The sequence below is a fragment of the Lissotriton helveticus genome, chromosome 11, assembly GCF_964261635.1.
Source record: "Lissotriton helveticus chromosome 11, aLisHel1.1, whole genome shotgun sequence".
In the NCBI taxonomy this organism is placed as follows: Eukaryota; Metazoa; Chordata; class Amphibia; order Caudata; family Salamandridae; genus Lissotriton; species Lissotriton helveticus.
In genome coordinates, this window is record NC_136072.1 from 371286006 (window position 1) to 372391109 (window position 1105104).

Here is a 1105104-nt window from a genome sequence, read left to right on the forward strand (position 1 = left end):
CCGTGGTAGTGAAAAACAGTTACATTATTTGTCACTACTGCAAAAAAACACTTCAATAGACGAACATTGGAATTACCTTAGTACATTTAATGAGCTGGAATTTTCAAGTGGGAACTGTTAATCAGTTCATGTTTGGTGTCTTTGGAATTGTAATGAAAAATCCTAACTCATGGTGGAGATGGATTTTACATTTCTGTTTTGGAAATACAGCTTTTAGAAAGTTGCCATTTTCCTACCTTCACCATTTAGAGCATATAGTCTGTACTTTGGACACATGACTGGGTGTGGCTGATAGTTGAGCTTCGTGTATTCCTCCTAGACAGCCACATACAATAGGGAGCTTAGGTGAGCCTGGATGGGCTAGCAAGGGCAGGATGAGATGGTGGATTTATCCACACTTACACTTGAATAGGCTGTGTCCAGCCTCCACACAAAGGGTTTCCTGTCCCCACTAGTTAGTCTGGAGTCAGGATAAGGTAATGCCTGAGACTTCAAAGGGAAACCTCTAGAGGTTTCTCCCCCACCTCAATGGAACAACTGGGTATACATACTGCCCTCCTGACTGGAGCTTTAATGACAGAAGGTTCCAAGAACCTTGCTCCTGAACCTGGACTCTGCCGTCTGTGAATTTACCCTGCCACGTGGTAAGACCCCAGTCCTGGACCCATGGAAGTGGGCCTAAATTACTCTGCTATCCTTAGGATCCAGTGAAACCAACGCATTTCCGCTGCTGCTCTGTGTTACACTGAGCAGAACCAACGCAGAGCCGCTCCTGTGTGGATCAGAACGGCAGCAAAGACCAACATTGCATCGCACCCCAATGCCACACCAAAACTGTGGCTGCATCAACGCATCCTCACCGTAGGCCCTCGCATCCCTCGTCTATGGCAGCCTCAACCACAACAGCAGAATTTGCATCGCAGCCTTGCAGCTCCATGGAACCTACACCATGCCTGACTGCATGACTCATTCTCGACTTTGGACTTTGCATCGCAAGCCTTTGTCAGCGGGATCTTTGATGATGATGCAGCAGGACCTCGCACTGCAGCCTCGTTGCATCTCAGAACAGACGCATTGCTTCAACTTCACAACGCATCCTCAACGTGGATCTTCAAAAAGCTCTGTAAACCAGGATTTAAGGTACTCCGTTCAGCAGGCCTAACTGGGTCCCTGTAGTCTGCTCATGCTGCGTCACTGTCAGCCTGAACTTTTGACTTTGTCTCAGTCCAGAGCAACTAGATATCCATAGTTGATGCTTTATGATTTTGGCAATATTTTTACTAAATTATTTGAATTTAATATCTTCGGTTCTTCTTATTGGATTTTTGTTGATTGAGTCTTGGTTTATTTATTAAACATTATTAAATTTTTGTAACTCTTTTGTTGGCTCATTTTGTGGTGTGTTTTCATTGTGCTACTGTTTGAAGTGTTCCACAAATACTTTAAACATTGCCCCTGAGTTTAACCTTACTTCTCTGTGCCAAGCTACATGAGGGCTGAGCACACGTTTATTTAGGGTGTGCTTGTGACTTTGCCCTTAAAAGAATTGTGGTTGCTGCTTGAGAAGAGTTCCGCCCCCTCAGCCAACAACCCAATTTCTCACTCTGGTATTATGTGGTGAGGATTTGGACCAATTCAAGTTTTTTAATTCTCCCTGATTGGCTCTTTGGTTTCCCAAATCTACCCTCATTCCTGCTACTGGACTGCCTGAAACCATACCTGTAGCAATTAAGTTTGGGCTAGCAAACATGGAAAGTTATGCAGTGGCTGAACTTAAACAGTTCTGCCAGGAAAGGGAACTACAGATGAAGAATGGTACTCAAAAATTGTTGGAGCTACAAAAAGCTCTGGGGCCTGGACGAGAGGTCCACTGGTTCACAACAGTCACAGAGGAGGAGCAACATCAGAAGGTGGGTATCACCCCCAAAATGCAGCATACAGTAGAGAAGGATGACCTTACTCTTCAGTTAAAACTCCCTGATAAAGCAGGAAGCAGTGTGTCTTCACAAACAGTGACACCAGAGGATCAGGCTGATAGGGAGTTTAGGCTACAGATGGTCCAATTTAGGGTGGAGGAAAGCAAGTTGGCTCTGGAAGAGAAAAAGTTGGCTCATTAAAGGAGCATTAGAGAGCTGAAATGTAATACAAAGCAGTAGCATTCCAGCAGTGGTGGCAGCAATTCCTCAGTCTCTGAAGGAGATAAGAAGCTCCGGATCCCCAAGGACCTAGTACCCAGTTATGTGGTGGGGGATGGCTTTGATAAATGTTTTTGACAGGAAACAGCCTTTACAACAAGGTTTTTACCTCGTTTAGCCTTTACAACACATTTTGTAGCGCGGATATTTTTACAGCGACTATGCATTTAAAACGCATACCAATACAGCTCATTTAAGATAAGTTGGGGGGTGGGGGTCTCACCCCACAAATACATTGTTTTTAAATATAAAAACAATGCTTTAGTTTTGGCATGCGTTTTAAATGCATTTTCGTGGTAAAAACATGTCCACTAAAAATGCGTGTAAAAGGCATGCAAAATAATTGCATGCGATGTACTGTGGTGCAACCGTTTTGACCTTACAAGATGATCCTGAGAGTACACAGATTGTAGAGGTTCACTGGGGGGATGATCCGTGGAAGCAGATGCCTCCAGTGGGGAAGGATACTCTTTTGGCCCTATAAGTAGAGGACGAAACCAGGCACACTCCCATGAAAGCTATCCTTTTAGCCAAATTTGGCCAGACCCCTAAAAAGTGTCACCCATCAGAGGTTCAGGGACAGCCACAAAATCCCCAATCAGTCTTGGGTGGATTCCCGGAACTATTCTAACAAGGAACTGAAAGGCTGGGTGAGGGAGAGCAAAGGAGTGATTACAATGGGCTCTACAACTTGATTCTCAAGGAACACATGTTCAACACTTTCTTTATAGAGCTGCACCAGCATCTAGTGGACAGCAAACTGACAGACCCCAGAAAGGTTGCTGAGGTGGCATACCTCTGGTTTAGCACCAGAGGGACCAAAAAGACATCTGGTGGAATCCCAAAACCCTGGTCAGGGGTCACATCAGAAGAAAGAGGGGGAGGGAAACTTAAAAGTAAGGAGTTTTCAAAAGACCCTCAAACTATTTCCCAAGGGAACAGTGGTAACCAGTTCCAGTCCAAACCCAAGAATAAGGATTCTTCGATAAACAGTCAGGGAGTTTTGTCCTCCAATTTACAAGTATGGGCACTCCAAGGGCGATTTCAAATGTGCCAAGAGGGCATAGCCCCTCGGTGGGCAGACACCTAGGTTGGCGAGTATAGTGCTAGGGGAGTAGGTGGTTCCAGTTAGTTTTGGGGAGCAGACAGAGATGATCCTAGTGCTCTGGGGGGACAGGGGGGGTTAAAGAGATGGTCCCAAAAGCCCAAATGCCTACAATACTTGTAAGTACAGGCTGTGGGTCACCATAAATGGGAAATAAGTAGAGGCTCTGAGAGACACAGGAGCCAGCATGACTCCTGTAAGGTGCCAGCTGGTAATCTCAGAGCAGGTCCTCCCTAAGATATTCTACCAAGTCATAGTCACAGACAACTGTGAGAGTCACCTTCTGGTCATTGGTTCTCTAAAAGTAATTATGAGCACTGCCATCCTGTAAATTGTCTGTTAAGCAACAATCGGGTGCATACTATTTAGAGGGAGGGGGAGCTTAGGTCACACTTTAAGATGTTGGGGTCGCCTGTGTGGGTCTGTATGGCTACAGGTTCATGGCTGTCCAGGAAGGGAGTCAAGGGAACTTGAAACAATGGCCCTGGCAGCTGCAAAGAAGAGTAGGAACGAGGGGCCCAGGAAACCAGCATCTGATGTTCCTGGAGGTCAGGCTGATGAGGCTCCTGAGGATGCTCCTAAGCCTCCCGAGAAAAATTGAAATGTTTTAAATAAATAAATGAAGACTAAAACAACAAACATCTGCACTAGGGCACATGCATGACCTTGCTGGTTAGCAAGTTAGGTACGGGCCCATCAGGGTGGAATTCTGCAAAGTGCAGAAAGAATGCACCACTCTGTGGTGCTTGAGGGTGCAAGCTGAGGCCTAGGAAGAAGGTGATACTTCTGAAGATCACCTTATCTATTCTGAGAATGGCCTTCTATATAGTGAGCCTAAGGCTCCTGGACCAGGGGCAGCCCGTGTGCTGGTGGTCCCCAGTGTTACAGGGCTGTGCTACTGGAATTGGCTCATGACATTTTCGCAGGCTCGTTGCCAACTTCTATTGGCCCAGATGAGACAGTCTCAGATGCATTCCATAGGTATTTTCCCACCTGCTAGACCATTCATGGCAAAAGCTTAAGGCTCCCTTGGCACCTTTACCAGTCATTGGCATTCCCTCTGAAAGGGTGAGCATCAATAATATTGGACTCTTTGACCCCAAGACAGCGTTAGGTAACAGGTTCATCCTGGTCTTTGTGGACCACACCACTCACTACCTAGGCGCCATCTCTCTGAGGTCTGAGACCGCACCTGCTGTGGCCAAGGTCCTAATGGGATTTTTACTCTGGTGGAGTTCCCAAAAGAGGCAGTGCCTGACAGAGGCACTAACTTCGTGTGAGTGCACATGACGTTTATGTGGTATGAGTGTGGGGTAACTTTTAAGTTATACATACCCTATCACCCTCAAACAAACGGTCTTGTGGAAGGATTCAACAATACCCTAAAGGGCATGATAATGGGCCTGTCTGTGCCCATGAGGCGTAAGTGGGACTGCCCATGAGGCGTAAGTGGGCCGTCCTCCAGCTATGCCATCCCCTTGCCTACAAGAAGATGCCACAGATGGGGGTTGGGTTTATCCCCTTCAAACTCCTATATGGCCACGTTGTTAGGGGACCCTAAGCCTTGTCAGAGAGGAGTGGGATTAAGCTCCCAGAAACTCCCCTCAGGATGTGGTCAGCTATATGTTGACCCTTCTTAACCAGATGCATTGCTTTTGAAATAAGGCAAAAAGCAATCTTGAAGCCAGTCAAGAAGTTATGAAACTCTGGAATGACTAGAAAGCCACTATGATAAAGTTTCAACCTGGCCAGAAAGTGTAGTTATGGAACCCAGAGATCTCCAGAATCGCTGGACAGGCCCATATGCGGTGAAGGAGTGGAATGGGAAGTCCACCTGCTTCGTGGATCTCAGACCCCTAGAAATCCCTTGAAGGTGCTCCACATGAACTGCCTCAAGTGTCGCTTTGAGAGGTACGAAGTCAGCATGCTCCAAGTGACAGATGAAGGGGTGAAAGAGGAGAACAAGCCTCTCCCTGACCTTCTGTCTACCATGAGCACTGTCTAGAGGACTTAGAATGAGGAATTACAGATGGGACCAGAAAAGCAGCAAACAGCACTGCTTAGAGGACTGTGAATGAGGAATTACCACTGGGAACTCAGACACAGCTGCAGCACTGCCTATTGGACTTAAAATGCAGGAATTACAGACGGACCAGAGAAGCAGCTGGAGCACTGTGTTGAGGACTTAGAATGAGGATTTACTGATGAGACCAGAGAGGCAGCCAGCAGCACTGTCTAGAGGACTTAGAATGAGGAATTACCAACTGAACAAGAGTAGTTGCTAGCAGCACTGTTTTAAAGAATTAGAATGAGGAATTCATGACGGGCCCAGACAGGCAGGTAGCAGCACTGTCTGAAAGACTTAAAATGATGAATTACCAGTGGGATAAGAGAAGCAGCTAGCAGAACTGCCTAGAGAAGTTAGAAGGAGGGATTACTGATGGGACGAGTGTAGCAGCTAGCAGCACTGCCTGGAGGACTTAGAATGAGGAATTACTGATGGGGCCAGGGAAGCAGATGCAGCCCTATCTAGAGGGTTTAGGATGAGGAATTAAATCTGTTACCAGAGAGGCAGTTGCAGCACTGTCTAGAGGACTAAGAATGAGGAATTTCCTCTGGGACCAGAGAGGCAGCACTGGCTTGAGGGGTAAGAATGAGGAATTACTAGTGGGAATAGAGATGCAGCTTCAGCACTACATAGAGGACTAAGAATGGGGAATTACCGCTGGGAACAGAGACAGAGCTGAAGCACTGTCTAAAAGACTTAGAATGGAGGAATTACTGGAAGGATCAAAGAAGCAGCTGCAGCAGTGTGTAGAGGACTTAGAATGAGGAATTACAAATTAGACCAGAGAACCAGCTAGCAGCACTCTCTAGAGGAGTTAGAATGAGGAATTACGACCGGGAACAGAGACACAGCTGCAGCACTGCCTAGATGACTTTGAAAGAGTAATTACCAATGGACCAGAGTAGCAGCTAGCTGCACTGCCTAGACGACTAAGAATGAGGATTTAAAGACGGGACCAGAGAAGCAGCTAGCAGTGCTATCTAGCGGACTTAGAATGAAGAATTACTGACCGGACCAGAGAAGCAGATAGCAGCACTGGCTAGAGGGCTAAGAATGAGGAATTACCACTGGGAACAGAGATACAGCACTGCGTAGAGGACTAAGAATGAGGAATTACCACTGGCTGGGTCCATGGGGTATTGTAAATTTATGATTCATGTAAGCTTTGACTAATGTTTCTCCTCCACTATTTTTTAAGGATATCACTGGTTTTTAACCAGAAATACCAAGACAGGGATAGACTAAAATTCCGCGGTAATGGTCAGAGGAATCTTCACCTCAATTATGGACGCGGTATAAAATCTAATGCTGCGCATAGCTTCTCTTTCATACGAGGATGATTGAGCAATTGGCATTATCAATCTGGTTTATCAAAACCACACACTGATTGCCGTGAGTGTGGTTACATGTATGTATTTCAGTCATAGATGGACTGTGCCCACAACACTTGTTAGGTTACACCAGTTGTCGAATTGGGGGAAAAAAAGTAAGGTAACTGTGGGCGAAGAATCAGACGGCAGTTATAACCTGTGGATTGGGTCAGTGGGCAGAATCAGAGGTGTGGCAGAAAAAGCTAAATATCCCAATTTTTTGTATTTGGTTCCCATTTCACTAACCGGTTACAGCTTATTATGTTATTTAATTTAACCAGCTGATACACATGTTTATTTAAGGTTTAATATGAGTTGTTGACATTAAAATACATTCACAAAGTGAGATACGTTTCCAATCACTAAATGTCCCAAATATACTTAAAAGTGGGATCGCAAGCCATTTGCCTCCTAGCCATGGAGTTTCTGTCATCAGCACTTCTACTCGCTTTTTCCACAAGAGCAGTTCAAACATGAATGGCAAAACATCCTAGTTTGCTAATGTTTTTCACTTAATTATGGCTCTGCCATATCTACCATATAATACATCATCTGCTGCATACTCTGACGATTTTAACTAGTAAATTGTTTATAGCTCAAACGGATTAAAAGTTCCTAAAAAATTTGACTTGTGCTGCTGTGAAGTGGAGGGCCCTATGCAAAGGTTGACTGGTCAGCTTTCTCACTGCTGCAGTTGTATGTTCCACTAGTACTAATAAGTAAATATCTTTGCAGAGACTGTTAGCATGTGTACACATTTCAAAATAAGGAAGTATCAGAAAATTTACAGCACCACTAATACCAGTGTAGGGTGTCAGAGCACTTTACATCACACATATTACACAGAGACAATCAGGCATACGTGTGTAAATCACTGTATAGGAAATGTTACAGGAGACAAAGGACTACAAGGTGTAGAAGTCACATGCCAATCATACTAGTAGGCAGCATAGTTTCATAGTAATTGGTCTGGAAAAACACAAACTCGGAATTTAAAACGTAACACCATGGTTGGTGGTTCTCTTTAATACTCAGAACTGATTTCTACCCAAATGAACCGTTTTTCTGCAGCATTATGATATTCGAAGACTGGGGAAAAAATATAGCATTCTAATTTATATCTTGCAGTTTGCATGCAGCTCTTACATGACAGTTAAGATCACACTGTTCTATGTTAGGATTTTAACGTATTAACTGCAAGTAACGATAGGGTCTCTCTGACAAAATCATTAACCCACTGACCTATTTACATTATGTGCACTTTGTGATCTGCATGGTACAGTTCTTAGCAGCGGACATATTAGCCCTCTGCGCTTCCTTTCCATGATCAAAACATCCACTAGACAAAATACCATCTCTCTCTACTAAGAACATTAATCACTGGAGCTATCATGACATTTTTATTGTGCTGAAAATTGCTGGAGGCCAGGAAGGAGTCAGCAAGTGCTTTTAAAAGCATATTATACTTGCAAACATGACAACTCCACCTGAAGTCAGCGCCAGCCACGGTCCATGCCGGGAACAGCACTGGGGCTGAGTAAGGGGGGGATTTTGAGGGATGATGCAGAGGGAAAATAATTATTTATTTAATTTTCCCTCTGCATCGTCCCTCAAATCCCCTCTTACCCGGCCCCTCTGCCCCAGTGCTGTTAGCGGCATGGACCGTGGCTGATCAGCACCTGGTGCGGTCGCACTGCCCTAGACCCACCCTGCTCAAGGGTCCTGTGACTTCAGTGACAGAGTCACTATCACTCTATGGTTTGCTGCTTCACAGGCCTGCCTGCAAGACTGGAGGTGAACTTCAGAATGAATTGTTGCGGACAGGCCTTCAAGGTAAACTACACTTGCCAGCGCTAGGGTGTACCTGCTGGTGCTAAGACACCAGGGCTTTTAAGATCTTGCGGGGCCTTCTAAGGTCTAGACTGGGAGTGTGCTCCGTCAGTGTGAGTGGTCTGGTGGACTGGCCGTGAAGGCTGAACCAGGTTCCCCAAATCCAAATTCAGGAGCTCTGACCATAGTGCCACATCCTCTTCCCCACTAAACACCATACTACCCCACTGAGAGAAACTTGCACTGAACTGACCAGCAATAAACACCTGGATGTGACTCAATTCAAAGTACACACTGTTGAAAATAGCAATGTGTATGTACATAAGCGGCGTTCATTTGTGTTCACAGTACCCCTTGTTGTAAGCAGAACAGATATCGCTAAAACACTGACTGTGTTATCCCGCTAGCATAGACCCATGCACACACGTACACGACAGCCATTTCAGGTACCATGGTCTCTCAGCTTGCGATCGATCACCAGCGCCTCTTCCCTGACCCTGCAAGCTTCCCCCATGCACCCTGACCGCCCCCGCTCTCACATGCACAAGTCATGAGCCCTCCCCTCCCGCATGACTCTGTCTCTGAAAATCGCACCCCGCGCCTGACCAACACCTCCTTTCCCTCCATGAATACCCCTCCTTTGATGACCTCTTCCTCTGAACCTAATTGTCTACATGGACCACTGGTCATCCCTTAGCCTGAGGATACAGTTTATTGCCCACTACTGTATGCACTCGCCTCTCTTGAAAAGAGCCACTATTGATCATGACCTCCCCACCCCCTGAGATTCGATCAGGAGCACACATTCCAAAGGAATCAGCAGAACACTCAGCTGCATGACAGCCCCCTCCTATTGTATGGAGGATAAGGACCCCTACTGTAGCCACGTGTTGGAATATCTTCGTACTTCACAATGTCTTGATTGTAATAAAGGATGCTTATGTGCCACAAACCTGTGTATAAAAGACGAAGCCTCAGAGAAACTTGTTAGAGCACCTCCCGAAGACACTATGCGAGTGTCCGAAATGACATGCTCTCCTCATGAGAAATAAACCTTTTTCCTTGTCTTCCTGCTTCCAGCGCCCGTCTCTTTATTTTGTAATTATTCAAGATGGGAACTAAGAGTCGCCCTGCACCAGCAGCCTGGGCATCGGGTGCGATCGGGGCATGATTCTACAATTGGCGTCCCAACGCGGGGTCCATCAGCGACATAAGGTCCGGTAAGAGAGGTCCAGACGATGGGGTGAACATCTAAATGATTGGAGTATACCTGCCTTGAGAGGGCCCTCGTCCGGCTGCCGATTGAATTAACTTCACCGATTCCGAACGGACCTCTCTCAAGTGACCTATTGTCCTGACTGGAATCCCACAGGAATGCTGCGGAAAAAACATGGAGAAAGAGAACGATCGGGCGCTGGAAAAAGGGAAGGCGAAGAACTGTCCACATGGTCCGGTCCGGGTAAGGTCGCGACACACGACAAATTGCGAAATTGATTGATTGATTGTTTGAAAATACTAGTATTACTCGTCTTATTGTCTCTGAGAGATTCTCTATTTGCAAACAAGCACAGAGTCGCCATACTCTGTTTAGTCTTTGCAGATAGTGAAGGATAGGTAATGCAGACTTTTGTCCCCATTGTAATCCGTCATACCTATTTTTCTCCCCATTGATTGATTGTTTGAATCGAGCATTGAATTGTTCGAAGTGGGTTCTCTTAAGGATCTTCTCTGCCTGCAAACGGGGAAGAATAGGAATATTCTCTCTCCCTTTGCGGATAGTGAAGGGTAGGTAACGCAAGCTTTTAACCCGTCGTGCCTATTTCGTTCCTCATTGATTGATTGATTGTCCGAACATTGACTGTTTGGAATTGTTCTTTTTGGAGGTATTCTCTGTTTGCAAATAACGTGGAATAGAAATGTTCTGTCTAGTCTTTGCAAGTAGTGAAGGGTAGGTAATGCGGACCTTTGTCCCCCGTTGTAATCTGTCATGCCTATCTACTCCCCACTGATTGATGCACCAGTCTCACCCGGACCATTCACTAGAGGTAGGTCATCTGGCACGACCGGAGAGCACCCCTAGTGAAAAGGACATATGCAATAATAACGAAGTGATCACTGTATGCTGTTAACAGAAACTTTAGCATGAAACAACCAGGAAAGAAAGGAATAGGAAAACAAAATCAGTAGGCCACTGATGAACTTTTTATTAAATAACGAACAAGGAAACGATAACAATACGTAATGATAAAACCTATTATTGTCCTAGAAGCAAGAAACGTTAGAAATAAGCCCGTAATAAGAAACCTGAAAATGATAAGAGAAGCCAAGCTTGACATTGCGACGGCCATGAGGCAACGAGGCTTCATCGCCCCTCATTGCTCCAAACATGTCTGTCCCACCGCCCGCCACGCCCAAATAACGGCAACCTGGGAAAGATACAAGTCAGCAGACATCCGCCCCCTTTCTGGAAACTCCCAAAGTGCAACAGGTTTGCGGCTACGCCCAACCGGAAGCAACACATGTAGGGCGGGTCCTGCTGCCAACCGTCGGCCGGAGATCATCACATAGGGTGTAGCCGGAGCAGAGGCCGAGGCCGACGGGACCCGGCCAAGGGGACTGCTACGACAACCCTGGAGAGTTGTAGGGGGGGGGAATGTCCGTGTCCTCGACCCCCCCCTCTCTCTCCCAGTCTGGACCAGCATCCATGGAGGGCCTGGGAGTGGAGAGGCCACTACACGAAAGGCCCAGGAGAGGCGCCACACGCCAAGGCCTGCCCCACCGGATGAACCAAGGAACCCGTTCCTGGGGCCAGGGCAAAGAGCGTCCGGCCGCCATCCACCGGAGGCCCGGCCCGAAAACATGCCAGGCGCCACTTCTTTCTTTTATAATGGCTGCAACAACCCTGGGGGGGATGTCTTGCACATGCCTCCGACCCCCCCGTCCTCATCGCCTGGTCCGGCCATAACAAATGTCAAGCGAGGCGCCGTGGGGTGCACCGGGAGGGAGAGGCGGCGCGAACGAGCCTCTCCCACCTCCTCAGGTGGAGGCTCCCCAGCTGCGACCTCAACGCACCTCGCACCCGGCAAAGGGTTCGTCCACTCTTGCGGTGCAGCGACGCTCCACGCACCCGGAAAAGGGTTCATCCACTATGGCGATGCTGCAACACCTCGCCCGGCAGGTGGGAGCCCGTCTGCTCATTTGACCCCGCGATCGCCCGTGGCTGCCGAAATCTCAAAATGGCGGTCGACCATGCAAGAGCGGGCCCAGCATGAAGGAATGTCCCGGTTGCTTGTGGATGCCACCATCATAAAAGTTCTCCTCGTCCCTGAAGATTCTAGAGGAGCCGTGGGAGTCCCCGACTCCCGCAGATACCCCCGATGGGGAATGACTGCCATGATTGCCCACGGAACGATGGAAATGTAGCCGCAGGACGTCGGCGCTCCCATGCTGGCGCCAGCCTCAGTTTGAATGACTAGAATCCTGCAGACGACAGTTCGGATCAGTTCCGGTGAAAACACAGTATGACCCGGTAGAAAAGATTGTTGCCTCCCTCCCCCTTTGACTGATGGTTCAGACCACCGATCCTTTCTTTTGCCCTTTGACGGAACTCTTTTGTCTGCCAAAAGGAAGCTCTGGGCCAACCACGAGTTAGTAGAGATTTAGACTATGCCTGGTTCTGCCTGACTGCACCCAAAATGGCGCCGATGCAAATGAAACTTTCAACTCCTTGTTGTACCCCGATTGTTCAGCCCTGGTGTCATGAGATATGTATGCAGGGTTTTTTTAACCACATGGATTGATATAGGATGTGTACTGATTATATGTTCGGACAATTAATTGATTCAGGATGTGTACTGTCAGTTCGGGAAATGAATTGATATGGGATGGGTACTGGTTATATGTTCGGACAATGAATTGATATTGGATGGGTACTGATTATGTGTTCAGACAGTAAATTGACATCAGATGGGTATTGATTGAACATTCGGACAATGAATTGTTGTTAAGTTTGACGCATCATGATTATTGAAAGTTCGAAGCCCAACACTTATGACACTCGCTCACACTGAAGTCTCGACATGATTTTATTACACTTTTTGCACTTTTTATGAAATTAACGACCACCGACTCCATTAAGTTTTCCACTAATAAAGTGTGGAAAAGTAAATTTCGCCATGTTCTGTGTCCCTACATGTCATCCATCATATGTTATGTGTGCATGATTAAATATGCATATGCATTCCCTATGTTCGATTAATGACGCAATTACAGTTGTGTCCACCTCTAGTATGGCAGTTTCCTGTTCTCGTGAATACTACGAATATCAGGCCCATGTAAAGCTACGTTGCCACGTTTCTCAGTGTGCACGTTATTTCATTGTAAAGTCCCCGTTTCTAGGCCTCAAAAGGGCCCGGACACCAGATTCAGCTCTTGTCTCCTGTCTCCTGAAGCCTCGCTGAGGAGCGATACAGCCCCCACCTGTATCCTCGACCCTTCACTTATTTCCTGCCTCGCAGTGCCCGGCTCAGCCTGGCTCTGCCTCTGAGTCTGCCAAGAGTATGTTATGATTCCAGTTATCAGTTCAGTCCTCTTCCTCTGCATTCCTTAAGCTACTGAAATGCATCAATAGTTTCCGTCATTGTCTAGCCTTTACGGCCCCATGTTAGAGAAATACTGTATTAATGGTCATTTAATATTCTTCATCACGCACTACATGTAGAATAATGCATGGTCCAGTCTTAGTGTCTGTTAGCCTTTCCCCTCCTGACTTCTAGTTTATATCAACATGTTCTCTAAACATCAGATACTAGATACTGTTTAGGTACATGTCGCCCTGACTCTCCAGACTTCAGTCTCTGCTCCTAGCACAGAGTTCGAAGCCCCCAGCTTCTCCTAGTGATACGTCATTGCCAGTTTGCGCGCACCATCAGGTTAGAGGTCCCGGCTCCTTAGGTAGCCCCCTCCATGGTTTCCGCCCCATTCATGACATATTCTGTTACGTTTGTATCACATGTCTGTATATACGCCCTGTTACACCTCTTTTCACCCTTATCTTTCGCGACTGCTACGCGTCACGCCTATTGCTCCACCCACTGCTACGCCCATTGCAATGTAATGCTATGTGTTTGCGATATGTATATATGCCCATGTACTGTTATTAAAAAGTTATCCCTTGTCCCGATCCTGATCCTGGCAGCGCTGCCAGGGCCCTGCCATCCTATTCCTGTGCAGGTGGTCCTGTTCCTGTCCTTTATGCTGTAATAAACCTGCAAACTCCTACTACCTCGAATCTTGACTCTTATTTATTGAGCTATCTGTTATTCATTTATACATGCAAAAAGAGAGGTATTATTTATTTATTTACCACATAATGGCGCCCGAATAGGGACTTGCCCTTTCCCCACGCGTCGGTGAAGCCACGCCGACCCCCTGACCCTCTGCAGTCGTGACGGAACTCTTCTGCGCACCGGCAGATATTTCTGCTTCAAGTATCCCTCAGGCCCACGGAGGAGACGGAGGAGGCGGTCCAGCATCCAGACGAGACGGTGGAGGAACGCGGCGAGTCCCGACCAGAGCCCAAGCCGAGAGTCCAAGGTCCGAGGTATCCGGAGGTCCACCCGTAACTGAAGTCCGAAGTTCGTCGTCCGTCGTCGTAGCAGTCCAGTCCGATCCAAGGCCTTCCGTTCTTGCTGCCCGGTGAGTACCGTCGCTGGGGTAGTATCTAGACAGGGTCAATCTAAATTGACTCTGGTCCGTGGGTTGGTGGTACACAGACCCACAAACGAAGTGTTCACCTAGGTGGATACGGGTCTTGATGCGTCCCTTTATGGGACCGGTATGTTCCGTACTGTTTCAGCAGTGCATCCAGTAACTCTAGTCTGTTCCGTTCTCGAGAAATTCTTGTGTTTCTGTTCTCAGTATTCCAGGTAATATTCTGTCCGAACTGTTATGTTATGATGTTGTCCAATGTATTTCCAATGTCGTGGTATGCCTGAATTGTTCTCCCAATTGTTATTGTTCCTCGTCTATTGTATTGTGTTCCGATTCAAGTTTACAATGTCTCTCTTTTCGAGATTACGTCAGTTAAAAACTAGAAAGGGTTTGTTAGAAGAAGCAGTTCCAGTTCCGCCTAGGGACAGTCCAGGTCATTTTATGTATCAGAAGCATGGCATAAGTGCCATATTATATCTAGATTTATGGGTAGATTATACCAAACAGTTAGAAGAAAAGTATAGATGGCCCGTATCGGGTACATGGGATGCCGAGTGCATCATGCGAGTAGAAGAAGCATTATGGAAAAAGAAAGCCAGACAGTCACAGAAAGATGCCATCGAGTTATGGCGCAAAGAAGCTCATAAAAGAACCGAAAAAGAAATCAGAAAGTCAGAATTAAGTAGAGAATCCTTGGAACGAGCCCAAGAAAGGGAATTAATCGAGATAGGTGAACGAGTTAAAGCCGAACAGTCAGACAGACAGAGGCATGCCCTCATTAAGGGTATGTACCCTCTCCTTGCCGAGGGCTTGCCAAAAGCGACCCCGGAGGCATCCAGTAACTTTCCGCCACCATTAGTTCCGACCAAGCTACGTCACAAACAGACCGCAGCTGATATTTTCATTTCTTCCTATTTGGACGACACAGTCCCAGAATATGCAAATCCTGTTCGCGCTCCGCCAGTCCCTGTAAATCAGGCACTACCCGCTCCTCCAGACACCGGAGTACCTGTTACGGTACCCCCGGCCCAGCCCGCCATACCAGTTCAGCCCGCATTTCAATTTTCTGCCACACTAGTACGAAGAGGATCAGTCGACGACTCTAGTTTAGGGGCCGCAGGGGGAGGTACTCCTCAAACCCCGCCGCCACACAAGCGTTTAACGACAGCCGAATTACATATGCAAGCGTCACAGCGTACGCCCAGACATCAGTCTGTAGCAGAAATAAGAAAAGCCCTTAATGAATGCGGCTATGATCCAGTCCCAGGAGAGGATAATATGGTTTTATATTCATTACGTGTAAGAAGGGTGGCCGAGTATCTAGTCACCCTACCGAATATGAAAGAAGACCTAGACAGAATATATTGTTTCATCCGTACAGGGGATGATCCAGAAAGCATTGGCGAAGTCATGTCTCAAAGAAAAGCTGAAGTCCAGCTCATGCTATTAAAGTTTCTGATTAATTGTCTAATACGAGAACAAGATTATCCGACCAAAGATCAAGCCGAAATGAGAACCCTGACAAAGTGGAGTGATAATATAGCCGAGGGTAAGCACAGAACCATCAGTGCTATGGAAAGTATGTACAAGAAAATTCGTAAGGAAATAATAAGGTTACACGATCAACGTAAAACAGCACAAGTAAGCGAGAAAGAAAGTAACTCTGATCCTGAAGAGTTAGACGACGAGAATCCCGACAGAATAGCGTATGTAGGAAAATCTAGATTTCCAGATCGCCATTTACGCCTAGAACACAAGTCTACTTTCCATCATCCAGCACCAGAACAAGGTTCTCTAGAACAAGTATTCCAAGCTACCGATCACATTCTGAAATCACGAATCGGTTACAGTGAGTTAAGTACTATGTATGAACAAGAACTAGCCCGATCAGCAGTCCGATGGACTACTGATTCTAACACTTTTCCAGACGAAATAGTGGCACAAATGTTTCTGAAACTGCCCCCAGCCGAGCAACGACTGGCGGGTATGTATATGATTCAGCACCTCATTACATTGTATGAGGGTCAACACTCTGATCCAGGCCCGTTACACGATATCCTGAACGAGTTACTCCAGTATAGATGGAAAGGTTTAGGTACCGATTTAATTAGTGTCATTCTAGAACAGCGTCACAAATATAGAACGTTTTTGAATCCGCATTTTGTTCATGTCTCACCCCCAGAAAATAAACCATTTTACATAGAGAGACAGAATCCGTTACGAGAAGTCCACCCAGTTAGAGGAACGGGTGGCGAACTAGAACGAGTGTTTGTTTACACTCCGATTACAAAGATGGAACTCCTAGAGATGAAGAAATTAATCCCCTGTCATGATAAAGATCCAGCAGGGTTCCACCGAGAATTAAAAGACATGCTCCGTATGGGAGAATACACGTATCCAGATATAATTAAAATGTTAAAAGTCCTGTTGCCCGCAGGGGTGTATGAAAAGCTCAAGGAAAAAGAATGGGAGGTGGGAGAGAAAAAGATCGATTGGGCAGTTCTAGAAGCCGAAGACAAGGCACGAGTACCAGGTACCGGTCTTGGAGCGAAATGTAAAGAATTACCGGAATTATTAATACAAGTTTTGCCTAGGTTATTGACAACTAGAAAAGAAGACTGGGATGCAATCTCAGCCTGTAAACAGAAACAAGATGAAGACATTAGTGATTTTTATTCTAGATTTGAGAAATGTTTTAGCATCAACAGTGGCCTCAAGACAAGTAGTGAGTCATACCCTCATCTTTTTGTAACTAAATTAGTCGAAAATTCAAGCCCACAAATTAAAAATCGAGTTTTGAAAGTCGAAAGTACCTGGCAAGCTAATACCCCGTCCCAGATGTTGCAGATGCTCCAATACCACCAGAATAGAATCAGAGAAGAACAAGAACACGAAAGAAAACGTATGAAAGACACGAAAATGAAAGTACTAGTTGCACAATCTGTTCCTCAAGACAGTCAGAAGAGGGGTCCGAATCAAGCCAGTCATCCTGCAGCTCCCGTTAAAGGGAACTGCAATTATTGTAAACAGCCAGGTCATTTTATAAATGAGTGTGCAGTTCTGAAACATAACATAGCTACCGGTAAGACTAAAGAAAGACCACGTCCGCCTAGACAAGAACAAGTTTCACAGACTCCTCAGCCACAGAATGCGCCACAGACAGTTACAGCTCCGCAGCCTATCGCTGCAACACAGCACGTCACACAGCAGATGTACCAGTATGCACAGTCTGAGTATCCAGAGTACCAGCAGTATTCATGAAACAGCCTAGAGAGGGAGGTAGGCTTGCCTCTCATCGAGATACCTGTAGATCAAGAAGGTCCCTATGTTCACAGTCAAGTATTAGGGAAAGACAGAAAGTTTTTGATTGATACAGGGGCAAGTAGGACCACAATTAGCCACGCCGAAGTTTCAGGGGCTCCGCTCTCAGGCTCAAGAAATGTTTCCCTTGGATTTTCAGGAAAACCTATCGTAAATGAAATTTCAAAGCCAGTTACTCTAGAAGTAGGTCCATTGTCCCGCACTACTGATCTGTTACTTACTAAGTCATGTCCAGAAAATCTATTAGGTATTAAAACACTGAAAGAGTTAGGTGCAGTTATATGCTGTTCCCCAGAGGGAATACGATTGTTCCTACGTGACTTCAAGGGTCACTATGTATTACGAGATTTTGATCCCAGATTGTCCTATGTTCCGCAGCATTTATGGGCGCAAGGTCCAACTGATGTAGGTTACATGCAAATCACACCCCATCGTGTGACTCTCAAGCCAGGTGTAGTGTTACCACGAATCAGACAGTACAGATTGCCACCTGAGGCTGTAGCAGCCTTATCCAACATTATTGACGAGCTCATCGCTCAAGGAGTGGTTGTAGAAACTGACTCCAATGTATGCAATTCTCCGATCATTCCAGTCATGAAACGTACTGATCCAAATGCACCTCCAGTATATCGATTAGTGATTGACCTACGAGAACTTAATAAATGTATTATTCCTCAGTATCCAGTCGTTCCAGATATCTCTTCCCTATTGACAGCCATTGATTCCGAAGCCACGTTCTTTACCGTAATAGACCTCAAGAACGCGTTTTTTAGTGTCCCTATTCATCCAGACAGCCAGTTTCTTTTCGGATTTTGTTTAAATGGAAGAAGCTATATGTTCACACGAGCTCCTCAAGGTTTCACAGAAAGTCCTAGTATTTACAGTCAAGCACTCAAGAGACAACTAGACAACATTCACATGCCAACTGACACTGCCCTGCTCCAGTATGTCGATGATCTACTGATCACAGCCCGTTCTGAACGTGCTTGCGAGCGAGCATCCCTTACAGTCTTGTATTTCCTAGCCGAGATGGGGCACAAGGTGTCCCCTTCTAAGCTTCAATTCTGTGTCCAGCAAGTGGTCTACTTAGGACACTTACTGTCCAAGAGGGGTAGGCAGTTGACACCTGACCGTATCCAGTTAATAGCGAGTCTTCCTCAGCCCAAGACCCAGAAGGAGGTACGTGCTTTTATCGGCCTCACTTCTTATTGCCGACAATGGATTCCTCAGTATGCATTCCTAGCCAAGCCACTGATACAGTTAACGACACAGGAGGCAGCCGTATCGACTGTCCTCCCTTGGACATCTGAACATACACTTAGTTTCAATGAGTTAAAGAAAGCCCTATGCCAAGCTCCAGTTCTAGCGACACCGAACTACAGTAAGCCTTTTACACTTTTCGTCACAGAACGCGAAGGTACAGCATTATCTGTTCTCACACAAGATCAAGCAGGACAATACAAGCCATGTGCTTATTTTTCGAGCACATTAGATCCTGTAGCCCAGGCTCTGCCTGCGTGCCTCAAGTCAGTTGCAGCCACAGCACTAGCTATCAGACAAAGTGATTCCATAGTCTTAGGACACTCCCTGACAGTACAAGTTCCACACTCCGTGGAAGTTCTTTTAAACCGAACACAGACTCAGCACTTGACAATTGCACGTTTAACAGGTTATGAATTGACACTGTTCCAGCCACACATAGAAATCAGACGCTGCAACGTTCTCAATCCTGCTACACTGTTACCACCAGTTACTTCGAATTCTGCCACACATGACTGTGTGGAAGTAGTTAACATTATGACCAAGCCAAGACAAGATCTGACAGATATTCCGTTACCAGACCCCGACCTGACACTTTATGTGGATGGTTCATGTATGAGAACAAGTACAGGAGAACTAGTCGCCGCGTATGCAGTGACTACCGACACCGAAGTTATTGAAACACACCGTATTGACACCCTGTCCGCTCAAGCAGCAGAGCTAGTTGCTCTGACACAAGCCTGCATACACGCCAAGAACTTGAAAGTTAATGTTTACACAGATTCGCGCTACGCATTTGGAGTCGTACACGACTTTGGAGTGCTCTGGCAGGAGAGAGGTTTCATGACTTCTCATGGAACCAAGATTCAGCATGGTCTCCTTATTCAAGCTCTGTTAGATGCCATACATTTACCGACATCTATCGCTATCATGAAATGCAAAGCACATACGAAAGTTACTGACATTATTTCTCAAGGTAACAATCTAGCAGATCGCACAGCCAAGCTTACAGCACAGACTCCAGACATTCCAGTTAATCCGACACAGACACACACTCCAGATCCGACTACATGCATGACAGTTAAGGACCCTACACAAGATGTCATAGATATCCAGTTACATGCTACTCCTGAAGAAATCAAGAAATGGTCCGAACAAGGAGGGGTCCAGACAGATCAAGGATGGTTAACGAAGGGTAGAGCCACATGGTTTCTCCCCGACTCTATGGTTCAAGTCATTATCAATACCGCACATAGTCCAGCACATTTAGGAGAAAAAGCTATGCTAGACAGTATCCAGAACATTTGGTTCAACAAGCATTTACGAGCTGCAGCCAAGCAGAAAGTCCGTACCTGTATGATATGTTGTCAGTTTAATCCAGGTAAAAGTGTCCCGGTGGAACAAGGTGGATTCCAGCCTCCTGACCACCCTTTTGAAGTCCACCAGATGGATTATATTCAGATGGAGCGATGTCGAGGTTTCAAGTATGTCCTTGTAGTTGTATGCGCTTTGTCCAGGTGGACAGAAGCATATCCAGTCCCAGATTACACCGCCGCGACCACTGCCAAGCAGCTGGTTCGTGAGTTCTTCCCCCGCTATGGACTCCCTAGAGTCGTATATTCTGACAACGGCCAGCCATTCTCATCTGAGTTGATGAGGCATGTTTCCCTTTTGTTAGGGTACCAGTGGAAGTTTCATTGTGTACGCCATCCTGAAGCAGCCGGTCTCGTAGAGAGACATAACCAGACTCTGAAAATCCGTATTGCAAAAGTTTGTCAAGAGAAAGGTGTGGACTGGCTAGTAGCTCTGCCAGTTGCTTTGTTCTATATGCGCATGGTCGCACATTCTAGATCAGGTCTGTCCCCGTATGAGGTCGTATTCGGCCGCCCCCCTAACATGTGGGGTACTCCTAGACCCCGAAGTATTACCGATGTTTCAAGTAATATGCTGACAGATTACCTAGCTTCCTTGATGTCTGCCCTCAACTCTTGTCGTTCACAGGTTGCCGCCGCATTTCCAGACAACACCGAGGTGGCACCGCATGAAATCGTTCCAGGATCCATGGTCCTTGTCCGGAATTTTGACCGCTCAAGTCCGCTAGAGCCTCGCTGGAAGGAGCCCCGACAGGTCCTCCTCGCCACCCGTACAGCCGTGAAGTTGGAGGGTCGCAAAGGCTGGGTGCACCTTTCACATATAAAGAAGTTTTATGGACTGAAACCCGTCTCAAAGAACATTTCCCAGGATTCAAAGGACTGCCAAAGTATTATTTTTAAGGACTGTCCCGCAAAAGACATTGCTACGAACCCTTCCCCGTTAGAGAAAACTCCGCAGCAGGAGTATAAGTTGAAACTCCGGTCTAGTAAAATAAGTCTGCCAGTTTGATTGTCTAAGTCCTCCCCTAGGTGAAACGGTTAGACTGTTTCTGACATGTATAAAATAGACCCCCATAGTGAGAGAGTTAGTCAAAACTCAATCCGATGTATCATTTTTCTATGTTTCATATTATTTCTCAGCATTATGATTTCCTGCACCAGTTATGCATTTTTCCTGTATTTCCCAGTTCTTCATGTAAATAAGTCTGCCAATGCTACAGTAGAACACACGTTTAGTGATCTACCTCCTCATGAACTCTCTTACCGCCTCGCTATGCGAAATAATTCTTTTATCCGCATGCTACATTATTCACACCAAACCAGCAATGCCACTAATTGTTGGGTGTGTGGTCGACTCCCCCCTTTCCAGACACCGAAGGGAGTTCTGCCACTCTTTCCTTATCCTTTTTCACATAATGGTTCGTGTGGAGCATGGTCCACGTTAACGTCATCCTCAACAGATATGTCTTTTCTTAACAGTACATGTTTTCCAGACAAGCAAGGTCTCCCCCACAGAACCGGGTTAGATCTAGAAAATGAAGTGTATAATTTAGGTAATTATTCTTCGAATTTCATGGTCTTGAATGTTCAGTCTGATTCCACTCCAGATTTACCTGCTATTTCAGTACTACCAGTCAAAGGCGAATTATGTGTCCGAAATAATGGTTCCGTACACGTAGGACATAGTGATTGTACTACTACTGTCAAGTATAGTGACAGTGGGAAATCTATTTTCAAAGCTTCACGCCATTCTTATTTTATTTGTGGTCAAACTGCATATGTTCGTCTGCCCCTCGATTGGGAGGGAACCTGTTACATTGCCTTCCTACTGCCACCAGTTTTCCTAGCCCCATCTGATTATCATAGAAACACACATCTAGTACACATTAGACATAGAAGGGAGTCCCCAATTGTCGATTATACTGAAACTGCTCTAGAACAGTATACAGATTTCAACAGAGGTTTATTTTTCTTTATAGGACCTATCCAGAATAGTAAGCTGATCCGTAGGTTAACCAGAACCCTTGAAGCAGTAGTCAATGAGACTGCCTCTGCTCTAGGTAACTTAACTGAAGAGCAATCTGCTATGAGATTTGTCGTTTTACAGAATCGTCTCGTCCTTGACGTCATACTGGCCGATAGGGGCGGGGCCTGTAGAGTCATCGGATCTAGTTGCTGCATTTTCATTCCAAATAACGCGCCGTCTGTCTATTCAGCTATAACCAGACTCCATAAAATTGCTCATCTGTTACACCAAGATCCAGGCACCCGGACATGGTCCGGTTGGTTCTGGAATATAATTTCCGCCTGGGGATGGAAAGTCTTGTCCTTTCTAGGTATTGCAGTAGCGATCATATTCAGCTGCTGCCTCTGTATACAATGTGGCCCTGCGATTTGCGGCATTTGTGCTACATCATGTATTCCTAGTCCCAAGCCCCGTTCTAAATCCCGTTCCCGGATAATTCGAGACGAGCAAATGATACTGTATGAAATGATAGATGGTATCATGAATATTGATGTTTCCTGATGAAACGTAGTGACAAGGAGGGAATGTGGAAAAGTAAATTTCGCCATGTTCTGTGTCCCTACATGTCATCCATCATATGTTATGTGTGCATGATTAAATATGCATATGCATTCCCTATGTTCGATTAATGACGCAATTACAGTTGTGTCCACCTCTAGTATGGCAGTTTCCTGTTCTCGTGAATACTACGAATATCAGGCCCATGTAAAGCTACGTTGCCACGTTTCTCAGTGTGCACGTTATTTCATTGTAAAGTCCCCGTTTCTAGGCCTCAAAAGGGCCCGGACACCAGATTCAGCTCTTGTCTCCTGTCTCCTGAAGCCTCGCTGAGGAGCGATACAGCCCCCACCTGTATCCTCGACCCTTCACTTATTTCCTGCCTCGCAGTGCCCGGCTCAGCCTGGCTCTGCCTCTGAGTCTGCCAAGAGTATGTTATGATTCCAGTTATCAGTTCAGTCCTCTTCCTCTGCATTCCTAAAGCTACTGAACTGCATCAATAGTTTCCGTCATTGTCTAGCCTTTACGGCCCCATGTTAGAGAAATACTGTATTAATGGTCATTTAATATTCTTCATCACGCACTACATGTAGAATAATGCATGGTCCAGTCTTAGTGTCTGTTAGCCTTTCCCCTCCTGACTTCTAGTTTATATCAACATGTTCTCTAAACATCAGATACTAGATACTGTTTAGGTACATGTCGCCCTGACTCTCCAGACTTCAGTCTCTGCTCCTAGCACAGAGTTCGAAGCCCCCAGCTTCTCCTAGTGATACGTCATTGCCAGTTTGCGCGCACCATCAGGTTAGAGGTCCCGGCTCCTTAGGTAGCCCCCTCCATGGTTTCTGCCCCATTCATGACATATTCTGTTACGTTTGTATCACATGTCTGTATATACGCCCTGTTACACCTCTTTTCACCCTTATCTTTCGCGACTGCTACGCGTCACGCCTATTGCTCCACCCACTGCTACGCCCATTGCAATGTAATGCTATGTGTTTGCGATATGTATATATGCCCATGTACTGTTATTAAAAAGTTATCCCTTGTCCCGATCCTGATCCTGGCAGCGCTGCCAGGGCCCTGCCATCCTATTCCTGTGCAGGTGGTCCTGTTCCTGTCCTTTATGCTGTAATAAACCTGCAAACTCCTACTACCTCGAATCTTGACTCTTATTTATTGAGCTATCTGTTATTCATTTATACATGCAAAAAGAGAGGTATTATTTATTTATTTACCACCATTTACCATTATTTATTTATTTATCCCCACATCTACAGTTCCAGCCTGCTCCGTGGCCGGCCCACGGGGTTGTAGGCCCGTATTTGTGCACCGACATTCTTATTAAAGATTTTTGGAGAAAGCAAATATAGTTGTCCGCGTAAATTGATAAGTCTCGAATGAATGATCACTATTTTCGATATAACTAAAATATAGGTGAAATGACTCAGCTCGATTAGATAAGGGTTAAAGGGTATAGTACGCAGAAATACTGCAAACATGAACGGTCCAGGTTTTTGTTGTATGTACTGTGCACATTTTTGTACAGCCTAAAGCAACCGCTAAAAGACCCTGGAATTCAGTCTATACTTTATATGCCACCTGTATCAGGAAAATTGTGCTAAAATGCCCCTAAGTCGCTCCGAATGTTGAAAATTAGTACGTTTTGGTGAACATTATCTGCGCCATCTTGCCTCTTCCCCTGATGCCACACTTTTGTCGTGCGCGCCCGCCATTTTTTTAGATGCCCCGATCAGAACGAACCCTTTGCATGCCGCTGGCCCCTGACATAGCCCTTCGCCTTCACTAAGCCTGCACGCTGACCACCCCCTGCTTGCACCTGCCTCGAGTCATAAACCCCTCTTCGGCACTGCTCTGCCCCAGGCCCTCATCCTGTTCCCAGCGCGACACCTCCCTGCTTCCCTTTCATGATCTCCGGCCCTTAGATGCAAACCCCCTTTTTCCCCGTGTGCCCGTTTTTGTCTTCCCCGTTCCCAGGCCGACACCCAGCTCTGCCGATACCATTCCTTGCCCCTCCCCGTACAATAGAAAGTTTCCCCCATCAAAGGATCCCCGGGTTGATCAAAGCCCCCACTCCATGAGATCCGATCAAACCCCCCACATTCCGTGAATCGGCGGAATATCCAGCTGCGTGATACTCATCACTTGTTATGACTAGGGTGGGGACTTCAACTGTAAATGTGTGTGGGAACGGGCCCAAAGGGGATTTCCGGGAATGTCTTTTCCATACATCAAAGCTTTAACATGAATGTGTAATCTTCAATAAAGTCATAAAACTGTGTATAAGAGGCCAGGCCTCAGAAATGTATCCAGAGCACCTCAGAACGATACCTTCTGTCCGTTTCGTTGTGTTCTCCTCCGGAGAGAATAAAAACCCTGTTTCCTGCTTTCCAGTCTCCAGCACCTGCCTCTTCATTGATTAAATAACTAGAGGGTCACAGAGGCAATACCGCCGGGCAAATATCGATTGTCCCCGACCCGACTCAGGTTTTTACAATTGGCGTCCCAAGCGTGGGGCCCATCAGCGACTCGTGGATCCAGTGGGAGAGGTCCCGACGACAGAGTGAACGACTGCAACGATCGGGAGAGCTCTTGCCCAATAGACCCTCGTCTGGCAGCCGATCATCCGAACTTCACTAGTTCCGAACAGACCTCTCTCGAGTGATCTACGGTCCTGACTGGGGACCATCAGGAGTGCCGTGAGAAATACGAGAAAAAGAGGACGATCGGGCGCTGGATTCGGAAGACAAGAAACTGTCCACATGGTCCGGGTAAGGTCGTGTAATCACGACAAGTTGCGAAACAATTGCTTGATTGTTTGATTGTTTAAAAATACTAGTATTGCTCTTTATTTATTTGGAGATTCACTGTCTACAAACGGAGAAACAACGGGCTCTCTCTTTGCAAGCAGTGGAGGATAGGTAGGGCAGCAGCCGTGCTTATTTTTTCTCCCCCACTCAATAATTACTTGAAACTGAACTGTTGTTCGCAAAACTATTGTTTCCTGGAGATTCCCTGTCTGCAAACAGGGAAGAGACCACCCTTTTTGCAGATAGTGAAAAGGGTAGGTAACGCAGATCTTTGCGGACCTACTCATTCTCCCCATTGTTATTTATTGGTCTTTTTGTTATTTTTGATCCATGAGGTATTCACTGCCTGCAAACAACGTTGAATAGAAATATTCTGTCCAGTCTTTGCACCTAGTGATAAGATAGGCAGTGCTGACTTTTTAGTCCCTCGTTACGAGCCGTCATGTCTGTCTTCTCCCCACTGATTAATAGCCTGTTTAGCCCGGACCGTGTATTAGAGGTGGACCATATAGCTCCACTAGAAGGCACCCCTAATAAGGACATGTTCATAAACTATGGATTAGTCACCATAGCCTATAATAAATTGTGGCACAGGTATACCGAAGAGAGTCAAGACAAACAGTGGCCACTGGCAGGATCCTTTGACCTTGATAAAATAGAAACGTTAGAAATAGCCCTTCGAAATAATAAGACAACGCCAATTATGCTCGACAGTCTCGGTATGTGGCGCAGAGAGGCTATGCAACGACAGAGAAAAGACGAGGACAAACCAAGTAGAGAAATATACCGACAGGACAACCCCAGGACATCGCTACCCACAACTTATCCCCCGACACTATGCAAAAGACGACCAGACTTAGGGCCAGACCAATGCGCTTTTTGTAGGTATGTCGGACACTGGAAAGCCCAATGCCCGACTCTACTGAGCGTGAGTAAAGGCAAAGGGCCGACAGGAACGACAGACCGGCAGTACGAGAAAAAGCGCGAGACAAAGAAGAACCCGACTTACATAGACAGACCAGACAGAACCGCCACGTTTGATTATGCCCGATGGCACAGATTTCGCCAGGACAATTTCAGCGGCATGCTCAAGTTTTCCTAGGTCGGGCAACGTCAAGACGGGAACCCAGCCTCGTTTCAAATTCACAGACGGAAAGAGATAATTATGACCAATAACTGTTTTATATTCGTCTTGAGTCTTTGTATGTCGTACTTGTACTGTCCCCCGTCTGAGTTTGTGTGTATGTAATGTACAAATCTGCGTCATCCCTCTACACGTGTTTCCGTGTTACTCAACCTCTGTTAGCAGAAACTTAGCATAAAAGCAACCTGGAAAGAAAGAAATGGTAAAACAAAATCCGTAGACCATTAATGAACTTGAACTTTTAATTTAGCACAACAAACAAGGAATAATAACGGTAAACTGTAGAAAAAGAAAGTCAAACTGAACATTCGCCCCCCCCCCCATTCTGGAACCTTCCAAAGTAGGGCAGGGTTACGGCTACGCCCAACCAACGGCAACCCATATAAGGCGGGCCCGGTCGCCAACTCTTGGTCAGGAAATCTTAACGTATGGGGGAGCCGGAGGAGAGGCAGGAGCCAGCAGCCCGGGCAGTTGTAGGTAGTCCCGCCACATGTCTCCTCAGCCAGCCGCAACGGGCCTGGATAGACTTAAGTAGTCCCGCCACATGTCCAGAGGAGAACGAGGCACCTTTTTTCCTTTTCTCTTCCGTAACAGCCGCAGCAGCTCTGGACGGCGGGATGTCCTGCACGTACCTCCACCACAATTTGTCCAAGTTGGGCTGGGAGGGAGAGGCGACGCGGACGAGCCTCTCCCACCTCCACCGATAGGAGGTCTCCCAGCCCCCGGCCCGACGCCGAACACCCCCAGTCAGGCGATGGTGCCAATACTTCCACAGCACCGAACACACCATGGTGGCACCCCAGTACTTGCGCAGCACCGAACGTGCAATGGTGACCATATTTTCGGAACACCGAACCTGCAATGACTGCACTGATACTCGTGCCGCGCCGAATGCGCGCCACAGGTGGCCATGCTCCCACAGCACTGAGCACAGGACTTGGGGAACACCGGATGTGGAGAGACCTTCATGCGGGGCGATGAAAAGGAGCGGCATGGAGTGCACCGGGAGAAGGAGACGATGCGAACGAGTCTCCCTCGCCCCCCCCCCCCCAGGTGGGGGGCATCACAGCTGCACCCCAGCTGAACGTCCCGCTTTCACACAACAGGGACCTCTTCCTTTCACTCCGAAGGATCTCTCCCACTCTTGCAAACTCGACGAGAGTGGCCCCTGTAGGGCCTCAAGATGGCGTCTGGGTCCGCTGGAAGGCGGGCCCCGGCCACTAGAGTAACTTTGACCAGCAATATAACTCGAACATTTGCCCCCTGGAGCACGAGCCCCCATCTCCGACAGCATCTCCGCAGCCTTGAAGATCCTACAAAGGTCCCCGGCGGAACCTTCGGCCTCTGCAGGCTTCCGGTAAGGGACGGCTGCCTTGATCGCCAACGAAACAAACATGACATTGCCACTCCTTCTGTTAGCATGAATTCTAGAACTGCCGAAAAGGACTCTGGTCCAAACTGCCAGTAATGGGAAACATTTCCCCCTGATGCTGCTTCCGGACTGAGCCGGCCCCGCCCAAAATGGCGCTGGTATCAATCGGAACTTACGAACACCTCGTGGTGTTCCTTCGCACTAATATAAACTTGATGTTCCGAGATTTTATATGATCCTTTGTACACTTGGCTAGAAAAGACAAGGAGAACTCACTCGACGAACAGTATGAAAGGATCCCCGTTACAAATGTTGATTACAAATGTACAATGTATTATATTTTTATAACTGATGTAAACCTCATTTACGACGCACACGTACGGTATGCATATAGGAAATCTGATTACCACTATTATGATTATGCTTCTAAATTATGAAAATAAATGCCCCCGAACCCCCAGCCAATTAATAGACGTTTTAGTCTCTTACAAATGAATGAGTAAAACTTTCCGATGTTTTTATTGCTGCAAACGACACCCCCCACTGTACGCACTTTAGCCATTGCCACGACCGGCCAAATACGACCGCACCCTCATAATCCTCATGCTGAAATGATTTTGCAAAATAAAGTTTTTGAAACTATGGACGGGTATTGCATGCTTTATTTTAAAAAAAATGTGGGGTCGGTGGGAAAGTTCTTTTCTGTGCACCCTACTCTGCTCTCTCTTTAAGGTTAAAAGAAGATGGTTGCCCAGCCCTGGAGGACGGATCGGATCGACGACACGACACTCCGCCTTCAAAGTACGCGACTGACTCATGAACTCTCGCGTAGAGGAAGACCTTGACTTCCAAGGATGGGTAAAACGAACGGTGTAAATGAGGGAATGTAAAAGGAGGGTGAAATGAAATAATGTAAATGTGATAAAGTACAACGTTCCAAAGTATCAGGGAACGGAGCTGACCCAAGAACCGAAGAACCTTAGAACGCCACAGCGTTGAAGGAGGTTTCAGGATCCCGATAGTGAGGTACATCTTTCGACTAGATACCTCGCACTAGGCACCTCTGGTTTCCTTTTTACGTTTCCCCGCACACGACCTATATGGGCACACTAACACCCCCTCCCGACTCCAGAAACCATATCCCCGGGGACCCTGCCCCGAGGAGGAAAGACGAGTAAGAGGTAAGTAAAGGACTTATGAATCCATGTATTTGAATATGCGCGAATGCTGTCTCCCCCACCCCCCCCCTTTTTTCCTCTCTCTGCAGGTTACATCAGAGATTACAGCCGAGGTGTGGCGAAGATCTGAAGCCTTGCCATGTCTAATACACGAAGCGGACTAGCGCCGCAAGGTGGTGTCTAAGCACACCTGCAAACTACTCACGTATCGAACAAACCCGGAAAATTAGCACAACCTGATAAAAAGTGATCACCCTTAAACCAGACCGGACGAATGAACCCATGTCACGTATGATGCGAAACTATGAGGGAATGTGTGTGTGTGACTGAGGCGTCGACCCAACTGGTCGAAGGACCGAGAATGCGAGAAGTGCGACAAAATGGTACCTCCTTTCTTCTTTCCTTTTTCTCAAGCCACGTCCCCTCTACCCTGTCTAATGCTCAAACTGCATGATTACAAGATTCTAACGCAGACCCGTGAATGCCCTTTACTGTGTAATGCACTAAATAGCCTTTCTTGAATACACCGCCACCCTCTCTGTTGCACGTGTACTATTTAGCCTGCCGTTGCACTCTCTCTCTCTCTCTCTCTCTCTCTCTCTCTCTCTCTCTCTCTCTCTCTCTCTCTCTCTCTCTCTCTCTCTCTCTCTCTCTCTCTCTCTCTCTCTCTCTCTCCCTCTATTTTTGCACTCCCACTCTTCCGAGTGATTAGCCCCGAAATTGGCAGATTGCCACCCCTAGCACACCACCTAATTGGCTTCAAATACCGTCAGTATTTGCACAAAAACGTGTCTTTAATACAATCACCCTGAGGCCGCGTCATTACCTCTCCTTTTCCGCTAGAAGTCAATGAACCGAGGTTGGGCCGTAAGGGAAAGGACAGGTAAGACGACAGAGGTTCCCTAATCTGGCCCGAAATAAGGGAACTACATGTCAACGGCTCCTATGGTATAAAACAAGGACCTCAGAATACGCGACCCTCCCCTCCCCGAATTGTCGCAATACCCAAACCGGAAAAATGATCACCCCTGTTACCTCCCCTGTATCAGCCGCCCAAAAACTGGAATTATGAAACTACCCCTCATTTCCGGTTGTGAGAGATGGGTCGATTTATGCCCTTACCACAAGTTTCCTATGTCCCTGGTTGTTCCCCATAAAATCCCTGTCCTTCCTAATTAAGTAATCGGGCTGTAAAAGGTTACATAGGATCCAGAGTGATGTTTTACAAGGTTAACAGACTAGTCCAAGGTAAAGAAATCATCGAAATGAACCCCGTAGTAGTTGAAAGGCAGGATGCATCGATAGAAAGGAAATGTTTAGCCATGTTCGTCTCTCAGCAAAATACCTGTGTAGTACCATGTTGACGACTCACAGTACCCTTTGTAAATGTAAAACTCTAGAGAACGGCATATCTTTGCCAGGTTCGTCTCGCGAAGGTGGGTCCCCATCAGATGAACTGTCGTGACTGTAATAAATAATCGTAAAGGAAAGTCATAGTAAATCCAACAGGCCCGTCACCGGTCATTCATATGCCAGTTGTGAACACTAATATAACGGGCATTTTTTCATTCTTTGCCTGGAGCTGGGAGAGAAATAGACTTTTTGATTATCTTCATCTGCAAATTCTCTAAAGACTGTCTTTTCAAACTTGTTTAAGGGTACTGCTGTTGGAGGAGAGAAGGACCGGATGTGGGAGCACGAGGCCTGACTGCAGACTAAGGAACACCTGCGACATTAGCCAAGGCGAGACCACGACAGAAAAGAGCTGCAGGACGAGGCACTGTTTTCGACAACATGAGAAGACAGGGTCGACCTGATGCCCCTGCTCGATGTCCAGTGTCTGTCGACAAGTCCCCGCTCTCTGAATTCGGTCACACGCCCGCCTATTTGAAGTCTCTCGTTCCCCTAGTTTGTTCCTAATTTGGCCTTGCTCCATCCCCCTTTTCCTCTGACCTACCCTATGGACTGTTTTGTACGCTCTTCTTCCATCTGAACTTTCTGACAATCACCTCAAAGGACACAGGGTGAAAAGGACCTTTCCGACCAGAAACGCGAGGAAAGGGTCGTGCCCTGCAATGCAGAACTTAGAACAGAGCTGGACTTGTAGCTCCACCGCCGGTGCTCAACAGCGCCAACGAAAGGCAACAAAGAATGATGAGAACTCGTTAAACTTCGAACATTTGACATCCCCAATCGCCGTTTCTGCTAGACCTCATTTCTCTCCCAGCCGCCATTGTATTGATCACGCTCCAATCCGAACCTGATATATATGTAATAACCTGCCAGTATGAAATATGCTTGCTGCTCTCGCTACGGAATCGTTTTTGTATTGCATTCCTATGACTTTCCTGCTAAACAAATTGATCAAAGTTTATCAAATAGGCCCACCTCCTAAAAACTAGAAATGTTAAAATGTATTGTTTACGACTCTTTTCATCTAGGGTTCCTACCGTTTTCTTTCTCATGCCCACCTCAATAGAACCGAGTAGAAAATGAACCAGCAAGATGTCTTGAATATGTTAAAGGGAGGACTGTTGAAAATTAGTACGTTTTGGTGAACATTATCTGCGCCATCTTGCCTCTTCCCCTGATGCCACACTTTTGTCGTGCGCGCCCGCCATTTTTTTAGATGCCCCGATCAGAACGAACCCTTTGCATGCCGCTGGCCCCTGACATAGCCCTTCGCCTTCACTAAGCCTGCACGCTGACCACCCCCTGCTTGCACCTGCCTCGAGTCATAAACCCCTCTTCGGCACTGCTCTGCCCCAGGCCCTCATCCTGTTCCCAGCGCGACACCTCCCTGCTTCCCTTTCATGATCTCCGGCCCTTAGATGCAAACCCCCTTTTTCCCCGTGTGCCCGTTTTTGTCTTCCCCGTTCCCAGGCCGACACCCAGCTCTGCCGATACCATTCCTTGCCCCTCCCCGTACAATAGAAAGTTTCCCCCATCAAAGGATCCCCGGGTTGATCAAAGCCCCCACTCCATGAGATCCGATCAAACCCCCCACATTCCGTGAATCGGCGGAATATCCAGCTGCGTGATACTCATCACTTGTTATGACTAGGGTGGGGACTTCAACTGTAAATGTGTGTGGGAACGGGCCCAAAGGGGATTTCCGGGAATGTCTTTTCCATACATCAAAGCTTTAACATGAATGTGTAATCTACAATAAAGTCATAAAACTGTGTATAAGAGGCCAGGCCTCAGAAATGTATCCAGAGCACCTCAGAACGATACCTTCTGTCCGTTTCGTTGTGTTCTCCTCCGGAGAGAATAAAAACCCTGTTTCCTGCTTTCCAGTCTCCAGCGCCTGCCTCTTCATTGATTAAATAACTAGAGGGTCACAGAGGCAATACCGCCGGGCAAATATCGATTGTCCCCGACCCGACTCAGGTTTTTACACGAAGGAGTGCCATCTGGACTCCCTACATACGATCCGTAATACCACACTTGGGTGACCTATGCTATCCACCGGCCTCCGATAATCATCTCTCCCACACTAAAAGGTTCATCTGGGCTTAAATGCCGAGTTGGCAAGAACTGCGTTCCGTGGAGATAGACCGAGTATGTAGTAAGTAAAAGCCTTTTCGGGTTTATGCGCGCTGATGTGTTCTTAAATGCTGCCCCCGCCCCCTTCTTTTTCCCTCTTTCTGCAGGTCACTTTGGAACATCGATTAAAAATACAAAAAAGGAAAATGGTGATCCAACGGACAAAGAAGACGGGAAAAAGGCGTTCGATTATGGTGCCCACGCACTCCACATAATACAACCTAAACTAATGTACGCACATGATTAAACCCTCCACACTTAACTAAATAGGGAAAGTTTAAGGAAAATTCCGAGGTAAGGAGTACACAAGTACCCTCCGACGGGAGGACTAGGAATATTGCCGATACTTAAAGACCTACTGCATCCTTTTTCGCATCCTCATAGACATTTAACTCAAAGCTGCCCCATTGCTCTCCAACTGACACCGACTATTGTCTCAGCCTGGAAACACATTTGCTAAAATGACTCGAAAATACCACCGTGAGCATTAGCCCGACCAGGTTAGTTCATGACTAAGTGGCAGAGACGTAAGTGTGCGCAACCACAACCTCCAGTAAAGGCAGCCGACAATAAAAAGAGAAGGAAAAGTAAAGAGAGCTTAGGATACTGAGAATGCGCAGCGTACAGGAGGAGATCATTTTGGCCAATAACTGTTCTATGTTTTGTCTTGGATTTTTGTATATAATACATGTACTGTCTCCCCCGTCTGAGTTTGTGTGTACGTGATGCATGAATCTACGTCATCCCTCTGCCTGTGTTTCCGTGTTACTTAACCCCTGTTGTTCTGTGTTGTGCGCGCACTGAATGGCCCATTATTGTACACGTCTCTCTCTCTCTCTCTCTCTTTCTCTCTCCATGTCATACGTGTACCGAATGGACCATTTAGGGTGCGGTCTCTCTCTCTCTCTCTCTCTCTCTCTCTCTCTCTCTCTCTCTCTCTCTCTCTCTCTCTCTCTCTCTCTCTCTCTCTCTCTCTCTCTCTCTCTCTCTCTCTCTCTCTCTCTCTCTCTCTCTCTCTCTCTCTCTCTCTCTCTCTCTCTCTCTCTCTCTCTTTCTCTCTCCAAAAGCCCCCTGTTTCCTCTTTTCTTGTATGGTGACGTTGTGCCCCTCCGGCACAAAACATAATTGGGTTTCCTCGAACGCAAAGGTGTTCAGCAAAATTGACCAAAACCAAAACGATTGTGACTTGCCATATTACTACCTCTCCTTTCTGCAAAACGATAGAACCCGAGTTGGTAATGAAGGAAAGGACAGGTAAGACGACGGACGTCCCCTAATCTGGCCTTTTATAAGGGAACTATAACGTCAATGGTCTTCTGTTTCTCAGTTCGTTAGAAATGCGATCCCCAATGCCCCGATTGCCCCACCCCCCTGCACCTAAGTGCGGATGTCCAGAGTACCCCAATGCCCCGATTGCCCCACCCCCCTGCACCTAAGTGCGGATGTCCAGAGTACCCCACTTCTCCCGATCGACCCCAGCTCCCTGTCCAAAGCACCCACGCGCCCCGATTAACCCTAGCCTCAGGTCAGCTACCCACGAAACGTAATTAATGACCTTGATTAACGGTCATTCCCCAGGAAAGCCATGTTTAACATCCGCCCCCTCCCCCTTCTTCATGACGATAACGCCCCTGCTTGCAAGAGTTAGCAGACCCCGAAGGGAAGTGTAAGACTGTCAGTACTTGGGTTACAATGAAAAAGGGTGAGTCTCTACATAGGGGCTCGAGTTTTGAGTGATGAGATAATACACCATGTATAAAAGTCCAATTCCTCTCACCATACATCGCGCATGAACGCCACACAGGTCTATGAAATCAATAACAATGCACTCCTACAGACTCCATAAGTGACGACTTCTGACTGTGATCAATGAACATATCCCCCACCTACGCAGGATTGGGGACGGAATTGAGATGTATAAATGTCTTCTCCTGCCAGTTTTTCTAAAACTTGTTTTCTACCCATTCAAAGATACAATCACCGGAGGAGAGGAGCTGGACGTGACGCACAGCCTGGCCACAGATCATGGAGCACGTGTGACCGCAACCAAAGGTGGAGCCGCAGAGCAACGAGACGCGGGACGAGGCATAACTTTCAAACTCAGCAGATGGAGGAATGAAGGGCTGCCTTGAAGCCCTCGACTCGCTGACCCACTCGTGCCTGAAGTCCCCGTCCCCTTTTGAGTCCGACTGTTGGGCTTGCCTGTTCGTTGTCCTTTGCTCCCTTGGTCCCTTGGTGTGTTCAAAGATCTGGCCCCACTCCGCCCTCTCTTCCCTCGATTATCCAACAAACTCACCCTTTTCGCATAAACTTTTGACTATAGAATGAGGTTTTGCCACGGTGTCTTTAATGTCTTCCTCTGTTTAGAACCTATTCCTTCTCTCACAGGTCTTCTCAAAGTTCGACTTCTGTTCTGATGATTTATTGCAGTTTGCCTTGTCTGAATTCTTAGGACTCTAGGAAAGCTAACTACTTCCTTATCTTCCTGTCACAGGTTTATCACTGATCCCCGGTTCTGTTCTGGTAAGTATTAACTGAATTACAAATGACGTTTTTAATTCTTTTCGTAAGTTGCTATGCCCTTGAAATAATTATGTCTCTTTTGTTTTCAGGTTTACAACAAATGAATATCTATCTTGGTAAGTTCGTATTTATTTACTCAGGAGAATTGCACTTAGGTCTGTGTTCTGTCGTGACTTCTTCGAGCTGCTCTGAACCTTTGAACTGTTGCTTCCTCTCCTGACGAAGCCTGCGTCACTCTCGACACTCCTACGATTTTCCGCTCCTTAAATATCTGGCACGGACTCTAGATACCAGGTGCCTCTGAAATTCTCTCCTTCTCTAACTCCGAAACTACTGGGGGGAAAAAAGGGTTACTATAACGGGTCTTTGAAGCTCTGGAAACGTAGCGCTGAAGCGACGACCGTCCTGACTGAGAATTTTCAGTGAAGTGCATCGTCACTGAGGCGCTCGCGCTGCTTCTCTACTCTCCTGCAGCAGTGGGCACATCGACTAGACCGCTCACCTCAGCTTTAGCATCGGTGGCCATCTTGGGTGCCATCTTAGATCTCCAACTGTGGACCAGACCGGTCCATGCACTGCAACAAGGGAACTCCTGCTCCTGTATCACGGAACATACCCCACAAACTCCTACACTTGGATTTGCGGTTCTGACAGTACCCCCCCAACAAGGTAGCTCCTTCCCTTCTCGGTTTTGTGGGCATTCGTTGATGAAAAGATCTAACTAACCTAGGGACATGGACATCCTCTTCCAGTTCCCAAGACCGCTCCTCTGGACCATAACCTTTCCAGTCAATTAAGTAGTACAGTTTCCCCTTGGACCTTTTGGAGTCTAAAATCTCTTTCACTTCGAACTCTGTTCCAGTCTCTAACTGAATTGGTTTTGGAGGGGTTGTGGCTCTAAGGTCTGTGGAAGCCTTCTTTAACAATGAAACATGGAAAACTGGGTGGATCCTTAGCTTAGGTGGTAATTTTACTCGGTAGGTGACCTGATTGATCTTTTTCTCCACTAGATAGGGGCCCAATGAATCGGGGCTGAAATTTCCGATTACCCTTTAATCTTAAGTTCCTAGTGCTTAACCAGACTGGATCCCCTATATTCAGAGTTGGTCCTTCTCTCCTTCTCCTATCAGCATAGCCCTTATACTTTTCCTTAGCTCTCGTAAGATTGTCTGCTGCCCTTAGCTGTATCTGGTGTAAATGCGATACTGCCTCCTTAACTGCTGGAACTGAGATATCCGTTTGCCAAATTGTTGCATGTGGGTGCCTGCCATAATTTAGGTAAAAGGGGGTGTAACCTGTCGAGCTGTTCCTTGCATTATTATGGGCAAATTCTGCTGTCCACAAATAATCTGACCAATTTCCCTCCTCCTTTAAAAGGAACAGTCGCAGATACTGTTCCAACTCTTGGTTCACCCTCTCTGTCTGCCCATCAGTTTCTGGATGATAACTAGTGGAAAATCTAACTTCCGTTCCTAGCCCTTCCATAAAGGCCCTCCAGAAGTGAGACACAAACTGAGAACCTCTGTCTGAAATCACTATCTTCGGTACTCCATGTATCCTTACAATCTGAGAGCTGAAATGGGCGGCCAACTGTTTGGCAGAGGGAACCCCCTTTAAGGCAGTAAAATGGGCCATCTTGGAAAAAGAGTCCACCACTACTAGGATTGTATCAAATCCCTGACTATTTGGTAAGTCTGTAATAAGATCTAATGTGACTGTATGCCATGGGTATGGAGGAGTGGGCAGAGGTTGCAAAAGACCTCTTGGGGCCTGCCGTTCTGACTTTCCCTGAGCGCAGATCTCACAGGACTTAACATACCTCTCGATGTCTTAAGCCATCTTCGGCCACCAATAGTGTCTCTTAATCAACTCCTCTGTTTTAGCTTCTCCTTTGTGACCAGCCAATTTATCATCATGGCACTCTCGCATTATTCGTTGTTGCAATTCAACAGTGGGAATATACAGCGCCTTCCGATGGTAGGGCAGTTGCTGGATGTTCTCTCTACTTGGATCTTCTTTTGCCCAATCCTGCATGGCTTCTGGACTTAAGACCTTGGCAACATCTTCCTCTAAAATGATTGAAGTGATTGCCCCAATAATCTTTGTACTCGGAATGATTGGTTGATTTTCTGTAAGGGTCTTCTGCGCTTCTGTGCCAATTCTGGACAGTGCATCCGCCTTTCCATTTTTGGTCCCAGGACGATACGTGATCATGAAATCGTAGTCTGCAAAATATAGGGACCATCTCAACTGTCTTGGTGTAAGGGTCCTGGCTGTCTTTAAGAATTTCAGGTTACGATGATCTGTAAACACAGTCACTTGATGTTGGGCCCCCATCAGGTAATGTCGCCACTCCTTAAAGGCATCCTTTATGGCTAACAACTCCTTCTCAGTGATGGTGTAATTAATCTCGGCCGAGGTAAATTTTCTGGAGCGATAGGCGACAGGGTGTATCTGACCTGTGGTTTTGTGTCGTTGGGACAATACTCCACCTACAGCTTGATCGGATGCATCCGTCTCAACATAGAAGGGTTCCGTAGGATCAGCATGCAACAGGACTGGTGCTGTAGTGAAATCCGTCTTCAAGGATTGAAAGGCTTCTTCGGCTTCTTTTGTCCATTCGAAATTGATTCCTTTTCTCAGTAATTTGATAAGGGGAAGGATCTTCCTGGAAAATTCAGTAATAAATCTCCGGTAGAAATTGGCAAAGCCAATGAAACTCTGGACTTCTTTTAAGCTCATAGGAGACTCCCAGCTCATTACGGCTTCCACCTTTCTCTGATCCATCAATATCCCAGAAGGCGAAAGGACAAATCCCAAAAACTCCACTCGTGACACATCAAAAGCGCACTTTTCCAATTTCACAAATAATTTGTGCTCTTGTAGTTTTCTCAAAACCCCTTTCACTTGCTCGTGGTGTCTTGACACATCAGATGAATATATTAAAATGTCATCTATGTACACAATTGCACATTGGTCTATGAACTCCTTCAAGATGTCATTTATGAAGTGCTGAAAGGCAGCCGGGGCATTACACAACCCATAGGGCATTACTTGATATTCAAAAAACCCAAACCTAGTCCAAAATGCCGTCTTCCACTCGTCTCCTTCGCGCATTCGGGCCAAATAGTAGGCGCCCCTCAGGTCTAATTTGGTATAAATTTTGGCTCCTTTAACTTGGTCCAAGAGTACGGAGATCAATGGCAGGGGATATCGATTTTTCTTAGTGATCTTGTTGATTGCTCTGTAGTCGATAAACACCCTTAATTCTCCCTCCTTCTTTGGCACGAAAAATAATGGAGACGAGACTGGAGACTGGGAGGGCCGAATAAAACCATTTGCAAGGTACTTATCCAAGTACTCTTTTAAATGTTGGTTTTCCTTTTCAGTCAACGCGTAGACACGACTACATGGCAAGTTTGAACCCGGCTCCAGATCTATCTTGCAGTCATACACTTGATGTGGAGGTAGCTGCTCTGCCTCTACTTCATTAAACACGTCTTGAAACTCCTGGTATTCTTCGGGGACTTCGGTAACATTTATCACACACATGGAATGCCCAGTAGTACACAGTGATAAAGCCGGGTTACTTTCCAAAGTTTTCTCCACGACACCAAAACAATTCTCACGACAATAAGTCGAGTTCATCTCAACTGTTCTGGAACTCCAATCGATTGTTGGATTGTGTTCGGTAAGCCACGGAAGACCGAGAATTAATTGAAATTGTGGCGCATCTATTAGATTAAACTGAATTCTTTCCTTATGCCCATCACTAGAAATCAATTGGATTGCCTCCGTGTGACTTACGATGGGCCCTGACGAAAGGTTGGTTCCATCCACAGCTCGGACAGGCTCACTTTTACTCTTCTTAATCGCTTGAATGCCCACCTTGGCCGCAAACCTTAAGTCGCAAAAGTTTCCTGTAGCTCCGGAATTGATCATAACCGACACCTCTGTCAGAATGGTCTCCCTGAATCTTACTTCCATGGACTGGTTCAAATGTGGAGCCGCCGATTGTAATGTGTTCGCAACTCGGTGTTCTGTTGGAGTTATTTCTTGATTCGCATCCACCCGTTCAACTCCTCCCACAGGTGGTGCCATTAGTTTTCCTTCGGCTTGTAAGTGTTCTTGGGCTTCTTCGGACAATTCCTAACGAAATGCCCTCCGGATCCGCAGTACATACATAAATTACCAACTCTTCTTTTGTCCTTCTCCTCCTCTTTCTCCCATACGAAAATCTATTTCCAAAACTAAGTCTATTAATGCCGAAATCTCTGTGGGTCGATTGGGAATTTGGGCCAGTGTATCTTTTAATTCGTCTCTCAACCCTCGATAAAACACTGCAGCTCTTTTACTTTCTGGCTAATCAGTCTCGACCACCAGCTTGTTGAACTGGGCCAGGTACGCTATTAGATCTCGATTTCCTTGTCGCAAGTCGAGTAGTTCATTATCCACCACCTGGGAAATCCACCTCCTGTCAAAAATTCGAAGGAATTCCTGTTTAAATCCCTCGAAGTTTCTAAGTAGTGGGTCATCTCGGGAGACTAGTGGCATCGACCAAGAAGCTGCATTTCCGCTTAAATACGAGAGTATAAAAGCTACCTTGGACTGCGCATCAGGGAAGATCGAAGGGCGGCACATAAAGTGCAAGGAGCATTGTGAAAGAAATATTTGCGCCTTCTGGGGATCCCCGTTAAATCTTTCGGGAGCCGCTAGTGGAATGACAGAGGATAGGGAATGAATTACCTGGGTGGTTGATCTATTGGTGGCCTCTAATACTGGATTCATAGCTTCCCTTTCACGACTACTGGAGGTCCTAAATCTTTGTACTAATTCTGCAGTTTCTTTCCTGGCACTAACTACCTTTTGCCTAAGATTTCGATTTTCTTCTCTGACTGCTCCTAGTTCTTTTTGCATCGCATCAAGAATTGCTCCTAGGGACTGTACGTCAATTCCCTCCGCCATCTCTGTTCAGGTGCGAAGGCAACGTGGGTACTTCACTCTGTCAGAACTCAAGTTTTACACTTTAATGACTTACCAGTTCTTGCACGGGAACAGAGATGCTAGGTCCCTAGTCCCACTCGGCAATGTTAGTCGGTCTTTACTCAGAACCTCCAAGCCATTACCTTGGGGGACGGGGGAATTGGATTAAATATTAAACAGAGAAGAGACTGGTCCGGAAGGGTTCCTTCAGCCAGCTATCTGCGGACGCCTTCTGTTTCTTTCAGTGGAACCTGAAAATTAATGTAACATTAATACCCTTGCTTCTACTCTCTACTAGTATCACTCTACTGTATATCTCACCCACCCTAATTCTCCTGGACTTTGCTTCTCTTCTGGTGGTTTGTGTGTTAATGCCTTCCTTGCCTGATAGTTGTTACTGTTAAAGAAAACAAACATTAGTACTCTGGCCTTTCCTTTATCCTATAATCTTATTAACTTATTTGTAAGTGCACTTACTTCACTAACTGTTGGGCAATTCTTTAAAATGGGTTTCTGTGTCTTTTCACTGTGTTTCTTAAACTGGTGTCTTTAATGTCTTCCTCTGTTTAAAACCTGTTCCTTCTCTCACAGGTCTTCTCAAAGTTCGACTTCTGTTCTGATGATTTATTGCAGTTTGCCTTGTCTGAATTCGTAGGACTCTAGGAAAGCTAACTACTTCCTTATCTTCCTGTCACAGGTTTATCAATGATCCCGGGTTCTGTTCTGGTAAGTATTAACTGAATTTCAAATTACGTTTTTAATTCTTTTCGTAAATTGCTATGCCCTTGAAATAATTATGTCTCTTTTGTTTTCAGGTTTACAACAAATGAATATCTATCTTGGTAAGTTCGTATTTATTTACTGAGGAGAATTGCACTTAGCGCTGTGTTCTGTCGTGACTTCTTCGAGCTGCCCTGAACCTTTGAACTGTTGCTTCCTCTCCTGACGAAGCCTGCGGCACTCTCGACACTCCTACGATTTTCCGCTCCTTAAATATCTGGCACGGACTCTAGATGCCAGGTGCCTCTGTAATTCTCTCCTTCTCTAACTCCGAAACTACTGGGGGGAAAAAAGGGTTACTATAACGGGACTTTGAAGCTCTGGAAACGTAGCGCTGAAGCGACGACCTTCCTGACTGAGAATCTTCAGTGAAGTGCATCGTCACTGAGGCGCTCGTGCTGCTTCTCTACTCTCCTGCAGCTGTGGGCACATCGACTAGACCGCTCACCTCAGCTTTAGCATCGGTGGCCATCTTGGGTGCCATCTTAGATCTCCAACTGCGGACCAGACCGGTCCATGCACTGCAACAAGGGAACTCCTGCTCCTGTATCACGGAACATACCCCACAAACTCCTACACTCGGATTTGCGGTTCTGACAATACTAGATGAACGCTGACCTCTTCATCTACATACACTCAACTCTAGTTTAGGTCCAGGACTGCATCAAGTACGCACTCCTCCCTACCCCTCAGGCATTATCATTGGCCTGGTAAAAGTCTGTGGAACTCTCAAACATCATTGGAAGTGAAAACGTCTGAGACACAAAGGGGTTTGGGGGAACTCTGTTACTCTGTAGAAAATAGGAATTTCCTCACTGCTTCTGTATTGGGCCAGGGGAAGTCTTTTGCATGCTACGTTTGAGAATCTTTAAAGCTGGCATACAGGGTCTTTGGTATCTTTCCCTGTACCACTAAATTAACAGCGTGGACATCAATCACAGCTCAATCAGGATTGTAGCGACATTCCCACTTCCAATGCCCATCTTTGTTACAAATGTGGCAAGGGATAATCTTCCTAATGGAACTTATGCTAGTTCCTGGTGTGTTACCTCATCCTTTTCCTATTCCCTGGGCACCTCCTCCATATGCCATGGAAACACCCTGCATGTTTGTCCCAGTTCTAGAGTCAATTTCATGTCCTTAGATGGAATACCTTAAATCCCTTCATATCTCCGTTCTGCACTAATTGGGTCTGTCTGATCATGAACCTTTCCTTAAGTTCCTTTGCTTGGCTTCTAACAAGTCACTGAAATAGTTTGCACACGGCAGGATCTCTGCAAGGGGGTTACCCTTCCAGAAAATAACACCTTTGATGAGCTGGTTGCTGATTTTGGGTTGTAGCCCTTCTACAGAAGGGGTGAGGAACCCTTCCATGTTATCTCCTGGTGGTTTATTTAGTCCACTATGCTACCTGTACACTCACATCAACCTCTCAAAGTCAGCAGCGGTGCGTACATTGGGGCGTAGGGGCGTAGCCCCACCAGCCACCATGGACGCATCGCAGCCGCCGGCCTATCTAAATAAAAGACATTGCCTCACAATCAGCCTCCGGGAATGCGCAGGGGGGGTGTGGCCTGCTGCAGCTTGAGTGACAGACACTCAGGCTGCAGCAGACCGTAGTGGGCAGTCCCGCTGGGGAACTTATAGTGCGCATGCTTGGGAAAGCGGGACCCAGGGGTGCTGTTCGCCTGCCACAGCCCGGGTTTACAGAGGGCGACAGGGCGAGCATATAAACAAAGAAAACAATTACCACTTATATTCTCCCATTCCCCTTTGTGATTAAAAATCATTCTATTCTTATTGTGAGACAAATATACTTCATCATTTCGGTCCTAAAGACTTACATGGTTCAAAAAACTGTGGTAACCGCCATTAACTTCTTACAAAATATCTCTACTCTCATTACCTCTAAAACCTCTTAAAAGTTCTCAAAACAAAACTCATACCCCTGATTAGCTATTTCTGACAAGGCATAGTTTGCTCAATCCTTTACCCTAGATGTGCTTCTAGTTCCTCGTCACAGTTATGTCCTATCGGGGCTGTTGTTTGATACTTGATAATGAATCTGGATTCCAACCTCCGAAGTTTTTGTATTTTATTCCCCCCTCTTTCATCATGTTTCACCATGTCTAAAACACAGAACCTCAGCAAGTTGGTATTTTGATTATGTTCGGCCTGGAAATGTCTTGCCATGGGGTATGCTTTATCACAGTTTTTTATCGCCCTTAAGTGTTCCAAAATCCTGATTTTGGCTTTATGTATGGTACTGCCTTTGTAGGCCTTTCCACAGGGTTAAAACAAAGCATACACTGCGAACTCAGTGTTACATGATGTATAATCCTGTATTATGAAGGGTTCAGTCATTGGTGGGAGTTTTACTTCTTTGCAGTTCTTACTGTGTTTGCACGCTTTGCAATTTCTACATGGAAAGAATCCTTGTATTCCCCTTAGTTTTTCCTTCCCTTGTACTATTGCACTGCACAATTCATCTTTCAATGATTTAGATTTTTTTTAAGTTATTTGGGGATATGATTCAACATATTCAGAAATTTCAGGGTCTGTCTGTAAAACCGGCCAGAATTTAGTCAAACTCCGTTTTACCAAGGATGCCTGACTACTATAAGTGGTGATGAAGCGCGTTTTCATACCCTCTCCACTTTCTTCACTTTCCCTCTTTTCTTCCAGAAGTGAATCTCTGCTTTTTTCTGCCGCTATCTTTTTTGCCCTTTCAATTGTCTTTTTTGCATATCCTCTAGCTCTAAATCTTTCAGTCATATTCTTTTCTTCTTCTTGGAAGCTTGAAGTTGTGCTGCAGTTTCTATTTGCCCTCAAGAGTTCACCTACTGGAATGCTCTGAATGAGTGAACTCTGATGGCAGCTGCGTGCATGTAGCAGGCTATTGCCTGCTGTCGTTTTCCTGTAGAGGACACTCTCCAATTGATTATTTTCCACTTTTAACCTTAAATCAAGAAAATCAAGACTGTCCTTGCCCATTGACTGGTAAACTGCAGGTTAAACTCATTTGAGTTCAGTTCATCCACAAAGCTCTTTGCTTCTGTTTCTGTGCCTGCCCAGACCACAAAGATATCATCTATGTATCTTACCCATTTGATGACCTTCTCCTTGTACATTGACGATCTATATACTACCTCCTCTTCCCAGTACCCCATGAAGAGACCGGCAAAGCTCGGCGCAAAGCAAGTCCCCATGGAAGTACCGAGGACTTGCCTGTAGATTTTACAATCGAAGAGGAAGTAGTTTTGGGTCAGACATAGTTCCATTATTTTCAACAACATTTGTGTGTGATAGAGGTAAGATATTGACCTTTTGGATAAGAAATGCTTGCAGGCTGTTAGTCCCAATGTGTGAGGAATGCAAGTGTAAAGTCCAATCACATCTAGTGATAGTAAGGTGTAGTTCTTTTCCCATTTCAGTGTCTTTACGAACCTCAAAAAGGCTCCTGAGTCCTTGACATAGGATGGCAAGTTCTGCACCCAACTCTGTAGGAAAAAATCTACGTACCGCGAGGCATTTTCAAGGCAACTCCCTATCGACGAGACTATTGGTCTCCCAGGGGGATGGTTCCGGTCCTTGTGAATCTTCGGTAGAAGATATAATGCCGGAATTCTTGGGGACTTGCATTCTAGAAATCTAAACTCTTCAGTTTCTATGAGCCCCTTCCCTCTCCATTCCTGAAGCAACGCCTGGAATGTCTTTACTGATGCCTCATACTCCATGCGATTGCTTCTACAGTATTTAGTCTGGTCTGACAATTGTCTTAAGCCTTCCTGCTTCCTGTTAGTTCTTGACTGTACAACAACATTTCCTCCCTTATCGGATTTTTTTATCACAATGGTGAAATCATTCTTTAGATTCAACAGTGCCTTACGTTGTTGGATATTTATGTTATTCCAGCATTTCAGTTTTTTACTGTTCGAAATTTGTCGCAGCTCCTTATTCATCCCCCTCTCAAATACATCTATAGTATCGTTCTTCAATTGTGGGAGAAAAGTCGAATTTGGCCTAAAGCCGCTCTTTGCACTTAAATCCAAAGATATGTTTTCACCTTTAAATCCTTCGTATGGGCACCTGGCTTCATCTATTTCTTCAGCCAGTACTGTTAAAACCTGAGTCGGGTAGGGGACAATCGATATTTGCCCGGCGGTATTGCCTCTGTGACCCTCTAGTTATTTAATCAATGAAGAGGCAGGCGCTGGAGACTGGAAAGCAGGAAACAAGGTTTTTATTCTCTCCGGAGGAGAACACAACGAAACGGACAGAAGGTATCGTTCTGAGGTGCTCTAACTGCATCCCTGAGGCCTGGCCTCTTATACACACGTTTATGACTTTATTGTAGATTACACATTCATGTTAAAGCTTTGATGTATGGAAAAGACATTCCCGGAACTCCCCTTTGGGCCCGTTCCCACACACATTTACAGTTGAAGTCCCCACCCTAGTCACAACAGGTGATGAGTATCACGCAGCCGGATATTCCGCCGATTCACGGAATGTGGGGGGTTTGATCGGATCTCATGGAGTGGGGGCTTTGATCAACCCGGGGATCCTTTGATGGGGGAAGCTTTCTATTGTACGGGGAGGGGCAAGGAATGGTATCGGCAGAGCTGGGTGTCGGCCTGGGAACGGGGAAGACAAAACGGGCACACGGGGAAAAAGGGGGTTTGCATCTAAGGGCCGGAGATCATGAAAGGGAAGCAGGGAGGTGTCGCGCTGGGAACAGGATGAGGGCCTGGGGCAGAGCAGCGCCGAAGAGGGGTTTATGACTCAAGGCAGGTGCAAGCAGGGGGTGGTCAGCGTGCAGGCTTAGTGAAGGCGAAGGGCTATGTCAGGGGCCAGCGGCGTGCAAATGGGTTCGTTCTGCTCGGGGCATCTTAAAAAAATGGCGGGCGCGCACGACAAAAGTGTGGCATCAGGGGAAGAGGCAAGATGGCGCGGATAATGTTCACCAAAACGTACTAATTTTCAACAGTCCTCCCTTTAACATATTCAAGACATCTTGCTGGTTCATTTTCTACTCGGTTCTATTGTGGTGGGCATGAGAAAGAAAACGGTAGGAACCCTAGAGGAAAAGAGTTGTAAACAATACATTTTAACATTTCTAGTTTTTAGGAGGTGGGCCTATTTGATAACTTTGATCAATTTGTTTAGCAGGAAAGTCATAGGAATGCAATACAAAAACGATTCTGTAGCGAGAGCAGCAAGCATATTTCATACTGGCAGGTTATTACATATATATCAGGTTCGGATTGGAGCATGATCAATACAATGGCGGCTGGGAGAGAAATGAGGTCTAGCAGAAACGGCGATTGGGGATGTCAAATGTTCGAAGTTTAACGAGTTCTCATCATTCTTTGTTGCCTTTCGTTGGCGCTGTTGAGCACCGGCGGTGGAGCTACAAGTCCAGCTCTGTTCTAAGTTCTGCGTTGCGGGGCACGACCCTTTCCTCGCGTTTCTGGTCGGAAAGGTCCTTATCGCCCTGTGTCCTTGGAGGTGATTGTCAGAAAGTTCAGATGGAAGAAGAGCGTACGAAACAGTCCATAGGGTAGGTCAGAGGAAAAGGGGGATGGAGCAAGGCCAAATTAGGAACAAACTAGGGGAACGAGAGACTTCAAATAGGCGGGCGTGTGACCGAATTCAGAGAGCGGGGACTTGTCGACCAACACTGGACATCGAGCAGGGGCATCAGGTCGACCCTTTCTTCTCATGTTGTCGAAAACAGTGCCTCGTCCTGCAGCTCTTTTCTGTCGTGGTCTCGCCTTGGCTAATGTCGCAGGTGTTCCTTAGTCTGCAGTCAGGCCTCGTGCTCCCACATCCGGTCCTTCTCTCCTCCAACAGCAGTACCCTTAAACAAGTTTGAAAAGACAGTCTTTAGAGAATTTGCAGATGAAGATAATCAAAAAGTCTATTTCTCTCCCAGCTCCAGGCAAAGAATGAAAATGCCCGTTATATTAGTGTTCACAACTGGCATATGAATGACCGGTGACGGGCCTGTTGGATTTACTATGACTTTCCTTTACAATTATTTATTACAGTCATGACAGTTCATCTGATGGTGACCCACCTCCGTGAGACGAACCTGGCAAAGATATGCCGTTCTCTAGAGTTTTACATTTACAAAGGGTACTGTGAGTCGTCAACATGGTACTACACAAGTATTTTGCTGAGAGACGAACATGGCTAAACATTTCCTTTCTATCGATGCATCCTGTTTTTCAACTACTACGGGGTTCATTTCGATGATTTCTTTACCTTGGACTAGTCTGTTAACCTTGTAAACATCATTCTGGATCCTACGTAACCTTTTACAGCCCGATTACTTAATTAGGAAGGACAGGGGTTTTATGGGAAACAACCAGGGACATAGGAAACTTGTGGTAAGGGCATAAATCGACCCATCTCTCACAACCGGAAATGAGGGGTAGTTTATCATTTTTCCGGTTTGGGTATTGCGACAATTCGGGGAGGGGAGGGTCGCGTATTCTGAGGTCCTTGTTTTATACCATAGGAGCCGTTGACATGTAGTTCCCTTATTTTGGGTCAGATTAGGGAACCTCTGTCGTCTTACCTGTCCTTTCCCTTACGGCCCAACCTCGGTTCATTGACTTCTAGCGGAAAAGGAGAGGTAATGACGCGGCCTCAGGGTGATTGTATTAAAGACAAGTTTTTGTGCAAATACTGACGGTATTTGAAGCCAATTAGGAGGTGTGCTAGGGGTGGCAGTCTGCCAATTTCGGGGTTAATCACTCGGAAGAGTGGGAGTGCAAAAATAGAGGGAGAGAGAGAGAGAGAGAGAGAGAGAGAGAGAGAGAGAGAGAGAGAGAGAGAGAGAGAGAGCGCAACGGCAGGCTAAATAGTACACGTGCAACAGAGAGGGTGGCAGTGTATTCAAGAAAGGCTATTTAGTGCATTACACAGTAAAAGGCATTCACGGGTCTGCGTTAGAATCTTGTAATCATGCAGTTTGAGCATTAGACAGGGTAGAGGGGACGTGCTTTGAGAAAAAGGAAAGAAGAAAGGAGGTACCATTTTGTCGCACTTTCTCGCATTCTCGGTCCTTCGACCAGTTGGGTCAACGCCTCAGTCACACACACACATTCCCTCACAGTTTCGCATCATACGTGACATGGGTTCATTCGTCCGGTCTGGTTTAAGGGTGGTCACTTTTTATCAGGTTGTGCTAATTTCTCGGGTTTGTTCGATACGTGAGTAGTTTGCAGGCGTGCTTAGACACCACCTTGCGGCGCTAGTCCGCTTCGTGTATTAGACATGGCAAGGCTTCAGATCTTCGCCACACCTCGGCTGTAATCTCTGATGTAACCTGCAGAGGGAGGAAAAAAGGGGGGGGGGGGTGGGGGAGACAGCATTCGCGCATATTCAAATACATGGATTCATAAGTCCTTTACTTACCTCTTACTCGTCTTTCCTCCTCGGGGCAGGGTCCCCGGGGATATGGTTTCTGGAGTCGAGGGGGGTAGTGTGTCCATATAGGTCGTGTGCGGGGAAACGTAAAAAGGAAACCAGAGGTGCTTAGTGCGAGGTATCTAGTCAAAGGATGTATCTCACTATCGGGATCCTTAAACCTCTTTCAACGCTGTGGCGTTCTAAGGTTCTTCGGTTCTTGGGTCAGCTCCGTTCCCTGATACTTTGGAACGTTGTACTTTATCACATTTACATTATTTCATTTCACCCTCCTTTTACATTCCCTCATTTACACCGTTCGTTTTACCCATCCTTGGAAGTCAAGGTCTTCCTCTACGCGAGAGTTCATGAGTCAGTCGCGTACTTTGAAGGCGGAGTGTCGTGTTGTCGATCCGATCCGTCCTCCAGGGCTGGGCAACCATCTTCTTTTAACCTTAAAGAGAGAGCAGAGTAGGGTGCACAGAAAAGAACTTTCCCACCGATCCCACATTTTTAAAATAAAGCATGCAATACCCGTCCATAGTTTCAAAAACTTTATTTTGCAAAATCATTTCAGCATGAGGATTATGAGGGTGCGGTCGTATTTGGCCGGTCGTGGCAATGGCTAAAGTGCGTACAGTGGGGGGGGTGTCGTTTTGCAGCAATAAAAACATCGGGAAGTTTTACTCATTCATTTGCAAGAAGCTAAAACGTCTATTAATTGGCTGGGGGTTCGGGGGCATTTATTTTCATAATTTAGAAGCATAATCATAATAGTTGTAATCAGATTTCCTATATGCATACCGTACGTGTGCGTCGTAAATGAGGTTTACATCAGTTATAAAAAATATAATACATTGTACATTTGTAATCAACATTTGTAACGGGGATCCTTTCGTACTGTTCGTCGAGTGAGTTCTCCTTGTCTTTTCTAGCCAAGTGTACAAAGGATCATATAAAATCTCAGAACATCAAGTTTATATTAGTGCGAAGGAACACCACGAGGTGTTCGTAAGTTCCGATTGATACCAGCGCCATTTTGGGCGGGGCCGGCTCAGTCCGGAAGCAGCATCAGGGGGAAATGTTTCCCATTACTGGCAGTTTGGACCAGAGTCCTTTTCGGCAGTTCTAGAATTCATGCTAACAGAAGGAGTGGCAATGTCATGTTTGTTTCGTTGGCGATCAAGGCAGCCGTCCCTTACCGGAAGCCTGCAAAGGCCGAAGGTTCCGCCGGGGACCTTTGTAGGATCTTCAAGGCTGCGGAGATGCTGTCGGAGATGGGGGCTCGTGCTCCAGGGGGCAAATGTTCGAGTTATGTTGCTGGTCAAAGTTACTCTAGTGGCCGGGGCCCGCCTTCCAGCGGACCCAGACGCCATTTTGAGGCCCTACAGGGGCCACTCTCGTCGAGTATGCAAGAGTGGAAGAGACCCTTCGGAGTGGAAGGAAGAGGGCTCTGTTTTGTGAGAGCGGGACGTTCGGCTGGGGTGCAGCTGTGATGCCCCCACCTGGGGGCGAGGGAGACTCGTTCGCGCCGTCTCCTTCTTCCGGGGCACCCCATGCTGCTCCTTTTCATCGGCCCGCACGAAGGTCTCTCCACATCCGGTGTTCCCCAGGTCCTGTGCTCAGTGCTGTGGGAGTATGGCCACCTGTGGCGCGCATTCGGCGTGGCACGAGTATCAGTGCAGTCATTGCAGGTTCGGTGTTCCGAAAATATGGCCACCATTGCACGTTCGGTGCTGCGCAAGTACTGGGGTGCCACCATGGTGTGTTCGGTGCTGTGGAAGTATTGGCACCATCGCCTGACTGGGGGTGTTCGGCGTCGGGCCGGGGGCTGGGAGACCTCCTATCGGTGGAGGTGGGAGAGGCTCGTCCGCGTCGCCTCTCCCTCCCAGCCCAATTTGGACAAATTGTTGTGGAGGTACGTGCAGGACATCCCGCCGTCCAGAGCTGCTGCGGCTGTTACGGAAGAGAAAAGGAAGAGGTGCCTCGTTCTTCTCTGGACATGTGGCGGGACTACTTAAGTCTATCCAGGCCCGTTGCGGCTGGCCGAGGAGACATGTGGCGGGACTACCTACAACTGCCCGGGCTGCTGGCTCCTGCCTCTCCTCCGGCTCCCCCATACGTTAAGATTTCCTGACCAAGAGTTGGCGGCCGGGCCCGCCTTATATGGGTTGCCGTTGGTTGGGCGTAGCCGTAACCCTGCCCTACTTTGGAAGGTTCCAGAATGGGGGGGGGGGCGAATGTTCTGTTTGACTTTCATTTTCTACAGTTTACCGTTATTATTCCTTGTTTGTTGTGCTAAATTAAAAGTTCAAGTTCATTAATGGTCTACGGATTTTGTTTTACCATTTCTTTCTTTCCAGGTTGCTTTTATGCTAAGTTTCTGCTAACAGAGGTTGAGTAACACGGAAACACGTGTAGAGGGATGACGCAGATTTGTACATTACATACACACAAACTCAGACGGGGGACAGTACAAGTACGACATACAAAGACCCAAGACGAATATAAAACAGTTATTGGTCATAATTATCTCTTTCCGTCTGTAAATTTGAAACGAGGCTGGGTTCCCGTCTTGACGTTGCCCGACCTAGGAGAACTTGAGCATGCCGCTGAAATTTTCCTGGCGAAATCTGTGCCATCGGGCATAATCAAACGTGGTGGTTCTGTCTGGTCTGTCTATGTAAGTCGGGTTCTTCTTTGTCTCGCGCTTTTTCTCGTACTGCCGGTCTGTCGTTCCTGTCGGCCCTTTGCCTTTACTCACGCTCAGTAGAGTCGGGCATTGGGCTTTCCAGTGTCCGACATACCTACAAAAAGCGCATTGGTCTGGCCCTAAGTCTGGTCGTCTTTTGCATAGTGTCGGGGGATAAGTTGTGGGTAGCGGTGTCCTGGGGTTGTCCTGTCGGTATATTTCTCTACTTGGTTTGTCCTCGTCTTTTCTCTGTCGTTGCATAGCCTCTCTGCGCCACATACCGAGACTGTCGAGCATAATTGGCGTTGTCTTATTATTTCGAAGGGCTATTTCTAACGTTTCTATTTTATCAAGGTCAAAGGATCCTGCCAGTGGCCACTGTTTGTCTTGACTCTCTTCGGTATACCTGTGCCACAATTTATTATAGGCTATGGTGACTAATCCATAGTTTATGAACATGTCCTTATTAGGGGTGCCTTCTAGTGGAGCTATATGGTCCACCTCTAATACACGGTCCGGGCTAAACAGGCTATTAATCAGTGGGGAGAAGACAGACATGACGGCTCGTAATGAGGGACTAAAAAGTCAGCACTGCCTATCTTATCACTAGGTGCAAAGACTGGACAGAATATTTCTATTCAACGTTGTTTGCAGGCAGTGAATACCTCATGGATCAAAAATAACAAAAAGACCAATAAATAACAATGGGGAGAATGAGTAGGTCCGCAAAGATCTGCGTTACCTACCCTTTTCACTATCTGCAAAAAGGGTGGTCTCTTCCCTGTTTGCAGACAGGGAATCTCCAGGAAACAATAGTTTTGCGAACAACAGTTCAGTTTCAAGTAATTATTGAGTGGGGGAGAAAAATAAGCACGGCTGCTGCCCTACCTATCCTCCACTGCTTGCAAAGAGAGAGCCCGTTGTTTCTCCGTTTGTAGACAGTGAATCTCCAAATAAATAAAGAGCAATACTAGTATTTTTAAACAATCAAACAATCAAGCAATTATTTCGCAACTTGTCGTGATTACACGACCTTACCCGGACCATGTGGACAGTTTCTTGTCTTCCGAATCCAGCGCCCGATCGTCCTCTTTTTCTCGTATTTCTCACGGCACTCCTGATGGTCCCCAGTCAGGACCGTAGATCACTCGAGAGAGGTCTGTTCGGAACTAGTGAAGTTCGGATGATCGGCTGCCAGACGAGGGTCTATTGGGCAAGAGCTCTCCCGATCGTTGCAGTCGTTCACTCTGTCGTCGGGACCTCTCCCCCTGGATCCACGAGTCGCTGATGGGCCCCACGCTTGGGACGCCAATTGTTAAAACCTGAGTCGGGTCGGGGACAATCGATATTTGCCCGGCGGTATTGCCTCTGTGACCCTCTAGTTATTTAATCAATGAAGAGGCAGGCGCTGGAGACTGGAAAGCAGGAAACAAGGTTTTTATTCTCTCCGGAGGAGAACACAACGAAACGGACAGAAGGTATCGTTCTGAGGTGCTCTAACTGCATCCCTGAGGCCTGGCCTCTTATACACACGTTTATGACTTTATTGTAGATTACACATTCATGTTAAAGCTTTGATGTATGGAAAAGACATTCCCGGAACTCCCCTTTGGGCCCGTTCCCACACACATTTACAGTTGAAGTCCCCACCCTAGTCACAACAGGTGATGAGTATCACGCAGCCGGATATTCCGCCGATTCACGGAATGTGGGGGGTTTGATCGGATCTCATGGAGTGGGGGCTTTGATCAACCCGGGGATCCTTTGATGGGGGAAGCTTTCTATTGTACGGGGAGGGGCAAGGAATGGTATCGGCAGAGCTGGGTGTCGGCCTGGGAACGGGGAAGACAAAACGGGCACACGGGGAAAAAGGGGGTTTGCATCTAAGGGCCGGAGATCATGAAAGGGAAGCAGGGAGGTGTCGCGCTGGGAACAGGATGAGGGCCTGGGGCAGAGCAGCGCCGAAGAGGGGTTTATGACTCAAGGCAGGTGCAAGCAGGGGGTGGTCAGCGTGCAGGCTTAGTGAAGGCGAAGGGCTATGTCAGGGGCCAGCGGCGTGCAAATGGGTTCGTTCTGCTCGGGGCATCTTAAAAAAATGGCGGGCGCGCACGACAAAAGTGTGGCATCAGGGGAAGAGGCAAGATGGCGCGGATAATGTTCACCAAAACGTACTAATTTTCAACAGTACCTTCAATGAGTGTTCTAATTCTGCCTCAGCCATTGTCATGCTATGTGGCTTTATATTGGGTGTCTCAGGTTTATCTGCTACCTTGCTGGCAAACCACTTTCTAATTCTTAACTTTCTGGTAAAGAAAAATAGGTCTATTCGACTCTGCGTAAAATTAAACATTTTCGAGGGACAGAAACTTAACCCCAAAGACAAAAGTTCTACCTCATATGTGGTGAGCTCTCGGTGCGAAAGGTTGATGACCGTTCGTCTCTCCACTATTTCGCCTTCACTGAAACTTCTACAGAAGGGAACCTGATGAGTGGGAGCGACGCTTCCAGTGGACAAGGTTTTTAAGGAGTAAAAACCAGTATTTTAACAGAGTTCAGCATGGTCATGAAGGGGAGAGAAGCAAACAACAGGCAACCATTTCAAAGTCGAGGAAGAGGAAACAGAGGAGACAAAAGCAGGAATACCTCATCTATGGGAGAACTGGGAAGCCCCGTAGGAAAAAGAACGAGAGGCCAGCTGAAGGCAGTAAAGACATTCCAGGCGTTGCTTCAGGAATGGAGAGGGAAGGGGCTCATAGAAACTGAAGAGTTTAGATTTCTAGAATGCAAGTCCCCAAGAATTCCGGCATTATATCTTCTACCGAAGATTCACAAGGACCGGAACCATCCCCCTGGGAGACCAATAGTCTCGTCGATAGGGAGTTGCCTTGAAAATGCCTCACGGTACGTAGATTTTTTCCTACAGAGTTGGGTGCAGAACTCGTCGTCCTATGTCAAGGACTCAGGAGCCTTTTTGAGGTTCGTAAAGACACTGAAATGGGAAAAGAACTACACCTTACTATCACTAGATGTGATTGGACTTTACACTTGTATTCCTCACACATTGGGACTAACAGCCTGCAAGCATTTCTTATCCAAAAGGTCAATATCTTACCTCTATCACACACAAATGTTGTTGAAAATAATGGAACTATGTCTGACCCAAAACTACTTCCTCTTCGATTGTAAAATCTACAGGCAAGTCCTCGGTACTTCCATGGGGACTTGCTTTGCGCCGAGCTTTGCCGGTCTCTTCATGGGGTACTGGGAAGAGGAGGTAGTATATAGATCGTCAATGTACAAGGAGAAGGTCATCAAATGGGTAAGATACATAGATGATATCTTTGTGGTCTGGGCAGGCACAGAAACAGAAGCAAAGAGCTTTGTGGATGAACTGAACTCAAATGAGTTTAACCTGCAGTTTACCAGTCAATGGGCAGAGGACAGTCTTGATTTTCTTGATTTAAGGTTAAAAGTGGAAAATAATCAATTGGAGAGTGTCCTCTACAGGAAAACGACAGCAGGCAATAGCCTGCTACATGCACGCAGCTGCCATCAGAGTTCACTCATTCAGAGCATTCCAGTAGGTGAACTCTTGAGCGCAAAGAGAAACTGCAGCACAACTGCAAGCTTCCAAGAAGAAGAAAAGAATATGACTGAAAGATTTAGAGCTAGAGGATATGCAAAAAAGACAATTCGAAAGGGCAAAAAAGATAGCGGCAGAAAAAAGCAGAGATTCACTTCTGGAAGAAAAGAGGGAAAGTGAAGAAAGTGGAGAGGGTATGAAAACGCGCTTCATCACCACTTATAGTAGTCAGGCATCCTTGGTAAAACGGAGTTTGACTAAATTCTGGCCGGTTTTACAGACAGACCCTGAAATTTCTGAATATGTTGAATCATATCCCCAAATAACTTTTAAAAAATCTAAATCATTGAAAGATGAATTGTGCAGTGCAATAGTACAAGGGAAGGAAAAACCAAGGGGAATACAAGGATTCTTTCCATGTAGAAATCGCAAAGCGTGCAAACACAGTAAGAACTGCAAATAAGTAAAACTCTCACCAATGACTGAACCCTTCATAATACAGGATTATACATCATGTAACACTGAGTTCGCAGTGTATGCTTTGTTTTGCCCCTGTGGAAAGGCCTACATAGGCAGTACCATACATAAAGCCAAAATCAGGATTTTGGAACACTTAAGGGCGATAAAAAACTGTGATAAAGCATACCCCATGGCAAGACATTTCCAGGCCGAACATAATCAAAATACCAACTTGCTGAGGTTCTGTGTTTTAGACATGGTGAAACATGATGAAAGAGGGGGGAATACAATACAAAAACTTCGGAGGTTGGTTTCTACCCTAGTGTTTTCCAAAATTGACTACGGGAATGCCCTCTTTCTTAACTCTCAGAAATTCGTTTTATCTAAGTTGCAGTCCATACAGAATGCGGCTGCTATAATCCTTCTTGACATCCCCCGCCGCCAGCCCACTTCTCCAGCCATTCGTCATCTGCATTGGCTAAGGGTAGAGGGCCGCATTAAATTCAAGGCCCTCTGCATTGCCTATAAGGCAGTGCATGGCTTGGGACCTAAGTTTCTGACTGAAGCATTTCAGCTGTACACCCCTAAAAGGCAGCTGAGATCTGCCAACACCTGCCTCCTGCCGGTACCTCGCACGAGAACAGCAACCTGGGGAGACAGACGTTTCCTGGTTGCTGCGCCCAAGCTATGGATCCTGTTGCCACTCATGATTAAAACTGCTGCCAATTTGATGAGCTTTCGCAGGCTCCTAAAGACATGGTTGTTCAACCAGTAAGCTTGCTGCTCGGTCCCTCTGGCCTCCACATGCGCCGAGACACCTTCGGGTAATTGTATGTGCAATAAAAATATCGAAAATAAATAAATAAAATAAATAAATTATCAAGTATCAAACAACAGCCCCGATAGGACATAACTGTGACGAGGAACTAGAAACACATCTAGGGTAAAGGATTGAGCAAACTATGCCTTGTCAGAAATAGCTAAGAAGAATCAGGGGTATGAGTTTTGTTTTGAGAACTTTTAAGAGGTTTTAGAGGTAATGAGAGTAGAGATATTTTGTAAGAAGTTAATGGCGGACCTAAATGTGAATTTTCTGTTAATTGTCTGAGGAGTTACCACAGTTTTTTGAACCATGTAAGTCTTTAGGACCGAAATGATGAAGTATATTTGTCTCACAATAAGAATAGAATGATTTTTTATCACAAAGGGGAATGGGAGAATATAAGTGGTAATTGTTTTCTTTGTTTATATATTTCTTAGATACTAACGAAGACAGAAAGAGGAAGAAAATATGAACTAGTGGCAGCTTTCAAGTGAGACGATATATGAAGAGAATGAATGTTTCAGAGCCTATGAGCATAAAGAGGGTGGTTTAAGGTGATGCCCACTTGGGCGGAATAACTAATTGGACACACAGAAACAAACTGAATTACATATGCCCACTGGGGCAAGAGAAAAGTGGAAGCTCTATGAAAAAATATAGAGCAATTAATTAGCCAAGAGCTAGTGAAGAAAAACATTTTTTGTTAATCCAAGGGAAAATTAACCAGGATTGGAATTTCCATAAATTTATAAACTTATTGTAATAATTGGGTTTATGAGAAACTACAAAACATTTTTCTTCAGAATATGTATTATATAGCTGTCTAGCATATGAATTGGGAATATGTAGTAATGTTTGCGTTAGTTACTATTCACATTTAATTTTTGCAGCACTAGTCTGCTTTCTATGATTATACACAGGAAATGTCACATGTTGATTTAAAACCTATCGAGATCCTAAACACTTTCACTCGTGAGCAAGGGAGGTAAGCTCCCGAAACGCGTAGAGTATTTTGGTAGCCTTTAAACTCCATTAAAGGCTTTTTCTTCAGCAATTGGAGTTCGTGTGTTATTTGGCAAAGAAACGGAAAGCCAAGTTGTGGATTTGTTATGTAGGTTCGCTAACTACACACGAACCGCCTTCGCTCTGAGGCTTGAGGAGAGCGGAGCTTGGCGGCTGCTGGGCTATTTGAATTTATATATATATATATATATATATATATATATATATATATATATATATATATATATATATATATATATATATATTCACCAATCTTGCGCCCAACAAGGAGAGGCCCAAAACGGGTTTAAAATATACCACAATTTATTGCTGGAGGTTACAGCATGCCAGCAGGAAAGGAAGCTTCACTTCTTTCAAAAAATGTTCAGCCCGTTCAGCCCGACGCGTTTCATGCATATCAGCACTTCTTCATGGGCTTCGGCTTTCAGTGCAAATGAACTGCGGCTGTTTCAGGCTTGTGATAATGTCCAAATCCCGCCCCACTGTGCGTGGCCACAACGTGGCCTCATGGTATTTGTAGTGCCTTAGAACCTCCTGTGAGTCGCCGTGTTCAAAGCAAAATTCAAAGTTCTTTATTTTTCCCAAGTGGGCGAGTGTTGCTCTCCTCATGCCTCACGCCACTATAAATAACCACCAACACTGGTACCCGTTCCAAATGCCATGGCGAATTAACTCCACAGCCAGACCGCTACAGCAGCTGGGCTCCCTCCGCGGCCCAGGCGTGACCGCTACTTATTCACCAAACTTGCGCCCAACAAGGAGAGGCCCAAAACGGGTTTAAAATTTACCACACTTTATTGCTGGAGGTTACAGCATGCCAGCAGGAAAGGAAGCTTCACTTCTTTCTAAAAATGTTCAGCCCGTTCAGGCCGACACGTTTCATGCATATCAGCACTTCTTCATGGGCTTCGGCTTTCAGTGCAAATGAACTGCGGCTGTTTCAGGCTTGTGATAATGTCCAAATCCCGCCCCACTGGGCGTGGCTACACCGTGGCCTCATGGTATTTGTAGTGCCTTAGAACCTCCTGTGAGTCGCCGTGTTCAAAGCAAAATTCAAAGTTCTTTATTTTTCCCAAGTGGGCGAGTGTTGCTCTCCTCATGCCTCACGCCACTATAAATAACCACCAACACTGGTACCCGTTCCAAATGCCATGGCGAATTAACTCCACAGCCAGACCGCTACAGCAGCTGGGCTCTCTCTGCGGCCCAGGCGTGACCGCTACTTATTCACCAAACGTGCGCCCAACAAGGAGAGGCCCAAAACGGGTTTCAAATTTACCACACTTTATTGCTGGAGGTTACAGCGTGCAAGCAGGAAAGGAAGCTTCACTTCTTTCTAAAAATGTTCAGCCCGTTCAGCCCGACGCGTTTCATGCATATCAGCACTTCTTCACGGGCTTCGGCTTTCAGTGCAAATGAACTGCGGCTGTTTCAGGCTTGTGATAATGTCCAAATCCCGCCCCACTGGGCGTGGCCACACCGTGGCCTCATGGTATTTGTAGTGCCTTAGAACCTCCTGTGAGTCGCCGTGTTCAAAGCAAAATTCAAAGTTCTTTATTTTTCCCAAGTGGGCGAGTGTTGCTCTCCTCATGCCTCACGCCACTTTAAATAACCACCAACACTGGTACCCGTTCCAAATGCCATGGCGAATTAACTCCACAGCCAGACCGCTACAGCAGGTGGACCTCTCCGCGGCCCAGGCGTGACCGCTACTTATTCACCAAACTTGCGCCCAACAAGGAGAGGCCCAAAACGGGTTTCAAATTTACCACACTTTATTGCTGGAGGTTACAGCGTGCCAGCAGGAAAGGAAGCTTCACTTCTTTCTAAAAATGTTCAGCCCGTTCAGCCCGACGCGTTTCATGCATATCAGCACTTCTTCATGGGCTTCGGCTTTCAGTGCAAATAAACTGCAGCTGTTTCAGGCTTGTGATAATGTCCAAATCCCGCCCCACTGGGCGTGGCTACACCGTGGCCTCATGGTATTTGTAGTGCCTTAGAACCTCCTGTGAGTCGCCGTGTTCAAAGCAAAATTCAAAGTTCTTTATTTTTCCCAAGTGGGCGAGTGTTGCTCTCCTCATGCCTCACGCCACTATAAATAACCACCAACACTGGTACCCGTTCCAAATGCCATGGCGAATTAACTCCACAGCCAGACCGCTACAGCAGCTGGGCTGTCTCCGCGGCCCAGGCGTGACCGCTACTTATTCACCAAACGTGCGCCCAACAAGGAGAGGCCCAAAACGGGTTTCAAATTTACCACACTTTATTGCTGGAGGTTACAGCGTGCAAGCAGGAAAGGAAGCTTCACTTCTTTCTAAAAATGTTCAGCCCGTTCAGCCCGACGCGTTTCATGCATATCAGCACTTCTTGATGGGCTTCGGCTTTCAGTGCAAATGAACTGCGGCTGTTTCAGGCTTGTGATAATGTCCAAATCCCGCCCCACTGGGCGTGGCCACACCGTGGCCTCATGGTATTTGTAGTGCCTTAGAACCTCCTGTGAGTCGCCGTGTTCAAAGCAAAATTCAAAGTTCTTTATTTTTCCCAAGTGGGCGAGTGTTGCTCTCCTCATGCCTCACGCCACTATAAATAACCACCAACACTGGTACCCGTTCCAAATGCCATGGCGAATTAACTCCACAGCCAGACCGCTACAGCAGCTGGCTCTCTCCGCGGCCCAGGCGTGACCGCTACTTATTCACCAAACTTGCGCCCAACAAGGAGAGGCCCAAAACGGGTTTCAAATTTACCACACTTTATTGCTGGAGGTTACAGCGTGCAAGCAGGAAAGGAAGCTTCACTTCTTTCTAAAAATGTTCAGCCCGTTCAGCCCGACGCGTTTCATGCATATCAGGAGGTTCTAAGGCACTACAAATACCATGAGGCCACGGTGTGGCCACGCCCAGTGGGGCGGGATTTGGACATTATCACAAGCCTGAAACAGCCGCAGTTCATTTGCACTGAAAGCCGAAGCCCATGAAGAAGTGCTGACATGCATGAAACGCGTCAGGCTGAACGGGCTGAACATTTTTAGAAAGAAGTGAAGCTTACTTTCCTGCTTGCACGCTGTAACCTCCAGCAATAAAGTGTGGTAAATTTGAAACCCGTTTTGGGCCTCTCCTTGTTGGGCGCAAGTTTGGTGAATAAGTAGCGGTCACGCCTGGGCCGCGGAGAGAGCCCAGCTGCTGTAGCGGTCTGGCTGTGGAGTTAATTCGCCATGGCATTTGGAACGGGTACCAGTGTTGGTGGTTATTTATAGTGGCGTGAGGCATGAGGAGAGCAACACTCGCCCACTTGGGAAAAATAAAGAAATTTGAATTCTGCTTTGAACACCGCGACTCACAGGAGGTTCTAAGGCACTACAAATACCATGAGGCCACGGTGTGGCCACGCCCAGTGGGGCGGGATTTGGACATTATCACAAGCCTGAAACAGCCGCAGTTCATTTGCACTGAAAGCCGAAGCCCATGAAGAAGTGCTGATATGCATGAAACGCGTCGGGCTGAACGGGCTGAACATTTTTAGAAAGAAGTGAAGCTTCCTTTCCTGCTTGCACGCTGTAACCTCCAGCAATAAAGTGTGGTAAATTTGAAACCCGTTTTGGGCCTCTCCTTGTTGGGCGCAAGTTTGGTGAATAAGTAGCGGTCACGCCTGGGCCGCGGAGAGAGCCCAGCTGCTGTAGCGGTCTGGCTGTGGAGTTAATTCGCCATGGCATTTGGAACGGGTACCAGTGTTGGTGGTTATTTATAGTGGCGTGAGGCATGAGGAGAGCAACACTCGCCCACTTGGGAAAAATAAAGAACTTTGTATTCTGCTTTGAACACGGCGACTCACAGGAGGTTCTAAGGCACTACAAATACCATGAGGCCACGGTGTGTCCACGCCCAGTGGGGTGGGATTTGGACATTATCACAAGCCTGAAACAGCCGCAGTTCATTTGCACTGAAAGCCGAAGCCCATGAAGAAGTGCTGATATGCATGAAACGCGTCGGGCTGAACGGGCTGAACATTTTTAGAAAGAAGTGAAGTTTCCTTTCCTGCTTGCACGCTGTAACCTCCAGCAGTAAATTTGAAACCCGTTTTGGGCCTCTCCTTGTTGGGCACAAGTTTGGTGAATAAGTAGCGGTCACGCCTGGGCCGCGGAGAGAGCCCAGCTGCTGTAGCGGTCTGGCTGTGGAGTTAATTCGCCATGGCATTTGGAACGGGTACCAGTGTTGGTGGTTATTTATAGTGGCGTGAGGCATAAGGAGAGCAACACTCGCCCACTTGGGAAAAATAAAGAACTTTGAATTCTGCTTTGAACACAGCGACTCACAGGAGGTTCTAAGGCACTACAAATACCATGAGGCCACGGTGTGGCCACGCCCAGTGGGGCGGGATTTGGACATTATCACAAGCCTGAAACAGCCGCAGTTCATTTACACTGAAAGCCGAAGCCCATGAAGAAGTGCTGATATGCATGAAACGCGTCGGGCTGAACGGGCTGAACATTTTTAGAAAGAAGTGAAGCTTCCTTTCCTGCTTGCACGCTGTAACCTCCAGCAATAAAGTGTGGTAAATTTGAAACCCGTTTTGGGCCTCTCCTTGTTGGGCGCAAGTTTGGTGAATAAGTAGCGGTCACGCCTGGGCCGCGGAGAGAGCCCAGCTGCTGTAGCGGTCTGGCTGTGGAGTTAATTCGCCATGGCATTTGGAACGGGTACCAGTGTTGGTGGTTATTTATAGTGGCGTGAGGCATGAGGAGAGCAACACTCGCCCACTTGGGAAAAATAAAGAACTTTGAATTCTGCTTTGAACACGGCGACTCACAGGAGGTTCTAAGGCACTACAAATACCATGAGGCCACGGTGTGGCCACGCCCAGTGGGGCGGGATTTGGACATTATCACAAGCCTGAAACTGCCGCAGTTCATTTGCACTGAAAGCCGAAGCCCATGAAGAAGTGCTGATATGCATGAAACGCGTCGGGCTGAACGGGCTGAACATTTTTAGAAAGAAGTGAAGCTTCCTTTCCTGCTTGCACGCTGTAACCTCCAGCAATAAAGTGTGGTAAATTTGAAACCCGTTTTGGGCCTCTCCTTGTTGGGCGCAAGTTTGGTGAATAAGTAGCGGTCACGCCTGGGCCGCGGAGAGAGCCCAGCTGCTGTAGCGGTCTGGCTGTGGAGTTAATTCGCCATGGCATTTGGAACGGGTACCAGTGCTGGTGGTTATTTATAGTGGCGTGAGGCATGAGGAGAGCAACACTCGCCCACTTGGGAAAAATAAAGAACTTTGAATTCTGCTTTGAACACGGCGACTCACAGGAGGTTCTAAGGCACTACAAATACCATGAGGCCACGGTGTGGCCACGCCCAGTGGGGCGGGATTTGGACATTATCACAAGCCTAAAACAGCCGCAGTTCATTTGCACTGAAAGCCGAAGCCCATGAAGAAGTGCTGATATGCATGAAACGCGTCTGGCTGAACAGGCTGAACATTTTTAGAAAGAAGTGAAGCTTCCTTTCCTGCTTGCACGCTGTAACCTCCAGCAATAAAGTGTGGTAAATTTGAAACCCGTTTTGGGCCTCTCCTTGTTGGGCGCAAGTTTGGTGAATAAGTAGCGGTCACGCCTGGGCCGCGGAGAGAGCCCAGCTGCTGTATCGGTCTGGCATTGGAGTTAATTCGCCATGGCATTTGGAACGGGTACCAGTGTTGGTGGTTATTTATAGTGGCGTGAGGCATGAGGAGATCAACACTCGCCCACTTGGGAAAAATAAAGAACTTTGAATTCTGCTATGAACACGGCGACTCACAGGAGGTTCTAAGGCACTACAAATACCATGAGGCCACGGTGTGGCCACGCCCAGTGGGGCGGGATTTGGACATTATCACAAGCCTGAAACAGCCGCAGTTCATTTGCACTGAAAGCCGAAGCCCATGAAGAAGTGCTGATATGCATGAAACGCGTCGGGCTGAACGGGCTGAAAATTTTTAGAAAGAAGTGAAGCTTCCTTTCCTGCTTGCACGCTGTAACCTCCAGCAATAAAGTGTGGTAAATTTGAAACCCGTTTTGGGCCTCTCCTTGTTGGGCGCAAGTTTGGAGAATAAGTAGCGGTCACGCCTGGGCCGCGGAGAGAGCCCAGCTGCTGTAGCGGTCTGGCTGTGGAGTTAATTCGCCATGGCATTTGGAACGGGTACCAGTGTTGGTGGTTATTTATAGTGGCGTGAGACATGAGGAGAGCAACACTCGCCCACTTGGGAAAAATAAAGAACTTTGAATTCTGCTTTGAACACGGCGACTCACAGGAGGTTCTAAGGCACTACAAATACCATGAGGCCACGGTGTGTCCACGCCCAGTGGGGTGGGATTTGGACATTATCACAAGCCTGAAACAGCCGCAGTTCATTTGCACTGAAAGCCGAAGCCCATGAAGAAGTGCTGATATGCATGAAACGCGTCGGGCTGAACGGGCTGAACATTTTTAGAAAGAAGTGAAGCTTCCTTTCCTGCTTGCACGCTGTAACCTCCAGCAATAAAGTGTGGTAAATTTGAAACCCGTTTTGGGCCTCTCCTTGTTGGGCGCAAGTTTGGTGAATAAGTAGCGGTCACGCCTGGGCCGCGGAGAGAGCCCAGCTGCTGTAGCGGTCTGGCTGTGGAGTTAATTCGCCATGGCATTTGGAACGGGTACCAGTGTTGGTGGTTATTTATAGTGGCGTGAGGCATGAGGAGAGCAACACTCGCCCACTTGGGAAAAATAAAGAACTTTGAATTCTGCTTTGAACACCGCGACTCACAGGAGGTTCTAAGGCACTACAAATACCATGAGGCCACGGTGTGGCCACGCCCAGTGGGGCGGGATTTGGACATTATCACAAGCCTGAAACAGCCGCAGTTCATTTGCACTGAAAGCCGAAGCCCATGAAGAAGTGCTGATATGCATGAAACGCGTCGGGCTGAACGGGCTGAACATTTTTAGAAAGAAGTGAAGCTTCCTTTCCTGCTTGCACGCTGTAACCTCCAGCAATAAAGTGTGGTAAATTTGAAACCCGTTTTGGGCCTCTCCTTGTTGGGCGCAAGTTTGGTGAATAAGTAGCGGGTACGCCTGGGCCGCGGAGAGAACCCAGCTGCTGTAGCGGTCTGGCTGTGGAGTTAATTCGCCATGGCATTTGGAACGGGTACCAGTGTTGGTGGTTATTTATAGTGGCGTGAGGCATGAGGAGAGCAACACTCGCCCACTTGGGAAAAATAAAGAACTTTGAATTCTGCTTTGAACACGGCGACTCACAGGAGGTTCTAAGGCACTACAAATACCATGAGGCCACGGTGTGGCCACGCCCAGTGGGGCGGGATTTGGACATTATCACAAGCCTGAAACAGCCGCAGTTCATTTGCACTGAAAGCCGAAGCCCATGAAGAAGTGCTGATATGCATGAAACGCGTCGGGCTGAACGGGCTGAACATTTTTAGAAAGAAGTGAAGCTTCCTTTCCTGCTTGCACGCTGTAACCTCCAGCAATAAAGTGTGGTAAATTTGAAACCCCGTTTTGGGCCTCTCCTTATTGGGCGCAAGTTTGGTGAATAAGTAGCGGTCACGCCTGGGCCGCGGAGAGAGCCCAGCTGCTGTAGCGGTCTGGCTGTGGAGTTAATTCGCCATGGCATTTGGAACGGGTACCAGTGTTGGTGGTTATTTATAGTGGCGTGAGGCATGAGGAGAGCAACACTCGCCCACTTGGGAAAAATAAAGAACTTTGAATTCTGCTTTGAACACGGCGACTCACAGGAGGTTCTAAGGCACTACAAATACCATGAGGCCACGGTGTGGCCACGCCCAGTGGGGCGGGATTTGGACATTATCACAAGCCTGAAACAGCCGCAGTTCATTTGCACTGAAAGCCGAAGCCCATGAAGAAGTGCTGATATGCATGAAACGCGTCGGGCTGAACGGGCTGAACATTTTTAGAAAGAAGTGAAGCTTCCTTTCCTGCTTGCACGCTGTAACCTCCAGCAATAAAGTGTGGTAAATTTGAAACCCATTTTGGGCCTCTCCTTGTTTGGCGCAAGTTTGGTGAATATATATATATATATATATATATATATATATATATATATATATATATACCTGTTTTTCTGCATTTGTAATGTTTTGCTGTATAATTAGGCTACCACGGGCAATAAAATGTGTGGAAATCCTCCACCTGCATTTTTCAATGGCCCCAATCAACCCAGCATGAAATGGGACAGATGGCTTCAGCAGTTTAATAATTTCCTTTTGGCAGTTAAAGGTGGAATATTTCCGCCCCAAAGAAAAAAAGCTTTACTATTAAATTTAATGGGCACTGATGCTGAAGAAATTTTCGAACACTTACCTGCATTGGCACCACTACATGAAGTTGAAGCGGGTGACTAGGACTGTTATTCAGAAGCATAGGACAGATTTAAAAAAGATTCAGTGAAGAACCACGTATAGTTTCGGAAAGGTTTTGTTTCTATACACTCCGCCAATTACTTCAGGAGTCTTTGGATGCTTATGTTTCCTCTTTGAGGGTTCTTGCTGCAGACTGCACATTTGGTGTTGAAGGAGACACCTATTTTAGAGCGCAATTGATCATCCAATGATCCGAGGCTCCAACAAAAAGATTCAGGAACAGCTTTTGCGTCAGCGCTATTCCACCTTACAAGAGACAATAGACATTGCTAAAAGTGTTGAACGTTCTAATAATTATTTTAAAATCATTAATGATGACAGCACTACATTTGGGCTAGCTGTGTTATCTATTAAAGATAATTGTAAATTGTTTTCTTCCAAAACAACATTTTCAATATCATTTACACCTTTTAGTAGTGCTAGCACTAAATTTTCTTGCAATCGTTGCGGTTCAAAAAATGCATTTTGCTCAGTAAAAGGCAAAGCTGAGCCAAGGGTAAAGAATGTTTTAAATGTGGCAATATTGGGCCTTTTGGAAAGGTCTGTTTAGGCAAGGCTAAAAGAGTTTCTATGGTTCATGAATTTGGAAGTGAGAAGGAGTGTGAGCAAGACGTTTTGTTGTGTATTAGAGAAGGTGTGACTGAGGGAAAACCTGATCTGAAGAATTAGATTTGTATGATCTCATTGCGAGCGAGAGAGCCAGTTACCAATAACTCTGATGCTCAAGGAGTGCATTTGATTTGCGGTGTCTCTCATGGTCAAGTGGATGTAGAACCTTACGTACCTCCCATGTGTGACATTATTATTGATGGCAGATCAGCATAAGTTATTTTGGATTCTGGTTCTCCCAATACAATTATTTTAGATTATTTTTTCTACAAGAATTGTCGAGATAAAAATCTAGAAGCCACTGACATTAGAGTCTGTGGGTTTGGAGGCAAATACATTTTTCGGCAAGGATACTTTGTATCCAAAATGATCTTCAGACATAAAACTATTTTTGGGAAGGTGTATGCGGCTGTCAATGGTTTACAAGTGTTGGGATGGAGACTTCAAGGGAGGTTTAATATCATTCATCCTAATGCTAAAATACAGGTATGTTTTGCTGAAGACTCAAGAGTTGTGCAAAGTGTTATGGACATAGATAACAAATTAGAGAGTATTCTTGGAGAACATAAGTCTTTTCTGTAAAAGAACTTTGTAATGTTAAATGTTTTTCGCACCGTATTCAATTAAAAAAGGATGCTGTGCCTGCAAAACATAAATTGTGGCATGTTCCATTATCCGTTTAAGCGGATTTGACTCAAATGCTAAAAAACATGTGCAAAGAAGGAATAATTGAATCAGTTAATTCAACAAAGTCGGTTTCTCTGATTGTTTTGGTCAGCAACAAAAAAGGGAGAACTTAGGCTTTGTTCAGAATTGAGGTCTGCTAACAAATACATTTTGGTGGATTGATATTCTTTGCCTATGGTTCATGAGTTATTGGCAAAATTGGATGGTGCAAATGTTTTTCTACAATTGAACTTAAAGCAGCCTATCATCAAATTGTGTTAACACCTTAATCAAGACATATTGTTACATTGATTACGCCTGACGGGGCGTTTAGATATGTCAGGATGCCTTTCAGATTAGCATCCGCTGCATCAGTATTTAAAAAATTTATATTTTGTCTTTTTAGAGATATTGATGGAGGTGTTGCATTTCAGGATGCCATTTTGAGTTATTCTAAAACAGAGGATCAACATTCCAACATACTTAGTAGAGTGTTAACCATTTTAGAAGAAAGAGGTATGACTATTAATCTTGATAAATGTAAATTCTTCACTCATGAAGTAGAGTACTTGGGTCACATGATTTCCAAGTCTGGCATTTTTCCTAAGAAAGATTTGTTAAATTCTATTCAGAATATACAAATTCCGAAAAGTAAGGATCAACTTAAATCTTTTCGGGGTTTGTGCGAAACTACGCAAGATTTGTACAAAAGTGGTCTGATGTTGTTCTTCCATTAGGAATCAAATTTGAGTGGTTGGAGGAACATTTCTTAGTGTTAAATCGTCTAAAGGGAGTGATTATCAATTCAAACATGTTCTTTTCTTTTTCCCATGATGCTACCAATGTGTTAATATGGATGTCAGTGCTACTGGGTCTTGGAGCGGTTCTGAGTCAAATTAGGGATAGTGTTGAACGCACCATTTGCATCCAGACCACTTACTACAATTGAGTCTAGGTATTCCACTATTGAGCCTGAGGCATTGGGATGTATTTATTTATTTATTTTTAAAATGTATAGAGCACACTGCAACAGTACGGGCATCCTGGCGCTGAGACATAAGGAGAGGGCTGGAAAAAAGAAGAACGACGGAAAAAGGGCAGCTAATGTGAGAAAAATCATGTAACTAAATCAGAGATCAAACTTTGGGGAAAAGCCACGTCTTAATTCTCTTACGAAACAGCTATAGATTCTGTGTGCTCCTGATTTCCAGGGGAAGGCGGTTCCAGAGGCGGGCAGCTGCCACGCCAAAAGCTCTTCCCCCCAGGGTTACTTTCCTTATCCTGGGAATCCTGGCAAGGCTAGCAGTGGATGAGTGAAGGTTACGTATAGGTTCATACCATTGGAACCTGTCTTGAAGCAGTTTGGCTCCCCGTCCATGAAGTGCTTTGAACACTATACCAATGCTTGTGTCGTCAAGGAGCGGCGTGCTCGAGACAGAGCAAGCTTTGCTGCTGCCGCCTGGATACTCTGCAGTCTGGTAATCAGATATTCTGGAGACTCTAAGAGCAGGGCATTAAAATATTCATGGTCAGTGAAACATTTCAAAATGTACTTCTGGGGGAAATATTTTCATCGAAAAACTGACCATAAGGCACTCATTTCTTTACCTTCGAAACATAGGGGCTGATTAGGATGGCGGACGGACTTTGCCCGTCCGCCATCCCTGTGGAAAACGGGACCGTCCACCACGTGGGCGGCGGTCCTGCCATGCCAATTATGATGCGCCCGCCACACTGGCGGGCGCATCATGCCTTTTTAACATTGCTATTTACAAAAAATGGGCCAGCAAGGGAATTTGTTTCAAAATTGTCAATTTCGGTCACCATGGGAAATAAATGAATCAGTTACCCACATTGATGTCAATAGGTGACTAGATTTGAATTGTTGTTGCACTAATGTTATTACCACACTAATAACAAAAAGAAATACACAAACCAGGGTTTTTGTCAAAGAGTTATTATTTCTTTTATAGTGAATAAAAAGGGTACTAGAGAAATGCATTTGGGACAAATGAAGAGCAGATTATATACTCCTACTATCCATCTCAAACAAAAGTCAAAACTGCTAAACAATGTTGCTATAGTGATTTCAAACCAACAGAGTAAATGAAAATCAATATAATAGATAAAAATCAAGCAGAATTTAGACTTTATAGTCGACGTTTCGGTCTTTTATGTTCGATTTCATAAGACCATCATCAGGACTTCTTTGTTGTGCATTTAGGGCGATGACCCTCGGGAAAGCTGTGAAAGACAATCCATCATTATAACCTGGTTATGTACAGCAAAGAATAAATCAACATAAGTTTACTCAAAACACCTATGGCTGCAGAATGTCATACGTGCATTCATTGCTGATAGTCTATTTACAGTTTTTCGTGCTATTTACAGTTTTTAATGTGCAGAATAGAGTTTCAAGGTCGGTGTGGCGACCATATTTTGAGCACAGTTGCGAAAGAATCATGAAAAGCTTACATGCAGAATACACCGCCTAACGGTCAGTGATGCTGATCAGGATCTGTCAATAAAAACAGTGGAATCCAGGCCTTCAATATTACGTATAGTCACTGGAAAAGAATTTAGCTACTTAAATTTTTTATAAAAGTCTATTACATTGTGAAAATCACAATTGGGGTAAATGAGACATTTTACCTTGGACGAATGTTATTTAAATTCCAATTGAAAGTTGTGAATTCAAATCCAAACGATGCTTTTAATTTTGACACGATCTATCAAAAGAAAAACATGCATACCATGTTTCACATACGATGAAATCACAACGGATTTATGTGAATAACGTCGTCATACATTTAAGCAGATGAAATCACGTCAAAAGTATTTGGTTAATACACAGGATTTATGTGCCATCTGGTATAGAAGCTGCCATGCGATTGACTGCGCGAAACAGCTTATTTGTGCCATCTGGTCTACAGGCTATCATGCGATTGATTGCCTGAAATGACTCTAATTTAAAGTCGGGCTAAACAGTCTAGAAGCTGTGAACTGTCGCGGGGTTATTTGCATAAAATAATTCAACAGAAGTTATACAGGGCACAGATTTCAGAGAGAAACTATTAAAAAGACTATTTAAAACATGCACATGTATTGCAAGCCTTCAAGTGAAATTACTTGAAAACGCTGCAAAGACCAACATGGGAAGATTGGTAGATTAACAAGCTATTACAGAAATTTTTATGAAGTGACTAAATTATTTACACGGGGGTGTGGGGGGGGGCGCGAAAATTCACCAAATATGCTATTTTAAATACGGAGACTATTTAAAAGATGCACATGTGTTATAGGCAATCGAGTAAAGTTGCTTCAAAGCGCTGCAAGGAGGGACATTGGTGGATTAAGGTAATGGTGCACCTTTACAAACACACCAAAAAAATGTAGTGTAAGTAACCTCACCACGAGGTGTATGCACCGATCAGTTGCACAATCACTTACTTGGATGGTTTTTGGAAGCGACACGAGTTACGCCAGCAGCATCAAAGCGACAGCGGTCTGAGAGCAGCTGAGACCTACTCGGTTTGAGATGTCGTCTTTTAAACGAAAGAAGCGCGGGAACTGCCGGCGTTCACCATAGTTGAAACCGAAAAGGGACTGTATTATTTAAAGGAGACCTTTGTTGTGGATATTGGAAACGGCCATATTGTAGTGTTAAATAAAAATCATTGGCACATTTGGGAGAATGACATGACGTGGGAGCTGTCAGTATTCACCACAGTTGACATAAAGAGGGGACTAGTTGTATTTACCAGACCTCGGCTTAGAGTTTACACAGCAGCCATAATGGAATGCTTGTTTAATGCAGTAGCGCATTCCGTCTCAGCATTAACCTAATTAAATGGCTTATCTGTTGAAATAAATAAGATAGGCTGAAAATAGTCGAATTTGTAATTATAATCAAATGAGATTTACTTCCAGGATGCCATTGGACCGAATCATTGTATATCTTATGACATGGGAAATTCTATCACCATTATGGTGCTTACACTCTATAGATGGTGTCTTTGTGCAGAGTATATAAACAACAAATATCAACATTGATACATTTTTTATTGGTAATAACACAGGGGTACTGTCGTCATAAGTGGACGCGCCCAGTCTTTTGCAATGTATACAAATAATTAGTTCAATCATGACATGTATGTGCAAATATTTACAAAATGACAGTACTGTTCCTAGATCTTAGGGAATATCTTTACCTATTTATACAGCAAAAGGTACAGTTAAGGTCGGATTATGGTCATTTAAGGCAGGCCAGGGTATGCCATTCGGTAAATGAATTTAATCCTTTTTTGACACTGTCGGCGAGTTCAATCCATCGATTTTCTTTGATGGTTAGAATTCTGTCGACATTCTTCTGTCTAATTGTTGGTTTGACCACTTCGATGATCCACCATGCCATTTCCTTATCGGAATGTTTGAATCTGGAGTAGTGGTCAACTAAAGGGGCATTTTCAACTTTGCATCGAATACGAGATTGATGCTGTAGAATTCTCTGTTTAGCCATTTGTGTGGTCTTACCAATATATAGGAAGCCACATGGGCAGCTGATGCAATAAATGACATTGGAAGTCCTGCAGTTAGAAAAATGGTTGATGGCGATGTTTTTGCCATTGATAACGAAAGATTTAATATTTTTCGTTGTATTGCAGGCAGTGCAATTGTTACATTTGAAATGCCCCTGTACTGGTGTCAACTGTCTCATGTTTTCAACCACATTGAGATCTTCATGATTGTATGCATGTACCAAGCGATCTTGTAGATTAGGGCCACGTTTAAAGGCAAAAAGTGGCCTATCTTTCAATTCTGGTAGATCTTGGAGTAATGGCCAATGTTTGATGACAGTCTTTTTTATTTGTTGGCTGATTGTACCAAACGTGGTTACACAGACAAGTGGTGTTTCTGTTTTGATGGATTTGGTTTCTAATAAGGACTCACGGTTGTTATACCACGCTCGTTTAAGAGAATTCTTAAGAAGCTTGTTTGGATAGCCTCTGGCAAGTAGTTTCTGTTTGAGAATCTTTGCCTCATGAAAGTAATCCATACGTCTGGTGCAGTTTCTTCGAAGTCGAAGAAACTGCCCGAAAGGGAGCCCATCCCGAAGTGCCTTGGGATGATGGCTGCTGTATTTAAGGAGAGTATTCCTTGCAGTAGGTTTAGTGAAGAGTGTCGTGTAGAGAGTTTTATCTTCATTGACTTTGATTGTGATGTCAAGGAAGTTCATCTCTTCAGTGTTGTAATCTAGGCTAAACTGTAAGTTGGGATTTCTGCCATTGAGCCAAACATGGAAGTCTGTTAGGAGGTTTCTCTCACCTTTCCAAATTAGGAAAACGTCATCTATATACCTTAGCCAACATGATATGTTGGCTAGGTACGGATTAAGATGGTGATAGAAGAATTCATTTTCGAAATTGGAGACATAGATGTTTGCTATATTGGGGGCGTAGACAGCCCCCATCGCTACTCCTTTACGTTGTTGGAAGAAGTCTTTTTCAAAAAGAAAAAAGTTTTCACACATTGATAGGCGGATGCATTCAGTTATAAATTCGGTTGGTACAGTATGCGGTCTTGTGCGAGTATCCAAGAGATCTTTGATGATATCTAGTACATCCTGTTGAGGGATGTTTGTATACAGGCTTGAAATGTCCATTGTGACCAAAAATTCCTCTTTTGGGTCAAAAAAGTGATTCTCAACTTTAGTAATCACCGATGTGGTGTCTCTGATGTACCTTTCAGACTCTACAACAAAAGGTCTGATAAAAAAGTCTGAATATTGGGCGAGCGGTTTTAGTATGGAATTACAGCCCGATACAATCGGTCTCCCTGGTGGTACTGTGGCATGTTTATGTATTTTAGGGAGGATATAGATGGCTGGCACAGTGGGTGACTTATTGATTAAAAATTGTGCTTCTTTATCACTCAGCCATCCTCCATCACTCCCCATTTTACTTAGAGCCATTATTTCTGTTTCTAGTCTTTTGGTAGGGTCACACTTCAGAAGTCTATAATTGTCAGTGACTGACAATTGACTAAGCATTTCTTGTCTGTATGCATCACGATCCCATAAGACTAGGCCACCGCCTTTGTCAGCTGGTTTAATCAGTGTGTCAGTTAGGGACTGAAGATTTTTGAGAGCCAAGTGTTCTTCTTTATTGAAGTTGTTTCTACAGAAAGGTGTTTGTTTGAAAAGGTTTTCTGTTTCAATTAAAACTGCACTCTCAAATGTCAGAATATTTTTGGAAACCATATTATTTTGAGGGAAGAAGGTAGATGGTGGAACTAATCCTGTGAAATTTCTGTCTCGTGTGTCAGATTTGGATGCAAAAAAATTCTTGAGACGTACTGAACGGAAAAATTTGTACAATTCTAACTTGGTTTGAAATTTACTATTTCTGTAAGTCGGCACAAATGATAGGCCCGATGTTAATACAGAGATTTCGGCTTCAGTTAAGATGTGTTTGGATAGGTTAAAAATTGGGATCGTGGGATGTTCATTCACCATTCGTAATGTTGGTTCCGGGTCTGCCGTTGGCCCGGAGTATATTGATTCCTGTACCATCCGCGTCTTGCTCCCCTCCCTCTCCGAGGTGGACCCGATCCCCTCCTCTCCTGTCCTAAAAAAGGCTGGCGAGAAGTGGACGGTTGTTGATCATATGAGGGTCTATGTTGACCACCAGGTGCCTGTTCACTGTCAGTATCAGACCCAGTGTCAGAAAATGTTGTTCTTTTTTGTTGATGTTGTTGATTATAATTGAAACCTTTTGTAGTGTTCTGTGGTTGATAGAAATCTTTGTGTAAATATGGATATGTCCTTTCCTTGTTGTAGCTGCGAATATCTTTTTGCAGCTTATCGGTTTTCTTTTTTGAGTTGAACTCCTCAAAATCCTTGATGGTTTGTGCTACCTTGTCAAGGAGAGTTTTCACATTGGTGATGCTCGAGTCATTGTTAATTTTGGTCTCAAGAGCTTCTATCTCAGTCAGCAGCAGTTTAATTTGTTTAAAAGCTGTTTCTATGCTTAACACCATCCAGGTGCGTGAGCATTTGTTGGCTGCATGGCTGAACCCAATTTTAAAGTCACCGTCGTCAATGAATATGATGGGAATATTGCGTATCTGGAGGCCAGTGGGAATGATATTGGCGCTAAGACAATCGGTGAGAAATTTGGCATGAAGCTCAGTTCTAACAAGTTTCTTTTTGAGACGTTCTAGTTGGTTGAGGTCAGATTCTGCAGGCAGGTTGACCAATGCACTTCTATTGCCTAGAAGGGAGGGACCAGCTGCTATTTTCAGGATGTAGTCATCCGTATATGAAAGAGTCTCAAGCTCAGACATCCAAACTGTGATTGAGTTGGATATAGGAAGTGAATTAGACAAAGGTTTTAACCACTTGAAAAGTGGCTCACAGCAGACGTAGTCTGCGCGAAGGTATGTTTAAGGCGGGTGAGCAACCCAATAAACCCTTGCGGGCTTGGGCAAGTAATATTTACAAAAAATGGGCCAGCAAGGGAATTTGTTTCAAAATTGTCAATTTCGGTCACCATGGGAAATAAATGAATCAGTTACCCACATTGATGTCAATAGGTGACTAGATTTGAATTGTTGTTGCACTAATGTTATTACCACACTAATAACAAAAAGAAATACACAAACCAGGGTTTTTGTCAAAGAGTTATTATTTCTTTTATAGTGAATAAAAAAGGGTACTAGAGAAATGCATTTGGGACAAATGAAGAGCAGATTATATACTCCTACTATCCATCTCAAACAAAAGTCAAAACTGCTAAACAATGTTGCTATAGTGATTTCAAACCAACAGAGTAAATGAAAATCAATATAATAGATAAAAATCAAGCAGTATTTAGACTTTATAGTCGACGTTTCGGTCTTTTATGTTCGATTTCATAAGACCATCATCAGGACTTTTGTTGTGCATTTAGGGCGATGACCCCCGCAAGGATTTATTGGGTTGCTCACCCGCCTTAAACATACCTTCGCGCAGACTACGTCTGCTGTGAGCCACTTTTCAAGTGGTTAAAACCTTTGTCTAATTCACTTCCTATATCCAACTCAATCACAGTTTGGATGTCTGAGCTTGAGACTCTTTCATATACGGATGACTACATCCTGAAAATAGCAGCTGGTCCCTCCCTTCTAGGCAATAGAAGTGCATTGGTCAACCTGCCTGCAGAATCTGACCCCAACCAACTAGAACGTCTCAAAAAGAAACTTGTTAGAACTGAGCTTCATGCCAAATTTCTCACCGATTGTCTTAGCGCCAATATCATTCCCACTGGCCTCCAGATACGCAATATTCCCATCATATTCATTGACGACGGTGACTTTAAAATTGGGTTCAGCCATGCAGCCAACAAATGCTCACGCACCTGGATGGTGTTAAGCATAGAAACAGCTTTTAAACAAATTAAACTGCTGCTGACTGAGATAGAAGCTCTTGAGACCAAAATTAACAATGACTCGAGCATCACCAATGTGAAAACTCTCCTTGACAAGGTAGCACAAACCATCAAGGATTTTGAGGAGTTCAACTCAAAAAAGAAAACCGATAAGCTGCAAAAAGATATTCGCAGCTACAACAAGGAAAGGACATATCCATATTTACACAAAGATTTCTATCAACCACAGAACACTACAAAAGGTTTCAATTATAATCAACAACATCAACAAAAAAGAACAACATTTTCTGACACTGGGTCTGATACTGACAGTGAACAGGCACCTGGTGGTCAACATAGACCCTCATATGATCAACAACCGTCCACTTCTCGCCAGCCTTTTTTAGGACAGGAGAGGAGGGGATCGGGTCCACCTCGGAGAGGGAGGGGAGCAAGACGCGGATGGTACAGGAATCAATATACTCCGGGCCAATGGCAGACCCGGAACCAACATTACGAATGGTGAATGAACATCCCACGATCCCAATTTTTAACCTATCCAAACACATCTTAACTGAAGCCGAAATCTCTGTATTAACATCGGGCCTATCATTTGTGCCGACTTACAGAAATAGTAAATTTCAAACCAAGTTAGAATTGTACAAATTTTTCCGTTCAGTACGTCTCAAGAATTTTTTTGCATCCAAATCTGACACACGAGACAGAAATTTCACAGGATTGGTTCCACCATCTACCTTCTTCCCTCAAAATAATATGGTTTCCAAAAATATTCTGACATTTGAGAGTGCAGTTTTAATTGAAACAGAAAACCTTTTCAAACAAACACCTTTCTGTAGAAACAACTTCAATAAAGAAGAACACTTGGCTCTCAAAAATCTTCAGTCCCTAACTGACACACTGATTAAACCAGCTGACAAAGGCGGTGGCCTAGTCTTATGGGATCGTGATGCATACAGACAAGAAATGCTTAGTCAATTGTCAGTCACTGACAATTATAGACTTCTGAAGTGTGACCCTACCAAAAGACTAGAAACAGAAATAATGGCTCTAAGTAAAATGGGGAGTGATGGAGGATGGCTGAGTGATAAAGAAGCACAATTTTTAATCAATAAGTCACCCACTGTGCCAGCCATCTATATCCTCCCTAAAATACATAAACATGCCACAGTACCACCAGGGAGACCGATTGTATCGGGCTGTAATTCCATACTAAAACCGCTCGCCCAATATTCAGACTTTTTTATCAGACCTTTTGTTGTAGAGTCTGAAAGGTACATCAGAGACACCACATCGGTGATTACTAAAGTTGAGAATCACTTTTTTGACCCAAAAGAGGAATTTTTGGTCACAATGGACATTTCAAGCCTGTATACAAACATCCCTCAACAGGATGTACTAGATATCATCAAAGATCTCTTGGATACTCGCACAAGACCGCATACTGTACCAACCGAATTTATAACTGAATGCATCCGCCTATCAATGTGTGAAAACTTTTTTCTTTTTGAAAAAGACTTCTTCCAACAACGTAAAGGAGTAGCGATGGGGGCTGTCTACGCCCCCAATATAGCAAACATCTATGTCTCCAATTTCGAAAATGAATTCATCTATCACCATCTTAATCCGTACCTAGCCAACATATCATGTTGGCTAAGGTATATAGATGACGTTTTCCTAATTTGGAAAGGTGAGAGAAACCTCCTAACAGACTTCCATGTTTGGCTCAATGGCAGAAATCCCAACTTACAGTTTAGCCTAGATTACAACACTGAAGAGATGAACTTCCTTGACATCACAATCAAAGTCAATGAAGATAAAACTCTCTACACGACACTCTTCACTAAACCTACTGCAAGGAATACTCTCCTTAAATACAGCAGCCATCATCCCAAGGCACTTCGGGATGGGCTCCCTTTCGGGCAGTTTCTTCGACTTCGAAGAAACTGCACCAGACGTATGGATTACTTTCATGAGGCAAAGATTCTCAAACAGAAACTACTTGCCAGAGGCTATCCAAACAAGCTTCTTAAGAATTCTCTTAAACGAGCGTGGTATAACAACCGTGAGTCCTTATTAGAAACCAAATCCATCAAAACAGAAACACCACTTGTCTGTGTAACCACGTTTGGTACAATCAGCCAACAAATAAAAAAGACTGTCATCAAACATTGGCCATTACTCCAAGATCTACCAGAATTGAAAGATAGGCCACTTTTTGCCTTTAAACGTGGCCCTAATCTACAAGATCGCTTGGTACATGCATACAATCATGAAGATCTCAATGTGGTTGAAAACATGAGACAGTTGACACCAGTACAGGGGCATTTCAAATGTAACAATTGCACTGCCTGCAATACAACGAAAAATATTAAATCTTTCGTTATCAATGGCAAAAACATCGCCATCAACCATTTTTCTAACTGCAGGACTTCCAATGTCATTTATTGCATCAGCTGCCCATGTGGCTTCCTATATATTGGTAAGACCACACAAATGGCTAAACAGAGAATTCTACAGCATCAATCTCGTATTCGATGCAAAGTTGAAAATGCCCCTTTAGTTGACCACTACTCCAGATTCAAACATTCCGATAAGGAAATGGCATGGTGGATCATCGAAGTGGTCAAACCAACAATTAGACAGAAGAATGTCGACAGAATTCTAACCATCAAAGAAAATCGATGGATTGAACTCGCCGACAGTGTCAAAAAAGGATTAAATTCATTTACCGAATGGCATACCCTGGCCTGCCTTAAATGACCATAATCAGACCTTAACTGTACCTTTTGCTGTATAAATAGGTAAAGATATTCCCTAAGATCTAGGAACAGTACTGTCATTTTGTAAATATTTGCACATACATGTCATGATTGAACCAATTATTTGTATACATTGCAAAAGACTGGGCGCGTCCACTTATGACGACAGGACCCCTGTGTTATTACCAATAAAAAATGTATCAATGTTGATATTTGTTATTTATATACTCTGCACAAAGACACCATCTATAGAGTGTAAGCACCATAATGGTGATAGAATTTCCCATGTCATAAGATATACAATGATTCGGTCCAATGGCATCCTGGAAGTAAATCTCATTTGATTATAATTACAAATTCGACTATTTTCAGCCTATCTTATTTATTTCAACAGATAAGCCATTTAATTAGGTTAATGATGAGACGGAATGCGCTACTGCATTAAACAAGCATTCCATTATGGCTGCTGTGTAAACTCTAAGCCGAGGTCTGGTAAATACAACTAGTCCCCTCTTTATGTCAACTGTGGTGAATACTGACAGCTCCCACGTCATGTCATTCTCCCAAATGTGCCAATGATTTTTATTTAACACTACAATATGGCCGTTTCCAATATCCACAACAAAGGTCTCCTTTAAATAATACAGTCCCTTTTCGGTTTCAACTATGGTGAACGCCGGCAGTTCCCGCGCTTCTTTCGTTTAAAAGACGACATCTCAAACCGAGTAGGTCTCAGCTGCTCTCAGACCGCTGTCGCTTTGATGCTGCTGGCGTAACTCGTGTCGCTTCCAAAAACCATCCAAGTAAGTGATTGTGCAACTGATCGGTGCATACACCTCGTGGTGAGGTTACTTACACTACATTTTTTTGGTGTGTTTGTAAAGGTGCACCATTACCTTAATCCACCAATGTCCCTCCTTGCAGCGCTTTGAAGCAACTTTACTCGATTGCCTATAACACATGTGCATCTTTTAAATAGTCTCCGTATTTAAAATAGCATATTTGGTGAATTTTCGCGCCCCCCCCACCCCCGTGTAAATAATTTAGTCACTTCATAAAAATTTCTGTAATAGCTTGTTAATCTACCAATCTTCCCATGTTGGTCTTTGCAGCGTTTTCAAGTAATTTCACTTGAAGGCTTGCAATACATGTGCATGTTTTAAATAGTCTTTTTAATAGTTTCTCTCTGAAATCTGTGCCCTGTATAACTTCTGTTGAATTATTTTATGCAAATAACCCCGCGACAGTTCACAGCTTCTAGACTGTTTAGCCCGACTTTAAATTAGAGTCATTTCAGGCAATCAATCGCATGATAGCCTGTAGACCAGATGGCACAAATAAGCTGTTTCGCGCAGTCAATCGCATGGCAGCTTCTATACCAGATGGCACATAAATCCTGTGTATTAACCAAATACTTTTGACGTGATTTCATCTGCTTAAATGTATGACGACGTTATTCACATAAATCCGTTGTGATTTCATCGTATGTGAAACATGGTATGCATGTTTTTCTTTTGATAGATCGTGTCAAAATTAAAAGCATCGTTTGGATTTGAATTCACAACTTTCAATTGGAATTTAAATAACATTCGTCCAAGGTAAAATGTCTCATTTACCCCAATTGTGATTTTCACAATGTAATAGACTTTTATAAAAAATTAAAGTAGCTAAATTCTTTTCCAGTGACTATACGTAATATTGAAGGCCTGGATTCCACTGTTTTTATTGACAGATCCTGATCAGCATCACTGACCGTTAGGCGGTGTATTCTGCATGTAAGCTTTTCATGATTCTTTCGCAACTGTGCTCAAAATATGGTCGCCACACCGACCTTGAAACTCTATTCTGCACATTAAAAACTGTAAATAGCACGAAAAACTGTAAATAGACTATCAGCAATGAATGCACGTATGACATTCTGCAGCCATAGGTGTTTTGAGTAAACTTATGTTGATTTATTCTTTGCTGTACATAACCAGGTTATAATGATGGATTGTCTTTCACAGCTTTCCCGAGGGTCATCGCCCTAAATGCACAACAAAGAAGTCCTGATGATGGTCTTATGAAATCGAACATAAAAGACCGAAACGTCGACTATAAAGTCTAAATTCTGCTTGATTTTTATCTATTATATTGATTTTCATTTACTCTGTTGGTTTGAAATCACTATAGCAACATTGTTTAGCAGTTTTGACTTTTGTTTGAGATGGATAGTAGGAGTATATAATCTGCTCTTCATTTGTCCCAAATGCATTTCTCTAGTACCCTTTTTTATTCACTATAAAATAAATAATAACTCTTTGACAAAAACCCTGGTTTGTGTATTTCTTTTTGTTATTAGTGTGGTAATAACATTAGTGCAACAACAATTCAAATCTAGTCACCTATTGACATCAATGTGCGTAACTGATTCATTTATTTCCCATGGTGACCGAAATTGACAATTTTGAAACAAATTCCCTTGCTGGCCCATTTTTTGTAAATATTACTTGCCCAAGCCCGCAAGGGTTTATTGGGTTGCTCACCCGCCTTAAACATTTTTAACATTGCGGCGGATGGTGCTGAAAGCACAGCCCGCCGCAATGTCAAAAATGCAGGCATACATTTGCATACACAAAGCGGAAGGCACCGTGCGGTGCCTGCCGCTTTGTGTATGCAAATGCAGGGGGGTACCACAGGTACACCCCATGTCCACCCCCCTCTTGCCTTCACCATGTGGGCCCGCAGGGGGCCCCCAAAGTAAAGACCGCATGCCTTTCCGTGGCGGCATTGCCGCCACGGAAAGGCATCTGCATTAGGCCATCCTAATATGGCTGGCGGTGTCTGGAAGACATCGCCAGCCATATGAACCCTTTTCCGCCCCGGCCGCAAGGTGACCTGGGCGGAAAAGGGGCAGGCGGTGTTTCCGTCCGCCGCGGTCCGTCCGCCATTGTAATATGGCGGGGGGAAATAGATGGCGGACAAGCACGGATGGCGGACGGATCGCCACCGCCTGCATGGCGGTGGAGATTCGTCCGCCATACTAATCGGTATGGGTAAAGCTTCATACTGGTTGGTTAGAATTTTATCTAAACTCTATGTATATAATTTCACTGTGACATACATACCCAGAACACTGAACATTCAAGCTGATTGTTAATATCGTTTATCAGGAGAAGTTTTGTCATCCCCTAGTTTACTAACACAAGAAGAATGTGTTATAGCATCTTTAGAAAATGTAGTACTTTCGGTGGAGGAAGCTTTACCTAAAGAAGAATAGTTGTTAGCCATGTCAAAGGATGGCACATTTGAAACACTCAAGGGTTATATTTTAGAAGGTTGGCTTGTAAAAAAACAATTGCTAAAAGACTTCCAAGTTTTCTGGAAGTTTAGAGATGACTAATTGGTTGAATATAATGTGATTGTAAAAGAAGGGCATTTTGTTCCATTTTGAAACATCAGTAACAAGCTTATTTCAACTGCTAATTTAGGTCACATGGGTCAGTCTAGTACCATTAAAAAGTTCAGAGAGCTTTTGGGTGGCCATATATGGACAATGACATTGTTAGGTTTGTGAGAAATTGTCCATTATGCATTAAGTCTGACAAAGTTTTGAAGCCTCAACATGTTGATCATGTTCATACCCCTTTATCAAATAAAACCTGGACTAAATTGGCTATGGATCTTTTAGGACATTATTAAGGAATTGAATTTGGAAAAACATATATTTTCGTTCATATTAATTTTCAAAATGGGAGAAGCTAAAGTGGATTTCTCAACCTAATACTTTATCTGTTATTGATTTTTTGCAGGAGGGTTTCAGAAAGAGGGTTTTCGAGATGTTATTGTATCTGACAATGGGATTTGTCATCTTAAAACAGCTTTTCATTCTCCAAACATGAATGGTTTGGTGGAGAGATTTAACAGGACATTGGTAGAAGGTATCCAGTTGGCTCTTAGATCCGGAATTGAAGTTAAGCAAAATATTACTGATCTTTTGTGGTCATATCAGTGTACTCTTCCTTGTACCACCGAGTTTTCAACTTTTACTTTGCTTAAAAGGAGAAGTCCCAGACAACAGTTGGATTCTTGTTGGTTATTTCCAATGTGGATACATGTAATCTCAAACAGATTCATGACACAGTGAAAACCAATGTAGAAATTAAATGAATTAAAGGTCGTAAACAAAAGTTTAAGATTAAAAAACTAACATTAATTGTTGGCGTCAAAGTTAGAATCAAACTACTGGTACATGTTCAAAAATGTTGTTCCAAATTTCCTGATGTAAGGAAAATTGTCATGTGGGTAAAAGCCTCAGCTTTATTAGATAGTGGTGCATGGTGGTGTATTTTTAAATTAGCAAAAATCTATATCCTTACAAGGCCAGAGGTTACCATTATCCAATAAGCTTTTATTGCTGCCCCCACATGTAGCCCTTTAAAAAATACTAGTACATTATAAAACAATAGAATGTTTATGAAGGGCTAAAAATGTCCATTGGATGCAGTCATCTTCCTTTTTTATTAGTTGCTCCTCACAAGATGAGTTTATTTTGTTTGTGTTACTTAATATACAGATACCAAATACTTGTCTAATAACTAGTAGAAAAAATGTTGAGAATAAGGTTTCTTTTAGGGCTCATCTAATTTATGGTTGGGTCCATTAAGGTTTAAGTGTCTCGACGTTGAACTAACCCTTAGTAAACTCTAAAATATAAATAGGAAGTCAAGAAGTCTTTTCAGTGCTTTAGCTGCTTGAGTAGAGCCCTAATTAGCATGTCGTTACCAACTATATGCAGTTGCTAGGCAGGAGTACAAGCGATAACGTGATGTCCTAAACTCCCTTCAGACTTTATACTTATAAGCGCCCTTAAGACAAAGTCCAAAAAACTATCATAAAGGAAACGGGAAAATGGATCAAATCTCCACGTTTCTTGGCAAGCAGCTCATCAGATTGCAACTTCTGCTAAGAGCGCATAGCGCTTTGTGTCCTTTCAACATGCTTCTAGCTGCCTTCAGAGAGCGAGCAGAGCCATTCTTCCTTTGTTTAAACACATCTGCAGATGTGTTACCAAGGAGGTTGCTCCCAGCTCGAGAGAGCAATGGATTACAGCATCGGAGTCATCAGCCCTGCTATTCGAAGGAGTTCACTTAAAGATAGACCTGGTGTCCGAGTACCAGCAGTACCAAGACGCCACTGCAGAAGAGGGCGAGTTCGAGGAGGAGGTGGAGGAAGAAGTGGCATACATCTATCCACACTAATAACAATAGACCATACTGCCAACACTGGCATGAACTTAAACGCTGGGCCAACTAGCATCCTGCTGGTGACTGGTCGGTTCTCGTTCAGGGATGCTGGTTTTGTGTAATATGGTTGTTGCTGCACTGCATTTGTCATTTTCTGTTTGTGGGTGCCCGGTCTAGTCGTACAGACTAGAGCTCGGCCTTTTAGCATGAGTTGACCACACCCTTCCCCCCCTTCCCCCTCCCCTGGTTGCGTTTTGCAGTCCGCCAGACTTCGGTCTTCTCACCATTGTTTGGTCGGATACTGGAAGCAGCTTGGGACCGCGTCGGTCCAGAGTTATTCTTTAGGGGAGTACTTTGAGATGCGGGTTTCTGTTTACAATCAATAGTTAAGTGAGCAGGCTCCTAGTCAACACATCCTGGGTGGAGTGCTGGAGAGAACCCAATTTTTTTGTTTTGTTTCCATGTAGCTTGTCTCCAGGCTGCTTGCTAACCTTTCCTGTCCCTTCCCTGTCACTCCTGTTTCGTTCTTTCACTCGTTTCTGTTGTCTGGCTCAAGTTCCAGCATTCTTTTTCACTGTTTCAGAGCGTCTGTCCTGTATGGTGTGGTAGTAGAAGCTGAGAAAGCAGTCACTTGTGAATCATGGTGTCACGATTGAACCTCACAGGCGAAGAAGCCTGTTGAACCGGGGGTGGGGTTGGGTGAACAATTGAGATCGTAAGTACTTAAGACGCCTCCATGTGACCACAATTAAAATCAGATCAAGTGCTAAAAAAAAGAAATTTAAAAAAAAGAAATAGAACCAGAATAGAGATACGTCGCCACCTAGTGGTAACCTATTTTAAAAATAGAGAATCTGGATTTGTTACCTCATAATCCTAAGGGAACAGAAACAGGTGCTAAATACTAAGGATTTGAAAAGAAAGAAAGAAGGAATGCCTAATACAGTGAGTAGAATCTTGGCTTTAAACTTATTTAAAACTATTTTCTATACAAATATGGAAAGCAGTAACCCTCAACACCTTGTAGGGCAGAACGAACTTACGGGGAATCCATAAGGAGATTTTTAGAGGTGGAGCTTAGGTCCTCCATAAGGGAGGCAGTGGACGCCACACTTAATAAGAGAAAGGGAGGGCCCCCCATAGAGGAGAATTATTATTCTCTCGCAGATGGGAACTCCCCTCTACTTCTAAATCCCAGAGAGGGTCCAAAGTTTCCCGGAAGAGGAAACATGTTCAAAAGGCCCATAAACATGCTGCAGTAATGGTAGGCTTTGCGCTACAATAGTGAGAGGTGCTCTCAGCAGCACACAAGAAAGAGGCCATCTTCATGGGGCACATAGAAAAGTTGCCTGTTGTGGCGCAGTGGGAAGAGTTAACCTTCATGGCCCAAGAGACTTTCAAGAGATCCTTAATTCCTCAACGAAGACAATGGATAACAAGGAAATGGAAATGGACGAGTTCTTTTTTTAAATTAACAAAAGAAAACAACATATAACACTCTATAATAAAGTGACACAGTGCACAAGTACCATAACAACATTACAGCATCTTCGCAGTCCAACATCTCTATCACACTACAGTCCTACAATTACAACACCCTGACCAAGAATATTACTGAATCAAGTCTTCTTGCACAGAGGGATCTGGAAATGGCTCACATAGCATTCCCCTCGCTTTATTCCATTCATCCCAGATCATGGTCCATTTCTGGGGACAACCCCTCCCTTCATAGACCACCCTTTCGATCTGCATACACCAATCCATATCCGTTTCCCAATCACGGAGTTTGGGTAGCGCATCGCTCTTTTCTGGTTATATTTCGTTTCACTACAGCACTACCAATCCTTTCCTTAGCTGTCAGGTCAGTTGCCTCCCACACATTCAAAAGGCAAAGACGGGGGGTGACCTCCATACTTTTCCCGCAAACTTCCCACATTTTTGCGGTCACTTTACTCCAATACAGCCATATACAGTGGCACTCTCACCACTGATGGAGGTAGGTGCCAACGTGCCTACACCCTCGGGGGCAATGCGGAGAGCTCGGATTGCCCATCCTGGCCTAAGCGACACCCGTATAGGACGAGTTCATTTTTTATCTCCAAGTTTGTTGTAAAATCCTTGTGATTATCGATGAGGACCTGGTACAAAACCCTTCAAACAATCAAATTAAAGACACGTTTGTGGGGTAGATGTTTGACCCAAATACTAGTAAACGTAAGCGCAGCACGGAATAGAGGCCTCTGAACCCCATGTCAAAGTATCTCACCCACTGGGTGAAGAAGCCACCAGATAAAGAGACTTGCAACCTCTTGAGAACCGAGTGCCCTAGGCCTTCTTCAGAAGATAAAGTGTGCAACACACCTAACCTAGACCCAGAGCTTATAACCTTCCTGATTAAATTTGGTAAGGACCCTTGAAAGGGCGTAGAAAAATGCTTAAAGCAATGGCAAGATAAGGTACTTGACATATTGCACCAACCACTCACCCGTAAATTGGATATGGCAGAAGATGCCTGGGCTAAAAATACTCACACAAACAGTGACCTTCTCATAATGTGGGCACAATGTGCCATAAGCATGCTGGGTATGCTAATTTAATTATGGAAAGAAGGAAGGCTGTGTTAATGAGAATGAACCATAAGCTGGCAGACCTGTCCACTAGAGAGGACATGGGAGATACTAAAGGCCTCCTCTTTGGAGAGAATTTTGTAAAATCCTTAGGGAAATATGTCCCCACCTTTACAGCCACCCGTAAGGCTCAAATAAATATGTGAAGAGTTTTTGGCTCACAAGCTATTTTTGGATGGCCCGACAGGAGGGGACTGGCTGTCGGCCAAGGAACCTTTGAGTCCCAATCCTACACACAAGAACAACGAGGTATGGGAAACTATGGTAGAGGCTACCCCTAAAGCTCAAATTCCTACCCCCCCCCCCCAAGATGGAGATTGTCAAGGAATCGTGGAGGAAGGGCCAGGATCTCAAACCCGGGATACCAAGGTGAGAAGTACACCTTTTTACCTCCTGGGAATACCCAATACAAAAAAGTAAGACCAAGGGAACTGATATTAGATGCAGAGAAAAAGTTACTCATAGATGCAGAAGTATCCCAAATGCTTCTCAAAGGGATTCAAGTCTCTGAGCATGATTTATCAAAGGGTTTTGTGAGTACAGTCTTTCTAGTAAAGAATAAAGACAAGGGTTGGTGCCCAGTTATAAATTTATGAGATATAAAGAAATATCTAATATACAGACATTTCAAGATGGAGGGTATCCACCTACTGAGGGATATCCACCAAACCAAGGATTGGTTGGTAAAATTAGGCTCAAATTTGCATATTTTACAATACCCATAGACAAAGACAGTCAGAAGTACCTTTGTTTTTAATGGAAAGGTATAACTTACCAGTTACTTTGCCTCACTTCGGACTGTCTTTGGCTCCGTGGTGTTTCACGAAGGTATTACGTCAATAAGTTACCTCAGACTCAGGGGAGTCCGACTGATAATATATATAGACTACATTCTTATTATGTCTTAAGACAAGTCGGAAATTCGAAAACACCTATCCTGGACAATAGACATTCCAGGGTTTAGGTTTCATAGTGAATATGGGAAAGTCTGTAATGACTCCCACACAAAACATAGAGTTCGTGAGGTTCCAAGTAGATTCAAATATATCCCACTTAGTACTTCCACAAAAGAAAGTATCCAGGATAAAGAAGAAGGCAGAATCAGGACTGTCCAAAATATCAAGTCTCCTGAGTGATCTAGCAGTCTTGGGCCTTTTTATCATCTTTCATTCAGGCCATTTGTCCTGACCCTCTGCACTACAGGGGCCTACAGAGATTGAAAGCACTGGGCTTATGGAAATGTTTATGGTATGGAGATTCTCTACCTCTATCAGAGTACGATCAAGAGGATCTACAGTGGTAGTTAAAGAATCTTGAAGCATGGAATGGAAAAGCCATCTTTATGAATGTCCCGCAGTTTGTCCTCGAATCAGATGGGGAGCCAGCCGTGGCAAACTAGAAGAAGGCAGGAGATGGTCATGAGGAGAACAAGTACTACACATAAATTGTTTAGAAATGTTAGCTGCCCTGAACGCCTTGATGAACCTCAGGGACTTGCTGAGGAATTCAAATATATTTATTTGGGTAGACAACTTCACAACAATATCTTAAATAAACAAATTGGGGGTGCAAGGTCAAAAACCTTAGCAGAACTAGCTAAAAGAGTCTGATACTTTTACTGGGAAAACCACATTGTGCTGATAGCATACTACATTCCAGGGATTCAGAATATAAGTGTGGACTGGAACTCCAGCAATTGGAGATTACAACCAGATATTTTCGCTCTAATACAAGAGATATGGGGCCCAATTCAAGTAGACCTATTTGCAAGCAGAGTAACCTACCAAGTACGCATATACTTCAGTTGGAGTCCAAACTCCAAAGCAGCAGCTGTGGATGATTTCCTCCAGGACTTGAATAAGATCAGGGTATATGCCTTTCCTCTGTTTGCATGATTCTGAGGGTTCTCTGGAAAGTAAGAAGAGAACACAGCAATATTGTTCTAATGACTCCCTTTTGGAGATCTCAAATCTGGCTCCGGGCGTGATGGAGCTTGCAATAGATATTCCACGTATGATCCGGTGTTTTTGGGTCTACTGCAGCGTCCAGATGGACAGTGCCATCCTTTAGTCCCAGTGGGGAAAATTAACCTTCTTGTCTGGAGGATATCTGGAGATCAGATAGATATTCAGAACTTTCAGGAGAAGCAAAAATATTTACTGGATAAGTAATGGGCCCCAGGGACAAGAAAAAGATACAGGGGTGTTTGGAGAAAAAGGTGTAGCTGGTACATGGAAAGGAACCTGGATCCCATGGAGGTCTCTATACAACAACTAGTCAATTATCTAGTGAATGTGGTTATTTTACTTTATATAAAACTGCTGATAAGGTGTTGATTATTTAACAAAGCTGCGCATGTTTGAAGTGGGACTGCAGGGGAGGAGTGATATTTACTCGAGCTGCAGGTTCTCTAGTCACTCCATATACGAGTAACGATCTTAACTTTAGAATATTATCATGGAAGATGTTTATTCCTCCTAATGACGACTATTCTCTGGATGGCTTATGTTCTTCCTAACAAGCCTTTTTGATAATGTATTAATGTGACAGATTGAATATGCGAAAGCCGTTTTCCAGCACTGTTAGGACACTGAGATAAACAGTGGTATTTTTAATACATCATTAACAGTTGTCTGTGGGTAAAATCAAACAGGCTTGATAGCTCTTTTTCTTGTAGTTGGAAATAGAGTAGTTTACTATTGAGATTTGTCTGCTCAGATATTTGGACACACGTCTTCCCATTGGGTAATCAGGGGCTCCGTTTTTTTTGCCATTAGTCAGAATTGTGCGTGACTATTTTTTGTAAATAGGGTAGGTAGCCACAGTGCAGAGATTCCTGACTCCGATTGTGGCTTTTTATGTTTTCACCTACAACACAGAGCGGTGCCTCATTTTCCTGAGCAAGATGCCAGGTGAGGTGAGGAGTACCCCCGCATAGATATGGGTAAGGGTGACAACAAATTGTAATATACCTCATATGAAATGGTACTTGATATATATAATATAATATATCAACATCCTGACATCAGCAATGTCAAGATGATACAAATTTCTACAGCAATTTATGTTTTGTTTGGTCTTTTGTATTTTTGTTTCTTTAGGAATGAGTTCTACTCTCCTATGATATCCAACGGGTTACAGGATACACAGGCGATCGTAGGTTGTACTGAATTAACCACTTTCTTTTGAGATTTTATATTTAGTTTTCACACATTTAAAACACAACAATGCAGTAGCTATTCCATCTGTTTAGGTCCTGATGAAAGCCAGGATTAAAGAAACCATAGACTGAAACATGTAGACCTGTTATCCTTGTGGACTTCCTACAGTTATCTTTTCAAACTGTATATGCACTGTTTTTATGTTTGACACCAGGATAGTGCCTATTAAAATTGTTCAGTACCCGGGTAGTCAATTTTAAAACTTCAACTCTCTACACATTCACTTTTATGCACTCCAATTATCCTTATCACCCCTCCTATAATTAATTTTGATCTCACCATCTTTTTGGGACCACAGTGGATACCATTCCAGGCCACTGATCACGGCATCTGTGAACTCCCTTTCTATGTTGAGAAGGGTGTAGCCCCTGGCTACATAATATTCTGTAGTCAAGAGGAGATCCCAGATGATGAGGTTTGCCACCACGGTGGGTTGATGGGATTTAGTCCTTAAGGGACTTCTCTGACCAAAACCTCTCAGTCTGTTGCTGTTCGATTTTTGTTTTTTGTTTTCCAGACCAACAGGTTATTGTTTGTTAAATTAGGTTCAGTTAGGGATAGAATACTGTTTGGTCTCTAAATATTTTCCCTAGGACCCCCTGTTTAAATATTTTGTCATACTATGTTTAGTACTGGCATTTCTTATAGAACAATAAATTGCTATAGGCCCACTATTTCCTTGGGCCATTTTGGTTAATAATCTGGTGATTGGTGGTAACTCTTTGACTGAAAGGACCCCCGAAGGCACAATATGAATCTCTGTGGGATGTGAATTCGATTTTCAGTCTATTCAATTCATGGTCAAGCAACATTTACTTATCTCTTAAACAGATTTCAATGAAATTGGCAACCTTGTTATGTTTAATTACATTTAGGAGAGTCTCAGACATCAAGGCATTAGAAGTATCTAATAGAATATATTCTTCAGAGGGTGTTCATTTTGACATTTGGAAAAAACCTAAACCTATGCCGGATTCAGTTTTCTACCCTCTTTTTCATGACTGTGAGAAGTTGTGTGTGATAAGATGTATGAAGGAGTATGAGAGCAAAGTCTTGGAGTACAGAGTGCATGGTGTTGATCAACTCCTTTTATCCTATTTGAAACCTTATAGACGTGTTCCCACAGTCACATTAGTGAGCTGGGTAAGCATTATTGTGAATGAAGTGGTAATAGACCTTTCAAGATTTGGGGCCTATTCTTCAAGAGGGGCCATGGCTAGTTAGGTATTTTGGGCATGGGGTTCTCTGCCTGAAATTCTTAAAACTGCTGATTGGTCTAACACAAATACGTTTGTAAGGTTTTACTTGAGACCAGTTGAGCATGTTAGTAATATAGCTCTAGATGGCTTTAATCATGCATAATGGTATCCTCCGTTCTTGTATTGAGGGGGTTGACACTCGTCTGTCCACCGGTTTTCACCCAGAAACCGACAGACAGACGGAGAGAGTTAATCAGGATCTTGAGCAGTACCTTCGTTTGTATCTTATGGAACAGGAGGGAGATTGGCCTTCATTGCTTAGCCCAGCAGAATTTGCATACAATAACTCTGTACATTCAGCCACTGGATTTTCCCCTTTCTTTTTGAATTCTGGTAGGCATCCCGACATGTTGGTGGGCAGAGTAGATGTGGATGTTCCAGCAGCTGGGGAGGTCATTCAGAAGTTGCAACTAGCCTACCAAGTTGCCTCTTCTAATTTGGTAAAGGCAAATGCAGCTTTCAAGAGACAGGCTGATAAGGGTCGTAAAGGAGAGTCCAGTCTTTGAACCAGGGGATCAGGTTTGGATCTCCACACGCCATATGCGTTTGCGTGGAAATCGAAAGTTTCAACCCAGGTTTGTGGGTCCTTTCCCGGTTATCAGAATGGTAAATCCAGTGAGTGTTAGGTTACTCTTACCTAAAACCTTAAAGATTCACCCAACCTTCCATGCCTCATTAATCAGGAAACATCCCCCTAATCTTCGTAAAGTACTTCCACCCGCACCTTTCCTTGTAGACTCAGTTGAGGAATTTGAAGTAAAGAGAATACTTGACTCCAAGATCAGGAAGGGACAAGTTTTCTACTTGGTCGACTGGAAGGGTTATGGTCCTGAAGAACGATCTTGGGAGCCTAGCTCCAATATCCACGCTCCAAGGTTGGTGAGGGAGTTTCAAAAGACTTATCCACACAAACCTAGGGAGGGGGTTTTGGTGGGGGGTACTGTCAGGAATGGCTTCTTTGCAAAGACCCCTTGCTCCTCAATAGGTTGGTGCGCTTTGGTTACCAATTATCGCTGGAAGCAGGTCAGGCACTTCCCTGTTGCCACTGATTGCTCTAGCGGTTAGCGTTCTAGTGCACCCAGTGATTCTAGGCACAGCTGTATGTGAAGCGCGAGCGTTTATCGAACGTCGCACTTCAACCGTCCATTTTCGGGAGGCGGACGTTTTGATCGCGCTTTCCAGTTCAGTTTGGCCAGAGTACTTAATTCCCGCTATTTCCCTGGCTATTACAGTTCTTTGTAGTCAAGCTCCTGCGAGCTGTCAGTTAGTTTGCTCTTCTCGAAGAGCTTCAGAGCAGGCTTTGACTTGCGCAGTATCCCGCTTCAGCCTCCCAGAGTTTGCCGGCAGAGAGCCTCGTCAGAGTGAGCCCAGCTGCGGAGACAGCATTCCTCTCTCCAGGCTCCATTATCCAGAGGCATCATTCACCGAGCTGTTTGGTGAGACCTTTCCTTATTAAGAGCGCTCGATATTAATAAGGAATTTTTGCCTAAGCTACTTGGTATTCAAAGACTATCTTTTCAGAGACTTGTTATAGTTTTGTTTTTTCGCTACAGTTATGACTTCGAACTCTAAAATAAAAGTCTCAGTCTTGAAGGGTTATTTGCTCATGAGGTAATGAGTTTTCCGAGAAGTCCTTCATAATTGTGAACACATTGACAATTCATACCAGGAGTTGAAGCAGCAATTTGTTAATCTAGAGCGCCCTCTGCTGACCTATATTGGCGCCACCTTTGGAACTGAACATTTTTTAACATTGGCATTTGGAATATAGTTGGAGCACAGAAACCAGGGAACTCTTCTTCAAACAGTCTCAACAAGTAGATAAAAATATATATATATATATTCTTGTGTACCACCTTTATTCTGCAGACTCCTCATCTACTAGAATTCCATATCCGCTGATGTTCTTGCAGTAATGTTCCATTTAGAGATTCACTAGAGAGAGGCTAACTCCCACACTAAGTCAGGTAATTGAATAGAGAGAGAGAGTGAATTTTTATTAAACTGTTAAACTATGTGCAGGAACTTAGTAATGTTTTGTTAAATCTTGTAGGAAGAACATTCATCTCATCAGAACAAAACGAGGTGAAGATTCTAGTGTGGGCAGTCTCTCTGTTTTTCTCTTCCACTTCCCCTTTCCCCCGCGTCACTGGGGCAAGAGAAATCAGGCGCAGTGGTGTGGGGGAGTTGGGAGCACGCATCTTCTTCAGCCTGGCATTCCCGCGGATATCAGGAAATTTCAGGTACTAGTCTGCAACACTGTACTGCTAACCATATATATCTGCTACTGTTTAACGGTTGTCGCAGCACATCTATTTTACACCAGAAGAACAACTGTGCAATAAATTCTTATTGTAACACACCCGCCTGTTTCTTCTGTGTAACTCTCTGAGACTGAATAAGTGAGCACGAGTGACTGAACGAAAAGTAGTACATTGTTTCCACGATTCTGGGGCATCAGAGTTGTCATGTTCTAAGGTTGCCAGAAACTATTCTCTCCCTCATAAGAGGAGATTCCGGTGGCACTGTGAGCTAGCTAATGCAAACAGGTTAACATTCTCGGTGGGGGTGCTCGGACCCAGTCTGCCACTAAACCCACAGAATGCGCAGAATATATAGGAACTACATGACATTTGTACGTATTTAATAGGAAAATCCGAGTAGTTCAGTTGTGCTAATTATCAGAGACCCCTACTCACAAAACACCAGTGATGTCTGGAGTGGGTGGGCACAAAACTCCGCCACAGCTGAGTAGGCGAAATATCTTATTTATTGGCTGCTGGTTAATCAAGCTTGAAGGACAGAGTGTTCCTAAAACTCTGCATAAAAACGTTATCTTTTTTCCTTGGAAAGTTGTTTTGTGTTCTGAAACAATAATGACTCCACTGGTCTTAGACCTACTACAGCAAGCACTCCCCCTCGTAGACATGGAGGATGCAAATGCAATACAAATTGCACCAGAATTCAGGCATACAATTACCCTGAAACTATTAGACAATGTTTCACAAGCTAGGGGTGGTGCAGTAGCTTTCATGACTGAGGCACACAAATCAAACAAAACAGAGGTATTTTATTAGTGGGTTATATTCCCAGCAGCAGATGCAAGAGCAAAGACATTTCACTACTATACAGATGGAGTTGCACCAGTGGAATACGGTCCGTTCGAGGACCTAGAGATTCCAATGACTTACCAGGAACACTTTTACTTGTTTAAAGGCGCCCTACCCCACGGAAGATGAAGAGTAATGCTTGTTCCATTAGGAAGACCAGGAGCAACATGGCCGATATTAGCAGCCTACACACCACATCCTGACATTTAAACAATGCCACAAGGAGACTTAATCATCCAACACAAAGATTAAATTAAAATCTACAGAAAAGTGACATTCATCATGAGGACTTTCACAGTACAACCAGCAGCAGTTGCAACAAATGGAACTCAATTTCAGGGTACAGCAACTAAAATTACACCACAAGCGTTACACGCGGTAAAGGGCAAAATTCCCACAAAATGTGATCAAATGCCATTCTGGGTAGCTCAGAAATAACTCAGCCTGAGGCAGTATTCCCGAATACAAACCCATTTAAAAAACACAGAATGCTAACAATCTGCTTGCCCAGGGGATAATACCACAATTAGAGCATTGTACCACTTGGGCTACAGTCATTGCTGCAATTTATACCAGAACTCATGATATTCCTTTATTAGCAGTGATACCGGATGTATTAAGACAAATGCAAAATGAGTACAAAGCAGAGCCTGCTCTGAACTTGGGCATGAAGTTACTAAATAACTATGATCAGGTAACAGCCATAATGCTAGCTAATATTGAAGAGGAAGCAGCTTCAGTGGCAATACGCCAACGCCTAAGGGAGTACAGTCCGTTAGATCAACAACACAAACTGTCCAAAATAATTGAAACTGCGTATGCAGAATTAGGCAGAGACAGTTTCGGTGGGAAAGCTTTAAAACCACAACTAATGGCCAGTCCGGAAAAGGACACTTCTAGGCAGACACCTATGTCTTCTAAAAAGAAGTGGGTTAATAAAAAACAGCAAAACTTTACAGAAAACAGATCTCAATCTCGAGGTAGATTGTCTCCACAGGAGCACTCTGAAAAGAGATACAACATGAGGAATATGGATAATATTAGGAAACCTGACAGGTATCAGGTATCAGGATACTGATATACGTTCCTCTTGTTCCTTGCAGGGCTCAATGAAAAACTCAGAGAGCGAAGGATGGTCAGAACATGAAGAAGATGTGAAGTCCAAACACAAGCCGCATGCTAAAGACTATGCTTCCAAAATAGAAGAAAAGCCAAAATAAAAATCTCAGTTTAAAAAGAAGAAAGTTGCAGGCCTGAAGATCAGACATGCCCAGAATTCCTAGGATACAACTTCTGAACGGGGAATGGCTCAGGCGATGCTAGACAGTGCGGCAGAAGTAACAATAGTTCGCCAGAACCTCTTGGAATTTCTGGTGACAGCGGACTTGAATGATTACATCACGGTGGAAACACCAGACACGAGGGTGAGCGTCCCACATAAGTTACATGAAATAACACTGGAGGGGGACACACCCAGGAAAGTTAAGCACCTCTTTTTGGAGAATTTGTCATCTGGTTATGATATCCTATTAGCTGAACAAGATTGGCCGCCAGCATTCGTTATGGAGTGCCCTAGGGGAGAAGATATCATTTTTACAGCCCTCTCCAAACTCGTCCCAATACATATTAAACACACATATGCATGGGAGCTCCGGCATTAAACAAAAATCATGCCGATGGGATGAGAATTCAACCCATCATGTGATCCCATTAAAAGTTTCACCAAATGCACACAGGCAATATCCAATAAAGCAAGAAGCTAAAAAACAAGTCAGGGAGATCTTAGATCAACTTGAATATCAAGGGGTCATTGAAACATGTACCTCACCAATGTACAATCCTTTGTCTCCCGTATCAAAACCTGACAACTCATATCATCTAGTTTTAGATTACAGACATTTAAACACTTGTACAAAGACATTCGTTGTCCAAATTGCACTCAGTGCCGCATTAATTAATAACATTGTGCGGAAAAAATACAAAACTACACTTGATATCTCAAATGGATTTTTCTGCCAAAACATAGCGCCTGGAAGCAGGTATTTGACAGCATTCTCAGCATTGGGGTCACAGCAATAATTTTGTTGTCTCCACCAGTGGTATAAGAACAGCCCGGGGTACTTTCAGCAAGGGTAACTGAGTTCCTCCAAAAATTTGATGAGAAAGCATTGTCCTATGTGGATGATATTTATCTGATGGACGATGACTTAGAGAGGTACTTGACCAGGGTGAACACCATAATTATGGCATTCGCCTCTGAGGGCTACAAATTGAATTAAAAAAAACAAAAATAGCCCACCTTAATGTCCCATTTTTAGGATATGAGCTGTCAAGTGAAGGAAAAAGTTTGGCAGCTAACTTTTTAGAAAAGTGTGCGCTGCTACAACCTCCAAAATCATAAAAAAAATCTACAATCAATACTGGGATTCCTAAATGTCGGCAGAACATACATTTTGGATTATGCAGAAAGAGTTAAACCTTTCTACAACTTAATAAAACCTGACTTTTTCAGTTAGACCATTGACACAGGAACACACAAACATCCTACGTTCACTACTAGAAGACATGATAGCTTCAAAACACTTACAGACGCGGGTAAACATACGCAACTTAGTGATCCTTATATTAGCGGGTCAGTGGGGATACACTTACTTAACCTTCAATGAAGGCGAAACAGTACCAATCGCTTACAAATCACACATGTACACAACCACAGAAATGCATTTCACTTCAACAGAGAAAATCCGGACAGCAGTTCAGACCGCTGTAGAAAGAGAGAGCACTGGCTCAGAGAAAGCGCATAATTGTCGTCACCCCTGTACCAGCTTTAAAAGCTTTTTCAAAGGCTAGCATTCAAAAGGCAAAAACATTGCATCCAAGAGGGATACAATGGGCTAATTTTCTTACTGCAACAGATGTTGAATACAGATTTAATCCAAGTCTAAAAACACGAGCATTCCTGCAATACAAACAATAATACCCTCTACCAAATGAGATCTTGCCTCTAGATCCGTATGAATATATAATTTGCACTGACGGATCTGCTCAGCCAGCCATAGGGAGTAAGCAACGATACAGCACAGCTTGTGCTATTGTTAAAGGTCACATGGGGGATAGGAAGTTCCATCCAAGCTGCATCAAGACGTAATCTATAGGAGACTGTACGGCTCCGTTGGCAGAGTGGGAAGAATTAATACTGGCACTGGTGAATACAGATCACGAATTCCCCACACTGATAGTGTGTGATTCCTTTTACTGTGTGCAATTGTATAATAAATATTTACATCATTGGGAACAAAACTGGTTCAAAATCGCAAAAGGTGGAACAATTAAGCATAAAATGCTATGGGAACAGGTAGCTGAGTTAAAAAACAAACTACCAAGGGCTCACATGATACATACATTGAGTCATCAATGTGATGGCGTTTACATTGAAGGGAATTCATTGGCTGATGAAGTAGCGAAGGGGGCTGCGCGCACAGCTTCCGTAGCTGCAATCAATCATTCAAAACGAGGATAGACGTGAGATTATGGTTGCTGTCATTGCTTTGCGCATAGTTCGCTCAGCAGTACCAAAGAAATTTCCCCTAAAATACTCCTACAAGTTAGATGCAAACAACATTCCATATGCTCAGATTCCTGGAGTGGGGGCTAGAGTAATGATCCAGCGGTGTGCCAACAACAGATACTCCAATACCATATATTCACCTCGGCCCATCAATTACTTCCACACTCGAATTGCCTTAGTTAACCGCTGAGTTTGATTGGTTATCACTGATCAATAAGTTCTTTCCATTTGGTTGATGAACCAAATTAGTTGGAACTAGTTGATGGTGATGATGCACAAAACCTTTCTTGCAAATAATTAATTAATAAACACAGACTCTGGAAGTTTTCAAAACCTTTATCTAAAGTTAAATGTGAGTGAACCATTCAAATACACCACAGACACCATCAATCATTGGAAGGGAAGAATCAATCAATTAAAACTTTTCTCACAAACTCAAAGACTGACGTTGCTCATAAAGGAGAGGATAGAGGTAGCAGTACATCAGGTTATATACAAATCATATAGTTACCACAGATGGTGTGAAGACCAACCCCCTGGCCAAAGGGTTGGTAAGGGTCCTCTGGGAAAGATCAGGTGACAAAGACTTCAGAACAGGAATTAGGACAGGATAGTGGACCTCTCTAGAACCGACAACTCGCCACACCCCTCTCTGACACTCTCTTCCTCCTCGAGATTCTTCCGCGATCTTCTTCTAAATATTTTCTTAAGTAATTCTCTATTTGAATCTTCTTCACCATGTCACATCATCATCAATACCTCCGTCAGCAATGGCATCTCCCCCTCAGCATTCTCTCAGGATCACGCACAAACCAAATAACTAAACTACCTTAGTTGTACCTTTTGGGATTCATGTACCACCCCCTAAAGTTGCAATATCGCAAAATTACGAATACTGATTGGACAGCCAAGGGGTGTTTGGACATCACACCATGATATCAAAGCATTTTCTTTGTTCCCAAACCCACCCCTTTATTAATATTCATTTTATTTTATTCCCACCCAATTTAATTCACAATTGAAACATTTCTATCAATAATGTTCATATGACTTGAGCCACTGCACTCCCGACATCCACGTTTCCCGGGGTTTAGCGGTCGATGGCCTTGGATGTGGTCCAATCATGGCATTATTCTTCCAGGGGAAGTAGAGATCACTCATATGCAGACGTCTTCCACTCATATACTCGGGTTGTGGCAAGAAGGCCCAAAATACGAACTAAATAAAAGGCCAAAAGAGAGAATATTAATTCAATAAATAAATGATTTCTCTGCATACCACCTACATCTACTCTATCCCCTTTATTCTTTAATACTTTCCCTGGGTTAGCTCTTAGTTAATAAAGTGTTTTCTAAATAGCAAAGCAGGTGCAAGGCATGTGGGTCTTGAAGACGCCATGTTGGTGCATTCTGCTCATGAGCGAAAAATTCCCTTCAACGTTGTTAGTCGTCACATTACCTAGATGCAATCGACTCATACGCAGTAAAGTTTTCCCTGTTAGAGCCGCACTTTTAGTCCACTATCTGTATTAATGGTTAACAAACACCTAGGCAAGCTTTACTGTCTTAATTATGTAACTGTATTGTGCGAGGATTAATCACAAGACACTATTAATAATTTCATGTTAATAAATTAATAAGTTAAACAAGTGAATTGAATTCATAGAAGTCTCACATAAATGAGTCCTTGCTCCATCAATCCCTTCTCTGATGGCATCTTATGCCATCATAAACTGCCACCCTAAAACAGATACCAACTTTCAGTATTCCTTAAGCTCCATTTCCTTTTCTACTTTCCCTTCTTTCTCATTGTTCTCAAAATATTTCATGTCTTTATAAAGTGCCTTTCATCTTTTCCATCTCTATTTTGTCATTTTCCCTCTTTCTTTTCCTTCCCTTTTCATTTACTACATATTTTCTTCTTCTTCTACAACACTTTCACCAAATCATTACTGTTATTGCTATTATTGTCACGCCTACTAAGGGCAAAACTGTTTGACCTAAAAGACCTTTCCTCATATTAGTAAACCAAGTCCCTATTGAAGTTACACCTTTTGTTAGTCTTTCCCACATGCTGTCAACCTCCAGTGGTTTCAAAATTTCATGAAATTACATAATATTATTTATATACCCTTTAAATTCTTTACTTTTGTCCGGGATGCAAGTGCAACAATGTTGAACTTTCACATTTCACAGACTCCGCTCTCTTTTGCTAAAAAAATGTCAAGTGCAAGACAATTTTGTAAAACCACTGATCTGATTGCAACCATTTCTGTACTGACCATCAAGAAACCTCCAGCAGTATCAGTCGATAGGCGATGAACTACTGTTGATAACTGACACATTTTACGTGAATTTAATATGACTCCGACTGAAGGTATTATTGCACTAAATATATCACCTATAATTTCTGAAAAAATAGCTCTTTTTGTTTGTGTTAGTACATTAGAATTTTCATTGCTTCCAGTGATTCTTTTTATATGGTATATTTTCGGAAATACAATTCCCAGGTAGCAACTTCATACCATTGTGCTTGTAGCTTAAATTAAGCATTATTACCACACACATAATAAATCCCAGGAAATACAGAATCAGTTCCCCCTTTTAGTCCCCTTTCTCCCAAGATTAGGAAGTTATGTTCACATTCACTGGAACCAATCAATTTGTTATTGTAATCTGTCTTTAATCTATGAATGCAGATTTTCCCTTTCTTTACAAAATCCAGGGACATCGCAGCAAGAGCCTTGCCAGCGGTATAAATCCCCTCTTTTTCAGCCCATGTTGGGACATGAGTTTTCTGTTCAACAGCTTTCTTTTGGAAGTCCTGCCTTATTTTCTCAACTAAATTCAAAAATACCTTTTCTTCTTCACGTAATATACATGTTAAATTGTGTTTATGTGCTTCAACTAAATCTATAGACTTCATTGTCAGGAAGAATTCACCCATGAACTGTGAATTCTGAGCACTAAGTACTGGATTCATGTTCCCTTGAATAGGAAGTTCTGAAAACACTACATCTAAGGTTGAATATTAATACTGTAATTTCCCAGTTGCATAAAACAGACTTGTTCATACACTACATGATATACCATATGTCAAAGGAATGTGATGGTATGTGACCCCCTCGGACACAGACGCTGGTAACTTCGTTACACACATAACAATCTCTAACCTCCATTGTGTCAACATATTCTATTAATAACTTTGTGAAGACATTTAATGATGTCAAAAAAGAAATTAGGTGGGTGCACAGCCTCGTTTAGGTCTCTATTAGTGTAGAGTACTTGACTTTAACGTAATGTTTAGTACAGGTCGAGTGCTCCTTCAGGTGACGTGTCCGTCCGAGTCCACGTCTATATAATTATACTGAAAATGTGCTACCAAAAATTTGGATGCATCCCTGGGTAGGGCACACCTTAGGTTCTTTAAATAAGCAGACTCCTCTTTAAGTTTGTGTTCAAACCCTTAATTCAAAATGTATTAGCATATTTTTCTGCAATTTCAAGATTTTTTTCTGGAATTCTTGAATCTTTCATTATCATTTATTTTCCGAACAGATCACATATATATCATTATGCTCCGATGCATTTCGGGCATATGTGCCCTTCTTCCAGGAGCTCTGCAACAAAAAGGATATAGCATCGACATTTTAAAACACATAAGTGTACCATGTACTCAATCAATGTTCTCACATCTGTTACACACAACATGCTGTTAATTTGTGCAAGTTCCCATGTGGTCAGTGGTGCATTCGAAAGAACGGCGAGTGAGTAGAACTGAAAAGCGAGTTTTAGTGCTTAAAAACTCGTAGACTCACATGTCGTAAAGCGTATCGTCGGATATGAGATCTAGCTAAAAACAAAAGTACAGCGTATGGGTTAGGTATACAATGCTGTGAAACCCTTCATGCGGGTTGTGATAGGATCGCGCCGTTTTCCGACTTACTTATACTGCTGCGTCTGGTCCTGCTACAGTGATCGGTTTATTCGCTATTGCCGTGTCTGGGATGCAGACCGGCAGGGTAACGTCTCGCTTCTGAACGGTCAGCGTGTCAATAAAGTACACGCGCTGTAAGGATAGAAAACGGACTGTTACGAGTGTAACGCTCGCGTAGAAATAAAAAACGGACTAAAGCCGACACAAAAATATGGGCGGCCATAATGAAAAAGGAGTTGTCAATTCGGAGTTTGATGTAGAAAATGAAAATATAGTGTGAGAACAGGTGTGCAACAATTGGTAATGCTATTGTGGTGAGCAACATGACGTGTACTAAGGACAGTACGGTACATAATACGGGAGAAACAGCACACAAGGGGGCTGGCATCAAGGAAAACCTATACAGGCATTATACAATTTATAAGTAACATACAAATTCCAGGCGGTCATTAAGCCCAAACGGCTTCATAGAGTTCAACTTGTAAATCCAGGCGTTTTCTCTCTGCAGAAGATATTTGTTATTATCTCTGCCCTCACTTCTAGTCACAGTTTCAAGTATCAAAAATTTCAGTTGTGAGATGTGGTGTTGCATTTCATTGAAATGTAAGGCAATGGCAGATTTTTCATTCTTTGTCCTAATGTTCGATTTGTGCTCATTTATCCGGATTTTTCTTTTTCTTTCCGTCTTCCCGATGTACACTTTGCCGCATGGGCATTTAACCATGTAAATTACGTTTGTAGTGTCACATGTTGCGTTAGTTTTAAGTTTGAGATTGAAACACTTCATGGGGTGTGTTACTGTACTCCCTTTTTTTATAATATTGTTGCAGTTGCTGCAAATCACCTTATATTCACAAGGCCCAGATGTTTCTTTAGCCACTATTTCTCTGATGTTATGATTTCTGGTATACGCGAAGATGGGTGGATCTTTAAACAGTGTCTTGAAATCTGGTTCCATGCTAAGGATTGGCCAATGTTTCAATATGATCCTTTTAAAAGCCGGGCTCAACGTTGAGAATTTGGAAACTAAAACCATTCCGGTATTCTCAGGTTTATTTGTTCTCTTCAGTAGTACATCTCTTGGGGTCAAGGATACCCGTTCTTCTGCTTGTTCAATCATAGTTTTAGAGTAACCCCTTGCCTTAAATCTTTCACCCATTTCCTTAATCCGTAGGATCGCTTGTGTTCCATTGGACGTAATCCTTTTTGCACGCAACATCTGTGAGAGGGGTAAATGACGTTTAAGAGATGCTTGGTGGAAACTTGAAAAATGCAAAGTGGTATTTCTGTCCGTTTTTTTTCGGTATAGATCAGTTTCAATGCTTGTTGGAGTAAGGGTAATTTGTACATAAAGGAAGGTGATTTTTTTGTCATGAATCTCCCAAGTGAATTGGATTCTGTCATCAATTTCATTTAGGGCTTCTAGGGCCTCTTGTAGCTTTTCTCTGGTATTGCTCCATAGCATGAATACATCATCGATGTACCGTACTAGGAGTTTAACATTGTTGGTCCAGTTTGGGTCTGAGTAGATGTTAGTGTCCTCATATTGTTTCATGTAGATATTTGCGTACATTGGTGCTGCCCAATTCCCCATCGATGGGGCCTGACAGTTGGAGATACCACTCATTTTTATACTTGAAGTAGCTTTGGTAGAGGGTGAAAAACACAAGTTCCATTAGGAATCTTTACATTGCTGGTTCAATATCAGTATGTGAGTATAGCCATTTACATTGCTTCAATGCTGCCAGCATGGGGGGTGAAGGTGTATAACGACCTCACATCCACCGTGCACATTATTAGGTGGTCGTTTTCATCGATGTTGATAGATGACAGCTTAAGCAAGAAGTCTGTTGCGTCTTTGATGTAACTGGTCATCATCTTGACCGTGGGCTGTAAGTACTTATCCTACAGGTTCATGTAAGGACCCCTAGTAGACACGATCGGTCTAAACGGCGGATCTTCCAAGTTTTTATGGATGTTTGGCACCGTATATATTGATGGGCTTCTGGGGTGTTCCTGTAGTAAGTATTTCCTGTTTTTTTCATTAATGGTTCCATCGTCAAATGCTTCGTTAAGTATGTTAAGTGTTTCTTTGAATTTAGATGTCGGATTCCCTTCAAGTTTCATGTATGTTTGTTCATCCATGATATGTTCCATTATTTTTCTTTCATACTGTTGTGAATCTATCTAGGACCCTAATCAAGATATCTCCGATTCATGCCCTTATATGGTTATAACAAAACATATCCTTATAAAGGCATAGAATCATGTCCATATCTAGTCATAGCCCATGCAGTCCAAATACGGCAAGGCTACTCCCATAGACTCCTAGAAAGTAAAACGCGTTCTTTAAACAAACCAAGCCTCCAGCAGCCCGGGAAATCCCCCTGCTTTTGTTTTGATTTGCACAAGAACTCCTGGAGTCCAGAAAGAACTGTTAGTTCTTAGTGACATCTTATGTCCAACCTTACTTCAAACTCGGCACCTTTCAGGTATAAATATACCAACAGTTGCCTTAAGCAAACACACAGTGGTTTGGAGCAGAGCGGCTATCTACTTGCCCGACGCCCAGCTGATGCGAGTGCCGAAGGAAGCCGACCCTCCCATTTGACGCACTGAGAGAGACCCTGTCTTTTCTCCTGCCGAGAAATTCCAGCTCGGGTGTTTCCAGTCACCCTTGCGGGTTGCTGGGAGATCGAGTTCTGAGAGAGAGATACAAGACCTCCTTCATTCTAGAACCAAGGTACGGAGCTGATTAAAACCTTAAGAGAATTCTTGATTCCGATTCTTGGCAAAAAACAACTTAACTTAAACTGCAACTTACTTACTCCTTCCCACGTATTAGGCTTAGGTCAGGTACACCGGGGTAGGCGTATCTTAGAAGCACCAGTTGAGTACGTTAGTCAATGTTTTTATGTATGTATATATTTTATCCGTTTTAAAGTATCATACGGCTAAGAAACCATATCAATGCTTTTACAGTATTATTTCATAATACTCCTTTTACTGTACACACTTTACTTTATGATAAGTATTGCAATTGTGGTAACTCATTTCTCTTGCATGAGAAAGAAGACTGCTCAATAAATAACACCTTTTATTGAAAACGCCCGTCTCTCTATTTCTCTGCACTCTGGTGAAACTAAGTATGCACGATTGACTGAGTGAAATAACTGTCTATTGTTTTCACACAACTCTAGAGATATACTCTTTATTCTGAGGGAGCAAAGTTGTCATGTTTATGCGGTTGTCAGAAACTAATCCCTTCTTGTCTAAATCAGGAAAGTTAACTCCTTCTTGAACATTCAAGAAAGTTGCTAGTGACCTCTGAGCTAGCTGGCAAAACTAATTAAGTCTAATATAGTCAGTAGAGACCTAGATGACCTCAGTCCTACGTCTACACTGCTGTTTATATTTTTCCAATGCGCAGAGCCTATTGGGAATATAGGAACTACACTACAATACATCTCTGTATTTAGAATCACGACTGCACCTCCTTTATCAGCTTTAACGCACTTAATGTTCTTGTTGTTTGCTATTTTTTTTAGAGTGTCCATGTCCTTTTGGGTAATGTTCTTCTTAAATTGTTTCATGTAGTTAGGCTTAGTAAGATCTTGTTTCACTAGATTATTAAAGAGGTCAATGCATTTGTGACTGATGGGTGCTTGGTACGTGCTGTGTAGTCTTAGGCCCATAAGTTGATCAGTTCTTTTTTGAGTTTGGGGTGGTAATACATTATCAAAAAAATGTCTGAGCCTAAGTTTACGTGTAAATTTGAAATTACTTATTTCAAGCTCAAGTTGATGGGTGCTATTCGTTGGGATAAAAGATGTCCCTTTCTCCAGTAACCTCATTTCATTGGGTTTTCGGATGTTGTCCGAGATGTTAATCACTAAGTGTTTTTCTTCCTGTCCTTCTTCGGGATAGTTGTGCTCCGAGTATTTGGGTGTTCTTTTTCTTTGTCCCCGCCGGGGTCTCCTCTTTCCTCTAGGCCTTGGACTAAAAAAGGGCCAGATGTTGGTTGGTTAGGAGGTTGTTGAGTATGGGTCTCCGTATTAGGTGGTTGATCGGTAGATTTAGATGATGGTCCTGGTAGGTTGGGGCTAGTTCTTTTCTGGGGTCTACTGGATATGCCGCTTCCTGACAATGAAGTGTTAGTTTGTTGACTGTAAGGCTTATTTCTCCTTCTTTGGGCATAAACTTCTGCCCACGTGTAGACTTCCCCCAGTTTGTAGTCCAGGGTGTCTCTCCTGAATTTTCGTGTTTTTCTATCATTTTTCCCTGGAGTGTCTTTCTAGTTGAATTTTAGTTTCCTCTAGTATTTTTGACCATTCATCTGATGGAGTCATGTCCGCCAACTCCTTCTCAATTTCTTTAATTTCCTTCTTCAGGTCTACTAGGATGCAGGATAATTCTTCAACTATTAATAAAATTTGATCCAAGCTACACTTATTTAGAATGGCGTACCATTTGTCTTGGAATGGTTTCAGATTTTTGTATAGAGAATGTTTAAGTGCTATGCGCAGGCCTCTGGGTATTTGCAGAGCTCGATGGTATTTTATGAGGGTGCTTGCGTGCAATTTCTGATTGATTTCACGTTTTGAAAGATATAACAGTTGTTTGATGCATTGCTCCTTAGTGCGGTTTGATGGGCTTTGGGCTATATCCTCGTTAATAAGGGCGTAGATCCGAGTTGCCTCCCCTTCATCAAAAGCAAAGGTACTTGCTTTAGCTTCAGTAGATTTTGAAATTTCTTCGTATTTCATGTTTTAAGTAGGCGTGCTACCATCCAAAGTGGGCGGAATGAGAATATGTCAAAAAAGAAATTAGGTGGGTGCACAGCCTCGTTTAGGTCTCTATTAGTGTACAGTACTTGACTTTAACGTAATGTTTAGTACAGGTCGGGTGCTCCTTCAGGTGACGTGTCCGTCCGAGTCCACGTCTATATATTTATACTGAAAATGTGCTACCAAAAATTTGGATGCATCCCTAGGTAGGGTACACCTTAGGTTCTTTAAATAAGCAGACTCCTCTTTAAGTTTGTGTTCAAACCATTAATTCAAAATGTATTGCATATTTTTCTTCAATTTCAAGATTTTTTTCTGGAATTCTTGTTCATTCCATTATCATTTATTTTCGGAACAGATCACATATATATCATTATGCTCCGATGCATTTCGGGCATATGTGCCCTTCTTCCGGGAGCTCTACAACAAAAAGGATATAGCATCGACATTTTAAAACACATACGTGTACCATGTACTCAATCAATGTTCTCACATATGTTACACACAACATGCTGTGAATTTGTGCAAGTTCCCGTGTGGTCAGTGGTGCAAATTTCTCAAGCGGTCATCTATTCTAAAGCTGCTATATTTAGTCACCAGTATGTTGAATATAGCATGGAGTCAAAGACAAATTAACAAATTTACATGTACACAATATAACCCTTATACAGCAAAATATCTTATATTACTAAATGAATAAGAACAATGAGGGCAAAAGTTGGCAAAGGAATGGATTGTATATCTTATTTTATTTTATTTATCAAACAATCTGTTATCTTTTCATTATTTTGATAAATACATCATCATATTTATTAAAACAATACAATACCTAATAAAACAATTTATATTATAAGAAGAAAAACTGTCAATGCAGCGTTTCGGTGAAAATGATAGTCACCTTCTTCAGGACAATAGTTTCATGTTAAAAACAATCTAAATCAAAAAAATATAAAACATTCATTATAAAAGAAGCTAAACTTCACCATTAGTTCCCCATACCCTTTTGCAGCTTATTTTAATCAAAAAAGTCATCTGCCCATCTACATATGTGTCCACTCTATATCTCTGCTCAATCTTGAATATTAAGATTATTACATATTCCACATAACATTTTATTAAAAAGAGATTTTTGGAGAAAATTTTTTTATGAAGCAAAGGAGAGAATTCTGGATTTTCAGTGCACCCCCAATTGTTTACAACAACTTCCTCCATCACATTAACATCATTACAAATATCCACATTTCCATTTTCAAATATTTCTTAATATACTCGTAAACAACTATTCTAATATTTGTTGATCTGTGGACTCACTCCATTTTGCAAGCACCTGCTCAAAAGCTAAGCTATGTATCCAACTATTTAGCCACCTTGGTAGGATATGGTAACATATCTAAATTAATCTGTTTGCTTCGCAGCCTGGTTCAATTGGCTTTTGTTGTGTTTGCAGTGATTTTGGGGTTTTTCACGAAAAATGACTGAAAACGTGAAGAGGACTAATTAAATTATTATTTCTAATGAGTCATTCACCATCAATGTAGATGCTACGTCATGATTTCTTATTAGTACCTTAAAAATGGAGTCTTGGGTTTGTTCATTATCCCAGACGAGTACTATTAATTTTCCTCTTGATTGGTTGGTGTGGGTTATCACCAACTGAATTTTAATGATTTTTATTAATATGTTGGTCTACCACGTGTTTTTTGATAATAGATTAGATAAAATGGTACCCGGGGTTGCATCTGGACGATCCTCAATTTTGAATGAAGACTCCTGCGATGTTCTAATTAAATATTCCTTCATATGGATATAATAGAATTAATTTTTTTAGGAATAGATCCAGATTCTACAGTTTTCCTGATTCTGAATAAAACATGTTCTTACCTCAATATCAATGTGAGATTATGCACAGGATGGTCGTCTCCCCGTTTTCACAACTATAAATGGCAAACAATCAATATTAGCTTTTCCATCTAGTTATAAACTGCTTTTCTATATCCCTCTTTGAAACATCCCCATTTCTTGCCTTGGGGGTGAAAAATTTCAAACCTTGTTGTCAGGACTCACGGGAGGTTTCCTCCTTTTAACGCAGTTCTGGCTGCCATCTCCCCTCCACAAGATTACCTAAAGTCAGTTAATCCTTTAAGCTGGGGTGCATGTTGGCACCGCTGGAATTCCAAGATGGCCGCCAACATGCACATACTGCGACAGGACTCTGCTGTCAGCAGTCTAGTCTTTTAGGTCTCAGGACATTGGGTGAAGTGTGCTCCAACATTCTACTGCGCACTTCACTGAAGAGACTAGGAGAAGAGCATCTGAAATCCCTACGTCGAGTTAGCCAGCTAGGGTAGTTTGCGGAATTTGCGGGGTTAGCTTCGCCGGTAACCACATATTCCCTTCTGGTTCAGGTTAGTGTATTTTAGGATAATTATCCAATAATTCTCGGAGTGCTTAAAAATAGGTTGTCACAGTTTTAAGTACCCAAGTCTTTCCATGTAATTTTGAAGCAGCAAGAAATAACCGCATTTAAAATAAACTCTGAGGAATACTATGAACTGAAGTGAGGAGATGATTTCTTTAGCTTCACAGTAATCATTATTGGTTAGTCAGACGCGGGCGCATTCACTCAAGTGTCGCGTCTGTCAGGAAACCATTAAAATAATTTATCGAGCCAAAGCTCAGTGAAGACACGGAGAATAACGCAGGCATAATTCTTTTCCTGTTGCACCTTTAAAAACGAGCATTTAATCTTTTGAAAAGCTCTGAATCTAACTAGACACGGACGTGACCTTTTCACACGTCGTGTCTATTAAATCATTCCGGTTGTCAGTTTGAGAAGGAGTTTAGACGCGAGAGAGGTTTCTAAAAGGCTTCGTGTCTAAACAAAGTATTTCACCAGTAATACTAGAGCAAATTAGGCAGAACGAAAGCATTCACGGAAGAACAAATAGGCATCCAAGGTTTCATTAGTCATTGACCCCCAAATATAAAGTGGAGAAATACATTACTTGTTTATAGGAACGCTTTAAGGTCATTTAGCTGCAGAAACCTTTTAATGGGCATGAATAAAACTCCTATTTCTAAAAACACGATAAAGGAGGCAACTGAATACCAAGACAGATCCCGAACCCCAATATAAATCCTCACTGATCTCTCTAAACAGTAAGTCACTAGGAATAAGGAAAGGTAGACTAGTCATATTTGAATAATAAAGCACACACAGCACTTACCTGTTTTTTCTCTTGCATAAAGGGTTAGAAGGAATCCAGTGTTGAACGAACCTAGAAATAAAAGAAGAGAGTAGAGTGAAGACTTCTCATTCTTACTTGCTGGTAAAAGTATGAGAAGTAAGAAGAGGAGCGAGTCTCCAAAGACATTCTGGTAAGATACGAATTATAGTTAAAGTAAAAGAAAGAACAGTAAGTTAAAGGCTACAGTGAATTTATATGTAATGTAACTTGTCTGCAGACCTGTCAGAAGAAGAAGTCAACAACACAGAACAGGCAGATTTTTGGAGTAGTCGCTTCTCTGTCCATTCCCTTTTCCCCACCTTAGAACTTACCTGTGACGGAACATAGAGACCTAACAGGAAGAGTTCTGGGAGGGGCATTGGGATTTAGCACCATACTGCTCCTGTGTAGTTTTAAAAGTTACAAGTACTTGTCCTGACACTTGTCTTCAAAATGCACCTTATTTTAGATTATGGGATTTACTGGTTATTGGACTCCCCAATCCTATCTGAAAAGAAAACATAACCTTACTGTTTAGAGGTCCATTTAAGTCTCTCTCTAGGTCAGCTTCTAATGGTATTCCCTCTGTATGACTTACTTGTCAGTTTTCCTGCTGGGTTCTCTCCACAAACCGTCCTGCTCTCTTCTCTAGCTGCAACTGATTTGAGCTTTCGGGTTGCCCTCTTTTTATAAACCTCTTGATTGGTCATTAGGTTCTTAATTGGAAATCATCATCCTCCATATTTACTTGAAGTGGTTTGCCCCGATTTCGCAGTGGCCATCTTGGAGTGTTTAAACAAGTTATCATCTATTTATGTCTCTGTGTATTATTAGTATTATCTCTTCTCGTAATATCATTTAATTAAGGATTTCTACCTAAATCATGATTATTAATTTTTTTTAAACATCTAAGCAACTCAGACCTGCACTCATTTTAGCACAAATGCTATAAGCGTAACTGTAAATGACCCCGTTTTCAATACAAATGGGCTGTATCACATAGATAAGAGATTGTACACAGAAGAATCAAAATTGAAATTAAACTCGATAGTGCTGGTTTCTCGATTTCACCCCTGTTTTTTATAATACTTTATGTTTATGGGCATCGGTTTCATTCGGTTTCGATTGCACAATTTTGTGGCGGCCATCTTGGAATGTCTATTTCCGCCGCAAAATTAACTTTTATGTATTTTAAAGTCATATTTCAGGATCTTAAACTTAAAAGGATTCCTTATTAATTGTTCTGACACGTAGGGCTTTATTTTTAAGCGAGTCCGTTATATATAATTAATATGTTCCACGAACCAGCCGGACGTTTCTAAAATTGTCCTCGGTTAGTGGGGTATACTCCTCGTTATATATTTTCACCTTTAGGTCACGAAAACGCCAAGTTTAGTTTGTGATTTCTGCCCGCATTTCACTGGCTCTAAGGGTTGGGGTATATTTGGTTCACCGAACTATCCCGACTACGGGTGGCCATCTTGGAATATGCGCTGTTTACAGTGTTTCTTTTCATCTTAAACTCCTCATTTTACATATTCAGTTCGCTGTCGCCCCGACTTATGAAAATAGTTTTTTAAATAATCATGCCGAACGGACTCCACTGATGAGCGAGTTTGATACACTAAATCCTCTTTTTCATCACCATGCCTCACATTGCAATGTTCGTATTTAATATGACGAGCATTTCGTTTGTTTTTCATTTAAACGTGTTAAACGGAAGTGAATCAGCTTTAGGACGGTGTATCGTGTCTCTTTGCTTGAATTACTAGCTATACATATAGGGGATTAAATCTTGTAGACCACACTGTTGGGAATCCGGGGGCCATCTTTTAATGTGCGCCGTTACCAGTATTTCCTATCAATTGTGAGCTTATCCTTCTTTTATCTGATTGATTCTTGCCACAAATTATGAGAGTGCCTATTCTTCTATGTTTTCTTGTACGATCTTGCAGTTATCATTGTGATCATTTGTTAATATCCTAGGCTGATGATATTTCATGTTGTCATTTCTCCTACATAGTCTTGGTTATATATTACCCATTATCTGGAGGTCCCAATTGACAAATAAACTGGCGGTCCTGGGATATTGAGAATGTGGTCATTTATATATATATATCTCCTAGGTGCTGTACGGGATAAAAATTAGGTAGTGATCTATAATGGTCTTTTAGTAGTCATAAGTACATTTTATATGATTCTTTCCCACTCTTCTCTGCTGTTGAGGCCACTCCTGTATGTGTCAAATTTAGACATATAATATTGTTCTCTCCTCCTGCGTTTTATATTAAGATCACCTCCTCTGTTGTTTAATCTCACTGCTTCTATAATGCACCACTTGAGTTCCTCTACCTTATGTTTTTCTGTTTCCCAGTGTTCGACTGAGGGCGAATTGGGGCGTTTGGTTCGCATGGCTGATTTATGCTCATTCAACCGTAATCGGATTTCTCTTGAGGTCTCTCCAATGTATGCTTTGTCACAGGGACATTTTATCATGTAAATTACATTCTGAGTCCTACCGTTTACTAAATTTTGCTGGCTGTGGCTTATCTCTTGGTATGCCACTATGGCCCCTTTTATAATCGTAACACAGTTTTTACAAGAGCCACAGGGGTAATTGCCTGCTGGAATTTTTCCATCAAGAGTCCCTATGTTCTTTCTGTTCCATTTGTCTGGGTACATGTGTACCAGGCAATTTCTTATTGTTGTATTCCGTCTAAACGCGAATATGGGTCTCGGTAGAGACACTGAATTTGCATTGTTAAGTAGGTTCCAATTTCTGTTAATCAAATTTTTGATCTTGTTACTAATGTTAGAAAAATTGGTTACACAAACTATTTGATTTTCCTTATCTTCTCCTGCTTGTTTTGGTTCAAATAGGCTCTCTCTGTTATAATACTTGGCTCTTTTATATGCTTTTTTAACCATCTTTTTGGGATATTCTCTCTCAGTACATTTTTGGTTAGGACCTTAGCATGTTTCTCAAATTCCTGTCTGTCTGTACAGTTTCGTCTTACCCTGAGGAATTGACCAAAGGGTATATTATTTTTTTGGCTGGCAGGATGGTAACTCTCGGAGTGCAACATGGTGTTGCGGTCAGTGGGCTTGGTGAGTAATTCTACCTGTAAAGTCCCATCTACATCTTTTATTTTTATATCTAGGAAGTCACAGGTCTGATTACTGTAGGATGATGTAAATTTTAAATTATCACCACCGAGGTTGATCCATTGTATGAAGGATATCAAATCCTCTTCACTTCCTCTCCATATGAAAAATACATCATCAATAAAGCTTGACCATTTATCCACATTTTCAAAAAATGGGGCCACTTCATTGAAGATGTGTAATTCCTCGAAGGCGGCCACATAAAGGCAAGCAAGGCTGGGAGCGCATGTTGCTCCCATGCTGGTTCCCTTCGCTTGTCTGTGGAACTCCTCTTTAAATAGAAAGATATTATTTTTTAAAACACAATCTACTATAAACCTAGAATGATCCGACAGTTCATCCTGTTCACTTTTTAAAAGGTTTTGTATCATCATTATTGTGTCATCTTGTTGAATATTCGTGTATAGTGCCTCTATGTCCAAGGTCACTAGACACTCATTATTCATGTTAAAGGGTGTATTTTCTAATCATGTCTGTGATGTAAGCATGTTGACAAGTTACTAATGGTTGAATGATTGAATGAACTTGCCAACGTACTGACTCAAAGGTTCCTTTAAAGAATTCAAACTAGACACTATGGGTCTCATGGCTGGGTCTGTTATATTTTTGTGCACTTAAGGCAGCCATATATGGCTGGTATGGTAGGTGTTTCATTTTTCATACAGTTAAACTCCTGGCTGATTACTTCATCTTCTACTCCAAAGTTCAGCCGCTCAGCTATTTGTCTCCCTAAATCTAACCATTCTTGTCTAGCGGACGCTGCATAGTGGGTTGGATTAGTCAGAAGACTTTTAATTCTTCTTTCGTAATCTGTTGTATCCATGAAGACAATGCTGCCACCCTTGTCGCCTGGTTTGATGGTGATTTCCTTGCATCGTTCTAGGGTTTGTAGTGCTGTTTTTTCTTTGAGTGATAAGTTATTTTTTGTCCAAACCTTATGGGTCAGTATATTTTCCAATCCTTTTTCCATCACTTTTTCAAGGATATCTACTTCCTTCCCAACCATGGGGCCTGTGGGCGTCCACACAGATTTGGGTCTTAGTCCTGATTTGTTTTCGGCCCCTCTTTTCTCTTTGCCCTCAAATTGTTTTTTTTTATGGTGAAGTTTAGCTTCTTTTATAATGAATGTTTATATTTTTTCGATTTAGATTGTTTTTAACATGAAACTATTGTCCTGAAGAAGGTGACTGTTAGGATTCGGGTCAAGTCCCTTTTCAGTGACTATGGACTATCATCACATGACCTTCTAGGGCAGGGATATAGGTTAGTCTTACCTCTTTTTCCTTGCTTGATATTGTTAGTGTGTGGGTTCCTGGTTCTGATGTCTGGTTCCTGTGTTTGCTGCTTCTTTGGATTCTGATTCCTCACGGGTTTGTGTGTGATTCCAGATCCTTGTTCTAGACCTAGTCTTCTTCAGTCCCTGTTATCCCATTTCATGTCTTCCTTTCCCGTTAGTTAGTCAGTTCCCTTCTGTCCCTTTCCCCCACCCCCGTTATTTCCAGTCCAGTTCTAAGTCAATTGGTGCTATAGGGGGAGGTTTCCAGGGGCTCCTGCTCCCCTTATCTAATTGCCGTTAAAGAGACTTTCTTTCCTCGGTCTTTTGGTTGGAGCATTGGATAGATGCGCTTCGAAAACGAACTTTTGGATCGTTTTCCTTTCGCGTCTGTTGAGGCGCTTCTTGTCGTTGTGTGCGGAAGTGACGTTTCAGGTCATTCCGCGAGTTTGCTCCCGAACCGAGGATTAGGAACTTCGGTCTTCTTTGCCCCTTACGCCCTGTCCCAGTGTGCACTAATAGGGGTTTTGTATGCCGATAAACAGGCTTTTTTACCCCCTGTAAAACATAAGAGACACCTTGGATACGTTTGAAGCAACGCATTTTCTTCGGATCCGAGAGGAGTTATCTCGGACTGCATTTGGTGCTGCCTGCTGCCCTAAGATACCACGATGCAAACCCTGCATATGTGACCGGTAGGATTGAGGCGATTGTGGTGATGGGACATGGTTATATGTTTTTGTACTGTGGGACATATACATAAAGTCTGTTTTTTGTCTGTTTAGGTGCAGAAGCGTGGAGGAGGGAGCTGTTACCTCGTTATTCTAATCAGGGTGGCATTTGACTTGGTGTCTCCTTATAACATCACCCCCTTTCCTGGTTCATGTGCACACTCATATTTATACTTCGTGAGTGGTATATGAGCAGGGGAAGTGGGCTGGTTCAAAGGCATTGTGTTTGAGCTCTTGAGGCGGAAGCCGGGAGCGAGCTGATTTTAAAAATGTACTTATTGTCACTGATACTTGTGTTTATAATTACTCACCCTCACTGGCAACGGGTTGTCCAAGGCAGCGGATTGAGCGCTGACGCGGCAACAGAAACCCAATACTTCTTGGCGCCATCACGCCAAGCCTGGAGGCCACGCCCCTTTCCGAGGCCACGCCCCCCGCCGACCACTACTTATAGACGCCGATTTAGGGCGCCTGGTAAAAGCATTGTGTTTGAGCTCTTGAGGCGGAAGCCGGGAGCGAGCTAATTAAAAAAATTTACTTATTGTCACTGATACTTGTGTTTTTAATTACTCACCCTCACTGGCAACGGGTTGTCCAAGGCAGCGGATTGAGCGCTGACGCGGCAACAGAAACCCAACACTTCTTGCCGCCATCACGCAAACGCCGGAGGCCACGCCCCTTTCCGAGGCCACGCCCCCCGCCGACCACTACTTATAGACGCCGATTTAGGGCGCCTGGTAAAAGCATTGTGTTTGAGCTCTTGAGGCGGAAGCCGGGAGTGAGCTAATTTTAAAAATGTTCTTATTGTCACTGATACTTGTGTTTTTAATTACTCACCCTCACTGGCAACGGGTTGTCCAAGGCAGCGGATTGAGCGCTGACGCGACAACAGAAACCCAACACTTCTTGGCGCCATCACGCCAAGCCCGGAGGCCATGCCCCTTTCCGAGGCCACGCCCCCCGCCGACCACTACTTAAAGACGCCGATTTAGGGCGCCTGGTAAAAGCATTGTGTTTGAGCTCTTGAGGCGGAAGCCGGGAGCGAGCTAATTTTAAAAATGTTCTTATTGTCACTGATACTTGTGTTTTTAATTACTCACCCTCACTGGCAACGGGTTGTCCAAGGCAGCGGATTGAGCGCTGACGCGGCAACAGAAACCCAATACTTCTTGGCGCCATCACGCCAAGCCTGGAGGCCACGCCCCTTTCCGAGGCCACGCCCCCCGCCGACCACTACTTATAGACGCCGATTTAGGGCGCCTGGTAAAAGCATTGTGTTTGAGCTCTTGAGGCGGAAGCCGGGAGCGAGCTAATTAAAAAAATTTACTTATTGTCACTGATACTTGTGTTTTTAATTACTCACCCTCACTGGCAACGGGTTGTCCAAGGCAGCGGATTGAGCGCTGACGCGGCAACAGAAACCCAACACTTCTTGCCGCCATCACGCAAACGCCGGAGGCCACGCCCCTTTCCGAGGCCACGCCCCCCGCCGACCACTAGTTATAGACGCCGATTTAGGGCGCCTGGTAAAAGCATTGTGTTTGAGCTCTTGAGGCGGAAGCCGGGAGTGAGCTAATTTTAAAAATGTTCTTATTGTCACTGATACTTGTGTTTTTAATTACTCACCCTCACTGGCAACGGGTTGTCCAAGGCAGCGGATTGAGCGCTGACGCGACAACAGAAACCCAACACTTCTTGGCGCCATCACGCCAAGCCCGGAGGCCACGCCCCTTTCCGAGGCCACGCCCCCCGCCGACCACTACTTATAGACGCTGATTTAGGGCGCCTGGTAAAAGCATTGTGTTTGAGCTCTTGAGGCGGAAGCCGGGAGCGAGCTAATTTTAAAAATGTTCTTATTGTCACTGATACTTGTGTTTTTAATTACTCACCCTCACTGGCAACGGGTTGTCCAAGGCAGCGGATTGAGCACTGACGCGGCAACAGAAACCTAACACTTCTTGGCGCCATCACGCCAAGCCCAGAGGCCACACCCCTTTCCGAGGCCACGCCCCCTGGTCGTCACCTGACGGCAATATATATCATGTGTATACTCCGGACGCGCAGCGGACGAGCGCAGCGGGCGCAACGTTTGCACGCCGAAGGCGCGCCAAAGGTAAGCCCATCTGCGCCCGTCCACGACCGACCGAGGCCAGGGGCCACTCCCCCTGCCCAGTCATCAAGCCAAATCATTACCTACAATTCCCAATCCCTTTGTCTACTAAACCAGGCAGCTAAGTCACCCTGCCTACACGTTTGGGACCCATCTATAAAACATCCTGCTTGCAACCAGTGTGGCTTTCACTTTTCACTCCATCTGTCAATGAAACCCACAACATACTCCATGCTCCTGCTCAACTGCCACTCACTCCCCAAGCACTCTACTGAAATCTTCCTAATGTTAGAGGAAACAAGCCCAGACATCCTCTTCGTCACAGAGACGTGGCTGCAGGAACACTCAGAACCCGATCTGGTACAAGCACTTCCGCCTGGATACCAAATACTCCGCCTCGACCGAAAGAAAGGAATAGGTGGTGGCCTAGCAGTAATCCATAAAGCAGATTACGAAGTCACCAGCACCCCCGTTCATCTTCCGGACAGTGAATGTCTCCCTTTCTTTATAAAACTTAGCTCCACTCATACCTTATCGGGTATGCTCATATACCGCCCGCCAGGGTCTCACGGTCAATTTCTTTCTCATCTTGCCCCGATAGCTGCAAATCTTGCACTCAGCTCCGCTAACTTTACAATTCTGGGCGACCTCAACATCCATCTGGATGACACGAACGACCCCACCACCAGAGAACTTTCCTCCAGCCTACATGCCCTCGATTTACATCAACTCGTCCCCGGGCCCACTCATCAAAAAGGCCATCTCCTAGACCCCATCTTCAGCAACTGCCCCAACCTTCACGTCAAAAACCCTTCCCCCCTTCCCTGGTCTGATCACTTTCTTATCCCATTCACTTGGACCCTTCCCTATCACTCCCCTCCTCAACCCCCGACGATTCAACAATCACGCAACTGACAAAAAATCCCCCTACCGGAGTGGCAGGATTCCTTACAGCGCACAAAACCCACTAACTCGTCCAATCCCATTCAGGGCAATGAGAATTATAATAGATGGATCACTAGCTCTTTAGATCTAGTACTTCCACAAAAAAGTATCCATCCCAAGCGGGGCAACCCAACTGCCCCATGGTACACGACCGATCTACGGGAGGCCAAACGTGCCTGCAAACGTATCGAGAGGAAATGGCGCCTCGACTACCTCCCAGCAGATAAAGCGAGCTATAGAGCAGCTATTAAAAACTATAAAGTAGATATGCAACTAGCGCAGGCCAAATACTACGAGCAAAAGATAGATGAGGCAGTGTCTAGACCCAAGGAGATCTACCGGATAGCTAAATCCCTCCTGCAACTTCCCGATAACCCAAAGGTGCGCCAAAGGTAAGCCCATCTGCGCCCGTCCGCGACCGACCGAGGCCAGGGGCCACTCCCCCTGCCCAGTCATCAAGCCAAATCATTACCTACAATTCCCAATCCCTTTGTCTACTAAACCAGGCAGCTAAGTCACCCTGCCTACACGTTTGGGACCCATCTATAAAACATCCTGCTTGCAACCAGTGTGGCTTTCACTTTTCACTCCATCTGTCAATGAAACCCACAACATACTCCATGCTCCTGCTCAACTGCCACTCACTCCCCAAGCACTCTACTGAAATCTTCCTAATGTTAGAGGAAACAAGCCCAGACATCCTCTTCGTCACAGAGACGTGGCTGCAGGAACACTCAGAACCCGATCTGGTACAAGCACTTCCGCCTGGATACCAAATACTCCGCCTCGACCGAAAGAAAGGAATAGGTGGTGGCCTAGCAGTAATCCATAAAGCAGATTACGAAGTCACCAGCACCCCCGTTCATCTTCCGGACAGCGAATGTCTCCCTTTCTTTATAAAACGTAGCTCCACTCATACCTTATCGGGTATGCTCATATACCGCCCGCCAGGGTCTCACGGTCAATTTCTTTCTCATCTTGCCCCGATAGCTGCAAATCTTGCACTCAGCTCCGCTAACTTTACAATTCTGGGCGACCTCAACATCCATCTGGATGACACGAACGACCCCACCACCAGAGAACTTTCCTCCAGCCTACATGCCCTCGATTTACATCAACTCGTCCCCGGGCCCACTCATCAAAAAGGCCATCTCCTAGACCCCATCTTCAGCAACTGCCCCAACCTTCACGTCAAAAACCCTTCCCCCCTTCCCTGGTCTGATCACTTTCTTATCCCATTCACTTGGACCCTTCCCTATCACTCCCCTCCTCAACCCCCGACGATTCAACAATCACGCAACTGGCAAAAAATCCCCCTACCGGAGTGGCAGGATTCCTTACAGCGCACAAAACCCACTAACTCGTCCAATCCCATTCAGGGCAATGAGAATTATAATAGATGGATCACTAGCTCTTTAGATCTAGTACTTCCACTAAAAAGTATCCATCCCAAGCGGGGCAACCCAACTGCCCCATGGTACACGACCGATCTACGGGAGGCCAAACGTGCCTGCAAACGTATCGAGAGGAAATGGCGCCTCGACTACCTCCCAGCAGATAAAGCGAGCTATAGAGCAGCTATTAAAAACTATAAAGTAGATATGCAACTAGCGCAGGCCAAATACTACGAGCAAAAGATAGATGAGGCAGTGTCTCGACCCAAGGAGATCTACCGGATAGCTAAATCCCTCCTGCAACTTCCCGATAACCCAAAGGTGTACAACAATACCCAGACCCATTGCGAGGAAATAGAGGAGTTCTTTCACCATAAAATAGAAGTCATCAACTACTCTTTCCTTCACTCTGCCACCCCGCCCAGAGACTCCGCCGATATAGGCCCCATGACAGCCCCACTTAACGCTCTTAACAGCCTCCTGGCACTAGACCTAATCAACCTAGAAAAAATCATGGGACAGGTCAAATCTGGATCACCCACCGATCCAGCTCCCCCGAGGGTTCTCACTCCGATAACCAGTCAGATATCACCCACCATCCAAGACCTGCTCAACTCCTCCCTCCATACTGGCATCGTTCCACCCTTATGGAAAAGAGCTATGGTCAAAGCCTTATTAAAAAAAAAACAGTCTTGATCAATCCAATCCCTGTAATTACCGACCCATCTCCCTCCTACCTTGGCTCAGCAGACTTCTTGAGAAGTACGTCAATTCTGTCTTGACCGACTTCCTGGAATCTAATAACATACTTGATCCCACCCAGACGGGCTTCAGCCCCCGTCATGGAACAGAGACTGCCCTGGTTGCAGTGACGGAGGAGGCAAGAAAGATCTTGGATGGTGGCGGGTCTACGGCCATCGTCCTACTCGACCTGAGTGTCGCCTTCGACACTGTAAATCACAGCATTCTAGTCCACCGCCTTGGTATGATAGGAGTGTCAGGAACAGCACTCACTTGGATGAGATCCTTCCTTTCAGACAGATCCTTCCAAGTATTTGAGGGGGAGTTCACCTCCTCCAGTAAACCTCTTAATTGCGGAGTGCCTCAGGGCTCCTCCCTGAGTCCCACCCTTTTCAATGTTTACCTCAGTCCTCTGGCTGATGTCGTCCGCCCTTTCGGTGAGAAAATTGTCACCTATGCAGACGACACACAGCTGGTGGTAGCGTTGGACCCTCCTCTTAACTCCCACCACAGCCTTCACAAATGCTTGGAAGCTGTCGCTGCCTGGATGTCGGACTCCTACTTAAAACTTAACGGGGATAAAACAGAGGTAATGCTCCTTGGAAATAACATCACGAAATCCATTGAATCCATCTGGCCCCTCTGTTTAGGTGACCCCCCGCAACCCAAGGAGCAAATCAAGAGCCTAGGCATCTGGCTCGACCAAACTCTCACCTTCAACCACCAAGCAACCAAGCTCGCCGCCACCTGCTTTGGACTGATGAGACTACTTCGAAAAATTCTCCCTCTCCTCCCGTTTCACTCAAGACGGATTATGGTCCAAGGACTAATTCTTTCACGTCTCGACTGCGGCAACGCCCTATATCTTGGCGCCCCACAGTCCACACTCACTAAACTTCAAATCATTCAAAACTGTGCGGCAAGAATTCTTCTGAACATCCCTCGTCGAACCTCTGTAAAAGCCAGATTGAAAGACCTCCACTGGCTCCCTGTGAAAGCCAGAATTGAATTCAAGAGCATTGCATTGCACATCGCTCTTATTGGAGAACAGGCCCTTCCATCAATCGCCCTTTAGTGAAAGCCTATCTACCCACCCGCCCCCTCAGATCCGCGACCTCCCACCTCACCTCAGTACCACGTATTAGAAGAGCCAGATGGGGAGGCCGCTCGCTTTCTTACAATCTGGCCAAGACTTGGAACTCTCTCCCCCTCCCTATCAGATCGGAATCCAATTTGCTCACCTTTCGAAAACTTTTAAAAACCTGGCTTTTTAATAGGACTCCGACCTAATTCTTTCTCTGTTTCTCAAATTCCAGCCTCCTCTGCTTAACCCTCTACTTTTTCTTTTACAGTGCTGGGACGCCCTTGGGTAGCCATCGCGCTATATAAATCCTCTTTCCATTCCATTCCATTCCATGGTTCGTTCCTGCAGTGTGTGGGCAAAGTGTACGGAATCTAACAGAATATCAAGCCCACTTTATTTATCACACTGCCTGGACAAGTATGGAGGAGGATTTGAGGGATCCCTCAGGTGGGGCTGCTGGTATTCCTACTATGCAGGATGTAATGGGGGCTCTGGCGGCTTTACAAGCTCAGGTGCAGGACCTACGTCAGGAGAACGTGGGCTTAAGGCAGGAACTAGGGGCTGTGAGGGCCAGGGATCAGTCACAGCATAGGGGGCAGGGATCGGTGTTACAGCCTGCGACGTTTCAGTATGGTGGTGGGCCCGGACAGAGCACCAGTGCAGGCGGGGTTCCTTTAGCGGTGACTGTTACAACCCCTGTTGCTGTACCATTGGCTCCCCCTGAGAGGTTCACTGGTGACAGTGATAAGTTTGGTACGTTTATGAACCAGTGCCAATTACACTTCATGTGTAAGCCCGGAGCCTTTCCTGATGATTCCGCCAAAGTAGCCTTTACTATATCGTATTTGGCTGGCACAGCCGCCCAGTGGTCCATTCCCTTAGTAGACAGCGATGATCGTGTGCTATATGATTATGCAGCCTTTAAGGAATTAATGCGGGGCTTGTTCGCTAAGCATGCTTTTATGCAAGCTAGCGATGCAGAGCTTCTGAAGCTACGGCAGGGCAGACAGGATTTATTATCATATATTGCCACGTTTAACCGGTTGGTGTTCGAGACTCATTGGCGGATGGCCAAGAGGACTTCTTTGTTCTACCAGGGTCTTTGTGAGGACCTTAAGGACGTGGTTTCTCAGGTGGTGGATCCACCAGAGGACTGCGCAGCATTCATTGACCTTGTAGTAAAACTGAACCATCGCTTGTCAGAGAGGCGAGGGGAACGTAGCCGTTTCCAAGCGTCCCAGGGAAATTTTGTTAAAGCTGAAGTAAATCCTATAGTGGAGCCTAAGACAGTGTCTGAACCAATGGAAATAGGCGGGGTAAGAGGGCCATTAACTCCAGAAGAGAAGAAAAGGAGGAGAGAGTTGAATTTAAGCCTGTATTGTGGTCAGGGAGGCCATTTTGCCAGGGAATGTCCTGTGAAGCTTTCAGGTGTTGAGTTTGGAAAGAAGGTAGCGTTTGTCCATGTGGACGGATGTGTAGCTAAGGAGGAGGAAGCGAGGGGAAGGTATGATGTAGTGGGGGTAATAGATCAGGTGCCTAGGCATTTCATTATTACCGCCCATCTTTTGCTTTCTGTGCACAATCGAGTACCCGTGTCCGTCCTGCTGGATTCCGGAGCTACAGGGAATTTTATTGATATTTCATTGGCAGACAAACTATCAATTCCCTGTCGCTATAAAGAACAGCCGGAGCCAGTGAGAGCTATTGACGGGACAGAACTGACATCGGGTTCTATTACCCGACAGACTGTTCTTATACAGTTACTGTGTGAGAATGGTCATTCTGAAACAGTGGTGTTTGATTTGATTGATGCCCCTTCATTCAGTTTGGTGTTGGGGGTTCCTTGGCTGCAGGACCACAATCCTAAGATCGATTGGGTGCAGCGTTTGGTGACATTGGATTCCACGTATTGTCTTAAGCATTGTTATAACGTGGCTAGCGAACGGATCACCCCTTTGTCTTGTGCGGTGGCACAGGTGGGCTCTGTTCCTCTGCAGTATTCTGCCTACAAAGATGTTTTTGATAAGGGACAAGCTCAGGGTCTTCCTCCGCATCAGTCTTTTGACTGTAAGATTGATTTGGTGCCGGGTATCCTTTTACCATGTATCCGCATATATGCGTTATCCGAACCCGAGGAGCTGCATCTTAAGAAATACCTAGATGAAATGTTAAAGATGGGTTTCATCCGTCCCTCCTGTTCGCCTGTGTCATCGGCGATCTTCTTTATACAAAAGAAGGAGGGGTCGTTGAGGGCCTGTGTGGACTATAGGGCCTTGAATAAGGCCACGGTAAAGAATAAGTACCCTCTTCCACTTATTCCCGTGTTGTTGGACCAGCTACGCAAAGCCACGGTGTTTACCAAATTGGATTTGCGGGGTGCTTACCATCTTATACGTGTTCGTCCCAGGGATGAGTGGAAGACGGCTTTTAAGACCAAACATGGCTTGTTTGAATACTGCGTAATGCCGTTTGGCTTATGTAATGCGCCAGCGGCATTTCAGTTCTTCATCAATGAGGTCCTCAGCGAGTATTTGGATAGAACTGTCATCGTCTATCTGGATGATATTCTCATCTTTTCGGAGACCGGTGCTGAACATCATGAACATGTGACACAAGTGCTACAGAAATTACAAGAACACCATCTGTATGCCAAATTGGAAAAGTGTCAGTTCAGCGCCTCTGAGGTGGAGTTCTTGGGATTCATCATCTCAGCGGAAGGTATTCGGATGGACCCAAAAAAGATCCAGGCTATTGTGACCTGGCCCATACCATCTACAGTTAAGCACATTCAGGTGCTTTTGGGGTTTGCCAATTTTTATCGGCGTTTTATTTCTCATTTCTCCGATATAGTGGCTCCCATGACCCGACTGTTGAGGAAGGGGGTTCCTTTTGTGTGGTCTACGGAGGCTCAGGACGATTTCCAACTGTTGCTTAGGGCATTTACATCAGCACCTGTGTTGGTGCATCCTGATCCTGCCCTGCCGTTCTTCGTGGAAATGGATGCTTCGTTGTCTGCGGTGGGTGGGGTGTTATCCCAATGGGAGGAAGAGACCGGTCATATGCACCCTATTGCCTTTTTCTCTAAAACTTTGTTGCCGGCAGAACGCAACTACACTGTGGCGGAGAGGGAATTATGGGCAGTGAAGTTGTCCTTTGAGGAATGGCGCCATTATTTATGGGGCGCCCGTCATACTATCACGATTTATACCGATCATAAAAACCTGGAGTTTTTTCGGTCTGCTCGAGCTTTGACTCCGTGTCAAATGCGGTGGGTCCTATTCTTTAATGAATATGACTTTGTTATAACATATAGACCCGCTGCACAGCAGATCAAGTCTGACACTCTTTACCGGATTCATGTAGACCTTAAGGAAGCGAGTTCCTTGAATGAAGACGGACCTATGATTGCCGGTGAGAAGATCATAGGAGGTATAACAGCTGATGACTTCCCTTCTCTGGTGAAAGACCGGTTACGTCAGATGGATTTGGCTCCTTGGTTGGCACTGCCCCAGATTGTGACTCAGGATGGGTTGCTGTATCATGGGAGTCAGTTGTTTGTTCCCCCTGTCTTGAGAGAGATGGATCTGCAGTGGTGTCATTCTTCTGCATTGGTGGCACATCCTGGGATGCAAAAGACGAAGGAGTTGTGCTTGAGATGGTTTTGGTGGGAGACTTTGGCCAGGGATATCCAAGGGTATGTGTCAGCTTGCCCCGTTTGTGCCATTAGTAAGCCTTCGCACAGTAGGCCCTCTGGTCTTTTGCAGCCTTTAGAGGTCCCTCCTTCTCCTTGGCATACCATCAGTATGAATTTTGTGACTGACCTTCCATCTGTGTCGGGATTTACCGCCATTCTTGTGGTGGTAGATTTATTTACTAAAATGGCGCATTTCAGCCCGCTATCCAAGATCCCTATGGCTAAGGAGATGGCTTTGGTGTTCATGAATTCGGTGGTGAGGATTCATGGATTGCCATCGGCAATTATATCTGACAGGGGGGCTCAGTTTGTGTCCCATTTCTGGACGGAGCTTTGTTTGGTGCTCAAGATGGAAATACGGTTGTCATCAGCGTATCATCCGCAGTCCGATGGTCATACTGAGCGCACCAATCAGACCATGGAACAGTACCTGAGAAGTCTTGTTTCATCTTGGTCGTGTGATTGGGTGATTGCTCTTCCTATAGCGGAATTTGCCTATAATAATAGTCTGCATTCCGCCCTGGGCATGACTCCGTTATTTTGTTCTTTGGGGTACCATCCTAGAGCGTTAGCTATCCAGCCCACTGGGCGTGTGCCAGCCATAGATGATGTATGCAAGAGGTTGGGTGACATCTGGGGTGTGGCAAGGGAGCGGTTGCTGGAAGCCAAGGCAGCAATGAAAACACAGGCTGATAGGCATCGGGCCCCTGCCCCCTCCTATCGGGTGGGAGACCAGGTTTGGTTGGCTTCCCATAATTTGAGAATGCAGGGGTCCTGTAAATTGCAACCTAGGTTTGTGGGCCCTTTTCCGGTGGTTCAGGTGATCAATCCGGTGGCTATGAAGCTCCAGCTGCCAGAGGACTTTAAAGTCCATCCTGTGTTTCACACGTCATTGCTGAAACCCTATGTACCTTCTGCTCAGGTGCTGCCCCCTCCTCCACCTGTGATAATCGATGGACAGGATGAGTTCGAGGTTCAGGCCATACTTGATTCCAGGCGTAGGAGGGGCCGTCTTTACTATCTGGTGGATTGAAAGGGTTACGCCCCTGAGGATAGGACCTGGGAGCCAGCTGGGGGGGTACATGCACCCCGTTTGTTCAGGTTGTTCCATAGACAGCATCCCATGAAACCCCGCCCGGTGGGGAGGATTGTTGGGGGGTACTGTTCGGATTCGGGTCAAGTCCCTTTTCAGTGACTATGGACTATCATCACATGACCTTCTAGGGCAGGGATATAGGTTAGTCATACCTCTATTTCCTTGCTTGATATTGTTAGTGTGTGGGTTCCAGTTCCTGATGTCTGGTTCCTGTGTTTGCTGCTTCTTTGGATTCTGATTCCTCACGGGCTCGTGTGTGTTTCCAGATCCTTGTTCTAGACCTAATCTTCTTCAGTCCCTGTTATCCCATTTCATGTCTTCCTTTCCCGTTAGTTAGTCAGTTGCCTTCTGTCCCTTTCCCCCACCCCGTTATTTCCAGTCCAGTTCTAAGTCAATTGGTGCTATAGGGGGAGGTTTCCAGGGGCTCCTGCTCCCCTTAGGTAATTGCTTTTAAAGAGACTTTCTTTCCTCGGTCTTTTGGTTGGAGCATTGGATAGACGCGCTTCAAAAACGAACTTTCGGATCGTTTTCCTTTCGCGTCTGTTGAGGCGCTTCTTGTCGTTGTGTGCGGAAGTGACGTTTCAGGTCATTCCGCGAGTTTGCTCCCGAAACGAGGATTAGGAACTTCGGTCTTCTTTGCCCCTTACGCCCTGTCCCAGTGTGCACTAATAGGGGTTTTTTATGCCGATAAACAGGCTTTTTTCCCCCCTGTAAAACAGAAGAGACACCTTGGATACGTTTGAAGCAACGCATTTTCTTCGGATCCGAGAGGAGTTATCTCGGACTGCATTTGGTGCTGCCTGCTGCCCTAAGATACCACGAAGCAAACCCTGCATATGTGACCGGTAGGATTGAAGCGATTGTGGTGATGGGACATGGTTATATGTTTTTGTACTGTGGGACATATACATAAAGTCTGTTTTTTGTCTGTTTAAGTGCAGAAGCGTGGAGGAGGGAGCTGTTACCTCGTTATTCTAACCAGGGTGGCATTTGACTTGGTGTCTCCTTATAATATCACCCCCTTTCCTGGTTCATGTGCACACTCATATTTATACTTCGTGAGTGGTATATGAGCAGGGGAAGTGGGCTGGTTCATGCTTCGTTCCTGCAGTGTGTGGGCAAAGTGGACGGAATCCAACAGTGGCGATCTTTTTCATCGAAATGCCCCGTCGACAGTTTTTCTTCCTATAATATAAATTGTTTTATTATGTATTGTGTTGTTTTAATAAATATGATGATGTTTTTATCAAAATAATGAAACAATAACAGATTGTTTGAAAATAAAATAAGATATACAATCCAATCCTTGGCCAACTTTTGCCCTCATTGTACTCTGTTGATCTTATTCATTTAGTAATATATGATATTTTGATGTATAAGGGTTATATTGTGTACATGTAAATTTGTTAATTTGTCTTTGACTCCATGCTATATTCAACATACCGGTGACTAAATATAGCAGCTTTAGAATAGATGACCGCTTGAGAAATTTTTTTTTCCTTATAATACAAGGGAAAGGGACTTTCGTATTTGTTGTACTCTATTTAGTCCTTCTTGATATGGCGGAGGATTTTTAGTTAACATATCCTCTAAAAGTTCATCTTCCGACTCACTAAACCCTGTCACAGTCATGTGCTTTGTTTTCTCTCTACACTTACTTCCTATCTGTTCTTCTGCTGTCAACACTTGATATAACCCTTATGATACCATTGCTCTTCTCCATTGTTTCATCTGATCTTCTCGTGATTCATTCATCTATCTGGGCAAAAATCCCTTAATTCTCCATCTTCCGTGTTTCTCTCTCTCTCATATGCCTCAGTCTCCCATTCTTCCAAAGCTTCACATTGAGTTAATCTAGGTCTTGGTTCTAAACTATTCATTCTCATTCTCAAATTCTGAAGGACTCCCCATTAAATGTACCATATTCTGGGAAAGCTGAGACTCCATCACCTTTAGTGTAATCTATCCAATTCTCCAACCATACACAGGTATGATAACCTCTCTCCATCATCATGAATGAAGCAGGTGTTTTTGGCGGAGGAATAAGGATCCCTTCTCTAGTCAATATGGGCTTGTCTTTCTTAAAGAAATTCTTAATTCTTTGTATCAATGACATTTTTCTCTCCTCCCCATACATTTTGGGTAGGTATCAATGAGTAAAGTTGTATTCTGCAAATCCTAAAAATCTCCTATCTGGGCTATTTCCTGCAATAGCCTTTTCCCAATTTCGAATATAATTTTTCTTTATCCAATCTTGGAGTAGCTTTTATTTTCCCAACCAATCAAATTCAGGCTCACACTTGTGGTTTGACCAATCTCAGCTCTGCCTTTTTGTGACGTCAGTATCACTCCTTACTACTGACCCCTCCTTTACAATCTGCCTTTGTCACACATGCTCGCTGTTTCCACTAATCCCAGCGTGGCACATTGTGGCGTCAGTCTAACTCCAGCGACTGACCCTCCTTTCACCAGGTAATATGATGACTTTCCTTGTTTCTTTTCATTAAATTCTTCGTTAGTAACAACATAAAAACATTTGCTACTCTGCCTATTCCTCTAAAGAAAGAATAGATTTATTTTCACTGTGAGTAACACATTCCGCTTACTCTTCACAAAGTAAGAACTTCCGTTTACTCTTCAAACATTCCGAGTAAATCCCTTCACTTACCCTAGGAGCTTGCCGGCTTCAATGGCGGATGCTTGACTGTAGAGCTCCGCTCCATCGCCCTCAAGATCCTGCAAATATCCTATCGAAACGGACCCCAGGGGGCTGGAAATTGTGCCCCCACCTAACCAGACACCTCCGGTATCCTGAGAGGGCGAAATCCCCCCTGCTCCACTCCGGTGACGCCAGCGAAGGGCCGCGACACGTTGCGGCTGCTGGGCCCGGCAGCCACGGACCTCGAGTGAGTACGCGCCGCCCTGCATCACCCGACGTGCGGTGTTGCCGTGCGACCTGGTCCCGGCGGCTGCTTCGGTCCTGAGAGACGGCCCTTACATCTACAGCGGGACTGGCGGAGAAGAGTGGCGGCAAGTCCTTACGGCCGGACACTCTTCAGGGACGCGACGAGGTCTTGCGACGGCGTTTGCTTTGGTGATTAGAGGAGGCACCCGGCCCGCTCCTGTGTGGGGCACCCTTCTTTGCTGGCCCCCCTCCCCCCGGGTGGTGTGCAGTTGCCGATAACCCCCTGGATTTCACCTCCTGTACGGCGCACTTGGCTGCCCCTGAGGCCTGTTTGGCCCTGGAAGCTGACCTGAAGAGACATCAGGTGGGGGACAAGAAGTGACTGGAAGCGCTCCTGCGGGGGGTGTTACTACGCTGCTGCTTCGCCACTGCTGCTCAGACCACGGAGGGGCCACGCCGCCGGTAAACAGGTGTCGCGCCTCGACGACCAAGGATCACCAGTGGTCTGGGGGTGGCCTTCCTGTTGTAGTGCTCCAGTGAGGCCTGTGGTGCCATTGCGACTCGTGCTCACTGCTGAACAATACTGAAGTGCTGCGCTGTGGGCATTGCCGGTCCTGCCACCTTTTGCCTGGCGCTTTTTGTCAAAGAGTGATGGCTTCTCCCTGCCTCGGGGAGTCCCTTCACGCCACGATGGGCAAAGGCGATAAATCGCAAAGCAAGCTCCCCTTTGAGAGCCGCAGCACCAAACCCTCCGATGCCCCCGACGCGGATGGCGCACCCATGTCCAAGGGCAGCGACAGCACGATCTACTCAGATATTAAAGGGTTGCTGATTACCATGGAGAAGGGCCTCCAGGACAGTATGGCATCCATTGGCACCAAGATCGACGCGCTCACTTACCGGATGGATCGCCTGGCGGAGCGTGTTGACAAGCACGCGGAGCGCCTAGACATGTCCGAGAGGCGTCTGACTGAAGTGGAGGAGGCCCAAATGGAATTGGACAACGACCGTCAGCAGATCGGAAAGCTTCTTCAGGTCATACAGGACAAATCGGAGGATTTGGAGGCCCGCTCGCGTCGATCTAACATACCGATCACTGGAGTTGCGGAGACGACTCCAACCGGAAAAATTGAATTATTCGTTGAAAAACCTCTTCTCTTGTTACTTGGGGACGACGTCTTCTCACCAATGTTTATTGTGGAGAGAGCGCATCGCATGCTTGGCCCTCAACCCCGCCCGGGGTTCCCCCCAAGACCGATTATTGCAAAACTTCTGAACTATAGGGATCGAGACACGGCCCTTCGGATTGCTCGGGAAAAGAAGACCCCGCAATACGAGGGTTCAGCGATTTCCATCTACCCGGACTTTACAGCAAAGGTACAGGAATAGTGTAAGCATTTTGCCCCATACAAAAACCAGCTGAGGGATTTGGGACTGGACTATGCCATGCTGTACCCAGCCAAGTTGAGAATTAACCGGCAGGGACATTCCCACTTCTGCACGGACCCAAAAGATCTCCAAAAGACCCTAAAGGTGTGAACCAAGGAGCATCGGAGAGACCTCGGCGCCCAGGCGGAAAGCGGGAGCAACAACAGCCACCTGGATGAACAGGAATGAGAGCAAGGGCTGGTCAATTGGACAAGACTCGAGACTATACTCTTTCCATGATATTCTGTCGCTACTTTGACATGCTGCTCGATACTACTGGAACCACGGTTTCTGCTCCGGTCCGGGGGCGGTTACCGGGTCTCCCGGATGTACGCATGGACACGACCTACTTGGCTTATGGGTGAGATCATTCCAAACTGTTTGGATGTGTAATGCTGATTTTTGCTTATATTGGACTATATGTACAAACAACGCACTCTGAGATGGCGGGGGGAGTAGATTCTCCATATACATATATTGGACTTTGTACACGGGAGAGGCCTCAGGTCTTAGGTGTTTGGTATGATACATTAGTACTGCTGTCCGTTACGAATGTATTGCAGGGCGGTGGCGCCGGGGGCGGTCCTCAAGTCGTAACCTCTCTGAGTTACTGACTTTTCCCCTGGTAACCTCGCCCCAGCGCTGTGTGCATTCTTTGCTCCCTTGGGAGCGCTGTGTTGTTCTCAGGGTAGTTCTTATAGAGAGAGGGGCTGACATGTTAGGCCAAGTTGGGGTTGGTCTACTGTGGGAGGGGGGTGGAGGGGGTCAGGGACTGGTTGACTCAGTTTCTCAAGGTAAAAGGTGCTTTTTTCCTACTGTCGTAGAACTCATGTGGCACAGGCAGGCGACATTAATCTTGGTAAACCACATGACCTGCACTAATGGCGATGACAGCAGGTAGCGCAGGCCTTACAACTCCGCCTAGGCTTAAGATACTGACGTGGAATGTGCGTGGTCTCAATGACCATAGAAAGGTCAGGAAGGTACTGAGCTACTTGCAGCGTCAACAGGCTGATATTGCGCTAATTCAGGAGACTCACCTCCCAGACAACAGTGGGATGCTAAAATATAGGGGTCTGGAGGGAAATACAGCTACTGCGGGTTTCACAACTCATGCCAGGGGAGTGATGACCTGGGTAAATCCGAAATCCACACTAACGCAGCACACACTAGAGGCGGACCCTGAGGGCAGATACGTCATATCCAGGTGCACTGGTCTTGGGTTGACTTTGGTATTTATCAACACTTATGGCCCCAACTTTGACTCCTCGGAGTTTTATTGAGCCATTGAGGCCAAGGCACGCCAACATGACCTGACTCTCCTGCTATGGGAGGGGGGGGGGGTGATATGAATCTCACCTTGGACCCTGCCCTGGATAGGTCATCGGGGCCACTCCGTAGACCGTCAGCGGCAACTATAGACTTGCAGAGAGCCATGACCTGCCTGGGCCTTGAGGATGTGTGGCAATCCCGGCACCCGCAACAGGAAGGCTACACTCACTACTCCGCTTACCATGACATACACACCAGAATAGACTACCTGCTGGTTCTCTCCTGCACAATGGGCACGGTTGATGATTGTAGGGTGCTACCTAGAACGTTATCGGATCACTCTCCTGTGCTCTTGGAGCTGCTGACACCTGGCAGATCCATCCCCCCCTTTACTTGGCGGTTCCCACCATACTCATTACTTGATCCGGTGTTTAGGGGGGAATTGGCGGAAGCCATTGACACTTTTTTTAAACTATTCTGGGCTCGGTTGAGAGCTTTCAGACTGTCTGGGAGACTTTTAAAGTATATATACGTAGTGTGGCCATGTCGAAGCACTCGGGAATACTTAAATCCATCAGGAAAAGTTTAGCTGAGCTGGAGACACAGCTGGGGGAGTTAGAGAGGAGGCAAAGAGAACACGCAGACGAGACGGTGATGACTGACATCAACAGGCTGCTGACTGAGTACCACGAGGAAGCAGATAGGGAAATCAAATACATGGGGAAGTACGCCACGGCCAGAGTCTATGGGGAGCGGGACAGACCTGGTGCCTTGCTGGCCAGGATTATTGGACGTACTAGAAAACGACATACCATTATAGAAATAAATTTGCCCAATGGAGCTCTCCTTTCTGATCCCGTTGAAGTTGCGGGCGTTTTTAAGGACTACTACTCTGACCTGTACAAGTCTTGGGGCGGGAACCTTGACAATGACATTGAGGACTACCTTGGCCATATAGATATCCCTGTGCTATCAAACTCTGATAGGGAATTCCTTATGCAACCGATTGAGAAGGACGAAATATCCGATGCTCTCGCTGCTATGAAATCGGGAAGCGCCCCTGGCGCAGACGGCCTTACCGCTGCCTTTTATAAAGCCTTCAAGGACCGACTTATCCCGCACATGTCGGCCCTTTTCGATGACATTTGCGTGGAAGGCAGTATGCCGGATTCCATGAGGGAGGCGCTTCTGATAACGATACTGAAGCCGGGCAAGCCCAGGGAGGACTGTGGTTCATACAGGCCCCTGTCGTTGCTCAATGTTGACACTAAACTGTTTGCCAAGGTGTTGGCTACTTGGCTTGCCCTTCTTGCACCAGCCTTGGTCTCCCCTGAGCAGGCAGGGTTTATCCCGAGCAGGAACCTGACATACAATATCCGGACTGTCCTGGGGGTGCTACAGCATGTTCGACAGGATAGGAAGGCGTTGGCGGTCTTCCTCGACATGGAAAAGGCCTTCGACTCTGTGGAATGGTCGTTCATGAGGAGGGTTTTAACGAAGATGGGCCTAGGTCAGCCTTTCATTCAAATGATAGGGGCGCTTTACTTCCGACCTCGTGCTAGGCTTCGATTGAATGATTTTGTCACCGACTCGTTTCCAATCACGAGGGGTACTAGGCAGGGATGCCCGCTTTCGCCCTTGCTATATGCCCTCGTTGCTGAACCCTTAGCCTGCGCCTTGCGGGAGTATCATGGTGCTAGAGGTATACGTTTTCCCACCTATCAAATAGTGGTATCTATGCATGCGGACGACACATTGCTTTTTGTCCGCGACCCTGACAATAACCTGTCGCCTGTTCTCAGGGAGGTGGTCCGTTATGGCGCCCCGTCTGGCTTAAAAGTCAACTGGTCAAAATCACTGGCATTCCCCCTTACCCCGATTACCCAACTAAGCACCATGGAATGCCCGCTTCAATGGACAACTGACACTATCAGATATCTGGGGGTCCAACTACACATAGACCGGGAGACCATGTTTAGGGCTAATTATGGCACAGCGTTTAGCAAACTTGAGGATGATGTAGAGGTCTGGTGTAAACTCCCCCTTTCCCTACTGGGACGGATTGCCATTATGAAGATGGTGGTACTCCCGAGATTCCTTTTTCTGTTTTCAACGATTCCAATGGTGCTCCCGAGGGTGTTCTTCCAGAGGCTGCAACAATTATTAACGAGGCTCGCCTGGCAGGGGGCCAACCCCGAGCTAAATGGTCGCTTTTCACTTTGCCCTCTTCCATGGGGGGTCTGGGCACACCTGACCTCGAAGTGTACTACAGGGTGGCACAGGCTGCGCATTTACACACTTGGGTCCATGGGAAGCAAGATATTCCACACGTTACATTGGAGACCTTGTTCGCTAGGCCCCTCACCCTTCCTCACACGGTCTTTAAAGCTACAGATCGTAGGACTGGAATACTAGATTCCGTGGACTCTACGAATCATGCGTGGTCCCGGCTATTACACATGCAAGGTGGGGCATTACTGTACTCCCCTATTATGCCTATTGACTGGGTGCGGTGGAATGCCTCCTCTCTGAGAGAAGGGGGTGGTTGCTGCCATGCTGAACCTTAACATCAAGGAAGCAGGGAATCTATTTGTTGAAGGAACTGTCAAGACCTGGGGAACAGGTGATCACTGAATTGGAATCCCCGGCTCCCCTGCTGAGATTCCAGTTCTACAGAGTCCGGCATGCGCTCTCTGAGCTTCTGGGAGGAGACATGGCGGAACCGCCCGAGGTGCACGAGCTCACGTATGTACTTAGGGCCACCTCTCCCCAGAAACTGCAATCCCACTTGTACTCAATTTCGCAAACACATAGAGAGAACACGTACACGAAATCACGGCTGGCATGGCAGTCGGATTTGCAAATGCTAATAGATGATGATGTGTGGAAATACTGTTGCACTGCCACTAAGACGCTTTCATTGAATGGCCGGCATCGGTTAATTCATTTCAAATTTATAAATAGAATTTATTATACACCAGACAGACTTCACAGATACGGTCTGAGGGCCACAGCTGAATGTGATAGATGCCGTGCCCCTGATGCGTGGTTTCTACACTTGGCATGGCAGTGCCCTGGAGTGTGGGATTTCTGGAATAAGATCTTTGTTGAAATCAGCGCGGCGGTAGAATCGGACATAGCTCCAGACCCGGGGATGGCCCTGATGGGATACACAAAGCAGCTGCCGGTGTCAGTGCGCAGGCTAGTTGGCATGGGACTGTTAATAGCGCGAAAGGTAGTAGCGTGCTGCTGGGTGAGGGGACCTGCTCCGACCCCTGCGCAATGGGCCCGCGAGATGGTATACTGCTGTACGCAATCTGAAAACTACTGTGAACTTTTCCCCCCCACGAGTAGGCCCAAGAACTATTGGGGACTCTACCAAACGTATCTGGCACGCAAAATGGAGGGGGCTGCAACTGCTGAGGCGCAGGAAGGCTAGACCTGCAAGTACTCTGGGTGTTGCTCCGGAGTTGTGTTCAGCTCTTCGGTCCTGACTGAGGGATGCTCTGGGTGATGGCTATGTTTCCGACTGTTATTTGTGGTATCTGCTGTACTCGTTGAGATGTGGGATATATACGCCGCCTGCCCTGCTTTCTGGGTTTTTGGCTAAATGGCTGTGTACCTTCTGTCCGGTAGTAGGAAAACAGGTGAAGTGGATGCCTTTATACCTTGAGAGGGGGGAGGGGGGCTTTGAGGCTCATTTCTTGGGCTACTGTTTGTTACCTTTTTGAAACTTTCAAAATAAACTAATTAAAAAAAAATCCCTTCACTTACCCTTCATTCAAGCTCAGAATAACCTGCTACTCCTTCGGTGTTACCCTTTCTAGGTTATGTACGACTAAAGTTTCACCAACGAACTCTTTTGCTGTCACTCAAGCTCAGAAGAACCTGCTACTCCTTCAGTGTTACCCTTCTAGGTGCTATAACACCAACATTTTACCAGTGCACTCTCTGCCTTCAATCACTCTCACTTTTACACTGAATAGTCCCGATTTTAACACTGCCAGCCCTGCATAGCTTCTCAGTGCTGTTCCAACAGACGAGTAACCTCAGAGCAGTGTGGCTACTTCCACCACCCACTGTTCCTTCCTGGGAGTTCCAGGTGCCACTGTACCTGTGTTTCCAGACAACCAAAAATGTGATGAAAATGGATTTGTTAAAACATAAATCAATAATCAATAATTAATAATCATCACCAAACTAGCCAATAATAACCATTACTCTGCTACCAGAAAACTGTTCCAGCAGCACATCAACAACAGATACTCCAATACCATATATTCACCTGGGCCCATCAATTACTCCCACACTATAATTCCCTTGGTTAACAACTGGATTTGATTGTTTATCACTGATCAATAAGTTATTTCCATTTGGTCGATGAACCAAATTAGTTGGAACTAGTTGATGGTGATGATGCACATAACCTTTCTTGCAAATAAATCATTAATAAACACAGACTCCGTAAGTTTTCAAAACCTTTATCTAAAATTAAATGTGAGTGAACCATTCGAATACAGCATGGACACCATCAATCATTGGAAGGAAAGAATCAATCAATTCAAAATTTTCTCACAAACTCAAAGACTGACGTTGCTCAGAAAGAAGAGGATAGAAACAGCAGTATATCAGAATATATACGATCATATAGTTACCACAGATGGTGTGAAGCCCAACCCCCTGGCCATAGGGCTGATAAGGGTCCCCTGGGAAAGATCAGGCAACAAAGGCTTCAGGACAGGAATTAGGACAGGATAGTGGACCTCCCTAGAACCGACAACTCTCCGCACCCCTCTATGACACACTCTTCCTCCTCGAGATTCTTCCCCGATCTTCTTCTAAATATTTCCTTAAGTAATTCTCTATTTGAATCTTCTTCAGCACCTTACAGCATCATCATTAACTCCGACAGCATCTCCCCCCGCAGCATTCTCTCAGGATCACGCACAAACCCCAACTAACTAAACTACATTAGTTATACCTTTTGGGATTCATGTACCACCCCCTAAAGTTGCAATATCGCAAAATTACGATTTCTGATTGGACAGGCAAGGGGTGTTTGGTCATCACACCATGATGGCATAGCATTTTCTTTCAATACCAAACCAACCCCTTTATTAATATTCATTTTATTTTATTCCCACCCGAGTTTATTCACCATCGAAACATTTCTATAAAAAATGTTCATATGACTTCATACACTGCACTCCCAACATCTGCGTTTCCCAGGGTTTAGCGGTCGATGGCCTTGGATGTGGTCCAGTCATCGGATCATTCTTCCAGGGGAAGTAGAGGTCACTCAAGCGCAGACGGCTTCTGCTCATATACTCAGGTTGTGGCAAGAAGGCCCAAAATACGAACTAAATAAAAGGTCAAAAGAGAGAATATTTATTAAAGAAATAAATGATTTCATTGTATACCACCTACATCTACTCTATTACCCTTTATTCTTTAATACTTTCCCTGTGTTAGCTCTTAGTAAATAAAGTGTGTTCTAAATAGCAAAGCAGGTGCAAGGCATGTGGGTCTCGAAAACGCCTTGTTAGTGCACTCTGCTCATGCACGAGAAATTCCCTCCAAAGTTGTTAGTTGTCACATTATGTAGATGCAATTGACGCATGCACAGTAAAGTTTTCCCTGTTAGAGTCGCACTTTTAGTCCGCTATCTGTTTTAATGGTTAGCAAACACATAGGCACGCTTTACTGTCTTAATTCTGTAACTGTATTGTGCGAGGATTAATCACAAGACACGATTAATAATTTCATGTTAATAAATTAATAAGTTAAACAAGTGAATTGAATTCGAGCAAGTCTCACATAAACGAGTCCTCGCTCCATCAGTAATACCAAATATGGATCATAGACAAGGTTTGATTGTTGCAGCATTCAAGGGTTTGGGCTCTGCGCATTCAGGTGTTACAGCGACTATTTCATTGTTGAAACAGTGATATTGGTGGCCAGGTCTAACAAAACAAACTAAAGACTGTGTCTTGAAATGTGACGTCTGCCAGCAGATGAAAGGCTCCACAATAACATGCCTGGCACAGACACCGTTATTAAAATCAGACAAACCTCTCACTTGTGTGTATCTGGACCACTGCGGTCCCTTACAATCTGATGGGGCTTACATGTAATTCTTGGTGGCAGTGGAATCATGCTCAGGATTCCCTTAGGTTTGGCATCAGCGCTCGGCTGAAGCTCGAACTGTTATCAAAGATGTGTGAGTCTTTATAGCGCAATACGCAGTTGGCACGTTACATTCTGACCGTGGCCCGGCGTTTAGCTATCAGGCTTACAACTAGGCCATGGAAAGTATGGGCGTAGCATTGCGGTACTCCTCTTCATACCATCCTGAGGGAAATTCAGTTGTGGAGAGAAAAAACCAAGACTTAAAGCAATCTTTAACAGCTAGGGTATTAGGCAATGGCGGTAGTTGGGTCAATCACTTATGTGGGGTACAACAAGCCCCCAAAAATCAGCCAAGAAGTTCTCTAGGGATTGTCACCCCATATGAAGTCCTATTTGGGACACAAATGTGGGTACCTGATCTTGATTATGAAGGCACAGTGGCGGGTGAGAAACCATTTAATATCCATGATTGTTTGGCTGTTTAACAGGATCTAAATGATTCCAGGACACAACGAAGTAACGTCCACGTGAGACGAACCGCCCCTGGGGAAGTGAAGGCAGTAACGGCAAGACCTGTCTGGATCCGAAATGTCGGGTATCTGGCCAGAGAGAAAATAGAGGTTACAAAAGAATTTGGACCATCATACAGAAAACCTGTATCTGTCCTAGCAATTCAAGGAACAAGAACTGTACTTTTGCCACCTCTTGCCGGGAAAAAGGAGAAATGATTTATCTCAACTGACTTAATCGAACCACACTATGTGGCCAATACTAAGCAGTAGGCCTTGTGGACTCCACAGTAGGAGATGCCCTCCTCCCGCTACAATCCAAGAAGTTCAAACAGAGAGACTCATCACGTTCGAAGAGCCTCCTGTACTTAACGGAGGACTATGCAACAATGCTATGAAACACGTTCCCCTTGAATGCAAAGTTCAACTTCAAAATTAAACTAAAAAAACAACCAAGTTGCAATTAGACCGAATACAGACATCCACGTCAACATGCCTCGACGAGAGCGAAATGCGATTTCAACAAATCCCGATGCAATTCCAACAATTGATCGAACTGCTTCTGGCTACTTCATGAACTTTGATACGTTTTTTTGTATCCAAGTGAACCAGAAATGACGCCACCCCAACAAACACGCAAGCAACAAGACTTACCTGGTATCGTCTTGGGTAGACCTATGGGTAATTACTGGGATACTGTTCTTTCTTTTCTGGCAATGCTTAGTTATAACTTTTAGCATGCTTATTAATGGACGATACCTCCAACAAAGCTCTACAGCCCAAAAAGTTAATTTGATTCGGAAGCCACATCAGTCGTCACATCGTAAACAAAGAGACTTGTCATCAGTGAACATTACAGCAGTTCCTATACCGGACGGTATATTTTGGGACAAGGTTGATTTCGAAATATTCGGTCCAACTGAACTTTTAATTTTTTTTTAATGTATTTAAAATGTCATTAAGTGATATCATTACCTCCAGTACATTTTCTGACAATTGGGACTCTGAAACTGTTCATAACATGTTGTCTGATTTAGAGAAAAAGGCTGCATTTCCGAACACTGAAATGTTAGAAGGTACTTCAGACTATGACACTTTGTACTGTTGCCAACATTATGGTCATCATTTCTTGCACAAATCTATATCACCTAGAAATGTTTTGGAGTACCACCAGTGGGAACATTGATCTACACCACCAAAAAGTAGTTCACAAACATTTGCACAGAAATTCTCATATTTTACTCACACAAGACATGGATCTTTGCAAATTTTTACTAGGTTCCAGGAAACACAGTCAGAAACGTTTCATATATGCTCGCATTTATGCTGCCTATAATGAGATTTGGAAAGTATCCCAAAAGGAGGCCGCGGAGAGTATACGGGAAATAGACCGTGTTAACTTAGAGAAATCTCTAGCAGTGGTAGACAATGGGTTAACAACTTTGACCTCCAGGATATCTTCCTTAGGAACATTGTATTTTCTACGAGAGACATTCTGGAACATGGATATGTGCCTTGGCGTTTTATCAACAGTTCGTCTCTGTTTTCAGAATACAATCTAACAGATAAACAGGTAGAAATGGCACAAAGATGAGCAAAATATATAATGTAGAGTATTGAAAAACTGGATAGACTACCATTCACGGTAGCGGAATCACCATCAACAGAATGGCTAATCCATGGCATTAAAACTATACTGGTCACTACTTTTCAGTTTCAGTATTGCCTTGAGCAAAAGCAGGCAGGCAGATATGAAAAAAATGGGTAAGGAATACATTAAGGAATCTTGGGAGTTACCATACAGATTTCGATGCCGGAGTGGGGATTGAGAAATGTTTCTAAGCTGCACCAACTGCAAGAACGCTTTAAGTAGTTCTCTCATTTGCCAAGACATTTCACTGCATGCAGCATGTAAAGGTTCGGTAGCGAATTTGTCCTGCCACATGAAAGGGATTCCAGCAGCTCTGATTACTCCGGTATTCAGGCTGCTCTGGAATGGGAGTTACTTGATGCTGAACAGTTAAGGTTGCTGTGGGATGCTTCCGGGCATTGCCTATCTGGTCACTGTAAACTCCAGGGTTACTTGCTGTATGCAAGTATTGTTTCCCCCCAATGAATGCTGTCAGGGAGGTGCCATTATGGCCTTCGTTGAATGTTTCCTATATGCAATTTGATACTTTGAGCAGACTGAAAGGCCTGCTTTTACAGCAAACCGTATCCTTAACCTCCGCTCGAGAGACCTTTGATCTTCAAATCGCAAGGACCTCGACTGAGATACAGGCACTTATACGTACAAACTGCCCCTTTCATTTCTGGTGGGTTGTATCTTTAATATGTCTGATACGAGTGGGATTGTACACTTATTGAAGACCATAGGGTCAGGATTTCTAAGCACCTTTCAGACAATCCTTGGAGTTATTCCAAATTTTATACACTCCGTATTAGGAAGCATTTTTGGAGGTCTACCGCTGATCCTGCTCTCTATAGCAGGAATCCTGATTGTCATTTTTTTGCTACACAATGGATGGCCCAATGGAGATGGCAAAAGCGCTCCTGGAGTAGAAATACCGTGACTGCATGGTACAACATCTGGGCACACCTTGCCTACGGGAACTGAGTGCCTCTTGGTTCCTATCGTTTAGACCAGTCTGGATGGACTGCATCTTACCTGTTCTTCGATGCCTGTTTTGCGGAGAAGAGTGCGTTTTGGACCTCTGTCTGACACTTGCATCGGACACGCCTACGGGCTTGAATGCCAGGCAGGAACCCATGAGGTCCCATGCTCGGCAATGTCCCTAGCGTATTCCTATATTGAAGGCTGCATTCCTCGAGAACCTGCAGGATCCTTTTACAACTGGGTAGAGCATCAGCTCTTCCACTAGCACTCAGGTTTTAACTAAAGCACCAGTTGCCTCTACTCCAGCTATTGGCAGCTCTGAATATCATCTGTGCTCCACTGACATACTCTGCACGGTGTTACAGGGACCGTCCTCTGCAGCAGAGGACAACAAAAATGTTGCGTCTCCCAGTCAGGACACTTGATCTATAATTGGCTCCTCGTGTGCTGGGCGAGAATTTGGGTTTTCCTTATGGTTTCAAAACTCAACTAAATTCGGAACATTTCCTAAAATGTACACTTTTTTGCTGGAAAATCATGGCCTTCTGACACTTGTAGTGGTTCGACTTATATGAACAAACGCATCTGGACTTTTGCTTAAAAAATTATTCCCAAAAACTAATTTTCAGAAGACATTTTTTCCCCTCTTAGACTGTTTTGAGAAGATTTTAATATTTTAAAAATCTTTTCCCTGGCTCACTGATAGTTTTATGCGCTGCTATCTAGTAAAAAGAGTAGTTTGCTAGCATTTTATTATTGTTGACTATTCGGAAGAGGAGTGGGTGTTGTGTTCCATATAGGTGCCCTAATATAGGCCCGGGTAATATCATACCCCTTCACCTACATTATCTCCCCTACACTACATAGTAACAAGCCTTTTAGGATTGAACCTTTACTTAGTTCTAGTCGTGGGCACAGAAGGAGGGTTTTCCCTGAACAATAGTGTCCTGTAACTTCATCAATAGACTCACACAGTTTGAATGAATATTGTTAGATCAGGGGGTCTCTAGTTGGCAGAGGTAGGAACCTTTGATCAAATAGGGACCCTAGCGTCTAGTCAGGGTAAGGGGGAACACACTGTAGATTACCCCTGCTCACTCCCTTGGTAGCTTGGCATGAGCAGACAGGCTTATCCCCAAGGCAATGTGCAAAGTATTTGAACCAGCACCCACAATAATACAGTGAAACACCACAAATGGACACCACACAGGTTGTTATAAAAATAGAGTATTTTTATCGAACTTATGCAATACCAAAACAACAAATCTCCAACATACACAATAACGCTTTTTCTTAAAAAGGTTCTCTTATGGTGTTCTTTTCAACAACCAACTAGTAAGTTCTGTATTGCACAGTGATTACCAACAACTAGACGATGAGTTGGTATTCTTGTAGGCCAAAATCAGTCTCTGAATAAATCACTCGACACTAGTGCACGATGCCCCTACTGTCCTTATCAGACCCTTTTACCCACTGTGCTGACCCCGCCGTCAGCCTCAATGGAAACTTGCCCCCGGTACTGAAATCACATTGTCACGATCGAGAACAGGTCTCGGTGGTCCCACAACCCAACCCAGGCAGTGGCACACATGGCAGCTCAGGCTCTTCAGCCCGACCGTTACCTGGTGAGGGCGTTGCCAAAATTGTGGAAGGCAGGCACAGACCTATTCAGACCCAGGTGCTACTCCTCCCACCACTCCAAATGCAGATAGGTCTATTCAGCCTAGTGCTGACTCACCCAGCCTCCTGGAGCCACCCCAGTGCCTGTCCCTCACAAACCAGACAGTCAAATCACAAACAAGCAGAGGCACACAGAAAGGTTGGACAAGAAAATAGCCACTTTCTAAAAGTGCTATTTTCAAACACAATTTAAAAACCATCCTCCCTAAAAGATGTGTTATTAAATTCTGCGTTCAGGGGTACCAGATTTCAATTTTTCAACTTGCTTCTATGGGAAGATATGCAGGTAAACGTTTTACCCAGCATTCCCCATTCTGTCCTATGGGGAAGATAGCCTTTCAATAGTGAAAATTGAAATTGGCAGTATTTCACTATCAGAACATGTTACCCACACTAGTACATGTCCTACCTTTCACATACACTGCACTCTGCCCAGGGGGGTACCTTGGGCCTACCATTGGGGTGTCCAATGTGTAATAAAAGGGAAGGGTTAAGTCTAGCAAGTTTGTACCCTGACCAGGGCAACATGGCAGTTAGCAACCTGCGCACAGGCAATGCGGTAGCAGGAGTGAGACATCTCTTTGGGGCTACTCATGTGGGTGGCACAATCAGTGCTGCAGGCCCACAAGTAGCATTTGAATTACCAGCCCTGGCACACTCAGTGCACTTTACTAGGGACCTACTGGTAAAACAAATATGCCATTTATGGATAACCAATCACAAATATCAATTTATAGGAAGAGCATATGCGCTTGAGCACTGATCAGCAGTGGTAAAGTGCCCAGAGTCCTATAGCCAACAACCACAGGTTAGGAAAAATAAGGGAGGAAAAAGCAAAACGTTTGAGGATAACCCTGCAAAAAGGGCCATTTCCAACAAATATTCATAAGGGTTCTTGGAAACCAGACTGGGACTGCACCACCTGCCTAATATCTTCGCATAAGGTTCATCCCATTTGTCATCCTTAAATCCAACAATGGCTAATACAAGAAACAAGGGGCAAAGGAACCCTAGATACTTTCTGTATAAATACAGCATATCGTACTTGTGTTAGCCAGAGGGAACCAGGGCCAGACTGGGAACCAAAACTGTCCCTGGCAAAGTGCTTGGCCAGTCCCCCCCCCCCCCCCCGGGGGGTTGTGGGTGCCGCCGAGCTCTCTGCCGGGGCCGGGTTTCGGACGATTTTATTACAGGGCCCTGTAACAAAAACGGCCCCCAGGGGCCCCAAACCGCCCCCCCCACCCTTACGGCACACAGGGGGATTGCCCGGTGCCCGCTATGGCCAGTCCGGCCCTGGAGGGAACCAAGACTTCCAGGCTGACACACTGACCAGAGACACTGAGGCTCCTGCATGCAGACGCTCCATCTGACAGTGGTCTAACACATTCCTTGCGGGGTGTCCAACTCAAGACCAGGACGGGGAACCACACTCTCTCGCTTCAGATAATGGGGTTAGACTAAATCCTAGAGGGGTTTTTGGCTTTACACCTACTCACTTGCTAGGTACACTTAGGTACATCAAGATAGGCATCGCAGGAGTTTGCGCTTTCTATTTATCGTGCATTTTATATTTATGTATATATTCATGACAATTGCAAGATGGTAGAACTTTACTATCCTTTTATCTTCACTGTACTGCTAATCATATATATCTGCTAATGACTATCGGTTGTCACAGCACAACTATTCTACACCAGAAGAACAACTGTGCAATACATTCTTATTGTAACACGCCCGACTGTTTCTTATGTGTAACTTTCTGAGCCTGAATAAGTGAGCACGAGTGACTGAACGAAAAGTATCACATTGTTTCCACGATTCTGGGGGATCAGGGTTCTCATGTTCTGAGATTGCCGGAAACTATTCTCTCCCCGATAAGAGGCGATTCTAGTGGCACTGTGAGCTAGCTAATGCAAACAGGTTAACATTCTCGGTGGAGGTGCTTGGAACCAGTCTGCCACTGAACCCACAGTTTATGTTATCCAAACGTGCAGATTCTGTATAGGAATATATAGGAACTGCTACAGCGCGGCTCCAGAAATGATTTCTAATCAATACTCACCATTTCCCTGAAACCTTAAACACACATATCATGCACCAGTGGGGCCCATAACACTGCGCATTTACCCTGTTCACTTACACTTGGCTTCAAGGCTCTGGTGAATCGCAAATGGAGAAGCGCTGTAACATTTGGTGGAGTGTCTAAACCTATTTAACAATTCATTATTTACACCTGCAGTTTTAACATTTAACCATGGATTAAATTATTCAGACACACCACCATAGTGGCAATGGATCTGCTAGAATGAAAATTAGGCGTAGGAAGAATCAAAGACCAGCTTTTACTTCTTCATTTTTCTAATCTTTATTCAAAGCAAAAACTTTGTCATGTCTGACATTTATGCATTAGTAAACTTTATTCGATAAAACTTAAACTTTATTTCAAATGATCATTTTATTTGAGCTCAAGGAAAATCGCTTTATTTTAGAAAAAACAGTTAAAGATTAGCAAAGAACAGATAGTTCCAAAGTCATTGTCTCCTAACATCCTTAAGTAACACCCTCATCTTATCCTTCAATCCTGCAAAGCAAACAAATAAATTCATAAGAGTCTTACATCCAGGAATCGGTCAGCAATCGGGCAGCATCACCGATGGAAATGGAAAAAGCGACCCCAACTAGACAAAACCAGTGTTTTTTATACCCTAAATCCCTAACTTAATCTATCTAAAATATATCTAAAATCTCTTATTCAAAATTTCATTGGACAATTTCGGGGTGGGTGGGCATCATCTCATCCTTACGACATCATATTCTCGCTGGTTCAGTAAGAAAAAATAAAGGTTCATTGTTTAGGTCAGTCTTTGGCCTAGCCATTTCCTTGACTGGCAACATCGGGCAAAACTCTCATGATCTCAACGTTCAGTCATCCAGGTTTGGCACCCATCCTAGGTTCCGGGCTACAGCAGCCTTGAACCTCATCGAGCACAGGCAGTTCACTCTGACTTGCAGGTTTTGGCGCGCCTGCGCAGTTCAACCCTTGCTCACAGTTTACCCGACCGTTCATCTTTGCACAGGCCTCAAAGGCCACTTTTGGAACTATCATGAAAACAAACACAGATTCGCGTTAGCTATTGAATTTAAACCCATTCTGCTTACCTCCCACCTTACTAATGTTCCCCAATTAGTTGTTACCTAGCAGATAAGCCACATAAATGCGTTTTATACTTACAATTTTTACTACCTTTTACATAAAACGGGCACAGTAAGCACATTTAAATTGCGTTTATTTACGAATAAGCTGCACCTTAGTTCACAACACGATAACAATACACATTAGCTGGGTTTTATTTGCACTATTCAAGCAAGTTAGTCTTCCCCATGTGTTAAAATAAAAATAATGTGTGCACTTTACTATATGGTTGGTTAATTTTGCAAAACATGCAATCAGTAATTGTTAGTGTTATGGGATATCAACTTTACAGGGGTACACAAAATTTTGTGTTTGCCACCTCGCTCCATCAATTCCCTCAACTGGTGATTTTATCACCAAATAACCCTCAAAATTTTTGAAAATTTAGCAGAACATGTTTCAACTTCTTTTCGTTAATGACACCTATACTTTTGTCTCTTTCTCTCTTGAGTCATTAAAAACCTTATCTTTAATTTCTTCCATTTCTATCTCATTCTTTTCTCTTATTCTTGCCAATCTTTCTTCATTCCTTTTCTTCATCAAGTTTCTGAAATCTCTTCTACCTTTGTATATACAGCATAACCGTATAAAGAAAATCACTATCACTATAACTGTTATTGGAATTAATATCTTACCTATAATTGAACTACCTATTTCTTGAAACCAGTGTTTAATTGCTAAGAAACTTTTACCCAGCCTTACAAGGACACCTTCAACCTCCAGTGGTTCAATTTCTCTATGCAAATCTGTAATATTTATAATATACTTTTCAATGTTCTGACTTTTATCTGGACTATAAGTACAACAATGTTGAACTTTCAAAATTCCACACACTCCTCCCTCTTTTGCTAAAATTATATCAAGGGCAAGTCGGTTTTGCATAACCATAGCTCTCATAGCAACCATTTTAGTATCTACCATTAGGAATCCTCCTGCTGTATCTGTTGACAATTTATCAACAATGGTGGACAATTTTCTGATTCTATTTGCATTAAACGAAATTCCCACTGCTGGTATCAGTGCTCCAAATACATCACCTATTATTTCTGACACAGTCTCTCTTCTTTTTCTACTTAGAACTTTACCTATCTCATGCTTTCCATTAGTACCTCTATCTCCATGAAAATGTTTAGGAAAGACCAAACCCACATAACATGTCCCATACCAGTGGTCAGGCAACCTATAATAGGCTTTATTCCCACATATGAAATAAATTCCAGGGAAAACAGGATCATTTCCTCCTTTAAATCCCCAACCTCCTAAAATTCTAGAAGTGTTTTCACATTGATTTGCACCCACAAAATAATTGTCATACATTGAATTATCTCTTCTAATACAAAATTTTCCCAACATTGGTGCATTTATATTTAATGCTACATTCACATTCTTTCTTCAATATTCTCATCATCAAATGTATAATATTTTGACTTTGCATGTTTCATCTTTATTTTTCTTTTATAAGCAATTCTCCTTTCCTCAACCATATTTAAAAACGTCTTCTCTTCAATTCTCATTTTACAGGTCAAATTATTATTAAATGCATACTCATGTGTTAACTCATCTACTTCTAGAAAATATTCTCCCATCACTTCTGCATTTCTCCTTTTGTTTAGTGTGGCATCAATCTTCAATTTTGCAAATATCTCATCCACATTAGAATATTGATATTCCAATTTACCAGTCTTATAATACAAACTTGAGATTACTCTACAAGTAATTCCATAAGAAAGAGGAAGGTGGTGATAAGTCACTCCTTCTGACACTGATGCTGGCAATTTTACACAAACATAACAGTCATCAACATTCATAGTTTTGATATACTCAAGCAATAATTTTGAAAAAGTATTTTTGGTATAGTCACTAATTGACCTAGCTTGATGTAACTCTGGCTTATATACATGAATCTCATGCACTTTTTCTTAATCAATTTGCTTACTTGAACTCACATTTGGCCTTAACTTTGTTAAATTTGTTTGGAAAGGAATCACAATAGCTAATATTATCCATAGTATAGTCAACAACCCAATGCATATTGAGCAACATCTGTACCATTTTCTAAAAATAGAACATTTCGTCTTGTGATTGTTCATTGTCATTTTTCCTCGAACACTGTTTCTTCGACCTTGTGTCACCTATAATTTCTCACCTCACACAGCACCCTAACAAGTTTTCTTCGACCGTGTGTCAATTCTATTCTAAATATTGCTATGATTAGTTTTTTCTAACAAGTTTTCTTTGACCTTGTGTCGACTCCGACCTCTTCTATATTTACAAAAGACCGTCTCACAGGACTTCTGGATTTTTTACTTTAAATATCATATACTTTGAGCATCTAACTTTCCATTTCTTAATTGACTTCTTTATTCACTTTTCCCAATTGGCTTTGGGTCGTACAGGTTTTCTTGACTACTATTGACTTCAACAATAGGTGGAAGGACAATATATGTCCAATCAGGTGACTTGTACCTCTGATTTGGACGTCTTACTCTTTTTGGCCTTTGAAATGTCTCTATTTTCTTTCCCAGTGTCTCTTTCTGACTGGTAATTTCATTCACTTGCTCTTCTTGTTCCTTTGTTGTATTTAATATTTTGAATCTCAAACCTCCAGCCCCTTTAGGCCAATTGTCTCCTTTGCAGACTTTCTTAGTCTTAGGTTGTACAGTGTTATGCTCCACTCTCCAAGCTCTTTTTCTTGTGCTTTTTCTTGAAGGAGCCTCATCTGCACTGTCATCAGTTTCACTTTCAGTGTCTTCCACTGTATCATTTATTATGATTTTCACAATGTCTTTGTCTTCATCAGTCTTAGTTTTCTCTACTGTCACTCTGTCAGGAACTCTTTCATAACTGGTACTTGGAATCTTATCCTTGTCGTGAGTTACTTCCTCTTCCCCAGTTTCAGGAATTCCGTTCCTACTTCCAGAGTTTTCAATTTGCGTTTCAGTTTTCTCTTTTTCTACAGCTCTCTCTTCACTTTCTTTTGCGTCTTTACTGGTGCTTGCCTTTCCCGATTCTCGATCTTCAGGTTGATCTTCTGAATCTGGTATTTCAACAATCTCCCTTTCACCTTCACCTTCAGACGCAGAACTGGCTTCTGATACTTCCAGATGTCGACGTTCCTGTCGATCTTCAGTATCTGGATTCTTTTCTGGTTCACCCTCAGAATCAGAGTTAGTTGTACTTTCACCGTCGTATGGGTATTCAGGTCCAGGCACACGAATGGTGTGACTAGCATGAACCCACCTCTTCAATCCAGCACACTTAACTGCAGTATTGCTGATCAAGATCACTTTGCGGTGTCTTTGCCACCCTGGCACCAAACAATTCCTTCTGCGATGAACTTTCACTCTTACCCAGTCCCCAGGGACTAGATCATGAGCTGGAGTTTTCTCTTTGGTATTTGATTCAGTTCCCACCTGGTGAAGCACAGAAGTTACTACATCAGAGAAGTTTTTGCAGTAATCCAGTATGATGTCATCATTTATAGCTAGCAACCTATTAACTGGTACATAAGCCTGCCTCATCACTCTACCCATCAAGATTTCGTGAGGGCTTAATCCAGTTTTTCTGTCAGGTATGCTGGTTAATGTCATTAACACAAGGGGCACAGCATCTGGCCACTTCATTCCTGTTGCCAAACACATCTTTGCAATTCTATTTTTAATTGCTCCTTTCACCTGTTCAACTACTCCTGAAGCCTCAGGTCTATATGCACAATGTAGTCTCTGGCGAATGTCCAGAGCTTCACAAATCATCTGCAATAAATCATTTTGGAAATGCGGGCCTCTGTCCGATTCAATCGTGACCGGAAACCCGAAACGTGGTATTATCTCACGTAAGAACAGTTTAGCAACAGTTATTCCATCATTTCTTCTCGTAGGGAAAGCTTCTACCCATCGAGAGAACAAACAGATTATCACAAGAACATATCTGAGTCTGTTACATGGAGGTAATTCAATAAAATCCATCTGAACTCTTGTAAATGGGCCACCCTCCCGTCCTATGGTTCCCAAACTTACAACAGTTTTTCTGTTCGGATTAAATTGCTGGCAGACCAAGCATCTCTGACACAAACTTTCAGCAATCATTCTGAATTTTGGATTATACCAAGTCTGCCTAAAAAGATGAATTATAGCGTCTCTGTCAATGAGTGCTTGACCATGGTACATTCGGGTCGTATCTGAAATCATGCTATCAGGCATTACTGGTCTTTCATCTTTGTAAACCCAAATTTCATCTTCCTCCCTTTGTCTGCAACCTGATTTTAACCAAATATCTTTTTCCTCTGTTCCTACCTCTTCCTGCATCTGCTTCACTTCCTGCCAAGTTTCCACTACAGTGGTTAGCATTAAAGGACTTGGAACATGTTCTTCAGTTTTCTCCTGATTAATTGAAATTTGATTTTTAGCGCAATGCTTTGCAATTGCATCAGCATAACTGTTTCCTCTGGTAATATAATCTTCACCTTTCTTGTGGGCTGAACATTTTACCACAGCCAATTTTTCAGGCAGCTGTATCACATCAATCAATGTTTTCACAAACCTAACATTCTGAATGGGTGTTCCAGCAGAGGTCAAATAGTCTCTTTGGGACCACAGCTGTCCATAATCATGAACAACTCCATAACCATATTGACTATCAGTTACTATGGTTACTTTCACTTCTTTTCCCAACTCACATGCTCGTATCAAAGCAATCAACTCCGCTATTTGAGCAGAATGAATTCCTTTTAGACAAGATGCTTCCAACACTTCTGCCACTGTGCAAACAGCATATGCAGCACTTAGAACACCACTTTCTGTTCTCAAGCATGATCCATCCACAAACATGACAAAATCTGACTCAAGCAAAGGTTCATCTTTAATGTCTGGACGTGGCTTCGTGCAATATTCCAAGACATCCAAATACTTGTGATCAAGCTCACCTTTCACTTCTGCTTCAACCGTATCAGGTAACAGTGTTGATTGGTTGACATTCACACATCTTGCAATTGTCACATTCTCAGCTCCCAAAATTATTTTCTCATAACGTGTCATTCTGCTGTTAGTCATGTACTGTGTCTTTGCTCTTGTGAGGAGAATCTCCACTGAATAAGGTACATAGACTCTCACAGGAAATCCCATCACAATTCCTACACTTTGCTTCAGACTTACACTGGTTGCTGTTACTGCTTTCAGACAACCTGGCAAAGACTTTGCAACAGGGTCCAAAACAGCTGAGAAATACGCGATTGGTTTTCTCATTCTTCCATGCCTCTGAATTAATACTGATGACAGAGGGAGAACATTTTACTGCATAGTTATCTTAGGACACTCTTATCACTTAGCTAGCATGAACCCCTGTGTAGGCCCTACTGTGTTCCTACCATAGGCCTCAGTTAAATTGGCCAGAGCGCTGCCATGTTCCCTTAGCTTAAGCAGAAGCAGAAAGCAGGCATGACCCATGCTTCACCCAGCTCCACTTGTCTGCGTGGCTTCGCACTCCTTCATTAGGCCCCCACCCTACTGTATGCTAGGTTCACGAACGATAAAGTTCAAGTTCCTTCTTAATCTTGCAACACACCCCAGGCCCCCACCTGAAAGCTGTGAACGGGGAAAGAGGAAGATCCCACCACAGCTAAAGCTAGTCCGATAAATGAGGATAAATGTGGCAAATCAGTATCACAGACTGGCACATAAACGCATGAATAGAATCCTTCAAAGTAATAATAACACATTTGTGTTGTGTATGATATATTAATGACAAACCTCCAGTCAAAATGCCAGGAACTTAGTCTAGACTGGCGTACGTGCCACACAATTACGAGAAGGGGCCACATTAACACTTATGATGGGAAGGTACCAGGCAGGGGCGTAAGAGACGATTGAGGGATATGTGATACGAGGTAGCGTGATATGACGTAATTATAGTCTCACGCTTTGGACATTATAAAAAGGAGACCCGCAAGAATATCGGCGGGCAACTCCTCGTCTGTTTGTAGGTATTCAGGCAGAGAGTTGTCTCCAAGGGCCCTTGATCAAATGTTCATATTTTATATATATATATTTTACTTGTATTTTATCTGTGTAACTGCTTTCCAACAAGACATTTTATATCAGCATATGTTCTTTGTAACTTGTTTTCTACATTTAGCTTTTATATTGTGATACTAGGACATCTCACTAAGTATAGAGTTGTGAGCGTACCTGATAATAATAATAATAATTTGTACTTTGCATTCTAAATGTATTAGCAGGATTCTTTCTTATAAGCAGCAAATGTGAGTATTTTTCTATGTAGTTAGCAGAACCGTGTTTATTCAAACTGCCTCAAAGCTCACAAGTGTACTTAAAGCAAAGCCTCTCTCCTCTCCCATAGCAGCTGTAAACAGCACTGTGTATATCAAACTGCTATTATTGAATATTTCCAGAAGCTGTGTCTTCTAATAAAACTTGTACAACTTTCAGTAACAGTCTCCAAGGCTCATATATCCACTTTTTCCTGTTTTTAGAGCAAGCGTTCCAGGACTACCCCGGTGCAAATTAAGGAGTACCATTTCCGTTAGTTCTCTCTCACGGTCTCCCCAACGCGGCTTCTGAGCTGCTGCGCCAAGCCCCCTGACCCCTCCTGCCCACAATTAATTTTCCCTCCGACATCCTGGTGACCTCGACGTGATGGCTAGAAACTAACTGTACAGGATGCATCTGGATTAAAGGGAGGAAGTACGAAGCTGTTAAGCAATTCTGCACCACTCTCCGGCCGGGCCATTGGGATGAACACAGCGCATGGGTAAGCATCATATCGTTTGACTGCCCGTCGCTGCTATTGTTCTCTCTTGGGTGCGGAGGAAAGGTGTGTTGTGTCGTAACGCAAGCAGTACTCTTGCCTGTTTCTCCATGCTCCCTGTCTGTTGGCCTCGCCATTTGATCTTGCGCAGAGGAGGGATTGTGTGCTAAGTGGAGACTGAGCCTGACAGATTAGGTCATTACTATGATTTATGTGGTTCTCTTCTTATAAATAGCCGCATGTTATCACTGCGCCTCGTGTAGCTTCAAAGTACAAAGAAGGATGTTTCTGTCGTCTTGTAACGCTTCTTTTTACATTTAGCTTTTTATTCAGCATTTTATTTAGCGGTTAAAGGTTCCCCTGTGAATATAGCACCACAGGGAAGGGAAAGGTTGGGGTAGTCGCCTTTCCAACATTTATTTTAAAGGTTTCCCTGTGAATGTAGCACCACAGGGAAGGGAAAGGTTGGGGTAGTCGCCTTTCCAACATTTATTTTAAGGGTTCCTCTGTGAATATAGCACCACAGGGAAGGGAAAGGTTGGGGTAGTCGCCTTTCCAACATTTATTTTGAGGGTTCCTCTGTGAATATAGCACCACAGGGAAGGGAAAGGTTGGGGTAGTCGCCTTTCCAACATTTATCATGTCAGTGTGCCTCTCTGTATAAGGAAAGGGAGGGCCTCCATTTCATTACTAATGGAGAAGAAGCTAATCTGAAGATCCGCGTAGCTAACGGCATTTTCAGACACCGCTTGTCCCTGCTGTGTGACCAGGGAAATTCCTGCTGTGTGATCAGGAACATTTATCATTTTAGCCATTGTATTTTCGCCAGTTAAACGTGTCTTATTATTTACTTTTTGGTGTATACCACGTGTATAGGGAGCATTCAAACGCACTCTAGTGTCCATAGTGCGCAATTTTTTGTAATATAAAATTCAAATAGTACAAGTATCTGCACGTTAGCGCTTAGTGTCTAATGATACATGCAGAGGTCTCTTTTTCTTTTTTTTTGGTTCATAGAACAAACTCTTGCGTGATTATTTCCTTTCTATGGTCTTTGTGTTAGGAGTCACTGGCTGGTACAGAGGCTGACTGTAGAAAGACCATACTAATATTATCTACGTTCATTGTGATTGTTTATTTTTATTCTTGGTTTCTATGATTGATTATAAACTGTGTACATTGATTTCTGGTTGTGTACCTCATTTGAAGACTGGGTTGTTAGTGAGATTCAATAACTAGGGAGATTGTAAATGCATTTTTATGTATCCCCATGTGTATTGATCTGCCACTGATAACCTAAGAGTTTCTGCAAACATACAGCATATTGAGCACCACAGTTATCACAGATATATATTGTTTTTTTTTTATACTGCTGCTCTCCTGAGTGCACACTTGGTATTCAGGATTGCCCCCTCCCTCCACGAGCACTGCAGGCTTCACGAGGGAGGACACAGAGAAGTACTCTGCGTTTTTTTTGAGTACCTGGGGTCATTTAGAATAATAGGAAATGTTTCTCTTTTTAACTGAATTCCACACAAATGAATAGGATACATGATTATAGGACATATACAACGACACACGCCATACTAGTGCAGGTTTTTATGATAACACCGAGACTAGAGATACCTGTTATTGTGACATCATTGTGGCCTCGCAACCCTTTGCAGAGCAAGGTCCTTGAGGCTTGTTTTGGTAACCACCCTACTGCCCTGCAATTCCCTGACAATTCCCCAGAAGGTATTTACAACGGCCCAGATAAAGAAGAGATTAGATCGGCGGTTTATTCAGTCATTATAGAAGCACTAGGTGATGAGCTTGTGGTAAACTGCCCCACCCCCGAAAACGACTGACAGGAGGTCAGGCAGATTTCCAGTACATATATGCACATATAACCAAAGAAAGTACAGATGAACCATAGGGGGCAGCATCCGGTTGAGGTAGTCCTGCATATATTGGACAACAAGATAGTGGCAATACAGAACACTGGCGCACAAACTATAACTAAGTTTGACAGACGCCAGATTCCCTTGGTAGCTAGAGTGTGGAGACTGTTGGGACTCCCACTCACACAAGACACTGAGGTAAAGATATCTACACTACATCTGACGCGACTGTGCCTCCCAGTACAGCCCTACACACCCCTCATTGACAATAGTCAACTCATACGTGAGGGATTTCAGGGTTCCCCCTCCTTGGGAGAGACGCAAGATATACCCTTGCAAGCACCACGGGTGTCCCCACCAGCACCACGTGGTACTGAAGAAGCCCCCATAGAATCAGCAGAAAATATAGTGAATTGCGAAACTATCGACCTCACCAACCCGCCCTCAGTGATCTCATCTTCCCCGAGTACAAACTACCAAGGAAGGCAGGGAGACTCACATGTTACTCGCACCTCACCAGACTGCGAATTCTACGCATCGTTTCTACAGGCATTATCTGTCCCCGACTTGCCCCTGACCTGTGAGCAACACGCCCAAGAGCTGCACGCGCAGCTGGGACAACAGCCTTCACCCAGTATCTCAGAACAACTGCAGAGACACCACTTCACATCGCATTGCCCCCTACTGTGGGCATATTTACAAAACCGTATGGTAAGCAGTGAGCACACTTGTCAGACTTCGTTGCTACCAATTGCCCACCCCCCAAGACAATCTTAGGATATGAACAGACAGCCCACGCAAGACCATAGAGTGGAAGTCACAATACATATAGAGGACGGACGCGTTACTGTCATTACTGAAGATCCATCAGTATCCTCAGTCCAGGTTCCGCCACTGGTGGGTACAGTCATCTTGGCACTAATATCAACACTGGGATTGGACACAACAGACTTACAGCGGGTGACACTGACTTTAGCCCCTAGTGAAGGGACACCTTTTTCCCCTCACACACACAAGGCTGAGTAACAATGACAACGCCCCTGGAGCACGTGATAAAAAACTTTACAGCGCAGGAAAAGCGCATCAGGAAACATTGTAACGAATTACATTTACTCACACAAAATGCGCCACGTTCATGGCCCAGAGAAGGGACCTTTGATAGAATAGTGCTAGAACATGCTAGAATATTCCTGGAAGGTAAATACTCTGGTAATAAACTCAAAAAGCGTAAGGACACCCTCGCTATGTGGAGTGTCTTTAGGGAAACTGACACAACTGCCCAAACACCCACAGCACCCCCACCAGCCTACTCTGAAAATCGCCTATATCCCGAACTGGTTATTAAAACTGACCTAGAACCAACATCAAATGACAGGGCAGCCGTAGGGCATGAAGATATCTCTGTCCCAGATCGTGATACCTTCTCTCCAGACATCGCAAACAGTCCACAAGACAATAGACAAGATAGTGCACAAACCCACCAACTCATGAGATCCCAAACCCCAGTGATGCAAGGTGCAACATCTGGAATACCAGGTCAGATTGATGCGCTATTCACAATAAAGATGACTCCTGCATCCAATGCCCCAGGCCCCCAGACAGAAGAAGACCGAGAGAGTGACGGGGTCTCAGGTGGTTCACAGCACAGCTCTCACATGCCTCTCCCCAGACCTCACGGCCCAGCCCCAATGTCCATTACTAGGGAACACAACACCTCCGGTGACAGAATTAGACATTATGGCCCGTTTCTGTCCCACATCCGGCAGCAATGCGATACACAAACACCCTATGAGGAGTGGCGACCCCTTAACACTGGTTCCAACAGAGAGGAAGAACACCAGACACAGCTTAATGAAGAAAACACGGATGGCGAACTACGTCCCTCGGAAGTAATAACTGAAAGAGAGATCAGTAGGTGGAGGACAGAACAGGACTTACAACAAGACTTATATCACAGAGCAGGCAGAACAGTTGAGGACATGCCACTTGCACACTGCTCAAGAAATGCCACTGACAATACAGTAACTGATCAGCGGCGGCCATTACAAAGAGGTAGAGGAGATGAGAGAATGACTGAACTGATGGGTGGGGTAGGCCAGTTTAGAGAAAGACAACAACCGCCGACACTCAATGAATTGGCAAGTGGTACAAATAAGGTAGGGTCACACAACGGGGGGATCCTAACAACAAGGCCACAGCAGAGGCCATGGATACAACTAGATTATGAGGCCCAGAGTGAAGCACCACCACAGAGCGACACAGCAGCTAGCTTAACACAAGCCCCTCCAACATTCCCTAACTACAACCCCCAGAGGTCACTACCACAGACACCTGTACGCCAGGTATCACCACCAGTAGCCACACCATGCAGAATAGTAGCACCAGAGGTAGAAAGAGACAATTTAGAACTGGCCGATGTGCTTGAACGAGCAGAAAGGAGGTACAGGCAGAGAAGGACAGAAGTAGAAAATCTCACAGTGTTAGGTAACCATGTGAGACCTGACAACATCCCAGAGGAATATGATGTAACAGGTAAAGCACGCCTGCGCACCACCAGATCTGGAGTACTGTACAGCATGGTCATTAGCAGGCCAGGACAGCTGTCATCCAAAGATCTGACACCATATGAGATAGTGGTACTGGGGGAAGGGAGTAACTTCTATACCGATACATTTTCAGATGACTTGGCAGAATGGACAGAAGCTAATGCACCCCAGTTGAATGTGTGGCCTCGAGAGGGGTCTTTTGAACCCAAGGACATGGCCATTGCTGAGGACTGCATCCTACGGGGAGAAGGAGATGAAGACTGGGACTACAACTACATGCGCAGAGGCCTAAGAGTCTGGCAGAAATACGCGCGCAGGTATGACAACACCAGGCCCTCAGGGGTGCAACGCCAGCTGCCCCTGCTGTATAAAAACATCAAGGACCGCCCCATCTACACCCCTTGGTCCCTAATGGACAAGGAAAACTTAAAAAAGCAACTTCCGCCCCTCACAGAGGGTGCTGGAAAGTGGATACAAGCCTTTGAGAAACACACTGCAGGTGTGCCATTGGCTGCTGGAGATGTAAAAAGCCTGCTCACTTCCCTGATCGGAGAAGATGCAGATGAGATGTTCACACGTATTGACTATAGACTTTCCACCACTAACTCAGAATTGGATGGTAATCCTTTTAATATAATAAGGTCTGCCCTATGCAGGAAATTCCCCGACGTCCCAGACATAGGGTCCCTAATGTCTCAGACAATGCAAAGCAATGAAGACCCTGCACAGTACATTGCAAGAATGAAGGAAAAATGGCATCAGGAGTTAGGAGAGAAATGGGATGTGACAGGAGGTAACTGTAGGTTCTTCTACCATACAATCAAGAAGGGACTGCCCGCTGCAGTGCAAGACAAGTTAGATGGGATAGTAGCAATGGAATGCAAACCATGGCCAGAAATACAACATCAAATCATTCACTATTGTAAGAAGGAACAGGAACAGGAGAAAAAGAGGCAATTAGCAATTTAAAACGCAGCTGCTAAATTAGTGCAACAGAAACTGAAGAAAAGGGAGGCTGTGGACACAGTTATGGTAGCTACGCCAGTAAATCAAATGACTACTGTCACCCAATTCCCACAAAATACCCAGGGTACATTAGAGGGAAACACGCAGGCAGCAGCGCAACAGACACAGGCGCAACCCTCTAATAACTATCAGAGACAACAGCAGTATCATGATAACAGACAAGCAAGGTCATCAAATACTGGAATGCGAGGAAGGGGTAGAGGAATGGGCTACCAAAGACCTGCACAACAGCCAGGTCCTCCACAGTGTTACTACTGTCAGCGACCAGGACACATGATAAGGGAGTGCCACGATAAAATGCGAGATGATGAAAGGTCAGCAGGCAGAGGGCAACCACAACAGGTTCAGGTACCAGTGCAGTACGTTCAGCAGCAGCCACAGCCGCTGCAGCCCAACGTAGTGTACACCTACCCATCTGCACCACAACAACAGCCAATGTTGCAGCAAGTACAATTACAGACACCAGTTCAACAGACACAGCCACAACTGGCTCCACAGCAAATGCCTGTGTACCAAATGGTGCCACAGACACAAGTTCTTGTACCTCAGGGAGCTACAGTACTGCAGCCTGCAAATACAGTTTTGCAGGGCACCATTCAGCAGTACCGGACTGGAGGGTATTCAAGTTAGGACAGTCCACGGACAAACCTAGTGTGTCCCTTGTTGTCGTGTCTCACAAATATTAGAGAGGATCCAGTTGTGTATGTCACGATCAACAACAAAACTTATATTTTTTTGATTGATACAGGTGCCACATTCTCCTGTATAACAGAAGGAGCACTGCCCAACTCCAATCAAAGTGCAGACACACAGGGTTTCTCTGGGGCAATAACAAGGGTCTCTTTCACAAAACCAATACCATTGGAAATAGGAGGTAAATGTGTTGGGCAGCGCTTGCTTTACTCAACACAGTCCCCAGTCAATCTCTTGGGGCGTGATCTCATGGCCAAGTTAAATATGACAATACACTTCAGTGAAGATGGCACAATGACTTGCTCCATCCCTGGTACATCGCTGACTAGAATGATGGCTGTCACAGTGGATTCTTCCCTGAGGGATCAGATAAGAGCACGCCCAATGGATGAGCAAGCATTTTTAACAGCGGTACAAATTGTCATTGCCAACTCACCAGAAATGGCAGGGCGCACTGTGCAGCTACCCAAAGAATTTCTCTTCCGCCCTCAATCACAGAATATGCCAGCACTAGACAAAAACATGATTCTAGGAATACAGTGTTTTAAAATAACACCCACTTACGGAGCTTTTCTAGCCCTAGATGACTTCGCCCATTCGTGGGCCTGCGTCATCTTTATTGAACCTGGACATCTGGTAAGAAATATTACGGATCAAGAACTATTCCGTGATCCTGAGGAACATCAAATGACAGAAATTGTTTATCAGAATCCAGTCCCCGTGTCAGTGACAGTTGAAATTAGAACACCAGCACCACCCACAGTAATTGATACTGCACGTGACTCAGACTTAGCTCAGGTACCCAGCATCCTTTGGACTACAGGTCCCAATGATGTGGGGCTCATTCGATCAGCTACACCATTCAGGGTAACACTGAAAGAAGGCACTATTCTCCCCAGAGTGCGCCAGTGCCCGTTGTCTAAAGAAGCCGAAGAAGGAATAGCCCCTACTATACAAGCACTGCTAGATCAAGGTGTGATATACCCTTGTATCTCACCTTGCAATACCTGTCTTTTTCCTGTGAGAAAACAGCAAACAAATCAATGGAGGCTAGTTCATGATCTTCGCTCGATTAACAGCATAGTGGTACCAGAGTTTCCCATCGTCCCTGACCCTTCAGTGATCCTTACTAACATCCCACCCAATACAAAGTACTTTTCTGTCATTGACCTGAAAAATGCCTTTTTCAGTGTCCCACTGCATGTTGACAGCCAGTTTCTATTCGCATTTACATTCAGAAATAGGCAATTTTCATATCAAAGACTCCCTCAAGGCTATTGTGAGTCCCCCAGTGTGTTTAACAGAGTTGTCAAGGACGATTTATCGAGTTTCCAATGTGACAGCACTTTGCTGCAATATGTCGATGACATACTCCTCTGCAGCGTAACAGAGCAAGAGTGCAGAAAAGAGACGATTGCTCTGCTTACAACATTGGCACATAGAGGATACAAAGTAGACAAGCAAAAACTGCAATACTGTCAGGAAGAAGTACAGTACTTAGGTCAAATGATTTCAGCATCAGGAAGAAGAGTTACGCCAGGAAGAGTGGAAGCAATAAGAAAGACTCCAGAACTACAGACAGTCAAAGACATGCAAAAGTTCCTAGGACTAGTGAACTACGTCAGACAGTGGGTCTTTGATTATTCTACTATAACTGCACCACTCTTGAAAGCTGTCAAAACGGCTAAAGACAGGCATAACAAGATTGACTGGACACCTGAAATGACATCTGCCTTTGTGAAGTTAAAAGATGAGATTACAAATGCACCAGTGTTAGGCTCTCCTGACTACACAAAATAATTTTATCTGTTCACGCACTGTAATGGACAGGTCATGACAGCAGTCCTCACCCAGAAATACCCCATGGGTCCCAAACCAATTGCATACTTCAGTGGTATGCTAGATTCAGTGATGAAAGGCCACTATCCTTGTGAACAGGCTCTCTCAACAGCAGCATTTGCTGTTGAGAAAAGTACCCCCATAGTCATGGGCTCCCCTCTGAAGCTGTACACTGAACATGCTGTCTTTGCAATAATACAGAAAGCTAAAACTACTCTTACCACTCAAAGAGTGTCAGGATATGAAGTCATACTGTCACTACCATCCTTGAAGGTTGTAAAGTATCACACTGTAAACCCAGCCACGTTCTTTGCCCATCCAATTGCAACAGCTGATGATGACACCCATGATTGTGCCACATACTGTCCAGATGAGTCAGGTACAGCAAAGGAAGACCCAATACTAGACAGTATAATCTACTTTGTTGATGGTTCTTCTACTATTGATCAAGAGACAGGGATAAGACACACCGGAGCAGCTGTAGTCAGAGCACAACAGAATAACTCCTCAGACACTCTGGACATTGTACAGCAGATTACATTGCCACCCCATTACTCAGCCCAGGCAGCAGAATTGGTTGCATTAATAGCAGCCCTGAAGCATGGAGCTGATGAAAGAATCACTGTGTACTCTGATTCAGCATATGTGACCACAACGACTCATTCAAGCATATTGAGGTGGAAAAGGCGCGGTTTTCTTAAAACAGATGGCACGCCAGTAATGCACAAACAGTTACTTGAAGAATTAATTGATTCTCTGACACTGCCAGCAGAAGTAGCAGTAGTGAAATGTGCAGCACACAACAATGGCCAGGATTTTGTTTCCAGAGGAAATGCAATGGCAGATTGGGCTGCTAAGGCAGCAGCGAAAGGGCCGAGTTGTACACTATCACCATCCCCGACACAGACTGATTGCACCCCCATTTTGCTTGCCAAAGATACACACTCAATAGTACAGGAAGATATACAAAATGAAGTTGAGGACCCAAGTAAGTCACCACTCCCAGGTACACCTGATCCAACGCTTCCATACACCATTGATGACACACAGCAATATGTCATTATTGCACAGTTGCACCTCAGAGAAATACAAGAAAGTGCCCCACCTGAAGAAAAAGAGCTATGGAAGAAGAGGGGAGTACAACAGGATGCTTCAGATTTCATTTACAGACAGACAATGACAGGAAAGGCTGTCATGCCACAAAAAGTGTGGCTCACTGGGGAGAAGTGTGGCTCACTGGTTAGAGGCGGCAGACCCGTAAGCAGAGAACGGCCCGGGACCAGGGTTCGATTCCCGACACGGCAGGGTCGTGGACCAGGGTCAGCGGACTCAATAATTCTCGCCTCGGTGCCTACTCTAGTCAGAACCACACTCGGCAACTCTGGGCATCAGCTTGCCTCATCTTCACAACGGCCCCCCAGACCGCCGGGGATGCTTGGTCGCACCTTAGAGATACCCATCAGGGACCATCTCTCAGGGTGAGCCAGGACGGGTTCCCCAGCGGTCCAAGCGTGGAGATACTCCTCCGGGAGTCGATTCCTAACGCTATATAAACCCGCAATTAAATTAAATTAAATTAAATTAAACGGACTGCTCAAAGCCAAGATCAGTAAGATAAGTGGCACAATTGGGAAAAAAATGGCTTTATTGCCTTCCCATCGCTCTGTTTTCACTCAGGAACAGTCCCAGTTCTGATCACCACCTTACACCTCACCAGCTTGTCACTGGCAGATCAATGAATATGGTTGTTCCTTCCACCAGACCTAAAGTAGACAATGAAGCATCTTCGGAAATTGTAAAAGCTGAATTATTTGATTACTTGTGTGCCCTAACCCGTGCTGCCAGGTTTCTTTCCATTCAGATATCGAAGACAAAGAGCAAGATCAGCACCAGTTCTGATGAACTTTTGCCTATCCACCCTGGAACACAGATCTTCATAAAGAAGCACGTACGGAAGTGGAGAGACCCTAAATACGAAGGACCATTCCAAGTCATTGACTCTTCACCCACTGCTGTCCGAATAGCTGAACGCAAAGCATGGGTTCATCTCAACCACGTGAGGATCCATCCAGCACCATCAGAGACTTGAACTTTAACAGAAAGGAGGGCATCTTATTTCCTATGACGATCCAAGACCGTGAATATGGAGATCGAATGAGGGTCTACGGAATAAGAGACAATAACAGACCAACGCCTCCTACCAAGATTTCAGTCAAAAAGATATGTACAGCTACTCTTATATTGTTTGTTATGTTTGTTGTTTCAATGGCTGTATTCCACTGGTTCACAGTACAATCAGAGAGAGAGAGAGAGCTATATCTAGCAATGTTAGGCCTACCACCTTAGTAGGGTATCACATGCCCAAATCGCTTCCTGGTAACATACTAAATGAGGAATGCACCAGAAATGGCTGCACCACCCCTGTATCCACCTTGACACCTTCCACACCCCTTGCAGACACCACCGAGTGGGACAGGGTACTTGATATCACTGTGAATGCCCCAGGGAAAGATGTCCCTAGACGTTTCCATCAGCATAAAAGGAGTATCAGGTATAAAATGGGTCGCAATAAAACACCAAGGATATATACAAAACGTACCCAACGTAAGGAGGTACACACTGCACACGTTTCAGACTGGGTTAGTGATCTCCAGGACACAGTTGTGTATACATTTGAACAGCACTCTATACCCGATTTCTACTCCCAGCGCCCCAGTGTGTCAGTGGAGGACTATGGTATCCACAACGCCTTGTTAGATAACATGTGGTATAGAGACATGAGGGAGGTGGGAAGAAAAGCCACGAATGACTCCTGCTTTGTGTGCTCACACATTCCACACGCTGTAGGTGCAGATAGACTGCTCTTTCCCAAAGAGATTCCACCGCCCACTGCCAAATGTCTCCTACACCTGTTCCTTTGCCGCATACATGGTCAGATTCCGCTCCAGTCAGCAAAGATAAATAAGGAATATGTCAACGCCTCAGAGTGGGATAACAAGTATGTTACATTCACTGTCGTTTCTGATCCAGTAGAATTTAACAAGAGAATGGAGGTTTACCATGATATGGGAGTGTCTGCTGACATAAAGCAGGTTTGGGAGTATCAGTTTAAAACACTAGGATACTTCACTTTCCCGACACCCCCATCAAAATGCCACACACCTGAATATGAACGAGTCAACCACACACATAACACATGCCCTTGCCAGTGGAGACCAATTTTGCGTCTGAGGGCCAATATATATTTTAACAGCAAATGGAATGGCCCACATGACTTGGTATGCAAGGCAGCCTCCTTAGGTAGCCCGGTTGTAGGTCAGGAACATGAACATCATACCAATGAGACTATTGGGAGGGAGTGTGCTGAGATATGGGTAAAAGATACTAGAAGATACACTCTCAATGAAGGTACAAAGTAAAAACCAAAAAGAGCATACAAGCTAAAGTCTCCTCTCCTTTGCTTCCTAGGTAACGGAACAGTACCTGTGGGTCGAAACACAAATTGCAGTCACACAATTTTTAATTTTGACCTTCAGTACGGCACCTCCAGTCTCATGGACATTTACTGGGCCTGTGGCGAGCACTTCTATCTGCAGCTGCCCCCCCAATGGCAAGGACATTGTTCCATCGTGACGATGCATGAACTGCATCTTGTCATCCCAGCAGCGAACATTTCCCACATCCATGCACACCCAATGGCAGATGACGTTACCCTGCTTCACCACCGGAAGAGAGAAATCATGAAATACTTCTCAGATGGCCCATTTCATAAAATACCACAGGATTTCAGACTCTTCAACGATGCCAAACTTTTCTTTGGGGGAGTTATTCCCATGTTCCAGACTAAAGCCATTGCTCGCTGGCTACAAGTAACCAGATATGAACTGATGCAGCTTGTTAACAACACCCGGGATGGGTTCAACGCCGTGAAAGAAGAACTTCGACCCCTGAGACTTATGGTACTAGAGCACAGATACGTTCTAGATCAGCTAACAGCAATGAATGGTGGTGTGTGCGCCAAGGTGGGAAAGAGGTCCTGCTGTACTTTCATTTTAGCGAATGATGCCGACAACGGAACACTTACAAAGGCCATCGAGGGTTTGGACAGTCTGGGGAAAGAAATGCATGAGGAAGGAGGTGCTCAAGCGGATGTCTTAAGTAACTGGTTAAATTTGGACTGGATGCCTTCATGGCTGTCCGCAGTACTCAAATTTTTAATGCCAATTTTTTGTGTGCTGTTGTTGTGTTTTGGAACACAGATACTCATACACTGTGTAAAGATATTCAGCTCTAAGGTGATAGGGATAAACTATGCTGGCTCATATACAGGAATTCGCAGAGAGAAGGGAGATGATGGAGAGGCGACCGTGATGAGTATAGTGGAGGTGACAATTCCTGACTCCCGCCCATTACCAGATGTTCCTATGAATAGTCAGTACCAGGCCCAGGTGCATGAAGTTCCACCACTTTCATCACAAGGTGGCTTGATACATCCCTATGAGACAATGTGTGATACATTAGGGAAACCCAGTATGGATTTGGAAAAAATACAGGACAAACGCCCAGAGGAGCCACCTCTTTATAAATCGCCCTGGCCACTTCCCCATCTCCAGCTAAGTATGCAGTTCGTATGATGTTTAATGATATTTGATTGGTTCAAATATGAACCAGAGGGGGGAATGACAGAGGGAGATAATTTTACTGCAGTTATCCTAGGACACTCTTATCACTTAGCTAGCATGAACCCCTGTGTAGGCCCTACTATTGTCCTACCATAGGCCTCAGTTAAATTGGCCAGAGCGCTGCCATGTTCCCTTAGCTTAAGCAGAAGCAGAAAGCAGGTCTGACCCATGCTTCACCCAGCTCCACTTGTTTGCGTGGCTTCGCACTCCTTCATAAGGCCCCCACCCTACTGTATGCTAGGTTCACGAACGATAAAGTTCAAGTTCCTTCTTAATCTTGCAACACACCCCAGGCCCCCACCTGAAAGCTGTGAACGGGGAAAGAGGAAGTTCCCACCACAGCTAAAGCTAGTCCGAGAAATGAGGATAAATGTGGCAAATCAGTATCACAGACTGGCACATAAACGCATGAATAGAATCCTTCAAAGTAATAATAACACATTTGTGTTGTGTATGATATATTAATGACAAACCTCCAGTCAAAATGCCAGGAACTTAGTCTAGACTGGCGTACGTGCCACACAATTACGAGAAGGGGCCACATTAACACTTATGATGGGAAGGTACCAGGCAGGGGCGTAAGAGACGATTGAGGGATATGTGATACGAGGTAGCATGATATGACGTAATTATAGTCTCACGCTTTGACATTATAAAAAGGAGACCCGCAAGAATATCGGCGGGCAACTCCTCGTCTGTTTGTAGGTATTCAGGCAGAGAGTTGTCTCCAAGGGCCCTTGATCAAATGTTCATATTTCATATATATATATTTTACTTGTATTTTATCTGTGTAACTGCTTTCCAACAAGACATTTTAAATCTGCATATGTTCTTTGTAACTTGTTTTCTACATTTAGCTTTTATATTGTGATACTAGGACATCTCACTAAGTATAGAGTTGTGAGCGTACCTGATAATAATAATAATAATTTGTACTTTGCATTCTAAATGTATTAGCAGGATTCTCTCTTATAAGCAGCAAATTTGAGTATTTTTCTATGTAGTTAGCAGAACCGTGTTTATTCAAACTGCCTCAAAGCTCACAAGTGTACTTAAAGCAAAGCTTCTCTCTCATAGCAGCTGTAAACCGCACTGTGTATATCAAACTGCTATTATTGAATATTTCCAGAAGATGTGTCTTCTAATAAAACTTGTACAACTTTCAGTAACATTCTCCAAGGCTCATATATCCACTTTTTCCTGTTTTTAGAGCAAGCGTTCCAGGACTACCCCGGTGCAAATTAAGGAGTACCATTTCCGTTAGTTCTCTCTCACGGTCTCCCCAGCGCGGCTTCTGAGCTGCTGCGCCAAGCCCCCTGACCCCTCCTGCCCACAATTAATTTTCCCTCCGACACTGACAGAGCACATCCTTCTCGCTCACTGCAGTACAGTTCAAATTCTTTTTCATAATCAGGCATTCCCAAAGCTGGTACTTCACACAATTTAGTTTTGAGCTGTTCAAATGCTTCCATCTCTGTTTTGGTCAAAACAATAGGGTCCCTGCTATCTGCCTTTGTCAGTCTCTGCAATAGTTTTGCAATCAATGAAAATCCACTTATCCACTGTCTGCAATAACCAACCATTCCTAGGAACATTCTTACCTGTCTTTGAGTTTTAGGTGGCTGCATTCCCTGTATCATTTTAATTTTCTCAATTGTGACTTGTCTAATCCCTTTAGCAATCTTGTGACCTAAATACTGTACTTCTTTCCTGGCAAAACTGCAATTTTGATGGAGACACTTTATGTCCCTCCTCTGCCAAATGATTCAATAATGCTACCGTGTCAGTTACACAAGCATCCTTTGTTTTTGATGCAACCAAAAGATCATCAATATACTACACCAACACAGATTCTCCAGGCATGCTCAAATTTTACAACGATTTCTTTAACAGCTGATTGAAAATCGATGGACTCTCCGTGTACCCGTGTGGAATTCAACACCATGCTAGGATAAGATTTTGGAACTGAAACGCAAAAATTGGCTGGCTTTCTGGATGCAATGGAACAGTGTCAGGGTCCACTTGCCTTCCAACTTAATCCTCTCGAAGACTTGCACAGGAACAGAAGATGCTAGCTTCCCGACTCCCACTTCCAACCAGTCAGAATCAGAAATATATCATGACTCTAACTGATTAGACAGGGGAAGGGGGAAATTGGATAAAATAACAAAGAGAAACAGAAGAGACTGGTCCTGATCCTCTGGAGTTCCGTTGGAATCTTCAATCAGCTTGTCAATCAGCTTCTCGAAGAACCCTAGGAAAACTAAGCACATACAATACAATATTTCACTGTACCTATGCACTTCTCTGATTTCCTTATTACTCTTTCTAGAAACACCTACCCACGAATCAGTAGTGACCTGCCGCTCTTCTATACTGAAGTGTAGTTGAAGTGGTCTGTCTATTCTGTATTTCCAAATGACAGGTCTACCTCTTAACTTCTGTAAAATAATAATTGTTATAGTTTACTGCTCTATACACCGTACTTATACTAAATTATATTCCACGTGCTCTCTCTACCTACCAGTGTTATCTTAACGTTGACCTTATATTTTTCTTATAACTTCTTCTTTTATACAAGGTGCTTTCTCCTGAATTTAGGTGAATTAATCTCATTCATTCCTTTCAGATAAGTTCTTTTTTCTTCTTCTTGTAAGCTCCCTTTACTGGTACTGAATACCTCTCTAACACTGTCCCTAACTCTTACTAGATAATACTTGAAGTCCTCCGCCTAGCACTGGTTCAGACGGTTAACAACAATAGTGAGCAAGTCTTTACTTCATTTAAGCAGTTCACGTATTTTCCTGGTATTTGTTACGTTACCAAATTAATATACAGTCTCTTGAATTCAAACAGATTACAGAAAAACCTCCTCTTAGCTCTGAATGTCTTTTCTGTTCCAAACGAGTCTCTCTCTCTCTCCGCCTTCTGTGAATTATTGACAGGAATTCTCAGCTCTGGGTAATGTTCCTCGCTGACACGCCGTTTACCGAGCTCAAGTTTCACCTTTGAAACAAACTCTTCTCAGAGACGCTCTGCAACCCTTTGTCGACGTGACTCTTCAAGGTCAAGGCTGTGAAGTTAAATAAACACCTCGCTGACTGGAAACATTTCTTCTGAAACCTAAGTTTCTGAGACTCTCTCAGACACGACCTCTGTGACCGGATTCCTCAGTGAAGTGCGCAGTTCCGAGGGAGCGCGCGCTGCACCTGGGCTCCCAATCGCGCGCTGGAAGAGGCTAGACTGCTAACCTAGCATTCCGCGCATTCCACAAACGGGACCACGTGATGCCTTGGCTGGCGCTCCATTTTCTTGTCTTAAGGCATAATGAATCTGCATCAAACTTACTGGGAGGAGGGATCCTGACAAACAGTAAAGAACGCATTGCACAAATCAATTACGGTATACCACTCTGCATCATGTGGTATTTGGTACAAAATCACTGCTGGATTTAGAACGATTGGGCAACATGGGACAACAATTTTATTAACTTTTCTCAGGTCCTGCACAATTCTAAATGTTTTGTTTGGCTTTTTCAATCCCATAATTGGTGAATTACAAGGACTGCTCTCAACTTCTCGCAAAATTCCCTGCTCAATCATTTTATCAATTACTGGAGTAATTCCTTCAATTACCTCTGCAGGCATTTTATACTGAGGTATATTCGGATAGCTTGCACCTTCCTTAATAGTCACTTTCACAGGATTAACTCCTTTCAACAAACCTATATCTTTTCCAGTGAAATCCCACACACTTTCTTTTACTGCCTCTTTCAATTCAACAGGAATTTTATCCTTATCAAAAACAGGAAACAGTTTGTCCTATTCCGCCTCAATCATGAGCATTGTCAATTTGTACAAACTATCTTCATCTGGAGTCTGCAATTCTATGCCATCTGGTGAACAGTATATGGCACAGTTCATTTTACACAATATATCCCTGCCTAACAAATTAACAGGACTGCTGTCGCACACCACAAATCAATGCATATCTTTATATGTCCCAATCTCTATTTCAACTGGTTTTGTCAAAGAAGTATTTATCTGTCTGTTGGCTACACCTACAACCTGGATTGTTTCACCCGAGGGAGGAAGATTTTGAATTTCCACTGACCTAACAGTAGAACGGGTAGCACCAGTGTCGACTAGGAAAGTTATTTCCACATCATTCACCTTTCCGCTCATAAATGGACCTGACTGATCTACCTCAAGAGTGGCTCCAAGCACACACTCTTCTTTCTCCCTCGGGCACCGTCAGAAACTTTCATCCGGCTCACTGCCATTCTCTTCTTGCAACCAATATTGAGGACACGCACTTGCTCTTTGTGGTCTTTTTACCTGCTCACCTCCGCTGAATCCTGTCTCTGCACTGTATCTCTGCTGATTCCCACTGTATGGCAGTGGCGGTTGTGGCACCTGACTTTGCTGATTTGCTATCTGCTGTTGCTGTGGTTGCTGCTGATTTACCTCAAACTGCATCTGGGGATTCAATGATGTATTTTCCCCATTAACTCTAGGTGGACATTTACACTCTCGCTTCCAATGCCCTATCTGGCCGCAATTGAAACATGGCATTTTCTTTTTCATTTCATCAATATTCCCCACTATTTTAGGTTTACCTTAAAACCCACCTTGACTCCCTACATTTTTGTTCTCCATTTGTGCTACTTGCTGTTCAGCTACTTTTACTTGTGCCGACAAGGCTTTCTCTTTCAGCTTCTTCTGCTTTGCATCAATCTCCTCACTACAATATTTCGCTTGTCTCAAAACCTCATCTACTGAACTCGACTGCCAATCCATCATGCTGTGTCTAATCATGTCCGAGATTTCTGGTCTCAATCCATATACAAATCTATACACAAAGTGACTCATATCCTTCTCATTTAACTCCTCATAACCACTGTACTGTTTAAAGACTGGCAACAACCTTTCGTAAAATGAATGCACAGTTTCTTTCGGCTCCTATGTTGTTCTGTCTATTTTTACCCAATCAGTTTCTTTCGGAGGTATTTTGTTTTTCAACCATACTATCACTTTCTCATATTTCCTCATTACATCTGGTGAGGGAGCTCCCGTTTTATGATCTCTGGGATACTCCTCCCTTGGCCAATCCACAGATATTTTGCATTCTGTCCATAAATCTGTGGGTACCACTATGTCAAATAATCCATCTAAATCAATCCACAATACTTTTGACACCTTTACAAATCTGTCCACTTGCCTATACCATTCTACAGGTTTCTCTCTCAATCTGGGAAAATCATTTGTAAATGACAATATATCTTGTCTGCTCCAAGGCACATGTACATATCCTCCTCCAGGAATTTCTCTCATAGGGAATTCAGTTGCCACTTTTCCCTTCTCTCTAATGGGGAAAGCTAAAGTAGACTTATCACTATTTTCTTCTTTCTTCTTTGCCTACTTGACCCTCCATTTGCCTACTTCACCCCATTTGCGTAACACAATCAAATCTTTTATCTGAACTTGTCTTCCTGCAGTGTTCATATTTTCAATGTCTCTTTCCGCAAAATCTACTCAATAAGACTTCTGTAATGACTTTATTTTGGAAAAATCTATTCCATTTTCACTTGCCACTTCTTCCAATAGATCATACATGGTCTTTGCTCTCCATGTTATACCTTTACATAAAAACATAAGCTCATCATCCTGGTAAGCTTTTAATCTATCTGTCCCAATTGTTCCAATTATTAATTCCTCCATGTCTATTTTTAATTTGGCTACATCCAGTATTTTTGATTTCTGCTCTTTTAATTTTAACGTTTTCATCCATTCACTTAATTCTCTGTCTGATGGACCCATAGTCGTTTGTGTTAAATCTATTTTGTCTGCACTCCTCTCTGGAGTCGCAGAATCAGATTCTGCTCCTGTTGGGAATCCACATGTCAAATTTTTATTAAAAGTTAACTCTGGTGGATTTACACTCATATTCTGCCTTATTTCTGACAAATCAGGATGAGCACTCTCTCTTGCTCTCTGTAGGCTTTGTTGTAACGGAATGGTTAGTCTTGGCTCTCTTATTTTCTGCTCATCGAATACTGGTATCACAGGTCCTATCGTTACTGGTACAGTTACAGCTTCCATATTTTTAGTAAGGTTTTGAATCAGTTCATGGGCTGAACGCTCATATTCAGACATACTTGGCTGTTCATTAGTTCGTCTTTCCGGACTTAACACAATTCTGTGTGAATCATTACTTTGTACAGGAGTACCTGTAATTCTAGCTTCTCCTATTGGTGTACTCGGGATATATCTTGTTTCTACTCTTTCAGGAAAATCTTTCAAATTTGATGGTTGTCTTGGCGATTCATTAACTCTTTCTTCTACCATCGGGGCATTTGGGGTAGTCCATAAAGAACTTGGCTGATATGGGGTGGTCTCCTATGTAATATTTCTTCTAAAACAGCATCCTCTGATTTGCTTTCACCATAGCTTTGATTTCCTAATTCAGTATTCTTTTTCTTCTCTATACTCTTTCGTCCCTCATGTTCTTCTACCAATCTGACTGGATACATGCCTTCGCACATACTTCCATCCCTCCATCTTCTCATTCTAGTCTCATGTGTTTCTCTCCACAAATCTCTACCCCTACCTCTTGGCCTAAGATACTTGCTCAACCTCTCACTTTCCATTTCATGCATCTCATCTTCCCATTCCACTGATGCTTCAAACTGAGTCGGTCTAGGTCTTGGTTCAAGTTTCATCATTTTGTCTCTCAAATTTCTCAAGATTTCTACATCAAACGATCCTCCTTCCGGAAAGGCTAACACACCATCATCCTTTGTATACTGTACCCAATTTTCCAACCAAACACATGTATGGTAACCATATTTCGTCAACATATAGGAAGCAGGCGTCTTCGGTGAAGGAAGTACTTTTCCCTCTCTCGTAACTACCTCTTTGTCTTTTACAAACATGTTTTTCAGCTTTTTGAACCATGAAGATTTCTTCCTGTCATCATCATAATAGTAGTATGACATTTTCGGTAAACTTTCCCTGCTTTCAAAAGATCGCGTATTATTCTGTTGATTCCGTAACACCAACCTATCACAGCGCTGTTCGCACTAATGCACCAGTTAGAACACAATACGTCACTATAGTGCTTAACCAATAGCTTCTGCTGCTTTCTGTGGTGAACCAATCAACTCCTACTCTGTCTTGGTCACGTGGACCAATCCCAGCGCGACACTTTCGACGTCACCAGCGCCCCGGCTTCTGCAGCGCCGACTGACCCCTCCTTTACAGGGTTTTTTCAAGAAGCCGTATTTACAAGATATTCTACAGAATCAGTTAGTAACTTTACACAAAACAAATCCACTAATCTGTTTCGCTAATAAAGTGATAGAATTTTCAATCGCACAAGTATTCTGACGATGCTTATCTCCTCAGAATTTTTTAGACTCTTCGATAAAGCAACACTACTGGCTTTACCCTTCTATCAGGCAATAAGGATCTCACTTCTCTAGGAAAGCACATACAGAGATCTTTTTCACCTCCTTAGAGACAGTCCCAGAGTTTCGCTTGAAAATGTATTGCAATATAATTTACACACGTTCATACGGAAAACCCTCTTCATATATACATGAACTCCGTGTTACCAGTAGGCAGCGCGTCCACTAACCCACCACAGAACTCCTCTATTGTTAGCACAAGAGAGACGCCACCCTCTTTACCCTTCAAACAAGCTCGGGTTAAGACCTATTACTCACCCAGCAGTAAGTTTTAATCGGGAAGCGGTAATGATCCCTATACTTGAAGGCTGAAATTTCATAGACTGTCCTCACTATACATTTATCCTTTCACACCTAAGGTCCCTAAACCGTGATATACGATGATACCACCGCAGTATTCGGCGATACTCCTTTTTTGAAACAGACTAATTCACTGTGCGACTACCTTGCCACACTTCCTCCACCTGCAGACGGAGGCACTGGCTTCACCCTACTCTATGAAGCCTTTCCAGGACTACATGTAACGTAATACAACTCAACAGATGTTAGTTATAATTCTGTACATCAAACTCTATATAGTACTTTACCATAACCCTAGCTAATTTCCTTAGCATTCATCCTCTGCTACCAAGTTTATAACTGCTACAGCACGGCTCCAGAAATCATTTCTAATCAATACTCACCATTTCCCTGAAACCTTAAACACACATATCATGCACCAGTGGGGCCCATAACACTGCGCATTTACCCAGCTCACTTACACTTGGCTTCAAGGCTCTGGTGAATCGCAAATGGAGAAGCGCTGTAACATTTGGTGGAGCGTCTAAACCTATTTAACTATTCATTATTTACACCTGCAGTTTTAACATTTAACCATGGATTAAATTAATCAGACACACCACCATAGTGGCAATGGATCTGCTAGAATGAAAATTAGGCGTAGGAAGAATCAAAGACCAGCTTTTACTTCTTCATTTGTCTAATCTTTATTCAAAGCAAAAACTTTATCATGTCTGACATTTATGCATTAGTAAATCTTTATTCGATAAAACTTAAACTTTATTTCAAATGATCATTTTATTTTAGCTCAAGGAAAATCGCTTTATTTAAAAAAAACAGTTAAAGATTAGCAAAGAACAGATAGTTCCAAAGTCATTCTCTCCTAACATCCCTAACTAACACCCTCATCTTATCCTTCAATCCTGCAAAGCAAACAAATAAATTCATAAGAGTCTTACATCCAGGAATCGGTCAGCAATCGGGCAGCATCTCCGATGAAAATGGAAAAAGCGACCCCAACTCGACAAAACCAGGGGTTTTTATACCCTAAATCCCTAACTTAATCTATCTAAAATGTATCTAACATCTCTTATTCAAAATTTCATTGGACAATTTCGGGGTGGGTGAGCATCATCTCATCCTTACGACATCATATTCTTGATGGTTCAGTAAGAAAAAATAAAGAGTCATTGAAAAAACAAAGTGTCCTGAGGCGGAAAGCCGGGACAGAATGTTTTAACCTTGTTCCTTTTGGTAAAAACTGCTATCACTGTTAAATTGCGATATTGCTAAAAACTGTTTCACTGAAAAGAGAAATTTCACCACTGCTATTTTAAACCTGCACTTCGGTAAGCTTGGACATCTGAATCTGTGCACTTACCCGATCTTCACTTTTTAAATCTTCAAATCACCGCTGTGTGTAGCGGAGCGCGGCCCCTCCCTAAAAAGACTCGCCCAGAGCCAGAGTCTATTTCACCTGTGCCCCTCTCTACCCCCATAGCAGCCGAGTAGGCGCTGCTTGGGCTCCCGCCACTTCCAACTGGGCGAGCTGACGAGTGCTTGGCCCCTCCCCGCCCTCACGTCATCGCCAGGATAAAATGACGTCCTCTCCCAGAGAGCGCAGCTGACGGGCGCAGCGGCGGCGCCAGCAGAGCGCCGAAGGCGCGCCAAAGGTAATCCCGTCTGCGCCTGTCCTCGCATCGACCGGGCTCAAGGCCATATCCCCCGGCCGATTCATACAGTACTCTAGGGAAACACTGCTAGGCCTTAACACAAAATCACCTACTTGCATTTCACCCCCTAACAGGGAAAACTGGGGAGGATCCTGGGGCTGCAATATATGGAAAAAAAGCTTCGGCCACACTCAACCAAGTAGGCCCCTAAACCATAACATAACGCCAAACCTACACTGCGGGCTTGTCAATGTCAGGTCCATGGGCAAGCATGCCCAACATATCTTCGACCTAATCTTGGAAAGAGAGCTGGACTGTCTTTTCATGACAGAAACCTGGTTAACCCAAAACAGCAATCCAGATGTAACGACTGCTCTCCCTCAGGGGTACCTCATTGCCAGACAAGACAGACCCCTCCAGAGAGGCGGAGGAATAGCTATTGTCTATAGGGACTCACTGAGCTGCCTGACTTTCCCGATCCCAGGTATCAAAGGTGCGGAAAGTATAGGCTTCGCTCTTAAGGTACATGACTCCTTCACCTTCTCAGGAGTACTATTATATCGACCTCCGGGAACACCCACCGATTTCACAAATAGCCTAGGAGAAGCAGTAGGGGACCTAGCACTAAAATCAGCTAACTACACGATCTTAGGAGATACAAATATACATTTAGACTTCCTCACAGATCATGCCACCTTAAGCTTTACGGACACAATGGAGATCCTAGGCCTTAACATACTTACCACCAGGCCCACACACAAGGCAGGTCATATCCTTGATTGCATCCGTTCAAACTTGGACACTCTTCATGTAAAACCACCCCAAGAATTAATCTGGTCCGACCACAGCTACATCCCTTTTGAACTCCTAGGGATAATGGCACACACACCTGAGAATAAGCCATGTGATCCCCATGGAGGGCCCAATTTGAAGAATCTGACAGGACTACCGGGTTTCCTAACTAAGGCACTAGAAACCAGACCACTATCAGTCGGGGACCCTGAGAAAGATAGCCAGTCTTTCAGGGAATGGATGGGCGCCCTTTCTATGGACAATGACAAAGCAACACTTAAACCAAAATATAAAAAGAAACCCAGACCCTCTGCCCCTTAGTTCTCCCAAAGTCTAAAGGAGGAACAAAGGAAGGTTAGAGCATTAGAGCGGAACTGGCGCCGAAACTACGATACAACTGACCAGCTAAGCTACAAAATGGCCCGTCGTCACTATGACGGGATGATAAAAACTGCTAAAAAGGACTTTTTCACCAATTCCATAACCAACAGCAACAACAAACAAAAAGGCATCTTTAACATCGTCAACTTATACATCAACCCCAAAACCATGCAGAGAGATATTCCCTCCTCCCAAACCTTGTGCAACAAAATAGCGGAATACTTCCATGAGAAAATACAGACACTCACTAAAGATTTCCCACACCCCCTCCCTTCAGAGGAGTCCCAACCAAACAGGAATAGCGCGACTAGCCAGCTAGCCGCCTTTCAGGAAGTCAGCCTAGAGGAATCACAGAGAAAAATTCTAAAAATTAAATCAGGCTCCCCCTTCGACCCGTGCCCCCCTTTCGTCCTCCACACTATGGTGGAGATTATAAACCCCAGTATTAACAACATTATCAATTCCTCACTCTCCTTGGGAGTAGTCCCAGAGGAATCGAAACTGGCAGCAGTAAGACCCCTGCAAAAAAAAACCTTCACCAAACCCCACCACCCTCACAAATCTACGACCCATCTCCATGCTCCCCACTTTCTGTAAACTCACAGAAAAGGTAATAAATCAACAGCTCACCACCTTTTTAGAGGCCAATAACATCTGGCACCCCAACCAGGCTGGTTTCAGAGCAAATCACTCAACAGAATCAGCTCTAATATTTTCATCGGAAACACTCAGAGCAGCGCTAGACCAGGGCAAAAAGGCAGTCCTTATACTCTTAGACCTGTCCGCGGCGTTCGATACGGTGTCACATTCCATCCTGATAGACCGACTAGCGGCAGGGATAACCGGAAAGGTACTGAGCTGGCTAAAAAGCTTCCTAACAAATAGAAGACAAGTGGTCACCCTGGGCCAGATCAGATCAGAAGAGATCCCAATAAATTCAGGTGTACCGCAGGGCTCCAGCCTGAGCCCGACACTTTTTAATGTGTACATGGCCCCCCTGATTTCCCTCATAGCATCCTTCGGCATAACCACCATCTCATACGCGGATGACGCACAACTCATCCTAGTGATGGAGGATGAAACCAGCAAAGCAGAAACAAGACTTAAAAACTGCCTAAAAGCCATTTTCCATTGGATGAGGACGAATCACCTTAAATGCAACACTGGGAAGACCGAGATCCTATCGTTTGGTAAGGGAAACACTTTCAACCCAGCACTATGGTGGCCAGAAGATGCAACCGTTCCCCCTAATACAGCCAATGCAGTCCGAAATCTAGGGATAAAATTTGACCAATCCCTGAGCTTTCAACAACAAGCAGTAGCCGTGGCAGGGACCTGCTTCGGCATAATAATGGGGCTCAGGAAATTTTTCGATCTAATCCCTTTCGCCGCAAGGAAGACGGTGGCAGGAGCCCTCATTACCTCTCGCATAGATTACTGCAATAGCACATACGCAGGAACTAACAGGACAGTCTGTCATAAACTACAAATGGTGCAGCATGCAGCGGCCAGACTAGTGCTGGGATGGAAAAGAAGAACCTCAGCCACAATTGCCATGAACACCCTGCACTGGTTGCCTATACACAAAAGGGTGCTCTTTAAAATCTTGCTAATTACTTTCAGGGCAGTTAACAAAACAGGACCCAAATATATCGAAAGCATGTTCCAACGCTACGTTCCCTCCAGGTGTCTGAGGTCCCAAGGTGACAATCTCCTGACTATTGCCAAGTTTAGACTCACGACCAGAGGAGGTAAAGCCCTGGCTGTCTTGGGGTCCATAGCATGGAACTCACTGCCACCCCTTTCCGACAAATCTCTACAGAAACAATTTTTAGAAAAACCCTTAAGACCTGGATTTACACCCTATCCGACACAAAATGCAAAAACATGATTTAGCATTTTAACCAAGGATTCACCATAGGAACAATATACCATCATGTTCACTCACACTCTGAAGCGCTAAGATGCTCCCTGGAGTGTAACCCGCGCTATACAAACACTAATTACATTACATTACATTTAGGTCAGTCTTTGGCCTAACCATTTCCTTGACTGGCAACATCTGGCAAAACTCTCATGATCTCAACGTTCAGTCGTCCAGGTTTGGCACCCATCCTAGGTTCCGGGCTACAGCAGCCTTGAACCTCCTCGAGCACAGGCAGTTCACTCTGACTTGCAGGTTTTGGCGCGCCTGCGCAGTTCAACCCTTGCTCACAGTTTACCCGACCGTCCATCTTTGCACAGGCCTCAGAGGTCACTTTTGGAACTATCATGAAAACAAACACAGATTTGCGTTAGCTATTGAATTTAAACCCATTCTGCTTACCTCCCACCTTACTAATGTTCCCCAATTAGTTGCTACATAGCAGATAAGCCACATAAATGCGTTTTATACTTACAATTTTTACTACCTTTTACATAAAACGGGCACAGTAAGCACATTTAAATTGCGTTTATTTACAAATAAGCTGCACCTTAGTTCACAACACGATAACAATACACATTAGCTGGGTTTTATTTGCACTATTCAAGCAAGTTAGTCCTCCCCATGTGTAAAAATAAAAATAATGTGTGCACTTTACTCTATGGTTGGTTAATTTCGCAAAACATGCAATCAGTAATTGTTAGTGTTATGGGACATCAACTTTAGGAGGGGTACACAAAATTTTGTGTTTGCCACCTCGCTCCATCAGAACTACACAACATCCCTTTAAATATACGCAGGACACATCCTGGACGATCAACTACGTTAGCCTTCATCTTCTACACCACACCACATTTCCATTGACACAGCCTTCAGATCTTCCCCAAATTACATTGGATCACATGCAGTACCCTGTGTCCGGCAAAAGCTATCACAAACATATTTACTCCACCAGAAAAATGCCAATCTCCCAGAGACAGTAAGGGATCATGTGTTGAAGTAAACCTTGGGCCTCAGTAGAATAAATATATGCGGATGCACTGCAGTAGCAGGTCAGGACATGAGACCCTCCTAACCAAGACTGTGGGTGATGCAGGCATCTGTTTTTAATTGTATGAAAGATTACTCACTCTTTGTAAATATAATCCTAGAGTGCTATTCAGATCGAACTCCGCCCCAGGAGAGTTTAAGGTCACGGGTTGGCAATTTGAACACTCTGTCACTTGACAGTTTAGATTTTTCTGGAGAGTTGGAGTATATTGTACTTGTTTGTTAACATATCGGAATGCGAATACCTTGTGTTGAAATCATGGACTCATAGACGCAGTCACTATCCGTTTACCTCATGCCAATAAAGGGAAACATTTGATAGTCTCACTATAGAACAAGTTCAGACCGTATTTGTAAGGAGTACAAGTTATTGCAAGGACGTCATGTGTTCTGAACTAAACATGTCACAGAGCTTGATGACGACACTCGCGCTGACGTCAAAGATTCAGCCATTCTGACTGAAGAAGTGGAAGCTGAGCACGGGCACCTTAAACCAAGCTTCACGATGCTCGCCCAGTGACTGCTCAGCGTCCATTCCCGCTACTCCCTTCTTAAACCACACATGCTTAACTAATGGCTTGTCCGGTACCATCTGGTAAGCGTAAGGGTGCAGGCCCTACAGGGTTCAAACCAGATGACCCTAAGAAACATAAAGCAACAATAAAAACGTCAGGTAAGAGGTTGGATATTTTTACTTTCCTGTGAGTCATATGAGTATTGTTCTCCAAATATGGAGCCGCTATTTTTGGTGTATCCATCACAATTGTATATTTTCCATTGTCAAAAAGATTGTGCAGAATTGGGGGCGCAATTGACAAACGGGAGGGTGAGAGGTAGATGAGTTACGAACAACTGAAACAATCCTTGGAAATCTGTCATTGGTTCAGGAAAATTCGTTACATCCTGTATTCTTTGAACTGATATATCCTCAAATACACATCCATTAAGCAAAATAAAAAAGCATCCGTTATATCAAGGTCTTTGGGCAAACATTCGTATAACTTTTAGAATTCGTGGTTTTACAGAAGTGTTTATTATAAATCTTGTGACTAGTACTTTGAATTGAAGGCTAGAAAGTGCGGCCCTGTCCTGCGAAGGAACGTGAAAGTCAGGTGGAAGAACGTCATGCTTTAATGGCTTCACCAATTTAATGTTGAATTCTTGCGCTGTTGGGCTCAAAACAAGGCTAAATGTGGGAAGGCCACATAAGGTAACATCTCTTAAGTTTGCAATGTTTTTGTGGATGTATATTTTGCCTTTCAGTTTCTGATTTCAAACAATCTTTCTTGTCTCATAAAGAAAAATGATTAGGATTTTTTTTCAGGAGGTTGATGTAACATTACACTCAGCCGGTTTCTTTTGTATATTGTTTGTGTGAAAATGTGACACAGAACTGATGGCAAAGTAGATAAGATATTCTTAGTTTTCCTTCTTGAATGTATTTTCTTTAGGGTATATGAACGGCACACTCCTAGTCCTGGGTGAAACAGAGCATGTGTGACAATTATGTTACCCAGGTGTTCAAATTAAGTTCACATGGCAATTGATGGCTGCAGGCAATAGTGCAAGGTTAGAAGCTGGCGCTCAGCAGCCCCACAGTGGTTCGTTATGTTTAGGGAATTAATAATTTAATTTAGTCAGTGTGTCCTCTTTTGTTGACTGTTACGCCGAGTGGGAGGTTCGAGATTTCTAGTTATTATATCTGGCCAGTGATTGGCTCTGAGGGTGCACACCCATCCCTTGCAGGCACACTGCGGGAATTGTTAGCGCGCCAGACAAAATGCTACTTTGCATCTGCAACTTACCCAATACACAAAACATTCACTGGCAGGTCCACTAGGTCTGGCTTTTTACTAAGTGAATTTGCTACATCATTGATTGGCAAGATTATGAATGTGTTTGAACGCATGGAAGGGTGAATGTGGGAAGTCTTAAACACATGGGTGACTAAGTGGATGGATGAATGCAGAGATTACTAAGTTTGAGAGTACACAGGTGAGTGATTGAATGGTTGAGTGAAATAACAAATCATTAAAAAAGTACTTGCATGGATGAATGGGGGAATGCATGAGCACTGGATATATGCAGACAAGACTTTATAGGCAGAGACCTTGTAGAATTGATATTGTTATTAAAATGGTAAGAATTACTAATATCGTGCTAGAGCAAGCATAACATACTGACTTGGCACCATTGTGCCTGTCATATATAACACATTACTACTACAATACCAGTGGGTCAAGAAACTTTGCAAATAAACCTAGGTTCCTGACCATAGTGCCAGGTCCAACATTATTCCAGAAGTGGGTACCATCTTTTCTTGGGTATCCACAATATGTACATAATTGAACTAGATTTGTAAGGAGCACACTAACAGGAGTTCAGTACTCACTTTTGTTATAACATTTGTAGATCTGTATGTTATCAAATGGAAATACTAAATTAATACAATTAAGGAATTGTTTTATTTATAAAATTAGATTCCTGAAAAAGGGGCTCTGTATGAAGAAACATATGTTTGCATGAGACTTTCCATTACACGTATAAAAGCCACATTCTTTTCAGGACATTAACTAACAACTTGCTACTCACTTGTGTATTTGAAACCTGGACTTATTTTCTCACCTGGACTGACCTGGACCGACCACTCCAGCGTCCACTTCAACACCACTAGCTCACTGACCTCTGCCCCAGTCTGACCAATACCCCCCCCACCGCAGCTGGAGCAAAGTCTCAAAAGACATATGAATTAACACCCTCAACACCACCCAACCCATTGCCTCCAACAACTTAGACAAGAATGACAGAAACTTCAACAACTGGATCACCAACTGCTCTGACAGGATCACTCCCATCAGCAACAACACCTACAGAAATCCCACTGAACAGGCTAGCTGGTTCTCTGAAGACCTCAGAACCAATAAATGACACACTAAACAAAGGAGATGGCACAGAGCAAGGTTACGACTGACAAGACCACAGTGAAAACAACTCTCAACCACTGAGAATGATCAAAGAAAAAGGCCTCATCCTCACACTTCAAGTCAAGCTCCAATAGCAGCAAACCCTTCAACATTGTCAATAAATTCTCCAACCCCTCAGCTGCAAAAAAACAACTTTACTCTCTCACAGGAATTCTGCGACAACCTTGCAAACCTCTTCACAACAAGATCATCAACATCTATTGAAACTTCAAGCCCAAGGCCACCAACCTCTTCAAGCAGCACAACAATCCTGCTACTACCACAGACATATAACTTACTGAATGGAGCCAGTTTGACTGACAGGACAAGTCTCCATCATGAACTTGGTCCACTCAGGGGCCCCAATCGACCCTATACCTTCACAACCTCTTCACCCTAGGCAAAGCCAGAATCAGCCATGTACTCACCACCTTGTTCAACATCTCAATTGCCATGACCATCTTTCCAAGGACTGGAAACATGTTAACTTTAGTGCCCTACTAAAGAAACCATCGGCAGACCCCAGCAAACTCAAATACTGACCAGTCTCCCTGCTCCTGTTCTAGGCCAAAGTATTAGGAAAAGCTATCAAACAGCAACACTCATTTCATCTGGAACAGAACCTCCTACTCGATTCCTCCTAATCCGGATTCCACAGCAACCACAGCATGAGACAGACCTCATCACATCTACTGATGAATCAAAGCCCCGCACAACAGAGTATAGACTGGACCTCTGATCCTCCTAGACCTCCCAACAATCTTTGATATTGTCTCGCACCACACACTCATCACAAGGCTGCACAACATAGGCATCCAAGGAGGCGCTCTCGGATTGGATCGCCTCTTTCCTGACCAGAATAACACAAAAAGTCTGCCTTACCTCTACACCTCTGAACCCAAGGAAATCATCTGTGGAGTACCCCAAGAATCCTCGCTCAGTCCCACCCTCTTAAACAGTTATATGACACCTCTTGCCAGCATCACCAAAACCCATGGACTCAACATCATATCCTATGCCGACAAGACATAACTCATGCTCTTCCTCTCCGAAGGCTCAACCAACACCAACACCAACTTCTACAACTTCATGGCAGACGTCACCAACTGGATGAAGGACAACTGCCTGAAGCTGAACACGGACAAGACATAGGTACTGATGTTCGGAAACAAAAATTCTTAATGGGATGCATCCTGGTGGTCCTCAGAATTCTGACTTACTCCTACCCCTCACTGACCATGCGAGGAACCTAGGAGGCATCATTCAGGACAACAAGCTAACCATGACAACTCTGTCTCCTCCTCCTGCTTCTTCATTCTCAGCATGCGTCGTTAGATATTCAAATGAATTCCCTAAAGCTCAAGACGCACCGTCCCCAGGCCCCCATCTCTAGCAAGCTGGACTACGGCAGTGCTCTCTATGTTGGGATCGCAGCTCACCTCCTCTAATGACAGATCATACAGAATGCCACAGTGAGACTCATCCTGGATCTCCCTAGATGAACCCACATCACTCCTTACCTCAGGGAACTCCACTGGCTCCCTGTACAGAAAAGATGCCAGTTAAAACTCCTGACTCATGCATACAAGGCCCTACACAACTAGAGACTCACCTACTTGACCAACAACCTGAACTTCCATAAGCCCACCAGACACATCTGCTCAATGTCCTTTTCTCTAACCCTAATCCCCGCATTTGGCGCAGCAGATGTGGAGGTTGCTCCTTCTACCTAGCAGCGAAGACATGGAACAAGCTACCCTTTCATCTACGGACCTCCCCATCTCTTCCAGAGTTCCGAAAGTCCCTGAAGACCTAACTATTCGGCTAACCAACTGGACCCTGTCAGGGACTGGATACCCTCATGGGTTACAAGAAGCACTCTACAAATATACTGATTGATTGATTGAGAGGGGTAGGTTGAGAACACCACTGATCTAACTGAGAAGCCGGTAGCACTGATATCAATAAAAAATGATACTGGATGGCCACTCACTTTTTGTTTTCACAAAAGGGCCATTATGGTCTACCTCTAGGACTGCACTGGGGCATGCAATCCTCCACCCCTCAGGCACCGTCATTGTGCCAACCTCGTTCCTGTAGGAACTCTGAGAACACCTACAAAATGTGGGAAATCATTAATCACTGAAGGTCTTTACTGAAATCTGAAACTGTGCTCGAAACCCTGCATATAATTCTATATGGGTGATTGCATAACTTAAGCTAAAGCCATAATCCCCTTGAACTGTTTTGGATTCTGCATGTTCTGCATACAAACTGGTGCCACCTGATTCATATTCTGCTGCATTTCAGAATCAGTTTTCTACTCATTTTGAAACCAATTTGTGATAAAGCTGCAATCTCATGTGCAGTGACCTGTAATTTCTCATATGTGCATTATCTAAATTCTGATGAGGCATGTTATTATCAAATTATATATCTCTGCCATGAGGACCACCATTTCTACCTTGCACAATTGCACACCACTGCCTCTCTGACAACTTGAAGGCAATGGAATTGGCCCTGCGACAAACCGAACAAAAGTGAAAACAGGACTATTGCCCTCATTAAAAGACCATCTTTATGGAGCCCTTAAAGATTACAAAAGCGCCATTCTCAGGACTGAATCTGAATACTTCTCTTCAAAAATCCTAGAATCCACCAACAAAGCCAAGGACATCTTCTCCATAGTGGATGAACTTGTTAAACCTGACCGTGTCATAGCAAAGCCCACCCGTCACAACCCTTATGGGACTCCCTCAACACTTACTTTATTGAAAAAATTGCCATTATCAAATCTGGTATCCCCAGGTCCTCTGCACGATCAGACCCTTGATGCTCACAAACTAATCCTCACCACCTCAATCAATCCCTCTCTTCGGGAAGTTTTCCTCCATTGTCCTGAACCTCTAATGTCGCTCCTTAATAACTCCGTCACTAAAGGCATTGTCCCCAATCTCTTTAAGAGTGCAGAAGTCATATCTATTTTTAAAAATCAGGCACCGACTCCTCAACACTTAGGTTTAAGTTTAAGTTTAAATCACTTCTAAAGCGCGCGTACACCTGACGGTTTCATGGCGCTGGGGTTCACTTAAGCCTCAATTAGCAGGAAGCGGATCCAGGAGACAGGAAGTAACTCATTGGGGAAAGGCTTGTGAAAAGAGAAAGGTTTTTAACGCTCTACGGAACAAAGGATATTGCGTGAGGGACCTAAGTTGAGAGGGGAGTGAATTCCAGAACGTAGGGGCGATGGTGGAGAATTTGGAGCCACCCCATTTTTTTCGACGGAACCGGGGGACAACCAGTAGGTGTTGGGAAGCTGATCGTAATTCTCTGGCCGGAGAATAGAGCTTTAACTCCGAAGAGATAAAGGCCGGGGCAAATCCTGAGTGAGCCTGAAAGGTAATACAACCCATCTTGAACAGTGAGCGTTCACGGATAGGAAGCCAATGCAGGGATTTCAAGAGTGGAGTAACATGATGTGACTTGGCCAATTTATAGACTAGTCGAGCGGCCTGGTTCTGGACCAGTTGAAGCCGTCGAGTACTGTAGGCAGGCATTCCGCAGTATAGGGCATTGCCATAGTCTAATTTAGAAACGACAATAGCCAACACAATGAGTTTAAGGGCAGGGAAAGAGAAAAAACGGGATACCTTGCGGATGGTGCGGAGGGAAAGAAAAGAAGAAGACACCACCGAACTCACCTGGGAGTGCAGGGTGAGTTGATTGTTGATCTTGAAACCAAGCGCTTTAACAGAAGAGGAGGGAGAAGGAGGGGAACCCAGGGAAGGGGGCCAGAAAAGAGAAGACCAGGGACTGGCACAGCCACCTGTCAAAACCAATTCGGTTTTATCCGGGTTAAGTTTCAGGTGGTTGTGGCTCATCCAGTCCCGGATGAAAATCATGATGGTCTGGAAATTGGATATAGAATCAGAGGATGAAGAAAGGTTAAAAATGAGCTGGAGGTCATCCGCATAATTAAACACGTAGACCTCCATTAGTTGAAGGGCAAAAATAAGAGGGGCGATATAAAGATTAAAAAGTAGAGGGGAAAGGGAAGAACCCTGGGGAACCCCGCATGGGACCTTGCGCGGCTCAGCCGAAAACTCGCCCAGCCGCACTGCTTGGGTGCGGTCTCTTAGGAAGGAGGATAACCAGACCAAGGCTACTCCACCGACCCCCACCGCACGGACACGGGATAGTAAGATGGAGTGGTCCACCGTGTCGAAGGCAGCGGACAGGTCGAGGAGGACCAGGGCCTGGGGATGGTTGGTATCCATACCTTCTCTAAGGTTGTCAAGCACGGAGAGCGCCACGGATTCAGTTGAATGAGCGGGCCGGAATCCGGCCTGACGGGGGGCTAAAACCTGGTTTTCCTCCACAAATGAGGTAAGGGCTCGAGTTACATGCCGTTCCAATACTTTCCCTAAAAAGGGAAGTAAGGAAATAGGTCGAAAGTTGGCAGGGGCAGAGGGGTCGGCGCCAAGTTTTTTCAAGATGGGAAGAATAATGGCTGTTTTAAGAATCGGAGGGACAAGGCCCTGAGATAGGGAGCAGTTGAGAAAAGAGAGTGGAGGTAGCACACAGGTTGTAAAAATAAGCCTGAGGATGTGAGCAGGACAAGGGTCTAGAGGGGAACCTGATTTAACCAGAGGTAGAAGAGAGAGAAAAGATTTTTCTGTTAAAGGGGGAAATGAGTCAAAGCGGGCCTTTGGAGAAGGGCTGGGAGGATTGTGGAAAGAGGGAGATGGGGGAGGAATGTTGACTTTGATTTTTTCAATTTTGTCCAAAAAATAAGTATTCAGAGAGTCACATAGGGACTGTGACGGGGGGGTTTGAGAGAGGTTCTGTCGGCATAAGCAAGATTGTGAACTACGGAAAATATTTCTTTGGCCTGATTATCAGCAGTTAAGATTTTAGAGGAGAAATATTCCATTTTGGTAGCTAAGATGTTTTTTTTATATTTGGACAAAAGAGAGGTATACTGTATTTTGAGGTTGGGGCAGTATTGACGTCGCCAGGCGCGTTCGGCGTGGCGAACTGAAAGTTTCAATGCCTTTAATTCATCACTGAACCAACGGTTACAGTCATTGGGCCGTTTGGAGGAGACTCGTCGAAGGGGAACAATAGAGTCACAGCCTGACACGAGCCATGAGTTGATGGAATCGGCTTGGGTTGTAAGTGGTAATCCAAGTAAATCTGGACATAGGGGAAGAAGAGTGGAGGCCACCAAGTGTGAATCGAGCCTGCCCCAGGAGCGTGCCCAAATATTTTTGGGAAGTGGGGACTTGGAGGTTAAATCAAGGGGTAAGGAAAAAGAAATCAGAAAATGATCGGACCAGGAACAGGGGGAAATGGAGAGGGACATAACCGGACAGTTCAGAGACCAAATCTGGTCAAGGGTATGTCCCTTAGTGTGGGTGGGGGAGTGAACATGGGAATTAAAATTAAGGGAACAAAGGGTGTCCGAAAATTCTTTGGAAATAGCACATTCAGCTGGGTCCGAGGGCCAAAAATTAAAATCACCTAGCACCATGATGGAGGAGTTGTTAACCGCTAGTAACTTTCATCCTATCTCACTGCTGCCCTTCTGAGGAAGGAAAAATCCTAGAAGCTCACGTTGCTAGCTGTCTCAGCACTTTTGTAGTGCCGTCTCACTATCTGGACTCACACCAAGCCCATTTTAGACCCAAACACTCTACCGAGTCTGTCATCTTAGCAGCTCTCGATGAATTAAGAAAGGGGGCTGACCAGAACACCACACAAGCCCTGGTGCTCCTGGATCTCTCGGCCGCTTTTGATACGGTCGACTACCACTTGCTGGTCGACCGGGTCGGAAGCGCTGGGATCCGGGGTCTTTCACTGAAGTGGATGTCTGCTTTCCTCAGTGATAGCTTTCAAGCAGTCTGCTTCGCCAGCTTTCTTTCTGAAAAAAGAGAACTGACTTGTGGGGTCCCACCGGGCTCATCGCTTTCTCCCCTCCTTTTTAATTTGTATATCTTTTCCTTAATTCTGGCCCTCTGAAAGAAAGAGGTTGTTACATTTAACTATGCTGATGATCTCCAGTTAGTGTTCAATATTGACTCTTCCCCTTCATCAATGGAGAGCTTTCAGTCTACTATGATATTCATCAGCAACTGGATGAACACTAATCATCTCAAATTAAATCCCGATAAATCGAGCTGATTCTCACTGGTGGCCCAGCGAATCCCCGGAATTCCAACTTTTGGCCACATTCACTGGGGTGCCCCCTCCTCCAGTCAGTTCGGTCAAAAGCCTGGGAATTGTGATCAGCAACAATCTCACTATGCAGGCACAGATAAGCTCTGTGGTCCCTGCTTGTTTTATTCACCTTCGGAGAATTCGGAAAATAAGCAGATACTTAACCACCGAGGTCCGGATCCAAGTAATTTTTGCCCTGGTTATGTCGCGCATTGATTATGTTAACTCCCTGTACACCGGTGTACCAGCCTACCAATTACTTTGGCTACAACTGGTGCAGAACCAAGCTGCCAGGCTTGTTTACGGTCAAGCAAAACCTCCCACGTGAAGCTTTTGTTAAAAAACCTACATTGGCTTCCCTTGACCCAACGCTGCCTCTTTAAATTAGACTGCACGATTTACAAAGCCTTCTCGGATCGTGGTCCGGCCTTTATTGCCTCCAAATTACAGCATTATGTCCCCCCCGTGATCTACGTTCTTCAAACATGAAGCTGCTGACCCCTTGTCCATTTAAACGCAAAAAACATGATGGTCTAAGATTCTCGATCTTGGCACCCCAATTCTGGAATTCTCTTTCCCCCCGAACTGCGACTGGCCACCTCCCACACTCAATTTAGGAAATCCCTTAAAACTTGGTTATTCGTTCAAGCCTACAATTGGATCCCATTGTCACTGTACCTGCAACCGACTCCGCTTAGCGCCAAGAAACCGTTTGGTGAATGTGCGCTTTATAAATCATTTTTAACATTACTGCCTTGTGCATTACCATCTTGCATGCCAACACCAGCCTCATATCCAGAACCAGACTCAAACTCAGATACAGAATCAGGTCCAAAACCTGATAAGTACCAGTTGCCTGGAAATCAACTTGACCACGACTACCCTGCTGGAAAAACTTAGCTTGAGCCATCATCAATTTATACTTATTCTTCATTGTTTTCTTCTTAGACTGGTGACAATTGCTACAATAGTTCACATAGGCCAGGATCTTATCTAAAGATTCGACCTGCCAACACATCACCATTTGCTGAATATGTGAACTTATTTCCGAACTCAAGCTCAACACAAAAGGCAAAATAAATCCAGAAATGACCTCTTTCACGGGGTCTTCAACACCACTATACTGCTTGTGAATCTGCATCAGTCTCTCGAAATATGAATGCGCTGATTTACCTGCATCTTTCATTGATCTCGTAATCTTTGACTAATTTACTTGCTTCTGGGGAACTTTTGGTTTAAAATAATCAATTCCATCTTTATACTTCTGCATAACAATTAGAGCTGGGTTATTGTTAGGCACTTCCCTTTGCGGTATCTTTATTGGCCAAACAACAGCTGACTTGCACTCATTCCATAAATCCCATGGAGTAAATATTTCCAATAACATATTTAAATCTGCCGGAAGTACCTTTGAAATACCCACAATCATTTTCACTTCTGTATACAAATTCTCTATTTCTTCTCTATGCTTGAGAAAAATTGTTGTGGATGTACAAAGATTACATATGCTCCTCCATGCACTTATCTTTATGGAAACTATTTTTCAACAATCTCTTCACACTCTGAATCTCTCACAGTCACATTTCTCTTTGTTCTACTCTTGTAGACACCTCAGGCTTAGCAGGCAATTCTGCTCATCCTCTTAAAACTTAGTAAAGTATTCCCATTTGATAATCATCACTATTAATTCTTTAAGGGAACTTTGAAATGTTGTGGGAATATGATTAATTAATTCACTTATCGACAATCCACCCTTATTTGACTCGTTAATTCACTTTGTTTTAAATCTACTTTAAGGTTTCTAGTCAATTTCTAAAGTTTTCCAAATGATTCATGAGCACACCTGCGTGCTTCAGCACTCAATATACCAATTTGCTTATATCATACCTTGGTATTTTGTCTTTATCATTTCCGGTTTCTGCAATTAATTCTATTTTCACCACTCGTGTCTCACTATACAAAGGCTAGGATAAACTAGTGACCATCTAATATTTCCTGTCACTTGGCTATCCGGCTCCTATCTCCTTAACTGGGCTTGCACATGTCCATCACTATAGAAAGGTTGTCTCGCTTTGGTCAATAATGTATCAAACTGATATTCTGCTTTGGTCACTTTCATTTTTTTCTGTCTCTTTTCTTGTTCTCATTTTTTTATTCTTTTGTTTTTGTTCTGTCCTGTTTCTTAGGTAATTGTTTCGAAAGCCCATATCAGTTAGTCTTTATTTGATAATTTGCAATCATAAAAGACACAATACAACATAAAAGTGTAAGTAAAAGGGATAACACCATAAAAACATACAGTTCATACAAAAATGTAATATCAATCATTATCAAAATCCTAACAAATACTATAGAATTAAAAGTGAATAAAATCAAGTCGAAAATAGCATTTCCCTAAAGTTACACTCAGGGGAGAGGCCTGTTTACATTAACACACTCAGGTACTGGATCTAGTTCCTCAACAGCCTCCAGTTTTTTCCTCCTCAATGCCCAGGACCAACTCAGAAATTTTGCAATGGCGATACCAATATCTGCACGGGTGTTCGTTACCAGGATGCGCATGGCTGTCATACATGATCTTGTGCCAAGATTGGAACACAATGGCTTGAGCCACCTACAACGGGGGGCCCTTATAAGCTGGGTACATGAAGAATACATGAGTTATTGACTATTCCCGAGTATGACAAAAAGGGCAATTAATATTCGTGGCCTTATTCCATTTTGCAATGAAAGATCTTAGCGGAAGAGTATCCACTCTGAATTGGTGATATAGTTTCCTATCACCAATTTTCATGATCAAGTTCCAGTAGGGTTCTGCTTTCGTTACAAACTTGTGGTCAAAGAAGATACCTGTGAGCGAAGTACTGCCCACCATTGACATTGTCTTCATAGTAATCATATCCCAGTAGAACACTTTATAGTCATTTTTATTGGGAAATGTGTTCCCTATTGGGTCATCCCACAGGTGACTAAGCCCCATATCATACAGATTATACTTAATCTTCCGCAGCCATTTAATTTTTAAGTATGAGTCAGCATTCCTGACATACATCAATGCGTTAGCATAGGGTGCTAGTTCTGGAGTAGTCCAAAGCCTCCTCCAATAAGCTAGGGGTCTAAAACCTGAGACCTCATCAAAGGAAGTACAACCTAGGCTAAAAGCAAAGGCTTGGTGGGTGTTGATTGTGGGAGGGCAGTCAAAGATCTCAGAAACTTATTTTGCGCTTGAACTAGGGGTAAAAGGTTTTCGAACCCCCAAAGTTCAGTGCCATAAATAATGGAAGCTCTGATTTTCCCAGTATAAATTGCTACAGCTGGCCCTACAGGTTTAGTTTTTGACAATCGATGTTCCTTTAGTAGGGCTCCAGCTAGCTGGTTGTGCCTAAGAACTAGGACATCTAGTTGGGGAGCCCAGTTCAACTTCCTACCCATAGTTACCCCTAGATAAGTAAAGGTATCGGTTTGTTCCAAAGGTGCATTATCCATCACTACTTTGTCTTTAATAAGTTTGTGTTTATGCAGTACCATGAACTTGATTCTTTCAACATTCACTGCAAGTTCATGGTCAATGCAAAAAAATGTAAATCTATCAAGGGCGCGTTGCAGACCAGACTGAGATTTAGATTAAATTAACGTATCGTCTGCAAACATTAATAATGGAACCCTTGATCCTGCAAGCGATGGGACATCAGTTGGAAAATTGGAATAGTATGCGATAACCTTGTTTATAAATAGGGAGAAAAGGGTAGGGGCAAGGACACACCCTTGCCGCACACCCTTGTTGACTGAGAAACGATCAGTTAATTCACCCTGCTGCCCCCACCTTATTGAGCATAATCCGCCTCGTGCAATTTAATAATAAAACTAAGGATTTCTAGGGGCATCCCGGCCTCCTTTAATGAGTCCCACAGCTTATGGCGAGATACTAAGTCAAATGCTGATTTTAAATGAACAAATGCTGCATAGAGGGTTCCCCCTGCTAAAATCACTGTAGTCCAATAAATCATCGTAAATCTAAAGACTTGGTCAATGGTGCTGACGTGGGGTCGAAAACCCGCTTGATAGGTAGATAATACATTCTGATCTACAATCCATTCATTAACTCTACCTAGCAAAAGTCTCGCAACTATTTTTTGTAAGGTATCAATTAGGCGCATCGGCCTCTAGTTGCTAGGACTGGCACGGTCGGCCTTTTTATATATGGGAATACTTTCGGCCCCGCGCCAGGTGTCAGGTATTGTCGCACCTCTAACAATAGCATTTGAGATGATAAAAATATATTCTGTCTAGATCTTCCTATCCAGTTTATAAAGGTGAGCCGGAATAGAATCTGGACCAGGAGCCCTCCCTGCAGGCACCCTGTCTAGAACCCTATCTATCTTTCCTTATTAAATAATAAAACTGCCTCGGTGTTGACCTCAGGGTAGCTAGTGCCAATGCTGAGAGAGGAAGCAAATTGGCCTTGAAAATGCTGGACCCAAAGTTCGGGAGGAACATTATTAACTGGTGTGATCCCAGTCTTACTTCTACCCCATTTAACCAATTGCCAGAATTTGGTCCAATTCTTCCCATCACTGGCATTAGTTAGACTTGGGCATGCAACAAAAACCAAATACTAATTCATAGAAAGACGGATCGCTCAACAGACACCAAATACACTCAAAAAAGGGTTTACAAAATCCATACCATCTAATAGTGGATTACCATCAAAAACACTTGTGTGATCAGTCATATCATCTGGCCATCCAGTTTAAAGGTAGGCTGATCCCTTGATCATAGGGACTTACAGCCACCAAATAGGTTGATAGTCTTGGATTTGGTCCACCATTGAGTATGGACCGCCTTCAGATAGCCAATCTTTGATGGTTGAGAAGTTGTGAAAAAGAACTCAGTGCAACATAAACAAAAATGTGGTGAGTTTAAAATAGGATGATATAGCCTCAACAAAACAACTTTATTCAACAGCCGGCCACATCCCCTAGTTAAAACCCAGAACAGTGCAAAAAAAGGGACAGTATCAACAAATATCTGTCCACAAACAGGCCAACATGTTTCTGCCTATCGGGCAAATACTCCCTTGGCTTTCATCAGGGCCTTTGCTCTATAAATGTTGCAACTGCTATCAGATAATAATGTGAACAAATCAAAAAACAACTTATAGAAAAGGTTGGAAACAATACAACCTGTACCAACCGTGATACACTAATCCTCCACGTCAATGGATTTATTGAATCTATGGAGACAATGTCATCATTATTATTAGTGTCATATAAAGGTGTCCACCATTCCATGTATACATTTATAAATGAAAATAATCTTTATTGCTCACCCAGTTTGACAGGGGAAAGAACCTCACCTCACCTGGACCGTGCTCAGGTCTACGAGGCCCCGCTCTAGAGAAAGAGATGTAAACAGAAAGGCGAGACATTATGATGCTGTCACATCAGCAATTCCAACGGTGTCTACTAATCCTCTCTGTTATTTAATGTCATCCCTCTCCAGATTACAAACCACTCACAAAAAGCCCTCAATAGTCTCAAGGTGCCTCACCTTGCTGCACTTCTTTAAGATATAGTGCATTTATAATGGCATCTTCTGTAATGCATATTCCGTATGATGTTAAACCTATTACAAGCATCAATAGCACTCATATCTTTATTGTCAATAATCATATCTCATAGCATTATATTTATGCTGTCAAGTCTTCAGCTCCCATTACTTAGTCCACTTTGAAAAACAGGTGTGGTTTCCTGCCTCCCAGCCAGACTCCTTTCGTACCGGCATCATTCAAACTTAAAACTTCAAACTGTCTTACTACAAAGCCTTACAAGCCTTACCTATCCATCGGTACCTCAAGCTCAATCCTGAGACTTGGGGGAGGCACCGACCGGACAGGGAAAGGCGTATTTATTCCTCAAACTCCTGCAAGCACTTATCCATTCACCCAGGCACTACCTATACACCCATGCAATCAACCAGCCATTACCTTTGCACTCATCCAGTCACCCAGCAGTACTCATGCACTCATCAAATCCCTCAGGCACCTATGAAAATAATCCAGCCACTGCCCATGCAGTCATTCATTCACTCACATACTACTCAGGCATTGATCCATTCACTCAGGCACTTCCTATGCACTTATCCAATGGCCCAGGCAGTACCCTTGCACTCATGCATTCACTGATATACTACTCATGTACTCATCAGATCACCCAGTCACTAGTCATGCACTAATCCATTCACTCAGGCACTACCCATACACTCATCCATTAACTCAGGCACTCATGATGCACTCACCCATTCACTATCCATGCAGTCATTCATTCACTCAGGCACTACTCCTGCAGTGAGCCATTTACTCATGCACTACCCATGCACTCATTAAATCACCCAGGCACAACCCATGCACTCATGCAAATAACCAGGCACTACCCATACATACATCCAATCACCCAGGTGCTACTCTTGCACTCATCCATTCACTCAGGCACTGCACATGTGATCATCCATACACTCAGGTACTATCAATACACACATCCAATGACACTGGAACTACCCTTGCACTCATCCATTCACCCTTGTACTACTCATGCACTCATCCATTCTCTCAGGCACTAACCATGTTCCTATCCAATCACCCAGGCACTACCTTTGCACTTGTCCATCCACCCAGGCACTTCCCATGCACTCATCCATTTACTCAGCCAGTACCCATGCACTCATCCAATCACCAAGGCTCTATCCATGTACCCACTCAATCAGCCACACGCTATCCATGCACTCATCCAATCACCCAGGCACTATCCATGCACTCACCCAATCACCCATGCACTATCCATGCATCTATGCGCTATTGAGGTAACGGGGCAGTGCCCCCCCACACCCCCTCCCATTCTGGTTGCTGTGCAGAGCGGCAGTGATTGTAGGACGACCACTCCCCCCTCCTGCTCCCCTTCCATTCCGGTTGCTGTGCAGAGAGGCAGTGATTGTAGGACGACCCCTCCCGCTCCCGCTCTCACTCTCCCTCAGAGTCAGACTCCGGTCCTTCCCCAGGCATTGGAGGTGAATACCGGTTCTGGGTGAGAATGGAGATAGGTGGAAATGTGAAAACTTTATATGTGAAACTTGGCCCCTCACAGAATGTCCTTTTTCTAGGGATCACTCTCGTTGTTTGGGCTTATGACCTGGAAATGATCTAAGACTCCTTCCTGAGATTAAAATAGCCACAACTGGATGTCTGCTCACAGGCAATAGAAAGAAGACCTCTCCTCGTCTTGCACAGATCTCTCTGAATAGCGGCAGCAATTTAACCTAGACAAAGAACTGCCCTTATGTGACTCCTTCCCTTAACTCTAATAAAATAAAAAAGGTCTTAATTCTGAAACTACTTGCCTCCTTCATGGTGATCTCAAAATGGCCGCAGCATATTAACATTGAAAAAGGACGGCCACTCTGAGACTCCGTTACCAAAATAGAAAAAGGATTACACTCTGAGACTCTTTAACTAAAACCGAAAAACGACTACATTGACAGCCATTCCTAGTCTTTCTACCTGAAACTGAAAAAGGACTACATTACTAGCCGTACGATAATCTTGTTAACAATACAGCCTTCTCAGACTAGTTTACTCCTTTCACAACTTTATTACCCTCTCCTCGCTGAGCGCAGCTCTCTCTCAGCCTCTATACCCTCCCCCCCGTAAGGGCAGCATCCCTCGCCAACCTGTCTCCCATCCCCCCATTAAGGTCAGTGTCTCTCTCAACCTGGTTTAAATGTCCCTTTCGGGCAACATATTGATTAGACCTCTGCCCACAGTTCTAACCTCCGACAACTAGTGACACCTACACTATGGAGCGTACCGGCAAAATGCACCTCCTCCATCACATATCCCTCTAACCTCACTAAAAAAGCAGCCAAAGGCTGCAAACACAATTTATTAAAATCTCTTTTGGAAACCCCTTTCTCTGACTCCTACTTCACATTGAACAAAGGGCTTGTTAAGAACGACCTCATATTCTACACTAAAAGAAGAGCTCAACGGAGAAAAGCCTTTCTCGCTCTCTTTAAGACCTACCTCTAACTTGAAGAAGAGAGCACATGGCTTCGCCTTATCTATCTCCCCTCCCTATTCTTCAATGCTACTGCCAGCGTCAATATATATCATAATGGTATCATCCTTATCCAATCCTCCAACCACAACCTCAATCTGTTTGATCTTATTTTTCCTCTCATTAAAGAGAGAGTCACTCCTACACACCCCTCCTCCCCTTCCACTCACTCTGACATCTTCAACTCCCACCCAGCTCTCGTAGTAAGTCATAACTCCCAGATGATGGGGCGTCATTAACGATCTAAATAAAGGAGCAAGCCTCCAACAAGAAGCAGGGGTCGGAGAGGAAAATTGAGCCCTTCATGTGCAATCCTTGCATGGTAATACATACCCTGGCCTCACCAAAGGTCCCCTGGTGATGGAGCCAGATGAGGGGAAAAAAACGGAAACAAGAGCCTTAATTATAAAGAAAACGAGGATTGGAAAGGAGTGAATGGGGCCACTTCAATAGTTCCTTTAACCACCAAAAAACAATTGAGGGGCATAATATTAAGATTAAAGACAGAAGGAGCAGCAGGTCCGAACGGGCTGCCCAACGCGCTTTTCAAGAACGACCCCGATTTCTGGTCAGATATCTTAACGCCCCTGTTCAATCACATATATACACAAGCTGATGTCCCCGCCTCCTGGAAAGGGAACATTATTCATCCGATATTTAAACAGGGAGACCACCGCAAGCCCGCAAATTATAGGTTGATATCCTTAATAGATGTTGAGGCTAAGCTCTATGCCTCTTGTATCCTATCACAGCTACCAGACTGGATAGGAGACACGAACATAATTCCTAAGTTTCAAACAGGGTTCAGGCAAGGGATGGGAACTGTAACAAGCTTAGCCAGTCTGTCGCTCTTAATGGAAAAAGCAGTGATCAATGGAACCCGGTTGTACACCTGTTTTATTGATATAAAGTCAGCGTTTGATTGGGTGAGCAGAGAGCGCCTGTGGGCAAAGTTAAACACCTGGTGCCTGCCGAACCAACTATTAAAGGCCATAATCGCCCAGTACAACAACACATGGCAAGAGTGAAATTAGGCAATAGAGGCAGCACAACCCCGAGTATTACAACGCATCAAGGACTCAAACAAGGCTGCGTGTTAGCTCCTAGCCTTTTTAACCTTTTTCTCTCAGATATCAGCATAGTTTTGGAAGCTGCTGAATGTCATCCACCTATATTGGCCAATAATCCAATTTATTTTCTACAATACGCGGACAACATAGTAGTGCTAAGCAAAACACCAATTGGATTACAAAGAGCAATAAATAAATTAGCATCCTATTTGAAACAGGAAATGTTGGAATTAAACAAAGCAAAAACAAAAGTTGTTCGCCTAGTGGAACCAAAAAAGATCAAGTATAAATGGACGGCGAACGGGGTAATGGTGGAAGAACAATGATCATACAAATATCTTGGAATCACAAGGATTAAAACACAAGGAGCATAAAGCAGTAATAAAAGTTAAAGCATAATCACTAATTTTTGCATATCGATTATTAAAATCAAAATTGGACTGTCCAAATTACAATCACCTTTTAAAGGTTATGGCTGCCCAAATTCTGCCCACCCTGTCTTACGGCCTAGTAACTTGGTGTGGCAAGGAGGCTGATCTATTAAACGACCTGCAGACAAAGATCTACAAGGCCGTCTTTAACCTGCCAAAATCTGCCTCACCTTCTCAAGTACGGCTTGAATTTGGACTGCAAAACCAGAAATTCCGGAGCATGTGCGGCTTTGTGAAGCTCTGCCACAAATTTCGCTCCGCCGACCTGGAGACCATGGATATCTGTGCTGGGAAGAAATTAAACTACAGGCGGACAGTGAAACTCCGAGTGCCTGGGGAAGGCACTTGAATACCTGTCTGATAGAGCTCTATTCAGAAACAGTATGGAAAACAAGGCAATACAAAGCAGGTCTAAGCAGATCAGCCAACGAGGCAGCAAAAAGGAAATCCTTCTTGGAGGATAAAAATACAATCTCCAAACGTCGGCATGGGTGGACCATCATCAACTCCTTTGCATCACTTAAACCTCAAGCATATTTAACATCTCACTTCAGCGGGCCCTTAAAAAGATCCTATAAGACTACCGGATGGGACAGCATGTCTCAAAAGACAAATTACCCTCCTGGAAACATAACCATCAAACGGAGCAATGCCGTCTTTGCGGATACAAAACGGAATCCTTATCCCACTTTCTTTGTGCATGTCCAGCAGTAATGGACCAGAGGTGATGGTACTTGAAGCCTATCTTCAATGAACTAAAAATTCTAACATGGAGAGATGCAGTAACAAGTTGGCTGGGAGGCTCCTCTACAATTCTGGCCTGCCGGGGAGTACAATTCCTGGCAGAGGTAAGAAAATGCTTAAGGAAAGTTGAGCAGGAGGAACACTGAGGAGGGAGGCCACCAAGGCCAGCCTATTTTAGGGACTCTCTTGGAAAATATATATTGAACCTAAAGACGATTAAGCCTCCATAGAGATGGCAGGAGCCGGACCTGATCCAAATGTTAACAATTGTATTTATAACACTTTTTGGATGCCGAGCTGTAAAATGCTTAGGTAATTTTTAACGTTTGATATTAATTGTTTCTATACAGTTATTTTTATAATGTGAAGATTGTAATATTTTTAATTAATTATACAATAAACTTTTGACTTTGACATTGAGCTCCCAGATGACCCCATCCACTACAACTTTATCTCTAGACCTCAACGACAACCCACCTAACAACACATTCCACATTACAACCACCCCACTCCGTAACATCGCCAATTCATTCACCCTTCCTCCTCACCCAGCTCTTTCTCCTCCTCCCTCCCCCTTCACAGTTACTCCCAGCACCTCCCCTCAGCATAACAGCCCCACCTCTACCCCCTCGGTCCTAACACTGACTCTGCACAAACCACTCACCCTGCTCTTTATATCTCACCCTCCCCCCCACCGCTACTCCCACCGCCTCACGTCAGCTTAACAGCCCCACTCTTACCCCCTCAGTTCACTGCATGGACACCCCGCACCCCCTCCAAACCACTCATCCTGTTCTCCAGATCTCCCCCGCTCCATTACTTACAGCTCCCCCCATGGGCCCATCAACCCTACACTTACCCCCATGGTGCCTGACACTTCTGTATCTAATGAAACTACTTCACTGTCCTCTCCCGCTGTCCACACTTCCAATATCGAAACGATCATGCCGGACACCAGACTTGACCTGATACAATCAGCCCTACAACAAGTCAAATCTGACATCCAAACCCTTCACAACCTTATCTCACAACTAACCAAGTCCACGGGCACTAAACAGGAATACAATCTGTTACCACATGCCAAGATCTATAGTCACTTACAATTTCTTCCTGCAAGCACCCAAGCTCATGGGTATCCACGCTGGAGCACAGTCCCACACCCTAACGCCATATCCCGCCCTATCAGGGGATTAAACATTCTATCTGACTTAGATCTAGTGGCCCTCCTCCGCTCTTATGAGCTACCCGACACTCCACACAACATGGGACTTCCAGTTAACCCTCAATCAGACTCCCGAATTCACTCTATTCCAATCAACACACAGAGAACCTCCAGACTCAATTCCAGAGGCATTGTGGAAAATAACCTCACTAGAATCCCCATCACAGTCGAACCCACCACAGTAATCACCCAACCACGTCTAAGCTGCATCCTCCTTAACTGTAGGTACGCATCCAGACATGCAGCTGATATAGCTGACCATCTTATCTCGAACAAACCAGACATTATGATCCTGACAGAAACTTGGCTAAATGAAACTTCTACTCCCATCATGAACATTCTGCTTCCCCCTAACTATGACATCACCAGACTAGTCAGAACCGACAGACCAGGAGGTGGGATAGCCTGCATACACCAGATCAGCCTAGCAGTGACCAACTCCATTGCCCCCGCTATATCATCTTGCGGATACCTATGCTTAAACATCACCAACAACAACAAACAAATATGCTCTCTACACTCCTTCTACCATCCTCCTGGAGATAACCTCACTTTCATAGAACATTTCATGGACATTATTGCATCTAATGACAACCAACATATTAAGCAAATTTTCTTTGGGGATTTCAACCTTCACTGGGACGACCAGAACGACCCTGGGGTAAACAGCCTCAAAGCCTTCCTCTCTGATCTCAATTTCAACCAAATATGCAACAGCCAATTGTGCAACTCTCGACCTAGTTATCTCCAAAGCAGACTCCACACAGCTCGACTCGATACTCCCTTGCGACTGGTCTGACCATCACATCATTTTGTTCCAAATCCTGGAAACCATTAAACGACTCTCCTCACAACCCCTTAGAACTAAGATCTGGAAGAGAAACCTGAAAAACGTCGCAACTGACCTTACAGACTTAGCTAGCTCAAACCCTCTCTGCCCCCCTTAAGACCTGACCGATGTACAAGGGCTGACAAATCACTACTTCCACTCCATGAACAACCTTCTAGACAAAATGGCCCCATTGCAACTGAAAAGAACATCCTCAAAAGACTCAAAACCATGGTATAATGGGAGGATAAATGATGACAGATGCTCACTCAGAGCAATCGAACGACGCTGGAGAGACACACCCTCAACAGACTTCCTCAAACTTCTAAGAACATCCAAAAACGCCTATTTCAGAAAGATCAGAAAATCTCAAACCAATCTTTTCAGGTCTCAACTAGACCTAGCCAAGAACCGTCCCAAAAATCTATTCGACCTTATCAAAGCCCAAATTAAAAGCCTACCTAATGTCATCAACGCCAGCCCACCCTCTCTCCCAAACTGTGATAAATTCGCTGCCTTCTTCACCTCTAAGACAGAATCCATGAAATCCTATTTACTCAAGGATCTAATATCCATCTCAGACTTAAAAAAGAGCCCATCACTGCCCCTGGCTGGTGCCCGAGCAAATGACCTCCCATTATTTAAACTAAAAACACAACGTAACTTGGTCCCACTTCAACACGTACTGTGAAGACTCCATATTAAAGATGATAAACACGTTGAAGCCCTCCAATCACTTCATGTACCCACTACCGGCGAACTGCCTAAAAGACTTCATTCCCTTCTTACTACCCAGCTGGACCAAGATCATTAACACATCCCTCCATCAAGGATGCATTCCAGACATCCTAAAAACTGGACAGGTCTCGTCTATCCTAAAGAAAGCTACTGCGGACCCTTCGGACCTAAATAACTATCGTCCGATATCTAACATCCCCATATTAGCCAAACCCCGAGAAAAATGCGTTAACATACAGCTGAATAATCACATTGATCGATTCAACTTGTTGAACCAATTTCAATCAGGCTTCAGAGCAGGTCACAGCACCGAATCAGCCATGACACATGTATTAGACAACGCTCTCAAAATCCTAGACCAAAATTAAGCCTGTCTTTTAATCCAACTCGACCTATCATCAGCTTTCGACACCGTCAAACACGACAACCTGCTGGATCTCCTTAAACACGGAATGGGAATGTCTGGAAATCTATTTAACTGGTTCGCCTCCTTCCTCCAAAATAGATCCCAAAGATTCAATATCAACCAATCACTGTCCAACCCCATGCCAGTCAAATTAGGAGTCCCACAAGGCTCCTTCTTATCACCCACCTTGTTCAACCTGTTCATGGAACCTCTGACTGATCTTCTCAGCCTCTCCAAAATACATTTCCACATGTATGCAGACGACACCCAAATTTATATAAAGATACACTCACTAAAAGACATCAAATCACTCAACACCACTCTGGCCGGAAAACATCTGAAACTTAACTCCCTCAAAACGGAATTCCTCTTAATCGCCCCCCGAACAAAACTCACACTAACCTGGACTGGATGAAGCACCTAACATCTCTTAATGGACAACCGCTCATAGTCGACTCAGCAAAATCTCTAGGGGTAACACTAGACAGCAACTTAAATATGCAGAAACACATTAGCGCCTCAACAAAGGGAGCCAACTTCTACCTTAAGACCCTGCGAAAACTGAAACCCTTTCTGCCCGCACACGATTTCAAACAAGCAGTTCAAGCCCTAGTAATTCCCCACGTGGAATATGGAGCAGTAAAACTATGTGGCCTCCCTAGGTCATCGACTGCCCCGCTAAGAGCTACGATCAACTCAGCTGCAAGACTCATCACAGGTTCTGAGAGAAACGCTCACATTTGCCCAAACCTGAGAGCTCTCAACTGGCTACCGTTTGAAGCCAGATTTCACCTAAAAATCGCTTGTATGACGCACAAAGTCCTCTACCACAATGGCCCACAATACCTAGCTCAGAAACTGGTGCTCTCCACAGGCAACAGAGCCTCCAGGAGTGCCAAGACTCTTCTCCTACAACCTCAACGATTTTCCAAGAAAAAAATGTATAACCGGTCCTTTTTGGGGATGGCTCGGAGGATATGGAACGCCTTACCCAATGCAACAAGAATGAACCCTTCCACTGCCTCCTTCAAAAGAGAAGTGAAAGCTATCCTCATGGCTAAATTCACTTGAACTCTGTCTATTCACTGTATAAAACCTTCAAAATAAAATAAATAAATACCCTTGCACTCATCCATTCTATGAGGTGCTACCTATGCACTCATCCAATCACCCAGGTGCTTCTCTTGTACTCATCCAGTCACCCAGGCACTACCCACGCACTCATACAATCAACCAGGTACTACCCATGCATTATTCCAATCATCCAAGCAGTCCCCATATACTCATCCATTCACTCAGGCACTACCCATGCAGTCATGCAATCAACCAAGCACTACCCATGCATCCATTCAATGAGGTGCTACCCATGCACACATCCAGTCACCCAGGCGCTATCTTGGACTCATCCAGCCTCTCAGGCACTGCCCATGCATTCATTCAATCACCCAGGCACTATCAATGCACTCGCTGAATCACCCAGTTATTATCCATGTACTCTTCCATCCACTCAGGCACTACCCATGCACTTATCTAGTCACCCCAGCACTATCCTTGCACTCATCCATTCAGTGAGGCGATACCCATGCACTCATCCAGTCAGCCAGGAGCTACTCTTGCACTCATCCAATGACCCAGGCACGACCCATGCACTCATCCATTTACTCACCCACTACTTATGCACTCATCCATTTGCCCAGGCACTAACCATGTACATATCCAATCACCCAGGCACTACCTTTGCGTTCATCCATTGACCCAGGCACTACCCATGCACTCATCCATTCACTCAGGCAGTACCCATGCACTCATCCAATCACCCAGGCTCTATCCATGCACTCACCCAATCATCCACGTACTATCCATGCACTCATCCACTCACCCAGACACTACCCTTGCACGCATCCATTCTATGGGGCGTTACTTATGCACTCACCTAATCACCCAGGTGCTACCCTTCCTCTCATCCAGTCCCCAGGCACTACCCACACACTCATACAATCAACCAGGCACTATCCATGCACTCATCCATTCACTCGGACAGTACCCATGCACTCATCCAATCACCCAGGCTCTATCCATGCACTCACCCATGCACTATCCATGCACTCATCAAATCACCCAGGCACTACCAATGCACTCATACAATAAACCAGGCACTACCAATGCAGTAATCCAATCACCCAAGCAGTGCCCATATACACACCCATTCACTCAGGCACTACCCTTGCAGTCATGCAATCAACCAGGCACTATCCATGCGATCATCCATTCAGTGAGGGGCTACCGATCCAATCACCTGGGGATACTCTTGCACTCATCCAGTCTCCCAGGCAATGCCCATGCACTCATCCAATCACTTAGGCACTACTCATGTACTCATCCAATCACTACTAACCCAAACAACCAGGCACAACCATTGCACTCATCCATGTAATGTGACAGTACCCATGCGCTCATCATGTCATCCGGGTGCTACTCATGTACTCATCCAGTCACCCTGGCAGTACCCATGCACTCATCCAATCACTCAGGCACTACTCATGCACTCATCCAATCACGCAGGCCCTATCCATGCACTCACCCAATCACCCACGTACTATCCATGCACTCATCCAATCACCCAGGCACTACTCTTGCACTCATCTATTCAATGCGGCGCTACCTCTGCACTCATCAAATCATCCAGTTGCTACTCTTGAACTCATCCAGTCACCCCGGCACTACTCACACACTCATACAATAAACTAGGCACTACCCAAGCAGTAATCCAATCACCCAAGCAGTACCCATATACTCATCCATTCACTAGGCACTACCCATGCAGTTATGCAATCAACCAGGCACTACTCATGTGCTCATCCATTCAGTGAGTCGCTACCGATGCACTCATCCAATCACCATGGGGCTACACTTGCACTCATCCAGACTCCAAGGCAGTACCCATGCACTCATCCCATTATCCGGGTGCTACTCTTGCAATCATCCAATCACACAGGCATTATCCATGCACTAACCCAAAGAACCAGGCAACCCTTGCACTAATCTATTCACTGAGGCACTACCCATGCACTCATCAATTCAACCAGGGACAAACCATGTACACATCCAATCACCCAGTCACTACCTTTACACTCATCCCTTCAGGCAGGCAGTACCCATGAACTCATGCATTCACTCAGGCACTAGCCATGCGCTCATCCAATGTTCCTGGTACTACCATTGCACTCATCCAATTACTCAGGCACTACCCTTGCACTCATCCATTCATCCTTCAATACGCCACTCATCCAGTCATTCTCTGTTGCACACACTATAGACATACTTATACACTTATTCTTTCTTCTGTTTTGGTAAAAAAAAAAGAATTTGGGGGTGTTTTTTTTTGGGGGGGGGGGGTGATTTGTCCACTTATTTCTTTTCTCTTTTTCAAGGAAAATAACTGCAACTGAAAGTGGGAAAACGTCAAGAAGCTCTAAAAATGAAAATAATTCAAGGACCCTAAGACAAAATGAACATTTGTGAGTCTTGCAACTGTTGCGGAAAGCTGTTATGCTCTGCTCACCAGTACAAATTACAACTCCACAGTTCAAGCAATAGGTGGCCATCCATCTGTATTCAGGTGCGATATCTTGAGACTGTAGTTGAACTTCAGACAACACTCTTCGTCCAGGTGTTGATACACTTGCTAAAGATGTAGATGGATGTTCAGCCTCTTGTTGTCTATTCACAGCTTTTAATAGTTTTTTGTGGACAGTTTTCACATATTAGAGCATTGAATCATTGAATACAAGAGTAGTTTGTATTTGTACCTCTCAACAGCTTCTTCTCACAAATTGTGCGTTGCACAATTTTTGACGCAGCTTTGGATTCTCCAGCAGGAATTGTGAAGAACTCCTATGCGATGCTGCTTTTTTTTCTGTGTAGGCACCTCATCTTCAGAGTCTTCAGAATACAGTTCTTGGACTCCCTAGTTTTCCTGTTGTTGGTTTTCCTCCTGATGTTTGAGTTGCCATTTCTTTAAAAAAGATGTTAAAATTACACCAGAAAATTCCAGACACCCTCTGTCACTGAAGTGCACTCAGAGAATTAACTAGAAAGGTGTATGGGTGTGTTCTTCCCAATGTTACAGTTGAAAATGTTATCATACAATCATATTTTTTAGTTTCCCGGTCACATGATCTTCGTGATGACCAGAAATTGAACAGAATAATGTTTCGTTTGAAAATAAGCAGTCGAACATAAATGTTAATCAACTGATATTAAATCCCAAATGAGTATCATACGATGTTATCTGTATACATATGTGTTATACAATTTACCGAAAACATGCATTCATCGCGGTTACCGACGTCATCACGACTGCCAACATCCCGGCGATCCCACCAAACAACAAATAAAAGGCATTTAATTGAAAAACTTCTTCCAAAAGTATATGTCCCCGAGTTTTAAAAATGGCGTGCACTTTATGACCACCGACGATGCCGCACTTTACAGAGTCAACGCAATTTTATAAAACATCACATCGAAGAATTTTTTTCACAAAACCATCACACAAACTCAAATATAAACTCTACATTATAAAACCACTAGTGTTTGCTATTAAGTAAAGTCTGTCTATATATATGTTTAAGACTTCCTCAAAAACATATGGGTATCATGACATCGTTGCAATACAAAAAAATGTAAAGATAAAAAAACAATGCTTAATAATCTACCGAGGAAAATACAAGCCTAAAAAATACACCTTATACAGCCATTTTAGATAGAAAAGACAATTTAAAACCTTAGCAATTCAGTAAAAAATGTATAAGTTGCACGGACGTTATAGTTGGCAAATAGAATTTGAAAAGCCTTAGAAATTCACTGAAAAAAACCCAAAGGTTACAGGGGCAATATAGTTAGGAAATAGAATTTAAAAAACTTTAGGAATTCAGTGAAAAAACCAAAGGTTACAGGGACATTGTAGTTAGGCTGTCATTTCAATTGTACAAAACCAGAGTAGTTCAGACGTTAATGTTAGCTAACTATAACCTGCTCCCCAACAGTGCACTGTTTATGACCTCACATATTACATGACTCATGACATGATCAGTGACATCACCCATGACATCCCAAATAACATCACTATTGACATCACGGATGGCATCATCCACAAAATCTTTGACGCACCTACTCACACCCCATATAACCATTCACACACCCACTCCAGCTTCCACACTATCATTCTCAAAAACATTGACACAGCCATACCAGTACGTACACACTCACTCTCTGATTCATAGAGCTACTCAACATACCTACTTATTCTACAAAAGAGCTGTTTAAGATCTTTTAAGCGATATCCTCTTTGGCATCCGTTCAGGCGCCTATTGCGGGCTTAGAAGAGTCATGCAATCGAGTTCCTGAATACTTCGCAGATAAGGTTGAAAGGATTTATTCCTCTTTTCCTGATTCTGCACGTGAGGGTAAAAGAGTTGATAAGGAATGTGAGGTCCTGTCTGAAATACAAGGTCTCCATAAATTCATTGTGCCCTCCCAGGACATTCTAAAAAAGGTGGCAATTTGCATTAAGTCGGGCTCACCTAGGGACCCTGCTACACAGAGGGTGCTTAGAGGCAGCATAGATGTACTCGAACTTCTTTTGCGACATCTTTTAGAATTGTCCTTTAACTCTGGAGTGGTTCCGGAAATTAAGAAGGAGGCCGAGGTACTTCCTTTACAGAAAAAATCACATATTAGTGCTGACCAGCTCGATAATTTGCGGCCCATCTCTCTGCTTCCTTATTTTGCAAAGGTCGCGGAAAAGATTGTAAATTCTCAGCTCACAGCACATATCTGTACCAACAATCTTCTCCATCCCTCCCAGTCGGGCTTTCGAGCTTTGCACTCCACCGAATCGGCTCTGCTTTACTCCACTGAGATCATCAGGAAGTATGTGGACGAAGAACAGACAGCAGCCTTAATTCTTGTAGACTTGAGTGCCGCATTTGACATTGTTGCCCATCATATTTTACTTCATGATCTAGCGAGAGGGGGTGTAGCGGATGGAGCACTAAAGTGGATAGAATCCTTATTATCTGAGCATAACTTCACTGTTATGCAGGGCAGCTTCTATTCTAGAAACATCAAGCTGACCCAGGGGGTGCCTTAGGCCTCAATTTTGAGCCCTACTCTTTTTAATCTCTATGTCGGCCCCTTGGCTAAAATCTCAGATAAATTTGGGATTAATGCCCTGTCCTATGCTGATGACACCCAGCTGGTGGTCTCTCTGACCCAGGCCCAGGCTGGTGCTGCCTCCAATTTTGTATCCTGCCTTCAAGAACTGGCGGACTGGATGGCAAACAACTGCCTGAGGCTGAATGGCAGTAAAACCGAGGTGCTGGTGATAGGCAAGGCTCCATCAGTTTGGTCCTCGGCGTGGTGGCCCCAGTCACTGGGCCCCACCCCATACCTTGTGAACAAGCTAAGAATCTCGGGATTTGGGTGGATAATAAGTTATCCTTCGACTACCACATCGTCCGGGTGGCAGGCGCCTGCTTTGATATTCTGAGGAAACTTCGGAAAACCCTTGACGCCCTCCCCACGGAGTCTAGGAAAATTCTTGTTCACGTGTTGGTAACATCTCGCCTGGACTACAGCAATATTCTTACCTGGGTGCTACTGTCAGTTGCCTGCGGCGCTTGCAATGTATTCAGAATGCAGCAGCAAGATTAATCCTCATGCTCCCTAAGAGTGCTTCAGCGACTAGTGCTAGTGAAATTCAAGGCTTTGTGTGTGAGCCATCGAATAAAAGGACCCATATACTTGCATGGTTTTCTAACTACTTATGCACCTACTAGACTGCAAAGGTCCTGTGGAACAGGTAGGGTGCATGTCCCCAAAGTTAAAAGAGCCAGGATGGGTGGATGCTCGTTTTGTCAGCTTGCAGCCCAGTTGTGGAATTCGCTTCCTCAGGCACTCCGGCTGGAGTGTTCTGAATCCATCTTTAGGAAAGGTCTGAAGACGCACTTATTTCCGGATTCTTAAATTATTGCCCTGTTTATGGCTGCTGCTGCTGTTTGCATTGTTACCATAGCACGGGGACACACTGGTCTCAGTGTAACCAGGCGCTTTACAAATGTAATTATTATTATTATTATTATTATTATTATTATTATTATTATTATTATTATTAATATTATTATTATTACTCACCTAGAGAGTCACTCACATAGCCATTTACTCACATCTACAGTTGTACACACACACTTGTTCATACAGATACTAACACAATCCCTCACTCACACATATACCACAGACACATTAATTCACTCACCGACACACCCATGCACACACTCAGTTACCTATACAGCTCCTCACTTACACAGTCACTAATCCATACAGCCACTGACAGACCCACTTACTCATCCAGGCAGGCAGTCATACTCCCTCTCACCCAGCGACACACACTCGTACACCCATACAGGTACTCAGACATCCAATCACCAACCCATACAGCCACTTAGATACCATCTAACAGACTGATACAGACATTCTCAAAACCTAGTCACTGACCCATGCATTTACTGAGACACCTAATCACTTGGTTATACAGTCAGTCATGTACCCACTGACTCATTCACTCATACAGCCACTGATTCATCAATACACCTTGTTATATATATTTAACATTCATAAACTTTTTAAAAACACTCACAGTCACTGGACGATGTCATCAGTGATGTAATTTGAGATGTCGTCAATAATGTTACTGACCATGTCATGAGTGCCTTGAGGGGGCGCGAGTTATAGTTAGCTCAGCTAACTATAACTGCTGGATTTCTCTGGTTTTGTATGAGTGAAATGTCAGCCTAACTATAATGTCCCTGTAACCTTTGTTTTTTTCACTGAATTTCTAATGTTTTTTAATTCTATTTCGTAACTATAACACCCCTGTAACCTTTGGTTTTTCAGTGAATATATATATATATGCGACCTACTAATGGACATTTGCGATTGGTATTTGGACCAGAAGGGGCAGAGCAATTCAGGACAAATGAGGTGGGGCGTGGTATTTGTATCAGGGAAATGTGCCACCACCTGTAATAGTTCACTCGCGGCGCTGAAGAAGGCTGATCTTAAGCCGAAATGCATTCGCTTGTAAGCGGGTGACAAGGAAGCCTCCTACCTGTTGTTATGGAATAATTGCTGTTTCCACAGGTTCTCCGTTGTTGGTCTCTGCACTCTCACCGTTGGAGGGGGTGTTGGAATGATATTAAGCGCGGGCTCCAGCGCCGTGCAAAGAGACCCCCGTCTTTTAAAGTTGGCTCTGACCTGCTGGTTGCCGCCGTGGCGGTGCTTGGATTTGCCTGGGGTACCGGGATATATCAGAGCCCACCCCCTCGTCTGGATGATACTGCAGCGGAGTAAGGAGTCGGGAAAAAATGGCTTTGCGCTGGGCAGGATAGCATTTCATCCTGTCCCCGTTTTCAGATGACACCAGACGCATGGAGGTTGAGACGGTAGGAGACAGGAGGGAGCAGTCTGTTCTGTGGCGGCAGAGAGGGGAGTCCACTCCATACCATCACAGCATTTTTTCCTATCCCCACGCAACCATCACCAGAAATGAACATATGAAATGCATTCTGGGACTGGTAGTCGCGGTACATGATGCGACCTACTAATGGACATTTGCGATTGGTATTTGGACCAGAAGGGGCGGAGCAATGCAGGACAAATGAGGTGGGGCGTGGTATTTGTATCAGGGAAATGTGCCACCACCTGTAATAGTTCACTCGCGGCGCTGAAGAAGGCTGATCTTAAGCCGAAATGCATTCGCTTGTAAGCGGGTGACAAGGAAGCCTCCTACCTGTTGTTATGGAATAAATGCTGTTTCCACAGGTTCTCCGTTGTTGGTCTGTGCACTCTCACCGTTGGAGGGGGTGTTGGAATGATATTAAGCGCGGGCTCCAGCGCCGTGCAAAGAGACCCCCGTCTTTTAAAGTTGGCTCTGACCTGCTGGTCGCCGCCGTGGCGGTGCCTGGATTTGCCTGGGGTACAGGGATATATCAGAGCCCACCCCCTCGTCTGGATGATACTGCAGCGGAGTAAGGAGTCGGGAAAAAATGGCTTCGCGCTGGGCAGGATAGCATTTCATCCTGTCCCCGTTTTCAGATGACACCAGACGCATGGAGGTTGAGATGGTAGGAGACAGGAGGGAGCAGTCTGTTCTGTGGCGACAGAGAGGGGAGTCCACTCCATACCATCACAGCATTTTTTCCTATCCCCACGCAACCATCACCAGAAATGAACATATGAAATGCATTCTGGGACTGGTAGTCGCGGTACATGATGCGACCTACTAATGGACATTTGCGATTGGTATTTGGACCAGAAGGGGCGGAGCAATGCAGGACAAATGAGGTGGGGCGTGGTATTTGTATCAGGGAAATGTGCCACCACCTGTAATAGTTCACTCGCGGCGCTGAAGAAGGCTGATCTTAAGCCGAAATGCATTCGCTTGTAAGCGGGTGACAAGGAAGCCTCCTACCTGTTGTTATGGAATAAATGCTGTTTCCACAGGTTCTCCGTTGTTGGTCTCTGCACTCTCACCGTTGGAGGGGGTGTTGGAATGATATATATATATATATATAATATATTCATATACGTACATAAATACATACATACACATATGTACACATATATATATATATATATATAATATGCAGGCAGTATGAGCCTTGAACATATTTGTAATATTACGAGAAATTCTCTGGCATGGCTTCCTTCGAGGTACGAGAGAGATGCATATGTTAAAAGCTTCACAATAAAATTAATCCCATATCCATTGTTTTATGAAAAGAAAGACGCTGTAGATAGAAATACATGCACACTGGAAACTTTCCACTGCAGATTTATATGCTGCTTTGTCTTCAGTTGTCAATGTAAAGCGAGAAAGGTCTAGTAGATTTATTTTTGTGGCCTGATTATGCTAACTTAACACACAAATAAACATTAAACATTAAACTTTTAATGAATGAATCTGCTGTTAAATTGTACAATTTTTAAACCAATTAAGCCACTGTATGTTGTCTTTGGATAGCTCCTCCACCATGAGTAGGTATCGAGCAGGTATTAAGCTTGAGGTTGGGCAGCATGAGGAGCCCGGGCTTCTCACTGTCGGTGATTTAAATTAATTTAGCAACTACTTGAATGTTTACTGTCTTGGTGTGTCATCGCAACCCTCAACCCAGAAAGCGGTCAATTAAGCCTTTATCTCTTGGCCTTCCTATATACTTGATTTGTGACAACCTTATAATGATAACACCCTCAATTTGTCAACCTCAAGATGATAGAGGATCCAATGTGGTTGGAATACAAAACTGTGACCTCCAGATCAATGCACTTGTCAGTGGGGACATTGTTTTGTTTTAAATACTTTGATAAGGCAGGCCGCCTGGGAACAGGCTCCACAGATAACATTGGTGACAAGAAATTAAGGGTAGGGAATATAGATGAAAGTGAGCAGAATAAGAAGGTATATTCAGGTAAGTAAATTCTAAAAGGGTGAGAGTTCAGGTATTTGCAGGCTTTCTGAAGGCCTCCTTATCAGAATTTACTTTAATTTCCTTGGGAATTGAAATAATGATAAAGGTGTTAGACAAGAGAATGCTTGCTTAGATGTTTTGATGCTTCTAACTTTAGTAATTTCCAGAACTTCATTGTTTTTATTTCTGATGTTTCTTTAACTGCCACTAAAGTTGTAGTTTGTCACTCAGGTACAACAGTAGTCCAATATGAATTGCTGAGTGTTATTTAAGCTATTTTGAAATGAGTTCTTGCTTCCAGGGGAGAGCCAGTAGGTATATCCTTAAGGATGAGAGTGATATGGGCAGATATTTTAACTGTAGTTAACAGACATACTATAACATAAAGCCTGTATTTTAAGGTTAATACAGAAGAATTGGGAAGGCCTGCCAGTAGTGCTTTTCCACATCAGGATGGATTAGGACAAATGCGTTTGCTGCTGATCCGAAGTACGGGAGAGGGATGTATGGTTTCACTTTTCTGAGCCGAATTTGCACCTGCACTGATGTTTTAAATGAACTCTACCGAAAGTATAAACTGCTATTTCTTAGGCATCAAGTTTGCAGTATATGTTATTTTAATGCATTAAATACATTTGCAGTTGATATTGTAGAGGTATAAAGACACTCAAACGGTTGTTATGGGGAGAATGCTTAGTGTACCTCCGAGGCTCCCTCCCTGAAATGTGTAATTTGCACTTTATTTCACTCTTCATAAATCAGTATTTTTACCAATGCCAGAAATGGATTGGATGTTGTTTTACATAATTGTACTCCTTTTCTTTTAACCTCTTTCAAAAGTGTTGTATTGTAACCATTTATTTGTAATGCAATGTAACTGGTAAGATTTTAATTATTCATACAATAAACTATTCATTCATTCATACCTGGGTTATAGCAGTGGACGTGGTATATTAGACAAACTGAAAGAAACTCAAAAGGTTGAGGTTGGAATTCTGCAAAATAAATTGTGTAGCAACCAGTTCCCTGAATATTTTACCTTGGAATAGGAGCTTACAATCTATTGTTCTGAAGAGTGTTAGGGCCAAGCCTGGGGTTCTGTCCAGTTTTAAAGCCGACGGTAAATGCTTTTCTTTCAGTATTGTATTAAGAAATTGTTGGACTTGGCCCTTCTGGCAGGTTCACCCCTAAACTTTTTGCTTGGTGAAGGTGAATTGGAGGTAGTGATTTTTGATTTCTGCGCACTTTCACTGTGTCCCAGTGCAAAGTGCGTGTGCACTCTGAGTGCGTGGAGTAAGGTTGGCCTGCCCTCCCATAGGAATGCATGGGGAATGTATGTGTCCCTGGTAGTTCCTGATGCGTGGGGTGTACAGGCTCGAGTCTGGTATGTGCGGACTCGTGCGATTGAATGCTTCGCATTGATGTATGTGGCATGATTGTGTCGTGTGCGGAAGTGCCACTTCTAGGAGTTGGCATATTAGTGTAAAATGTGTCTGGCGTGTGATTGGCTGCAGCTGGCTGGGATGCCAGGCTCCATGAGTCATGATGGGTCTGCCCGGTGGTGAGTGTGGAGATTAGCATGCTGATGGCTGGGGAGGAGTGCACCTGTGTCCTGAATGAGGCTGGGTTTTCCCCACACAATGCTGGCTCCGCCCCCTGTGGTGCGACTGATGACCCTAGTCCTGCCAGTGAATGAAAAGGGTAATTGAGCACATCAAGGGTGCTCACCAACCAGCTGCGACTGGTTCTTCCCCTCACCCTGTGACAAAGACAAAGGAATGTGGTGTATAAAAATGGGGCTGTGTCCCCACAGAAGTTGTTCTCTTCCAGCATCCTGCCAGAGGGGGCTGCTGCTGTTGCTGGGGCCAGGCGGACCGCCACTTGGATTGTCTCTCTACCTGGAGACCCAGTGAGCTGGCTCTGGTCCCAGCCTTGCCCCCCTGCCTGCCTCCAAACTTTGCTGGAGCTGTTATTTACTTATAGCGCTGAGAGCGCTGTTCTCTTGTCCTGCAGCGCTGGGGAGCGCTGTGATTCCTTGCCTAGCGCTTGAGAACGCTTTATTTTGCCCATAGCGCTGTGAGCGCTTTATTCTGGCCCCTGGCGCCTGGGAGCGCTTGATTTTGCTTATAGCGCTTGGTAGCGCTTTCATTTTCCTTTTGCGGCTGCCCACGCCGCTTCTTGCCTATTGTGAAGTCCCCTGGCAGGTGCCCACCCTGCCCGGGACCGTGCGCTGTTTTGACTCCCTTCGAGTGCCCACCTCGAGTGATTGGTTATTGTAAACGAGCCGGTGCCCACCCGGCATTGCCCCGTGTTCTCACCGCCGCAGCACCGGGCCGCGAGGAAGGAGCCGCCAGCGTCACAGCCAGGCCTCAATAGGATTGGCCCAGCCGACCGAGCCTCCCGCCGCGTCATCGGGGGAGGAGGAAGAAGCAGGAAGCCGCCTGCATTGACGGTCCCGAGGCTCCCGAGCGAAGGGAGAGCCCCGGGAAAAGAGGACAGTCCAGCCACCACCCCGGAGAGTCCCGAGGAGCGGGAGCTCTCTGCCTACAAGCCGCCGCCCAGGAGAGCCCAGCAGAGAGGAGCTGACGCTGCAAGGAGCCGCCGCGTCCGACAGCCGGTGAGTGCGGGCGGGCTCCGGGTCGCTCCTCTGCTCAGACAGGTTGATGTGCTCAGAGTGGCCCCGGTTGGCAGCGGGCCTCTCCCACAGTCTCCAGGGCCTATTCTGTGTAACGGGTCCAGAGGGGCTCCGGGCATTTCTGCTTTCGAGCCCACGAGGCCCCCCGCGCCCGCAATGGTGTTTTGAGCCCTGAGAGGCTCTTTGGCCCCAGTTGTTCTTTTGAGCCCCGAGAGGCTCCTGCGTGCCATTCTTCGGTGTTGAGTCCCCCCGAGAGGGACTCCAACATTCTGGGGCCATTTCCTTGCTTTGCGAGCCCAGAGAGGCTCGAGTGCCGGCCCCATTGTTCACAAGCCCACGAGGCTCCCAGCCCATCATTGTTTAGAGCGCAGAAGCTATTAAGTGCCAGCCCATTGTGTGTCGAGCCCCGAGAGGCTTGCAGCTGATTACTCTCGAGCCCTGAGAGGCTCCAACGTCGTACAGGGGCATTCTTTCCTAGAGCCTGAGAAAAGGCTCCCAGAGGCCAGTCATTTGTTTAGAGCCTAGCGAGGCTCCCACATTGGCCCCATTGTTGTTCTTGAGCCCTGGAAGGCTCCAACGTTGTCCCCACCAGTGTTACTTCAACTGCCCAGCACTTTGTGGGCAGTTGCTACGTTTAGGCTTGTGTTCTTGGCTGCCTGCGCAGCCTGCCTGACATTGGGACTAAGGGCATGTCAGCCCTAGAGAGGCCAGTTGGCCTAGGGACTGCCACAGGTTGTGGCTAATGTGATTTGTGCGCAATTGTTGTTATTCTACACCGCTGAATCTTTTTATGCATCATGTGTTATCTGCACCTTTGAATGTGTTTAGGCGTCATGTGTTTTCTCCTACACCTCTGAATGTTGATGCATCATGTGTAATGTTCCTACGCTTTTCCCCTAAGTGTATGGTGATACTTAGGTGGTTGTTTTTCTCCTAGTACAGGTGGTGCTAGTGAGGTCCTGGTTCCCTGCGTGACCTGTTCCAAAGGTGATAAGGGTTGCGCAGGTGGTACTTAACTGTTACCAGTAGGTACTGGTTGTGTGCTTTATGTTCTAATTTGTGCTACAGTGATTTTACATTCGAAGTGCTATTTCTAAAAGTGTTACTTCTAAAAGTGCTGATTCCTGACAGTGGTCCAGGTGGCCCTATCTTGTACATATCCCCTGTAAATTCTGCCCGTGCCCGTTGGCACATTGTAAAGTGTGTGTTTTTATCTAATGTGTTTTGGTGTAATACAAAGGCTATTTTTATATAACCTTGTGTGGAGTTTCCTTTGTGGTGGGCCTTGGGTGGTATTGCTGGGGTGCGTGCGCAAATACTTAACTCACATCGCCTCCAAGTTCAGCATTCCTGCTCGCGCCACATTACCTAGAGGGTGAGCAGGGGTTATCTTGGTGTGTAACTCCCTTGCCCTGACTTAGGAGTGGTGGTCTCTGACTGACTTTGGCACAAACCCTGGCCAGCCAGGGATACCATTTCTAACAGAAATGTAACCACAAAAGAGGAGATGCTGTGTACACAACTTATTAGTAACTAGGATAGGATAGATTAGAAGTAGTCTTTAGATGAAGTTTTATAAAAGATGAGCTTTTGGTGGGTACTCTGGATTATATAATAAAGAGTGGTGATAATGTAGAGTTTTCCGATGGTTCTGTGTAATTGCAAGTAGTTCCAATGAAACAAATAGGTTTATTTCTGTGTAGTTGCAAGTAGTTCCATTGAAACAAAATTGTCTATTTCCTTGACAATGAAAGGAGTTGCACATTTTTATGTAAGAGGTCTGCTTTTTGGCATTGCTTTATGTCCTCTAAAAGGGTCCTAGGGCAGTTGGCAGCATCTCGTATCTTGTTTTGAAGTATTGTGTTGATGGTGTTAACAAGAGCTTTGTAATTCTTGTCTTTGTTTTTATAAAGCCATGGAGTGATTCTGTTATTTTAGTTTCTCTATAAAAGCTTTTCCAAATGTCAACTGATTATCTTACTTACATTCCCATCTCTGGATTACGGGGTTCACAAGGCTTGACTCTTCTTAATTTTGATCTTATTGGAGACAGTTTGTCAATGACTCAATGAACAGATTAGTGATTCATTCGATAGTGTTCAGAATATATTTTTTTTAACTTTGTTTACCATTTTCATATAAATCACGACAATATATCACATGTTCTCAATGCAGCAATGCAGTAAAATACAGTACAGTTGTTGGATTTTGAAATAGTGAAGTTACAATCAAACACATTCAGCTGGTTGCAGCAAGTACTTAGATTACCTTGACCCTATTAGTCTATCACGCTCATGATGGTCCCCAAACATTTCGAGAAATACCTTCTGACACTGTCATTTCCAAAGCGGGAGTTGAGTGGAGGGGGGAGTTCACCCACTCCGGTGGGAACTATCCCATCAGGTAGCTGTGATTATGTGGTCTCTGCAACCTCCAACAGATAATTCTTTAGGGGGCCCCATACGTCCTTGAATCTGGACATCACAGGCAAAGTAGATGCAAATAGGTCGCAATTTGTGTTACAATAAATAAGACTGTTTAGCCAGGCTTTAGTAGTATGGATAACCTTATTACCCCAGTTAGAGCTATTTCTCATTTGGCAAGCATCAACGCAATAGATGTAAATCTGCACAGCTGCTTCAGGATGGTACGGACATATCCTAATAAGGCCACCTCTGGTGTGGGGTGAAGGTCAAGGAGTGTCATAAGTGATAGGATGCTATAAACCGCACTCCAATACCCTCCAATTTAGATGCAGTTCCAGGTCCTATGAGTGAAGTCTGCGTTGTGCATACTACATTTGGAGCATGTATGTGGCAGAGTGGGGTCTATTGAGTGAAGTTTAGCTGGTATATGTACGCCCTTCATAGGAACTTAAAATGGATCAATTTGTGTCGGCTAGTCAGGGAAACTTCCTTGGTCTGGGTACAGCAGAAAGACCAATGAGTGTCTTCTATGGGATGACCCAGATCGCGTTCCCACAGTTCCCGGACTTTGGCAACTCTTGTGGGGATTAATGACATGCAGGCTTTGTATAGTTTTGAAATTAGATTGTCCCCTTCAATGTTAGTGATCAACATTGTTAATGGTGCAAAAGATGCCGGCTCTAGGGGGAACTCCGTTATCTGCGCTCTCAGCCCGCTCTGCGGTTTATTGAGAATGAAGGGGTCCATGAAAAACATTTCCCCCGGAAACAGATCCACACTTGTGTATAAGGAGTATGTTGTAAGTGTGCGCTGTACCAATTTTTCTTCAGTGATGGGCAACCAAGGGTTATTAAGTATCGGGAGTGGTGAGGAGTATAGCGAATGCCCGCCAGTCACTCGTGCCAGTTTCTTCCAAGCCCAGCAAGTGGTGGACACTGTCTGTATGTCTTGGGGGTCTCTAGGGAATCCCTTGGGCAAAATTGTTTTAAACAGGGCAGGATGTATAAGGTCAGTTTCAATTTTGGAGTAAGGGATGCATGCATGGGGATGGTAGCAGGAATGCGAATAATAATGTTCAGAATATTAATAGCACATTGACTCTGCGTATTTCTGAAAGTTTCTAAACGGAAATGCCTTAAATTGTCTCTGCCAGATTATATGGCTTTTTTTAGCCAATTTTCTGACTTTTATTCGTTTCAAGATGAGGAAGTTATGGCAAAATGTTCTGAGCAATCTTGTTCAAAAGGGTTGTAGGAGAATATGGAGTTAAGAAGGAAAACTATAAGGTCAAGAGTACTACATTTCTTATTTGTGGTTAGTGAAATGCATTGTGTAAGATCCTGTCATGTAAATATTTCTCTTAGTGTATTTTGAGTATGTTAGAAGGGATCCTAAAATCTCATAGTTAGAAGTTGTTGGACCAATAGGTTTCTGTTAACATGAGCGGTCTTTCAAAGGTTTCAGAAAATGAATTGATGTGGACAGGGGATCAGTAGTGAATCTGGAAAATTTTTTGATTGTTTGTTCTATTTCAGTTTTTCTTCTGGTATGAGATATTAGAAAGAAGAAAATGCAGTGAAGTTTATCTTGAAAATTACTGTAATGCTTCCACTGTTTCTGTTAAGCCTGTCCTTGTGAAGGATGGAATAGCATTTTAGACCTAGAGTGGCACGTGGCATATGTGAAGTGGATGTAGACCCGAACTCTGTGATGAAGAACAGATTTGGATTGAGAGTTGTGTATGTGCTGATCTCACATTAACCACACCACAACTAATGTAAGCTCTAGAGGATTGGTTCATTACATTCCTGATTGATGTTAATTTGCATTAGATTTTACTGTGAATACCTTATGGTGGTTTCTTTTGCTGTATCAGTATGTTTATTTGTATGTTTAACAATTACAATGATGGATTCACATCTCAGCTCATCCACATTTAAGTGAGAATACAGTGTGTTTGTGCACTGAGAAATAGGTGAGGATAGGTTTCAAGTAAATAATTACAGAGTGAGAGGATGAGAAGCAAGTGTTGTGAAAAATATACAAATTCAGAATGTGGTGGAACTGTACTTAAGTCTTTGAAATGGTGAAGCACTATATTAAGTGAGCAAAGTACATACAATTTCAACAGTGATAAGGAGAGTAGTGCAGAAGGAACTTTAAAGACTGTCCAGCTGTCCACAGAACCATCAGACAAGGATGCGCTCTGATGAGACCTCAGTAGGAACCAAAAGGAATGGTGGTAAGATACATATATAGCAGCAATGGGAAGAGAGATAGGATAGGAAAAAGGAAGGTCCATCCCAGTGGCCTCTGAAGTGAATCACTCATGATGTGCAGAGAGGTGGTTTTGTACTTAAGGTGAATCCTTGGAAGTGAGCCTTCGATCTATATTGTACTTTGCAATGAGGTAAATGTATGAGTGGGACCTAAAATAGTCCACAGCAGTGAGACTTAGAATGGTGGAGTAGAACAGGGAATAAATGGGTTGAGTAAGCAATTGGGTGGGACTATAGTAAAGATTTACTGTTGAGTTTTCAATGCAGCGTCCTGGTAGAAAGAATACTGTGTCATTCCTGTATATAGTGGGCAGTTATATGGCAATGGTTAAAGCTACTTTGTGGCAGTGACTTTGAAGCAGCACTGGCAATGCATGAGTAAATGGGACAGGTAAGGGTAACATGGCAAAATGAGTTCTGCACATACACTGTGGAATGACAGCATGGTAAATTGACCCTCTATATCATCTTGTTGGCTGAGGACATCAAGTACAACACATCTCTGCAAATATGATGTTATTTTTATATCTATAAATGGTGATTTCAAGGTGTTTAATTCTCTCATGGATCAATGGAACTCAACGCTTCCCTCATTTTCATACCTTCTCCTTTGAAGGAAATATTTCTGACTTCACCAAGTTGACGGACTTTCCAAAATACCATACAACTATCTCTACCTGTTTAATTGGTAGAATCGAATAAAGATTAATTGGTAGTAATATATATTTTTTGCTGGACGGCTGATATACCTTTTCATGCCATTCTCATATACTTTAATGACTTAATTTGTTGAATATGAACTATACCCCAGAGCCTCAGCATTGCTCTTGCATGAGTGTAGTTAAAGTTGCAATAGCTGTTAGAATATTACATACCAGAAGTAGTTCTACATCCATGCAATGCTATCCTTCATAATGTTTCAAAGAGGAATTTGAAGATGATGAACTGCAGCTTGGATTAATCATCAAAAACATTTTGGCCAGATGACATTGTTAAAGACCCTTCTGAACCATGCAATAGATATTATGCTTGATTCAATCAGTGACCAGCAGACAGTTAATGTTAATGTTATTGACATTTCTAAAGTGCAAACTGCTACCCGAAGGTGTCCTGGCGCTACATGAAGTCATACCTGGGTCTTAAGCAAGAAAGGGATATCAACCACAATCTGAGCCTAGTTAGTAAAGAGCCAATTCTTCAAACCCTTTCTAAAGACAAGCAGACTTAGCAAGGCTCTAAGATGCATCAGGATGCCATTCAAAGCCTTGGCTGCCCCAACCACAAAGCGTCTTCCCCCCCCCAGGTTGGCTTTTTTTTTTTGCAAAAGGCACCAACACCAGTTTAGCATCTGAAGAGCGCAAACATCTAGTTGGTGTATACCATTGGAATTGTGTTTTGAGAAGGTTGGGCCTAGTACTGTAGAGTGCCTTGTGTACTGTGCACAGGGCCTTAAACTGTACCTGTTTTCGCCCTGGCAACCAGTGGAGCCTGTGAGTGCCAGTCAGCAGTCTGGCCGCAACATTCTGCAGAAGTGGTAGTTTGTTCATTCCTGGATATTGACATAAAAATTGTTGCAATAATCCAGTTTGGACATTACTAAAGTTGTGATAACTAACTGTTGACTATCTTTAGGCAAGACTGGCAGGATCTTTCTACAAGCTTTTAGAATGTAGGAGGTGGAGGAGACCACTGCATTCACCTGGTCCCTAAGGCTCAGTTTATTGTCTATCCAGACTCCCAAGTTGTTTGCCTTTCTAACAGGAGTGGGAAGGGGACCCAGTGTATCTGGCCAGGATCCGGGATCCCAAAATTGTCAAAATTACTGAGTTCAGTTTGAGACAGTTTTGGACCTTCCAGTTACCCACCGCTATCATGCAGTCATGAAATCTGGACGCCTTTCCCTGCAGTTCTCCTGGCCTTAGTGACACCACAATGTGGGTGTTGTCTGCATATGAGGTCAAATTGAAACCAAATGATTCAATCAGGGGAGCCAGTAGTGACACATATATGTTAAAAAGTGTCGGACTTAATGATGATCCCTGAGGGACCCCACAAGGCAAAGAGCATGGTTTAGTTGAAAATTCACCTTGGGTGACTGTCATCTGTCTAACACAAATGATTTAAGTAGTTTCCATGCTAAGCCCTGTACTCCAATCTCTCGCAGCCGGTCCATCAGCAATGCATGATGGACTGTATCAAAGGCCACGGTGTGGTCCAACATAATCATTGCTGCTTTTCCTCCATGATCAATAATGGCCCTGATCTCCTCGGTAGATTTGAGAAGTGCAGTTTCTGTACTATGGCCACTGTGAAAGCCATATTGAGTAGGGTCTAGTACCTGAGCTTCTTCCATGAAAGAACAGAGTTGTTCATTCATAATTTTCTCTGCAATTTTTGCAGGAACAGGGAGTCTAGATATAGGTCTATAATTGTTCACGTCTTTAGGATCCAGACTCAGCTTTTGAGCAGGGGTAGTATCGATGCCTCTTTCCACAGTTTAGGGAAATATCCTTCTGTAAACATGGCATTTATAATAATGGTCAGGGTAGAGACGACAGACTCAGCTGCTAATTTTAAAAATGAGACTGGGCATGGATAAGAAGGCGAGCCCGTTTTCACTTTCAGCAGAGAATTAGAAATGTCTATGGTGGTAATTACAGCAAACTTGATTAACTAAGACCCGGGGTTTATTCCTGTCTCAGTATCAAGAGGGTATTTGGCAGAGGTCTTACTCCCCGTATTAGTGGAGGATGAAAAAATGGCATCAACTTTTTCAAATAAATTTTTTTTGATTTTACCACATAGTTCCTGATTGGCCTGGATGGGTGGAGGGCCTGGATATGCTAAAGAGGTTACTGTTTTAAAAAGCTCTTTAGTAGAGTTTTTGGCTGAGTTGATTTTTTTCATAAAGAACTCTTGTTTCATGTCTTGCAGCATCTATCTTTTTACACTTGGCTAGCCCTGCTTTATATTAGTTTTTTATTATCCTTATATTCCCTCCTTCAGGATCTCTCGAGGTGTTTACAGACCAATTTCTGGTCTCTAAGTTCTTGGGTATACCATGGAGAGGAGGGTCGTGCCCTGCTGGATCGAAGAGATTTCTTTGGGGCAAGTTTGTTTCCGTCTGCTTCCAACCACTTTGTATATTGAAGCGCAGCCTCATACAGGATGCGGACATTAGCATCTCTTGTAATTCACCTGCGACTACCCTGTTCCAAGGTCTGCTAGATATCTGTTTGGATACTGGTTTCATAGTATGTCGATCATGTATGGTCATTGTAAACAGCATTACCTAATGGGCTGACCAGACCACGGGAAGAAGACCCATGACAGATAACTGCTCGATATTGAAAAACATTCCATCCAATGTGTGTGCTGCTTTATGGGTAGCACCATTGACCAATTGTTTTAGGTCAAGGCTACACATCAGATCTATCAGATTTGAGGTTTCTGGGCCAGCTTGTGCTGCTAAATGAAAGTTAAAATCTCCTAGTATTGTGTAAGAACTGGCACTTAAGCCATTTTCAAACATGGAAGCAGCTTTTTTAATAAACAGACTTCTGGGGCCAGGTGGCTGTAGATGACAGTGCCTTTAAATGTATAGTGACAGGAAAAATAAAAGCTAAAATCCCAAGCTTCTCATTCATCATTTGGTGAGGGCTTAAACAACGCTGTTAGGGACTCATGGTATATTATTGCTAGGCCACCCCCCTTCTTATGAGGTCTATTTAAAGTGAAGGAGAGGTAGTCTGTTGGTGTGGCTTTTACCAAGTCCGGACTTGACGCATCGTCCATCCAAGATTCAGTTATGAATGCAATAGTTATATCTTCTTCCTCAATAAGGGAGGCACATTCCAGGCTAAGTGTGACTAAGGATCTAGCATTTAACAGGGCATACTTACCGATCTTGGCTTTATTGTTTCGTTTGTTATTTTTATTTGTATTTTGACTCCCTTCTGTCTTCTGGAATACAAAGTCCGGTAGTTTAGTCAGACAGCCAGAGCAGGTCAGTTGACTATGCGTAGACCTAGTGTCGACTGAAATGCATAAACAATCTACTTTTAAAGCAATAGTGTTAACATTATGTAAAGTCCTGCTGGAGTATTTAATGGGCATGGATTTACCTATATCGTTACCAGCATGATGGCAGGCGCTGAGCGCGAACGGTGCGCAGACGGGCTTGCCTGAGGCGCGCAGCCTGTGTTTAAGTATCCCCAGGGCTCTTGAGACTAGCCCACTAACCAAAGCTCCTCCCAAAATGGCAGTCCCGCGTTAGCAGAGCGGACCCTAGGAGTGTGGAGCCTTCAGCAAGAAAGTGCAAAGCAGCAAATACAACTTTAAAAAGAGCGAAGCGGTTAAAAAATATACTGAGTACTTCTTTAAAATTAAAAACCAGTGACACTAGCGCTGTACTGAAAGGCCTCTCCCAACTGAGCCTCAGGAGGACTTCCGTGAGCGCGTTCTCGCCGGCCTGTGTTTAAGTATCCCCAGGGCTCTAGAGACAAGCCTGCTAACCAAAGCTCCTCCCAAAATGGCGGTCCCGCGTTAGCAGAGCGGACCCAGGGAGTGTGGAGCCTTCAGCAAGTAAGTGCAAATCAGCAAATACAATTTTAAAAAGAGCAAAGCGGTTAAAAAATATACGGAGTACTTTTTCAGAATTAAAAAACAGTGGCACTAGCACCGTACTGAAGGGTCTCTCCCGGCTGAGCCTCAGGAGCACTTCCGTGAACGCTTTTGCGCCGGCCTTTGTTTATGTATCCCTAGGGCTAATCAAAGCTCCTCCCAAAATGGCAGTCCTGCGTTAGCAGAGCCGACCCCGGGAGTGTGGATCCTTCAGCAAGTAAGTGCAAAGCAGGAAATACAATTTTAAAAAGAGCAAATTAGGTTAAAAAATATACTGAGTACTTTTTTAGAATTAAAAAACAGTGGCACTAGCGCCGTACCGAAAGGTCTCTCCCAGCTGAGCCAGTGAAGTGAGACCAGGGCTTTGTTGTAATTACTCATAGGACGTGGCTCAATATGCTGCAGTTTGGCAAGTAATGGATTAGGCAGATCTGGATATAGAGCACTGGAAATTTTTCTATTAATTTACATTACATGATAAGAGACTACTGAATTGGTGTATTATTTATTTTAAAATGTGCAACTGGAAAATGAATCCTGCATCATACTTTGTATCTGAGGTATTCGTCACATTAGAGTCAATAAAACAATCAATAAACTTCTATTCGATTGTCAGAGAAAATTATACAAGTACAGAATAAGAAGATATTCATCATAAACAAGCAAGATTATATAAAAAAATGCATCAGTCCATAAAACATAAAACCGTCATGTTTGTAAAAACAATTCTTAAAAAATAGAGATTAACAAAGCATTTCTCAGATAAATAAATAAATTAATTGAGTAGAGCTGAAAACCCCAGATAAAAAAACGGGGAGAAAAATAAACACATTTTGGGATTAGCCAAATACTGAAGTATCGGTAACCAGGTATGATCTGATTAAAACCACATGCAGACAATATAGGCCTTAAATATTTGTGTTGGAGAGTGGAGAATTTGGACATAAAAGTACTACGTGCATTGAGGTACAGATGGAAATATTGTCAGAGGCACATTGTGGCAAGTTAGATTGAGGAAACCAATCCTCTTTGGGAATAATGGTGTAAAATATTCAGTCTCGGAAATGTTAAGAGACTTAATGATAATTAGTCATATCCAAAATGAGGTACATGCCTAGGACAGATTTGACCATGACATAACCACGAAATGACAGTTTTGTTAAACTGGAATGATCCCTTTTCTGTAATCACCCTCTTGACAAAGGCCTGCTTAACCCAGATTAGATCCTTAGTTGTGATACCCACAAGATCATAAAAGAGATGTGGGCAGCCCAATCTTGTGAAAGTTTTCTTTACGTACGGGATCCATGGGATATATTCTGCTTTGTCTAGTGACAAACAGTCCGGTAGGATTTGTCTATTTAAATGCAATACTTCTTTTGACCAGACAGAACACCACAAAAGAAGTAGTGTATGTGAATAAGATCAAAAATTAAGGCCTTCCCCATTTTCTCATGGATAACCTCAGCAGGGTTACCTTCACCTACAAGCAAAAAAATCCTCAAAAAGGTACTCTTAACCATTTCAATTTGGTCAATGTTGGTATACCCCAAATTTCACAGCCAAAGGTTGATATTGGAATACACTTGGCCCCATATATTTTTAACATAAGCTTAGGTGGTTTGTCACAGATATGTCTAGCAAAGTCATGCACTCCTGAAGGCTGGAGGTGACATGTCATGGAGTGCACACTGAAGGACTAACCTTCTCCTCCTTAATGAAAGGAATAGCAATACTGCTCCTCTGCCCAGTCCTATGAAGACCTCCCAAAACAGAAACTGAGCTCCTTCAGACACACAAGGGAGAGCTGAACATGAACTTGGCAACCAACGGTTCTGGAAGGTACGACGTATGGCATACGACGGCGAGAGGAGGAGGCTACAAAACGGTCACGAAAGCAGTCGCGGCTGCTATGTACTGCTCCTGCTACGGCCAGGGAAAAAGTGAAGCGTCAAATCCCAAATTATTCATACAGCCTCAGGAACATGCCCACGTCTGTGGAGTCGTGTAGTGGAGCTTTCTGTCTACACATTCGATTCCATGTTTAACTATACCTTTTATGTACTTGTCATAGGTGTCTGCCCTATTCAGTCTGATCGTTTCTAATATCTAACTCCCCAGTCCTCAACCAGTTTGCAAAGGGTTCCCATATGTCTTTTGGTCTGGATTTGGTTGGCATCAGCTCCCAATAGTGGGACAGTTGATCTCTAACATAGGTGGGCGCTCCTACCCATTCGGCTACGGTCGGAGGGTTCGGTTTCTTCCAATGTATTGCCACTTGTCTCTGTGCTAGAAGTAACAGCATTGCTGTGAGTCTGTGCTGTCCTATCGGCACTTCCTGTACATATCCCAGCAGTTCTATCAGCGGGGTACACATTACAGGATTGCTAGTTATACTACCTATATGGTGAAATACTTCCGTCCAAAACTGTGCTATCGGTCTGCAATACGGGCCAGATGTATAAATGTGGCGCTCTGATCTCCACACCTCCAACATCTTGTATCTGGATGTAATACCATTCGGTGAAGTTGGGGTGGTGTATCTTGCTGTCTAACCAATCAATTACTCTCCCGTAGTTGTCTAGCCATAACTCCTGCATGTCCCTGCTTATCCATATCCCCAAATACCTTGTTCCGCCTCCGGCCCATTGTATAGGGAATTCAGTATCGAACCGGTCAGTGCCATCCGTTAGTGATAACATTATAGATTTGGCCCAATTAATCTGGATTCCCGTTAGTCCCCCAAATCGGATCAATTCTCTCATCACTATGGTAAAATTGTCTTGGGGTTCACTAAGTAGATCGTTATTACGTCTGCGTACATTGATATTAATAAACCCCTAGAGGTGAACCCTATGCTTCTGTGCGTATGGTGTTGGTGCAGTCTGGCAGCCAGATGTTCAGTGGCGATCGCAAATAATAATGGCAAAAGGGGGCAGCCTTGTCTCGTACCCCTCGTTATCGCAAAAGGTTCTGAGATTTGACCATTTACTCTGACCCTCGCTGTCGGGTTTGTGTATAATAATTTGATTTGTTTGATAAAAATAGGACTCAGCCCCATACGCACCAGTAAGGTAAAAAGAAATTTCCATTCTAACAATTCAAATGCCTTCATAGCGTCCAATAGGGCAATCACTGCTTGCACATGTGGGGCCAAATAATGTAATACACCAAAGATCGTTCTCAGGTTATGTGCCGTCGAGCGCCCCGATATAAAACCATATTGGTCTGGAAGGGCTATCATCGGGAGCATCGGTTGGAGCCTATTTGCAATCAATTTAGCATGGATCTTAGAGTCCAGATTTATCAAAGACAGTGGGCGATACGATTCAGGTTGCGCCGGGTCTTTATCTGCTTTCAATAGAGTTATTATAGTGGCCTCACACAGAGTCTGGGGCAAACTACCCGTTTCCAGTGCCTCAAGATGCACCTGTAGGAGTCTGGGGACAAGTATATCTGCGTATTCTTTGTAAAACACTGCAGTTAGGCCGTCATCGCCCGGGGCCTTGTCTGCCTGCATGCTATTTATTACTTGCCTGATGTTGTCTGCTGTGAATGGCATCTCCATGTTCTCCCTGGCCCCCCTGCTGAACCAGGCTAGTCCCAGAGTCTCTAGATACTCAGTAATGTCAGTCTACAGGAGGGGGAGGCTACAAATGGTCACGAAAGCAGTCGCAGCTGCTTTGTACTGCTACTGCTACCGCCAGGGGAAAAGTGAAGCTGGTGCCAGAGCAGCTGCTCTACTCTGTTGGGAGTTGATGCCGATGCCAGTACCGGTGATGGGAGTTGGCGCAGCGCCTCTCATTAGTTGTTGGAGTTGCTGGGGTTGCCCAATGTCTCTGACCGAGTCTGCCTCAGCGTTCTTTTTTAAATTTCTTTTTATTAGTTTTCCATAAGGTACACGCATGGTTACAGATCTCCAGAAATTTCAGGCATAACGATAATCATGTATTAAATCGAAGATCTCAACATGCATACATTCCTTGTGTCTACATCAACATGATATAGACCTGTTACTTTTTTGAAGAACAAGAAAAACATAAACCGCCCGCCATCAGCTTTACAGATATTTTGATATATAACTATACACTGTCACATTGCAACCTAAATTTACATCGTCAAATCCCAAATTATTCATACAGCCTCAGGAACATGCCCACGTCTGTGGAGTCGTGTAGTAGAGCTTTCTGTCTACACGATCGATTCCATGTTTAACTATACCTTATGTACATGTCATAGGTTTCTGCCCTATTCAGTCTGATCGTTTCAAATATCTAACCCCCCAGTCTCAACCAGTTTGCAAAGGGTTCACATATGTCTTTTGGTCTGGATTTGGTTGGCATCAGCTCCCGATAATGGGACTGTTGATCTCTACCATAGGTGGCCGCTCCTACCCATTTGGCTATGGTTGGAGGGTTCTGTTTCTTCCAATGTATTGCCACTTGTCTCTTTGCTAGAAGTAACAGCATTGCTGTGAGTTTACGCTGTCCTTTCGGCACTTCCTGTACATATCCCAGCAGTGCTATCAGCGGGGTACACATTACAGGATTGCTAGTTATACTACCTATATGGTGAAATACTTCCGTCCAAAACTGTGCTATCGGTCTGCAATACGGGCCAGATGTATAAATGTGGCGCTCTGAGCTCCACACCTCCAACATCTTGTATCTGGATGCAATCCCATACAGTGAAGTTGGGGTGGTGTATGGTACAACCTATTCAGGTAGTTAAAATGAATAAGTCGCAGCCTATAGTTTGGTGCGAGGTTTTCGAGCTGTGCACAGCAAAATAGCCATTGTTTGTCTGTTATGGTGATGCCTGCGTCTGTTTCCAGTCAGTTTTAGTTGTGGCAGTTATGATTGGGGATTCTTTCTGAGTAGTGCTATAAATACGTGTTATCAGTTTGGGAGAACTGGTGTAGATAAAATATTTTCTAGGGCTGGTAACGTAGGAGGTGCCTGGGGGAACTCTGCGAACCTGGCCTGGCACGCCACCCTAATTTGATAGTATAATGGCATGTCTGATGCAGTAGGTGTCTCCAAGTTACACATCTGTGGAAGTGTTAAAAAGTTACCATCTGGAAACAGATCACTGCCTGTCACCAAATCGTCGGATTTCGCTCACAACGTGGCTGCCTTATCCAGCAATGGGGCAATGAGTGGGTTTCCGCCTATTGGCATGGATGGTGCAAATAAGACCCTCTGGCCTGTCCAGCTTGAAATCCCCTGCCAGGCACAGCGTAGTGTCTCAGCGGCATCAATTTCTGAATGGGAACCCTTATAGGGTTGATAGACTGCCGTATTCAATGGGAGAGGTGTGACCCTGTCAATTTCTATTGCCACAAGAGGCTGATATGGAGTTGGGTGGTGCCCAAAGTGTAGAAACTGCGCTTGCGCGGAATATGCTCATAGCTCAAAATCTGGAGAACCTAAACCCTCCTGCTGGAATGGTAACGTTAATAATTTCCATGAGACCCTAGGTTGCTTTCCGGACCAAACTAAATCCAATATATGAGTGCGGAGTCTCTTGAAAAACTGGGCAGTAAGTGTCATCGGAATGTTTACAAATAAATAGAGCAATTTAGATAAGATAACCATTTTTGTTATTGCTAAGCGGCTGATCAGGGACAGCAGTAGGGTTTTCCACCTCTGTATCTTGCTATCTAACCAATCAATTACTCTCCAGTATTTGTCTAGCCATAATTCCTGCATGTCCCTGCTTATCCATATCCCCAAATACCTCGTTCCGCCTCCTGCCCATTGTATTGGGAATTCAGTATCGAACCGGTCAGTGCATCCGTTAGTGGTAACATTATAGATTTGACCCAATTAATCTGGATTCCCGTTAGTCCCCCATATTGGATCATTTCTCTCATCACTATGGCAAAATTGTCTTTGGGGTTCACTAAGGAGATTGTCATATCGTCTTCTTACATTGATATTAATAAACCCGTAGAGGTGAACCCTATGCTTCTGTGCTTATGGTGTTGGCGCAGTCTGGCGGCCAGATGTTCAATGGTGATCGCAAATAATAATGGGGAAAGAGGGCAGCCTTGTCTCGTACCCCTCGTTATCGCAAAAGGTTCTGAGATTTGACCATTTACTCTGACCCTCGCTGTCGGGGTTTGTTTATAATAATTGGATTTGTTTGATAAAAATAAGACTCAACCCCATACGCGCCAGTAAGGTCAAAAGAAATTTCCATTCTAACGAGTCAAATGCCTTCGTGGCATCCAATAGAGCAGCCAGTGCTTGCACATGTGGGGCCAAATAATGTAATACACCAAAGGTTATGTGTCATCGAGCGACCCGATATAAAACCATATTGGTCCGGAAGGGCTATCTTTGGGAGCATCGGTTGGAGCCTATTCGCAATCAATTTAGCATAGATCTTAGCGTCTAGATTTATGAGAGACAGTGGGCGATACGATTCAGGTTGCGCCGGGTCTTTATCTGCTTCCAATAGGGTTAATATAGTGGCCGCACGCAGTGTAGGGGGCAAACTATCGGTTTCCTGTGCCTCAAGATACACCTGTAGGAGTCTGGGGACAAGTATATCTGCGTATTCTTTGTAAAACACTGCAGTTAAGCCTTCAGCGCCCGGGGCCTTATCTGCCTGCATGCTATTTATTACTTGTCTGATGTCTGCTGTGAATGGCACTCCCTGCCCCCCCTGTTGAACCGAGCTAGCTCAAGAGTGTCTAGATACTCAGTAATGCCGGTCTGGGACGGGTTTGTCTGTGTGGTGTATAGTCATTGATAAAATTGTATCGTCGTGTGTAGTATGTCCACGGGCGTTCTGGCTGTCTCTCCTTCTCCCGTTTGGAGTTCTGTAATGTATGTCGACCCCCTCGGTGTTCGGAGAAACCCTGCCAGCATTTTCCCTGGACGTTGCCCTTCCCCATATCGATGTGCCTGTGTGTATTTGTGCAGATAGCGCGTTTCCCTTTCCGCTTCCTCTTGAAATGCTGTCATTTTGATTCTAATTTACAGCTGTTGTTTCGGGGATGGGTTTGTGAAATGCAGGTGTTCTAACTCCTTAATTTCACACTCAAGTGGGCAAAAGTGCCGCGTATATTTCTGAGGACCCCCGCTTTAAGTGCTATACAATTGCCTCTTGTGACCACTTTAAATGCTTCCCAGAGTGTTCCCGTGGAGTCTACCGTGCCCTCATTTAAAGTGAAGTATTCCTCGATTTTTCCCCGCAGTTCTTCATGGAATACCTGGTCCAGTAATGCAATTGTGGGGAATCTCCATGTAAATGTCTGGGTGTATCGTTTGGGTACGCTTATTTTCTAGAGTACAGGCGCGTGATCAGAAAAGGTGCGTGGGTGGTGTGTCGTGTCAATTACCCAGGTGTATAGATCCCTGGATGTTAATCAATAATCTAATCTTGACCAGGCATTCCGTGGTGTGTTACACAGGTTCCCTCCCTGACAGAGGGGTACAACGCTCTCCAGGAATCAACTAAGTGGAGGTCCTCTATTATGTCAGTTGGTAGTGCTGCTGCTTTCGGGTGATGTACCCGGGATGCTCCCTGTCTATCCTCCAAAGTAGATAGTACTACGTTGAAGTCCCCACCTCACAGGATTGCCATGTTACTCATAGCTTGTGCCATCTGCCATATTTGTTGAAAAAATGTTGGACAATCGGAGTTTGGGCAGTAGGTGTTTATGATTACTAGTGGAGTATTGTAAAGTTATCCCTGAACCATATTATATATCTTCCTTCCCTGTCCCTGAACGTGTGGTGAGTCCTCCAGGGAAGGCCCCTGCGGATTAATATCACCACTCCCCTAGAGTAATTTGAGTAACCAAATTCAAACACCTCTCCCCATCTGTTCGTCTTGAGTGCTCCCATTGACGCATGTGTCAGATGTGTTTCTTGTAGCAGACATATGTCTACAGCATGTCTGACGAGGTAAGAGTGTATTAGTCTTGTCTTCCTACGATCATTTAGGCCCCTGACGTTCCAGGTAAGGCAGTTAAGTGTGTTTAAGTGTGTTTAAGGTCTTACTTTGTGACATTACCGGTTACATAGAGTGATCCACTATGGCTTCTTTGTATGGGATACTTACTCAACAAGGTTGTGGCAGTTTTGACTAATGCAATAATCTTAGGCTGTTGTGTAGATGTGTACAACAGTATACTTTACATTTCCTCTAGGGTGCGATGCATTTGTGTATGTGATGGTGGCAGTCTCAAACAAAACATTCCCCCCCACACCAACCCCCCAATCATGTTGTGTTCCTCCCTCCCTTGCACCCCTTAATAACAACAGAGTTACCCTTTTTACAAAACTTTAAGGAATCATCCCACCGGCATACACCCCTGCCCTTGTAGCAGGGTGGCTGAGCACTCAACAGATTTCCCTGGACCCCAGTACCAATCAGTTCGCTGTGACCACAGTCTCGCCCATAATAATTACTAGCGTCCTTACTTTTTATCAAAATGGATGCAATGTTCTGTGCATCTTTATACACCCTCCCAGAATGTTTCAATGCTACAGCAGATACTTATCTGCGACTCCAGCATGGCAGTTGTCCCCCCATTCAGTCATTGTCACTTAGATTCTTCTCGGCTGGTTCTTCTGTTGTCGACTTGCATTGCTTGTGTTCTTTTGCCATTTGTTTAGCATATGACAGAGCTGCTTTCGCATCTTTGAAGAATGTGGGCTTCCTGTGTCCTTGTACCTTGAGTTTGGCGGGATAGATGAGTGCGTATTTGGTACCAAGTTGTTTGAATATTTTTTTGTCCGGTAAGAATTCCCTGCAGGCAGCTTGCACTTGCATTGTAAAGTCTGGGTATAGTGCGATGGTGTTTCCCTGGTATGTTTAGTGTTCCTTTCTCCCTGACCAGTCTGAGAATTATGTCCCGATCTCTATAATTCAGTACTCTAGCCAATATTGGTCTCGCTGGTGCGCCTGGTTGCAGCCTAGGGCCTAAAATATGATGTGCCCTTTCGATGAAAAACATTTTTGAGATGTCGGGGACCAAACAGTTCATTCTTCTGTTGGATGACTTTCAATATCCCATCCATTTTGCGCATTGTCTTGTCCAGGCCCGACTGGCTATCTTCCATCTCCGAAACCCATGCAGTCCATGAGCGTGTCCATCTTTGTATCTATCCCTTGGAGACTTGTTTTCAATTCTTCAAACATTGCTCGAATGTCTTCCTCCGGTATTTGGCTTGTTGCTGCTTTATCTACGAGCTCCTGTTGGCCCGCATCCCCCCTCAGTGGCCTTGGTAGCCTTTTGCTCAAAGTTTATCTGGGGCTGTCTCGTGTCCGGCTTCCCCATGGTCGCTTCAGGTGCCCGAACACTAATCTTTCTCCCTCGAGTGTATGTGCACCGTTCTGTCTGCGGGGCTGTATGCACACACGACTATGTGGTTCATGGTGCACTGTACCGAAGCCTAGCCCTCGCCGCGTTTTACCTCCGTCTTCAGTGCAATCTGTTGCCGCCTTATGCCTGCCTGCGTTGTTGTCTTTCACTACGTGACCATGACCAGTGTTGTATACTGAATCTGATTGCCGTACTTGTATATATTCACGTTTATTTCTCTTCACCTGTGTACTCAACAGTGCTCCCTTCTTGTGGATGGTGGGGCAATCTTTTAATGTATACGTGGCGCTTCTCCCCTCCAGGCCTGCACTGCCGATGTAAGAGGCTGCGCTGCTCTCGCTTACACAATGGCAGCTCCGCTTCTGATCTCCTCCACCCCTTCTTGTCAATATTGGGCCACAGCTCTGCTTTATGCTGATTGCTGCTCTGTGTATATGCGCGGCCTCACCTCGTCTCGTGCTCCAGTTTTGATAGGCAGTGCCCCGCCAGCGGTCCCGAGCTCCTGAGGCGCTATCTTTGTTCCGCTAATATCACAGATTTCGCTGGTCCACGATTGCCCTCTACGTCGGGCTCCATGTCTGAGCATTGAAAGAATGGTGCGATGCCCACATGTGTAGGAGATAGTGTGCTCGCGCGGTCGGCGCTGATTGTCTGGTTCGGCGCCTCTCCACGCGGGTGACTACGATGATTCCTCCCGGCCGCCCTTAGTATCAGGGCCGGTGGGCGCTCACTCTAGGTCCCGGCTTTGCGGTCTTGGCCACATGACAAGGCCCTCACGCACATGGACTCTCCAACTTTCAGGGGGACCGTCACCTTTCCGATCTGCGCCTTCTTGCAGCAGCGGCAGTTGCTCAGCCTTAGTTGCCGGCGATTCCTCTGTAAGTAGACCCTGGGTCCAAAGCTAATGCACGGATTTTGTCGGATTTTTCATGCTCGGCCGGCGGAGCCGCTCTAGCGCACGGCCAATTCACCACTCGACGAAGCCACGCCCCCTGCCTCAGCGTTCTTGCTGGGCGGTGCTGTTTTTTGACTGTGGATTTTGACAACTACGGCTCGCCCGCGGCTGCTGCCGTCAGTCACTCCAGTTGGGCCTGGCTGGATGGCTGGCTTCCCTCCTGGCTGTTCCCTTCATTATAGCAGTGGTGCTGGAAGCAGTCACGGGCCTGCAAACAACTTCGAACTGTCTCCCTATCTGTTCATACATCTGCTGTGCATGCTGGCAGCACAGGGGCAACAGGAAGTCTGACTCTCGGAAAGGCCTCCATGGTCGGTCAGTGCGGCTTGAGAGCCAGGACCATTACATTACCCAGCAAACGGGAAGCTAGCCACTTATAACCTTGGAAAAGACAAAAAGGGCCCCACAGATTCATAGCTAACAACCTTGGAAGAGTGTGAGACAAGAGCGGGGAACCACAGCTGCAATCATAACTACGACAGCGGCTGCAACTGAGAGGCTGGTGCCCTGATGTGAGTGGGGTATAAGTGGGGTGTCTTTGACGTGAGAGGCACTCCTAAAAGTTAGTATCTGGTTGCCGTTTACTGCTACTGCTCATTTACTGAGTTCTGATTGTGCCAGGCTGTGTAACCGAGTGCAGAGTTCAGAATATACAATACATATAATATATAACATAGTGAAAGGTGTGCTGCCGTGAACTGCTGTATCGGAGATATTGTGGGTTAAGAAAAAACATTTTTAGACTACCGACGGTCCACTCATTTTGTTACAATAAAGAGACTAATGAAGGATGTAAACAAAATCAGTAAAAGCACTGGCATAGAGTAAGCAAGAATAAGTAGCAGAGCTCAAAGGAAAGCGAGGTACCCCAAAGGTGACATGGCAACAGGGTCTCGCACTGTGGGGAATCCAAGATGAAATAACCCAAACACGCCAAACACTCATGAACACTCATGAACAACACAGCAGTGTTAGAATAAAAAAGAGAACTGTGGAGAGTGATTTGGTTCCTGATACTACGCTAAAAGTTTTGTTAAAAGATGTGCCAAGGGAATTAACATATGATTTAGCGGATTCAATGGGGTCACCATCTCTAAAGCTGCAGTCGATTAAAGAATGCTCTGGGAGAAAAGAGACTATGATTGACTTTGTTTCCAGAGACAATATTAAAGTAAGAAATGAGACAGTTGCAAGTATATCTCAAGTACAAGCTGCGCTACTATTGATAATACAAGCCAAGGAAGATTCACTATCTATACAATCAACTGTACAGAGCATTCAGTATGGTAAAAATGGAAGGAGGATAATTTGACTGCATTAGAAAGTTCACCCTTGTCTTCTCTGCTTAGAGTGGTGGGAAAGCAGAATGAGAACGAGAAATCAATATTATATGAAAACACAGAAGTAGTAAGTAATGTAGGAAGTAATGAAGCAATAAATTCGAAACAGATTCAAAATATGAAGAGTGGAATATATACGGGGATTGGAACACTATTAATGTTTCGGAATCTGAGCAACTAGAAGTATTTTTGAGTCATTTAATGCCTCAATAACATCTGGTCAGTTGCTGGAGCTGGATTATTTAGGTAATTCATCAGACTCAAAGTTGAATTCAAACCTAATAACATCAAAGCCACAGTACAATACTTCACCAAACAATCCAGGCATAAGGAGTACCAAACAGGATCATGGAACAAAGAAACGGGATAGGGAAAAAAATTAAAGTAGCTCCTCAGGTGATGAAGGTACACCTCCAATATTACCAGTTCGGTCTGCAATGGGGTAGCACACTGTCAGAAATGTCAGATATTCTGACAACACAATCCATTTTATTGACAGAGCAGGTTGACTATCTGACAAATTGCTGCTGAAATGGGATCAATAAAGGCAAATTCTGAAATATTGGTATTAATAAAACAATATATGGGTAACCTAGCAATAGCTTTAAACAAATCTCAAGCGTATGGATGATAACGTCAACTAATTACAACTCTTGCCCCCAAAAAATTGACAACCTTTTAACAAATCATGACAATAAGTATGAACTACCGCTTGCTGGAGAGAAAATTAAGGAGATGAATATTGAAATAATTAGCTTAAATCAAGACAGCCTCGAACAGAGTGAATGTTCTGTGAATCTGATATCATTAAATACAAATACGAATATGAAAGACAACTGCAGTGAAATACAAGTGGATGGACATCAAGATGGATTTGTTCCTTATTTGAGTGAAAACTAAGAAAACTTAAAAGAAATTATGGAATCATACAAATCACCCTGGATGCTCCATTACCAAAAAGAAGAGAAAATGTCCCTATATTTAATTTCAACGAGGAAAGCAAGAGGATGGAATAATATTAAAATTGATGGGATGTACAAGACTGATGCAAATGAGCCAACTCAAGCAAAACCTTGTCTTATAGGAAATCAAGATATAAGTATAATAGCTGATGACAAAACATCAGAACATCAGCAGGAAAATATTAATCAAGTCTGGTAAATAATCTTACATCTACGTCCCCTAATCCAACTAATATTTTTTTTTTGTTTAAATAATTTTTATTGAGCAGAGCATTAGGTACATGATATACATTTTGCGATCGAAATCAAGAACATGATTATTGAAACCTTTTAAAACATTAAATAGCTTCTTTCTTCCATGGCAAGATTAAAAAAGACATAAGAACAGTAGCAGCCAATGTCATCATCAATAATTTGAACAGTGACAATGTGCAAAAAACTGCGATAAAGTGCAACAGCAAAAAGTGCAAATATTAACGTACCAGCAAAAACTTGCTCTGTAATAATAGCACAACAACCAATGTACAGTGAAGTAGTACAGCTTGGAACACAAAATTCGCGGGCATCTATAGTTAACACAAATATACAAAATAAAGATTACACTGCGCCATTCCCAAGCAATAATGCAGTCTGATTAAAACAAATTATGGATGGCATAACAGGGCTAACCAAAAAATTAGAAGACAAAGGTCATAGACGTCTGGCATACTCAATCAATACTGGAACAATTAAACAGCCCTTCTACAAGCAGAAAAATACAATCACACTGACTTAGTAGTCGATACATACACTGTACAGAGTCAAGAATATTTAGGATGGAACCTACCAGGTTGTATAAAAATGAAACTTTTAAGACTTAGACAATTTTATATACCGATTTGGGAATTGAAGAGAAATGGAACCAGGCACTTAAAGGTAGACCAGCATGTTGGCTCTGTGGAACTTGTGATGAATCACTTGAACATTTAACATGTACCTGCCCCAAGCTGTTGCCCATACAGAGGACATACTTACGTTCCTTGTTCAGAAAAGCTAAAATAAAAACTGCTGAGGCCATTAGATACTGTTTTAGGCTCAAAGAGGACAGTGCAATAATGATGATGATAACGTTTTTAGATCATGCATATAAAGCACTAACAGCGTAGATGATCCATAAAATGGGAAGTAATGAAGATTTTTTAACGTTAGATAATTAAAAACTAAAAATTGCATAATCTTGAGAAAATATGTATCTTATATTCCTGAAAGTTTAGCGCCTTAATATATTGGTGAAAGCAATACAATGACATAAAAAATCACAATACAGAGATAAAAGGGTGGACGAGTTTGCACATTTGGCACATTAGCACTTTAGTATATCTCAAAATCATAGACTGAGCTGAAAAACAGGGTCAGACTGGGAACAGAAACTGGCCCTGGCAAACTGCTCAGCCTGCCACCCCTGGTGTGAGGGGGAGTGCAGTCGAGCAGTTTGTGAGGGTCGGTTTCGGCAGATTTTGTTACAGGGGGCCAATATTGCTGACCCCCGGTAACAAAAATGGCCCCCCAGGGCCAAAACCCACCCCCCACCCTAGCGGCTTACCGGGGAAATCCCCAGTGCCCTCTATGGCCAGTCAGGCCCTGCCAAAAAAGCGTTTAATATAGGCAAATGATAAAATATTATATGTAAACTATTTCAGGAAAATGATTATAAATTGCATTTATTTCAGAGAAACGTATGTATAGAATCTTTTAAGATAAATCAGATGCATATATTTTACCAAATCAGAACATTAGCACTTTAACTTGGGAAAAGTAATAAAGTGAACTAAAGAACATAGTGATACAGTGGTATATTGCTGGACAATGAATAGAACCAATTGTGGGAATTTACAGAATCTTTGTATTACGAAGTGTGTATTGACCTTTACAGTATGTGTTAATTAATGAAATTTTTAATTATTGACAATTCTTCTTTTAATGATTGTATTTTTATTGTAATCAAATGAATAATACAACAAACTATTTTACTACTACTACTTCACTCCTGCAATGGCTCTTTGCAAAATTCTCCCATTTTTCTTAACTAAAGGTGTCCAACTTAGATCGAAATTCAGGAGAAGCCCCAAGTAGGATAAATCTTCACCCTACATAAGTTTTGGCCCTGTGCAAAAAAAAGTTTTAGCATTTGTTGGGCCTCATACAGTGAAAACAGACTTTTTGAAGCTGGTAGAAAGGTCAAAATTATTCGTAAATGTAATAAATGAGTCTTAATGCTATTGCAAACTCTTGGCTGTCTGGGCAATTAAGACAGCGGCGTTGGCATACAAAAGTCATGGAATTGGTCTTCTGCCAACCTGAGGGACATCTGCCCCTAGGTTGGTTAAAACACCCTCCAGATGATTGATATACATGACAAATAAGAGTGGTGCAAGGATGTAACCCTACCGGACACCCCTTTTCAAAGCAAATGGGCTGGTACGTTCACCATTAGAACCATGTCTAACTACTCCTGTAAGGTTGGTATGGAGGGCTCAAATGAATCCTACTAGGACCTCGTCCACCCCATGGACCTCAACTCAGCTCAAATCTTTTCCCTGTTGACTTTATCAAAGGCCAAGCTGAGGTCCATAAAGGCCACATGAATCGCATCCCCCTTCACCCAGGTGTATTTTGAAATCAAAAGATGTAAGTTGAGATTCTGTTATATTGTACCCCTACTGGATCTGAACCCGTACTGCATTTCGGAAAGAATTGCCCTCTGTTTTTCTCATGTGGCGAGTCTCTCCAAAATAACCCTTTCAATAATCTTGACCTCCCTCCCCATCAATTAGTGAGATAGGCCTGTAACAGGCCAAGTCTGCTCTGTTGCCTTTCTTGAATATGGAGACAGTAACAGATTGCTTTCAAGGATCAGGCAGGGTACCTCTGATGGCTGCATTGATACGGCGGTTGATAACCGGGGCCCTCACGTATGGCAGAGGTTTCAAAAGGTTGGGGAGAGGGGTTGGCCTAACGGCTAAGGCGCTCGACCTCGGACCTGGGGATCTGGGTTCGAGTCTCGGTAACGACGCCAAAAAAAACCTCCTGTGATTCTGGGCAAATCACTTAATCTCCCCGTGCCTAAAATGAAAGTGTGTCCTCATGTAACGTAACTGGTGCTATGTAAGCATGGGCGGATTTTGCGGATCCACGATTCACGAATTTGCGGATTCACGGATCGTGGATCCGCAAAATCCGCGGATTTAGCGGATCTGCGGATTTGGGGGCGGGGCTTCCTCGAGTGTGTGGGCGGGGCCAAACGGACGGGGCTTCCATGCGAGCGCACATGCCTCTTGTGTGTATTAAAGGTCAGAGATCGATCAGAGCAGCAGATTAAGAGACAGAAGCCCCCTGGTCACAGGAACAGCACGGGGGTTGCGCTCGTGAAAGTCAAAGATGCAAATGCATCTGGCCAGCATCACAGCGGATTTTCGATGGTATATTTGTGAAGAAGGCACATCTGCCCAGCCTCCCAACGCTCACAATTTTTTTTGGGCTGATGAATGAGTCACTGCATTTGCACTTCAACTAGTTCCAGCGACCAAGTGTGTGTTACTATGCAATCGCGCCGAAGTGCGCAGGGGTCCCTGGAGTGAAATGGCCATCATAGTGGGTAAATGGCGGGAAGACGGTGCACACCTCGAGTGTGTGGGCGGGGCCAAACGGACGGGGGCGCTCACGATTATTTTTGGGCTGATGAATGAGTCACTGAATTTAAGCTTCAACTAGGGCACATGCGTTATTGATATCTGCAAGTGTTTCCTGTTGAGGTTTTTTTTTTGTGCCAGGACCGTCGTGGCAGAATGAACCCTGCCCTTCATATTTATTCAAGAAGAAGACACCATGTAAATAATTTACGATGGCGCCGGCAAGCTGCCAGCGCCATCCTGCAAAAGTTACTTAATTAGCTTCAACAGGAAGCTCCAACTGATAAAATAAAGCAGGCGCTCGAGCCCCTGCTTTATCTTATCTGTTAGAGCTTCCTGTCGAAGCTAATTAAGTAACCATTTGAGGATGGTCGCTGGCAGCTTGCCGGCGCCATCGTAAATTATTTACATGGGGCTTGAACTTTTGACCGCAAAATCCGCTCCGATCGCGGATTGCGGATTCTCGGTAAATTCGCGAGAGTTCGCGGATCGCGGATTTACCGAAAATCCGAAAAATCCGCGATCGGAGCGGATTTTGCGCTCATGCTTAGTGCTATGTAAAGCGCTCTGATACCTGATTCGGTTCGGGTCTAGTTCGCGCTATATAAAACTCTGCAAAAAAAAAAATAATAATAATGTTTTCCAGGAATCCATTGGCCACTGGAGCCTTACCCACAGCGAGTGTGATAATGGTATTTCTCACCACCTTCCACTCAACCATAAACCCATCAATCAGGGTGATAGAGGTAGAGGAGGGCGCCGCTTCCACCAGGTCAATTTTTTCACCACTGGATCTATAGACGATTTCATACCTATGCGGTTCAACCAAATGTTTTTGGACTATATGGATGTCAATTAAGTAGTGAGAAAATCCATCTTATTTCAAGATGGCATATGGGTAGGAACTTCTCTGCAGAGATTCATGTGCAAGAGTTGTGTTGGCACCATTATTATAATTTATGTTCATGTAGGACTGACCAGGATGAGGTACAGTGATGCTTGGCTAGGTAGAGGCTTTCTTGTGCTGTGCATCACAAGGCTTGTGAGCCCATGAGTGAAGCAAGAGTGGGCTTGACGCTCCAGACCAATTATGCAGTAGGCACTGAAAGGAGCGACCACTTAGGCACAAATATCACTGCATCAGAAGGTTGGGCAGCTTCAGTAGGACTTTGTGTGCTCAGTTTTCCAAGTGTCAGCTGCTCATCTAGTTTGGTTTTATCTTTGTACTCTGGTACTTGCAGTTCCATTTTTCCCATTAAAAAATGTAAGAATGCAGATACCAGAATGCATAGTATAAAACTCTTTTAAAATAGACAATGAAAAATCTGAGCATTTCGTGCTGATGTGAGCACTGCAGGTTTTTGTCAGTTCCCATGCCGCGCAGGTATTTGCCTGATGCTAGTTAGTACAACAGTTGTTAACCATCATGAAAGCAGCTTTTTAATTCTGAGGTGCAAGGAAAAAAATAGAAAAGACACTTAATCCCTACATAATGTACCATAAGAAATAACAGGTATGGTAGCTGAGGGCCAGTAAATATGTAAGTTCGGGTTAATATAATTGTTCTCTTTTAGTCCACAGGATGGTCCACAGCAGTGGATGTAGGCCTGTTAAAAATAAAATACGAAAACTGATAAAGCCTTAAGTCTAACTAGCATTTAATGCAAAATAGCAGGTAGCAACCCAAATGATCAATAGGATAATTGCCCTTTCAACTTACCATGGCTCTCACTAGAAAACAGTCAGTCCGAGCTAAGAACCAAAAATTATAACATAGACATATCATATATATAATTTCTCTCAATACAAGTCAATGTATTATGACCATGTGACATAAATTGTACTCAGCAAAAACTAATCTAATATGCAGGTGTAAGGATCATTCCCCACATAGAAGCACAGGACGTCCTTATCCTTTATATCATTCATATACAACAATCTTCTTACAAAATCCTGCTTCCCTCACAAGATTTGAAATCAAGCTTACACTATTTGTACAATGTACAACATGGAGCATCTTGGCTTCTGGCCTGCTAAAGCCGTGCGATGTTTGTGATTAATATAGTGCTTTCATATATAGTTATTAGCATTTTCCCCATGGGTGTATACTAACATATTACAGACACATTTTAAGTATTTTTTCACAAGGCACTCTGCTGACCTACTATCACACTTCATTGTTGTTTGTCTGACACGGATACCACAACAGACAGTTGGAGTTGGATGTCCTAAGCCCTACACTGGGATTGCAGGTTCTTAGAAATTTGACCAATTATTGATCACCTCTGGTCATCTGGTACGATGCTTCCACTTACAGCACTTTACTTTACACATCCTTGTTATCAAGTGCATTAGTGCAACTGGTTCAATTGAACCATAACTTCAACTTCCAGGATATACTTTAATGATAACCCAGTGATTTGAAGGTAGTGTCCCTTTCAGGTCATCCCATCCTGGCTACACTGGTTGTGATCAGTGCAGATAAGCTTGGGCTTAAAGATAATGGGTGTGATATGCAGTTGATTGTCATATATACAATGGATCCTTGATTGTCCCAAGGCCTGGTCGGGGTGTCTTACACTGACTGTATTTATGGTGCTCAACATTCACAGAGTTATTTGAATAGTACCAAATAGTCTTTGTCATCTAGAACAGCTACCACTCGCCTTGGTTTATATCCAACAGGACACTGCCTACTTAACAATTCACTGGCCTGTGTTTGGAGACTCATAGCAGCTACTGCACATTTGTTTTAAATTACCCTTATTTTGACCGATTTTACTTTCTCATAGTGCTCAACCTTTGAGGAAACCCTTACTGAAGTTTCCTTAGATTCTTTGGTAAACAATGTTTTACATATTACTGGCTCAGTATGTGTACAAATGCCTCATTTGGTACTCATTTTCTGAACTTGCTTTATGGAGATTCCCCACACCACACTATTGAGTTGTTTTTAAGAGCTATTCAGTTTTGTCAAGTTGCTCAAAAGTTTACCATTTGTCACTTTTTTTCATAAAGGTTTCTATAATAAAGATGTACCGACACATAGAGGGTGAAGTTGTATATATTATTTATCTTAAGTATACACCAGGAGAGACACCCCAGCCCCCAAGCTCCTTCAGGATCCGCCGCCACTCACCCCAACCATCCGCTCCAGGAATCCCTGTTCACCAGGATTCCAGAAGCATACAAGAAGTCTCAATTTAGGCCTCCTGGTCTGCAAGTCTTTTTACATTTCTAGGAGCTGTCTTTTTCAGTGTTCCCTGTCTGATGAAGGAGTGCTCAGGGCCTCCCCCTTTGCTCCAGGTCAAAGACCGGTCCTCTGTCAAGAACTTTGTTTCTTCTCAGTTCAAGGTCACCTCCAGCAGCACCTTACAGGCTTTAAGGCAAAATATCCTAGCTGCCTGCACTCTTCAGATTCTATGTCCTCATTTGGCCACTTGCAGAGCACCCGTGTGTTTGCAGGAGTCAGAGGGCCACCTTCAGATGAGTGTTACCCACCTACATTTGCAGTCCACAGGAGTTCCCAGGTAACCACATCTTTCCAGGATCCTCCCTCAAGAGAAATAGGGCCATCACCACTGGCCCTGAAGAGGTAGATGCAACAGAGTCCCACTCAGCTCAAGTCCATAGTGTCCTAGAAATCCAAACATTGGTCTGGCTTTCAGAGTCCTGTTAAATCCACCTTCTCCTCTCTCTTTCTCTACCAAGTGCAGAGGTTGTTAAGTCAGAGTGGACATTCTAGCAGGTATTCCCCTCTGCTTAATCCCAGGGTGGTATATCCTCAATCCACCCCTTTCCCAATCCTCCTGCACTACAATTGTGGATATTCCAACATGGTGTCTTGAAGTGGCCTATTGAAAAGATTATCAGTCAGCCTGAAATATGACCCTAACTGCCACAGCTGTTGATCCCTTCTCTGTAAAATATACAAGAAAGCCTCTCTTGTGATTACCTCCAGAAGGCTGTCTCTTTCCCTTTGTCCTCCTAAGGCTACGTCTTCCCAGGTCACTCCCAGTGTGAAAAGCGCATGCAGATTTTGCCCTTACCCCATTTTCCAAGAACAGGCCTCCCCACTGGCCATGGGCCCTCTAGCGTGGGAATGCACAATCCTCCTGCTGGCAAGGAGAGTAATTAACTTGGACCAGCAGTGTGATCCACTGCCAGAATCTAACAGGTGCAGATATGACAAAGTTAGCATTGAAACTGCACCTGTGATGCTTGCTTAACATAACAAGCGCCACAGCTGCACACTATGAATGCCACCTCAAACTATGAGGTCTGCACAGGTCATCATCAATTTATCAAGGGCCCCTTCTGTAACAGGCTACCTGTGCACAGATACTGGGCTAAGTGTGACAGTAGTCCTTAGCCAAATGTGTGGACATGCGTGTGCGCATCTATTCACATACAGACAGCCCAGAACCTCTTACCTAAGATGTGCAATGCAGTTCTTGTTCTAAATGGCAGGTGGCTCAGTGGTTCCAAACCTATTTTGCTACACTAACATTCTGCTGGGAGAAATTTTCACATTGACCTGTAAGACAGCAGAATACTTGTAAATCTTTATCACCAGCAGAGACTCAATAATTGCCACAGTGTGGCTGCATACCACCACCTCTACATAACTTTGGCAAAACTAAGTTTATATTTTAGTCACAGTAATTAAAAAAATATTGTATCAGAGCAAACCATTAAAAATCTAAATATATCATGAAATAGAGTTCAGCAGGCAGACAGGACCCTAAATTCCTTGCAGAATTTATTTTTTAAAGTATTCTAAAATTGCATATTACACTTAATTATCTGAGCCCGTAGCCTTTCCACTAGCTAGCGCCTGGATTGCCTCTTCTAACTCCTCCACCGTGATGGGGTCATCCAATATTTCCTGCTCTGCCAGATCTAACATTGCAGTGTTCAGAGTTAGTACCAGGCGAGCCAGATAGGGGCTATCGAGATTACTTCCATTATATAACTCTTCGTAAAATGTGCGGAATATTTCCAAAATCTCATTGTTAGTTTCCACAATCCTCTCCCTGAATCAGTCAGTGTTAATGCACTGTGGTGCTTCCTTGGATCGTAGCCTTTGCACCAGACAGTGCCCTGCACTTTCACCATACTCATAAATCTCCTCTCTAAAAAGCTTAAATTTACTGGCTATCTCCTTACTCCACACCAGATTAATTTTAGCCTTACATCGGGCTATCGCGGTTTGTAATGGATCTAAGAGAACACCAGCGGATATCCCTTGCATAAGTCTCTCCTCCGCCATTCTAAGGTCATCCACCAGTGCTTGCATTTTAAGTTTAAGTCTCCTCTGTCTATTGAGTCCATAGCTTATAGTTTCTCCCTGAAGCCCAGCTTTTAAGGCATCCCAAACTATGGGCCTGGAGGTTGACTCTCTATTGATGTCAAGAAACTGCAGAAACAAAGTTTTAATATGGTTCACAAACTGAGCATCCAGCAACAACTTCCTATCAAAAGAGAAGGAACTTACCAACGCAATTCTACTAATGTCCGAAATATCCAACAAAAGCGGACCATGATCAGCTGTAATCCATGGCCACACCTGCATCTTGGCCACAGACGTAAAAGCCCATGAGGTGGAAAAATAATCTAATTGGTCCAGTTTATTGTGTGGAAATTAATAAAATATAAATCCTGGATCCGGGGATTTCAAAGTGTGCCACACATCCACCAATCCATGATCAGCCAATAACCGCTGCAATGCCCTAAAAATCTTTGGATTCCTTCTCCTATAATTGTTATGGATCACTTCCGAATATTGGAAGCCCAAGTGGATGTTAAGGTCCCAGCAAAAAATCACTGGAGTCTGCCATAATGCAAGTTCTAAATTCAACCCATCCAGGACTGCTGCCTCATCTAGGTTCGAGCCATAAACTGAGCATAGCACAAACTTGGCAGCACCTACAACACATTCCGCAATAGCCCACCTTCCATGTTTGTCAGCCAATATCCTCCCTGTGCTATGCTATCCCATGTTTTGCCAAAATAGTAACTCCCCTATTTGTAATAGCCTGTGATGTACTTACTATTAATGAAAAAACACGTTCAGTCAAGACCCTCTATTTACTCCATGGTACATGTGTTTCCTGTATACATATTATATCAGGTTTCATTAGGCGCAGGTTGGCCACCACCCGTATCCTTTTTTCCCTACTATTAAGTCCACATACATTAAATGAACATATACGTATCCCTAAAGGTGTTGTCCTACCCCCATGTCTTACAAAAACCTTGACCTAACCGATGTCACTGCTACTGCTTATACCTGACACAGCGTCCTCCAACTTCCTCATGTTATGGATTGATCTTTTCTCCCAGATAGCCCCCCACACTCCATCGCCCCACCTCTACCCCAACCCCACCACATTGCCACCCCTGTCCAGCCACCCACCTCCCAAAACACCCTAGCCCCTTCCCCAAAAGCGAGGCCAAAGGACTCATAGTCCCGTGAGATGAAAGCTCCCATGCACCCCGGTATACCCCCCCCACATTTCGGGTACCGTAGTGTTGAAAGGTAGGACCGAATTCGACCAAGAACCCTTCAGTATTTGCCCGGCGTTAGCCGCCTCTCATACCATTCGAGATTACCAAACAAAGAGGCAGGCGCTGGAGACAGAAGGCAGGAAACAGGAGTTTATTCCGACGGAGCAGAACACGTCAAATCAGACAACAGGGTATCTTCTCGAGGTGCTCTAAACGCATCCTTGAGGCCTGGCCTCTTATACACAGGTTTATTGCTTTATTACATGAAACACATTCTTGTTAATACTTTGATGTACGGAAAGGCATCCTCGGAATCTCCGCTCCAAACCCGTTCCCACACATATTTACAGTAAAAGTCCCACCCTGATCTCAGTAGGTGATGACTATCGCGCAGCTGGATATCCCACCGGCTCCCGGAATGTGCGCGGCTGATCGGATCTCATGGGGTGGGGGCCTTTATCATTCATAGATTCTTTGAAGAAGGACAGCTTCCTACTGTAAGGGGCAATAAACTGTATCCGCGGGGCTAGGTGATGGCCTGGGATCGGGCGGGACACTCGGGCACAGAGGAAGGGGGTTCATCAAAGGATGCGTGATCATTAAAGGGACGGAGGGAGGTGTTAGTCGGGTACGGAATGTTGCTTCGAGGCAAGGCCGCGCCGAAGGGGTGGTTTATGGCCCAAGCAAGTGAGAACGTGGGCTGTCAGCACGCGGGGGATGCTGGCGGGGTCAGAGAGAGAGAGAGAAACGCGCGTGCTATCGTCAGTGGGCAGAGAGGCCATGGTGTTCAAAATGGCTGCTACTTACGCGCACATTTGAGCTAAAAAGGGGGACAAGATGGCGCCGATAATGTTTACGTCGCAATCTAGATTTTAACAGTCCTCCATTTTCAACATATCTAGCCAGCTTGTCAATTTATGTCTATCCCCATCATATTACGGATTTCTACATCATACAAAGCTTTCATGCGTTCAGCTTCAAAGTTCAGAGTCTTGGGGCACACACAGTTAGCAAATAGTGAACACAGAGGTGGCAAGCATTGAATACCCAGGCAGAGTCCGCATATTACAACGATTGGTATCAGTGCAATCATGAGCAACCTCCATCCCCAGTCTTTTACAGTATTCCAGAACCAACTCCCTAGCGACCATCCTTCTTGTTCCTGATGAACTTCTGAGGAGAGTCTGTGGAGGTGTTCGATAGCCTTGTAAACGGAGGGTGAATTGTCTGGTATGTAGGTACAACAGCTGGACCCGATGATACGACATGCTCCTCCACGGTCCGCCAGAACCACATCCAGAACAAGACGGTTTTGAAGAGCCACCAGACGGACCGCCTGAAGCTCGGCTGTATTGTTTGTGAGGATACCAGCTGTAATGTTCATCGTGGTCTCGACTGCCTGGGATAAATGTCGAATGGCACGACCGTTCGCCATCGGACCCCAAAGTGGAACGAGTCCTTTCATTGCATCCAAGAATTGTGCTCCAGTGGAGTCGGCCTGCTCGATGTCCTTTGCTCGTCTCTGTCGGTGATGGTTTGCCGGAGCCACATAGGTTGGAGGAAGGATGAAGGCTATGTAGCAGGTACCTCCCCAGCCCTTTGGGAGCCAGGGGTAGGCTTTTGTACCACAGACGAAGTACATGTTTGGTGAGGTGACAAAAGAGGGTGGGTCGGTTGAGTACAAAGTTCTGGTGATGCGGCAAGTGCTGTGGCCCACCATTTGTGTCCCACGGCCTGTGATGCATACGAGGCCCGAGACATTGACGACAGATAGGGCCACAGTCAGGGTGGCAGCTGTTCGTTTCCGGAGGTAGGAGAAGGTGGGTCTGGCTGGATTGTTGAATATTTGCATCTCCACCCTTTCTTTGGCGGGGATGTCCATGTGAACAGAGGCATTGGAGGATAGAGGGCAAAAAGGAGCAGCAACTCTCCCGGTTTTGTTCAGCCAGACTCCATGATAAAAGTGTGACATAGTTTAGCTGGAAGTGGCGTTGTCTCTGTAGCTCTCTTGCAAGAGGATCAGCCAGGCAAGGCAGGAGCCGTGAACAGAGAAAGGTGAAGGGATGAAGGGAATGGAATGTCCGGTGGCATGTGGTATCAACCCACAGATCCAGCAATTCGTGGCATTTGCGGCAAGGTTGTGTTGGTGCAGCAACTGTACAAAGGAGTTGTTCCAGAACTCCTTACGCCTTTCTTGGATTTGAGGTGAAAGAGAGACCAGGTAGTGTTCTTTCATGGTGGTAGGCTGCGCAGTCGTTAGAAATGTCTTATGAGCCGGTGCGTTCTCTTCCACGATCCAGAAGGTAGTCATGAGGAGGAGACAAAAGAGAAGAGTGATAAGAAGAGCAATAGTCTTTGAGCTGTGCAAACTGTCAGTTTTCAGGTTCCTGTAGCGGGTCTTCGGATGTCCGGTTGCTTCCATCATCTTCGTATCGGGCGCTTCCATCAACTTCAAGGTGCTCAGTAGTGGGCAGAACCACAGACTTCGTTTGGTTTCTCTCCTGGCAGCCTTTGTTGTGTTAGGCCGCCGCTCTGAGAATGATAACTTAGTCAGTGGTCTACTTAGCCGAAGCTCCCTCCTTTCGTCGCAGGTTATACCCTTCTCTGGATGGCACAGTTGGATCAGGGAATTTCGCCAATTCGAGTGTCTCTGTCTCAGGGTAGCAGCTCAGGGATGGTCGATCTTTGTTCAGGAGCTCTTCTTGGGTGGTCACGTCTTCGGTCGACGTCAGGGTCGGAGAGATTTTCTTGCAATGATGTGCATGCAGCCAATTTCGCTTCCCCTCCACTCGAAGAGCTGTTCGGGTGGTGATCAAGACTTGCCAGGGGCCCGTCCAGCGAGGTTCCAGACCTTTCTCCCGCTGGAAGTTCCGAATCAGGATGAAATCTCCAGGCCGGATGGCATGTCCGGGGCCCCTGGAAGCATCGGGGATGGCCTGCAGCACCTGATGATGAATAACAGACAGAGTTTTAGTTAGGTTATACAGGTAGTCAGACATTAGGACGTCCGGGACGTCGTGAATAGATGTTGGTTTGGGTGCGGACCAGATACTCATGGGCCGCCCGAAAACTACCTCGTAAGGGGTCAAGTGGTGTTTGGTGGGGGTGGAACGCATTGACAGCAATGCTAGGGGAGAGCGTCTGGCCATTTTAGTCCTGTGGTAGCCACTATTTTCGCCAGTTTTAGTTTCAATGTGGCATTGTGCCGCTCGACCAGTCCAGCAGATTGGGGGTGGAAAACTGCGTGGAATTTCTGTCGTACCCCCAGTCCTTTCAGGATGAGCTGGATAACCTTGGCTACAAAATGGGGGCCATTGTCACTCCATAAAATACGGCAAAGGCCGGAGAGAGGGAAGAACTCTTTCAGTAGTACTTTTGCAGTGGCAATAGCAGTGTTGTCACGCGTCGGGTAGGCTTCCACCCATTTTCTAAAAGCGCACACAACAACAAGTACATACTTCATTCCTTGACATCTCTCTAACTGGATATAGTCCATCTGTAGGACTTCAAATGGATGGTTGGGGACCCCAAACCCTCCCCGGGGTACGACAGTTCCTTTCCCAGGGTTGTGTTGCAGGCAGACTAGGCATTGTTGGACTAATCATTTGGCCGAGTCTGTAATTCTATCATTATGCCAAACTCGGGAGACAAGTTCGGCCATAGGGGCAGATCCTATGTGTGCAGGGGAATGGGCCATCGTCAGTATGGGGATCAGGTGCGAGTTGGGTAGCAACCATTTGTTCGTGTCTTTTGTCCGCCAGCAGCCTTCATCATCCTTTAACCCCACCCGTGCCCATTCAGTCAATTCTTGTGGTGAGCTGGCCATTTGGATGTCCCTAATAGTTTCCCTAGCGTCTGTCCATTTTTCTGCTTGTGACCTAGTCATGTACATGCGAGTCGTCGTCCTGTTCTCAGCTGTGGTTCGGGCAGTGATGTCAGCCAGTGCATTTCCCTGTCCAATGATGTCTGTCACCTTTTTGTGTGCTTGGCATTTGATTACGGCAAGTTGTTTGGGGAGGAGAACCGCTTCAGTCAGAGCGGAGACTAGATCTCCGTGCAGGATGGGTGTACCATGAGATGTCAGAAATCCCCTCTCCTTCCATAAGAGCCCAAAATGATGAACCACCCCGAAGGCATACTGGCTGTCCGTGTAAATGTTTGCTGTCGTCCCCCGTGCTAGGATACATGCTCGTGTGAGGGCAATCAGTTCTGCCGCCTGGGCGGATCGTTGCGTGATGCGTGCGGTTTCAACTACAGTTCGGGCTTTGGTAACTGCATAGGCAGCTGAGGGGATGCCGTCGGGGAGTTTAATGCAAGAGCCGTCTACCCATAGCTCTCCGTCAGGGTTTGGGAAGGCAGTGTCTCGGAGGTCAACTCTACTCCTAGTCTGTTCGTCCGTGAGGGTCACACAGTCATGTATTGGGGGCACATCGGGATCGTTTTCAGGCAGAGGCAGCAAGGTGGCTGGGTTCAGCGTGGTGCATCGTTTCAGCGTGATGTGAGGTGCGAGCAGTATCAGTTCGTACCCAGTCAGTCGCGCACTGGTCAGGTGTTGTGTCTTTGTCTGGTTTAGGAGGGTGTCAACAGCATGAGGCACTAGTACTGTGAGGGAATTCGAGAGTACGATTCCCTCACTTTGTCGGATAGAGACAGCAGCAGCGGCTACTGCTCGAAGGCAGGCAGGCAAAGCTCTTGCTACAGGGTCAAGAGTGGCAGAGAAATAGGCACATGGTCTTTGTTTGGGGCCAATGGACTGAGTCAGGACAGACAAAGCGCATCCCTCCCTTTCGTGAGTGTAGAGAGAGAAGGGCTTTGTATAATCAGGGGTTCCTAGGACGGGCGCTGAACAAAGGGCATCTCGCAGTTCCTTGAAGGAGGATTGACATTCAGGGGTCCACGGGAGCGGAAAGGGGACATCTTTAGCCAGTAGGGAAAGTAGTGGTTTCACAATGAGGCTGAAATTTGGCAACCATTGTCGGTAGAAGGAGGTGAGGCCCACCAAAGAGTGGACTTGCTTCGGGGTTTTAGGGATAGGGGTCTCTAGAATAGCCTGTATTCGATCGGGTGTGAGCTTTCTCCCGTCTTTGGACAAGAGGTGGCCTAGGTAAGTGACTTGAGGTTGGCAGAATTGCAACTTCTTCTTGGAGACCTTGTGGCCATTTTCCGCGAGGAAGTGCAGGAGTTGGATGGTGGCTGTGGCTGCAAGTGGAGTGGTGTCGGCCGCCAAAAGGATATCATCGACGTACTGTATCAACACCACTCCATCCGGCAATTGGACTGCGTCCAGCTGTCTCTTGAGGGCCTGGCTGTAGATGCTGGGACTTTCAGTGTAGCCCTGGGGTGCTCTGCAAAATCTGTATGAGCGGGATTTTAAAGTGAAGCCGAAAAGGTAGCGGCTGTCCGCGTGAATGGGGATGGAGAAGAATGCATTCTTGAGGTCGATTACCGTGAAGGTGGTGGCAGTGGAAGGAATCAGGGTCAGAATGGTGGTGATGTCTGAGACTACAGGGTACTGGGGTACAACCACTTTGTTGACTTCTCGTAGGTCGATGATGAAGCGGTACACTTTTTCGTCTCCCTCACCCTGCTTCTTCACAATGGGTAGGATAGGGCTGTTGCAAACATTGCTAACTACTTCTTCTACCACTCCTGCATCTACCAGGGACTGGATGATTTTTACCAACGCCTTCTCGCCTTCGGGCGATATCCGATACTGCAGGAGTTTGGGGAGTACTGCGTCCTGTCGAACTGTTATGTGTACAGGGTCTATCGTCATGCGTCCTACGTCCGAGTCAGTCTTTGCCCATAGGTACAGAGGCAGGGTGTCGAGCAAGGACAAGTCAGTGTCAGTGATAGAAAACATGCGTTGTGTGCGGCAAGATCTGAGCAGTGTTGGGTTGTCGTACAGAATGACTCGAACTCCGTCTTGTGAACACCTAATAGTAGCTCGAAAATGTTTCAATAAGTCAAGTCCCATAATGGCGTCGGGGGTGTTGGAGGAGAGCAAAAACGTCGTGTCAGTGGTGTTATTGTCCAAGTTAAAAGAGATCGGTGTGGACAAGGGATTAGTGGAGGGCGTTCCATCAAAACCTATTGATGTCACATGTGAGCCAGACAAGGGTGCCCTGGGAATCAATCGTTTAGACAACGCACTACGTGTTGCACCAGTATCTACCAGAAATGGAGACTTCGTACCTAGGACCTTAGCGGTGACATAAGGGCCTTGCTGGTCAACATAGAGCTCGACTGGATCCCTTCCTTGCCCTTGGCAGTGCTATGCAAAGTCGTGGGCATTGTCGCAGTCAGACTGTTGGCACTGATTCTGTCTGGGACGGTCAAATGTGTTCGGTCTACCAGGCCTGTCATTGTTGGTGTCGTTTGGGTTCCCTCGTCCCTGTCCTCTATTTCTCGGCCCGCCCGCTCCGTCTCTCGTGTCTTTATTTCTGAGTGCTTCTAGCAGAACTGGACATTGAGATTTCCAATTGCCAAATCCTTTGCAAAACGCACACTGGTTCTCATCGAGGTCTGTTCGTGGAGCGCCGGGTGCGGGTGTGCGGTCTCTAGGGGGTGGATTTCTAGTAGCATTCGCCTGGTAGTTCCCTCTATACTGTTCCCTTCCTATAGTCACCCCTTGCAACTGGGCAATCATTACCCTCTCTTTCAAGTCCTTTTTCTTTTTCTCAGTCGCTTGATCGTTCTCGTTCTTTTGTCGCTCATAGTATTGAGCCATCTGAAGGATAGCTGCGGGCTTGGAGGCCGCCCAACTACTCTCGCTAGTCTGTAGTTTCTGCGAGACTTCTGGTGTCAGGCCTTTCACATAGTTCTGGACAAACAAGTGATGTCCGGTTGCAGTGGTCATGTCCTGGCCGCTGTAATCGGAGAACACCGTTTCAAACCGGGAGAAGTATTCTGATACGTCTTCCTGGGGTTTCTGGCGACAGGCCGTTACCACTGACCAGTCCACCTTCCTTTCTGGGACTAAGGTTTTTAGTTTCTGCACGATCTTATCTGGTAGGTCTAGAATGGCTTTCATAGGTTTCTGTCCCGGCTCTCGCTGTTTGTCTACATCACCGAGTTGTACCCAGGTATGTCCGAACAGCTCAAGGTGGTCGACTTTCCGGATTTGCTTCCACACATCAGCTGGCAGACATAACCCGAAAAACAAATCGATATCCGCTAGGGTCATAATCGTTGAACCCAGAGCGGTGGCTAATTCTGTATAGAAGGCTGTGCGGTTCTTTCGCAGATCAGGCAAGGACTTTCGGAAAGTCAGGATGTCTTGACGATCCCATGGTTGGTAAACCCAGTTGTAAACTACCCTCCCTCTCGCATCTTGGTGATTAATATCGTCATGTGCTCCCAGTCCTCGTGGGGGAACCCAATAGGGAGCTGCCTCCTTTATGGGCATCATAGTGTCAATTTTTTCTACTCTGGCTTCAGTCACTGCAGGAGTCGTGGTGTTGGTTTGTGGTAAATAAATAATTAATTACCGGTACTATTTTTGAATACATTGAATAAAACAGATAGCTCAATAAATAAGAGACAGGATTCGAGGTATCTGAGTCTAACAGGCTTTAATCAGGCATAAGGGAAGGGACAGGAACGGGATAGCCTGCACGGAAATAGAATGGATGGCAGCTGCAATGCCTCATCGACAGTGCAGCATATATATAGTATAATACATTACATTACATTGCATACAATAGGCGTAGCAGTAGGCGTAACTCGTAGCAGTCGCGAAAGATAAGCATAAATGGGTGTAACAAGAAGGCGTGTACAGGGCGTATACATAGACATGTGATGTAGACGTCACAGAAGTGTCATAACTGGGGTGGAAACACGGAGGGGGCTACCTGAGCAGCTGGGACCTTTAACCTAGTGGTGCGCGCAAACGGGCAATGACGTGTTACCAGGGAGAACTGGGGGCTATGACTTCTACACTAGAAGAGGAGACTAAAGTCTGCGGTGTCAGGACGACATGTACCTATAGCATATCTGGTATCTGGTGTTTGGAGTACATGTTGATAGAATCTAAAAGCTATCAGGGCAAAGGCATACTTGACACTAAGACTGGTGCATGCATCTATTCTACATGTATTGCGTGAGCTAGGAATATTAATACAGTATTTCTCCTGCATGGAGACAGAAAGACTAGACTATAGCTGAAGCTGTTTATACGGTTCAGTAGCTAAGGAATGTAAAGACGAGGAGCTGAACTGATAACTAGAAGCATAACATACTCTTGGCAGACAGGCAGGCAGAGCCAGGCCGGGCCGGGCACCGCGCTGCGCGGAAGTAAGTGAAGGGTCAGGGATGCAGGTGGGGGCTGTATCGCTCCTCGGAGAGGGTTCAGGAGACTGGAGCTTGAATCTGGCGTCCGGGCCCTTTTGAGGCCTAGAAACGGGGATAATTCAATGAATTAACGTGTACACTGTAAATCGTGGTAACATAGACCTAATACTCGTTGCTTTCACGAGAACTGGATACTGGCGTACTAGAGTTGGACACAACTGTAATTGCGTCTTTAATCGATCATAGGGGGATACGTATGCATATCGATCATGTACATATAACATAGGATGGGGAACACGTAGGGACATATAACATGGCAAAATTTACTTTTCCACATTCCCTCCTTGTGCCCTACGTTTCCATCAGGAAACATCAATATTCATGATACCATCTATCTGTTCATATAGCATCATTTGCTCGTCTCGAATTGTCTTGGAACGGGACTTAGGACTAGGAATACAGGATGTAGCACACAAGCCGCAAATCGCAGGGCCACATTGTAAACAGAGACAGCAACTGAATATGATCATTACTGCTATACCTAGAAATGACAATACCTTCCATCCCCAGACAGATATGATACTCCAGAGCCAACCGGACCATGTCCAGGTGCCTGGATCTTGGTGTAACTGATGGGCAATTTTATGAAGTCTGGTTATAGCTGAATATACAGACGGTGCGTTATTAGGAATGAAAATGCAGCAACTAGATCCGATGACTCTACAAGCTCCTCCCCTATCGGCCAGTATGACGTCAAGGACGAGACGATTTTGGAGCACGACAAATCTAATGGCAGATTGCTCTTCAGTTAAATTACCTAGAGCAGAAGTAGTCTCATTCACTACTGCTTCAAGGGTTCTGGTTAACCTACGTATTAACTTACTATTCTGGACAGGACCTATGAAGAAAAAGAAACCTTTATTGAAGTCTTGATATTGTTCTAGAGCAGTTTCAGTTTGATCGACAATTGGGGACTCAGTCTCCCTTCTATGTCTAACGTGTACTAGATGTGTGTTTCTGTGATAATCGGATGGGGCTAGAAAAACTGGTGGCAGTAGGAAGGCAATGTAACATGTTCCATCCCAATCGAGGGGCAGACGAACATATGCGGTCTGACCACAAACAAAATAAGAATGACGTGAGGCTTTGAAAATAGATTTCCCACTGTCACTATACTCGACCACAGTAGTACAATCACTATGTCCTACATGTGCGGAACCATTCTTTCTGACACATAATTCGCCTTTAACTGGTAGTACTGAAATAGCAGGCAAATCTGGAGTAGTATCGGACTGAACATTCAGAACCATGAAATTCGAGGAATAATTACCTAGATCATATACTTCATTTTCTAGATCTAACCCTGTTCTATGGGGAAAACCTTCCTTGTCTGGGAAACATGTTCGATTCAGAAGGGACATATCAGTTGAGGATGACGTTAATGTGGACCATGCTCCACACGAACCATTGTGTGAAAACGGATAAGGAAAGAGTGGCAGAACTCCCTTCGGTGTCTGGAAAGGGGGAAGTCGACCACACACCCAACAATTAGTGGCATTGCTGGTCTGGTGTGAATAGTGTAACATTCTGATAAATGTGTTATTACGCATAGCAAGACGATAGGATAACTCGTGAGGAGGCAGGTCACTAAATGTGTGCTCTACTGTAACATTAGGAAACATATGTACATGTGAAATAGGAAAACATAAATGAAAAGCATAACTTATGCAGGTAACCATAAGACTCAGAAACATAAAAAATAACAGAGTAACGATGCATCTACTGCAAATATTCTTTTGATAGCGTATTCTCTTAGAGTTTTGACTAACTCTCTCACTATGTGGGTCTATCTCATACATGTCAGGAACCTGTCTAACCGCTTCACCCGAGAGGGACTTAAACAATTAAACTGTCTGACTTGCTAGACCTCAACTTGGCTTTATACTCCTGCTGCAGAGTTTTCTCTAACAGGGGAAGTTTAGAGTCTGTGTCTGGACAGTCCTTAAGAACGGGGCAGTCTTTGATAAATGTCTTTGGCCGTAATCCATGGAATTTCTTGATGTGGCTGGTATGCACCCAGCCCTTGCGTCCTTCGAGCTTGACTGCGGTCCTTGTTGTTAATAACACCAACTTGGGCTCCCTCCAGCGGGGCTCCAGCGGACTTGAACGATCGAAGTTTCTCACGAGGACGAAGTCGCCTGGTATGACTTCGTGCGGTTTCACTTCTGTGTTGTCTGGAAAAACAGCGGCGACCTGTGAACGACAAGATTGTAGTGCAGACATCAAGGAAGCAAGGTAATCTGTCAGCATATTACTGGAAACGTCTGTAATCTTTCGGGGCATAGGTGTACCCCACATATTTGGAGGACGGCCGAATACGACCTCGTACGGGGACAGACTTGATCTGGAGTGTGCAACCATTCTCATATAAAAAAGGGCAACTGGCAGTGCTACCAACCAATCTACGCCTTTCTCTGCGCATACTTTTGCAATGCGGATTTTCAGTGTCTGATTATGTCTCTCAACTAGACCAGCTGCTTCGGGGTGCCGTACACAGTGGAACTTCCACTGGTACCCTAATAGAAGGGATACTTGTTTCATGAGTTCAGATGAGAATGGCTGGCCGTTGTCTGAATACACGACCCTTGGTAAACCATAGCGGGGGAAAAACTCACGAACCAACTGCCTGGCAGTGGTCGCGGCTGTGTAATCTGGAACTGGATATGCTTCTGTCCATCTGGACAAAGCGCATACGACTACGAGGACATACTTGAAACCTCGACATCGCTCCATCTGAATATAATCCATCTGGAGGACTTCAAAAGGGTGGTCGGGAGGATGGAATCCACCTTGTTCCACCTGGACACTTTTACCTGGATTGAACTGACAACATATCATACAGGTACGTACTTTCTGTTTGGCGGCTGCTCGTAAATGTTTGTTGAACCAAATGTTCTGGATACTGTCTAACATGGCCTTTTCTCCTAGGTGTACTGGACTATGTGCGGTATTAATAATGACTTGAACCATTGAGTCAGGGAGAAACCATGTGGCTTTTCCCTTCGTCAACCATCCCTGATCTGTCTGGACCCCTCCTTGTTCGGACCATTTCTTGATTTCATCAGAGGTAGCATGTGACTGGATATCTAGTACATCTTGTGTAGGATCCTTAACTGTCATACAAGTAGTCTGATCTGGAATGTGTGTCGATGTCCTGTTAACTGGAATGTCTGGAGTCTGAGTTGTAAGCTTGGCTGTACGATCTGCTAGATCGTTACCTTGGGAAATGGTGTCAGTGGCTTTCGTATGTGCTTTGCACTTCATAATGGCGATAGCTGTCGGTAAATGTATTGCATTTAACAGAGCTTGAATGAGGAGACCATGCTGAATCTTGGTTCCATGAGAAGTCATGAAACCTCGTTCCTGCCAGAGCACTCCAAAGTCGTGTACGACTCCGAATGCGTAACGTGAATCTGTGTATATGTTAACTTTCAGGTTCTTGGCACGTATACAGGCTTGGGTCAGAGCGATGAGCTCTGCTGCTTGAGCAGACAGGGTGTCAATACGATGTGTTTCTATAACTTCGGTGTCAGTAGTCACTGCATACGCGGCTACTAGTTCTCCTGTACTTGTTCTCATACATGAACCATCCACATAAAGTGTCAGGTCGGGATCTGGTAATGCAATATCTGTCAAGTCTTGTCTTGGCTTTGTCATGGTGTTAACAATTTCCACACAGTCATGTGTGGCAGTATTTGAAGTAACTGACGGTAACAGTGTAGCTGGATTTAAAACGTTGCAGCGTCTGATTTCTATATGTGGCTGGAACAGTGTAAGTTAATAACCTGTTAAACGTGCAATTGTCAAGTGCTGAGTCTGTGTTCGGTTTAAAAGAACTTCCACGGAGTGTGGGACTTGTACTGTCAGGGAGTGTCCTAACACTATGGAATCACTCTGTCTGATAGCTAGAGCAGTGGCTGCAACTGACTTGAGGCACGCAGGCAGAGCCTGGGCTACTGGATCTAATGTGCTAGAAAAATAAGCACAGGGCTTGTATTGTCCTGCTTGATCTTGTGTGAGAACAGATAATGCAGTACCATCACGTTCAGTAACAAAAAGTGTAAAAGGCTTACTGTAGTTTGGTGTTGCTAGAACAGGTGCATTACATAAAGCTTTCTTTAATTCATTAAAAACAAGTGTATGTTCCTGGGTCCAAGGGAGGACAGTCGATACGGCTGCCTCCTGTGTCGTTAACTGTATCAGTGGTTTGGCTAGAAATGCATACTGGGGAATCCATTGTCTGCAGTGAGAAGTGAGGCCGATAAAAGCTTGTACCTCCTTCTGAGTCTTGGGCTGTGGAAGATGCGCTATTAACTGGATACGGTCAGGTGTCAACTGCCTACCCCTCTTGGACAGTAAGTGTCCCAAGTATACCACTTGCTGGACACAGAATTGCAATTTGGAAGGGGACACCTTGTGCCCCATCTCGGCCAGAAAATACAAGACTGTCAGTGACGCACGTTCGCAGTCACATTCAGAACGGGCCGTAATTAGTAGATCATCGACATACTGGAGCAGGGCAGTGTCAGTTGGCATGTGAATATTGTCTAGTTGTCTCTTAAGTGCTTGACTGTAAATACTAGGACTTTCTGTGAAACCTTGAGGAGCTCGTGTAAATTTATAGCTTCTTCCATTTAAACAGAATCCGAAAAGAAACTGGCTATCTGGATGAATGGGGACACTAAAGAATGCGTTCTTGAGATCAATTACAGTAAAGAACGTGGCTTCAGAATCAATGGCAGTCAATAGGGAAGAAATATCTGGGACTACTGGGTACTGTGGTATGATACATTTATTAAGTTCTCGAAGGTCAATCACTAATCGATAAACTGGAGGTGCATTTGGATCAGTACGTTTCAGAATCGGAATGATAGGAGAATTACATACATTGGAGTCAGTTTCTACAACCACTCCTTGAACAATAAGCTCGTCAATAATTTTGGATAAGGCTGTTACAGCCTCAGGTGGCAATTTGTACTGTCTGATTCGTGGTAATACAACACCTTGTTTCAGAGTGACACGATAGGGTGTAATGTGCATACAACCTACATCAGTTGGACCTTGCGCCCATAAATGCTGTGGTACATTCAATAATCTTGGATCAAAATCACGTAATACATAATGACCTTTAAAATCTCGCAGGAACAGTCTTACTCCCTCTGGGGAGCAACAAATTATGGCACCTAATTCTTTCAGTGTCTTAATGCCTAATAAATTTTCTGGACATGACTTCGTAAGTAACAAATCAGTAGTTCGGGACAGTGGACCGACTTCTAGAGTAACTGGTTTCGATATTTCATTAACAATAGGCTTTCCTGAAAATCCAAGGGAAACATTTCTTGAGCCTGAGAGCGGAGCCCCTGGAACCTCGTCATGACTGATGGTAGTCCTACTTGCCCCTGTATCGATCAGAAACTTTCTGTCTTTCCCTAATACTTGACTGTGTACATAGGGACCCTCTTGATCTACAGGAATCTCGATGAGAGGCAAGCCAACCTCCCTCTCTAGGCTGTTTCATGAATACGGCTGATAATCTGGATACTCTGTCTGTGCATACTGGTACATCTGCTGTGTAACATGCTGTGTTGCAGCGATAGGCTGCGGTACTGTAACTGTCTGTTGTGCGTTCTGCGGTGGCTGGGAAGTCTGTAAAACATGTTCTTGTCTAGGCGGACGCGGTCTCTCTTTAGTCTTACCAGTAGCTATGTTGTGTTTCAGAACTGCACATTCATTTATAAAATGACCTTGTTGTTTACAATAATTGCATGTCCCTTTAACGGGAGCTGTAGGATGACTGGCTTGATTCGGACCCCTCTTCTGACTGTCTTGCGGAACAGATTGTGCAACTAGTACTTTCATTTTCGTGTCTTTCATACGTCTTCTTTCATGTTCCTGCTCTTCCCTGATTCTGTTCTGGTGATACTGGAGCATCTGGAGCATCTGTGACGGAGTATTAGCTTGCCAAGAACTCTCGACTTTCAGTACTCGATTTTTAACTTGTGGACTTGAATTCTCGACTAGTTTGGTAACAAAAAGATGTGGATACGATTCACTACTTGTTTTCAGACCACTATTAATATTGAAACATTTCTCGAATCTAGAATAAAAGTCACTAGTATCTTCATCTTGTTTCTGTTTACAGGCTGAGATAGCATCCCAGTCTTCCTTTTTCGTGGCTAGTAATCTTGGCAAGACTTGTATTAACAGTTCGGGCAAAGCCTTAGCTTTATCCCCAAGACCGGTACCTGGTACTCGTGTGTTATCTTCGGCTTCTAATGCGGACCAATCTATCTTATTCTCTCCCACCTCCCATTCTTTTTCTTTAAGTTTTTCATATATGCCCGCAGGCAACAAGACCTTTAACATTTTAATGATATCAGGATACGTGTATTCTCCCATACGGAGCATGTCTTTTAGTTCACGGTGAAACCCTGCTGGATCTTTATCATGACAGGGAATTAACTTTTTCATCTCCAAAAGTTCTATTTTCGTGATGGGGGTGTAAACAAATACTCGTTCTAGAGCACCCCCCGTTGTCCTAACTGGATGTACTTCTCGTAACGGATTCTGTCTATCTATGTAGAATGACTTCCTTACTGGGGGTGGAACGGGAACAAAATGCGGAGTCAGGAACGTACTGTATTTGTGGCGCTGTTCTAGAATGACATTAATTAAATCGGTACCTAGACCTTTCCATCTGTACTGGAGTAACTCGTTCAATACATCATGTAAAGGACCTGGATCAGAATGCTGAACCTCATACAGTGTGATGAGGTGCTGGATCATATACATACCCACCAGACGCTGCTCGGCTGGGGGCAGTTTCAGGAACATTTGTGCCACTATTTCATCTGGAAACGTGGTAGAATCACTAGTCCATCGGACTGCTGATCGGGCTAGTTCTTGTTCATGCATGGTATTAAGTTCACTATAACCTATTCGTGATTTCAGAATTTTATCGGTAGCTTGGAATACTTGCTCAAGAGAACATTGTTCTGGCACTGGAGGAGGAAAACTTTTCTTGTAATCTGGACGTGAATGTCTGTCGGAAAGTCTAGTTCTACCTACATACGCTATTCTGTCGGGATTCTCGCTGTCTACCTCTTCACTTGAAGAGTCATTCTCTTTCTCGGCTATTTTCCTTGCTTTCTCTTTTTCGTGTATGTCTAGAATTTCCTTACGGATTTTCCTGTACATAGCGTCTATACAATTCTGTGTCTTGTGTTTTCCCTCGGCTATATTATCACTCCACTTTGTCAGGACTTTCATCTTATCTTTATCTTTCTCAGGATAGTCTTGTTCTCTTATTAAACAGTTAATCAAAAACTGTAAAATCAGATGTTGAGTCTCGACTTTTCTGTGTGCCATAGCTTCGTGAATACTTTCTGGATCCTCCCCTGTACGGATAAAACGATATATTCTATCTAGATGGTCCTTCATGTCTGGCAGAGTAACCAAAAAGGTGGTAACTCGTCGTAAACGTACTGAATACAGTATCATGTAATCTTCACCTGGTACTGAATCATATACGCAATCAGTAAGGTATTTCTTGAGGGCTGCGTACGTAGAGACTTTCGGTGTACGTTGTAACGCTGCTTCTCTCAGCGTCATTCGTTTTGTTTGAGGCGGGGTGGTAGGAGCGCCTCCCGCCGCCCCTCCTGGGCTAGAGTCGTCAGGTAATACCGGACGTGCGGGTGCTGGTAACGTGACTGGTAAAACGGGTGCATTTACTGTAGGCTGGGCCGGGGGTACATTAACTTGGTCCCCGGGACCAGTGGCTGGAGGAACAGGGATTACATTATTAACAGGGTGCTGAGGTTGAACAGGCGGAATATGATTTGCATATTCTGGGACTGTATCGTCCAAATAGGACGAAAGAAACATTTCAGCTGCGGTCGGTTTATGACGTAGCCTAGTCGGGACTAATGGTGGCGGAAAATTACTGGATGCTTCCGGGGTTGCCTTCCGCAAGCCCTCGGCAAGAAGAGGATACATGCCCCTTATAAGAGCATTTCTCTGTCTGTCTGACTGCTCTGCTCTAACTCGTTCACCTTCTTCTAGAAGTTCCCTTTCTTGGGCTCTCTCTGAGGATTCCCTACTTAACTCTGTTTTTCTGATTTCTTTTTCGGTTCTTCTATGAGATTCTTTGCGCCATAACTCGATGGCATCTTTCTGGGACTGTCGGGCTTTCTTTTTCCATAATGCCTCTTCTACTCGCATGATGCACTCGGCATCCCATGTACCTGATACAGGCCATCTATATTTCTCTTCTAGATCCTTGGTATAGTCGACCCATAAATCTAAATACAATATGGCACTTAAGCCATGCTTATGATACATAAAATGTCCTGGACTGTCCCTAGGCGGGACAGGAACTGATTCTTCGAGTAACCCTTTCCGGGTTCCTATCTGACGTAACTTGGAAAACAGAGGCATTCTAGACTTGAATCCAAACACAATACAATACACGATAAACACAGTAATGAATAGCAAAACAAATCACTCATACCACGACATTGAGAACACATTAAATAACATTAATAACAGTTCGAACAGAATATTACCTGGTACATTTAAAACATAATACTCGGACTTCTCGAGAACAGACTTACTAGAATTACTGGATGCACTGCTAAAACAGTACAGAACATACCGGTCCCATAAAGAGACCCGTCGGACCCGTATCCACCTAGGTGAACACTTCGGACTGGATCTGTGTACCCAAACCCATCGGACCAGAGACAAATTAATGACCCTGTCTAGATACTACCCCAGCAACGGTACTCACCGGGCAGCAAGAAACTGGAAGGCCTCGGACTGGACTGGACTGCTACGACGTCGGACTACGAACTTCGGACTTCAGTTACAGGTGGGCCTCCGGATACCTCGGACCTTGTACTCTCGGCTTGGGCTCTGGTCGGGACTCGCCGCATTCCTCACCGCCTCGTCTGGATGCTGGACCGCAGTCTCCGTCTCCTCCGTGGGCCTGAGGGATACTTGAAGCAGAAATATCTGCACGTGCACGGTATGGTTCCGTCACGGCTGCAGAGGGTCAGGGTGCCTGCGTGGCTTCGCCGGCGCGTGGGGAAAGGGCAAGTCCCTATTCGGGCGCCATTATGTGGTAAATAAATAATTAATTACCGGTACTATTTTTGAATACATTGAATATAACAGATAGCTCAATAAATAAGAGACAGGATTCGAGGTATCTGAGTCTAACAGGCTTTAATCAGGCATAAGGGAAGAGACAGGAACGGGATAGCCTGCACGGAAATAGAATGGATGGCAGCTGCAATGCCTCATCGACAGTGCAGCATATATATAGTATAATACATTACATTACATTGCATACAATAGGCGTAGCAGTAGGCGTAACTCGTAGCAGTCGCGAAAGATAAGCATAAATGGGTGTAACAAGAAGGCGTGTACAGGGCGTATACATAGACATGTGATGTAGACGTCACAGAAGTGTCATAACTGGGGTGGAAACACGGAGGGGGCTACCTGAGCAACTGGGACCTTTAACCTAGTGGTGCGCGCAAACGGGCAATGACGTGTTACCAGGGAGAAAGATAATCAAAGGAATTATGTGTAAGCATATCAGTTGTTAATCACATGTTGTAGGATTTAAATACAACGGTCGTGGAAAACACGTCATTATGAAAGAATCTGAAAGCACACGAGTATAATGCACTCTGGGAGATGAAGGAATCCTTACTCCGTAGGGATCAAAGAGGTTATGACTTGCACAGAATATCACCTGTTGATCATTAAGGAGGGCGGGAACAGATTTAAATGTGAAGTGAGAGACTTTTTTGTAACCAGCTCACTAAAACAAGGAAAAGGGTGGCGATGGTACGCCAGACTGAACGAAAAAGAATGATGAATGGTTTGCGCCGAGATGGGAACGGGGATGCCCCCCCCTCTTTTATAACATGATTTATTTTTAATCACGGTAAGCGGAGATCTTAAATATGGGTCCGTATTTTGAGATTAATTAGAATACAGCCTAAATGTGAGACTACTCACAAAGTACTGAGTGAAAATGTGCAAGGGGAACTAGAATACCCACTTTTTGAAGTAAACCAGATATGTTAGTTTAACGTGCCCTACCATGTAAGTGCAACAAATGCTAATTAATTACATGTTTTGAATAGAGATTTCTAGTAATGTCTAAATCGTAAACATGATGATGAAAAGTTATCTTGGCACACACTGTCTAAAATCATGTATTTACTTACAATTGTAGATGTCCCTGACGAAGGGAGGTTTCCTCCCGAAATGCATTGGACCATGGTAATAAAACGTGACACGGAATTCACCCCATGCCTTTGAGTGCTTTTTAGAATGTGGAAACGACAGATTGAATAAAATGAATTGATCTCAAGAAAATGGTTTAAACGTAAGGAGGAAAACTCGAAAGAAAACTCGAAAGAATTTAAAATATGAAGAATGCAAATGAACTTGATTCATTGGATTTAATCCAGAACTTGGCTGTGCGACTTTTGTGTATCCGTAAATAGGGTCCACCGTTCTTGGAAATGACGTCACAGAAGTGTCATAACTGGGGTGGAAACACGGAGGGGGCTACCTGAGCAGCTGGGACCTTTAACCTAGTGGTGCGCGCAAACGGGCAATGACGTGTTACCAGGGAGAACTGGGGGCTATGACTTCTACACTAGAAGAGGAGACTAAAGTCTGCGGTGTCAGGACGACATGTACCTATAGCATATCTGGTATCTGGTGTTTGGAGTACATGTTGATAGAATCTAAAAGCTATCAGGGCAAAGGCTACTTGACACTAAGACTGGTGCATGCATCTATTCTACATGTATTGCGTGAGCTAGGAATATTAATACAGTATTTCTCCTGCATGGAGACAGAAAGACTAGACTATAGCTGAAGCTGTTTATACGGTTCAGTAGCTAAGGAATGTAAAGACGAGGAGCTGAACTGATAACTAGAAGCATAACATACTCTTGGCAGACAGGCAGGCAGAGCCAGGCCGGGCCGGGCACCGCGCTGCGCGGAAGTAAGTGAAGGGTCAGGGATGCAGGTGGGGGCTGTATCGCTCCTCGGAGAGGGTTCAGGAGACTGGAGCTTGAATCTGGCGTCCGGGCCCTTTTGAGGCCTAGAAACGGGGATAATTCAATGAATTAACGTGTACACTGTAAATCGTGGTAACATAGGCCTAATACTCGTTGCTTTCACGAGAACTGGATACTGGCATACTAGAGTTGGACACAACTGTAATTGCGTCTTTAATCGATCATAGGGGGATACGTATGCATATCGATCATGTACATATAACATAGGATGGGGAACACGTAGGGACATATAACATGGCAAAATTTACTTTTCCACAGGTTTCTGGTTTCAGTTCCGTGAGGTGGCGGAGAACTTCAAGCTTACGCGTGAAGAGGATCGTCACATCACACTCGTCCCAATCCCCGATATCAATTTTCCTATACAGGGTCGTTAGGTTCTCAGGGCCTTTTCGTTGGTAGCGGTCTTCGTAGGCATTAAGGGTATGGTAACAAAGGCGTATGACAAAGTGTCGCCTGTGGCTATTGGCATATGTATGGTACATATCCGTTATATAATCCTCACTTTCCTTTTGCACCACCAGTGTCTTTACGATCTTATCGATCCCAGCTCGTTCGTCCTTGCTTAATCTATTTGATCTCGCGGGGTCTTTCCTCCCCGCTTCGGGATCACCTGAAGTTGCTGCTTGTGCTGCGCTGAGTGCAAGGGATTCGGTCGGCGCAGAGGCCATGAGGACCGAGGCTCCGGCACTACTCTCGCCTGTCGTTGGGGGTTGCGGGTGCTGTGCTAAGGGTTGGGAAGGGACTTATGGAGGGGGCATGTAGATGATCGGGGGACCTAGTAGTAAATCGTCGTTCGTTCGCTGTTTCGAAGGTAGCTCGGGGTAAAGTGTAGAGGGTGTCCTGATGGGACACTGGCCTGATGATTCGGAATCTTGTTTTAGCTTGGTTTCCTCTATTTCTTTTATTTCTTCCTTTAATTTGTTAGCGGCCAGGTGAGCTGCCTTGCGTAATTCCTTTTCTAACCTGACCTCATTTCTTTTCTTTCGCTGTTCTGTTTCTTTGCGCCACATGCCGAAGCTATCGAGCATAGTGGGTGTTGTCTTATTCTTATAAAGGGCTGTTTCCAGCGCGTTTATTTTGTCGTTATCAAAGGACCCTATCAGTGGCCACTGACTTCCCCGATCCTTTCTCGTGTATTTATGCCACAGCTTACTATAAGCCACGGTGACTAGTCCATATTTAGTAAACATGTCCTTATTAGGGGTGCGCTCCAGTGGAGCCGGATGGTTCATCTCTAATAAGCGGTCCGGGCTGAACCAACTACCAACAAACAGGGCGAAGACAGGCATGACGGGTTACAAAGGGGACAAAAGTCTGCTCTACCTATCCTTCACTATCCGCAAAGACTAAACAGAGTATTGCGACCCTGTGCTTATTTGTGAATAGAGAATAACCCAAAGAGAACCAATTCCGAACGATCAATGTTCGGATAAACAATCAATCAATCAAATGAGGGATAAAAATAGTCACGACGGATTACAACGGGGGCAAAAGCCTGCGTTACGTATCCTTCACTATTCACAAGGACTAAACAGAGTATTGCGACTCTGTGCTTTTTTGTAAATAGAGAATGATCCAAAGAGAACCGATTCCAAAACAGTAAATGCTTGGATAACAATCAATCAAATGGAGAGGAAAGCAGGCACGACGGATTACAATGGGGGCAAAAGCCTGCGTTACCTACCCTTCACTATCTGCAAAGACTAAACAGAGTATTGCGACTCTGTGCTTGTTTGCAGATAGAGAATCTCTCAGAAACAATCAAATGAGTAATACTAGTATTTTCGAACAATCAAACAATCAATTCGCAATTCGTCGTGTTACACGACCTTACCCGGACCGCATGGACAGTTTCTCGTCTTCCGCTTCCAGCGCCCGATCGTCCTCTATTCTCCGTAATTGCTGTGGCACTCCTGATGGTTCCCAGTCAGGACCGTAGATCACTCGAGAGAGGTCTGCTCGGAACCGGTGAAGTTCGGATGATCGGCTGCCAGACGAGGGTCTATCGGGCAGGAGCTCTTCCCGATCGTTGCAGTAGTTCACTCTGTCATTGGGACCTCTCCCACTGGATCCACGCGTCACTGACGGGCCCTACGTTGGGCGCCAATTGTTGAAAGGTAGGGCCGAATTCGACCAAGAACCCTTCAGTATTTGCCCGGCGTTAGCCGCCTCTCATACCATTCGAGATTACCAAACAAAGAGGCAGGCGCTGGAGTCAGAAGGCAGGAAACAGGAGTTTATTCTGACGGAGCAGAACACGTCAAATCAGACAACAGGGTATCTTCTCGAGGTGCTCTAAACGCATCCTTAAGGCCTGGCCTCTTATACACAGGTTTATTGCTTTATTACATGAAACACATTCTTGTTAATACTTTGATGTACGGAAAGGCATCCTCGGAATCTCCGCTCCAAACCCGTTCCCACACATATATACAGTAAAAGTCCCACCCTGATCTCAGTAGGTGATGACTATCGCGCAGCCGGATATCCCGCCGGCTCCCAGAATGTGCGCGGCTGATCGGATCTCATGGGGTGGGGGCCTTTATCATTCATAGATTCTTTGAAGAAGGACAGCTTCCTACTGTAAGGGGCAATAAACTGTATCCGCGGGGCTAGGTGATGGCCTGGGATCGGGCGGGACACTCGGGCACAGAGGAAGGGGGTTCATCAAAGGATGCGTGATCATTAAAGGGACGGAGGGAGGTGTTAGTCGGGTACGGAATGTGGCTTCGAGGCAAGGCCGCGCCGAAGGGGTGGTTTATGGCCCAAGCAAGTGAGAACGTGGGCTGTCAGCGCGCGGGGGATGCTGGCGGGGTCAGAGAGAGAGAGAGAGAAACGCGCGAGCTATCGGCAGTGGGCAGAGAGGCCATGGTGTTCAAAATGGCTGCTACTTACGCGCACATTTGAGCTAAAAAGGGGGACAAGATGGCGCCGATAATGTTTACGTCGCAATCTAAATTTTAACAGTAGTCAATCCAGAACAAAGAACAGAGAAAATATTAAGATTTCTAAACAGTGAGTAGGGTCATTGATAATACAGAGATGCAACTCCTACAGCTTAAACAACCCCTACAATGAACCCAAATATTCCTTAGCTTGCACCTCGGAGGTCCAAAAGCGTGTCTGCTCTTTGTACACTATTTTTAAATTTGCTGGATTTAGCAAAAAATCCTGAGCCCCTTAGCTTGTATTGGTGCAATTAATTGGCGCAGATACCAGCGTTGTTCCAACGTTTGGTGGCAGAAATCCGGCCTAACAAAAAACTCCAAGCCCTTCCGTGAGCGTTTCCTATTTGGACGTTCTAGATCGTATAATGCCTGACGGGCCAGAAATTTGTTTAAACAAATCAAAATAGCTCTAGACTTAAGAACAGTTTTTCCCGCTCTAGCGGGTTGCTTGTTAAATGGAAATTGGTGTGCCCTCTGAACTTCTAAGTCCCAATTCCACATCGCTAGCTCCGGGAAGGCCTCAGTAAAAAGGCCAACCACAAATCAAATTTCGGAGTATCCTGCCCCTCATGGCCCTCCGGCATGCCCAAAATTCTTAGGTTATTCTACTGCAGGCAGTTGTCCAGATCACTAAGTTTTCATTGTGTGTCCTCTTACTGTGCCCATATAGTCTCAGTTATGGCTTTGTGGATTGCCACTTCATCCTCGAGAGTTGATATCCGCCGCTCTGCTAAGTTAATCTTGTCTGCATATTCGGTACAAGATTTAGCAATTTGCCTCACAGCACTGACAGGCGATTTACCTCCTAAGCGTGTGCTAGAGCCCACATTGACGTCATCATCTTATGAGAATAACTTTTCCCCGGAGTCACTTTCTTTCCTGGCATCGCGAGGGTTACCGAAAGAGTTTACCCTCCCGGCTGCCCCGATAGCCTTTGATGTTCCCCACCTACACCTGAACCCAAAGAAGAACCCAGTTGTAGATCAAATATTAGTTCCTGGAAATCTTTATTGCACATGGAAAATACATTAGTGCTCCCACGGAGAGGGGAAGATATACTTTGATTTTCCGCCCTTACCATCGTATTACCAGTCCCCCCTCCTTCTAAGACTTCCAATTAGATGCGCTTTGGCCGTTTTTCTCCAATAGTCTCTTCCCCTCAGGCAACGTTTTTATCAGAGAGCCGCCACTGTTCTGAGCATGTGAGAATGCCTCAGGCTGTTTCCCATGTGCCTGTATTAATTCCTGTAGATTTCCTGCTGTTCGTTGACATGAACAGCGCCGGTATTTTTCTCCCCCTCTCACCTCCGACTCCTTTATCCGGCTTATCCACATTGGTGGGTGCTCCATCTGGCAAATCTATGCCATTACAGTGTGCTCCGAGCCTGGAGCAGCCTCTGCCTAATCCAACAGAATCTCCTGCTGCATGCGATTTTCCTCCATTGGCCGATTTGGATAGCATTGTGAGGTAAGGCGTGTCTGAGGATGTAGCGGACACACCTCCACCAAAGATCGGCAGGAACCACTAAAGTCGAGAAGGGGAAACACGGTAGTCCCACCAAGTCTCCAATTCACTAGCGGGACACACAAAAACAATCACCATGTTCACTGAAGTCTCCGCAGCTGCACTGCCATAGAACAGAAAAGCCAGGTATGCATAGGGTGCACTCAAAGCTGTGGACTTTACAGGGTGGGCGGTGCTGGGAGCTGCTGCTTATACATCCAACCCGGCGGACGCCATCTTGCCTCCATCTGCCAGTTTCTAAATGAAGAATACAAAAAATGAGTGGAACTCTTCAAATAATCTCAGCTACTGGCAATTACACGAGACCCCAAATCCTGTCCATTGCTTTTTGTTTTACCATTAATGCTACCTCAGGTAGGAACCAGTTGTACATAAATCAGTCTTGCTCCTGCTCGAATAGAAATAGTCCAGCCCAAACTGCCAGGCAAGGTCCTCACTAAACAGCAACATAAGCAACCCCAGACGGGTTTCTGGTTCTTTGGGCTTCACCGTGAATGCCACAGTGAGCATGGGACACATGTCTGGGCATACCCATTGCACTTAGGGCAGTGCACTGAGAAGTACTGCGTCTGAGAATAATTCAAGTATTCTTTCTATCATCTCTTCATTTTTGCAGTTAATGCCCATAGTTCAATGGGTATGCACAGATGTGGGTACAGTGCTCACAGTGCCATAGTACTCAATCTCATCATCATCATAAAATCTTTAGTCGATTGTAAATACAATCATAAAAGCACATAACACCATACATACATTCATATATGAGCAGAAAAAATAATATAATGTTTAAATGTAGTAATATTCAGATGAAAAACGCAGCTTTAAGACCCCAATCCCATTAATCGGGCCTGGAACCCCAAGATCTTACAGCAGCGTGCAAAAAGCTGAAACTGTGGAAAGAACATATACATTAGGAAGTAGCTGTAAACACATGAGCGCCAAGCAGGCTTGGGCAAAATCCATACCTTTCAGAATTGGTAAAAGAAAACACTTCCTAGGAATACTAAAATATTTACACAGCTGACAAAATGAAGGTTATCCGGTGGAAACACAGTGTCGCAGCCACAGGGCTGAAATGTACGTAGGCTGACCCAGCCACTCGTAGAGGCCAACAGGTGATGTAACAAGTTAAACCTAAAAAGAGGCACCAGAATCCTATCTCTATCATTGGAGAACTGGGAGAGATATGATTGTTTGCCCTGCACCAACTTTAGTAATAAATGTTCTCAGACCATTGGTTTTCCCAATTCCTGCTGCTCACGTTGCATGGAGGCACATGCAAAAAATAGTTCCATTACCCATTTTTTCTCCACGGGGCACAACGAATGATGATTATAAAACACGTCTGCCCTCCCTAGGATAGTTTAAGTAGCCTTTACATACGCTAACCAGGGAATTTCCTGCATGTGGTCAAGATATAAACAATCCGAAACAAAATCGACCTGCTAAGCAGTAAACCTTCGCCAGTCCATATCTTAACCCAACAAAGCTGTGGCCTAAGAGCTATAAGTTCTCAAATGTATCTGAGACCCAGCTCCTTGTGCACCGAAAACGCTGGGGTGCTTTGCGGGACCTGCAAGATCCACCTCAAAAAGGTGTTTTCTGCTATTTGAATCCAGTCCACCTGCCAGTGGCTCCGAACTTCACTTCCATATACCACCTTGGAGATGCACTTGGACTGATAACGTTTAATTGAAGTAGCGGTTGGCCACAAGCCCAGCCTTTGGGCAAAGCTGGCTACCGCACCAGTGGTCTTTGTCAAATCACAGATCTTGCCCTCCACCAGAGGGTTCCATCTCAATTTGGCATCAAATAATACCCCAGGTAAAGAAAGGATGTGACCTTAGCTAGAATATGACTCTCAATCTATACCTCATTGATGAGACGTAAGTAGGTTAAAACCAGCCTGTGGCTACATGTAATTCCCTCTGGATAATACCGGGCCTCGCAGGTTGGGCTGAACTGTTACTATTGGAGCAGGGCCAAGACTAATTTGCCTGGAATGGCACAGTGGGTGAAAAATGATGGTGTGGAATGCAGCCTGAGTGATTGCCACTGGCTAAGATTAATTCAAATTTAAACATACCTTCAGTCACCTTAGGCCAGATGCATCAACAAACTGTTTTGTGATTTCCAAATTGCGATTCCCTGCGATTCGCAATTATAAAATCGCAAAATGGAATGCATGAAAATGTGTTTAACACTATCTGCGATTCCTAGGGTATCGAAAATAACCTACCTCATGAACACTAATGAGGTAGGTTCACAATTTGTGTCCCCCTAGGAATCGCAAAAATCACAGGGATGGTGGCCTGCTGGGGTCATCAGACCACCCTGTCTGTGATTGCTTTTAAATAAAGCATTTTTTTTTATAATGCAGCCCATGCTTTACAAAAGAGAAAATAAAAACTTTTCCTTTCATTTTCTAAGAGCAGGCAGTGGTCTGTGGGACCACTGCCTGCTCTTAGAAAACGCATTTACAGACATGTACAAAGAGGAAGAAATCCCTTGGGGACCCCTTCCCATTTGCGAATTGGTTACATGAAGTAGGTGGTAAAATGCAAATGTTTTGCGACCACATTTTGGTCGCATAACATTCATGCATACCGATGCAATTCAGTATTAGGAAGGGACGCCCTAAACACCCCTTTTCCTAGTAGCGAACCGCAAACCCATTTTGCAAATCGGTAACAGGTTACTGAATAGCAAGAGAGGGTTTGCTGCATCAGAAGGGCATTTTTTTCCATTCGCAAACGGACGATTCTGTGAATCTGCGTTTTGCGAAGGCAAAAAATGTTTGATGTATCTGGACCCTTACAGCCAGATTCATCAAGCTAAATTGCACTCGCAAAGGGCAAGATTCTCAGAATCCTGCCTTTTGCGAGTGCAATTTTTGCATTTGGGATTCATCATCCCAAATGCAAAATTCGCTATTAAAGAATTCGCACATTTGCGAAGAATTGCATTTAAGGAATCTCTATTAGAGATTCCTTAAATGCAATTCATGAATCATTTTAAAATTGCGAAATCGCAATTTTGGGCCGCTATTTACCGAGAGGTCAGACCTCGTGGTAAATAGAAAAAACGTAGAAAAATGCATTTAAATGCATTTTTCTAAGTTGCATGTTACACACACACATGTCCTTTGGACATGTGTGTGCGCAACACCAATGTAGATTACATTTCAGGGATGCTACAGGGTGTCCTTTGGACCCCCTGCACCCTTGAAATCGCATCCTTATTTGCGATTAGCTAATTGCTAATCGCAAATAAGGAACATGTAGGAATCGCAATATTTTTTGCAATTCCTACATGAATCCCGTTTTGCAAGTCCTTAATAGCGATTCCTTATGAATCGCTATTAAAGACTCGCAAAACGGGTCTTTGATGAATCTGGCAGTTAGTTTGTTGTGTGGTTTTTTTGCACTTTCTAAATGAAGCCATAAAATTGAGTACAATGTTTGATTGATATCACGACTGGTTAGACCGGCTTGATGGTCCATGTAATTACTTTCATGCCTTTCATTTTTCCCAGAACGGTAAATGGTAATTGCAGTGTTTACTTCGAAAATAATTTGTGTATGTGCGGTCCCATTATCAGACTGGTGGCTGGGGCCCTCTGTCTCTGGTCTTCTAATATATGAAAATGCAGGTTTCAGCAGTGGTCTGCATTAAATCCCTGTTCGGTTCCCTGTCATATATAATGCCTTCAGCTAACCCTGGCTTTCTAAATATTTATTTATATATATGTGTTGTTTGAGAAGCCTCATGCAGTCAGGAGCCGTTTCTTAGCACTAACATAAATAGGAAAAGCAGAATAGCTGTAAGTAAGAAGAAAGAAATATCACACTGTTGTCACTATGCACAAATAAGATGAATAACAAGGGAGTACAGAGGGATAAATCACACATTTATTTTCAACTAGGGCACAATTAATTACCCTAACGTTGTTATTATTTTCAACACAAATTACCAATGATTTAATTTCACAGACATGCCACTGGACCAGTCTCTGGTCCACCAGTTGCTTAAAAAATAAATTAATCAAAAAAACATACAACGATATATACATAGACTTACATAAAACATACAAATATGCATATATATAAACACTGCACAATTTCTCTAATACCCTAACTATAAATTTTCAACACTTTGTGTTCACTCAAACTGTCTGAGTGATACACTTAGAGGCAGTCCTGCTGGCACACGAGGTATAAAACCTCTCTATCTTTTCAAAGGTGTGCTTACAAATAATTCAACACGCTTGCATTATTGGGACTCCTCTATCAAAAAAAGCTGTTGACGCGGACGCGTTTCAGCTGTCAATTTCTTCAGGCTTCCTCAGGACAAGGGTAAAGCAATATCTAAAATATTAATAGAAGCCTCTATTACATATATAGAAACTCTATATACATTTCTCTCTATCCCATATTTGCCCACACAGTGCGCCACAGCAGTGCCACAGATCACCAGCAATCAAGAACTACCATCATCCAGTGCAAAAGGTGACTAACGTGTTCTGGTCATATCATGTTCCACATTGCCACAAGACCCTTCTAGGTTCCAACCATGACCAAATGAGAATAAAAGTCTCAAGTGCTGTACTCATATTCAAGATCCCACATAAAAGGTCCGGGCTCGGGGGAAGATTTAAAAGCCTCTTGCGCCACTTTTGCGTCATTTTTAACATGGTAAAAGTGACGCAAAAGTGACGCAAAAGTGCCGCAAAAGTGGCGCAAGAGGCTTGTAAATCTGCCCCTCAGTGCCTTCTGATTAATCAGGATAACCAACGCGGTTCCCTGTGCTCATACACTCTATCCCTATCAAAGTGCTCCCCATAACAAATGGAAAAGGACCCAGGGCCACTGCCCCCTACCTATTTTCCTGCTCCATATCACCGGGTCTCTCAATCAGGCTCAGAACCAATCCCTGAGTATGCGCGCTTTCAGCATTTCTGAAGCTTGCACTCTAGAAAGTGCTACCTGTTTGTGTGGGAACACCAAACATTCACAGATCACTTCGAAGGTGTGGTGCCGGGACTCAGGGGTTAAGTGAAGGGCCTAGGCCGCAAAGTGGGGCCTTCTCTACACTGTCGTAATGACACACACCAGACACTGACTATGGCTACGGGCCGAAGACCACGAGGGGTCTCGCGCCCATTTATTTATACCCCTGGGATAGCCCGCCCTCGGGGTGTAGGGATGCGTGCGTGCGTGCGTACGTATGTGCGTGACTGCGAGTATGAACGGGCCGGGTGGCTCCGTTAGTACATCCCTCCAAACTCACAGATGCATAGTTCATTTCATGGGGGCGCTTGTAGCGGGCCCACTGTCCAGGCATAGTCCTTTAGCCGTTGGCTCGGGGTGGGGTTCGGTCTGAGGTTGTATGTCAGACTCCGCTGACTCTCTCCACTCTCCCTAGCCTCTGCTGCTGGATCCTGGTGTGGGCTTGTTGTTCTTTCACCATTCTCGGTTGCTTCTTGCTCTGGTCTTGCACGAGGGCTATCCTCCCTCCTCTGGCTCGGCGGTGTTTCGCAGGGGGCCTGCCCTCCTGCCATGATATCTCCATCCACCGATGCGGACTCCTCATACTCTTTATTCCCTGTGGCACGCTTGAACCAGGATATATTTTGTGTCACGGCTCTGTTGCCTCTGGCTGCGGATACCATGGTGCCCCTCACGTTGACAACTTCCCACACTTCCGGTTCGTATGCAGTGAGATACTTCCAATTGCGGTGTCGGTGCTTCAGGATTACTCGGTCCCCGACCACCAGGGTCCTGGATGTCGCTCTCCTCGACCGGCTTGCTCGTTCGTTTGTCCGTTGTCTCCGCAGCTGTGTTGCGTTTTGGTCCAAGTTCGGCGGGCTCCAGGAGGGGACTGTCGGCACACAGTCTCTCGAGACCTTCTTAAACATTAGGTGCGCTGGTGCACATTTCGTGGTGCAATGTGGCGTTTGGCGGTACGCACTCAGAAATTGCGACAGACATTCCTCTGCTGGTTCTCCTCTTTCCACTCCGATTTGAAGGGCCCGGTTCAGTGTGCGCATGAATCTCTCGACCTCTCCATTCGCCTGCGGCCACTGAAGCATGATCTTTCTATGGTGAATGCCTCTAGTTTCTAAGTAGGTCTGGAACTCTTTGCCCTGAAATGGCGGTCCGTTGTCTGACCTTATCTCGGAGGGAAGGCCCATCATGGCAAATGTGCGGTCCAGGGCTGTTTTGACATGTGAGAATGCCGTCGACGGCACTACCTCGACCACCGGAAAACGTGAGTGAGAGTCTATTAGTGCCAGGGTATGTCTTCCATCTGGAAACGACCCGAAGTCGATACTCAGTTTTGTCCATGGTTCGGTACAGGGTTCCTCGGTGATGACTGGGTGAGGGGCAGGGTCCTGGCCTGTGATGTTGCAGGAGTGGCAGTTGCGCACCTCTTCCTCGACAGCCAGGTCCATGCCGGGGAACCACACTTTGTTACGCAGGCGTGCTTTCGTTTTGGATACTCTTTGGTGGCCTTGATGTACGAGTCACACTACTTCACTCTGCAGACTCGAGGGGATAACAATGACAGTGCCTCTCAATCTTATTCCGTTGGGGCCCTCGCTGAGTTCACTTTGTGCATTCCATATCTGTTGACGAAATGTTTTCTCAGCTGGTGTGAGGGCGCTGGCTCCGTCCAGGAAGTGCTTCCTGCTGCGATCCGCTAGTGTTGCTTTCACTCGGCGCAGGCATTCGTCCTCTTCTGTGGCTCTCCCGATGTCATCTAGTGTGAGGGCTTCTGGACAGACATCCTGCGACAACATGCGCACAAACTCTTCCACTTCTTCGGTGTCTTCTTGATCTGCCATGGGGGTGGGTTCCTTCGGGTGCCGGGACAGGAAGTCCGCAGGGTTGTCGGCCCCCGGCCGGAAGATGACCTCAAACCAATATGTTTGTAGCTGAACAGCCCATCGTTCTATCCTCAGGGGCGCGAGCCGGTTCGTCCCTGCAAACAGAGGCACCAATGGCTTGTGGTCTGTGACGACTTTGAATTCGTGGCCGTACAGGTATAAATGGAAATGTTGACAGGCCCATTTGATTGCTAGGGCCTCGCGTTCAATCTGTGCGTAGCGCATTTCAGTGGCCGTGAGGGCACGGCTGGCATACGCGGTGGGAACCCATTCGTGCGCTTCTGTCTCCTGCATGAGCACCGCCCCCAACCCGACAGGGCTGGCGTCGACCACGACTTCAGTGTGCCGATGCGGGCGGAAGTATGCCATAACTTTGTCATCAATCAGGGCATCCTTGACTGCAGAGAACGCACCGTCTTCCTTTGCAGACCATGTCCAGGGTTGGCCGGATTTTGTCAGTGATCGCAGGGGCTCAGCAAGGGAGGCGAAGTTGGGGATGAAGCGTCCACAGTACGTCGCCATTCCCAAAAAGCTCCTGACTTCCGTGGCCGATGTGGGTCTCGGTCCTGCGCAAATGGCTTCCGCTTTCTTTGGGTCAACGCGCAGTCCGTCACGCAACAAGATGTACCCAAAGAATTCAACTGATTCCTGGTAGAAGGAACACTTGGCACGGTGTAGGGTGAGGCCATGGTCCATCAGACGTTGCAGGGTGGCCCTGAGGTGGGCATGGTGCTCCTCCAGGGTCTTAGAAAATACCAGGATGTCATCGCTAAGGTTGATGACTCCCGTTAAGCCAGAGAGTGTCTCTTTGATCGCATTTTGAAAGACCTCGGCTGCCGACGAGACGCCAAAACTGAGCCGTTTGTAACGCCGTAGTCCGACGTGTGTGGAGAAGGTTGTTATGTTGCGGCTGTCCGGGTGGAGTTCCAGCTGGTGGTATCCTGCGTTGAGATCCAACTTCGAAAACCACCTTGCCCCATTCAGGTTCGCGACGATGTCGTCCATCGTAGGAGTGAGATGTCTTTCTCGTTTGACGGCCTTGTTAGGGAGGCGCATGTCCACACACAGGCGAATGGCGCCGGGTTGTTTGGGTTTCGGTGCGACCACCAGGGGTGAGACCCAGGGCGTTGGGCCCGATACCTTTTCAATCACGCCTAGCTCCTTGAGCTTCCGCAGCTCCACTTCTACCTGCGGTCGCAGACGAAATGGCACCCGCCGGTGCCTCAGCGTCGTTGGTCTGATGGTCTTGTCAATGTGTAACTTGAACGTCTTGCCTTTGAGGCAGCCCAGACCGCGAAAGAGAGCGGGAAAGTCTTTGAGCATCAAATCCGTGTGCAGCTCGTGCACTTGATTGGCGAAAAACACCAGTTGAAGGTCTTCGGCTGTGTGGCAGCTGAGCAGCGTGCCCCGTTTTCCTCCGGTGACGTGGAATTTCGTTTTCACTTGGTGGCCGTTGCTGGCGACAACCACGTTGATGACTCCGCGTAGGGGTAGTGGATCGTCGCTGTCATATGTGTATATCCTGGCGTTGGACAGTGATAGGGATGGCCGAGGGGACAGGCGGTCATATTGAATGCTGTCCATGACATTTACTGACGCCCCGGTGTCTATCAGGGCCTGCACTGGGGATCCTGCGATCTGCACCTCGCGCATCGGTGGCGGCCGTCGTCTGGCGCCAAGTCTGCTAACGAAGGAGACGAAATACACCTCGTCATCATCTTCTAGGCTGAATGCTGCACGCGAAGGGTCGCTGCACTGTCCAGGGTCTTCAAGCGTTAGTTGGTGAACTCCGCGAGCTGCTCCTCTGGCGCCGTAGTTGTTTGAGCGGCGGTTGGCACCACTCCGGCACACCTTCGCGAAGTGGTTCTGTTTTCCACAATTCGAGCATGTCTTGCCTTTGGCGAAGCATTTCCCACTGGCGTGGTGTTCCATCCCACAGTTTCTGCATGATGACTGCGGTGTAGTCCTGATACTCCCTCTTCCTGACTGTGGACGTCTGTGTATCATGTCGAGGTGCTCCTCCTTGATCGCTGGTGTCCCGGGGCGTCGTCCCAGGCCGGTGTAGTGCTGCTTCCATCTCATCAGCACGTGCGTTGGATAGTTCGTGGGAACAGGCCAATATCAGTATCCCATCTAGTGAGATTCGCGGTTGCCGGAGAATGAGGCATCGAAGCTGAACGGACCTGCACCCTTGAATCAGTTGCGCCCGGAGTTCCGCCCTCTGGTCCGGTAGTTCACAGGCCGTAGCAAGTTTTCGGAGGCGCACGTAGTATGAATCAATCGACTCAGTCTCACCCTGGCGCGCCTGGCGCAGTTTGAACCACTCATAGTCTGGGTTGACACGTTGGTCAAAGTAACGGTTCAGTGCTGTTACGGCGGCGTCATAATCATGAGCGTCACCCCTGTCCGGCAGAGTCTCAAACAGCTCGTATAGCTCGTCACCGTCATAACACATGAGTAGGGACCGCTTGACTTTGCCGTCCGTCTCCCTCACGCCGACTAAGTAGTGGTCCAGTCGACCAATCCATAGCCGCCATCGCGCCGCTGCAGTAAAGGGGTACGAGAGTTCGCTGAAAGGCGGCAGGGGGGCGGCTACTCCATGGCCGACGTGTGCAGGCGGCGCAGCTGCGAGTGGCCCAGGGCAGCCAACGTTGACCGGAAGCACTGCTGCGTTCTGGGGCACCGCGACTTGTGGGACTTGTGCGGTGGGGGCCCCGGCGCCATCAACAGGGGCTGGTTGGCTCATGACTGGTATGCGCGTGTCAGCCACCTGCAGGTATTGTCCGTGCGTGAGGCCTTCTGTGGTTCCAGGGTGTGAGGTGATGTTAGCGAAAGTTCCCACTGCTGGGGGCACACGCCTTCAGTAATCTGTGCCACGTGGAAGGCCTTGCTGGCACCAACCGTTGCCTCCACACCCTCAGATCGTCCGCTGTAATGTTGCCGGCGGGGGCTGAGAGAGATGCGGCCCCCCTCCCCTTTCGTGCGGGACCAGCTCCAGGCTCCGACGTTCTCTGAAGGAGAGGCGCGGGCAGCTTTGTTAGGAGCGCCGCGGGAGGCGGTGCGCAGGGCTGTCAGGGGCGCTGAAGCGCGATGGTGGAGCTCGCAGCAAGGCAGACTTCTGAGCCTCCCAGCGGGGGGAGAGCTTACCTGGGCGCCGCACAGGACGCGTCGACAGGCAGCAGGGCGGCACAGTCCTCGCCGTGGCCTGCGGGTGCAACGGCAGCCAGGTGGGTTCGTGGGGTGACGCTTCCCGGGGCGCCGCGATCACCTGGCTCAAGCGCCGAGGCGCAAGCACCGCAAGATGTAAGCGGTAGCGACGATCGCGGCGAGGCGTGGGCAGACCCGCCTCGTCGCCAATGTAGTGCCGGGACTCAGGAGTTAAGTGAAGTGCCTAGGCCGCAAAGTGGGGCCTTCTCTACACTGTCGCAATGACACACACCAGACACTGACTATGGCTATGGGCCGAAGACCACGAGCGGTCTCGCGCCCATTTATTTATACCCCTGGGCTAGCCCGCCCTCGGGGTGTAGGGATGCGTGCGTGCGTACGTGTGTGCGTGACTGCGAGTATGAACGGGCCGGGTGGCTCCGTTAGTACAGAAGGGTCTCTATACACAACAACCAACGTATTCTGCCACTTCGAACTCAGCGCTTCAATACTTACTCACACCGTTCTATTGCCATCTAGATCAAGAGTCTATTACCAGTGTCCCTTGTTCCTGTTGTTCGCTTACCTCCTATTCGAACAGACCGCGGTCTAAAGAGCTCCGTGTGTTCTCTGATTGAATTTGCAAGTGCGGAAATTCCGGTCAAATATGTCTGTATATCACCCCTTAATGTTTAATGCTCCTGTATGCAGCGGGATTACAAATGGCCACGAGAGGTAAAATGCACTAACCAAGCACTTTACCAGTTTTCCAATTCCCATCTCCGCGACTGGAAATTAGTGTGTAGGCGTGTTTAATTCCAGTCGGGCTTTAAGGATTTATGTTTTACTAGATGTTGTCCACAGTCCAGGGCGATAGTTTGTAATAAAAATAGTTGTTCCTCGGCTGGTTTGCTGTTGGCTTTTTTTTTGTGTCCCTCTGTGTCGGCTTAAGATTCTGTGGGCCTCATTTATGAGAAATGACGCATCGCTGCGTGGAAGCAGCGATGCGTCACTTCTCAGTGCGCACTCCTTGCGACATACCTGATGCGTCATATTTAATGTATGACGCATCATGTCGCAAGGAGTTACAGATACGTCCGTATTTCGGACGTATCTGTAAGCGCAAAAGTGACGCATTGCTGGAGTGTGTCACAAAAGTGACGCAACTCCAGCAATGCTTCCTTTCACATGGGGCAAGCCCCATGTGAAAAGGCTTGCATCAGTCTTACGCCTGCTGTGAGGCAGGCGCAAGATTTTGACGCAACAGCGTCCTAAAAGTGACGCAGTGAAATCTCATAGATTTCACTGCGTCACTATTACGAGGCTTTTTGCGGGGGAACGCCCCCTCTGCATACATTATACCTGACGCAGGTATAATGTAGCGCAGGGGTTTACAAAGTGACGCATCTGCTTAGATGCGTCACTTTGTAAATAGTGCGCAACAGGAGGCATGTTTTACGCCGCCGATGCGTCACAAAATGTGGCGCATCGGAAGCGCAAAACTGATGCAAGGCCTCATAAATGAGGCCCTGTGATTCTGGCCACTGGAAGAGTGTTGCTTTTTTCCCTCGCCCACCCTCTTCCCGTGGATGCCCTCTCTCAGCCTCCTGCTGCTGCTGATGACTTCTCACTCCAGTTGCTGCCCCCTAGTCCCACCCACGCTCTTATTGTAAAATTATTATTTTTGGGACATGTGCTACATGACTAAAGTCTTATAAGGGCTCAGAGGCGAGACCTATTGGCTATGCCAATGCTTGTTATCAAAAACCCCCTCTGTTGGGTGCTCAAAGCTTACCCCCCTACTGTACCCCATACATTTAATCAGCACTCTTTTATAACTTGGGGCTGGTTCATAGCCATGACAGATAGCTTTAATTGCCAGAGCTGTCCCACAGTAAAATGTAGCAAACAGCATTTCTATCATTGACCTTACATACGTTTAGGCGTATTGCTCTATGTATGGCTAAAGTAATTGTACCTAGGCGTTTTAAGTTAAAGGGACATGAAGTTAAAAAAAACTTACAAACAAACATCCTGTGTTAATTTTTCTGTTCCGGGTAGACCATGTTGCTTCCTTTTGGCAAGCCTAGAAAAACATCTATTTTTACACAAAAAGATGTTATCTTGCCTAAGAGCCAGCAAGGATGATTGTCTCTTTTCCATTCTCAAAGATAGCATGAACTTTCGTACTCTGGGGGTTGCCTTGGCTGTTTACAGGGAAAGCAGAATCAATTGTTTGAAGGGCAATCTGGAGAGGACAGGGGAGGGAAGGGGGGAGCTCAACCTGCTGTTACCGGACTGCAGAGGAACATCACAACAGGCGGATCAGGCTGAACAATTGTATGTTCTCTTTAGCAGCCCCTTCCCCCTACCCGAACCCCTGTATCACCCCGCCTTTTACCCATACAGCTATCCCCCACCTCAGGGATTCCTCCACACCTGTGATGGCAAAATTTCATGCTCTGTAAATATGCAATATATAAGCGCTTTATAAAATGTAACCTTGAGTGAATATGCAACTTGTATACATATATGGTTAGAGCGGCAGACCCTGATGCAGAGGTCTAGCCCGGGACCAGGGTTCAATTCCCCGCCTCGGCGGGTCTTGGGCTAAAAAATTCCACCGACCTGATAATTCTCGCCTAGGTGCCTATTCCAATCATGGAGTCCCACTCTGCAACTCTGGGCAAAAGCTTGCTTAATCTCCTCAACGGCCCCCACAACGCTAAGGATGCCTGGCCTCCACCTTGGGGGTGCCCAGGAGTGGACACCTCACAGGGAAAGCCAGGATGGGTTCCACAGCGGTATTCGTACAAGTGCCTTGAGACCCTTGCCGGTGAGTAGTGCGCTATACAAGTATCAATTTACATTTATATCTCTAACCACTAGCGTTTGTAGTAGACCTCTGTACTTACTACTACTCCTATGTGATTGTAGAGTTTTTCTGTCTAACCACTAGCGTTTGTAGTAGACCTTTGTACTTACTACTACTCCTATGTGAATGTAGCGTTTTACTGTCTTTTATCTTCCTTGAGTGAACTTGCAACGTGTTTATTTGCAACTTTCGCTGTATGTACCTTTTATGTAACTCGTGTAATCCAAAGTCCTTATGTAATGCAACTGGTGCTTATGTAAAGTGCTCTGACACCTTTGGGTAATGTTTGCGCTATATAAAATCGCAAATAAATAAATAAATTAAATAAATTGCTGTAGCCTTGAAGGATCGGCTGTCAGGATTAAAAGAGACAGTTTACCTAACAATAACAAGGGGAACTACGGCCTAATAATGACGGTGGACACAGTAGGGTTGCAGTTAAAAACAACAAACGCAACGACAGAGTCGCTAAACTGATATACTCCATGTTTTGAACAGTGTGAAGCGTGGTAACCATTTTAGGATTAACAAGCAATACACGTGCATTGTTCATTGTTCATTAAGATAATTATTTAACTACACAATAACAAACGTCCAAAGGAAAGTGACCCCAGCATAAGTCAGTAAAGAAGAAAATGGTACATTAATAATGATTTAAACCAAGACTAACTACAAAATATAAGCAGTTCTCCCACATCCCACTGAATTGTTTAACTTCCATAATCCCGAAGGTTAAATAAATATGCACATTTCACATGTTATACACCTGAACAATGGGCATATCTACTTAAAATTGTACATAAAATTGGCTAGGAGCTTATAAAACTTCTTCATATTTAGACAGTGATACCAAGTCCACGGTGCAGTACTTAGGTATTGTTTCTTGACTAAATATTTTCAACCATTTTTGCGGGAATTTCTCAATGAAAGTTCAGTGTTCCATTCAATGTTGCAAAATTTACCCCAACATTAAAACAGTTTCACCAAATTGTGTAATGCATTTGGCTGACATCCAGTGTGGCAAGTAGGGTTTGCCATTCCACTAACACTGCCACAACCCTTCCAATCTTTCCAACACACAATCCCACTCCATATAATTCCACTACACTCAAACACAACTATCCACATAATTCCAAATCACACCATGCCACATAATTCCACAACACACATTCACTCCACACTACACATTTCCGCACTGCATAATTCCAAACCAAACCACATAATTCCTCTCCACACCATATATGTCCTCTCCACTCTATATATAACACATGGGTAAAAAACATTGTCATTTACAATGCCAATTGGTATTGCACAAAATAAATTCCATGTTGCAACATACCACATAAATCCACACTATATAATATCCCTCCAAACTATCCCACATAGTTCCACACAAAACGCAATTTAATGCCACGTAATTCTACACCACACAACATAAAACACTCCACATAATACCACTGAGTGCCTCATTATTACACGCCACATATTTACACTCTACTCAATGCAACTTAAAACACTTCACATTTTACCACTCAGTGCCACATAATTACACACCACATAATTACACTCTACTCCTGAGACGGCTCCAACGCATCCAGAACGCCTCTGCACGCCTGGTCCTTGACATCCCTTGCCACTGCCACATCACACCCCACCTGAAAGACCTGCACTGGCTCCCGGTCAACAAGACTATAACCTTCAAGCTCCTAACCCACGCACACAAGGCACTCCACAACACCGGACCAACGTACCTGAATAGACAACTCAGCTTCTACACCCCCACCCGCCAGCTCCGCTCCGCTGACCTCGCCACAGTCCCCCGCTTCTGAAGAGCGACCTCCGGCGGCAGATCGTTCTCGCACCTCACCGCTAAGTCCTGGAACAACCACCCCATCCACCTACGGCAGACCCAAGACCTGCTGACCTTCAGAAAACTCCTTAGGACCTGGCTTTCCGAGCAGTAGCAGCATTCCCCACCCCAGCGCCTTGAGACCCTCACGGGTGAGTAGTGCGCTTTACAAATGATTGATTACTAAATGCAACATACAAATACTCCACATAATACCACTCAGTGCCACATAATTACACTCTCCTCAATTTCAACATAAAAACACTCCACATAATACCACTCAGTGCCACATTATTACATGCCACATAATTACACTCTATACAATGCAACATAAAAACACTCCACAGAATACCACTCAGTGCGACATAGTTCCACACCACATAATTACACTCTACTCAATGCAACATAAATACACTCCGCATACCGCTCAGTACCACATAACTACACACCACACAATTGCACTCTACTCAATGCAACATAAATACAATCCACACAATACCACTCAGTGCCACATAATTACACGCCATATAATCACACTCTACTCAATGCAACATAAATACACTCCACATAATACCACTAAGTGCCACATAAGTACACCCCACATAATTACACTCTACTAAATGCAACATAAATACACTCCACATAATACCACTCGGTACCACATAATTACACGTCACATTTACACTCTTCAGTGCAACAGAAATACACTCCACATAATACCACTCAGTACCACATAATTACATGTCACATATTTACACTCTATTCAATGCAATATAAATATACTCCACATAATACCACTGTGCCACATAAATGCACGCCACATAATTACATTCTACTCAATGCAACATAAATACACTCCACAGGATACCACTCATTGCGACATAGTTATATGCCACATAATTACACTCTACTCAGTGCAACATAAATACACTCCACATACCACTCAGTACCACATAATTACACACCGCATAATTACACTCTACTCAATGCAACATAAATACACTCAACATAATACCACTCAGTGCAACATAATTACACAGCACATAATTACACTCTACTCAATGCAACACAAATACATTCCACATAAACACACTCTATGCCACATACCACCAATCAATATAAATGCACTCCATGCCTTGACACAATTTCACTAAGCATAATTTCACTCAACACCACAGTACCAGGCCACACAATTCAACTCCACACGTTTCCAATACACATCACATAATTACACACCAAACAACATAATTCAACTCCACAAATCCACAATCCACAGCGTACCTCCAATCCACGCCATATAGTGGCACCACCTGAGCACCAAACATCACTCACCACCACCATTTTGCATCAGCCCCCCAGCTAAGCATCACCTAAACATCGCCTAAGCATCACGTCAGTCTGCCCTTGGAATGTGGCATCTGTTGATACTCCCATACTGTCCGTTCGCCCCTCGTGTTCTAATTAAAGTACTGTTTTTCAACCTCCACTCCCATGTTGTTTATGTCCCGCTCCCCCATAATAAACACAAATTATAGCAAAAAAGCATGAGAACAGGCAGGAAGAAGTTGCCAGCAGTGCAAGTACAAAAAAACTAGAAGACATTTTTTTAATCAGGTTGTTCAGTTGTATATAATGCCTTCTTGGTTTGTATAAAGGTAACAAAAATACTTAACACTTTTTATTATAACTTTTCAACATGATGCACAGCAGCCACAATGCTCTACAACATAGCCAAAAGGTACCAAAGGCGAGACCTATTGGCTATGCCAATGGTTGTTTATTTTGTGATTAAACTAATTGTTAATTGTTCCTCCCCATCCATTATACTACCATTTATATTGAAAGTGTCAAACTCTTTTATACAAGTGAAGTAATATTTTCTTGATTTAAATATAATTGACAGTATATTTTATTAAATGTTATTAAGAATACTCATAACTATTTTATTAAAAAAAGAATACACATAAAAATATAAAATAATGTTTGATTTATTGTAATAAAATCTTATTTACTGTAATTTATTCTATATTTTTCCTATGTGTTATTGTCATTGGCTGCTTTTATTGATTTATATGGGAACGTTTTGCGGTACAATTGGGTAGCTATGTGTGGGGCTTGATTTTTTACAAGTCTGGTCTAGAGGATCTCTTTGCCTGTTTTGTCAGGCCTACTATATTAAAATGTGTAGTTTGTGAATTGCAATGGTCTTACTTTATGTGGGTGTGTGTTTTGTATTAGCTTGTCCCTCCCTAAACCCGCCTTCAATTTCTCCTCTCCCCTGATTTAGCAGTAAGCATTCCCCATTTTCCCAAAACTCTTCTTCTTCCTCCCACACTTACTACTAAATCCTAGACCTATGTGTGGGATCTCGAACATTGAGGTAGAAATCTGCCTATAGAAAAGATAAGAGGGGTGACAACAGAGAACTCTGGCTTGAGGTTTGTGAATTGCATTTTGGAGTGCATAAAGTACTACTTGAAGATAGTTTGTGATAACGCCCTGTATTTTTAGATGATGTGGATACTCTGCCAGTGAATGGATGGAGGGGTTTCGAATGGGCTAAATGGTCAAGATGGGCACGCATTAGCTATAGTACAACTGATCAGTGGGACCAGCCTTAGGCATTTGACCAGTCTTAGTTGAGAGCACCAAGCTTTCAGGGACTTGTAGTTTTGGTTTTTGCCTCATAATAATTTTTCAAATATTCAGGTATTTAGAATGGAGTTTGGCTAAAAAGACAAGATTGACTGAAGGCGTCACACACAAGTCGGTTACTTTCCACTATCATTATTACAAAGTTGTGAATTTCTCTACTAATGGTAAAACTTACATCTTACTCTCATTACTGCTGGTGGTGTTTATCTTAGAATAATTTAATTGTCATTTGTGGCTATTATAACATAGGGCCAGATTTAGAGTTTTGGCAGACATCCTGTCATTCTTCAGGGTAGCGGAGATCATTACCTCCACCATGCTGGCAAGACCACTGCCCACCATAATTATAGATCTCTGCTGGTCTAGCTGAGATCTCTAGGCCTACAGAGAAGGTGGCACCAAGTGGCCCTTATGAAGGCACAGAGATTCTGCTACTCCGCCATCATGTTTCATGTGGACATTCGTCAAAGTGGGAGTTTGTTTTTGAAAAAATAAAAAAAATTGACCCTGATACTCAGAGATTTTTCACCAGGGCAAGAGCGCCATTTTTGTTTTTTCTGTTCCGGATCTCCAGCCTTTCTCTGATGGCCTCCAACAGAAAAAAGTGCATCAGACCATCCGCTCTAAATAGGGCAGAATGTTCTGATGTACTTACAAAGTCAGCCCCATCTCCTTCCGACCAACGGTGAGGGATTTCTGCTTGCTAAATGAGAGGGGCCACTGCAGAAGAAAACTTGATGGTAGATAAGACTGTAAGTAGGGGGGAGGAGCAACCATCAGTTTGGTGAACAGGGTACTCTGAAACATTTGTAGCAGAAAACCCTGTCTGCCAATCTCTAAATCAGACCCACAGTAACAGCATTTTGTAAAATGTAATCTATTTTGAGCTCATGGCAATTAGCAGGAACTAAAAAGTAGTAGTCCTATGAGCTAACATCTATGCACAGCCATTGTTGTACAGATATACGTCAGCCGAAAAATTTAATTGTGGATAATATTGTCTTTTCTCTGCTGCCATATGCCTACAAAGTAAGTTTGCCTCTCTGATTTGTACAGTATAGTTAATGGGTCAACAAGAATAGAGAGCTCTTGTTGATCAACCAATCCAAGAATACTGGGGCTACTGTTACCCTTCATCTTTAGAATGTCCTTATTTTTTCTTGCAGCCTTCAGCATCTTGTTATATATAGACTAATCCAGAGGGTAATATGTCTATGCTTGTTTGTAGCTTATCCATGGGATCGATCAAATTTGAAGTCTATGGCCATTGACCTGAAGAAATTTGAGAAATTGGATGCTTATGCTGCAAAGGTAATGGGCTTGTGATGGGTAGAACTTGGTGGGGCTGGAATCTGAAGTTTGGCTTTTGTTCATGCACTCATAGCTTTTTCTGCTCTTGTTTATCCTCTGTGTATTGTGCCAGACTTTTACATTGCTGTATGGATATGTTTTAAGGATTGGTGATTAGAAGTAGGTAAAGGTTTGTTGCTATGAAAACTATGTGGCTGAAAGTGATATAAAGCTAATTTCATCAGAGTTAGTTATTTAGAGCCAAATTACTAGGTGCCCGGTTTTAGACGCAATAATGATTGCATCCAATAAAATCTGATCCTGAGGGGTTTGGAATTTATTGCTTGGAATATTTGTCACCTGTCCATCAAAATCTGTATGCCCTATATTTTCCAAGTATTTTTTCTTCCTTTGAACCCTAGTTGATCTGACTTGCTAAAATTTAATGAAGGATGCACATTTTTATTGCACCCAATATGCACCAGGAAATTATCAGGGCACTCATAACAAGGATGTCAATGTGAATGAATTATGAATGAATTAATTCCAGGAATGGCATTTCATCCATGTCACTTAGACTAGTGTCCTATATAAATTTATCAAACAAATATCCTATAGTTTTCTTTTAAGAATGGTTGCTCCAACATGCCTGTATAAGAATACAAAAAGAACAATTGATGGACAGAATGCAGAACAATGTCATACATTCACCCCAGTACAGAGATCTGGGCCTAAATCCATTGTTTTTTTGCTCACAATGCCATTCCAGTTTGAACCCAGCCATATGCAAATCAGTCTTGACCCTGCGCCCAATGGGAACAGACCATCCGGAACTGCCAGGCCAGGTCCTCCCTGGACTGGAAACAAGCATCCTAGGACCGGTTTCGGGATTTCAGCCCTCATCAGCCAGGATAGCTTGACTCCAGTGGCATGGAGGGTATGGGACTCACTTCTGAGCATACCCGTCCCACTTGGGGGACAAATGCAAAAAGAACATTTGATGGACAGAATGCAGAACAATGTCATACATTCACCCCAGTACAGAGATCTGGGCCTAAATCCATCGTTTATTTGCTCACCATGCATTCCAGTTTGGACCCAGCCATATGCAAATCAGTCTTGACCCTGCGCCCAATGGGAACAGTCCAGCCCGAACTGCCAGGCCAGGTCCGCCTTGGATTGGAAACACGCATCCTAGGACCGGTTTTGGACTATCAGCCTTCATCAGCCAGGTTATCTTGAATACAGAGGCATGGGGAGCACGGGGCTCACGTCTGAGCATACTCGTCCCACTCAAGGTAACAAATGCAAAAAGAACAATTGATGGACAGAATGCAGAACAATGTCATACATTCACCATAGTACAGAGATCTGGGCCTAAATCCATAGTTTTTTTGCTCACCCTGCCATTCCAGTTTGAACCCACCCATATGCAAATCAGTCTTGACCCTGTGCCCAATGGGAACAGTCCATCCCGAACTGCCAGGCCAGGACCTCCCTGGACTGGAAACAAACATCCTAGGACCGGTTTCGGGTTTCAGCCCTCATCAGCCAGGATAGCTTGACTCCAGTGGCATGGAGAGCGCGGGACTCCCGTCTGAGCATACCCGTCCCACTCGGGTGACAAATGCAAAAATAACAATTGATGGACTGCATGCAGAACAATGTCATACATTCATCCCAGTACAGAGATGGGGCCTAAATCTATCGTTTCTTTGCTCACCATGCCATTGCAGTTTGGACCCAGTCATATGCAAATCAGTCTTGACCCAGCACCCAATGGGAACAGTCCAGCCCCAACCCCTTTGGTTTTGCTTTGTTCACCCTAATCTGGCAGGGTATGCCCAGATGTGAGTCCCTTGCTCACTTTGCCCCTGGATTCAAGGTAGCCTGGCTGATGACGGCTGATTAGCCAGAAACCGGTCCAGGGAAGACATGGCTTGGCAGTTCGGGCTGGACTGTTCCCATGAGGCACAGGGTCAGACTGATTTGCATACGGCCATGTCTGAACTGGGGTGGCTGAGTGAGCTAAAGAATGATGATGGAATAAACCCAGATCAGTTGACTGGGGGTGAGTGCTTACATTGTTCAACACTCCGTCCATCATCTCCTTTGGTTTTGCTTTGTTCGCGCTAAATTGGCAGGGTATGCCCAGACGTGTGTCCCTTGCTCACTTTGCCACTGGATTCAAGCTAGCCTGGCTGATGACGGCTGATTAGCCAGAAACTGTTCCCAGGATGCTTCTTTCCGGTCCAGGGAAAACATGGCTTGGCAGTTCATGCTGGACTGTTCCCATGAGGCACAGGGTCAGACTGATTTGCATATGGCCATGTCTGAACTGAGGTGGCGGAGTGAGCTAAAGAATGATGATGGATTAAACTCAGATCAGTTGACTGGGGTGAGTGCTTGCATTGTTCAACACTCCGTCCATCATCCCCTTTGGTTTTGCTTTGCATACGAATACAGCACCAACCACCCATGTGCCCGCTTTGCCAGAGTCTTTTTGTCTTCCACCCAGCTTATACTCTGGATATATTTGTTCACTGTATTTTTAAAACACAACTTGGCTCATTTGAAGAGGCCAGAACTCCCCTAGGCCCAAGTTCTCAATTGATTTATCCAAGTATCTCTTGTAGCATGCCTTTTCTTTCTGCATGTTTATTTCCACCATACATAGTAATACAGGGTGTCATTTGTAGCCGTCCAAATCTTGTGACAGAATTTTAAAAAGTCCGCCTACTGGCCACAGTTTGTTTAGCTTAGGCAAACTTAAGCCTTATTTGTGCTGGTGAGGCAGATCTGGGTACATGAAATACACATTTGTACATTCTTGTCAAGAGGGTCTCCAGTAGCATCAACTCAAACTGCAGGTAGGAATTTTGACTTTTCCGCAGCTAAAAGTGGGCTCAAGGTGGGGCCATGCAGTTTTTTTAGAGAGAGGTATGATTGGGAAGATTAGGGATAAGGCTTTTCTCCAGATACTTTCCTTTTGTAGGACAAAGGACTCCTGAAGGCTAAAAACCCAAGTACTTGTTGGTGAATACTTCTTCTATAGGGCAATCGTTGAGTAACCACTTGCCCTGTTTCATGATGTGTACCGAAGCAAAATCACCTTGGTCTTATTAAGCTTTATTTCTAGGGCTTTCCCCACAGTGTATACTCTATAAGCTTGGTAATCAGTCTTTACAGGCACACTTACATGGCCGGCTTTAGGGCCGTGCGACTTGTGTGGCTGCACTCGGCACTGGCATGTGGAGGGGGGGGGTTGACCTTAGGGGGGCGCTGTGTTTAGCAATATCTTATGATAGGAGAGATGATGGGCACTTTTGAGGTGGTAGGGAGAGAATCTGAGGAGGCGGTGATGGGACGTGGGGCACCGGGTGCCACTAGCGCTAAAGCCTGCCATGTACACTTTTATCTTGCTCATCAGCTGTAGGTCGTCCATATAAAGCAGCTTGGATATGGATCAAACTCCCAGGTTGGGTGCATAAGAGGCCATCATGTCAAGGTCAGTTAAAAGATCGGAGCTGTATAGATTAAACAGGAGCAGTGAAAACACACCCCCCCGGCACCAGTCCCATTGATGGTAGAACTTTCCTTGACAGGTGCCATCCATCTGCTACCTTGGGGCCTGATTTAGATCTTGGGGGTCTTATCGCCATCCCGCGAGGATGGCTATCCCAAGTACTCCCTCAAGCTGATGGCTGTCTGCCTGCTGTCTTTAGTTGTAGAGACTAGGTATAGAAGACCGCCACAGCAATAGTATTCTTGCTGGCTCACAGTACTCTGCTGCCGTCAGGCCAGTGGGATTGCACGAGCCGATTTACTGCTGTGCTGGTGGTGTCCTGGTGGTGGAGTCCTGATGGAGTGAGGTACATCGGGGCATGGAGCTAGATAAGTACAACTTATTTCTACATAAATACACTTGTCATGTTTGCATTCAATCATATGTAGGCAATGTGTTTTGTCCCTTCATGTTACATATTGCATGCCACACACAAAACTCGAGCCTACAGTGATAGCAAACACACGATAAATAGGAACATTTTACAAAAAGCTTGCCTGCGGTCTCGGTGCCAACAGAGTTGTTTGGCGTCATGCTAGTTTCGGACCAGCAAAGGAGTGACCTGGAGTATGGTGTACTGCAGTGGGACACCAAAAAACTGTGAGTTTTCACCCCTATTCCTTTGTTTCTGGCAACTTGAGCTTGGAGGTATCCCCTTCAAAGTTGTCTCGGCAGAAAGGCACTTTGTAACCCTGATGGCAGGAATCTTGACGGGACTCCATCCCAAACTGCTTTCAGCTTCGCCACTTTTAACATGGGAGTAGGAGTCTCGGCGGCGGCGGCGGTGAGACCATGGCAGTCTTCACTCCAGTGTCCAGACAACATCTAAATCGGTCATGCAGACTACCAAGCTAGCGGGCAGGAAGACCATCAAAAAGGTGATGGCAGGACAAGTTCTTCCAAGATCTAAATCAGTTTGTTGATCTTAATCCATGTTTTAGTGTACAGCATCCTAATGGCCTTAAATATCTTCTGTCCAATTTAGCCCACAACTTTCCCTGTAGGACATGGTCAAATGCAGCTTTGAAGCTTACAAAGCACATGAACAAGAGCACGCTATATTCACAAGATTTTCTATTAGGAGGCCAAATGCCATTAGATTTGTAAGGGTGCCTTGCTTCTTTGTGAACACTGTTTGGATCAATGGAACTCTTCCTGTGGTAGTTGCCCAATCAGAAAGGTCTTTTAATAATAGGGATGAAAAGTATTTTAATTCCACATCATCTAGTTGGATTATAAGGCGGTAATTGCTTGGAGTGGATGCCTTGCCACCTTTAAAAATAGGATGAATTATAGAGCCTTGCCAGCTTTCCGGAATTGTCTCTCCTTCTAAGATTTTTTGAACATTGTTGTTAGATGCTTTGCCCAAACTGGTGAGCTGCATTTCAGCAGGGCTTGTGGTATACTGTTGGGTCCTGGTGCGCAGTTTGGATGAGAGCCCTCTATCACTCTTTTAATAGCTTCAGTTGAATATTGTAGCACATCATGATTGACGAAAACATCATTCCCCATGGATACTTCAAATATCATGTCTTCAGAGGTGTACTTGCTTTCCTGGTTCCCTGAGAAGTGAGGTTTCAGTTAATCCATCCATGTGGGCTCACTAATGTTGGTGTTATCAGTAGCATGCTGCTTTCCTCAGTTTGCTGCTGCCTGCACGCCGGCTGTGGTCGCTAGGGCCGCTGGGGGTGCTGACAGCATTCCTTGTCACCTTGACCTCATCATCCTGCTAGGTGCTCCTCTGCCGAGCCTGTGTGAGGAGAGTGGGCAGAGGGCTCGGTGTGGTCGCCAGCCAGAGCCCCGGCTGCTAGCATGGGCACGGGATTGCGTAGAGCAGGGGCAGCTTTCCCAGGCCATCTCCTCCCACTGTAGCAGCCTCTGCTTCCCTGTGTGTGCAGCTCTCATGAGTCACGCTCTTCTCTCTGTGGCATGTACAGATCCTCAAGGTGCCTTGTGCTGCTCACGGTGGACACAGCTCCCACAGATGCACGCGCTGTCTCCTGGGTGCGTACAAAGCGGGCGGGGGGGGCAGCCGACCCTAGGCAGGTCCCCCCCCCTGGGTTGTTTGGGAGGGGAGGTTGGGGGGAGGGGGATTTTCTCCGCAAAGTAATTTTTAGTTTGGGCTTGTTTTTAGTATAGCCCAATTGGAACCCAAGCTTAAATTGCTTGGGCTCCGCCCCCCTGGCCACCATTTTAGGTCCTGTGACCTGGTGGCCGGGGGCTTGTGCTGTGTTCTTTTTTATTCACAGCGCGGTTTCTATAGTATTAGGTCTAGTGTGTTGATAGCCATGTCTACGGAGGATTATCGGGGTTTGGAATCCATCAGGCTTCTCAGTGAGGACGGTAGACTTGACCTGGTAATAGGGGATGCGGCTGGGCCGTCGCGACCTCCACGTCAGGCCTCGGCCGGAGTGGTGGCGGTGGTTGCGGCCTGTATGACCCCCAAGCGCCCGAGAGTGGAGGCGGTAAGTGACCGGGCCACCCTCGATTCTAGAAAGCAGCCCCGGGGGTTAATGTACGACAGGTGGAGGCGCAGGAGCCGGGCATTGATGCTGGGCATCTCGCGATGCATGGCTAGGCCGCGACACGGTCTCTGAGGAATCGCCGGTGCTGCTTCAGGCCCTGGCGGTTCAGGTTCGGGCGGCGTCTGCCCCCGCACAGCGGGGGAAGTGTGGGGGGAAGCGGGGAGCCAAGAGGCGCTCTGCCTCGTTGGCCGCCCGTGTCACGGTGGAGTCCGCAATGGGAGGCGAGGAGGGGGATGATTTCGCCTACTCTCAGGCTTGAGTAGACGGGGGTTTTAGCAGCGGAGGCGCAGGGAGATTTCATCGTCCAGCCCTTGATTTTGCCGCAGCAAGGTGACTTGGGAGTAGAAGAGGGGAGGGGGGCTGGCTATTCTACGCCGGCCCGGCCTTTGTCAGTAGTGGAGGCAGGCAGGTTGGGTACTGGCATTCTTCAATCACAGGCAGTTGGGGGAGCTGAGGGGAGGGGGGAGCTGGTTCCTTTTAGCCCCCTTCTTTTTTCTCCTCCGTATTCAGGTAGGGGGGAAGTCTTCTCAGTACATAGTGGCTAAGTTGGGGAGGGGGAGGGGGAGTGGGCCCAGGTGGGTGGGTGGCTGGTTTCCCCCACTATGGGCAGGGGTCAGGTGTCAGATCCTTTGCCCCTTCCCTCTCATTCTTGGGTTCCAGGGGAGGTTGACCCAGAGGGCGTTTCCAGCTCCAAGAGGTTGATGCAATCATTGGGGGGGGTCAGGAAGCTAGGGGGGGTTCCCCGATCTTGGGGGGTAGATATCTTTCCTTCCTGGTCGGAGGGGGTGCGTGATGCTGGGTTGGGGAGGGTGGGGCGGGATACAGACACCGGAGGAACATTGGGGGCAATATGGATTTGCCCGGCATGAAGGAATTTTGCGCAGTTAGAGCGAAGGTGGCGCAGGAATCGGCAAATATTGTGGACAGGGTGCAGGATGGTCAAGCTCCTGGTCAAGCAACCACGGTGGTGAAAGCTATGTTGGAGTGGAGTAGTGGGGAGGAGACGGGAGAATCTCCCCCCTCTCGTTGGCGCGCAAGGAATGAGTGGGGCAGGGGGCGGCCAGGTGGGACAGGTTAGAGGTACGTGGTCGGGTGTAGGTGTTTCAAGCAGGCAGGAGGGGTCTGGGGTTTTTAGCGTTGAGGGATCTGGCACATCAGTCCGGCCTTTTTCTCCACAGGTTAGGGAATGGCGCGGAGCTGCAGACTCAGTAGGGCGAAGTACGTCCCAGTGGCACCGAGGAGAAGGGAGGGTGGAGCCTAGGGCGGCAAATTCCGTACCATCGGGGGATCTCGGCGCGGCCAGCAGATGAAGGTCAGGCGCGACCTCGCTGGCCCCAACGACATTTCAGCCACGTCGGACAGAATCTTCAGCAGTGAGTGTATCTAGGAGTGGTCAACGTTTGGGGGAGTACCAGCAGGTAGAGTCGGCTCCCCCGCCAGGTGTACTGAAAGGGGCTGGTAAGGCCCATACAGGTCTTGAAGGGTCCGGTAAGGCCCGTAGTAGGTTGGTGTGGACTGGCCCTTCACAGATGGAGGAGCCTTTGGTTCTGGATTATGATGAGGACAGCCCCGAGGAAGGGGAGCTGCGTGACACTGAGGTTGGGGGGATCTTCTCATGTTTCTCGTAGTTTGTTATAGGCACCAGTGGTGGTTCTGCCCAAGAGGGCTGTGGAGTTCGGTCCAGGAAGAGAGCACGGCCCCTCGGTGAGGGCTCCTCGGATGGCGGACAATGTGGAAAAAGTGGCATGGCGGTCTGTGCCTGGGCAGGCCCCCTTGTTAGAGCCAGGTGAGATTCGTGAACCAAGGGCCAAACCAAAAATGGTGTCTGTGGGGAGCTGTTGGGGGGGAGTGAAGGGAAACTCTACAAAGGTTGTTATGTTAAGGATCAAGGGGTAGGGACGAGTGAAGGGGAAGGAGTATTGGGCGCCAAGGTGGAGAGTAGTAGTAACACAGAGGTAGTTGAAGTAGTGAAATAACCTTTGCATAGCAAAGAGTTGAAGATTAAGAAGCTTCGCTACATGGTGGTAACTAAGCCTCTAGGAGCACACTTGATGTTATCAACAAAAGAAAGGATTTGGAAAGGGCAGTATGTTGAAATCCTGAAATTGTTACACAGGGAGGTACGTTAGAAAGAGGGTTCAAAGGAAGAGGAATACGAGTTGGCTAAGCGTCCAAAGGTACCATTAACGATTGAAAATTGGACGGCGGCATTTTTAATATATGCCAGCGTATGCTGCGAAAATTTTCCGGAGCGCTGTGTTGCCATTTTCAAATATATGGCGTCATCAGAAAGACGCAGATAATGGGTAGTGGTTTTGTGTGGGCCCAATACGATGAGGAGTTTAGAGCCCTCATGGCCTGGGATCCGGAGGCAAAGTGGAGGGAGTTAGATACTGATCTGTGGCAGCACACGATTAGGGCTCCAGCTGGGGGGAAGACAATTTTTACAGCTAGCGGTTTGCCCTTAGTATACCGGCCCTTTCAGGGGAAACCCACCCGGGGAGGGGTGGGGAATACAGCGACAACACAGACTGGGTTTGGTGCATGCTGGGACTTCAATAAGGGCACGTGCGCTAGAGAATACTGTAGATTTAGGCATGAGTGTTCACAGTGTGGCAGGAAACATTCCTTGGTCAGGTGTTGAGGAGCAAGAAATTCAGGCAGCCAGCAGTGGCAACCGCAGAGTAGCAGCGCTCCAGGCCCCTCTCAGCAATCCAAGGGCAATAGAGGGGGTAAGGCCCCTCAGGGAGCTGGGCCCAAAGGCTCATACTCCGGTTAAGCTAGAGCAATTGGCAGTCGGGTATGGAGATGTGAGTGTGCGGAAGATGCTACTTGAAGGCTTTCAGGAGGGGTTTCGCCTTGGTTACACTAGGTCGCGGCTGCGGCGCTGGTCAAAGAATTTGAAATCGGCTGATGAACATAAGGCAGGATGGCAGGGCCGTTTGAGGATTGCCTTTGAAGAACTTGATCATTTCTCCGGGCCGGAGTTGTTCCCGAGAAGGAGGCAGGGCAGTACAGACTTATTCAACACCTATCATGGCTAGAGGGGTCGTCAGTCAATTACTTTATTGATGAGGAGGGGGCGTCTGTGTCATATTCCTCAGTTGACGTTCCTATATCACCGGTTGTGACCGCAGACGCAACTGCAGAGATGGCGAAATGCAATATAAAATCTGCATTTAGATTGCTTCCAGTCCATCCAGATGATTGGACTTTTCTGGGGATCCATTTCAATGGGAAATGGTACGTGGACAAAGCATTGCCGATGGGTTGTTCAATGTCTTGTGCTCTTTTTGAATCCTTCAGCACCTTTTTGCACTGGTATTTCACAGAACGCAACGGCCATGAGTTAGTGACACACTATTTAGACAATTTCTTTTTCGTTGGTTCCCCGTGCTCCGCGGAGTGCCAGGTAGCCCTGGACACGTTCCAAGAGCTCATGGAGGAATTGGGGGTGCTGCTGGTTCCTGAGAAGACAATGGGTCCTTGCGCGACCATGTCTTTCTTGGGGATTGAACTTGATTCAATGGCAATGCAGGCTCGCCTGCCAGTGGACAAGAAACTGAAGATGTTGGAGCTCTTGGAGACAATGTTAGCAAAACCAAAAGTGACTGTCAAGGAGGTACAGGTTCTGCTGGGACATCAAAACTTTGCTTGCAGGGTGGTCAGGGCAGGGAGAAGTTTTTGCAGGCGACTGGGTCGGGCATTGTCTGGACATCATTTGCCTCATCACCATGTCCTTTTGTCACCAGGCGTCAAGGAAGATCTGCGTATGTGGTCTGTCTTTCTGCACTCTTTTAATGGAGTCCCTTTAGCTAGGAAGGAGGACTGGGAATGGGATGTACAGATTTTCTCAGATGCAGCAGACAGTGAGGGTTTTGGCCTTTACTGGCAGGGTAGCTGGTGTGCAGAGAAGTGGCCTGAACAGTGGAAGAAGGGTGGGATGAGTATTGCCTTTTTGGAACTCTTTCCAGTACTAGTAGGCTTGACGCTGTGGGGACAGGAGTTGGCTCATAAGAAGGTTCTGATCCGGATTGACAACAGGGCTGTTGTGGACATTATCAATAGACAGTCAGCCAGAGATGAACAGATTTTGAAATTGCTGCGTGTCTTTGTGTTAGGTTGCCTTAGGTTTTACATCACTTTTAGGGCCTTACACATCCCCGGTGTGGACAATGACATTGCTGATGCTTTGTCTCGTTCGCAGTGGGAGAGATTCCATGGGCTAGCCACGGAGGCGGACAGGACACCGACCCCCATGCCGGATCACTTGTGGTATGTAGGCAACGTAGGGTCATACAATTGGTGGTAGGGTCTTTGTCTGCGTCTACCTGAGCCACATATGAGCTGGCTTGGAGGGATTTTTAGGCGTCCGGGGCGTGCAGGCGGAAGCCTGGATGGCGACGGTCTGAAGATGTTATTCAGTTCATCCTTGATTTAATGCCAAATCCACAAAGGTTTTCGAAGTCAGATTAGCTAAGGGTGCACTGCCATCTGTGGACGCACCAGTGAATATCGTGCTGGGTGGGAGTGGTGCAACTGGGTGAGTGGGAAACCCTTAGAACCACTCAGCAGTTAGTAGAATAAATCTACCAACTAAATGAATTACGGGAGTACCCTATGCACACACAAGTATTCAATTAAAAGTTATATAAAAGGCATCATACAATGTATACAACAGACAAAGCAACAGGAAGTTGTAGAGATCTCCTGTAAGAGAGTCATTTTCTGAAATCCTTTATTGTGTTAGACAGCCAGCCGACACGTGTTTCATTGCCTATGCGAATCCTCAGGGCTCTACGTGGCTGTGTCAACCTGAGAGGTCGCTCTGCTTGTGATATTTCCGACCCAGCAGGGCCCTTGACCTTGGTTGAATTGTCTCAGGGAAAAGAAGTCCACACCCTAAATCCAGGAGTGGTATATCACTGTGGTGCGTAGGCAACGTGTAGAAGAGTCGTAAAAATCGTACAAATCTATAGATGGTGTAACGTTTCGTCGTGCCCAAGCATCGTGTGCGAACTTAGTACACAATCCCACAAGTCTTTGAAATGTCTGATGTACGTGAGTGCAGAGAAAACCGCGTACTCCCGGGTCACCGTGTTCCTGTGTGGACCTTCCTTGATTTAATGGACAAAGGCCTGTCCAGAGTTAGTCCAGAGCAGGAAAGCTAGCTGGCATTGCATTTATGGGGAAGCTCCTTTGGGGTTACTCTCCGTCTGCAGGGGAGGAGAATGGTGGAGGGTTGAGCTAGGGAGCGGGGAGCAGAGTACTCCGTTAGGAGCCCTATATCGTGGCAGACTTTAGCCAGGGTGTTAGAAGCTTTGCCTTCAGTTTGTAGAGATAATTTTGAAGCTTGCCTTTTTCCACGCTCATGGTTTGGATGTTTTTTGGGGCATTCAGAGTCTCAGAGTTGTTGGGTTCTAAGTTTTCCAAGGGTATTGGGTGGGGGGATGTGCGTCTGTCAGACAGGGGAGTTCACATTTGGCTTTAAAACTGACCAGAGGAGCAAGGGACGAGGTGTGTGACTGGAGGCGTCTTCTCCGGTTGGGACTTGCCCGTTACAGTGGGCCCGGCAATGGTGGGGTGTGTCCGGGGAGAGTGTGGAGGCTAGTGTTTTTCAGCATGCTGATAGGTCTCAAGTCACGAATTACCAGTTGCGCATGGTGCTCCGCAAGGCTTTGCAGAGCATCGGTTTGGATGGGGGGAAGTATGGGACGCATTCCTTCAGGATTGGGGCAGCGACTGAGGCCCATAAAAGGGGTTGGTCCAGACAGGACATTATGCGCTTGGGGCGTTGGTCTTCAAATTGCTTTCAGCGATATGTGAGAAGCAATGTAGGGGAGGCGCCTGCGTCATCCTCGTTGTCTTAAAATCTGATACGGCTTTTTTCTTTTCAGGTTCGGTGGCTGGCCCCCGCTTGGCGGCAATGACCATCTGGATTGTGGGGCATTCCTTTGTTAAATGGGCGCATGTTCAAGCATGTCACAGTTATTTTGGGTCATTGCTGGTTTTTAATGAGCGTTTGTTTCAGGTGGTGTGGAAGGGCAAAGGAGGGATGCTCTGGAGAGAGTTGATCCCAGCTCTTAATTCCTGGATGATCGGTGGCCAATGCCCGAATGTTTTGGTCATTCATTTGGGTGAAAATGATTTGTGTAGGGTTAAGGGAGTGGTTTTGTTGAGGGCAATGAAAAGACACCTTTTGCTTTTGAAACAGCAGTGGGCGGGTTGCCATGTGTTTTGGACTGAGCTAGTCCCACGTAGAATTTGGAGAGGGGGGCTCAAGCCCAAAGCGATTGACAGGGCGTGCGAGAAGATCAATCTTGAAGTTTCTAGATTCTGTAGAGGTTTGGGTTTTGGCAGGGTTAATCACAAGGATATTCGTTTTGACGCAGTGGAGTTTTTTCGTAATGATGGCGTTCACCTCTCCAGAATGGGCATGGATTTGTAACTTTTGGAGCTGAGAGAAGTCTTGTCTAGATGTTTGAAGGTTCAGGAATTTTCCAGTTAAGGTATCGTTAGTCAGTGATAGGTTTTTCTTTGCTCAGTTGGGAGGCAGGAAGGGGGGGTAGTTTCTCCCCCTCCGCTTTCTGGGTGGCGGGGGTTAGTGGTGTTTTTTGCCAGGTTTGGCAGGATTTTGGTTGCCATTTGCTTAGTTGCGGCATCGACAGGGGGAGTTGGGCAGGATAAGTTGTTGGGGTGGTTCCATAGGCGAGGGGACCAAGATTTGTGGAGGGGCAAACCGGGGTTTTGTTTAATGGTTGGGGGGTTTTGATAAATTGAAATGTTTATGCAGGGATTTGCATTGTTTGTATTTTGTAATGTTGTAATGTATGGGTGGGGAGCGGGTTCAATGACCTTTAGGGGTGGGGGCGGTGATTGGGGGTTAAGAAAGGGTTTTATTTAGTCAGGTTTAGTTTTGTAAGGCGTTGGCCGAGGTTTATAATTTGTTAATGTGCCCCTGTTGGAATAAAGCGCCTTTTTCACACAATATCTAGTTTGTGGTCTGCTCACCCCCCCACCCCTTCCTCCCAAAGGGGGCTTGGGGGGGCAGCCGATCGTAGGGAGGTCCCCCCCCCCCGGGCTGTTTGGGAGGGGTGGTTGGGGGGAGGGGGATTTTCTCCGCAAAGTAATTTTTAGTTTGGGCTTGTTTTTAGTATAGCCCAATTGGAGCCCAAGCTTGAATTGCTTGGGCTCCGCCCCCCGGCTACCATTTTAGGTTCGGTGACCTGGTGGGCGGGGGCTTGTGCTGTGTTCTTTTATCCCTCCCTCCCTCCATCCTTATTTTATTATCATTTTTTAGTGCTTTATTCCCCTTTTTTCTCTTATTTTAGGTGGTTATTGTTGGAACAGGTGGACATGTTTTTTTTTCTTGTTGTACTGTCGCTTGAAACAGGTGCGGTGAGGGGGTTAGTGGTGTTTTTTGCCAGGTTTGGCAGGATTTTGGTTGTCATTTGCTTAGTTGTGGCATCGACAGGGGGAGTTGGGCAGGATAAGTTGTTGGGGTGGTTCCATAGGCGAGGGGACCAAGATTTGTGAAGGGGCAAACCGGGGTTTTGTTTAATGGTTGGTGGGATTTGATAAGTTGAAATGTTTATGCAGGGATTTGCATTGTTTGTATTTTGTAATGTTGTAATGTATGGGTGGGGGGCGGGTTCAATTACGTTTAAGGGTGGGGGCGGTGATTGGGGTTAAGGGAGTGTTTTATTTAGTGAGGTTTAGTTTTGTAAGGCTTTGGCCGAGGTTTATAATTTGTTAATGTGCACCTGTTTCAATAAAGCGGCCTTTTTCACACAATATCTAGTTTGTGGTCTGCTCACCCCCCCCCCACCCCTCCCTCCGAAAGGTTCGATCTGCACCTCAGAGGTTGTATACCCCTCACAAGTGCGCCCTCTTCCGGAGAACAGACAGATCTGAGAAGTGCACACTCCTCGATCTCATCAGATCTTTCCTTGCAAGTGATCTCTGTGCACTGCGTACAAGATAGTCGACCACCACTCCGGAGACTGGATTCCCTCAGCCCCAGCCTGGGCGGGTTGGCTCAGGCTGGGAATGTTGAAAGCTGAGTACGGGGGAGCCGGGGCACTCTTTGGCGACATAGAGAGGGGGGCAAGGAGGAGCCTAAAAGCCCAAGCAAACTTCAGAATCGCCACACGAGACTGATGTCACACTGCGCCCGGAGGCGCTCTTCAGCAACTTGGGTCAGAGCCTGAAGGAGACAGGGCTGGGCTGCCCCCCCACACAACGTGTGCAATTCCAGCTGCCCACACAACCCGGGCTCCGGTCCGTAGTTGGGGAAATGAAAGCCTACCACACCTACACTTGGAGGTGAGCCTACCAACGCTTTAGACTTCAGTATATTAAGAGCTATTGATGTACTGGACAAGGAGATTCAATCCGTTGAGCGCAGACTCTCCATGGGGGACTCGGGGTACTAGACCATTTAAATGAGCCTTTACATAGTGAGCCTGTATCGGTGACCACAGCTGACACCTCACACTCAATGCCAAAGCCAGCTCCTACTCGCTTAAAACACTTGGTTCCCCACACGTAAGTATTACACTTTCACCCCTGGTGCCTTCAGAACCACCCTCAAAGAGGAAAAAGGGGGGTGGGGGGAGAGTAACCAAGCCAATCTAACCAGAATCGAGGCTAATATATCGACTCTCTGTTCAACAGGGGAAGACCCTACTCCTTCCAACTCGTCTGCTCAAGTAGTAGTGGCACCTATTCCCAATTATCCAAATCCTGCATCCTGCCCTCCCGCCCACTAATTGTATAGATAACCTGGGCCCTACAAGAGAGGACAATAGTGGAAGGCCTAAATACTCTTACTTAGGAGACATGACAGCAGGGACCCATATAACCCTGGTGTGAGAAGTTAGCCTGGCATATGATGTCCACTAGTTCTAGTGGGCACTTTGCACCAGTCTAATCGACCCTTATCGATGGTGGTTGTAAAGTCAACCTTACAGAAAGCTAACCTAGTGGTAGCATGGACCAGCAGTCATCAGGCTAAAACTTCAGAGAGCGCATTAAGCACGTTGTTTTACCAATTATAATCCCTTGAGTACCAAATGAAAGGACACCACACAAGGTATATATCAAATATATATGTATTTATTCTAAACACAACCCCTCTGCACTCTTTATGAGGTCAGAGGTAAAAGTACAATAAAAGTTACTTAATTAGCATACGATAAGTTGCACAGTATACGTTTTGCCCTAGAGAACTCACAAACCATATACTAAAATAGTGGTATAAGAACCACGTCTGAGATAGAAATCATGCCTAGGGCCTAGGGCATCGTTGGGGCTTCTAGGAACAACCAAGGGTTAGGAAGTAGGAGGTCCACGGGAGTTGCGTGCAGTGTCTAAACACTGCCGCTGGTTACAATTGACTTTCTAGGGGAAACAAACAAGTTAATAATTTACAATGTAAGGATACTTCCGGATGGACTACGATGAAACCCTTTGAGACTTAGACACTAGGAGGGCCAATACCCTTGAGACTACCAGAGTACTCGTGTTACCTCACCCACGGAAGCTGGGTGCATAGGTGTCTTTTGATGTCGGGCTTCGTCGTCGATTTTAAAGGAGAGCTGCAAAGAAGTGCTGCAGGCGACCAGAGGAAAAGTGTCCGGGTGGATCTAAGGGTGAATCAAAGATCTGAAGAACCTGAAAGCAGAAGGGACAGAGTCTGGGTCACTAGCCAGTGACCAGGATGGCGATGGAAAGCTGCCAGTCAATGTTGGGTGATTTCAGGCGAAAAGGTGAAGTTTGTCTCTACAGCCACAAGGTCCAGGAGGTGTCTATGACAACCAAGAGCTTGATTCGAGCTGCCCCACAAAGGATCTAGTTGACTGCCGTGTTGGCATCCTGATTGGACCCAACAAGCCTTGGCAAATGCAATCCATGCACGTCAAGATTGGCTTCAGTGTAGACCAGCAAGATCTGTGGCGCTTCTCCTTTGTAGAAAAGCTGGAACAAGCCTGGAGCAACCAGGAAAGCAAGTTAGATTCAAAAGTAAGTCTTCAGTGGGCTCACTAGCTAATGGACTAGGAACCGGGAAGACGCATCAAGCTGCAATGCAAAAGCGGGGCCCATGGGACACTCATGGAGTGTTGGGGGCCAGAGCTTCAGAGCACATGGTTCTTGGGGATGGAGCTTCAAGTACCCCAATGCACAACTGCGATATACCTCGGGAGTTGATGCAGTTAGCAAAATGCAGGATGTCCAGGAGTTCTGGTCCCACATCTCTCGTGTTCGCCACGGGTCTCAGCTTTGCTGTGAGCAAAGGTCGGGGTCAGAGATGTCTAGAAGTCTGTGTCCTGTGTCGCAGATTCTTCGGGATCCGGCAGGAGCCTCGAAAATACAGACTGGCAAAGTTGCTGTTGGTGCCTGTTTGAACATGGTGGTCACTCCTTGACCACAAGGGAGATGTCTTCCGTCTTCCAGTTGAAATGGAATGTTGAAGGTCCAGGATTTATGTTTCAGAGTTTTTTCCAGGGTAATCTAAAGTCCTAGGGACTGAGATCCTATACTTATACTAAGTTTAGGGGTTGGACTATTTTTAAGGTCCCTCCTATGGGTGGACCTGGGAAGGGGGTGGTTACAACCCTTTCCCTTTGTCCAGTTTCGCGCCAGAGCTGGGGCTGAGTGCCCCAGCAACCGGTTTGAACTGTGAAATGCATGGAGCACCTAGTGTACCCCAGGCAGTGTTAGTAAAGCATTCACTGAATGCAGCCCTCCCTGCCCCAAAACACAAAAGCCTGTCTGGGGAGGTGCCAGACAGGCGGTGTTGGATTCCTGCCCTTGCCTGCTACCCTTCTTTGCTGCACTCCTGCCCCTTGTTTTGTTGCTGGGTGGCCCCTGTGGCGAGTCTGGTGTCCTTCTCGGCCTGTAATTCGCCTTCATTCTCTCGGACTCACGGGCCGCGAACTGCCAGGGCACTACAGCCCCCAGAAGGCAGTGCGGCCGCGCGAGAAGAGCCGCGAGAGCACCAGCGCCACCGGATAAAATTGCTTGGGAGCCCGGCGGCACAAGACGCGCGCGGGCTCGCCCGGGCGAAGCCTGGGCCAAGGGCGGGCCCGTCCTTGGCCATCTGTGGCTGACTGAGGCTGGGCTGGGCCCCCTCATTAACGCCTAGGATTTCGACAGGACATCGGTATCAGAGGAGAGGTACCACGGATGTACATCTATGGATTGCGAGTGATTCAGACCTTCATAGGTGCCGTTCTTGAACTTACTTCATATCCCACACGCTGCCCAAAATCGGGATACCTTATAACTATACTGGACTTTTAAGTAATCGTAGTTATTACCGCTCTGTTGATAGAGCCCCCTTGTGCACGTTAGATTGATTGGCACATATTAGTGACTTTTATAATTGTTTTTTTAGACAGCGTCTATGACAGGTTTATTATTTGTTTTATTGTGGTACTTAATGGAGGAGTTTTTATGTTTTCTGGTTCACTAAATACAGTACAAGCTTCCATGTGCATTTTTTTTACATCTATGAGCATCACAATAGGACTTTATCTCCCCAGTTCCTGGCTTAGTGGTATTTGCACACTCGCTTGCAGTGTGCTGTTGTAATATAAGTACCTCTGCACAGGCTGGTATTCAACTGCTGGTTCTTAGGCATTTTATCCTCCCAGTTCCTATCCCAGCGTATTTTGTAAATTCATTATGTAATGTGCTGCCGTATTATATGCAACTATTTGCACACCTTCGCAATAGAGGTTGGCACATAGGCACTTTTATCCCCCCAGTTCCTATTCCAGCATATTTTGCACATTCTTTCTATAGTGTGCGGACGTATTACAAGCAACTAATTGTACAGTCTTGCAATAGTGGTTGTCACTTAGGCACTTTATCCCCCTAGATCCTACCCTAGCACATTTTGCACATTCCTTTTATAGTGTGCTGACGTATTATAATCAATTATTTGCACATTTCTGCAATTAGCGGGGGCACATAGACACTTTCTCCTTCTAATCCCTATCCCAGCATAATTTGCACACTCTTCCTCTAACAATATAAGCAATTCCTTGTACAATCTGATATTTAGCTGCTGGCACATTGGTACTTTACCCCCCCCTAGTCCTTATCCCAGCATTATTTGCACATTTCCTCCATAGTAATATAAGCAATTCCTTGCACATTCTGGCATTTAGCTGCTGGCACGGTGGCACTTTACCCCCCTAGTTCCTACCCCAGCATAATTTGCACAGTCCTCTACTGTGTGCTGTTATAATATAAGTACTTTTTGAATAACCCCGCACCTTGTCGTTGAATTATTTCTTTTCTTACCGTGCAATATCCCAGCGTATCTCGCAAATTTCCCCTGCAGTGTGCTGCTGCTGTATTAGCATCATTTCTCTTTTGGGTACGATATAGTTTAAACCCCACACCATGGTAAAAAGAAAGAATGTTTCCTCCTCCAGTCTTAATACAGAAACAGGAGGTCGAGGTGGACAACAATCATTGATGACATATCTAAAGGGAGCCATGGGAGCTATTGAGGAACAAATAATATCTGTAGAGGAGACACTATCCCAGGGTAGACTATCCCTACCAGTAGATTTAAGTGTAGGGGGAGAAACTCCATATAGTCAACGCGAGATTACTAATGTAGGGGTAGCCAAGACGGGCGCAATAAATGGGTGTGTCTTGGATTTCCCGGATCATATTGAGGTGAAAGACTCTGAACATGAGATTGAGCCCCCATCTAAAAGAGAGAAAAACCCCTTAATAAACCAATGTAATAATGATGTGATCGAAGATGTGAATATAAATATGGCCAAAAATAAAAAAACACCAGGGAGAAAAAGGAAAGCCATTAACAAGTCTGTCAAGTCAACTCATAATAAGAAACAGGCGGGAGCCGGGCTAGAAAAAAAACGGATACCCTGTAGAGGAATACAGAAAAGATTTGGTTAATATTACAAAAACTTTAGATAAATTGTATTCCTTTTTAACAGGCTCAATGGGAAATCTTCTTGAAAAAAATGGAGGCGATTGAGACTAAACTAAAAAGTGACAACCATTTGAGGCACAATGCCACTGAAACTTATTTACCAGTACATGGCAGCTCTACGCAGCCATTGAACCCGGTAATTTCCTGCGTGAATGGCCCTATAAAGAATGATGACCAGATAAACTCGGATAACATTATTAACAGCAATACTATGGCAAACCAAGCCACCCTGAGACAGACCCTGGATTTGCAAAAGACCACGGGGCTAGATGCAAGTCAAAGAATAGAGAGGCCTATGCCTAAGATTCATAGAAACGATGGCAGCCATCTTGATTTGCGCCAGCTGCATCACCTTATGTTATTGTAATAGCAAACGTCCCGCCCCTACCGGAAGCAGCTCATGAATCCTGGGAAACTCTGCGTAATAAATCACTTTCATGGCTAGGGGACAAAACTGGCTTGGGTGAAGCTCTATGTATAAATTTTAAAATGGCCTGCCGTGTTAGCTGGGTAGGTAATAGAGGGAAAATGGTGGCTGGGGATTGTATGGTTCTAACATTCAGAAATCCCAGACGCATTCATGTATTATTGACCAGAATAGGTAAAACATCAATGAGAGGGAAATGTGTGTACTCCCTCTAGGTTTTTTCTATAACCCCCAAATTTTGGAAGGACAGTCTATATACTCGGTCTTTTTAAGTAAACAAGCGAGCCCGATGGATACCTTTGGACCATGGGTGATCAATTATTATAATGAACAATGGTCCTAAGGTTAGTTCAGCAGAATAAACAATAAAATTATAGAGATAGAGATATCAATTGACCTACAGGATTGTGCCCTATCTAAATGTGTATATATGACCTCCCGTAGGTCAATTGATATCTCTTTGATCATACATTAAAACTTCCTCACTCACCCGGCTGGGTGAAGAAAATTGATTATAGTACTGATTCCGGTCTATAATTTTATTGTTTATTCTGCTGAACTAACCTTAGGACCCTTGTTCATTATAATAGTCTATATACTCGGGGCAGAACTATAGAGCCAGGTGGAATCCTTTTAATGTGGCTGGACAAAACAGATTTAAACCTTTATCATCACTGGGGAATGTGTACTGACTACTACCCGAAGACCCTAGATGGGGCAGGAAGGATCATATGCCAGCTAATTGTACGGTTCCGGAGACAGGGGTAGATAAAAGGTTAATAGCCACGTCTATAGTACAACTTGAGGTGGATGACCCCTTGGATAGCTGCCTAATGACTGACACTCAGTCTCTTTATAAACAAGGAATGGCAGAATTAGAAACTGGAAGTTATGCAGTGGAACAATCGGTTAAAATTATCCCTAATGATATCATAAATATTTTAAATTGAAAACCATCTGATAGGCCACAATCATCAGGGAATCAACATTGCAAGTTATTGTTTTGGAATATAGCGGTGTTGGCCGCAAAGATACATGACCCAGCATGGTTGAAGGTTGTGAATGATCACCCGATAATCTGCTTACAAGAGACTTGGTAGATCGGTGAGCTCCATATGGAGGGATTTTGGACTTATCATACCCCAGCTCTTCCTAGTAAAGCTGGCAAACCCAAAGGTGGCCTATGTATTTATATTTAAAATCTGTTAACTATGGAGAAAGTAACATTTGTAAGAACTAATGATTTTTACCAGATTGTGGAGTCACAGTGGAAGGAAGCTGGCTGTTTGATAATTGTCAATTTCTATAATAATGTTCCAAAAAATATGATCCTGAGTGTCCTGAACCTACTACAAAGGGACCTGAGGAAACTCCAAGAGAGGCCTAAAGGGGAACCGTGCTGTATTTGGGGAGGGGATTTCAATTGTTATCCATGTAGGCACTACCAGAACGGTATATGTGGGTTAGGGGAGGAAATAGACAATGCTGCACCACATTTTACACATTCAGTCGTGGGAGATATGTTGAATGAAATCATGTCTGAATTTAATCTAGACTATGCTAATGAATTATGCATCCCTACAGTAGCCTTTAAGCCCACATATATAGGGAGAGGTTGTAACACAACGATTGATTTTGTTTTGCTTTAAAAAAAATAAGACATTTTTAAAGAGTTTAACATTTGTGACACTCTGCAATGTGATGAGTGATCATTACCCCATTAGCGTCTCTCTCTCATCCGAGAATGGCATCCGCCATAGAATGGGAGAAGAAGGTTTCTCTTTTAATCAGGAACTCAGTTTATCAAGTAGAAATGGATATACACTAAAATGGCAGAAGGTGGATCCCACCGCGTTTTTGGGACAACTTGTACATGAAACACAAGAGGATTTTAAAGTGTGTCTAGCAGAGAAAAACAAAGTAGCTGAGGTGATAGAAGCATTCTTGAACATCTCAGCTAAGATTAAGGAAATTATTACGGTTAAACAGAAGATGACATTGTACAAAAGACGGGGGTAGTTTGATAATGAATGTAGCAAAGCACAGAAGAATCTAAAAATAGCCCTAAAAAAGCAACCCAGGAATAGAGTAGAGATAAGGAAAGCCAGATTGCTTTATAAACAGGCCCAAAAGAACAGAGAGCATACATTAAAAGAGGATGTTTGGCTAGATCTACATGAGGCTTTTGCAAAGAAAGATAATGTCAAGTTGTGGAAGATAGTGAATTCTCCAAATTTAATGGTGAGGGACTATGATAAAATGGACATAGCAATTACAGAATATAGCTGGATTGACTATTTCAGTGATTTATACTGCGCCCCAATAGATAATGAGCTAGGGAGGGAAACACCTCAATCAGGAGGTTATGAGACAGAGGGTATTAATGGAGAAAAGGTGGGCCTATCTGTATACCCTCTGGATATTAGCTTCACTCTGGACAGATAGTTTGTACAATACAGAAAAGTGCCCCAGGCAAAGCCCCGGGGCCGGATGGTGTCCCAGTTGATGTCTACCGGTCAAATACCGATATCTGGGCACCACTTATAATGAATGTTTCAAATAAGTGCTGTCAAATTGGTTTTATAAAGTCCTGGTCAGATGCAATTTTAATACCCATTTTTAAGAAGGGAAATCGTGCCGACCCTAAATGTTATCGTCCCATATCACTTTTAGATTCTCTTTTATAGGTGGTTGGGAGGGTACTTTTAAATAAACTACAATTATGGGCAGAGGGAAAGGGGGTTTTATCACGGCTACACTATGGTTTTAGGTCTGGACTGGGAACCATAGAAAAAGGTCTGAATCTCAGTCTTATTATTGATAAATATACTAGGGCAAAAAGTGGAAACGTGTTTTTAACATTTGTCGATTTATCCTCCTCGTTCGACTGTGTTATACACAATAAATTATGGGAAACTTTATTTGAGTTGGGCGTCGAAAATGATATTTTATTATTTATTAGAGAACTTTACCGAGAGGCGGGAGCTAGGGTGAGATACGGGAAAAATGGGGCGTGCTCGGCTAGATTTGGCATTGGAAAAAAAGTGAGGCAGGGATGCGTCCTTGCCCCGTTCCTTTTCACATTATACATTAATAGCCTGGGTGAACGACTGGCCGAGCTCCCCCATAATTACCCAAACATTAATGGAAATCTAGTCCCAATATTATTATACGCCGACAACGCGGTTTTAATGTCAAGGACACCAATAGGGCTACAGAAAACAGTTACACACTTTGTTAACTACATGCAGGTGAGGGGGCTGCAAGTGAACATAAGTAAAACATTTAGCATGAAGTGTGGGAAAAGAACTGCAAATAATTGTAATATCTCTATCAATGGTAAAAAAATAGAGTGTGTAAAAAACTTTGCCTACCTAGAGATAAATTTTGATCAGAATGGCACCTGGCCAGCGGCAATATTAGCCCGGAAAACTATGTTTTTAAAAGCTACCGGGGCTCTTGTCAGCTTGTCAAGACAACTGGGTTCTCGATCGGTTCCAGAAATGCTTGCAATTTATATGATCAAATGTGTTCCAACTGCCACTTATGGTGCCGGTATATGGGGCTTTATCATGCACAATGTATACAGAGTTGTGAAAATGATTTCTTGCGCTATTTATTAGCTGTCCCTAGATCAGCTGCTACATACATTTGTCATTCTGAGGTAGGTTTGAATCATATTGTAGATACTATAAAATCTGGCCCTTTATTACTTTGGCACAAGATATGGAATTCCCCCGAAGCAGTTTTTAACTGGGATGTCATCATGGACTGTTTAAAACTGGATAATGTACATTGCATCCCATGGCTACGACATATTAAGGAAACGGCAGACGAAATTGGCCATCCTGATTTATTTTCAAATCCCGATTGTATGAACATCACCTCCAGGAAGTTATTAAAAAAGGAATACTTGTCCTATCTGGAGGAAAAGAGCTGGTCTGTGGAGAAAGGAAAAACATTCTGTCATGGAAAATCACATCATGTTATTATGCACTGGGATTCAGCCATATCTGTCATATGTGACACGCCCCTTTGATCGGATGTTACTGACACGTTTTCTCTTTAGGTATTGTGCACAGGGTCATTACATTCCCAATGATGAACGTTTGGTCACGTACCTTAGCACTATGTCCTTGTGACGGCAGCTCGACACAATCAACATTGCACGTAATCTTTTTTGTAGGTTTTATATGTCGCCAAGGTGGTTGTTTTTATTACCGATTCTAAAACAGTATGGTTTAAGACATTGTAGAGCGGCATACCTAAAGGTACAATGTATGGAAGATGACTTGACAATGGGGAGTGTTGTAAGTTATTTAAAATGTGTGATCAGATTAAGAAAGACAATCAGGTTGTAAAGTAACTGTACTCCCTTATTTATTGTTTTGGGAATGTATTTTTATCTCTGCTTTTATGTTTTTCAAATGAAATACGAATAAAGTCATTTGACTTGACTGACTCCTTGGACAGGAAACCTATTGTCCAGGCCTCCCCTGCCGGAGTTTCAGCCAGCAGCAGGAGGGCAGACTTGTGTCTGTGGCAGCAGCATCTATTTTGTGATGCTCAGGCTCTGTTTAACTTTAATCGGGTTTACCGGTAACTACATGTCTTCTCCCTCTAGAAGGGTGGAATGCTACACCCACCGCAAGGACTGGCGGGGGGGATAGTATTCCAAAGTGTTTGACACCTTACACAACATGTTTTGATAAAGCCAAACCAAAGATAGCATTAACCGCGAGGATTATAATGCACTTAAGAGTATATGATCTGGCTATATCATAGAACAGCTATAAGGAGATGGTTCCGAAAGCTGCAGAGGGGCTCAGCTCATGCTAGGGCACCCTCTCACATAAAACAAAGCACTCTACCTCCAGGATTGTCGAGGTCTGCCATAGGAGTGACTTATAGGTGTATATGTGTCTATGTATGAATATAGATATAGGTATACTATATCTAAGTAAGGGGTGATTACACCACCTTACCCAGGCTGTGTGAACAGACCTGTGGTGTCAGTGTGGAAGGCAAACCATGGATGGCATAATACATGCTGCAGCCCCTGGTAGGCCTAGGGTGCACCTATGCCCTGGGTACCTAGGGTACACTTGACATGGGGCTCACAAGGATGACCCAGTAACCACTCTGGTATGTACCTAAAGTACATGGTATCAATTTAGAGAGATAACAGCTAGGCTGTGGGCCTGATAATCAGGGCCCCAGCCAGACTAAAGTCGAAAAACCAGAGAATCACAGCAAAAAGTGGGGGTAACCATAGAAAGCAGACCCTACTCTCCTACACAACCCCCTCCCCCCAAAAGCAGGGACATTAAACTAACCTTGACCAGTTGAGTCTTCATGTTTTAAGTGGAAATATCTGGAAAGTCCACCTGCATTGGCATGGTTACTCCCAGGTCTATGTTCCACTGTAAAGTTAATCCCCTGTAGAGAAATGGACCGCCTGAGCGGTTTGGGATTTTCAGCCTTCATCTGTTTTAGCCACAAGAGGGGCTTATGATCTGTCTGAACCTTGAAGTGATTACCAAACAAGTATGGCCTCAGCTTCTTCAGTGCCCAAACCACAGCAAGGCATCCCTCTCAATAGCTGACCAATGTTTCTCTCTAGGGGCCAGCCTTCTGCTAATAAAAGCTACTGGCTGGTCCTGACCATATTTATTCAATTGTGATAGCACAGCCCCCACTCAGAAGCATCTGTTTGAACAATTATTTCTTTGGAGTAGTCTGGACTTTGCAGAAGTGGTGCAGTGCACATGGTCTGTTTCAGGTCATCAAATGCCTTTTGACAGCTGACAGTCCACTGAACTTTCTAAGGCATTTTCTTGGAAGTTAAGTCATTCAGGGGTGTCAAAATGGAACCATACCCCTTGACAAATTTCCTGTAAGGCCCAAGAAAGCTCTGACCTGAGTCTGGGTGGTTGGAGCAGTCCAGTCCATTATGGTCTGGATTTTGCTCTGCAATGATTGAACCTGGCCTCCACCTACAAGGTGGCCCAGGTATACAACCTAACTCTTCCCTATCTGGCACTTGGTAGCCTTGATAGTTAGGCCTGCCTTTTGCAGGGCCTCCAAAACATTTTTCAGGTGGATCAGATGATCTTCCCAGGTGGAGCTAAAGACAGCAATATCATCTAGATAAGGTGCACAGTAGTCATCCAGGCCTGAGAGGACTTGGTTCACCAACCTTTGAAATGTGGCAGGTGCCTTTTTCAGACCAAAGGGCATTACCACAAACTGATAATGTCCATCAGGGGTTGAAAATGCTGTCTTTGGCTTTGCATCATCAGCTAGTCTGATCTGCCAGTAGCCAGCTGTCAGGTCACATGTACTCAGAAACTTGGCAGATTCCAATCTGTCTATGAGCTCATCTGCCCTGCGTATTGGATGGGCATCTGTCCTAGTGACAGCATTGAGACCTCTGTAATCCACACAACACCTCATCTCTCTCTTACCATCTTGGATGTGAGGTTTAGGCACAAGGACTACTGGACTGGCCCAAGGGTTCTCTGAGGGCTCAATGACTCCCGTTTCCAAAATCTTCTGGACTTTTGTCCTGATACAGTCCCTGACATGATCAGGTTTCCTGTAAATCTTACTTTTAACAGGCAGACTGTCCCCAGTATCCACTTCATGAGTGCACCAGGTAGTCTGACTTGGAGTCAGTGAAAACATATGTCTGTATGTCTGCAGAACTTGTCTACAGTCACTCTGCTGCTGATCAGTAAGGCTGCCTGCCAAGGCTACACCATCAACTGACCCATCATCAGGGTTCTGAGAGAGCAGGTCTGGGAGAGGGTCACTCTCTTCCTCCTGTCCTTCATCAGTAGCCATGAGCAAGCCCATGGCTACCCTGTTAACATATGGTTTCAGTCTGTTGACATGAAGCACCCTGTGGGGTCTCCTGGGAGTTCCAAGGTCAACCAGATAGGTGACTGCTCCCTTCTGTTCAACAATAGTGTGGGGTCCACTCCACTTGTCTTGGAGAGTTGCTGGGGCCTCAGGCTCCAACTCACACGCTTTTAGCCCTAGCTGGTAAACAGTCAGAACAGCCTTTTGGTCATGCCAGGCCTTTTGCAATTCCTGACTAGCCTCAAGGTTTTGGATGTCTTTTTCATATACTCAGCCATCCTGGAGCGGAGACCAAGTACATAGTCCAAAATGTCTTGTTTGGGAAGTTTGAAAGGTAACTCCCATCCTTCCTTCACCAGACAAAGGGGCCCAAACAAAAGTTCAAAAGGGCTGTAGCCAACCCCTTTTTGTGGGACCTCTCTATAAGCAAACAAAAGGCAGGGCAGTAGGATGTCCCATCTCCGCCTGAGCTTTTCAGAGAGACACTTAATCATGCCCTTTAAGGTCTTGTTGAACCTTTCAACTAGACCATTGCATTGTGGGTGATAGGGTGTGGTGAACTTATAGTTCTCTCCACACTCCTTCCACATTGCAGTCAGGTAACTAGACATGAAGTTTGCACCTCTGTCTGAAACAACCTCCTTAGGGAAGCCCACTCTTGAGAAAACTCCCAAAAGGGCTCTTGCCACAACAGGTGCTGTAGTGGTCCTAAGTGGAATAGCTTCTGGGAATCTGGTGGCATGATCCACTACCACCAGAATAAACCTGTGCCCAGAGGCTGTTTGGGGATCCCCACACGTTCAAAGGGAACCCCACCACAGGTAGTTGTATAAGGGGGTCTTTGTAGTGCCACCTGATTTGTCACTGGCTTAGTAGGTGACACAGGAGCGACAAAACTCCTTGGTGTCTTCTGACATGTGAGGCCAGTGAAAGTGAGGGACAAGCCTGTCCCACGTCTTGTTCTGGCCAAGATGTCCTGCAAGGGGAATTTCATGGGCTAGTGTCAAAAGGAAGCCCCTGAATGCCAAAGGTATGACCAACCTCCTGGAAGCTCCAAGCTTGGGGTCGCTAGCCTCTGAATACAGGAGCCCTTCATCCCAATAGACTCTATGGGTTTCACGAGCATTCCCTGCAGCCTCAGCAGCAGCTTGCTGTCTGAGGGGTTCAAGAGAAGGGCAGTCCAACTGGGCCTGCCTCAGATCTGCCTCGGTAGGCCCCCCTGTCCCAAGAAACTCAACCTGATCAGGTTCAAGCTCTTCTAGGACAGTTACTTCTTCAGGATCACAATCAGCTTCCTCAGAAGGCTAATCCTCATCCTGAGGCAGGGAGTAAGGCAAAGCCTTAACCCTACTGCTCCTTTTCCTGGTAGGCAACTGGTCCATTATTCCAGAATCCAAGGCCTGTTCAGTGTTGCAATTTTTGACCTGTGACTAAGTCACAGCGAGCACATATGCTGAGATGCCTAACATTTCTGCATGTGTCCTATACTCCACTTCAGCCCGGGCTGAAGATTCCAAGTCATTGCCGAGCAACCATTCTACAGGGAGGTCTGAGCTAACAACAACCTTCTTTATGCCAGTTACCCCTCCCCAAGAGAAATTAACAACTGCCATACTGTGTGTGGTAGTGACATTGCTAGCATTGGTCACTAGGTAATTTTCACCTAGTATGATCTGTCCAGGGTTCACAAAGCTGGGTGTCACCATTGTGACACTAGCACACGTGTCCCTGTAGGCCTGAGCCATTCTTTCATTGATTAAAGGAGTTTGTCTGTACTTGCCCAAGTTATTGGGACTCACAGTAGAGGACATGGCTATGTCCCCATCACAGTACTAGAGAAATTCCCTCAAGACCTATATACTTTTCATCAATAGCCTAATTTACATATATTTACTTCAGTCATGCACAACAATGACATCAAAACTAATAAGTTTCATTTCTTTGGTATTTTATTTCATCATTCTTTTGTTTATAAATTCATCATTATTTATTTGTTCATTTTCATTTCTTGAAAAGTTTTTTGATCATTTTTTGAGAATATACACTTTTTTGTACAAAATACATTTCAAACAAATATCACAAAATTATTCCAAAACAAGAAAGAGCAAAAAACCTGGACTATAAAAATGCAAAAAATACAATACCACTCATACATACACAATCATTCTAACCTATTGCCATCCACACATTCCATCCAAATGTAGTATCTGAACAAATCTTGATTTAATGCGGCAGAAGAAGAGATTATTCTGCCCAAATGTATCACCATCAGATGTAAAAATGGGTTCCACGCAAGGTCGACGCGCGTTTCGGTGGGTTCTGTACCACCTTCCTCAGGACCTATGCAGATACAAACATTTCTTAACACACAAGAGCCAGGAATCTGAAATCAAAAAACAATAAAATTGTTGTACATACAAATAAAGCATAATTATTAAAAAGACATTGAGCACATATTTCCGTTTAAGCTGACTGATGACAGCAAAGCCACTGGGCGGTCTTCAAAGAAGGTAGGACCCAAGACTGAATTAATTCTTTTAGTTATCCCACTGATTCCAGATAGATTGATGCTCAGAAACAGAGCAGAGACCATCACCAATTAAAGTAGGATCAACCCGTGAAATAGGAGAAGCATGGGCCCTAATGGAGCCATCAGATTGCAACCATTCATCATCACCCTATTCTCAGCCATACTCTGGGAAGAAGAATTCTAATAGTAGAAGAAGGGAATAATGCTGCCAACTGACGTTGCATGCCTCGATATTTCCATAACAAGTATATGAACTTACTATTATGACACAAGATGTATGCCAGTAGTCTTCTTATAAAAATGGCAACTTTCAATATCTCAATAGTCTCAGTGCGCATCAAAAGATATTGGTTCCTGAGAAATATGAGAACAAAAAGTCAAACCGACTCTATTCTTCCAAACTCTTGCATACTCTTTTAATTATTAGGCAGCCTACCTTGTATTTTTCAAATGGACTCCTCACATGGGTATTCTTTATATTAGTGTCCTTTCAATATAAAGGAGTACGTCTCAACGTGACCAAAGTAGTGAGATGGAATCTCAGTATTGTGGTACCTGTGTTGATGATACATCAAACAGGACCAACCATGAATTTATTAAAATATCTATGTGAAGTTCGAAATTAAAGTTATGCCTTTCTGTTCCGAATTATTTGAAACTAACCTTTATTGGTCTAACACACACGAGTAGTTAGTTTTATCTGGTAGAAAAATGAGATGCCTCGTTTTATACACAGGACGCCATCTTCATAATAATCACTTTCACGACCTATAAGGAAAACAAAGACCAACACCGTCTCTGTAACTATTCTTCTATGGCTCTCAATCAATATAGATATGAGAACATAGCACGAGCAAAGCTAGAATGCACAGTGTATGTATCTATATGTGGGGGCTACTACTACTCAACATTGTACCGACCGTACAGTATATCTATTTTCTTCATTTCATTTTTAATACCGTTTTTATACCTTTGGTCATAACCCATGAGAGTTAACACCAATGTATCCAAACTTTAACCTACAAATTGCTCGACAGTCGTGCGTCTCAATTGAAAAGACGTTTTTTTTCTCAGAAGGTTCAAGATATTGACAAAGACACTCTGTATCTTCGCCTCAAGATATAAAATATAACTAGCACATACATGAATAGTATTCCTTAGTCCAAACATAATACTATGGGTGTGATAATTCAAAGGAATACTACATCTTGCTATATGGTGTTACCTAACCAAGTTAGTATCCGTGTACATGGATACAGGGCACACGAATCCTTTCTACAAGACACATAAGAGCCTTCCCGTGTCCCGATCCTCACCTCATAGTCTAGCGTCTATCTTCTTCATGTGGGTTCCGCACTCGAGTTTCTGTGTCCCCATCACAGATCAAAACAGCTTGAGTTGGTATTCTGACTAGTCCAGAATCCATCTCAGTTCCCAGGGTTAACCCTACTATACTCTTCTGTTGAGAACCACCACTTGGAGCTGAAATAGGGGGAACAATTGCCTCAGGGGCAATAGTGGCTGGAGCTGTCTCCTTCTTGGCACAATCACTGGTCCAGTGAGTATTTACTTTACAAATCTTGCACCAAGGTTTCTTTGGACCTTCTTTCTTTTTGGATTGTTGGAAACCCCCACCATCAGAAGCTTTTTGGGGACCTTGAGAAGACTTCTGGTCTTTTGCTTTCTCCCCACCCTTTTGGTCTTGCTTCTTCTGGTCACCACCTTGGTTCTGTACCTTCTGCTTCAACCTGGTTCTGACTTCTTTCCCAATTCTTGGGGAGAGGTCAAATCAGAGTCAACCAAGTGCTGATGCAATAACTGGTTCTGACAAATATTAAGAATCTGTTCTCTCATTATAAGGTTATACAATCCTGTAGAGTCACTTACTTTACTGCCCAGTAACCAGCCTTCCAGAACCTAGGTAGCCAAATCTACAAAATCTGTCCAGTCCTGAGTCTGTGTCTTCTGGGTGTCTCTGAACAGCAACCTGTACTGCTCAGTGGTTAGGCCAAACCCATCTATCAGTGCACTCTTCAGGACATAGTAGTTGTCAGCATCCTCTTCTCTCACAGTGAGGAGCTTATCTCTGCCTTCGTCTGTAAAGGAGAGCCACAAAATTGCTGCCCACTGACTTTGGGGTACCTGCTGTACTTTGCAGGCCCTCTCCAAAGCAGTGATCCACTTATGGATGTCATCCCCAATCTGATAGGAAGGGACAATTTTGTTCAGGTTTCTATGGTCATAAGACCTTTCCCTACCACTAGGGTTGTTGCTGCCACCAGTGGGCTCTAGCCCAGACAATTTCTTCTCTCTTTCAAGAGCTAGGGTCTCTTTGGCCAGGGCAACATCTTGCCTCTTGATCCTAAGCTTGACTTCTTTCATTCTAGCTTTGTGCTCACTTCTTTGGGAAGTCCTTCTCCTCTGAGCAGAGGCATTGGACTCTACTGTTGAGTCAGAATGTTCAGATTCTTCTGAAAGAGATCTGTGTCTTCTGTGCTCAGCATTTGGCCTTCTTGGAGGTCTAGAGGGAGGCCTTCTTAGGCTCTCTCCAACCTCAGATAGTCCTGTGTCTTCCAGGTTGGGGTCATCAACCTCATCCTGGCCTGCATCCTCATCATCAGCATCATCATCCTGGTGGGATCCCCACTAGGATCTTCCTCTGATGAGGGATGGACCCATCACTGCTACCATGTGCCTCTGGATTTGATGCTTTTTCTAAGTCTTCAGCCACTAAAAGATTTACAAGGTGCTGGGTGGTGGACTCTGTCCTTGTCTTAACTTTCTGACAACACACAAGCTTCTCAAATCTTGAAAAGTGAAAGTGCACATGGCTGACATCTGGCAGAGAGGCACTACCTCCTGCTCTTAAAGACATGACTAGTGAGGTGTGGTGTGCGCACCTACCTACACTACTTGTTTTCCTACTAGAACCTCTCAAGAAGTTGTAGTCAGGGTGTGCTAAGCCCTTGCCACCTACAACTGCTAAGTTCAGTAGAACGTATGTATTATAAGACTTGATTCATATGTACCTACAGGTACCTTGATGTGATCTTTCAAATGATATTCTCAAGATTATTTGGTAAAACAATGCAAGCTCTTATCCCATCTGCTGCACACCAATGTGAGAAGTTAGCCTGGCATATGATGTTCTAGTGGGCGCCTTGCACCAGTCTAATCGACCCTTATCGATGGTGGTTGTAAAGTCAACCTTATAGAAAGCTATCCTAGTGGTAGCATGGACCAGCAGTCATCAGGCCAAGACTTCAGAGAGCGCATTAAGCAAGTTGTTTTACCAATTAGAATCACTTGAGTACCAAATGAAAGGACACCACACAAGGTATATATCAAATATATATGTATTTATTCTAAACACAACCCCTCTGCACTCTTTATGAGGTCAGAAGTAAAAGTACAATACAAGTTACTTAATTAGCATACGATAAGTTGCACAGTATACGTTTTGCCCTAGGGACCTCAACAACCATGTACTAAAATAGTGGTATAAGAACCCCGTCTGAGATAGAAAGCATGCCTAGGGCCTAGGGGATCGCTGGGGCTTCTAGGAACAACCAAGGGTTAGGAAGTTGGAGGCCCACGGGAGTCGCATGCAGTCTCTAAACGCAGCCGCGGGTTACCATTGACTTTCTAGGGGAAACAAACACCTGGTTCAACCTCCTATGCAGCCGTTTAATCACTTATCCCTTCACCCACCTTTTGCCAATCTTAATGGTTCATAGTTCCAGGGGATATCCAAGGGTCCGTCATTGCCACTAACAAACCCTGACAGAGAGAATGCAGCGAAAAGAGGGGGCAAAATAGACCACCATATGAGACTGGGCCTTCCCCCAGCAGCTTGTCCTTATGTTGTAGTTCCGGCAAATGTTCCAAAACTACTCGGTAATCAACTGGAAACTGCGGACCAATTGATGTCAAAAGCATGCTATTGGATTAGTAATCATGTGGCGGGACGGGGGGTGATATTGCCCCGAATTCTAATGGCAATAAGGGTGGGCTGGGTGGGGGACTCAAAGAAATATATTGAGGGGGATTGTGTGGTGGTTAATTTCGTCATTGGCTTCCAATAGGGCCGTGATCGCTCACCCCAATATTTGCGCCACCGCTGTTTTTTTTTCATAAACCAGTCAGGACCAGCCCCTGGGGACACGATCCTGCGGGCCCTCTCAGTCTCCCCCACCCTGAGCCCCAATCCCTGTTATCGGGACAACCCTTTACCTCCTTTCCCACCCACAACTGATTTGATGTATTTACAGACTTCAAGGACTGCGACTGACAGAGGATGAACAGGATGACCCCCACTCCTGTTCAAAGTCGCATTCTATCAGGATCAGAAAGCCCTAAGCCACCAATTGCATTAGGTGATCAGACGATCGCGTCAAAATAATTACTTGGACTATTGTTGGTTTGAGTTCCAAACTGTCTGACCCTGTCTGACTGTAAACCATCCACAGCCCAGAGTCTGGATTGTCATGTGGATGAGGAATCTTGGGTTGCACACTTTTCCCTAATATTTGACCCTAAAGCTGAGGGAGTGACCACACAGTGGGCAGCTATGTCGCCCCCTATTAAACCTATTCTTATGTTTAATCATCATGAGATAAGAGAGGCCCGGGGCGTGGCTTGCAGCCGATGATGGAGGCTGCCTGATTGGGGAGCTCCGCAACCGAGCCCCCATTTTATCCTGTTGAGCCGATAATCGGGCCCCCACCTCCTGCGCAGCGGTAGCGGAAGGGGTGGCCCCCGCTCGGACCCACAAATCGTCCGGCATGTGCTTCCCGCAGGATCTGCTGAGGCACACAATTGGACAACCGGATAGACGTGAGGGGCGCTCCCAAGATGGCGCCCGCGGCGGCTCCGTAGAACAGAGAGACCGGAGCGGAGGTGCGCTGAGAAGAGCGTTCGGAGCCGCACCTGAGGGGCTGGGCACTGAGGGCCTCGGCTGCACATCGCTCGACATTGTGAGAAGGGCCGTGGGCAAAACAGTGAAGTACACAAGTACTGGCGGAGCCGAGGGGAGTGGACGGTGTGTCGGGAGCCCTGCCTTTCCTCCCTCCCCCCCCCCCCCCCCCGGAGCAGTGGCCGTCGGAGGCTCGGCCGTGCCCCAATGAGGGAGGAGAACTGGCAGGGACCCAGCGCGAAGAGTGCTCTCGGCTCGGCGGTGCACCGCTGATTGTGAGGCGGAAGGCAGGTGCGATCTGCACTATAGCTGCGCAGCCGGGGCGCCGAGATCGGGAGCGAGGGAGCCGACGAGCGAGGGCAGGAGCCGGGCCCTCGATGGATGATCGGTCAGGGTGGCGCTCCACCCCCTGCTGATGAGAAGGAGAGCGTCCCCCTCACAAGGGCCCTGCAGGTACTTGACATAGGGCCACATGGACACTGGGGAGACTACCCTGAGCCGCGCCACACCCAGGAACCCGACCAGTGGCCACAGCGCTCAGAGCCTGGCTACCTAAGTGCGGTGAGCTGCCTGCAACTGCTGTCAAGGCGCCCCTGTACCCCGCGGCATACCGTGTTGCACTGTTGACTGTTCACTACTAGCTGAGACCACCGGGACAGCACGAGTGGAACGAGCACGTGCGCCCGGCGGTGGGTAACCTACGCAGCGCACCCGGGTCGCCCTCTGTTGGAACTGGCGATCAGAGCTGCCACTCCCCGAGTACTACAGGGTAATATTGGGGACAGACGGTGGGGCCTGTCTGGAGGCGCTATGGGAACTGGCTGATGGCGGACTGTGGAGGAACCTGGGCCAATACGATCTTGGGACCTAGCGGGTTACAGTAGGACAGGAGGAACATTCCACACGGCAAAGATGTTTGCTTAATCGGAGGACCGGCGGGGGCTAAACGCGCTGACCATCTGCCAAAGCTGCGACCCTGAGACCAGGACATACAAAGGACTCTGCCCCGGCTGCTTGTACAAGGGGGGACCAGTCGGCGGGCCCTGACGGGGTGAAGAATGTGGGGGCCGTTGCTCGGAACAACCATAGGCCTTCCAACGGTGATTCCCGATAAGGGCGGATAGCCGGGAACATCCCGGTGGCCGCTGGTGCTGAATTGCTGAGTCAAGCACCGTTGCCGGGTGAGCCGGGTGCGCCAAGGAACTGCGGACGCTGGTGGCTAACCAGAGCGACGTATCCTGGACTCACCCGTCATGGTGGCGCGGGTGCCACTTGCATTGGCCACGTCCGACCATGGGGAAACTGAAAGGGGGCAGAGGCGGAGCGTACTCCTCTACTGAGGGAGAACCCACAGAACGGGAAGGAAGTGTGGAGACAGAGTCGGTGCGAGACCCTGGCCTCCAACAGCAACTGGTACAAAAGGGGGTGGTGATGGACGGAGCATCTGAACCAATCAAACACTCACACCCAGTCAAACGATCTGGGTTTGATCCATCACCGTTCTTTAGCCCACTCTGCCACCCCAGTTCAGACATGGCTATATGCAAATCAGTCTGACCCTGTGCCTCATGGGAACAGTCCAGCCCGAACTGCCAAGCCATGCCTTCCCTGGACCGGAAACAAGCTTCCGAGGACCGGTTTCTGGCATTCCAGCCGTCTTCAGCCCGGCTTGCTTGAATCCAGTGGCAAAGTGAGCAAGGGACTCACGTCTGAGCATACCCTGCCACACTTATGGCGGCCAAAGCGGTACAAAAGGGAGTGGTGATGGACGGAGCATCTGAACCAATCAAACACTCACACCCAGTCAAAAGATCTGGGTTTGATCCATCACCATTCTTTAGCCCACTCTGCCACTCCAGTTCAGACATGGCTATATGCAAATCAGTCTGACCCTGTGCCTCATGGGAACAGTCCAGCCCGAACTGCCAAGCCATGCCTTCCCTGGACCGGAAGCAAGCTTCCGAGGACCGGTTTCTGGCATTCCAGCCGTCCTCAGCCCGGCTTGCTTGAATCCAGTGGCAAAGTGAGCAAGGGACTCACGTCTGAGCATAACCTGCCACACCTATGGTGGCCAAAGCGGTACAAAAGGGGGTGGTGATGGACGGAGCATCTGCACCAATCAAACACTCACACCCAGTCAAAAGAACTGGGTTTGATCCATCACCGTTCTTTAGCCCACTTTGCCACCCCAGTTCAGACATGGCTATATGCAAATCAGTCTGACCCTGTGCCTCATGGGAACAGTCCAGCGAGAACTGCCAAGCCATGCCTTCCCTGGACCGGAAACAAGCTTCCGAGGACCGGTTTCTGGCATTCCAGCTGTCTTCAGCCCGGCTTGCTTGAATCCAGTGGCAAAGTGAGCAAGGGCCTCACGTCTGAGCATACCCTGCCACACTTATGGCGGCCAAAGCGGTACAAAAGGGGGTGGTGATGGACGGAGCATCTGAACCAATCAAACACTCACACCCAGTCAAAAGATCTGGGTTTGATCCATCACCGTTCTTTAGCCCACTCTGCCACCCCAGTTCAGACATGGCTATATGCAAATCAGTCTGACCCTGTGCCTCATGGGAGCAGTCCAGCCCGAACTGCCAAGCCATGCCTTTCCTGGACCGGAAACAAGCTTCCGAGGACCGGTTTCTGGCATTCCAGCCGTCTTCAGCCCAGCTTGCTTGAATCCAGTGGCAAAGTGAGCAAGGGACTCACGTCTGAGCATACCCTGCCACACTTATGGCGGCCAAAGCGGTACAAAGGGGGTGGTGATGGACGGAGCATCTGAACCAATCAAACACTCACGCCCAGTCAAAAAATCTGGGTTTGATCCATCACCGTTCTTTAGCTCACTCTGCCACCCCAGTTCAGACATGGCTATATGCAAATCAGTCTGACCCTGTGCCTCATGGGAACAGTCCAGCCCGAACTGCCAAGCCATGCCTTCCCTGGACCGGAAACAAGCTTCCGAGGACCGGTTTCTGGCATTCCAGCCGTCTTCAGCCCGGCATGCTTGAATCCAGTGGCAAAGTGAGCAAGGGACTCACGTCTGAGCATACCCTGCCACACTTATGGCGGCCAAAGCGGTACAAAAGGGGGTGGTGATGGACGGAGCATCTGAACCAATCAAACACTCACACCCAGTCAAAAGATCTGGGTTTGATCCATCACAGTTCTTTAGCCCACTCTGCCACCCCAGTTCAGACATGGCTATATGCAAATCAGTCTGACCCTGTGCCTCATGGGAACAGTCCAGCCCGAACTGCCAAGCCATGCCTTCCCTGGACCGGAAACAAGCTTCCAAGAACCGGTTTCGGGCATTCCAGCCGTCTTCAGCCCGGCTTGCTTGAATCCAGTGGCAAAGTGAGCAAAGGACTCACGTCTGAGCATACCCTGCCACACTAATGGCGGCCAAAGCGGTACAAAAGGGGGTGGTGATGCACGGAGCATCTGAACCAATCAAACACTCACACCCAGTCAAAAGATCTGGGTTTGATCCATCACCATTCTTTAGCCCACTCTGCCACCCCAGTTCAGACATGGCTATATGCAAATCAGTCTGACCCTGTGCCTCATGGGGACAGTCCAGCCCGAACTGCCAAGCCAGGCCTTCCCTGGACCGGAAACAAGCTTCCGAGGACCCAACAGCAACTGGACAAAATCCTGATGGCCATAGCCGAGTCCCTTACGGCGCTCCAGCGGGGCATTTCCCAGGTAGCAACGAGAATAGGGCTTTTGAAAGCTGACCATGGGAAACTAGAGGACAGAGTTAAGCTGGTAGAAGGCACGCTGCAAACTATTGAACCGGCGCAGAAATACCTCGGAGCTACTATGGCGAATATGAAGGAACGGGTCACCGCCCTGGAAAAGAGAGCGGAAGATGCTGAAGGACGAAATCGGAGGAACAACATCCGAGTCGTAGGCCTACCGGAAAAAATTGAAGGAACGGATATGGTGCAGTATCTTGAGGACTGGCTATGGACGGTGGTGGCACAAGAAGGCCTATCCACCTTCTACACTTTAGAGAGAGCCCACCGGGTACCAGCGCGGCCGCCTCAGCAGGGGAGACCACCGCGACCGGTGGTAGCCTGGCTGTTGCACTTCCGAGACCGGGACTTCATATTGCAGAAGCCGTGCACGGACGGTCCATTCCAGGAGGACAACATTAGGGTCAACATCTTCCCAGACTGAACCTATGAAACCCAGCGCCGGCGTACTTCTTTTTGGGCCGTTAAGAGGGAATTGCGCAATGAGAGTATCCAGTACTCCCTCTTATTTCCAGCCAAGCTCAGAGTTATAGTGGACGATAAAACATGGTTTTTTGATACTCCGGATGATGTTGCTGCCTGGCTGGAGCTTTACAAGACGGGAAAAGAGTGGGCTGGAAATGGCACACTGCTTGCACCAGAGGGGCTACAACCGCGGAAGCCACGACGAAACAGGAGCAGACGGAGGGGACAGAGGAAGCCTTCATCGTCCCAAACAGCAGCTGAGAGGAGTACTAGAGGTGGTGTCCACATTGTCAGGTGCGCAGGGACCTCCATCGCTGGAGGGCACGGACTCGGAGAAGGAAGGTAACCGGTCTGACTCAGAACATTCAGAAACGAACAGTGAACGTTTGCCGAAGGTGACTCCGGAAACGGCGGAAGGGATGCTGGACGAGGGGTGAATGGAACAGGGAGCAGACCTGGGAGGAGGAGCCAAAACTGGTGTGAACTCCTGGTTTGGTCCAGTTTGGGGGATGTAGCTACATGGGGTTTGGGGATACCCGACGCTTCTGTTCAAGATGGGCTTGGTTGCCCCATGGGGTCTGAAAAGGTAGGCAGTTCCACGTTGGTGCATAGTTCCCCCTCATTGTCCTTAAGGGCGGGCTGGCAGTCCCTGACTACGAGTAGTTCTGTGTTAGGAGTTACGGTTTGGACGGGGACTGGATGGAAGATGCTAGGTCCTGTTCTTGGGAGGGGGGATGGGGCTGCTTGTGTGAGGGGAAGTTGGGGGAGGGTAATCACCGATGCCAGCCTTAAACCGAGGTTACAATTGTGCGGGGAGCAATGGGAGAATGTCTGATACTGCTAATTTACGATGTGTGACCTGGAATGTGAGAGGGCTGCACACCATGACATGGCGTCACAAGATCCACGCTTATTTGGTTCGCCGGGGGGGGGGGTACACATCGCATTGCTCCAGGAAACACATTTAACGAAAGCGGAAAGTGTAGCGCAGATTGAGGGGCCAGGTGTATAGTACCACATACTTGGCTTTCGCTCGGGGAGCGTTAATCTGGATTAGAGCGGGGGTCCCCTTCCAGCTGTCCAAACAACTGATAGATCCTGAGGGCCGATTTGTAGCTATAGAGGGTAAATTGAAGGGTAGGGATATTGCCTAGTGTAGTATATATGCACCAAATATAGATCAGTTGGGCTTTCTGGCAAGAGTATCTGGTTTATTGGCACACTATCTGGCGGGCCCCTTGCTGATGGGGGGAGACTTCAACTCTGTCACGGACGTATCCCTAGATAGGTGGCACCCTCCCTTGCCCGACTCACCTGTGCATCGCTTGACCAAAGGAAGGCTTGATTGGCAGACGCGTTGCGGACTGATAGACGTTTGGCGCACGCAGCACCCAAGAGACCGAGATTACTCGTATTTCTCTGGAATGCATGAACTGCACGTGAGGTTGGATGCGGTGCTGTACTCGCCCGCGGTACTGCCGGGAATAGTTAAGACGGAATATCTGGCCAGAACGCTATCGGATCACAACCCGCTATGGGCCACTATGCAATGGATGACCGGAATCTCCTGTGTCCCCACATGGAGATTGCACTCCGAAACGCTAGATGATCCGCTCTTTCAAACGGCGATAGGGGAGGGGATTACCCATTATTTCGCAGAAAATGCTGGTACGACTAAGTCACGAGCTATGGAATGGGATGCCTTTAAGGTGGTCCTGCGAGGGCTCTGCATAGGGAAACACGCGGGGGCACGGAAGGTTCTGCTGGATGACTTAGCCGCAGCTGACGATAAGCTACGGCAAGCGGAGTTACGGCTGCTGTGCCGACCCGAATTACAGGAAGAGGTTAAAGAAGCGGTGGCTGCGGAAGTGGAGCAATTGCGTAGCTTTGACTTCAAGGCTTACGCGTTGAGGGCCCATGCGGAGGGAGATAAGGCAGGTACCTTACTGGTCTGGCTTGCCAACCCTTTGAAGAGAAACTCCCCCATACTGGCTCTTAAAGCAGAAGGCGGCGATGAGGTTTACACCCAGGACGAGATCCTGCAATGTTTCAGGCGCTATTATGCGGCACTTTATAAGAGTAAATTAGTGGCCGGTGTCCCTGCCATTGATGATTTCCTGGAGGGAGTGGACCCACCGCAATTAGAGCAGAAACAGGTGATAGAAATAGGCAGAGACATAGAACAAGGGGAGATCAGAGGGGCCATTAAACAAATAGCCGCCACAAAACCCCAGGGTTAGATGGGCTTCCCATAGAATTCTATTGGAAATATGTTGACCAGCTGGCGCCCAAACTTCAAGAAGTCTACAAGGAGGCTAAGAAGACAGGGAGACTGCCCCAGTCCATGCTGGAGGCGTTGGTGATCCCCCTTTTGAAACCGGGGAGGGGGAGTGAGGATACGGCCTCCTACAGGCCGCTATCAATGCTGACAACGGACTACAAGATACTAAGCCGCATCTTAGCGACCCGACTACTGCCTTATATGACCGCGCTTGTGCACGAAGATCAGGCCGGTTTTATTCCAACGCGGAACACGACCGCGAATATCAGGCGTTTGGTGTGAATATTGGAGGAATACCACCCTGGAGCATGCCAGCCAGTGGTGCTATCGGTGGACATAGAGAAGGCGTTCAGCAGCCTAGAATGGGAGTATCTATATAAAGTACTGAGGCGATTTGGCCTGGGCGATGCTTACCTGCAATGGACAAAGATCTTGTACACATCAGCGGTATCTAGAGTACGAGCGGGTGCGCTGATATCTTCGCAATTTTCGGTAGAACGAGGAATGAGGCAGGGTTGCTCGCTATCCCCATTACTGTTCGCCTTAGCGTTAGAGCCCCTCACGATCACGATTCGTACGGGAGCCTATTATGGGGTACTTGCGGGAAGAGTTGGTAAACAGTACGTGTAGCTGTACGCGGACGACATGCTCCTTTTTCTGGAGAATGCTGATGACGCTCTAATAGGAGCAGAGACCTTGCTCTCTCGTTTTGGAACTATCTCGGGCCTGAGGGTTAATTGGTCTAAGACATGTATGTTCCCGGTGAAACGGGGGTAGCCCCGACCCGCCGCGATCCGACAGATGCGATGGGAGCCCACCTGTTTTAAATATCTGGGAGTACTTATTTATCATACGTCGGCGGATATGTTGGAGGGTAACGTGGGTCGCGAGGTGAGAGCGTTGAAGGGCAGCATGGCCTTTTGGTCTACCCTCCCATTATCGGTGATGGGTCGTATAGCCCTACTGAAAATGATAGCGCTCCATGTTTCCTATACTATTTTCGAACATTGCCGGTGTGGATACCGAGCTCCATGTTTAAAACACTGACGTCACTCATAGTATCCTTTCTCTGGGGGATAGGCAGACGGAGGGTCGCACTGGCGACGCTCATACGCCCTAAGGCAGAGGGTGGTCTGGCAGTCCTTGACTTCGAGCTGTACTATCTGGCGGCCCAACTACAGATTTTTACGCAAGAAGTGGCACGAGAATTTAGGTGACCTGATCATAAGAGAGGTACGGGGATACAGCACCATGTCCTATCTTTTATAACACTGCAGCAGAAGCTAGACCTTAGGGGGCTCCTGTCAGAGGAAAAGACATTCAGACTCTGCTGGAATCGATCCCAGCGTAGAGCGGAGTACTCCACCCGTATGCACCTGAGATCCCGCTGGGCATGGTGACGGCGTTACCACACGGAGGGGATTGGTCGCAATTGCAGGCTTGGGAAGAAGCGGGACTACAGGTGTTAGGAGACCTATATGAGGACGGCACTATGTTGCCCTATCAGACGCTACTAGAGACATTTGATTTACCGAGGGGAGGTTTTCTGTTGCATGCAGCGCTGACGAGAGCGATGCAAGCGCACTGGCGGGAGGGGCAGGTGGAACCTAAGACATCAATGGCCTGCTAATATACTATGATGGCGGCGGGGACTTTCAAGGCAGTCACTTGCTTGTACTCCAGAATGCTCAATGAAGGGTTAGCTCCCTTGGAGGCATTAAAGGGCAAATGGGAGACAGATTTAGGGAAACCCATCTCAGAAGCGACCTGGGCACAGATTGTGAGAAGGGCCTCGAAGAGCTCGAGGAATGCACGATTTCAACTCATACACTTCTATGTACTGCACAGAGCATACATGACACCAGGGAAAATTCAGAAGCATTTTCGGGTGGCTGAGGCAGCCTGACCTAGGTGCACGAGGGTGGGGGTGGAAATCGAACACATGTTATGGTCCTGCCCTATGCTGGAACGTTATTGGGGAGAAGTGGGAAACACCCTGAACGGCATTACAAAGAGGGGGCTAGTGATTGATATGGCCACCAGCATACTACACTGGTTCCCCCACACACCCAAGAATAAGATCACAAGCAAGTTTGTGGATATGGGTCTTGTGTTAGTGAAGCGAGAACTCACGAGGCATTGGAAGCAACAGTAGAACCCAACCACATGCGGTGGAAGGACGAATTTTTGAAATGGGCCACCAGCGAGAGCGCGATACGCTATCAGTGCGCGTAGGAGGGACAATGAAAGAGAATTAGAGGCTGCGACAGAGTGGGAGATGTTAGTACAGGCATTGCGAGAATATGACCCCCGGGCTGAGGGGGCGGAGGACGCTGATGGTTGAGACTAGCCCTGCAGCGGGACAGGTACATTACACAATTCCGAATATGAAGACTCCAATATACGTACCACAAGGGGGATAGAGTGGAGTATGTGCGTCGGTGATGGAAGAGGGTTAGGGAGGGAAGAGGGGGGTATAAGTTTAAGTGTGGGAGTTGAGGGGTTTCATTTTGAAGGGACGTGGTTTTAATTTGGAGAGTGGATTGTATAGAACTGACCTTTTATCACACTGGATGTAGATCAGTGGGTGGGAAGCAAACATTTGACTCAGAGAAATGCTCTGATAACAGTAATGTGAAATGTACCACAGTTTCCTATGTTGTGCACCAAAAACTAATAAACTACGTCTTAAAAAAAAAAAGAGATAAGAGAGGCCCTTATGCAATGCTCCAGCAATAGAGCCCCCGGCCCGGATGGTATTCCGATAGATTTCTTTACTGAGCTGCCAGATCTATGGGTCCGCTGCTGACACACGTTTTTAAAGCAGTCACCAGACTAATGGACTTAATCTATTTTAATATCCATCCACAAGAAAGGAGGCAAAGCCGAGGCCAAAAATGATATAGTTCTCTCTTGGACAGCACTGCTAAGGAGGATAATGAAGGAAACGGGTATCGATGAGGCAATTATCCTCTTTATCAGGCAGCTTTATTCCTCTTCTTCATCCTGTGTCCGGTATGGGAGGCAGGGAGAATGCACTAGGGAATTTCCAATCAACAGAGGCATCCAACAGGGTTGCATATTCACCCCATTTCTTTTTTCTATCTATAGTAATGGGGTGAAGCTCCCTTGTCGGACTCAACACCTTATGCAGTGTTAATTGCCCGCATGGGCCTAGCCCTACAAAAGTTATTAGAGGCTTATGTGAATTACATGTCAAATTTGGATCTAAAAACCAACAAAGCCTAGTCCTATCTGGTTAAAGGACAGGAAGGCTCCAAGCTTTTATATAGCTGGCCAGAAGGGAGCTCAAATTGATGCCTTCTCTTACCTAGGGGTGACCTTAGATACACAACTAACTTGGTCTAATATTATTACTACAACGCGTCTATTGCTAGAAAATAGCATAATCGCCTATACTCTTTTATTTAAAAAAACTAGGAGTGACACCTATCGATATGGTGAAAAAAGTGGATACTGTCAAATCTGTTTAGGTAACAACTTATGGGGCAGGCATCTGGGGTTATTCTAACTGCTCAGCTCTCCAGATCATGGAGGACACTTCTTGGAAAAAATTAGTAAGCCTCACCGTAAGTTGCTCAAATGTTATATGTCACCCAGAAATTGATGTTCCATATATTAACACTATAATTAGCCTGGCTCAAATCATTTTATGGCATTCTATCTGGAGAAGAGAATCTGTAACCATCACCCAGAAATTAATAGAAGACTGTCTCTCTCTGGAATATGCCCACATGATTCCATGGATTATATACAATGAAAATAGCCTTTCTTCCCTTGGTTTAGAGCATCTATTTGTTTCGCCAAATGATTGCTCTAAAATTTCAAAACAAGAGATTAAAACTCTTTTTCTCACACAAAGGGCAAATGAACGATTGAAAACCAACTATCTAAAAGTATCAGCAAAATCTTATTTAGAGGGACTGATTGTCCAGGAAGGAATATCCCCATATTTACTTACGTTGACAACTTTATGTCACAGCTTTCTTTTACTTAGGTTTTGACTAAATGTTATCCCTTGTATTTTGGTGCATCCATCGGGAATTTTCTCTATTCATGATCTCCCACCCTGTCCCTGTGATGGTGTTTTCGCTCAATCAAACTTGCACAATTTTTTCTTATGCAAATTTTATGTGGAACGTTGTAAACTATTCATATTGCCTCTTATGCATAAACATAATTTTACACAATGCTGTATAGGAATATATTTTTTTACAATCACTGCCTGATCACCTTGTTTATTACTCCATGGCGTCTTTTCTATCCTTATCATGGAAAACTAGGCAATTGTATAAAACCCAAGAATGAATTGTATGTTGTGTTTTTTTTTAGTAATTTCTTTTAACTGATTGCTTAGTTATCTGAACGTACTGTATGTTTTTATTGGATGGTTTTACTTGACCTTTAAAAATGTTGTATTAGAATGGATGTATTTTATTTTGTGAATTTGTACTTTTATGATCTTAAAACTATAGAATAATGTGAATTGACTCACTGACTGACTAGTAGCTTGCGAGCTTTTATCTAAATTATTAATGATACTCTGAAAACATCCCTGAGTCACTGCTTTTGGAAGCACATTGAAGCCTTGCCCAAAAGGTCTCATCTCAGCATCCTTTTGGAGCCCATACCTCTCTTTTAAGCCTTTTGCATTCCTCCTTCAAGAATCTAAGAAGCACAGAGTTTTGTGGTTTGTGCCTTAATTGACGCCTGGTTCTATTAATTCTGGATTTTACCAGGCAAATATTTTTAGGTAAGCATGCCCTCCTTGTTTCAAAGATATTCCTGCCTTTAAGTGAGTTTTCAGTGGATACTTTGTCAGTATTTGCTCTGTAAAGGATACAGGATCTGTTACAGAATCTGGATTTTTCTGGTAGGTTGCAAAAAACACAGTTGATGGACAGAATGTAGAACAATGTCATACATTCACCCCAGTACAAAGATCTGGGCCTAAATCCATCGTTTTTTTGCACTCCACACCACCCTGGGTTAGACACTGGCTATATGCAAATCAGCTCTGACCCTGTGCCTCATGGGAACAGTCCAGTCCGAACTACCAAGCCATGTCTTTCCCAGACCGGAATCAAGCATCCAAGGACCGGTTTCTGGCTATCAGCCTTCATCAGCCTGAATAGCTTGACTCCAGTGGTGTGGAGAGCCTGGGACTCACGTCTGAGCATACCCAGCCCACTCGGGGTGAAAATTGCAAAAAACACAGTTGATGGACAGAATGTAGAACAATGTCATACATTCACCCCAGTACAAAGATCTGGGCCTAAATCCATCGTTTTTCTGCACTCCACACCACCCTGGGTTAGACACTGGCTATATGCAAATCAGCTCTGACCCTGTGCCTCATGGGAACAGTCCAGTCCTACCTACCAAGCCATGTCTTTCCCAGACCGGAATCAAGCATCCAAGGACCGGTTTCTGGCTATCAGCCTTCATCAGCCTGAATAGCTTGACTCCAGTGGTGTGGAGAGCCTGGGACTCACGTCTGAGTATACCCAGCCCACTCGGGGTGAAAATTACAAAAAACATAGTTGATGGACAGAATGTAGAACAATGTCATACATTCACCCCAGTACAAAGATCTGGGCCTAAATCCATCGTTTTTTTGCACTCCACACCACCCTGGGTTAGACACTGGCTATATGCAAATCAGCTCTGACCCTGTGCCTCATGGGAACAGTCTAGTCCGAACTACCAAGCCATGTCTTTCCCAGACCGGAATCAAGCATCCAAGGACCGGTTTCTGGCTATCAGCCTTCATCAGCCTGAATAGCTTGACTCCAGTGGTGTGGAGAGCCTGGGACTCACGTCTGAGCATACCCAGCCCACTCGGGGTGAAAATTGCAAAAAACACAGTTGATGGACAGAATGTAGAACAATGTCATACATTCACCCCAGTACAAAGATCTGGGCCTAAATCCATCGTTTTTTTGCACTCCACACCACCCTGGGTTAGACACTGGCTATATGCAAATCATCTCTGACCCTGTGCCTCATGGGAACAGTCCAGTCCGAACTACCAAGCCATGTCTTTCCCAGACCGGAATCAAGCATCCAAGGACCGGTTTCTGGCTATCAGCCTTCATCAGCCTGAATAGCTTGACTCCAGTGGTGTGGAGAGCCTGGGACTCACGTCTGAGCATACCCAGCCCACTCGGGGTGAAAATTGCAAAAAACACAGTTGATGGACAGAATGTAGAACAATGTCATACATTCACCCCAGTACAAAGATCTGGGCCTAAATCCATCGGTTTTTTGCACTCCACACCACCCTGGGTTCTACACTGGCTATATGCAAATCAGCTCTGACCCTGTGCCTCATGGGAACAGTCCAGTCCGAACTACCAAGCCATGTCTTTCCCAGACCGGAATCAAGCATCCAAGGACCGGTCTCTGGCTATCAGCCTTCATCAGCCTGAATAGCTTGACTCCAGTGGTGTGGAGAGCCTGGGACTCACGTCTGAGCATACCCAGCCCACTCGGGGTGAAAATTGCAAAAAACACAGTTGATGGACAGAATGTAGAACAATGTCATACATTCACCCCAGTACAAAGATCTGGGCCTAAATCCATCGTTTTTTTGCACTCCACACCACCCTGGGTTAGACACTGGCTATATGCAAATCTGCTCTGACCCTGTGCCTCATGGGAACAGTCCAGTCCGAACTACCAAGCCATGTCTTTCCCAGACCGGAATCAAGCATCCAAGGACCGGTTTCTGGCCATCAGCCTGAATAGCTTGACTCCAGTGGTGTGGAGAGCCTGGGACTCACGTCTGAGCACACCCAGCCCACTCGGGGTGAAAATTGCAAAAAACACAGTTGATGGACAGAATGTAGAACAATGTCATACATTCACCCCAGTACAAAAATCTGGGCCTAAATCCATCGTTTTTTTGCACTCCACACCACCCTGGGTTAGACACTGGCTATATGCAAATCAGCTCTGACCCTGTGCCTCATGGGAACAGTCCAGTCCGAACTACCAAGCCATGTCTTTCCCAGACCGGAATCAAGCATCCAAGGACCGGTTTCTGGTTATCAGCCTTCATCAGCCTGAATAGCTTGACTCCAGTGGTGTGGAGAGCCTGGGACTCACGTCTGAGCATACCCAGCCTACTCGGGGTGAAAATTGCAAAAAACACAGTTGATGGACAGAATGTAGAACAATGTCATACATTCACCCCAGTACAAAGATCTGGGCCTAAATCCATCGTTTTTTTGCACTCCACACCACCCTGGGTTAGACACTGGCTATATGCAAATCAGCTCTGACCCTGTGCCTCATGGGAACAGTCCAGTCCGAACTACCAAGCCATGTCTTTCCCAGACCGGAATCAAGCATCCAAGGACCGGTTTCTGGCTATCAGCCTTCATCAGCCTGAATAGCTTGACTCCAGTGGTGTGGAGAGCCTAGGACTCACGTCTGAGCATACCCAGCCCACTCGGGGTGAAAATTACAAAAAACACAGTTGATGGACAGAATGTAGAACAATGTCATACATTCACCCCAGTACAAAGATCTGGGCCTAAATCCATCGTTTTTTGCACTCCACACCACCCTGGGTTAGATACTGGCTATATGCAAATCAGCTCTGACCCTGTGCCTCATGGGAACAGTCCAGTCCGAACTACCAAGCCATGTCTTTCCCAGACCGGAATCAAGCATCCAAGGACCGGTTTCTGGCTATCAGCCTTCATCAGCCTGAATAGCTTGACTCCAGTGGTGTGGAGAGCCTGGGACTCACGTCTGAGCATACCCAGCCCATTAGGGGTGAAAATTACAAAAAACACAGTTGATGGACAGAATGTAGAACAATGTCATACATTCACCCCAGTACAAAGATCTGGGCCTAAATCCATCGTTTTTTTGCACTCCACACCACCCTGGGTTCTACACTGGCTATATGCAAATCAGCTCTGACCCTGTGCCTCATGGGAACAGTCCAGTCCGAACTACCAAGCCATGTCTTTCCCAGACCGGAATCAAGCATCCAAGGACCGGTTTCTGGCTATCAGCCTTCATGAGCCTGAATAGCTTGACTCCAGTGGTGTGGAGAGCCTGGGACTCACGCCTGAGCATACCCAGCCCACTCGGGGTGAAAATTGCAAAAAACACAGTTGATGGACAGAATGTAGAACAATGTCATACATTCACCCCAGTACAAAGATCTGGGCCTAAATCCATCGTTTTTTTACACTCCACACCACCCTGGGTTAGACACTGGCTATATGCAAATCAGCTCTGACCCTGTGCCTCATGGGAACAGTCCAGTCCGAACTACCAAGCCATGTCTTTCCCAGACCGGAATCAAGCATCCAAGGACCGGTTTTGACTCCAGTGGTGTGGAGAGCCTGGGACTCACGTCTGAGCATACCCAGCCCACTCGGGGTGAAAATTGCAAAAAACACAGTTGATGGACAGAATGTTTCAAAGATATTCCTGCCTTTAAGTGAGTTTTCAGTGGATACTTTGTCAGTATTTGCTCTGTAAAGGATACAGGATCTGTTACAGAATCTGGATTTTTCTGGTAGGTAACTTCCAGGGCTTCTAGAGATGTTTCAACAATGTTTTGGACGTCATCTGGGACCCATCTTAAATATTTGTACCTTTGCTCGCCTGTACAATATTAGATTATTAAGGTTATGCAGCTTGTCATAAATGCCTGAGACAAACACTGCTAGAGGATTTAGCAGGTCCTTGTATGTCCATCTTATCCGTGTGATGGTTGAGAGCTTTCACTGTTGCCTTTATTGTATCCAAAATAGTTCCACAAAGCAAATTTGAGTCTGTTACATCCCATTACTTTTACTTTGCCCAGACACATTTCTCAATTGATTGCCAAGGGGGCTAGGTTGCCTGGAACTGGGGTAGTTTGGCTGGGGTCCCTGCTTGAGTGATGTAGGGTCCCCAGGGAATACTTCTTGTCTTTGGGCTCATTAGTTATCCCTTAGTCGTGATCTCTTCCTGTTTGGAAGGTCTTATCAGCAGGTGAGACTGAGTGATCCTGTAAATGTTTTTATGCTGGAACTACTAACAAAAGCATGCTGAGATTGTCAGAGGGTAAGTTACCCTGTAGGCATTCAAAATGTTTTGCGTTATGCTTACTAAGGAATCCAGGATTGGAGAGGGGATTGAATGCTTCCGGCGCTCACAGTCTTGGGATCCCATGATATACGCTCTTCATTTGCAATATTGGGATGTGTACTCAGTCCCTCTCATGGTCATTCTCATGGGCGAGAAAGGGTACCATACAACCTTACTTCCGGACCAGCTGCCCCTGTAGGCGGTTCCTCTGTGGACTGTGTCGACCACTCAGGAGCAGTACTAGTTATACCTTGACTCGTGGTTTGCGGCTCCTGGGGCTCTTCTGGCCTCAAGAAATAACTGAACAAATTGTACAAAGGGAAGAAAGGGGGAAATGTGAATCTCATATGGACAGGGGATTTCAATACCCATCTATGTAAACTTACTGGGACTAGAGTCTGTGGTGTAGAAGCCTGTAACTTTGTCCAGACCTGCCATGAGGGGAACGGCCTGCACCTACCTCCTTCCTGAACTTTTCTGCGTGGGGGCCAGCTGATACACCGTGCTGCCGCACCGCCGTGAGGGGAGCGGCCCAGCAGCTAAATTACAACTCCCCGGGGGCCCTGCACGGCGCACGAGATTGGCGTCATAGGAGGGCGCCTGAAACCCTCATAACCAGCGCGCCTCCTCCGCACCGCGGGACTCCAGCGGGCCAAGGACTGGCCCATCCCGCACCCCCGTCCGTGCCAGAAAGAGCCAGGGCAGGGCCACTACCCTAACATCTATAATTCGCCAGATCCTCATCGTGCTTTGCAGAGAAGCGTGGATCTACCCTGGGAATTTTGAAAAGTACTGTCCACTTGTTGTGCACATTGCGTATGTCAGCTTGAAGGACCCTCTGTTACTTTCTCTGGACTATTAGAGGACTATCAGTGCTGTTTGCTGTCTGCTAAGTCTTCACTTTTAGAAAAGAGGGGTATACCTGTATGGGCAAGCACAAGCTAATGGAAGGAGGAGGAGGGGGGACTGAGGCTGGGAATCCCAGTAATCCCCGAAAAGGAAAGAAAGCAAAAAGAACGATCAGGCATGCTGCTACTAATTGCGTTCTTGATCGTATTGATAGTCTTGTGGAAGAATGTGAGGCAATTTTAATCTCTGAAACTAGCACACATGTAGTAGGGGTTATGGTTCAACAGAATATAGCTGGGTTGGGGTTGGAAGGCTCATGCGAGGGTCCTGTCTCCCCTGCTATCCCTGCTATGTTTCTTCCAAAACAAAAAGGCCCAAAGGACAGTGGTTCCATGAGAAGGGGGACTTTAACTCTAACAAAGGAGAGTACCCCAACTAGCGAAATTGATAACTCCCTACTAGCTAATGGCAGTCAATCTTTAACATTTGTGCCAATAGTTCCTTGTACTAATAGGTTTCCTTTGAAATCCGGTGGTATTATGGCAAATCCGTTGGTAACCAGAAAAGCGGGTGAGGGGCCCAAAGCTCCCACCTCCTACAGTGTGGTGGCTAAATATGGAATACCTTCGTCCCCCCCATATGTACAAAATAAACCCTCAACATTCTCTAAATACAGATTAACCAATCCTACAAAGGCAACTGACTTGAGTATTTGCTCCCCAGTATGAGGTGGAACTCCCCCCCAATGGCCATCTATCAAGACAAATCTCAAATTAGAAGGGGGGTGCTAATTCAAGCATACCACAGAGAACTAATAAAATCTACATTACTCATGTCCTTAAGTTAGCACCAGCGAGAAGTAATTAGAGTATCGACTCTCTGACTAATAAAGCTATTCATTGGTTGCGTCATGTCAGAGGGTGCCGGTCGGTAATTTTGGACGATATCACTAAGGCGAGTAGGCTGACCTCGGCCATTGAGCAATTTGATTGTATCGAATTGACACGGTCAGAGGCAATGGCTGAAAATATATTTGCTCTCGAGTTCAGAACAAGCCCCCCTCCCCATTCCGGCATCCAGTTAAGGAAGGCTCCACCTGTCCTTCAGGTGAACCACTATTCTGGGCAGAGGTCACGGGGCAGTGTTGGAAGTTCTGGGTTGGAAAATATTGATTGACTCCCTGGTGGACATGTGCAAGGACTTGCCAGTGTTAGTGTAGAGGACGGAGCTGATAGGCGTCACATTGCCAATTATATTCTCGATAAGAGACGCCCGTCCAGTGATAGTGTAGAGGATCAAGCTGGTAGTGCTGACACTGCCAGCTATATCCCTGAAATGAAAAACCCGCACGGGTCAGGAATTTGTTAGGGTGATGGCTTGCTTGTTCGTATAGGTAGCTCCGAGGCAGTTAACACTGTCATTGCTAGCGGTTTCCCTGAGGTGAGATCTCTTAATATAATTCAACCTAATGATGCCTTTGACCCTGGATTACAGAGACAGACCAAGGCTAATCTTCCAAGGCAAGGCAACAAACTATCACACACAGGCCATGTTCCCAGTAGGGTCTCCTTCATCTCATGGAACATTGCAGGTTTGGGTTCCAAAATACTATCACCGGAATGGCTCACATTTATTAGCGAGTTTGATATTTGTACCTTCCAAGAGACTTGGCTGCTCGAGCCGCAATTTTGTGCAGGTTATCTAAACTTTTTCGTACCCACAATTAAAGGCGCCAAAGGACGCCCAATGGGTGGCCTAACCATATGGGTGCGCCACGCACTGGCATTAAGTATCAAAGAACTGTCCTCCGAGAGTAGTGACATCCAAGAGATAAGACTGGATCTGGGCCCCTTAGGACTTCTGTACATCTATAATGTCTATGTGAGAGGAGTTCGGGGGGGGAAGTCTCAAGTTATAGTGGCTTTCGACGCCCTCCTCGAGCTTTACTCAATAGACAGTAGTGTGATTGTTGCGGGTGATTTAAATTCAACTTTTGAGCCACTTGCTACTCCTGAATGGCACCTCACTGATGATGAGGATAGCCTACGGGGAGTACCAAAACTGGAACTCGACCCTGTTAAAAAATGGACAGAGGTTGTCATCCAGATTAATACCATCTGTTATGAAAGGGGACTTAGGGCCCTTAATGGCAGGACACTGCAGCATAGGCTTGGGGCTAATACGTTTAATAATGGTCACAGCAAAAGCAGGATTGTTTACATCCTCTGCAGTTTGAAATTCTGGCACACGATAATTGATATGATGGTTAAGGATCGCCTGGAAAGCGACCATAACCCTCTGTGTGTCACGCATGACTGGTGGATGGTGGACCAACCATGGGTGGGCGGGGTTGAACTTTGTGCCCCAAACGCAGTCCCTACTAATGACATGCACCGGCTTAATTGGGCACATGTAATAACAAAACCGGAGGTTCTGGCAGACATTACTGAAGATGTTGACAGAACCATCCTAGAGATAGAGCAAGCCATTGGTTCCGGAGGTGACCCAGGGCGCGTGACACAGTTACATGACAGCTTTTTCACGCGTACAAGTGCCCATTTCCTTAAGCCTATGAGAACTAAGAAACTAGCTGACTCCAAATCCCTGCGGTGGTATAATAACAATTGTAGGCGAGCTAGAATTGCCCTTGGTAATGTTATCAGTGGTGGGGAATTGGATGCTGTCCATTCAGCAAGACAGGAATATAAAAGAGCTATCCATAAAGCCAAGTGCCTATGGGATGAGCTTAGATGGCAGGATCTTAAGGAAGCTAGCTCCCAGAATAATTCTAGATTATTTTGGAACATCATAAAGTGGGGCAGAGGGGGTCAGCCAGATCAACCCCAAAATCATGTCTCTCAAGAAGGATGGGTTAATTATTTTAGGCCACAATAGGCGCGTAACCCTTTAGAGAATCAAATGGAAGACCTTAAATACGTTTTTTATACAGATGAGGCTTTTAATGATAATGATGTTTTATTAGCTCTTAGGGCAGTGGCTGGAGGTAGAGCGCCGGGCCCTGATGGTGTCCCTGCGGATGTGTTTCTCTACGACAAAGTACGATGGGGTAGATACATTCAGCTGATGGCAAATGCAACGGCTCAGGGTGCCCCGATACCGGTTTCCTGGAAAGGGGCCGTGATAATTCCAGTATACAAAAAAGGAGGTAAAACTCAACAGGGGAACTACAGACCTATCAGTTTGATAGATACGATTCAAAAATTAGTAGGGAGGATGATCCTGAATAAAATTTTATACTGGATCGAGGAGAGTAATATATTGTCCCCCTTCAAAGCGGGTTTTCACACATATATTAGTACCATTGATCAAGTCTTCCGTTTTATTCTTCTTTATTGGAAGACTGTGACATTGGGCAAATGCAGCCTTTATGCTGCCTTTGTTGACCTACGTGCAGTTTTTGACCTTGTCCCCCGTTCCCAACGCTATTTTCTTTGTATTTTAATGGAATAGCGGACTGTTTGTTGCCAGTAAACACAGATGCCCCTTCTCTAGCTGGTGTAAAAATCCAGATTTTAATGTTTGCGGATGACACAATAATTATTTCCAAAACTCCCAGTGGCCTCCAGCGAGCTCTAGTAATTTTTGAACAGTTTTGTGCTGCTCGAGGCCTGGAAGTTAATGTGGCAAAAACAAAATGTATGGCTTTTAATCCGCATCAAAGTTTTAAAGGGAAGGTTTTTAGGAATAGTCAACCACTTGAACTGATCAAGGCTTTTACCTGGGAAACATCCATTACAACGAAACTTTTACAACGCACTACCATTACGATGCAACTTTTACAACGCAATCCATTACAACGCATAGCGCTGGGGGGCGCTCTAGGATAGGGAATGTATTTAATATACTATCCAACACCTTCCCTACTATCCACGGGGACTGGAGTTGGAATAGTAAATTAAATAAATCACTATCCAGCGCCTAAAAGCATTATGCGTTGTAATGGTATGCGATGTAAAAACCGCGTTGTAAAGGCATGTGATGTAAAAGTATGCGTTGTAACGTCATACATCCCTTTTACCTATTTGGACATCCACCTAGAGAAGGACCTCAAGTGGGACTGCCACATAGATATAGCTGCTCTAAAACACCGACAATCTACGGGAGCTTTAAGTCTGGAGCACAAAAGGTCGTTAACAAAACTGATCAGGCCTGCCCTCCAAGTTTGTGAATCAAAAGCTGTTAGCTCCGTGCTTTACGGCGCTGAATTATGGGGGTTTCAGAAAGCAGCTTCTTTAACTCTTTCTGAAAATAAGTTCCTCCGCAGTATTACTAATCTCCCACAAAGCACTCCCCGAAAGCCACTTAGATATGATTGGGGCAGAAAAGCTATCACAGATGTCGCCAAGCAGCGCTCGATTTTGTGGAGGACACCTGAACTCTCATCATATGCCGCAGGATTTCTTGATGTAATAAAATCTGATGGCTTTCACAAAATTGGCTGGCTAAGGCAAGTTAGAAATAGCCTGGTAGGCTTGGGTATGAAAATGCTTTGGGAGAACCCAACAGAAGCCTCTTTTCCCTCTAAAAACACTTTAAAGGAGAAGTACTGGGCACAGGCTGCTTATAATGCTTGCAGTAGCACTGATTCATCTACCATGGCGGGGATCTTTTTAGGAACAAAACTCACTCCCAGACTTGAATCCTACTGGGATATTATCACCAGGCCAAGGGATAGGAAGCTGTATTTTCAATTTAGGGCAGGATCATTACCTCTGAAGTCACTTACCTCTAGGTGGACTGACACAAGCGACAACAATTGCCCGGCTTGTGGGAGTCATAATGAAACAGTTGCCCACTTGCTTTTTGCCTGTCCTGCCTATGCAACCCCCAGGCGAGTTTGGCTGACCCCAATGTGCAAATTACTGGGCACAAACAGGAGTGTTGAAGCTGAAAGGCTTATGTGCACCAGTATTTTGCCATTTATTTCAACAGCGATAGCCAAATATTTAGGGTGGGTGTGGGTGATAAGGCAGAACTCAAATTCTGGGTAATTATTGGTGAATAACAAATGTAACCTTTTTAGTCTGGCCATAGAGTATAATTGATTAATTAAAAATCTGTTTTTACTGTTATTATTAATGAACTTTTTAATCTAATGTAAACTGTTGAAATGAAATTTTTATCTCTTCCATTTGTTTAGATTCTACTTTTTAATCAAATTTTCTTAAATATGTACAATCCAGTCAAGACATTTTTTTATTGTATATATTTAAATGTTGTTTGTTTTGTGCTTTTATGAGTATATCTTGAATAAAGCTACTTTGGATTGGATTGGATTGGAGAAGCCACCAATGGTAATCCCCTCCTGCATTTCTTGCACAATGGGTATAGAGAGGCCTTAAACAACTTGATATACCAGTGGAATCTGTTTATATTAAGCAAGTCTAATGAAAAAGGGCAAGGGTCAACTTTTAGATGAGGCACTCAGGAAACCACCATCGATTTTGTTTTAATGTCGGGACATCTACTACAGAAGGTAGACCTTAAGAGCATTAGGTTTTCACCCTATAGTGACCATGCCATCATATTGACTCAACTAAATATCCTTCCTACACCCAAAGACCATAATCCGGTTCTTGCGGATGTGAACCTGTCCTGAAAAAATGGTTACCAACTGAAATGGACAGTGGTCATAAAATCAAAGTTGGTCCCCGAAATTCTGGCACACATAAAGAAAGATATCATAGAATGCCTGGGAGAAGACCTGACCCCCGCAGACATAGTCACCAGATTCACTGCCCTTATGGCAAAAATAAAATTAGAAATTATGCTGGCAAAGTCATTAAATTCAGTTGCAAAAAAGGGGTGGTTCGACTCAGCCTGCACTAAAGCCAAAACAGATCCTGTAAATGCTTTAAATAATCTCCCCAGGGACTATCCCAAGATCCGTTCACTACTCTTAGAATATAAAATAGCCAGAAGGGTGAGAGAGAATGACTTAAAAACACAAACTAGGGATGATCTTGAACAAGCAGCCAGCACGGGCAGTAGCAAAACTTTCTAGGAAGTTGTAAACGCTCCTTATTTTAAAGATATTAATGACCCTGTACTAGATGTTCACGTGGACGAAGAGTCTTGGGTGAGACATTTCAAAGAAATCTTTAGGTTATCCCCTCATCCATTCATACAAACACCCTCCCCACCTAACACTTCTCAGGAAGGAATAGTCTTCACTACACCCAAGCCCTGAAGAGTACTAAAATCTTGTAGCTCCGGTAAGGCACCAGGGCCAGACGGTGTCCAAATTGATTGCGATATGTGGGTCCCCTTACTTACAAACACATTTAATAGCATTGTGTTCACAGGCCCACCGTCTTCGTGGAACCATAGTAAAATAGTCCCGATTTATAAAAAAGGGGATAGGGCCTCCCCAAAGAATTATCACCCTATATCCCTCCTCGATACCACCACCAAATTAATGGGGAGGGTGCTATTGGCCAGATTGGAGGAGTAGACAGAAACACATAATATAATCATGAAGGCACAATATGGGTTCCAGAGAGCAGAGTCGACCAGTGCCTAAATCTTTCCCTAACTATAGAGAAGTACTCAAAAGCCAGAAATGGGAAACTATACATGGCCTTCATGGACCTAACATCAGTCTTTGACTGTGTGACACATTCTAGGCTATGGTCCATGATGGAGGACATGGGTATAGACCCACCGATTATTGGGTTCATCCGCCAACTGTATGCCAATACCACTACCTATGTAAGGTATGGTAGAAAGGGGGAGTGCATATGTCATTTTAAAATAAATTGAAAAGGGAGTTAGACAGGGGTGTGTGCTGGCCCCGTTCCTTTTTTCAATCTATATGAACGGAGTTGAGTCCTTCCTGTCTGCTCTCTCTTTGGACGTGCCCAATTTTGATCAAACCCCCCTCCCGATTTTGGCATACTCTGATGATGCGATGCTGATGGCAAGAACGGGCCTGGCCCCACAAAAACTAATGAAAGCTTACGGCATCTTTATGGCTTCCCTTGATCTAAAAGTAAATGAAACAAAATCCTTCATAATTGTGGCCGAAGCGACCAGAGGAGAGAAACTGCCACAATTCCAGATGGCCGGCAATGAAATTAAGGTGGTGGACTCCTTTTCATACCTAGGAGTGCTCTTTGATAAGGATCATTCTTGGTCCAAACTAGTAAAATCAAGAGCCCAAGGTATGCACAGAAGCCTAAACGCATTTAAAAGATTTGCAAACAAATTGGGTGGAAGCTCACTGGACGTAACTAAAAATATTTACCAAGCAAAATATAATCAGCCACAACATATGGAGCAGGCATGTGGGGGATGGCCAATACTGGCCTGTTACAGCAAATGGAAGACTACTTTTTTAAAAACTGTGTGTCCTTACCCCAATCGGCGTCAAATTATATTCTACATCTTGATTTAGGGCTCTCCTTTCTGAGCGTCACCATAAGAATGGCCCCGTTCCTCTTGTGGCTATCCATTTGGCAAAGAACTACGGTAGACTTGACACAAACCATTATAAGAGAATACTGCAACCTAGATTTTTACAAAAGAATTGGGCGGCTAAATCATGTAGAAACTTTATTGAAGGCTATAGGGATGGAAAAACTCTTTCAGGACCCCGACTCCTATAAGGGGGTCATGAAGAAACGGTTAAAAGATCTATATTCCCAAAGGGCAGATTACGCCCGCAGGGAAAAAAACAGATCCATCACTCTACTATTGCGTATGACTTGGTCCCATCAATACCAGGAGATGATTTAGATTACTTAGAACGCATAAACAACGCCCAGCACAGAATTATTCTACTGCTCTTCAGATTAAACATGATCCCGTTATTCCTGGGATATCCACAAAAGAAGTATAGGCTAGCAGCTCTCGAGAGCTACCCCTGTAACAACCTTGCGGCGCAGACAGATCTGCATATCATACTATTTTGTCAAAAATATTCTGAGGCAAGGAAATTGTTTATACTGCCAATTCTGAGGCATCATAATTTTAGGCAATGTCATATCACAATGTATTTTTTAAAAGCCCTATGTGACCCATTTGTCTGTTTCTGTGTTGCCTCATATCTATGGGCATGCCTCAGAAGAGGAAAAGTGTGGTCATAGTTTCAAGCAGCACCCTGTAACCATATTATGAACTGTTTTTCTATTATAAACGATTTTAAATGTTTTAATTGGACCACAGCAAAATGTGTTTAATAATGTTTTAATTATTGTATAGATGAATATTTTTTGATCTGGATATTTTTTATATGTATTCTTTTGCTTTTATGATCTTTTCACTATGATTGAATAAAACTGTGTGAAATAAAATGAACTGAATGGCCATGTGGAAGGACTGTCTTTTATACCCTCTGGTAACATGTACACCTGAGCTGTGGCTTGCGTGCTTAGGGCATGAGAGAAGTCAGATATTTACTTGGCTCTCCTCTCCACTGTGCTTGCTAGTAGTTGTAGCTGTCCCTCTTGCTTCTCTTTGTCAACCAACCCCTACTCCAACTAGGGTTTTCTTTTTTTTAATAGAGCGCTTGGTGACATCTATGAGGTGCTGTTCACATTCTTACGCCTCTTATTCTTTCCTGGGAGGGGTGCCTCTATCTACTCTTTCAGGCACTAGGACAGACCATGGTCCTGACCTTCGTGGATCTCATTTACTGAAACAGGGCCCCCAGATGCAGAAGCTGCACTTTTTAAAGCTGGTTCGCTGATGGATATTTAAGGAAAGATGGGGCGTCAAGGGGTCATGATCTGGTGCCACCTGGGTACACACTATGCTTGCCTGCCCCGCCTCCTATTTCCTCGCTTTCTCGTCCTCTTGCTCCAGTCACTGTGTGAAAAAACAGAGATATCCACTTGGGTACTTGGGTGCTTTTAATAGATTTTGAGGGGCACCCTGGATGCTCTTGGCATCTTGTAGCTTCTTCTAGAGGGCTGACAAAGCACTTCAACCAGGACCAGTGGCGGGGAAGTACATAGCAGAGAGCAGGCTGCACTATGGATCTAGCCGTACCGCCTCCGTCGGCTAAACTCTTAGAGGGAGTACTCCCTCCACACCCCTCAAAACCTAGCTATGCCCAGTTAAGCAAGAGGAGCTTGCTGGTTGCTGATTGCTGCTGATTATTATCAATTGTTAGTTAGACACGGCCCCTCCAGGGAGTTAAAATGCGCTGCATGCTCTCCAGTTTGCTCTCTGCAAAGCTTCGCGCACCCCTCACTTCTGACTCGCGAAAAGGGTGTAGATCCTCTGTGCAGATCCTCCGCAGATGCCACTGCAGTCATGCAGGGCCACACTGCTCTGCTCTTGGGATGAGGCTTGTGGAATTGAGGTTCGAGGCAGGCCTAGGGGTCAGCTGGGCCCAACAAAGTTGCCCCCAAGCCGCTGCAGACTGGGCACCTGAAAGCTCAAGAATCTTCAAATGTCTGAGGCTGCTGCACCACAGCCAGGCCTCATGCCGGTTGTGGGGCTCCCTGCAAAGGGTCCAGCAAAGAATGAGGCCACAAGAACCTCCAGTGATGAGGGAGGAAGTGAGACAGAATCCAAACGGAAGCGGCAAGCCGCAAGCCGCAGTGGGCCTTAATGTGATTGAAGGTTCTTGGTAAAAGTGGATGATAGTTTACCTCACCCCCAATCCCCCCCCGATCCTTTTTGTCCACATGAAGATCTTTCACTTTGTCCCTTATAGCTGAGATGTCTTCTCATGAACTATTAAATACATCCTCCGAAATGCCCCATTGATGGGGGCCTCTACCTCTGGGAATGCTATGGGCTGATCATATGACATGCTTGCCGAGTGTGATCTGAACGGTGAGGTTTTAACCTTGGCTGACATTGATTTGGAAAGCATGCTTTTGAGGGTAGTGTCCTTTTTATGTTTCCCTTTTGCCACTTGGAGTTACTTTATATGTACTCAGTGGCCCTGCTTTCTGAGTGCCTTGGAAATGTGGCAAAGCAGCTGCTGGGTTATGTGGTTGGTGAGATGTGGCGCTGTGATCAGGCATTTTTACTCGAGTTCTTTGTTCTGCTCCTATAACATTTACCTATGTCTCATGCTACATCTGACTACATGTGGCTACATTGTGCTACATTGATAGACCAGAGAAGAAATTAGCTTTATATTCATTAGATCCCGGTGGGAATTCCAATGTTTTGTTCCATATTTTGCGCAGGATAGGTGGGAGCCTCTTTCTGTTCTCAGGTTCAATTCACTGTCCCATGTGGCCCCCTGAACATTTGGATATATGGCTCAATATTAGGTTTCTGTGTACTCTGTCCTACTCTTGTCCCAGAACAGCCAATTCTTTCTGTTTATTCCTTCTTTTTTAGCTCTCTTCTGAGCGGTTCCTTTTATAACTGTCTTTAAATAAGCAATAAGAGTGCCCAGCTAAACATGTCAGATGGGCTGATGGGGATCACCACAATCTGCCATGGCCTTGTGATTCCCAGAGTTGGGCATTTCTGCAGAGTGTCTGCAACCCCTTGCCCAGCACCTACGAAAGCAGCCTGCCTTCTTACCTCTCTCAGTGAACCGACTTACTTTCCCCTTGGCTGTCACCCAGGATTCGGAACATGGGCTCCATTGAAGATTAGTAATTATCTGCATCTAGCCCTAAGCCATCCTACTGCATTTTTCTAGGCCAAAACGGTTTCTCTTCTGCACAGTCACAGTGTTTGGGTGTACAGTGCATGCCTCAGTGACACTGCAGAAGATGTTTCCCAATAGCAGTCTCTCTGCTTGTGCTAGATAGCTTTATGGTTGTCTTTACCTCCTCAAAAGACCTTTGTTTTTAGTTGCTCATGTTTCTGATGCCATCTTGTTGTATAACGTACTCGCTCAATTTTGAGCAGACTAGAGTATGACTTCACTGCCTCACCGGTTACTTCCCCAGGTCTTCATTATTGGTTGTCTGTTCTGGTCTGAGCTTGATCTGAATGAGAGGCAATTCAATCAGGAGAAGGCTCTGAATATTGGTTATCTCGCCGAAGGAGCATGAGACACGTCCTACTCCTCTGCTATCTTGGCTCCAGCTCTGGCTGGTCCTCTTTAGAACTATAATGATGGGACAATCAATCGCATGAATCATGAAATATGTTTTTTTAGAACTGAGATGTTAAACAAAAATGTATGTAATGTATTGTTAAATTATTGTTTAAAGCACTGATGGGGATTTGGAATAAGGTGAACAAATAGGACTAAGTATCTGACTTGTACATAGGCTGACCCGTTGTTGAGATATTTGTAGAACTAGAGATATTAATCCTGGTTTCTTATGGTGACAGAGATTTATTGTACAGGGCAAATAAAGTTTTCTTGGACACCAAGCTTTCTTAAAGGACAGGATGATGAGGGTAGTGATCTGGGGGAGTGTAGAGATTTTCCGATTAGAAAATCAGGAACATTCTATTAGAACCTACACACAGTGGTTCAGGCGCCTAGCATGAAGAGGGTTTCCATGGCCATTGGAAGCCAGTGCAGTCTCAATGACTTTGATAGTAATTTTTAATTGCAAAGTTGGACAATGCCTGCAATACATTAAGCAAGACTGTGTTTTAAGCGCAATTTTAAAAATTAATCTGTTTTCTACATTCAATTGATTGCGAATTGTGATGTATGTTTTTTAATTAATTGCACCCGTTTTAAACTCTTATGCTGTTTTCCCGGTTCCCCTGTGCCCTGTTCCACCGCGGCTGCTCTGTGCCGATTGTAGTGGAGGGCCAGGTCGGGCGGCGCCATCTTTAGTGAGGCCCGGTCCCTGGCTGGGCGGGAGGTAGCGGTCCAGCTCGGGGAGGGGCTTGGGCGATAAATAATGATATCCCATAGGGCGCGCAGCGGGCGCGCCAAAGGAGGGCCCATCTGTGCCCGTCCGTGCCCCGGACGGGCCCAGGGCCTGTTACTCTGCCCGGCTACCTTCAGGGATGGCCAGCTCTGGGAAACGCAAGTATTCTCGCAACGATCTTATGAAACTTGCCACCCACAGCAAAGGTGTGCCGTGTTTACGTGCAGACCCAGACTGCGCTTGGGTTGAGTGCCCCAGCTGCGGCTTTCTCCCCCAACCCGCCTTACCCCCACGCTCAGTCAGTAACGCCGATGCTACAACCATTAGGGCGGGTCTGATTAATGCCAGATCTTTGGTGAGACATACTGCAGATGTCTTTGAACTATTGGTGGATGGCCAGGTGGATGTGCTGTTCGTCACGGAAACGTGGATGACCAGCACATCCGCCCCGAGCGTGGAACTTGCTGTCCCTAGGGGCTTTAAGATTGCTAGGGTAGACAGACCACTAGGGAGAGGGGGTGGATTAGCCGTCATTTTTAGGGATGGGTGGCGCTTCGCTTCTGAGCCACCGACTGCGGATGCTGGCGGCGAGGTCCTTCACTTCTCCATTATAATTTCCCCCCATTTCACCTTAGGTGGTTCCCTGATTTATAGGCCTCCGGGCCAGGCTAATCATTTTCTTGACTCCCTAGAAGAATATATAGTGCCGCGGGCCTTAAGTTTTCCTACGTTTCTTCTGGTCGGCGACCTAAATATTCACGTTGATGCTCCTGACTCACCGGAAGCCCGTAGGCTCTGTGAAATTCTTAACCTGGCTCAGCTCAAGCAATGGGTAACTGCTCCGACTCATGCGGGAGGTCATCTGCTTGACCTGGTCTGCTCTAATTTTCCAATTCAGTCTGTGATCCTGGAAAAAACTACCTGGTCTGACCACGATCTGGTCAGGTTCGCGTGGGTAATGGCGGAATCTGGTTTCACACCCCCCATATGTCACACTCAAAAGATCAATCTGCCCGCGTTCAGACAGGCCCTGTCCAGAGCCCGCCCTAAATCTATGATGCTTCTGGATGAGGCGGTCTGCGAGTTCAATGAGTGGGTGCGGCAGGCGGCTTCTGCTTCCACGAAACACACTACTGTGTCCAGATCACGACGCTCTCCCTCTCAACCCTGGTTCTCTCCTGAGTTGAGGGTGATGAAACTTGGTTGTAAAAAATTAGAACGAGTGTGGAGGCTTAGTTATAGTTCTGAGGCTAAATCCGCCCTACGTTCTGCACAAAAGGACTATTACGCAGCCATTAAGGTAGCGAAAGGGAACTATTACGCATGGCGTATTGCGAAAGCAGATAACAATAGCAGAGAGATCTTCGCTATTGTCAAAAGCTTTGTCACGCCGGTTGCTGATGCAGCTAATCTCCCATCCTCTGCACAATGGTGCGAGGATCTATCCACCTTTTTCATCAGCAAAATAGCAAAGATCCAGCAGGACCTACTAGCGGCTTTGCCCGCTGACGGCTCAGTGGCCGACATGTGTTCCACATTATGCCCTGGTTCTGGACAACAGCTTTCGAACTTTGTGCAGGTTGGTGAGTGCGTTATTCTGCCTCTCCTTCAAACCCTGAAATCTGGCTCTCCCGCCGATCCGTGCCCAGCCCGTGTGCTTTCGGAAGTGGCAGAAACGGTCTGCACCGAGATCACGCAGATAGTGAATCTCTCCCTGGCCTCAGGTGAGGTGCCTCTAGGCTGGAAACGAGCCAAACTCTTGCCGCTTCTGAAAAAACCGGGACTGGATGCTACGGTCCCCGGGAACTACCGTCCCATATCCCTTTTGCCAGCACTCACGAAAATCTGTGAGAAAGTGGTTTTTCAACAACTGGAGAACTTCGTAGAAACCTCCAATACCCTCCACCCTGCCCAATCGGGCTTCAGGGCCGCATGTAGCACTGAGACAGCACTGGTGGAGATGACTGAGGCGATTCGGGACTGTCTAGACGGAGGCGGCAGAGCGGTCCTAATTTTATTGGACCTCTCTGCCGCGTTCGATACCGTTCCCTATGACCTTCTCCTCGCCAGGCTGTCTGCTATTGGTATTGGGGGAGTTGTGCTGGCCTGGCTGTCTTCTTTCCTTTCTGACAGGTCTCAGCAGGTTTGGATGCCCCCATATACATCCGAGCCCAAACCACTTCTCACGGGGGTCCCCCAGGGTTCCACTCTTAGTCCCCTACTGTTTAATGTTTACATCACTCCCCTGGTTTATCTAGCGGAACAGTATGGGGCTAAGATTATAGGGTATGCAGATGACACCCAACTGCTGTTTACCTGGCCAGACAACAATTTGGATGTATCGGCAGTGCATCTATGTTTGTCCTCTGTATTTCGCTGGCTCACCCGGGCCCAGCTGAAATGCAATGAGGACAAATCAGAGGTGCTTTTTTATGGTTCCTTTCCCTCCTCGTTCAAGAACACATTGTGGCCCGCCAACATTCCTAGCCCGAACGAGATGGGGAGACCGGCAAAAAACCTTGGCATCTGGTTTGCAGAGGATCTTAGATTTGAGGACCATATTAAAAAATTGACAGGCACCTGCTTTGCCACGCTGAGAATGCTCCGCAAATTTTTTCCACTGCTCCCTAGGGAGGCTAAGGAGACAGTTGCCCGGGCTCTCATACTGGCAAGGCTGGACTACGCGAATGCACTGTTCAGTGGCATTCCGGCCTACTTGGTGAAACGCTTGCAAATCATCCAGAATGCGGCTGTCCGTCTGCTATTCAACATCCCTAGGTGGAAGAGTGTACGCACTGAGATGCGCACCCTCCATTGGCTCCCTGTTGCGCAGCGCATTCTGTTCAAGTCCCTGGTGCTTGCGTTTAGAGCTATTCATGATCAAGGCCCCTACTATCTAAGAAAAAGATTCACTTGCTATACCCCCGCTCGTACCCTTAGATCATCCACTCTGTTTAAACTGTCTCTTCCCCGTTTTAAACGAGCCAGGCTCGGTGGCCAATCGATCTCTGTGACCGTGGCTCGGGCCTGGAACGCTCTCCCTCTCCACTTGCGCTCTACGCAAACTGTGGCCCTATTTAAGAAAAATCTAAAAACACACTTATTCATGAGTACAATTTAAAAACGCCCTCTTGTTGTTCTGCTTTTTGTTTTTCCCTTATCGCGCCAGGATACTCTCAAGTAACGGAGCGAGCTATAAAATGGTTTATACATACATACATACATACATACATGTATAATTTTGATTGTGTGCTCAGCACGCAGTTTCCAAATGTGCTTGTTGGAAAATGGTCCTTTCTGCAGGGTCACCCCAAAATATTTTGCCTTCGTCCTGCAATTTTTCTGACCTTGTATTTGTAGGCCATGGAACTATGAGCACTTTACCCCTGCTAACCGGTGCTAAAGTGCATGTGCTCTCTCCTGTAAGCATGGTAAAATTGCCTCATACCCAATTGGCATATTTAATTTACTTATAAGCCCCTAGTAAAGTGTACTACATGTGCCCAGGGCCACTAAATTAAATGTGGGCCTGCAGCGCTGCTTTCCCCACCCACTTACGGAGTTTTCTAACCATGTCTCAGGCCTGCCAGAGCAGAACCTCTGTATGCAGTTTATACTGCTATTACAACCTGGCAAACTGAACCTTTTTCCAGGGCCAACCCTTCCTTTTTAATACATGTCAGTCACCCCCTAAGGTACATCCTGGACAGCCTATAGGGCATGGTGCAATGTATTTAGAAAGCAGACCATGTACTTTTAAGTTTTACATGTCCAGGTAGTAAAAAACTCAAATTCGTTTTTCACTACTGCAAGGCTTGTATTTCCCATAGGATAACATTGGGATTACCTTATTACATTCTATTAGTGTAAGCACCAAATGGGAAGATATAACTGACCCAAATTTGGAGTCTCTGGAATCACAATTTAAAATCACAACTGATGGTGAAGTCAAATTTTAAATCACAATTCTGAAAATGCCAATTCTCAAAAGTTGGCATTTTGCTACTTTAGCCATTTGGGGCCAGATGTAGGTAAAAAATATTTACCGATCCTTAATTACCGATTTTTACCGAATCGGTAAATAAGAATCGGTAAATAAGAAGGGGGGGTATGTAGGAACATCCAGATGTTCCAATTACCGATTCGGTAAGAATCGGTAAATAAGAATCGGTAAATATAGAATCTGTAATTACCGATCGGTATTTACCGATCGGTATGGCCAATGCATTCCTATGGGGCAAAAGTCCCATAGGAAAGCATTGGAAATACCGATCGGTAATTACCGATCGGTAATTACCGATCGGTAAATACCGATCGGTATTTCCCGCGTCGGCCAGCAACCAAAAGTGAAACTCAACACAAACAGCCAATCAGGTGCAACCACCCTCCCCCTTCCTGGCAGGAAGTGTGCACACAGGCAGCTGCAACTAATTAGAAGGTTCTGGAAAGGCAGTTGGAGCAGAGAGACTGGGAGCAGCAGCAGGCAGAGCTCGTGAATTGAGAACACTTTAAAATGGAAAGCAGCAGGGAAAGTGAGCAAGCAGAAAGGAAAAGGAAACTGAAGTTCAGTAGTACTGAATTACAGGTGCTTGTTGAGGAGGTGGTCAAGGTACACCACAGACTTTTTGGAAAACTGTCCCTCACTGTGCCAGAATCCACAAAAAGGAAAATATGGCTGGACATCCTAGATAAAGTGAATGCTGTGGGAGTGACCACCAGAGTGACAGAAGACTTAAAGAAGAGGTTCTATGACCTAAGGAGCCTCACAAAGAAAAAATTGGCTGATCGCCACAAACAGTCACAGAAAACAGGTGGAGGAAAGAACACAGCACCCCCACTCACCGAGCTTGAGGAGCTGGTAGCCACAACCCTTGAGACTGAAAGTGTCCATGGACTGGGAGAAGTGGACAGCTCTGCTAAATCTGCAAAAACAAAAGGTAAGATGCATGCACAGCAATCCCCCTCCCACCCCCATCCATCCCTCACCCCTTGCAGCTCAGTTACCCCAGTCCCATGGTGTGTGTGCAAAACTGTAGCAAAGCATCATGGTACATGTAGTCAGTCTTTGAAAGAACATGTGACATAGCACTGTAACCAACAAGTAATTTAAATGTTTGCAGACAAAATGAAGGGCAGGCAGCATGTTCAAAGTGCAAATTGATATGTTTAATTGTAGTGGCTGTGACACATTAGCACCTAGCTGATATGTGCCCATATGTCCACAGGTCACACATCCAGAAGGCAGTCCGAGGAGGCAGAAGGCACGGCACCCCAGAGGGATGACAGTCAGGATCCAGGGCCCAGTGCATCCCAGGACACAGGGGTTCCGAGTGGGCAGCCACCCTCCCAAGCAACAGACATCAGTGAGGAAATGCATGGATCCCCAATTCCCTCACAGTCACCACTATTGGTGTCATCACCAGAAATGCCTGCATCCCTTGAATTGGTAACACCTGTTGCACACCCTAGCAGGAGGCATGTTGTTTCCCCACTGCTGCAAATGGAGATAGGTGCTGAGGAAATGGTGGGTGTAGAGTCACATGACTTGTCTGAGGCTGACATCACTGCCACACTGCAGCCCGGCACAGAGCCTGTACCACCTACCACTAGAAGGCGCACAGTCCAAGGAAGGGGTGCAGGTGCACGTGGGGAGGGGTCCAGTGTGTTCCAAGGCCTGGAGGGATCGATGGTCAGGATCCAGAGGATGCAGGGCAAGGGCATCATGGCCTGTCAGAGACAAATGAGAAACATGAACATTAACATTCAGGACATTGGCAAGGGCATACAAGAGCTTGTGGAGGTGAACAAGTGCATGGCAACAGGCATACAGCAACTGTGCACTAAACTTGACTCTGAAATTGCTGCAAGGCACAGGGACAAGCAGCGGGCACAGAGAGCAGAGAAATCCTTACACCGCCTGGCAACAGCCACATCCCTGCTATGCAGGCGTAGCATCAATAGCCAGGAAGTCCTGACTAATAATACCAACCAGTTAACAAGGGGCATAGCTGGAATGACTGGTGCGCTGGAGGCCCTACTCAATGCACAAAGTGCACGAAGTTCTGCTCTTGACGTGCCGGACAGTGAACCTAGCACCAGTAGGAGCAGCACAGCTAGCCCACATGGTGTTGAGCCAAGGAGGAGCAGCAGGCGACAGGGTGAGGCTACAGGCCAAACGCCCAGTGTACAGGCTGAGCCACAAACACCTGGCAGTGCAAAGCGTGGCCGAAAATGAACATTTTTTACTATGGCCTACTGCCTGTGGACATTTGTTTCTTTAGTTGTTAAAGTTAAATTAGCACATTTGTGCCATTTAAACAAGCCTAGTGACAATATGCAACTATGGTGGGTGGGTTCAAGACCTGTCTGAGTGTGTTTGCTCACTGTGAGCATTGATGTCAAATGCTTACTGATGCTCTTTTTTACTTTACCATCTGTTTATGAAACCTAAATAAACAGAAGCTTGTGCTTTGACTATAGCTCAGTGTCTTCACTTACTCAGAAATAGTTGCGTGTAATCTCCTCACGTCTTAATCTGCCATCACTTGGTGTTGACACTCCTGCAGGATGTCTTTCAGGCACAGCATTGTCGTCGTCGTGATCCTCATAGTCACTTAACTCCACCTCAGTCCCCTTCTTAACAGCCAGATTGTGCAACATGGCACAGGCAGCAATGATCTTACAGCATGTGATGGGGGTATACTGCCTTGCACCTCCACTCTTGTGCAGGCATCTAAACCTGCTCTTCCATATTCCAAATGTTCTCTCAACAACATTGCGTGTGCGCTTGTGTGCCCGGTTGTACCTCCTTTGGCTGGGTGTTGAGGGGTTGAGGTAGGGGGTTAGTATGAATGAGCGAAGGGCATATGCACTGTCTCCTGGAAAGAAAAGGGAATAATTTACTCACATGCATACATGTACTGCTAATTGCAATAGGTCTAATAGGTGTTGCACACTGTGTCTTACCTAGGAGGTAGCCTTCACCAAATTCCCCTGCAGTCAGCCGTTCATAGATGCCACTGTTCTGAAATATATATGAATCATGGGTACTTCCCGGGAATTTAGCTACGAGGTCTGTGATGTAGTGCTTAGCATTGCAAATCACCTGCACGTTGATGGTGTGGGTTGATTTCCTATTGCGGTAAATGTATTCTGTGGCAGCAGGGGGACAAATGGGGATGTGTGTGCCATCAATGCATCCGATGATATGGGGAAATCCTGCCATCTGGTAGAAGTCCGATTTGGTTTGAACCAGTTCTGCATGGGTGGATGGAAAAGAAATGTAATGGTCCATCCTGTGCAACATGGCGTCAAGGAATCTGTGAAAAAACCTTGAGAGGCTGCTCTGGGTCACCCCTCCCGCCACAGCAACCACGCTCTGGTAGCTCCCTGACGCCAGCAGGTGGATGCTGCACAGCACCTGTACATGTGCTGGTATTGCATGTGCCCTTGGGGTGGGGTGCTCCAACAGGGGTTTGAGGTCCCTGATGAGCTCCATGATGGTGTCTGGAGCCAACCTGTACCTTTGCACAATCTCTTCCTCTGTGAGCATGAACAGGGTCACCCTCTGCCTGTAGACCTGCTCCTGTCTCAGCCATTCCCTCTCTCCTTCCTCCTGTAGCCGTAGCCGTCTTGCAATTACATAGAATGCAGCCATTTTGCAAACAGAATTACATTTTGGGTCCTTTTTTATAGGCTGTACCTGGTTAACACCTGATTTGAATCCATGGTAAATACCGACTCTTAAATACCGATTTTGGCCCAAAATCGGTATTTCAGAGCCTCCCTACATCTCAAACTTCAATTTTACCTATTCTTAATTACCGATTCGGTATTTTACCGATCGGTAACGTTACCGATCGGTAACGTTACCGATCGGTAACGTTACCGATCGGTAACTTTACCGATCGGTAACTTTACCGAATCGGAAAATTTAACGATTCGGCCTATTTTCTGTCACCTACATGCCGATCTCCAGATACCGGTCGGTAACGGCCGAATTCGGCCGTTTCCGACCGGTATTTGGCTACCTACATCTGGCCCTTGGTGCCTGCTGGGCTTTGTGTATTCCACCTAGACAGCCACACATAATGGGAGATTAGTTGTGATTTGATGGGCCCTTCCTGAAGGGTGAGAGGGAGGAGCTAGACCCAGCCTCACTTACACCAGAATAGGCTGTGTCCTCTTCCCACACAAAGGGTTGCATCCCACCCTGTAGTGAGTCTGGAGCCAGGGCCAGAAGCGAAGGACCTCTGTGCACTTCAAAGGCCTGTCTTTGAATTCTCCTCCACTCCAAGGCACAACTGGGTATAAGTACTGGACCTTAGACACCACCTCTTCAGTACACTTTCAGAACTGTGGATACTCTGCTAGGCAGAAGGATTGATTTTGTGCTGAAAGGACTGTCACTCTGCTGGACTGCTACTCTGAAGGTGGTGCTGCCTTGCTGTGCTGACCTGCTGCCCTTGTGCCTGGAAAGGAAGGCCTGGACCTGTAACCCATCTTGATCCCAGGACAACAGAGGGACTCAAAGGGCTAGTCTGCTTGCCTCCTTATCTGAGCCTCAGGGACATAACAGGCTCCACACAGCTCATGGAACTGTAGTGTAGTTCCTATTATCCCAATAGGCTCTGCGCATTGGAATAATATCTTCAATAGTATAGTTCTTCATAGGATTTTTCTATGATTCTGGCAAGTTCAGATGGTTGGTCTGCTATATCTGTTTCCTTCAATCTTTGGCGGATCGCCACATTTGTTGCTTCCCCTTTTATGTTTGCTAGTAATATTGCCGGGACCTGCTTGAAGTCTTTCAGTAATTTCATACCCAGAGTTAAAGCAGGTTCTGGACCGTATTCATTTTGAATCTGTTTTAGCACCTCTGGTATTACCGCCATGGACGGAACACCATGTGTTTTTGTGTAAATGGAAGCAAAGACTGTACCCCAAGTGTCACAGTCCTCCACATGTGGTGCGATCCCCATTGGGAGACAGATAGTCAGAATTCTGTGTTTCTCCACAGGTGTGGTATCTGGAAATACCGCCTCTATTTGAGTGATTTTCTGTGCTAACCAGAATGGAATTTGTTCCCGTTTAATGGGTACCTTACCTAGACAGGACCGTATGTTCTGTGGTGTGATTTTATTTGTGTTCCCCTGATGAGGGGTCAGCTGTGGAATTTTAATAGCTGGTTGGACTGTTGAAGTCCGCATTACATATTGGACTAGTTGTCTGTGTATTTTAATCAGTTGTTTTAACTGTGTTAAAAGTTCTGGTATTGACATTTTTCCAATGTCTGGATGTGGTGTGTATCCGGCTAGAACCGGCCACGTCGCTCCTGGTCTACCTAGTGGACCGAGCCTGGTGATGTGATCATTATGTTTTAGGGCGCCTTTAAACCAGAGCAGGTGCTCTAGGTATTTGAGTGGTATTTCCACCTCCTCGAAAGGGGTGTACTCATCCGGAGGTTCCTCTATCTTGTAATAATGGAACTCTTTTGTTACAGCGTTTGCTGCTGGAAAATTTATCCATGAATAGAATACCTCTGTCTGCTGATATTCGTGTGCCTCAATTACAAATATGACTGTACCACCTCTCGGTGTTAGTCCATTTTCTATAAGTTTTAAAGTTATAGTTTTTCTTATGCTGACGGGATGAGTATTGCACCCGGGTCTTGCTGTAGGAGACTTGTGTCTTCCTCTAGGAGTTGAGCTGCTATTCTAGCTGTCTCCCTTTCTTCTTCAGTTTCTGACATTTTACTGTCAAGAAGGGTTTTTGTTGCAGATCAGGTTTTCAAGGAAACAAAGATTAGATGCACAATATTTTGGAACACTGTATCCTTCAACGTTGAATAAACCAAAAACCATACATAGGAGTCTCCTCCTACTAAGTTTGGCGGATTTAACCTTTCACCCACTCCAGACGTCTTTGGAGTTTTATGGAAAAAGTGTCTGTGTGAAAAAGCACGACTGAGTTACTCTAATGTCTTGCGTTAGATTTATCGCCTATCCAAACCGTTGGGCGCCATGTAGTGTAGTTCCTATTATCCCAATAGGCTCTGCGCATTGGAATAATATCTTCAATAGTATAGACGTAGGACTGTGGTTAACTAGGTCTTCTACTGACGATATTAGACTTAAAGTTATGTGTGCCAGCTAGCTCAGAGTTCACTAGAAACTTTCTCGAATAGGCAAGGAGGAGTTTAACCTCCCTGGATAGACAAGAAGGGATTTAGTTTCTGACAACCATAGAACATGACAACTTTGCTCTCCCCTAATCAAGAGTATATCTCTAGAGTCGTGTGAAAACAAAAGACAACTATTTTACTCAGTCAGTACGTGCATTCTTAGTTTCACCAGTTTGTAGAGAAATAAGAGATGGGCGTGCTTCAATAAAAAGATGTTATTTATTGATCAGTCTCTTTTCTCATACAAGAGAAATGAATCGCTATTATTGCAATACTTATAGTTAAGTAAAGTGCATACAGTAAAAACAGAATTATAAAATAATACTGTAAAAGCATTTATATGGTTTCTTAGCCATATGATACTTAAAATGGATAAAAGATATACATACATATATACATTGTCTAATCATACTCAACTGGTGCTTCTAACTACGCCTACCACGGTGTACCTGACCTAAGCCTAATACTTGGGAGGGAGTAAGTAAGTAGCAGTTTAAGTTAAGTTTGTTTTGTCAAGAATCTGACTCAAGAATTCTCTGTAAGGGGTTAGTCAGTTCAGTACCTGGGATTTAGAAGGCTGGAGGGTTGGTATCTCTGTCTCAGGACTCGATATCCCAGTTACCCGCGAGGGCGGCTGGAAACGCCGGAGGCTGGATTTCTCGGCAGGAGAAAAGGCAGCGTCTCTCTCAGCGCGTCAAAAGGGAGGGGCAGCGTCCGTGGGCTTTTCTGCATCAGCTGGGCTCTCCGGCAAGTAGCGCTGCTCCAAGCTCGTCACCACCGTGTCTTAGCTTAGGGCAGCGTCGGTATATTTATACCTGAAAGGTGCCGTGTTTGACGTAAGGATGGACATAAGACATCAGCAAGAAGGTCATAAGGACTGGTCGTTCTTACATTCTTTGCAGGAGTTCTCGAGCGAAATCAAAACAATAGCTGCGGGGGATTTCCCAGGTCTGTTGGAGGTTTGAATTGTTTTGAGAACTCGGTGTGCTTCTCTAGGGGGCTGAAGGGATAGTGCTTGCTTAATGTGACAGCATGCGCTATGACCTAATCTAAAGACGGGTTTCTGTGCCGGTGTATGGACATTAGTGAATTAATAACCGGACAACGGTCAGAAATCGGAGTATCAATATAGGTACCTAGATAAACACACTACAGAACTGCCTTCAACAAGTTCATGACCCCCCAAGAGGCACCTCTCAGGCCCTGGCTCCATGGAAAAGGTCTTTTTGTTCTTAAGATAAGATTTTCGGTTATTTGAGTTGGACCCTGACACAAAGCTTGAGAAGGTAAAACTTCAGCTGAACTAACCTGTGACTGTATCCTACTACTAGTGTGCCATCGCTGTCACGTTTGGATTTTACCCAGTCCAGCATGACCAGAAAACCCGATTGGTGCTTTATGCTGCTAAGCGCTTATTTACAGTTTATTCTTTAACACCATCGCTGCTGGTCTCATTCCTCTCCTGTACTGGGCCATAATAAAAATGGGTGTGGTCATGATGAGCTCAGCTCGTCATGAGCACAGGAGCACTGTACTGCATGACGAGCTGAGCTCGTAATGAGCACCGAAGGGGTTAAAAAATTACAAGCCCGGTTCTACTTATTGGATTTTTGTCAATTTGGTCATATTTTATTTATGAACTTGTGTTCTATTTTTCTAACACGATGTAGGGTCTTTTATGTGGCATGTTTGCTGTTTTACTGTTTGAAGTATTGCACAAATACTTTACACATTGCCTCCAAAGTTAATCCTCACTTCTCTGTACCAAGCCACCAGAGGGTGAGCACCTGTTAATGTGGGGTGTGCTTGTGCCTTACCCTGAGTAGGATTGTGGTTACTGCTTGACCAAGGCTTATACCCTAGGTACCCAATTTCTAACACACCCCTATTCACCCTCCCTTACCTCCCTGTACCCTTTCAGATGTAGGATACAGCAGGAGTATCTGATTCCAACATGCTGGTTTCTTTGGACCTTAGTTATATTATTGTCAGAGATAGGTTCTCACATTATATTTATGTTATAGTATAATACTTCATAACTGTATATTATTCCTCTTATGAAATATATCAATAAGATAGTTTGAACAAAACAACGAATAGTTACTTCAATTTTTATTTGCAACTGTTCTGATAAAATTGAGTTTATAATTTATTGGGAAAAGTTATCAAAAGAGTTAATAAATGGACATGGCCATTGCAAATATGCAATACTGTGGCCTCCTCCTCAATTATGTATTTGCTTAATTTGCCATGGAATCCATCATCTGCTGTATAATTTGCATTTTTAACAACATAATTTACATTTGTTTCTAGCTCAAAAAGATAAAAATTTACTAAAACGTGGAACGGAGGGGTTTAGCTGCGATGCACTAACTGGGAATCCGACATGGACTGGTGTTTGCAAGCAGAGAGGGTTGTCTATGAAAGCAGGGGATTCCCGCGCAAATTGTAAAAAATATGGGGCCCCAGGAATGAGAGTAGAGGCTTGCTATGCACCCCCTTTACCGATCCCCCCCCTACTAGCCCTTGACAATGAAACGCTGTAATGTCTTAACTGATTAAAGGGACCACAAAACTACTGATTGTGTTACAGACTCAATGTCATGTTTTGTCTTTTATTGAAAATCTATATTGCCAGCTTCACAACCTCGACGACAGCAGCTCACCGCACTTGTATTTGAACCGGGTCATTAAAAATCTATCATGTGCACTGCTTATACAAAACCGGTATGGTTCAATGCCTCTGACAGACTTAACTACTATTTATTTATTTATTTATTTATTTATAGTGTTTTGTATAGCGCGAACAAGACCCGTGGGTATCAGAGCGCTTAACAAGGAAAGAATTGCATATAGGCATTATAAAAGCAGTACTGACAGCAAAAGAATAATGAGGTAGAAAGCGATATACTGTATGGATGAGACTAAATAAATATATTCAAAATGACTGTGCAATTAGCAATAGGTGGCGAGCAAGGTTTGGCTTGTGTCATTGAAACAAACCCTGCTCGTTGAGGTAGGGTTATGAGGCGTCCCAGTGCATATCAAGGATAATAAGTATAAATAAATTGGTGTGCTAGAAGATATATAGTATGATTGTGACATATAGTTAACGGTTCCACATAAATGGCTAAATAAATCAAGTGAGAAAGAAGTTCTATAGTGTGACTGTGAGATATGGTTAAAGTTCACACATAAATGAGGTAGCAGCAAAGTGTCAGAAGTTCTATAGTATGACTGTGAGATATAGTTAAAGTTCACACATATATGAGGTAGCAGCAAAAAGTCAAGTCTCGGCTTGCGCACGGCATCATTTCCTTATCCGCTGATGATCTTCCAATTTTCCAAGAAGAGGGCGGCCCTTAGTTAGCTGAGTTACACGTCCCAGTGATCGGTATGTTTCTCTAAGTAGGGTATTTACTCATCAAATGGCTCTTCAGTTCTCGTTTGAATGTTGCTGTATTTTGAATCTTCCTGATGTTTGGAGGGAGGGAATTCCAGATTCTGGGGGCAGCTCCGGAGAATGCTCGGTTGTAGGTCTTTTTCTTGTGGAAAAAGGCTGGTCGTAATAGCAAATCTTTTGCGCTTCTAGTTGATCTGTTACCTCCTGAGAGCTTAAGTTTCTTGGCTAGGTATCTAGGCGTGTTGTAATGTACAGCTTTATGCGTGATACAGGCCATCTTCATTTGAATTCTAGCCTCGTAAGGTAGCCAGTTTAGTGCTTTCAGGCGAGGGGATATGTGATCGAATTTCTTCGTTCCCGTAATGAGTCTCACCGCTGCGTTGAGGCAGGCTTTTAGTGGTGCTGTGGATGATTTTGGCAAGCCCGCTAATGTGGTGCAGCCGTATTCGATCCTCGAGATGACTAGTGATTGGATAGCCAGTTTTAGATCTGTCTCCGAGATAAAGGGTTTCAGCTTTCTTAAGTAAGACAGGTGGAAGCGGGCGCTCTTGGCCAACGAGTTAATATGGTTTTTCATGTCGAGGTTCTTATCTAGTGTAATTCCTAGTGATTTGGCTGAATTAACTAGGGTCGGGGTGCAGTTTAGCGCTGTCACCAATTTAGTCCATTCTTCAACTTCAGATTGGCTCCTTGTTGGTGAGATTAGTAGGAATTCTGTTTTCTGGGCGTTAAGTTTCAGATGGTTCATTGTTAACCATCGCAAAGCACTCTTTAGTGTCTTGTTCATTAAGTCAATGTCCTCAAGGGAGGCGATCTTCAAGTATAATTGCGTGTCATCCGCATACATGTGATAGGATACCTGAGATTTTTGGAGGATCTCCGTGAGAGGTTCTACATATAAGTTAAATAGATCTGGTGATAGCGTTGAGCCTTGTGGGACCCCGACTGCGTTGGGGCTCGGGGATGAGATTGCTTGGTTAACCAGGAATCGCTGAGACCTGTTCTGTAGGAAAGAGTTGAACCATTTCAGCACGTTTCCCGACAGACCCATCCTGTCATGAAGTCTGGTCATTAGCACTTCATGCTTTACCGTATCAAATGCTGATGATAGGTCTAGGAGGATCAGTAGGCAAGATTGATTACTGTCTAGGGCTTGTAGGGCGTCATCAACAATGTGCAGGATCGCAGTTTCAGTACTGTGCCCTGTTCTGAAGCCTGATTGGCAATCATCTAGAAGCGAGAATTTAGCGATGTGTTGACTTAGTTGGCCCTGTACGCATTTCTCAATGAGTTTAGCCAGTAGAGGGATGTTGGTCACTGGCCGATAGTTGTTCGGGTCTGTAGCATCAGCTGTCGGTTTTTTGAGGATGGGCATCACCTGCCCTGTTTTTAGACAGTCTGGGAGGGTTCCTTGTGCCAGTGAGGTGTTTATTATCTCGGTCCATATTGGAACTAGAGTGTGGCTGATTTCTCTTACACACTTTCCTGGTAAAGGGTCTTGAAAGTGGTTATTCGGTTTGAGTTCCGCCAGCGTTCTGGCGATCTTTTCCTGGTCGAATAGCTCAAATGTGTCCCATTTTGCCTTATTTTTAGTTTGGAGACTCTCCGGGGAGATGTTGGTCTCATTACTAGGTGGAGGCAATGACTTGAGGTTAGTTGCTGCAGTAGTAAGATCTTCTTCAAGCAATTTAGATTTTTCCGTGAAAAATGCGGAGAATTCCTCGCAGCTTATGGGAGTCTTTGTATTCTCTAAAACCGTTTTGGCTAGTTTATTTGATTGTTGTTTTAGAATCTCGAAGAGTTTTCTTGGTCTGTTTCTGGCATTGTTCAATTCAACTCTGATAAATTCTTTTTTGGAGTTGATTATTTTCTTGTTGTATTCTTTCCTTGTTTTTCTGAGTGCTTTCAGCTCGGGGGAGGAGGGATGTTGTCTCCACCTCCTTTCGGCCATTCTCAGTTTGCGCCTGTCCTCGTTCAATGATTCGTTAAACCAAGGATTTTTTGGTTTCTCTGATACCTGTTTCAGTTTTTGGGGCATGGTGTCATTGACGATATTACCGATCGAGGTTATGTAGTGATCCGTCAACTCATTGACATTCTGCTTATTGTTGGGTGGCTTCAGGTCTTTCTCACACCTTTTCACCAGTCGATCAATGTTAGCCTCTTTTGTGTCTCGGGTCAGTTTCTTGATCTTGCGTGGTTGCACGGTCTTGCCCTTTGTCATTGTAGGTATCGCAAATGTTATGATGTGATGGTCAGACCAGTCACATGGGTCTATAGCAAGGATAGAAGTCTCATCCTTTCTTGAGATAATCCAGTCTAAGGTCGCTCCTCGTGAATGAGTGGGTTGGTTGCAAGCTTGTACAAGATTTAGCTCATTGAGGAAGTCTTTAAGCGAGTTGACCAGTTTGTCACCGCCGTCATTCCAATGGAGGTTAAAGTCACCTAGGAATATGTTATTGGCGTCCGAATTAGAGTTGGTCGTTAAGATCTCCATCAGTTGTTCGGTGAACTTTGCGTTCTCTCCTGGTGGGTGGTAAAATATATGCAACTTGCAGCTTTGATTCTTTGGTGTTCTCACATTAATACCAAGGTATTCACAGGATTCTAAGGGTTCAGAATGGAAATGGCCGATCTCGATCTCCGACCGGTGAATGCAAGCTATGCCTCCTCCTACATTCCCTGGTCTGTCTAGTCTGACGATGTTATATTGTGGCGGTATTAAGAGATCCATGGTAGGAGAAGATGATTCATTGAGCCATGTTTCCGTGAGGATGGCCAGATCAATTTCCTTATTGATGATGAGGGCGGCTATGTCTGCTGCATGTTTAGTTGCCGAACGACAGTTAAGTAGAAGGCAGTTCAGGGGTTTCTGTGCTTTAACAAGTTTTCCATTATCCGATTCAGATGCAATAAGCTGAATATGTTGTAGATGTTGGTGAATTGCTTTCCTGTCATTCTTTCTGGCCCTTCTACTAGAGTCGATAGGTACTGTTTTGATATTCTCCTCCTTATTACGGGCAGGTTGTTCATACGACCTAAGTAAGGCCCTAGTTTCTTCATTCGACAAGACTAGGTGTTCCCTCACCGAAGGCTTGGCTAGCTCTATGTCTTCCCGGAGAATTGAAGCATATTTAAAGAACCAGTCCTTGACCAGAGCCTTGTCTTTCATACCCACTTTAGAGGGGTTGGTGAATAGATCTACAGAACCAATTTTCTCAAAAGTCTCCTTGACATATTTGAGCCAGGGAATTTTTAGCCCATGATCAATGGAAAGGCAGTCTTCTATAACCTACCTGCTGAAAGCCGCCTCCTCGTTTGCACAGATCTTTATCCAACAAACCAAGGGTTTGACTGCCATGCTATCCTTGATATAACGGATACCCAATTCCTCATGAGCAATGTGGGCTGGCGTACTCTGGGGTACTTTTAGCAGGCGCCGAAGATACATATTCTCTTCAGTTTGTAATGTTATGGACTGGGTAAAACCCCTCACCTCACTTCCATACAGCACTTTGGCACTGCACATAGCATTATATAAGCTCAGGATCTACTCAGGGAACCAACATCCTAGCCTATGCACAAAACTCATTATGGACCTGGTACATCTAGTCATAGACCGGCGCTTCTCTTCTTTTAAATATTTAAAATTTAGTTGGTGGTCAAGTAAAATCCCCAGATCTGAAAAGAATTGTACCTTTCCTAGGTGATGCGATCCGATTGTGTACCTATAGGATTTACCTGTTTTTTTCCCCACTTCCATTACATATGACTTTGCCAGGTTGGGCGATAAATCCAGATTCTCCATAAATGACCCAACACCATCAATTAGAAACTGCAAGCCTTTGGGGGTGCGGGCTAAAAGTACTGCATCATCCATCTACATAAAGCAGAACAGGGATCCCCTGAGTACCTATCCTAGGGGTTTTCACATGTAGCATGCTTAATTCTTGGTCCATATCATTTATATATAGTGTGAACAAAAAGGGAGCTAGTATGCAACCCTGTCTGACCCCACTAGAGCACAAAAAGGATTTTGTTGTTTTCCCCTCCTGACTATATTTGACCGATGCTGTGGTATTTGAATGCAGAGATTTAAAAATATTAATGAGCCCTGGGTCCACACCAAGCCCACCCACAATAGCCCACAGGTTCCCTTGATTAACTCTATCAAAGGCCACCGTCAGGTCCATGAATGCCAAATACATCGTCCCTTGGTTGACTATTGTATATTTGGCCGAAATGAAGTAGAGATTAAGGCATTGGTCAGTGGTAGATTTTCCAGATCTAAAACCAAATTGCAGATCAGTTATGACCAGATGCTCCTCTGCCCAGTCAGTCAGCCGATTCAAAACCACCCGTCCTAACACCTTCGCTCACACATCAATAAGGGAAAATGAGTGATAACACTGCGGACTCTCCTTATTGCCTTTTTTAAAAATGCGGAAAATTGTGACAGTGGTCCAAGATGCTAGCATTACCGTGTCCACTGCTGCGTTTATAACCCTAGTCAGGATTGGCGCCCAAAGTTCCACTTTACTGATAAAAAGATCCGGTGGGATCCCATCCAGACCCGGGGCCTTATTTCTGGTTAGGCCTTCAATTCCTGTTCTTACCTCTCCCAGTGAAAAATGTAATGGGGATGTGGCCTGTTCCCAGTACTCCACCAGCGACTGGTTCGTGCTTGAGTTATGGTTATAGAGCCCCTTGAAAGTGCTTGTACCATTGCTCCAGCAGAATATTATTACTCAGTCCCGGTTTGTCGGCCTCTTGAAAAGAAGGGTTGTTTATAATTCTCCAAAAGGTGGTAGAATCCCTTAGTGTCACTGCCTCTGATAGATCTTTCCAACCTTGTGTCTGTAGTTGGCTTTTACGCCCTTTAACCGCCAACTCATAACTTTTCCGGCACAGGGTCACCCGGTCCCTATCTCTTGGGGACATCTTTAAGGCGTTATTCAATTCTCTTAGGGCACGTGGACATTGATGGTCAAACCATCTTGGGATGTCCAAATTTGCCTTATGGACTGGGGCTCTCAACAAGCTGTAAACTATTTGGGCAACATCTTTGAAAGCATCCGCTAATTCTGCCCCTTCCATTTCAGGGACTAAACACCCCTGGATAGCCGGTTCGCCCTCCTTTAAAAACGATTCATAAAAAGCCTCGCCATCAACCTGTGTCCAACGCAACCTCCTACCTTGATCCATAGCCTTGGACACCCCCCTCCCCACACCAAGAGGATCTGGTCCTGGTATACATTGGCAAGTCATAAGGCAAGAGGGTTATGGTCACCAAATACGCTACAATCAATACTAAACCAAGTCACACAATTTCTGAGTGATCCAGAGACAAAGATGTAATCAATAAATGAGGCACAACCTCTGCCTTTCAATATGGGATGAACCGTTTTGTCCTGCTTAATGGTAAAGAGATCCATTGTGTGTGTTAACGCATGTATGTTTAAAAGGCCACTGAGTTCTTTTCCCTCCTTTGTGTGCTCGAGGTGTGGGCCGTCCTGAAGGGTACTCGTTGACCAATCCCGAAGCAATACTCTCAGATTTGGGCACAGGTAACAGTTAATATTGCCTGCTAAAACCAGCCGAGGAGCCATCTGCCCATGTTCCTGTGACTGATTTATTCTTGTATCCAATTCATGCAAACTTGCAGAGCCCTGGCCAATTGAGTTAACATTATACAAATTTAAAAAAAGTAACCTGTAACATTTATTAAAAATGTTTAACCCCCTGCCCAACTTATGAGCCCCAAGCTAGATCTAACCATCTTCCCTGCAATGTGAGATCTATGTAAATGACCAACACTCTCCTGGCCCTACCTGACAATGCCTTATGCACTGGGCAGAAGAAGGTTTTATATCCTTCTAAGGAAAAAATGTTATTTACTGGTTCCCAGGTTTCTTGTAAACAGATTATTTGAAACTTCTGTATATAGAGTAGCCATTGTTGGTCCTTAAATTTAGAAGACAGGCCTGCTATATTCCAAGAGGCCATTTTTATATCTTTCCAAGTTAGACTAACTCCGCTAACAATTGCCTGGGTATTATGAGACCTGTGGGTTGGCTTACTTATGCCACTAACCTTGTGGGCATACGCCGCCTGAGGTTCACAGGTTTCTTGGTCCTCAACTGTCCCCAGGGTAAGCTCTCCTCCCCTCCTTCCTGGGTCAGTATTAAACACCCAGCTGTTATGTGCAATATCTGCTTCCCCCATCCGATGTAGTCAATCAATGTCATCCAGGTCTCTAAGTGGTGCAAAGGTGTTACTTGTCAACACTATATCAGCCTGCCAAGAATCGCCCTCCTGTCGGTCCACATATCCGTGAGGCATATTAGGGTTGACCGAGTGTCTGTAAAAAAAGCCCAGCGAAAGTATTTTAATGCTTATGTCTGCATTGGCTAAATAGGGCCCTCTACTCTGAGAAAGGGTATTACACACAAGTTCGGGGAACCTAAGTGTCACAATCACACAGCCCCCTGGGAATACTTTCCTTGATCCACCGACCCAGGATACCCTCCTTGCAATTAAAATGTGTCTATGGTCTCTAATATTAAACCCCACATTTCAACACATCCAATGCTCCACCTTGTTGATCAGTTGTGTCGTGGGTTCCTCTCTCTAGTTGGTATAAGCTGGGACACCTGTTAGAACAACTGTATACGGGCAGGGGGAAGGTCTAGAACAGGTAGGCCAGGGGTACTCTGCGCCAGTTGTGAAACCATCTCCTTTGCTTGCTGCAGCACATTATCTCCCCTTCCTGGCCTTGCGGTATCCACTGGCTGTGTTGGAGGATTACCTGGGGTCACTGTCACTTGGGCCGGCCAAACAGTCATGCACACTTTTCATATTCTCTACCAGCTGTATTGTACAGTCTGGATGGAGAACGTCTACAGGCTCATAGTCCTCATCTGAGCACTGAAACACGTCGCTCAGACCAATCACCACACTGCTGTCATGGTGACAGCAGCGTTGTTATTGGCTTTGGGGAGCCTGTGTGTGCTTCCTGCTTCCGGCAGGAACAAAAGAGTATGGAGACGAGGCAGCAGCCGGCAGGCAGGTAAGTCAATTTATTGATTTTCTACCCTTCCTCCCGTTTTACTGATTTTGTACCCCTCCACTCTCCTGAAACTTTTCGCTAGCAGCCGCTACTGGTAATGCTATCACAAAAGTTGCCTCTTTACCTCACATAATTTACCTTTACTTGCTGTATAATTTAACCAAGTCTGCCACATAACACATAACTTGGTCTACCCAAGCCACTTAATTCCTGTGGTCATGCAAATGTGAGTGTTGAATTAAACATTCTTTCAACTGCTAAGGAACATGTCATTGCCTTCATTTATGAACTTGACAAAGCAAGACCTTCTCATCCTTAACTAAAGAAAATGGTTCAGAGCGTACTGAGAGAGAGTGACTGTCCTTCCAAAGATAGGCATAGATTAAGGTAAAATGACCTCTAACAGACCCACGTTCTCCCATTTTTCCTTTCCATTTTGTAGGAAGTGAGTGACGCATAAGAGCAGGCCTTTAATGGCCAGGTCTTGTCTTACATACATAAATAACTGAATTTGTTCTTTACAAATTAAGATCATACGGCCCATGAAATTAACAGTTAACATTTTAATTGCCTGCCCACAGGTCGATGTCAAAGACACCGTAGAGGCCCTGGTAGAAGTTCTGCTTCAAAAAGCTGACAGCGAGTTAGAAAAAGTTCGTGCCATCTGGAAATGGATCTGCCATCACATAGGTAGGGACCGGGGCATCAGCTCCTGCATCACTGAAAAATTCACTATTGGTTAAATCTTTGCTGCAGCTGATAGGCCTTCAAATGTACCCCAGCCATCCAGGCTCCACTCCCTCACCTTGTTACACCAAGACTGAAACCTTTAACCTTTTTTCAATATTCATTCTTTCGAGAGAAGAATTGGAGACTTAGGGGCCCATTAGGATGTCGGGCGGATTGCCCCCGCCAGGCTGGCGGTAGCCACCGCCAGCCTGGCGGGGGCAATCCGCCCAACATCCTTCTCTGAATTCCCCCCCGCCATATTACAATGGGGGGGGACCGCAGTGGAGAAAAACACCGCCCGCCACTTTTCCGCCCCAGTCGCCTTGCGGCCGGAAAATGTTTAATATGGTGGCAGTGTCTATTAGACACCGCCAGCCATATTACAATGGGATTCGGTAGATGCCTTTCGTGGCAGCGATGCCGCCACAGAAAGGCATTCGGTCTTCACTCTGGGGGCCCACTGCGGGCCCCCAGAGTGAAAGAGGGGTGGGAATTGCACATGGGGGGGTACCTGTGGTACCCCCCTTCATTTGCACGAACAAAGCGGCAGGCACCGTGCGGTGCCTGCCGCTTTGTTTATGCAAATGCTGAAAAGCATTTCTAGCATTGTGGTGGGCGGTGCACAGAGCACCGCCCGCCACAATGCTAGAAATGCAGGATGTGCCCGCCACAGTGGCGGGCACATCCTAATGCCACCCCCGGGACCTCCGCCCTTATGGCGGGTGGTCCCAAACCTCGCTAGGATGACCCCCTTATTTACAAGCGCTCGCACCGCCGTTGCGTCACTGGGATCCTGGTTGGTCAGAAATTCACCATAGTCCTGCGTACACTGAAGGGATGTTATTTGCTTTGATGATGTCTATCTAATCTAATCAGGAAGGTACCTACCCTTATAATCATACCATAAGAAATACTAGTAGTAACTTCCATAACCCACAATTGGTGACCGACCCCCCACCTTCCCCTCCCCGCCCTCCAAGGATCTTAGCCACGACCTTCATGTGTTTTATTTAGGTTTTGTTTGGGAGATGTGCAGCCAATATTAGAATGAGCAATGACTCTTTCAATCTGCAACATATATATTGTCAAGTGTAAGCTCCACCATAGAAGCTCGCTGTCGCTCTCCTGCAGTTGAGAACTGCAGTATTTGTAAGAAAGAATGTATATGATTATTATTTGTTCCATGGCGCTGTACCCTGCGCCCTGCTGCGGCGTGTGGGTTCTGGGGTGGAACTACATCCCACAGATACCTTCGCCTGTCACCCTCTACAAAAGTAACTGCAAGTCCCAGAGCGTGGGTTCCACCGTGTGAGTCAGCGCACCAGTGTTTACTGCTGGCGTGCGCCGACAAGTCACGGTACTTGCTCTCACGCCGGCCTGCATGAGCGCATAAATAAATAAAGATGGGCAGAGCTGCAGAGACAGTCTGCGGTTCATTAATATACAGAGTGCCCGTGTGTTCTGTGCTGCGCGCAGCGAGGCACCAGCACGCATCGCACAACAGGAGAGCGCCTCTGCGCAATCACTACATTGGTGACGAGGAGCGGAGCAACACACGCCTAATTTGGCTCCAATAAGGCCATGTGCAGACTTCACGAAAAGGACCCGCTGGGCGCGACTGCTAGTGGCCCTGCCTCACTTCATCTCCTGCACAAGCAGCTGCCAGGAAGCAGGAGAACTCGTCAACTTGTCCCCGCCACAGCATCGGCTGGGCAGGCGATCAGCGTCAAGCTACTGGGCTGAGTCCCACATGCCCCAGGGGAAGCCACAAGGACACAAAAGTTGACCTTAGCCGGCCTGGCAAGCGCCATGCGACAAAACACACGTGGGCCCCATTTCATCCGGTACTCTCGCACCATCACCTGCACATCTAGGCCCACCACGTGTGGACAGGGTCCTTGCTAGACCGCACGTCAGCGCCCGCGTCTAGCGTCATGGGGGATCAGGATAACGCTGCCCAGGCCCTGCACCAGTAATGCCGCACCTCCCCCCCTCGGGTGTCCTGCCTCCATTCAGTGAGTCAGCAGACTCCACCACACTTGCGCCAAAGGTGGCAGACCTGGATTGGTCGCCTGGAGAACTATTTCATCGTCACGAGAGAAAAGGATGGGGCAGTAAAACGCTCGCTTCTGCTCCATTATGCTGGGGAAGAGATCTACCTACTGTTTAAGCATCTACCAAACACGAGGCCCCCGAAGACTACACTTCTGCTATCACAGCCCGGAACGCCCACTTCCACCCCACAGATGAACCCAGACTTCGAACATTTCAAGCTGCGGCAAGCCAAGCAAAGAGAGGATGTGTCGGTAGATGCTTTCACGCACGGCTCAGAGAAATAGCCGATACCCACCTCGTGGGAGATTGAGCCGCAGAAGAAATCAGAGCCCAACTGATTCTGGGAATACGTAGCAAAGTCCTGCGAGGCCTTATACTCAGGCAGCCGAAGATCCAGATGAATGACATCCTCATACTAGGACGGTCTCACAACCTTTCGGCTGCGCGGGTGGAAGAAATGGACATGGCGTTAGTCCGTGGGGTGGAAAGAGCGTCGCTGTTAAAGTAGAGAGTGCGGACCCAGTCAGAACAAGTGACAAGACCTACAGACCACGAGATCACCAGCCACAGACCCCAAAGAACCACTGCGGATACTGCGGGTATGAGGAACACCCCTTACAGTCATGCCCGGCACAAGGGAAAACGTGCACTAACTGTGGCATCGCAAATCACTACGCGTCAGAGTGCAGAAGGAAGACACAGCAAAAGGAAGCGAACCGACCCAAACAATTGAGGAGGATGGTCCACCACCTATCACAAGTCTTGCTAACATCACAACCCGGAGGGAAGAAGAGAGAACAGACAGTCTACTGAGGGAACGATTCCACATTGGAAGACGAAGGGGAGATGTACCTAGTTTCATTCACCCAAGCCCTGAAGAGTAGGAGGCAACCCCAACCGCGCTGTACAATACAGATTGCAGGTGACACTGGAGCCTCAGTAACAGTAATGGGGATCCAGCAATATAACAATCTAAGGCCCAAACCGGAACTCAGACCGTCAAAGGCTCAGATCTTCGCGTATGGTAGTGACTCACCACTACCTCTCCGGGGCAAAATGACCATGCCAGTGCGGTCAGAAGCCATAGAGATCACCATCGATATCCATGTAATTAACCAGGAGGCAGATACGCTGCTCAACAGCCATGCGGCCAAAGACCTATGTCTGGTGACGTTCGCCAGGGGAGTAAAGTGGACCAGATGGAGGATTTGCTGAGCCAGGTTGAAGACCTGTTTAAGTGGCTAGGGAAAATAAAGAGAGCCCCCATTTGACTACACATAGACCTGACCATCCCGCCAACAGCCCTAAGACACTGGAGGATCCCTTTTCATCTCCGACCACTGGTGGAGGAGGAACTGCAGAAGCTTGAAGATTAAGGGTTCATAGAGAAAGTGTCCGGGCCCATGCCGTGGGTGTCACCCATGGTAATTGTGGAACAGCCCCGCCAACCGGGAAAGATCAGACTCTGTATCAACATACGCCTCCCGAATAAGGTCATTCGGCGTGAACGCCACATAACGCCGACTATGGATGACATCGGGGCCGACCTGAACGTGTCCAGATGGTTCTCAAAACTGGATCTGAATGCGGGCTATCACCAACTAGCACTGGCCAAAGACAGTCGATACATAACTACTTTCAGCACACACCTACGCCTCCGGAGGTTTAAACGACTGAATTTCGGCATATCCTCTGCCGTGGAAATATTCCAGAATGCCATCAAGGAGATCCTAGTCGGGGTACCTGGAGTCTTAAACGTGAGTGATGATATCCTCATCCACTCGAAGACAGCGGAAGAACATTACTGGCACGTGAGAGTGACACTGAAGAGACTCCTAGACCACGGGGTCACCCTACACAAAGAGAAATTCCTGCTGTTCCAGCAGAAGATAGAGTTCTTCAGCTACACGTTCACCCAAGAAGGCATACAGGTCGATCCACGGAAATCCCAAGCCATCAAGACCGCAGTTGCCCCACTCACTGTGGCGGAAGTGAGCAGTTTCCTGGGAATGGCCACGTACTGTGGCCGCTTCATTCCAGACCTAGCCACCCTTGCAGAACCCTTCCGAAATCTCACTGGGGCAGATGCCATGTGGCAGTGGGGTCCAGCTGAGGAGACGGCGTTTCAGGCATTCAAGAAGGCCCTCCTTGACCTCACCACGCTGGTGTATTTTGACCCTGCGAAAAAGACTGAAATACTTATAGACGCAAGCCCCGTCGGCCTAGGGGCCGTCCTCACACAGGAACAGGAGCCCGGGTGCTGAGCTGCCCTAGCGTATGCCAGCAAAGTGCCATCCCCGAAAGAGAAACGGTACTCTCAAATTAAAAGAAAAGCCCTGGCAATGCGGTGGGGCTGCAGACACTTCCACCTGTACATATGGGGACACCCATTCACTGTTGTCACGGATCACCAACCTCTAGTGCCGCTATTCAGAGGATCAGCACCTCACCCGCCACCACGCATTAAAAGATGGGCTATCGTGCTCCAACACTACAACATGGACGTCATCTACAGGCCCGGCACCAAGAACCCGGCCGACTTCCTATCAAGACACTCAGACACAACTGGAGGTGGAAGTGTAGAACCTAGTAGTGAGGACACTGAGGCACACCTGAACATGATCGTGACATTGACGTGCCCTTGAGCGCTGATACTTGAAGAAGTAGCCACAGCAGCCGGGCAAGAGCCAGTCATAATGAAGGTCAGGGACATTATCCAAGGAGGGCTGTGGAGTCAATTCCTACAGTCTGCAAACACATAGTCAAGCCCAGAGAAGGAAAGCCTGATGCACATGTGGAGAGTCAGGAACAAACTGAGCCTCACCCAAGGAGGCATTCTTCTGAGAGGACCCTGCATCATCATTCTGGCATTTCTGCAGCTACGTGCAACACAAATCACCCACAGAAGGCATCAATGAGTGGAAAAGAGGAAGGCCTGCATGAGGGAAAAGGTCTGATTCACAGGGATAAATGCCCGGGTAGAAGAGAACGTTCGGTAGTGCCCATCCTGCCAAATAATGAGCGAGCATGAGAGACCAGCGCCCGTCCACACAGAAGAACACGGCCAAAGCCCATGGGAAAAGGTGAGCACGGACTTTGGGAGCTTCCCTGATGGGCGGGTCACACTAGCTCCCATCGATAGCTACTCAAAGTACCTAGTGGTAGAAGTCCTGAACTCAACGGCCTTCCTACATGTTGGCCCTGCCCTAGCTTCACAGCGACAATGGGCCCCCATTCCAAGAGCATGAGTTCCGTGAGTTCATGCACCACTATGGCATCCGGCACCGGCGTTTCACCCCACAATGGCCCCAAGCCAACGGGGAGATTGAACGTTTCATGAGAACTGTTGGACTTTGGCCCTTAGGGCAGGTTCACCCCTAGACTTTTTGCTTGAAATGGTGACCTGGTGATGGTGATTTTTGGGTTCTGCGCACTTTCACTGTGTCCCAGTGGAAAGTGCGTGCGCACTTTGAGTGCATGTGCTGAGCTAGGCCTGCCCGCCCATAGGAATGCATGGGGAATGTATGTGTCCCTGGTAGTTCCTGATGCGTGGGGTGTACAGGCTTGAGTCTGGTATGTGTGAACTCGTGAGAATGAATGCTGCGAGATGGTGTATGCAGCATGTATGTGTCTAGTAGGGAAGCGCCATTTCTAGACATGGCTGTACGTGTGCTGTGAGGGTGCTGGCGTGTGATTGGCTGGAGCTGGCTGGCATGCCAGGCTCCAGGAAGTCTGGATGGGTCTGCCCGGTGGTGAGTGGGAGATTAGCATGAGTGATGTGTGGGAGGAGTGTACCTGTGTCCTGGATGGGCTGGGTTTTCCCCACACAATGCTTGCTCCGCCCCCCTGTGGTGTGTCTAATGACCCAAGCCCTGCCAGTGAATAGAGAGGGTGGTTGAGGTAAACAGAGTACTCAAGAACCAGCTGCGACTGGTTCCGCCACCACCCTGCACCTTCAGACAAAGGGAAATGGTGTATAAAAATGGGGCTGTGTCCCCACAGATGTTGTTCTCTTCCAGGATCCTGAGGGGGCTGTTGCTGCTGCTGGGCCAGAGGACCGCCACTTGGTGTGTCTCCCTGCCTGGAGACCCAGTGTGCTGGCTCTGGGCCCAGACCTGCCCCCCCTGCCTGCCTACAAGGACTTTGGGGCCTGAACTATGCCTCTAGCGCTTGGAAGCGCTTCCTTGTGGCCCGTAGCGCTTGAGAGCGCTTTCTCTTACCCCTGAAGCGTTGGAAGCGCTTCATTTGCGGCCCTAGCGCTTAGAAGCGCTTTATTTATCGGCTAAGCGCTGGGAGCGCTGTCATTGCCCTTCCGCGGCTGCCCACGCCGCTTTTGCTGATTTTAGAGTCCCCTGGCAGGTGCCCACCCTGCCCGGGACATTGCCGCTGTTTCGGATTTATAATTTACCTCGAGGGAGGCCACCCCTCGGTAAATTCATCCCACCGCTGCCACCAATGTTGGAAATGGGATCCCTGGCTGGCCAGGGCTTTCGCCAAAGTCAGTCAGAGACCACCACTCCCAAGTCAGGGCAAGGGAGTTACACGCCAAGATAACCCCTGCTCACCTTCTAGGTAACGTGGCGCGAGCAGCAAGGCTAAACTTGGAGGCGATGTAAGTTAAGTATTTGCGCATGAACCCCAGCAACAACACCCAGGCCCACCACAAAGGAAACTCCACACAAGGTTATATAAAAATAGCCTTTGAATTACACCAAACATACATTAGATAAAACACACACTTTACAATGTGCTAGAGGCACGGGCAGAATTTACAGGGGATATTACAAGACAGGGCCACCTGGACCACTGTCAGGAATCAGAAGTAACACTTTCAGAAATAGCACTTTGAATGTAACATTACTTTAGCACAAAAATGTAACACAACCAGTAATCACTGGTAACCAGGACCTCACTAGCACCACCTGTACTAGGGAGAAAACAACCACCTACACATCACAATACCTGTGGGGGTGGAAGCACATAACACATGATGCAATGCATAACATTCATTCAGAGGTGTAAGGGAGGAAAACACATGATGCATCACAATACATTCAGAGGTGCAGAAAAAGTACAGTTGCGCCAAACTCACGTAAGTCACCACCTATGACTGTCCCTAGGCCAACTGGCCTCTCTGGGGCTAGGACGCCCTGTGTCCAATGTCAGGGGGGGCCTAAACGTAGCAGTTGCCCACGAAGTGCTGGGCAACTGGTGCAACAATGTTTGAGCCTGCCAGGGCTCAAGAACAACAGTGGGGCCAATGGGGGAGCCTCTCTGGGCTCTTCAACACAACTTTGGTGCCTGGAACCTCTCTCCGGGCCCTAAGAAATGACTGTGGCCCTCCAGAGCCTCACTGGGCTCTAAGAACAAATGGACTGCCCCTGAGCCTCTCTGGGCTCCTTAACACTGGGGTGCCTTGAGCCTCTCAGGGCTCGTGAAATAATTGCCCCCTTTGAGCCCGGAGAGGCTCGGGGGCATTTTTTGTTTGCGAGCCCCGAGGCTCAAAGGGGGCAATTATTTCACGAGCCCTGAGAGGCTCAAGGCGCCCCAGTGTTAAGGAGCCCAGAGAGGCTCAGGGGCAGTCCATTTGTTCTTAGAGCCCAGTGAGGCTCTGGAGGGCCACAGTCATTTCTTAGGGCCCGGAGAGAGGTTCCAGGCACCAAAGTTGTGTTGAAGAGCCCAGAGAGGCTCCCCCATTGGCCCCACTGTTGTTCTTGAGCCCTGGCAGGCTCAACATTGTTGCACCAGTTGCCCAGCACTTCGTGGGCAACTGCTACGTTTAGGCCCCCCCTGACATTGGACACAGGGCGTCCTAGCCCCAGAGAGGCCAGTTGGCCTAGGGACAGTCACAGGTGGTGACTTACATGAGTTTGGCGCAACTGTACTTTTTCTGCACCTCTGAATGTATTGTGATGCATCATGTGTTTTCCTCCCTTACACCTCTGAATGAATGTTATGCATTGCATCATGTGTTATGTGCTTCCACCCCCACAGGTATTGTGATGTGTAGGTGGTTGTTTTCTCCCTAGTACAGGTGGTGCTAGTGAGGTCCTGGTTACCAGTGATTACTGGTTGTGTTACATTTTTGTGCTAAAGTAATGTTACATTCAAAGTGCTATTTCTGAAAGTGTTACTTCTGATTCCTGACAGTGGTCCAGGTGGCCCTGTCTTGTAATATCCCCTGTAAATTCTGCCCGTGCCTCTAGCACATTGTAAAGTGTGTGTTTTATCTAATGTATGTTTGGTGTAATTCAAAGGCTATTTTTATATAACCTTGTGTGGAGTTTCCTTTGTGGTGGGCCTGGGTGTTGTTGCTGGGGTTCATGCGCAAATACTTAACTTACATCGCCTCCAAGTTTAGCCTTGCTGCTCGCGCCACGTTACCTAGAAGGTGAGCAGGGGTTATCTTGGCGTGTAACTCCCTTGCCCTGACTTGGGAGTGGTGGTCTCTGACTGACTTTGGCGAAAGCCCTGGCCAGCCAGGGATCCCATTTCCAACAAGAACAATAAACAAGACTCTCCGCATTGCCGTGGCGGAGCAAAGCGACCAAAAGCAAGAACTGCAGAGGTTCCTGCAAGAGTATCAGAGCACGCCACACTGCTCAACATGCCAAGCACCCTGGGTGCTGATGCTCAACGGCACCCGCAGGGATGGTATCCCCACTGCTCCAGTTTGGTTCCCCCCTCCATTTGATGAAGACGGTGCCCTCAGGAGGAGAACGAAGCACAGTAACTCTTCTAGCCAGGCTCAGAGAGCAGCATCCCATCAGCTACAGCAAGGAGACACCGTCATCATGAAGGACCGGAGACCCAGAGGGAAATCCCGGACTCAGTACGAGCAAGGGCATTGGACAGTGGTCGACAGACAAGGGATCATGGTGACGGTCGAAAAAGAGGGAGAAACAGTGACCCGCAAAATCTCGTGGTTCAAACAAGTGGACAGGCCCGCTTCTCCTACTGCCATTGCAGACCACACAGAGAAGGCCGAGGCCAGCCAGGAAGAGCCTCAGGAAGATGATAACCACTCTCCAGGAGCGATCCCATCACCGGCAAGTCCGGAGGCCGCCCGCGAAATCCCAAATCCGCCTCCAGTACCCAGCACCCCAGTCCCTACCTCAACCACCAGCCGAGGCACTTCCAGGTATGCCCTGGGAGAGAATCCTCCACCGAGCACTCACCTAAGGGACTTTGCCTGTCAAGTAAGTGAACTACGAGACTCTCGAGATCCAATCAAGGACTGAGTTAAGATGAGATGTGACAGTCATCACAGCAGTGTTTACCGCTGGCGCGCATGACAAGTCACGTCCCCTGTGCTCATGCCGGCCGGCGTGAGCGCGCACATAAATAAAGATGGGCGGAGCTGCAGAGGCAGTCCATGGTTAATTAATATACTGTGTGCCCATGTGTTCTGTGCTGCGTACAGCGAGGCCCCAGCATTTATCGCACAGCGGGAGGGCGCCCCTGCGCCATCACTACACACAGCACTGTTCCCTGCCCACTGCTGTGTCTTGCTGCCAGTTCTGGGGTGGGGCTCGACCCACAAATACCTTCTGCTGTGGAGGCAGGCCCCTGGGTGAGGAGGAGTGATGCGCTACAAAAGTGCACTGCAAGTCTCCCAGCGCGGGTTCCACTGCGCTATTCCCTGCCCGGTGCTGTGTCTTGCTGCAGATTCTGGAGTGCGACTATGTTCCCTAGATACCTTCTCCTGTGGAGGCGGGCCCCTGGGTAAGGAGTAGTGATGCATACAAAAGCACACTGCAAGTCCCATAACACAGGACGCGCCTGAGCGCTTGCACGGACCAACATAGGCCTATCATCGCCACAGGAGGCTGGGCGGGGCCACATGCCGTGGTCCCTTCGATTAACTTATTCACAAGTGCCATCTGGGACCTACTTTCTACCCTGAGGTACTGTAGTGACTGCTAATTTGTATCCTCGCTGCCTTATTATTCTCTTGCTGTTGATCCAGCTTGTTTCACCATACCTCAATTTGTGCAATAGGGAAGAAGAAAACATGCCCTTGTGTAATTACACCTGCTCATATATCTATAGACAGCTTCCTAATGAAGGCTGTGGATGTGATTTCTAAGGAGATTGATCAGGCCAAACATAGGCTCTCTGTGGAAGTCCGTCCCTCCATAAAGCAGAGTAGAAGGTGCAGTAAAAGGCAAAAGAAGTTTATTTAAGACACAGAGCTAGAGGCCCCATCCAGTAACCAGCTGAGGGTAACTGACAGAACAGCCCATTCCAACCCACTGTCTGGCAACCATCCCACATTCCATAACATGGAGGTTGAGAACAACATGGAGGTTAAGGACAACGCACTCTCTCTGACCTCGAAGGGTTTGTGTAGCTCTCTCCCAGCTTTGGCCACTTTCCCAGCTGAAGACCCTGATACTAACCAAGCAGGTGGAAGTCTTGAGGCCTGCGTTCATTCAGTCTCTCCATCAAGGAGTTCAAAAGTCCATGGTCCTGACGCCTCTGGGGAGGCAGAAAAGCTAGACACTTTGATAAGGGATGATTCTGACATCCCTTCGCCCCCCTTAGCTTGTGTGGACAAAATACATAAATGCCTGGGTAATCCTAGGAGGACCCACTCAAAATTGCTACCACAAGTAAAAACAAAAAGCAGTCTGCCCCAATTATAAGTTTCCCAAACTTTGGTGTGTCCCATTGGGACCCTTGGGATTGTGTTTGCGGACTGAATGTGACTTACTGGATATTGTTATGCTCATTATTTGAACTTCTCTCTGCTGTTTAGGCCCTGCTATATTTTGTAAGCAACACGTTAGAGGAGCGGGCGAATGGCCCACCAGAGGAGCAATAAAGCGAAGCCAAGGTTGAAGAACCACACTCTGCCCCAATGGGCCATGCGAAAAAGACCAGTGCTCGTGGGCAAGGTCATGACGAAGTTGTTACTGAGGTTGGACCTGTTCCACCTATCAAGATTCCCACCCCTCCTCCTGACCCAACTTTAGCCAGTAAAGGACCAGAAGTAAGGGATGGGGGCTCATTGATGAACGTTGGACTGAAGCCTTGTTAGTCTATTCTCCCTGTGACTAACCTAATCTGTCCTCCTCCCCTATGTGGCTATCCTCACTAATGCTCCCAGTCTTGTGACTGGGGTGCATGAGGACACTTTGGAGATAAAAAATAAGACAATACATTAGATTTCCAAACATGTTGGTTATCCCTGTAACCTCTAAGGGGAAATCATGTTGTGAGGAGGGGATTTGGACACTGCCCCGCTGCTTTCAGGGGGACTGCATTAACATAAACTTTCATAGACCAATTGTGGTTATGGATATTTTCTTTCAAGCAAGTCTAGGTTTGTCGTACACTGGTCCATAAAGATTCTTCCTTTGGGGTTTTTCTACAGACACACAGTGCCTTCACCCAGAGCGGGGGGTGTTCAGCAATCTGTCATTTTTATCACCAGGACTGTCTCCTATGAGGGAATAAGTATGCCACCCTTGCAAGCCAGAGGATATTTGACTTGTAAAGCTTGATAAATCTGCTTGTGTTCCCTGTAAGGCTACCATTGGGATGAGGGTGGGAGGGGGGGTATGGATGCAGCCAGAGTACCACATTATCCATCATCTTTCAAACCAATTAACACCCCCCCAATAGTGCCCCTGGCCTGCCCGCCTACTTTTCATCTGGCTCACTTTTACCTGTTTTGCTAGCTGTTTGAAGTATCAAGTGTAACTTGCCCTTAACTCATAGTCTAAATTACTCGAGCCTCAGTTTGAGTGAGCACGTGCTGTCTTCATGTGCCCTTGTAAGGAATGATGGTCTACCACTTAAATTCCTTAGTTGGAATATTGCAGGTGTTCCCTTTAAACTATCTAATGATGAATGGGTTGCCTTTATTAAGGGGTCTGACATTGTTTTCCTTTATGAGACATGGTTATGTGAAGATATTGCCCTCAGTTTATGCACACTCTTTTACTGTTCCACAGCCTGGACAGTGCTATTCAACCCATTCCTTGGCTATTACACCCACCTATATTGGGAGGGTCAGCAATAGATTATATGTTCACCACTCTAACTTTGCATCACCTGTTAGCTGAGGGGAGGGTGGTTCCTGCATTATACAGCGACCATAACCCCTTAGCTATCTCCATTGATATTGGAAACAAGGTAACTAGTACAAAAGGTGGTAATCAGCCAAAGGCAATTAAAGATGGAGTACTGCGCTTAGTCAGGCACTTTACTGACATGAGTAAAGTGATGAACCATCTGGTCAAGGAATGTACTGCTCTAATGTCAGGCTGCTCATTGCAGGCTGTGGAGCCCTCTATTACCTTTACCAATTTTAATTCCCTTAATACCCACATTCTAAGTTTTTTGTGTACGCCTCTTTGCACCACTGTGAGGAAGTAGAAGTCTTGGTTTCATAGGGCAAGTTTAGCTGTAAGGGATAAGTTGTATCTTGCACTGAAGTGTAATCCAAGGGATTTGGGGTTCATTAGCATATGTAGGAAATAATACAAGTAAGCCTTAAATATAAGAAAGGCTGAGCTGAGGGTCAAAAAGTGGGATAACCTAGTGCTTGCTTGTCAAGCAAGGGATTTCCAAGCATTTTGGAAATCAGCTAGGGCTGCTATCACCCGAGGGGGTTGCTTTGACATTGTAACTACCCACATCAGTTCCTACTTCTCCCTCCCTAAGAACATCACTACGGTGTACCTTAGGGCTCATCCCTCAGCCCAACCCTCTTCAGCGTATAAATGACATCCCTGGCCAACCTCATCAGGAGCCTCAGACTCAACATCATCACCTATGCTGACAACACCCAACTCATCCTCTCCCTGACAAACGACCATCAAAGACAGGTTCCAAAGATGCACAAAGGATGTGCCAATCTTCATGAACAACAACTGTCTCAACCTCAACACAGACAACACAGACGTTCTCATCTTCAGGAAAGGCAAGGAGGCCCTATGGAACAACGAATGGTGGCCACCTGAGCCTGGCCCTACCCCCAAGCTCACCAAACACACCAGCAACTTCAGCATCATCCTCGACAGCCTACTATTCATGAAGAAGCGGGTCAGCGCCATCTCCTCCACAAGCTTCCTCACCCTCCGAATGCTCAGAAAGGTCTTCAGATGGCTCCCACCCAACATCAGGCGAACTGTCACACAACCTCTTGTCAGACTTGATGAAGGCAACTCCTTCTAAGTAGGAATCACTGCCCAACTCTTGAGGAAACTCCAGACCATCGAGAACAGAGCAGCCAGACTCATCCTCGACCTCCCCAGACAGACTTTCATTACTCCCTACCTCAGCAAACTCCATTGGCCATCAGTCGCTAAGAGATACCTGTTCAAGCTGCTTGTGCATGCTTACAAGGCACTACACAATGAAGGACTGGTGTACCACAACAAATGAGTGACTTTACACCAACCTACCAGAGAACTCCATTCCAGATCCCTCTCTTTAGCAGCTACCCAGTGTGTCCACCGGGCGAGCTGCAGAAGCCGCTTTTTCTCCCACTTGGCAGCTAGAAACTAAAACACCTCCACCTGCACCTCAGAGCAGCACCATCGCTCCAACAGTTCAGGAAGGACCTCAAAACCTGAATCTTTAACCAATAGGAACAGGCAGCGTAATCCTGCAGCAGGACCCAACAGCGTCTCGAGACCCTCACGATTGAAGCAGCCGCACTATACAAATCCTGATTGATTGATGATTGATTGAATGATTGATTTATGGATTAGACACTTTTGCAATATTTATTTATCTAACACCAGCAATGATGTTAAGGGGCTGATCGATGTCCCCCTGCCATTGGCCATTACCTCGCTGAGCGAGAGGTCCTTACCACCATTCAATATAGCTCTGTTTAAAAAAGCCCCTGGACCAGATGAGGTCCCTGTGGACCTATTTAGGGTAAACCCAGGTCTTTGTGTCTCTTTACTTGCTAATGTTTTTAACTCTGTGTGTAAGGCTGGTGTTTCTGAGTCCTTGCGGGAATCGGTCTACGTTCCAATTTTCAAGAAGGGTAGCCTGCATAACCCTGCCTGCGAGACCCATCTCTCTCCTCAACTTATTCATAGAAATAATTAGGCGCATTGTTATGGATCGCCTTTTTGGCCTGAATTTCATGAAATAACACCATTTCCCCAATACAGTTTGGTTTTCAGGAAATGTTTAGGAACCATAGAGCAGTGCTTAAATTTACATTTATTAGTAGCCAAAGACAAGTTGGCCAGGGGCTCTTCTCTCCTGTTTGGCGTTCATGGATTTTATCCAGCTCCTTTGATTGTGTTAACTGATCAAACTTGTGGGGTATTTTAACATCCATGGGCTTGGAGATAGACCTTGTTGCATTTCTATGACATCTCCACTGGGACCTAATATGATAGAAAGGTACCCCCTTGTTTAATTTTAGGTCCAAGAGAAGGGGGAAAAAGACAATCAAAACCTGTGACGGACCTATTGCAAAACCTATGTTACTTTCGACTATAGCCCTTGGCTTATACAAACCTCCAAGAGAAACACATGTTCCTTGCTCAAGACATTTTCTTTAGAGATGGCAACATTTATTGAAAAACATTATTTTTAATTTGTAATTTTTTTTGTTTTGTTTTACAAAAAATTAAAATGTATATGTAAGAGTGCTAAATTCACAAATCACAGAATTAATACTTGCAATTAATCCAACAAGATTAAACATAAATATACACAAACGGAATCAAAAAAAGAAGAACCATTCTAAATTGCTGCCCTACCCCAACAAACTCATTCAAAACAGCTGTCAGAAACCCTCTGAGCAGTTCCATAATTTATACCAGCAGAGTTCCTGTTTGTGCAAAAATAAATTTTCAGCTTGGCTATCCACGTTGGATCAAGCTGGGACCTGCGTGAAAGACCACATTGCAAACGCTTCTAAATGGTCTCCAAAATTCTTCAAAGATGGTGCGGACCGCCAGTGCAGGTGTAGATACCTGCGCGGTATAGTGGATTTAGGCTCGTGACAGTTCAGTGCCCAATGCGCATGCGCGAATATCGCAGTGCGCACTTCAACTGAACTCCGACTGAAGACGGACGCCGTAAATGGTGTTCAGCAGTGTTTGACAGAGTTTTTCTTGAGAAAGAGTTGCAGCGCACTTCTAGCAGCAGTCTACAGAGAATTCACAGGGAAGTGTGCAGCTTCAGTGTATTTGCAATTTTTGGAAGTGTTTCTTATATTGTTGTTCTTTCCCTCGAGTGAATACAGCGCCTCCCAAGACGTGACGCAGATGTCCAGGAGAGTGGTGTGAATTTCGGAGGGAGTCCAGGAGAACAGGCTAGGCATTTTAGAGAGGTGCTTCGGTGAAGAGAAGCCCTCTCACTTGGTACCAAGTAAGACGTTTCATTTCCAGTATTCACAGCAAGCATTTTTCAGCTGTCAAAAAACTCTTCGTGTTTAGCACTCGTCCTGAGAGGAAAGAGGTACAAGTTTATGTACAGCCGTTGTCTGAGTATTCAGTTCTGGATTTTGGAAGGGACAATTAAGACTTTTGAGTTTCAAACAATCCTTTGGCAATACAAAAAGTCCATCTTCAAAACCAATTCAGTTGAAGAACTTATCGCTGGTACTTTAACCTTATACCGGCGAAATTAGACCAAATTTCCAGCTGGTCAGAAAATGTAATTACGACAAGACAGTTAGAGAAAGGCTAGTCCTCAGGAGTGTTAAGGTAAGGTCTAGAGAGTAGGGTGAAGTGTACTAGGAGAAAAGGACAGGAAAATAGAGAGTGAATTGTTATGATATCTTTTGCAGGTATTCTACAGCAGTGAACACAAGAATACTGACGAAGCTGAAGCTCCAGAGGCAGTTTCCTTTGTCTTGTCATCTACTTCCCCTTTCCCCCCTGACTGAATTAGATACAGGTGTACACAGCTGTCACTGATTTGGTTGGAGGGTGTAGGGACTTGGCATCTGTTCCTGGGGAGGTTGCTTCCAGATCGTGACAGATTGAAGTGCCAAAAACCTCAATTGAGGCATTTAGACCCCCCCCCCCGAACAGATATGGCTGAGGGTCTAGATTTGAAAGCTCTAGCTACCATCTTGGATGGAATGCAGAAGCAATTAAATACAGCCTTAGAAGATAATAAAAAATTGAGAGAAGAAGTTAAGAGATCTAGCCAAGAAGCAGTACAAATTAGACAGAAGTTAGATGAGATAGTGACAACTAGTGCAGGCATTAAACACACTACAGGTTTGTCTGGTAATGTATCCCCTTCAGATATTTCCACTCAGGTGATTCACGCCGTTTCACCCATCATTCCATTGGCACCTCCTGAGAGATTTGGTGGGGACCCTCAAAAGGCGCAAATATTTTTAACGCAATGTTCACTGCATTTTTTGTGCAGACCAGTTATCTTTGCGGAAGATCAATCAAAGGTGGCATATTTATACTGTCGTACTTAAATGGAGATGCAGCAGCCTGGTCCATGTCTCTTGTCACACCGAATGATCCGAAGTTATACAATTTTGATGGCTTTAAGGTGGAATTTTTACGGATTTTTGATCGGAGATCTGCGGCTCAGGCTACAGACCATGAATTGATGGAACTCAAGCAAGGCAATCGGGATCTAGTGGCGTACCTTGCACATTTCAACAAATTAGTTGTGGATCCAAAGTGGCCAGAGTCAAAGAGAGCTGCAATTTTCTATCGAGGCTTGAAAGACAACCTAAAAGACGCCTTGGCTCAGATTCCAAAAAGACCCACAGAGGTATCAGAGTTGATCGATTTGGTTCTGCAAATTGATTATAGACTAAACGAGCGCCGCAGTAAAAAGAAAAAAGACTTTAAATCTTTTCCTCCCAGGTTTGACCGAATGAAGAGTGATGGTAATAAGCAATCAGAGGGTTCGTCTCCAGAAGAGCCCATGCAGATTGGCTCCATAAGAGGTCCTTTATCCAAAGAGGAGAAGGAAAGACGGCGGGTTGGACAGCTGTGTATGTATTGTGGCCCCGCTGGTCATTTTGTGAAAGATTGCACCAAGAAGCCAAAATCCATGCAGTCGGGAAAAGACAGGCTTCACCTGTAGAGGGAGTTGCCCAGGTGAAAGCAGTTTTGAAGTCAGCTCCATTCCCACAGCAAGTGATCAATACGCTCCAATCTTCAGCCCCTCATCTAGTGGCCTCTTTCATTGTGAAGTTTCAGAATTTTAAAATAAATGACGTCTCTGTGATGATTGACTCCGGAGCAACAGGAAACTTTTGTGACATTAAGTACGCCCGTCGTATAGGCATTCGTTTTGTAGCGAAATCAGAGATGGAAATGGTCAGAGGGGTGGATGGAACAAATTTGTCTTCTGGACCAATTACCCATGAAACTGAAAAGTTGCAATTGACTGGATTGGGAGGTCATACTGAGACATTAGTGTTCAATTTGATTGATGCTCCCTAATTTTAATTAATTTTGGGGCTCCCATGGTTAACGGAACACAATCCGCGAATTGACTGGGAGAAGAGAACTATTCAGATGGACTCGGCCTATTGCAAGGAGAACTGTTTTAGTGAACCGGTGGTGCCATCAGAAGATTCACCTGCTCGTAGGTTAGCGGATCACCCGGCTTTGATTTGTTCGTTAATAACCAAAGAGATTCCAACCGAATACCAAGATCTATCTTCAGTGTTTGATAAGAGTGAGGCGGAAAGACTCCCACCACATCGCCCATATGATTGTAAGATCGACATTGATCCTGGGGCGGTCTTCCCATGCAGTCGTATTTATGCCCTCACGGAAACAGAAAATAAATATTTGAAGACCTATTTGGATACCCATTTGGCAAATGGGTTCATACGCCCTTCAAAATCCCCAGTCTCTTCGCCTCTATTTTTCATCACTAAGAAGGATGGTGAGTTGCGGACCTGCATAGACTACAGGGCCTTGAATCAAGTTACAGTGAAGAATAGATACCCCCTTCCTTTGATCTCAGTACTTTTGGATCAAGTCAAGGATGCAAAGGTGTACACCAAACTAGATTTGCGTGGGGCGTATCATTTAATTAGAGTTGCTGCTGGAGATGAGTGGAAGACAGCCTTCCGCACTCGGTATGGATTATACGAGTATCAAGTAATGCCATACAGCTTATGTAATGCTCCTGCTGCATTTCAGCATTTTGTGAATGATATTCTTAGAGAATTTCTTGACAGAATTGCAGTAGTCTATATCGATGATATTTTGATCTTCTCTAACGACAAAAAGGAACATGTGTCTCATGTAAGATCCATTCTCACAAGACTGCTGGAGAATCGTTTATATGTGAAATTGGAAAAGTGTGCCTTTCATGTAGATCGAGTCGAATTTCTAGGATTTGTATTGTCCCCAGAAGGAGTCATCATGGATTCAGCAAAAGTCAAGGCGGTGCAAGATTGGCCTTCCCCAAAGAGCATAAAAGAAGTACAAAGCTTTATTGGATTTTCCAATTTCTACTGAAGATTCATTCTTGACTTTTCCCACAAAGTGAGTCCCATCACACGTTTGTTGAAAAAAGGGGTCAAGTTCCATTGGGATCATGAGACAGAGGAGGCTTTTCAGTTCCTTAAGACCGCTTTCACCCGAGCACCAATCTTAATGCATCCAAGAACAGAAGAACCCTTTTATGTGGAAGTGGATGCTTTGGATGTGGCGATTGGCGGAATTCTGTCACAAAGGCATAAAGAAACTGGACAGCATCATCCAGTGGCTTATTACTCTCGGAAGCTTACCCCTCCAGAAACCAATTGTTCAATTTCGGACAAAGAGCCTTTAGCAGTGAAGACTGCCTTTTTGGAGTGGGGACATTATTTACTTGGAGCCCGGCATAAGGTTACTGTTTAAACTGACCATCGCAATCTTCAATTTCTAAAATCGGCAAGGACATTGACAGCCAGACAGCTTCGTTGGTCGTTGTTTTTTGCCGACTACGATTTTGTGATTACCTTTCTTCCGGGCGCAAGCAATGCTAAAGCAGATGCTCTTTCTCGAATTCATTCTCCTCAATTGGAGGTTTGTCAAAAGGAGCAGGTTATCATCCCAGAAGAAAAGATTGTTTCTGCTACACACACAGCTGATTGGTCTGCAGCCATTAAAAGAGAAATGTCGCAAGAAGAGATGTTTCGCTGGGTCAAAGAAGAGTCGGGAAGAGAAATCAGAAATGGTCTACCCTATCAAGGCAATGGTTTATATCTTCCCACAAAGAAGTTGCAAGAAAGAGCCCTACAGTGTTGTCATGATGATTTGCTTGCTGGGCATAAAGGAGAACAAAAGACTAGCGAATTAGTGGAGAGACATTTTTGGTGGCCGGGAATGAGAAAACAAGTGCGGCAGTATGTATCCACCTGCGAGAGATGCTTGAAAGGCAAACCAGATCGAAGAGCTCCTCAGGGTTTGTTAATGCCCTTGCCCACTCCTCCTCATCCCTGGCACACAGTTTCGATGGATCTAATCGTTGATCTTCCACCAAGTCAAGGGTTTAACACAATCTTGGTGATGGTGGATACCTTTTCCAAGATGGCCCATTTTGTTCCATTAAAATCAATTCCACAAGCTTCCCAAGTAGCACAACTGTTCACTCAACATATAGTGAGGTTACATGGGGTCCCGAAGGTTTTGATCACTGATAGGGGTACACAATTTGTTTCTCATTTTTGGAAGGCCTTTACTAAGAGGTTAGGTGTAGATTCTCGTTATTCCACCAGTTTCCATCCAGAAACTGATGGGCAAACGGAGAGGGTGAATCAAGACCTAGAACAATATCTCAGGCTGTACTTGATGAACCAAAGAGCAGAGTGGGCAGATTTGGTATGGTCAGCGGAGTTTGCTTATAACAATGCTAAGCATTCATCTACTGGGTATTCTCCATTTTACTTAAATTATGGACGACACCCGAGTTTAATGTTAGAGAAAGAAGCGAGTTTTGTTCCTGCAGTAGAAGAATTTGTAAATGGGATTCAGGAATCTATCAGTCAAGCTAGTGAGAATTTAAAGAAAGCTAAGAACAGTTATAAGACCCGAGCTGACAAAAAACAAAGGGAAGGTCCTGTTTTCATTCCGGGAGACAAGGTGTGGTTGTCCACTAAGAATCTAAAATTGAAAGAGAACCGTACGTTTCAGCCCCGTTTCATTGGGCCATTTAGAGTGGTCAAGATGATAAACCCAGTGTCAGTTAAGATCCAATTGCCATCCTACCTCAGAGTCCATCCAGTCTTTCATGTGTCCTTGGTTAAAAAGAGTCCACCAGATTTGAGGGTACATTCCACTCCTAAATCTATAGTAGTAGAGTCAGGGGAGGAATTTGAGGTTCATAGGATTTTGGGTTCTGTTATTAGAAGAGGTGGATTGCATTATTTGATCAGCTGGAAAGGCTTTGGTCCGGAAAAAAACTCTTGGGAGCCCTGTTCTAATGTTCACGCTCCCAGACTCATTAGAGAGTTTCATAAGAATAACCCTACCAAACCCAAGATGAAAGGACACCTTTTGGTGGGAGGTACAGTCAGAAACCCTCTGAGCAGTTCCATAATTTATACCAGCAGAGTTCCTGTTTGTGCAAAAAGACATTTTCAGCTTGGCTATACACCTTGGATCAAGCTGGGACCTGCTTGGAAGACCACATTGCAAACGCTTCTAAATGGTCTCCAAAATTCTTCAAAGATGGTGCGGACCGCCAGTTCAGGTGTAGATACCTGCGTGGTATAGTGGATTTAGGCTTGTGACAGTTCAGTGCCCAATGCGCATGCGCGAATATCGCATTGCACACTTCAACTGAACTCCGACTGAAGACGGACGCCGTAAATGGTGTTCAGCAGTGTTTGACAGAGTTTTTCTTGAGAAAGAGTTGCAGCGCACTTCTAGCAGCAGTCTACAGAGAATTCACAGGGAAGTGTGCAGCTTCAGTGTATTTGCAATTTTTGGAAGTGTTTCTTATATTGTTGTTCTTTCCCTCGAGTGAATACAGCGCCTCCCAAGACGTGACGCAGATGCCCAGGAGAGTGGTGTGAATTTCGGAGGGAGTCCAGGAGAACAGGCTAGACATTTTAGAGAGGTGATTAGGTGAAGAGAAGCCCTCTCACTTGGTACCAAGTAAGACGTTTCATTTCCAGTATTCACAGCAAGCATTTTTCAGCTGTCAAAAAACTCTTCATGTTTAGCACTCGTTCTGAGAGGAAAGAGGTACGAGTTTATGTACAGCAATTGTCTGAGTATTCAGTTCTGGATTTTGGAAGAGACAATTAAGACTTTTGAGTTTCAAACCATCCTTTGGCAATACAAAAAGTCCATCTTCAAAACCAATTCAGTTGAAGAACTTATCGCTGGTACTTTAACCTTATACTGGCGAAATTAGACCAAATTTCCAGCTGGTCAGAAAATGTAATTACGACAAGACAGTTAGAGAAAGGCTAGTCCTCAGGAGTGTTAAGGTAAGGTCTAGAGCCTGGGTACTCATAATACGGCCCGCGGGCCAGGGGTGGCCTGGCAAGCCTTCCCTGGCGGCCCGCGGACCTTGCAGACATCCTACCAATGTATTTTGTTTTTTATTTTAAAGATTGTCTGCTGCAGCGCGACTCTGAGAGTCTCTGCTGCTCTGTGAGGGCTAGGGGCGGGCGATTCTTCTCACTTAGCCAGAGTGGAGCTGCAGGGGCCTAAGAAGAGGTGGAATACAACAAAGCCTCATTAGCATGCAAATGACCTTAACGACCTGTGAAGTGCTTGGGTGCGGCTGTGTGTGTCAGGAAGCTGTCTCACCCGGGGCTGACACACAGGCAGGGTGAGATGACAGAGGGTGACAGAGGGAGGTCGAGGGACAGAGACAGAGGGAGGGATGGAAAGAGAGGGAGACAGAGGGAGAGAGGGAAAGGGAGGGAGAGAGAGAGAGGGAAAGGGAGGGAGAGGGAGGGCGGCGACAGAGGAGGACGATGGAGGGAGTGAGGGTGACGGAGGGAGCGAGGGCAACAGAGGGAGTGAGGGTAATAGAGGGAGTGAGGGTAATGGAGGGAGTGAGGGTAACAGAGGGAGTGAGGGCGACAGAGGGAGTGAGGGCGACGGAGGGAGTGAGGGCGACGGAGGGAGTGAGGGCAACAGAGGGAGTGAGGGCGACAGAGGGAGTGAGGGCGACAGAGGGAGCGAGGGCGACAGAGGGAGCGAGGGCGACAGAGGGAGCGAGGGCGACAGAGGGAGTGAGGGCGACGGAGGGAGTGAGGGCGACGGAGGGAGTGAGGGCGACGGAGGGAGTGAGGGCTACGGAGAGAGTGAGGGCGACGGAGGGAGTAGGGGCGACGGAGGGAGTAAGGGCAACGGAGGGAGTAAGGGCGACGGAGGGAGTGTGGGCGAGGGAGTGAGGGCGAGGGAGTGAGGGCGAGGGAGTGAGGGCGGGGGAGTGAGGGCGGGGGAGTGAGGGCAGGGAGTGAGGGCAGGGAGTGAGGGCAGGGAGTGAGGGCAGGGAGTGAGAGGGGGAGGGAGTGAGAGAGAGAGAGAGAGACAGACAGAGGGAGGGAGACAGAGGGAGGGAGACAGAGGGAGGGAGAGGGAGAGAGGAAGCGAGAGAGGGAGTGAGGGAGAGAAGGAGTGAGGGAGAGAAGGCGTGAGAGAGAGAGGGAGTGAGAGAGACAGACAGACAGCAAGGGAGGGAACGAGGGATGGAGCGAGGGAGGGAGGGAGAGAGAGAGGGATCAAGGGAGGGAGAGAGGGAGCGAGAGAGGGAGCGAGGGAGGGAGAGAGGGATGGAGGGAGAGAGCAAGAAAGGGAGGAAGAGAGAGCGAGAGAGGGAGCAAGGGAGGGAGCGAGGGAGAGAGGGAGCGAGGGAGAGAGGGAGCGAGAGAGGGAGTGAGGGAGAGGGAGTGAGGGAGAGAGGGAGTGAGGGAGAGAGGGAGTGAGAGAGAGGGAGTGAGAGAGACAGACAGACAGTGAGGGAGGGAGCGAGGGAGGGAGAGAGTGTGGGATCAAGGGAGGGAGAGAGGCAGCGAGAAAGGGAGCGAGAGAGGGAGCGAGAGAGGGAGGGAGAGAGGGATGGAGGGAGAGAGCGAGAGAGAGTGAGAGAGGGAGGGAGCGAGGGAGAGAGGGATGGAGAGAGCGAGAGAGGGAGGAAGAGAGAGCGAGAGAGGGGGGTGGGAGGGAGAGAGTGAGGGATGGAGAGAGCGAGGTAGCGAGGGATGGAGAGAAAGAGGGAGCGAGGGAGGGAGAGCGAGGGGGGAGAGAGAGGGAGCGAGAGAGGGTTGGAGGGAGACCGAGAGAGGGAGGGAGGGAGAGAGGGGGCGAGGGAGGGAGATAGATGTGTTTATGCCGGGTGTGGTGGCGCAGTCGAAGAAGGCATCCGCTGCAGGGACCTGTGATCAACCTCATGGTGATAGGTTTTTTTGTTGATCTACCCCCGCCCCCTCCCCCACTGACCCCGCCCCCACCGGTGCGACCCTCGGAAACAAACCACACTGTAAATTGGCCCATGAGAGAAAGTTTGTGAGTACCCATGGTCTAGAGAGTCGGGTGAAGTGTACTAGGAGAAAAGGACAGGAAAATAGAGAGTGAATTGTTATGATATCTTTTGCAGGTATTCTACAGCAGTGACCACAAGAATACAGACGAAGCTGAAGCTCCAGCGGCAGTTTCTCTTGTCTTGTCATCCACTTCCCCTTTCCCCCCTGACTGAATTAGATACAGGTGTACACAGCTGTCACTGATTCGGTTGGAGGGTGTAGGGACTTGGCATCTGTTCCTGGGGAGGTCGCTTCCAGATCGTGACACCAGCATACACACTCTATAGTATACCAATCATTCACTCTGACATACTGCATATGATTAAAAGAGTACAAATGTGCTCACGAATGGAAACCAACAGTGTATGTAGACAAAAAGCCCTTTCATTTGTTATATTGAAGTACATTGTATCATTTCATTGTTGAGTATATACATCTTAAATGTCTCATTTCCTTTTCATGTCTTATGTATTTTACGTTTCGGTGGAACACACTCTTTAAACCACATTCATCAGGACTAATGATTCGATTGTACACAGATTGTATTAAAAAAAGGGGGAGCAGGGAAATCTGTAAACAGAGGGAAAATTATTTTATTAATGAAATTGATCTATGGGGGGCTAATGTGTCGTATGGTCACATCTTGTTGCGATCTCAGCTCCGATTCCGCACTACATTCCCCAGTATCCTCCGCGAGTCACGTGCGACATCGCGAGAGGACCTCATAAATCAGAAGCGGTTGCCGGTGTTCTAACTAGCTGATCTTCCCCATCGGTTTGATCTCCCCCTACGTCAGAGGGGAGATTAGAAATACAGCACAAAGCTAACTATCTGATCTTCCCCGTCGGTTTGGTCTTCCCTTGCTATAACGTGCTTTGCTGTCTTTGCGCTTTCCCTACGGGGCTTATAAATGCGCTGCTGCTATTTGTACGTGTGCCTGAGCGAAAACTCTTATGGCCTGTGTAAACTTTGCAAATATTTACAGTTTTAATTATTAATTGTTAATCTATTTTCGTATGTAGCATATGAATACAGTAAAGGGGAAAAAAAGTCACCAAGTTTTTTGTTTCTAAATCATTTTTTGATTTTTACAAAAGAAGTATTATTTGTTGTAATAATGCCACAATATTTTATATAAACAATTAATATATTTATACCTACAAATATATTTCTAAATATTGATCCATATTACAATACTTATAACAATGAGAAAAATGAATTCAGCAAATTACAATCAATAATACAATAACATTTTATTAAACAGATATGCGATCTACTCATACATATACAAGAATCAATAAAATGTGCATTGGCAAATGTCCGAAGCATTGTACATAAGGTAAACAATCCTTCAGAGGGATCAACAGCAACATACATGATGTATTTCGATTTTATGGTTGAAGATAAATCAAAATAATGAAAATGCAATGCAAATAATTAAAGAATAAAAAAGGAAGAGAAAGTAAAACAATAAAAAATTCAAAAGAGAGAAAATAAAGTATACGCGTGTGGTTGCGAGAGAGAGGGAGCAATTCAATCATCACAACAGACAACCATTGAATAGCAGATTGTTAGTAAAGGACAAACAGTATTACATTTTGAATCAGGACAGTCCGCAATGAACACAAGTGTGAGAATAAATACCTTCTCATAGGAATATAACAGCAATTAGGAACCAGCATTTGAACTCTGTGACAATCGTGGTGTCTGCAATCTCCAAGCTCCACCATTCAGTGTAAAGGTGCACGTGGCACAGGCTGTAGCAAAGGCGCTCACAGTGAATCTATGCACAAGCGCCTAACCCACTCCCTCCGGAACTATGGAATTCATGGATTGGCACTGCGATTCCTGGGTAATTTTCGCAATATATGTGCGATACGGCCCCCATATGTCGATTGGACATGAAGCAACTGGGACCTGTGTGGAGAATTCTTCACTGTTGACATTGCAGTAGGCCATGCTACGAAGCCAAGCCTGAGTGCTGGGTGCGCATCTAGAGCCCCAAAGCAGTGCAATCTCTCTCTTAGCTAATAAAAAGCCAATGGCTGCCAATCTACGGGTAGCGTGCGAAAAATATACGACATATCCCAGTAGTGCTATCTCAGGGATGGGTGTAAGCTGCAAGTCCAGTATGTCTCCGAAAATACGATGAACCTGAACCCAATAGTCATGAAGCAGAGGGCATGTCCAGGAAAGGTGGGAAAAATCAGCATATGGGGCATTGCATTTAGGGCAACAGTCTGGTTTATTAGGGTAAATCTTGTGGGCTAGGGCAGGGGTATGATACATCCGTCTCAAAAACTTAAAATGTATTATCTTGTGTCTGCTATTAATGGATACCTCCCTGGTGGCCACACAGCACACCGCCCATTGATCGTCAGTGATTGAGTTCCCAAGGTCTTTTTCCCACGCGGCACGCACTTCCGTGTCTGAGGACGGAAGCGAGGCCAGACATTGGGCCCTATTATGATGGCGGACGGACTTGCGTCCCTCCGTCACCCCTGCGTAAGAGGGACCGTCCGCATGGGCAGCGGCGGTCCCTCCACGGCAATTAGGATGTGACCGCCACCCTGGCGGTCACATCCTGTATTTTTTACATTGCGGTGGGTGCTGCTTGAAGCAGCACCCGCTGCAATGTAAAAAATGAAAGCAGTGCATTTGCATGCACAAAGCGGCAGGCACGTGCCTGCCGCTTCGTGCACGCAAAGGCAGGGGGGTACCATAGGTACCCCCCATGTGCACCCCCCACCCCCCCTTCACCAAGGGGGACGCTACATCTGAGAGACACCGCCACCACATTAGGTCTGTTCCGCCGCGGTTGTAAGCCAACCGCGACGGAAAAGCGGTGGACAGAAACCAGGACCCACCAGCCATCCTAATGTGGCGGTGGGTCTTTGGTGGGTCCGCAGAGGATTTTCCGCATCCTCCGGGCCGGCAGTGGCTTCCGCCGGCCCGGAGGATGCGGAAAATCCTCCATCGTAATGTGCCCCATAGTTTGTATAGCTTAGAGACTGCATGTGCACCCGTCTGACTCTGTATTATGAACGTGAGAGTCGCTGTGTCCTCGGGGGAAGTAGAAACGTGGGGAAAGCAGCTCAAAGCACAGACCGGAGCCTAGTCAGTATGAAAGAGTCCATAAATGATTGATCAGTAAAGCGCTGATCCTCCGTCACGGAGAACACATGTCCGTCCGGGAACAGGTCCCCGACTGTGCGTAATTGATATTTGGATAATGTACGCTGAACCACAGACTCGCCAGTGATTGGGAGCCAGTGAGCATTAGGTAACGGAAGGGAAGAGGAATATAATACCTCAATCTGTAGTAACCTACGCAGTTTTTCCCACGCCCAGCATGTGGTGGAAACTGTTTGTATGTCCTGTGGGTCCCGACGAATCCCCTTGGGGAGTATGGCATGAACCGGAACAGGCAACACCAGGTCCGCCTCGGGCCTCAGATACAAAATTCTAGCGTCTGGATGGAACCATGAGTAGGCATACGAGCAGTGCGCGACCAGATAATAAAGATAAAAGTCGGGTACACCAAAGCCACCCCTCTCATAAGGAAGCGTTAAGGTACGCCAGGAAACCCGCGGGTTTCTATCACCCCACACCAAATGCAACAATAAGGAATGGAGTTGCGAGAAAAAAATCTTGATGAGAGGAATAGGAATGTTGTTGAAGAGGTATAAAAACCGAGGAAGTGTGATCATTTTAATAATGGCGAATCGGCCTGCCATGGATAAGGGGAGGTGGATCCACCTCTCCAGGTGATCTTCTACAAAATCAAGGGCATGCCCGTATTTCAAGTGAAACATGGACACCGTGTCAAGGTGGACATGAATTCCCAAATATTTTACTGAATCTGTGGTCCACTCAAGAGGAAAAGCACACTCCCATTGCGAGGTGGAGGGGGTAAGCGGAAAGACGACAGATTTGTGCCAGTTAATGCGAAGGCCAGACTACTCTCCAAAACGGGTTACTTCCAATAACAGGGGTTCCAGATCGGTCTGCGGTGTTCGAACATACAGAATCGTGTCATCCGCATATAAAGAAAGGAGGAGAGGCCCCGTGCAGAACTTAAGCCCCCTATGGAGGTGTATTTCTTGAAAATGATAACCCAGAGGGTCCATCGCCAGTATGAACAGCAGCCGGGATAATGGGCAACCTTGTCCTGTGCCACGTGAGAGTGTAAAGTTTTCCGAGATGGTGCAGTTTAAACGTAGCCAGGCAGTAGGAGCAGTATACAATAATTCAACTGTAGCCACAAACATTTCGGGCATACCCATCCGTCTCATGACCGATAAAAAAAAGGGCCATTCCAGCGTGTCAAACTCTCTCTCTGCGTCCAAGAACACTGCTGCGGCTGGGGTCGAGGGGTCAATCCCGTGCAATACAGAGAACAATGTTCTCAGATTGAAGGAGGTGGACCTGTGTGGAACGAATCCGGACTGAGCCGGTGAGATAATAGATTCCATTAATAATGATAGGCGGATCGCAAGAACTTCAGCCAGAATTTTGTAGTCTAGATTCAACAATCAAAGGGGCCTGTAGGAGCCGCAAAGGGAGGGGTCGCGTCCAGGCTTGGGGAGAAGAACAATAACCGCTTCCCTGAGCGTGGGCGGCAGGACGCCAGCCTCCAGTGGCTCCGCGTAAACATCTACTAGCCGTGGGACAAGTTCCTCTTTGTATTCCTTATAGAAATCAGCCGAGAAACCGTCAAGGCCCGGCGCAGAGGAGCCCTTCAAAGCATCAATGGCTTCAATTATATATTCTGGAGTGATGGGCGTAGCGAGGAACTCCTGCATGTACTTCTCTAGATACACCATTGCGATCTCATTCAGATAAGGGCCGGGATTACGCTGTTCCCCTGAAAGTGTGGATGTGTAAAGGGTCTTGTAATACGACAAGAAGGTATTGCAGACGTCGGGGGTGGCGTGGTGTCGTGTGCCCTGATTGTCAACAATGTCAGTGATGTACGACGCCTGACGAGGAGGACGGAGTAGTTGCGCTAACAATTTGCCAGGTCTGTCACCCTCTCCATACTGACGAGCCGTATAATGCTTGTTCAAAAATGTTCGCAGTCTCCCGAAATTCCAATAGTAATTCCAGGCGTTTACCTACCTTCCTATCAGATGGGGCAATAAGTATGTCTTTCTCCATCCTGGAGATGTCCCTCTCGATACGGGTCAGGGTGGATCGGATCTCCCGCAGAGCTCCCACATGTTTATCAATACACACCCCGCGAATGGTGGCCTTAAATCCCTCCCACAACGTGGCCCATGTTTCCACAGAACCTGTCTTGTTGTCGAAATAGTCATCAATAGCGTTGCGGATCTCTTCTTTGAAGGCCTGGTCCGCCAGGGCCCTGCCAGGGAATCTCCACTGTCTTTCGTAACCACCCAGTCTGGGAATCTGTAGAGTCAGTACAATGGGGGAGTGGTCAGACAACGTGCGCGGAAGTGTGGAGAGGCCGTCCGCCCAGCCGACCACTCCCGGGGAGAGGAGCCAGTAATCTATCCTAGTACTAGTGTTGTGGAACCCAGAATGATGTTTATAATTGGGCGAATGTGGGTGTAGTCGTGCCTCTATGTCTATTAGGGAAAAGTGAGTGCAAATGTCTGCAAGTGCCGAGCGAGACCAGGGCTTGCAATCTGGGGAAGGGAGGTACTGTCTCTAGCAAGGTTCATTAACAAATTAAAGTCACCGCCCAGCACTAACAGATCTATGTCGGAATGAAGTAGCGTCGCCTGTAGTTCTTGGAAAAAAGCGGGGGAGTCTATGTTGGGACCGTAAACTCCCACTAATGCAATTTTGTATCCCATCAGCACTTCGATGACTACCACATACCTACCCTCTCTATCTGTGTTACTGCTAACTAATACAAACGGAACACGCCTGTGTATTAGAATTGCAACTCCTCTGGCATACCTGCTAAAATTCGAGAAAACTCTGTGGGCGCCCCATCCCCTGGCAATGGAAGAAGAGTGCCAGGTGCGTTTCTTGAAGAAAAAGAACATCTACCTTGTGTCGTGATGCATAATTTAGGACCTGTTTGCGTTTTCTTGTGGTGTTCAAACCTCGAACATTCCAGGACATTAGAATCAGTCTGGACGGCCCATACTGCAGTCCTATCCTGGCCATAATTCAGGCCAGAGCATAGATGTGAATATGTGTGTGACCGTCAATCCACTCTCAACCGCATAGCAATGACTCAGAAAAAAGGATGAACATAAAAACAAAAAATACCTCCCACCCTCCACCCAGCCTCCTCACACCCCAAAAGAGGCAATCCCTGTACAATTGAACACTGTAACTTCAAAATATCTAAAACAATGGCCATATGGTGAAACACTGAAACAAACAAAAATGTACAACCCCAAATAAGGAAAACATGAAGGCATTCGCCATAGGGGATAGCAACGCCACGCCTATAGGTCATCCCAATTAGAAGCGACATCCAAAGTGATAATAAGTATATGAGACTATATAGAGTTCACATCAAGTAGTCAAAGCAGTGAACATTATCTATGAACCAATAGTGTCAAGAATTAAACCCTGGCCGGTTTCAGCAAAGAGGTCAGCACTGGCTTGCGAGTCCTCACGAAGCGGAGAGTGTGGCACGGAGTTGGACATCCGTGGTGAGCCCTGTTTTTTATAGTTCTGGCAAAAGTCTTGGGCCTCAGTGGGGGAATCAAAGATGCGGAATCTGCCATCAATATCGACCTTCGACCTAGCCGGATACAGCATTCCGTATTTTAAACCCGGTTTGCGTAGACTTGTTTTAACTTCAGAGTATTTGCCACGCGCCTCCTGAACCATCAACGTAAAGTCCGGGAAGAAGGACAGAGTGCTGCCTTGCCATCGCACTTCTCCCGCTTCCCGCGCCGCACGCAGTGCGGCATCCCGGTCACGAAAGTTCATGATTCTGGCAATAATGGGTCGAGGGGGCTGTCCAGGGCGAGGTCTAGGGCCCAATGATCTGTGGGCTCGGTCAACCACAAAGCCACTCGTGAAGGTGTCCCTGCCGAACAGTTCAATGAGGAGTTGCTCAACAAAAGTGTCGAAGCGCCCCGTAGCCGTCGTCTCCCCCACGCCAAGCCAATGCGTATATTGTTGTGTCGACTACGCGCTTCCAAATCTTCGTTTTTGATCGCCACTTCTTTCAGTATTTTTTCGACTCGTTCTAGCCGCTTGAGTGATTTTGTGGCATTATCTTCTACATCCGATATTCTGGATTCCGCCACGTCCAGGCGTCGGTCATGAGCTTGCACTTTGGATCCCATATCCGCGATTTTCTGTTCGAGGCTGTCAAAGCGGCTATCCAGAGCCTTGAAACCTGCTCGCATTTTGCCCAACATGGCGGAGACCATGGACATGGTATCCCCTTTATCAGTGGTCGCAGTAGCCCCAGTCGACGGCCCCGGTGGAACGTCAGCCGCAAGTAGGAAAGTCTTGTCAAAGCTCAGTTTTCTCTGGTTTGGATCTCTCTTCCCCATGGGCAGAGCAGTGGCGAGTAAACTGCGCGCAGAAACAATGTTTAGTACCAGGCAGGGAGGCAATATATAGCGTAGGCAGCTCTACATAAGATGTAGGGGGTACCAATGCCTAGGATAGATCAAGAAAATGGCGTCAATCCGCCTCCATGTGCCTCCGTGTAGGACAGACCGCGTCAGGCAAATCTTCTACCCAGGTTCCGGGTGCGAAGTGCAGCGGTGTTCCGGCCAGTGCGCCACACCCAACTGCCCACCACGATGTCTCCAAGGGGCAGTGGATAACGCCGACGCTTCCCCCACTGATTGTGGATCGGGGTAAGTGCCCCACAACGGAAGACCAATGTGCGTGGCCGGAGGGGAGAGTATGTGCCCTTTCGTGTGGTAACTGGTCATAATATCGATTCCAAAATATGGAATGGACAAAATATCGAGTACAAAATATCGAGTATAGGTAAATATCGAAAATAAGAATATCGATGTGCAAAATATCATTTAATTTAATAGTAATAAAATATCGAATACAAAAATATCTAGTCAAAAATATCGAGTAGTAGTAATATCGTTTTTTTAGTGTTGGTAAAAATATCGAAAATATAAATATCAAGTGTAAATAAAAAAAAAAAAGTGTGTAAAACTAAAAAAATGTTATATTTAGTCAATATTTCTAATGTAATAAATGTGTAATTTGTTAGAAAAAGTCTTCTATTAGGGACGGGATGTTGGGTTAATAGGGGATAAGGGTGGGGAGTAATTTAAAAATATGTACTCCAAATAATTAATAATTTGTATAAAAATATAAATTGAAAATGAAAAAAACAAAAAAATGTTAAAACATAAATTTTTTAATAAAAGTATTCCAAAAATATACAAAATTTAAAATTTAAAAAAAAAATTGAAATTTAATTTTTAGGAGTGGGATATTGGGTTTTTAGGGGATAAGGGTGGGGAGTAATTTAAAAATGTGTAGGAAAAGTAAATAATACATTTAAAAAAAAAATTAAAAATAAAAAAATTAGGGAAAATTTGTATTTTTAAAAAAAAAAAAATTTAAAAATAACATTTAAAAAAAATGTTAACGTTAATGTTTAGGAGCGGGATGTTGGGTATTAAGGGATATGGGTGGGGAGTAATTTAAAAATATGTAGTCCAAATAATTAATAATTTGTATAAAAATATAAATAGAAAATGAAAAAAATAATTATTCCAAAAATAGTTAAAATATAAAATTTAAAAATAAAAATGGAATTTTAATGTTTAGGAGCGGGATATTGTGTTATTAGGGGATAAGGGTGGGGAGTAATTTAAAAATGTGTAGGAAAAGTAATTGATCAATTGGAAAAAAAAAAAAAAATGAAAAAATATTTGGAAAATTTTGTACATTATTAAAAATTTTTTTTCAAAAATAATTTAAAAAAAACATTAAAAAAAATGTTTTTAACGTTAATGTTTAGGAGCGGGATGTTGGGTTATTAGGGGATAAGGGTGGGTAGTAATTAAAAAAATTGTAGGAAAAGTAACTAATAAAATGTCTAAAAAATAATTTTGAAATTCAAAAAATGAAAAAAAAATTCTATACATTTTTTAAAATAAATTTATGCTAATTAAAATAATAACATTTTAAAAAAATACAATAGAACGTTAATGTTTAGTAGCGGGATGTTGGGTTATTAGGGGATAAGGGCAGGGAGTAAGTAAAAAATACTTTAGAAAAAATATAAAAATGTTGTTAAATAATATATAGGAAAAGACAAAAACAAATTTTAAATATTTTTTTTAAATTTATAAATTAAAATATTATAGTAAAAAAAAATTAAAAAATTCATATAGAAATGTTAAATATATAACTAAATATAATGAATTAAATATAAAGACAAAAAATAAAATGTACAATTTTTTAAAAAATTTCGAAAATTAAACATTTTGGGAAATAAATATTTATAAATTTAATATTTAAATTTGAAAAATATTACAAAATATAATGAATTAAATAGAAATAAAAAAATAACATAAAGAAATATACAGATAGATAAATTTTTTTTTTTTAATTTTATAAAGATTTTAAAACAAATTTATAAGCATGAATAGTAAAATTAATTTATGTATAAAAATACAAATTTAATTAATCAAATATTAATAAAATGAATGAACAAAAACATTATACAATATATAAATACGATAAATATAATTAATAAATTAGGATTTAGAAAAATACTTTTAGAAATATATTTAAATAGCAAAACTAAATAAATCACTACAATATATTGCATGTATAATTAATAATGTTTTTTGTCCACTGTTTTCAATGAAATATAGTGTAAATATAAAAATAATGTTGGATGTTTTAACAAAGATTATAACACATTAATAGAATATTACTAGAAATAAAATATATAAAAATATATAATATCACTAATTTATAAAATATGGAGGAAATAGTATATAGGAAATAGTATAACATTTCTAGGAAATATATCGAAAAATTCCTAAAATTTTAAATTAATTAAACATTTGCTAATTTTACTAAATTTATCTAAATAATCAGATTATTTCTACATTTAAGTAAAAAACCATTTATCACTTGTAATTAAAATATCTTAAGAAATAGGTAAATATTTATAAATTTATAATGGGTCAGTGTTCAGTGGCTTCCCTGATATTTGTCTGACTGGAGTTGGAATAGTAAATTATAATGGGTCAGTGTCCAGCACCTTCCCTGATATTTGTCTGACTGGAGTTGGAATAGTAAATTATAATGGGTCAGTGTCCAGCACCTTCCCTGATATTTGTATGACTGGAGTTGGAATAGTAAATTATAAAGGGTCAGTGTCCAGCACCTTCCCTGATATTTGCTGACTGGAGTTGGAATAGTAAATTATAATGGGTCAGTGTCCAGCACCTTCCCTGATATTTAACTGACTGGATTTTGAATAGTAAATTATAATGGGTCAGTGTCCAGCACCTTCCCTGATATATTTCTGACTGGAGTTGGAATAGTAACGTATAATGGGTCAGTGTTCAGCACCTTCCCTGATATTTAACTGACTGGAGTTGGAATAGTAAATTATAATGGGTGACTGTCCAGCACCTTCTCTGATATTTGTATGACTGGAGTTGGAATAGTAAATTACATTTGGTCAGTGTCCAGCACCTTCACTGATATTTATTTGACTGTATTTTGAGTAGTATATTTCATTGGGTAAGTCTCCACCACCTTGTTATTTTTCTATGTAATTTTAATGAAGTGGGAATAGTAAGTTATATATATGTTAAAATTCTATATTAAAAAGAATATTAATAAAAAATCTTATGTAATTTATTTGTATTTTTAATATATGTAATGGTACATGAAGTTTTACATTTATATCTGTAATCATACATTTTCAAATTATTACATAACAGTTTATTCATCTTTCAAAAATAAATAGACATGGAGGTTTAGAAATTTTTTATTGTCAATTTGGATTTTTACCATGTACAATACAGTATACAGAATGTGTTACATTTTACTTAAATACTTAGTTAAATAGGATGTATTACATTACATTTATTTATAATCATAAATGTAGTACATTTTTACAAAATGATATTTTTCACAATATTTCCACAATAAACTATAAAGTGTTGTTCCTTACATTTGGCAAAGAAATTGTAATATTTACAACATATTTAAAAAAATGTTTTTTAAAGCATATTACACATTTATTTAATAATTTTAATATATTATATATTAATATTATTACAAATACATGTTGTATATAGACATGACTCTAAACTAATAAGCAAGTAAATATATAAGTTTTTATAATTTTAATTCTAAATAGACTTTTAAATACTTTGTTACATATTACATACAATGTTCTTAATCAAAATAAGTTATAGAAAAAAATATTATCACATGTATATAAATCTTTTAGGAAAAAACATTATTACTATGCTATATGAAATAGTAAATCATTTAGTTAGTTGGATATAATTTTTCATTAGTAATTTCAATTTATTTACATACATTTTTTTTTTTTGTAAATATATTTTTATTGCAGGAATCAATTACAGTTATAACTGAGTCACCTGTATTGTGTTTCGCTACGGTTACTCCGATAGTACAACTACATCTATACACGGCCATTCAGCACACAACCCGGAGGTCGGGCGGCATGTACTTCGAGTCAACGTTTGACAGTTCAGCACTCTGTGAATGTTAAACAGGTGAAGACGAATAAATCTCCTGCTTTTCTAAACTATCTAGGCGAACTCCCTTCCCCCCCCAAACTACTAACCCCCCCAAAGGAACATGTTCTAGTCTTCAGTGTCACAAATCTTTAGTGCTTAACGGAAGCCAATGTAGCTCCCTCTTCCTCTATCCACCACCCCCCTCCCACCCCGCCATCGGTGAACTAGTATACTTTCAAAGAGCTTATGGTAGGAGACAATGTCCTTTCAAGTGCAAGTACTCCGTCTGCATGATGCTACTGGGGCATAGGCAGATCCCCACCAACACTCTCAGAGTCAGTGTGTGTGTCGTGGTCACGCAGGGCCTGCACCAGCATCTCCCAAGCTTGCGCCGCCTCCAATGCTCGCTCGTCTTGGCGCCGCCTCGCCAGCTGATATCGCAGGGTACTCTCGCTCCCTGCCCATTTAAGAAGTTCAGTGCGCCATTTAGTGCCCGTTGGACCAACCCGCGACTTCCAATGTCTGGTTATTTCCCGCTTGGCCAGGAGCAACCCCAGGTCAATAAACTTACTAGAGATTTTGTTTTTGGGGGTGTGTGGGAACCAGTGCAGGATCCCCACCGCGGCATCGAATTGCAGGGATCTTCCTGTTACTCCGCTGAGCGTATCTCCTATGACCGTCCAGTAGGAGGTCAGCGCGGAGCAGGACCATAACATGTGAATGAGGTCTGCCCCGAGCGTCCTGCATCTAGGGCAGGCTGCCGTGTCCGAGGCGAAATATTTCTGTATTTTCTCCGGGGTCAAATAGGCTCTATGTAAGACATAGAAGTGGACCAGCTGGAACCGAGCGCCACGCGTGCCCTTCCAGGCCCGGCGTATCAGCTGGGCCCACGTGGCCTCCGGGATGTCCCTCCCAATGTCAGTTTCCCATCTGGTCCGGAGCGCCTCCAGGGGGGCTAGTGTCTCGTTGGTCATCCTGGAATACAAGCAAGTTACCGCTTTAACCGTCCCCGCTGACATCATGACGTACTGACATGCCGATGATAACTGTGGTTCCTCAGGACCAGTCTTCCAGTGTGCTTGGAGCGCCCTAGTGACCGCCGCGTGAAGTAGAAAATCACCCCGGGGGATGTCGAATCGGTCCAGAAGTGCCTGAAAAGGCAACAGCATCCCGTCCTCATAAAGGTCGCCCACGAGCTGTATGCCCTCATCCTCCCAGACCCGCAACCGCGACCAGTCGCCGCCATGTGGTAGGGTGGTGAGCATCCCCAGCGGGATCTCCGGGGCGTAAGGTCTCGACACTCCCAGCCTGCGATGTACTCGGTTCCAGCACGATCTAATGGTGCGTTCCTCCTGGGTGAGGTCCCTCAAAACTAGTCTTTGTTGCAACGCAACATAGGACAAAACATGTCTGGGCATGCCATATCCTCGCGTTCCTTCCGGACCGTGAAACTCCCGTGCTATCTCCTGAGTGTAAGTTTGCAACTGGGCAGCCAAGTAGTACGTTTCAAAGTTGGGCACGGCCAATCCCCCCACCACTTTTGGTCTCATCAGGGTCTTGAGCGCCACTCTACGGCGGCCCGAGCCCCAAAGGAATGCCACGATCAAGGAGTCCAGGTATCGGAAGCTGGACGGTGGGACCCAAACCGGGAGTGTCCTGAAATAATATAAAAGCCGAGGTAGCGCCACCATCTTCAGCAGTGTGATCCGTCCCATTACCGACAGCGGTAGAGTGGCCCAAACGGACATGCTACCCTTCAATGCTCGGATGCATCTGGAGACATTGCCCTCTAGGATGTCAGCCGGGCGATGATAAACATACACCCCGAAATATTTAAAACAGCTAGGTTCCCATCGGATCGCTCTGGGAGTGTCCGGCCGGGGTTCATCTCTGCGGATCGGAAAAAGGCAAGTTTTTGCCCAATTTACCCTGAGGCCCGATATCTCGCCAAAAGCCGTGAGCACTGCATCAACCCCGGCCAAGGCCACACCAGCGTCCTCAAGGAAGAGCAGTAGGTCGTCCGCATACAGGGAGATGTAGTGGTGCCCTGTTAAGGTCTGCAATCCCCTGTAATGGGTTCCCGTGCGGATCGATATCGCCAAGGGCTCTACCGCAAGGGCGAATAACAGCGGGGACAGCGAGCATCCTTGTCTCGTGCCCCGTTCCACCGAGTAACGTTGGGAGATCAGCGAGCCCGAGCGAAATCTAGCCACCGCCGATGCATACAACACCGCGGTCCACCGCAGAAACCCCTCTCCCAGGCCAAAGCGCTCAAGTACTCCATGGAGGTAAGCCCATTCCAAGCTGTCAAAGGCCTTCTCCAGGTCAATCGAAAGGATCATTTGACTAGGAGCCTCAGCATGGTCGCCTTCTAGCAGGCAAAACAATCGGCGAATATTCATCGTGGTGTTACGCTTTGGAATGAAACCCGCCTGGTCGTCGTGCACCAAGGAGCTCATGTGATCTAGTAGACGTGAGGCTAAGATGCTGCTCAAGATCTTATAATCGACCGTAAGCATCGACAACGGTCTGTAGGACGCAGGATCATTTCCCTCCCTACCGGGCTTGAGCAAGGGTACCACTAGGGCCTCACGCATCGAGCCGGGCAGGCACCCCCGGGTCTTCGCCTCCCTGTAGACCGCCAAAAGTCTAGGAGCTAGGAGGTCAGCGTAGGTGGAATAGAACTCCACCGGGAGTCCGTCAAGGCCAGGTGTCTTGTTACATGCCATCTTTTTTATGGCGCCACGGATCTTCCCAAGTTCCACATCTCTCCCCAAGTCCTTCGCCTGTGAGGGCTCCAGGGTGGGGATCCGCAGGTCTTGTAGAAAGCCGTCAACAGGGGTGGTGTCAAGTGGCAGCCTACTGTGGTATAGTACCTCGTAATAACGCCGAAAGCAGTCAAGGATCTCGGGTTGGGTGTAAACCTCCCTGTCTCCAGCAGTGCGCATGGCCATCGTGGGTGAGGTGCGTCTCGTTGGGTTGGCAAGCCAAGCCAGAAGCGCTCCCGATTTGTCACCCTCGGTAAGCGACCTAGTCATGTAAGCCTTATAATCATAGCTTTGCAGCCGCTCGACTTCAACCGCCACCGCCTCTCTCGCCGCCAGGGTCTGTTGTTGAAGCTCCGGGCGGCCGGGGCGGAGAAGTTCCAGATCGCGTAGCTTTCGATCAGCTTTGGTCAGGTCTTCTAGGAGGACCCGGCGCACCCCAACCCTCTGTGAGATACAATAGCCCCCAACCACCACTTTAAAGGCGTCCCATTCTGTGGCTCTCTCCTCAGTCGTGCCCTCGTTGGACTCAAAGTACCTAATGATCTTGTCCTCCAGGCCATCCCGGAACACCAGATCCTCCAGTAGCTCGGGGTGCAGTTTCCAAGTCGGCACACAAGGGGTGCCCGGAAGCCACCGAAAATCCGCCAACAGTGGGTTGTGGTCGGAGATGGTCCTTGCCAAATATTCAGATCTCACGGCTGAGGAAACCAGTTCCCCGATCCCAGCAAGCCATCCAATCGGACATGCAACTCGTGCATGCCGGAGAAATGGGAGTAGTCGCGGGTGTAGGGGTGTTGGGCCCGCCAGATATCCGTCAGTCCCCATTTAGTCTGCCAGTCTGTTCTGCCCCTGGCCACCCGATGGGTCAGCGAGTCCGGTAGGGGAGGGTGAGACCTATCGAGGTTAACGTCCTCCACCGAGTTAAAATCCCCTCCCATCAAGAGGGGTCCCGACAAGTAAGAGGCCAGGGACCCCGACAGAGCGGTCAGGAAGGCGAGTTGGTCCGTATTAGGCGCGTAAATGCAGCAAATGTTCAGCTCTCGTCCCCCCGGCCTGCCGGCTAGCGCCACATACCTCCCCTCCGGATCCACAACATATCTATTCACCTGCAATGGGACCCCAGCCCTCACCCAGATCAGCGCGCCCCGAGCATAAGCTGAGTATGTGGTGTTAAATACCTGCCCTCGTCATCTGCGCTGTAATGCCAGTCCCTCAGACTTGGTGAGGTGCGTCTCCTGAAGTAGCGCAATCTGTACGCCTCTGCGTACTAGGTAAGCGTGTACTTTGTGTCGCCTGGACATGGAATTCAGTCCCCGCACATTCCAAGTAACACATTTCAGGGTTGATGGATCAGCCATTGTCCCAAAGCATTTCCTCTGGTCTCCCCAAACTCTGTACAATCCAAGTCAAGCACCTAGTCAATCCCACACCGATGGCGAGTACCCCCCTCAACAACAAAAGAACATCCCCATAACATGAACCCCCCTTCCTTCCCCCCCCAGAACAGGTTCCAGATAGCACCACCCAGTTCACCATCGGCCCCCGGCGTCTCTCATTCGCGCAGGATCCACAGTGGTCACCGGTGTGGGGGTCGGGGCACCCACAACGCCCAGTAAGCAGGATAATAGGCGGCTCGATCTCGGAGCCGAGCGACTAGGCGACCTCCGCCATCGGCGCTCAAGCCACGCCCCTTATTTACATACATGTTTAGAATTATTAATAATAATAATTAATATAGTATATTACTTATTACAATTAATTTACAAATGTGAAAAAATTATAACTTTTTTTTATAAAATAACATATATCTCATCAACAAATATTAAGTCACATTTATATTTCTCATTGTGTTCATTTAAGATTGACATATATAAATATTATTAATAATCATTATAAATAATATTTTTTATTTATTAATATTATTAATTTAAAATTTTAATATAGTTGTAGAGTCACTTAAATAAAGGAAAAAAAATTATAATATATAAATTCACATTACATATGTTTTATGTATTATTTGTACAATATTAATATTAAATAATATTAATAAAATATTCTTTAATATTAATTAACAAAGGATATTTCATCTAATAATATTTTTATATGTGTTAGAAAATTGTGTATACAATTATAAGTGTAGTTATATATTTTATTTCGACTTAGAACATTGTTTTTAGTATGTTTAAGTAGCTAATATTGTTTCAAGGGGACTACTGTTTTACCGCGTAAGGTTATTTTGCTTCATTCAGGACTGGAGAAGCTCACGGTTGGAAGCTGCGTCGCGTTGAGAAAGGTAAGGTCTATTTTAAGTAATATATCTTACAGAGTAGTAGTGTTTGAGTGTATATTAGAAGTTTGTAGTGCTATTGTGTGTATGTAGTCGTGGTTTTGCTATGTTTTAGGTGAAAAATCCTTTTGACGGAGGTGTCGTGAGTGTTTGAGGCATAGTGTAGTTTAATGCTTTGGATATTATTATATGTGTATTTAAATGCTTTATATTACTGTTTATGTATATTTGGAAATGTGTGGGCGTTTGTGTGGGTGGGTTTGTTTTCTGTATGTTTTTTTACAGGTTCCGGTATTTCGCTGTTTCTTTCCGGAGAAGGAAGCGTTTTTTTGGGAGAAAAGAGTGTATTACTTTTAAATGTAATATTTAAAACTCTCTCTCCTCTTTTCGTGCTTTCATGGAGCGATTTTTACATTTATTTAATATTTTTCGGGTTTTTATGGCTATCTGTTTGGAATGGACTTGGAGAACATAATGTGTTTTTTTAGAAACTAAGTGTATGTATGTTCAGTTTTTTGAATAAAGTCAACACACTTTGTTTAGTTCCGTGTTGCTGGAGCCATTTCTATATTTTTTACCTGTTTTTCGAGTTTTGAGGGTATCGCATTGGATTGGGAGAAGAATATGCGTTTTAATTTTTAACAAAGTGTGTGTATATCACTTTAAATAATAAAGTTACCGCACTTCTTTTATTGGGATTTCCTGGAGCGTTTTTTTCTATTTTTATTTGTTTTCGGGTTTTTTAGTTTTTCCAAAATTAGATTTGTAATGGATTGCCAAGGGATTGGATGCATTATCAGTGGCTGTATTACGTCTTCTTCTGTGAAATAAATTGTACGTTTTTTAATTCTATATTATTGGGGTGGGAAATGTAATTTTTAATGTTATTGTAATGTTTGATATAATAATAAATATTGCATATTTGTCTACAAAATGTTTTGTAAATGTTTATAAATATGTAATATTTTTTATGAAATCAAAGTGTCAAGATTGTGTAACATTTTAAGTAAATACCAGAACCTATTGTTATTTTTTGACAGATAATTTACAGTAGGGTTTTTGCTATTAGGGATAGGTAGTCTAGACCTCTTGTTGAAGGATATAGTGTGACCTGGCTTTGAAGTAGTCGGAACATTTGTTTTGTTTGTTTTGTTAGTTTAGGTCCTATTTCTGTTACAGATTGTTCTATTCGTAGCTCTTGGTAGCTTTGTTCTTTTAGTAAAGCTTGTATTAGATTGTGGAAGGTGGGTTTCCCACTGCTAGTGGTAGCTTGGAATGCATTGTGCCATCCTTCTACACTGTTGTTTGTTTTAGCCTCTTGATTCAATGTACTTAGATATACATTCCACCAAGCTATGTTGAATTTAGGTTGGCGGCTGTGTCCAGATCTATGTAACCTTCCCACCCAAGTATCTTCAAAGTAGTCTAGAAGTAGGGCTAATTTTTCCTCCTATTTCTTGTAGTATGGACTGTCAATTAGTATATTATAATGTTCTGCTACGTCAGTAACAGGGACACCCCTTGTCAGGAGGCAAAAAATCTAGGGGTTTGGTTCGACGCGGGCCTCACTTTTGGGCCCCAGATCAACCGTGTGGTAGGCGTGTGTTTTGGGGTCTTGAAGAGGGTGAGGAAAGTTCTCGACTTACTGCCGATGGAGGCCCGTAAAACCCTAGTACATGCTCTGGTGACCGCAAGGCTGGACTATGCGAACCTGCTGTACTTGGGGGCATCGGGGAAAGCTGTTGGGCGACTTCAAGTGCTGCAAAATGCGGCAGCACGCCTGATCCTCAGGCTGCCCAAAAGGGCGCCCTCGAAGGTGGCCCTGCAGAAGCTACATTGGCTCCCTTTGAAGAGCAGAGTCGAGTACAAGGCTCTATGCACCTGTCATCGAATTCTGAATGACAGGGCACCTCGACCACTGCAGAAACTGATTGAAGCTTACGAACCTGCCCGAGCGCTCAGATCTGCGGGTGGGGGACTGCTGAGGATCCCCATGGTGAAGAAAGCTCGTATGGGAGGTAGATCTTTTAGGTATTTGGCGACAAAGTACTGGAACAAACTCCCAGTAGACCTTCGCTTGGAACCAGCAGAAACGAGGTTTCGTGCTAAACTAAAAACCTTCCTCTTTGCCAGATAATAGTCTGCCTGGTAGCTTTTCCCTGTTTTATCTGGCCCTCCCACTGTCAGCGCGGGGACACGCCGGTGTGCGTAACTCAGCGCTCTATAAATGCCCCTATTATTATTATTATTATAGGATAGTGCAATGAATTTTTTTATTTGATATGCAAAATTGCTATCTGTTGCATATTGGATGCTTAATGTGGATTTTTGGAGATGTCTCCATATGCTTTGGTTAAAATGATAATAGCAACCTTGTATTGATGTGCGGGGAAATGTTTTTAAAATGCTATTAATCATTGCTAGCTCGAAATCAATAATTATTTTCTGGGGGAAATAATTATTAGTTTCATTTTTTATTACATTTAGTATTTCTGTATATGTGTTTTGTTGTTTGTTAGGTAACAAACAGTAAATAAATGGTATATTGTAATGATGGTACAATCCATGTATGCTATACAGTTGGTAGAATGGTTTAGGACATGGTTTAAAAGTCCCATCCATCATCTAGTGTTCGCATTGTTGTAGTTTACTTACATTTGTTGCAGTAGCAAACATTATAATTCTGTTGGTAGGGCTTTCGTTGTCAAATAGTATACATTTATCCTTATTATGTGTTATGCTAATTTCTGGGGAAATTACAATTTCTTTGAATGTTTTAGGGTTAGGTTGAGTTGTAGTTGTGAGTCTTTTTTGGCGTGCAATTGTGCGTTTTTGGGAGTCAATTGAGGGTAGTTGACCTGAAGCATGGGCAGGAACTTTTAAAAGTTCCTCTTTTAGGATCTGTGTTGTTGGTTTGTTAGTCCCTGTACTTGGCTCTTTGATACTTTCCAAAGCATCCCTGATCTCTATTTCTGTGACATTAGGGTGGTGATTGTGGGGCATATTACCAACAACTAGTGCTAATTATCGCTATGTTGGCTTAGCGGCAATATTTTTATCGTCGAGCTGCGGCGATTTTTATCGCTTAGGAACCTTGCTATTATCAAGGTTTATCTCCTAAGCAATAAAAATCGGCCGAAATGCATGAATATCGCTGAAAAGTCCGCGATATTCATGCATTACCGAGCTAATGCTCTTAGCCATGTTATCCACCTACCATTGGATAACATGGCTAAGAACTGCTCAGGGCAGGTGTTAGCTTTTGGACATATTCGCGCTTAGCGCGAATATCTCCAAAAGTTGGTAATAGGAGATAGCGATGTTAGCGACTGTTTCCAGTCGCTAACATCTTGGCACGCCCACTTTGCATGTCATTAGTGATAAATTTCACTGACATGCAAAGTGGGGCCCGAAATGGTCGCTATCTCCTACTAGCTGTCGCTAACTGGTGTTAGCGACAGCTAGGTAATAGGGAGATAATTTTATCTCCGCTTTCTTGGCTTTTAAAGCCAAAAAAGCGGAGATAAATCCCCTTGATAATATGCCTCTGTGTTCTCTAGTAAATAATACATTTGCTTCTTCAGTAGTAGCCCTACCATAGCATTTATTTGAATAATATTTAGTACATTTCCAAAATACTTTGGTTCCTGTTTGTCTTTCTTGATTATAAACATACCCCATGTAGCATAGCAAAAGTTTATTTTTCTGTGACATTACAAATTCAGTACCTTCAGTCATTTTTATATTACTTGTGCTAGGAAAAATTAGAAAGAAACATATTTTAATGTAAAACATAGTTATACATGTGTTTTTGACATTTATATTTCACTGTTTATACTTAGTTATTTTTTCTTGTTTAGAGAAATGCTGAAGAGGTGTTTTCAAAATATTTCTTGTATGTTCTTCTTTTATTTCTGTTGGTAGGAAATGCAAGAATTTTATAAACTAATCTTTTACAATATTTGGAGCTTTTTGTAGGGGAAAGCTGTTTTGTAGTTAGTATTCCAGGGCCTTTTAGGAAGTTAACAGATATACTTACTTATTTGAATTGTGTAGTCTTTGCCTTAGGTGGAGTACATTTAGGATGTATTCTGAATATCTGTAAAGAAGATAGAATAAAAAAAAATTGTATTAGAAAAAAGCTTCAGCATTTCAGGGCCTTTTAGGAAGCTACAGATATACTTACTTTTTAAAAATGTGTCGTTGTTGGCGTAGATTTATGATGGATTATGAATATCTGTGAATAAGATAGAAGACAGAAAAAATGGATATTAGAAAAAAGCTTTAGCATTTTTGGGCCTTTTAGGGACCCAACTAATATACTTACTTTTTAAAATTGTGTAGTCTTTGACTTTGCTGGAGTAGATTCCGGATGTATTCTGAATATCTGTTAAGAAGATAGAATAAAGAAGAAATGGCTATTACAAAAGAGTTTAAAAGAAATGCAGTTGGTGTGTTAGAGAACATTTATATATACTTACAATCAGTATTTAGTGGCAAAGAATTAGTAACAGGTTATTTGATGTGTTTTAGAGATTTCTGTAGAACAAAAGTAAATGTTGAAAAATAAATGTTATTTAAACTGTTAAGAGACATAGTTACATTTCTAGCCTAATACTTGTTTTTAAAAAAAATAATGTTTAACTTACTTGAATTATTTATGTAGCAATCTTGTTTTCCAAAGTAGATTTCTCAGGAATAACGTTGTCAAACTGTAGCCTTCTTTTTTCTATAGAGTTAGCAGCAGGAAATAGCAGTGGGAATGTACTCCTTTTATAATGTGTATTTTTTGTGTTATTTCATTTGATTGGATGTTTTAAGAAAGGGAGCATTTCATTGGCTAGTTTGAATTTTTTTACATTTAATTGCTTGGTTTGTTGTTGTGGGAATCTTAATCTGTGAAGATTTCTGCATTGAAGCTGGTTAATATTTTAATTATGTTCAAATATATGTAATAATGATGTGATAATATATGTTGAAACAATAGTATTTATTTATATATGTGCTGCAATGTTTTGATGATATGTGGGTAAAATGTTTAAATATTTTAATGTGTTTCAAGAAATGTTTTTTTATAATTTTATATGTATTGTGGAGTGTATAATGTATTTTAAATTTAGACTTTTATAGTATTTTACATATTTAATGTATTTTTTCTGTTGTCGATAATCATCTATTTTCGATATTTTTGCTATCTATATATTTGCAGTCGATATTTTAGTAGTGTTATATATATTTGTTCAGAAAACGATAGTTTTCTAGTATATATTTTGGCTATCTATATTAGGTTGTTGATATTTTATATACTCGATATTTTGCCCTCGATATTTTTGCAGTTTCCTAAATATGTATAGTAACTCCATATAATTGCTGTCGATAATTTATCGCCGATATTTTTGCTACTCGATATTTTGTCCGTCGATATTATGTCAGTGATCCCTTTCGTGTGTCTCTCAGGCGGGGCCGCAGCAATCAGTCGGAGGTGCCCCCGGAGCCCCCACCGCCACTGCCCGCAACCCCCGCAGCCACCAAGCAAGCTGTCCCGCCCGGCGTCCGCCGCAAGCCCGCAAATCGAGGCCCCGGTCCCAGCGCGCGCCCAGGCCCGAAGGCCCCGACCTCGCACCAGAACCTGGCACCCCCACCCAGGAGCCCGCGGAAGACTGGCGACCGGCACAAGAGCACGCCGGTAGCTTGCGAAGGGGCAGAAGACCCGGCAGGGGGGCCCGGCGCAGCACTAACCGGCTAATCACGCGCAGATAGGGAAGATGTCTCTGAGGCCCGGGAGGCCTCTAATCCCCTCCGCCGTTCACACCTCAAATGTCGTCCCTCAGGCCACTAGGACCGCCCAGCTGGAAAGGTTGCTGTCGCATTACGGATCCGCTTACGATGTGGGCATAGGAGCGGCCGGATCACTTCCTAAACGCCACCGTTGGGTGCCCTCATGGTGGAGCTTCACGCTGAGGCAGCCATTTCTGTCGCCTCCGTGGCGACGCCCCCAATCAATATGGTTTTTGTTCTTTAATCTAGTACTTTTAGGTTTGTGCCGACTGCCTTAAACCTAGGCGCTCCAACAACTAAGGAGGCGCTTTCAAAATGTGCAACTGGATGTCTTAATCATGGTAGCATCTTCTGTTTTTTTACTTTAACGCTCCCTTACATTTTCTCCAGAAGCCATTATATTTAAAAAGGGGCTTCAGTCCATCTTGTTAAGCATATGGTCTCTGTTTTAATTTTTTACTTTTTTACTTCCCCATGTATTCAAGTGCTTGCTTGTTCTGTTAAATATGTAAGATTGACAGTCTGCTTTTAACCTCTCTTGTCCGCACCCTATCAGCCCACCACCCGAATGAACTCATCATCGACTTTATTTGCACTTTTCCATAGCGTCTCTGTACTAAATTATTTTATTTTGGGTTTGTTTACCAGTCACAAGATTACAAAAGTAACTACAATACTGCCTTGTTACTAATATGTTTATGAATTAAAATATTGTTTTTTTTCTCTGTATATGCTTTTTAACAGTGTAACAGCGCTATGATTGCATGTTATTGCATTAGTTTTAATTAACTGTGCTAATGTAATAAACTAGAGTGCCATTAATTTGATTAATTGATTTTTTTTAAAGCACTTTATAAGTTTATTGGGAAGCACTATGTAAATATTGTAGCAGTTGTATTTTAACCTTTTTTTCTGCTAGGGCTATCCCCCCCACCATTTCTATCCCCTTTTCTCATCCTTTTTTAGTTTATTTCTGGTAGTTTGTATTTTGGCCATTGTAAGTTTTTGTCCACCTATTTTTTTATATAAAATTTCTGCCCTTATTCACAACACGCTGATGATTTTAAAGGTACCCAGTGGTTGTGTTTTCCCCTTCAAAATGCCCATAAATGTTTAAAAATACTTTTATAAAAATTCGTTTTTCTAAAACTATTTGCTCTAAATTGCTTCAGTGTAGTCTTGTTTTTTTCTTGTAAACTGCATCAGTATTTGTGGTGATTAAATTACCATCATCTCACAGTTCTTGTGCAACTTGACTTTTGACAGTAAAACAAATATTTCTTTCAAGTTTTTATTTTTCACTGTGACATAGTAATATGTTTCTGTTTTTTTTTATTTCAACCTCCTTCCATGTTTTGGTAGTAATTGGTTTGAAAACAATATTCGATCCCAGTAAACTATACATTTCTGAAAACTATACAAAAAATTTAAGTCATTAATGTGTGCAAATTTCTAAATCCGCTAATGTATATTTGACAATAGTAAATATTTCACTAAATTATTAAAAAAATAGCCATTTGTGTTAAAGTTTCACCTGTAATTTTTGTAATTTTTCCAAATAATGTAACATTGAATCGTCATTATCCTTCTCTTTTTGGGATATATAGGACTTATAGGTTCTCCAATAACCCAAGCAATCCAGATTGAAAAACTGAGCTGCGTCTTGCACTTGTTTATCATTGTTTACTGTGTTTATTGCAATTCATTTGGTAAATATAAACAGAGTAAAACAGGTACAAATGAAAACAATTTTTTTTGTAAACAAAATAAGGAGTTTATAGGCAGCGTCTTTTGCATATTTTAAATTTTGTGGCTACCAATGCAAGCATGTTATTCAGTTGTAATTTTTTTAATGTCTTCCTATTTCCCAATTTTCTTCTTTATGAATTTTATTTTGCCAAGAAATTTAATTGGGAGTAGCAGTTCGTCTACTAATCTGTTTATCCCTACTTCTCCCTATAAAAATGCTACTTTACTTATGTGTGAAGGACTAGTGCCAGCAACAGGAATTAGACCAAAACTCAATGTGGACCCACGACATTTTTACAATTAAAACTGCCCCTCATTTTGCCTTAAATATGGATTTGTACTCCTTGCACTTCCGCCACCTCGCAAAACCTTGCTAACCGAATTTTTTTTTTAAATTATACACTATGGGCCACATGAGTATGCTTGGTGGACTACTTTAGCAGTGTTTTTACTGTTAGCTAGCTTTCGGAGGTCCCACACTGCCAATTAGTATGCAACCGCTACCGTGGCGGTCGCATCCTGCATCTTTGACTTTTCCTCGTGTGCCACTGTAAGCTGCACCCGCCGCAAAGCCCAAGAGGCATGTTGTTCATTGCCATGGACCAAGTGGCATGCACGACACGTTTTCTGCCACCTTTTGTATGGCATTGAGGTTTGCTACCACATGTACCTGACAAGTGCAGCCCCGCCACCCTTTCAACCCACTTGGGGGTCTACAACGGTCCCCCAAAGCAATTACTGCCATCTTTTCCACGTCTGCGAAGCCACCATGGAAAGTGCTTCACATCACACCATCCTATTATGGATGGCGGTGCTTGTTAGGCACCACCACCATACTAGTTCTGCCCGGCTGGAAATCTGAATCATTGTCTGCCAGATGAAAAGAGGCGTACGCACTTTGCGTCGCTTTGAAACCCCCTGCCATTGTAATATGAACGTGTTTTTTAATCGTTACGATGTGGTTGATGTCGCAACCGCCGGCTCAGAGCTGGTGAACATCAGGACATCTTAACGAGCCTCCAAGTTAAATTCAGTATGTGGTCACTTGTGTGGTTCTTTTCAGGTTCTGTGTCCCAGAATCCCTTGCAAACCCCAAAAATTTAAAAAATCATATTTTATTTTCCTCTCATTTCTGAGAGGGAAATCTTGCTGTATTCACAAAATTCTACCCACCCCGTATTCCACAAGTTTTATTATAAAAACGGTAGCTCACTTGTGTGTGTAGGCCTAGTGCTTGCAGTAAGAAACGGTGCAAAATATAACGTGCACCCACCACATTTTTGCATTGAAAACGGACCCGTTTTTTAAAAAAAAAAGTCTATATTTCTATATAGAATCCTACCTCTGCTGGCACCTAGCAAAACATAGGAAAGCTATACATTTTTGACAACTAGTTATCCAGGCAAATCCAAGATGTTTCTAACTTATATGCCTTTTACCATGTTCTGTTACCCAGAATCTCATTTTTAACCTCATCATTTTTTTAAAAAAACAGTCAATTGTCATCACATTCCTTCAATGGAAAGTTCCGCTATTCGGTGTAGTTACACAAACTTCCACCCACCCCGCATTCTCCAAAGTCTCCTATTAAAAGTGCAACCTCACTCATGTGGTTGCTCCAATTACCCTTGTCATTCAAAAATACAAAACTTTTACATGAGACATTAAACATACCTATCTCATAATGACCTGTTTTTTAAAAAATGGCATTTTTTTTTGGTGCACCCTGCTAGGTGGCCATCTATTGATACCTTACCAAACCTACACATTTCTGTAAAACATACATCTTGGCTAGTACACGGAGGTATGGCGTGCGTCAAACTCCCAAAAAGTTTACTACCCAGAATTACTTGCAAACTTTGGGGCCCATTACGATGTCGGGCGTATTGCCTCCGCCAGGCTGGCGGTAGCAACCGCCAGGCTGGCATAGGCAATCCGCCCGACATCCATTCCCGAATTCCCCCCACCATATTAGTATGGCGGGGGGGACCGCGGCGGATGGAAAGACCGTCCGCCGCTTTTCCGCCCCGGTCGCCTTGCGGCCGGGGCGGAAAATGATTAATATCGTGGTTGTGTCTTATAGACACCGCCAGTCATAGTACAATGGGCCAAATCGGATGCCTTTCCGTGGCGTCGATGCTGCCACGGAAAGGCTTGCGGTCTTCATTCTGGGGGCCCCCTGCGGGCCCCCAGAGTGAAGGAGGTGTGGGGTGTGCACACTGGGGTACCTGTGGAACCCCCCAGCATTTGCATAAACAAAGCGGCAGGCACCGCGCAGTGCCTGCCATCTTTGTTTATGCAAATGCGTGCACTCATTTTTAACATTGTGGCGGGCTTTGCAGTGGGCACCGCCCGCCACAATGTTAAAAATGGCGGATGTGGCCGCCACTGTGGTGGGCGCATCCTAATGCAGACTTCGGGACCCCCGCACTTAAGGCACTTAAGGCGCGCGGTCCCGTCTTCCGCAAGGGTATCCTAATGGGCCTCTTAACATTTACTTTAAAAAATCAAATTTTCCACCTATTGTTTTTTTTGCGATCACCATGCAGGCTTAAATATCCTTCCTTAAATTGTCCTCCTCAGTCTCAGTAACAAAATTATCCTTCACTTTCTTTATTGTCCAAAACAGATTTGGCTCAATCGTTTTTTTTCCAGCTTTCCAGCTATCTGGAATGACCGTTTGAAACCTTTACGACTGCTCTCATGAAAATGAGGCACTTGTACTTTAATTTTACTGGCATATTACCATGCTCTGATCAAGGGTCGGAGACTTTTACATCTGCTTTTTTTTTCATTCCAATTAACAAATGTATATTCAAAAATATTAATATTTAATTTATAACTTCAACTTGAAATAAATTTTTATACATTATATTTTTTCATACAATTTTTTTTGTTTATATTACTTTTTGAAAAGTTGTGTATATATTTTGTTACAAATAAGTAACAAAAAAGAACTAAACTAGTTTCACTATATAGTTAACCAATGTTTGTATATTAGTATATTAATTTCTATTTACTTTATAATATCTTTAAACTATTTTATGACATGTTTTCCGAATTGAATATATTTTTCACACCTCTACTCTTAGAATATTTGCTTATACTGACTTTAAATGTACACATTATTTTTTTCTATTTTTATTTGTTTTTTCTAGTAAATTTTTTCATCTAGCCCTGTTACTGTTTGCACGCGTTTGGGGAGAGAAGCTTGCATTTTGTAGCTATGGTTATCGGATAAGGTAACTTTACTTTTCTAAATATTTTTCATTTCAGTTACTTTAATAGTAGAGGGGAGGTAGTTAAGTTTACCACTATTTTTTTATGAATCTGATATGTTGTGTAATACATAGTTACAGTTCTATGTTTACTACCATGATAACCTTTAAGGTTTACCAATATATATTATATTAGTTTCTTTTTATGATCGACAGCACATGCAGATTTACCCACCGCTATATTTCCATGGAGTAGGTTATTGCGGCGGATCCAAATTCTGTCCTCCGCTTTTACGTTGGTGGCAATAACACCTATTGCCAGGTGCATGGAAAAGGCCCACTAATATGTTTGCATTGCCTATCAGGCACCATCCCCCATATTAGTTTGTGTCCTATAATAGCCCTTTCCATGCCTTTGGTGCTGCCGTGTAAAGGCTCTTGTGAATAGCCATTTGTGCTTATTTGCTGGCTTCTCTTGTGGGGCGGGTGGTGGTAGCTGCATTGATGTGTACCCATGGTACCACCCCTTCATTTCCAGGCACCAACTGTCAGTCATTTTGTGGAGCCTTCCACTTTGTACAGGTAAATGCGGTGCAAGCACCTTTAACATTGCAGTCGTTGTTGCTTCCCCCAACACTGCCTGCAATGTTAAAGGCCCAGGATTCGCTTGCCCTTTTTTCAGGTGCACCCTGATGTCTGTTGTTGGACCGCTGCTTGTCTGGTGGGCGGTACCAATCCACCTCTATAGTGGCGGGTGGGCAAAATCGATCTTTCCTCGTAATCAGCCCCTTAATAATTTTCTGTAGAGTTTTTTATTTGTTATATGTATAATATATAGGCCTTCATTATGATCTTTTTTTGAAAGTCTATCACCTTAGGTTGGAGCCTTTCTGACTGAAACCGTTAGTTTCCCTTACGACTGGCTGATTATAAGACTGCCTTTCTGAAGTGAAACCGGCTGGTTATTCACACTGGTATGTAATTTATATGTATTGCGATTTAAACTGTCTGGATTACGATTCACTTTTTCTGTTTTAGTTTTTTAATATCCTGCTTTCACACATTGAAAGCATGTTTGAAACCTACTTCACCTTACAGCCTACGGTTGGTGTTTAATGTGATACCTAGGATGCCCACTTTATGATCCCTGCACCGTGTGGCAAGCACCTGGTATTCCCTGGTACACAGTGTATGGATGAACTCCACCTTTTATTTCCATGTGTGAGCTTGAGCTACGGCCAGTTTACTTCCTTAGCACATGCTCTTATAGTTGAATTTGAGAATGCGACTGCAGCGCACCATGTTTGGTCTTATCGTAATAAGTTGGTCTGGACAGCTGTTGGGGGTTGCTCGGTCATGTTTCCGCTATGGTGCCGTACACCATTATAAGTCTTCTAATGATATTACAATATTTATGTGGATGAAGTTTTTCATATGTACTTCATCTTGTACTTCATATGTGTTTTAAAAAATTTCCACATCTTCACTTGAATGGTTGATGTTGTTATCATTTTTTTTCCTACTTTTATCTTTCTTTTTATAAATTAATACATTATTTAAATTTTCCTTTTATTTTATGTTTTCCTGAAGCATTTCTTTCTCAAACTTTTTTTCTATTAGTTTTTTAATCTTTATATGCTATGGATGAAATTATATTTTTCTTTCATTTTTCTCAGTTGTATTTATTTTTTTTGGGGCAAATTTCAAAATAAAATCACAGTATAAATATTGGGCACCCCTGCATTGTGCTACAATGGACTATATATATTTAATGTATGTAATTTCTGTGATTTATATAATGAATTGTTCACATCTTTTAACATCTGTGTATGATTTTTAGGAGTGATCAATTAAATTTATTTTAAATTTTGCATTTTCGAAATCCAGTTTTTCTTTTGGAATTTAGTTTTTCTTTTGAAAATATTCGATTTCTTAATGAATTCATGTTCATTTTTTTTTAACATACATTTTACAGTGTTAGTTGTGTCAAGTATTAAAAAAATTATCATGTTTTCGTTTTTTTAGAAATATTTTTTATTTTAATTTAATTTTTTTAAGGAGGCAAGTGCCTTGTTAACAATTACATTATCTGCAATATGTCGTCATGGCCAGTGAGTCGCCCATCACTTGTGCATGTCATTGTTTTTAACATGGCCTGTGACTGTGCATGACTCAAATGTGCTTCAAATCAGCATACCAGCTCTATCCTTTCTTTAAATGTATTTGCTTTCATTAAAAAACTTTTTCAATTCTTTCTCCTTGTTAAAGTCATTACATTTTTCATGGTGAGAAGAAGATATATATGTTCCGGGAGTTTTGCTCAAGCATTATTTGCTGTAGTCGGGCAAATGATCGTGCACTTTAACCACTTGCATTGTCTGACCTAACTGATTTTTAAGGCATGTGAGTTTCTCATCAAATTTCCTCTCATGGTTTACTTTCCGTGTGTCCAGAGTACCTGTACACAGAAAACTGATACTGCATTCTCATACTAAATTGCATCTCAGTTAGTAGCACAACTGATGCTTGTCATCAGTGGCCTTGTACTGTGTTGTCCTTATAAGTTAGGTCTCCTGTTGGGGTTGCATGAGATACAAGTAAAGGTACAGCAACACACAGACTTTCTTAGATATATGCTACAGTACAATTCAGGCAGTCATGACATATTGTTTTTCAGAATAAATTTGATACATTAAATTTTGCTATTCATAAATATTGTGTTTGCAATCTTTTCACTAAAATGTAAGGGGTGCAAGATTATCCTAATCAATAATATTTGTTTGAAGGAAAATAATACAGTTGTTAGTATTTTTGAATTTATTACTATATTTCAATGATATATCCAACTCAAGAATATTCAAATTTAATTTTTTCCTTCTTATCAAATTTGCTATCTTATTTTATATGTTATATAATGTTTGGTTAATTTACATCTCTGTTATTCCTTTTTTTATAATGGTAATTATTTACTTAATTAAAATGTAAAAAAAAAAATTCAATACCCCATTAATTTTTCCTTTGGCGAAGCAGTTATGGTTTTATTTAAATAAATGCAATTTTGGAATCAAGCAATTAAAATATAATATATTAAAAATATAACTAATAATTGTTGCTTCTATAATTCACTGTCTTTTCGGATTTAAGCTTATGGAGCAGCATATAGTTTGTTGGTGTATAGACATTGACGGAAATTAATGAATTATAATTAATTTTAAAATTTCGCTTTTTATTACTTCTTTATTTGAGAAATAAGTCAATTCAAAATTAAAATCATAAAAGCACACAAGTTAAAAACAATTGTTACAGCAAATAAATAAGTGTACTAAGCCAATCCAAGCCAAGTTACATATTACTGCCCATAAAAAAAACATTAAAAATTATTAGATCAATTCATAGAATGACGGAACTTTACAACAAGTTTTAAAAAATGGATCAGTGCATGAATAACATGTTCTTCTTCCAGCCGTTGTAATTTAGAGAAGGCTAGCTTACTAGTTCGTTATGACCTTAAAATTGGTAAAAGGTACGCCCTGCGGGGTGCCTGGTAAAATTTGCAAAATAGGACACAATGAATGTTAGTTTGATAAGAAGTATCATCACAGGGGCAAACGAGTTTTGTCATGGACCAGTTGTTACATTGGGGAAAAGTAACAAGTCGAAAGAAGATGCCTAACCTAAAACGTGTGAGTAAAGAACAAGCATAGGGGCTGTTCAATAAAGTTAGGTATCTTTGTAACCCTTCCTGGGAAGTAATTTGCTGGTATCTAATGATTGTATATTTTTCTTTTTCTACGTTCCACCTAGATGTAACAAGGTGGTCTAAGACCATCTTTTGGATCGTACTTCTTGATACCGTCTCCATCGTAGTTGGATTCACAAAAAATTCCGGGTGTCCTAACTCATTGAACATTTTTCTCACATAGCATAGCCATTTGATTTTTGACATCCCGTCTAGCAAGAGGCAATCTTTTATTAAATTCCTGTTTAAGGAGGTTACTGGGGTAACCCAGACCTTATGCCAGAGAAGGATAGGGGAAGTCCTAATGGTATCTGCTATATGAGAAAGGCCAACGTCTATGTGCAACATTTATGAGGATATAGTTTTAGATACCCCCAATAAGTAGGCAATGAAGTGGTTTTCACAGCTCTGCATCCCCTGAGCGTATTGAATGCCCCAAATACCAGCACTATAGGTGGCAGTTGAAACGCATTTCGCCTTGTAAATGTAAATTAAGTCTTTAACTGGCTTCCCCCCCAATTTGTTAGTGAAATTACGCAAAGCGCCAATGGAACGCAAGAAAGCTAGCTTCCTGGCATTGATCGCTGTTTGTCAGGAACTCCCCCTATGAAAATTCACCCCTAGGTACGGGAAGGTATCTGTGATTTCGATTTTCTTGTTATCCAAGAAAATTGGGCAGGGTGCCCTTTTCCTTCCCTTCCCACAGACCATTATGAAGGTTTTAGAAGCATTTATACTCAGGCCACGAAGCTTCATATAGATGTTACATTTATTTATGGTTCTTTGTAGGAGTCTAGTCCTTGACATTAGTGCCGCATCATCTGCATATAATAACAGTGGGGTGGGGGTTCCTGAAATAGAAGGATAATCAAGGTGAAAGTCCCTAAGATAAGATCCAATTGAATTAATATATAGGGTGAATAACAGGGGTGCCAAAATGCACCCCTGCCTAACACCCCTTTCAATGGGGAATTTAGCTGAGCATTCCCCCCTAGGGCCATACCTGACTCTTGCCCCTGCCTCTCTATAAAGTTCCTTAATGTAAAGTATGATTTGACTGTCGATCCCCATATTGCTGAGTGTTAGCCATAGGAAATCGTGATCAACACAGTCAAAAGCTGAACTTAAATCTATGAATGAAATAAAAAGATTCCCACTCTTCGCCTGGGTGTACTTTGCAATGAGAAGTGCCAAATTTAAACATTGTTCCGTCGTCCCCTTTCCTGGACTAAATCCGTACTGAAGGTTACTAAAAATTTGTTTTTCCTCCCCCCAGGATTGTATTCTGTTTAAAATAATTCGACCTGCCACCTTTGCCAACGCATCCAGCAAAGAAATTGGCCGATAGCAAGTCGGGTCATTCCTCTTGCCCTTTTTGTAGATGGGGATAACTATGGCATCAGACCAGGTGGTTATAAAACCTTCTTGGTTTGCTTTATTTAAAACATTAGTTATCATTGGGGCCCATAAATCAATCTCTGCCTTGTAAGTATCTATAGGGACACCGTCTGGACCCGGGGCCTTACCAGACGAGCTATCCTTTATAGCTTTTCTAACCTCCTCATAACTAAAAGTTATGGCTAATGGGAAAGGAGTATGCTGTCTGTCGTCCAGGGAATTAATATCCTCGGGTACAGAAATAGTTCTATCAACAGGGGGAATTGATCTACCATACAATTGTTTAAAATGAGCAACCCATTGCTCACCTGTAATTGCCAAATCAATAAGATCTGCCTCTGTGGTTTGTATGAAGGGGTCATTAACCACCTTCCAAAAAGCCCTATTGTCTCTTTTATCCGAAGCTTCTTTCAGGGCTACCCAAACCTTGTTCTTTAGAGAGGCTTTTCTTGATTTAATATTATTTTTATAAGTTTTTCTGGCTGCACAAATTAAATCCCGTTTTTTTGGGATTGTGTGCAGCGCCTTTTTAAGTGATGTCAGTGCTTTTGTGCACTTACTATCAAACCACCTTTAGGGTTTTGAGACCCCTGTCCGATGTTTTCTTGTTAATAGGGATTTGACTGTCCCCAATATTTTAGAAAAGGAGTTCATTATATGGTCTGGTGCCTCTTCTTCAGTTAAACAGATCATTATGTCTTCAATATTGGAGGCAGCTAGTTTTTCCAAAAATCCCGGGGGGCCTACTTTATCCCATTTAATTATATAGCCTTTCTTTGAAGCTAATCTTATCTCGGGAGAATAATTAATAGTAACCTCCGCCCTGCATGTCAGTGATTTAAGTTTAATACTAAACACAATAGGAAAGTGATCCGAATGGGGGGCCTGGCCCGTTTCCCAGTGTGCCACTAACCCTGCGTGGGATGCAGAAATTAATGTAAAATCAATTATCGAATTGCACCCCCTCCCATTCAAAGTAAGTTGGAATGGTACACTGGGTATACAAATCTCATTGATAAAAACTAAATTAAAATAAAGAAGTATATTGTTGAAAGAAATACCGAGTGGAGTATGGTTAAAATGGGTAGGGCAATCTTCCCCATAATCCGATAGGCTGTACAAACCATACGAACCATGAGGACAGATCGTACTATGAAAATCTCCAACCCAGAGCATATTATTATCACCAACCAGCTTATCATATAGGGAGATCAAAGTTGAGAGAAGTTTACTCAGGATTGTCCTACTGGTATCAGGAGGAATGTTATTATAAAAGTTTATGAAAGTGACATTTTGCAGTGGGCCCCATCTTAACCACAATATCTGGTAATATTCGGTTGCCACGAATCTTTTGACTTCAATACCCCCGGTGATAGATAAAAAAGTACACAGACACCCTTTGTTACGGCCATGTGTGCTTTGAACTGCAGCGGTATGGAAAGTTTGATAACCATTAATGTGATGAGCTTTCAGGGACCATGTTTCTTGAAGGCAGATCACACTATGCTTAGTACCAACGTCTAGCCAGTGTTGTTGGTAAACTTTATCGGCTAACCCAGCCACGTTCCAAGAAAGGAGACTATAGGTAATGTCTGTATATTTATGGGTATTTAATCGATTTGATTCAGAGACGTTATGCTGGATCGGAAAAGATTCAGCTACCAGAATTGGAGTAACTAATTGATCGTTCTGTGTTAGTAAGGACCCGTTGAGGCAGTGAATATCATAGAATCCCCGGACCATAAGTCATTTTTAGGCCGCCCACTCAGGTAGGAGTTTATTAACGAAGTACAGCTTGATACTACCGGGTTATGAGTCACAGTATGTCCAGATTGTCAATCCAGATCATTAAGATCCGAAAAAACGTCATATCGATTAATTAAAGGAAGTGACCAATGTAATGGGTCAAAGCCTTGTTGGGTGAGCGGGTTCCGGCATTTGATAGGTCTTTCTATGAACTCAAAAGGCGAATAGTTTGTAGGCCGCAGTGGGTGTTTCGATAAATGAGAAGGGTAGGGGTGGCGTATGTTATATGTAGACACACCACGGTGGCCGCGGGGTACTATCAGTGCCTCTGGGTAGAAATAGGTTAAGGTTCGGGCACTATGCTGCTATGGCCCTGAATCTGGTACCAATCCACGATGTGCGGTACCACCCTGTGCGGCCTCATTAGGTTTGCCTTCTCATAATAACCTCTATTGGCATGGTAGCAGGACAAGACCACCTTGAAGAGCCACGGCATAACTGTTGTTTTATTTATTTTTATTCCGCATTCCAAATCCGACCGCGGCGGTACGTTCATAGCCATTAACATTGTGGCGGATGTTTCTGCAAGCAGCAACGTTGCAATGTCAAAATAACCATGTCCTGCATTTCCCTGCACTGTGTTGCAGGCACTGTACAGTCCCTGCCACCTTTACCCACACCCCTCCAACAAATCACTGCCAGAATTTCTTCGTACTAAATGTCGACCTACAGAAAAATCGCCGCAGGAATATCCAAGTTAACAAGATTGACATCCTATCTACAACATGTTAAGTACAAAAATATTGAAAAAAACATAACCATTTAAAAAACATATTTTTCTTTTTTCAATTAAAAAAAGTGTTAAATACATCAAATAATATTTATAAACCATAATTAACATACTTAAAAATATTTGATAATATTTTAAATTAACAATTAATACATATACCATAATGTAGCATTAATTAAACATATACATAACATATTTAATATTTACTTATTTGATAATAACTTTGACAACTTATTTTAATAACCCTTACATTAGTTAAAAATATTACAAATTACATATACATCTAAACATAAAACGATAACATAAATAAAAAGTACTTAATTTTTATTTAATACATGTAAATAATTAAATTTACTTTCAATAATTTCTACTTTAGTATTATACTAAATTATCAAAAATATTAATACAATTTTGAAATAGCTAAATAATTTGAAAAACTATTCAATTTCCCCCCAAAAATACTCTAATTATAACATTTGTTGATACAGTAGGTAAAGCGTTGGATAGCGTAGGGGTACTAATTACTACTCCAACTCCAGAGGTGGCAACATTAGATAAAGTGTTGGAATTTGTTGTGGGTAAAACTTAATATTCCAAATCCAGAGGGTGGAACAGTAGGGAAAGCGTTGTTTAACGTAGGGGTACAAATTACTATTCTAACTCTAAAGGTTTGAACAGTAGGGAAAGCGTTGGATAGCGTAGGCTTTACAAACTATTATTCCAACTCCATATTGTATAACAGTAGGGAACGCTTCGGATAGCGTAGGGGTAAAAATTACTATTCCAACTCCAGATGGGTCAGCGGTATTGAAAGCGTTTTATAGCGTAGGGGTAAAAATTACTGTCCCAACTCCAGAGGGTGGAACAGTAGGGAAACATTAGGATAGCGTAGGGGTAAAAAATGTTATTCCTAATCCAGAGGGTGCAACAGTAGGGAAATCGTTGGTTAACGTAGGAGTAAAAATTACTATTTTAACTCCAAAGAGTTCTACATTAGGGCAAGCGTTGGACAGCATAGAGGTACAAATTACTATTCCAACTCCAGAGGGTGCAACTGTAGGTAAAACTGTGAATATCGTAATGTTTAAAATTACTATTCCAACTCCAGGTACTGAAACAGTAAGGAAACGTTGGATAGCGTAGAATTTAAATATAACATACTTATAAATAAATGTTATATTTAAAATCAAGAATTATTAAATTTTTAAGTACTTCAACCTTTTTTACAAAAAGCCATTACAATTGAAAAATTAATTGGACAATAAATTAACAATAAATAAAAATGAATTTTAATTAACAAATATTTTTCAACAAATCTAAAATCTTAAACATTAAAATATTTTTCATTACAAATAAAATATTATTTAAAATTAAATCACACTTAAAAATATGTAAACAATAACATTTATTATCATACCCAAAAATACTTTTTATAACACTTTAATTACCAAATAATTAAAAATAATTTCCAAATCATAACAATGAATTACCAATTAAAATATTAATACCCTATCATTTATATTATCTACCAATTAAAAAAATGAATTACCAAATTAAAAATTGTAAATTACCAATTGAAAACATGAATTACCAATTACATTTTTGTATTAACATTTAAAAACCTTATTTACCGATTAAAAAAAATGAATTATTAATTGAAATAATGAATTGCCAATTAATATTTAATTATACATTACATCTTTATCCATACTAATAAATACATTTAAATCATTAATTAATTACAATTAAATTACTTCCCACGCGATTCCCTGATAAACCCACAACCCGCTACAGAAATACCAACAAACATTATTTACAATTAATTTATAATTTCTAAACATTAATAATTAATTTAGTACATTTAAATTACTTCCTACCCTATTAACCTATAAACCCACAACCCCGCTCCGGTACTAAAACATACAATTTATTTCTAAATCACATTATTAAAGTATATAGAAATATTGTACTTATAAGTAAACACATTAAAAAAAATTAACCAAAACCTAATACACATACATAAGAAAATACATTACAATAATACAAATATCTATATTATTAACTTTGATATTACTTACATGGATATTAAAAAATGCGATATTACTTACCTTAGGGTCAATATTTTGTCCAATGATATGTTTGTCCTCAATATTCGATTTCTTTTTATATTTCGAACTCAATAGTTTTTGTAGGTGGATATATAAAATTTGATATTTACACTGTGCACCCCTCCACCATATTGGTGGCCCGAAATGGGCACTCTGGACCAGTCTCTGCAAGCCTTTCAATGGGGGTTCCAATGAAAATGAAATGCTCGCGTACTGTGGCATCATAATTTTTGTTGTCATACGCTGCTCCATTACCATCTCTTTTTTTGTTGTCCAGCACTGCCACTTGTTAAGTCTGAGGACTTTTACTGGTGGAATAATTGTGTTTGTGATTTACCACTGCTGAGGTTATCACAGCAATGACAATGTGACTGGCAGGTTTCCGTTGCTCATTTGCAGACTGATGTCAGTCGCAGGTCCGGTGTATCCCACCAATAGCCGGTGGCGGACATCCTTCTGACATCCTACTAGACCCCCACGTTAATGCTGACTGGTTACTGTTGTGCAGCTGTATGTCATGTGGATTAAAATATTTTTTATTAAATAAATAGTATTTGTTGTTTATTAATATTAATTGCAGAATTATGTTTATTTTGTAATAATAAATGTTAATTCTACTGTCTTAGCGATTTCTATTTTAAAAGCCTGTCAATTGCTTTCATTTTAAAACTTAAATAGAATGTTAATCTATAATACATAATGAAAAATTAAACATTAAAGATTTATATGTACTTCAGATAATGTTTGTTTGATATCATTAGCGTGACTTTTGTTATATATATATGAACACATGAAAGTAAGATAATTTACCACATTGTAAGGTATATACTTTATTAATTTTACATATTTTTCAACTTACATATTTTAAAATATCACATATCATTATTTTAACAATATATATATTAATATTTGGTATCATTTATTATTCTATTACTTTTTTATATGTATTTCAATAATTACAAATAGAATGTTAAATTATTATTTTGTATTCACTTTTTATTTATATTCATTTATAAAACATGTACTAATTATCTTATTTTAATACTTTAGTAAAGGTATTTGTACTCGAATATCTGTTACTAAGGCTTATACATTTTCTGATGTAATAATACATTTATCAATAGTCTTTTTAAGTTTTCCAATTTTCATATGTTATGGTAAAGATTTTTTTCCTTTTGTTTTGTTTTTTGAATGTAACTAACATTAGCACGGATAACATTTTTTAGGATAATGATTGCATTTGGAAGACTGTTTTAACGCCATTGCTGCAAGAATGTGATCGACTCACAATTAGTCAGTACTCCCACCCACCTATTTTGTGAACCGACTGCCTTTGAATCATGTGCAAACCTGTCTATTTTATAAACACGTGTGGTTTAGCCTGGCAAAGGTCCGCATCACAAGCTTTCATCCGAACAGGTGTGTTTTAAAACATCCCTACAGCCCATGCTACTCACAGCATGCAAGTATGTCCATGTGGTACACCAATTGAGGATTCCACCATTGAGTATGTTTATGGTTGTTAGAAACTCTGATCGTGACCCGAACAAACAAAATACCAGCTTTATAAATGTAGAAAAAGCTGTATGAAATGCATGGCTGAACATTGCATCGTAATCCATTGTGGTTGAATGTAAAACGATCGACAACCGTGGTCCTTACAGATATTGAAATCTGTTGCTTGTTTGATGCTTTTTCCTATCCCATCTCACCAAATGCAGCCTGATGTGGATCTGTCTAACTGCTTCAACACATCTCTGTACTAAATACACCCACGGTACTATAGATATTTCTATTGGCCCCATTGTATTCAAAGTTAAAAAAATGGTGTCAATGCTGGTTTTTAAATTTTATTATTTTTGATATTATCACTTTAAATATTTTTTCTTCACATTATATTTTAATTACTGAGTCTCAATGTATGTATTTATAAACACATTTTTAGTGATGTTTAGAATTTTTGTAAGTGTTTTATTTTCTTTAAATTATAATCCAATGTTTGTAGTAATCCACTTAATGTAATATTAAGCAAGGAACGTTAACCTTATGCAAAACAATTATTTCACTGTTCTTGCACTTATTACTGTTGCAACACTACATTTTACCTCTACATCAAATAACACTTTTCAAAATGTTTACGCTGCTTGGAATTGCAAAACTTCATTTCACCCATCCACAATCCTACTTTCCCACTAACGTACTATTGTCTGTATGGTTTATCCTATAATTTACATTTTTCAAATTTTGCTCTCAATAATATTGTATTTATCCAGAATATACCATGTAATAATTAAAAATGTTTATACTATATAATCGAAATCTTTCAAGGTATATGATTATGTTTCTTATTACAGACAACTTGCAAATATAGAAGTTTTTAAATATATATTAAAAAAAAAAATTCATAGCTTGTTTTGTAGGATTTAATAAAAAAATTAATAACAAAACACATCTTTCATTTTTATAATTTTTAGAATATTGGAGATGTATGTGGGACAGTCGGACAATGTCAATGGATAACATTTTCCCTATTGTATTGACCTTAATAACTATATATCTGCTTTGCTTTATCTAACACGGAGAGAGACCACCGAGTCTCGCCGGTATCCCGCCTCATTTCTCACGGCTTTAATAGCCCAACGGGTGTTGGATCAACATTCGGCCCTTACCTAAGGACATATTTTACTCCGACGAGTGAAACCACCAGGCTCGCTCCTGGTTGAGGTTTATTAACCTCGCCCCGACACCAGGTACCGGCCTCTCTCGGTATCCTGACCACTCCGATCTAGTGCCTGACCAGAATAAAGAATAAATAATTAAAAATAGCCCGGCAGGCATTCTTAGATAACAGGCAAATGATTCAAATAGTCCTGATGATGATCCCGGTTCATTAGGAGCCAGGGGATCGAAACGTTGACGGTTGAACAGTATTGCGGAAAATTCAATTGTATGCCATTCTGTAAATACTGTATGTCGAAACTTGTGTGTATTGATCACTAATCTACAAGCGACATTTGGCTCCAAACTTCTTGCCTGAAATACTTCTCTTACTCTTGTTTTGCTTCTATTACACTTTCTTCCCTGAAGGATAGGTACAGGACTGTGCCCTATCTAAAATGTGTATAACTGACCACCTCTAGGTCAACCAAATTCTTGTATCTCTAAATTAAACAATTCCTTACCCGGCTGGGTCTGGAAGCTTGATTATAGTACCGATTGTGGTCTGTAAATTCATTATTCTTTTTATTTCTGTTTTCCTTAGGACCTTTGTTGTCTTTAAATATTGCTTTATCTAACTACATAACAAAATATATGTATATAAATATATATATAGACATACATGTATATATATATATATATATATATATATATATATATATATATATATATTTTCATATATATATATAGGTACAGTTATATATTTTACTAGATATTTAGAAGGATTTGTGTGTGTGTTTTAATTTTTAGAAGAAATCATATTTTTTTGAAATCTAAAAAAAATGTTTTTCAATTGGCTGTGTTACTACAATTGTGTTATCATTTGACTTATTTAAATTTTACTGTTGATAATTTTCATTTTACAAATTCTTTTTAATAAAAACTTTTGGTAAAAACATAAAAATTTAATTTTAAAATTCCTTAATGTATATCACTAGTATATTATTATTAAGTGTAACATATTCTTTGTTTCTTAATATTGCAAGATGACAATATTTTGCTGTTTAACATTTCTTATGTAAACTCTACCTTACCAAGCTGTCTCACTGACACTAAAAAGTATTCAATGTGGAAATGTGTGCCATGGATCCATAAGGTCAAAGTGTACTCTTGGATCACCATTAGGATGCCGGGCGGGCTTTGCCCGCCCAACACCCTTACGGAAGACGGGACCGCCCACCTTAAGGGTGGGTGTCCCGAAGTCAGCATTAGGATGCGCCCACCACAGTGGCGGGCGCATCCCCCATTTTTAACATTGTGGTGGGCGGTGCTCACTTCACCGCCCGCCACAATGTTAAAAATGAGTGCACGCATTTGCATAAACAAAGTGGCATGCACCGCGCGGTGCCTGTTGATTTGTTTACTCAAATGCTGGGTGGAACCACAGGTACCCCCGTGTGCACACCCCACCCCTCACTCTGGGGGCCTGCAGTGGTCCCCCAGAGTGAACACCACATGCTTTTCCATGGCTGCAACGCCTCCACGGAAATTCATCCATTTTTGCACATTGTAATATGGCAAGGCGACCGGGGCGGAAAAGCGGCGGACGTTTTTTCTGTTTGCCGCGGTCCCCCCGCCATACTAATATGGCGGGGGAATTCGGGAATGGATGTCGGGCGGATTGCCTACGCCAGCCTGGCGGTGGCTACCGCCAGCCTGGCGGAGGCAATACGCCTGACATCGTAAAGGGCCCCCAAGTTTTTCGTATGCAATCCATACAGATCTGCAGATACATTTTACAACTCATCCATTCAGATTTTGTATTCTGACATGCTTACTTACTTGGTATGTCCACCAGTTAAAAATGTTTTTTGACACTTCATGGGCTCTGTTAAGTCTACTCTACATGTTGTCATTTTGTCAAAAGTAAGATTTTCCCACTATAGGCATTTGTGTTGTTGTTGTTGCAAACACAGGCTCCCATCATACTGAATGGCATTCCTCCTCCTGAACAGTTTTTGGAAGCATAGTATTCAGTCAGATTCAACTGTTGAACTCTAGTTTGTAAAATAGCAAATAAAAAATGTTTTGGGCCGCAATATTGCTGACTGACATTTTAATGATCTCATTGTTGTTTTGGCTAATAGGTCTTTCGAAAAATATTTTTAAAATACATTTTTATTTAAAGATGTCAAAATACTTAGGGCCTCATTAGGATGACGGGTGGACTTTGTCCGCCCGCCACCCTATCGGTATGCTGGACCGCCTGCCATAAGGGCAGAGGTCCCGTTGGGGGAATTAGGATATGCCCACCACAGTGGCGGGCACATCCTTCATTGTTAGGATTGTGGCGGGCGGTGCACTCTGCACCGGCCGCCACAATGCTAAAAATGCTTTCTTGCATTTGCATATACAAAGCGCATGCACCGAGCGGTGCCTGCCGCTTTGTACATGCAAATAAAGGGTGGTACCATAGGTACCCCTGTGCACCCCCACCTCGGCCTTCACCAGGGGGGCCTACAGCAAAGACCGCCTGCCTTTCCGTGGCGGCATTGCCGCCGCGGAAAGGCACCTATTCACACGCATCCAAATATGGCTGGCGGTGTCTGATAGACACCGCCACCCTATGAACCCTTTTCCGCCCCGGACGCAAGGCGACGGGGGCGGAAAAGTGGCGGGCGGTGTGTGCCTCCGCTGCGGTCCCCCCCGCCATCGTAATGTGGCGGGGGAAAAGGGTGGCGGGCGGGCATTTATGTCGGGCGGATCACCACCGCCACCATGGCGTTGGCGATCCGCCCGACATCGTAATAGACCCCTTAGTGTTAATTTATTAAAATTTCTTTTATTATTTATGGAACATAGATATAATTAATACATTTTTGATATTCTAATTTAGACATTGCAAACAACTTAAATTGAACAATTATATTTTTTTTCAAATGTTTAATGATTTATTTAGTCAACAGATTTTTGGCTTTTAACCCTACTTAGTATAGATAACAAAATTACATTTTTTTGAACAAACGGAAGAGGATAATTATATTTATTATTTCAATTAATTTCAAAAATTTGAAGAAAAAAGAATTGCCGGAATGTTGGGTTACAACTGGATTTGCATGGGAAGTAATTACTAAAAATATTAAAATTTAATGAACAATATTTTCATTATTACTGTATGCAACATTCCTGATCAGCAAAATTAAAATGAATTAACACATTTTCAAAATCTATTTATTTGAAAAAAATATAAGATTAATCATTTAAAAATAGAGCAGAAAACTTTGAGAATCAATTTATAATTGTATACTTGGTATTTCATTTTTTTAATAATCATGTTCGGCTTATATAGTTCTAAACATATTCCTACACAACATTATGATTATTTTTAAAGCAAAAACATAAAATCTGAAGGAAAAAAAATGTAGACAGATATCTGATTACAAAATCGATAATTCCTTATCTTAAAAATAAATAACTTCACACAATATTATTTTACAAATAGATCAATACACACTTACAGCCGGGATTTCACTGTTCTGAATTGCTTACAACCCAAACCGTATCAGTATCCTAAATGGTCATCCTAATGGCGGTCCTTCCACACACTCAATTAGGAGGTGACCACACACGGCGTGGTTCACAAAACTCCCAAATATGTTAGAGAACTTCAGCTAAGTCATGAAATACTCTGTAGCACAAACTCTTCCAGAGAAATGAGATGTTGATGGAGATAGTGGGGATTACAGCCCATCGTTGGAGACAAGTATGTCCAGTGTTACCTCATCTTGATGAGTGGTTCTTTAATGTCTTCTCATCCATAGCAGTCTTCAACCCCTTTACCACAGCGAACCACCTGCATTTGCTATGGTTCATTTAAAACTCATTGAAGTCACACCTCTTTCTCACTCATATGCTTACTTTCATCGTATCAGTTCTGAGCACCGGTCATTTTAAGGCTTATCATCCAAAGAATCAATTTGATGTAAATGAATCTACAATACTGATGCTTGTACTTTTATACTTTATTTTAGAGAAAATAACTCTTAGGCACTTTGTCTACTTGCATCCTGCTTTTGGACAGTGACAGATTGCACATTTAGTGCCGCATTAGGATGGCGGGTGGACTTTGTCCGCCAGCCATCCCGGCGTAAAACGGTATCGCCAACCTTAAGGGCGGCGGTTCTGTGGGGTCCATTAGGACGCGTTAGCTACACTGGCAGGCGCATCCCGCATTAATAGCATAGTGGCTGTCGGTGCTGAAAGAACCATCACCCGCAATGCTAAAAATGCACATTGCGCGCTTCAATGCACAACGTGTGCCACGTTGTACAGTCAAGTGAATGGGGTACCATACGTACACGATGTGCACCCACCACCCCCTCGGATTACCTGGGGGGGCCGCAACGGGTCCCCACAAGACATTCCTGCATGCCTTCCTGTGGCAGCAACGCTGCCATGGAAAAGCTTGTTCCCGCCCACATCCTAATATTGATGGCGGTGTCTAACAGACCCCGCCACCATATGAAACTGTTTTCCGCCCAGTCAACTCCTTGACTGGGCGGCAGACGGTCTGTCCGTCAGCTACGGGTAAGGATGTCGAGTGGATCCCCACGGCCCGCATGACGGTGGCAATCCACCTGACATCCTAATGTGGCCCTTAATGTCAGCATTGTGACCGGAAATTCCACGGGTAACTGCATCAGGTTAATCACACCAACAATGTTCACATCTCTGAGTGCGAAGGCTAAGCTCTGCACTGTGTAAAAAAAAACAATTGAATCAGAGGCAGAACACTTTTCTTTACCTTCAACTAAATTCCTTCAACTAAATGCCAGCAAGTCCGAGATTCTTCTATATGGGAAGGACCAGGAGCTTTGGTCTGAGCAGTGGTGGCCTTAACATCTGAAACCTGCCCCGCTACCGAAGTAGGCGGTAAAGAACCTGGGTGTTTGGTTCGATTCCGGATTAACATTTGAGAATCAGAGCAGAGCTGTTGCTGCTGTCTGCTTTGGGCTCCTGAGAGGACTGAGGCCTTTGCTTGGTCTCATTCCGCCCAGCGTACGCCAAACCATCATGCAAGCCTCCATTCTTGCGCGGCTTGACTACGGCAACGCCCTATATTTGGTATGCAGACAAAATATCGAAATTTTAATATCGACATACACTAATATTGAAGTTTTAATATCAAAGGGACAAAATATAGAAGGTAAGTAATATTGATATATTTAATATCGATATCAGTAACATCGAAGTTTAAAATATCGATGTAAGTAATATCGATGTTAATAATTTCGATGTTACTAATATCAATTTTTAAAATATTTTTGTGTATATTATGTATTTATTATGTTTTTAATTTAATTTTATGTAATTTAATTAAATTTTGTATTTTAGTACTGTAGCGGGTTGTGGGTTTTTAGGGGAATAGGGTGGGAAATAATTTAATTATGTTAAATTAATTATTAATTAGTAGGAATTATAAATTAATTTTTATTAATTGGTAATTATTTTTAATTACTTTGTAATTAATTTTAATTAATTGATTAATTGATAATTATGTTCTGTAGTGGGTTGTGGGTTTATAGGGGAATAGTGTGGGAAGTAATGTAATTATGTTAAATTAATTATTAATTAGTAGAAATTATAAATTAATATTTATTAATTGGTAATTATTTTTAATTAATTGGTAATTAATTTTAATTAATTGATTAATCGATAATTATGTTCTGTAGCAGGTTGTGGGTTTATAGGGGAATAGGGTGGGAAGTAATTTTAAATGTAATTAAGTAATGTTCTTTAATTTATTGTTTTGTTAATTAAATAACTGTTAATTAATTAATAATTGTTAATTAAATATTATTAAATGGTATTTTTATACATTTTTTAAATTACATATATTTTGCTCATCATGTTTTTAATAATTATGTATTGGTATTTGCAAATGGTTTTTATCTATTTAATAGTTAATATTTTTATTATTTAAAATAAAACATTTATTTATAAGTATGTTATTTTTACACCTACACTATCCAACATTTCCCCTACAGTTGCACACTCTGGAGTGGGAATAGTAATTTTTACCCCTACGCTATCCAACACTTTCCCTACTGTTGCACTCTCTGGAGTGGGAATACTAATTTTTACCCCTACGCTATCCAACACTTTCACTACTGTTGCACTCTCTGGAGTGGGAATAGTAATTTTTACCCGTACGCTATCCAAAATGTACTTATTTTTTTTTATTAGTTTTACATTGTTATTAATTGTTATTTATATTATTATTTTATGTATATACATTTATTTGTAAATTATTATATTTTCATTTATTTATAAGTTATTAAAATAATTATTTTATAGTTAATATTAATTAAGTATATACTATGTATTATATATTTTTTTTTATTACATTATTTATTAATTTTAAATATTATAATATATTTGTAACCATGTTATTATATTTAAAGTATTATTTTGTTATTATTACTTTTTTTAAATAAAAAAAACGATATTTTCTAAAAAACGATATTATTGACATCGATATATTTTTTTCGATATTTTTGTACTTACCTTGTTAGAGATAGGATCCCAATATTATTGTCATCGATATTTTTGTTGCGATATTTTGGTACCTCGATATTTTTGTAGTCGATATTTTGTCATAGATTCCCTATATTTAGGTGCCAACAAGGCAAGTATCAAACGCCTGCAGAGGGTCCAAAACGCGGCAGCTCGCATGCTAGTGGGACTCCCAAGATCTCAATCTGTTTCACGAGTGCTTTTGAAAATGCATAGTCTGCCGATCGAAGCCCGTATTCAGTTTAAGGTGCTGTGCATCGCGCACAAAATTATGAAACAGCAAGCCACCATTGGGCTATCAGGCCTGTTGAAGCCCTATTTGCCCAGGTGCGTCTTGCGCTCCGCTCACCACGGTTTGGTTTGTGTCCCTCGAGTGAGGAAATCAAGGGCTGGGGTCGCTCGTTTGGTTTCATGTCAGCCAAACTTTGGAATTCTCTTCCATTTAACATTCGAGCGATCCCCAATCTTCTGACATTTCGGAAATCACTAAAAACATTGTTGTTCCCCACTCTGTAATCTTTCTTGCTTGTAAGTTTCCCTGTTCTCTCTATTGGTTTCTGGTTGCGCTGGGACGCCTCGTCTCTGAGGCAGCCATGCGCATTACAAATCCTGTATAATAAAAATAATAATAACACAGATGTAACAATACTGAGCGATGCATACCTTTCGGAGAACAGGAGGCCATGTTCGAGAGGTGGTTCTCAGAGGATGTTTATCACCGGTTAGAACCAGGGTACTTATCAAAATTTGGACCTTCCCGCAATCTGGTTGGCACTAAAAGTCTTTTTTCAATCATTCAAGGTAGGCTGGTTCTTGTGGTCTCATACAACCTTACTGCTATGTGGTACAGCTATAACCTTTGTGATTTGGGGCCGTGAAGCCTCTTTGGCGAGGCCACGTGTCATTGAACTTGCCAGGAACCACAGGGTATTTCCCTGTAGGCTTAAAAACTGTATGGTTCCGTAAATGCCAGAGCGCACAAAACAAGCTGACGGTGCCTTGCATAACACAAATGTCTTCTCCGTCCAGACGATGCTCAAGCACTCTTTTGAGCATTTGCCAGAACTTTGGTCAGATCTGTTCTTCTGAGACTAATGCTAGCAATGTCTGCATTTTTGAAGATTGTGAATTTTGTGGCGGACATTGCTCTGAATTTTTTTTTTTAGAGTTGAGTTTATGCCACTTCTTGCAATTTTTTTAAAAACACAGCAATATTTGGCCAGAAGTCATTCTTGGGGCCATGATATGGATACAGACTACGGTACATCTAACTCCTTCCAAAAAAAAGATCCTCCAATCATGCTCCCACTTAAGGAGGATCTTCTGTGGCAGAGGCAGAGGGATTGGGGGCATGAACCTCCAGCCAAACTTGTCCATCCTTCGCCTCATTGCCTGGAGATTGAGCGGTGACAGTTGTCAGCTTTCAACCTTCATAACAAATTATATGAAGTTATTATTGAAGTCATTCAATCACGCCACAAAGTGAGTATATCAATGTGTGTTATCCTGAATGTCCCTGAGTCACTTACTCCAATTGTTCCAAAATCTAGAGTCAGTTGATGGGCAATGAGTTGAACTGCTGGTGTGGCAGTTGCGCTTTGTGACTGACATGATGGTGTTTTATTCATGCTTTATCTTCAATAAACCTTCTTCCACATCGACCTGCGTCCTCTAATCACTCTTTTTGCTTGAGAGAGTCAATTATAGAATTTTGAATAGGAGAAACTATTGTTACTATAACAAAAGGCTTGTCAACCACCTATCTGCCTCAATTCCAGATATTCAATTATTAATTTGTCTTTGGCACTCTGGTTCTTCTTTGACAGCTGTGAAAGTCTACTTTTTGGTCCTTGTTTATTAAATAAGGATGCACAACCAGCCATCTCTTTCTATAGTGCCCTTTTACGCATAGATTATTCAAGGTGTAAAGACATTATTTTCTGGAATTTTTCTTACTTTATGCCTTACTGGGACCTTTTTATATCAACATATTTTTAACAAACTTGAAACTGTCATATATGTTTTCTCAGTATATAGTGTGCTCGTTTACTGACAATAAAACATGAAATTCAGATGAGTGAGCTGCAGACACCAAAATGTGTAGCTGAAGTGGTGCTACACACAACGTTAAATATTTTGTTTCAAGGTGTTAACATTTTAAAATGTAATGTTCATTTACTATGCCTGCTTGCTATGCACCAGCACACCCTACCAAGGTTGAGTGCTTTTATAACTGACTGTTACATAAACGGATTGTTGACAACCGAAATTACTAGAACGAGTTCATGGAGATTCAACTACTTTAATTAGGGTTTGCTTGATCAAAGAAGGGGACGGACATTATAAACGATGAACAAATCATGCATGGTCATCCTCTATATTTTCATCAATTACGCCTTATTGTAGAAACAACCTGATGGCGTTCTTATGTACCATTCGGCCAGGGCAAAGATAGCCACCACAGCTCTCCAGCATAGTGTTCTTATTCAAAATTAGTATCAACTATGAAATTGACCATCCTAACACATGGCCGGTGCATAGTACTGCCTACATTCTCATCTTTTAACATTTGTTTTGTTTGTCTGGTATGTTTTGCACAACTTATTGTTCAAAATTTGACACAGTCACACATATGTGTAATGCATTGCTTTTGTATTTGTTCGTAGTTAGGGTAACTCTTGTTACTCACACTTAATCATAAAGGACAAGTTACTTACATTTGGAAATGCATTATCTTAAACATTATCAAGTGGCCTATGCCTTAATGACACACTTTTGACTACTGTCTGCAATGAGGCAAGTTCCCTTTAAGGACATAGTAGTATTGAGTAATACTCCACGCACAGTTAATTCAAGGCTATGCGCTGATGGTATGGAAAGCATTCAAAGTTATAGAGATAATGTCGAAAAAGAGGGGTTGGCTATACAGTCAAAGCAAATCTGTACAATAATCGTAAGAGGTCTTGACTAGTACACTGGCAACATCTCCAGGCACACAGATTCTCCGTTATCAATAATCTTACTGATCAAGCATTACGTCGAAATCTGAAAGTTAATGAATCTCTGTATAGTTCATGTCTGGACCATATTAAGCATTGCAGAAGTTAAGAAATTTGTCTTTTATGTTACTTGTTTTACATTTCAACCGCTTTTTAATAGATAATACCTTTCATTTATCATTTAATACATGTTAATATATATATATATATATATATATTACCTACTGGCGGTCGCCAGTAGGTATATATAGTTAGGATTTTTTTCCTATGGGATTTTTGAAAATTCTATGTTGAATAACTTTGGCGTTTGAGGACGGAATTGGCTGAAATTTTCTGGAAAATGGAACATTTTGTTTCTGAGCAGCCCCTGAAAATTTGGGGGGGTTTCGTCAAGCCGGGGCCGAGAAAAAAGGGGGGTCCCAAAACGTGTTTTTAACATTGAGTTTTCCATAGGGCGGTTGGCCTCACTTTTAGCCCGAACGGCTGAATGGATTTGCACGAAACTTGGCAAAATTGTAGGGACTGGTAGCCCGATGTGCCTTTTGTAGGTCTCAATATATGTGCTCCAGTGGATTTTGAGAAATTAACGTTTAAAAAAAGATATATATCTGTAACAGCGGACCGGGCAGCGCTCCGGTTCGCGGACTTTACGCGGTACGGAGCTTTGTGAAGCGAAGCTGATTGGTTCTCCGGCGTCTGTAAACATTCCAAACAGTCCGTAGCGGCCGCCATCTTGTCTCTCGGTAGGATCGAGAGACAAGCGGAGGCCAAACCGAAGGGGCAAATGAGCATAAGGGGGCATAGTAGATCCTCCCTGACCCTTTAGGTTTGATGTGGAGGTTTTAAAAGGGCCCCGCGGGGCAAAAAAAAAAAAAATAATAATAATCGAACAGCTGAATGGATTTGCACGAAACTTGGCAAAATTGTAGGGACTGGTAGCCCGATGTGCCTTTGCTAGATCTTAATATATGTGCTCCAGTGGATTTTGAGAAATTAACGTTCAAAAAAAGATATATATCTGTAACAGCGCTCTGCTTCGTGTACTTTTCGTGTTACGGAGCTTTGCGAAGCTGATTGGTTCTTCGGCATCTGTAAACATTCCAAACAGTCCGTAGCGGCCGCCATCTTGTCTCTCGGTAGGATCGAGAGACAAGAGGAGGCCAAAGCGAAGGGGCAAATGACCATAAGGGGGCATAGTAGATCCTCCTTGACCTCTTAGGTTTGATGTGGAGGTTTTAAAAGGGCCCCGCGGGGCAAAAAAAAAATTATAATAATAATCGAACGGCTGAATGGATTTGCACGAAACTTGGCAAAATTGTAGGGACTGGTAGCTCGATGTGCCTTTGCTAGGTCTCAATATATGTGCTTCAGTGCATTTTGAGAAATTAACGATCAAAAACAAGATATATATCTGTAACAGCGCTCCGCTTCGCGGAGATAAAATTATATCTGTATTACCTAGCTGTTGCTAACACCAGTTAGCGACGGCTAGTAGGAGATAGCGACCATCTTGGGCCCCACTTTGCATGTGAGTGATATTTATCACTAATGACATGCAAAGTGGGCATGCCAAGATGTTAGCGACTGGAAACAGTCGCTAACATCGCTATCTCCTATTATCAACTTTTGGAAATATTCGAGATAAGCGCGAATATCTCCAAAAGCTAGCACCTGCCCTGAGCAGTTCTTAGCCATGTTATCCAATGGGAGGTGGATAACATGGCTAAGAGCATTAGCTCGGTAATGCATGAATATCGCTGAGTTTTCAGCGATATTAATGCATTGCGGTCGTTTTTTATCGTATTTGCGATAAACCTTGATAATAGCAAGGTTTATCTGCGATAATTTCTGACGATGCTTAGCGGTAAAAAAATCGTTGCTAAGCATCGTTAGGGATAAATATCGCTTAACTTTGGTAATATGCCCCAACGTCTGTTAACGTTCGATTCGAAGGAAATCAGGAAGTGTTGAAAAACATTGTCTGCGCCATCTTGTCTTTTTTCAAATGCCACACTTTTGTCGTGCACGGCAGCCATTTTAGATGCCTTGACCAGACCCACTCTGTGCACGCTGTCGATCCTTAGCATGGCTCCCCACCCTCGCAAGCATCTCCCCCAGGCAGTGGTCACCCCCGCTCTCTGTCTTATGCATGGGTAATAAACCTCCCCCCATCTGCGCTGCTCTTCCCTGAGAATCACACCCTGTGCCTGCCCAACACCTCCCTTTCGCCCTATTCACTACCGCACCCTCTGACACTCCTTTTCCTCTGTGTCCGATTGTCCAGGCTGGTCCTAGGGTATCAGCTAGCCCTGCAGATGTAGTTTATGGCCCCAGCTGTAAAGAATCACCCCTCTTCAAAGGAGTTATAGTAGATCAAGGCCCACACTCGATGAGATCCGTCACAGCAGAAGCGTTGCTATTATCTGAAAACCATCCTGTATTGTGATTGGGGAGGGGACCGAGCCTGAAGCGGAAGATTCCAGGGATGACTCTTTGTACATCAAAGTTTTTACAATTATGTGTCACATTAAAAATATATAGCACTCCGACAAAGTAGTAAGATTATAAAACTTTAATAATTTATAAATATATACAAGAAAACAAAAATAGTAATAACATATAAACATTTTTAGGGAAAAACAACGAAGTAGCGGTCGGCTGTGCGAATAGTCCCAACGCAGCACAACGTCCAGATTTCCGGCGTGGGGCGTCGCGGGGGGTGGGTCATCAGTAGCAAACTGTTGTGCGAATAGTTCCAAGGCAGCAGAACGATGGCACCAAGGTGATGTCCAGTAAGTTGCCGCACTGGTTTTGGTATCCTACAATGCTGCTCCGAATAACGGCGTGGGGTGCCCCGGGGGAGGCGGCGTGAACGGGCCTCTCCAGGTGGAGTGTCATCTGTTGTAGTGGGGCGCCCCTTTACCGTTTCAGTTGCCATTCCGTCCGTTTTTTGTCCACTGTGTCAAAAGCCGCAATTCAGCTGAGTTGCGCCCACTCTTGCGGTGCAGCGATAGGCGGCTGTCACAGGACTCTCAAAATGGCGGCAGGCTCTTTCCTTTTTGGGCCTGGTCCACTGAAATGGCCCTGGGACACCTTGGAAATCGAACGCTTGTCTGCTAGGTCTTGGACCCCATTCTCGAAAGCGTCCCCTCCGCCTTGAGAATTCATCAAAAGTTTTGGGGGCCCCCGACTCCTGTAGGCTTCTGGTGGGGAGCGGTTGCCATGATTGCTCGCGGAATGACCACGACGGAGCTACGTGATGGTGGTGCTCTCATGCTGACGCCAGCTTCAGTCTGAAACATCCAGAAACAAGGTGGGGCTTTCATCGTATGGGAAAAAAAAAAAGTTTTCATCCAATGAAAAGTGTTGTTTTTAGGTCATATGATCAAGCCTTCCATCATTAGGAAACCAAAAGTAAAATGAACCAATGAAAAGTTTTATAAACAAGTCACATGACCTGTTATGCGGCATAGGGTATAAAATGCGGAGAAAATACGTTGGCACGTGAGGCGGCGTCAGTAGCGGACCGATGTGCGAATAGGCCGAAGGCAATACAACGCGCCAAGATCCGGATGACACCGAGGTGGTGTCCAGCAAGTTGCAGCACTGGTGTGGCCATCCTACAATGCTGAAAGTCGGCGTGGGGCGCCCCGTTGGCCTGTGAGTTTGCATCAGTAGCGGACCGATGTGCGAATAGGCCGAAGGCAGCACAACGCGCCAAGATCCGGATGGCACCGAGGTGGTGTCTAGTAAGTTGCCGCACTGGTGTGGCCATCCTACAATGTTGAAAGTCGGCGTGGGGCGCCCCGTTGGCCTGTGAGATGGCGGCAGTAGCGGACCGATGTGCGAATGGGGCCAAAGGCAGCGCAACAATATTTTCGGAATAGAAGACACCACAAGGCGCTGAGATGCCAAGATCCGGATGGCACAGAGGTGGTGTCTAGCAAGTTGTGGCACTGGTGTGGCCATCGTACAATGGTAAAAGTCGGCGTGGGGCGCCCTGTTGGCCTGTGAGATGGTGTCAGTAGCGGACTGATGTGCGAATGGGGCCAAAGGCAGCGCAACAATATTTTCTGACTGACACCACAAGGCGCTGAGATGCCAAGATCCGGATGGCACCGAGGTGATGTCTAAGTTGCGGACCGATGTGCGAATGGGGCCAAAGGCAGCGCAACAATATTTTCTGTATGGAAGATACCACTAGGCGTTGAGATGCCAAGATCCGGATGGCACCGAGGTGATGTCTAGCAAGTTGCTGTACTGGTGTGGTCATCCTACAATGCTGAAACTCGGCGTGGGGCGCCCCATTAGCCTGTGAGATGGCGTCATTAGCGGACCGATGTGCGAATAGGCCGAAGGCAGCACAACGCGCCAAGATCCGGATGTCACCGTGGTGGTTTCATAGTTGAGAGGCACTTCATCTGCAGTGGGGCGCCGAGATCCGGATGGCACCGAGGTGATGTCTAGCAAGTTGCTGTACTGGTGTGGTCATCCTACAATGCTGAAAGTCGGCGTGGGGCGCCCCATTAGCCTGTGAGATGGCGTCAGTAGCGGACCGATGTGCGAATGGGGCCAAAGGCAGCGCAACAATATTTTCTGAAGAGAAGACACCAAAAGGCGCTGAGATTCCAAGATCCGGATGGCACCGAGGTGGTGTCTAGCAAGCTATGCAGTTGAGTTGTGTGCGCACTTGCGGCGAATAGGTCGAAGGCAGCATAACAATGTTTTCTGAATAGAAGACACCACAAGGCGTTGAGATTCGGTTACCACCGAGGTGATGTCTAGCAAGTTGCCGCACTGGTGTGGCCATCCTACAATACTGCTCCGAATAACGGCGTGGGGTGCCCGAAGGGGGGGGGGGGGAGGCGGCGTGAACGGGCCTTCCTAGGTGGAGGCTCGTCTGCTGTAGTGGGGCGCCCCTTTACCGTTTCAGTTGCCATTCAGCTGAGTTTCGGCTGCTCTTGATGCTACAGCGACAGGCGGCTGCAACAGGACTCTCAAAATGGCGGCCTGTTCTTTGGATTTGGGCCTGGTCCAATAAAATGGCCCTGGGACACCTTAGAACTCGGACGCTCGATTTTTTTTTCCTTTCCTGTACATGCAAAAAAAGGTAAATGCCCGGTACGTTACACGCTTCATCTGCCACGATGAACTCTCCAGAGGAACCGAAAAAATATATAGTTGTGGTAACTATACCATGCATCGTCATATGGAGAGGTGGCACCAATTAATTATAGTGCTGCATAAAAGAGAGATTTGGAGGAGAACCCCTGACCTGCTAGTACATTCATCAAAGAAGTGGCACTGACAGCATCAGAGGCAAGGGAAACGGTCCCAAATATTTAGAAGAACTTTGGAAAGATTAAAATGACATGTTTAGATTGTGGCAAATTAATTTCATGTGGACAGATGAGTGTTACTCTAATAAATACAGCATATGAACATCATCATAGTCGATGGTTGGTAGAGACATTTTGACTATATCCTGGACCTGCCCGTCCTCGCCCAAAATGGCGCCGGAATAAATGGGACTCGTAACTCCTTGTTGTGTACTGGTTGCAGAACCTTGAAATCACGAGATACGTATGCAGTTTTGAAGCACATGGCGGGCGGGGACGAGAATTGATTGAATATTTCGACATCCCTATTGATATTAAGTTCTGATGTGTTATTGATTACTGTACTATTGAAAGTTCGAATTAACGTCACCCATGGTACTTGCCCGCAAATGTATATCTAGATAATTTTATTGTAACTGGCCCTGTCGTATTTTAATTATAAAATGTACGTCCACCGATTCCGTAACTGTTAGACACCTTAGTTCTTGCAACCTAATGGCCCGCCCGTTACGTTCCTCTACAGTGTAAATGTCTACTCATCATATACGATTACAGTTTGCTCCGTGGCAGGCCCACGTGGTTATAGGCTCGTATTTGTATAATGACATTTTCACAATAAAGGTTTTTAAAAGAAAACATGGTAGTAGTATATACATTGGTAAAGTTTTTAATAATAGTCACTGTTTTAGAATCATTAAAAGGCAAGTGAAATAAAGCAGACCAATTACATGAAGGGTAAAAGGTATAATACGAAGGAACGCAGTAAAGATAAATGGTCAAGGGCTGTTGTGTTTTCTATTCCTGCAACATAAAGTGATCGATAAGAATCTCATATTCAGGCGTATCGGCGACTAAGACAGCAGGTCGACCCTCTTTTGCTCAACGGCTCCGTCATGGGACGAAGAAACGCTCTTTTTCTCGAAAAAAGAATATATTTTACTTGCAGGACAGTTGTAAATTTTCCGGGAAAGTACATTAGCCTGGAACATTATAACATATATTTAAGAAAAAATAATGTTCGGAAGTAATAAAAAGCGTAATTTTTAGGTCATATGACCAAGCCTTTCATCATTAGAATAAGAAAAGTAAAATGAACCAATGAAAAGTTTTATTAACAAGTCACATGACTTGTTATGCTTACGTTACGCGCTGCGCGCCCCGGATGACTTCCGGATGCGCTAACGCGGCACGTCATATGACGCATTACGCGACAACGCAGGTCCAGAATATAGTCAAAATGTCTCCACCAACCAGCGGTCGGAACACAACCCCTTTCAGCAGGCTAAATAGTTCTGTTAAATGACAACAGAAGGGACAGGCAACATGAACCATCAGTCAAAGAGGGGAGGGCTAGTTCTTCTCTACCGGGTTACATTGGGGCGCTACCGGAACTGATCGAATTGGTAGTCTACAGTGTTTCTGGATGTTTCAGACTGAAGCTGGGGTTAGCATGAGAGCAGCACCATTTCATAGCTCCGTCGTGGCCATTCCGCAACCAATCATGGCAGCCGCTCTTTATCGTTATTTTGGGCGGGGTGGGTGGCGGAGCCGAGCTGTTTTGCAGCCATCATTGTGTGGAGTTCAGTTCATCTCACTAGTTTTGTATTTGTCATGAGGGGTTGTTCCTAATGTTTCTATTTTAGCGAGGTCAAAAAGAGATCCCATTAGTGGCCTACTGATTTTGCTCGATTCCTTTTCTTTTTTTTTACACGATTTTTCGTTATCTGCAAAGACTAAACAGAGTATTGCGACTCTGTGTTTGTTTGTAAATAGAGAATGAACCAAAGAGAACCAATTCTAAAACAGTAAATACTTGGATAACAATCAATCAAATGGAGAGAGAAGCAGGCACGACGTATTACAACGGGGGCAAAGGCCTGCGTTAACTACCTTTCACTATCTGCAAAGAGAGAGTACTCCTAATAGAAATGAGGGGGGGGGGGCACCATTCAAAGCAGATCAGTGTGCATAAACACGAAAATGTTTTCACTTACCACGTACTTGACATTCGACAGATTATGATATTTGCTATTAAAAAACCATTGAAATTCACTGAAAAAACCATAGGTTATAGACCATATATAGTTAGGAATTAGCATTTACAAAACCTTGAAAATTCACTGAAAAAACCATAGGTTATAGACCATATATAGTTAGGAATTAGCATTTAAAAAACCTTATTTTACTCACACAAAACCATTGAAATTCCATATATAGTTAGTTGCACTAACTATATATCGCGCACCCGCAATCCACTGCTGATGATGTCACATATTACATCATTCATGACATGGTCAGTGACATCACTGATGACATCACTGATGACATCTCAAATGACATCACTGATGACATCACTGATGACATCTCATTTGACATCAATGACCACATCACTGATGATATCATTCATGTGACAATACAATGCATCTCCTCACATTTTAATATAACCTCTGTTTCACCCAGTGTTAAATACAGAGTATAATTTTTGAAACCATTGACACACCAATACTAGTTACTACATACGTACTCACTGATTCCTACGTCTACACACACATTCACTCATTCACCCATACAATCATTCATACATACAATCACTCATCTTTACAACACTATCATATGCACTCATACACCTATACAGACACTCACACTCTGCCACTCATCCATGGAGTTGCTCACACACCTAGTCAGTCCTGTAAAGAATCAATCACACTTCCATTTTCTTGTCTATACAGTTAAACATAGAGCACCTTACATTTTCAAACATATACTAACACATACTTACTTTCTTATACAATCATTGATACAAGTACACATTGATCTGCACAGAGTCACACACCTCCCAGCCAGCCACACACACACTCAGTCTCCCATACAAATACTTGGACAATCAATCAATAACCCATATAGTTAATCATATAGCTACTGATCAACACATGCAGCAGTTTACAGAACAACAGACATAATGATGCACAAATTAAGACAGTTTAGTCACTAACCCATGCACTCAGTGAGACACATTTAATCACTCACTCATACATTCAGTCATGCACCTACTAAATCCTTCGTCCAGACACTTATAATTCTTCAATATGTAAGACATATTTAAACTTTACAGAAACAAAAAATCACTGGATGTTGTTATCAGTGATGTCATCAGTGATGTCATTTGAAATGTCATCAGTGATGTCATCAGTGATGTCACTGACCATGTCATGAATGATGTAATATGTGACATCATCAGCAGTGGATTGCGGGTGCGCGATATATAGTTAGTGCAACTAACTATATATGGAATTTCAATGGTTTTGTGTGAGTAAAATAAGGTTTTTTAAATGCTAATTCCTAACTATATATGGTCTATAACCTATGGTTTTTTCAGTGAATATATATATATATATATATTCACTGAAAAAACCATAGGTTATAAACCATATATAGTTAGGAATTAGCATTTAAAAAACCTTACTTTACTCACACAAAACCATTGAAATTCCATATATAGTTAGTTGTACTAACTATATATCGCGCACCCGCAATCCACTGCTGATCATGTCACATATTACATCATTCATGACATGGTCAGTGACATCACTGATGACATCACTGATGACATCTCAAATGACATCACTGATGACATCACTGATGACATCTCAAATGACATCACTGATGACATCACTGATGACATCTCATTTGACATTACTGATCACATCACTGATGACATCATTCATGTGATAATACGATGAACCTCTTCAGACTCTAATATAACCTTAGATACACTCAGTGTAAACACAGACTCACAGATTGTCACTCATCCATGAAGTTACACACACACCTAGTCAGTCATGCAAACAATCAATCACACCTCCATTTCCTTAACTATACAGTTAAACACACCTTACTTATTCAAACATATACTAAAACATATTTACTCACTTATACAATCCTGGATACAAGTTCACAATGATCCATACAGCCACTCACACATTCACTGGCTCTTATGCACAGTTATTTATATATGTCAACTCTCACATGTACTGTATTTTACATATGTACTTACTTTGACATTTAGCACTGAGATATCTATTCACTCACCAATACAGTCATGCACACAGTCAACCGCCCATACAGCTGTTTCCACATGCACTTTTGAACCCATACATCTATGCAGAGAGTCATACACCTCCCAGCCACCCATACACACTCTCAGTCTCCCATACAAATACTTGGGCAACCAATCAATAACCCATATAGTTAATCATATAGCTACTGATCAACACATGCAGCAGTTTACAGAACAACAGACATAATGATGCACAAATTAAGACAGTTTAGTCACTAACCCATGCACTCAGTGAGACACATTTAATCACTCACTCATACAGTCAGTCATGCACCTACTAAATCCTTTGTTCAGACACTTCTACATCCACTCATTCTTCAATATGTAAGACATACTTTAACTTTACAGAAACATACAGTCACTGGATGTTGTCATCAGTGATGTCATCAGTGATGTCATTTGAGATGTCATCAGTGATGTCATCAGTGATGTCACTGACCATGTCATGAATGATGTAATATGTGACATGATCAGCAGTGGATTGCGGGTGCGCGATATATAGTTAGTACAACTAACTATATATGGAATTTCAATGGTTTTGTGTGAGTAAAGTAAGGTTTTTTAAATGCTAATTCCTAACTATATATGGTTTATAACCTATGGTTTTTTCAGTGAATTTTCAAGGTTTTGTAAATGCTAATTCCTAACTATATATGGTCTATAACCTATGGTTTTTTCAGTGAATATATATATATATATATATATATATATATATATATATATATATATATATATATATATATATATATATATAAAATTTCTATGGCAAAATGAAACCCCTTATTTTGTTCCTTTTCAAATTAAATGTATTAAGTGTTACCACTTTATTCCAATCAAGATGACTTCAGGTGTGCCATACTTTTGTCATAAGTAAGACTGTTAGCGTTCTAGTTGTTCTTTAAAACACTCTGGGACATTCTGTCACTGGGCTATAGTTGGGCTACATCTGGCTGATATTTGGGCTACATTTGTTTTTTTTTGTCTCTGGCGGCCATCTTTGGGCTACATTGGGCTTCATTGGGCTTCATTGGGCTACATTGGGCTACATTTGGGCTCCAACATATATATAGCCCAATGTAGCCCAATATATATTTTTCAAAGTTAATTTTCATAAAAACCACTGGAGCATATATCTTGAGACATAGCAAAGGCACATCGGCCTACCAGTCCCTACAATTTTGCCAAGTTTCGTGGAAATCCATTCAGCCGTTCGAGCTAAAAGTGAGTCAAACCGCCCTATGGAAAACTCAATGTTAAAAACACGTTTTGGGACCCCCTTTTTTTCTCGGCCCCCGCTTGACGAAACCCCCCCAAATTTTCAGGGGCTGCTCAGAAACAAAATGTTCCATTTTCCAGGAAATTTCAGCCAATTCCGTCCTCAAACGCCAAAGTTATTCAACATAGAATTTTCAAAAATCCCATAGGAAAAAAATCCTAACTATATATACCTACTGGCGACCGCCAGTAGGTAATATATATATATATATATATATATATATATATATATATATATTCATATATATATTACCTACTGGCGATAGCCAGTAGGTATATATAGTTAGGATTTTTTTCCTATGGGATTTTTGAAAATTCTATGTCGAATAACTTTGGCGTTTGAGGACAGAATTGGCTGAAATTTCCAGGAAAATGGAACATTTTGTTTCTGAGCAGCCCCTGAAAATTTGGGGGGGGTTTCGTCAAGGGGGGGCCGAGAAAAAAGGGGGGTCCCAAAACATGTTTTTCCCATGCAATTTTCCATAGGGCGGTTGGCCTCACTTTTAGCCCGAATGGATTTACACCAAACTTGGCAAAATTGTAGTGACTGGTAGCCCGATGTGCCTTTGCTATGTCTCAAGATATAGGCTCCAGTGGTTTTTACGAAAATTAACTTTGAAAAATATATATTGGGCTACATTGGGCTATATATATGTTGGAGCCCCAATGTAGCCCAATGTAGCCCAATGTAGCCCAATGTAGCCCAAAGATGGCCACCAGAGACAAAAAAAAACAAATGTAGCCCAAATATCAGCCAGATGTAGCCCAACTATAGCCCAATGACAGAATGTCCCAGAGTGTTCTAAAGAACAACTAGAGTGCTAACAGTCCTACTTATTACAAAGGTATGGCACACCTGAAGCCATCTTGATTGGAATAAAGTGGTAACTCTTAAAACATTTAATTTAAAAAGGAACAAAATGAGGGGGTTCATTTTGCCATAGAAAGTATGATTAGCGAATATATGACGAAATCCCGCATACCATCAGTCCGCAAAAAAAATCCTGCATGTACTATTAGGCCGCAAATTAAAATAACGAAAACTTTTAGAACGAATATGCCTTTAGCATACACTAAACAACTAAACTACCCTAAACCCTAAAACACTACCCCCAGCATGACCCTACACTACACAAACAGTACAACACTACCCTAAACCCTAAAACACTACCCCCAGCATGACCCTACACTACACAAACACTACAACACTACCCTAAACCCTAAAACACAACCCCCAGCATGACCCTACACTACGCAAACACTACAACACTACCCTAAACCCTAAAACACTACCCCCAGCATGACCCTACACTACGCAAACACTACAACACTACCCTAAACCCTAAAACACTACCCCCAGCATGACCCTACACTACGCAAACACTACAACACTACCCTAAACCCTAAAACACTACACCCCAGCATGACCCTACACTACGCAAACACTACAACACTACCCTAAACCCTAAAACACTACCCCCAGCATGACCCTACACTACGCAAACACTACAACACTACCCTAAACCCTAAAACACTACACCCAGCATGACCCTACACTACGCAAACACTACAACACTACCCTAAACCCTAAAACACTACCCCCAGCATGACCCTACACTACGCAAACACTACAACACTACCCTAAACCCTAAAACACTACCCCCAGCATGACCCTACACTACGCAAACACTACAACACTACCCAAAACCCTAAAACACTAGCCCCAGCATGACCCTACACTACGCAAACACTACAACACAACCCTAAACCCTAAAACACTACCCCCAGCATGACCCTACACTAAACAACCACCACAACTCTACACTACACTAACACAACACTACACTACACAACACTACACTACACAATCACTAACCCACGAAAAAATTAACACAAACCCACTTACCTCTCTCGTCATCGTGGTTTTCACAACGCAAATGCATTTACCATACATGCCTTTAAAACGTAATTCTTTGTAAAGGCATGCGTGATAAATGCACATGCGTTTTGAAAAAATGCGGGATAATGGTATGCGAGGTCAATGAGCTTGCGGGATAATGGTATGCGGACTGAAAGTCTGCGGGATAAAAAATGCGGGAAAATGGCTGCAAACCATGATTAGCAGCAGACTTCCCTGGTGAGCACTAGCTTTACTACAGTGATCTAATGAGCAACTAGAGTGCTAACATTCAGAATTTATGGCAAATGTGTGACACATCTGAATGCCTTCTTGATAGAACCAAAGTAAACAAGCATTGAAAATGCAATAGATCTCGCCCTCGTTTAAGTTAAAGCCATTCTGTTTTTAATGAGGTGGCTTTTTAGCTTTGCTTTTATTAGTGTTTTTAAAACTTTCATGTAAATAACATGCATATGTATGCATATATGTATATGTATGCATGCATTTATATTTATATAGATATGCAGATTATATATGTTTATATATGTATATTACCTACTGGCGATAGCCAGTGGGTATATATAGTTAGGATTTTTTCTCTATGGGATTTCTGAAAATTCTATGTCTAATAACTTTGGCGTTTGTGAACGGAATTGGCTGAAATTTTCAGGAAAATGGCACATTTTGTTTCTGAGCAGCCCCTAAAAATTCGGGGGGTTTCGTCAAGGGGGGGCCGAGAAAAAAGGGGGGTCCCAAAACGCGTTTTTCACATTCATTTTTCCATAGGGCGGTTGGACTCACTTTTAGCTCGAACGGCTGAATAGATTTACATGAAACTTGGCAAAATTGTAGATATGGTTTGCCCGACGTGCCTTTGCTATGTCTCAATATATGTGCTCCAGTGGATTTTGAGAAATTAACGTTTAAAAAAAAATATATATCTGTGACAGCGCTCCGGTTAGCGCCCCGGTTCGCGTACCTGACGCGTAACGGAACTTCGCGAAGCGAAACTGATTGGCTCTCCGGTGTCTGTCAACATTCTAAACAGTCCGGAGCGGCCGCCATCTTGTCTCTCGGTAGGATCGAGAGACAAGATGTGGTGAAAAATGAAGGGGGAAATTAAGGAAAGGGGGCAAGGTAGACCCCTCCTGACCCCCTAGGATTGATGAGGGGGATATTAAAGTGACCCGCGGGGCAAAAAATAAAAAAAAAAATTTTTTTTGCGATTTTACGCCGTAGAGGCGCGTCCCGGTACGCGAACCGGGCAGCTCACCGGGCAGCTAACCGGGCAGCTAACCGGCAGCGTAGCTGTCAACATTGTAAACAGTCCGGAGCGGCCGCCATCTTGTCTCTCGGTAGGTTCGAGAGACAAGATGTGGTGAAAAAAGAAGGGGGAAATGAAGGAAAGGGGGCAAGGTAAACCCCTCCTGACCCCCTAGGATTGATGAGGGGGATATTAAAGTCCCCCGCGATTTTTCGCGGTAGAGGCGCTTCCCGGTACGTGAACCGGGCAGCTAACCGGCAGCGTAACGGGAGTCCGCCATCTTGTGTTTTTGGAGCGTCCGGTTCACGTACCGGGTAGCGTCCCGGTAAGCGTAACAAGGGGAAAACCAAGAGAAACAGTAAAAAAAATGAAGGGAATAGATTTCCAGCAAACTTGGCAAAATTGTAGGGATTGTTTGTTTGATGTGCCTTTGCAAGGCCTCAAGATATGTGCACGTGTGGATTTTGTCTAATTAAGGTTAAAAAAAATATATATATCTGTAAGCGTGCTCCGGCACGCTTAGGTTACGGGTTTTGTTTGCGCTGCAGAGCCGATACGTCATGGTTATGCGACGCGTCATGAGGCGTCTCACGTGGCTACGTGATACGTCACGTAATAAAGAATATATTTTACAGCTATAGATATTAGCTTTTAAAAAACCAATGAAATTCACTGAAAAAACCATAGGTTATAGACCATATATAGTTAGGAATTTGCATTTACAAAACCTTGAAAATTCACTGAAAAAACCATAGGTTAGAGACCATATATAGTTAGCTGGACATTTTATTGACATAAAACCAATGAAATTCCATATATAGTTAGTTGCACTAACTATATATCGCGCACCCGCAATCCACTGCTGATGATGTCACATATTACATCATTCATGACATGGTCAGTGACATCACTGATGACATCACTGATGACATCTCAAATGACATCACTGATGACATCTCAAATGACATCACTGATGACATCATGACACACCAATACCAGTTACTACATACGCACTCACTGATTCCTACGTCTACACACACATTCACTCATTCACCCATACAATCACTCATACATACAGTCACTCAATATTACAACACTATCATATGCACTCATACACCTATGCAGACACTCACACACTGCCACTCATCCATGGAGTTACTCACACACCTAGTCAGTCCTGTAAAGAATCAATTACACTTCCATTTCCTCATCTATACAGTTAAACACAGAACACCATACTTCAGTGACATCACTGCTGACATCACTGATGACATCTCAAATGACATCACTGATGACATCTCAAATGACATCACTGATGACATCATGACACACCAATACCAGTTACTACATACGCACTCACTGATTCCTACGTCTACACACACATTCACTCATTCACCCATACAATCACTCATACATACAGTCACTCATTATTACAACACTATCATATGCACTCATACACCTAGTCAGTCCTGTGAAGAATCAATCACACTTCGATTTCCTCATCTATACAGTTAAACACAGAACACCATACTTTTTCACACATATACTAACACATACTTACTCTCTTATACAATCACTGATACAAGTACACATTGATATGCACAGAGTCACACACCTCCCAGCCAGCCACACACACACTCAGTCTTCCATACATCCACTCATTCTTCAATATGTAAAACATATTTAAACTTTACAAAAACACACAGACACTAGATGATGTCATCAGTGATGTCATTTGAGATGTCATCAGTGATGTCATCAGTGATGTCACTGACCATGTCATGAATGATGTAATATGTGACATCATCAGCAGTGGATTGCGGGTGCGCGATATATAGTTAGTGCAACTAACTATATATGGAATTTCATTGGTTTTATGTCAATAAAATGTCCAGCTAACTATATATGGTCTCTAACCTATGGTTTTTTCAGTGAATTTTCAAGGTTTTGTAAATGCAAATTCCTAACTATATATGGTCTATAACCTATGGTTTTTTCAGTGAATATATATATATATATATTACCTACTGGCGGTCGCCAGTAGGTATATATAGTTAGGATTTTTTCTCTATGGGATTTTTGAAAATTCTATGTCTAATAACTTTGGCGTTTGTGGACGGAATTGGCTGAAATTTTCAGGAAAATGGAACATTTTGTTTCTGAGCAGTGGGGGGGGGGGGTTCGTCAAGGGGGGGCCGAGAAAAAAGGGGGGTCCCAAAACGCGTTTTTCCCATGTTAATTTCCATAGGGCGGTTGGCCTCACTTTTAGCCCGAACGGCTGAATGGATTTGCATGAAACTTGGCAAAATTGTAGGGACTGTTAGCCTGATGTGCCTTTGCTAGGTCTCAATATATGTGCTCCAGTGGATTTTGATAAATTAACGTTCAAAAAAAAATATATATCTGTAACAGCGCTCCGGGTAGCGCTCCGGTTCGCGTACTTGACGCGTAACGGAACTTCGTGAAGTGAAGATGATTGGCTCTCCGGTGTCTGTCAACATTCTAAACAGTCCGGAGCGGCCGCCATCTTGTCTCTCGGTAGGATCGAGAGACAAGAGGAGGCCAAAACAAAGGGGGAAATGACCATAAGGGGGCATAGTAGATCCTCCCTCACCCTCTAGGTTTGATGTGGAGGCTTTAAAAGGGCCCAGCGGGGCAAAAAAAAAAAAAAACGTTTTTTTTGCGTGGGGAGCGCCCGGTACGCTTTTGTGCAATGGGCGGTGGTAATCTAAATGATGAGGGGGGCAGCGTTCAAAGCACATCAGCGTGCATAAACACGAATTTTTTTTTATCTACCACGTACTTGACTTATCTCTAGCTTTATTAATACAATAATCAATAATGAAAAATCGACATCAATAGGGTTGTCCGTATTCCCAGTCAGTACCCTTCCCCGCCCGCCATGTGCACAAAGACCGCATACATCCCCCATAACGTCAAGGCTAAGTAACTAGAACGTCATAAGGAGTTGCAAGTCGCTCCCATACTGGCGCCATTTTGGTTGAGGCCAGGCAGGTCCAGAGTATAGTTCAATGTCTCCAATAAGTAGCGGCAGGACCAGAATCCCTTTCGGCAGTTCTGGCTTCGTCATTACGAGCACTAGAAAACAAGACATTCTGGGCAATACCACCCTTGACGCAGCCCTTTATGCTACAAGATGGTGTCTTCCATTCAGAAAATATTGTTGACAGCATTTTGAAAGGAAAGATAAACGGCCGTTCTCCTAGTGAGTCTCACATTGTTACATTTATGAAGAATGTTGAAGAGTAGTATGTTGAAAATCTGAAGCCATCGTTCTACAAACTCTCAACCAGCCTTGGATGGAAAAATCCTGAAGAATGTACAAACTGAAAACCAGTTTTTGTCTGCATAGCATCAGCAGCAACACTTGAGTCAGCTTTGTGTGAAGCCGCCATCTTGATCCAATCAATACTGTCCACCTGCACACATTCAGGGACCAGGCCGCATTGCGAGGGCACCGCAAGACGTGTCTTCAGGTCAAACGGATTGTGGGACAAGGTCCAGAATGAAGAGTCACCAAAAGGCAAAAAATTCCGCCGGACCCCGGGAGCCGGCCGCCTATGTCGGGGGCGATCTCAGGCCACACCAGGGCAACAAGACTTGGGGAGGGGGCAGGAGCCAAGCGCCCCCTCCCAGTCGGCGCCACCAAACCGCCCCTCGGGGGCCTCCGTCAAGAGGTTCAGGGAGGCACCGCAGGCAGCGGTTCTTCAGATCAGTGGCTCTCACCGGCAAGGCTCCCCTCCGTCAGCAGCGATCGTTGGCGCTGTGGTTGCGGCCGGAGGCCCCACCTAGTCAACGCCCCGGCCTCTCCATGTTGTAGGCCGCAAGAGTGGGCGCAACTCAGCTGGCCGAGCGAGGCACTGTGCCGCAACAGTGGGCGGAACTCAGCTGGCCGAGTGAGGCACTGTGCCGCAAGAGCGGGCGGAACTCAGCTGGCCGAGCGAGGCACTGTGCCGCAAGAGTGGGCGGAACTCAGCTGGCCGAGCGAGGCACTGTGCCGCAACAGAGGGCGCAACTCAGCTGGCCGAGCGAGGCACTGTGCCGCAAGAGCGGGCGTAACTCAGGTGGCCGAGCGAGGCACTGTAGGTCTTCCTCTCACAAAGATGAAAGTCAGAGTGAGGAAACAAGGAGGGGTTTTCATCATTTGGGACAAAAAAATAGTTCTAAACCAATGAAAAGTGTCATTTTTAGGTCACATGACCTAGCCTTACATCATTAGGAAACCAAAAGTGAAATGAACCAATTAAAATTTTTATTAACAAGTCACATGACCTGTTATGCTTACGTTACGCGCTCCGCGCCGCGCCCCGGATCGCTTCCGGGAAGCTGCGCTTCGCGCCTCGCTTCGCACATCGGGTGCGCTAACGCGGCGCGTCATATGACGCATTACGCGACAACGCGATACTACAGTGTTTCTGGATGTTTCAGACTGAAGCTGGCGTCAGCATGAGAGCACCCCGTGGCTACGTCGTGACCGTTCTGCGAGCAATCATGGCAGTCGCTCCCCACCGGAAGTCTGCGGGAGTCGGGGGCCCGGTGACTCTTGTAGAATCTTCAAGGCTGAGGGGACGCTTTTGGGGATGGGCCCATGCCCTAGCAGTCAAGCGTCCGAGTTCCAGGGTTGCCCAGAGCCATCCTTGCAGGCCAGGCCCAAGTCTGTGGAGCCGACCGCCATTTCGTGAGCTCCGTGGCAGCCGCCTGTCGCTGTACCGCAAGAGTGGGTGCAATTCAGCCGGTTGGCGGGTGAGACGCTGTAATAGCAAGAGCAGGTGTTACTCAGCTGCCGAGTGAAGCGCTGGGGTGCAGCTGAGAAAACTCCACCTGAGGAGGTGGGGGAGGCTCATTCGCGCCGCCTCTCCCTTCCAGTGCACCCCACGCCGTCTCCTGGCGCAGGTATATGTGATGGTCGGACCAGGGCACCGCAGGACGTGTCTTCAGGTCAAACGGATTGTGGGACAAGGTCCAGAATGGAAGAGTCACCAAAAGGCTAAAAGTTCCGCCGGACCCCGGGAGCCGGCCGCCTACGTCGAGTGAAGCGCTGGGGTGCAGCTGTGAAACCTCCACCTGGGGAGGTGGGGGAGGCTCGTTCGCACCGCCTCTCCCTTCCAGTGCACCCCACGCCGTCTCCTGGCGCAGGTATATGTGATGGTCGGACCAGGGCACCGCAGGACGTGTCTTCAGGTCAAACGGATTGTGGGACAAGGTCCAGAATGGAAGAGTCACCAAAAGGCAAAAGGTTCCGCCGGACCCTGGGAGCTGGCCGCCTATGTCGGGGGCGATCTCAAGCCACACCAGGGCAACAAGACTTGGGGAGGGGGCAGGAGCCAAGCGCCCCCTCCGAGTCTGCGCCACCACACCGCCCCTCGGGGGCCTCCGTCAAGCGGCTCAGGGAGGCACCGCAGGCAGCGGTTCTTCAGATCAGTGGTCTCACCGGCAAGGCTCCCCTCCGTCAGCAGCGATCGTTGGCGCTGTGGTTGCGGCCGGAGGCCCCGCCTAGTGAACGCCCCGGCCTCTCCATCTCGTAGGCCGCAGAGTAGTCGGGGAGAAATCCCGGGAACGGCTGCATGTATTTGGATCGATGTTGCAGCAGGCTGCCATGTAAATAGTTATTTAATAAAACGTTTTACCCTGTTACTTTGCTGATGTGTTGTAAATATTTATAATATTTGCATAGGGTTTGTCGTTATTTTGGGCGGGGTGGGCGGCGGAGCCGAGCTGTCTTGCAGCCATCATGGCGTCGAGCTCGGTTCCTCTCACTAGTAAATAGAGAATGAACCAAAGAGAAGCAATTCCAAAACAGTAAATGCTTGGATAACAATCAATCAAATGGAGAGGAAAGCAGGCACGACGGATTACAACGGGGGCAAAGGCCTGCGTTACCTACCCTTCACTATCTGCAAAGAGAGAATACTCCTAAAAGAAAAGAGGGGGGGGGCAGTGTTCAAAGCACATCAGCGTGCATAAACACGAAAATGTTTTTACCTACCACGTACTTGACATTTTAAAGCTTTTGATATTTGCTAATAAAAAACCATTGAAATTCACTGAAAAAACCATAGGTTATAGACCATATATAGTTAGGAATTAGCATTTACAAAACCTTGAAAATTCACTGAAAAAACCATGGGTTATAGACCATATATAGTTAGGAATTAGCATTTACAAAACCTTATTTTACTCACACAAAACCTTTGAAATTCCATATATAGTTAGTTGCACTAACTATATATCGCGCACCCGCAATCCACTGCTGATGATGTCACATATTACATCATTCATGACATGGTCAGTGACATCACTGATGACATCACTGATGACATCTCAAATGACATCACTGATGACATCACTGATGACATCTCAAATGACATCACTGATGACATCACTGATGACATCTCAAATGACATCACTGATAACATCTCAAATGACATCACTGATGACATCACTGATGACATCTCAAATGACATCACTGATGACATCTCATTTGACATCAATGGTCACATCACTGATTATATCATTCATGTGACAATACAATGCATCTCCTCACACTTTAATATAACCTCTGTTACACCCAGTGTTAAATACAGAATATAATTTTTTAAACCATTGACACACCAATACTAGTTACTACATACGCACTCACTGATTCCTACGTCTACACACACATTCACTCATTCACCCATACAATCATTCATACATACAATCACTCATCTTTACAACACTATCATATGCACTCATACACCTATACAGACACTCACACTATGCCACTCATCCATGGAGTTACTCACACACCTAGTCAGTCCTGTAAAGAATCAATCACACTTCCATTTTCTAATCTATACAGTTAAACATAGAGTACCTTACATTTTCAAACATATACTAACACATACTTACTCTCTTATACAATCATTGATACAAGAACACATTGATCTGCACAGAGTCACACATCTCCCAGCCAGCCACACACACACTCAGTCTCCCATACAAATACTTGGACTATCAATCAATAACCCATATAGTTACTCATATAGCTACTGATCAACACATGCAGCAGTTTACAGAACAACAGACATAATGATGCACAAATTAAGACAGTTTAGTCACTAACCCATGCATTCAGTGAGACACATTTAATCACTCACTCATACAGTCAGTCACGCACCTACTAAATCCTTCATCCAGACACTTCTACATCTACTCATTCTTCAATATGTAAACCATATTTAAACTTTACAGAAACACACAGTCACTGGATGATGTCATCAGTGATGTCATCAGTGATGTCATTTGAGATGTCATCAGTGATGTCATCAGTGATGTCATTTGAGATGTCATCAGTGATGTCACTGACCATGTCATGAATGATGTAATATGTGACATCATCAGCAGTGGATTGCGGGTGCGCGATATATAGTTAGTGCAACTAACTATATATGGAATTTCAATGGTTTTGTGTGAGTAAAATAAGGTTTTGTAAATGCTAATTCCTAACTATATATGGTCTATAACCCATGTTTTTTTCAGTGAATATATATATATATATATATATCTTAAGTTGCACTAGGGAAACAAGGGTAACAACTGTCTTTAATTTATCTTTATTAAATTTTTAACATACTTGTTATGTCTTTTAAACACTTTTTTTATTTGTGTGATTTAATTTAATAAGAGACTACACTATCAATATAGTTCATACAGAATAAAGTTGAAGCTTGTTTCTAAAAGGCTTGTCTTGCTTAAAACTAAGACTAGTTCATCAACTCAGACCTTATTGCTTATGATGCAATTACAAAGTAGTTTTATAGCACTAAGTGCCTCAACAATTTTAGTTTTTGTACATTTATACGGTTTGCTCACAGACCATGTTTATTTACGTGATGTATTATATTAACTGACTACACTAACAAAATTGTGGATGCAAAAACATATACCCCTAAGGAAGATTGTGTAGTAATCAAAATGAGGGCGTAAACATTTTTATCTTAGAGAACTGCTAAATTGTGATAATATAAGCAACGTGTGAGTAGGAGCATTGAGTACAAAACACACGGTGCATGGATTTCAAGGCGGGGAAACATTGCTAAAACATGCAGGCCTCCAAGTAAAGGGGGCCCTGATACAGGACAAAAAAATATGGATGTTTATAACAGCCCTTGAAATTCATAAAAACATGAATGCAAAAAATGACAAACATTGTAATGCTGATAATTAAATCAATGCCCTTAGGTTTGAGATTAGTTTCCAACTGGCCAATGGGCTCCTAAGTCACATTGAAAGCAAGCGGGAACAATCAATTATTTCTCAATAAAAGAGACAATATCCCAATTCAAAAGTCAAACTGTAAAGCTGACATGTTGGTCAGCAAATCTTCAAGTAGCATTCAGAGGCTTAACACCTGATATTGTACTAATGCCCATAATATTAATTTACAGTATGAATATAATGTCATTGTATTTAAAGTACTTCACACATTTAAACCAGCCATATACCAACAGGGTCATAAAAACAACTATATAAAAGAGAGGAAATGATAAATTAAACTTAAGTATTATCAAGGATAATTTAAGATTAAATATAAACATGAATTAATACTGAAAACATATATATAAAGGAACTAACATGTCAGCCTTCTAAACACAAAAAAGAAAAACAACGTTAACTAATCAAAATATTATTTGAAAAAAAAAAGAATAATGCTAGTAAATATTATACAAACATTTTTAATAATAATTTTGATAAAGTAACTAAGATCATTTTAAATAATTGTAGGAAAAGTAACTTAAAAAAATATTTTTAAAACTATATACATGTTTAGGGGAACATTAATATGAAAGAGGGGCTTTGTCTAACCGCCAGCCATCGGAAATACTACAGACCGGTAAGGGTGCGGCGTTCTTGTACATCCCATTCGGATGAACACACAAAAGTGGCTGGAGCATCAGACATTAATAAGATTGCAGCGGGTGGTGCTGTTAGCTGTTAGAATGTAATTTTGATGTTTTATGGGAATATTAACAAAACATGACATACTGCTAATTTAAAAAACAAAAGGAGTTGAATTAAAAATTATTTTTTGTTTTTTAGAAACAAAGTACATGATTTGAGATTGATGGCAATAAATTCTTAGAATTTGTTTAAAATTTATATGACTGGTTATGTATGTTCTTTGGTAGATGTATGGTTTATATTGACTAGTAAAGTATTTAAAATACAAAATAACATCTAGCAAAACACAAAAGAGTGCAGGGGATAGTAACTTAATAACTGCCCAGCAAAACCCCATGAAGGATACAGGCCAGTAAAGTTCCAATCTTGTTGTATTAAAAAAAAATAGACAAAACCTCACTACAAAAAGAGGTATTTGAACAGTTTACGAAAATAAAAAATTGTAGAACACAATAGTATACAGAATAGCAAATGTCAATGCAAAACATAGTAAAACTTTTAGGTCTTTGAAATTATATTGCAATTTCAGACCATAAACAATAGAGTTGTGAAAATGAAATCATGTGTAAGAGACTATTTTATAAATTACAAGTGCTATGAACAGTGCAGCAGATATCTATGTGATGTAAAAAAGTACGCTGTACCACCATGCAGAACAAATAACAAAGTATGCACTCCTTAACCAAATACAACAGAGTGCAATACAGTGGCAAGCAAAGTCTAACAATGAATCGCCAAATGTGCCAAAAAATCAAGAAGAACAAGAGACAACACACCATGCAAGCATTATGGTTCACAATGGATCTAGAGGAATCCAAGAACTCATGCCAAACAATGGAGAAAAAGATCAGAAACGGAAAAACACCAGAGTGCCACCACGCCTAAAAATAAACTATCACAGCCCACCACCAAGACATTACTCATCAGAAAGCACCAAAAAAAGACATCCAAGATATAATAGTCTGAAAACGCCAAGTAATCAAAGTAAATGTTCGGCATCATAAATGACTAAAAAAAAAAATATCGAAGATCACAGGTCAAACCATACCATGACTGGTGTAAAAGAAAATTTAATTTAATTCACTACAATTTAAAAATGCTCTAATACAAAATTGAGAACAAAAAAGAGAACACCTACTAAACCAACATGAACAACAAAGCCATCCAACAAACCCTTCTAACCTGAAGAGTTGTCACACCAGAAAACCCCTTAAACTGTATAAAGATAATTCAGTCCATAGCACCTACTGAGCCCTGCAAAATGCACATTTTACACAGAGCCGACAATGCCTTCAAACCAGAACTTTGCAGAAATATGAACTTATTCAAGAAGACCGCCAAAAATTCACTGACAACAGGAAGAACGACAAAGTAAACACCTTACTAAAAGATGCCCAACACAGAAAAAAAAATCACCCAAAAATGATGACAGTGTTTATGCTTCCTTTTCACCACAAAACTAATCGAACATGACTTCGACTCCAAGATAGCAAATTATATAGAAAAAAGAACAGAGACATGACTCAAATCTGATTCAGCAAAAACCACAGCAACGAGAACAGACTGATCACTGATGAAAATAACATACGTAGGCTCCTTGACAAAAGCCACACGGCAGCCCTCATCATTCTGGAGCTATCAGCAGGCTTAAAGACCGTCTCGGACAACACCATCGTCAACAGGCTCCATTACGTCGGCATGTGAGAAATAGCATTAGACTGGATAAGATCTTTCCTCCCATGGAGAACACAGAGAATCCGACACCTGCCCTTTGTCTCAGAAACAACAGATATCAGATGAAGAGTACAAGAATGAGCCCCCATCACCACCACACTCATCAACGTCTACATAGCGAAACCTCACAAGCATGGTCGCAAAAAACAAAAAAATTTAAATGTCTGGTACAAAAATAACAAAAAGGTCATAATAAAATTGACCAAGGAAGACAACATAAGTAGGAGCAATGGACAAGAAGGGATGAAAGATATTGCAACCTGAATGAGCAACAGGTGGCTGACAGTCAACGCTGAGAAAACAAAACTCGTCATACTCTGCTGCACCTCATACACATGGGACAAAACCTGGTGGCCTTCTGCCTTTAAAACAAAAAACACCCCAACAGAGCACAAAAACAAGAAAGAAAGGCATCATAATACACTCATCAATTAGAATAAATAGTTAGATCAACACCATATCTTCGAAACGCTACTAACACATCAGCATAATTTTCAAAACATTAAAGTGGATCCAAGTAACTCATAAAAAAACCTAACCCATGCACTCATCACTAACTGAATGGACTACAGCAGCACTGTGTAAGCCAGTAATAAAGTGAAAACTTTTCCAGAAACGACAGGCTGTCTAAAACACCAAAGCTTGAGTCATCATCAAAAATACTCAACACAACCACATTACCAAACAACTACACTACATACACTGGGTACACACTGAAAGAAGAATAAAATTCAAGGTGCTGAAACATGCATACAAAGCCCTCTATAAGAACGGACCACAATAGCTACATGACCGGACCTCCATCAACCCCTCACACAAAAACATCCCCTCAAATGACCTGGAAGTAGCAACCGTTCCTCGTTATCACAGGACAAGACCAAGGGGAAGATGATTCTCCTACCTCGAAGGTTGAAGAAAGAAAATAAACAACTTGCAATTCAAAAAATCAGATAAGAAATGCTCACAGCTGCTGACCACCACCACCCTAAACATAAATTGGCAGACAGTGTGATCTTAGGCACACAGCAAGTTTTGTGTCGTTGGTATATTTAGTGAACACAAAGGCCCTCATTAGAATGGCGGGTGGACTTTGCCAGTCCTCAAGCCCGCAATAACGGAGGAGACGAGTGAGAGAGCGATCAGAGGAGCAGGAGAACGAGAGTTAGAGGCATGTGAGGAGCGGAGTAGGAGAGAGGAGGTGACCATCGGAGGAGGAGGCGAGGCGTGTGAGGAGTGGAGTAGGAGAGAGGAGGCGACCATCAGAGGAGGAGACGAGCCGGGTGAGGAGCGGAGTGCGGAGCAGGAGGTGTGGCAGATCCAATGCAGCGCAACGGCTGGAGGACCCACCGTACACTGTGCACGCCCGGTCGGCAGAAGGAGGTGAAAGACGACCCGGCTCCAGACGCCACGGCCATGATGAGGCGTCGTGGGTCAAGGAAAATACCGCTTGGGGGATCTTTTTGGTGGGGAGGTCAGTGAAAGTAGGGCGGCTGGGTACACAGGAGTTGAAAATTTGGGTTTTTTTCATTTTCAGATCCCAACACGCTCCTTTTACCTGAACATTCCCCACCTTGATGACGGTTGCACTGCCTTACAGTTTAAGTTCCCGATACTGACCCCATCATCGCTCTTTGTTTGCTACCCTTACCCGTCGGATGAAAGAACGAGAGAAGTCTCAAAAGACCCTGATAGCAGCAGCAACGCAGGACCGAGAGGGCGGGGATCCCTGACTGCTTAGGTGCTTGGAACTGATTGGACGCCACACAACCCGGAACGGACATAGAGACTGGTGTTTTTGAACAATTGTATCTCCAATAAAGGAGTCCCTAGAACTCATCCATGGTCCTTGTCTTCCCTCTCAACATCGTGACTGCACAGGCGGTCACAAATATTCTTCCCCGGACCTGGTAGACGCACTAGCGCTGAACTATGCGGCCGTTTATCTAAAGATTTTATAAAGACCATCTGTTGAGTCTTCCAGATAGTGTACTGCCCCCCACAAAAGTCGCACAGACTCATTGAGCTCTTTACAGAACTACTATCTAAAATCCAATCACGGTACAAATGTATTTTGGTGATGGGGGATTTCAATTTCCACTAGGATCACGTACACAATGACTGTCAGGCAAAACAGTTGGAGGAGGCACTGATGGCTCTATGACTTTCCCAGCTAGTAAATGTTGCCACTCATGGCAAGGGAAATACACTCAATCTAGTGTTGAAATCTCATACACTTACAAGCCCTATAGTCACCATTCCTTGCCTTTGGTCTGAACACTATGTAATTATTGGTTTTCTCTCGCTAAATAAAAAGAGAGACGACGACTTGGTGACCCCCCTAGATAACTCTGCCACATCTACACAGTGTGATATCGATGTTAAAGCATTTCTCTGTTATCTACATTGACAAACGCCATTGATATGGTGGCCCCGAAAATAAGAAAAAGAATAAGGGATAAAGGGAGAGGGTGCTACCTGGGTCAGCGACATTTTAAGTAACATAAATCAAACCCTTCGCCACTGCGAGAGAGCCGGGCAGAACGCGTACGACCCAAAAGCCAGGGCAGATTACGTGTCAAACATTCACAAGCTATAAAAAAGCAAACAGGACAAAAAATAGAGATTTTGATTAAGCAAAAATTGTGGCTGCTGATAAAAAAAAGAGAACTTTCGAATCCTGAAAGAGCTGAAACAAGAGAAGAAATTGAAGTATTAATTTTGTAAGGAGGACTGTAATAAGTTCCAGTCCTTCTTCACAACGAAAGTGAAGGATCACCTGCTTGAAATTTAGCGCATGACAAAATTCACATTAACACTTAACATTAGCTCCCACACTAATGGGTCGTTACGATGGCGGATGGAAGGATGTCCGCCGGCCTTGAGTACGCGGAAAATGCCTTTTTTCCGTCCGCCAGCCACTGCCAGTCCGTCCAACATATTAGGATGGGAAGCACTGCCAAATTTCCGTACGCCGTGGAAGAACAAGCTTCGCTGCGCAAATACACCTGACCCCGCGGTGGACGTAACCAATCCCGAGAGACCGCCGTACGGAATGACGTCTCGACTGTCCACGAGATTACGATTGCGGAAAAGACACAGCAAATCGCAGCGGAAAAACCACCTGCCTGAACACGGCGGATTGACCTCAGCGGAAAGGCAAGACATTGCACAGATACCCACCACAGGCAGCTCGCCATCATGGACCCAGCACTACACGCATTTCCGATACTCCTTCTGCTCCACCACCAGCAAGTCATGGACCGTCGCCGCCGACGACGCAGGTAGGCCAACACACCAATCGCTGTCCGAAGGGGAGCACCAGCCTGGGCCGTGACGTGGGGAGGGGGAGGTGCAAGTTGGGGAAACAGCATTTACGATAGCACCAATATATCAACAATGCAAGGAGACAACCAGTAATGACACAGAGAAACCACTATACAGGAGTAACTTGCTTTATTAAACAAAATAGGGATATACTCCTAGAGTAGCCAGGAGCACGGGCACTGGATAGGACAGAGCAGGTGCATCTGAGGCAGCACATGAGAGGGGCACAGGGCATCAACAGTCCATGGCATCGAACAGGTACATCTGAGGCAGCACATGAGAGGGGCACAGGGCATCAACAGGCCATGGCACAGAGCAGGTACATCTGAGGCAGCACATGAGAGGGGCTAAGTGCAACAACAGTCCATAGCACAGAGCAGGTACATCTGAGGCAGCACATGAGAGGGGCACAGGGCATCAACAGTCCATAGCACAGAGCAGGTACATCTGAGGCAGCAGATGAGAGGGGCACAAGGCATCAACAGTCAATAACACAGAGCAGGTACATCTGAGGCAGCACATGAGAGGGGCTAAGTGCATCAACAGTCCATATCACAGAACAGGTACATCTGAGGCAATACATGAGAGGGGCTAAGTGCATCATCAGTCCATAACACAGAGCAGGTACATCTGAGGCAGCACATGAGAGGGGCACAGGGCATCAACAGGCCATGGCACAGAGCAGGTACATCTGAGGCAGCGCATGAGAGGGGCTAAGTGCATCAACAGTCCATAGCACAGTGCAGGTACATCTGAGGAAGCAAATGAGGGGGGCTAAGTGCATCAACAGTCCATAGCACAGAACAGGTACATCTGAGACAGCACATGAGAGGGGCACAGAGCAACAACAGTCCATGGCATCGAACAGGTACATCTGAGGCAGCACATGAGAGGGGCACAGGGCATCAACAGGCCATAGCACAGAGCAGGTACATCTGAGGCAGCACAAGGACGTTTGTCATGCACAACGTCCCATGGACAATAATGATGCAAGGGTGGTCACAATGTACATCCCAGACACCAACTACAATCACATATCAGTGATGGGAACTGCACCTCACAGCACAGAATCAGGTGGACTGAGTGACCTAGTAGCTTCGGACACAGTGGCAGCCTCTGACACAGGATTGGGACAGATAGCCACAGTACTACTGACTGAGACTTGAGCCATAGACGCAGACACACTGGCAGCACCAGATATAGGAGTGTGAGACACAGCCACAGCTCTAGTGACTGACACATGAGCCATAGACCCAGACACACTGGCAGCACCAGATACAGGAGTGTGAGACACAGCCACAGATCTAGTGACTGACACATGAGCTATAGACCCAGACACACCTCCAGCACCATATACAGGAGTGTGAGACACAGCCACAGCTGTAGTGACTGACACATGAGCCATAGACCCAGACACACTGCCAGCACCAGATACAGGAGTGTGAGACACAGCAACAGATCTAGTGACTGACATATGAGCCATAGACCCAGACACACTTCCAGGACATTTCCCTGTACAGTGACCAACAAATACCATGCCAGCATCAGAGACATGAGAGTGGTGGACACACACAGTGCCAGTATCTGAAACAGGAGAGGGCACAACTGACAAAGTGCTACTAAATGAGGCATGACAGCGAACAACAGACACAGTGCCACGATCTGACACATGAGAGTGAACTGCAGCCGACCCACTGGGACCACTGAAATGACGAGCCACAGGACTGTATGGGCCAGGAGGCAGGGTGGCTCGGGGTGCTGGGGACAGCTGTACTGGAGCACATTGGGTGGTCAGGTGTCACTGGTGTGTGTTTCCATTTCTTTGGGATATGTAAGGGCTCCCTGGACATGACTGGAAAGTGGTGCGAGCTCATCTGTAACACCACCCATCAAAGGTGGATCATGTGCTCGTGCGGGTCTGCTCTCTGGCGACGTGCTAGACCCTGCTTGACACTTTCTATGGCCCTGCCTTCTGCCCTCTGAAACTTGTACATTGGGGTATGCTACAACAGTGTACTCCTTCCTCTGCTTCACCGGGGTGTGGATGGGAGTAGAGGTTTTGGGGGACTCCACCTCTTACACATGTGGTCTACGTTCCTTCCCCAACACCATCTTCAGGCGACGCAGGGGTGATGTAGGCCTGTCCTTGGTGGATGTTCCGTCAATGGGAGCAGCCTTGGCCCTGGGAAGTGCCTGCTCCCTGGGAGGTGCCTTGGCTGTGGGTGGTGCTCTGTCCCTGGTAGTGTCCTTCTCCTTGGGAGGTGCCCTATCCTTTGTAGTTTCCATCTCCTTGGGAGTGTGCCTGGCCCTGGGAGGTGGCCTGTCCTTTGTAGTGTCCTTCTCCTTGGGAGGTGCCCTGTCCTTTGTAGTGTCCTTCTCCTTGGGAGGTGGCCTGTCCTTTGTAGTGTCTTTCTCCTTGGGAGGTGCCCTGTCCTTTGTAGTGTCCTTCTCCTTGGGAGGTGCCCTTGCCTTGGGATACCCACTTGAGGGGGATGCCTGTGTGCAATGTGAATCCCTGTCCACCATCACCCCTTGAGGATCCTCTGTGTCAACTCCAGGGTAGCTGATGTTGTGTTCTGTGAAAGATTTCCCTGTCTTAGGGGATGGTGTCTGTGGCCACCATGCCCTGTCTTGCTGCCTGTCCCTGCTCCTAGTGCAATACCCAGAAAACGAGGCCTGGTCAGAAATGTCCGTCTCCCTTGAGACAACTAGTGGTGTGGAAGGGGGAACAGAAGTAGAACCGTGGCCATGCGACTGTTGAATGGCTGCAGACACTGTGTTGGATAATGACTGTACTGTCCTGTGGAGACCAGCAACATCACCATGGATCCCCTCCATGAATGCCACCACCTGCCCTAACTTCCTATCGTGGTCTAGGAATGCATTAGTTATGGGTGTTTGCCCTACACACAGCTGTCGCAGCAGATCAATGGCCTCAGCACAAAGGGCAGTTTGTGTCACAGGTGCAGGGGCAGCGGTGCCTGCACCAAAGGCCACTCTGCTCCCCCTACTCTGGCGAGCACGAGCAGTACTAGTTGCAGTTGGTGGCAGTGTGGGCCCAGTGTGCTGTGTACCTACTGAAGGTATAGATTGCCCACTCCCTGTGTCTACCAACAGTGCTGTGGGTGACCGGACATGGCCATCCATGGCAGGCTACCATCGATACACAGGCCGGTCACCCACCGCCCGCACCAGGCGGTGGGTGACCGCCTGCACCAGGCGGTGGGTGACCGGACATGGCCATCCATGGCAGGCTACCATCGATACACAGGCCGGTCACCCACCGCCCACACCAGGTGGTGGCTGACCGTCCGCACCAGACGTTGGGTGACCGCCCGCACCAGGCGGTGGGTGACCGGACATGGCCATCCATGCCAAGCTACCATTGATACACAGGCCGCTCACCCACCGCCCGCACCAGGCGGTGGGTGACCGGACATGGCCATCCATGCCAGGCTACCATCGATACACAGGCCGGTCACCCACCGCCCGCACCAGGCGGTGGGTGACCGCCCGCACCAGGCGGTCTACGGTGGGTGCATCAATGTGTCTGAAAGGGGGGTATCAACTGCCACTTCCACTTGCACATTCAAGTGTATGTGTTTTCCTGCCCCGCCCCCGCGGAATGCGTGCACCGCCATTGCGAGGCCAGTGAGTGATGCATTTTCAAATGATGCACTGTCGCGGTAGCGCGCAAATGCGGTTTCCGGGGTGTGACCGTGATGGACCTTGAGCATGCAGAAAATGTAACGCACTATTGCAGTACCATGTTTGCACACAGGATGTTGTTTGTGGGTGTACATTGTGTGTGTAGTTGGCTCTAGTGTCTTATATCCATGTGACGTCACACATTCAATCAGTGTCTGCAAATGGTATAATTTGGATTGTGTTGTTCAAGATGTGATAGTGTGGCACTGTTGTGCGGTGTTTGAAGATTGACATCTGCTACCATCTACTCACACACAGGAGGGCTCCAAATGTGCATCATCCATACATTGTGCTGGAGGACATGGTTGCAGAGGAGGTGATCCGCAAATTCCGCCTTGACCGCCGGACATTGCTGGAACTTGTAGCAAAATTGGAACCACATCTGCAGCCATGCAGGACATATCCCGGAGCAATTACACCCACTGCAAAGGTGATGGCAGCACTTCACTTCTTCGCAACAGGCACATTCCAGTACACAGTTGGTCATGCCAGGGGGATGTACCAATCCATGTTCAGCATGGTGCTGCGTGATGTGCTGCACGCCATGGTGCGTTTCAGGGATGATTAAATCCATTTCCCACGTCCGGAAGAGCTGGCTGCAGTGAAAGGGGACTTCTATGCCCTGGGCCATATTCCACACGTAGTGGGTTCCATTGATGGCACACATATTGGTCTGATTCCATCCCAGGATCGTGAACCCGTATATCGCAATCGGAAGCACTTCAATTCACTCAATGTGCAAGTGGTGTGCCTGGCTGACAACATCATCTCCCATGTGTGTGCCAGATTTCCCGGGTCCGCACATGACTCCCACATCCTGTGGAGCAGCATTGTCCCCCAACTGATGGCTAATCTACGTCAAGAACGTGCGTGGCTTGTAGGTGAGTGTGCTGTGCTGACTACTGTGTTGTATGTGTGCCATGCTGTTCACACCAATCCTGGTGATGATGTTTTTTTGTGTCACCACCCCACCTAGGCAACTCTGCGTACCCAAATCACCGTGGCTGCTGAGCCCCCTACGGAATCCTACTACCCCAGGTGAAATGCGCTATAATGAGGCACATGGGAGGACACGTCGTGTGATTGAACGTACATTTGGACTGCTGAAGTCTAGGTTTCAATGCCTGGATAAGACCGGAGGGGCACTGCCATAATCACCAGGCAAAGTATAAAAAATATTGATTGCCTGCTGCATGCTCCACAACCTGGCCGTGCGCAAAAATATTGAACTGATCTTGGACACTGAAGAACAACATGTTGCTCCGCGTCCCATCCCACCCATGTCCAGTGATGAGGATAGTGGCGAGGAAGAAGGTGTGGACCAGAGGCGTCAGCTCATCGATCACTACTTTCCTTGAATGTGAGTAAGTGCCTCTTGTGCTGCTGTCCAATGCGTGATGTCTGTCTGCTGGAGATGGTTGGATGTGGTGTGTGAATGCTGCCTGTCATGTTATCTTTGCAAATGTGTGTGGAACATGGTTTATCAGCATTGATCCCTGATGTGTGTCCTGTGATCCGCTTACTTTGTGATGAATGTGGTTTGTGTGATGTTGCTGTACGTTGATTTGTGATGGTTGTGAATCAGTTTCCTGACCTGTACTTCTTGTTCTCTGATTGTGCCTAGGTCACTCACACCGACAAAGGAAGGAAACCAGCATTGATCCTGGCACATGCGGATCACAACAACTGAGACATACCTGTGTTTTAACATGGAGATCACACAGCCTTGAGTGTTTCAGTGCAGTTTATTTACATGGTGTTGATTAGTGTTTGTGCATATTTACAAAAAGGTAAGGGGGGAGTGAGTTCAAGGTCATGGCAGATGAAAACAACGTGGGGACACCACATTGGGTGGTGTCCACCTAGTCCAACAGACCTGTGCCAATGCTTGGCAATGTGGGACAAGATAGTTAGCAGGGTGAAGGCCAGGGTGATGGTAGGGTGGAGTCATTTGCGGCCCCTCTTCCAGCGGGTGGATGGTGCATTGCCACTGCTCTGTGCTTGGTCGTGCCTCGGACGGCCCCTCCTGCCCATTGGCCGCCCCGCTCCCGCCACCCAGCTGACCCGCCCTCCCGGCTCCTCACTTATGACGCCCCCAGAGCGACCGCGCAGCGGACGCGCGCAGCGGGAGCCCCGATTGAGCGCCGAAGGTGCGCCAAAGGTAAGCCCGTCTGCGCCCGTCCGCGCCTGGCCCGCGCCCAGCGCCAGGACCCCTGGCCCCCACCGACGGAAGCCGACCCGACGGACCTACAACGCCACCGACCTCAACACACTCAACACCGGCCGATCCCCGGCCTGCTACCGAGCCACACTGAGACGCACCCACGGACCCTTCAGCTGCCACTCCTGCAAGTTCACCTGCAACCGGACCCACTCTACACCAGCACCCACCAAGCCGAACTCCAGCAGCACCCACCTGAAGTGCATCCTGCTCAACACCCGCTCCGTCCACAGGCACGCCGTCGAGCTCTGGAACCTGCTCGACACAACATCACCAGACGTCGCCTTCCTCACGGAAACCTGGATGAACGCCTCCTCAGCGCCCGACATCGCCATCACCATACCGGACGGCTACAAGATCATCCGGAGGGACCGCGTCAACCAGACAGGAGGAGGCATCGCCATCGTCCACAGGAACACCATCCGCATCACGACCGACACCAACGATACCCTTGCACCCGCCGAACACCTGCACTTCCAGATCCACGTCAACCCCAGGACCACCCTCAGAGGCACCCTCATCTACAGACCCCCGGGACCACGTACACACTTCAGCGAAGACATCGCCGACTTCATCAGCCCGCACGCCCTCCCCTCCGCCGACTACATCCTCCTCGGGGACCTCAACTTCCACCTGGAGAACAACAGCGACCGCAACACCACCACCCTGCTGGACAACCTCGCCAACCTCGGACTCAAGCAACTGGTGACCACCCCCACCCACTACGCCGGACACACACTCGACCCGGTCTTCTCCTCCAGCAAGGACATCGCCTTCAGCCACGCCACGGGACTCCACTGGACGGACCACAGCTGCGTCCACTTCAGCTTCAGAAGGACCACGCTCCACCACCACCAGCAACAGGTTCCCCGCAGAAACTGGAACAAGATCACTGCAGACCAGCTCGCTACTTCCCTGAGCAAGTACCCTCCCACCAGCACAATGAACCCCAGCCAAGCAGCCACGAACCTCACGAAATGGATCAGCGACTGCGCAGATGACCTCGCCCCGCTGAAAACCCCGCCAAGCAGACCCAGCAGCAAGAAAGCACCTTGGTTTAACAACGAACTCAAGAGCTCCAAGAAGAACTGCAGAGCACTCGAGAAAACCTGGCGCAGAGACCCAACACCGGACAACATGACTGCCCTCAAGCTCGCCACCCGAAAACACCACCAACTGATCCACGCCACCAAGAAAACCGCATTCAAGGAACGACTGGACAACAACGCACACAACAGCAAAGAACTCTTCAACATCGTGAAAGAGCTCTCCAACCCCAACGCCGGAAACAACGACATCACCCCTTCGCAAGACCTCTGCAACTCCCTCGCCTCCTACTTCCACAACAAGATCGCAGACATACACAACAGCTTCAGCACTCAACCGACGCACGCCACGACCGAACCACCGCCCCCAACAACCACCCTCCGCGCCTGGACCCCGATCAGCACCAAAGACACCGTCAACACGATTAACTCCATACACTCCGGATCTCCAACAGACCCCTGCCCTCACCACGTCTTCAACAAGGCCGACGCTGTCATTGCACCCCACCTGCAGGACATCATCAACACCTCCTTCGACACCGCTACCTTCCCGGAGAGCTGGAAGCACGCCGAACTCAGCGCCCTACTGAAGAAGCCATCAGCCGACCCCACCGACCTCAAGAACTACCGCCCCATCTCGCTGCTCCCGTTTCCGGCAAAAGTCATCGAGAAGACCGTCAACAAGCAACTGCCCGCCTTCCTCGAGACGAACGGCTCCCTCGACCCCTCGCAGTCTGGCTTCCGGGCCAACCACAGCACCGAGACCGCCCTGATCGCAGCTACCGATGACATCCGAGCCCTGCTCGACAACGGAGAAACGGTGGCCCTCATCCTCCTGGACCTCTCTGCGGCCTTCGACACTGTCTGCCACCGTACCCTAGTACAGCGCCTCAGCAACGTCGGAATCCAGGAGAAGGCACTGAAGTGTATCATCTACTTCCTCGCCGGAAGGACACAGAGAGTCCGCCTCCCCCCGTTCAGATCGGAGGCCACCGAAGTCATCTGCGGCGTTCCTCAAGGCTCCTCGCTCAGCCCAGCACTCTTCAACGTCTACATGAGCCCCCTCGCAGCCATCGCACGCCAGCACAACCTCAACATCATCTCCTACGCCGACGACACCCAGCTGATCCTCTCCCTCACCAACAACCCCGCCACCGCCAGAGCCAACCTACACGAAGGGATGACAGACGTTGCCAAGTGGATGATGAACAGCCGCCTGAAACTGAACTCGGACAAGACGGAAGTCCTCATCCTGGGATCTTCACCCTCCGCCTGGGACGACTCCTGGTGGCCCCCCGCCCTGGGCAACGCACCCAAACCCACAGACCACGCACGCAACCTGGGCTTCATCCTGGACTCCTCCCTCTCCATGACCAGACAAGTCAACGCCGTCTCCTCGTCGTGATTCAACATCCTGCGCATGCCACGCAAGATCTTCCGATGGATCCCCACCGAGACCAGGAAGACGGTCACCCAGGCCCTCGTCACCAGCCGTCTGGACTACGGCAACTCCCTCTACGCCGGAACCACCGCCAAACTCCAGAAGAGACTCCAGCGGATCCAGTACACCTCAGCACGACTCATCCTGGACATCCCCCGCCGCAGCCACATCTCCGGACACCTGAGAGACCTGCACTGGCTCCCGGTCAACAAGAGAATCACCTTCCGGCTCCTCACCCAAGCACACAAAGCCCTACACAACCAAGGCCCAGGATACCTCAACAGCCGCCTCAACTTCTACGCTCCCAAACGCCAGCTTCGATCGACCAGCCACGCCCTCGCCGCCGTCCCCCGCATCCGAAGAGCCACCACAGGAGGAAGAGCCTTCTCCTACCTGGCCGCCAAGACTTGGAACTCCCTTCCGCCCCACCTCCGCCTGACCCAAGACCACCTCGCCTTCAGGAAGCAGCTCAAGACCTGGCTGTTCGAGCAGTAGCGGACCCCCTCCCCCCAGCGCCTTGAGACCCTCCGGGTGAGTAGTGCGCTATACAAATGCTTTGATTGATTGATTGATTGATCCGTCTTGGACCCGGAGCTGGCCCAGCTGTGGGGGCAGGTTCTTCAGGGACCACCTCCCTGTCAGTGGCCTCAGGTGATGGTGTCGGTGGTGGTGTTGGTGACCTGCCCCACTGGGCACTTGGCGGAGGGGGAGGTGGTGTGGCGCAGGATAGCCACTCCCTCCACAGAGCAGTTTGCTGGCCCATGAAGTCCACCATTTGGCCCATACGGGTATCCATGGACCTCAACAGCTGGAGGGTCAGTTCAGAGTCCTGGTGTGCTCTCTCCGCCGTAGCCTGTGACCGCTCATAGCAGACTTCCACCCTGGCGATGGCTGCAAGGGTCTCAGTCCCAGGATGGGCTGGCTCTTGTCTCTGGACTCCCCTTGCTCCTCCACTCCTGGTTGTGCGCTGTGGCCTCATCGTTGTCACACCACGTCCACTCTCCCTGATGGTCTCAGAAGTAGAGGGCCCATCATCGTCAGATGGCTCATGGAGGGTGGCACTGGCAGGAGTGGTGGTGGTGGTGGTGGTGGCGGTAGCTGCACAGCTGACAATGGGAGTTGTTGCTGGAGTTACAGTGGCCAAGGTGGTGGAGGCATGGATGGGCTGGGAGCCAGATGTCCCTGGCAGTGTGCTGGGCCCAGCATCGTTCTCTGCACCCAAGCTGTCCAGGGAGTCCTCTCTTGAGGGACTTGGCTGTGAGGGGGGCGACTGGTGCTGGCGGGTGCTGGTTTCGCCAGTCAAGTTGCGATCACCTGAGGGACAAGAATGTAGGAATCAATGCTGTGGACATGACAGGTTATATATTTCTGGCAAATCAGTACATGGTTGTTGGTGTCATCATATTGGTCTTGTACACAGTAGTGGACATTTTGGTGGTGTGGAGGTGTGTGGACAATACTTGATGTGTATAGTCCTGTCCTGCTATTGGATGGTGCCCCTGTGAAGATGGCAACCTACCTGTGAGTTTGAAGTGGAAGATGCACTGGTCAGCAAATGGTGGATGCACTCCATCTTGCTCTGGGATGAGACATGTGGGACTGGTGGGTGTTGTAGTGCTGGCCCCCCCCAACCCCCTCTCCCTGGACACATGTGGGACTGGTGGGAGTTGTAGTGCTGTACCCAACCCCCCCCCTCCCTGGAGACATGTGGGACTGGTGGGAGTTGTTGTGCTGGACCCATCCACCCCCCTCCCTGGAGACATGTGGGACTGGTGGGAGTTGTAGTGCTGGACCCCCCCCCCCCTCCCTGGAGACATGTGGGAGTTGTAGTGCTGGACCCACCCCCCCCAACCACCCCCTCCCTGGAGACATGTGGGTCTGGTGGGAGTTGTAGTGCTGGACCCAACCCCCCCTCCCAGGAGGCATGTGGGACTGGTGGGAGTTGTAGTGCTGGACCCACCCACCCCCCTCCCAGGAGACATGTGGGACTGGTGGGAGATGTAGTGCTGGACCCACCCTCCTAAACCCCCCTCCCAGGAGACATGTGGGACTGGTGGGAGTTGTAGTGCTGGACCCCCTCCCAACCCCACTCCCAGGAGACAAGTGTTTTGGCAGTTGAGCACGGCAGACAATTACAGTGTGATAGTGGTCATTGGTTTGTACTTACCAGCCTCGAGTCCCTCTTCGATTCCTTCCAAGCTCTCTGGGTGCAGTATGCCGAGCACCTTCTCCTCCCATTCGGCGTATGGTATGGGTTCCTGGGGGAGTGCCACCACCAGTGTGGGCTGCCCGCAGGAGGTTTTTCGCCCTGATGCCCTTCACCCTTGTCTTGAGGTCTTGCCACCGCCTCTGGATCTCGTGTTTGGTGCGTGGCACGGTCCCTGATGCATTCACTCTACTAACTATCCTGTCCCACATGGTGGTTTTGGTTGCAAAGGTGGTCTGCTGGACTAGGGTACCAAACAAATGTGGTTCCACACGGATGATTTCATCCACCATGACCTTCAACTCACTCTCTGTGAATTTGGGATTTTTCTTGGGTGCCATGGTGTGTGATGTGCAAGGTGTGGGTGGTGTGGGGTGTGCAGGTGTGTGGTATGTGAGGATGGTGTTTTGGGGGTTGGTGTGGTGGGTGTGTTGTTGTGCAGGTTGTATGTGTGTTTGTGTTTCTCTGTTGTTTCTGGTGCTATGTCTCTATGTTGATGCTGTGCTGAGATGCATAGGATTGTGGTGATGGGAGGGATTCCTTTTATACTCTGTGTGGTGGTTGTGTAACAATGGTTTATGGCGGTCAGATGTTCTGTGGGTGTGGTTACTTGGGTGCCCTGGTTTGTGCTGGGGGGGTGTCATTAGAGCATCTAGTTGTTGGAGGTGGGTGTTCCAGGTGGGTGTTCCAGGTGGGTGTGTGTCTTGTTTTTTTGTTTACTATTTACTTCCGTCCGCCATTTTTCTTTTGGTTTGACGGCAAGGGTGGTGTTCGTTTGGTCCTTCCGCAGCCAAGCTCCGTTTGTCGATGCTTTGTTTCCGCAGCGGTCGTGGAAGGTGGTGAGTTCCGTTGGTATGGCGGGGTAATCCTAATCGTGCGTACGGACACTCCGCAGGTGTTGCGGCGGTTGGGACTGTTTCCGCGGCCTTTGCGTCCGCGGCGGACACAGTTTGTGTGGTTCCGTTCCGCTGGCGGCGGACTTTGTGGTGATCCGTCCGCCGCGGTCGGTGTGTATTGGAAAAAATATCCTAATCGCACCCACGGTTTCTCCACAGTGCAATCAGGAGTATATTAGCCGCGACCATGGCGGAGGAAACCCCTAAGTATTTTTAAAACACCACTAAGTGGGGGCATGGCCAAGATGGCAACCTGATCGGACGCAGGCCTCCGTGGCTCCCTGCCCTGGTCCCTCCTGGAGCCCCTTACACTGTAGCCTAACCCCCCACACGCCACAAACCTTGGCTGCCAAGACTCTGCGACCGACTGTCACCATCAGGTTTTGATCGCCTGGACTGAGCACCCACCGAAACTACTTTGGCGCCGGGCGACCGTTCAGCTGCGGCTCTCAAAATGGCGGCTGCCCAGCAGCGGTGATCGGCTTCTTTCTTGCCCTCGTCCGCCTCCAGTCCTCTAATGTGCCCGGACAATCGCCCGTAGCGCCTGCAGCCGCTCTCCGACATCGGTGGCTCCCAAGGCGGGGGCGTGGCGGAGGGCCGGCTGGTGCGGAGGTGCCGGCCGGACATCACGAAAATGGATGCACCGGCTCCAGGCCCAGCTAAAGGGCGCGGCCACTACCCGCGCCGCAGATCTGACTGGCTGTCCCTGGAGTGTTGGGGTGAATTTGAGGCACATCCCTTGTGTCGTGCTGCCTGGCCGATCAGGCAGAATGAGACTGTGTGCCTCGGACCTCGGCGCCTGCCGGAGCGGGACGGTCCCTTGCACGGTGCCCGGGGTTCCGGCGGAGCGGTGCGGGGACCCGACTGGCGCACCCGTCAGGAAGGGAGTGTCGAGATCGGCCCGAGAAATCGGCGGGCATAGCCGAGGGGTCGGGGTCGAGGCGGAGTGTGGCCTACACGCCCTAGAGAGTGGACAGCTCTAACGAGCCGGCAGACAGAAGTGAGGAGTGCGGAGGAGGGTCTTTTGAAAGGGACTTCGGGGGGCATAATAGAGCTCCCGCAGCGGGGCCTGGCTGGGCCTGAAGATCACGCTACGCTGCTAAAGCTGTGAAGGGGCTGCGTGCGCTCTGGTGGGGCTCCTGGCCGCTTGCCCTCTGTGTGGTTGACCGCCCCGGGTCCGCCTACTGACGTGAGATGATGCCTGGTGGGGAACTATCCCCGGTGCTTGGAACTGGCTGACCGCCCCCACCTGATACCTGAGCTTCATGGTAGACCGGAAAGGAACTGCCTGATCCCTGGTACGGCCCTCCGCTGCTCTGCCAACCCCTGGCATAGAGGTCGGTCCCCTGGCCCCTGCTATCGCGGGAAAAGAGTTACCTCCCTGCGACATAAGTGCCCCCCGCCCTGCTACTCCCGGGCCTCTGCCTTAATTCCCATCCCCCTGGAGATCTGCGTGCCAGCTTGCTCCAACGACTGGACACGTCATGGCTAACCTCAAAGGGAGGAAAACAACCCAGATCCTCCCGGAGTTGCTGGCGAAACCCCAACGCAAACCTGGTAAAGAACCGCCCTCTCCTGAGGCCGCAAAACCGCCACTGGAGTCATCTGAGGACCATGTGCACATAACCAGGTCCTTCCTGGAAACTTTGTTCAACTCCCTCAGGGATTACTTCAAATCTATGAAACAAGTGGTGGCCGGAGAGGTACGGGAACTCCGGAGAGATGTGAAGAATCTTGGGGAACGCTTAGTCGTTTTCGAAGAGGCTGACCAGACCAGGAGCAGCGAAATCGAACAACTCCAGCAGGAAGTTCTGCGACTTACGGATCAACAACTAGACCTCCAGGCCCATGCGGAGGACCTTGAAAACTTCTCCCGTCGCAATAACATACGGGTCCGGGGAGTACCTCAAAAGGCGGAGGGGGCGGATGTCACTAGCTATCTACAGGACCTTTTCCGACACATCTTGGGAGAACCTGCTGACTTTCTCATTCGAATTGACAGGGCACATAGGATGGGGCTACCCAGGCGAACTGCCGCCCCGCCGCCGGACATTTTGGCCTTCCTTCCCGATTTTCCGCTCAAGAGAGGCAAGACTGGCACAGCCGCTTCAATTTAATGGTCACCCTGTCGCCTTATACCAAGATCTCTCAGCTATTACATTACAAAAGAGGAAAGCATTCAAGGTGGCAACGGATTTCCTGCGGCAACAAGGGGTTACATATTCCTGGGGTCACCCGTTCTGGCTGATATTTAAATGGAATGGGGCCCTACATCAAATGCGTTCGCTCAAAGACACTTGTGCTCTACTGGAACTTGATTGGGAGGAGGAGGCGCCGCTGGTGAGAGCCTCGCAAGGACCCTCTAGAGGAGGATGGCAAACAGTGGGCCGCAGACGGACTCTGTCACAACGTTTGAAACCCGAGGCCCACGTCATTACACAAGAGAGGGCGACCGCAGTGGCGGAGGTGGCCAGGGAAACATCACCCTCTAAATGATTTATATACCCGTTGGGGGGGTGTTCATAACGCATACCATGCTCACGGGCCGGGGGGGTTCCGGGCGGGGGGCCACGATGGGCGCCACTGGACATGACTCCACTATGTAACTTTGCCACGGCCCTGTGTGGACTGACAGGACTGGGACTATGTATTCTTGAAGTTTGGGTGTTGGGGAGTGGGTGGTGGGTGGGGGGGGAATGGTTGGTTGGGTCTGGGCATTGGGGTTCACGTTTTGAGCTCCTGGGGTTGGAACCGAGAAGGGGAGGGTGGGACATGGGTTCAGTTGGGGTGGGACTGCGGGGGGGTGGGTCTTTGTGAGTTGGGGTGGGGAGGAGTGGGGGGGTGCTGTTAGGACAAGGGTTTGGGGTCGGGGTAGCGAGAGGGGCCCAGTGTGCCAGGGGATTCTGTGGGACTGAAATGCTCTTCGAGTCGTCATCAGCTACACCAGGGGGATGTACTTCTACAGCTTGTGGATTGTTTGATTTTCTATGATGGAGTCTAGTTTGAAGGTATTAACCCTTAATGTGAAGGGTTTGAACAACCCGATTAAACGGAGGGCGGTGATCTCATACTTGGAGAATTCCGGGGCTGACATATGTTTATTACAAGAAACCCATCTCTTACCTAAAGATTGGCATAGGATGCGCTCACGTGCCTTTCCCCAACAGTTGTTCTCCTCGCTTCCAACAAAAAAGGCGGGGTAGCTATTTTGGTCTCCAAGCGCTTCCGCGGTAGCGTAGGTGATAACGTGGGGGAGATTAAGGGCAGGCTGTTAGCAATCACCTTTTCATTGGGGGGCCAGCGCTTCACGATTGTCTCCCTTTATGCCCCAAACTCAGGCCAGGAAGCCTTTTTAAAAAGCACCATATCCGAGTCACTTCAATCCCCTGCCTCTCTCCTGCTTATTGGGGGGGACCTCAACCTAGTGATGGACACAAACATGGACAGGTCGGGTCATTGATACGGGGACACTGGGGCCATGACTGCCGCCGGTAAAGATTGGTTGCACGACAGGGACCTGGTGGATCTCTGGAGGGTCACTCATCCCAACACATCACACTTCACGTTCTACTCTCACGTCCATCGCACATATGCCAGGTTAGAACACTACTTGGGTTCCTCCGAACTACTCGCCACTCTCAAAGACGTAAGCATAGTCCCAGCGGCACTGTCTGACCACGATGCAGTGGAGCTGATACTCCAGGTTCCCAAGTCCACCCGCCCCCCTGGGGCATGGCGGCTGCGGGAAACCCTCTTACATCAGCCGGAAGTCACCAAGCAACTTCACACGTGCCTCACTGACTACCTAGCTATTAATAATACCCCTGGGACCTCGGTGTCCGCTTTCTGGGGGCCTTGAAAGCGGTGGCTCGCGGCGAGCTTATCGCAATTGCTGCGGCAGAGGCAAAAGACCGCAAAGCAAAAAGGGACGACCTCACCGCTCAGGTCTCTGAATTGGAGAGGGTCCATAGTCGCACCTGCGCCCCGCGGGTGTGGAGACAACTGAAAGCCGCCAGAGCCCAACTGGCCAGCCTAGATACGGACCGAGCGGAATTCGCCGCTCTGCGCCTCCGTCACTCCTATTACGTTGGGGGGAACAGGACAGGCCGCTTACTTGCTAGCGCCCTGAAGGCGAAGACCCAATATATACACGGACAGCTTCACACTTGTGTGTATCTGCACCTACTATCGTCTGGAGCCTCGGGCAGTGTCCCGGTCGCAGTCCACCAGTCCTCAGCCCAGCAAGGCCCCGGAGTCAGATCCAGCCCACGCCTCTACTATGTCGCCGCGGGTCAACACAGCTCCAGTCAGACCCTCAGCCGGCAGCCCTTGTTGTCAGCAGTCCGCACCGTATCGATATACGTCAGTGGTCACAGGTAAGGGGAGGTTACTGAAGGATATTTCACGGTGGCCGGCGGAGCAGCACTACAGCGTTGCCATCTTGCTGAGCGCCAAGCCACGCCCCTGCTACTGCTCAACTTGGAACAGGAAATTAGATTTTTTTTATTTTTGGCATGCCAGTTTACTGCTTTGTATGGAAAAAACCGAGCATGCAAGTGCAGCCAATGTAAGAGCAATACATGGGGCTGGGAGGGGCTGGGAGAGTGTGGGATGGCGCAGAGGGCAGTGAGGGTGGGAGGCAGGGGGCCATGTACTTATTTTTAGGTGTCGGCTAGCGTAGGCTGCGCTTGCGCAGTCTCGCTGGCGAGATTTTATGTTTTCTAGTAGTGGGGCTTGAACCCGCCCCTCTACTCCATTGGCTGGCCTCCTAAATGCTGGCCAGCCATTGGAGAAGAGGTTTGTCTTTCCAATTAGGCCCCGTCTTTTTCGGATTTGGGGGTGTGTTTTTTATGTTCTTTCACTCTGTGACGTCTCAAGTCATTCAAAAAAACAGGTCCCGCAGTCTGAAAAGGACGGGGCTTACAGACTCCTGCTGCTGTGTTGAGTCCTCTCCTGGTGCGCTGCGAACACTACTTGCTGCTGTGTGCGCATTGAGTAGTTACGTTCACTTGGTGCGAATAAACAGCTCTTTGTGGGGGCATGTCCAAGACCAGTCCGCACTCTGCACACCCAGAAGCTTTCACAACAGCAGCATTCGGAGGCACAGAGCAGAGAAAAAAAATCGCAAGTGGATAAAGGGCCTACGAGAAGGCAGGGAGTCACAGAGCCATACCCGTGCCCAGGGAACCACTCACAGCAGCGGCGGCACAGTATAGGGCGGGACGCAGAGCAGAAGAGACCATAGGACCGGAGGTCGGTAGCCGCGGGAGGGAAACAGGAGGTGACGCGTTAGTGACGAACGTACCGTCCGTCCGGCTTTCCGCTGGCAGAGCGTGCCACAGACGCTTCTGCGTGGCGAAGCTAGAGTCCAGTAAGACTAAGCCTGTTGTGGTGACGAGCCTAGTTACTTGCACTGTTCACATTTGCACGAGGGGAAGGTATCTATCAGATGGTCTCACATACGGGTGCTGGCTGTTTCACACCGGTAGGCTTAGTGGGCCTGGTACGTAGGTTTTCTCATACAACAGTAAGTCACTCAGTAAAAGGCCAGGATCTCAGCCCTCGCGTCGGTGAAGCACGCCCACTGACGAATGGTGGGACGTGCAGCAGCTCTCTCCGGGGTCCCACAGCCAATGGAAAACTGACAGACGGTCCACTAGCCAATGCGATAGACGATGCAGTCTTCGTGGCCCCATAGCCAATAAATAAACGATAGCAGCTGTGCTAACCAACCGTTGACCGCTGTGTACTTTCTGGAACCCTATAGCCAGTAACCAACTAACAGAAGTTCAACAGCCAATACGGTCACCCGCATTCTTGCAAGCAATCTCCTTTCACTACACTGTTCATAGTGCTAACAGAGTACGTTTCCTCTTAACTCATTGCCTTGGAGCACTTGGGTGTCCCAGCTCTGGCGCTGCGGTTCGCTTAATTACCGTAAGGGACAATAGCCGCCAGTAAGGGTGCCCTGGTGACCCAACTGGTTTAAATCTCAGCTGAGGACTGCGCAGGGAAACTGGACACAGTGATCATGTTCTTTAATATGGGAAACCAGACTCAGCTTAAACTTTCAAGATAGATGAATGGAAGTAGATGAATATTTTGGAGGGGTGGACTCATAATCGTTTGCCCAATTATAGAAATAATCTGGGATTTTACCCATTACTGGGAGTCTTGTGTCTAAACACTTACATAGACAGTCGATGACTTGACTGATTAATTGGCAGCGCTGCACATGACTGTGAGGAATTCGCTGACCCAGTATGTTTTGGGCTGTGCCTACAGCATCATGGCTTGTCAAAAACATTTGTGAGGGGAAAATATCATATGTGAGAGGGCCTCTCACGTTTTCTCGTAGCACAAGCACCTCAAAACAGAAGCAATATCTGACGAAACATTTGGAGCACACGGCGCAACCTAGTGGCAGTTGCCTTTACTTCTCTCATGAATATATCACTGAAATTGGCAGCTGTCTTAACTTGTCTAATACTATACCACAAAAACACGTGAAGCCTACATTTGGATTAAATACCTAGACTGGACAGTAGCAGTGTGTGGCTGTGTAAAATGCTGTGCCTGGGGCAAACAGCCCTGGCAGTCCCCTACCTCTCTTTGTAACAGCCCTGATATATATATAGTAGAGATTAACAAAAACATGGCCCACCTAGAATTACTACAACATTTAACAGCAAGACTTCTCTCAGGGTTGGATCATGTTTCAAACACTCTTAGTACACTACGCTTGTTGGCAAAAAACACAAACATTAGTAAAGTCAATAAGTCTGGTATTGTTGGCTGCTAACTTTTGGCTTTGACAATTTTTGTGATTTTGTTTGTTGTAAATTTGTTTAAATGAAATACTACCTCTCACCCCTTCACACCCCCTCACCCTCACACACCCTCACCATCACCCCCTCACCCCCCTCACCCACCCTCACTAACCCTCACTAACACTCACACCCCCTCACCCTCTCATCTTCACCCCCGGGGCTTCTGTGTGTGTGTCGCTGTGTGTGTGTGTGGCACTGTGTGTGTGTGTGTGTGTGTGACGCTCTGTGTGTGTGTGTGGCTCTGTGTGTGTGTGGCTGTGTGTGTGTGGGTATGTGTGTGTGTTGGGGGCTCTGTGTGTGTGTGGGGCTCTGTGTGTGTGTGGGGCTGTGTGTGTGTGGGGGGGCTGTGTGTGTGTGGTGCTCTGTGTGTGTGTGGGGCTCAGTGTGTGTGAGTGTGGCTCTGTGTGTGTGTGTGTGGCTCTGTGTGAGTGTGGCTCTGTGTGAGTGTGGCTCTGTGTGTGTGTGGCTCTATGTGTGGCTCTGTGTGTGGTTCTGTGTGTGTGTGTGGCTCAGTGTGTGTGTGTCTCTATTAATCAACTAGTCACTCTCTACTAACTATTAATCACTGCTAATACTCTCTACTACTCTCTAATGCTTTCCTAGTGCCATTGTAAATGACAATACCATATATTTATTGATTTTAAAAAAAACAATAAATGAAAAAAATGACATTTGCAATGCCAATAGCTCTAACTTTACAAACAGGAGACCATTGCATTGTAAATGCTTGTTTAGTTTGGGCCGTGAGGATTTGCAAGAGAATGGTGGGTGGCTGCGGGGCGACTATTTTTATTCACTGTAAGTGGGCATGGAGGGGTTCATGCAGAGGGTGGTGCAGATGGGTGGCAGGATTCGAGATTGGCGGTGAGAGTTTTTTCAGAGGGTGGTGGGTGGCAGGAGGCCAGGTATTAATTTTTCAATTTGGGTTGGGGATATATGTTGAAGGTGGTGGGAATGGGTGGCACAAAGGCAGGTTTAAAAAAAATGTATGTTATATGTGGCTCCTCCATCCAACCGGAGCAGATGATTTGGATTGCCATATGCAACAATAGGTATTGTTTTGTATTGTAATTGCATGTATGTAGCGTGGGGCACTCGGATTCAGTTGGTCATGCAACTGGCTCTTATGGAGTTTTTGCTTTGGTTCATAAACCCATTGACTTCAGGGCTCTCCTGGATCCCATCGATCGACTTGTGGTAGTTAATGGGTCCATTAATAATCATACCATTCTGCTGATAAGAATTAGTGGACTTAAACAGACAGCCCGGGTTTCTACAACTCATTTCTATAGTCGTGTTACAATTTACTTGAGACATAGGCCAATGGTAGTGCTTTTATTATGGCTTGGGGTATTCATTTGCCTAGGGCAATACGAGAGTTAAACAAATGGCTAGGGCAGCTGTTCAGGTGTGGAATGCAAAAAGAACTTTTGATGGACAGAATGCAGAACAATGTCATTCATTCACTCCAGTACTGAGATCTGGGCATAAATCCATCGTTTTTTTGCTCACCATGCCATTCCTGTTTGAACCGAGCCATATGCAAATGAGTCTTGACCCTGTGCCTCATGGGAACAGTCCATCCCGAACTGCCAAGCCAGGTCTTCCCTGGACTGGAAACAAGCATCCTAGGACCGGTTTTGGGGTTTAACCCCTTCAGCCAGGATAGCTGGGTGTGAGTGCTTTCTATGTTCAACACTCCATCCATCATCCCTTTGCCAGGCTAGCTTAAATCCAGTGGCAAAGTGAGCAAGGGGCCCACGTCTGGGCATACCCTGCCAACTTAGGGCGAACAAAGCAAAACCAAAGGGATGATGGATGGAGTGTTGAACATAGCAAGCACTCACACCCAGCTATCCTGGCTGAAGGGGTTAAACCCCAAAACCGGTCCCAGGATGCTTCTTTCCGGTCAAGGGAAGACATGGCTTGGCAGTTTGGGCTGGACTGTTTCCAAGAGGCACAGATTCATACTGATTTGCATATGGCCATGTCTGAACTGGGGTGGTGGAGTGAGCTAAAGAATGATGATGGATTAAACCCAGATCAGTTGACTGGGGGTGAGTCTTTGCTATGTTCAACACTCCGTCCATCATCCCTTTGGTTTTGCTTCGTTCAGGTGTGGAAGACATTTTGTTCTAACACTGTGGCTGATATTTTCAGACATGCTCATTCTAGTGTCCATGAGTACACATATTATTACACTTTTTGAACATCTGTGTCCTGGAGCAACAATTTTTTGTAGTTGCGTAGTGTGGACAGAAATGTAAAGGTTTGTTATTTCCTATTTTGCAAACTTTCAGACTCTAGACCAACGCTCTCTAAATATGAGCATATATAGGGCTTTAAAAACCTGAAAAGCCTAGAAATTAATGCTAGACGCATCGTTCGACCTGATATACTCATTTAAATTACCGGATGAAATTATAAGGCTTTATAAAAATGTACACTGTATCCTTAGACATGTCATTGTGTGGGGCAAATTTAAGGTGTACATTAGAGATCTATCTGACCCTTGAAAATGGCATTCTTAAGGTGATAGGGAAGGACAGAGTGCAACTTGGATTAGTTTAAGTTGCCCCTGGGGACCACACAATTATTGTCAGAACAAGAGATCATGGAACAGAATGTCTTAGCCAGAAGAACAGGATATATAGATGGGACAAGGCAATAATGTGATTCAAGGGCAGTTTGAAATATGTGAAGGGCAAATAGCACACCAGAGTAGAATAGCAGATGGGCAATGAATGAGTTGTTATTCTATGTCTATTAGGTGTTTTACAGTCAGAACTCTGTATCTCAGGCGTGTTGAGACACAACCTCAGTGAGGCTGATCATGTAAGTGGATCAGGTGGAAGTTACAGCTTTGGCCTTCCAATAGTTCTTCAGGAGGTTGTTGCGGTTAGTGACACTCTTAACCCTGATAAGGATCCTGGTCCAGATTGCCTGTTTTTTAAAATTATTTATGTAATGGTTTCTTAATGTGTTCAGGCAATAAGAGGGTGTGACGAAGTGACAGGAGTTTCAAGGAAAGCAGTAGTCTCAGGATGAATATGTGACGTTACATTGCGGTCTTCACACCGCGATACATTTACAACGCAAGCATTACAACGCAAGTCGTTACAACGACTTGCGCTGGATGGCGCTGGACTTAAAAATAGTATGATTTACTATTCAAACTCCAGCCCACGTAACAGTAGGGAAGGTGTTGGAATAGTATATCATACTATTGCTCAGTGTATAGCCCTATCCAGCGCAAGTCGTTGTAATGCCTGCGTTGTAAACGTATTGCGGTGTGAAGACCGCAATGTAACGGATGTCTCCCCTTAGGATGCTTGATATTAGGGGATAAATGCTGGGAGGAAGAGGTGGGTTTTTGGATATTTTTGAAAAGATGTGGTTGGTGGGTCGTTGTGTAGACCCAATAGGAGAGAGTTCTTGGGGATAAGCTTCAATGGTGCCAAGTTCCCCAAGCGGTTTCAGTTTAGACTGGAGCAGTGCAAGATAAAGGAACAAGGCTGATATTTGGCCTCTGGATGGATGACATGGAGCGAATACCTTGGGAAGTTAGACGGGGTTGTATTGGGTGGCTAATGGTGAAATTGCGTTATGGTTGGACTTGTACACCAGGCCAAGCGCTAAAATTGATTGAGAAAGCAACAGGGTTGCAAGTTCCCATGCCCTTAAGACACAAATCATGGTTGTCCGGCAGCCAAAAAAGACTTCAGATACTGTGACCCATATTTTATTCTTTCACTGCGAAAACCAGAGATTAAAGTACTAGAGATTGTGATTTTACTTGGGCCAAGCCGTATCTGATGAAAGACATTCACAGTGGTCAGCCAGGGTTGTCTCGTGGAGGTACACTGAAAGGAAAGAAATAATATAATCCTTGCACACTACTTTGTATTTCTTTTGTAAGAACATGAAGAAAGGGTCATATCAGGTGCGTTATGGAATAGGTTTTATGTGGAATTAGACTTGAAATGATGGCTAGTTTGCCTTGAGGTTTTTCTAGGATAGAAGTTACATAACATCCTGGTGTTGGTACAATTTAGGCATCCATTAGAAAAATACAACATACGTCCATTGTTAGATCTGGTATCATTGACACAGTTTTCCCTGACTTTTTGCCTTCTAACCTCCTGTTTTTTACTGTTTCTGCTGTCTTTGTTTTTGCTGGCTTTAGGAACCTGGACACTTTACCACTGCTGACCAGTGCTAAAGTGCATGTGGTCTTTACTTAAAAAATTGTAACATTGATTTATCCACAACTGGCATATTCAATTTACTTATACATTGTTAGTAAAGTGCACTGCATTTGCACAGGGCCTGTAAATCAAATGATACAAGTGGGCTTGCAGCACTGATTGTGCCACACACTTAAGTAGCCCTTTACTCAGGCCTGCCAGTGCTTTACAGTGATGCGTTTTAAACTGCCATGTCAACCTTGCAAGTTAACCTATTGCCAGGCCCAAACCATTCTTCTTAATACATATAGGTCACCCCTAAGGTAGCCCTGGACAGCCCATAGGCAGGGTGCAGTATATTTAAATAGTAGGACATGTACTTTTAGGTTTTAAATGTCCTTGTAGTGAAATACTCTTACATTTGTGTTTCACTGCTGCAAGGCCTATCTCATCCATTGGGTACCATTGGGATTGCCTTATTACAGCTTATAGGAGTCATTTCCAATTGGGAAGAGATGGCACCCCCAAATTTGGTGTATCTGAAATGGCAATTTAAAAAAACAACCTAAACATAAAGTAAGGGTAGGTGTGACTGAGTGGCCATCTGCATGCTGATGGGTTATCCTAAGCAGGGTGGGAGGTAGGAGCTGACACCAACACCTGAAATGGCTGTGTCTTGTCCCAACACAAAGGGTTGCATACCCCCCCTGTAGTGAGTCTGGAGCCAGGGCAGGAAAGAAAGGGACTCTGTGCACGTCAAACTATCTCTTTAAAGTCTCCCCCACTTTGAAGGCCCATATTTGTATAAGTACTGGACCTCTGACACCACCAAATCAGAACACTTCTGGCACTGAGGACATTCTACCAGGAGGAAGGACTGCTGAGCTGCTGGAGGCACTGCATCTTGACAGAACTGCTTTGCTGGTTGGCCTGCTACCTCTTGCCTGGGAGTAAGAGGGACTGGACCTGCATCTCTACATCCCAGAACCAAAGTATCTCCAAGAGCTTGTTGGCTTGTCTCCTGTTTTGAGGTCTCAGTGATACAACAAGCACCTGGACTCTCTGCTGTGACTCCTGCTCTGCCAAGTGGTGCCAATGCAGTCCAGGGCCTTTGGAAGTGTGAATCAAATGCTGCCACAAGAAAATCCATACATTGACAACGTTGCACTGATCGGAATCGGTGCATTTACCTTGCGGCTTGCCGTCAACTCATTGCTTTGTGCTACTCACATGGCCTACAGCCCTGCAGTTCAACGGTGATGCATCGCCCCAATGTTCATCACACATTGAGTCTCAACACATCTTCGATTTTGCGCAGCTTTGAAACCGATGCATCGCCTACATCTGCAGGCTTGACAGCGACGCATTGCCTCCTTTGCCCACATGCATTGCCCACAACATAGACACATCCAAAGTATTGTTCAGCAGGCCAAGGCTGGTCCCTTTTTCCGACCCGCACTCCACCGCAGTCATCCTGAACTTTTGGATCTGCCCCGGTCAAGCGCAACCAGATAGCCCCAGTTGGGGCTATCTGTTTCTAAGCACAAAACCACATTTATTCTTTAAAAATTCATATCTTGACTTCTACTTATTGAATTTTTGTTGTTTTGCTCTTGTTTTGTTGATAAAAATAGAAACTATTGTTCTAAACTGGTGTTGAGTCTTTTTGTGTTGTTTTCACTGTGTTACTGTTTAAAGTGTAGTGCAAATATTTTACACATTGCCTCTTAAGTTAAGACTGACTTCTCTGTGCCAAGCTACCAGAAGGTGAGCATGGATTAATTTAAAGTGTTTTACTGACGTTCGCTGACTAGGATTGTGGTTCCTGCTTGGACAGGGTGCATACCTCTGCCAAACAAAAACTACATTTCTAACATTTATGTTTCCAGTCTGTATCCATCATCACATTTTGTTTCGGTCACTATTGTGTTGAGTCTTTTGAAGTGCGCGTGTTTAATGTTTCCAAGGAGTAGTAGTCCCATGCTCGCTTTATGCAAAGTCATGGGTATCTCTTACACACCCTGTCTTTCTGGATGCATGAATGTCCTTCTGTTCAGAAGTGGCCGGCTGGGCTGCAAAATTCTCCTTATCAAGTGTATCTCATCTCAATGAGGTGTTTGCCAGGCAGGTCTTAAATCACCTGGGCCTTCCTCTTAGTTTTCACTGTCAGGGATGCTGGTCACCTCGCCTGACAGCCTAGTGATGGAAGGCAGTTACCTACTGTGGCCTAAGTGCCAATGGCTTTAATTACAATGGTTGTATGACGCGATATCGCGGACATAGATATCGCGTGCATTTACATCGCGGCTTTTAAATCGCAACGGCGATGACATCGGCAATTTAAACATCGCGCGTTGTTGCGCCGCTAATGCGACCTTTTAATTGGATCGCGTGTTACATCGTCGACATTACATCGCGCGACATAACAACGCGATGTTCAATGCCTTCCTATTACATTTCAGCCATGATAGCCTGTATGCAGAAAGTACGGGAATCTGCTGGAATTATTTAATAACCAGGTGTTGAGCGGGACAAGTAGATCACGAGGAGTTCTGCATATAACTACTTACAATCAAAGTGTGGGATTTATGACACGGATGTGTTTGATAAGATTGTACAAATGAAGAGGAATTTTTGTTGCCAGGACCGAGATCCATTGAATTGAAATATTGGTCAAAGAACGCGATCAGAGTTTGAGGAGTGAGTGAGAGAAGTGAAGGAGAGTGAGAGAGAGTGGATGATAGGATAGAGAGAGATACCACGAAGAGGGGTGTTTAAGGTGAGTATTTTTGGCAGAGGTGCATTTGGTTTCCCAGTCCAGCCTTGTTGGCCGGTTTCTTTGATTAATGAAGTGCTGAGTGCATATGAAACACAGCCAGGCCCACTAAGTATGAACTGATAAGGTATGAGTTGATTTCCATTCTGGGAGAATGGGTTTGATAACAAAACTACAAAATGGCCCAAGAATGCAATATAGTTTTTCTCAATTTTATGCAAATGTGTGAATGTGTGGACTCGTAAGCATATAGCAGTGGGATAGCTCAAGCCTTATAGAGTTAGCAAGTTGACAGTCATAAAACATGTGTAAGAGATCACCACCCTACTTTCGTTTTGTCCAACGCAAAAATGTTGCTAAATGCCAAGTTTGTTGCACCTATAGGGCACCTGCTTTGTGGATAATGAAGAAGATTGTTTGTCCCAGCGACGGGATTCTTTCCTTTTCATTTTTTTAACGCTCCAAGGTATCCCTAAGTTACACCAAACTTAACTAAGTTTCAGAGGGTGTTAAGTCCTATTATCATTGCTGTAGGCATCGTAGCATTAGCAGGTACACTGTTACTATACTACAAAGTGTAGTGTGCAGCATGAATTGACAAACTGCTTCACAATTCCTCCATAGGTCAAAGAGCATGTCAGTCTGCAGTTCATCATACTGCAGTAGAGGTTGGTGTAATCCATGTGGCAACCTATGTAAAGTATTCACTGAAGATGTTTATCTTCCTAAGCGCATGCCTCTTTCTATTTGTCGACATTAAATTCTGTTTCCCAGCTTTGCATCAAAGAGTCAGCTGAGACTTGTGATACCATAAAAGGGCTAGTGCAAAAATACAATTCTAGCTCACACCTCTTGAGAATGCTGACTAATAGAAAAATCTATGCGTGGTGACGTGCCTCACACGCACTAGCCCATGAGGCTAGAAACAGGGTCCAGTAAGGAAGCGCAGCAAGCAGTAATGGTTCTTGATGCTAGTCATCTTGTATTTCTCACAATGCATGTTGTATGGCCATGCGCGCACGCTCACACCTCATTTGCCTGCTCCCCCTCCCCGTCCCCATCTGCGAGGCTGAGCATTCATTCATCCATCCATCCATTCATCCATCCATCCAGCCATCCATCCATCCATCCAGACAGCCATCCATTAATCCATCCCCCATCCTTTCATCCATGCATCCACCCACCCACCCACTCACCACACACACACATCCGCCCACCCAGCATCCATACATGCATCCATCCACCAATACACGGACCCATCATCTGCCATCCATTCATCCACCCAAGCACCCATCCATCCATCCAGCCATCTATCCATCCACACAGCCATCCATTAATCCATCTGCCATCCATTCATCCATGCATCCACCCACCCACTCACCACACACACATCCGTCCACCCAGCACCCATACATGCATCCATGCATCCATCCATACATGAATCCATCCATCCATCCAGACAGCCATCCATTAATCCATCCGCCATCCATTCATCCATGCATCCACCCACCCACTCACCACACACACATCTGTCCACCCAGCACCCATCCATGCATCCATGCATCCATGCATCCATCCACCCATACACCGATCCATCATCCGCCATCCATTCATCCACCCAAGCACCCATCCATCCATCCATCCATCCATCCATCCATCCATCCATCCATCCATCCATCCATCCATCCATCCATCCAGACAGTCATCCATGAATCCATCTGCCATCCATTCATCCATATCCACCCACCCACTCACCACACCCACATCCATCCACCCAACCATCCATAAATATTGACACTTGAGCCATTAGTGATAGGCTTTGAATATTTGCAGTCTTACAAGGGAACAACTGTTGCATTGTTGAAAAAACCTGTTTCCGTGACGTGATTGGGGAACAACTGTTGCATTTTGGAAAAATCCTGTTTCCGTGATGTGATTATTTGCAGTCTTCAGTTTTTAGAAGTTGCATTTTGGAAAAAGCCCGTTTCGTGACGTGATTATTTGCAGTCTTCAGTTTTTAGAAGGGAACAACTGTGCGTTGTATTGGCATGTGTTTTAAAAGCCCGTTTCCGGGACGTGATTATTTGCAGTCTTCAGTTTTTAGAAGGGAATAACTGTGCGTTGTATTGGCATGTGTTTTAAAAGCCCGTTTCCGTGACGTGATTATTTGCAGTCTTCAGTTTTTAGAAGGGAATAACTGTGCGTAGTATTGGCATGTGACAGTCAGCATTTTGCCATTAACATCGCATGCGTTGTAATTGCATGCGATGTTAATGGCATCAACCGCAGGTAGTACTTTGTGGCAGGGCTGAGGTGCGTTGGCCAAGGGGGAGATCATACAGACAGGCGAAAGTAGTCTTGCAGCATATGCGCGTGCGTGATGAAATACGCATGCGCAGATTGTACGGGGAAGATCATCCAGATGGGAAGTTCATAACTACGGTACACCGGCAACAGCGTCGGAGATTCTCTCTTGGTCCCCCCGGATTCCTGGCTGGTATTCTAGAAGCTGAGGTGGCGGTAAGGGTGCTCGGCACCAGTATTCTGATATCCCCTTGGTTTCGAGTGTGCTGTTCACACTCTATGGTTTTCTGGCAGCCTAAGTGTTTCGTTAGTTCACAGTGCCGGAAACTCTCCCCTTTGCTGGATTTTGTATCGGTCAGTATTGTCGGCCGGCGGAGCTTACTCTGGCGATATCTAATCATCAGCATTTTTGTACCATGACTCTTACAGCAAGGAAGCATTCATATTGCTAGATACCTTGGTTACATATTTGTTTTCCCCGCATTGTGTGGCAGCAATCAATACAGTATAAGAAGCATTATACTGAAGGTGTTTGGTTGCAAATAACTACGTGTTCACTGCCAAAAGTAATTGAGCAAAACCAAATAATCTATTGCTTTGGAATTCTAAGGGAGTGGTTGCAGGAAATGAGTGTGTGGGTGCATGTTTCTGGTGTATTAACCAATATGTCTCTTGACTCTATTTTAAAAGGGGTTTCCATGAGTGGTAGAGGGCTACGCTCTACCCCTGTGATACGCATTGGAGTCAGGTTAAGTGTATGTTCCATGCTACAAAGCGTGCCAGTTGATTACCTCGTAAAGATACTCAGAACATAAGGCCGCCATTCGAACTCAAAAGACACAAGCTACAATGGTGAAATATTGTGTCGAACACGGCCATTCGGAAGATAAACTTTCTTGGTACATTCTGGAACATGTTTTGACAACACCGGGAAAAAAGCTGGAAAAAATGAAGAAGATGAGAGAAACATTCTGGATTTTCTCTTTGGATACAGTCCATCTAAGACTGAATGAGAAAATCATTTGGCTGGTGACATGATTATAGTCTTCAGCATCAATATCATGTTTCATGATACCTTTGAATAGGTTTTTAACTCCTTCTTTAGTCTGTATAAACAGCGTAATATTTCCCAGATGAGATTACCAATTGTGTAGGATATGTTAGATACATGAGTCATCGAATACATTATAAAATAACTCCTTTGCACAGTACCATTACTGTGGATTGTGTTTCTTCAAGATGACTCCCAGCACTATAGATATTCCCTAACATCCACAAATGAGCACCAGAAGGAATCATTTGCTTATATCATACCATAAGAGATTTGAGATCCCACACACATACAGATTTGTTTCATCTAATGATTGTCCTAATAGCTAGGTAACTATTGTTGTTTCTTTCAGGAACAATACATATCAATAATTGGTGTTTTATTTGACCTACCTGAGCAAAGCCGGCAAGTTTGAGTGCACCAGTTGCACGCAGTGCTTTCACGTTATTCCAGCTACAGCGTACAACATTAACAACAGGCCAGTAGGAACAAAGGTGAAACATTGAGTAATTCTGCACATTACAAAATGGCGCTTCATTTCACTAAATATTTTACGTCACACGAACAGGAAGTAACTCCAGATACGTTAGAATCATGTGGATCTGTGCGTGATGCTAGTTTTAGCGGGTGTGTTTAAGATCAGGATATCGGCGCCCAGATCGTTGAGCATTACGGACGTTTGCCGAGGCCACGTCGTTATTTTGAGTCCACGTCCCATACACAGAGGCTTGTAAGCAATACCTTGGCAGTACGCCAGGATTAGTGTGTAAGCCCCGAGAGCAGATGTTGGAATTATGTTTCTCCTACTTCCTTTATCATCCGCATTGTTTAGCATCTTGCCGATTTCGTTGTGCAGCCTTAATTCATGATATCGAGGCATGGGTGCAATTTAGTACAATGATTAAGCGCTGACTAGTCATACGAGTTAAAATGGAATTTATGCAACTAGTTATAGGATCAGGTGCAGACTAAGTCACGAAGTCTTAACATTTTCAGTTTTATAGTGGTTTGCCCGGCCGGGCAGCCAGCAAGCACACTAGGTTTTAGAGACAGTTTCAGTTTTTTGCATCCTCACAAATTAGTACCTTCAAGTAGAGAACCCGGGAGTGCATATAAGCACAGGAATTTCTAATATTTTGCAGGACGTCGCTCGTACCTGGATCCTTATGAAAACCTGATTTTAACTGTATACAATGGAATGATTCCAGGGCCCAGGTCCCATACAAAAAAATTATTGAGGGGCACATACCCCTGGGTCTCATCCCCTTTTTTGCCGCGTTTAAGAGAAAGCATAATGCCTGTGCTATAACATGTTCATATTCTTTTTCTGTCATTGCAGAAGAGAACTGGTTCCTAGTTTTGTATTATTCTCTCACAAGTTATTAAGTAGAAGACCTTTTTCCTCTATCCTCAGTAGCTCGTAGGATGCATTGAAGTCACATGTTAGGACTGGAACAAGGACATCCCAGGTGCTCATTTTCCCATTCTCTCATTCTCTCTTTTCTTTTTACTGCTATATCACTAAGTCCTTCTTCTTAGACTACTCTTGGGGTATTTATCATTGGATACTGAGTTTTGCAATTTTATCTATTTTTCTAAAACCTCAAGGTTGGTTTGTTTGTAAAATTTATTTTTTTCTTTTATCTGACACACTAATATTCAGGCAGCTTGCACACTCCTTCTTTACCATTTAGTAGACAAGCAAGTAAAGTGATTGTTGGTACACCCATTTCTCTCTCATCCTTGATGTACTATTTATCTAATTTTTCTTATAAAGTAACAGTAGATGTGACCATAGCACACATTAGCCCCCAGTGGATAAATTGCACGAACAAAATAATAAAATAATTTTACCTCTGTTTACAGATTTCCCTGCTCCCCCTTATTTTAATACATTCTGTGTACAATCAAATCATTGGTCCTGATGTAGGTGGTTTAAAGAGTCTGTTCCACCGAAACTTATATTGGCCTTTGACCTTATGGAATACGACCAGTGAAATACATGAAAAGGAAATGAGACATTTATGATGTATATACTCTACAATGAAATGATACAGTATACTTCAATATAAGAAATGAAAGGACTTTTTGTCTGTATACACTGTCAGTTTCCATTCTTGAGCACGTTTGTACTTTTTTAAAATCATATGCAGTATGTCAGAGTGAATGATTGGTATGCTATGGAGTGTGTATGCTGGTTTGTATGAGTTTGTTGGGGTAGGGCTGCGATTTAGAATGGTACTTCTTTTTTTTATTCCATTTGTGTATATTTATGTTTAATCTTGTTGGATTAATTGCCAGTATTAATGCTGTGATTTGTGAATTTAGCACTCTTACAAATGAATTTAATTTTTTTGTAAAACAATATCAAAAAAATTCCAAACTAAAAATAATGTTTTTCGATCAAATTTGCCATCTCTAAAGAAAATTTCTTGAGGAAGGAACATGTGTTTCTCTTGGGGGTTTGTATAAGCCAAGGGCTATAGTCGAAAGTAATATAGGTTTTGCAAGAGGCCTCTTCACAGGTTTTGATTATCTCCACTGGGACCCGAAATCGAATGTCAGATATGGCCATAGCAGTGAGTGCAATTTGACATTCCCTGTCAATTGTCAGCTTTGAGCTGTTTATTTATTGGTAATTTTGAAATTGTTGTTAGTGCCTGTGCAGCTTGAGTGGTTGTTCCTTCTCTGCTCATGTAGTCTTAACCTAGCCGATTTTATTTTCTGGTCTTTTTCTTTTACTTGTCTACTTCTCACCACCTCCTTGTTATTATAACTGTCTTGCTCTGGTTTTCCCCGTATCCTCCTGTCTAGCCCCATGCCCTTCCCCCTCCCTGCCTGCCCCTTCCACCTCCCAGGGCTACTTAATGGAGGCCACTGCACTGCCAAGCCAGCGGTGCACTGAAGGCATGCCAAAGGCAAGGCAGTCTGTGTCCATCTGCACCTGGACAGCGCCCAGCGGCAGGACCTCTGGCCCTCAGCCCGCACCAATACTCCTCAGATATAATCTGACACCTCAAGCCCAAGACTTGAGATAACAACTGTGGCAACACCTCGCCACACTTCATGGAAGGACTCTTCACCTGCCTCCACTGCCGCTTCTTCTGCAACATAAGAACCCCACAACCCCCAATCAGCAACACGCACTCCACCAGAGAAAACAGCTCCACTGTGCACTACTCAACGTCAGATTTCTTGGCAAGTACACCACAGAAATCTGGGATCATCGTAACCACCCTCGTCCCCAACCTAATGTTTATCATCAAAACCTGGCTCACCCCAGCGTCCGCACCTGCCACCTATGAATACAAGATGATCCACTGCAACCGCCCAAACAAACTCGACGGAGACATCGCCGTCATAAACAAGACTCCTTCAACTACATCGCCCTGGAGGACGTCACAACTCCATTCATGGAATACCTAAACTTCCAGATTAAACCTAATGCCAAAATAGCCATCAGAGGTGCCCTTGCCTACAGAACACCAGGCTCCTGCCCCGGCTTCTACAGCACCATAACGGACTTCATCACCCCGTGGCTGACACTCCACCCACTACATCTTCCTGGGAAACCTGAACTTCTACCTCGAGGACCCCAATAACACAAACTCAACCACTCTTTGCGAAAATATAAGAACCATCGGCCCCTCCCAACTGGGCACCCACCCACAAACAGTGCAGGACACACCTTGGACCCCATATTCTCCAACAACGAGCACACCAAGTTCTCCCACACCACCAACCTGCCCTGGACAGACCACATCATTGTCCATTTCTCTATCGATAGCCTGCTGGAACCCCCAACAAGATTCCCCAAACCTTGATGCAACTGGAGCAAAGTCACTAAATATCTCTGGGCAGCTGCCCTCAAGGAATCGAGAACAGCCCTGCAGACTCCCTCGAAAGCGATGTACCAAACTTCTCCAACTGGATCTTCTCTGCAGTTGACACCATTGCTTCAGGAAGAACACCTCCAGCAGAATTCCAACCATTGAAGCAAGCTGGTACACCATAGAACCTCTGACCCTCAAGCGCATCTGTAAGTAACTGGAGAGACACTGGCACTCCAACAAGACCCCGTCAACCTTGACGCCATCAGATCCTCCCTCAAGAGCTACCACCAATGTCTGAGAGAAACCAAGAAAGAAGCCTTCAACACCTGCCACGAAACGAGGCAACCACACCAAGGAACATTTCAGCATTGTATGGGAATTCTCCTCCCCTTCTGCCACGGAGAACACGATCCATCCTTCCCAAGTACTCTGTGACACTCTAGCAGACTACTTTTACTGCAAGATGTCTGAGATCTATAGCAACTTTGAAACCCAATCCACTGCCCTCAACCACCTCTGCATCCTAACCAACTCCTCCCACCCCCACTGAATCACCCACTGGGAGCAGTTCTCAAGCAAAGACACAGACTCCACCATGAACTCTATTCACTCTGGATCTCCCTCCGACCCCTGTCCCTACCTCATCTACAACCTAGGAAGAGAAGCAATCAGAGGTCCCCTCACAGTACTCCTCAACAGTCAACACCTCCATCATCACTGCCACGAAGCTTGAAAGCATGTTGAGGTGAAAACTCTCCTGGAGAGGCCTCAATCAACCCCAACAAACTCAAGAACTCATCTCACTCCTCTTCTTCCCCACCAAAGTCCTGGAGAAAGCCATCAACCACAGGCTCATGGACTACCTCTCAGAAAACAACCCGCTCGACACCTCCCAATCAGGCTTCCAGCCCAATTTCAGCACCAAGATCTCCCTAATCGCAAAAACAGACAACCTCAGATGCCTCCTCAACCTAGGCTGATGAGCCGCCCTCATCCTCCTCGACCTCTTGGCAGCCTTCAACACCATCTCCCACCACACCATTATCACCAGACTCCACCACATAGGCATCCAGGGAAAGGCCCTCCTTCCTCTCCGGCGAACTCAGAGGGTCCACCCTCCACCCTTCCCTTCCGCACCCAGTGTCCTCCAGGGCTACTTCATCAGCCCCAACCTCTTCCACACATATATGACACCTCTGGCAAACATCACCCGCACTCACAGACCCAACATCATCTCCTACTCTGACAATACCCAGCTTATCCTATCCCTCACAGAATACACAGACACCACAAGAACCAACTTCCAAACCACCATGACCAACGTCGCCACCTGGCTGAAGACCAACTGCCTGAAGCTCAACTCGGACAAAACACAGGTCATCACCTTTTAAACCAAGCCCTCTCCCCCAGACGTCACCTGATGGCCTTCTGCACTTGGCCTCACCCCCACCCCAAGTGACCAAACCCGAAACCGCAGAATCATCCTAGAATCCCATCTCACTATGAAACAACAGATCAACACCGTCTTCTCTGCCTGCTTCCACACCCTTTGCATGCTCCTCAAGATTTTCAGAAGGATTCCTGTATCAACCAGGAAGATAGTCACCCAAGCCCTAATATCTAGCTGACTCGCCTAAAGCAACGCACTCTACACTGGAACCATCAAACCGCTTCTGAACCACCACCAAAGCCTCCTGAACTCAGCAGCCAGACTCATCCTCAACCTCCCCAGAAAATCAAGCATTACACCGAACCTCAGAGCCCTCCACTGGCTCCCAGTCCAGAAGAGATTTCTTTTCAAGCTCCTCACGCATGCCTACAAAGCCCTCCACAGAACCGGACATCAAAAGCCACCTGAATTTTCACAGACCGACCAGAGAGCTCTGCTCCTCCACCCTGTCTTTGGCCCGCATCCCACACATTCGTCGCAGCCGACACGGAGGTCGCTCCTTCTCCTTCCTCAGCACAAAGTCCTGGAACGACTTCCACCTCCGCACCGCTCCATCCCTGAAGGACTTCAGAAAACAGCTCCAGAAGACCTGGCTTTTCGACCACCACCCTGACGAACAAGGCCAGCACTTCCACCCAGCACCTGGAGACCCCCCGGGGTGACCAGCTGTGCTGTACAAGACCCTTTGATTGATTGATTGTGGGGTTTGCAGGGGTGTGTGCTTGCCCCGATTTTTTCTGCTTTATCTTAATAATACATTTGAATCGGTTCTAGTAAATGTGGGGGCTGGTGTTCCAGTAGTGAGCAATAAGCCAATGCCAGCTCTCCTTTACGCAGATGATGCAGTGCAATTGGCCAGGACTGCAATGACTTAAAACAACTGATCATATCCTTTGTCAATATTCTGGAGGAGCGGGACCTGTGGACTAATGTTTCAAAGACACACATAATGATATGTGGGCCCCAGAACACTAATACGCACCCCATTTGTTAAGTGGTAAACCCATTGCCAGAGTGAGCCAGTTCCCTAATCTGGGGGTAATTTTTGATCAGGTGTGTTCCTGGTCCCCTTGTGTTGCGAGTAGGGTAAATCAGTATTCTCTTGTGGTGGGGAGCACCTTCTCTCTAACCAGTACTCTGGGGGGAAAGCCTATCATCCCTATTATAGAAATCTATAGAAGAAGTGTTTCCCTTCCCTGGTTTATGGCTCAGGGGTTTTGCGGTATAGGGATACAGCAAGGGCACAAGCGGAAGTGAACAGTCTGTCAACGATTGTGGGGTGTTGCCCCATCTACCTTCCACTTCATAGCTCATCAGGAGCTTGGCCTAGAATATGTTGAGAACCATATTAGTCTTGCTCCACTATTATGGTGCTCTGTCTGGCTAATTAAAAAGGCTTACGTTAATCGTTTCATTATCTCCAATTGCCTCTCGTGTCACAACGATGCTGGAATTCCCTGGATTAGGTACACTAGAGAGACAACCTGGCCCTAGGTTGAGTTTATATTTTTGACAACCCTAGAAATATTACTAAGGGGGATAAAGGGTGGCTAATGGATTTATTTCTTGCCTATAGAAAGTGCCTAGAGAGGAAGGAGCTAATGAAACCTTTAATTGAGATGCTGTAGCTCCCTACTTGATGCTTGTTCAGAACTCCTGGGAAAGGGCACTTTTAAAACAATTCCACATTTGATCAATTAGATGGCTGCTATATTTTCCTAAGGACCAATTTGCACCTGCAGTTATTTTATTATGCTCCGTGATGAAACCTCTCCCCAGTCGCTATTGCCCTTTGTACTTTTTTGTAAATTGAATGCCTCCTTGACAAAACAGGACTTCATTTCATTATTGAGAGACCAAAATATCTGGAGATGTAAAGTCGCATTAATTTTTCTCCAGCAACTTGAGTGCCACCTGGTATACAAAGTGGTTGGTTCCTTTTTAGGTCTCGCCTGCGTAGGCTGTGCACACGCAGTCTCGCTGGCGAGATTTTATGATTGAGAGGGGCTTTGAGTATTGGGCTTTAAGCCCCACCCCTCTTTCCCACTGGCCGGCGTCACCGTTTATGTTAAACGGTGGCCAGCCATTGGGAAATAGGTTTTGATGACGTATACTTTTCTCTTTGTCAGTCAGCCCACTTGGATGTGCTTGCCTGCATTACGGCTGTAGTAAGCTATTTCTTATCCTTATGGGGCCATGTGTTTCAAACACATGGCCCCATAAAGACAAGAAATCGATGGACCGTTCTTGTTTCAGCTTGTGTTCCTGTCTCATTGTTCATTGTGATGTATTCACTGTTTTACAACGTAAGAATGGAAGTGCTCAGTTCATGCACATTTATAATGTTTCATTGCATGTGCTTTTACCAAGTGTCTAAACTAGATGGTTACACACTTGTATCGCATGTTTAAATCAGCATGTTTTCGGCACGCCGCAAAGCTTTTGTTTGCTTGACTCCCTGTTTGCAAAGTATCACACATACTATGCCTGCTGGCTTTACGGTCACATTAAAGCACACACCTTTTATTTTTAGTTCTTAGTTCTGCCGCCTGGTACACGAGATGGTTTGTGGGTGGGCCTATCCCTGACAATGCTTTCCTGAACAGTGTAACCGCCCCTGTTCCCAATCTACCAAGGCTCATGGCCGAATCAGCGGTACGTGTGAAATAATGCATTCATAGTTACCTTGAGTAACATAGGACATGTTACGGCTTCCTCTCCAAGTAAATACCAGTGCGTGTTCCAGGTCAGCCATCGCGTGTATTTCAACTCGGGACATGTGTTGATGAAGGAGTATGGGAATAGGTGGTGACCTCGTGCACCGTAGAATATTAACCTTGAATATAACACTGCCCTGTCTCCACTTCACTTAATGTGTTTTTCAAGTCGGCGCATCTGGAGCGGGAGTCGCCCACCCTCCCCCGCACCTCACTGGAATTATCAAGGACGAAGCCCCCTTGCTTTCTGTGTTTGCAATCACAGTTTGGACAAGGGTCAGGTTGCATCCCTGCCCTCTCAACCCCGCATGACCACGATGCTTAACACCCCTGCCCGCCTTTCCAGTCTTAGCAAAAGACGTCTCAAAAGAGCGGTGAAACAGATTCATTTTTATTGAGGCCCATTGACTCGTACGGCCTTGTCATCCATGGGGCATTTTAAGAACTACAAAGTAAAAATCTTCGGAGGTCCATTCATTTCTGCTTGATCAGCGACAAGGGTGGAGGATGAGCTCCGTGTGGGAGGGGGCAGGGGAGGAGTCCAGGGGCTGTGTGTATTTTCAGTGAAACGTGAGCCATGGCTCGATTGTGAAAACAGACCCCTTAGGACTTGTTTTCTCCTTCATTGTGCACGCTGGTCATCTGGGGACATTGCTGATTTTGCAGGGATACTTTGAGGGCCGAGCGTGCACGTGCATGGCTAAAGTGTTGAGAAAAAGAAGTTGGGCTTTGGGGCTCAGAGCGACAGCACGCGCGGGTGCCTCGTTCATGAGCCTATTTCTGCACACATGACACAGAGCTGCTCCATGTTGACTTTTCCTAGCTAGAATTGAACACAGGCCATCTGCAGACCTCCTGGGCCCCTGCAGCCACAGGACCATGAATATTTGTGACATGTAGAAGTTTCAGGGGCCCCCATCATTTACTGTTAACGCCATTTGTGGCTCAGCCTATCTCAATGCTTTTAATATTTAGTATCCTCCTGTATGGTGACCACATTTTGAAACCGGGAAGGCTAGACATGAGTTGGACAGTTGGTTTATTTGTTTTGCGTATAAAACCAATTTTACCTCTGCAGCTCATTGAATACTTTTTTTCGCATTCAGAGTTACTGATGTAAAAGCGAAAGTGTAACTAGCAGGACTTTGCAACCAATAAAACAGGCCAGGATAACCTGCCTGAGATGAGGAACACTTTTTAATAAAGTTTAAAAAGGATGGCAAGCCCTGCCAAGTGTCACATGCGTGATTAGCTGGTCCAGACCAGTTTTCTCTTTGAATGTTGGGAAGTGTAGTTTTGTTTATTCCATTATAGAGCCAGGATCTGTGAAAATCTCAACCCAGTATTGAACCAAGTCATGGCATCTGGCTGCTATCCAAAAATGTGGAAAACAGCAACCATCACTCCCCTTCTAAAGAAACCCAGCTTGGACCCAAATGAACCTAATAACTACCGACCTATCGCCGGTCTGCCAATCGTGGCCAAAGTTCTGGAGAAACAACTGAACATAGTGTTGACCGAATATCTAGATGCTAACAACCTGTTGGATATTTCTCAACACGGCTTCCGCCCACGCCATTCCACCGAATCTGCCTTAATCCTTGCCGCTGAAAAGATCCGCAGGGTGGTGGACGAGGGGGGAAGGTGGTCCTCGTGCTCTTTCATCTCTCAGCCGCGTTTGACACCGTGAACCATACTATTTTGGTGCAGCGGCTGGGGGACATAGGGGTAGGGGGGGCCGCTCTGGCCCTCCTGTCCTCCTTCCTGGAGGCAAGAGAGCAGAGGTTGTTTTGAGACGACATGAAATGGGACAGCTTCCACCTCCCATGTGGCATCCCGCAGGGGTCCACTCTTTCCCCAACCTTGTTCAACCTCTATGTCACCTCTCTGGCCAATCTTATCAGGAGGCATGCTTTTGCTCTGGTCTCGTATAACGATGACACCTAACTTGTCATCTCTGTCATTAACTGGTCAAAGACCACAGAAGTCAGGTTCCACACTTGTCTCACCGAGATTATGGCCTGGATGAGTCAGAATTATCTGAAAATAAACACAGACAAGACAGAGGTGATGGAGTTCGGGTCGGGTCGGGCCAGCCCCTGTGGAATCGGTCCTGGTGGCCTATAGAAGCTGGAGACTGTCCTTGTCCAGTAGAGAAGGTCAGAAACCTGGGGATCATCTTTGATGATAAATTGAACTTTGGCCCCCAGGTAAACCGCCTTATCTCATCATGTTTTTTCTCTTAAACACTTTGAGAAAAATCTTCCCATACATTCCGCAAGAGCTACAAAAGACAGTGATGGTTGCTCTTTTTCTGTCCAAACTAGATTATTGTAATGCTCTATATTTGGGAATTGATAAACACCAGCAGCAAAAATTGCAATCTTTGCAAAATGCTGCAGCGAAACTCCTACTGGGCATTCCCAGAGGACAGTCAACTTCGGCCGGCATCAAATCACTCCATTGTCTACCCATCAAACAACGTATCGAATTTAAAACCTTAACTCTCATGCACAAGGCAGTCCATGGTGGCGGTGCTAAGGACCTTCAAAATCTTTTCTCACTATATGTTCCCACCCGCGATCTTAGATCGGCTAGCATAGACCTTATTAAAACTACAAAAATAAGGCGGGTGAGATGGGGGGTAGAGCAATTACACACTGCACGGCGAAAGTCTGGAACAAACTGCCGCTCCCCTTGAAGCGTCAATCTAACCTCCAGCTTTTCAGGAGGAGTCTTAAAACCTGGCTGTTTACAGCCACACAGGCTTGAATCACAACGGTCCTTCCTGCCCACACGTCACAGCGCCAAGACGCCTTGGCAATCGAGCGCTATACAAACACATAAACATAAACATTGACGAAAAGGGAGACAATAATAGTAATTACAGCAGTTTCTTCTGGTTGGCCCGCAGAAGATGGCCCATACAAACGAGACCATGTACAACATTTGAGCATGGTCACTGCGTGTAAAGTTGCGATGTCGTAGTCTGGGGTCACCTGTGGATCTGGGGGGAGCCTAGGCTTGCTGGCTGGTCCGTCCAGGGTGATTTGGACAAGTGGAACTAGGGGGGTCAGAGAGGGCGGGATTTGTAGAAAGTTAATATTAGGGCTCCGGGTCGGGAGCCAGCCCCTTCGCTGACCCATGATCCAGTGGACAGTAGTGTAGGCAGTTTTAGAATGCTGGGGAAGGTGGGGTCACAAAGGAATTTTCGATCCACCCACCCATCTGTCTGGCTTGTGCAGGGTGGTGAGAGGAACACTGTGTTTGAAGTTTGTTGGTTGGGATGGGGTGGGATATGCTTGGGTTGTTTTCCACAACAGGACAGGTGCAGTTTCATTGCCTATAGGTGGTAGTTGGGGGGATGGTGAGTCACGAGCTGGTATATCCATTCCTCAGGGGCGGGGAGCACAGAGCAGGGACTGTTGTAGGTGGTTAAGCGCGAGACTGAAGAGTATTAGGGCATTCTTGGGTGAGCTGGCTGTAGCAAGAATGGACGTGAGATGCTAAAAAGGAAAATGTTATGTTATGTTATATTAACTCCATTTTTAAGCGCACAGCTGCCCCAGCTAAGGGGCGTCCCGGCGCTGCGCCTGGAAAGGAACACAACACAAACAGAACGACAAAAGGAATCAAAATAAAAGAAAGTTAACAACTGTTTGGGAAAATATAAGTTTTTACAGCTTTCCTAAATGTCAGAAGGTCATCAAGGGCACGAACATGGGCAGGAAGAGAGTTCCAAAGTTTAGGGGCAAGCACTCTAAAAGCGCCACCGCCTGACCTACTTCTCAAAAAGCGAGGAACTACAGCTAAGTTTTGGCCACAGGATCTCAACTGACGGGAAGGAATGTAAGGGAGAATGAGATGCTCTAATATCTGAGGAGAAGCAAGTTTTAGTATCTTAAAAGAATGTCATAAAGTCTTAAATTCTATCCTCTGAAACACAGGCAGCCAGTGGAGCTTGACAATAGTACTTCTAGCAGAGCAGAATCTGGGGAGACCGACTAACACCCTAGCTGCAGCGTTCTGGACGTGCTGCAGTCTCGTAATTTCGGCCTGATTGGCTCCAAGCAACAGGGAGCTGGCATAGTCGAGCCTGGACAGTATAACTGCCCGAATTATCAATTGGCGAGTCGGAGCATCAAAAAATTTCAACACCGGCCTAAGCCCGCGTAAGATGCCAAAACAGGTCGCAGCTACTTTTTTTGTGTGGCAGGAAAAACTAAGCGTAGAGTCCAACCAAACACCCAGATTTTTCACCTCAACAACCGGAGTAGGGGTAGGACCGAGGTCAGCTGGCCACCACTTGTCACCCCAAAGATTACTCTGTTTGCCCACAATCAATACCTCGGGTTTTTTCGCATTGAGCTGTAGGCAATTAGCCGTCATCCATCCAGCCACCGCACTGAGACCCTCACGAAAGTTGGAGGCCTCATGATCAGAATCTCCACTAAGTGCAACCGCAAGCTGCGTGTCATCAGCGTAGGACACCATCGTAAGGTCCCAACGCTTGGCGACAGCAGCCAGCGGCTGCACATAAAGATTGAAAAGCATGGGGCTCAATGCTGATCCCTGCGGAACTCCCTGTTCGATGATGTGGGGTTTAGACTCGAAGGGAGGTGTAGATACCCGAAAGGTACGATCAGAAAGAAACGATCGAAACCATTCCAGCGCCAGACCCTTGATACCCGCCTCTCCCAGCCGCTGCAGAAGAATTGCATGGGAAACAGTGTCTAAAGCGCCACTGAGATCCAAGAGTACCAGAGCCGCCGTTTGACCCGCATCAGCACAGCGCACAGATGTTCAACCATGGAGAGAAGAGCTGTCTCAGTGCTGTGCCCAGCACGGAAGCCATTCTGCGAAGGGTCAAGGATGTTAGCAGACTGAAGATGATTGGACAGAATGCCGTTTACATGGGCTTCTGTCACCTTCGCAGCCCACGGGAGGAGGGAGATAGGACGGTAATTCTCGAGTTTTAGAGGGTCCAGTGACGTTTTTTTCAGGATGGGAGTAACGTGAGCTTGTTTCCATCTCGAGGGGACTTTACCCGAAGAGAGGGATAGATTTATAAGACAACGAATAGGGGGCAAGCAGAAGGCAGCTGAGTCTTTAAATTGGGCAGGTCTAAGTGGGTCTACAGGAGATCCAGATTTCACTTTAATCGCCAATTCCTCAAACTCCTCCTCCGACAGAGCTGGAAGTGTCGATAGAGTCAAGTTATTACAGGAAATGGAACCCAGATCCTCACTTGCCAGCGTAGTCCTAGGGAAGGAGCGGTAAATATTAGTCACTTTTTCCACAAAAAAGCTGCGAGATCCTCGCAGTGAGATAGTGAAGAGACCTCAGGCACTGAGACTCTGTTAGCAGTGAGATCTTTCAAAACTTTGAAGATCAACTTTGTGGGGTTAAGGCCAATATTAAATTTGTGTGAGTAATAGGCTGCTCGAGCTCTGCAAACAGCTCCGTGATAGAATGTAACTTTTGCAAGATAGAGAGTTTTCAGTCCCACCTCATAAGTCTTGCGCCAAGCTCTCTCTGCAAGTAGCTTTCAAAAGCCGTAAAGAGTTATTATACCATGGACTGGATCCTGACCGGCGGCTCTTGCTCCACACCACAGGAATCAAGATGTCAAGAGCTTTAGTGATCCAATCACAAAAGAAGGTATAACCAGACTCAACGTCATCAAATAGGGCCAAAGGAGAGAGCTCCAGGAGGTGGTGAAAATCCGCAAGTTTAAGTTTTTTCCAAGGACGTCTAAAGATTAATCTGTCAGGTGTTTTATACAAAAGGTCCTTAGTAGTGACCTGAAACTCAATCAGATGGTGATCACTCCAGGCTATAGGTCCGGGCAGACTGACCTTGACCGCACTCAAGTGAACAATGGGTCCAGGGTATGGCCACACTCATGCGTGAGGTGGAGAATCAGCTGCGGGAGCTGAAAAGCCTCTAGGTCTGCAAGAATGCCACTTATCCCTGGAGTATCAAGAGCATCAAAATGGAGATTTAAGTCCCCAATGATGCTAAAATTAGCTGAGGCAGCCGCCAGAGAGCTAACAAGCTCAGGGACAGCTTTCCTAAAAAGTACATCACTACCTGGCGGTCGATATATCACCAGCCCAAATAGAGTAAAATGATGGTTGATAGTAGCAGCAAAAAAAAGCACATTCACAGCCGGCTATATCTATAGGTTTCCAAATACAAGGATAGCAGGACTTTATAGCCATGGCAATACCTCCTCCTCTGGAATTGCGATTAAGCATGAAAATAACATAATCTGAAGGAAGTGCTAAATTGGTTATGGCCATGGTCTCGTCGTGCAACCAAGTTTCAGTCATACAAAATATATCAGGAGATTCCTGAATAACAAGTCATGGATATCCTGATAGTGTTTAGGCAGGGACCTGACATTAAGATGCCAGATTTTTAAATGTGAGGATGACCGAGAATGAGAAGCGGGAGTGGCCAACAGAGAGTCCACTAAACAATGAGGCGTCATATGAGCAGATATAGGAGTAGGAAAGGGGAGACACAACTTACCGCAAGAACAAACATAAGGACCACAAAGAGGATATAAAGGGGCAAGCGTACAGGGAGAGGTCATATATCGTATCCTAAAAAGTTCCTCCCTAGAATACAGGAAAGACATCTGAATGAAAGAGCAGAGTCTCGCCACGCCACGCACCTCCTTAGCGCTGACGGGCGCAGACGGGCAGGACTCTGGCACGACTCCGGCGCATAGACGGGGCACCCGCTGCGCGCCACCGCTGCGCGCTGGGTAGAGCGCCTTAAGTGGGCAGATCACGAGCTGCAGGAGCGCTAGACCGCTCAAAGATGGCGCCCAAAAATGTCCCCTTCGCTCCCAATATGGCGAGCGTGGTAGCAGATCCCCGGGACCGGACCCGCTCTAACAGCGGTGTTTTCACAATATTAAGATGCGAGTAAGTGGGCAGGAGAGAGCAACCATTAAAACAGGGGAAATATAACATTATTACAACTCAAATACAAAACGGGGAGTTAAAGCGTAAGACGCTATAAATTATGCACGGCAAGCGCTAGCGTTCAGCGTTGCGAGGGTACCTTGTCCAGGCTGACCCCCAGAGTACAGACGCCTTAAGTAGGCGGATCACGAGCTGCAGGAGCGCTAGACCGCTCAAAGATGGCGCCCAAAAATGTCCCCTTCGCTCCCAATATGGCGAGCGTGGTAGCAGATCCCCGGGACCGGACCCGCTCTAACAGCGGTGTTTTCACAATATTAAGATGCGAGTAAGTGGGCAGGAGGGAGCAACTATTAAAACAGGGGAAATATAAAATTATTACAACTCAAATACAAAACGGGGAGTTAAAGCGTAAGACGCTATAAAATATGCACGGCAAGCGCTAGTGTTCAGCGTTGCGAGGGTACCTTGTCCAGGCTGACCCCCAGAGTACAGACGCCTTAAGTAGGCGGATCACGAGCTGCAGGAGCGCTAGACCGCTCAAAGATGGCGCCCAAAAATGTCCCCTTCGCTCCCAATATGGTGAGCGTGGTAGCAGATCCCCGGGACCGGACCCGCTCTAACAGCGGTGTTTTCACAATATTAAGATGCGAGTAAGTGGGCAGGAGGGAGCAACCATTAAAACAGGGGAAATATAAAATTAGATGGGGTGTGTGAGAGCTGTGGGTAGGAATTGGTTATGTGGGGGAGTGAACCTTTAGGGAGGGGGGTTATCAGGTTTGTTACCATGTGTAGTGAGGCTCTGGGTTTTTCATACATGAATTGCGTTTTATGAGGTTGATTTACTGCAGACCAGACCAAATAAAGTGGCCTTTTTCACAATACACTGGTCTGTGGTATTGTGAAGACTTGCATGATATCTGTGTTGCATGCGGTCTGGCATCGCAGGAGCGATGCAAGTATTTAGACTGGCGTCATCCTGCCCTTGGCCTTTCTCTGACTGCCATGGTGGTGGGGTTTCACCTATGTGGTTTGGTAGCAAGAAAAAAATGTAAACCTCTAGCGACGTGTTACGTAAACACGCAACCAGCAATGTGTAAATAGTGTGCAATGAGGTTTATCCCTCTTCTACCCTTCTGCCCCTCTACCCCTCTTGTACCCCTCTACCCCTCTTCTACCCCGACTACTCTTCTACCCCTACCCTTTTCCTACCCCTCTTCTACCCCTCTTCTACCCCTCTACCCCCTTCTACCCCCTATCTACTCCTTCTACCCCTCTATCCCTCTTCTAACCTTCTACCCCTCTACCCCTCTTCTACCCCTCTACCCCTCTTCTACCCCTCAACCCCTCTACTACCCCTCAACCCCTCTGCTATCCTCTACTTTCCCTCTACTATCCCTCTACCCCCTCTTCTACCCCTCTACCCCCTCTTCTACCCCTCTACCGCCCTTCTACCCCTCTACCCCCCTCTACCCCATTTCTACCGCTCTACCCCTCTATCCTCTTCTACCCTTCTACCTTTCTACCCCTCTTCTACACCTCTACCCCTCATCTATCCCTCAACCCCTCTAGTACCCCTCAACCCCTCTACTATCCCGCTACCCCTCTACTACCCCTCTACCCCTCTTCTACCCCTCTACCCCCCTTCTACCCCTCTACCTCTCTTCTACCACTTTTCTACCTCTCTACCCCTCTTCTACCCCTCTACCCCTCTTCTTCCCCTCTACCCCCTACCCCTCTTCTACCACTCTACCCCTCTTATACCCCTCTTATACCCCTTCTATCCAGTTCTACCCTCGTCTAGACCAATTTTACCCCTCTTCTACCCCTCTACCCCTCTTCTACCCCTCTTCTACCCTTCTATCCCTCTTCTACCCCTCTACCCCTCTTCTACCCACTGTAACTAGCAAAGACACTGTGTCATGGCAGCATCACTCTGCACCACCACAGCATCACTCTGCACCACCACAGCATCACTCAGCGCAACAGCTGCATCACTCAGCGCCACCACAGCATCACTCAGCGTCACCACAGTATCACTCAGCGCCACCACATCATCACTAAGCGGCACCACAGCATCACTCAGTGCCACCACAGCATCACTCAGCACCACCACAGCATCATTCAGCGCCACCACAGCATCACTCAACGCTACCACAGCATCACTCAGTGCCACTACAGCATTACTCAGCGCCACCACAGCATCACTCAGTGCCACAACAGCATCACTCAGCACCACTACAGCATCACTCAACGCCACCACTGCATCACTCAGCATCACCACAGCATCCCTCAGCACCATGACAGCATCACTCAGCATCACCACAGCATCACTCAGGGCCACAACAATATCACTCAATGCCACCACAGCATCACTCAGCACCACCACAGCATCACTCAGCACCACCACAGCATCAATCAGCACCACCACAGCATCACTAAGCACCACCACAGCATCACTCAGTGCCACCAGAGTATCACTCAGAGCCACCACAGCATCACTCAGGGCCACCACAGCATCACTCAGGGCCAGCACAGCATCACTGACGGCCAGCACAGCATCACTCAGCACCACCACAGCATCACTCAGCACCACCACCGCATCATTCATCACCACCACCGCATCACTCAGGGCCGCCACAGCATCGCTCAGCACCACCACAGCATCACTCAAGGCCACCACAGCATCACTCAGCAACAGCACAGCATCACTCAGCACCACCACAGCATCACTCAGGGCCACCACGGCATCACTCAGCACCATCACAGCATCACTCAAGGCCACCAATGGATCACTCAGCAACAGCACAGCAACACTCAGCACCACCACAGCATCACTCAAGGCCGCCACAGCATCACTCAGAACCACCATCGCATCACTCAGCACCACCACCGCATCATTCATCACCACCACCGCATCATTCATCACCACCACCGCATCACTCAGGGCCGCCACAGCATCGCTCAGCACCACCACAGCATCACTCAAGGCCACCACAGCATCACTCAGCAACAGCACAGCATCACTCAGCACCACCACAGCATCACTCAGGGCCACCACGGCGTCACTCAGCACCATCACAGCATCACTCAAGGCCACCAAAGGATCACTCAGCAACAGCACAGCAACACTCAGCACCACCACAGCATCACTCAAGGCCACCACAGCATCACTCAGAACCACCATTGCATCACTCAGCACCATCACCGCCTCAGTTAGCACCACCACATTATCACTCAGGGTCACCACAGCATCACTCAGGGCCACCACAGCATCAATCATTACCACCTCAGCATCACTCAGCACCACCACAGCATTACTCATTACCACCTCAGCTTCCTTCAGCGCCACCACAGCATCACTCAGGGCAAGCACAGCATCACTCAGGGCCAGCACAGCATCACTCCAGTGGCACTTTTTTATTAAAACTTTTTAGCATGCTTCACAGCAGCCACACGTCCCTACAGTACAGCTTAAACACATTGGCAAAGTCAATAGCTCTGACTATACACTTATAAGGCCCCAAAGGTGAGACCTATTGGCTATGCCAATGCTTGTTAAAGAATGGTTTGCGGCTGCGAAAATCAAAGTTATTTTAATAACGTTTGCTACCGGGTTTGATCTATCTGAACTTGTTGTCATTTTTAACACGTCATTGGTACTTATACATGTGGATCTTGATGAACTCGTTTTTTTTTTAAACTGTTGGCATTTTTATATGGAAAAGTGATGCACTTTATTCAATGTCTTTATTTTGAGCTTTTTTTATTTCGTTTTTCCCATTGCTATTGTATATAATTGTTTATGTTGTTCTTTAATGATCCATTTACTTGTGATCGAATAAACAAAGAATTAAGTTCATTATTATTTGTTGTGGAGATGACTCATATATTTTGAAGTACAAAAGGGGGGTGGTGATGGACGAAGAATCTGAACCAATCAAACACTCACACCCAGTCAACAGATCTGGGTTTAATCCATCACCGTTCTTTAGCCCACTCTGCCACCCCAGTTCAGACATGGCCATATGCAAATCAGTCTGACCCTGTGCCTCATGGGAACAGTCCAGCCCGAACTGCCAAGCCATGTCTTCCCTGGACCGGAAACAAGCATCCTGGGACCGGTTTCTGGCTAAGTGAGTGTTTGATTGGTTCAGATGCTCCGTCCATCACCACCCCCTTTTGTATCATATATTTTGCTGGCAGATGATGTTACTGATGGTTAATCGTGTTTTTATCTCGCAGCTTACGCCACAGTGGGCTCCCAAAGCAAAGAGGACAATTCTGGCGAGGACGATGATGACATTTTGAAAACGAGGAAGGATCTTTGTGAAGGATATTCCACGCTCCTATGCCAAATGTGCAGGTGACTGGAATGGGGAAAGACAAAACTGTCACAAAGGAAAAATTAAAATAACAGTGTTTGTTTAAGCTTTTTGAATCTTGTAGTGAAGATATTTAGTTCCAAATTCGTTTTTTAGTTGAACTATTATTTATTGATAACGCATTATTCAAAGTATACCCGCTAAGGTCATGTTGCTGTTCATCTGAAAAAAATTATCAATGCCATGGGAAGAGTGGAACATAGACTTGGGCACTCTACTTTGGGGACTTCCAGCCCTAGAAGGCATCAAATTCTGCAAGGAGTGGCCGAAGGTGGTGGGCCTCTCCCACCTGTGACGTACTATAAAGTGCTGTTCTATTTCCAGCTGCGTGGGGCACAGGCACTCTCAGCTGCAAAAGGCATCCCATCCAGTAAGCAGGGAGCAGAGGTGGTGGGCCTGTTCCACCTGTGGCGTACTATAAAGTGCTGTTCTTATCCCTGCTGTGGGGAAGGGCACCTGTACAAAACGCGAGCCAAGGGTGGTCTGCCTTCACCTGTCATCAGCTGGACAAGGCAGAGCTGGGCAGGGCCACTCCAGCTGCAATTCTTGAGAGGGATATAATCTTTGATATTGAGACAAAGATTTCTAGCTTACAGTTTCTAACTTGGGATTCAAGCATACTGTTGTGATTACCTTTCTATGGTCTAGCCCATTTCTCCCTTTCCCCCCTTGGCACGTTCCTTCCTCAACTGTCACATGAACATTCTGCAGCTGATTTTGCTCTGTCGGGACAGCCACACAATCACCCTCAACTAGTATCCCGGTGGCAGCTGTACGATACATGTGCTCGAGGAGCGAGATTGCTCTTATTTTACATATCACCTTAAAAGGTAATAAGTACTTTTTACATCGATAATACACTGATGCGCCTCCAAGCAGGAGATGAAGCTACATTTGTGCTTATTCTTAACAGAAGTGCCTGCCACTTACCATAAGGCTGATGAACTTAGATGTAAGCCAATTTCCCTCAGCTTCAAGAGGGTCCTGTGCCAGCCGTGGGATCCTTCATTTCAGGCCAAGTTTGGTTTTCTCTTGAGCCTTTTTCATTCCCCAACTGCCACCTGCCTGTTTTCAGTCAGCACCTGGACCCGCGGCATCCTCTTTGTTTTCTTCTGCTGCCACCTGCACCAGTGAGAACTAGGGTCGCGCAGCACTTTTCCTGCCTCTTTCAAGCTGCCGCATGCCATATGTGAGAGCTGGCTGCCCGGCATTCTCCTTGCCTTTTCTGTCCCTGTCGTGCTGCACAGTTGAAAGAGTGTCTGCGCTCCTGCTGGAAGCTTAATTATATTAACGCATTGTTCCCCTGGGAGATCTGTGTGGGGAAAGCATCGAGAATCTTCAGCCCAGAGCATGTAGAAATGTTCTAGTCTACTTCACCGACTATGTCTTCTTCTCTAACTCTCATTGCCTACTTCATGTTGATCACACAGGCGGTGTTCCTGTACTTATGACCACACCTTTAGCAATGAAGCTATTATGAGAACAGTGACTGTAAGCACCTTTTCCTGCGGTGGAAATACACTTGTGTACACATTTTAACTATGTTCTCCGGGTAATTGTTCCATATCTCACTACTCGTATAACTCATATAAGAGATCATTGTCGGATTTTCCTTTTCACTGTGTTTTTCCACTAGGTAGTACAAAGTATTATTCCATTTTACCATAAAGGCTGCAGTAAGCATGTCGCAACCCCACCGTTTCTGATGATTCAGGAGAGTCCAATCCTCCATGGAAGCAATGGAAAAGAATATTTGAGTCACATCTCATCACTATAGATGGTGAAAAATGTACATCGCTTCAAAAGCAACATATATTACTCAATAATTTAGGTGTTGAGGGGCGAAAGACAGAAGAAGAAGAGGAGGTAGAAGGTTTTGGTGTGTTAGATGTCTACCACGTTACATTTAACAAACTTGGACGTCATTTTGGGCAAAAGATAAATGTGGTGCTAGAAAGGCACACATTCTTTGGAAGAACTCAAGGCAAAAGTGAAAAGTTAATACATACATTGCCTCCCTAAAGGGGATTCTCGAATGCATGTGCTTTTGACCCTTTAACGAACTTTTTTTATTACGGACCAGTTGGTAAGATGTACCAATAATCCAAAAATAGAGGAAAATTTACTTGTGGTCAATCCCGATTTAAAACAAACTGTAGATATTTCCATAAGTGTAGAGCATGCAGCGGATTGCATCAAAGAAATTAAAGTATTCGCTAACCCCAAACCCAAAAGGGTTTGTACAGCTCTACACTCTAAACCTGTCCCTGCTGTAGAACCAGGAGCCCAAGAAGGAAGTAAGTTAATTTTCCAATTACATGGCAAGACAGAGGGTGTTAACTTCCCTTCTTGTGAAATTACACTGGACAGTAAACCTATCACAGTTTTTCAGATTCCTGTTTACCCTATACATTAGTTAAACAAGCATTTGCAATGCAATAGGTCTCGCAGTTGTTAGAGTTTGAGCTATTGGCATTGTAAATGGCAATGTCTTTTATTTATGTGTTGGTTTTCAAAACATAAATAAAAGGCATTGTCATTTACAATGCTAATATGTTTAACTCTCGCAAATGCGAGACCTATTGCATTGCAAATGCTTGCTTTAATAAAGCGCATTAGCGCTATATTAAAAAAAACGCATTTCACGCAACTTTTTATTTACTAATCCATCTCAGTTTTGAAAAAGAAAAAGAAAATGCTCACCTCATTTGGCACTCACTAAAGAAAATCCAAAAGAGACAACATCCTAAAACTGAGTAAAGTGAGGCGATTGATAGGGACGGTGAATGCTTCCAGGAAATAGCAGAGAAAAACAAGCATGGTGATCAGAACACGTAAAACGTGAGCTGTTCTCATCTGGAACGGTGGCTAACCTGTGCACAACTGTTCGAGCAATTCTCTAGTCAAAGTCAACTACTGTAAAGGTTTATGAGAGAAATTCACGAACAGTACATACAAAAGATGACAACTTCCGAAACAAGCAATGACAGGGTGGGGTTGCAGGTGAAAGTAATGACCAGGGCAGAGGATGGCGGGTGCAGCAATGTTGGGGGATCAGTCTGTAAAAACATGCACTTGTTCGGAGTGCTACAGATTAAATGGTAAAAAAAAATACAGTGAAGCGACAGGACAGAGGATGTGTCGTAACGGCATGACCTGTCGACCTTGGAGGTGGGGAGGCCGGGTTTGAACTCGCCGCCGGTTCACAAGCACACTATGAAAGGAGATATTGTTTAAACAGCGCCTCTTTTCCCAACTCATTATTTTCAACATCCTCTTACGTAGACGCACCGGAAGTAGAGCCCCCTTCGGTTCTGGTGTCAGTGCACCCCTCTCCTCGTTGCTTCTAGCAGCAGAGCCGTCACTGCCACAGGCTACGCTGGCATTCCATGTGTGCGTTGGTAAATAGTGGCTACCATTCACAGTGCAAAGGCACACATTTTTATCAAGGTGAAAGGCGGAGGGCAATGGGATCCGAACTCATTTAAAAATGTTCCTCAGATTAAATTAAAAGAGGAGAATGAAAGTTTGAGATGGAAAACGAAGTCCAACCAACTCAAAAGCGCAAACTTTTAAACTCAGCAGAAAAGATGAAAAGCTGAGCCGTCGAAGGATTTTTAGCCACTGCTTAAAAACCCTTTTATTTTCAAGAGAGGAAGGAAAGATACCTGGCGGGAAGGGATGTGGAGAAGGGCGGTGTGTGAACGAATGTGAAAAGCCCTTAATTCATCTTCATGATAAGAAATGAAGAAATGCTACAAGATAAGCAGGGATCCTACATTACATTTATCAGTGTATAAACGAAAAACATAAAAAGCGGAGGGAGGTGGGAGTCGAAAAAAAAGAAGAGTGAAACGTCGAGAGAGTTTCGATTCGAAACTGTGACCTGCAGAGCACGTAACAGACGCGAGTATGGGTGAAACAAGCATCGTAAAGAGGGAAAACGTTATTACGAAGAACGTTGCTCCGCGGTTTGTAAAAGTAAATGCGCCATCACACGCATTCTATACTTCAAACATACTGACAGGCTGGAAGTGAAGAGAAATTTTCTCCAAATTACCTTGGTGTGCGACTGAGCACCCGAAACCATACAAAAACAAGTGTGCCAACGCGGGACCAGCACCTGGCTCCTTCCCCCTCCTCCCAGCAAAACCAGCTCCGAAAGCGAAACCTTCCTTGGGGCGGGACTTCTGTCTTCGGAAGCCCGTGCACGCGCCCACGGGAAAGCAGTGCTGGTGACGCGGGGCTCATGCCCGAGGGAGAGCCCCGCGGAGGCTGCAAGACCTTAGAATCACGGTAAGGGGGGGGGGGGGCGCTTGCATGTATGGTGTGGGGGGGGCGCTTGCATGTATGCGGCACCTGGGGGGGCACTTTTATGTATACGGCGGTGGGGGGGGAACTTCTATGTATGCGGCGGGGGAGGGGGGGGCTTATATGTATGCGGCGGCGGCCAGGGGGAGGGGGGGCCCTTCTATGTATGCGACGGCGGCGGCAGGGAGGTGGGTGGGGGGCCCTTCTATGTATGCGGAGGCGGCAGGTGGGGGGGGGACTTCTATGTATGCGGCGTCGGCGGGGGGGGTGTGGGGGGGCTTTGTATGTGTGTAGGTGCGCTCCTGTGTGTGTGTGCCTTCTTGCCTGCATGTGTGTGTTCAGTGTGCCTTTCTTTGCATGGGAATATGAGGGACGGCGACGTGCGCGCTCACGAGGTAGAATCTCCGGCAGGAGACGCTCGTGACAGTCTGCTGTCTACATTCCCCTGAAAGTGATTACATTAGTTGTCTCGCTAGCGAGACCTAAAAAGGACCTATTCCTTGCTCTGTTTCCGCCCAAGTAAAATCAACTTAAAGTACCAGACATCAAACCAGAAGGATATAATGGGGATATCATCCCATTGGAGGAACACAATGGGAAAGGTTTATGTAACTAAGAAGGGGTCGAATTTACTAAGATGGCGCCAACAAAGAGAGTTAAGAACAAACACAACAGATGCCTAAATTAATACTGATTTAAACCTCACATTTATACCAGGGGCCAAAAGACCTAAACAGTCTGGTCTGAAAATGTTTTTTTTTTTTTCTTTCAAGTTTTTTTGGTCATTTCATACATTTGTTTTGATGAAGTACTCCTTTTTCAAAAATTTCAATATATATAAATACAATAATGAACATACACGGGATACCTGGGAGTCCTGCGCCACTTGAGGAGCTGGAGGAGCTGGAGGAAATGGAGGCCACAGTCAACAGTGCGAAGACGGTGCAAGGAGTCGGGAGCGTGGACACAGCTCGGTAGGACCTGACACAACATCAACAGGGTGAGTAAAGACCAGGGACCTGGGGGGACGGGAGAGATGGGCACAATGGCACACATGCACAAATAAGCAGAGCACACTGCACACCTACATTGACACTGGATCATGTCCCTCATCCCCGTGGCACATTGCAGCACACACACATAGCAAGAACAGCACATCCACATTGACCACAATGTGTTAGAATGTGCAAACCCGACACTGCAGAACAGAGGACACAACTGGCTCTGCACACGTGCTGAAACAGGCCCACTACATCTGACAGAGTTGGAAACTGTGAAATGGAAATGTACGCGTTAAACCTCACACCCGTCATGTAGTCCATATGTACACTGTCTCGCATCTAAATCCTGCACCTCCAAAATAGTCACAATGCACATTGTCATACAGTCTGCATGTAAACAAGAACAATGCGCCAACACACATGTCAACACAATGTCTACATGCATCTCCCCTTCACATTACAGAGGGACACACAAAACCTCCAGCAGAGCACGAAAGACTACACATCAGTGATGCCGGAGAGGACCACCACATCTTCGACACTGACGCCCAACAACAGCCTATGGACATCCCATGCAACCAACCACCAGAGCCAGGGCAGCCAAGCTACCTAGAGGAGAACACAGCCTCTGCAACAGACCACACAGCATGAAGCACCCGCAAGCACGGCAGGTTCACAACACTTCACCGACCCACACATGGCACCCCAATGCCAGGTGTCAGAATGCCAAAAGGAGGTGGCCCAACAGGTGCAGGTGTGTTCCAAACCCATGGAAGGTGAACTAGATCACATACGTGGGTGTCTATTACCCTTCAGGGACCACCTACACCTCACAAAGAAGACCCACACTGCCATAGAGACACATGCAGATGCACATTCCCAGTACAGAACCACACCCAGGGGCACGCACATATCAGTCACACACCCTCGCTAGCTTTGCGTAGGACAGCACAGTCCACTGCCCGTACGAATTGTGTGGGTGACAACAAAGCTAAATGTCCAAGCTCTAACCCGCTGCCTGCGGTGACATGTCTGCATCCACTGTACACAGCACAATGTAATGTCCTAGGGCCCAGGGCCCACATGCATACAACAAGACCACAGGGACACACGCAGATATCATGTTGAACTGGCTATGAGCATGTGCACCCGGCCCCTATATTAGCAGGGCCACATGTACAGTGACGCCTGTGCTGGATGTGTGTGGGGTGAGAATAAGCCAACCCGCACGGAGTGCTTTGTGCTGGCCACAACTTGAACAGTGGACACCAGTGCAATGGAAACAGAAAACACCTGTATAACAGAGTCAACTGCTGAGCAACATGGAGGGAGCCGGAACAAGTACAGAGGTCACGCAACATACAAACAGAAGTGTCCGTGAGTTTCATTGCGCTACTGTTGGGTCCCCAGAGCTGAGCGTGCTCATGTGATGAAAATGTCTAGATTGTGTCCCTTCTGGACATTCCTGATGCAGCCGCAGTGGGGAGGTGTTACACCTGCATTATCTTCCTCATCGCCGTCCCAAGTCACCCACACTGCCTGAGGTGACATTGCTGCGTGAGCTCTCCACAGCACATAACCAAAACAGTAATGGAAGATGATTCATGGTGCACAGAGCTAGTGGCACCTGGAGTGCTGAACTTGGGATCAGGCAGAAGATGGCATCCACGACAGATGCGGGCAACTCTGTCAGTCTGCCAGTACGACCGTTTTGACACTGGCAGTCGGCGGTTGGAGTTGGTCCTGGCGGTGGTGGTGTGTGCCTCCTGCGGTGATTCGACACCCAGGCCAGTCAGGACTCGATTTGATGTGTGAGCCCTGGTGGGCTGCATTTGAGTCCAGAGGCAGCGGACAGTGCAGGCCCACCGACACATGGCGTTAATGACCCCCAGGCCATCGCCTCAGAGGCTATCCAACATCTCAGAAGAATGGGTCCCGATCCTGACCAGCACAGAGTTAGTGGCCCCAGATGCACTGCTGCCGGCGCAGGCACCCCGCCACAGGATGCTGACTTGTGGGTCACTCACATGGGCCACATGAGCTTAGCGGGTCCCCATCAATGTCTGTGGTGTATGTGGCAGAGGGTTGCGGGGGACAGTGGAAGGTGTCCTCCAGGGCATGATGCAAAGGGTGTAAGCAGCAAGTGGAGGAGTGTAATGCCACGGCATCATTTTAGCCACAAAGTCAGTATCGCTGACATGATGGCGACGACAACCCCAAGTCCATGGACTCAGTCGCCAACAAAGTTCAACCTGGAAGTGTCCATAGGTCTCGGGGAACAGACTTAGTGGCACTGAGGTTGAAAGGGGATGCAGTCTGCTTTGAGGCCTGTACATTGACATCAAGTCAGCCATACATAAATCAATACTGCATTTGAATAGTGTGACCTACTCAACCGCAGTGGAGGTCTGAGGCAGTGGTCAGCATGGGCCATAGATTGTTCAGCGAGCTCCTCCTGGAACTCTAACACACAACATTGACATGACATTTGGGGGTGACTTGGGGGTGACTTGTGGTTGACAGAGGCAAAAACCGGGTGTTCAGTCAGCAATGATGACGTGTCCTGCCTGGTATGGACTGGATTGGATTGGCGTGAGGCCTGCTGGACTTCAGTGTAGGTCCACGGCATAGTCATCAAGGTCCCAGAGACACGTGTGGTTGGGATGCCAGGCACATACGTGGTGTCAACATGTCAAAGGGAGTAAAGTGATGTAAAATCTGTATTAATGAGTATTAATGAGCGTACTCGTACAATGTATGATCAAGACTCAGTCCCAAATGTGCGACTTACTCACCCGCAGCGTAGGCCGGAGGTAGCGGTCAGCAAGGGCCCACAGCCACGTGTCGGTGTTGTTGTCTTGTGATGCACAGAGTTAGTGACACCAGGGCAGTTGTTGGTAGTGTTCGATCACCTCCGTAACGATGATCCTTTTACCCTCCGGACAGACACGTATCATACTCTTACACCTCTCCTTGCTTGCAATGATATTGTTGAAAGGATGAAGGACACAGGAATACTCCAGCAATAACTTTATTGACCATCCACTCCCCAGTTTGCCATCCTACAGATCGTCCCCAACATTCTAAGGTGAGCTTCAGTGGAGTATACCAAAATAGGAGGCAGGGTATGGGTGGACGGAATATACCATATGTAATGGAAACTACAACACACCTCCCTTCCTACACAACCCAAGGAAAAGAAGCATTTTACAACAGGGGTGACCATAGTGTGGTATATAAATAAATAATACCGGATCTAGGTTTGACTGGACATAGCAATAAGAGATAGCTCAATAAATAAGAGTCAAGATTCGAGGTAGTAGGAGTTTGCAGGTTTAATACAGCATAAAGGACAGGAACAGGACAACCTGCACGGGAACAGGATGGCAGCGCTGCCGGGGGCAGGATCAAGGAAAAGGATAACTTTTAATAACAATGCACAAGCATATATACTAAAACAGTTGCATTACAAGACATACGATAGGCGGAGCAGTGGGTGTGGTCAATAGCAGTCGCGAAAGATAAGGGTGAAAGTGGGTGTAACAGGAGGCGTATACATAGACATGTGATGTAAACGTAACAGAATATGTCATAAATGGGGCGGAAACATGGAGGGGGCTACCTAAGGAGCCGGGACCTCTAACCTAATGGTGCGCGCAAACTGACAATGACGTGTTACTAGGAGAAGCTGGGGGCTATGAACTCTGCGCTAGGAGTAGAGACTGAAGTCTGGAGAGTCAGGGCAACATGTACCTAAACCCTATCTAGTATCTAATGTTTAGAGGACATGTTGATATAAACTAACAGTCAGGAGGGGAGAGGCTAACAGACTCTAAGACTGGAGCATGCATTATTCTACATGTAGTGCGTGATGAAGAATATTAAATGACCATTAAATGCAGTATTTCCCTTACATGGAGACGTAAAGGCTAGACAATGACGGAAACTATTGATGCGATTCAGTAGCTTAGGAATGCAGAGAAGGAGGGCTGGACTGATAACTAGAATCATAACATACTCTTGGCAGACTCGTAGGCAGAGCCAGGCCGAGCCGGGCACTGTGAGGCAGGAAGTAAGTGAAGGGTCGAGGATACAGGTGGGGGCTGTATCGCTCCTCAGCGAGGGTTCAGGAGACAGGAGCTGAATCTGGTGTCCGGGCCCTTTTGAGGCCTAGAAACGGGGACTTTACAATGAAATAACGTGCACACTGAGAAACGTGGCAACGTATCTTTACATAGGCCTAATACTCGTAGCTTTCACGAGAACTGGAAACTGGCATACTAGGGATGGACACAACTGTAATTGCGTCTTTAATCAAACATAGGGAATACATATGCATATTAATCATGCACACATAGCATAAGATGGGGAACACGTAGGGACACAGAACATGGCAAAATTTACTTTTCCACATTCCCTCCTTGTCACTACGTTTCCATCAGGAAACATCAATATTCATGATACCATCTATTATTTCATACAGTATCATTTGCTCGTCTCGAATTTTCTTGGAACTGGATTTAGAACGGGACTTGGGACTAGGAATACAAGAGGTAGCGCAAATGCCACAAATCGCAGGGCCACATTGTATACAGAGGCAGCAACTGAATATGATCGCTACTGCAATACCCAGAAATGACAATACTTTCCATCCCCAGGCGGAAATTATATTCCAGAACCAACCGGACCATGTCCAGGTGCCTGGATTTTGGTGTAACATATGGGCAATATTATGGAGTCTGGTAATAGCTGAATAAACAGACGGTGCGTTATTAGGAATGAAAATGCAGCAACTAGATCCGATGACTCTACATGCCCCGCCCCTATCGGCCAGTATGACGTCAAGGACGAGACGATTCTGGAGCACGACAATTCTCATAAAGGATTGCTCTTCGGTTAAGTTACTTAGAGCAGAAGTAGTCTCAATCACTACTGCTTCAAGGGTTCTCGTTAATCTACGTATCAGTTTACTATTCACAACAGTACCTAAATAGGGGAAGACACCTTTATTGATATCTATGTATTGTTCTAGAGCAGTTTCAGTATAATCGACAATCGGGAGGTCTCTCTTGTGTCTCGTATGTACTAGGTGGGAATTCCTATGGTAGTCAGGTGGGGCTAGAAAAACTGGTGGCAGTAGGAAGGCAATGTAACAGGTTCCCTCCCAATCGAGGGGCAGACGAACATATGCGGTCTGACCACAAACAAAATAAGAATGACGTGAAGCTTTGAAAATAGATTTCCTACTGTCACTATACTTGATAATAGTAGTACAATCACTATGGCCTACATGTACGGAACCATTCTTTCGGACACATAATTCACCTTTTACTGGTAATACTGACATAGCAGGTAAGTCTGGAGTAGTATCAGACTGAACATTCAGGACCATAAAATTCGAAGAATAATTACCCAAATTATAAACTTCATTTTCTAGATCTAACCCTGTTCTGTGGGGAAGACCTTGCTTGTCTGGGAAACATGTACTGTTAAGAAAAGACATATCTGTTGAGGATGACGTTAACGTGGACCATGCTCCACACGAACCATTATGTGAAAATGGATAAGGAAAGAGTGGCAGAACTCCCTTCGGTGTCTGGAAAGGGGGGAGTCGACCACACACCCAACAATTAGTGGCATTGCTGGTCTGGTGTGAATAATGTAACATGCGGATAAAGGAATTATTACGCATAGCAAGACGATATGAGAGTTCATGAGGAGGTAGATCACTAAACGTATGCTCTACTGTAGCATTAGCAGACTTATTTACATGAGAAACTGGAAAACACAAATAAAATGCATAACCGGTGCAGGTAATCATAAGGCTGAAAAACAATATGAAACTTAGAAAAACGATACATCGGATTGAGTTTTGACTAACTCTCTCACTATGGGGGTCTATTATATACATGTCAGAAACCGGTCTAACCGTTTCACCTAGGGGAGGACTTAGACAATCAAACTGGCTGACTTATTTTACTAGACCTTAATTTTTTCTTATACTCCTGCTGCGGAGTTTTCTCTAACAGGGAGGGATCTGTATCATTGTCTTTTGCGGGACAGTCCTTAAGAATAGTACTTTGGCAATCCTTAAAATCCTCGGAAATGTTCTTTGAAACAGTCTTTAGTCCGTAAAATCTTTTCACATGAGACAGGTGGACCCAGCCCTTCCTGCCTTCCAGCTTGACGGCAGTACGGGTGGCCAGGAGGACCTGTTTGGGCTCCTTCCAGCGGGGCTCCAGCGGACTTGAACGATCAAAATTCCGGACAAGAACCATGCATCCGGGAACGATTTCATGCGGTGCCACCTCGGTATTGTCTGGAAATGCGGCGGCAACCTGTGAACGACAAGAGTGTAGGGCAGACATCAAGGAAGCTAGGTAATCTGTCAGCATATTACTTGAAACATCGGTAATACTTCGGGGTCTAGGTGTACCCCACATATTAGGGGGGCGGCCGAATACGACCTCATACGGGGACAGACCTGATCTGGAATGTGCGACCATGCGCATATAAAACAAAGCGACTGGCAGAGCTAGTAGCCAGTCCACACCTTTCTCTTTACATATTTTGGCGATGCGGATTTTCAGGGTCTGATTATGTCTCTCTACGAGACCGGCTGCTTCAGGATGGCGTACACAATGGAACTTCCACTGGTACCCTAACAAAAGGGAAATATGTTTCATGAGCTCAGATGAGAATGGCTGGCCGTTATCAGAATATACGACCCTAGGGAGTCCATAACGGGGGAAGAATTCACGAACCAACTGCTTGGCAGTGGTCGCGGCTGTGTAATCTGGGACTGGATATGCCTCTGTCCATCTGGACAAAGCGCATACAACTACAAGGACATACTTGAAACCTCGACATCGCTCCATCTGAATATAATCCATCTGGAGGACTTCAAAAGGGTGGTCAGGGGGCTGGAATCCACCTTGTTCCACCGGGACACTTTTACCTGGGTTAAACTGGCAACATATCATACAGGTACGGACTTTCTGCTTGGCTGCAGCTCGTAAATGCTTGTTAAACCAAATGTTCTGGATACTATCTAACATAGCTTTTTCTCCTAAATGTGCTGGACTATGTGCGGTATTGATAATGACTTGAACCATAGAGTCGGGGAGAAACCATGTGGCTCTACCCTTCGTTACCCATCCCTGATCTGTCTGGACCCCTCCTTGTTCGGACCATTTCTTGATTGCATCGGGAGTAGCATGTAACTGGATATCTATGACATCTTGAGTAGGGTCCTTAACTGTCATACATGTAGTCGGATCTGGAGTATGTGTCTGTGTCGGATTAACTGACATGTCTGGAGTCTGTGCTGTAAGCTTGGCTGTGCGATCTGCTAGATCGTTACCTTGAGAAAAAATATCAGTAACTTTCGTATGTGCTTTGCATTTCATGATAGCAATAGATGTCGGTAAGTGTATGGCATCTAACAGAGCTTGAATAAGGAGACCATGCTGAATCTTGGTTCCATGAGAAGTCATGAAACCTCTCTCCTGCCAGAGCACTCCAAAGTCGTGTACGACTCCAAATGCGTAACGTGAATCTGTGTAAACATTGACTTTCAGGTTCTTGGCGTGTATGCAGGCTTGGGTCAGAGCAACTAGCTCTGCTGCTTGAGCAGACAGAGTGTCAATACGGTGTGTTTCTATAACTTCAGTGTCTGTAGTCACTGCATACGCGGCTACTAGTTCTCCTGTACTTGTTCTCATACATGAACCATCCACATAAAGTGTCAGGTCGGGATCTGGTAATGGAATATCTGTCAGATCTTGTCTTGGCTTAGTCATAGTGTTAACTACTTCCACACAGTCGTGTGTGGCAGGATTCGAATTAACTGACGGTAACAGTGTAGCAGGATTTAGAACGTTGCAGCAACTGATTTCTATGTGTGGCTGGAACAGTGTCAGTTCATAACCTGTTAAACGTGCAATTGTCAAGTGCTGAGTCTGTGTTCGGTTTAAAAGAACTTCCACGGAGTGTGGAACGTGTACTGTCAAGGAATGTCCTAATACTATGGAATCACTTTGTCTGATAGCTAGTGCTGTGGCTGCAACTGACTTGAGGCACGCAGGCAGAGCCTGGGCTACAGGATCTAGTGTGCTCGAAAAATAAGCACAGGGCTTGTATTGTCCTGCTTGATCTTGTGTGAGAACAGATAATGCTGTACCTTCACGTTCAGTGACGAAAAGTGTAAAAGGCTTACTGTAGTTCGGTGTAGCTAGAACAGGAGCTTGACATAAAGCTTTCTTTAACTCATTGAAACTAAGTGTATGTTCAGATGTCCAAGGGAGGACAGTCGATACGGCTGCCTCCTGTGTCGTTAACTGTATCAGTGGCTTAGCTAGAAATGCATACTGAGGGATCCATTGTCTGCAATAAGAAGTAAGGCCGATAAAAGCACGTACCTCCTTCTGGGTCTTGGGCTGAGGAAGACTCGCTATTAACTGGATACGGTCGGGTGCCAACTGCCTACCCCACTTGGACAGTAAGTGGCCTAAGTAGATCACTTGCTGGACACAGAATTGAAGCTTCGAAGGGGACACCTTGTGCCCCATATCTGCTAGGAAATACAAGACTGTAAGTGATGCTCGCTCGCAAGCACGTTCAGAACGGGCTGTGATCAGTAGATCATCGACATACTGGAGCAGGGCAGTGTCAGTTGGCATGTGAATATTGTCTAGTTGTCTCTTAAGTGCTTGACTGTAAATACTAGGACTTTCTGTGAAACCTTGAGGAGCTCGTGTGAACATATAGCTCCTTCCATTTAAACAAAATCCGAAAAGAAACTGGCTGTCTGGATGAATGGGGACACTGAAAAACGCGTTCTTGAGGTCTATGACTGTAAAAAATGAGGCTTCGGAATCAATGGCTGTCAATAGGGAAGAGATATCTGGGACAACTGGGTACTGCGGAATAATACATTTATTAAGTTCTCGAAGGTCAATCACTAATCGATATACTGGGGGTGCATTTGGATCAGTACGTTTCATGACTGGAATGATCGGAGAATTACATACATTGGAGTCAGTTTCTACAACTACTCCTTGAACGATGAGCTCGTCAATAATTTTGGATAAGGCTGTTACAGCCTCAGGTGGCAATCTGTACTGTCTGATTCGTGGTAACACTACACCTGGTTTGAGAGTCACACGATGGGGTGTGATTTGCATATAACCTACATCAGTTGGACCTTGCACCCATAGATGCTGCGGAACATTGGACAATCTCGGATCAAAATCTCGTAATACATAGTGACCCTTGAAGTCACGTAGAAACAGTCGTATTCCCTCTGGGGAGCAGCAAATAACTGCACCTAATTCTTTCAGTGTCTTAATGCCTAACAAATTTTCTGGACATGACTTCGTAAGTAACAGATCAGTAGTGCGGGACAATGGACCTACTTCTAGAGTAACTGGCTTAGATATCTCGTTTACAATAGGCTTTCCTGAAAATCCAAGGGAAACATTTCTAGAGCCTGAGAGCGGAGCCCCTGGAACTTCGGCGTGACTGATGGTGGTCCTACTTGCCCCTGTATCAATCAGAAACTTTCTGTCTTCCCCTAGTACTTGACTATGAACATAGGGACCCTCTTGATCTACAGGTATCTCGATGAGAGGCAAGCCTACCTCCCTCTCTAGGCTGTTTCATGAATATGGCTGATACTCTGGATACTCTGTCTGAGCATACTGGTACATCTGCTGTGTAACATGCTGTGTTGCAGCAATAGGCTGCGGTGCTGGAACTGTCTGTTGTGCATTCTGTGGCTGAGAAGTCTGTGAAACTTGTTCTTGTCTAGGCGGACGTGGTCTTTCTTTAGTCTTACCAGTAGCTATATTGTGTTTCAGAACTGCACACTCGTTTATATAATGACCTGGCTGTTTACAATAATTGCAGGTCCCTTTAACGGGAACTGCAGGATGACTGGCTTGATTCGTACCCCTCTTCTGACTGTCTTGAGGAACAGATTGTGCAACTAATACTTTCATTTTTGTGTCTTTCATACGTTTTCTTTCATGATCTTGCTCTTCTCTGATTCTATTCTGGTGATACTGGAGCATCTGTAACATCTGGGACGGGGTATTAGCTTGCCATGTACTTTCGACTTTCAAAACTCGATTCTTAACTTGTGGACTTGAATTCTCGACTAATTTAGTAACAAAGAGATGAGGGTATGACTCGCTACTTGTCTTGAGGCCACTGTTAATACTAAAGCATTTCTCAAATCTAGAATAAAAATCACTAGTGTCTTCGTCTTGTTTCTGTTTACAGGCTGAGATTGCATCCCAGTCTTCCTTTTTAGTTGCTAATAATCTTGGCAAAACTTGTATCAATAATTCTGGTAATTCTTTACATTTCTCTCCAAGACCGGTACCTGGTACTCGTATCTTATCTTCAGCTTCTAGAACTGCCCAATCGATCTTTTTCTCTCCCACCTCCCATTCTTTTTCCTTGAGTTTTTCATATACCCCTGCGGGCAACAGGACTTTTAACATTTTAATTATATCTGGATACGTGTATTCTCCCATACGGAGCATGTCTTTTAATTCTCGGTGGAACCCTGCTGGATCTTTGTCATGACAGGGAATTAATTTCTTCATCTCTAAGAGTTCCATCTTTGTAACTGGGGTGTAAACAAATACTCTTTGCATTTCACCATCTGCTGTCCTAACTGGGTGTACTTCTCGTAACGGATTCTGTCTATCTATGTAAAAGGGTTTACTTTCTGGGGGTGAGACATGAACAAAATGCGGGTTCAAGAACGTTCTATATTTATGACGCTGTTCTAGAATGACACTAATTAAATCGGTACCTAAACCTTTCCATCTATACTGGAGTAACTCGTTCAGGACATCGTGTAACGGACCTGGATCAGAATGTTGACCCTCATACAGAGTAATGAGGTGCTGGATCATATACATACCCACCAGTCGTTGCTCGGCTGGGGGCAGTTTCAGAAACATTTGTGCCACTATTTCATCTGGAAAAGTGGTAGAATCAGTAATCCATCGGACTGCTGATCGGGCTAGTTCTTGTTCATGCATAGTACTTAATTTACTGTAACCGATTCGTGATTTCAGAATGTGATCGGTAGCTTGAAATACTTGTTCTAGAGAACCTTGTTCTGGGGCTGGATGAGGAACAGTTTTCTTGTTCTCTAGACGTGAATGGCGGTCTGGAAATCTAGATTTTCCTACATACGCTATTCTGGCGGTATTCTCGTCCTCTACCTCTTCAGTAGAAGAGTCATTCTCTTTCTCGCTTACTTGTGCTGCGTTACGTTGTTCGTGTAACTTTATTATTTCTTTACGAATTCTCTTGTACATACTCTCTATACTACTGATGGTTCTGTGCTTACCCTCGGCTATATTATCACTCCACCTTGTCAGGATTCTCATTTCGGCCGGATCTTTAGTCGGATAATCTTGTTCCCTTATTAAACAATTAATCAGAAACTTTAATAACATGAGCTGGATCTCAGCTTTCCTTTGAGACATGGCTTCACCAATACTTTCTGGATCATCCCCTGTACGGATGAAACGATATATTCTGTCTAGATCTTCTTTCATATTCGGTAGGGTGTCCAAATACCCGGTCACCCGTCTTACACGGATGGAATATATAACTGTACTATCATCACCTGCAACTGGATCATAGCGGCATTCAGTAAGGGCTCGTCGGATTTCTGCAACGGACTTATATTTGGGCGTACGCTGTAACGCACATTCATGTAACTCGACCAACGTTACACGTTGGTGTGGCGGCGGGGTACCAGGAGGACCTCCTCCTGCGGCCCCTATACTGGAATCGTAGACTGATACTCTTCGTGCTGGCGCGGCGGGAAATTGTAATGTAGGCTGGATCGGGGGTACCGTAGCAGGTACTCCGGTGTCTGGAGGAGCAGGATTTACATTATTTACAGGAGCTGGCGGAACAGGATTTGCATATTCTGGGACTGTGTCGTCCAAATAGGACGAAATAAAAATATCAGCTGCGGTCGGTTTGTGACGTAGCTTGATCGGAACTAATGGTGGCGGAAAATTACTGGATGCCTCCGGGGTTGCTTTTGGCAAGCCCTCGGCAAGAAGAGGATACATACCCTTAATAAGGGCATTCCTCTGTCTTTCTGACTGTTCGGTTTTAACTCGTTCACCTATCTCGATTAGTTCCCTTTCTTGGGCTCGTTCTAAGGATTCTCTACTTAATTCTGACTTTCTGATTTCTTTTTCAGTTCTTTTATGAGATTCTTTGCGCCATAACTCGATGGCATCTTTCTGTGACTGTCTGGCTTTCTTTTTCCATAATGCTTCTTCTACTCGCATGATGCACTCGGCATCCCACGTACCTGATACAGGCCATCTATACTTTTCTTCTAACTCTTTGGTGTACTCTACCCATAAATCTAGATATAATATGGCACTTATGCCATGCTTCTGATACATAAAATGACCTGGACTGTCCCTAGGCGGGACAGGAACTGCTGCTTCTAACAGACCTTTTCTGGTTTTTAACTGACGTAGTTTGGAAAATAGGGGCATGACTGAACTGTAATATAGACACAATACAATACACAATGAACACGATAACTACCCCACTTTCATACCACGACATTAAAATACATGAATGACATTTAAAATAACAGTTCGAACAGAATACTACCTGGAATACTGAAAACAGAATACATGAATCTTCTCGAGAACAGAACTGACTAGAACAGAAACTAGATGCACTGCTAAAACAGTACGAAACTTACCGGTCTCATAAAGAGACACGTCAGGACCCGCATCCACCGAAGTGGACACTTCGTTTTGGGTCTGTGTACCACCAAAACCCACGGACCAGAGTCAATTAGATTGACCCTGTCTAGATACTACCCCAGCAACGGTACTCACCGGGCAGCAAGAACGGAAGGCCTCGGACTGGACTGGACTGCTTCGACGCCGGACGGACGAACTTCGGACTTCAGTTACGGGTGGGCCTCCGGATACCTCGGACCTTGGACTCTCGGCTTGGGCTCTGGTCGGGACTCGCGGCGTTCCTCCACCGCCTCGTCTGGATGCTGGACCGCCACCTCCGTCTCCTCCGTGGGCCTGAGGGATACTTGAAGCAGAAATATCTGCACGTGCACGGTATGGTTCCGTCACGGCTGCAGAGGGTCAGGGGGCCGGCGTGGCTTCACCGGCGCGTGGGGAAAGGGCAAGTCCCTGTTCGGGCGCCATTATGTGGTATATAAATAAATAATACCGGATCTAGGTTTGACTGGACATAGCAATAACAGATAGCTCAATAAATAAGAGTCAAGATTCGAGGTAGTAGGAGTTTGCAGGTTTAATACAGCATAAAGGACAGGAACAGGACAACCTGCACGGGAACAGGATGGCAGCGCTGCCGGGGGCAGGATCAAGGAAAAGGATAACTTTTAATAACAATGCACAAGCATATATACTAAAACAGTTGCATTACAAGACATACGATAGGCGGAGCAGTGGGTGTGGTCAATAGCAGTCGCGAAAGATAAGGGTGAAAGTGGGTGTAACAGGAGGCGTATACATAGACATGTGATGTAAACGTAACAGAATATGTCATAAATGGGGCGGAAACATGGAGGGGGCTACCTAAGGAGCCGGGACCTCTAACCTAATGGTGCGCGCAAACTGACAATGACGTGTTACTAGGAGAAGCTGGGGGCTATGAACTCTGCGCTAGGAGTAGAGACTGAAGTCTGGAGAGTCAGGGCAACATGTACCTAAACCCTATCTAGTATCTAATGTTTAGAGGACATGTTGATATAAACTAAGAGTCAGGAGGGGAGAGGCTAACAGACTCTAAGACTGGAGCATGCATTATTCTACATGTAGTGCGTGATGAAGAATATTAAATGACCATTAAATGCAGTATTTCCCTTACATGGAGACGTAAAGGCTAGACAATGACGGAAACTATTGATGCGATTCAGTAGCTTAGGAATGCAGAGAAGGAGGGCTGGACTGATAACTAGAATCATAACATACTCTTGGCAGACTCGTAGGCAGAGCCAGGCCGAGCCGGGCACTGTGAGGCAGGAAGTAAGTGAAGGGTCGAGGATACAGGTGGGGGCTGTATCGCTCCTCAGCGAGGGTTCAGGAGACAGGAGCTGAATCTGGTGTCCGGGCCCTTTTGAGGCCTAGAAACGGGGACTTTACAATGAAATAACGTGCACACTGAGAAACGTGGCAACGTATCTTTACATAGGCCTAATACTCGTAGCTTTCACGAGAACTGGAAACTGGCATACTAGGGATGGACACAACTGTAATTGCGTCTTTAATCAAACATAGGGAATACATATGCATATTAATCATGCACACATAGCATAAGATGGGGAACACGTAGGGACACAGAACATGGCAAAATTTACTTTTCCACAATAGCAGGGGATTGTTGATAATGGTAGAGAAATATATGAACATAAACAGAAACACATTTCAGGGGTGTCACCATGGGTGAGGAAAATAACACCATACAAATCACATACCAGATCTTACAATTTTATCACAGCTCCACCATTGTCCATTGTCAAGTTTGACTACATTTTTGAGGACCTTGGTAATACGGCACGGAGGGTAGAACTTACTCTGGGTGTGCCAGTCTTTCGTGTCTCTCCTAACTTGCACTGCATCCCCAATTTCCCAACTAGGTGTTCTCACACCATGCTTCTGGTCATATCGCTCCTTGTAATTGGCCTGTTGAGAGACTAACCTTCTCGCCCCCTCTTCCTCATCAGGGTTTGCTTCCTTTCCTCCCCCTAACCAGCTTGGGTTAAACTTAGTGCAGGGTTCTCTTCTGCGAAGCGAGGTGAAAGGAGAAATGCCCGTGACCAGATATGGGGAGGTGTGATACGCCCATAGGCAGTTCCTTAGATGGTGCTCTATGTTATGACCATTGGCCACGGCTAATTGAATGTGCTCTTTGATCATTCTGTTGGCACGTTCAACAAGGCCATTGGCTTTTGGGCAATACAATGCCGTTAGCTCTTGCTTTATATCCATGTCGGTTAGGAAGTCCGTCATGGCCTGTGACGTGAATTGGACCCCATTGTCCGTCACGAGGGTAGCGGGTATGCCCTCTTTTGAAAACACTTCTCTGAGGAATTCCAACACCGAGTTGGTGTTACCGCGATGCACAAACTTCTGAGAGATCCAATGTGAAGTGTAATCAATCAAAACGAGCATAAACCGCCTCTGAACGCCTAAGCTGTCCATGGGCCCAATGATGTCCATGGCTAAATTTGTTCATGGGTTGGCCGGTACCTTGACTGGAGAAAGAGGTGCCTTGTGGACAGATTTCAACTTGTCGCTCCTTGTACAGCTCACACAGTCCTTGACTTGTTGTTCAGTCTTTGCGTCCATCGTTGGGAACCAGTACGTTGCTCTGATTCTCTGTTTCGTAATGCTGCGCCCCCGGTGTCCTTCGTGCGCCAGATCAACTATTCTTTTCCTGAGACCTTTTGGTGGTATCACTCTACATTTGCGGTAGACCTTTCCCCCAATGTTACTCAACTAGTTCCTAACGTTCCAGTATTCCTTCAGTTCCTCTTCCAGTCCACTCCTCTTGTCATGCCATCCTTTTACTATGGTCTCTTTGAGTTTGTATAACGCTATGTCTTCCTCCGTGGACTTGTCCCATTCTTCTTCTGTGATGGCTGGGTTGTCTAGTGCCATAATAGGATTGTCTAGGGATTCTTCTTGGACCACATTTTGAAGAGGAGGTCTAGATAAGTAGTCTGCGATCATATTCTCCGCTCCGGGCACGTACTCTACTTTAAAGTTGAAGTTCTCCAACCCTAATATCTACTTACTTATATGTGGGGTGCTGTTTTCCATACCCTTCACCGTAAAAATGGAGGTTAACGGCTTGTGGTCTGACCTGATGGTAAAAGGCAGACCCCAAAGGAAAAACTTAAAATGTCTCACCGCCCAGAAACAGGCCAGGGCTTCCTTCTCAATTACGGAATAGTTTTGCTCTGCATTGATGAGGCATCTGGAAGCAAACGCTATAATCTTCTCTTCCTTTCCTTCCTTTTGCAGGAGAGTGGCACCCAACCCTTTATTCGAGGTGTCTATGGTGAGGATAGTTTTCTTCTTGTTGTCAAAAACCCCTACCGCTTGAGAATTCAGGACTTCTTTTTTCAACTCATCCATGGCAGCTTTATGCTCCTCTTTCCAGTCTTTTTTCAGGAGACTGCGCATTGAATCTCATTTCGCAGCAAAGTTCATGATGTATTTGGCCAAATACTCCATGAGCCCCAGGAAGGACTTAAGTTCCTCCTTGTTCTTCGGTTAAGGGGCATCCTTCACTGCTCTTAAAAAACTGTCTTTAGGTCTGAACCCTTCTTCCGAGATAGAGTGGCCAAACCATTCCACCGACGTGACTCTTATTTTACATTTGTTCCTTTGTACTGTCGGTCCTGAATCGGTGAGCCTCTGAAACACTGCTTTGAGGGTACTGTCATGTTCTTCCAGGCTGCTACCGTACACCAGGATGTCATCTTGAAAACACATCGCACGGTCTAATCCTCCCATGATTTGCTGCATTATCTTCTGGAAGACCCCTGTGGCCGATGCCAGGCCAAAAGGCATCCTCCTGGACAAGAATGTCCCTTGGGGAGTTATGAAGGCGCTGAGTGGCTTGGAATGAGGGTGAAGATCCACCTGATGATATGCCATTGACAGGTCAAACACACTGAAATACTTCGCTTGTCTCATAGACTGAGCATTTTGTTAATATTCGGCAGAGGGTGTCTCTCTACCCAGATGTTCTCATTGAGACTGCGAGGGTCCACACATAATCGGATTCCATCACCATTGGCCTTGGCCATGATAACCACTGGGGCCAACCATTCTGAGCAATCCACCGGTTGTATTACACCCATATCACACAATCTGTTCAGCTCCTTTTCCAAAGGAACCCTCATGAGTTGAGGTACAGGGCGTAACTTGTGAACAACAGGCTTGGCATTCGATTCAAGTTTGATTTTATGCTGGAAGTCATGTAAGCAGCCCAATTTCTCTTGGAATAGATTTGGAAAATCTTCGCAAATCACGTCTCCACCATGGACCTTTTCTGTGGGTAGAACATGCTCTTTGCTGTTGGGGCCTAGGATGATGCCTAAATCTTTCTGCTGCTGCCACCCCAGCAGGTTGGATCCCGATTCAACTATGTATATCTTGCCATATGTTTCTCTGTCCTTGAATTGAATTTTCATTTCTTACATCCCCATGAGTGGTATGGGTTCCTTACTATAACCAGTGGGGGAAATGTCAGGTTTTTGTAAAAAGGTCTCCCCTTGTTCTCCCATATTCTCATAATCTACCTTGTTGAGTAGCGTGAAAGGCGAGCACGAATCAGCATACATGGTCATGCTTTTATTGTTCAGTAGAACCTCACATTTAGGATAGATGGCATTAACAGAACCAGTATGACTTTTCAGCTGCAAAACAAATTTCTTTTCACCATCTATTACGCATTTAACCTTTCTGTTGTACACCCTTACTCCTTCTCTGTCCCCATCTCTCATGTGGGGCTCCCCTTCTTTGCACACCCTGGCAAAATGCCCTCTTTTGTTGCATTTTTTACAAGTTACATTTCTAGCAGGGCACAGAGGAAAATTCGCAAAATGATTACTGCTGCCACATCTATAACATTTGAATTGCATTTCCTTGCTGTTAATCTTCTTACCCACATTTTCTTTACTTAATACCTTGTAAATTTCCGGCTCTTCATCATTGGTGTTGACAGTAGCTACTACCTCACCACTAGGCTTCATTTCTTTTATACACTTGGTAGTGTGTTCGACTGATTTAGCAATCTCAATCGCTTCTCTCAACCCAGGGTTCCTAGCTAATAGTTTTTCTTGAATGCGGGGATTGTTAGTAAAACACACCATTTGATCCCTTATGAGGGAATCAGTGAGATCCCCAAATTCACACAACTGCGTCAGACACCACAAGGCAGCAACGTCGTTTTGGACAGACTCTTGTTTCCCTTGTACTCTGTTAAAAAACTTATGGCGTTCCAGTACCACATTTATCTTATCTCCAAAATGCGTTTCTAACTTTTCAACAGTGCATGTAAACAAATCAATATCACCCCCTTCCTCCCTTCCTACAGGTTCTGGTAGGGTTTCGTATATCTTCCTCCCATGTACCCCTAAATTGTGAAGAAGGATATGTTGCTTCCGCAGAGAAGTAAACCTCTCACCACCAATGGCAATGATGTATGACTAAAAAATGTTGAACCACTCCTTCCAGCAAATCTCAAGTTCCCCTATTTCATTTAGGAAGGGGGCGGTTGGCTCATGCTCGTCGCTGCCATTATGGATACACCGGGAAGTCAACACCAGAAAATGGATGGTAGGTAAGCAGAAGCAAATAGTACAAGCCACGACAGGAGGATGAGAGAGGGATAGGCCAGGTGAGAAGGAGAGAGAGAGAAAGGTAGAACAGGAAGCTCTTTGACTTGGGGGGCAACCTAGCAAGATACAGAGCAACAGATAAGAAAGGTGCAGGGGGTGAGGTGGACAGGAGGATAGTACAGGGGAAGTACAACTGCAGCGGAAAGTGAAATATGGAAAAATGAAGGAGGTCTAACTGAAGAAGGCGGGAGCTTATCTCCCTTATTTTAGGAGGCTGACACAAATATATCCCCTAGGGAAGAAGGATGGCAAGGGAAGGCAAAGGACAGCACTGCAAATAGGGACGGGACACCTGCCCCACAATACCTTACTACCAGTTCAGGTACTGGTAAAAATCCGTTGCCAAAAACACCCCAGGAACAACATTTAAATGCTGGATGTCCGTAAATAAACCCCCATGAAATGCAGAGGAGGCAATGAAAAATAAAGTACAAGAAAGGTCCGTGTCGAAAGGTTGGGCCAAATTAGCTAAGGTTATGAGACGCTAAAACGGAAAGAGTCAAAAACGGAAGATGCCCGTGAAGGAACAAGAATATTCGTATGGTTGTCCACACGGGTGCACTGTAGCACAGAACGAAAGGCAGTCTTTGGTGGAAAACACTGCAGCTGACAGGAAGTTCACCGGGAAGGGATTCCTCGTCACGCCGCTCACCTCACCTCACAGAATAGCGCTGGCGAGGGGAATTGCTTTGTGCTCCTATGAAGACCCTCAGGTGTAGTACTGTTCACCACCTTCGAAGCAGCTATCCGGAGTTCGCTGAGGAGTAGGGAATCTTCGCAGAGAAAATACCACAGCAACTTGTACTGATCAGTGCTCCTGTGGGGGGGGAGACGCGCACTCACCAGACAGCTCTGGGAAACTGATCACATAACACCCTGTCACCGGCAGGTCTGTGGAGCCATCAGATTCGAAGGAGTCTGTAGCGGAGTAGAGCATGGACACTGGAGGGCAAAAGACACGAAGGGAAGAAAACTCTGTGGATGGTATAGGAGACCAGCCGGGAATCACCTCTCGACCGTGGCTGCAGCTTGAAAAGCCGCTTCTTCACGCACAGATGGTAGGTACAGCTGATGGGAATTAGTGCAGAAAATAGCAGTCACGTACCCCTCTGACTCATGTGGGTTGAAGTGGTACATGGACGTACCGGTCAGGATGATTAAGCAGGCAGTCAGCAGATAAGGAAATAGACGCTGGCTGGAAGTACCGGAAGGATACTCGGGTAGGCAGGAAAGAGGACTCCTCAGGACAACGGAGATAACAGGTGGAATGATGGTGTGGAGAGAGTACACAGAGGGGAGATGGTCAAGACTGCCCCCTTCACAGTGGTCGTCGCCAGTGTTGAAAGGATGAAGGACACAGGAATACTCCAGCAATAACTTTATTGACCATCCACTCTCCGGCTTGCCAGCCTACAGATCGTCCCCAACATTCTAAGGTGAGCTTCAGTGGAGTATACCAAAATAGGAGGCAGGGTAGGGGTGGACGGAATATACCATATGTAAAGGTAAATACAACAGATATGTACTCTGCCATTGACAAATCAAGACTCAGTCCCACATGTGCGAACAACTCGAATGCAGCGTGACCCAAGGGCAGCAGTCCGCGTGGGCCCAAGGACACCTGTGGATGGACTGCTATACACAGACTTGGCGGTACCGCATCGATGTGAGTATTGTGAGATAAAATCTGCTATAATTGATGTTCTCTGCCATAGTGTAATCAAGACTCAGTTTCAAATGTGTGACCTAAATTTCTGCTGTGCATGCAGGTGGAGTACCTCAACGAGAAGGGAGTACAGTGGGCCGGTGTCGCGGAGGCCGTGATGGTCTGCGGAGGCTACCAGGTTCGCGGCACTCTGGCTTGGAGCTTGCACCGGCACGTGGTGGGCTTTCATTGACACACGTTGGTGTTGGCAGGTGTGCATTGAGACCTAGTTGCACCGGGCCTGGCAGGACCAGTACGGGGCCCTGTGGCCCAGGGTGCAGCAGCTGCACCGCTCATGGCGACGGCGTCAGGCTTGTGGCGGGGTGAGGGGTGAGGGGCACCGCCCTGGCAGTCGTTGGGCATTCCAGAAGAGGACCACACCCTACGCGTACCCGGCGTACTCCAGGCCAGCCCACTCTGCTCACGCTGAGAGGGGGGGACATAGCAAGCTACATTTTCCGGGATCTTCCCCACTGGCTGGGGTACCATGGCTGCGTCCACTGTCCAATGCACTCTATACACCAACGGTGTAAGTCGACATGGATATGTGTGTGGTCTGCATACTGCAGTCTGGCCATCCCTTCGACGCCACACTTGGCATTATGCACATTGTCATTCATCGGTCAGTTGCCTCCTTCGCACATGCCTGGTCCCCACCTCTCCCCACAATCTGCTATTGTGTGGCTGAGGTGCTATGCAGTTGATGGCTTATGTGCTTGGCTGGCCCAGGTTGCCAGAGTGAGTTGCGCTGTCATGTCTGGTGGGTGGGCATGATGTCTGTGAGTTTGTGATGTGTGTATTCCCAGTGTTGTGAGTTGCATGGTTGTGGAGTTGAGGTGTGTGGGGTGTTAATTAGGTACTTGCCAACGAGCAGCGTATTTACATAGGTGCCAGCCATTAGGCGCCAGGTGACGATGGGCTGGACTCATGCTCTTGCACTGGGTGGTTGGCGTCGAGGTTGGTAGAGATTCCCATGTGGTCCACTATTGCCTGCACAGTGATGTGCTTTCGGTTGCGGATATTGTGTGCAGTGTCACCAGGGGGCACAAGTAGGACGTGTGCATTCAATTGCCCCCTGATACGTGAGGGAATCCAGCTTTGACGCCTTGCTTGGTCTACAGCTGTTCCTGCGCAGTGTGTGGGAAGGATAGATAGTGTGGTACCAAGCTGATGATGGCATCCAAGACAGTTGGGGGAGCTTGGATGTGGCTGGCTGTGAGACACCTCGGACTCTGGCGGTTGTTGGTTGGCAGGTCCCAGAAGCCAACAGGTGTGTCATAGCCAGCAGCTTCGTCTGCGGAGGGATGTTGGTTGTCTGCTGTGTTGGTACCGTCGGCCTTTGGGCAATGGTGGTTAGGATGCATAGGATGGTTGTCTTTTTGAGTCTGTGGTGGGGAATGACGTTCCCAGGTGTTGGGTCGGTGAGTTTGGTGCGTTTTCAGCAGGTCGCTGTCTTTGCATGCGCTGCCTCAGTGTTGGTCCAGGCAGGGGCCGGGGGGGGTCGGTGGGTTTCCTGGGGGTGGTGGTGGTTGGTGTTGTTGCCCTATTGGGGCTCCGGGCTGCATGTTCAGTTGCCCAAGTGCATCTGTTGTTCGTCATGTTTGGCTCTGGGCTGTGCTCCCTTGTCTGTTGCTGGTTGTTGTCCGACTTTGCACCAGGTCAGAGCAGGTGTTAGTTTCCTGGTGCTAACGCACCTTATCGCCTGTTTTGGGATGTTGTCACTGATCTGGCTGGTTGTTGAGAATGTTGTAGAGTGGTGTTGTCACGTCTTTTTGCACGGGAACGCCTACTCTGTATCTCATTGGCGTAGTTGACAGGGTCTCTGTGGCGATGTTTTTTGCGGCTGTTATCGCAGGTAAACACGTGCTATGGGCTGTTGGCACCACCTTGTGAATGGGGTGTTAAATTTATCGCGACTTTGACTGCGCTAAAGTGTTGTTAACTCGGCAATAGCTCCTTGAGAATATGCTCCATATGGTTTTAACAACAAATGACAGCAATAAGGGATGAGAGGTTAGCCTAACACAGATAGTGAATAGGAAAGAACAGGTTTTTGTCTTTGTGTCTAGAGCTGTGAAATGTTCGGAGAAACACTATTCAGTGGTTGAAAAAGAAGCCCTAGCATGTTATTGATCTGTAAGACACTTAAATTGTTTCCTGTGGGGCATTCCATAGAATGGGGTCACACTCAGAAATTCAGGTGGATCATAGGTTTAGAAGACTTCAACTTCAGAGTACAATATGTTCCAGGAGCACAGAACATTGTAACAAATTTTCTCTCCTGTGCTCCTCTAGACTGTACTACGGACAATACAGAAGTAGGAGAAAAAGAGGTGGTTTTAACGTTAGCTAGCATTAGCAGGAGTGAGTGGAAGGAATACATATGGAAAGATGAAGAAATTAGTATGCTAACAGAACGCATACAAGAAGGGTTGCCTGAAGGTAGAAATAAGGTTCCCATCAAGTTATCCAAATTTTGGGAGGTACAATTTGAACTTAATATACAAAATGATACTGGGTACCATGGTGAGAAGGTAATTCCCCATGAAGGGATTTGGGGGAAAATCATCAAGTTAGCTCACGAGGGTCATTTGGTACAAAGTCCCACAAAAAACAATGTACTGTCCGAGTTCTGGTGCCTGGCAATAGACACCATGGTGGAAGCTATGGTGAAAAATTGTTTGCAAAGGGCAGAGACAACAGGTGTGTCAGGTAACACTGCCCATCAAGACTCTGTTCATCCAATGAGGAGAATTGAAGGTCACATATGCCGTGTCATTACACTCTTTGATGCAGCACCTATCTATGAAAAACTCATGGCTTTGGCCTTGTTAGATGCTGAGAAGGCATTTGACAGGTTGGCCTGGGACTAGCTATGGAGGTTATTAAATAGTATGGCATTGGGCAAGGGTATGTTAAATCTATTCAAGTTGTATACTATAATTCTACTGCCAGGATCTCCAATATGTGGGGACAATCTGATCCCATCAGAATTTTGAGGCTAGAGGCAGGGGTGCCCCTGCTCTCCTTTATTGTTTCCCCTGTATATTACAGTAACAATTGTGAAGAAGTATGTCAGTAAAAAACTATCTGGCTATCTGGAAACTCATAGCATTTTGGATAACAAATAACCTGGCTTCAGGCTAGCACACAGAAGGGAAACAGTGCTACACGTGGTGGTGGATTAAATGAGGATGATGGTTGACATTGGTCAGATTGCAGTACTGATTCAATTAGATCTTTCAGCTGCTTTTGATTCTGTCACCCATCAAATCTTCATACAGAGACTACAGGAGATAGGGGTGGATGGTACCTTTCTGGAGTGGATTAAACTCTACCTCTCAGGCAATCTCTCTTCCTCCCTTCTGCTCCGAGTTTAAGGAAATCACACATGAGCTGCTCCAGGGCTCAGCCCTGAGCCCCATTCTCTTTAATGTGTACTTGCACCCACTACTGATTCTGATTAAATCTTGTGTGATTTCATTCATAAACTATGCTGACGATACCCAATTATTGCTGCCTTGAGACAATATTAGCGAAAGTTGGTAAGAGAGATTATATATATGCCTAAAAGAGATGAATAGGTGGCTTAGGAGGTACTCACTGAATTTTAATGATAGAAAAACAGAATTCATGTGCTGTGCTCTGTCTAGAGGGCCATAAAAACTTCTAAATAATGTTTGGCCCTGGACTTGCTCAGAGAATCCTGCTACGACTCAGGCAGTAGCAAATTTGGGGGTATTTGTGGACCAGAAATTGTCCATGGAAACTCATATCAATAGGACAACCGTCACGTGTTTTGGACTGCTGAAGAACCTCAAAAAAAGTGTTCCTTTACTACCCCAGCCAGCTAGAAAACTAGTGATACAGTGCACCCTATTAAGCATAGGTGACTACTGCAATGTTCTTTTACTAGAAGCACCTGACTACCTGATTTAGAGACTGTGTAGGCTTTGAATAAGTCTAGATAAGACTCAGCCTCAGGCACCTTGAAAGAACTCCACTGACTCAGAGTCAGGGAGAGAATTGTTTTTAAGTCTCTCCGTATTGTCCATAAAGTGGTAAATGGGACATGTCCTATGTTATTACAAAAGAAATTCAGTTACTACAGGCCTCAGTGGCATCTAAGATCCACATTAGCTAACTTGGTATGTGTGCCAAGGTTGAGGAAACTGAGACTGGGCGGAAGAGCCCTTAAGACTAATGCATCTCAGCTCTGGAATAATCTTCAAGCCTCCCTGAGAGCTAATCAAAACCTGTACAACTTTAGGAAGAGTCTAAAAACATGTATTTTTCCAAATTAGAGAATGGGGTACTGAATATTAGGTATCTATTGCAGAATTAGGTAGTTTGGTTGTGTTCTCAGACTATATGATCGCGCCATGATACCTGCTAGGTGAATGTTTGTGCTTTATGAATGTTTAATTATAATTAATAATTTATTATACACCTGCCAAGATAGCCAATGTAGGAGGCAATAGTGACACCAACTGCCACCAATGTCATTGTCATGGGGCAGAACTTGTACATCTTGTCCGGCTCTCGATCTTTTGAAATCGGAAATCACCAGGTTTATGAAAATAGAGTTGATGCTGGGCATTACAATAAACCCCCAGCTAGTTTTTACTTGGCACGCACACCAACATGGTCGCCAGGGTGAGATACTATTTTGTTTTTGTAGCAATGGCAGTGGTCAGTATTTCTATTGCTTCGGCATGGCGAAATCCACTCCCCCCTACAATTCACCAGTGACTGGACGACTACTGTTGATCTACAATCGCGACATTATCCTACATATTCGTAAGGGCAAGATAGAGGGGTAAACAGATTTGGACCCAACTTCAAACTTGAGCCAAATCTAAACCACCACCCTCAGGTGATGATAGCTTCATATTTCATGTTGATGGTGACCTGGGCCTTTATGGCAATGGGTTGTTGTTCTCTCTGTATCTCTCACTATTTTATCCCTCTCTGTATCCTACCTTTGCTACCTGGGCCAGTTTTGCACATCAGTGAGTCTGGCATGTTTCCCCTACAGTCTTGGTCCGCTGGAAATTCACAGCATGATGGTATTCTTCTTTATCTTTGACATACATTGACTTAGGGTGCGGCTTCGACCATGGTGATAGCCGCCCTGTGTCCAGTTCTGTTCTTTTGCATCTTAGCTTAAAATAAAATGTTGTACCATCCCCTCTGTGTTGTATGCTTTCACAACAATCTTTTGCAGCAATGTTCTGAGATTATTATATGTGGGTGATTACTTCATTTTTCTGATTCAATGTAATAATGAATTGACAATGCTTATCTTTTCTTTTATACTATGTATTTTCCCTTGTGGAACCTATAGGGAAAACATTTCATAAAAAAGAGAGAGAGACTGTGTGGGCTCACTACACAGCTCCTAATTGTGTCATGGTGTTTCTTCCTTCTTGTCCCTGAAGGGCAGAAACCTTAGAACAAAAATGAAAGCTTCATGGTTGATGGAAAAGAGAATGCTGCCGTAGGATAAGGACCCCTGCCCAAACGGATTCACATCTGTGCAACGAAAAATGGTGAGCAGACACCATAATTTATTAAAAGTTCTGCTGAATCTGCGGGTCAGGGGTCCATCCAGAGGCTTCTGTCTGTAGTCCCAGCATGTGGCGTGTGGCAAACTAGGAGAAGCACATGGATCCCTTTTTCCCTTGTGAGCACGCTAGAGAAGGTGAAGGTGGTTTGTAGTTTTTTTTGCTGGAACCGTTGAGCGTTACACAACTGGTACACCTAGACCCTTGGGGTGTTGAATAGTGCCACCAACTTGATCTTATTTTTTAGTTTAAAGGCGTTTTCTTATGGACTGTTAGTTTCTTAACACTGACAGTGTCTGAAAGAAGTGAACAGGTGGATTTTTCCCTTTGACCTCTGGGCATTACACAGAAGGTACGTACGACCCCTGGGTATGATATACGGTGTAATTTGGATGCTAGGGAAAAATTCGGACCTTGGTGCGTAAGGTGTAACTTATGTCTGGCCCCAGGGGGCCGATAGCTGTCAGGTTGTTCCTTTTTCTCCACACAAATCATTGCTATTTTTGTCCCAGAGCTGATACTGGCAGTCTATTGGGCTTACTTAGATCTGTGCACTACACAGAGAATCCCCTCTCCTCAGGCTGTAGGTGCTGGGAGAGAGCTTAGAGTTTTTGGACAAAATAATCATTTTTTATGTCAATCTTTTTTCTTAAAGTTTCTTTTAGTTGTTCCATTTATGCATTGTTGCTGTTGTGGTCCTATTAAAACTTTGCAATTGTGCTTCATGATTGAATGTTATGTCATGTTAGTAAGTTTATTAGTTTATGAAATATTAACACATTTTCCCCACAAATCAGAATTCTACATTTGGTATTTCGCTCTAAAACTCAACTTGTATTTTTTCTGAACTCACCATTGCACTTTGTCACAGGTTGTTACTATTTTATTGCATTTGTCTTTGTCAATAATGGAGTGTTTTTGTGATGCATTGTCTTTTAGAGTTCTTAACAAGTAGATTGTTGCTGGTACAGCCCCATTTACACAGTTTGCCTACAATCAGAAAATAATTTGTAATTATTTAAACACTCGAAACTGTCAAAAGTTATAAACTTCCTAACAAGTTTCCTAATCCATCATGGAGGCACCACTAGACCACATGCAAGCTAGGATCCCCACACAGGCTCGGAAACAAGGGAAACACTGCAGTGAGTGGCATGCCCATACCAAGGCACACACATTTCCCCGGCCTGAGAGGGGAACCTTTGATACCAGCATCATAGAACAAGGAAACAAATCCAGACCAGATATATGGGCCAAGAGAGAGCTAAAAGAATAGCTCTATTAAAACTATGGGCTATTTGAAGGGTGAACCCAACTCGCAACCTACACGGACAAAGAGCTAGTGATGTCCGGGGAGAAGGATTTAGCTCCTCCGCATCCAACAGCAAGGGCAAAAGCATAGGATGGAACCCGACAACACAAGGGAAAAACAGGGAGCACACACCAGAGGCTACTAAGGTACTTAAAGACGGGCTTGCCGCACTATAAGCCCTGGGCAGCGCTGGGGAGGGCCCCGTGGTCATGATGTTAATAGGCATGGCACCATACCACTTTCTTGTGGATACAGGGGTGGCAAGGTTATGCTTGTAGGAAAGAGCAGCCCCCAAATTAAAGACCACTGCCAAAATTCACAAAACCCCTTGAGTTGGAAATAAGGGAGAATAGGATAAGAGATCAATAGTTGTACTATCCTTCCTCTCTGACCAATATACTAGGACTTTCCATGCACTTGGTGTGTTGAGATGACCCATAGAACTCCGTAGTCCATGCACAAATCTGGCACCAAGTCAATAGGGAAATTCACTCAGGCAATCAGCCATTTCAGTCTGTTGCACACAGCACAACATGTCCCAGCCATATACCTGACTCCCATCGTAAGCAGGACATTCTGCCTCCTCCTCTCCCAACATGCTTCCAAACACATCCAAAGTCTGCTCATTGGATCATGCCCCTCCAAAGCAGCAGAAGTAGCATGTCACCGGGTAGGAAGTCCCTCATTCTCCCCAAGGGCAGCAGACCCAAAGCATCCTGTATCCAAGGGAGAGGGGGGCGAAGGGAAAGAGGTACCATTGATGACCATCGCCGCCCTCTGCACAAGGCTCACCAATGCACCCTGCTTGTCAAATAAGATACACAGGGCCTCATGAAGATAGTCCATGGAAGCAATGGGCCCAACTGCCACATTTAAATCACAGGGTCCACAGAGCAGCTTCTGAACCTCCATCGGTATGCTGCATTACAACTAGCCCCACACGAGACTTAAGGAAGGCACCCAACGACCTGCCAGAAGAATCCCAAAAGTAGCCCAAAACCCAATCCTTTCAGAAAAAATATTGTTACCTGCCACTTGTAGAACCCAGAGACATACACTTGATAATTGGAGCATCACCATTACCCCAAAAATACATAAAACATCAAAAACATTCACTCTTTCACATCGCACACAGTCCATGCAGGTCACAGGGGCACCCATTCCCAGGTAAAATGACACACACATATTTAACAGAAGCAGCCCACATAGGAAACTACTCTCTGCACTGCAGCAGAGAGAGAGGGGGATCAAAGTACTGGCAGAATTACACTACCGAAATTAAACTGACCATTCCCTAAAAGCGTCACCACTTCTTTCATGTTCCCCATTAGAAAGTTTTGCACACAGTAAAAGATATAGAGTGCAATCATAAAAAGAAGAACACAGTAGCTCTACGAAGACTGTCTAACGATGTGTTTTTTCTGAGTTAACCTACAACGCACAGCTCTTATTCCACAGGTCTGCAATAGAGCCACACGTGCACAGTTGTCACAGCAGCCTGCCTGTTGTATAGCATCTTAGGACCCTATTGTAATTTTCCCGATTCATGCCCTTATATAGCTATAAATCACCCTATAGGCATAGAAATCATAACCATATTTAGACATAGCTCATGCAGTCCAAATATGGCATGGCTACTTCCACTAGTTCTGAAAATCCACAACGATTTCTTGGAAAACTCGCCTTCAGCAGTCAAGGACTTCCCCTTGCTTGAATATTGATTTGTCCAAGAAGTCATGGAGTTCTCAAAGAACTGAGACTCTTTGATGACGTTATTATGTCCAAACTTACGTCAAACTCGGCACCTTCAAGGTATAAATATGCCCACACTTGCCCTAGCAAACCCACGGTGGTTTGGAGCAGTTCGACTATCTACTTGCCCGACGCAGCTCGCTACAGCAAGTGCCGAAGGAAGCAGACCCTCCAGCAGACGCACTGAGAGAGACGCTGTCTTTTTTCTTCCCGAGAAAATCCAGCTCCAGTGTTTCCAAGCTCCCCTTGCGGGGTGTTGGGAAATCGAGTTCTGAGAGAGAGATACCAGACCTCCTTCATTCTAAACCAAGGTACGGAGCTGATTAGACCCTAAGTGAAATCTTGGATAGATTCTTGGCAAAGAATACTAAACCTATGCTACACCACCACCCTTACTTCTTCCCTCGTACTAGACCTAGGTTAGGTACATCAGGGTAGGCGTATTTTAGAAGCACCAGTTGAGTACTTTTTAGTCATTGTTATTTATTTATGTATTTTATGGCTTAGAAACCATACCATGCTTTTACAGTATTATTTCATAATACTCTTCTTGATGTACGCATTATACTTTACAGCCAGTATTACGATTGTAGCAGTTCATTTCTTTTGCATGAGAAAGAAGACTGTTCAATAAATACTTTTTATTGAAAATGTCCGTATCTCTATTTCTCTGCACCTCTGGTGAAACGAAGCATGCACGATTGACTGAGTGAAATATCTATCTATTGTTTCCACGACTCTAAAGATACGTTTTATCTTGGGAAACAAAGTTGTCATGTTTTATGCGGTTGTCAGAAACTAATCCCTTCTTGTTTATTTGAGAAAGTTTCTAGTGACCTCTGAGCTAGCTGGCACTCACAATTAAGTCTAATATATTTGATAGAGACCTAGTCGACTTAAGTCCTTTGTCAACTCTATAGTATATTTTATTCCAATGCGCAGAGCCTATTGGGAATATAGGAACTACACTAAATGGCACCCAACATTTGGGAAGGCACTAATTTAACACTAGATACTAGAGTAACTCAGTCGTGCTTTTCACAGAGACCCCCTATTTCCTGTAAAATACTCCAATAGACATCTGGAGTGGGTGAAAGGAAAATATCCGCCAAAACTGAGTAGGACGAAAAATCCTATGTATTAGTTTTTGGTTTGTTCAACGTTGAAGGATACAGTGTTCCAAAATATTGAGCACCTTATCTTTGTTTCCTTGAAACTTGCTCTGCAAAAACTTTCATTAAACAATGTCGCTTAACGGCAACAAGACCGGTGGAGCTGCAGTAGCAGACCAACCAGTTTTTGACGCTGCAGGGTTTAATGAAGATGACCCGGATGCTATAATCATCCAAATAAATGTGAGGAAAACTATCACTATAAAGCTTATAACAAATGGCGTATCATCAAGAGGTGGTAAAGTAATCTTTGTTATAGAGGCACACGAATATCGGCAGACAGAGGTATTCTATTCATGGATTGTCTTCCCGCAAGCAAATCCAGTAACACTTTAGTCCCACTACTACAAAATAGAGGAACCTCCAGTGGAATACATTCCTTTCGAGGATATTGAAATTCCATTAACATACCAAGAGCATCAGCTCTGGTTTAAAGGCGCCCTACAACATCAAAATCACATTACCAGTCTCCGTCCACTAGGTAGACCAGGAGCAACATGGCCGGTACTAGCCAGCTATACACCACATCCTGACATTGAAAGAATGACAGGTCCAGAACTGTTAGCTCAGCTAAAACAGTTAATCAAAATACATAGACAATTGGTTCAATATGTCATGCGGACTCTAACAGTCCAACCTGCTATAAGGATTCCACAGCACACCCCTCACCAGGGGAGCACAAACAAAATTACACCACAGACTATACAATCAGTCATTGGTAAATTACCAGCAAAACGGGAACAAATTCCATTCTGGTTAGCTCAAAAAATTACTCAAATAGAGGCAGTATTTCCTGATAGGTACACATCATGAGAAACACAGGATTCTAACAATCTGTTTACCAATGGGGATCGCCCCACACGTGGAGGACTGTGACACTTGGGGTACAGTCTTTGCTGCAATCTACACAAAAACTCATGGCGTTCCGTCTATGGCGGTAATACCAGACGTCCTGAAACAAATTCAAAATGAATACGGACCAGAACCTGCCTTGAATCTTGGTATGAAATTACTAAAAGATTACAAACAGGTCTTGGCTATATTATTAGCTAACATTAAAGGTGAAGCAGCATCCGTGGCAATCCGCCAAAAATTAAAAGAACTTGACATTACTGAGTAACTGTATGAACTTGCTAGAATTATTGAAAAATCCCATGAAGAACTAGGTAGAGATAGTTTGGGTGGGAAACCAGTAAAACCCCAACTCACAGAAAATCCTGAAAAGGTCTTTATTAAAAATAATCTCACTACTCCTTAAAAAGAAGTGGGAAAACAATAAACAGACACTTCCTAAAGAGAAGCGTTCTCAGTCCAGAGGAAGGTCTCCTCAACAGGAGCCCTCTGAAAAGAGGTATAACCTCAGGAATTGGGATATCAAGATATTGATACACGTTCCTCTAGTACCTTTCAGACTTCCTCGCAGAAATCTGAAAGAAGAGGATGATCAGAACACAAAGAAGAATGCATGAAGTACAAAGACAATCAGCACGTTCCAAAAAATAATAAACCGCAATTCACCAAGAAGAAGGTAGCAGATCTAACAATCAGACATGCCGAGAATCTTAAGGACACAACTCAAGAACGGGGAGTGGGCTCAGACAATGCTGGACAGCGCAGCAGAAGTTACCATAGCTCGCAAGATCCTGAAGGATCATCTGTAGACAGTGGACTTGAAATAAAACATTCAAGTTGAAACTGCCGATACTAGGGTTAGTGTACCCCATACGTTATACGAAATAACGCTCCGGATGGAGGGGACATAACTAGGAAAATAAGAGCACTCTTTTGGGAGAAGCTCTCTAAGGGTTATGACATTCTTCTCAGCTGAAAAAGACTGGCCTCCAAAGTTTGTCAGGGAGTGCCCACATGGCAAAGACATCACTATGCCAGCCTTCTCGAATCATATTCCAATTGACCTAAAATACACCTATGCCAGAAAATGGGCTGTAGCCCAGGCTTCAGCATTATATAAAAATCATGTGGGATGGGATGAGGATTCTCCTCATCATAAAATCCAGTTGAAAACTCAACCAACAATGCAAAGGCAATATCCTGTTAAACAGGAAGCTAAAAAACAGGTCAGGGAGATTTTAGATCAACTTGAATACCAAGGGGTGATTGAAACATCCACCTGGTCCATGAACAATCCTTTGTTTCCTGTCTCCAAACCAGACAATACATATCGTCTAGTTTTGCACTACAGACACTTAAACTCTTGTTGCAAAACTTTTGCAGTACAAAATGCACACAGTGCAGCGCTGATGAATAATATCGTGCCCAAAAAATATAAAACCACATTAGATATTTCTAATGGTTTCTTCGGTCCAAACATTGCACCTGAAAGCAGGAACTTGACCGCTTTCTCAGTCATGGGGATATAGCGTCATTTTTGCCGTCTCCCCCAGGGATTCAAGAATAGTCCAGGGTTATTTTCAGCCAGAGTAACAGAGTTACTACAAACGAATGATGATGAGGCATTATCTTATGTCGATGACATCTATCTTACAGACGATGACTTGGACAGGCACTTGAACAGAGTGAACACCATAATACTTGGTTTTGCATCTGAAGGGTACAAATTCAATTTTAAGAAATCACTAATTAGAGGCGCTAGAGGGCGCACAGCAAGATGGCCGCACCTGTGTGAAACTCTGCCCGGCTAAGCCAAGATCCGAACACAATCCGCCTACAATCCTGCTCATCTGCAGTTTCCTTAGAGTGAAAGTGACCTAGCTGGTGTCCTGCCTGCATTGCTGGGTTTGCGGGACTGCTAGCTGTCTGTTTGAAGTACAAACGCACCGGTGTCCGCATGGCCTGGCGTAAAATGGCGGAGCTGGCCGGGCATTGATCCTGGAGGCTGACTGATCGGCGGCGCGAGTCGACGTAGCTACGGAGCAGAGTGAGGCTGGGGACTGTGCGGAGGACAGCGGAAGATACGGACACCCCCTCTTCCTGTGGAAAAGTAAATTTTGCCATGTTCTTTATCCCTACGTGTTCCCCATCTTATGTTATGTGTGCATGATTAATATGCATATGTATTCCCCATGATTCGATTAAAGACGCAATTACAGTTGTGTCCATCTCTAGTATGCCAGTTTCCAGTTCTCGTGAATACTACGAATGTTGGGCCTATGTAAAGCTACGTTGCCACGTTTCCCAGTGTGCACGTTATTCCATTGTAAAGTCCCCGTTTCTAGGCCTCAAAAGGGCCCGGACACCAGATTCAGCTCCTGTCTCCTGAGCCCTCGCTGAGGAGCGATACAGCCCCCACCTGTATCCTCGACCCTTCACTTACTTCCTGCCTCACAGTGCCCGGTTCAGCCTGGCTCTGCCTACGAGTCTGCCAAGAGTATGTTATGATTCTAGTTATCAGTCCAGCCCTCCTTCTCTGCATTCCTAAGCTACTGAATCGCATCAATAGTTTCCGTCATTGTCTAGCCTTTACGTCTCCATGTAAGAGAAATACTGTATTTATGGTCATTTAATATTCTTCATCACGCACTACATGTAGAATAGTGCATGCACCAGTCTTAGAGTCTGTTAGCCTTTACCCCGATAACTTTTGGATTCTATCAACATGTTCTCTAAACATCAGATACTAGATAGTGGTAGGTACATGTTGCCCTGATTCTCCAGACTTCAGTCTCTGCTCCTAGCACCTAGTTCATAGCCCCCAGCTTCTCCTAGTAACACGTCATTGTCAGTTTGCGCGCACCATTAGGTTAGAGGTCCCGGCTCCTCAGGTAGCCCCCTCCATGTTTCCGCCCCATTTATGACATATTCTGTTACGTTTACATCACATGTCTATGTACACGCCTCTTGTTACACCCACTTTCACCCTTATCTTTCGCGACTGCTATTGACCACACCCACTGCTCCGCCTACTGTATTCATTGTAATGCAACTGTTTTAGTATATATGCTTGTGTACTGTTATTAAATGTTAGCGCGCTCATCCCATATCCAGCCCCGGCAGCTGCCGGGCCCTGCCATCCTATTCCTATGCAGGTTGTCCTGTTCCTGTCCTTTATGCTGTATTAAAACCTGCAAACTCCTACTACCTCGAATCTTGACTCTTATTTATTGAGCTATCTGTTATTACTATGTCCAGTAAAACCTAGATCCGGTATTATTTATTTATATACCACATAATGGCGCCCGAATAGGGACTTGCCCTTTCCCCACGCGCCGGTGAAGCCACGTATGCCCCCTGACCCTCTGCAGCCGTGACGGAACTCTTCTGCGCACCGGCAGATATTTCTGCTTCAAGTATCCCTCAGGCCCACGGAGGAGACGGAGGTTGCGGTCCAGCATCCAGACGAGGCGGTGGAGGAACGCGGCGAGTCCCGACCAGAGCCCAAGCCGAGAGTCCAAGGTCCGAGGTATCCGGAGGCCCACCCGTAACTGAAGTCCGAAGTTCGTCCGTCCGGCGTCGAAGCAGTCCAGTCCAGTCCGAGGCCTTCCGTTCTTGCTGCCCGGTGAGTACCGTTGCTGGGGTAGTATCTAGACAGGGTCAATCTAATTGTCTCTGGTCCGTGGGGTTTGGTGGTACACAGATCCCAAAACGAAGTGTCCACTTCGGTGGATGCGGGTCCTGACGTGTCTCTTTATGAGACCGGTAAGTTTCGTACTGTTTCAGCAGTGCATCTAGTTTCTGTTCTAGTCAGTTCTGTTCTCGAGAAAATTCATGTATTCTGTTTTCCGTATTCAAGGTAGTATTCTGTTCGAACTGTTATTTTTAAATGTTCTTCATGTATTTTTAATGTCGTGGTATGAGAGTGGAGTAGTTATCGTGTTCATTGTGTATTGTATTGTGTCTAGATTACAGTTCAGTCATGCCCTTATTTTCTAAATTACGTCAGTTAAAAACCAGAAAAGGTCTGCTAGAAGCAGCAGTTCCTGTCCCGCCTAGGGACAGTCCAGGTCATTTTATGTATCAGAAGCATGGCATAAGTGCCATATTATATCTAGATTTATGGGTAGAGTATACCAAACAGTTAGAAGAAAAGTATAGATGGCCTGTATCAGGCACATGGGATGCCGAGTGCATCATGCGAGTAGAAGAAGCATTATGGAAAAAGAAAGCCAGACAGTCACAGAAAGACGCCATCGAGTTATGGCGCAAAGAATCTCATAAACGAACCGAAAAAGAAATCAGAAAGTCAGAATTAAGTAAAGAATCCTTAGAACGAGCCCAAGAAAGGGAATTAATCGAGATAGGTGAACGAGTCAAAACCGAACAGTCAGATAGACAGAGAAATGCCCTTATTAAGGGTATGTACCCTCTTCTTGCCGAGGGCTTGCCAAAAGCGACCCCGGAGGCATCCAGTAATTTTCCGCCACCATTAGTTCCGACCAAGCTACGTCACAAACCGACCGCAGCTGATATTTTCATTTCGTCCTACTTGGACGACACAGTCCCAGAATATGCAAATCCTGTTCCGCCAGCTCCTGTAAATAATGTAAATCCTGCTCCTCCAGTCACCGGAGTACCTGCTACGGTACCCCCGGTCCAGCCCACATTACAATTTCCCGCCGCACCAATACGAAGAGTGTCCGTCGACGATTCCAGTTTAGGGGCCGCAGGAGGAGGTCCTCCTGGTACCCCGCCACCACACCAACGTAGAACGTTGGCCGAGTTACATGAATGTGCGTTACAGCGTACGCCCAAATATAAGTCCGTTGCAGATATCCGACGAGCTCTTACTGAATGCCGCTATGATCCAGTCGCAGGTGATGATAGTACAGTTATATATTCCATCCGTGTAAGACGGGTGACCGGGTATTTGGACACCCTACCAGATATGAAAGAAGATCTAGACAGAATATATCGTTTCATCCGTACAGGGAATGATCCAGAAAGTATTGGCGAAGCCATGTCTCAAAGGAAAGCTGAAATCCAGCTCATGATATTAAAGTTTCTGATTAATTGTTTAATAAGGGAACAAGATTACCCGTCCAAAGATCCGAGCGAAATGAGAATCCTGACAAGGTGGAGTGATAATATAGCCGAGGGTAAGCACAGAACTATCAGTAGTATAGAGAGTATGTACAAGAAAATTCGTAAGGAAATAATAAGGTTACACGAACAACGTAAAGCAGCACAAGTGAGCGAGAAAGAGAATGACTCTCCTACGGAAGAGGTAGAGGACGAGAATCCCGCCAGAATAGCGTATGTAGGAAAATCTAGATTTTCAGACCGCCACTTACGTCTAGAACACAAGTCAGTTTTTCCTCATCCAGCACCAGAACAAGGTTCTCTAGAACAAGTATTTCAAGCTACCGATCACATTCTGAAATCACGAATCGGTTACAGTGAGTTAAGTACTATGCATGAACAAGAACTAGCCCGATCAGCAGTCCGATGGATTACTGATTCTACCACTTTTCCAGATGAAATAGTGGCACAAATGTTTCTGAAACTGCCCCCAGCCGAGCAACGACTGGTGGGTATGTATATGATCCAGCACCTCATTACATTGTATGAAGGTCAACATTCTGATCCAGGTCCGTTACATGATGTCCTGAACGAGTTACTCCAGTATAGATGGAAAGGTCTAGGTACCGATTTAATTAGTGTCATTCTCGAACAGCGCCACAAATATAGTATGTTTTTGAACCCTCATTTTGTTCATGTCTCACCTCCAGAAAGTAAACCGTTTTACATAGATAGACAGAACCCGTTACGAGAAGTACACCCAGTTAGGACAGCAGGTGGTGAAATGCAACGAGTGTTTGTTTACACCCCGATTACAAAGATGGAACTCTTAGAGATGAAGAAATTAATTCCTTGTCATGACAAAGATCCAGCAGGGTTCCACCGAGAATTAAAAGACATGCTCCGTATGGGAGAATACACGTATCCAGATATTATTAAAATGTTAAAAGTCCTGTTGCCCGCAGGGGTATACGAGAAACTCAAGGAAAAAGATTGGGAGGTGGGAGAGAAAAAGATCGATTGGGCAGTTCTAGAAGCTGAAGATAAGATACGAGTACCAGGTACCGGTCTTGGAGATAAATGTAAAGAATTACCAGAACTGTTAATACAAGTTTTGCCCAGATTATTAACCACTAAAAAGGAAGACTGGGATGCAATCTCAGCCTGTAAACAGAAACAAGACGAAGACACTAGTGATTTTTATTCTAGATTTGAGAAATGCTTTATCATAAACAGTGGCCTCAAGACAAGTAGTGAGTCATACCCTCATCTTTTTGTTACTAAACTAGTCGAGAATTCAAGTCCACAAGTTAAGAATCGAGTTTTGAAAGTCGAAAGTACGTGGCAAGCTAGTACTCCGTCCCAGATGTTACAGATGCTCCAGTACCACCAGAATAGAATCAGAGAAGAGCAAGATCATGAAAGGAAACGTATGAAAGACACGAAAATGAAAGTACTAGTTGCACAGTCTGTTCCTCAAGACAGTCAGAAGAGGGGTACGAATCAAGCCAGTCATCCTGCAGTTCCCGTTAAAGGGACCTGCAATTATTGTAAACAGCCAGGTCATTTTATAAACGAGTGTGCAGTTCTGAAACACAACATAGCTACCGGTAAAACTAAAGAAAGACCACGTCCGCCTAGACAAGAACAAGTTTCACAGACTTCTCAGCCACAGAATGCACAACAGACAGTTCCAGCACCGCAGCCTATTGCTGCAACACAGCATGTTACACAGCAGATGTACCAGTATGCTCAGACAGAGTATCCAGAGTATCAGCCATATTCATGAAACAGCCTAGAGAGGGAGGTAGGCTTGCCTCTCATCGAGATTCCTGTAGATCAAGAAGGTCCCTATGTTCATAGTCAAGTACTAGGGAAAGACAGAAAGTTTTTGATTGATACAGGGGCAAGTAGGACGACCATCAGTCACGCCGAAGTTCCAGGGGCTCCGCTCTCAGGCTCTAGAAATGTTTCCCTTGGATTTTCAGGAAAGCCTATTGTAAACGAGATATCTAAGCCAGTTACTCTAGAAGTAGGTCCATTGTCCCGCACTACTGATCTGTTACTTACGAAGTCATGTCCAGAAAATTTGTTAGGTATTAAGACACTGAAAGAATTAGGTGCAGTTATTTGCTGCTCCCCAGAAGGAATACGCTTGTTCCTACGTGACTTCAAGGGTCACTATGTATTACGAGATTTTGATCTAAGATTGTCCAATGTTCCGCAGCATCTATGGGCACAAGGTCCAACTGATGTTGGTTATATGCAAATCACACCCCATCGTGTGACTCTCAAACCAGGTGTAGTGTTACCACGAATCAGACAGTACAGATTGCCACCTGAGGCTGTAGCAGCCTTATCCAAAATTATTGACGAGCTCATGGCTCAAGGAGTAGTTGTAGAAACTGACTCCAATGTATGTAATTCTCCGATCATTCCAGTCATGAAACGTACTGATCCAAATGCACCCCCAGTATATCGATTAGTGATCGATCTTCGAGAACTTAATAAATGTATTATTCCCCAGTACCCAGTTGTTCAGATATCTCTTCCCTATTGACAGCCATTGATTCCGAAGCCTCATTTTTTACAGTCATAGACCTCAAGAACGCGTTTTTCAGTGTCCCCATTCATCCAGACAGCCAGTTTCTTTTCGGATTTTGTTTAAATGGAAGAAGCTATATGTTCACACGAGCTCCTCAAGGTTTCACAGAAAGTCCTAGTATTTACAGTCAAGCACTTAAAAGACAACTAGACAACATTCACATGCCAACTGACACTGCCCTGCTCCAGTATGTCGATGATCTACTGATCACAGCCCGTTCTGAACGTGCTTGCGAGTGAGCATCACTTACAGTCTTGTATTTCCTTGCCGAGATGGGGCACAAGGTGTCCCCTTCGAAGCTTCAATTCTGTGTACAGCAAGTGATCTACTTAGGCCACTTACTGTCCAAGTGGGGTAGGCAGTTGACACCAGACCGTATCCAGTTAATAGCGAGTCTTCCACAGCCCAAGACACAGAAGGAGGTACGTGCTTTTATCGGCCTTACTTCTTATTGCAGACAATGGATTCCTCAGTATGCATTTCTAGCCAAGCCACTGATACAGTTAACGACACAGGAGGCAGCCGTATCGACTGTCCTCCCTTGGACATCTGAACAAACACTTAGTTTCAATGAATTAAAGAAAGCTCTATGCCAAGCTCCAGTTCTAGCTACACCGAACTACAGTAAGCCTTTTACACTTTTCGTCACTGAACGTGAAGGTACAGCATTATCTGTTCTCACACAAGATCAAGCAGGACAGTACAAGCCTTGTGCTTATTTTTTGAGCACACTAGATCCTGTAGCCCAGGCTCTGCCTGCGTGCCTCAAGTCAGTTGCAGCCACAGCACTAGCTATCAGACAAAGTGATTCCATAGTATTAGGACATTCCTTGACAGTACAAGTTCCACACTCCGTGGAAGTTCTTTTAAACCGAACACAAACTCAGCACTTGACAATTGCACGCTTAACAGGTTATGAATTGACATTGTTCCAGCCACACATAGAAATCAGACGCTGCAACGTTCTAAATCCTGCTACCCTGTTACCATCAGTTAATTCAAATCCTGCCACACACGACTGTGTGGAAGTAGTTAACATTATGACTAAGCCAAGACAAGATCTGACAGATATTCCATTACCAGATCCCGACCTGACACTTTATGTGGATCGTTCATGTATGAGAACGAGTACAGGAGAACTAGTAGCCGCGTATGCAGTGACTACTGACACTGAAGTTATTGAAACACACCGTATTGACACCCTGTCTGCTCAAGCAGCAGAGCTAGTTGCTCTGACACAAGCCTGCATACACGCTAAGAACCTGAAAGTTAATGTTTACACAGATTCACGTTATGCATTCGGAGTTGTACATGGCTTTGGAGTGCTCTGGCAGGAGAGAGGTTTCATGACTTCTCATGGAACCAAGATTCAGCATGGTCTCCTTATTCAAGCTCTGTTAGATGCCATACATTTACCGACATCTATTGCTATCATGAAGTGCAAAGCACATACGAAAGTTACTGACATTATTTCCCAAGGTAATGATCTAGCAGATCGCACAGCCAAGCTTACAGCACAGACTCCAGACACTCCAGTTAATCCGACACAGACACATACTCCAGATCCGACTACATGTATGACAGTTAAGGACCCTACTCAAGATGTCATAGATATCCAGTTACATGCTACTCCCGATGAAATCAAGAAATGGTCCGAACAAGGAGGGGTCCAGACAGATCAGGGATGGGTAACGAAGGGTAGAGCCACATGGTTTCTCCCCGACTCTATGGTTCAAGTCATTATCAATACCGCACATAGTCCAGCACATTTAGGAGAAAAAGCTATGTTAGATAGTATCCAGAACATTTGGTTTAACAAGCATTTACGAGCTGCAGCCAAGCAGAAAGTCCGTACCTGTATGATATGTTGCCAGTTTAATCCAGGTAAAAGTGTCCCGGTGGAACAAGGTGGATTCCAGCCCCCTGACCACCCTTTTGAAGTCCTCCAAATGGATTACATTCAGATGGAGCGATGTCGAGGTTTCAAGTATGTCCTTGTAGTTGTATGCGCTTTGTCCAGGTGGACAGAAGCATATCCGGTCCCAGATTACACAGCCACGACCACTGCCAAACAGTTGGTTCGTGAATTCTTCCCCCGTTATGGACTCCCTAGAGTCGTATATTCTGATAACGGCCAGCCATTCTCATCTGAGCTTATGAAACACATTTCCCTTCTGTTAGGGTACCAGTGGAAGTTCCATTGTGTACGCCATCCTGAAGCAGCCGGTCTCGTAGAGAGACATAATCAGACCTTGAAAATCCGCATCGCCAAAGTATGTAAAGAGAAAGGTGTGGACTGGCTAGTAGCTCTGCCAGTTGCTCTGTTTTATATGCGCATGGTCGCACATTCCAGATCAGGTCTGTCCCCGTACGAGGTCGTATTCGGCCGCCCCCCTAACATGTGGGGTACACCTAGACCTCGAAGTATTACCGATGTTTCAAGTAATATGCTGACAGATTACCTAGCTTCCTTGATGTCTGCCCTCAACTCTTGTCGTTCACAGGTTGCTGCCGCATTTCCAGACAATACCGAGGTGGCACCGCATGAAATCGTTCCTGGATGCATGGTTCTTGTGAGGAACTTTGATCGTTCAAGTCCGCTGGAGCCCCGTTGGAAGGAACCCAGACAGGTCCTCCTGGCCACCCGTACAGCCGTCAAGCTGGAAGGCAGGAAGGGCTGGGTCCATTTGTCACATGTGAAGAAGTTTTTTGGATTGAAGTCTGTTACCAAGAACATTTCCGAGGATTTGAAAGACTGCCAAAGTACTATTCTTAAGGACTGTCCCGCAAAAGACTATGATACGAATCCCTCCCTGTTAGAGAAAACTCCGCAGCAGGAGTATAAGAAGAAATTAAGGTCTAGTAAAATAAGTCAGCCAGTTTGATTGTCTAAGTCCTCCCCTAGGTGAAACGGTTAGACCGGTTTCTGACATGTATATAATAGACCCCCACAGAGAGAGAGTTAGTGAGAACTCTAAAAGTTGCACTATTATTTTATGTTTTCTGCTATATTTTAGCATTATGATTTCCTGCACAAGTTATGCCTTTTATTTGTATTCTCCAGTTCCTCATGTAAATAAGTCTGCTAATGTTACAGTAGAGCACACGTTTAGTGATCTGCCTCCTCATGAACTATCTTATCGTCTTGCTATGCGTAATAATTCCTTCATCCGCATGTTACATTATTCACACCAGACCAGCAATGCCACTAATTGTTGGGTGTGTGATCGACTCCCCCCTTTCCAGACCCCGAAGGGAGTTCTGCCACTCTTTCCTTATCCATTTTCACATAATGGTTCGTGTGGAGCATGGTCCACGTTAACGTCATCCTCAACAGATATGTCTTTTCTTAACAGTACATGTTTTCCAGACAAGCAAGGTCTTCCCCACAGAATAGGGTTAGATCTAGAAAATGAAGTTTATAATTTAGGTAATTATTCTTCGAATTTCATGGTCCTGAATGTTCAGTCTGACACTACTCCAGACTTACCTGCTATGTCAGTACTACCAGTTAAAGGTGAATTATGTGTCCGAAATAATGGTTCCGTACATGTAGGACATAGTGATTGTACTACTATTATCAAGTATAGTGACAGTAGGAAATCTATTTTCAAAGCTTCACGTCATTCTTATTTTGTTTATGGTCAGACCGCATATGTTCGTCTACCCCTCGATTGGGAGGGAACCTGTTACATTGCCTTCCTACTGCCACCAGTTTTCTTAGCCCCACCTGACTATCATAGGAATCCCCACCTAGTACATACTAGACACAAGAGAGACCTCCCGATTGTCGTTTATACTGAAACTGCTCTAGAGCAATACATAGATATCAATAAAGGTGTCTTCCCCTACTTAGGTACTGTTGTGAATAGTAAACTGATACGTAGATTAACCAGAACCCTCGAAGCAGTAGTGATTGAGACTACTTCTGCTCTAAGTAACTTAACCGAAGAACAATCCTTTATGAGAATTGTCGTGCTCCAGAATCGTCTCGTCCTTGACGTCATACTGGCCGATAGGGGCGGGGCATGTAGAGTCATCGGATCTAGTTGCTGCATTTTCATTCCTAATAACGCGCCGTCTGTTTATTCAGCCATAACCAGACTCCATAAAATTGCCCATATGTTACACCAAGATCCAGGCACCTGGACATGGTCCGGTTGGTTCTGGAATATAATTTCCGCCTGGGGATGGAAAGTATTGTCATTTCTGGGTATTGCAGTAGCGATCATATTCAGTTGCTGCCTCTGTATACACTGTGGCCCCGCGATTTGCGGCATTTGTGCTACCTCTTGTATTCCTAGTCCCAAGTCCCGTTCTAAATCCCGTTCCAAGAAAATTCGAGACGAGCAAATGATACTGTATGAAATGATAGATGGTATCATGAATATTGATGTTTCCTGAGGGAAACGTAGTGACAAGGAGGGAATGTGGAAAAGTAAATTTTGCCATGTTCTGTATCCCTACGTGTTCCCCATCTTATGTTATGTGTGCATGATTAATATGCATATGTATTCCCCATGATTCGATTAAAGACGCAATTACAGTTGTGTCCATCTCTAGTATGCCAGTTTCCAGTTCTCGTGAATACTACGAATGTTGGGCCTATGTAAAGCTACGTTGCCACGTTTCCCAGTGTGCACGTTATTCCATTGTAAAGTCCCCGTTTCTAGGCCTCAAAAGGGCCCGGACACCAGATTCAGCTCCTGTCTCCTGAGCCCTCGCTGAGGAGCGATACAGCCCCCACCTGTATCCTCGACCCTTCACTTACTTCCTGCCTCACAGTGCCCGGTTCAGCCTGGCTCTGCCTACGAGTCTGCCAAGAGTATGTTATGATTCTAGTTATCAGTCCAGCCCTCCTTCTCTGCATTCCTAAGCTACTGAATCGCATCAATAGTTTCCGTCATTGTCTAGCCTTTACGTCTCCATGTAAGAGAAATACTGTATTTATGGTCATTTAATATTCTTCATCACGCACTACATGTAGAATAGTGCATGCACCAGTCTTAGAGTCTGTTAGCCTTTACCCCGATAACTTTTGGATTCTATCAACATGTTCTCTAAACATCAGATACTAGATAGTGGTAGGTACATGTTGCCCTGATTCTCCAGACTTCAGTCTCTGCTCCTAGCACCTAGTTCATAGCCCCCAGCTTCTCCTAGTAACACGTCATTGTCAGTTTGCGCGCACCATTAGGTTAGAGGTCCCGGCTCCTCAGGTAGCCCCCTCCATGTTTCCGCCCCATTTATGACATATTCTGTTACGTTTACATCACATGTCTATGTACACGCCTCTTGTTACACCCACTTTCACCCTTATCTTTCGCGACTGCTATTGACCACACCCACTGCTCCGCCTACTGTATTCATTGTAATGCAACTGTTTTAGTATATATGCTTGTGTACTGTTATTAAATGTTAGCGCGCTCATCCCATATCCAGCCCCGGCAGCTGCCGGGCCCTGCCATCCTATTCCTATGCAGGTTGTCCTGTTCCTGTCCTTTATGCTGTATTAAAACCTGCAAACTCCTACTACCTCGAATCTTGACTCTTATTTATTGAGCTATCTGTTATTACTATGTCCAGTAAAACCTAGATCCGGTATTATTTATTTATATACCACATTCCCTTGCCGGGACGGAGCGGCATCCTGCAATCCACCGTGATCAGTGGTGGAGCGGGCGGTCCTCGCTGGAATTACGGCGTCCCGGCGCCGGTAGCGGTGAGTGGGGAACGGTCGGCGCCGGGTCGCTGCTCGTGGAGGCGGGGGCGGCCTGAGTGCGGGCTGGGTCCATGTCTCGCTGCTGGGCGCTCAGGGCTTGAGGCTGCGGCATGGAGAGGCTGCAGGAAGCTGTGATCACGGGGCAGACTGGGCCCCGAGCTCCTCTAGGCCTACCCTGGGTGCGGCAACTGTGCTGATTTGCCGAACTTGGCCCTTTGAGGGGATTACGAGTCAGTGAGGCGACGGGCTGATTTCCTGGGCCTGTTGATGGTGGCTCCACTGGGTTCTGCACCCCTCCCCGGATCTGCCGTTACTGCATGACTTTCCCCATTTTTGGATATTTACCGCCACTGGCAGAACTATCCGGGCTGACTCCCTGAGCGGGGCTGTTGCTGTAAGACAAGGTCGGAGTCCCCCTTTCCTCCCAAGAAACCCTGTGGGGTGAGCCTCTGGGGATTGAGGGTTGTGAACTTTGGGATATTACCGGCAGCTGGAAGACATTACCACAAACTTTTTATGTACGCCATTTGACCTTAACCACGGGCTGTTTACTTCTTCCTTGTCGAAAGGTTATGCTTGCCTCACCCCCGTCTGACCCTGCCAGACTACTCTTTTAGACCTACACATTTGAGCGCTTGTTGCGACGCCTGGACTGCAGGGCGAGGTGCGCGCCCTCAGACATTAATTCTACTACTGCTCATTATTGACGGGCTCTGCTGCAGCGACCTGTGTGTGAGGTGGTTTCATTGTTAAAGGCCTAGATGACAGAGTTCTTTGCCACCCAAATAAAAGCCGCTGACAATTCAGCAAAGACACTGTTTAAAATTGTTAAAGACTTTGTAAAACCCCCTGCTATGACTCCCAACAACTTAGCCAACCAGTCTCTTTGCAGCGGACTATCTGATTTTTTTCAAGAAAAAATTGAAAAAATTGCATCCTCCTTTCCTCCACCTGCCATTCCCCTCCCCTTGGCCTCTACCATCCATGATACTGTTCCTACTCTAGACTCCTTTAAGGATCTTACTCCTGACCTTGCACTTAAATTATTTTTACAGTGCAAATCGGGTTCCCCGTTAGACCCTGTCCCCCCAAAAATCATGAGTGAACTGTCTACCCTACTGTTGGAGCCACTCACTACCATCTGGAATGCCTCCCTACGATTAGGCCAATTCCCTTCTGCGTGGAAGGAGGCTCTTCTTGTGCCCATCCTAAAGAAATCAGATGCTGACCCTATGCAATTCAGTAACTATCGGCCCATTTCCCTTCTCCCGAAACCCGCGAAGGTTTTGGAGAAGGCAGTCCAACTACAACTGGCAGAGTACTTAGAGACCTACTCTCTGCTACATGATTCCCAGTCCGGCTTTCGTGCTGGTTTCAGTACGGAGACCGCACTACTAGAGGTTTCGGAGACTGTACGAGAATGTGTGGATAAGGGCGAGGAGGCCATGTTGGTCCTCCTCGACCTATCCGCCGCTTTCGATACAGTGTCCCACCAAATTCTTCTAGGCCGACTGGAGCAGATTGGACTGAGCGGCACTGCCTTAGCATGGGTCTGTTCTTTTCTTCTGGAACGTTCACAGAGGGTTCTTCTTAGACCCTTTAAATCTGGATGCAAACCTCTCGAACGCGGAGTCCCACAAGGCTCAGCGCTAAGTCCTTTGTTTTTCAATGTTTACCTAGCCCCGCTAGCCAGGGTGGTGGAGGCATGTGGAGTCAGAGTGATCTCATATGCGGATGACACACAGCTGATATTCTCATTTAGAGATCACTCTGACTCCAGCCTCTCCAGCTTCCGCCATTGTCTGGGCGAAATCTGTGCGTGGATGTCCTCGAATCACCTACGGCTTAATACTGACAAGACTGAGGTCTTGTTTTTTAATCAAAAAATGACCATTCCACCCCCACTTTGGTGGCCTACGGTACTTAACCCCCCTCCAGTCCCGGTCCATTCTGCCCGCAATCTGGGGTTCACATTTGATGATACCCTTTCCTGCAGCCCTCAAATCAATAAGGTTACTGCGACCTGCTTTGGCAAATTAAAAATGATGAGAAAGATCTTTCCATTTCTGCCAATGGAGGCTCGCAGAACCGTCACTCAGGCATTAATCACTGCCCATCTGGATTATGCCAACAGTCTGTATGCTGGGGCCCCTTTATATCAAATTGAACGCCTGCAGGTGGTACAGAATGCTGCGGCAAGACTGATTGGTAACATCCCATATAGACACTCTATCTCTGCGTTCCGCAAAGAACTCCATTGGCTTCCTATAGCCAACCGTATCAAATTTAAAACGCTTGTTCTGGCCTATCGAGCTCTGAACGGCTCTGGCCCAGAATACTTAAGAAAGAGATTGAGATTGTCTCACTCAGTCAGAGACCTTCGTTCTAACAATCTGCGTCTCATGTTTGTGCCTAGATTCCGTCGCTCAAGAATGGGTGGCAGAGCATTCGCTGTCTTAGCTGCCAAACATTGGAACAGCTTACCGATCGACCTGAGATTCGCCCCATCTGAAGCTCTGTTTCGAAGATGCCTGAAAACTTGGCTATTCGCTTCTATCTAGATTGCTCTTCTCTTCTAGCAGATAATTTTAGCGCCGGGACACCCCCGTTGGGGGTAGCCGTGCGCTTTATAAAATCCATAAATAAATAAAAATTGTGTGCGGCCACTCTGGAAGGTGACACGATGGGCAGGAACGAGAAGTCCCAGACACGTCTCATGTTTGAGGCGCGTAAAACACCGAAACCTTCCCAAAAGGCGGCCTCGGAGGCGGAGGCCCCTGTGACAGAGCAATCCACGCTCCTCGCAATGCAACGCAGCCTCCAGTCCATAGAGGGCGCGATGTGGCTGTGGTGAACCATCGATTGGACCATATGTCTTCCCAAATGGAAAAACAAAATGTCCGCATGGGAGAGGTTGAGCAGCGAGTGTCTGCAGCCGAAGATGGTCTTAATGACGTGGCGGGGAAGGTTTTGAATATGGAGAAGGTCCTCACCCTCATACAAGCGAAGAATGAGGATTTAGAGGCCCGTCCTGAAGGAACAATATACGTATTATTGGGCTGCCGGAGTCCACAAATGTGGGGAACATGGAGTCCTTCATTGAACGGTTAATCACTGAGATTTTTGGTACCACCCACCTGTCCTCTATGTTCGTTATTGAACGTGCGCACCGCTCTTTGGCCCCTAACCCGGTCCCTGGTGCACCCCCGCGCCCGGTGATCACTAGGGTGTTAAACTATAGGGATCGGGACTCCATTTTGAGAATGGCCAAGGAGAAAGGGACAATTGAGCACCAAAGAAATATACTTACTTTTTTGCCGGATTTCACGGTGGCAGTGCAAGCGGCTCGTCGAGAGTTTGGAGTCATTAGGAAATTTTTACAAGCGGAAGGGGTCCCCTACGCAATGCTCTACCTGGCTCGTTTGCGGATTGGAACAGATGCCACATCAAAAATGTTCACCACTCCACAAGCAGCCATGGAACATGCGAAGAAATTGAAGAAACGGCGCCGTGAATTGCAGGCGACCCCTGATGTGGATGAGTGAAGTGGACTGCACCGATATTTACCAGCTTTAGAGGGTGCTGCTATACATGGGATGGGAGACTGCAGGTCTCCTGGAATGTTGCTCTATGTTCTTCTTTTTTCATGCCTCAGCATGAGACTGTGCCTTATTTCATAGATACAGCAGTTATATCATGTTTGATATTATTGTCCTTGAACTGCAGGAACTATTATGTAGTTTGGTATTTTGCTTTGATGCGACTATTGTAGCTTAGCCACCTCCTAGTAGTTGGGAGGACAGTAGCTCTCAACGCCGCCCAAAGGGAGTACCCTAGATGTATGTGCTTCTTTTCATGTTGGGTTGGGGTGGGTATGGTCAGGGTTGGGATGGCTTTGGCGAGTTGGGGGTGATGAAGTGGGAGGGGGATTGTGGGCTTGGGTGGTTGAGGGGGTTCAAGGCTGAAATGGGGATTCTGAAATGGCACGAGATGATGTGGTTGATATATTGGTCCTATGCGGACAATGGCACGTACTGTATTGGGTGGCCTGGAGGCTATGGGGTCAATGTGGAACATGTAGTAATCTTACGAAACTTTTATGGGGATGAATAATACAGTTCACTTCCTCACCTGGAACATCCGTGGGCTGAACTCCCCAAAAAAGATTAGATCAGTTTTTGCCCATCTAGATCGGTTGGGAGTGCAGGTGGCTCTGCTGCAGGAGACCCACCTCACTGTAGATTCAGCCAAGGGCATAGGTGTATGTTGGGCGGGTATCAGGGTGGCCTCCTCTTATTCTTCCTACGCTAGGGGGGTGCTCGTGTTAATAAAAAAGGGCGTCCCTTTCACAGTGTACAGGGAGGAGACGGATAATCAGGGCAGAGTGGTACTCCTTTATGGATGCTTGGGCGGTATGAGTGTGCTGATAGTGAATGTCTACGGCCCAAATGTGGACACCCCCTCCTTCTATTCTGATGTACGGCGTAGAATTTCAGGGTTCCCTCCTGCGACGATCATATGGGGCGGCGATTTTAATGTGTCTGGACCCACGACTAGATAGAACGGGTAGTAGCGAGGCACGTCTTAAGCAAGCCTCTGAGGCGCTGCAAGGGATCTGTGATGCAGGGAACCTTTATGATGTGTGGCGGTGTTGACATACTGATAGTAAGGAAAGCACGTTCATATCCACCGTCCATGGGTCCTGGTCTCGTCTCGATTTGTGGCTACTCTCTGAAAGTGCTTGTGCATGGGTGTCGGAGGTGAAACATGAGGCACGCACGCTGTCGGACCACTCCCCGGTTACTTTGGCACTACAGGTTCCCACGTGCGAGTGCCCCCCTTATTCGTGGCGTTTGGAGCCTACGGAACCAGCTGATCAGGTTTTTCGACAGACCATTACGAAGGCGATTGGCGACTATTTTCGTGAAAATGAGGGCATGGTGGACAGTGCAGGAGTGCTTTGGCAGGCCTTCAAAGTGACTATATGCGGGGTGTGCATTGGTGCGCAGGCAGGAGTGCTGCGAGATATCCAGTGCCGCCTTAAAAAGCTGGTATCCGATATTTCCGCACTTGAGCGGGAGTATGAGGCTACTCCCGCCCTACAGATATTGGCGGACATACGGTTCCTCGTCACCGAATATGATGAAACAGTGGATCAAGAGTTACTCCATTGTTCCCATCGTAGAATAGCTGCAAAATTTTTTACCCGCTTGTATGCTGCCAAACAATATCTCCCCTGAGGAGATAGGCAATTATCTGGATGACGTAGCACTGGGCTGGCTCTCTAATGCGCACAGGGAATATCTTGTGGTGCCTTTGATGAGGAGGATGTTAAAATGGCAATTATGGCACCGAACACATGTGAATCATACCGACCGCTATCCATAATAAATATGGATGCAAAAATATTGGCCAAAATGATTGCAACTAGATTGCAACCCTTGGTCCCCTTGCTGGTCCTCCCAGATCAGTCTGGGTTTGTCATGGCGCGCTCCATGACACATAATCGTCGCAACATTTTTTTCGACATTGCATTATTTCTCTCCTTACTTTCAAGTGGTTGCAGTACTTTTAGATGCGGCGCAAGCCTTCGATTCTTTACAATGGTCATATATGTTTCCGGTATTACTGCGAATGGGTTTCCCCCCTTTTTTTTGCAATGGATCAGGGTACTGTATGACGACTCTGTTGCTAGGGTGCGTGTGAATGGGTGGGTCTCCTCAGAGATTCCAATCAGGGGTGGCACCCGCCATGGTTGTCCACTGTCCCCATTCTCTTTTCGCTTGCCCTTGAACCTCTTGCCTGTAAGCTTCAGCAATTACATGGAGAGGCCGCGGTGCGTTTCCGTCAGCGTCCGCTGGTGATGTCACTTTACGTGGACGATATGCTGCTTTATGTGTGAGATCCCGAGGTACATCTGTCAGTGCTTCTCCGGGAATATGTTCAATTTGAGCGCTTTTCTGTCCTAGGAATCAATTGATCAAAATCAATGGTCTTCCCACTCACGGAACACACAAAAGAGATTACGCTCGACTTTCCGCTGACTTGGACATCAGACCCAGTCAAATATCTGGGAGTCTGGATCCATAGGGACCCAGCGGTGGTGATCTCGGAAAATTATGGGCGGGCAATCGTGAATATTACAGACAGAGCTGAACGATGGGCGCACTTACCCCTTTCATTGGCGGATCGTTTAGCAGTCGTCAAGATGACTTTTTCCCCAAAATTATTGTATTTCTTTATCAACATCCCTATAAAACTGAATATGGCATTTTTAAAACTTTAAAATTAGTACCCTTGACATTTGTCTGGGGAGGGAAAAAGTCAAGATGTGGGTGGGATCTTCTGATGAGACCATTTGAACAGGGGGGTTTTGAGGCACCTGATTTCAGACTCTATTATTTGTGCGCTCAGGCGCAGTTCGCACATTATTGGCACTACCCGCAACGCTTCCAGCCTCACATGGCCATAGAGGCGGATACGGTATTTGGAGAGGTGTGGCTCACTGGTTAGAGGCGGCAGACCTGTAAGCAGAGAACGGCCCGGGACCAGGGTTCAATTCCCGACGCGGCAGGGTCTTGGACCAGGGTCAACGGACTCGATAATTCTCGCCTCAGTGCCTACTCTAACCAGGGAACACACTCGGTAACTCTGGGCATTAAGCTTGCCCCATCTCTACAACGGCCCCCCACAGACGCCGGGGATGCCTGGTTTCACCCTGGAGATACCCAGAAAGGGACCATCTCACAGGGAAAACCAGGACGGGTTCCCCAGCGGTCTACAGCGCCAGGACACTCGGGTAGAGTAGCAGTGCGCTTTACAAGTATCCCACATTTACATTTACATTTACATTTCCTATGGCGGTCCAGGCAGCAACACTTTCCGGTGGCACTGGCAGCCCTCGGACAAAGAAGAGTCCCGTGCATTGTACAGCCTGGGCCTGCCGACTACTTGCAGACAGAGCTCAATTATCCTATTTATATGCTCCGTTATTGCCACTAGCGTCACATTTGGATATCTCGGCTGCACGCGAATGGCGAGCTCTTAATGAGTTGGCCAAGGTGGGGATTGTGAACCTTGGAGATCTCTACGTCAATGGTCGCTTGAGGTGTGCATGGGACCAGACGGTGGTTTCATGTTGGGGTTCATGTTTGTGAGAGTGAGACAGGCCATTCAGGCAGCATATCCAGAGTTCCCAGCAGAGCCTACCATATTGCGGGCCCTGCAGGCAATGTTAACAAGTACTGAACGCCAGGGCCTAATCACCAGACTCTATAATTCCTCCCTACGTGAGTGTGAGCAGCAAGAGAGCCCCTCGTTTGTGAAGTGGCAGAGGGTGATGGGAGACACTTTCACTCCGGAAATGTGGGTGATATGCTGTAAGCTCGCTGGCCGCCTGACAGCGAATTGCAATTTGCGAATGATACATTTTAAGTTTTTGCACCAATTATATTGCACCCCGGTAAATATGGCGTGAGAGAAACTGCCAATTCTATGCGGTGTGGAGGGGCAGATGCGGATTTTGTGCATGTGGCCTGGCGGTGTGGGCGTGTGTTTGCGTTTTGGGAGGACGTGACGAGGATGCTAGCAGATATCACGCAGGAGCCGGTACGTTGCACCCCTGAAATATGTCTTCTAGGGTATGTCCAATGCTTTAAGCCCTGCACTAGGCGACTCATTGCTATATCCACCCTGATTGCAAAGCGAGCTGTGGCACAATGCTGGGGCGCAAAGGCGGCTCCGACCAAGAAAAGATGGCTCCGTGACCTATTGTATTATAAGGCACAACTGCACACATTTGAGGAAGAGCTCCCTGAGGCGTCCCGCCCGAAGGACTTTTGGGCTGCATTGACAGCTTACTTACTCACTTGTACAGACCCTGAGTAATTCTTTGTACATTGGCCTGTGTCAGCTTTCTGATCAGCTTCGTTTGGTTCTGAATCATACTCCATGGGAGGACATTACTGGGGCTCTTTGTTGTACGTTGACTTTAATGCCCGACTGTGATATAGCTCGCTCCAGGCCTCTTTTGTGACCATTTCAACTACCTTGTGTATGTACAGTTAGATGTGTGCTTGTGCTATTTCGATGCTGTGTGGGTTCCATCCTGAGTTGGGTGGGAGAGGAATGGGTGGGGGGTTTATTTTGCATTGTTTTGTTGTTGGTAAAGCTGATGATGCGATGCCACTACTATGTGCAAATGTATATCCTTGTTGTTGGATGAAAACCAATAAACATATTAATAAGAAAAAAAAAGAAATCACGAATTGCCCACCTCAACATCCTATTCTTAGGATACGAACTTTCAAGTGAAGGCAAAATCCTGGCAGCAAACTTTCTAGAAAAATGTGCGCTGCTCCAACCTCCAAAAACGCTGAAAAACTTACAGTCAATTCTAGGTTTCCTGAATTTTGGAAGAACTTACATTCTAAATTATGAAGAAAGGGTTAAACCTCTCTACGAACTAATCAAACCTGATGTCAAACAAACTAATTGGACTCAAAAACACACAGAACTTTTGCATTCAGTACAAACAGACATGTTAACAAAAACACATTTACAAACACGTGATAACGTACACAATCTTATAATCCGAATCATCCCAGGGAGATGCGGATTCACATACCTAACCTTTAATGAAGGTGAAAAGGCACCAATAGCTTATAAATCACACTTGTACACACAAGCTGAAATGAAATTCACTTCAACAGAAAAGATACTGACAGCGGTTCAAACTGCAGTAGCAAAAGAGAGAGCCCTCGCACAGGGAAAATGCATAATGGTCATTACGCCTGTACCTGCCTTAGAGGCAGTGACAAAAGCAAGCATTCCAAATGCTAAAGCTTTACATCCGAGATGGATACAATGGGTTAATTCTCTTGCTGCAACAGACGTTGAATGCGTTTTGACCCATACCTGAAAACTCAAGAAGTTCTACAATACGAACAAGAATGTCGTCTGCCCACTGATATTCTGCCTCTAGAACATTACAATGTATAATTTATACAGACGGATCAGCACAGCCCGCTATTGGGGATAAACAAGCCTATAGTGCTGCGTGCGCGATTCTTAAAGGACGTTGGCACGATGTTATATTCAGACCCATGGTCACAAAAACTCAATCTCTAGGAGACTGTACAGCTCAGCGAGCTGAACTAGAAGCATTCAAGATGGCGCTTGAAAATACCAATTGCGAATTCCCCACACTCATAGTGTGCGATTCGTATTATTGCTTTCAATCTTACAATGAATACTTGCAGAACTGGGTCCAAAACTGTTTCAAAGATGCAAAAGGTGGCACAATCAAGCATAAGTTGCTTTGGGAACAAGTAGTTCTATTACAGAAAGAACTACAAAAGACTCACGTGATCCATACACTGAGTCATCAACTTGATGGCGTTTACGTTGCAGGGAATTCATTGGCTGATGAAGCAGTGAAGGCAGCTGTACAAACGGCTTCCGTAGCTGCAATCGCTCATTCAAAAACTAAAATAGACAGCGAAATATTGCAAGCTGTCACTGCTTCAATAAAGGACAGTGGTAAAACACTCCCAAAAGGCTTTCCACTCAAGTACTCATATATAACTGAAGCACATAATGTTCCTTTTGCTCGAGTAATTCCAAACATGGAACATAGATTAGGACTAATTTTAGCAGCACATGAAGGACTCGCCTCTGCACACGCAGGTGTTTCCACCACAGTATCGTTATTAAAACAAAGATACTGGTGTCCGCGCATGAGAAAACAGACCACAAACTACGTTCTGGAATCTGAAATCTGCCAAAAAATGAAAGTTTCAACAGTGAAACGTCCTGCGCAGATGCCCCTTCTTATTTCAGATAAACCACTAGCGTGTGTGTACCTGGACCACTGTGGTCCCTTACAAAGGGATGGCAACTATAAATATATCATTGTCGGAGTGGATTCATGCTCAAGATTCATTTGGATGTGCCCTCAGCGCTCGGCTGGCGCCCGAACTGTTATAAAAGATTTGAGAGTCTTTATCGGCACATACGCAATTGGCATGCTACACTCTGACCAGGGTCCTGCGTTTAGCTCTCGAGCTTACAAAGAAGCCATGGCCAGCTTGGGCGTTGCATTGCGGTACTCAAGTCCATTCCATCCTGAGGGAAATGCGGTAGTGGAAAGAAAAAACGGAGACATAAAGCAATCTATAACAGCTAGGGTATTAGGCTCGGGTGACGGGTGGGTCAAACATCTAATAAGTGTCCAACGTAGTCTTAACAATCTGCCAAGACATTTTCTGGGTGGAATCACTCCATATGAAATCCTTTTTGGTACTAGAATGATTATCCAGGATCTTGATCGTCACACTTCAGTGGTAGAACAAAAACCCTTTGATATCAAAGACCATTTGGCTGCTTTGTAGGACATAAATGAACACGAAAAAGTCTGAGCAACACACTACAGAAGCAAACGACCACTGAAGAAAAACCACCTGTCCCAGCAAGACCTGTCTGGATTCCAAAGATTGGGGATCTAGTCAGAGAAAAGATCGCGGACAAGAAGGATTTTGGGCCTTCTTGCAGAAAACCAGTACCTGTCTTAGCAATCCACGGAACAAGATCAGTGTTACTGCCGCCCCTTGCTGGAAGAAAGGAGAAAAGGGTCATGTCCATAGACCTGGTAAAACCACATCATGTGGGCGATAATAAGTAGTGGGCCCAGTGGTCTCCAAAAATGTAGCAGACGACTACATTTTGCTACAATCCAAGAGGTTCAAACTGAAAGACTCATCACCTTTGAAGAATCTGCATTGAGAAAAGAAGGACAATGTAACAAAGCCATGGAACTAGTACCTCTTGAAACCCAGATAACAGTTTGTCAAGAAACACCTGTCTACTATGATGTAACATCTGATTACACAAATATGACAAAAGATCAAGGAACAGCAGTGATTTCAAATAATCCTGATGCAATTCCAACAATTGACAGAACTGCCTCTGGCTCTTTCATCAACTTTGATACGTTTTCTGAGGATCCCAGTGAGCCTGAAACAACGCCAGCAAATAAGGCTTTCAAAGAAAAAATAACAGAACTCTTCCATCAACTTGAGAAAACATATCTGGTTTCACCATGGGTTGAATTTTGGTTTGTGTTAGGTGTACTTTTTCTCTTACTTTGGCTCATTCGTGTTATGAGTTTGGGAAAGCTGATAGATGGAAATATAGTAAAATGGACACAGCAAGTAAGAACATCAACTCATCATGAACAAAGTGACCTATCATCAGTAAACATCACAGCCATTCCTATACCTGGTGGTATAGCATAGGACACACCAATTTAAGGTTTCTTTGTGTGACTTTGTTTCCCCCAGCACATTTTCTGATGATTGGGACTTTGAGACTGTTAATGACATGATGGCAGATTTAGAAATGTCAGCTAAATTCACAAAACATGAATACTTAGAAGGTTCATCAGATTATGAACAAATGTATTGTTTTAATCATTATGGTCATCATTATTTGCACAAATCTGCAAACCCTAGAAATGTTTATACGTATAATCAATGGAAACATTGTCCAACGCCACCAAAGGGTAGCTCAAAAACATTCTATGAAAAATTCCATACTTTTCAGTTTTAATGTCACAAATCCAGAAACGTTTTACTTTAAAAATGTAAATAAGAAAGGAATGAAAAGTATGTTGACTAATACTAAGCAAATTTATTCTGCCTCCTCTTATGCTCAGCTGTCTACATTAGGTTTTGACTTTTGGAAAGACAATATTGAGACAAAAACTGTCTGGGGCACAAAAGACTGGCAGGTGCAGGGATTAGAAGCCTTATTCAGAGCCTGCATCATCCCAGTGTCAGGGTTATGCTCCACAGGATCCGGTCGTTGCTTATAGGGGTCCACCTCCAATTGTTACCAACTCCCTGACTACAATAACAGGGAGTTTGAACCATTAGGCGAGGGAAAAAAGGGAAGGGGAAGGAACTGCAGGGATCAAAGGCTCTGAAATGACATAAGCAGAAAAACACAGTTATACACCACTTCTAACTATAATGGTACTCTCATATAGTCTCACTAAGATGAGTAATACCTGAAGGGAATAATGAGTACTCTTCAACTTCAGAGTAATCATAAACCGTTGCAAACATCAGAACCCATCATAGGATAATCAAACATAAGTTCAACCAGGAATCATGAGTACTGGGGAATTCCTATGGGTTTGGCAGTTCAAAGTTCAAACAATTAAATAAATGAGAATAGATCCTTCTTTCCTTAGATCCCTTTTTTTACCCCAGTATCTTTCAGGCATCAAGATTATTGTGCAGCATAATTCTTGGGAGTCACAGTAAATACCAAAGTTCTCTGGTCATAGAATTAGTACACACGGTAGTCCGTAGTTGACTCACTACTGAACTCCGCTGTTTAGTAACCTTGGTTGTAGTAAATCATGATAGTTGCAGGAAACACGGCAATGAGTGGCCACCAGACACACCTCGCTCCGCAGTATAGAAAATACAATGAAAACCATCAACAACAGTAGCGCATGGCCTCCAGACACACCTCGCTGCGCAGTATTGGAAATACAATGAAAACCATCAACAACGGTAGCGCGTGGCTTTAAAACACACCGCGCTCCACTGACTGTACAGGCAAATCGGATTATATCAACAGCAGCATGTAGCAGGTACTACCATGCTCCGCAAGATAAGCTGGAACCAGGCAGGTATCAAAAACGGTAACGCGTGGTCGGCCGACACACCGCGTTCTGCTCTTTCAGGTAGCGCAGCCGCGCAACAAGGACTCACCGCTGAATAGGACACCAGGAACTCAAGACTCCACCTCACGGTAACCACGTTAGGATCAGTGGAATACTACTGTGGAAACATGGAATCAGGACGCCGGGACTTCGAAACAGGAAACAGAATTACGCGCATCTGCCTCAGCGCGTTTCACCGTTAAGTATCTCCCATACTGCAAAGAATCATGGGAGTTGTAGTTTTAATCACCCGGTAGGCGCTCATGCTCGCGAATCCTGACACCCAGAACAAATAATGTTTTTAAATTACACTGTTCAACAGACATCCTGTCTTGGCATAGCCAAGATAAAAGATTTAAACAAACCATCTATACCTAAACCCACACCTGATAGTAATAGTACTACAGATGAGGAGGTAGATGTAAAACAGATTTTACAACACAACAGAACTAATCCTGATTGGAAAAATGGTTAATCTGTCCCACAGACACAAATAACTGTCAAGATAGATTCCTGAACAAAACGAAAGGTTTTACAGTAACTAGGCCAGATCCAAGATATGCCCAGAGACAACATCCAGGGATAATAACAACTTACAGTGTAGGAAAACTATGCCTTGAGTGGCTATAGAAATCCACACTTCCAGAAATAAAACAACACTTAACTTTACTTAAAGATGGCGTTGATTTGAGAGACTTCTTATTAGGACCTCGTAAACCACGTCATAAACGTTTCATATACGCCGGTATATACGCTGCTTATAATGAATCATGGAAAGTCACGCAAATGGAAACTGCAGAAAGAATACGAGAAATTGATCGTATTAATTGAGAGAAAGCACTCTCTGTAGTTGACAATGGGTTAACGACTCTGTCATCCAGAATTTATTCTGTGGACAGTATTGTATTCTCTGCCATAGACATAATAGAACAGGATTGGCTCATGTTACCACATGGACAGTCTCAGTAACGTTCTATAATGCTGCTAGGCTGGACGTTACAAAATCTCCATTCAGGCTATGTGCCTTGGCGTATAATCAACACCACGTCATTGTTTACTGGATTTAACCTTACAGATAAAAAAATCTCTTCGGCACAGAGGGGAACAAACTATACGGTGCTGAGCATAGAAAAACTTTAAAGATTACCTTAACTGTTTCTGAGAAACCAGTCGTGGAATGGATAATACATGGCACCATCACAATACCAGTGACGATTTTCCAGTTTCAATATTGCTTGAAACACATACCAGCAGGCCTGTATGAAAGGTTGAATAAAGAATACATTAAGTCGACCTGGGATTTACCATACACACACAAATGTTGGAGTGGGGGAAAGGAGGTATTTCTTAGTGGCAAAAATTGCAAAAACTCACTGAGTGGCACACTTTTGTGTCAAGGTATTAATTTACACGGAGCCTGCGAGGGTTCTTCGACTAACCTTTCTTGCCACCTGCAGGGTTCCCCCGGCAGCAGTGATAGATCCAGTTTTTAGGCAGCCATCCAATGGTAGCTACATAATGTTGAATGATCACAGCTGTTGTGGAATGATGCCCGGAATAGCCTATCTAGTTAGTGTGTCAGCCAGGGTCACTTGTTGTATGCAAGTATTGTTTCCTAAAAGCAAGACAGACGGAGAGTCGATGCTATGGCCTTCACTGAACATCTCTTCTATACGAATTGATACTTTAAGCAGAATGAAAGCCATTCTTTTACAAAAAACTGTGCCTCTGACCTCGTCCAAAGAGACGTATGATCTGCAAGTTGCAAGGTCCTCTGCAGAGATACATGCCCTATTATCAACAAACTGTACCATACATTTCGTAGAAATGTTAGGTCGTATCTTAAACATGTCTGATACCAGTGGTACTGTACATGTATTTAAGGCAGTTTTTTCTGGACTGTTAGCACCCTTTGAAGCAGTCCAGGGCATTTTTCCAAACTTCGTGCACTCTGTGTTCGGCGGCCTGCCTCTCGTCTTGGGACTCGTAGCAGGGATACTATTTTTATATCTTCTGCTCCGATATGGCAAGTCCAGTCACCAGCGATACCCAGACTACCATGGAGAACGCTCTCCTGGCTATGCAGTACCGTGAACGAATAACACAGATTCTTGGCTTGGCTCATTTGAGAGATCTGAATACCACATGGTTCCTTTCATTCAGACCAATCTGGCAAGATTGCATCTTACCTGTTCTACGATGCCTGCTTTGTGGAGAGGAATGCGTGTTGTATATCTGTCGAACACTTCCATCAGCACTGCCAACGGATGTTGACGCTTTGCTTGGTTCGGTAACGGCTCATGCATTGTGTTGTCCCCAGCGGCTGCCAATCCCGATGACGGCATTCATGGAGGTCTCACCGGCAATTCCAGCTGAGGGTGAGATACGTGGACCAACAGGCACACAGGTACCATCTACTGCAAACATTGCTAATGCGACTGACGCTGACGGTGATGCTTCTCATCTGTGTACGATTGATCTCCTTAATGAAGTAGTCCAACTTTCACCTACTGTGGTAGACGATTTCTTTGCCAGCTTAGAAGACTTAATGTTTTCTCCTGACAGCGAGAACATATTTTGAAATTAGCACACAGCTTTATATCAACTCTGAATTCGACCTTCGCTTTTCAAAACAAAACTTCAAACTTTGGGACTCTATTTTTCCACGATTTGATTTGACTTTTTCCAAAACTGAACTTTTTTTTGGGCACAAAGTAAACTGCTTAAAGTAGAACTATTCTTAGAGAACAAGAATTCTTTGAATATTTCCTAGAGACAATATTCGACCTTGTCCTCAAACAAAAACAGTTTATATATTCTGCTATGGGATGGTCTCGACCATTTATTCTGTACATAAGAGCCATTTCATGAATGTAATTTCATGATTCATTCAGTTAGCATTGCCGATTTCATACTATATGCTTAGAATGACATCATTCCTTTCAAATGCGTACAGTACAAATGCTCATTTTTTGTGTGCAACCATTTCAAATGCATTTTGTGTATTTTGGGTGGGATTGTAAACACATGCTTTAGATATGTTTTAGATGCTTAGAATTTAGTAATGTCGAATATAATAAAGTGGAGTGGGTGTTGTATAGCATTTTAGGACCCTACTGTAATTTTCCCGATTCACGCCCTTATATAGGTATAAATCACCCTATCCTTATATAGGCATAGAAATCGTAATCATATTTAGACATAGCTCATGCAGTCCAAATACGGCATGGCTACTTCCACTAGTTTCGAAAATCCACAACGATTTCTTGGACAACTCGCCTTCAGTAGTCAGAGACTTCCCCTTGCTTGAATATTGATTTGTCCAAGAACACATGGAGTTTTCAAAGAACTAAGACTCTTTGATGACGTTATTATGTCCAACCTTACGTCAAACTCGGCGCCTTCAAGGTATAAATATGCCCACACTTGCCCTAGCAAACAAACAGTGGTTTGGAGCAGTTTGACTATCTACTTGCCCGACGCAGCTCGCTACAGCAGGTGCCGAAGGAAGCCGACCCTCCAGCAGACGCACTGAGAGAGACGCTGTCTTTTCTCTTGCCGAGAAAATCCAGCTCCGGTGTTTTCAAGCTCCCCTTGCGGGGTGTTGGGAAATCGAGCCCTGAGAGAGAGAGATACCAGACCTCCTTCATTCTAAACCAAGGTACGAAGGTAATTAGACTCCAAGAGAAATCTTGTATAGATTCTTGGCAAAGAATACTAAACCTATGCTACACCACATTTACTTCTTCCCTCGTACTAGACCTAGGTTAGGTACATCGGGGTAGGCGTATTGTAGAAGCACCAGTTGAGTACTTTTTAGTCATTGTTATTTATGTATATATGTTATGGCTTAGAAACCATACCATGCTTTTACAGTATTATTTCATAATACTCTTCTTGCTGTATGCATTATACTTTACAGCCAGTATTACGATTGTAGCAGTTCATTTCTTCTGCATGAGAAAGAAGACTGTTCAATAAATGTTTTTTATTGAAAACGTCCATCTCTCTATTTCTCTGCACCTCTGGTGAAACGAAGCATGCACGATTGACTGAGTGAAATATCTATCTATTGTTTCCACGACTCTAAAGATCCGTTTTATCTTGGGAAACAAAGTAGTCATGTTTTATGCAGCTGTCAGAAACTAATCCCTTCTTGTTTATTCGAGAAAGTTTCTCATGACCTCTAAGTTAGCTGTCACTCACAATTAAGTCTAATATATTCGATAGAGACCTAGTCGACTTTAGTCCTACGTCAATTCTATAGTATATATTATTCCACTGCGCAGAGCCTATTGGGAATATGGGAACAACACTACATGCCACCCTTTCAATCGATACTCTTGAAAGGATGCCTACAAGGCCAACTGCTCAAGCTCACAGACTGAAAATTGACTTTATGGAAACTATTTTTTGGGGAAAAAACAAAGAGACCCTTTTTTTTGCAATACACCAAGACAGGACACCCTGGGTGCCCATATGACATGAAGCACCCCTGAAGACCATCCCAAAACCTATGAATGTTTTCCACGGTATGTATTTTTGTATACTTGTACACTCTCTATTTAACATGGTTGCTCTCGCACCCCCCCCGATCCAAATATATGCCTAGTTTTTTGAAACCTACTTCCTCATTCTTGCAGCACATGCGCTGAGACCTCTCCCACGTCACTTACACCTATGCTGAACCAAACGCTAGCATTCCTAAAACACTACACAGCACACTGCTATACAACACCTGGCACCAACAAATGACCACTGTGGGCACTCAAAGCACGAACACGTTATGCTACATAGGTTCACTCATACCACACATCGTAGGCACAGATAGACTTTACTTATCCCAAGATATAGCCCCAGAGAAAGCAAAATGTCTCATCTACCTGTACCCGTGTAGGATTAGGGCCAAGATTCAACCCAATAGAGTAGAACCCCATAGAGCAGTAGTAAACATCACCCAGTATAAGACCAACCTCACAGTGCTGTTCCTTTTTACCAAAACTAGTGACATTTAAACAGAGCTATGAACAGAGAAAGTGCTCTAGCAGGATGAATACAATGGAATATAAAGAGTCTGACTTTCTATTTGCCCCCTTGGCGGAAGAACTTTCATGGTGTGATTTAATCATTCAATCATATTAACAAATATGGTGTGGATCTCTTAATTTAGAGTCATTACTGTACAAAAAGTCAAAGGAGAAACAATGACTGCATAATTGATGTAATTGTTCTGATTTTAAAAAAAAATTGAATGGCACAAGCCGTTAGGAAGGCTACAATCAATCAATTCATAATACAAAATTGTAAAGAAGTAAGGGAAAACAATGAAAAATTTATTATCCAATAGATGACCATGAGTCATGCAGTGACGGATAACCTGCCGTTGTTACGGCATTAACAAAGAAAAACCATCTTCAGGTAACAATGTCAAAATCAACCATTTAATAAATGCCTTGCGTTAATTGCCTCAAACAACAGTTTTCTATTAGTTTTGTGGTCTAGTACCCAATGGGTTACATATATATCGCTCTCTTTTTGAAGGAATTATGCTGGTGCTGTATAGTAGCAGTCGGCACGTTTCTGCCTTCCAATAATGGCCTCCTTCGGAGATGGTGGGTCCAGAATCACCCTGATTTTCATGGAGGTTTGGAGGATTGCAAAGGAAACTCCAAATTTACTTTCAACAGCCAAAAAGGCTGGTAGCTGGGAGGCCTTAACAAAGCCCAGGTGTAGAGTAATGAATATGTCCTCCCATTGGAGCTCCACCAGTGTTAATGTCTTTAAATGCGTACTCTGCTCGGCAAAAGTAAACAGGACATGTGGACCCTCCAAAATACAGTGTGTGTCTTGTGCGCAGACTGGGACTGGAGGGGTCATCCAATACAGATTCCCTTACTCTACTCTGCTTTACTCCATTCAAATGAAGCTACACATGATCTACAGGGGGGGCACCATAGGGGAGGACACTGTTTGGCCCCAGGACTTCATAGAAAAGGGGTTCTTGGAGGTAGCAAGACCACTGCATTAATGCACAAATACGTCCGCTGCTGTCTCAGTATGCGGTCCCAGGGTGGCACTTAACACATTTGGGGCCAACTTTTTTAATGACAAGTGGACTCCGGACATGGAAATCCAGTGCATGACCGCTCACCTCGACTATGCTGTGGGAAATGCATCCCATTGGAGGGAGTCAAACGCCACCATAGACACCCCTTGCCAGGAAATCTGAGATACCAAGATTATTAGGTACACATGGTTGGAGGGGGTGGGCAACCCCTAATTGTACAGAAACTTACACTGTATTCTTTGTGTTCCAAAGGCAAAAGAAGCATATCGCTTGGTTCCATTGAGTACTGTGAAGTAACACTATATATACCTGACCTGCAATGGGGTACCTCCACATTGATGATTATGTTTTAGCAATGTGGCAAGCTTGCCTACACCCAAAACGTACCCGGATGGTGAGGGCATCTGCACCATCATGACCATATACACCGCAAAACTCAATCCACAAATTAGGTAGTATGCAAATAGCTAAGAAAAGAATAGCAGACACATTTCGAATAATATGACAATCATGAAATACGAGGAAAATTATATAGTTGAAAAATTCAACTAGATAGGGTAAGTTTTTTTTTTTTTTTTTTTTTATAAACTTTATTCGGTTCTTAAAAAGACACCATAAAAGCACAAATACAACGTTCACAAATTAAAACAATGTTTTTAAAAAATATTTAGTCTAAAAGATATAAATGTTTAAGATTTTATATACTTAATGGGAGGAACAGGATAATTTTAGTGAATTTAAATGTTCAATGCAATTTTTTAAGGGACAATGTCTCTGGTGGTCCTCAGTCTTGTTGCGATCCGAATGAAATTTATCGTGCAGAATAAAGTATAAGCGTCCTCTGCTTCCATTAGGAATCTCAACGCCCGTTTCGCTTGCTTAAATCTTTGCTCCTTCAAAATACCCACCAGGAACTTACGTCTTGGTATCGCGTAGAGTGGGCACAGTAGGACAAAATGAAGGGTATCCTGCGGAGATCTATGATCGCAGCCGCAGGTACCCTTCTCCTCCACTGTGCGAGTAAATCCAGATGGTACTGCAAGGATGTGATGTAGCATATTGATTCTAAATCGGGTTATGAGGTAGCGATCCTGCGCATTGTGCATGACCCTTAGATAAGGTTCCATACCTTGCTTCGGGGTAAGGTTGTTGTAAGCGAGGTTGGTAGCTTTGAGCCTCTCTTTTTCTGCCCTTGTCGATTTCAGCTGTGCGAGCAAAAGTTTTTTGATCGAGGTTTTGCACTCCGGAGTTAAAGAGTCGGGGGCTAAAAAATATTCAGAGCAACCGATCTCTGTTAGCGAATCTTTAACAAATTTCAGCCAGGGGATTGCATAGCCCTTGTCTCTTTTGAGGCAATCCTCGATAATTTGTCTAGTTAGGGCCGCCTCTGGGTTGGTCCATACCTTCACCCAAGCCAGAAGGGGTTTAATTTTAATTTTATCCTCCAGGAAGAGTTCTCCCAGCTCTTCGTGTATAATGTGGGCCGCGACACTCTGTGGGACTTTTAGTATTCTTCGTAGGAATTTATTTTCTTCCGTCTGGAGTGGCTGGATTTTTTTCCCCAAAAAGCCCCACACTTCCGCTCCATAGCTTACTTTTGCACAGCAAATGGATCTGTATAAGGTCATGATTTGTTCCGGGGACCATTTCCCTAGTCTCTTCCCGAACCCCATAATTGCTCCTACTGCGGCCGCCAGTTTGGTCGAGTGTTTCTCAATCAGGGGTTTAAACGATAAGTCGTGGTCGAATAATACCCCCAGATATGTGAAGGACTTGACCTGGTCTATTTTGTGTGTCCCGATGTTATAAGAAAAAGATCCTTTTGTAGGTTTCCCTGATAGGGTAAGTTAACAGTGAATGTGATGTCAACATACACTGTGATATATGCTTGCTCAACAGTGGCAATACCAATGAATGCAATGTACGCCATAAACTATGCATGCATAACAATGACAATACCAGTAAAAACAATGTTGATGTGCACTTTTCCAAATATATGCATAATAATAACCTGAAACTGACCCCTGGTCTCCCTTTATTCTTGGGTCAGGTCCGGTTATTATTAGTTACCCTCACACACCCTAGTGGTGTCATGCTTCATCATCGGGTCACCCCGACTCCTAAACGTCAAGGTGGGCTCAACCACAGTGTTGGGTAGCCCTTACCACTACAGACATTTATCTATTTTAGAATACACACTAGTTGGCAATTTGCCATACTATAGTGTGATTGGAGTATCTTTTGTGAAATAAACCATATGTAGTGATCACCCATTCCCCATGCTGGACATCTGGACACATACACACTGGCCCACACTAGCTCTACCGGAGGCCCAGAGCCACCTGTGTCCCCCATCAGGTGGTTGTATTCATGATTCATGACTAGGCCCGACACACAAGCTTTCTAAGAATGTGAAATCATTTTTTTGTACCTCACGAACTGTATATATGATCGGCTAAAAGTTCTGTATATTGACACTGTCTTCAAACACGACTCTGTTGGATGCTCTCCTGGTCACTGTGTTTTATTAAACCAACTTGTTCCTGTTTGTCCAAACACCTCTAGCCTTCATTGTTTCAAGGTAAATTCATATCAGAGCAACAGAATAATGTAGAGTTGGACAACAATCAGACCTTGGGAATGAATAAATTTTTTTACATAATCTTGTTCACATAGAGTAACAACAAGGAGACAGTATGTGTTTGAGAAAATAAGGAGGAAAAGAACAGGAGGGCATTAAAAACATCTGGAAGAGCAAGTTCTGATCCTTTTTGGCATCGAGAGTATGTTATGAGTTAATTGTCCTGTGAACGTGTGCCTACTGCATTGCTGCCTTCTAGGTACTTCTCCTAGAATCCACTAAAGAGATGGCTTTTCTTGCCCATGATCCTGAGACTATTTTTGATTTTAAGTTCTAAGACAATTGTATATTTCTATGCTGTCATAATGGTTTTGCATCTTTATTTATTGATATGGATTTCCTTTTCTTTATCGTTCCACATCTTTTTCATATGTATCAGAATATTATTTATACACTTTTGTCATTTAGCTTAGTCTTATCTTTCCCGGATTATGCTGCCAAATTGTTATTTCTAATTTTTCCTCTTGCTGTTCAGGGGAGTGTTTTGTTATTACCTAATTACCTTCCTTTGGTCGTATCCTTTTCCCCCTTTCCCTTTCCTCCTTAGAATGTTCCCTCCCCAACTGTCATATGAAGATTCTACCTCTCACTCCAGCTAACGGGAACCCTGGGATGGTGTTAGAAGCATATTAAAGATCTTCTCTTCAACCTGGAACTTCATCCTATGGCTTCCATTCTGTATAACACTTACCCGGGTTTCAAGCACTTACGCGTATTCAGATGTCCCTTCAGTTCAGGTACTTTTAACTTGAACTGAAGGGAACTGTGAAATGGGGTGACTCTCTTCCCTATTTGTGTAATTGGTATCGATTGGTGCTTTTCTATACTAATCCTTTTAGCAAGAGCTGTATCAGTATAATGAGGAAACAAAAGGCAACAGTTACTGCAAGGGGTGACCAAGAAAAAAACCTTGCAAAACATGCTCCTGGAAATCGTACTATGAAGGAAATTGACACACTAATAAAGGAACTGAGATGTATTCTTAATACCAAGAAGACCCCTATAATGTGACAACCAAGGAGGCAACCTAAGATGGCAAAAATGTTTATTACAATCTAACAGGTATACCATCTAGTGTACCCTACTTAAAGACTACCGATACTCTAGAAGCCTCACAAGAAGCTGGTCTGCTAGGTAGAGAAATCTTCATCATTAGGTAAAGACATCCCCCTTCAACTGATTGTTGTATGTAAAAATAGATTTGAACCATTTATCGTTGACAAAGTTGCACAGGGGGTTGATATGGGTACACAAACAAGTGAGGATGGTGTCATGATTTAAATATAATGGCCTCAGCTGTTGAGAAATTTAGCTATGTTTGCTGCTCTGACAACAATATTAAATGGGCGTGCAAGGGAAATAGGTAAAATAATCAATGAATGATCAAGCATACAAATGGGAGGGTTGTATATGTCAAAGAGATATGATCCAACCATGCCCCACATTAGGGAATGAGCGCCTTGCCAAATCTGGACCAGGAGACATAGCAACCTCGATCAGCCAAGTGATTATACTTTACCTTAAGATATCAGCCTTCAAACTACAGAGTCCAGTCCAGAGGAAGTGTGTTTGTGACCAAAGTTTACCCTCTAGGTAGAGAGAATGAGGACTCTTTAAAAAATAAATAAATGTAATGGATAAGATGTGTACGGCACTGATATTCGGTAATACCTTCTGATATCCTAGAGACCACAAGCTATTCTTCCCCTTAAATCACAGACCAGTATGACTACATTGAATTTACCCTAAAAAGTGGAAGAATAATTGGGCAGAGTTCGCAGAGTTCTGCTACATGGAACTCACGAAGTGCAAAAGAAACTCTCCCACACGAAGCTCCGCAAGCAGCGGAGTGGGTTAGAAAAAATGCCTCTTGCGATAGTTTTCAGAGCTTCGTCTTTGTCCGCGCTTTAAAATTATTGCAAATGGCACCATGCACAGTAAAAGCGGGCACAAGCAGGCGCTGCTTCCTTTCTGCCCCTTGAGTAGATTTTCTATCCCAGCAGCAGCTTTTTCAATGTGAACAAATAGTTTCTCAATGCGAGCGGTTACAAGCATAAACAGCCACTCGCACTGAGAAATCTGACCGCCTGGGTTGAGAAATCTCGCCTGGCGGTTGATTCCCCCACCTGTGCTCACCAACTTGATGTTGACAAGCATGAATGAGGAAAAATCTCGCTGGGAGGAGGATTTTCCTCGCTTTGACTCGCCAATTTGATGTTGATGATTGCAAGCAAGGAAAAAACTCTGCTACGTGGAGCGGAGTTTTTGGGAACTCCGCGAGCTCTGCATAACAGGGAGTGCGGAAAACTCTGCAATCTCTGCCAGCGGAGCAGAGTTCACCTCCCAGACATACAGATAACGTTATTGACATATTTGACCGGAGCAATGGGAGCAATTGAGAAGCAAATATCCTTGGTAGAGGAGTCACTAGAAGTAACCAAGGGCCATATGTATCATGCAAATTTGCAATTGCAAAGGCCGAAATTCGCAGAATTTTGGCCTATGCGAATGTGCTAAATGGAATGTATGAAGCAAAACTGGTGCAAAATAAGGAATTGCAACATTTGCGATTCCTTATTTTGCAATTGCATTTAAGGAATCGCAAATTTTGTGATTCCTTAAATGCAATGTATGTAGCAAAAAAAATTAGCAAAATGCCCTTAAGGAATCGCAAATTACCACCAACTTCAAGGGCCATATGTATCAACAACCTTATTTGCGATTCTCAAATAGCGATTTTTTAGAAATAGCTATTTGAGAATCGCAAATAGGGATGTATGTACAAAATCGCAATTTTTTAGCGATTTCTTAGTATTCCTTAATTGCGATTAGCAAATTGCGAATCGCAATTAAGGAATACTTTCCCATTCATTTCCTATGGGCCAGGTGGCCCATAGGAATGAATGGGAAGTTATTCTCAATTTGCGATTCGCAATTTGAGAATCGCAAATTGAGAATAATTTCAAGGATGCAGGGGTGTCCAAAGGACATCCTGTTGCACCCCTGAATTGAACATTGGTGCACATGTGGCCCACATAGATGCCCTAAGGGCCTGTATGTGCTTCACGTTGCACTTTGGTAAAATTGCAAAAAAATGCATTTTTTAAGGAATTCGCAAATTACCACCAACTTGAAGTTGGTGGTAATTTGCAATTCCTTAGGGCCAATTTGCATTTTTTTAATGCTTCTTACATTGGATTTAAGGAATCGCAAAATTTGCGATTCCTTAAATACAATCGCAAAATAAGGAACCGCAAATTTTGCGATTCCTTATTTTGCACGCAGATTTCTTTGATACATACCATTTAGCACTAATGCGTCTTGCGAATTCCTTGAAAAAGGCACATTTTTGCATTTTTCAAACTGCCATGTGACACACATACATGCCCTTAGGGCATGTATGTGCACCACATGTGCGCCCACGCATATTTCAGGGGTGCAACAGGGTGTCCTTTGGACACCCCTGCACCCTTGAAATTATTCTCAATTTGCGATTAGCAAATTGTGAATCGTAAATTGAGAATAACTTCCCATTCATTCCTATGGGCCTCCTGGCCCACAGAAATGAATGGGAAAGTATTCCTTAATTGCGATTCGCAATTTGCTAATTGCAATTAAGGAATTCTAAGGAATCGCAAAAAAAATGCGATTTTGTACATACATACCCATTTGCGATTCTCAAATAGCGATTTCTTAAAAATCGCTATTTGAGAATCGCAAATGGGTATCTTGATACATATGGCCCCAAATGAAGGTAACAAAACCCAGAGTGAAGTGACAATTAGATAAATACAGGGGCGGCAAGCTGTAGTGTATCTCTTAACGGCTGTGTCCAGAATATCACCGATCAACTAACACTTAGTGATCCGGATTCATTTAGTCAGCCCCCACAAAAGCGGACAAAGATGCCATTACATAAAGATAAGAGCATCGAGGTAATAGGGGGTGTGGGACACAAAACATCTACTAACCCAACCAACTCTACCGAAGTAAATATGCCAAGCAATACAAAAGCGGACAAAGATGCCACTGCATATAGATAAGAGCATCGAGGTAATAGGGGGTGCGGGACACAAGACATCTACTAAACCCAACCAACTCTACCTAAGTAAATATGCCCAAAAATGCTAAACCCGCTAAGAAAGGACCAGGGGGGAAAAGAACGACATTGAAACCCCAGGCAGAGAGAGATAGTAAATTAAAACAACCCATCAAGGAAGCCGATACTAGAAATCTATGCACCCTTGTACAGAAATTAGACCTGTTTCTGAGAGAATCACTTACAAAGATCGAGGGAAGAGTAAACACGATAGAGCAGACGCTAAGGGATCTCTTAGACAGAGTAGACTCTAATAAGTATTTATTTAATAAACACGAAGAAAGGGCTGAAGGTAAGGCTGCCACAGGAGGGGGCCTTAAGACACAGAATAAACAAGGTCAGCTCCACCAAGTCGGAGTACGTGTAAAATCAAATATGAGCAATAGCCAGCAATGGGACCCCCCTTTACCTACGTCTACCCCCTCATTTAATCAAGTTAACCAGCAGGGGAGTATTTTGCAACATCGTGGTATTAAGGAAGTAATAACAAAAAACTATACCTCCAACCAGACTCTCTCCCACCAACATAAAACAATTTTGTTTACTAATGCTAGCCTCATTGAGCCATCCTATTTAGACTTACCACCAGCGTGTACACCTTATACGGTAATACGCGTGTACACCTTATAAGGTAATACTTGCCAATACACCAAAGATAAGAACTGAAGATACTGAATCTTGAGAAACCCTAAGAAACAAGGCTCTCCTTTGGCTAAGTACAAGGGCTGGCCTTACTGAGCAACTTTTCATGGACTTAAAAATGGCCAGCAGGGTAAAATGGGTAGGAAAAGACCGAAAGACCCTACCTGGTGACTACGTGGTAATAACATTTAAAACACCCCACCTAGTCTAAAGGATTTTGTTGAAGGGCGGAAATAAATCTGGTACCATGGGTGGTGTAAATATTCTGCCCCTAGGCTACTTTTATAAACCTCTAACTGTAATGGAGAGAAGAGGTATAGAACGAGTCATTGAAGAAAGTAATGAGCTTGCATATAATATTCCGGTGAGAAACCGCTTTGCACCATTGCCCTCCTTAGAGGAGATAGACTGGCTGAACATCCAGCCTAACGATACCTCTGCTACCCTGATCGCCCAGGATATGCAAGAACTAGATAGAATCAACTTGATCAATCACACCGCTCCCTTACATGAAGGAGTAAGTCTGGAGAATCAGAGTGTAGTACAAATAGCAAAACATATAAACAGTACTGAAATGCGGGAGCTAGTTCCAAGCACAGAGAAAATTAGGATTTCACTTCCCAATTCACCCATAAATTCACATATTGTCAATCAAATTCAGTCAAAAGACAATAAGAATAGTATCACAATACTTTGTTGGAACATAGCTGGCCTACACTCCAAATTAGATAATCAGCTCTGGCTCGATTTTGTGAGAAAATTGAATATTCTCTGTTTACAAGAAACATGGTCTCTGAAAGAAATGCATAAAGAAGGGTATAAGACATTTAACACATCAGCTGTACCATCACCAAGTGGGAGGCCAAAGGGAGGCCTGTGTATATATGTATCGAACCTGTTAAGGGTAAATAGATCCCTCCACTGCATTTGATTGTGTATACCACAATAAATTGTGGAATATCCTTGAAGCAAAGGGGGTTGACCCCCCTTAATCCAAATCATAAGAGAACTTTATTCGAATGCAAGCGCTAGGGTACGCTATGGACCAAATGGGGAATATACAGCACCATTCCCAGTGGAGAGGGGGGTCAGACAGGGCTGTGCCATGGCACCCTTCTTGTTTACCTTGTATACCAATGGCTTAGAAGGAGTCATGCTCGAAGGGTGCCAGGACTTACCGCAGATACATAAACGATCCATACCTGCCCTACTCTATGCAGACGATGCAGTGATAATGGCCCAAACACCCTTAGTGTTACAACGGGCCCTCAATAAATGCAATGACTAGATGAAAAGTCTTGACCTTAAAATTAACGTCACCAAAACCTATATTATGTACTGTGGGAGGGGTGGCAGAAACCAAAGGACCATTTTTGTCGAGCACAAGAAAGTCAAAAACACAAAGATCTATCCTTACTTAGGCATTCTTATAGACAACACTGGAACGTGGCAGCAGAACATAAAAGCTAGGCAACTTCTGTTTATGAGAACCACAACAGCCCTGGTAAATTTTTCATAGAAGTTGGGTAAGAGGCCCCCAAAGGAGTTGATTAAGATCTGCCAAGTGTGTCAGCACAGCAATATACGGGGCTGGGATTTAGGGGACACTGCAATGTATCCGAAATACAGAGAGTGGAGAACACGTTTTTACGATACTTACTTGCTGTCCCTTGTTCAACGTCAACCTATATTTGCCATACTGAGTTGGGGTTACATTATATTATAGACATAATAAGGGTGCAATGAGTTCTACTGTGGCACCGAATTTGGACCTCATTAAAAACAGCATTCAACCAGAAGGTCATAAGTGACACCCTCAAGTTAGAACAAGCCCTAGATATTAGGTGGCTGAAGTATATCAAATATTTTATGATGGATTTGGGACATCCTGAACTTTTTCCTAATCCTTCACTGATTTTTTCAAACCCTAGAAAAACTTTAAAAAACATTTGTATGACTCACTTGGAGGAAATTAGACACGTCAGTGATGTCCTCAAACCGACAGTACAAATGAACCAGTTGATTCTCTCTACTACTGTAATGCATCCAAACATTTTAGGTTAGACTCCTTCCATCGATCTGTGTCCTTCTCTATGATGAATGACCGGTCCACAAACTTAGTAAACTGTTCCTGTGATGGATCTTCACCTCAATCAACAATCCATGTTGTTTTATTTTGTAAATACTATTCGAACCAAAGAAAGAGGTGGATCCTACCTTGAGAATCTGGGGTTTGAGGCAATGTCGCCCTACCTATTTGGCACTGCAGTTTTTAGATAATGAATGTTTTACAAGAAACACAGCTCTTTTTTTGAAAAGTGTAATTAAATATAGGAAACAACTTTGAATTTTTAAAATAGAGCTGAACTGGGTGTTCTAACTAATTGTGATTCATATTGTGAAATTATGTTTTTAATGGCTATCGTATAGCCTGAACATGATAAATGTATTCTGATTTTTAATAACTGATTTTAAGTGGTTGTTTTGGATTAATTGAGATGTACACTGTGAAATTGTGATTTGATGGTATTGTGAGCCAAAACGAAAACCGAATAAATCTAAATTTGATTTGATTTGATTTGATTTACAGATAACCAAAATCACATTAGGGGCATCACAAGGTTTACATTTAATGAACCACTTATCTCGCATGAGCCAATGTAATCCACTTACAGTAAACTCAGATGATAGGCATCATCACCAGTGTACTTAGCAGTTGCCAACAACACCCAGTGTGAGCAACAATCGACACATTGAGTATGGGGTGATTTTACCCCAGGTGTTCTGTGTCTAAGTCAAGAGATGTGGTGCACCATTCCAGCCTTTAGATGCAGCTGCATACATTTATGAACTAAAGCACTAATCAAGGGAGGGGGACGGCCATATGGGGGTTGTGTCTATAAGTAGAAACCACATTAACCTGTAAGGTTAAAAAGATAAGTATTAATTCTAATTGTATATTAGACATTAGCTTAACATTACCAACAGGCGCTAAATGTAACATTAATAACAGCTACACTGGTAGCACATGGTGTAATAGGGAATCAGACAGCTTCAGTCACTTTGAGTCAAGTATGGACACTAATACTGATCAAGGTTTTACCATTTTTGCATGGAAATTTTTATAACCCATGAACAGCTGGATAATGCTGCATTGTCAGTCACAGAGCAGGAAGATGGGATGCAGGATTTTCTCAGATAGATCTACCTCACTTAAAAAATGGACTTCTGTATTAAACCAGCTGACAGCACTAATTATCAGCTTGGCACTTGGGGCATTTAACGGTGACATTCGCTCAAAGAGTAATGTTCAGCAGACTTTTATTAGGAATTCAGATTCTCTCTCTCTTCTCCTTTTATTTTGTAGATCTTCAAATAGCAAAACAGCCGACACCTGTTTAGTCGCATACATGGGAATTGGTCCCGCAACTTTTTCAAGGCTAGGTCTTCTCTGTTAAGAGCCTTATGTCTGTGGAGATAATTTCAACCCACAAAGGGTGTCTGTATCTTACGGTGTCCTTAAAACACAGTTGTATTCAGATATTGCAAACGTAAACCTGTGCTTCTACCCTCTGGACGCTGCCATCCGTATGTTGTCGAGTAAGCAGGTGTTGTGGGTTGGAATTATCACCACAGACTTCAGGAGAAAAGAAGAGAGGGAGAATCTGAATTCATTTGTTTAAATTGTGCTGATATGGTGCACTGTTGAACTATTTTCACACATCGTCGACGTGTGCTGGGAAGTGTTATTGCATTTGGTACGCTCAGGCCTTGGATTTTGGTGAGGTTGGTGGTTCTCCACACCTTGCAGTACCATCACCAAAATAAGTAACTTTGAGATACATTTTGTGTATTTCTCCTGATTGGTGCCAGCATACCTAAATAGCATACCACTTTTCGGTCTTTTCTTACACTTTTATTAGGATCAACCAAACAATCACAGTATATGATACTGTGATAGAGCTGCATTTGTGAAACGCTAGGTTAGACGTGAAAGTAATCAATCTTAATGACAGAGACCACAATACCCTACATCTGACCATGAAAGCCTTTCTCACATGTGCTGAAGGCCCAATTAATTTATCATCAAGGAGGGAATTATCTTTGTCGAAAAATAAACTGACCATTAAAGAGAGTTCCTACAGCAACAGCCTGAGATACCAGCCTGCATAGCTCTAAAGAAGTTGCCAATGCAATTTAGCACTTGAGACTTCTATCCTCATATCATTATAGTTTTGGTAGTTCAAGTTCAAGTTAAGTTTATTATGATTTGGCTCTCATTGAGGGCCACATAAAAAATACATATGTATTAACATAGCAATAATACAAAAGAACAACATACGACAAAAGGAATAGCCACTGATTATCTGCAAGAAATGCAATCATCAACATCTCCCGGAATTTCATTAATAAATATCTAAAAACTCTTTAAAATATTTAAAAATTCTGGAACAGAACATTTCGTAAGGGGGGCAATAAAGTGCAAGGAAGAACATTTTTACATTCACAATTCCCAATTGTAAACAAATTGGTTTTATCCATTTTTGGCGCATGGGGCGCAATACCGGACAAATAAACAATACATGGTTAAGATCTTGAACCGCGTTATTACATAAATTGCATAGAGGAGAAACCCCATACCATTTTGCTAAAAGTGGCTTAAGTGGAAGCAAATTATGACGTAAAAGGTACCATAATCTACGGACACCATGAGGAATATTCCAAATTAAATATTGTTGGGCTAGTTTTGGTGTGTAGGTTGTAACCAGGGCTTCCCTTTCTTTATGCTTCTGTTGGGCAAGTATATCCGACTTGTAGCAAAGTTCCCAGGACATACTTTTTAACTTCAACTTTAACTCTAGTGGAGAAAGCAAGAATAACGTGCTTTCATCCAGTTCAAGCAGCGATACCGCTTTTCTAAAATTCTTTACCAGCTGCGAGAACTCATTAAAGTTGCCCAATAATTCCTTTTTTAAGATTTCTCGTAAGGTGCCCGGTTTACCTCTAGCCAAGCAGGCTACCCATCTTACGAGGGCGGCCAACCCCTGAGCCCAACAACTTCGAAGTCCGAATTCCAGCCTGCATGAAGATGTAGAGCAGGCTGAATTAAATGAGGAGATTTTCCTTAGTACCTTTCCTTCCATTTTTTGCATGAAACCCCATTGTTTCAAGTCCACTAATTCCATTCCATAAAGGAGGGTTGCAGGAATTTTCGCTCGAAATACCTCCAAGCATAAGGAGAAATGCCTCTTCCCTGTAGCTTTATACAAAGAACATAATCCCCTACCATGGGCCATCGCTTTTCGAGAATTATGTTCGATGTGTGGCTTCTCACTAAGATTAGCAGATATTATTTTGCCTAAAAACATGTAGGTTTTAACTACCTCAAGTTTTTCTCCGCTAATTGTCCAATTATAGCTACTAGATCTGCTCTTCTTCTTTCCAAAGATGCACATAATTTTACTTTTTGAACTATTAATTTTCATATAATGTGCATCAGCGAATTGATTCAATGCATGAAGACGATTAGAGAGACCTTTCGGGGTCAGATCTAAAACAAGTATGTCGTCCACATACATTAGAATCGATATAGCTGTCCCTCCAATTTTCGGGGCTAATCCCTCACAAACTGCAACAGTAGTTGGTAAATCGGCCATATACAAGAAAAACAATATGGGTGCCAATATACACCCTTGTTTTAATCCGTTCAGGGAGGGGATAGATTGAGAAAGACCCCTTTCACCCCCTTGTAACACCTTACACCATGTGTTCACGTGTAGAGACTTAACTAAATCCAATAGGTATCCCGGCATACCCAATGCCGCCAACTTTCTCCACATCGTAGGATGGTCCACCTTGTCAAACGCTGTGGAGAAGTCTATAAATGCTACGTATACGCCACCACCCCGGACACGAGCATATTTGTCCATGATTACCTGTAGCAATGTTAGATTATCTAGAGTTCCATGCTCTTTTCGAAATCCTGTCTGTTCCATAGGTATAATATTATTTAAATTTGCCCAATCTGTTATTGACACTAGTAAAAGTTTAGCAAAAATTTTCCCTATTGAGTCTAATAGCGCTAGTAGACGATAATTAGAGGGATTGTCCCGATCACCTTTTATAAAAATTGGGATTAGGATACTTCCCCGCCAAGAGTCGGAGACTGTTTGTGTTTTAAAACACGCCAGAAATACTGGAAGAAGAATCCTGCTCCAGGTAGTTACATCTTGCTTAATTATAGACATGGGCAATTCATCAGGTCCCATAGCCCCGGAAGAGCGCATGCTCTTTATTACGGTAGCTATGGATTGCTCAGTGGGGAGTTCCATTTTAAAATCACTATTTAACCCTGGAACCCATGGGTCCCCCCCTGCACCATTAGGCGCATATAAGGTGGTCACAAATTGGGTCCAGACATCTTCTGTAATAACTATAGGAGTGGACGTTATTACAGATCCACATCCTTGCCTTATTATGGACCAGAAATCTCTAGAGTTTTTACAAGTTGATGCCTCTCTTAACTTGATCCATAAAATGTCTTCTTTTTCTCTTTTTAACTTGGATCTCAATCTTACCCTCCTTCTTTTTAATAGAGCTAACTGAGACTCATTTTCCCCTGATCTATTAAGGTATTGCTTCCTAACAAGTTTATTGATCTCATTATTTAACCTTAATAAGGGACTAGGAGAAAAATATTTCTTTTTGTGATTTCCTGTAATCCTAGCCATTGCGGTGACTATTTTAATGAGGTTTTCAAGAAAAAGGAATTCCCTACCTTGCCAGTAGTCAAGCTCCGATAGTAATTGGGTAAGGATGTTTTGTACATCCTTGCTATTAATAAATCCCCAATAACATCTATCTGTGTTACACTTAATAGAAAAACCTCTATTCTTTAAGGACCAAAGGCTAGTTTCAGGGGGTATTAATGAGACAGTTAAGTTGATAATTTTATGATCACTCAGGGGGGTGTGAGATATCACTAAATCTTTAAGAAAAGAGAACATGTCAAAGTCTGTTATTACATAGTCCAAAATAGATTCTCCCCTATGGAACCATGTGTATAATTTGCAGGAGTATCTGAAGGCATCCTGCCATTTATAATAATTCCCTCCAGGGAACTAAGTTCCCCGAGAAGAATCTTGCCTCTTTTATTAGTTTTTATTTTAATGGGCAGGAGGGCTTGAGGTATATTGTATACTTCTTCCTTTACTTTATTTCTAAACATATCTAAAGAAGTGTTAGACACTTTACAATTTAAGTCCCCCACCAATAGTAAGTATGGGGGTTGATCCACCTCTATTAGCTGTTTTACATAGGAAAACATACGTTTTAAAACTATCGTAAAATTAGCTTCTGGAGGAATGTAGGCATTTAGTATTATAAGCGAGGACCGTTGAGCAACGGAGTCCAGGTTAGAAATAGTTATGGATTGGAATAGGTTACTTTCGTCCTTGTAATGCGAGAATTGCCATTGTAGTGCATTTGATAACAAACAGGCAATTCCGCCTTTAGCATGGCCTTTTTTTGATGGAGTCGCAGGAGCCTCTAGGACGAAGTAATCATTCCCTCCATATGGAAAAGTTTTACACCATGTTTCCTGAATACATACTACATCTGCATTCAAGGAGAGAAGAAAATCAAATTTCTCAGGGCAATTAGACAAACCAGCGGCATTCCAAGAGACAATTTTTAAACAAGTGTTAAAGATGTGAAAATGGTCATGGGTTTCTCGAGGTGGTATTTGAGAGAACTCCTGGTAACCAGTTCCACATTGAATTGTCTTCAGTTAGAGGAATATCTGTGCTACCAGGTAATTGAAGTACCTGGGAAACCATTCGTTTACCTCTGGAGAGCCAAATTTTTAGATCGTTATAACACATAGGAAAATCATCCTGTCCAGAGGTCAACTTTGTGCTTCTTTCGGTAGAAGAAAGACACAAATTATTATTAACAAAGGGTAGCACGTCAATTCCTCTACATTGAAAGGCTTCGGCTTGTTGAAGAACTAAATTAGCAATTATTTTAGAGTAAAACTTTACCCTTGTTCGTTGCCCATTTATAGATCTTATTGGGAGAACTAAATCAATGTCATTTGTTAAAACCAACTTTAAGCTTTCTATCTCTTTAAAGCAGTTGAGTAGCCAGGATCTATTCATTTTTAGATCAGAATCAAATAATGGGAGAAAATCCAATGACAGAGTATCCACATATAAAATAGGGCTTTTTGCTGATTGAGGTATTGAATTCCTAACTACCTCCGTCTGAGGCCGAAAGTCGGTGCAGTTGGATTAAATACTCTTGTTACTATCGGCGAATGAATAATATCATCGGTACTTATAGGTTGGGGAGCAGGAACATTTACTAATGGACATGGAACCACCCTCTTCACAGTTACTTCAACCGGGGTGCTCCCACATTCATCATTTATGATACCTTCAATTTCCACTTTACCAGAGATATCTGAAGGTGGGTTATACCCACTTTCTATAAGACCAGGCAATTCCGATATTGTATGATTTTGAAAAATAATTTGTCTGGGTCTTTTCTTTTTATATTTACGTATCAGTTTCCTATTTTTCCCTCTTGATTTTACTTTAGTAGCTCTGGTAGTCCCCGCGGGACCTTCTGGCTCCCTTTTATCTTGTACAAAAATAGGAAAAAGCTCATGACCCCCCATTTGAGGCTTTTCAATCACATTTTCTTCCTGCTCAACCAACATTGGTTCTGTTCTCTGAAGCAAGGAAGATGAGGAAGGTCGATTAGGGGACTTATCCGCCTCTATAGGCGATCCCAAAGGGCCATTTCCCCTCACCTCAGTAGTGTTATCAACATCTTTTTGGACAACAAGAACAGGATTAGCAGAAGTAATCAGAGGATTAATCACATTTTCAACATTTTTCACATTTTGTGCCAACAGTGCCTGCAATATCTCAGTAACCGAAGACAAGATACAATCAGAGTTTACAGCAAATTTACCCATTAAAAGTAATATGGAAGACAGAATTTGCTCAAGGGCTATGAGTGACTCAGAAATAGGTTTATCATTTTTTGGGTAGCTGGATGATGTAAAAGTGCAAATCCCCGATAAATTAAATTGCGGAGATTGTACAGCACTCTGCGTAGAAAGATTATCTATGGATTTAATAGAGGGCGTGCTGCTATATAGTAGCAGACCAGATGGTGTTTCTCCACTAGGAGTTTTATTAGCCGCTAAATGGGGTAAAGATGTCTTATCTACATATCGACCGCAGAGTTCCGAGTCAATGCTGGTAGCTATTGAAACATCACCCTTATCTTCTTCCAAATTATCATTTCCCTTGAGAATATTATGGCCCAAAGTTTGCGATGTTATTAACAGAGGATCAGCGTCAGCCACATATACTGGACATGTAGGGAGGTTTACCTCACTTGACTGACTCAATGACCTTTTTGTTTCCACCATAGGATCCAACTGACAGACTCCCTCCACATTAGGACAAAGTTCCAACTGTGGTAATTTATCAATACCAAATTTCCTAGGAGCTTCTAGGGATTTATTCAGGCTTTTCTCCCAGATTTGTACCAGTTGCATCTGACCTTTCATGATATCACTTGTGACGTGCTTTTTTCTCAAGTGAATAGGACCGGGTATTGTACCAGGTTTCTCCATTACAACTTTCCCGGAACGCAATTTCTTTGCCTCCATAGTGCCGGAAAAGAATCTGGTCCTACAGCAAGATTCCCAGTCTTAAAAATGAAACACAGTTTAATATAATATGAGTTCACAGGGGATGAAAACGAGAAACAAACTTGCCGAAAAAGTACTTTGTGGCTATAATCCTATCGGCGTATTAGCATACCCTTAAGGTGTAGTAAAACAGGCAGCAATCAAAGAAGAAATTGAATTCAAAATACCAGGGCCCAGCCCGGCCTACCTCGGCCACTGAGGGCCACAGAGGGCCCGCCCTTTGCCCGGGCTTAGCCCGGCGTCACCCGCGCGCATCCCGCGATGCGCGCTGCCTCAGCGCAATTTGTTCCAGCTGAGGGGGGCGTGGCAGGGAGGTTCTCTGAGCCCAGCTGGCTTATGGGCGTTGGTGTTCCCTGGCCTCCTGGACGGCCAACAAGCCCTCAACAGCGAGTGTTTCCCGCGGAGCGGGAAACGCGAGCGGTGGGTCACAAGCGCTGGTAGATAGCGCTGCAAATATCAATTGAACACAGGCGCTTCCAGAGTGCGCTTCAGGGTTCACAGGAGCCTTACAAGTTCAGGCCACGCAGCGAAGGGTCAATTTATCAGAGGCTTAGCAGCCGGCTTCAGCAGCAAACAAAAAAGAATTCCGCTCTTCAGCGCTGCCTCAGCGCAATTTGTTCCAGCTGAGGGGGGCGTGGCAGGGAGGTTCTCTGAGCCCAGCTGGCTTATGGGCGTTGGTGTTCCCTGGCCTCCTGGACGGCCAACAAGCCCTCAACAGCGAGTGTTTCCCGCGGAGCGGGAAACGCGAGCGGTGGGTCACAAGCGCTGGTAGATAGCGCTGCAAATATCAATTGAACACAGGCGCTTCCAGAGTGCACTTCAGGGTTCACAGGAGCCTTACAAGTTCAGGCCACGCAGCGAAGGGTCAATTTATCAGAGGCTTAGCAGCCGGCTTCAGCAGCAAACAAAAAAGAATTCCGCTCTTCAGCGCTGCCTCAGCGCAATTTGTTCCAGCTGAGGGGGGCGTGGCAGGGAGGTTCTCTGAGCCCAGCTGGCTTATGGGCGTTGGTGTTCCCTGGCCTCCTGGCCGGCCAACAAGCCCTCAACAGCGAGTGATTCCCGCGGAGCGGGAAACGCGAGCGGTGGGTCACAAGCGCTGGTAGATAGCGCTGCAAATATCAATTGAACACAGGCGCTTCCAGAGTGCGCTTCAGGGTTCACAGGAGCCTTACAAGTTCAGGCCACGCAGCGAAGGGTCAATTTATCAGAGGCTTAGCAGCCGGCTTCAGCAGCAAACAAAAAAGAATTCCCTATAGTTTTGGTACAATTACTAATATACATGACAATCGTTTTGCACCATTAAAAAAAAACTTTCGTAGTAAGAAGACAACCTGTAAAAATAGTAGGCATGTTTTATCCTTTATTAAGAAATGTAACGAAGCCAAATCTTATCTTACCCATTAAGAACTCAGGATCCGTATTTAGTAAGAGATGCAATAAATTCTTATAAAGCATCACAAGCAACTGCTAAAGCGAGAATGAGATGGACATAATTATCGTGACTTCATCTTTCAGCAGAAAAGGCCAAAGATAATAACACCTTTGGCATATAGTGCCCATGGAAGTCGCAGCATTGATTTCTTTATTCAGCCATAAATCTGGATGTAACATTTTCCAAACCATACACACACATTGAGGATGACAGAAGTGGAACAGTGTCATTAGAGACAATATCACCATCCATGATCAGTGAACAACTGAAAATTGGACTTAATTACACCTTTTGGGCAATAAAAGCCATTATTCTGGGCAAGGCACCTGGTTCATATGAGATACCAGGGACATTTCATTAGCCGAGCCACAAGTATGGGTACTTTCTATCAACACTCTCACAAATGTTATCTTAGCAAACTCTGATATATCCAATACTTGGAAAGGGAAAGAGAGTATCCCAATCTATAAAAAAGCCAGAGGGATAACCTCCGCAACTCTAGGCCAATAATCCTGATAGCCTGTAAAAAATGTTTGACACCAAGTTCCTGACAAACACCAAGATTGGAATGAGGAGCATGGCATCTTAGCGGAATTCCCGGCTAGCTTTAAAAGAAATGCTAGTACTATAGATCAGGTTTTTAGATTTCCCACCATTTATTAGAGAGCGTTGTTTTATACAATGGATCCTCTATATTTCTTTCCTGCACCATATGTCCATGTTTCACGTGGTACTCAGTTATGAGTTATGATCAGTATACTCACTCTGCTGCATTCTGAGAATTTTTACCAAGTGAGACTGCGTATGTCACTTTTTTGACGTTACTGTGGTGCAATATGCCACTGGCATATTTAGAAGGCCTCGTAAAGCCACGTAATGTGGCTTTTTGGGGCCTTTTATATATGTGTTCCTTTCACACAGAAAACTGGATGAAAGGGACGTTCCATGGGTATTGCTGGGGGCTTTCCCAGCAACGTCCATGGCTTTTTTGACACTGCCCCAGATTTACGCAAAATCACAAGTCTGAGGCAGTGCCAAAACATATGCCTCCAATACATGTTTACCGTGCAAAGAGTTGCATTAAACCGTGGCTCATTTGTAACCTTTCTGTAATACATATCACCACCATCATAGGAAATGTATAATCCCAATTATATACGGTGTCTGAGAAATATGTTTTTTATTAAGAAGAATAAACAAGTTAGAAAATCAATAGCTCTAGCGGCACTTTTGTGCCACCGGAGTGTCACTTTTTTTCTGCAGCATATTTACAAGACTACGCAAAGCCACGTTATGTGGCTTTCCATGGCCTTGTAAATATGTGCCCCTTTCACGCAGAACGGTGAGTGAAAGGGGCATTCCATGGGTGTTGCTGTGGGTGTTTCCACTCAACAATCATGGAATCTGAAGCATTCTCAGATTTACGAGGATCATAAACCTGGGAATGAGTCAGATTCTAACACCACCCCAGTGATGGCGTTAGGGAGGCGCAACTAGGAGAAATATCCTTATTTCTCCTTGTTCTGTCCTCCTTCTATGTGTGCTGCATTCTACAGTATACATGGAAAGAGGAAAACACCTCTCATATCATTAGCGTTAGTTGTCGCTCTCATTGGTGGCGAAGTTTTTTGCAGAAGATATCGCTGGAAAACTGGCGATATCAGCCGTTTTCACACGGTTGAGAATGGGATGAAAATTCTTTTGCTGCGCTAAAGTGCTGATAACTCAGCGATAAGTCCTTGAAAATACGCCCCATTGTTTTTCTAATTTTTTCGTCTGGATTCGTGCACCCAGCCGCTTTAAAAAAAAACATATAGTAATTTTTTGGCCCTGTGGCTTTTTGTGGGATCCCCTGAGCAGCCTAGGGGGTCAGGGTGTTTGTACCCTGCCCACTTTTCTTGTTTTTTCATCTTTTTTCTTGTGATTCGCATGTAGCTACAACAAAGTCGTAATAAACACAAGGGCTCATTTTAAGGTCACCCTATAACTTAATAGTTTGGACTTATCGCTGAGTTATTGGCACTTTAGCGCAGCAAAAGTGCCGAAAGAATTATCACCCCATTCTCAAGTTGGTGCACACTGCCACATTGCCTACAGGATGACGGTACCAACACAGCGGACAATCAACATCCTTACACAGACAAAGCTGCTGGATGTGCTGCCTCTGGTACCTTTTAACTAACCACTGCAAGAGTCGGAGGAGTCTCACAGCCAGCCCTATTAAACTTCCTCACATGTCTTGGATGCATGTCTACAAAAGAACGTACGGCCCCTGTATCCGCACCACCCGCTCGCCTCAATTCAAAGTATTCCTGCACAACCACCCCCCAGCCCCAGCCATTGTTTGACGCCTCTGTGCTCCAGATCCAAGATTGTAGTCACTTAAATGGGGGTTCGCCAGGTCATGAAGTTTAGTAGTCAACCGTAGTGGAAAAACAGTACTTTATTAGAAAAACATAAATTAACAACACAAAAACATCAAATGATTGACATTCCCAACTGGCAACATCAACTTGTGGATCGAAATAACTATAGATCATTCTGGAAATCCCCAAACTCCGTATTCAGAAACCTGTTGGATAAATTAACACAATGGTCAAGCGTTAGTATGGTCACAAACGTAATATGGTACAATGTATTGCACTTGGACTAACCGGAATGCTTACAGGTATGATCAATCCTGTACAAAATGATGGTAACAGAAGTTTGTGTGGTCGTAGCCTTCATAGGAAAGAAAAGAATGTTACAACCCCACAAAGTTCTATTACGGTCTCATTATGCAGGATTTATCACACCTGTAAGCATCACGGTTCGTTTCAGCTTGATACACCTGCATGTTCACTTCATCGACACTGCGCAGGAACAGCTGGAGACCATGCAAGGGAACCATGCCATTACAGGCTTCCTGCACATGTGGGGCAACTGACTGCACACATGTACTACTTGTGCCCCCTGCCGACACTGCACACAATCACTGCAACAGAAACCACACGCATTCCAACAATGTGCAGGCAAAACTGGATCACCGGGCCTGTACACTAATGTTGTCGCAAACTTCTCAGGCAATGTGCATGATTCCTAAATCTTTTGCAAGGATCTAAGCCCTGGTCCCCAGACCAGTCCGCCGCCGAGCAATGACTTCCCGACCCTGCGTAACCAAACCTCAAAGCTCACCTGCCGCCACCGGCATGTCTCCAAGAGGGCCCACCACATGCCGGAGCAACCTCCTCAGCCGTCACAGGATTCCACGGCACAGGCCCCCAGCACATCCTGCTGCACCGTGCCGAGGAGTCATGTCTGTACGGCCAGCTGCCTTTGATGTAAACACGATCCAGCAAGCTCACAATTTAAATCGGGTCTTGATTGCCAGGATGATGTATCGAGGCCTACACATCATCGCAGGCTGCACCCCAGCCCAGCTCTGGTGGCACAAACTCAATGCATCAAAAGTCATCGCCACGTGGTGGGATGTTTGTGTCGGCCAAAATACCTCGGCTGCCACTAACTCTGTGCACCTCAAGTCATCACCACGTGGCAGGAGGCGAGTGTCCGGCAAAGTGCTTCGGCTGCCACCATCTCTGTGCACCTCAAGTCATCGCCACGTTGCGGGAGGCCTGTGTTAGCCAAAGTGCCTCAGCTGCCACCAACATAATAAGCACACAGATACACCCAGATAGGGAGTGGAAATGGTGTCGAGCACATGCGCCCGGCCCTCTTTATTGGCAGGGTCATATGTCCTGTGACTGTGCTGCATGATTGTGGTGTGGGTGTAAACCAGCCATGAGGGAGTGGCTGTGGCATGCTTCAACTAGACCTGTGATCAGCAGATCTCTACAGGGAACACCTGGGACATGTAGCATTGTAGTTCCCTCCCTGTAAGCGTAAGCTGATTGGGCTGGCTGAAACGCGCATCCTTCATGACTTTACTAATATGGCGGTTTGAATCCGCACACCCACTGAGATAGGTACACGATGGGTGCGCAACTCCATTTTTTTCTAAAAATAAATAAATATATATATTAATATTTAAGGAAACAGAAAACATTATATTATTTTAATAACAAACAAAAACAATTACAAAAACTATTTTTAGGATATTAAAGTTACAAAATATCACAAAAAAAATGATTCAAAATAACTTAAAAAACCATAGGTTTCATGAACTTTACAATTTGAAATTAGCATTTAAAAAACCTATGAAATTCACTGAAAAAAACAATTGGTTTCAGGCACGTTATAGTTAGAAATTAGCATTTAAAAAACCTTAGAAATTCAGTGAAAAAAACAGTTTTCAGGGATGTTATAGTTAGTTGGCATTTCTCTCATACAAAACCATAGAAATTACCCTGTTATAGTTAGTTACCTAACTATAACTCACCCCCCGCAATGCACTGATGATGACGTCAAATATTACATCATTCATGACATGGTCAGTGACATCACTGATGACATCAATGATGACATCTCAAATGACATCACTGATGACATCATCCATGTGAAAATCTGATCCACCTCCTCACACTCTAATATATCCTTTGATACACTCACTGTAAAATACAGACTACCATTTTCAAAACCATTGACACACCAATACCAGTTACTACATACGTACTCACTGATTTCTAGGTCTACACACACATCCACTCATTCACCCATACAATCACTCATGCATGCAGTCACTCATCAATACAACACTATCATAAGCACTCATAAACCTATACAGACATTCATACACCACCACTCATCCAGAGTTACTCACACACCTATTCAGTCATGCAAAGAATTAATCACACTTCTAATTACTGACCTGTACAGTTATATACACACCACATCACTTATTCAAACAGAAACAAATGTATACTTACTCTCTTATACAGTCACTGATACAGGTACACACTCATCCATACAGCCACTCTCACAATCACTGACTTTCATGTATAGTCATTTATATACTTCAACTCTCACATACACTGCCTTTTATATATGTAGTTACTTGGACAGTACCATTGAGAAATCCATTCACTCACCAACACACCAATGCACACACTCACCCACCCATACAGCTGTTTTCACATGCACTCTTGAACCTATGCACACAGTGAATCAACCACTCAAACATCTATGCACAGTCACACACCTCCCACCCACCCACACTTACACACACACCCAGGCACCCATACAAATACTCAGGCAACCAATTGATAACCCATATAGACACTCATGTAGCTACTGACCAACCCATGCAGCAGCTTATACAACTTCAGACAGACTGATACAGACATTCACACAGTTTAGTCACTAACCCATACATTCAGTAAGACATGTTTAATCACTCACTTGTACAGTAAGTCACGCACCTACTAAAACCAGCGATGTTCCCTGCAAAACAGAGATAACCTCGATATCTCTGGAATTTTTATCGCCCTGGAGAAACGCGTTGATAATAACGAGCTACCAGGGCGATAAATTCCAGAGATAGCCTGCGATAATAAATTATCGCTAAGCACGGCCAGCCATAATTATCGCTGGCCATTGATAATATGCCTCTAGATCCCTACAAAGTGAAAAACAAAATACAGGGTTGCAAGGTCATTCTCTGGCTTGTCTTTCTAGGAAAGTGTGTCAAAGTCGTTTTCATCATTTAACAATGTTAGTAGTACATCATTCCGACATGCAAAAGTTAGTTAGAAGATTATACTACGTGAAAACTCTTGCATTATGTCTAAATGAAATTAGTCAGCTCTATTGCATAGTTCAGTGTTGGATGTAAAACAAGTTTGTGATGATATAGAGTTATGTTTCTTTGCTAGTCAAGAGAAGTGTACAGAAAATAAGAGTTTGATAAGTGTACATGTTGAAGTAGAGATGGAAGATAGTACTGATGTGAAGTTTGAAAAATAAATAAAGTTTAAAGTAGTTTGTGGTGAAAATCCCAACTATGTTTGTATTTATACTCGACATACTAATTATAAAATTCAAACTAGGAACGTAGTTGTGTTTTTAAAAAGTGAAAAGGAATACAATGATAAATAGAAAGAATTTGCTGCTTATCTGTTTGTGGAATGTCATTTTGAGTTACGTACTGTACAATGTATTTGTAAATATTGTTACAATAAATTAGAAGAAAACAAAATGCCAGCTAGAGCTGTCCATAATGACTTGGAATTAGTTGCTATACCTCCTAAATGTACAGATTTAAATACATATGAGACCATCCTTACACAATCTGTGCATCCTTTTCAGGCTGTAATTCGTATGCAGCCTAAAACAGGTAAGCTACCTCCAACAGAACTACTAAGAGGATTAAAAGGAAGAGTTGTGTATGTAGCTTTAGATTTTAAGAAATATATTGAAACTGTTGGTGTAGAAAGAGAGGATACTGAACCTGTAGTCATTATTGTTAATGGTTTACCCACAAAGAGTCTGAAAATATGGCAAAAAGAGTTAGTACATGTCACTAAAGTCCAAAAAGCTACATTATATGTGGTGCAAAACAATATTTACTATAACATTGTAAATGTAGAAGAAGAAATGACTTTAGAAGATGAACACATATTTCAAGTGGACAAATAGAAAAAGTGGACCATTCAAGAAAAGAAGAAATTTATGAAAATTATACTAAACACCCTCTACAATAAAAAGAACTGATAAGAGATACTATTGAATTTTTCCAGATGAAAAAAGCAAAAGGAACTCTCATGAGTATGTGGGAAACAAGTTTGGAAGCTCGTTGTTTTCCACAGCTGTTCCCTACTGGAAAAGGTGGATATGATGAATGACCAGTTCAGATTTTAGCTTCAGAATACCGTACTTTACAACTGTACTCAGAAGAACCAAGATCTCCTCAATGTATTCCATAAATGTTTCATCTTTTGTTCCATACACCAACACTTCTGTCGGCAGAGCTCACAATTTAAATTGAGACATGATTTATTTATTACAGAGAGAGTTGTACTCTATGTCCTCGAACTTTGTCAAGCAGAAGTGACTTAAAACATTCCCCGATGTCTGTGCTGACTACTGCCTTCGATGTACACTATCGATAGTAAGGCTCACAATTCACATCGAGTCGCGATTGCAGATAACGCAGTCCAGTAAGCAACAGGCATTGCTTCCAGTATGGCTCGCCCGCACCTCGCATCATCGCTGGCTGCGCAGACACTAAATGCTTCTGATGCCCCTATCTCAGTGCAGCACAACTCATGGAACCTTTATGATACAATATTTTGTGTATAATTTCACATCTGCTATCCTACCTCAGTGTACCACAAGTCATGAACCCTTTACGATAGAATCTTTTCTGTATTATTTCACATCTGGTGCACAAATCATTGACCCTTTATGATTGAATCTCTGTGTCTGATCCAATGATTACTGTTCTACTTGTTGCCAGTACCAACCATTCCCTGAGGGTTGGCTTACAATCACCCCACACGTATCCACCACAGACATCACTGGACATGTGACGCTGGTAATGAAAAGGAGTTGAGCGCCAGTACCCAGTTCCACTATCTATCTGTGAATAAACAAAATAGAATCCACAGGGTGGTTGTTCAGTGGTCCCTAAGGGATGGGGAGCACACCGTGTTTTTTAAATGCCCCTCACACACCAACAGGCCCCTTGGTGTCATGCTTCATCATCGGGGCCTTCGCACCCCTCTACGGGATGCGGCGTGCTACGACAGAACGACTACGCAGGAGCACTTGGCAGTGAACTATGTGAGGGTGTGTATTTTCGTGATGTGAGTGAGGTGAGGTGAAAAAGTGAATAAAAAATACCTGGCACTAAGGAAAAAAGAAATTTTTATTCAGTCCCTGGCTGGTATTAGTAAAAAGTGCAAAAACTGGTTGAAAAAATACGTGCTAAGGTATATCAACCAACAACAGTGTCAAAATGTTTCGGAGTACAAGACTCCTTCTTCAGGACGAGGATATGCACTATGATCCTCACCTTACTCACATGGAATGTGAAAGTGTTCCCCAAAAATTTTTTATAAAAACAATGTGTAATGTACCTATCAATGTTTTAAGTGATGGTATGCTCGTTGCGCCCAATTGGCGTATGAAATATCTGAAAAGGAAAGACAAAGTAAATAAACTGGTCGGATGTCCAGGAACATATTAGACTTGCTAGTCGGATGTCCAGGAAACAAGAAAAAGCAAAAAAAGGGGGGATTCCTTTTATAACAATGGTAAGTAGGCAGAACTCCACTGTGGATCTGGTACCTTGCGAGAGAAAGACATTTAAGGGGGACATACAATTCTAGACACAATCATACATACATACATGCAATCTCCCTGGTATAAATGGGAATGTAAAGATGGTATTTTGTAGTGGTACAAGCTTACTTAAGTTCAAAATGCGGATGGCCCCATGAGCCTTAGCGTAGTATTGGGGGTATCACTCCTCATTGCCCAGTCAGCAACCTAAAAGATAGTAAATAGCGGTATTCAGGAGGGTGAAATAGAGATTAAAAAAGCCAGGTTACTTGCGAGTGAAAATACACCCTCAGTCTCAACTGGCTTCTACTCACGATGACTGCAAGGACCGAATGCCTGCCTTCCCCTCAACGCTGCTCCGCTGGAAGTGAGCTGTGAAGGCGGAGGTTCGCATTTTATACCCTCAGATGCGGTTAATTAGTTAGGGAAAATTGGATAATTGTAAGCGGACTCGGTAGGATCTACAGCCAGGACCTGATAGTTTCTGTTATCGGCTAGGAGCCTTCTGCATTCCCTGTCGTAGGCAGAGGCGGTCTGTATAACCACGGCTCCCCCTTTGTCAGCTGGTTTAATGACTAGGTCCTTGTTCTGACCGAGTTCCTTGATAGCTTCATTTTCCACTTTGCTGATGTTTTGGAATACCTTCTGTTTGGTATCCAAATTCTTTAGTTCTTGCATGATTGCCTTTTCAAAAGCCAATACCTCAACCGGAAGTTGGCTGTCTAATGGAGTGAAGTTGGATTTTGGTCTTAACCCTGTGTCTGTGGTCTCTGTCGGTGGTTCCTTATCCTTAAAGAAAGCCCTCAGTTTGATAGTTCTTATGAAATCCTGCATCTCTTTGTGTAGCAGAAAAAGGTCAGGTTTGTTTGTTGGGACACACCCTAAGCCCTTATTCAGTACTTGCGTTTGTACCTCAGTAAGTGGCCACGGAGTTATGTTGATCACTAGGTCCCCCTCTTGCTCGTTGACGCCTGGTTCGCTGTCATGCTCCTGGTTAGGACCCTGGGGTCTGTACCGTCCCCGGGTTGCCAGTTTACGTTGTTGTCAATTCCCTGGAGCCAATTACGTTAACTTCTGAACACTGCATGGATGATATGATGAATGACACAATACTGTAACCCATTTCTGTCAAACCAGCGTCTTCAGGGTTAATATGTCATAGGGAGCGCCCGTGGGATTATGTTTACATCTATGACCCTTTAAATATTCGCTTAACCCTAGCGGTACACACCCCCCACCAATGAGGGGATTGTTTAGGGCCACTTGACTATCTCCATTGCATGTATATATAACACCCTACTACAAAGTATACCTTGCAATTCCCCTGCACTCTGCTTCTCTCTCCTAAAGCCAATGATTGAGTTAGCCAGTGAATATTCAACGTTTAATGTAAATTGCCATGACTTAATATGCCTAATCTCCGCAAGTTAACACGTTCGCGCATGCGCGGCGCGTCACATGCAACAGACCTCTAGTTACCACAACATCGGGGTCTGCGCATGCGCGGTTAGCGCTCCACTACCGCAGCACCGGCGCGGCACCGCGCATGCGCGTCTGGCATTTCTTTACCTGGGAGACAGCGCGTTCAAGCTCTGCGCAGCTCCGGGACTCCTCCCTACAGAGACTATGCATTTACCCTTATTTGGGCCTTTTTCCGCTTACAATTATCCAATTTTCCCTAACTAATTAACCGCATCTGAGGGTATAAAATGCGAACCTCCGCCTTCACAGCTCACTTCCAGCGGAGCAGCGTTGAGGGGAAGGCAGGCATTCGGTCCTTGCAGTCATCGTGAGTAGAAGCCAGTTGAGACTGAGGGTGTATTTTCACTCGCAAGTAACCTGGCTTTTTTAATCTCTATTTCACCCCCCTGAATACCGCTATTTACTATCTTTTAGGTTGCTGACTGGGCAATGAGGAGTGATACCCCCAATACTACGCTAAGGCTCATGGGGCCATCCGCATTTTGAACTTAAGTAAGCTTGTACCACTACAAAATACCATCTTTACATTCCCATTTATACCAGGGAGATTGCATGTATGTATGTATGATTGTGTCTAGAATTGTATGTCCCCCTTAAATGTCTTTCTCTCGCAAGGTACCAGATCCACAGTGGAGTTCTGCCTACTTACCATTGTTATAAAAGGAATCCCCCCTTTTTTTGCTTTTTCTTGTTTCCTGGACATCCGACTAGCAAGTCTAATATGTTCCTGGACATCCGACCAGTTTATTTACTTTGTCTTTCCTTTTCAGATATTTCATACGCCAATTGGGCGCAACGAGCATACCATCACTTAAAACATTGATAGGTACATTACACATTGTTTTTATAAAAAAAATTTGGGGAACACTTTCACATTCCATGTGAGTAAGGTGAGGATCATAGTGCATATCCTCGTCCTGAAGAAGGAGTCTTGTACTCCGAAACATTTTGACACTGTTGTTGGTTGATATACCTTAGCACGTATTTTTTCAACCAGTTTTTGCACTTTTTACTAATACCAGCCAGGGACTGAATAAAAATTTCTTTTTTCCTTAGTGCCAGGTATTTTTTATTCACTTTTTCACCTCACCTCACTCACATCACGAAAATACACACCCTCACATAGTTCACTGCCAAGTGCTCCTGCGTAGTCGTTCTGTCGTAGCACGCCGCATCCCGTAGAGGGGTGCGAAGGCCCCGATGATGAAGCATGACACCAAGGGGCCTGTTGGTGTGTGAGGGGCATTTAAAAAACACGGTGTGCTCCCCATCCCTTAGGGACCACTGAACAACCACCCTGTGGATTCTATTTTGTTTATTCATGACGCCTAGGGAGACTGAATCCACTTCTCTCTCTCTCCCCCCCATTGTTGTTTTTCCACTATCTATCTGTGTCCGTGTGTTCATTATGTATGCAACACGCTGCCCCTGGGCCCTACCACATTACATAGTGCTCTGGACAGCGCATGCAACCATCTTACCTTTGACAGCGGGGGAACACTTTCGTTATGTAACTTCGTCTCGGTCACTGTACAAGTGCGTACATAGAGACTAGATCATTGGAGTACTTCAAGGAGAGTGTATGGTAAATTTATAGGTGCGTGGGGATTGGCGGAGTGATTGTATAAGTACATATGTTGGTGCAGCCTAACTCCGACAACGAGCTTGTTTCTAATTGGCTACCTTCCATGTGCCAAATACTGAAACTTCAACTTTCCATATCTCTGTATTGCTACAGCTGCAACACCCCACTAAATTGCTCTTGACCATATCCCAATACGCAGCCTTAAACTCCCTTTTAGACGGGAATGGATTTTCTTCGGGTTGCTCCCACAGACCACTCATCCCCATCCTGCACAAGGTGTTTTTTACATTCTGTAGCCATTTGATCTTCCCCGTACAGCCAACCCCCCTGAAATCCATAAGGGATTTGCTCGGGGGTAACCCAGAGTCGTCTCCAAAATGCTCTCGGTCTATATTGGGCTAAATCCTCAATGCGAAGACAACCCAGATCCATAAAAAGTTGCAATTGGGGTGAAGATTGTAGAAGGCTCGTGATGGCTCTAACAAATTTGTTCTGAGCTTGTACCAAGGAGGAGAGGTTCTCAAAGCCCCATAACTCCGCTCCATATAGGATTGAGGAAATAACCTTGGTGTTATAAATCCTAAGGACCGGGGACATGGGCTTTGTGAACGAGAGCTTGTGTTCCTTTACCAGAGCTCCTGCCAACTGTGCATGTCATGTTCATAGCTAAAAGGTAAATGTGGGGCTTCCAGTTAAGTTTCTTACCCAAGGTAATCCCCAGGTATTCAAACGCATTGTCTGTTCCAAAAGGACATTGTTAATGAACACACTACTTTTAATGGTCTTGTGGTTGTGGAAGACCATGAACTTTGTCTTATCCACATTTACCACCAGCCCGTGGTTGTGACAAAACAACTCAAACCTAGACAGTGCAGCCTGCAAACCCTTCTGTGTCTTGGATAGGATTAAGGTGTTGTCCGCGAACATGAACAGTGGTATCCTCAGCCCAGCCAAAGTAGGGGCATCTGTATGGCATGTGGAGTAGTAGTGAACCACCTTGTCTATAAACAAGGACAACAACGTGGGCGCCAGGACGCATCCTTGGCGCACCCCGTTTAGGATTGGAAATCTAGCTGTAACCTCACCCTTTGGGCCCCACCGCACCTGCGCGTAATTCGAAGTGGGCTGTTTAATTATCAAGGCTAGTAGCTCCTGGGGCATCCCAGCATCCAAAAGGACACTCCACATTTTGGTACATGGACCAGATCAAATGCTGACTTAGTCGATAACAGCTGCGTATAGAGAACCTCCTCCGATGATAACTACTTTCCAGTAGATCATTACAAACCTAAAAACCTGGTTGATGGTGCCAGTAAAAGGGCGTAAGTCAGCCTGCAATGGTGACAAAATCTCACTCCCCTCAATCCACACTTGGATTCTAGTGAGGACCAATCTGGCAATTATTTTCTGCATTGAATCAATAAGGCTGATCAGCCTATAGTTGCCAGGTGATGAGCGATCGCCCTTTTTGTATATTGGTAGTATAATAGCTCCAGACCATGTATCCGGGATGGGTGCACCACTAGCTATTGCATTGGCTATAAAAGTAATGTATTTGACCCAGTTCTCTTTATCATACTGATACAAATCAGCAGGTATGCAGTCCGGACCAGGGGCCCTCCATTTTGGCATCAATGAGAGGGCCATCTCAACCTCAGAGCTATCGAATGATAAGATAGTGGACGTAAGACCAGGTAGGGGGTGAGTGACGATGTTGTTTGAGATTGAGAATTGTACTTAAAAATACATGAGCCACGAATCTGGCGCTACATGGTTGGGCGGTTTGTGTGGTTTACCATTACTACCCCGCTTAACTATCTGCCAGAATTTGACCATATCTCTCCTGTTACTAGCTAGGATCTATTTTAGGTCGATAAAAGAAACCCAAGGGAAATACAGGAATCATGTCCCTTGCATCCCGGGTGCCTGCCATTGACAGAATGAACTGAACCATGCTGGGTGAACTAAAGCTCAAAACCACACAATCCCCCCTTAGAGTTTTCTGAAACTTCCCCACCCATCAAACCCTTTGCACCATTTTGAATTGTGTGAACAGTTCAGTCGATAGCCCTGTTCTGAAGCTTAGGAGGTGAAGGGCCTTATTACGCAGGGTAGATCAGTGTTCCCGCGCCTGTGGTTCAAGCTCAGGGACATTTCCCAGGACAACAGTGGAAGGGTGGCCTCCGGCGGTAAGTGGAGGGATGTTGGGGGTGCAGTTTCTCCGCTAAGGTTTGTTTGAATAGTTGCGAGCTACCAGCTCTCGGGGTCGGGGGGGCACTGAGTAGGCTAGGCCCACCTCCAGTTGGGGGATCGGGTTGATTTGCAAGTCCCTTACTTTGCTGACCCCCCCCCAGCCGGTTGAGATGCATCCCCCCTCCGCCCGATTGAACATTGGGGTCAGTCGATAGAATCCTAGGGAGGCCCTGCTCTATTTTAATGAACCTAGCTACAATTGAAGTGAGTTTCTGCATAAGGGGGTAAATTAGAGAGGTGATTTTCTGCAATAACTGAGTATTGTGATCTTCCTTACTGCAGTTTACTGGGTCAGAACTAGCGTCCACAAAAGAACAATCGCTCGAAGATTGTGGACGTCCCCTAACCCCCTTAACAGGGGCCTTCCAGCTTATACCCCTGTTGAATGCGGATGTGTTTTCGCTAAGGCGTGGGCTTTCCTTCTGTTTCTTGGAGGTTCATCCTCTGCACCCCCAGCACCCTGCTTGGTCTGCTTAGCTTTCTTGCCCCTGGTAGTAACTGGAGAGGCTACATGGGAACTTACAGGACTTGCTGGGGTGGAATCTTGTGGGGCAGGTAGAACGGTTATAACCTGCCTTAATGGCCCTAAAGGAGCAACTACAGGGGCGTCTGGTTGTCTTGACGTAATAGAGGGAGCTGGGTTACATGATTCTATTGCTAGTAGGGGTTCTAATGATAGCCTGCGCTCCGTAAGTTGATTCTCATGAATGAGCACAGATTCAGCCCTAGATAAAAAAGCGTCAAGGGTTCCCACTACTCCAACCCCTACTCCAGATTTACGTTTGCCCAAGAGGCTAACCCCAACAGGTGGCATGATGTAACAATAACACAGCTAAACTAGCCCCCCAGTTGATAAACAGAATGTTATTGGGGTGGCCCAGCCTAGCCTCCTCCGGTCGCGGACGGGCTCAGATGGGCCCGCCCTTGGTCTGGGCTTCGTCCGGGCTGCGTCCCACGCCGTGGTGGGAAAGGCCGCATTTTAAGCGCAGTGGCCACACCTCCCCCTCACTCCTGGCAGCTGGTCCTGGTAAGGTGCACTCTGGGAGGCAGAGTCCTCTCCCAGGGTGTGATCGCCAGCAGAAGATGGAGAAACAGCGGTCCCGCAAACCCAGGAATTACAACCCTCCTGGGCAGAGTCAGCTCCACACAATGGAGTCCAGCCCAGCAGAAATGCGGCAGAATGTGCAGGTAGGCGAGCAAGAGAATCAGTATTATTAGAAATAGATGTTTGAACTTTGAACATTTACAGAACCAGTTTGGGCACGTTTAGAAGACAGTTAGAAAGGGTTAATATGTCAAACCAATAGAAATGTGTTTCACAATTTGAAATGATGTAGAAAGCAATTTGTTTTGTTATTTACATTTATTTGTGTGTAGAAATAGAGGAGGAAATGTTTGTCATTACTGGTTTTACCTTGTTGAGAGTGGTGCATTACATGTAATGTGTGCAAAAGAACATCTTTTATGAGTTTCTGATATTTCATATTCTGCAATACTATTTGAAAGGTGAGTTACAAATTGTTAAGTTGTGTTATATATAATGTAGTAGTGCCTCAGTCTTTGTAGTGATATTTTTAGATTTAAAAAGCTTTATTTTTAAAGTATTGAAATTATGTGAGAAGTGTGATCTTTGAAATATGTAATGAAATGTACGGATGTGTATTGTACTTTGTTTTATTGTGCTGCAATGATAATTGAAATAGTTTGTGCATACTAATATGTGTGCATTGGTAGATGGATTAGTGACTATGGTAGTTTGTATAAGTCTGTAGAAGCACACAGCATAATTTTAGGTGTCTCTTTGAAATGGGAAGTGCCGTCTGTCAAGGTTTAAGGTCTATATAGTCTTGCGCCTAAGGAATGTCTGTACTTTAATATGTAATCTCATATGTGTTATGCATCTGAGAATGTTAGACGTATAAAACACAGTTATTCATCTATTTGTAAGTTTTTTTTGCATATGATACTACCAGCAAAGTTACAGACACATGCATGCATGCTTTCAGGAATATGGTGAGACTTACAACAGAGACAAGCAAAGGGTCACTGCTTTATATTTGGCTAGGCCCAACAGCTTGAGTAGTTGCAGAATAGTAAAGCTGAAGCACAGAAGTGAGGTTTAAGACATGTTAGTAGAGGGATTAGTGATCAAGCTACTTTGTATGAGTCTCTGGAAAGGTACACTTGAAATACGCTGCAAAAATTGTTGGTATCTACTTGAAATGGGAAGTGCAGTCTGTGAAGTTTTAAGGTCTGCATGGTCTTGTGACTGGGGTATGTCTCTACTTCCACATATATTCTCATAAGTCTTACGCATTTGAAAATTCTAGACATATAAAACACAGATATATGTCTATTTGTATGTTGCTTTTATATATGCTAGCACTAGCAAAATGTACAGATACATGCATGCATGCTTTCAGGAATATGGTGAGACTTGCAAGAGACATAAAAAGTGTTACTGCTTTATATTTGGCTAGGCCCAACACTCTCGGTAGTTGCTGAATAGTGAAGCTGCAGCACAAAAGTGAGGGTTAAAGATGTTGGCAGAGGGATTGGTGATTAAGCTACATTGAATCAGTTTGTGGAAAGGTACACTTGAAGTATGCCACGTAAATGTAGGTGTCCCCTTGAAATTAGAAGTGCAGTCTGTTAAGTTTAAGGGACTTCATGGTCTTGTGACTGAGGTATGTCTCTACTTGTACATATATTCTAACGTGTTATGCCTATGAAAATGCTAGATGTATAAAACACAGGTATACAGTTATTTGTATGTTTCTTTTATATATAATGCCACTAGCAAGATGTACAGACACTTGCATGTATGCTTTGAGAAACATAGTCAAACATAGTCAAATTTATAAGAGTGACATGGGAAGGGTTGCTGTTTTAAACTTGTTTAGGTTCAAGATTCTGATCAGTTGTTGAAAACTGAAGCTGCAAGAGAAGAGTGAGGTGTAAGAAATGTTGGCAAAGGGATTAAAGGTTAGGCTACTTGCTATGAGTCTGTGGAAAGATACACTTGAAGTACGCCGCCTAAATGTAGGTGTCTCCTTGAAATGGGAAGCACAGTCTCTCAAGTTTAAGGGATTTCATGGTCTTGTGAATGACATTTGTGTCTGCTTCTATATCTCTTGTCTGATGTTTTAAGCATCTGAAGATGCTAGCTTGAAAATCTGGTTGGTTTCGCTACTGGTATACAGATCTCTTAGTACTGGTCTGTAGTTCGGTCACAGAGCCTGTGATGTCTTCTGAATGAAGGTATTGTGGAGCCTCCCACATAGTTTGTTCAATACCCAGATACCATGTTTTATGAGCAGAGAGAAATACATACACATTTGTTTTACAGAAAATTAGACAGCATGTGTTCTAATGTACAGGTATTCAACTATATCACTGCTATAAGTCTCACCATGTTTCTCAAAGCATACATACATCAGTCTGTGTGTTTTGGCAACCTGTGCTTCATAGTGTATGGTCTCTAAATTTGTGTAAAGAAAACGTCATGTCACAAGAATATTAAGCAGGCTATTTGAGAGGCTCCATAATACCATATACAGAAGACATCAGAGGCTGTGTGACTGAATGCTAGAGCAGAACTGAGAGATTTGTTCACTGGTAGCCAAACCAACAAGGTGTAAGCTTCAATTTTTAGATGAATAACACATGAGACAATAGATGTAAAAGTAGACACATACTCCACTCACAAGAGCATGTAGAGTTATAAATTTGACATACTACATTTGTCACGTAAACTTATACGTCATACTTCAAGTGTACCTTTCCACAAACTCATAGCAAGTAGCCTAATTCTTTTGTCAACATGTCTTGAACCTCACTTTTCTGTTAAAGCTTCAGATTTTGCCAATTGCTGAGAATCTTGGAACGAGGCAAATTAAAAATCCAGCTATCTCAACCATGTTACTGTTTAAAGGTGCATGTTCTTGCGCCAGGTTTGCTACTGTGTAAAGTACAATATTCTAAATATTTACATATTATGAAGACATTTGGAATGTAATTGAAAGTAGTTGTTTATTTATTGTTATGAATATCAATATATAATTATTTCAAAAGTATAACATTATTTATTTAACTATTGAAACTTATATTTGTTTTTCAGATATTTACATTTATTGGTAAAAAAACATTGAGAATGGCAAAACAGGATTAAAAGAGAAGACAAGGACAAAAACACTATTATTTAAAGGAAAGTTATAAGAGGAAATAAGATGAACTACAAAATGTTACACTGAAGAAAAGAGTTCTGGTAAATAGTTTGTTAAGACTTTTAAAAAATATTAAGCAACTTGAAAATCCTGAAAAGAAAAAAAAATCAATGACAAATCAGAAGGAAAGGAAAAAAGGAGATGATAAAAGAACATCTTGTTATGGGAAAACAATGCATGTTGAAAAAAGGCTGAAAGAACTAGAAGACATAAGGAAGAGAATGTATAGAAGTAGTGTACTACAAAATGTATTGAAAGATTGTAAAAAAAGATCAGTAGCTTATAAGAAAGAAGCAACAGATTGAAAGAGTAGTAAATACAGCTTTTGAAGTTAAAAGAAAATTATTATTTTTAATATTGAAGAGAATGAGAACATTGAATAAAACAATGCTGTTTATGAAGGAGAGAAGCAAAAGAAAAAGACTGGTTAATAGAATTAACTTTTATAAAACATTTACTGGTGAATGGAAGCACACTTCTAATACTGAGCCTTTCTTTAATGAAGAAAACTATTTTCAACAGAACACATTAGTTTATGCAGTTGATACTAGTTGTCAATGCTATGCGATGAAAGATGGTTGTCCCATTGCAAAAGAAGAGATGGTTCCTAGGAATGTGGAAAAAGTAATAGCTGAAGAAGTTCAAGGGAGGTGTACACAAGTTCCGGTATATTAGTGAGATTATAGTAGTATTTGTAGTATGCAACAGGAATCTATTGACAGATTACAAACTTTTTTATGAGAATATGCCAAAAAAAGTCTTAAACAGAAGATTAAGATGTTACAAGGACTAGATCCTTGTAAAGAACACTAACTTGCAGGGTCATTCTCTGGCTTGGCTTTCAAGAAAAGTGTTTCAAAGTACTTTTCGTTTATTTCTTTTAATAGAAAATGTTTCTTCAACGACACAACCACTAAAGCAAAAACTTTTTATATATATGTGTAAAGCAAAAAGCCCATACATACTGAATGCAGACACCTGTCCCCTTGTGATTCTACCACACTCTGTACTACACCACACACAGATTTTCTGTCTGGTCCTGATGAGAATCGGACAAAGGGTCCGATTCGAAACGCATCGACCTTGTTAATTCCTCATTTGTGGTCTGATGTATGGTCAAATTAATTGTATATATTTACAGGTTTTTTATACTGCTGTATATTAAGTATTTTGAAAAAATGTTTTCATAATGGTTGTTTGAATTGCTTTTGATTGTATTTTTGACCTTTTGCCCTCTCCCTTGTTGTCCAGTGTGTTTTATGTTTATGTCTTGTGAACTGTAAGGAGTTTGAGTTGTTTTGCTGAACGGATGTTTGTTTTGAATCTGGTATGTTTGAACCATGTGTCCATTGTACAAATAGTTTTGTCTTACCTTTAATTCGTGTGTCCTTTTTGCTTTACACATATATATAAAAAGTTTTTGCTTTAGTGGTTGTGTCGTTGAAGAAACATTTTCTATTAAAAGAAATAAATGATGATGGATTCATCCCAATATTCAACTAACAATTGATTGTTTGTTAGTTTTGATTTCAATTAGGTTGTGTTCTTGGAACTATACTCAGTACTGGCTCCTTTGTTGTTAATTCTAGTATTCGACTCTGCCTTACTGTTGGTGAGTCAAAGCCCTTTCTCGTTGTTTGAGGTCAAAGTACTTTTCATCATTTAAGAATGTTAGCAGTACACCCCTCAGAAAAACGGAAGTTAGTAAGGAGACTGCATTATGTTTAAGTGAAATGAACACAGCTCTTTTGCACAGTTCAGTATCGGATGTGAAAAAACTTTGTGATGATATACATTTCGTTTTTTTGGTTCACAAGAGGAGTGTAGAGAAAGTGAGAGCTTAATATGTGTAGGTGTTGAAGAACAGGCTGAAGATATTAGTATTGTTGAGTTTGCAGAAGAAATTACAAAGTTTAAGACAGTTTCATCTGAAAAACCAAACTATGGGGCCTATTAGGATGGCGGACGGAAACAGGTTCCGTCCGCCATGGTTGCGGCAAAATCACTCCCGACCGCACCGCGGACAATCCGCGGTTGCGATTAGGATATTTATGTCAAGAAACTCAGACCGCGGTGGACGGATCACATCAAACACTGTCCGCGGCGGACGGAGCACAGCAAAGACTGCCGTAAGCGGACGGTACCAAAGAAACACCCTCCGCCGCGGACAAACATGACCGCGGGAACAGGCCCAACCGCCGCTATACCTGCGGAGGGTCCGGCCGGGCGATTAGGATAACGCCGCCATTCCAACGGAACTCCCCACCGTCCTCGACCGCCGCGGAAACAATGCATCGCCAAACGGACCATGACTGCGGAAGGACCACACAAACACCATCCCTGCCGTCAAACCGATTACAAAATGGCAGACGGAAGTAAATAGAAAAACACACTAAACAGGACACCCAACCACCTGAAACACCCACCCCCAGCAACTACACGCCCCAATGACACCCCCCCAAGCACCGAAAAATGCACCAAAATCACCACACCCACAGAACACCTGATTGCCAACAACCATTGGGACACCACCACCACACAGAGTATAAAATGAATCCCTCCCACTACCACAGTCCTTTGCATCACAGCATAGCTGCAAGCAAGAGCCACAATACCACTAACAGCAGACACACACAAACACACATACAACCTGCACACAAACACACCCACCACACAAAACCCCACCACACCACACCTACACACCACACACCTGCACACCCCACCCCACCACACCAACACCTTGCACATCACACACCATGGCACCAAAGAAAAATCCCAAGTTCACAGACACTGAGTTGAAGGTCATGGTGGATGAAATCATCCGTGTCGAACCACATCTTTTCGGCACCCTAGTCCAGCAGACCACCTTGGCAACCAAAAACAACATGTGGGACAGGATAGTGACCAGAGTGAATGCGTCAGGGACCGTGCCACGCACCAAACACGAGATCCAGAGGCGGTGGCACGACCTCAAGGCAAGGGTGAAAGGCATCAGGGCAAAGAACCACCTGCGGGCATACCACACTGGCGGCGGCACTCCCCCGGAGCCCATACCATTTGCAGAATGGGAGGAGAAGGTGCTGGGCATACTGCACTGTAAGAGCCTGGAAGGAATCGAGGAGGGACTAGAGGCTGGTAAGTACAAACCAATGACCACTATCACACTGCCATGGTCTGCCTTGCACAACTGGCAACACACATCTCCCTGGCTCCAATCCATGCATGTGTGCCACATAGTCAGCCAAATGTGAAGTCCTGCCCTCAAATGCACCCACCATGACCAAACACAAATGTTGCCTCCTACGTTCCCAGCCTTGCATGTTGTCAAAGCAGCCAGCACCACAACTCCCAAGAGGCCCCCATGTCTACAGGGAGGGTGGTGGGGGGTGTGGGGTGTGAGAGAGGTGGGTGGGGTGTGTAAGAGAGGTGGGTGGGGTGTGTGAGAGACCAGCACTGCAACTCCCAACAGGCCCCCATGTCTACAGGGAGGGTGGTGGTGGGTGGGGTGTGTTAGAGACCAGCACTACAACTCCCAACAGGCCCCCATGTCTACAGGGAGGGTGGTGGTGGGTGGGGGTGTGAGAGACCAGCACTACAACTCCCAACAGCCCCCATGTCTACAGGGAGGGTGGTGGTGGGTGGGGGGTGTTAGAGACCAGCACTACAACTCCCAACAGGCCCCCATGTCTACATGGAGGGTGGTGGGGGGTGTGGGGTGTGAGAGAGGTATGTGGGGTGTGTGAGAGAGATGGGTGGGGTATGTGAGAGGCCAACACTACAACTTCCAACAGGCCCCCATGTCTACAGGGAGGGTGGTGGGGGGTGTGGGTTGTGAGAGACCAGCACTACAACTCCCAACAGGCCCCCATGTCTACAGGGAGGGTGGTGGTGGGTGGGGGGTGTTAGAGACCAGCACTACAACTCCCAACAGGCCCCCATGTCTACAGGGAGGGTGGTGGGGGTGTGGAGTGTGAGAGAGGTGTGTGGGGTGTGTGAGAGAGTTGGGTGTGGGGTGTGAGAGACCAGCACTACAACTCCAAACAGGCCCCCATGTCTACAGGGAGGGTGGTGGGGGGGTGGGGGTATAAGAGACCAGTACTACAACTCCCAACAGGCCCCCATGTCTACAGGGAGGGTGGTGGGGGGTGTTAGAGACCAGCACTACAGCTCCCACTAGGCCCCCATGTCTACAGGGAGGGTGGTGGGGGGTGTGGGGTGTGAGAGAGGTGTGTGGGGTGTGTGAGAGAGGTGGGTGTGGGGTGTGAGAGACCAGCACTACAACTCCCAACAGGCCCCCATGTCTACAGGGAGGGTGGTGGGGGTTGTTAGAGACCAGCACTACAACTCCCAACAGGCCCCCATGTCTACAGGGAGGGTGGTGGTGGGTGGGGGGTGTTAGAGACCTGCACTACAACTCCCAACAGGCCCCCTGTTGGGACCCCCAAAGATACCCCACCCTGCACCTGTGATGGCTTTTCCACACAGGACACGCTCCACTCAGTAATGTTTTGTGAGCACTACCAGGTGGCCCGCAATTTTTTTTTATTACCAATCCTGAAGGAACTAAAATTTGTCCAGGTGAGGCCTGCCCTCCTACATTTACAAATGCTTGACTCTGTTCAGGTTACATACAGTGTAGCCAGTTTTCTGGTTGCGGCAGCACGTATAAATAAAATTAGACTCACCCAGACGAATTCATTATCAGGATGATATTCTCTTAAAAAATTATCCTTTTAGCATATCATGTATTGAGGATTGTCTGAAATTGGGGTGGGCTTATTGATTTATGATATTGATTTTACCTTACTTTTTCTTTGTATCAAAGATTTTATTTGTTTTAGATTGTCTAAAATGAATTGCAATCATGCGTATATCTGTATATCTGAATAATTTTAACATGTACAATAATGAATTTTGCATTGCTTTTATGGTTTTTATTAACAGAAATAAAGATATTTGACTGACTGACTGACTAACTCCCAACAGGCCCCCATGTCTACAGGGAGGGTGGTGGTGGGTGGGGGGTGTGAGAGACCAGCACCCATGTCTCACCCCAGAGCAAGATTGAGTCCGCCCACCATTTGGTGACCAGTGCATCTCCTCCTGCAAACTGACAGGTAGATAGACATCTTCTCAGGGGGAACATCCAATAGCAGGACAGGACCACACATATCCAAGTTTTGCCTTCCCAACTCCACGCCACCATATTGCCCTGTACTGTCAACCACAACAACATGATGACAACAACAACCATGTCCTGATTCCATAGTGATTTGTAAGGTTGCTACCAAAAACATGTCATGTCCACAGCATTAATTGTGAAAATCTTGTCCCTCAGGTGATCGCAACTTGATAGGCGAAAGCAGCAACCGCCAGCACCAGTCGCCCCCCTCACAGCCAGGACTCTCTGGGGACAATCCCATTGACAGCTCGGGTGCAGAGAACGATGCTGGCCCAAGCAGACTCCCAGGGCCATCAGGCTCCCAGGACATCCCGGCCTCCACCACCTTGGCCTGTGTCACTACACCAACACCTGCCATTGTGAGCTGTGCAGTTACTACCACCACCACCACCACCACTCCTGCCTGTGCCACCCTGCCTGACCCATTGCCCGATGATGGGCCATCGACATCGCAGGCTAGCAGGGAGAGTGGGCGGGAGAGGACACAGGTGAGGCCACAGCTCACAACCAGGAGTGTAGTTGCTAGGCGAGGTCGGGAAGGAGACCCACCCCATCCTGGGGCCGAGACCCTGGAAGCCATCGCCAGAGTCAATGCCTCCTATGAGCGGTCGCAGGCACAGTCCGATCGGGCCCACCAAGACTCGCAAGAGAGCAGCCAGCTGTTGCGGTCCATTGACACTCGCATTGGCCAAATTGTGCACCTCATGGGCCAGCAAACTGCTCTGTGGAGGGAGTGGTTGTCCCGCACCACACCACCACCCCCTCACCAAAGTGCTCAGCGGGACAGGTCACCAACACCACCGCCACCATCACCTGAGGCCACGGACAGGGAGGTGGACCCTGACCAACCTGCCCCCACAGCTGTCTCCGCTCCGGTTCCAAGACGGAGGGGCCGTCCGCGGTTGGATGCAGCTGAGAGCAGTGGAAGTGCACCATCTACCCGCTCGAAGAGGGGCCGCCACTGACTTCACCCTTCCTTGAGCCTGCCATTCACCCTGTCAACTATCCTGCCCCACAATGCCAAGCATTGGCACACGTCTGTTGGACTAGGTGGACATCACACAATGTGGTGTCCCCACGGTGTTTTCATCTGCCATGACCTTCAACTCTCACTTTCCCCCAACACCTACTTGTAAATATGCACCAACATCAATCCACAACCTGTAAATAAACACCACGTTAACACTCTATGCTGTGTGACCTCCATGTTTTAATCACATGTTTGTCTAATAAATTGTCATTACCAGGTGCAGGGATCAATGTTCTGGAGAATCATGCCTCTGTGGGAGTGACCTAGGGATAATGAGAGAACAACAAGCACAGGGCAGGAAAGTGATTCACAACCATCACAACACACTGTACTGCAACATCCCATAAACCACACTCATGACCAATTAAGTGGATCTCAGGACACACATCAGGGAGCATTGCATGTACAACATCTCACACAGAACATACCAGAACAGGCAGCATAGACAAACCACACCCACACATCACCAGCAAACATCCATCACGCATTGTCTATCTGCAGAAGAGGTAGCTACTCACATTCAAGGAAAATAGTGATCAATGAGCTGACGCCTCTGGTCCATACCTTCTTCCTCCCCACTATCCTCATCAGTGGACATGGGTGGAATGGGAGGCGGAGCAACCTGTTGGTCTTCAGGGTCCATGATCAGTTCAATGTTATTGCGCAGGGCCAGGTTGTGGAGCATGCAGCAGGCAATCACGATTTGGCATACTTTGCCTGGTGAGTATGGCAGGGCCCCTCCGGTTTTATCAAGGCAGCGAAACCTAGACTTCAGCAGTCCAAAAGTATGTTCTATCACTTGACGTGTCCTCCCATGGGCATCATTATAATGCATTTCACCAGGGGTAGTAGGATTCCGTATGGGGCTCAGCAGCCCTGGCCGGTTTGGGTACGCAGAGTCGCCTAGGTGGGGGATGACAGACACAAATATCATTAACAGGATTGGTGGGAACACCATGCCACACATACAACACAATTGTCCTCACAGCACACTCACCTACAAGCCACGCACGTTCTGGATGCAGATTAGCCATCAGTACGGGGACAATGCTGCTCCGCAGGATGTGTTTGTCATGGGCAGAGCCGGGAAATCTGGCACACACATGGGAGATGATGTTTTCAGCCAGGCACACCACTTGCACGTTGATCGAATGGTAGTGCTTCCGATTCCGATATACAGGTTCAGGTGCCTGGGGTGGATTGAGACCAATATGTGTGCCATCAATGGAACCCACTACGTGTGGTATATGGGCCAGGGCATAGAAGTCCCCTTTGACTGCTGCCAACTCTGCCGGACGTGGGAAATGGATGTAATCATCCTTGTAATGCATCATGGCATTCAGAACATCCCGCAGTTCCATGCTGAACATGGATTGGGACATCCCCCCGGCATGACCAACTGTGTACTGGAAAGTGCCAGTTGCAAAGAAGTGAAGTGCCGCCATCACCTTCGCTGTGGGTGTAATAGCTCCTGGATATGTCCTGCATGGCTGCAGATGAGGTGACAATTGTGCTACAAGCTCCTGCAATCTACGTCGATCAAGCCGGAATTTGCGGATCACCTCCTCGTTTGTCCTCCAGCACAGTGTATGGTCGATGCACATTTGGAGCCCTCCTGTGTGGGAGTAGATGGTAGCAGATGTCAATTGACCAACAACGCATAGCTGTGCCACACTATCACATCTTGACCAACACAATGCAAATAATACATGTTGCAGACAGTGATTATATGTGTGACGTGACCAATATATAAGGCAATACAGCTAACTACACACACAATGTTCAAACACAAACAACATCCTGTGTGCAAACATGTCCAATGTAACGTGCCCACATGTTGAAATATCAGGCAACAACACATGACTGAGGGCCCAAATGTGGACAAGCGTCCCCACAGACACACATGTACGTGCACACACAACATGAACATGGAACACACCCTCCTTGTCTTCATACACCCATGACCCCACCTACAATGCTGGGCATCCTCACATGACATGCATGGGCACACAACAACAGACACGCATACACAGAATGCATGTACACCCCCATCATTGTTACTTGCACACACAAACCACACACTCAGAACAGCTTCTAAATGTGGGTATACACCCTTGATGTACTGTGTAGATGTGTACAAATGGAAACGTGTGTCCGCAAAACCAAGACGTCAACACGTCGCCATGCACATCTGACGCAACTTGGGTGCACATCACTAGCCTTTGTTAAGCACCAGCAAGGTCAACAGTATGAGCACACATGCAACAAATGGACATGAATGTCACACGGGCCATTGACTTGACATCATTATTCTTGCAGCATTCCGGACATGTCCCGACACACATGTACAACTATGAACATTACATGTGTGCGGAGACATGCAGTGTGTGTACATATGCCATCTGGGGACGCCTTCCACCAACACAGAAGATGATCGTTGACACAGCAATCAAGCATGACATATGCTGTATGGTCAAGGACCATCACGGTCACACCCCGCAAAACGCATGTGCGCACTACCGCGATGGTACATCATTTGAAACTAATCACTCACTGGCGTCGCTATGGCGGTGCACGCATTCCACGGGCGCGGTGCAGGCTAACACATACATTTGAAAATGCAATTCGAAATTACAGTTGATATCCCCCCTCACAGTCACATTGCAGTACCCACCGCAGCCCGCCGGTCCTGGCTGGTCACCCACCGCCAGGCCTGGCCGGTCACCCACCACCAGTCCTGGCCGGTCACCCACCGCCAGACCTGGCCGGTCACCCACCGCCAGTCCTGGCCGGTCACCCACCGCCGGGTGCTGGCGGTGGGTGACTGGCCAGCACCCGGCGGTGGGTGACCGGCCAGGACAGGCAGTGGGTGACCGGCCAGGACCGGCGGTGGGTGACCGGCCAGGACTGGTGGTGGGTGACCAGCCAGGACTGGCGGTGGGTGACCGGCCAGGGCCACCCATGCCATGGTGACCTCAATGCGAAGGCCGCTCACCCACCGCCAGCACCCGGTGGTGGGTGACCGGCCAGGACTGGCGGTGGGTGACCGTCCAGGACTGGCACTGGGTGACCGGCCAGGACTGGCGGTGGGTGACCGGCCAGGGCCACCCATGCCATGGTGACCTCAATACACAGGCCGCTCACCCACCGCCAGCACCCGGCGGTGGGTGACCGGCCAGGACTGGCGGTGGGTGACCGGCCAGGACTGGCACTGGGTGACTGGCCAGGACTGGCGCTGGGTGACCGGCCAGGGCCACCCATGCCATGGTGACCTCAATGCACAGGCCACTCACCCACCGCCAGCACCGGGCAGTGGGTGACCGGCCAGGACTGGCAATGGGTGACTGGCCAGGACCGGCGGTGGGTGACCGGCCAGGACTGGCGGTGGGTGACCGGCCAGGGCCACCCATGCCATGGTGACCTCAATGCACAGGCCGCTCACCCACCGCCAGCACCCGGCAGTGGGTGACAGGCCAGGACTGGCGGTGGGTGACCGGCCAGGACTGGCGGTAGGTGACCGGCCTGGACCGGCGGTGGGTGACGCAATGTGACTGTAAGGGGGGTATCAACTGCCATTTCAAATTGCATATTCAAATGTATGTGTTAGCCTGCACCGACCCCACGGAATGCGTGCACCGCCATAGCGACGCCAGTGAGTGATTATTTTCAAATGATGCAGCATCGCGGTAGCGCGCACATGCGGTTGCCGGTGTGTGACCGTGACGGTCCGTGCACATGTAGCCAATGGAAACAGGTTACGCGGGGCGCGTAAGCGCATTCAAAAATAGCGGAAGCCGTGCACCGCCACGCCAGGGCGATTCATTGGCTCTTTTTGAATGATGCATCCAGGGAAAACCAATTGCTGCAGACGTGTGCCACTGATATGAGCTCAGGGCCCTATATATGTGTGAAAATCTTCTGCACACATTCACTGCTTCCAGCCACTGCTGCCTGCGACCGTCACCTCGACCTGCTGCTCCTGAGCTATCCAACAACTGATGCCTGCGACCGTCACCTCGACCTGCTGCTCCTGAGCTATCCGACAACTGCTGCCTGTGACCGTCACCTCGACCTGCTGCTCCTGAGCTATCCAACAACTGCTGCCTGCGACCGTCACCTCGACCTGCTGCTCCTGAGCTATCCAACAACTGCTGCCTGCGACCGTCACCTCGACCTGCTGCTCCTGAGCTATCCAAAACAGCTGCTGTTGTGCCACAGTCCTGGACCTTGCCATGCAGAGAGTGCGAGCGATCCGGTCTCGTCCCTTCACCGCAGCGGAGCTGGATGTCCTTGTGGACGGTGTGCTCAGCCACTATGAACGGCTCTACGGTGCCCCCGGACAGGTGGTAAGTGCAGTAGGTAACATGTTGGTGGGCATGAGGTGGTCACTGACTCCTGGATTCTGCAAGCTTGGCGGTGTGCTGTGGGACCTTCACAAGTGTTGTACTGAGCATGGCTGCATGAAGATATGTGTTTCTACGATGTTTGTGAATGTCAAACTGTCCACTGACGTTCCCCTCTTTCTCCCATCATGGTAGGTCAAGCTGCACCTTCGGAAGGCCGTGTGGAGGACCATAGCACGTGATGTACGGGCAGTGGGGGTGTGCAATAGACGACACACACACTGCCACAAGCGCTGGGACGACATATCCAGGCTCAGCAAGAATGTTGCGGAGATGACACTGGGGATTATTCCAAGATCAAGCCGCCTTGCCCGACGCACCATGACCCCTCTAATGCACCGTATAATTGCTGTGACGCAGCCTGACCTGTCCGTCCGGCTGAGAGGGGATCAACAGCAAACTAGCGGTAAGCAGACTGTATGTGTCCGTAACTTGTGAGTGCATGCATGTATTAGTGCTCAGACACAGTAGTGACATCCGTGGTGCGTATGTTTTGCAGCAATTGCATGTTGGTGCCATTAGCGGAGTGAGCGTTAGCACCCATGTCCGCCAGGTGGACATACCAGTTGATTTTTAGTTAAGGGTTCCAGGACATGCCGTTGAGGTCTGTGGTCCCATGGCATGACATGTGTGGTGGTCTGCATGCACTTGCCCTGTTTGTATGATGTACATGTTTCACAGACACCCCCGGTTCTTTGATATGACGATTTCTGGTAGGGGTGGTTCGTGTGCAGGATGGGTGCTACATGTCAATCGACTGTAAGGAAAGGTGTGAATTTGTAACCTTCAGTACGTGAGTGTGGCACTTAGGTTAACATCTCTTCCCTCTCTTCCAGCTTCGGCCAAGGGCACTGACACACAGACGACAGAGATGAGTGGTGGCAATGCATTTGGATCCGAGATGACACACACGCAGACTGACACTGAAGAGGGCAGCCCCAAGGACAAGGACACTACAAAGGAAAGGGCACCTCCCAAGAGCAGGGACACTCCCAAGGACAAGGATGCTTCAAAGGAAAGGGTACCTCCCAAGAGCAGGGACACTCCCAAGGACAAGGACACTACAAAGGAAAGGGCACCTCTCAAGAGCAGGGACACTCCCAAGGACAAGGACGCTTCAAAGGAAAGGGCACCTCCCAAGAGCAGGGACACTACGAAGGACAAGGACGCTTCAAAGGACAGGTACACTACAATGGACAAGTCTGCTCCCAGGGACAGGGCACCGCCCAGGGATCAGGGACATTTCCAGAGACAGGACACCTCCTACATCCCAGGGCCAAGGGTTCTCCGATGGACACGAGCTCCATCAAGGACAGGCATACATCACCCCTGGCTGCCCTGAGGCTGATGTTGTTGAAGGAACGTAAAACACATGTGTCAGCGGTGGAGTCCCCACATACCTCAACTCCCATCCACACCCCGCAGAAGCAGAATAAGGAGTACACTGTTGTTGCATCCCCCATTACACATGATGCAGAGGGCAGAAGGCAGGGCCACAGCAAACGTCAAGCAGGGTCCAGCACGTCCCCAGAGAGCAGACCACCACAAGCACATGATCCTTCTTTGATGTCTGATGAGGCCACAACACTTACCAGTCCAGTCATCTCCAGGGTGCCCCTACATTTCACAAAGAAACGAAGACACACACCAGTGAGACCTGACCACCCCAATGTCGCTCCAGTACAGCTGTCCCCAGCTCCCAGAGCCACCCTGCCTCCTGGCCCATACAACCCTGTGGCTCATTATTTCAGTGGTCCTAGTGAGTCAGCTGCCATTCACTCCCATGTGTCAGATAGTGGCACTGTGTCTGTTGTTCGCTGTCATGCATCATGTAGTAGCACTGTGTCAGTTGTGCCCTCTCCTGTTTCAGGTACTGGCACTGTGTGTGTCAGCCACTCTCATGTGTCAGATGCTGGCATGGTATTTGTTGGTCACTGCACAGGGACATGTCCTGGCAGTGTGTCTGGGTCTATGGCTCATGTGTCAGTCACTAGAGCTGTGGCTGTGTCTCACACTCCTGTTTCTGGTGCTGGCAGTGTGTCTGGGTCTATGGCTCATGTGTCAGTCACTGGAGCTGTGGCTGTGTCTCACACTCCTGTTTCTGGTGCTGGCAGTGGGTCTGGGTCTATGGCTCATGTGTCAGTCACTACATCTGTGGCTGTGTCTCACACTCCTGTTTCTGGTGCTGGCAGTGTGTCTGGGTTTATGGCTCATGTGTCAGTCACTAAAGCTGTGGCTGTGTCTCACACTCCTGTTTCTGGTGCTGGCAGTGTGTCTGGGTCTATGGCTCATGTGTCAGTCACTAGAGCTGTGGCTGTGTCTCAACCTCCTGTGTCTGGTGCTGGCAGTGTGTCTTGGTCTATGGCTCATGTGTCAGTCACTAGAGCTGTGGCTGTGTCTCACACTCCTGTTTCTGGTGCTGGCAGTGTGTCTGGGTCTATGGCTCATGTGTCAGTCACTAGAGCTGTGGCTGTGTCTCACACTCCTGTTTCTGGTACTGGCCGTGTGTCTGGGTCTATGGCTCATGTGTCAGTCACTACATCTGTGGCTGTGTCTCACACTCCTGTTTCTGGTGCTGGCAGTGTGTCTGGGTCTATGGCTCATGTGTCAGTCACTAGAGCTGTGGCTGTGTCTCACACTCCTGTTTCTGGTGCTGGCAGTGTGGCTGGATCTATGGGTCATGTGTCAGTCACTAGAGCTGTGGCTGCATCTCACACGCCTGTGTCTGGTGCTGGCAGTGTGTCTGGGTGTATGGCTCATGTGTCAGTCACTCGAGCTGTGGCTGTGTCTCACACTCCTGTATCTGGTGCTGGCAGTGTGTCTGAGGCGACTAGGTCAAGCAGTCCACCAGATTCTGTGCTGTGAGGTGTAGCTCCCATCACTCACATGTAATTTGACTTTGTGTCTCGATTGTCCATTGTAACCACCCTTGCATTGTTACTGTCCTTGGGACGGGGCGCTTGACCCACGTACTTGTGTTGCCTCTGATGTACCTGTGCCTTGCCATGGACTGTTGATGCACTTAGCCCCTCTCATGTGCTGCCTCTGATGTACCCCCTCTGTTGTAAACACTGCCATGTTGCTGTTCTGATACTGCATTGTGCCCTCTCATGTGCTGCCTCTGATGTACCTGCTCTGTTGTAAACACTGCCCTGTTGCTGTTCTGATACTGCATTGTGCCCTCTCATGTGCTGCCTCTGATGTACCTGTTCTGTTGTAAACACTGCCCTGTTGCAGTTCTGATACTGCATTGTGCCCTCATGTGCTGCCTCTGATGTACCTGCTCTGTTGTAAACACCGCCCTGTTGCTGTTCTGATACTGCATTGTGCCCTCTCACGTGCTGCCTCTGATGTACCTGCTCTGTTCTCTGCCATGGACTGTTGATGCACTTAGCCCCTCTCATGTGCTGCCTCTGATGTACCTGCTCTGTTCTCTGCCATGGACTGTTGATGCACTTAGCCCCTCTCACGTGCTGCCTCTGATGTACCTGCTCTGTTCTCTGCCATGGACTGTTGATGCACTTAGCCCCTCTCACGTGCTGCCTCTGATGTACCTGTGCCTTGCCATGGACTGTTGATGCACACAGCCCCTCTCACGTGCTGCCTCTGATGTACCTGTGCCTTACCATGGACTGTTGATGCACTTAGCCCCTCTCATGTGCTGCCTCTGATGTACCTGCTCTGTTCTCTGCCATGGACTGTTGATGCACTTAGCCCCTCTCACGTGCTGCCTCTGATGTACCTGATCTGTTCTCTGCCATGGACTGTTGATGCACTTAGCCCCTCTCATGTGCTGCCTCTGATGTACCTGTGCCTTGCCATGGACTGTTGATGCACTTAGCCCCTCTCATGTGCTGCCTCTGATGTACCTGTGCCTTGCCATGGACTGTTGATGCACTTAGCCCCTCTCATGTGCTGCCTCTGATGTACCTGTGCCTTGCCATGGACTGTTGATGCACTTAGCCCCTCTCACGTGCTGCCTCTGATGTACCTGCTATGTTCTCTGCCATGGACTGTTGATGCACTTAGCCCCTCTCACGTACTGCCTCTGATGTACCTGTGCCTTGCCATGGACTGGTGATGCACTTAGCCCCTCTCATGTGCTGCCTCTGATGTACCTGCTCTGTTGTAAACACTGCCCTGTTGCTGTTCTGATACTGCATTGTGCCCTCTCATGTGCTGCCTCTGATGTACCTGCTCTGTTATAAACACTGCCCTGTTGCTGTTCTGATACTGCATTGTGCCCTGATGTGCTGCCTCTGATGTACCTGCTCTGTTGTAAACACTGCCCTGTTGCTGTTCTGATACTGCATTGTGCCCTCTCACGTGCTGCCTCTGATATACCTGCTCTGTTCTCTGCCATGGAGTGTTGAAGCACTTAGCCCCTCTCATGTGCTGCCTCTGATGTACCTGTGCCTTGCCATGGACTGTTGATGCACTTAGCCCCTCTCATGTGCTGCTTCTGATGTACCTGCTCTCTTCTCTGCCATGGACTGTTGAAGCACTTAGCCCCTCTCATGTGCTGCCTCTGATGTACCTGTGCCTTGCCATGGACTGTTGATGCACTTAGCCCCTCTCATGTGCTGCCTCTGATGTACCTGCTCTGTTCTCTGCCATGGACTGTTGATGCACTTAGCCCGTCTCACGTGCTGCCTCTGATGTACCTGCTCTGTTCTCTGCCATGGAGTGTTGATGCACTTAGCCCCTCTCATGTGCTGCCTCTGATGTACCTGCTCTGTTGTAAACACTGCCCTGTTGCTGTTCTGATACTGCATTGTGCCCTCATGTGCTGCCACTGATGTACCTGATCTGTTGTAAACACTGCCCTGTTGCTGTTATGATACTGCATTGAGCCCTCATGTGCTGCCTCTGATGCACCTGCTCTGTTGTACACACTGCCTTTTGCTCTCTCTCCCCTTGTCTGCTTTTTTTCTTTACATCTATGTTTTTAACGCATGTAACTTCACTCCAGTAACTCATGTAACTTGTAACTATGCTCTGAAACAATGTTCATCCTCATGTAAAGCGCTGTGATACCTCCGGGTCCAGCCAACACTATATAAAACTTTTCAAATAAATAAATAAGTGTTGAACATCAAGTCGTTTCGGAAACTGGGACTTATTTTTCACCATTTGACTTTGACCTAGAGAGACAAAGGCGGGAAAAGGTGGAGGAAGAGAAAGACAGGAAGCAGTGTCATAGGGAGACAGCAGGGCTGGAACAAACCTGCAAGAGTGAGATGAAGAGACAGAAAGTGTAGGGTTATGAGGCTTGAGGTGCAACCAAGTATAGGCAGCCTTGGTGTTTGGTAACCCCGATATATGGAGGTAGGCTACTAAGTGAAGCGTTTGACCCCCTTCACTTTCTTTCTAATATATTTATTAAATATGGAATACAGCATTCACATGTGGACTGAGGGATAACCAACCCAGACCTGAAACCTTTGCTTTACAGCCTCTTAAAATGTATAGTGAAATGGGGCATCCGTAAAGCAACAACAGAGAACGACTAGCTAAATTGCTTCATATTGTTACTATTAACCACAGAAGAAACCACTCCCATTGTTCGGACTTGCCTAGGGTTATTGAAGGGTGCGTTACTTTGTACTGATGCAAATGCTGTGCTGCGCTGTGTGAAAAGGAGAGAGGAGGAGAGCACCCAGTTTACTAAAATAAGGCACTGTCCTGCCCTCCCCCTTGTGGAAGCGCTGAAATCAGCTGCTGTGCGCCAAAGAGACAGCTTTGCACCAGGGTGCAAGGGTGTCTCCATGAGTTTAACATAGGTTTTGTACTGGATGGGAACCCTTCCACTACAATATACTATGCTTAGACTAAGTTGTAACCATTTCCCACTTTGTATGTGTGCTGTACAGTGCAGCACACAGGCAAAGTCGGAAAAGGAAGGATAAATCAAAGCATTTCTAATTCCTTGCGCCTACTTTGAAAGCTATGCGCTGCTTTGCATTATTTACCCGTTATTTCCAGTGATAAACAAGTTTAGTTAGCACTGGAAAGTAAATTGGGAACAAAAGATTTCGTGCCGATCTGCGTCACTTTTGTGACACAAAAACGGCGTGAAATCCTAGTAAATCTCCCCCCTAAGGTTTATTTATTTTATCTATCAAGACCATAAGATATTTTCTTTAATAAAAAAGAGTTTTTATTATATTTAAGTTTAGGGAATTATCTTTGTAGTCTTTGTATATGGAATGTTTATTCCCCCTCGTCGTACATTCCAAAACTGAATGCACCCGATGCACAACCAATATGACTTACAGAATTGCAAAGGTACTGTATGCTAAAGCTGGGTAATCGTGTTAGTAATATACCCAGCTTGTTTCTAATGTAGCCAGTAAAATTAATCACTCCCTTAAGCATCCATTGCCGACATCTGTGGTGCAGCACAGTAAATGACTTTGAATATATAAATGAATAAAAATACCTTTATCCATTACAGTCTTGCTGGAGTGCAGTGTGTACAGCTATCAGGATATGCCAAAGGTCATAATTACAAAATCGGAGAGACGTTTTCTGGGGATGGTAACCACGCCTGGAATGCTGTTTACCTGGACGAAAGATGGCACCTGCTAGACAGCACCTGGGGAGCAGGAACTGTCACCGACGACTGCACTCACTTTAAGTTTGAGTAAGTTACTCTCTATCTTCAGTATGCCTTGCATATTTATACATTCTTGGGTATAAGAGACACACCTTTGTATGTTGTGTTCATGTCTATGGCTCATGGTGCTGTAAATTAAACTTCGCGATACAAAAGGGGATGATGGACGGAGCGCTTGAGCAAATCAAACACTCACCCCCAGTCAACTGATCTGGGTTTAATCCATCACCATTCTTTAGCCCACTCAGCCACCCCATTTCAGACATGGCTATATGCAAATCAGTCTGACCCTGTGCCTCATGGGAACAGTCCAGCCCGAACTGCCAAGCCATGTCTTCCATGGACCGGAAACAAGCATCCTGGGACCGGTTTCGGATTCATAATCCTCATCAGCCAGGCTATCTTGAAACCAGTGGCCAAGTGAGCAAGGGACTCACGTCTGAGCATATCCTGCCACACTTAGGGCGAACAAAGCGATACAAAAGGGGAAGATGGACGGAGCGCTTGAGCAAATCAAACACTCACCCCCAGTCAACTGATCTGGGTTTAATCCATCACCATTCTTTAGCCCACTCAGCCACCCCATTTCAGACATGGCTATATGCAAATCAGTCTGACCCTGTGCCTCATGGGAACAGTCCAGCCTGAACTGCCAAGCCATGTCTTCCATGGACCGGAAACAAGCATCCTGGGACCGGTTTCGGATTCATAATCCTCATCAGCCAGGCTATCTTGAATCCAGTGGCCAAGTGAGCAAGGGACTCACGTCTGAGCATACCCTGCCACACTTAGGGCGAACAAAGCGATACAAAAGGGGATGATGGACGGAGCGCTTGAGCAAATCAAACACTCACCCCCAGTCAACTGATCTAGGTTTATTCCATCACCATTCTTTAGCCCACTCAGCCACCCCAATTCAGACATGGCTATATGCAAATCAGTCTGACCCTGTGCCTCATGGGAACAGTCCAGCCCGAACTGCCAAGCCATGTCTTCCATGGACCGGAAACAAGCATCCTGGGACCGGTTTCGGATTCATAATCCTCATCAGCCAGGCTATCTTGAATCCAGTGGCCAAGTGAGCAAGGGACTCAAGTCTGAGCATACCCTGCCACACTTAGGGCGAACAAAGCGATACAAAAGGGGATGATGGACGGAGCGCTTAAGCAAATCAAACACTCACCCCCAGTCAACTGATCTGGGTTTAATCCATCACCATTCTTTAGCCCACTCAGCCACCCCATTTCAGACATGGCTATATGCAAATCAGTCTGACCCTGTGCCTCATGGGAACAGTCCAGCCCGAACCGCCAAGCCATGTCTTCCATAGACCGGAAACAGGCATCCTGGGACCGGTTTCGGATTCATAATCCTCATCAGCCAGGCTATCTTGAATCCAGTGGCCAAGTGAGCAAGGGACTCACGTCTGAGCATACCCTGCCACACTTAGGGCGAACAAAGCGATACAAAAGGGGATGATGGACGGAGCGCTTGAGCAAATCAAACACTCACCCCCAGTCAACTGATCTGGGTTTAATCCATCACCATTCTTTAGCCCACTCAGCCACCCCATTTCAGACATGGCTATATGCAAATCAGTCTGACCCTGTGCCTCATGGGAACAGTCCAGCCCAATCTGCCAAGCCATGTCTTCCATGGACCGGAAACAAGCATCCTGGGACCGGTTTCGGATTCATAATCCTCATCAGCCAGGCTATCTTGAATCCAGTGGCCAAGTGAGCAAGGGACTCACGTCTGAGCATACCCTGCCACACTTAGGGCGAACAAAGCGATACAAAAGGGGATGATGGACGGAGCGCTTGAGCAAATCAAACACTCACCCCCAGTCAACTGATCTGGGATTAATCCATCACCATTCTTTAGCCCACGCAGCCACCCCATTTCAGCCATGGCTATATGCAAATCAGTCTGACCCTGTGCCTCATGGGAACAGTCCAGCCCGAACTGCCAAGCCATGTCTTCCATGGACCGGAAACAAGCATCCTGGGACCGGTTTTGGATTCATAATCCTCATCAGCCAGGCTATCTTGAATCCAGTGGCCAAGTGAGCAAGGGACTCACGTCTGAGCATACCCTGCCACACTTAGGGCGAACAAAGCGATACAAAAGGGGATGATGGATGGAGCTCTTGAGCAAATCAAACACTCACCCCCAGTCAACTGATCTGGGTTTAATCCATCACCATTCTTTAGCCCACTCAGCCACCCCATTTCAGACATGGCTATATGCAAATCAGTCTGACCCTGTGCCTCATGGGAACAGTTCAGCCCGAACTGCCAAGCCATGTCTTCCATGGACCGGAAAAAGCAGTTCGGGCTGAACTGTTCCCATAAGGCACAGGGTCAGACTGATTTGCATATAGCCATGTCTGAACTGGGGTGGCAGAGTGGGCTAAAGAACGGTGATGGATCAAACCCAGATCTTTTGACTGGGTGTGAGTGTTTGATTGGTTCAGATGCTCCGTCCATCACCACCCCCTTTTGTACCACTTTGGCCACCATAAGTGTGGCAGGGTATGCTCAGACGTGAGTCCCTTGCTCACTTTGCCACTGGATTCAAGCAAGCCGGGCTGAAGACGGCTGGAATGCCAGAAACCGGTCCTCGGAAGCTTGTTTCCGGTCCAGGGAAGGTATGGCTTGGCAGTTCGGGCTGGACTGTTCCCATGAGGCACAGGGTCAGACTGATTTGCATATAGCCATGTCTGAACTGGGGTGGCAGAGTGGGCTAAAGAACGGTGAAGGATCAAACCCAGATCTTTTGACTGGGTGTGAGTGTTTGATTGGTTCAGATGCTCCGTCCATCACCACCCTCTTTTGTACCACTTTGGCCACCATAAGTGTGGCAGGGTATGCTCAGACGTGAGTCCCTTGCTCACTTTGCCACTGGATTCAAGCAAGCCAGGCTGTAGACGGCTGGAATGCCAGAAACCGGTCCTCGGAAGCTTGTTTCCGGTCCAGGGAAGGCATGGCTTGGCAGTTTGGGCTGGACTGTTCCCCTGAGAAACAGGGTCAGACTGATTTGCATATAGCCATGTCTGAACTGGGGTGGCAGAGTGGGCTAAAGAACGGTGATGGATCAAACCCAGATCTTTTGACTGGGTGTGAGTGTTTGATTGGTTCAGATGCTCCGTCCATCACCACCCCCTTTTGTACCACTTTGGCCACCATAAGTGTGGCAGGGTATGCTCAGACGTGAGTCCCTTGCTCACTTTGCCACTGGATTCAAGCAAGCCGGGCTGAAGACGGCTGGAATGCCAGAAACCGGTCCTCGGAAGCTTGTTTCCGGTCCAGGGAAGGCATGGCTTGGCAGTTCGGGCTGGACTGTTCCCATGAGGCACAGGGTCAGACTGATTTGCATATAGCCATGTCTGAACTGGGGTGGCAGAGTGGGCTAAAGAATGGTGATGGATTAAACCCAGATCAGTTGACTGGGGGTGAGTGTTTGATTTGCTCAAGCGCTCCGTCCATCATCCCCTTTTGTATCGCTATGTTCGCCCTAAGTGTGGCAGGGTATGCTCAGACGTGAGTCCCTTGCTCACTTTGCCACTGGATTCAAGCAAGCCCGGGCTGAAGACGGCTGGAATGCTAGAAACCGGTCCTCGGAAGCTTGTTTCCGGTCCAGGGAAGGCATGGCTTGGCAGTTCGGGCTGGACTGTTCCCATGAGGCACAGGGTCAGACTGATTTGCATATAGCCATGTCTGAACTGGGGTGGCAGAGTGGGCTAAACAACGGTGATGGATCAAACCCAGATCTTTTGACTGGGTGTGAGTGTTTGATTGGTTCAGATGCTCCGTCCATCACCACCCCCTTTTGTACCACTTTGGCCACCATAAGTGTGGCAGGGTATGCTCAGACGTGAGTCCCTTGCTCACTTTGCCACTGGATTCAAGCAAGCCAGGCTGTAGACGGCTGGAATGCCAGAAACCGGTCCTCGGAAGCTTGTTTCCGGTCCAGGGAAGGCATGGCTTGGCAGTTCGGGCTGGACTGTTCCCATGAGGCACAGGGTCAGACTGATTTGCATATAGCCATGTCTGAACTGGGGTGGCAGAGTGGGCTAAAGAACGGTGATGGATCAAACCCAGATCTTTTGACTGGGTGTGAGTGTTTGATTGGTTCAGATGCTCCGTCCATCACCACCCCCTTTTGTACCACTTTGGCCACCATAAGTGTGGCAGGGTATGCTCAGACGTGAGTCCCTTGCTCACTTTGCCACTGGATTCAAGCAAGCCGGGCTGAAGACGGCTGGAATGCCAGAAACCGGTCCTCGGAAGCTTGTTTCCGGTCCAGGGAAGGCATGGCTTGGCAGTTCGGGCTGGACTGTTCCCATGAGGCAGAGGGTTAGACTGATTTGCATATAGCCATGTCTGAACTGGGGTGGCAGAGTGGGCTAAAGAACGGTGATGGATCAAACCCAGATCTTTTGACTGGGTGTGAGTGTTTGATTGGTTCAGATGCTCCGTCCATCACCACCCCCTTTTGTACCGTAAATTAAACTTCAGCAGGATATCTATGAAAAAAGTTGAGAATAAATTAAAGGGATACATTTGTCAGTATGAAACAAGATATAAGGGATAAAGTACCCCCTGCCATAAATGATAAGGATATTGAAAGTCACTGAGGAGTTCCATAACCTTATAAAGGAATGAGGCTGAAGGCCGAGTTCTTTCATAAGGATATGGAATTCCGATGTGACATGCAATAAATATCCTTATCATGTACATCAAGAGGTCCGATTTCACATATAATACATTGTCACATCATCACTTTTACCACAAACAACTTAAAACATTGGTGCACCGTTGTTTCATATGAGTGAGCATGTTTGCAAACATGAAGAATATTAAAAATGGGGCCGATTCACAGAACTAATCTGAGACAAAATCCTAAACGTACTACTTTTGGTATTCACAGAAGGCACTTACGATTTTTGGTATTCACAGAGATCATTTATGACTCCTAACTTTACGTCCGCAGTCGGGCCTGGATCACTGCACCCGGACCGTACTCTCCGCACCCCTACCGCACTCTCTGGCTAGGGCCGTACTCTATGGCACAAGCCGCAATCTCCGGCTCGGGCCAGATAAAGTGGAATGCAATTTTTACAAAAAGGAACATTAGGAACGTGTGATAAATGGTAGAGGAGTTCATGAAAAATAGTCGGGGCAGGGAAAAGAGTATGGCCAGGCACTACATCATAACCCAGAAAAGTTTGCTTCCTTTCATCATGGTACATAGCTGCAAATCGGCCCTGTAACAAAATGGGACGACAACGGGCCTAGCAAAGAGCTTGGTGGCACCTCCAAGCTCCCCGAGTGGGGTCAGGGGGGCGGCCGAGTACTTTGCCAGGGCCGGTTGGGGTTCCCAGTCCGGCCCTGGAAGTCATTTAAGAGGCCATGGTGAGCGTCGTCGGAACGTCTCTGGCTCCCTCCGGTACACCTTTGAGCCCAGTGGTTCCGCAGGAGCCTTCAGTCTTAGTACCATCAGCAGATCCATCACCTGCCTTCTATTCCACTTGAACCTGCACTGGGTTCCACACGGACATCAGTGATGACATTTGGTCTGTCGGCAAAATCTGTTCCGGTCTGTCAAACGTCAACACCAGCATCTATGCAGCTGCCATCTGATGAGGACCCACACCCCATTCTGGTATCTAACTGTCACGATTGTCGACCTCCTCGGCATCAGGGCAATGCTCAAAGGGGTCCACCTCCTGATTTCCCCATACTCTGACTATCTGATCATACACAGAGCGTAAAGGTAATCAAGCGAGGGATGGGAAAGGGAAGGGGCAGCAACGGAAGGGATACCGGAAACAAAAAAAGGAAGGGATTAGTAACATACAATAATATATTCTCTCAATTTTTATTGCTAATAGCACACCTACCTAGAATACTACTTCAGGAGGTGAACCCTTCCTCTCCTGACGGGAGTAGTAAGATGCGCCTCTTCTACTCGGATCAATAACTTCCCACAACACAAACAAGAAGTCAATATCACCACAATTTGCCCTCTCTATAATTCTTGGAAAAAAAGCATACTGAGTCACATACATACCATGCCAAACCTTCCCCGTTAACTAATAACAGCCTCCTCTAGTAACCAAGGTAATCAACATCAGGTAGGCAAGAACAGGTGTAAGGAGACACAGTTGTGTATCAAAAGGTAGAGTTGCTGACCATTCCAAAGTCATGAAAAGAAAGAATAACTCCACAGTAACACCAGCTGAGTTCAGCAATTAAGGTTTTTATTAACGTGGCAAAAAAAGGCTTGATCCAAAGCAAAGAACACAAAGGTTAACATCATCCGAGGCTTACCAGATCGCCGTAGATCGCTTCTCCAAGAGAACTAGGCAGGCTCCACCAAGCAGGAATAAAGCAGAAATGTCAGAAACCATAAACACGCGTCTCAGCCGAGAACACGGTAGCTCCCTCTCCGCGGCAGCCGCACATGGGAAGGACCAAGGCAAAGATCCGGCTCCTTTGAGCAAGATCAACCAGGTAATGTAGAACACACGTCTCAGCCGAGAACGCGGTAGCTCCCTCTCCACGGCATCCGGACACGGGAAGGACGAAGGCAAGGATCTGGCTCCTCAGAGCAGATCGACCAGGAAATGTAGGACACGCGTCTCAGCCGAGAACGCGGTACCCCCCTCTCCGCGGCAGCCGCACACGGGAAGGACGAAGGCAAGGATCCGGCTCCGCCGAGCGGGATCAACAAGGGCAATGCCAAACTCGCGTCTCATCCGAGACGCGATGAATTCAGGAACGGAGTTCAACAGAACAGAGCGTACCGCTCTGCAACACCTTCCAAGCAAAATCCTTCAAATGGAGAATCACGTACGGCGCTGCCTGCGCGACGTGTGGTTAAGTACCTTTACTCCTCCCCGCAGCTAGGCATTCTGGGATATGTAGTTCGGTAAAGGAAAGGATCCTGCAGGCGCCTTCGTCAGATCCTGACACTAACTACAAGCTGTATTATCTAACCTTGACTTAGGCCAATCACAGATCTTGATGTGGTGCATCCAATACTTATTCCAGCAGACTAAGTCAAGGTTCTACTGCGACATAGCTGCATACAGGCACTACAACTACTTTTTCGCTCGGACTCCGACCAAAGCCAGTCAGAAGGAGGTGACAATGGTGAGAATTGGGAAGATCTTTCCTCACTCTGTGATGAAGACAATTAATGTATGGACTTACAGGATGCCAGTTGGCAGGGCACCTCATCCAATACTGGTTTGGTTTCCTCCCTTGGACCACCAGTGGAGGAAACTACATCTTTCACTACTGTGATTAAGGGGGCTGCTGATGTTCTTGAGCTTCACCTCCCCAATCTAATAAAAACAAATGTACTTATGGAGGTCTTCAGCCTGGCCAATCACTGACTGACCCTCACCTGCCCTTCTATGTGGCCTCTCTGATGCATTGTTGGGAACTTGAGATAAGCCATATTCTAGCCGCTCGCCCAATTGCCAAGTAGCCCATTGCCATTGACTAGCCCTTTTGGCCCCAATTTCTTAACCCAGCATCCAATGCCTGTAAGTTTGGTGATGCAGGTGTCCACCAGAAGAGTGAACCCTAACCCCGTCTAGAACTTTGCATGACAGGGAGTTCAAACGTTTACAAATTTAGTGGCAAACAAATGTTCTCATCGGGAACTTTTGCCTTGAGGTAGATCAGTTCCATTGACCTCCTTGGACGATACACTCACGCACTTTGGGACTTCATTGATGAAATCTTGCTAGCAGCACCACATATGCAGCAGTTTATTTGACCCAAACCATTCAAGAGAGTTGGGATATAGCAACTTTGTTATCTGCTTCACTCTCAACATCACAGTTTGTTTACGAAGAAGAGGCTCATGGGAATAAGCCTGATGGTAAGGTGCCATGTATGGATAAGATACACAAGCTTCTCAGGGGACATGCAGACATCCTTAATGCACTTTTACAGTTTGCATCTGTTTGGCGAAATGATGGACCCAGCCCAGGAGCATTTTGAGGGCCTTCCAAGGTCGGGCCATAGGCCTGTCAGACAGTGACCTGGCCATCAGGGGCAATATACAACCCGCTCCTCCAGCCACAAGCTCTACACCTCTTCAGTGCCCCAATAGAGGCCTACAACCACTTGGTAGAAGGCAGCATCAGCTATTTCCTCTCAGGGTTGGCAAAACATTACTTCTGACAGGTGGGTCCTTCAGATTGTCCAATGGGGATTCACCCTGCCATTTCTTATAGATCCACCGCACCTGCCATCTAAATCAGATCAGCAATCAGTGGACCATCTGTCCATTTTACCCCATGAACTGGAGGCTCTATTGGCCTTAGAGAGGCTTCCTTGTGTTGAAGAAGGATGATTTTAGTACTTGGCGCTCTCAACACCTTCATAGGCAATGGCAAATTCAAGATGCTTATGTGGGCACAAAGGCCCAGGTTCTTTTTGCCCTGGATCCCAGAGGCTAGATTGTGGTGTTGGACTTGTAAGATGCCTATTTTCACATCCCCTTTCTGCATGCCCAGAGGCATTACCTGTGGTTCAAGGAGGGCTACAAGCACTTTGTTTGCTGGGCTCACTTTTGGGCTCACCAGTGCCCATCAGGTGTTTACAAATGTCATGGTGGTGTTTGCTGCCTACCTTTGGAGATCAGGGGTACCGCTCTTTCCATTACTCAATGACTGGCTGTTGAAGGAGGGCCTCAACAGTCAGTCAGGGACAAACCTCCACACAACAGCAAACCTCTTGACATTATTGTGGTTCTGACTCAGCCTGCTGAAGTCACACCGAACTTCTTTGCACAGGCTCCCATTCATCAGAGCCATCATGTATATGGCGTGCCTTCGGGGCTTTCCTATGACCAATGAGACAGGACATTTGGGCTCTAATCTGATGCTTCGGCCTTTGTCCTGGGTCTCAGTGAGGATGGCGTTGATGCTTCTTTGCCTGCTAGCCTCCTGCATCTTAATCACCATCCATGCTATCTAGGACATGTGGGCTCTGTAGTGGGATTTGAAGTCTCAGTGGGCCAGCAGCAGGGGAACTAGTCAGAATCATGCAGGAATCAAAAGAATCTTCAATAGGCCTGCAATGTTGGCTGCTTGACTGCAATTGACCTAGCGGTAGACCCCTCTACCTTACCCACCCAAAGTTGACTGTGGTAACTGACTAGTCACAACTGGGTTGGGGAGGCTATCTGGGAGAGGGAGAGATCAGAGGACTCCTGTCTCTGGCCGATACCTTCCTCCACATACATTTATCAGTGCTGCGGGCAGTTTGCTTGGCATTGAAGGCCATCCTGCCGAAGATCAAGGAAAGGTTGGGTCAAGCACTCAGGGAAAAAAACCACCACTATCTGGTACTGCAACAAGCAAGGCTGGTTGGGGTCTGGGGTCCTGTGCAAAGAGGTTCTGTGCCTTTGGAACTGGCTGAATCATTAGGAGATTTCCTAGGTGGTACATTACCTGGGCGGATGAGCTCTTCTACCAAAGCCTAGTGGATCACAAATGACAGTTGTACCTTGAGCTGGCACAGGACATCTTCCAACTATGAGGGGAACCCTGGCTCAATCTATTCAGTACAACTGAAAATGCACTTTGACCGCAGCCAACATTTCCGGCATTGGAGTTCCAAAAACAGCTCTCCCTCAGAGATAGATTGTCCATGCAGTAACTCCTTCCCACGACTATTTCTGCCCAAGTTGTGAGGACGATCAGGAACGACCAGGCGCAAGTCATCTCCGGATTGGGCAAGGAGATTGTGGAATTTTGGGCCTGTGCATCTGTCCTCCAATAAGGAGTGTCTTCTGTCACAGCGGCAGGGTTGTACATGTGGGCATGCACAACCTGCCTCTCCATGCCTGGAGACTGATCGGTGACATGGGCATGGGTACACTCATTCAAAAAACACTAATACCTTGACAGTCCAGTCTACCAGGATGAGCATTTTACCTGTTTAGTCATGCAGGACTTTTTAGTCAGAGCTATTCAACATACCCATTACCTTGGGATTAGCTTTGATATCTATTTACAAGGAGAATAATCTGTAATTAGAAGTAGCCTTTAGAAGAGTAATTAACTTACTTTTGGTAATGTTCTTTGAAGCGGATACTCCAACCCCAGGTTCCTCACCACCCTTCCAACTCCCCTTTCTGTGGAAAGGTATCCTTTCCATCTAAAAAGGTCACAGTTTAAGAATCTCCACGCTGCTTCTTACGATTTGTTGATAGGTTCCGCATCTGAGTTGTGGAGTGGATGAGTAATGATGATGTGAGCATGCATGGGTGTCAGCATGAATGGGTGGCACATATATGTGGCTGCACTTGCCAATTCCAGAGTGGAACAGTGTTGAGGCAGACTTGGAAAGCACCACGTACCAGTGCACAGGAGCACTGCTTTTGAGCGTTCATAGGTTCCAGACTGGCACATGTGGATCCCCGGCTCCGGCGGCAGGTTAGCCCAGCACCATGTGACTCTGGGCAATAGCTTGCTTAATCTTCCCGACGGCCTCCAGCGCCTAGAGACCCTTACGGGTGATTGTGCGCTTTACAAATGTGGATTGTTTATTATTATTATTATATTCACAAGGAGAGGAACCTGCGGTTAGATGGGGTACCCACCAGAAAGTGTGTTACCAAGTATAAGTAACTTGGTCTTTCTGCGGAAACTGGCCTCCTGCTGGCAAAAAAGTTCACAAAACAATGCAATAGTAAACTCGGGGAAAAAAGAAAAAAAAATTTGGAACAAGAATTATGCACATTTTTCAAGATTCCATAATAAAAATGTACCCAGGTTTAATATCGATCAAAGACATTGCAAGCATGGCAGTCATCTTGTAAAGGGTTTTCATAACACTTAAGAAAATTAATTACAATATGTCTGAGATGCTTGCACAGATGTGTGCACAGGCAGGTATCTGTTAATGGTTTTAAAACATGCTGGAGCATGGAAGGCAAAAGGATGTTTGGTGGAGGATTTTATTAGAAAGAGAGGGGTAGGAAAGGGTCGAACTGACCAAGGAGACAGAGGGAGAGAAAATAGTCCCTAGTGCACTGCAGTTCAAGGTCCTGGCATCAACAGTGGAAGAAAGCAACTCATTCAAAACACAGAGGAAATGAATGCTCCTTGGTAGGGGCAGACACAACAACGGGGAGCAAATCCACCGAGTCAGAAACAGGTAACAGATATATACATGAAACCAATCAATCATGAGCGAGGAACAGACCCAAAACCCACTCTAAGTCTACGCTGGATGCAATACAATTCCTCTCATAGCATCAGACAGATCTATGTAAATATACCATACCACTAGAAAATCATTTAAAGTCACAGATGTTTCTTTTGGGGCAAGGAAAACAAACAATGACCATAAGATCTGGCAACTGTGTTCCCTTTGCACAAATAGAACCTTGCTGGTCTTGTAGAAACTATAGAGATGCCCATGGGGATATCCCATAGTTTCAGCAAAAACAGTAAACCATAGCATAAACATATTGTCAATACATATATACACCCATATAAGAATCAGTAGATCTAAAGATTGAATAGGAGAGAATGTGGCGCAATGGCCCGAGCTGCCAACTGGAACTGGAGAACCAAGTTCAAGTCTCGTCTTTGGCTCAACATCCTTCGATTCTGGGTGTTGGACTTGGCCCTTTTTGCCTAAAACTGGGTGTTGGACTTGGCCCTTTTTGCCTAAAACTTTTTGCATTCCTCCTGTATTTTGTCTGATCTTTTGTGGGCTGTTTTATGACTATGGGCACTTTACCACTGCTGATCAGTGCTAAAGTGCATTTGCTCTCTATTGTAAATTGGTGTATTGATTGTTGACTCCATGATTGGGTTATTTGATTTACTTTGTCAGACCCTAGTACAGTGCACTATGTTTGCCCAGAGCTTGTAAATCAAAGGCTGCTGGTGGGCTTGCAGCACCGGTTGTGCCACCCACAGAAGCAGCTTGTAAAGTGTATCTCAGGCCTGCCATTGCAGAGCCTGTGTGCAGTCTAGTACTGCCATGTCGACTTGGTAAGTGCCCCCACTTGCCAGTCCCTAAACCTTCCCTTTTCTTCATATCAGACACCCCTAAGGTAGGCCCAAGGGCATAGTGCATTGTAAGTATAAGGTAGGACATGCCTTGGTGTGTGTGGCATGTCCTAATAGTGAAATACAGCCATTTTCACTATTCCAAGGCTACCTGTTCCCCATAGGCCAGAATGGGCAGTTTGATTATAACATCGTATAATTCTAAATGACCCAGGGAACAAGGTAGAAATTCGAATTTAGTATGCTTGAACTTAGAATGTTAAAATACATTTTTTTGTGAAGTTGGGTTTAACATTCAGTGTTTGAAAATACCACTTTTAGAAAGCAGGTATTTTGTTGCCTAACCATCCAGCCTGCCTCTGCTAGCTTGTGTATTGTGTGTCTGTTTTTTTGAGCGACACGGGCTGGGGGATTCCAGGAGACATGGTGAGTCAGCACAAGGCTGAATAGAGCTATCTGCATGTAGATGGGTGGGAGGAGGTGCACCTGGGACCTGAATAGGGCCGTGCCTACCTTCCACAATGCTGACTCCACCTCCTGTGGTGCATCTGATGTCCCTGGCCCACACTGTCCAACGAAAGAAGGAGTCTTGTCAACAAAGTGCTCCAGTACTGCAGAGAACTGGTTTGGACTGGGTACATGACTCTCTGCCTTCAGAGGACAAAGGATTTGCTAGTATAAATATTGCGGCCCAGACCCCAAAACTTTAAATCACTTCTGGGAACAATACAAACCTTTTGCCAAGGAGAAGAACCAAGGAAGCTGCAGGAGTTTGGACAGCCCCTCTGCTAGTGTGTTGTTTGCTGGGTTGGCTTGCAGTGGTCTCTTCATTGCCAAGGAAAGGAGACGGAACTATTAAAGAACTTTCATCATCTTGCAGAATATTACTCCAAGGGCTTGATTTGAGCTTGCCTCCTGACCGAAGTCTCAGGGATACCAGACTTCACCCCCTACTGTGTGCCTGCATCTGGAACTTGCTGTTCTAGTGCTACAGAAGGAATGAATGAATGAAGATATGTTTTATATAGCGCAACGTTCACTCCAAGTAGCATCTTGGCGCTTATGGACATGGACCGAAGAAAAGACAGGGAGGGTGGAGGTACAGGATGAGGATGATAAATGAGTGATCAGATTAGTGCTAAGATTTCCTGATCTGGGGTACTGAAGATCCAGGTTTTAAGTAGCTTTCTAAAAGTGGGTTCGTTGTTAGTGTGCCTTAGTTCATGTAGAAAACTTTTATTGTTTCAGTTAGTTAAAACCACAACAATACATTTAAAAAGAGTCGACTAATGTGTTTAACATTTCTTAATATATAAGTGCGATCTCTGTTGGTATGTTCTAGAGCATTCCAGTCTAATACCAAATTTGTTATTTAAATAGAATAAAACGTAATTAAAATACAATCTGTCTGATTTAGTGCAGAAGGTCTTGGTTTTTATCACTTTTAATGTTCCAGAGAGCTCTCTCCCCGAGCTACCACAGTTATGTTATCCTTTTATTGACTGGGTGCCAGGGAGTACTTTAGCGCTTGGGTGTGGGCTGCAAGGAACTTTAGTAGTAGGCAGTTCAATCGCGTGTCTACTGGGTTCAAAGTTGCCATAATTGCAGATCTGCACGTTCTTATGCCCCGCTCGTTCATAGACTTTTTTAAAAGAGATATTCGAGCTTGAGCAAGATTCGGGCAGATACAGACAAGATGGATGAAGTCCTCATTACTCCTCCCACATAATCTACAGATTTTGGGTCCGTCGTGCACCCAGATTGGTTGGTCCATAGTCGATGGAAATTTCCCCAAGCGGAGTTCCATCAATTTCTGTTTTCTGTGAGCTGGGAATGTGATTGTTAGATATGGGGCTGCCACGAGTGTTTTGTAGTTTGATATGACCATCCATGCGTGTTTCCTGGTGCTAAACGTGGCTTTATCGAGTAAGAGGGAGTGAAACTTTGTCGACTTGTTTATAGCTTGTTTGAACGCCGGGTAGGGCAGGTTGAGTTCCCAAAGTTTTCTTGTTCCGGTCTCAGTTATAGCCTTTTCGAGATACTGATTGTATGGGGAGTTAACATCAGATCTTATTTCTTCCCATAATGCTTGCTGCAATTCCGAGGCTGACGTGTTGTGTTTCAGTGTATACCAGTACTTAATGCTTGCGTACTTTCTTCCCAGTGTCTCGTTTATTATTCCGAATTCTAACCTCGTCTGAGCTGGTGAGGCTCCCTGATGTATGTGGAAGGTGGATTTGAAGATGGCTGTCTGCATTTTGTTGAGCAGATCTGCGTCTTTCCCATGCAATCCTACACTGCCATATGACAGGGTTGGAAGGACTTTTGCTTTTATTGTTGCCAGTAAAGGTTTATATGATGGCCCCGAGAGCTTTTTAGCCAAAGATCTAAAAGCAAATGAGAGTGAGTTTGATCTCTGAGAGATGTAGGACATTTGCTGCTGGTGGCTTTGTCGGTTATCAAAGTGGAAGCCCAAGTACTTGAAGTTGGACACGGCCTCTAGCTTTGTCCCATCCAGGTAGATGTATGCGCTGGCTGTCCGCCGCCTGGTGATCAGCATTGTTTTTGTTTTTGTTGTGTTTATCTCCAGGTTGTTGTTTTTTATGAATTCTGCCAGCCCTGCTAATAACCTTTGAATGCCAATCTTTGTTAGATTCAACAGTACCACATCGTCCGCATAAGATAGATGAGTTAGTGGAAAGGAGCCAAGTTTAGGTGGATGGGATGGGATCTTATTCAGACTTGATGTTAGGTCTGCCATAAAAAGATTAAAGAGGTGGGGGGCTAGGACACAGCCCTGCTTTAGACCTTTACTGGTGTTAATTTTCCTTGAGAGCCGTGTTCCATTCCCCAATTTAACTACCATCCAAGTGTTGGAATAAAGGAGTAGGATCCCTCTCAGGATTTTATCCGGGATGTTCCAACTGCGCAATTTCCTCCATAAGATATTCCGATCTACACTGTCGAATGCTGCCTTTAGGTCAATAAAACACAGGTGAAGGGGCTGTTTTCTTCGAAGATATTTATCGGCTAGCACTGAGAGAGACATAATATTTGTCAGTGTCCCGGTTCCTTTCCTGAAGCCTGTTTGGTTCAACGGAATTCTCTTTGTGTCGTCGGACCAGTTTATTAGATCTTCCAAGATGAGGGATGCAAAGTACTTCGCCTCTACGTCTAGGAGTGCGATCAGTCTATAGTTAGCTGGGGATGTTCTGTCTCCTCCTTTAAAAATTGGTGATATTATGGAGCCCTGCCAGCTTGACGGTATTTTATTTACAGTTGTTATCTCTTCAAATAATTGTTTTATTTCCTACTCCAAAAGTCCTGATCAGTTTTGTAGACTATTGGGGGGATCCCATTCGGCCCTGGAGCACCGTTGCCACGTGACTTCCTTATGATTCTACTTATGTCCTCTTCGCTGTGCCTTGCTTGTTTGACCTTGTTTGATACATCCTTCTTCTCCTGTGGGCTAGCCACGTCACAGTAAAGCCTGGTTACCAAGAGATCCCCGTCTGGTGATGGATTTTCTCTGCGTTCATCCTTATTGTTTGATGTTTGCATACAAGCGGTTCTAATTCCACCGCTGGGAGTGATACTCCCTTTTCTTTTTTGGGCCACTTTGTTGGTAGTTTGTTGGATTGCCCCCGAGTTAGACTGATCTGGTGTTATCTCTGCGAACCTCTCTGTTAAAAACGCGGCCCAGTCTGCTTCTTGGACATTCGATGATGTTGGATTTGAAGGGTGATTTAAGCTGTTGATAATCCTCCAAAATGCGTTTGAGTTGGTGTTCTTGGCGGTGCAGAGTAGTTTTGCCCAGAAGTCATCTTTCAGAGATCTTTTGTGTTCCCACATTTTCTTTTTATATTCTTTCTTGAGGTTTTGTCTTTGGACCCAGTCTTTGGATGACATAGTTGTCTTTTTTAATGCTCTGGCATTTCTCCTTATCTCTATTTTGAGTTTTGCCAGGTTCTTTGGCAAAGTAATTTTCTTATTCCGAGGTTGTGCTTTATTTGGGACGGACGTACTTGCTGGTAAATTTTCTGTAAAACTCTCCCATTTTTGTATTTGGGTACCTGTTGTTCCCTCACCCTCTATTTTTAGTCTCTGCACATTTGCCTGCAGCTCATCAATGTTGGCCGTTGTCCAGTTAAGTCGTTTTAAGTTAGTGGTCGTGAGGTTATCTCCCACTGTATTACAACTGTGATATTTGGTCAGTTTTAAGTTGAAATAAATATGTTGATATGAATGATCACTTTTTGAGGTGTGTTCTATTGAAAATTGCTGGACGAATGGCAATAGTGAAAGAGAGACTGCTGTGTAATCGAGCCTTGATGCCGACGAGGTTCCTAGATGGGTGTACTGTGGTGGATTGTCACCTTTGGTTCTTCCGTTAAGGAATCGCAGCCCTAGGAATTCCAAGCTAGTTACCAGTTTTCGACCAATTGGGTCGAATCGCTCTGTTTGCAACTGAGTTTGAGGTTTGACATTCCAAAATTCGTTGTCAGCTGCTATAATCTCATCATCCTCAAGCGTGTAGATTAGATTTGAATTAAAGTCGCCTGTTACAATGATGTCCCAGGGTGGATTATTATTTCGAGTATCCCTGATTATGGATACTAGCTGATCCAATGTGGCTTGTTTCTCTTTTGCCTTTGGAGGCGCATAAAGGTTAACCAGTAGTGTCGGAGTTGGTCTGCCTGGTATAGTTAGTTTTATTAATTGCATGTTTGGCCCGTGAGGGGCTATTTGTTCTGAGTTAATCTTGATGTCTGACGCAATATAAACTGATAATCCCCCTTTCGGTCGACCGTAGAGGAAATTTTTCCTTGCTGGTATATTAAAGTGGGTGTACCCAACAAGATGTAACTCCTCCAATGCCCATGTTTCTTGGAGGGCGATGATATCACATGCTGTCCAATTGTGAGGGGGCAAGCCTTCTTCCATCCATTTCCTCGCTCCGGCTATATTCCAGGACAATAGGTGGAAGATTTCCTGGGTACTATCCTTGTGAGGTTTTTTGGGAGGTCAATTATTGTTCTGTTTGTTTAATGTGTCTGTTAACCAGCGCCAGTAGGCGGCGTCATCCTTGGAGTTTATTTGATTGCCTGTTATAGTTAGGGGATGGGTTGTTGACGAGGGGCTGTTCCCTCTAGCGTTCCGTAGTACTGAAATTTCCTGCTCCTTTCTTTCTATCCGATTTTCTGTTTTCACTTTTATCGCAGGACGAGCTTCAAGAGGGCCTGGGTAGCGTGGTTTTACCGGCCTTGAAAGTCTTATACCCCATAAATCGAATCTCTCTCTGTAGGATAGTATTAGCTGGGCGGTTTCTGCTGTTCGCCATGTTGTTAACGTTTGTTCCAATGAGCTAGTTGTATCTTGCTTGCAGAATTTGACTGATAGTAGGTCCGTGTTAGTTAGGTGTTGAAGCCCTTCAATGTTGGCAAAAAGTTTAAACAAATTTCCCCTGTTGAGAATGTCATGCTTCCCCTGAGTTTCGTATTCCGGGGTAAAAAATAGTTGTTTAAGATGTAAGTTGTCATTGCTAGACCAGTTCTCAGGGCCTTTCCCTAACTCTGGTGTGTTGTCTGGGCTGATTTTGCAGTATGGCCCGGTCCCGGCGGATGTTTGTGTTCCGTGCGTATTGATCCCTTGTGCGCGCTGGGATATCGTGGTCATTATGGTCTGGTTATTCTCTTTTGTTGAGCCTCCGTTTGTGGCAGTGTTTATCTGGGGGGCTCTGATGTAATCAGACTCTGTTCCTTTCCCTGGAGTGACATCCTCGTTGCGGTTCAAGTTTATGTGACGGACTCCGTGCCTTAGTAATATTTTTATACCCGCAGTGGGGGGTAGATTTTTTCCACCCCAGACTTGGCTTTTGCTATTTACGGCTCTTTCATTTATTTTTCGTGGTACCTCCTGGTTATTATTTATGTTAGTAGGTATGCCCTCTGTTGTGGAATCTTGTGACGTGCCTTGAGGCCTGCTTTGTCTTAAGATTGTTTCTTCTCTGCCTTGTAGGCAGTGTTTCGTTCCTTCTTGTCGTTTTTCTTGGAAGACTTCGCTCCTTTGTCTGGCTGGTGTTAGTTTTTTATTCTCTGTCGCCTCTTGCCGTTTTCCCGGAATCTCCGAGATTGTAGGTAGACCTGGGGGGCCGGTTGATAGCAATGTGCTGCCGTTTTCTATGCAGCTTCCTTTTTCCACTGCTTCAGTTGTCTGTGTTCCGTTGCCCAAGACTGACCTCGGCTGTGCGTCTCTGTTGTTTGTTTCACCTATAGCCGTTAATACTGTGCATGTGCCAGCGTTGCTTATCGTCTCTGTGCGAAGGACCTGCCTTTCTTTTTTTACTAGGAGCTCTTGTCCTGATGAGTTATGTGTTTGATCAAATGAAACGTTGGATTGAATCGTCGTATTTGGTGTTTCATCCTTGTTTATGGCTGAGGTGAATATGGGGAATATTCTGATACCTTCTTCCGCGTGTCCTGTTGGTTGTTTATTCCTTGCTTTCCTTTCCCGTTTTTTTTGTCGCCTTGTTAAGGAAGTTGTTTTGTTTAGAGTTGTTGTGTTCACTGCTGGGCTTATTTCTGCCCTGTTCTTTCCTTTAGAAGTATCCGTTTCTGGGATCTTAAGGATATTATGGTCAGTAATTTTTTTGGTTAAATTTACTGTTTCCGGACTGTTAGCATGGTTGTGATCGATAATTTTCCTGATTGAATTTTCATTGGAGAAATGTGGATCTGATTTTCTTACTGCCAGTATTTGTTCTAGTAGATTGGGAAGGAGACTTAATTTGTCTATGATCGGACCGCAGGTGCAGGGACTCTGTTCCACCGTATACTTTGATTGAGCTGTTATTATTAGGTTATTTAGTTTATCCAATTTATTGTCGATCCCCGCAATGTAGTGGGCTATGGTGTTCATTAAGTCGACTTGGATGTCCATTTTGTCAGATTGCCAGTTTAAAGCCTTTACTGTTGATTGAAGTGTTTCTATTGTAGAGAGAAACAACCCTGAGTTGCTTACTCTAGTGCTCTGTTCGTAATTCTGATTCAATGGCAAATCAGCTAGTTCTTGGGGAAGTAAAGAATTGCCCGGTTTTGGGGTAGCAGTTCTTCCATCTCTGGGATTTTCCACTGTTTTTCCTTTGCGTTGCAGTTGGGTAAATTGCCCTTCCTCGTTTGTATTGCCTAGTTTCTTTTCTGAGATTTCTTCCCTTTTATAGTTGGTTATACTTGTGTTTTGCCGCTTTTCCTTGTTTATTATTGGGCTTGATGTGGGGCTTGCCGTGGGGCTTGATGATTTTGTTTCCCCCATATTGTTCTTCCCTTTGTTTTTGCTTGTGTCTTGTGTTAATTCGTTATTTGGTGTTGGACTTGATGTAAAGTTTAATAGCTTCAGCCAAGATGTTTCTGAAGTGTTCTGACTAGTCAATTCCTTTTGGGTTGTATTTTGTTCCCTGTGAATCTGGGCTTTGGATATCTGGGGCTCTTTGTTAAGTAATTTCTGTGTATATGGTACTGTTGGGGGACTTTGGGAATTGATTTCTGAGAATTTTTCAAAAAAAGTTAATGCTACTGTTGGTGTTTTCAGTTCTGCATTGGATGCTGATTTTTCTGTGCACGTCAATACTTCCTTCGTCCTCTTACTATATGAGGTGATCTCTGTTGCGGTTCTGGTTGCTTGTGTTTTACTCAAATCCGGAGCAGAAATATATCTTGTTGTGCGTTTTTGCTGCTGGGGGGTTTCCTGATCGAGACCTTCTCCAAGTTCGTCCTGCGTATGGGCCATTACTATAAATTCGTCCTGGTAACTATTTCGGCCAGGTGAGCTAGTTGAGTTCGTCCAAGGTACCTGGGCAGTTAGTTTCATGAGTATTGGTGTTGGGCCTTTGTTGCAAGAGACCTTCTCAGGGGATAAAGGTGTAGGTAGACCCGGAAGAGATTGTTGGGTCGTAAGGAGAGTGGCTCCTGGATTTTTCAAAAAGAAGAAAGCTTTGTTCGCCTCTAGTCTCTCTCTCTCGCCCTGCTTTTTTCTGAACATTGATGCGATTGGAGAGATAAGCTGGGTGGATAGCACTCTTGGTGGCCCTTTTTTTGTGTCCGTTTCCTTTGGTGATGGTTTTCCCTGATTTGCTTTGCACTGATCGAGTGATGGGGATTTCTTTGCCTTTGGGGTCCGTTTTTTCTGCTTTGGTGTCCTCCTTACCCTACCTGATCTCATCCTTTAAGGGCTGCCTGGATGATTTTCTGGTATCCTTGCAGCCCGGTGTCTGTGCCACCTGTATCACCTGCACCACACCAGCCTTTGCCTCCGACTCCGCTGCTTTCCACTCCCCTTCCCCTCCCAAGCCTGTCTGCCCCCACTAAATAGGAGCAGCTGCCGTCCGGGAGGATGGTGAGATGTGACTGCAATATGAAGTCTAAATTGCCGGAAGTGTGCTAGAGCCTGTGTGCTAGAGCCTGTTGGAACACAGTGCCTCTACGATGGTAATGGCCTGGAAAATTTGATGAGGTTATGGTGTAGCTGGGGTAGTGGAGAAGGAACCATACAAGATGCAGCAGTTAGTTAGTGGTTTGTAGTTAGTGGGAAGTTGCAGCGTCGCTTTAAGTGATTTTCCACTGTTGGTGCGATATGGCGCTTATCCAGCGGTTAATTGCCCCCTTTACGCTCGGTGTGCAGCGTTATGCCTCCCTCCTGGCGAATGGTATCCACATACAATGGGAGGCAGTATAGGCTGACCTAGCGGTGGGGTAGTTGGGGGCTTGGCTGGGTCCTAGATGCCTGCCTCCAGCCTTTGCCCTTGCGGCCTCTGTTCTTAGTTCTCAGTTCTCCTACCGCCTTCCGCTGCCAGCGCCTGCAGCTCCCCAATGCCCCGAAGCTGCCTGCGTGGGGTCCGGGGGTAATGGCTCCGCTACTGTGCAGTCCGGTCGCCACGCCTCTGCCAGTTGAAAGGGGGCCAAGTGGGACCCGGGAGGGAGGGTCACTGTCTGTGAATTCAGTGAGGCTTTTCGGTGGTGATTTCAATAAATCAGCATTATTATTATTATTATTCCGGCGCCTTTACTATGTGCTCGAAGCTCACGAGTGCTCTTGCTCCTCGCTGTCCCTAGCAGATAGCAGATAGCAGATGGCAGATGGCAGTGAGAGCAGAGAGCAGAGAGGGCGCTTCTGCACTTTTCTGAGGCGAGGTTGAGTGGAATTGTGCAGGGGGAGGAAGGAAGTTTTGATAGAAGGCTCACCTCGGCTCGGTTTCCCCTGCTCTCCTGGTGGGCGCTCCTGCACGGTGACTCACAGGTCTTGACTCCTCACGAAGCACCTGGCCTCGCCTCGCCTCGCCTTGCCTCCTCCAGGTGCCTTTCTCCCAGCATCCTCCCAGCGCCAGATACCGTGACCCCAGCTCGCACCGCCGGTGCTGGTACGGCGAGAACGGTGACCTGAAGCCTGAATTGCACGGAGCAAATCCACCACACCGAGGCAGACGCCCTCCGCCCTCCGCTTTCCTTCCAAGGGTTTTTTCGGTTCGCAGCCGTCCTGTAGCTCTGCGGCTCCGCAGCGTTCCGTAGCTCTGCTCTCACTCCTCGCTCCTCGCTCTCGCTCCTCCTCCAAGCTGGGAGTGCTATGTGGTCCGAATTGAAAAAGTTGAGCATGTGTTTTAGCCTTAGTTGGGTAGGCAGGCAGTTCCAGGCCTTTGCTCCGAGTGCGGCCAGGGTTTTTCCTCCTCGGGTTTTCATTTTAAAGTTGGGGATGGTGAGTAGGTTCTCACAGGAAGACCGCAGAGTTCGTTTGGTTATGTAGGGTCTAATTTTTTTCCTCAGGTAGTGTGGCCCACTTTCAGTGGTGGCTTTATAAGTGATGGTTAGGACCTTAAATAGGATACTTTTATGAATTGGTAGCCAGTGGAGTGTTTTTAGAGCATCGCTCGAGGATGACCGTTTGGGGAGTCCCAGTACCAGCCTAGCGGCGGCGTTCTGGACCACTTGTAATCGTTTTACCACCATTCTTTTAGTTCCTGCATATAGACTGTTGCCATAATCTAGGCGAGAAAGAATCAAGGCCACTACAACAGTCTTTCTAGCGTGCAGGGGAAGCAGGTCAAAGAATTTCCTTAGCGTTCTTATAATTTGAAAACAAGTACCTGCAACTGTGAGTGCCTGTTTGTGAAAGGAGAGCGTGGGGTCGAATTTAAAGCCTAGGTTTTTGGCCGTGTCTACTGTGGCAGGCGGAGGGTCTGAGTTACTGGGCCACCACCGGATGGGGTTAAAGTTGTTGGCTTTCCCGAATAGCATAATCTCTGTCTTAGAGCTGTTGCATCTGAAATGGTTTGACTCCATCCATTTCATGACCGAGGTGAGGCAGTGGTGACATTTTTCTTCTGCTGCGGTAGAATTGTTGTCCAGGGTGAGAATCAATTGGGTGTCGTCTGCGTAGGTGATAGCTTCAATGTTGAAGGAGTCAAGCAGGGTTAGCAGTGGAGACATATAAAGGTTAAAAAGGGTCGGACTTAGGGAGGATCCCTGAGGGACCCCTGATGACAGTGGTTTCCCTGTAGATTTGTAACTACCCAGGGTGACGACCTGATTCCTATTTCTAAGAAATGAGATTAACCATTCATGGGCTTTATTGTTTATTCCCTTTTGTTTCAGTCTGTTTATCAGGATGTTGTGGGAGACCGTATCAAAGGCCACGGAGAGATCCAACAGAATCAGCACCGCCTCTTTGCCTTGATCTAGTGCCCATTTCAGGGTATCTGTGGTGTGGAGCAGTGCTGATTCTGTTGAATGCCTCGCTCTGAAACCTGATTGTTTGGGGTGTAGGCTATTGGAGTTTTCCAAGAACTAATTCAGCTGAGTGTTAACCATTTTCTCCGCAATTCTACTCAAGCACGGAAGAAGGGAGATAGGTCTTAAATTGGAAAGAGTAGTGGGGTCTGATAGTTTATTTTTTTTGGAGGGGTTTGACCGCGGCTGTTTTCCAAAGATCAGGGATTTTTGCTGTTTTAAATGTAGAATTTATAATTTGATTTATGACCGGGTTAACAATCTCAATTAGTGCGTGGAGGATCTTTGGTGGGCTTGGATCAAAAGGGGACCCTGGTTTGCATGATAGGATTGCCTTCTTTGATTCCTCTGAGCTAATCTGCAATACCGACCCTGGCGAGCCACGCTGTAATCTGCTACGAAGTCGTGAGCGCTGCTCCGACTTACAACTTAGACCCGACGCCAGCTGCCATGCCACATCAATTCCAGTGAACGACATTGTAAGCCTGCCGACATTGTAAGCCTGCCATAGCCGTGAGCACTGCTTTGACTTGCGATGCTGGCCCAACGCCTGCTGTTGTGCCGCATTGACTCCGAAGCCAACATCATCGCGAAGCCGATCGACGACGTGGGTGGTAAAGAATCCATCGACATCGTATGGAACCGTGGCTTCGGCGTCATCGTGACATCACCTCCTCTCCGGTCAGGAACCAACGCCTCCCCTGCCTGCGCAAGCATCCAGGTCCCGTTGCATCATTTCCCCCGAAGCAAGAAACCGACGCCGCAACACGCCAATGACGCCGCATCTCCCCGACTCTGTGAGCTGTCTTTGTTTTCGCTTTTCCAAGGTACTGTTCTTCATGGGTCTGTCTTGACTCCAGGCCAGATGCCGCGCACCTCGCAGTAGGCGCTGTACTTTGGGATTCCTTTGACCTTGACGTCGTGATATCTCCAGTTGGGGTTATCTGTTGCCAAAGACTGCTTTTAAGTCAATAACCTATTTTTTAACCCTTTCTACCATCTTTTTTTTTTTAATTTTTTTTTTTTTTTTTTGGCAGAGGCATAAAACGTACAAGGACGAAACAAAATATAGAATATAAAATATGTCTTTACAGATACAATCATTATTAAATTTAGATCCAATTATCAATAGGGGACCATAACTTCCGACCAAAGATCTTCTTTTTATGTCCCTTCAATTTGTAAACTGCTTTATCCATTCTATAAACATTTAACAGCTTTCCCAACCATTGTTCGAATGTTGGTGGATCTATATCCAACCATCTAGAGGTAATACAAAAACGATATATTGACATTCCAATAAACAAAAAGTGTTCTTGATCAAGTGATAGATTCTCAGAAGGAAAATAAACACCAAAAATAATCACAGGACGAAGCGTGATATGGACTTGTAACATATTAGTCAGAAACTTTTCAATCTTGTCTATATATACCACCAATTTAGAACAACTGTAGAACATATGACATGAGTCTGCTGCTAGAGTTCCGCAGCGAGTACAATTAATGCCTCTTGTGGCTTTCCATTTGGCCAACTTGGCAGGTGTATAGTAAAGATCTAGAGTAGACATGTAGTGTTGGCTTTTGAGAGAGCTATTGATTAGTATCTTATTACTCATCTCAAAAACTCTTGCCAGGTCTATCCCTTCTATACATAATTTTCTTTGCCATTTCTGGGTTTGATGATCGAGATCATCCTCCAGCCTATGAACCATTAATTGGTAAATTGCGCCAATACGGTTATTCTTCCTACAGCTCTCTAGAATATCAATAGTCTCCATAGTATCAGTATATAACAAGTTTTTTTTTTCCAAAAAACTACGGATCTGTAAGTATTTAAAAAATTCATTCCTGGAAAGGCCAAATGTCTCTTGAAGTTCAGAAAAGGACATAAAGACCCCATTTTGATACAGTTGCCCAATTAGGTGGATCTGTCTCATATGCCATCGATATGTAGCAATATCTTGAAAAATCTCAGATAATGACCTATTACCAAAAATGGGTGTGTAAAAATTAAGTTTTGAAGTTATACGTAAAGTCTTATTCATTTGTCTCCAAACTAAAAAAGCAGAAAGAAACACCTTAAATTTTGTTTTTTTATAGTAGCTGGGTTCCATGAATTTCAGTAAACACTGCCGAGCGTGAGCGCCCAAAAGCATTTCAAAAATAGAAGGTGCCATAGAAGATTCGGTAACATGATCATGGAATAGTAGGACCCTAATTGATTTAAGAGTAATGGCCCAGTAGTATATTCTAAAATTCGGAAATCCCAACCCAGCACATTCTTGCGGAAGAGTACACCATTTTAGAGATCTTCTAGAACGACGGTACCCCCACAAAAACCTAGACAACATCCTGTCTATTTTATTAAAAAGAGACATTGAAAAGAATAAAGGAATAGTGCGAAAAAAATAAAGAAATTTTGGAAAGATCATCATCTTGATAACATTGGTTCGTCCGTATAGAGATAAATGTAGGTTATCTAACCTTTCTAAAGTTCTATTAGTAGATATAAGTAAAGGATCTATATTTAATCCGACAATGTCATCAACCTTAGGAGATAAAGTTACACCAAGGTATGTGCCAGTAGTATTTAGTGGGATATCAGTGGGTTTACCTGTTTCAGAATGTATAATCTGAGTTTTTGAAATATTAAGCTTATATCCAGAAAATTTACCAAACTCTCTAGCTACATCAATGATTTTAGGTAGCGCAGAAGAAGCATCAGAAGTTACGATGGCCACATCGTCTGCGTACGCTAGAACTTTGTGGTCAACCTCATAAAGTCGGACTGATGGGATGCCGGGTTCCGAAATTAATCTATTCAAATAGGGTTCTAAATATAGAGCAAATAGGAGCGGGGAACAAGGGCAACCTTGTCTAGTCCCCCTGGTGATTGAAAATGGTCTAGAATTGTCAGTACCTAGTCTTATTACACCCTTAGGATTAGAATAAAGTGATCGTACCGCTTGAATAAATTGTAATGGGAACCCCTTCCATTCTAATACAGTCCAAAGGAATCCCCAGTCTACTCTGTCAAACGCTTTTTCAGCATCGAGTAAAATCACCCCAACTGGGGATTCCTTTGCCTGAGCCCAATCCAGTAATGTAATAACACGTTTGACATGATCTATAGTATCCCTATGTCTGATAAAGCCGTGTTGGATGTGAGAAACCAGACCGGACATTACATTATTTAATCTATTTGCAAGGATTTTGGAATAGATCTTACTATCTGCGGTGATAAGAGAAATAGGGCGATAGGAATCTAATTCTTTTGAGTCCTTATTCTTTTTTAGAAAAACAACTATGGTAGCAATAGACCAGGAATCAGGGGATTTACCTTGAAATGCTAAATTGAAAATTTTTAACAGCTCTGGTTTCAGCATATGTCTGAACGTCCGATAGAATTCGAGGGGTATCTGGTCGGGTCCCATAGCTTTACCTGCCGCAAGACTCAAGATGGCATTTTCAATCTCATCCCAACTTATTGGCCTTATGAATGAATCAGACTCCTCGGGACACAATGAAAGTTGGTTGGCACTTTGAAGATAATTTGCAGGGTTAAGAGTCTTATCAACTTCATTATTAAGGTCGTTGTACAATGTCTTATAGAAATCATAAAATGACTCTAAAATTTCTTCCCTACGTTCATGGAAAACACCATTCATGTCTTTAACACCTTGTATTTCGTTAATAGAAGATTTTTGTCGGAGGCGTTGTGCTAGAATTTTACCGGTGCGCTCACTATATTCATAACGTTCAGTTTTATATCGCTTGAATTTTGATGCTACTTCATCGGCAATATGAATACGCAAACCAGAGCGTTCAGTAACTAAACGTAATTGAGCATCTTCTATACCTGTGTTATTTTTACATGCAGTTGATAGTTCCATCTCGACTATCCTGATCTTATTTAACCTCTCCTTAAAATCTGTTTGAATTTTTTTCCTCTTGTAATTTGCGAAGCTAATTGTCTCTCCACGTACAATTGATTTAAAAGAATGCCAGACAACTTGTGGAGAGGCCGTGTCATTATTTATTAAAAAATAATCTTTAATGATAGTAACCATAAATTGAAGATAGTCTTCATCTAATAACAAATTTCTCTGGAATGACCAGGATCTAGTTGGGTTTTGACAATCAGTGGGAAACTGAATCTCAGCGATCATAGGATTGTGGTCTGAAATGACTTGAGGTAATATTTCGATACGGATTTTCTCTAAGAACAAAGAGGATACAAAAAAATAATCTAGTCGGGCAAATTTCTGATGGGGAATAGAAAAAAAAGTATATCCTGGGTCTTTATGATGCAATTTGTGCCAGACATCAGTTAGCCCATTATTTAACACCAAATCTCTAAGTGCTCTATAAGTTCTGATCTTACGACCCATATATCTCCTTCCTGATTTGATATTCCAATCAGCTGGCAAATGAATATTTAAGTCCCCACATACTATGATTGGTTGTGTCCAGGTAGCTAACTCTGCATTTATAGTATTGAGAACTTCAGCATCATCCAGATTGGGGCCATACATACAACATATAGTGAATTTACAACTCCCGATTATTAGTTCAGCAAGCCCCCATCTGCCCCATTTATCAGCTGATGTTTTCAAACATTTCCCAACTCCCTTTCGCATACAAATTGCGATGCCTCTTTTTATGCCCATTTGTTTAGATGTAAGCAAAACATCCAATCCCAAATTATCCAGAAGAGAGCGCTTGTCCCATGCAATATGAGTTTCCTGAATGCATAATAAATCAATATATAGAGTCTGGAGCATTGAACAAAACATCCCAATCTTTTTTAAGTCATTAAGACCATTAATATTAATTGTGCATATTTTCACCTTTTTATCCATATTGAGAATGATAATAAAGAAAAAGAAGTGTTAACAATCATTAACAGTCTGTTCTCTTCAGTATTAACATTTGACTGCCTTGTATACATCCTTGCATTAAATACCTCTGCCTTACACCCCCACCACCAACCCTTGCCCTTACCCACCCCCACCCTTTTTCCCAGAACCCCTCCCCCCACCCTCCCCACTATAGGAGGCACAGGAACTACCAGTTCCTGAAACGTATGGGTGCCGCGTCCCTGGCCCATAGCGTCCTGATGAAGAGAAAAGAGAAAAGAGAAGGAATAGAAGAAAGAATGAAGAAGTAGGAGAAAAAAGAGGGAAGAGAAATAGATGAGATAGAGAAGAACATAGTAATCCTACATATTGAATAGTTGTTAACTAATATGACTTTCTAAACTTATAGTCTTACAATCTTACAGTCTGCATTAACAAACCGCATATTAGTTCTTTCAAAAAAAAGAAAAAATTATTCCTCCTGATTATTCAGATAGAATCCAGATATTCCTTGGCTTTGGTTGTTGAAATAAAGTATTTTACTTGGCCCTTAAATATAGTCTTTAATTTTGCGGGACCTTGGAGAAACACTGCAACTTCTTTCTTTTGGAAGTCAGGGATCAGTTGCCTCAATTGCCATCGTTGAGCCACAGTAACTTGGCAGTAGTCTGGTCGCACAAAAAACTGACAACCCAGTCCGTCCGCTTTCTTATCTGGTCTTGCGTTTATGTAGATGGCTTCACGGGCGAGGAAGTTATTGAATGATACCAGAATGGCCCTGGGATAGTTTTCTTGGCCTTGTCGTGGTTTCCTCACAGTGAAGGGAAACCTGTGTGCGCGCTGTATTTCTCGTGCCCAGTCCCATTCAGTCATCTCAGGAAAAGCGTCGTTTAATAGATTAATGATGAGCTTCCTCGGGTCAGACCCTTCTTTATTTTCAGGGATCCCCAAAAAGCGCAAGTTACTTCTGCGGGCCTGGTTTTCCAAATTAGCTATCTTATCGGATAGATCTTCTTTTAGGGCTTTGAAATCACCCACTTCCTGTCTTTGAGCCATACTTTCTTCTTCTAGAACAGATATTCTAGCCTCTGCCTCGGTAACCCTGTCAGTGGTCTCTGAGCATATCTTAATTACGCGACGAACTGCATTTTTGACTTTAGCACAGGTCATCTGTGTGCGTTGATTTTCAGCTTTACTTTCTGCCCTGTGACTCATCATAGTGTCGAAGATTGTTTTTAATGTAATCTCTTCATTATTTTCTTGTGGCGGGGCCGGATCTGATACAGGATTATGATTAGACCCAGGAGTATCAGTGGCAGTGGTAGTGATAGATACTGGGTTAGAGGATAGAGAGTTTACCCCGCTAGGTGAGTTGGGAGCGGCCTCTTTACTCATCACACGTAAAGATCTCTTCTTCCACAACTTTTTCTTAATAATAGTAGCCGTATTGATATTGTCAGGGCTCATGCTAGCCTCACCATCAGAAGATAAGCTCTCGTAACTAAACTCTGCCCAGTCTTTATTTAAACCAGTTGCTTCATCAGATGAAAGTTCAGACAAGGAATAGAATTTTTCAGGAAGCTCCTGATTATTCTGCTGTGCAATAGTTTCTTTTTCATTCTGTTGATCAATTGCAAATGGTACTGATAGCGAGGGAAGAGAACATGCTCGATTAATTACAGTTCCGCCAGAGACTACACCTCCCATAATACCCTTCCTCAAAGGATCAGTCGGCATAAGGGTTGTGGGATCATTTTGAGTATCAACTGTCGTAGAGTGTTGATTAAACGGTTGAGTAATAGTCATATCGGTGTTTTGATTATTGCTATCAATTATTTTCTTCTTGGCAGCATGCTTCACAAACAGGTCGGGCAATGTTTGTAATGCTGTGTTCTTTGTACTCGAGGCTTCATTAGATTTCAAAGCACCCTTGTTAGGGTTCTTACCCTGTTTTGTAGCAGTTTTACCAGGAGTCGGCGGTGCTGCTTCTGCCATCTCGAACTCCTCGTTACCCGGCTCCTCTCTTCTCAAATCACTTCCAGCACCGTCTCTCTTGTTGCTACGAGTGCTGACAGAAGATGGTAGCGGTATCTTCTTTTTCTTCCGTGAGCCGCCTCTGCCAGGAAAAACGCTACTCTGCGACCAGAGCAAACAGAGTGTAGCGCGCCACAGCGGGGACCGCCGATTAAACTCAAGGAAATTCAGCAACATTCGTGAACTCCGTCACGAAGATAGTTTGTATCCAGTAATTGCCGCAGTATAGTACCGTCGCGTTAGCTCTGCTCTGCTCTGCTCCGCAATGCTGGTTTGTACAACGTTCACCTCGGCATCCAGCCCGGAAATGGTCAACGCCTCCGTACAACTCCGACCAGCACAGGGTAGACACCAGCGTGGAGCCACAGGCAGCCGTGCAGCGTTAGTCAACACGATCAGGTAAGACGAAAACGTCCTGTTGAGCAGAGATGCACTCGTGCGGCCAGGATTCACATAGATTATCGTGGGAAAGAAACAGAGTTTTCCTTCTCCTTCTCCTTCACTCCCGGACGCCGGGAACCAGGGAGCTGGCTGTTTACACAGCCTTCCTCACGGCAGCCATCTTGCCTCGTGAATGGAACCCTTTCTACCATCTTGAAGTATTCTTATTGAGTACAGTATTGTGGATTTTTGTCATTTATGGTCATGGGATACGTCTATATAAAGAATACATATTTTTATAAAACCTGTTTTGTGTCCATCTGTAGTGTTTTCACTGTATTACTGTATGTGTTCACAAATGCTTAACACACTGCCTCTGAGAGACAGGGTCAAGCTTCCAAGGGGGTGAGCAGGGGTTATCCAGTAGTGTAATCCCCTTTCCCTGACTTAGAAGCAAGGGTCCCTATTTAGTCAAAGGTGTATACCACTGCCAACTAGAGACCCCGAGTTCTAACACTGGGCAACTCCCTTAATTTACGCTTGCCTAAAAATGAATGTCTACTTGTCTAATGTAACTAGTGCTCATCTAATGTGCTCAAATACTTTTGAGTCGAGTTCGGCCTATATGAAAACTGGAGAAAAAAGTCTAATGGTGTACAAATGAATATCTGTCATTTATTCTGCATCTTTCATAGTCATACAGATATATAAGAAATAGGAATCCCCGCACTGAGGAGATCCAGCCCCTGGGCATTCAACGGTTTGAGGTTAAGGTGTAAGTCTATACGGATGATTTGGCAGTGCTAACCCCTGCCCGGATTAGTGGTCTAAGCGCAACTATTTGGGGAAGTAGCTGGATACAAGTTAAATCCAGATAAGACGCAGGTCTTGTCTAATGTCACTTCTTCTGGTCATGATCAAAGACATGTACAGTCGATGGTGTATTTACGGTAACGCTATCCATCCATATGACAGACATTGTGGAGAATAACTACGGGAAGTTATACCAGCATACTGCTAATGTCTTTGATTAATGGAATTGTTTACATCTGGGCCAGATTGGACGTTGTAACCTTATTGAAATGATCATCCTCCAGAGGTACTTGTACTTCTTTTGCTGTATTCCCCTCTTTCTCCCACAGTTTTTTTTCTTCTAAGATCGAGGCTTTACGGCAAACACTCATATGGGGTTACTGGAAGCCTCTCTATATGATTCAGTTTCTTCAGCAGACTAAGGAGGATGGAAGATTTATCTTCCAACCTTGCAGTTTTACTACTTTACCCCATTCTATTTCTCGTTTCCGTCTTATTTTTCACGTCTCCATCTATTTTTGTGGGTGGGGATGTGGGCTCATGGGGGCATGTATACGGGTTCTTTACAGCTGGGGAATTCAGTTGTCCCAGAAGTTAATATTGAGGATATATTGTACGTCAAGAAAACTCAATGTAAAAAAACTCTGAAGGGTTTCCATTTGATTTGGGATTCCTTTAAGCAAATATTTCCAGATTTTACTCGGTTTAATCAACGTACATATCTGGTACATAACCCTGATTTACTTCCTTGTGTTCATAACAGTTATAGGGAAAACTGGGAGAGTTCTGAACTGTGTACAATGGGTCAACTATTCAAGAGTGATACCCTCCTCTCTTTTGAGAATCTGTGGCAGCAGTTTTCCCTTACTCATAAATGTTTCTTTAGATATTTGCAAGTGTAACATTTTATTTCTAGCTTTAAGAAAGATGAGGTAAGTTGTTCGGGAAATCCCCTGCTGAAACTGGTAACTAATGCCCAAGCAAAGAGAAATATTGTTTTTTTTAAAATAAATTGATTCATTCCATTTCAAGGATCATGCAGTTGATCCATTCCAGTCTAGGGCAAATCAATGGAGCCAACTTCTTAACACAGAGCTATAGGCTGTTGATCTGTAGCATAGTCGGTTTTGAATGTGTCGCGTATCAAAGTGCATAATTTCAAATGCATCAACGATTTCCATTATACCCCGTATCAACTCCATGTTAGAAAACTTCGGGCAGATGACTACTTTTTTCTAGGTGGACTTGAGGGGGCTAATGAGGACCATATCTTTGCATCATGTCCCACTTTGCATCTATTTTGGGATTTTTTGTTCATTAAACCTTTTAGTATATCTATGTTTTTGGTTGTGACTGATCTGAAATTGATTATTCTTGACCATCAGCCTGCTAGTTCCCCCTCATCTAGCTGGCTTACACTCTTTTTCAATTTCACTAGCTAGACAGGTATTTGCACACTTTTAGCTTTCTAGTGAAGCCTCTGATCCCTGGATTTTGTGGCAGGAACTGCTGAATTTAAGTGTGCTGGAATTGTCACTGGTGGAGTATGATCCACGGAGGTGGAGGTTGAGTCGAATAAGGGACGCAATCCGACTGTGGACGACTGATACAGTCGCTGCCCAGGAAACTGGTGAGCAGCTCATAGGCCTTGCGTGCTAGAAGTACCACAATGCTTTCCCTCAACTTTATTATTCTGAATGAGATTTTTTTGGGGTCCTGACCATATCTTTTTTCCGCTTTTTTATGGAATGCCATCTGCCTGAATTTAGAGCTTACCCTATGTTGGATATATGATCTATGTTTGTCCCTGGCCTTGCTATTTGTTTATATAGTTAAAGAATATATATTAATATTTAACTTTTTCTTTTCAAGTCAATTAACCTTATTTATTTTTCCCCATACTTTCACACAGGGGGATCTCTACCAATGGAGTGGGGTAAAGTATAGGGGAAATTAAAAAAAAGTGTATTAACTTTAAAATGAACTAGTAAAATATATTTTTATGTTGAATACTATTGAAAATTTAAACATGATCATTATTTTAAATGTAGAACAAATAAAAAAATGCTAAAGTACAACTGACTTCATTTTGCAGTAAATCAAAACATAAAATATAAAAATATGTTTTGGTTATTTTAAGACCTATCAATTTCAAAATTGAAGAGGTGGATGCTGAGGTCCATGGTGGTTTGGGCCCTGGGTGATCATTTGTTTGAAGCCTGGGTGAGATCAATAGTGGACTTTTTGTTTATAGGGTGATCTTTGAGAGACAATACTTCACTAAAATAAATTCCTAAAGAATTAAAATATAAAGCTAATGAAGCAGGGTTTCCAATGCCCATTCTGCTCTGGTTTTATGCACAATAGGCCATAGAAAGGCCTGCAGGTGGGAGTGCATTCCATATTAACTTTAACAGTATTTCTACATTAAGATTAACAGAGTTAACTTAGTCATATGGAGAGATCCATACCATACTTCTGGAGTTGATTTGTGTAGCAAATAAATTATGTACTAACATGCAATTTAGTGAAGGGCCAATTCAAAGGGTGACACACTCCTACACATAAACAATCCTCCCCTGCACACAGACAGCCTTGCACTCTGGTGCAAGAGTGCCTGCGTTGGCGCTAAATTGTTAAACTTAGTGCCATCGCAGGGGGAAAAGCAAGGCTGCACCATTTCCTTGTGAATATGGTGCAGCCTTGCATTTCCGAAGTGGTGTAGAGAGGCGTTAAGCCAAGAAGGTTAACACCTTTCTCCGCCACTTCCTTGTGAATATCCCCCTGAGTGTTCTGGGTGTAGGTTTGACGACGGTGAGATGCTTGCTTTTATCATAAAAGAAAACCAAAGCTTGTGTCACTATTTAATTACCTTACCGCCGCTCGCAGATGCTGTTGCTTGACTTTGACTCTGGCGTTTTGATTTTAATTGGGATCTGCAAACTCGTGCATAACGAAGCCCAGGGTTCTGGATACCTGCCGTGGTGAGAGGCCTGACGGGACGGGACTGCGAGGACCAGCAGCCCCGTAACCCCATACAGCTGTGTGCCTCTTCCCGCCCCCTGCCTGATCGCCTCGACCAGTACTTTACCTCTCGCAGCCCCCGCTCCGCGGGAGCCGCTCACAGAGGCTGTTCCCTGACTTTGACTCTGACGTTTTGATTTTAATTGGGATCTGCAAACTCGTGCATAACGAAGCCCAGGGTTCTGGATACCTGCCGTGGTCAGATGCCTGACGGGACTGGACTGCGAGGACCAGCAGCCCCGTAACCCCGTACAGCTGTGTGCCTCTTCCCGCCCACTGCCTGACTGTATATAATTAACTTAGACTTCTACTGCGTGGTAAGCGTGCGGGCGCGCCGGAAGAAGCCCGGGACAACGGTGGGACCATCAGAGGCCGGCTGAGGCCGGCTGAGGCTGGGCTGGGCCACACCCGTACCTATGTCTCCAATAAATGAGACTTTGTGTTTTATATTCCTCGATTGTAATGTATTGTGGGATTATTTGGTTTGTAACTGTGGCTTATTAATCAACTTAATATTTTTCGCACTAATTTTTTATCTATTTATGATATAAATTCAGACGTGGCTTCAGTGCACATAGCTAAAATGGCGCTTCGTTCAGGGAAAGGTAGAAATGTTCCAATTAGTACTATCGGAGGGTCAGTGAGTGGAACGCTTGACCAATTTATCACTAGGGCAGCAAGAGTATGGGAACATGAGATAGATTTAACTGAAAAAAAGACTATCTCTGGATCTCCTACTTGAAAAACAATCCTCGCTGGGTAAAATTAGGTCTGCTGTTACTCCTGATCAGCCTCCCATTTCTCAAACCTACGGAGTACCAAACTTGAGTAACAGCTTAAGGTCTGTAGGCTTGTCTGCCCGTACCTCATTGAACACTTCGAATAACAGCACCTCATTGTTTGAAAATAGGAGGGTAGATCCAATCGTGCCATCTCCAACTACTGTTTCATGTACAAAGGTTACTACTGAGTTGAAACCAAGGAAAGGTACCAAAGTGAAGCAGGCCATTGGTAAGAGAAAGCGTGGGGGTAGCGCACAAATGGGTAGACGTGCCAAAGTTATTAGGCTAGGTTGTCACCCACTTCACCAACCATTGTGAAATCTGCAACTCCTGCTATTGACAAAAGAAGTTGGAACCCTAAGCAACCACCAAACCTTTGTGATGTTACAGGAACCAACAAGGGTCTTTTGGGTCGGATTGTGCAGCTAGTGAAATCTTTGATGTTGCCCCTAAGAGAAAGAATTAAACTAATAAGCGAACACTTGGGGAAATTAGAAAAAGTGGTGACGTTGAGTTCTTGTGTGCTAGAAAAAGTTGTGGAAGGCATGCAGGGCCAAGGCCCCCAAATTCAACATATAGTGGCCCCGGGTCCTGCGAGCTCCTCTATTGAAATACCCCATGTCTTAGCTGGTAGTGTGGAAAACTGCCAAACTCAATCTAGTATTGTGTGCTGCCCTGATTCTAGAAAGTCTAACCATAGTAGTAAAGAGGGTTCAAAGATGACTAGTAGGGATGACGGGAAAAAGCCTGGGATCCCGGTTGTGGCTGGGGAGATACTACCCAAAGGGGATAAAGTTTTAGGTAAAACAGGTGGGATTGAGAAGTTCCCCTGTATTGACCTTCCTCCCGAGTCCGTCCCCCTTACGGTAGTACTGACAGGTGTCCCTGTATTACCTGATGACATGCCGGAAACTCACAGAGAGTTGAAAAATAAGGTCATCTATTGGTTAAATAGGAATAGGTCGCTCCCAAACTACACTAATGCTGAGATTATTCACGTTAGAAATGTTAGCTGGTTGGGCTGTAGACCGAAGGACATAGAGGGTGACTGCATAATAGTGAATTTCAGAGACCCTAGGGTGGTTAGATTTATTTGTAACGGCACAAGACAGGGTGGGGAGGGTGAAATACAACCTTTTAACTTGAATTATTGTTATGTCGCACATCCCCGCGCCAGACTTTCAACCCGCAAATATGGCGAGAAAAACAATTCAGCAGACCCAATCGTGATTGTTGGCAGGAGTTCAGCCCTTTCTTGTCTAATCGTTTTGCCCTGCTTTCTGGCTTGGAGGGAATGGACTGACTGGGTCAAAATCTTATAGGTACTCCAGTGGTCCAGAGTCTGGTTAACTCCAAAACCACTTTATGTAAGCACATTGTTAACAGTAACATTTGTTCGGAGGAGGGAGCTGTTCTAGGTACGGGGTTCCTTGATAGTGATCGCTCTCTGTTAGAAGATGGAGTTGACTTGAGTAACATGCATCCGATAACGGTAAATGGGGAACCTCGTGCAGAGAATAGTGTGGGGGGTTCACCACAGGAAAGTTGTAATTCCAAAACAATATTCCCAGGGCCCATAGAGTATAGGGGTCCTGGCTATCGCAGGGTGTCTTCTACGATTTCCCAACAAGATTTGGACCCCAACCCGTCCTCGTCATCTACTTTAACGCATACGTTGCAAATTGTTTCTTGTAATATTGCGGGCTTAATGAATAAAGTGTCCATAGCTGAGTGGTCCGAATTTGTGGAGGTTAATCTTCCAGGAGACGTGGGCTGTGGCGCCTATACACCGCCCAGGTTTCTTAAATTTCTATAAAGCCGATGTGAAAGGGAAAAAAGGAAGACCATCTGGGGCTCTAATTGTTTGGTTAAGGCAATCTATCAATTATAGTGCGATGGAAATAATTGTAGACAGCCCTGACATTCTTGTTGTAAATCTGAAACGGCCTGATCAGTTAGATATCCTCATTGTCAATGTGTACATTAGGGGTCAGACGGGTGGGAGATGTTCCCCAACTTTCATAGATATAGACACCTTATTCGATTCGACCAGGCTAAACTGCTGTATGCTTGTAGCTGGGGATTTAAACTGTTAGTTTGAACCTCTCAATACTGATGGCGAAACTCTATAGGCTGAGGAAGATGCACAATGGAATATCCCTTCTCTTGATGTAAAGCCAATTAAGAAATGGACAGAGGCAGCCCTACAGTGGATGGGCTTTTGCCTGGAGCGTGGTTTTAGGGCAGTTAATGGACGCTCCATCTCCGACAAAATCGGTAGGGCAACATTTGATAATGGTAAAACTACCAGCCGTATCGATTATATTCTCCTCAAGATCGAATACTGGTAGTTTCTTGATGATATGATGATTCTTGACCGCCCGGAGAGTGATCATAACCCACTTCTGCTGAGCTTAATCATGAATGGTGGTAAAAGGAGTTCTAACCAAAGGGAGATTATGACTGCAAATGTTTTACTGACTAATGATATGCGAAGGGTCCGCTGGTCAAGGATCATTGAAGATCCATGGGTCTTAGCTAGGATTAACACGGTGGTCTCCAGGACCTTGTGTGCTTTGCAATCTCTTCCGTCACAGGAAGATATTATTGAGAAGACGTCCGTAATTCATGAAGCACTCTTCCAGGAGTTAAAATCGTACTTTTCTAAACCCAGTAAGCCCCCAAGGACTGAATCTCTGGCCTCTGGAAAAGTTTGGTACAATAAAACCTGTCGTAATTCATACGGACAGCTGGTGACAGCTATAAGGTCAGGCATTGTGCCAGCCATTAGGATGGCTCGGATAAATTATCGCCAAGTCCAAAGTCATGCTAAAACCACCACCACTGGGAGGAGCTCCTAGATGCCAGTAGGTTGAAAAACCAGTCGAAGTTTTGGCACATAGTCAAGTGCGGAAATATCCCCCACTCCCAAGAGCCAGATAACTATGTGTCTCCTGACGATTGGGTCGGGTTTTCCGAGTCTCAGTTTAGGGGGCTCGAACTGGAAGGTGATCACCCTCCTCTTGATTTAAGTCCTCTGCCCAACTGCCAAGCTTTAAAATTTGAATGTAAAGATGTGGAGGATGCACTGAAAAAGATCCCAAACCGCAAAGCTCCGGGAATGGATTGCTCCTGACGGACCTTTTTAAATATGACATAGCAAACTGGGTCCCATACATTGATCCGCAGTGCGGCATCAAACTGAAATTTTCCATCTGCTGGAAACGGAGAGCCCTGATTTGCTCTTCCTAACGGAAACTTGGTACCGCCAGGACTCTCTCCCTGACGTCCTGGCGGCCCTTCCCCCTTCGTACTCTGCCCTCCGTGTTGACCGCTCAAACGGAAAGATGGGGGGTGTAGTTGCTCTAATATCGCGCGAGGGGCTACACTTTCAGACACTGGCTTCCTCTCCCCTGCCAATCTCAGATTGTCTAGTAGTACGGTCCACTTCTTTTAAAACTCCTCTCACCTGTGTACTGGTTTATCGCCCTCCCCAATCTTCACCTGGTTTTATTATTTCATTGCAGGAACTCCTTGGCACCTTGTCCATTAATAATGCCTCAGTGATGGTTCTCGGAGATTTTAATTTTTGGCCCGGTGATCCTGCTGAGGATGCAATATCTAAGGAATTTACTGCTTTACTCCTCAGCCTGAATTTTTTACAACATGTCCACACTCCTACACATAGGCAGGGGCACATACTCGACCAGATATGGTCCCTTAACATCCCCATTTCAGCGCCCTCGGTATTACCATGCGCTTGGTCGGACCACCACCTCTTGTCCTTCTCGTTGGCCCTTAACACCCCAGCCCCCTCACGCCACCCTAAAAACATTTGGACCCGGAACTGGAGTCGAGTTGACATCTCCACCTTGTGCAGCTCACTCCGTTCTTCCCTTCCGACCTTTCAGGGCCTGACCCTACATTCTCATGCTACCACATTAGATGATTGGCTTGTTACAACTTGTGACCATATAGCCCCCCTGAAACGGGTAACCATTAACCGTGTTCACAACGCTAATAAGTGGTTTGGCCCAGCTTTAAAAGCCAAGAAACTCACAGTGCGACAAGCCGAACACGCCTGGCGTCGTGCCTACTGTCCACTAGCCAGGCAGCGCTATGCTTTAGTCCTGTCCGAATATAAGCGAGATATTGTAGCCGCAAAAAAAGACTACTGCACTGGACGCATCCTGGCGGCTGAGAATCAGCCTCGAGAGATTTTCGCGATGGTCCATGAGCTGGCGGCTTCCGACAGGACTCAGTCAAAAATCCCTCCCTCACAGATCTTATGCAACTCTCTTAATGAGTTCTTTGTAGAAAAAGTGGCTATCATTAAGGCAAATATTCCCTCCCCTTCACCTTCCTTTTGCGAGGGCTCTATTCCCATCAATAGCCAGTCTCTAGCCTACATTCCCCCTCTGACTCTGGATTCACTTCCCCTTCTTCTCAGACGGGTGAAATCTGGTTCCCCTGCTGACATTTGCCCAGCACATATATTAAGCCAGATCTTTTTAGACTGTCCTTCCCCTGCTCTTACCCTGTTAAACAAATCATTTGAACAGGGTACTGTTCCGCTTTCCTTTAAGGCCGCTACGATCATCCCTATATTGAAAAAACCCGGGGCAGACCCCGGCGTCCCGGCTAATTATCGGCCAATCTCCCTCCTCCCTTTCCTGGGGAAGATTGCCGAGTCCCATCTTACGCAGGTCCTAAGCTCCTTCATCGAGGATAGCAATTATCTTGCCCCCTGCCAAGCGGGCTTCCGCCCCCGCCATTCCACAGAGAAGGTGGTCATTTCAGTTCTGGACCAACTCAGGGAGGGATTGGACTCCAACATGCCCCAGGCCCTCGTCTTATTAGACCTGTCCGCCGCCTTTGACACGGTGGACCATTCCATCCTCTTACGCCGTGTCAGGTTGGCGGGCATCGAGGGCCCTCTGTTGGCCTGGTTGGAGTCCTTCCTGTCTGACCGTTCCCAGGCTGTTCATCTGGCAGAATTTACTGCTCCTTCTCGTGAAATCATGTGCGGGGTTCCCCAGGGCTCTTCCCTTTCCCCTTTAATTTTTAATTTATACATCTTCCCTCTCATTTTTGCTTTGCAGCATATGGAGGTCGCGGTGTACAATTATGCCGACGACCTCCAACTTATTTTTGATTTGTCCCCGGCCTCGCCAGGTCAAACCAGCTTCCAGTCCGTGATGTTATTTATCCGTGACTGGATGAATACGAACCATCTCAAATTAAATCCGGACAAAACGGAGCTGGTTTTGACGGGCGGGGTCGCAAATCCATGGTCACCCCTTTGTTGGCCTTCATCTTTAGGCACCCCCCCTATTCCCTCTCCCTCAGTTAAAACGCTGGGCATTACTCTTAATCATCAACTCACTCTCCACTCACATATCAGCTCAGTTGTTTCCTCTTGTTTTTTCTCCCTACGGACTATTAGGAAAATCTCCCGTTTTTTTTCTGTTCCCGCCCTCAAATTGATCGTAATGGCCATGGTACTGTCAAAAATTGACTACGGGAACATCGTTCTCAATGGTGCTCCCGCATATGCCCTTCATCGTCTTCAGCTGGTCCAGAACCAGGCAGCTCGCCTGGTTTATGGCCTGGCTAAGTCACATCACTCCACCCCCCTTTTAAAAGCCCTCCACTGGCTCCCTATTAAGCAGCAGGCACTGTTTAAATTGGGATGCCTCACATTTCAAGCCCGAGCGGGCACTGCCCCGGCATTTATCAACTCTGCCGTTACAAACTACTGCCCACCGAGAGCTCTCTGTTCCTCTTCTTTAGGCTTGCTGGCAGTACCACGCTTTAAAAAGAAAAGAGCTGGTGGTCAGAAATTTTCAGTTCTGACCCCCACCTTTTGGAATGCCCTTCCCCCCTCAATAAGACTTCTATCGTTTTATATGGAATACCGCAGGGCCTTAAAAACCCTTCTGTTCCAGCAAGCGTTTACTGGTTAGCCACGTCCCTCTGTCTGCTTCTTTTTACCACTGTTGCTCCCAGCGCCAAGAAACTGTTTAGTATATGAGCGCTCTATAAATGTTTTTAAATTCAAAATTCAAAAATTGCCTTTCTTGGAAATGCAATAGCGAAGGGGGCAGGTATTCCGGAATCCTGGTGCGGAGCAGAAATCCAGCCAATTTACAAAAAGGGGGATCGCTCAGCCCCGGGGAATTATCGTCCTATAAGTCTGATAGACTCTGTACAGAAAATCGTTGCAAGAATGGTGCTAGCAAAAATACAGAGTTGGATTGAGCTTGAGGATACTGTCTCCTCTGCAGGCTGGGTTTAGGTCCTGTATAAGTACCATCGAACAGGTATTCCGTTTTTATAATGATTTATTGGCGAGCCGTTAGCCTGGGAGGTGGTACCATATATGCAGCCTTCGTGGATCTTAAATCCGCTTTCGACTTGGTTCCTAGGGCAAAGCTATGGGAGGCACTTAGGAGTATGGGGATGCCACTGGAACTCTTGGATTTAGTGATTAAGCTGTATAATGATAATTTTGCTCAGGTGCGCTGGGGTAAGCAGTGTCAGGTCACCAAGAGATTCCCTGTGTCTCGGGGTGTGCGCAAGGGGTGCATACTAGCACCAACCCTGTTCTTGATGTTCATTAACAGGGTTGTGCAGTACTTCCTGGGGTTTCCAACTAATGCTCCAACTTTGGGTGATACTAAGTTTCCGTTACTTATGTTTGCAGACAACACCCTTATAATATCAAAAACCCAGCATGGCCTGCAGGCGGCCCTAAACAAATTTGAGGAATTTTGTCAAATAAACAATCTACAGGTGAATGTAGCTAAAACTAAATTTATGATACTCACAAAAACTAAATCCGTGGTGGGCCACGTCACAATGAATGGTAATACGCTTGAACAGACCAATGTAATGACCTACCTAGAGATTGTCCTTGAGAACAAGCTTAGTTGGAAGCCACAGATTGATACCCTTTCAGTTAAGTTTGCCCATCTATCGGGGTGTCTAGTTAAAGAGCAGAGGTCCTCCCTAACAAAAAGGATAGGTCCTGCTTTAAAGATATATAATTCCAGGATTAGTTCAGCGATCCTGTACAGAGCGGACCTCTGGGGTTTTGCGGACCTAACCAAAATTGTTAAAATCCAAAATACATTTTTAAGAAATGTAATAGGCCTCCCCCGTTCTAGCCCATTAAAACCGCTTTTAATGGACCTAGGTTGCCACTCTATCGATGATGTGGCACGGTTCAAACCGGTGGCCCTTTGGAGGAGGATTTGGACTACACCAGAATTGGCACTTTTTGCAAAAGAAATCATGGATCAGTCGTGGGCTCGGGCAACCTATCCTGGTTTAAAAAAGTAAGATTGCTACTAATAGATATGGGACTGGGCAACTTGTGGTCTGATCCAGTAAACAATCGCTTTCCTCCGAAAAAGGCCTTTAAAGATGTATACTGGTTTTCAGTCTGACAAAAACATCTCGCACAGATAAATGCTTCATCCCTGTCAGGAATGTTCCTAGAACACAAGCTTGAACCGTCCCTGGAAGCTTATTGGGATATCATCACTAAAACAAGCAATAGAAAGCTATATCACCAGTTTAGAATCGGTTCCTTGCCTATAAGATCGTTCCCAAAAAATTGGGTCGGCAGGGCGATGAATTTTGTCCCCTGTGTGCGGATCAGAGGGAGTCTATTGGTCACATATTTTTTGCATGTCCTGCCTATGCAACCCCCCGTAAAAAATTGCTTAAACCTTTTTGCCAAAACATCGGAACTCGGGTGGGGCTGCAAGCCTTAAGGATTCTCAGGACTAATACTAGGGAATGCAAAATTCCTGGGTTGGATGTGGACTATCAGGACCATCCATCAGGCTAGAGGTTGACTGGGTTCAGCATTTGTTGTGCTGCTTCTTTTTAATTGATCTTAGAGATTTACTTCTTATATTGTATTAATTAAGTATTGGTTCATAGCAGCAACATCCTTTTTATGTAGGTATATAAAGTTTATTATGTGTAAATATTGTGTTATTTAACTGTTCTTTTAAATCATTGGTTGTGTAATGTTGGATGATGCTATTTTTATGTGTGTGTCTTTTATGATGAAATATTCAAAATAAAGACGTATGAACTGAACTGAACTGATTACCTTACCTTGCATTTTATCCTGAAAAGGAACTGGTATGCACATGTTCATGAGAGTCACTTAAAGCTATTAAATGTGTCCCAAATGATGTCTTTATTTCAATTTGAATTTGAAAACTTAGTTTCAGATTTGGAGATTACATTTTGGCTGGCTATCGGATAAAATCTTAGAGAGCGGCTGTCTTTGGTGCTGCACTAATATGGAGACACCATCATTTGGCTATACTGAACAAAACCCAGAACAGATTCATAAAGATTATGTATATCCTTCTAATTTCATCTCCAACTCTCTATATATTTTATTTATATTTGTAGCTTCATATAGGGCAGCTTATGACTAGTGAGGGTATCCAGGTGCTGTCTATGGGCAGGGGGAGAATAAGTGATTTGGCCAGAATCACAGGATCTTGTGTGGACGTGAGACTCAAACCCAGTTCCCCAGCTCCTGAGTCGGCCACTCTGGTCTCTGTGTCACATCCTCTAGCACTATGATAGGAATTCAACGGGCAGTTTGCAACTGATACTCTTCTGGAATAGCACCTGGTCTAACCAAGCTGCAAATGTTGTCCTGGTAGTCCTAAGGGATCTCTTTTAATGTGATATGGTTTTAAGAAAGTCTTGTCTCTTCGATATTCAAAGTATTCCTATAAATCTTAGTTTAAAAGAATTCTGGGATTAAAGGATAACAATACTCGTGTTGAATGCCAAATCCAATGTTTTTGTTTTTAGGATGCAATAATCACTAAAGAGTTCAAGATGCTTTTGACCATGACTTTGGATTTAAATATATAGACTGCGCAGGGCAAGAACATTACTTGGATGATGCGAAACACCCACTCCTAGCTGTATATAAAATGCAGGCTGGAAATGCTTTCTCTGAAGCTTACTCCAGCAGTGAGCAGTTGAGGGTGTGGGGTGATGGTCATTCTCATTTACTAGTTTCTGCCTAGTTTCTCCCTAGCAAGCATTGAGGACAGCTCCATTTTATGTCCTACTGTTCCTATTATATGAAGCTAACGGCCTCTTGTACAAAGATTGCAGAAAGATCCAAGGGCCAGATGTATGACCCACCAATTGCAAGTCGCAGAGGTAGGTACCTTTGACAAAATTGGGACCCTTGCTTCTAGTCAGGGTAAGGAGGAAACACACTGTAGATTTTATTTAAAAAAAAATATATTTTTATTAACATTTTTCAATAAAACCACATTACATTATGCTATGCACGATGAGGCGGCAGTGATGCTGGTGTTCAACCAGCGACATGCCCCCTGCATTTGGCAGGGACACCGGGAGTTGTAGCCCACTTGTTTTTATTGCAATGTGATGTCGAAGGGAACAGGGGAGAATAAACTGGGGATGCATTGCGGGGGGGAGTCAGGGTGTGAGTATTGTGGAGGGCAGCTAGGTCGCGTCAACTACAATCTGTTAGTGTGGCATAGTATTGTTTGTAGGGGCTATCAGTTGGATGTCGTCACTAGGTGCAGTAGTTAGTGTAGTGTGCAGCGGAGTGCTCATATATAACATAATGGTTGGGGCCACGGGGTTGGGGTATGCGTGCGAGGTTTGCGAAGTTTGCGCTGTTGAGATTGTAGGGTCATGTTGAGAGGTATTTGGATCCGTGCTCGTGTGCGATTGTTTATACTGGTGGGATAGCATGGCACACTCTAATGATATGGGGTGTTTTCGCAGTCCCTTTGCTTCCTCCTCCCTCAAGGTCTCCTCCTTTGCCCATTTCTGCACTGCACCCACCCATGTCTCTATCGGGGGGGCCCGATGTGGCTCGCCAGTTCATGGCGATGTTTCTTTTGGCTAGGAGCAAGGATAGAGCCGTGAAGCGGACTTGCACATTGTGTGTTTATGGCCTTTGGAATATTCCTAGAGCGACTGCTTCCCATGTGTGTAACTCTGTAAAGTCCTGTGAGTTCTTTTATTGTGTCTAGGATTGTAGACCAGTACGGTCGTAAAGCGGGGCAGCTCCAAAACATATGCTGGAATTGCGCGTCTGATGAGTGACATCTGGGGCAGAGAAACTGAGTGTCAAGGTAGAACCGCTGTAGGCGCGCCGGTGTTTGATACGCTCTATGCAGGACATAAAACTGTATATTTTTAAAATGCGCATTTCTGGACACTTTCTTGGGGAATTCCAGCGCCCTAACCCATTCCCTGTCGTGTAGCTGTGGCCCAAATTCATCTTCCCAGGTGGCTCGGAGAGCATGTAGTTGTCTGTTAGCAAGTTATCTTATGGACTTATACAGCCATGTGACCAGGTGTCGGCCTATGCCCATATATAGGATGGTATGTATGACTGGGTATGTTGTTGGCTCGCCAGCAGTAAGGTCAGAGTGTGGGCGATAATTTTTTATGAGCTGTCGGTGTGTTAAAACTGTCCCGGGGGGAGGTCATATTTCTCCATGAGCTGTTCATAGGGACGAAGCTGCCCCTCCGTGAATAGCGCTTCTGCCTCGGTTATCTCGCATTCCGTCCATGCACGGAGCGTAGTGAGTGTGAAGTAAGTTTCCCGCTTGGGCCAACCGACCAGCGGCAGCCGAGGGGAGTAATATGGGGTCTCTGCCGTCGTCTAGTAAACTTTTTGCATACACCTTCGGGCCACCGACACTTGCAGCAGGTATGTCTGCCGTGGTTTCGTACCTGGAAGCAGCAGACAACGAAGTTCTGGAATGGGGACCAGGCCCTGCGCTGTGTATGTTTCACCGGTATGCCTACCCGCTGTCCAGTACAACAGCCACTGGAGTTGCGCTGCCAGGAAATACGACTCAAAAGCAGGGGCGCCCAGACCCCCTTGCATGGTGGGCAATTGCAGTTTAGTGAGAGCTATCCGGTGTCGGCCAGCCCCCAGATAAGTGAGCAGAGGAGCGCATCTAGTTCCCGAAAGAAAGACCTGGGTGGAATAACTGGTAAATTCGTGAAGTAGTATAATAGCCGGTGAACCAGGATCATCTTGGCTATGGCTAACGGGCCTATAGGGGCCAATGGGAGGTTCCTCCAGAATCCCACCGACGATTTGATGCCGGCTAACACTGTACGATAATTGCCCTCATAAATGTCAGTGGGGGAGTTATACAGGTGGACACCGAGATAACGGGGGACGCCCATGCTCCAAGGCAGACTCTGTGCACCCACTCGCACCTCAGGTGGCTCAAGTGAAAGGTGTAATGGGTAGATTGTGGATTTGTCCCAGTTTACCCTGAGTCCGGACGCTTGTTGTGGGTCGCGGTGTGGTTTGTGAAACGTCACTATGACCGATTCGCGAAGGGAGCTCGGCAGCTCCTGCCTCTAGAGTGCATCCGCCAACGTTTCCGCTAGACGAGGGACCAATAGGGTAGAGAAGGTGTTGTAATATTCAAGAGGTAGACCGTCCAGTCCCGGTGCCTTGTTCCTGGCCAGTGCACGGATCGCGCAAGAGATGTCTACCGCTGATATTTTGCTGTCTAGTGCAGTTTGCTCTGCTTCCATGATGTGTGGGATCGGCAACAGGTCTAGAAAGTGGCTTATCGCCTCCTGTCTAAGATGTGTCGGGTGCAGTAAATTGTGGTATAGTATTGCTGGAAAGCCCTTAGAATGTCCATTTGGGACCCCACCAGGTTACCCGAGGGACTTATTATTTCAGTGTTGGGTTGTGTGTCTGTGTCCTGTTTTGCTAACTATGCTAGGAGCATGCCCGTTTTATCCCTTTCCTTGTGCATCCCAGCGGCGTAGGCTCTAAATGTATATTTGCGCAAGTCTGTTAGGGCGGTGGAGTATTGTGTTTTGGCCTCTGCTACCTGAGCTACTGTTCCGGCATTAGCATCTTCTTGTTTCGTGAGTGCTGCTAGCTTCCGTTCAGTAGCGATGAGTGTTTGTTCTAGAGTGCGTTTCACCCCCACTATTTGTTTAATGCATGCTCCTCGAGCCACTATTTTTAATGCATCCCATTCCACTAGTCTAGAGGTGGCGGTCCCTGCATTGTGAGTAAAATAGTCTTGTATGCTTTGCTCATGGTCTTGTTTGAACACTTGGTCCGTCAGACAGTCTCGTGGGAGGAGCCACGTGGGCACCGGGGGGTGAGGGGGTCTCCTTTGTATGTGTAATATATGTTCAATGTGGTCGGAGTTTACGCGGTCTAAGTAATTCCTGTGTTGGACTTTTGGGAATCAGTGACGGAGTGCATAGAAACCTGCCTAATCGGATCCGTAAGTCGTGGGGAATGGAGTGGAACGAGTAGAGTCTCGCTAAAGGATTGTGCGCTCTCCATGTGTCTACTAACGCCCAATGACTGACCCCACTGTGGAAGCGTTCGGTCTGTTTAAGGGCGCGAGAGTGTGGCGGTGGCGGGTGTGACCTGTCTAGTGCGATATTGAGCACGCAATTGTAGTCGCCCCCTAAGATCAATGGGAGAGATGCCAATTGGGCCAGAATGCCAGTAAGGGATTCCCAGAACCTGTCTTGTTCAATATTCGGTGCATATATGCTACCCAACAGAATGGGCTGTCCATCTAATAGTCCCTCTAACAGGGCATATTTACCCCCTCTGTCCACTACTCTCTGGAGTTCCTGAAATGGGGTACCCGGGCGGATCCAGATTAGCGCACCCTGTGCATACGTTGAGTATGAAGTGGCACATATGGTTCCGCGCCATCGGGACGGCACTTTGTTAATTTCTGGCACTCTAAGGTGTGTCTCCTGCAGGAATGCAATTTGCACTTGTTGGAGTTTAATGTATGCGTATGTTGTGTACCTCTTGCGTGGTGTATGGAGGCCCCGTGTGTTTAGGGTTAGAATACTAACGTCTGAATTCTGCATGGGGATGCCTGATGATCACTACCTGTGCCCTGTAGTGTGACGATGAGTAATGAAGTCATGGGTTCTAGCGGTGTCCTAGCCCTACGGTCCTCACGTATGGCTGATGATGCCACCCACCCAGATGTGCTGGTTGCCCTGGTGCATGTGCCCCCCGCGGGTTGAAGGGTTAAAGGAAACAGGGTCAATAAAACATGCAACCGGGTGGGGAAACTGTCCCAATACCTGGGGCATATTGGCGGGGCCGATACGTTCAAACCAACTATCATGGAAGTAGAGAGTGAGCAGTCAATACTTAGGGGTGGCAGCTCGTGCCTGCGAGGCGGGGTCCCGCCGGGGCATTTGAAGGATCAATATTCGTCCTTTGGATTGTAGTGCGTAACGCATGTCGTGACATAAGATGCGGGTGAGTTTCGTTTGGGTGCGCCAGCTCACGTTTGCCCAATTGCGCCGAATACTTCTGGACTTTACCTTTCGTTTCTATTAGTGCAGGTCACCAGCAGTTTGTGGGGTGACCCGGGGTACGGTGATGGTATCAGCCATGGAATGGACCTCATTGCTGTCATCTTCTCCTCCTGAAGAGAAGAGGTGAGGGGCCCCCTCGATGTCCTCCTCGGGTGGGGGAGTCCCAGAGCAGGGACCGCCTGAAGGGCTTCGCGTCGTTCCTGCATGATTTGCTCCAAGTCCAGAGAGTCGACAATGTGTTGCTCCGTGGTTTCTATCCGTCCCTGCCGCACTAGCGTTTGCTTTGGTTGCGAAGTGCGCCTCCTGTTGCGTGGTGCTCTTTGAGTTTACCCCCGCGGGGCATCTTCTGCGGGGTCCTGTGTGAAGTGGTGGTCTGCCCATTCTCACGCGTCCACGGCGTTTGAGAAGAAGTGGGTGGTGCCTGTATAGATGACCTTCAGACGGGCTGGATGTAGCAAGGAATATTGTATGTTATTGGCCCGTAGTCAGCGCTTCACCTCCAGGAAGGACAATCTTTGTTTCTGCGCCGCCCGTGCATAGTCCGGGAAGATCATGATGTGTTTGTTTTCCACTTGTAGGGGGCCTGTGCATTTGGTGGCCCGCAATACCGCATCGCGGTCCTGAAAGTGCAGAAATTTTGCAAGCATCGGCCGAGGTGTGGTTCTGGGAGGTGGTTTGCTGGCTGGTACCCGGTGGGCTCGCTCTATTGAGAAGAAAGCCGTTCAGTCCATGGTTGGGGTGAAGGACTTGACCCAGGCTTCCATTTATGCGATTGGGTGCGTCCCCTCAACTCCCTCAGGGAGACCCAGCACGTGAATATTACAGCGCCGTGAGCGTCCTTCTAAATCGTCCATGCGCACTTCCACGGTGGTCAGGCAACCCTGGACGGATCGTAGCGTTTTCTGCTGTGCGCTTACGGTGGGCTGTAGGTCGGCAAGGGACTTCTCTCCTTCCTTCACCTTACTGGCCAGTTTCCTATGGTCATCTCAGATAAGGTTGATATCTGTGGTAAGGGTGCCAAGTCGTTCCTCCATGGAGGCTCTTGAAAGTTCTATGGCCGCAAGGACCTTGTCTAGTTTGTCCGAAATGGTCGGCTCTTGTTGGGTCGTGGATGTCTTGGTTGGTGTGTTAGTGCGGGGCTGATTCTCCGGCACAGTTTCTGGGACCAACATCTGTTGTGTGGCCCTGGGCTTCCCCATTTTGTCGTTTGGGGTGAAATCCTTCATGCTCTGCGTTGTCAGCAGTGGGGGTGTGATTGGTTCAGTATCCCCCTGTGGTCTATTCGCCCCACTTGTGGACCGCTCGATGTAGGTGGCGTAGTGCGCCCGTAGGTCACCTCTGCCCCAGAGGGCCTGCTCCGTCACACCACCAGCTGCACGCCCGGTGGGAATCCTTTTGCGGCAGTCGTTCCCTGCTGATTCCGTCTGGGGGCCAACGGTGATCATAGCGCGAAACCCAGCGACCCCAGGGCATCAGCGACGAGTGCAGGTACCCAAGCACCCTGCCGGCGGCCCAGTAGTTATTGCTAGGGTCGGGGCAGCCCGAGCACCCACGCGCTAGGTCTATGGGCGTAATGGTGGCTTGGTGGTGGCCTGCTTGCTGTGTCTAGGCCGCTATGATGGCCGCCATGTTAGGGAAACACACTGGAGATAACCCCTGCTCACCCCCTTGGTAGCTTGGCATGAGCAGACAGTCTTATTCCCAAGGCAATGTGTAAAGTATTTGCACCAACACCCACAGTAACACAGTGAAACACCACAAATGGACACCGGTTGTTATAAAAATAAAGTTATCTTTATCTAAATTAGGCAAGACCAAAATGACAAAAATTCCAACATACACAATTGATCTGTTCTTTTAAATATTCTCCTGTAGATTCTGTACTTCTTTAGGCAAATATTGTGGGATTAACAGTTAGGTCTCAGGGTTAAAAGGAAAACGTGTGCTGAGACTGGATCTCTCTTAACCATCAAGCAAAATATCACTAGCGCTGATCTCTTAAGCGCCTGTACCGTCCAGTTATCAGCACAAATTACTCGGCACCGGTACGCGGTGCCTCTCTGGCGTTTAAACACCGCTCTGCCCACACAAGGCTTCCTCCATTCTCAGCCCCTATGAAATTTGCCCCTGGGTCACCTCTGGACCAAATAAAGTGCTTAAAACAGGCCCCTGGTATTGTGGGTGTCACCCAGGCAAGTATGGGGCGTTGGGATCACCCGGGAAGAAAGTGCCATCTGTAGGTTTTCACTCGACAGCTCCCTGCAGGCCCACACCCCACCTAGAGCAGTGCAAGATGTAGCAGTCTCAATTGCAGGCTCCGATCGTCGATCCGAGCCTTACCTGCAGAGGTGACTTTCTTGTTGCAGTCCTCAGACGGGGGCTCTCCCCTCGATAACACAGACAGGGAGAATCGGGACAACCCCTCTTGGTTCGAGCGCAGCTTCACTCTTCGGCTCGGTGATGACGTCCTGCTGGGCGGTTCTCTTTGCAGCAGCGCTGCCTCGTGGATGCGTCCCGCTTGCCAGGCAAAGTATTGAAGCCGACGATCATGGCACGGCTATCTCGTCCTCCGATAGCTTTTTTGCTGACGACTGGGACCGGCAGTGGTGACGGGGTACAAAGGCTCTCACAGCTGGGTGCAGACACACGCACACAGCATCACAGGGCAAACCGGGTACTTGAAGCACTTGGAAGCACTTATAACTTCACAACTGCCTCAGGCTGGGTGCAGACACACGCACACAGCAGCTTGATGACATTCTTGTCCTCTCCTTAGTAACAACAGCAAACTGCAGACCAGCCCCAGACACACAGCAAGGGCAGTTCTTCTCCTCAGTTTCTTCAGCTGATCTTCTTTGGCAGAGATTCCTCTTGATCACGAAGTAGTCTGATTTACTGGGGTTTCAGCTCTTACATTTATACCCCCAAAATCTTTGTTCTTTATGTGTAAGGGGGGTCATGGACCCAGTCCAAACCAGTTCTGGGTGCACTCTGCCAGTGCACAACTTCTTCTTTTGTGGATGTGGGCCAGGGTCTTCAGACGCACCGCAGGAGGTGGAGCCAGCATTGTGGAAGGCAGGCACAGCCCTATTCGGGCCTAGGTGCTACTCCTCCCACCACTCCAAATTCAGATCGGTCTATTCAGCTTAGTGCTGACTCACCCAGACTCCTGGAGCCACCCCAGCCCCTGTCACTCTCAAGCCAGACAGTCAATCCACAAACAGGCTTAGGCAGACAGAAAGGATGAACAAGAAAATAGCCCCTTTCTAAAAGTGCTAGTTTCAAACACAGAATTTAAAAACCATCTTTACTAAAAGATGTATTATTAAATTCCGAGTTCAGGGATACCAGACTCCAATTTTCTATTCACTCCTATGGGAAGATATGGAGGTAAACATGTTACACAGCATTCCCTATTCTGTCCAATGAGCAAGATACCCTTTCAATAGTGAAAATCGAAATTGGCAGTATTTCACTATTAGGACATGGTACACACACCAGTACATGTCCTACCTTTTACATACACTGCAACCTGCCCAGAGGGGTACCTTGGGCCTACTATAGGGGTGTCCTATGTGTAAGTATGGGTAAAATTTGCAAATTCACGGTACGCAAATTCATGCGAAAGCAAATTCGCGGTCCGCATAATCCGCGAATTTGTGGATTTTTTTATTTTTGCGTGTTCGCGGGGCGTTTTGCGTGTTCGCCGGGTTTTTTCAGCGCACGGACTGCAAAGTTACCCATGCGGTCGTACATGGGCGTGGCCATCTTGTTTTCAGTGTACGCGTTGCGTATTTCTGTTTCCAGGTACCATTTGCATGCTCGCGCTGTGCATTTCCTACGTGCGGGCCACAATTGCGTACTCGCGTCCGTTTTTGCGTGCTCGCGGGGGAAATATCGCGCAAACTTACCCACGCGGTCAGCAATGGGTGCGGCTATCTTGTTTTCCATTCACTGCTATGGTTCTGGGCATGCTTTTTCAATCCTCCCTTAATCTTTGCAATCCTTTGTTTTACATTTTTTTACTCATTATCTATCTCTTTATTTTTCTGCATCTATATTTTGTGTTTTTTTCTACTTTTGGTTACTTAAAACTACTTTTTAAAACTCTTTTCTTTTATTTACTTTTTCCCTATTCTTTCTTTCCTATTTTATTTTCCTGTCCAGGACCATAGCAAAGGGAGCCGGGAAGAACATGAAGAGGAAGGGTCCCGCACCCCGTACCCGGCTCCCTTCCGGGCAATAGGGGGGAGGCAGTAGTAGCCCGGGAGATCTTCAGCGCAGTGGAGGTGGCTGCACTGATTTTCTACGTCCAGCGCCACCTCCCCAAGACCGTCGCGGCAGGCCCAGTGCTGGGTACGGGGTCCGGGAGCGTCGCCAGCTATGGGGGAAGGTGTGCTGGGCCATGTATCGGGAGTCTGGGGTCCGGCACCCCTACAACCAGGCAACGCACCGGTGATCCGACATCCTGGACCGGGAGCACGACCTGCTCGAACTGCTTGGAGTCGAGATCCCGGGCCTTGGTGAGTAGTAGTAGCTAGTATTTAATCACTACTATGTTTTCTCCTCTGTGTTATGATATTACAATTTGTTTTTTCCGAAGAGCAAGAATGCTGCTGATTACATTGCAGGTAAATTATGTTTCAAAATCTTCTGTGATTGCAGGTGCTCGCCTTCTCACTGGTGGTGCTACTATGCTTACTTGTTTTCAATGTTGTGCTCATTTGGCCTGAGTGAATATGTATGAGTGAGTGTACTTTACAGAACTGCGTAATGCTAGACACTAGATATTACATTGCAGGTAAATTATGTTTCAAAATCTTCTGTGATTGCAGGTGCTCGCCTGCTCACTGGCGGTGCTACTATGCTTACTTGTTTTCAATTTTGTGCTCATTTGGCCTGGGTGATGATTATGTATCAGTGTACTTTACAGAACTGCATAATGCTAGACACTAGAGACTCAAGTCCAGTCCTTCCTTTGTACTCCTGCCACTAAGAAGAGATAGTGGTGGTGGATTGATAGTTGAGTATATTATGAGCGGTTATTTAGTAGTAAACTTTTTAGTGGTCTGCAATCATGACGGACTGTGTCTGCCACTTCGCGTGCTGCAGAGTGCTGCCTGCCAGTCCTAATAGAACCTTTTTGTAGTTGGTTTGGTGAGTTACATAACTTTCCAAGTAGACGGTCCGCGAATCCAGCAATGCTAATCCTAGTAGACCACATCAGATAGGTCAATAATATTTAGTGCAATTGTTGTCTATTTCCCCGAAACAATTTGTTATTTTTTTTGTTGAAATGTTTGATTTGGTTGACAACAATCATCCATGTTTGTGTCTTTCTTTCATGTTGTACATCAGATTCCCCCAGGGGCAACAGGACACAGGAGGAGGTAGCGGCGCCGGTGGAGCAGGAACAACACCAGGAAGGCCTCTGCTGGCCCCAGTAAGTTTTCCTGTTATTAATAATTATACTTCCCTTTTATTTTACAGCACCTATTTTTTCCAAACGTTCCACATAATTCTATTTTTTCCTAAATCGTCTTTGGTCTTCTTGTAGACTGTTTCTAAATTCTTATCCTGCCTGTACTATGACTCTCTGTGGTACTACTAGATTATTATTAGTCTGTCTGTGTAGCTAGCTAAGCTTGCACAGCTGGCAAAAAGTGTTAAACAAAACTCCTATTCTATTCAGCAATAGCTCTATGCACTGAGTTCAGTCCTCTGGGTTGTCCATAATGTCTATTGAAGTCTTCTAAATGTTTATGCTTTGACAATTCCCAACAATAAAGTGTCAATGGCCACCAAGAATAAGATACTAGTTTACTTTTTGATTGGATACGAGGACAATCCATACTACTACTGTTGCAGGGACTATTCCAATCTGCACAAACAGAACTATGGACAAGAAATAGGGCATTGGTTATAAATTATAATAGGCGCAGTTAGACTTTCCACATACCTCAGTCATAACAGAAGTTGAGCCCCCAATCTCCTTACTGACTAGCTAGTGTGTCAGAGTGAATATTTAGCTCCCGAATGCAGCGATGATCCCCAATGATTATTCAATCCAGAACATAAGACTCCCGACCTCTCAGAGCCACAGACTCATGCTTGCAAATTGCAAACCCTTTCGCTCACTCACTCATGACCAAAATCCACAGAGTCTATGTAAGTTTTAAAGCTTTATTAAAAGTAAAACAACTAGCTCTGTGTATACTCCGTATATTACATTTCCATTGTGCATTATATAAAAACATTTATTAAAATCAATGTCATAACAAACGGTGAACAACTGAAAAGTGGCTGATTTTACACATTAATTGTGGGAGAGCCCTCACCTGGTTGGAACTTAAATTCTTGGTGGGGATGAATCGTTGACAACTCCGCTTAAGATATGATGATGATCTTGCTCTTGTTCGTAGAAGGGAAGCTTCTGTCTGTTATGAGAAAAATGGTGCGTGTTAAAAAGCAAGCATTCATCAGTTGTGCCAAAAAGTGTAGCATCACATGTTATGGATAAGCATAAATAAAAATCACCCTTCCTTGAAGAAAGGGACATGTTTAGTTTAGACTAGAGAGTCACAAGTTATTAAATGTGTTGATGTGGTACTAGTAATTTCTTTTTATTCCTAGACAAAATAGGGAGTAGTGTATATGGCATCTAATAATATTAAATGTATTTTCTAGACGTAACACCATCGGCACAGCCAAACACCAGTGCGGAGGTGGGCACTCCAGGGGAGGATCCGGTGCAACAGCCAACAGGAACTGCTGTGGGGGAGGCCACGGTAGTGGCGGGCAATGGTAAGCTATTATATTCCTTACTTATTGAGATTGCAGACTGCTGAGTGGGCTCTCTGCAGTGGTGTATATGTTGTACAGTACAAGTACACTTTACTGTTAAGAAGACTGTCAAATTTAGAACTAAGTTTTTGTCAACCAGGTAAAAGACATTCACCCTTGACTTGTCATTATCAATTGCATTAGCGGCGGGAGTTGACGAGTAATCAATGGCATCCTCTAAATTTGACTTCAATTCAGCTGTGAAAGTTTCATCAAGAAGCCAAGTCATATCAGAGATGAACTTGATGGATGGGATGAACGAAAAGGGAAAGAAGGGTGTAAGGAAGGACGAGCGAGTTAAAATTATTGACTGGCAAAGAATGATACGTGTTTTTGAATGCTGCCCGAGGTGGCTAGGAATCTGATGCATGGTCGGTTGAAGGCTGAAGCAAGGATGGGCGGAAGGAGAAAGGAAAGAGGACTGCCAATGGTGGGTGAAACAGAAACTGTATGTGTGCGCAATATATCCTTTGGTTCAAATTCAAATGCAAGTCAAGCACGGATGCATGGCTGGCGGTTTCCTAAATTAAATCAAAAGATAGTTTTTCCCTGAGAAAAAGTAAGGTTTGTCCAGTTGAGAGTGACATTAAGAAGAATGATTGACATTTACTTTGAATGGATGGATGCCTGGATCATGGTACTATCTTCCTCATAGATAGCATAGGTGTATGTCGACAGAGTAGACTGTCACTGGATGAAGTGTTACTTTGAAGAGCATGTAAAACCATAAGTCCGTGCCAGAGTAGCAAAGCCGAGGATTAGGAAAAGAAGTTGTGATTTTTCAGAATACTACCATGACTAGTAACAGTAGTTTGCAAGCACAGCATATATCCGGTGATTACGGGGACCACACTACCTCTGTTAATAATTGTATTACAACTTTGTCATTCATGTGTGGCCTATCGGTGTTCACTCAATAAAAAACAAAGCACCCAAATGTAAGCAAATATCCTGTGAAGGGATAGATGATCATATTATTTATCTTCTTCATTTTCCTTTTGTAGTAGTCAGGGCCAGTGCAGGGTGAAAGTTAAATTGATTAAGCAGTAGCCCTTTTAACAGAGTATGGCCAGTGCCACCCGTAATAGAAAAGTAAGAGCTTCACCACCTCCATGTACTGGACTGGTACAGTAACGCAAGTCTGTGTCATCATGGCTTGCGTCAGTTTTTTTCGGGTGCAAGTTTACTGTGCTGGCATTATGCCGGCTTCCACAAGTTTACGTACCAATTTCGCTAACCAAGAGAGAAGAAGAAGAAGACTGGTGTACTGTCTGAGTCTAATGTAGTGAGTCCATATAGTGCTAGTAGAATTCCTGAAACTCCCACTAATGTTAGAGCAGAGGTTGACGAAGTGGGAGGTTAGATAGTTGCTAGTGCTACTGTGACACAACTTTCTGCTGAATTATTTTGTGTTAATCTTAAAAGAGCATTGGTTACAGTATGTTTTTCTTTCTTCATATAGATGTTCCTCCCAAACTAACTAGGAAGGAGTTGGCTAGACGGGCCCGGCAACGGAAGCTGGAGGCTATTGTCGCCGAATATCGGTGGCTGGTGGCCCAGGAGGAGGAGGACATGCAGTCGACATCAACATCCACGACAGCTGCATCCTGCTCCGCCCACCCTGGGTCATCCAGTCAGCGCAAGCCTTCAATCGTACGGTGCCGTGGTCCCGTAGCCACCCGCCACTGCCTAGCAGCAATAAAAACAGCTGCCACCCACAGCAGGTGCAAGGCTCGTCTGCACCGCCTAACCCTCAGAGTGTCCAACCTTGAGCAGGAGGTTGGGAGGCTGAAAACCCTGCTCAAGGACCTCCGCAGAGAGCATCGGGACCACCTGGCCACAGGACACCGCCGGCGTAAGTAGAGGAGAGACTGTCCCTTGCCCCTTTTTTAAAGACTTTTGAGGGGGTGGGAATTGGGCATTGGGGTTTTTGGACTTTGGGGACTTTGATTTCATGGACATTCGTTGGGGTTAGGGAGGGGGGAGGGTCGGGTCTTCTTGTGGGATAGTTTATTTTTGTTAGGGCTCCAATAATTATTTATTTCTACTTAAACATAGCATACGCTTTTTTTTACTGTTCTGTGGGGGAGGTGGGGGGGTTAACTGTACGTTTGTTTTCCTGAAACTTAACTGGCTGGTTGATTCAAATTGTCTAATCGCCCAAATTTCTACAAAAGTGCCACTGACAGAGTTAGTGAATTCAATTGTCCTACTACTTTACCAGTACTACAGTCAGTCTCTCCTCTCCTCCTACTCCATTACTCTTCCTCCCCCAAAATGATTTTCTTACCTGTGATTCGTGTTTGAGAAATAGGGCTAGGCACTGGGCTGGCTGCATGGCAAATGGCGATTAAGGTTGGCCATGGAATCCTGGACGGATGATATGTGTGTCATCGTTGTGGTGGTAGTAGTAGGTGTGCAGACTGGCAGTAGCAGCATATGAAAAAAAGGAAATGAAACATTGGGTGGCCTGAGTGTAGCATTAGAACAGTACGATAGATAGTACAGTACACAAGAACAGTGCCATAAATTGTAGCCTAAGTAATGCTAAAGTATTCTAAATATAAGTACTATTTGCGTGGAGTGTGGCTACTACAAGAAATATTACTGAAGTTGAAGGACACAGCAGCGTAACCATTAGATTCTTCACGTGTAGAAGGAGGATGTTGTTGATGATCAATCCACTTGATGGCGCACTAAATTCTGATTTGATTTGCAAATAGTTACTCATGGGTGTGTGGCAACTCAAGCAGAATAAGAAATTAAGAATCTATCCTCAGATTCCTTCACCAGCCTCGGAAATTGATTTTCTGTTGCTTTGACCTTATCCTCCCCAGCAAGTGTGTGGAATTATTGTTGTCATTTAGTCACACCTCAATGAAAACCACACAGCCCGGGGGAAGAGGGTTAGGGTTTGAAAATTGGATGGGAATGTTTTTTTTGGGGAAAGTTTTGTGGAGAGAGGAAAAAAATACAGCATGGACAAACAACAAATGAAGAAAAACAAATCTTTGGATACGAAAATATCCATAAATATTTTAAGGGACATAAAGGAAGTGCATGCATGAAGTTGTTTGCTAAATGGATGGTTTGGTTACTGAAAAGTAGTGCTTACTACAATTTACTAAGTAGTACTAAACAGTTAGACAGTACAGGGCTGCTGTAATTATGCAATTTCACTTGCCTATCTGCCCTCAGAGAGAATAAACACTTAGTAGTACATTACATTAGTTTTAAAAATAGCAAAGAAAGTTATGAAATAGCTGTAGGGATGAATTTGAAGCAGAGATCAAACGCACAGAGTCGCACTCATAGAAGTTCACAACAATAAGTTATTTAAAAGATAAGGGCAAGTGAAGAGGATACTGTAACTGTATGTTGTTGTTGTCCTGTTTAGTTTGGGAAGTTGCATGCATCCAGCCATTCCTCTTATTCGCTGTACTCCTCCATTCCATCTGACGCTCCGTCGATCAATCTTGGTGACCAGACACACTGTCCACTGCCTGCCTGGCGGATGCGGAATTGCGGCTCGCTATTGGTAAGCCTGAGTCAATCGTTTTTCCCATCGCACAGGGTAAAAGCTGGCCATTAATTGTTGATGGAAAAACAGGAAGTGATATTAAAACACCACGGAGAAAAAAATATGAGGTACGTGTGTAGTGCAAAAATAACACTTTCAGTTTCAGAGGCGACAGTATTACATGCAAGCATCCTTTCTAAAGTGCGTACTCTGAGTGTCCTTTTCAAGGATAGTAATTAGCACACAGCAGGCCAGGACCATGCAGACGGTCAAGGCAGGCACCACTGAGTGAAGCAACCTGATGTTGCATACCTCTTTGACACAGACAGACAATGCATATCTAATTGTATGCAGCAAGCCACATAACCGCAATTTTACATGAACGGCTGTCTGGACTCTGGCATAACAACACTACACTGGCTCGACCACTCCATACCACGACTAGACAGACATGTAGTTCTGCTGTAGTTGTTGTTGACTGGTTTACCTGTTTGCCACTCACGAAATGGCCATAGTTCTTCCGTAAACCGACGATGATGATCCATCCATCCCAGTGGGTGACTGTAAAGAAAAAAGATATTATGTAACTTTGATCATCAAGACTCATCATCATTATGGTATATTGGCAAACTGAATGTTGTTCATGCAGTCGCAGTCTACACACACAGTGAGTCCAAGGACATTTTGCATATTAAAAAATGCAACGTAGTGGCCCCTGCAGTAGAAGTAGGATTTGAATTAAGCAAGGTAAAAAAACAGAGTAGACTTGAGTTACATTTAGTGTGTAAAAGATTAAATAATAACAGACATATGATGATTCATTTCATGCACAACAAACAAACAGCAATTACTGTTATCAGAGCCAGACACCCAGTGCTGTCCACTGCATGCCATCTCATTATTCATTACCTGTTCCACTTTTGGGCCGCATCTTGTTCCTAAAGTGGAGGCCCACAGGGCAGCCTCTCGTGTCAATTCCAGAAGTAACTGTCAGCAATCAGCATATGGTCAGTAATTCCAGTCCCACTTCTTTTGAGGGGACTCGTCTACAAAGCAACAGTTTCTTCATTCTGCATAATCTAGCCATCTGCCTTGAGGGAAATGGATAGGGGGAGTCTGGAGGAGGAGGATAGAGGTGCATAACTGAGTTGTGAACTTGTGAAATTCAGGATTGCAGACAGCGGCACCTTCAATAAGGAAATAAGATGAAGACAGTGCTGCTGATGGATTTGTTGTGATTAGAGTTTTGTTGTGGTAAAAGTTGCAAAACAAAGAAAAACACACAGGAGTAAAAGTGAATAAGGAGTCAGGACGGAAAAAAAAGGAAGTCAGTTTCAGGCCTAGGTGTCAGGGAAGTAGAGCTCGTGCTCAAACTCTGTGAATTGAGATGGGAGTAGGTCAGCTGACAGAGAAGAACTTCCGTCACCTAAATCGATGTCCTCTTCTTCCTGCGTGGATTCACGTATTTTGTAATCTGGTGGTATGAAGTGCTGATTCATCTTGATCATTGTTAACATCTCCACATTTTTGTGCGAGAGGCGGGTCCTTTTTGAAGTTACAATGGCACCAGCAGCACTGAAAACACGTTCAGAAGACACGCTTGCGAGTGGGCAAGACAAATAATTTAGAGCCAGGTTGGTGATCAGTGGCCATTGACCCCTTTTCCCATACCAATACAGCAATGGGTTCTGATTAAAGAAGACCTCTGTTGGGTCATCCAGATAGGCCTGCACCATCCACTCAAGGTTCTCCAGGTGTGCTCCACTTTGCGTACCATCTGTGGACTTTGCATCAACGCTGGAACGAGCAAACCCTTGATGAGTTAGCCAATCCGCTTCCGACAATATTATGGCTGGGCCTGGTGCAGGTGAGGATGATGATACGGTTGCTGGTGTCAGTAACGGCTGTGAGGGAAAGTGACTGCCTTCGGCCACAGAAGTGGACCTTGACGCCGGATGGCCTGCTGCTTCAGTAGTACTTGTGGTGGTTCCTTCATTTTCCTGCCGCTCTTTTTCAAACCGAGTGGCTTTCAGAGCTAGCCAATGTTTGTACTTTAAAACATCTGCTTCATTAAAAGGAATGAATTCTTTGCTGGCCACTGCCTTTTTGTAAGTCGTGTTGTAATTTCTGGGTAAGCGCCATGTTTCTCAGTTCTGGTGGGCGTCTCTATACCGCCGTCAGTACAGCTCGAGTCCTCGATCGCTCTGAGACTCCTCGCGGTGCCGCAGCTCGATGTTCGGTATCATCATCCAGAAATTACAACACGACGCAACGTTCTATGCAGCTGCATGAGGACTCATGCCCAAAATCGGTAGGAGCGCTTTAGCCCACACCACGACGGAACATCCATTGACCGTTTCTTCCATGCTCTCAACCTTGTCCTGATGAAGACCCCAACATGAGGCAACACTAACCCTTCAGCACACAAGGGGTCGAAACGTAGACTACGCCAACCTGACACACCATAGGATCCAAAGCAATGAATGTTTCTCACCTATGTGTGATGTATTTTGGGAACATTAATACTACCTTGATTGTAAAGGCGTATTTGATTTTACTGTGATGTTTTGAATGTCACACCACCTTTACCCAGTCCCTCACAAACCTTCTCACTCCCCTTCCCCTATACACCGAGAGCACTATTCTAATGTAATGAATTCGCAATTACATTGAATGAATATCAATCATAATATGATGAATTCCTTGTTTGAAATCTATATGAATGAACTTTTGTAGAGAATAAATGCAATTTGACTAAGAATATTGCATCTGTGACTATATCCCACTGTACTGAATTATATGTGGTGTCCATTGGTATGAAGTAACTACTTGTGTATACATATGATTGATAACTCGGACCACTTCTTTTGGTACTTATTCAAGGCCCAAGGTCCTGGAGTTTGCAGGGCAACCCCTTTGTAACTCACACACTGCCTTTTTGTACCGTGGATCCAGAATAGTGGCACAAATGTAATGTTGTTGTGTATGTATTTTTTTAAGCCTTTCATTGTCCACTAGGCGGGTTATTAAGCTCACAGCCAACTGATATGTGTCTTGCTTGTCAGTATCACCTTTGAACGTTGAAGACGCCGCCTTCAGTTGGTGCTCTAGCAAGCGCAACAATGGGATAGCTTTGCCCAAAGTACAATCCTCCCTGCTGACTTCACGCGTGAAGACCTCAAAAGGACGAAGCATGTCTGTCAGACTTTTAACTAGGTCCCATTCCTCCAACTCTAGCCTCATGTCTTTCATAGTAGAACCCAATGCAAAGACATACTCATTAATTACCAAGCACTGCTCAGACAGACGCTCAAGCATGTAGAAGGTTGAGTTCCAACGTGTTACCACCTCCTGGATGAGTCCTCTGACTGGCAGTCTACGGTCACGTTGCATTTTGCCCAGCTGCTTTCGGGCCTTAAAAGAATGGCTGAAATGTGTGCATATTCTTCGGCAGGTGGTCAGTAACTTGCTGACTTTGTTTTCTTTTTTCAAGAAATCTTGAACAACAATGTTAATACTGTGTGCCAAACACGGCACTCTGAAATAGCCACCATCATTCATGGCCTTAACTATATTACTGCCATTATCCGTGGAAACATAACCAATCATGTGCTTTCTTGGATGCAGCCATTCAAAGACCTTACTGTTAAACTCCTCCAAAATGTTTACTGCAGTATGAGATTTCTCCATGGCAAACATGGCTAATGTTGCATGTTTCTGACTAGCTTGAAACACTGTGTCACTGTCAACACCTGCATATAACTTATCTCTAACCCCTGCAAAAGAGACCCAGTGTGCAGTGATGCACATGTATTCAAGGGCTTGGCAAATGGTCCACATGTCTGTTGTCAGGTGGATAGTGTGAACAGCACTCTTCTGCAAAGCTGCCCCAATCACCTCCAGCACATCTTGATGTAGTGTTGGAACCGCAACTCTGGCAAAATAGGACCGGCTAGGAACCTTCCACTTAGGGCAGACTGATGCCACAAATTCTAGAAAACCCACCCCTTCCACAAAAGAAACAGGGAGAAGGTCCAGCGCTAACATTTTAGCCAGCATTGCATTATAAAGACGTGCCGTTGGGTGGTTGCGTTCAAATGGCGCCTCGACCAAAACATGCTTTTAATATTGGTCTGGACCATTTTAGGTGATGATGATGATCCAGACTTCTTCAACCCAGTTAGGCTCATTGATGTACTTTTTCGCATTGGTGTCTATCCCAGACTCTTAGTGTGCCTCATAGATGTTGCTGGGGTAGAGGGTGTGGGCGCTACCACTGCAGAGCTACTGCCAGGGGTACTGTGTGTACCAGAAAAAATTTCTGTGCTTCTTCACCTCCCCCCTGCACGATCAGCCCCTTGTCATCATCAGATGCAATGTCAATGGATACATTTGAATTTCTTGTACTTTTGGCTTCCCGGATCTTACTTAGGTGCGCCTCCCAAGGGATAGTGTGGTGTTTTTGGAGATAACCTCTCTTGCCTCCGGTACCATAGTTGGTACCAAGCTTACCCAGACTAACTAAGGCTTTACAAATCGAACAAATGACTAGGTTTTCAGCCTTTTTGCTAACACTAAAGAAGTCCCAAACTGGGGAGTTGAGATTTCTGGTGGTGGTGGTGGAGGTGCTACTTTCAGTTTCAATGCCAGATGAAGTGGAGGTTGGGCATGGCCGAATTTGACCCTGTTGTACACTTACAGTTACAGCACCACTACTTGAGGTAACGGAGGTCGAGCTGTATGGAGGTCCCTGCCGGCCCTTCTGAAGAGAAAATATGGCAGCTGTAGGTCGTGTTGGTGTAGTGGTTACCTGTGTTGGTGGTGGTACCAGTGCCACGCCGCCCACATCCCGCTCAGCAGCAATTCGGGATAGGGTAAAAATGTCTGTCTGCGGCATGCTTGCTGGGGCTGGAGTGACGACCGTGATGATTGGGTCGTCGTCATCGTCAGACTGTTCATCAGCAGCAGAATACACCACTTCTACTTCTTGATCGTCGTCATCACCCATAAGTGGAAGCCTTGCGGGAACCTTCCTTTTAGGCTTAACTACCTTTGTGGGCTCATGGCGTGCCTCCCTCTCAGATGGTGGGTTTCAATCTTGATCTAGATCATCAGAAGGAAGGGGGCTTGAAGAACTTATACTTGCCCTCCTTGACCTTTTTCATGCCGGGGATCTGGAAGACAATGGTTCATCAGGAGGAGTGGCTTGCTCGGATGATACCTCCGTTTCAATCTCGATTTCCTGATGTGCCCCTACTTCTGGAGGAACAAGCATTGTGGGCAGTTTTGCCTCTCCATGCACCTCTACTTGCACCTCTCCTTGCGCCACTCCTTGCGCCTCCCCTTGCGCCTCACCTTGCGCCTCTCCTTGTGCCTCTCCTTGCACCTCTCCTTGCGCCTCTCCTTGCGCCTCTCCTTGCACCTCTCCTTGCACCTCTCCTTGCACCTCTCCTTGCACCTCTCCTTGCACCTCTCCTTGTTGCACCTGCGGTTATTGTTGCGGCTGCGGTTGAACACTCGTCAGATGAATTACACCCTGCGTAGATTGGATGCTACTTTCTTGCGATGAGTCAACGCCAACATCACTGGTCTATGGTGATTGAGAAATTAAAGTGGCTTCCTCTGCGGCACTCATGGCCTTGGGCCTAACTTGGCGTGGTGGCACTGAGACCAATGAAGCTGAGGTGCTGCTCCCAGCTTGGTCCCCAGCGGACACCGCTGCTGCAGGCGTAGTTTTTTTCCCCCCAAAAAAAGTGTCTGTGGGCACACCAGTCTCCTTGGTAAGTGACACCACTTGCTTCTTCTGCTCCTTCTTACTGGCAGTGGCACTGGCTACTTTCTTGGTAGAGGAGCTATGGCCACCTTTCTTTGGGCCCATCTTCTTCAGATGTTATAGCAGCAGGCCGCTGATGCACAAGTTGCAGAGTTGTCGGTGGCCACACGTGACGTCACGTGACGTTGTGCTGCACACACCACAGCAGGACTTCTTCCTGGCACTGATGATGAACGATGACTGATTGGTGGTTCTCTTGTGCACCTAAAAGCAAAGGAAGCCAGAGGAACATCAGTTAAATAAATGTTGCATATGTCGTGCTTCAATTAATATTTACAACTAGGCATTTATTTTTACAACACACCCAAAAACGGAAAGACCCAAAATAAAAATTGCAATTCTAATCAAAAATGGGTGTTTACATTAATAGAAGAGAGACCACACAGAGAGAGTTGTTTCATGCACCACTGAGTACCGATGGGCATGAATGAAAGCAAGGCAAACTGGGTGCAGGCCTGAACACACTCCCTGGCTCCAAAATGGCCCCTTGACCCCCACCCACATGGCCAGGCCCTTCCTGTACCAGGCCTCAAAATGGCCCCCACCCACATGGCCAGGCCCCAACAACACCCCAAAAAATAAAAAAACACACAAAAATCTCCAGAATTCAATGCCATCCATGGCCTAAATGATGTTTAAATTCAAGACACCACCACAGAAAGACTTGGTCCATGCACCACTGACTACCCCAGGGCATATAAAGGGTGAAAGCAAGGCAGACTGGGTGCAGGCCTATGGCACAAAGCACACTGCCTGGCTTCAAAATGGCCCCTTGACTTCACCCACATGGCCAGGCCCTGCCTGTACCAGGCCTCAAAATGGCCCCCACCCACATGGCCAGGCCCCAACAACACCCCAAAAAAATCGAAAAACACACAAAAATCACCAGAATCCAATGCCATCCATGCCCTAATTGATGTTTAAATTCAAGACACCACCACAGAAAGACTTGGTCCATGCACCACTGACTACCCCATGGCATATAATGGTTGAAAGCAAGGCAGACTGGGTGCAGGCCTATGGCACAAAACACACTGCCTGGTTTTAAAATGGCCCCTTGACCACTACCCACATGGCCAGGCCTCAAAATGGCCCCCACCCACATGGCCAGGCCCCAACAACACCCAAACAAAATCGAAAAACACACAGATATCACCACAATTCAATGCCGTCCATGCCCTAAATGATGTTTAAGTTCAAGACACCACTACAGAAAGACTTGGTCCATGCACCACTGAGTGACTACCCCTGGGCCTACTGGCTAGTGTGGCTTTACACGCACTCCAAAATTAAAAAAACCAAAATCCACATGTAACAGTGAGCTATTCAATTCCATGACATAAATGATATTTAAGTTCAACAAAACTCACAGAAACAGTTGTATCATGCACCTATGACTAACCCTGGGCCTACTGGATACTGTGCCTATGCAATATATTTTTTTTAAAGTGGTGAAAAAGTTTAAAAATTGTAGTTGCAGCAACTGCAATGCCCCAAACAAACAACACCAACTTACTTGTAAAATCTCAAATCCAAAAATAATCCAAAAGTGATCCAAACAAAAAGTCCTCAAATACAAATATCCAGCAGCAGCCACAAAGAGTAATCCTTCCAGCTCCAGATCCAAATGAAAAGTGACCAGGACATGGACAAAGCACTGGGAGGAGCCTGATGGACAGGAACAGGAAGTTGGAGACTCTGGGGCACCTCCTTCCTCCCACCCCTCAAAAATGGACTGCTTGCACAAAAAAAGTGCTGCCAAATGTCAATCTGAGGAGTTATTCTGATCCAAATCATCATTTTTATAAGGTTTATGCTGCCTGCAGTAGATTTCTTGTGCAGAATTGCAATTTTTGCAAGTTCGGGAAAGCGAGCTGTTCAAATCTCCCGCCGGAAGTCAGCTGCGCGTCGCATCTACGTGTTCGCAATTGTTTACTCCCGCGATGCGTGATCGCGGGCCCTTATGACGTAGTCGTGTTCTCAAACTCTCGCAGTGCAAGATGGCGGGCCGCTATGACGTACTCGCGGTCGAAAAGTCTCGCGCGATCAAGCAGCTAGATCCAAAATGGCATAGCGCACGCAAACCGGGAGGAAAAACAACTCGGCAAACTCAGAATCATGGTAAGTCAACGCCGCGCGCGCGATATTGTATTTTTGATGCGCGACTAAGCAAAAAAATCCGCCAGCTTGCGAAGTGCAAATCTTTTGACAAATTCGATTAGCGGAACGCAAATTTGCCGAAAATTCGCAAATTACGCGAGCGGAACGGATTTTACGCCCATGCTTACCCATGTGTAAGAGAAGGGAATGGTAAAGCCTGGCATGTAGGTACACAGGCCAGGTCAAAATGGCAGTTAGCAAACTGCGCGCAGGCACTCAGGTAGTAGGCCTGAGACATCTCATTGGGGCTTCTCATCTGGGTGGCACAATCAGTGCTGCAGGCCCACTAGTAGCATTTGATTTACTAGCCCTGGCACAATTAGTGGACTTTACTAGGAACCTACCAGTAAATCAAATATGCCAATCAGGGAGAACCAATCATATTCACAATTTATACAGGGAGCACTTGCACTTTGACACTGATCAGCAGTGGCAAAGTGCCCTAGCATCTTGGTAGTTCGGACTGGACTGTTCCCATGAGGCACAGGGTCAGAGCTGATTTGCATATAGCCAGTGTCTAACCCAGGGTGGTGTGGAGTGCAAAAAAACCGATGGATTTAGGCCCAGATCCCTGTACCGGGGTGAATGTATGACATTGTTCTACATTCTGTCCATCAACTGTGTTTTTTGCAATTTTCACCCTGAGTGGGCTGGGTATGCTCAGACGTGAGTCCCAGGCTCTCCACACCACTGGAGTCAAGCTATCCAGGCTGATGAAGGCTGATAGCCAGAAACCGGTCCTTGGATGCTTGATTCCGGTCTGGAAAAGACATGGCTTGGTAGTTCGGAATGGACTTTTCCCATGAGGCACAGGGTCAGAACTGATCAGCAGTGGCAAAGTGCCCAAGCATCTTGGTAGTTCGGACTGGACTGTTCCCATGAGGCACAGGGTCAGAGCTGATTTGCATATAGCCAATGTCTAACCCAGGGTGGTGTGGAGTGCAAAAAAACGATGGATTTAGGCCCAGATCCCTGTACTGGGGTGAATGTATGACATTGTTCTACATTCTGTCCATCAACTGTGTTTTTTGCAATTTTCACCCCGAGTGGGCTGGGTATGCTCAGACGTGAGTCCCAGGCTCTCCACACCACTGGAGTCAAGCTATCCAGGCTGATGAAGGCTGATAGCTAGAAACCGGTCCTTGGATGCTTGATTCCGGTCTGGGAAAGACATGGCTTGGTAGTTTGGACTGGACTGTTCCCATGAGGCACAGGGTCAGAGCTGATTTGCATATAGCCAGTGTCTAACCCAGGGTGGTGTGGAGTGCAAAAAAACGATGGATTTAGGCCCAGATCCCTGTACTGGGGAGAATGTATGACATTGTTCTACATTCTGTCCATCAACTGTGTTTTTTGCAATTTTCACCCCGAGTGGGCTGGGTATGCTCAGACGTGAGTCCCAGGCTCTCCACACCACTGGAGTCAAGCTATCCAGGCTGATGAAGGCTGATAGCCAGAAACCGGTCCTTGGATGCTTGATTCCGGTCTGGGAAAGACATGGCTTGGTAGTTCGGACTGGACTGTTCCCATGAAGCACAGGGTCAGAGCTGATTTGCATATAGCCAGTGTCTAGCCCAGGGTGGTGTGGAGTGCAAAAAAACGATGGATTTAGGCCCATATCCCTGTACTGGGGTGAATGTATGACATTGTTCTACATTCTGTCCATCAACTGTGTTTTTTGCAATTTTCACCCCGAGTGGGCTGGGTATGCTCAGACGTGAGTCCCAGGCTCTCCACACCACTGGAGTCAAGCTATCCAGGCTGATGAAGGCTGATAGCCAGAAACCGGTCCTTGGATGCTTGATTCCGGTCGGGGAAAGACATGGCTTGGTAGTTCGGACTGGACTGTTCCCATGAGGCACAGGGTCAGAGCTGATTTGCATATAGCCAGTGTCTAACCCAGGGTGGTGTGGAGTGCAAAAAAATGATGGATTTAGGCCCAGATCCCTGTACTGGGGTGAATGTATGACATTGTTCTACATTCTGTCCATCAACTGTGTTTTTTGCAATTTTCACCCCGAGTGGGCTGGGTATGCTCAGACGTGAGTCCCAGGCTCTCCACACCACTGGAGTCAAGCTATCCAGGCTGATGAAGGCTGTTAGCCAGAAACCGGTCCTTGGATGCTTGATTCCGGTCTGGGAAAGACATGGCTTGGTAGTTCGGACTGGACTGTTCCCATGAGGCACAGGGTCAGAGCTGATTTGCATATAGCCAGTGTCTAACCCAGGGTGGTGTGGAGTGCAAAAAAACAATGGATTTAGGCCCAGATCCCTGTACTGGGGTGAATGTATGACATTGTTCTACATTCTGTCCATCAACTGTGTTTTTTGCAATTTTCACCCCAAGCATCTAAGCCAGCAAAAACAAAATCCTGCATAGCATCAAAAACACAGGAGGTAGAGTAAAAAAGTCAGGGAAAATCAAGGATGCCAGGTCTAACACGTGTCCCCTCCAGCTGAAAAGTGTGGAGAACTACCAATCCTCATTGGACTTCTCATGTGCTGAAGACTGGAGCTCTCCTACGCCACCTTCCTTCATTATGGAATGTGCTACCCTTGCCCTTACGGAGAACTACTTCGAGTTTAAAGGGCAGCATTACCATCAGACCCAGGGGACTTCCATGGGCAGCACTTTTGCCCCTTCGGTAGCCTGCCTCTACATGGCAGACTTTGAAGAAAGACACATCAATGGGCCAGCGAACCCCTACCATCTTAACATCAAACTATGGAGGAGGTTCATTGATGATATCCTGCTACTTTGGACAGGCACTGAAGATCTATACAAAGAGTTCTTCAGTTGGCTAAACACGCTGTTGGACTTGGGCCTTAGGGCAGGTTCACCCCTAATCTTTTTGCTTTTATTTGTGACCCTGTGTAGTGATTCTTGGGTCTTTGCGCACTTTTTCCCTGTGTCCCAGAGTAAAGTGCGTGCGTGTAGTATGGCTGGCCTGCCCTCCCATAGGAATGCATGGAGAATGTGTGTGTCCATGTTAGTTCCTGATGTGTGGGGAGTGCAGGCTCGAGTTTGGTATGTATGAACTCGTGAGAATGAATGCTGCGCAATGGTATGTGCGGCTTGTATGTGTCTAGAAGGGAAGTACTACTTCTGGACATTGATGTATGTGTGCAGTGAGGATACTGGAGCGTGATTGGCTGGAGCTGGCTGGCATGCCAGGCTCCAGGAAGTCTGGATGGGTCTGCCCGCTGGTGAGTGTGAGATCAGCATGAGTGATGTGTGGGAGGAGTGCACCTGGGTCCTGGATGGGCTGGGGTTTTCCCCACACAATGCTGGCTCCGCCCCCCTGTGGTTTGTCTAACGACCCAAGCCTCCCCAGTGAATGAAAGGGGTGGTTGGGCCATCAAGGGTACTCCCAAGCCAGCTGCAACTGGTTTCCCCCCACCCTGCACCCTGAAACAAAGGATTTCACAGTATAAGAAGGGGCTGTGTCCCCTTACAAGTTGTTCTACTTTTGGATCCTTGCCAGAGGGGGCTGTTGCTTCTGCTGGGGCCAGGAGGACCGCCACTTGGCTTGTCTCCCTGCCTGGAGACCCAGTGTGCTGGCTCTGGCCCAGCCTTGCCCCCCTGCCTGCCTCCAGACCCTGCTGGAGCTTTGCTTTTTGCCAGAGCGCCTGGAAGCGCTTTCATTTGACTTATAGCGCTAGGAGCGCTTTATTTTCCTCCCTGGCGCTGAGAGCTCTGGATTTTGCCTTTAGAGCGCTGGGGAGCGCTTTATTTTCCTGCCAGCGCTTGAGTGCGCTTTGTGTGCCCAGCCGGTGCCCACCCGGCATCTGCCCGTTTGATTTTGCCGATTTTCGGCATAGCGAGTGCCTACCTCGCTTTATATTTAAATTGGAAGCCGGTGCCCACCCCGCATTGCCCCGTCCTTGGATATTCAATTTATCACGAGGGAGCCCACTCCTCGGATAATGGGACCCCGCCTGCCTATCCAAAGTGAGCCGGAAGTGGTTGTGTGCCCGGCCAATCACAGCGCGGCCCGGGAGAGACCGACCGGAAGTCCCGCCCCCGGAGCGGAGCCGAGAAGCGTCCTGCCGAGGCTCCCGAGAGAGGAGAGCCCCGGACCTCTGCTTGCCGCCGGTGAAGGGGAGCCCCACCAGCGGCCCCTGCAGCGCTGCCCAGAAGAGGAGAAGCCGGCCGTGTTTCCCGCCTCCCGCAGTACCAGGAAGTCCCGGTGAGTGCGGGGGCGGGTTCGTTGTGCTTCCTCAAGCGGCCCCGTTGGCCGCTCCAACGTGGGCAGCATTTCTTTGTGGGAGCCAAAGGCTCCTGGGGGCAATTTGTTTTAAGAGCCCACGAGGCCCCAGGGCCCCGCAGGTGTTTATTGAGCCCCGAGAGGCTCACATCCCAGATTTGTTCGTAGAGCTTGAGAGAAGGCTCCTCACCGCCCATATTTGTTTTGCGAGCCAGAGAGGCTCGAGGTGCCAGTGTTTGCTTTAAGAGCCCAAACAGGCTCTGGGGCCAGTTTCATCGTTTTAGAGCGCTAAAGCTCTTTAGTGCCAGCGTATTTGTTTTTGCGAGTCCCAAGAGGCTCAGGGCATTCCCGTTTTCAAGCCCCTGCGAGGCTCACAGCCCAGCTTCGTGTTTAAGAGCCTGAGAGAGGCTCTTGGGTGCCAGTTGATTTATTTAGAGCCAGAGAGGCTCTTCGCCCCACCATTGTTCTTGAGCCCACGAGGCTCCAACGTTGGTTCACCATTGATTTACAACTGTCCAGCACTTAGTGGACAGTTGCTACGTTTAGGCTTTGTGTGCTGTGCTGCCTGCGCAGCCTTCCCTGACTTTGAGACTCAGGGCATTTCAGCCCTTGCGAGGCCAGTTGGCCTGGGGGACAATTCTAGTGTTGTGCTACATGCACCCTGCGCAATTTATGAGTTACTGCTTATGTGATTCCTGCGCAAATGTTCTACCTGCACCTCTGAATGTGTTTTAATGTTTCATGTGCAATTGTTTGTTATTACCTTTGCTAAAAGTGACCTGCTTAGGTGATTCTTTGTTTTTATTCCCCTTTGCTAAAAGTGACCTGCTTAGGTAATTGTTTATGTTTTATCCCCTTTGCTAAAAGTGACCTGCTTAGAGGATTGTTTGATATTACCTTTGCTAAAAGTGACCTGCTTAGCTAATTGTTTATGGTTTATTCCCCTTTGCTAAAAGTGACCTGCTTAGAGGAATGTTGATGCTTTATTGCCTTTGCTAAATGTGACTTGCTTAGGTGATTATTGTAGGTTTCCTTCCCTTTGCTAAATGTGACTTGCTTAGGTGATGGTTTTCCTTCCATAGGTCCTGATGATAAGGTCCTAGTTCCCTGCGCGATTTCCCTACAGTGTTTAGGGTGGCGTAGGAGGTATTTACCCTTTACCAGTAGTTACTGGTTGTATGCTACATGTAACTATTTTGTGTGCTACATTCATTATATGTTTATGTGCTAAGTGTTATACCTACAAGTGCTATTTCTAAAACGTGCATACCCCTGACAGTGGTCCAGGTGGCCCTGTCCTGTACATAATCCCTTGTAAATCTTGCCCGTGCCTGTTGGCACATTGTAAAGTGTGTGTGTTATCTAATGTGTTTTTAATATTATAATACAAAGGCTATTTTTGATATAACCTTGTGTGGAGTTTCCTTTGTGGTGGGCCTAGGGTGTTGTCGCTGGGGTGCGCGCGCAAACGCTTTACACATCGCCTCCGAGATTAGCCTTGCTGCTCGCGTCACGTTACCTAGAGGGTGAGCGGGGGTTATCTTGGTGTGTGACTCCCTTGCCCTGACTTAGAAATGGTGATCCCTGACTGACTTTGGCGTGAGCGTTGGCCGGCCGGGGGTCCCGTTTCTAACACACGCTGAACGAATACCTCCACTTCACCATAACGGCGTCTGCATCCAAAATTGCCTTATTGGATCTCACTGTCAGACTGGAGGGGGGTAAAATCGATACCACCATGTATCGCAAACCAACAGACCGCAACAGTTTGCTCCATTTTACCAGCCACCACCCTAAGGCCCTGAGACTGAACCTGCCTTTCGGACAATTCCTGCGGGTCAGGCGCAACTGTTCCAACCTGCCAGATTACAAAACTGAGTCCTCCCTACTATCCAGAAACCTGAGGTATAGAGGGTACCCCACCAGAGAGATATCTAGGGCACGCAAATGTGCACAAAACAACCGTAGGGGTGCCCTCCTTGAATACAATACCCGGACGACAGAGGAGGCAGATTTCCTTACTTGTGTCACCACCTTTTCGCCTGCCTCAAACGAAATCAAAAAGATAATCAAACGACACTGGCAAATTCTGAACACAGGCGACCTTAATCTTACCACACCCAGATTTGCCTTTAAAAGGTCAAGGAATATTAAGGATATTCTGGTGCACACTAGACCAAAGAAGGCTGAGCCACCTAAACAAACCACTCTGTGGCAACTACCGCCTGTACGGGGACACTACCCGTGCGGCTCCTGCAGTGTGTGCCCCTTCAGCAGCACATACAAAACTATCCACCTTCCGCTGGGAATTAGGGGGTCACACGAACTGCAACACTCCCAACTGCATCTACTTATTGAGATGCCCATTCGGTCTCCAATACGTGGGCATGACCTCCCGCCCCGTGAAAATCCGAATCTCTGAACATAGAAGCAACTTCCGTTGCAAGAAAACAAACACTAAGATGTGCAGACACTACTTAGAACAGAACCACACGGCTGACTCATTGTCCTGGCTAGTTCTTGAAACCTCCCCAGACAGATCCAAGCACAATCTTTTCCTGAAGGAGCAGAGGTGGATACACCGATTATCCACAGATAGCCGGGGATTGAATGAGGATAGTCCATGGAGTGCTCTGTGAACACGTCTCTGCATATACATCCCTTATCTGCCTAGCGACCTATGCCTAGTTCAATGTACTTCCTCTGGTTTGCCCCAATATTTGAGACTATGGTTAATTCCTGTGACAATATCTGTCTAACAACACTGAACAAATGCCAGATTAAGAGACCAGACAGAATATGGCTAATTCACTTACCACTGCACAACGTTGCCACATAGCGATAAAACCCAGGCTATATTTACTTACTTTTTATACACTACCCTCCACTCCATCATGGCCGCCCGATCAACCACCTTAAGCACATGACCTACCGGGGAGTTCTACTTCCTGTTTGGGATTCTTAGACCACACCCGGTTTGCTACTTAATGAGGAGAAACACGACCGGCTCTCCACTATCCGGACCCGGTGAGATGGGTAGGCATTACTGGCCCTGACACAAGCAGTAGAAAGTAAGTGTACCATCTATACAACGCCAACACTGGGGCTCTAACTACTGGAAAAACATGTATCTAGGGTTACTATTTACCTTAATACCAGCCCACCCTTATCCTTCCCTCCTCAGCCTCAACCCCTATGGCTTCTCCCTTGATGTTAGACCCACCGGGTACTGTTCACACCCCATAACTCTAACCTTTAGGTGAGTGACAGTATTTCCGATCCCCTGGGTCTGCGATTAAGTTTTAATGGATACTGCTGCTACCAGTTCTTTAACTTGTTTTTAACCGCATACTAGTCACTATCTCCACTAGTATGTCACTTTTTCACAGTGTGTTCACGGTCACTACAGGGTCACATGTTGTTACTTACCTGTGGTAATGTTCTCCTTTGTCTCCCCTCTTTAGGCAAGAGCAGGGTCAAACAGGTAGTACAACTTATGTGCTGTATTTAACACTGATACTAATCATTAGGTCATGTTTTGTAGATTGTAGTTTTTTACTAGGTCCTGAAGAATCGCAGTCAATGTACTAGAAGCGAGAAACATGTTGACCACACCATTTGCACTTTAGCCCCGGTCCAATCTGGGAAACCAAAGTTCCCATGAACACCAGCTGCCATTGATTTTAATTGTGGTAGAGGACCACCAGAATAAAATTGTTTTCCGGTACCTTGTAGCACATTTTATCCTCACCCGCACTATCTACTCTGTCTTGGCCCCTCACCCCCACTTCACCCATAGGCAGTTGGATAAAAGATCTCCGATAAAGAGCCCCTCTTTGAGGTGAGCCCGTTGGGCATTGCACCGCCTGCCTGACGAGCATTGCCTATGATGAAGCATGACACTCGCAAGGGTGTGTGAGGCCATTATATCCAACAAATTGGATACCCAGGGGTGGTCCTCCGTTGAGCGCTAGCCCTTATACCTTAGTGACCTTCTCCTTCTTTCTTTCTCCCCCTAGGAACAGCCCAGTCATCTCTCTTGTTGTCTTGATATCTGGGGCTACGACTGCGGCCGGACCTTTCATTCTCTTTTCTCTGAATGGTAATCAAAGCCCTACTGGATCACAGTTGATCCTTATCCTCCCCTACCCTTTGTTACACTTCTCATAACTAAGGCGGAAAAATCTGGACAGACCATCAGCATTGGCGTGTTCTGTACCAGGGCGGTGTTCCACCGTAAATTCCATTCCCTGTAGGAAGATGGACCAGTAGGGAGATGGACCACCTCAACAGTTTTGGGTTCTCACCCCTCATCTGCATCAACCATCTGAGGGTCCTGTAGTCTGTCTGAACCCGGAAGTGAGTCCCAAACAAGTAGGGCCTTATCTTCTTCAGTGCCCAGACTACACATCAAAAGCTTCCTTTCAATTGCACACCACCTCTGTTTCCAAAGTAGCCTCCTACTAATGAAAGCTACGGGTTGGTACAATCCCTCTTCGTTCAATTGTGAGAGTACTGCTCCCACATCATGCTCTGAAGCATCTGTCTGCACCACAAACTATTTGGAGAAATCATGCACCTTGAGCATGGGCGCCGTGCACATGGCAGCTTTCAAGGCATCAAAAGCAGTCTGACAGGCATCGGGCCAGATCACCTTCTTGGGCAGCTTCCTTGAGGTCAGCTCTGGCAAGGGGGCAACAATGGTGCCATATCCCTTGACAAACCGTCTGTAATACCCGGTGAGACCTAAGAAGGCTCTCGCCTCTGTCTGAGTCTTGGGGGGTTTCAAAGCCAGAATGGTATCAATCTTGGCCTATAGTGGCGCCACCAGGCCGCTCCCTACTTGGTGTCCCAAGTACACCACTGATCCCTGCCCTATCTGGCACTTACTGGCCTTGATAGGGATGCCTGCGCTTTGCAGAGCCTTCAACACTTCACAGAGGTGTTGCAGATGTTCCTCCCAAGTAGATCTGGACACAGCAATTTAATCCAGGTAAGTGGTGTTGAATTCCTCCGGCCCGGACAGTACCTGGTTGACCAGTCTCTGGAAGATGCCAGGGACGTTTTTCAATCCAAAGGGGATAACACGGAACTGGTAGTGCTCCTCAGGTGTTGAAAATGCTGACCTCTCTTTGGCCCCCTCAGTTAAGGCAATCTGCCAGTACCCAGATGTTAAATAAAACGTACTGAGGTACCGGGCAGTGCTTAACCAATCCACAAGCTCATCAGCCCGGGGATGGGGTGTGCATCAGTCTTGGTGCCTGCATTGATCCCACGGTAGTCCACACAACACCGAAGTTCTGGAGTGGCACCGGGTGCTGCAGCGTTTGGTACTAAGACAACTGGGCTTGCCCAGGGGCTGCTGGAGGGCTCACCTACCCCTAGCGCCAACATCTTGGAAACTTCTTCCTTGATGCTGGCCCTGACCTTGTCAGCTACTCTGTAAAAATTTCTGTTTCACAGGCAGACTGTTCCCAGTGTCCACATCATGGATGCACTAATTGGCAACTACTGTTGTCAGGGAGAATAGGGAGGCAAACTGACCCAACACATGGTGACAGTCACTCTGCTGATCTAAGGTCAGGGTAGGTGAGAGGTTCACCCCATTCACTGACCCATCTTGTTCCTTTGCTGACAGGAGGTCAGGAAGAGGTTCACCCTCCTCCTCCTCCATCCCATCATCTGTGGAAGGAGCATTGTCAAAGTCAAAGTCAAAAGCAAGCTTTATTCGATTACTTAAAATCATAAAAGCAACAAGACAACACATATTTAAAAATTTGACATGTCACAAAGTTCATATAATTAAAATCATTAATAAGTCAAACCCGGTAGCAGTATCTAGTGCATTCAAGTAGATAAAAGTTGGTACAAAAACAATTCAATCACAGTGTAATAAATAGGAGAATAATTAACTTAAAAACGTTAACAGAATCTGCAGTATAGTGAGATCACCCTTCCAAGTACCTCGGGGATAGCTTCCTGGCCTTCGTGCGCATGGCTGCCACCAGAAAGCTAGCAACCCCGAAGACTATCCTAGAGCTACCTTGTCATGTATTCCTATAGGTTCTGAATCGATCCCCCTATTCCTGACCCTATTCTGGTTAAACAAACTAACAAGTTAACTAGCAATCAGCTCATGAGGCAGAAAACCCCCATGATGCAGATACCGTTATCTGACGCAGTCACACTACGGCACAGGAACGTGTTATCTGATTAGGTCATAACGCTTGCGATCTAATTAGACAAGCGATATTCCTCCAGCCCCTGATAAGGCATACGGAGTTCTCATAACAAATCAAACCTATGACAACCTGGAAAATCCGTGCGGCCATTGTTTTGATTTCACAGAGAACTTCAGCAAAAGAATGTGCTAACGACCTGGTCGTATGACATCTTTATTGACGTATCTATGTCCATCCTTACGTCAATCTCGGCACCTTAAAGGTATAAATATTACCGATCTTGCCCTATGCAAACACACGCGGTGGTGACGAGACGGAGCAGCCATACTTGCCGAAGCCCAGAGCAGAGCAGAACCCCGCTGGCAACAGCCCCGCCTTCCTGACGCGCTGAGAACGAGACGCGCTGCTTTCTCCTGCCGAGAGACCCAGCACCGGCGCTTCCGGGTAGCCCTCGCAGGAAGCCTGGAATATCGAGACCAGAGAGAGAGATACCATCCCTCATTCATCCTAACTTCCAGGTACAGAACTGAATAACCCCTCACAGAGAATTCTTAAGTTAGTCACTTGGCAAAAACAAACTTAACTTAAACTGTAACTTTCTATTTCCGCCCACGCATCAGGCTTAGGTCAGGTACAAGGGGTAGGCGTATTTAGAAACACCAGTTGAGTACGTTTAGTCAAATGTATATGTGTTTGTAATATATTTTATTCATTTTAAACATCATATGGCTTAGAAACCATATCAATGTTTTTACAGTATTATTTTATACTATTGCTTTTAATGTATGCACTTTACTTAACTATAAGTATTGCAATAATATCGATCCATTTCTCTTGTATGAGAAAAGAGACTGATCAATAAATAACACCTTTTTATTGAACACGCCCGTCTCTTCCTTTTCTCTACAATCTGATGAGACTAAGAATGCACGTACTGACTGAGTAAAATAAATTGCCTTTTGTTCACACGACTCTCGAGATATACTCTTGATTAGGGGAGAGCAAAGTTGTCATGTTCTATGGTTGTCTGAAACTAAATCCCTTCTTGTCTAATCAGGGAAGTTAAGTCCTACCTGAACATTCGAGAAAGTTTCTAGTGAACTCTGAGCTAAGCTGGCAAACCCAAAACTTTAAGTCTAATATCGACAGTAGTAGACCTAGTTAACGTCTGATCTAGGCCTTTACTATTGTAGGTATTATTCCAATGCGCAGAGCCTATTGGGATGATAGGAACTACACTACATGGCGCCCAACGCGTTTGGAAAGGGCGATAAAACTAACGTAAGACATTTAGAGTAACTCAGTCGTGCTTTCTCACTCAGACCCCTTTTCCCATAATACTCCAAAGACGTCTGGAGTGGGTGAAAGGTTATATCCGCCAGACCTCGCAGGAGGGAACTCCTATGTATGGTTCTTGGTTTAGTCAACGTTGAAGGATACACCGTTCCAAAATATTGTACATCTAAATCTTTGTTTCCATAAGAAACCTGATCTGCAAACAAACAAAATAACCTTCTGGACAGTACAATGTCAGACAGTGAAGGAGAAAGAGAGGCAGTTAGATTAGCAGCTGAAATAGCAGCAGCTGATACTGCACTGCAAGACGCAGACCGGGATATAATACTCATCCCAGTCATCAAAAGGAAATCTATAACTTTAAAACTTATAGAAAATGGACTGACACCTAGAGGTGGTACAGTCATATTCGTAATTGAGGCACACGAATATCGGCAGACAGAGGTATACTATTCATGGATAAACTTTCCAGCAGCAAATCCTGTAACAAAGTACTTCCACTATTACAAAATAGAGGAACCTCCTGAAACGTACACTCCTTTCGAGGAGGTGGAAGTACCACTCAAATTTCAAGAGCATTTGCTCTTATTTGATGGCGCCCTAAAACATAACAATCACATCACCAGGCTCGGTCCTTTAGGTAGACCAGGAGCAACGTGGCCGGTCCTAGCCGGATACACACCACATCCAGACATCGACGGGATGTCTGCAGCAGAGCTTTTAATACAGCTAAAACAATTAATAAAAATTCATAGACAATTAGTCCAGTATGTGATGCGGACTTCAACAATTCAGCCAGCAATTAAACTTCCACAGCTGACCCCTCACCAGGGGAACACAAATAAAATTACACCACAGAACATCCAATCCTGCCTAGGTAAAGTACCGGCTAAACGGGAACAAATACCATTCTGGTTGGCACAAAAAATCACCCAAATAGAGGCGGTGTTTCCTGACACCACCCCGTTAGAAAAACACAGGATTCTGACTATCTGTCTTCCAATGGGAATCGCACCACACATAGAGGACTGTGACACTTGGGGTACAGTCTTTGCTTCCATCTACACAAAAACACACGGTGTTCCATCCATTTCGGTAATACCAGATGTGCTAAAACAAATTCAAGACGAATACGGTCCAGAACCCGCTTTAACTCTTGGTATGAAATTACTAAAAGACTTCAAGCAGGTCTCGGCTATATTGTTAGCCAACATAAAGGGTGAAGCAGCAAACGTGGCGATCCGCCAGAGGTTAAAAGAGACAGATATAGCAGACCAACCAGCTGAAATTGCCAGAATCATAGAAAAATCCTATGAGGAACTAGGTAGAGATAGTTTAGGTGGAATACCAGTAAAACCGCAACTGACTGAAAGTCCTGAAAAAATATTTTTTAATAATAATTCACTAAAAAAGAACTGGGATGGAATCAAACAATCCAATCCTAAAGAAAAGAAATTCCAGTCCAGGGGAAGGTCTCCTAGGCGAAGGGAGAAATCTCCGAACCAAAGACACAGGTCACCTCAGAGTGACCCCTCTGGGAAAAGATATAACCTTAGAAATAGGGATAATATAAAAAAGCCTGATAGATATCAAGACATTGATACACGTCCATCTCAATCTTTTCAGACTTCCTCGCAGAAATCGGAAAGAAGAGGACGATCAGAACAAAGAGAAGAGCACGCCAAGTCCAAAGACAAGGAACCTGCTCAGCTAAAAAAGAAATTACAATTTCCAAAAAAGAAGGTAGCCAGCATTAAAATAGTTAACAATGCCGAGAATTCTGAGGACACAACTGAAAAACGGAGAATGGGCTCAGACAATGCTAGACAGCGCAGCAGAAGTGAGCATAGCTCGCAAAGTCCTTATGAATCATCTGGAGACAGTGGACACGAATGAATATCTTCAAGTGGAAACTGCAGACACCAGAGTTAGCAAACCTCACAAAATATACGAAATAACATTGCGTATAGAGGGGGATAAGACTAGAAAAATAAGGGGACTATTTTGGGATAATCTCTCCAAGGGCTATGACATCCTTCTAGCTGAAAAAGACTGGCCACCAGAGTTTGTCAGGGAGTGCCCTCATGGCGAAGAAATAATTATGCCTGCCTTCTCAAATCATATCCCAATTCATAAAAAATACACACTTGCTAGAAAGTGGGCAGTGGCTCTAGCTCCTGCTTTATATAAAAATCATGTAGGATGGGATGAGGACTCTCCTAAATCCAGTTAAAATCACAACCTGCTGCACAAAGGCAGTACCCAATTAAGCAAGAAGCTAAAAAACAGGTAAAAGAAATACTAGATCAGCTAGAATACCAGGGGGTGATTGAAACTTGCACCTCACAAATGAACAACCCTTTGTTTCCGGTCTCCAAACCAGACAATTCATACCGTCTAGTTTTGGATTACCGACACCTTAACCCATGTTGCAAAACTTTTGCAGTTCAAAACTCACATAGTGCTGCACTAATGAATAACATAGTGCGCAAAAAATACAAAACAACCTTAGACATCTCTAATGGATTCTTTTGTCAAAACATAGCACCAGAGAGCAGATATTTAACTGCATTCTCAATAAATGGCACTCAAAAACAATTCTGTCGGTTAGCCCAGGGGTACAAGAACAGCCCGGGGGTATTCTCAGCGAGAGTAACAGAATTACTACAAATATATGATGATGAAGCATTATCTTATGTCGACGACATATACTTAACAGATGATGACTTGGATACTCACTTGAAGAGAGTGAACACCATAATACTTGGGTTCGCAGCAGAGGGTTACAAATTCAACTTTAAAAAATCCAGAATTGCCCATCTGAAAGTCCTGTTCGTAGGATATGAATTATCAAATATAGCCTGGCTGACAATTTTCTAGAACTAGAAGAATTAAAAAAGTTTAGAATATGAAAAAACATATCCTCTGCCAATCGACATTCTGCCTTTACGACATTACGCCTGTGTAATTTATACAGACGGACATGCTCAACCCCCCGTTTGGGGAGAACAAGCATACAATCCCACATGTGGGATTACAAATGAGCATAGCACAGCGGGAATCTTCTCACTTCCTTCCTGAGGGATACGGGATGGTGTAAAGAAAAAACCAAGGCATAAAGCAATCTATAACGGAAAGGATATTAGGTTCGGGAGCTGGGTGGGTCAAACATCTAATAAGTGTCCAACGTAGTCTAAATAACTTGCCAAGAAATTCTCTGAAGGGATTCAGTGCGTACGAATTATTATTTGGAACTAGGATGTTGATCTCTGACATTGATAGTCAGACTTCAGTGGTGAAAGAAAAAAGCTTTGATATCAAAGACCGTTTGGCTATTTTACAGGACTTAAACAAAACAAGAAAAGACCTGAGCAACATAAAGTTGAAACAACAGCCAACAACCACTGAAGAACCACCACCTGTCCCAGCAAGACCTGTCTGGATTCCAAAAGTCGGGGATCTAGTTAGGGAAAAGATCGCGGTAAAGAAGGAATTTGGGCCTTCTTACAGAAAAGCAGTTCCTGTCTTGTCTGTCAACGGGACAAGATCAGTTGTACTACCGCCGCTTGCTGGTAAAAAGGAGAACCGAGTTGTATCCATCGACCTGGTAAAACCACAATCATGTGGCCGATAACAAACAGTAGGCCAAGTGGACTCCCAATAAGTAGCAGAACACCAAGGTTTGCTACCAGTACAGAGGTCCTATCGACGAGGCTCATCACGTTCGAAACGCCTACAGAAGAACAACAAGGACTATGCAACAATGCAATAGAACTCAGACCTCTGAAAACCCAAATAAAAACATTTAGCAGAGACACACCAATCTATAATGAAGTACCTAGTGAAAATGCAAGAAACGGTAATACTGAAGCAATTGGAACAATTGACAGAACTGCATCCGGCTACTTCATAAACTTCGATGATTCCTCTGAAGGCTTCAGTGAATCAAAAACACAGCCATCATCAAAAACCTTTAAAGATAAAGCTAAAGAACTTTTGAAACAACTAAAAGAAACATATCTGATTTCTCCATGGATCGAATTTTGGGTGGGTTTTGGTGCATTTATCCTCATACTTTGGCTCATCATGGTACTTACTTTGGGACGCTTCGTTGAGGGAAAATATGCTAAAATGGACACAGCAAGTCAGAAAATCAACTTAATCCTCAAACCCCACACATCTTCACACGTCGAGAAAAGAGAACTTTCTTCAGTCAACTTCACAGCCAATCCGATACCGGGTGGGGTAGCCTGGGACAACACTGACTATGAAATTTATGGTCCGGTCGAAATCCTGAAATATCCACACCAAATTAAGATCTCCTTGAGTGACTTTGTAAAACCAAACTCATTTGCTGATGATTGGGACTTCGAAAGCATTAATAATATGATGTCTGACTTAGTAATGTCTGCTAAATTTACCAAACATGATTATTTGCAGGGTTCTACAAATGATGATAGTATGTACTGTTATAACCACTATGGTAACCATTTTCTACATAGATCTGCACAGCCTAGAAATGTTTTAACTTATAATCAATGGGAACATTGTGCAACTCCTCCGAAAGGAAGCTCAAGAACCTTCTATGACAAATATTCATACTTTTCAGGTTTTAACACAAGTAATGCTGAAACATTTTATTTCGAATTGTCAAACAAGACAGGGACCAAGACCATGATAACCAACACAAAATTGATATATTCAGATTCATTCTTTGAAAAAATGAATACTTTTGGTTTTGATTATTGGGACAAAAATGTTGAATTGAAAAGTGTTTGGGGTACAAAAGAATGGCAAGTACAGGGTATAGAATCACTGTTTAGAGCCTGCATGATCCCAGAACAAATTATATTTTTAAATGACACTGTCCAACAAACCACCTGTCTTGGCTTAGCCAAAATCAAAGACTTAAATAAACCGTCTATTCCAAAGCCAACAATGTTTAGCAATAGCTCTGATATAGATGAAGAGATAGACGTAAACCATATATTAAACCAAAACAGAACACATCCAAATTGGAAACAGTGGTTGATCTGGCCCACAGATACTAATAACTGTCAAGACAGATTCCTGAACAAAACACAGGGGTTCAAAATGACCAGGCCAGACCCTAGATATCCCCAAAGACATCACCCAGGGATAATAACAACCTACAGTGTGGGCAAATTATGCCTTCAATGGTTACAAACTTCCACACTGGCAGAAATTAAGCAACACCTAACTTTACTTACTGATGGTGCTGACTTGCGTGATTTCATTATGGGACCACGCAAACAGCGTCAAAAGCGTTTCATAGCAGCCTCTGTATATGCAGCATACAATGAGGCCTGGAAGGTTACTCAAATTGAAACAGCAGAGAGAATACGGGAAATTGACCGTATTAATTTGGAAAAATCACTTTCTGTAGTGGACAATGGGTTAATGACTCTGTCCTCCAGAATTTTTTCTTTGGACAGCATTGTGTCTTCAGCAATCGACATATTATCGCAAGACTTACTGTTGTTACAACACGGTCAGTCTCAATTGCGTTCTATTGTACAGCTTGGCTGGACGTTACAAAATCTGCGTTCAGGCTATGTGCCTTGGCGTTTAATCAACACAACGTCACTATTCGAAATCTTTAACCTTACTGATAGACAAATCAGTATGGCCCAGAAGGGTGCTGATTATACAATCCTGAGCATTGAGAAACTTGAGAGATTACCAGTGACAATGTCAGAACGACCTGTCAGTGAATGGATAATACATGGGATAATTAATATTCCAATCTCAACCTTCAGGTTTCAATACTGCCAAAAATATATACAGGCTGGCATGTACGAGAAATTGGGAAAGGGGTACATTAAAACAACATGGAACCTGCCCTATTCACATGCATGTGTCAGTAATAAAGGACAGAAAGTGTTTCTTAGTGGCAATAATTGTGCGATGTCACTAAGCGGCACGCTTCTGTGTAACGGAATTAGTTTGCATGGAGCCTGCGAAGGGAATTCATACAACCTTTCATGTCACCAGCAAGGCGCACCTGCAACAGAAATAGAACCATTCTTTCAAAGACTCTATAATGGGAGTTACATTCTAATTGTAGACCGCAGATGCTGTAGTCTTATGCCCGGGACTCCTTATCTCGTAACTACGACTGCGAAGGTCAAGTGCTGTGGACGCTCATTGTTCCCCAGCTCCTTTCCAGACAGGGAGGCAAGGGCATGGCCCAATTTGAAAATTACTTCTATTCGAATAGATACTTTAAGCAGAATGAAAACAGTGCTTCTTCAGATGCCTACAAGGCTCACGTCATCAAAAGAAACGTATGATCTACAAGTCGCAAGGACGACTGCAGAGATACATTCGTTGTTATCGACTAATTCCCCCATACATTTCGCGGAAATCCTTAATGAAATCTTAAATATTTCTGATACCACTGGGGTCTCAAAGGTATTTAAGACAGTATTTTCAATGGCATTAACACCATTCAAAGCCATACTGGGTATTTTTCCAGATTTCGTCCATTCGATTTTTGGCGGACTTCCCCTGATCCTGGGACTAATTGCAGGAATCCTATTCTTAGTCCTTATTTTTCGTTATGGCAACCCATGTCACAGACCAAACTCTCGCGACAATGGAAGAAACAATCCTAGCCATTGGATACCGGGACCGGATATCAAAAATCCTGGGACTCTCCCGGCTTAGAGACCTGAACATGACTTGGTTTCTATCATTTCGACCAATGTGGCAAAGATGTGTTTTACCTGTATTAAGGTGTCTGCTATGCGGAGAAGAATGCGTGTTAGACACCTGTCTGACGCTACAATCGGATGCGCCAATGGATGCAGAAACATTGTTGAGCCCAATAAAGGTTCATGCTTTGTGCTGCCCTCAAAGGCTACCAATCCTGATGACGGCATTCGTGGAAGCTTCACCACTACGATTGATGGGTAGTGAAGTTCAAGATGAAAGCAGCATCGATCAGGTACGACCTTCTGTCAGCAATGCAAATCAGAATGTCAATGGAGACAATCATGCGCACGAATGCATGGTTACACCTATTTCCGAGTTAGTGGAACTTTCCCATGAAGCTGTTGACAGTTTTTTCGAAAGCCTAAATGATATGATGTTCTCACCAGAGCAGAAATAGAGACTTTTGAGCAAACTCGCACACGGCGTTCCCTGAATTCGGCCTTCAACTTTAAAAACAAAGTCAGATGAACTATTTTCACTCCAGTTCACGGACAGCAATTTTTCAGGAGCCCCAAAATATTTTTTACAATTTTTCGGGACACTTATCTTCTGCTTAAAGTAAGAAACTATTCCGAGAGAACTAAGATTTCTATTTTTCGATACTTTATAGACATTAGCTGCCCGCTGGTATGTTCGTAAATATTTTATTATGTGATGGAATGGTCTCGAACCTTTTTTCTGTATTAAGAGCCATTTCATGTGTAATTTCTCATATACCAAATAGCATTAATGTATGAAAATGCATAATTACTTTGGCATTATTCTACAGCTTAAGTGCATACAATACATATGACTGCAATTTTTCCGTATATTTGAAAGTTTCAAAATGCATTTATGTATTTTGGGGTGGTAAGGTATACACACTACTCTATAGTATGTTGTACTATGTTATACTATGCCTAGATTAGTAAATATGTCTATAGTTAGCGTGGAGTGGGTGTCATGTATTCCTATAGGTTCTGAATCGATCCCCCTATTCCTGACCCTATTCTGGTTAAACAAACTAACAAGTTAACTAGCAATCAGCCCATGAGGCAGAAAACCCCCATGATGCAGATACCGTTATCTGACGCAGTCACACTACGGCACAGGAACGTGTTATCTGATTAGGTCATAACGCTTGCGATCTAATTAGACAAGCGATATTCCTCCAGCCCCTGATAAGGCATACGGAGTTCTCATAACAAATCAAACCTATGACAACCTGGAAAATCCGTGCGGCCATTGTTTTGATTTCACAGAGAACTTCAGCAAAAGAATGTGCTAACGACCTGGTCGTATGACATCTTTATTGACGTATCTATGTCCATCCTTACGTCAATCTCGGCACCTTAAAGGTATAAATATTACCGATCTTGCCCTATGCAAACACACGCGGTGGTGACGAGACGGAGCAGCCATACTTGCCGAAGCCCAGAGCAGAGCAGACCCCGCAGGCAACAGCCCCGCCTTCCTGACACGCTGAGAACGAGACGCGCTGCTTTCTCCTGCCGAGAGACCCAGCACCGGCGCTTCCGGGTAGCCCTCGCAGGCAGCCTGGAATATCGAGACCAGAGAGAGAGATACCATCCCTCATTCATCCTAACTTCCAGGTACAGAACTGAATAACCCCTCACAGAGAATTCTTAAGTTAGTCACTTGGCAAAAACAAACTTAACTTAAACTGTAACTTTCTATTCCCGCCCACGCATCAGGCTTAGGTCAGGTACACGGGGTAGGCGTATTTAGAAACACCAGTTGAGTACGTTTAGTCAAATGTATATGTGTATGTAATATATTTTATTCATTTTAAACATCATATGGCTTAGAAACCATATCAATGTTTTTACAGTATTATTTTATACTATTGCTTTTAATGTATGCACTTTACTTAACTATAAGTATTGCAATAATAGCGATCCATTTCTCTTGTATGAGAAAAGAGACTGATCAATAAATAACACCTTTTTATTGAACACGCCCGTCTCTTCCTTTTCTCTACAATCTGATGAGACTAAGAATGCACGTACTGACTGAGTAAAATAAATTGCCTTTTGTTCACACGACTCTCGAGATATACTCTTGATTAGGGGAGAACAAAGTTGTCATGTTCTATGGTTGTCAGAAACTAAATCCCTTCTTGTCTAATCAGGGAAGTTAAGTCCTACCTGAACATTCGAGAAAGTTTCTAGTGAACTCTGAGCTAAGCTGGCAAACCCAAAACTTTAAGTCTAATATCGACAGTAGTAGACCTAGTTAACGTCTGATCTAGGCCTTTACTATTGTAGGTATTATTCCAATGCGCAGAGCCTATTGGGATGATAGGAACTACACTACAACCTAGTAGCTGTAAGTAAAGTAGGGCTGGGCGTACTTGTACAAAACCTGCTTCCCTTAAGATAGGGGCCAAAAACTGCTTTCTGCTCTTCTTGAAGTGATCACAAAACATTACAAAATGCATGAGGGACTGCTCTGAAAAGTTATCGCAGCTGCAAGGGGTTGACTCGTCTGGGACCCCCCATACGGGGAAGTCACCTAAGGAGTACTGTATAATGTTGAACCTAAATCTAATAAGCAAGTGTCGATGGTATGGGCGGCTTACAATTTTTAGATAAGGTTCAATTGAGGGCGTAGACAGGAGGAGGAAGTTGGCTCTGGCTCTAGGTTTAGTCAGTTCTTCACTCTCCCGCATTTGAGATGCCCTCCTCAAAAAGTTATCCTTAATCCATTTCACATCCCCCCTACAAATTGTGTTTGGGTGGCTGAAAAGGTTGGGCCTGCCAAGACTTCCCAGTGCGCCTTTTACGTAAGCCAGCCACGGAATCTTTGAAGCGTTATCCAGAGCCATGCAGTCCCTGAGAATAGTGTGGTTAAGTGTAATGTCATTGTTCAGCCAGGTTTTGGCCCAACATACCAATGGTGCCAAAAGAAGCAGGTCAGTAATGTAACCTAAACCTAACTCAGCGTGTAGTGAAAAAACTGGTGTGGATTGTGGAACACTTAGTAGAGATCTAAGAAACTGGTTTTCCACGATCTGCAAATCGCCAGTTGAGGAGTAGCCCCACAGCGGTGCACCTTAAGTGGCTACGGATAGGCATTTAGTTTTGTAGACTTTCAGTAATGCCTTCATTGTCGTGAGCCAAGTCACTTTGCGAAACTCAACAAAGCTGAGGTTGATCTAGTTACAGCTAGTGATTTCGCAGACACCTGTGGTTTCCACGAACCCTTCTCCTCAAAAATCACACCCAGGTAGGTAAATACTTGCACCCTTGAAACCCCTTCTCCACAGCAGGTAAAGGATTTTAGCTTTTTCGGCCTTGGCCGTCTCCCAGCCACCATAACATGTGATTTTTTGTTATTGATCAAAAGGTCTAGCTTTACCATAAAGTCACCAAACGCGTCCAGCAGCCTTTGTAGCCCCACGCCCGTGCGGGCTAGGAGGACCGCGTCATACGCATATAGCAGAGCAGGCACTGCGGAACCCCCCACATACGGGATATCAGGTGTGGACCCCTCCAAGGCTTTGTCCAGAGAGTTGATATAAAGAGTGAACAAAAGCGGGGCTAAAATACAGCCCTGCCTCACACCACTTCTGGAGTTAAAAGGTCTGGTGGTTTTTCCTTCTCGGGTGATTCTAATGGAGGCTGATAGATCTTCGTGGAGTGCGGCCAAGAAGTCTACAAGAGGAGGATCGAACCCAATGCCAGCCAATATAGCCCATAACTTGGCCCTATTGACCAAGTCAAAGGCCGAAGAGAGGTCCATAAAGGCCAGGTATAGGTGGCCCTCCTTCGCCATGGTGTACTTACTGACCAGCATATGAAGATTCAAACACTGGTCAATTGTACCTCGTTTCTCACGGAAGCCATACTGGAGATCAGAGAGGACCCCCTTCTCTTTAGTAATGTTGCCCAATCTGCGTAAAATGACTCTGCCAAGAATTTTAACAGCAGAGTCAATTAGCGAAATCGGCCTATAACAGGCCGGATCGCTTCTTGAGCCCTTCTTGTATATTGGAACAATGGTTGAGGTGGACCAGGATTTAGGGAACCCCGCTGTGACCGTTGCGTTAAAAACATTAGTGAGTATTTTAGCCCACAGGGGTGATCTTGAGCTGTATAGGTCTGCCGGGACGCCGTCGGGTCCCGGGGCCTTATGTTTGGTCATCTCGTCAATAGCCCTGCTAACCTCTAATTCAGTAAAGGCAAGGGGGGATGCTTCTGTCAGAGACTGTTGGGATCTACTGGGTGCTGGGATCATATCACTGTTATAAATTTTACTAAAGTGATCAACCCAAAGGTCTTCGGGAATCACACAGTCCATAACAGTGTTAGTTGATGCAGTGAAATAAGAATGGTTTATAACCATCCAGAATTTAGAGCTGTCCTTCAGAACATTGGCCGTTGTTAAGCTGTCCCAAGCCTCACTTTTTATTGACTTTTTACGAGTCTCGATGGCCTGTCTGTATTCTTTCCTAAGCCCTGCCACCAAAGCCCTGTTTCTTGGCTGCTGTTTCAGGGCATGAAGTAAGTCATTGTGTGTCTTTGAGCACTCTCTGTCAAACCATCTTGGGGTGGAGGAGTCTACTTGCTTCTTTGTGCTTGTTAAGTCCCTATTGATCTTAGAACATATGGTGGTAAAAGAGCTGATAATGGCAGTACCTTCGGATGTGCTATTCATACAGATTGTCATATCATCTTGTGAATTCAGTACGAGGTTATCCATAAAGGTATCCGGCACAACCTTTGCCCAGTTCAGTCTACGACCCTGCTCCTTGGGAACAAGGGTATCACCACAGCCCCCCAGACGCTCAACCTGGGTGACGATGTTGCGACCCAAGTTCAGGAACAAGACCACTGGGTTATGATCGCTAAATGGGGAGGAACTTATTCATAGGATACCACTGTGTTGATTATCCCCGGTGAAATAAAGATATAATCAATGACAGTGCTAGCATCCCTACCAACAAAGGTCGGCGTTCTCACATCCCCCCATGACCCTTGTGCCTCGTACAGATTTTGATTGGCTAGTAGATTTTCCAATTCCGCCCCCTGTGAGGTATGCTCAAAGTGAGTAGTGACAGCTCCCGGAGGTCCCAATTGCTCTTTGTCCTGGCATCCCCAGCTACATGGGTGAACGTTAAAATCTCCCAATAACAGGGTAGCGAATAAAGCAGGTTGCTGTGACTTATATGTTATTAAAAAGGAAGATAGGGAACTCAAGTGTGAGCAGTTTCTAACCCTATCGGGTGCATTATAGAAATTAATCATCAAAATTAGCGGGGAATTTGGCCTAACCCACTCTATACCTAGGATGTTTTCCGATGTCTGAACAATTTTCCGTGTAGTACCCACCAATTTCATAGAGAAGAGTATATACAGACCACCCTTGTGCCTGCCACCCTACCCAGGAGTCGCTTTGACTGAAAAACTGCGGTACCCGTCTAAGAAGAAATCATCACTGGTATCCCATGTTTCCTGGAAACCCAGGATATCGTGTTGTGTTACAAAATTTAACCTTCTAGCATCAGTGACTTTCTTCCTTAGCCTGGCGATGTTCCAACTCACTGCTGTAACATAGCGATGGCTAGCTACAGTAGTGACATCCTGACTCGGTGAAACAGTGGGTAGTTGTCAATCGTTAGTATCTAGAGTAGAGGTATTCAAGAGAGGATGGAACCTGTTGCTAAGTATAATCCCTTGCCCCTGACTAAGAGTATGCTGTTCTTGGAGGACTGGTGCTGCTGCGGTATTTGGTCTTGCCCGCAATAAAGCCTGCTGAGTTTGATAGGATACATGGGGCTTCGCTCTTATGCCCTCTACTCTTCCTGGGGGAAATGAGATATACGGGTAATGTGTTTTGGGCTGAGGATAGGTGGGGGGAGGATAGAAATACCCTAGTGGGAGTGGTCTAATACCTACACCACCTAGATCAGATCCATCCCAGAGTAGAGTGTCTGCTATATAAGGTATATTAAAATTAACAATCACACAATCTCCAGTGATGCATTTAGACCTCCTCCCCACCCAGTCTACCCTTCGTGCAGCTATGATATGTTTACCCACATCCAGGCTTCCACTACTGAACTGTGTGCACCAACTCCTAGTTCTATTTAGTAGATCTAACTCCGATTCCCACTCGTTTGGTTTAAGACACGGAATCCCAGTTAAAATAACAACTAGACTTGCTGCGTCCGGAGGGAGATCCACTGGTCGGCTCAGTCTTTTTCTGGGTTCGCTACGATGATGCTCCTGGGGTCTAGGGGTGGATAACACGTTAGGGGGCCCTGTCCCCTCGACACCTGCCTTTTGTGTCCCCCGTAAAGAAGCAATCTTATCATCGAGTGTTGTGAGCACGGGTAAATAATTAGTGCTGAGCACTTGCATTGGTGAACTAGGTGGTGCATCAGTTGGAGTGTTAACCCTCCCCTGTTGCTCAGATGCTATTTTACTCCTAATTTGTGTCGGGCAATGTGGGTTAAACTCCTTAAGGTATTTGTCAATTCTTTCGCATTTTTTCATAATATTGTCTACACATAGTTTAAGAGTGTCCACAATGTCTTTAGCTATGTTGACCAATAATGGTTCCAGCCGTGATTCAAAAAGTCCCTCCACCACGTCGACCAGGTTGGCATGAAGGCCCTCAAGTGTCAGTTTATCCGCTCTATCAGTGTGATCCTTACGGGGTTTCTTGCCTCGTGTGTTTTTTGCCTTGGGTGACATGTTCAAAGTGGAATCGAAATGTGCAGTATCGCTACCCAGGTCGTGTGGTGGAGTGATGGTCCTAGGCACGGAGGAGGCGGTAGGAGCCATAACAACTATTTTGGGTTCCAGTGGGATATGTGAGGCGGACTCGGGAACTGCTACGTCTATTAAGTCCCTCGGCTCTGTGGCCGGCTGGTCAAGGCCCAGTTCTTTTTCCGCCTTAGCAATTTCATCATTTAGTGCCCCTACTGCAGATGTCAGATATGCAATAATGGTCTCAGATTTCCTAGGGACTTTGGCCTTCTTACCTTCTCCGCCATTCACAGTCAGCTTGCGTTTCCCCATTACGTGGAGCACAGTCTCTGGCCCTGCCCTGCCTCCTCCTGCCAACGACTGCCAAAGACTGTCCCGCCCTTGTACCGGGCTTCTACCGGGCGCTCCTGCGTGCGACTCGTGGGGCGAGAGGGCGCAGGGTGATTTGTAGCGCCTCCAGGCGCTCTCGTGACGCGTGTGGTCAGCGCCGCCCCCGGTCTGCTGCGGATTGTAGGCGGAGGGATTCTCCCGGTGCTCCCCGTCTACCAAGAAACTGCTGTTTCCCTCACGGCGTGCGACAGCGCCAGGAGCCGAGGCCCCCGTGCTGTGCTAAGGCTTTGCTGGTGGTACCCCCGGGCTCACGGGCGCAGGGTGATTTGTAGCGCCTCCAGGCGCTCTCGTGACACGTGTGGTCAGCGCCGCCCCCGGGTCTGCTGGGGATTGTAGGCGGAGGGATTCTCCCGGTGCTCCCCGTCTACCAAAAAACTGCTGTTTCCCTCACGGCGTGCGACAGCGCCAGGAGCCGATGCCCCCGTGCTGTGCTAAGGCTTTGCTGGTAGTTCCCCCGGGCTCCCGGCCGCAGGGTGATTTGTAGCGCCTCCAGGTGCTCTCGTGACGCGTGTGGTCAGCACCGCCCCCGGGTCTGCGGGGGATTGTAGGCGGAGGGATTCTCCCGGTGCTCCCCGTCTACCAAGAAACTGCCGTTTCCCTCACGGCGTGCGACAGCGCCAGGAGCCGATGCCCCCGTGCTGTGCTAAGGCTTTGCTGGTGGTTCCCCCGGGCTCACGGGCGCAGGGTGATTTGTAGCGCCTCCAGGCGCTTTCGTGACGCGTGTGGTCAGCGCCGCCCCCGGGTCTGCTGGGGATTGTAGGCGGAGGGATTCTCCCGGTGCTCCCCGTCTACCAAGAAACTGCCGTTTCCCTCACGGCGTGCGCCAGGAGCCGATGCCCCCGTGCTGTGCTAAGGCTTTGCTGGTGGTTCCCCATTCCCCACAGGAGCATTGTCACATCAGACCTCTCAAAGTGTGGCTTGAGGGGGTTCACATACAGGACCTTCAAAGAGTTCCTGGGAGACTGCAAGTCAACCAGATAAGTTACTTCACTCTTGCGCTCCACTACCTCATAAGGACCTGTCCACTTGTCTTGGAGTGCACAGGGCTACACTGGTGCCATTACCCACACTTTCTGCCCAAGTTGAAATTCGACCAGAGTGGCATTCTGGTCATACCATCTTTTCATGTCTTCCTGGCTAGCTTCCAGGTTCGCCTGAGCGAGTTTCCTGAAGTGGTGAGTCTGGTTCCTGAAGGCCAGCACATAGCTGAACACATACTGTGGGGTCTTACCAGGAGACTTCTCCCAAACCTCCTTCACCAGACTCAGAGGTCCTCTCACAGGGTGACGGTACAGTAGTTCAAAGGGACTGAACCCTAAGAACTTCTGGGGTACCTCCCTGAAGGCAAACAACAGGCATGGCCAAAATACGTCTCACTTCAGTCTCATGCGTTCTGCAAGACCCTTGATCATGCCTTTCAGGGTTCGGTTGAACCTCTCAACCAACCCATTCCCTTGAGGATGAGAAGTAGTGGTGAACTTGTAAGTTACACCACACTCCTCCCACAAAGATGTCATGTACTTTGAAATAAAGTTGGTACCCTGGTCAGAGACCATCTCTCTGGGGAACCCCACACAGGAAAAGGTCCCCATCAATGCACGGCCCACCACAGGGGCTGTGATTGTCCTGACATAGCCAGTTTCCGGGTATCGGGTGGCATGGTCCACCGAGACCAAGATAAACTTGTTGCCTAAGGCTGTCCTGGGTTCCAGGGGCCCCACAATGTCAATGCCTACCCGCTCAAAAGTGGTGCTCACCACAGGAAAGGGTTGGAGGGGAGCCTTACACTTCCCTCCACTCTTGCCACTTGCCTGGCAAGTCTGACAGGTCCTACAATGTGTACCGACGTGCTTCCTCATTTGGGGCCAGTAAACGTGGGTGACAAGCCTCTGATAAGTCTTGTTGCACCCCAAATGTCCTGCGAGAGGCACGTCATGAGCCAGACCCAGTAGGAAGGTCCTGAAGCACTCAGGTACCACCAACACACCGGCTGCACAAGGCTCAGCGACGTTAGGCTCATTGTAGAGTAATCCAAATTCGAAGTAAATTAGATGTGATCGGGACTATCACCTGCTGCCAGGTCTGCACCTGTTGCCGCATACCAATGAGAGAAGGGCATTCCATCTGCGCCTTGCAGAACTCCTCCCTGGAGGGACCCCCTTCCTGTTGCCAATGGGTCAGCTCAGGCAGGTCTCCCAATTTGGCCACTTGTCCCCTGTAGGTTCCAGGGCATACCCCTCAGGTTCTGCCTCCTTCCGGACTGTGGGAACTTCGTGGGCTGGTTTCTCACGCCCCCTGTCCCTCCTCTTCCTGTTTCAGGCTCCAGGTCCTCTTTACCCCTACTGGTTACCATGAGCCAAGTGGTCACACAGACCGACTCTGGCAGATCCAACATCTCCAAATAAGCCTGGCGTTCCACCTCCTTCCATGGGGAAGTCTCCAGGTCATTTCCTAGCAGACAGTCTACAGGCATGGATGGACTAACCAGAGACCCCCCACTCAAAGGGAACTAGCGCCTCCTTACACAGGCACACAGAGTTGTCTGCTGCAACTACAGGGTGAAGAATATTGGTAATAACCTGCTCCTCAGATGTCAGATGTCACACTGGCTCCTGTGTCTCTCAGAGCCTCTACCCTCCTCCCATTGATGGTCACCCACTACCTGTATTTGTTAGTGTTCTCAGGCAGGTAGGACTCCTGGACCATCTCTCTGTCTCCTAAACAGAAAGGGGTCAACACTGCTTGCTCCTCCCCTTCAATGGAAACCAAATCCTTCCCCAACGCTATACTCACTAAACCCGGTGACGAATCACCCCTGAGTGCTGGGGGTTTCTGGGTGCACTTCCATACATGAATAACATATGGGTGTTGGTCAGTTGTTCTGTTTGCCCTTAGGGGGCCAAGACCTCTTAGGGTTAGGGGGCTGGGACTCCTTCAACTGGGAACTATTTTGGGGCCATTTAGACATCCCCTTTTTGTTGCCCTTGTCCTCCCCCACCTTCTGCTGGGGACCCTGTCCACCTTTGGCTGTGGTACCCACAATCCCCGGGTGTTAGTCCAGTGGCCTACCTCCTTAGCGAGTTCACTGGGGTCAGTTAGCTTAATATCTAAAAGATGCTGACGCAGCTCTGGAACACACCCACACATTCAACCCAAGTACTTGAATCAAGCTTCCTGAAGTTCCTGAACTTTACTCTGTACTGTCCTGGGATGAGCCCATACTTGAGGCACAAGGCCTCCTTCATATTGGTGTAGGTCAAGGTACCCGCCCTCTCTAAGGGTGGTAAGACATATCTCCAAGAAGCCTCAAAGTGTTTCCATAGGCCCGCCTCCCAGTGTTTCTCATGGACTTCATTCATTCTTAGTGCTATATCATCTGACGTGACCTACACATAAATATCCTCACCCCTCTAGTAATTCTGAACTAAGTCTTTGGGTATATACACCTTACCCGCTTGCACTGGCTGTGCGCTGCCACCATTTGAACTGGACTCCACTTATTTGGCCTTAAAGTACAGTTCCCTCATGCTCAACTCATGAGCCAAGATAATTGTCTTCTCTTCCAAAGCGAGAGCATTCTTGAACTCTTCTCTTTTTGTTTTCAACACACAATTTCTTTTCCTCTAGAGCACGAGCATCTTTGCTCTCCTCCACCTTGGCCTTGAGCCTCAAGACTTTCAGCTCATGCTCTCTGATTCTTTGGTTCTCTTCCCGCTTCTCTGGGGAAATACTTTTAGCGGATTAGATGCTGCCAGCCCCGGGGGCGCCTCTTGGCACGGGCAAATCATGTGACCTGAACCTATCCCCTTGTGCATCCTCATCCACCTCTGCATTAGCTGTCTCCTCGGCTTCTTTGGTTTCCCACCAGGCCTTCAAGGCCTTCTGTAGCTCATCCTTCTCAGAGCTACTCCTCATGGGACATCCCAAATCCTTGAAAAATTGCATGAGTTGATCTACTTTGTTGGAATAAAATCCTCAATGCAAAACTCCAGTTCTGCTTTCTTACTTGCTGCTGTACCATTCTGAGACATGATGCTTGGATGACTCAAAGGTCACATCAAAAATAGAACCAAAACAAAACACAGTATGTGGCTGCGTAGTGGTCTCTGCTAAACTAGTGATGTACACAATCACTGTGGGTCAAGTACAAATACAAGTTCAAATCCTCACGGCTGACCACCAATGTTAGAAATGTGGGTCTCTAGTTGGCAGAGGTAGGTACCTTTGACCTAATAGGGACCCTTGCTTCTAGCCAAGGAAAGGGGCAACACACTGTAGATAACCCCTTCTCACCCCCTTGGTAGCTTGGCAGGAGCAGACAGTCTTATCCCCAAGGCAATGTGTAAAGTATTTGCACCAACACTCACAGTAACACCACAAATGAACCCCGGTTGTTATAAAATAAAGTTATCTTTATCTAAATTAGGCAAGACCAAAACAACAAAAATTCCAACATACACAATTGATCTGTTCTTTTTCAAATGTTTTCCTGTAGGTTCTGTACTTCTTTAGGCAAATATTGTGGGATTAACAGTTCAGTCTCAGGGTTAAAAGTGAAACATGTGCTGAGACTGTATCTCTCTTAACCATCAAGTGAAATATCACTAGCACTGATCTCTTAAGCACCCACACTGCCAGGGTATCAGCACAAATTACTGTGCACCGGTACACAGTGCCTCTCTGGCGTTTAAACGCCGCTCTGCCCACACAAGGCTTCCTCCATTGTCAGCCCCTATGAAACTTGCCCCCGGGTCCCCTCAGGACCAAAAAGAATGCTTAAAACAGGCCCCCGGTATTGCTGGTCTCACACAGGCAAGTATGGCACATTGGGAATGCCCAGGAAAGAAGCACCATCAGCAGGTTTTCACTCGACAGCTCCCTGCAGGCTCACACCTCGCCTAGAGCAATGCAACACGTAGCAGTCTCGATTGCAGGTTCAGATCGCCGATCCAAGACTTACCTGCAGAAGTGACTTTTTTGTTGCAGTCCTCGGACAAGGGCTCCCCCCTCAATAACGTGGCCAGGGAGGATTGGGACAACCCTTTTTGGTTAGAGCGCGGCTTCACTCTTTGGCTTGTCAAGGACATCCCGCTGGGTGGCTCCCTTTGCAGCAGCGCTGCCTCGTGGATGCATCCCGGTTGCCAGGCAACATCCTGAAGTCGACGATCATGGCACGGCTTTCTCTTCTTCCGATAGCGATCTCACTGACGACCCCGGCTAGCGGTGGTGAGGGGCACGAAGGCTCGCACAGCAGGGTGCAGACACACTCACACAGCATCACAGGGCAAAGCGGGGATTTGAAGCACCTGGAAACACGGATATCTTCATGACTGCCACAGGCTGGGTACAGACACATGCACACAGCTGCTTCATGACGTTCTTGGAAACATTTATATCCCTGAGGTTCCGCACAGGAGGTCAGCTCTCCTCAGGCCCTTGGAGACATCTTCAGGACACAGCAAAGTCCTTTTTTGCAAGCAGGGGGGACACAGCACACAGCAAAGTCCCTTGTCCTCTCCTTAGTAAAAACAGCAAATTGCAGACCAGCCCCAGACAGTGACACCCAGCAAGGTCAGTTCTTCTCTTCAGTTTCTTCAGCTGGTCTTCTTTGGCAGAGATTCCTCTTGATCACGAAGTAGTCTGATTTACAGGGGTTTCAGCTCTTACATTTATACCCCAAAATTATTTGATCTTTTTGTGAAAGGGGGTCCTGGGCCCAGTCCAACTCAGTCCTGGGTGCACGCTGCCAGTGCACAACTTCTTCCTTTGTTAATGTGGGCCAGGGTCTTCAGACGCACCGCCGGAGGTGGAGCCAGCATTGTGGAAGGCAGGCACAGCCCTATTCAGGCCCAGCTGCTACTCCTCCAACCACTCCAAATGCAGATTGGTCTATTCAGCCTAGTGCTGACTCACCCACACTCCTGGAGCCACTCCGGCTCCTGTCACTCTCAAGCTAGACAGTCAATCCACAAACAGGCAGAGGCACACAGAAAGGTTGAAGAAAAGAATTGCCGCTTTCTAAAAGGGCTTGTTTCAAACTCAGAATTTAAAAACCATCTTTACTAAAAGATGTGTTATTAAATTCTGAGTTCATGGATACCGGACTCCAATTTTCCATCTCACTCCTATGGGAAGATATGCAGGTAAACATGTTACACAGTATTTCTCATTCTGTCCTACGGGCAAGATAGCATTTCAGTAGTGAAAAACGAAATTGGCACTATGTCACTATTAGGATATGGTACACAAACCAGTACATGTCCTACCTTTTACATACACTGACCTTGCCCAGGGGGGTACCTTTGGCCTACCATAGGGGTGCCCTATGTGTAAGAGAAGAGAAGGGTGAGGCCTGGTAAGAGGGTACACTGGCCAGGTCAAAATGGGAGTTCAAACTGCACGCAGGCACTGCGGTGGCAGGCCTGAGACATCTCTTTGGGGCTACTCATGTGAGTGGCACAATCACTGCTACAGGCCCATTAGAAGCATTTGATTTACCAGCCCTGGCACACTTAGGGCACTTTACTAGGGACCTAGTAGTAAATCAGGGAGAACCAATCATATTCACAATTTACACAGGGAGCACTTGCACTTTGACACTGATCAGCAGTGGGAAAGTGCTCAAAGCATTTAAGCCAGCGAAAACGAAATCCAGCCTAGCATCAAAAACACAGAAGGTAGAGGCAAAAAGTCAGGAAAAACCACGCCAAGGATGGCAGGTCTAACAAACAGGTTAAAATGTAGCCCATTTTTTCATAAAGGAAAACTGGATGCATTTAAAAAATAAAAATGAAACTTCAGCTTTATATTTTGAAGGCAGGCAGTGGTCCCTAAAATATTTTTAGAGCCACTCACAAAGGGGAAGTTCCTGTTTGCAAAGTGGTTTACCACCCTTCTTTGAAGGGTGGTAAACTACAACAGTTTTGAAACTGCAATTGCGGTTGCAAAACAATCATACGTAGCTTCAGGAGTCGCTATTAGGAAGGAACGCTCTTGGGACGCCCCTTTCTAATAGCGTGTCGCTAATCCTATTTTGCGAGTCGCAAATTGATTTGCAACTCACAAAATAGAATTAGTACATTGGCCACATATTTTTTGTGGTCACAAACGGGTCTAAAACCTATTTGCGCCCACAAAAAACGTTTGAACATCTGGCCCCAAATGTAATGAGGATTGATAGTAGCACACCATATTTTAACTAAAGAGCGTGGAAACTAAGCAATGGCACTTTGCAGAGTAAGCTCTGTTTTCTATCTGAAACTTGGCTGACTACACTGTCAGCCCCTGACATCCTGGATGCTATCCCTCAAGAATATGGGCTCTTAAGGCTGGATAGGCAGGAACAAAGGGGCAGTGGGATAGCAATTATCTTTAAACACTCTCTGGCCTGTTCCTTCTCCCAAGTTACAGTCACGGGCTACGAAACAGCAGCATTTACTGTGATATTATCAAGCAACTGTACTTTAGCAGGACTGCTGATCTACTGCCCTCCAGGACCCACCACACAATTCCAAACTGCTCTGACCGATACCACACCAAACTGTGCACTTAGATACTCGAAATGTTCAATCCTGTGGATCTAAATTAATATTTTGACGACAGCACATGCCCTGCAGAAATCTCACTCAAGGAGGCTCCTAAAGCTTTTCAGTTTAACCAATTGGTTCAAACTCCCCACTTAAACAGGGTCATACCCTGTGCCTTGAGGCCCTCGCAGGTGAGTAGGTGTGCTTTACAAACCCCTGATTGATTGATTGATTGATACCCTGGACCCACTATTTTCTAACTCCTCTCAGGTGAGCACAGACCTTCCAACACCTGTGGCCTGCTTAGACCATTTTGTATTGTCTTTCCAGGTTAAGATACCCTGTCGCACCTCTATATTATTAGGTAGTCAGTACCGACCAAGGAGAAAGTGGACTAAAGTCACACCAGCGTCCTTTACAGAAACTCTGGAAATGAACCGCCCCACCTTGAGCAGCAATCTAGAGGCAGCTAACACACTGTAGAGCACTGGATCAAAAATGGCCTGGACCACCTAGCCCCTCTAACCACAAGCCAAACAACTCACATTTTACCCTCTGGAAAGTGGTTCAATGATGAGCTCTAGCTGCAAAAAAAACTGCAAAGAATTTAATACTACAGCAAAGTCCAATTATGACACGGCAAGAAAATCCTACTATAAGCAGGTCTTGGCTGTACGTTGTTGATTCTACACCCTGCAAATTGAGCAAGGTCAAAACTCATCTCGAGAACTGTTTCAGATAATGAAATCTTCGCCCTCCTTGGAGCGAGTTGTCCCTAGCATTAGCATAGTCCCTCATTGGAGAAGTGCAATCAAATTGCTCTATTTTTCTCCAGCAAAGTTTCTAAGATTTATAAATCTTTTCCTCTAGTAGCCCGAGAGAGTTCCAATTTTGTGATCTGGCTATAACCATCAAATCCCATAAATGGTCTATCCAGGATAAACACTTTGACAATATCAGAACTGCGCGCCCTAACCTTGAAAATAAAATCAGGATCCCCACTTGATCCAGCTCCTTCTGCAACCCTAAAACGAGGTTTAGAGGCCATACCCAGCTTATATGATCTGATCAATCAGTTGTTTAACTTACGCCAACTCCCTCAGAAATGGAAATACGCAACAGTGATGCTTTTTCTTGAAAATGTGGGCCTCATTTATAAAAACGGTTGAATCACTGCGTAAAAACAGCGATGCTACAGTTTTCACTGCGCCCTCCTTGTAACATGATTGATGCGCCTTATTTAATATACAGTGCTCCATGTCGCAAGGAATGTCAGATACATCAGGAATCCTGGCGTATTTGTCGGCGCAAAAGTCATACATTGCTGGAGTTGTGTCGCAAGCATGACGCAACTCCAGCAATGCTTAGGGTAGGATTGTTCCTATGGCACTGCGTCGCCCATACATCTGCCATGAGGCAGGTGTAAGGTTTTGATGCAGTAGCATCCTAGAAGTGTTGATGTGAAATCTCATAGATTTCACTGCAATACTCCTACCAGACATTCTTGCGGGGTAACCCCCACAATGCATACATTTTACCTGATGCACGTATAATGTAGCGCAGGACTTTAAAAAGTGATGTATCTGTTTAAATGCGTCACTTTGAAAATAGGGCGCAACATGAAACATTGTTTACAATGCCACTGCGTCACAAAAAGTGATGCAACGCCAGCACAAAAGTGTCTCAAGGCCTTCATAAAAAAGGCCCTGAATCTAGATGCAGACAAGCCTGAAAATGCCAGGCCAAGATACCGGCTCCCATTCTTTTCAAAGGTGGCAGAGAAACATGTCAATCAACAGCTGAATAACTATATTACAGGTGAGAATCAGCCACATAAAACCCAGTTGGGGTTCTGTCCCCAGTTTAGCATAGAATCTGCACTTCTGCTCGCATTTGAGTCTCTGAGACTCATAGCCGATGAAGGCAAAACCACAGCAGTGATTATGTTAGATCTGAGCACAGCCTTCGACAACATTTTGGTTAAACAGCTGTTTTCATACGGAGCAACAGGCCTTGCCTTAAAATGGCTGGCCAGCTTCCTTCAGAACCGCACCTTTCAGATAGTTCAACAGACATTGTCTCAGAGGAGGTCACGCTCCAGCAGGGGGTCTCACAGGGCTCCACGTTTAGCCCAACTCTGTTCAACTTGTATATGAGACCTCTAGCTGATGTAGTTGAGAGTCCTGATGTAAAAATCGTGCCATATGACAATGACACCCAACTTATCATTACCCTGTCTCTGGATAGTGAGAACCCCATGGCTGGTGTTCGTTTTCGCTCTTGTCTGGTGAGCCTGGCGGCCTAGATGGACCAGAGCTGTCTGAGACTGAACGCAGAGAAAAGGAAGGTACTAATCATAGGAAAGAAGCCCTCTATCTGGTCTACAGCATGGTGGCTGGAGGTCCTAGGCACAGTTTAAACCCCCAGCCCAAAAATAAAGAACCTGGAAATATGGTCTGAAAATAATTTGAAGTTTGACGAGATATCCAAGCTAGCAGGAGAGTGCTTCAGGATATTGAAAATACTATGCACGATTTTTTACCTCCTCCCAGCGCGGGCAGGAACACTGTAATTCAAACTCTCCTGACCTCTAGATTAGACTACCGTAATGTGCTCTATCTGGGTGTCATTCAAGGTAGACTGAAAGTGCTGTAAATATTGCAAAATGCAGCAGCTCAGCTACTCCTGAAAATTCCCAGGCTCTCTTTTCCATAGGATCAGTGCTCAAAAAATACATTGGCTCCCTGTAAAAAATGGAGTAGTATGAGTAGTATTCAAGCACTTTGTTTTTGCCAGAATTTTAAATGACAAAGGACCATGCTCCCTTCATACCTTGATCAAGCCTCATTGCTCTAATCAATGCCTCAGATCCTCTGAGGCCAGATTGGGGTCAGAGAAAAAAGAGCCGGGATAGGAGGCTATTCTTTTAGTCTGCTGGCCCCCAAATTGTGAACCTGCCTCCCTTCGAATCTTAGACAGGTAAGCTCTAAATGGATTTTCCCCCCAAAAAATGAAAACTTGGCTGTTTTAAATAAATCCCAATGTGTGTAGCCATAGTAGTATGACCTAGCGCCGGAACACTCCATTTTGGGGTAAGCATGCGCTTTAGAAATACCATAACATAACCTAAGCCAATCCCTGTACGAATTTACCAGGATTTACCAACCTGAATTGATAGTCTACCAAGTGGGAGATTTGCCATGATTTTGGACTACAAGGTCTCTCTGGGTAGGAATATCACTGCCTTACATCAAGAGGCATGTCTACATTTTATCAATATTACCCTATATATGTGATAATAATCAGAATACATGTTTCCTGCCCTACAAAAACTTTACTATTATAATCTTGTATTTTATCTAAAATAACTGATTTGTTTTACAAATTACATTTTGATTGCATCTTTATGATAATATGGATTTTAATTTTCAACCTAAATGATTTGATGAAATTTTTTGTGTGAAGGTGTGGACACTTTGGTCTAATGCTGCCACAGTGATTTATGTGCTTTGAATGATCACCTATTCATCAGTTGAAGATGTTTATGGTGGGCATTCTGCTTGTGGTTATTCTTGATGTGGTCACCAGTAGTAGGTAGATTCCATATGACTCCTTTTGAAAACAACACTGAGAAAGTCAGTATGAAGTTTGGGTTCCCTGCAGGGATGTCTAGTGCATATGACAGGAGTGCAATGGCTGTGATACTTCTGAATCAACAAATGTAGTTCCTGATGATCAGAGGCTCCATGTATAAAGACATGTCAGACTTTAATATTTTCTTTACGTTTTGACAGCCATTTGAGGATAGCTCATTTTAAAGCTTGATGATCCAGACCTTTTGAAATAATTTGTCAAGTGTTGGGACACTTACCGTAGTTGGGGTATCACTTTCTACAACTGAATTTTAGTCTGTAGATCGATTGGTCTATGTCCAGGCTGTTTGTGCCTTCACATGGGGCAAAGTTGGCTGCAGAGTGATCAAACATCTGAAGGGCATTTGTGATCATGCGCATTTACACCCGAAAAGGAACATAAGTGTAGGGGTGTTGGGCATCATAATTGGTCTCTTAAATGGAAAGGAGCATGAGTGGCAGGAGTGTCTCTACTAATGAGAAATTACCATGCAATTTAGAGTGTGTCTCTCATTTGGGAGCATGAATTTGGAAGTCAGGGTATTACGAGTCATCCGCAGTCTAACCTGTGGGGGTTCTATTAACTGTTCTGTGATCAGTTGAGCAGACCTTTAGTCTACGGAGGCACAACTAAGCAATGGAGGCCCGAAGAGTCAGGTGGCAACCTTGGACATTAGTGAAGAATGAAGAATAGCACCAACCATTGGGAGGCACAATCATATTTGAAGATATAGTCAAATGAGCTGTGTGGATTACAACTGGTGCATGGGAGGATGGGTTACTAATGGGATCAGACACAGTTGTGGTATCCAGATTCAGGCTAAGAAGGGTTAACCTAGTGGAGGCCTTTTTGGCTGATGGATGCACCAGCAGTGAAGCCATAACCAGCAGCAAGTTGGATGCCAGAGAATAAATCTACCCATGAAGCCATGGCTAATGGGCAGAGTTTGCTAGGAGCGCTCCTAATGATTGGATTGGATCTGACCTACCGTGTTTCTACTGTAGTTTGGTGCAAGAACTCTTTGGACGGATCAGCAGCTATGCACTTAGGACAGACCGCCATGCACCTTTTGATGGCAATGCACTTCAACACCACTCCACTGTAGTCTAGCCAATCTTGTTATTATTATTATCATTATTATGGTTGTTATTATTATTATTATTAGTAGTAGTAGTATTATAGTAGTAGTAATAGTAGTAGTAGTAGTAATAATAGTGATAATAACAACAACAATGATTTTCTGTCCTTTTGCTGTTCAACCCTTCTTATCCTCTAACGCCTAAAGTTCGGTGTCACAGGTGAACTAATGTACCATGTGGGGGGGGGGCAAATCATTTGTAACAGCCTGGCTGTGATTTGAGCAGACATTATTATATATGTGATAAACACGAAGAGAGAGTAAGGGTTTTTCCACGGTGTGGGGGGAGTACTCCTGGTCCCCTAGACCTGAATATGTATAAACACAGAGAGGAGTATCACCACTGGACCAAGAAGGTCCTAATGGAGTGTGGGGGAAAGGGTATGTATTTTCTTTTGAATACATCCCTTTCCCCACACTCCATCAGGACCTTCTTGGTCCAGTGGTGATACTCCTCTCTGTGCTTATAGACATTATTATATAACCACAATGGTTTTGGGGAACATGAACTAGTCTAAGTAACTCAGACCATGCCAGACTATTGGTCTTTTTAAAATGCATCACTTCTTTTCTTTTTCGTGTTTTTTTGGATATCATGTGATGAATCTACGTGTTTAAATTTATCAGGTTAATGAACTCTCAGGGGGGGTATTTACCTGTTATTCTAAATCTTTGTTGTGTGGTTACTGAACTGTGGTGAATTATGCAGCTTGGAAGCCTGTTGAAAGAAGTGAAGGGCTGAGCAATCCTGGCTGAGCCACAGTGTATGTGTACAGGTAACAAGTCGTTGCAGTGAATGCTGGGGAAACTAGATGACCTGATAAAGGGTGGTGAGGGGCATGTGATCATTCTATAAGACCTTTGTGGGGGGAGTCGGGTGACCCTAAGCCTGGTATTGTGCAATAAATTCAATTGGGGTCTTAAGCATTTATGACTTGTGTAATCTAAGGTAAATCTCTATATGTCTAAAACCGTATAGTCTCAGCGGTGTCTAAGTAGTAAGATTGTGAGACTTGCATAGTTCTCAATTTCCTCATCCTTTCCTTTCAGGTAGGTTTTAAGGCATAAAACCTACCTGCAAGCAACAGGATAGGAAAATTTAAGAAACTGGAAAGAAAATGTTAGTGAGACATTTTTTTTATTTTTTTTATAAATCTTTTTATTATTTTAAGACAAGAAAAAAAGGAATAGACATATCCGGTACCATGTATACATACAGAATAATAGGGAGAACAGGAACCATAACAGGATAGACGTGGAGCAACAGAGGAATCCCTGAGAGGCCAGCGCTAATGAATTCGAAAAATTACTTGCAACATTACAATAGATAAACAATTTAAATGCGGACTCTCAAGACCCTCTCACCCATAAAACCATAAATGCAAAGATTCATGACAGTCAGATACTAGAATGTAAAAAACACAAAATCAGGATATTTCGACAATATTACGTATAAGGAAAAACTAAAAAAGAGATCGAAAAAAAGGAAAAACCATATGAGCGATAACAGAAAGAAAACAAAAAAAAACATCCACCCACCCTGCACCCCTGCAACGGCTATCGCCTAACCCCCCAAGCATTGTGCCTGTCGCCCCAACTAACTAAGTTCTAAAAGAAGAAAAGAGAGACTGTGGGGGAGGGCATTTACATATAAGCTCCCGGTCCCCTTCCCCCTGCCAGAAACCAGCGCCCCCTATGATAAAAAGTCAAGAATATCTATAGTCCCAAAGAAATTAAATTAGGGGGAGCCGTGACGCACCGCCCAACCTCCCGCGAGACAAACAGCCACGAATTCCACATCCATTAGGGCCGTAATACCAACTACAGTCGATCATTCTCAACCCTGGCTCTTCCGAACCTTTGTGTGAACCCCTCCCATCGCTTCAGCAGGAGAATCAAAGTGAAAAAGGAGTCTGAATAAATGCAATACAATACAATTCAAAGTCAACAAGTGGCCAAGAACTGCAGCAGCGTAGGAACACTCCCTCACAGACGGATAGTCCCAATGTAGTTTTCTCCAAGATCGTAAAGTCACTAAAGAGGGAGAGGATGAAACAGAAGTCCAGGGACAGTCACCCAAAGGATTCTCCTGGAAGGGGACACAAATCGGTTTTCCCAAAGTTAGCAATGATGGTAAGCAGGTCGATACGTTCAAAACACTGGGTTCGGGATTTACCAAGAGACCAACCAAGGGCTGCTGCTCCGGGGTCCTCGTCTGGAATCAAAATGGTTGTAGTTAAAATCGCAGCTTGTGATAATACCTGTAATGTAGCAGGGTCCGGTTCCACGTACTCCATAGCCAATAAGCCCGTCATCATTTTGTGAAGCAGGGCATCCACATGTGTATGAAATGCCCCGATGGCTGCTATTATGGTCTTTAGCGACGGCTCACTCTCCGTCCGATCCATCCCTCCACGCTCAACAACGATCATGTTCACTTCCCCCCAGGAGCCGGCTTCCCCGGGGGGAACAGACAGGAGCGGAACGGACGGCGTCGAGGGGGCTGACCGGATTCTGCGGCAACAATATGCAGCTCGTTCGCGCGAGTGAAGACCCCGACTCACCGAACCCCGGCCGAGTCACACCGGGTCCGGGGGTCAGGGACCTCCACCCCCGGTTACTGTCGTGCAACGTCACTCCTCCCTCAATGTTGATCAGGCAAAATGAGCGCCATCGAGATCGGGCGAAGAAAAAACCTCCACCGCGGTGGACCGGACCCTGACTGGCTCCCAAGGCCGATGTTGTTCAACTACGACACGGGCAGAGCAAAACTCGAGGCCCCGGCTCTCCTACTGGATGAGGCCGCAAACTTCCACTCGACGCAGCTCCGTCACCCAAGCGAAGCAAATCTTAGGAATTGCACCGTCGGGGTGAGCAGCGGTTCATCTACACGGGGGTCGGGCGTTAAGTCAGGATTATCGACAGGATCTTCTGGCAGGATACGGAGGTCGGCGGAGCCGGGAGCCTAAGCGGCCATCTTGGTTGCTAGCGTAGCTCCTCCCCCCTAGTGAGACATTTTTATATAATACCCTACCACCAGTGTTACCTTAGGTGGGGGGGTTGTGATTACTCAATTTACCTTCTCACTATTTGTGGATAGGTACATGTATTTACTCCCCAATGGATTTGGAATTCACCCTCTTACGCTCAAACAATTTAATTTATGGCTGAGTATGAATTCAAATGTAAAATACCTGTAAATAATGCAATCGCACAGAAATACCAGTCATGATCACATCTACAGGGTTTCCAATTTTTAATATAAAATACAAATGTGGGGTAATTCAACAATAAATTATGACATATTCAATATCAGAGGCTTTAGAACCACACAAATGCAGTCTCTGAGCAACTAAGAGTAGCACCCTGGTAGAAAATTGGTTATTGGTTGAGAAGGGGGGAGACCCTTATTAAAAAACAATCACAACCCCTGTTTGTGTGAACCACAAAAGTTACTAAATGAACCTTTGCTTAACCCTCTGTAGCTTGCCACAAAAGCAGACAGGCCTGTTTTGGAGGCAATGTGTAAGGCACTTACATAGCACTCAAACAGTAATGAAACCACAGCACAAGAAAAATCCCAACCCAATTTAGACAAATAGAGAACATTTTAATAAATAAAATGACACCAAAATGAATTAAATCTAATCAGTAGAACAGAGTTGTGAACTGTTTACGCTTTTGGTAGATATAGTGCCTAAAAGCACACAGCGTCACTCGTGGTCATCTGGTTGTGTCACAAGTTCAGGGTGACCGTGATGGAGAGCAGGCTGAATACAGGGACCAGATCAGTCCTGCTAAAAAGGGCACAGTCTCAATGTCAAGTGTAAAGCATCCAGAACTTCATGATTTCTCCCATTATTTTAGAATAGTGTTGTCGGATACCATACACTGGTCCAAGACCTGGGCAGGCACCTCTTGGGGATCGGGGGCCCACTCTAGGAGAGGCCAGCATGGCTGAGGCAATCCCAGTTGCAGGTCCAGGCACTTCCAGTTGCAGTAAGTCAGCTGTTGTAGGGAATCCTCTGGAGCTTGTTGTGTCTCTGTAGCTCAGAATTAAGTATGGGCGCAAAATCTGTTCCCCTCGCAGAATTTGTGAATTTTCGGCAAATTCGCTCGCGGGCGGGTTTTTGCACATGCCCGAGTTGAAGCTCAAATATTCAGCCCAAACAACTAGTGAGCACGGTCTAGGCTAGGCAGGTGTGCTTCCTCCCTATATCTACTGCCTACAATTAGATGTAATCCTTGATGGAGGTCTTTGCATCCACGAGTTTCTTGAGCGCAATCCCCATGTACTTCCTGTGACCAGGAGGCTGCTTTCTTCTCATCTGCTGCTCTGATCGGTCTCTGACCCTTTATAAACAAGAGGCATGTGAACTCGCATGGAAGCCCCGCCCGTTTGGCCCCGCCACACACACACTAGGGTATGCAACGTCTTCCCGCCCTTTCCTCAGTTTGATGGACAGCTCACTTGAGGGACCTCGGCGCCTTTCGGCGCGGTGGCAAAGTTACAGACACACGTGGTCACTGGAGACAACTCTTATGGCCCTTTACGCTACTGTTTTGTAGCAAAAGCACTATACATTTACCCAACGAGGTAGCACTTACTGATTAGCCAGTAGAAAGTACTCCAGTTAAGTAGAGGTATGGCACAATATGGTGGCATCTTCGTGGATAAATATGCAGGCAGGATTCATTCTGGCACGATGCTCCTGTCACAAAAATTAAACCTCAACAGGAAGCACTTACAGATATAAGCAGGTGCCCGAGTTGAAGCTCAAATTCAGTCGCGCCTTATAATCAGCCCAAACAACTAGTGAGCACGGTCCTGGTGTGCTTCCTCCCCATATCTACTGCCTACAATTAGATGTAATCCTTGATGGAGTTCTTTGCATCCACAAGTTTCTCGAGCGCAATCTCCGTGTATATCCTGTGACCAGGAGGCTGCTTTCTCCTCATCTGCTGCTCTGATCGGTCTCTGACCCTTTATAAACAAGAGGCATGTGAACTCGCATAGATGCCCCGTCCGTTTGGTCCCGCCACACACACACTAGGGTATGCAACGTCTTCCCGCCCTTTCCTCAATATGATGGACAGCTCACTCGAGGGACCTCGGCGCCTTCGACGCGGTGGCAAAGTTACAGACACAGGTGTCACATTATTTGTGCAAATTGCAAAAAAATCCGCGAGTTCGCGGGAAACTCCACGAACTCGTGGATTTTTTTGCCATTTGCGAGAATTCGCGGACCGCGAATCCGCAAAATTTGCCCATACTTACTCAGAATAGAAGGATAGTCAACTGACCCTTGGAGTGACTCAGGTAGCCTAGGATGAAGGGAGGCCTGTCTTCCTTTGCGTAGAGTAGGGCTGGCCTCAAGGAGCAAGGCAGTACTCTGAGGAACAAGGCAAGCTTCAAGCAGCAGGGCTGTCCGCTGGTAAACAAGGCAGTACTTCCTCTGTAATATCCACACATCAAGGTGTGTTCTGAAAATGTTGTTCTATCCTTAGACAACTATTTTGCCACCAACAAACCTCCAAAGGCTGTTGAACTGCAAAATACTACCAACAGCTGGTTTGACAAAATCTCATCTACCAGCGCCAGGAAAACGCATATATCACAAACACTATAGACGTTCCACCTACCTCAGGTCAATTCTACACCTTCTCCACTGTTGCTCTACCTACTACTCTACTTCCTAAACCTAGCAATCTATATACTCTGGTATTGTGTAAAACGCCATTCAAATTGTTTCATGCTGATGTAATATTTTCTTTTTCCTAAACATCAATATGACCCAAAAATGATTTTGATACATACTTAATTCCCTCTTCATTTGTTCAGTTATATTTGTTATATTTTGATCTTGCTGTATTCATTGCAAATTTGAAATACAGATTGTTTTGAAATCAACAAGAAAATGTTGTTCTGATGGATCAATATTTAGACCTGGTGCTAGCATTCAAACTGGGAAAACCTTTGAGGCTACTATAACGTCTGGTTCTGCAAAGTTCCATCCTTCCCCTGCCAAGGATACAAAAAGTCTAGAATGACCAAATTCTGGTGTTAGGTTTTTTGTGTGTGCTATTGAAGGGCAAGTGGGAAACGTGGTACCCCCCCACCCATTGTGTCAGGATGCCCCATTCGGCCTTTACATAAGCCCTATTGTCTCACTATGTGGGAGGAATGCATAAAGCCTAACTGCAGGGCCATGTGGCCCAGTACACTAGCAGCCGGCACCAAATGATTAAGGCAAGGAAATGTCAACTTCCTAAAAGTGGCCTTTTCAGAATTGTGACTCAAAATCCTACTTTACCATTAAAGAGGGTTCTAAATTGTACCTCATTTGAGACCAAACACAATATGTTGACCTGATCCAAATCAAACGTTAACACTTATTAAATATACTAAGGTAACCTAATGTCATCCTACAAGAAAAGTAGGGCTTCCAGTAGTGAAAATGAATTTAGGAGTTTTCAACTACCAGGACATGAAAAATACATGTCCCACTTTACAAATACAAAGCACCCTATTCTGTGGGCTGTTTAGGGCCTCCCTAGGGGTGACATATATGAACTAAAAACAAAGGTTTAGGCCTGGCAAAAGGTTTATTTTGCCAGATGGAATTGGCAGTTTAAATCTGCACTACAGGCTTCAGTGACAGGCCTGGGACATGTTTTAAAGTGCTACTTCAGTGAGTGGCACAATGAGTTCCACAGCCCCACTATTACAATTTAACATACAGGTCCTTGGTACATGTGGTACCAAATATTAGGGACTTATACATACATTTAATGCACCAATTAGGTGTATGCCAATTTTACCATGACATGTTTTAGGGTGAGAGCAAAAACAAATAGGACGGATTAAGGCAAATATGTTTGGGGGAAGAGTAAGACCACACCAATGACGTCATTTCCAACATACCCATTCTTGTTGTGTGCATTTATACTGCACACTTTGTTTATCTCTGTAACCCTGCAAAGTGCCTTCCTCTGTAACACATCCTTTTGACTGGTTTGATCAGTTAGGTCCAATTTCTAATTAATACTATAAGGAGTAGAATATATTATGGGCCAATGCGCTTTTTGTCTTAAATTGTTGATAAATGTATTTGTATTTCATGGATATTTTGGGTAATATATTTTTTAGGAGGATTGATATACAAGTAGTTGATATTTGAGGTCCTATATAAATACCTTCAATGAATAAAATCTGCATTAACTACATTTTGAGCGGATCAGAATTCCACTCTCTGTGTCAGGATAGCAGGACTGTCTGGCCAGGACAATGACACGGTGGGCACAAAGCACTTGAGATAATTGGGCACTGGATGAATGTGTCCTTCCTGAGTTCTAGCTACATGGGGTGGGGCACTGAATGTATATTCTCCTCCTCAGGGCCATCAAGAGCCTGGCTGTAAGAGTCGGGTATGGAAGGGAGAGTGCTTAGATTCTCCTAAGGCAATGTTTTCTGAGTTCTAGTCTCTTAGGACATAATTCTAACCAGGCAACTTCTTCCCTCAAAAGGTTCACATCCTTCCCAACTGAAAAAAAGCCCCTCTGCTCCTGAGGGCTCCATTAGGAAACACCCAACGGGAAACACCAACAATTATGTGCAGTAAGACCAAGCCTAACTTTGCTGCATTGCAATGTCACTCAAAGGGGCACTACACTTTAAGTGTATAACGATTTCCTCTCCATGTACAAGATGGCCATGGACTACCGTTTTTGGACAGAGAGAAAACCATACACAGCTGAAAGGTTAGAAAGTGTATTGGACTGAGCTCCAGCTGATGCACTGATCTGATGAGACAGGACCACAACCTCAAGAAGCCCCAGCGCGCGGACACGTTATAAAGACAAAACACCCCCCGCCAAGGGCGGGCGCGTCCACTTCCCGATGAGGCTGGGCTGGGCCCACTCTCCTTTCATCTGCACCTGTCTGAGGTACTGTCGACTTCATTTATTTTCCTGCAGCACACATGGGGAAAGTAAAGGGAATAAAAGAGAAACTTGGAGGGGGGGTTAGAGCTACTCTGGACTCCTTCTTTGTAGGAGCAGCCAGTGTTCTCTCGCATGAGATTGAGCTGACTGAAAGGCGTCTTTCCATGGAACCGACAGGGTCTGTCCTCAGGCCTTGTGATTGATATTCTTCCAGATACACAATCACCACTGCTCTTAATCTCAACAGTCTCAGCACAAGATCAATGCAGGCATTCCCTTTCCAATCCGAATACAGGTATCACACCAAGAAGGGGCGCAGATCACTCCCCCTTGAATATTTTATCACTGGACCCTTCAGCTATCCCACTGACAAAGCAGACAAGAGCAGGGGGTGTTGTTAGTGGCTCAAAACCAAAACAAACTAAAACCACTCGTGCCCCCAATACTAAAACCTCCCAAACAAAGGTGCACATTATGAACCTTAAAACATCAGTATCTCCTGTGTTCCTTAATACTTCACCGCTTCAGGTACTGCAAGCCGATTTCTTTTGGACGGAAGTTTCTACAAGGTTAAATGATATAATGGCTCCCATTTTAGCCAAATTATCTCGAATAGAAATTTGTCTTGGGTCGTTAGAATTGCAGCATTGTACATTACTTGCTCGTATGCCCCTGCCGAACGATCCTTCTACGATAGCACCTACAAACACAGAATCAGTACCACTGATAGAAGCGCGAGGGCCACTTTCTTCCTTGATAATGACACTGACAACATCCAAACTCCCCCGCGGTCCCACCAGTGCTGTAGTACAGCCCTCAAACGCTCTTCCCAATACTAACGCAACAAGGGCTACTCAGATCCGCCAAGGGCTGAATGAAGGGGACTCAACTCGCCAGCCATTATTACCCAGGATGTAAACAAGAGGAGCTACGCACCAAGCAGGGCTACCCAAGAATCCTACCAAAGTGTATGAGTACCAGCTGCAACAAACTCTCCACCTTCCTCCCGCTACTGCCCCACTGGTCCTAGCTCTGGTAAATATCCCCCCCTTCGAGAAGATCAAAGCGAATCTATAAGACAATTATTGGATAAATGTCTTCATTGATTATTAAGTAACGTTCATATAACCGAGAGGGGGAGGAGGCAACTGGCTAAAGAAATTATTAAGGCCAGGAGAGTGGGATGGGTGGGGGGGCTCAAAAAATATCGTTTGGTGGTGATTGTGCGGTAATTAATTTTAACAATGCGTATACGAGTGCTTTTCTCCTAGCCAATCTCCATAGTTTATCTCTAAGGAACTCACAGATAATACCTTTACCCTTTGAGTTCTTTTACACTGGCCAGGTTGTTCCCATGGGAAGGGAGTACAGGGGCAAACAATTGAAACCACTTACTTGTCTGAATAAGGGTCCCCTGTTAAATTATGGGATCAGTTTACATAATAGATTTGCTGCCCTGTCGAACTTGGAGGCATGTGATTGACTAATTCTCTCATCTCCCAGATTACCAACTAGGGCAACTATTGTGGCCCTTGCAGAGATTAATCCATTCAGGATCCCACCTATTATACTACCCTCTGAGAAGGCTCCTACAGTCGTAAATCTAGCACCCAGTGTTCAGGAACACGTGCAGACTTCGCCTACTTCTATGAATGACATCGAGGGAACTAGGCCTAATATGTTGTCGTGGAACATGGCAGGTTTAGCTTCAAAAATAGCTATCCCCCATTGGATAAATAAGTGCCAATCTATGGAGGTAGTATTTTTTCAGGAGACATGGGCTAAAGACCCAGTCTTTTTTCCTTGGTTTCGCTCCTTCCATTCCCCAGCAATTCCATCAGTCTCTGGAAGGGAGAAGGGGGGCTTACTCACCTTAATCTCAAACACTGTACCTCTTCAAATCAGACAGGTTGGTTCCACACATACTCATTTTCAGATCTTCGAGATGGGCAGTAGGAATCAGGACATTTGGACAATTGTTAACTTTTATAATAACGAGTTTGGGAGGAACTCGAGGCTAGTGGTAGACGCACTAGCATTGGAGATTGAGAAAGTGTACAAGGGAAAGAAGAGGGGGTAGTGTAAACCTTTTATGGGTGGGGGATTTTAATGTTCACCTTTGCAAGTTTAATGGGACCAGGGTATGTGGAGTAGAAAACTCTTATAGTAATCTCCTGTCACACTTTATACACAGCGAGTATGGTGAAATTTTGAATAGGTTGTTATATAAGCGGAATTTGTGTTAAATAAATGAAGCGGAAGAGGGAGGACAAGGGACCACTTTTAGAAGGGTCACTCAAGAGTCTACTATAGACTTTATTTTAGCCTCGGTACGTCTACATGGGAAAGTGGCCCATACGAGCACCCGATATTCCTCCCACAGCAACCACGCCATGTTATCTATTCACTTAAGTATTCTATCCAAACCAATGAGCACAGCAAGGTAGTCTAGGAAAAATGGTTATCTACTGAAGTGGTCACAGGCACAAAAATTAAATCTAGGTCCCGAAATCCTAGTCCAAGTAAAGGAGGAAATATTAGCCTGCCTAGTAGAGAACTCATCGCCTTTATTCTTGGTTACCAGTTCATTGCCCTTCTGGCGAAAGTAAAAGTAGCACTTACTCGGGTCAAGTTACCAAATGCTACCGCTAATAATGGGTGGCTATTCTTTGATCCGTATGCTATGCAAAGATTATAAACTAGTGAGAAGGGTGAGAGAGAAAGACCTTAGGGCGCAGGCATGGGCAGAACTCGAGCAAGCAGCTATCTCAGTCAGTAGCAGGGACTTCTGGAAAATTGTGAATGCTACACATTTTAAAGACATCAGTGATCCTACATTAGACGTGCATGTAGATGAAGAGGCATGGGTGAGTCATTTTGAAGGAATATTTGGTCTAGCAACCTCCCCAAACCCACTATTATCTTGTCCTGTATCCTGTACCTCCAATAAGGCGCTGGGGCCAGATGGAGTCCCAATTGACCTATTTCAGCTGAATAATGATATGTGGGTCCCTTGCAAATATTTTTAATAGCATTCAGATAATAGGCCTGCCTTTCTCTTGGAACCACAGTGTAATTGTGCCTATTTATAAAAAAGGGGAGAGGGGGTCTCCAAAGAATTATCACCCCACATCTATCCTCGATACCACTGCCAAACTTATGGGACGGGTTCTTTTGGCTAGATTGGAAGATTGGACCGAATCCCATAATATTTTTATGAAGGCGCAATATTGGTTCCGTAGAGGAATGGGAATGGTTGACCAGTGCTTAAACCTCTACCTAACCATTGGGAAATATACTAAGGCAAAAGGAGGGAATCTCTATATGGCCTTCATAGACCTAACTTAAACCTTTGATTGTGTGTCACACTGGTCCATGATGGAGGGTATGGGTATCGATCCGCCGATAGTTGGATTTATTTGTCAGCTGTATGTCTATGCCACTGCCTGTGTAATATATGGCAGGAAGGGGGAGTTCACTTCCCTCTTTAAAATTGAAAAGGGAGTAAGACAGGGGTGGGTTCTTGCCCCGTTCCTTTTTTCCATCTACACGAACGGGGTAGTGTCCTCCCTGTCTGCTCTATCGGTGGATGTGCCCAAATATGATCACACACCCCTTCCGATTTTGGCGTACGCTGACGATGTGGTAATAATGGCCAGATCGGATCTAGCCCTAAAAACGTTAATCACAGCCAACTCTGCCTTCATGGCCTCCCTTGATCTAATAGTTAATGAATCCAAATCATTCATAATTGTGGCTGGAGCCGCAAGAGGCGAGAAACATCCCCTTTTCCAGTTGTCAGTAAAGAAAATCGAGGTGGTTGACTCCTTTTCATATCTTGGAGTGCTTTTTGATAAAGATCAATTGTGTTCTAATTTAGTGGCGTCAAGAGCCCAGGGTATGCAAAGGAGCATCAACGCTGTTAAAAGATTTGCAAGGAAGTTGGGAGGAAGCCCACTGGATGTATTCAAAAACATATATTCAGCCAAAACAAAGTCTGCTGCACCTCTCTTCTAACCGCCTCTCATCCATTGGACAATTTAGAACATTACGACATAACCCACATGCTGCACTACCTCCCCTGACTCATACACCTTCCACCTTAAACACACGCAAAAAATATAAGCATAATGCCACACCTCGCAACTTTGCTTCCCCAAGTCTACCTCACAACAATGTTACACCACTAAAGCAACACAGCACTCCAACTCACTCTCAAACACCATCTCCAACACATACACATGCAGACCCATCAAAATGTCTTCTTAGCATGCTGGATGAAGAACACGATACAGAACAGCTACACGATTGCTATCCTAATACAGCTAATACCAGCACTAAAAACACACCTGCTACACACCCACACAATACTGATCACTCTTCTACAAAACAAAGTCCCACTATCACCAAAGGCCACTCTCTACACTGTCTACTAATAAATGCTCGATCCCTCTCTAAAAACAAGCATCACATCTATGACCTTCTCACCGATGCAAAACCAGATTTACTATTCATTTCCGAATCATGGTTGGGAGAGGATATGGCTCCAGTCCTGCATGAAGCCATTCCTCTAGGCTATCAAATAATCACCCAAAATCGTATAGCCAAAAAAGGAGGTGGTCTAGCTGTTGTATTCAGGTAAACAATACATATCACTAAAGTTGACAACATCTCCATATAGAATTGTGAGGCTCTTCTAACAAGATGCAATCCTTCCACCTGTAACTTCCCGCTCCTTTACAGACCTCCACCTAGCAAGGCAACATTCCCAGACGCACTTCTAGGCACAGTTTCAAACCTGATAACAATACACTCCAACCTATGCGTTCTGGGTGACCTTAACATTTGGTTTGATAAAACCAATATGACCCATCCAAAAACAATATTCACCGGCCTAGACGCATTGAACCTGCATCAGATTGTCCACAATCCGACACTCACCGCTGGACCTATCCTAGATGTCATTTTTTATAATACTGAACTAGTTACCTTTCAAACTATAACTCCAGCCACATGGTCAGACCATCACTTGCTTGCTTTCCAACATAAAACAACACTAAGTGACTCACCTAAAACTACCTTACATCCATCCACCTATCGACCGTGGAACAAACTCAATTTGGAACACTTGGAAACACAACTAACATCCAGTATAAACCTGGAAACCATAAATTCTGTTCAGAATCTATATGAGTCGCTACAGGAAGCTTTTGACATCCTGATACCACTCAAAACCACACAACAGAACAAAACAAAAAAAGGCACCTTGGAGAAACATAGAAATAAATAACATAAAGCAACAAATTAGAAAGCTGCAACGTACCTGGCTCAAAACAAACGCCAAACAAGACAAACTTCACCTTCAGAAAATTAACAGGTTATATAAGTCGGCTATCAAAAAAGCTAAGAAAAGGTACTATTCAGACAGAATTCAAAACGCTAAATGTGCAAAGAAAGAATTCTATAAAATACTCAATGAATTTTGAAAACCAAATTGCATAGAAGGAACTCATCATGTTACTCAAGATTTCACAGACAAACTGGCAAATCATTACACGGACAAAGCAGACACGTTGGACTCGTACTTAAAACAGAAACAAAGCACCAGCGCAAACCCTTGTACAAAACAACTATCCAAGAATGCTCTAATCAAGCCTCTCTGTATCCTTCCAACACATCTCACACAATTAATTTATTGACCTGGTCAAAGGAAGCATGCCTGCCGGCAGCCCTTCTAACCCCTGTCCGCCACAAACTTTCAAGACAATTCTTTTAACAACCTCTGCTGCCATTCCAGTAAGAAGAATCCTCAACGATTCCTTAACTACTTGAATATTTCCAGAAGAACTCAAAAATTCATACATACGCCCTTTACTGAAGAAAACAAACTTGGACCCCCTGAACCCTGACAACTACAGACCCATTACAAATGGACCTTTCCTGGGCAAACTGATAGAAAGAGCAGCGTTCGCCTAGATGTCACAATTCATTGAAGAGAATGACATACTTTCAGATTTCCAAACAGGATTCCATCCGGGAAGAGGCACTGAATCTGCCCTCCTTGCCATCTGGGATGGCCTAAAGAATACAGTTGACCGCAACGGGGTTGCTGCGCTACTCCTCTTGGACCTCTCAGCTGCCTTTGACACGGTTGACCATGACACTCTGAAACAAAGACTTTATGAAGACGGCATAGAGGGAACTGCTCTAGACTGGATCGCGTCCTACCTTCGAAACAGAACTAATGTCATCCATACCCCACCTTTCTCGTCCAAACCGTACTCAACAAAAGCAGGGGTCCCTCAAGGTTCTATCATCTCGCCCATGCTTTTCAACATCTACATGAAGTCTTTACCAGTACTGATCAATAAATTTCACCGCACGTGCTACAACTATGCAGATGACACGCAAATACTCCTTCAACTAGAATGCCCCAGAGACATTAGAAAATCACCAATTTTCAGCTGTCTCAGAGCCGTGGATCAGTGGATGACTTGGAGCCATCTCAAATTGAATGCTTTAAAAACTGAAATACTCATGTGTGGCGATTGGAACAATTACAACCCGCTTGCCGCATGGCCTGATGAACTGGGATCACTGCCTAAAGTATTGAAGGAAGTAAGAAACCTCGGAATGACCATGGACTCCAAGCTGTCAATGAATGCCCAAGCGGATAAACTAGTAAGATCAAGCTTTGCTACTATAAAAATGCTGCGACTAATTTTCCCTCATTTGGGATTCCCACACAAGGTCCAAGCTACCATCTCCCTTGTTCTATCCAAACTCGATTACGCCAATAGCCTCTACCATGGATCACCTTTAACGACCATGAAAAGACTACAACGGATTCAGAACTCGGCTGCCAGACTACTCTTGCATTTCAAACCACAAGACCATATCTCCCTTGCCTTGAAAGCCCTGCATTGGTTACCGGTTGCCAGAAGATCCACGTTCAAGCTGCTTTGTATTACCCACAAAGCAATACATGGAATAGGACCACTCTTCATCAGGAATAAAATCATCAAACACATTCAACAAAGGAACCTCCGCTCTAAAGGAGCATCTCGCCTCAAATTCCCACCATACAAGAAAAAAAAACATGGGTTGCACATCCTTCTCTGTTCAAGCAGCTAAACTATGGAACTCTTTACGCCCCAACATAAGATCCACCGACAACCACCTTATCTTCTGAAAACTACTCAAGATTTTGCTCTTCCCCACATAAGCACCATACGGGAACAGAAATTTACAGCATATCCCTCTGTATAAAAGCATTTGTTTTCACTGTAGATATGTACCTATCTTTGTGTGTTACGTTATCAAACATGTAAAATGATTATTTATCCAGTATTAGGGGTGTCTTTCATGGATTCACATGCCTGAATCATTCCCCGTCGTCGAGACGGGAGCCTCCGGTACATAAAAAAGTAATGTCCTATAGACATACATAGAGAAAATAGGCCTAAGGGCCTCCCCTTAGTAGCCTTTCTTAGTCCTTATGTAAAAAGGACCAAACTCTCCCAGTCAGCCAATCAGCTCCGACCTCCCTCTAGAACCCTCCTGGGAGGAGCCTCAGTCCCTCAGATTTTCTACCGCACGTTGTGCTAAGGGAGTCTCCTCTGAGCTCTGCTCAGATTCTGTGTTTTTTTCACTTAATTTGGCTTTTCTACTATGGATTATCTTCAAATACATTCTGTATCTTCAAATACTTTCTTTAAAGAAGGTTTAACAAGGGAAAGAACGGAAGAATTCTGTTTGGAGCCTGCACTTCTTGTTCCAAGAGGTGGCTCTGCTCTGTTCCTCACACTCACAGACCAAAGGCTACAAGGTATGTTGCTTTTTCAAGTGACTTTTGAAGGGTCGTGAACAGAGGCTGTTAATATGGTTAAGGCCAGAAAGGAGGTTATTTATTTCTCCAGTTACTGCGATGAGGTGTTGCCCTCAAAGTCCAGGAGACCTCAATAGAGAATCTCCTCAGACTCATTCCTCAGGGTACCATCCTGAGAAGGCCCCAAAAAAGACCGCTCAAGGGTCTTCCGGGCGCAGTCCTTCAAGGATCTCCCCACTCTGTGGGAAAGGAGAGTAAAGGACTTGCTTTGGAGAATTATCGGACAACATAGACGACGTATGAGCCGTCTATATCCCCTCCTCTGGTCATAGGATCGTTCAGAAAGGCGTCGTCTATACCTCCTGAGGTACAGCCTAAGCAGCCATCGACGTCAAAACCATCATCATTGCAATGTGAGCGTCGACAACGACGACAGCGTCGACGATGACGTCGACGACGAGACCATAGACGTCGACGGCGACACCGTCGACGTCGACGATTGGAGCGTCGTCGACGAGGACATCGACGTCGACGACGAGGCCGTCGACGACACCATGGACGTCGACTTCAAAACCGTCGACGACGGCGAGGACCGTCGACGACGGCGAGGACCGTCGACGACGACGAGCACCGTCGACAACGACGAGCACCGTCGACGGCGAGCACCGTCGACGACGAGCACCGTCGACGACGGCGAGGACTGTCGACGGCGAGGACCGTCGACGGCGAGGACCGTCGACGGCGAGGACCGTCGACGGCGAGGACCGTCGACGGCGAGGACAGTCGACGGCGAGGACAGTCGACGGCGAGGGCCGTCGACGGCGAGGACAGTCGACGGCGAGGGCCGTCGACGTCAGCGTGGACCGTCGACGACCAGGCAGTCGAAGTCAGCGAGGACCGTCGACGACGAGGCAGTCGACGGCGAGACCGTCGACGTCAAGACCGTCGACGTCAAGACCATCGCCGTCGACGACGAGACCATCGACGTCGCCGACGCAACCATCGACGACAGCCTCTCGGAACGAAGGCCTGTCTACGGTATCAATGAGGGCTTCATCTATGAAGGCGCATGGCCTCATCTACGAAGGCGCATTTTAGTGGGTCATCTACGAAGGCGCATTTTAGTGGGCGCGTCTATGACAGCCTGTCTACGGCAGCCCGTCCACGGCAGCCTGTCTACAGCGTCTACAGGGCCTAGTCTACAGTGCCTATTCTATAACGACCTAGTCTACAATGGCCTAATCTATAGTCTACGATGTCCTAGTCTACTGGCCTACTCTATGGAGGCCTAATGATCGATGGCCTAGTCGTCTACGAAGGCCTAGTGCTCGATGGCCTAGTCTACGATGTCCTAGTCTACGACGGCCTAGTCCATGACGGCCTCGTCTACAAGGGCTAGTCTAAGGAGTCGACTGCTCGCCTATGACGCCCTGTCTAAGGTATCGACGACAGCCTCATCTATGTAGGCTCATCTTCGAGGACTCGTCTACGGCGGCATAGTCATTGAAGACATCGTCTATGACAGCCTGTCTGGTCGACCAGGGCCTTCTCTAAGATGGCCTAGCCTAAGATGGCCTCATCTACGCGGGCCTCGTCTACGTGGGCCTCGTCTACGATGGCCTAGTCTACGAGGGACTCGTCTACGATAGCCTCGTCTAGGATGGTCTAGTCTATGATGACCTCATCTACGACGGACTCAGCTACGAAGGCTAGTCTACGACGGCGTCGACGGCCTTGTCTACGAGTAGTCTACGACGGCCTCATCTATGACTGCTCGTCTACGACGGCATACTCTCTGACGGACATCTTGTCGACGAACTCGTCAACGAAGGAGGAGATCCACCGAGTCTGTCATCTCTTTTAAGGAGGTATGGTCATCTATGACTGCGCGTCTACGATGGCATAGTCTATGACGGCTACCTCGTCGACGGATTCATCGACGAAGAAGGAACTCCACCACTCTGGAATCTCTTCTAAGGTGGTATGGAGAGCTGCTCAACGTTTTAAGATCTCCATGACCTCTCAAGAACAGGCCTGCTTCTTGTACGTCTTCAAAGAACCCTACAAGAAGGCAGTAAGATCGATACGGGTTATCCATTACCTATAGTCAGAAGAGGTAAGGGTCCGGTAGTACCCCTCCTCTGTATCACTGGTGATCCCTCTGTTGGAGAAGAAGTATAAGGCGCCAGAAACAGCACCGGCGTGCTTAACAGGAACTTTCTAAGCCGGACTCCGTAGGGCCACAGGCGGCCTAGAAAAACTCCAGGGATCCTTCGGCCCCGTTGTCACCTCCTCCTGATAAGGAGGGTCTAAGAGTGGACAACCTTACGAACAGGTTTTCCTCTGTGAACGTTCTAGCGCTCTTGGTACGCTAGCATGGAACATTGTGGGCACACTGGCCCCATACCAGCTGGAATTACCAGACTCATCCGAAGAGGAAGTTAGGTGGATTCCGCTGAGGCGAGGCATTGGCGTTAAACCATAGACTGCGCGAGGAATATCGCTATGACAGGGTTCCGCAAGTGGCTGGACCTGCTGTCTTGCGGATCCAAGGAGGGCCCTTTCCGTCCTGAGGTGCAAACTACGTTTGTGGACGGGCCAGATGAGGGCCAGTCACTATTGGCACGAAAAGTTAACGAAACAGACAATGCGAGAGCTTTGGACACTCTTCAGTATATGAACCAGTCCTTTAGTACAACGGGAGGAAGAAGAAGGTCTTCCCTCAAAGGAAATTATAAATTCCAATCTTCCTGCTCTTCAGGCCAGAGTAGACCACAATGCCTTCAGTCGCCGACAATAGCAAAACAAGCACCCATCTTCTGAGAAATTGTCTTCTCATGGAACGGGCAGCGGAGCTATCAAGATATACAGCTGCATCTACGTCTGGATTATGCTGTAGAAAGGAGCTATAGCGAGTGTTCCTCCTCCTCAAAGGAGCTGTAGCGAGAGTACCTCCTCCTCATAAGGGAAAAGGTTTTTTTTGTTCCCGCTTCCTTTTTAAATCCAGAAAACAGATAGGAGGAGGAGACCAACCTTGGGCTTCAGAGACTTCAACACCCTCCTAAAAGAGGCAGTTGTTTCGCATGGTAATCCATGAGGTCCAGCAAACAGGACGTTTACTTCCATATCCCACTTCACAGGAATCGCTAAAAGTACTTACGATTTGCAGTAGTGGGCAGACATTTACGGTTCCGCGTTCTGCCTTTCGCGCTCAAGTCTGCACCACACATATTCACGAAATACAGTTCCCTGGGAGCGACATAACTAGGACACCAAGTCTTCGGTATCTGAAGGACTGCCTGCTCAAGGCTTCATCCTTAAAAGACGTGTCCAGGTCTCCCAACGCCTGTTCAGTTTTCGATGCTGGATCTCATCCTCAATCAGGAAAAATCGGTCCTGAAACATTCTCACTACATCAGTTTCCAAGGTACATCAGTTTCCTAGGTATAACCCTGGCCACACGGTCAGCAAAGGTTTTCCCATCAGAGAGTGATAGTCTATCCTCCTGGTTCCTCGATCTCAATTACGAACGAGACCTCTACAAGAGGCGCTATCGAAGCAGTGGTTACAATCTACAGGGTCATCTTGCCACATAAAAGAGAATCCTCACATGGCCGGAGTCCTACAATGAGGAATATCCTCTAAAAAACTGTCTCAAGGCTTGTCACTCCTACTTCCGGCGGTTCCTCACGTCGTCACAAAATGCGGAAGGTAGTCTCCTATGGAGAAGACACTACATTTCAATCTGCCTGAACTGCTGACGGTCTTCCTGGGCCTTCAAGATTGCCTACCAAGAATAAGACGAACAATGGGCTCACCTATGCGCTCAGCAGGCAGAAACCATTGTAACAGGGAGCTGGACCAACAAATCATTGGCCCCATCTTCTCCAGATAAAACACGCCGCAAATGGATCTAATTGCGACGTGAATGAAAGCCGGATGCCCACACTTCCGTAATTGGCTAGGGAACGCATTTCCAACCGCATGGCGCAATGTCTTTGCGTAGGCCTTTCCACCATTCCCGATGCTCCCATTGTCCTCAAGACACGGTTGGTGGAGCCTTGTATTCTGATTTTAATAGCCCCAATTGGGCCGAGGCGACATTGGTCCACAGAACTCCACCACCTATCCCTGTAGCCGCCGATCCACCGGCGGCAGTATCTATCTCTGCTACTATGATCGATAATGCAGTTCGACATCAGGGTCTGAAGTCTCTCTGGTTGGTCGCCTGACCCCTGACACATGACTGAGTTCAGAGTTCCACAATCGGAATAATCCACAGGACTGTAGACATTCTTGCCAGAGCAAGTGCGGATAGCACATGAACATATTCCTGGAAAGGGAAGCGCTTTGTGTCTGCGGGGTCGACCGCAGCAATAGGCTTTTCTCCACATCACTGGTGCAAATATTGCCTTATCTATCCATTACAGTACATTTAACAGTGCTATCTCGTTATAAAAGAATTCAAACGAGCCCATCGCTATGGTCAAGCGGGTTGCTTAAGCAAGTTCTGAAACGTTTATATAGATCTTTCCCGCCAGTAAGGATGTTGCCACCTCCTGGCATCTCAATGTGGTTCTTACCAAGCTCATGAAACATCCGTTCAACCAGTACACGGAGCTGACCCATAGTATGTCTCGTGAACAATCCCCACTAAGAGTCAGTGGGCTACAGGCGGTTTTCTATCCAGAAGAGCGAGCGAGCTCCAAGCTCTGTCCATTCAGGAACCGCACATGCAGTTTTTCTGCTAGTCCATTCGGAACCGCACATGCAGTTCAGGAAGGCTAGCATGGTGCTGAGACCGAACCCAAAATTCATTCCAAAGGTGCCTTCAGCCTTTCATCTCAATGGGCCAATAATCCTTCAATCTTTCTTTGCGAACCCTTCAACCGCAGCAGGAAGGGCTCTACATTCTTTAGATCTCAAAGACGTCTCAGGTTCTACCTAGATAAGTCTAAGACTTTCAGAAACTCTTCACAACTGTTCGTGACATACAGCAGACCAAGAATGGGCCTGTCCCTCACGAAACAAAGCATCTCAAGATGGATCTCATCAACGATTGCATTCTGCCATGACCAGGCCGGACGGCCTTTGACTGATCAGGTCACTGCACATTCCACCAGGACGATGTCCACGTCAGCAGCACTCTTCGCGGGGGTGCCAATCTTGGACATTGGCAGAGCGGCGACCTGGAAGTCACCGCACACTTTCTCCAGCCACTACTGCCTGGATATCGAACTTCAGAAGGATATGGCAGTGGGTCAAGCGGTGCTTCGCCATCTCTTTCAGTGAGGTGAGCCTTCCTACTTCCCGCCATTCAGGTATGCACATTCCTTGCTCTTGTGATACTATATGTGATGTTATATGCATTGTCTAACATGACTGCAGAACTGATTTACATCACAAATGTGCATATCTGACTGCTAACTATTCTGATTCAGGCATGTGAATCCATGAAAGACACCCCTAATACTGGATAAGAAATGCGTTACTTACCTGTAACAGCAGTTATCCAGTATTGGTGTCTTTCATGGATTCACATGCAACCCTCCCGCCTCCCCGGGAAGGACTCACATCCCTCTCTGACAACATTACGCCTACCTAGCTGGGTGCGTACGAAAATCTGAGGGACTGAGGCTCCTCCCAGGAGGGTTCTAGAGGGAGGTCGGAGCTGATTGGCTGACTGGGAGAGTTTGGTCCTTTTTACATAAGGACTAAGAAAGGCTACTAAGGGGAGGCCCTTAGGCCTATTTTCTCTATGTATGTCTATAGGACATTACTTTTTTATGTACCGGAGGCTCCCGTCTCGACGACGGGGAATGATTCAGGCATGTGAATCCATGAAAGACACCAATACTGGATAACTGCTGTTACAGGTAAGTAACGCATTTCTTTGTTAAGAGAAAAGAAAAAATAAATAAATAAGTAATAATAATAATAATATTAATCAATAAATAAAAATCGTCTTTGGTCTACATGTACATAATTCCATTGTGCATCTATGTACCGTCCATGTACTTGGATCTGTGTGTCTGTTACTTTTCTCCTGAAAAAGCATATCCAAAGCACTACCCTATTTCTCATCCTGTGCCTCTATCAATACATTTAATCAAAATATACTTACTTCCTTTATGTATCTATATACTTTCAATGTACTTATGGATCTATATATTTATCACTTTCTTCTAATTTAGCATTTCCAATGCACTAGCCTATCTCTCAGCCTATATACACCTATCAATATATCCTCTACATCCACTCTCTCATTTATCCCAAACCCCATACTACTACTATGATCGCCAAAATAACCATTTCTAGACTCTCTCCTGCTCTACCCCTCCTTGCATCATCTGACACCCTTTTACTACACCGATCCCCTAAAATAAACCTTTCTAAACTCTCCCCTCTGACTTCTCCCCTCCAAAACTCCTTTTCACTCATCCAAAAGCCTCTTCCCACTGCTAAGACCTAAAAAAAATGTAAAAAAAAATATATAATAATCCTTCACTCTTTAATCCCGCCACTATCCTTTTCAATCAAAATTAACAGACTAACATGTTCACTTCTCAAATTCCATATTCAACTATACTAATATACTGCCCAAATAACTGAATAAAATATCTACTACTCAAATTACTTCATATTTATACTATACTAATTTTCAACACTAATCCTTTATGGGTTCCGGAGAGGCGTGCTGCCCGCCAGACCACTGGAGTCAAGCTATCCAGGCTGATGAAGGCTGATAGCCAGAAACCGGTCCTTGGATGCTTGATTCCGGTCTGGGAAAGACATGGCTTGGTAGTTCGGACTGGACTGTTCCCATGAGGCACAGGGTCAGAGCTGATTTGCATATAGCCAGTGTCTAACCCAGGGTGGTGTGGAGTGCAAAAAAACGATGGATTTAGGCCCAGATCCTTGTACTGGGGTGAATGTATGACATTGTTCTACATTCTGTCCATCAACTGTGTTTTTTGCAATTTTCACCCCGAGTGGGCTGGGTATGCTCAGACGTGAGTCCCAGGCTCTCCACACCACTGGAGTCAAGCTATCCAGGCTGATGAAGGCTGATAGCCAGAAACCGGTCCTTGGATGCTTGATTCCGGTCTGGGAAAGACATGGATTGGTAGTTCGGACTGGACTGTTCCCATGAGGCACAGGGTCAGAGCTGATTTGCATATAGCCAGTGTCTAACCCAGGGTGGTGTGGAGTGCAAAAAAACGATGGATTTAGGCCCAGATCCTTGTACTGGGGTGAATGTATGACATTGTTCTACATTCTGTCCATCAACTGTGTTTTTTGCAAAGCTCGCCAGAAAAGCGCTTCAACACCCATCAGGGGTAACAAATGCTATATGAATGCAAATCTTTCTTCCCCTTTTATCCCTCCACTATCCTTCTCACTCCAAGTAACAGACCAATATCCACCACTGAAATTACTTCATATTTCACCATATTAATCCACCACTAATCCTTTATAGCTTCCTGAATGCGTCAACAAGTGATAAATAAATACAAACCTTTGTCCTACTCTTATCCTTCTGCTATCATTTCAAATCCAAATAACTGACTAACCTATCCACCACTTACAATGTACTTGCATGTTTCACTATACTAATTCAACACTAATCCTCTATGGGTCCCGGAGTAGCGTGCTATCCGCCGAAAAAGCGCTTCAACACCTCATCAGGGGTAGTAAGCGCTACATAAATGCAAATACAATTACAATTACAATATGGGCCAGGAGTTTGGGGCATGGCTAAAGCTGCTCTGTTACAGCAAATAGAAGACTCTTTCTTTAAATATCATGTTTCCTTGCCGCAATCAGCCCTAAACTATATCTTACATCTTGAATTGGGGCACCCCTACCTGAGCGATAGCATAAGATTGGCTCCAGTCTTGCTGTGGCTCTCACTATTGCTGAGGTCTACAGTGGACCTGACCAAAACCATCATTAGGGACTACTGCAAATTAGATTACTATAAAAGGATTGGGTGGTTAAATTACGTAGAGGCACAAATGAAAGCTTTAGGGATGGGAGAATTATTTCAGGACCCTGAGTCCTGCAAAAGGGTCACAAAGAAAAGGATAACAGACTTATTTGTCCAGACATCAATTAATAAACATATCCATCATTCCTCTATTTTGTTTCCACCAAGACCAGCGGAAGTTTTTATTTTTTATTTTTTTTATTTTTCAAAAACCTTTATTAAGGACAAGCATTTGCAATGCAATAAGTCTCGCATTTACGCAGGTCTGAGCTATTGGCATTGTAAATGGCAATGCCTTTTATTTATGTTTTGGTTTTTAAGACATAAATAAAAGGCATAGTCATTTACAATGCTAATAGCTTAAATGTGAGACTTATTGCATTGCAAATGCTTATTTTGTATGTAAGAAGGGGCACATCTGAATTCGTGATGTGCTTGGCTTCAGACAAACTACTATTATAAACGAAGGCCTTTCACTTATGCGTGCACTGCAAGCTTCTCTTCTGCACCCTCGCCGCCATTTTGAAGTGTCTGACATACATTTACTATCACATCGCTGAAAATTCAAAAACTTTAACAGTGAGACATGGAACCATCTAGAGCTGTTTTTGTAACAACATAACACCGTGCCTTAACTATGGTGCCACCAAGGTCAGTCTATGTCTGAACTAGAGTCCAAAAAACAAACTCTCTATAATGATGTGACAACCTCTGACAAGAAGAAAACACAATATAATAACTGACTCACTTGAGTATCAAAGGATGTATGGGATGCCTAGTCAACAATATATGATCAATATACATTTTAACCACTTTTGGGGGATGAATATCAATTACAGTACCCAAGAAGGCACACGTTACACTAGCATATATAAATGTGTATGGGGCTCAATTGTAAGCCTCGTTTGCATTGGGCCCTCATGGTCTCTTACAAGAATGTCTGAGGCACAATGCAGGATCCTGGCTATCTGAAGGTTCGCTAGTCGTAAATGGGTACCTTTGAGCCAAGTACCATCTACTAAAGTTGTGCCACAACACCCTTAATCAACTGTGTCATCCCTGAGTTGTGGTATGAGCTATGGTGCCTACGCCTGTGAATTACTAAAGAAGAAAACTATTATTTTCATCTCTAACTGTTGGTGCTTTCACTAAATGTGTTGCCTTGGGTCCTGCCATGTAATCCACAAGAGCTCAGCCAAGCATTCCACTCGGCTGTGGGAGGACACAACCACTCCAATTAAGAGAGGTTCTGCTCAAGCCCCCAAGCCTACCCAGAGGGTGAGATCTGATGTGGTGACCTAAGCAAGTTGCCCACTTGCTACTTTCAGAGTTGTGCCACCAATGAAGATTTCTCCAATTCTAGCAGACCAACAGAGTTTTCAGGGGACCAGCCGTAAAGCAGCTCAGGACAAAGTAATGTCACCTATGCTTTCCTTATCCTTGATCGCCTTATATAAAACCTTCTAAATATATAAATAAATACCTTATTGGGGAACTCTGAGCAATCACAAGAAGATGTGTCTATAAATTATTATCTCAGAAAAATGACATCGCCTGAAGCTATCTGTGCTTGTGTGACACAAATCTGAAGCTCTCTGGTTGACTACACAGCATGTGGATAGAGATCATGCACAGAGCAGAGTGTGCAGAGAACAGGTCAAAACACAAGTTACTAATCAACAAATGAAACGCAAACTGGTTAAAGAAATGTTTCGCTTAAAGAATAGAAAGCATTGGGACAGAAAAAAGCAAAGTTCAGGCAACTAAGATAACAGGTAGAGAAAAATTCACAGAATACTTAGAAATGGGGAGTGTCAGCTGTCAACATTCTGGGCAATGGGGCCCATTCTTTGCAAGGTAACAGGCGTGGCTGGAGGAAACTATGCAATCTAAGGAAAATCCTCAAGGGCGTTAAAGGGTAGGCAAGCGTCACTCAGTCTAGAACCACTTTCCAAGGGACACAGCTGTACAATTAACTGAAGCAGTCACCGAAACCCTGCTTGACACACATAAAGTAAGAACAACAACAAGAACCCTTTCACAAATCCATATACTATCAGAATTACACACAGGCTCCATTATGCACAGAATGGTGAGTCATGTTCACTGAAGGAGCGAGAGTCACTCTAGACCAGGCAGAGAGAGCAAACAACCAAATGAAAACAGACAAGAGAGGACGGGCTGGTTCAAACAGAGCATGATGGTAGCCTGACTCACTGGGAAGGTGGGAAAGTGCCAACAGATCGCTTACAACAAACTTCAGAGAAGTTTGTTGAATTTTGTACTTGAACCTGATGTCCAGACAGAGGCTTCTGTGCTCAGACCGTAACTTAGTCTAGGGAGGCCTCACCAGGCTAACCACATGTGCCACAGATCAGGGGCAGAATGGAGGAACTAGGCTTTAAGGCAAGAGGGGAATGTGAGAAAGAGCATGGATAAGAGGAGTTTATGTGGAAAGTAAAGACACTTGGCGTGGGTGGGTGCAAAGGATAGCAAGACTGGGGCTGTGGGAAAAGAGCCTAGTCTGGGGCATTGGTGGGGAATAGATAGCAGGGCATGCAACTGGAGCAGTTGAGAGAAAGGGCAGTGAGGCTCTTGATGGGTAGAGCATGGAAATGGGTGAAGAGACATAGATGAGGGCCTGAGGGCTGCACGAAGATGAGGAGAAGGAAAAGAAGCAGAATAGAGAAGCAGCAAGCACAGAAGAGGGGCGGGGGCTGGGAAGGTGCAGGAAAATTATCTAGAGATGGGAAAAGGTGAATCTGGGGGTCTCAGGGAAGCAAGATTAGAGCTACTGACGAGAAATTGTAAGTGCTGGAGAGAATGGAATGGTTGTGGGGCTTCATACTGAATGAAGTGAAAGGATATTTTACTTAGGTTGAGACGTCAAATTGAATACAGCAAACAAGAAAGAAGGAAGGAGACCAAAGAAGGCCCTTGGAACCTTGATTGCAATACTGTTTAGTGGGACTGACAGAATCATGTGCCAACAAGATACAGTTTAAAAAAGTGGAGAAGTACCTTTGCTATTTGCAGTAATTTCAGAAACTTGTGTATAAACTAGATACATTCGACGACCATCAGCATAACCTGCTTAGTATTTTATGGTAGAGATTCCAAATGCCTACAGTAAGAAATAATAAGATAGCATTGCTCTTACTAACATGACAAGCAACACACAGGTAGGTCTTCCTCCCGGTGCTGCAGAAAACACTCGGGCTCTTACTCCTCTAAAACATTAGAACCATACAAGAGCACAACAATGTTCTGCACAACACTAAAAACCTGGCTCTTCTCTTACCACTTGAAGTAGTTCACTCATGGCACACACTCGCTTTCAACGTGCTCACAACCACCCCAAAAACATAACCCACTAGCTTGGACACCCCCTCACATAGACAGTAAGCCCCAGACCACTCACAGCTAAAAACGTAACTATTAGGGTACAAAACTTATCATATAGCCACAAAAACCCTTGCTGCATAAGAAATGCTGATGTGAACAGCATACTACCAAAGGAAAGATAAGTTCACTGCCTTCATATAGCTAATCCACTGTGATGCAGCTCTGAAAACGTATCTAGGATGCAATTTCTTTCCTTTTAGGATATTTCAGTGGAATACGGCATCCAATACTGAGATAGGTGTAAACTGAAGATTACACGCTAGACTCCCAAAGAGGGTACGCAGCCCCATTCTTCCAGATCTGATAAAACGGGAACCATGCACTTGGATAATAACAACACTTGATATGCAGCCGTTTGAGAGCTGGCTAGAAGGTGCTATGAATCGCCAATCATGTGAAAGCTAGTAACAGAGCAACATTTGCAGCCTCTTCTGTCCTCTGACGAAGCTTGCCAGAGTGGTCAGAGCCATATCCAGAGGAAGATTTCCAGTATTTCTCTTCTAGATACCAGGAGCTGTGATGTGAACTGGAGAAAATGCTTCTGAAATGTAAAAAAAAAAAAAAAAAAAAAAAGGATTTGTGTACTTTGTTCAGGATTTGAGCAGAGGCAACCCAGCCTTATGTCAGTGCTCTTGTAAGCAAGTGGTGACACCCCCTTTTATGTCTAGTCAGCAAAACGTTGGAACTCAATTTCTGACCAAATATTAAAAATCAACGTCTATTCCTAAGCAGTAAATGGTGTGGCTCTTCCCAAGACTTTTACCACAAAATTCAGAGTATTATCTGTGTGTATAAAAAATAGGTAGTATACGTAGGTGCACCTATACTCACACTCTCTGAAGACCAAATGATTAAGTAGTGCTACACAGGCTTCACTGTGCTTGGAGCACGCCTCTAAACCTCACCTGCCTCAAACAACTCCAACAGAGGCCATACTTCCCTGGAAAACGTTTCACCCCTACACTCCGGACTGCCCCAGGTACCAACGCCAACTGGAGGAGCTCAGAAGTCTCAAGAGAGATATGAAGAGCTATAATATAATGCAAGGCCACTTCCTGCTCATTAAGGTTGCCAGAGCCTCTTAAGGGCTGATTTACACTGCAGGCAACCGATGTGTGTACAAAATGATGGAGCCGTGATCAGCTGCAACACTGGACACGCTAACAGCTTCACAAACTCACTCACCCGCTAAAAACTCCTGTTGTTAACTGCAGCTAGCACGCAACCTCATGTGACACCGCGCGCGAGCACCCAGCAGCAACACAGCGTAACCGAAAGCTGGGCTGTGAGTGAGGGCGGGGGCTGCCCGCGCATGCGCGCTATTTCTTATGGAGACATTGGCGCCGGCAGCTGAAGTCCCGGGTCCCAGGAGGGGGCCCGGGTGAAGACCAGCGCTGCGGGGCTCAAATGCCGAGGGAGAGAGGGACACGGAACACGCGGAAGAGCCCGGTGAGTGGGGGGGGGATGTGTGCGTGTGTGTGCGCGTGTGTGTGTGTGCGAGTGTATCTGTGGTGTGTCCATCTCTGTGTGTGTGTGTGTGTCTGTGTGTGCACGCGCACGTGCTCACGGCGGGGGGGGTGGGGGTGTCTCTGTGTGCCTGCGTGTATGTGTGCGTGTGTGTCTATTACAAGGAGCTGGTTTGCCTCTGGGACAGATGTGCGCGTGCGTGCCTGTATGTGCGCGTGCGCGTCCACTGACCCGAATCGCGCGCGTGCCCCAGTCTGTCTCCCTTGAGACCAAACTCCACAGCAATAGGTCTCGAGCGAGACCTAAAAAAGGACACAGCAAGCACATTACAACGTGCAACACCAGCAGACGTTATGGTAATATACAGCTAAACAAATGTGGCATTTTACAATTGAGCATCAGTCCCAACATCATAGTAAGCCCAGCATATAAAGACAAAACTGAACAGTATCTGAGTTTCCACCACCGGGGAGGAAGGCACAAATGGAAAAAACATAATTAGTGAAGCATCCAGAGAGACAAAGGCACCGGTGGGAAGGTTGAAAGTGAGGGGCAGTCAACAACCAGCACCGGCGGCCGCCGCGGACCCAGGGCCGGCGGGGAGCGTAGGAGGGGAAGCGCCGCTGGGGAGACCAATGGGGCCCAGATATCAACCGGGCGGGACCTAGCAGGCATTAAGTCCCAGAACTTGGACAGGAGGGTCTGGCACCGGGAGGCGTCCTCCAGTGAACTCTCAACCTTTGTTGCGGGTCGTCTCCCCCAACACATGGCCACCCTACGCCTAGCGAGCACCAATAGCATCGAAATGAGGCGGCGAGAGGCATCGAGGCAAGACTTCACAAATCCCAGGAGGCACAGGGGGGATCAGGTTGTACGTCAGAGCCAGTTATGTCAGTGATGGTGGAGCACACCGCCAGCCAGAAATCAGAACCTTAGGACAGAGCCACGACAAGTGAGCGAAGTCTGCGGCAGGGGCACCACAGCGCAGACAGTTGTCCCCTAGGACAAGCCCAAGCCGATGGAGCTGCACAGGGGTGCGGTACAGCCTGTGCAAGTACTTGAAGTGGATTAGGCGGAGCCGATAGTTCGGGGACAGCTTTTTGGTTTGATTACAACAGTAAAGCCAATCGCCTCCGATATCTCCAAGCCCAGGTCCGCACTCCATGCCACCCGCGCTCGATCAGAAGATATGTGTACAGATGCGAGGGAGCAAGAGTATATGAAGTCCAAAGCAGGTAGGGTAGGCGGAGGCCGGGGGAAGGTAGGGTGCAGTCTTCGACAAGTGATAAAATAGGAGAGAGTCAAGCAGCACTGGGTATTCTGGGGGGGAGTACAAAGAGTCCTCTGGGTACAGATCCGCCACAGTCCTGAGGCCCAAGCGCTCCGCATGATGGGACATACTGGACGACTGAAGTGCAGGGAAGTCAGGGTGATTTACAATTGGCATGGAGTTAGTGGAGAGAAGGGGAAGGCCCAAGAGCCAGCCCAAATAAGACCAAACCCAATGCAGCGTCCCAACCATGTCAACAGCCGCCTGGGGTCGTACCGCAGGCGTAAACAGTGCGGTTGACAGAGGCCAGGGGGAAGCCAGGTTGGTTTCCACCAAGACATGAAGCTGATAGGGGGTAGGGTGGATCCAAAAATGTAAGAAACTGGCCTGAGCGCAAAGGCATAGAGATTAAAATCAGTCATGCCCAACCCTCCGGCAGACATAGTTAGAGTAAGGATATCGTATGCTACCCTAGGTTGTCTGCCCCCCCCCATACCAGCGAGATAATCAAGGAGCGCAATTTTTGGAAAAAATGAGAGGTGAGGGGGTTAGGTATATTCAAGAAGAGGTAAAGGAATTTGGGAAGGACCACAATTTTGGCAATGGCGATCCGGCCTGCCAGGGACAGCGGTAGATGGCTCCACGAGTGGATCCTGGATTCCAGTCAGTCGACCGCCCGCCCAAAGTTGGCCCTCCATAGCTCATACAGATCCCTTAGGAGGGGGGTGGGCGAACACTGCCTCACACTCCAGCACTCAGTTTGCCCCAATGCATCATAATAAATGCAGTGCATGATAACACTTCTTCAGTGTCAGGCTTTAGTTTTTCACCCTTGTTGGTGCAGCCAGTTCTGTGTATCTCTAGACACGTGTTTCAGGATAATTGTCCTTCTTCAGTAGAGAGAAACACTTTTTGGGGGGGTGCTGGAGATGCTGCCCAAAGTCTTCTCAGGTCTCAGTACCACTCGTTGGGCGCAGGTGCATTAACCAGAGGTCGTTAGCTCGTTAGCTCAAGGGAGCCTTTTCAAATAGGAGGGGGGTGGGCTGCTTTGGGTCAGATTTCCCCATAGCAATGTGCAATACTGGTGCGCGCGCAGGCACTCAGGGAGGAGAGTCGGCCAGAGATGTGGGGCGCCTCCCAGGCAGCCAGCGACCAGTAGCGCGGTGTCTGCCATGGAACACAGCCCTGGAAGCAGAGGGAAGGTAGCACCAGCAGGCCTTCCGGCACGCTCCCCCCAGCACAGTGCGGGACCCAGCTGGCAGCCAGAGACAGGCGAAGGGGGCAGCTGTATAGTTCAAATCCCAGCCGCCACCAGCAAGAGCAGAGGGGCACAAGACCAGGCCACGTCATGGCACGGGGCACCTCGGGCAGGCACGGGTACCAGGGCAGTCCACTCACTGCACACCATGAAACCCCCGCCCAGCAGGAGGAGGGACTCTCAGTATCAGGGGGCCCCAGAGTCATGAGCAGCAAAACGTTGAAGGCATCACACCCCAGCCGCAAGCGGAGGAGGCCCCCGGCATGCACCGGGCCGCTGCAGAATGGAGGGCCCAGGGCCAGGTCAGCGGGCCGCGGGGACAAATGTCAGGCTCCCAGGAACACCAAGGCAGCAGTGGGTGCGGGGGGGACACCAGCGAGAACCCACAAGGCTCGGTGCCGTGGACGTCCACACCGCGGGGAGATCAGACCACGGGGGGTCCCACCAAGAAAAGACTCCCCTGTAGCTCAGCAGCGGATCGCGGGGTGCCGCAAAGGAAGAAGGGCCCGTCTTTGGGCAGGCGAGTTTCCGGCCGGCAGGAGCAATGTGCGATGCAGCAAGGAGGGGCAGGAATGAGCCCCAGGAGCAGGCCTCAATACTGGGAGCCAGGAGCGGAAGGTGGGCCTCAGCGATTCAGTGATGTGGAGGCGCTCAGGGTAGCACGGCCACGGTGGCAGACAGTCCCCGTGGTGCTGCTCAGCAAGAGTCAGTCAGGACGTAGCGGCCGGCACCAGCCGTGAGGGAAATACCAGCAGAGGAGGTGAGGGGGGTGCGCTACTCCAACAGCCACGCACAGGCGGCGGCGTGCCTATGAGAGGCTGAGGAGAATTGCCGGGTGACAGCCAGGCCGCAGCGCCGCCAGTCCCGCCCGCCCAGCGAGCGACCCCCAGCCCCACCGGCAAACCCCAACAGCAATGGCGCGACTCACCACTGGAGACAGCGTCAGGTCCGTAGCAGCAACGCCGTCCTGCAGTGGCCCCAGAAGAAGATGCAGCTCCGACGGAGTCACGGGCAGACACCCAGAGCGGAGGCCCCTCGCCAGTCACGAGGTGAAGAACTCGGCAGGGGGGCCACGTAGAAGCACCCAAATACCACATATTAGAACAATTTGCAATGGAAATACGAACTACCCTTTGGCAGTTCACTATAATAGTGTTCGTACTGTGTCTGCAATAATAGATATCGGATTTCATGGTATTGTTGTAGCTGAAAATAACCCAAAAGGCGGTGATAGAACATTAGCATTAAGAATATTGGAAACAAGGTGGCTGATCAAACTTAGATCTGTGGATTTCGGATTGAATATCGACAGAGAACTTCATGTTTTCCTACGATATTAAATATTGTTCATTATGCTCTGTTGATACAATGTTCTGAATTGTCTAATTTGAGCTGTATTGTGAAATCTCTCTACACATTGGTCTGATATATGGTACTGTGCACAGTTGTTACAGTTCTTAATATGTAGGTTCTATATACTTGTAACTTGATTCTGTTTATATTTGTATCTTATGTTTTCTGGCTTGTCTCCTCATCTCTCGAAATCTGGTGATGGTGTTTGTATTGGTATGTACTCATTGCATAATTGGGAGACCATCTTTCCAGGACAGTCCACTAAATTTCATATTTTATATTGCCCTGCAACTAAGTTGCAGATATTCCTAGGACCCCTGTGTAGGTATTCAATCACTTTAGCTCATATATGGAGCTAGCATACTTGCTCTTCAGATATCTGTTACAGTGTTTAGCGTGGTTCATAGCTATAACCATCAGTATAACTTGCGCTATTTTCAGACATCATGTTGCAACAGTAATACTATACATTTATGAACGTTATCGATGTTGCTTTTCCAAGATGACTTCCCTCTTTTTTATTATCTACCCGTTTTCTGTTTCAAAAGATACAGACAAGCTGTCTGTATGGGTAATTTATTCGCTACAATTTACGGGATTGATTCACATAGATTTACCATAGGCAGCCTGATTTGTGTTGACTACTTTAGTACTGCGCCATTTTAATTATGATGTGTCGTATAATTATAAATGTCAGTTTCAGCTTCAGTTTATTTATGTCTTTATTTCGATTAACACAAAATCATAAAAGACATCATTGATCAATAAACCATTTAGCCCAGTACAGTACCACAATGACCGCTGTAACCAGAAACAGTTAAGGCGTGAATATTACCTATTGATAAAAATAGAAAAGGGATACACACAGTGTAGTATTACCCCAAATTGTCTATAAAAACAGTTTGAACGTCAAATAGCTAAAATCACAAAAAAATGTCTACTACCGGCATAAAAAACAATGAGCAAAATTGGGCATGATGCATTTGAATTACTGTAAACCATAGCAAAATGGAAGAAGTAGCTGCTACAGAAAAGACAAAGACTATATACTAAGTATAAGGTTCTGTTACCAAGCCCTCACCTTTTTCGCTCGAATGGCCCACAACCAACTCAGGAATTTAGCCACTGCTATGATAATGGGGGCATCAGTGTTGGTTTTTAGGATCCTGAAAGCCTTCATGGCTACTCTGATGCCCATGTTCTTACAAATAGGTTTCAGACATTTGAGCCTGGGTGACCTATATGCAGGCCAAACAAAGAAAATGTGACTTAGTGACTCAATCACGGCTGGACAGAAAGGACATTCATCATCAGTATGGGGGTGCCAACTTTCAGTAAACACTTTGGTAGGGAGGGAACCCACCCTGAACTGATGACACAGCTTTCTGTCAGTTGGTCTTGTAATGATGTCCCATCATGGTTCTAGATTTGGCTCGTGTTTGTCGTCGATAAAAACCTGTGTCAGGGAACTGTAAAGGTGTTGTGTAAAATGCTGCAATCTAACCATACTCCAATAGACTGCTTTCAAATCATTTTTAGCTGGGAAAGCCGCAACTACTGGATCCTCCCACAGTTTGCTCAACCCCATACGGATCAATGTGTGCTTTAAATTCCTTATCCAGGGTATTTGAGTTGTAAAACCCAACGCCCTCACTTCGGAAAAAGCTTAGGCATACAGGGTGAGCTCCGGAGTGGTCCAGAGTCTTCTTCAGAAAGCTACCGGTCTAAACCTTGCCTGGTCCATGATTTGTTTGCATCCCAAATCCAAATATAAAGGCCACAGTGGAGTAGACTGCGGAAGGCCAGTCAAAGCTCCTAGAAATTTGTTTTGGGCAGCCGTCAATGAGGATAAGTCATTAAAACCTCATAGGTCTGACCCATACAACACTGAGGAACCTACTTTAAGGTTATATATTTTAAGTGCGGGGCTATGGCTTGGTCTTGAAATCCTGTACTCTTTTAACAATGCTCCTGCAAGTTGAGAATGTTTGAGTTTCTTTCCCAATGTTAACCCCATGTAAGTGAAGGTGTCAGTCTGTTCCAAGGGCAAATTATTCATATGTACCCTTCCCCTCCTGACCTTTGACCTATGGAAAACTATTAACTTCATTTTGTCCACATTTACCTCAAGCTCATGCTTGCCGCAGAAAACCCCGAAATGCTCCAGGGTAACCTGCAGGCCTTTTTGAGTCCTGGAGAGCAACAGGGTATCGTCTGCGAACATGAGCATTTTTTAGTGTGGTGGGGTGGAAGGAACTGAGCGTAGACCAGGTCGAGGTATGTAAGGATTTATTTTTGTAAGCACACGTTCGTGTCGGCTAGTCAGTCTTTCCTCTGCAAACTTTGCAGGGTCCATGGTGGAAGGTGGACTTGATAGGTCTTCAGGCAATCTGGTCTTCTCTCTTGGTCACTCCTCGGTAATCACACTGGTGCAGGATGGCATAAGGGAGTAGAAGAGAAAAGACTCTGTCAGAAGATTTGTCCTCCGCGGACTAGTAATTATCGGGGCCGGTAGTGAGGAAACACAGCTTACACTCGTGATATGGTGCAATAGGTAAATACCGGTGTTTATGGGTGGTGCTGGTGAGGAAGGGAATAGTGAGGAGATTAAGGGAGCGGGACACACGTGTACAGAAATAGGCAGAACTCCGCTTTTAAGTTTACGGTTGTCCCCACCTCCCAACCCAGTCGGAGAGTCTATCTCATACCTGTAAAAGCCACGCTCCTCCAGGAACGTAGCTCAGGGATGAGTGGGGACGTTGGCCTCCTGGTGCTGGATCCATTATATACGATCCTCCTCCTCTCCTGTACTTCTCACTAACTCCAGGGCTCTGCTCACTCGATCTCTTTGCCGCTGCTGCTTCTCCGTACTCCTTCTCCCTCGCATCGGTGAGTTCTCACGCCTTGCTGTGTTCTTCCGTGGTTTTATCCAATGGCCTCCTGATGACGTTCAGAGGGGGTGTGGCTTAGTTGCAGTAGAAGGCCCAGTTAAAGGTGCCAGGCTACTTTTCTTCGACTGAGGTGTGGGCTGTCTCCCATGTCTAATCGCCCTGTTGGAGACCAAAAGGAGAAGATGATGGGGGTAAAGCAGCCCACCAGTCCTGGCTACGTTCGTGTGACCCTGTCGTCGGACCGGCCTGGTCACAGTTAGTTTCAGAGGTATTTTCATTCCTGCCAGCAGAGGAGCGTCAGTAGGCTGGGATGTAAAATAGTGGACCACCCTGTTAATAAAAAGTGAAAACAGGGTTAGGGCCAGAACGCACCCTTGACGGACACCCTTAGTTACAGCAAACCTTTAGGTGACATTCGCCTGCTTCCCCCAATGGATCTGCGCGTAATTTGATTTGTGCAGTTTGACCAGGATACTCAGTAATTCATTGGGCATACCCAGAGCCTGAAGGGCACTCCACAGTTTTATGCGTGGGACTATATCAAACAAGATCTTAAGGTCTACAAAGGCCACATAGATCATACCACCTCCAATGGCAACTACTTTCCAATACGCAAGAACAAATCTAAACACCTGGTCAATGGTGCTTATATGGGGACGGAACCCTGCCTGTAATGGGGTCAGAATAGCCATCTCATCTCTCCAAGCCTGTATTCTTACTAAGGCAAGCCTTGCGACTATTTTTTGGATAGCTGGCCTATAGTTGCCTGGTAGTGAACGGTCACCCTTCTTGTGTATAGGTAGGATTTCAGCACCGGACCACGTTTCGGGTATAGGTGCGCCACTAGCTACTGCATTTGCAAGGTATTTTATGGAGGGGACCCAGTTCTCTTGAACCAATACAAACAGGTCAGCCGGGATACAGTCTGGACCTGGTGCCCGGCCTTGCGTGATTGACTTTAGCACATTTTCCACCTTGAGGCGAGTAAAAGATGCACTGGAATTGGGTACGGGTTGGTTGAATGTAGGGACATTACAACTAGTGGCTGAAAACTGAGCCTCGAAATGAGACACCCACACCTCAGGGGCAACATGGTTTACGGGTACTTGGGAAATCACTCCACTGCCCCATTTAACAAGATGCCAGAAGTGGGTCAGATTATACTTGTTGCTCGCTACAAGCAGATCAAGCCATCAAAACTCATCCCAGTCCTTCTTCACCTGCTGCTGGGATGCCTTGTACCTAGGTCTGGCTGTTCTTATGTCCCCCGTTACCTGTGTTCTAATAGCCTTAGTCAATAACTTATATGCCTCTCTACAGGTTTTGTTATACCAGGCGGCTGACTTGGTAGGTAGGGCTCTTGTTTTTTTATTTGGCTTGATAAAGAACTTTGTAAGCTTCCCAAACAGCTCTTTGTGGACCTCTGCGATAATACAGTTAACCTCCTCCTGGGCGTCACAATCATGTAAAATGGGGAGTGAGCGGCCAACCAAGGATTTCATCTCAGCCACATCGCCCTTGTTGTCCACCATCCTAGCCCATCTAACTCTCCTCAAAGCATTGGAGAGGACGGCCTCCACTCCTCAGCAACCCTAGAACCACTACTAGATATGCCAGAAACATTAAGGGTTAAGATTAGCGGATTGTGGTCACTTTCGTTTCTCTCCTGGATCTCCATGTCTAGCATAAGGGACCAGATTTCAACATTAAGAAATATATAGTCGATGCGACTACTTCTTGTTCCATTACTGAACGTGTGGGTGCCTTTGCTATCAGAACGCGCCCTCCCATTGACTGCTCGGAGGCTCCTTTCCAAACATAACCCTTTAAGCTGTAATGTAGCCCCAGTCCACATCTTAATGGGGCTTAGGTTTAATTGCGGGATGTTTCATTGAGCGTCCTCTTCCAAACTGAGATTTCCATCATCATGGTTGAGGGGCTCAAAGGTGCAATTAAAATCGTCCGCCTCCCAGGTTACCTAAAAACTTGTCAAGGTCTGCAACTACTGTCGAAGCTCTACCCTCAGGCATCCCTCTGGCATAGACGTTAAATATCAGAGCATCTAGCACGTCAGCTTTCCTAATCCACACAACCAGTATGTCGGGACTGTCAATGTGAACTTCCTGCACCACCCAACCAACTGACTGCCTGACACAACGCGTGAGTCCGCCAGATGACTTACCTTTCTGGCCCCCTAGCACTGATTTATAAAAATTTAGATAACCTGGGAAAAAGATGGGAGTCAGTGACCAGGTTTCTTGAAAGGACCAGATATCATATTTATCAATAAACTCTGCCCAGTCAGCAGAGACGGATTTGGAAGACAATCTCGCAACATTCCAGGAGGAGAAAGACATTGTGCGCTGTACTTGTTGTTTAATGGTAGAGTTAGGAGGGTCAAATGAACCCATAGTGTTGGTCACAACCACTGGCTTAATAAAAGAGATAATATGCTGATTGGAGACACCGTGGGTGCAAGGATATTTGGCTAATGGAATAGTGACATTGTCCCTTAGTGCCGGCTCAGTTGTTATTGCCCCAGAGACACAAGCAGCCCCTAGGTTTACAGGGCTATGATCAGCAGAGCCAGAGTCAGAAACATCCGTGATACAAGGTGGTCCTGTCTGAGCTTGGTTGAGAGGGCTCAAAGCCAGCTTAAGCGATCCCCTGGCTCCTGAGGCTCTGGTTGAAATCAGGCCACCAGGGGCTTTAAGTCAATCTAGTTCTTCCAAGGAGGTTAGGGCTTCAAAGCGATTACTAGTGGGAATCAGGAAATCGGGGGTCTGGCGGTAATGGAAATGGAAATGGATGTGCATTTGTAGAGCGCGAATTGTTGCCCAGGGGCGTCCAAGCGCTAGAAGATAATAGGGGGGGCCTCATGGAGTGGCTGACTGGGGATTAGTAGGGAAGATCGAAGAGGAAAGTTTTGAGTTGCTTTCGGAATGAAGAGTGGTTGGAGTTGGCTCTAAGATGGAGGGGGAGAGCATTCCAGGTCTTGGCTGCATTATAGGTGAACGTCCTACCGCCCGACCTGGTCTTTTTTATTCTAAGGGTAGTAGCTAAGAAGGTCTGGCTAGACCGGAGGTTTCTGGTGGGTACATAATGAGTGACTAGATCCCGGGTGATCATGGGACCCTTGTCCCAAAAGGCCTGATGAGCAATGCACATGGCTTTGAAATGAATTCTTTGGCATACTGGCAGCCAATGAAGGTTGACCAGACCGGACCTCACTGATTGTCTGCGAGGGAGTTCGAGCAATAGACGGGCCGCACAGTTCTGCACTGTCTGGAGTCTGCGTAGGGTGTAGTCTGGGGCACCCAGGTATAACACATTGTTGAAATCCAGGCGGGACCGTATTAAACCCTGTATTGCTACCTGCTTGGCTTCCATAGGGAGGAGAGGCAAGATTTTCTTAAGCATTTTAAGGATGGTCAAACAAGTTAGATTCACCCCTCCTCCCACTGCATCCAATAATCGCTTCTGTTTTTTAAAAAAATCCCAAAGGGACACACTTAATGTCAACCTCCTTGAAGGGGCCCTCTCCAATATGTGCTGTACCAATCTTGGAGATCTAAAACTAAGGACCACGCAATCATCTGGGAAGGACTTGTGGGATTTACCCACCCATGGGACTCGGCGTTCCATTTTAAACTAAAGGAATAAAGGTTCCCTGATACCTGTCCTAACACTCAGCAAATGTAGTGCTTTGTTTCTTAACGTAGACCAGTGCTCCCGTGCACCAGGGGCGAGCACTGGAACGTTAGTCAGAACAACTGTAAAAGGAGTGGCTTGTGGCAGTAGGTAAAGAAAGGGCTGGGTGCTCATGAGGCTGGGGAAATGGGGTGGATGGGCCCGGAGAATACTCGGTCTCTCAACTTGCTTCATAGGGGGAATGTGGAATTTGTGGTTTGAGGCAGATTGTCAGGATGTGCAACCTGTGTATCAGGGCCGGACGTAGATATGGAGCAACTTAAATTGCTAACTGGGCCCGAACAACTTCCATTGGCCTTTCACTCAAATGTGTCATGACCCCTCCCACAGTTGTCCCATTAGAGCTGTGGGGGGGGATTTAGAAATAACCAACTCTATGTTATCCAGTCTTTCTTCAATTAGGGACAACTTCTTTAATATGGGGTTGATCAATGCCAATAATTTGGCTTCAATCCTGGTGCAAGGGTCTTCCTCAGTATTCAAATGGAAGGAAACACAGGCTTCCGCTGAGCGGGGCTGGCTTGTTGCAGCATTACTAGCCATCGCGCAACTAGAGCTGGCTACAGACTCCCCTTTACATTTCCCAGATCTTAGGGGCATGTAATTAGTTTTTAGTGGACCTCAGGCTTTCCTCTTTTTGGACGGTGGTTCAACAATGGTAGCTTGGCTAGGCTTCTGACCATTAGGGATAACCATGATGGTATTGGGAGAATTTCCCAAATTTCCTTTGTTGGGGGATGAGGGAATCGTATAGCTGCTGTGGGATGGAGAGTGTGGACCACTGTGCTGGGCAGAGGCTTCGATGATAACTGGCTCACTGCAGGGGTGAAGCAGGGAGGTTCCAAGAGTGCTACTGGGAGCTACTGGTTCTAACGATAGCCTGCGTTCAGTGATCTCAATTTCATGTATTAACACCAATTCTGCCCTAATAAGAAAAGCATCAAGTTTCCCCACAACCCCTGCCCCTGCTGTTGTTTTGCGTTTGTTCATAGTGTCCATACACCACAGCTAAGCTTACCCTAATCCCTATTCCAACCCACACAATCCAACAGCTAAAATGTCAGAGGGCTGGCCCAGCCCGGCCTCTTCCGGCCACTGACGGGCACAGATAGGCTGCATCTCCAGGCGCGTCCCACACCGCGGTAGGAGAGGCTGCGCTATAAGCGACTTGGCCACACCTCCCCCTCGCTCGCAGCAGCTGGAGGATGGAGCGGTGCACTCTGGGGTGTTGCAGTCCACCCCAGAGTGAGAAGACCAATACGGGTAGCGCTGGGGTGGGGGCATAGCCCCTGGGACCCTCGTCCCACCATGGGTTCTCTAATGGGCAGTTGTGGCGTGGCAGGCAGCAAGTAGGTACCACAAACGGACAGCAGGATCTCCTCGTGCTCTTTGCTCTGGCACCAGGTTTCCGACAAAATGCCCCCTTAAGGAGATCCACACGGTGCCCCCAGAGAACAACCCCTGGCCCACCGGTCCCAAAGCACCAACAAAGAGGCTCTTCTGATGTCAAACTTGGCAAACTGAGAGAGCAAGACTCCTCAAACACTCCCCGGGGCTCTGGCGGGGCTCAGAAGGGCTCATTCAGTCTTTTTGGCTGTCCTTTGGTGGTCACAGTCACTGGGGGAGCCCTGGTGGGGAGTAGGTTGAGCAGGTTGCGGCACTGACATGCCGAGAATGGGAGACCGCGGTAGTCCACTGCAAACCACTGCAGTCCACCGCCAAAACCTGCACCCAATACAAGGTTTGCACTCCGACTGCCTCGCTACACACAGCCGCTCTTTCCGCTCACTTGCTGTGACCGCGGCCTGTTCTACTGGATTTCACTCCCCCCCCGCACCCACCACCCTAATGCAGGGGTTGATGGACATCTGGAGGCATGAAACTGGGGCTGGGGAAGGTTTTTCGATGATTTTGACCACAATATGGCAGCGGTTTTTAACATTTCCCTTGTGTTTCCCTGATTGCTTTAATGATCACTTGCAGATCGATCATGTGATTGGGACTCGTTGTCTCACTTAAAATGAAGAGGGCGACCGCATACAGATTACCGATGAGGTAAGAGGGAGCACACGCTGATACTCTGAAGCACTCAGCGTGTACAGTGAGTAGAGTGCATGTGAATTACTGGACCCTTCTAAAACAATTCCTCTTAGAATAGACAAACTCGCATAGAGGGGTAACTGACAAGCAGCTGGGTACTATTACTTTTTTTACTTTTTTAGGACGGAAACTTTTCATGGTCTCCGAAGAAGTGGCGTGACTTTTTTTGTTATCACATGGAATAAGTTCAATTTACACTAGCCCATCAGGTACCTCTAGTAAGCGCCATGGAGCTGCGTTGCAGAGTGTTGTAAAAAGGGCCGTGCCCTCTGAACACCTCTCTGCAACGCAGCTCTCTGGCGCATACAGGAAGTACCTGGTGGGCTAGTTGGCCGCCAGGGACCCTCGGGATTGAGGAGTAATTAATTCTCCAACTTAAAACGCGCCACAGGGCGTGTTTGCACACATGTCACCTCAGGCCAAGCCCCCTTCCTTCACCATTGTGCATAAGCGCCTGTGGCGAGTTGTAAGTTGGGGAATGAATTCGCTTTCAATACTGAGGGGCCCTGAGGGCCAACGAGACCAAGAGGTATCGCCAGTATGCGCCAGGGAGCTGCGTTGCAGACAGCTGTTCAGAGGCCACGCCTCTTTTTACACCTCTCTACAACGCAGCTCTGTGGTGCTTACTGGAGGCACCTAGTGGGCTAGTTTGACCGTAGGGACCCTTAGGATTCAAGGGGACTTAATCTCTCAACTTAGAATGGCCACAGGGCGCGTTGACAGAGTGGTGAAGGGAGGGGACGGGGTCTGAAGTGACGTGTGCAAACACCTCCTGTGGTGCGTTTTAAGTTGGGGAAATAATTCCCCTTCAATCCTGAGGGACCCTGGGGGCCAACTAGCCCACCAGGTGCTTCCAGTAAGCGCCACTGCACTGCGTTGCAGAGAGGTGGTGCAGCTGTGCCCCTTTTACACCTCTCTGCAATGGTGCTTACTGGAGTACCTAGTGGGCTAATTTGACCCTAGGGGCCCTCAGGATTCAAGAGGACTTAATCTCCCAACTTAAAATGGCCACAGTGCGTGTTTACACAGTGGGGAAGGGAGGGGACTGGGCCTGAGGTGATGTGTGCAAACATTTTAAGTTGGGGAAATAATTCCCCTTCAATTCTGAGTGGCCCCTGGGGGCTAACTAGTCCGCCAGGTGCTTCCAGTAACCGCCACTGCGCTGCGTTGCAGAGAGGTGGTCCAGGCTATGCCCCTTTTTGCACCTCTGTGCAACGCAGCTCTGTGGCGCTTACTGGAGGTACCTAGTGGGCTAGTTGGACCCTAGGGACCCTCAGAATTCAAGGGGACTTTATACTCCAAATTAACACGGCCACAGGGCGTGTTTACACAGTGGTGAAGGGAGGGGACGGGGCCTGTGGTGACGTGTGCAAACACACCCTGTGGCATGTTTTAAGTTGGGGAAATAATTCCCCTTCAATCCTGAGGGCCCCTGGGGGACAACTAGCCCAACTTGTGCTTCCAGTAAGCCCCACTGCGCTGCGTTTCAGAGAGGTGGTCCAGGCCGTGCCTCTTTTTACACCTCTCTGCAATGCAGGTCTGTGGCGCTACCTGGAGATACCTGTTGGCCTAGTTGGACCCAAAGGACACTCAGGATTCAATGGGACTTAATCCTCCAAATTAACACGCCCACAGGGTGTGTTTGCACACATGTCACCTCAGTCCCCCGGTCCTTCACCAGTGTGCAAACGCGCCCTGTGACGCGTTTTAAGTGGTGTTTTAATCACCCTGCCCTATTATGTACCAGGGGCTTACAGAGGAGGACATGGTAATCACAGGGGTACCCCGACACATAGTGTTCCCTAGTGTATGTAGGTCTTTTAACTGTATTCTAAGTGTCTTTTAGCATAGCACTGGCTATAGGACTGGTTAGTCAGAGTCAGTTACCACTAGTACCCATCTGAAAAAGTTGAGGGTACAGGATGATTTTGCAACAAGGCCTCTTTTTGCTCCTCTGTTTGTTCTTTCTGCACGTTTTCCTTCTTCCTGCACTTTTCCTCGTCTTGGAGGACTTCTGTTGCTTCTTTCTGCATGTATTTTGTTTCATTCTGTGTGTTTTTTCTTCATTCTTCACGTCGTACCTCTGTAGGCATTGGTAGAAACTAGCATTTAAAAAACCATAGAAATTCACTGAACAAAACATAGGTTCCAGGCACGTTATAGTTACAAATTAGCATTTAAAAAACCATAGAAATTCACTGAAAAAAACAGAGGTTTCAGGCATGTTATAGTTAGGAATTAGCATTTAAAAAACCTTCGAAATTCACTGAAAAGACCATAGGTTTCAGGGGCGTTATAGTTAGCTGGACATTTCACTCATATAAAACCAGTGAAATTCCCCCGTTATAGTTAGTTCAGCTAACTATAACTCGCGCACCAGCATTACACTGCTGATGATGTCACATATTACATCACTCATGACATGGTCAGTGACATCACTCATGAAATCTTAAATGACATCACTGATGACATCATCCTTGTGATAGAGTGTCATACCTCCTCTCACCCTAATATAACCTTTGATACACACACTCAAAAATAGAAACTAACATTTTCAAAACAATGGACATACCAATACTACTTAGAACACACCTATTCAGTAATTCCAAGATCTACACACACATCCACTCATTCTCCAACAGTCCTATACAGTCACTCATACATGTACTCGCTCATCATATGTACTCATACACCTATACATTCTGTTACACACCGACACTCATCCATAGAGTTACTGACACACATAGTCACACATGCAAACAAAGTATCAAACATCCATTTACTTGCATATACAGTTATACACACACCACCACACTTACTTCTACAGAAACTTACACATACTTACGCTCTTAAGCAATCACTTATAGAAACACATACTAATTTATATAGGAACTCTTCCAATCTCTCACTCTCACATATACTGACTTATATACACCGATACTCACATATTCTAGTTTAAAACATATGTAGTTACTCATAAAGACACTATTGAGACAGTCATTTACACACTCATCAACCCATACAGTCCTGCACACATGCTGTCTTCAACACATACAAACAGTGAATCACTCATTCATGCATCTGTGCTCTAAGTAATACCCCCCACCGAACCATACAGACACTCAGACACTGATACTGATGCTCAAAAAACCAACTGATAACCCATATAGACACTCATGTACCTACTCACTAACCCATGCAGCCACTTATACACAAAGTGAGAGACTGATACAGATATTTACATATTTAAACATTACTCACTAACCCATGTAATCACTAAGATACACTTAATCACTCAGTTATACAATCAATTTTTTTTATCCGCTAGACACTTATATACCCATTTATTCTTCCATCAACCTTGATATATACCTATATAAAACATAGTTAATTTTCAGAAAAACACACATTCACTGGATGATGTCATCCGTGATGTCATCAGTGATGTCATTTGAGATGTCATCAGTGAAAAACTCCAAGGTCTCCGCCTCATCCAAGTTAGAGGCACAAGCACAGTCTTGGTGCACCCTAATATGCATTCCGTAATAGCCCACCTCCCCAAATGATCTACCTTCTCTCTACCCGTGCATACCATACCACGATGACCCAGAATCGCCACCCCCCTGTTCATAGTAGCCTGTCTGGAAGTTGTTAATAATGTAAAGCCCAACTCAGATAGTATCCTTCGGTTGGCCCATGGGACGTGTGTCTCTTATAGACAGAGAACATCCGGGTTTATTAGCCGCAAGTCAGCTATAACCCGTTTCCGCTTGAGGACATTGTTCAGCCCACAGACATTAAAGGTACATACATGCAGCCTCCTATCTGCCATTATAATATGAAGATCTCATAGCCATCAATGAATATCAATATATACTACCATTCCTACAACACAAACTATGTACTGAATTCTCCCCCTTTAACAAATCTCCACCCCACCCCACACTCCCCAAGTGACCCTCATCCCCCCACCACCCCTGAGCACCTCCCCACCCCCCAAAACCCTCCCCAAACATAGAGGCCTTTGGGCCCATCGCCCTTGTGATGCTCGGTGAGTAACCCATTTATTGCTCGCCCCTCCGGATCCATTCAGAATACAGCTAGGAAAAAGAAAAATAAATAAATATAAATAGATCCAGATCATTGCAAATTACACCCTTTTAGATTTTCTGAGCAGGTACACAAGTCCCAACAGTTTCTACCAATACGGCCATGAAGAACCTCATTAAATAGATTGAAGATATTCTTAAGCTAAGATTTCAGAGGTAAAGAAACAAATCTGTCCCTTATTGATAATATTTATTGTCGCTGGCTGGAGCAGAAACACTTGAACACCATTTGCTTGGAAAGCAGTAATCAGCTGTCGAAGCTGCCATCTTTTTTCCACTGTAGAGTGGCAATAGTCGGGTCTAACAACAAATGGAGTCCCCTTCCCTGTTCTCTTCTTATCCGGTCTAGCCAGATCATACAAAGCCTGCCGAGCCAGAAAGTTATTGAGAGTAATTAGAATAGCCCGCGGCTGCTGTGTCGATTGCCCATTCCTTGGAGGTCGTTGCCGAAACGGAAATCTGGGCGCCCGTTGAATTTCTTGTGCCCATTTCCATTCTTTCAGCTCGGGGAATTCTTCCTCAACTAACTCAATTATAAATTTTCAAACATCTTGCCCCTCAAGTCCTTCAGGTACACCAAGTACACGCAAATTATTCCGTTGTAGGCGATTTTCCAAATCGGTTAACTTATCATGCACGTCATCCTTGTTGGATTATATGTCTGCGACAGCAGCCTTCTGTGCCTCTATCTGATCTTTTAACGATGATATGCTAGTTTATGCTTCAGCCATTCTTTCAGTAAATTTGTTGCATGTCTTGGCCAGCAGTCTCACTGTATTTTGTAACTTCCTACAGGCAATGTGTTTTTAAATTTTCAGCCCGTGTTTCTAACCTATGCTCAGAAATAGATCGATATATCACTTGCAGAGATACCTGACCTTGTAGTTCTTGTATTTCTACCACTGGGCCGCCAGCTGCTCCCAAATACAATCCTTCAAACATCTGCTCCCCTCCAGAGAGCTCTAAATCATACAGCTCTGTTGATGCTAGCCCAGCCCCTCCCATCTGGATTTTCTTCTTCCGAACAGTAAGGGTTTCTGCAGGTGTGCCCCCTGAAGAAGAGGCCTTATCATGATTGTTATCAATGCTAACAGATGGCGAATCTGCAGTGCCCTCATTCTATAATTGGAAGTCCACATCCAAATCCTCATCAACGTCTGACACGATAGAGAATACAATTCACTTACCTTCCTGCTGGGGGGCTCGTTCCTGTCCTCGCCAGCAGCGCCATCATCGTTGATTGGGGCGGGATCATCAAAATTAACATTGGGGTTATAGAATCTTGCTCAGTCACATTACCCTCCTCACAAAGTCCAGAACCTGCCTCGCCCCCCCTTGCATAACATCAGACATGTGAGACTTTAGAGAGGTGTTCAGGGTTATTACAGCTGTTTTACCAATGGTCGCTTGAAACATATGAGATATCTTAGGTGTCCCATATACAAGACTTTTGCCCTGTGCAGCATCCTGTTGTTCACTGCCTGGCATTTCTTTAACATTCCTTGCAGGTAGTGGTGCCCGTGTTCCGACTGCAGCCTCCCCCATTCCTATACCAAATTTGTACTATATATTAGGCACAGAAATAAATTGGGGATTTTTGTTGTGGATTTCAACACTGGAACCACGGGTACAACAAAGCGATTTCCCTTAAAATGTCTCAGTCTTTATTCATCACGCACAGGATTGTAAAAAAACAAAAGAGATACTGAGACTGACCAGAATCTCTCGCTCGCTCCACTCCGCCTCCACTCCACTCCGCAGAGATTAAACAGCCTGCACGGGTCTCAGCTGTAAACCGAAGAGGATTGTAAAAACGGAAGAGAAGTATTACTGAAACTGACCAGTCGCTCACTCCACTCCACAGAAAACGAACAATCCAACCGCTATAGTCGGCACAGGTCTCAGCTGTAAGCCGGAGCACACAATAGCTCCATAGCACAATACCGCATACGCCCTCTCTGCACCCGTTGCCGCTGCGAGTCCCAGGTGGAACTTGAAACCAGGTGAAACCAGGTGCTGCTGCGATGATTATGCCGCCGTGTTTCACACAGAGTATATCCTTCGGAGGTCTCTGCAAATTTCGAACAAATCAGTGTACAAGCACTAATTTCCCCTGAAGACCTCATACGCCATCCTCATAGCCCCAAGAAACCGCCATTACCACCGGTAAGGGCGAGCGTACCAGTAGCTCCTCAATCGTGCGTCCGCGCCGCTAACGCCATCTTGCAGTGCATTGAGGGCGCACACGTTATAGTTAGCTGAACTAACTATAACGGGGGAATTTCACTGGTTTTGTACAAGTCAAATGTCCAGCTAACTATAACGCCCCTGAAACCTATGGTTTTTTCAGTGAATATATATATATATATATTACCTACTGGCGGTCGCCAGTAGGTATATATAGTTAGGATTTTTTTCCTATGGGATTTTTTAAATTCTATGTCGAATAACTTTGGCGTTTGAGGACGGAATTGGCTGAAATTTTCAGGAAAATGGAACATTTTGTTTCTGAGCAGCCCCTGAAAATATGGGGGGGTTTCGTCAAGGGGGGCCGAGAAACAAGGGGGGTCCCAAAACGCATTTTTCCCATGCAATTCTCCATAGGGCGGTTGGACTCACTTTTAGCTCGAACGGCTGAATGGATTTCCACGAAACTTGGCAAAATTGTAGATATTGTTTGCCCGATGTGCCTTTGCTAGGTCTCAATATATGTGCTCCAGTGGATTTTGATGAATTAACGTTCAAAAAAATATATATATCTGTAACATCGCTCCGGTTAGCGCCCCGGTTCGCGTACCTGACGCGCAACGGAACTTCGCGAAGCGAAGCTGATTGGCTCTCCGGTGTCTGTCAACATTCTAAACAGTCCGGAGCGGCCGCCATCTTGTCTCTCGGTAGGATCGAGAGACAAGAGGTGAAGAAAAACGAAGGGGGAAATTAATGAAAGGGGGCAAGGTAGACCCCTCCTGACCCCCTAGGATTGATGAGGGGGCTATTAAAGGGTCCCGCGGGGCAAAAAAAACCAAAACATTTTTTTCGTTTTTTCGCGGTAGAGGCGGCCCCAGTTCGCGGACCGGGAAGCTAACTGATAGCGTAACGGGAGTCCGCCATCTAGTGTTTCGGATGAATTTAGACACAAGATGGAGGATAAAGAATGTTGGGAAAGGGTATAAGGGGGCATGGGAGACGTATCCTGACCCCCTAGGTTTTCTAAGGGTGGCTGAGGAGGCTCATATATGTCGAAAAAGAAAAAAAATGAATTTTTCGTGAGGTTAGCTGCCGGTACGCGAACCGGGTAGCGAACCGGGAAGCGAACAAAAGTGAAAATTAGTGAAAAAAGGTACATTTGAAATTTTAAAAGAGTAATCATAGTTAAGGTAGCTCTGAAAAGAGCTTTTGGGTTCTGTGTAAGTTCTAGGTACTTATAAGTAGGTACCAATACATAGTCTTAAATTCAGGATGAAAATTCTGTTCCCCTCATCTGAGAAGTGAACTCCATCTCCTCTGTAGATATCTTGCATGTAGTAACGCAAGTTATTGTTGTAGATGGAGCCCATTCCATGGTCTCTCATGTAAGCTGAAACAGACTTATTTACATGCTTCCTCGATTTCTCAATTTGTGGACAAAATTGGTTGGACCACCTCCATTTCTGTCTTTGGCATATATTTGAATATACCAAGGCAGTTTGAGGAAAAAGTGCCATCAATTGCTCAAAGGTGTCCTTTAAAAGCATTCCCAGACCTACCCCAGTCAAAGTGCCTAAGTCATTTCCTCCACAGTGCACAATTAACAGGTCAGGTTTTGGCAAATGCAAAAAGGTTTTCGCCAATGGTATCAATTGGTGACATCTTAATCCTCTGTGACCAATCCAGTTGATTTCCACATTTTGTAAATTGAGGTTGTGTAAATTTCTGTTATCAGCATACCTTTGAGCCCAGTGGATGTAACTATGTCCAACAATCCAGACAGAAAACATGGTGAGAGGAGGTTCTGCTGCACTCAGATGAAGTGTGGGAATGAAATGGCAGTTGAAACAGTAGGAGTTTGTAATGAAAAAAACTGTGGAGTTTCTGTGCTAATGATTCAGTAGCAGTGATTGGTGGATTTTGATTGCTGAAAAAAGAAAGTTAGGGTGCATGGATGAGTTCTTTGAAAGATGTAATTTGAATGGTCAAGAAAAAATCATTTTATGAAAGATTGCACTGGATACGCAGGTGTACTGAGAGTTCAGAGTTCAATTGAAACATTGTTGTGTGAACTTGTAAACATGACAGGTCTTTCAGGAGGTGGTTGCTATGGGAAAAAGGCAGAAAGGGCAGAGGGGGGAAGGGTGTTGATTTGAAAAAAGTGAGGGAAGAGTTTTGATTGGGTGACATGAGAGATATGTGTGATGAATTACAGCATTTCTGTGCCTTTGTTGGTTGCAGCCTCTGGAGTGCATACCTTTTGCTCTGCTAAAGAAAAATTGGTGTGTGTCTGAGACTTTTTTGAAACTCAAAAAGTATTTGCTAAGGTGAGAAAAGATTCATTTAATTTAGATAGAGAATAGTATGCTTTAGGGAGAAAATTATGAAGAAAGTTGTGTATTTAAAATGTTGCTTTGTGTCAAGTGTTTTACAAATAGATTTAGTTTCTTTGAGTTTCATAGCCATTTTAAAAGTGACACGAAAGTGGTGCAAGGGCCTTAAAAAAACGCTTTCATGTGTGTTAGGGCATTTTAAGTCACTTCCCCATGAATCTGGGTGAAAAATGTGCTTACTTGATGTGTTTAAAAACGTTTCTAGAAGTCAATTATGTTTCTTGATATGTGCTGCTAGAGTTTCATAGCCAGCATGGGGCATATTTAGAAGGACTTTGAGCCACTTTCAACTTATTTTCCCTATGTTAAAGGTGACGCTAAAGTGATGAAAGGGCCTTGTAAATACACTCTCATGTTTGAGCCACTTTCATGTTATTTTCCCTATGTTAAAAGTGACGCAAAAGTGGTGCAAGGGCCTTGTAAAATATGCCCACATGTGTGTTAGGGCATTTTAAGTCACTTCACCATGAATCTGGGTGAAAATGTTGCTTACTTGATGTGTTTAAGAACGTTTCTTGAAATCATTTAGGTTACTTGATATGTACTGATAGAGTTTCATAGTCAGCATGGACCATATTTACAAGGCCTTTGAGCCACGTTCACGTTATTTTCCCCACGTTAAAAGTGACTTTAAAGGTGGTGCAAGGTCCTTGTAAATACGCCCTCATGAGTGCTTTGCAAATTTAAGTCATTTCCCCGTGGTGCAAGGTCCTTGTAAATACGCCCCCATTTGTGCTTGGCAAATTTAAGTACTGACAGGCTGTGCTTGTACATAGGAGCTGTGTTGTGTTTTCAAATTATGACCAGAAAATCGTTTTTTTTAAAAGAAAAAATGCTTTTTACATTCATAAGAAGGTCAAAATGGTGTCTGCTTCTTTAAATAAAAATTTCACTTTCCACCATGAATATGGGAGAATAATTTCCTTGTTTGACGGTTTAAAAACACCTTTTTTGAAGTCCTTAAGGTTTAACAATATGTTCTGCAAGAGTTTCATAGTCAACATGGGGGCAAATTTACAAAGCTTATGAGCCACATTCACGTCATTTTTGTAAATACACTCTCATGTTTGAGCCACTTTCATGTTATTTTCCCTATGTTAAAAGTGACACAAAAGTGGTGCAAGGGCCTTGTAAAATATGCCCACATGTGTGTTAGGGCATTTTAAGTCACTTCACCATGAATCTGGGTGAAAAAATTGCTTACTTGATGTGTTTAAGAACGTTTCTTGAAATCATTTAGGTTACTTGATATGTACTGATAGAGTTTCATAGTCAGCATGGACCATATTTACAAGGCCTTTGAGCCACATTCACGTTATTTTCCCCATGTTAAAAGTGACTTTAAAGGTGGTGCAAGGTCCTTGTAAATACGTCCTCATGAGTGCTTTGCAAATTTAAGTCATTTCCCCGTGGTGCAAGGTCCTTGTAAATACGCCCCCATGTGTGTTGGCAAATTTAAGTACTGACAGGGTGTACTTGTACATAGGAGTTGTGCTGTGTTTTCAAATTATGACATGAAAATGGTTCATAAAGAAAAGGAATGCTTTTTACATTTATGACAATGAGAATAAGGTGTCTGCTTCTTTAAATAAATATATCACTTCTCACCATCAATCTGGGAGAATAATTTAGTTGTTTGTCGGTTAAAAAATCGTTACTTTAAGACATTTAGGTTTCACAATATGTACTGGACTGTGTAGGGGGCATGGAGAAGCTGAGGCTTCTGTAAGTGTCAAAGTTGTTGCATACAGTGCTCATCTTCTGCGTACTCTTGAATATGCTAGACTACATCTGCACAATGAGATACCTAAGCAAAGGAAACACAGGTGATGTGATTGTGAAATGAGCAAAAAAAATTGCACGTTTTTCAATTACATCACCTGTGTTTCCTAACATTACGAATCACATTGTGCAGATGAGGTTTAGGCCTGTCCAGGGAGACAGAGGAGGTCTGGCCTTTGTTCAAGAGTGCAGTGGACATGACTCACTTCGTTGGTAGGCCTGCACATGTATTATGTCCTCTGTACTCTTCAACAAGCCTAAATTTCATCTGCAACCCTGAGTAGGCCTTACCTCAAACAAACCTCTGAATAGGCCATACCTTATCGGCATTCTGAACCAATCATTTAAAATGTTAGGGGCAGATTTATGATGGGCGTGCGCCTCTTTTGCGCCGCCGTTGCGTCACTTTTGTGACGCAGCGGCGGTGCAAAAGATGCACCATGTTGCAAGATAGGCCTCACTTCATCTGCAACAAGATACCGTCAGCTTAAAATGTATATATTTAGGACTGTGTAGGGGGCATGGAGAAGCTGAGGCTTCTGTAAGTGTCAAAGTTGTTGCATACAGTGCTCATCTTCTGCGTACTCTTTGATATGCTAGACTACATCTGCACAATGAGATACCTAAGCTGAGGAAATACAGGTGATGTGATTGTGAAATGAGCAAAAATATTTGCACGTTTTTCAATTACATCACCTGTGTTTCCTAACATTACGAATCACATTGTGCAGATGAGGTTTAGGCCTGTCCAGGGAGACAGAGGAGGTCTGGCCTTTGTTCAAGAGTGCAGTGGACATGACTCACTTCGTTGGTAGGCCTGCACATGTATTATCTTCTCTGTTCTCTTCAACAAGCCTAAATTTCATCTGCAACCCTGAGTAGGCCTCACCTCAAACAAACCTCTGAATAGGCCATACCTTATCGGCATTCTGAACCAATCATCTAAAATGTTAGGGTCAGATTTATGATGGCCGTGCGCCTCTTTTGCGCCGCCGTTGCGTCACTTTTGTGACGCAGCAGTGGTGCAAAAGATGCACCATGTTGCAAGATAGGCCTCACTTCATCTGCAACAAGATACCGTCAGTTTAAACTGTATACATTTAGGACTGTGTAGGGGGCATGGAGAAGCTGAGGCTTCTATAAGTGTCAAAGTTGTTGCATACAGTGCTAACCTTCTTCGTACTCTTTCATATGCTAGACTACATCTGCACAATGAGATACCTAAGCAAAGGAAACACAGGTGATGTGATTGTGAAATGAGCAAAAAAAATTGTATGTTTTTCAATTACATCACCTGTGTTTCCTAACATTACGAACCACATTGTGCAGATGAGGTTTAGGCCTGTCCAGGGAGACAGAGGAGGTCTGGCCTTTGTTCAAGAGTGCAGTGGACATGACTCACTTCATTGGTAGGCCTGCACATGTATTATCTCCTCTGTACTCTTCAACAAGCTTAAATTTCATCTGTAACCCTGAGTAGGCCTCACCTCAAACAAACCTCTGGATAGGCCACACCTTTTCGGCATCCTGAACCAATCATTTAAAATGTTAGGGGCAGATTTATGATGGCCGTGCGCCTCTTTTGCGCCGCTGTGCGTCACTTTTGTGACGCAGCGGCAGCGCAAAAGATGCGCTATGTTGCGACATATTTACAACTTGATGCATCTAGGCAGATGTGTCACGCTGTAAAGTCCTGCGCCACATGAAACCTGTGTCAGGTTTCATTTGGCCGTTTTGTTGCAGGGTGGGCATTCACTTGCATGAAAGCCCTGTACAACTAACACAGTGAAATTTACAAGATTTCACTGAGTCAGCTTTATGGCATTGCTGAATCAAATCCTTACGCCTGTTTGAAACAGGCATAAGGAGTGACGCACCATGCAATGTGTGGCTTGCCGCTGTGCATTGCAGTAGTCATGTCGCGCTTACGACGTGATTCCTGCAATGCGCCGCTTTTGCGGCACAGATGCGTGACGCATCTGTGCTGTTTTTGCTCCATGGTGCTCCACATTGTAAATGCGGCACATCATGGGTGGCTGAGCAGCGGCGCACGTTAACTGGTGCATCCCTGGGGATGCGCCAGTTAACATAAATCTGCCCATTTACATTTAAGTATGAGCAGGGGACACAGAGTCGGTGAGGCTTATCCAAGGTTAAGAAGAGATGAGTCCTGCTCACTGAAAACTTGGACATAGGCCTCACCTCCTCAGCATCGCTGGACATGGCTAAATAATATCTGCAAAATGTTACTCTTGTTAAACAATTTTACTATTATAGTCTCTGAGATTTGTCTCTTACTCTGCAACATCTCATTGTTGTTCTCTTTCTTTAAAGATAACGACAACATCAACCATGAGTGATAATGAGCAATCTGTTGATCTCGATCTTATCATTGAACTTGTCATTGAAACGTCAGTGGAAGTAGATCCCTTGGATGATTTATATCCTGTGGATGATGAAGAATATGATGAGGATGCTGATTTGTCAGAATTGTATGACATAGGGTGGGCAGCTGACCTGATGGAGCCTACTGAATTATAAAGACTTTTAAAAATAAATTTAATTAACTGGAAATGAAAAGTAACCATGTTAACCGTTTCATTTAAAATTAAATACAACTTCAAAAACAGCTTGTGTGAAGTGTCTTTAATGAAATAGTGAAATATGCTAATAAAATTAGTTCAGATTCACATATAAAAGAGTACAGGTCAAATGTGGAAGCATTCCATTTCTTTGCCACTATTTGTGAGTTTTAAATTTGTCAATGCACTAAAAATTATTGTATGTAGAATTGACAACTAGTGTGTTAATTTTTTGACGACTGTTATTGATTTACTGTTTGGTAATAGTGGTTAATAAAATTTTTTATTATATTTTACCACAGATTCAACTGCAGATCATTTCAAAATTAAAGTATGCCTTCGAGGCAAAGAAGGAGGAAGGCTACAAAACGTCAAACACAGCAGCTTACTACATGCTTGCAGCAGTCCTCTACAATAAAAACTCGTCAAGTCACCAAGAAAGCTCCGGGTAAGACAACAAAATCTTTCCTAAGAAATATTTCCAGAAAAAAAAGTATCACTACAGAACATGTTTTAGTCCAGAAGAAGAGAGCCAATTTAAACGGAAAGGAAAGGCCACTCAAAAATGTTACTGCTAGAGCAGGAGAAAACTCTGTGCATGGTAGTAGAAGGAAAAATCAGTTTAGGGACATTCGTAGACGAATGTTCCGCAACAGGATAATTGGCAATTTGTTAAAAAATATTAAGAACGGTCAATAGAAAGTGGCTTTTTATAAGAGAAAGAAACACGTTGAGAAAATTATTGATCAGGCATTCGAAATTAAGCGAAAGTTATTTATTTTGATAATCAATCGAATTAGGAAACGAAACAAGGCAATTTATGATTTCAAAACAAATAGTAGATGGAAGAGAACAGTTAATCGTAGTAATTTTTGTGAAGTTTTTTCAGGAGAATGGATGCATAGTTCAAGTTGTGAGGCATTTTTTAATGAGGAGAGTTATTTCCAGGATAATGATTTGGTGCATGCAGTTGACACCAGTGGTCGAGCATATGAGGTGAAAGATGGTTGTCCGGTTGAAAAAGAAAAACTTGTGTCAACAGAGGCAGAAGAGGTGTTAGGTAATGAGGTTTTAGGAAGACAGCCTAAGGGACCAGTGTACACCTGGAAGTGTAGTAGTATTTGCAGTGTGCGACAGGATTCCATTAATTTGCTTTGTGATTTTGTACGGACATTTAATAAGAAAAGTTTAAAACAGAAATTGAAGTTGTTGCAAGAATTAGATCTTTGCAGAGTAAGAGAAGTGACAGGTTTGCATGGTCATTCATTGGCTTGTCTTTCCAGGAGAGTATGCCAGAGTGTTTTTCATCATTTCAGGATGCTACCAGTGCATCATAATAAAGTGAGGAAATTAGTTAGAATGTTGTATTATGCTAAGAGTCCAGCAATTATGCTTAAACAATTATGCACTGCTCTTTTGCATGGTTCAGAAGTAGATGTGAAGAATATTTGTGCAGAAATTGAGTTTTGTTACTTTGCTAGTAAAGAGAACAATGTTGAAATTGACTCAGAAGAAGAAGGTAATGTGGAAGAGAGTGTACAGATTTCCAGTACAGATAATTTTCAGAAGGAAATTGCCACGTTTCAGGTGAATTCAAGTGAGAGGCCTAATTTCACTTGTGTGTGTTGTCGACGCACTTATTATAAGAATCAGACTAAGTTAGTGGATTTATATGCAAAAAGTGAAAGGGAAAATAATAGTGAATGGAAGGATTTCGCAACATACTTGATGGTAGAAAATTGTTTTGATTTGGGATCGGATCAACGTGTGTGTACCTATTGTTGTAACAAATTAAATCAAAACCGGATGCCTGCTAGAGCGGTTCATAATAATCTGGAATTGGTTGACATTCCTTCTGAATTGAAGGATTTAAATACTTATGAATCTATTTTGATTCAAAGTGTCCATCCCTTTCAGGCTATTGTACGAATGGAGCCAAAGACAGGGAAATTGCCTCCATCAGATTTACAGAGAGGATTAAAGGGAAGAGTTGTTTATTTGCCTCTAGATTTGAAGAAAAACATTAATACAATTGGAGTAGAGAAAGTGGAAGAGGAACCTCTGGTTATCTTTGTTAATGGGGTTCCGACAAAGAGTAAGAAAATCTGGCAAGATTTAGTGGATGTTAGGAAAGTCAAAAAGGCAACATTGTATTTGATGAAAAACAATAAGCACTACAAGAATGTATGTGTTGCAGAAGAGGAAGTAAGTGAAGAAGAGGACAGCGATTTGTGTGCTGGACAAATTGAGAAAGTAGAAGCCTCTAAAAATGAAGAAATATATGAACATTATAGTGTTCATCCTTTGCATTCCAAGGAAGTCATGGGGAATGCTATTGAGTTGTTTCAAATGAAACAAGCGAAAGGGAGTCCCATTAGTGTTTGGGAAGAAAGTTTGGAAGCTCGGTGTTTCCCACAGCTATTTCCAACAGGTCAAGGAGGAAGATATGATGAGCGACCTGATCAAATTCCTGCTTCTGAATACCGGACTTTACGATTGTATGCAGAAGATCCTAGGTTTCGTCAATGCATTCCCTATTTGTTTCATCTACTGTTTGAAAGCGATCTGTCTGGACTGTCATATGCAGTGAACCACATCTTGAAAAGTGGTGTACAGATGCAAAATATCTCGGCAAGGGACTTTATGGATAAAGTCAATGTGCAAGACAGTATTTTGGATTCTCACCTGATTAATCTCATGGCATGTCAGCGTGGTACTAATGAGTACTGGTACCGACGTCATGGTGATTTAAAATGTATGCTGAGGAACTTAGGAACTCCCACATGGTTCCTCACTCTCAGCTGTGCCGAGTATGGCTGGGAAGACTTACTTGAATTTCTACGAGAGGCAAATGGAAACATTGAAAATATCGAATTCAAGACACCCGGAGAACTGTGCTCTTTGGATCCAGTGAATGTATGCAGGTACTTCAATCATAGATTTGAGGCTATGATGTCTTTCATCATGAACAAGAAAAATCCACCTCTTGGAGAGGTGTTGGATTTCTTCTGGAGAAAGGAGTACCAAGCAAGAGGTGCTCCTCATATACATATGCTGCTATGGATCAAAGATGCACCCACATTTGGAACAGATCCGGATGACTTAGTGATGAGTTTCATAGAACAGTATTCTACATGTGCTGTTCCAAAGACAAAGGAAGACAAAAGCCTAAGAGAACAAGTTTTACGCTTTCAAAGCCATCGTTGTGGAAGTACTGTCGTCGTAAATTCAGAAACAAGGACAAGTTCTACACAAAATGTCGCTTCAGCTTTCCACGACCGGTGATTTCTAAAGGAAGAGTGAACAGTTTGATGTCTTCGCTGCGACATAATGTGACGAGGAAATCACCCAAAAATACATACAATTTGAAAAGAAACGAAGAGTCCAAGTACATCAACGACTACAACCCAGTGATTTTGTCCATCTGGAATGCTAACATGGATATACAGTTTGTGGCTGATAACTGTATGGCTGTGGCTCGGTATGTGACATCTTACATCACCAAAAAAGAAAAGACAGAATTGAAGGATATGTGGGAGGACATTTCCCATGAAAAGAGCCTCTGTAAGAAGTTGTACAGTTTCAGTCTGAAGATGTTGTCGCATCGAGAAATCGGAGCTTACGAATGTTCTGACCGGTTATCTTCAGCAAGTCTCTATGCCAAATCTAGGAGTATCATTTGGGCGAGTCTTGGTCTTGCTGCAACGAGTAATCGAGTTCTGAAACCTGTACGGGAAATTGAGTATTTGGCGGAAAAGGAGCCAAACAGTACCGATATTTTGAAGACCAACATGTTGGATACATATTATCCAAATAGAAGCAGTCACCTCGAGAATGTTTGTCTGTATGAGGTTCTACAAAATTACATATTCAAGAGGAACATCAAAGAAGATATTGATAAAGGAGTGTATGCTGTAATTGGAAGTGAGGGATGTCTGGTCAAGCAAAGAAAATGCCAATTGGTAAACCATCGAAAATTGAGTGGCGAATCTCCTGAAAGAAAAGAGTTTTTCTATTTAGCTCTTTTGCAACTTTTCAAGCCTTGGCGTGCAGAAGAGGAACTGCTTGGAGATTTCCTCTGTTACGAAGACTCTTTCAATGCCGCCAAGGAGACCATAGAATGTCCTGTTTTTACAAAATATCTAGAAATGTTGAATGCGGAAATCGAGCAGGAAGCAACGATTGCAGCCGAGATTGCTAGAGACAGTTCTCAGGACAGTCAGAGTTCTGTTTCATTGAGTCAGGATCCACTAGGAGGACCAGTTATCGAAAATGAAGCTGCCACTGCCATGATTGAAGTGGAAAGAGCCATGGCACATGCTCAGGAGGATGCGGTTAACTTAGAAGATTTGGAAAGACAACTCAACGTTGAACAGAGGAAAATATATGACGAAGTTACCAACCAAATTGATCATGGATTAAGTCATGAGAAGAAAGAGTGCTCATGTACGTCGTTGAAGCCTGTCCGACTGTACGTGAGTGGAGAAGCAGGAACTGGAAAAAGTTTCCTCATTAAAGCAATTTCATGTTATTTGCAGAAAAGGACTGAGTCATAGCTGTCTTGTGTTGTCACCGCTCCAACTGGACTGGCAGCACATAACATTAAAGGTATTACTTTGCATCGTCTACTGATGCTGCCAGTGGAGCATGATAACAAATTACAATACCACAAGTTATCTGGAGATGCTTGTTGTGAAGTTTCAAGAGTCTTGAGGAAAATGAAACTTCTTATCATTGACGAAGTAAGCATGGTTTCCAATGTCATGCTTGCCTTTGTGCATTTGAGAATGCAAGAAGTTCTTAAAACAGAGTATGATGTGTTATTTGGTGGTAAACACATCATTGTTTTCGGTGATCTTTTGCAGCTGACACCAGTGAAAGGACAACCAGTGTTTAAACTACTTACACATGAAGATACCAGGAAGTGCCTAGGGAGCATTGGCAACGTCAATATATGGTTAAACTTCAATTATGCTGAACTGCGTGAAAATATGCGTCAAGCGAAGGATGAAGATTATAAGAATATTCTACAAGATGTTAGAATCGGAAAAGTGACCGAGCATGGGAAAGAAGCTTTACATGCACGATTACTGTCAAATTTTTATCCAGAAGAAGACGTTCTGCCAGAGAATATTTTTCGGAAAATTACTGAGAAGAAATCTGGAATATGTTTGATGCCAACTCTTGCAGAATGTGCCATCTTCAACAACAAAATGTTGAATTTAGAAAACCAAGAGATTGTGAAACTGGAAGCTATTGACAGAATAGAGCATATGGGAGCAACAATTATTTTGTCTGAGAATTTGAAATCTAAATTGGATTCATTAGAGAAGACTATATCTAAAACTGCTGGTTTTGAAAAGACTCTGAATGTGTGCTTAAATTGCCGTATCATTTTGAGAAGGAATTTACATGTTGAAAGAGGTCTGGTAAATGGATCAATGGGTAACGTTGTTGATTTTGAGAAATACAGAAATAGAGATGGAATTGAATTTTTAAAAATTTAATTTGATGGCATTGAGGAAGTACAGCTAATTGGTCATTGCTCTGCTAGGTTTTTGCTTGTAAAAGACTTATATGTTCGCCGTAAGCAGTTTCCTGTTTGCTTGTCATATGCGGTGACAATCCATAAATCGCAAGGTTTAAGTGTAGACAGTGCATTGGTGAATATTGGCAGTTCTGTGTTTAAGGAGGGTATGGCATATGTGGCATTGTCACGAGTCAGAACTTTATCGGGATTGTACTTGATTGAGTGTGATGTCACAAACATTTGTGCGGATCTAGATTGTGTTAAGGAATACAATAGGTTAAAAAGAGAATATGCGCCACATTTGCCTCAATATCCTTTGTTTGAGAAACGTGTGGTAGGCCGGAAACTAAGAAATGTGACCAATAGTAGGGAGGTTGTAGCAAAAAGACGAAAAGTCGATGAACCTGAAATTATAAGCAGAAAGAAAATGGATTCTGTTGAAGATGTTGTTGGTTTTCAATTTGAAAATAGTTCTGGTGTCAACTGCTATGCTAATGTAGTGGTTAATGTTGTCTTTTCTCTAGAAACTTTAAAAGAACAGATTGTGATCAATTCGGATCAAAGTTTTTGCTGTTTATTGAACTCTGTGTTAGAGAAATGTAGCACTGATAGAACAAAAATAGAAAGTGTGTCTGAAATTCGAAATCTGTTAGACAAATGTTCAGGTCAAACGCAATTCTCTCAAAATATTCAGCAAGATTGTCAGGAGTTTTTAATGTATATGCTTGATGTATTGCAAGATGAAGGTGTAGATGTAGATCATCTGTTTGGCCTTTATTATCAATGGCAGCATGACTGCGAGAACTGTAGGGTATCAAGTACTACTAGTGTAGACTCAGAAAGATTTATATATTTAACTTTGCCAGACAGTAAATCAGTGTCCTTTAATAAGCTAGTAAAAGCAGCAGATCAAAACATGGAGTGTAGCCAATGTAAGTCTGCAATGCTGTCCACATTATTTATACGAACATATGGCCAGTATGTCATTTTAATGTTCCAACGATGTAGGCCTGATGGAACAAAATTGACAACTTTAATTAAAAATTTTGTGGCTTCGCAGTTGTCAATATCAGGAAGGACTTTTGTAACTGCAGCAATTATATATCATGACGATCCTTCAACAACATCAGGACATTACACAGCTTATTTGAAGTCTGGAAACGGCTGGTCATTCTGCAATGATTCTGTTTTAACTTTCAAAAAAAGATTGCCTTTTGACCTTAAAAATTCTTACCTGGTGTTTTTACAACCAAAATTTTAGGGAGGGAATCACGGGATTTGCTCTGAAGAATTTCAAGAGGTTCTAATGGCTCCTACACTATTTGGCCTTGAGGATAAGTGTAGTACAGAGTGAAAAGTTATTTCTGAGTTTTAAGTAGTTCCTGGAAAAAAAGAAGGTTTTCTTACAGAAAGTGGTGGGCACGGATTAGTTAAAGGACAACAGAGTATTTCCCAAAGCAAACAGTGTTCTTACCATAACACTTGACGTCATGGACAAATAACTGCACTTTGAATGAGTTCAGAAAAACTGTTTCTTTTAATAAGCTAATTCAAGCAGCCAATCAAAACATGGAGTAGAGGTAATGTAAGTCTGCAATGCTGTCCACAATATTTGTACAAACATTTGGTTATAATGTCATTTTAAAATTCCAACTATATAAACCTGATGAAAGTAAGTTTTCAACTTTAATTACAAATGTTGTGGCTACACAGTCGTTGATTTTAGGAAGAACATTTGTAACTGCAGCTATTATATGACATGATGGTCCTTTGACAACATCCGCTTATTACACAGCTTATTTAAAATGTAAAAAAAAGCTGGTGTTTCGGAAATGATTCCCATTTGACTATGAAACAATGTTGCCTTTTGACTTAAAATATTCTTACTTTGTGTTCAGAAGAGAGAATTTAGGGTAGGTAACTGGCCTATAATGATTCTAGAAGTTAATATAATTTTATGTACTGTTTTAAATTGCTTTGTGATTAACAGTGATCAAGAGAATTAAATAATTGTAGTAGTCATAGAGGTAGTGTAAGTGTGCCTCATAGTAAGCAGTATCAGTGTCATAGGAAATGTGGAACATGAGTGAGCAAGAAGGGTGAGATATTACTAGTACAGGATTGTGAAAGTGATCTTGAACGTTTTCTTTCTGAAAGTTGCGGAAAAAGAAAATGACAGGATTTGCTTAGAAGAATTCCAAGACTTATAAATGGCTCTTACACTATTTGGCCTTGAGGAGAAGTGCGGTAGAGAGTGAGAAGTCATTTATTGTATGTAAAATATTTCTCAAAACGATGGAGCTTTTCTTTCAGAAAGTGGCGGGCAGAAAATAATAGCAGCACAACAGAGTATAAGCTGTTCATAGGACATCCTTCGACCTCATGGAAAGTAAGTTACTTTTGAGGAGTTCTGATTTCTGATTGGTTATGTTATATGGGTTTTTTAAACACAATGATTGTGGGGTTTTTTCCCCGCTGTTATATGATGAATACCTTCAACTCACTGTTTTTAGTGACATTTGATACATTCTGAGAACAGCAAAAATAAACCATTTAACATGTATAATTAATTCTGTACTTTGTATAGTGAATTTTAATTTGTACTCGTCTTGTCTCATGCTCACTCATCTTTTACTACCTTCCATCAATCCTCTTTACATACTCACATTGCCTTTTCTTTTATTCTCTTTCACCCTTGCTCTCTAACGCCACTTATCTTTCAACCTTTGTTTCCCTATTCCAACTCTGCTTTTTTCTTTTCTCCCTTGCACCATTTTCCAGCTTTTAGGCCTTCTGCTTCGCTTGTCTTTTCCATCTTTCCTCCCTTTGTTTTCTAAATTAAATATTTTTGGGTTCTCCTTTTTTGGTGCAATCAGTTAGTGTAACTCACCCTCACTCATTTATCTTTCTTTGTTGCCTCACTCAGTCTGTATCTGACACTCTTTCCTTCACTTCCTCTGTCTCCTCTCTCCCTCACTCTCTTTTCCTTATTCACCCTTTCCTTATATAGTTTACCTTACTCACTTTCTTTTAGTAGCTTACACAACTTCAATTTAGTTTTCTCTTCTATCCTTCTTTTCTGTCACTGAAAGTATCTTCCTTTTTTTTCTCTTAGTAATTTACTCTATTACAATTTCTTTTTGTCTGTGACTGTCTATCACCGTTTCTTTCTCTTATTTTTCTGCATGTTTATCTCTAACTTTATTTCTTTGTAAAATTGGATGATTGTCAATCTTTTCCCTTGTCTTTTCTAATTTTTAAATACATGTTTTAATATTTTTCTATTTTTTGTTCTTTCTTTCACAGATTGAAAGTATAAAAATAACAAGTGACTAAGTTAACGACAATTATAAGGTAAGTGTTTTGTACTCTTTTCGTTACATTTCTATCACATTTAACTTCTATTAGTTCAACTGCTTCATTTCTTTAACCCTCAGTTTCCTGCCTTTGCTACTTCCCTCATTCCTTTTTCTATTACTTACTTACTCTACTCCTTCCACTCCTTTTCTCAGTCCCTCTGTTCTCATAGTTCCTCACTCCTGTTCACTCACTCCGTCTCTATTACTCTCACTGTCTCTGACTCATCACTCTTTCACTACTTGTTCATTATGCTTTCTCCCAGTAGTTCAAGCACACTATGTTATTTACATTTCTTTGCTGTTTCAATCATTCCTTTTCTGTCACTTCTTCTTTTCTGCTTTCTGTTTTTTCTCTCTGTTATTCCACATGTTTTAACCTTAGTCACTGTCATACATCTTGTTTTATTCCTATTTACTTTCGCTCACTGTTTTCTTAACACTTTCCCTCAGGATTGTTCTTTTAGTCCGGTTCTATCCCTACCTCTCATTCCACATTCTTTACTGTTTTTCTTCTTAATTTGAACATTCACTCACATTCTCTAAGAAACTCTTGTTTATTATTCTTCTACTCTCCTTTTTTTCTTTCACTTCCTTATCTATTTTGTTTTTCACAATTATACCCTCTTACATCTTTTCTTCGGTAAATAGATCTATTAAACAGTATCTCTGTGTTACTCCCTCTAGCTGTCTTTCTTTTAACATTACTCTCTGTTTCCTTCCCTTATACTTACTCTTTTTTTTTTTTTTTCTGGTTCGCTTCCGGTTCGCGTACCGGCGCGCGAACCGGGAAGCGAATCAAAAGAAATAGAGGTTGCCAGAGTGCTAAACATTCTAGCAATTTCTTATAAAGGGGAGATAGTTCTGAAAAGAACTTTTTTTAAAATAATTTTTGTTGTTTTATATTTTTTTTATTATTTTTATGAACATTTTTTTACTTTTTTTGTATTCTTTGAGCGGTTTTATATTTTTTTTGTTTTTTTTGAGGGGGGAAACGAAAATGATTCATTATAAAGGGCTCAACAGGAGCAACAAAAAAAAAGATAATTTATTTTCTGGGGCGTTTTGGACATTTGTGATTGTCAATAGCTGTGTTGATTAAATTTATGCTACTCTCCCTGTAGAAAATCAATTGGCCGCAAAAAATGCACACTTGCTTCACATTCCCAAACTTCAGCTGGATATTTGGGACCGTCTCCCTTGCCTCTGGTCCCGTCACTGCCTCTTCATTTGATGTACTGGCCACAGGAGGGGGGTTATCCTGCAGGTCACGTACCTGCGCAGCACTATAATTTATAGGGTGCCACCTCTCCATGTGCCGATGCATGGTGTAATTGCCATAGCTGTATTTCTTATCAGTCCCTCTGGACAGATCTTTTTTGCAGATGAGACAGGTAACGTAGCGGGCATTTACTTTTTTTTGGCCCCGGGGAAATGAGTAAAATTGCCAGATGAAATTTTCTTTTACATGGGACCTCCTTGGCTCCTCAGGCAAAAACTGCCTCCTCTCTTGCTCCTCTTTCTCTCTTCTTCCTCTTTTTCCTCCTCTTGCTGAAGGATAACCTGAGGAGGTGGTCCTCTCTTCCTAGGAGGTGGTGGTGGTGGTGGGGGTGCACCAGCTGCACCTACTAATGAAGCCATTTCTTAGTAATCAAAATAGGTCTTCCTCTCACAAAGTTGAAAGTCAGAGTGAGAAAAAAGGTGGCGGCTTTCATCATTTGGGAAAAAAAATAGTTCTAAACCAATGAAAAGTGTTATTTTTAGGTCACATGACCTAGCCTTACATCATTAGGAAACCAAAAGTGAAATGAACCAATAAAAAGTTTTATTAACAAGTCACATGACCTGTTATGCTTACGTTACGCGCTCCGCGCCGCGCCCCGGATCGCTTCCGGGGTGCTGCGCTTCGCGCCTCAGTTCGCGCTCCGGAGCACTTCCGGGTGCGCTAACGCGGCACGTCATAAGACGCATTACGCGGCAACGCGATACATCGCGCTTATGCGACGCGCCCCGGATCGCTTCCGGGGAGCTGCGCTTCTCGCCTCGGTTCGCGCTCCGGAGCACTTCCGGGTGCGCTAACGCGGCGCGTCATAAGAGGCATTACGCGACAACGCGATACGTCGCGCTTACGCGACGCGTCACGATGTTGGTTTCTAATGCGGCAGTTGCGCAAACGGAACGTTTACCGGTTCGCGGACCGAGTCGCGGCACCAAATTGAGCTAACGGGAAGCTACCCGGTTCGCGGACCGGTAGCGCAACAAAAAAAATAATAAAAAAATACATAAAAAATTATATTAAAAACATATAAAATATATTTTTCGATTTAAAGAAGTATACATTGTAAACCTTCTGATATTTGCTATTAAAAAACCATTGAAATTCACTGAAAAAACCATAGGTTATAGACCATATATAGTTAGGAATTAGCATTTACAAAACTTTGAAAATTCACTGAAAAAACCATAGGTTATACACCATATATAGTTAGGAATTAGCATTTACAAAACCTTTATTATACTCACACAAAACCATTGAAATTCGCATATATAGTTAGTTGCACTAACTATATATCGCTCACCCGCAATCCACTGCTGATCATGTCACATATTACATCATTCATGACATGGTCAGTGACATCACTGATGACATCACTGATGACATCTCAAATGACATCACTGATGGCATCACTGATTACATCACTGATGACATCTTAAATGACATCACTGATGACTACATCCAGTGACTGCATGTTTCTGTAAAGTTAAAATATGTCTTACATATTGAAGAATGAGTGGATGTATAAGTGTCTGGATGAAGGATTTAGTAGGTGCATGACTGACTGTATGAGTGAGTGATTAAATGTGTCTCACTGAGTGCATGGGTTAGTGACTAAACTGTTTTAATTTGCGCATCATTATGTCTGTTGTTCTGTAAACTGCTGCATGTGTTGATCAGTAGCTATATGACTAACTATATGGGTTATTGATTTGTTGCCCAAGAATTTGTATGGAAGACTGAGTGTGTGTGTGGGTGACTGGGAGGTGTATGACTCTGTGCATAGATGTGTGAGCAGTCGATTCACTAGATGTATGGGTTCAAAAGTGCATGTGGAAACAGCTGTATGGGCGGTTGACTGTGTGCATGAGTGTATTGGTGAGTGAATGGATATCTCAGTGCTACATGTCAAAGTAAGTACATATGTAAAACACAGTACATGTGAGAGTTGACATATATAAATAACTGGGCATAAGAGCCAGTGAATGTGTGAGTGGCTGTATGGATCATTGTGAACTTGTATCCGGGATTGTATAAGAGAGTAAATATGTGTTAGTATATGTTTGAATAAGTAAGGTGAGTATAACTGGATAGTTGAGAAAATGGAGGTGTGATTGATTCTTTGCATGACTGACTAGGTGTGTGTGTAACTTCATGGATAAGTGACAGTCTGTGAGTGTCTGTTTACACTGAGTGTATCTAAGGTTATATTAGAGTCTGAAGAGGTTCATCGTATTATCACATGAATGATGTCATCAGTGATGTGCTCATTAATGTCAAATGATATGTCATCAGTGATGTCATCAGTGATGTCATTTGAGATGTCATCAGTGATGTCATCAGTGATGTCATTTGAGATGTCATCAGTGATGTCACTGACCATGTCATGAATGATGTAATATGTGACATGATCAGCAGTGGATTGCGGGTGCGCGATATATAGTTAGTGCAACTAACTATATATGCGAATTTCAATGGTTTTGTGTGAGTAAAATAAGGTTTTGTAAATGCTAATTCCTAACTATATATGGTGTATAACCTATGGTTTTTTCAGTGAATTTTCAAGGTTTTGTAAATTCTAATTCCTAACTATATATGGTCTATAACCTATGTTTTTTTCAGTGAATATATATATATATTGATCAAGGCCTCTGTGCAGGCCGAAACGTTATCCTGGCGTGGTGTACTGGAAAATAAAAACTCACCTGCACTCTGGGTCTTCCGTGTTCTTACTCGTCGATGGCTGAGGATTGATAGCCTGTCGCGATAGCAGGAATACAAGTGCGGAAATATATATATATATATATATATATATATATATATATATATATATATATAGATATATATTTACTCAGGCTGTTAGTATTACTCCAAGACTTCCAACATCAACCTAGTTCAGCGCTGCAAGCAGAACACGGCACGTCCAAGTCAGTTTTCTGAAACAGGTTTATTACAACCTTAAGTTCATTACACCAAGTGCAGCAGCAGTCTGAAGTGGCGGTAAAAATAATGAATTACCCATTCACATATTCAGTGTTTCTGTAAGAAATCTGACTATTATTTCGGATGGGTGACTAGCCACCAAAAGAATCAATCACTCACCTTGTATGGGTGCCCCCTTAAAGTCGCTAAATTAACTTCAGCGCAAATGGACAGTCACATTTGACTCTGTGCGCCACTATGACAGCCCCCAACATATAGCTGGTTAATAATCATTGCTGTGGCAGAGCTATCACCTCATAAATTAGTGAATGTATGATGGATGTTTCACTAGTATGGTGTCTTATCAAGAAAACTGCACTTACCTGGGATTCCTTATGGCAATGACAACCTCTGAACCAGATGACTCACTAAATATCTTTTTGGGAATAAAATTGTTCACAACACCAATATGACTTTCTCTTGATCGTTTGCAGCTATGATGAGTTGTATTTCTTTACTCATCCAGCCATTTTTGCTGAGGATCATTTCCCCAAAGATCAGGATTGGCAGCTACTCAGCACACCACTAACCATAATGCAATTTGAGAACAAGATGCGCCATGAAAAGGGCTTTTACAATTTGGGGCTTCTGTCTTCATTTCCAGACACACCAATCATCAAAACAGGTATGGCCTAGTAATAAGTGTTGTTGCAGGGAGTGTAACATGCTCATGTGCCCGCCCATGAGTTTGACTCCCAGATCTCCCAATTGCTTGTGGTTATCAAAAGGAATGTTATGCATTGCTTAAATAGAAAGCCTCTGTTGCTTACTCCAGATTCTAAATCTGGTAATTCATTGCTATAAGGTAGCCACAGTTGATAACAAGACTCCTTACCCACTGTTTACTATGTCATAAAGACCTTCCAGGCCAGGTTGACAGAACTCTCTGAGAGTCAGTCAGTGCAGCACTGCTTGCCTGATTTGACTGAAAGTAGAAAGCACAGCTGCAGAAGAGGGAAAGCAGGCATGGAAGTCTGTGAGGTTGGTTAAAGGTGGCAGGTAAGGTATTTTTTCACATTTGGGTCAGGGAAAAGAGGCCTTGTTATGCATTGCCTTCCCATTACATCTTTGCCCATGCTTAGCAGTTGAAAGCAGGGGAAGTTGATCTGGGGTGCCATATACACAACTCAAACCTCGCTCTTGCTGTCTATATTATGCCATGCAATGGCCCTTGGTGAAAAAGAGAAACCTCCATGTATTACACTGTTACTGATCTATGTTATGTATGTCTCTGGTAGAGAGCGCTATAGTGAATAATTGGATTCAAATGCAGTAACTTCCTGCTATGACATAGGAACACAACCAAAACTGTTACCCTCTGCTGATATATCATAAATTAATTCCAGTCTGGTCTGGCTGGGCTCTAAGGGCCTCTCAGATCAGTGCTAGAAATCAGGGAGTACAAATTTAGGAGGGCACAGAGAGTGGTGATAGTAGGTGGCAGGAGGTCAGGTATCTTTTTTATTCACATTATGGACACGAAAGACAACCTATATTGTATGCGGCTCTACCATTTCTCCTCTGTCCCACATAGTATCTGAAAACGTAGGCAATGTTTTTGGGGGCCATTCTAACATTAAATTATAGAAGGGTATTAGGTGAATTACAGGGATGTTTTTCACCTCTGGTTCTGAGTAATATCATAGGCAACTAACGCTTTGCTTTTGTTGTCTATTTGATGTCACGCAATGCTCCTTATTGAAAAACACCCCTGCAATTCACTTGTACCCATCTGTAATTCCATATGATGTATCTCTCAGCATATAAACTAGATTCTCCAGTAGAGCATTATTTTCTCTTCTCTTGGTCATTGATTCCTCACCAATGGTCATTTATGAGCGACCCAGGAATCAACAGTCATGCATTGAGGGTTCATATATTTGCCAACATTCTCTGACCAAAAAGAGATCGCATTCTTAGATGTTGAGAGGCTTCAGATGCAAGCCAGAAGGAACAATCTAAGATTCTTGAAAATTCCGGAAGGGGCGGAGAACGGTAAGTCTTCATCTGTAAACTCCTTAGGTAGGGAGTACTGAAAGATAGACAGGATATAGATTTGGAGAAAGAAATCCAGAGGGCCCATAGAGATCCCTTTAGGCTCCATCCCGATAGGAAAGCTCCCAGGAAGATCGTAGTAAATTTTCATACCTACGCGATTAAGGAGCTGATATTGGGAAGGGCGCTAACTGACTTGGCACTCCAATTCGATTCTGTGAATTATCAAATCCTCTCCGATGTGGGTAAAATAACTGCTCAAAAGCAATGGGAGTTGGGTTCCAGAATGCCCGAGTTGAGGAGCCTGGGGGCACATGTCCAGATGAAGTTTCCCGCACTGTTGAAGGTGATGTGGAGAAATAAGCTCCATAATTTCAGCTCTCCTCAAGAGGTTGACACCTTCTTGATTCTAATGAAGGAAAATTCCCATTAGGCCCTCATTAAGCTGGGCGGTAGGAGCTGTAGTTGAGATATCTGCTGTATACTACCTATTCTACTTGTCCTCCCTTCCTCCATATGCCAGAGAAATGGGAGAGGATAAAAAAATAAAAACATTTAAACATTAAACGAAAAGAGTAGAGATACGAAAGAGCCCCCCAAAAAAGTAAGGGAAATAATAAAAAAAAAGGGGGGGATACACGCAAAACGGTTAAGGGGGTCACATCTCACTACTTGTTATTATGCTTAAGTCTACACATATTAGGGGTTTTGTTCTGGTGTTGGATCAAGGGAGGTCCTGAATAGGCGACAATGGTCGCCAAAGGAAAGAATGGGGGTTCCTTATGGGGTGGGGAGGGGGGACATGGGGGGTAGGGAGCAATGTGGGGGAAAAAAGAAAAATTAATCCTCATACAATTAAAATTAAAAGGAAGTACAACATCAGATTGGGTAAAGTACTTCGCTCGTCAGGAAGTCCTAAAAAATGAATAGTATTAATAAAATTTAACTTTTAAGCTGGAACGTGAATGGTTTAAGAGAGGGGAGAAAGCTGTCTAGAGTGAGTGAATTTCTTAATAAGTGTAAGGCCCATATTTGTTTCTTAGAAGAATCTCATTTAGAAGCTCATGAGTTTAAGCTGGGGTTCGGTAAGCTTAGATGGGTCCAGGAGGGCCTTTACTCTGAACAAAGGGGTAGTACCAGGGGAGTGGCAATATTAATCAGAAGCAATTCAGGGATAAAGGTCGAGAAGTTAGATACGGACCAATCCGGGAGATGGCTGGTGGCTACTCTATCAATACATGGTTCCCCCCTGGTGTGCGCAGTCTATTATGGGCCAAACCAAGACAATCCAGGGGCCCTCGTAAAGTTGAAGGAGAGCCTATGGATACGTCAGCACCTGTTACTTTAGGGGAAGATTTTAATTTGGTATTTGACGAGTTATTAGATCGTACCTCCAAGGCTAAATATATTATTACCCGTAAATCATACTCAGAGCCTAAAAATATTTTTAAAGAATTTAGTCTACTAGATGTATGGAGAGTAAAAGATGGGTGTAAAAGGGATTTTTCTTTCTATAGTAAGAAATTTACAGGTAGATTCATCAAGCATTTTTCCGAGCGCAAACAGTGCGAATCGCAAAATTTGGCCGTTTGCGCCCGCAAAAATGGCATTTGAGATTCATCAATGGTTCATCAACTCGCAATTTGAAAAATTGCAAATAATTGCGATTTATCAAATTGCGATCGCATTTAAGGAATCTCAATTCGAGATTCCTTAAATGCTAATTATGAACCTTTTAAAAATTGCGAAATCTCTATTTTTGGCCGCTATTTACCGCGAAGTCTGACTTCGTGGTAAATAGCGAAAACTCAGAAAAATGCACTTTTGTGCATTTTTCTAGGTTGTATGTTACACACACACATGTCCTTTGGACATGTGTGTGCGCAACATCAGTCTACATTCACATTTCAGGGGTGCTACAGGGTGTCCTTTGGACACCCCTGGCACCCTTGAAATCGCATCCTTATTTGCGATTAGCAAATTGCTAATCGCAAATAAGGAAGATGTAGGAATCGCAAATAAAATTGCGATTTCTACATGAATCCCGTTTTGCGAGTCTTTAATAGCGATTCCTTAATAATCGCTATTAAGGACTCGCAAAACGGGACAATGATGAATCTGGGGGATAGACATCACTCTAGCATCGATTTTTTCCTGTTGGATCAGACCATTTTCTCGGAAGTGGAATCAATTTCCTATATTCCAGCCATTCTCTCAGACCATTCAGCTGTGGAACTGGTAATTAGGCATGGGTGGATTTTGCGGATCCACGATTTGCGGATTTGCGGATTTGCGGATCGTGGATCCGCAAAATCGGCGGATTTGCGGATCCGCGGATTTGGGGCGGGGCTTCCACATGCCTCTTGTGTGGGTAAAAGGTCCGATTGTTTTTTGGGCTGATGAATGAGTCACTGCATTTGAGCTTCAACTAGTTTCAGCGACCATGTGTGTGTTGCTATGCAATCGCCCCGAGGGGTGCAGGGGTCCCTTCAGCTTCCTGGCCACAGGAACAGCACAAGGATTGCGCTCGTGAAAGTCAAGGATGCAAAGGCCGCTATCCAGCATCACAGCTGATTTTCGAGGGTAGATTTGGGAAGAAGGCACACCTGACAGAAGCTCCTGGTCACAGGAAGGCCATGTTATAACTATTTTAGGATGGCGCTGGCAGCTTGCCGGCGCCATCGTAAAATAGTTACAACAGGCCAGCAAGGCTTCAACTTTTGCCCCCGGAATCCGCCGCTCGCGGATTTGCGAATTCGCGGGAGTTCACGGATCGCGAATTTACCGAAAATTCGCAAAATCCGCAAGCGGAACGGATTTTGCGCCCATGCTTACTGGTAATTAATCTTAAGCAAAAAAGGTGCCAGAGAAGGTGGACTTTGGATAGATCCCTATTTGTAAAGGAGGAAGTTAAGGCTGAGTTAGCAGTCCAATCAGAGGAATGTTTTAGGCACAATCTTGGTACTACAAATGACCAGACAGTTTAGGAGGCTTTTAAGGCTGTTCTAAGAGGCGTGTTAAGCTCGCTGATAATTAGAAAAAATAAAACAATGAAAAGGTTAGAGGAAGAGCGGCTCTTTAAGATTAAGGAAAAAGAGCAGGAGCTGCAGCGGGCTTCAGTAGTCTCCCAGAACTTAGTGCCACGTCTGCAAACTGAGCTAGAGGGACTTCGGGCAGAATTCCAGGCTAATCTGGATAGGATTCTAAAAGAAAGGTGAGATGCCAGTAAGCTCCAGAATTTTTGTTATGGGGAAAAATGTGGTTCTCTTCTGGCTTGGAAGGCCACGGCAGATAGGGCTAGGAATCAGATAAAAAGTATATCTTAAAGAAGTTCAGGAACTATCTTACATGGCGATGATCAGATCCGGGAAGAGGCTAGAGTATTTATGCAGGATTTGTATAAGGAAGACATCAACTGCAGACCTCTGAAAGCCAAAGAGTGGTTAAACCAGCTAGAACTCCCCCAGTTGTCTGAGGTCGATAGGACCTTCTTACATTCTTGCATAACAGAGGGCGAAGTAGAAACTCAGCTGAAGAAAATGGCTAGAGGTAAAGCTGCCGGCCCGGATGGGCTTCCAATCGAGATAAACTTGGAGCAATCAGATAAGGTAGTGCCCGTTTTAAAAAATCTCTTTAACAGAATATATATGCTTGGTGAGGCTATTCCAAAGTCCTGGTCTGAAGCCACAGTAACTTTGATTCTGAAAGCAAACAAAGATCCGTTAAAAATTGAGTCATATAGACCAATCTCTCTTTAAAACACGGATTATAAAATCTTTGCTGGGGTGTTAGCAGCTAGGACAGCAAAAATTATTAAAACGATAATACATCAGGATCAAAGGGGCTTCATCCCCGGTAGACAGCTGAATGAACTAACCTTCCAAGTTATTGGGGCAATAGATGTAGCAGTAGATAAGAAACTCCCACTAACGCTAGTCGCCAACGATGCCGCTAAGGCTTTTGACCAGGTGAGTTGGTCATATCTGTCTTAAGCCCTTTATAGCTTTGGATTCCCCAGCAATTTTGTCTCAGCAGTTAGATCTCTTTACTCTGGTCCTCAAGCAAAAATCCTAGTCAATGGAGCTCTGACAGATTGGGTAACTATCTCCCGAGGTACCAGGCAGGGGTACCCTCTGTCACCTCTGTTGTTTAATCTTTATATTAAACCCTTTGTTTGCCGGCTCAGGTCCGACCTTTTGATTAAACCTTTTAAAATTGCGGATCTGGAGTTAAAATTTGCCTTGTATGCGGATGATGTGCTTATGTATACAACTAATCCTGCAGAAGCTATTCCAAGACTAGTAGAGCAGGCTGAACTATTCAGGGAAATCTCAGGTTATAGAATGAATAGGGACAAGACTGAGATCCTGGAATGGAATCAAAGCACCGAAACACAGGGGACCAAGCCCCGAATGAGATATCTTGGGATACACCTAGCACGGAAAATAGAAGATATACCTAAGATTAACTGGAGTAGGGTCTCTAAAGATGTGTGTAGCTTCCTACTGCAGTGGTCCAAGCCTCCCTCTAAATATCTTTGGGAGGGTAAATCTTATAAAAAAGGATAATCTTGCCAAAGATAACCTTTTTATTTAACTCGATCCCATTATCTTTCAATGCCTCCGACATTGCAAAATTGCAGGGGGAAATTGTCTCCTTTATCTGGGATACTAAGTCCCCTCAAATTGGGTGGAAAAAGCTTAGGAGAAATTTAAATATGGGTGGTCTAGCCCTGCCAGACCTACTTAACTATTGTCATGCGTTCCATTTTAAAAACTTCAGAATCTTGGCTAATAAGCTTGACCCGTCCTCATTGGGTCTACTCTTCAGGGCACTATTACATGATACCCCCCAGGGGCAGGAGTTTTTTCTTTTTAAATTTGAGGACCCCAAATTTTTCAAAAAAGTCAGGATTAAGATCTTGGGGGCTGCACTAAAAAACTGGATTTATATTAGGAAGAGCCTTAAAATCCCTTACTATACATGCCAGGCTCCAATCTGGGACTCCCCAGGCACCCCGGTTTGTCTTAGAGATCAACTATCCCAGCCATTGAAATCGACAGGCATTCAATCCTGGGGCGAGCTCCAGAAGGACTCTCAGCTGATGACCTGGGAATCTCTTTCTGGTATAACCGGTGGTACACTCCAAGTTCTATCAACTGTCGGGGTGGTGGGCAACGCAGTCATGGGATCATGAAGAAGCGAGCCCAAGATTCAATTCGGTTTCCAGAAGGAGAGGTTGGAAACGGGAAATCTCGTTTTGGTATTGGGCCCTGCTGGAAGATGGAGAAGTGGCAGAATTTGATCTTCAAAAACTTTGGGGCAATGTCCTTGGTACTAATACTCATAATCTGGGAGAGATCTGGGGCGACTCTTTTTCTATGCTACAGGCCGTAGTTAAACCAGCTTTTCTTAAGAGAAACCACCTTTTTACGGCGTATAGGGTATATTGGACCCCGGGGAAGTTAGTTATGGTGACGGGGTCTGAATATCATTGTCCCAGGTGTAAGCACCCCACTGCAGATGATCTCCACATGTTTATAAATTGCCCGAAGATTATCGGCTACTTGATGGAGGTACAAATATTTCTTGAAAATGGGTTACTTCAACAGGTAGAGATTAACCCCCGGACAATTCTTCCTGGCCTGACGACTAATTACCGCTTGAAAGATCTAGCATCCAGATTTATCTTCTATGTTTCAATCCTGGTGAGAAGAGAGATATGTAGGGCCTGGAAAGCTGCAGACCCCCCAACATTTGTGGAATGGTTGAAACATATTATTTTTACAAGCAAATCAGATATGGCCTGTGATAGTACAAGCCGAGATAAGATATGGGCGGCCCTAGTAGCCTGGTGAAAACGGTGAAGGAGGTCCTATGGTTTAGCTTGGGTTCTGTCGGTCCTTTTCTCCTAAGTAACATATGGTTCCGCAGATGGTGTGAACAGGAGTGGGTCAAGGAAACAGTACTGGCTTGGGGGATCCCCATCTCCTTATCATCGTAGGCCTGATGTCAGGGTCGGAACAGGTTGGCCAGATGAGACAAGCTGGAGGAATTCCATGTAGAATGCCCAACATGCTGTATGAGGACCAAAAAAAAGAAAAATTTAAATAAAAAAAACACTCATCAGCATACTAGTGACATCATAGAAAAGGGCATCACAGAGCAGTTGCCCAAACCCTGTCATCACAAGAAATCACATCACAGGTTCTTGGGAACCATATCAGAAGCAATGATCATCATCTTTAAAAGGAGAAGCCAAGCAAGAGGACTTCATTTTCTATCACAACTGGAAGTGACATCACTGGATCTCCCATCATCCACCTGCACAGGAAATTACAGCACTAGATCTCCCATCAGCCACCTGCACAGGAAGTGGAGTCACTGAACTGCCCATCATACGTCTGGACAGGAAGTGACATTATTGGTTTCCCCACCAAATCTGTCTTTAAGAGAAGAAGACAAGCAAGAGGACTTCATTTCTCATCATCACAGGGAGTTACTTTATTGAATCTTCCATCATCCATCTGGACATGCTTACTGGTTTTCCTGCCAAAACGGTCTTTAAATGAAGAAGCCAAGCAAGAGGACTTAATTTCCAATCACCCATTAGCACGAAAATTGGCATCACAGGATCTCTCATCATTCACATATACAAGAAGTGACATCACTGAATTTCTCACATCTATCTGGAAAGGAAGCAACATTACTGGTTTTCCTGCCAAATCAGTCTTTAAAAGAAGAAGTCAAGCAAGAAGACTTCATTTCCCATCATCCAGCAGCACAGGAAATTACATCTGGATACCCTGCACTCCTTCTCCCTCCTAGGACCTACTTAATGGCACCAGCAACTCTAACAGGCCGCTGGCACTCCTCTTTCACACAAAAGACACACCAAAGGCAAGTGTGTCTGCGCCTGTCCATGCCTTCATTATGCTCATTGCCAGGAACCCTGGTATGATCACTGCCCAGCAATACTCTGCATCACTCCTTAGGTTGATAGCTCCTGGACGCTGTTCTGCCAATTTCTACCTCACTGTGTCTCACACCACAGTGAAAGCTTTCACCTGCACCCACTGCCTGCTCTCCATCAGCCAAATGGAAATACTAACATTACCCACAAAACCCCCTGCACAACACACACGCAACACAAACACCAACAATGCCTACACCCCCACCCCCACCCTCCACCACATGCCACAGCAAACCCCTCTTGTCAACACCCATTCACATGCATGCTTCTCACCTGAGAAGCTGAGCAGTGACACACCTGACATTCTCTTCATCAGAGAGACCTGGCTCAACCCGTCCTCAGCTTCTGACATTGCCATGGCAATCCTAGAAAGCTACAAGATTTCTGGACAGTAGCTCCTTCTCATGCCAGGAGGAGGACTCGCCATCATCTTCAAGGAATCCATCAAATGCACAACATCCACAGAAAATACCACCCCATTCATGTAACACCTGCACTTCAAGCTGCACAGCTCTGAAAACTTCACCCTGAACGGAGCACTTCCTACGGACCATCCAGAGCACAAGCCACATTTACCAACCTCATCACCGACTTCGTCACTCCGCTGACCATGGACTCCAGATCCTACATTCTCCTCTGTGACCTTCACTTTCATCTTGAAGACTAAAATGACACCAGTATGTTGCAAACTGACGAAAATCAGTTTTGCAGGCAATGTCTCTTTCTCCCACACTCAATACTCCATTTTATCTGCCTTCAAGAGATGGCCCTGCTGTACCTTGAAGGCTCCATTAAGTTGAGACCCTTTCTGTTGTGGTTTTCAGTTTGGAGCAATCGTAAAGCCTCCTTTACATGCAATATTATTACTGACTGTATTCGATGTGCTCGGGGGCTTGAATATCCTGTGGTTAGCTTATGTTAAGCGTATTTACTTTACTTTGAATAAACTTAGTTTGTTTCATAATCTGTTATCTATTTGTAAGGCTGATAAGATCAGTGTGAAACGATTGCTTCTGGATAATGTTTTGCGGAAAGGGAAGGTCTTGAACTGAGAAAACCATTGTGCAGAACTATACCATTTTTATAACCAATGTTGGACAAGAGCTTTATTTCACATATGTGACCAATAAATAAGAAAAAGTTCTACTGACAAAATTCCGTCTGGACGTTATATATCATCTGTTGTGTTTTCCACAAGGTTGTTATGGCAGTTTAACAGACAGCAAATGTACCTGTGACAATGTTTCCACCCAGTCTTTATTGCACTTTATGATATTTTGCACCCTGTATAAATATTTTAGGTCTTGCTATTTACTTGCCCCTATTTCGAAATATTAAGCAATGTAGAGTCACTCTCAGGTTTTTACTATTGCTGCTAGTTGTGATGTTTATTTTAGAGTTAGCAGTTTTCTTAAGGCAGCTGTGTTTTACCTCAAAAGTATTGATATTTAATCTATGCACTTTTATATTGTTATTTCTGAATGTCATGTATGTTTTTAGACTTTTTATGTGTATCCATTATGATTGTCTTTGACATTCGAATAAAGCGAGTTTTGAGTTTATGAGTTTTGACCCTTGCTCCACAGCATTCCTTGAAAGTTTAAACAATAGCAAACGCATCAGCTCATCTCAGAACCAACACACACTGCAGGACACACAGTGTGCCACATTTTCACCACAAGTGACAGCATCAAATTCAACTCCACAATATTGCTTACATGGACCAACTTCTCCATCATCCACTTCCAGTTCAACACACCTCAAGCCAATACCTCTACTAGGTTCAGCATTTTCATCTGCAGCTGGGAAAGAAATCACAGAAGCAGTCTGGCTCAGCGCCCTCAGCACAGATCAACCTAGTCCCACAGACAATCTCAACAATGACATCAACAACTTTAACAACTGGATCAAGAACTGTGTGGACTCCCTCCCATCCATGAAACTCAACAAGCATAGAAGATGAAATCAAAAGGCCAGCGGGTACACAGAAAACTGCAGAGACACCAAAACACAGTAAACAGCCAGAAAAGAATTGGAGAGCCAGCCAGGACACCGCCAACAGAAGGTGCACAAAGCTGCACTTAGATGCTATCACCAGCAAATAAAATACTTCAAGAAAACAGCATTAGTGGTGCACATAGAAGGAAGCTCTGACAGCTGTAAGGAGATCTTCCCTATCATCAAGGATTTCAGTCTTTCAATAACATCGCTGCCTGCCAACACCTCTGCAACAATCTCTGAAATTTCTTTCACAGCAAAATTGTAAAATCATACAGCAACTTCACACACCAACCCAACACCAGAGACCTCCTTGCTAACCTAAATCCCACAAACCAAGATGGCCACCTGACTGAATGGACAGCACTCACCAGAAACAGCACATCAGCAATCATGTGGACAATCCACTCAGGGAGCCCCACGGATAAATGCCCTCACCACATCTACAACCTGGGAACATCACCAATCAACACCACCCTGACCCATATCATCAACACCTCCAAACATGCCCGCCTTCCTTCCCCGATCAATGGAAACTTGCAGAAATCAACATCCTTGTCAAGTAGCCCACAGCTTAGCCGAATAAACTGAGCAACTTCTGAACCATTTCCCTGATCCCCTAGCCAGCGAAAGTGATTGAGAAGGCCAACAACCATCCCCTCACACCCTATCTTGAACTTCACCATCTTCTAGAGAACACTCAACCAGGATTCAGAAAGCACTCATTGCTGCAACCAATCATATGCGAATAATCCTTGTCTGAGGAGAAACATATGCCCTCATCCTGCTCTGCAGCCTTTGATGCTGTATCCCACAACACCGTCATCAGGAGACTCCATGAAATTGGCATACAAGGATCTTGTCTCCAATGAATATACTCCTCACTGCAAGAACCCAAAGTGTAAGGTTGTCAGGTTGCCATTTTTCACATCAGAGACCACGAAACTGATATGAGTCCCAAAGGGACCCTCCCTCAGCCCCCCCTTTCCAGCATATGCATGACACCACTCGTTAAAATCACACAATCACAAGTCATCACTGTCATCTCCTATGCCGAGGACACACAAATCCTCTCCCTGATAGAAAAGACAACCCCCACCAGAAACAACTCGACAAACTGCATGAACATGGTAGCAGACTGGTTGTGAACCAACAGCCTGAAGCTCAACTCCAACAAGATAAAAGTATTGATCTCCAGCAACAAAACATTTCCATGGGCCTCCCCCTGGTGGCCATTGGAGCTAGGACCAACAACCACACCCCCAGACCATGCAAGAAATCTAGGGATCATCTAAGATGAAAATTTCAACATGACAGCTCAAGACAACACAGTGTGCACCTCCTGCTTCCACATCCTAAGCATGTTGTGAAAGATGTTCAAATGGTTGACATAGAACATCGAATGGACCGTCCCACAAGCACACATCACCAGCAGGCTGGACCACAGCAACCCTGTCTATGCCGGAATCTCCAAACAACTCCTACAAAGACTCCAGACCATCCACATGTGACCTCCCACACCACACCCACATCACACCGCACCTCAGGAAGCTTCACTGGCTACCCACACACAAGCACAGTCAATTTAAACTTCTCATGCATACATACAAAGCCCTACACAACACAGGCCAGGAAAACCTGAGTAGCCGCATACACTTTCAACAACCCACCAGATACCTAAGCTCTGCCTCACTCTCACTTGCACACAATCCCACCATCTTCAAGAGCAAAACTGGAGGTCCTCATTTTCCTACATGGCACCCAAGACATGGAACAATCAACACATTAGAGCCTCCTCGTCTAAGCTAAAGACTTGGACCTTTGCATGAGTATCTTGGTGACCCCACACCTGCCCAAGTAACTGCATCACCCCTCGCGTGATTAGTGCGCTATTCAAATCAACATAACATAACTTACATAACTTAACATATAAGTAACATAAAAGTAACATATAAGTAACGTAACAGTAGCCAGCTGCCTCAAGGTACCAACACAAGTGGATGGGAAATGCCCCCAAATCTGCCCGTGCTACTCAGCCTGGTGGAATTCCTAAACAGTAAATTATGAAATTGACATTCTGAAAAGGAAAAACCCTTACTGCAGATCTGCCTCTCACCCACCTGAGTTGGATTCAAACCATTCATGTTGTGGCCTGTGCAGGCGTTGATCAGCGCAGGTAAATGTTTGCACAGATTGCATGTGGTTAGAGAGTAATTTTTATTAACTAAATCCCCGATCCTCCCCATGAGGTATTTATTCAGGCCCATACATCACGGACAAAGCCATTCTTTCAAGTCCTGCGCAGGGGAAGCCTTGACTGGGTGCCCAGCCTAACAATAGTGAATCTCTAATTAACAACCTTATATATCACCACACAGCCATTCCAACTGGTTGTGAGCCTGTAACACCAAATGAGTTCCCTTTCACTCTTGCACAAAGTCATGGTATTTGGTGGATGGCTTGGGATGCTCACAGAGGTGGTAATGTCCTATTACTTACCGGTAATCTTCATTACTTCGGGTCCCATAGTCCTCGACACCTTCATAACAAAGTGAGATAAGCCATCTCACTGACAGAAAAAAAGAACAAAGGAATGCTGGACCTACCCTCCCCCTCCCGCTGGGAGTACATAGGCGTACAGGTCCCAGCATTTCCTCTGAAATATCAAGCCAAGGATGAAGGCCGGCAGATCGGGAGGGAGGGAGGGAATCCATGAAGGTATCGAGGACTACGGGACCCGGAGTAATGAAGATTACCGGTAAGTAATAGGACATTACCCCCAGGTCCCTCCGTCCTCGACACCTTCATAACAAAGTGAGAAATACCAAAGCATACCCCGGCATTCATCCAAAAACACAACAGACCACCAGGATACAAAAGAAACCCAGGGATTCATAGACAAAAACAGAAGAAACCAGGAGCGAACACAGCCAAGCCCAGAACCAGCAGGAAGGCACACAGGACCCGGCAGACCCACAAGGAAACCGAGACATCCCCCAAGAACGCCAAAGAAAGAAACGGCCAACAGAGCGCAGGCACAAGCACCCAGACCAAAAAGGAAGGAGAAAGCACAGGCCAGAAACCGGCCCACCACCCCAAACCAAAACACTCGGCCCAAAAGAGACCAGAGGAGGAAAACCGGCCGAGGAGGCCCCGGAAGCAACAAGAACCCAGGAGCCGAACAGGAGCAAGAACCCGAGCCAAACCGACAGACAGGAAAGGGGAAAAACCCTAAACCCCAGAAGACCAAAAAACCCCAAAGGGAAGGAGGCCACCAACCAAACCAGGAAGGCCACCAAACCCAGAACAGCAGGGGCAGAGGAGGCCAACCCAAAGACTACCGCACAGAGACGCCCCCAGAAACCAGCCGAAAAACGACCAAGCAAAGAGAGGCCAACAAGACCGGAAACCAACAACAAAGAAGCCCAACTAGGGGCTGGCACAGAGCCACCGGCCACAACCCCCAGAAAACCCCACCCCCAAAAGGGAGGGAAAACAAGGCAGGAGGGGAGCACAGAGCAATCGGGAAACCCCAGCAGCCCCAAAACCAGGCACAGAGGACAGCACAAAGGAGGCGCCCACACGGCACAGGACCGCCCAGCCACCCCACACCCAGGCCAGGCAAGCCGCAAGGGCAGGAGCAGCGGAGAAAATAAATCCACAGGGTGCACAGCAACGAGACCACAAGCACAAGGCCCGAACCCAGCAACACCGGAGAGGAGCCAAGCAAACAGCAAAAGGCAGGGCAACAAAACGTCAAAGGAACCAGGCAGGGCAACAAAACGTCAAAGGAACCAGGAAGCCAGGACCAGAGCCAAGCAACCCGACCACCTAGGAGGACATGCAGGGCCAACAAACCCCAGAAGTAGCCCACGCAGTGCCCAGACCAAAACAAAGGGGAGGCGGAACAGGGAACCACCAGCGCAACACCGCAGGCCCACTCGGAAGGCCAACGCGGAAGCAGGAGGAAGCACAAAGGGAGAGGGCCAAGCATCAGGAAAACCCCAGACAACCCGCAGCCAGGAGGGAGTGGCTCACAGAGGCAAGAGCAACACAGAACCGCACCCCAACCACAGAGGGCAGGGGAGGGGCACCGAAACAGACCCACACCAGGAACAATGCCCGGGGAAGCAAGGGAGGCAGAAGCGAGCCAGGACACCAGAACCAGGAAAAACCAGGAAACGTCCGGCAAAACACTCCCAACAGCAGCCCAAAAGGGGCAGAGCCAAAGAACCCAGGAGGCCCAGCCCGAGGCCAGTCCGAACCAGCAGGAAGCCCGCAGACCAGGACCCCAGAAGGACCGACCAGGACGCCGCCACAACAGCAGAGCACCCCGCCAGGACCCAAAAGAGAGCCCAGTCAAGGAAGCAGAGCCAGGCAAGGAGCGAAAAAGCCCCAGTAGACACCCAGGCACGGGAACCAGCCGAGACCAGAACAACCCAGGGAGCAAACACACCTGAACGCAGACGGAACAAGAAGCCAACAGCACTCTGCAGCCCCAGGAGGCCAGGCAGGGACCAACCCGGCCTGACCACACAAAAAACAGAGAGCAGACGAAGCCGGCTCAGAAAGGGGAGCACAACCACAGGCCAACAACCCGGAGAACTGCAGAAGAGGAAAAACAGGCGGCACGCCAGGACAAGGAAGCAGCAAAGACAACGAGGCCCAGACAGCAGCAGCACGAACCCCAGGGACCAAAAGGCGAACCCCCACCGGAAACAAACCGGGGGGGTGGCTGGGGGGAGGAAGGGCAGGACGATAGGAAAAGAAGAACAGACGCCGTACCTCACCTAGCCCGAAAAACCTCCAACAGACACCCTCAGGAGGCCCCCCAGCCAGAAAAAACAGGCAGGAACTAAGACAGAACCAGGAGGGCCGGCCAGGAACACCAGAAGCAAGCCAAAGGGAGGCACAGGAAAAGCAAGGGCAGAAGCAGCCAGTCCCCAGAAGTAACCCAAGCACACAGAAGGCCCCGGGACAAACACCCGAAGCCCCAGGACGGAGCGAGGGAGAAACCTGGGATGGAGCAGGAAGAACCAGGCGCAGACCAACAAAGCCAGGAACTAGGAGCTCAGGCAGCACAGAAAATGAGAGAAAACCGCGGCAGGCCAACAGGAACCCTTGAGTGTCAACAGGACCCCCCCCCCCGCAGCCCATGCAGCAAAAAAACGACCCACCACCAGCCGGGGGAAGGCAGCCGCGAACTGGGAGGAGCCAGAAGCAGGAGGGAACAGAGCCACACTCCCAACAGGCCACCTCCAAAGAAGCGAGAGGCAACGATGACACAAGAGCAGCAGAGGGCAAGGCATAAGCAAGCAGGCACGGAGACACCAACAACACAGAGAACCCAAGAAGCAAGCACAAGCAGAGCCAGCCAAAAAGGAACAAGCCACCACCGAGGCGACAGAAACCCACGCCAATACCAGGTAGGAAGAAGCGACCCAAAGGCAGAAGACCCCCAGCACGCCCGATCCCATAGAACAAAAGAGAGAGCAGGGGTGTGCAGGAGGGAAGGCCGCAGGCCACGGAGACCAAGGGAGAGGAGCCCAGGAACCAGCGCCGATGACCAGCACCGAACCCGGAACCACAGCGTCTGACTGTAAGGGAACCCAGAACAGCTGCGCCACACCCCACCACCAGCGAGTCGAGAGCAGACGAGAGCAGGTGCTATTAGGGTTGTAAGGCCGTAGGCTCATGAACAAGAAGCACCCAGAGGCAGATGGCCAGCGCCAAGACACGGGCAGGGCAGCACCACATGAACAGACTCAAATACCCAAGGCGGGGGCGGGGCAGAGAGCCCCAAAGAGCACCAGGACGGAGGTCACACAGGAAGTACAGACCCAACCGAAGGCACACCCAAACAGGGCAACCAACCCCCAGGAGCAGCGGAGGAGTGGAGGCAGCAGCAGGACCCGAGGTGCTGGCAGCCACTGGAGACAACCAACGCCGGCGACACGGCAGTTGAAAAGTAAAAGTAGGAAACGCGAAGCGCACAGCCACCAGCAGGTATCCCGGCGCAGGGGGCCGTCAGGAAGAGCAAACAAACAAAGGCCCAGAGACACACGGAACCGGGCTGACCTGCTGCCGGTGCCAGGGACCGAACTGCGAGCCCCAGCAACTGGCGGTATACGCCCTGGCTGCACACCACCACCCCGAACCAAGAGGACAGAGCACCAGGAGGCAGTCGCGGGAGCCGACGCGCCACAGAGGACAGCAGCGGGGATGTAGCTCAGCGGCAGAGCACATGCACAACCTGTATGAGGCCCCGGGTACAAATCCCGGCATCCCCAGGAGTTCCTGTCGCGCGCACCGAGGCATCAGCACCGTGAAAAAAACATCCAGGGCGGGGGCCAACAGCACAACAAGGCCCCCCCCACAACCAGGCACAGGAACAACAACGATATGCACCGTAAGGGCAAATCAGCACCTGAGAACCAGCGCACGCCCCCAGAAGCACAGGAACATCATAAACTGTCAACTGGAACACCTGAACATATACCGCAAGGTCATCACTGCAGGTGGGCATGCCTCCTGGGTAATCCGTGTATAATCAATGCAGCAGTAAACAGACCGCTATGCGGTACTCACCCCACCGACCCGGTCACAGCAGGAGCAAAACCGCCGGGAAATGAAGAGCCTGAACCTCTTCAGGACGGACGACAGGCACCATCCAACCAGAAGGCTACAGCAACCACCAGCCAATCTTGAGACACAGAGAGGCCGCGCCCACCAGTAAGCCCGGCAGACCAGGAGGGGCGGCCATCGGGCAAAATTGGAGCCCACGCGATATTACCACCGCCACACGGCTCCGGAAACATCACAGCCCGTGCCAATCCCCCAAGCCCAGCAGGGAGGGAGAGGCAATCACCACCGGAGGGGCCGAACATCAGCCCCCCCCACGTAAGTACTGAAGTACTGGGTTTTTGGGAACCCAGCGGTGCCAGGGACATACCCTAAGACTTCGGGTCCTTCCTGTTTAGACTACAGAAACACAGAGTCTTCTAGGTGAAGTCAAAGATCGAGTTTATTGGCTGCAACCAAGTAACAGGCGTCCTAGAAGTACAACACGGTGTATATTCTCAGGAGACTGCTCAATTTTACAAAGCCAGCCTTCTCTTTTTATACAAAATATTATGCTTCAGGCAAACATTTCTTATTTTACAGTTGACCATTCACATATTTTCACTACAAAGAAAAAGCAGAGTCATGATGACAATCCAACATTTCAGTTTGTTCAGCTCAAAATAAATCACCCGGCAAGGCCCAACATTTTCATCAGATATCGACGGACCCCCAATAAATTCGGGCACCTCCTCCTCATAAAGCAGGTCATAAAGTAGGAAACAGGGACAGGTGTGTGTAAGATTAGGCGTGGTTTGTGTGTGATCAAAGGTTTATGGCATATTGTCACTTGATACTATCTCAATCGGCCACTGGGAGAGGAACTGACCGAACAGGTTTGGCCTTGGGCAGTGGAGTCAGCTTGCCCAGGTCGTGCAGTAGTCAGCAAAGGTGTACGTGTCCTTCAGATTAGTTTTTGGCCTCAGTCACCGGCCTATGTGAGGGCAATCACAAAATGGCTGCCGTTCACAAAATGGAACCCGAGGGTATCAGGACGGAATCTCTGTTTTCAGGGTGATCTCGTGACTCGAATACGACGAAAATACTCGTGCATGGTATACTCGTCATTCTCGGTCTGCTGATATCAAAATCGTCATGATACGACGATGGTTATAACACGGGTCCAGAATTTTCAGTACCACAGACCCTCCTTTTGCCATTACATAGGCAATTATCCTACACTCACGCTAATCTGAGTCCAGGTCTATATTCATAAAGTCATTGAGATTTTGCTGTAGCATCATCCTATTACTTAGCTCGTCCCTCGATACAGGTTTCCTTACACACGATGTAGCACAGAGGCCACATATAGCAGGAGCACACTGTGCGCACAGACAGAACAGGAAAAGAATGGCTAAGATCATCCCAATGACCATCAGAATCTTCCATCCCCAGGCGGATATCAGTTCCCAGAACCATCCCATCAACGACCAATCTCCTTTATCCACATGAATAGATTCAGAGATCTTATGTAGTTTGGAGATGGCCTGGTACACTGTTGGAGCGTTATCTGGAATGAAAACACAGCAACTAGATTGGATCACTTTACATACCCCACCTCGGTCTGCAAGTATGACGTCTAACGCGACCCTGTTCTGAAGGGTCATAAGACGATCCGACTGGAGCTCAGCAGTCAAGTTACTAAGGGCACCGGCAGTTTCAGCTACGGTGGATTCAACCACCCTTGTCAATTGTCTTATGTTCCTGCTGTTGACCATGGGTCCCCAAAAAGGCAGAAAGCCCTTTACAAAGTCTCCAAATTCTTGTCCTGCAGTGTCTTCTTTGCTGAGGACACCTCTAACTATCCTTGTCTTATGGTAATCTGCCGCAGCTGTATAGTTGGGAGGCAACAGGAACGAAACAAAACATGTGCCCGAAAAGTCAGGGGGCAACCATGTATAGGCTCGATCATGACAGATGAAATAGGTACCCCTAGCTGCTAGGAACGAAGGGGAAGTCTGAGACGCAAAAACATACGTCTCGTCGCAGATACTCTTCCCTAGCTGAGCTCCGGGATTCTTGCCATTACCTTTCAGACATAGGTGACCCTGATGGGGTACAATCCAAATCGGGGAGGATCTCTTAGTTTGCTGTTTCTCACTCAGAGTAACTCCATATCCGGTCACGTTCCATCCAATGTATGCTAGTGTCTCATCTCTCGGGATAGTCTCATAGGAAGTATCTTCCCTAATCATATCTACTATACCCTTAACTAGAGCACTATTCTTTGGATTGTCTTTTACAGAACGTAGAGGGTAGACTTCATGTGCGTAAATGAACATTGTCCTGTATGCCCACACAGAACCATTATGGCTAAAAGGCAGGACCAGATAAGGGATACCTTTTTCAGTTGTGTGAGGCATAAGACCACACACCCAACAGTTAGTCGTGTTCATTACTAGTTGGTGTTGGTGTAAAAGCTGAACAAAGGAGTTATTAATAAACTCTAATCTCCTAATGGACTCATGTTCAGAAAAAGGGTGCAAAGAATGCAAGGAAACAGTAGGAGGAGGTATGGGCTGTGTAGTGGGTGCAAATGTCACTCGAAAAGAGTATAAAACATATCCTATTAAAAACATCATTACACTGAACAACATAAAAATGCATAATATCAAAAAACGTTTCTTGGTCATCATTCAGCAAATTGTAGTCTTAAAGTTCATCAGTTTGTGGATTGTGGATTATTATTATTATTATTATTATTATTATTATTATCAGTTTGGCAGGTCCCTCCATCTCGAAAAACTCCATCCTCTCTAATTGCTGCTCACGGTGGTAGGGTGTTCTATGCTAAGGAATGCTTCTGTCAGTCCAGGGCAACTCCCTTAGACCAACCAGAACCGTCGACCTAACGTCTTCGGCTGCACCCCAAAGACTTGGGCAACCGCGACCCTACAGCTGAACCCGGATGGTGGTTCGAAAAACAAAAATAAAAAAGTTTCTCAGATGGGAGAGCTGCACTTTCAAAAATAAAGAAAAGGAATGTTTTATTAGTCCATAGTTCTCGGCCTCAGGCTATAGCGTCTTTTCTCAGGTAATGTCTGATCTTGTAAAGGGAGTTCAGGCTCTGTAGTGTTCAATCGGATTGACGGTGGCACAGTTTCTGCAAAAGATTGTCACTTTCTCGTTCAGAAATTGTTCCTTTTACACGTGCATCGCTGAATGGCAGAAAACGAGGCACAGTCTCAGTCTCTGAGTCAGCGATACCCTCCTGGACCCACCGGTCGTACGGCAGAGGCAAAGGGACCCTCTTGCAGTGTACACCGTGGATCCAGTTCTTTTTCCCTTCCACTCGAACGGCTGATCTTGTTGAGAGAAGGACTAGGTGGGGGCCGGTCCAGCGGGGCTGGTCATTCTTTGTCCGCTGGAAATTCTTGCACAGCACCCAGGATCCAGGATCGATCGGATGTCCTGGAGCTTCAGAGACCTGAGGCAGAGTATCGTGAACCTGTTGGTGTAAAACACGCAATTTAGCCGTCAATTCGTACAAATAGTCAAGCAGTATAGGGTGTTCGATCTCACTCAATTTGGCACTCCCCATATGTTGGCCGGACGGCCGAAGACTATTTTATATGGACTAAGTCCCACTCGCGAGTGCACAGTCATTCTTGTTGATAGGAGTGCTAAAGGCAGGGCGTCAGGCCAATTAAGACCAGAGCTCGCTTGAATTTTGGCCAATTTTAGTTTTACCGTGCCATTGTAGCATTCTACTAGTCCAGATGATTGGGGGTGATTTGCAGCGTGGAATTTTTGTTGGATACCTAGCCCTTCACATACTCTCTTCATCACTCGACCCACAAATTCACTCCCATTGTCACTCCAGACCATTCTCGGCATTCCAAACCTAGGGAAAAATTCTTTGACAAGGGCTTTAGCTGTGGATAAAGCAGTGTTGTCCTTCAGGGGGTATGCTTCTACCCATCTTGAAAAGGCACAAACAACAACGAGTACGTATTTCAAATTGTTGCACCTTTCCATGTGGATGAAATCTAGCTGCAAAGCCTCGAACGGATACGTTGGAGGCGTAAAATGACCAGCTGGAGTTGGGGTTCCCCTACCAGGATTGTATTTCAGACACACCATGCAATTCTTGACCACATTCTCCGCACACTTAGGAATTCCAGCATTTTGCCATACCGGGGCCAACAACTTACAAATCCCTTTCACACTGATATGAGCCATTCCATGCGCCATTGAAACCACCGCAAGCACATACGCATCGGGTAACAACCATCTCTGATGCTCTGACAATTCAACCCACTAACCATTCGCATCCAATTTACCCTTACTCTCTCTCCACACACTCAATTCTTTCTCTGTAGCTTCAGATTGAATAGACTTCACACTCTCTATCGTGTCTTCACACATTCCAACGTCACCAACCCATCTTGCAGGGCCTACAACATACATTCGACTCATCACATCCCTTGCTGTTTCTTTTGCGACTTCATCAGCAAATGCATTTCCACTACCAACATCGTCAGTAACCTTCTTGTGCGCACTGCATTTCACAATTGCAACTTGCAACGGCAAAGTAAGTGACTCGAGAAGTTCATTCACTAACTGACCATGTTGTATCATGCGAAGTCAGGAACCCACGTTCTTTCCACAATCGTCCAAAACTATGAGCCACACCAAATGCATACTGGCTGTCGGTATATATGGTCACTTTCATTCCTTTCGACAACATACACGCTCTCGTAAGTGCAATCAACTCTGCTGCTTGAGCTGAATTATGTGGGATACGTGCAGCTTCAATGATCGTATGCAAAGTCGTGACAGCATATGCTGCAGTCGTATCACCGTTCGGAAGCTTGAAGCGTGAACCATCCACCCATAAGGTACCATCACACTTTGCAAGAGGAGTGTCCTGAAGATCTATTCTCCCTTTCGTTTCTTCTTCTGTTCTGAGAAAACAATCATGCTGTTCAGAAACATCTGTCTCTGCTATAATCGGCAACAAAGTAGCTGGATTCAACGTGTTGCATCTTTTTATGTGCACATGACTCGCTAACAGTGTTAACTCGTAACCTGACAATCGAGCACTAGTTAAGTGCTGTGTCTTGGTCCTGTTTAACAACGTGTCCGCTGCATGTGGAACCATCACAACCAATGTATTATTCATGACTAAACCAGCAGATTGCCGAATAGAAACAGCTGCTGCCGCTGTGGCTCTCAAGCAACTCTGCAATGCTTTAGCTACCGGGTCCAAAGTCGACGAAAAGTACGCGCATGGACGTTGCTTGTCCCTAAAAGGCTGTGTCAGCACTGACAATGCACAACCTTCCTTCTCATGGACATACAGTGTAAAAAGCTTACTGTAGTTGGGGGTACCCAACACAGGAGCCAAACACAATGCATCACGCAATTCGGTAAAACTTTTCTGACATTCTTCAGACCATGGAAGGGGATTCGGTGCATTTTACAAGTTAATGCCACCAAAGGTTTGGCCAACAAAGAAAAATTCGGTATCCATTGTCTGCAATATGATGTAATACCCAAGAAAGCACGCACTTCTCTCTGTGTCCTTGGTACGCTCAATTTCGCTATTGCCTGGAATCTTTCTGGGGTCAGTTTCCTTCCCTCCTTCGATAAGAGATGACCTAAGTAGGTCACTTCTTGTCGACAATATTGCAACTTTGAAAGAGACACTTTGTGATGTAACTCAGACAAATGACGCAACAACGACAACCCGGCTTCTTTACAAATTTTCTCAGTATCTGCAGCAATTAGCAAATCGTCGACGTACTGAATAAGGGTAGCGCCATCAGGTAAAACAATTGTGTCAAGCTGTGCTTTTAAAGCTTGACTATATATCGATGGACTTTCACAGTAGCCCTGGGGAGCGCGTTTGAAGCGGAAGCTTCGGCCTCCTAAACTGAAGCCAACAATATCCCTACTCTCCTCGGCAATCGGGATGCTGAAGAAAGCATTCTTCAAGTCAATCACCGAGAACCAAGTTGCAGAAGCTGGAATCATGGTCAATAGGGCTGTTATATCAGGAACAACTGGAAATTGTGGCACAACTATTTTGTTCACCTCTCTAAGATCAATCACGAACCTGTAAATAGGTGGCTGAGAATGGTCGGTACGCTTCAAAACAGGTAGAACAGGACTATTGCAAACGTTGCCTCTTGTCTCTTCAATTACATCTTTTTCAATCAAATCATAAATGATCGCTAACAAAGCCATTTCACCTTCACTAGAAATCTTGTATTGGGGAATGCGTGGCATTTTAACATTGGCTTTCAATGTCACAACATATGGCGGTATTTCCAAAAGACCCACATCATTAGGACCAGTAGCCCAAAGAATATCAGGAAGAAACGACAACTCTGTCGGAAGTTTATCCTTTGACAAATACATTGGGGAGACCACTTTCTTACCTAGTGTAAGTTGCACTCCTGAAGGAGAACAATACAATGTCGCATACAATCTTTTCAACAGATCCAATCCTAACAAGTTTTCACCACAACCTGTTGTCAGAATAAGGGGTGCTTCTAATTCACAAGGTCCAACAGAAAGGGACATAGGACTAGAAATCGGGTTTCTAACCGGGGCGCCAGAAAAACCTACTGAAACATTCATTTCGCCAGACAAAGGTGCGCCAGGGAGTTTAGAGTGCATAATAGAACTCTTTGTAGCACCAGTATCTAACAGAAAAGGCTCTGACACACCTGATGTAATCACCTCAACGTAAGGTCCACTCTGATCTACTGGAACTGAAACAACTCCCTCTCTTTGTCTATGGCTGCCCTAGCAATCATTACCTTCCAGATTCGCATCTTCTGCATAGTAGTCATCAGTATAGTACTGAGCTGTCCTACCAGATGCGTTATTCTGCTGATCAAAACTATTCATTGAATTTTGTGGCGGAAAGGAACGCGCGTTCTGGGTGAAATTTCCACGTCCTCTACCTCTAGGCGCTTGTGGAGTACCTCGACCTTGTGCGCTAGAAACGCCATTCATACGCCGTAACAGAGCGGGGCAACTACTTTTAAAATGGCCCTCCTCTTTACAATATGCACACTGATTAGGGCCTACAGGAAAGCGTTGTTGAGGATATTCGGTCCTTTGCATGTTTCTCTGAAACTGCTGAGGCTGCTGATAGTTACTCTGACCACTACGTGGCGGGTACGCTTGTTGTAAAAGAGCCTTCGTCTTTAACTCTTTAGTTTTCTTGTCTGCTCTATCCTTCTCATCTTTATCTTGATTTTCATAGTACTGGGCAGTAGCCAATATCTGTGCTGAAGAGGAAACGGCCCAAGAACTTTCTGAATCCTTTAATTTCTTACATAACTCGGGTAACAAATTATGCACAAACTTGTCAACGAGCAACCGTTGACCACCTTCTGTACTCATATCTTGACCACTGTGGTCGATAAACATTTCTTCAAACCTGGTGAAGAAATCAGACACTGTTTCGTCTTTCTTCTGCTTACACGCAGACAATTTGTCCCAATTCACTCGCATCGCAGGCATTAAAGTCTTCATGTAAGTATTTATCCTACCAGGGAGGTCTGCCACTAAAGGTTCAGGTTTAGCACCACCAACTTGTCTGCCATCAGCAGCAGCAATATTAACCCATGTATCACCTAACTCTTGATCATGATCCGCATGACGAATCTTTCCCCATAAAGGCTGTGGAACAACTCTTCCAAACAACATGTCTATGTCGGCTAAATTCATAATACATGAGCCTGCGGTCTGTGATAATTCCTTGTAATACCCTGCAGGATTTTTACGGGGGTCAGGTAAAGTCTACTTAAGAGCCAAGACTTCAGCTCGTTTCCAAGGAACATGTACAAAAACACATTGAAAATGTGCTGGCACAGCTGGGGGATTATTATTTGCACCAGCAGGTATTTCTTCCTTCCATACCGGAGGAACCTCTCTTAGTGGGTACTGTCTCGCTTTCCTCCTAAGAGAGGGATCAGGTTCAAACAACGACCGAGAGACAGTCTCCCTCCTAAATGTCAACAAGGTCGCAACTGCTCTTTCAACATTAGAACCCACAATCGTACCTTTTGCAAACTCGAACCGTACACGGCACAACTCAGGCGGATTGGGCTCTAAATCATTTTCCTCTAAATCCTCACAAAGAAAAGGACACATTTTATCAAAAACATACCTCTGCTTTGGTGCTTCCCACTGATGGAAGACATCCATAACAGACTCTAGCTCATATCTTGTCGGGTCGGTAACCCATTTATGTGCCAAATAATTCAATGTTTCCTGCTCTCTAGAGTCAGGCAGTTGACTACGCAACTGTTTACGCGTCGAGACAGGGGTCATACTTGATGCCCCAAAGAGAGGAAATAGAAGACTAGCAACAGTGTCAGTCATTCTCTGTCGAACGGAAGGAGAAGTCGACGAGAGAACAGGAGGAAAACAGGGTGAGGCAAGGCAGGCGTAGATGCTGAAGCAGATGCAGTATCAGGAGGAATACCAGAGAATGTAGTCGATGTAGTAGGCAAGATCGTAGGAAGTACTGGAAGATCAGGTAGCAAAGTCGGCGGCCCTTGAGGAGGCTGTGCCAGGGGAATAGGAGCCAACTGAAGAGGAGCTGGCGGCTGTGGAAGAACTTGAGGAAAAACAACCGGAGGTTGCACAACTAAAGGCTGCGGAGGTGCAGTAGCACTCTACGCATAGGGGGGTGGCGAACTCAATAAGTGTGACATTAGGGGGTCTTTTTCAAGTTCTTTTGCTGCATCTTGCTGAAGAGGCGGCAAAACTGGATATCATTTATCAATCGCCATTTTACGTTGCCTGTGCAATTGCTCACTTGCCTGTTCTTCTTCGTTATCTTTATACTGCGTAGCAGCTTGCATTATCGAAATACCCTTTTCTCTTTTATTTTTCTTTGCTAATTTAATTTCTGTCTGTTTGGCTTCCTTACGCCATAGGCGGAAAGAGTCAAACATCGCCGGCCGGGCTTTCTTCTTGAAAAGTCTAACCTCTAGATTGTCTAAAATCTCCGTGTCAAAGTTACCATATTGGGGCCATTTTAGAACACCATCCTTTCTGATGTATTGGATCCATACTTCATTATATGTGATTGGGCCTACGCCATGCTTCACATACAATTCATATGTTGGAGTTCCAATCGGAGGAACCGGACACGAGTCCTCCAATCGGGAATCCCTATTACAACCAAGACAAAACAAATTTCCAAGTCTGCTAGGACCAGGCATCTTCGCTCACTAGTCTAGCTTCAAACTTCAAAGGATTATCGAATACGATAGTCTTGTGAATACACGAGTCCCTCGGCTTTGGTACTTGCAAGTTCCAAATCAAAGATCCCAAGGGGATACCCAAACTAAGAACCAAACTAAGGACTGGGAGACGCTCCACTTATACTTAACTGAGGTATCGATGACGTCACCAGAAGACTCGTCTATCGTTTCGCTCTACCAATCATCAAGGGTCCAGAACAGGGCGATAGTCAGGGCAGCAGTCCTTCGTAGTCGTCAGGAAGCGGGGAACCTCGCAGCAAAGACTTTCGGACCACGTCGACATGCAGGGGTCGATGAAGTGGCGGCCTTCCTCCAGAATTTTCACACGAAGCTCCTCACGAACCTCTGGCTTGGACCGATACCGCTGATATCGCCTCACGTTGGGCGCCAACTGAAGTACTGGGTTTTTCGGAACCCAGCGGTGCCAGGGACACACCCTAAGACTTTGGGTCCTTCCTGTTTAGACTACAGAAACACAGAGTCTTCTAGGTGAAGTCAAAGATCGAGTTTATTGGCTGCAACCAAGTAACAGGCGTCCTAGAAGTACAACACATGTATATTCTCAGGAAACTGCTCAATTTTACAAAGCCAGCCTTCTCTTTTTATACAAAATATTATGCTTCAGGCAAACATTCCTTATTTTACAGTTGACCATTCACATATTTTCACTACAAAGAAAAGGCAGAGTCATGATGACAATCCCACATTTCAGTTTGTTCAGCCCAAAATAAATCACCCGGCAAGGCCCAACATTTTCATCAGATATCGAAGGACCCCCAATAAATTCGGGCACCTCCTCCTCGTAAAGCAGGTCATAAAGTAGGAAACAGGGACAGGTGTGTGTAAGATTAGGCGTGGTTTGTGTGTGATCAAAGGTTTATGGCATGTTGTGCCTTGATACTATCTCAATCGGCCACTGGGAGAGGAACTGACCGAACAGGTTTGGCCTTGGGCAGTGGAGTCAGCTTGCCCAGGTCGTGCAGGAGTCAGCAAAGGTGTACGTGTCCTTCAGATTCGTTTTTGGCCTTAGTCACCGGCCTATGTGAGGGCAATCACAAAATGGCTGCCGTTCACAAAATGGAACCCGAGGGTATTAGGACGGAATCTCTGTTTTCAGGGTGATCTCGTGACTCGAATACGACGAAAATACTCGTGCATGGTATACTCGTCATTCTCGGTCTGCTGATATCAAAATCGTCATGATACGACGATGGTTATAACACGGGTCCAGAATTTTCAGTACCACAGTACAGCAAACACAGGAGCGCCCACGCTCCTGTCACATCCAAGATCACTGTCAGAATGACAGAAAAAAAGAACAGAGGGAATGCTGGGACCTGTACGCTTATGTACTCCCAGCGGGAGGGGGAGGATAGGTCCAGCATTCCTTTGTTCTTTTTTTCTGTCAGTGAGATGGATTATCTCACTTTGTTATGAAGGTGTCGAGGACAGAGTGACCTGGGGGCAATGGGCATTCTGTCGCCCTTCAGATGAGGATGGCGTCCTGGACATTTACATTTCAGACCGACCCCTATCTTGGAACCTGGACTCAGTACCCTCACTACCCACCAAACCTCTCAGAAATCGACACTTCCCCACCCTTGGAGGGTTCTTGATGGGAGTAACGGGGCCAACAGATTAATCTGTCTCTCAATCTTCTCCTTGTAGTACCTTATAGCGGGAACCCTCCCACTTAAACTGTGCTAACCATGATTACTGCAGTTGACTCATCTTGTTGTTGCTCTCCCTGTGCCGGTTGTCACTTCTTGTCCATCCAGGACTCTCAGAGTCCATGAAGGGTGGTGTGGCACTTCAACCTGCACCATTTATCCCATGCACTTCTGACTCAAGGATTGGCCTATTGTTGCATGGGGCATTTGCCTGTAGTCTCACTCAAATGAGTAGAGTTCCCACTTGAGTCGTTGTTGTTGGGCATAGGCAAGGCAAATGGCTTTGTTATCCATCCTCATAAATATATCCATGTCTCCATTGGCCTGTGGCCCCCCCGGGGTCACTCAGAGATGGAGGTTCCCCAAAATTCGGAGATAGACAGACATTTTGTGACCAGAGAATGGAACACCATTGCGGTGTGTAGCTCATGCACTATGCCATGGGTGGCCTTGATCTTCTCTACCTTTGGGATGACCTCATCAACTGTCATGCTGCGAACCATCTCATATTAGGGTATTTTAATAAATCGTCAATGACAACAAGCATATGCCTTCTATCAGGAATGATCCAAAAGTCTGTACTAGCCCTCAACAAGGGCTCCTGGGGAATGTCTTGCATGATAATAGGAGCCAACGGATCAGCCTTCTCCGCAGCCTAGCACATTGGGGACCCTCTGCTTATCTTTTCCACTACCTCATCCAGCAAGTGGAGCCACGTTTAGTTCCGCAGTTGCATTTTGGTTTGTACCAAACCGCGGTGGCCTCCATATGCCAGTTGGATAACTCATGGTGCGAGACTCTGAGGTATCACCAGCTGATGCTCCCTTAGGAGACCTCCATCTGGGATGACACTTCTTCACTTCGCACATTGTCGAGGGATGCCAAGATGTGCTGGGCCTCCTCAGTTCAAAGAGACAGTTTGCTTTAAGGGAGCAAAGGTTCACTGATGTTACAACTTGTATGGCTAATCTGAGACAGGAGTATTCACAATGTGAACCTTGGTTACCAGTAGAGGCGTAGATCGATCAATGATCAGTCATAATTCTTTCTCCTTCTCTAAAGAGTGTGCTCTTCCTTAGGAATTGCCGGTTGGGGATGGTGAGACAAATAGCCCGCCCGGGTTGGGCTCCTGGCTTGTAATCAGGGGTGAATGAATACTCCTGTAACGGCCACACCCATTTCTTGATCCCGGGTGGGGACTTTGTGGCTAACTGTTGGAACAGGGTAATGAGAGGCTTTTTGTTTGTGAAATGATTAGCATATATATTACAAGTTAAAATGCTTACATCTCCAGTGCACAGCAATAGCCTCTTGCTCAATTTGCAAATACTACTGCTCTATTGGGAAAAGTGCTTGGCTGGCATACATGACTGGCACCCAATCACCACACTCTTGGCTCTACAACAATACTTCTTATAAGCCATTGGGACCGGTATCCACAGCCATTATAGTCTTCTTTTTAACATTGAAGTATGCCATGGTGTTGTCAGCTGGCAGAGTTTTTCTTGGTTTTCAAATGCCTCCTCTTGGGCTGTTTCCAATGACCACACTGTTGCTGCCTTGGTTATTTTTTAGAGTGAGGCAGTGAAGGATGTTAAGTTTTGATGAATCAGCCACAGCACTTCGGTGACAGAAGATGGGCCACAGGGCCGGACTGGCTACCGGTCAGTTTGGAATGCTGCTGAGCTGCTGCATGATTTTACTGCACTGGGGGCTGATTTCAGCCATGGAGACCTACATGTGCTTCGAAATACTGAAAGCAAAACAAATTTCGTTTAGCTCACGCAGGTCCCCATTAACGAAATCAGCCCCCAGCTCAGCAGCATTCCAAACTGCCCGGTAGCCAGTCCGGCCCTGATGGGCCACCGGTGGGCTTGATGCCTCTCATCTTTTTAGGGTTTGGGTTAACCACTGAGAACCTGTACTCGAAGCTGATGGTTTGTCTCAGAAACTCATACTTGGATCTGTGAAGTGTTAGGCCACGGTAGTGGAGCTACTGCAGTACTTTCTTCAATCTCCAGTAATAATCCTCCATCGAGAGAGCATATATGAGAATGTCTTCACTCCCATTCAGTACTCCTTGGAGGCCAGCTAGGACTTCGCAGACCAGAATCTGAAAAACGTGAAGGCACTTCATATGTCAAAGTTCAGCCATTTGTAATGGTGCAGACCCACATGGGTTTAGAACATTGTGTTATATCTGGATTCGGGGTCAGTTAAATCTTAAGCTACCTCAACTGCAGGTCTATTTTGGACTTCTTTCTCTACCTTTGGACTCAGGTGAAAGGTGACTCAGTGATGCAGAAGGGCAGTTGGCTGAATGGTAATATTGATGTGTAGTGTAACTCTACTTGTTTGCCCATTTAACACCCAATCCCCAGGAACAGCTCTTGGAAACCATCCAGAAGTTCCTCAAGCTCAATTGTGTGGGTCAGGAGTGAAAAACAGACCAGTTATGGTTCCTGGATTGTTTGACAGCTCAACAGCATTCCTAGGCCTCCTTTCATCACATAAACGATTACTGAGACAACAATGACACTGTGCTCAAGGTTGATGGTGAACATTACAGTTAGAGGTAGAGGTTTGGAGAGTTCATAGGGACAGACTCTGACTGACATGGGCTTCAGTGTAGGGTGTTGGTTTAGGGTTTTGACAGTTGTTTGGACATCATATTGATCGACGTCCCAATGTCATTGATGGTGAGCACAGGTCTGTTCTCGACTAACACTTTGCATTTTGGGGCTGAAGGTAAGCACCGTTGATTGCAACCCATTGCCTGAACAATGTGAATCGTTTCCTCTGGTTCATTGGTGTCCATGTCTATGGTGTCTGCTTCAGAGGGTGCTGACACCACTGCCCTCACGGCTTGCTTCATTGACCCAGGGGCAGGGCATGAGTATCTGCATACCTTGGCAAAGTGGTTGTTTATTCTGCAGGCAGCCCACTTTTACCCTATGACAGGCATTTCCCTGTGGGGAAAGAACCCCTGCATCATCCACACGGTCGACAGGTCTTGGCAGTCTTCTCGCTATTCTTCGTCAGGATGGTACTCCTGGTGGCAGCGTTTGTGGAGCGTTTTGTGAGGCAGCAGCAAGGGAGACCACAACTCAGAGCCACCACCAGGGGCCTCAGTGATGCGAGATCCGGCGCAGGAGTGCCCAAATCCAGTGGCGGTCTTCCACGGCACGGAATGCGTGCAGCTGGCGCCTGGGTCAAAGGTGGACCCGTCCTGCACCCGTCAGAGTCTGGCCTGGGCACTCCCTCTTGGTTTCATGCCACAATTGCTCATCAAGACATCCCCAGCACATTCCCGCACATTTATCCTATAGAGAGGTGAGACCTTGGATACCCAATGATGGTACAGTACGTGCTTTTTCTTTCTAACCTGGGTCAGGGTACACATGGTATTTAACCACCCAGTTGACTTGCGTGTACATGGTGGCTCCTATGTCTTTGGAGACAATCTGCTGGTCTGGTAGTGAGGAGGATTTGACGGGTTTGTGTTACAACGACTCCTCCTTGCGCCTACCGTGCCACAGAGCCCTCTGTTTATCTTGAGGGGCTCCTTCTACCCCACCTAGCTCCATGGGGAAATGAAAGCCAGCTGCAGTTGTTCATGCGGCACCGACCATCACGACCATGGACTGCTTTTTGCAGAGAGCTGCAGGGGTTCTGTATAAGGAGGTCGAGTTCGGTGACTCGTAGGTTGTCATAATCTCCCGTAAGCCATTTGCATCCTTGTATCTCCAGCTTGGTTCCCGGTCTAAACCCCGTTTTGAGCCCACTGGACATGGCGCTCCATGCATGCATCCTTAGCACCCCCTTCAACTCTAGATTGGGAGTATGCTAGGGGCACCTACCCTAAGAGTAGTGGGGGGCATGTAGAGGGCCCCTTGTATCAGTGAATTCAACAGCTTTGGGTGTGTCCATTGAACATTTCTTCACCCCCTGACAGACTGCAGTAGATGAGGTGTCTAGTAGATGGCCAGGACCTGGGACTAAGCATAAGTGTACTGTGCTGGGGGCCAAGCCCAAACTTTCCAGAGTGGATAGCCTCATTTCCTCTATCCCGGGTGTGGCACCACCCACGAAAGATGAGATTGCAACTATGTTGGACGCCTGTGTGACTTTCCTTCTTGAGGGGTTGGAATCTAAACTGGACCCAATCAAGCAACGCTTGGCCACAATTAAAAGGGACATTTCTTATTGGTACAAATTTATAAAAAAGTCTAGCAATATATCCCCCGCCGATCATACGTCTAAAGCGACCCATGCGAGTCATAGGGGCGCAGATCAGCTTGGCACCACGTCGATTCAAGGCGGGGTATTTTCAACGTATCCTCAATTGCAGGAGCCTATTATTTCGCCTACTTTTAACCTGTTATGGCCTGCCCTGCCTCCACTATTGCCACTAAATTAGGGGCCCCCTGCGGGGGCGCAGCCAGTGGTAGCTGTTGGGACAGAGCATCGCCAAAGTAGCAACCTGCCCCCTAGGAGAGAGTGTGGAGCAGGTGGGACCTCCACCGGGTCCACCCCTCCTTATTCAAGAATTTAAGTGTACAGTCCAAATGGCTCAACTACTATGCACTTGCGACCAGAAGCAACACCGTACGTTGTGGTCCTGGGTAATGTACCAATGCTAAAGTCTGGTTCCACTAAAGATTTTTATCAGCTAAAAAATAAAGTTCTGCACTGGTTTTTACAAAAACACGTGTCAGGGAATCAGAGTGGAGAAGCACACATCATGGCCCTGAGGGTGGCTGGATAGGAGGGTCAAAAAAGAGCTACAGTGGAGACTGTATAAATAATCTATTTCAACCAGCCACACTTGGCACAGAGAATCCTTCACTCAATTCAATTCAAAGAAGTCTTTATTTCGATTGTTCATCATAAAAGACAGGAAAAATACAAAAGACTGTACAAAACTCAGAATTCATCTCAAAACTGTCAGGTAAAAAATTCACAGTAAAAATATAAAGAGCAAAAATTACATTAAAACCAATTGATAAGAGATTAAATATATTACAATCACAAGACTTTTTATATGTAAGAAACAAGGCAGGCAAACGCCTTAAAAACTCTACCAAGCCATAATAAAATAACTCATTTAGCTCAAGAAACCTACTCGTTATTCCCGGATAGCCCAAGACCAGCTCAGAAATTTGGACACCCCAATAACAGCAATATCATTACAACCAGTTTTCAATAGCCTTTTAGCGACAATTGTGGCACTGGTGCACATAGATCTACAAATGGGTTTGAGCCACGTACTTCGGGGGAGCTGGTAGGCAGGACAGACATAAAAAAGGTGGCTAATGTCTTCAGTATTCTCAGGACAAAACGGACACATTGCACCAGTGCCAAGTGACCATTTACTAGTAAACTTCCTTGTTGGGAGTGTCTCTACACGGAACTGATGGTAAAGCTTGTGATCTCTAGGTTTAGTTATTAGATCCCAATAGCTTTCCATGAAGGGTTCATCTTTAAGCTCACAATAGGCTCTGGTTAGTGGTGAACAGGTCAGAGACGACAATCTCTCAGTTTTAATGAGGTTCCAGTATGAATGAATGAATGAATGAATGGCATTTTTATACCGCGCAAACTTAGCCCCAAGGGGCATCAAGGCGCAATACAAACAAACATAAAAGTCCAAACTACCAGATAACTAGACCAAGAGGCCACTGGGAGAGCAAACCCTAATATACTTGAGAGAAAATCCAGGTTTTCAGAAGTTTTTTTAACTATTGCTAAGGAAGATTGACTAGTGAGCTCCAGGGGGAGGGAATTCCAGAGTTTGGGAGCCAAGGTGGAAAAGGCTCTACCTCCCCATCTAACCTTTACAAACCTAGGAACCACAAGCCTGTTCTTTGATGATGATCGAAGAGTTCTAATGGGGGTGTATGCACACAAAAGAGATCCAATACCTTCTGATCCTGAGCCATGAATAGCACCATGGACCAGACAAAGAATTTTGAAGGAGATCCTAGATGGAATCGGAAGCCAGTGAAGGTCCCTTCTGGCCATTGTTGCAGAAGCTCGCCTAGAAAGGCTTAAGACCAACCTGGCTGACACATTCTGTACCATTTGAAGGCGGTAGATGGAGCCTTTATTAATGCCGCCATAAAGGGCACAACAGTAATCTAGCCTCGATAGTACTAAGCCAGCTGTTGCTTGTTTCAGGGCTGCCAAGGACAGGTAGGGGGCAATTTTCTTTAAGATTCTAACAATGCCACAACAGGTTGACACTGTCCTATTTACCTGAGAATCAAAAGATAGGGCAGGGTCAATTTGTACGCCAAGGTTCTTAGCAATAGAAGTAGGGGTCGGACAGTCTCCCAGGGACGGTGGCCACCAATCCTTCGACCAAAGATCTTGGCTCCCTCCAAAGACCATAATTTCGGTCTTTTCGCCGTTTAGTTTTAAGAAATTACACGCCATCCATTGGGAGACTACCTCCATACAAGCTCTAAACTTGGAGGCAGTCTCACAGGCTGGCTTGGTGATGGATACCAAGATCTGAGAGTCATCGGCATATGATAGCACATCCAGGCCAAAGGATCTTACCACCTTTGCAAGTGGGGTAACATAGATGTTAAATAATAGAGGGCTCAATGAAGAGCCCTGAGGAACCCCACATTGCACCTTTTGGGGGTCGGAGAGGAAGTTGCACATTTTAACTCTCTGCTCCCTGTGATGGAGAAAGGAGGAGAGTAAACTAAGGGCAGAGCCTCCTAATCCGATGTCCTTGAGCCTGGAGATCAATATTGACGGGGACAAGGTGTCAAATGCTGCTGTGAGATCTAATAACAAAAGCAGCGAGGGGTGTCCCCTGTCAACCTCAGATCGGATTTTGTTAGTCACAACAGTGAGAGCAGACTCAGTGCTGTGGGCTGATCGAAAGCCATGCTGGGAGCTATCTAGCATGTTGGAGTTTTCAATGAAAGCAGACAGATTTTGGTTTATATAAGATTCCAGAATCTTGGCTGGGGCCGGGAGCAAGGAGATGGGACGATAATTCTTCAGGATTCCTGGATCCAGGGAGGGTTTTTTAAGCAAAGGCCTAACAATGGCGGTCTTTCAGGGGGAGGGAAATATACCCTCTCGGATCACCAGGTTCATAACCTCCAATAGAGGGGGAAGCACAGACCCTCTGCAAGTTTCAAGATTTTTAATGGGCATGGGTCCAGAGGCAAGCAGGACTTGGTAGCATCAAGTAAAAGATTGAGATCTTCTAGAGACAACAGGGGAAAGCACGTGAGCGATGGTTTAAACAGAGCATCGGTCTTTTCATTAATAGCAGGGGTTGAAAAGGAAAGTCCTACTGCCTTAGCATTTAGCTCTTGAATGCTGATTTCAAGAGCACTGTAGATATCAGCAATCTTATCGTGGAAGAAGCTCGCTATGTTGTCACAAAGTTCCTGGGATTCGATGGTAGGGTCGGCAGGTCTAGGTGCCGAAAGAGAATCGATAATGTTGAAAAGGCCTCTAGGGGATTTTAAAGAGGTCGTCAGATTAGTAAAATAGTGCCTTTTTTCTTCCATTATTGCCTTCTTATAGTCTCTAAGAAGAGATTTATGCAAAGCTTTCCCCCGTGAGTCAGGATGAGCTGTCCAGGACCTTTCTTGTTTCCGGCATTTCTGACGCATAGCTTTTAAGCGGTCTGAAAACCAGGGTTGAGAAGGGCTCTTTCGGGCTGAATAATATCGTTTCACCGGAGCAAGAGAATCTATAGCACTGGCTAAGGCATTTGAGAGGTCAGAGGCCGCCCTATTTGGATCCCCCGAGGAAGGGCACCTAGATCATTCATAAAAGGTGACAGGGTGTTATCATTTATTGCTTTGTAGTTCCTTCTGGTGGACCATACGCTACACTTCGGTTTATTACCTAGGTTTAAATTTACTTTAAAGTGAAAGGGAACTGCCAGATGGTCGGACCAAGAGAGGGGAATAGGGGTGCCAGTCATAAGTCTAGCGTCATTTGAAAAAATGCCATCCAACGTATGGGAGGCCAGATGTGTGGGGCCGTTGACCAATTGGTCTAGTCCACATGCAGCTAGGCCATCTACAAGTGCGAGCGTATCCTTAGTATCTGTGGCCTCTAAATGAAAATTAAAATCGCCCAGAATAGTAAATTGGGGCCTGTCAACATAAGGCTCAATAAGTGTAAGAATTTCATAAGGAAAAGTCGTTTTAGGGCCTGGGGGTCTATAACAGAGGATACCAGAAAAAGAATCAGAGGGAAGAAAGTTAATAGAAATGTACAGTGCCTCAAATGTATCTGAGGGCAGAGAGAGAGGCTTGGTACAGCAAGTAAAGGTATCTCTAAACAAAATTCCCAGCCCACCACCCCAGCGCCTTGTCCTATCCAATCTGGACAGGGAATAATCCTCAGGAACTGCCTCCACAAGGTCTGGACCAGAGGTTTCAGAGCCCCAAGTTTCAGTAATAAAAACCCAAGGGGGTTTATTTTGGGAGACGAAATCATTAAATGCAACATTGTTTTGTACCAGGGACCTAGCATTTAAAAGTAGGCCCGCCTCACTAACAAAATTAAGAACGGGCGACTGGTTTCCAAGTATGACAGGGTTTTTGTGACGAGGGTAACAAGGGCGTCTAGCTCTTAGAGCCCCCTTACAGCAGTGGATATTAACCAAATCGTCAGGAAGTGAACTAAAATGACATGGTTTGGGCACAGGTCTAAGTGCCAAAAAAGTGGAGTAGGAGTACAACTCACAATTTCCATGGATAGGGAAATGAGGTCCAGCCCGTCTGGCCCCTGGCGCGTCCTTGGCGCGGACGGGCCTAACTTAGGTGCACCTTCGGTGCACATTCGCTGGGCACGCGCGCTGGGCGCGAAGAAAGTTGCCCCTCTTAAGTATGGCCACTTCACGAGCCTGGCGTCCCACCTGACCAGGATTCGACCAATGAGCTCGGGGAGCAGCTGTTCGCCTACGCGCTCTCCACACAAGCGGGAACACCCATGGTGGAACGGGGCACACGGCAAATAAAGTAACAGATGGTTAGGTAAGAAGACTGATGTGCATAGAGTGCAGAAACACGATATTTTAAAATGCGACGAAAAAGTATTAAATGAAATTTCTAAAATTACACAAAATCAAGGGGAGTTATAAGCACGATTAGCACTACACATGCAATCCCAAGCGCATATTAATCATGCACTTGGAGTAAGGACCATCAGAACTATTCCAATTGCCCCTCTTAAGTATGGCTGCTTCACGAGCCTGGCGTCCCACCTGACCAGGAATCGACCAATGAGCTCGGGGAGCAGCTGTTCGCCTACGCGCCCTCCACACAAGCGGGAACACCCGTGGTGGACCGGGGCACACGGCAAATAAGGTAACAGATGGTTAGGTAAGAAGCCTGATGCGCATAGAGTGCAGAAACACGATATTTTAAAATGCGGCGAAAAAGTATTAAATGAAATTTCTAAAATTACACAAAATCATGGGCAGTCATAAGCACGATTAGCACTACACATGCAATCCCAAGCGCATATTAATCATGCACTGGGAGTTCAGACCATCAGAACTATTCCAATTGCCCCTCTTAAGTATGGCCGCTTCACGAGCCTGGCGTCCCACCTGACCAGGATTCGACCAATGAGCTCGGGGAGCAGCTGTTCGCCTACGTGCCCTCCACACAAGCGGGAACACCCGTGGTGGACCGGGGCACATGGCAAATAAGGTAACAGATGGTTAGGTAAGAAGCCTGATGTGCATAGAGTGCAGAAACACAATATTTTAAAATGCGGCGAAAAAGTATTAAATGAAATTTCTAAAATTACACAAAATCATTGGCAGTCATAAGCACGATTAGCACTACACATGCAATCCCAAGCGCATATTAATCATGCACTGGGAGTAAGGACCATCAGAACTATTCCAATTGCCCCACTTAAGTATGGCCGCTTCACGAGCCTGGCGTCCCACCTGACCAGGATTCGAACAATGAGCTCGGGGAGCAGCTGTTCGCCTACGCGCCCTCCACACAAGCGGGAACACCCGTGGTGGACCGGGGCACATGGCAAATAAGGTAACAGATGGTTAGGTAAGAAGCCTGATGTGCATAGAGTGCAGAAACACGATATTTTAAAATGCGGCGAAAAAGTATTAATTGAAATTTCTAAAATTACACAAAATCATGGGCAGTCATAAGCACGATTAGCACTACACATGCAATCCCAAGCGCATATTAATCATGCACTGGGAGCAAGGACCATCTTGTATGCTGCTTTATAGGCAGTTTTGGGTGGAAATGACGCAGTTTCCGGGCAATCCCAAAAATCTCTCATCCCCATCCTGGTAAGCAGAGATTTAATACTGCTTAATCATTCAATTTTATTGGCGCTGTCCAAGCCCCTGACTCCAGCCAAGCCCCTGGCGAATAAGAGAAGTTCTGGAGTAATCCAAAGTCGTCTCCAAAACGCCAACATCCTAAACCGGGCAATGTCCTCAATTGCCTGGCAACCGAGGTCTAACAGGAGGGGGATCCTTGGGGTCGATTTGGGGAGGACCACAATTGCTCCCAAAAATTTATTCTGGGCCTTTGCTAACTGAAACAGAGTACACGCTCCCCAAATTTGTGCCCCGTACAGGATAGCGGGAATAATTTTCGTAGTGTACATTTTGACAACAGGAACAATGGGTTTAGTAATTGATAGGCTATGTTCCTTTAACAGGGTGCCAGCTAACTGTGAGTGTTTCAACACCAATAATTTCAACTGTGGAGACCAACTCAATCTATCGCCAAAGGTGACTCCCAGGTAGGTGAAGACATTGGTCTGCTCCAAGAGTTTCCCGCTCATGAAAACTCTTGAAGTTACCGGCCTTGCCCCATGGAGAACCATAAACTTTGTCTTCTCAATGTTAACTACCAGTTCATGCTCGCAGCAGAATTCCTCAAAGCGAGACAGTGCCAGTTGTAGCCCCTGTCTTGTCTTGGATAAAATCAGCGTATTGTCTGCGAACATGAGCAGGGGGACTCTTTGGCCTGCTAGCATAGGTGCATCAGTTGATTGATTGTCAAAATACCGCACAACCCCATTAATAAAAAGTGAAAACAATGTGGGGGCCAGCACGCATTCTTTCTGGACGCCCTTTCCAACTGCAAATGTATCTGTCACCTCCCCTGGCTTTCCCCAGCGGACCTGTGCATAGTTAGACCTATGGAGCCTTACCACCAGAGGAACCAGTTCATTAGGCATCACCAAAGTCGTCAGGACAGCCCACAGTTTGGATCATGGAACTAGATCAAACACAGATTTTAATTCCACGAATGCAGCAAAAATCATGCCCTTACCTAGCAAAACCTCCTTCCAGTAAAGCATGACAAATCTAAAGGCTTGGTCCAGTGTCCCCATATGGGCTCAGAACCCGGCCGGTAGCGGGGTAAGGAAGCACTCATCATCCATCCAAGACTGGATCCTACCCAAGATAACTCTCACTACAACTTTCTGTAGGGCGTCGATAAGGCTTATAGGCCTGTAGTTAGCCGGTGCAGAACGATCACCCTTCTTATAGATAGGGATAATTTCCGCGCCGTACCAGGAAGGTGGAATCGGCGCTCCCCTTGCTATCCCATTGATGAGGTTCTTAATATAGGGAATCCATAGATCAGAGTCCTGCTTAAATAAATCCGCTGGGATACAATCAGGACCAGGGGCCTTAACACTAGGAATAGCCTTCAGGACTGCCTCAACCTCTTTAGTACTAAAGAGCAGAGGTGTTTCTGGGGAGGTGAAAGAGGGCTCGAGTGCCTCATTTGTGTTATTGCTCTTAAATTGGACTTCAAAGAAGGCAACCCAACGATGGGGCTCTACATTATTATTAGGGGTTATGGAATTTTGCCCATTACCCCATTTTATCAGGTCCCAAAACTGGGTCATATTCCTACCTTTACATGCTGCCAGTAAATCCTGCCAGTGCCCCTCATCCCAGTCCCTCTTAGCCTTTCTCAAGAAAGATTTGTAAGTCAGTCGAGACTGTTTAATAATACTGAGATTCCTTGCCTTAATTGCAGCCACTAGCTCCTTGTGGGCAACTCTACACGAGTCGTTGTACCAGGAGTTAGATTTCAAATTGGGGATCTTCCTAATTGGCTTGGTATTTATAAAAAAAGTTTAAGCTCTGTAAAAAGCTGATTGTGGACCCTGGTTATATAAGCTTAAACAGACCTCATGATTATAGCATCTGCTCAATTCCTTTAGCGACCCTGAGACAAGAGCCCTGATCTCTTGTACTTTCTTGTCATCTAGGGCAACCTTTGCCCAGCATACCCTCCTCATGTCGTTCGCCAAAATTACTTGGTTAGGGCCGGGTTCTGCTACGGAATCACAAGGGCTACAGAAGCTCCTGTCATTCAGTGAGAGAACCAGTGGGTTGTGGTCACTCTCAGGGCGACTTTCCACTACCATGTCCTGGACTAGGTGCCAAAATTCGACTTTCACTAAAATGTAGTCTATCCTGCTTTTGGATCGCCCATTATCGAAAGTCGCCTCTCCCCCAACATCAGACCCTGTTCTTCCGTTGACTGCCTTAAAACCCCATTCCAAGCACAACCCTTTTAGTTGTAGGGCTGCTTCAGACCATTTTTTAATAGGGGGAAGGTTCAGTTGGGGGACGCCCCAGATCTCGTCCACCTCAGCACTGAGCCTACCGTCATCCATGTCTAGGGGCTCAAAACAGGTATTGAAATCTCCTGCGATTACAAAATTAACATGAGGAGGCCCTTCAGCAAGGAGTGATTCCAGGGAGGAAACAAACTGTGAAGATCTCCCACCCGGTTGACCTCTTGCATACACATTGACTAGGAGCAAGTCAAGACCTTTAACAGATTTGACTCCAATGGCTTGAAAATCCGGACTATCCAGAACTAACTCCTCTGCTGTGATCCCCTCAAGCTGCCTTACCCAACAAGTTAAACCGCTCAATGATCATCTTCCTCTATGCCCTCTTAGTGCTGGTTTTGTAAAGTTTAGATAGCCAGCATGGAACACAGGATTGATTGACTATGTTTCCTGTGAATGACTTTTCCCTAACGGGCCCTGTTTTTTCCGTCACGGACCTTTCCCTGGGCTTCTTTTATAGACCGCTGCCCCCGGCCATAACTACAATCCCATGGTGCACTATGAAACCTTCAAGCACAGCCTCACAGGAAGGGTTTCACGCCCCCGCACCAGCCCAAATTTTCAAGTCTTTTTCTCCCCTAGAGAATCTTGATACCCGTGATTGACTTGCAGAACCCATAACTATGACCCCTATAGATTTGTCACCGTCATTAGGTCTCCGGCACCAGTTGGACCATACTGTTCATGGACCTTACACCTGGGACTACAACTTTTGTAATCTTATATCCTCGAACATAGCTGGCTTGACTAGCAAGTTGGCAGTGGCAGAGTGGTGTTGCTTTGTTAAAATGTTTGACCCTATTTGTTTACAAGAGACCTGGGTTACCAATAATTCCCCTCCTTTGGAAGGATATAAGTCAATTACAGTATCTGCAACCCCTTTAAGGGTGGGTAGAGCCAAGGGGTGGTCTTACTGTTTATGCGTCACTATGGTTAAAAGGGTTATCGTTGAATTGAACACAAACAACCCATGCCTGCAGGCCTTGTTAATTTCCTCAGGACCCAGAAGTTTATTGCTCCTGAAATTTTATAATGCTACCCCCTGAAGTGTGTAATATAATGGGTCTGAGCCAATGTTCCCTCTAATTTTTCACTCTGTGTGCGGCAGTGGAGGGTCTTTGTGTGCTGCAACCATAGCTATGTGCCAAATGTCACTCCAAACGTTTACTTAAAAAAGTTAAAAGATGGTGCATTACTTGCAGATACTTTTAAACAAAACACAGAACAAGGCACAGTAGGGCGGCCTATTCAGGGGAATTCCTCAAATACTAAAATAGATGCTTTCATCTTATTTTGCCATACAAAATAGTTCAAGAAATGCATGCCTTCGCCCAAGTAGCACGGTATTGGCAGACCACAGACCTTTACTATTTCATATTTTTCATGTCATTCAGATGCAAATTCATGCTGCCTATCTTCTCCAGATGGAATTGAAGTGCTGTTTATAGAAATAAGGCCAAAATACAGAAAAACGATAGATGAATCTGAACTAATACTGTAGTCAAAAAGGCAGAGACTGCTATACTGCAAGAACATTCGATTACTCGCACAGAAAGATTGTAGAGGTGAATCCCGAATGGGGAGAAGTTAATTACTCCCTTCAGTGCATCAGATAGTGTGAAGCAATAACTGCCCAATGCTGTTTAGCCAGTGATATTTCAGATTTTTATATATTTACTGCATCTTCATTGCTTTGATTTTGTTCACAAGAAAGTGTCAGTCAGCCTTTGAATGCTAGTCATCATAAGTACATTGAAATTATAAAAATGTCACACATAAGCAATCTGAAACCTCAGCAGCTATGCTCACTTTTCTAAGAAAAGAATACAGCAAGTTTAAAAACAGGGCATGTGCTTTCAGAATAAATTGTAAGTACAAGCTGTTTTTAAACTTGCTGTACTCTTTTGTTAGTAAAGCGTGGTGTGGGGCAGATGGCGTGCTTTTCTTTAAGTATTCATGTTAATTGCAGTTGTGATTAACATGAATACTTAAACAAAAGCCCACAATCGTCCGCAGCCGCGCTTTACTAACTAAAGAGCACAGTAAGTTTAAAAACACAGCGTATGCTTTTAGAAAGTACACTGTGTTTTTAAACTTGCTCTACTCTTTTGTTAGTAATTGTCAGGGTTGCCTTGGCTGCCCTTCTTGTTCACAGGGACAAATATGGGGGTTTTCACAAACAAACAAATTCTGTAAGAGCTTTTTGAATTGGAACTCACACTAGTCCACCTGTTAGCTTCTCTTCTCACCTGCCTCGCTACTTTGTGCTAGAGATTGTTGCTGCACTTCCAAGGCCAATGACAGAGTTCCAGGACTAGACTGCCTGTTTTGTGGGAAAAAGATAAGCCCAGTATCCACCTGTTAGCTTCTCTTCTCACCTGCCTCGCTACTTTGTGCTAGAGATTGTTGCTGCACTTCCAAGGCCAACGACAGAGTTCCAGGACTAGACTGCCTGTTTTGTGGGAAAAAGATAAGCCCAGTATAACAGTGTACCAAAAAAAAACATGCCCTCACTCTAGCATTGATGTTTTACTGTCTAACAAAGCCAGTGTGTTTTAAACATGAGTATTAAAAAATTCTCGGAAAGGGAAAATAGTGTACGTTTTGGGCTACCAATTGGGTCTCCCATAATAATTGAATGCTTACATGCACTAGACCTCATCCTGAAATCTCACCAACCATATTACTGCAAAAAGCTAAGAGGTATGTTTACTCTTGAGGCCACACAAATACTCAGCTGGAACATCTCAGGAATAATCCCTAAAACAGAAGATCTAGTCAAGCAACTTTTCATCAAGCAGAATGATATCTGCTGCTTCCAAGGAACATGGGCTATGTCAGAAATCTCAGTGGATGGGTTTGTGGAACAGTACACCCCAGCAGTTAATCCAAAAAATACAGGCCCCCCGATAGGCAGGTTAGTAATTTGGGTCACCACAAAGCTTTATGACACAGCTCAATAACACATTGTGGCGAACACTCCTTTAAATATCCAGTAAGTCAGGCTAACTAGGGTCTCGATACTAGCAGAAGAAGTAGATGTGCTGAAAATCTATGCCCTTTGAGATGAAATGCATATGACAAGTTCATATTCACAGCCCTCGAACAGATACAGTTCTGGCAATTAGAACTGCAGAATTAAAGCCACCCAGCATACTATAGTGGTAAGTAGCGACTTAAGTACATCCCTTGTCCAATCAAAAAGATGTTAGAAAATGTAACCACTGGGGAAGAAAAATTGTTGGCATCTCGGAGGCCGACAATGAGATGGGGCATCAAAAGTAGGCATGGAAAAGGCTTAATATCACCGCTAATGGGCTGTTGCATTTATCTCTTTAATGACTGGACTTGTTGAGAGAGCTATCCCACCGTTTGTCATTTCCATTACTGTTCGGAGCTGAGCTGTGCTGTGGCCGTTACGGGAGAAGTGTGGCTCGCAGATTTTCAGCTTTCAGCGGTCGGTTCGGAGTTGTTTTTTTAGCAGAGGACCGAACGTCGGAAAACGTCGGACCGTGGACCACTGCCGCAAGGGGGGTCACGCCTGTATGAGTGGCTCAACCGCAACCGCAACCCAGCAGCAACCCAGCCGCAAGCCTGCTGCGGATTTCACAGCGAGTCCGCGAGTCCGGAGCCCTGAGCCCTGAGCCCTGATACAAAGCCCGGTCTCAGACCAGCAGAAGGAATATCCAGCGGTAAGGAGCAATAGGCGGGCGGGCGGGGGAAAGACAAGAAAGGTGGGCGGGCGGTGTGAGCGCTGTGCTAGCTAGCGCTGAGAAAACAACACCATCGCCCCGCTGCCCCGCCGCCGCTAGCACCGCCACCCCTGTCTCCCTAAAAGCAACAGAGGCATTAGAGGCATCAGAGGCTGCAGAGGGAGAGCAGCTCCCAGAGCCCGCATGGTAAAAAAAAAACGGAAAACCGGTAAAGAGTCAACAACAAACTGACAACAATTTGTTAAACCCCCTAAACTTAACAGCACCTGAGGAGAAAGTAGTTTTTGGGGGGCCCACGCGGGCTGGCGAACAGGTGAGGGGGGAGGGGTGGTGGAGAAGGGTGGTGTGAGCACTGAGCCCTGTTCAACGGCAGCAAAATCACCGCTCCAACCGCTCTCACAACCGATACATCCTCCACCAGAAGAGCCCCCAAAAGCACCGAGCACTGAGGGGTCGTGTTGGGGCTGGACAATCCCAACATTAGGGCAGTATTGGGTACAACAGCAATATCACTGTCCCAACTCAGAGCATGGACCCCAATGTCTGATACAAGTTCCTTAAATTCTTTCATTCGTTCGTTCTGGAATCTCTTGTACCGTATCCTCAATGTTATCCAGCCTTTGATGAACGATGGCATTTTCCTGGGCCTGTTAATTTTTACAGTCTCGTATTTCCACTAGGATAGTTTAAAAAAAACTGTTGAACCTCTTCCATCGAGGTCTGGCTAGCCCTAGCCCTAGATAGCCCTGTTGATATCTCATTAAGTTGCTGTCGATTTTGATGTTTCATGGCATTGTCATAGTCCTCCATCTGAAGCCCCTGAATTTGTCGCCCCTACAATAGTTCCAAGGTGTCCAATACATCTGAATCTTGGAGAAGTACAGTCAGGACTTGTTCTACTGCCATTCTCCATACTAGATCAATTGTTTGCCCTGCCAAAGTTTTCATAGAAGCTAAGACCATGGGGTCACTGGACAATACTTTGTCTGTGTCCTATCCTTTGGAGAGGCAGATTGGACACTAGTTTGTGACTTTTGGCGAATAATGGGTGGTCTTTATGAACATTATCAGCCACATTTCCCCTCAGAACCAGTAAATGTTACTATTGGCACAGCCCCAATGCTCTGAATATTTTGAAAATTACGAATAGCCTTTGGATTTTCCATTATCAGCAAGTGCAAGGTATTATCAGACTCAGATACTGCTATAGAATCCATGGAGTCCATATTGTTGGTGGCTAATTATACGGGGGATCATGTTGAAACCAATGTAGGGGAGGAGTCTGTACTAGCCAACAGACCTGGAGACAGCTGCTCTATTGATTTATCTGATGCTCCACTTTTTTTTACTGAGTTCTTTTCTCTCCGCACTGGAAAGATACACGTTTGTAATGCCTTCCTCGTAGCCTTATGAACTACAGATGGAGGGCTCAAAGCTGAGGCTGAGGCTGAGGCTCCATCTCTTGCTCCCCTCAAAACCATTTGTTGCATACTTTGACCATCCAGTAGAGAAACAACTTACTCCTTTTCCTCTACCTTTTATCCTTGTCTGTCAAACATGCAGGGAATTTCCAGATATGCTTGCATCTATATACATATAGGAACTTGTGTAAACTTTGTGAAGACAGCTGGCCACCTCGCAGAGAGGAACTTAACCACTGGGGAACAGCCAGGGGACCAATCAGGTTCAATTTAGTTTCCTTTAAAGGGTACGCCTGCTCAAGGACATCCGGCTGAGCAGGACTTGTCTCTAGGGATGACTCCACAACCGGAATAGATCCCCTTACCTCAGCAAGGCACCTGGCGGCTCCTTGCATTCAGCACCACTCTCATCATCGCCTTCTGTTCTTCTCTGCATTTCCTCACTGTCGCCTGCACTTAATATCCATTGCTTCAGCTTCTTACATGTTTGCTGCTTGCGGCAGCATCGCATTTCCAGCTCAGCTCCATAACTGGTGTTTTACAGCCAGTAGCTAGCTCCTGGTCAGCTGTTTTGGCGTACATGCACGGTGGGAGGGAGAAAGGGGGCAAGCCATATGGACAACCATTTGTGTGTGTAAACAGCCTCTTTATTGAAACAGGTGCACATCACACTTTATTAAAACGGGCACTTTGCCGTACAAAACTAAAACCTCTCAAAACATCGAATTACCTGACCCCTTGACATTTCCTCCCCCCTCCACTACGATCCCCACATGATTAAAAAAAAACACCCTGCAACATACAATACATAACTACATTAAATAATACAAAATCTTATCACATAACATTAAAACTCCTACCCTCCCAAGACCTACAATCCTATCTGCCTTCCTGCAACTGTAACTAACGAACCTCTAATGTAAACTTCCAACCTGCTTAACCTTTCCCCGCTCCTGTTCACCAACTCCCCAAATTTAACGATAAACTACCAAACTCCAGCTAAACTTGGCCAACTTCAAAAACAACTCTGCCAACACCTGTTCCAAGCGACAACATTACAATAACATAACCCCTATGCAATCGTTCCAACTGCAGCCCCTATAAAAAAAAACTACCCTAACCGCCTCCCACAAAATCCTTAAGCCCAGGGAGGGTGGGCGGGGCCAGAAAAACCTATCGTACAGCGCTCCCAGCCACCAGGTCACCAGAACCTAAAATGGTGGCTGGGCAAGCGCTAACCCTCAATACATAGCCTTGGGTTGCATTTCAAAATTGGGCTGCCTTTGGGCTATTCCCAAGGCAGTCCAGGGGCAGCCCAAAGCCACAAACTGGCTGCTCCCTGCTCGCCCCTCCCCGTCCCAATCTGCCCGGGGGGCAGACCTCGCGATGCTCAGCTGTCCCCCAAACCCCCCTTGGGAGGGAGAAATGGGGCAAGCCACACCTACAACCATTTGTGTGTGTAAACGGCAGCTTTATTGAAACAGGTGCACATCACACTTTATTAAAACTGGCACTTTGCCTTACAAAACTAAAACCTCTCTAAACATTGAATTACCTGACCACTTGACATTTCCTCCCCCCACCCCTATGATCCCCACATGATAAAAAAAACACCCTGCAACATACAATACATAACTTCCAATACACTAAATAATACACAATCTTATCACATAACATTAGAACTCCTACTCTCCCAAGACCTACAATCCTATCTGCCTTCCTGCAACTGTAACTAACGAACCTCTAATGTAAACTTCCAACCTGCTTAACCTTTCCCCGCTTCTGTTCACCAACTCCCCAAACTTAACGACAAACTACCAAACTCCAGCCAAACTTGGCCAACTTCAAAAACAACTCCGCCACCCAGGAAAAGGCAAAAGGGTAGGTGATTACGCCGCCTCCTCCTTTTCCTGCCCCGCCCCCTTTAACTGTCGTCCTGATGAACCTCACCCCTACTCCCTCACTCCCTGTGCACACCCAACAACCTGGACAAAACCTCTCGTAATTCTAGCAGCTAAAGGTCCATGTCAATGCCGGAAAGGTGAACCCGGTCACCCCGAAGCAACTGTGGCGCATCGTACTGAATATCCCGATGCCATATTGTGAAAATCCCAAGTGCCTACAAAACCGAACCATTTTCACATTGACCTTCCTTCTGGCCTTATCCACCGCTTGACGTTTCCCTGCCCCTCTCGACACCCTACGCGAAACAAACTCGGTCCAGACCACCGTACACCCAGACCACTGCCTCTTAATTTCCTCCAGGTCCTTCTTCATGGCCCTCATCAAAACTCACCCCATCTCCCTGACCATGTCGTTCTCTCCCAATTGGAGAACCAAAACATCCGGACACCTACCCGCCACCAACAGTCCGTTAAGCGTCTCCATTAACTCCTTCCAGCGCATACCCCCTCTCCCAGTCCAACAGACTTTAAAAACATCAGGATTAAACCCCAGATTCTCCCCAAAATAACTGTCTCGTTCCTGCACCTGGGCCCGCTTTACAAATGAGTGGCCCACTATCCACACTGCCATGTCACGGGCAAGGGGACCTGCCACGGAACCTGAAATGAGAAACAAAAGTAAGTACAAATGCCACATACCCAACCGCACCATCATTGGCTAGCATTGCCACGCACGTATCGCCAGTAGCAATTGGACGACCACCTGCCCAAGCGCATGATGTCCCCCGCCCCCGTCTGTGCGCCTCCGATGCTGCGCCAATCCAAAAAGAATACATGCCATAGCTCCTCCTATCCACTCCCAGCAGAGCTAACGTTTTCCGCAATATGGCCAAAAGCTGCGAGCCTGTAACCTCCCGACCATCCGCGTGCCGGAAAACCAACCCTTCCGCAGGCTCCTCGGCCCTCAATTTCAATCCCTACCGCACCGGGCATACCTCCCCCAACTCCACCTTCCCCAACGATACCCACCTACTGACACTCCTCTGGTCTGTTTTAGACTTCCACAACCAAAGGCGTACCTCATCACCCCCAAAAGCAACCTCTGACCACAATATCCCAGCACCCCCTCTGGACCCCAGCAACTCAGATACCCGAAAGGCCCCCATGAACAAGCAAGCCTCTCCCGCATCCTTGCAGGCGCAAGGCAAGGCCCCAACTACCCGCCCCAACAAGCCCTACGACAAAGGTTGCCGAACCTGACCCAACTTCCCACACTCCCGGGCCCAACCTTCGAGCAGCCGTGACACGAGCTCGCCTGCGGACGGCGCATAGCCCCACAAGAGTTTACCCCTAAAGGCAATCCCCACCAGCTTTCCCGCAATTTTGACCTGCTTGAGCCCCTTCTCGATGAGCGACAGGATAAACAATATAACATCGTCCTGTCTTCCTGTTCTCGGAGCCCGCCATCGTGCCCCAGACACCACAAACTCCCCCCATGCAGTCACATACGTCGCCCTTGTCGACCACATTTGCCGAGGCATGCATGTCGGGTCTTGATCCGCGTCCTTGGCTAACCCACGGAATCGCCCACACTGCTAACGAGACAAAGCATCCGCTATGTCATTATTGATCCCAAGCACGTGCACCGCGCAAAAAGCAATATCATGGCGCAGGCAACCCAACACAAACACCTGCAGCAGTTTCAGCACCTGTTCAGACCTGGCGGACTGCCGATTCACCACCTCCACTACCGCCATGTTATCCACATGAAAGGTCACTCGTCTGTGGGCCAGCACCTCCCCCCACAGCAAGATCGCCACCACCAGAGGGAAAAGCTCCAAGAACCTGATGCTCCTCCCTCCCCCCGCCCACTCCGGGGGCCACTTCTCCGCACACCACCACCCCTGCCAGTAGAGCCCAAAACCATCGCTCCCTGCCGTGTCCGAAAACGTTTTGGACATCCCAGACCAGGTCATCCCCCCTCTGCATGGGGACCCCGTAAAAATTCTGCAGAAAAAAACGCCACATCCACAGGTCTTCGCGAATGCCCGCAGACAGCCGCACGTGGTGATCCGGTGGCCTCCGCCCAGCCAAGGCCCTGCCCAATCTCCAACAAAATGTCCTCCCCACTCGCACCACTCTGCATGCAAAATTGAGGTGCCCCAACAGCACCTGTATTTCCAAAACCATGACTTTGTGCCGTAACAACATGACCTCCAGCAGCCTCAAAAGCTGCTGCTTCTTTTCCGCTGGTAAACGGGCCTCCATCGCCCCGAGTCCAGCTCAATGCCCAAAAACACCAGCGTAGTGCCTGGCCCCACTGTCTTCTCCAGTGCCAATGGCACGTCCAACTCCCCATGATCTCCTGAAACCTGTCCAGCGCAACCTGGCAGTCCATGGAGTCTGGGGCGCCGAACAAGAAAATGTCATCCAGGTAGTGAGTTACTCCTTGGTGACCCGTCTGTTCCATTAACAACCATTGCAGGAACGTACTGAAACATTCAAACAGCGCGCAAGACATCAAGCAGCTCATCGGCAATGCTTTGTCCACGTACCAGCGGCCGTTAAACTGGATCCCCAGTAAGCCCCAATCGTCTGGGTGGACCGGAAGCAGCTGGAAAGCCAACTTGATGTTGCACTTTGCCATTCTCACTGTTGCGCCTGCGGCTACCACCAAGGCCATGGCAGCGTCAACAGATGAATAAGACACCGTTGTAATCATTCACCTAGCCATATTCGGGCCACGGCAAATGTTGAATGAGGCGAAACTGCCTTGCCTCCTTCTTTGGCACTACCCCAATGGGGGACACAATCAAATCCGCCAACGGCCAGTCTTCAAAGGGTCCCTCCATGCGGCCCTCACTGACTTCCTTATCCAATTTGCCCTGCACCACCTCCGGGTGCTCCTTGGCAGACCTCAAATTGTCAGTCCATTTCCGAAGCCGTGGCCCCTCATAACCCAAACAAAATCCTTCCAAAAACTTGGTCCGTAACTGATCCGCAGACCCCGTGTCCGGGTAATCCTGCAGGGACGCTACCAATCGATCCACCTTAACTCGAGTACGAGCCCTTTGGCCCAGACCCCTTAACCCCTCTACTACCCCCAGAGTGCTGGAGGCTCCCTGACTGCACGCACCCAGCCTGCCCCTGCTGGCCCCCTTGTTGCTGCCCGTGGCACCCCAACGTCTAACCAAGGGGTGCACGTACTTTCCTCAGCCTGAGCATTCATGCCGAAACCTGCAGCGTTCCCTAGCGCACGCCCCCTTATTGTAATCCCAACAGGATCCTGTGGAACATGACTGGGATTTGGCCCTTGCCCCCACCCCTCCGCGGGTGGGGCGGCCCTGAAAGGTCTGGTAAATGATGGACAGCCCGTTTGCCGTAAAAATGGTCCTACCTGACCCATCCAGCCCCATCGTGTGCTGCCACAAATCGGAATCTAGCTCCCCCTATTTCACCTCGGGGTCCCACACCATACGGGCCCTGTACTCCTCATCGTACTGAGCCCATGCATAACTGCCCCCCATAATCTGGGCCTTCCGAATGATGTCCATGTACTTAAACATAGATACCGACCGCTCCGGGAACTTTTCGCAATATACGCTGGCGAATATTAAAAAGGCTGCCGTCCAATTTTCAATGGTGAAAAGCACCTTTGGCCTCTTCTGGAGTTCATACTCCTCCTCCTTGGAACCCTCCTTCGCCCTCACTTCCTGGTGCAAAAGTTTCAGTAACTCAACATACTCCCCCTTCCAGAGGCGCTCCTTAGTAGAAAGCATCAAATGCGCTCCCAAAGGCTTCGTAACCCCCATATATGGCAGCCGCTTGATTTTTAGTTCTTTGCTCTCCGGCTTCACCACACCTTCCCCTGCCACACCATCCCCTGCTATGCCAGCCCCGCTCACTGTCCCAGCTGCTCCGCTGCCACCAGCGCCATCTGCCCCAGACCCCAAGGGCCACACACCCGCCTTCTTGTGGTTGTCCTCCGGTGCCTTCCCACCAGGCCCCACCACCCCTTCATTAGGGCCCACTCCTTTATCCACCACATACTTCCCCTTCCTCAGACGAGCCCCCCTCCCCCGTACCCCACACCCCCACTGAACCAATGTGCGCCGTCGCCACTCAGTTACCTGAAGCCAAGGACGTCACACGCCGCTTTCCACCTCTCCCATCCAGGGACGCCGTCCTTGCCTCCCAGTATGATGTCCGGGCCATCCTCTCCCGCGGGCCCCGTGACACCTGCAAAACACTACCAACACGATTATTTGGCCCCCCACCACCCTCACCATCTCCCAGCTCTCCTTCCTCCAAATTATCCTCATCGTCAATTATCTGCACCTCACTAGTCACATAAACCCTTCCGGCCGGCGGCGCCGACTGCACCCTTCCTGAAACATCAGCAACATCATACACCCTTCCTAAACCAGTATAAACATCCAGTGCGGCGCTCCTTTTCCGGCGGTGCCCCCCAAGCAGTAGTGGCCCTGTGGGTGGAGGGGTTGCTGAGCCTGCCACGGGCCTACTTCTGCCGGCCGCGACGAGATCCCCCGCTGGTGCCGGGCACGCCGCAGGAGGCTAAGCCCTCCCTTCACCTTGGCGCCGATGGGTCGTTCCTAGCCCTGCCAAGTCAGGAACCCCGCAGCGCACGTCCTCCTGAAAGAGAAACGGTAGGTCTGGTGTGCTGGGTCCTTCAAACTGAGCCTCACCCCCTCCCCCATAATGCCCCCCCGCCCATTGCACGCCTACCGCCCATGCCTCAACGACCTTCTCCTGAACCACCTCCCCCGCCCTCCTGCCCCTGCCCCCCTTCATCTGAAGAGGCCGCCCAACACCCCAATCTCGACCTCCCACTGCCCCCCTGCCCGCTCTCCTCCAGCCCCGCATTCCCCCACCATGAGGGGCCCACCGCCCTACCTTCTCTTAGTGCCGTGCACCCAACCGGCCCCCGCGCCTCACGGACCCCTTCCGCCCAGGAGTCGAAAACATCCAGCCCCTACCAGTCCCTGTCACTGTCGTCCGAATCCAACAGCAATGGGGACATCCACCCAACCTCTGACCCCCTGTTCCCACATCCCCCAGACCCCTCCGCTACCTTATCCCCCTTCCACCCTTCCTGTGCCTCCCCGCTCCCCGGTCGCCACCTTCGACCCCCCATCCACCTGTGGCCAACAGAGGCCTCACCTTTCACACCCTTCCCCTTCCCCCCGGGGGCCCCCTGCCTCCCCCTTGTCCTGTCCTTTGCCAGCATCTCCCGGGGTGGAGATGGGCCCTCCCTCCTCCCCACACGCCCCCTTGCCCCTCTACCTACACCAAACTTAACACCCTCCCCCAGGCGTCCCGCTCACAACACCTGCCTTCCCAAGCCCCGCCTGCCCCTTCGCGGCCGCTCCTGTGTATGCGGAGCGGCCAGAAACAATGAGCTTCCATAGCGGGGAGATGCCCCTCGTGCCTCCCCCACCCCGTGTGCCGCACTGCCTCGCCCAAGCCCCCGGCTGCTCTCGCAGATGCCCGAGCGGTCTCCTTCGGCGCACCGCGCCCGTCGCATTCCGACCGCCCCCGGGTCGGTCATCACGAGGCTGCACAGGTGGCGGGGAGACGCCGACGCCGCTCCCCCACCGCGACTTCTGCCTGCCTGCTACACGGCCCACCTCACCGCTGCCATCTACAACCAGGGCTGCGGCCCTGGCTCCTCACCTGCACACTTGATGTTTTGCGTGGCGGCGAGCAGGCCAAAACAGTCGCCGCCATGCCAGCGGACACGCGCCTCACCGGGCGCATCCTACCCTGAGGGCCCACCTATAAATCCATCCGCCCTGCTTCGCTAAGCAGGCGGATGGCTTCCAATACTCGAATGTCTTCGCAGGCCATAACTCCACCAACTCGCCAACGCTATCCAAACTACCAGAAAAAACACCAAAGGCTCGCCAGAAAAACCTATCCTACAGTGCTCCCAGCCACCAGGTCACCAGAACCTAAAAAGGTGGCTGGGCCAGCGCTAACCCCCAATACATAGCCTTGGGCTACATTTCAGAATTGGGCTGCCTTTGGGCTATTCCCAAGGCAGCCCTAAGCCACAAAATGGCTGCTCCCTGCTCACCCCCTGGGTGCCCCAATCAGGAAACATATACACCAGAATAAATGTCTTAATGAAGTCCGAACTTTTGACATACACGGACTGATGGACCTGTGACGGATGTGCCACTGGGCAATATTTTGCTTGAGACAGCCAGTTGAGGCTCTGCCATCTGAAACCTGCTTCCTCTTTGACTTTAAATATAGCTGGGTGACCACGAGTTTGGGGGAAGGGCCAACCAATGTTTTTTGGCATAAGCCTAGCATAATCCAGACTCTAAATACTCCTCACATACTTTCTGTAACTGATTTCAAATGATAGTTCGTGTTTCTAAATCCTAGAAAGTGAAGTTGTTCTTTCCATTCAAAGCTATATGACCTTCACGGTTTCTTCTCTGCCTCTGGTCACCTTGATGACGATTTTTCAGCCACCTAAATATGACCTTGCCATTTTCAGCCAGGCAACATTTGGTTCTCTGTTGGAAGTTGAAGTTAGTGTTTCTTACAAACATAGGAACACATTATAACAGACAAATGATCTTTAGACACCGTGAAGATTATTGGAGATCAGTCATTCCTTTTTAAGGCAAGATATAATTCCCATCTCAATGCTCTTCAATACTTCTAAGAAGCAATCACTCAGATCCTTCCCTCTAGTCTGAGATCTATCCGGAGTGCTTGGGTCTTTTCTGAGAAACATGTGTGGATAGATGATTTACGTCTTTTCTGCCAAGTCTCAGAAAACTATGATTGACTATGAGCAAACTTGTCTGCACTAACAACACCATGGATTCCTAAAAATCCTGAACCCTTATATATATTAACCCCTTCAGCGCTAATGACAAGGGTAACTCGTCATGGACTTTCCATTGATTTCAATGGAAAGTCAATGGAACCCCTCGCACACCCCTTAGCAGCCAAGTGGTTAAACATCTCCAGTTCATTTTAGACAGCAAGAATGAGTGGCGGATAGGTGTTCCAGTGGCACAGTCACAATCTGCACATTTGTTTTTCATAATATTCAGATGTTTAAAACATAAATAGTGGTCTTAATATGCAGGCTAATACATCTTTGATCATCATGAGCTTGATCTTAGATAATTGTTGACTTGGAAGTTAAATTGTTTTTAACACATTTGCTCAATCAAATACCATTCAGAATTACTGCTGCTACTTTTCAGTTTTTTGATAGAGGTTTTGGAGAAACATTCTGGACACACTAGCCCTATTACCCTACAAACAGAACATTGCTTTCAATCTTCCAGGACAGCTACAATTACTTAAAAAAAAAATAGACTAACAAACCTGCTTTCTGCTAAGAAGGTCTGGCTTTGAGGTATCTTAAAAAACATATGTTGGTTATTTTCTTTAGGATTGAGCTTCATAGCACCTCTAGCTATACCAATTTTAGGCACCTCCACCCTGGGAACCTCAATAAAAGGTTTCAATAACACTGTGTATGAAAACTTCCTTTGGCTTACCCCACAATCAAAGAGAGGCACATTCACTGTCTGTGAATCCTCATGGCTGGCAGATGCCTGTTTGCACCACCCTGAGGTGTCAACCGCTGGATGGTGCGTCTTCTTTAAAAACGTGGAATTTGAGACACCATGTCCAAGGATTCTCCCAAGAAGACATTTTGTTTCTTCACTGGATTACTTGAAAGGAAAAATGTAGGTGTGGCGGAAGCTTAAACCTTTAGGCGGAAAAGCTACAGGCTCAAAAACGTTCTGGGTAGCGTAGGCTGTTTCTGTAGAACACTGGCTCATGGAACCTGTCACTACAGCCTGACTTCACAAGTGACGTTCAAGGAAAAAAATGGACCGAGCTCAGATGAAGCAACAAAACTTCAACTGCTTTACGATGCAAACAACTTCTTCTCTTGACTTCCCTATGTATCTAAAATCAGGTCATGATACAGAGGAACAGGAAGTGCATTGAAAAATGACAGAAAATCACACTTTGGGTCGGTTGGTATCCTGGGCTAATAATAAGATCTGGCTTGGCACCGCAATTTTCTATAAATTTCCGGGAAGCTATAAAGGCTTTCAAAAATCCGTTGCCTGGCTTATTTAACCTATATACTGTCCGATCCCCTGTTACAATATCAGCCTTGCCCCTTAGTTTCTGACCTGAAAACCCCAAGACACCATCCTCTGGTGTGGCCCAGCCACAGTGCTCAATTTGAGCCTGTGGTTTCCAGTGCTTAGCACCGGCACTTAATTGTCAACACCAGCGCTTGTGACAGTCTGCCAGGTGGCACTGACTGGATAATAGAGATGACCACAGCAACAGTTAATTATTAATTTAAAATACATCACAAATGACTATTACATGCCAACCATGCTATTCAAATAGCTTTGGGGACCTGGCATTATTTGAATTGTCACACTTATAGGAGAGTGATGGTTAGTAGTTGTGATGTTACTATCATTGGCAGTATGGCTGAGGGAATGTGTGGTGCAAGCTGCAGTGGCCTCCTGACGAGAGTCCTGGCGCTTACATTTTTTACAAATTAAGTGGTAGGTCGGAAAACACACGCTGGCCTCCACATGTTGGCTGCTAAGCAACCGTGAACTCCCTCGCTGCACTATAAAAGGAGCTTCTAATTGGGTAGTATTTCAGTGCCCAAGGGAGACAACCTTTACAAGGCAACTTTTACTACGCAGTGCCATTACGACGCAACTTTTACAACGCAAACCATTACAACGCATTGCGCTGGGGGGCGCTCTAGGATAGGGAATAGGTTTAATTTACTATCCAACACCTTCCCTACTATCCACGGGGACTGGAGTTGGAATAGTAAATTAAACTATTCACTATCCAGTGCCCCAAAGCACTATGCGTTGTAATGGTATGCGTTGTAAAAGTTGCGTCGTAATGGCATGCGTTGTGAAAGCATGCGTTGTGATGTCATACATCCGTGGCCAACTAGCATGGGAGCTGCAAGTAAGTGAAACTGTAAGTCAGAGCAATGCTGGCAGCCACAGCAACACCAGTGGCATGCTTACTTTTTTTTAAGTTTAGAAAGCTTTATTGAATTAAACATGCCAAGTAAAACGGTAGTACAGAATCACAATCAATAAGAAAAATTGAGGAGATGGGGTAATAAAGTATTAGTGTGAATTATAAAACAAGGAATCCCAAAAAGGGAAACATAATGTAAATACTGATGGAAAATGCTTTTTTATACTTTTATGGAAAAGAGAAAGAGAGAAAAAGAGGAAAGGAAAGGAAGAAAGAGAGAAAAAGAGAAAAGAAGGGATTGAGATAAGTAATGAAGTAAAAAGAAAAAAGATGAGGCATATTAGGATACAGGTCTGGAAAGAAAGTCAGATAAAGGTAACCATAAGAAATCTCTTTTAATTAAAAGAGACGTAGTTGTAGCATGCGCACGATCAAGTCTGTGATGATGACATAATAAATTCCACCATGCGGTATAAGAAAGCTTTGAGGTGACTTTCCAGTTTGTAGTAATAATCTGCAAAGAAATGGCTATGAACAAGTCTATAAATTTACGAACAGTGTGTTAAACAGTCCAAATAGGAGAAGAACCACCTAGAAAAATATGAACAATATCAAAAGTGTGATTGGAGCCCAAAATCTCATTCAGCTTGCACCATATATGTTGCCAAAGGGAGTTAACCAAGGTACATTGAAAAAACATATTAAACAGATTTCCATCAGGATGAGGGCATGACCAACATTCACTGGAATCTAGGGTTTTGAACTTGAAAAGGTCGGAGGGAGTGAGAAAAAGTTGATTATAAAAAAAATAAAGGGTCTGAGTGGTGCGAGCTGAACGCGAAACGGTGTGAATTTTAGACCTGATGGACTCCCAAATAGGAAAGGAAAAATCCTGTGCTAGATCCTTTTCCCATGCAAGTTCGGGTTTGGATTTAGGGCGATCGGTGGCAGACCGGGAGAGGATCTTATAGATAGCAGCGGCTTTGTGTGGGGTAGTAAAATCTAATGGAGTAGAGTCTGGCGGGGCATTATCAGATAATGTATTGTGGTAGGAGATGAGGGTGGACAGGGCTAATTTAAAATCAGGAAATTGGGGAGAGTACTTATTAGGTAAGTGAAAAGAGGAGCATATGGTTGGAAAATCCGATAAGGAACCATTAACCAAGAGCTCATCTGCATACATAATACCCTTATCGATCCATTCTTTCCAGAAGAGGGCTTTGGTATTGATCTGTAGGGAGTGATTATACCATAACGGGGTGAGGGAGTGTAAATGCGCTTGAGAAAAAGAGGAGCGAAACAATGAAAGAGAGAGCACCCTGGAGAGTTTAAAAGTGGGTGAAAGAAATCGTTTTGGGGGTTGAGATAAATGCGTAGCAGCGAGGAAAGGGAAAGGCGAAAGCTGAGCTAATTCTAGGGCGCTCCATGCAGTGATAGGGGGAGAGGATGAATCTGCAAGGAATGGCCAAATTTGTTTTAAGGTAAAGGAAGAATGAAAATGAACAAGATTGGAAAAATTTACACCTCCCAAATGCTTTGGGTGCTGAAGGCGAGATAGGGATATCCTGGATTTATGATTGTTCCAGAGGAAAAGAACAAGGGCGCGATTGATAAGCGTGAAAAAATAAGCAGGGAGGCAAATAGGTAGCATGGAGAGATAGAAATTAATAATGGGGAGAAGCATCATTTTAATAGTCGCCAGCCTTCCCACCATGATAAAAATAAGGGGGACCAACGTTCTATAAGAGCAGAAAGTTTGGAAAGAATATCTTTATGATTAATTTTGATGGTGTCTTTGATAGATGGAGCGTAAACGACACCCAAACATTTAATGCTCGTAGAATTCCATGCAAAACCGGAACCGTGAAACATATGTGAAAGGCAGTATTTATTAAGGGGTAAGACTTCAGACTTATCAATCTTCAACTTATATCCAGAGACTGAAGAATATTCAGAAAGTAAAGAAAAAAGTGCAGGTAAAGAAGTAGTAGGTTTAGACATATAAAGTAAAATGTTATCAGCATATGCAGTGAATTTGATATCTAGCTTTTTATATACAAAACCGGAATAAGATGTGGAACGCCAAATTTTTTCAAGGAAAGGTTCTAATGCTAAGATAAAAAGAAGGGGTGACAAAGGACAACCTTGTCTAGTACCCCTATGTAATGGAAAGTAAGTTGACTGAGTTCCATTAACCCAAATAGAAGTAGAGGGGGCAGAATATAATAATTGGATAAGTTTGATAATATGAGGACTAACCCATGCCAGCGAAGACCCCCAAACATGAAATCCCAATTAACCCTATCAAAAGCTTTCTCAGCATCAAGGGTAATGGCTGCAAGGGGGGTATTCATTTTAAAGGCGAACCACAACAATGCCACGTGTCATTGATGTTCTTTTTTGCTTATTTGCTTTTAGGTCCACAAAAGAGGAGGAGACAACGTCACCCACTGTACGGCCAGACAGAAGGCCTGCGCCCTTGCACAACGTCACGTGATGTGTGACCACAGACAGGTATTTCTTCAACTTGTGCCACTGCGCGCTAACTGACATCTTCAAGATGGCCCCAAAAAATGGTACCAGGTCCAGTACCAAGAAAATTGCCAGTGAGAAGAAGAAGGCACTGCCACTTACCACCACCGGATTGTTACCAAGACCTTTTTTGGGAAACTGAAAATTGCACCTGCAGCAGCGGTGTCCGGGGCGCAAGTGGGGAACAGCACTCCCGTATCAGTGGACCCACCCTACCAACCTAGGTCCAAAGCCCATATCTGTCACAAAGGCAGCCAGTCTAATCACAACAACGTCGATGAGCAGTGATGTTAAAATTGACCTATCGTTATCGCAAAGTAGTACTCAATCAAATTTGCAGGAAACTCAGATAAGTGGGACGCAACCACCCCCAATAGTATTTGTTTCTCTCAAAGTAAGGGCAGTTCAGAAGATAAAGCTTCCTGCTGAGGAAGAAGAAGAGCAAGCCACTCTTTCTGAAGATCCATTGTCTTTCAAATCCCCAGCAAGGAAAAGAAGGGTTAGTCCATCAACTTCTTCTGCAAGCCCCACTTCTGATGATCTAGATGCCACTAGGAACCCTTCTCAGTCTGAAAGTGATACAATACATGCCACGCAAGGCTAGGGAAAAGGACAGTTCCAGAAATACTTAGAGTTATGAAAGTAGATGTAGAAGAAGAGGACGATGATGAGCCAGTCATCATGGACATTAGCCCTGTGCCAGTGGACACAGACATAACCCCATCCCAGATTGCTGTGAGGGGTGTGGCATGGATACCACCTACCACCAACACCACCTACAACTGCCATATTTATAAAGTCCCGGCTGCAAAATACTTCCACCACAAAAACCACCTCAGTGGAAGTAGGTAATGCAGAGTCAAATGTCACGCCCACCAACCAGTTCATCTGACATTACAAGTGGCACCAGCAGCATCAGAAAGTTGCCCTCCCAGTTTGGGACTTCTTTTTGGTTAGCAGGAAGGAGGGGAGCATTGCTATATGCTCCATTTTTGGTGTAGGTGTTAGTCGGGGTAAGCTTGGTACAAACTATTGAACCGGAGGCCAAACAACCCATCAGAGAAAACACCATTTGATCCAGTGGGAGGCGCACCTATCGGACAAAAAACTGTAATTGTTGTTGGTGGACTGGATGAAGAAGATCCGATCATGGTGGATCCCTTTTTTTTGTGAAAGGGGTGGGTTTTCTTGAATGTGTAACAGTCATCTCCCTGAAACGGAAGGTTTTCAGCTGGTCCTATTTTGTCAGAGTTGCCGTTCCAGCCCTACATCTCGATGTTATGGATTTGCTTGGAGAAGCTTTGCAGCAGAGTGTCATGATTAATCAAAATCCCAAACATGCTCTACCTTCCTGATAGTATGGATGATATTGTAGGAATCATGATTCTGATGTACATGTTCTTCTTATGCTGATACAAATCAATATGGTGGTGTTTTCTGGAAGTGTACTTGGGAATGGATGACTAAACAGTGAGCACTAAAACCTTCTTTGATTATAATTAGTTTAATAAGGGTTGCCAGGCACAGGAACTAACACAAGGTAAACCGTCAAATTATGCAAGAAGCACATTTGCCCAACAAACTGCAATTATCCTTTCACACTTCTCCACCAGAATAACAGCGTGCACATTAGGCACGAGAAGCACTCAAACTGAAGGACATTTACATTTCACGTGCTCAGTAAGGTGCCGAACTCATGTGGCATACATGAGCGGCAGAAAAATATTTAAGCCGCTCTCGCTTCATCTTCAGTGCTTGGTCTCGTTGGGTAAAAGCTCCTTACCTAAATCTCCAATTCCCGATTTGGCACCCTGCAGATTCCTGCTGATTTCGACTCCGGCTGCGTCCTTCATCCTCCCTCAAGCTTCGGCTGAATCACTCCCCCTCCCTCCAACTTTGGCTACGATCCTCGCCCTTCTTCCTGGTTCCGGTGCAAATTCTCTTCTTTCTTGTCCACCGGGCTGCATTTTTCGCTTCCGGCTCCTGAAAATACACAAAGAGAGATAAGTTAAGAATTATTACAAGGCCTTGTAATAAGTTAACAGAAGACATTTGGTAAGTCTTTTCTTAAGTTCAACTCTAAGCAGTACTTAAATACTTGTTTCAAATAAGCATCAAGGAAACGTTGAACAAGACTCTAAGGACTCTATTGCAGCCTAACTAAGAACAAAGTTATGAAAATTGATGGTGATTAAAACCAACGCAAGGACATTGTTGTTTTTAAAACTTTGAAGGACTAAAGACAATTGTAATACTATTTGTTGATTCTTATAGTGAATACTGTGGTACGAGTAATTACCATGATCAAAAGGTAATATGCATCAAAGGAAGTGAATACATAATTGAATAGTCAAGCATTATGGGTTAGCACTACGGAATTAATGGTTAGTGTATGTTTTTTCTTGTTTCACAGGACAAAGAGAATATTTACAACTATTATTAGAAAATACTTCAAGAAGTGTAGGAGAATTATAAAACTTGTTTAGGTAAAGACATTGACTTTAAAAAGTTTGAATCTTAAAATGATAATGTTAATGTGATTGAATATCTAAAGTATTGTTTATCTGTTTAGACATTATCCCGGATGTTGTCAGACTCAGTGAAAGTCCTATCCTAACGCTACATAATAGAAGACGAGAATTAGAGCTGACAAGACGTCCCAAGCACAAGCATTCAGAAGACGTCTCTTATCTTGTCCTTTCTTTCCCATTCCCCCTTTTCCCTTGGGAGCTTTCCACAATTCAGAGATTAATTTTGCCTCTGCGTTTTGGGGAGTTTTTAGGGAGATTGGGTTTCGTTTGTCATAAAGAAGAGCAAGGAGATCAGGTGAGTGACTTGCCTGTCAGAGTGCTGTTCACACTATCCACCTGACAACAAGTGGACCAGTTGCCAAGCCACTGATTGCATGTGCATCACTGCACATAGGGTCTCTTTTGTGGGGGTTAGACAAAAGATATCTGCAGGTGTTGACACTGTTGAGATTTTCAATGCTACTGGGAAACATGCAACTGTAGCCATGTTTGCCACGGAGAAATATCATACTGCTGCAAACCTTTTGGAAGACTTTGACAACAAGGATTTTGAATGGCTGCGACCAAGAGGGCTTGACATTGGTTTTGTTGCCATGGACAATGGCAATAATATAGTTAAGACCATGGCCGATGGTGGCTATTTCAGGGTACTGTGTTTGGCGCACTGCATTAACATCTTTGTTCAAGACTTTCTGTAAAAAGAAGACAGGGTCAGCAACTTACTGACCACCTGCAGATGCATCTGCACACATTTCAGCCATTCATTAAAGCCCAGAAGCAGCTGAGGATTATTCAACGTGATAATAGAATGCCAGTTAAAGTACTCCTCCAGGAGGTGCCAAAACATTGGAACTCAACTTATTACATGCTTGAACGTCTGTTTGAGCAGTGCAAACCAATCAATGAACATACCAATCAAAGAGGGGATGCCACTGTGAAAAGCATGGTCATTGAGATGGGCCAATGGGGCCTAGTTAAATGCCTGACAGAGATACTGCTTCCTTTCGAGGTTTTCACATGTGAAGTTAGCAAGGAGGACAGTACTAAGGGCCAAGCTATCCCATTGTTGCACATGCTACAGGAACAGCTGAAGGGGGCAATGTACGCAGGCGTGAAGGAAAAAATAAGAATATGAGTTGGTCGTAAGCTTAACCATCACTTATCAGAAAATACAAGGGTGCTAAGAGGCATTGTGTCATCCAACCATTACATTTGTGCCTAAATTATTGATCCACTGTAAAAACCATTACTGCACACTTTCATTCCTTTTTCAGATGGAGATCTTGCAAGCTACAAAACTTGGATAGCCGTGCAGGCCAGTCAGCTTCAAAAAGAAAAGCCGGGAATTAGAGTTCTGCTCCTCCAGGGAACAACAAGTACTTCAGGGAAGCATTCAAGTTCTATGCAACAAACTACTTAGGGGGGTCAAAGGGCTGGTTTACCGACTCAGACTAGATACATGCCCCTATCAGGATCATAAGTGTACAACAAAGGGTATCTAGGAGTCTAAAAGAAGTGAAATCTAATCACAAACCAACATTGACATGAAAAAATAAGAGACAGGTGGAAACTACATTCATCAATTGCATCACGTGACAAGATGACAACACATTCACGTGAGGCACATATTCTAGGTGGAAATTTTCCCATCAGTTGTCTAACTGTGCCGCCACTATCACATCATTTGGGTTCTCCTTACCCAGGAGTGTATGCCTTCACAATCACACCAAACACAATGGAGGATTATGAAAATAAAGAGACCCTCCAGAACACAGTAGCAAAAAGCAGTGCAGAAGAAGTGACAAGTGATAATATAAAATTAGGTAAAACTGAGTAGAAAATGATTTTTAATAGTTTCTCTCAGCTTCCTAACTCTAAAAAAGGGTGTACAAGGCAGATTTAACCGAATATCTGCTCAGCGAGTGGTCAACATGTTTCTGCATCTTAAGGAAGTACCCATGCATTCATCAGGACCTAGTTGGTGCTACTGCTGGAAAAATAGTGAAAAGTTTTAAAAGGAAAAATGTCACCTGGTTTTCAGGTTCAAATGCTCCACCACAATCTACAAATAAAATCATGACAACAGAAAGAAAAGTGAAAAGAAACACATGACATTGTCAGTCTTGTAACACAATACACTTGCTATAGTGTTATTGAAGTGATTTGTCAATGCACTTTATATGACATATTCACACTCACCCAATTAGTGTGGGGTTAGCGCCTCACCTCACCTGGCTGCAGCTCAGGTAAATGAGGAGCACCGCTCTGTTATGAAAAAACACACAGACACATAAGCTTTCACTGTTAAACCCGACGGATACCAAATAGTTAAAAAACAATTAAAAAAACAACTATAGCTGAAAAACTAGAGTTGAACACCTAAGTCATTAGTCTAGGATTCTTGTTCATGCGATAATAGACAGCCCTCTCCATTAATTGTGCTTATGTCCAGGTCTAAAGACGGAAAGAAATATCCCTGTTATATGCTCACTCAACCTGTTGGTAGTACCCAGTTGTGACATATACTTCTAACACCAGGGATATCACCACTCATCTTTATTTATAAAATAGTATTGTGCGCGATCTCAAGTTAGAGAATGAGGCCCAGGGAGCTTGTAAACATTATGCCTCGGCAATGTTTAACAGAAATGATGTAATGCACGACCTTTTAAATAGGCATTGTGCTCGGCGGCATCAGACAGAATGATAGCTTGTAAACATTATGCCTCAGCAATGTTAAACAAAAATGAAAATGAAATGCGCGACCTTTTACATAATCATGGTGCTCGGCAGTGTATGACAGAATGATATGTCGCGCTTGCCTGAGCACGCTGTTTATGAGCAATGTCTGTTTTACTAATTAAGTCCCCGTGTTATTTCAAAGGACGAAGGCTCGACAGGATGTAAAGAATGATGACATATAGCACACACTGAAGGCGTGTTGCTGCTCGAGAACAATTTTAAAACCCTTACCTCTCCGTCGGTGTCTCCAGGCGTTCCTCTGCGCTAAACTGGGGAGGCACCGAACGGAAGAGGTGCTGTGTATTTAATGATTCACATCCTTTCTGCGCCCACGTGTTAGCGCGAAGGATGCTGGTTAATGTAGTGTGTTGACATTCATTAAGTAAAAACTGTCATTAAAGACTGTATCTCTGGGACAATGTAAGCAAGCACCATTACAAATGTGCCTATGTATTAAGGACCATACAGCGCCCTCACAAGCAATAGAGAAATAATTTCTGAACAGTCATTGCAAAACCAAATTAAACCTAATCACACATAAATATAAATTAGTGTAGACTCACACTGAAACTCCAGACACTTGGTGCAGAGGAGTGCAGAGGATTGAGCGACAGTGGTGCATGAGACGTACAAATGCAATGGCTGAATAAATGATGCTGAAGTGTTGTATATGTGTGCACTAACGGATAGTGCTATATTATCCCCTATCTTCTATTGAAAATGGTACTTGTGTATCATATAACTAGTTTACTCATATGTACAATATATAATTCAATGAGATAACTGCACTATCCAGGCATTCATATATTAAAAGATAATCAAAGTCCTGGACTATATATCAAAATAGTCCTATCAAAGCGACATCCAGGGAATAGGTTCATTTAACCCCTCCTTGTCGCTATTCATCTTGTATACCCATTTATGTTCTTTTTTGAAGAGGAATTTGGCTACATCAGGACAATGATCGGGGATGGTAGGTTGTTCCAGTATGGTCCATGTGAAATCATTGGGGCCATGGCCTACTTCTAGAAAATGGGCTGTTAGGCGCGTCGCTTGTTTGCGACAACGAACTGTACTTTTGTGCTCGCAAATGCGTGTTCGTGTTTTTCTTGTGGTCATGCCCACATATCTTTTTGAACATGGGCATGTAATGAGATAGATTGTGTTCTCACTATTGCAATTTGTGAATTTTATCTGTTGCCAAGGACGGCCTGTGCCAATGTCGACGGTAGTCGATTTAGTTGTCTGGGGGCACACAGAACAATTTCCACAAGGATGATGTCCTTGTACAGGGGGGAGATTCCATAGGGTTCCCACCTGTCGAGTCATCCTGTTTTTGGGCCGTGTATGTACCAACTGGTCTTTAATATTCTTACCCCTCTTAAACGCAAAAAGTGGTAAAGGCAGTGTATCACCGCCAGTGTTCAGAATAGACCAACGTTTTTTAATGATCTTTTGGACCTGATTGGATCTAGTGTGAAAAGTGTTCACAAACGTCATCCTGTCTGACTTCTCCTTGGGGACCGCCAATTCTAGGAGAGCCTCGCGGTTGTTATTCGAGGCCCTTTTCTTAGATAGGCGTATAATTGAAGATGGATAGTTCTTTTCACGCAGTTGTTCTGACAATTTGGCTGAATGTGTCTCAAACGCCTCTTTTGTCGAGCAATTACTCTTTAACCTCAGAAACTGTCCAAAGGGAAAGTTGTTCCTTAGTGCTCTAGGATGGCAACTTTCATAATTGAGAAGCGCGTTCCGGGCCAAAGGTTTCCTGTATAACTCTGAACTAAGGCCATCGGTGGTGGCCGTAATCAGGAGATCTAAAAATGGTAGACGAGTTCTACTATATTCGATTGTAAATTTCAAATATATGTTGCAGGAATTCAGCCACCGGTGGAAATCCATCAGTTCAGTTTCGGAACCTCTCCAAACCACGAAGATGTCATCTATGTATCGCTTCCGGACTCGGAGCGATACATAGTAAGGATTATCATAGTTGAGCACCTTCGTCTGTTCAAATACATGAACATATAGATTTGCTAAACTAGGAGCAAAGACACTCCCCATACTCGTGCCCGATGTTTGGAGATAGGTGGTGTCCTCGAATTTAAAATAGTTCTCTTTCATAGCTAGTTCAGCCAAGTTCATGATGAAAGGGACAGGTGTTCGTGATTGTAAGTCCCTCCCTTGTAAGATGGTATCAATGACCTCTAGGGTCTCTGTCTGGGGGATAGATGTATAAAGTGACTCAACATCAAAAGAGACAAGTATGTCACTTGTGATGTCGAAGTCAATATCAGGAAGAAGCCGCAGGACATCCTTAGTGTCCTTCAAATACGTGGGCATTTCTCTTACAATGGGATTCGAGAAGTAATCCACAAATGTAGATAGAGGTTCTAGAATAGAACCGACTCCGGAGATTATAGGTCTCCCCGGGGGTGGTCTCTGAGGTTTGTGGACTTTAGGCAGACAATAGAAGTATGGAATGGAGGGATTAGAAGTGCACAGATATTGACCCTCCTGAGGAGTGATCCATCCGTTAGAGGTGGCCTCTTCTACAAGCTGGCTGATCTTAGTTTTTAACTTCTCAGTAGGATCTACCTTCAAAGGAGTATAAGAATTGCGATCTTGAAGTTGCCTTAAACATTCCGTTCTGTAAGTCTCTGTGTCTAATAACACGATTGCACCGCCTTTGTCCGCGGGCTTGATTATAATAGCTTCATTGGATGTCAGGGAGCGCAAGGCTAATTTCTCTCTCTTGGGTAGATTCATATATGACCTTGATCTTTCAGTTTTGAATAGAGTGTTGATGTCATTCTCAACAGCCTCTTCGAAAGTCTGGACTTTAGCAGGTAATCCAATCGGCGTTGGATTAAAAGTCGATGGTTTTTTTAAACCAGTGTTAGTGTCTGATGGTGAAAGATTGCTTGCATCCTGTCTAGCGAAAAAGTAATGTAGCCTGACCTTTCTAAACAGCTTGGCTAACTCAACCTGTGCTGTGAAATGGTCTCCTTCATTGGTGGCCACAAAACCTAACCCTCGATTAAGGAGACTCTCTTCATCATCCGATAAAGAGTAGGAGCTTAGATTTATCACGAGACTGGCTGGTTTGTTGCACTGCTCGTTCCCGCATTCTCCCTCGGTATGCTCTTGCCGTTCCTCAAATCCAAAGTTGCTTGTTGTGTCTGTACTGGTGTTGACCAGCGGACTTGAGGACCTTGTCCTTGTCTTCTCCTTCCCCGATTCGTCCTAGGGCCAAACCCTAAAAAAGGCGGGACTCCTGGCGCTTGTTGCATCTGGTTAGGGAAGAAGGGAGGACACATTTGAGGAGGAAAATTAGGACCATACATCCACGGACCTGGCTGCCAGAAAGGTTGAAACTGATTCTGGTTATAGTTTGAATAGTTGCCTCTACGTCCCCTTCTATTCCCTCGGCCCCTAGGTGGAGTTACTCCATTGTAATTTTGTGACGTGTCGGAATCACTGGAATTACCATCGGAACTAGAAGTGGCGTATGTAGAACCCCCCCTGTGACCGTTCTGATTGAATGATGGGGCTACATAGGTGTCACTGGTGTAAGGATACACCTTTTCGGTTGAAAACTTCGCTAAATCCTTTTAAAATTTCTCTAATTTTGTAAAGAGAATCGACTCCTTAAACTCGTTATTCTTTTTATTGTTGTCATCTTGTCCAGTCTTGAATAAAGTGGATTTAATAGAGGCTTTGATTTTTCCTTCAAGAAGTTGAATTTCCACTAATATTTGGTCGGCGACACGTTTAGCGGTTTTGATGATAAGGACTAACCAGTCCCTTGTGCACCGCCAGGCAATCATGGACCAATCTTTGATGAACCCTTTGTCATCCAAGAAAAGTCTTGGTGCATTGGTCACAATTAGGCCTGACGGTGCACAGTTACCGCGTAGGTACTCTGCCATGATAATGCCATGTACTGAGGTCCTAGAGTGGGATTTTTTTAAAACTAAGATTTTATTCCACCCATCATCTGTTTTGCTCACAACAATCGGAATACATTCTAATATGCTAGGATTTTCTTCTAAAATGTTCTGGATGTCAGCGTCTTCAAAGGCTAAGCCACAATTCGTTGCCATCTCTTTGTCCAAAAATAAACAAATTAAATAAAAAGGTGAAAACTACACTGGAACCCTGTATATATCGGTGAGGAATCACCGTAAGAGGAACCAGTAAGTGTAGGTACCCGCAGGGAAAACACAGGAAAGCAAACGGTCAACATGTGAATATATAAATCTAAACAGAGGGAAAGGCCATAAATCACAATTGTTATGGCTTACAGGAATCACATGACCCGCAGTCAAAAAACTGCTCAAACATCTATACAACAAACTACTTAGGGGGGGTCAAAGGGCTGGTTTACCGACTCAGACTAGATACATGCCCCTATCAGGATCATAAGTGTACAACAAAGGGTATCTAGGAGTCTAAAAGAAGTGAAATCTAATCACAAACCAACATTGACATGAAAAAATAAGAGACAGGTGGAAACTACATTCATCAATTGCATCACGTGACAAGATGACAACACATTCACATGAGGCACATATTCTAGGTGGAAATTTTCCAATCAGTTGTCTAACTGTGCCGCCACTATCACATCATTTGGGTTCTCCTTACCCAGGAGTGTGTACCTTCACAATCACACCAAACACAATGGAGGATTATGAAAATAAAGAGACCCTCCAGACATTATCTGTTAGGCGAACACAGTAGCAAAAAGCAGTGCAAAAGAAGTGACTAGTGATAATATAAAATTAGGTAAAACTGAGTAGAAAATGATTTTTAATAGTTTCTCTCAGCTTCCTAACTCTAAAAAAGGGTGTACAAGGCAGATTTAACAGAATATCTGCTCAGCGAGTGGTCAACATGTTTCTGCATCTTAAGGAAGTACCCATGCATTCATCAGGACCTAGTTGGTGCTACTGCTGGAAAAATAGTGAAAAGTTTTAAAAGGAAAAATGTCACCTGGTTTTCAGGTTCAAATGCTCCACCACAATCTACAAATAAAATCATGACAACAGAAAGAAAAGTGAAAAGAAACACATGACATTGTCAGTCTTGTAACACAATACACTTGCTATAGTGTTATTGAAGTGATTTGTCAATGCACTTTATATGACATATTCACACTCACCCAATTAGTGTGGGGTTAGCGCCTCACCTCACCTGGCTGCAGCTCAGGTAAATGAGGAGCACCGCTCTGTTATGAAAAAACACACAGACACATAAGCTTTCACTGTTAAACCCGACGGATACCAAATAGTTAAAAAACGATTAAAAAAACAACTATAGCTGAAAAACTAGAGTTGAACACCTAAGGCATTAGTCTAGGATTCTTGTTCATGCGATAATAGACAGCCCTCTCCATTAATTGTGCTTATGTCCAGGTCTAAAGACGGAAAGAAATATCCCCGTTATATGCTCACTCAACCTGTTGGTAGTACCCAGTTGAGACATATACTTCTAACACCAGGGATATCACCACTCATCTTTATTTATAAAATAGTATTGTGCGCGATCTCAAGTTAGAGAATGAGGCCCAGGGAGCTTGTAAACATTATGCCTCGGCAATGTTTAACAGAAATGATGTAATGCACGACCTTTTAAATAGGCATTCGAGGACACCACCTATCTCCAAACATCGGGCACGAGTATGGGGAGTGTCTTTGCTCCTAGTTTAGCAAATCTATATGTTCATGTATTTGAACAGACGAAGGTACTCAACTATGATAATCCTTACTATGTATCGCTCCGAGTCTGGAAGCGATACATAGATGACATCTTCGTGGTTTGGAGAGGTTCCGAAACTGAACTGATGGATTTCCACCGGTGGCTGAATTCCTGCAACATATATTTGAAATTTACAATCGAATATAGTAGAACTCGTCTACCATTTTTAGATCTCCTGATTACGGCCACCACCGATGGCCTTAGTTCAGAGTTATATAGGAAACCTTTGGCCCGGAACGCGCTTCTCAATTATGAAAGTTGCCATCCTAGAGCACTAAGGAACAACTTGCCCTTTGGACAGTTTCTGAGGTTAAAGAGGAATTGCTCGACAAAAGAGGCGTTTGAGACACATTCAGCCAAATTGTCAGAACAACTGCGTGAAAAGAACTATCCATCTTCAATTATACGCCTATCTTAGAAAAGGGCCTCGAATAACAACCGCGAGGCTCTCCTAGAATTGGCGGTCCCCAAGGAGAAGTCAGACAGGATAACGTTTGTGAACACTTTTCACACTAGATCCAATCAGGTCCAAAAGATCATTAAAAAACATTGGTCTATTCTGAACACTGGCGGTGATACACTGCCTTTACCACTTTTTGCGTTTAAGAGGGGCCAGAATATTAAAGACCAGTTGGTACATACACGGCCAAAAAACAGGATGTCTCGACAGGTGGGAACCCTATGGGATCTCCCCCCTGTACAATGACATCATCCTTGTGGAAATTGTTCTGTGTGCCCCCAGACAACTAAATCGACTACCGTCGACATTGGCACAGGCCGTCTTTGGCAACAGATAAAATTCACAAATTGCAATAGTGAGAACACAATCTATCTCATTACATGCCCATGTTCAAAAAGATATGTGGGCATGACCACAAGAAAAACACGAACACGCATTTACGAGCACAAAAGTACAGTTCGTTGTCGCAAACAAGCGACGCGCCTAACAGCCCATTTTCTAGAAGTAGGCCATGGCCCCAATGATTTCACATGGACCATACTGGAACAACCTACCATCCCCGATCATTGTCCTGATGTAGCCAAATTCCTCTTCAAAAAAGAACAAAAATGGGTATACAAGATGAATAGCGACAAGGAGGGGTTAAATGAACCTATTCCCTGGATGTCGCTTTGATAGGACTATTTTGATATATAGTCCAGGACTTTGATTATCTTTGAATATATGAATGCCTGGATAGTGCAGTTATCTCATTGAATTATATATTGTACATATGAGTAAACTAGTTATATGATACACAAGTACCATTTTCAATAGAAGATAGGGGATAATATAGCACTATCCGTTAGTGCACACATATACAACACTTCAGCATCATTTATTCAGCCATTGCATTTGTACGTCTCATGCACCACTGACGCTCAATCCTCTGCACTCCTCTGCACCAAGTGTCTGGAGTTTCAGTGTGAGTCTACACTAATTTATATTTATGTGTGATTAGGTTTAATTTGGTTTTGCAATGACTGTTCAGAAATTATTTCTCTATTGCTTGTGAGGGCGCTGTATGGTCCTTAATAAATAGGCACATTTGTAATGGTGCTTGCTTACATTGTCCCAGAGATACAGTCTTTAATGACAGTTTTTACTTAATGAATGTCAACACACTACATTAACCAGCATCCTTCGCGCTAACACGTGGGCGCAGAAAGGATGTGAATCATTAAATACACAGCACCTCTTCCATTCGGTGCCTCCCCAGTTTAGCGCAGAGGAACGCCTGGAGACACCGACGGAGAGGTAAGGGTTTTAAAATTGTTCTCGAGCAGCAACACGCCTTCAGTGTGTGCTATATGTCATCATTCTTTACATCCTGTCGAGCCTTCGTCCTTTGAAATTACACGGGGACTTAATTAGTAAAACAGACATTGCTCATAAACAGCGTGCTCAGGCAAGCGCGACATATCATTCTGTCATACACTGCCGAGCACAATGATTATGTAAAAGGTCGCGCATTTCATTTTCATTTTTGTTTAACATTGCTGAGGCATAATGTTTACAAGCTATCATTCTGTCTGATGCCGCCGAGCACAATGCCTATTTAAAAGGTCGTGCATTACATCATTTCTGTTAAACATTGCCGAGGCATAATGTTTACAAGCTCCCTGGGCCTCATTCTCTAACTTGAGATCGCGCACAATACTATTTTATAAATAAAGATGAGTGGTGATATCCCTGGTGTTAGAAGTATATGTCACAACTGGGTACTACCAACAGGTTGAGTGAGCATATAACGGGGATATTTCTTTCCGTCTTTAGACCTGGACATAAGCACAATTAATGGAGAGGGCTGTCTATTATCGCATGAACAAGAATCCTAGACTAATGCCTTAGGTGTTCAACTCTAGTTTTTCAGCTATAGTTGTTTTTTTAATCGTTTTTTAACTATTTGGTATCCGTCGGGTTTAACAGTGAAAGCTTATGTGTCTGTGTGTTTTTTCATAACAGAGCGGTGCTCCTCATTTACCTGAGCTGCAGCCAGGTGAGGTGAGGCGCTAACCCCACACTAATTGGGTGAGTGTGAATATGTCATATAAAGTGCATTGACAAATCACTTCAATAACACTATAGCAAGTGTATTGTGTTACAAGACTGACAATGTCATGTGTTTCTTTTCACTTTTCTTTCTGTTGTCATGATTTTATTTGTAGATTGTGGTGGAGCATTTGAACCTGAAAACCAGGTGACATTTTTCCTTTTAAAACTTTTCACTATTTTTCCAGCAGTAGCACCAACTAGGTCCTGATGAATGCATGGGTACTTCCTTAAGATGCATAAACATGTTGACCACTCGCTGAGCAGATATTCTGTTAAATCTGCCTTGTACACCCTTTCTTAGAGTTAGGAAGCTGAGAGAAACTATTAAAAATCATTTTCTACTCAGTTTTACCTAATTTTATATTATCACTAGTCACTTCTTTTGCACTGCTTTTTGCTACTGTGTTCGCCTAACAGATAATGTCTGGAGGGTCTCTTTATTTTCATAATCCTCCATTGTGTTTGGTGTGATTGTGAAGGTACACACTCCTGGGTAAGGAGAACCCAAATGATGTGATAGTGGCGGCACAGTTAGACAACTGATGGGAAAATTTCCACCTAGAATATGTGCCTCACGTGAATGTGTTGTCATCTTGTCACGTGATGCAATTGATGAATGTAGTTTCCACCTGTCTCTTATTTTTTCATGTCAATGTTGGTTTGTGATTAGATTTCACTTCTTTTAGACTCCTAGATACCCTTTGTTGTACACTTATGATCCTGATAGGGGCATGAATCTAGTCTGAGTCGGTAAACCAGCCCTTTGACCCCCCCTAAGTAGTTTGTTGTATAGATGTTTGTGCAGTTTTTTGACTGCGGGTCATGTGATTCCTGTAAGCCATAACAATTGTGATTTATGGCCTTTCCCTCTGTTTAGATTTATATATTCACATGTTGACCGTTTGCTTTCCTGTGTTTTCCCTCCGGGTACCTACACTTACTGGTTCCTCTTACGGTGATTCCTCACCGATATATACAGGGTTCCAGTGTAGTTTTCACCTTTTTATTTAATTTGTTTATTTTTGGACAAAGAGATGGCAACGAATTGTGGCTTAGCCTTTGAAGACGCTGACATCCAGAACATTTTAGAAGAAAATCCTAGCATATTAGAATGTATTCCGATTGTTGTGAGCAACACAGATGATGGGTGGAATAAAATCTTAGTTTTAAAAAAATCCCACTCTAGGACCTCAGTACATGGCATTATCATGGCAGAGTACCTACGCGATAACTGTGCACCGTCAGGCCTAATTGTGACCAATGCACCAAGACTTTTCTTGGATGACAAAGGGTTCATCAAAGATTGGTCCATGATTGCCTGGCGGTGCACAAGGGACTGGTTAGTCCTTATCATCAAAACCGCTAAACGTGTCGCCAACCAAATATTAGTGGAAATTCAACTTCTTGAAGGAAAAATCAAAGCCTCTATTAAATCCACTTTAGTCAAGACTGGACAAGATGACAACAATAAAAAGAATAACGAGTTTAAGGAGTCGATTCTCTTTACAAAATTAGAGAAATTTAAAAAGGATTTAGCGAAGTAGTTTTCAACCGAAAAGGTGTATCCTTACACCAGTGACACCTATGTAGCCCCATCATTCAATCAGAACGGTCACAGGGGGGGTTCTACATACGCTACTTCTAGTTCCGATGGTAATTCCAGTGATTCCGACACGTCACAAAATTACAATGGACTAACTCCACCTAGGGGCCGAGGGAATAGAAGGGGACGTAGAGGCAACTATTCAAACTATAACCAGAATCAGTTTCAACCTTTCTGGCAGCCAGGTCCGTGGATGTATGGTCCTAATTTTCCTCCTCAAATGTGTCCTCCCTTCTTCCCTAACCAGATGCAACAAGAGCCAGGAGTCCCGCCTTTTTTAGGGTTTGGCCCCAGGACGAATCGGGGAAGGAGAAGACAAGGACAAGGTCCTCAAGTCCGCTGGTCAACACCAGTACAGACACAACAAGCAACTTTGGATTTGAGGAACGGCAAGAGCATACCGAGGGAGAATGCGGGAACGAGCAGTGCAACAAACCAGCCAGTCTCGTGATAAATCTAAGCTCCTACTCTTTATCGGATGATGAAGAGAGTCTCCTTAATCGAGGGTTAGGTTTTGTGGCCACCAATGAAGGAGACCATTTCACAGCACAGGTTGAGTTAGCCAAGCTGTTTAGAAAGGTCAGGCTACATTACTTTTTCGCTAGACAGGATGCAAGCAATCTTTCACCATCAGACACTAACACTGGTTTAAAAAAAACATCGACTTTTAATCCAACGACGATTGGATTACCTGCTAAATTCCAGACTTTCGAAGAGGCGGTTGAGAATGACATCAACACTCTATTCAAAACTGAAAGATCAAGGTCATATATGAATCTACCCAAGAGAGAGAAATTAGCCTTGCGCTCCCTGACATCCAATGAAGCTATTATAATCAAGCCCGCGGACAAAGGCGGTGCAATCGTGTTATTAGACACAGAGACTTACAGAACGGAATGGTTAAGGCAACTTCAAGATCGCAATTCTTATACTCCTTTGAAGGTAGATCCTACTGAGAAGTTAAAAACTAAGATCAGCCAGCTTGTAGAAGAGGCCACCTCTAACGGATGGATCACTCCTCAGGAGGGTCAATATCTGTGCACTTCTAATCCCTCCATTCCATACTTCTACTGTCTGCCTAAAGTCCACAAACCTCAGAGACCACCCCCGGGGAGACCTATAATCTCCGGAGTTGGTTCTATTCTAGAACCTCTATCTACATTTGTGGATTACTTCTTGAATCCCATTGTAAGAGAAATGCCCACGTATTTGAAGGATACTAAGGATGTCCTGCAGCTTCTTCCTGATATTGACTTCGACATCACAAGAGACATACTTGTCTCTTTTGATGTTGAGTCACTTTATACATCTATCTCCCAGACAGAGACCCTAGAGGTCATTGATACCATCTTACAAGGGAGGGACTTACAATCACGAACACCTGTCCCTTTCATCATGAACTTGGCTGAACTAGCTATGAAAGAGAACTATTTTAAATTCGAGGACACCACCTATCTCCAAAAATCGGGCACGAGTATGGGGAGTGTCTTTGCTCCTAGTTTAGCAAATCTATATGTTCATGTATTTGAACAGACGAAGGTGCTCAACTATGATAATCCTTACTATATATCGCTCCGAGTCTGGAAGCGATACATAGATGACATCTTCGTGGTTTGGAGAGGTTCCGAAACTGAACTGATGGATTTCCACCGGTGGCTGAATTCCTGCAACATATATTTGAAATTTACAATCGAATATAGTAGAACTCGTCTACCAATTTTAGATCTCCTGATTACGGCCACCACCGATGGCCTTAGTTCAGAGTTATACAGGAAACCTTTGGCCCGGAACGCGCTTCTCAATTATGAAAGTTGCCATCCTAGAGCACTAAGGAACAACTTGCCCTTTGGACAGTTTCTGAGGTTAAAGAGGAATTGCTCGACAAAAGAGGCGTTTGAGACACATTCAGCCAAATTGTCAGAACAACTGCGTGAAAAGAACTATCCATCTTCAATTATACGCCTATCTAAGAAAAGGGCCTCGAATAACAACCGCGAGGCTCTCCTAGAATTGGCGGTCTCCAAGGAGAAGTCAGACAGGATAACGTTTGTGAACACTTTTCACACTAGATCCAATCAGGTCCAAAAGATCATTAAAAAACGTTGGTCTATTCTGAACACTGGCGGTGATACACTGCCTTTACCACTTTTTGCGTTTAAGAGAGGCCAGAATGTTAAAGACCAGTTGGTACATACACGGCCAAAAAACAGGATGACTCGACAGGTGGGAACCCTAAGGGATCTCCCCCCTGTACAAGGACATCATCCTTGTGGAAATTGTTCTGTGTGCCCCCAGACAACTAAATCGACTACCGTCGACATTGGCACAGGCCGTCCTTGGCAACAGATAAAATTCACAAATTGCAATAGTGAGAACACAATCTATCTCATTACATGCCCATGTTCAAAAAGATATGTGGGCATGACCACAAGAAAAACACGAACACGCATTTGCGAGCACAAAAGTACAGTTCGTTGTCGCAAACAAGCGACACGCCTAACAGCCCATTTTCTAGAAGTAGGCCATGGCCCCAATGATTTCACATGGACCATACTGGAACAACCTACCATCCCCGATCATTGTCCTGATGTAGCCAAATTCCTCTTCAAAAAAGAACAAAAATGGGTATACAAGATGAATAGCGACAAGGAGGGGTTAAATGAACCTATTCCCTGGATGTCGCTTTGATAGGACTATTTTGATATATAGTCCAGGACTTTGATTAACTTTGAATATATGAATGCCTGGATAGTGCAGTTATCTCATTGAATTATATATTGTACATATGAGTAAACTAGTTATATGATACACAAGTACCATTTTCAATAGAAGATAGGGGATAATATAGCACTATCCGTTAGTGCACACATATACAACACTTCAGCATCATTTATTCAGCCATTGCATTTGTACGTCGCATGCACCACTGACGCTCAATCCTCTGCACTCCTCTGCACCAAGTGTCTGGAGTTTCAGTGTGAGTCTACACTAATTTATATTTATGTGTGATTAGGTTTAATTTGGTTTTGCAATGACTGTTCAGAAATTATTTCTCTATTGCTTGTGAGGGCGCTGTATGGTCCTTAATAAATAGGCTCATTTGTAATGGTGCTTGCTTACATTGTCCCAGAGATACAGTCTTTAATGACAGTTTTTACTTAATGAATGTCAACACACTACCTTAACCAGCATCCTTCGCGCTAACACGTGGGCGCAGAAAGGATGTGAATCATTAAATACACAGCACCTCTTCCGTTCGGTGCCTCCCCAGTTTAGCGCAGAGGAACGCCTGGAGACACCGACGGAGAGGTAAGGGTTTTAAAATTGTTCTCGAGCAGCAACACGCCTTCAGTGTGTGCTATATGTCATCATTCTTTACATCCTGTCGAGCCTTCGTCCTTTGAAATAACACGGGGACTTAATTAGTAAAACAGACATTGCTCATAAACAGCGTGCTCAGGCAAGTGCGACATATCATTCTGTCATACACTGCCGAGCACAATGATTATGTAAAAGGTCGCGCATTTCATTTTCATTTTTGTTTAACATTGCTGAGGCATAATGTTTACAAGCTATCATTCTGTCTGATGCCGCCGAGCACAATGCCTATTTAAAAGGTCGTGCATTACATCATTTCTGTTAAACATTGCCGAGGCATAATGTTTACAAGCTCCCTGGGCCTCATTCTCTAACTTGAGATCGCGCACAATACTATTTTATAAATAAAGATGAGTGGTGATATCCCTGGTGTTAGAAGTATATGTCACAACTGGGTACTACCAACAGGTTGAGTGAGCATATAACGGGGATATTTCTTTCCGTCTTTAGACCTGGACATAAGCACAATCGATGGAGAGGGCTGTCTATTATCGCATGAACAAGAATCCTAGACTAATGCCTTAGGTGTTCAACTCTAGTTTTTCAGCTATAGTTGTTTTTTTAATCCGTTTTTAACTATTTGGTATCCGTCGGGTTTAACAGTGAAAGCTTATGTGTCTGTGTGTTTTTTCATAACAGAGCGGTGCTCCTCATTTACCTGAGCTGCAGCCAGGTGAGGTGAGGCGCTAACCCCACACTAATTGGGTGAGTGTGAATATGTCATATAAAGTGCATTGACAAATCACTTCAATAACACTATAGCAAGTGTATTGTGTTACAAGACTGACAATGTCATGTGTTTCTTTTCACTTTTCTTTCTGTTGTCATGATTTTATTTGTAGATTGTGGTGGAGCATTTGAACCTTAAAACCAGGTGACATTTTTCCTTTTAAAACTTTTCACTATTTTTCCAGCAGTAGCACCAACTAGGTCCTGATGAATGCATGGGTACTTCCTTAAGATGCAGAAACATGTTGACCACTCGCTGAGCAGATATTCTGTTAAATCTGCCTTGTACACCCTTTTTTAGAGTTAGGAAGCTGAGAGAAACTATTAAAAATCATTTTCTACTCAGTTTTACCTAATTTTATATGATCACTAGTCACTTCTTTTGCACTGCTTTTTGCTACTGTGTTCGCCTAACAGATAATGTCTGGAGGGTCTCTTTATTTTCATAATCCTCCATTGTGTTTGGTGTGATTGTGAAGGTACACACTCCTGGGTAAGGAGAACCCAAATGATGTGATAGTGGCGGCACAGTTAGACAACTGATGGGAACATTTCCACCTAGAATATGTGCCTCACGTGAATGTGTTGTCATCTTGTCACGTGATGCAATTGATGAATGTAGTTTCCACCTGTCTCCTATTTTTTCATGTCAATGTTGGTTTGTGATTAGATTTCACTTCTTTTAGACTCCTAGATACCCTTTGTTGTACACTTATAAGCATTCAAGTTCAACTTCAGAGCCTGAGGATGTTGCGGTTGGCTCACAGCAGCCAAAACCACCAAGAACAACATCAAAAACAACAACAAGAACAGGAGCATCAGCCTCAAAATTGGCACAGGAATGGTTTTTACAGTCAGGGCTTAAGTTCAGTGCTGAGGCTAAGGCAAAAGAGGCAAAGCAAAGTGGAGCACCCAAGAGCATTGAGCGGATGGTCGAAGCCTATCAGGATGACCCAACAGAAGAGGTCTTCTTTGATCAAAACCTATTGCTGTATTGGTATGGGAAAAAGTGCCAATGGCTAGTGCTCACCAGGCTGGCGATAAACTATTTGTCTTGCCCTGTTGCAAGTGTCTCTGCTGAGTGTGCTTTCAGTGCTAGTGGTGCCATTTTGACAGTGAGGAGGACCAGTCTCTTACCCCAAAACGTGGAGAGGTTAACCATGATCAAAATGAATCAGCACTTTATACCACTGGATAACACCATACCTGAAGTAGCACAGCAGGAAGATGATGATGGCGACTCAGGTAATTGAAGTAGTGTGTTAGTTTACATACTTCTGGGTGAAGCACCAGAGTTTGAAGATGAGCTCTACTTCCCTGACAACTAGGCTTTTGAGTAACTTTCTTTCTTTCTTTGACCCCCCAAAAAAGCCCCCCAAAAAGATATAGCTAAGGAATATTATTCACTTTATTATTTGTGTGTGACACTGTCTTTCTGGTTCAAATCACAACAAATCCATCACCACCGTCTTACTCTTTTATTGCCATTTGGAGGTGCAACTGTATGCAGTCAGTGAAGAAGTAAGTCCACTCCTTCTGATGCCCTAAATTAATTTCCCTCAAGCCGGACATTGGATAGAGAATTTATACAACAAATGTGATATGTGAGCCTGCCTCGAATCCAAACTTGAGCCCTGACTATATATCTATCCTTTCCGAGCCTAGAGGGACTGCCCAGGAAGAACAGGTACATGATGGCATGCATTGCATGCTGAGTGATTGAAGTTTTTTGTTGTCACAATTTATTCCCTGTGCTCTCGTTTCCACCACCAGGGGGCCAAATTATGGGGCATGCCAGTGATCTAATATGCCTCCAGACAATCCCATGTATGCATATCCTGACTTCCAGGCATTTGGACATAATTTAGGAATTTACATCCATTCCCAATCAATGCCGGGTTTGGTGGAAGCCAGTCTGCTCATGCTGGAAACTCCATTATCTATAATCCCCTGCTCACTGATTTGTCTCCCCCCCTGCAGGCCAAGGATGGGTGGAGGAATTGAGCTCACCTGTGGCTGGCCGCTTCTGGCCTGCTCATACCTGATGCGCATGAGTACTGTGAGCTCTTTTAAGCCCCAGCTCCCTTCAGCCCAGGGTTGGTCATTGTAGCTGTATACCGGTGAGACCGATCCTTGTTTCCAGTGTTTCCCGAGCCTTTGATATCCTTGTTTCCAGTGATTCCTGAGATTTCGTTAATCCTTGTTCATTGATTCCTGAGCTATAGCTATTCCTTGTGCTGAATCAGCACTGCCTGCAGTGCTACCTTGTTTCCTGAGTTCCTGAGATATAGTTCTTCTTTGTTCCTTTTCCTGGGCTTCAGCTATTTCTTGTTCCTGATTTGCACTGCTTGCAGTGCTCTCTTGTCTCCTTGTTTGCTAAGCAGTAGCTATTTATTGTTACCTTGAAACAGTACTGCCTACAGTGCTACCTTGACTTAAAGGCCTTAGTAATTCCCTGTTCCTGAAAAAGCACTGCCTGCAGTGCTACCTTGACTCCTGAGCTGTAGCTCAATTATTGTTCTGACCCCAGCACTGCCTTCTATGCTACTTTGCTTTCTTGATTCCTTAACCTGCACTATTCTAGTATACCCTTGTAGCCTCCCCTTCTGTATATCCATTTCCAGTCCCTGCCTTTCTTCCTATGTCCTAGGTTCCAGTTCCTAGTTTGCTGTCTTTCTATTCTGCTGTCTTGCTTCTGTTGCCTTGTATGTTTGGTACCTACTTTCTGCCAAGAGTGCCCTGTGATTTCCTTCCTTTACTGTTAAGCACTCCTCCTTGCTAGCTCCTTGTCTATTGTGCTTGTGTTTAGTTATACCCCCTTGCTGTTACTGCGTTGCGTGTTCTTGTTTGATCGCCAGGATTCGTGGGCTCAGCTGACTACCTAGATGGTGTTTCTTGTTCACTGTGAGTATTGTCTTTGAGTTACATTTATAACATCACCATAGGTCTAAGCTCCACAGACCCTGCCTTTGCATGCATATCCGACATGTGGGTATTTGCAGTCAGTATTTGTAACAGCAATTATGGGTGAGACACTTACAGAGCTTCATTCTTACTGTGTGGAGCTCCTGAGTGCTTTTCCCCACACTCCCCTTTATTGTTAATGTTGTTTCATATATATGTCTTGCACATTCGTCCTGGGTGTAGTTTTTCTGAATGCTAAATTGCTTTGTGAGTGCCCTTCCTTTCTGAGTCTTAGTCATCTTGTTCTTCGTGCAGGCTTCCCCTTTGGATTTCTTTTCTCCTCTGACTTCTTGTATGATCCTGGGCAGCGCTGTACTCCTCTTTCTGTGCATGTTTTCTACCCAGTTCCCAGTCTTTGCCCAAGTCCCTGACTGTGTTCCCAACATAGTCCCGGACAGTCCCTGACAGTTGTGCATGTTGTCTACTAATATTTTACACACAAAAAAGTGACTCAAGTCAATCTTCCCATCTTGTTGTTCAATAACAAAATTATACTACTGCAGGTCGATCTATTGCATTTTGAGTCGGTATGAGTATGGACTCACTCGGGACACTTTTGGTAAAGAGTTAGACACCATGACCATACCATACTCGGAGTCAGAGTCAGGAGGATTGGAGATGATTAATGGAATAAGTTGGGCGTGAAGTGGCCTAAAAGGTAAAAAACAACACTAGACCTACATGTCTGTGTAGTGGTGGACGTGCGTGTGCTGTGACTGACAGCGGTGCATTGATGTTGCTGTGTGTGTATGTGTGCTCAGTGCTGTCTGGCTCAAATTTGAAGCTAAGTGGAGGTTGGGTGGGTGGCCTGCTCCTGTTGTTGAAGGTAACTTCTGGAAACAGACATGATTTAGCCATGCTGCCTCTGAAAGTCTGCTTCTTACACTCATCCTTAATTATGCAGTTTAACTTTTCTTGTTGATTTTTCAATATCCTTTTTTGTTTAAGCATCTACAGGCTGGCTTTTACCCTGCACTATCCTGGGTCAAACAACTCACACTTACATAAGGGCGTGGCCAATTGAGATGGCCGAGTATTCGCATCTCGGCAGAGCTCCGTCCCGCGACTAGATTAATCCTGCCTTTCTCCTAGCAGAACCGGCAGAACGGCCCCAGAAATAGTGGATGTAACCTACCTGGACCCTGGCAGGCAGCAATACGGAGTTTGATCGCTGGGACATGCCGTGATTGCACCGTCAGTGATCCGGAGAAGAGTGTGCTGCCTGACCCTATAATGGGGGCGCCTGATGCACAAGTCGGAAATGAGTAGGGCAGCCGCGGGACGTTGTGCGTCGGCTCTAGGTCAAAGGATGCTCCTGGACCAACGGCACTTCCCCCCAAGGTCTGGACCCCTTTCCCCCAGGGGAATAAATCAGTGAGGCATGGCCCAGTGGAGCGCCGAAGCCTGGAGTACTTCAAGTGAGGTAGGCCTGTTGGGAGTGGCCTAAGACTATCACGGGGGCCACAGTAAACCCGGAACAGGGTCGCAGTCACGGAGGGCCTTTTGGGGCATGGTGGGGGGGGTCCTGGTTGACCGCCATCAGAATTTGGAGCTGATGGGAGGGCACGAGGGCTTGAAAAGCTGCAAGGTCCGTTAAGTGGAGCAGGAGGGCCTCGGCCCTGCTGCATACAGACAATCTAGAAGAGTGGTCCTGGGAGTGGCCCCCGAAGGCCAAGATGAACAGAGTGGGCCAAACTAATGGTATGTAGGGCAGGGACCTGGCTGCTCCTATCTTACTTCAAGCAGACAGTAAGGGGCCACTGTGAAGCGGACTCTGGTGGATCTGTCCATGGTGCATTGCAGAGACATCAAGCTGGGTGCTTGGAGGGTCCTGTGGTCTCCAACCAAAATCAAGCCTGTGCCTGGGTGTCAGGAACCAAGTCACATGCTCCATACTGTGGCACAATATGAGTCTGTAGTGCATGTCGAGAATTTAAGCAGAAAAGAGCTGGAAAGGACTGTTGTTAGGATCTGGGCTATGTCAATCTAGTGGGCCCATGCCTGGCCCTAAAATGGAGCTGGCCTGACTCAGGGGAGAGCATCTGCAGACACCATCTTACTGTGAACCTGTGAGTCTCTAGACTGAATACTGTAACCACAACCAGTCCTGGCCACAGATTGAAGAAGGAAACTCTTGGGCGGGAGCGGTGCAGTCAGTTCAGCCAGTTCAGCCCAGTCAGCTGAGACAACAATCTGACCTTAAGACGATGACGGAGCTTTCCCATCGTCGCTGAGCTGACGCCATGGCTCTGCGCTACTCACAGCCAGATAGGCTCTGACTTTGCCTGATTGAGGGGGCGCCATTAGTTTTTCTTTTTTTTCGTGCTCCTCTGGATTTTATGACTACCGGTCCAGCGCCTGCCATTTCATGACTTTCTTTTTGTGCCCTTACTCAAAATGGCAGCTGCTGTTGTTTACTTGCTACTGGATTGTTTTTTTTATCTAACTGGCTCAATCTTTCTGGACATGTCCCCTGCCTATAAATGCCTCGCCTATCTTTGCTCCCCCTTTAATCCTTCTTTTTCCAGCATTTTTACTTCCTAATCCCTTTATTTCTACCACCACCCCCCCAATTGACCACCATCTTCTCTCTCTCCCTTTCGTCCTCCACAGCTCTGTTTCATGCAGAAGAATTAGTGGTCTCCTGTTTTAAACCTTTGAGCACCAACTTGTGGCCTAAATTAGTATGTGTGGGCTAGTCAGTTTTTGGATCTCGCCTAGCACAGCGCGCATGGGCTGCTCTAGGAGAGGGCTTCTTGGAATCACTTCAGACTTCCAAGAGACTTCTCTGTGTGGATCGGACTCCTCCCACACATGCCATTGGCCTTTGCATGTGGCTTTCAAAAATTAAAGCATGCAAATGGCTAAAGGAGGGGATATGTCCCGCCTTTTCTGAAAACTTTCACTCCCATGGCCTATGGGTCTTCGGAGCAAGCGGAACGAGCAGTGGCGCGCAGTGTGCCAGCTGCATTCCAGGATCTGGTTATTAATTAACCCAGTGTGGTCACTTTCACTGCCCTCTTTTCCTTCTCTATGATTCACCATTTAATTCCTATCTGTGCGCACACCCACCCTTATTGTGTTTGCTGTAAAACGCAAACTATTCTATACCATTGAAAAACGAATGCCTTTTGTATAAATACATTTGTTTTTTCCTTTGAATGACTCTAGATTCTAGAAACTAGCATGAGGCAGATGACAGTTTTTGGGGAAGAGATGAAGAGATGCTTGAGTCAATTTTCTCGGAGATCTCTCCTGATCAGCACACTCGCCGATAGCCACAGGTCGACGAACATACTTTCTCAAGCCCAATCTCGACTAAGCAGATGAGCGGTGCAGCGTTTTGAACGTTCTATTAAAACATACTCACTACCCACAGCATTGCCTCATTGTGGTGTCTGCTCGCTGTCCCACATAGCATCGAGCATGAACAGCGCAGCGTTGGGGGTTACACGGTTGCTTGCCCATGGTAAGTGTTTCAATCCACTGGATGCCTGCCCACTTCATGACTAGTGTCTTTGTCACCCACATCTGAGGTTTTTTTTTGACAGAGCACATTCTGTGAACCACCCGAATCACAAACATGCTGGTACAGTGGAGGCATTGATGAGGAGATGACTAACTCTACCAGCAGGCAGACATCAAACATAGTCAGCCCTGGAAGGGGGTTGTCCAGCAGAATAGAATTTTCAAAGGAGGAGAACGAAAATAAATGTGACATGCCCACATCGCTTTGGTGCATTGTGCGCTGGCTTTGGAAACTAAAACACAATGTGTTTGGATTGGGTGAGCAAGCCTCTGTCATCATGAATTCCTCTCGTGAAGACAGGAATTCGCAACAAGCGACTGCACTTGTTAACTTTAGCTGCATGACAATTTCATTAGCTGTGGGGGTTTTCCTAACTGCACTCCATTACTTTCTTGTAGTCTTACAAGTGTCTTGAAGACTGCCCTCTTATGTGTAGCGCCGTTTCTGTTCACTCTTGGTTTTACTTCTGCACGGTTCTTTGCATCGTTCCCACCCTCACGCACCCCCTTCCTCTTCTCGTTAGTGTCCCAGCGCCCCTGCTGTTTTCCAAGGATGAGGTACTTTAGTCAGAGGGAAGGGTAGGGTTTTTTCCCCAGAACAGACTGTCCAGGGACAGGGCTCATTCCCTTCTGCGAGCACTGCAGGAGTGCTGGCTGGACTCCCACCCTCAGGCCCCGGTTTCCCTAACTGCATGCCATTCCTTTCTCGTAGTCTGACAAGTGTCTCAAAAGTGAAAGATTTTAAAAGAGTAATCGTAGCTTTCTACTATTTTGCTATTCTTGACACGTTAATAAAACTGCTTACAAAACTTTTTTATTATAGCTTTTCAACATGCTACACAGCAGCCATACTGCTCTACAATATAGAATAAAGACTTTGGCAAAGCCAACAGCTCTGGTTAAACACTCTGAAAATAAATAAATAAATAAATAAATTCCTTACCTTACCTTAACTTACCTTACCTTACCTTACCTTACCAAACCGCATCAGCCAAGGCACCCATCATTGGTGGATGGACAGTCCAAGGAAGGACCAAGAGGAATGCAGAGATGCAACTCCCAATTTGCAATAACATAGTATCATTTCATTTGATTAATGTATTCTCTTCAATCATTATGACTGTGTGTGTTGTGTATGTTTGCTTATATTTGACTCCTTATTTATATTTTCTATCTTTCAAAGGAAGCCAGGTACAACAGAACATAAAATGTATTTAACATGGGTCTCTCTGGGGGCAGGCAGGCAAGGCAATTGCATAATTAATAATATACTGCCCTTTACTAGTCTAGTACTAATCATTAAGACCTCATCATGCATGCATTTCCTTTTTCTCCCTTAACAGATGTATTATGGTCAGCTGCCAAGATGAATGAATGTGTGTTGTCCATGTGTAGTGTTTGTCTTTGTCAAACCTTTCCCTCAAATCCCCCTCCCTACCCATTCATCAAACCCTAACCCTCTTTACCCTGGCTGTAGGATTTATATTGAAGTGTGACTGAATTAAATTTACACCAATTATTGATCACACACTTGCTGGGGCGGATGTGGTGAAACCAACAATTACTCAAGTCAGGGCGAGGATCTTCTTCAGCTCTAAGTATATATACTATAGCCCACACTGGCAATATATAGATTAGATTGCCTACCCATGCACAGTATACGATATACAATTTTTTCCAGATGAACATAATCCATCATAATATAATTGCCAGCATTGAGTCATCACCCTAGTTCCAGCACTAAAGGATACCCAGCCGTGTGTCCACTTCATAGCTCAGGTCGACTTCAGTTTGTAGCTTGTTCTAGGCTAGCCCTCCATTCTGTTTTATTTTACTTTAGAATTGCTTATCATCATGGTTTTTTGTTTGGCAATCTTCTTCTTGCGTACTGTACTTCTACTACTAGTTCCCTAGTCTCCCTCAGGTGACTGACTGTCTAATTTTTTCTTTTTTGCAAATGCTACTGTCAGTGTCTACTACCACTGCCACCACCATGGCACCTTGGGAAACAAAACCATCACCATGCAGCCATTGCTTCGCCTATAAAGTATAAACATCATTCACAGGTAAGAGAAGAAGTGTGGTGGGAGGCATAATGTATTTACTATGGAAATTAATTAATTCACACACCCACACCCTTCTGAGTCCATAGGGGTTTTAGTTGATGACTGCATCGACTAGGAAGAGAGACCGACAGTAGTAGGACAAGTGAGGGTACCGCATCTATCTGTTGGTGTTTTACACTATCAGCAGATTTCAATCAAAAACTGGCTGCGGCCCTGCAACAAAGGAAGCAGCGTGAAGTAAAAGAGTAACCCCCCCACAAAAGAATTACATCATGTGTAGACTATAAATAATTCCCTCCCCTAACAAATAAACAAGACAAAAAAAATCCACAACACCTGACCCAGCCCTCTCCCTAACCCCAACCAATGTCCAGCAGGTCCAATTGTCCATAAAAAATTGAAATGTCCATAAAAAAGCAATTTTCCCCCAAATCCCCACCCACCAAACAAAATATTTGAAAAAAGGGCAAGTGCAAGACAGAGGTCTAGCAGTGGTCTTGCAGGATCTTCCGCTCTAGGGTTTTTAACCGCTCCTCAATCCTGACCTCTAGACGCGCATCCGGCGGAGCAAGCAGCGCTGAAATTTCTTGCAGGAACAACAGGGGTGGGCAACAGTGTTTGAATTGCGGAGGGTGGCTGCCAGGCCACTGTGCCGTACCTCCAGTGGTACTGGAAGGGCCTGGCTGGGGCCCAGGGCATTGGAGGCTGCTGTCTCCTTCTCCTCGTCCACCATACCCACCAGCCGCCGGTATTCGTCCCGGATGGCCACAAGCTTCTGTTTCCAAGGCCCTGTTTACCAACTCCTGCCTGTTGGGTTGTTGTGATTGGGAAGGAGTAGCAATATCAAGAAAGAAAAAAGACAATTCTAACCAATACTCTTAGCAAGACAGTAACACAAAAATATACACATAAAAGTATAGTGGCACCGTAGCACTAGCACAGTAAAAAAACATTTGTGGTATGCTCCCACTTCCTCGGTACCTAACATTTGTGTGATTAGAGTTTCAGGCCTTACTAGGCAGTATGGAGTAGACAAGTCTTCTTCTCTCTGTGGTTCAGCCAAATTGACCTTGTAGCATACCAGCTCAGTCAGCTTGCGCCCTAGACAGACATACTTTTTGTCGCAGTTGCAGACTCACGTTATTTACTTTACTACTGTTTGCAGGTGGGGCAGCTGTACTACACAATTATCTATTTTTCATTTATGGCCATACTCTGTTAAATCAATGACAACTGCTCAATTTCACTTTGACCCTGACTACTACAGCAAGGCAGGTGATATCTGATTACTAATATGAATGATGATACGCGGCACGACGTCGGTACTACTATTGTCTGACTGTAACCATGAAGCCGATAGGCCACCCATGGCTGACACGGTCGAAATGACTTAGGTAGAGAGCTGGGGTGGGCCTCAGAGTCAGAGGAAGGTGATTGATAAAGGGTGGGTACATACACAATATATATGTTGTGCTTGCAAACTACTGTGAGTCAAGGGAAAATTCGGAAATACAACCTTGAAAAAAACCCAATCTTGCTTATTCTTCTTCCCAGCGATATTTCCATTTAGCATTGGATTGCTCTTCTAGCATTATTTTTTTATTCTAATCTTCACCCTTGGCTTTGCTACTCTGGCATGGTTTATTTTTCTTTTACATTCTCTTCATCCAGTCTCCACCTATGCTATGGTTGAATATTATCCAGGCATCCATGGATTCAAAGTAAACATGGCTATCATATCATTTTCAATCCTAACAACCATTTCGCCAACAACATACATTTGTCATTTTATTTTTAACCACCACCCATGCGTCCTTGCTTGCCTTTGAATTTGACCCATCAAATGATCCGTAGGATTCCTTTCACCTGTACAGTTTCACCCACCCAAGCAGGCATCCTTTCTTTCACCTTTCATCCATCCTTCAACCACCCATGCATCGTATCAGCCACCTATGCATCTCGGGCCCCCTTCCTTCACCCATGCATCCTTCACTGCCAGTCTTGTAGATGACACCCAGGTGATAGTCCCCATCGAGAATAGCCCTGATGTAACCAAACTTAAGTTCAGAAACTGTATGAGCAGCGTAGCGAGTTGGATGAAGAAGAACTTCCTCCAACTCAACTCTTCCAAGACAGAGATATTGCTATTTGGTAAAGCGGAGGAGCTGTAGACCCCAGATTGGTGGCAATCAGAACTAGGAGAAGCCTCCTCCCCTAGAGGATGGGACAAGAACTTGGGCATCAAAATTGATAACAAATTATCCATGGAAGAACAGGCACCTGTTTCGGAACCATGCAAATGCTCAGAAAGATCTTTCCTTGGATACCGCTTATGGCAAGAAAGACTTTCATCCAATCGCTCTTAGTTAGCCAACTGGACTATGGTAATTCTCTGCTTGTGGGAGTGAGGGAGGACTTGGTATCCAAATTACAAGTGGCTCAAAATACTGCTGCCCACCTTGCCCTCAACAAACCAGCACAGACCCCTTCCTTATCTCTCCTGTGCCAACTGCATTGGCTTCCCATCAGAAAACGATCCATCTTTAAACTGTTGTGCCTGGTATTTAAATCCCTCCAAGGGATGGGGCCCGCCTACCTGACAAAGAAGATTGAACGTTATCAACCCACACGACTGCTGAGATCCAGTAGCCATAATTTGCTATGCAGATGGAGAATCCGGAAGGCTAAAATGGGTGGCTGTGCGTTTTCTCAACTAGCTCCAACCCATTGGAACAACCTTCCTGATGAGATCGCGCCTGTTTCAATTTCCCTCAATTAAAAAAATTGCTTAAGACCTGGCTATTTTAATTGGTTCCTACTGCATTAGGGTGTTTTCCTCTCAGGCACCGAGAGATCCCCTTGGGGATGATTTGTTGCACTTTACAAATTAGTAAATAAAATAAATAAATAAAATATATTACATGTCACCCATCCTTCCTCCTTCCATCCTTCTCTCCCTTTCCATCAAACCATCCATCAAAGTCGTCTGACTCTTAGTCTTCTTCATAAAACTTTTTCTACTGAGTTTAAGCCAGATAGAAGAGGCCATTAGTTACTCAACTCCTGCCGCTAATGCTAATGCTAAGTAAAGGGTGTCTTCTTCAACTGTTGTTTACAACAACTTAGTCTCTCTCAACAGTACAGTGTACACCAGTGGTTCCCAAACTGTGCGTCATGGCGGGTGCCCTATCCAGGGGCGCCACGCTCCAAAGGTTTAAGATTTTCAGATTCTAGTCATAATAAATTACTGGTAGCATCTTAGAAATGTGAGTTTTTTAGTCAAAGCATAAAAACACTTTGTCCACCAGATGGCAACAGAGAATTCTTTATTATAGAGTGCAGAACTGAATGTTACTAATGGAGATGGGTTACTCGTATTTACTGCTTAAGAAGCCAGCAACCAGGAGGTTCTGCATGGCAAGAGGTCACCTGTGGCCAACCCACAACCTCAGTGTCGAATGTATGTCATTACAACGCATGCTTTCACAACGCATGCCATTACAACACATTTTTTACAACGCAAACACCATTACAACGAATGTTTCTACAACGGATACCATTACTACGCGATGTAATTAGAAACAATTAAAAGTACCATTACAACGAAAAACAATACTACGCATACCATTACAACGCATAATAAAATATATATTTATTAAAATATTGTTAAATAACTCCTGGGACGGGACGCATGGAAAATAGGGGTTTTGGGTGGGGAAGTGTATTACAAATTGTAATGCAACTAGGCACGTAATTTTGAAAACGTGCTTTTTTAATGAAATTAATACTGAGGTATTAAAATGAATACTTGAGTATTAATCGAGTAACAAGCAGTATTAATACATAAAATCTAAACAGCATAAAGAAATGAAATTTATATAGAAACAGAAATAATTCAAATTGACGTAACTCAACAAGAAAATAGAGATTAAAGAATCAAAAGAGCCGCCATTTTAAAACCTACGTGAAGAACAAGTCCTACAACAGTTTTCATGACCAGAACACTAAGCCACAGAAAACAAAATGGAGGAATAAACACTGACGAATTGATTAAACAGTAAGTTTATAGGATTACATTTAAAATATAAGTTCTCACATCAAATGAATCAGAAAAAAACACGAAAAAAAACGAAACTTTTACCTAAAATTTGGTGACACACACAAAAAGCTATAAATAACAGTAAGACACCATTTTGAAGCCAGTGTTCAACTGACTACCAGCGAGAGCAGACGGATTTTCCACACACTTCTACGTTTACATAAAAACGAGTACTCATCAAATACCATACTTCAAGTCTTCAAAATTCAAGTAAGTATAACACATAGAAGTAAAAATAATATCTTTAAATAAATTAATTTTCTATAATTTTGAAAAAAAGATTCATTATATTTTACAGTTTTCAACACACTTGAAAATCGAAACAAAGAAGAAAATATTAATAATCATTTAACGATATTAGTAGTAAGTACATTTAAAAAAAAAATGATTTTAATTACTATGCCACACAAAATGAATAATTGATTTAAAAATGAATCAATGAAAGCAATGATATGAGGCACAGTTGTATTTTTTTCTTAAAATCTGGAACAAACAGTGCTTTTTGAAAATGAAAAGAAGAAAGCCATGAATATAATTGTTTCATAAAAATATTTACAAAGATAAACCATGTCATGTTTTCGTTTTTCAGCTTACTAGTACATATTTTAGAAGAAATCTTTTTAAAAAAAGATTGAAGTAAGGACTCAAACAATTTATAAAGACATCTCTTTAAAAGTTAAAAAAAGAGAACAGTGTATAAATAATTAAAATAAGAAATGTATGTTTTTGTAAACCATTTTTTATATTTGCTAAAATAATTTTTCAAATGCTTTAAAATGATAGCATCTCAAAAGTTGAAGAAAACAATGATATACAATTTTATGACACAATATCTGAACTCAGAATATCCATGAACTAATTAAACTCTATTTTAATCCTTAAAATAGAGTTTAAATAATTAGAAAATAAACAGTTTTTTACACCTATATCCCAAAACAGATATCTTCAAAGAAATATCAAGCTGAAAAATCGAAAACAAAAACCAGCTTAAGACCATCTTCTTCTGAATACGAAACCATCAACAATTCATCGAAAATTTCAAAAAAAGGTAAATACTAAGTAAAAATATCGAAAGAAATCAATTAACCTCTTTAAACTCCTCATAGAGTTACCTCGCAATAAAGCTCACAATACTTTCATTTAATTTTTTATTTTAAAACAGGTAAACGAATTCAAAGGTCAACAAAGCAACAAGAGGATCAACCAAGTACATCTACAGGAACAAGCAATCAAGTTATAAAAAGATAAACAGAAGATACAGTTGAAACTGCTTGATAGTATAGAAATACTAATTATAATCCAAACACAAAGGGGGTGTAAAAGAAGAGTAAGTGCTGGATAGTGCAGGAGTATTAATTACTAATCTAACTCCAGGGGAGTATTGAAGTAGGGTAAGTGCAGAAAAGTGCAGGGGTATTAAATACTATTCTAACTCCTGGGGGGGATTGATTGAGGATACATGCAGGATAATGCAGGTGTATTAATTACTATTCCAACTCCAAGGGAGGTGTTGAAATAGGGTAAATGTTGGATAGTGCAGATGTATTACTTACGACTCCAAATCAAGAGAGGTGTTGAAGTAGGGTAAATGCTAGATAGTGCATGTGTATTAAGTACTATTCGAACTCCAGGGGAGTGTTGAAGTAGGGTAAGTGCTGGATAGTGCAGGAGTACAACTTACTATTCGGACTCCGGGGGAATGTTGAAGTAAGGTAAGTAATGGATAGTGCAGGTGTATTACTTACTATTCTAACTCCAGGGGCGTGTTGAAGTAGGGTAAGTGCTGGATAGTGCAGGTGTATTACTTACTGTTCTAACTCCAGGGGGTGTTGAAGTAGGGTAAGTACTGGATAGAGCAGGTGTATTACTTACTATTCCATCTCCAGGGGGTGTTGAAGTAGGGTAAGTGCTGGATAGTGCATGTGTATTACTTACTATTCCGACTCCAGTGGGGTGTTGAAGTAGGGTAAGTGCTGGATTGTGCAGGTGTATTACTTACTATTCCAACTCCAGGGGGGTGTTGAAGTAGGGTAAGTGCTGGATAGTGCAGGTGTATTACTTACTATTCCAACTCCAGGGGGTTGTTGAAGTAGGGTAAGTGCTGGATAGTGCAGGTGTATTACTTACTATTCCAACTCCAGGGGGATGTTGAAGTATGGTAAGTGCTAGATAGTGCAGGTGTATTACTTACTATTCTAACTCCAGTGGGGTGTTGAAGTAGGGTGAGTGCTGCATAGTGCAGGTGTATTACTTACTATTCCAACTCCAGGGGGGTGTTGAAGTAGGGTAAGTGCTGGATAGTGCAGGTGTATTACTTACTATTCCAACTCCAGGGGAGTGTTGAAGTAGGGTAAGTGCTGGATAGTGCAGGTGTATTACTTACTATTCCAACTCCAGGGGGGTGTTGAAGTAGGGTAAGTGCTGGATAGTGCAGGTGTATTACTTACTATTCCAACTCCAGGGGGATGTTGAAGTATGGTAAGTGCTAGATAGTGCAGGTGTATTACTTACTATTCTAACTCCAGTGGGGTGTTGAAGTAGGGTGAGTGCTGCATAGTGCAGGTGTATTACTTACTATTCCAACTCCAGGGGGGTGTTGAAGTAGGGTAAGTGCTGGATAGTGCAGGTGTATTACTTACTATTCCAACTCCAGGGGAGTGTTGAAGTAGGGTAAGTGCTGGATAGTGCAGGAGTATTAATTACTAATCTAACTCCAGGGGAGTATTGAAGTAGGGTAAGTGCAGAAAAGTGCAGGGGTATTAAATACTATTCTAACTCCTGGGGGGGATTGATTGAGGATACATGCAGGATAATGCAGGTGTATTAATTACTATTCCAACTCCAAGGGAGGTGTTGAAATAGGGTAAATGTTGGATAGTGCAGATGTATTACTTACGACTCCAAATCAAGAGAGGTGTTGAAGTAGGGTAAATGCTAGATAGTGCATGTGTATTAAGCACTATTCGAACTCCAGGGGAGTGTTGAAGTAGGGTAAGTGCTGGATAGTGCAGGAGTACAACTTACTATTCCGACTCCGGGGGAATGTTGAAGTAAGGTAAGTAATGGATAGTGCAGGTGTATTACTTACTATTCTAACTCCAGGGGCGTGTTGAAGTAGGGTAAGTGCTGGATAGTGCAGGTGTATTACTTACTGTTCTAACTCCAGGGGGTGTTGAAGTAGGGTAAGTACTGGATAGAGCAGGTGTATTACTTACTATTCCATCTCCAGGGGGTGTTGAAGTAGGGTAAGTGCTGGATAGTGCATGTGTATTACTTACTATTCCGACTCCAGTGGGGTGTTGAAGTAGGGTAAGTGCTGTATTGTGCAGGTGTATTACTTACTATTCCAACTCCAGGGGGGTGTTGAAGTAGGGTAAGTGCTGGATAGTGCAGGTGTATTACTTACTATTCCAACTCCAGGGGGTTGTTGAAGTAGGGTAAGTGCTGGATAGTGCAGGTGTATTACTTACTATTCCAACTCCAGGGGGTTGTTGAAGTAGGGTAAGTGCTGGATAGTGCAGGTGTATTACTTACTATTCCAACTCCAGGGGGATGTTGAAGTATGGTAAGTGCTAGATAGTGCAGGTGTATTACTTACTATTCTAACTCCAGTGGGGTGTTGAAGTAGGGTGAGTGCTGCATAGTGCAGGTGTATTACTTACTATTCCAACTCCAGGAGGGTGTTGAAGTAGGGTAAGTGCTGGATAGTGCAGGTGTATTACTTACTATTCCAACTCCAGGGGAGTGTTGAAGTAGGGTAAGTGCTGGATAGTGCAGGTGTATTACTTACTATTCCAACTCCAGGGGGGTGTTGAAGTAGGGTAAGTGCTAGATAGTGCAGGTGTATTACTTACTATTCGAACTCCAAGGGAGGTGTTGAAATAGGGTAAAAGCTGGATAGTGCAGATGTATTACTTACGATTCCAAATCAAGAGAGGTGTTGAAGTAGGGTAAATGCTAGATAGTGCCTGTGTATTAAGTACTATTCCAACTCCAGAGGAGTGTTGAAGTAGGGTAAATGCTAGATAGTGCATGTGTATTAAGTGCTATTCCAAATCCAGGGGAGTGTTGAAGTATGGTAAGTGCTGGATAGTGCAGGAGTACTACTTACTATTTCGACTCCAGGGGGGTATTGAAGTAGGGTAAGTGCTGGATAGTGCAGGTGTATTAAGTACTATTCCAACTCCAGGGGGGGTGTTGATGTAGGGTAAGTGCTGGATAGTGCATGTGTATTAAGTACTATTCCAACTCCAGGGGAGTGTTGAAGTAGGGTAAGTGCTGGATAGTGCAGGAGTACTTCTTACTATTCCAACTCCAGGGGAGTGTTGAAGTAGGGTAAGTGCTGGATAGTACAGGTGTATTACTTACTATTCCAACTCCAGGGGGAGGGTTGAAGTAGGGTAAGTGCTGGATAGTGCTGGTGTATTACTTACTATTCCAACTCCAGGGGGGGGGTTGTAGTAGGGTAAGTGCTGGATAGTGCAGGTGTATTACTTACTATTCCAACTCCAGGGGGGGTGTTGAAGTAGGGTAAATGCTGGATAGTGCAGGTGTATTACTTACTATTCCAACTACAGGGGGTGTTGAAGTAGGGTAAGTGCTGGATAGTGCAGATGTATTGCTTACTATTCCAACTCCTGGTGGGTGTTGAAGTAGGGTAAGTGCTGGATAGAGCAGGTGTATTCATTTCGATTCTAACTACAGGAGGGGTGTAAAAGTAGGGAAAATGCTGGATAGTGTAAGTGTATGAAATACTTTTCTATTTAAAGTACTAATATTTTTTTCAAAACATTTTTTTTTACATTTCAGATAATGTCCACAGATAAAACAGCCAAATATATAACTTCAAGCAAAGGAAACCGACTGTTGAAACATGCAGGGTACATATATTGTAAGGAGAGAATTACTGAACCAAGAAGACATTGGAGGTGTGTGCAATATTACTCAAGCCATTGCAGAGGCGGAGCGGTTAGTCTAGGTGACACAGTTGTTAAAGCATCTGAACATAATCACTCTGCCTCTGCAATGGATTTAGAGGTAAGAGAAACAATTAACGAAATGAAGGATATTGCAAGCACCTCCAATGACTCCTCTGGTTCAATTTTAGGGAGGTTGCTCAGCATGTCCCTAGTCATGTTACTAGCAGTATGCCAATCATACCTAATCTGAGACAAATTATTCATAGAAAAAAACAGGCAAGTAACCCACAAAGAATTACACCTCAAACGTATTCTGATATTCAAATTCCCCCTGAACTCTCTCTTTCTATATCTAACGAACCTTTCATCCTGCATGATAACAAAAACCCTAAAAAACAAATAATTATATTCAGCACACCCAGTAATCTAGCCACGTTAGAGAATAGTGACATTTGGATGATGGATGGGACATTTAAAAGCACGCCCCATCCATTCACTCAAATTTACACTATCTCATGCAAAAATTAACAACACAGTAGTCCCCTTAGTGTACAGTTTGCTACCTGACAAACAATCCACAACGTACACTGAACTTTTGACAGTGATTAAATCAAAAACATCAAACACAAGTCCTAGGAAAATAATAATCGATTTTGAATTTGCAATGATAAATGTTATTACTAAAACGTACACGGATACCCAAATTCAGGGATGTTTTGTTCATTTTTTCCAGGCATTTGGCGTAAAATACAAAAAACATCCCTAGTTGTGGATTATGCAACAGATAGCAAACTGCAATTTAAATTAAAAAAACTAACTGCACTTTGCTTTGTTCCTCCTGATAGTGTAGACGAGTACTACACTGCAATTACTGAATCAGAATTTTACACAACAAACGACGAAAAATTGGCACCCTTACTAAATTATTTTGAGGACACATGGATTGGGCATCTAAGCAAGTCGGGTCGCAGGGGGAAAACACGTTTCCATGCGGAGTGGTGGAACTGCTACACGAGCTGCTTAGAAGGAGGAGCAAAGACAAACAATGCCATAGAGGGATGGCACAACTCCTTCAACCACACAATTGGAAAACCACACTCAAACTTTTCTCATTTTTTGGAAACTTGAGGAAGGAGCAAAGTTTCCAAGAAATGAGAATGTCACAAGCATGCACAGGTAGTCTAAACCCACGCATTTCCAAAAGATCAAAAGAAATGTCAGAAAGACTATTGGGTACCTTACAACAATTTTCGTTTTGTGTGGCTTCAGACTACCTGGATAATGTTGCTTACATACTACATTATTAACTCTGCATACACCATTACTTTCCTGTTTTGCCCTAAAATAATTAAACAATCCAATTAAATTGACATTTTTCAAAAACATTATTCCAAATTAAAAAGTCGGGTCTCCTTACCTTAGTTGTCTTCTTTTTTCTTTTCTTTTCTTTGTAAATCCAAACCAAATCCAAGCTTTTTTAAATCCATAAAGAAATCCAGCCCAAAAAGAAAAAAACCTTTAAGGAATGCTTCAATGAAAAGAAACATTCCCTTAAACAAAAAAGCATTCTCCAAACTTGGTAATCCATTCGAAAATAAAAGAGACCTTTGGAAAAAGATCGATTCAAAGTAATCCCAATAAAAATCTTCTCCAAATCCAAACAATCACAAAGTCAAAATCCAAAAGAAACATCGATCCATCTTCTTTCTTCTTTTAACAATCCAAATATTCAAAATCCACAATCCAAAGAATCCCAAAAAAACATACACAGCTTTCTCTATCCCAAAAAATTGTTCAAAAGACAAAGATATTTTCCAAGAATAAATCCAATCCATCGAAATCGATCTTCTTCTTTGTCCGGTCTTTTCAAATCCATTTTTTTTCTCAAAAAAGACATTCAAAACCAAGCTTTTACAGTACTATAAACATTACTTATATTTTCATATAATACTATCATTTTTAAAACTATTAACATGTGACCCGACAACGGCATACTCTAGCAACAAGATCGGCGACACGCTAAAAGGCATATAATAACATAAATATATATCTAAACTAATCCTCCCTCTTCTCTCCATGCAATATATGTAACTCTAAACAACAGTCTAATTATAAATAAAGGTATTAAAGTTTCCTACCTGAGCGCAAGTCTCCATGCTTCTGCTATGTCCATCGAAGCTCCTCAAAATGGCCGCGATGAATCACGTCTACGCGTATACGTCATCCGGAGCAATGAAGAGAAAAAAAAGGAACATGTATTGTAAATTTACTGTTATTAATAATTGATGTTTAGAAACATTAATTTATAATTATTAAAGTACATAAACATTTTTCAAAAAATATGTTAAAAATTAAAAAAAATTTATTCTTTAATAAAAAATACTTTTTTTGAATAAAATGTAAATAAAACAGTCTAGCATTCAAAAAATGTTTTAAATAATTATTTTAAATAAACTACTAGTAATAATGTAATCATTTGATTAATTTCTAAATATTGTACTTACCTCTATGCTACTCCCATTCCTCCCGCATCAAACTTCAAATGAACTCAGTAATGATAACCGCGGCAAACACATAGCCAGCAATGGAAATAAATAAAGGACAATACATTACATTGAAGTCTATGTAAAAGTGTGAGAAAATAACTACAATTATTTTTTTTTAATATTTTTAACTTATCTATTTAAAAAAAAAATATTTAAAAAAAATAAAGTACAACATCAAAAAACAAAATATTATTTTTTAAAACACAATTTTTTTATTTAAAGTATTTTTAAAAAAAATGTATTATTGTATTTTTGGGAAAATTACTAAACATACTTTTAGAGGATGATATAAATGTATATTATATGTAAAAAAATATTGAGTATTATTTCCTATTAAAATCAAAAAGGAAGTAATATTATGGTAACAGTTAAATAGTATAGAATTTTTCATTACTATTTTAATAACTTTTAAGATAAAAAATAGGCTAAGTACTGAATAGTGTAGTAATATAAAATACTATTCTAACTCCAGAGGGGTATAACAATATTGTAAGTATTAGATACTGTATGAGTACTAATTACTATTCTAATTGCAGATGGGTGTAAAAGTAGTGTAAGTGAAATATAGTGTAGTAGTATTAATTAGTATTCTAACTCTAGGTGGGTGTAAAAGTAGGGTAAGAGCTGAATAGTGTATGGGTATTAATTACTATTCTAACACCAAGCTGATTTTTAAATAGGGTAACTGCTGCATAGTGTAGGAGTACTAATTACTATTCTAACTCCAGGGGTGTGTTAAAGTAGTGTAAGTGCAGGATAGTGCAAAGGTAATAATTACTATTATAAATCTAAGGGGGTGTAAAATTAGTATAAGTGCTGGAAAGTGCAGGGGTATTAATTACTATTCTAACTCCATGGGGGTATTAAAATAGGGTAAGTGCTGGATAGTGCATGAGTATTATTTACTATTCAAACTCAAAGTTGGTGTTATAATAGCATGCGTTGTAATAGGATCTGCGTTGTAATGGCATGCGTTGTAATAGCATGCGTTGTGAAAGTTCTTGCGTTGTAATAGATTCGTTGTAAAGGTAGTGCGTTGAAAAAGTTGCGTTGTAATGGTTGTTCCCCCTCAGTGACAGTGGCCATGTTAACAGGCTTCTATAGAACACAGGAAGGAAAAGCGATTTTTAATGCAGCTACCCAAGAACATACAGGGCCCATTTTAAATGTGTGTAGCTGGAGCCTACCAATCAATGCACTGGATATAGGCAGCACCTTCCAGGCTCATACAGTTCACATAATACATTTGGAAGAGGGGGCAAAAAGTTTATTCGTTTTTCCTGGAGGATTAGGGAAGTACTCCAGAACTGAGGAAAACAGTGCTGTTTTTAAATTAAAGAGAGAAAGAAGAAACACTGCCTGCCCCACCAAGGAGCGAATTTGCCTTGCTTCTGGAGAGCTGGAGTCTGGTGGTTCTGAGTGTCAGTAAAGGAAATCAACTGAGACAGGCTGGAGGATAATGACCACTGCTTAGCTTGACTAAAATCTGCTCTGAGGCACCCTATATGCCCTAATTCCACCGCACCTTCTGCTGCACCTGCATTTCCCTGACAAGCAGCACTGAGCCCATCATGGCCTGCGCACCTTCTCACCACCCACTCCAACAGTTTTCCTATGGTGTGGGGCCAGAGAGCAATTCATACCCAGCTATGAACTTTTGTTCAATGACGAGCAGCAATAAACCTCTGTTTCTCCCTCATACCAGTGTAGCACTTTCGACCTCTCCATTGCCAGTTCGGAAAGTCCCAGTGTCAATTGCTTCTACCAGCTCTGCATAATTGCAGAGCACATCTGCTCATCAAGAGCACACACCCTGAGCTAAAACTAAACAGATAGGAAGAAAGCACAACCGACCCCCAGCATGGATGGTGCTCGAGCAGCGCAAGATCCACCAATGCTGCTCAACAAGAACAGTATTCCATCTGCGGAACCAAGTTAGATATAGGCTTGCAAAACTGTGCCCTGGCTTTGACCTTAACTACAAAGACAAACTTACCATTAAAGCTGTATTTCTGTCATTGATGGTCAGACAGCCCACAGCATAGTTTTAGCTACAAAGTAACCACAAACATTTACTCTGAGAACAGATATTTGGCTTCCTGAAGTTATAAAGTACATTTTCCTAATGTAAAATAAGTCATATTTCTTCCTATCAATTGACATGTATTGTGTGTTATAAATGTCCCAACTGAACTAGGCGTCCCATGCCATTGTACTCTAAAGGAGTACCCCATGACTGTTCGGTATGTCATGGGGATACAGGACCCAACTTTATCCCAATTATTTTCAAGGAGAAAATGTGTAAGTACCTCCATGTCTGGACTTACATCCATCCACCCGTAAGAAAATGTCACATAATAGGGAGCCGCGGCCAACGACCAATAAGCCATGGGAGCCATGGGTTGAAAAAGTTTGGGAACCCCTGGTGTACACCCTTGCAGTTAGTGTATTGTCAAGGAATATAACTTACCACTGCCTGTCACTGCTGCTGGATTACCCCCTGCAGCTGCTGCATCGGGTGCTCCTTACTGGCATCGCCTTCACCACTGGACCCGGCCCTGGTGATCGGCATGCCTAGAAAAAACATTAAAAAATGTTTAGATGCCATTCACGCCTCCCATTATTTTATTACTACACTCGCTAGATTGAAAATACAATACATACATACACCAGACACATCACTAGCACAATTCGGGTACTAGAGTAAAGTAGGCATTATGTCCTATCACAAATAATAAAGTATCCGGTTGGGCACTTTGTTTGTGGCAATTTTTGAAAAGCCTCTCAAGAAGAGAACAACCAAATAGACTGGACTAAGAGGCTAGAGCGATTGGTAAATCTGAGTTTTTAAAAAGAAAAAGAGTGGCCAACTGGGAGGACAATCGGACATGAGGTCTCACTTGGATGGAAAATATAATGATGCCCTCTTCCTCATGCTTCCTTCCAACCATGGTGCACGGTAATCAGTTGTTCACCTTCAACTGCTGCTGATACAAAAAGTACTAGACCTAGATGAGAAAAAGTAAAATACACTACTTTGGGGTGTCCAACGTAACCATCATTTTATTTACTGATTGAGCATAAGAAAGTAAAAGAAAGTCTTCTCATCTCAAAAAACATATGTAGAATACCTTACTTGGGCATGTAATCTGCACAGCAGAGTAGTAGTACTAGTAGAAGTAAGGACCAATGGGTTATCTGAGTCTTACATTACCACCATAAGCCAGTCCACAAAATATATAAGGGAAGAGGGAAAGCTGACTGAAAAACCAGAATAAAGCAAACTACAGACAGCATCAGAGGCAGTTTGATTTGATGCAAAAAAACACTAGGAATATAAATAACTAAGTAGGTAGGTAATGTATGGATAAGAAGAATTTAATAACAGATAGATTGAAGTAGATTTGGTAAAGAATAGAATTAGTAAACGGAAATAATAGTTCTAAAAAAATAAGGTGTGGTGAAAGTTAGGGAAATATATATTAATTTTAATAATAGGAGCACTTACTGTGCCCAGCAGAACCATCTGTAGAGATGTGATCCTGCTAGGAGGCACCTCCTCCAGTTCCCACCTTGGCAGGCCCCGTCTTCTTGTTGCCCATGGATGCTGATCATGTAAGACATAATTAAAGAGACAAAAATTGATTGGTGTGAAATAAATATTAACAAATTGCTCCAAAAAGATTTTGTGACAGGAAATGGCAATTGCAATAAAATTGACCTATTTAATCAGATCGACTACTAGTAGACTAGTATCACGTTTGCAGACCATCCTATCCTTATTATTCCACAGTTCCATTCCAATTCCAGAATCCTAATCCTAATTACTGTGCCCACCTATTCCAAAGACTTTGAATTTAATTGAAAAAGAGTTTTATTTGCTTCTAAGTTCCGATCTCATTTGCAATCATTTCAACCCCCTTTGACAGTCCAATTCACAAAGTCTGCATTTATTTTAGTCTTCTAAAATGTAAAGATGGACACATGCATATTGCATACACCAAATTGGTTGGTTGCTGAGTTGCTATATTATTTCCTCAATAACAAACTACAGAAGGTTCTACTAAGGTCTAAGGAGTCAGCAGCACTTGAAAGGAGGATTTGTCACACTGGCTGCTAAAAAATTACCAACGAATACTAAGTAACTAACTAACTACCTACCACTATCTTTATGAAAGAACATAGGAAAGGAGTCTCTCTAGTCTGCATTACCTAACTTAGGTTCTCTAACCTCTCTTACATATTCAGCCCAATCGAGTGCAAAGTTGAAAACAAGTGAGATTAGTAGCACTGAGTACCTGTCTAGAAAAATTACAATCAAATCATCTAAGATTTTTAAACGTAACTTACGTGCATGTAAGCAGCAGCAACATTCTTGCTATTTGGCAAAAAATAATATTCGCAATAACACAGAAGAGAACACACAATAGTAATTTAATTAGCTACTAACCAAGCCCGATGAGCTAAACACCTAGCAGATGCAGCAGGTCCTGCTCCCAGTTCAGGATGTTGGGTCATCTGTGCGTCAGTTGGTTATGGGTGCGCCGGACCTCAGAGCAGCGAATCACTGCCTGCAGCACCATCGCCCACCGGCGATGAAGCACCTGGTTTCCGTACCCAGACCCAGGCCTGCTGCCAGGGTTAAGGGGAGGTGACACTGCACAAAAAATTAGTGCAGCTACCTCCACTTCAGAAAATAAGGCCCGGGCTGCACCCCTTCCAGGCGCCGCCTTCCGCAAGGAAGGTGGCTCCTGTTTCCCCGGGTTGCACTCTGCTTAGTACTTTTCTTGGCCATGGTTCTGCAGGGAGCAGAAAAGAAAAAGTAGCAAGTAAAAAATGAAGTCAGGAGAAAATGAAGGGAACTAAAATAAATAAAAAACAAGTAATGGAAAAACAGTACAAATATGCAGTAAAACACTCAAAAAGTAGAACCCCCCCCCACAAAATAGACCCTTGGGAAGAGAGATGGATAGATATTGAACAAAAAAGACCAGAAAAAAGTTTTAGGAACAAAGGATTGAAAAGATTTAGGGAGGATTGAACACAGGCCCAGAACCATAACCAGACAAGAAAAACAAGATGGCCGCACCCATGTGCGACCGTGTGGTGAAGTTCGTGTGATATCCCCCCTGAACACGCAATCCGCATTGCTGAATGTAAAAAATGTCTCGCTAACATGCGGAACAAGCAACTCTGCATGCATGCAGAACTCCACGTAGCACTGCGGAGCTAATATGCAGCTTTGCGGAGTTCTGCGTAGCGGTGCTACACAAACTCTGCCCAGGCTTACATATAAGATGCCCCTAAGTAGGCCCTGAACAGCTCAGAGGACTGGGTACACTATATTTAAAAAAAGACGTGCTTCTAAGTTACACAAATCCTGGTAAATAAAAACTCGTACATTTGTCTTTCGCTATTGCAAGACCTCCCTCTCCCATTGGATAACAGTGAAATTACCTTATTAAATTTTATAAGTGTAATTTTCTAATGGGAACAATTCTGAAAATGCCACTGCTAGAAAATTGGCATTTTTTGGCTTACCTATTTGGTGCCTACAGACTGACTCTGGGTCACATTACTGGGTGTGGAAGAACATTTGGACTTGGTGTATTTCTCCTAGACAGCCACACACAATGGGGAGCTTAGGTGTGACTGGATGGGTCATCACTGGCAGGATGGGAGGGAGGAGCTGGGCCCAATCCCACTTACAATTGAATGGGCTGTGTCATGTCTCCACACAAAGGGGTGCATGCCCCCTGTAGGGCCAGGAAGGCAGGGCACCTATGCACTTCAAAGGCATGCCTCTAAAAGCTTCCACCCACTTCAAAGGCACAACTGGGTATACATATTGGACCTGAGACACCACCACTTCAGTATACTTTGGGACCTATAGACACTCTACCAGGGAGAAAGACAGCTGTGTTGCTGAAAGGACTGCCACTCTGCTGGACTGCTACTCTGAAGGAGCTGCTGCCCTGATGTGCTGACCTGCTACCCTCCTGCCTGGGTGAGAAGCACTGGACCTGCATCTGTTGATCCCAGAGTTACTCCAAGGGTAGTTGACTGACTTCCAGAACTGAAGCCTCAGTGACACAACATGCTTCCAACACCCTTGCATCTGCACCTGGACCTTGCTATCTGTGAGTCTACCCTGTCAAGTGGTGACACCCCAGTCCTCGACACTTGAAAGGGGGCTTAAGATGCTCTGCCAGCCTGTGTGGATCCAGTAGCACCGATGCATAGCTTCGGCTTCGCAGCGCAGAACCAACGCATCGCTTCTACTGCGTGGATTGGGCCCGTCGCAAAGACCTGCATCGCATTGCAGCTCTGTAAAATCATTCTTGGTGCAGGCCCTCATATCCCTGGTTGATGGCAGCCTCAGTTACAATGTTGGACTCTGAATCACAGCCTTACAGCTCCTCCGAACTGACCCATCTCACTAACTACGGACTATATCCTCTATGTTGGACTTCGCATCACAAGCCCTGTTAAAAGGATCTTTGATGATGACGCAGGCCATCGCATTGCATCGCAGCCTCACTGCATCTCAGAACTACGTATCACTTCAGCTGCATGACACATCTGCAACATGGACCCTCACAATGCTTCGTAAATAAGGAGTTAAGGTACTTTGTTCAGTGGGTCTAGCTGGGTCCCTGCAGCTGGCCCGCGCTCCATCACGGTTGGTCTGAACTTGTGTCTTTGTCCCGGTCCAGTAGGACTATATACCCACAACTGGCACTTTGTGCTTTTTGACTCTGTTTTAACTAAAATCTTTCAAATTAAATATCTTTGGTACTACTAATTGGATTACTATATTTTTGGTATTGTTTATTTATTAAAGAGAGTTCTATTTGTCTGATTTGGTGTGGCATACTTTTTGCGTGGTGTTTTCACTTTATTACTGTACGAAGTGCTGAACTCAAACTTTACACATAACATCTAAGTTAGGCCCGACTGCTCTGTGCCAATCTACCAGACTGTTGAACACAGATTAATTTGGGGTTGGCTTGTGCTTTACCCTGACAAGGATTGTGGTTGCTGCTTGACTCTGTCTCACACCCTAGTCAACCAAAATCCCCATTTCTCACACCTGTGCCTTTCATTAGGCCTGGGCTGAATTGACCAAAAAACTCTGCCATGCTATGTCGAGTTCCACAAGCGGCAGAGTGCATTAGGTAGTGCCGTTCCAGCTGATTTTTAGCACCGGGTGTTTGTCTCGTGCTGAAAAATCAGCATGAACGGCACCATGCACTTCTTCTTTCTGCCACTCAAGTATATTTCTACTTGAGTGGCAGCTTCCTCAACGCAAACAGATGGTTTCTCAACACGAGGGATCAGTGGGAGGAGGTGTAGCATTGGATTTTTCATGCTTGCCAACTTAATGTTGGCAAGCGAGGAAAAACTTTGCTATATTTCAAGGAACACAGATTTTTGGTAAACTTTGCAAACTCTGTAAACAGAGCAGAGTTCATCGTCCAGGCCTACCTTTCATTACTTTCACTATGTATTCCTGCTAATGAAAACTGCGAAAAGTGGGGAAAGTATGTTCTGGCAGTCCGAATCGTTTCTGAAAGGCATTTGGACAGCCCGAGGCTTTCAGAGCTAATTCGTACAGCTCTATGGATACGGTTTCCAGGCCAGCAATTACAATGACCAATTCGGACAGCCATTCCAATTCGGTCTGCCTGACACAAGACAGCTGTCGGAATCTGTCTTTGGGGCCCGTGGGAACACCTAAGGGATCCTTCTTCGCAACCATGCACAAAGAAGTAGGCACCATGGGGTGCCCGCCAAAGGGTGCAAGGGTTTCCCCAACCACCCCTTTTTTCAATGGAAGCCTGTGTTCTCATTCGGAACACAGACTCCCATTGAAGTCAAGGCGAGTTCGACCAAACGATGTTGAGAAGCATCTTAATTGGTCAACCGTACTCACAGAACCTGATTCATTCAGACGCTGGTCCGATTCGTTCGGAAGACTTTCCTAACGACATCATAATCGGCCCCTTTATTGTGAAACAGGCATATAGTGTGGTGCTCACATCTACATACATTGCAGTTCATTACTGCTCTAGGTTTTATGCATTGTATACAACCCTTTCAATATGATACAGTTTCTACAAGGGGCCAGAGTTTTTTTATTACATTTTTATTTAGCATTTTCTTGAAAAAAAACAAGACACATTTTGTACCATTTTCAGTAATATTGTAGAAGAGCAGAAATCAGGACAACCACACATCGCTCCCTGGAAGTATACAAAATAATCAAACAGGGGAAAACCCATAAAGTACTGGAAACATGGATAGCCTCTGCATTACTCCCCGCAGTGAGCCATATAGAAAATAGAAGGTAAGGAAAGAACCCTATCGTTTATAGTGTTTGCTTGGAACAAGGAGTGGTCTATCTTATAATAAGTCTCAATATAAGCTCAAAGCATTATGGTCATCTTCTGATTCTGGTGGGGATAGTACCCATATATTGGAGGCCCTTAGTGTTTTATACATGGTAGGGTGTATGGCCCCTATACTATCTTGTCTACATATGTGTGTTGTGAAGGGACGCCATGTGGCATCGAATTCAGCCACCCTATCTCGTATTGTGGCAGTAAGTTTTTCCATGGCATATAGGTTCCATATCTTTCCCCATCACAGATTTAGCATTGGGGCCTGGGCCTGCTTTCCCATCTGCGCTATGCAGAGCTGTTCTTCCAGTAACAGATTGGAAAGGAATCGCCCCTGAGAGGTTGATGAGGGGAGGGTTCTATGTTTTCCTGGGTCGCCCAGAAGCATTGTCATATGGTCCCAGGGGGAAAAAACGTTGGTGATAGTGTGGATCATGAGCAGGGCCTCTTCCTAAAATGTCTGAATTCTGTGGCACATTCACCATGTGTGCAAAACATTCCCCTTTCCCCTCACCCCTTCCAGCATGGTTCTGGACTTCTGAACATTTTGTGTAGGGGCAGAGATTTTAAGGCAGGTTTTATGTGGCCCTCCTTCTTTGCATCGAAGACTCAACCAGCTGCTTGGTTATGTATCTGTTTTAGTTTGCCTGGAGTTTCTTGGGTAGTGTTGCCTACATTGCTTTAGTTCAAACAGGCTGTGATCTTGGAGCATCCTCCCAGTGCTTTGAATGCAGGTGTGATATAATCATCTTGAGATTTGCTAGGAGGAGGTCAATGTGATTCACTATCTTGTTAATTTGGAGGAAGATATGAAAGCTCAGAAAATGAAAATGAAATCATGACATTTTGCTCCCAAATTACTCCCAATTGAACTCCGAAAATTCCTCTCCATTTAGGTTTGGGGATGAGGGTGTTGTAAGGTAGGCCATACAATCCAGCAGTACATATGGTTTAGCCTCTCGTTGATTTTACATTGGTGTCTGCCTTTTCCCCCATGCTGAGATTGTAAAATGTTGTTTCCACAAACATTTGAAAATATTGGTGTTACAAGTCTAATAAGTATGTATATGTTCAAAAGTAGCAGTACAACGGAAGATCTCCGAGGACTGTATCTAGATTTGTTGATTCAGTTTGTCAAGGAGTGATTGGATCTAATCCTCTTAGAATTGGGGGTCTCTAGTTGGCACAGGTAGGTACTTGTGACAAATAGGGACCCTCTCCTCTAGTCAGAGTAAGGGGGGTACACTCCTAAAATAACCCCTGCTCACCCCCTTGGTAGCTTGGCACAAGCAGGCAGGCTTATCTCAGAGGCAGTGTGTAAAGCATTTGTGAACACATACAGTACTCAAGTGGCAACACTAAAAATGGACACCAAACAGGTTGTATAGTTATAAAAATAAGTATATTTTATATAGAGTTACCCCAAGACCATAAACGACAAAAATAATCCACCATACTATTAGAATTCAAGAGTTCTGGTTAAAAAGGCTTAAATCAAGGTTCTGTGCGAGTCGGTAGCCCTGTCCGGCTACAGTATTGTTGAAATAACACAGAGTCTAACAAATCCAGCGGACCGCGTCAATACGGGCCCACTCAAAGGTCGACAGACTCGGTTACAGTACCTTTTACTTGATGTGGCCAGCATGGACGTGCAAGCCGGTTCTGGTGTTCGTCGCGCTGCAGAAAAGAAGCGTTGCAGGTCGCATTGTCCCTCAATGAGGTGTAGGCAACGGCCCATCGACGGAGTCGATGGATCCGAGGCGTGCGTTACAGGGCGAGACGTTGTTCGCTCCGGTGCTTGCAGCTTGCAGTGCGGCAACAGATCCGAAGTTCAGGAGCTATCGTAGATCAGTCCGGACAGCGGTGCGAGTCAGGTGGTGCGTCGTGAAGCGTGCGAGGCGGTGCCCAACTCTGATGCGTTCACAAGACTCAAAGTCAGCAGAAATGACCGCGCCGGTCAGACCAGTATGAGTCGGTGTAGCGAGGCATTGCATGTCGCGGTGTCCACCAGTCGCGGTGCAGGCAACGGCTCGGTTACGGCATCAGGACTGAGTCGGTGAGCTCAGAGCTTGCATTGTTCAAGGCGGACGTTGTTAGATGCGATGCCTACAGGACACCGGCCGATCGTGAGAGTCGGTCACAGCTCCCTACCTCTGTAGCCACTGAAACAGCGTTTCCAGAAACAATCCACAAAGGCTGGAGAAGTCTACTGGTCCTAAGACTTCGGTCAGGAGGCAAGCTCTCTTCCAAGCCCTTGGAAATCCTTCACAAGTTGAAAGTAAAGTGCACAAAGTTCTTTCTCCTTTCTTTGGCAGCCAGGCAACCACTGCAGGCCAATCCCCCAAGAAGCATTTCAGCCCAGGGATAGTCTCTCCTCAGTTTCTTCTGGTTCCTCTCCTCAGAAAAGGTTTCTACTTGTAGTCTAAAAGTGATCTAATTTCTTGGGATCAGGGTCCCAATATTTATACCCCAAAATCCTTTGTTCTCTGAGGGGGTAGGGGCTTGTTCCCAGTCCAAACTAGTTCTGAAGCACTCTGTTTACCAGACTTCTCCTTTCCTTTCACAGTGCAGGGCAGAAACATCAGACGCCCCACAGGAGAGGAGCCAGCATTGTGGAAGGCAAGTACAGCCCTGGAGCACTTCGTTAACAGTATTCCTTCTCTTCTTTCAGTGTGCAGTGCAGAGACATCAGCCACACCCCAGGAGGTGGAGCCAGCATTCTGGAAGGCAGGCACAGCCCTATTCAAGGTTCAGGTGCAACTCCTCCCTCCCATCTAGATGCCGATCTCTCTATTCACCACTGTGTTGACTCATCCCGTCTCTTGGAAGGCCCAGCCATGTCACTCACAAATCCCAGACAAAGGAATACACAAGATCGCAGAGGCAGGCTTGAAAGGTTAGGCAAGCAAATACCTACTTTCTCAAAGTGGTATGTGCAAACACAGAATGTTAAAACCAACTTCACTAAAATATGTATTTTATCATTCTGAGTCAAGGCATACTAAACTTGAATTTCTACTAAGTTCTCTGAGTCAGTTAGGATTATAAAATGTAATAATTCTAACAGCCCATTCTGGCCTAACAAGAACAGGTAGCCTTGAAATAGTGAAAAACGAAAATGGCTGTAATTCACTGTTAGGACATGCCGCACACATCAGGGCTTGTCCTACCTTATACTTACAATGCACCCTGCCCTTGGGCCTACCATGGGGGTGTCTGATATGAAGAAAAGGGAAGGTTTAGGTACTGGCAAGTGGGTGCACTTGCCTAGTCAGCATGACAGTACGAGACTGCACGCAGGCTCTGCAATGGCAGACCGTAGACACATTTTACAAGGCCGCTTCTGTGGGTGGCACAACCAGTGCTGCAAGCCCACTAGAAGCATTTGGATTTACACACCCTAGGCACACTCAGTGCCCTGTACTAGGGTCTGACAAGTAAAACAAATAGTCAATCATGGAATCACCAATTAATACATTCATTTACAGTAGGGAGCACTTGCACTGTGGCACTGGACAGCAGTGGCACAGTGCCTAAATCATCTAACACCAGCAAAGATACATGAGGCCACAGCAAAAATGGAAGGGAGACCCACACCAATGGTTCCAGGTCTAACAAGCCAGTTCAAATGAGTTTTAGTGTGTTTGAGGGCTGTGTAATGGGCTATAGTGTGGGACGCACATCTTTTGGTCTAATGTCTTGTTCTCAACTCGGTTTCACTCACCCATATAGGCATGTTTTCCTTTTTTTAGCATGTTTTAGACGATGATCACGCATAGCCAGCATGTTTCATCACGAGTACATCTTGTTACATACCTACCTGCATAACCAGTGTATTCTCTGTTTCCTGTTTCATTTTGTAGACTAAATTCTCCTGATGAAGTGCTTGCCCAAAATGCATTGGGTCTGTTCCTACTAATTTGCATCCTCGGAGTGTATTCATCTACTATTGAATGACACGCTTCCTTTGAAATGAATTTGGAAACCCGGACCATGAAATCATATTGAGAATTAAAATGTATCATATCTAAGAACACTTACTTTGGTCTATTGGATTAATTACCTCACGTGGAGGTGGGCTGTGCTACTGGGGGATGTTACCTGTTCGGGTTAACAACTTTTTCATACATCACCACACAAGGGCCAGTTAGAGGGATCCATTGATAAGGTGCAGTAATGGGGTAAAAAGGAAATAAAGAGAGTCAGACCATTGGATAGACAACAGAAAGGAGTCCGTTCAGGTGGCAGAGGGGTCCTCCAAGGCCTGCTTTGAGCCTGATTTGAGGCAAGACCTAGATTTGTCTCTTACCCGTTCTCTGTTGAGGTCTTTGACTGCCTGTTTGAGGCCTTGGCTATGTGATTTCCAACATTGCTGGGCTGGAGGATGGTGGTGTTTCTGGTGGTGGGAAGGCCGGGCCTGCTGCCTTGGCGCAGACTTCTGCTGCTCCATCCTGAGTCATTCTCGTGACAATTGCAGAGTCCATGAAGTTGTCCAGGAAAAGTTCCAGTTCTCCAGGGTCATGTAATGTCCATGTTTTCCACTCCCAAGTGACTGTCATTTGTGATAAGGTCCCATTGGTGAAGTCGGGGATGAAGCACCAAGAATGTTGTGCTATTTACATTGGTGGCCTGTGAGCAGTCTACAGCAAAGGATATGCGATTCCCCTAAAAAAAGTAGCTCCGCCCCTCCCCTGGTAGCCTAGATGCTCTTTCTGAAATGTTGATGGCACACAAGGCAGGCACTTATTGGGTGTGGAGATCTATCACGTGCCATTGAACGGGAAAAGACCCTGTGTGCCCCAAGTAGCGGCAACAGTTCAGTAAAGCTAGCACCAAGGAGTGTAGGTAAATGTCCCTGAGGAAGGCCAGCATGTAGTTCCCCTCCGCCCCCTATGGGACTCCAAAGACACAGGCATTGTTCCTAAGTGACCTGCCCTCCAAGTCTGTGACCTTGGATAAGAAATTCTATGTCTCTGCCTCAATCTGGTAGGGCATTGTAATAAGTGTCCAATTGATCTACCCGTGTGTCCAGGGTGTCAAGGCAGGGTTGAAAGGAGGACATCTTAGACAGAAGGGATTTGACTTCCGTGGCAAGGTGTGTTATTTTATTGTTCATGGTGGAAAGAGAGAGCTGATGGCAGAGATCTCCATTTGTAGGGAATCTATCTTAGGGCGTTCTCCTCTGAAGGTGTGGCACTAGTAGCTTAGGTTTGGAGTGTCCTATGGTCTCAATGAATAGCTGCTGACAGGTTGGTGTTTGTGGTGCTGCATGAGGGGCAGAGGGGTGCCGGCAGAGCGGAGCCATATGTTGATGGTAGGAGTCAGCTGCTCTCTGTGTGCCACGGACCCCGCATTTGCCAATAGTCTTTGCAGAGTTCCCAGATCGTGACCCTCGGGGAGGCAATTGCATCAGTATCACCATATGTGGAGGAGGTTAGCTGCAAGCAGTAGGCCAGGTTGCAATGCATAGTCACTTGCAAGTCTACAGATGTAAGGAAGGCAGTTCCCATATGTTTATCCCAAAGGCAGCTGAGCTCAGTCCTTTGATAAACAAGGATTGGGGTTAACATCAGCCATATGCAATGCCATTCAAGCCAGCTTCTTGGTGCTATGCAGGTAGGGCAGCCTTCCCAGGGTAGGATGTGGGGGCCCGACCAGATTTTCAGCCACTGCATCAGAGCAAAACCCAGGCACTCACCGCAAAGCACCCTAAGATCCCAGGCAAACCACAAGTAGTGAGGCGGGACCAAGGCATAGGGCCAAGCTAGATACAGCATACCATGTGATGGCTCCAGGTATAGGACTTAGTCCTCTGCTGCTGCTATAAGAGAGAAATCAGGAGTCGGGGTGTCCTTTTAGGTCCAGTGTGGCAGGTGGGATGTCATCGCAGTTGCCGGGGAAGGTGCTCTTCTAGAATGAATTTCAGCTGGCCACCTGGAGGCGCAGCCAGGCACGGCAGTAGTCTCCTTGAGGGCTACCACGCATGGGGAGAAGGTCACCATAGGTCCCTGGTAGGGTGGGAATGATGTCCACTGGCTCAGCGATGCAGAGTTCTCGCCAAGCCACAGCATGAGCCCGCTCTGTCGCAGTGAAAGGGGACCCCCCATTCTTCCATCGTTGAGCCTCCATTCTGGGATTGCAGTGTCAGTAGCTCACAGACGCAGTCAGGTCATGCAGTCCGGAGCTCACCCCGAGCGGCTGTGCTCATGCGGGACTATCCGCTGGTTAGTGTGTCACAGTCCAATGCACTGGTGGTGGCCGCATTCTCTCATCAAAGGCACGCAGCATTGGCCGGGTGATCACCGGGGCCACTCTTCTGCTCTCAGGGTACTCCATGGGGGCGCGGCCTCTGCCACTGGCTCAGGTTCTGGAATGTTCCTGTGGTGGAGGAGCTAGGGCCTTGGGGGGGGATCTGGACAGAAGTTTCATCAGGATGTGGCCTTCTTGGTTTCTACCAAGTTCCTCCTCCTGTATCCTCTTTCTTGAGGAAGTCCTGCAAACTTATGAATATGCAATGTGCTAAAAAGAGGACTGAAGTATCACCTGTTAGCCATGGTTTTGACAATTCCACTATCATTGGTATTAGCAAATTGTCCTTACTTAACCTTCCGCAGAGGGATGTATGACGTTACAACGCATGCTATTACAACGCATGCCCTTACGACGCAAGTTTTCCAACGCAAGTCGTTACAACGACTTGCGTTGGGGGGCGCTGGATAGTGAATAGTTTAATTTACTATTCCAACTCCAGTCCCCGTGGATAGTAGGGAAGGTGTTGGAAACTATTCCCTATCCTAGAGCGCCCCCCAGCGCAAGTCGTTGTAAAAGTTGCGTTGTAATGGTTGCGTCGTGAAGGTACTTCGTTGTAACAGTTGCGTTGTAAAGGATGTTCCCCTCCGGAGAGTGGAGAGTACTCCTCATCTCCCATTGCTTCTAGACATGGGAATCAATCCTATTTATTTTACTGTCAAGCTGAGGCCTTTGCTGTTCCGGCATAGGCTCTGTTCCCCCAAGAAACTAGAGGCCTATAGAATACAATTAAAGGAGCTTTTAAACACCCAGGGCCATCTAAGACCCAGAGCCATCTAAGAATTAATTAGTTCGCAGCAAACATCAAAAACAAGCTCTACAGTTTAGATCTCAACTCTATGCAGGAATTTTCTGATGAGCTACCACAGTATCCAAATAAGGGAACTGAGAAAGATATAGCGAGTATCTGTGGAGGGAGGAACTCAAGAGTTGCAAGATAGGCAGCCTGACCAACAAATTCTTAGATCATAAAAGTGCCCCCACATTCAAACCATCTTTTGACAACATTTGAGGTCTCTTACCCACGCAGCTGTACCTACAATTCAGAATTGGGGCCCTACCTATCCTCAGCTATACTGCCAATTGGGTAAATAACATTAGCTTGAGCATCCTATGTCCTGCATGCAAGTCAGAGCCCAAAACCTAACACCATCATGTCTTCTTTTGTAGTACATATTCATCGCCACATAAGAAGTGAATTAAGGATTTATACAATATGTGGCCACCCTAAGCATTCTTGGTTCTGATACTAGGGGTGTGATTGCCATTAGTGTTGAACGATTTCTACATGCTGAATGGTTTATATGTTTAAAAACACACTAGTAGCACTTGATACAATGGTCAACCTCATTTTCTTCTGAAATTGCCCCCCTTTTGCTTAAGAACCTCTCTTGTATTTTTTGTTCTAGCTGCAGAAGGTATTGCTCTCTTTTTATGATGATTCACTCGCTTCCCAGAAATTCATTTTAATGCACTTTATTTTGGATTTACTTAAATGCTATCCCGAGCGTGATTGGTTCTGTGTGAATTTCATCCCTTTAAGAAATCGTGCATTAGAATTGCAATTCTGAGCTCCTGTAATTTGGCAATTTTCAGTGTTCTGGAGCATAAACCATCATTTTAAACTTTAGATTTTGTGTTCTTATTTTGTTAATGATTATTCACATGTGAAATTTTACATTTGTAAAGATGTCAGATGTTACATAGCTGTGTTTTTTATGGATTGAGAATCCGAAATAAACAGACTTGATGATGATGATGATGATATTGGCAAATTAATCCAATGCTGAGACCTCTGTCCTGAAGGTATTCGCAGACTTACTTTAAAAATAATCTAAGATGTTGGTAGCTGTATGCGATTTCTCCATAGTGACTACTGCACCTGTTGCACAATGCTGAATGCTTTGAAAATCATCATCAGCGGTGAGATCAGCATTCATATTTTTTACACCTTTGAAGGACATCCACTGTGCAGTGATGCACAGGTAAACTGCTGCTTGACAACTCGTTCACACATCTGTCGTGATGTGGATGGACTGAGCAGTGCTCTCTTTTAGTGCTTCACCAACCAATTGCAGGACTTGCTGGTGCAGCGCTGAAACAGCAACAGTGGAAAAATACATCTGGCTTGGAATATTCCATTGTGGGAAGAAGGGGTTCACAAATTTCAGAAATGCTTCTCCTTACATGAAAGAAAAAAGGAGGTCAAGCTCCAACATTGTGCCAGTTTTCCATTGTATAAATGGATTTTTTAATGGGTTTGGTGGTAAGGCGACTCCTTGCTGAACGTTGCTTTAATAGTTGCTTGTTGTGGCTATTTTCCTTGTGCTACCTCCACTAGTGACATATATGTAGATGTAGGGTGCTAGGGCACTCAGGGGTGACTATATCCCTCTGTCCCATTTGCCACTCAGAGGTTTCTTTGGTGATGGCTCCACAGTATGAACAACAGTCACAGGGTTGTTTCATATGATACCGAAATCCTCTTCTTCCTCAACACCACTTTGTTCTATCAGTTTGACTTCTTCTTTCTCACCAGCATCTATCCCATTGACTATCTCGTCCTACACAATTGTCTACTGATTATACAAATGGGTCAGATTGCCCCGGGTACTGTAATGTCCACCTGCCTTACAACTACAAACCTTTTTGTGGAAAAGTGGTCATTCTGTGATGTGCTCCTTATGCAACCTCAGTATAAAGAAGTCCAAAACTGGGGAGGAGAGCTTTGGTATTTTGTCAAAACCTAAAGAACTCATTGAGGAGGGCCCTGGGTTTGGTTGCCTTTTACTGGGGCTTGCTGTGGCTATGATAGGGGTGGTGGTTGAAGCAGGTTTCTGCGGTCCTGAAAAGATGGATACATAAACACACACATATTATATAATATATATTGGTCTGTCTTCTCATTTACAACTTCTGTTTTCTTGCAAAGGCAATAGTCTGTTGTCAATGACCATTATTCTTGTGTGAATCATGTGGTGACTATTTAAAACAGTGCGATTGTGATAAAGGCCAAGGATTTGGCCGAAATGCGTCATAGACATGATTCAAAAAATTTAATAAGTGCACGTACTAAAAACGGAGTCTGTGCCCTGAGTTATCTATCACTGGATTGTCGGGATTTCGCTGATATATATTTATCCAGCTAGAAGAGAGGCAGATCCTGATTCCGGATGAAAAACTCTGCATTTATTTTCATAATGAAAAGTGACTGCAACCTCATTTCCTTATGCGTTTCAGCTTAATAAATCCTTGAGGGGGCGTGGTCAAGATGGTGGATGAGTAGGACGTGCCTGCTTGGCGCTCCGATCCCTTTCTGAAGCCCTGGCCTCATAGTTGCGAACTCCTGACCCACAGATACTGTCCTTACCTGCCATCTAGCCGGTGACTGCTGTTGGTGTAATCCAGCCCCAGGAGCGGAGCCGATACAAGAACTGGTGCTGTGATTGGTGTGGATGACGCTCTCCCACAGATTTTGAGGCCGGGTCTGCAGGCTGAGTTGTGGCTGTGTGCCATGCAGGGATCGTTGCACGAGCTAAGCCCTGCTGACAAGAACTCGGGCAGCCCAGCTGTAGGTAATGTCCTGCCCGAGCAGAGGGCGGTCTGGCGGCTGGAGCTATCTTGAACAATGGCCGGCTCTGATTCGGCCTGGTCTGCACTGTGTGAGGGGGACCGGACCTGCCTCGTCTGGGTGCTGCGCCGGCAGTTGCCCGCACCAGCAGCGGGAGCGAGTGATCCTCTGGGAATAATGAGCCCTCTGTTTGAGCCTGAAAAGAGCCTGCTGTGACGCCGGTGGTTGTCGCGGCATGGGCGCGATACGCCCTGCCGCAGTGGGTTATTGCCCTTAGTGGAGGACACCACCGTGGGACCTGACCTAGTTGCGCTGCCCGGTGGGGGAAGCGAGCAGTGCTGCACATTTCTGGGCCACCCCACACACCGAGGTTTCGGGTGCTTTGAGATTGGAGGTTGACCCTTGAAACATTCCCTTTGCACCAGCCCACTGGTTGTTTTGCGTTCTGCGGGACCAACACGCTTACAGGTGGACATCGGCCCTGAGGGCGGCCCTCGAGAGGTGAGTGTTTTGAGGTAGTCACCCTGGGGAGCTGGTGGCAGCACTCTGTGGTCTGCAGATCTTGAGGTCTTTTTGCGATTCCTGCTGTCGCAGTGCCTGTGCCTGTGCCCCTGATACCAGCTCTCGCTGTGGTCGGGTATCCTTCTGGACTATGGCGACCCTCAAGAATAGAAAGGAGCGGTTTGTTAATGAACTTCTTTTCAAGGCTGGAGCTGGTGGGGTTGAGGCGGCGCTTCCTCCGGGAGGACACCCTGCAGAGCGGGACCAGAACAACGCTAAGGGTCCGGTCATCCGCAGTATCCTTGAGTCTCTCTTTGCCACGCTTACCGGGGAGTTCCACACAATGAAGAAAGAGATCTTTTTGGAGCTCTGTGAAATCCATAGAGACATTGACTTGGTGGGTCAAAGAGTGGACACTCTGGAGATGCAGGCATCAGCGAGGGACGAGGAGATCGCCTAGCTTCAGCAGGAGGTTCTCCGTCTTCAAGATCAGCACTTCGACCTTCAAGCCCACGCGGAAGACCTCGAGAACCGATCCCGGCAGAACAACATCAGGATCCGGGCGGTTCCTCAGGGCATTGAGGGACAGGATATCAAATCCTTCATTGTGGAGCCGTTTTGGCATATCTTGGGTGCTCTCCTGACCCACGCAGCTGTACCTACAATTCAGAATTGGGGCCCTACCTATCCTCAGCTATACTGCCAATTGGGTAAATAACATTAGCTTGAGCATCCTATGTCCTGCATGCAAGTCAGAGCCCAAAACCTAACACCATCATGTCTTCTTTTGTAGTACATATTCATCGCCACATAAGAAGTGAATTAAGGATTTATACAATATGTGGCCACCCTAAGCATTCTTAGTTCTGATACTAGGGGTGTGATTGCCATTAGTGTTGAACGATTTCTACATGCTGAATGGTTTATATGTTTAAAAACACACTAGTAGCACTTGATACAATGGTCAACCTCATTTTCTTCTGAAATTTCCCCCCTTTTGCTTAAGAACCTCTCTTGTATTTTTTGTTCTAGCTGCAGAAGGTATTGCTCTCTTTTTATGATGATTCACTCGCTTCCCAGAAATTCATTTTAATGCACTTTATTTTGGATTTACTTAAATGCTATCCCGAGCGTGATTGGTTCTGTGTGAATTTCATCCCTTTAAGAAATCGTGCATTAGAATTGCAATCCTGAGCTCCTGTAATTTGGCAATTTTCAGTGTTCTGGAGCATAAACCATCATTTTAAACTTTAGATTTTGTGTTCTTATTTTGTTAATGATTATTCACATGTGAAATTTTACATTTGTAAAGATGTCAGATGTTACATAGCTGTGTTTTTTATGGATTGAGAATCCGAAATAAACAGACTTGATGATGATGATGATGATATTGGCAAATTAATCCAATGCTGAGACCTCTGTCCTGAAGGTATTCTCAGACTTACTTTAAAAATAATCTAAGATGTTGGTAGCTGTATGCGATTTCTCCATAGTGACTACTGCACCTGTTGCACAATGCTGAATGCTTTGAAAATCATCATCAGCGGTGAGATCAGCATTCATATTTTTTACACCTTTGAAGGACATCCACTGTGCAGTGATGCACAGGTAAACTGCTGCTTGACAACTCGTTCACACATCTGTCGTGATGTGGATGGACTGAGCAGTGCTCTCTTTTAGTGCTTCACCAACCAATTGCAGGACTTGCTGGTGCAGCGCTGAAACAGCAACAGTGGAAAAATACATCTGGCTTGGAATATTCCATTGTGGGAAGAAGGGGTTCCCAAATTTCAGAAATGCTTCTCCTTACCTGAAAGAAAAAAGGAGGTCAAGCTCCAACATTGTGCCAGTTTTCCATTGTATAAATGGATTTTTTAATGGGTTTGGTGGTAAGGCGACTCCTTGCTGAACGTTGCTTTAATAGTTGCTTGTTGTGGCTATTTTCCTTGTGCTACCTCCACTAGTGACATATATGTAGATGTAGGGTGCTAGGGCACTTAGGGGTGACTATATCCCTCTGTCCCATTTGCCACTCAGAGGTTTCTTTGGTGATGGCTCCACAGTATGAACAACAGTCAAAGGTTTGGTTCATATGATACCGACATCCTCTTCTTCCTCAACACCACTTTGTTCTATCAGTTTGACTTCTTCTTTCTCACCAGCATCTATCCCATTGACTATCTCGTCCTATACAAATGTCTACTGATTATACAAATGGGTCAGATTTCCCCGGGTACTGTAATGTCCACCTGCCTTACAACTACAAACCTTTTTGTGGAAAAGTGGTCATTCTGTGATGTGCTCCTTATGCAACCTGAGTATAAAGAAGTCCAAAACTGGGGAGGAGAGCTTTGGTATTTTGTCAAAACCTAAAGAACTCATTGAGGAGGGCCCAGGGTTTGGTTGCCTTTTACTGGGGCTTGCTGTGGCTATAATAGGGGTGGTGGTTGAAGCAGGTTTCTGCGGTCCTGAAAAGATGGATACATAAACACACACATATTATATAATATATATTGGTCTGTCTTCTCATTTACAACTTCTGTTTTCTTGCAAAGGCAATAGTCTGTTGTCAATGACCATTATTCTTGTGTGAATCATGTGGTGACTATTTAAAACAGTGCGATTGTGATAAAGGCCAAGGATTTGGCCGAAATGCGTCGTAGACATGATTAAAAAAATGTAATAAGTGCACGTACTAAAAACGGAGTCTGTGCCCTGAGTTATCTATCACTGGATTGTCGGGATTTCGCTGATATATATTTATCCAGCTAGAAGAGAGGCAGAGCCTGATTCCGGATGAAAAACTCTGCATTTATTTTCATAATGAAAAGTGACTGCAACCTCATTTCCTTATGCGTTTCAGCTTAATAAATCCTTGAGGGGGCGTGGTCAAGATGGTGGATGAGTAGGACGTGCCTGCTTGGCGCTCCGATGCCTTTCTGAAGCCCTGGCCTCATAGTTGCGAACTCCTGACCCACAGATACTGTCCTTACCTGCCATCTAGCCGGTGACTGCTGTTGGTGTAATCCAGCCCCAGGAGCGGAGCCGATACAAGAACTGGTGTGGTGATTGGTGTGGATGACGCTCTCCCACAGGTTTTGAGGCCGGGTCTGCAGGCTGAGTTGTGGCTGTGTGCCATGCCGGGATCGTTGCACGAGCTAAGCCCTGCTGACAAGAACTCGGGCAGCCCAGCTGGAGGTAATGTCCTGCCCGAGCAGAGGGCGGTCTGGCGGCTGGAGCTATCTTGAACAATGGCCGGCTCTGATTCGGCCTGGTCTGCACTGCGTGAGGGGGACCGGACCTGCCTCGTCTGGGTGCTGCGCCGGCAGTTGCCCGCACCAGCAGCGGGAGCGAGTGATCCTGTGGGAATAATGAGCCCTCTGTTTGAGCCTGAAAAGAGCCTGCTGTGACGCCAGTGGTTGTCGCGGCATGGGCGCAATACGCCCTGCCGCAGTGGATTATTGTCCTGAGTGGAGGACACCACCGTGGGACCTGACCTAGTTGTGCTGCCCGGTGGGGGAAGCGAGCAGTGCTGCACATTTCTGGGCCACCCCACACACCGAGGTTTCGGGTGCTTCGAGATTGGAGGTTGACCCTTGAAACATTCCCTTTGCACCAGCCCACGGGTTGTTTTGCGTTCTGGGGGACCAACACGCTTACAGGTGGACATCGGCCCTGAGGGCGGCCCTCGAGAGGTGAGTGTTTTGAGGTAGTCACCCTGGGGAGCTGGTGGCAGCACTCTGCGGTCTGCAGATCTTGAGGTCTTTTTGCGATTCCTGCTGTCGCAGTGCCTGTGCCTGTGCCCCTGATACCAGCTCTCGCTGTGGTCGGGTATCCTTCTGGACTATGGCGACCCTCAAGAATAGAAAGGAGCGGTTTGTTAATGAACTTCTTTTCAAGGCTGGAGCTGGTGGGGTTGAGGCGGCGCTTCCTCCGGGAGGACACCCTGCAGAGCGGGACCAGAACAACGCTAAGGGTCCGGTCATCCGCAGTATCCTTGAGTCTCTCTTTGCCACGCTTACCGGGGAGTTCCACACAATGAAGAAAGAGATCTCTTTGGAGCTCTGTGAAATCCATAGAGACATTGACTTGGTGGGTCAAAGAGTGGACACTCTAGAGATGCAGGCATCAGCGAGGGACGAGGAGATCGCCTAGCTTCAGCAGGAGGTTCTCCGTCTTCAAGATCAGCACTTCGACCTTCAGGCCCACGCGGAAGACCTCGAGAACCGATCCCGGCAGAACAACATCAGGATCCGGGCGGTTCCTCAGGGCATTGAGGGACAGGATATCAAATCCTTCGTTGTGGAGCCGTTTTGGCATATCTTGGATGCTCTCCTGACCCACGCAGCTGTACCTACAATTCAGAATTGGGGCCCTACCTATCCTCAGCTATACTGCCAATTGGGTAAATAACATTAGCTTGAGCATCCTATGTCCTGCATGCAAGTCAGAGCCCAAAACCTAACACCATCATGTCTTCTTTTGTAGTACATATTCATCGCCACATAAGAAGTGAATTAAGGATTTATACAATATGTGGCCACCCTAAGCATTCTTGGTTCTGATACTAGGGGTGTGATTGCCATTAGTGTTGAACGATTTCTACATGCTGAATGGTTTATATGTTTAAAAACACACTAGTAGCACTTGATACAATGGTCAACCTCATTTTCTTCTGAAATTGCCCCCCTTTTGCTTAAGAACCTTTTTTGTATTTTTTGTTCTAGCTGCAGAAGGTATTGCTCTCTTTTTATGATGATTCACTCGCTTCCCAGAAATTCATTTTAATGCACTTTATTTTGGATTTACTTAAATGCTATCCCGAGCGTGATTGGTTCTGTGTGAATTTCATCCCTTTAAGAAATCGTGCATTAGAATTGCAATTCTGAGCTCCTGTAATTTGGCAATTTTCAGTGTTCTGGAGCATAAACCATCATTTTAAACTTTAGATTTTGTGTTCTTATTTTGTTAATGATTATTCACATGTGAAATTTTACATTTGTAAAGATGTCAGATGTTACATAGCTGTGTTTTTTATGGATTGAGAATCCGAAATAAACAGACTTGATGATGATGATGATGATATTGGCAAATTAATCCAATGGTGAGACCTCTGTCCTGAAGGTATTCGCAGACTTACTTTAAAAATAATCTAAGATGTTGGTAGCTGTATGCGATTTCTCCATAGTGACTACTGCACCTGTTGCACAATGCTGAATGCTTTGAAAATCATCATCAGCGGTGAGATCAGCATTCATATTTTTTACACCTTTGAAGGACATCCACTGTGCAGTGATGCACAGGTAAACTGCTGCTTGACAACTCGTTCACACATCTGTTGTGATGTGGATGGACTGAGCAGTGCTCTCTTTTAGTGCTTCACCAACCAATTGCAGGACTTGCCGGTGCAGCGCTGAAACAGCAACAGTGGAAAAATACATCTGGCTTGGAATATTCCATTGTGGGAAGAAGGGGTTCACAAATTTCAGAAATGCTTCTCCTTACATGAAAGAAAAAAGGAGGTCAAGCTCCAACATTGTGCCAGTTTTCCATTGTATAAATGGATTTTTTAATGGGTTTGGTGGTAAGGCGACTCCTTGCTGAACGTTGCTTTACTAGTTGCTTGTTGTGGCTATTTTCCTTGTGCTACCTCCACTAGTGACATATATGTAGATGTAGGGTGCTAGGGCACTTAGGGGTGACTATATCCCTCTGTCCCATTTGCCACTCAGAGGTTTCTTTGGTGATGGCTCCACAGTATGAACAACAGTCACAGGGTTGTTTCATATGATACCGACATCCTCTTCTTCCTCAACACCACTTTGTTCTATCAGTTTGACTTCTTCTTTCTCACCAACATCTATCCCATTGACTATCTCGTCCTACACAATTGTCTACTGATTATACAAATGGGTTAGATTGCCCCGGGTACTGTAATGTCCACCTCCCTTACAACTACAAACCTTTTTGTGGAAAAGTGGTCATTCTGTGATGTGCTCCTTATGCAACCTGAGTATAAAGAAGTCCAAAACTGGGGAGGAGAGCTTTGGTATTTTGTCAAAACCTAAAGAACTCATTGAGGAGGGCCCAGGGTTTGGTTGCCTTTTACTGGGGCTTGCTGTGGCTATAATAGGGGTGGTGGTTGAAGCAGGTTTCTGCGGTCCTGAAAAGATGGATACATAAACACACACATATTATATAATATATATTGGTCTGTCTTCTCATTTACAACTTCTGTTTTCTTGCAAAGGCAATAGTCTGTTGTCAATGACCATTATTCTTGTGTGAATCATGTGGTGACTATTTAAAACAGTGCGATTGTGATAAAGGCCAAGGATTTGGCCGAAATGCGTCATAGACATGATAAAAAAAATTTCATAAGTGCACGTACTAAAAACGGAGTCTGTGCCCTGAGTTATCTATCACTGGATTGTCGGGATTTCGCTGATACATATTTATCCAGCTAGAAGAGAGGCAGAGCCTGATTCCGGATGAAAAACTCTGCATTTATTTTCATAATGAAAAGTGACTGCAACCTCATTTCCTTATGCGTTTCAGCTTAATAAATCCTTGAGGGGGCGTGGTCAAGATGGTGGATGAGTAGGACGTGCCTGCTTGGTGCTCCGATCCCTTTCTGAAGCCCTGGCCTCATAGTTGCGAACTCCTGACGCACAGATACTGTCCTTACCTGCCATCTAGCCGGTGACTACTGTTGGTGTAATCCAGCCCCAGGAGCGGAGCCGATACAAGAACTGGTGCGGTGATTGGTGTGGATGACGCTCTCCCACAGATTTTGAGGCCGGGTCTGCAGGCTGAGTTGTGGCTGTGTGCCATGCCGGGATCGTTGCACGAGCTAAGCCCTGCTGACAAGAACTCGGGCAGCCCAGCTGGAGGTAATGTCCTGCCCGAGCAGAGGGCGGTCTGGCGGCTGGAGCTATATTGAACAATGGCCGGCTCTGATTCGGCCTGGTCTGCACTGCGTGAGGGGGACCGGACCTGCCTCGTCTGGGTGCTGCGCCGGCAGTTGCCCGCACCAGCAGCGGGAGCGAGTGATCCTGTGGGAATAATGAGCCCTCTGTTTGAGCCTGAAAAGAGCCTGCTGTGACGCCAGTGGTTGTCGCGGCATGGGCGCAATACGCCCTGCCGCAGTGGGTTATTGCCCTGAGTGGAGGACACCACCGTGGGACCTGACCTAGTTGTGCTGCCCGGTGGGGGAAGCGAGCAGTGCTGCACATTTCTGGGCCACCCCACACACCGAGGTTTCGGGTGCTTCGAGATTGGAGGTTGACCCTTGAAACATTCCCTTTGCACCAGCCCACGGGTTGTTTTGCGTTCTGCGGGACCAACACGCTTACAGGTGGACATCGGCCCTGAGGGCGGCCCTCGAGAGGTGAGTGTTTTGAGGTAGTCACCCTGGGGAGCTGGTGGCAGCACTCTGCCGTCTGCAGATCTTGAGGTCTTTTTGCGATTCCTGCTGTCGCAGTGCCTGTGCCCCTGATACCAGCTCTCGCTGTGGTCGGGTATCCTTCTGAACTATGGCGACCCTCAAAAATAGAAAGGAGCGGTTTGTTAATGAACTTCTTTTCAAGGCTGGAGCTGGTGGGGTTGAGGCGGCGCTTCCTCCGGGAGAACACCCTGCAGAGCGGGACCAGAACAACGCTAAGGGTCCGGTCATCCGCAGTATCCTTGAGTCTCTCTTTGCCACGCTTACCGGGGAGTTCCACACAATGAAGAAAGAGATCTCTTTGGAGCTCTGTGAAATCCATAGAGACATTGACTTGGTGGGTCAAAGAGTGGACACTCTGGAGATGCAGGCATCAGCGAGGGACGAGGAGATCGCCTAGCTTCAGCAGGAGGTTCTCCGTCTTCAAGATCAGCACTTCGACCTTCAGGCCCACGCGGAAGACCTCGAGAACCGATCCCGGCAGAACAACATCAGGATCCGGGCGGTTCCTCAGGGCATTGAGGGACAGGATATCAAATCCTTCGTTGTGGAGCCGTTTTGGCATATCTTGGGTGCTCTCCTGAAACGACAGACCAAGCTGGGCCGGACCCATCCGGTCAGACCTCGACTGCCGGCGACTGTTCCCCCCCGGACATTTTAACGTACATCCATGATTTTCAAATCAAAGAAAATATCCTGCGGGAAGCACAGGCCAACCACCAAATAGAGTTTCGTTCAGCTAAACCTCTCCTTTTCCAGGACTTAGCCGCCTCCACCCTACAGAAACAGCAAGAGTTTATGCCTATCATGCCATACCATGGGGCTACTCACCCAGGACACTTATGGACTATACCAGTTTAGTTGGGTTTGTTTTGTTGTTTGGGTATAGGGTCCTTTCCTCCTCCTTCTACGCTTGAATACCACTTTAGATTTATGGGATGCAGTGGGTTTTGAGGTCTCTGGGCGGGTAATGTTATGGCATGGCTGTGGGCAGGACTGGGCCCTTCCTCTCCAGACTCTTCATGGGCATTTTGATAATTTATTTTGCAATGGCTTCAGTTAAAATCCAGTTGCTCTATGTTAGGGCCTTAACAGCCCCACCAAGAGACGGGCATTATTGTCATACCTGGAAAACTCAGATGCCCATGTTTGTCTTCCCCAAGAAACGCACCTTCTATCTCGTGATACCCATAGGCTGCGGTCCAGAGCATTCCCTCACCAACTGTTTTCCTCCTAATCCACAAAAACGACAGGAGTGGCAATCCTAGTCGCTGCAGGGTTTCAGGGCACCATAGGTCTCAAGCGGGCTGAGTTCAGGGGTCGACTACTAGCTTACACCTTCACAGTAGGACAACACCTCTTTACGGGGGCTTCAATATACGTCCCTAAGGAAGGGCAGGAGGGGTTCCTATGGGAAGTGATCAAGGAGCTTACGAGTCTCCCTTACAGATCTCTAGTTATACGGGGGACTTTAATTTGTTTTTTGACAATGAGATGGATAGGTCCTCCCAGCGGACGGGACAAACTGGGGCCATCTCTAGCAAAGGGAAGCGCCTGCTCGCGGACACAGGACTTATAGACATCTGGAGGGCCCATCACCCGACATCCAGGGAATATACCTTCTACTCGCATTCCCACAAAATTTATGCTAGGATTGACTATATCTTAACATCTGACACACTTACACAACAGTCTCAGAATGCATAGATTCCTCCATGGCCTTTATCTGACTACTCCGCGGTTCAGGTGGCACTATCCTTGCTGCATGGCCGACCCCTGTTGACTTTGGCCTCTTCGAGAAACAATGCTGCAACGCCCCTCGGTGGTTCAGCAGGTCAAAGACACAATAGCGGACTATTTGGCGAATAACGACCCTCCTGGTGTCTCGATGGTGACCCTGAGGGGTGTCTGAAAGGCGATTGTCAGAGGTGAATTTTTGGGGATTGCTGCGGCGGACAATAGGCTTAGGAGGGAGAAACTGGAACAACTCTTGAGTGCAATTACAAAGTTAGAGCGCTTCACCAACAAACTTGTGCTCCGAGGGTCTGGAAGCAACTTAAGGCAGCGCAGGCTCAGTTAGCCGACTTGGACGTTGACAGGGCCGAATATGCCACGTTTCAGCTTTAACATGCCTTGTACGTGGGGGGAACAGGTGCAGGAGACTGTTGACCAATAGGTTACGTTCACAAAGACAGGAATCCCACATCTCCCAAGTCCTGGATACGCAGGGCCAGGTACAGTGTACGGACCACGAGATAGCTGCAACCCTCCGACAATTTTATGAGACACTTTACGGTGCTCAGAGTCTCCCTGCAGAGGGTCCTGACCAATATCTGGAAGGGGTAGTTACAGTCAAGTTAGTCCTGAGTCAGGCTCAGGAGCTGGTGGCCCCTATCCGGCTGAAGGAGGTAGTCTCGGCCAACTCTAAATTGAAGCCTCATACATCTCCGGGCCCGGATAGCTTTTCTTCTGCCTTTTTTAAGACCTTTTGCTTGCTCCTGGCTCCGTTGCTTATGAGGGTATACAACTCCATCGGGGCTTCTAGCCCTCTCCCATCCTCAATGCTGGAAACGCTCCTTAGTGTGATTCTTAAACCTAGCAAGGACGCACAGCTTTGTGCTTCCTATTGACTGATTTTCCTCCTTAACGTGGACTTAAAGATTTTTACTGGGTTTCTGGCTCAGCGCCTTTACCCCCACCTGCCCAGATTAATAGACCCGAACCAATCCGGCTTAGACCCTGGGCGTCAGTGCTCCGACAGCATGAAACGTCTTCTGCATCTAATAGATAGGTCCGAACGCTTTCCTACCAAACGCATGATTTTCTCAGTCAACGCCGAAAAGGCGTTCGACAGAGTCCACTGGCCAAACCTCGCTGAGACCTTAGCACAATTTGGCCTGCCACAGCGGTATATCACCTGGGTGCTTAGTAGCTATTCGGATCCTACAGCCTTGGTGAGAGTCAATGGGTTTCTTTCGAAGGCCTTTAGCAACCGGTGAGGAACAAGATAGGGGTCCCCTTTTTTTTCGCCCCTTCTGTGCGACTTATTTATGGAGCCTATTACTCAACGAGTCAGGGACAACCCCTTGATTGTAGGGGTGAAATTTGGGGGGACGAGGCATAGAATCAGTCTTTACGCCAACGACGTGATGGCTACACTGGAGAAGCCTGGGGAATCTCTTCCTGCCCTGCTGGCAGAGCTCAATCGGTTAGCCTCGTTGTTGGGCTTCAAGATTAACGTGCACAAGTCTCAGGCCCTTAACCTATCTCTGCGCCCTGACACCCTGGCATTGTTATAGCGGTCCCATAGAATTCAGTGGGCCTCAGGTACAATTCCATACCGGACTTGCAGCTCTCTGCCGATATTCAGACGACTACTAGCATGAACTATACAAAGATATTATGCCATGTCTTGGACTGTCCTCGGAAGTGGCGGCCTTATACGCTCTCATGGCTGGGCCGCATCGCAGCCATAAAAATGACCATACTTCCAAAGCTGATCTACCTGTTTCAAACGCTTCCGCTGGCTCCCCCATTGGGAGTTATCCTCTCCCTTTAAAGAGATTTAGAGCGCTTTATCTGGCGTGATCAGAGACCCCAGATGTGAAGGGACCTGTGCTATAGAGACCCTGTTGACGGTGGCTTGGGTGTCCCCAACCTCTGGGCTTACTGGTAGGCGGTGCAGCTGAGAACATTGGTTGAATGGTCTCGCCCAGAATCCGAGAAGCACTGGTTATTTATGGACAAGTCTCTGGCCAGGCAGCCCTTGTGGGGCATTCCATTTCTCTCTCGCTCTGCCAGGCCCCAGAATCTGTACCTCTCCAAGGTGACCCACCCAACCTTGCTAGCATGGGATAAAGTGGCTACCTCCCAGGGACTTACAACGTGCCCATCACCACTTACACCCATAGTGCACAACTCAGACTTCGCCCCGGGACTGGACTAGGTGAGATTCTCACATTGAACCATGGAAGGCCAACACCCTATAGGGCACTTTTTTGACATAACAGGTCCCCGGTCTTTCTCTGACTTTTGGCGGAACCAGACCATTCCTGAAATGGAGCGGTTCCGTTTTTTACAGATACGTCATTGGGTGATGCACCCTGAGGTGCGGGAGGGAGCAGCTTGGCACTTCCTTTGAGAAGTGGCTCCTTATGAGACACACTGAAGCCCACTTGACAACAGACTTGTATAAATTCGTAAGGGATGCTCCTAGCAATGGGAAGTTGTCTAGTCAGCTGCGCTGGGAAGGGGAGCTGGGACGCTCGCTGACACAGAAAGAATGGTTCGATATTTACTATAGAGCTAGACACTCTGCTCAAAATGTGACATCCATTGAAACGGCCACAAAAATTGTCATCTATTGGTACTTAACCCCTCCCCAGCTACACAAAGGGAACCCTTCTCACAGTCATCATTATTGGAGGGTGTGCGGCTCTCTGGGCACTCTCTCTCACCTATGAGATTGCCCCTTGCTGTTGGCATACTGGGCACAATTCCTAGACGACATCGACTCCTATTTCGACACTGAGAGCCATCGCTTCCCAGCATATGTCCTTCTTGGCCTTCCTTACCCACTCACCTTTCCACTTAGGGCCCGACGAGGTCGACAGATTGCTCTAGCTTTAGAAGCTGCCCTACAAAATATACTCTGCTGCTTGGGTACTCCGAAGGCACCGACCTACCTGGGGTGACTCCACAGGCTTTGGGGAATCATTGGAATGGAAAAAATCCCACTCTCTCTCACACGCCCGGGTGCTGCCTTCCATGACCTGTGGAAGCCATTCCTCTCTCTGCTGACCGCAGAATTCACAGAGCTTACCTACCCTAAATATTTGAGGCTCTTACGATTCGCGGACCTACGCACCCGCATAGGATCGGACACTCACCCACACCATTAGAACCCCACCATTGGGAAATCCTTGAAGTGTATTCTTTGGTCACTCACTGTTTTAAGTTGAATAGGTTGGAGGTTGGAGAGGGGAGGGGAGAGAGGGTGGGATTATGGGTTGGTATTCAGTTATGGTTTTCTCCCATCGAGATAGCCCTCCTTTTGGGTCTTAGTATCATGCTCATTACTTATTCTGGGCTTGTAGGTGGATTTTTGTTCTTGAATTCAATAAAACAAATCTAAACAAAGTCTTGATCACAGGTGAGTAGAATTGCAACACAGGAAGGTGCTTGTGTCCATTGACCCACGTGATTTGATGTCACACTACTACTTGTCCTAAAATGCACCAGGGTTGTAATTATAGTCCATGTATATGGTGCAAGATTTAATTAAACTGAATAGTTTCCAAAACACCTTATTCAGGTTTGTTTTGTTATCAGTGCATCTTGTCTACTTCAAATAAAGTTCTCACTTGCGCGTTGATAAAATGGCAAAAGCACATTGTCATGATAAAGAAATCTGGAATTGTCCAAGAGAGGATGTTACCTCTCTCTTCTCCCTTTCTCCCCTCCTATGCAGAAATTCCTCGGCATATCCATTTAAGTCTGGTACCAAGCAAGCAGGTCATGCCCCCATAAATTTGTCACCATATATCAGCAAAACACTCCATGAAAGGGGGCCCCCAACCTTGTAGGGCGGCTGCTACGAAAAGGAATGGGGATCCTGTAATATTAATCCAGCAAGAAGAGATCCTGATTCCGGATGAAAAACCATGCTACTACGGATCCCAAATGCACCAGTGTTGTAATAATAGTGCATGTATATTTGTTTTTTGTTTTATATAGCGCGAACAAGATCCCGAGGGATATTTGAGCGCTTTACAAGAGAGGACATGAGTGTTTTAACAGCAACAATTGGGAAAAAGAAGACCATACAATAAGCAGAAGTAAGTGGGTAACGAAGGGGGCAATAATATGCAGAATAGAAGAACTGTATCAAATGGAGGTACCATGATAATACAAACAATGTCATCCGATCCCGTGAGCCTAGCCCACTTAGGGTAAGAATTTGCTTAATAGGAATCTTTTGGTTTTCAATTTGAACACCGTCGTTGAGGTTAGACTACGTACTTCCGATGGAAGAGAGTTCCAAATCTTTGGGGCTGCCAATGAGAAGGCTCAGAGACAAGTTCTCTTTTTGCTAAAGGTGCAAGGTTTCAAGAGGAAAGTAGAGGAGCTTCTTGATGCTCTCCCCCCACAGGATAGTTCAAGTTTTTGTGCCAGGTACCTGGGAGTATTGAAGTGAAGGGCTTTGTGCGCCAGTACTGCAATCTTTAGCTGAGTTTGTGCTTCAAAGGGTAGCCAGTTGAGAGATGGCTTGTTTCGTTTGGCGCCAGTAACCAGTCTAGCCACTGTATTTAGTGAGGCCCTTAGTGGAGTAAAGGTGTATTTGGGAAGGCCACAGAGAGTAGCACTGCCATAGTCTAGCCTCGGCAGGACAAGTGCTTGGACCACCTGTTTGAAATCATTTTGTGACAAGAAAGGTTTGATATTTCTGAGAGATCTAGTCAAGTGGTTTACGCCCTTACAAACATTGCTGATGTGACTATTCATATTCTGGTGCTTGTCCACTGTGACTCCTAGTGATTTGGCTGAATCTATGATAATCAGGGTGCAATTGAAAGCAGTGAGGTGAGTCAGCCAGAGATCTAATTTGGGGATGTGTTTTGGAGGGGAGACGAGCTGGAACTCCGTTTTGGAGGTGTTGAGCAGGAGATGGTTCTCGGTTAACCAATTTTGAGTGGACTTTAGGACGGTGTTGAGTGGGATGATGTTTTCCAGGGATGAGATTTTCAAGTAGAGTTGAGTGTTGTCGGCATACATGTGGAAGAGAATGTTAGTGGAGTTTATGATCTCATGCAGAAGGCTGAGAGAAGGAGTGGTTTGCCTTGAATATTTGTGATCTGTTATGGAGGAAGGATGAGAACCATTGAAGCACCAGATCAAAGAAACCCATTCTGTGTTGCAAGATGGATAGGAGGTTGTCATGATTGACCGTGTCGAATGCTGAGGAAAGGTCAAGGTTGATCAGTAGGCAGGATTCATTTTGGGCAAGCATTTTCAGAATGTCGTCCATAACGTGTTTGAGGGCCGATTCAGTGCTTTGCCCCCTCTGAAAACCGGATTGATGCTGGTCTAGGAGTTGATAGTTCTCTATGTGAGCACAGAGATGGGATTGCACACATTTTTCAAGGAGTTTGACTAGAGTGGGTATGTTGGAGATGGGACGGAAGTTATTGAGATCAGATTTGTCAGCGTTGTTTTTTTTTAGAATAGGTGAGCCCTGAGCTGCTTTTAGGCAGTAAGGGACCATGCCTTGAGATAAGGAGGCATTTACAATCTTAGTCCGGGTGGGGATGAGAGTGCTCTTGATCTCTTTGAATATGGATGTGGGCAATAGGTCAACAAAGTGGTTGGACGGGTTGATAGACTGAAGAATTTTGTTGATTACTTTTTCAGTAAATGGGGGAAAGATGCCCCAAGATGCATTGTTCTTAGCGTTCAAGAGGGAGGAGTTATACTTTTCAAAGAAGTCAGGGGGTGAGGCGGCAGTAGAAGAGGGTAATAAAGCTTTCTTAGAGGTGAGGTCAATAGAGATGAGTCGTGATTGCTCAGTGAAGAAAGCATCAAAATCTTCGCAGGAGGGTGGGATGCCACCCGGATCAGAGAGGATTGGACCAGTAACCGATTGTTGTTTGACCAATTTGAAACGTTTCTTGGGGCGGTTTGCCGCTTGGTCAAGTTGTAGTCTGAAGTAGTCGGCCTTCGCTCTCTTGATCTGTTTGTTGTAGAGGCTCCTAACCTCTCTCAAGAGTTTTAGTTGGTCCGTGGAGGGATTGGATCCCCAGGAACGTTCAGCAGCTCTATGGTTGCAAAGTTCTGTGTTTAAGTTGTAGTTGTACCATGGTTTGGATATTTTAGATGATGCATTTTTAAGTTGGAGTCGAGCAATGTCATCCATGATGTTGGTAATGGTGTCAGTGAGTGTTTGCACCTCAACCGGGTTGGGTTGGGAAGAGAGTACAGATTTACAGTGGGCAGCAAGAATATCGAGTTTTACTGATCTGAGGTCCCTTTTCCATACCTTTGCTTTCCGAGGTTGATCCTTCTTCAACATCACACCCCTGTTAATATAGAAAAGGATGCTGTGATGGTCAGACCAGTCACAAGGGGCTATGGAGTCTAAGGCGATGGTCTGTTCTTTGGAAATGATGAGGTCTAGAGTTTCTCCTTTAGTATGGTTTGGTTGGTCACAGTGCTGAGTCAATTCTTGTGCATTTAGAAATGATTTAAGGCAGGCTACCGCGTGTTCATTGGGGTTAGACCAATGCAGGTTGAAATCACCCAGAAATATTTGTGACACAGCAGATTCAACATTGCTAGAGATGATTTCCATTAATTGTGCAATGAAAGGGAGGTTGGCCCCGGGGGGTGGTAAAAGGTGTGTAGTTTGCAGATCAGTAGATTTTTACTTGAGATAATGAGGCCAAGGTATTCACAAGCGGAAGGGGAAGAGGACTCTAAGTGAGAAATCGAGAGAGTGCTCTTGTGGATACAGGCTACACCCCCACCCAACTGCAAAGCTCTGTCTAGCCTGATTATATTATGAGTGGGAGGAACTAGGAGGTCTAAGATAGGTGTGGAGGCTGGCTTTAGGCAAGTTTCAGTGAGAACGATAATATCTAAGTAAATGTGTTGGAGGAGGTCAAAGATTTCTGAGGCATGTTTACTGGCTGATCTGCAGTTTAGTAGTACACATTTGAGATGCAGCCGATTGGGGGGGGAGAATCTGGGTGATGTTTACCTTGGTGAGGTTGTCAGAATTGCTGCATCTCAGATTGCGGGGAGGTTCTCTGTCCATGTTGGCAAGGATGGAGTGTATTTGCCTCAGCGGGGTCAAGTCAAAGTTAGCAGTGGACGCTGAGTGGGACTCAATTTTCCTGTGGCAGGGTTGGGAGTTTGGAGTGGGAATAGATTTCGAAATGGAGGGGGCTAACAACTGACTCTTGTGTTCACTATCCTAAGTGGAGGCCCTGGGCCAATTTGTAGAGCGTAAGAAAGAGCTGATCATGGGGAAAAGATCATTTGATAGAACTTTCATGTCATTTAGCTCTGCCGTGAGAAGGATCAATTGTGTAGAAATATCCTCTAAGCGCGCTGCCAAATCATGGTAATGGGCGAGGGGTGTGAAGGAGAAGCTACCGGCATAGAGGAGATTCGGTGAGAGCCTGTGAGGTTCGAAGTGATGGTGGGTAATTCCTGAGTAGGGAGTTGATCAGTAGGTGCTAAAGGATCTGTTGACAGTGATGTTGTAGCCTTCTCAAGGGGGGAGAGGTCAATGAGCTGAAGTTTTACTAGATCAGAGATCAAGGAGTAAGATAATCCAGATTCTAACCTAACATGGGACAAAGTTATAGGGATGGAGGAAGGGGCATCATCACAAAACCGACAAGACTGTGGTGCATGAGGGGTCCACCCACCACAAGAGTCACCCTGTAGCGGACAGACAATCAGTGAGGAGATTGAGTCTGGACACTCGTCAAACAGCTGAGAGGGTGTTCTAGAGGGTTGACCTACCATGGACGATGTGGTACTGACTGGGAGGGGTTTAGGGAGACTGGAGAACTCATAACTGTTAATGGGGGAGTGCTATATAAATCCATCGAGGGGGTGGTGGTTCAGTAGAGGTCGGTGGCATTGCTGTAAACCGCTTTTTTGAGGGTGGGTTAAATCTTGGCCATCTTAGCTAGGTTGTCATCGGAGGCTTGTATTAGAATGATCCCATTATCATAAAGAGTAATAGTGGGGTGGCCTGAGGGAGGGCGAGGGAGGCGTTGTTAGCCTGAGACCATGCGGAGTTTGCTTAGATCTTGTTATTCTTAGCAAGGAGTAGAGCACGGTTTGCCAGCAAGCCCATTTCCTGGTATAGAAGATGAGATCATTAACCAAGATACCCCTGTTTATGCAGAAATAGGGGTCAGAGAATAGAGTATCTGGTCTAGTTTTGAGGACTCCATGTTTATGTTTTTTGCAGCATTCTTGGGGAGGTTAGGTGGGTAGTTGATCATGAAGGCATTGAGAATATTGGGATCGGGTCTTAACTCCATTTTGAACAAGAAACCACATGAGGAAGTGGGCTCATAAAGGAGGATGTGGAGGAGAGAGGATGCAGCAGCAATCCTAAAAGATATCAGTGGAAGAAGGAGTGGGGGCGTAAAGACATCACCTTTGTGGACGCAGAGGTCTTTTTGTGCAGATCCAGTGATAAAAGCCATCTATTAAAGTTATTAGAGTGGTGGCAAATTCCTTATTAATAGCCGATATAGCATCAAGACCGGTGTTGAGACTGAGAGTATGGCTGAAAGTATCCCGGGGGATCCAACTTATAAAAGCACCTGAAGTCCATATAGTGGGAGAGTGAATCTACAATAAAGTTTGTAAAAAAATTTTTAAAAAGCAATAGTGGTGGAATGCACCTCAAGAAATGTAGGCATAGCATTGAGATTCAAATTAGTACCAGAGAATAAAGCTGCTGAAGCACTCAGAAAGATCCAATTTTAAAGCCCATCCGGCAGTATAAGGGCTATAACAACCCATTTAGGATTGATATAGAATAACCACAGATGATGGACTGAGATTAATAAGGAAGCGATTCCAAATACAGTAATACCATTGTTTCGAGGTCTGTAATGCAACACTAAATGTAAATATCGAGGATAAGATAAACAAAATACCATATAGACGCAGCCGTTTTAAAGAGAGGCACTGCCCGGCGGATCCATTGTTATGTTCAACCCGCCCTCCATTTTAGGGTCAGGCAGGGATTAGTTTGCAAGTCCTTAGACAACTGTAGAAGATCTTGAATTTAACTCTCATTCAATAACAAATCCTCCAAAAAGCGCTTGCATTCCGCCTTCTTTGATATAAGTAGTGACTCAAAACAGAAAAATGTCCCCCTGGCTATTTCGAGCCCCCATTTTGAATCCAGGCCAGCATTCAGCCCACGCTCATTGTACTAATCAATTTACAAAACTGTGAAAAGTACCTAACGATATGACGCATCAAATTATAATAGGCGGAGGCAACGGACTCATTAAACCTCTCCCTTGTCGCCTAGCCGTGCGCCATGAAGTTCCGGTTGACGCCGAATGTGAGGGCGACTTTGCTGAAAGATGTTGAGTTCGGGGGGGGGGGGGCGTTTGTTGCTGAGAGACGTTGAATTCAGGGGGTGTCGCAGTTAGTGGTGCTGGTGAACCGGAGATTACCCCTGGCCCCCAGGGTCTCGCACCTTTCTAAGCAGGTCTTCTCAGGCGAAATCGGGGATGGGCTGCCAGATTCCAGGCATGAGTGGAATGAAACCAGGGAAGAGGCAGCGCCACAGGGGTTTGCACCGGAACATAGATGATGTTGGCACTCAGTACCGGGCAAGCCTGACTATGAGCAGGACTAAGAGAAAGCCAGACCATACTAGCAGACCCAGTAACTCGTTGGTGAATCAGTTTTGCAACCCAGCGAAATGGTGCCAACCTGGAGGGCCACCCCCTTTGCCACGCGAACGAAGATCTCTGCACGGCAGGATGTGCGAAAACAAAGGAGTCAGCTGCTACAGAAAACTCAGGGCTCGCTGCAGTGTGATCCCGTCCTAAATCAGCGGACTGCCCTGGTAGTAGAAGGTACGCCTTGCAGTATTGTAGTATTCAGGTCGGGTTGGAACGAACCGGAACCACCGCTGGGGTTAAAGCAACAGGTAAGAACTATCTCCCAGTTTTACTTCTTCTGTGTAGTATTTCGGTAGGAGGAGGTAATCCAGGAGCAGGTGGTTAGCAGGCGGTTGGAGGGCCGGTGAGGGGGTTTGAATGGGGATCGCTACCAAATTGGTAAACCCCAAGCCGGGAGCTTCTTGGGAGGCTCCTACTCATCGGCCATCTTGGGTAGACGTATAGTGTACGATATTTAATTAAACTGTATAGCACCCAAAACACCATATTTAGGTTTGCATTGATATATATATTAACTTCTGCCAGTCACCAGTAGGTAGTTATAGTTAGGATCTGGTTTCCATTGGAAAAGCTTTTTTTGGTTTGCTTATAACTTCGGCGCTATTTGATGAATAATCTTCATGGAATTTGCCAAATAAAGTGGCCCGATTTGTCTAGATTTTCATGGAAATACTCCGAGTTATCCGTCAAGCGGGGACTGAGAAAAGAGGTAGGGCAAAAAAAGTCAGTTTGCATTCAAACTATTGGATAGAATAGTCTTTATTCGATTTTATAACAAAAACAATAAAAAGCACATACATCATAATATCTTTCACAATCAATTCCAATTAAGCCTTTTACATACCGATAATTAAGAGGACATCTATTACATAAATACATATGAATAAATAATAGTGCCAAAAGATTTCAAGCAGAAAAGACTTATTCATCATTAAAATATCCAAATTTAAAATGTCCTTAAGAGCGATTTATAAAATATATAAATGAAACAATTTATACTAGGACTAAAGTGCATGATGTATTCTGGTTTTTGAATTAATTCATAGAAATCAGCCACTACGTTCTGTGACATGGATTAACGAGTATTTACATCTTAGACGCCATGCATACAGCAAGTATCTAGATGGGACAAAAACCAGCCATGCTGTGGTATCACTTAAAGTATTCTGATTGTAGGTCTCATTTAATTTGTTGACAGAATGCGGCAAATCAGAATTTACCAAGTTCTCCTACAGGCAGAGTTTAAAGGACACAGAAATAAGAAATGTTCTTCGGTTTCAAGGTGGGCAAAGCAACATGGTCATTTGGAGGAAAAATGTAGCCCCTTCCACCCACTTGTGGGACACCCCCGCGCCGCACGGCCACCAGCTGCTGCGTGTGCCCCTCTGCCCCGTTGTGCCTGACTGCCGAGCCGCCGGCCGCCTTGCGTCTCCCTGTGCGCTCGGCTCCAGCTGCTCTGCCGTAATCTGTGCTTGTTTTCTTTTCCCCCTAAGCGTTGCCTGTTTTTGCCGTAATTTGTGCTTGTCTATTTTTCCCCGTTTAGCCTGTTTTTGCCGTAATTTGTGCTTGTTTCTTTTTCCCCGTTTAGTCTGTTTTTGCCGTAATTTGTGCTTGTTCTCTTCTCTTTCTCCCCGTTTTGCCTGTTTTTGCCGTAATTTGTGCTTGTCCTCTTTTTCCCCGTAAATTGGGCCTGTTTTCTGTGACTTTGTATTTCTGTGCTACGTCTTCCCGTTTCCCGCCGCCCTCGCCGCTCTCCCTCCCCGCTTCCCGCCACCGCCAGTGACCCCGCCCCTTTCTCTTTTGTTCCCTCCCCGCTCCCGCCTCCCAGCTGCTCCGCCCACCCGCGCACTTGGCCTTATATGGCGACCGTGCGACGCAGGTGAGTGTGACCCACTTGTGGGACACCCCCGCGCCGCACGGCCACCAGCTGCTGCGTGTGCCCCTCTGCCCCGTTGTGCCTGACTGCCGAGCCGCCGGCCGCCTTGCGTCTCCCTGTGCGCTCGGCTCCAGCTGCTCTGCCGTAATCTGTGCTTGTTTTCTTTTCCCCCTAAGCGTTGCCTGTTTTTGCCGTAATTTGTGCTTGTCTATTTTTCCCCGTTTAGCCTGTTTTTGCCGTAATTTGTGCTTGTTTCTTTTTCCCCGTTTAGTCTGTTTTTGCCGTAATTTGTGCTTGTTCTCTTCTCTTTCTCCCCGTTTTGCCTGTTTTTGCCGTAATTTGTGCTTGTCCTCTTTTTCCCCGTAAATTGGGCCTGTTTTCTGTGACTTTGTATTTCTGTGCTACGTCTTCCCGTTTCCCGCCGCCCTCGCCGCTCTCCCTCCCCGCTTCCCGCCACCGCCAGTGACCCCGCCCCTTTCTCTTTTGTTCCCTCCCCGCTCCCGCCTCCCAGCTGCTCCGCCCACCCGCGCACTTGGCCTTATATGGCGACCGTGCGACGCAGGTGAGTGTGACCCACTTGTGGGACACCCCCGCGCCGCACGGCCACCAGCTGCTGCGTGTGCCCCTCTGCCCCGTTGTGCCTGACTGCCGAGCCGCCGGCCGCCTTGCGTCTCCCTGTGCGCTCGGCTCCAGCTGCTCTGCCGTAATCTGTGCTTGTTTTCTTTTCCCCCTAAGCGTTGCCTGTTTTTGCCGTAATTTGTGCTTGTCTATTTTTCCCCGTTTAGCCTGTTTTTGCCGTAATTTGTGCTTGTTTCTTTTTCCCCGTTTAGTCTGTTTTTGCCGTAATTTGTGCTTGTTCTCTTCTCTTTCTCCCCGTTTTGCCTGTTTTTGCCGTAATTTGTGCTTGTCCTCTTTTTCCCCGTAAATTGGGCCTGTTTTCTGTGACTTTGTATTTCTGTGCTACGTCTTCCCGTTTCCCGCCGCCCTCGCCGCTCTCCCTCCCCGCTTCCCGCCACCGCCAGTGACCCCGCCCCTTTCTCTTTTGTTCCCTCCCCGCTCCCGCCTCCCAGCTGCTCCGCCCACCCGCGCACTTCGCCTTATATGGCGACCGTGCGAACGCGCAGCGGTCACGCGCAGCGGGTGCGCCGATTGTGCGCCGAAGGCGCGCCAAAGGTAAGCCCGTCTGCGCCCGTCCGCGACCGGATCGCGACCAGCGCCAGGACCCCTGGTCCCCACCGACGGAAGCCGACCCGACGAACCTACAACGCCGCGGACCTCCTCGCACTCAACGCCGTCCGCACCCCAGGATGTCACCAAGCCGCCCCGAAGCACACCCACGGACCCTTCAGCTGCCACGCCTGCAGGTTCACCTGCATCCGGACCTGCCCTGCACCAGCACTCGCCAAGCCGAACATCAGCAGCAACCACCTCAAGTGCTTCCTGCTCAACACCCGCTCCGTCCACAGACACGCCGTAGAACTCTGGAACCTCCTCGACACCACCGCCCCTGACGTTGCCTTCCTCACCGAGACCTGGATGAACGCCTCCTCAGCCCCAGACATCGCCATCGCCATCCCGGAGGGCTACAAGATCATCCGAAGAGACCGCGACAACCAGACGGGAGGAGGCATCGCCATCATCCACAGAGACACCATCCGCATCACGACCAACACCGACGACACCCTAACCACCGCTGAACACCTGCATTTCCAGATCCACACCGACCCGAAGACCACCCTCAGAGGCACCCTGATCTACCGACCTCCGGGACCACGCACACGATTCAGCGAGGACATCACCGACTTCGTCAGCCCGCATGCCCTCCCCTCCGCCGACTACATCCTCCTGGGGGACCTCAACTTCCACCTGGAGAACAACAGCGACCGCAACACCATCAGCCTGCTCGACAACCTCGCCAACCTCGGACTCAAGCAACTGGTGACCTCCCCCACCCACCTCGCCGGACACACACTCGACGCAGTCTTCTCATCCAGCAAAGACGTCACCTTCAGCCACGCAACAGGACTCCACTGGACGGACCACAGCTGCGTCCACTTCACCTTCAAAAGAACGACGATCCACCACCACCAGCAACAGGCTGCCCGAAGAAGCTGGAACAAGATCACAGCCGACCAGCTCACCGCTTCCCTGAGCCAGCACCCTCCCGCCAGCTCAGCGAACCCCAGCCAGGCCGCTGACAACCTCACGATGTGGATCAACAACTGCGCAGACGAACTCGCCCCTCTGAGAACCCCACCCAGCGGACCCTGCAGCAGAAAAACACCATGGTTCACCGACGAACTCAAGAGCTCCAAGAAGAACTGTCGAGCCCTCGAGAAAGCCTGGAGAAGGGAACCAACCACGGACAACATGACCACCCTCAAGCACGCCACCCGGAAACACCACCAACTGATCCGCGCCACCAAGAAAAATACCTACAAGGACCGGCTGGACAACAACGCACACAACTGCAAGGAACTCTTCAACATCGTGAAAGAGCTCTCCAACCCTAACGCCGCAAACAACGACATCACCCCGTCGCAAGACCTCTGCAACTCCCTCGCGTCCTACTTCCACAACAAGATCGCGGACATACACAACAGCTTCAGCAACCAACCAACGGAAGCCACAACCGCAACAACGCCACCCACCACCACCCTCCGCACCTGGACTCCGATCAGCACCGAAGACACCATCCGCACAATGAACTCCATCCACTCCGGATCGCCGACCGACCCCTGCCCTCACCACGTCTTCAACAAGGCCGACGCTGTCATCGCACCCCACCTGCGGGACATCATCAACACCTCCTTCAGCACCGCCACCTTCCCGGAGAGCTGGAAGCACGCCGAACTCAGCGCCCTTCTCAAGAAACCCACAGCAGACCCCACCGACCTCAAGAACTACCGTCCCATCTCGCTCCTCCCGTTCCCGGCCAAAGTCATCGAGAAGACCGTCAACAAACAACTGGCCGCCTTCCTCGAGACGAATGGATCCCTCGACCCCTCACAGTCTGGCTTCCGAGCGAACCACAGCACCGAGACCGCCCTCATCGCCGCCACCGATGACCTTCGAACTCTGATGGACAACGGGGAAACAGCGGCCCTCATCCTCCTGGACCTCTCCGCGGCTTTCGACACAGTCTGCCACCGCACCCTAGTACAGCGCCTCGGCAACATCGGAATCCAGGACAAGGCACTGGAATGGATCACCTCCTTCCTCGACGGAAGAACACAGAGAGTCCGTCTACCACCGTACAAGTCAGAGGCCACCGAAGTCATCTGCGGCGTACCCCAGGGATCTTCGCTGAGCCCAACCCTCTTCAACGTCTACATGAGCCCCCTCGCGACCATCGCACGCCAACACAACCTGAACATCATCTCCTACGCCGACGACACCCAGCTGATCCTCTCCCTGACCAACGACCCCGACGCCGCCAGAGCCAACCTGCACGAAGGGATGAGAGAGGTTGCCGAATGGATGACGACCAGCCGCCTGAAACTGAACGCAGACAAGACGGAGGTCCTCATCCTGGGCTCCTCGCCCTCCGCCTGGGACGACTCCTGGTGGCCCCCCGCCCTGGGCACCGCACCCACACCGACGGACCACGCACGCAACCTGGGCTTCATCCTGGACTCCTCCCTCTCCATGACCAGACAAGTCAACGCCGTCTCCTCGTCATGCTTCAACATCCTGCGCATGCTACGGAAGATCTTCCGGTGGATCCCCACCGAGACCAGGAAGACTGTCACCCAGGCCCTCGTCACTAGCCGACTGGACTACGGCAACGCCCTCTACGCCGGAACCACCGCAAAGCTCCAGAAGAGACTCCAGCGGATCCAGAACGCCTCAGCCAGACTCATCCTCGACATCCCACGAAACAGCCACATCTCCGGACACCTGAGAGACCTGCACTGGCTCCCGGTCAACAAGAGGATCACCTTCCGCCTCCTCACCCACGCGCACAAAGCCCTACACGACCAAGGCCCGAGCTACCTCAACAACAGGATCAACTTCTACGCTCCCACGCGCCCCCTCAGATCAACCAGCCACGCCCTCGCCGCCGTCCCCCGCATCCGAAGAGCGACAACAGGAGGAAGGTCCTTCTCCCACCTGGCTGCAAAGACCTGGAACTCACTCCCGTCCGACCTGCGCCTGACCCAAGACCACCTCTCCTTCAGGAAGAAGCTCAAGACCTGGCTGTTCGAGCAGTAACGGCACCCCCCCCCCTCCCAGCGCCTTGAGACCCTACGGGTGAGTAGTGCGCTATACAAATGACATGATTGATTGATTCCACCTGCAGCAGTATCCGTTAAATGATAAAGTTCCAAGTCTGAATTGCAAGCATTACGATTTCGCTTGAGGGGATTTGATTTGATTCATGAACTCTTCCCAATACACGTTATCTTTAAACAGCAGGAACCTTTCTGTTAAAACATCTACTGAGCCATGATTTAACCAAATGGCATAAATGTAAGGACAGTAACTCTTCTTCAGGGACACCAAACTACCTTTCGGAATGCCAATGGGATTGGACCAGAGTTTGTTAATCCCAAGTCTATGAAGCCATGACTTAACATGTTTGAGTCAGGGTATGCTTCCTTTAATATCATGTGTCATCACTTCATGCAACGATTGTCTCATAGGGAGTGGTGAGTTGTTATACCAGACTCGGATCCAGTATGCTAAGGGTCTAAATGCTGCTGTGTGGGTTATGTTGTTTAGTCCCAAGTCCAGTCACATTGGAGTCTGGGGGGCGCATTTCGGGGTAAACCCAGAATCAATCTCATAAAGATATGTTCTATTTTTACAATTGCCTCTGGATTCTGGACTCCCCAGATCTCATAAAGTCCTCATCAACCCCTTTTGCTCGCTAGATGTCAAAAGCTGAGGCAGCCGGCCAATAGGTACATACTTTCAATCTTTTGACTAATGCAGAACTAACTTGCTGAAGTATTAATTGACTCTTGGAGATAAGTGGGTTCCATGATAGAGTATCTGTGAACCTAACCCCTAGGTAGTTGAATTGTTTAACTTGTTCTAGATAGCTGTCACCCAATTTCACCTTAGCTTTAAACGCCTTGTGAGGGTTGAATGTCATAAATTTGGCATCATTGATGTTAATCTCTATACTGAGTACCCCACAAGCTTCCAAAAATTTATTCAATAAGTTTTGTGGCCCCATTGGTCTTCTTGCTACAAGAAATGTGTCATCACGAACATCAGAGGCACTACTGGACTATCAGCAAACTTCCCCAGTAAATCCCTATTACAATGATGTAATGAATTAATTAGCCCATTTATGTATAATTCTACAGAGTTGGTGCCAATACAACCCTGTCTGTTTACACTGATGTGCTCTACGAGCCAATACGCACCCCTGTCTTACCCCTCTGTTCACACTGATGAGCTCCTTGAGCTCTCCATTTTGGCCCTATCTTATTTGTGCATAATTTCCTTCCAAAAGCTGCACCTAGATCCACAAATACAACATATGGATGTTGAGTCTTATTATCACATATTTCCATACGATTGTCAAGAACCTAAAAAGTCGGTGAATGGTACTGGTGTTCTCTCTTAAACAAGCCTGGAGGGGTGAGAGAATCTGATTGTCTTCAGTCTCTCTAACAAGTGTATGCAGGGCAATGTCTGTGATATATCTAAAAGGCTAATAGGCCTAAAATTCGCAGGATCACTTTTGTCCCCCTTTTTGTATAATGGGACCACCTCCGCATACAGCCATGAGTCAGGGACCTCCACTCCCTTTAGGATGACGTTAAAATTAAGATTGAGGATGATGCACTGTACATCTGGTTCATAGAGAAAAAGATCTCCTGAAATGTTATTTAATCCAGCTGCTTTCCATATTTGTAGCATAGTTAGGGCTGTCTTAGTTTCCTCCAGGCAAAAAATAGACTAATCACCAGCCCACAACTTCCCATTCGTGTCAGTGTAGCAAACCTCTACCCTTGCTCAAGCCAGAGTGTGCTAAAATTGTGTTTCCCAAGCCAGGGATTGAATGTGGTACTCATCATCTGCAACTTGTTTCTGTGTGCCTTTTTCTAAAGACTGCAAAAATTCTTTGCTATCCTTGGTTTTGGCTGCCAATGATAGGACTCTCCCTAGGTGTTCTTCCCAGTTTCTTTTGGGCTCTTTTCGCACCATTTTGTAACGACTCCTTTTAAGGATCACTGTATTTCTGCAGATTATTTTAGTGGCCTCCATCAGGTCTTTCCTCGCTGACTTACTGTGTTCATCAAACTATTTGTCATTGTTATTATGTGTGGCAGTGTACTTCACTGTTTTATTAAAATAAGGTTTTATTCTTGCCCATCATGTTAGTATAAGTTTTTGAAGTTACTTGTGCCTCACCATCATGCGAGTTATTGTGCTATTATCTCATATATCTGAGCAAGGATATCCTCATTCCCTTCAATCTTTGGCCATCCTCTACCTATTAAAAATGGTAACTATTGGGAAGGCCATTACTCACTAATTGAAGTTTGAAGGGATAAACATTTTGTTCATTTGTAGGGCCAGTGCATTGAGATCACTATCTTGCCTTTCAATTATCATCATATCGATCATGTGGCACCAAGATGGTAAATCCAGTAGGATGTAGTCTATTCTGGTGCGGGTATTAGCCCTTTTGAATGTACACTTAAAATCTTTATCTGAACTTGAGCGCCCATTACAGGCTCATAGTCTGTGCTTCACAGTGAGGAAGGCTATTTGAAATGCAACTCTTGTGTTTCTGGAGAGGCTCACATGTCTTAACCCAGGGAATTCCCGCTCCTCATCCTTCTCCTCAGGCACACCAGCCAACACTTCCAAAGCTTCATATGTGATATTTAGATCGCATGCAAATAATAAGTGGTCAATGCCCTCCACCTTGTCCAGGAAATCATCAAGTGCAGTTAGAGTAGAGGAATCATGGTGCTGGGTTGGGAATCTGTCATTAATGCTGACTACCAGAACGGACTGGTCCCCCTTTAAACTTTGGAGACTGATAGCTAGTAAGTCCCTCAAATGAGTGTCCATTTTTGTAAATCTTCACTTGAGTTGTATATTAACCCAGATGTTGTAGCCCCCTTTGGTCCACCCATAGGAGAGGGAACTGCTTCTATACTAAAGTTTGTAAACCCCACCCTTTGAACCACAGTCCACCCTTTGAACTACAGTAGTGTCCCAAGTCTCCTGAAAGAGCCAAATGTCAAAAGTGTCAATGAAGTCCCCCCATCCTTGCAGATGAGCTTGGGCGTGATGCCCACAGATTCCAAGGGAGATTCCTTAACTTTTTGATGACCCCATATTGCTGGGCCTGCACAGGTTTACTAGGTTAGCTCCTCACTTCATTAACTGCCGATTGCCTGCCCTCCTCACAATAGTTGCTAAGATTAGTGCATGGATCCATTACTGTGGTAGAATTAGGGCACACGTTTGCTGTCATTGATGCTGCTCAGTTGTTTTAGGTTGGCAATCCCTTCTCCCATCTTGCTCTAGCATCATCTTTCCCTATATTAGTGTCCACCTTCCTCGGAATCTCAGGGACATCACATCTCTGCTTTAGAGGTGGCCCATCGTTCCCTAGACTGTATGCCTCCCTTCTACTAGGTAGGGAATATTTGAATTGAATCTTATAACCATTAACAGGAGTGGTGCAGTGGTCTAGACTCACCAGTCCCTCTCATAATTTTTCATTGGTGAGCCCTAGAGTGGTGTAATTGAAGCCGTCATTAAAATTTGATTGTCTTGCGGCTACTATACCAGATCTGATGAAGGAACTGCATTGTCTAACTTGTAGTATCCAATGCATGACTTTATTTATTAAAAGTCTCACCATTTTCAAAAGATGAGGAGGATATTTTGGGGACATTAACCATGTAAATTTTACTTCTACCTCCTACTGGGTAATAATCATTTGCAGTTAGATAATTCACCTACATGGTCCTAGTTTGTACACTCTGGGGCTGCATTACTGACCGCAGGAATAGTCCATCTGTTCCAGCCATGCGGCTTCCCTGTGTAAGGTGATGTGTATACATAAGCCTCTTGAAGTGTTTGGATCGTATGACTTGGTGTCACCCTGACTCGTATTAACCTGTATTATCTGTGTTAATTCGGAGCTCTATATCCATACTACATTGACTCAGCTTTTGAAGTTTAGCCGTTAGGGACCCCACATTTTCTCTAAGAAGAAAAACTTCTTTGACTAGATTTTTAGTAGTCAAATTAAATCAAAAAAGCTTTATTCAGTACATTATACATGACCATAAAAGCATTCTAATAACATTAATAAAAGATTTGTTACTTACACATCCTCACAATTATTTTTAAAAATACAGTCCGTTTTTAGTTAGTAATCCAAGGAAATCAATATAGTAAAGGTTCATTAAGATCTTTTAAAATCATTAGTCTTAAAAAAACTTCTCAAAAGTGAGTATAGTGCATTCAATTCCATATATTATACATTTGGAATAAAGGGCATTATAACTCCAACTTCAATCATCATAATATTAATAAGTTAATGCCTCTAAATAGGAGTAGGTCTTTCCTTTCTTAATAGACATTTGTGGAAAGTTACAAGCAGCATTTATAATTTTATCATTCTCCAAGCTACAGATACAGTTTAAAGGTTGTTTATGATAATAACATTTATTTGCTAAAAAAGGGGTTTCAAAACAAGTTTGTGAATGTCCCTATAAAAATTACAAAATAGTAAAAAATGCAGCGTGGATTGAGGGGATTTTTCATCACATGGGCATATTGGTAAAATATGGTACCTTTTCCTGGACTTAGGGAATGCAACTAGATAGTGTAGGGTACCAAGTCTTAGTCTTGTTAATAAGAACCTCTCTTGGGTATTTCTTATTTTAATGTGATATGGTCGTATGCTCATAAAAAGTGGGCGCTCATAGTAAGAGATACTTTGTTTCGTACTTGATTTACCATCCCTTACCAAATCTATTGCAGTAATAACCCTTGTTTTCAACTCTTTTTTACTATACTCTTGTATAGAACAACAAGAAGAGAGGTAGGGAGAATAAGGAGCCACTCTTAGTCCCCGGTCAAATTTTTGCAAACGAAAAAAGAGTGTTCAATGGTACATAGAAAACCACAATCGGAGCAAACGAGAAATACCACTGGCCTTACTTTGGTCAGTTAGGAAAGCCCTCACTCATCGACCTTCATCATTGGGCCCCACTGAAGAGGCCGAGTGCCTCTTCAGTGTGCTGCGACGCCAGATCTACTGCGGAGCAGGTTTTTTTGAGAGTTCAGGCGTGATGTGAAAATTAGTTAGTGATAGTGTGAATTAAAAAATGTCTTAGGTGTATCAAAAATTATTTATTATATGATCTCTAGGACATTGATAACATTTTAATGTTGGAAGATGAACCCAAATTAATTGTCAGGTTAATTCCAATAAATATTTACATCAGTCAACATGTTTCTGCCTTTGAAACGGTGTAATTTTACCAGGCATGGTGAATGCCTGGTAAAATTACCCTGGCGGTATGAGCACCCTAAGGCTCACCCTAACCACGGGACTTGAAAGTAAAAGGTGAAAAAGAAAAAGTGCAAAAGGAAAGAGCTTGCTCCTTCCCGGTAACTCCTGGTTTAGGAGGCTTATTAACATTAAGGATACTGCACCTGTGGAAAAAGTGACGTAGACAAACACATAAGACAGGACACACAGTTAGTAGCCGGTCTGTTTGGAGTATGCTTGCAGTGCTTCAATTGTGTTAGGGCTGTGGGTGGCAGATAGACGCTATAGTTATGACCAACCTCTGCCCATGGGGAGGCTAACACTGGCTTAAAGGAGTGTGGTGAACTACACGTGAATAAGCTATGGGAGATAGCCGTGATTAAAAAGGGGAACCTGTGTTCCGATTCAGGATCAATGGACCATGTGGTCGGTGATCCTGCATTGAATGCAGAGATAATTAAAATACTTTAAGATTTGTCTCACTTGTAAGTTACATGTAATCGGCACCATGGGTCACGGGAGGGGGATGGTAGCGTAATTGGCACACCCTTCGAGATGGAAAAAATGACATATTCATGGTCAAAAAATAGCCAGAACGGTACTTAGCTTAGGCGTGATGCTGAAAATACGTTTTCGGTCGAGCGTTGCTGGGTTACTTACGCCCTCGACGCCAGGCACCCTCTCGGAACCTGCTGCTCCCTCGATCGGACCCCGATGGTGAAGAACGGGGACAGAGAGGGAGAATAAATGTCATGAAAGTATCGCGGCTCACTTCCTGTGTGGGCGTGGCCACGGCTTGCTGGAGAACAGTGTCTGATCGGTTAGCCAATTGTCTGGTCCGCCGGACGGTGACGTGCCTCGTCACGAAGGCGGAAGTGTTTTCGACTAGAACGCTTCATTCGTCTATTTCGGAAATTGATTAAACTTAATTGTTCGAGTCAAATTAACAGTTGGCACGGAGAAGAGTCTGGCTTACAGTAAGTTGATCAGACTAATCTCCAAGGCTACCAACAAGGATTAAGGCATTATTCTACGGGACCATCTAAGATCCATGACCAAAAAAGGGGCATTATTCGTGTATCGATATATATACACATTGCGCATCAGTAGGGAAATACCCAAACTAAGGCAGTTCTTACCTAAAGCTTCGTACTGAGCCCCAATGGGATATGATATGAGCCCAGAGTATACATTGGTCGTTGATTATTTATTTTGCATGGGAAAAAATCACTTTTAGCAGAAGCAACTCAGAATTATTGGGAGAGTGGATTGACTTAATTTTAATACAGAGTTCCACAGAATCTCATCATTAAAACCAGTGAGATGGGTCCCCAATCGATAGACCCACCTTTGTTCTTTCTCGAAGAGTCTGTTTGTGATGTTGTTGCCAACATTAATCTGCTCTGTCATAGTCCACCGTAGGTCGTTGGTGGTGTGATTACTGTCCAGGAAATGACGGCTCATTTTAGTAGTGTTTTTTTTACATCTAATGTTACTCCTATGTTTGCAGATTCTCTGCTTGATCTTGCGAGTGGTCATACCAACATAGCGAAGATTGCAAGGGCAGGTAATGAGATAAATGACATTGAGGGAGTTGCAGTTGTTGTGTGCCCTTTGTGTCCACACTCTTCCATTTTCTAATGTCAGTGATTTGGAAGGAGTTGTGAGATGACAGACGCTGCAGTCTGAGCAGGGAAAATGCCCTATTATTTTAGGTAAACCCCATGAGTCCGCGATTGAACATACTTCTGGTAATGTGTTTGCTTTTGGACGTGTGTGGACAAGTGCGTCTTTGAGACTGCGTCCCTTTTTAAATGAGAACAAGGGTTTCTCCCAGGTCTTCCCGATATTTGGTATTATCTTCCAGTTTTTGTTTATAGATTTCTTCATGATGTTAGAAAGGCTACTATATGTGGTCACACATGTTAGTGGAACTTCCTCCGACTGGCTGATCTTGTCCTCCAGGAGGGCCTCACGTGGCTGGTTCCGTGCTCTCTTGTAGCCCTTACTAAGAGTCGATGCAGGGTACCCTCAGGATTGTAGTTTCTCAGTTAAGTTAGCTGACTGTTCCTTGAAATCATTAAGGTCACTGCAATTGCGCCTGATTCTCAGATACTGCCCATAAGGCAATTTCTCTTTTAGTGGGCGTGGGTGGAAGCTCATAAAGTCCAGCAAATTGTTTTTGGCAGTGGGCTTGTAGTGGGTCTTAGTTGAGAGATTGGGGCCCATGAAGGTAATAGTGACATCTATGAAGACAATTTCTGTCTTACTGGTAGTATGTGTGAACTTCAAATTGTTATCCAGGGTGTTGATCCAGATGAAAAACTCATCCAGCTGTTGATCAGTGCCCCTCCATAACATAAACACATCATCAATGTATCTCTTCCATAATTGTATGGAAGGATTGAAGGGTCCGTTGGATGGTAAGATGTATTTAGCTTCAAAGTCCGCGACGTACAGTCCCGCCACACTTGGAGCGAAGGTACTCCCCATGGAAGTACCCGTGCTTTGAAGAAAAAGCTGTCCTTTGTATGAGAAAAAATTCTCCTTTAGGGCTATGGTGGAACACTCGATGATAAATGTCTTAGGTGTCTGGTAGTTCCAGACAATGGAATCCAGTGCCACCCCAGGACTTTGATGGTATCATCCTGGGGGATGCTAGTGTACAGACTTTCGATATCTAAAGTCACCAGTGTTATTGTATTTTCTGTGAAAGTGATCTCTTGTAAAAGCTGTAATAAGCTTTTTGTATCTTTTAGATACGTCGGAGTATTCTGTACAATTGGTTTCAGGTATTGGTCACAGAAGCGTGACAGCGGTTCTAAAAGAGAGCCTATACCCGAGACAATTGGTCTTCCAGGGGGAGGCAGTCTATTTTTGTGTGTCTTAGGCAGCGTGTAGAAGTATGGAATAACATCGTTGCTCGTACTTAGAAAATCCGCCTCATTCTTAGACAGTTGTCCGTTTTCCTCCGCTCTTTTTACAAGATTGGAGATCTTTGTCTTTAGGTCCGGTGTTGGGTCTCTGGTAAGAGGGATGTAGTTTTTTCTCGCATCTAAAAGATCCCTGCAGGCTTTGTCATAGTCAGTTGTGTTCTGTATCACTATTCGCCCGCCTTTGTCCTCTGGTTTTATAGTGATATCCTGATCATTTTGAAGATTCTGGAGAGCTTGGTACTCAGCAGTGCTGAAATTGCCAAATCTTGTAGGTTCCTGGCACGTTTCCAAATCATGGAATACAGCCTGCTCAAAGGCAGTGATAGCTGCCGGGACAGTATGTGGAGGAGGGGTAAAGGTGGAGTTTGGCCTAAGGCCCGTGTCTCCTTTACGGGCCGCCTCATTGGGGTCTTCCTTTCCTTCAAAAAAGGATTTTAACTTGAGTTTGCGAAAGAAGCTTGCAAGCTCACAATGGAGCTTGAATTATCCGGGCGTGCAGTGGGGACAAAGCCAAGGCCTTTCTCCAGGACCTTTGTTTCTATTGGTGTCAAGGTTTTGTTTGATAGGTTGGTTATGAGGCTCATTGTCGGCTTGTCCCTGGTTGTGGAGTCTTGCTGCGTGTATGGTTGCCCACAGAATCGTCTTCTTCCCATGAGACCTGATTGGTTCCTCTCCTCTTCCCTCTTCCTCTCCGGCCCCTCTCTATAAAAGGAGGCTGGTACTGGTTCTGAAAATTTGGGGGTGGCATAAAGGCTGGGTTCCAGCCCATAAATGGGAAGGGTTGTTGGTAAGGGAATTGATGGTTACCTCCACCCATCTGGGGGGGGGGGTAGTGGCCATCCTTGCTGTTGATTGAAATAGCCAGATCTTCCTCTATTCCCTTGACCGCCTCGATTGCCTCTTCTTTTTCCTTGTTTAAAGGATCCATAGCTGGAGCCACTACTATTCGATGAATCCTCGAATAGTATTCTATACTCTTGTATAGACATAGGTTCTTTACGCTCTAGGTTTAATTTACAGCTTTTTAATAAAGTTTGAATATATTCACGCCACTGTATTTTCCTGTTTTTATCTGGAGCCAAACAATCCAGTATTATACTCTTAGTAAACCTTGCTTCTTCTCTTGTCCATATCCCATGCCATGGAGTAAGACCAGTTGTTCTCATAAAATCACTAATGTGAGGGACGGACAATTCTCTGTGGACTAAACAATTAGATGTAGAGCTTGGAACTGCTAGCAAACGTTTTAAAAACTTGTTCTCTTGTATTTGGAGGGTTACAGTATAAGCTCTTCCCCATGGAGCTGCACCACAGCATGCAGTTGTAATATATTTGCTTCTATACTGGGGGAGCATTTCCCTTATGGGTTTATTTCCTATTTTTGTAGAGAATCTAAATGTACCCTTTATTGTTCGTATACATTTTAAATTTGATAAATTAATATGCGACTCTCATGTACCATTTTCGTTAAACAGTAAACCCAAATACATAAAACTTGAGACTCTATCAATCACGGTGCCGCAAACATAATGCTTTTTAATCCATGTTCTGTTTTTACCACAGGTCATAACGAAAGTTTTTGTTAAATTCAGCTTTAAATCCTTTTCAATCATGAAATGAGCACATTTTTCCATCAAACATTGCAGGCCATTTGCTGTCCTTGGAATAAGGATGGCATCGTCCGCATAAAGGAGTACTGGAGTGGGACGAGCCCTTGCCTTTGAGGCATCGGCCTTTCGGTTCTGCAGAAAAGAGTCAACAATATTTATATATAATGAAAATAGAAGGGGAGCTAAGACACACCCCTGTCTTATCCGACGAGTTACCCTAAAGTCCGGCGTACATTCTCCCTTTATACCAAACCGGACTCTGGATAGTAGAGAGGTATAAATCTGAGACAAGTAAATTACAATATCTTTGGGGGCACCTAACTCAACCAGTGTTTGCCACAGTTTATCATGATTTACCGGGTCAAAAGCACTGGTGAGATCAACGAAGCAAAGGTGTAGGGACCCTCTGTAGTATACTCACTTTACTCCTCTCCATCTAGCTGCTCAGCCAGTGTGAGTGTTCCGGTTAGAATGTTGGTGTGAGTGACATGAGTGGAATGTTTGGGTGCCTGGTGTATGAGTGTTGGCAGTTGAGGATGGGCTGAGTAGCTAGGAAGCTGCTCCTGGTGGGGCTTGTTGTAACTACTTCATAATATCTTAATAAACTACTTCTACTTTTACCTGGCCTGGTCTACAGCGTCTACTTGGGACACCTGAACATGTGGGACCAGCCCACTACACCCTCCCTTTGCTAGGGTATATTTTCCCACCAAGAGATCCAAGTTTACACATTGTTCTATGGTCCCAATACCTTCCCTAAAACCATACTGGGCCTCTGGTAGTATGTTGTTCTCAGAGACCCAGTTTTCTAGTCTTCCCAGCAGGACTCTCCCCATCAATTTGGAAATTGAGTCAAGAAGAGATATGGGACGATAACACTTAGCATTACCTATATCCCCTTTTTTGAATATGGGGACTATTATACCTTCAACCCAAGATGTAGGTAGCATTCAATCAAAGGTTGCATTAAAAAAGTTCAATAGGATAGGTGACCAGAATTCGATATCATGCTTAAAGACATCGATTGGGACCCCATCGGGTCTGGCGGCCTTGCCACTAGCACTTTTATTAAGTACCCCTTTCATTTCTTCTAGAGTCAGCCGTGGTAATCCAACAGGCTCAACTGTAATAAAGTAACTTTTTTCCCTTTGCATGACTATGGCACCTTCTGGATTGAAAATACCTTCGAAATGCGCTATCCATTCCTCTAATGGAACTAAAACATCTATTGTTACCGCTGAAGTATCTCTAAAAATAGGATAGTTAATAGTTTTCCAAAATAGGGTTGTATTATGAGTTGTTGCAGCTTGTATTAATTTATCCCAGGCCTCTTCTCGGATCTCAGTTTTCCTAAGGTTCAGGGCAATTTTATACTTTCTCCTTAGATTACTTATTTCAGAATTGTTCCTGGGTTTTGTATTTAGGGTGATTTTTAATTCCTTATTTCACCTTGAACATTCCTGATTAAACCATCTAGGTTCTTGGTTGCACACTTTATTTTTTTGTTTTATTTTTAAATTGTCCGCTATTTCAATAATAATATTAGAAAAGGCGCTAATAATATCTGAATTAATAGATGAACTATCTAGCATGTATCAATGTCATACTGTTTTTTCTCAGTAAGCTTTTCCATGAACAAAGAAGGGTTTACACCTGACCATTTTATTGAGACTCCGTTGTTACCTTGGGTCTCAATGTTAATATTGTCTGCCCTCCCTCTTTTAATCCAAGACATATTAAACTTCAAAGTCAATGTTAAGCTGTGGTGATCACTAAATAATCTTACACAAACTATAAAAGATTCCACTAGATCCCTACATTGTTCTGAGACAAGAAAATGGTCAATAGTTGAAGACGATCTAGCACCTACAAATGTCTGGGTGGGTAACAGTCCATCAAAATCATTTAATTCCATAATTACTAAATTATATTTATGAATAGCACAATTAATGGCTTCACCATAAATGTCATGGGAAAAATGGGAGATTAGGTCTCCATAATAATCAAGATAGCCACATTGTTCTCCTGCTATAACTTCTAATTTTTCGATATTAAAGTCACCAGCCCAGATAAGCATATAATCCCCCCCATCCTTTTTAGGAAACCATCCAAATCGTCTTCTAGAGAATTAATTACCTTGGATCTTGTATTATGAAAAATGTTATTATAAAAATGAATTACAACAATGGACTGTTTACCATGAACTTTAAAATAAAGTAATTGATAAAATTGTGATGCGATATATCATTTTTTTTAAATGAGGAGAGAGGATACTGGAATTGCAGTTGCTAAGCCACCTTTTGAGCGACCCATTCTAGATGGTGTGGCATGTGTACATATAGTTTAATAGCCATTTATAAAGAATGACTCAGTATGCCATGTCTCTTGGAGCAAAATGAGGGCACAGTTCTCAATTTTTTTTAGACATTCTTCATCATTTAATTTATTTTTTTACCCCTGCCACATTCCACAACATTATACATACATTTTCTTGAGGAAGGTGACAAACACCATCCTCTTGTGTGGTACCCCTTACTTCATTTTCGCAATCTGGAAGCCTCTGTTCAACGGGTCGTTGACTAGCACAATCTTCTTGTACAATAGTCCTACTATCCTTTTCATAGTATAAATAACCATCATGCTGTATCCTGTTATACTTAGAAGGGACTTTCTGACTACTTGCTGGTAACCAATGTGCATAGAATTCTAAGGCCTGACCTCAGAAGACTGCACCATCTGAGAATTCAGCCCTTTGGATTATCTTGCTGTAAAAGAACTTAAGAGTGGACTCCCTGAAAGCTACAGGTTAAAAGAGCTCAACTGGAACATCACCAACTAAATCTACACCTTGGAGACCCATCAGTGGACTTGTAAGGGTTTTTAACTAGTGGATTGTGGGAACTGACGTCCTCAACTTTCAAGGACCATCTTGGAGCTTCCAGACCCTTGGGGTGAGTTTGAGACACTTTGGGACCCCTTGAGGAACTTTAGGAACAAGTTCAAGAAGTTTGGAGACTTTTGGACCAACTTCGAAAAAAATAGCTCCACAGAGGGACCGACTCAACCTGGCCAGCCAGGCTGCCTGCCTTCAACCGTGAGCCGGCCAAGCCAACCAGGTTTGTCTCACTAAAAGCTCTATAGCTCCAACTTCCAGAGATTGACTGTGACTAGAGAAAATCTGAAGCCGGCGAACCCTCACCGGATCCGGCTACATGAGGAGCATCGAGAGACCCCGCGAGAAAAAGCTCCAGAAAAGTTGCTAAGTCAGCTCGTAGAAAAGGTGACCGGGAGCAACCATGAGAGCCAAGCCGCCTGCCTTCCATCGTGTGTCGGCCTGGATTCTTGGGTTGCCCCGTTGAAGCAATCTTGAAATATTTTCTAAGTCCGCTCCAGAAAAGTTTACCGGGACCTCGTCACAAGTCAAGCCGGCGAACCCTCACGGAATCTAGACTGGCTGGGAGCTTCGAGGGGCCTCAAGGAGAAAAGCTCCAGAAAAGTTTCTAAGTGTGAAGGTAGAAACTGAGACCGGGACCTGCCGCGAGCTGTAGCGGCTCAGGGCTCCATCGCGCCCGGCCTGAAACTTTGACTTTAGTCTGGTCTGGCGCGAGCAGGTATCACAATTTGGTGCTATAATCTTCTAAGTGCTATATTTTATTAAATCTTTGAAAATTCATGTCTCTGGTTCCCTACATTGTATTTTTGTCATTTTGGTGTCATTTTAAAGATAACAATATTTCCTATTTTTATTGGTGTTGGATTTTTATTATGTGTTGTGTTTTAAATATTTAATGAAATGGTATTTTTAAATGCTTTACATACTTGTCTTTGAAGTTAAGCCTGTCTGCTTGCAGCCACGTTGCCAAGGGTTGAACATAGGAATAATTTTTAAAGAACTATGCTGGGTCCTATCATGTGTTAGTGGCCTTATTGCCAGTGGCAGACTTACATTTGCCCCTACCAATAACCCACTTTCCAACACCTTCCGATTTATACTTTTCAGAACAGGCTCTGTCAGGTAGGTTTTTCAAGGCTTATCCTGGCCCAAAATTTGCAGCCAGCCACTATTATGGAAGTAAGCCACACTCTCCTGGCGCATATGTAAAAACAATGCCCAAAAGAATCAAATGTCATCTTGCTTGCCATTGGGATGGAAGGATTTAGTGTGCAGGGAAGCAAAAAGACAGTTGAGGCTTTAGGGGTGAGGGTGGAGCCTGATGTTAGAACAGAGAAGACCCACCACATTATTTTAATATAAATATTCCTGCCATACAGTGGGCTTTATGTCCACCAGGTGCAAATTGGGAGTACACCTCATGCCTGCCGGGAGTCGGGGGGGGAGACTTGTGTTTGTCCCTTTTGGGTTGGGGCCAATGCCAGAGTGCAAAAGCTTTAACACTTTGTTTTGCCTCAAAGGCAAAGTCTATGGTGTCAGGTGGATTTTCTACACCCCCCCCCCCGTCTCGGAGGCAAGTTTGGGGGACCCCTCAACTTGGACAAGCCTATTACCTGCCCCCAGGGGGGCAGAAAGACACTAATGACCCTACTGGGGTGTAGAGGTATTGCTCGATGACAGGGAAGGCCGCTACATTATTTTATTTGTTTTGGCACCATTTTTAAATCTCTGGCATCTAGCGGGCAAAAAGACTGATGGACAATTTGTTTGGGGGGTGAGGCATGGCCATGCTCGTATTGTGTCACCTGCACCCCTATATTTAAAACTAAAATCTTTCCCTGTTGTCGAGTGAGTTTTCTGCACCTGGGGGGGGGGGCAGATTGGGGGTAATTGCCCCCATAAGCCCCCAAGGGTAGAAAGAATTGGGCAATTACATCTGATAGGGGAGCACAAGCCTTTGCCTAAGGGGCCGCTTCCCCCTTCCATGGTGGCTAATTGGTGGATCCTTCCCACTCCTGTGGCGACCCCCAAGCAGGGACTAAATCTTACAGAACAAAGGTCATCTTGGGTATGGATGATTGCAAAGGTGCAAAGGTCGCATTGGAAAGGGGAGATTCTCCCCTTTCCAACAATACCTCCCTCAAAGGAATCAAAGCTCGGGGCCCCCAGGCACTGATGCAGTGAAAATCAAACACGCCCATTGGCTTGTTTTACTTTAATTTCCTGTAATTACGTCAGCGCGTCCTACGTGCTGAACGTCACTGCAGGAAACAAAACAATTAGGTTGCTCAGGGAGCTCTACCTGCACAGCCTGATGTAGAAAAATATTAAAGGACTCCCTCTAGTGCAGATCACCAAAGGCGCCTGTAAGTCACTCCTCAGTATATGCCAATGTTCGACATGTGCACTGAGGAGGTAGTGCAGTCCTCGGCAATTGGCGCAGTTAAAAGTTTAAAGAAATTAACATATTGAAGTTGATTCACAGAGTCATTTTGATGCACCTCACGCACCTAAAGCAGTTCTCCTGTGTTCATTTTTACATACTCTTACATGTCTTTCAGAATTGCCCCCAAAATATCTAAATGAGTGAAATGGGAATATTCAGCGATTTAATACAAATAGAAAGGGCTGTACACTCTTTGCACTTTTACCAATAGGGAGTTTGACATTCATGGGTCAATTGAAAAAAATGGCATCTAAGAGAACATAAAAGAGTATTCTTGTAGAACTACTTCCCATACTCTTAAAGGCTTATGTGAATCATCACACTTGTATTTTATTCAAACCAATTCGATCTTGCAGATGTTTTAACAGTTTATCTCAATTATGTGTTTCAGTTTATCTATTGCTTGCTTTTATCTGGAAATACCCCCCCAAAAAACTAAAATAAGAATATATGTTCCGCTACTGGTAAATATTACAGCTTGAGGCACAAATGAGTACTGATGCGATGATCAAAAGAAACACATGTTTGTGATGATGGCATTTTGATGATTAGTCAGTATAGGAGAGATACCTCGGTGTGCATTTGGTGAAAGAATTCTTTCTTCTTCTGTTGCAGTGAAAGGAAAGGCAGTAATATATGTGGAAGCCCGTCACCGGACTCTCTTCATGTTTGATTTTGATGGAGCTGACAATGCTGGTCTGATGACACTGTGCAGGTTCAGGATGAAGCTTGAGATCTATCCACCAGAACCTGGACGCTATCAGCTACATATTTATGCAAAACCCTTCAGCTCATCAATGCACTCAATGGACAACAATACCAGGGTACTGAGTTATAGAGTGGACTGTACCTCTGTGGACCGCACAATGAAGATCCCCGTAGAGATGAATAATCCAGTGGGTCCGAGCTGGATGACAGAACGGAAAGGGTTCCTGCAGCCTTCTCACCCTGGTGCGATCATCCACACCCAAGATGGCCTCTGTTCTATCAGCTTTATGCTTAAGGAAGACATGGATATATTGGCTACTTTGCATTCTGATGACGTGGGAATGACTGAGAGTATGACGAGGAGGCACATATTCAAGGCACAACAGCAAAACCGGGTTGTGCTGAAGATCCAAATCCCTAAAACGGGAACCTTCCTCCTGAAGATCTTTTACCGGAAGAAGGGTGCTCGGGCCAGCACCTATGTATATGCACTGTGCTACATTCTCTCCTGTACTAATGCCGCAGTGAAGTGGCCTGAGTTCCCTGAAGCTTACAGCGCCTGGTTGGATAGCTATGATCTGGTGGAGCCCACAGCTGGGGTCCTGCCTGCTAATCAAAATGTACAATTCAAACTGAAGGTTCCCGGGGTGAGCTCTGTGTTTGTTAATGACAAAAAGACAGGAGCTCTGACTCTGAGTCCTGAAGGCTACTGGGAGGGATCCTTCAACACTGCTGGGTCTAATGACGTTGATGTCCTGATTGAGGAGACCCCCAGTACAAAGCGCTATATTGTCATCTTAAGTTATCAGGTGGAAAGCAAGTAACATTCGCTCCAGCTTGGTACTCACGACCGACATCAGCATGTTCACGCTCTTCCTTTTGTTCCGGAATGATGCTTAGTACACCGAGCAAATGAATATTTGTTGACAACGCAAAACCGTGCTTTTTTATATATCTTATTTTGTACTGCACAATTATTACAAAAATTAGTTTAAAATATTTTGTGTTTCCAAATAACACAAGGAATATGTATAAGTAATACACATTTCATTCCTTATACTTTTTCTACCTTTCCATCCATAGTAGAATATCTTTCATGGCACTGATATTGGTCATAAGTCATCATCATAATCAGAAACAGTTTTACTTTGTCTACAAGTCGATGTCATCTTCACACTCTAGGGCCCACATGCATCAAGCATTTTTGCAGTCGCAGACGGTGCGATTCCTTAAAATCGGCCGTTTGCGAATGCAAAAGTGCTTGTTGGGATGCATCATGCCATTTTAGAAGTCGCATCTTTTTTACGATTTCTAAAATTGCGTTAGCATTTAAGAAAGCGCAATTGTGCGATTTCTTAAATGCTATGCATCATTATAGAAAAATATGCGTTTTTTTAAATTTGAAGTGCAAATTACCACGAAGTTAAACTTCGTGGTAAATTGCGAAATTGATTCAAAATGCACAAAAATGCATTTTTTAAACTGTAAAGTTACACACACACATGTCCTTAGGACATGTGTGTATGTAACTTATGCTGAAAAGTACATTTCAGGGGTGCATGGGGGGGTCCTTTGGACCCCCCCGTGCACCCATGAAATTTTCTAAGTGCCACTCGCAATTTCCATTGACTCCTATGGGCCTTTTGGCCCATAGGAATCAATGGGAATTGCGAAAATTAAGTTAAGAAATCGGTATTTCTTTGGGATTCGGTAAAAAATGCGATTTTTACCGAATCCCACAAGAATACCGAAAATATTGATGCATATCATTTTGCATTTCTTAATTTGCGATTCCTTATTTTTCGCAATTTAAGAAATGCAAAAAGACACAATGATGCATGTGGGCCTAGGTGATTATATTTGGGAGCAGGGTGAATACCGCAATGTATTAGTTAATATTGCATTTTGGAATGTAGATGTAATGTCAGGAAGGTGCTCAACATCTCTAATAAGTATGTAAAAGTAGGCGTTCACATAAATGTGGCAATACTGTTTAGAGAAAATGTGTGGTGTTACAGACTCCATGAGTAGAGGCATATAGACTTCGATAGCTGGTATTAAGAAAGTTTCCCCCTGAAGGATACCATTCTTGTATTTGAAGAGCAATGTGAGTTACAGTTTCTTTTTAGTGTCAGTTCACAGACAAGATTACAGGCTGAAGTTGATAGTTTCCAAAGAGTTGATGAAGAATCAATGGCAGGTCTGAGTCAGGATTCTTACGGATGTACAGACTCTGGGGTGTCTTTGGAGGAGACTGAAGCTGAATATCTTCTATTTATTATTTGAATTTATTTTTGCAATTTTTTATGACCCGAAGGCACCAGAGCGCTTTACAACAGAAGCCGGATACATGGGTTACAGCGAATTCCAGTTACAGTAATTGAACTCAGACATTTACTTTGGAAGATGTGTTCAGGAGTTACTACATGAGACAGTTAGAGCAGTCGGTCAAAGGCCGTAAAGAGTTAAAGCATCAATTTAGATGGTGGGGTCGCAATATGAAGATCCTGTTGGAGTGAGTACTTAAGTATGATCAACGGTGATTAACCAAGGTGTCTGTCAAATAGGTCTGTCAAATAAGCGAAGTTTGGAATCTTTTTTGAAGGTAACAAGGCAAGTGGTTAGGTGGAGGGTGGGAGGCAGAGAGTACTAGATTCTTATGGCACTACCACGGAAGGACTGGCTCATGTATCATTCGTGACTGAGGGTGCAGGGTTACAGGAGCAGGGATTGTGCATTTCTAGAACCCCTATTAGCTTCAGAGATTGTCAGTTTCTTGTTTAGATAGGTAGGAGGGTGAAGAGAAGTGGAGCACCCTGTGGGTAATGCAGGCTGTTTTAGGAATTGGGCCTGCATTTCAATGGGAAGCCATTGGAGGGTTAGCAGGTGAGGGAAATGTGGTAAATGTCTTCAGACCTAAAATGAAGCATGCTGCTACATGTAGTGTTGCTCTCAGTGGGCCTTGGTGAACTATGGGAATGCCTGAGAGCAAGGTAATTCTATAATCTAGTCTCGAAAGAACTAGAGACTGCACCACTGTTTTGAGGTATTGTTCCATGATTAATTGCCAGATGCCCCAAAGCTGCTTAAGTTGCTGTTGTGCGCTTTTGGTCAAGGCTGCAATGTGGCTGTGAAGATTGAGATTGTTCTCAAGGGTGACACCAAGTGATCTGGCATTCTGGACAATGACAGGGCAGCCATCCAGCACAGGAAAGTTAGTAATCCATTCCTGTACTGGAGTTTTTGCTTTCTGAGGCAAAATAAAAAGTAATTCTGTTTGCGTTATTTGGGTTGAGTTTTAAATGGTTGTTAGACATCGAGTTTAGAATCTTGAAGAATTTGGTTGAAAGCAGGGAAACATCTTCTGAGGATGAAATTTTCATGTATATTTGGGTGTCGTCAGGGTTGAGTTGCTAGAGAATCCCAGAGTTTCTGAGAATCACACATAGTGGTTCTAGGTAGAGGTGAAAGAGGGTTGGGGAGAGGATCGATCGAGCCTTAGGGGACCCCTTGATGTACACTAAATGTTCTCAAGAACGAGTTACCAATTTTCACAATTAGGTATGAGGAGAACAAGTTGAGGACTGTGCTTCCTCATCCCATGCTTTGTTCTATAGTACGAAGGAGGTCCGGATGGTTGACAGTGTCAAAAGCAGCAGATAAATCCTGGAGGACCAGAAGTCAGGAGTTACCAGAGTCGAAGATTCTAAGGAGTCATCAACTATTTGAAGGATCACAGTTTCTGTACTGTGGCCCTGGCAGAAACCTGATTGGAGAGTGTCTAGGAGGTTGTTAGCTCAAAAGTGTGAAGCGAGTAGGGACACTATGCAGCTTACAATAACTTTGCCTAAATATGGGAGTGTGGAGACTGGGCTGTAGTTGTTTTTGATCTCTGATTCCAGCAATTGTTTTTTCAAGAGAGGAGAGATTTGACCCACTTTTATTAATTCTGGAAATAAGCCCTGTTTGAGGAGGAGTTGACCGAGTTGGTCCATATGGAAAGTAGGTGTGTGGCAAGAGATTTGCTAATAGAACCTTGAATGACATCCTGAAGGTGGTTTGCGGGTTTTACTTTCTAAATTATTCACTGTCGGTCCCGTTCAGAAATTGGGGAAAAAGATAACCATGAATGGTGTGTCTTGCTTGGTGAATCTCAGCTGTTACTAGTGAATCGCTGGAGGGTAGCAAGATATGGATGTCTCTAACTTTTTTTAATCAAATATCTTTTTATTCATTTTTATATCACAGTAAATTGCAATACAGTCTCTACAATAAGACCATAACCTAGCACCCAGTTGCTATATTCATGTTCAGCATTCCTCCAGCTCTTATGGTCTAGCGATACTTTGAATACTCTTTTGTATCATCAAGTATAAGAGCCAAACATAAATTACTTTTACCCCCTAACAACTGCCCCCGCCCCCTCACATGAAAAGAAATAGTAAACTAAAATAAACATAACAAGGCACTCAGTTGAGCTCAGAGGAGCACGCCTTGTATGGGGACATCTTCTCCAAACAGAAACGTGCTTTGCAGGACTTGGTCAGAAGCAACACAATTGCAATCTCTAGGAGTAGGCCACCGGAGACTCGTCCCCTAATAAGCAAACACCCAGATCACCTCACCGACCCCCACCCATCCACACTCCTCCCTGTATCATATCCCCCCACCCAGCACTATTTAAAGAGAGGAACAAGCTCCTGTATCGCAGGGTAGCCATATGAGGTTCAGGGGGGCGTACATCCCTTGGGGACGGGTTTCTGATTCGAGGATAGCTATTCAGACCTAAAAAAGGTGTAATGCCCGTTCTCTGGAAAAGCAGGCTATAAGTGGGAGCCCTCTGGAGAGGTTGCTGATTTGGGAACCCCAGGAATATTCAAAGTTTTTCCAAAAATTCTTGAACATGTCACTCATTCTTTCCATCGTTACTGCCTGCCATAAGCGGGCATGCCACTGTGTTAAGGCTGGTGCTGTATTTTCCTTCCATGCTGTGGCAATTGCGGTCTTCGCTGTGCCCAGGCAGAGCCCTAGTACATCTTCTTCTGCGTTTGTTTGGTATTTTAAAAAAAATCTCTTAGCCCCAGGAGTGAAAATGTTGGGGTGTCTGAAATCGGATAGCCTAACAGATCTTTAATCTAGGCCAGAATTTCTGTTCAGAAGGGCCGAATAAATGGACAGTCCCACCAAAAATGACGAAAGTCATCTGAGAGACCACATCCCCTCCAGCATAGATCGGACATATAGGGAAGCATATTTTCAATTTGGTACGGTAGAGGTACCAATCATATAGTATTTTGTAATGAGCTTCCCACAGGGAGCAGTTATGTAGGGGTATGTCTTTCCAGAGTGCTCTCCAGTGCTCCACTGGAATGTCATGCTCCAGAGTGTGTTCTCAAAAGGTAATGTGGCGTGGTGACTGAGAGGGTAGTGTGCGAAGAAGTAGGGGGTATAAAATGGAAATGGTGGCCCTTGCTCCCCTTCACAAACCACTCCAAATTGAGTAAGGTCCATAGTCACCACTTCCTGTGTATTTGGGTGTAGCGCCCCTGTGACAGAGTTGCCAATATCTGGAATGCTCAGCTTCAGAAAGGTGGAATGTCTCACTTGCAGTGTTCAAAGGTGAGTATGTCTGAGTCGTGAAAGAGGTGCAATAGTGTGAGACAACCCCCTCCCTCCATGCATCAAATGGGCCTGGTTGAATAGCCCCGGGAATGCTGGGTTAGGGTGAATTGGAGTAAAAGGAGAGGGGAACATTGTCCAGTTGGCCCTTTTAACTACATTGTCACATGCCCTCAGGGTCGTTCCCATGGGCATGCTAAGATAGGCATTAAGGGGGCAATCCAAGTTTTGTTTCGACAACAGGTCCCATATGACCCTCCATGTAATCGCTCTGTCCATATGGAGCCAGTGCTTATCTCACTCTCTCTGGGACCATCCGGTGATGACTCTTAGTTGAGCGGCTTTATGGTATAGAGTAAAGCATGGAAGGGCCACACCCCCTTCCATTTTGGGGCATCTAAGCAGCTTTAAGAGGCAACGAGCTGCCTGTTTTGCCAGGTGAAGTTGGTTAACAGCGTTCTGAGCATATTCAGATAGTCCCTCTTGAGGTCAATAGGCAAGCTTTGGAATAGATGGAGAAACTTGGGGAGCACCACCATCTTAATTACGTGTATCCACCCCAGCCACAATAAGGAGATAGGGCCCATCTTTTAAGATCATCTTTTAATTGACGTAGGAGTGGTGGGTAATTGGTCTGAAACAGCTTTGCTATCTTGGGAGTTAGTTTGGTGCCCAGATAGATGAGTTCTTTCTTTGTCCATTGAAAGGTGGTCGCTGCCATCAGCCTTCCCATTTCCGCACCAGGTTGCATTAAGTGTTGCAGGAATGATTTGGACTGAATTATGCATAGGCCTGAAACTGCTTCAAAAAGTCAAGTACGCTCTGAAGGGCTGGCAGGTCATTATAGTTAATACATGTAATAGGCAAACAATTAAATCTGGTGATCCACCGATCCAAAACTGATCCCCCCATCATCTGGTTCTCCCTTATTTTTGCTGCGAGGGGCTCGATGCTGAGCGCAAAGAGGAAGGGGGAGAGCTGGCATCCCTGTCTCATCCCCATCCCCAGCCGAAAGGGGTGTGAGCCCACCCCATTGACAAGTACTCTGAAGGCCTCGCAAAAGGCGAATTGTTCAGGGTGCAAAATAAAAAGGACCAGTCCACTCGGTCAAACGCCTTCTCGGTGTCCAGTCCGAGCATAACTGCTGGGATAGTTTTCTTGGTGGCCTTTTCTATTAGATGTATCACCCTCTGAATATTATCGTGGGTCTGCTTGCCTTTGATAAAATCCAATTGATCCGAGTGAATCAATTGAAGCATCAGGTCCTCCAGCCGCAAAGCTAAAATCTTTGAGTACAGCTCACGTCGAGATTAAGGAACGCTTTGGGGTGGTAGGAGCTGCATAATCTTGGGACTTTCCCAGCTTTGGGTATGATCATATTTACGGCCCCACTCATTGAGGGTGTTACTGTGCCAGTATCAGCATATATTTAAAGAGAGAGGTCAGATGAGGGACCAGTTATGTGCTAAATGTTTTATAAAAGTGTGCTGTCAGCCCGTCTGGGCTGTGGAATTTGAGAGTTTCAACGAGCCAATAGCCTGTCGGTCCTTGTCCTCACTAACAGAATCCCCCAACTGCTCATTTTGTGCCTGCGGGACTTGTGGAAGCTTTATATAGTGCAGTTGGGATAGTGAGACGGCAGGGTCAGCAGTGTATAACGATTTATAGAACTGCCTAAATATGTGTACCTTTCTCAGACCTGCTGTTTCTCTGTCTCCGGGGGGGCGACAGATATCCCCAATGTACTATTTTTCCCTTACGTATCCTAAGTTTTCAAACAAAGTGTGCCCCTACCTTGTTGCCAAGTGCATAGGTGTTTGCCTGAGTCAGAGGAGTGTCAGGTCTGCTCTATTTGCATAGATTGCATTGAATTTCCCTTTCGCAACTGTCACTTTGTGCTGGATGTTTAGTGTAGGGGTCTAATTATGGAATTGTTCAAGTGTGTGTAATTCTGATTCTAGAGTCAGGCGTTTCTTGGTCCTCTGTTTATTGAGCTCCAAAGGTAACGCCACACACTGTCCTTTCAAAACTGCCTTAAATGCATCCCAATTGTTAGAGGGGGACGTGTCATGGGGGATTATTCCACTGGAACAACTCTCTAATGGCCTTGCGCATGTCGTCCCATGACGGTTGTGGGGGAAGACTTAGCGAGTGTGTTTAGGTGTGGGGTTAGTCCATTCAAGAGAGACAGTCACTGGGCTGTGATCAGAGATAATTATGGCACTGGGGCATGATCAAAGATAAATATGGGCAAATCTCCACTTCTCGAATGCTTCGGGCGAAGGCCTGACTGAGTAATATATGGTCTAGCCTGAAGTAAGTACGGTGGACATGGGAAAAGAATGTGTTATCTATATCTTCAGGGTGAGAATCCCTCCAGGCGCGAAGTTGAGACTTTTGGGGAAGCTTCCAGTGTGAGCCCTGTGAGAGTAGGTACTGTCCGTGCCCCAATTACATGTGAGGTTAAAACCCCCAATAAGTATGAGCTCTCCCTCTGTGAATCACCCTAGAAGCATTGAATACTGATAAAAATGCTATCTGTTTGGTGTTGGTTATCTAAATCACTGCAACGGTGCACATATTCCCTCAAAGGCGCCCCTTCACTAGCACCACCCTCCCCTCTTTGTCTGTTTTGTAGCCTTCAGGTTGGAATTTTAATGCAGAGTGAAACAGGAGCGCCACACCATTGTTTTTCATGGAGGCAGAGGATTGGTAGATCAAGAGGTAACTCTTATGTTTCAGCTTGTGGTTCTTCGATGTTTTAAGATGTGTTTATTGTAGAGCCACAATATTGTTGCGCAAATCTAAGAGGTATTTCCAGATCTTGTGTCGCTTAGCCGAGGCATTAAGCTCCCGAACATTCCATGTCAGTGCTTTGACTACCATTTTAATGATTGTAATGATTGGGGCAATCTTGTCCTTCTTCATGTTATCTCCCCTCAGGTAAATCTAGCCCTCTGTGCTTCCAGCCTCGGGCACTTCCTTCCCTCCCCAAACGTTCCCCCTCCTGAGCTGTATCATTGCCTGCATTTTGTGTCAAGTCCCAAGTCCAGGAATGTCATCTGAGTACCTGTCAACAAAAAGTAAAACAACCCCACAACAAAACCTTAAGGGACAATGGGTCCCGGAACTGTTCCACTGATGTAATCTGTGAAAGCCATTGGAGGCGATTCGGTCCATTATCACTATCATGGCTGTGGAATTGCTACTATATGCAGGGTTCCATCATTTCGGTAGAGAAGGTCAACGTAGCTGTTTTCCATACCCTCATTGTGCCCCCCCCCAGGCCAGAAAAGAGCGTAGATTGGTCTAGGAGATCACAGATGCTTGTCTCTCATCGCCCAGTAGATAAGACCATTTGTGTACTGCGGGGCAATCCCCAGTCGGCGAATGTGGGGTGATCTCAGATATGCAGGCATTCAGCGTTTTCCCTGATGTTTGGGGGGTCGATGGGAGAGCCAGGGGCCCCCTCCGTGAGTCCCGAGGCCCCCATGATGCCCTGGTATCTTGGTCCACTGGTTTGTTCTCTGACACTGGTAGGCCCAGGAAGGTCATAGCTTTCTCGACTTCTGTGATACGCTCTGTTGCAGAGTTCAAAGGCTAGCCCGAAGGGTTAGGTCCATCACCAAAGTCTGTCTGTGACCAGTCAGAACTGATGACGTGGGCCTAAAGTCGCAGGAGCAATGTCTTGGTACACTGTGCTTGTGGCTCCCTGGAACATCACAGTGTCAGTTTTCCTGGCAGCCTGTAGAATAGCCTCTTTCGTTTTAAAGTAGTGTAGTTTGGCCTGGACGTCTCTTGGGCACTTCTTGTCTCCCAATGTCGGTTTGCCCACTCTGTGTACTCATTTTATTTTGACCTTTACTGTGGTTGTGCCCAGTATCTCAATAACAAGCCCCATCACAAACTCTTCCAGATCTGGTCCCTCCACCCCCTCCTCCAGGTTGCCGAACCTTATATTGTCTCTTCTAGATCTGTTCTCCTTGTCTTCACTTTTGAGCAGAGCTGCCTGGAATTGCCCCTGAAAAGAGTTTGTGGTGGGCGTCATTAGATGCGTGCGTTTTTCCAGCTCTGAGGCTTTTGTTTTCAGCTCTACCACCCTGCCCCCACTGAATCTATATCTTACCCTAGTGCAACCAATTTCTCATTCAGGTCACCCTTTAGTGTTTCAAGAGAGGTGAGCATGTCTATTTCAAGCTCCTCCCAGAGTTATTTTTTAAAGTCATGCAAGGAAGTGAGAAGATCTCCTTCTTGAGAGCCATTGTATCTTCCACCCCGATGTCTGTCGGTTATCACTTGAGACTGGGAGCAGAATAGCTGAATACTATGTTGTTCTGCTGTTTTTTTTTTGCAGCATAGAGGAAATCTCTGCTTAGCCAAGTGCGGTCATAGAATATTGACCAGTGGTCCCCTTACCAGCTTTCTCCTAGCTAGACCGGCTGACCCAGAAGCAAGTTTCGGGGGTGAGCACCTATTAGATTCCACTTGGGGTAGTGTCTCTCATGGCACTGCTGTGGAGGAGCCCCATCAGTTACAGCCTCTGCCGGCCCCCAGTGCAACCATTACATCTCCCCCGCTGTCATTAACTCCTGGGCCTCTGAATGAAACCTGCGTCCCCCTCAAGGAAGGTGGAGATGCAGTCCCTCCATAATGGGAACCTCACCTACTCGCTACTTGCAGATCTCAGTGTAAGGTCTCTGTGCGAGCTATGTCCCCGGTGTGGCTGCCATCAGCCTCATATCATTCTCACTGGGTCACGTGTTAGGGTCAGGCACGTTGCCCATAAATATAACTAAGAGACCTCAATGTTCTGGAGGGGCAAATTGCCTTCCAAGTCTTTCCACTCCTGGTGGGCTCCTCCTCCCACAGAGCCCTACTCTGGAATAATTTGCTCCTGCTGGTTATCACACACACCTCCCGATGCAGGACCTCTAGCCAACATCCTGAGGTCCGGAAAATCTCCGCAATCAAACAATCCTTCCATGTGCAAATTATGCATTCACTGGCCTGGCCTCGATCATCTGCCTCTGGATTCTCCTGGCCCCCCATAGGCTGCCACAATAATTCAGGCTTCCTCCGGTAAGCAAATATTCTTGGGCTGTTGGTATATTGTACGTGATTATGGCTGTGTCCCTGCAATTCTATATCGGTGATAGCGGAGCTGTCGTGGATCACGTTCACACAGCCATCTTGGCTGGCCATGCCCCTGTCTCCAACTTTTTTAACAAATATACAAAGTTGTTGCAGCAGATCACTGATGATTTATGAAGTGGTGGGGGGATTTTTATTTGCAATAACCACGAATAGGTGCTTCGGTCTGCTCTTTGCAGAATTCACAAGGGCTCTGAAATGGGAGGATTTGGCTTTGAGGATTCGGGCTTTGTATTGTTTTCTCACTTTGCGAAGCTATTCAAACTCAGGTTAGAGGGCGCTAGTCTCCATTTCTTCTCACATTTTCTAATTAGCTATCTTCATAAAATTATTTTGCAAACCAAGGACTAGAGGGTTTTGGTCTGGATAATTTGCACTTCAGGGGTGCACATTTGTCAGTAAGGGAGCCCATGCATGACTTGTACTTGTCAGTGGCCATGTTAATATCAAGATGAGGCATAATCAAAATTAGCTAAGGAAGGGCCATGATGGCCATGGCTTCTGTGTCAAGGTTTGAATTTGTCTCTGAACCATATTTTTCCTTCTTGGGTTGCCCGGATGTTTTGGTATAAGAGCTGGATAAGGAGAGCATGATCTCTATGTGGTAGGACCAGTTAACTAGAATAGAGTAATATCATTGTAGGCTGCGGGAATTGGAGATCATCAGGTCCAGAATTCTGCCTTGTGGTGTGTAGGTTTATGGAAGTGTTGTTGGAGATCATTGTCTATGAGAAAGGAGGTAAAAGTGTCCACATAGCTGTTACCCTTGCCTCCACAGTGGATGCTGAAATCACCTAGGAAGATAGTGTTGTCTGAGCTGATAATTTGAGAGGTGAAGGGATCCGTGCATTACTCAATGAAGGTTTTGATCCAGTGGATGGTAAATCACATTCAATCTGAAGTCGGAGGTAGTGGATGTGGACATATCTTGTGATGTGCATTCAAATTCCTGAAAAAGAATCATTGGAGGATCCTGCATCTCAGGGAGATTCTGTGAATGAGTGAGAGACCTCCACCTTGTCTATCTTCCTAATCACAAGGTAAAATGGAGTAATTGGGAGGAATTAGAAGTCCTAGAGAGTGGTTAGATGAGTCATTAAGCCATGTTTCCAAAAAGATCAGCATGTTGAGATTACCATATCTCTAGACAGTGTTTGTCTGCAGATCAACAATTGTATAGCATGCAGTTCAGGCCGAAGCTGTTGTCTTACAGACTTGGCTGTTCAGGGAAGGAAGATGGGACTTGTATCAAGTTAAGAGGGGATGATCATACAACAGGATGGTGTGTATGAGTTTGACCGTGGTCTAAAATGATTGTCAAAATTAGGCAGCTCACTGCTGGAAGGAAAGAGGTGGGGTGGAGGATTTTAAAGCTGCTAAACTCTCTAGGAGATAGAATAGATCTGAATTGTCTGGGGGAGATTGTGTCTATTTGGGTCTGGGTAGGTGGCTGCCTCTCAGTATGATGGTAGGATGGGCAAGGGTATGTGAGGTTGACGAGGAGAGCATCAACGAGAGGACAGAGAGTTGCTTAGATGGAACAGAGCCAATGTGAGGATGTCCATTGTTCGAGAGAGGTGAGAGAACGAGGAAAGGAGGTTGTTGAACAGAGACCGGTAATGTTAATCAATTATAGTTGCGATGAGCCGTGGGTTGTTGGTATCAGGTGTTGGGATATGTTAGGACTAAGAAGATAGCGGTGGGAAGGAAGGGGAAGGCTTATAGGATGACTTTGTGGTGGAGAAAAGGGCGGAGAAGGCAGCAGGAGGGAGAGATAACTGTTTTGGGAAGTTGGAGTGGAATGGTGTGGGGATGACCTGTGGGGGGATTCAAGGTATGTTGTTGGTGGTCAGCTATGGGTTGTTGGGGCATATAGTATTGCAGCAAAGTCCTGGGTGAAAGGAGTTGTATGGGTGGACCAGAAGGGGAGAAGAATGGGTGAGGGTTTTAGTGTTAACAGAAAAGTGGATAACGGAGATTCATCGGAGGGCTTGAGGGTGATTGTGCCCAGGATTGTGTCTTTGGCTTGGAACATGGTTTTCCCATTGTTGTAGACAGAATTAGAAAGGTTGCCAGGGTGGCCAAAGTGGGAAAAGGATTTGAGTTTGAGTCCGAAGGGGATGTTAGAGAGAAAGGAGAATGAGAGAAAATTGTTAAAGGACCTGATCCAAAGGTCAGTGATGTGTGTGAAGAGGAGGAGGTTGGTTTTGAGGGCACATTTGCGTTGGCAACAGTATTGTTCTGTGAAGAGGGTTTCTGGGAAGCTTCTCAAGGTTCTGTGTTTCAGGTTTTTCATTACATATTTGTAAAGACTTGAGGGTAATTAATCTTGAAAGCGTTGGTGACATATTTGGATCTGTGCGATGGGGGGAGCTAGGAGCAACGGGTGTCACCATCATGTGGAAGGGTTATACTGGATTGGAGGTTATAGGTATGACCTATACACCCATTGCTAGGGTAAAGATAGATGGGTGCTACGTGATTTTTTGCAGACTTACAAAGCACACTGCATTCGTAGGGTAGGAGAAGACTGCATTTAATAGTGTTTGGTAGAGCGATAGATGAGGCTGGGATTAATATCCCAATGTCATTGATATGTTAAGCTTGTGGGATTGGACAGTTTTCTAAATCGGTCTGGCTTGTTTTGTTGGGTTGGTGAGCCGGAGCAAACAAGATGGCGATGTCCAAGAGACTTGTGACCTCATTAATCAGCGTTTAGCCCAAGCAAAAGTGGCAGGGTTCTGGTAGCCTGCAGTCAGTATTACCTCCTAGCACACCAAGATATCTGATATTGACGTTCCCCTTCTCATGAAGCTTGTCCAATAACAGAAGACTGATAATAAGCAGAAGGTTTAAAAATGATCCAAATGAGCTTTTTCTTAACTGAAGTTAAAGCGCATTTAGTTTTCAGATCCATGGATAAAATCTACTATAGCCTTAGGGCCCGTTGTAGGGCCACTCCAGCCTTTAACAAGGGAGCGGGCCTTTAATGGCTGGTAGAGCCCACTATAAAAGGGAGCTAGGACTAATAGAACATTCTGCCCATTGAGGACAAAATGTTCGAATTTTTAAAAACAAAGGCCTCACGGAGCCCGAGGAGGCCTAAACCCACTTGGGCTCCGAGAGGCCTTTGTTCACAGCAGCAGCTGTAAAATGAAAAAAATAGGAATGTTGTTCTAAGGGCTTCTACCAACCAGTAGAAGTCTGGATCACTTTATTGTATTTAATGGAGCGCTCAACATTCCAATGTTCTAATAAGTGGCATTTGTCAGAGGTAGCCTTAAAGTGGAGATAGCCTGCAAAGTACACTTCATCAAGGAGAATGGAAGAGTTAGTTTCTGTGGGTTGTAGGCTTCACTGAAGAATGCATACTACACAGTGCAAACAATAATAGAGGAGCACATTTGCACCCGATATCATTGGACTGTGAAACAGGAGTAATGGCTTAAGGAGACAGATGAAGCATTTTAGAAAAACCCTTGCGATTGACAATATCTTTTTTTCTCTCAGTTCTTCAGGAGAATAGAGACTTGCTAGAGGTCGGGTGTCAGGTTTTAAAACAGCAGTAACAATTACAAGTAATTAAGCGACAGAGAAATAATAAAATAGTATTTGTTCACCACACAAAAAAAGAAAAAGTGTGGTCAGAATAAATTAATTCCAGTGTTATATTTATTTTTTCTTCGAGTGAACCTGACAATGTCAAGCCTGCCAGTAATGTGCCACCTTTTACCAATAAAGGTTGACAGTTGATCCTAAGTCTACCTAAAGCAAGTACACCTTATGTGTATCTCCAGCTAATTAGAAGTGAGCTACTACTCCCTTAAGCAACCTTATTAAGTAATTGACAGTGGTGATAGAAATTTAAAAATCAGGATAAAAGCCTTTTTTTTATACATACCTTTTCTTAAAGGCTGACGTATCCAATTATTCCACCATGACTGTGGTCAATCACCTTCCGTCATGTGTGTAATTTGAGCATATGTGTTTCAGGTTTGATAGATGAGGAATGCAAAATGGTAGGGGTGTGCTTTGGATGATGTGTATAGTCAGCACAAAGGCATGGCCTTCCTGTGGGTTTACCTAATTCTCAGTGTGCATGAAGGATTCGCTGTCCTTTCTTCAGCACCTCCTCAGGTAGAGCTTCTGGTGGAGTGGGGAGAATCGGTATTCCTCCCTTGTAGAAAAGATGTGCCCTTCTCACAGCCCTGTCTCGTTTGCCCTTGAACCCACTATTATCTGGTTGGAGTAAATATAATTCATTTATTTGTCAAGCTCATCTACACTTTGGAGAGCTCACATTCTGCCAATGCCTCCAAAGTAAGGTAAATAAAAGTCACATCAAGTCAACAGCCTGCATTTTGTATATTCAAATAGGAGTCTCTGCACATCAACACAGAGAAGACCTCTGAAAGGCTAGGTGAAGCCCAGTTCGAGTACAAGGAAAGACAGCCTTGTTCTCTGGAGCATCTACCTTGATGATCTGTACAAGGTCCACCTGATTGCATAATATTCATCGACACTGTGCTGATGAACTGAGTCACACAGGGGTCAGGACAGCCCTGCAGCCGAGTTGCTTAGACTAGCCAAATCATCAGTAGAGATTAAAAAAACAATTACTGTGGTGTGGGAGCACCATCACTGACTACCTGACAACTTAGGGATTTACAGCTGATCCATCCTCTTCAGTCCAGTTCTTGATTTTATATCTCAAAGACCGCAGAGAGTCACCCTGAATTCAGAAAAGGTGGTGATTGTACTCTAAGCCTCAAACTGTAGTTGCATTGGTAGTGGTTCTTACGTGTGTAAGCAGTCGATGCTCCAAGTTCACTAGCAATTTTACCTCAGCACTTTTAAGATTTTTGATTTCTCATTTTATAGCTTAAATCTTTTTAAATTCTCAAAAACACTACTAGAAATATTCACATTTTAACACAATAAAATCGAAATTTGGAAAACAAATGGTAGGTAGGGATCAGCAAAACAAAATATCAAGGAAAAAGATTGGAAGGAAGAGATACAAAATAAGAAGGGGTTTTACGCAGGGGCAAATGTCTAAAAAATTCAAAAGGAGGGCACGACATGAGGAAGAAAAAAAGAAATATTGTTAAAAAAGGGGCCGGATGCTTACCTCAAAGGAAAAAACAGATGGATATATGAAGACAAAAATAAATAAAATTCGTACAGGCAATACGAAAGAAAAGTAGTAAGGCCACAATACATAAAACAACATAAGTAAAAAAACTGAAAGTAATAATATTGGGATGAAAAAAAATGCATTTCCATTGAGAATGGGGGCATTACCAATGGGTGTCCCAACCAAAATTGTGAGCCAAACATTCAAATATATGTTCCTCGAGTTTCACACCCTGTTGCCTGTTTCTAACCTATGTTCACCTCTATTGCATTTCCCTGACGTCCGTTAGGAGCTTAAATGGTATTAGGACATTGAGAACCGCGACTGCTTGACCTCGGTGGCCCAGTTAAATATTTAGAAACTTTGGGGAATTTTAATTGGGTGCTTACAGACCTTGGGTAGAACCAGTTAGGTTTGCTGGTGCCTTGTCTTTTCTAGAAATTTTAGACTACTCGAATAGATTCATCGCCATTCAAAAAAAAGTGTAGACATAATATTTCTATTATGCTTCTCACTATTTCATTGTTTGGAATTGTTGGCACATTGACATAGAATCGAAGCAAACTAATGTTTCACAAAACAATTTAAAAAAAAAATAGGCTCAGCAAAATTTCAGTTAAACTGGTGTGATCTCGATTAATTTGTGCAAATTCGCATTACACTGGAATGCAAAATGGCAGAAATTACACTATTACACCGAAATACAGTCAAGTGCATGATAACAACATGAACAACCAGAATGCAAGTTTCAATTAATCAAGGCACTTGTGAAGCGCACTACATACCCGTGAGGGTCTCAAGGCGTGGGGGTGGGGAGTGGGGGTGTGGTAGCTGCTACTGATCGCAACGAACCAGGTCTTGAGGAGTCTTCTGAAGGCCAGTAGGTCTTGGGTCTGCCGTAGGTTGGTGGGGAGGGTGTTCCAGGTCTTGGCGGAGAGGTGAGAGAAAATTCTGCCGCCGGCGGTCGTTCTTCGAATCCGGGAGACTGTGGCGAGGGCGAGGCCGGCGGAGCGGAGCAGGTGGGTGGGGGTGTAGAAGCTGAGTCGTCTGTTGAGGTATGCTGGGCCGGTGTTGTGAAGAGCCTTGTGTGTGTGGATGAGGAGCTTGAAGGTTACCCTCTTGTTGACGGGAAGCCAGTGCAGGTCTCTCAGGTGGGGTGTGATGTGGCAGCGGCGGGGCATGTCGAGGATCAGACGTGCAGAGGCGTCTAGATGTGTTTCAGTCATCTCAGGAGTTTGGCCGATGTTCCTGCATAGAGGGTGTTTCCATATTCCAGCCTGCTGGTGACGAGGGCCTGGGAGACTGTTTTTCTCGATTCGATGGGGATCCACTTAAAAATCCTGCGGAGCATTCGGAGGGTGTTGAAGCAGGATGAGGAGACATCATTGACCTGCTTAGTCATGGAGAGGGTGGAGTCGAGGACGACCCCTAGGTTGCATGCATGATCGGTGGGTGTCGGGGCTGTTCCTAGCGTTGTTGGCCACCAGGAGTTGTCCCAGGCTGAAGGGGTGGAGCCGAGGATGAGGTCTACCGTCTTGTATGAGTTCAGCTTCAGTCGGCTGTTCTTCATCCATTCGGCGATGGCCTTCATTCCGTCGTGGAGGCTGGTTTTGGCAGTGTGAGGGTCTTTGGTGAGGGAGAGGATCAGCTGGGTGTCGTCGGCGTAGGGGATGATGCTGAGGTCGTGCTGTAGGGCGACACGGGCGAGGGGTGCCATGTAGATGTTAAACAGTGTCGGGCTGAGGGTAGAGCCCTGTGGTACGCTGCCGATGATCTCGGTGGTGTTGGAGCGGAAGGGGGGGAGGAGGACGCTCGGTGTTCTGCCGGAGAGGAAGGATGTGGTCCAGTCCAGGGCCTTCCCTTGAATTCCGGTGTCGTGTAGGCGTGTTCGCAGTGTGTGGTGGCAGACCGTGTCGCAGGCGGCTGATAGGTCCAGGAGGATGAGGGCCGCTGTTTGTCTGTTGTCCAGTAGGGTTCTGATGTCGTCGGTGCTGGCAATGAGGGCGGCTTTGGTGCTGTGGTTGCTGCAGAACCCAGACTGGGACGGGTCCAGGATGCTGTTCTCCTCGAGGTAGCGGGTCAGTTGTTTGTTGACGATTTTCTCAGTGACCTTCGCCGGGAACGGGAGCAGGGAGGTGGGTCGGAAGTTCTTGAGGTCCTTGGGGTCCGCCTTGGGTTTCTTGAGTAAGGCGTTGATCTTAGCGTGCTACCAGCTTTCCGGGAAGATTGCTGTCTCGAAGGAGATGTTGATTACTTTCCGGAGATGGGGTGCGATGGCTGTGCAGCCTTTGCTGAAGATGTGGTGAGGGCATGAGTCTGACGGTGATCCGGAGTGGAAGGTGTTCATGATCTCGCTGGTGTCCTCGTTGTTGGTGCTGGTCCAAGAGAGTAGGCGACTGGTGCAGGCGGTGGCTTTTGGGGCGGTCGTGGCGTTGAAGCTGTCGTGGATGTCGGCGATCTTATGGTGGAAGAAGGTGGCCAGTGAGTCGCACCGGTCTTGCGAGGGCAGGATGTCGTTGGTGTTGGAGCTGGGGTTGGAGAGTTCCTTCGCGATGTTGAAGAGCTCTTTGCTGTTGTGTGCGTTGTAATCTAGGTGGTCTTTGAATGAGGCCCTCTTGGCGGCTCTGATGAGTTGATGGTGTCTGCGAGTGGCATTCTTGTGGGCTGCGTGGCTGTCCGGCGTTCGTTCGTGAAGCCAGTATTTCTCCAGTTTTCGGCATGTTTGCTTGGAGGCCTGGAGGTCTTCGGTGAACCAGGTGGCTTTCTTGCTGGGGTGGCTGTTGGACGGTGTCTTGAGTGGGGTGAGGATGTTGGCGCAGTCGTCGATCCATTTTCTGAGGTTGCGGGCGGCTCTTTCCGGGTCGGTGGGGTCAGCAGGTTGTCTCTGCTATTTGCAGTGCTTGTGTTTTGGTGCAATAATTTTTTTTTATCATAAAGGCGTCCTCGCGTCCTAAATAGAGTGTGCAGTTGTATGTCATTTGTGCCAATATTTGGGTGTGATTTGTGAGATCCTGAGACATGGTCGATCTTGTCTCTGCTGATATGTATGTCAATATGTGCAGAAGTAGATGAGATGTATTATGCCTGATTTATGCACTTCAGTTTTTTTTCTTGTACTCACCTGTTTCATGAGTAGTTGTATAATGGGAATGTCAATCAATCTGGATTTGTAAGGTGCAGCTAATCACAGATGAGGGTATCCAGGTGCTAGGTTCTTGCTGGGAACAGTCAAACAGCCAGGTCCTGAGTCCCTTTCTGAATTACAGGAGAGAGGATGAGGTTCAGAGGTGGAGAGGACGACCAATCAAGGACTTGGCGGCGAGGTAGGAGAAGGAGTGTCCTTTACAGTAGCTTCAGCCAATGCAGTGAGTGTGTGCATGGGAGCAGGAGGTGGAGTGCATGTGTCTGGAAGGCTGGTGGAAGTTCAGGTCATGGATGATGTATGCTGGTCCTTGGTCATGGACGGCGTGGAGCAGCATCTTGAAATGGCATTTTTTCTGGATGGGAAGCCAGTGGAGGTTCCTGAGGTGGGGGTGGATGTGGGTCTCTTTGGGGCGCTCGAGGGTGATTCTAGCAGCAGAGTTCTGTATCATCAGAGCAAGCAGAGGGCGTGGAAGCAGATCGGGGGAGACTGCATTGATCTTGCAGTTCATGGTGAGTTTGTTGTGTAGGATGATGCCAAGGTTGTGGGCTCAGTCTGCTGGTGTATGCTAGGACCTAGTTCGGAAGGCCACTAGGTGTCATTCCACAGGGAGATGTTGTTCCCAAAAATCAGCACATCCGTCTTGTTCATGGTGAGCTTCAGGCAGTTGGACTTCATACAGTCGGTGACACTCGTCATGCAGTTTTGGAAGTTTGTCCTAGTGGTGAAGGGGTCTTCTGCGAGAAAGAGGATGAGCTGGGTTTCCTGTGCATAGGATATGATGTTGAGGCCGTTGGATCTGATGATGTTGGCCAGAGGCATCATGTAGGTGTTAAACAGCGTGGGGCTAAGGGATGAACCCTGAGGGACGCCACAGATGATGCTTTTGGGTTCTGAGGTGAAGGATGGTAGGCAAATTCTCTGGATTCATCCTGTGAGGAAGGATGAGATCCATCTGAGGGCATCTCTCTTGATCCCGATGTGGTGAGTCTCTTGATGAGGGTGTGGTGGGATATGATATTGAACGCTGCTTAGAGAATGCAGAGGATCAGAGCTGCTGGTACTCCCCAGTCAAGGAGGGTTCTGATGTTATTGATGGCAGCAATCTGGGCAGTTTAGTGCTGGGGTTGGTGTGGAAACCATTCCATTCAACAAACTTTATTTCGGTCATTGTTGACCATAAAAAGTAGATGATACAAACACATGCATATCTAGATTTGGGCAATATTAAAAATGAATCAACAACAGATTATAAAAGATAGCCACAATGCATTTTTTGTTTATCCAGTATCATTACAACAATTGAGAATAAAGATAATTAAAAGTAAGTGAACATTTTTTAAAAAGTTATAAAAGGTTAAAATGAGACAAAGTACAAAGAGAAATATTTATGGTTGCTGTGGTGAATTTAACAAGACCCTATGCCTATGCCACATAGAACTGAGGAATTTGGACACAGCAGAAACTGTGGGGGGGGGGGTGAGTGTCAGATCTCAGTATTCTATACGCCTCCGAACACTGCCTGAAGCCCAGAATTCTACAAAGTGATACAAGCCAACGCCATCTGGCTATTTTATAGCCAGGACAAAGGAAACAAACATGAATGTTGGACTCGCCAGGACTATTGTAAGCAGGACACCCAAGGGAAGGAGCTTTTGACCATTTTTTTGTGAATGCATGAAGCGGCAGGGTCCCTATTCTAAACTGGATATATAGCTTTCTTGCCATAGAAGGCTGTATATCATCCAGAAAAGGCTGAAGGAGGTACTGAGTTTTAATATTAAGAAGTCAACCGTTAGGTGCCCAAGTTTAGTGTTCCCCTGTATATCAGCTAGTCTGAGTGATCTAAATGGATTGCCCTAACCACAACCATCTATTAAAAGTAATGGCAGCGCAGATTATGCCCACTCTATCTTATGGCCTAGCTACATGGTGTGGCAAGGAGGCCGATCTCTTAAAAGAGCTACAGATTAGAATTTACAAAGCGGTCTTCAACCTGCCAAAATCCGCCTCAGCCTCACAAGTCAGGCTGGAATTTGGTCTGCAAAATCAGAAGTTCCGGAGCATGAGCGGCTTCGTGAAACTCTGTAATAAACTTCGCTGTGCAGACCCAGATACACTGGACTGGCTAAGCTGGGAGGAAATAAAAAAACGGGGGGAAACTGACACCCCGAACACCTGGGGAAAGTATCTTAAACTCTGTGTGGAAAAGTTGGAGATGGAATCAGTCTGGAAATCTGGGACAGACAAAGCAAGCCTAAGCAAATTAGCCAACTCAGCAGCAAAAAGGAAATCCTTTTCGGAGGATAAAGAGTCATTGGCAAAACATCCGCATGGCTGGACTGTTATGAACTCGTTTACAACTCCAAAACCACTAGCATATCTAGTAGCCCACTTCAGTGGCCATCTCAAAAAGGCTTTTATAGCCTATCGGATGGGGATGCACGTCTCAAAGGACCTCTTACCGTCCTGGAAACAGTCCCACCAGACGAAAGAATGTCACCTCTGCGGGTACAAAGATGAAACCCTTGTCCACCTTTTCTGTATATGTCCGGCCCTGATAATTCAGAGACGACTTCTATTGAAACCCATTCTTAACGCATTAAACATCCGTTCTTGCAGACAGGCAGTTACAAGCTGGCTTGGAGGCTCCTCCATAATTCTGGCTTGCCGCGGAGTTAAATTCATGGCAGAAGCAAGAAAACGCTTAGAACTAACTGCACAGGAGGTTCACCCAGTTGGCGGACTATTATGGACATCCTAACTTTTAGATCTTCACGCATCTGTCCCCAACAAAACAGAGGCTGAGAGACAATAATTTAAGTATTTTAATACATTTTGCACTGTTATTTTATCAGGAGAATTTTGTAACAATTTTAATTAATTATGCAAATAAAACTCTTTGACTTTGACTAGGATCTAAAGGGGCTTACTAGTTCTAGTCATGGAATTAACGGAGACACTTATTCAGGATTTCTCCTTAGGTTCGGTATGGCTAGTCTAAGGCATACATCTTTTATATATTCAAACCATGGTCATTTTCCCACCCCCGGGAGTTCCATAATCACCTTAAGTTCAGACTGGTATACTGCTAATTTAGGGGTCACCCACATCCTACGTCAAAAAGTCAACGGTCTGAGTCCAATCTCCTCCGCAATAGGTTTAATTACTAAATCCAGGCACAGGGGAATGAGAGGCGTGCTTGGCGGTAGGCCCAAGAGCTTTCTCATAAATTGATTCTCTATTTTGGTCAGCCCGCCAGAGGGACGGTGACCCTACAGTTCCGCACCATACATTACATCACTCCTAACTTGTACTTTATATATCCCAGCCACAGGCTCAGGCTGTCTGTATGAGGAGTTCCTAAACATTTTAGCGATTCCCCCAACTTCTGCGCTAGCCTCAAGCTTGCTTTGATTAGTTACTGGCCCCATTCGAACGTTTCGAACAACGTAACACCAAGGGAGTCAAAGACAGTCACCCTCTCTAACAGGGTGCCGTTTAAGGAGGGGTTTGGATGAGATGTTTTGGCTGGGTTAAAACCATAAATTTGGTGTTTGATGTGTTAATCTCCAGCCCCCTGTTTTTGCAAAATAAAGAGAAACTGTCCAGAATCCTTTGGATGCCCATAGGGGACTAAGATAACAACAAGGTGTCATCCGCAAACATCATTGCTGGCACCTTACCATGCACCAGCTTTGAGGTGTCTTTGTCCCCTACCTCATTTAATTGAGCCACCAAAGCATTGATAAAGAGACAAAACAGGGTAGGGGCAAGCACACACCCCTGCCTTACTCCTCTGTTGACTGGGAAGCAGGGGGTCAATACCTCGGTTTTTCCGTACCTTACTTGGGCAAAATTACCTGCATGCAGTTGTATGATCAATGATAACAGGTAGGGCGGGATACCCAATTGTTCATTAACCTCCAACAGTTTGGCTCGGGGGACCAAATCAAAGGCCGATTTAAGATCAACAAATATCAAATAAAGGCTGCCAACCTCTATTGACACAGTCTTCCAATATAATAATTGGAGCCTGAAGATTTGGTCGATAGTGGAGATATTTTTACGAAAACTAGCTTGATACACACTTAGAATTTCACGCTCTTCCATCCAAGAGTGGAGGCGCTTGAGGAGAATCCTAGCGAACAATTTTTGGGTGATGTCAATCAGGCTGATCATCCTATTGTTGGTGGGCAGGAGAGGTGAACCCTACTTAAAAACTGGGAACATTTTAGCCCCTAACCAGGTGACTCGGATCTTCATGCCATTCAGAATGCCATTAAATATTGCCCAAAGATAGGGTCCCCAAATGTTTGGTTCCTCCGAAATAGGTCCCCAGGGATCTTGTCTACTCCGGGGGCCTTTCCAAGGGGAAGCTTCCTGATTGCATTTAAAACTTCTGTTAAACTAAACCCTTGGGGGTCTTCAAGGAAAATCCCTGGGATTGCTAAAGATGTTTCATCTTTTGGTTCTGTGGCTTCCTCTGTGGAATACAGAGCTTGGAAGTGAGACTTCCATGTGGCTGCAGCAATATTTGGCTCCAAGGCTGAGTTCTCTATACTACTGTCTGTACTCACTAGTGACCAGAACGTCTTAATGTTCTCATTAGAAAGTGCTTTTTTGTGGCATCCCATCTTTCAAGCTCCCAGTTCTTCTTAGCTAACTTGATACTATCTCGATAAAGGGCCATATTTAATTTGATTAAGGATCTAGCCTTACTTTTGATGGCAACTATGGGGGCACCCTTTGCCTTACGACAAGAATTGTTGAACCAAGTTTGTTTGGCACCCTTATTCACCTTAGAATGCGTCAGAGGATTAAAAATACTAGTCAGGCTAGTTGACAATTCTACGTGCAGAGCCTCAAGTCTACTGATGGTTTGAGGAGAGTTAAGTGACATTGCAGCCTCCTCCATTTCCATTAAGGCGAAATAGTTAGACAATATAATGCCTCTGCCTTATCTGGTGACTGCTTGAGTGTTCCCCATCTGATTTTCCTTCTATTAAGTGTGGAAACCGGATTGGGAGGTGTCCAGTAGGTTTCTGTTTGAAGGTGTGGTACTTGGTGTCTGGATGTATTTAGTTGATATCTCTGAGATGCACTGAAAATTCTTTTTTACATCTGGATATAGTTGTTTGAATAAGCTTATTGTGCATTAGTTTGCTGTGTTTAAGGGTTCAACAGATGTTTCAAAGTAGCATCATAAACATCACGCACTGAAACATGACAAGGCAGTTTTTCCAGCCTTTGAGAAGGCAAGGTGTCTTTTTACTTTCATTATGAGGAGTGGGAAAGTATTTCAAAGATTGCTGGTGTTGACTTAAAAGAAACAAACTCAAAGTTGTTACTTGTTAAAGCATGGCACCTCAATTTGTGGGCCTTTTACAGTGTACACTGCATCAAGCATGGTGAATGTTCACCTTTTGTTGGCGTGAGACTAGGAATAAGTAATTTAAAATAGTAATTTGGTTAGTCCCTAGCATTTGAGGATATACTTATCGGGCCTGATTCGCAAAGAGAAAACCTATATCTGCATAGTATGTTTACTATGGTGCTCATGTTTATTTATACAAGAAATTGAATAGAATTAAAAGCAGAATTTTATGCCAGATGCCAGATTCTTACTTCCTCTGTAATATGATTGCAATGCTGATGTTTGTTAATAAAAAGACATTTTAAAAAAAGCAGAATTTTATACCTGGAAGGAACCATACACCTTCCTGTCCCAATGAAACAATGTAAATGAGCGGGAGTGGAGCAATATGCCGGCAATCACAAAAGTATTCATAAAAGTAGCATTATTGTTGCATTTCTTTGAATCTTTGCCTAACAACATACATTAAGTTTATATCCAGATGGACGAATATAGGAAACTGATATGCATATCCACAACCACACTAGACACCGCTCACCATGTGAAATATAAAATACTTCAGATACCAATTGGCATGCCCATTCCTCTTGTGACATGTCAATTTGGATCCAGAGCCTTTCGAGACACAGCAAGATGCACACAACCCCTATAAAGACCAAGATGATGTTCACTAAGGAGGAAACAGACATTGGGATGAACTATGTAGCAGACCATTACAGAGAGCTACATGGTGACATGGTGTTATTGATAAGGTAAATGCGTTGGGGATGGAGGTGTGCACTCTGGAGGTTTATGTAATTTAGCAATAAAAAGAAATGTTAGGGAAATAACATCTAGAGGTAGCCAGATGCAGTAGGGGATGCACCTTTGTGGCAGGGAGCCCTGTCTATTACAGCACAGCCTACTAGAGTGCACTCCTCTTAAGCTGTGGTGCAGGAGGTTACTTACAAATAGATAGCCAATGCTGCAAAGTGGCTGTATTTAGATCAGATTATTGGGATTCCAGATATAAACTGACAGAAGTCTTTTACAGTTATCTCCAGTACACAGCAGGCAAATTTGGAGGACTTGAGTTCACCCCACAGATGGCATACACCTATTACTAGAGAATACTGTCTTGTGCGGCACATTCAACGACTGAGGTGTGTGTAGAATGTGGTAGGTCTGGCGATCTTCTGTGGCAGCTGAGGAGGAACTGTCTCACTTGTAGCCTTGCATAAGGTTCTTTGCATTAAACAAAATGGAACATCTGCTAGTAGTTCTCAAACACTTCTTTCATGCTCTACCTCCTGTTTGGCGGTTTCCTCTTTCTAATCCTCACCCTTTTACAATGATACCTCATCAAAAATGGAAAAAAGATAGAGGTACGACAATGAAACAATCCCTTTACATAGTTGTAGATCTAGAGTTCTTCCACTGAAAAATCAATCCCAGATGTGCTAAGTACTTGCGTTATTCTTAAGTGACACAAGTCCTTGCAAGGCAACACACGTCCTTATCTGGAATTTTCTACGCCACGCTAAGGCACTTGGCGTGGCGTTGCATTGTCTGGTAAATACAAGCAACTTTGCCTCAGATAAACGCTACATGGGTGGAGAATGGGATTTTGCTATACGTCCACCCATGCATTTTGATGCAATCCCAGATTTGCTAAGGTCAGTAAACCGGTAACTGTGGTAAAATATTGCGTCTTCTAGATCTAGGCGTAACAAGAAGAAATATATTTATTTCTCCTCTTTACTTCTATTTTCTATGCATGGTGCATTCTGTATCAGACTTAGAAATATAAAAAATGGCTTTAAGGATTGCTTCTTTGCAGGAAGGTACCCCTTCCTGCACAAAAACAATACTGCTTATACCTCAGGCACCCTTGCACCAATGCGCAAGAGGGCCTGCATTGGCGCTAAGTAGCCTCAAGGGTGCCAGAGCACAGAGGGAGCAGAAGTGCACCATATTTTAGTAGCTATGGCGCATTTTTTGCTCTGTTTCATGCAATGCAGCACAGCAACTTTACCTTGCGGCTTGAGTTGCATGGAATGTTAGTAAATATGCTCCTCAGTCCCTTGGGAAAAGGGCACACATTTGTAAACCAGATCGATGTTTACTCCGTGCTCCTGCTTTCTACCTGGAGCTCTCATATAGGATCAAGAAAAAAAGCAAAATTGTTCTGGACTATTTGACCGATAGCAGCATTCAGGGTGATGAGCGATCACCAAGCCTGCAGTTTTTGGATTACACCCCATGTCTGAAGCCTTCTGCTTGCTTCAAACGTGATGAGGGGTTTGTACTAAATGCTTGAGACAGAATCTCCTGGCTCTTTTCTGCCAGATTCAAAGTGAACTCTGGAATAAAGCTACCAATTTTGTGTGAATACATGTAAATAGGAGCATTTCTCAAACTCCTGTCTCCTACGGTTGGGTACAAGTTTCTATCAAGAGGGTCCCTCCTTTACCCCATGAAACGATAGCTAATCAGTCGATGTAGAGGAAAAGGATACCTGAACAACAGACTTCGCTTTCCTGAGTGATTGGCTGATTGTGCTCCCAGTTTCCGGTGATGCCATTGTACCACCTTACATTTCTGACCATTCAGGACGCCCAAAAGCTGTTCCCCTTACATAATTGAGCCTTCCATGCCAATGGCCTGAAAAATTGTTCCTACTAAAAGATGTTTGCCATGACGTTCGCTTGTCCTTGGTTTGGGACGGGAGCATTTCCTGACCTTGATCCCACTTTGTAAGAGATCCTTATGTATAGGCATCCTGGGGACAGAGCAGAGTCCACTGGACGGTGAACCCCTCTCCCCAGAGATTCATGGAGTTTGGACAATCATGAACCCATCTTAATTGAGGTTCCCAGTCAGCCCACTAGTTGAGGTACCAAGATTACCCCATTCCCTCTGGTGGCAGGCATGGGGGCAATAGTGCCTCTCTCTTGACTTACATCGCTGTGTGCGGAGTGGTCATTTCTTAAAATTGGAATCTGTCTGCAACGCTCTACAAGTTTAAACCAGCTGATCCGTCTTTCACCTGCCCTTCCTTTCTGGGTGTGAAGCCAGGACGTCTGTTTCTCGATGGGCTTACCGGGTAAGCATCTGACCAGAGCTGGTATTTTCCTTTAAGGATGGCTGCCTAACATAATCAGCCCTGGTTATGGAACTGTGGGGCAAGGGATATGTGGAGGAAGCTTCCTTGCCCTGCTAGCACTGTCTGAGGATCTCTTTGGTATGGGAACCTATATGGGCAGCTATCAGTATAGTGATATCAAGGTACCACACCAATAGTGCATGGGTTCACGAAACGTACATAGGTTGGAATCCTTGGGTAGGCAGAAGGTTGCATGCACTGGCAATGTCTATCCCTGTACATATGGAGAAGAAAGGAAAATTTAAGTAGCCCCATCACAGGCTGAGCAGTACACCCCACGTCTCCCTCAAAATGAAGAAGATTTGGCTGTATAACTGAATTCAGACAGCAGTGTTTACATGGTAAGTGAGTAAGGGATAGAGGAATTGACTTTCAATCCCTGATTCGTCACAATGTCTTAACTCTCGCTGACATTAATCCACTCCTAATTGACTCCTACTTTCCTTCACCCTTTAATGCTTGAGATTTTGCATTTTACTATAGTCCTTCGATGTATTGGATTTATATCATTGTTAATTTCTCCTTTTATTTCTGAGTTTGAAATTACCTGTTTAACTGCACTGATGAATCCAATTCACTCTCCCTCCGACATCATGTTTACTTTGCCAACTTATCCACTTCTAAAATCATTGTTGGGTCCTTCATAACTCTGGTTCCTTATCTTTCGACTTACTGGTGATTATTTGGATTCACTGTACAATCTGTGCAACATAAAAGGTGCCAATTTAACCAGTAAATAAGGTGCGTGTTTTGTTTATCTGCCTGGGACTGATATAAGCATATACGAACAAGATTGCCTACGAATGGGTAATTTAGACTGAGTAGGAATATGGGGTGACCAAACACCCAAAAGCAAACAGCTCTTGTATCAGCTACATGGAAAACCACATGGATCAAACATTTCGTGATTTAAAGCTGTTGTTGGCTGGTAAAGATCAGTGGAAATATAGTGAAATGTTATTATAGTAATTATAGTTATTTATAGTAAAGCTCGTTAACAGGACAGGTGCTGCATTGAAATCCAAGACACATGTGGGCCCTGCTGTATTAAACTAATTTGTCTAAAAGAACCATCTGATGTTTTATGGAAAGTTATTGTCATATTGTCTACCGTGCACATTTATTATTAGATTGGTTTCAGGAGGCTTCCACCATTATGATAATCAAATCAAATCAAATCAAATCAAAAATAACTTTATTCGGTTTTTTAGAGGAAAACCATAAAAGTTCATAGAAATACATTTTTATACATTGGTTCAGTTTAAAAAAGACTGTTAAAAATCATAAATTTAAAATAGAGTTTATAAAATCATAGAAAAGGGTAAACTTTTACTGCCATCCCTTATGGACTCTTCATTCATTTAATTGTCAGAGATTAGACCTATGGCGTATGCAAAATTTCAGGAAACGTACAGTTGCTTTTGCTATCAATTCATTTTCCAGATATTGTAACGCCAGGTAAGCTGGGCGACATTGGCGTAGGCCCCAATATTTGAATATGGGCAATAGCCATTGTCTGCGGGGTGCCTCAAAGAATTTACAAAATAAGACTGTGTGTATCGTTGACTGCTGTGATTGGGAGTCGCAAGGGCACAACAACAGTCTTGATGACCAATCATTCTGTGTAGGAAAACAGACCATTAAGTGAAACATGTTGAACCTGAAGCGTGTCAAAAGTAGTTTATCAAATTGGGTCATATTAAACATCAAATAGGGTTCGACAGATGATACTGTTTGAACTAATAAGCTTTGTTGTACAGAGGGTTTATGGACTTCTTTTAGCAGACGTATTTGATGCAAATGTGATAGACATGCTTTCCTCAGTTCTAGTTTGGAAATACTGTTTAGAGATAATGGATCTGTAAAATAATGACTGCATCCCATGTCTTTTAAAAAGGCTCTTACATAGGCTGTCCATTTCATCCGCCCATAGTGCTCAAGCGTCTGTATGTCTTGGATAATGAGTCTGGTTAGATGGCATTGTTCAGTGACCCAAATTCTGCGCCAGAGCATTATAGGTTGAGTTCTTATAATATCCTCTAGATGGTCTATGCCCAGCTCTTCGTGACAGGCGTATGTAGAGGAATTTTTCGGTAGCCCCAGTAGGGATCTTAAAAAGGCGTTTTCTATTTTTTGTAAGTCAGTCACGTTTGCATAGCCCCATATCCCTGCCCCATAAATAGCGGTACTGACACATTTTGCCTTGTAGATTTTTAACGTTTCTAAAGGTGGCTTGTGACCCAATTTTTGAACAAATGATCTCAAGGCCGTTGTTGCTTTTAGAAAGGATAGTTTCCTAGCAGAAATTGCTGCTTTCCACTTAAATTTGTCGTCAATGGCGATTCCCAGGTATTGGTAGGTGGATGTTCTTTCCAAAGCTTCTCCTTTCACAAATAGTCTTTTAGGTTTCATGCTTTTCCTCCCCGCATGCATAGTAAAAGTTTTCTTAACGTTTAAAAACAAGTTCAGACTTAACATAAATTCACAGTATCTATCCAGCTCTCGCTGCAGTTCCACTGATGTTCTAGCCAAAATGACCGCGTCGTCGGCATATAGCAAGGCGGGTATATGCCGACGACCGACCGAGGGGAGGTCTTTACTTCCCTCAAGCATTGCTGTCTCGAGGCCATTTGTGTAGAGGGTGAATAGAAAGGGGGCCAGAACGCATCCCTGTCTGACCCCCTTTTCCACACCGAAGCTATCTGTCAGTTGGCCCTTTGTCCCGAATCGCACTCTGCCTGTTGTTCCGGTATAGAGTTCTCGTAGGAAGTCTACGATAGGAGGATCTACTCCCATTTTCAGCATGATCATCCACAGCCTTGAGTGTATAACACAATCAAAGGCTGCGGATAGATCTACATACACCATGTGAAAGACACTCCCCTTGGCCTCTAAATACTTTCCTGCCAATAGGGACAGGTTTAACGCTTGATCCACAGTGCCTAGACCCTCGCGGAAACCATATTGTATATCTGATATAGCGTTATTAGTAACAGCCCACTCCTGGAGTCTCTCGAGAATGATCCGACCAGCGACCTTCCCAAGAGAGTCCAGGAGGGAGATAGGCCTATAGCAAGTTGGTGAATTTCGGTCTCCCTTTTTAAAGATCGGGACGAGTACGGAGGTCTTCCATGATTTTATCAGGCCTTCTTCTAGTGATGCGTTTAATACATTTGTCAGGAGCGGGGACCAAAGTTCTTCCTCGTATTTATAAATGTCAACGGGAACCCCGTCAGGGCCCGGGGCCTTGCCTATTTTTGAGGATCTTAATGCTTTCTGTACCTCGTCATGCGTAAACTGCAGGTTTAACGGATAGATAACTTGATTCAGTAAGTCCATTGTTTCCGTATTATATGATGATCCTAAACCAAAAACATTTGAGTAATGATTTACCCATTCAGTGTTGGTAATTGCAACATCGATAGAGGGTATATCCTCCTTACCTGTGAGGTATGGTGACCTTACTATTTTCCAGAACTCAGCGCTATCTCTGAGTTCTGAGCTTTTCTTTAGACGCTCCCATAGCTCATTTTTTATCTCTTGTTTTCTGTTTTTAATTGCCAAGGCTTATTCTCTCCTTAAAGCAGTAATTTTCACCCTATCTCTATATTTCCTGCCCAGCGCTTTTTTTAGTTTTATGTGTGCTTTAGTACAAGCTGAATTAAACCAGCCTTTCTTTTCACAATTAATCTGTTTACAAGATCTAGTTAGTGCCTTTTTTATCTTTTCTGTAATAGTATTGAAACTAGCTATTATATTGGAACTTTCTGCCTCGTAGTCTAGACAAAGTGATATCTCATTTTTACATGCTGTAACTACTCCTGAGGTGATCGCTTTTTTATCAACGTTTCCCCATTTTAGGGTGTAGCCGTTAAGAGACCCCAGCTCTAGATTTTGTTGATGTAGTAGAGAGAATGTATCAAGATCTCTTTGTTTTTTTTGTACTCTTAAGATGATTACAATCGGGAAGTGATCACTTAAAGGGTTTTTGGCTACTTCAAATAATTCTATATTTGGGCCTTTATGTGCTGAGATCATAACGTAGTCTATCAGACTTATTAGTCCCCTACCATTAAAGGTTGGTGTAAAAGGTACTTGGGAGGTTTTTAGTTCGTTTGCAAAGCCCAGTTCTAATTCGGTTACAGCCTCGTTCATTTTTTCGCCTTCATGTGAGTGAGTAAAGTGGGTGATCATATTACCATCATCTTCCTCTATCCCACATTTATCTGTGTTATTATTCTCACATAAGTGGATATTGATGTCGCCACCCCAAAGTATGGTGCATGTTTTATTAGTGAATTTCTCTTTTAAGTCTTGTAAAGTAAGAGAAATCTCTTGAAAAAGATTGGTCAGATCGTCTAGTTTCTTGTTATTATAGAAGTTTACGATAATGTATAACGTCTGTTTAGTTGTCTTTAGAATAACTATTTGGTAATTCTCATGTAGTTTAACAGGAACTATCTCTTCATGATGTAAAGTATTGGCTATATAGATAGTTAAACCGCCACTGTTTCTTCCAGATGAAGATTTTTTTGCTGAAGAAAGGAAAGTCTTGTATCCCGTTATATGTAATGGCTCAATAGCCCAAGTTTCCTGAAGACAGATAATACTGCTCGCAGTCACTTGGTTTAAAAAGTTAGGGTTTGTTACTTTAGCCAGCAAGCCTGCTATGTTCCAGTAGGTTATATGTATTAAGGAAGTACTTCTATTATGTCTGGGAGAAGTTATCTTAATTGTAGAATTTCCCTGAAGATCAGGACTAATTTTTGTTTGTACTAAGTTAGTTTCATCATTTGGTCCTACTTGATTTTGAGTAATTGGAGTATTCTCTGCTATGGAGTTATGAATGTCTATTCCCTGAGTATTGAGGGCACTACCTAACATCTGGCCTTCTGGGTTTAATATATAGGTCTCTAGTCTTACGAAATAGGTATTTTCTTGTCAATCATTGAAGTCAAGGGTGGAAAGTGCAGCAAACCTATTTTGTGTTGGAATACTATAGAGATTGCCAGGTGCGGCAGCAACTTGTTGCCAACGAGGGTCCCTATATTCTTTGTTTGGCATTGTAGACAGATAAGGGTGAGGTGAGAAATGAGAATGAACCTGTGGTTGATGTCTTTGCATATGGATGTTCGGATATGTAAATTTAGGGTACTGCTGTAAAAAGGGGGAGTTGTTTACAAACATTGGATGGTGATCGAAAAAAGGGGTGGGTAGATTGGATTCCATTGTTGGTGCATCAGTAATCAGATGTCTATAGAAGTACCCCAGCGGGAGTAAAGTAGTGTTAAATTCCCAAACCGAGGGTGGGGGGGCTCTAGCCAGAGTTTTCTCGGCCCATTGTGGATTTTTGAAGCTTATGGATACACAGTCACCTTTGAATTTTTTCTTTAAAGGGCCTATCCATCCTACTCTCTGTACATTGTTTATTTCTCCTGTGCATTCTATCGGATAGTTACAGTTTGCTATCAACCAATGCAAGATCTTATTTTTCAAAGATGAGTAAGTTTCCTCTTGATCATGCCTAAGCCTAGGCACATTAACCAAAATCAATACATAAGCACCACATTCGGGAGGAAGATTGATTCTTGAAGGGATCTGCCTTGAATTATATGGAGAGTCATGTGTTAGCCGGGGTTTTTGAGAGTTTGTAATAGTAGAAGTTGAATGGTTGTGTCTCTTTTTTTGTTCCTGAGATGATACTGCCGTTTTTCCTGGAGTAGTAGTTACCGCCTGAGTGCTAGTGGTTATACTTAGAATTGGGCCATTTCCTGTAGTAGGGTTGTTTGTAAACTTATCTCTGCTTACTAGAGGAAGTGGATTTGGTTGTGGTTTTGTTGTTCTCGCTACAGATGATGTAACTTTTTCTTTGGGTTTGTAATGGTGGTTTTACTGGTATTTGTTTTTCCTGCTGTATTAGTAGGTACGATGTCTCTAGTGGGAGTCTTTTTGTTAACAGCAATGAGTTCCTCAAGTTTCTTTTCAATTCGAGTCAATCTAGATTCGATTGGTGAGATGAAGATCGCCAGAAGGTTGCCAACTCTTTCTATTAGTTGGTCGTCTTTTATTTGTTTTACTGATGCGTCAAGGTTATTTGGATACTCCTGGGCCTTTTTCTGCATTGCTTCCGTTGAAGGCTCGGGTTGGTTTGTTGTTCCACTAACTGTGGGGTGCTTGATTGTGGTTTTTCTAGATGGAGCTTTAGATTTTTTGCGTAATTTTGCGGGAGGAGGGATAGTTATTATTGATTGTTGAGTCTGTTTGCGAATAGCGCCCTCTTCAGTGGATCTTAATAATATAGGACTATTCACTTCTATGTTTTCCGGAGTAAGATTTATATTTAGATCTGGTGTCTTTTCAAGATCATTGCTCGTGTCAGAATCACAATCAATCAGTGGGTCCGTAGCCGATAAATTGATTTCGTTAGGAATGGTGTGAAGATCAGGCCGTATTTCTTGCAAGCAGCCTAGTTGTATTTCGTGTTGTTTAACAGGAGTTTTTGCCAACAAAATTTCACCAAGGGAGGAACGTTTAGCTGTTAATAGTTCATATGAGGCCCTACGCTTGGCAGCTTCTAAGTCTTGTGAGACTCTTCTTTCAAGGAGAGAGATGCTTAAGTCAATAGCGTCATGAGTTCTCGTAATGAAATTGTCAATGGGGCCAATGATAGATGTACTGGTTGCTGCAGCAGTTTTACTTCTACTTCCCCTGGTAGACATTGCAGTGTGGTTATAGCCGGGGTGCAATAGCAAGCACTGAGTGGAGAAATCAGGGATCTCCCGGTAAGTGTCATGCGGCGGAGCTTTATGTCGTGAAAGATATTAGTCTTTGTGGCCTAGGCAGCAGGGGAGAATCTTAGACACATATAACAGATATTAAAGGTTTACCTGATGTACCGTTGGGCAAAGATGTTAAAGGGGTGTACCCAACCCGACCTCGTCGTCCTCGGAGGGCCTCAGAGGGCCCGCCCTTGGCCCGGGCTTCGCCCGGCGTCCCGCGAGACGGGGGTGACGCCTGATTTATGCGCCTCCTGGCGCGCAAAGGTAGCGGTATGCGCCGCTAGCGCTGCTGGGATATGTGGTCCTTGTGGTCCTTGTGCCACGCCCACACTCCACTCAGCGGCCGGACCCCCGAGGTGACTGAAGGGGTCGGGCGGCGGCGGGCGGGCGGGCTGTGCCGATGCAAGATACAGTGTCCCCTTTGGAAAGAAAGGCAGCGCCTGTGCTCCGGTAAGGCTCGAGTTTGATTTTGGTTTCACCCCCTCGATCGGGGTGACGCCTGATTTATGCGCCTCCTGGCGCGCAAAGGTATCGGTATGCACCGCTAGCGCTGCTGGGATATGTGGTCCTTGTGGTCCTTGTGCCACGCCCACACTCCACTCAGCGGCCGGACCCCCGAGGTGACTGAAGGGGTCGGGCGGCGGCAGGCGGGCGGGCTGTGCCGATGCAAGACACAGTGTCCCCTTTGGAAAGAAAGGCAGCGCCTGTGCTCCGGTAAGGCTCGAGTTTGATTTTGGTTTCAATTATGATAATCAAAGGAACATGTAAAGTTTGAGATGATGGGGCACCTGAATCTCTTTCCCTCCCAAGTTCTTTGTTTTCTCCCAGCAATCGGAGTGCTTTCGGTTTCCTTCTTTTACAAATATAACAAACATGGCCGGGACTACAGGCTATTCATGTCTATATCTTTCAGGCCTGGTTTTCCCCCTCTCTTCTCTGCAACAAAACAAATGTGCCTTTTTTATAATGTCTAAATCTGCGTTTGCACAGATGACTAGCTCCTACCCGTAAAATAGGGCACAATTTGTTTTTCATGTAATGGAAATGACCAGAAAACCACGTGTGTGGCTATAGAGGCACAATATTTGCACATATTTCCACGTTAGTTTAATTTTCATAACCCTCTACCCAAAGGCTACTGTCAGAGGCATGACTCTTGGAAGATTTTATTCTAATGAATGATTAGCTGTGACATGTATGGTTCTCGTAGAGAGCCGTTCGCTGAATACTGGATTCCAGCTCTGGTTAGTAGCTGCTTTGATGTAGCAACAGTGGGATTCAAAAGTTATTCCCCACTCTTGCTACATTATAAAGGAATTCTAGGATGCAAGTCTAATTGCAGACACCTTTGACTTCGCTCGTGTCCTATGTTAGTCCTTGCTCAGAACCCCTTGTTAGGACAAGAATACACTGTAGTGGATAAATATGGTGCATTTCTGCCCTTTCACTTCGACGTGGGGTAGCGCAACAAGTCTGCGCATCCCTATGCCAAAACCCCATAAATGAGGTCCTAACTGTTCTGCAGTTTGGTGCAATTTAGTCCTGACATTTGCAATGAGTGACATGTTGAAAACAACACATCAGTCCTGAGAATCTGGTGCAGTGGGTTGGGTGGTGCAGATCTGTTTTTTGCGTTCATTGGTTGCTTCAGATATTGGTAAAAATTGCATTGTGTTGATGCAATCTTGCATATCTGGCTGAGGGCTGTCTTTCTGCTCCTTTAGACTCATGGGGCCCGCACTTTTGCACTGTTTTTTGACGTTCCAGTGTGCAATGTGCCACTGGCATATTTTTAAGGCCGTGTTACGTTACTTTTCATGGCCTTATAGATATGTGCCCCTTTCACACCAAAAAGTGTGTGAAAGAGGAGTTCCATGGGTGTTGTTGGGGGGATTCCCAGCAACATCCACAGCTTTTTGACACTGCCCCAGATTTACGAGAAATTGTAAGTCTGATGCAACGCCAAACACTTACGCCTCCCCAGTGGAGGCGTAAGGGAGGCACAACGAGGAGAAATATCTTTATTGCTCCTTGTTTTTCCTCCTTCTATGTGTGCTGCATTCTGCAGCACACATAGAAAGACGAAAAAGCCTCTTGCAATTGTTATTGTGAGGAAGGTTTCACTTCCGGCACAAAAATAATCATCCCCACAATGCAGGCACCCGTGCACTATGGTGCAAAGGTGCCTGCATTGGCGCCTGGCTGCCCATAATGCGTTGGCGCAAGGGAAAAGGACAGGAATGCAATGTATCTAGTAGATAAAGCGTATTCCTGTCCCTTTCCTTTTGCCATAGAGAGGCGAAGCAGCAAGGTCTGCTGTGCTGCCCTGTGGCAAAAAACCCATAAATGAGGCCCATTGTATTTAGCCCCACATGCATCAAAGCAAAAACCGGTCGCAAACGGGCAGATTCTCAGAATCTGCCCCTTTGCGACGGGTATTTTTGCATTTGGGATGCATCATCCCAAATGCAAAAATCGCAATTTAAGTAATCCCTAAATTGCGATTACCTAAATTGTGATAGCATTTAAGAAATCTCAAATTGAGATTCCTTAAATGCAATGCATTAAGGTGAAAAAAATTGTGATTTCGCTAATGGTGGAGCAACTTACCATGAAGTCGAACTTCATGGTAATTTGCAAAACCTTTGAAAAATGCACTAAAGTGCATTTTTCAAAGTTCCATTTTCCACAGACACATGCCCTTGGGCAGTGGTAAGCCACTTAATGGGGCTTAACAGCGCCTTGTGAATAAGGCCCCTTTCACGTTGTTCTGAGCATGAAATGAGTGGGCAAGGGGTACTGCGGTGTGCGTCCCACTGCAACTCCTATTGATTTTGACGCTGACCCATTTTTGCAAGGGTGGGGTAAATATGGGGCAGCTCCAACTTTAAGACCAACATAAAACCTGGTCTTAACATGGGGCAATGAGGAGAAATGCTTTATTTCTTCGTGTTTTTCTGTTTGTATGTGTGCTAAAATGATCGGCACACATTAAAACAGCAAAACGCCATGTATGGTTGTTCATGTGCAGGAAGGGACACCTTCCTGCACATAAACAATCATTTTAAAAGTTGCTACTTTCAAGTGTGCACAAGGCAGCACACATAGAAGTTACAAATTGATATTTAAGATTGTTTATGTGCAGGAAGGAACACCTTTCTGTACATGAACAGTCATTCCCACAATGCAGGCACCCTTACACAACTGTACAAGAGTGCCTGTGTTGGCGCTAGCCAGCTGTAATTAGCACCAGCGCACAGGAAAACGGAGGGTTTCTTTTTATTGTTGTAAATAAGGTGCAGCCTTGCATCTCAAAAGTGACAAAGCCAAGAAGTCTAACGTCACGCTCAGTCACTTTTCTTGTAAATATGCCCTTAAAGATTACTTTGCAATCTCTAAAATAAATACATGTTTTCTGGATTTAATATTTTCATGATCTCTTAGAATGGGAAAGTTCAGAGGGCATAATTGACAGACCTATTGAGATACATTGGTGTGAATTTACTGAAAGATGTATTTCTTCTTCTTTTGCAGAGAAGGGAAAGTCAGTAATAAATGTAGAAGCCCGTTACCCGACTCTCTTCATGTTTGATTTTAATGGGGCTGAGACTGCCGGTCTGATGACCATGCGGGGATATAGGATGACGCTTGAGGTCTATCCACCAGCAGAAGGAAGTCATGTGCTACAGATCTATGCTAGACCCTTCGACTCATCTAAGAGCAGCTATACCAGGATACTGAGACACACAGTGGACTGCAAGTCTGTGGACAGAACAGTGAAGATCCCCAAAGAACTGAATAATCCGGTGGGACCAAACTGGCTGACAGAACAGCAAGGGTTCCTGCAGCCTTCTCACACTGATGCCATCATTCATACCCGAGATGGTCGTTGTTCTGTAAGCTTCAGACTTAAGGAAGACATGGATATACTAGCTACTCTACATTCTGATGACATTGAAATGACTGAAAATATGAAAAGAAGGCACATATTCAAATCACAATTAGAAAAACAGGCTGTGCTAAAGATTCAGATCCCTCGGGCTGGAACTTTTGTCCTGAAAATCTATTCTCGGAACAAGGGTGATCAGGACTCTAGATATAAGTACATGCTTTGCTACCTGCTCTCCTGTACTAATGCGGCAGTGAAGTGGCCTGTGTTCCCTAAGGTTTACAGTGCCTGGTTGGATAGCTATGAACTGGTAGAGCCAACAGCTGGGGTCCTGCCTGCTAATCAAACTGTCAACTTTAAGTTGAAGGTTCCCGGGGTGAATTCGGTGTTGATCAATGGTAAACAGGTGGGTTCTCTAACTCTGAGTGCTGAAGGCTACTGGGAGGGACCCTTCAACACTTCTGAGTCCACAGATGTTAATGTCCTGATTCAAGAGACCCCCGGCAAAAAACGCCGTGTTATCATTTTGAACTATCAGGTGGAGACCCAGTAGCAATCACTCAATGTCTAGCTTGACGCTCACTACTAACTGAAGAATGCCCTTCTTTGTATTGAAGGTTGAGTATCAAGGACACTAAGCAAATGAATAGTGGTTGAAAACACAATATACTGTTTTTCATTTCCATTTTTTACTGCACCACTTTCACAAACATGTGTTTAGTTATTATTGTGCTTCCAATTCACACCAGGATCATTTACAAGTAATACATATTTAACTTAATTCCTGACATATTTCATACCCTACCATTCATTGTATATTATTTTGAATGTAATAGAAATGGATCATAACTTATCATCAGAAATTGTTGAGCATGCTTGCAAACATTTGTACTCATTCTACAAGTCAATGCTCATCTTCAAACTCTAGGTGATTATATTTGAAAATAGAGCGAATACTACAAAGTAAAGCTAATTTTGTGTAGAGGAACCCAGAAGCCATATGAGGGAGATGCTCAAAAGCCTTTCACCCCAATGTGTTAGTACTGTTGAAAGGAAATGTATAACACAGTCTAGAAGTAGAAGCATAGGGAAACTGGTATTTGGTAAATGAATAAAAATACATTCCCCATGCTAATATGATGCTGGAAATTGAAAAGATTAATCAGTTTCAAATTCTCTTTATAAACAGTTTATGGGGAAAATTACAGGCTGATGCTGACAGTTTACCAAGAGTTGATTGCAGAATCCATTCTTTTAGCAAACCTGGATTCTTACAGCTCAACAGACTCTTGGATGAGTGGAAAGATTTGATGAAGCGGAATTCTTTTCATGTAGCTTGCCTGGCAATGGAAGACTGATATTAGTTTAAACAATTCTTTTGTTTCTAAATGAACTTACTTTCAGTGCATATAATCCTCACCAGACTTCAAGATCCAGAGTGAAAACACCCTGAGATACAGAGACACTAGCCAGAGGTAGTAAAAAATGGGACATAGTGTCAGAGAGCAGTAGCCTTGTCCTCGAGATACAATGAGTGTGATATCTTCCGTCTCTGACTGTATCTACTGATGACAACATACACCAGAATATGAGAACCAGTGGCAGACACAGGGAAAGGGGATTGGATGAAAAAGAAAACAGAGACACCTGACTCCATTACTCTCAATCATCCCTTTTGCTGGGTACTGAACTCTGCAAGGTGTAGGGGGTTGTGTAAAGGCAATAGGAGATATCTTTGTAACTGTCTATAAAAGTTTTACACTTAATTGTAACAGTAAATAGAAATTACTTATTATATGTACCGTATTCTTTGTACTTTGAAGTGAAACTTGTTATTCCCTAAGGTACACAGATAATGAGTATTTTAAATATGCTTTTAATGAAAATTCTTTCTATGAATAGGAATACTACCTCAAGTTCATATTACTACTATAAAATTCATTTGCAACCATTTTTTACTGAGATTCCTAACTTACGCATAATCATAAATGCATAACATGAACAAAATAGTTCTGACTCAAGAATCCTTCCTGTTCCATTACAAGAAACCTTAGCTGGTAAGTGATAATTCAATCCTTTGCCCATTGACCGTGGCGCGAATTCCACCACGGTGCAGGTGAAATAATGAGTGGGCGGGGGTCATACGGCCCCCGGCTGTCCTCCGCACATGCTCACTGTGACGTCGGAGGGCCAGGGGCCGTCTGACGCATGCAAGGGGTTAAAAAAGTGCTAGTGAAGCACTCAAACAGTTTAAAGTTGTTCTCATGACATGACCCAACTTTTATAATACTTCTTTGTAGTCCCCATGTCATTCAATGACTCCAACAGGAAGCAAAGATTCTGCACAAATAAAATCAGTAATCTGCGTAGGAAGGTCCTGCTGCAGCAACAAAGTACGGCGATTGACCAACATAGACATCAGAGATCCTGAAAAAATGTATACTCTGAAATGAAAGAAGGACACAGAGTCTCCTAACTACATACAGTTGTGACTTGGGGGGTACATAAAACACTTAAAAGGTAATGGGAAGAATGCTTTCAATAAATCAAACCACTAGTAATTGCTTAGGGTCGCATCTCAGCCCATCGTTATCTTTCACACCATGACATCTCAGTTTGCACCCAGCCTTATGCAAGTCAGACTTGACCTGCTCAAAACCCATCCTAAACTGTCAGGCCAAGTCCTCCCTGAAATTGAACACAAGTAGCCCAGGATTGATTTGCTACCAAGCGAAGGTTTGTGGTTAGAATTATTGTAAGTGTACCTCCAACCACATTTTGTGTGTTTTATTTACGGTTCACTGACAAAATATTGAGGTAAAAAATATAGAAGTAAAAAATATGGATGAAAAAATATAGAATGCAAAAATATCGACTCCCTATACCTAAAGAGGTAAGTACAAAATATTGAAAAAAAACATATGGATGTAAAAAATATAGTTGTACAAAATATCGAATATTATACATAAATATATATATATAGATATATTCACTGAAAAAACCATAGGTTTCACACCAGTTATAGTTAGCTGGACATTTTACTCATACAAAACCATTGAAATTCCCCCGTTATAGTTAGTAACTTGCGCGCCCGCAAACCACTGCTGATGATGTCACATATTACATCATTCATGACATGGTCAGTGACATCACTGATGACATCACTGATGACATCTCAAATGACATCACTGATGACATCACCGATGACATCATCCATGTGACAATCAAATACACCTCCTCACACAATAGTATAATCTTTCATCACTCACTGTAAAATAGAAAGTGCCATATTTGAAACCATTGACACACCAATAGAAATTTCTAAACACCCACTCACTTATTCAGGGAACTATACACACATCTAATCACTTACCTATAGATTCAGTGTTATATGCAGTGAATAATCAACAGAACACTATCAAATATACTTATACGCCTATTTCAACATTACACACCAGCACACATTGTATTCACTTATAAAGACATCCTTCTGACTTATGCAAACAATTGATTATACTTACATTTACTCACCTACACAATTATACAAACACCACTTCATCTATTTATATAGATAGTAACTCACACATCGTGTGTTATAAAATCACAATTACAAGTATACAGTTATCCATATAGTGACTCATACAATCACGAAGTCTTAGGCACACTTAATTAGATATAACTGTCACATACACTGCCTTTTTTTCAAGTTTAATGGAGATGTACCATTGAGAGAAATATTTCATCACCCCCACACCCATAAACATATACACTCACTGAAACAACTGTTATAACATGTAGTCTTAACCTCATATATTTACTGAATGAACTATTCACACATTTTTGGCAATCACAACCCCCCCCTCCCCCACCAAACCACACAGACATTCATTTACCCATACAAATACTTAGTTAAGAAATCAATAACAAATATAGTCTTTAAAATAGCAATCAAGACAAAGCAATAACGACTTTCACACAGTTTAGTAACTACACATTATATATAGTGAGACTCTATAAATTAGTCAAGTAAACAATCAATGACACTGTTACTAAATCCACCATCCACACATTTATATTTATATATCCACTCATTCTTCAATGAAAAGTAGTGTATTTATAATACATATTTAAAAATCAAAGCAAACCACATTCACTGGATGATGTCATCAGTGATGTCATTTGAGATGCCATCAGTGATGTCACTGACCATGTCATGAATGATGTAATATGTGATATCATCAGCAGTGGATTACGGGCGCGCGAGTTATAGTGAGTACAACTAACTATAATGGGTGAATTTCAATGGTTTTGTATGAGTAAAATGTCCAGCTAACTATAACTGGTGTGAAACCTATGTTTTTTCAGTGAATTTCAAAGGTTTTTTAAATGCTAATTCCTAGCTATAAAAAGTGTGAAACCTATGGGGCCTTATTTACAAGCCCCTTGCGCCTCCGGAACGTCACTTTTTGTGACGTTCCGGAGGCGCAGAAGACTGAGTGATATTTATCAGGCAGGACTAAGCCACTTTTTGTGGCGTAATCCTGCCTGATAAATATCAGTCCCTTTCAATGCAGTGTCCTGGATTTGGATTTTCATGTCCTATACTTTGGAATTTTTGAAAGACTGACTTTGAGGATGCTATAAATTACTCAAGTCTGCCCGAATTGTGTGGGTAAAATTGATACCTAGTCACTTTGAATAAGAATGTACTTATGACTCGTCTAACATTTGGAAGAAATATCTAGTTATATGACAACAGGATACCAACATAACTTGAAGGAAATAAGAACGCCCTGAAGAAGTTCTGTTGTACAGAACGAAACACGTCGGCTGGCTGTGGTACATAAACTTAAGGAAAATAAAAGCATTTGAATATACACCAAGATTCAGCGCTTTAATAAGGACTCAAAGTGATATGATTTGATTGGACTTGTTGTACAAGTGGTGCTGTGCCAAACTTTGGAATATACTCCACTACTCTCTACTACTCACTCTCTACTACTCCACTACTCTCTAATACTCGCTCTCTACTACTCTTTTTCTACTACTCTACTACTCTCTACTACTCTCTCACTACTACTCACTCCCTACTACTCACTCCCTACTACTCTCTACCACTCACTCTCTACTACTCTCTACAACTCACTCTCTACTACTCTCTCTACTACTCACTCTTTACTACTCACTCTCTACTACTCTCTACTTCTCACTCTCTACTACTCTCTACTACTCTCTACTACTCACTCTCTACTACTCACTCTGCTACTCACTCTCTACTATTCACTCTTTACTACTCTCTACTACTCACTCTCTACTCCTCTCTCTCTCTACTCTCTACTAATCACTCTACTACTCACTCTCTACTACTCTCTACTATTCTCTCTCTCTGCTACTCACTCTCTACTATTCACTCTCTACTACTCTCCACTACTCACTCTCTACTACTCACTCTCTACTACTCTCTACTACTCACTCTTTACTACTCTCTACTACTCACTCTCTACTGCTCTCTACTACTCACTCTACTACTTACTCTCTACTACTCATTCTCTACTACTCACTCTACTATTCACTCTACTACTCTCTACTACTCACTCTCTGCTACTCTCTCTACTGCTCTCTGCTACTCTCTACTACTCACTCTCTACTCTCTATTACTCACTCTCTACCTCTCCACCTCTCCCTACTTCTTTCTCTACTAGTCTCTACCTCTCTACCTCTACCTCTCTACCTCTTCCTCTCTACCTCTACCTCTCTACCTCTACCTCTCTACCTCTACACCTCTACCTCTACACATCTACCTCTCTACCTCTCTCTACACGCACACATATACACATATATATATATATGCATATATATGCATATGCATTTATATATATATATGTGTGTATTTATATATATTACCTACTGGCGGTCGCCAGTAGGTATATATAGTTAGGATTTTTTCCCTATGGGATTTTTGAAAATTCTATGTCTAATAACTTTGGCGTTTGTGGACGGAATTGGCTGAAATTTTCAGGAAAATGGAACATTTTGTTTCTGAGCAGCCCCTGAAAATTTGGGGGGGGTTCGTCAAGGGGGGGCTGAGAAAAAAGGGGGGTCCCAAAACGTGTTTTTCCAATGTTAATTTCCATAGGGCGGTTGGCCTCACTTTTAGCCCGAACGGCTGAATGGATTTGCACGAAACTTGGCAAAATTGTAGGGACTGTTAGCCCGATGTGCCTTTGCTAGGTCTCAATATATGTGCTCCAGTGGATTTTGAGAAATTAACGTTTAAAAAAAGATATATATCTGTAAGCGCGCTCTGGGCAGCGCTCCGGTTCGCGTACTTTACGCGTAACGGAACTTCGCGAAGCGAAGCTGATTGGCTCTCCGGTGTCTGTCAACATTCTAAACAGTCCGGAGCGGCCGCCATCTTGTCTCTCGGTAGGATCGAGAGACAAGAGGAGGCCAAAACAAAGGGGGAAATGACCATAAGGGGGCATAGTAGATCCTCCCTGACCCCCTAGGTTTGATGTGGAGGCTTTAAAAGGGCCCAGCAGGGCAAAAAAAAACCAAACATTTTTTTTTGTTTTTTGCGTGGGGAGCGCCCGGTTCGCGAATCGGGAAGCGTACTGGGGAGCGTACTATGAGGAAAAAAGAATGATAGACTTTTAAAATATTGTATGTTTATTGATTGTTCGTTTTGTTGTTTTTTTTTATTTTTTTATTTAAGTAGCAATATGTAGGTACCAATGCAGAGTCAAAAAACTTAATATACACCCTATGTAACATAAAAAAGTTGCACAGTATACTATAAGTCTGACTTTACATTATAATCAATTAGGTACTAGTTTATGAATTACATATAAAAATGATTAAAGTCTCGAACAATTTTTGATTATTAAATAATTTTATTTTTGTGATTCTTTTTCCAAATTTAACAGAACATTTAACAACAAATTGTCGGAAATGTCCTCATTTTCAATCAGCAAATCTACTGCATCTACACATTGAACTAATTCATGGTCCCGTGATTCATCCATGAAATCTGAGTCATCATTGTCCTCAATAACTTTTTCTGTGTTGTTCTCCAGAACAATTTTGAAGGAAATAATCTGCTTTCCTTCCATTTTCTTGCTGTAATTTGCATAAAAAATAAATATATCAGTAGAGATAGGGCACTGTTGGCTTTAAGTTCAGACAGGTACTTGTGAGTTTATAACAGAGAAGTAATCTATGGGCACTGTATGGTTTCAGGCGTGAAGTAGTACTATTAAAAAGTGCCTGTGAAGAAGTCTAAGTAAATTCATAATTATAGCACAGAAACCTAAATCAATCCATAATTATAATAAACAAGCCTTTCTCAATGTCTAACTCTTACAGAGGGACAGTATATAACTATCTGAAAATGTTTTCCCAAATTAATTTAAAGTGCATAACATAGTTCTCCTTTCAAATTTATAAAATAACATCTTACCTATTAAAAACAAGTTTAAGTTGTCAGTGAAAATGCACTTGCAATGTACTTCAGGAAGTAGTAGTCAAAATGGCTGTGTTTCTCTCTCTTTTTTTATATATATTCAGGTACATAACCAATCAAATGTCAGGTAAAAAAAGTAGAAAATGAAAGTAACATTTTAATTGGTTGTCAATTCCAACACTTCAGATGTGTTTTGTGAAGTAATTTACCTCAGGGTATTTACAGAGGTCTACAGGCTAAATGGCTAAATGGAATTCCAACCAAATTTGTGAAAATGGTAGGGATTGGTATGTAGTATGAGCTAATCTATATTTGGTGAGAGTGTCTCCAGTCGTTTTTCTGTAAATTACTTTCCTACCTTTTTTGATGGTGCGCTTCCCGGGGAGCGCCCCGGTACGCGAACTGGCGAGCGCCCCGGTACGCGAACCTTAAGCGTTACGGGAGTCCACCATTTTGTGTTTCGGTCGACTTAAGATACAAGATGGAGGGCAAATAATGTTCAGAATGGGTAGAAGGGGGCACGGTAGACTTATCTTGACCCCCTAGGTTTTCTGAGGGTGGCTGAGGAGGCTTATATGTCCGAAAAAAAACATTTTTTTTGAAAATTTCGCGCGGTTAGCTTCCGGTTCGCGTACCGGGTAGCGCCCCGGGGAGCGTACTTTGTTGAAAATTAGTGAAAAAAGTTAGAGTAAAATAATAATTGTGAGTGATCAGATGTAGGGTAGCTCTGAGAAGAGCTTTTGGGTTTATGGTACATTTAGGTACTTATAAGTAGGTACCAATGCACAGTCTTAAATTCAAAATGAAAACTCTGTTGCCCTCATCTGAGAAGTGAACTCCATCTCCTCTGTAGATATCTTGCATGTAGTAACGCAAGTTATTGTTGTACATGGAGCCCATTCCATGGTCTCTCATGTAAGCTGAAACAGATTTGTTTACATGCTTCCTCGACTTCTCAATTTGTGGACAAAATTGGTTTGACCACCTCCATTTCTGTCTTTGGCATATATTTGAATATACCAAGGCAGTCTGAGGAAAAAGTGCCATTAATTGCTCAAAGGTGTCCTTTAAAAGCATTTCCAGACCTACCCCAGTCAAAGTGCCCAAATCATTACCTCCACAGTGCACAATTAACAGGTCAGGTTTTGGCAAATGCATAAAGGTTTTCACCAATGGTATCAATTGGTGACATTTTAATCCTCTGTGGCCAAACCACTTAATTTCCACATCTTGTAAATTGAGGTTAGGTAAATTTCTGTTCTCAGCATACCTCTGAGCCCAATAGATGTAACTATGTCCAACAATCCAGACAGAAAACATGGTGAGAGAAGGTTCTCCTGCAGTCAGATGAAGTGTGGCAATGAAATGGCAGTTGAAAAAATAAGAGTTTAAAATTAAAAAAACGGTGGAGTTTTTGTGTTAATGAAGCAGTAACAGTGATTGGTGGATTTTGATTGCTGAAAACAGAAAGTTAGGGTGCATGGATGAGTTCTTTGAAAGATGTATTTTGAGTGGTCAAGAAAAAATCATTAAATGAAAGAATGCACTGGATATGCAGGTGCACTGAGAGTTCAGAGTTCAATTGAAACATTGTTGTGTGAACTTGCAAACACCAGAGGTCTTCCAAGAGGTGGTTGCTATGCAAAAAAAGCAGAGAGGGCAGAGGGGGGAAGGGTTTTGATTTGAAAAAAGTGAGGGAAGAGTTTTGATTGGGTGACATGAGAGATATGTGTGAAGAATTACAGCATTTCTGTGCTTTTGATAGCTGCAGACTCTAGAGTGCATACCTTTTGCTCTGCTGAAGACAAATTGGTGTAATTCTGAGACTGTTTTGAAACTCATAAAGTATTTGCTAAGGTGAGAAAAGATTTCTTTACTTTAGATAGAGAATAGTGTGCTTTAAGGAGAAAATTATGAAGAAAGTTGTGTTTTTCAAATGTTGCTTTGTCTCAAGTGTTTTACAAATAGATTTTGTTTCTTTGAGAAATTGTAATTGGAGAAAATGTGAAGTATTAGTACTGACAGGGTTTTTTTGTGCATAGGAGCTGTGGAGTGTTTTCAAATTATGACTTGAAAATCGTTTTTGAGGAAAAGGAATGGTTTTAAAATTTATGAAAAGGACATAATGGTGTATGCTTCTTTATAAGGCAATTGGGTGTCTCTGATGTTATTTTTCCCATTTCAACGTAAGACCTTTCCCTGTGGAGCAAATTGCTTGTAAATATGCTCCCACCTGTGCATGGCAAATTTAGATTTTGAATGTTTGCGTTACATAGCCATGTTAAAAGTGACCCAAACATGCTGCAAAGGCAATCAAAAAACGCTTTCATGTGTCTTAAGGACATTTTAAGTCATTTCCCCATGTGGAGTGTTTTCAAATTATGATTTGAAAATCGTTTTTGGGGAAAAGGAATGGTTTTAAAATTTATGACAAGGACATAATGGTGTATGCTTCTTTATAAGGCAATTGAGTGTCTCTGATGTTATTTTTCCCATATTAAATTAAAAGACCTTTCCCCGTTGAGCAAATTCCTTGAAAATATGCTCCCACCTGTGCATGGTCAATTTAGATTTTGACTGTTTGAGTTACATAGCCATGTTAAAAGTGACCCAAAAAATTTGCAAAGGCTTTCAAAAAACACTTTCATGTGTCTTAAGGACATTTTAAGTCATTTCCCCATGTGGAGTGTTTTCAAATTATGATTTGAAAATCGTTTTTGGGGAAAAGGAATGGTTTTAAAATTTATGACAAGGACATAATGGTGTATGCTTCTTTATGAGGCAATTGAGTGTCTCTGATGTTATTTTTCCCATTTTAATGTAAGACCTTTACCTGTGGAGCAAATTGCTTGTAAATATGCTCCCACCTGTGCATGGCAAATTTAGATTTTGAATGTTTGCGTTACATAGCCATGTTAAAAGTGACCCAAACATGCTGCAAAGGCAATCAAAAAACGCTTTCATGTGTCTTAAGGACATTTTAAGTCATTTCCCCATGTGGAGTGTTTTCAAAATATGACTTGAAAATCGTTTTTGGGGAAAAGGAATGGTTTTAAAATATATGACAAGGACATAATGGTGTATGCTTCTTTATAAGGCATTTCAGTGTCTCTGATGTTATTTTTCCCATATTAAATTAAAAGACCTTTCCCCGTGGAGCAAATTCCTTGTAAATATGCTCCCACTTGTGCATGGTAAATTTAGATTATGACTGTTTGAGATACATAGCCATGTTAAAAGTGACCCAAAAAAGTTGCAAAGGCTTTAAAAAAACACTTTCATGTGTCTTAAGGACATTTCAAGTCATTTCCCCATGTGGAGTGTTTTCAAATTATGACTTGAAAATCGTTTTGGGGGAAAAGGAATGGTTTTAAAATATATGACAAGGACATAATGGTGTATGCTTCTTTATAAGGCATTTCAGTGTCTCTGATGTTATTTTTCCCATATTAAATTAAAAGACCTTTCCCCGTGGAGCAAATTCCTTGTAAATATGCTCCCACCTGTGCATGGTAAATTTAGATTTTGACTGTTTGAGTTACATAGCCATGTTAAAAGTGACCCAAAAAAGTTGCAAAGGCTTTAAAAAAACACTTTCATGTGTCTTAAGGACATTTTAAGTCATTTCCCCGTGGGCAGTGTTTTCAAATTATGACTTGAAAATCGTTTTTGAGGTAAAGGAATGTTTTTAAAATTTATGTGCGCCATATGCCCCCAAATTTCTTTTTCAGGGGTGCAGCAGGGTGTTCTTGAGACACCCCTGCAACCTTGGAAAAATTCCTAATTTGCGATGAGCTAATTGCTAATCGCAAATTGCACCTTCATTGCTATGGGCCTCCTGGCCCATGGAAATGAATGGGTAATTTGCAATTAGCAATTTGCTCATCGCAAATTAGGAATGGTAAAGAATCGCTATTTATTCCTTAAAATTCGCTATTTAGGAAATGCAAAATAGTTTGATGATACATATGGCGGTTCATCTCTAACAAGATAAGAAGCTTAGGGATAGATTTATGATGACTGGCGCAATGAGGTGGACATCACTTACTTCATTGGTAGGCCTTTACATGTATTATCTCCTCTGTATTCTTCAACAAACGTAACTTTGATCTGCAACCCTGAGTAGGCCTCACCTTAAACAAACCTTTGGATAGGCCACACCTTATCGTCATCCTGAATTAATCATTTAAAATGCTAGGGACAGATTTATGATAGGTGTATGCCTCTTTTGCGCCACTGTGCGTCACTTTTCTGATGCAGCGGCGGTGAAAAAGATTTGCTATGAGGCGACAAAATTACAAATTGATGCATTTAGGCAGATGTGTCATGCTGTAAAAAAACCGTGCCACATGAAACTGATGCAGCAGTGATGCAAAAGATGCACCATGTTGCAAGACAGGCCTCACTTGGGGCCATATGTATCAAGCTAATTAGCATTCGCAAAGGCCGAAATTCTGCGAATTTCGGCCTTTGCGAATGCTAATTAGACAAATGGTATGTATCAAAGAAGTTTGATGCAAAATAAGGAATAGCAAAATTTGTTATTCCTTATTTTGCGATTGCACTGAAGCATTTGCAAATTTTGCGATTCCTTAAATGAAATGTATCAAACAAAAAATATGCAAAAAATGCCATTAAGGATTTGCAAATTACCACCAACTTCTAGTTGGTGGTAATTTGCAAATTCTTTTCAAAAAGCTTTTTTTTCCAAAAAACAAAAGGTGCCATATGACGCCCATACATGCCCTTAGGGCATGTATGTGCGCCATATGCCCCCAAATTTCTTTTTCAGGGGTGCAGCAGGGTGTTCTTGAGACACCCCTGCACCCTTGGAAAAATTCCTAATTTGCGATGAGCTAATTGCTAATCGCAAATTGCACCTTCATTGCTATGGGCCTCCTGGCCCATGGAAATGAATGGGTAATTTGCAATTAGCAATTTGCTCATCGCAAATTAGGAATGGTAAAGAATCGCTATTTATTCCTTAAAATTCGCTATTAAGGAAATGCAAAATAGTTTGATGATACATAAGGCGGTTCATCTCTAACAAGATAAGAAGCTTAGGGATAGATTTATGATGACTGGCGCATCACCAGGGATGTGCCAGTCATCCTGCGCCGCCGTTCCGCCACCCATGGTGTGCTGCATTTACAATGCGGCGCACCATGGGGCAAAAACGGCACAGATGCGTGACGCATCTGTGCCGTAAAGGTGGCGCATTACTGGAGTTGTATCGCAAGTGCGATGCAGCTCCAGCAAGGCTCAGGGGTGCCCCATCTCCACAATGCTGCGTCAAGAACTATGCCTGCTTCAAGCAGGCGCAGGGTTTTGACGCAGCTTTGTCCTATCTGATTGTAAATGCGGCACACCATGGGTGGCAGAGCAGAGGTGCACGTTAACTGGTGCATCCCTGGGGATGTGCCAGTTAACATAAATCTGCCCCTTTACATTTAAGTATGTGCAGGGGACACAGAGTCGGTGAGGCTTATCCAAGGTTAAGAAGAGATGAGTCCTGTTCACTGAAAAATTGGACATAGGCTTCACCTCCTCAGCATCGCTGGACATGGCTAAATAATAGCTGCAAAATGTTACTCTTGTTAAACAATTTTACTATTATAATCTCTGAGATTTGTCTCTTACTCTGCAACATCTCATTGTTGTTATCTTTCTTTAAAGATAAAGACAACATCAACATGAGCGACAATCAGCAATCAGTTGATTTCGACCTCATCATTGAACTCATAATTGAAACATCAGTGGATGTTGATCCCTTGGATGATTTAAATCCTGAGGATGAAGAAGAACGTGATGAGGATGCAGATTTGTCAGAAATGTATGACATAGGATGGGAAGCTGACGTGCTTGAGCCTATGGAACTATAAACATTTATTTTAAAAATGTATAATAAATAAAAAGTAAAAATGTAAACCGTTTGATTTAAAATTAAAAACACCTTTAAAAACAGGTTATGTCTAGTGTCTTCAATAAAATATTAAAATATGCTCATAAAATTTGATCAGAATCACATATAAAATAGTAGAGGTAAAATGAATATAAATTCCATTTATTTTCTGCTATTTGTGTATTATATATTTGCCAAGCACTAAAAAATCTTCTATGTAAAAATGTCAAGTAGAGTGTTAAGTTTTTGATGACTGTTATTGATTTACTGTTTGGTAATAGTGGTTAATAACATTTTTTATTATATTTTACCACAGATTCAACTGCAGATCATTTCAAGATTTCAGCATGCCAACCAAAGAAAGACTGAGAAAGGCTGCAAAACGTCAAAGACAGCAGGTCAATGAAAAAAAGCAGCAGTCCTCTAACAAAAAGATTTGTCAAGTCACCAAGAAAGCACCGGGTAAGAGTACAAAAACATTCATAAGAAATATCTGTAGTAAAAAAAATATTACTACAGAAAATGTTTCAGTCCAGAAAAAGAGAAGCAATTCAAACGGAAAGGAAAGGCCAATGAAAAATGTTACTGCTAGAGCAAGAGATAACTCTGTGCATGATAGTAGAAGGAAACAACAGTTTAGGGACATTCGTAAACGAATGTTCCGCAACAGGATAATTGGCAATTTGTTAAAAAATATTAAGAAAGGTCAACAGAAAGTGGTTTTTTATAAGAGAAAAAAATAGTTGAGAAAATTATTGATCAGGCATTTGAAATTAAACGTAAGTTATTCATTTTGATAATCAATAGAATTAGGAAGCTAAACAAGGCAATTTATGATTTCAAAAGAAATAGTAGATGGAAGAGAATAGTTAATCGTAGTAATTTTTGTGACGTTTTTTCTGGAGAATGGATGCATAGTTCAAGCTGTGAGGCATTTTTTAATGAGGAGAGTTATTTCCAGGATAATGATTTGGTGCATGCAGTTGACACCAGTGGTCGAGCTTATGAAGTGAAAGATGGTTGTCCAGTTGAAAAAGAAAAACTTGTGACAACAGAGGCAGAAGAGGTGTTAGGTAATGAGGTTTTAGGAAGACGTCCTAAGGGTCCTGTGTATACCTGGAAGTGTAGTAGTATTTGCAGTGTGCGACAGGATTCCATCAATTTGCTTTGTGATTTTGTACGGTCATTTAATAAGAAAAGTTTGAAGCAGAAAATGAAGTTGTTGCAAGAATTAGATCCTTGCAGAGTGAGAGAAGTGACAGGTTTGCATGGTCATTCACTGGCTTGTCTTTCCAGGAGAGTATGCCAGAGTGTTTTTCATCATTTCAGGATGCTAGCAGTGCATCATAATAAAGTGAGGAAATTAGTTAGAATGTTGTATTATGCTAAGAGTCCAGCAATTATGCTTAAACAATTATGCGCTGCTCTTTTGCATAGTTCTGAAATAGATGTGAAGAATATATGTGAAGAAATTGAGTTTTGTTACTTTGGAAGTAAAGAGGAGAATGTTGAAATTGACCAAGAAGAAGCGGGTAATGTGGAAGATAGTGTACAGGTTTCCAGTACAGATAATTTCCAGAGGGAAATTGCGACGTTTCAGGTGAAATCAAGTGAGAGGCCAAATTTCACTTGTGTGTGTTTTCGACGCACTTATTATAAGAATCAGACTAAGTTAGTGGATTTATATGCAAAAAGTGAAAGGGAAAATAATAGTGAATGGAAGGATTTCACAACATACTTGATGGTAGAAAATTGTTTTGATTTGGGATTGGATCAATGTGTGTGTACTTATTGTTGTAACAAATTAAATCAAAACCAGATGCCTGCTAGAGCAGTTCATAATAATCTGGAATTGGTTGAGATTCCTTCTGAATTGAAGGATTTAAATACTTATGAATCTATTTTGATTCAAAGTATCCATCCCTTTCAGGCTATTGTAAGAATGGAGCCAAAGACAGGGAAATTGCCTCCATCAGATTTACAGAGAGGATTAAAGGGAAGAGTTGTTTATTTGCCTCTAGATTTGAAGAAAAACATTAACACAATTGGAGTAGAAAGAGTGGAAGAGGAACCTCTGGTTATCTTAGTTAATGGGGTTCCGACAAAGAATAAGAAAATATGGCAAGATTTAGTGGATGTTAGGAAAGTTAAAAAGGCAACATTGTATTTGAAAAAAAATAATAAATACTATAAGAATGTATATGTTGCAAAAGAGGAAGTAAGTGAGGAAGAGGATAGCGATTTGTGTGCTGGTCAAATTGAGAAAGTAGAACCCTCTACTAGTGAAGAAATATATGAACATTATAGTGTTCATCCTTTGCATTCCAAGGAAGTCATGGGGAATGCTATTGAGTTGTTTCAAATGAAACAAACCAAAGGGAGTCCCATTAGTGTTTGGGAGGAAAGTTTGGAAGCTCGGTGTTTCCCACAGCTTTTTCCAACAGGTCAGGGAGGAAGATATGATGAGCGACCTCATCAAATTCCTGCTTCTGAATACCGGACTTTGCGATTGTATGCAGGAGATGCTAGGTTTCGACAATGCATTCCCTATTTGTTTCATCTCCTGTTTGAAAGCGATCTGTCTGGACTGTCATATGCAGTGAACCACATCTTGAAAAGTGGTATACACATGCAAAACATCTCGGCAAGTGACTTTATGGATAAAGTCAATGTCCAGGACAGTATTTTGGATTCTCACCTGATTAATCTCATGGCGTGTCAGCGTGGTACTAATGAGTACTGGTACCATCGTCATGGTGATTTAAAATGTATGCTGAGGAACTTAGGAACTCCCACATGGTTCTTCACTCTGAGCTGTGCGGAGTATGGCTGGGAAGACTTACTTGAATTTCTACGAGAGGCAAATGGAAACATCGAAAACATCAAATTCAAGACACCCGGAGAACTGTGCTCTTTGGATCCAGTCAATGTATGCAGGTACTTCAATCATAGATTTGAAGCTATGATGTCTTTCATCATGAATAAGAAGAATCCACCTCTTGGAGAGGTGTTGGATTTCTTCTGGAGAAAGGAGTACCAAGCAAGAGGTGCTCCTCATATACATATGTTGCTGTGGATCAAGGATGCACCTAAATTTGGAACGGATCCAGAAGACTCAGTGATGAGTTTCATACAACAGTATTCTACGTGTGCTGTTCCAAACGCAAAGGAGAAGAAAAGCCTAAGAGAAAAAGATCTACGTTTCCAAAGCCATCGATGTGGAAAGTACTGTCGTCGTAAATTCCGAAACAAGGACAAGTTCTACACCAAATGTCGTTTCGGCTTTCCACGACCGGTGATTTCTAAAGGAAGAGTAAACAGTTTGATGTCTTCGCTGCAACATAATGTGATGAAGAAATCACCTAAAAACATATACAATTTGAAGAGGAACGAAGAGTCTAAGTACATCAACGACTACAACCCGGTGATTTTGTCCATGTGGAATGCTAACATGGATATACAGTTTGTGGCTGATAACTGTATGGCTGTGGCTCGGTATGTGACATCTTACATCACCAAAAAAGAGAAGACAGAATTGAAGGATATGTGGGAGGACATTTCCCATGAAAAGAGCCTCAGCAAGAAGTTGTACAGTTTCAGTCTGAAGATGTTGTCGCATCGAGAAATCGGAGCTTACGAATGTTCTGACCGGTTGTCTTCAGCAAGTCTCTATGCCAAGTCCAGGAGTATCGTTTGGGTGAGTCTTGGTCTTGCTGCAATGCGTAATCGAGTTCTGAAACCTGTGCGGGAAATTGAGTATTTGGCGGAAAAGGAGCCAAACAGTACCGACATTTTGAAGACCAACATGTTGGATACATATTATCCAAATCAAAGCAGTCACCTCGAGAATGTTTGTCTGTATGAGGTTCTTCAAAATTACATATTCAAGAGGAACATCAAAGAAGATACTGAGAAAGGAGTGTATGCTGTAATAGGAAGTGAGGGATGTCTGGTCAAGCAAAGAAAATGCCACTTGGTAAACCATCGAAAATTGAGTGGCGAATCTCCTGAAAAAAAGGAGTTTTTCTATTTAGCACTTTTGCAACTTTTCAAGCCTTGGCGTGCAGAAGAGGAACTGCTTGGAGATTTCCTCTGTTACGAAGACTCTTTCAATGCTGCCAAGGAGACCATAGAATGTCCTGCTTTTCCCAAATATGTAGAAATGTTGAATGTGGAAATTGAGCAGGAAGCAACGATTGCAGCCGAGATTGCCAGAGACAGTTCTCAGGACAGTCAGAGTTCTGCTTCATTGAGTCAGGATCCACTAGGAGGACCTGTTATCGAAAATGAAGCTGCCACTGCTATGAATGAAGTTGAAAGAGCCATGGCACATGCTCAGGAGGATGCGGTTAACTTAGAAGAGTTGGAAAGACAACTCAACGTTGAGCAGAGGAAAATATATGACGAAGTTACCATGCAAATTGATCATGGATTAAGTCATGACAAGAAAGAGTGCTCATGTACGTCGTTGAAGCCTGTCCGACTGTACGTGAGTGGAGAAGCGGGAACTGGAAAAAGTTTCCTTATTAAAGCAATTTCATGTTATTTGCAGGAAAGGACAGAGTCATCGCTGTCTTGTGTTGTCACCGCTCCAACTGGACTGGCAGCACATAACACTAAAGGGATTACTTTACATCGTTTACTGATGCTGCCAGTGGAGCATGACAACAAATTACAATATCACAAGCTATCTGGAGATGATTGTTGGGAAGTTTCAAGAATCTTGAGGAAAATGAAACTTCTTATCATTGACGAAGTAAGCATGGTTTCCAATGTCATGCTTGCCTTTGTGCATTTGAGAATGCAAGAAGTTCTCAAAACAGAGTATGATGTGTTATTTGGTGGCAAACACATCATTGTTTTCGGAGATCTTCTGCAGCTGACACCAGTGAAAGGGCAACCTGTGTTCAAAATGCTCACGCATGAAGATACCAGGAAGTGCCTAGGGAGCATTGGCAACGTCAATATATGGTTAAACTTCAATTATGCTGAACTGCATGAAAATATGCGTCAGGCGAAGGATGAAGTTTACAAGACTATTCTACAAGATGTTAGAATTGGAAAAGTGACCGAGCATGGGAAAGAAGCTTTACATGCACGATTACTGTCAAATTTATATCCAGAACAAGATGTTGTGCCTGAGAATATTTTTCAGAAAATTACTGAGAAGAAATCTGGAATATGTTTGATGCCAACTCTTGCAGAATGTGCCAAATTCAACAACAAAATGTTGCATTTAGAAAAGCAACAGATTGTGAAACTGGAAGCTATTGACAGAGTAGAGCATATGGGATCAACAATTATTTTGTCTGAGAATTTGAAAACAAAATTGGATTCATTAGAGAAGACTATATCTAAAACTGCAGGTTTTGAAAAGACTCTGAATGTGTGCTTGAACTGCCGTATAATTTTAAGAAGGAATTTACATGTTGAAAGAGGTCTGGTAAATGGATCAATGGGTAATGTTGTTGATTTTGTAAAATACAGAAATAGAGATGGAATTGAATTTTTAAAAATTAAATTTGATGGCATTGAGGAAGTACAGCTAATTGGTCGTTGTTCTGCTAGATTTTTGCTTGTGAAAGACTTATATGTTCGCCGTAAGCAGTTTCCTGTTTCCTTGGCATATGCGGTGACAATCTATAAATCGCAAGGTTTAAGTGTAGACAGTGCATTGGTGAATATTGGCAGTTCTGTGTTCAAGGAGGGTATGGCATATGTGGCATTGTCACGAGTTAGAAATTTATCGGGATTGTACTTGATTGAGTGTGATGTCACAAACATTTGTGCGGATCTAGATTGTGTTAAGGAATACAATAGGTTAAGAAGAGAGTATGCGCCACATTTGCCTCAATATCCTTTGTTTGAGAAACGTGTGGTAGGCCGGAAACGAAGAAATGTGACCAATACTGGGGAGGTTGTAGCAAAAAGACGAAAAGTCGATGAACCTGAAATTATAAGCAGAAACAAAAAGGATTCTGTTGAAGATGTTGTTGGTTTTCAATTTGAAAACAGTTCTGGTGTCAACTGCTATGCTAATGTAGTGGTTAATGTTTTGTTTTCTCTAGAAAATGTAAAAGAAGAGATTGTGGTCAATTCTGATCAAAGATTTTGCAGTTTGTTAAATTCTGTGTTAGAGAAATGTAGCACTGATAGAACAAAAATAGAAAGTGTGTCTGAAATTCGAAATCTGTTAGACAGATGTTCAGGCCAAACACAATTCTCTCAAAATATTCAGCAAGATTGTCAGGAGTTTTTAATGTATATGCTTGATGTATTGCATGCTGAAGGTGTAGATGTAGATCACCTGTTTGGGCTTTCTTATCAATGGCAGCATGACTGCGAGAACTGTAGGGTATCAAGTACTACTAGTGTAGACTCAGAAAGATTTATATATTTAACTTTGCCAGATAGTAAATCAGTCTCCTTTAATAAACTAGTAAAAACAGCTGATCACAACATGGAGTGTAGCCAATGTAAATCTGAAATGATGTCCACATTATTTATACGAACATATGGCCAGTATGTTATTTTAATGTTCCAACGATGTAGGCCTGATGGAACAAAATTGACAACTTTAATTAAAAATGTTGTGGCTTCACAGTTGTCAATATCAGGAAGGACTTTTGTAACTGCAGCAATTATATATCATGACGGTCCTTCAATATCATCAGGACATTACACAGCTTATTTAAAGTCTAGAAATGGCTGGTCATTCTGCAATGATTCTGTTTTAATTTTCAAAAAAAAATTGCCGTATGACCTTAAAAACTCTTACCTGGTGTTTTTAAAACCAAAATTTTAGGGAAAGAATCTCGGGATGTGCTCTGAGGAATTTCAAGAAGTTCTAATGGCTCCTACACGATTTGGCCTTGAGGATAAGTGTAGTACAGAGACATAACTTCTTACCATAACACTGGACGTCATGGAGAAATAAGTGCACTTTGAATGAGTTCAAAAAAACTGTTTCTTTTTATAAGCTAATTGAAGCAGCCAATCAAAACATGGAGTAGAGGGAATGTAAGTCTGCAATGCTGTCTACTGTTTTATATTGCTTTGTGATTAAAAGTGATGTAGAGAATTAAATAATTGTAGTAGTCATAGAGATAGTGTAAGTCTGCTTCATAGTAAGCAGTATCAGTGTCATAGGAAATGTAGAACATGACTGAGCAAGAAGGGGAAGATATTACTAGTCCAGGATTGTGAAAATGATCTTCAACATTTTTATTGTGAAAGTTGCGGAAATACAACATGACGGGATTGGCTTACAAGAATTCTAAGAGTTATAAATGGCTCTGACATGATTTGGCCTTGTGGAAACGTGTGGTAGAGAGCAAGAAGTCATTTATTGTATGTAACATGTTTTTCAAAACGATGGAGGTTTTCTTTCAGAAAGTGGCGGTCTGAAAGTAATAACAGCACAACAGAGTGTAAGCTATTCATAGGACATCCTTCGACGTCATGGAAAGTAAGTTAACTTTAAGGAGTTCTGAATTCTGATTTGTTATGTTGTATGGGTTTTTTAAACACAATCATTTTGATTGTGTTTTTTTTTCCCCGCTGTTATATGATGAATACATTCAAGTCACTGTTTTTAGTGAAATTTGATACATTCTGAGAACAGCAAAAATAAACCATTTAACATGTATAATTAATTCTGTACTGTTTGCATTTATGATGTACATTTAGAACTGTGTAGGAGGCATGGAGAAGGAGAGGCTTCTGTAAGTGTCAAAGTTGTTGCATACAGTGCTCATATTCTACGTAGTCTTTCATACGATAGACTACATTTCCACAATGAGATACCTAAGCAAAGGAAACACAGGTGATATGATTGTGGAATGAGCAAAAAAAATTGCACGTTTTTCAATTATATTACCTGTGTTTCCTAACATTACACATCACATTGTGTAGATGAGGTTTAGGCCTGTTCCTGGAGACAGAGGAGGTCTGACATTTGTTCAAGAGTGCAGTGGACATGACACACTTGGTTGGTAGGCCTGCACATGTATTTTCTCCTCTGTATTCTTCAACAAACCTAAATTTCATCTGCAACTCTGAGTAGGACTTACCTGAAACAAATCTGTGGATAGGTTACACCTTATTGGCATCTTAAAACAATCATTTAAAATGTTAGGGTCAGATTTATGGTGGCCGTGCGCCTCTTTTGCTCCATTGTGGGTCACTTTTGTGTAAAAGATGCACCATGTTGCAAGATAGGTTTCAGTTCATCTCCAGCAAGATACCATTAGTTTAAAATGTATATAATTAGCACTGTGTAAGGGGCATGCAGAAGCTGAAGCTTTTGTAAGTGTCAAAGTTGTTCCATGCAGTGCTGCACTTCTGGGTACTGTTTAATATGCTGCACTACATGTGCACTATGAGATACCTAAGCAAAGGCAACACAGGTGATGTGATTGTGAAATGAGGAAAAGAAACTCCACATTTTTCAATTACATCACCTGTGTTTCCTAAGTTTACGAATGACATTGTGCAGATGAAGTTTAGGTCTGTCCATGGACACAGAAGAGGTCTGGCCTTTGTTGAAGAGTGAAGTGGACATGACTTACTTCATTGGTAGGTCTTCACATGTATTATCTCCTCTGTACTCTTCAACAAGCGTAAATTTCATCTAAAACCCTGAGTAGGCCTCACCTTAAACAAACCTCTGGATAGGCCACACCTTATCGTCATCCTGAATCAATCATTTCAAATGTTAGGGGCAGATTTATGATAGGTGTATGCCTCTTTTGCGCCACTGTGCGTCACTTTTGTGATGCAGCGGCGGTGCAAAAGATTTGCTATGAGGCGACAAAATTACAAATTGATGCATCTAGGCAGATGTGTCATGCTGTAAAAAACCCGTGCCACATGAAACCGATGCAGCAGTGATGCAAAAGATGCACCATGTTGCAAGACAGGCCTGACTTCATCTCCAACAAGATAAGAAGCTAAGGCTTCTGTAAATGTCAAAATTGTTGTATATTTTGCTCAACTTCTATGTACTCTTTGATATGCTAGACTCCATCTGCACTATGAGATACCTAACCAAAGGCAACACAGGTGATGTGATTGTGAAATGAGGAAAAGAAACTCTGTTTCTCCTTCAATCTTTTCCCTTGTCTTTTCTAATTTTTAAATACATGTTTTAATATTTTTCAAATGTTTGTTCTCTCTTTCACAGATTGAAAGTATAAAAACAAAAAGTGAGTAAGTTAACGACAATTATAAGGTAAATGTTTTGTACTCTTTTCGTTACATTTCTATCACATTCACCTACTAGTAGTTCGACAGCTTCATTTCTTTAACCCTCAGTTTCCTGCCTTTGCTACTTCCCTCATTCCTTTCTCTATTACCTACTTACTCTACTCCTTCCACTCCTTTTCTCAGTCCCTCTCTTCTCATAGTTCCTCACTCTTGTTCACTCACTCCGTCTCTATTACTCTTAGTGTCTTTGACTGATCACTCTTTCACTACTTGTTCATTATGCTTTCTCTCTGTAGTTCAAGCACACTAAGGGGCATATTATCAACACAGCCAATACAATTATTGCTGTTTTTATTGGAAGAAAACTGTTGCAAAAGTGGTTTTAGCGGCAGTTTTCCGCCGCAAAAGCGGCTTTAGCGACACATTTCTGCTGATAAAAGCTGCAAAACTTTTATTGCCTATGTTGATGATATGGTTCTATGTTATTTACATTTCTTTGCTGTTTCAATTAATCTTTTCTGTTATTTTTTCTTTTCTGTTTTCTGTTTTTTCTCTCTGTTATTCCACATGTTTTAATCTTATTTTGAACATTCACTCACATTCTCCAAGAAACTCTTCTTTGTTATTGTTCTACTCTCTTTTTTTTCTTTCACTTCCTTATCTACTTTGTTTTTCACAATTATACCCTCTTCCATCTTTTCTTCGGTAAATAGATCTATTAAACAGTATCTCTGGATTACTCCCTATAGCTGTCTTTCTTTTAACATTACTCTCTGTTTACTTCCCTTATACTTACTCTTCTTTTTTTTATTTTTTTTATTTTTTTGGTTCGCTCCCGGTTCGCGTACCGGGAAGCGAACGGGGAAGCGAACTAAAAAAAAAAGAGCTTGCCAGAGTGCTAAACATTCTAGCAATTTGTTTTGGAAAGGGGAGGTAGTTCTGAAAATACCTTTTTTTTAATGTTTTTGTTGTTTTATATATTTATTTTTTTTCTGAACATTTTTTCTTTTTTTTGTATTTTTTGAACATTTTTATGTATTTTTTTTGTTTTTGATGGAGGGGAAACAACAAAAAACAGGCATTGAAAAGGGCTCAACAGGAGCAAAAAAAAAAATTACTGTCTGGGGCGGTTAGGGCAATTGTGATTGTTAATAGCTAGGTTTATTAAATTAATGCTCATGTTACCACATGACAGCAATGCACCGCAATACATACAGGTATGTTTGATATGAGCAAAGTTCTCCTGAATGTTTGGCACGGTTTCCCGTGCCTCTGCTGCTGTCAATGATATTAGTGATGTTGACCTGGCCACAGGAGTTGTTGTTGGGTTATCTTGCATGTCACGTATCTCCGCCTGGCTGTAGTTCAGTGGATGACACCTGGTCATGTGACGATGCATTGTATGGTTTCCGTAGCTATATTTTTTATCAGTGCCTCTAGATAACCGGTCTTTACAAATCAGGCAGGTGACATACCTAGCATTTACTTTTTTTTGCCCTCGAGGGAGTGAAAAAACTGCCAAATAAAGCTGGCTTTCCGACGTGAAACCCGGGGCACCTCCTGTAAGAACTGTGGTCCTTCGGTCTCCTCTTCCTCTAGTTCATCCTCTTCCTCCTCTGTCTGGCTGATAAACTGGGGAGGTGGTCCTCTCTTTCCATGAGGAGGTGGAGGTGGTGGTGGGGGTGCACCAGCTGAAGCAACTATTGAAGCCATTGCTCAAGTCTCAAAAATGGTCTTCCTCTCACAAAGATGAAAGTCAGAGTGAGGAAAGAAGGAGGGGTTTTCATCATTTGGGAAAAACAATATTTCTAAACCAATGAAAAGTGTTATTTTTAGGTCACCTGACCTAGCCTTACATCATTATGAAACCAAAAGTGAAATGAACCAATGAAAAGTTTTATCAACAAGTCACATGACCTCTTACGCTTAAGTTACGCGCTGCGGAACGCGCCCCGGATCGCTTCCGGTTCGCTGCGCTTCGTGCCTCGGTTCGCGCTCCGGAGCGCTAACGCGGCGCGTCATAAGACGCATTATGCGGCAACGCGATACGTCGCGCTTTCGCGACGCGCCGCGGATCGCTTCCGGGGAGCTGCGCTTCGCGTCTCAGTTCGCGTACCGGAGCAATTCCGGGTGCGCTAACGCAGCGCGTCATAAGACGCATTACGCGACAACGTGATACGTCGCGCTTCCGCGACGCGTCACGATGTTGATTTCTAACGCGGCAGTTGCGCTAACGGAACGTTTACCGGTTCGCGGACTGGGTCGCGGCATCAAGGTGAGCTAACGGGAAGCTTCCCGGTTCGCGAACCGGGAGCGAACAAAAAAAAAGTATTACATTTTTTTTATTAATAAACATATAAAATATGTTTTTGGATTTAAAGAAGAATACATTTTACAGCTACAGATATTAGCTTTTAAAAAACCAATGAAATTCACTGAAAAAACCATAGGTTATAGACCATATATAGTTAGGAATTAGCATTTAAAAAACCTTATTTTACTCACACAAAACCATTGAAATTCCATATATAGTTAGTTGTACTAACTATATATCGCGCACCCGCAATCCACTGCTGATGATGTCACATATTACATCATTCATGACATGGTCAGTGACATCACTGATGACATCACTGATGACATCTCAAATGACATCACTGATGACATCACTGATGACATCTCAAATGACATCACTGATGACATCACTGATGACTACATTCAGTGACTGTATAATTCTGTAAAGTTAAAATATGTCTTACATATTGAAGAATGAGTGGATGTATAAGTGTCTTGATGAAGGATTTAGTAGGGGCATGACTGACTGTATGAGTGACTGATTAAATGTGTCTCACTGAGTGCATGGGTTAGTGACTAAACTGTCTTAATTTGTGCATCATTATGTCTGTTGTTCTGTAAACTGCTGCATGTGTTGATCAGTAGCTATATGATTAACTGTATGGGTTATTGGTTGGTTGCCCAAGCATTTGTTTGGGAGACTGAGTGTGTGTGTGGGTGGCTGGGAGGTGTATGACTCTTTGCATAGATGTGTGAGCAGTTGATTGACTAGATGTATGGGTTCAAAAGTGCATGTGGAAACAGCTGTATGGGCGGTTGACTGTGTGCATGAGTGTATTGGTGAGTGAATGGATATCTCAGTGCTACATGTTAAAGTAAGTACATATGTAAAATACAGTACATGTGAGAGTTGACATATATAAATAACTGTGCATAAGAGCCAGTGAATGTGTGAGTGGCTGTATGGATCATTGTGAACTTGTATCCAGGATTTTATAAGTCAGTAAATATGTTTTAGTATATGTTTGAATAATTAAGGTGTGTATAACTGTATAGTTGAGGAAATGGAGGTGTGATTGATTCTTTGCATGACTGACTAAGTGTCTGAGTAACTCCATAGATGAGTGACAGTCTATGAGTGTCTGTTTACACTGAGTGTATCTAAGGTTATATTAGAGTCTGAAGAGGTTCATCGTATTATCACATGAATGATGTCATCAGTGATGTGATCAGTAATGTCAAATGAGATGTCATCAGTGATGTCATCAGTGATGTCATTTGAGATGTCATCAGTGATGTCATTTGAGACTTATAGTATACTGTGCAACTTTTTTATGTTACATAGGGTGTATATTAATTTTTTGACTCTGCATTGGTACCTACATATTGCTACTTAAATCATATGACGCATTACGCGACAACGCAGGTCCAGAATATAGTCAAAATGTCTCCACCAACCAGCGGTTGGAACACAACCCCTTTCAGCAGGCTAAATAGTTCTGTTAAATGACAACAGAAGGGACAGGCAACAAGAACCATCAGTCAAAGAGGGGAGGGCAAGTTCTTCTCTACCGGGTCACGTTGGGGCGCTACCGGAACTGATAGAATTGGTAGTCTACAGTGTTTCTGGATGTTTCAGACTGAAGCTGGCGTCAGCATGAGAGCACCACCATCTCGTAGCTCCGTCGTGGCCATTCCACGAGCAATCATGGCAGCCGCTCCCCACCAGAAGCCTGCGGGAGTCGGGGGCCCCCAAGACTTTTGTAGAATCTTCAAGGCTGAGGGGACGCTTTCGAGAATGGAGACCAAGCTCTAGCAGACAAGCGTCCGAGTTCCAAGGTGTCGCAGGGCCATTTTAGTGGACCACGCCCAAATCTGAAGAGCCGGCCGCCATTTTGAGAGTCCTGTGGCAGCCGCCTATCGCTGCACCGCAAGAGCAAGAGCAACTCAAGTACATGGTGAGCGAGACGCTGTAGTCGAAAGAGCGGGCGGTAAACAGCTGAATAGCGGAAGAGGCACAGTGTAGCAAAAGCGGGCGAAAGGGGTGCCCCACTACAGCGTGTCTTTAGGTGAAACGGATTGTGGGACAAGGTCAAGAATGGAAGAGTCACCAAAAGGCAAAAAATTCCGCTTGACCCCGGGAGCCGGCCACCTATGTCGGGGGCGATCTCAGGCCACACCAGGGCAACACGACTTGGGGAGGGGGCCGGAGCCAAGCGCCCCCTCCGAGTCCGCGCCATCACACCATCCCTCGGGGGACTCCGTCAAGCGGTTCAGGGTGGCACCGCATCACATTGTTTTCAAATGCAGTCACGTCCTCAAACAGCCCCCACTTACATTGAGAATAGTGAAGCTGTAGCAAGTGCAAATAGGCTTCAGACAGTGTTACAAGCACTCCTCAAAACTTTGAACTATCAGAGTGCATGAGTTTCATGCTCGATCGATTGAGCTAGCCGGATCGGGCAACAAAAAGTATAAAATAGTTATGTAAATAGTTATTTAATAAAATGTTTTACCCTGTTACTTTGCTGGTGTGTTGTATATATTTGTAATATTTGCATAGAGTTTATCGTTATTTTGGGCGGGGTGGGTGGCGGAGCCGAGCTGTCTTGCAGCCATCATGGTGTGGAGTTCAGTTCATCTCACTAGTTTCGTATTTCTCATGAGGGGTTGTTCCTAATGTTTCTATTTTAGCGAGGTCAAAAAGAGATCCCATTAGTGGCCTACTGATTTTGCTCGATTCCTTTTGTTTTTTTACATGATTTTTCGCTATCTGCAAAGACTAAACAGAGTATTGCGACTCTGTGCTTGTTTGTAAATAGAGAATGAACCAAAGAGAACCAATTCTAAAACAGTAAATGCTTGGATAACAATCAATGAAATGGAGAGAGAAGCAGGCACGACGGATTACAACGGGGGCAAAGGCCTGCGTTAACTACCCTTCACTATCTGCAAAGAGAGAGTACTCCTAATAGAAATGAGGGGGGGGGGCAGCATTCAAAGCAGATCAGTGTGCATAAACACGAAAATGTTTTTACTTACCACGTACTTGACATTCGACAGCTTATGATATTTGCTATTAAAAAACCATTGAAATTCACTGAAAAAACCATAGGTTAGAGACCATATATAGTTAGGAATTAGCATTTAAAAAACCTTGAAAATTCACTGAAAAAACCATAGGTTATAGACCATATATAGTTAGGAATTAGCATTTAAAAAACCTTATTTTACTCACACAAAACCATTGAAATTCCATATATAGTTAGTTGCACTAACTATATATCGCGCACCCGCAATCCACTGCTGATGATGTCACATATTACATCATTCATGACATGGTCAGTGACATCACTGATGACATCACTGATGACATCTCAAATGACATCACTGATGACATCACTGATGATATCTCATTTGACATCAATGGTCACATCAATGATGATATCATTAATGTGACAATACAATGCATCTCCTCACACTTTAATATAACCTCTGTTACACCGAGTGTTAAATACAGAATATAATTTTTGAAACCATTGACACACCAATACTAGTTACTACATACGCACTCACTGATTCTTACGTCTACACACACATTCACTCATTCACCCATACAATCATTCATACATACAATCACTCATCTTTACAACACTATCATATGCACTCATACACCTATACAGACACTCACACTCTGCCACTCATCCATGGAGTTACTCACACACCTAGTCAGTCCTGTAAAGAATCAATCACACTTCCATTTTCTAATCTATACAGTTAAACATAGAGCACCTTACATTTTCAAACATATACTAACACATACTTACTCTCTTATACAATCATTGATACAAGTACACATTGATCTGCACAGAGTCACACACCTCCCAGCCAGCCACACACACACTCCGTCTCCCATACAAATACTTGGACAATCAATCAATAACCCATATAGTTACTCATATAGCTACTGATCAACACATGCAGCCGTTTACAGAACAACAGACATAATGATGCACAAATTAAGACAGTTTAGTCACTAACCCATGCACTCAGTGAGACACATTTAATCACTCACTCATACAGTCAGTCATGCACCTACTAAATCCTTCGTCCAGACACTTATACATCCACTCATTCTTCAATATGTAAGACATATTTAAACTTTACAGAAACATAAAATCACTGGATGTTGTTATCAGTGATGTCATCAGTGATGTCATTTGAGATGTCATCAGTGATGTCATCAGTGATGTCACTGACCATGTCATGAATGATGTAATATGTGACATCATCAGCAGTGGATTGCGGGTGTGCGATATATAGTTAGTACAACTAACTATATATGGAATTTCAATGGTTTTGTGTGAGTAAAATAAGGTTTTTTAAATGCTAATTCCTAACTATATATGGTCTATAACCTATGGTTTTTTCAGTGAATATATATATACATACATACAGATATAAACATATACAATCTGCATATCTATATAAATACAAATATAAATGCATGCATACATATACATACATAGTCACTTTGAATAAGAATGTAATTATGACTCGTCTAACATTTGGAAGAAATATCTAGTTATATGACAACAGGATACCGACATAACTTGAAGGAAATAAGAACGCCCTGAAGAAGTTCTGTTGTACAGAACGAAACGCGTCGGCTGGCTGTGGTACATAAACTTAAGGAAAATAAAAGCATTTGAATATACACCAAGATTCAGCGCTTTAATAAGGACTCAAAGTGATATGATTTGATTGGACTTGTTGTGCAAGTGGTGCTGTGCCAAACTTTGGAATATACTCCACTACTCTCTACTACTCACTCTCTACTACTCCACTACTCTCTAATACTCACTCTCTACTACTCATTCTCTACTACTCTCTCACTACTACTCACTCCCTACTACTCACTCCCTACTACTCTCTACTACTCACTCTCTACTACTCTCTACAACTCACTCTCTACTACTCTCTCTCTACTACTCACTCTTTACTACTCACTCTCTACTACTCTCTACTTCTCACTCTCTACTACTCTCTACTACTCTCTACTACTCACTCTTTACTACTCACTCTACTACTCACTCTCTACTATTCACTCTCTACTACTCTCTACTACTCACTCTCTACTCCTCTCTCTCTACTACTCTCTACTAATCACTCTACTACTCACTCTCTACTACTCTCTACTATTCTCTCTCTCTGCTACTCACTCTCTACTATTCACTCTCTACTACTCTCCACTACTCACTCTCTACTACTCACTCTCTACTACTCTCTACTACTCACTCTCTACTACTCTCTACTACTCACTCTCTACTGCTCTCTACTACTCACTCTACTACTTACTCTCTACTATTCATTCTCTACTACTCACTACTATTCACTCTACTACTCTCTACTACTCACTCTCTGCTACTCTCTCTACTGCTCTCTGCTACTCTCTACTACTCACTCTCTACTCTCTATTACTCACTCTCTACTCTCTACCTCTCTACCTCTCTCTACTTCTTTCTCTACTAATCTCTACCTCTCTACCTCTACCTCTCTACCTCTACCTCTCTACCTCTACCTCTCTACCTCTACACCTCTACCTCCACACATCTACCTCTCTACCTCTCTCTACACGCACACATATACACATATATATATGCATATATATGCATATGCATTTATATTACCTACTGGCGGTCGCCAGTAGGTATATATAGTTAGGATTTTTTCTCTATGGGATTTTTGAAAATTCTATGTCTAATAACTTTGGCGTTTGTGGACGGAATTGGCTGAAATTTTCAGGAAAATGGGACATTTTGTTTCTGAGCAGCCCCTGAAAATTTGGGGGGTTTTCGTCAAGGGGGGGCCGAGAAAAAAGGGGGGTCCCAAAACGTGTTTTTAACATTGAGTTTTCCATAGGGCGGTTGGCCTCACTTTTAGCCCGAACGGCTGAATGGATTTGCACGAAACTTGGCAAAATTGTAGGGACTGGTAGCCCGATGTGCCTTTTGTAGGTCTCAATATATGTGCTCCAGTGGATTTTGAGAAATTAACGTTCAAAAAAAGATATATATCTGTAACAGCGGATCGGGCAGCGCTCCGGTTCGCGGACTTTTCGCGTTACGGAGCTTTGTGAAGCGAAGCTGATTGGTTCTCCGGCGTCTGTAAACATTCCAAACAGTCCGTAGCGGCCGCCATCTTGTCTCTCGGTAGGATCGAGAGACAAGAGGAGGCCAAAGCGAAGGGGCAAATGACCATAAGGGGGCATAGTAGATCCTCCCTGACCCCCTAGGTTTGATGTGGAGGTTTTAAAAGGGCCCCGCGGGGCAAAAAAAAATAAAAATAATAATAATCGAACGGCTGAATGGATTTGCACGAAACTTGGGGAAATTGTAGGTACTGGTAGCCCGTTGTGCCTTTGCTAGGTCTCAATATATGTGCCCCAGTGGATTTTGAGAAATTAACGTTGAAAAAATGATATATATCTGTAACAGCGCTCCCGTTCGCGGACTTTTCGCGTTACGGAGCTTTGTGAAGCGAAGCTGATTGGTTCTCCGGCGTCTGTAAACATTCCAAACAGTCCGTAGCGGCCACCATCTTGTCTCTCGGTAGGATCGAGAGACAAGAGGAGGCCAAAGCGAAGGGGCAAATGACCATAAGGGGGCATAGTAGATCCTCCCTGACCCCATAGGTTTGATGTGGAGGCTTTAAAAGGGCCTCGCAGGGCAAAAAAAATATATATTGTTTTTTTAGTTCTTTTGCGTGGGGAGCGCCCGGTTCGCGAACCGGGAAGCGTTCTGGGGAGCGTACTTTCTTGAAAATTAGTGAAAAAAGTTAGAGTAAAATAATAATTGTGAGTGATCAGATGTAGGGTAGCTCTGAGAAGAGCTTTTGGGTTTATGGTACATTTAGGTACTTATAAGTAGGTACCAATGCACAGTCTTAAATTCAGAATGAACATTCTGTTGCCCTCATCTGAGAAGTGAACTCCATCTCCTCTGTAGATATCTTGCATGTAGTAACGCAAGTTATTGTTGTACAAGGAGCCCATTCCATGGTCTCTCATGTAAGCTGAAACAGATTTGTTTACATGCTTCCTCGACTTCTCAATTTGTGGACAAAATTGGTTCGACCACCTCCATTTCTGTCTTTGGCATATATTTGAATATACCAAGGCAGTCTGAGGAAAAAGTGCCATCAATTGCTCAAAGGTGTCCTTTAAAAGCATTTCCAGACCTACCCCAGTCAAAGTGCCCAAGTCATTACCTCCACAGTGCACAATTAACAGGTCAGGTTTTGGCAAATGCATAAAGGTTTTCACCAATGGTATCAATTGGTGACATTTTAATCCTCTGTGGCCAAACCACTTAATTTCCATATCTTGTAAATTGAGGTTAGGTAAATTCCTGTTTTCAGCTTACCTCTGAGCCCAATAGATGTAACTATGTCCAACAATCCAGACAGAAAACATGGCGAGAGAAGGTTCTGCTGCAGTCAGATGAAGTGTGGCAATGAAATGGCAGTTGAAAAAATAAGAGTTTAAAATGAAAAAAACTGTGGAGTTTCTGTGTTAATGAAGCAGTAACAGTGATTGGCGGATTTTGATTGCTGAAAACAGAAAGTTAGGGTGCATGGATGAGTTCGTTGAAAGATGTATTTTGAGTGGCGAAGAAAAAATCATTAAATGGAAGAATGCACTGGATATGCAGGAGCACTGAGAGTTCAGAGTTCAATTGCAACATTGTTGTGTGAACTTGCAAACACCAGAGGTCTTGCAAGAGGTGGTTGCTATGCAAAAAAGCAGAGAGGGCAGAGGGGGGAAGGGTTTTGATTTGAAAAAAAGTGAGGGAAGAGTTTTGATTGGGTGACATGAGAGATATGTGTGAAGAATTACAGCATTTCTGTGCTTTTGATAGCTGCAGACTCTGGAGTGCATACCTTTTGCTCTGCTGAAGACAAATTGGTGTGTTTCTGAGACTGTTTTGAAACTCAAAGTATTTGCTAAGGTGAGAAAAGATTTCTTTAATTTAGATAGAAAATAGTGTGCTTTAAGGAGAAAATTATGAAGAAAGTTGTGTTTTTCAAATGTTGCTTTGTCTCAAGTGTTTTACAAATAGATTTTGTTTCTTTGAGAAATTGTAATTGGAGAAAATGTGAAGTATTAGTACTGACAGGGTTTTTATGTGCATAGGAGCTGTGGAGTGTTTTCAAATTATGATTTGTAAATCGTTTTTGAGGAAAAGGAATGGTTTTAATACTTATGACAAGGACATAATGGTGTATGCTTCTTTATAAGGCAATTGAGTGTCTCTGATGTTATTTTTCCCATTTTAATGTAAGACGTTTCCCTGTGGAGCAAATTGCTTGTAAATATGCTCCCACCTGTGCATGGCAAATTTAGATTTTGAATGTTTGCGTTACATAGGCATGTTAAAGGTGACCGAAACATGCTGCAAAGGCAATCAAAAAACGCTTCCATGTGTCTTAAGGACATTTTAAGTCATTTCTCCATGTGGAGTGTTTTTAAATTATGACTTGAAAATTGTTTTTGGGGAAAATGAATGCTTTTAAAATTTATGACAAGGACATAATGGTGTATGCTTCTTTATAAGGCATTTCAGTGTCTCTGATGTTATTTTTGCAATATTAAATTAAAAGACCTTTCTCCGTGGAGCAAATTCCTTGTAAATATGCTCCCACCTGTGCATGGTAAATTTAGATTTTGACTGTTTGAGTTACTTAGCCATGTTAAAAGTGACCCAAAAAAGTTGCAAAGGCTTTAAAAAAACATTTTCATGTGTCTTGAGGACATTTTAAGTCATTTCCCCGTGGGCAGTGTTTTCAAATTATGAGTTGAAAATCGTTTTTGAGGTAAAGGAATGTTTTCAAAATTTATGTGCGCCATATGCCCCCAAATTTCTTTTTCAGGGGTGCAGCAGGGTGTTCTTGAGACACCCCTGCACCCTCGAAAAAATTCGTAATTTGCGATGAGCTAATTGCTAATCGCAAATTGCACGTTCATTCCTATGGGCCTCCTGCTCCATGGAAATGAATGGGTAATTTGTAATTAGCAAATAGCTCATCGCAAACTAGGAATGGTAAAGAATCGCTATTTATTCCTTAAAGTTCGCTATTTAGGAAATGTAAAAAACTTTGATGATACATATGGCGGTTCATCTCTAACAAGATAAGAAGCTTAGGGATAGATTTATGATGACTGGCGTATCATCAGGGATGTGCCAGTCATCCAATCGCGGGCCGTGGAGGGAGTTACGGTGGGGCAGGGAGGCGGGGAGGGGGAGGGGCAGGGTGGAGGGACCTAAAAACTGGCATATGGATAATTGCAGGTAAGTACACAATTTAATTATTCAAACGAAATTCGTAGCGCGCACAGCATCCCATTTTGCGATGCAGTGCGCGCTACGAAATACGTTTGAATAATTAAATTGTGTACTTACCTGCAATTATCCATATGCCAGTTTTTAGGTCCCTCCACCCTGCCCCTCCCCCTTCCCGCCTCCCTGCCCCACCGTAACTTCCTCCACGGCCCGCGGCTGCAGTCATCCTGTGCCGCTGTTCCGCCACCCATGGTGTGCTGCATTTACAATGCGGCGCATCATGGGGTAAAAACAGCATAGATGCGTGACGCATCTGTGCCGTAAAGGTGGCGCATTGCTGGAGTTGTATCGCAAGTGTGATGAAGCTCCAGCAAGGCTCAGGGGTGCCCCTGTCGCAGGGTTTCTGTTCTCACACAGAACTGTGCACAGAGGATTGGAACCTCGGCGAATTAGGGTGCCCCAAAACTCACCTTAGTACCGAAAAACCCCTTAGCAAGCTAGCTACAGTGTCACATTGGATATAACAAACTCTCAATGTTTAGACAATCCAGAATATGAACTTACAGTACCTCAGGATACGTGGAACTCATGAACACTCGGTCGTTATATATTCATTACAAACCAGAACATGGAGTTAAGAAGAACACATGTGTATTTGAAATGTTTATTTACTAATGCCGTCTTCTCAGGCGTAGTATCTTAGATAATACAAGTACACATCTTCGTCGCCATTGTAATAATGTGAGAACGTACGTCTTTAAATGTTTTTTAGTTATCTTTATTCCGGAGCGCCGGGGCTAAGCTGTTGCTCAACGGTCGGCGCCAAGCAAACAATATGGCCGCCTTCCGCTTTCTGTTTCCCCAAATCCTGTTTCTGTGCAGGAACACTAGAACGCTACCACAATTATCAGTAGCAAAATTACCAGCATAGTTACTAGTACATAAAAAGCGAATGGTGACAGTATGTTAACATGCTGTAAATGAATAAGAGTTAGCAACACTTATATCTCACCCTGCCTAATACACATATTATATTATTTGCTAAGAATGTCTCTTTGGGTTAGTTTAGGGCGTGCCTATACTTTAGTGTCCTAGATTTGAAGGAATCACATCAGCATACACCAGCTCTCTCTTCATGTGAACCGCATCAAGTGTTGTGTATGTGTGTGTTCGGTAGAGCAATATAAAACCCGCCTCATGCCCAGAATTGGCAGAAGCTGCACTTATGTTATGACTATGAAGTCGTGGAGATCAGACCTCATAACAATTCTGTATCGTGTTGTTCTTGAAACTTCAGCACTCGCTGTACAGATATAGTTTAAGAAGCAAAGCAGATAGTAGAGCAATAACATATTATTGTCATGTAAACCATGATGAACTACTAGGTTGAAAGCTAAAGCAACAACTAAGTGTCATGTGCAGAAGTTGCAAAAAAGGAAAAATGGCGTTTAAACCGGTAATGAGCCCACGTTAACTTAACACGGTGTAAAGATATCCAGGATCTACATGACACCCCTCCATGATCCGGAAACGAACAAAATAAGGTAATAGAAGTGCCATCTCATGAGAGCAGATTGCAACTTTATATGTGCACGGTCCGCAAGGTAAAACATTAAAAACTAGCAAAATGTAATGCTAAGAAAAAATCAAACAGTCAACTAGTTTATCGAGGCTTAAGCCAATAGGCAAGCTAAATAATAAAAACTTGACAAATAAGTCAATGAATTGTCAATGAAATGCTAGTACTCAGCATATCAAACATGAAAAAGGTCTATGACATAATTGTGTATGCAAAATAAGCTGCAACAGCCTCCAATAGGAAGTCACCGTCTTCATCCGAAAAGAGTTCAGCCATCCAATTTAAAAGCGGAAAAGAACATACGTGCTCTCCCAGCACCGGATCCTCTATCACCATCAGAGGACAGCTCGGTGGGTTTTCAAGAAAGCTCTGTTCCAAGAAAGACTGTGTTGCCGCCAGTAAATTCCAGGGACTAATTAGTCCATGCATCAATGCCACAGCCATAATCCTTTCGCCAGGACAAACCAACTCGTGAGCAATGATAGGACTCATCAGCTGATTAAAGTCGACGTCAGGAGAAACCGGTCCGCAGAGACACAAATTAATGGCCCAATCGAAATCACAGGTCAGGCAGTGAAATACAGGCTGGACACAGGTGAAGTAGGAGAATCGAAAAGATAATCCATATGCCGTGCTTAATATCGCCAACGGCATTGTGCCATAATATTCAAGCATGCGATTGCGGAACAGCGTTAGCAGCTGCAGGGCGGGACCTTGCACAGGAGGGACATCCATATTTAAAAATGTAAAAAAGCACAAGAGCGTCCGGTGCTAATGCAAGTAAAACTGGGAATCCACCAAACAAAGTGGAAAAAATAGAATGAAAGAAAGCAGGGATGACTCCAAAGATTTTCTCAAATGAAGTCACGAGACCACTGCTAACAACTTTAAAAAAATGCGCCAGGGCCTTTGTGGAGGACGCGTTAAAGATAGTCCGAACCATCTCGCTGAAATGCAAAGGCGAATCAGTATTTAAAAGGGCCTGCACCTCTGTACGGGTGTTCGCTATGTGAAGCACGAAAGTTTCACGGGCCGAACTCAAGGCCACCTCTCTCTGAGACAAAAGAGCCCTCATTCTTGCCATGCCGTTGAAATCTGCTCCCAAGGTTGGTATTTGTGGCCAGATTGAAAACTCCCTATGTTCATGTGTGGGAGGAAATAGAACATTTCTGCAGCAAATAACCCGTTCACTTACTGTTACGATAAAAGGAATACTTTTATTTAACCCAGAACAATCTTCATTATTGAGCATCAAATAACTACCATTTTCCAACAACTTGAACGTGGGGATGATAGCAGGAACTGGCGTGCCTTGCAACACGCAAGCCATATTTGGTCGGTCTTTGTTGCATGAACCGTGTAACTGTATGTGCGTACACATTAGTGAATGATCTGGCGTCTCAGTGCATTCCTCTCCATTCAGATAAACTTCTTGATCATCTTTGAAACATCTGTATGTGTATGGAAGCGACCAGATCTCATGAAGAAAACCACTACCTAAAGGTTCATAACGACCTATTGGTAAATATTTCATACAATTTGAAAACTTATATAAAGCAAAAGGCAGCGTTATTAAACCGTGGATAAGGCACGTTGCCAAAGCAGCCAACCTTTTGGATTTATACTGGAAATGTTAAAGGTAGAATTACGGAGTAGGGCCTGTAAATAACTAATGGACAACCGAGTAAAATGACTCCAACCATCATATTCCTCTAACTCCGGGATAGTAGGGGTGTTTAATTTTTTAGAAGTAGCCAATCCAAAGCATTTGGTCTGGGAAATTGTTTCATTCACAAACAACATATGATTTGGGATGAGACATGCACGGTGCAAAGCCTCAGTGCCTTGTACCTGCCAGGTTCGTGAACCCCAAACTGATGTAGATCCTGGATATCTTTACACTGTGTTAAGTTAGCATGGGCTCATTACCGGTTTAAACGCCATTTTTCCTTTTTTGCAACTTCTGCACACGACACTTAGTTGTTGCTTTAGCTTTCAGTCTACCTGCGTCAAGATCTATGCCTGCTTCAAGCAGGCGCAGGGTTTTGACGCAGCTTTGTCCTATTTGATTGTAAATGCGGCACACCATGGGTGGCAGAGCAGCGGTGCACGTTAACTGGTGCATCCCTGGGGATGTGCTAGTTAACATAAATCTGCCCCTTTTATTATTAATTATGTGCAGGGGACACAGAGTCAGTGAGGTTTATCCAAGGTTAAGAAGAGATGAGTCCTGTTCACTGAAAAATTGGACATAGGCTTCACCTCCTCACAGCCGTTGGCCGTGGAGGGAGTTACGGTGGGGCAGGGAGGCGGGGAGGGGGAGGGGCAGGGTGGAGGGACCTAAAAACTGGCATATGGATAATTGCAGGTAAGTACACAATTTAATTATTCAAACGAAATTCGTAGCGCGCACAGCATCGCATTTTGCGATGCAGTGTGCGCTACGAAATTCGTTTGAATAATTAAATTGTGTACTTATCTGCAATTATCCATATGCCAGTTTTTAGGTCCCTCCACCCTGCCCCTCCCCCTTCCCGCCTCCCTGCCCCACCTTAACTTCCTCCACAGCCCGCGGCTGCCTCCTCAGCATCGCTGGACATGGTTAAATAATAGCTGCAAAATGTTACTCTTGTTAAACAATTTTACTATTATAATCTCTGAGATTTGTCTCTTACTCTGCAATATCTCATTGTTGTTATCTTTCTTTAAAGATAAAGACAACATCAACATGAGCGACAATCAGCAATTAATTGATTTCGACCTCATCATTGAACTCGTAATTGAAACATCAGTGGATGTTGATCCTTTGGATGATTTAAATCCTGAGGATCAAGAAGAACGTGATGAGGATGCAGATTTGTCAGAATTGTATGACATAGGATGGGAAGCTGACGTGCTTGAGCCTATGGAACTATAAACATTTATTTTATAAATTTATAATAAATAAAAAGTAAAAATGTAAACCGTTTAATTTAAAAATAAAGACACCTTCAAAAACAGGTTATGTGTAGTGTCTTCAATAAAATATTAAAATATGCTCATAAAATTAGATCAGATTCACATATAAAACAGCACAGGTAAAATGAATATAAATTCCATTTCTTTTCTGCTATTTCTGTATTCTAAATTTGCCATGCACAAAAAAATCTTCTATGTAAAAATGTTAAGTAATGTGTTAAGTTTTTGATGACTGTTATTGATTTACTGTTGGGTAATAGTGGTTAATAAAAATTTTTATTATATTTTACCACAGATTCAACTGCAGATCATTTCAAGATTTCAGCATGCCAACCAAAGAAAGAGTGAGAAAGGCTGCAAAACGTCAAAGACAGCAGCTGAATGAAAAAAAAGCAGCAGTCCTCTAACAAAAAGATTTGTCAAGTCACCAAGAAAGCACCGGGTAAGAGTACAAAAACATTCATAAGAAATATCTGTGGTAAAAAAAATATTACTACAGAAAATGTTTCAGTCCAGAAAAGGAGAAGCAATTCAAACGGAAAGGAAAGGCCAATGAAAAATGTTACTGCTAGAGTAAGAGATAACTCAATGCATGAAAGTAGAAGGAAACAACAGTTTAGGGACATTCGTAAACTAATGTTCCGCAACAGGATAATTGGCAATTTGTTAAAAAATATTAAGAAAGGTCAACAGAAAGTGGTTTTTTATAAGAGAAAAAAAATAGTTGAGAAAGTTATTGATCAGGCATTTGAAATTAAACGTAAGTTATTTATTTTGACAATCAATAGAATTAGGAAGCTAAACAAGGCAATTTATGATTTCAAAAGAAATAGTAGATGGAAGAGAATAGTTAATCGTAGTAATTTTTGTGAAGTTTTTTCTGGAGAATGGATGCATAGTTCAAGCTCTGAGGCATTTTTTAATGAGGAGAGTTATTTCCAGGATAATGATTTGGTGCATGCAGTTGACACCAGTGGTCGAGCTTATGAAGTGAAAGATGGTTGTCCAGTTGAAAAAGAAAAACTTGTGACAACAGAGATAGAAGAGGTGTTAGGTAATGAGGTTTTAGGGAGACGTCCTAAGGGTCCTGTGTACACCTGGAAGTGTAGTAGTATTTGCAGTGTACGACAGGATTCCATCAATTTGCTTTGTGATTTTATACGGTCATTTAATAAGAAAAGTTTGAAGCAGAAAATGAAGTTGTTGCAAGAATTAGATCCTTGCAGAGTGAGAGAAGTGATAGGTTTGCATGGTCATTCACTGGCTTGTCTTTCCAGGAGAGTATGCCAGAGTGTTTTTCATCATTTCAGGATGCTAGCAGTGCATCATAATAAAGTGAGGAAATTTGTTAGAATGTTGTATTATGCTAAGAGTCCAGCAATTATGCTTAAACAATTATGCGCTGCTCTTTTGCATGGTTCTGAAATAGATGTGAAGAATATATGTGAAGAAATTGAGTTTTGTTACTTTGGAAGTAAAGAGGAGAATGTTGAAATTGACCGAGAAGAAGAGAGTAATGTGGAAGATAGTGTACAGGTTTCCAGTACAGATAATTTCCAGAGGGAAATTGCGACGTTTGAGGTGAAATCAAGTGAGAGGCCAAATTTCAGTTGTGTGTGTTGTCGACGCACTTATTATAAGAATCAGACTAAGTTAGTGGATTTATATGCAAAAAGTGTAAGGGAAAAAAATAGTGAATGGAAGGATTTTACAACATACTTGATGGTAGAAAATTGTTTTGATTTGGGATTGGATCAACGTGTGTGTACTTATTGTTGTAACAAATTAAATCAAAACCAGATGCCTGCTAGAGCAGTTCATAATAATCTGGAATTGGTTGAGATTCCTTCTGAATTGAAGGATTTAAATACTTATGAATCTATTTTGATTCAAAGTATCCATCCCTTTCAGGCTATTGTAAGAATGGAGCCAAAGACAGGGAAATTGCCTCCATCAGATTTACAGAGAGGATTAAAGGGAAGAGTTGTTTATTTGCCTCTAGATTTCAAGAAAAACATTAACACAATTGGAGTAGAAAAAGTGGAAGAGGAACCTCTGGTTATCTTAGTTAATGGGGTTCCGACAAAGAATAAGAAAATATGGCAAGATTTAGTAGATGTTAGGAAAGTCAAAAGGGCAACATTGTATTTGAAAAAAAATAATAAATACTATAAAAATGTATATGTTGCAGAAGAGGAAGTAAGTGAGGAAGAGGATAGCGATTTGTGTGGTGGTCAAATTGAGAAAGTAGAACCCTGTACTAGTGAAGAAATATATGAACATTATAGTGTTCATCCTTTGCATTCCAAGGAAGTCATGGGGAATGCTATTGAGTTGTTTCAAATGAAACAAGCCAAAGGGAGTCCCATTAGTGTTTGGGAGGAAAGTTTGGAAGCTCGGTGTTTCCCACAGCTTTTTCCAACAGGTCAGGGAGGAAGATATGATGAGCGACCTCATCAAATTCCTGCTTCTGAATACCGGACTTTGCGATTGTATGCAGGAGATGCTAGGTTTCGACAATGCATTCCTTATTTGTTTCATCTCTTGTTTGAAAGCGATCTGTCTGGACTGTCATATGCAGTGAACCACATCTTGAAAAGTGGTATACACATGCAAAACATCTCGGCAAGTGACTTTATGGATAAAGTCAATGTCCAAGATAGTATTTTGGATTCTCACCTGATTAATCTCATGGCGTGTCAGCGTGGTACTAATGAGTACTGGTACCGTCGTCATGGTGATTTAAAATGTATGCTGAGGAACTTAGGAACTCCCACATGGTTCCTCACTCTGAGCTGTGCTGAGTATGGCTGGGAAGACTTACTTGAATTTCTACGAGAGGCAAATGCTAACGTAGAAAACATCGAATTCAAGACACCCGGAGAACTGTGCTCTTTGGATCCAGTCAATGTATGTAGGTACTTTAATCATAGATTTGAAGGTATGATGTCTTTCATCATGAATAAGAAGAATCCACCTCTTGGAGAGGTGTTGGATTTCTTCTGGAGAAAGGAGTACCAAGCAAGAGGTGCTCCTCATATACATATGTTGCTGTGGATCAAGGATGCACCTAAATTTGGAACGGATCCAGAAGACTCAGTGATGAGTTTCATAGAACAGTATTCTACGTGTGCTGTTCCAAACGCAAAGGAGAAAAAAAGCCTAAGAGAAAAAGTTCTACGTTTCCAAAGCCATCGATGTGGAAAGTACTGTCGTCGTAAAGTCCGAAACAAAGACAAGTTCTACACCAAATGTCGTTTCGGCTTTCCACGACCGGTGATTTCTAAAGGAAGAGTGAACAGTTTGATGTCTTCGCTGCGACATAATGTGATGAAGAAATCACCTAAAAACACATACAATTTGAAGAGGAACGAAGAGTCTAAGTACATCAACGACTACAACCCGGTGATTTTGTCCATGTGGAATGCTAACATGGATATACAGTTTGTGGCTGATAACTGTATGGCTGTGGCTCGGTATGTGACATCTTACATCACCAAAAAAGAGAAGACAGAATTGAAGGATATGTGGGAGGACATTTCCCATGAAAAGAGCCTCAGCAAGAAGTTGTACAGTTTCAGTCTGAAGATGCTGTCGCATCGAGAAATCGGAGCTTACGAATGTTCTGACCGGTTGTCTTCAGCAAGTCTCTATGCCAAGTCCAGGAGTATCGTTTGGGCGAGTCTTGGTCTTGCTGCAACGCGTAATCGAGTTCTCAAACCTGTGCGGGAAATTGAGTATTTGGCGGAAAAGGAGCCAAACAGTACCGACATTTTGAAGAGCAACATGTTGGATACATATTATCCAAATCGAAGCAGTCACCTCGAGAATGTTTGTCTGTATGAGGTTCTGCAAAATTACATATTCAAGAGGAACATCAAAGAAGATACTGAGAAAGGAGTGTATGCTGTAATAGGAAGTGAGGGATGTCTGGAGAAGCAAAGAAAATGCCACTTGATAAACCATCGAAAATTGAGTGGCGAATCTCCTGAAAAAAAGGAGTTTTTCTATTTAGCACTTTTGCAACTTTTTAAGCCTTGGCGTGCAGAAGAGGAACTGCTTGGAGATTTCCTCTGTTATGAAGACTCTTTCAATGCTGCCAAGGAGACCATAGAATGTCCTGCTTTTCCCAAATATGTAGAAATGTTGAATGTGGAAATTGAGCAGGAAGCAACGATTGCAGCGGAGATTGCCAGAGACAGTTCTCAGGACAGTCAGAGTTCTGCTTCATTGAGTCAGGATCCACTAGGAGGACCTGTTATCGAAAATGAAGCTGCCACTGCTATGAATGAAGTGGAAAGAGCAATGGCACATGCTCAGGAGGATGCGGTTAACTTAGAAGAGTTGGAAAGACAACTCAACGTTGAGCAGAGGAAAATATATGACGAAGTTACCATGCAAATTGATCATGGATTAAGTCATGACAAGAAAGAGTGCTCATGTACGTCGTTGAAGCCTGTTCGACTGTACGTGAGTGGAGAAGCGGGAACTGGAAAAAGTTTCCTTATTAAAGCAATTTCATGTTATTTTACATCGTTTACTGATGCTGCCAGTGGAGCATGACAACAAATTACAATATCACAAGCTATCGGGAGATGCTTGTTTTGAAGTTTCAAGAGTCTTGAGGAAAATGAAACTTCTTATCATTGACGAAGTAAGCATGGTTTCCAATGTCATGCTTGCCTTTGTGCATTTGAGAATGCAAGAAGTTCTCAAAACAGAGTATGATGTGTTATTTGGTGGCAAACACATCATTGTTTTCGGAGATCTTCTGCAGCTGACACCAGTGAAAGGGCAACCTGTGTTCAAAATGCTCACGCATGAAGATACCAGGAAGTGCCTAGGGAGCATTGGCAACGTCAATATATGGTTAAACTTCAATTATGCTGAACTGCATGAAAATATGCGTCAGGCGAAGGATGAAGTTTACAAGACTATTCTACAAGATGTTAGAATTGGAAAAGTGACCGAGCATGGGAAAGAAGCTTTACATGCACGATTACTGACAAATTTATATCCAGACCAAGATGTTGTGCCTGAGAATATTTTTCAGAAAATTACTGAGAAGAAATCTGGAATATGTTTGATGCCAACTCTTGCAGAATGTGCCAAATTCAACAACAAAATGTTGCATTTAGAAAAGCAAGAGATTGTGAAACTGGAAGCTATTGACAGAGTAGAGCATATGGGATCAACAATTATTTTGTCTGAGAATCTGAAAACAAAATTGGATTAATTAGAGAAGAGTATATCTAAAACTGCAGGTTTTGAAAAGATTCTGAATGTGTGCTTGAACTGCCGTATAATTTTAAGAAGGAATTTACATGTTGAAAGAGGTCTGGTAAATGGATCAATGGGTAATGTTGTTGATTTTGTGAAATACAGAAATAGAGATGGAATTGAATTTTTAAAAATTAAATTTGATGGCATTGAGGAAGTACAGCTAATTGGTCGTTGTTCTGCTAGATTTTTGCTTGTAAAAGACTTATATGTTCGTCGTAAGCAGTTTCCTGTTTGCTTGGCATATGCGGTGACAATCCATAAATCGCAAGGTTTAAGTGTAGAGAGTGCATTGGTGAATATTGGCAGTTCTGTGTTCAAGGAGGGTATGGCATATGTGGCATTGTCACGAGTTAGAACTTTATTGGGATTGTACTTGATTGAGTGTGATGTCACAAACATTTGTGCCGATCTAGATTGTGTTAAGGAATACAATAGGTTAAGAAGAGAGTATGCGCCACATTTGCCTCAGTATACTTTGTTTGAGAAACGTGTGGTAGGCCGGAAACGAAGAAATGTGACCAATATTGGGGAGGTTGTAGCAAAAAGACGAAAAGTCGATGAACCTGAAATTATAAGCAGAAACAAAAAGGATTCTGTTGAAGATGTTGTTGGTTTTCAATTTGAAAACAGTTCTGGTGTCAACTGCTATGCTAATGTAGTGGTTAATGTTTTGTTTTCTCTAGAAAATGTAAAAGAAGAGATTGTGGTCAATTCTGATCAAAGATTTTGCAGTTTGTTAAATTCTGTGTTAGACAGATGTTCAGGCCAAACACAATTCTCTCAAAATAGTCAGCAAGATTGTCAGGAGTTTTTAATGTATATGCTTGATATATTGCATGATGAAGGTGTAGATGTAGATCACCTGTTTGGGCTTTCTTATCAATGGCAGCATGACTGCGAGAACTGTAGGGTATCAAGTACTACTAGTGTAGACTCAGAAAGATTTATATATTTAACTTTGCCAGACAGTAAATCAGTCTCTTTTAATAAGCTAGTAAAAGGAGCTGATCACAACATGGAGTGTAGCCAATGTAAATCTGAAATGATGTCCACATTATTTATACGAACATATGGCCAGTATGTCATTTTAATGTTCCAACGATGTAGGCCTGATGGAACAAAATTGACAACTTTAATAAAAAATTTTGTGGCTTCACAGTTGTCAATATCAGGAAGGACTTTTGTAACTGTAGCAATTATATATCATGACGGTCCTTCAATAACATCAGGACATTACACAGCTTATTTAAAGTCTAGAAATGGCTGGTCATTCTGCAATGATTCTGTTTTAATTTTCAAAAAAAAATTGCCGTATGACCTTAAAAACTCTTACCTGGTGTTTTTAAAACCAAAATTTTAGGGAAAGAATCTCGGGATGTGGTCTGAGGAATTTCAAGAAGTTCTAATGGCTCCTACACGATTTGGCCTTGAGGATAAGTGTAGTACAGAGACATAACTTCTTACCATAACACTGGACGTCATGGAGAAATACGTGCACTTTGAATGAGTTCAGAAAAACTGTTTCTTTTTATAAGCTAATTGAAGCAGCCAATCAAAACATGGAGTAGAGGGAATGTAAGTCTGCAATGCTGTCTACTGTTTTACATTGCTTTGTGATTAAAAGTGATGTAGAGAATTAAATAATTGTAGTAGTCATAAAGGTAGTGTAAGTCTGCTTCATAGTAAGCAGTATCAGTGTCATAGGAAATGTAGAACATGAGTGAGCAAGAAGGGGAAGATATTACTAGTCCAGGATTGTGAAAATGATCTTGAACATTTTAATTGTGAAAGTTGCGGAAATACAACATGACGGGATTGGCTTACAAGAATTCTAAGAGTTATAAATGGCTCAGACACGATTTGGCCTTGTGGAAACGTGTGGTAGAGAGCGAGAAGTCATTTATTGTATGTAACATGTTTTTGAAAACAATGGAGGTTTTCTTTCAGAAAGTGGCGGGTTGAAAGTAATAACAGCACAACAGAGTGTAAGCTGTTCATAGGACATCCTTCGCCGTCATGGAAAGTAAGTTAACTTTAAGGAGTTCTGAATTCTGATTTGTTATGTTGTATGGGTTTTTTAAACACAATCATTTTGATTGTGTTTTTTTTTCCCCGCTGTTATATGATGAATACCTTCAAGTCACTGTTTTTAGTGAAATTTGATACATTCTGAGAACAGCTAAAATAAACCATTTAATATGTATAATTAATTCTGTTCTGTTTGCATTTATGATGTACATGTAGAACTGTGTAGGAGGCATGGAGAAGGTGAGGCTTCTGTAAGTGTCAAAGTTGTTGCATACAGTGCTCATATTCTACGTAGTCTTTCATATGATAGACTACATTTCCACAATGAGATACCTAAGCAAAGGAAACACAGGTGATATGATTGTGGAATGAGGAAAAAAAATTGCACGTTTTTCAATTATATTACCTGTGTTTCTTAACATTACACATCACATTGTGTAGATGAGGTTTAGGCCTGTTCCTGGAGACAGAGGAGGTCTAACATTTGTCCAAGAGTGCAGTCGACATGACACACTTGGTTGGTAGGCCTGCACATGTATTTTCTTCTCTGTATTCTTCAATAAGTGTAAATTTGATCTGCAACCCTGAGTAGGCCTCACCTTAAACAAACCTCTGGATAGGCCACACCTTATTGTCATCCTGAATCAATTATTTAACATGTTAGGGACAGATTTATGATAGGTGTATGCCTCTTTTGCGCCACTGTGCGTCACTTTTGTGACGCAGTCGCGGTTGAAAAGATTTGGTATGAGGCGACAAAATTATAAAATGATGAATCTAGGCAGATGTGTCATGCTGTAAAAAAACAATGCCACATGAAACCGATGCAGCAGTCATGCAAAAGATGCACAATGTTGCAAGATAGGACTCACTTCATCTGCATCAAGATACTATTAGTTTAAAATTTATATTTTTAGGACTGTGTAGGGGCATGGAGAAGCAGAGGCTTCTGTAAGTGTCAAAGTTCTTGAAAAACTATTTGTCCTTCAATCTTTTCCATTGTTTTTTCTAATTTATTAAAAACATGTTTTAATATTTTTCAAATGTTTGTTCTCTCTTTCACAGATTTTTTAGTATAAAAAGAACAAATGAGTAACTTAACGACAATTATAAGGTAAATGTTTTGTACTCTTTTTGTTATATTTCTATCACATTTAACTTCTATTAGTTCCACTGCTTTATTTCTTTAAGAATCACTTTCCTACCTTTGCTACTTCGCTCATTCCTTTGTCTATTACTTAATTACTCTACTCCTTCACTATTTTTCTTAGTCCCTCTCTTCTCATACTTCTTCACTCTTGGTCACTCACTCTGTCTCTATTACTTTCACTGTTTCTGACTGATCTAAAAAAATTTTAAAAAAAAGAACAGTAAGTATAAGGGAAGGAAACAGACAGTTATGTTAAAAGAAAGACAGCTATAGGGAGTAAACTAGGGATACTGTTACCCGCAATCCTCTGCTGATGATGTCACTGACCATGTCATGAATGATGTAATATGTGACATCATCAGCAGTGGATTACGGGTAATAGTATCTCTAGTTTACTCCCCTATAGCTGTCTTTCTTTTAACATAACTGTCTGTTTCCTTCCCTTATACTTACTGTTCTTTTTTAAAAAAAATTTTTTTTTGGTTCGCTCCCGGTTCGCGTACCGGCGAGCGAACTGGGAAGCGAACTAAGAGAAATAGAGGTTGGCAGAGTTCCAAATATTCTACCAATTTTTTAATAACGGGGAGGTAGTTCTGAAAAGAACTTTTTTTTAATTGTTTTTGTTGTTTTATATTTTTTTTATTTTTTTCTGAACATTTTTTTACTTTTTTTGAATTTTTCTGAACGGTTTTATATTTTTTTTGGTTTTTTTGGGGGGGGGGAAACGAAAACGATTCATTGTAAAGGGCTCAACAGGAGCAACAAAAAAAAAAGAATTTATTGTTTGCGGCGTTTCGGACAAATTGGAAGATGATAGTCAATAGCTCTGTTGATCAGAGTGATGCTACTTTCTCTGTAGCAAATGAATCCATTGCAAAGTACGCAGACTTGTTTTACTTCCCCAAATCTCAGTTGTATATTTGGCACCATCTCCCTGCCCTCTGGTCCCGTCACTTCGGGTACAACAGATCTTCTGGCCATAATAGGGGGATTATCTAGTTCGTTACGAAACTGTGCAGCACTGTAGTTGTTAGGATGCCACCTAGTCATATGGCGATGCATTGTGTAGTTTCCGTAACTGTATTTCTTCTCGGTCCCTCTGGACAGTCTATCTTGACATATAAGGCAAGTTACGTATCTTGCATTTACTTTTTTCTCGCCTTTGGGAAATTAAAAAAATTGCCAAATGAAGTTTTCTTTCCGGTGAGACCTCCTGGGCTCTTCAGGCAAAAACTGCCTCTCTTCCTGCTCTTCCTCCTCTTCCTCTTCTTCCTCTTCTTCCTCCTCTTGCTGAATGATAACTTCAGCAGGTGGCCCTCTCTTCCTTGGAGGTGGTGGAGGTGGTGGGGAAGCACCAGCTGAAGCTACTAAAGAAGCCATTGCTCACTGGTAACAAAGGGTCTTTCTCTCACAAAGATGAAAGTCAGAGTGAGGAAAGAAGGAGGGGTTTTCATCATTTGGGAAAAACAATAGTTCTCAACCAATGAAAAGTGTTAATTTTATATTATATGACCTAGTGTTACATCATTAGGAAACCAAAAGTGAAATGAACCAATGAAAAGTGTTATTACCAAGTCACATGACCTGCTGTGTTTACGTTACGCGCTTTGCGCCGCCTCCCGGTTTGCTTCTGGGAACCTGCGCTTCGCGCCTCGCTTCGCGTACCAGTTCGCTAACGTAGCACGTCATATGACGTATCACGCGACAACGTGAAACGTCATGCGGATGCGAGGCGTCACGATGTTTTCTAACGCGCAGTTGCGTTAAAGGAACGTTTACCGGTTTGCGGACTATTTCGCGGCATCAAGGTCAGCTAACGGGAAGCTTCCCGATTCGCGAAGCGGGAGGGAAGAAAAAAAAATATTTAAAAAAAAAATTATTAATAAACATATAAAATATATTTTTGGATTTAAAGAAGAATACATTTTACAGCTACAGATATTAGCTTTTAAAAAACCAATGAAATTCACTGAAAAAACCATAGGTTATAGACCATATATAGTTAGGAATTAGCATTTACAAAACCTTGAAAATTCACTGAAAAAACCATAGGTTATAGACTATATATAGTTAGGAATTAGCATTTAAAAAACCTTATTTTACTCACACAAAACCATTGAAATTCCATATATAGTTAGTTGCACTAACTATATATCGCGCAACCGCAATCCACTGCTGATGATGTCACATATTACATCATTTATGACATGGTCAGTGACATCACTGATGACATCACTGATGACATCTCAAATGACATCACTGATGACATCACTGATGACATCTCATTTGACATCATTCTTGTGCTAATACGATAAACCTCTTCAGACTCTAATAAAACCTTAGATACACTCAGTGTATACAGACACTCACACACTGTTACTCATCCATGGAGTTACTCACACACCTAGTCAGTCATGCAAAGAATCAATCACACCTCTATTTCCTCAACTATACAGTTATACACACCTTACTTATTCAAACATATACTAACACATATTTACTCTCTTATACAATCCCTGATACAAGTTCACAATGATCCATACAGCCACTCACACATTCAGTGGCTCTCATGCACAGTTATTTATATATGCCAACTCTCACATGTACTGTGTTTTACATATGTACTTACTATGACATGTAGCATTGACATATCCATTCACTCATCAATACACTCATGCACACAGTCAACCGCCCATGTAGCTGTTTCCACATGCACTCTTGAACTCATACACCTAGTGAATCAACTGCTCACACATCTATGCACAGAGTCACACACCTCCCAGCCACCCCCACACAAACTCAATCTCCCATACAAATACTTGGGCAACCAATCAATAACATATGTAGCCTCTCGTATAGCTAATGATCCACACATGCAGCAGTTTACATCACAACAGACATACTGAAGCAAACATTCAGACAGTTTAGTCACTAACCCATGCATTTAGTACGACACATTTATTCACTCACTCATACAGTCAGTCACGCACCTACTAAATCCTTCATCGAGACACTTATACATCCACTCATTCTTCAATATATCTAACATATTTAAACTTTACAGAAACACACAGTCACTGGATGATGTCATCAGTGATGTCATCAGTGATGTCACTGACCATGTCATGAATGATGTAATATGTGACATCATCAGCAGTGGATTGCGGGTGCGCGATATATAGTTAGTGCAACTAACTATATATGGAATTTCAATGGTTTTGTGTGAGTAAAATAAGGTTTTTTAAATGCTAATTCCTAACTATATATGGTCTATAACCTATGGTTTTTTCAGTGAATTTTCAAGGTTTTGTAAATGCTAATTCCTAACTATATATGGTCTATAACCTATGGTTTTTTCAGTGAATATATATATATGTGTGTGTATATATATATATATATATATATACATACATATATAAACATATATAATCTGCATATCTATATAAATACAAATATAAATGCATGCATACATATACATACATGCATTCATATGCATGTTATTTACATGAAAGTTTGAAAAACACTAATAAAAGCAAAGCTAAAAAGCCACCTCATTACAAACAGAATGGCTTTAACTTAAACGAGGGCGAGGTCTATTGCATTTTAAATGCTTGTTAAGTTTGGTTCCATCAAGAAGGCCTTCAGATGTGTCACACATTTGCCATAAATTCTGAATGTTAGCACTCTAGTTGCTCATTAGATCACTGTAGTAAAGCTACTGCTCTACAGGGAAGTCTGCTGCTGGTATTCAAAGTGCATGTTTCAGTCTGCATGGTAGAATTCTTTAATGAAATAGAAGAGGATTTGAGAAGTCAAAATGTGCCCTCATTTTTCTTTCTTCAGCACTAATCATAATTTCTTTGGCAAAATGAACCCCCTCATTTTGTTTCTTTGCAAATTAAATGTTTTAAGTGTTACCACTTTGTTCCAATCAAGATGTGCCATACTTTTGTCATAAGTAAGACTGTTAGCGCTTTTGTTGTTCTTTAGAACACTCAGGGACATTCTGTCGTTGGGCTATACTTGGGCTACATCTGGGTGATATTTGGGCTACATTTGGGCTCTTTTGTCTTTGGTGGCCATCTTGGGAGACTGCATGTCAGATTATTTTAATGAAATAGAAGAGGATTTGAGAAGTCACTCTATATGTGCCCTAATTTTTCTTTCTGCAGCACTAATCATAATTTCGATGGCAAAATATACCCCCTCATTTTGTTCCTTTTTAAATTAAATGTTTTAAGAGTTACCACTTTATTCCAATCAAGATGGCTTCAGGTGTGCCATACCTTTGTAATAAGTAGGACTGTTAGCGCTCTAGTTGTTCTTTAGAACACTCTGGGAAGCTGCAGTAGAACACAAGGAATCAACTGACAGTCTCTGTCCTTGTTGGATGTACATGTTTTACTGAGAATGTCAGACATCATTCTCACATGACTGAGAAAGATAATGTGAATTTACAGAAAATATGCTTTCAGTTTAGCTTATATATCCCCTTCCAAACCACTGTGGGAAAAGCATGAGATAATAGTTTTCTTTTAAACATGATTCATGATATCCCAGCAGAAGGCGTTTTCACATGGTAAAATCACCTTAGAACACACCACAATTCCTAAAATGAGTATGGTAGCAGCAACAAATGATTTATAATGTAACTAAAGTATTAAAAACCTTCTATTAACTTCAATGCTTTTTAATGAGGTGCTATCATGTGTATTGGTTCCAAGATGGCTGCCAACACTTCTTAGATGAAGTGCTGACAGCCAATCAGATCTCATGATGAGATGTGTGGTTAGGCTCCGCCCATATATATATATATTTTTTTTACTTTTGATTTTCTCAGGAACTACTGGAGGGATTTACACCATTTAACCAAAAGCGTGATCTGCGTACCAGACCCTACCATTTCCCCAAATTTGGTGCAATTCCGTTCAGCGGTTCGGGCTGTAGCCGTGTCTAATCGTCCTATGTAAATTAACATTGGGAAAACACGTTTTGAGACCCCCTTTTTTCTCGGCCCCCGCTTGACGAATCTTCCAGAGACTTTCAGGGAAGGAGCGGAGTGGAGCGGGCCATCTTCTTTGAGAAATTCGCGAAGATTCAACAACCGGTGCCAAAGTTATTCCCAATAGAATGTTGCGGAGTTCCTATGGAAACTAGGTCCTAACTATAACTACCCACTGGCGACCGCCAGTAGGTAATATATATATATATATATATATATATATATATATATATATATATATATATATATGTGCCTTCAGATCTGTTACGTCGGAGGCAATGGCAGAGTGTTTGGGACATTAGCATCAACAAATGTTTTTCATTTAGTAAAGCCCCACCACACTGCACACGGACTGTCAGCACGCAGTATTCTGGGACTGGTAGTCCCTAACACAGAAGCGAGCAAAGACAATCCTCTGCAGGTGATCCCACCACCACTAGGAAGGAGGAGCTTGTTTAAATTAGCAGGTGGGTGCCTACACTGCCTACGGACTGTGGCATTTGAGAAAGGCATAAGCCGAAACCGGTCATGCCAAACGTTCCTGAATAAAGAATATCTGCCAAAACCCCGCTGTGTCCCCTGTGATCTTCTTGACGGAGGAGAAAGTGATTTCATAGATAGCGCGGTTCCTTTGACACACACGAGGGACCCTCTCATCAAGTGGCTGTGGAGGACAATTGAAAAGAACTTAGTGGTTACAGAGGAGTCGGAGAAAATCCACGGCCCGCCATTGATAACCCCCGAGGCATGTAAGCAGCTGGAGACATCAGGCATAGACGGTGCGGAGAGACGCCAACACTTGATCTGTGCCTTCAGATCTGTTACTTCGGAGGCAATGGCAGAGAGTTTGGGACATTAGCAGCAACAAATGTTTTTAATTTAGTGAAGCCCCACCACACTGCACACGGACTGTCAGCACGCAGTATTCTGGGACTGGTAGTCCCTAACACAGGAGCGAGCAAAGATAATCCTCTGCAGGTGAGCCCACCACCACTAGGAAGGAGGAGCTTGTTTAAATTAGAAGGAGGGTGCCTACACTGCCTACGGACTGCAACAGTTGTTCAGCAAGGAGAGAGGACTTCCGCATTTTGCGAGTGGTGCAAGCCAGGTGAATGACGCCAGCGTGAACAAGCCGAGCAATTCTGCTCTTGGCGGATAATGTTTCTATTTTATAGAACGGCGGCGACCTTCAAAAACTCGAGGGAAAATCGAAAGGCTGGAATAAAGAGTGTTATTTAAGCACCATCCCCATCAATAAGGAAAGACGTCGTGCTTTGTATTTTGAAGAGTTTACCTCCGTTAAACATTCAGTTCCTTTTGGTGCTGAAGTTATGAAAATTACCAGACCATACTGGGTCAAGAATATATAGCTTCGAAGACTGAACTATCTATTAGCCCTAGTCCTGATGAGGCCAGAATTATGATGGCTGAAACGCGTCGACACTTTGTTTGAAGAAGACCCCAGCCAAATTATTGATTGTGTAAAAGTATTAGTTACAAGGAGTAAAAGGATTGGAGATAGCCTAAAATAGATATGGACTATTTATACTTCTTGTGTTAGGTCTGGGGGAGCTTACTTCGAAAGGAATGCGGAGTTTGTACGTATAACAAGCATCCTTTTTTTGTAAAAAATTGGGCTACGACATTTGAATAAGGATACAGCTTTCAGATTTATGTATATATATATATGTGTTTTGTATATGTCTATGTAAATAGTAATATGTAAATATATATGTTGTTGTGTTTGTTTATAGTAGGTGGTCTTACAAATTATATAAGCCCCTATTTAATTCTAATTTCTTTTTTCAATTAAAGTGAAAAACAAGAAGGAAAATAATATTTGGTGTTCTCTCTGTGGAGGTGGGAAACTTTATAAATACAAAAATATATGCTTCTTTTGACAATTGACTTTGTTGTTAGGTCAGATAACTCAACTATCTCACCTATTTAATTAAAATTTAGTATTAGTGACCAAGGCATCATTTCACTTTATTTATAGCAACATTTGAGAAAGGCACAAGCCGAAACCGGTCATGCCAAACGTTCCTGAATAAAGAATGTCTGCCAAAACCCCGCTGTGTCCCCCGTGATCTTCTTGATGGAGGAGAGAGTGATTTATATATATATATATATATATATATATATATATATATATATATATATATATATATATATATATATATATTCACTGAAAAAACCATAGGTTATAGACCATATATAGTTAGGAATTAGCATTTACAAAACCTTGAAAATTCACTGAAAAAACCATAGGTTATAGACCATATATAGTTAGGAATTAGCATTTAAAAAACCTTATTTTACTCACACAAAACCATTGAAATTCCATATATAGTTAGTTGCACTAACTATATATTGCGCACCCGCAATCCACTGCTGATCATGTCACATATTACATCATTCATGACATGGTCAGTGACATCACTGATGACATCACTGATGACAACATCCAGTGATTATGTGTTTCTGTAAAGTTTAAATATGTTTTACATATTGAAGAATGAGTGGATGTATAAGTGTCTGAATGAAGGTTTTAGTAGGTGCGTGATTGACTGTATGAGTGAGTGATTAAATGCGTCTTACTGAATGCACGGGTTAGTGACTAAACTGTCTGAAAGTGTGCATCAGTATGTCTGTTGTTGTGCAAGCTGCTTCATGTGTTGATCAGTAGCTATATAAGTAGCTATATGGGTTATTGATTGGTTGCACAAGTATTTGTATGGGAGACTGAGTGTGTGTATGGCTGGCTGGGAGGTGTGTGACTCTGTGCAGATCAATGTGTACTTGTATCAGTGATTCTATAAGAGAGTAAGTATGTGTTAGTATATGTTTAAAAAATGTAAGGTGTTCTGTGTTTAACTGTATAGATGAGAAAATGGAAGTGTGATTGATTCTTTTCAGGACTGACTAGGTGTGTGAGTAACTCCATGGATGAGTGGCAGAGTGTGAGTGTCTGTATAGGTGTATGAGTGCATATGATAGTGTTGTCAAGATGAGTGATTGTATGTATGAATGATTGTATGAGTGAATGTGTGTGTAGACATAGGAATCAGTGAGTGCGTATGTAGTAACTAGTATTGGTGTGTCAATGGTTTCAAAAATTATACTCTGTATTTAACACTGGGTGTAACGGAGGTTATATTAGAGTGTGAGGAGATGCATTGTATTATCACATGAATGATATCATCAGTGATGTGATCATTGATGTCAAGTGAGATGTCATCAGTGATGTCATTTGAGATGTCATCAGTGATGTCATCAGTGATGTCACTGACCATGTCATGAATGATGTAATATGTGACATGATCAGCAGTGGATTGCGGGTGCGCAATATATAGTTAGTGCAACTAACTGTATATGGAATTTCAATGGTTTTGTGTGAGTAAAATAAGGTTTTTTAAATGCTAATTCCTAACTATATATGGTCTATAACCTATGGTTTTTTCAGTGAATTTTCAAGGTTTTGTAAATGCTAATTCCTAACTATATATGGTCTATAACCTATGGTTTTTTCAGTGAATTTCAATGGTTTTTTAATAGCAAATATCATAAGCTGTCGAATGTCAAGTACGTGGTAAGTGAAAACATTTTCGTGTTTATGCACACTGATCTGCTTTGAATGGTGCCCCCCCCCCCTCATTTCTATTAGGAGTACTCTCTCTTTGCAGATAGTGAAAGGTAGTTAACGCAGGCCTTTGCCCCCGTTGTAATCCGTCGTGCCTGCTTCTCTCTCCATTTGATTGATTGTTATCCAAGTATTTACTGTTTTAGAATTAGTTCTCTTTGGTTCATTCTCTATTTACAAACAAACACAGAGTCGCAATACTCTGTTTAGTCTTTGCAGATAACGAAAAATCGTGTAAAAAAAAAGAAAAGGAATCGAGCAAAATCAGTAGGCCACTAATGGGATCTCTTTTTGACCTCGCTAAAATAGAAACATTAGGAACAACCCCTCATGACAAATACAAAACTAGTGAGATGAACTGAACTCCACACAATGATGGCTGCAAAACAGCTCGGCTCCGCCACCCACCCCGCCCAAAATAACGATAAAGAGCGGCTGCCATGATTGGTTGCGGAATGGCCACGACGGAGCTACGAAATGATGCTGCTCTCATGCTAACCCCAGCTTCAGTCTGAAACATCCAGAAACACTGTAGACTACCAATTCGATCAGTTCCGGTAGCGCCCCAATGTAACCCGGTAGAGAAGAACTAGCCCTCCCCTCTTTCACTGATGGTTCTTGTTGCCTGTCCCTTCTGTTCTCATTTAACAGAACTATTTAGCCTGCTGAAAGGGGTTGTGTTCCGACCGCTGGTTGGTGGAGACATTTTGACTATATTCTGGACCTGCGTTGTCGCGTAATGCGTCATATGACGCGCCGCGTTAGCGCATCCGGAAGTCATCCGGGGCGCGCAGCGCGTAACGTAAGCATAACAAGTCATGTGACTTGTTAATAAAACTTTTCATTGGTTCATTTTACTTTTCTTATTGTAATGATGAAAGGCTTGGTCATATGACCTAAAAATTACGCTTTTCATTACTTCCGAACATTATTTTTTCTTAAATATATGTTATAATGTTCCAGGCTAATGTACTTTCCCGGAAATTTTACAACTGTCCTGCAAGTAAAATATATTCTTTTTTCGAGAAAAAGAGCGTTTCTTCGTCCCATGATGGAGCCGTTGAGCAAAAGAGGGTCGACCTGCTGTCTTAGTCGCCTATACGCCTGAATATGAGATTCTTATCGATCACTTTATGTTGCAGGAATAGAAAACACAACAGCCCTTGACCATTTATCTTTACTGCGTTCCTTCGTATTATACCTTTTACCCTTCATGTAATTGGTCTGCTTTATTTCACTTGCCTTTTAATGATTCTAAAACAGTGACTATTATTACAAACTTTACCAATGTATATACTACTACCATGTTTTCTTTTAAAAACCTTTATTGTGAAAATTTCATTATACAAATACGAGCCTATAACCACGTGGGCCGGCCACGGAGCAAACTGTAATCGTATGTCATGAGTAGACATTTACACTGTAGAGGAACGTAACGGGCGGGCCATTAGGTTGCAAGAACTAAGGTGTCTAACAGTTACGGAATCGGTGGACGTACATTTTATAATTAAAATACGACAGGGCCAGTTACAATAAAATTATCTAGATATACATTTGCGGGCAAGTACCATGGGTGACGTTAATTCGAACTTTCAACAGTACAGTAATCAATAACACATCAGAACTTAATATCAATAGGGATGTCGAAATATTCAATCAATTCTCGTCCCCGCCCGCCATGTGCTTCAAAACTGCATACGTATCTCGTGATTTCAAGGTTCTGCAACCAGTACACAACAAGGAGTTACGAGTCCCATTTATTCCGGGGCCATTTTGGGCGAGGACGGGCAGGTCCAGGATATAGTCAAAATGTCTCTACCAACCATCGACTATGATGATGTTCATATGCTGTATTTATTAGAGTAACACTCATCTGTCCACATGAAATTAATTTGCCACAATCTAAACATGTCATTTTAATCTTTCCAAAGTTCTTCTAAATATTTGGGACCGTTTCCCTTGCCTCTGAAGCTCTCAGTGCCACTTCTTTGATGAATGTACTAGCAGGTCAGGGGTTCTCCTCCAAATCTCTCTTTTATGCAGCACTATAATTAATTGGTGCCACCTCTCCATATGACGATGCATGGTATAGTTACCACAACTATATTTTTTTTCGGTTCCTCTGGAGAGTTCATCGTGGCAGATGAAGCGTGTAACGTACCGGGCATTTACCTTTTTTTGCATGTACAGGAAAGGAAAAAAAAATCGAGCGTCCGAGTTCTAAGGTGTCCCAGGGCCATTTTAGTGGAGGACATGATACAGCGATAATGCCCTGGATAAGGACACTTCCTTCGGGCACCCCACGCCGTCTTTCGGCGCAGCATTGTAGGATGGCCACACCAGTGCGGCAACTTGCTAGACACCACCTCGGTGCCATCCGGATCTCGGCGCCCCACTGCAGATGAACTGCCTCCACATGGAGAAGCGGGAGAGGCTCGTTTGCGCCGCCTCCCCCCCCCCCTTCGGGCACCCCACGCCGACTTTCGGCGCAGCATTGTAGGATGGCCACACCAGTGCGGCAACTTGCTGGACACCACCTCGGTGCCAACCGAATCTCAGCGCCTTGTGTTGTCTTCCATTCCGAAAATATTGTTGGCAGCATTTTGAAAGGAAAGACAAACAGCCGTTTGTGGCCCTCACTACACCGTTCTCCTAGTGAGTCTCACATTGTTATATTTAGGAAGAATGTTGAAGAGTAGTATGTTGAAAATCTGAAGCCATTGTTATACAAACTCTCAACCAGCCTTGGATGGAAAAATCCTGAAGAATGTACAAACTGAAAACCAGTTTTTCTCTGTATAGCATCAGCAGCAACGCTTGAGTCAGCTTTGTGTGAAGCCGCCATTTTGATTCAATCAATAGCGTCCCCCTGCACACATTCAGGGACCTGGTCGTGTCTTCAGGTCAAACGGATTGTGGGACAAGATGCACAAAGGAAAAGGAAAAAAGTTCCGCCGGACCCCGGGAGGTGGCCGCCTATGTCATGGGCGATCTTAGGCCACACCAGGGCAATAGTGAAGCTGCAGCAGGTGCAAATAAGCTTCAGACAGTGTTACAAGCACTGCTCAGAACTCTCAACTATGACACCACCTCGGTGCCATCCGGATCTTGGCGCCTTGTGCTGGTTCCGGCCTATTCACACATCGGTCCGCTACTGACGCCACCTCACAGGCCAACGGGGCACCCCACGCCGACTTTCGGCGCAGCATTGTAGGATGGCCACACCAGTGCGGCAAATTGCTGGACACCACCTCGGTGCCATCCAGATCTCGGCGCGTTGTGCTGCCTTCGGCCTATTCGCCACAAGTGCGCACGCAACTCAGCTGCATAGCGAGTGAAACACCAAGGGGCGCCCCACTGCAGCCAAGGAACCTCCATCTTGGGGGCGACGCACAGCATCACATTGCTTTCCAATGCAGTCAGATCCTCAAACAGCCCCCACTGACTGACGCGAACTCACAGGCCAACGGGGCGCCCCACGCCGACTTTCGGCGCAGCATTGTAGGATGGCCACACCAGTGCGGCAAGTTGCTGGACACCACCTCGGTGCCATCCGGATCTTGGCGTGTTGTGCTGCCTTTGGCCCCATTCGCACATCAGTCCGCTACTGACGCCATCTCACAGGCTAATGGGGCGCCCCACGCCGACTTTCAGCATTGTAGGATGACCACACCAGTACAGCAACTTGCTAGACATCACCTCGGTGCCATCCGGATCTCGGCGCCCCACTGCAGATGAAGTGCCTCTCAACTATGAAACCACCACTGTGACATCCGGATCTTGGCGCGTTGTGCTGCCTTCGGCCTATTCGCACATCGGTCCGCTACTGACGCCATCTCACAGGCTAATGGGGCGACCCACGCCGAGTTTCAGCATTGTAGGATGACCACACCAGTGCAGCAACTTGCTAGACATCACCTCGGTGCCATCCGAATCTTGGCATCTCAACGCCTAGTGGTATCTTCCATACAGAAAATATTGTTACGCTACCTTTGGCCCCATTCGCACATCAGTCCGCAACTTAGACATCACCTCGATGCCATCCGGATCTTGGCATCTCAGCGCCTTGTGGTGTCAGTCAGAAAATATTGTTGCGCTGCCTTTGGCCCCATTCGCACATCAGTCCGCTACTGACACCATCTCACAGGCCAACAGGGCGCCCCACGCCGACTTTCAGCATTGTAGGATGGCCACACCAGTGCGGCAACTTACTAGACACCACCTCGGTGCCATCCGGATCTTGGCGCGTTGTGCTGCCTTCGGCCTATTCGCACATCGGTCCGCTACTGACGCAAACTCACAGGCCAACGGGGCGCCCCACGCCGACTTTCAACATTGTAGGATGGCCACACCAGTGCTGCAACTTGCTGGACACCACCTCGGTGCCATCCGGATCTTGGCGCGCTGTGTTGCCTTCGGCCTATTCGCACATCGGTCCGCTACTGACGCCGCCTCACGTGCCAACGTATTTTCTCCGCATTTTATACCCTATGCCGCATAACAGGTCATGTGACTTGTTTATAAAACTTTTCATTGGTTCATTTTACTTTTGGTTTCCTAATGATGGAAGGCTTGATCATATGACCTAAAAACAACACTTTTCATTGGATGAAAACTCTTTTTTTTTTCCAAACGATGAAAGCCCCACCTTGTTTCTGGATGTTTCAGACTGAAGCTGGCGTCAGCATGAGAGCACCACCATCTCGTAGCTCCGTCGTAGTCATTCCGCGAGCAATCATGGCAGCCGCTCCCCACCAGAAGCCTGCAGGAGTCGGGGCCCCCAAAACTTTTGATGAATTCTCAAGGCGGAGGGGACGCTTTCGAGAATGGGGTCCAAGACCTAGCAGACAAGCGTCCGATTTCCAAGGTGTCCCAGGGCCATTTCAGTGGACCAGGCCCAAAAAGGAAAGAGCCTGCCGCCATTTTGAGAGTCCTGTGACAGCCGCCTATCGCTGCACCGCAAGAGTGGGCGCAACTCAGCTGAATTGCGGCTTTTGACACAGTGGACCAAAAGCGGACGGAATGGCAACTGAAACGGTAAAGGGGCGCCCCACTACAACAGATGACACTCCACCTGGAGAGGCCCGTTCACGCCGCCTCCCCCGGGGCGCCCCACGCCGTTATTCGGAGCAGCATTGTAGGATACCAAAACCAGTGCGGCAACTTACTGGACATCACCTTGGTGCCATCGTTCTGCTGCCTTGGAACTATTCGCACAACAGTTTGCTACTGAAGACCCACCCCCCGCGACGCCCCACGCCGTTATTTGCTGGGTGGCAACTTACTAGACATCACTTTCGTGTCATCTAGATTTCAGCGCGTTCTGCTGCCTTGGAACTATTCGCACAACAGTTTGCTACTGATGACCCGCCCCACGCCGGAAATCTGGACGTTGTGCTGCGTTGGGACTATTCGCACAGCCGACCGCTACTTCGTTGTTTTTCCCTAAAAATGTTTATATGTTATTACTATTTTTGTTTTCTTGTATATATTTATAAATTATTAAAGTTTTATAATCTTACTACTTTGTCGGAGTGCTATATATTTTTAATGTGACACATAATTGTAAAAACTTTGATGTACAAAGAGTCATCCCTGGAATCTTCCGCTTCACGCTCGGTCCCCTCCCCAATCACAATACAGGATAGTTTTCAGATAATAGCAACGCTTCTGCTGTGACGGATCTCATCGAGTGTGGGCCTTGATCTACTATAACTCCTTTGAAGAGGGGTGAATCTTTACAGCTGTGGCCATAAACTACATCTGCAGGGCTAGCTGATACCCTAGGACCAGCCTGGACAATCGGACACAGAGGAAAAGGAGTGTCAGAGGGTGCAGTAGTGAATAGGGCGAAAGGGAGGTGTCGGGCGGGCACAGGGTGTGATTCTCAGGAAAGAGCAGCGCAGATGGGGGGAGGTTTATTACCCATGCATAAGACAGAGAGCGGGGGTGACCACTGCCTGGGGGAGATGCTTGCGAGGGTGGGGAGCCATGCTAAGGATCGACAGCGTGCACAGAGTGGGTCTGGTCAAGGCATCTAAAATGGCTGCCGTGCACGACAAAAGTGTGGCATTTGAAAAAAGACAAGATGGCGCAGACAATGTTTTTCAACACTTCCTGATTTCCTTCGAATCGAACGTTAACAGACGTTGGGGCATATTACCAAAGTTAAGCGATATTTATCCCTAACGATGCATTGCAAAGATTTTTTTACCGTCAGAAATTATCGCAGATAAACCTTGCTATTATCAAAGTTTATCGCAAATACGATAAAAACCGACCGCAATGCATTAATATCGCTGAAAACTCAGCGATATTCATGCATTACCGAGCTAATCCTCTTAGCCATGTTATCCACCTCCCATAGGATAACATGGCTAAGAACTGCTCAGGGCAGCTGTTACTTTTTGGAGATATTCGCGCTTATCTCGAATATTTCCAAAAGTTGATAATAGGAGATAGCGATGTTAGCGACTGTTTCCAGTCGCTAACATCTTGGCATGCCCACTTTGCATGTCATTAGTGATAAATATCACTCACATGCAAAGTGGGGCCCAAGATGGTCGCTATCTCCTACTAGCCGTCGCTAACTGGTGTTAGCAACAGCTAGGTAATACAGATATAATTTTATCTCCGCGAAGCGGAGCGCTGTTACAGATATATATCTTGTTTTTGAACGTTAATTTCTCAAAATGCACTGAAGCACATATATTGAGACCTAGCAAAGGCACATCGGGCTACCAGTCCCTAATATTTTACCAAGTTTCGTGCAAATCCATTCAGCCGTTCGATTATTATTATTATTTTTTTTTTTGCCCCGCGGGGCCCTTTTAAAACCTCCACATCAAACCTAGGGGATCAGCGAGGATCTACTATGCCCCCTTATGGTCATTTGCCCCTTCGCTTTGGCCTCCTCTTGTCTCTCGATCCTACCGAGAGACAAGATGGCGGCCGCTACGGACTGTTTGGAATGTTTACAGACACCGGAGAGCCAATCAGCTTCGCTTCGCAAAGCTCCGTAACGCGAAAAGTACGCGAAGCGGTGCGCTGTTACAGATATATATCTTTTTTTGAACGTTAATTTCTCAAAATCCACTGAAGCACATATATTGAGACCTAGCAAAGGCACATCGGGCTACCAGTCCCTACAATTTTGCCAAGTTTCGTGCAAATCCATTCAGCCGTAAGATTATTATTATAATTTTTTTTTTTTGCCCCGCGGGGCCCTTTTAAAACCTCCACATCAAACCTAGGGGGTCAGCGAGGATCTACTATTCCCCCTTATGGTCATTTGCCCCTTCGCTTTGGCCTCCTCTTGTCTCTCGATCCTACCGAGAGACAAGATGGCGGCCACTACGGACTGTTTGCGGCCACTACGGACTGTTTGGAATGTTGACAGACGCCGGAGAACCAATCAGCTTCGCTTCACAAAGCTCCGTTGCGCGAAAAGTACGCGTCCTAGGCCGCTGCCCGGTCCGCGCTTACAGATATATATCTTTTTTTAAACGTTAATTTCTCAAAATCCACTGGAGCACATATATTGAGACCTACAAAAGGCACATCGGGCTACCAGTCCCTACAATTTTGCCAAGTTTCGTGCAAATCCATTCAGCCGTTCGGGCTAAAAGTGAGGCCAACCGCCCTATGGAAATTAACATGGGAAAAACGCGTTTTGGGACCCCCCTTTTTTCTCGACCCCCCCTTGACGAACCCCCCCCAAATTTTCAAAGGCTGCTCAGAAACAAAATGTGCCATTTTCCTGAAAATTGCAGCCAATTCCGTCCACAAACGGCAAAGTTATTAGACATAGAATTTTCAAAAATGCCATAGAGAAAAAATCCTAACTATATATACCTACTGGCGACCGCCAGTAGGTAATATATATTTCCTCTCAATTGTACCCGTCGCAGAGGGAACTCTAAATGTCGGTGCCAGCGTTAAAGACCGGGACGTGTCTTTAATTCAATTGCAGATCAAAGAATCACGCGGCACTCTTCTTGACAGTTACGATATTTATTCACAGGTTACAAGCAAAACTCCTACGCGTTTCGAACAAACGTTCTTGGTCACGGCAAAAGTAAAACACTGCCGTGACCAAGAACGTTTGTTCGAAACGCGTAGGAGTTTTGCTTGTAACCTGTGAATAAATATCGTAACTGTCAAGAAGAGTGCCGCGTGATTCTTTGATCTGCAATATATATATATATATATATATATATATAATAAAATAATAAATATTAAATATGTTAAATAATCAAATGTACATGAACAATTAAGAATAGTTAATATACATTTGAAAAAATGTACTTAATTAAAAAAGTTAAACACACATACATAATAGTTTATATATATTTACGTTAAAATAATGAATACACTATTAGGTTTTATGTATTTATAATTTTGAAATGATATAAAAATGTACACATATTTATATATGTACCAATAACATAACATCTAATAAAAACATTCTATTATAAATTAAAACATTAAAGTATTTAAAAATCTTCAAACTTAAATTTCCCACACCAGTGAGTGCAACAGCAGGGAAAAAATTGGATAGCAGAGGGGTAAAAATGATTATTCCCACTCCAGTGAGTGTAACAGTGGGGATAGTGTTGGATAGCGTAGGGGAAAAAATGTGTATTTCCACTCCAGTAAGTGTAACAGTAGGGAAAGTGTTTGACAGCGGAGGGGTAAAAATTACTATTCTCACTCCAGTGAGTGCAACAGTAAGGAAAGTAGTGAATAGCAGAATGAGTAAAAATTACTATTCCCACTCCAGTGAGTGCAACAGTAGGGAAAGTGTTGGATAGCGGATGGGTAAAAATGACTATTCCCACTCTAGTGAGAGCAACAGTAGGCAAAGTGTTGGAGAGTAGCAGGATCAACTTTACTATTTTAAGTCCAATCAGTGCAACAGTAGGGAAAGTGTTGTATACCGGAGGGGTAGAAATTACTTCCCACACCAGTCAGAGCAACAGTAGGGAAATTGTTGGATAGCAGAGGTGTAAAAAATACTATTCCCACTCCCATTATTGTAAAAGTAGGGAAAGTGTTGGATAGCGGAGGGGTAACAGTTACGATTCCCACTACAGTGAATACAACAGTAGAGTAAGTGCTGGATACCGGAGGGGTAAAAATTACTATTCCCACTCCAATGAGTGCAACAGTAGGGAAAGTGTTGGATAGCGGAGGAGGGGTAAAAATGTATATTCTCACTCCAGTGAGTGCAACAGTAGGGAAAGTGTTGGGTAGCGAAGGGGTAAAAATTGCAATTTCCACACCAGTCAGTGCAACAGTAGAGAAAGTGTTGGATAGGGGAGGGATAAAAATTACTATTCCCACTTTAGTGAGTGCAACAGTAGTGAAAGTGTTGGATAATGGAGGGTAACAATTACTATTACCACTACAGTGAGTGCAACAGTAGGGAAAGTGTTGGATACCGGAGGGGTAGAAATTACTTCCCACACCAGTCAGAGCAACAGTAGGGAAATTGTTGGATAGCAGAGGTGTAAAAAATACTATTCCCACTCCCATTATTGTAAAAGTAGGGAAAGTGTTGGATAGCGGAGGGGTACAAGTTACGATTCCCCCTACAGTGAATGCAACAGTAGAGTAAGTGCTGGATACCGGAGGGGTAAAAATTACTATTCCCACTCCAATGAGTGCAACAGTAGGGAAAGTGTTGGATAGCGGAGGAGGGGTAAAAATGTATATTCTCACTCCAGTGAGTGCAACAGTAGGGAAAGTGTTGGGTAGCGAAGGGGTAAAAATTGCAATTTCCACACCAGTCAGTGCAACAGTAGAGAAAGTGTTGGATAGGGGAGGGATAAAAATTACTATTCCCACTTTAGTGAGTGCAACAGTAGTGAAAGTGTTGGATAATGGAGGGGTAACAATTACTATTACCACTACAGTGAGTGCAACAGTAGGGAAAGTGTTGGATAGCGGAAGGGTAAAAATTACTATCCCCACTCCAGTGAGTGCAACAGTAGGGAAAGTGTTGGATTGCAGAGGAGTAAGAATTATTATTCTCACTCCAGTCAGTTCAAAATAAAAACAAACAACATTTTACAACAAAAATATTTAATCCCTTAATTGCTTCGAACGTTCCGCGCCAGTGCGGAATGTTTAATTGAGCAGGCAGGGCCGCGGCGGCCAACGAACGTGCGCAGCACTACAAGAGTAGTGCACGCAACAGCCGTTGGTCATCAGAAGCAGCGATGAGGTTAAAAAACATAGTAAATTAAATTTGTTTATAAATATGTTAAAAATAAAAATACAACTATATTTAATCTTAATGAAAAAAAAAAAACTATGGTAAATACATATGACAAATACCTACAAATATTATATTAAGTAAAATAAAAAATAATTTCCGAACAAATAAGTATTTTTAATTACAAATTATCTAGAAACAAAAACATTAATTATTTTACTTTTTTCATTTTCTACCCTATAACACCACAAAATTCACAACCACATCTAAATTTAAAATAATGTACTTCCTTAATTAACATATTTTATTACCAATTAAACACATATTATTAATTACAAAACACATTAAAACTCATAAAAATGATTTAACTTTCCGCATATTACCCCTATAATCCCCACAACCCACAGCTAAAATGAAACTGTAAAAATAATATTTATTCAATTAAAACCTAATTTCAGTTAAAAAAAACTAATGGTATTTAACAACTAATTATAAATTAAGTAAAATTTATTTACTCTCCATACTGTACCCCTACAATAATAAACCCCCCGCAACAAAAAATACACAAATACCCTAAAATACCTTAAAAACACAAATACCCTAAATAAATATAAAGAATGAATTAATAATAATGATCTAGAGGGACGTAAGCTAGAATGTGCATTGAAGGCTGTTATTTTTAGCAATGAACAACATCGGAGTGTTGACTGTTTTTAATGGGTCTTCTGACATTATTTGGTCAAACCTTGCAAATCTTATTGTGCAGCTCTTTTAACCCAGAAAGGTTTTACAGAATGTGTATGTTTTACAAACTATGATTTAAGACTAGCTGGCAATTTACAGAGTACTGAGGCAACATTGGGCACAGGGCCCTGCACTTTCATGCACTACTTGGTAAAATAATAATCCAGAAAGTGTACATACTGAACTGGGAAATTCTTTCTTGGGTTGTCCAGAAAGCACATTATCTGCATCCAGTACATGTGCATAATAGCCCTTAAGGGACACACTGAATAATGTTGATGGGACTTTCAAAGCAAATAGCATCAAGTCCACACAACGCACAAGCTGGGGATGTAGGATTACTACTGTGACTTGTACTGCATCCAAAGTTGTACTCCCAAAGGTTTTGAAACAATTCCAAGAGGAACACATAGACGTCTTCTGCCAAATGTCTTGGCATACTGGTGATTAAGAATTTGGAGATCATTCCCTCGATTACTATTGAGAGCATGAAAAGTAAAGTCTTTTTCTTAGCAATTAGAGATAAAGACTTGCTGCAGACTCCCTGCAAGAATGGAAAAATTACCAAATATAATATTGACGATTTTCACTTCTGTCGAAATGGGTAAGCTTAGCGTTTCTGTGCCCAAAACTTCTTCTAAGTACTTAAAACTAATGTGGAAATAGAGAGCAGTAGAAAAAAAGGGTAGTGTCAGAAAGCATCTGAAAAACTACATACATTTATAAGTTAATTTCCAGCATAGCACATAAAGCAATGCATGTGCTACTCTTGTATGTCATGTGACTATCCACTAGTATATGTCCTCTCACAGCACTCACCCTTGCTTACATACCGCAGGTGTCATAACACTCAAGTTTGTATTCAACAAATGTGTGTCTTCATCAGCTTCACAAAGTGTAATGTAGAATATTTTTATATTCAGGGTGACAATGTTCAAAGTCCCCAGAATTCTAATTCACAAAAGCCTCAAATGACCCAAATTGGCATAACATAACGGACTATTGATTTTTTTTGGATTTTTTTTTTCATTTTATGTGTTTTTATATAGCGTGAACATTACCTGAAGGTGTCGGAGCGCTTTACAAAAGAACCAGTTGTGTTACATAAGGACTTTGGTTTACATGAGTTACATAAGGGATACAAACAGAACAAATTGCAAATATAGAAGTGGAGTGAAAGGAAGGAAACATTGCATATGTACAAGTTGTAAAGTCACTCAAGAAAGAGTACAAACAGATACACTCTAAAATCACATAGGAGAGGTAGTAAGTGCAAAGGTCTACTACATATACTGGTGGTTAGAGTTATATATACAAGTGGAGTGAAAGGAGGGAAACATTGCAAATGTACAAGTTGTAAAGTCACTCAAGGAAGAGATAAAAACAGATAAACTCTAAAATCACATAGGAATGGTAGTAAGTACAAATGTCTACTACATATACTAGTGGTTAGAGTTATATGAATATACAAATAGCAAATTCACTCTGGATTACATTTTAACAGTGATTAAGCTTAGACAATTTTATATTACATATTCACAGAGCAGAAAATTCTTGCCATCGTTCAGCTAGGTGTTCAGCAGCTCCACCAGGAATCGGCCATGTTGTTCGGGTTCCACCGGATTTAGACTGAAAACCTTGAAGTGACCAAAAAGTCTTGAGTCTAGAAATGGGGGGGTGGAGATGAGGATGGTTTGGTACGAGAGGGTATGTAGCTTGGTTGCCATCTTACAGTAGCTTTACTCCTGCATGTTGCTCATCTACAGTACGGTGGGCACCAAGTCCGGGTCAAGCATGGCTCGTCTTGGGCGCCATGTTGAAGTGATTGATGGTTGTTGATTATGAGTGGCCAGCAACTGTCTAAATGTCACTTTTTTCACGTCATTGTATGTGTTGCGGAACCTGGCAGTATCACACCAATTCAATGTCAATGTAATCTTATTTCAGAGGCACAAGGCATCCAGGAAAACATCACAACATGTACAAAATAAAACATTATTACATGAACATAGTGAAATAATTGATCCAAAATACAGTAAAATGGATTTAATAGTGTCAGAACTCCAAAAAAGGTGCTAGTCGTAATGGGCACACAGTTGGGTAAAGACTCTAACCTGAAAGGCAGAAAACGGCAAGGAATCCGCAGTTGGGCCGATCTCTATCAATCCCACAATTCTAAGATGGCTGCCGATCTCGAAAACGAGATCCCGGTCTAGTTATTCATCCTTTCTCTCCCACAGGTGTCCGGAGGTTAGTTAAGGTGTGTGCGATGAAGAAACTGCGCACTTCACTGAGGAACTTCGTAGTGTGTGGAGTTTATGAATCCTCCTTGGAAAGTAAATCTAGTTTAAGACGTCGGGTTTTCGTCCGGTTTTCCCGTCCGCTACTCCCGTCGGGAGTAGGAATTCCCTTGCGATAATCTTTTCTGATGCCAGCATAAGATAGGAGCTTTTGGTATTCCGCGCTCGCTCCTCCTCGCAAAAGTAGGTACAGAAGAGAAAAGACAACCTATCTTAAGAGAGACTCCTGCTTTCAGCATCTGAACCCGGAGAAGAGAATACCGAGCTTAGTGACATTTAATGTTAAAAGAGTTATGACTAAAAATGATAGATACATTTAAAGGCAACTTACCCTATACATTGAAAAGACTGAAAAATCCTAAGGCACTAAGAGAAAAAGAAAACAAGTTGAATAGTGCATGAAAAGGAATTAAATTGTATATAATATTGTTAGCTAGGAAAGAAGGAAGAGAAAAGCCAAGACTAGGAAATCCAAAAAGACTCATGACACAGTGAAAGAAGTGAGTTTGAAAATCTTAGTATTTTTAAATAATAAATTCTAGAAAGAATTAGTGAGTTGATAGAGGAATGTTTTGTTTCGTAGGTTTAGTATCAAACTGTTTGTACTCTTTCTAGAGTGACTTTATCAAGTCACATAGAATAAGAATGAAAAGATGCAACTAAAGAATAGAAGAGAAGCTCAACTCTTGGAGACTAAAGGGTAGGTTAAGTAGAATTAAATAGAGTAGAAGTAGAATAGAGTAGGTTAGGAAGTAATATCTTTGTGTTTATACTGTTAGGTTCTCATAGAAAGAAAGAGTCTGCAGGTCTGCAGGTCGGACTAGTACAGATAGAAGAAGCAGAGAGAACCAGTTCCAGGGCCAGTCTCTTCTTGTTTGCTATTTTTTCCACTTCCCCCTTCCCCATGGAGGGTAGTCTAGAGTTCAGGTATACTTCTGGATCTCTGGAGTATTTTCTGAAGGGAGTTGGTAAAAAGGCATCTCTGTACCTGCACAAGTACAAGGTGAGCCCTGACAGAGTGAAGTGCTCACGTAATACGCTTGCGCCCGAGCAGAAATGGCAGAAGGAATAAACCTGCAGACCTTAGGAACGGTCTTAGAGAATATTCAAAAAGAATTAGTAGCGGTTAGGAAAGAGAATCAAAGCCTTAGACAAGAAGTAATTAATTCTAGGAAAGAAACTGCTGAGTTAGCCAAGAGATTGCGACAACCATTTAGTTCAGGACGAGAAACCTTGGACACCTCTATGGAGGGCACCAATAGAATGACGACACAAGTAATTCATTCTTTGTCCCCAGTTGTACCTTCAGCCCCACCAGAGAGGTTCAGTGGGGACCCACAAAAGGCACAGATATTTATCACACAGTGCTCACTACACTTTATGTATCGCCCTTCCATTTTTCCAGATGCGCAGTCAAAAGTAGCCTTTGTTCTGTCATACTTGAGTGGTGATGCAGCGTCGTGGTCCATGCCCCTGGTCCCCCGAGATGACCCTCTATTACACAATTACGATGAGATCAAACAAGAATTCCTGAGAATATTTGACAGAAGAAGGATTTCGCAAGCAGTTGATAATGAATTGTTAGATTTACAACAGGAAAACCAAGATCTTGTGGCATATCTGGCACAATTCAATAAGTTAGTAGTGGATTGGCCCGAGAGCAAGAGAGCAGCGGTCTTTTATCGTGGCTTAAGAGAGGACCTTAAGGACGTATTAGCCCAGATACCAAATCGGCCGACTGAAATCTCAGCACTAGTGGACTTGGTGTTAGAAATTGATTTCCGCCAAGGGGAAAGGAAAGGCGAGAAAAGAAAAGAATTTAAACCTCTTGTCCCAAAATTTGATAGAGTTCGATCCGAGGGCAATAGAAGTACTGAAGGATAATCAGACCCAGAACCCATGCAAATAGGAACGATCAGGGGTCCTTTGACAAAAAAAGAGAAAGAGAAGAGGAGAACCGGTAATTTATGCATGTTTTGTGGCTCGAATGGGCACTTTGTTAGAGGTTGTCCGAAGAAACCAAAGATGTCATTCAAGCCGAAGGAAAACTTGCAGCACCACCTGTAGAGGGAGTTGAACAGGTGGATGCAGGCCAAAAATCAACTCCAACTGAGCATCAAGTAGCCAACACCCTGCAGTCATCGGCTCCACATTTGATTTTGTCAATGGTTGTTAAGTTTAGGGATGTGTTGCTGCAGTGATAGAGATAATTGCACTCACTGGTGTGTTTTTTTAATTTTTTTTTATATTTTTATTGATGAGACCATACATTGACAATTGAGATTCAATTTACACAGCAAATTTGGTCATTAATAAGAATTGATAAACAAGAATTATTTCAATACATAGTCCTTCGATACTACAGAACGTTCCTAGGGATTAAAAGTATTTGGGACTCAAACATAAGACAGAAAAAATAAACGAAAAAACAAAAGATTCCAAACACAACAGTAATACGTAAGCAGATAGCTGTTTTTCATTTAACCAACCCATTCCAGCAGCGGTGCCCAAATCCTAGTTGCCAATTGTTGCCTCCTCCCCCCTTTACAGGAGAAAGTGGAAAATTCAAGCCTATGGATAGCTAACAATCTTGCTCGCCACTGCTTCCGAGGAGAGCCACTGAGATGTTATGCAGAGGCGAAACTGCGACATAGCTATAAATATAAGGGCTGATTGGCATAAAGAATTCCTGCCTGTTGAAGTATTACCAACGTCTACCCCAAATATCACTAATGCCGGGGTCAATACCACACTGATCTTAAGTATAGAATTAATAAAGCACTCAGGGGTATATTATCAAGGACGGGCGATACATTATCGCCGCTTTTATCGGCAGGAAACTGCCGATAAAACGGCGATAATGGCCTTGATAATATGCTCTATAGAATTCCTATCGAAGCCCATGTTAGATGTCTTCACAAAAGCGGCGATAATGTATCACCCGTCCTTGATAATATGCCCCTCAATGTCTTCTAAAAACCCGGCAAGTGATGAGCAGGAATAAAACGTGTATTATATCGGCAGCCAACCGTCCACAACGAGCACAGGCATTGCCCTTTGTAGCCCCCCACTTTGCAATCTTAGCAGGTGTGTAATATAAATCTAACATAGCCATATAGCTTCGAGTCTTGAGTGAACCTGATATCATAACCTGACTAGCAAGCTCTAGCACCGGGGTTAAATCAATAACTGTCCTTCCAAGTTTCAATTCCCACTTAACGCTTTGGGTGTTCAGATCGTCCGGCAGGGTGGATAATATATATTGATAAAGCGTCCCTATTTTACTTTTTTTCTTAATCAGTTCAATGATTGGTACTTTATTCAAAATTCCTGGTGTTTTCTTCTGATATTTATAAATAAAACTTTGAATCTGTAGATATTTGAAGAAATCGCATGGAGATAGCTTAAATGTATTCCTGATTTCATTATAAGGTAAGACTTGTCCATCCACCACTATATCAACCAGCCCATGAACACCCTGCCTTTGCCAACTATACATTAAATGGTCTTGGAAAATACTAGGAAACACTCGGATAGCTTTAAAAGACGTATACAGATTTAAATTTGGAATAGATTATCCGCCAAATAGCAGATGCAGCAATCATAACTTTGAAAACGCATTTGCTTATAATAGCTGGGCTCCAAGACCTCAAGTAGAATACCCTTTGCAGCAGATCCCAGCCCTAACTCAAAAATAGTAGTAATACATGACCAGACTGGGAACCGATCTCGAGGAAGACACATCCATTTAGCTGCGCAACGTGAGCGCCTGTATCCCCACAGAAACCTATAATACACCCTGTCTGCCTTAGTCAGACTCTTTTGAGAAAATAACAGAGGGATAGTCCTAAATAAATATAGAAACTTAGGAATAATTACATTTTAATAACATTGCAGCGTCCATATAAAGATAAATGTAGACTATCAAGTCGCTCTAATTTAGTGTTCACTGCATCTATCACAGATAGGATGTTTAGATCCGGAATAGTATCCACTACGGGGGTTATACACACTCCTAAGTACGTAGCTTCAGAGACAACTGGGGCATCAGAAGTTAACATATCAGGCGTCTGAACCACCTGAGTCTTTGAAACATTGAGCTTATAGCCCAATACTGCCCCGAAATGCCCAGCGAGCACCTTAAGTTCCCTAAATGCAGATGAGACGTCAGCTGTTATAACGACTATATCATCTGCATATGCTAATAACTTATATGAAGTATTACCAGCTCTTATCGGTAGTATATTCTGATTAGCCTCGATTTTAGAAAGAAAAGGGTCAATATACAAGGCAAACAGCAGGGGCGAACAGGGACACCCCTGCCGCGTGCCCCTAGTAATAGCAAAAAAATCAGTCTGCTGTCCAGAGATGCGTAGCTGTGCTCTTGGAGAGATATACATTGCACAGATTGCCTGTACAAATTCAACCGGAAATCCCTTCCATTTAAGTATGGCCCACAAAAAACCCCCAGGAGACCCTGTCGAACGCCTTCTCGGCGTCCAACAGGATCAACCCGAGAGGGGAATTCGTAACATGGGCCCAGTCTAATAATGCAATGGAATGCCTGACATAATCCGCTGTATCCCGTCCCGGAATAAAGCCATGCTGACGTATGGAAACCAACGGGGTAATCACTTGCACAAGTCGATTTGCCATTATTTTTGAGAATATTTTCGAATCACTATTAATTAGCGAGATCGGCCTGAATGACGATGGTAATAGCTCGGGTTTACCTTTTTTTTTTTTAAACAAAACTATAGTTGCATTTTGCCATGACTCAGGTACTACACCCTGCTGGGCAGCTCTTAATACCGCAAGAAAAAACTGTCCAATTTCAGCTAAAAAAACCTTATAGAATTCTAATGGGACTGCGTCTGGGTCACTAGCCTTACCATTAGCCAAAAATGTTTACAGCAAGCTTGACCTCCTCCTATTGAATGGGTGCGGCCAGTAACCCAGCCTGTTCATGAGTGATAGTAGCAGTCTCAATACCTACTAAGAAGTCTTCCACAGCCCTATGACCTTCTCCTGGGTATCATATATTATTCCTTGATCATCTTGTATTTTTACAACCTGGCTCTGTATACTTCGCTGACGAAGGCTCTTAGCAAGGACCCTCCCAGAGTTCTCCCCGAACTCATATAGCTCTGTACGATACTGAAGATACTTTAATGGTAGGTCCTGACCGAGAGATTCCAGCGAGACTGGTGTGGTTTTGACCATTGCCCACCACCATCTCAGTATATTTTGCTATTGTTTGTATATGCATGATGCTCACTTTATTTCCGACTTTACCTCACCTATTGGCAGAGCTTACCTACTTGCTTTGGTATGATCTTATGCCTCCTTTCTATGATCTTTGTTCTTTTTCGGGCCTAGAGGCCTATGCACGAGAGACGCCATCTTCTTTTCTGACTCGATCTTTCTGAACCGCTTGTAGATGAAAGACCATGTTTTAGTTTCAATGTGTTACTCGGTGGCTATGAACCAGAGAGGACCGGTTCTTATCGAAGGAATGTGCTCACTTCGCACCAAGGTCATAGCAAGGGCTTAGCTACCCTGAGGAGTGGCCTTGGTACCAGGTGGCACAGGAATTCAGTGGGAACCATAGGAGAAGTTTGCTAGAAGCTTCGATGAGAAACTGCATTCTATATTAGTGAAGGGAGAGATTCACTGGTCTGACACTTACATGTCGACAACCTATGAAGTCCTGGCGGTCTGGTGAAGCAGCGTGGTGCAGACGTGTACCTACGACTGTGGAACAGAGAGTCCTGACCAGACCAGAGGGAACGAAAGGAACGAATCTCTATTCATCAAGCGAGATGCCTAGGATTATGGTGAGGTGTTCCAAGTTAGCCTATTTTAACCATATGTTTCCTTTTCAGCTTGTATATGTGTGAATGACTTGGTGATTGTGATAATGTTTAGTTATTTCTTTTCTTGTCATCCTATTATCATGTAATAAAGAGACCCCAATGTGCATTAGTATCATTTGTCTATTTTCCTTCGACATGGTGGTAAGTGGTATTGTCTTAGCCAGATATTGTCATATAGAAGGATGGGGAAATTCCCTTCTTATTGCATAACTGAGGACGGGAAAGTGCACTACTTCTAATCAGGGAATTACTGCAGATGTAATCTTTATTTTATACATTCTGTCAGGGAAGGTCGGGCCCCTTGTCCATGAAAGGGAAATTGGCTCCCAACAAGTATGTCCAAATTATAGGTGTTGCTCCCTCGCAGAATTGCGTTGTTTCATGCCGAGTGCACGTTGTGTCGCCGGGAGGTGTTGATTCGTCGGAAGACGTTGTGTTGTGCTGAGTGCGGTCTCCAATACACACCGCCAGACCCCGGCTGGAAGCATCTTCCTCAATTCCCAAGAACCACCCGCAGCAGCATTACTCCACTGCTAGGCGGCGTGACGTCCATCAAGCACACTAGCTGACGTCGATCCCCTCTTTCCAGTTATTTCCGATCACCACTTCTGATATTCGTTACGCCATACTCAGCCCTGATGAGTCACAGGTTGTACCCTGTTGACGAAACACGTGTCGGCTGGCGTTTGTTTTAAACAAGACAAAGAAATAAAGACCAACACTGAACCTAGCAACTGACCATTCTGAAGTCATTAACGTTATTCATGCTTCTCTTTGTCTATAACTACCGTACTACCAGATACGGCTTTATCATACGTGTGCACAGTACCTGTTGTTCATTGTCCTGAGTGCGTGTTGTGTCGCCGGGAGGCGTTGATTCGTCGGAAGACGTTGTGTCAGTGTAACTGGCCGGATGATCAGAGACTTAAGAAACAGCACAGACTGAGTGGAGAGACGACAAAAAACCTATCTGGCCCATGCAGGAAGAAGACGTAGAACACAGCTCCTTTAATTGGGCATACGAGGCAGGAAAGGAAAGCCCGCCTCCAAATGACGCGCACCTCGTTAAATTGGTCAAAAGGGAGAAAGAAGAAGGTTGGAGGTGTAACATCACCCCGGAGGAGTTTGGCGTGTGGGGCGGGGTCGGAAGAGAGTCAGGAGATCATCGGAGTCGGGAAGCGAGTGGAATCCAGAAGGAACAAGGAGAAGAGTTGCTAGACCGAGAGACGAGCTGCGAGGGCGAGATTGTTGGAGCGCCAGGAGGCCAACGTCACCACGAGTTGCCCGGCCAAGCTCCTGGAGGAGTGTGGCTTCAGCAGGTACGTCAGAGGGTTACAGGTTGGGTGGGGAGGCGGGGAAACTCGTCTCGCTAGCTTAAACCCGACTACCTGAACCACTGACTACCGTGTAAATACCCTTTCCGACCTACCGTTAAACCTCCCCATCACGCTTTCCTCACCACTGATTCCCTGCACCACCCGTGTAAATAAAAGCTGTACATTTCACTTGTTCATCGGTGCTCCCTTCACTCCTGGGTTCCTCCCCCTGGGTATTAAAACTCAGAGGACGGCGTCCTGACCCCTTGCATTGTTTTGTTTTTACATGCTCCATCAGGACGAGGCTGAAGAGGAACTTCGCTGAGACCAGAACTGGGCATAGGAAGACGCCCCATAAAGGGAACCCCTTCCACCACGGATCCCGCTGCCTTTTCCTGAGAGAGACTAACAACAAGGAGCAAAAGGACCTTTTCCAAAATAAAACCTTATTTAGCAAGATCTAGTCTCCGTGCCCTCACTTCAACCCCACCACAGTCGTGCTGAGTGCACGTTGTGTCACCGGGAGGCGTTGATTCGTCGGAAGACGTGTCGCAGAATTGCGATGTTTCTTGCCGTGCAGTGGCAAGTTGTATTGCTGTTTCTTACCTGTGGTAAGTTGTCACCGGAAGGTGTTGGTTCTTGTTGCATTGTTGTACACATTGCCCGAGACTATGGCTCTGGATTTTCAGTACTTTTAGGTGTATGTGTGTGGTTATTTGCATTATTCCTTTCTCAGGTTGGTATTTTATATGTTTAGGTGTGGTGTTTTTATGCGTCCTGAGGAGGGCTGTGGTAAGTAGTGGCTTGGGACATGCTATGTTATTGCTTAGTGAGTAGTATGAGTTTCAAATTGTGGCAGAACCCAATTCACTACAGTCGCTTACAGAACTTTCAGTAATGATAGACTCCGGGGCTACTGGAAACTTTTGTGATTTAAGATTTGCAGCTAAGATGGGCATCCGGGCAATCAAAAAATCCAAAAGTGAACTGGTTCGAGCAGTGAATGGAACGAATCTCTCCTCCGGACCCATTGTGAGCCATACAGAGCAAATGCAACTAATTTCTAATGATGGGCATGAAGAAGTACTCCAATTCAATTTAATTGATGCACACCAGTTTCAGTTAATATTGGGTCTACCATGGCTTACCGAGCATAATCCCACCATTGACTGGAGTTCCAGAACGATTGTAATGGATTCTGACTATTGTAAACGGAATTGTTTTGGAACAAAAGAAAAGAACCAGGAGTTCAATCCTGCCCGTTCCTTATGTATGACAGGAATATCAGTATGTGTTATCGACTCTCAAGAAATACCAGAAGAATATTTAGATTTTGAAGATGTTTTTAATGAAATCGAGGCAGAACAACTCCCCCCCCATCGGGTGCATGATTGTAAAATCGAGCTGGAGCCTGGCTCCAATTTACCCTGCAGTCGAGTATATACCTTAATAGAGAAAGAACATCATCACTTAAAAGAGTACCTGGATAAATATTTGGCGAACGGTTTTATTCGGCCCTCACAATCCCCGGTATCCTCGCCTTTATTTTTTGTGCCGAAGAAGGAAGGAGATTTGAGGACTTGTATTGACTACCGCTCAATTAACAGAATCACCAAGAAAAATCGCTATCCTCTACCTCTCATCTCGGTCCTGTTGGACCAGGTAAAAGGAGCACAGATTTATACTAAATTAGACTTGAGGGGAGCTTACCATTTGGTCCAAATGCGAGAAGGCGACAAATGGAAGACTGCCTTCAGGACAAAGTTTGGTTTGTTCGAGTACCAAGTCATGCCGTATGGTCTGTGTAACGCTCCAGCTGCCTTTCAGCATTTTATTAACGACATCCTTAATGAATACATAGACCAATGTGTAATTATGTACATCGACGATATTCTGATTTACTCGTCTGACACAAGCAAACATCAAGGACAAGTAAAGGAAGTTTTGCAGAAATTAAGAGAGAACAAATTATTTATGAAACTGGAAAAGTGTGCGTTCAGTGTTTCTCAGGTGGAGTTTTTAGGATTTACTCTCTCCCCAACTGGAATAAACATGGACGAGCAAAAAATCAAAGCAGTAATAGAATGAAAATCTCCTGCCAGTGTTAAAGAGGTCCAAAGCTTCATCGGGTTTGCAAACTTCTATAGAAGATTTATAAGTGAATTCTCGTGAAAGATTCTTCCCCTTACCAAACTGCTTAAAAAAGGAATTCATTTTGAATGGACCCAAGAATCTGAAGAAGCCTTCAACTCCCTGAAGAGGGATTTCACCACTGCATCAATCCTTTTACATGCAGACCCTACAGAACCATTTTACGTAGAGACGGATGCTTCTGATCAAGCAGTTGGAGGAGTGTTGTCCCAACGACATAAGGTAACAGGCCAACTGCACCCTGTAGCCTACAGGTCAAGGAAACTAACACCCGCCAAAGTGAATTACACAATAACAGAAAAATAATTGTTGGCTATTAAAGACGCTTTTAAAAAGTGGCGACATCATCTCATGGGGGCTCAACACCAAGTAACGGGTTTTACAGACCATCAAAATTTTTAAAAATGTAAATCCACCAGAACCTCAACACCAAGACAACTTCGATGGTCGTTGTACTGTGCCGATTACAATTTCATAATCACTTATCGACCAGGAGCTCAAAATGGGGAAGCTGGCGCCTTATCCGGAATCGGACCTGAAAACCAGAAGAGTCAAACAGACAAACTATATTTCCAAGTACAAAAATTATAGGTGTCACAACCCTGATTGGACTGAAAGAACAAATAATTGAAGTTATGAGTCCTGAAGCAATGCAAGAGTGGGTTAAGGAAGAAACAGGAAGGGAAATTCGACATCAATTACCACATCATGAAGGGGCCCTATATTTGCCAACCCGAGAATTACAAAGTCAAGCAATGCTTGAGTGCCACGATAACATACTAGCAGGACACAAAGGAGAAGCTAAAACAGTAGAACTAGTCACAAGGCATTATTGGTGGCCTCCCATGACTAAGGATATTGAGAAGTATGTCAAGACTTGTGAAATCTGCGCTCAGGGAAAATATGAACGGCAAGCTCCCAAGGGGTTATTACAACCTTTACCTACACCACCCTATCCTTGGCACACAGTCACATTAGATCTCATACCCCCGGTCCAGCCCACATTACAATTTCCCGCCGCGCCAGCACGAAGAGTATCAGTCGACGATTCTAGTTTAGGGGCCGCAGGAGGAGGTCCTCCTGGTACCCCGCCGCCACACCAACATGTAACGTTAGTCGAGTTACATGAAAGTGCGTTACAGCGTACGCCCAAATATAAGTCCGTTGCAGATATCCGACGAGCTCTTACTGAATGCCGCTATGATCCTGTTGCAGGTGATGATAGTACAGTTATATATTCCATCCGTGTAAGACGGGTGACCGGGTATTTGGACACCCTACCGAATATGAAAGAAGATCTAGACAGAATATATCGTTTCATCCGTACAGGGGATGATCCAGAAAGTATTGGCGAAGCCATGTCTCAAAGGAAAGCTGAGATCCAGCTCATGTTATTAAAGTTTCTGATTAATTGTTTAATAAGAGAACAAGATTCTCCGACTAAAGATCCGGCCGAAATGAGAATCCTGACAAGGTGGAGTGATAATATAGCCGAGGGTAAGCACAGAACCATCAGTAGTATAGAGAGTATGTACAAGAAAATTCGTAAAGAAATAATAAGGTTACACGAGAAACGCAAAGAAGCACTAGTAAACGAGAAAGAGAATGACTCTTCTACTTAAGAGGTAGACGACGAGAATCCCACCAGAATAGCGTATGTAGGTAGAACTAGACTTTCCGACCGACATTCACGTCTAGACTACAAGAAAACTGTTCCTCATCCAGCACCAGAACAAGGTTCTCTAGAACAAGTATTTCAAGCTACCGATCACATTCTGAAATCACGAATCGGTTACAGTGAGTTAAGTACTATGCATGAACAAGAACTAGCCCGATCAGCAGTCCGATGGATTACTGATTCTACCACTTTTCCAGATGAAATAGTGGCACAAATGTTTCTGAAACTGCCCCCAGCCGAGCAACGACTGGTGGGTATGTATATGATCCAGCACCTCATTACTCTGTATGAGGGTCAACATTCTGATCCAGGTCCGTTACATGATGTCCTGAACGAGTTACTCCAGTATAGATGGAAAGGTCTAGGTACTGATTTAATTAGTGTCATTCTAGAACAGCGCCACAAATATAGAACGTTTTTGAACTCGCATTTTGTTCATGTTCCACCTCCAGAAAGTAAACCCTTTTATATAGATAAACAGAATCCGTTACGAGAGGTACACCCAGTTAGGACAGCAGATGGTGAAATGCAACGAGTGTTTGTTTACACCCCAATTACAAAGATGGAACTCTTAGAGATGAAGAAATTAATTCCCTGTCATGACAAAGATCCAGCAGGGTTCCACCGAGAATTAAAAGACATGCTCCGTATGGGAGAATACACGTATCCAGATATAATTAAAATGTTAAAAGTCCTGTTGCCCGCAGGGGTATATGAAAAACTCAAGGAAAAAGAATGGGAGGTGGGAGAGAAAAAGATCGATTGGGCAGCTCTAGAAGCTGAAGATAAGATACGAGTACCAGGTACTGGTCTTGGAGAGAAATGTAAAGAACTACCTGAATTGTTAATACAAGTTTTGCCAAGGTTATTAGCAACTAAAAAGGAAGACTGGGATGCAATCTCAGCCTGTAAACAGAAACAAGACGAAGACACTAGTGATTTTTATTCTAGATTTGAGAAATGCTTTAGTATAAACAGTGGCCTCAAGACAAGTAGCGAGTCATACCCTCATCTCTTTGTTACTAAATTAGTCGAGAATTCAAGTCCACAAGTTAAGAATCGAGTTTTGAAAGTCGAAAGTACCTGGCAAGCTAGTACCCCGTCCCAAATGTTACAGATGCTTCAGTATCACCAGAATAGAATCAGAGAAGAGCAAGATCATGAAAGAAAACGTGTGAAAGACACGAAAATGAAAGTACTAGTTGCACAATCTGTTCCACAAGACAGTCAGAAGAGGGGTCCGAATCAAGCCAGTCATCCTGCAGTTCCCGTTAAAGGGACCTGCAATTATTGTAAACAGCCAGGTCATTTTATAAACGAGTGTGCAGTTCTGAAACACAACATAGCTACCGGTAAGACTAAAGAAAGACCACGTCCGCCTAGACAAGAACAAGTTTCACAGACTTCTCAGCCACAGAATGCACAACAGACAGTTCCAGCACCGCAGCCTATTGCTGCAACACAGCATGTTACACAGCAGATGTACCAGTATGCACAGTCCGAGTATCCAGAGTATCAGCCATACTCATGAAACAGCCTAGAGAGGGAGGTAGGCTTGCCTCTCATCGAGATTCCTGTAGATCAAGAAGGTCCCTATGTTCACAGTCAAGTATTAGGGAAAGACAGAAAGTTTCTGATTGATACAGGGGCAAGTAGGACCACCATTAGTCACGCCGAAGTTCCAGGGGCTCCGCTCTCAGGCTCTAGAAATGTTTCCCTTGGATTTTCAGGAAAGCCTATTGTAAACGAGATATCTAAGCCAGTCACTCTAGAAGTAGGTCCATTGTCCCGCACTACTGATCTGTTACTTACGAAGTCGTGTCCAGAAAATTTGTTAGGTATTAAAACACTGAAAGAATTAGGTGCAGTCATATGTTGTTCCCCAGAAGGAATACGACTGTTTCTACGTGACTTCAAGGGTCACTATGTATTACGAGATTTTGATCCGAGATTGTCCAATGTTCCGCAGCATCTATGGGCGCAAGGTCCAACTGATGTAGGTTATATGCAAATCACACCCCATCGTGTGACTCTCAAGCCAGGTGTAGTGTTACCACGAATCAGACAGTACAGATTGCCACCTGAGGCTGTAACAGCCTTATCCAAAATTATTGACGAGCTCATCGCTCAAGGAGTAGTTGTAGAAACTGACTCCAATGTATGTAATTCTCCGATCATTCCAGTCATGAAACGTACTGATCCAAATGCACCCCCAGTATATCGATTAGTGATTGACCTTCGAGAACTCAATAAATGTATTATTCCTCAGTACCCAGTTGTCCCAGATATCTCTTCCCTACTGACAGCCATTGATTCCGAAGCCTCATTTTTTTCAGTCATAGACCTCAAGAACGCATTTTTCAGTGTCCCCATTCATCCAGACAGCCAGTTTCTTTTCGGATTTTGTTTAAATGGAAGGAGCTACCAATTTACACGAGCTCCTCAAGGTTTCACAGAAAGCCCTAGTATTTATAGTCAAGCACTTAAGAGACAACTAGACAATATTCACATGCCAACTGACACTGCCCTGCTCCAGTATGTCGATGATCTACTGATCACAGCCCGTACTGAACGTGCTTGCGAGCGAGCATCACTTACAGTCTTGTATTTCCTAGCAGAGATGGGGCACAAGGTGTCCCCTTCGAAGCTTCAATTCTGTGTCCAGCAAGTGATCTATTTAGGCCACTTACTGTCCAAGAGGGGTAGGCAGTTGACACCTGACCGTATCCAGTTAATAGCGAGTCTTCCTCAGCCCAAGACCCAGAAGGAGGTACGTGCTTTTATCGGCCTCACTTCTTATTGCAGACAATGGATTCCTCAGTATGCATTTCTAGCCAAGCCACTGATACAGTTAACGACACAGGAGGCAGCCGTATCGACTGTCCTCCCTTGGACATCTGAACATATACTTAGTTTCAATGAGTTAAAGAAAGCTTTATGCCAAGCTCCAGTTCTAGCTACACCGAACTACAGTAAGCCTTTTACACTTTTCGTCACTGAACGTGAAGGTACAGCATTATCTGTTCTCACACAAGATCAAGCAGGACAGTACAAGCCTTGTGCTTATTTTTCGAGCACACTAGATCCTGTAGCCCAGGCTCTGCCTGCGTGCCTCAAGTCAGTTGCAGCCACAGCACTAGCTATCAGACAAAGTGATTCCATAGTATTAGGACATTCCTTGACAGTACAAGTTCCACACTCTGTGGAAGTTCTTTTAAACCGAACACAGACTCAGCACTTGACAATTGCACGTTTAACAGGTTATGAACTGACACTGTTCCAGCCACACATAGAAATCAGACGCTGCAACGTTCTAAATCCTGCTACACTGTTACCGTCAGTTAATTCGAATCCTGCCACACACGACTGTGTGGAAGTAGTTAACACTATGACTAAGCCAAGACAAGATCTGACAGATATTCCATTACCAGATCCCGACCTGACACTTTATGTGGATGGTTCATGTATGAGAACAAGTACAGGAGAACTAGTAGCCGCGTATGCAGTGACTACAGACACTGAAGTTATAGAAACACATCGTATTGATACCCTGTCTGCTCAAGCAGCAGAGCTAGTTGCTCTGACCCAAGCCTGCATATATGCTAAGAACCTGAAAGTTAATATTTACACAGATTCACGTTACGCATTTGGAGTCGTACACGACTTTGGAGTGCTCTGGCAGGAGAGAGGTTTCATGACTTCTCATGGAACCAAGATTCAGCATGGTCTCCTTATTCAAGCCCTGTTAGATGCCATACACTTACCGACATCTATTGCTATCATGAAATGCAAAGCACATACGAAAGTTACTGACACTATTTCTCAAGGTAATGATCTAGCAGATCGCACAGCCAAGCTTACAGCACAGACTCCAGACATGTCAGTTAATCCGACACAGACACATACTTCAGATCCGACTACCTGTATGACAGTTAAGGACCCCACTCAAGATGTCATAGATATCCAGTTACATGCTACTCCCGATGAAATCAAGAAATGGTCCGAACAAGGAGGGGTCCAGACAGATCAGGGATGGGTGACGAAGGGTAAAGCCACATGGTTTCTCCCCGACTCTATGGTTCAAGTCATTATCAATACCGCACATAGTCCAGCACATTTAGGAGAAAAAGCTATGATAGATAGTATCCAGAACATTTGGTTCAACAAGCGTTTACGAGCTGCACCAAGCAGAAAGTCCGTACCTGTATGATATGTTGCCAGTTTAATCCAGGTAAAAGTGTCCCGGTGGAACAAGGTGGATTCCAGCCTCCTGACCACCCTTTTGAAGTCCTCCAAATGGATTATATTCAGATGGAGCGATGTCGAGGTTTCAAGTATGTCCTTGTAGTTGTATGCGCTTTGTCCAGGTGGACAGAAGCATATCCAGTCCCAGATTACACAGCCACGACCACTGCCAAGCAGTTGGTTCGTGAATTCTTCCCCCGCTATGGACTCCCTAGGGTCGTATATTCTGATAACGGCCAGCCATTCTCATCTGAGCTCATGAAACATATCTCCCTTTTGTTAGGGTACCAGTGGAAGTTCCATTGTGTACGCCATCCTGAAGCAGCCGGTCTCGTAGAGAGACATAACCATACCCTGAAAATCCGCATTGCCAAAATATGTAAAGAGAAAGGTGTGGACTGGTTAGTAGCTCTGCCAGTCGCTCTGTTTTATATGCGCATGGTCGCACATTCCAGATCAGGTCTGTCCCCGTACGAGGTCGTATTCGGCCGCCCCCCTAATATGTGGGGTACACCTAGACCCCGAAGTATTACCGATGTTTCAAGTAATATGCTGACAGATTACCTAGCTTCCTTGATGTCTGCCCTACACTCTTGTCGTTCACAGGTTGCCGCCGCATTTCCAGACAATACCGAGGTGGCACCGCATGAAATCGTTCCTGGAAGTTTGGTTCTTGTAAGGAACTTTGATCGTTCAAGTCCGCTGGAGCCCCGCTGGAAGGAGCCCAAGCAGGTCCTCCTGGCCACCCGTACTGCCGTCAAGCTGGAAGGCAGGAAGGGCTGGGTCCACCTGTCTCATGTGAAAAAATTTTATGGACTAAAGACTGTTTCAAAGAACATTTCCGAGGATTTCAAAGATTGCCAAAGTACTATTCTTAAGGACTGTCCCGCAAAAGACAATGATACAGATTCCTCCCTGTTAGAGAAAACTCCGCAGCAGGAGTATAAGAAAAAATTAAGGTCTTGTAAAATAAGTCAGCCAGTTTGATTGTCTAAGTCCTCCCCTAGGTGAAACGGTTAGACCGGTTTCTGACATGTATATAATAGACCCCCACAGAGAGAGAGTTAGTGAGAACTCTAAAAGTTGCATTATTGTTTTATGTTTTCTGCTATATCTCAGCCTTATGATAACCTGCACAAGTTATGCATTTTACTTGTGTTTTCCAGTTTCTCATGTAAATAAGTCATCTATTACTACAGTAGAGCACACGTTTAGTGATCTGCCTCCTCATGAACTCTCATATCGTCTTGCTATGCGTAATAATTCCTTTATCCGCATGTTACATTATTCACACCAGACCAGCAATGCCACTAATTGTTGGGTGTGTGGTCGACTCCCCCCTTTCCAGACACCGAAGGGAGTTCTGCCACTCTTTCCTTATCCATTTTCACATAACGGTTCATGTGGAGCATGGTCCACGTTAACGTCATCCTCAACAGATATGTCTTTTCTTAACAGTACATGTTTCCCAGGCAAGCAAGGTCTGCCCCACAGAACAGGGTTAGATCTAGAAAATGAAGTTTATAATTTAGGTAATTATTCTTCGAATTTTATGGTCCTGAATGTTCAGTCTGATACTACTCCAGACTTACCTGCTATGTCAGTATTACCAGTCAAAGGTGAATTATGTGTCCGAAATAATGGTTCCGTACATGTAGGCCATAGTGATTGTACTACTATTGTCAAGTATAGTGACAGTAGGAAATCTATTTTCAAAGCTTCACGTCATTCTTATTTTGTTTGTGGTCAGACCGCATATGTTCGTCTGCCCCTCGATTGGGAGGGAACCTGTTACATTGCCTTCCTACTGCCACCAGTTTTTCTAGCCCCACCTGACTATCATAGGAATTCCCACCTAGTACATACTAGACACAAGAGAGACCTCCCGATTGTCGATTATACTGAAACTGCTCTAGAACAATACATAGATATCAATAAAGGTGTCTTCCCCTACTTAGGTACTGTCGTGAATAGTAAACTGATACGTAGATTAACGAGAACCCTTGAAGCAGTAGTGATTGAGACTACTTCTGCTCTAGGTAACTTAACCGAAGAACAATCCTTTATGAGAATTGTCGTGCTCCAGAATCGTCTCGTCCTTGACGTCATACTGGCCGATAGGGGCGGGGCATGTAGAGTCATCGGATCTAGTTGCTGCATTTTCATTCCTAATAACGCACCGTCTGTTTATTCAGCTATTACCAGACTCCATAATATTGCCCATCTGTTACACCAAAATCCAGGCACCTGGACATGGTCCGGTTGGTTCTGGAATATAATTTCCACCTGGGGATGGAAAGTATTGTCCTTTCTAGGTATTGCAGTAGCGATCATATTCAGTTGCTGCCTCTGTTTACAATGTGGCCCTGCGATTTGCAGCATTTGTGCTACCTCTTTTATTCCTAGTCCCAAGTCCCGTTCTAAATCCCGTTCCAAGAAAATTCGAGACGAGCAAATGATACTGTATGAAATGATAGATGGTATCATGAATATTGATGTTTCCTGATGGAAACGTAGTGACAAGGAGGGAATGTGGAAAAGTAAATTTTGCCATGTTCTGTGTCCCTACGTGTCCCCCATCTTATGTTATGTGTGCATGATTAATATGCATATGTATTCCCCATGTTTGATTAAAGACGCAATTACAGTTGTGTCCATCTCTAGTATGCTAGTTTCCAGTTCTCGTGAAAGCTACGAGTATTAGGCCTATGTAAAGTTACGTTGCCACGTTTCTCAGTGTGCACGTTATTTCATTGAAAAGTCCCCGTTTCTAGGCCTCAAAAGGGCCCGGACACCAGATTCAGCTCCTGTCTCCTGAACCCTCGCTGAGGAGCGATACAGTCCCCACCTGTATCCTCGACCCTTCACTTACTTCCTGCCTCGCAGTGCCCGGCTCGGCCTGGCTCTGCCCACGAGTCTGCCAAGAGTATGTTATGATTCTAGTTATCAGTCCAGCCCTCCTTCTCTGCATTCCTAAGCTACTGAATCGCATCAATAGTTTCCGTCATTGTCTAGCCTTTACGTCTCCATGTAAGAGAAATACTGTATTTATGGTCATTTAATATTCCTCAACACGCACTACATGTAGAATAATGCATGCTCCAGTCTTAGAGTCTGTTAGCCTCTCCCCTCCTGACTCTTAGTTTATATCAACATGTCCTCTAAACATCAGATACTAGATAGGGTTTAGGTACATGTCGCCCTGACTCTCCAGACTTCAGTCTCTACTCCTAGCGCAGAGTTCATAGCCCCCAGCTTCTCCTAGTAACACGTCATTGTCAGTTTGCGCGCACCATTAGGTCAGAGGTCCCGGCTCCTTAGGTAGCCCCCTCCATGTTTCCGCCCCATTTATGACATATTCTGTTACGTTTACATCACATGTCCATGTATACGCCTCTTGTTACACCCACTTTCACCCTTATCTTTCGCGACTGCTATTGACCACACCCACTGCTCCGCCTACTGTATTCACTGTAATGCAACTGTTTTAGTATATATGCTTGTGTACTGTTATTAAATGTTACGCCTATACGCCAGTCCAATCCTGCCCCCCCTGCAGGGCCCTGCCATCCTGTTCCCGTGCAGGTTGTCCTGTTCCTGTCCTTATGCTGTATTAAACCTGCAAACTCCTACTACCTCGAATCTTGACTCTTATTTATTGAGCTATCTGTTATTGCTATGTCCAGTCAAACCTAGATCCGGTATTATTTATTTATATACCACAGTAGACTTACCTCTTAGTCAAGGTTTCAACACAATCCTAGTGGTAGTGGACACATTTTCTAAGATGGCACAATTCTTGGCTCTAAAAGGGTTTCCCACTGCTAAGCAATTAGCTACTCACTTTAGTGCACAAATAGTGAAGCTACATGGAATCCCGAAAATAGTGATCTCAGATCAGGGTTCCCAATTTGTGTCCTATTTTTGGAAGGCCTTTATGGAAGGGTTGGGAATTGATGTCAAGTACTCAACTAGCTATCACCCAGAGTCAGATGGGAGGACAGAGAGGGTTAACCAGGAAATAGAAGAGTACTTGAGATTATTTCTCCTGAAACAAGATGGGTATTGGTCAGATTACCTGTGGGCAGCAGAATTTGCACACAATAATGCAAAAAACATCTCCACGGGTTATTCTCCATTCTATCTAAGCTATGGTCGTCATCCAAATTCCACTTTAAAACAGGTTGATATTTCAGTCCCAGATGTCAAAGATGTAGTTTCCCACTTAAAACAGATCCATCAGATGGCTATAAAGAATTTGGAGCAAGCTAAAAAGACATACAAGACTTATGCTGATAGAAAGACGCGAGAGGGCCCTCCTTTAGAGATTGGAGATAGAGTTTGGCTGAGCAAAAAGAACCTTAGGTTAAAGGGTAACAGAAAATTCCAACCAAGGTTTATTGGGCCATATTCAATTGAAGAAAAAAGAACTCCAGTTACTTATCAACTAAAATTACCTTCCACATTGAAAATTCATCAAGTCTTTCATGTTTCCTTGTTAAAGAAAGCATCACCTGAGTTACGCAAAATCTCACCTCTGAAGCCAATTCACTTAGAGTCTGGAATCGAATTTGAGGTTAAAGAGATTTTGGATACAAAAAGAGTCAAAGGAAAATTGTACTATTTAATCGACTGGAAAGGTTATGGTCCTGAAGAGCGATCTTGGGAGCTGGAATCAGATGTGCATGCTCCAAACTTGGTAAAGTCTTTTAATCAACGATTCCTTACCAAGCCGAGACCGAGAGGATCTCCTTTGTTGCGGGGTACTGTCAGAACTCCAAAAAAGGTGCTAGTCGTAATGGGCACACAGTTGGTAAAGACTCTAACCTGAAAGGCAGAAAACAACAAGGAATCCGCAGTTGGGCCGATCTCTAACGATCCCGGAATTCTAAGATGGCCGCCGATCTCGAAAACGAGATTGTTCATCCTTTCTCTCCCACAGGTGTCCGTAGGTTAGTTAAGGTGCGTGCGATGAAGAAACTGCGCACTTCACTGAGGAACTTCGTAGTGTGTGGAGTTTATGAATCCTCCGTGGAAAGTAAATCTAGTTTAAGACGTCGGGTTTTCGTCCAGTTTTCCCGTCCGCTACTCCCGTCGGGAGTAGGAATTCCCTTGCGATAATCTTTTCTGATGCCAGCAAAAGATAGGAGCTTTTGGCATTCCGTGCTTGCTCCTCCTCGCAAAAATAGGAACAGAAGAGAAAATGCAACATATCTGAAGGGAGACTCCTGCTTTCAGCATCTGAACCCAGAGAAGAGAATACAGAGCTAAGTGACATTTAAGTTAAAAGAGTTATGACTAAAAACGATAGATAAATTTAAAGGCAACTTACCGTATACATTGAAAAGACTGAAAAATCAGAAGGCACTATGAGAAAAAGAAAAGAAGTTGAATAGTGCATGAAAAGAAATTGAATTGTACATAATATTGTTAGCTAGGAAAGAAGGAAGAGAATAGCCAAGACTAGGAAATCCAAAAAGACTTGTGACACAGTGAGAGAAGTGAGTGTGAAAATATTAGTATTGTTAAATAATAAATCCTAGAAAGAATGAGTGAGTTGATAGAGGAATGTTTTGTTTCATAGGTTTAGTATCAAACTGAGTCACATAGAATAAGGGAGCAACGATACAAATAAAGAATAGAAGAGAAGCTCAACTCTTGGAGACTAAAGGGTAGGTTAAGTAGAATTAAATAGAGAAAAAGTAGAATAGAGTAGGTTAGGAAGTAATATCTTTGTGTTTATACTTTTAGGTTCTCATAGAAAGAAAGAGTCTGCAGGTCTGCGGGTCGGACTAGGACAGATAGAAGAAGCAGAGAGAACCAGTTCCAGGACCAGTATCTTCTTGTTTGTTATTTTTTCCACTTCACCCCGGAGGGTAGTCTAGAGTTCAAGGATACTTCTGGATCTTTGGAGTATTTTCTGGAGGGAGTCGGGAAAAAGGCATCTCTGTTCCTGCGCAACTACAAGGTGAGCCCTGACAAATAGCTACAAAATATCAATTAAAGTAACATAGACCTTTTTGCACAAACAGCTGATTTTGAAAAGGCCTCGATATGGATAACTGCATGTTTACTTGATAATAAAAGCAAGAATCTGAAAGCGAGGCTACGTTGATAAAATCTGGGAAGGTGCTGCTTTAAAAACGGAATTAAAATTGATGGGTAAACATAGAATAATACTTACAAAAAAACATAAAATGAAGCATACATTGAGTGGACACGCCATCACAGGGGCATACTTTAGTTTCCAAATTAGAAGTAATGCTCAATGGGAGGCGCAACAAATATTTCATGGTATTAGAACTGAGGCGGAAGAGTAGTGAGCGTTGGAACGACCACGTGCCCAGTGAATATAGTCAGTTGGTCAATCGACTTCTGTTAGGTATCAATATCTACACAAATATATATATATATATTTTTTTTATTTACTTTAAAAAAAAATCTTTTTATTGAGACATCAACAATAAGTAAACATCAGGTGACAGTTTAAACTTTAGCCGGTTTCATCATTACTTTCCATACATCAAGAAAATACGATACAGAATAGTGATAGTGGATCAAGGGGACTCGTGCACCTCTACATCGTCTCGGAGGTACACAGATCTCTCCACTGTAGTGATTCCAATTCTCCCAAACTTTCCCCCTCTTTGCAGGACACCCCCTAGCCGCATATACTGAGCGCTCTCTAAACATGCACCAATCCAAATCCTCCACCCACATCTCCACCCGGGGCACTTGACTTGCTCCCACAGCTGTGCAATATTACGCTTCGCTACCATGCAAGCCAGCGTCACCCATTGCTTTCTATATGTATTCAGATCTGTGGGTTCCCAAACATTCAGGATACACCTGCGGGCCTCCGGCCTTATCTCTACCCCCAGGACCTCCCTCATCTTATCGTGGATCTTCTCCCAATATGTCTGCACCGCTGCACAGTGCCACAAGATATGTATAAACGTTCCAAGTTCCCCACATCTCCTCCTGCACTCCCCCCCTCCGAGTGACCCATCTGGATAAGAGTCGGCCCCGTAACATATGACCTGTGCAAAATCTTTAATTGCACCAACCTGAGCTGCATCTGTATCGCCACCACCCGTGGAGAGGAAACCGCCTCCCGCCAATCCTTGTCATCAAATTCCAGCCCATCCTCATTCCATCGCGCTTTAATAAGTGCCAACGGGTCCTCCATGTTGTTTATGAGCTTCCTATATATTAGAGAGATGGTCCTCTCAGGGAGGTGACCGTCCAATACCCGGTCTTCAAGGGGGAGGCGTCGGGGAGCAGTGTATCTTTGGGAATGTGCCCGAGTAGGGCATGCCTAATCTGAAGGTAGCAGTAGTCTTCCCGGTCATTTAGGTGATATTGGCGCTGAAGAGATTGAAATGTATGGACCGTGCCCCCTCCCCAGACGACTTTAATCTGTGTGATCCCAATGAGGTCCCATTTACCGAAGCCTTTAGACTTCCATAAACTGCCCAGTTTCTCCAAGCTCCACAACGGGGTGGCGAGTGTAAGCCTCCCTTCCCATTTCATATAACTGGTGGCCGCATGCCACACCTGAACAGCATGCCCCGTGGGTCCAGCTAGGGGGAAGCGACCAGGCTTGGCATAGAGTGCTCTCGTAAAGTCGCCCCTTGGCACCTGCCAGCGGTCCATAGCGTATCCCGGGTCTCCGGGGGGACCGTAGACAGCGTGATTTACCGCTGCTAACTGCGAGGCCGAATAGTATTTCCATAGGTCTGGTAGTCCTATCCCTCCGTCGTACCAAGGAAGAGTGAGTTTAGTGAACGCGATACGGGGCTTGCCGTCCCACAGAAGCTGCCTCTGCAGGGACTCTATATCTTTAAAGTAGGAGGCTGGAACCGGGTCCATCGCATTTTGAAGTGCGTACAAAAACCGGGGAAGGGCCAACATTTTAAAAAGCACCGCTCTACCCAAAAGGGAGAGCAGCAGCGCCTTCCAGTGCGCCACATCTCCCGAGTCTCACCTAGGTCCCCTGAAAACTACCTTCAATGCCGCAGCAAGAATGGTCACAGGAACTAAGAAATTCACCACATCTCTCCCTTACTCAAGGAGCTTAAGTGGCTCCCAAATGAACGACGAGACAGCTTCCAAACAGCCTGCCTCACGCACAAAGCCCTCCACACAGGCAAACCAGAATACCTGGCTGCCAAACTCAAAAGGGCCGGCCAGTCCAGGAATCTCAGAAGTTCCAACACACTACTACTCATCCCACTGAAATCTCAGAAACACAAAACTGCAACTAAATCCTTTGCGGGAAATGCACCTAACATCTGGAACTCCAAACCCCCCACATTAGAACGACCATATCATTCCCGAAATTCAAGATCCTACTCAACGCCCTCTTACTAGAGCGCTCTTGAACCGCACCACAACCTCGATGTGATTGAAAACAGTTGTCTTAGATCTATAATCACCGGGATCTCCTGCCGTACCTCATCTTGTTTAATAGACACCCCACCCTCTTTCAGCAAACTAACTCCTCTTTATGAAACCCCTCAGCCTCGACCCTCTTGTTCGACCACAAGAACTGTATGGTAATGATGTATATAATGCTCTCAAGTTTGTAAGGGGACAACCCTGTCTCGTAGCTCTGCTAAGGGGAAAGTCAGAGGATTTTCGATTCTTCACGACAACTCTGGCCAGAGGGGCCCCGTATAGGAAATGCACCCAGGCTATAAACTCTGGTCCAAAGCTCATGTTCCTCAATACCGCAAATAAATAATTCCATTCAACCCTATCAAAGGCCATAGTGGCGTCCAAAGACACCAATACCTCCGGCTCCTGAATCGTGGGGGACCTGCCCAGCACCCCATGCAGTCAGCGCAAGTTGAGGGCTGTATTTCGTCGTGGCATAAAACCGGATTGATCCACATGTATCAGGGAGATGATTATCTTGACCAGCCTCATCGCCAATAGCTTCGCCAAAACCTTTGGCTCAGCATTCAGAAGAGAGATGGGCCTATAGGATGAACAACTTGTGCTGGGTTTGCCCGCCTTATGGATGACTACAATATTGGCCACTCGTTGATTTTTCGGAAGCTGTCCCCTCTCCTTGGTCTCCTCGTACATAGAGTGGAGGAACGGAGCAAGTCAGTTGGCACTCAACTTATACAGTTCTATGGGAATACCGTTCGGACCCGTGGTCTTTCCTGACTGTACCCCCCCTTATGGCCTGTGCCACTTCGTCGTCCGTTAGCGG

General features: G+C 44.7%; 1 protein-coding gene across 1 annotated transcript; it reads left to right on the top strand.

The window, feature by feature from the left end:
* The first annotated feature begins 279810 nt into the window (after positions 1 to 279810).
* On the top strand, positions 279811 to 974164 carry LOC144790799 (kyphoscoliosis peptidase-like). Its single transcript, XM_078665482.1, has 7 exons — positions 279811 to 279947; positions 288413 to 288557; positions 371828 to 371936; positions 520725 to 520845; positions 642597 to 642785; positions 814899 to 815089; positions 973171 to 974164. Exons 1-7 carry the CDS (start codon positions 279811 to 279813, stop codon positions 974085 to 974087), a joined length of 1809 nt encoding a protein of 602 aa, XP_078521608.1. The 3' UTR covers positions 974088 to 974164.
* Positions 974165 to 1105104: the final 130940 nt, after the last annotated feature.

Bases quoted from the DNA above. Each gene is read 5' to 3' on its own strand.
- LOC144790799 (XM_078665482.1), top strand. From the start codon at position 279,811: ATGGTGGAGCTCGCAGCAAGGCAGACTTCTGAGCCTCCCAGCGGGGGG. The intron at 288,558-371,827 runs GTAATGGGCTTG...GCCTGCCCACAG, and splicing joins TGGATGCTTATGCTGCAAAG to GTCGATGTCAAAGACACCGT. The intron at 815,090-973,170 runs GTATGGCCTAGT...CTTCTGTTGCAG, and splicing joins CACACCAATCATCAAAACAG to TGAAAGGAAAGGCAGTAATA.